At 45.6% G+C, this 1,012,936-nt stretch overlaps 2 protein-coding genes and 1 pseudogene across 2 annotated transcripts; 2 read left to right on the forward strand and 1 right to left on the reverse strand.

Moving 5' to 3' along the window:
* The first annotated feature begins 126,660 nt into the window (after positions 1-126,660).
* On the forward strand, positions 126,661-839,025 carry LOC144770521 (excitatory amino acid transporter 2-like). The gene is made up of 10 exons (XM_078655127.1): positions 126,661-126,829; positions 201,451-201,603; positions 251,938-252,188; positions 331,358-331,541; positions 461,023-461,149; positions 522,533-522,766; positions 625,377-625,571; positions 815,691-815,825; positions 837,712-837,940; positions 838,071-839,025. The coding sequence occupies exons 1-10, from the start codon at positions 126,688-126,690 to the stop codon at positions 838,167-838,169; spliced, it is 1,749 nt and encodes a 582-aa protein (XP_078511253.1). The 5' UTR covers positions 126,661-126,687; the 3' UTR covers positions 838,170-839,025.
* Positions 221,404-224,192, reverse strand: LOC144767397 (uncharacterized). The gene is made up of 2 exons (XM_078650845.1): positions 224,169-224,192; positions 221,404-223,945 (listed from the first exon to the last, which is right to left on the reverse strand). The coding sequence occupies exon 2, from the start codon at positions 222,418-222,420 to the stop codon at positions 221,404-221,406; it is 1,017 nt and encodes a 338-aa protein (XP_078506971.1). The 5' UTR covers positions 222,421-223,945; positions 224,169-224,192.
* Positions 518,807-520,105, forward strand: LOC144770523 (tubulin alpha-1C chain pseudogene; annotated as a pseudogene).
* Positions 839,026-1,012,936: the final 173,911 nt, after the last annotated feature.

Raw genomic sequence — 1,012,936 nt, forward strand, 5'->3', positions numbered from 1 at the left:
GCGAGGAGAGAACAGTTCGGATTTGCCTCGTACTGACCCGGGCACTGCAAGAGAGACTCTCGTGGGCCCTTCTGCTTCCAAAAGGAGTCATTCTTGGCGATGCATTGCTGATCCCCTCGACCTTTTACTGATGCGAAGCGAGCGCAGCTAGCCGGAGAATCCTCTCGCCGCCTGCATCGTTTCCGCTGCCATCTTGTGGAACTGCCATCCCTCGCTGCTGGCCCTGGGCGAGACAGGAGGACACCCGCAGCTGCTGGCACTGGTACAGTACGAATGCCCACCTTGTCATTAGAAATGTATGTTCGGGAGTTGTGCTCGGGTCTCCGTTAGGACAGGCTGCACCACTTGCCTGGAGTTCTCAATCAGTACTTTCTAAAGTGAAACTACTGGGCAGTCAGCCCCTTCCACACGGTTCTTTCATTAGGATCTCTGTTAACAACTGTTTTGTAACTTACTGAACATGTCCCCCAATCTGTTAAATATGTTATGATATGAAGAGATGGATTACAGTTGCCCTCATTGTCTGTAGCTGAATTATTCTGTCCTACAGTAGTGCATAGCAAGACATCATGTACACCCTAAGGGCTCCCCTCTGTTCATTCAAGGTGCGACCTTGCCTCTATAAGAGACGGTATCTATCTGAGGAAAAAACAAACCAAGGCATAGCTGAGGCCCTAAAGGAGCGCTGGCACAGTGAGCCTATGCTGAGGAGCGGGGAGGATATTCTGCCCAGTTTTAAAATGAAACCGAGAGGACTGCAGAGGAGGTTATGGGAGAATCCCTGCTCCGGTGCATTGCCAGTGGTATGCACAACTACCAAGAATATGGTCTGAAATGGCAGTAAATCTACTTCAGACTTCCTATGGGACTTGATTCGCCTGCGTCCGAGAGGAGCACTAAGGTTCCCCTACCACTAACATCACTACACCACAGAAATAAGGCAGACAGGGAAAGCGCAGTGACACCTTGGCAGACGTACCTCACACAGTGAGGCAGAGCATTAGCGTGTGCAGATAAGCAGCCAGGGCTAAATAACATAGAAGGGTCTGGCCGCCTGACAGTTATACATGTTTAAGGTTTTCATGTCACTCCATACTAACCCAAGGTTTCTCTGTGGTATGTTGACCAGTGTGCACCTGTCCCTGACAGTGGAAACACATAACCACGTGCAGGTGTTATTGATAAATGCTCCCTTAAACTATTTGCTACCTTTGTTGGGAGCCAACCGTGGCCCCATGCCATTGATCAGCAGCAGCTTCATCAACAGCATGGAGTTTGACCAATTTGTGTTACCCAGGTGACACCCTATGTATAGACCCTTAGGTGGCTGCTGCCATCGGGAGTTTACCTGCTATAGTGGGTTCGGCATCACTGTATTCGAATGATTTTCAGCAGCCTTTGTCGTCCAGTGCACCAGCCTGTTGGGTTGTTTTGTCGTTTGTAGTTTTAGCAGGTGGGGTTTTGGCTGGTGTTGAACAGCAAGAAATCAAGATTTCAAACCCAGTGAGCTTTTACTGTGATCCCCTATCCAGCCATATGAGTTAGCAGAACGATCACGCAGATGAACGTACGTTTGCTGCAAGCCCTGTCTGGTCCTTCTCTTCTTTCAGTGGAACTTCCTTTAGTGCAAGACAAGGTTTGACATATCAAGAAGCACACGCAATGGCATTGATTACAATACGAGTTATTGACTGCGGTTATACTGTTATTTTGTTTCAGTACCAAATGTGCTAAGATTTGCTGTACACAAAAATCTACTCTGTTTATAACCGATAAATTCAGATCTGTCATTGACCTTTGTTTTGTGGGGTAATAATGTGTCATTCTGGCTCGGAATTCCAAAACCTTTGCTCCTGTGCCTTAAGTACTCAGCCTTGCTACTCTTAGAGTCTAATGTAGTCTTGGATAATCCAGTTACTGTGTCATAGCAGCCGGGTCCTTGAAGAGTAGTATTCACCACAAATATTGCTTACATGACATCCTACTCCCTCGCTTTCATTCATAGTCCCTCCAGCCCTCCCAGTATGCACAACTGATTTATGAGTTTATTCTTAGTCTGTTGAGGCAGTGGTGCCTCATATGTGATGAAGGCCAGCGAGGCAGAGACAATAGGGTAACACCCTTGAGCTAGTGACAAGGTCAGAAAGGCCCAGAGGTGTGGCCTTTGAAAAATTCTTGCATCACTTGTTTCATTTATACCTTCCCTCTTCCCTCATCACCTGTATGGTTGAGACTACCTTTTGAGGTGCCGCAGGTGGGGAGGTAGAGAAAGGGAGGTGTGTGTGTGTCTGTATGTGGGTGTGGGAGAGAGGGGAAAGTTCTTGACTCTCTTCCTTACCATGTACATCCTCAGCTCCTGGGGTTACGTCAGTTGGTGATGAAAACTTTGCGGGAGGGCAGGATGTAGAATTCTTGGGATTCTTTGGTAACTCTTAGGTAGCCATATCCTTCTACGTTATTTTACCCTGGCTGCTTGCCTGCACAGACTAATAATCTGCCTCGCAGAGCCAGATACGTCTGTGGAGGAGTCCTTGCCCTTTCCCCTCTTGCCCTACTTCTTTTTTAGACATTATCATTTTGTCGTGTTTCTATTAAGGCAAAGAGAAGTGAAAGGAATTATGTGCCCGGTTTAAGAGAAAGATTTCTCCAGCAATTAGGACTTTGACCAATGGCTCAGCAAGGGAAATTGGCTACCGATTTCCTGGTTTGGTTGTAGCAAGATCTGCTTCAATTGAGGTGCAGTAGCAGTTGGACCCCTTGTACCCATAGGCTCCAGAGCTGCTGTACGATTTTTTAAATATATTTTATTATTTTTTTTTCGATATCTCGAAAAACAAATGATGCCAGGGTATTCAGTAAATTAGTAGAGTATCACTCAGATCACCGTGATTACCCTCGACTTGTATTATAATGAATATGGCTAGCCATACTATAACCTCTATATCCCATGATTGTCCAATATAAATATTCTGTTTAGCACATTATATAATTCACACACACAAGCGGCAATTTCTCCCTTGCCATTAATTGATGACCAGTAGCTAGAAGATAATAGAAATGTTTCATGGTTTGTCTTTGTTCCAATCTTAGATCATGATACTCTATCCGTGAGGACCCTATCCTATGAAATTTGGGGGGGGGGGGGGGGGCATCCTCTACCATGATATACGACCCTTACTGCTTACAGACAGCAGGCCTTACCCCAATTCCAAATCCTGTTGACATCCTCATTTTTTTAGATCTGCCTCATAGCCCCCACATATCCCAAGTTCACACGTAGCGTTTGTCTTAGTCGATTTTAGTACTTCTGAATCTCCGAGCAGGAGCCAAATGTTGTGTATAAAAGAACCCCCCTCCCCACAGCCTCTGAGACAAATATTGTTATCATACCACCAGATTTCAGTAGTTGCATTCTTGTGTAATAAATTCAATGGATGAATTTAAAGTTCAAATACGTTTTTATTAGCAATTAGAGCCAGCCGCATAATCCGTCGAGACTCTAGTAAAAAAATGAATTTTTTTAAAACAAAAATAAAAGAACAAACATTCCCTTGTGGGTGATTGTTGATTGCACTAAGCGAAGGTTCGTTTTGTTAGAAACCTCCCACGGGTATGTTATCATTTGTTCTTGAGTTGCCTCATCTGCTTCCCCAATATCTCTTTCCCATTAACAACTATCTGTTTAGACTTTTTTATTAGTGTTCAATATGTGGGAGATAAAATCCCTTTAAGAAGTATAGATTCTAATAGCCTTCATTCTAGTGGTGATTCCTACATGAGAATTTAATCCCCTTGTTCATGTGTATCTAGGCATGCCAGAGTGGCATGTTTCTATAAATCTGGAATCCATGTAATGTGGATTTCGTTTGTAGCTTTCGAACGGTTTAATGTTCGTGGAGTTCCAAGATGGGAAATTCCTTTTAAATCCCAACTTCAAAAACCCTATAGAGCAGTGGTTCCCAAATTTCTACAACCACGGCCACTTATTAACTAACAAACTTTCGTGACTCACCTACTTTTAATGGACATGAGGTGGGGCGATTTTTGAATGTAACTAAAGCAGCGTGTGATATCGCATTATCATTTACAGAGAGCACATTTTCCATTGACATGCGCATTAAATGTGCACAGCCATACAGGCTTACTGATAAAACTATATAGTACACAAATGATAATGTGTGGAAATTGGGTTTCTATGAATATTTAGTAGCACTACATAAGTGTCTTGATTTGTTTTGATCCTATTAGAATATATGTTTCCAGCACACTTCAGAATTACAAAAACAAAGTGCTTCAATATTACTGTATTAGCTACTTGCTGGATGCAAACAGTCCATTTACAGGTAGCTACGTTTTGTTGTGTATTGCGGAAAACAAAATCCTGCATTGTCACTTTTTCACTTTTAAAACTCCTCTCACTTTGCAGTCAAAGAAAAAACGAGAACACTAATCACATGGTAAAACAACAAAGCAGACTGATAGTTGACATCTGTCTGTGGATCACTGGCAAATGTGACAAGTTAAATCCAGATTTTAAAGGCATCTTTATTTGTTGCTTTGACTTTTACGACCCACCAAAAACCAACTCTTAACCCACCAGTGGGCCTCGACCCACTTTTGAGGACACTGCTCTAAAGCAGAGTACTCCAACCTTTTTTGTAATAAGACCTACTTATGCTCAATTAAACTCATTGAGAGCTGCTAATATTTGTGTTGTAAAATTGACCACGCCAGACAAGTGGCCACCATATGCAAGATTACTACCAGCCAGATTACTACCGAGGCACTTGATAGTGCGGACTCTGCCTGTCTGCTTGCAGCCATGGAATCTTTGAATCTCTCCTCAAGAATAGATAGTCCAACGCAGGTGGCAGGCCATGTATCGGGCACTATTTTTTCGAACATCTTAGAACTTTCAGTTGAATCCCCTCAGAGAGTTGGCTGGACGGACCATGTGATCTTGAGTTTCTTTTGGGCACATTCAAACTCTAACGGAACTTTGCAACCGCGCAAAGAGCTTCGCAGAGGCTGGAAAAAGGTGACAGCCCCGGGTTTTAGTAGGGCTTTTACCCCCCCATTCTCAGGAATTGCACCGACAGTGACATGGCCTTAGAAACATTTGAGGCCACCCTTACAGAGGCTCTTGACTCTGTGGCACCGCTGAAGCTGATTAAAATACAGACTAGGGCAGCCCCGGCACCTTGGTTCTCTGACACACTTAGAAGGTAGAAGGCCCTGTGTAGGGCAAAAGAAAGGAAATGGAAAAAGTTTAAATCTGAACAGGACGAGAGGAGCTATTGAGAGGCCCATAGGACCTATCTAAACAGTTGTAATGCAGCTAGGAGATCCTATTGAGGCTCTCGCATTACAGAAGCTAAGGATTCCTCATGCAAGCTTTTTGCCATATTGAAGGAATTTACTAATCCTAGGGCAAACAACCCACTCCCGCCATCGACGCAGGAACTTTGCAATAACTTAGCAACTCACTTTATCAATAAAATTGATATAATTTACCCCTCTTTTGGGCCAGAAGAGAATGAGGGCATTCCCCTCCAGGAAAACCCATGCCCCGACTTTAGAATGCTTTTCCATCATCACTAGTGAACAGGTAGGCGCTCTCTTAGCCCATGTGAAATTGGGATCTGTTCTGGACCCGGCACCACCTGCGATCATGTCGGAACTTTCCTCGGTCGTAGCGGACTCACTTGCAGAGATATGTAACATCTCAGTAGCGACGGCGACTTTCCCACGTAAATGGAAGAACGCACGTCTTAAGCCTTTACTAAAAAAGGCCACAGCAGACCCTGTGGACCTCCAGAACTACAGGCCAATATCTCTCCTTCGGTGCTGTTCTAAGATCTTGGAGACATTAATTAATTGACATCTCTCCAGCTATTTAGAACAGAACAAAATACTAGACCCATCCCAGTCTGGCTTCCGTGCCTCTTATAGCACTGAGGCTGCTCTTTTAGAGGTTACGAATATGCTGAGGATGTCATTGGACAGGGACTCCACAGTCATGCTGGTGCTGCTTGACCTGTCGGCGGCCTTTTACACTATCTCTCACCATATCCTGTTGCACAGGCTTAGGGAGATCGGTGTCAGAGGCCCGGCATTTGACTGGCTGCAGAGTTACCTGTCAGATTGAACTCAATGTGTGCAGTGGACTCATTTGTGTCTCCTACAACTGCAGTGGGCAAGGGGATCCTACACGGCTCTATACTGAGCCCCACGCTCTTCATTCTTTACGTGGCTCCCCTGGCCTCTATCATCAGAAATTATGGGTTTGAAGCCATCTCCTACGCTGATGATACGCAGTTGATAAGACACATTGGAAAAAAAACGTAGACCCTAGGACTAAGTGTATTGCGTGTACGAGGAATATAGCCAGCTGGATGAAGAAGAACTTTCTGCAACTTAACTCCTCCAAAACGGAGATTTTGTTGTTCGGTAAGGCAGAGGAGTTGTGGAGTGCCGATTGGTGGCCGACAGAACTAGGAGAAGCTCCGGCCCCCCCGGGGCTGGGCCAAGAACTTAGGGGTCAAAATCGATAATAAACTTTCTATTGGGACCATGCGATTACTCAGAAAGATCTTCCCCTGGATTCCACTGAACGCTAGAAGGACCCTTGTACAGTTGCTCCTTATGAGCCGCCTCGACTACGGCAATTCCTTGTTGGTAGGAATCAGGGAGGACCTGCTATCTAAGCTGCGGGTGGTGCAGAATACCGCAGCCCGTCTGGCCCTTAACAAACCAGCACGAACCCCTTCTTTCCCTCTCCTGTGCCTTTTACACTGGCTTCCTGTTAGGAAGCGTGCCATCTTCAAACTACTCTGCATGGTCTATAAGTCTCTACACGGGCTGGGCACGGTCTATCTGACCAACAAAATCGCATGCTACCAACCTGCACGACAACTTAGATCCAGCAATCTCAGCCTGCTCTGTGGTAGGAGAACTAGGAAAGTTAAAATGGGAGGCCGGGCATTTTCTTATCTGGCCCCTAAACACTGGAATGAGCTCCCCGAATCTCTACCTGCCTGCCCTAACTTTGCACAATTTAAAAAGCTCCTGAAGACCTGGCTATTCTAAAGAGGGAACAGTCACCTCTCCTCCATCTGCCTTCTTCTTTGGGCGCCGAGAGATCCCCTTGGGGATGATTTGTGTGCCTTACAAATGATTAAAATAAAAGCACAATAGTCTATCAGGCATGGTTACAAGCAGTATTGTAAAGCTTTGTTAATATGGAATGCCTCTACTTGCGTAATAGATAACAGCCCTAACTGGTACCAAGAAATAACGTGTAAAACGTTTTTTCCCCAATGCTACTTCATTTGTAACTCAAATATGAGCCTTGAACATATTGTGGAAACGTAGCCATTTTTCTTCAAATAGCAGCTTGAGAGTTCTGAAAATAAACACATTTTCATCTCAACTATACAATTGAGTAATTGTGGTATACATATATTAATTCAACCAAGTAACAGCTTCTAATTTAGTAGGTAGTCTGGGCTGCACACAGGTGAGGTACCTAGAAGATACCTGGAGAGCTTACCAGTAACTTACGAGCTACTAGTTGGAGAAGCCTGTTCTAGAACATTCATATCTGCACTCCAGCTATCCCTCCATAGTAATATTGTACATGGTACCTTTTCCACCAGCCATACTCCTAAAGTGTTTTTTCACAAATATTTATTACTGCTCATGTTTCTTCTGAAGTCTTGGGTACCGGTTTTCCTGTATATAAAGCATGCCAGAGCCCTTCTGCTCAAATTCAAATCTATCCAATCATACCCCAGGGTGATATTGAGGAAATAAAGACCAGTCATTCACAATTTATAATTGCATGTCTTCATAGTATCATCTGATGTTCAGCAGCCTAACTCCTCCTTTGTTTGGTCATTTTTTGTAGCATTGTCAGAGAGTTTCTTTGTGCTCTGTTTTAGCATACCAGGACCTTGTTCGATTATCAAATTTCTAAAAGAATCTCTTTGGGATTGGATATGGTGTATTCTGTTAAATTTAGGAAACGGAGGAGGGTAATCATTTTAAAAAGTGCCTCTCTGCCTAATAGTTACCGCAGCAGTTTAGTCTAATGGGATAATTCCAGCTTGCCTATCCAGTAAATACTCCAGATTATAGTTGTAGAATCAAGTAGGATTAGTTGAAACCTATAGCCTCATGTAATTAAAACAATCTGTTTCAATCATACAAAGACTTTCTGCAGCAAGTGCTGAGGTCCATTCATTTACTGGGTAGAGTAACAACTTCAAACATTTTATGCCAGTGGGGACTTGGGGGGGGGGCAGCCGACTATAGGGAGGTCTGTCCTCCAGGGTGTTTGAGAAATTGGAGAAGCCCATGCAACTGCTCCTCCCTGTTGGGATAGGTGGGTGGTTTTATAGCCCAAGAGATATCTAGGACCCCATTTTGTTTGATAAGGCACTATTTTGTTGTATACATGATGGCTAGTCACAAGGGCTAAGAAGCAACATAGGAGGGGTACTGATGGCAGGTTTAAAATGGTGAGGGGCGCTTTAGGGGTGGGGGGTAGTTTAACATAAGTAACATCTTGTATAGTGAGGTTGTAGTTTTGTAAGGCGTCAGGCCAAGGGGTTTAATTGTGATGTGCACCTGTTTCAATAAAAGCTGTCCAATCTTCACCATTCCTAAAACCATCCCCAACTGCTGAATTGCCTCTACTTAGCTATCTGGCTATTGGCTTCTTTACTATCGTGAATGGAACACGTGACAATGGGCATCCGTGCCTAGTTCCTCTCACTCTGAAAAACTTTTTGGATACTGTAACATTTACTTTAACTTAGTCTGTGGGCGTCTTGAATGGTAAGAATCTAAATTAAATTGTAAATTGGTGAGGCACACTCATCAATCAAATCGGTGTGAATTAGTGTAATGAATGACTACCAGTCAATCAGAGTACATCAGAAGTTATGCGGTAATATATTACAGAAAACAACTGTATTCAACGCGTTCATTAAGACCTTTAGGTTGGTATGAGTCCAATTTTTTTTATTCATATGAGTTCTCTCTGCAATAGTCTTTTTTTTGTTTTCAACTCCTTCCAAAAGAGGAACCAGTTTGAATACCAGGAATCGCAATCGACTGACATTGTGTCTGTGGTTAGTAAAATGAACTGCTATCGGTGACTTTTCAGAGTGGTTTCTGAGGTTACTCTTGTGTTCAGTCAGCCGGACCATAATTTTCCGTTCTGTTTTTCCTATGTATATTAATCCACACTGGCATTTCAGTAGGTATATTAGATTTTTTGAGTCACATGTAGCTGTAGTTCGGAGTTGAATGGGAGTACCTTTGGTCGGATGTGTCATCTCTGTTCCCTTAATGATGTTATTGCAGTGTCCGCAATTAAGACAGGGGATGGTTCCTTTGTAGGTACCTTAGGCGGTTTCTGTGGTTTTGATAAAAGTTCCTTTAAGTTTCTTGTACGTTGATAAGCAAATGCTTAATAATTAGAATTTGTACGATCTTACAGACATTACACTGTCTATTGCATTCTCTGATACTTTTGTTCTGTTCTATTCGCAGGCTTCACCGACTTGAAACAATACCCCATCTAACTATCTCAAGTCTTCAGGTCACTCATTTATATAACTGCACTCATCGTTCTCTAACTAACTGATCACATTTTTTCTTTTATAAATGAGCCACACGCACATGATTGATGACTAACAGTTCACTCTTGCTTTAACATTGGTAAATTTGGATTGGTGGTTCCAGGTCCTTGAATTTCAATTTAATTCATTTCTATTTCCTGAAAAATTGTTCCCCTGAATAAGGGTTTCAATTCGAAATGCATTTGGATGATTGAAATGCTACACATGAAAAAGACTAGACCATGAAGTTGATTTGAAGAATGATATGATTAATATTCACATTTGAAAAACAACATTGTAACCCTATAAGCATAAAATAAAAAGAAGAAAGGAATTTCTTTTGGATAACGCGAAAGAAATAGTTTTGAACTTTATTTGAACTTTAGAGCAAGGGTTGTTTCAACCCCTTGGAGTGCAACGCGGGGACACTAAGTAGGGTCTACCTAGTGCCTTTTGTCTAGTGTCTTGAATGATAAACATCGTTTACCACGAAAACTTTTCCCCGCAGGGAATTATAACATTACAACGACCGCCTAGCAACCACGCATACCATTACTCCGCAAGTAAGAACAACGACTTGCGAAGGGGGAAGAAGGTGTTGGATTTGAAATCCAACACAACAAATACTCGGACCTAGATTGTATTACCTACTACTTCACAATACATTTCATACTGGGCTAGTAGACTGAAAAGACAATAACATTTTACAACATAATCATTTCAACTTTTTTATTTATTTTTACTGAATCTTGATTCATTGATTTAATTCATTTATCATCCTTAAAAAAATACATATTCATAATATATACAAAAAAGAAATTTCTACACACATAATCTATTCATACCCAGGTAGAGAACAACCCACACATACCACTCATACACATACATACATTCCATTCATAACACATCCAAGACTCTACAGGATTATCCCAAATTATGCGTTTTGTTGGTTCTAATCTCAATGGCCCTATATTGGGCTACTGCTCAAGAGTAGGTTTGAAAAAGGACACAGTCAATGCGTTTCGGTGGCATAGGGAGGTAATTAGGCCACCTTCATCAGGACCTGCTGATTATCACACCAATAAGTTCTCAATACCCTGGGAAGATTATAATATATTGTATCTCAAAAAGCACATTGCTCATCACTTAAAGGTTAATGTGCTCCAACACTATGCAAACGTTCAAAGGGTCTGCCTCGTTTCAACAATATTATATTTCTTTTCCCATAGTTCCTTTGATATAACTTTAGCACCTACGGAGCTCATTGTTGTGCCATCGGGTTTCCATCTTGAATAGATGAAGGTATTCCCAACAGGGAAATCTTCAAAGGATAGCGTCACTGCGCATACATATAGCCAGTGGCCCAGAATATTGGCTCCTTTTTAGTTTTAGTACTTTAAAAGCCATTTCTGTCTCGTCCAAAGTCACACAGATACCGTACTTTTCAGACCTGTTCAAAGTCACACAGATACCGGGTCTGCGAAGTACGGTATCTGTGTGACTTTGGACGAGATAGAACTTGCTTTTAAAGTACTAAAACTAAAAAGGAGCCAATATTCTGGGCTTTGTGACAAGATGAGGCAGTAATCTGTGGCCTGGAGGCTAGGAGGCGCGACAGAAGGCTTCCTCCAAAATCTCTTATTGGAACCCTTAATGTCTAATATATTTAGGCCAGGACCTGTAAACGTCTACATTTGGCAGCGTTATAATTTTGGACAGAAGTATAGGATTGTAAAATGGCATGATTTGCATTGTGAACCATCCCGGACCATGAATGGAAACGCATGTTTTTACGGCACTACATAATGTATAAACAAAGAGTAGGATTCTTTAGCTGCCTTTAGGTGCTAGCACTACCATGGTATGGTGAATGATCTTGTATCACAGATCCTAGTAGATTTGGGTGATCACACTAGGTATAGACCTAGAAATGTAGATATAGGTGTGCAGTATAGAGGAAAAGTAATTATAGCAAACCACTGTTTAACCCTCATGGCATGGTGGCCGAAACAGTGTTCGGTATTTAGCACATCAGGTAAATACCATTAACCCAGGCTGTAGTAAATGCCTCTGATTCTGAGTTTCCAAATTGAAAATGATGAATACCATGCAGAATCAGTGTTTAACATGTCAAATTGCGTGTGTTCTGCATTTTTCAGGACCTTTTTTCCAGGTAAATGTTGGCTTATTTGATCTGCTGGAATCTATCTGAAGAAAACTGCAAGGTATGATAATTATTACACAACTCGTAATTGCGATCCCAGTAAAAACTTGTATATCATAAAATATCCCTGTAGCTTGTAGTGAGGGCCTTCTTGTTAGAAAAGTTTAATAGTGGGAGACTGAATTTACATTATTCATGTGAATACCATCTATTTTATGTGTTGGGCAATAGAGCGTGAAGCTGCATGTTTCTCTCGGGCAGTTTACTGCAGAGCTCGCTCAAAGTTTAGTGCAGGTGATAATATTTCAGGTGTTCCTTCCCTCCTGTTTTATTCGGCATACTGTATGGCAGTGTGGGTCAGGGTAATCGGTAATATTGGCCTAGCGGTCACCTTGAAGCATGCCAGGACAGTGGCTAGCACTCTCTCAGCGCTTAGAGCACTGCCACACCAGACACACCCAAAGGGTTTGTGGCCTTCGGTGGGCCCCCAGCATGCTTGGCAGCTTAAACCAGGCATCCTCAGCCTTTTCAAAGATGAGAGCTACTTACGTTGAATGACGCTCATTGAGAGCAACTGATATTATTAGTGTTGTAATGGTGTCCTCATCAGACGAGATTACATTAGTGGCTACTAGATTACCAGCAGCGATCACCTCAGTCCATCAAGCATGGCTGCAAGTAGTAATGAATTAACGCTCACATGCATCAAGGTAAATTGCATTAGCAAACGGTGCGAATCGCATTTTTCGGCCGTTTGCGAATGCAGTTTCCTGATTTGGGATGCACCAACCTTTTTCAGAAATTCTCAATTTAAGAAATCGCACAATTGTGATTTCTGAAATTGCGAATGCATTTAAGGACTCTCAATTTGAGATTCCTTAAATGCAATTCATCATACTTTTAGAAATTGCGAATTCGAAAATTAGAAATGCAAATTACCATGAAGTTGACCTTCATGGTAATTTGCAAAAATCTAGAAAAATGCTTTTAAATGCATTTTTCTTTGTTACATGTTACACACACACATGCCCTTGGGGCATGTGTGTGTGTATCATGTATCCAAAAGCAAATTTCAGGGGTGCAACAGGGTGTCATTTGGACACCCCTGCACCCTTGAAATTGCATTCTCAAATTGCGAATTCACAATGATGAATTGCAAATTGAGAATGCCCTCCCGTTCATTCCTATGGGCCTCTAGGCCCATAGGAATGAATGGGGAGTTATTCCTTATTTGCGATTAGCAATTTGCTAATTGCAAATAAGGATGCGATTTCAAGGGTGCAGGGGTGTCCAAAGGACACCCTGTAGCACCCCTGAAATGTGAATTTACACTGATGTTGTGCACACACATGTCCAAAGGACATGTGTGTGTGTAACATGCAACTTAGAAAAATGCATTAAAATGCATTTTTCTAAGTTTTCGCTATTTACCACGAGGTTTGACTTCGTGGTAAATAGCGGTCCTAAATTGAGAATTCGCTATTTTTAAATGTTTCATGAATAGCATTTAAGGAATCTCTAATAGAGATTCCATAAATACTAATCCTCGCATATTTGCGAATTCTTTATTAGCGATTTTTGCATTTGGGATGATGAATCCCAAATGCAAAAATTGCACTCGCAATTGGCCAGATTCTCAGAATCTGGCCCTTTTGCGAGCGCATTTCGCTTGATGAATCTGGCTGTTAGACTCTCATTACGTGTGGCCACCTAATTCAGATGGAGCCGATTACAGCAGCTGCCTGCGGCCTGCCACTTCGGAATTATGAGATCCATGTTTAACACAACGGATCAGTTCACTTAGCAACTTTTCACGCTGCAGGAACACATACGACACCACTCCTTAATCTCCTTAATACTCATACTTCATTGCTTCTTTGAATACTTTTCGACTTTGAAGAGGACTTTAAGGGCCTATTAAGAAACCGGCATAATTGTTCGTGGTTCCACTTCAAGATCTAGAGATTGCACATTGAAACTTGTTACTTAAGACTATTTCATTTGGCATGTATATTATTCTGGCTAAACAAGCTGTAGAGTGCTGTGCTTGTGACAGACAGTGAGCAAGTCCAGGGGTCGGCTTTGTGTGTCTGGATGGAAGAAGTTATTCTAAAGCATGGAAAGTAAGATCCAGAGTGAATAAGGAGTTTTTACTGAAATGTACTAATTGTGACACAGTAGAAGGAGCAACTGATTGAAATATTTGATGGGAAGTAACTGATTAATACAGCGATAGAATCATGTTTTGTTTTAAACCCTCACACTGGCAGAAAGCCAAAGAAAGGGATGAAGACGGACAATCTCATCGGAAAAGAGGATTATTTAAGAAGCGAGGAACATTTGGTGAAAGGGCATACCACTGCGATGACGCTCTTTCTCCTCAGCCACGGGCGCTCTACAGTTGTCAAACTGTGTGTCCGCTGACACCTAGTGGCAGGAACCGAAAATGGTTCATAATAGTTGCATAACCCCAATCTTGCTTTAGTACCAGGCAGCGCTTTAAGTGGGATGAACAATCTGAGGGGGTCTCTCATAGGGGCTTAGCCGATGCCGTTAAGGGCGTGTCTTAAAAACACCTAAAGTGAAAATTTGTGATCAGCATAGTGCGCCGCCCGACTGGTATTTTGCTGCATCTCTCATTGCTTCTAGATATACAGTACAACTAAGTATCATTTCACTTACTGAGTCAGCTCAACATCCTGTGATTCAAAGAATGAATGTGTCCTTGTGTGATGTGACTGGTGCTGGAGTAAAGCCGCCAATGCTTTATAAAACAAACAAAAGAAGTTCTGAAACGATGAGGTTGTGAAAGACATATGTACGGGCCAGCCATACTCTCTTCCTTTATATGTTTGCAGAACTCTGCCAGTTGCCCCTTGAGGAGGAGGGGGGTACAAAAGGGGGTGGTGATAGACGGATAGACGGAGCATCTGAATCAATCAAACACTCACACCCAGTCAAAAGATCTGGGTTTAATCCATCACCGTTCTTTAGGCCACTCTGCCACCCCAGTTCAGACATGGCTATATGCAGGCCTCCCGAACACAATCTCATGGAGGGATAGCCCTATCCTGGTGTTGGCCGTTGTTCTTGTGGACAGTAGGGCTAAGGGCAGAGCATCAACCCAAGTGACACCTGTCTCGGCTACTATTTTGGCACTTTTAATTTTTAGGATGCCATTTTACACCTCCACTAGACCTGCTAACTGGGGGTGGTTAGCTGTATGAAATTTTTGTTTTATACCCAATGCTGTACAGACATATTCCATAATTTGAGCCGTAAAGTGAGTCCCGTTGTCACTCCAGACCAAGCGGGGCAAACCGAATCATGGGAGGTACTCTTTTAATAGCACTTTGGCGGTAGTGATAGCAGTGCAGTCTTTGATGGGGTAGGCATCCACCCATTGGCTGCAGGTACAGACCACCACCAAGACATATTTCAAATTGTTACATCTGTCCATCTGGATGTAATCCATTTGGAGGACTTCAAAAGGGAAGGTAGGAGGAGAGAATCCTCCCTTAGGGGTAACTGTGCCTTTTCCCGTGTTATATATTAGGCAAATCATGCATGTTTTAACCAGTTTTTCAGCATATGTTGGTATCTTAGAGTTGTACCATGTAGGTTCCGACAGTTTACATATCCCTTTTGCACTAATGTGAGCAGGACCATGTGCCATCGTAACTACTGGTAGCACCTGACTGTCAGGTAACATCCATTGTCTTTCCATAGTCGTACGGACCCAGCAACCATCAATTCCCTCCTTTGCTAATTGCTCCTTCCACACCCTTAGTTCCTCAGGAGTAGTATGGGACTGAATATTAATCAGACTCTGTGCTGTGTTTTCAACCATGCCCTCGTCTGCCACCCACCTAGTGGGACCTCCTACATACATTCCTTCCCTTTTCCTAAGAGCTGTTTGGCCGTCTGGTCAGCCAGGGCATTGGCTTTCCCAACATCATCTGTCATTTTCTTATGGGCCTTACATTTTATAATGGCCACCTTTCTAGGGAGTGTCAGGGAGTCTAACAATCGGTGAATTAGGGGGCCATGTTGAATCTTGGTCCCATGAGAAGTAAGGAAATTCCTTTCTTTCAATAACCTCCCGAAGTTGTGGGCCACCCTGAAGGAATATTGGTTGTCAGTATAAATATTTACCGTCATCCCTTTGCTTAACTCACAGGCTCTAGTGAGGGCCACTAATTCTGGTGCTTGAGCAGAGCACTGCGTAATCCGAGCTGTTTCTACTATTTGCCCTAATGTCGCGAGGGCGTAGGCATAGGCGGCTAAGGTGTTACCATCTGGCCCTCTGAGACATGATCCGTCCACATACAGTGTACATTCTGGTTCTGCTATCGGGGTATCCTGTAAGTCAACCCGTCCCTTCGTCTCCTCCTCTGTCCTTAATATGCAGTCATGTGGGTCTAAGCAGGCATCCTGAGTATCCAGTGGGAGTAATGTGGAGGGGTTTAGTACAGTGCATCTTTTGATGTTAATGTGGCTGGCAAAGAGTGTCAGTTCATATCCTGTGAGTCGTGCGCTAGTGAGGTACTGTGTCTTGGTGTTATTAAGGAGGGTATCTACAGAATGGGGGACCATTAGAGTCAGGGGGGAGTTCATGACGATCCCCGCACTCTGACGGACCATGAGGGCGGCCGCAGCGGTCGCCCGTAGGCATCCTGGGAGAGCCCTTGCAACAGGATCTAAGGTGGCTGAAAAATAGGCACATGGCCGATGGTGACCTACGAACATCTGGGTCAAGACAGCGCATGCACAGCCATCTGTCTCATGTACACAAATATTTTTTTTTTGTTATAATCAGGAGTACCGAGGACTGGAGCAGTACACAGAGCCCTCTTTAAGTCTTGGAAGGCCTGCACATGCTCTCTAGTCCATGGAAAGGAACTTTCTGATATGTCTTTAGTGGTGAGGCTTTGTGATTATGGAGGGCAAGGTTGGCGTAACAAACAGAGAGTAGCTTGTTTACATGATGGGGCAGAATTTGCAGCAATGAGGTCATCTACATATTGTAATAGTGTGGAATTATCAGGGAGTTCCAAGGAATCTAGATGACTTCTTAAGGCTTGACTATAGATACTGGGGCTATCGGTGAAACCTTGAGGGGCGCGGCAGAATCTAAAGCCCCGCACATCAAGGGAGAAACCCAAAAAATGTCTGCTGTCAGGATGTATAGGAATGCTGAAAAAAACATTCTTCAGGTCTATGACAGGAAAGTGTGTTCCATCAGAAGGGACCATCGTTAGGAGGGCTGTAATGTCGGGGACAACAGGATGTTGGGAGATTGTTATTTTGTTAAGGGCTCTCAGGTCAATCACGAATCTGTATATTTTGGGGGAGAGAGCATCTCCATTTTTATTTTTAAGAACTGGACTAATGGGACTGTTAGATATTGCCACGTGTCTCCTCCACTACGCCCTTTTCCATCAATTCAGATATTATTGTTAAAAGGGCCATTTCTCCTTCCACGGGTAGTCGATACTGCCGGAGGCGGGGGAGAAGTGCACCTGGCTGGATGCGTACCACATGAGGGGATATGTTGAGACCCCATACATCTGTGTCTGACGATGCCCAGAGGGAGGAAGGTAAAGACTGCAACTCTGGTGGGAGGGGACCTGACAGATACATATAGGAAGCTGAGGTGGGAGAAATTGTTAAGGATACACCTTGGGGACTACATGATATGGTCGCATACAGAGCTTTCAGTAAATCCATGCCTAACAAGTTTTCACTGCAACATGTAGTAAGGACCAAGGGAACGTCAGCATGTGCAGGGTCAATATCGAGACGGAGGGGTTCAGAGATAGGGCTCGTCACAGGTGTTCTTGCAAAACCCATGGAGACATTCATATTGTCAGAAAGGGGTGCCTCCGGGACTGACAGACATGCAATAGAGGACCTGGTGGCCCCAGTATCCAAAAGAAAATTCAGATTGTTCCCCACAACTGACATTTGAACATACGGGCCCCTTTAATCCACTGGAATTTGCACTCTAGTAATACCCTTTTCCTGGCTGTCCTATGCTTGGTAGGACCCTGTTTCATCAACTTCGTCATAATCATCATTGTAATAAGTGCGTGTTGCTTCGTACCCATCAAACCTATTGGCCGGGCGCTGCCGGACGGGAGCGTCATCCCTAGGCCTACGTTCTCTGTCCTGTGGATGGGGCGGGCCATGGTCCCTAGTCAGCCTCCCCTCCCTGGGAGCGCGAGTCCGAGTCTTCCCTGTTCGGATGTTTTCAGCTAACACAGGACACTCATCTATCCAATGGCCGCACCCCTTACAATAAGCACACTGATCTGTTTGGAGGGCTCCCGTACGTTGAGGCCTGAAGGGGGTAAACTGGCGAGCCCTCAGAGGGGGTTGGAGTTGAGGTCTAAAATTCCTGCTGGCATCGGGACCTCAGGGAGAGTAAGCCTGCTGCAGAAGTGCCTTAGTCTTAAGATCCCTAACCTTCTTACTTTCCTTGTCACTATCTTCATTCTCCCTATTCTCGTGATATTGTGCCATAGCCAAGATACCAGTCATAGTTTGGGCAGACCACGTACTTTCAACTTTCTTAAGCCTGGTGGAGATCTCAGGCAGCAAGTTCCTGACAAACTTATCGACAAATACTGGGCCAGAACCTGGGGTCCGGGGATCCAAACCACTATGTCCCTTGTATCCTGTCTCAAAACGGGTAAAGAAGTCAGCCACATTCTCCTCTTTTCGCTGCCTATAGGCGTTTATTTTATCCCAGTTAATGACAGTTTCCGGTAAAAGTGTTGTCATAAACGTTATTATTTTACCGGGCAAAGTCAGGATGGCAGCTTCTGGTTTAGTCCCTGCTACCCTTCCTTCTTCCATAGCCTCTAGGTCAGTCCATTTACCTCCCAACGCCACTTCATGGTCAGTATGTCGAATCTTGTCCCAAATTTCAGTGGGGACAACCGTACCAAAAAGTAAATCTATATCCTCAAGAACGAGAGTACCTGCAGATAAAATCTGACCTAATTCTCTGTAAAAGGCAGCCAGATTCTTCCGGGGATCTGGTAATTGTCCTTTTAACTGCAATACTTCTGACCTTTTCCAAGGAACATGCACCCAAAGCCATCGCCAGTGTGCCTCAACAGCCCCTTGGCCATTATTTTGGGCATCGGTAAGTGCGTTAACAAAGAGCCGCCTCTCTCATTGGCATAGCTGTTTCTAGAGGGGTGTTGGGAAAAGCAGTCATATCACGGTAAGCCATTAAAGCAGACGTAGCGCCAAACATCCCCACTCCCTGAACATCGCCTCTTTTTATTTGCGACCTAAGGTCCATTAATCCGGTGGGTATCTGCATAAGCGCATTCTCAAATCTTTGCATGACCAGGGTACACATGTATTCAGCCCAGGTGGTCTGTTCCATAATTGTCCACTGGGAATAGGTGGACCATATTTCTTTAAAGGCATAAATATTCCCGTTATTTATCCAACATTCACACAGTTGCCTCTGTAGGTCATTTTCTCGAAGGGACGAAAAGCTGACTGCAGAGCGCAAGGAGGCCAGTCGGGGGGAATTCAATAATTTAAATAAATCCCACTTAACTGTAGACCACAGGGAAGTTGGAAAAGGGCGTGTAGGGGTAAAGCTGCAGGGGTTGGGCGGATGGAGACTTGTTGTCATTCCCACAGCGAGGACAGGGTTTGCGGGCGTGGTCGGTGTCATAGGAAAAATCGGGAGGGTTGGTGTGACAGGGAGAACAGGAAGAGGGGCAGGAGTGGGCGGTGGTGGGGGGCATGCGGGGTGTGAGGCGTCAGGGCAGGGTACATTGGGGCATATGCAGGAGGGCTTTCTAGCATGGTATCAAGCAAGAAATCACCTTCTTCTCCCCCTTCAATATGGCCCTTTCCTTTCTCCTCACGAGCTGGATAACACTTTTGTACCCGAGCCCCATACTCCCTATCGGCTATTTCTACCGATTTTGTCATTTGATTTTGCAAATTTTCTCTGGCGTGGTCGGCCATTGACATACGTTTTAGTTTTCTTTCTTGAGCCTTCTGCTTTCTAGCTCTCTGCTCTATCTCTTTCCTCCAAAATCGGACAGATTCAAACATCGACGGGCGCATTTTTCTTTTCATTAATTGTTCCTCTAAGTTGGTGAGAACTTGGGAATTAAAGGAGCCATAAAGTGGCTACTGTAATTCCGCGTTACTTTGTTTTGTATATTTTACCCAGAATGAGGAAAACATTATGGCAGAAGGGCCATGTTTAACATACATCATAAGGCCAGGGGTCCCTTCTGGAGGAAGCGGACAAACCGCCTCCAGCTGGGAGTGCTGCGTACACATACAACAACATAATTTCTTGAACTTACTACTGACTGGCATGCTTGAAAACAGATAACAGACACCAGCGGGTTTTTAAAACTCACCTCGCTTGCTTGGCTTTTGCAAAAGTCAATTACAGCAGAATCATACAGACTTGGTGGGTGATCAGTCCACCCTTACCTTACAGGGGTAGTTCTCTTCTGCAGACGTAGGGCTGTGTCCTGCTCCAGAAATTATTTTCTAGGGGACTCCAGCGAGAACGCAGTCATGTGGCCCAGACTGGGTGGGGAGGAACAGCGGGCGAGTCGTTCGGCTTACCGGATTGCAAGAATCCCTCGGGTAGGGCGCCTCTGTCGAAGTCTCTTCATGCACCTCCCCACATCCACTGGGCCTGACCTTCGTACTCGTGGAGTCCCTGTTCAGGCGCCATTTGAAGAACCAGAATAACCCACTTACTGGGTCTCGGCGGCGGGGAACCGCCCAAGTCTTCCATACCCTTCATACATAGTAAATGGAGACACAGGAGCCTTCGTCTGCAGGAGGAACCCAGATTTATTCAAATAGCCTGGGCTATGGAACAGAGTCACAAGCTCGTTTGAAACAAGACCGAGGAGGCTGCTGCTTTATTCTACAGCTTACAAACCTTTTATACTTTTTCATTCTAGTCTTTTGGCTGTTAGTCCATTGTTCAATCAGGGCAGTGTTTGCAGTGGATAACCAGATCCAGACGATTTATTTATTTTGAAAGTTTTATGGAGCGCGAACAAGATCCTTGCGGATATCAGAGCGCTTTACACACATAAGGGCCCATTAGGATGCCGGGCGGATCGCCACCGCCATGCGGGCGTTGGCGATCCGCCCGACATCCTTGACCGCCCGCCACCCGGTCGCCACCCATTTCCCCCCGCCATATTACTATGGCGGGGGGACCACGGCAGATAGAAAGACCGTCCGCCGCTTTTCCGCCCAGGTTGCAAGGTGGCCATATTAGTATGGGCGTTTGGCGATGCATTGCCGCCACGGAAAGGCATGCGGAGACTCCCTGTGGGGGCCTGTTACGGGCCCCCAAGGACTCTGTGGGGGGTGTACATGGGGGCCGCATTTCAAAGAACTACGTGGCAGGCACGCGCGGTGCCTGTCACGTTGTGCTTTGAAATGCACAACATGCACCGCCCGCCGCAATGGTAAAGATACAGGATGCGCCCGCCACTGTGGCGGGCGCATCCTAATACCCCTCACGGGACCCCCGCCACTATGGCGGGCGGTCCTGTAACACAATGGGATGGCGCATCCTAATGGACCCCATAATGTTTGTAGTTGGTGATCTGGTCAAGGCTTGGTACTCAAATCATTGTTCACTCAGCTTGATCAAAGCCCGGTCTTTCAGGTCATTGTTCAATCACCCTGATCAAGACCCAGCAGGCAGACCATTGTCCAGACAACCTGATCACAGTGTCAAGGATGTTTACCAGGCTGGGAGCAGGAGATGGAAAACAAAGCATTTACACAGGGCGTGAGTGTCTCATGGCTTTCTGTTGAACTGCAAAGAACAGGGGGGGGGGGGTTGGGTGTGCGGCAGTTCCTGGGTAGAAATGCAGGCTGCAAGATGGTTTTTGTCGTGTCAGTTAGAATTTTCCCAGGCATCAACAGAAACGACCCGGTGGGTCGTGTGGAAGTGTTTGACACGAGATGGCAATGAAAAAACAATGGAGTCCCGATACAAATGATGCCGATCATTTTTCCTCAACTTTCCAAAGGGTGTCACTTTGGGGGGGGGGGCTCGCCTGGATAAGGTTGTAACTTGCTGGGCTGTTCTTGCCCCAACACGTGTCAACACGTGTCTTGTTTAATGGCAGCTGATTTTTAGAATTTTTTTGTATGGGTGAAAAGTAGAGTCATATATAGAGACCGTCTCCTTCTTGAAACAGCGGTCCAATCTGGATTTATTCCAAGTACTGGCATTGGATCAATGTTTTTGGCCTGTATGAGTTCCAGATCTCATCTCCTCCCACAGTAACAGCAACTCCTGGCTCAGTGCCCCTGACCTATTTTCTTTGCTGATAGATGTTTCCTGTTTTCAAAAGCCATGAGAACACCTTTTCCTCCCAATTCTTCTTTCCCTTCCTCCCTCACTCCAAAGGAATCCCTTAAACTCTTGTTTTCATGGCTGCCTTAGGGTGAGAGTAGGTAGCCTACTTTTGCTCAGTATTTCCCTGTAGTGTTTTTCTTTTGTTTCTTTTGAGTAGTGCAATCTAGAACCTGAACTCTAGACGGAAACGTTATCTGCCACTTATGGTAACATTTTGATCATTAGCTCTGGATTGCGAGCATCCGCACCTCAAAACCAAAATCTCTCCCCTTGTGCCCAGGATCTGTAACGACTTTTGGGTATCCACCAGCACCTCCCCAACTCTGCAGTAATATAAAGTTAAGTACCCTACATCATAACACAATAACTGTCTGTTTCCCTTCTCTGAACCAGTCACTTCTCCTGTTGTTCTTTCGCTGTATCTTTGAATGACCCTGTTGACTAGGCTGCCTCTCGACTAGGTTTTCACAATATAACAATCACACACATAGATATGTTCCTGCCTTGCTCACTCCCTCAGTCTGCTCACCACTCTTTGGCGGCCTCCACAATGACAACGAGAATTAGCAAAGCCAATAGGTGTGACTTATGTTGCTTGTTTGACGAGTTTGTGGTATGTGGTTGTGTGAATTGGTGGGCAGTAAATATGGTATTGGGGATAGGTGTGGGTGGATGAGCAAGTTAATGTATGGATCGATGAAGATTCACTGGACGTTGAATTAGAGAGTGAGTAGTTGCATAGGTCAGCTAATAGTTTAATAAGTGAGTTTATTGATGAATGATGAATTTGTGAGCACATGGATGTAATAATAAGTTAGTGCACAGATGCATTCAGACAGGTTTTACAGGCTGAAGCAATAGTATTAATGAATACATTAGTAATCACTATTATTACGGCAGTGGCAGCATTACGCCAGGTCTGGGCACTGTTGTGTACATGCATATTTATAGAGTCAGCTAAGACTTTATTTCAGCTTTAGGACACTGTCATAAAAGCACAATACAAATGCTAAAAACTGTGTTAAAAAAGAGACAATTCCAAATCTCATACAGTTAGCAAAATAATAAATACAGACTAAAATAATCTCTCCCAAAAAAAACATACAAAAAGTGCCAACAACACACAGCTTTAGGCTATTAAAAGACTATTTGCTTTCTATTAGCGAGGGCGCACTTTAAACAAACATTGGTAAATGCATTAGGTTTCGCCTATGTGACTAATATAATAAGCTGTTATTTGTTGTAAGTTGTAGCTTGCTAAATAGTTTTACAATATAAGTTACAGAAAGTCAGTTATAGTGTTATGACTTAAGTAGAATAATAATAATAATAATCCACATTTGTAAAGCGCGACATTCACCCGTAAGGGTCTCTAGACGCTAGGGGCCGTCGGGAAGATTAAGCAAGCTATTGCCCAGAGTCACTTGGTGCTGGGCTAATCTGCCGCCGGCTCCGGGGATCAAACTGTGATCCCCAAATTCCAGCGTCAGCCGCCCTGGCCACGGTGCCACACCTCTCCCCAAGGCAATGTATTGTGTGTTGCCAATGGTAGAGTGCGGGTAATAGCAAAATGTAAGAAAATGAAAGAGGCAAATAATTGAATTAATTGATGTAATAATAATATTATGTGTTTAGAGGAGTTCTGACAACTTTTGGGCCCGTTGCCAGTGCATCTGCTGTACCATTCAAATCATGACCCTATTGCCTGTAAGGTAACTGCACTTGTGACTGCCTATTTAGTAGTAACGTTTTGCAATATTTGGTGTTTAGTGGGGTGGCTGGAGCTTTTGGTCTCGGTGCCACTGCAGCTGATGCACTATTGAAATCCTGACCCTAGGGCTTTCTAGATAACTGTACTTGTGACTGCCTGTAATATAGCAATTCTTAGGTGGTTAGAGGAGTTCTGATAAATTTGGGTCTGGTACCATTGCACCTGCTGCAGCATTCAGATAATGACCCTGGTGATTGCAAGATAACTGCACTTGTGACTGCCTGCTTAGTAGCAAAATATAGACATTGTAGGTGTTTAGTGTGGTGCCTAGAGCTTTTGGTCTGGGTGTCACTGCACCTGCTGCACTATTGAAATCATTACCCTGCATGGTAATTGTGCTTGTGATTGCCTGTTTAGTTTTACATTTGAGATATAATCTGGGTTTAGTGGGGGTCCTAGAGCTTTTGGCCCCGGTGCCACTGCACCTGCTTCACTATTCAAAATATGTTATGTTAATCGCGATTTGTAGAGTGCTTAATACCGGTAGGTCTCTAAGCGATGTGAGAAAAATAACTACAGTCCCCACGAGTGAGTGTAGCCACATATTGATCTGTGTTATGACCAGGCTTCTGTGAAGAGAAGAGTCTTTAGTTTCTTCTTTATACGGAAGGAGGGTTTTTTTCGGACCAAAGGTGGCCTGACAGCCGATTCCACAGTTGCAGGATGAGGACCGAAAAGTCTCACCCTCCTGTAGTTGTATAGTTGAATCGTGGGCAGGTTAGTTGACCGCCCATGGATGACCTTAGGGTGTGGTCTGGAACGTATTTCCCCAGACGCTCTTTGATGTACCTTGAGGCATGTCCATACAGGGCCTTGTGGGCGATACAGAAGCCCTTAAATCTAGCCCTCTGTTTGATGGGGAGCCAGTGAAGGTTTTGCAACAGGGGAGTGGCCCGTGTTCGTCTGGGGAGCTTGAACATCAGCCTGGCAGCATCATTCATCACCACCTGAAGTTTGCCTAACCACTTGTCCGGTAACCCAATATAGAGTGAGTTACCGTAATCTAGTCGTGACATGATCAAAGCGGTCACCACCGTCCGCATGGTGGAAAATGAGAGGAGGGGTGATAGTTTCCACAACTGACTAAGCAGGCCTACAAAGGTCCGAGCACAGTGGATACTTGGTTGGACAGTGAGAGTTTGGCAACTATTTTAATACCCAGGCTTTTTACCACTGGGGCTGGAGACGGCGTGTTTCCCAGCTCTTATGGCCAGAATTGGTTGGTCCATGGGTTGCCGTCCAGGGTAATGGCCAATACCTCTGTTTTGTCTGGGTTAACCTTAAGTGAATTGTCTGTCATCCAGTTAACCACGTATCTCAGTATGTCTTGCACATGTGTGTTGGCTTGTGGGGTGTTGTCAATTTGTAGGATAATCTGTGTGTCGTCGGCATAATTAAACACCTGGCTGTCCATCTGGGCCAGGTCCCTCACTAGTGGTCTGAGGTAGATGTTGAACAGAAGTGGGGACAGTGCAGATCCTTGCAGGACTCCACAGGTTATAGACACCCTGTCGGACACACAATCACCCATCTGAATTTTTAAAGTGTGATCTGTCAGAAAGGCGGTAATCCAATGATGTATCGTCCCACCAATGCTAATGTCCCGGATTCTTGCCAAGAGTTGACGGTTGTTGACCATGTCGAAAGCTGCCAACAGGTCAAGGAGGACCAGGGCGCATTTCTTCTTTCTGTCATCTGTGAGCCTAATTTCGTCCAGTATTGACCGCATCACCAGCTCGGTGCTGTGGTGGGCTCTAAAGCCTGCCTGCCTGTCCCTGAGTAGTTGATGCTCCTCCATAAACATCGATAATTTTTTAAGGACGTGTTGTTCCATAATTTTAGCCAGAAAAGGAAGTTGGGAGATGGGCCTATAGTTTTTCATGTTGGTGGTGTCAGCTCCCATCTTTATGAGTAAGGGGATTACTCTACCTTCCTTAAATTTCCTGGGTACCTTCACAGTTTGTAGTTAATCAATGAGAGGACATCTCCCTCAATTGCAGGAAGGGCTAATTTGAAAATCCTTGGAGGGCAGGGGTCCGCGAGTGAGCCTGTCTTGAGTCTGATCACAATGTGTAGCAGAGACTTATGGTCTAGTTTTGGGAAGGAGGTAATTGATTCAACCCTGTCTCTGTGTGGCTCTGCCCTAGCTAAGAGGTGCTGGTTAATGGGGGTATTATCTGTGTCTGCTAGAATTTCTTTTACTTTGTCGAGAAAGAAGGTCAGGAACCTGTTGCAGTGTTCCTGGCTGGTGGGAGCTTCTTGCATCTGCTTTTGGCTAAGCTCCTTCATGATTTTGAAGGTTTCTTTTTGTTTATTATCTGCCTCCACAATCCTAGATTCGTAGAATTCTGCCTTTCTTCTGAGGATCGCTTTTTTGTAGATGGCAAGTCTGGACGCATAATCTGTGAGTGCCTGCGGCTCATAGGCTTTGCGCCACAGTCTTTCATAGTGACAGAGGCCCCATTTCAGTTCCCTTAGTTCTTCCGTGAACCAGGGTGCCCCCTTCCCCTTGTTGTCCACTCTTATTTTGCGGGCTGGCACCAGCCTGTTGATTGCTGTAACCAGTTGGTTGGAGATGGATTCACTCCTCTCGGGATCCTCTGTCCAAGTATTCCTTGGTGCGTTATCTCGCAGAGTGTCCCCTAAGCTTTTTATTATGTTCCAGTTACGCACCATTTTCCATTTAGGAGGGGGGCGCAGAGAGCGGCTTGCTTGGGGGGGTCAGAAGGCTGATTAAGTAGTGGTCTGACCAACCACAGACCGGTACACCACCACAATCGCCAAACTTGAGGTGTTGGTACTGGCTTTGGCCATTAGAATATCGGCTCCTGCTGTATTTTCTCCAGCTAATTTTCCTATTGTCAACTGTTTGTTGTGCAGTATCGTCACCCCCCCCCCCTCCTCTTTTTCCATCTGGCCTATTATGCCAAAGGGAATTATAATCTGCGGGTAGTGCTGTGGCTATGTTTGGTCCTGAGTCATTGTCCGTTTACACTGCTATTGTAAGGCCGGTTTAGTAGTCAAATATAGCAATATTATGTATTTAGAGGAGTTCTGACAACTTTTGGTCCGGGTGCTCCTGCACCTGCTGAACCATTCAAACCATGACCTTGTTGTCTGCAAGATAACTGTAGATGTGACTGCCTGCTTAGTAGTAAAATATAGCATGGCTCTTATATATTAACTTTATTTTTAACAAGCAGTGTTTAATATAACATTTAGAATTTGATCGTAATGACCAAATACATTAGGTTGAAAAAAAAAATCCGATAATGCCTACAAAGTGCAGAGAAAGGTACTGAGACATGAATAGGAAAGGCCACAAACTTTCTAAGGCTAAATCGCATGCTTTACACAACTAAGTAATAAAAGCAAGCATTCCAGAATGTGGTTAGAAGTTGTCTGCCCTTTCCATGAGAAGAGATCTTATCTTGACTGTGAATGGGGCTTAAACAGTGTGGACAGCTTTAGTAGAAGTATCATAAATGCGCGCAGCCAGGGAATGTTAACAAATAAAAAAGTTCCACACAAAAGCAAATAAACACAGTAATTTGGGAATGAGACGTCATAAGAGCCCCCTTTAAGATATATTAAATACAAGAGAATTCACAAGCACAGCGCAAGTGCTGTGGTGGCAAAACCTAAAAGGAGCAGACACCGCAGCAGAGTGTGGGGGAATTCAGGGCTTAGAAATACAACAGAGTCTCAACACTTCTTCTAACTCCACAAGCTCTAAATAAGTGGAACTACAAATATTTTAGAGCAGGCCCTAACGTACTCACAAAAGAAAGTGAAATGGATCAAACTTTGGGATGAGGACTCATCACAACAGCAGATTAGCACATTGGTGAGATCAAATTTTCCCAATAGAAAACTTAAATGCCACCTAACACTCCCAAACCTAAATCTGGTTAGCAGAATCTGTAGCAGATAGTATCCATACACAACAGGTATGGGTCCATGTTTGGGGTGGTTTGCAGATTAGCATACTCATTGACAGGGGTTTTCTATGATTCACATACCTCTCTGTGCTGTCTGTTCCTAGATAGGAACAATTTTGTGGCCCAAATTAGGTCAGCTTTAGATATACTAGAAAGTAAGGAAAAAAGTTCTGGTCTCCCCAGATTAGATGTTACCTGTTTAATGTGTTGTAACCAAGGAATAGCCAAACCTCTATCACAGGCATGGCAATCCAAAATAACATTTATCCTGTTTATACCAGTATGTGTATTTGCCCAGATAGTGCACCAGAGCATCAGCGGAGCCAATTCAATGAGGTATTCTACAAACCCAATGCCAAGCTTCCTGGTGGACAATGTAGGTAGTAGAGGCTGGGGGTACACCCAGGAGCCGTCATAGAACCCTGTTCTCTTCGGTTTGGAGAGCAGAGACTTTGGAGTGACCCCAAATGCCACCCCCATAAGTAAGAATGGGGAGGCATTTTTTATTTATATATATATTCCCTAAAAAATCTAAAGTGGGAAGGGAGTTTAGGTTAATGAATATTGTTATAGTGACTCGGGCATAAAATCTAAAACTCTCCATTTTAAGTCAACATTAAATTCCATCCCACTTGGAAGTTGTGGCCTACCCAGCAAAGATGGCTGTATCGTTTAGCGGAGCTCTGGTCAGACCCCAGGGGATACTCCTTCTTACTTCTGCCATACGTCTACTAGTCCTCAATTTAAAGCGTTTAGCGCTATAACCAGGGAAGACTTTTGCACCACTCTCTCGAACATAAAAAGTGGTTCCCCTTCCGACCCTGCCCCGATGCACATCCTCAAACAGATCCTGAGTACTATAGCCCCTATGGCCACAGAACTTCTAAACATCTCATTTTCCACAGGCATTGTCCCCCCGAGTTGGAAACAGGCCAAAATCAAAGCGCTCTTAAAGAAACCGGGTTTAGACACCTCGGATTTGGCCAACTTTCGCCCTATCTCCCTGCTCCCGGGATTGGGCAAAGTGGCTGAAAAACTGGCGAATAGGCAGCTCTCTGGTTTTCTAGAGACTAATAGTCTATTGAGCAGCTCTCAAACAGGCTTTCGCCCAGGCCAGGGTACCGACACGGCCCTCGTAGCGGTGACAGAGGAGGCCAGATGCATCTTAGACTCAGGGGGATCAGCTGCTCTGATCCTCCTGGATCTAAGCGCTGCATTCGACACCGTGGACCATATGACCTTGATCAAACGTCTCGCCAACCTGGGCATCACAGGATCTGCCCTCAAATGGCTGGAATCATTTCTGGAAAAACGATCTTTCAGGATATGGGAAAATGGTTCCATGTCCAAATCCACTCCTCTTCAGTGTGGGGTTCCTCAGGGCTCCTCCCTGAGCCCCACACTGTTTAATGTTTACATGGCCCCGTTAGAGGAGATAATTGCCCCCTTTGGGATCAAATCCATCAGCTACGCAGACGACACACAACTTGTCGTCTCGCTGGCACGCCAAGGGGGATGCCCAGATGATCTCTTCAAATGTCTAACTGCAGTCTCCGTGTGGATGACTGATTCTAAGCTCAAATTAAATGGAGCTAAGACAGAGATCATGCTTCTGGGTAGTCAAGCGACATCTTTGCCCGCTGAGCTTTGGCCCCCCTGCATGGGTGAACTCCCTCCACCTAAGGAAAAAATCAAAAGTCTTGGGGTTTGGTTTGAACCTCAATTAACGTTTAAGACCCATGCAGAGAAAGTTGCCGGAGGTTGCTTTGGCCTTCTCCGAGCAGTACGGAAGGTACTCCCTCTTTTGCCTTTCCAATCAAGAAAGTTACTTATCCAGGGTCTAATCCTATCTAGATTGGATTATGGTAACGCCCTCTTTTTGGCTGCACCTCAGGCCTCCATTAATACTCTTCAGCGAGTACAGAACGCCGCAGCCCGGCTGCTCATGGGGGCATCAAGGCGGGCCTCAGCCAAACCTCTGTTAAGAGCTCTCCACTGGCTCCCAATTCAGGAGCGAGTCTCTTTTAAATCCCTCTGCATTGCACACAAGACACTGCAAGGTAAAGGCCCTCCGGCCCTGAGAGACATGATCCGCCCCTACAAACCTGCCCGATCCCTGCGGTCCGAGGGAGAAAACCTGGCCACCACTCCTAGAGTGAGGAAAGCACGTTCAGGAGGCCGCCGGTTCTCGCTGAATGCGGCAAAGAAATGGAATGCACTCCCTAGGGAGCTCCGGATGGAAGCCTCCTATCCGAAATTTAGAAAGGCACTTAAAACCTTCCTTTTCCCTAACACATCTTAGATCTTTCCCCTCCTGAGTTCTCTGCAATTATCATTATTGTTTGTTTATTATTTTACAGCGCTGGGACGCTCGAGGGCAGCCATGCGCTTTATAAACCCAATTTCATTTCATTTCATTTCATACAGAGACAGAACTGTGATATTGCAGAGAGAGCAAGTCATGATCTTCCCTGATTATACACGGGCAATAGAGCATCATAGGACATCATTACTGGGAATGCAGCAGAGCCTGCTTGACCTTGAAGAAAAATATGTGCTGCTGTGTTCAGCACACCTTATGTTCATAGCAAATTATGACACCTTGTTCATCAAAGACCCAAAAGAAGCCAGTGAATGGGCTAGGAAACAGCCCCACACTTGAGAGAAGAAATCTTTTCACCATGACCAAGACCCAAGAAATGCCATAGAAAGGGGAAGATCAGGCCTGGAAGACAAGAGTCCCCCATGCTAATGCAAGGCAGAATTGCAGAGAAAAGCAGCCAGAGGTAAGACCACTGAATGATTTGCTGGATGGCAAAATGAGGCATACAAAACCTCTGGTACTGATTCCACAGAGTCAAAGAACGCCCTAAAAGCTGAAAATGATTTGCCTGAATCACTCCTAGAACATCAGATAGACTACTTTATCAGAATGCCACTTTGGTTTCCTGAAATAGAGACATTTGACCAAATAGTGCCCTGGTCATATAATTAGATAGACTAATTACAGTACAATTCGAAGAGAAGCTGTGTCATCATTGTCAAAGTTCAACCAACCCCCTCACCCCACCATTTGCCACTCTCACTTACTAATGGAGCTCGATCCTGGACTTAGTGCGTTTAATTGGACTGGACAAGAGTTTTTCTCTATTCTGGGGAGGGGCATTTGTTTATGGCATGTTTTACATGTGGTGGGATTGAATGTTAGGTGTGAATATGATGTCGCACAGGGTAGATCTGTGGATAGGGTGGGTCCTGGGTGAAGGATAGTTGAGGAGTGCGCTACAACTAATATCATACAAATGTCGCAGACAATCTAGATAAATGAGTTACACTATATTATGTGCAACAGTGACACCACATTCCTACATATTTCTGTCTTAAGGGGAAACATATTGTCCTATTACAGGAAACCTGTTTGCTGGTAGATGAGGAAGAGAAGGAGGAAGCCAAACTAAGGAAACATTGAAGGGGTCCGATATAGTACACCACATAGTCAGCCTTCACTATAGGTCCTGAGTTGGGTTTACCCTTCTATGCAATGAAGACATTATCAGACCAAGACTGCCGTTAGTAACAGGCAGATTAGAGAACCTGGTGAGAGATCGATCCCACCCACCATTACCCTCTTCTGTTATGCTATGTTACTTGGATTTGTAAAGCGTGACTTATCATCCATGGAGTGCCGAGGCACCTGAGCAGGTGTAAAGGTCCTCTGCAGGGTCTTAATTGAAGAGCCAGGTCTTCAGCTGCTGGCAAAATTCCTGAAGCAAGGTGGAGGCCCTTAAGTGTGGAGGGGAAGTTGTTCCATATTTTGGAGGTATGAGAAAGCTAGGCCTCTTCTGTCATGGTGAGAATAGCAAGGGCCAAGAGAGACTGATGAGTAACCTAGCAGCTACCTAACACATGGATTGCAATGGATTGACACTGTTACAATGCATACATTTACCATGCATGCCTTTACCGCAACACACTTTGACCTTTGCAATGCATTGTCATATCACACATGATTTTAAAATGCATGCCTTTACCACAAAATGTTTGTATTGTATATCTATCTATCTATCTATCTGTCTGTATGTCTGTCTGTCTGTCTGTCTGTCTGTCTGTCTATCTATCTCACTATATATCACAAAAAGCAAAGGTTACAGGGAAGGTTATAGTTTGGAAATAGCAATAAAAAATGTATTAATCCACTGAAAAAAATGAAGGTACCTGGGACGTTATAGTTACGACATAGAATAAAAAAATACTTAGAAATGTACTGAAAAACAACGAAGATTACAGGATGTTTTAGTTAGATTCAGATTTTACATGCACAAAACTATAAAAATTCAGCAGTTATAGTCAGGTAACTATAACTTGTGTCCTAAGGTAACTATAACACACACCCCATGCACAGTTTTCTCATCAATAATTTCATTGCAAATTTGCAGTGATATTATCAATTATGTCATCGAAGATGTAATGTGTGGGGTAATTGGGGAGAGGATGTAGCCTTACAGCTAGAGCGGTTGACGTCAAAGTTGGCGAACTAGGTTCAAGTCTCGGCAACGACGCTCAACATCCTGTGATTCTGGATAAATCACTTAATCTCCCTGTGCCTAGCAAAAATGAATTTGTCCATCTGTAACGAAACTGGTGCTCATGTAAAGCGCTCTGATACCTGATATCTTCAGGTCTAGTTTGCGCTATATAAAAATATTAGCAGTGCATGGTGAGAGCGGGAGTTATAGTTAGCTTAGAGCTTAAGTTATAGTTACATGACCAATAAAGGGTGGGTGCCCTGGTGTCCACCCATGGGACCCATCTCACTTTGGTCATGGAATGACCTGCCTACGGATCTTAGGACCTGTGTGTCGGAGTCTCTGTTCTGTAAAAATGTAAAAACCCGGCTCTTCTGACACTCTTCTGGTGGACAGAAGTAATAATTATTTACTTCTATTATTTTGTTAGTCATTTGCGCAGGAAGGGCATTAGGTCAGGACTGTTGCTGGGTTTTTGCTGATGTCCTAGCGCGGGGACACTCCGTTGGAGTAAGCAGGCGCTATACAAGCTAAATAATAATAATACGGTTGGTGGTTGTGGGGGGAGCCCCAAGGCCTCCACACCCCAGCCTGTTCCCCGCCTCCAGCGGGAATCCGCATTACTCCTGCCAGCAGGGAGCAGCTGAAAATTCTGCTCCCTGCGGTGGGAGCAGTTTTCATACTCCCGCCTGTTGGGAGCAGACTTAGTGTTTGCTCCCGCTTGGGGGGAGTTTTGAAATTGCTACAGCCAAGAGAGAGAAAACACAGGTTACCCTGCCTGCCCAGTGTGGGCAGAGTAACTGCTTTGTCCCAGGGGTAGGCACCTCGGAGCATAGCATGTGAGTCTGCCCTGGGGGATGGGGTCCCCACAGCCATTAATGGCTTAGGGAGGGGGGCCGGGTGGATCCGTCCTCTTTGTAATTTCAGCTGGGCTCTAGGGAATAGGGTCACCGGGGTCAATATCAGCCTGGGGAGGAGGGCTCGGTGCTCTACTCCCGCTTTTTGAGTATGGCTGGTCCCCAAGGGATGGGCTCCCTGGGGCTGATATTGGCCTGGGAAGGGGTCGTGTGCCCCCTCCCACTTTTTTTTAAAAGGCCAAGCCCCAAGGGATCGGGTCACCGGGACAAAAACTGGCCCATGGAGGGGGCCTCGCGCACTCCTCTCCACCCAAATATATATATTGTTCCATCCTAAGACTTAGCACACCTGGGTGGCATAAAAGAAAAAGCACAGGAGACCGCACTTGACTTTTTTTGGGGGGGAGGGAAGCGGGGGGGGAATTCGCCATGAATTCTCTGCAAATTTGCAGCAAAACCCCACCAACAGTCCTAGGGGATCCGGGTGTTCCTACCCTACTCTCTTGTGTTCCTTTTTGTGTTTTTCTTGGGACTGAGTCCCAAGTTGACTGCCACCACTCCCTGGCTGAAGTCGGTAAGCCAATCATAGCATTGCTGTTGGCACGTGGATTCGAGGATCCACTGTGGTGCATCTGTGGTGGATCCGCGTCTCTAGATTTACATAGATCTTTTCTCTTTAATAACTCCAGAACTACTGAACAGATTTACACCAAATTGCAAACAACACTCTTTCTAGACCAAGATCTGGGTTTCTGCCAAATTTGGTGTAATTCCATTCAGTGTTTGGGTTGTAGTCGTGTTTAAAATCTCTATGGGAAATTGTATTGGGGGAACACGTTTTGGGAGCCCCACTTATTCTCAGCCCCCGCTGTATTAATCACGCCCAAATTTAGCAAATCGGCTGAAGAGAGTAGCAAACTAGTTTTGAAACTTTAGTGAAGATGCGTCAAAGGGCACCAAAGTTATTAGCAAAACAAGAATGCTTCGTCTCGATGAAAACTAGGTCCTAAATACATATATATATATATATATATATATATATATATATATATATATATATATATATATATATATATATATATATATATATATATATATATATATATATATTACCTACTGGCGGTCGCCAGTAGGTAGTTATAGTTAGGATTGGCTACCATAGGAATTCCGCAACATTCTATTGGAATAACTCTAGCGCCGGTTGAGGAATTTGTGTGTAATTTTCCAAAATTTTGGCCAGCTCTGCTCCGCTCCTTCCCTGGAAGTTTCGGGGGGATTCGTGGAGTGGGGGCTGAGAAAAAAGGGGGGTCCCAAAACGTGTTTTCCCCATGTTAATTTCCATAGGACGGTCTGACAAGTCTACAGCCCGAACCGCTGAACGGAATTATGCCAAACAAATTTGTAGGGACTGGTATGCAGATGTGCCTTTGCCATATTTGGTGAAAATTGCTCCAGTGTTTTTTTTGAAAATTAACTTCAAAAACACATATATATCTATAAGCGCTCTCCGATTGCTCACAGGTGCGCGTACCGGGGAGCGCACCCGGCGCGGTACGGGAGTGCGCGAGCGGAAAGCTGATTGGCTGTCGGGTGTCTGTCAACATTCGAAACAGTCCGGAGAGTCCGCCATCTTGTGTCTCGGTAGAATCGAGACACAAGAGGTGAGAAAGAAAGGGGGAAATAATTAAAAGGGGGCAGAGTAGACACCCCTGACCCCCTAGGTTTTCTGAGGGGGGCCTAGAAGGACCCTGAAGGGAAAAAAAACTTATTTTTTTTTTAATTTTCGCGGGGTGAGCGCTTGGTGCGTTCCTAAGTGCGCTCTCCGGTACGCGCACCCTGAGCGCACCAAGGGGAAAACAGTGGAATAGTTTTTAAAAAGAATTGGGGTGAGGGGCACTCTACCCTGCTCTCTTTTCAAGTTTTGAAGTATTACGTTTCACTCTTTTCTGAAACTACACAAAATGGCGGCAATAGGGTGTATCAGAGACAGATAGTGAGAGAAAGGAGGCAGGAGATGAAGAAGAGATATCAAATATACATTGGTAAAAATACAGTGGGAGAAGGGCAGTAAATATGAGAAAACTTACTATGTAACCTAAAAATTGTGCACTCTATACTATAAGTATTTCATTATACTACAATCACTTCGCTTTTACCTCATAAATTAGAAATAAAAATGAATAATATGTCAACTAATTTTAAATTTGTAAATAATAATTTATTGTTCAGATTTCTCAGATTTCTCATAATTTAACAGAACTTGTAGTATGTCCTCATCTGGTATTTCATCTTCATTCATATATTTAATCTCCTCATGAAAATTGTTCATTGATGTTTGTTGGCATTCTATTTTATCCAAATATTCAATTAGTTCTTCATCTAGAGATTGATCCAAAAAATCTTTTAAGTCATCTTCAATATCCATGTCATTTTCATTTTCAAGATGTGTTGTTGTAATTTCAAAAGACATTTCTTTGCTGTTCTCCATTTTAATTTCAAATTTCTTGCTGTAAATTGCAGAAAAAAAGTAATCACGTTCAATTATCGTTTTTAGTAATACATAACATAAAAGTAGCTTAATCAAGTATTTAGTTCTTTAAAATTAATTGGGCAGTGTATAGTGTCAGACAGGAACTAGAAATATAAACCACTGCATGTGATGAAACCAATCTTAAACAATAATTACAACAGAAGGACTGTAAATAACTAATGGGAAACACAAAATGATAGGTACATTGCGCAAGGGGCTTGTAAATATGCCAATCAAATCATTATACTATATCTGTACCAGCATTAATGTCAAACATTGCGCAAGCGGCTTGTAAATATGCCAATGAAACCATTACACTTTCTCTGTACCAGCATCAATGTCAAACATTGCGCACGCGGCTTGTAAATATGCCAATGAAACCATTACACTATCTCTGTACCAGCATTAATGTCAAGCATTGCGCAAGCGGCTTGTAAATATGCCAATGAAACCATTACACTATCTCTGTACCAGCATTAATGTCAAACACTGCGCAAGCGGCTTGTAAATATGCCAATGAAACCATTACACTCACTCTGTACCAGCATTAATGTCAAACATTGCGCAAGCGGCTTGTAAATATGCCAATTAAACCATTACACTATCTCTGTACCAGCATTAATGTCAAACATTGCGCAAGCGGCTTGTAAATATGCCAATGAAACTATTACACTATCTCTATACCAGCATAGTTCCCCTTACAAATTAACAACTCACCTTTTTGAAAATAGAAGAGTTAGTAGTGTGTTATTCTAAGTCCAGCAATTGAGCACCCACATTTTCTCTCAAAAGTACCTCAGCCTGGGGTATCACAAAATGGCCGTGTTTTCCTCTCATTTAAGATATAAACATAACCAATCAAACTTCATCACACACAAATTCCAAACTAAAGTAATATTTTGATTGGTTGTAAATTTCAATACTTTGAAATGTGTTTTCCCCATGCAATTTTCCATAGGACATTTAGACACGGCTACAGCCTGAACGGATGAATGGATTTACACCAAAGTTGGCAAAATGATAGGTACTGGTAGGGCCTTTTCTATATTTCTTTGAAATTGCTCCTGTGGTTTTTATGAAAGGCAACTTAAAAAAAACATATATATCAATAGGCGCGCTCCGAGCGCTCACTGGTACGCGTACCGGGGAGCGCACCCGGTGCGCTACGGGAGTCCGCGAGCGGAAAGCTGATTGGCTGTATGATGTCTGTCAACATTCTTAACAGTCCGGACAGTCCGCCATTTTGTGTCTCGGGAAAATCGAGACATCTGAGGTAAAAAAAAAAGGGGGAAATGATTAAAAGGGGGCAGGGTAGACACCACCTGACCCCCTTGGTTTTTTGAGGGAGGCTTAGAAGGACCCTGAAGGGCTAGAAAACTATTTTTTTAAAATTTTCGCGGGGTAAGCGCTGGGTGCGTTCCCGGGTACGCTCTCCGGTACGCGCACCCTGAGCGCACCACAGGGAAAAACAGTGTTAAAAAATAGAGTAAAAAAATAATGTAGAGTGTTTAGAGGTAAGTTAGCTCTGAAAAGAGCTGTTGTGTTATGTGGGTGTTTTTTGTACCTACAAGTAGGTACCAATGCAGAGTCTCGAATTCAAGAGGAAGACTCTATTCCCCTCATCTGTAAAATTAACACCATCTCTCCTATAGATGCCTTGCATGTTGTAACGCAAGTTCTTGTGGTAAATGGAACCCATACCATAGTGTCTGAGGAAGGCAGATTTATTTACATGTTTCCTTGCTTTCTCAATCTGTGGACAAAATTGGTTGGACCAGTTCCATTTTTGCCTTTGGCATATATTAGAAAATACAAAGGCAGTTTTTGGAAAAAGTGACATCAATTACCCAAAGATGTCCTTTAAAAGCATTTCCAGACCTACCCCAGTCAAAGTGCCTAGGTCATTTCCACTACAGTGCACAATTATAAATAATAAATAATAGTTATAAAAAACAGCTAATAAAAAAAACAGTTTAAAAATCGTAGGTTACAAACTCAATATATAAAGGAATTAGCTTTTAAAAAAACTATGAATTTCACTGAAAAAACCATAGGTTTCACAATCGTTATAGTTAGGAATTAGCATTTAAAAAACCTTTGAAATTCACAAAAAAAACATAGGTTTCACAATCGTTATAGTTAGGAATTAGCATTTAAAAAACCTTTGAAAATCACTAAAAAAAACATAGGTTTCACAATCGTTATAGTTAGGAATTAGCATTTCAAAAACCTTTGAAATTCACTGAAAAAACCATAGGTTTCACACCAGTTATAGTTAGCTGAACATTTTACTCATACAAAACCATTGAAATTCCCACGTTATAGTTAGTTGGACTCACTATAACTCGCGCGCCCGCAATCCACTGCTGATGATGTCACATATTACATCATTCATGACATGGTCAGTGACATCACTGATGACATCACTGAAATATATATATTTTCTTGCAGGGGCATTCTAATACATATATTCTACGTATTTAGATTCACACGTGATGTGTGTCGTAATCAATTCTCTCTTTCCATTCAACAGTGGATATGTTTGAGTATTATGTCCATATTCACAAGCTTTACACTTGGAACATTTCCAGAATCCGGGCGTTGTTAACGACGTTCCTTTTTCTTTTTTACTTGATTCCAGGTGACTATGTGTCAATAAATCACCTAATGAGGCAGTTTTCCTGTACGTTATCTTTGGAGTCGATGGTAGTTTCTTCTTTAGTGAGTCATCAAGTAGTAGAATATTCCAGTGCTTTTTGATGATGTTTCGTACGCACCTATTTTCCACATTAAATCTAGGATGATCCGAGTTATAGCTTCATTTTCCAACTCTTTGCTCACAAAGTAGTTCTGATCTTGGTTTCTCCATAACTCTACTTTTGGCACCTTCAACAACATCCAAGGGGTATCCTCTTGCCAAAAATCTAGTGCTTGTTTCTTCTAGATTTTGTTTAATGTCGGCAGGTTCTGAACAATTCCTCTTAGTACAGAGCATCTCTCCGTATGGGATGCTCCACTTGAGATGTTTGTGGATGCCCACTGTTTGCATGCAAAATACTGTTTGTGGCAGTCGGTTTCCTGTGGATTCTCGTACAGAGCTTTTATTTTTGTACAAAAACTTCTATATCCAAATAAATCACTTTTGTCTATATATTATCAACAATGTGGTCATGTAACAGATTGGTGGGCTCGAACAACTGGTGCAGTGCGGGGTCAACCGTCCATCCCAGGGTTAATATCAGCAAACAAAAACTCTGCACTCCATGACCTGTATTTTCCAAAAGTCATTAATCTGATAAACCAATCGCACCAAAATGCTTGATTGTCTTATCAGATTAAAGACATTTTAATACAGTTCATAGAGTGCAGCGTTTTTATTTGTTTATATGAATTTTAAAACGACACTAGAGTAAGGTGAAAATGTCAGTTAAAAATACCATATAAAACAAAAAAAACTCTGAAATTCACCAGTTATATTTTATTGAGCTAACTATAACTTGCACACCTGCCTTGCACTGCTTATGACTTTGCATATTACATCACTTATGACCTGTTTAATGACATCATTGATGACATCACGAAGGCATCTCAAATGACATTACTTATTAACTTCACTGATGACATCCATTCATTGTGACAGCTCATGTGCTTATAATACTGAAAGTTATTTAGTGAGCTATCTCCAACGCAAACTTGTTATAAGTTCTGTTTTGATAATGGTTGCATTTAACATATGCTTGGCTGTCCAGTAGGACTTGAGTGCGTTTGGTAGTTGGCTCACCATGAAAAGTTGTGCACAGGGCAACAAATTTGTGTAGTACTAACGACCTAATGGGGCTTGGATGTCTGGAGGGAGTGGGCTCTCCATAAAGAGCCATGCTAAGTGTGGAGGTTGTGTATCGCAGGGGCTAGTATGAACTTTAACTGCATGCTACTATAAAGCATGGAGGCCAATAGCGAGACGGATATAGCTGACCCGATTCCATTGAAAATTGATGTTTTGGTTTGATTTGGTAGGAAGCATGATCTTTGTCCAGAAAGTGTGCTAGTTAAGTTTTAAAAATATATAGATATTTCATGCCCTGGAGGATTTGCGGAACCAACAGATCTAGTGATAATATCTGATTAGCTGCCACCACATCAACAAAGATGTGTTGGCAGCAATTTTATGACTTGAGGATTCAGTCCCCTCTCCTGAAACAATAGGTTAAAACATATATATTGTGGATATATAAGGATACCCTAATCATCCTAAAAAGTGTGTGCTATCAAAAGAAAGCATTTCTATTTTTGACTCAGCCTGATAAACGTACAAATGCTGGTACAGACAACTGCTTTCATTGACTGTAGGGCTGTGGAAAGCATTCTCTGCCGAGTTCTGTTGTGTGCCCGACACTTTTCAGGCAACAATTAGTATGTCCGGGTAAAAATGAGATAACTGTCGTGATTTATGTTCATACCGGAGAGAGATCACTGTTTTAGTGGCAGTTTTGACTCCCTATAAACTAGCACTGACAGGTTCAATAAATGTTTGCTGCAGAATGGAATCATATCATGCAGATGGAACTGCATTTTATGTGGATAGCGCAGCAGGTTACTGCTTTTTTCACAGAGATCCTTTTGACACTTGCAGTTCATTTGTTCGCATATTAAAACACAGAGAACTATAAAACTGATATCGACGTGCTCAGATGCATGGGAACTGCATGGTATAGGTTACAATATTATGTTTCATCCTAATCTTTTATTATCCTAATGTTGCTAAAAGGGGTTTGTTTGGATAGAAATGCATTCCTATTAGCAAAGCCAACCCCAACCATTGGCGTTGGTATTAAATCCTTTGTTTGTGCTTCTCCAGTCAAACACTCTTAAATAATGGTTCACTAGTATGGATGACATTTGATTCCTACACTTTTTAATCCTCTTTGTGTTATGTCCACTTCCTAAACTGATTTACACATGTATGAGTCATTGTCTCTGCATAATGTGTGTGTTAAGTTGAGTGCTATGACACCCTCCACTGGTGTGAGTAGCTCTGTAAAACAAATGAAATGGATGTGAAAGAGGGGCAATCGAGAGATGAGGGACACTGGTGGAGCATGATAGTGAGGGAATCTGTGGAGAAGCTTGTCATTGTAAACCACCAGTGCAAATATTAGCCCTGAGAGAGTGAGCTCCTATGAAGCTCCCCCAGGCCTGCACCCCCGCGACAAGGATGTATTTTGTGATCACAGCAATAAAAGTGGGGAGTGGCCGAAAAGCATGAAAGGAGCAGTAGTATACAGGGAAAAGGGGGAAGGGAGTGTGGTGAATGCAAATAAATATTGGTAGATGCCAGGGAGGAGGGGAGTGATAAATGTGATGGAAGAGCTGTTGGTGTAAGAGTAGAGGAAGACTGAAGCGGAGAGTAGTAAAGGTGGTTTGGAGGTTAATAGATCAGATGGGTAAGTGGGTGATGGGATGATGCAGTGGTAAGGGAAGAGTGCTAGGGGTGACCTGAAGAGGAGCTGAGGTAGAGCTAGGAAGACAGCAAAATGAAAGATTAGGGGCAGTGGATAGGGATAGTCATAAGAAGTGATGGTCGAGTGATGCATGGGGGTTAGTCTCTACTAAATACAAAGGGAAGAGTGGTAGTTGTCATGAGAAGAGCTGTGAGGGGTATTGGCACATAGGACTTGGTTGTGCGAGAGGCGTAAGACAAATGGCATTGGTTTTGAGGTGGGTAGTCACTCTAAATTGTTTCGGCCCTCAAATAAATGTAATTTATACAATGTGGCCCTTGTACTGAAAAGTTTGGAGACACATGCTCTGAATAGTTGGTACCCGTCTGTCTTTAGGGAATGTGTTATTGGATAATTAGTCATTGTTGATGGACCTGATAGAAGGATACATTGAATCTTTAACCTTTGATGTCATCTCAGTGACTATGTTTCCCATGAAGCTAGGAACCACATGGTTAAGACTGCATAATCCTGAAATAAAGTTGCAAGAAGGGTACATTATGATGAGTTCTTACTATTGTAAACAAAGACGTTGGCTAAGGCTTACACCACAGATTAAGCAGCCTTTCTCCTGCTTTCTCTTGCAAGAAGTGATGGATCTACAGATACCTTCTACATATCATGAAGTCAGAGATGTATTTAGCAAGAAGATAGGAAGTACTTTGCCTCTGCATTCGGAATATGACTGTGCCATTGATTTTAAACCAAGAGTCCCAGTCCCTCAAAGGAGACAGTACCCTTTACCCCCTAATTAATACATATATCTAAAGGATTATTTAGAAGAGAATGCTACCAAGGGGTTTACTTGTAATTTTTTGTCCCCGGCAGGGCACCAGTTTTTTTTAATCCCAAAACCAAATGGTGAATATAGACCATGTATTGATTATCATGAATTCAATTCAGTTATCATCCGCACTAGACATGCTCTCACTCTCATCTTCGTCTTACTGGGACAAGTGAAAACAGCCAAAGTATTCTTTAAATATTGGATTATGCCTTTTGGTCTCAACAGTACTCGTACCACTTTCCAATACTTTGTCACTGATGTCTTTAGGGACATACAAGATTCCTTTGTGGTAAAATATCAGCACACCATATACCTGTTTTCCCAAGCTCTTGAAGAACATTGCAAACACAGACAGGAGTCTTGTACTTTGGAGAGAGCATTCCCTTTCCGCCAAGGCTGAAAAGCATATATTTGGGATCAATGAGTTATCATTTTGGGGGTTTTGTAATATCAGAGAAGGGAATTCAGATAAACCTAAATAAGGTAAAAACTTAAGATTGTGGAAGAGAAGGAAAAAAGTTACTCACCTGAAGCTGTAGCTCACCGGTATTATCACCTTTCCTAGATTCACATGCATAAATCATTTCCCGTTGTCTAAATGAGTGTTCCCTGTATACATAGAAAGTAGTTGTGTTATACAAAGTCTAAATAGGCTGCAAAACATCATATATGGTAACCAATTCACATACTTTAAAAATAACTGAACTTCATTTTTTCAGGTTGCAGCACCCTGTTAACCACTCACCTCTGGGGCTTCCGTACTTAGTTCGTATAATAATATGTAATCTAGAAATAGTGAGCCTCTAAGGGGAGAAGAGTGGGTTGCATGTGAATCTACGAAAGAGCAATACACCGATTACCAGTGGCACTATCCATTGTAGGGAACTAGAGGCTGTGGGGCCTCAAGGGTGAACTGGCCTCCAATCACATCTGTTAAACAAAATTGAGCCACCTGAGGAACTATTTTAACCAATGCTTCACTTTACAACAGCTTATCTCTGGTGATACACCAAAAATGTGACGGGATGCCCTCACACACCACCAGGTGTCATGTTTCATCATAGGACTCCCCACACTCCTCAACAACCCAGTTTGATAAAGAGCGGGCCTGTAGATCAGGGAGGCACTTCTAACTAAGAGTGGACCCATGACATAGTATAATTAAAAACCAAACCAATGTGATATGCCAAACTGACCTTTATATTAAATGGAATACCACGTGGTATTAAAAACCAACGAGGAGAAAAGGGGAACTAGTACCCCATCACAACTCAAACCATCAACAAGTTTCTGTCTGTTGGCTGATGAGAGACTGTGGCATTCTTAAGGAGAGACACATTGGATCCCTGTGTAGGACACACCCTTGTGCATGCCACAATCAGTAAATGGCTGACCTTTGTCGACCCTCTCAAATCTTAAGTCCCTAGGTAACTGTAAAACAGTAATATAATTGTACTATATGACATAGTCTGACCGCAAGGGTAGGCAAGTAAAAAAAGACTGCAGCCTTTGCATACAATGTGTAAATGACACTGCACTTGTGTATTATATATAAATAATATGTTTATTGTGAGGCCAGCTCACAAACTCTTACCCCAACTTTGGGTCATATGGGCCCCATGGTGAAAGGGCTCACGAACCCCTGTTGTCACACACTATACATAAGAAAAGGATAAATGAATTATCTACTTGTCCCCATTCTCAGACACTTGCATCAAGAGGGTAATGCCCCCCACCGTTACCCTCTTATTCATTCAAGGTGCATTCCTCTCCGTAAACCTACTGGCATTGGCTCTTTCCTCCCGATGAACAAGGACTACAGGGGTTCCGAAGCCATTCCTCCATGGGGCCCAAATGGTATGCCACCCACTCAAACTTGATGTACCCCTGTTCCTTTTAGTCAGTGAAACTCTGGGTTTACATTTGCAGTGCCTCAATTGGATGAAACTTTGGCCAGACTGCCTGCCAACCACTGGGCCACCAGATCACAGTGCTGCTTGCCACATCCTTTTTTAAATTGAGGCTGACTGTACTTACTTTCCCTTTCCTGGAGAATCATACAAGGCTTGGTGGTCTCTGGTAGGAAAAAACACAGTGCACTTGACAGGCATTGTTATTTTGTTTTCAGAAAATGCAAACTCCTGCTGTGAAAGTTTGTATTCATAAAACGGAAGCTTGCTCAGCAGACACATGTAACAACGCACCTGTTTAACAAAGAATCAATGCCTACATTGGAGCCACCACAGAGGTGTCTCCACTGAAGGCACAGATATCTCCACGTGCCTTTTGACAGGCAGACCTCATCTAGGGGAGTGGAGGCCTGCCAGAGTTGGTGTGCTGACCACCAGACAACTGTAAATACATCCCTTCCTTACCTTAGAATAGATACCAAAGCCATTCCTCACCGGAGTTAGGTCTGCAAACTGGCTCATACCAAAAACTCCTGGAGGACTAAATGGGCGAAATATCCTACAAGACGGGCCTGACTGTTGAGGCAGTAGTGTTTGGTACAGCCTTGAAAGGACAGGAACTCTGTGTGGTAACACAGAAAACGCAGCTTTGGTTCTGGTGGAATTAGCCCGCAAGCCCTTCTGTGATTAGTTCCTGGCTAATGCATAGAAGATCCTAATGCAGAGTATTATACATCTGGAGATGGTCCATTTCTGCACTCCTTTCCCTGGTGGTACAAAGATGCCAGGGTGCACCACAATATTTGGGTTTTCCAATATGCTCTGTGGGAGACACATCCTGGCATCAGTAATTCACAAGATGCTAGGAGGAACTGTCCATCTTGGAATTTCCTCTGCCTTACAATCGATACTGGAACCTCCAAAGCTGAACATATACAAATGTATCAATAGAACACAAGCAAATGTACCTACATCATAACACGTCCCCTTCTCTTATCTCATAAATAAAACAAAGAAAAAGAGCAGAGTGAACTTAAAAGAACAAAATAAAAGGAGAGAAAAAAGTACATAATATCCAATCTAAGATCGGACATAATTCTTGAGATAAGTAGGTGGTCTCCGAACTCTTGAACCACCCATAGGTATAGCACCACCACCCCTCCGTTCAACAGAATCAAAAAGTGGACCAGCACTGTAACCTCCTCCTTCCTCACACAATTTCCCCGTCTCTGATACAATGCTATAGTTTGACAAATTCCACCTTTGAGCATTTTCCAAAAGCACAAATTGTTTCCCACTTTGGCAACATTAAAAGGACCTCTGAACTTAGAAAGTCCCCTCACAATCCTTCCCTTCCTGACTTCATTTTGGCTCAATCACCTATACCAAATCAGGTTCTTTCTTCTCCTATAGAGTTTATTCTCCAACCAATGTTCTTTGGTGCAATCTATATAAGAGAACACTGCCCTCTTAGGTTCGTGGAGGTGAGTTTCTCTTCTGCCTTGAAGGGATGAGGTGGGGCAAAGAAAGTCGGCAGCTGATGGCTTGGCTGACGTGAAAGGTTGTCACAACTTTCGGCAGAAAGGAGGCACAGGTTCAAAGAACCAGTTTGTCTGGAAAGAAGCTGGCATATAGAGGCTGTACAAAAAGGAACCTGCTGTTCACTGAATCTCTTGGATGATAGCCACCAGGAAGACTATTTTTATAGTCAAGTGTCTGAGAGGACAGGTATGCATTGGGTCAAAGGGGAAACACATAAAACTTTCAGAACCAAATTAAGAGCCCATTGGAGTATAAGAAAGGTTTGGGAGAAAATATATGCCAAGGACCTTTCAGAAAATGTGTCACAACGAGTGACTTAAACAAAGAGGGTTGATCCAGCAACTGCAGACATCGCTGAAAGATGCTGCTTAACTGTGCTCGGCTGTGAAACAGTAAAGGTATCGGATCCTACATCTGACCAACCCGGATCTCAACAATAGGAAAAACAGAACAAGGTGGCTGGACAGGATTATTCACAAAGCAATTCCCCAGTTACACAGTCAATATGTACCATGTGACCACTGGATTTATATTCCAAACGAATTTATTTTCTTTTTTATACATTTGCCAAAAAGTTTTTTGAAAAACAGGCACAAACAGAACCACTGTCAGATCAAAAGGTTCATATATACAGTATCTACAAACGTACACATTTACAAATTTGCAACAATGAATCAAGCAAAAGTGGTTTAACACACCAAAACAAACAATAACATATATAATAGTCCAATTAAATTGCAATTATATACAGTGCAAGAATTAGTACATAAACAAAAAACGGGCACCAGTCCTAGGAGCTAAAAAACCAAACAACAGGCGGGATTGAGATCGAAAACAAGCCTGCCTGTTTACAAGAGCCTGTGGTAAGGTGTTTTTAGGGTTGCAAGGCTAGGGTACAGAATTGTGATATAATTTACATCCTAGCGGCACCCTTTGTTGTAGCCACAGGGTGGTAGTGTCGACGCGTTTCGAACCTCGTTGTTCAAGGTTCTCTTCAGGACGGGGACTGGGGGAGAAATTCTGCAAAACAGTACAGAATTGGTGTCAGAAAAGTACAATATAGTACTGCAAAGAGCCTACTCAGACTCCACGGAGAGTAAAGAATAATTACCTGCACGGGGGCACAAAGATTGCCGTGGTGTAGGTATAGCGTGATTCGCAGTCACACCTAAAAGACATATGAAGAGGTACTCAGTGCGGGGATGATAATGGGGTCACACTCAGGTGGCCCAAAGTCTAGCCTATGTATTCATCATACCTGCAGTTAACGCAGAACAGGACTTTGGGCGTGGTGACAGGCTTCAGGAGCGTTCAGGGATGAGAGCGGCTCACATTTTTTATCGCGTTGGTCTGGATAAGTAATAAAAATATATAAAATATATATATTAGCGTGAAATCCACTGTGTATCACACCCCCACCTCGCCAAGCACATATGGCGCAGGGTTCCTACCTGAGTCTGGGACACGCAGAGCAGAGAGCCGGTCACTGACCCCAATTCAGGCCGGCAGGCGAAGTTAGCCCGCTATAAAAGAAACAAACCTTTGTAAGCGCCAAGATCAGAGGGCAAAAGCGAAGCTGATGGAAAAACCGCTGCGCGCGGGATGCTTACTTATGTGGAGGAATTAATCCAGCCTCACATCAATCGGTGTTGCTCACTCTCTCCCAAAGACAAGTGGTCTGTAGGTAAAGCGCCGGGACACCGTAGAGTATTTTAAACCCGGGTCAAAGTGTCGGGGGGTGTGGTCAAAACGGAGTTAGGCCCCTATGGAATGCTGGTATCTGTAGTTTCCTAGTATTCGTAGGGAACCTGGAATTCTCGCATGTCAGCTGATTTCATACTTGAAAGACCGCCAGGAACATTATAATCTGGCAATTATAACTTAATCAACAGATTTAAATGACATTACTCCCAGCGCGGGGGCATATTCACAAAGCCAATACAGTGAAAGCTTTTAGCATCAGTTTAAGTGTGAAACATTTAGTACTAAAATAGGATATGTCATCGTACTCATCATGACACGAAATATCTAAATTCATTATGCAGTCAAATATTGGAAATTTCAGAAATTACATTGCATAACAAACATGGCACTTCAAGTCCGTTATAATTGTAGACAAAACCATGACTCAGTGCACAGGGCAACTCAATACATCAGTCTATTGCTCTCCCTTACTAAGCATACCTGACCCCATTGTCTCATAGCCAGTTACTAGACCTGTGGGACCCAGCGGATAGTGTTTAAAAATTGAGTGAAAAGTAGAGAGTAAGTGAACAGTAAGAATTATTAACTGTGCTCGGAGCATGGTCTTGCCTGAGAACAAAGAAAACATTATCACTTCAGACAGTAGTGCAGAAAGTGGGTCAGTGTGCTTCTCATTGCATCAAGCACCAATGGCAGGTGTATACAGTTTTTGCTGATGGACACCTGCCAACCAAGAAGACATCACAGACCTCTAAAGGAAGGTCAAAGATAATCAACAGCAGCCACTCAATCTCTACGCATGAATTTGGAACATGTGCCCTGTTGCTGCAACAGTAGATCCCCCCGGAAGGGCAGCCTGATTAAAGGACAGATGCACATGCTCAGGAGTTCTGGATTAGGGGTGGGCGGACATTTCTGTTCTGCCCACGGAATGGGCGGAGATTTGCCCCTTCCGCCTTCTGCAAGAAAGGCAGAAAACGAGGCAAATCTCCGCACATTCGGGGGCGGAACGGAAGTTGGCTGCCCGCCCGCCTCCCGCCCGCCTCCCGCTTCCCGCCCTATTAAATTATATTTAAAGGCTAAAATGAAACTTAAATAAAACTTACCTTATTGCGGCCGCAACCTTCTCCATCGCGGCTTCTTCTTGGAAACTGCACGGGAGCCTGCGCATACGCAGTCCTGGCGAGGAATGCGCATGCACAGGCTCCCGTGCATGCGCAGTTTCCAGAGAAAGAAGACGCGATTGGGAAGGTTGAGGACGCAATAAGGTAAGTTTTATTTAAATTTCATTTTAGCCTTTAAATATAATTTAATGAGGCGGGCGGGAAGCGGGAGGCCGGCGGGCGGGCTCACGTAACGGAAATCTCGCAGAGAGGCACAGAGATTGGGTCAATCTCCGTGCCTCTCCGCGATAGTCCTTTACGCGACTTCCCCAGCGAATGCAGGCGGTCCACTGCTGTCTGTAGGTGGTTGACGACAGTTTGTGGAGAGCTTGCCTTCAGCAGCCAGTCTGTGGAGAGCTTGCCTTCAGCAGCCAGTCTTCAAGGTAGGGGAAGGCTGGGATCTCTGACCTCTGTAGATGTGCTGAAACCACCGCCATACCCTTCTTGAACACCCATGGGGCACTGGTGAGACCAAAGAGGAGGAGCACAATGAGCTGGAAATGCTTCTGGCCCACCGTGAACAGGTAACGCCAATGGGACTGTAGGACGGGTATGTGCAAGTCCAACACTAACATTCAGTCTCTAGGGTTCAACGCAGACAGGACCTGAGCAAGCATTAACATCTTAAATGTATCCTTCCTCAGGAAAGCATTGAGAGGTTGCAGATCTGAGAGAGGGCAGAGGCCCCCGTCCTTCTTGGGCACCAGAAAGTAGCGGGAATAGCAACCACAACCTACTTCTGATGCTGCCACCCTATTGATGGTTCCTTTAACCATAAGGAGAGGCGGTCTCTGTCAGACGATTTGAGGATGGTGGTAGGGGCAGCAGGGTTTCTGTGAATAGGAGGGCGTAACCTTGATGAACAATTTGGAACACTCGCTTGTCCGAAGCTATGGCTTGCCATTAGGGCAGGTGGTGCCTGATCCTGTCACGAAAAAGTAGTCTGTGTTGCTTGGAGGGCATATTCAAAAAGTTTTGGAGGCTGCGGCTGCCAGTGGACTGAGCAGATGTCTGGCCTTGTATTCCACAGGATGTGTGGGAGCCACATCCGCAGTCAAGAATGGACTGAGTAGTCTGCTGTCTGTTGGCTGGGTGGAAAAGGTGGTGGCTGGTAGCCCCTCCTGTAGGCACGGAAGGAGCCAAAGTAACAGTACAGCCATGGTGAGTCCTAACGTCTGGGTGGTGACCCTACTCCCCTTGAAGTACTGAAGCACCGAATCAGCCTTGTCACTGAACAGGTGAGTGCCATCGAAGGGCATGTCCATGAGGGATGCCTGGACATCTCCCAAGAAGCCAGTTGATTAGGCGTCAATATGTAGCGCCACCAATGAAGCAATGGTACTGCCTAGCGAGTCTTTCGTGTCCAGTCCCCATCATATTGTGAACTTTGCTGCTTCCCTGACAGCAGCATTAACGTGGGTCAGGATGGGTCAAACCACTTTTGAGACCATGGACAGCACTTGTGCAACCGACTCCCACACTGTGTGCCTCTAGTGGCCCAACATGAACGTGGTGTTCACTGACCACACTGCAACACTGGCGGAAGAGAAATCCTCTTTCCGAAGGTATCCAGCCTCTTAGATTCCCTATCCGGTGGAGTGGAAGGGGTAAGTGTCATGATTAGCCTTTGAGGTCGAGGCTTGCCCCAGCAGGCTATCAGGAGTGGAATGATGGATGAAGAAAGCTGAGTCCCCAAGAGCAGGGTGATGGGGACTTGCAATAGTCCTATGCATAGGACTTCCCATGCAGAGCTCAGCTGAGGCCCTAAGCAGGGTATCAGAGAGGGCTTTATTGAAGGGCAGGAGGGGTTCTGTGTGGGACACCTCCAGTTGAAGCATCTCCATCTTGACATTGTTCATTACGTCCAATGAGAGTAGCATGAGGTCGAAGACCTCAGCTGCACTCTGCACCACCATAGCTTCCTCCGTAGCCACAATAGGAGTAGAGACCAGGCCAGTATCTATTTAGGTGTCCCGACCACTATCATCAGTTAGATCACCATACCAGTTGTCTTCAGCCAAAGGCTCTTCATAGGGATTCTCAGATTCACCCCAGGTATTCTACCCACATGGCCTATCAAGGAAAGGATACATTGTCCCCACTCAGATGGTCGATAGATTTTTTGGAGTTGGGAATGACAATGGGGTGGCACCAGGGGATCGAGCTCCAGCAACAGTCGTGGATGTGCGACAGGAGTCTGTCCAGCTCTAGAGGGCCTGACTGGTGCAGACAGCGAACCCACAGGTGGAAACCTAGTCTGAGTATCTTCCAAACCTGTGAGGCCTCAGAAAGCTCTTTGCGTTGGGTGGGGTCATTCTGGGAAATTCAGGAAGGCGCAGAAAATACCAGACTCAGGCTCAGCGGGTGGAGTGCTGGTGTAGGGCCTAGGTTTGTGGCATCGTTCCCTAAGCTTGTCCTTTTGAATTGTACCGGTGTGGCGAAGTCGGAGACCGCTTCTTGGCCTTCTTGTGCTTACCCAATGATGACTCAGATTGTGACGAGGTCCAACAAGATCTCCAAGCGTGGGCCCAAGGCCTTCTCTGCGGCCAGGACCTGGAATGGTGCAGAGTCACCAAATGTCGAGCTGCCACCAACTTCTTCACCCCCTACTGAATCACTTTAGGATTCATAGGACGATTCATAGGGCAGCAGTTGGGACAGGTCACGGAGTAATGGTCCGGCTCCAGGCACCACAACCCAGGTGGGGGTCCGTCACAGACATTTGTCTGTGGCAGACTCCACAGGATTTAAAGGGAACATTCCTAAGCTAGGCACATTGGGAGCAAAGATGCCCAGGAAATGTCACTAATCATCAAAGAAACTGTCAAAAAAGACCAGGGTAGCTCTTCTGGTTCCATCTGTTGGCACGACAAGAAAGGAACTGAAGTCAGCGTGTTGGGGTGGCTCCTATATAAACACTGCTGACGTCATATCCGGTGCTGCAGACACAAAGCTGTTCGATGCCACTTACCGGAAAGCAGGGGTACTGCTCAAGATTTTTTGGATCCAGTCTGATTCCTGGGGAATATTATAAGGTTAGGACTCTGCAGCTAGAGTTCTCAATCAGAATTCATTCTTATGGGTGGCCTCTAGAATCATAAAGAATGCATATGTGTGCCAAAAGCTATAGGAGGACATGCAGGTAGCCTCATTAGCCAGAACTGTCCAAAGTACATATGCATAGTGCTCCATGTCAATGGTATGGCCCGAACCACTATTCCGTACTGGTAAGAAGCTATCCAACTTGCTATATGTGTTTGGGAGAGTGTATGTTTACAGTATGACTGATGCGGGAAACATTGGGTGTCATGCAGGAGGAGATACTCCAGTCATGTCGCTACACACTACATGCCGCACTGAGGCACATAAGTGATGTTGTCGTTGCATACCAAGTTTGGCTGATCTGCAGATTTGGAGTGTTCAGTGTCAAGTAAAAAGTGGAATCTATGACTGAACACTGCAACCCTGCAGATCAGCAGAAGATGGTATGTAACAATCAGCAAGACTGTATCATTCTTAAACTCTTCTGTCTCACTGACAATAGTAGGTAGCTTGTAATGGTATTTGTTGAGTGTGAATATAGCTGGAGAGTATCTGAACTCTGAACAGGGCACAAACGCATCTGAGATTTGACTCTTGGAAGTTAACACTGAGACAAAACAGTAAACAACGTTTACCACGAATCTTTATCCCCGCAGGGAATCACAACACAGTCGGTACAATGACCCCGTTGTGATTCGGCATACCATTACTCCGCAAGTCGGAACAACGACTTGCGGAGGGAGGGGGAAGGTGTTGGATTTAAAATCCAACACCTTCCCTATTGTCCGCACAGACTGGAGTTGGAATAGTAAATTATACGATTCCAACATCCAGCGCCGCCCCAGCGTCGGAACAACGACTTGCGGAGTTTTGGTATGCGGAATCACAACGCGGTCGTTGTAACGACCGCGTTGTAATTCCCTGCGAGGAAAAAGACGGAGGGAACACAAGGTACATTCAGACAAAACATTGAGAGGAAGGCTGGCTCCTATTGTGTGGAGGGGTAATATTTTCAAAGGATGTGTGGCTTCAGTTACTTACTGAATTGCAGGAGGATATCACTTATTAGGTGGAAAAGGTCTGTCTTGTGTTATTTTTTTTTTCCAGCATATACTTTTTGAGCCTGAGAATGTCTTGGTGTCTGATGGCTATTTGCCCAACAAAGAATTCTTAGGGTACTGTTTCTGATTACGTCAGTGTGGTGTTAGGTAAGCTGTTGAGCAGAGTGTTGCATCATCCGGGTGAAAGAGGACTAAGGCTTGGAATGTTGTTCGGTAATTGGTTTTAGCTAGGAAGGGGTTCATTGTTTCAGGAGAGGGTTCTTGTTCTCTTGGCAATGTCTGAAAGAGAAGTCTGCATGTGATCATTTCTCGTATTTTGTGTTAGCTTTCAGCAGGGGGGGAATTCTTTTTGTTTAATTTATGTGATTGTTTGATTCTGTTGGTGAACAGCAGTTCCGATGTGGACGGGTTGAACTTTAAGGGCATGATTCACAAAGGTAATCTACACTTTTGAGTAAGTTTAGACTTTTGAGTAAGTTTACTACTTTTTGATATTCACAAACTCAGAGTGTAAGTTACTGCTAACAAACCTGTAGTAAGTCAAGCACTGTGTACATAGCCAACCACCATAGAAAATAATGGGTGTAGGAAAATAATGGTAAATTACATTATTTAATTTGTTAAAAATATACATAAATATAAATGTTAAAAAATATATCGAAATAGTATATACTTTTTCCTTAATTCAAAATATTTTTTAACCTATTTTAAATAAAAAAAAATATTTTGCGTTTTTTGTAATTAATTGTATCGAACACCGTTAATTAATAATGCATTTTATTTTTCATTAGGTGTGAATTTGTGTTTTTTAATTTAAACTTCAGAAAAATAATTTACATTTCTGTAGTTTATATCCAATAATTACAGTTTTTAATTACCAATTAATGTAATAGTGCTCTAGCAGTTTTTATTTTGTTGCACATTTAAAGCTAATTTATCAAATAAATTTACATTAATATTCAGCATAATAGTGAAATGCTTTTTTATTTTTTCCCTATACTTATGATAGGGAGACAATCAGATTGACCTCCGCCCTGGATGAGAGCAGTGCAGGTTTTGAATTATTGCGTGTTATCAGTCTTGAAGATTTTGAGATAATTTCATTGTTGCTTTTCTTGATTCTGTTGCACTTTCGTATAGATTCTCAGCAAAAGATAGTGTTATACAAAGACAATGGTTCAGCAGACAAGGGGGATCGTGAGAGACATATATGGATGAATTGCTGGGGACTGAGGTGTTCGGAGATAACCGTTGCTGGACTGTGTCAGAGAAGAACATGCATGTATCCTGTATTAGATGTATGAGTTTCCATAGGGGGGCACATAGTATTATCTATACTACTATTATAAAGCAAGAACTTTGAACCTTTGAGGCGGGTAAACTCTGGAACCACAGCGCCAATCCACACACCCGGTACATCATTGTAATCGTCAGGGTGTGCAGATGGACATAGGCTACATAAACTATAAAAATATGCGTTATTTAAAAAATGTACCTTAAAAAAAAAGTAGTCCCTTCGAAGTAGCGCCGGCCGCGACCTGCGTGCTGACGTCAGGAGCACGGGGAGGAGCGGCGTCCAGGAGCGGCGGACATGGCGCAGGGGAGGAGCGGTGACGAGCGGCGGACAGGCGGTGAGGACCGGCGGACAGGCGTGAGGAGCGGTGGAGCGGTGAACTGAGGAGCGCGGGGGAGGAGCGGCGGCTGAGGTAAGGTTCCGGGGGACCCACGGACAATGTCGGGGCAGGCGGGGGACGGGTCGGGCGGGGGCCCGGGCTGCTGGACAATGTTGGGGCGGGCGGGGTCCCGGGCTGCTGGACAATGTCGGGGCGGGCGGGGGTCTGGGAAGCCTGATTGCTCCCGGACAAGGTCGGAACGGGCTGCTAGTTTAACATAAGGCTGTGCCTGAGTTTGCACCCTCCTGCTTCAGAGCCCTACCTGCATGGTGTGGGGCTGGAGTGTGTTGCACTCCACATTCTCTAATGAGGCAGGAGTGCGGAAGGCACTGTGTTGAGCAGGCAAATCATAAGACGCGTGTCTAGTGCCACTTGGATTGCGAGTGTCTCACACCAGTGATGTCTTTGAATCTTCCCTTTTGTCCTTCAACCTGTGACTTAGTCGCTTTGTTTGTGAGGACTAGAGACACACAGATTAACCCTTTCATGCCCATCTGACAACATTTGCAATGTCCTCCTGAATCTGATAAAGTAATGGGCAGCGAGCCCATACGCAAATATTGTAATTTTATGTGGTGGTGTGTGCTGATGTGTTTCTGATACATCTATTAGCTCATCTCATACACTCTTCTGTACATTTACAATCACACAAAAGTAATAGACAAGCACATAAATGCACACAATATGGCCATTTGTATTGTGCATTTGCGGGTTGGGCTTATCATTGTGTCTGCTAGACATATCCATTCATCACATTTACACAATTCCACAACCTTCCATGGCCTCGTAACTCTATATGGCCACAGAACTCATTATCAATATTTTTGAACAGCATGTTGGGGAACTTTATTCCTTATATGATACTCATTTAATGTAAGGTGTGTTACATGTATTTATTGGACTCCACATTCTATCACTAACAGAATAGCAATAACTGAACAACAAAGCAGTGATTTTTCGTGTTAAACAGAAGAAAGCAGGATATATACCCAACAGTCTCTGACCTGCACAGTATGCAATCCTAAACTCAAATCTCTGCTTCCCCGGGGGTGTGGCCAACTGCCCAGGGAATGGCCGCACGGTAGCCGAGCTCAGCTGCGCCACTCCCAATAAATCTGCATTACAACATCTGCCCCGGCTGGATTTTCCAGAAAGGATGCCCAATTATACCTGTGATCGATGCCCTGCAGTTGAGCGAGGTTTGCTCCTGATCGGAGGTGCCCCTAGTAGCTGTGACCTCCCCTGTGCCCTTTTGAGTTCTGCGAGGGGTTTGTGAGTATTCAGAAATGAGATGGTTTTCTCCGGGTGCGGGGAAGACCTCTTCCCCGCACCCGAAGAAAACCGATACCCACGATACCCTGTTCCTCCTCGTACCAAGTACTAAAAAACACTGCTGCCACGAGTAACGGCTTTACCCACCGCGCACGCAGCATTGGATTACTTCGGACACCTTGAGTTTCACACCCAACATGCACCCAGGAGTGCGTTGTTGTTTGCTGTGACAAAACCCGACCAGGACCGGGTTGGAATTATCCCCTGTGCCCTGTCTTCCGCGGCTGTGCTGGTGAGGAGCGACTGATCCTGGGGGAGGAGTCCTACTCGACACCGCGACCTGACACCGTGGGCCATTATCGCCGAAGTGACCACGCTGTGCTCTGTTCTCGGCGGCGCAGGCGGTGCGGGAGGGTGAACAGCCTTTACAACAAAACTTTTACAACGCACTACCATTACGACGCAACTTTTACAACGCAAACTATTACAACGCATAGCGCTTGGGGGCGCTCTAGGATAGGGAATAGGTTTAATGTACTATCCAACACCTTCCCTACTATCCACGGGGACTGGAGTTGGAATAGTAAATTAAACTATTCACTATCCAGCGCCCAAAAGCATTATGCGTTGTAATGGGATGCGTTTTAAAAAATGCGATGTAAAGGTAGGCGTTGTAAAAGTATGCGTTGTAACGTCATACATCCGTGCGGGAGAAGCCCATGCGGAATTGCCCAGTGCAATCGTGACTCTCCGGAGGAGCGGGCGCTGCTGTCCCTGCTGGAGCCCGATGCCTGGGTGTGAGTTGGGGCGATCCCTGGCTGTGTTGTAGCCGGCTTGACACAGCGTAGTTGTCGCCTTTCGCCACACTGGTCATTGTGTGTGGGGGGCGCTTGAGCGACTACAGGACATCTCCTCCTCTTAGAGGTCACCCAGCCTGACCCATCCGATGGGGCCTCTCGAGAGGCCGCCGTTGTGGCCTACACTTGGAGGTGAAGGCACCTGGGGGTCAGAGTGCAGGGCTTCCACCCTTGGAGCTGAAGGTGTGTATAACGCCCCGCACCCCTGCCCCTATTACACGCTGGACTACCTGAGGGTTTCGAGGTTCCCTGCCAGTACCCGGTCCACTCCCTCTGCCTATGAGTGGTGAAGCTTCGGGTGACCTTGGGCATAGTGCAGATACTCTCCTCCTGGGAGTGGTGACAGGCAAACCATCCACAAGACCGGTGCGCCTACACCCCAGGGGTTGTGCGGGTTTGGCACTGCAGTTTTGTTGACTGTTTAAGGGAGGTGCATAAATCGTGGGCTTAGTGGACATCTGACAACCAGTGGTGGGGATTGGGGCCTGCCTGCCACCGGATCACCGCGGCCTACATCCTCTTCATAGCTATATACAGCCTGGGACCACTGCGCTACCAGCGGGTACCACCTAGCCATCTAGACTTTCGAGGGTAGGGGTGCTACCAGTCAAAGCCAACAGGCCATTTGGAAAGCCCTACTGGAGGCGGCAGTGAGTAGCTGATGCGTCCCGGCCCTCCATCGACATCATGTCAGCGAGCTGCAGTGGGCGCAATGCAGTGCAAGTGAAATTAGACACATTTGCGTGGCTGAATAGCCAGGAGGAAGACCATAACAGCTCCACAACCCAGGGTGAGCACCCAGGCCCCACAAATAAAGACATTTTAGCAGCCATAACCTCTGCGCGGACATCCCTTGAAACCCGGATAGACACTGTCGCTACGGAGGTTTCATTAATCAGAGCAGACATGCGCAAAATGGCAGACCGAGTCAGTACCGTTGAAAATGTAACAAAAGACCTGGTGAGCGACACAGATCTCCTCAAGAGACAAGTGACCAAACTTCAAACTTCTCATGAGGTGCTAGCTCTGCAGCTGGATGATTACGAAGGCTGCATGAGGCGCAATAACATACGGATTCTTGGTGTTCCGGATCGCGCGGAGGGGCAGGCCGCTGACCTCTTTGTCGAAGAACTGATACTAAAGCAGCTTCAGCCCCAGGGCCTTTCCAAGTGCTTCTAAATTGAACAGGCTCATCGTGTCCCTGGGGACAGGCAGAAGCCGGGAGACCCCTTCGGCCACTTCTCGCTAGAGTATTCAACTTTCAGGATCGAGATGTTATACTCCAGACTGCAAGGACGGCTCCCCCCGCTGACACTTGATAATAGTAAGGTAACCTTTTTTCTAGATTTCAACCTGAGAGCCTAGAAACAGCATTGTAGCTTCCTGGACGTGAAGCACGCGCTAAGAGACCAGGAAGTCAAATATGCCATGGTGTTTCCAGCAAAACTCTTGGTCGGATCAGATGTTAAGCTATGGTTTTTCACGCGGATGCCTGGTACTGGCTTGATAGTTGACGTACAGTGGGTAAGTGCTCACATAAATCAGCAAATGAGGCCGGTGAAGTCAGTGACCGGCGGCAGTGGTCCCCTCCTAGCACCGGCTCAGGGACGCAGAGCCCAACGGGGTGAGGATAGAAGATCGGCAAGTAAGAGGGACTAACTGTTGAGAAACTGACTTTCAGGTCACAGGTTGGGAGGGGTCACTGTATTTTGAGTGCCACAACCACACGCATGTTCTAATGGAACTGAGTTACGTTCTTCAACTTACGTCCCTCCTTGGTTTTGTGAGATGTACTGGATAGACTCCTCACTATGTAACCCGCTATTTGTAATAATTATATTCCAGCCTAAGGGTTTACTAGCTGGAGCGACTATTTAGGTTTATGGATCGTCGCCCCAGGGACTGGGGTTGTTCATGTACCCGAAGTTGATGAGGGAGGGCAACAGGCATTCTGCAAGGTGGGGGTGGTGGGTAGTTCTATGCCTGTCGTGCAGGGAGGCAGGGTGGGGGGGGTTCGAATTGAGGGGGAGGCGGGGTTTAGTTGTTTTTGTTTCTTTGTTCACTGTTCTTGTGCAATGTCATTCTTAATTCTCTTCCTTGGCAATAGGTCCCACTTACATACACACTTCAATTGAGATGCTTTCTTTCCAACGTCAGGGTGTGGCCATATTGAGGCGGGGAGCGCCAGAGGTCCGTTCGTTACCCCTTCTCTCCCGACAATCTACTTTCCTAGCAGACCACCACTATGACTTCGCACGCAGTTCTTAAGCTCCTGACCTGGAATGTTAATGGTATGGGTGACAAAATTAAGAGGGGTATCGTGCTGCAATATTTGAAGCGCCAGGCACTAGATATAGTTTTGCTCCAGGGGACACACTTGGTTGAGAATTCCTGTGGGGCACTGAATAGGTGGGGATATCGATTAGTCACCCACTCGGGGTTATCCTCAGGCTCACGGAGGGTGGGGGTGCTCCTCCGCAGATGTTGCCCCTATATGATCCATAACACCTTGACAGATGCACAGGACAGGTATGCAGCAGTCACAGGCACCTGGGAAGGACAAGTTCTCAATGTTGTCTCCGTTTATGTCCCCCCCTGGGTTACAGCGCCCTGCATTGCGAGACATAGGGACTCTCCTACTTGACTTGCCCCTAGGAGTGTTGATACTGGGGGGCAACTTTAATTTAATGTTCGACGGCTCTAGAGATCGCCTCCCGTCACGCAGTGACCCACTACGGGGATCCCAGCTGAATGAGTTTTCCACCGCCTTGGGCATGGTGGATGTCTAGAGATGGCTTAACCCGACCACCACCCAATTCATGTTTCAGCCTGGGGATCACAATAGTCAGTCTTGCATAGACTACATGTTCACGCATGCACAAGTCATTCATACTTTTACTACGTCCTGATGCCTGGTACGCGGTATCTCTGACCATTCCCCTATTCTCCCGACTTTAAGTTTGAGACAGACCAGGCGCCGCAATACCCACTCTATTAACCCTTGGGCGTTAAAGATACCCCACATTAGGGAGGCGCTGTTCAAGGACACCGACTATTACTTTGCAGAAAACGTAGGGTCGGTCACCTCCCCAGAAATACTTTGGGGGTGTTTGGTGGAGTCAACCAGGGCCGAGGCCTATCACTAATGGTGGGACACCGGAAAGAATGTTCCAAACAGGTGGTAGAATTGGAAGGGGACATCCTAGTTCGTGAGGAGGCCATCACACGTGCCCCCAATCCTGATGCACAACACACTTTGAATATGGTACGTCAGGACTATCGGCAGCTTCTTTCAGAAGCCGCCGTGACATGCTCTCTAGCTACCCGTCACAGGATCTATGAACACGGTGAGCGCAAGGGCAAACTCCTGGCCTGGCTGGAAAAGAGGGAGCAGGCCTTGAGATGGGTTCACGCAATATCCAGCACTGATTGTACACTTCTCACTGACCCCCAGCAAATAGGTGATACATTCGCCGCCTACTTCGAGTTGGTATACAGGACTACCGAGACCGCTCAGGCCCGATGGCAGCTGCGCTTCTTTCTACGATTAAAGTTGCGAGCCTATCCACACAGGATAGTGACTCCTTGGACGTGGACATCACAGAGACCGAAGTCCAGAAGGCAATACAGGACGTCCGCTCAGGCAAAGCTATGGGTCCCAATGGGCTCTCCATTGAACTCTTAAAGCCCATAGCATCTAAGCTATCTCCTCACCTACTGAGCATGTACATTGAAAGCTTTGAATTGGGTCTCCTTCCGGCCGACGTTAGGACGGCCTCAATTGTGGTCTAACACAAACCAAGTAAGCCATCAAATGACTGCAAATCCTATCACCCCATTTCCCTCCTCTCCGTGGAGGCAAAGATTTTGGCTAAAATGTTGTCCAACAGACTTCTCCCTCACATCACTGAGTTGATCCATCCAGTTCAATCCGGGTTTATGCCAGGGAGGAATACAGCCCTGAACCTGCGATGGTTGAATGGGGCCCCAGTAGACTTGGGACTATCGGGAAGACGCGATTCTACTGTCGGTAGAAGCCACCATGGCATTTGACACCATTGAATGGGAGTTTCTCTTCACGGTTCTGGTTGGTATGGGCTTCGGACCCAAATTCATCAAATGGATTAAGCTACTCTAAACGCAACCAATGGCGTATGTCACTGTCAATAACCACATCTCCACTACCTTTCCCTTGCGGCGGGGCACGAGGCAGGGATGCCCTTTGTCACCACAGCTCTTCGCCCTCATATTGGACCACTATCAGTCTGGATTACGGGTGACCCAGAAATAAGGGACTAAAATGGACAGAGGATCACGAAGATCGCATTTCGCTTTATGCGGATGACATCCTCCATTATCAGGCCTCACCTATCAGTCCCTACGGTGAGTTCTCTACATATTTCACATATTCAGCGCCCGCCTACCAACCCTCGGGGCTACAACATATGGGTGGCGTCTTTAGGTTTTAGATACCTTGGAATCTTTATTACCCCGGATACTAATCTATTCTATGAAAATAATCTGCTGGGGCCCCTGACACGTTTGAAATAAGATGTCAAACATTGGCAGTCTCTTCCACTTACCCTCCTGGGACGTGCTGCGCTTTTCAAGATGCTTGCGCTACTGCGTTTTGTGCATGCACTACAGAACACTCCTAATACTATCCCCGACGCCGATTTATCTAGAATTGATAGCATAGTGTGGGGAATGCTATGGGGAGACAGTGCACCACGAATAGCCATAAACAAATTCACTATGGGATGGTGCGACAGAGGTATTGCATTGCTGGACATGCGACTCTATTACCAGGCTTCACAACTGGTTCGCAATTAACGGGTGGGTGTTTGGGGAACATGACGATCCCAACTTTCGTACAGAAGGCTGAATTTTGGAGCAGGAAGGATATCATAGGGCACTCTACACGAATCCCCATAAGCTTGATTTGACGGGTCCCACCGCATGCACTATGGAAATGGGGCTGGCACAACCGATTGACAAAAGCCACGCCGCTTTGGGAACCAGATATGTTAGGTCAGCTTAGTAAATGCCCTGGCTTTGACAGATGGGATTCAATAGTCACCTCTACAGTGGGCGTCATGTGAGTGAAGGGGAAATTGGCCACGTTTGCTGACCTACAGATTAAGTACCAGCTGGCACACACTGAAACCTTCAGGTACCTTCAGATCATTCACGCCATCTCTGCGGCCATGCCCAAGGAGCTTCCCCTGCCTGCGTCTTCCCCTCTAGAGGCCAAGGTGACCTGATGCCCCAAAAAGCAATATCCCTCCCCTATAAAAAGCTGGTAAACAATCGCCCTGACCCTTTGAAACGTCTGTGAGAGGGCTGGGAGTCAGACTTAGGGAGCATAGACGATGAGGACTGGCACGATGCGCTAGCTTCCCCTAAGGAGGTGGCCCTCTCCTTGAGACTGCGCCTCGATCAATTGAAAATCCTCCACTTGTACTTTGATACAAAACTCCTATTTAGATTGGGTAGAAAACCTGCCCCTTTATGCTTGCGACACTGTAACCAGACTGGCTCCTTCTTCCACATCTTATGGGGCTGCCCACTAATGAAGCATTACTGGGATAAAGTTACGGAACAAATGGCAAGGACTTGCGGCAAAACCTTGAAGGCATCCCCCCAGCTCTGCCTTCTCAATATATGGGATGCTACTGATCTCTCACAAGCAGAACGAACATGGGTTCAATGGCAGGGCAATATTGCACAAAAATGGGGGGTGGGAACGGCTCCATGCCTATGTGATTGGGCTATGAACATGGACAGGGCAATGATTGCTGAGAAAGATGTGTTCAAATGTAGAGGGTGCCCCAAGAAATGAGACCACAAATGGGGGAAATGGAACAAATACAGAGGGGATATCTGTATCTCCCCTTCTATAGAACTGCAGCGTTAAAGAAACTCATTACTAGATCAACTAACAAACGATGAAGAGCCCCCACCACCAATTCCTTAATGTTTGTTTATCCGTGCAACCTCATCTGCTTTGTACTTTATCGATGTATACAGATCTATTTATTTATAAGGTTTTATATAGCGCAAACCTGACCCACAAGGGTATCGGAGTGCGTTACAATATACAGTTATAAAACATAAAGATATGAGGTAGTATGGGCATTTGGAATTCGTCATTACGTACAAAACAGATATATAATAAATGGGTAACATAGGTGACCCGTCGATGATACATGAAGAGCCCAGAGGGCAGCAGAACATTCCACTATATACAGTTATTGAACATTAGGTGGTTGTGGCAATAAGCATACATAGAATATTCTCCTTGCAACCACAAGAGGTAGGCAGTGATAAGAGGTTCTTATAGGTGACTCGATGTCTGCGTAGAATCAAGTCTTAGGACGTGAATTTGTTCGTTAGGAGTATTTTTACTTCTTTTTTTAAGGCGGTAAATGACGAGATTCCACATACCCCTGGAGGTAAGGAGTTCCAGATTTATGGAGCAATCCCTGAGAACGCTCTGCAACCAGTTCTCTTTTTATGAAAGGATTGTGGTTTCAGAAGTAATGAACTTGCGCTTCGTAAATGTCTGCATCCCGCTGATCGTTCTAGCTTTAGAGCTGAGTAACTGGGTGTATTGTTATGGAGTGCTTTATGGGTCATGCAGGCAAACTTTAGGTGTATTCTAGCCTCGTAAGGCAACCAGTTCAAAACTCTCAGGGTCGGAGAAATGTGGCTATTTCTTTTGGCTCCTGATACCAATCTTGCTGCAGCATTCAGTGTTGTCCTCAGCGGAGCTAGCTGGTATTTGGGGAGAGCGCAGAGGGTGGTGCTTCCATAGTCTAATCTGGGTAGCCCTAGGGCTTGCACTGACATTTTTAGGTGAGCCTGAGGGAGGAATGGTTTGAATTTCCTTAGTATGTTCATTTGGTGATTAGCTCCCTTGGTGGCATTAGTGATGTGCGTCTTCATATTCAGATGTTTGTCTAGGGTGACTCCCAGGGATTTCGCGGAGTCAATGATGAGGGGAGCACTGTCAAAGGAGGTTAGGTGTTTCAGCCATAGGTCTATCTTAGGTGTGTGATTGTGTGGGGAGATGAGAATGAATTCAGTTTTTCTGGTGTTAAGCATGAAGTGGCTGATAGTGAGCCAGTTTTGCGTGTTCTGTAGAATAGTGTTGAGGGAAATGAAGTCTTCTGGAGTGGACATTTTCAGATACATTTGGGTGTCGTCCGCATACAGTTGATAAAGAACATTTGCTGATTTCAATACGTTCGCCAGGGGTTCCATTAGTAGGTTGAAAAGGATGGGTGATAGGGCGGAGCCTTGTGGAACGCCTATGGTGACCACGGAGGGTTGAGAAAGTGAGTTCTTCAGCTTGAATCTTTGTGTTCTGTTATTTAGGAAGGATCTCCTAGCCCTTATTGTTCATCACCTAGGCGGAAAAATAGCACCCTGGCTCAGCTTGGTGACAGCCACTGTGATCATTGTTATTTTACTGTATTGTATGCAGTGTCATTTTACTGTGGACCTGACTACTGCTCTTCCATTGCTTTGTACTGGTTTCTATTTTCTTTGATTAATAAAAAAAACAGAAATCTCTGCTTCCCCACTGACAAAATCTACATTCATTGCTTTAATTCATTCTGTATAATTTTTATTAACTGTCCAGTTTGAGCACATTGATGTAATTCAGACCAGGATCTGCACTCTACAAAAAACTCACTAACGATTAATATAAAATAATCTTGCTTTGCATTTAATAACAATATAATACATGGGATTCTGTAACCCCTGTATAAAAGTCAGTCTCTAATTTCTTTATAATCGACACCTTGTGAGGCACCCAGTTGCCTATTATAAAAAGACGCCAGAACTCGACTATTCTACTTTATTACAGTCGAGTTATGTGTCACAATGCCTGCTGCTAAGAGGGCAGCTGAGATGAATGGCAGGTCAGGTCATGGAACATAATTCAAGCACCTGTTTAAAGCTAGAAGAACAGAACTGCTTTTCTTACTTCTTCATTTTTTTTTTAGCTTACAATGACAAGCAGAGAGAACATGTTTATTTTTTGCACTATTAAGATAGTTAGAAAAAAGTTAGAATCTTTCTGCATTATTCTACACATTTCAAGCTACTGCAGATTTATTTATTTTTTTAGGGCTCGGGCGTCAGCAGTGGGCGTGGCCTAAGAGTCCTTTTCTCAGGGCTTCGAAAAACATACCTACGAATTCCAGGCTACTCGTGCATTTTTGTGTTTTTATTTTGCTATCTGCAATGCAATAGGTCTTCGCGTGCGTGTGCTTTAGAAACAGAACACGCAATAGGCCATAGGCGGTCGAGTAGCTCCGCCTATGCCCCATTGGTGTCTGTTACGCGCACCAGAAGGCCATATATCTTCAATTATCTCCGCCGTGACGGCGGAGATAATTGAAGACATATGCTGGCAGTGGCGCGCTTGCGTGCACCACTCGCCGGCGTTTTTTTTTTTTTTAAACAATTGCGATCGCGAAAGTGATCACTTTCTGTGCTGCTTGTTTTTTTTTACAATCGGATCGCTTTCGCGATCCGTGGTACGGCGTTGTGAAACTTGTTTGTTCGGGGATTCTACACGCGTTCAGATTTTCATCGGATGTACGTGCCGGGTTGTTATGAAGTACATTGGAGCAGTTTAACAGGATGTGAGCACTCGGATAACTCTATTGTGCGGACCAGGCATGTGAGTGAGCACGAGCTTCTTGCCAGCACGCCGGAGATGCACCTTAACCCTGCGTGTAAAGAAGCGTCGCTGTGTCCGGTACCGAGAACTCCGACTGCTCTTCCGTGGGCTTCTATCCTGAGCCGCCGCATCCTTATCATTGTACAGGGGCGCCATTGCTCTGGCATTGGGCCTCAATTCTGATTCCAGGGAAGCCACGCCCTCTGCTCTTTCATTACCGGGCGCGCACACCACAGCTCTGTCTGTGCACCTCAATCCCGACCTGCCACATCGTCTGCTATTTCAGTTCCGGAGCGAGCTTAGCTCCGGCAGTGTACCTCAATCCCGACCTGCTGCATCCTCTGCTATTTCAGTACCAGGCGTGCACAGCTCTGTCAGTGCACCTCAATCCCGACCTGCCGCATCCTCTTCTATTTCAGTACCAGGCGTGCACAGCTCTGTCAGTGCACCTCAATCCCGACCTGCTGCATCCTCTGCTATTTTAGTTGCGGAGCGAGCATAGCTCCGGCAGTGTACCTCAATTCTCACATGCCATGCACACTGCTCTTTCAGTACAGGGGTGCACAGCGCCATATTCTCCTATTTTTAGATCCGGGGCGTGCACAACTCGGTCAGTGTACCTCAGTCCTTAACTGTTGACCCTCTGCTATTTTTGTACTGAGGCGCATCCTACCCACCTCAAACCAACCGCACACTGGGTTCCTGCAGTCCTGGAACGCCGCAGCTCTGCCAATGTGTCTCAATGCGGAGCTGCCGCCCCCGCCCTCTGCTGTGCAATACAGGGTGCACTCACTTCAGCCAACGTATTTCAGTCGGGACTAGCACAGCATCTGTTACAGCACCACCACACTGCCAAAATACCTCGACCCAGACCTTGCACAGCCTCTGCTGTTACACGACTGAGGCACACTCCGCTCTTCCGATGCGCACCAATCCTGACCCGCCGCAGCGTCAGGTATTACAGTACTGGGGCATACTTAGTTCTGGCAGTGCCACTCTCTACAGACCCGTCGGACCCTCGGCTCTCACAAGCACACACTATCTCTTCCCTGTGGCTCCCCATCTTTTTCAGGGTGACACCCACACACTGCAGAGTGTGAGTGCAGAGTGAGTGTGAGTGCAGAGTGAGTGTGAGTGCAGAGTGAGTGTGAGTGCAGAGTGAGTGTGAGTGCAGATTGACTGCAGAGTGAGTGCAGAGTGAGTGTGAGTGCAGAGTGAGTGTGAGAGCAGAGTGAGTGTGAGAGCAGAGTGAGTGTGAGTGCAGAGTGAGTGTGCCTCAGAGATTCTGTTGCACCATACAGTTGAGCTCTCTTCTCACCTGAGTGCTAGCACCCCAAGCTGGTATTAATGTTAGTCCGTCCTTCTATTTGATCCTTTGTAAAACCCTCCTGAGGCGGAAGCCGGGAGATTGTGTGCTTGCAACTCTTGTTTTTTTAAAAATTACCTGATTTTAAATTGTTGAAGTGCTTTGTGCTTGCTACTTTGCTCAAAGGGCTGATCTGCCCTAGTTCCACTGTGGTCCCGATCCTCTGTCCTCGCGCAGCAGATTGCTTTCTGACGCCGGACTGTGGAGGGGCGGGCCGCCATCTTGGGGGAAACTGGAGGGTTGCGGACTAGCTGTCATTCTTCCCACCCTCCTCACGACCTATAAATGTGCATAGGACCTCGTCCGCGCAGCGGGCGGGCGCAGCGTGTGCGCCGGTGGCGCGCCAAAGGCGCGCCAAAGGCAAGCCCGTCTGCGCCCGTCCGCGCCAGTCCTGCGCATCTCGCCAGAGATGCTGGTGAAATTAGGCCAGGTATGCGAGCTTATTCTAGAACTGAGCTACTTAGCCTACGCCCCGCCATAATTAAGGACTGTCTCCCCCCCCTTTGAGCCCTTGAGCGGCCCGGTCACCTGTTCCTGTAACCTATTTAGTCTCCCAGGCCCTATTACTACAGGAGCCTTTATTCTTCCCTCGTCACAGCATCAACTGAAAGTACTTCAGCTAAATGTTAGATCTTTACCTAAGCACCATGCTGAAATATTCGATCTCATAGTGGACGAATCTCCGGATATACTTTTCATTACTGAAACGTGGATGAGTGATGATCTAACGACTATTTCTAACCTAGCACTCCCGCCTGGTTTCTCGATTACCCTGATTAATAGGGCATCAAGAGGAGGCGGTATTGCTGTAATTACTAAAACTATCTATTCTTGCTCCTTTGAGAAAATTAATCTAAAAGGGGCTGAATGTGGATATTTTAATATTTCTATTAACGCCCATTTTACTTTTTCGGGGCTACTTATATCTAGACCTCCTGGTCCAATGTGTGGATTTAATACATCTCTTTTGGAGATCGTGGAAGCCTGTGCTATGAGATCAGCCAATTTTAGCATTTTGGGTGACCTCAATCTCCATTTCGAGCTGGAGCAAGAACCGATGATCTGTACCTTGATTGCGGATCTTGCAGCCTTCCAGCTCGCCCAATTAGTGATAGGTCCCACACATACTGGAGGCCATACGCTGGATCCTATCTTTACCAAAATTGAATCATCTAGCTCCCCTGCTCCTATACCTATTGCCTGGTCAGATCACTCAATGGTTGCACTGTCCTTCTGTACATCTACCCCCAACAACCGTAAAATTCAAACAGTCGTACGTAAAAGGCCCTGGCGCAAACTCCGTCTTGCGGATTTTCACGCCCTTCTGGAAACCGATCCTTTGAATTCCTTTTCTGACGTCGATTCAGGTTATGACTCGTTTTGTACTTGGCTTATCCAAGCACTGGATAGGCTAATTCCAGAAACCTGGTGCACAAGACGTACTCAGAACGCCAATCCCTGGTATGATGTGACTTTGGCGGGCCTTAAAAAGATCTGTAAGCGATATGAACGCAATTGGAGGAAAGAATATTCCACCGAAAAAACGCTGACTACCTAAAACAACTTAAACTTTATCACAAAGCCATTTGTAGGACTCGGGCAGCATATTATGCCACCGAAATAAAAATTAGCCCCAATCCGGCTAAAGTGATTTTTAAAATCCTAAAGGAACTCAACACAAAGAAATCCGCTGTCAATGTTGTGACCTCAGCGGCTCAATGTGAAGAGATAGCCTCCTTCTTCGTGGAAAAGATCCGGGGCATCTACTTGGCCTTCACTCCTGAGACTCAGCCCAACGGTTGTTTAGATACTATACCTAGTTCTGTCTCTAGGTTATCTACTATCCCCGAAATTTCCAATGAAAGGTTTAATCAGCTCACTAAGCTCATTAAATCGGGCTCTCCGATGGACCCTCTTAAGCCTGCCCAATTCCGACACTCCTCCCTGTGCTGTTTTGTTCCATTACATAGTATAATTAATGCCTCCCTTTCCACCGGAGTGGTGCCAGCAAAATGGAAACAAGCGTGGGTCTCCCCTATATTAAAGAAGCCTACCCTAGACCCCCAGAAGCCCGAAAACTACAGACCCATATTGTTGCTCCCCTGGGCCACTAAGATCGCTGAGGCCCATGTTAACACCATTCTTACTAATGTCTTAAACACCAATAACACTCTGGATGACACTCAGCACGGATTTCGTGCTGGCCACAGCATGGAGACGGCGCTCCTGGCTATGACGGAGCACCTTCGGGCCTCCCTGGATCAGGGCCAAACAGCGGCATTGATTTTATTAGACCTCAGTGTCGCGTTTGACACTGTGTCCCACCAGATCCTGCTCCGCCGGCTTGAAGAGGCAGGGATCACTGATGTGGCTCTTGTCTGGTTTAGGTCATTCCTGACCAACAGGTCTTTTCAGGTCTCCACCCCTCCCTTCCTCTCCAAGGCTTACTCTATTGGACAGGGGGTCCATCAGGGCTCGGCTTTGAGTCCCACCCTGTTCAATTTGTACGTCCAGTGGGACCTTAACATCGTGTCGTACGCTGACGACACGCAGCTAGTGGTCGCTCTATCGGAAGGAAGGGACATGGACCATCTCAAATTCAATTCAGGCCTGGCTGCTGTAGCAGAATGGCTTACTGCCAACTGTCTACAACTTAATGCCGCCAAGACGGAGGTGCTATTGGTGGGCAAAAATCCGGAACTTTGGGGAGATCACTGGTGGCTTTCCAACTTGGGAAAAGCTCCTACACCTAAGCCAGAAGTAAAAAACCTGGGAGTCTGGTTAGATCCTGCTCTAAGTTTTATCACCCAAACTAAAAAAGTTGCCGCTACATGCTTCGGCATTTTACGGAGTTTAAAAACTATTTTGAAATTTTTCGACCCAGATGCCAGACAAGTGATTGTCCAATCTACGGTGTTGTCCAGATTGGATTACGCTTCTTCTCTGCTACTTGGGACCAACAAAACAGAAACTGCCCGTCTGCAACGCGTTCAGAATGCGGCTGCAAGAGCTTTAGTAGGCCTGCCCCGCTTTAGCTCTACCTCCAAAACCATTCTCAAACTTCAGTGGCTTCCAGTAGCCCAGCGAATACAATTTAAGGTCCTATGTATCTCCTTTAAAATTTTAAGACAGTCTACCCCTAATATGCTAAAACCTTTACTGAAGATGTATGTGCCCATGCGAGCCCTTCGCTCAGCTGGTCAGAATCTGGTTGAAGTCCCCCGGTTCAAGCGCAGCAGAGCCGGTGGACGCTCTTTTCGGTTCCTAGCAGCAAAGCTATGGAACACTCTACCAGGCCACATTCGAGAAATAAATGAACTGTACCAATTCAGGAAAGCCATTAAAACTTTTTTATTCCCTTAATTTCCTGATGTCTCTTTCTGTTCTCTGTTGTGTTTTGTTCAGGATCAGCGCCGGGACGCCCCTTGGCTGGGGCAGCTGTGCGCTCTACAAATTCCCATAACATAACATAACATTTGCAATGTACCACTGAGAGGTAAGGTATGTCTCCCTTCCTGAGCATGGGTCTAGGGCTACGTTCTTTGCTCCAGGGACCAGTAATCCAGTACACCAGGGGGTTCAATCCAGTCCTCTTGTGTGCAGTCTCTGTCACAGTTCCAATCAAATATCGTAGTTCCCTCTTTTGACTCCTTCTCCATCCCCTCAGTTGAGTTCAGTTTGTCTGCTATGGAGGCAGTTATTGTGAAGGTGAGTGCACAGCCTCAGCTCAGTAATAAGCACTGGAGGGAGGCCTTCTCTAGTGTTGGGACCCATCCAGAATTCTCTCAAAAGCACAAGAAACACATAAAGAAGCACAAGTACTGGGAGGCACCAGCCCTTTCCTAGCTAGTTTCCCTGTGAGTCCACCAGCTCATGTCATGTTGCTAGACACACGATGCACACTATATTAAGAAGTATATGAACCCACCACTTCCTCCTCTTGGTGCATTTCCTTCAGGAGTAGTATTTGGTGCTGGGGTCTCTGTCAAAGTCAGAGTCTTAGGGTGCTCAGGAGTCCAACCTGGGGCAGCCCGTCCAACTTGTAAGGACTCAGTCCCCAGTGGATTCGCTCATGGCCGCTCCTCTCTCGGGTTGTAGACTCGATGTTTGGCAGGTTTAACTTATTTTACCATTTGAACCAGGCGCAGCTGACAGAGTTACTACACTCCCTCCCCCTAACTGCTGTAGATTTGGCTGCTAGATTTCCCTCCATACTGGCCTTAGTGCTCTCCTTCATCGTAGCTGTGAGCCTAAAGTTGAACGCCAGAGAAATTCCTAGGGCCTCCATGCCTAAAGCTCGGTGGACCTTCAATCTTTTCTAGTGCAGTTCCCAGCTGCTTCCAAGATATGAGAACCACCTCAAGGCACTACTTGTAACTGCACCACTGACTTTGGCTCTGGTACTGCAACCCATTTCGGTCCCAGATGCATATTCTGGCCTCTCAAGGATATTTTTATTTATTTTGATTGTCTTGCCATGTTTCAAAGGCCAATTGGTAGTGCTTGTTGGACTATGGTGGTACACATAGCCAATCCGTAGGCTGAGGAGCACAGACAGTGCCTTGCTTTCGAGATAATAATAGGTAGTCTTAGGCAGGTTTCTGGATGTCTGAGGGTGTAAACAATTCCTGTAGAGGCCAGTCTGCCACTAGACCTCTTTGTAAGACGGCCTACCTTGGGAGTTGGTTAATGACACTGATACAGATGAAGAGGCTGGTACTGGTGACCACGAGTGTCTGTATCCCATTAGATGCTATTGTGTTATCATGCCTATTGGGATACCAGTGTCTCCCATAGAATGAGGGGAATTACACATTGGAGTAGGCCATGGCTCTCCCAGCAAGTCCTGTCCTGGTCACTGAATTTGAGGATCACAAGCAATCTCGGGCCATTTGAACAGTGGCTGGAAGAGTGGGAGTGGTTTTAGAGCGGTGGGGGTCAGTTTGGTTACTGTGGGCTGATTTTGCAACAAAAGCACCAGTGCTGGGGCCGCTTTTGTTAAGCAGCAGTGTTATCCCCTCCCCCGCCCCAGAAATGGCCAGGGCTGCTTTGGGTTCCTGTCCAACCCTGAAATTGAAAGAAGGCTTTAATGAGGTATTCGATTTGTAAGTCATTGGACACCAAGCATGTAGCACCCAAGGACTTTCAAGTCTTTCTGGTTGATCCCACACCTCATTCAGAGGTAGAGATGGCAGATTCCCAGAGTAATGTTCTCCACATGGACAAGGTGCTAGACACGAAGGTGAAAAACATTTACTGATTTAGATGTCCCTATATGTGACTGGCTAATGTTAATATTATCTTAATGTTAATTGGGATTTGTAAAGCGCCTAATCACCGGCAGGTCTCTAAGCACTGGGAGAGAGTAGCTATGGCCCACCCCAATGAGTGATTGTTAGCCCCAGGTCAACGCGTGCATTATGTCCAGGCCTCTGTAAAGAGGAGGGTCTTCAGTTTTTTCCTAAAAGGAAGGAGGGCTACTTCGGAACGAAGGTGTCATGGTAGCTTATTCCACTGCTGCGGGATCAAGAACGAGAAGGCTCAACCCCCTTTGGTCGTTGTGTTGAACAGTGGGCATGCCAGCAGTCCTGCCACAGATGACCGGAGGGTACGTCCGGGGACGTATCTCCCTAGGCGCTCCTTGATGTATCCTTGAGCCTGTCCATGAAGGGCCTTATGGGCAATGCAGAGGCCTTTAAATCTGGCTCGCTGTTTTACGGGGAGCCATTGTAGCTGTTGCAACAGAGGTGTGGCCCGTGCCCATCTAGGGAGCTTGAAGGTCATCCTGGCTGCATCATTCATCGCTACTTGCAGCTTGCCTAGCAGCTTTTTGGGTAGTCCAATATATAGCGCATTGCTATAATCTAAGCGGGACACAAACAGTGCGGTCACCACCGTCTGCAGGGTGGAAAATGAGAGGAGGGGTGATAGTTTCCTCAACTGCCTCATCAGGCCCATGCAGGTCCCAACCATGGAGGACACTTGTTTAGACAATGTGAGTTTGTTGTCTATTTTAAAGCCTAGGCTTTTTACGGCTGAGGCTGGAGTAGGTGTGTCGCCCAGCTCCGGTGGCCAGAAGAGGTCAGTCCACGGGTTGCTTCTTGTGGTGATGGCTAGGACTTCTGTTTTGTCCGGATTAACTTTAAGTGAGTTAGCTGTCATCCAGTTGACCACATATCTAAGGATATTTTGCATGCGTGTGTGGGCTTGTGAGGTGTTGTCAATTTGCAGGACAATTTGAGTGTCGTTGGCATAGTTGAACACCTGGCAGTCCATACGGGCCAGGGCCCCCACCAAAGGTCTGAGATAGATAGAGTCTGGTCTGTCAGGAACAGTGTCATGGTCAGCATTAATCTTGAACTCTTTCATGACTTTGACGGATAGGCCTAAATGAAACGGAAGCAGGAAATCATAAATCAGACTTTTATCTTTGCCTCTGTGAAACATAGATGCACATTACATGTGTTAAGTATATTATTATATAAGAATGGGTGAATGTAAAATTTCATAGCTGTTGTGAAGTTTCAATTTTATTTAGGGCACAGAGGTGAGGATTTTCATTTCTCCTTTTATTAATTTCACTGAGCAGCCCAGTAAACACACATGTAACCATTACCATGATAAGTCTACATTTCCCATGCAACTTTAAGAACTAAACATCATCAACCAATAGCAATGTTTCCAGTCCTTCAAAGTCATTCACAAACAAAATGTACTTTCTCTTTCTTCGTGTGATCCCTTAGTCCAAACGTAATGTGGGTCTAAAAGTAATGCTTCTGTTCCGACCCTAGGAAAAACAAGAGACTGGGGGCAGATGTAGGACCATTGGCTTTTGCAACTCGCAAATTGCGACAAATTTCAAGTCAAAATTTGTGAGTTGCAAAATCCAATGTACAACAATGTCTCAAACACTGTTTGCGATTCCCAATGGGGTCACAAATTGCATGCCTCATGAATATTAATAAGGCTTTTGCAATTTGCGACCCCATTGGGAATGGCTGCCACTCCCAGGGATGGTGGCCTGCTGGGGTCAGCAGACCACCATGCCTGGGACTGCTTTGTCAGTAGAGCAGTTTTTTTTTAATGCAGCTCATTTTCCTTAAAGGAAAACTGAATGCATTTAAAAAATAAAAATGAAACAATTCAGTTTCATTTTTTAAGGGCAAGCAGTGGTCCCTGGGCCCACTGCCAGCCCTTAAAAAATATTTGCACATCCATTCCCAAAGGGAACGGGGTCCCCTGGGGACCCCTTCCCATTTGCGAGTAGTTTACCACCCTTCTGAGAAGGGTGGTAAAGGGCGAGTGTTTTGCAACCGCAATTGCGGTTGCGAAACATTCATATATAGGTTTTGGACTCTCTATTAGGAACCGAGGCCCTTGGCACGCCCCTTCCTAGTAGAGAATCGCTGACCCAATTTTGCGAGTCGCTAATTGATTAGCAACTCGCAAAATAGGATTAGTTCTTTGGGCTGATCTATTTTGCGGTCGCAAAGGGGTCAAAATCCAGGTTGCGACCACTAAAAAAGGTTGTCCATCTGGCCCATGGTCCATATCTCATTACAGTCATCATCAATATCACATCACATATGTATTTAGATTTGTAGGAGGAAATTAACATTGTCATCATCACTGTAATCAACCATTAGAATCAGCTTAGTCGTACTTAATCCTAACATTGTGTTCCTCACTGAATTTTTGGGGTGGGCATATATAGTCCATAATAGTCGGGTGGGATAATCCTCGACTCCTGTTCCTTAATAGAATTGAAACGTTCCTTCACAATAGCTAGGGCATTTTACACTCTAAAGCAGGATTGGAGGCTCAGATTATGCAATTATACATTTTAATTTCAAGCGTGCTGGCCCCAAGTGAGACCACCCTCACCTGTAGCTTGAAGTAAAACGTCTTAAAAGTAGAGTCTGGGAGGTCGTGGCAAGATGGTGTCTGAGTAGCAACAATTTCACGGAGCTCTGCCGCGTGAACTTTAGAAACAAAATCAGCTGCGCTTTTCAGGAGATTATTCTGCCCCTGTTTTGCTGGTGACCCTGGGGGGGAGCTGTGGGGAGGTGGCAGACATCCGTGATGCCAGCACCCCTTTAGCTGGGAAGTCTGCTGCCTGTGCGATCTCGCCTGCCGCACTCTCAAAATGGCAGATGCGGGTGAGCCAGTCATGGAGCTGCAGTAACACAGCCTGGGGGGCGTAGTTGAACCATGCTCATTTCCCGTACTATGGTGGAACGAGCACCCGGCTAAGAACACTTCAGCTCCAACGGAGTGGACTACGCTGCGGGCGCCCCACTAGCTACGGGTCTCGATATCCTCTCACTTCAGGCTCAGTGACATGACTCTGGGTGCCCTTGAAGACCTAGGTACAACTGATCAGCTACCTGCGTGCTCAGGAGGCGCTAGCGGTACTGTACTCCTCAGCCTGCATCAACTTAAAAGGATATAAGTTCATAAGGGCAGATTCCCATGAAGCTCGGCAGCGTGCCTGCACGCCTTGAGGAAAGTGCGCTTCCCTATGCGGCCTCCTCCCCTGCTGTGGCCGGGCTTAGTGTGCCCAAGAAGCCCTAACCCAATTGACTCGCTGCCTGTGTGCGCCGTGGATTTGGGCGATTTTGTGCTCCCTCCTCATACTCCACCTTATAGAAGCATGAATTGAACAGGAACACAAACCTCCCCGCAAGTTCAAGAAGCTGTGGTACCTGGGATATCCTGACCTAACTGTTACTACCAGACCCCTGCCGGTCTCTTATCATGATCTATATGTAAACGTGACCACAAAATGCACCATGAGTTCAGGGGGCTCTGATGTCTGGGATTTCCTGACCACGATTGCGGCCTGTGAGGACTAGCGGAATGCACCCATGGCACTTCGTTGATTGTGGTCTTGCTTGGCAATTTTAGATGCCCCAACTGCCAACTAGCATCATCTTACATCCTACCACCACTGCTGCACACTCCCTGCAACACATTTAATTACAGCCCTGGCTACATTTGGGGACACCTCCTAACTACTTGGTTGCTGGCCGGTAATGACTTGAGGCTGGTACATATCCGCAAACTGGTGGTTACAGCAATCTTTGTCCCATCATACGACTGGAGTGCCCTGCAACTGCCTAGAGACTCTACGTCATCCAACTCAATGGCTGCCAATCACTCAAAAATGGACACAACCTAGAAAGATATGCTAAGCAAACCTCCCCCTAAAAAATCTGAGCAACACCGACCATAAAGTCCTGGGGCTTCCTCACTAATGTCAGGCACTGACGCAGATACTCTAGCTACTGAGGAGCCCCTTACCCGCACATTTCTGGGGAGTCTATTCGGTGCCCTGAGAGATGACATTGTGGCTCTTAAGTGAGAAAAGGCGGCGGCTGTCAAACGCATTAAACAGGATTTGACTCAAATCGGGCAGAGGTTGGATACATTGGAGAGAGCTAACAAATAGCGGGTGGACGAACTCAGTGCACTTCAACAAGAACTGTTGTTGCTGTGTAATAAAAGCAAAGATGTATATTTCTGCCTGGTAAACCTAAAAAAATAGGTCACGCCAATCCAATATACTTATTAAGTGCATACCAATGCAAGCAGAGTCTGGAAAACTAGAAGTTTATGTGGTCCGCCTATTCCGGCATGTAGCACCAGAACTGATAGATAAAGACATTCCTCTGGAATACACGCACAGAGTGGGCCGTCCCGCCAGGAGCCCTGGTGCTCTTCAAGATATCCTAACATGCCTCCATTACCACGAATAAAAGGAAATCATCATGGAGACTGAGAGGGACGAACCTGCTATTACCATAAGGCACCAAGGTGGGAATCTTACAGGACTTTTTTTGCCATTGCCCTTAAGAGACAGGGTTTCTTCAACCGGCCACAACCTTTCTTCGGGATAAGGGAGGGCGTTATTGTTGGGGACACCCCCTCAGTCTCATCTTCATTTGGAACAAAGAGAGGCACAGGGTGCGCACACTGGAAGAAATAACAATTATATTTAGGATTTGTTGATTTGATGGCTGCATTTGATCTTGTGCCCAGCGAAATGTTATGGAGATTTATGCTAGATTTAGGTGCTTGAACTAATCTGGTAAGCCTGATAGCAAGATTGCACAAAGACAATTATGTTCAAATACGATGGCGGAAAAATGGGGAACTAACAGATGAGATTCCAATACAGCGTGGGGTGCATACTCAACCCACTTTGTTTTCCCTGTTCATTAACGTGGTGGCCAATAGGCTTATGGACTGCAGAAATGATTCTCCCAACTTGAATGGTAAGAAATTGCAGATCCTTCTCTTTGTACATGATTCAGTTGATTGAGCCAAAGCCTCGGGCCCCGATGGCATCCCTGGTGATTTTTCAGCACGAGAAGGTTAACTGGTCACATTACATCTTTTTACTCTCAAATGCCATAGCAGGGGGCACCTTACTTCCTGGGTCATGGGAGGGAGAAGAGGTGATACCTAGATTTAAAGAGGGTGACAGGAATCAACCTAATAATTACAGGCCAATTAGCCTTATCAAGTCCATCTAAAAAATGTTGTGCCGTGCCCTTCTGCTCAAGATCCAGAAGTGAATAAATGATAATGATATTCTAACACCTTATCAAGCTGGCTTTAGGCAAAAGACTGGCACAATAGACCAGGTGTTTCATTTTCTTCTTTTATTTTGGAAAACTGTTGTAATTGGCAAGGGCAGACTTTATGTCGCTTTTATCGACCTAAAGTCAGCTTTTGATCTAGTTCCAAGATGTAAGCTTTGGCAAGTGTTGGTTGAAATGGGGATGCCTAAGGAGATTTTATTCCTAATCATTCGCTTTCATGAGGCCAACTATGCTAGAGTACGATGGAAAGAACGAGGCTAGCACACTGACCCAATAAATGTAAATCGTGGTGTCCGTCAAGGATGTGAGCTGGCACCAACCCTCTTTTCCCTTTACTTTAACAATGTAGTCCAGTTTCTCTCCCCCCCCGCCCACCCGCAGATGCACCTTCATTTGGTAGGGGCAAAATTGTGACCCTCTTATTCTCTCACAACACCTTATTAGGGTCAAAAACCCCGGGGGCCTTCAGCTGTATTGAATCGATTGAGGAGTTTTCTTTCCTTCGAGGCCTCGAGAGCAATACCTCAAAGACCAAATTTATAGGAGTCTACCCCATTAGTCCTCCACGGGAGGCCTACCCTAGGCAGGGTTGCACTTGTGGGGGTAGACACTTTTGAGTACTTGGGTATAAAGTTATCTGGCAGCATGTCATGGATACCAGGTGTGATCAAGATGTCCCTGAAGCATGGGTAAATTGTTGATGCTCTTTTGAAGGAAAATCATACATCTTTAAGCACACCCGTCTCTCTGAGGCGGAAGCCGGGAGTCAGGGTATTCCTGCGCGCTAATTCTTGAATTTCTGCTCTGTGTGCTGCTCCAAATTTTTTTAATTCACGCACTGTTGTGCATTTTTCTGTTAATTTTAAAAACCTCACGCTGCTTTTCCACTCACCTTTCCTGTCCCCCCCAGAGCTTCTTTCCGATTCCAGGGGCCGATTTTGGGCTCTCTCTGGTCGCGGGCCTCAACAACCCGGCGCAGACTGACGGGCGCCATCTTGGGTGGAGGTCGAGGTTGGCGGGCTAGTGCTGCGGCCGAATCGGGCCAGGCACTATAAAATTAATATTGCCCCCCGTCCGTGCAGTGGGCGGGCGCAGAGGCAAGCCCGTCTGCGCCCGTCCGCGCCAGCCCGGGCCTAGGGCCAGAAACCCTGGCCATTTCCTCTAACTGCCGCACCTTCTATTCAAGGGAAGTCCTTTTCCAACTAAGACCTAAAAAAAATCCCTCTTGCCACGTCTTGCACAGGCCAGATGTCCCATTCATTCAATGTAGTCGTTGCATAAATACCATACCGGAAAAAAAATTCGCTGAACAAGCTTTGACCCATCTTAGCATGGCGTTACTGAATTGTAGGTCATTACCCAAACACTCTTTGGAAATTAATTTACTGATCCAGGATCTCAATCTTGACATACTGTTTCTAAAGGAGATATGGCTGTCCCCAAAATCGGATCCAGACATTGTTAGTGCGCTCCCCCAGGGATTTCTCATCCAATTTCAGAATAGGTCTTATGGCAAGGGGGGCGGGCTAGCCATAGTGTATAGAAATTATTTCTCCTGTAGGATGGAGGGTACAGGCATCGCCGACTGTGAAAGTGCCCATTTCATCATGCAAATTTCCCCTACTAAATCCATAGCAGGTCTATTGGTGTACCGCCCTCCGGGCAGTCCAGGTCAATTTGGTGGTTCGCTATTAGAAACAACTATCGCTTTGGCCTCTACTGTATCTAACTTTATCCTATTAGGGGATTTAAATTTTCACTTCAACGACCCTGACGATAAAGCGGCAGCGGATCTTCAGCTCAACTTAAAATCATATGAGCTGACATTAAAAAACATAGGCCCTACTCATAGTAAAGGGCACCTTCTCCACCCCATATTTTCTAACATTTTACATCTTGAATCCAGTCCCCCACTTCCCCTCCCGTGGTCCGATCACTTCCTGGTCCCTTTCACCTGGCAAACTTGCATTGATACTCCTCGAGCCCCGGTCTCACGCACTCTAGAAAGAGCATGGTCCAAGCTCTCTCTAGAAAATTGGTCTCACAGACTGGAGCAGACGGCTCCACTTCCTGACCCTGACCCCTTGGTGGCGGATAAAAACTTCGCAATTTTCCCGCCGCTGCCAGCCCGCGGCCCCGCCCCCTGCCAGCCGATTGGCTAACCCGCTCCCGCCTCCCCGCAGACCCTCCCTACCGGCTCCCTTCTTATGACGCCCCCAGAGCGACCGCGCGTAGCGGGAGCACCGATTGAGCACCGAAGGTGCGCCAAAGGTAAGCCCGTCTGCGCCCGTCCGCGCCTGGACCGCGCCCAGTGCCAGGACCCCTGGTCCCCGCCGTTGCAAGACGCCCCGACAGACCTACGACACCGCCGCCCTCAAAGCACTCAACACCGGCCGGATCCCTGGATGCTACAGAGCCACCCCGAGATGCACCCACGGACCCTTCAGCTGCCACTCCTGCAAGTTCACCTGCATCCGGACCTGCACCACACCAGCACCGACCAAGCCGAACTCCAGCAGCAACCACCTCAAGTGCATCCTGCTCAACACCCGCTCCGTCCACAGACACGCCGTCGAGCTCTGGAACCTGCTCGACACCACAGCCCCAGACGTCGCCTTCCTCACGGAAACCTGGATGAACGCCTCCTCAGCGCCCGCCATCGCCATCCCAGACGGCTACAAGATCATCCGGAGGGACCGCATCAACCAGACTGGAGGAGGCATCGCCATCATCCACAGGAACACCATCCGCATCACGACCAACACCGATGACACCCTCAAACCCGCCGAGCCCCTGCACTTCCAGATCCACATCAACCCCAAGACCACCCTCAGAGGCACCCTCATCTACAGACCCCCGGGACCACGCACACAATTCAGCGAAGACATCGCCGACTTCATCAGCCCACATGCCCTCGCCTCCGCTGACTACATCCTCCTCGGGGACCTCAACTTCCACCTGGAGAACAACAACGACCGCAACACCACCACCCTGCTGGACAACCTCGCCAACCTCGGACTCAAGCAACTGGTGACCACCCCCACCCACTACGCCGCACACACACTCGACCCGGTCTTCTCACCCAGCAAGGACATCGCCTTCAGCCACGCCACCGGACTCCACTGGACGGACCACAGCTGCGTCCACTTCAGCTTCAGAAGGACCACGATGCACCATCACCAGCATCAGGCTGCACGCAGAAGCTGGAACAAGATTACTGCCGACCAGCTCGCTACTTCCCTGAGCAAGAACCCTCCCACCAGCACAACGAACCCCAGCCAAGCGGCCACCAACCTCACAAACTGGATCAGCGACTGCGCAGATGACCTCGCCCCTCTGAAGACCCCGCCGAGCAGACCCGGCAGCAAGAAAGTCCCATGGTTCAACGACGAACTCAAGAGCTCCAAGAAGAACTGCAGAGCACTCGAGAAAACCTGGCGCAGAGACCCTATGCCGGACAACATGACTGCCCTCAAGCTCGCCACCCGAAAACACCACCAACTGATCCACGCCACCAAGAAAACTGCATTCAAGGAACGACTGGACAACAACGCACACAATAGCAAGGAGCTCTTCAACATCGTTAAAGAGCTCTCCAACCCCAACGCCGGAAACAACGACATCACCCCTTCGCAAGACCTCTGCAACTCCCTCGCCTCCTACTTCCACAACAAGATCGCGGACATACACAACAGCTTCTGCACTCAACCGACGCACGCCACGATCGAACCACCGCCCCCCACCACCACCCTCCACGCCTGGACCCCAGTCAGCACCGAAGAGACCGTCCGCACGATGAACTCCATCCACTCTGGATCTCCGACCGACCCCTGCCCTCACCACGTCTTCAACAAGGCCGACGCTGTCATCGCACCCCACCTACGGGACATCATCAACACCTCCTTTGACACCGCCACCTTCCCGGAGAGCTGGAAGCACGCCGAACTCAGCGCTCTACTAAAGAAACCATCAGCCGACCCCACCGACCTCAAGAATTACCGCCCCATCTCGCTGCTCCCGTTTCCTGCAAAAGTCATCGAGAAGACCATCAACAAGCAGCTGGCCGCCTTCCTCGAGACGAACGGATCCCTCGACCCCTCGCAGTCTGGCTTCCGGGCCAACCACAGCACCGAGACCGCCCTGATCGCAGTGACCGATGACATCTGAGCCCTGCTCGACAACGGAGAAACAGCGGCCCTCATCCTCCTAGACCTCTCCGCGGCCTTTGACACTGTCTGCCACCGCACCCTAGTGCAGCGCCTCAGCAACGTCGGAATCCAGGAGAAGGCATTGGAGTGGATCATCTCCTTCCTCGCCGGAAGGACACAGAGAGTCCGCCTCCGTTCAGATCAGAAGCCACCGAAGTCATCTGCGGCGTCCCTCAAGGCTCCTCGCTCAGCCCAACCCTCTTCAACGTCTACATGAGTCCCCTCGCAGCCATCGCACGCCAGCACAACCTCAACATCATCTCCTACGCCGACGACACCCAGCTGATCCTCTCCCTCACCAACGACCCCGCCACCGCCAGAGCCAACCTTCATGAAGGGATGAAAGAGGTAGCCGAATGGATGAAGAACAGCCGCCTGAAACTGAACTCGGACAAGACGGAAGTCCTCATCCTGGGATCTTCACCCTCCGCCTGGGACGACTCCTGGTGGCCCTCCGCCCTAGGCAACGCACCCAAACCAACAGACCACGCACGCAACCTGGGCTTCATCCTGGACTCCTCCCTCTCCATGAACGGACAAGTCAACGCCGTCTCCTCGTCGTGCTTCAACATCCTGCGCATGCTACGTAAGATCTTCCGGTGGATCCCCACCGAGACAAGGAAGACGGTCACCCAGGCCCTCGTCACCAGCCGTCTGGACTACGGCAACTCCCTCTACGCCGGAACCACCGACAAACTCCAGAAGAGACTCCAGCGGATCCAGAACGCCTCAGCACGACTCATCCTGGACATCCCCCGTCGCAACCACATCTCCATACACCTGAAAGACCTGCACTGGCTCCCGGTCAACAAGAGAATCACCTTCCGCCTCCTCACCCACGCACACAAAGCCCTACACAACGAAGGCCCAGGATACCTCAACAACCGCCTCAACTTCTACGCTCCCAAACGCCAGCTCCGATCGACCGGCCACGCCCTCGCCACCGTCCCCCACATCCGAAGAGCCACCACAGGGGGAAGGTCCTTCTCCTACCTCGCCGCCAAGACCTGGAACTCCCTCCCGACCAACCTCCGCCTGACCCAAGACCACCTCGCCTTCAGGAAGCAGCTCAAGACCTGGCTGTTCGAGCAGTAGCGGACCCCCCCCCCTAGCGCCTTGAGACCCCCCGGGTGAGTAGTGCGCTATATAAATGCTCTGATTGATTGATAGCTCTCTTGATTTTGTCCTTCCCAGGAAAAGGGTTGAAAAGAAGAGTAGCGCTTTTAAGTCGCCGTGGTATACATCAGAACTTAGAGACCAAAGGAAAATATGTAAAAAACTAGAGCGCACTTGGAGGAAAGACTGGACCACTCATAATAAAGCTGCCTATAGATCAGCTATTAGGTCCTACAAAACATCCCTGAAAACTGCCCAGGCCGTATTCTTTGAGGAGAAAATTAGAACTTCCTCTAACTCCTCGATGGAAACCTTCCGGATAGTGAGAGAAATCCTCAAGGTACCTAATCCTCCGCTTGTGCCGGATATCTCAGGAGCCAAATGTAACCAACTAGCGGCTTTTTTTGACAGCAAAATTCAAAATATCTTAAAAACCCTATCGCAAAGTGATGGTGCAGTCGATCTTGGCACTTCCAAGGCCCTTACATCTGACCCTCTTCCGGACTCCTTTGCGCCGGTCTCATGCGACGAATTTAAAAAAATCTTGACATCCATGAAAAGTGGATCTCCCAGTGATCCTGCGCCAATGTACATCCTGAAACGTATTTCATCTACCATCTCCCCCTTGGCCACTGACCTAATAAATGCTTCCTTCTCTCATGGCATCGTTCCTCCTAGTTGGAAGCAGGCAATAGTAAAAGCCCTCCTTAAAACGCCAGAGCTGGACCAGTCCGAGCTAGCCAACTTTCGGCCTATTTTGTTGCTACCAGGTCTCAGCAAGATTGCGGAGAAAGTAGCTAACCAGCAGCTGTCCTCCTTTTTTGAAACCAACAAACTGCTGCGTAGCTCTCAAACAGGCTTTCACCCTGGCCAGGGCACAGACACCGCCCTTATAGCGGTGGTCGAAGAGGCGAGGTGTATCTTGGATTCGGGAGGATCAGCTGTTGTGATCCTCCTGGATCTAAGTGCAGCCTTTGACATGGTTGACCACCGGATCTTAACGCAGCGCCTCATTAATATGGGAGTGTCGGGCACAGCTTTGCTATGGCTAAAATCTTTTTTAAATAACCGAACCTTCCAGGTTTGGGAAGGCAATGCACGCTCGAATCCAACCCCTCTCCAGTGTGGTGTCCCACAGGGCTCCTCGTTGCGCCCGACTTTGTTCAACGTATATATGTCCCCACTGGAAGACGTGGTTACACCCTTTGGGATCAGAGTAGTCACCTACGCAGATGACACCCAACTAGTCGTCTCGCTCACCCAAGAGAATCAGTGCAAAGAAAATCTTCACTCTTGCTTATCCGAAATACATGCCTGGATGAGTAAATCCCGACTTAAATTGAATGGAGCCAAAACTGAGCTCTTGCTCCTATGCCACCAATTAACATCTCTACCTGACTCCATCTGGCCCACCTGTCTGGGGGTTCTTCCTACCCCTAAAAACGAAATTAAAAGTTTAGGGGTATGGCTTGAACAGGACCTCTCGTTCAGGACTCAAGCGAAAAAAACGGCCGGCATATGCTTTGGCCTACTTCGCTTAGCCCGTAAAATTCTTCCCCTACTACCGCCCCAGTCGAGAAAGCTACTCATCCAAGGGTTAATTCTCTCAAGGTTGGACTATAGTAATGCCCTCTTCCTGGGTGCTCCAGAAGCTACCATTAACATCCTCCAACGAGTCCAAAATTCTGCAGCCAGGCTGCTCACTGGCGCACCGGCAAGATCTTCAGCCAGACCAGCATTGAGATCCCTTCACTGGCTGCCAGTGCGGGAGAGGATCAAGTTCAAATCCCTGTGCATTGTACATAAGTCCCTACAGGGCAAGGGACCTCCTATCTTAAGGAGCTTGGTTTACCCTTACAAGGCCAATAGGGCCCTCCGCTCCGACCACGGGCATTTTTCCAATGTTCCTAGAGTGAAGAAGGCCCGAACAGGAGGACACCGATTCTCTGTAAACGTGGCAACCTTGTGGAACGCACTCCCTTTCAGGATTCGAACCGAACCTAATTACTTGAGGTTTCGAAAGCTCCTTAAAACCTTCCTCTTTCCCCAGGACTCTTAAATCATGGTTACCTCCTCAGTTGCCCTCTGTTCTACAGCGCTGGGACGCTCTCGGGCAGCCATGCGCTTTATACATTTATTTTCATTTCATTTTCATTTCTACAGATTTATGACTCAAAGGGTGTGGATTCTGACCTTTATGGGGCTGAATTATGGGGGTTTTCCAAATTAGAACATTTGAGTAGAACTGAACATAAGTTCTTGAGGAACCTGGTGCTCTTGCCGCCTCGCACCCGGCTCTACCTCTTAGTGCTGGATATGGGCACAAAATCTATTGCAAAAAAGGCTAAGTTACGCCCTTTGCTATTCTGGTGGAGAACCCAGTCTACACCAGAATTGTTCCCCTATGTTAATGTGCACATGGAAGTTAGCACCCTGGATAAGTCCAATTTGATTTCCTGGTTATATAATGTGAAGGAGTTGCTGTCTGACATTGGGCTGCAAGATATCTGGGATTATACTGCATCTGATTCCTTTCCCTCTAAAGAATTTGTGAAGACACGTTACTGGGAATGGGTAGCTAAGTCTGAGACCACGGCATCCTCTAGTGGGTGGGTCACAAGAAAGTTTCTGGACTTTTAAATCGGCCAGTATACTAAAACAATATTTAGATTTCATCTTGTTTCCAGTCGATAGAAAGATTTATTTCCAGTTTAGGATTGGCACACTCCCTTATAATACGTTTACCTGTAGCTGGCACTGCAAGCCATTGTCTACTGTGTTATGTCATGGCTGCAAAGTTGTAAAGGAAACTGTCACTCATGTAGTTTTTGCTTGTCCAGAATATGCCCATCCACGAGCCAAGTGGTTACAACCAATTTGTAGACTGCTGTGTAGTAACAATCATGCATCAGCCCTGTGAATACTAAGATCAGATCCCAGACCTATATTTGCATGTGCTGTCGCTATATTCTTAGGGCGTATGTGGAGCATTAGAAGGAAGTGCCAAAAGTCTTAATATGTTATACGCTTGCTGACAGCTGTATGAAATTACAAGTTATATCTCCTAGTTGGTATTTGCACAAATTCCCCCACCCACCATCAAAGGGGGTACTTCAGAACTTGTCTTTATATGTTGTACAGTATAACTCATTTTATTGCTGTGGGTCAGTTTATAGATGATTCTGTTGCTCTATTATGGAGCAACTAGCGCATTACTCCTTGTCGATAAGTTGATGTTTTTAGTGCTGTATATGTTTTCATTATTTATCTTTTATTTTGCTGCTTGGTCAGCAGTGATGTGGGAACTTTTATGGCATATATGCGGAAATAAAGTTATGAATTGAACATTTGTAGGTAAATAAACAAGCAGTACCATACACAATACAATAGCCTGTCAGGGTCAATTTCGGTCTGTCTTATTTGGAGTTGGTGGCACTTGGCCCATATCACAATAATCAAGTACACATTCATGAAACAGCACAACAGTAAAAACATGAAATGCAATTTTTAACATAAGGAAAATCTGTTAGGCGCATAACAGGACAGCAATTTGACTGATAGCACACAATGAATCATAACAATACTGTAGTGCAAGGAAAACAAAAAACTATCAGAAATAACAAAATGAGTAAACGGACAGTCATTTCAGAGAGGCTGAGCCTAGGATATTCGAAACATAAGGTGATACTAGGGAGGGAGGGGCAAGAATGGGCTGGGGAGGTAAGGGCCAGGATCATCCAGTGGAAGCACCAAGGCACACCACACATGCATACATTCAGGCCAGGCCAGACAGTGACACCACCGAGGCATCTCTCAGTCACCCCCACAGAAATCCAAACTATCTGAATCCCTGCTATCCTCATCCAATTCTGTCTCCTCATGAGGACATTGCTAGACGTGCCTATTCTATTCTGATGTTTTTGTAAAGCGCGTAGCTACCGAACCAGGCCTCCCAGCGCTGAAAGCAACGACACTAGCCCAAATAACGAAGTGAACTTTAGATTAGAAGTTTCCTGAACCTCGCTTCCAACTGTTGAAATCTAAGATCCACAGGGAGCTCGTTCTACAATTTTGATACCAGGTACGCACAAGAACGGCCACCATATCTCTCGCGGCTGATTTTAGGTACCTTAAGCAGTAATTGTAACTCAACCACAAAATCCTCCTAAGGACGTGGGATGAGATCAGTTTACGGATGATTAGTGGGCCTCTTTCATGTATAATCCGATGGGCGATACAGAGGGCCTTGAATGAATCAAGTGCAAGGCTGCCAGGGCCAGTCTGGCCGATTGATGTTGAGGAATTTTATATAAAATTCTGGCTTCAGCATTCTGGACGCCTTGAAGTCTTGCGATGACATATTTAGGATTTCCTATATAAAGGGAGTTACCATAGTCTATCCTTGAGCAGATCACACCCTGCACAATTACTCTCCTAGTAGAAGGTGGTAACCAGTGCAGTACTCTTCTAAAGGTTCTTAGAACACCGAAACAGGACCCTGCCAATATCCGGGCCTGTGTTTCCATGGTAAGTTTGTGATCCATCCAGAAGCCAAGACTTTCCACTGCCTCTTCAGGCTGTGGAGAGTCTCCTAGATACTGCAGACAGGAGAGAGAAGTCCATCTTGCTGCTTGCAGGTTTATTTCTGACCACCAGAACCTCTGTCTTTTAACCATTCAGTTTGAAACTGCTTGCAGACATTCACTGAGTGACTTATTTTAGACACTGATCAATTTGGGCTGATAAATGACATGAATCAGGAGTGAGGACCCTGATGATTTGCGTGCCATCTGCATATGACACAAGATGTGTGAGCACGAACAATCTCTGCCAAGTGAAGCACACGTGAGAGGATAAGGAGCAGAAGAAAAGGATTCCTCGCAAACCTGGAAGCTTCTATTGTCCAGGAAAGCTTCCAGCCATTTTATGGCATCCCCACGAATTCCAACTTTCTTCATCCTCTGGATGAGGGTGGAATGAGAGACGGTATCCTGGTCCAGGACTGGCCGCAGTTCCTTGGTGGCCACTAATAAAGATGTCTCTGTGCTGCTGCCCTGCCTGAAGCCTGTGTGGGTCGGGTGAAGAATATAATGCACTTCCAGAAAGTCGGACAGATATTTGTTAATAGGTTATTCCACTATAATACTCATTACTGGAAGAAGTGAAATTGGCCTGTAATTTTCCACTTGTAGTGTTGGCCGTCAGTTTTATTTATAGTGGTTTGACTATTGCCTGCTTCCAGGCTGCAGGGATCATATCACTTTCCAGAGAATGATTAAGGACCTCCATTAGGAAGGGCAGAAGGACTCTGCTGCCTTTTAGCACGTCATGCGGTGCCAGATCAAGAGGAGAACCAGACTTGATTGATTTTAAAAATGACTTCATGGTTTCTACGTTGAGTGCAAGGAATGCAGTCAGCTTAAGGCTATTCCATGGCCTTATCGCGGGGAGTTCGGAGTGACCGTTGTAGGAAGGGTTTTTTTTGTTGTTGACTTCATTCCGAAAGAAATAGCAAAAATATCCCATCGTTCTCCTGATGACGGGAGATCTGTAGGAGCTTTCATAAGGGAATTAACAATCTTAAACAGTTCTTTGGGGGAGTTTGATGCATTCTCTATTTTATCCTTAAGGTATGTCATTCTAGCTTGTCATAGCATGTTTGTAATCCTTTTACGGCTGTTCTATATCCGATTTTGCTGGGATTGTCATGTACTTTTCTCTATTCCCCTTCCATTTTTTTGTTTACCTTTTTAGCCTTGTTAGCCCTGGTGTATTTCATGGGGCCCTCCCTTTTATCTGATAACATTGCAAGGTCTGTACGGGACAAGTACATTCAGTGAACTATTTCTCCCACTCCATAGAGTGTTGTGACTTTCCATTGTCTCACCCTTTAAGATGGGTGCAGTCTCTGTAAATAAACTCACCCACTTCCTGCTATCTAGGTTGGACCAAGGTCGCCTGGGCCTTTTTAGGGGGAGCTGTTTAGATGTTTGTTTAGGGACTTCGATCCCTAGGGAGATTATCTAATGGTGTGACCATAGTATAAAGATAATGTCCTCGGTAGTCAAGTTGGGGACAGTAGTAAACACGGGATCTAGAAGGTGACCGTAGTTATGTGTAGGTCCCTTAATGATTTACCTTAGCTGCAATGCATCTAAGTCTTGGTCTAACATTTTGGTAGTTTCGCAGCCAGCTTCTTCGAAATGGAGTGAGATACCCTAATAAAGTCAGATTTGCTTTGTAAAGGTGACTGTCTACCACTATGTCTGGTAGTGCTTGAACACACTTAGATGCTTCCGCTGGGGGCCTGTACATCGCAATACCTAAGAAGTTAAAAGTGGAAGAGAGTTCTAGTGAAAATTGCAGACTCTCACTGACAGTGATGTTGATGGGTCTGAAGCTACCCACCAATTCTTCCTTAAAGGTATAGCTACTCCACCCACTATTTTATCTTTCCTATTGCAATTCGCTATAGAGTAGCCAGGTGGAAGGGCCATAACTACATCTGGGGTTGCCTCCTCTTTGACCCAGGTTTATGTAAAAACATGACATCTGGCCTTTTCTCTTGCAGGAAAATGAATAGCTCCAGGCTGAATTTTGAGAGAAACCCTCAATTCAGCAAGTACAACTGGGCTTGAGGTTTTGGCTTGAGGTGGGTGGAAGGTTAATTCCTAACTTGGCATTGGAGGTCTAGCAGGTTGTAGGTAAATCATGTGGGGCTACGACCTGTCTGCAAGACTTCTATTATTTTACAGGAGTAATTCCTCTGGTGAATAGAATAACCTCATGTTTGAAATGGGCAGCATCTGTGACCCCTGGCAGCGGACAGGCACAGACGGGCTTGTCTTTGGCGCGCCGCCGTGAGGAGTGAGGATTAAATACCGGGTGGAGTGAGTACAACGACTAGACCTCCTCCCAAGATCGCAGTTGTGAATGACAACAGGGAAGTGGCTCTAGACGAAGATCCTGCAGGTTCTCCCGGATCATCAAATTCTGCAAACACCTCAGCCCACAAGGGCGCAATAGGGTGTTTACAGATGCCACACACTCCTTCCCTACACAGAGCCTGGTCTTCCGCTGCCGCCCTGTCTCTAACTGCTGACTCCCATCTCGCCACCCCTGTCCCAGCGGCTGCCTTCCGCGTCATCGCAATAAGTCTTTTGGGTACAATAAATGTCAATTTCAAAAACCTCTTGCCCACTTTCGTGGGCTCAGGGCATGGAGACAGACCCAGCAAGCAAACCTACAATGTACAGGATCAATTCTGGTGCAATGTCTCATTCACTCTCAGTAGTACTGCTATCCTGGACTGTGGGGCAGGACCCCGTCATATGATAAAAATCCACGTTCTCAAATGCGCAGCATGGGCAGCACTGGAGGGGGTCCCGTAAATGGACGTGAGTCTCTTTGGGTCACATAAGTCTGGTACACATAATTAAAATGAGTATTACAAGACACCTTCTGCAGAGAAGCGAGCATCCTAGCCCAATCCCTGCCAGTTTGGGCTTGATTGTTCCCTTGGGGAGATGGGTCAAAACTGATTTGCATATGTCTGGGTCCAAACTGGGGTGGCATGGTAAGCAAAAAAAATGACGGCTCAAAACCCGATCTGTGACTGAGGGTGAAGGCTTGATTTGTTCAGCATTCCGTCCATCATTTTTCTTTTTGCTTTTGTTGCTAAGTGGGAAGGATATGCCCAGACGTAGGTTCCGTGGTCATTGTGTCACTGTATTCAAGCTCGCTTGGCTGATGAGGGTTGATACCCTAAAACCAGTCCCAGGATGCTTGTTTCCGGTCCAGGGAGATCCTGGCTGGGGAGTTCGGGCTGTATTGTTCCCATGAGGAGCAGGGCCAAGACTGATTTGCATATGGCTGGGTCCAAACTGGAGGGTGTGGTGAGCAAAAAAACAATGGATTAAATCCAGATCTGTGACTGGGGTGAATGTTTGATTTGTTCAGCATTCCCTCCATCATTTGTTCTTTTTGCTTATGTCACCCTAAGTGGGAAGGGTACGCCAGATGTGGGTCCCATGCGCACTGTGCTACTGGATTCAAGCTAGCCCAGCTGATGATGGCTGATACTCTGAACCCGGTCCTAAGATGCTTGTTTCCGTTCCAGGGAGGACCTGACTTGTCAGTCCGGACTGGACTATTCCCATGGGGAGCAGGGTCAAGACTGATTTGCATATGACTGGGTCCAAACTGAAGTGGCATGGTGAGCAACAAAACACTGGTTTAAACCCAGATTTGTGACTGGTGGTGAATGTTTAATTTGTTCAGCATTCCGTCCATCATTTGTTCTTTTTGCTTCAATCCCGGTCCAACAGGGCCTAACCCAGCGTGATCTCCCATTTGCCTTGGAGCACAGCCGGAGGTTTCTGAAACAGTCCATTCAGAGGTCCATAAAACCCCGTAATCAATTAGTAGCCAATACCCAATGTGAGTAGCAACTGCAAGACTGATGCGACTGCGGCTGAGCTGCTCCACCGCTCCATGAAGCTCCAAAGTCACTAACCAGAGCCTCACAGACAAGAAACAGTCCAGGATGCAGGTCCACCGTGTCAGCCAGATCTTCCAGGGTAATCAACGTGTCTACCTCATAGCAGGCCCTGACCACCACCAGCCCCACCTCCAACTACGGTGGCAACCGAGCCGCAGTGAAGTGTTTAGTGGGGTCGCCATGGGTGAGTCCCACTAAAGGCAACAAGGGGCGCAGAGTGGGAGATCTTGAGTCCGAGTCACACACCGCCTCCAACACCATAGCACTATCTCTAAGAGTAGACCCTCCGCCTAGGCATACGTCGCAGCAAGCGGGCCAATAACACAACCCCATCAGGTGAGCCTCCCTCGCAGCCCAGTTAAGCCAGATTTGCACCAACCTACCAACTAGCAATCCATTGAAGTTGAGCTGCCAGGTAATAAAGCTTGAAGTCAGGAGCACTAATGCCCCCCTCTAAAATAGGCACCGGAGCATGTCCAGAGATCCTGTCGGCCCCCATCCCAAATAAGGTCTCATAAATGTGCATCTAATGGTTTAAACCAGGTTCTCCAAATCATGATATCGTTTTTTATGACTATTTTGGAATTGAGTTTTACCAGATGAAGCTATTTGTAGAATACTCTAGTTAGTGAAAAAATGCATCCAGTATATGGACAGAAAGCTGTTGAAATGAAAGCACTCGGTAGATTTTGATCCAGGGTTGGCATTTGACTGACTTCTAACCATTTATTATCATGATTTACATGATATCAAAAACATGTGGTATCTGTAATAACTAAATACTTTTTCAACTGTCTTCTATAATGATGGTGTTGTGTTGCCTGCTTCATCCAAGAATTTTCACTGCACCACCTCAGATATAGGAATATTCATGTTTTACCACAAGAATCTCCAAACCGGAGTAATATGTCTAGAACTATTCTTATGGACTAGGGGTTTGAAATTAGAAATGGTGACTCACATGTCAGATCAGGAGTTTACATTTAGCTAGATTGGGGCATGATATGCAGACCGTGATCGGTATTTGTTGTTTAAGCATTTAGGTACTTGATGATGAGGTAGCAAAAGGGTGTAGATGTGGCTTAAATATCACACTATTACAGAGACCCTGTGGTTACCATTTTCAGAGATTTTCTAATTTTCTAGTAAAACTCAGTTTCTTAACTTTGGCTGTATAACTTGAGGAATCTCAGTCTACAAATGGAAAACGCTGGGATATAGCATTTAATAAAAAAAAAAAGATTATGTTTTGCTACTCTTCATTACGCTAAGTCTTACCCACCCATGTCCCATTATTTACATCATGAGGGCAACTCAGCCCAAGATAGGTACTTTGGGCCTGATTAAGATCTCGGCGGACAGGTTACTCCATCACAATGGTGACGGTTATCCCGTCTGCTGAAATATAAATCCCATAGGATATAATGGGATTTATATTTCAGCTGACGGGATACCCATCACCATTTTGTCAAAGTAACACGTACGTCTTGATTTGTTGGTTCTAAACATAAAAATGTAATTTATTTATTTATTTATTATATAAACTCCTCAATGCAAACGTCTGTGGGGGTATTTGTAGGTCTACCTCATAATGCCTCCTGTTATAGAAAAGCTCTCAGACTGCCAACATACACAAAATCGATCGATTCTGACACCCCTTCCTGAGGGAGAAAGCTTGAGAGCCAGCCATGGAAAGAGATAGAATTAGACACTGTGGACAGAAGAGCCCCAGAAGGTATACCTGGCATTGCTACTTTGTTGCTCTTCAAATTTTCTCTACCATAGTAAGTGGTGAGAGGAGTGGATTCATTAGAGAAACAATATTGACCATGGTATTATGAAAACCAGAAAGTAACATTTTGGATTTCAATAATTTTTATTGAGTTTTCAGATTTCAAAACTTGACATGGTCTTACACAGGTTTTTCATTTGAGATTGTATACTATTTTATTGTAGGCGAGCAGTTGCCAAAACTTTTGGAACCATTGTTCTGATCTTGGATCCCTTCCCATGCCAGATAACCCCAATATGGTTTGCTTAGGGACAAGGAGTAAGTGAGAAATTCTTATTCCTTTGGCTGAGTGTAGTGGATATGTTTCATCTATAGGAAGTGCAAAAATAATAAACGCTGGGCCAACCTTAGGACATATCCATAGTATGTGCATGATTGTGCCTGGCTCACCACATTGTCTGCGACATGTCCGATCTATGGTGTGTAGGTGTATGCGAGTGTAATGCTATTGATATAAGATTTTGTAAAGTGTTTCTGAACCTTATGGGTGCAATGCAGTTATTTTCCCGTGTATAAATGGCATCCCAGAATTCAAACCTAATGTGATGCTGAGATCTTTAGCCCAGATTTTCTGGTAGCCAAGGTTGGGCTGTTGGGGAGTGGGTGCTGAGGATAGCTTAGAGTGTGAATACTAAGGGGCTAATTTACAAGAAACTGACGCATCTGTATAGATGCATCACTTTCCCAGCGCCTGTGTGCGAAACCCTTGAACCACCATAGCGCAAGGATGGAAAGATGCATCATAAATTGTGACATATTTGTTGGCGCAAAAGTCACGCATTGCTTGAGTCGTGTCGCAAGTACGACACAACTCCAGCAGTGCATGGGAGGCCTATTCCCAATAACCTGTGTCACTCCTTACGCCTGCTCCAACCAGACGTAGGGTTTTGACGCAGTGACGTCCTAGAAGTGGCGCAGTGACATCTTGAAGATTTCACTGCATCATTCTACGGGGCTTTCCCATGTGGGAACGCCCACCCTGCATACATTATACCTGATGCAGGTATAATGGGGCACAGGCCTTTACAAGGTGACGCATCACCCTAGATGTGTCACATTATAAATGGGGCCACAACATGGTGCATTGTTTATGCCGCCGCTATGTTATAAAAAAATGTGACACAGCGGCGGCGCACAAGTGTCGCAAGCAGCTTGTAAATCTGCCCCTCAATGTCCTGTTTGTCTTAAGGGTTTGTGTTAGATTTTTTCAAAAGTATCTCTCCTTTATGTGTGGTTGTGTGACCCAGTGCCTGAGCATGAACTAGTGGTATCTTTCTGGGATTTTGTATGCAATAATAATGTCAGCGGGAGAGCGAATTTCCTGTTATGGTAAAAGTTGCGAAGTCTGAAGCATCCCTGCATTTTCCATAAGTGTTTCTATTGAGTCTGCATTCCTCATAATGCTGGTCACTGGAGATGTGTAAGAGGTAACTCCCTTATGGGAGGTCAAATAGTGCCAGATCCCTTGTTATCGGTGAGATGTAAAGGCGTAAAGGTTTGGACACTTTTGTCACTTTAAAGCACAAAATGCCTCCCCTAGTGAGTGGGAGGCAGCTGGATTTTGATCTTTTAAGCCTCATATTTTACCTCTTTCTCCCTGGAGCCACTCTACCACATAGTGTATCTGTTCAACATCGTTGTAGTGGCATATGCTTGACAAACCCAATACACCCTGTCTGGGGTGTGTCCTGCACACTCATCTATGCAACCACATTTTATCCAGTTCCAAGTAAAAGTATTACAATTGATTTGTAAGTTTGAAATCTCGTCCCAAATTAAGGTGAGTCGGAGATCCTGGTAGATGTACAATAACTTTGGGAGAATTGACATTTTAAGTGATGCCGGTGTCCCAATCCGAGATAAAGCATGATTATGACACAAATGTAGGAGAACTTTAGCTGTCTTCAATAAAATCTTTAAATTGCTCCTTGCGCCTTCATCCCACATGTCCGAAGTTAGGAGAATCCCCAGGCACTTAAGCCTTTTTAATGCCCATCGAAAGGTGGTGTCTGCCTGTAAGATTGTCACACTTTTTACCTCCATGCCAATATAAATCTCTCTGACTTGTCAAGTATGCGAACGGCATTCCTTTAATGATGGAAACAACTCCTGGAGGGAGTGTGAGGGTGCAGTGAAAGACGGCAAAATGTTGTCAGCAAAAGCCAACACCTTAAATGTTTCTTAGTTGACGCCCTGGATTTGCCGTTATTACATTTTCTTCTGCAACAGTGTTTAAAGTTGGAGCAAGGAAGTGAAATTTCCTTCTGTTGAACACACAGATTACTGCCTTAGTCACGCTCAAAACGGCATTCCCACAGTTAACTGACAAACAGCAACAACCTATTTACGTTTCACAATTGTGAACGGCGAAAGAAGTGGCTGCCCTATGCTGTCCAGCAGTGGCTGCTACAGATAACACAGTAATTAGCAGCATTTTGCTCTTGCATTATCTGGGATCCAAACTCCTAAAGCAGTGTTTTAGTCTAAACTGTTGAGTTTATCCTTATTTTCACCAATTCCATGCTTCTTTTCTCCATCAGTTCATGTTAACTGAAGGACTCTGGGCTACTATTCACGGCAGATACATACCATTTCATTCATTTCCAGATGAACCAATCATATCTTTATTTTCCCTGATGTTATTTTTTTTATGTATTATTATCACAGAATCACAATCATGGTATTATTCATGGGTTTATTAGGGATATTAGATACTAGCACTATATAGTTATTTTCTGTGTTTGTCTTTTTTAGGGGTTGGTTGTCCCTCCTCAGGGATTTTGTCCATTGATGAAATATTTCCTGAAATTCATTGTGGCCTTAACTAAGAAGATTGGACAAATAAAGTGATTAATTAACCCGTTCGGAGCGTCGGACGCATGGGAGCTGTCAGACGTAAAAGTGCTCATGTGCGTAAGATGGCTCCCGCTCGTCCGACACCATGGCACTGCAAATCCCTCTGGTTTCCTTTTTCCCCACACAGCCTTTGGAGCTGGGGAAGAGCTTTACCAGTACCTGAGGCTGTTCCTTTGGTTTCTTTGTAATGAGGATCAGCGTGCACATCACACTGATGTCATTTCAGAGAAACTGAAACTGAAACTGAAATGAGCCGCTTGGCTCATTTCAGTTTCACTTTCTATGAGATTGTGGGGCTATCTCAACCCCCCCCCCCACCTGAGCGCGCAGAAAGACAGGACAGGTACAATTGGAAAGGGGAGAATCTCCCCTTTCCAATGGTACCCCTCCTTAGTGGATCCCTGCTTGGGGATCACACCAATAGGGCTCCTTGGGCAAGGGGCTTTGTTCCCTCCAATTATATTGTGGCACATTCAGTCTTTCTGCACCCCCCTGGGGGCAGATAGGGGCAATAGCCCCAATCCGCCCCCTGCACAAGACACCAGGGATTTATTAGAAAGCGCATAAGGTATTTATTTTTTCAGGAGAATTAGGGGTGGGGGCTGCCTGAGATGCCCTAACACCCCCGTAAAATTCCACTGTCTTCCACCCTGCCTCCCCAGGAGGCAGATGGGGGCAGTAGCACCATATCTGCCCCTGGGGGACAAAAGCCCACTAGGCACCAGGGAATATGTTTCTAATTATACGTAGGGGTGGGGACTGCCCAGAATGGGCATGCCAGTGCCCCCCCCCCATAAAAATTAGCCACAGTCCTTCTCCCTCCCCTAGGAGGCAGATGGGGGCAATAGTCCCTGATCTGCCCCCCAGAGTTGGGGGCAGAAAGCCCACTAGGCACCATTTATTTTGTTGGTTTTTTAATACGTAGGGGTGAGGTTGGTCGAGAATGGACATGCTAATGCCCCACCCTCAAAAAAGTCTTTCTGCACCCCCTTGGAAGGCAGATCGGGTGAATAGCTCCTTATCATCCACCCCCTTTTTCCATGGGGGCGGGGGGACAGAAAATCCAATAGGCACCAGGGGTATGTTTATGGGAATGCTAGCGAGAAGCCCCATGGGCAAGGGTCGCTCTCTTATTTTAGACACACATTTTGGCTGTTTCAGTGATATTTTTAGTCTCATCTGCCCCCAAGTTGGGGCGGAAAACCACTAGACACCAGGGAGTGTTTGTGTGTGTGTACACTGGAGTTTGGAAGACGGTCTGTGTGTACTGACTTTTGGCTGGCATTTTGCTGGCGGTGTGTGTGGGCCTGCACTTGAATGAATGAATGAATGAATGGGTATATTGTAAAGTGCAGCGTTCACTCCAAGGAGCATCTGTGCACTAGCGGAAGGACCTAGAGAGATCTGTGGTGGGGGACATATGAGGTTAATGCTTGGAATGAGTGTCAGATGAGAGATAGCACAATGTTGTCTGGGGCACCAAAGATCCATGTTTTTCGCTGTTTTTTAACACAGGTTCAGGTTGTGCACATCTCAGTTGGGAAGGTAAGGTATTTCAGGCTTTTGTTCCCAGAAAAGCTATTGCCTTCCACCCTCTCGATTTCAGACGAAAGGTAGGGGATGCTGATAAGTTTCCAGAAGATGACCACAAGAGGTGTTGAGTGGTATAGGGACTGATTCTGGACCTTGGATATATTGGTCCCGTTGCCCTGGTGGCCTTGTAAATGATTATTAGCATTTTGAACAGAATCCTTTTATGAATTGGTAGCCAGTGCAGGATTTTGACTGCTGCTGCTGAAGAGCCCTTCGGTAGATTGAGTACTAACCTAGCTACTGCATTCTGGACCACCTGTAGTCTTTTCAGAACAGTTTTATTTGCTCCTGCATATAGGCTGTTGCAGTAGTCCAGATGGGACAGGATTAGTGCTACAGCGGCTGCCTTCCAAACGTTCATAGGAAGTAGATCGAGAAATGTTCTCAAGATCTTTATTGTGTGGAAGCACACACCTACCACCGCAAGAGTTTGCTTGTGGAAAGATAGTGTGGGGTCGAACTTGATCCCTAAATTCCTCACAGTTTCTACTGTGTTTGGAGGTGCAACCGTATTTGATGGCCACCATTGTTTAGGCGTGAAGAGGTTGGATTTTCCAAACAGGATGATTTCCGTTTTTTGCCTGTTACATTTAAGATGGATAAGTTTCTTCCAGTCCATGACTGCAGTTAGACAGTGATGAAATTTCTCTTCAGCCACTGTGGAATTCTTGTCTAGAGTTAGAATTAACTGTGTATTGTCCACGTATGAAATGGATTCAATGTCGAAAGTGTCCATCAAGGTAAGCAGCGGTGTCAAATAAAGATTGAATAAAGTCAGGCTTAGGGATGAGCCCTGAGGGACCCTTCATGACAGCTGTCTTTCTGTTGATTTGTAACTACCAAGAATTACTATGTTACGCCTGGCTGTGTACATGAACTGGCGCTTGGCTTGGTTGCAGGGGCACTGGGCATTTCCCCAATGTTGTGAGGGGTGAGGGCCGGTTTTCTGGCTGTTTCGGCAGGTTCTGTGACTGTGGGCCGGTTTTGCTGCAGTGCTGCAATATCGGACCCAGTAACAAATGCAGCACCATGCTTCTTACGAGCACGCCCCCCACCCCCATGACTGGTTGAGCAGCAATCTACCATGGCGGGTTGCTGTTCCCATTCCGCCCTGCTTGGCTGGTCGAGTGCTTGGGTAGCTCTTGGTTGGCAGTGTGTGTGGATAGTGCTTGACTGACTGTGTGCATGGATGCAATTTGGCTGACGGTGTATGTGGATGGCGCTTGGCTGGCAGTGTGCATGGATGGTGCTTGCCTGGCGGTGTGTGTGGATGGCGCTTGGCTGGCAGTGTGCATGGATGGCGCTTGGCTGGTGGTGTGGGTTGATGGTGATGTGCATGTGCTGACTCTTGCCTGGCGGCGTCGCATGCAGAATCCCCCTATAAACCTCAAATTTACTTACAAAGTCACATTTTCCTCACATTTCTGGGTGGATAAGCTGTAGGATCCTTGCACAGGCACGGATTTCCTATCACCAAGCATTCTACTTGGTCTCCTGACAAAATTGATACCTCACTTGTGTGTGTGCCCAAAGTAGCATTAGCCTAAAAAACGTATAAACAAAGTTCCCTTTTGGATCTGCTTTGCCCCCTCCCCCACTCTCCCCTCCCCCATCTCTACACGTTTTTGTTTGCCCCTTCCATGTCATAGGCACTTGGCCCATCCACACAAGTAAGGTATAATTTTTATCAGGAGACTGAGAAGAACGGTGAGTGGTAGGAACTTTGTGCCGTGCAATGATCCTATCACTTTCGCACACATAAATGTGAGGAAACTGTGATTTGTTTCAGCTAAATTTGAGGTTTACAGGGGATTCTGGGTAGGAAAATGATGGGGATCCATGCCAGCCATACCTCCCTGGACTACCCTGGGTGTCTAGTTTTCAGAAATGTCTGGGTTTGCTTGGTTTCCCTTGATGGCTGCCGAACCAGGGGCCAAAAACCCTGGTGACAACGCCTTGCAAAATCAGGTTGTTTTGTGATAGGTATTTTTTATGTCTCCACAATATGTTCTGGGCCCTTCCCTGCCATGGGCACTTCACCCACCCACACAAGTGAGGTTTTATTTTTATCGGGATACTTTGGGAATGTGGAATGGGTCGAAGTTTGTGAATCCACACTGATTCCAGAACATTTCATCATAGAACTGAGAAGAAAATGTGTTATTTTTGACAATGGTTGATATTTGCAAGGGATTCTGGGTAACAAAACATGGTGAGAGTCACACAAGTCACCTCATCCTGGATTCCCCTGGGTGTCTAGTTTTAGAAAATGTATAGGTTAGCTAGGTTTCCCTAAGTGCTGGCAGCGCTAGGTTACAAAATCCACGGCTAGGCACATAGCAAAAAAAGGGTCAGTGTTCACTGGAAATATGTTATGTGTCCACGTTGTTTTGGGCCGTTTCATGTCGCGGGCACTAGGCCTCCCCAAACAAGTGAGGTACAATTTTTATTGGGAGACTTTGGAGAATGCTGGGTGAGTAGAAAGTTTGTGGACCCATGCAGATTTCGGAACTTTCTATCATAGAAATGTAAGGAAATGTGTTGTTTTTTTTTTACAAAGTTTGAGGCTTGCAAGGGATTTTGGGTAAAAGAACCTGGTGAGAGCCACATAAGTCACTCCATCCTGGATTCCCCTGCGTGTCTAGTTTAAAAAAATGCATAGGTTTGCTAGGTTTCCCTAAGCTAGGGTTCAAAATTCACAGCTAAGCACATTGCAAAAAAGGGTCAGTTTTCACAATAAAAATGTGATGTGTCTTAGTTGCGTTTTGGGCCGTTTCCTGTTGTGGGTCCTAGGCCTACACACACAAGTGAGGTACTATTTTTATCAGGAGACTTTGGGGAATGCTAGGTGGGTGGAAGTTTATGGCTGCATGTAGATTCCAGAACTTCCCAACACAGAAATATGAAGAAAAATGTTTTTTTTTTTTACAAAGTTAGAGGTTTGCAAGAGATTCTGGGTAACAGAACCTGGTGAGAGCCTCACAAGTCACCCCATCCAGGATTCCCATGGGCGTCTAGTTTTCAAAAATGTACAGGTTTGCTAGGTTTCCCCAGGTGCCAGTTGAGCTAGTGCCATTTCATGTCGCGGGCACTAAGCCTCCCCAAACAAGTGAGGTACAATTTTTATTGGGAGACTTTGGAGAATGCTGGGTGAGTAGAAGTTTGTGGATGCATGCAGATTTCTGAACTTTCCATCATAGGAATGTGAGGAAAATGTGTTGTTTTTTTTTTTACAAAGTTTGAGGCTTGCAAGGGATTTTGGGTAAAAGAACCTGGTGAGAGCCACATAAGTCACTCCATCCTGGATTCCCCTGGGTGTCTAGTTTTAAAAAAAGCATAGGTCTGCTTGGTTTCCCTAAGCTAGGGTTCAAAATTCATAGCTAAGCACATTGCAAAAAAGGGTCAGTTTTCACAATAAAAATGTGATGTGTCTTAGTTGCGTTTTGGGCCGTTTCCTGTTGTGGGTCCTGGGCCTACACACACAAGTGAGGTACTATTTTTATCAGGAGACTTTGGGGAATGTGGGGTGAGTGGAAGTTTGTGGCTGCACATAGATTCCAGAACTTTCCAAACCCAGAAATATGAAGAAAATTAGTTTTTTTTACAAAGTTAGAGGTTTGCAAGAGATTCTGGGTAACAGAACCTGGTGAGAGCCTCACAAGTCACCCCATCCTGGATTCCCATGGGCGTCTAGTTTTAAAAAATGTACAGGTTTGCTAGGTTTCCCCAGGTGCCAGCTGAGCTAGTGCCATTTCATGTCGCAGGCGCTACCTACCCCCACAAAAGAGGTACCACTGTTATTACCTACTGACTTTCTATGCATTTCCGCCTTCCAAATATAAGGCAATGTGTAAAAAGAAAGTCACTCTGAAAAAATGGCATATAAATCAAATTCTAGTATGAGTACCCACAATTTCGAAGATGTGAAATTAACTACTGCTTCTAAACTCTATGGGGCAGATTTATGAGGCACTTGCGCCACGTTTACGCCGCTGTTGCGTCACGCAAGGCGGCGTAAACGTGGCGCATCCCTACGAACGATTTACAACGTGACGCATCTAGGCAGATGCGTCACGTTGTAAAGCCCTGCGCCGCTTGTGGGCGTTCCGGCGCAGGGTGGGCGTTCCGGGGCAGGTGCGCCTCGCAAAAGTGGCTGAGTGAAATCTATAAGATTTCACTCAGTCACTTTCAGGCCAATGCTGCGTCAAAAGCCTGCGCCTGCTTGAAGCAGGCGTAGGTCTTGACGCAGCATTGTGGAGATGGGGCACCCCCGAGCCTTGCTGGAGCTGCGTCGCGCTTGCGACGCAACTCCAGCAATGCGTCACCTTTACGGCACAGATGCGTCACGCATCTGTGCCGTTTTTGCCCCATGGTGCGCCGCATCATAAATGCGGCGCACCATGGGTGGCGGAGCTGTGGCGCACTGTGGCGCATGTTAACTGGCGCATCCCTGGGGATGCGCCAGTTAACATAAATCTGCCCCTATATTTTGTTCCTATTTCGGAAATACATAGGTGTTCTTGATACCTATTTTTCGCTCTTTATATTTTACCAAATGAATTGCTACATACCCGTCACACAGTGAAAAACTATCGCAATACGCAGCTCAGTTATTGGCTTTGGGTTCCTCAGGGTCTTGGTGAACCTACAAGTCCTATATATCCCCACTTCCAGAAGGGTTCATTGGATATAATGGTATATTGCTTTCAAAAGTCTGTCATACTTAAAAGAATGTACAGGTGAAGACGTTGGCACAAATGGCTGTTTTTTTCAAATAATTTTCAATATTTCTTATATTCAACTGTTAGCTTCTATTAAAAAAACCTTGAAGGATCTACACCAATGACCCTTTGCTGAATTCAGAATTTTGTCTACTTTTCAGAAATGTATAGCTTTCCGGGATCCATTATTGCTTTCACATCCATTTCAACCACTAACTGAAAGGAGGTTGAAAGCACAAAAAGTAGAAAAAATAGGCTATGTACAAGTAAAATGCCAAAATGTCCCTGAAAGCTGGTAAGATTGTGATTTCAGCACCACAAACCGTTTGTTGATTCCATTTGCAGGGAAAAAAAACAGACACTTTCTTCTGCAGCACTTTTCTCCCATTTTTAAGGGGAATCCACAAACCTTGGGTAAAGGACGCAAATTTGGCATGGATATCTTATGTGGACAAAAAGTTACAGGGACAAAATGCAAACTACCCCAGATAGCCAAAAAAAAGGCTTAGCATGGGGGGAAGCCTAGCAGCGAAATGGTTAAGATAAGAAATGAAGGAATGGTTTAAAAGTATCAACAACATACCTATTTCTTATGTGAAGATAATAAGAGGGTGAAGAAGTTAAATCATTTGAAACATTTTGGAGCGAATTACAGGGGAAGATTGGAAATGAGTGCACCAGGAGATGTATTCTAAGTTTAAGGAGTGCTTATTATGACCTGCAAATGAATAAACCATCTCAGCAACTTGCGATTCTCATACTTTATTTCTATGAACCACCTCCACTCCAGACATTGCCACGGCAATCCCTGATACAAGATCCAGACTAAGGACCGCCCAAAATTCCCAGGAGGAGGACTCGCCATTACACACAAGAGCTCCCTCTGACTCTCCACCTCCGGCATGAGTGACAGCCCGCCCACCACTGAACACCTCCACTTCCAGATCCAGACCAGCCCCAGACCAACCCTACAAGGCACCCTCGTCTACAGACCTTCCGTACCTCGAACTGTGTTTATCACTACCATCGCTGACCTCATCGCACCCCACGCCATCGCATCTACGGACTACATGCTCATCGGAGACCTAAACTTCCACCTCCGAAACCTCAGCAACCCCCAACCCCGCCAACCTCCTGGACAACCTCACCACCCTTGGACTGAAACAACTCATCACCACACTCACCCACAAGGCAGAACACAGCCTCGGCCCCATCTTCGCAAGAGTAACAACGTCCACATCAGCCACACCACGTAATCCCCCTGGACAGACCATAACTGAGTGAACTTCCACGTCAACAAGCCCCCTACCCCCAAACCTGCACCCCACCCACTGCAAAGAAACTGGAGCAAGGTCACTGAGGAGCAGCTCAACTCCACCCTCAACTGCGTTGCCCCCTCCACCTCGACCAACACCAACCTCACAGCCAAAGAACTCCACAGATGGATCACCAACTGCGCAGACGAGCTTGCACCCCTACGTAACCCTGACAGACAGCATCCCAGGAAGGCAACCTGCTTCACCGCCGACCTCCTCCAATCCAGACACACCTGCAGATGTGTCGAGAAGAACTGGAGAAACAGCAAATCCACAGAAGACCACACCACCTACAAGAACGCCATGACAGAATACCACCATCCCATCAGATCCACCAAAAGGACCTTAATCCAGAAAAAGATCCTCGCCAACTCCAGCAACTCTAAGGAACTCTTCAGCATCATCCAGGAATTCACCAAATCCCCCAGCGAAATCACTGACATCACCCCCTCCCAGGACCTCTGCAACAAGCTCACCTCCTACTTCCATCTGAAAATCAAGGCCCTCTACGACAACTTCAGCGAACAGACTCCAGAAACCACCCTTCTCTCCAGCGATTACAGCCAGCCCACAATCACCGCCTGGACCCCGGTCACCACTGAAGATACCACTACAACCATGAAGAGCACTCACTCAGGAGCCCCGACGGACCCCTGCCTGCCGCACATCTTCCACAGAGCTCCCGCTGCCATAGCGCCCGAGCTAGAATGCACCATCAATGCCTCCCTCGAATCCTGCACTTTCCCAGAAGACTGGAAATGTGCAGAAGTTAAGCCCCTCCTCAAGAAACCCTCGGCAGACCGGACGGACCTGAACAACTACCAACCCATCTTTCTTCTTCCATTCGCTGCCAAAGTCACAAGAAGATTATCAATGCCCAGCTGACAAATTTCATCAAAGAGAATGCCATCCTTGACTCCTCCCAGTCCGGATCACTGAGGCCGCCCTCCTCACCGCCACAGACGACATCTGCACGCTCCTTGGCCAAGGCCACACCACAGCCCTCGTCCTACTGGACCTCTCCACAGCCTTCAACACGATCTCCCACTGCACTTTCGCAGCCAGAATCCATGATGCCGGCATACAGGAAACCGCCCTCGACTGGCTCCGCTCCTTCCTCGCCGGCAGAACCCAAAGGACCAGAACCCCGCCCTTTATCTCCGAACCCACAGAGATCAACTGCGGAGTTCCCCAAGGATCATCGCTCAGTCCCAAGCTCTTCAACATCTACATGGCCCACCTCGCCGCCATCATCAGACAGCATGGACTCAGCATAGTATCCTACGCCGACGACACCCTGCTCATCCTCTCCCTCATGAAGGACCCCAAAACCACCAGACTCAGCTTCCAAGAAGGAATGAAAGACGTTGCAGTTTGGATGAGCAGCAGCTGTCTGAAACTCAGCTCGGAGAAGACAGAAGTCCTCGTCCTTGGACCCACCCCCTCGGCTTGGGACAACTCCTGGTGGCCCACCGCCCTCTGCAACTCCCCCATGCCCGGAACCTCTGCATCATACTCGATCCTCCCTCACCATGACACGACAGATCAACGCTGTCACCTCCACTTTCTTCAACACCCTCCACAAGACCTTCAAGTGGCTCCCCCCTAAAGCCAGAAAGACGGACACCCACACACTCAGAATAAGCAGACTGGGCTACAGAAATGCTCTCTATGCTGGAATCAACAAATCCCTGCTACGCAAACTCCAGACCATCCAGAACACCACAGCCAGACTTGTCCTCGACATCCCATGACATGAAAACATCACCCAACACCTGCAAGACCTCCACTGGCTCCCTGTCGAGAAGAGAATAACCTTCAAGCTACTGAACCACGCCTACAAATCCCTCCACAACACCAGACCCAAAATACCTCAACGAAAGAGTCTCTTCCCATGTACACAAAAGGAACCCCCACTCCGCCAACCTCCTACTAGCAGTGACCCCCCGCTTCCGCTGAACCGGAGTGGGTGGAAGAGCCTTCACCTACATCACAGCCAAAGCCTGGAACGAGGTCTGAGTCAACATATGATGCTCCCCTACTCTGCACACCTTCAGGAAGAGCCTCAAGTCCTGGCTTTTTGGCTAATTCGGAGCTGCACCCCTGCCCCTCCTACACCCAGCCCCCAGCACCTTGAGACCCTCATGGGTGAGTATCATGCTTTAAACCCCCTGATTGATTGATTGATTGAGCGGTTTGTATCTGTCTGGTAAGTCCAGAAACTAACCCTGGGCATAGTTCATTTAGTAGCGCTACACGTAGCTACGCAAAGTGCCCTTCGCGCTACGCGAACTGCGTAGTGTGGTAGGAAAAATGCTGTTCGCACTGATTGCACAGTGCCGGATGCTTGTCCGCACTGTGCAATCATTGCAAACGGCATCTTGCACAGTGCAAGAGGTTGTTTTCTGCCGCTCAAATAGATTTGTATTCGAGCAGCAGCTTTCTCAACGCAGACTGGTAGTTTCTCATTGCGAGCGTTCTCGAGCATACGTGACCACTCGCAATGAGAAACCTGACCTCCCCGCATAGAGAATCTCGTCGGGAGGTTTATTTTCCATGCTTGCGATCGGCAACTTGATGTTGCTGATCGCGAACGAGGAAAAAGTCTTGCCGGGATGTTGATTTTGCTTGCTCGCGGCCGCCAACTTGACGTTGAGGACCGCGAGCAAGCAAAAAATGCCCGCTACGAGTTTTTGCACTGTGCTACGTGCAATTCGCGTAGCGCGTAGTAGCGCAAACTACGCAGGCTCTGCGAACGTAGCCTAGTCCCATGCCCAGGGTTACCATTAACACCTCAAAGTCGACATTTCTTTCAGTGACTGCCCAGTCAGTTTGTGGCTAATGAAGGCTACTAGACTCTCTCTCTGCTTTAAATATTGAGTTGAGCCAGCAGGGCTCCCAAGTCCTTGGTCTGAGGCATCACTGTGTACAATAAAGTGCTGACCATAGTCAGATGCATACATCACAGGTGAATTACATAATGCTTTCTTCAGGTCCTCAAAGCTGACTGACATTCAGTAGTCATATTGCTTTTTTAGGTGGCTTCTTCAATGTGAGAGCTGTTAAGGGCACACATGGGCTCATAGTTGAATATAATATTCTTATAATGTCCAGTGAGTCCTAGAAAAGTTGTAATCTTCATCTGAATGGTATTAAACTCCCATATGAACTTTGACTTGATCCTGGCATCCAGTGGGTAGAGCTTCCTGTTGCCTACATTATGCCCAGTATATTATTACAGAGATCTGCTTCACCTCATATTTGGCTGCCTTGATGGTCAATGTTGCTCCTTGCATCTTGACCAACACCCGTTTTAGGTAGTTCTGGTGATCCTCCCTTGAACTGTTAAATATGGCAATATCACCAATGTAGGCTACAGAGAACTTCTCTAGCCCTAAGAGAACATGATTCACCAGGTGCTGAAAAGTGGCAGGAGCAGTCCTGGGGCCAAAAGGCACATGCTGGACTGACTAATGAGCAGGTCTATATAAGTACTTTACAAGGTTTGGGGGGGAGGTCGGGTGTGTTCTTGCCTCAAATATGTTACCAAAAAGGTAGGAGTACTAATTAATATACCTATGATGGGCCCTGATGCCACTGCACATGTTGCACCACTGATAGCTGCGCTCTTGAGATTGTCATACAGCAAACAAAATATGTGCCTATAACACGTGTTTCTAGTAGCAAGAGTAGGAGAAAGTCCTTTGCAGCACACACTATACACTTTTTGAAGAGCCTGTGAAGAGAGTCTCTGTTCAAGGTAGCTCCTGAAAGAGGGAATGGATGAGACTGTCTTTAACTCACTTGACTTTTGCAATCGACGGCAACCCTGTTACACGTAGTCACCGCCCAGAGCCCTCAGGAAATCTAATCTGCTCCTCATCTGTTAACTACCTTCTTCCTCTGACTAGACGGCCCCGCTTCAGCCTCTGCCACTTCACTTCCAGCGCTCAGGAGCACGCACTGTCAGATGACCTTTCACTCCCCAGAGTGTTAGATTTTGAGCCTCGCTTCCATCGCCCTGTCACCAGGTAGGTCACCCCCCTAGCCACCGCGTGGTCCTCCCCGTGCTGTGCGCTGTGCTACGCTCTGACCACTGTTCCTGAGTTTTCTCCTTGGTAACCTGTGCCGTGTTATATAGTTTTTCATTTTTCACCATTTGCCTTCAGTTTAACTGTAATTGTTTTCCCCTTCGCCTCTGGACCCTGTGATTGTTTCCCCTTTTTGCCTTCTGTACCCGTGATTGTGTGCCCCTCGCTCCCCCTTTTGCCTTCTGTGCCCCCCCGCTCCTCCCGTCGCCCTCTGCTTCCCGCCGCTGCTCCCTGCGGCCCCGCCCCCGCCGTTCCCATTCTCCACCCAGCTCCCACCTCCCAGCTGCTCCTCCCTCCCTCAGCCCCTCACATGGAGGCCGCCCGGTGGTAAAGGGAGCGACCCTTGACCCTGTCACCAGGTAGGTCGCCCCCCCAGCCACCGCGTGGTCCTCCCCGTGCTGTGCGCTGTGCTATGCTCTGACCACTGTTCCTGAGTTTTCTCCGTGGTAACCTGTGCCGTGTTTTATCGTTTTTCATTTTTCACCATTTGCCTTTTGTTTAACTGTAATTGTTTTCCCCTTCACCTCTGGACCCTGTGATTGTTCCCCCTTTTGCCTTCTGTACCCGTGATTGTGTCCCCCTCGCTCCCCCTTTTGCCTTCTGTGCCCCCGCTCCTCCCGTCACCCTCTGCTTCCCGCTGCTGCTCCCTGCGGCCCGCCCCCCGCCATTCCCATTCACCACCCCGCTCCCGCCTCCCAGCTGCTCCTCCCTCCCTCAGCCCCTCATATGGAAGCCGCCCGGTGGTAAAGGGAGCAACCCTTGACCCTGTCACCAGGTAGGTCGCCCCCTAACCACCGCGTGGTCCTCCCCGTGCTGTGCGCTGTGCTACGCTCTGACCGCTGTTCCTGAGTTTTCTCCGTGGTAACCTGTGCCGTGTTTTATCGTTTTTCATTTTTCACCACTTGCCTTCTGTTTAACTGTAATTGTTTTCCCCTTCGTCTCTGGACCCTGTGATTGTTTCCCCTTTTTGCCTTCTGTACCCGTGATTGTGTCCCCCTCGCTCCCCCTTTTGCCTTCTGTGCCCCCCGCTCCTCCCGTCGCCCTCTGCTTCCCGCCGTTGCTCCCTGCGGCCCGCCCCCCCGCCGTTCCCATTCGCCACCCCGCTCCCGCCTCCCAGCTGCTCCTCCCTCCCTCAGCCCCTCATATAGAGGCCGCCCGGTGGTAAAGGGAAGGAGCCTTGACCCTGTCACCAGGTAGGTCGCCCCCTAGCCAATGCGTGGTCCTCTCCGTGCTGTGCACTATGCTACGCTCTGAACGCTGTTCCTGAGTTTTCTCCGTGGTAACCTGTGCCGTGTTTTATCGTTTTTCATTTTTCACCATTTGCCTTCTGTTTAACTGTAATTGTTTTCCCCTTCGCCTCTGGACCCGGTGATTGTTTCCCCTTTTTGCCTTCTGTACCCGTGATTGTGTCCCCCTCGCTCCCCCTTTTGCCTTCTGTGCCCCCCGCTCCTCCCGTCGCCCTCTGCTTCCCGCCGCTGCTCCCTGCGGCCCCACCCCCCGCCGTTCCCATTCGCCACCCCGCTCCCGCCTCCCAGCTGCTCCTCCCTCCCTCAGCCCCTCATATGGAGGCCGCCCAGTGGTAAAGGGAGCGACCCTTGACCCTGTCATCAGGTAGGTCGCCCCCCTAGCCACCGTGTGGTCCTCCCTGTGCTCTGCGCTGTGCTACGCACTGACCGCTGTTTCTGAGTTTTCTCCGTGGTAACCTGTGCCGTGTTTTATCGTTTTTCATTTTTCACCATTTGCCTTCTGTTTAACTGTAATTGTTTTCCCCTTCGCCTCTGGACCCTGTGATTGTTTCCCCTTTTTGCCTTCTGTACCCATGATTGTGTCCCCCTCGCTCCCCCTTTTGCCTTCTGTGCCCCCCCGCTCCTCCCGTCGCCCTCTGCTTCCCGCTGCTGCTCCCTGCGGCCCCGCCCCCCCGCCGTTCCCATTCGCCACCCCGCTCCCGCCTCCCAGCTGCCACTCCCTCCCTCAGCCCCTCATATGGAGGCCGTCCGGCGAACGCGCAGCGGACGCGCGCCAAAGGCAAGCCCGTCTGCACCCGTCCACGCCTGGACCGCGCCCAGCGCCAGGACCCCTGGCCCCCGACGTCACCAGACCTCACGACGAACCTACGATGCCGCCACCCTCAACGCACTCAACACCGGTCGAACCCCCGCCTGCTACCGAGCCACCCCGAAACACACCCTCGGACCCTTCACCTGCCAAGCCTGCAAATTCACCTGCCTCCGGACCTGCACCGCACCCGCCAAGCCGAGCACCAGCAGCAACCACCTCAAGTGCATCCTGCTCAACACCCGCTCTGTCCACAGGCACGCCGTCGAACTCTGGAACCTGCTCGACACAACATCACCGGACGTCGCCTTCCTTACAGAAACCTGGATGAACGCCTCCTCAGCGCCTGACATCGCCATAGCCATCCCGGACGGATACAAGATCACACGGAAGGACCGCGTCAACCAGACCGGAGGAGGCATCGCCATCGTACACAAGAACACCATCCACATCACGACCAACCCCGACGACACCTTCACCGCCGCCGAACAACTCCACTTCCAGATACCACCGATCCCAAGACCACCCTCAGAGGCACCCTCATCTACAGACCCCCAGGACCACGCACACAATTCAGAGAAGACATCGCAGACTTCATCAGCCCGTACGCCCTCCCCTCCGCTGACTACATCCTCCTAGGGGACCTCAACTTCCACCTGGAGAACAACAAGGACAGCAACACCACCACCCTGCTGGACAACCTCGCCAACCTCGGACTCAAGCAACTGGTGAACACCCCCACCCACTACGCCGGCCACACGCTTGACCCCGTCTTCTCCTCCAGCAAGCACATCTCCTTCAGCCACTCCACCGGACTCCACTGGACTGACCACAGCTGCATCCACTTCAGCTTCAGAAGAACAACGACCCACCACCACCCGCAACAGATTCCTCGCAGGAGTTGGAGCAAGATCACCACCGAGCAGCTCACCACCTCCCTCCGCCAGAACCCTTCCGCCAGCACAACGGACCCCAAAGAAGCAGCCAGCAACCTCACACAGTGGCTCACCAATTGCGCAAATGACCTCGCACCACTGAAGAACCCTGCTAGCAGACCTGGCAGCAAGAAAGCCTCCTGGTTCAACGACGAACTCAAGAACTCCAAGAAGAACTGCCGCACCCTCGAGAAAGCCTGCCGTCACGACCAGACCACAGACAACATGACTGCCCTTAAGCACGCCACCCGCAAACACCACCAGCTGATCCGCACCACCAAGAAGACAGCATTCACAGAACGACTGGACAACAACGCCCACAACAGCAAGGAACTCTTCAGCATCGTCAAAGAGGTCTCCAACCCCAGCGCCGGAAACAACAACATCACCCCCTCGCAAGACCTCTGCACTCACTCGCCTCGTTCTTCCACCGCAAGATCGCCGACATACACAACAGCTTTGGCGCACCTACTACGCACCCAACCAACGCCCCCCACCACCACCCTCTGCGCCTGGACCCCGATCAGCACCGAAGACACCACCCGCATGATGAACACCATCCACTCCGGATCACCAACCAACCCCTGCCCCCACCACGTCTTCAACAAGGCTGACTCCATCATCGCACCCCAACTCCGGGACATCATCAACACCTCCTTCAACACCGCCACCTTCCCGGAGATCTGGAAGCACGCCGAGCTCAGCGCCCTCCTGAAGACACCAACAGCAGACCCCACCAACCTCAAGAACTAACGCCCCATCTCGCTCCTCCCTTTTCCTGCCAAAGTCATCGAGAAGACCGTCAACAGACAGCTTGCCGCCTTCCTCGAGACGAACGGATCCCTCGACCCCTCGCAGTCCGGGTTCCGAGCCAACCACAGCACCGAGACCGCCCTCATCGTAGCCTAACGCCTAAACCTAAATAAGCCTATAATATCTTAACAAGCTCATTAATAGGGCACTTGCAGAGGAGAGAAAACAAAACACTTGCAGAACATTTTATAAAACGTAATGTGTGCACTACGGCCTAGTTACAGGTGATGCCAACATTAGGTTCAGAACAGGTTCTAAATTATTACAGTTAGCATAAAAGATTATATCAAATTCAATTTAAAGAAAGCATAAATTTTTTTCTTGGTAAATACACTTCATATAATTCAGCTAAATATACGGGTCGCTGTCATCAAAGTGAATATTGTATTGTATTGTAATTGCATTTATATAGCGCTTACTACCCCTGACGAGGCGTCAAATCGCTTTTTCGGCGAGTAGCACGCTACTCCGGGACCAATAGAGGATTAGTGTTGAATTAGTATAGTGAAACAAGCAAGTACATTTTAAATGGTGGATAGGTTAGTTAGTTATTTGGATTTGGAATGATAGCAGAAGGATAGAGGAGGAAAAAAAAGGTTTGTATTTATATAGCACTTGTTACCCCTGATGGGGTGTTGAAACATGCTATTCAGGAAGCCCATAAAGTATTAGTTGTGAATTAATCTGGTGAGATATGAAAGTAATTTCAGTGGTGGATATTAGTCAGTTATTTGGAGTGAGAAGGATAGCAGAGGGATAAAAGGGGAAGAAAGGTTTGCATTCATATAGCACTTGTTACCCCTGATGGATGTTGAAGCGCTTTTCTGGCGAGTAGCTCGCCACTCCGGAACTCATAAAGGATTAGTGTTGAAAATTAGTATAGTAAAATATGAAGTAATTTGAGTAGTGGATATGTTATTCAGTTATTTGGGTAGAGGAGGGTGGTGGTGGGATAGTGAAGGGAAAGAGGTTTGTATTTATATAGCACTTGCTACCCCTGAAGGGGTTTTGAAGAGCAAGTAGCACTGAAGCAGGGTTTCCGTTCTCCCACAGAACTGTGCATAGAGATTTGGAACCTCGGCGAATTAGGGTGGCCCAAAACTCACCTCAGTACCCAAAATCCCTTTACCAGGCTAGCTACAGTGTCTCATTGGTCATAACAAACTCCCAATGATTAGACAAACCAGAACATGAACTTACGATACCTCAGGTCACGTGGAACACATGAGCACTCTTTCGTTATACAATCATTTCAAACCAGAACGTGGAGTAAATGAGGACACGTGCACATTTGAAATATTTATTTACTAATGCCGTTTTCTCAAACGCAGTATCTTAGATAATACAAGGAAACATATTATCAGAAGCAAAGTTATCAGCATAGTTACTAGTCCATAGAAAGCAAAAGGTGACAGCATGCTAATATGCTGTAATGAATAAGCGTTAACAACACCTAATTCTCACCCTCCCTAACGAGCATATTATATTAATATCTAAGAAGGTCTCTTTGGGTTTTAGCAGGCCGGGCCCATACCTCAAGATCCTAGTATGAAGAGATCACATCAGCTTCCACCAGCTCTCTGCATGCGAACCGCATCAAGTGTATATGTGTGCTCTAAGCAAAGCAATATAAAACGCGCCTAAACCCAGAATTTGGCAGGAGCTGCACTTATGTTATGTCTATGAAGGTGCGGAGATCAGACCTCATAACAATTCTGTGTCGTGTTATCCTTGAAGCTTCAGCACTCTCTGTACAGACATAGTTTATTAAGCAAAGCTGATATCAGAGCAATAACATATTATTCTCATGTAAATCACAACGCTCCTCTAGGTTGAAAGCTAAATCAACAATTATGTGCCGTGTGCAGAAGTAGCAAAAAGGAAAAATGGCGTTTAAACATTTAATAAGCCCATGCTAACTTAACACAGTGTATAGATAAGCAGTAACGGATAAGATAAGATAAGATAAGATAAGAAAAGATAAGATAAGGGCCTCTTCATGATAGCAGAGTTCAAGAACGATGAGCAACGTTGTAATATAAAAGTTGATGTAATTTTTTTTTTACATAAACCAATCAAAAATCCAAAAAGTCATATACTTTTACTCAAGTCAATAGTTCCGGGAGGTTCCGGGAGGTGAAAAACGCAATTAGAATTGACAATAAGTTACGTCAGTAGAAAACAAGGGACCGGGATCCGAAATTTGAAAAGACATCAGGGCAAGACCGTATATGCAAAATATGCAGCAACAGCTTCTAACATGAAATCACCGTCTTCATCCGAAAACAGTTCAGCCATCCAATTCAATAGTGGGAAGGAACATACGTGCTCTTCCAGTACCGGAGCCTCTATCACCATCAGAGGACAACTCGGTGGGTTCTCAAGAAAGCTCTGTGCCAAGAAATCTTGCGCTGCTGCGAGTATGTTCCGAGGACCCATTAGTCCATGCATCGCTGCCAAGTCCATAATCCTTTCGCCAGTACAAACCAACTCGTGAGTAACGACAGCACTCATCAGCTGATTAAAATCGACGTCAGGAGAAACCGTCTTGCAGAGACACAAATCAATGGCCCAGTCAAAATCACAGCTCAGGCAATGAAATACAGGCTGGACACAGGTGAAATGGGAAAATCGAAACGATAATCCGTATGCCGTGCTTAAAGTCGCAAGCGGCAGTGTGCCATAATATTCAAGCATCCTGTTGCGAAACAGTGCCAGGAGGGGCTGCACGGCTTCTTGCACAGGAAGGGCATCCATGTTTAATGAAACAAAAAATCACCAGAACGCCTGCCGCCAGTGCCAGTAGAACTGGGAATCCACCAAACAGACTTGAAAAAATTGAATGGAAGAAAGCAGGAATGACTCCAAATATTTTCTCAAATGAAGTCAAGAGTCCGCTGCTAACTATTTTAAAAAAGTGCACCAGCCCAGTCGTGGAGGACGCGTTAAAGATAGAATGAACCAGCTCGCTGAAATGCAACGGCAAATCAGTATTTAAAAGGGCCTGAACCTCTGTGCGTGTGTTAGCTATGTGAAGCACAAATGTTTCTCGAGCCGAACTCAAGGCCACTTCTTTTTGGGACCAAAGAGCTCTTATTCTACTCATGCCATTGAACTCCGCTGTCAAGGTTGGGATGCGCGGCCAGATGGAAACATCCCCGTTCCCATGCGTGGGTGGGTAAAGTACATTTTTGCAGCAAACCACACGTTGAGATACTGTTACCACATAAGCCACACCTTTAATTAACCCACAACAATTCTCATTATTTAAAAGTAAATAACTTCCGTTCGCCAGTAAGGTAAAAGTGGGGACGATTGCTGGAACTGGCGTTCCTTTTAAAACACAGGAAACTTATACAAAGCAAATGGTTATGTTATCAAACCGTGGATAAGCCACGTTGCAGCAGTGGCCTCTGCCACAGAAAAAGGCAAGGATTCTAATCTCTCAATATGTAACATAGAAAAAGACGCATCTCGCATGGAAAGCAAGCGCTGCTTGTCAGTCAAATTAAAAGGGGCAAAGAGAGAGGAAACATTCATGTAGGTCCATGGCACCTTGCCAGATTTCAACGTCTGCAGGGTCCATGCAAATTGCAAGATAGAACGCAATTGATTTTGACCATGGTACAATACAGACACTTCATCCTGTACAATATCTACCACAGAGGACACAATATTATCTAACGTGTAAATGCGGGAAGAAAGCATGTTAATACTATTATCAACTACTGTAAGCACCTTCTCAAGATTAGCTTGATCAATTGCTCTAAGGCTTGTCGCCGCCTCAACCTGTGATGTCTTCCAGATTTCATTGTAAATAGCATATATCCATCTTTTTGATCTACCACTAGCCGGGCCTTTTATGAAATCATTTAAATCTACATCTTCATTCAGTTTGGATAGATGCAGTTTAACCGCAGCCAAGGTAGAATGTTGCAGCCAATTTTGACACAACTTGCCTACTGAATAAGTCGTGACAGAATGGTCAGTTTCAAAACGGGGATCAGGTCTGATCTGTTTAAAGCCATCAGATAAACCCAGAAAACGGTGCTGGCATGAATCAGCACTTCGGTGCCACATCAACCAACCTTTTGGATCCATACTGGATATGTTAAAGGATGAATTAAGCAAAAGGGTCTGCAATTCCCTAATGGGAAACTTAGTAAAATTACTCCAGCCAGAATATTTCTCCAATTCAGGGATGGTAGGAGTATTTAATTTTTTAGAAGTAGCCAATCCAAAGCATGTTGTTTGCGAAATTGATGCATTCAAAAACAACATATGATTTGGGATGAGACATGCACGGTGCAAAGTCTCAGTGTCTTGCACCTGCCAGGCTTTTGAACCCCAAACAGATTTAAGGTCAATAGATTCCTTCCGCAATTCGTAGCCTCCAACAGCTAACTGATCAAGGAAGGACTTCGAGTACAACAATTTGGTATCGGTAAGTCTAAGCTTGGACATTGGCTTCTGTGACATTTTAAAATAAAAAGACTCGGGATTGGACTGATCGAAGTCTGTAAAATAAGTGTACTTTTCCAAAAAAGTATTTGAACTGCCTTGTTTAGGAGCTGGGCAATGCTCCCATTGCGTAAAATTAACGGCATTCCTTCTGGAAGAAGTTTTATGTAAGAAGTGATTGCCAAAATGTTGGAAGCAAAACAAATCACCATAATTAGCAGATTCTAAATACAAATCCTCACCATCAAAGGCAGCATAGTATTTCAAATCAGAAAACAAACTCTCCACGGCCTGAACATCCCAATCATCAGAACGTATGTTTTGTTTCACTACATCCCCCATGTTAACTCTAAGGACATTAGGGACATTAACAACCTCTGTAGGGCCATGAATTTGAAATCTAACTGCATCCCACACAATTCCATCAAGGACTGGCCAAGCAGTGATGTTAACAAATGTCAAGTCTCTTTTCAATCTGTGTGCTGAATGTGACGAGGAAAGGGGGGGCCAAAGATCCATTGAGATGTCGAATGCATGTTCTTTCCTCGACATAGTGTCCATTGATGAATCGAAAAAAATAAAACACAAAACCAATTGACATAAAAAGGTAAATTGAAAAAAGTACCAGCCAAATATATGTCCAAGGGGAAATAAAAAAATGTTTTTTAAATAAAGTGGCATAAACTGCAAACCGTGAAGGTTTCTTCGAGGCAATGGAAACAGTGTCAAATGAAAACCTTGATTCAGTGGCCAAACGTGTTTGCAGGACAGGCATAGATAAGTCAGTGAGGTAAGTGTAATCGATATCATCATGGTCTGTACCAGGCAAAGTACTTAATAAAGGACTGGAAAGTGCAGGTAATTCGATGGCTACTTCAGTTTCAGGATTAGAAGCAGTGGCCAAAACAGAATTTCTCACAATGGAAGGCCAGGAGACTGCCGGTGTTGTACTAAGAAGAATCGTCCACTCTGTGTATCTTGACATTGTCAATGGAGATAAACCTGTTTTCCTTACGACCTGGAAGTGGTGGTAAAATGACTGTTCTTGTGCCCTTCACTCCAAGGACTGGAACCGGAGCACGATAGGAAGGTCCAAACTCTTTCTCTTTATCGATCTTCTCTTGAACCAGTTCTCCAACTTGGGGTAGCCAGCCAACTACCGGGATCTGCAATGCAACATCCGTTGTGAAGGGCATATGTTCCTTTGCAAGACTGTCTCTGGTCTTTTGTAGATCCTGTAAAACATTGCAATGTTCATCTACGTCAAAGGTTGTGGCGCGAACCACGCAGTCTAGACCATCAAGGTCAGGGACGTACATCTTGATGCCAAAGAGCATTTCGTATGGGGTCCGCCCACCCAGAGACCTTCTAGGGAGATTATTAAGAGCACGCTGCACGCCATTGAGGTGGGCCAGCCAGTTTCTGCCAGTGCCTATAACTCGAGCTGTCAAAGATTGCTTTAAGTCACGATTCATTCGCTCTTCTACACTATTACCCTCAGGTCTGTAGGGAGACGAAAACTTGACTTGGACCCCCATCGAAGTCATGCATCCTTATACGCCTTAGAGGCGAAAGCCGGACCCTGATCCGAATGGAAGGTACCACAGGCAAAAATCCCTACAAAGACACGCAAATCTCTAATGACAGTCCGTGAATCAGCGCTGCGATGGGGCCAAACCCATACAAAGCGTGTGAATGAATCAACTGCTACTCAGATGTACTTATACCCAGTATCAGAGGAAAAAGGACCACAGTGGTCTAAATAAACACAACCTAGTGGTCTATTAGATATGTACAACTGTGTCTGTGGCGGACGCGTAGCAGTCGAAGGTTTAATCTGCTGGCAAATGTCACATTGAAGGACATAGTCGCGCATCTGTTTGTACAGTCCCCGCCACCAGAAACGCTGTTGTAATTGAGTTACAGTGGCCGAGACGCCCGCATGCGCAGACGCCACACCTTCATGCGCCGCTGTAATCAAGCCAGCTCTGCGATCCGAGTTGGGAATTAAACGTTCACCAACATCAGGATTTTTCACAAAAGGAACCTTTTCGGGACTTAAGTGGTATGTGTACTTGGAAGGGAACCCCGTAGGATGTTTACCTCCCTTTTTAGTGGCAGCAACAGCCGCCAAGATGTTATCATCAATCTTACTTTTGGACTGTGTAACTGCTGCAACTAAATACTTAGACACCGCTGATTTCGCCGCTTCATCAGCAAGCGAGTTACCGACAGCGTGAACTCCCACACGCTGATGGCCGAGAGTATGAATCACAAAAACAAGCGGCAGATTAGCCTTAAGCTCAGCCACTCGAACCCAGATCATCTTGTGTTTTATTGTGCTACCCTTGGAATCACGAAATTCAGTCTGAATCCAAAAGAACAAGTTTTCATTGTAAGACTGGACACAGTAGTAAGAATCACTCACAATAAGAGTAGTCACACTAGGATCAGCGTACTCCAACGCTAGCAAAAGAGCACGAAGCTCTGCTAATTGTGCAGTGCAGTCCCCTAGAGTCTGCGAGTGCACGACCCTGGACTTGAACTCATCGTTCACCATGGCACCGACCACAATGGCGCATGCGGAAACGTAGGCGTGTTTAGAGTCATGCGCAACCTGCGCCGAACCATCAGTGTAAATGATGCAATGGAAGTCCTCCAAAGGTCGCATTGCTAGAGGAGCAGGATGAACGAATTCATTCTGCAAGTACTCCTGCGACCGTAATGAGTCGTCAAAAATAAACGTGACATCCGTGGACGTCAAGGAAGCAGCCCATTGAATCCACTGAGGGTGCAAAGCTTTAGAATTTGGTACACTGGCTTTCGTAACTGCCTCTAAATGAGGACAGGGTGTAACAACCAACATGCGTTTTCCCTGTGACAGAGCACGTTCCTTAAGAATCGCCATCTGCACAGCCGTTAAAACTTTCTCCACAATGGAAAACCGCATTTCAGCCGAAGTGTACAAGTGTGACTTGTAGGCAATAGGTACTGTGTCTCCTTCATTAAAAGTTAGGTATGTGAAACCCACCGTCCCAGGAATAATTCTTATCACCAGGTTAGTGTGGTTATCACGAGTCAGTAAGAATTTAGAAGCGAGCAGATCAGCCTGCAAGGATTGCTCAGGCAGCCAGCATGATTTGGAAAAAGTTGGTTGTATCAAAGCATACAAGGGCTTGATACGCTGGGCATATTCCGGAATGGATGTCCTTCCGAAATTCAAAAAACCCAGTAAAGACTGTAATTTTTTCAGTGTTGTCGAAGCGCGCACCTGAGCGCATTTCTCCAGGAAGTGAGGAGCCAAACCTCTAACTTCATTGTTGAGCTCATAGCCCAAAAACAACACTGTGTACTCTGCAATGTGCGATTTCGCAAAGTTAAATTTGTAACTATGTCCGCAAAGCTACAAATTATGCTATTGACTCGACACAGATGCTCCCAAATTTCGTCGTCCGTGAGATAAATGTCATCCACATACGAGCAAGCATCCGGGTCGATTCTCTCCAAAAGAGAGACTATGCGGGCAGTGAAAATCCCAGGACTATTCTTATAGCCCATCGGGAGACGCCGAAAGTGTTTTTTGACCCCGGCTGAAGTAAAGCTGGTCCATTGGGAACTAATACCATCCAATCTATGGGCATAAAAACCGTTGGAAATGTCAAGCGTGGTTTTAAAACGCTTACGCACAAGACTATCCACCAGGGCAGAGCCGTGAGTATTCTGTACTGCACAGTTATGGCAATGTGAGTTTAAATGCCTGTAATCCAAAACCAAACTATACGTTCCGTCCGGCTTGTTCACAGTAAAAAGGGGATTATTCATTGGAGACACACATGTTTCAATCACTCCTTGATATTCCAATTGTTCAAGGATAGCCGCGACGGAAGCCTTGGCTTCTCGCCGAATGGGATATTGAGGTTGAGGCTGTGGCTGAGACCGCAAAGGTATCTCGTGGCTTGGGGACAATTTATCCCAACCACACTGGTTGCGGTACAGAGCCGGTGCTAGAGCCTTAGCCCACTCTTCTGCAAAATGCTGCGCATGCTCTTTCGAGACAGTGTTCGCGAAATTGGGGAGGATTACCTCCTCCCCTCGCGGCGCCGCAAGGACAAAAGGTGGGGGCCAGTCAGCCTCCGAAAGCAAAATGTCATACGTAGACGAAAGATTTCCCCAAAATACCCCTTTTACAGTACGTTGTATGTCTCCTTCAATTTACAGGACAATTTCAAAAAGTCTATCAGGGGGAGCAACTCTCGTATCCGCTGTTTCTATCACAACATAAACATCAGTCGCTGTCACCTTCAGTAGTGGACGCAGGGCCTCTCTCACAATGGTAATCTCCGCCGCGCTGTCCAGCAAGGTCAGAGCCCACGTCAGATTCCGAAGCCGCGTTCTCACTATCTGTAGCTTATCGATGCGCTGTCAAAGCCGCAACTTTCTTTTTGGCAAACTGCGGTCTCTTCGGTGTTGAGCCGTCCTGCTTCCCTGCACCGTCTCTCTGGCGGGGCTGGTCACGTCCTTGCTGACCACCCCGACCTCTTCCGCCTCCTCCACCACCGGTCTTCGGGGCCGATGAGTCCTGAAAGGAACGAGGAGAGCGTTGATCAGAAACCTGAAATCTATCAGGTGATTTAATAGTCGCGCGATCGCGCAAGTCATAAACACGCTCTGTCGGCGCAGGCATCGTAGCCGCAGGATAAGACTCTTGAGTCTGCTGATGTTGCTTACCCTGTTTCTGTTTTTTAGGCCAATTTTGTTTTTTGGACTTGGGCTGAACTTCCGTCTCAGAAGACTGCCCCTGGGGTTGTTTTTTCTCCTTGACTGTAAAAGGCTTTAGACCCTTACTTGTGCGACCCACTGTTTTATAAGCAGCCACAACAATCCTCGCTAACTGACGGGGTTTTTCGGCATCGGGGATAGCAGCCAAAGCATTAGCCACCTGAAAGTTCACTGCATCCCCCTTGACATTAGCAAGTATGAGATCGCAAACTATCTCAAAGGAGCCACACAGGCGCATACCCAATTCAACCGCTGCTTCCGGTCCGTGATCATCTTGAACACGTTTAATGATCGTAGGCAGTACAGCCATAGATGGGGTGCCGTAACACCTCGCATAAACAGCCGCAAAAGTTTTTCCCCAGGTCTCACAGTCAACGAGTTCGGGTGCTAAATCTTTTGGTAAACTAATCGTCAAGATTCTATGTTTATCACCAGGAGTCGTATTAGGAAATACTGCTTCCAGTTGGTCAAATTTCTCGGCAAGTCAGAAAGGAAAGTCATCCTTTTCATCGGGGTGCTTACCAAATACAGCATTGACCATTACCGGACTGAGCTTCAAATCGCCCTGTCCTGCTGGAAGAGCCGGACCCCCCGGGGGCCCACCCGGGAGGTGACGACCTATGTATTGCACTAATGCACAAATCACGGCAATTGAAACTACATGCAGTCTACGAACCTCCGCTAGGGTACAATTGCTGTGTTGAGGATGAGGAGTAAATTCAGCCAAAACAGGCCAATTTGCGCCTGGAATGGACAAAGGACCTAACCTCGGAGCGGTTAAGGAATGGGGTAGGGTGCCACCAAACCAAACTCGATGCTGCCAATGATCAATCGGTATTTCCAGTGCCCAGTACGGAGTATATTCATTTGGCACAGGAGAGGCAGTGTAGTTGTGGAACACACCAGAATTAGCGTCCACTGCCGGAAACGTCACCCACGAATAAAACAGTTCGTAAGGGTAAGCTGCATCCGCACTCACCACCAAAATCACAGCCAAGCCTTCCAAGGGGACTTGGTAAGTCTGCATATGATTGCGCACCGCAATGCGACTATGCTGCGGAATGTCCACAGGCTGGGCCATGATCACACAGGAACTTAGAAAAACAAAGTAAACTTTGTAGCACAACTGGGTAGTAATCCAAGGAAACCGTTTTAGAAAGATTCAAGCTTGAAAAGACCTATTTCAAAAATAGGTAGGTTTGTCCGACACCACCGTTTTCCGGAAACGACAGTGAAGGGGTTAAGGTTTGAATGATATACTACTCGAGTGTCATGATATAAGACCACCAACGTACGGGCGCCATGTAGCAGGGTTTCCGTTCTCCCACAGAACTGTGCATAGAGATTTGGAACCTCGGCGAATTAGGGTGGCCCAAAACTCACCTCAGTACCCAAAATCCCCTTACCAGGCTAGCTACAGCGTCTCATTGGTCATAACAAACTCCCAATGATTAGACACTCTTTCGTTATACAATCATTTCAAACCAGAACGTGGAGTAAATGAGGACACGTGCCCATTTGAAATATTTATTTACTAATGCCGTTTTCTCAAACGCAGTATCTTAGATAATACAAGGAAACATATTATCAGAAGCAAAGTTATCAGCATAGTTACTAGTCCATAGAAAGCAAAAGGTGACAGCATGCTAATATGCTGTAACGAATAAGCGTTAACAACACCTTATTCTCACCCTCCCTAACTAGCATATTATATTAATATCTAAGAAGGTCTCTTTGGGTTTTAGCAGGGCGGGCCCATACCTCAAGATCCTAGTATGAAGAGATCACATCAGCTTCCACCAGCTCTCTGCATGCGAACCGCATCAAGTGTGTATGTGTGCTCTAAGCAAAGCAATATAAAACGCGCCTAAAGCCAGAATTTGGCAGGAGCTGCACTTATGTTATGTCTATGAAGGTGCGGAGATCAGACCTCATAACAATTCTGTGTCGTGTTATCCTTGAAGCTTCAGCACTCTCTGTACAGACATAGTTTATTAAGCAAAGCTGATATCAGAGCAATAACATATTATTCTCATGTAAATCACAACGCTCCTCTAGGTTGAAAGCTAAATCAACAATTATGTGCCGTGTGCAGAAGCAGCAAAAAGGAAAAATGGTGTTTAAACATTTAATAAGCCCATGCTAACTTAACACAGTGTATAGAGAAGCAGTAACTATATGACAGCACCCTACTCTGGAACCCATCAGGATTAGTGTTGAATTAGTATGGTGAAACATGAAAGTAATTTTAGTGGTGGATATGTTAGTCAGTTATTTGGATTGAGAAGGGTTGGGGAGGCATGGCGGCTGGTTTAACTGGCTTGTGAACACAAAATGGTGGCTGGGGGTGCATGGTTTTAACATACAGGTCTTTAGCACAGAGCAAAGGAGAAATTTGGAGGGAAAACTGAAAGTCATCAGCAATGAGAGGGAAAAACTGCAGAGTTTGGTCTGCAAATCCCACAATTCAACACGTTAAATGGAAGAAATCATGGGCAGGAAAAAACACAAGTTTTAAACACAAAACAGGTGACAAAATATTCAATCACAGGCAGGATAAAAATACAATTTTTAAACTGCAACATCCACAGGCAAAGACAGAAATCACAGAAAGGGAAAATCGTTTTTTTTGGGGAAGAGACAACACTAGTCTGCCTCCTTACCACTTCCTGGACTCTGCTCACTGCAATCTGGGGCACAGGGAGGCTGCAACTCACAAGATGGAGGAGAATGATTTGGGGTGCACCCAGCAAGGCCTTAAGGGGCCTGGGCTAGTGTGAGGGGACGGCTCAGAGTTGCTTGGTAGTTGAATAGCCAATCCCCAGTCCTGGGTCTCCTGGCCGGGAGGGGAGGTGGGGGGGTTGGGAGCTGCTTTTCCTGTTCAGAATCTCCTAGGAGACAGACAGGCACAATCCACACTTTGGACTTCTGCAGGTAAAGACCTCACTAACTTGAAATTTAACAATACTGTTTGAATGAAACTTTACTCCCTCTACTGGCCAAAAAACGAAGTGCACAGTCCCTAGTAAACACAGTTTAAACAGCTCACAGAAGCAGAATATCCCTGTTGCTGGGGGGTGGGGGGCGGGGGAGGCAAGGGGTCGGTTTCACTGGCTTGTGAACACAAAATGGTGGATGGGGGTGCACTATTTTAACATACAGGTCTTAGCACAGAGCAAAGGAGAAATTTGGAGGGAAAACTGAAAGTCATCAGCAATGAGAGGGAAAAACTACAGAGTTTGGACTGCAAATCCCACAATTATATCATGTTAAATGGAAGCAATCATGAGCAGGAAAAAACACAAGTTTAAAACACAAAACAGGTGATAAAACATTCAATCACAGGCAGGTTAAAACTACAAACTTTAAACTGTAACAACCACAGGCAAAGACAGAAATCACAGAAAGGGAAAATCGTTTTTTTTAAAACTTTTGTTTTGAGGAAGAGACAGCACTAGTCTGCCTCCTTACCACTTCCTGGACTCTGCTCACTGCAATCTGGGGCACAGGGAGGCTGCAACTCACAAGATGGGGCGGAATGATTTGGGGTGCACCCAGCAAGGCCTTAAGGGGCCATGGGCTAGTGTGAGGGGACGGCTCAGAGTTGCCTGGTAGTTAACATACAGGTCTTAGCACAGAGCAAAGGAGAAACACTTTTCCGGAACACTGCAGTGAGCTACACAACCCGGTATCAACCCCTCACTCAATAAAAGCCAAATGTACCTGAATAAACTACAACTACCAATTCTCAATGACTCCAACAACAAATTGCTCAACCAAAGCATCACTCCTAATGAAATTAGACATGAAATTAATTCACTCAAACCTGGGAAAGGGCCAGGGTCCAACAGTTTCCCAGCTAGTTTCTATAAAATATTTCAAGATAGTATATTACCCCATGTCGAATCCTTATTCAATCACATACTACAATTGAATAATGAATAGCACGCTGAGTAATGCAGTGAAAAGCACATTGAGAATGTAAGTTGCAAGGGGTGGGCACTCTATTACCCTGCTTCAAGTCCATCTGATTACAGATCTTTTGGGTGGGATCCAGGTTGAAGCTGGTCACTGCTTCCTTGACTAGGGCTGCATGAGGATCATGAGACTGAGAAATGTTGCATGCTTAAATCATACAGTGGCTTTGCAACGAGTTGCTCTACACATAGATCGGCTTTTCAAGTATCTGCAGTGTTAATTCTGTATCTCAATTGATTTGAAGCTCGTGCAGACTCTTAAGAATCATCCTGTTGCTATCAAGGTTCATCCCCGTCTGTCTGACTGAAACCAGTTGCTTTGCGTGTCCAGTGCTCGTTCATTTATTCACTCTACCATTCATTTATGTATTCATAGTGAAGTGATGTGGTTCACAATAAGAGGCCATGAACAGGAAGGAAGCTTGGGGCCAATAGGAACCCCACCCCCCATCTTCTCACCGTTAATCGCCCCCCTTGACCATTTCTCCCATTTGACGCCGAAAATATTTTGTATCCAAAATGGGCACTTTGTGAATTGTTGATTGGTCCACCTTCAAAGTCTTGAACCAGTCTACACCTAACACCATTGTTACTGCTGAACTCAAAAGGGGTATAATGGAATCAAAGTCAAAATATGAAAAGATGGACCCCCTTTCAAATAGCAGAGTCATCATGCTCAGAGCCCTCTACTATGTCCTGTTAGGCCCTCGGATGTCTGAGCTGAATTATGTTACATAACTGAAGACAAATAATGAGTTGGTGTGGGGCTTCCCAAGAATCCCTCCACGTGCTTACAAATAGAGTTCTCAGGAGCTGTGACCTTAGTTGCTACTGTGGTTTCCCACAAACTTTAGGAACTAGAAAGTTAATGTGGAGATTATGAGGAAAGCCCTTAGCAGAGTTTTGTCGGCGGTGCCGCTTTGGCCACCATCTAGGCACCAAAGCCTCCTCGGAAGTCTTACGAATGCCCAGGGTGGACTGGGAGATAGATCGCCATTGCAGAGTGAGTTCTGCAATACATCCCCCCATCCAATTTATGAGAAGTTAACGAGCACGCTGAAAGCACAGGATACTGCAGGGTATCACTTTGTCGAGAGCCTTCCATCCTGCTATTAGGCTCCCCCATCAGCTATGTATTAAGGTTATCCCAGCAAATAACTTAGTCTGAACAGCAATCCTGGAAGGAGGCAAGAGCACAGGGGGTTTTACAACACCTGGCTCCGGGACTCTCCTGCCCACCTTTGCAGACACTTTCTTTAATAAATTATGCAGTGTGACGTGCAGCTGTGCAACAGCTCACCTTCTGGGCACTGGAACGAACACCAGAGTCAATGCTCAAACAAGGCAGACCTCCTTAGAATCCAGGGTATGCCTTCCTTAGAAGGAGACATGAAAAGGAAGCTTTATAGGAGAGCAACACCTATATAACAGTATGCTTATACAGCGGCGGCACCTCCGCCAAGGCGGAGGAGCATCACCCCACTGCTTTAAAAGCAGTGCAAAGGGTAAAAAAATGATAATAACAGATTGTTATTACCAATTTTTTTTAGTATTGCTCTTGCAGTTGCAGGTTAGATTGGGGCACAGCTGGGCTCCCGTGACCCAGAGGGAGGAGTAATGGTTGCTGCTGCATCTTAAGTGTGCATGACGGTTTGGCCGTCTGCCTTGGGCCGGCCAAACCGTCATGCGCACTGAACATTCTCTCCGCTGGCTGTATTGTACAACCTGGGTGGAGAACATGCCCAGGCTCCCAGGCACTCCGACCAATCATGATACTGCTATCAGCAGCGTCGTGATTGGCTATGGGAGTCTGGAAGCCTAGGTGCTTCCTGTTCCTGCATCCTGAATCTGAGGAGAGGCGGCAGCTGGTGACCGGCGACTGGCGACCAGCAGGTAAGTTCTTTTTTCTTTCTTTTTTCTAATGACTCCCACCTCCCCCTGCCACCGTTCCCTACTAGCCGCCACTTTGCTTATGTAGGGAGTAATTGATTAGTCTAGGGATTAATGTATTGATGTAATTAATTAATGTAGGGAGCAATTGAGTAAATTAATTGATTGCATTTGTTTAGTGACTACATGATGTCTGTCTTAGGGTTTGGTTCATCCTTCATAATGTAATGGGTGTGAAAGAGGAGTGAAGTTGAAGCAAAATGTGATGCATAAGTGAAAGGAAAAATGCATAATCTTTCAGCTATTTATCATTGAGTTCTGTTTTCATCTGTTGCTTGATGCAAAGTAAAAACAGTGTGTTTCTTTCAAGACAGCATAGGCCTCTAGACAATTGATTCCTCAGCTTTGTTATTCTTTTGTGACTTTATTCACTATTGTGACCTCTCTGACATCTTCTGGATGCAGTAACCAGCTACTCTCTTCATGTAGTGCTTATGCTCATCTTTCATGTGTTGCTTCTCCTCTCTCTTCCGCCCATCTCTTCAGGTTCACTGCCTCCGTTTCCCATCTGGCTAGTCGAAAAACTAGAAATGACCAACAACGTTGAAGTTCCTGTTTCAGATGGTCATCACCTCAACCACCTGAACCTGGAAAGACTGCCAATCAAGAACTGCTGTTCCACACATTGCATGTGGCTAAAACGAAATCTTCTGTTAATCTTGACAATTGCTGGTGAGTTATTTGTAAAAGATTTGCGATATTTACAAATTCACAGAATTCACAAGCATCTGTTGTGAGCTACACTGTGTGGAAATAGGATATTCATATTCCATGCTATTCGATTCGTTTGCGTCTTTCAGTTTGGGTCCCCTGCCTATAGTTGAGGTAGTGGTGTTAGGTACAATAGGATATGTTTTATCTCACACAGCACCTTGTTTGATGTTTGAATAAAATATTCAATTATATTATTTGAAACCGGAAAGGGCCATGGATATCAATCAATCAATCAATTTAAACTTTATTAGATTTATATTGAAAGCATAGATCATAAAACTATACATTAACCCCTCCCATGCTCGTGACGGAACCGTTCCGTCACGAGCCTCGGGTGGGCTGTGCTGGTGACAGAACGGTTCCGTCACGGCCCGCTCGCCGCGCCTGCGCGGCGCGAATTCTGCGCCTGCGCTGACGTTCTAAAGAGCGGGCAGGGCCGTGACGGAACCGTTCCGTCATAAGCACAACGCACCCGAGGCTCGTGACGGAGCAGTTCCGTCACAAGCACGGGAGCGCCGCGCGGCCCCGCCTCCCCCCATAGCGCTGCGGCGGAATAGCCGCCGCAGCGAAGGGGTTAAAAACAATAGATCATATTTCATAATGCATACAAATTATTTTAAAACCAATTAATAAAAAGGGGTGTTACATAGCCCGACTCTGTGCAGCTTCAAGCGCAATGGATATCAATTTAGATGAAATGAATCGATAAAGTGGCATCACATGCCATTTGATATTTCAGGAAAATGTGACATCCCATAACGTTTGAGTTCTTGATAACATCACATGATGTGACATTACTGGGGCACGAAAACTACAGTAAAAGGGTGATTAATTGAATAACCAAAAGTTACCAAAGTAGATTCAATGGCAGTGTAGTATTTTAGTTGCCAAGTAAGGCAAGAAACCAAGGCTCTCATGTATCATGCCATTTAATGGTCAGTAAGGCTCTGATTCGTAAAATCAAAGCTTTTCTGATCCAATTATCGATTTGGTAATATGTTATCGAATCGTATCGAATCGCTATTAGGGTATCGAATTGATGTTTGGAAGGGCGTGATAAGGGTGCCTCTTCCAAATACCTATTCCTTAAGGGATGTATTCATGTTTCGCGACTAAAATCTGGTTGCAAAACATTACATTTTACCATCCCCTCATGAGAAGGGGTCTCCAGGGGATCTCTTCCCCTTTGTGAATGTTCACAAAAACATTTGTATAAGTAGGCAGTGGTCCATGAGATCACTGCCTGCCTGCTCATAAAAGAGGTTTGTGTCATTTTTCTTTTTTAAACACATACCATTTTCCTTTAAGGAAAACAGATTGCAAACAGATTGCAATAAAAAAAAAAGAATGCTTTATTTAAAAGCAGTCACCGATGTGGTGGTTTGTAGACACCAGCAGCCCACCATGCCAGTCATTGCAGCCAATAGTAGTGGGTCACAATGTACTACCTACCTTATAGGTTGGTTCTCAAAATAACTCTGGATTCATTAGAAGTCTGTGTGCAAATTTCAATTACTGTTAACAAGTCGTTTTTGTGCATTCCATGAAAGGAATTTCAAATTGCGCCTCGTTATTTGTCGCAATTTACTATTCCTTAATCGATTCTTTGTACATAAAGGCCCAAATTCTATATATATATATATATATATATATATAAGTATACCATGATTTAAGCCTAATGATTGCAGCATGCGGAATACTAGGCACATTTTCAGAAAGAGGAAGAGTATGCTTTATTTCACCCATTTGCGAGGCAACCAATTAGCCCACAACATGTGTGACACCGGCAGAGGGCATTTTGCAGTCTGAGTATTCAAGTTGTCCTTTTACTATTACATGTAAAAGCTTAAAATCTCCAACATGCAACATTCTGCTGACCAAAATAACAAGGACTGGGGGAAGGTGTTGCACAAGATATGATGAATAGCATGTCATACTAATTTTACATCACCATATCCACCCATTGTACATCATCCAGTGTTTACCTAATGCATAGAACCCGAACTGTAACTCACCAAGGGCAAGATGTACGTATCCTAGGTTTTACAATTACCTAATAACAAATGATTGTGATTCGCAATTAAGTAATTGCAAACAGCGATGTACGGATGTATGACGTTACCACGCATACTTTTACAACGCCTACCTTTACAACGCGGTTTTTACCACGCATACCATTACAACGCATAGCGCTTTGGGGTGCTGGATAGTGAATAGTTTAATTTACTATTCCAACTCCAGTCCCCGTGGATAGTAGGGAAGGTTATTGGATAGTAAAATAACCTATTCCCTATCCTGGAGCGCCCCCCAGAGCAATGCGTTGTAATAGTATGCGTTGTAAAAGTTGCGTTGTAATGGTAGGTCATTGTAAAAGTTTCGTTGTAAAGGTTACATACCGCGATGTATAAATGTGTGTTCAACACATTTAGTAATTTCAAGCGGGCCGCAAATAGACCTCCCTCAGTTCTTGGTTTGTGACCTATAGGGAATCACAAAAATCACAGGGATGGTGGTCTGCTGGGGTCAGCAGACCACCATTTCCGTGATTGCGTTTAAATAAGATTTTTTTTTTTTTTTAATTCAGTCCATTTTCCTTAAATGCCCCTTCTTAATATTGAATCGCAAACCCAATTTGCAATTCGGTAATAGGATACCAAAATCTCAAATTGGGCATTTGTACATAAAAAAAAAGCTTTTTTGTGGTTGCGCTGTTAGCAATCTCAAAAAGGCTAAATACATCTGGCTTTATGTGCTCCCCTAAGGCACAGCACATAGCACTCCAGTAAGGTACCTCGCGCAATGTTCTTTTAAGGTTCTTAATCAAGTGCTCCCTTGAGATGCATCAGTAGTGCTCTCTTTGAATGCATCACCCTGTAATTCCCTGATTCCCGGTGCACACACAGACCTTTTTTCTGAATCAGAAAGAGTGGGGCCTAATGATCCTCTCATGTATAAATCTGTTGCAAACCTTATACTGATATGCTGTGTGTATGTCAAGCCTGTGTGTGCATGTAGTTTGTCTGTAGCATGTACATTTTGGATGCCTCTGGTTTCTCAAGGCATAAGATGGAGGATGAGGACAGCTTCCCTAGACAATGGAAACGTATAGCCTACTTTCTGTGGCTAGAAATTGGAGATCCAGACACTTAAGTGAAGAGGACAGAGCTACTGTTTGAATTCCACAAATACTATTTTTAGCAAGGTGCTGCTTATTACCTCTTCCTGCCATTTGGTGGATGGTAAGGGTGAAGTGTGGCACTGTTGTGCCTGCAATCGAAGCTGCATGACTATGATGCTTGCATCCGCCCAGTGGGGGCTGCCTCAGCTGGATGGGTGCTGTGACTGCTGAGTCGGTGATGGGGAAATACTGGCACCCTCCCAGGTACAAATGAATGAAACTCACCAGACAGAGCAGGTTTTCTCAGAAACAGAGTGACATTTATTTATTGGTACCAAAAGCATGCATCATTGCTAATTAGCAAGGAAGAAGTCAGATCTGCCACCTTAGGGGCTCTCAAACCGCTTCTTCCCAGAGTGACAAGTTTCTATGTGTTATATACTCTATGAAATGCCATGTCAGCGGAACTAGAATAAAGCACCAAGCCAAATATGGCTGACATGGATGTGCAATGTCTGCACCATGCAAAACAGCCAGATATGGGCACACCAGAAAGGCAGGCTCTGCACTGTGTAACACTTGCATATCATGTAGTCCAGACAAGCAAGGTGACCTGTAAGAGGGTACAGAATAGTTTGTTGAAGCTTGTCCAGTCAAGGTCAGATAGGAAGCCCTTTTGAGCTACAGGCCTCATGTTAATGTGATCTTATATAAGCATGAAATCTTTTGAAGTGCATGCACACGAATTTATATGGATATTCATATATATTTTGTAACAGTCGGTGCCCGCAAGAGAACCCAGACTTCAGAGCAGCATCAGATCCATCCTCTTCAGTAGTCTAAAAGCGACCACACCTGAGTACTTCAGACCTCTGCCTGCAGTGACGGCAAGCCACCAAGTTTGAACCAGCTGAGCGTGAGGGACTAGTTAGTACATTTCTACCCATTACACCATTAAATCAGGCAAACGAGTAAACTGATTGAGCATTGAGACTTGTGTGGCACCTAAAACCTATAACCTGCATCTGAGTCATATTCATGCTTTGTTCATAATTTCTGGGGGCCTAGGTGAGAAGAGGCACGACATGAGAGAGGGCTGCCCCCTGTCACCACTACTGTTTGCATAGACTTTGGAACCATTGGCGCATTGGGTCAGAATAGTAACTCCGTTGGGATGGGAGGAGTGGATATTGTTATATGCGGATGATATAATCCTTCATCTCGCACAACCCTATTACTCGATAGCGCGAGTGTTGCAAATATTTGAACTGTTTGGCAGCTATTCGGGTTTCTCTATGAATTGGGCTAAGTCAGCGAAATGTGAGGCCCGGATTGTAAAGGATGGCTGTAAATACATGGGTATATTTGTCACCTGAGAGCACCAGACATTTCAGGCGAGTAATCTCACTCCCCAATTGGAGAGCCTTCATACAGATGTAGGAAATTGGGGAGTCCTGCCGCTATCTCTTATGGGCAGAGCGGCGTTATACAAGATGATTAGCCTGCCACGTCTCCTATATATCATGCAGTTCTCCCCCTATCAAATCCCCACGCCGATTTTTGGGCGAGTAGCGCTAGATGTCCGGACATTGTTGTGGCAGGGTGGCGCACCTAGAATAGCTTTGTGTAAGCTGCAGCGAGGAGTTTACCATGGTGGACACGCAGTTCAGGACATAAGGCTATACTACTTAGCCTCATAACTATTGGTCATAAATGACTGGGTGTTCGTGGATTGAAAAGAGCCTGCCTATATAGTGTACAGAGAAGCAATGGCAGAGGGGAGCTGTGAGTCACTTATCCACGCCGGAAAGATGTGCCCCACATGGCCTAGTCACACCGCAACAGTGGTGGCATGTTGGAAGGAAGAAAACAAAATGCTGGGATGGCAGGGCAGGTTAACAAGCATGACACCTGTCTGGGTAGGAGACCATCTGAAAGAAGTAGTAACATTGTGCGGTCTCAAAAGCTGGCAGACAATAGGAATAGAAAAGTTAGGAGACTTATGGTGAATCTACGCACCTCTATCGTGTGAAGACCTACAGAAGGAATAAAGCCTAACCCCAACTCAAAGATACTCATACTTGAGACTCATGCATGCCTTGCGAAGCCATATATAACGAGGCACGACCCTTCCAGATCATTTCCCCTAGAAGACAGACTTCTGGCAGACCCCATCCTCAAGAAAGCCACATCCACCATTTACCGTGAACTTATGAACAACATGCCAGACCCTCTGATAGCCCTTAGAGCAGCCTGGGTTGATGATTTGGGCAATCTAGACGATGAGGAGTGGTAGGAGGCGCTCGAGGGCCCTAGAAAAATAGCGATACGTTCAAGATTCCGGCTGGTACAGCTTTAAGTGTTATATTGTACATATTATCCTCAGACTGAATTATTTAAATGGGGAGGGCGCTGACGCCCCTTTGCGCCAGGGTCTGCCAGCGGGCGGGTTCATTCTTCCATATCCTATGGGAATGTCCCAAGATTGTGCCCTTCTGGCAGGAGATTACAGAAGTAATGGCAAAAGTATCTAATGTGGAGGTCGCACTGGATGCAAAGGAGCTGCTCCTATTGAGTAAGGGAGAAACAGACAGACCTAGATATATTAATATCTGGTTGACATTGGCGGCTGGCGTTGCAAAGCGGAATATTGATAGACTGTGGGTGGCGCCCCAGTCACCATCAGTGGCTGAATGGGGAAAAGATTTAGATTAGTGCCAGCAAGCGGAAGAAACTGTGTACAAAAGCAGGGGCTGCATTAAGAAGTGGGAGAAGGTCTGGTCACACTGACACAAATACAGAGGGAGTTGAGACGCCCACAGGTGTGGGATACCTTTATGTGTGCATAAGCTATTTTGCCTGTACTTTAGGGTACGGATTAATGCTTGAGCATCCAATAAATGTTTCACAAGTTTGCTGACCGTGTTGACGTGCATGAATAATTATGAAAAGTATGTATTTTATCTTGAGCTTGTTTAATGAAAAGAATAATTAAAAAAAAATATGGGGACTAGTTTGTCTAGAGCAGTGCTTCACAAACTTTTTCAAACCACAGCCCAATTTTTAGAACACTCAACTTTAACAGATATGAGGTGGAGCGATTTTTTTAATGTACCAGTAGATGTGCTTTTAAAATGCTTTGCATTACCAAAATGACATACTCTTTACAATTGTTTGTAAGTTTACAACCTTGGCCATGCCCTCCGATATGTCTTTATCGGACTGTGTCCATGATATTGTTCTGCCTATAAAAGTAGCAGATGGTAAATTGCACTGGAGGTTGGAACACTTTGCAGAGAGAGAGTCGTGGCCTGTGGCACCTGTTCACTAAAATCACAAGGCTTATACAAAATCTTGTTGATACCGGTGATTTTAGCAAATTTGAAAAAAACCTTCTTCCCAGAGTATGGGATAAAGCCATATATCCATTTTGTGTTAAGACGAGGTCCAATTGTACATTTTGGCTCTCTCTCTACATATATTGCACTTTTATATTTTGCGCTTACTGCCCAAGGGCATTGGTGTGCTTTAAATGAGCATCGGATTACATCACATAATGTTAGATTCATTTTATTTTAAAGATGGAAGATTGAGTGTTTTGGTCAAAGCCCAATACATCAACTCAAACCTAGTTCCCCAGACTCAAAATCGGCACATCGAATTTCTCAATTTATTTGTGAAAGTCATATACAAGTGGAATGATTGTATATGATTACATATAGTGGGGACATTCTCTGTTGAAATGGCTTTGTGAAGTTAATAAAAGAGCATTAACAAATACTGGAAGATTCACTGAGAGTCTTGCTTGGGAATTCTTGAAAGGGTTTGTTTTAAAACTCGACTTTTGGAACATAGTTCAGCACCTTTATATCAGTGGTGCTTGAACAATTTTAGAGTGGGGGTTCTGACATCAATGTTACATCACTGAAGGGATTGTGAAAAATCCTAGCTGCACACAAAGTGAAGCAATTGTATTCCACAAAAGAGTGGTAAGGGTGTAGTATCAAACTGGTGGTGCATTTTGAAACACACTGTTGCATATATATTACTAAAGCATCATGCGATCGCGCTCTGTCATTTACTGACAGCACCTTTTCCATATAAATGGGCACTAAATTTAGCACAGACATGCAGTTTTTGATAATTTGTGGAAATTAGGTTTCAGTGAAATGTATCATTTGTGCAACACCAAGCAAAAGTGTCTTGATTTGTTTTGATCGTATTAAAATCTTTATTGCCATCTGTTTGGATAAAAAAGTATTTTGCATGGTGATAGATGTGTATCTCTTCCCTGAGTGCCTCAATTGTACTGAATTCTGTATCCCTAATGCGGATTTTTGCTGTTATGGGCAAGCACGGATGATGCGTGTGCACCATGACATAGACCTGTCTCACTTACTGCAAACCTTTTGGATCGGGCGGGTGCCCTCAGCGCTACCCTCACAGTGGTGAAAGGCTACTGCTTATACCAGGAAGTAAGCAGCACAAGCGTGGTGATGGCAACATACTCTGTAGTGATCAGTAGGAGTGAGCAGGTCCTGTTTACCTTTGTCACTGGAGTGGGGCCTACAGGATCACTCATTTTAGGTTCCGCTGATGTGTGCTTAACTCACATTTGGTGTACATCTGGTTGGTGTATAGTGAAGCGCAGTGCATGTGTGATATATATGTGTGAGTGTATGTGTGCGAGTGAACAGTACAATACACGGATATGCGTTTATATTATATGCCTGTGCTGGGTGTGTGTGCCTGTGAATGGTACAATATATATATATATATATAGGATGTAGCGCTGTGCAGTGCGTGTGTGCTATATGCTGGGTGTTTGCCTGTGAATGGTACAGTACATGAAACACTCTGGGTTCCTTGTGTAAAGTGGATTATGAATAGTGGCAAATGTATATATGCCTCTGGCATTAAGGCCACTAATACAGTCTAGGGCTCAGAATAGGTCTTAGAAAATTATTTCCTTGCTTAACCCTCGATAGCTTGGCTGTGAGCAGGCAGGCGTAACTTCAAAGATAGGAATGTAAAGTATTTAAAAGCACCAATTCAGTAAATAATAAGGCACAACATACAATAAAAGTCCAACACCAATTTATAAAATTAGGAAACAATGTTATCTTTAAAACAAAAAAAATCCAATGTGGGGAACCGGAAATATGAATTTATAAAGATTTAGCAGTATATAGCAAATAGAAACCTATAGCGGCTCTTGGGACATCTGGTTGCGCTAGACCGGGACAAAGTCAAAGTTTCAGGCTGACCGCAATGGAACCCTGCACGGCTACCCCTCGTATTAGGTCTCGGTCAAAGATTTTACCTTCTGACGTAAAAACGTTTCTGGAGCTTTTCTTTCTAGGGTCCCTCGAAGCTCTCAGCCAGTACGGATTCAGTGAGGATTCGCAGGCTTGCCTTGCGATGAGCTCCCGGGCAAACTTATGGAAGTCAGACCTCCGGAGCTTTCCAGTGGGATGAACCAGGGATCCAGGCAGTCTTGCGGTTGGTCCTGGGCACCTTTTCTACTTCTGCCTCTGAAAATTTTACAGAGCTTTTTCTTGTGGGGTTCCTCAATGCTCTCCACCCGGCAGGAACTGTTGAGGGTTTGCCAGCTTGGGTTTCAGCCAACTCCAAATCAAACTCTAGAAGTCGGGAAAACCTGGACGGCAGGGCTGCTCTCGGTTGAGGGTTGCCGGCTTGACTGGCCAGTCTGAGTCGTTCCACTTATGAAGCTTTTTTCCAAAGTTGCTTAAAACTTCTCCAAACTTCTGGAACTTCTTCCGGAAGTTCCCCAAAGGGTCCTAATGTGTCCAAAACCTAATGCAAGGGTCTGGAAGCTCCAAGATTGTCCTTAACTGTTTGGGACATCAGTTCCTGCAATCCACCTGGAGAAGACCCTTACAAATCAACTGGTAGTACTCCAGGCTGAAAATATTTGGTGGTGGTGTTTCAGGTGAGCTCTGTTAGCATGTATCTTGCAGGGAGTCCACTCTTTAGTCCATTTGAGGTAAGGTAGTCCACAGGGCTGTAGTTTAGATTGTGCGGCAGGCGCAGTCTTCAGAGTGCAGGGCCTGGTTGGTGGAACTCAAACTTCTCAGCATGGACCATTCTTCTCTATTGAGTTTCAAGCAGCAGTTCTAAGAGGCTCTGCCCCTCTCAGATACTTATTCCAAGGTCATCAAAACAATTGGAGCAACAGAGGGAATATAGCCAATCTCCCTCCACTCACAAAGTCCATACACAAATCACCTGGTTACATAGAACACTGCAGCTTTTTAGTATTACATCAAAAACTGGGTTTTTGTATACACCTAGATAAGGCCACACTCATTAATTAGCCGTGCCCACCTTCAAGTGTTCTTTACTGTTGAAAATAAAGTATGTATGAAATAAGTGGACCACAACTCATTTTAGCTTAGAAATTCATTGTTATTCTTTTGCACTTTACGGGGTCCAGACGGTTGATGGATGATATGATCATCTACACATTATTTTTCTTCACCTTTTCTCACACAAATTTAAGACTTGGGCAAAACATTTACTTTCCCCTTTCTTTTCTTGTCATGAAAGTTACCGATGATGACAACGTGAGCAAACTGGTGAGTACCAACCAGTAGCTCTACGGATGGTGCTTAATTGAGATACTTTCTGACTCCTCTCACCCTTTTTTTCTTTGATAGCTGTGAAATTCCGTGTGGTTAGTTGACAAACTTTAGAAAAGAACACTTAAAGGTGGGCATGACTAATTAGTGAGACTGGCCTTATCTAGGAGTATACAAATACCCGGTTTTGATGTAATGATAAAAAGCCACTTATTCCAAGGTCTCTGGGTCAAGCTGGAGGGCACTACTGATGTGCAAGGCGACACCTCAAAGTATGACCACATCTTCCAAAGTGTGATGCATTTTTCTCCCAGAGGGCACCATTTCTCTGAAATTCATCGTGGCTGATTTTGCAGCAGAGAGAGAAGAGCTGACTGAACACACACCCAAGATGATTAATCTCCAAAGTCTTTCTCCCTTGCATCTGCTAATTCCTTCCTTAATCCCACCATCTGGCTGGGTTGAAAGAGCAGAGGTGTAAATTAAACTGGTTCTCTCGCATTGTTTACGACCCCTCCCCCTTCTCTGGCATTCCTATGTAGCAGAACCCGCCCTCCCAGAAGAGCTGTCTACCCCAGGGGCTCATTATCGGCTAATCAAAGGAGCCGGTCTAATCCACGTAACTCTGACCAATCATAACAGATCACTGGAAGGCTGAATTTAGGCTTACAGATGAGACATTCAACAGTGCCATATTGGTGGATTCATCAATACTCTTTGTACACTTCAAAAGGTGCACTTTGATTCAGAGCGAGGTCAATGGGAAGGGGTCTATACACATCTCAGGGAGGAAATGGGCCTTATAAGAGAATCATAAAGAGTAGGGATTAGGCCCTGCGGTAACCTTTTGATGCACATATCATTGTGGCTGACATCCAAATGCGAACTTCTAGTCAATCCCATGGCCTGTATTGTGGCCCAATCAGATTTGGAGTCTCTCCTGCTGTGACAGACTACTTAGGAAAAAGGAGATAGCACTTCAAAAGAATGCCCACCTCCCATATAACCTTAAAAGCTTCAGACCCTAAATCACATTTGGTGTCTGGAAATAGACTATAAGAAAGGAAGCTGGAGAACCCAAGGATTGTCAACTATCAAACAAACAACCAATCGGGCTGTGCGAGGAGGAGTAACTCTGCTTGTGACCACGTGTACTAGTACTAGTAGTATACTGTAGTAGTATAGTATAGTGTACTAAACTGGAAGCGGGAATTGGAGAAATGAGCGGGCTGCGAAAATAGAATACTGCTCCGGAAGGCACAGGCAGACCGGAGAGAGCGCAGGCTTGAGGAGCCCTAGTAGATGACCTGAAAAATGCAGACCGGGAGTCCACTCCCAGCACCCCACAGGCCAGGTCTCGACCAGATAGCCCTAACAACCAGGAACAGGAGAGGGAGTAATGCGCATAACCAAACGAACACAGCCGCACAGCGCTTACAGCCCTGAGGGTTTGGGTGAGACCTGCTCAGTAGAGAAATACGGAGAGTGACCCAGACCACACAGAAGGCGGGAGCCAAATTGAAATATTAGTCGACAGCAGCGAGGGGTGGGGGGTGGGATGGGGGAAAGTTGGGGATGAAACGTTAGAACACCTCACTGGAATGTGTGCGCCTTACAACTGGAACAGCATGGAGATATTAAGGGGTACATGCATCAAGCTAATTAGCGGTCGCAAATGGGTCAATTCACAATATCGTGCCGTTTGCGCCTGCTAATTAGCCTTTTGGGATGCATGAAGCACTAAGCCAATTTCAAAATAGGTGATCGCATTTTTTGCGATTTTCTATTTTGCTTATGCAGTTAGGAAATCGCAATTTGCGATTCACTAAATGCAATGCAAGAAACATTCTGAGAATGCAACTTTGCATTAAGGAATCGCATATTGCCATCAACTTCAAGTTGATGGTAATTTGCAATTCCTTAGAAAAATGCTAAAAATTGCATTTTTCTAAGTGCCATGTGGTGCAAACCCATGCCCTAGGGCATGTGTGTGCGCCATATATGCACTCATCCCATTTTTGGGGGTGCATCAGGGTGGCGTTTTGGTCACCTAGCACCCTTGAAATTGCATGCGCAATTTGCAATTACCTTTTTGGTAATCACAAATTGTGCGTGGTTTTCCATTCATTCCTATGGACCTCTAGGCCCATAGGAATGAATGGGAAGTCATTCCCTATTAGTGAATCGTAATTTGTGATTCGCTAATAGGGAATGTGTAAGAATCGCAATTTATTTAGCGAATCCTACATACATAGGGAATGAGAGTTCTTAATAGCGATTTCTTTAAAATCGCTATTAAGGAATCGCAATTCCTTACATTGATGCATGTACCCCTAAGCGATTTACATAAAATCACAGGATGTTGTGCAGTGCAGCCGAGACTTGAACCGGGGTCCCCAGCTCTCATCACCAGCTCTGCCTGCTGCGCCACATCCTCTTCACTCCTGCGTTACCTGTCAGGGAGCTCTTTCCTTCTCCCAGACGATGATTGATGAAAACAGCTCTTTATTCATTACATAGGTGAAACCTATGCATTAACAATGCGTGTTGTTCTTCCTCCTCCATGCTCCTTCCTTTCTTCTCCACCTTACTCTTTCATTCTTCCTCTTCTTTCTAATTTATCCTTCCTTCTTTCTTCTTCCTCCTCATCCTTCTCAACATCCTCCTCCTTCTATGTTTTCTCCCTCCTATATTTAATTTATTTTTCTCTCATATGCTAAAATAAAAAAAATGTATGCTTGCTAAGACCAGACCTATTGGCTTTGACAAGGCCTGATTTTAAATGGAAAGGTAGGTGGGCTACCATTCCATTGTACCGTGCCCCCCTAAGGGCATGATGGTTTTCTGCCCATCCTGGGGGAGTGTCAAATTAAGAATGTTTAATCTGAATCTGTCACCCCTCCCCCCCACTCCATCACCAGAAGCCCACTAGACACCAGGGAAGGCCCATATAAAAAAAAAACAGGTGGGGTGGCCCACAACAGGGGACAGATTGGTAGGGTTTACCCATAGTATGCTCCTGGGGAGGCAGAAAACGAACTAGACAACAAGGATTATTTATCCCTACGCCTAAAGCTCCTACAGTTTTTTGCTCTACTGGGGCTAGAGCATCCAGATAGATCCGCATGGGAAGCAAGCTGAAATTTTGGATTCTTTTGGCATAGTTTTGCCATTTGCGAGGGCTGATCCTAATTTTCTCTCACTTGCCATGGTGCCCCACTATTAGGGCTCAGGCTCACCTGGCAACCAGGGAACCATACAAACCCCATGACACAACGGTGAGTCCAAGGTCTTATGTTATGTTAAATGCATTTCTAGAGCACACATATTCCCGGAGGTGTCTTGGTACTAGCTCCACTGAAATCTAGTACTGAGAAGCTCACTGGGACCTAAATACCCATGTTTTTAGTATTAAATCTTTTTATTGAAAAATCAGCTTGTCTACAGACAATAGAACTTCCCATAAATTGAAAGACATTCAATGCAGGAGAAAATGGCGAGGGAGAACATTGACAGGAGCATATGTTGATCCTAGATGAGACATGAAGCTCTCTATCCACCTGACCAATCTGCAGGCCAGCGTACAAAAGAAAAGGCAAGAACAAGAACCAACTCCCAAACCCCCACCACCCACGGTCCAGGTCCAGCACCCCTTTATTTTAACGCAATCATCCATTCCAGAGAGTCTCACGAGTCGATCTGTGACAGGCGTAACAAACGCAAATACCGGGGGCACGTCACCTCCCTGAATTCTGTAGCCAGCAAGGACAAGAATGGCTGCCACAGTTCCGCATACTTGGCCCCTTCCCCTGCCTTAACCAATGACAACTTTTTCATCCCCAGAACTGACCACAGACGATGTAACCATCCTTGAAATGTGGGAACATGGAGTGTGCGCCAAAAAGCCAACACATTCTGAATGGCGGAGCCTAGCGCTATAGCAATTAATCTGCCTCTACATGCTCTCAGCGGATAGGTTATAGCATTGGGTAAACCCAGCAGGACATGGGCGGGGAATCTTGGGATTTCCGTCTCAAAGTGTGCGTCTATCTCATCAAGCACCAGCTTCCAATACCCTTGAATCCGGTCGCAGTCCCACAGTAGATGGACCAACGTACCCCTCCCTCCACATCCCCGCCAACAAGATGCCTCTCTTGTATGATCCATTTCATGTAACCTGTCAGGAGTGTAGTACCAGTACGTCACTAGCTTAGTGAAGGTGTCCGTCAACCCCATATGGTAGGCGGAGTGGCACGCACGATAGTATATGCTCTCCCATTCCTTGTTGCTCAACAGCTCCTTCTCCCAGCGAACCCTTCCTGAGTTATAGACGTGTGAATACCGGTCTAATAGCATATGATATAGGTCTGATATGAGCTTTTTATCCGTCGTCCGTGTGATTAACTAATATTCGTAAGGGCTGAGTCTCCGGTCCGCCCCATCCCTAACCTGAGTATTTAGCGCCCAATGACGCACTTGAAGATATCTAAGCCTCTATGATTCCGGCAGGCCATATTCCTGTCTCATACTCTCGAATGGGGCCACCCCCTCTCCCGTGTATAGGTGGAATAGATATCTACAGCCCGCTGGGCGCCACCGAGCGAAAGCCTGAATATCCCGCCCAGGCCCAAAATCCGAGTTTTCCAGCAGCGGCGTGAGGGGAGACAGAAAGGTCGTCAGATCATGCGCCGTACTGGTCAGGTCCCACACCTCCAATGGGACTCTCGTGATCTGCGAGGCATACATGTTGGGGGGTCGGTGCTGCTTACGGAGGAAAGGGACCTCCTGCAGCGGGCGGCATGCCACTGCCTGGTCTTGAAAGAGCCAGTGCTTTTCTGACTCCCATTTGCTCCACTCTACCAGGGTCCTGAGTTGGGTCGCCTGATAATATAGCGTCAGATCAGGCAAGCCTAGTCCTCCCTTCTCTGGGGCCAACATTGCTAGCCGAGCTTAATTCTATGACGCTTACCGTTCCAGATAAACTGAGTGAGCGCCGATTGGGTTTGGCGTATCCAGCCCTCAGGGGGACGGAGGGGGATGGCGCGAAATAGGTACAAAATTTGCAGAAGAATGGTCATTTTAACGGCAGCCACTCTGCCCAGCCACGAAAGCAGGAGATGCCTCCATCTGCCCAGCTCCTTACGGAGTGTCTGACGTAGCGTAGCGTAGTTGATACACACCGTCTCTCGCAGAGTAGCCGCTAGCTGAATCCCCAAGTACGGGACAGCCTCCGACGCCCAGCGGTAGGGGAAATGCTCCTGCAGGTAAGCCCGGTTATGTCCCTCAAGCAAAAGATCCAGCGCTACCGACTTTGTCATGTTAACTTTGAAACCTGCCACATTAACAAACGTGCCCAGTATATCAACACAGGCCGGCAGGGAGTCGCTAGGGTAGGCCAAGGAGAGGAAGACATCATCCGCATATAAGCTGATGGTATGCTCATAGGCACCAAATTTAATTCCCTTTACCCTCGGGTCCAAACGCAATGCTTGCGCCAGCGGCTCCATATAAAGGGCAAAGAGCAGAGGCGACAACGGGCACCCCTGCCGCGTCCCCCGTTCAATGGGAAAACGGGGCGAGGAGCACCCATTCACGCGCACAGTTATGTTGTAAACTCAATAAATACTGCATTCAAGATGAGCTTCAATTGAGTTTATTGTAGAGCATTTGATCTACACAGCTTATCATCTGCCAGCAATCTCCCACTGTCCCAGTTGACCACCCAGCATTGCAATCATAACATTCCATACACAGTGACAGCACAGTTCCATTAACATCAGCTAAGTATTAGATCTCCAGTAACATACATAGGGCTTTTCATATAACTATAATAATAAACCTAGAATATAACATATCTCCTTTTCTTAAAGCATAAAACAAAAGAACAAAGTCAAGAAACAAAAAGAAGACGGAAACTTAAGAAAAATAACAGTGCAAAGAGTTAATCATTAAATCTTCGTGGGACAACTTTAACTCTCGTGCTTCTCCTATTCTGTAAAAGAGATGTAGATTGATGAAAAGTACTTCCATCATCACACTCAGAACCTTTACAATTGGAACAGTTCCCCAAGCTAGATTTAGTTTTAAAAACCTTTGACACATTCCACCAATTACCCCCTTCTACTTGAATAGAGTTATTACCAATCTTGATCACCTTCACAGGATCACTAAACTTACCCCTACCTTTCTTGTCATGCACAGATTTCTTGATCACCAACACTCAACGGTGCAACTTTAACATTTCTTCTACTATCAAACCACTCCTTTTCCTTTCCTTGCATGAGACAAACATTGGATTTTACATTATCCATCATAACCTCCACATCAACTAATGAGTCAGACCATTTGTTCATCCACCCTGGACAAAAAGTCGTATTGGCTTTCCTTCCTCTCAAAACCTCAAAAGGACAAAACTTAGTGGTAGAATGAGGAGTGGTCCTATATGACGACAACATACTATCTAATGAAGACAACACATCAAGTCTTCCCTTGACAGCCCACTTGACACATTCACCTACCATTCTGTTCATCCTCTCCACAAGTCCATTTCCCTGTGGATAGTAAAGAGAACTCCTGAGATGCTTAATACCACAAGATTTAAGAAAAATCTGGAATTCATTGCTCACAAATTGACTACCATTGTCTGAAACAAGAAATTGGGGAAAACCTTCCCTCAAAAACACCTCCTTCATAAACTTGATAACATTAGTAGCACTGGCTTCTCTAACGACTTTGACCTCAGGCCACTTGGAAGCATAATCTATCATAACAATAATAAACCTCATGTTCTGAGGTAATACCTCGTAAGGACCCATTATATCCAAACCTACTTTAATCCATGGTCCGGTCGGACACTCAACAGAAGATAAAGGAGGCGTGTTGACCTTAAGCGTCTTATCTGAGGAACAACACAACAAACAATTTTCCACAGCATTCTTGATCTCATTGTCCATACTTGGCCACCAAAAATGTTCACGAACACGTCGTGTGGTAAGACAAATACCCAGATGTCCATCATGAGCTTCCCTGACAATAGTTGATCTGAGGAATCAACTTGTCACACCTCATCAATAACCCATTTTCTAACGATATTTCAGATTCAACTTTCCAATACGGCTGGAGTTCAGAAAAGAGAGCTTTTTCATTTGGCCAACCATTGATCTTAAACTTACACACATCCTGAAGAACGTTGTCCTCTGGAAAAGCTAATCTCCACTCACCTTCTGACCCAACTGCTAAAATATGTTTTTCAACAAAGCCACAAAACAGTCTTCTTCATCCTCATCACACACATCTTGAAACCCTGTGCCTTCACCTAGATCTGAAGATTGAGGAAAACGTGACAAATAGTCAGCTCTGATATTCTTACCACCAGAAATGTGTGTAATGTCAAACTGATACTGCAGCAATTTGCTAACCATTCTAACGATCCTTGGGGTACAACTTTTGCTGGGACCAGAAGATAGTATTGACACCAGAGGTTTATAATCTGTGACTAAATTGAAATGCCTTCCCCAAACATATGGGCAAAACTTGTCGATAGCCCACAAGCAAGCTAATAATTCTTTTTCAATCACGGAGTACTGTTCTTCCGCACCTCTCAAAACTCTTGACGCAAACGCAACAGTATACTCTTTTTCAAATGACCTTTGCGTAAGAATAGCACCTAACCCATTTTTGCATGCATCCACAGTGATAAAGCAAGGCAGTTCAGGGTCAAACGGCGTAAGTGCATTGCTCTCTTTAAGAGCATTTTTAATCTCCCTGAAAGCACAATCACAATCAGAAGACCAAATTAATTTAGTGGAGCTCTTGAGAAGGTTACTGATGGGTCTAACGATGGACGCATAATTCCCCACGAATCTAGAATAATATTCTAATAACTCTAATAGATACTTAACTCCTGTCTTATCACTGGGTACAGGGGCATTCATTATAGCATCAATGAGTCCTTGCCTGGGTTTAATGCCATCCTTAGACAAAAGATGACCTAGATGCTCTATCTCATCACATGCAAACTTACACTTCTCATTCTTTGACACCACACCTTTCTTTAAAAAAATTTCGAGCACTCTTCTGATAATGTCATCGTGGATTTGGTTATTCTTGGCATATACAAGAACATCATCCTGAAATACAAGCACTCTTCGACACCCCTCAACATGTTCTGCATCACTCTCTGAAAGACTGATGCCGCGCAGGCTAGTCTGAAAGGCATTCTTTTATAACGAAAGGTACCAAGAGGGGAAACAAAAGCAGTCAAAGAGCGCGACTCAGGATGCAGTTCAATTTGGTGATAGGCGCTAGCCAAGTCAAGTTTAGAAAAAACTCTAGCGCCTTTGATGCTTGAGAACAAATCAGTGATTTTGGGTAATGGGTGTGAAATAACCCAAATTTCCTAACAACAAAAAGGCAACTAGGACTAAGGGCGCTCAACTGTAAGTATGGCTGAGTTATAATTTCAAGGTTATTTTTCTAAGAGATTGCTACAAGACAGGGAGGAAGGTTACCTAACTTCCTCAAGTAATCTCGGATAGCTCCAAGATATAAGACTAAATTCAGATTCCTGTCGAGCAATCTAATTTCTATTGCTGTATTTCTCAGCAACAACAAATCAATTATTATTATTATTATTATTATTATTATTAACCGGGTTTTATAAAGCGCAAACAACCCGGAGGCCTCGTAGCGCTAAGTACCGTCATACTACAGAAAGAGGAGGAGAATTAGATGAACAGATAGGTTTTCAAGTTCTTTCGAAATTTTAAAAGGTTCGGTTCACTGCGAAGGAGGGTGGGCAAAGAGTTCCATTCCCTAGCAGCATTCCAGGAAAAGGAGCGTCCACCCCATCTAGTACGTCTGATCTTATTGACAGTAGCTAGAAAGGCAGTGCTTGAACGCAAGGATCTGTGAGGGAGGTAAGGTTCTGCTAGAGAGCAGATCATAGTGGGGGCGGTCTTTCGCATGGCTTTGTGCATGAAACACAGGGATTTGAACAACACTCTGGCTTTTATAGGAAGCCAGTGCAGTTTCCTCAGGGCCATAGTACCTGATTGCCGTTTGTTGAGGCCCAATAAAAGGCGGGCTGCAGCATTTTGAGTCACCTGCAGCTTCCTTATTGTGGAGGTAGGAGCCCCTAAGTATAGGGAGTTCCCGTAGTCCAGGCGGGACAGAATAATGGCTTGCACCATTATTCTGCGGGCTTCGAAAGGGAGAAGTGGTAACACCTTTCTCAGCATACGCATGAGCCCAAAGCACATGGCGGACAGAGTAGTCGCTTGCTGCAGAAAGTTGAGGTTAGTGTCCAGCCAAATGCCTAGGCTCTTTATATGGGGCTTGGGTTGTGGCGGGGGCCCCATACACAGGGGCCAATCCGTGAGAGGGCAGGGAATGGCTGAGTTGCCTAACATCAGGAGCTCCATTTTCTCGCCATTTAATTTTAAATGCGAGATGGCCATCCACTGAGCAATCGCAACTAGACAGTTGCTTAAGTTTGAAGAGGATGAGTCTGCCTGATTCATAGATACGACTAATTGCGTATCATCGGCGTATGTCACTATGTCAAGGCCGAATGAGTGCACTATATCAGCCAAAGGCTGCATATAAATATTAAAAAGTGTTGGACTCAAGGCCGAGCCCTGGGGCACACCTTGATCCAAGGGCCAACATTTTGAATGGGTAGTGCCCTCTACAACCTTAAATGAGCGATTCTCCAGAAAAGACTGGAGCCAGTCCATAGCCTTCCCTGAGATTCCCAATTTATAAAGGCGGTGAAGAAGAATACTGGTGTTGACAGTGTCGAAAGCGGCACTAAGGTCGAGCAGCAAGATTGCTGTAGTGCCGCCTTGATCCATTTGTTTCCTGGCCAACTCAGTTACCGCCAAAAGAGCCGCCTCAGTTCCCAATTTGGGACGAAAGCCGGCTTGGGAGTCATGGAGCAGATGATAGTCTTCTAAAAATTGGGTGATAGACGTATTATTATGTCTTTCCAAGAGTTTACTGACCCATGGAAGGAGAGAAATAGGCCGGTAGTTGGCCATGTCCTCAGGATCTAGAGTGGGATTTTTCAATAGAGCCTTAACTTGGGCGCATTTCCACGCTGTGGGCACTAGGCCTGTGGTAATGGAGGCATTTAAAATATTAAGAATAACTGGTTTGATGGTATTTCCAATTGTTATTAACTGGCAGGGGGGAGCAGGGTCCACAGGAGATCCGGATTTTATTTTTGACATGATGACCCCAAGTGAGTTGGTATCCAACAGTGGAAATTCTTCTAATTTTGGAGTGCTGGAATTAGGTGAGTTGGTTCCTATGTCCTGACATAAGTTAGGTGGTTTAAAACCAGAAGCAATTTTCTGTATTTTGCTGTGGAAGTATTCAGCTTGACTATCACAGCGAGCCTGAGCTTTACTCGGGTCAGGCGGGGTCAGGGGGTATCAATCAGAAATTTGGCTATCCGAAAGATTTCTCTAGACGAGTTGGAGGCGATTTTAATTTTTTCCTCAAAATATGATGTTTTAGTGCATCTAATTTCTGCTTTGTATTGTTTGATAGCTTCAAGATGCGCAATTTTATCTATATTGCTATGGGAGATCCTCCAATTTCTTTCAAGTTTTCTGCACACTCTCTTTAGTTCTTTAAGTTGAGGAGTATACCAAGGCGAATCCTTGGATTTAGTCTTTTCTCTGAGGGCATATCTCTCTATAAACCCAATCACATTGAAAGTAAAAAGAAGGAATAAACACTTTCTCAGCTAGTAAGCATTCAAGCACCGGGATCAAAAGTACATAAATAGGCTTTTATGCACCAGGTTCAAAGTGCATCAATCCAAAGTAACGTAGGAAATTTCAATCCAAAGTTCTTTTCTGTTTAACGAGTTCTTTATTCACTCGAAGTATTCCAAAAGTTCCACGTTTCTCAAAGTTCAAATCAAAAATCAGATTTCACAACTTCATTGTACATCAGCACCAGCCAACACGTGTTTCGTTGGGCAATTATCAATGCCAACCAACTTCATCAGGGCTGCAAGCCAAAGTAGTACAATATAATCAGGTATAGGTATAATACCACAAATTAAAAATTCCGTTTAAGAAAAATTACGTTAAATTCCAAAAGAATCACCACCTAGGTGAAAGCATACACAGCACCCTCATTATAGTGACATATCTTATATGCTTAAAGTGGATCCCAGTGTGAAAACGTAACACACAGAAAAACATTCTGTCTTTGCGCCAAATTCGTACCACATAATCATATTACCTTAGTGAAAAAGGTTAATGTCCTCTAATGTCTAGTAGTTTCAGCACTTATTTGGCTCTGTAAGCATCAATTCCTGGAATGATATAGGGAGGTTCTAAGCAATGTCACCACTGTAACATGATATATATTCAATAATCACCAAAGACCATATAGCTTCAGTCTATGTACATCTGTTTAAACCAAGCGAAGCAAGTTTAAAATTAAAGCAGGGAAACCATTCCCAATATCTCAAATAGTGTTAATCACAACTTCAAAAAAAACGGTAAATAATAAAATGTACCTCTCTCCGTTCTCAATCCCGTCAATATTTAATGTTGTGGCAGACTATTACACGCTAATCAATCTATCAAGAAGAATCAAAGCATACATATTTTATTTATCTCATTATTGAAATAAACGTCGTAATACTAATAACCCAAACTCTCCCTTACCTAATAATTCGCTTGATAAACGTCCCGCACTCTCTTTCCGAGGTGAGGGTTGACGAAGTATCGGTACACAGGGTCTGCGAGAGAAGAGCCACTTGTTACGGGGTATTCTGACAGTAAATCGATTTAAATATGAGCAACAGTACACAGGTCATTCTTACCAATATCCCTCTCCGGTAATACAGTAAGTGGCTCCTCGCGTATCAGCTATCGGCGTGTTCAGTATCCGCCATCTTTCTAAAGTAGTACCACGTGAGGTGCTTCAGTTACTACTTAAAGTAGCGATTTACGGCCGCCATCTTTAAACATGTTTTTGGCCAACGATTATCTGCTATAAATATACATTGCGGGCACCCTCTATCTTATATTTACCCTACGTTATTATCCCCATCATTGTATGGACAGAGCGACAATATTTATCAAAATGCCGAGTAATCACGAGCATTCAAGGTGCCACGAAATAGATCGTGGTGGCCAGTTTTCCACCGCCATCTTAGAACGGATAGTGGTTACATGGGAGAGGTATTAAAAAGTCGCAATTCTCTAAATTATAAATAAAAACCGTATTACTTACAACATTAATAGTGAAAATTATTATTAATTACTAAACAATATATTGTCGGAACTAGTAGGAACTCAAAATAGTACTAAACGTACACTGTTCTAAAATTAGACCACAACTATTTTTAAGAAAAGGGTCATGTTTCTGTACAATAGAAGTGTATTAACAGATTAAGTAATACATATTTAATTCCACAAAGTGTAGATTAGCTTGATTAGTTATGTGGTGACAGTGCGGTGAACGTCCCGCGTCATTCCTATACTAAACATTGATAAAGTTCATACATTATCAAACATATGGGATCGTGGCATATGCATTTGAAGTCCCCAGGTATCATTATACAGTAACAGGTATAGTATTTACAATATTTTAACACCAAAAGTGAAAAGAAAAGAGCCAGATCTTTCACATTTTACTCAAGATAACTGTTACACGCTAAATATAATTATTCTCCTAAGAAATATTGAAGTTCTGTATCAATATTAAGTCCTTCCTCTACAGCCCGAAGAACCATAATCCAGCGTGCCTCTCTTCGTCTAAGCTTCAGTGTTCTATCTCCTCCACGTTTATCAAGAACCACCTGTTCAATACCATGAAAAGAAAATTTATGATTCTCTTTATCATTGCTATTTTGTATAGAATGCGACGCTATCGGATATCTGGTATCTCCATTCTTAAGTGCCCGATAGTGTTCCACCATCCTGTCTTTAAGCCTCCTCACAGTGCTCCCTACGTAAATTTTTCCGCAGGCACAGGCAATAACATAAATAACAAAATTGGAATCACAATTGATAAAGGTATCTATGTGATGGATACCTGTATCATTATATTCAAATGTCAAGACTTTCCTCTGTGCCCACCAACATGAACTACAGTTACCACAGTAGTGGAAGCCTTTAGGGCGAGCACGTAACCATTCACTATATCCTGGATGAACACAAGGTTTAGGGTAACTCGGGCTTACAATATTTGCAATCGACATTCCCTTTCTAAAGGTAATACTTGAGAAACTTAAAAGAGCAGAACTGAATAAGTGGTGGGATGCAGTTACATTAAAACAATACATTACTCTTAACCGCATCCCCAGAGGTTTAAGATCAACTATTATTCCTACTTATGAAGACTTAGAACCAGATTTATTGGATAAATGGGAGCAGGAGCTTACTTCTAGTTCTAGTAATTTGATAAGGATACTTATAGATAATGCAGAACGTAAGATTGAGAAACTTTTGATTGAAATTAAAACTGGTGAAGAGGAAATTAAACAATTAAATTTACCCGAGGCAACCATCAAGAACTATAATATGTTGGATGAGATCTTGACTAATTTACAAGCAGACATCAAAAGGAGAAAAGCGCGTAAATTGAAAAGGGACGAACTAGACTATACATCAGGTAGGGTGTTTACCTTTGCGCGCAAATTTGATTATCTTTTCCAAAAAAATTATAATAACAAGAGAAACTTGACTCCTTTAAGCTCAGTTGTTAATACCTCATCTAGCAGTATATCTTCTGATGGAGGTAGTGTAGGAGCTCCTGCGGCGCAGGGTGGAGATATCACTAATCATAACAATTTTTTAGTAGAGGTTCAGAGGTTCAAAAGAGGAAATCGAGATACAGGAGGGAGATTTGGCAATGTACAAACAGGAAGGCAAGGAGAGGGAGTCGTGGCAAACGCAGGAGAGGCGGTCCCAGGAATGAGGGAGAGACTGAGGTCATGGAGGAAATAAATACCAGTTCCAAAGAAATTGAAGTGATCAACCTTTCATCTGTTGAATTGTCTACAAGTATGCGTAATGTATTGAAGAAAGGTTTGGGATATTGTCCTACCAAGAATGTTGATTGGTATACAACTAAAATTGATGTGTATAAGTTTGTACGTTTACTGAAACTAAAAAAGTTTTTTTCTTTGAAAGATAATGTAAGGACTAAAATACCAAATAAACCAATATTGACTGAGATTACTATCCAAGATCTTTATGATACGAAATTATTATTGTCTTTGACTGAATCAGAAGATGACCCTGTGACTATGAATTCCCTTTTTAGAGATCTTGAGATTAATCCTGGTCTTACATCTCCTAGTGGGTTCAAAGATAAATCAAAATGGACGCCACAACTGTCTTCGGGCAATGTTATTGATGCCTTTTACCAATCAGTTACTCTGGAAATAGATAATTTAATCAAAAAAGAAGGGCAACGAAATAAGATATTCCATCGAGACAATTTGAAAATAGATGAAAGGGAGGCACTACGACAACTGACTGATCACCCTGACCTAATAATACGTAGTGCTGATAAGGGTGGCAACATTGTTGTCATGAATCGTATTGACTACAACAATGAAGTTTTGTCCCAACTTGGAAATGAGAAATACTATGAGAAGGTAGTTGTGAATCCCTTGGAAAGGATTAAAGGCACAATCAACACAAAACTGAAAGAGTGGTATGACAAAGGCCTTTTGGATAATGATGAATTTCACTACCTTAAGATACAATCCCCAAAGGCCCCATGTATGTATTGCTTACCTAAAATACATAAAGACAGACAGAAACCACCGGGTAGACCGATAATTTCGGGTATTGGTGGGCCAACGGAGAGATTGTCCCAATTTGTGGATTCATATTTAAGACCTTTTGTTCACAATTTACCGTCACACATAGAAGACACGAAACATGTCCTGAATATTATGAATGATGTAGTGTGGGATGATGATATGATCCTAGTAACTCTGGACGTAGTATCCCTATACTCAAACATTGATCACGAACAGGGTATACAAGCAATTGAGAGTTTTTTGAACAAAAGACCAGCTGAATATTTGGATCATACCCCTATGCTAACAGAAATGACAAGAATGGTTTTGGCAAACAACTACTTTCTCTTTGAATCTTCCTGGTACAAGCAAAAGACTGGGACTGCGATGGGTTCCAAATTTGCTCCGTCCTTCGCGAACCTCTTTATGGGGAGGTTGGAGGCGGAGTGGATTTGGGGCCCAAAGGGCAGTCAATGGATAGATCATATATACTATTGGGGAAGGTTCATAGACGATTGTTTGTTATTTTGGAGAGGTACTACTGATGAATTGGAGATGTTTTTGAAATTTCTTAACACCAATGACCTTAATATGTAATTCACGACACATTATGACAAAGTGAAGTTGACTTTTCTTGATATTGAATTATTTGTGGAGGGTAAGAAACTCAACAGCCGTATGTTTCGGAAAGAAACCAGCTGTAATTCTCTCTTACGAGCGGACAGCTGCCACCCTAAGAGCCAGATCAACTCTATCCCATATGGGGGAAATGATTAGAGCTAGGCGAAACTGCTCTAGAGATGCAGATTTTGATGAAAACATTAAGGATATGAAGATGAGGTTCAAGAATAGAGGTTACTCGAATATTGTCATCAATCAGGCTGTGAACAGGGTACATAAACTGGAACGATCAGTGACTCTTAAGTCTAAAACTATGAAGGATAATGTGACAGAAAACAAGACTATTAGAATGATCACAAACTTTGGTGTGGGCAGCAATAAGATCTTCGGTATCATGAAAAAATACTGGCACATGCTTTATGCTGATAAAAATCTTAAACCTTATCTCAAAGACAAACCAAGTATTACCTTTAGAAAGGGAATGTCGATTGCAAATATTGTAAGCCCGAGTTACCCTAAACCTTGTGTTCATCCAGGATATAGTGAATGGTTACGTGCTCGCCCTAAAGGCTTCCACTACTGTGGTAACTGTAGTTCATGTTGGTGGGCACAGAGGAAAGTCTTGACATTTGAATATAATGATACAGGTATCCATCACATAGATACCTTTATCAATTGTGATTCCAATTTTGTTATTTATGTTATTGCCTGTGCCTGCGGAAAAATTTACGTAGGGAGCACTGTGAGGAGGCTTAAAGACAGGATGGTGGAACACTATCGGGCACTTAAGAATGGAGATACCAGATATCCGATAGCGTCGCATTCTATACAAAATAGCAATGATAAAGAGAATCATAAATTTTCTTTTCATGGTATTGAACAGGTGGTTCTTGATAAACGTGGAGGAGATAGAACACTGAAGCTTAGACGAAGAGAGGCACGCTGGATTATGGTTCTTCGGGCTGTAGAGGAAGGACTTAATATTGATACAGAACTTCAATATTTCTTAGGAGAATAATTATATTTAGCGTGTAACAGTTATCTTGAGTAAAATGTGAAAGATCTGGCTCTTTTCTTTTCACTTTTGGTGTTAAAATATTGTAAATACTATACCTGTTACTGTATAATGATACCTGGGGACTTCAAATGCATATGCCACGATCCCATATGTTTGATAATGTATGAACTTTATCAATGTTTAGTATAGGAATGACGCGGGACGTTCACCGCACTGTCACCACATAACTAATCAAGCTAATCTACACTTTGTGGAATTAAATATGTATTACTTAATCTGTTAATACACTTCAATTGTACAGAAACATGACCCTTTTCTTAAAAATAGTTGTGGTCTAATTTTAGAACAGTGTACGTTTAGTACTATTTTGAGTTCCTACTAGTTCCGACAATATATTGTTTAGTAATTAATAATAATGTTCACTATTAATGTTGTAAGTAATACGGTTTTTATTTATAATTTAGAGAATTGCGACTTTTTAATACCTCTCCCATGTAACCACTATCCGTTCTAAGATGGCGGTGGAAAACTGGCCACCACGATCTATTTCGTGGCACCTTGAATGCTCGTGATTACTCTGCATTTTGATAAATATTGTCGCTCTGTCCATACAATGATGGGGATAATAACGTAGGGTAAATATAAGATAGAGGGTGCCCGCAATGTATATTTATAGCAGATAATCGTTGGCCAAAAACATGTTTAAAGATGGCGGCCGTAAATCGCTACTTTAAGTAGTAACTGAAGCACCTCACGTGGTACTACTTTAGAAAGATGGCGGATACTGAACACGCCGATAGCTGATACGCGAGGAGCCACTTACTGTATTACCGGAGAGGGATATTGGTAAGAATGACCTGTGTACTGTTGCTCATATTTAAATCGATTTACTGTCAGAAGACCCCGTAACAAGTGGCTCTTCTCTCGCAGACCCTGTGTACCGATACTTCGTCAACCCTCACCTCGGAAAGAGAGTGCGGGACGTTTATCAAGCAAATTATTAGGTAAGGGAGAGTTTGGGTTATTAGTATTACGACGTTTATTTCAATAATGAGATAAATAAAATATGTATGCTTTGATTCTTCTTGATAGATTGATTAGCGTGTAATAGTCTGCCACAACATTAAATATTGACGGGATTGAGAACGGAGAGAGGTAAATTTTATTATTTACCGTTTTGTTTTGAAGTTGTGATTAACACTATTTGAGATATTGGGAAAGGTTTCCCTGCTTTAATTTTAAACTTGCTTCGCTTGGTTTAAACAGATGTACATAGACTGAAGCTATATGGTCTTTGGTGATTATTGAATATATATCATGTTACAGTGGTGACATTGCTTAGAACCTCCCTATATCATTCCAGGAATTGATGCTTACAGAGCCAAATAAGTGCTGAAACTACTAGACATTAGAGGACATTAACCTTTTTCACTAAGGTAATATGATTATGTGGTACGAATTTGGCGCAAAGACAGAATGTTTTTCTGGGTGTTACGTTTTCACACTGGGATCCACTTTAAGCATATAAGATATGTCACTATAATGAGGGTGCTGTGTATGCTTTCACCTAGGTGGTGATTCTTTTGGAATTTAACTTAATTTTTCTTAAACGGAATTTTTAATTTGTGGTATTATACCTATACCTGATTATATTGTACTACTTTGGCTTGCAGCCCTGATGAAGTTGGTTGGCATTGATAATTGCCCAACGAAACACGTGTTGGCTGGTGCTGATGTACAATGAAGTTGTGAAATCTGATTTTTGATTTGAACTTTGAGAAACGTGGAACTTTTGGAATACTTCGAGTGAATAAAGAACTCGTTAAACAGAAAAGAACTTTGGATTGAAATTTCCTACGTTACTTTGGATTGATGCACTTTGAACCTGGTGCATAAAAGCCTATTTATGTACTTTTGATCCCGGTGCTTGAATGCTTACTAGCTGAGAAAGTGTTTATTCCTTCTTTTTACTTTCAATGTGATTGGGTTTATATAATTGATTTGTTGTTGCTGAGAAATACAGCAATAGAAATTAGATTGCTCGACAGGAATCTGAATTTAACCCAAATTTCCTTGTTGCGGGATCTAAGATCCACACATAGCCTCAATTTACCATCCCGTTTTCGAGCAACAACTAAGGGAGATAACCAGAGTGAAGAGTCGGTGGGCTCAATGACTCCGTTTTCACATAATGAAGTAATCTCTTTATCAAGATCCTCCCTGACACTAAACGGAACGCTCCTGAGTTTGTGTTTAATTGGAGTGGCCCCCTTTTTAACAATTATTTTATGCTTGAAACCAGAGATCTTCCCTAACTCATTACTGAAAACAGTAGAGAACTCATTGATCCATATGGTGTTTGCTTCTTCACAGGTGATGAACATAACTTGTTCCTTTGTCCCTGGTCTTAATTGCATTCCAAATAACCCCTGATGGAACCACCCTAGAATATTAAGGCCTTTAACAGCCACATAGATCTTTCCCCTGATATTCCTGCCTTTGAAAACCAGAAAATCCTCAAAGAAACCCTGTAGATCGATCTTCCGCCCTTCATAGGATACCGGTGATCGATCAGGAGGAAAGAGTTTTATCTCTCCCCATGTTTCTTGGAACAATTTTCGGGTTATCATAGTAATCCTGGTCCAGAGTCAACTAATAAATTGATAACTTTATCACCAACTCCGATTTCAACAATAGGATCAACACATGTAGATGGATCACCTGTAAGTGGAATGGATGACTCATCAGAAGAACTGCAGTCACGAGTAACAGAAACAATCTCTTCATCCGATTCACAATCATCAGACTCCAAGACACATGCCACAGGTTTCTCTTGAAATTTCTTTTTTAAACAAACAGCAGCAAAATGACCTGTCTTCCTACAGTAGTTGCATGTGACATTGAAAGCAGGACACTTGATACCCTTGTTACGAGGAGGACTGCCACAGCGCAAACATACATTAGAAGGTATGGGACTATCAGACTTTTTCTTGGAGGAGTTGAACACACTTTTCTTGATATTTAGAGCCTTAGACGAACCTACATAATTAACTGAAGTGGAAACAGCTGGTTTTTCTTCTAGCTCCTTTAGAGATATATTTGATGTTTCAATGCTTTTTTCTATTTTGATTGTTTCATCGAGTGGAGGGTTATCCATAGATAACAACTTCTGTCTGATATGCTTATCTTTACAGTTCCCAACAAATTGATCACATATCAATTGTTCCGTGAAATTTTCCAAAAAACATACAGACGCTAATTTCCAGAGATGACAGAGATGTAATCATCTACATCCTCACTATCAGATTATTTTCTCTTGAAGAACATGTGCCTTAATACAATCAAATTTGGTTGCTTATCAAAACGTGCCTTAAGTTTACCCACAGTGCACAGATATTCATCTAAAACTTCATCCCCATTAGATAGATCAGGTAAGTGTTTAAAGATCGATCCACCCTCAAATCCCAGTGAATGTAATAAAAGACACTTTTTCCTCTCTGGCCTAAATCTAGATGCACCAATTGCATTCAAATATGTTTCAAACGCATCGAACCAGATATCCCACTTTACTGGAGGTTCACCAGGAGTCTCAAGGAATGAAGGAGGGGCGTTGATAGATTGCATGGAGGACATAGTTTGTACAATAGAAATCCAAAAGTTGAGAGAAAGACAATAAATACACACAATTACTAAAACATTGCTAGAGAAGGAAGAGTTGCGAATCACAGTAGTGTGCGAATCACTGAAGTATCAAAAATATGATTGGCCAATTACCCTTTGATTACTTGAATAGATGAAAAATTGTTGAATTTGACCAAATAGTTCTGAAGTTCTTGTGTAGAAGAAAATAATTGTTCTCCTTGTGCTTGCAAATTCAACAATAACCTTTGTGACACTGAGAACGACCTTGAACATTAAATGGAATGAAATCTCCACACAAAAACAATCGAAATCCTCCCAGAAATTCTTCTTAGAATATACTTTACTTTAATCCAGAGTCTGGAATGAGTGATTATGACATCATGGTTGGCAAAACCAGGAAGTTCCAAGATGGTTGGCGTTTAAGTGGTTGGCAAAAAAAAATAATCCTTTGCGCATGTGCAAATTCCTGAGATCTCGCGATGACACGCAACAGACTGCTTGACAATGATGCGGTTGGTAGAGTCCTATTTGGGCATGCGTGAAACTAAAACATTTAAATCTCGCATCAAGATTTTGCGTCAATGAATAAACAAAGTCAACAATGACGCCGTAGCTGTGAGCGCGTTCTCCATCGAGCTTGGGAATCAAGCGCGAGTAACAACAGTCAGGTAAGCGATAATTTTTTAAAAAAAGATATCACAGCCAAACGAAGCGTTTTCTTTAGCTTGAAACAAAAATAATGGTAATGTCCCGATATTTGCCAACTTGAATAGAACGAAGGGTAGAAAACAAGTAAACAAAACAGATCCTCGAGAACACGTGGATAAACCCAGCGCCAATTAAGACTGAAGTCAGACGAAGAATGCCAAAAGAAATGCAGAAAAGTTAGTAAATGAGACTTAGAGGTGCCAACCAACCACTACGTTCGACTCTTTGCTAAAATAGAATAATAGCCAACCACACCAAAAATATCAATAGAGTAGAGTCTTGCCAAATAACAGGAAAAAAAAATTTAAGTAAATCATTTTGTAAACTTATCTCGAGAGACGTGGGTCGTTGATTGAAGTAGAAAACACAAGAGTCCAATATCCTTAAGAAGTCTTGTGTTGAACTAAAGATGCAGCAGATGATGTTGATTGTTCAACTTTAAAAACTTTGAAAGTAGAGACTTGGAAAGCGTAGATTCAGCTGTGTAAAGTCCTCGTCGCCAAATTTATGTTGTAAACTCAATAAATACTGGATTCAAGATGAGCTTCAATTGAGTTTATTGTAGAGCATTTGATCTACACAGCTTATCATCTGCCAGCAATCTCCCACTGTCCCAGTTGACCACCCAGCATTGCAATCATAACATTCCATACACAGTTCCATTAACATCAGCTAAGTATTAGATCTCCAGTAACATACATAGGGCTTTTCATATAACTATAATAACAAACCTAGAATATAACAGTAGCGTAGCGTAGTTGATACACACCGTATCTCACAGAGTAGCCGCTAGCTGAATCCCCAAGTACGGGACAGCCTCCGACGCCCAGCAGAAGGGGAAATGCTCCTGCAGGTAAGCCTGGGTATGTCCTTCAAGTGAAAGATCCAGCGCTACCGACTTTGTCATGTTAACTTTGAAACCTGCCACATTAGCAAACGTGCCCAGTATATCAAAACAGGCCGGCAGGGAGTCACTATTGTAGGCCAAGGAGAGGAGGACATCATCCGCATATAAGCTGATGGTAGGCTCGTAGGCACCAAATTTAATTCCCTTTACCCTCGGGTCCAAAAGCAATGCTTGCGCCAGCGGCTCGATATAAAGGGCAAAGAGCGGAGGCGACAACGGGCACCCGTGTCGTGCCTCCCGTTCAATGGGAAAACTGGGTGAGGAGCACCCATTCACGCACACAGTCGCCGTGCGAAAGGTATAACAGTTCAGGACCCACGTTCAAAACTTCTCCCCCATCCCTGCCTTCATCAAGACTCGCTCCAGATATGGCCAATGGACCCTATCGAATGCTTTTTCGGCGTCGATCGCGAGCATCATATACTCCCCCGACGTTCGCATGGCCTTTTCAATCAGATGTAAAGCCCTCTTAGTGTTGTCGGCAGTTTGTCTCTCTGGAATAAACCCTGCCTGGTCCGGCTCCATTAGCCCTTGCATGAGCGTTGCCAGATGTGCTGCCAGAATGCTAGTGTGGATTTTTAGATCGACATTGAGGAGGGATATTGGCCGATAAGCTCCGCACTGAGTGCGATCCTTCCCCGGTTTACGGATGACCGATATGGTGGCATCTAACAAGTCCCTCGGGATCGCGCCGGGGTCTGCAAATGAATTGAAAAGGGCGGTCAGTAATGGTGCAATCTGAGGACAGAATGTTTTGTAGAAAATAGGCGTAAAGCCATCAGGTCCTGGGGCTTTAGCCAGTTTCATGCGCGAAATCGCCGATATTACCTCCTCGGGCGGATCATGCTGTCCAGGAGGTCAGCTTGGCCTTTAGACAAGGAGGGAAGAGGAATAGACCCCAAGAAAGCGTCGCCATTGTCGGGGTCCAGCCGCGTCCCTGCATATAAGGCAGCGTAAAAGTCACTAAAGGCCGTCGCTATGTCGCCGCCGTCGGTAACCCACCCCCCATCCCGAGTAGCGATCTCCTGTACCATGTGTCGCTGCCGAGCCTCCCGGAGCGCCCGCCCCAGCAGTCGCCCGCACCTGTCCCCCCCAGTGTAGTACTAATGCCTCACTCGCAGGGCCGCGAATTCCGCCCGGTCCTGATCCAGTGCGGCCAGCTGCTGTCGCGCCCGGCCAAGCTGCCGCCACACCCGGGGAGCGCCAGTTCTTTGGTGCATCTGCTCTAGCTCACGTGTCCGTAACGTGAGCTCCTCTCTCTTGCGCGCCCTCTCTGCATTTTCTGCCACAGAGACTGCGATGAATTCACCTCTCAATACTGCCTTAAGTGCCGGCCAGTGTGTAGCTAAGGAGGTGTCTGAAGTGTGGTGATAAGAAGTCAGCAATCGCCCCTTTAATTTTCTCCACCACATCCTTGTGGTGCAGGAGCGTGTCGCGCAGCCTCCAACAACGCGTCGGCCTAGTCACAGGTGGGAAGGAGAACACCACCGAAAGCGGTGCGTGGTCTGAGAGTGCCGCAGCCCCTATTTCTGCCCCTATCGCAAGCTCCTTAAGGGATGTGAAAGCCAAAAAGTAGTCCAGTCGCGCATAGGTTTTATGGGCACTAGAATAATATGAATAGTCCCTGACTCCGGGATGAAAGCTGCGCCAGAGATCAACCATCCCCAAATCCACCAGCCTGGCCAATCCCCCCTCAGATAAGGTTCCTGCTTGTGAGGAGCGTTGCCCTGATCTGTCCAGGATGTTATCAAATACTAGGTTGAGGTCCCCGCTCACCAAGACATGCCTGTCGGGTGTCGCCGCTGCCTCACCAAGCGCCTGATGAAAAAACTTCTCCTGACCCTCATTAGGTGATTAAACTGAACTAACTGTAAATGTGGCTTCCCCCAGGGAAAATCTATAGGAGAGTAACCTCCCTCGTATTTCGGCTCCCTTGTGTAGCACCTTCCCCCTGAAATGTTGGGCCACCAATATCGCTACCCCTGCTGTTTTAGTGGAGGCAGAGGAGAAAAATTGGGATGGAAAGCTGCAGGATTTCAGCCGATGACAATCCTTGGACAATAAATGCGTCTCCTGGAGAAGACAAATATCAGCCTTTGAGTTTTCCAAGAACGATAAACCCGCCGTCCGCTTCACGGGGTTGTTGAGGCCCCAGACGTTCAAGGTGAGGAGACGTAGTTCAGTCGCAGGCATGACAATTCACTAAGCCTGTACCCTCCGTGTCCCCACCCCGTGCCTCTCCTGTGCCAACTCCCACCCTTAAGCCTTGACCACTCTGCCAGAAGTTGCCCCTCCTGTGCCACCCGCCAATCAACAGATACCCCACTCTGCCACATACATGCACGCATTCATGGACCTGGAACCCCCCCTTCCCCGCTAACCCCAACAGAGAACTCCCTTCATCGCCAGCCCCCCGCCATCCCCTGAGCTCCAACACCCGCCACCCTCCTTCCCCCCACCCTAAACCCAACCGGGAACTCCCAAGGTTTTGTCATAGTCCCAGGCCAGTCAATACACAGTTCAGGCCTGCGGTAACTTTACGTAGAGGAAATCGTGGCAATGGCGACCCCGATGGCCCCCACCCGTCCCCCCCTAGACCCGCATTGTAGTAGTGCAATTTGAAACCCCCTTTGTTGCGCTGCTTCAGTCCAACGCTGCTGTATCTTTGGACACCTCCTGGATGGCCGATGCATGTTCCTGTGCCATTGTTGCCGGGTCTGGTCTGAGAGACGCCGCGGGTGAGCGTCTGCGTCTCACACGCTGCGACCCATCTCTTGAGGTCTGCGGTGATCTCCCCTGCGAGGGTTGGAAAGCTGTATCTTCCTTTGTCACGTCCTCATCTAGGTCAATGCCCAATAGTGCATATGTGTCTCGCAGTGACCTGAGCTGCTGTAGGGCTCCGTTCCATTTGAAGATTAACCTGAAAGGGTGACCCCAGGAATAAGGAATCCCTTTGTCACGCAAGAACGTGGTGGCGATTCTGAAGGCTTTCCTCTTTTGCAGGGTGATGGCCGATAGGTCCTGGTACAGCGCCACCGAGTTGCCCCGGTATCGGAGGGGCTGTTTCTGGCGTGCCTCTTTCAGGATTCTTTCTATTAAGGGAAGTCAGGTAGGAACACTAGGATATCAGGGGGAGGAGCAGGAGCTCGGCGCGCCAGGCCAACACTGTGCGCCCTATCAATGCGGATTTCAAAGTCGTCCGTCTCCCCTAGGATATCCCGAAAAAGTCCCTGCAAAAAGTGGGTGACATTATTCCCTTCTGCCTGAGATGGTACGCCACGGACCCTTATGTTGTTTCTTCAAGAGCGGTTCTCAAGGTCCTCCGCGTGCGCTTGAAGGTCAACTTGTTGCTCACGGAGACGAACAACTTCTTGTTGCAATTGCTCGACCTCCTCACTCGTAGTCTGGTCTGCTTCTTCCACCACCGCCACTCGTTCCCCCAAACCCTCCATATCACGGCGCAGCTCATGGTATTCCCCAGCCATGTTTTGCTTTAGTGTCTGAAAGTCTTCCCTCAACGAGTTAAAGAGAGTCTCCAAAAACGATTTGGTGATGGGGCCCCTCCGTCCTCCTGCCCCGTGGTGTCCTTTGCCGCTGCCGGAGTCGACGGGCTCTTCTCTCCCTTAGGGGCACCGTTAGCCAGCATGTCCGTTATCGTGCGACCGCCCCTGCGTGACCCTGCCTCCATAGTGCACCAAACACTTTATCCCTGGGGGGCCTCAAAGGCCCGGCCACTTGAGGGGGACCTGTTCTGGGGTGCTCTCTCGATGCCTGCATGACCGGGCCCGAGGTCTGGGCCCACCAGTCCACTCAAGCTGTGCCCTGGTCAGGCGCCCCCTCCATCAGTGCTCTCCGGGTATTGTGGGGGGCAGGCGCCACAAACCTCTGCCGGAAGCACCTCCCGGTGCCAAGCAGGACAAGCTGGACTGCTCCCTGACCTAGGCCACCCGGGCCTCGACCAACGCAGGCCCCACTGCAGTCCGCCTGTCCCAAGTACTTCTCCAACTGGTCGCTATGGCCTCCTGGCAACGTCACCGGCCCATTCGCAGCAGCCCCTGCCCTCCGGACCTCCTGCCCTGGATGCTCGCTCAAAGGCCGCGGCTCCGCTCGCCCAGCTGCGCTCCGCCAAGTCCAACCCGGTGGTAGTGTGGAAGGCAGACTTCTTCTAGTAGGCTTGCGCAGTCCCACCAGCGCCGGCTAGTCCTCCCTGCGCCCGCCTCGCCAAAAGCAGACAGCAGCAGCCTCTTGCCTCGTGTCTCCCCGCCAGGCCCAGCCAGCTGTTGACAGTGTGGGCAGCTCTTGACTCCCCACCTCGCTTGCTCTCACCTCGCTGATGGCATTCCCGGCGGGCCGGGCTGGCGCGCGTCCTCCAAATGCAGGCCCCAAAGCCTGGGGCTCAAGTTTCGCGCCCCCTGGGCTGGCACCGCCTCCGCCTTCAGGCGTGTTTCCCAGCGCTCACTGCGCTCTCTCGCGGCGCCGCAGCCGCCGGCTGCCCCACTGGTGAGTAATTCTGGCCCCAGGCAGCTTTCTCGCTCTCGGCGTCCTCCGGCTGTGCCCCCTCCGCTGGAACCAGCGCGGATCACTCAGCTGCACTGGCCGCCATGACACAGCGGGGCCTGGCAGGGTTCCGCTCTGTTGGAGGAAGGGCAGCTCTCGGGAGCGACCTCACAGTCTCCCGCTGTCCAAACGATCAGGTACAGAATACCCCCGCACTGCTGGGCATAGAGCACCCCTGCTTGGGGGTTTTCAGGTGCTAATAATAATAATAATAATAAATAATAATAAGCATTTATTAAGCGCCTGGCTGCACAAAACTGTGTGTCCCCGCGCTGACTGCAAATGCAACCCATCAGAAGAGCAAAAAAAAACCCTAAGAGCTGAGGCTAATATCTGGGAAATAAATGGGTTTTAAGTTTAGCTCTGAAACTTTTTTCAGATGGCTCCATCCGCAGATGGATAGGCAGAGCATTCCAAAATTTGGTGGCCAGGTAGCGGAAGGATTTTCCGCCCATCTTAGCTTTTGTGATGCGGGGGATTTTAAATAGCATCATGCCTGACGATCTTAGGTCTCTGATCGGCCTATGGATGGTAATAAGATCTCTCAGGTAGCCAGGGCCTTTGTTTTGAGCAATGCGGTGTGCATAGCATAGAGACTTAAATATAATTCTCTCTTTGATAGGGAGCCAGTGAAGCTTGGCAAGCGCCTGTTTAGCAGATGATCTTCGAGGGAGACCAAGCACCAGTCGTGCTGCTGAATTTTGTATGCATTGTAGCTGGTGCAGCCCCTTTTGATTTAGACCGAGTAGGAGAACATTGCCATAGTCCAAGTGAGGAGATATTAATGCATGGACAATGGTTTTTCTCGCTTCGGTCGGTAGAAGATCAAGTACTTTACGGAGTACCTTTAGGGTGCCATAGCATTTGCTTGTGACTTTATTCACCTGAGCTTTGCCTGAAAGGTCGGCGTCAAGCATGACTCCGAGGTTTTTCACTGTCTCCACAGGCCGCGGTAGTTCTCCTAATTCACTAGGCCACCAAGCCTGGGACCAAACAGAGGCGTTTTTCCCTACTATCAATACCTCAGTTTTATCTCCGTTTAAACTGAGACAGTTGGTGTTCATCCATGCCGCTATTGATAGCATACAATTAGAGAAGTTGGCAGCTGAGTCTCTATTGTCTGGCGTTATTTTAAACACCAGCTGGGTGTCGTCGGCATAGCTGACAATGCCCACCCCAAATTCCTCCGCAATGTGTGCCAGGGGCTCCATATAAATGTTGAATAAAGTAGGGCTTAAACTAGAGCCCTGGGGAACCCCATGGCTCACATTGCGAGGAGATGACTTAAAGGGTGGGCAATGAAGTTGGAAAGTTCTGTCAGTGAGGTAAGATTGGAGCCAGGTGAGAGCTAGGCCTTTTACTCCCATGTCTGAGAGTCGAGACAGCAGCGTTGAATGCAGCACGGTATCAAACGCTGCACTCAGGTCCAATAGGACCAACGCTGCTGTCTCTCCCTCATCCACTATCTTCCGAATCTGTTCGGTCGAATACAAAACCGCTGATTCGGTTGAATGTCCCGAGCGGAACCCTGACTGAGAAGGGTGGAGGAGTGCTTCCTTCTCTAAGAACTCCATAAGTTGAAGATTGGCCACTTTTTCTATGATTTTAGCACAGAACGGAAGAAGCGAAATTGGCCTTAAGTTTTGCAGTTGAGTAATGGGAATATTGGGTTTCTTTTTTAATGGTATTACCTGGGCTGATTTCCAGTTTTTCGGGACATAACCTTCTTGGAATGATAGAGTAATCATGTTGCGTATTTGATCCAATAGTAAATTTTCCATGACTGCTTTATACTGTTCCGGTGGACATGCGTCCATGGGGGAGCCTGAGCAGATACTATTTATGATTTTCATTAATTCTTGTTTATTGGGGGTCCTGAAGTTGGTAAGAAGGGATTTGTGAGAGAGGAAAACTGGTTTATCAACCTTGTTGTTATCTGTTCTGGTACAGCTAGGGAAGGTGGCGTGAATTTTTTCTACCTTCTCCACGAAGAAATCAGCTATCTGGTTGCATATCTCCGTGGAGTAGGTGTCTTTGGTATCTGTGCGAGCAGAGATAGTGATTTCTCTGTAGATGCCAAATAGTTCCTTTGTAGGATTTTTAGATTCTACAATTCTGTTTTTATAGTAGAAACTTTTCTCTAGTCTTACCAGTTTTTGGTATTTTTTCAACTCGCATCTGTAATTTTCTTTGAATTCTGGAGTGTAGGTTTTCCTCCACTTTCGTTCTATGGATTTGCATAGGGCTTTAGCATTTTTAAGTTTTTCAGAAAACCAGGGGGCATTTTTTGTTTGTCGAGCTGGGGGTTTGGTAGTCCATGGCGCAATTTTGTCTAACGTTTTCGTTATCCATGCTTCGAAATTATCCCATATTTCCTGTAGGGAATTTCCGGTTAAAGGAGAATGTTTGGTGAGTTCTTGTAACAGTAGATCAGGGGTGCATTTTTTAAAATTACGGCGTCTGTAGGGGGGCATCTTAGCATAAGTATTTATGATGTATTCTTTGACTATCTCAAATGGTACCATGCTATGGTCAGACCATATTAGTGGGATAGGTGGAGAGATATTTACACCTTCCCAATTAGTGAATATGGGGTCTAATAGATGCCCTTGTTGATGAGTGGGCATTGTAGAGAGAAGTTTAAGATCCACCACGTTCAGAGCATTCAATAAGAGTAGAGCTTCCTTGGAGTGAATATCCTCTAGATGTATATTGAGGTCTCCAAGTATGATGACCTTTTTATGTCTAATGGCAAGCTGAGTAGCCAGTTCAATAAGTTGGCTACAGAAGGATAATGCTGCTCCAGGAGGTCTATAGATAAGTAAGCCCGTGATTGTATTGGTGGCATCTAGTTTTATGGTGAATCGGCCGCACTCACTGTCCGCAATTTTTAGTTCACTTAGTGTACATTCTAATTCTTGTTTATATATCATTGCCAGTCCTCCCCCCCGTTGCCTCTGGCGGTCGATTCTTAGAAGGCAGTAGTTGATTGGTATGGCCTCTAAGATCTCTGGAGAGGAAGTTTCCTCTAACCATGTTTCCGTAAGAAACAAGGTATCCAGATCTTCCTTAATCAACAAGTCATAAATTTCAGTTTTGTGCTTAGGCAAGGATCTGCAGTTCAATGATGCCATCTTGAGGTTCGGCTTTTTATTCGTAGTGAGTGTAATTTTGGGAAGGGGTTGATGGCATATATTACATTGTGAGGGTAAAGACAGCGGATCCATAGAGTGTAAGCAACAGTGGGAAAGTGGCTTACCTAATTTAAACAAGTCGCCTTTTGAATAATATCGGCGAAGAGTCATACTAGTGTGTGCCTTTGCAGGTGGTGGGAGGCCAAATGTATGGAGTCCAGCCCCGTGCCCCGTTCGTACGCGGACGGGCGCAGACGGGCTGGACTCAGGCTTGACTCCGGCGCGCGATCGGCGCGCCCGCAATGCGCGTCCGCTGCGCGGAGCCATGAACGTATGTTTTTATAACGTCGGCCGAGCGACGTTCCCAGCGAGCCCACACTAAGATGGCCGCTGTTGTTATCACCCAGTCCCCAGAGATGACGGCCCTTCAGTCGGCCACACCCCCAGAGAGAGTCCGAGCAAGTAATCTGCTCGTGACTGTGAAACTCAAAGATTCACCAGGTACTGTACACCTTTCCTCCTAAGTGGGAGTTGGTGCAATAAGTGACAGTTTTTAAAATCTGGAAGTGCTAGCGTGATGAGATCGCGTCTGATGTTTCAGCGCGATGGGAAGGGAAAGGACACACAGGGAAATTCAGCAGATCGGCAATAATTAAAAACAGCAAGGTTAAAAACGCATAACCTCCCGGCTCAAGCCTCAGGATTTTGCAGGGTTTACAATTTTTTCAAATGTCGCTGTTGCATGTTTGGGTAGAGGCCATTACAGTAGTCTGTTTTTGAAAGGACCATGGTTGTGACTACTGTTTTCTGTAGGTCTGCAGGGATGTAAGGAAGGGTCTACTTTAATATCTAGAGAGTATGGAAGCAAGAGGACATCACTGCTTTTGCTTGCACATCGAATGTTAGTTTATCATCCGCTAAAACTCCAAGATTCCGAACTTTACTTACTGGAGTTGGGAGGGTGGCCAGCTCAAGAGGCCACCACGAGGCTTGGTTTCCAAACAGGAGGAGCTCTGTTTTCCCTGGGTTAAGCTTCAGGCAATTCTTAGACATCCAATCACTGACTGCTCTCATGCAGTTGTGAAATCTGGTGCCCGTGTTGTGCTCAATGTTGGTTAGGGAAACCACGATCTGTGTATCGTCGGCATAAGACGTGAGCAAGAATCCAAATGATCTAATAAGAACAGCCAAGGTTGTAACATAGACATTAAACAATGTGAGGCTTAATCATGAACCTTGAGGGACCCCACAAGGCAATGAGAATGAGACTAACTCTGAGGGTCGTGTGCCTCGTGGCCTCCTGCACCTTCTAGTGACAGATGCCAGATGACATATGCAGGCTCTGCAGTGGGATCGGAAGTTCCACAGGGTGCAGCATCCAAAATCTTTCTGACATGATCCAGAACTTGGAGGGACCTGCAAAGGACCTGCAGTGGTGGCTAACGAACCGCGAGTGGGTCAGAGCCAAACCCCTCTGCCTTCCCCAAATGGATCTCACAGTAGTAACAGATGCGTCACTCCTGGGATGGGGCCGCCAACTGGGAGAGGTGGGGATCAGAGGACTCTGGTCTCTGGCGGAATTTGGACTCCACATCAACCTGTTGGCGCTCTGAGCAATCCGATTAGCATTGAGAGTCGTTCTACCCTCCATCAAGAGAAGACTCTTGCAAGTGTTCACGGACAACCCCACCGCCATGTGGTACTGCAACAAACAGGGCAAGGTGAGGTCCTGGACCCTTTGTCAAAGGCCCTGCATCTATGGACATCGCTGGAACAGCAGATCATTTGTCTGGCGGTAGCTTAATACCTGGCAGGTTTCCTGAATGCCATGGCGCACAAACTCAGCCGTTAATGCTTAACTTATCACAAATGGCGTCCCAACCCAGTAGTGGTGCAAGGTCTCTTTCAACAGTGGGGAGAATCTTGGTTAGATCTGTTCACCTCTGTCGAGAACGCTCAATGTTAGTAGTTTTGTACTCTAGAGCTCTCAAGACGGCTTGCGCTTGGAGACGCTTTTTTTCTCGAGTGGAGCTCATGCCTCCTGTGTGCCTTCCTGCCTGTACCACTACTGCCCAGAGTTCTCAAGAAGATCAAGATCGACTGGGCCCATGTCATCCCTGTGCCTCTGGACTGGATATAGAGAATCTGGTAACCTGAGGTTCTGAACATGAGCATCTACACTCCGATCAGGCTGCCTGTTCAGGAGGATTTATTATCGTAGCAGCAGGGGAGGGACCTCCACCTGAACCTGTCAACTCTATGCCTTGAGCGGCAGTTGATAGCTTTTGACCTTCCTCCCCAACTCTGTATTATTCTGGCAGCCAAATATCACTCCACCAAGACGGTATACGGTACACCCTGCAGATGGGCAAAGTTTGTATCATATTGTACAGAAAAGTCTATTGACCCTATTTCTGCCTCCCTTTGATATTTTACATTTTATTTTGAGCCTTGCCCAGCAGGGCTCTTCTCTGGGCATGTGAAAGGGTATCGTTCTGCCTTGTCTGCTTTTTTATGACTGCCTAACCAACCCTCCTTATTTAAATGTCCAATAATAAATAGATTTCTCAAAAGTCTTGTACATATGTTTCCATCTTCTCCTTTCATTAAGACTCAGTGGGACCTTCATTTGGTTCTCACATTTCTGATGTAAACTCCCTTTGAGTCTTTACACAATTATCCCCTCAGGCTGCTCACCATCAAAACAGCCTTTCATGTGTGATGATTACATCGACCAAGAGGGTGAGTGAGCTGCCGGCGGTATCCTCCAAACCTCCCATTATTTCATTTTTTTCTGACAAACTGGTGCTTCTTACTAGGGTCTATTTTCTGTCAAAAGTGGTTGCACCAATTCATGTGGGCCAGTGGCCACTCTGCCAGCTTGCCAAATTTCGACACTCCTGAACATCCCTCTAAAGAAGAGATGCGAAGGTAGACCGTTGTCGTTCTACCTTGCGCACACAAGAGAATTCCGGATGGACAACCAACTCTTCTTGGGGTATATTGGTGTGAAGAAAGGTAGGGCGGTGCAGAAACAGACCACCTCTTAATGGGTTGTTATCTGCATCAAGATCTGCTATGCACTGGCAAAGAGGCAGCCTCCCGAAGGCTTAAGAGATAATTCCTCCAGAGCTAAGGTTGCGACCACTACATTGGCCCATGGATTTGCAGTCCTGGACATCTGTCAGACAGCAACGTAGGCATCCCTGCAAAAGTTTATCAAGCATTACTGCCTGGACAGTCAGGTCCGCAGGAACGGGCACTTCGCTCATTTAGTCCTGCAGGATTTTTTAGTTTAAATTTGTCTGCAGACCCACCTCCAGAGATGGTATTGCTTGGTTATCTATTCAAAGATAAGGAATCTGCGGCTTGATATCTCTATCAGATGAACACGTTACTTATCTTCGGTAACGCCCTATCTGGTATAGACAATATCTAGCTACTGATTCCTTACGACACACCCATTCTCCTGGCTATGTGAACAGATGAGTAGGGTCAGACCTGATCTCTTCCAGGGACCTAGTTTGGACACGCCAGTGCACTTTGACTCTGCGCTTCTGGTGTGCAAAGTCATGAAAAGTAACTGAAGTCAGCTCTCCAAGGTGGCGCCTTTATAGGTGACATGGACATCACTTTTGTCACGGCCACCATGTCAAGTCTATTGGTTCTGATGTCTGTCCATCAAACTATTGGCATGTTTTGTCTTTCAAAAACAAACTCCTCAAAATTGGAGTTTGTTTTATAAAAACAAATGACCCCAAACCTCGGGTTTGGCAGTTAATAAAGTTTTTTTTCTGTCCCTAACTGCCATTTTTTTCCTGGCAGTGATGAATAGAAAAAAGTACATTATACCATCCAACCTAAACATGGCGGGCATTGCAGTGCCTTTCCTCTGACGTCCCCTTTTTAGTAGTCAGAGAAAGCTTTCCATCGACGCAGCCAGCGGGGGCTCCATAGACAGAAACGTTATTGTCTGCCTGTTTGTAAATGAGGTGCGAGAATAGGATGGACAGGTTCCTCGACCACAGTTGTCAGAACCTAAGCTCTTTAATGTCACCTAGGGCAAAGGCTTGGTTAGCCCCACCCCGCAGGCAAAGTAAATAGACAGTGCACTTTGACAACTACACTTCTATTGAATGGCAACAGCACTTTCAAAACATAGAACTTCAAACTAAATTAACATCGTGTTTCCACTGCTGTCTAGGTGTTAGTGTCTTGATTTCACAATATATTTCAAGGAGTGCAGAACCAAGTATGATTCTTTGCAGGTTATTCAGACAAACCATCTTCAACAGTTTCCAAACCTTTTGATAGGGTAAAAAAAACGTTTAAGGGAAATGTTTTTGACTTTGTTACTAAAAAATGCTTAGGTCTTGCGTGATAGTGCTGCTTTTGCCATAACTTATGTGATCGTCAGAAAAGGAGCTTTAGGAATCACTAATGCGAGATGGTCTTTGGCTCTGCATGTTGGTTGCCTTAACTACAGCATTTGATTGCGCAGATCACGCGTACTTCCACTGAAAGCGGTTTGTTGAATTATATTTTATAACTTATTGAAAAGCTTATGATGAGTACCATAGACCTGAATTGGTTATGATGAACAGCCAATGCTGATATATGTCAGATTTTAAGATAAAGGCAGTGGGCCTGACCTATTTATTATAAAAAAAATAGCATCCTGAACCCAATAGGCTTTTATGAGTGGCTTGATATTACACTGTGGTAAAGCCTGTAGGTAGCGATTTCCATGCATAGTATCTCATAAATTAACGTAGTAGGAAAAAGTTTATCCCTCTGACAAAACCAGTGGGTCAAATATTTGCACTGTTAGCACTTGTTATGCCTTCTTAGGAATCGTATATTCTTCTGTCAACTAATTTGGCGCATATCTGTTTGCCTTATGGTTGCTTTGTGGGAAGGCTTATGCTCAATACAGTAGGCCTGAGATGGTTATGGTGACAAGCCAATGACAAAGGGTGTAGGCCTAATTAGTTCATTTGGAAAAGGTATGTCAGATACCATATGTCTGATGTGTATTATGAAAAGGTTATGAAAAAGGAGGCAAGCCTGACATATTTGTTGTGAGAAGCATATGATAAAGCCAATAGGCCTTTAAGCCCTTGGCTGCTAAGCCTTTGCCCCTAGAATGTCAAGTCCTCTTTGGGTTATTTGGGGTAGTTCGCGCATAGGATTCCATTAAGTATTTTTTTACATAAGGTATCCATGCCAAATCTGTGTCTTTTTTACCTGCATCCTGGAGATCCAGGGGTACTCAGGGTGTGTGGATTCCCCTGGAGGAGACTGGGAAAAAAGACAAAATTGAACTACATTTTAGGGGTTGTGGGAAAAATAGGGAAAAAGTGCTCTGCAAAAGGAGTGTTTGCTGCGCTAAAGTCACCATTTTCCCATCTCTGGGGAGAATGCAGAGCTGAATCAAAGTACCTATTTTTTCCCACTGTTCTGTTATTTTTCAAAAAGGTAGGCCATTTTCCTAATGTGCTTTCAGCCTACTTCCAGCTTGTGGTACAAACCCGGATGAAAAGTTATCGGTGATCCCGGTAAGGTATAGATTTTTTAAAGTAGACAGAAGTCCGAGTAAAACAAGGGGTCATTTGTGTAGATCCTTCAAGGATTCCCCAAATAATCTAAATGTTATAATAAAATATTGAAAATGAGTAGAAAAGAACTTTCTGTGAATGTTTTTATCTGTAACTTCCTGTCACAATGACCGATTCACAAAAGCTGCATACAATTATGTCCACTAGATTCTTCTGGTTGTGGGGATAGAGTTTGTAGATTTTCCAAGAACCCAAGGTACCTAGAATCAACAACTGAACTGCACTTTACTATGGATTTTCATTGTGTATCGGGTATAGAGCAATTGATATGGTAAAATATAAAGACTGAAAAATAGATATCAAGTAAACCTATATATTTCTGAAATATACAGAGTTTAGGAGCAGTGGTTATTTGTACATCTCTGAATTTGTTTGGGTACCCATACTCGCATGTAATTTATAGGGCATTTTTCAAAATGTCTTCATCCTTATACACTGGCTTACATTTGGAAGGGTGAAATGCAGGGAAATATAATTGGTAATAACAAATGTTCTATTGTTATGTATTCACACATGTCTACCGATAAAAATGGTACCACACTTTGTGTGGGTAGGCCTAGTCCTTGCGATACGAAAACGCCCAAAACATAACATCGACACATCACATTTGTTTCATTCAAAACTGACCCTTTTTTTGCAATGTAGCTAGCTGTTGTTTTTGGGACCCAACACAGCCGTCACCTAGGGAAACCTAGCGACCTGTATATATTTAAAAACTAGGCACCCTGGGGAATCCAGGGTGGGCTGACTTGTGTTATTCCCACCAGGTTTTCGTAGTCCTAAGCCCTTGCATACATCACAGTTTGAGCAAAAAACTCAACCGACGAGGCAAGATGGCGGCTGTGTGATTGCTGCGGGAGCCGCTCACCTCTGCTGCTGTGTTAAATGTATGGTGTAAAACTCTGGTAAACGATTGTATGCATTAATGATACTCCACCAAGGAATCAGATCACTTTGGGTAGCTAGTGCAAGATGGATACTTCAAGGGACCATCGGAATAAGGCAACTCGTGTTTTTTCTGGTCCACGCCTTGCTGAAGGTGCTTGGCAGTCGTGGACGACGCCAACGGCTGATTCACCAGTTCGGTATGCCTCCCAAACAAACCAAGCCCCCCCAGATGGCTGGACGCTACTCCCCCAGTGGTGGGACAGGAAGAGAAGGAGGCCGCCGGCACAGCAAAATCAAAGGAGTAGCGTCCCAACGATGGAAGGGTGAGCGTGAAGCAGTCTGTAATCCCCGGGATGTTCTCCGGATGGGCTCCTGTGGGAAATAAGAAAGTAAAACCCACAGAGGTGGTGGCTGGGAGGCAGCAGATAGCTGGCAATGGTATTTCCTCTGCTAATGGCTTGAGTACAGTCCTTTTGACAGATCGCTCTAAGGGGGCAGGTATCGATTTAAATGGTTTGAGCTTGCCGCTAAGTAATTCTGAGGTTGGAGGGGGGGAGACAAGGCCCTGCCTGCTCAACAAATTCAGGCGCAGCAGGGGGAGAGATTAGCTGTGGGGAGCCCGATTGTAAGGCCAGAAGCAACCATTAGTCAGGTACGCTCCAAAGTTAGGGGGTACCCCAGAAGGGCAGACTTTTTTTTCCTTCACGATGAGTCTGCGAAATCTAGTGCAAGTGAAATACACTCAGATGGCGATTCAGAATTGGGCAATTCCGGTGGTAACTCAGATAGCTCCTTGGGAAAACCACGTACCCAAAAACGGGCGTCCACACTAAAAAGGAGAATAAGCACCAGGAGAAGGAGTTCTGAGAAAAGAGGGTCTGAATCGGATCAAGTATGACCAGTCAGCTGAAATGAGATTATTCAGCCACTCATCTTCTGGAGGAGAGTGGGCCAGTAGCAAATGGAATGCCGCAAGAAATATCAAAGCTATTTTCCGAGACAGAGACAACATCGGAGCCTCCCCCCTCGGTGAGGTTAATCTACACCACATTAAAGCAAATGCAAGGTGAAGCACAACTGGAACATAAGAGGGCTCACTGAGCAAAAAAAAAAATCAAGGGGCTATTCTTAAGGTTAGCAAAAAATACACCGAAATATCAGAACGCACAACTGTGCTGGAAGAACAGATAGTAGTACTGGAGGCCGGGGCCGAGGCTATGGGGCGGCAAGTCCCCTCAAATAAAACCAGAATGACAGATGTTATGTGGAAATTGGAGGACTTCGATAACCTCCAGCGGTGTAATAATCTGATACTGCTGGGCATAGCATAGAATGCCAAAGGGGGGACATCCGGGAGTTTGTGCTACATCTGCTGAAGGGGGCCTTTCCAGGACTGGCTCATTGTGACTATGACTCAGAGGTGCAGAGAGAAGGGTATCCACTTATGCTAAAAAAGCAATGAGGCCAAACCGATCCTAATTAGAAACCTAGGGCCATATTGATCTTCTTTGGGAACTTCCTCTTGCAACAGGCAGTGTTTGAAAAGGCAAGACCCGAGGACAGGCGCTCTGCTGATGGACACACTTTCTTTGTGAGGCCAGACTTCTGCCATATAACTGTGAAGAGAAGGTGGAGGCTGCGACGAATGATTGCGTCTTTTCGAAAGCTTGGTTGCAAAGTGTTTCTAATGAGTCCTGCTCACAATAAGGTTATCTCTCAAAGGAATATAAGGGTGTTCTTCTTGGAAATTCAGGGTCAGGAGTTCTTACAGGAAATCTTGGGTGGAGGGAAATAGAGGGGGCATGGGTCACAGAAAGGGGAGTTGGGGGACAGGGCTTCTGTCTGGTTTTCTTCCTCTTCCTCTTTTTGATTTCTTCTTTTTTTGTTTTGCATAGATTGTGTTACACCAGAGTTTAGTACAGCAGGTATTTTAAGGATGGGGTGGGAGGCATGGAGTGGCAGGAGGATACAGGAGGCATCACAAGGGTCCTCGGACCTATTTTGCCTGGTTAAGAGGAGGGACAAGGGATGGTTGGGGGCAGGTGTGGGGCGGGGGGCTGATCCATAAAGGGCTTTTTGGGGAGGTGACGCTCGACATAGCCAATATGCACAAACTGGTATTGATCTCTTGTGTAGATGGGTAAGCTAAGGATTGCCTCTATTAATATTTGTGATTAAACAACCCCTTAAAGAAACTTTGTGTCAACGTAGTTATACAGCACATAGGGTGCCTCCAGGAGACACACAGAGAGGCAAGCAGACAGGAGGTGGCGGAGTTAGCTGGCTACCATTTGGTCTCTAGTACTTTGCAGGGGACTAGTACATGAGGGGTAGCTACTATGACACGAAAGGGAAGAGCTAGGTTCCCACTCTCTAGTGTGGACAAAATTGGCAGATAGGTGATTACACAATGCTGTACCGATAATAACTCTTTCACGGTGTGCTCGGCAAAGTGTTGGATGACCCTGATTTGTTTGAGTGATTTAATATATAGTTGGGTGGCCCTCTCCATTATAATCTGTGGAGATTTTAACAGAAACATTAATCCTGGTGGGAGAGGGGATAAGGCAGGGGGAAGATCACATCAAGGCTGTAAGCCCAAGGTTTTCAAATTTTTAACACATTTATGCATGATGCACAGACTATCTGACGTTTGGTCTATGCAAGAACCGCAGGATCCTGGATACACGTATCTCCCCACCGTGCACCACTACATTGTATGCCAGGAGATAGTGCAGTTAAGTCGAATATATCAATTCCCCAGAGTCATGTCCAACCACAATCCGCTGGTGTTGGAAATTGCCATACAGGCTAACCTGTCCCTGACCCCTCGCTTTACATTTGAAAGGGCTCTGTTATATGATGAGGTATCTGGAATCCTAGGTTTATAGCAAAGAACTAAGGAAGTGCCTGGCTTGATGTTGTTTGGGAGGCCCTAAAGGCGGGGATCAGGGGTGAGATGTCAAGATATGGCTGGGCAAAACAGAAAAAGGAGAACAAATTTGTACAGGAATTATATGGACAATTACTGGATGCGTGAAGGCAGTTGGTGGGAGCAATTGCAGGAGCGGAGGACATCGATAAGGCCCAATCGAGAGTAGCAGTAGTGAAGTCGGCAATAATCGATATCGCGTCAAATAAAGCTACAGGGAAATACATGGCCTGGCGAAGTAAGACGTACGAATGCAATGAAAGGGTGGGGCACGTACTAGCGATGCGTTCAGACAGCAGATCAAGAGGATCAAGGAAATTAAGGATCTGATTTATGGTTTAATCTCTGATCCTACAGCCATACACTCATCATTTCAGAGGTTCTACCAGCAGTTGTACACTGAGGAGGCTCACTATGGGAAAAGAGAAATAGATGAATATTTTGTGGGCTTACCTGGGGGAAAAGCTATCGTTGGAGAAGAGGGAACTGCTGGACGCCCCAATTATGAAAGCAGAATTAATTGGGGCAATTCAGTCACTCCCGAAAGGTAAGGCGGTCGGAACCTACTCCATTCCGGGAGAACTCTATAAGATGCTTGCCCCCTGCCTTCAGAAATTTATTAGAGAGGTGTTCTTGGAGGCACAATCAGGTGTGGTGGCTCCAGACTCATGGAGCACAGCTAATATAGTTATGTTCCCCAATGGGTCTTACTGCCCAATCACGCTGGTTAATAGCGATGTTAAGATCTATGCCAAAATGTTAGCTATGCGACTGGCTGGGGTAATCAAGAAACCTTTCTCCCCTGCTCAGCAGGGTTTTGTCAGAGGCCGCAGAATAATACTGTTAACCGTCAGGCTTCTTGTACCTTGTCCCTGCTCGATAGCATCCAAAAACTAACATTCCCATAATACACTGCAATGGCTACCAGATTGTATGCTTTCCCATGCTGCACTAGTCTAAGGTCAGGGGACCTCTGCAGCATATAAGCTACCAGCCCCCGTTCTCAGGTGCTTGGCATTTTTGCTAAGACCACACCCTTCCTGCCTGTTTGGTATTTTTCCAGTACCTGTGCTGCAGTGCTTCTGGTGATTTCCCCCTGACTAAAGCGTTTTTGTTTGAGACCTTCGTCTTTGATCTACCCTTATTCAGCCTGGACGTGCTGAATACCTCTGTCTTCCTTATTGCCGTGAGCGCGAGGACGCACTGGAGCCTGTTTCCTCTTTTGTTTATTTTGTTCACGCCGGGACCCATTGCACTCTGCAGTCTTGTGGATTTCCCTGAGCTCGAGTATGGGCTGGAGACTGTTTTCCCTTTTGTTTTACTTACGCGCTATCGAGTGCTGTGCATTCTTTTAATTCCTCACTTTTAATCTGGCTTTCTGTTGGTCTGACAGACTTTTATATCACTTGCGGGTAGAGCGTGAGGAGCGCTATTACACTAGTGACTTCTTTTTTTTGTTGCATTTGCGTGCACGTGAGCACCGGAAGTCATTTCGCTTTTTTTATAATACGTACGGGCAGACTATGGCTGATACATTGTATCCCTCTGAACCTGTTTGCATCTTTCAGCAAGATTGAATGCTACTTACTGCAAAGCACTCTAGTGGGATATGCAGCGATGAGGGATTTTGAAAAGCTCAGTATAAATAAGGCGCTCTGCCTAGTGTGTACGTCTCAAGGTATCGTTAACTTAATAGTAGTATGGTGCGTTTAGAGCGAGCGGAGAAGCCCCTAACCGCTCAAAAAGCGAAATTCAAAAGAATCCCACTAAACTGAAGCACAGCGTTGCTCTCGCACACAAAAGGGTTTGCAACTGGTAAGTGATTAATTTCAAACACAACAACAGTATCACAAAAGGACAGATGCAGAATATTGGATGTGTGTCTCAAGGTGGGTCGTTTTAATAGGTCCACAATCAGCCGACACGTGTTTCGCCGTGTGGGTATAGTTCACAACGACTCTTCAGGGCTTGTGGCAAGCCTGCACGTGAACAGGTTTAGAAGACTAAATACTCAATGTAGACATTAATCAGTGTTCTCTGGGAGTCGACGGCGACCGGGAAACTTCGGAGGAGGGATACTGCATATCGGAACAAATCGCCAGGACTGCGCGATACAATTGTCCAGGCGACGAAAAATGTACTTTTAGTGGATCCCCTCCCGGTTACGGCCTAATACACACACGTATTAAGCATACGAATACCGACCTACAACTCGACGGTCTTACTAGTAACAGAGGCATACACACTTGCTCTCTTGTTCCTTCTTGGTAACATACCATCTACACAACTTATCGACTCCCAGAGAACACTGATTGATGTCTACATTGAGTATTTAGTCTTCTAAACCTGTTCACGTGCAGGCTTGCCACAAGCCCTGAAGAGTCGTTGTGAACTATACCCACACGACGAAACACGTGTCGGCTGATTGTGGACCTATTAAAACGACCCACCTTGAGACACACATCCAAGATTCTGCATCTGTCCTTTTGTGATACTGTTGTTGCGTTTGAAATTAATCACTTACCAGTTGCAAACCCTATGTTTTTTGTGTGCGAGAGCAAAGCTGTGCTTCAGTCTAGTGGGAAAGACCGACTGCTGGAGGACTTCCAGTTTGTTTAATTGCTAACTTTGCATGCTGTATGTTTCTCTCCTTTGATTCTGTGGACTGACGTGAGGCGGGGATAAGCCTTGATCATAGAGAATTGCTTACACTCACGGGGAGTGTGTGTAAGGAAGGAGATTACCTTTATTTTTTTGCCTTTCATTTGGAGAGACCTGATTTAATCCTGAGACTGGCATTTCCGAAGTGTGCGCGGGGAAGCATATAAATTGAGTACTTAACATGTGATGCTGTCCTATATTTATGCCTGTTAAGCTGCCCTTAGTGTAACTATAGTGTCTGCTGTTTTGTCTGTTTTATGCAGGAGTAACCATTCTACTGATTATACCTCGTCCTTATTACGAGAAGTTCTGGTGGTCCTTCCTGGTCTGTTCACTCCCTGAGGGTATCAGTCTACCATCGGTGTGCCTAGTTGGCTAGAGGTGGCTATACTCTATGTGAGTGGGGAGGCACAATCTTTGCTCCCATGGATATTGGTTCTTCTGACCTGGGACAAGAATCCCGACAAATTTATCACATACAGAGGGTAATTACTTTATTTGATGCCTTGACAATCGCCGGAGACCCATTTGACTTTAATCCTGCTAGACGCAGAGAAAGCATTTGATAGGGTCTCCTGGCCCTTTTTATGGGCAAAATTAGACAACAAAGGCTTGGGCAGGGGCTTTATTAATGCTATTCAGATGTTGTACCATAATCCAGTCGCTAGAACATCGGTAATGGATGGAATGTCCGACTTGGTTATGGTTGGACTTCGCACGCAACAGGGGTGCCCCTGCTCTCCCTTATTGTTCGCCCTGTACATAGACCCTTTAATTAGGAATATCGAAGGGAATAGCATTATTTTACCTATGCACAGTAAGGGGGGGGGGGGGGCGGCAAAGGTTTTAGCTTATGCCGATGACCTAGCGATTACTACTCCACACCCTGCGGGTACCCTGATAGAATTTGAAAAAAAGCTGCTATATTTGGTCATATATCAGGGTATTTGCTTAATTAAAACAAGACACAGATTGTTGTTAATAGTTCGGCGCTTATAAATGATTGTCAAGCATTTCTGCATGCGGTGTACCTTGGGGTGGAAATAATGGCTTACGTTGGAAAAATTGTTGAAATAAATTTGGGTCAGTTATTTCAGAAACTCAAGGCTGATTTTGCCAGAATGAATAATTTAAAACTCTCACTGATCGGGAGAATCAATGTGGTCAAAATGCTATTTTGACAAAAATTGTGTACTTTTTTAGGGCTATCCCCTTCGAGATAAAAGGCTGCTTGTTTAAGACTTTAAACCAGCTGATCTCTAGATTTTTGTGGGCATACTTGCGCCCCAGGAGAGCTCTAAAGTTTTTGACTCTCCCGTTGAACGAGGTGTTTGGGCTGTTCCTAATTTCCAGCTATATTATTGGGCATCAATACTACAATGGTAGTCTTATTAAGAGGGAAGGGGGAAATAGGCTCAATATATGAATTATTGTTGGGAACTGAGGCTAGAGGGTACCTTCTACACCATACAGAGTTTGGATATTTTAAAAGGGTCAGGTTTAAAACTGTGATTTGTGCATCTAGGCTATGGACATCCATCCGAAAAAATGTGGGCTAGGCCGCGTCGATGCTTACCCCCTATGTATAATAACAGCTTGCTCCCAGTTATTTTTAAGGATGGATATAATAAATACTGGGAAGAAATGGGGTTGAGGAATTTTGGGGATCTTATGGATGATGGGGGGATTTTACCTTTTGAAGCAATTAAGGACAAGTTTGGTATTAAGAACAGGCAATTTTTCAAGTACCTACAAATACAGGACTTTCTGGTAAAAATGGTGGGGAGAAGATGTGGCTCTGTAACGGTGACACTGATTGATTTGCTGCTTAAAGCTGCAGAATCATTGTTATGTTGTTATGTTAAAAGCTCTTATAAACCGCACGTTCACCAGTCGGTTTCATGGCACTAGTGAGGCGGAAAGAAGGATTTACGGAAAGCTGAAATTAAGTGTTGTAGGCTTGAGCAAACAGATAGGTCTTAAGCATCTTTCTAAACGGTCCGTAAGTTGGAATTAGTCTGATCTCAACAGGGAGAGAGTTCCAAAACTGAGGGCCCATGACAGCAAATCGAAGGTCTTCTAGCTTTTTGCGTTTAAAAGAGGGAATAATCAACCGGTTTTGGTGAAAAGAGCGCAAGGCCTGGGAGGGATTATATCTTTGAATTCTGGCCGAAATGAAAGCAGGGCTGCTGCCGGAAAGGGCTTTAAAAATCGTGCATCCCAACTTGAAGACACACCTTTTGGCTATAGGAAGCCAGTGTAGGTTTTTCATTATAGGGGTCACCTGCTGCCATTTAGGTTGATAGAAAATAAGTCTGGCGGCTTGGTTTTGAACCAACTGAAGACGTCGGAGTTGGTAGGCCGGGATGCCACGGTAAAGAGAGTTGGCGTAATCCAATCGGAAATCACTAATGCTAAAATAACCAAGGTCAAAGCCTCCCTAGTCAGAAATCTACGGATCTTCCTTATTCTACGTAGTTGGAAGAAGCTAGCAGAAACTATTGCGCTTATCTGGGCATTCATTGACAGATCCTTAGAAATCATGATGCCTAGGCTTTTTGCAAACTGCCGGCTCCGGAGGGTTGCCTAGGGAAGTAGGCCAGAAGTTAGTGTTCCATGGGTTGGAGGAGCCACCTGTGAGAATCAGTTCGGTTTTATTAGGGTTGAGCTTAAGTTGGTTATGATTCATCCAATCCCTAATAAAAATCATGGTGGATTGAAAGTGGGTAATTGACGATGCTGACGAATCGATTTCAAACACCAATTGAAGGTCGTCAGCATAGTTGAAAGTCCCAACCCTTCCCATTATTGGGTACTGTATATAAGCTATTGAATGAGATAATGATGGATGATCTAGCTAAGTATATTGATCGCTGGCATGGACTTATGCAGGTTTGGACATGGGAATGTGAAGACTCTGCACTTAGCTCAGAGCTCTTTTATAACAGCCAATCTGCAGATACAGTGCTTCAAACCTGGTTTAACCCCTTCCATGCTCATGACGAGCTCAGCTCGTCATGCAGTACACTGCTCGTGTGCTCATGACGAGCTGAGCTCGTCATGAACAATGGGAAATATAGGTCATGCAGCACAGCAGGATAATCTCCCTAGCAGCCAAGGTGTTAATCTCTACATGCCCCCTGCTAAGATAGCAAACACCGCCCTCGCTGTGCCTGCTAAGAAGCTGATATTGTCCATATCATCATTCGATCTTTATTTCGGCCGTTGGCCATCAAAGATATACAATAAAACATATATAAGACACTATAAAATCAACATACATAATCAATCAGTGCATACTTATACAATCTAAGACCTTAAAATTGCGTGCTGAATAAAATTACATTTAAAACTGGAGACCTTAACATTAGGAGGGAGCCTGCGTCTTCAAAATGCGGGTGCGAGTGTACCAGACGTTGGTAAGAAATTTTGCTATTGCAAACACAATTAGGCTTGAAGCATCGGTTTTTAAAATTCTATACATTGGGAGATACTCCCTACAACCCAGGTTTCTAATCAATGGTAGGAGCCAATATTTCCTCGCTGCCCTATACGCTGGGCAAAACAGGACCACGTGTAGATCGCTTTCCTCCGCACCTGCGCAGGCCGGGCACTGCTTTGTGGAAGAGGGTGCTGACCAGGAGCTAGTAAAAGATCGTAGGGGCAGTGTGCCATATCTCCATTGGAGAAACAGCTTCCTGGCCAGCACGGGGGAAATAACGTCTAAAACCCTTTCCAACCTGTACGAATCCTTGTTTTGCGCAAATACAGAGGTTAGTGACCCTTCACCCTGGCTATCTAGGGCCAGGGCTAGTTTTTGTTCATGATAAGCGATGGCCAAAGCTCTCTTTGAGATGTTTAGTGAGGCATTAGCGGGGTTGGACCAAAGGTCAGAAAACCCCAGGGTCATACAGGATTTCTGGATATATTTTATCCAGGGGATCAATAGCGCTTTCGGGTGGGTTAATAGCTCCATCAATTCCGCCCTATAGGCAAGAAGTTCTTCACTACTCCACAGCCTTCGCCAGAAGGCTATGGGTCCATATGTTTGCATCCTGCCCCAGCCTTGACACTCTTAAAAGGGATATCTGTAGCATGCTTGAAACACAGCTGGGGTACCAAATAGTAATGTCTCCTCAGTTAATTGTGCTAGGTGTTGGTGATGTTGAAGCTCCATGGCAGACTCAGGTATTTTTATTCATCGCCATAACAGTATAAAGACTCTGTCTGGCCACTTCTTGGCTATACCCAGTTCCACCAACCAGTCAGCAGTGAATGGATAGACTCTTGGCAGTATATCAATTAGAATCAGCAGTATATGACTGGAGAGGGTATGGAGCACAGAAAAGAGGCATGGAAATTTGGGCACCCCGAGCAGCTGGATCAATGAGATAGACGAGCAAATCTTCGACGGGGCAGGCAAGTCTAGAGAGCACCAGGAAGCAACGATGGGCACGGGATAGGAGAGGGTTAGAGTCTCCAAGTGAACACAGCTAGGGGTTTCTTTAAAACAAAAAATCTTTAACCGGATAGTAACAATGTATGGGGGATCTGATTTGATATAAGTATGACCTGGTGAGCTGATTACATATTGGGACCAATGTATCTACTGCAGTGTTATCAATGTATATTTTCTCCCTAAATGACAAAATTGGTTTAATTTTTGTTGCTTGGATCAAGTGAGGGTGGTGGTGGGGAAGAGGGGGGGTGTTTCTTTTTGTGTGTTTTTTCTGTATAAAATGGGCAATAAAGAAAGTTTAAAAAAAATTGAATCTCTGGGGAGCCCCAAATTTCATACCACACAGAATTCCCCCAAGTCTCCCAAAATAATTGATATCTCACTGGTGTGGGTAGGGCTACTGCCTGCAATATGAAAGGCCCAAAGGCCCAAAAATGCAACACGGACACATTACATATTTCTGCTGACAATTGACCCATTATTTGCAATGTGGCTAGCTGTGGATTTTGGCCCTAGTGGAGCCGGCACCTAGGGAAACCTAGCAAGCCTGTTCATTCCAAGGTGGTTTGACTTGTGTGGCCCTTGCAAACCTCAAACTTTGACTAAAAACACATTTTCCTCATATTTCTGTAATGGAAAGTTGTGGAATTTGCAAAGACCCACCAATTTCCTGCCACCTACTATTCCACCACGTCTCCCAATAAATATGTTACCTCACTTCTATGGGTAGGGCTAGTGCCTGCTACATGAAAGGCCCTAAAATACAATGTGGAGACATCAATATTTCCTGTCAAAAAAATGTTCTGATTTGGCCATGGGGGTAGCAGAGGTTTTTGGGCTGTGGATCGACGACCACCTAGGGAAACCTACCGAACCCAGACATTTCTGAAAACTGGACATCCAGGGAAGTCCAGTGTGGTGAACCTTGCATGGGTCCCACAAAGTGTTGTTACCTACAATGCCCTGCAAACCTCAAACTTAGCCTAATATTCCACATTTTCTGTTACTTAAACTTCGGGAATCAGCAGGAATCTACAAAATTCCTACCATTCAGCATTCCCCCACTTATATCCCTATAAAAATGCTGCCCCACTATTATGGCTGGGCTAGTTTTCACAACCGGAAAAGATCTAACCAAGGTCAATGAGTGTCCCTTTGTGAGGACTCCCATTTACCTTAGTTTGTTTCCATTCCTGTCGCGAGCACTAGGCCAAGCCACACAAGTGGGGCAGCATTTTTATCGCTACAGTGCCAGCTGGTAAGAATTATGTGGATTCCTTTCGATTCTGAAAGAAAGGTCACAGAAATGCAAGGATAATATGTGATTTAGGCAAATTTTGAGGTTTGCAGGGCATTGTGGGTAAGAAAACTATGTGGGATTCACGAGAGGCACACTACCCTGCACTTCTATGGTTGTTTCATTTTCAGAAATGCCTGGGTATGGAAGCTTTTCCTGAGTGGCGGCTGCATCCAGGCCCAAACACTACAGCTACCCCTTTTGTTGATGTTGCCACATTGCGTCTTGGATCCCGCCCTTTTGCGGGTGCTTGGCTTACCTACACAGTTCAGGTACCATTTCTATCAGAAGACATTTGGGAACTCTGGGTGGCAGGGAATTAGTGGCTTCCAACAGATTCCAGTACTGTGAGTCACAGAAATATGAAGAAAAGGTGTGTTTTAGCCTGTGTTTGAGGATTGCAAATGCTTCTGGGTAAGAAAACCTTGTAGGATCCACGTAAGCACACCACCCTGGAGTGCCGTTGGTGTCTAGTTTACAAAAATGTCTGAGTTTGGTAGATTTTCCATTGAGACAATATACACCTTGGCAGAGAAAGACAGAAAAGAGAAATATTGCTGCACAACCATCTACTACTCAAGTACCCACACATACTGGTTGGATTTGGCACAAGGGCGAGTGAATTTTATTAACAAAAGATTTCACGAAAATGAAAACATAGAAGTCACTTTTAATAAGATAATTGTAATTTCAGAATACTGAACCAGTTACTCACAGCTCATGAGCTGTAAAGCACCTCAAGGCAACAACCATTGTACAGGCCATTTGCACACCTTTTATGCCTCACACACACAAAACCATTAACACTGTCAGCCACATGTCGAGCACATTACAACACTCACATCAACTAATGGTACCATTCAAGAGCCCTTCACTTTTGTGCACTCACAGGACTGATAAGGCAATCACCGCCGCCTGGCAGCTGGCAGTGTGTGTGGACTGGCATTTGGCTTACAGTGAGTGTGTAGTGTACAGCATCAAGTCTCTACACCCACACACTGCTAGCCAAATACCAGCTCTCACACAATGCCATCCGAAGGACTGCCACACACACCACCAGTCAAACACACCACTATTGTCGCACACCACCAACCAGATGCCAGTTCAGACACACAATCACACCACCTAGAGGCTGGCGTAATGTGCGGACTGGTGTTTCAGTGGTGATGTGTTTGTGTGTAGTGACTTGCTTCTAGTCACTAAACACACAAGCACAGGCAGCCAAATGCCACTTCACACACACCGCTAGCCAGAACCCGGCTACACCCCCCCAGCCAAACGCAACTCACACATCACCATGTAGCTCCACACCACTTTCATTTCTAAAACACTCCAACAATGAACAGATTACACACACACAAACCAGAGACAGGCAAAAATAAAACATCCATATAAAAACAGCATATTTGTTTCAACTAGAAAGAACTAACCTGTAGGCAGAAGATGAAATACCAACTGACTGCATACACAACAGGTGTAACTAAGAAAATCAAACTGTTTAGCAATACAGACCACAGTCCTTTATTTTTTACTGTAATAGTTGCACCCAATACTTGAGTTGTTTATGGTACAATTTAAAACACGTGGGCACAACATAGGCAAGGATTCAGTACATACAACGCTCCTTTGACACTCCTCTTTGGACACAAACTCTACATGTTCGAAAAGGAAAGTCTTTTTTGGGTGTTGGAGGAATGTATCCAGGAAAGTGGCAATCTTTCAATCAAGCAACATCTTCCACCACTTTGGGTCTGTGACCACTTGCCTGCTCAACTGCAACAAGGCTGCCAATTACAGACTGCTGAAACTCTGCAGAACTTGTCATGGAATCTGGAGAACAGTCTTTGAAAACAAGATAAGCATTGAAGGATGCCAAATGAAATAAATGAACAGCCAACTTCTTTGACCAGATGTATGATTTTCTAGCAGAATTGTAAGGCTGCAACCTTTGATCTACTCTATCCACGCCTCCCATGTGCTTGTTATAGTCTAAAATGCACACAGGTTTACGCACTTCTGCTACCTAACTCCAATCAGTCACAGGTGAAGTGCTTTCATCATGAATAGTTGTGAGCATGTGGATTTCTCCTCTGCCTGAAAGTTTTGAAGCAAGAAGTTGATTACTGCTTTGTCCCCTGTGACGTTTTTACACACAAGCTCTTTTGGGTAACTGTTGTAAATAAAAGTGGTGTAGTCCTTGTAGTTCCTTGTAAGTAGTTTATTTAGGTAAGATGGTAAGTTAAGAAGAAGAGGATAAAAGCCCCACCAGGAGCAGCCTCCTGTGCTCAGCCCTTCATCCAACTGACAGTCTTACACACTCAACATTCTAACAAGCTCTCACACCAAACATTCTAGGCTGAGCAGCAGGAATAAGTACAACAGTAACCTTTACGGTTAGAGCAGATTGTGCCACATACCACTGTGCCTACCTTGAACAATTTGTTAAATAATTGCAGACCTGTGCAGAAATTGTCCACGTATAAATGGTGACCTTTATTAAAAAGCCCTCTATCAAGTTCCCACACAATCTTTTCACTGACTCTAGAAGTGAAAGGTCAACCAAGGGTTAAATTGAAGAATCCCTATCAGTATACACCCTGAAATTATGCACATATCCAAAAGCACTTTCACACAGCATATATATCTCAATACCATACAATTCTTTCTTGCTGGGAATACACCAGAGACTCATAAACAGATATATCATTCCCATAGATCTCTGAGAAACTATCTGCTAAATGGTCAAGAACAGGCGGAATCTTGTAGAGACAGTCACACTTGGGGTGATCTTGTGACAGTGCTGCAGCATTATCCACAAAATGCACCTTCCACTGCAGAAGCAAATACCTGTCTTGAATCATGGAAATATAGCAATTGCCATGGCTGGACATGGATTGTTATTACACTTTGGTAAAGCATGTACATAAGTATTTTGTTACGTGGAATCTCACATATCACTGAAATAGAAAGTTTCAGTACTGGTTACCCCCACCCCCAACAAACCCTGGAGGTAGATGATTTGCACTTGCATAATCCTTGTTAGGCCCTCTTAGGAAGGGTTGTATAATGTTTTGTCAACTGTGATTTTTTACATATTTTTAATTGTATGTCTAATGAATGCCTTGGGGAAACCATATGATCAATACAAAAGGCATGGATGTATTTTGCTGTGAAGCCAATGAAAAAGACAATAGGCATTGATGATTCATTGGAAAATTGTATGTTTGATGCAATACATTTAATTTGTGTATTAAGATACGTTTTGACAAAGACAGTAGGCCTGACCTATTTATTGCATATGTTAAAGCCTATATGCCTTTAAGGGAGGACTGTTATTACACTGTGATAACGCCTGTACACTTGTTACATGGAACATAACAATGGAACATAAAAATGGAAGTAGGGAAGGATTTAACTGCTAGTTACCCTATCTGACAAACCCTGGAAGTAGAGTATTTGCACTGTGATAACCATTGTTAGGCTCTATCTAGAGGTGCATGAGTTGTTATGTCAAATGTAATTTTTGGATATATTCATAATTCTCTTGTAGGGGATTTCCATTTATAGTCATAAGCACTGAATAGTCCCGCCCCTGTGCGTGGACTCCGGAGCACTTCTTAAGTGGAGACTTTTGCCTTTCTTGAGGAAGGCCTGCAAAGAAATTTAGGAAAGAGACAGATTATCAGCCTAGGCTACAATGACCAAATTCTTCATCATGAAGACAAAGAGCCAAAATAAAGTAAATAAGGAAAATTTTAGATGATTTGCAAACAGCATAAATCTTCCTCACAAACCCTTTTTTATGATAGAGATGAAGGAGAGCAGGACAGAGTAGCCTCATAGGCTGTCATTATCTGCCTAAAAAATAAACTGCACTGGGCATTACACCGCATCCTCGCCCATGGTTAGTAGTTGGGTCTGTGTTAGGGCTGGTGCAAGCTGCCTTCTGACGAGAGCCCCAGCACTTATTTGTTTTTTTGCAAATTAACTACTGTATCTGTCTATACAAACAAAGAAACAAGCACACTTTATACCCAAATAAATTATTCCAAAAAACTGAAGAAAAAAAAAGGAAACTGCACCTTTAAGAATCCAGAGACCACCAGTATCCCATCATGCTCAGCAGATGGCAGTTGCTTCAGTTCTTTTTTCCTGCTCCTGCTGACAGGATCCTGGAGCACTGAACTACAACAGTTTTTTTTTTTATTCTCTTCAAAAATATTGTTTTCATTAGATTTCAACACTTCATTTGGCGTTTTTCATCTCTCTCTTGCAGTTTCTGCCTTTTTCTGACAGAAAATTGTGTATTTTTGTCAAATGAAATGCTCTTTTTTATTTGTCTAAATGACCTGCCTGGGGGAGCAAAACTCTGCCTTCTAGGCAGCATCTCTCTGACAGGAAATTTCTAAAATGCTCTGAAGAAAAGCGAGAAGCAAATATAATCTGATGGTAGGACTTCGGAGTGAGGATAGGGTCAGTCCTCTACCAGGGCTCTGCCATTTACCTTTGAAGAGCAAGGAGATATGAAGAGCTAGGAGAAGGTCAGTCCTCTACCAGGGCTCTACCACTTACTTCTAAAAAGGACATGGAATCTCCAAACTGAGGCTTTCAGCCCAAAAATGTCAAGAGGAATGACATCAACGTCGAGGGCATTGACATCATAACCATCAACGCCATTACCATCGACACCGTGACATTCGACGCCGTGACCTTCGACGCCAGGACCATCAGCGCCAGGACCATCAATGCCATGACCATCGACGCCTGGACCATCGATGTCATGACCATTGCCGTCATGGGCTTCAAAGTCAAGGGCCTCGATTTCAAAAGCATCGCCGTTGACGTCAAGTGCATCGACGTCAGGACCATCGAAGTCATGACCATCGACGTCATGACCATCGGCGTCACGGGCTTCTATGTCACGGCTTCTACGTCACAGGCTTTGATGCCACAGGCTTCAACATCATGGGCTTTGAACGTCATGACCATCGACGTCAAAGTCAGAGCTGAGGTCGAGGAATGGGTCAGCGTAGAGGCGAAACAGGAGGTCCACGATGAGGAGTATACCAACTTTGAGACATATCAACGTTGAGTCGTTTTTACAGAAGGCCAGCATCGAGGAGCAAGTCGCCATCTAGGTGCCGATGAGAACTGATGTCAAGGACATTAAATGCTCTGTTCCTCCGCCTCCTCTGCTTCTACCGTCTTTTATCAGAGCCATTCCGGTGCTAATTCTGCCAATAAATGATTTTGTCTCCCCAAAAATAAAATAAGCGCCATTGTTTGCGCCATCATCTCTAACAGTTGTTTTCTCCTCCAAAACCACGTGTCTTGATCAAAGCCAGATCACACACATGATCTAGGCGCCAATCACAATATTCTTCCTCCATTTCTACAGGGAGTTTTATGCCAATTCTTGTTGGACTCTACACCGTCTCGCTTGTCTTAGGTGGACAGCATTACAGATGACAGTCATGTTGTCTTTGGCTTCAGTAATATTTTGAGGCTCTTCTCCTTCCAGACAGTTCTGGAAAGAAGTGCTGTACCACTTAGCATACCAGGTTCTCCATCATGACCATTACGTCCTTTAGTACCGGTCTTCTTAAGCTAGCACAGGTATTGTGTTACATCCGGCCTCTGCTATATCGATTTCTCCTGAGCAGGATTCTCTTGTCCTCTGCTCTGAATCTTCGGTCTCATAGATCATATTGACCATCAACCACGGCCGCAACCATCATGAAAGATACCAGTACAAGAGGCTGTAATTAGACAGCGCTCTGGTAATCTATTGAGAAGTTAGTGAATGACCTTCCCATGGTCCAATAGGAAGTCTTCCTATATTAGCCAATACAGTCTTCATGGTGCTTAATAAGGTCATCAATGCAGTAACTGATTCCTCCTTTTACCCAGAGCAGGCATAGCCTTCCCAAAAACATTGTTGGCTCTGTCTTCGGGCTCCTACTCCAGAGTCTCAGCAAACAATGCTCGATATTTCAGATTCAGAATTTTTCCCTCCTCTGCAACAAGATGCCGCACGCAGAATATATAAATGGGGATTTGTACGGCGCTTGACCTGGAAAGGGTGAAGGAACAAAAACGTTCCCTCAAGCGTATCAGAGCCAGTTTTACCCTCAGAGGGTTAATTTACCTTGTTAGTATCAAGCAAGGGACAACAGACAATAGGCACTAAGCCATTAACTCTTTGCTCCCTCTCTCCTGTTACTATCTTCAGTTGAGGGCACCATCTTACAATTTTTCATCCAGAAGCCAGCTGCAAAAGCATATAGTTGAGGTCGCTGCTAAAATTCGGCGAGACCATTATCAGTATCACATACTTCTATTTGGCCTGAAGACATCAATCAGGACATTCTGTAGGTGCATGGTAGTAGCGGCTGGCCTTCGATGGCAAAAAATATTTGTCTACCCATACCTAGCTGATTGGCTGATCAAAGCGTCCACCCCTCAAGAAGCTCAGCTTGATTATAACTGGACTTGCTATCTTCTTTAACCAAAGGTTGGGCCTTCAGGTCAACCACAACAAGTCAACACCTCTCCGGATCCAGACTACACTATCTGGGTGCCTCCATCGACACTATCCAGTCAAGAGTGTGTCCTTCGGAGGAGAAACGCTTATAGATCCATAGGAAATGTCAGGTTCTCATGAAAGCCTCTCATCCAACGGTGAGAACAGTATCCTTTCCCTCCAGCTCAATAGCTTTCAACATCTTTCTCACTCTGAAGGCCTATCTCCATAGGCGCCCTCTGCAGGAATGTATAGTGGACCGGTAGGTCCAACTGGCAAGCAATTGGGGAGACATGATACAGCTGTCCCCTCATGCTGAGCTTTCTTCCAAATGGTGGTGCTCTCCAACCAACCTACTTTGAAGTACGCCATTTCCTCAGAGGATCCCTCCTCAAACCATAGTCCTCACTACTGGAATGAGGAGACCACATAGATCACCTCCAAATCCAAGGCAAGTGGGCACAGAGGGAATCGACATACAGCCTCAGGCTGCGCGCAGTCCATCTAGCGCTGAAGGCATTTAATAAGTCCTTCAGATCCCACCCCATGCTTTTTTCAGACAGGCAATACAACAACCATGTACTACCTCAGCAAAGAGGGAGGGACGAGGTCCAGGCTCTTCTACATAAAGTCGAAACAATCTAGAAATGACTCGTAGCCAGGGACACCACGATTACAGCATCTCACCTTCCAGGTGTACAAAATGCACAGGGAGGCTCTCTCAACAGACTTTTGCAAGAGAACCATGAATGGGTCTTTAACGGCGACGTTGTTCAAATCATCTTCCTAAGGTGGGGAACTCCGGCCATTGACTTGTTCATCACTACGGACAACAGAAAACACAGAAGCTTCTCCTCAAGGTACTTTCAACCAAGCACACTAGGAAATGCCCTATGGGTCTACTGGTCTGGCAAATTTATTTTCACTTTCCTGCCGATTCATCTGATCCCAACAGTCCTCATCAAATTGTACCAATCAAGATGATCCTCATATCTCAGAAGTGGCCACCTCAGTGGTGGATCATGGGCTTCCTTCTAGGATCTATCCACATCCCAAACTACCACGCAGACCAGACCTGCTAACGAAGTTCAGTAGCCAGTTGGGACAACAGGATCTCTCCTCTTATATTTGACAGCATGGCTTTTGAGGTAGAGCGGTACTGACAATCAGTTCGGCCACAAGTCGGCATGGATATTCTTGAAGAGGCTAAGTGGCCTTCCACAGGTGGCGCATATGCCTTGAAATGGAAGAGATTTTCCATGTGATTTTCATCTAAGAACCTGGACCCTACACCTGACCAGGATAATATTATTCTTCCATATTCACTCCAGTTGGTTCAATCTGGCTTGCCATTCTCTTCTTGAAAGGTTCAGCTAGTATCTTTTATTGCCTACAGAAAACGTCATTCAAACCCCTTTTTTCTTCAGAATTCCCGTCATCGAGGATTTTCTAAAGGGGTTGAAGAAAGTTTTCCCTTCACATTAAGTGCCCTTACTCTCCAGTGGAACTTACTGTAGTCCTTGTATGCCTTATGCAGGACCTTTTTGGGCCCATACACAAAGCATCGCTCTAACATCTATCTTGGGGAACTGTTTTGCTTGTGGCAATCACATCATCTGCCTGCAGGGTTAATGAGAGCCAAACTCTATGCTCCCATGAACCGTATACTGTTTTTCGCTGTAGCAAAGTGGTTCTGAGAACTCACCCAAAATTTCTCCCTAAGGTTATTTCATACTTTCATATCTATCAGACGATCTCATTACCTACATTCTTTCGGAATCGTTCTACTCCAGCATAAAGAACTCTTTATTCCCTGGATGTGAGGAGACAACACAGGATATCCTTAGATCGAACCAATTGTTTTTCAACTATGATCTGATCCGTACAGGTTTAGCCACCTACTAGCAATCCATTTCCTGTTGGATAGTTTCTTGTATCCTATTGTGCTATCAAAAAGCTAACAAAACACTCTCACCTAATCCTAATGCACACTCCCTACAGGTGAGTTGGCCACTGCTGCTTTATTGTGTAACATGCCTATTCCAGAAATGTGTAAAGCAACCTCTTGGGAATCAGTTCATTCATTCACAAAGTATTCTAGCCTAGACTCTGATGCTAGAGCAGACGCTCAAGTAGAGCAAGCTTCCCTCCGAAATCTCTTTGCTTGAACATCCTGGTTCATCCTCTGTCCCCTCCACCGCTCTGTGGGGATGGGATTGCTATTTTATTCAGTGCTTATGACTATAAATAGAAATCCCCTACGAGAGAAGGAATAGTTTCTTACCTGTAACTCCAGTTCTCTCGTTTTGGTATTTCCATTATAGTCATAAGCAAGCCTCCCTGCTCCCCAGAAGAATGGACAGTGGTATTTATGAAATATACATATGCTCTTACATCGCCTTCAAAAAGAACTGAAGCAACTGCTATCTGCTGAGCATGATGGGATACTGGTGGTGTCTGAGTTCTTAAAGGTGCAGTTTCTTTTTCAGCCAGATAATGACAGCCTATGAGGCTACTTGACCTGCTCTCCTTCATCTCTATCATAAAAAAAGGGTTCGTGAGGGAGATTTATGCTGTTTGCAAATCATCTCAAAATGTCTTCAGGATGAGGAATTTGGCCATTGTAGCCTAGGTAAATAGGCTGCATAATCTGTCTCTTTCTTAAGTGTCTTTGCAGGCCTTCCTCAAGAAAGGCGAAGGTCTACACTTAAGAAGATATATTGAAGTGCTCCGGGGTCCTCAGGCGTTGGCGGGACTATTCAGTGCTTATGACTATAATACCCTACAAGGGAACTGGAGTTACAGGTAAGAAGCTATTATTTTTGACTATATGGCTGATGGTTACCTTGTGGACGTAAGTACTGGGTTTTTATGGTGACAAGCCAATGAGAAAGTCTAAAGGCGAGATCTGTTAATTATTAAATGTTATGACAAAGACAATCGGGCTGACATGTTTATTTTAAAAAAGTGCATGTCAAACCAATAGCCTTCTAAAGGTAAAGAACACATGTTGTAGAGTTTATAACATTATCATTATGGCAAAACAGTATTTAAGGAGGCTAACAACCTGGTTGTTGCGGTAGCCCAGCCTGTTAATTACATGTATATTTATTAGTGCCTTGTTCCTTGGAAATGACAAGCTGGAGGTATACTTCACTTTTATTTGCTAATTTGCTAGCTGTGTTATGAATGAAAGGTTTTGAGGTGAAAAGTACTCCAAGTTTGCAGCCACAGGGTAAGGAGCGAGTTTATCAGCACGTAAGAAGATATTCAGAGACCTGATTAGTGGTGTTATGCTTTTGGTTAGTTGAGCAGGTGGAAGCACCATGCAGTGGCAGATGGCAGTGAGGCAACTGGTGACTTCAGGGTAGAGTCTGTGGATAAGTGAAAGGCGGGGCAAGATCTCCGTGTCATCATTATACAGGTGGTTAGAGGAGCTGAAATAAGAGGTTAGTAGATCTAATATTAATTTGCATGTTAAAGCATGCAGCAGAGTCAGGTGATGGCGTGGATATAGTGATTTAATTGTATGAATCTGAGGCAAAAGAGTCAGTGTTTAGCAGGTGGAAGCTAAGTTGGTTGGAGATAAACCTAAGACTTAAAGGAATTCCATGAGTGGGCCGGGTGTTGTGTGTTGATCAGGGAGAAGTGATAGATGGTTTAAGTTGATATCTAGTGGTCACATGTACGGCCATCAGGTTTTTGAGACTCTTAATTTGCAAGTCGCAAAACGTGATGTACAACAGTGTCTCGGGCATTGTTAGCAAATCCCAAATGGGTTGCAAGGGACCTGCCTCATTAATATTCATGATGCAGGTCGCACTTTACGACCCATTGGAAATGGCAGCACTCACAGGGATGGTCGCCTGCTGGGGTCAACAGACCACTATGTATGTGACTACTGATTAATCAAGCATTGGAAATGCAATAGGTCTCGCATTAGAAAAGTTGGAGCTATTGGTCTTGTAAATGACAAATATTTTATTTATGTGTTGGTTTTTAAAATAGCTAAATTGATAGCTTTGTCATTTACAATGCCAATAGTTATAACTTTCGCGAATGTGACACCTATAGCATTTGGAATGCAACATGTTTTGTATTTACGTGACTTAGATGGCAACTCTGGTCGTTAGGCCACATCTCTAGAGAGCACGAGAGTGCAGCAGGGGAGAAAAGCACAGAGAGGGAGCAGAGAGTGCAGCAAGGAAGAGAAGCACGGAGAGGGAGCCCAAGAGTGAAGCAAGGGTGAGATGCACGGACAGGGAGCCTGAGAGTTCAGCAGGGGACAGAAGCATGGAGAGGGAGAGAGTGTATCAGGGGCGAGAAGTATGGACAGGGAGCCCAAGAGCGAAGCAAGAGAGAGAAGCAGGAGAGGGAGTCTGAGAGTATAGAAAGGGAGAGAGTTGAGTATAGAAAGGGAGAAGATTAGTTGGGGCGAGAGGCATAAGAGGTGGAAGGCAGAGCAATGGAGATAGACCTAATAATCTAATTAATTAAAAATAGGGCAAATAAGGCATAAAGAAAGGTGCATGGCCGATGGTTTAAACAAGCTCTGACTGCAGGCAGAAAATGCTTGACGGCCGGCGGTGATGGAGGGCAGCATTGCTGTGGCGGCTCTGAACAACAGCAGGGGTGAATAATTAGGGGGGAGGAGAAAGGGGGAGATGATGAGAACAGGGAAAACAAGCTGGGCAAGCACGGCCAGCCGGCCGTGAAAGCCTTTGATGCAGCAGGGGGTGGAGCGGGAAGAGCTGCTGGTGGCACCAAGCTGGGCAACAGATGGCTGGCGATTTGATGCTGTGCACGCGCATTTTAACTCATTGCGCTTGCGCATTGAGCTAAAAGCGCACATGCACTGCATCAAATCGCCAGTCTAGTTAAACTCTATTTAAACCCCTATAGTCTCGCGCCGCTCAATGCGCATGCGCATTGACAGGCGAGACCTAAAAACGAAGTAACACACACAAACTTTGTTCACAAAAGCTCAAAAAGAAATAAAGGAGGGACAACATCCGGGGAGTGCTAATAAACAGTAAGTGACCAGATTGATTCTAACCTACAGCAAATAAAGCTCAAGTGCCACACAAATAATTAAAAAATATTGGCATTTATTGACACAAGATCAGGATATTGGGAAAATCATTGGAGTACGACCAGAAGTCAGATACAGAAAGGTACCCTCCCTACAGGAAAAAATAGTCCAGAATCACTTTCAAGAGAAACCCAAGAAAATCTGGTTAGAACAAGTTAGATTTAAAAAAATTTAATAGTTGCAAAGCCTGTAAAATCGGGGTCAATACAAAAGAAATTATGGATCCGGAGGGATGATCTATTAGAATCAACCATAAAATCACATATACAACACAATTTGTGGTTTATGTCATCCAATGTGCATGTGGACTAAGATACATTAGTAGCACCATCTGTAGGCTTAAAAAGCGAATTTTGGAACATATCCGAGCAGTTAAAAACAAAGATCTGAATTACGTGACAGCAAAACACATAGTCAAATGCCAAAACAATGACTGGAGATGAATGGAATTCTTTGGATTAGACACCATTCCACAAAATGAAAGAGCAGGAGATAGAAAGAAAAAAACTCAGACAATTGGAATCACGATACATCATTAGATTAAGTATGAAGATCCCCAAAGGTCTTAACAACGAGGAACTGCATGTCCACCTATGAACGTAGATATTAAAACACCTCTAAAGAATCTTAAACTAACTAATAAATCGTAAAAACTATCATCTGACGATTGCTTTGTTTGGAACGAACGTTGCGTTAAGACACCATAAAAAAAATCAATAATACCATCAACATCAATGAAAATATGTATGGTACTATACTGATAAGGGAGAGCTACTTTGAGCACTCAAAATGTTAAAGAGAACTGGCAATACCCGAGAAACTGCGTACTACACACCATGCCTGCGGCCACTACACTATATTGTAATGTGGTAATGAATGATGGATACTATGATTACGGTAAATTCATAACATTTGAAGAGAATAAAATACTAAACGTAACAATGAAATAACACGTCCATTGATCTATTCTCTCTTTGAAAATTATTGATGGGAAAACTTACACTGTGACAATTACAATGATATATAATATATATACTTTTACACGATGGTAATAACTAAATATGTAATAAAATGTTCTGTTAGTCATATAATCTCATGACATCAATGTGTTGGTCTGTCTTTGTTAAAAAAGGACTAAAAACCACAACTCCCAGAATTCCACAGCATGGGTTGGAGAGGAAGTGGTATAAATAGACTATAAAGTAGTGTCCTCCAACAGTGAGAAAGGTCCTGCGCGGCCGAAATACGTCGGTGTGACAGACTGGCTCGGTTTACTTAATTAAATACCTGAAGTGAAGGATTTCTCAGTGCGGCGTATTTTTGCAACAACAAAAAAATAAAAAATAAAAATATATATATATATATATATATATATATATTCTCCCCAACACCTTCCCAGAAAAGGAAAGTAAATAGCCGCACACCGCGATGGAGCCTGCATCAATTTATTAAAGGACAGCCCCGTCCTCCTGACGTGTTTCGCTCGTTCTCCGTGAGCTTTTTCAAAGGGTTCACGCCGCTGCCATTCAATCAGGTATGGCCAGGAACTACATCACTTCTTTTAATTTGTTAATTGTTCAATGGGCGTTTCTCTCCCTCGCTTTGTATTGTGGTCAATGTAGTTTCTTAATTTCTTATTGTTTTTTCACCCTTCACTGGGTTTGTCGCTCATACCTTTCATCATGCAAAGTCCATCGTGTCCTTGATAATTCATTTTCAAAATTATCTGGGAACCAATACCAGAGACGGTCTATTGTTGTCGTATACACTCAGCTTGTCAACTAGTAGCCAGGTGATCCTCATAGCTAAATGAGTTGCGTAACTCATACAAAATCATTATAGGTTTCTTTGATGTAGCAAAGTAATAGTGTATTGCCTGTTGCACAAAACGGTGAAGGTTTAAAATCATATGATGTAGTAATCAATACAAGAGAGTTTCCTTTTAAATGCAAGTACAGTTCGAAATAGAAACCCCAAAATGAAAATGCATATTAAAAAGATTTAAAAAAAAAAAAAAAAAGAAGAAGAAGGACTGGTGCAAACTAAGTCATACTGTATTATTCATTCAACCACATATCGCTTGTTCTTTTTCCAAGAAAAAGAATACTGAAGAACATATTTAGAGCGCACATAGCAATCATTTTTTCACCATTTAGTACAAGGTCTGGAGCAAAGGCTGCTTTGATGCCACTAAGAATTAGGAACAATGTTTTTTTTCCGTTTAACGTCCTCCTGGCATGAAAAGCATAGGACAAAATAATTCCAATGGGTTAATGTCTCTATGGTTACCAGGTCACAAGCTCAAGCTCGAATGCCATCCCAGGAACCCTTGGCTGACATCAAAGGGGCTGATTTACTGTAGCTGGATGAGGCGTTCCAGCCATTGTAAGACATGAGTGTAAAGATGTTTTATCTGTTGCAGTGACTCGTGCCCATACTAATGATATGCAAATTATACAGGCAGCAACAGAATGCCAAGGCGTAGAAGCAAGCTGTGCACACAAATGTTCCAGCAGTGTGCGCGTAAACACTGGTGGCTTTCAGGGTGCTTCAGTTTCCAGTAGAAAAGGGCAACTAACCAAGATACTCGATACTTGCTAGTATACACGGTGTGTGCAATTGCTGTTTTACAGAAAGTATGCTGGGCTGATTAAAGAAAACAGGATGTAAATATGACGTGGGAAAAGGCAGATGTGCACAAGTCACCGCAGCAGGTGGGCGGGATGCGCCTCTCCATAAACAAACAAGTCACATCAAAGTGGTAATCGCCCCGAGAGGCGCATATTCCAGCTCGCCCTCCTTAAGGGATTCGCCTTCAAACCGAGAACCGAATATAGCGACAAATAAATAAATGAAGGCAAATGTGGAAGGAAATAACGGAAAACAGCAAGCTGGTATTCCACCGATGGTTACCCTTATGACAAATATCATTTTGTCGATGTTTTATGCTGCTGTACATAAATATTCTCGTTCAAGACTCTCCTAGGCATGTTGGAGAAATCAACAGGGACATTCATCGGGTGCTTTAGGAGATTTTGACTGGAAAATTCAGGCATACCTTAAAGAGGCGGCATTATCAACAAGCCGCGAGCGTGCGCATCCTGAAAACGGAAGTTCGGGAGCGTTACGCCTGTCGCGGGGCGGGACTTCCGTTTTCCGCGAAGCCCGCGCCCATGGAGTTGATGCCCCGCGGTGGCTGCAGAAGTCAGGAGTGGCGGCGATGCGGTGAGTGGGGCTTAGTTGTAAGGGTGGCGGTGTGTGTGTGGGGGGGAGGGTAGAGGGTGGCGGCGGCATGTGTATGCGTGTCTGTGTGTGTGCAGGGGGGGCGCAGCGTGTGTATGTGTGCGCGCGCCTGTGTGTGTGTGTGTGTGTGTGTGTGTGTGCGTGCGTGCAGAGGGGTGGGGGCTGGCTGTGTCTGTGTGTGTGCGCCGTTAATGCATGCGAGTGCGAGCGAAGCAAAAGCAGGGGCTGTGAGTTCGTCTCAGAAGCGCGCTCCCGCGGTCAAAACTGAGACTGCAAAAGCGCGCGTCTGAGTCATGTCCACATTCCCCAAAACGGCTCACAATAGTTGTCGGCAGAAACAATCAATGCTTCGCATTGAATGTAGGTCTGCTCGACCTAAAAAGCAGTTTTATTTTTTTAAATTACAGCCTTTTTTCCTTAAAGAAAAAAAGAATGCATTTCAAAAATAAAAATGAAAAGTTTTCTTCCAATTTCTTAACATCTTAACAGTGAGCAGTGGTCCTGCTCTAAAAAAGTGGGGCGCCCCCATTCAGAAAGGAGTCCCCTGGGTACCCTTTCCTGTTTGTGAATGAGATATCAACAAATTGGAATTGGTGGTAATTTGCTAATGTTTTGCACCCGCATTCAAGTTTGCAAAACATTCAGACATACCTGTGCAACTTGCTGTTAGAAAAGGACAACATTTACATGACATAGGTTGGCGACTCGCAAAATAGGGCTGGTACAGAAAAAAATTAATTTTACCTGTCGCAAGCGGCCCACCAGTAAAATGCCTTGTGCACCTGGCCCTAGTTCATTAAAAAGGAATGAAGGGATCTAGGTGGATGGTCGATGACAATGCTCAAATTTGCAAAGGGCCAGGTGTAGTGGGTATTTTTATCGAAGAGATGTCCCCTTCCCCTTGTGAGATGAACAGGCTTATTGGGAAAAGATGGCACAGTTGGTGTGCAATACCACTGTTGAAGTAGTCATTAAGCTTAGTAAGTGTCTTTTTCACTCTGATCTTGATGGATATGACAAATGATTATAAATCCTAGTGCTGTAGATCAAAAGGGAGGATGTAGAAGTCACACATTGGTGGGAGACTGGTAGCAGTGCCAGTTATTAAGACGTAGTTCACAGTTACATATACATGTAATTGGAATCTCTGCTTGTGTGAGATGCTCTGATCACAAAACTACAACCAAAGGTCCTTATGGACCTTGGCGGAGTGAGCAGTAGTTAATACAACACAGGAATTATGGTGGGTTCCTAATAGTATCTTTTTTTTAGAACCATTACTTATAGGCTGTTTAGACCTACCCAGAACTGCCTTTCCTCAAGCATTTGGGCGCTGAATAGAATTGGTCACTTTAATCTATGACATAAAGGCGATCTGAAAACCAGTTGGATGCCTTTGGGGAGAGATCAAAAAAAAATTGCGAAAAGACAAATACCTATTATACTTTTCTGCCCTGAAGAAATCTGTGAAGGACGAAACGCGTTGGCTACGGTTACAGTCTTTTATCTGAAAGAAAATAAAGAAATAAAGAATGAACTGCAAACAACTCCACTGAATTGCTGTCTACATCAATCTGAAATATTGTTACCTCGGTTGAAATACTAGAAAATATATTTATAAATGAGTGTGCTGGACTATTGTGTGCTATAAACAATGCAACATTTGGGCTATGTGGAAAGCCACATTAGTAAACAGCCACTCTTTTGCAAGATTTTATCTGATGGAGTTAAAATGTAAATACTTTTCCCAAGATGTTTTAGTTCCACGGAGCTCCTAATATGGAACAGTGATTTTTAGGGTAGGTCAGTGAAGTATAGAACATCTCTGGACTGTTATTAAGGCACTATTAATGAAGGCTGTTACTTGGAAAGCCTAAATCTTTGTATGGGCTGCATCGCTGATGGTTTGGCAATGGTCCACTAGTTCATTTAAGGCTCTAAGGGCCCAATTCACAGAACTAACTTAAGACAAAATCCTAAACTTACTACTTTTGGTATTCATAGAAGGCATTTAGTAGTGGTAAAGTTAGGAGTTTGTCTTAAGTTTGTCTTAAGTCTGTCCTAAGTCTGTCTTAAGTCTGTCTTAAGTCTGTCTTAAGTCTGTCTTAAGTCTGTCTTAAGTCAAACTTAAGACCAAATCCTAACTTTACTACTACTAAATGCCTTCTGTGAATACCAAAAGTAGTAAGTTTAGGATTGTGTCTTAAGTTAGTTCTGTGAATCGGATCCTAAAGATTTTCAGTAGAAGGAATATTTTTGAATGATTTCATAAAGGGAAAGTTATATATTTTAGCTGAGTACTAATTGCCTCACATAATGTAACCTTGCAGGAAAGATATGCATCACAACGCTTTTCCTAAATAGACCAGGCATTTTGATCCACAGTTAACACATGGCTTACCGTATAAAGGTTTCTGACTGTGAGGTCAGCAGAGGCTCACCCATCAGAAAATAAGCTGCTCCACTCTCCCTAAGGGAGACTGGGACCCTCAAGTGTGATGCTGAAGAATATCTACTGGTTTACGGTGGGTGTCCAGCTTCCACCACTCTTAGAATTACTCTCTACGTCAGACCTTAGTTAGGAGTAAGTCACTCTTGCAGAATAAAACATGGTCAATCAGTCTCAAAAACTAACTTTAACTTCACCTAGCTTAAACATAATTTTGACTACATTTAAAAAGTTATTAATTCTATTATAAGTAGAATAAGAAAGTAAATTGGATTGTTTAGGATTATATTAAGAAAACTAATTGTTGTATGTTCTTTCCTTGAAGGTGTGATTCTGGGCTCTGTATTTGGGACCCTCCTGCGTTTGCTGCCGCCACTGGATAGTAACATTGTGCTTCTGATATCCTTTCCTGGTGACATCCTCATGCGCATGTTGAAAATGCTTATCCTTCCACTGATTATATCCAGTCTGATATCAGGTGAGAAAAGGAAGAATTTGACGCTAAGTGAATGGGGATGTAGGTGTGGGTAGGTACATGGAATAGTAGTAATCGTGAGATTGTGTCACTGACTTGTACATCTCAAAAGTCAAAAGGGAAAAAAAATATATATATAATAGATAACTGTCTAAGAGCCTTTCAAAGTTACTGTATGGACCTCCAAACTCACAGTTGTCATGTAGGCCAAATTGACAGGAGGTGGGGGTTTAGGCGCAATAGAATTTTTTGCAGGGTGAGTGTAAAAGCAGACTCCAAACAGATGTACAAAAGATTAGGATAAAGGGTTTGTTTTACTGTTGCATCCTGGCTCATTTTCAACATTTTGGGGACATTAGCCCCTAGTGAAGAGACTTAAAACTGCTTCAACTACTGTTATTTTAGAGATTTGCATGTATTCATTTTGTTTCTGCCTGCTAAAAGATGCAATTGAAACTTGATGCACATACACTTGAACACAAGGCCTTGTCACAGGATCCATTGATTTTTTTCAGTCTTTATTGACTACTATTTATCCCTTCATGATCTTTTTTTTTATGCTACTCAGATACTATACAATGGTATTGCTAAATGGTAAGTACCAATGTATTACTGCAGTAAAAAGCTCGGCTAACTGTGAAGTCTGCACACTCAGCTGTGCTGATAGTTTAAGAGAATCGGTCATGGACCAGTTGAAGGGGGGCTGCCTTGTGCAGAGTGAACTAATGGCAATGGGGGTTGCCTCATATGATGGATCTTTCTGCACTTCTCTTTGAATATTTGTGAAAGGGGTATTTGGTAGTACAACACAGGGGCTTGAGTTTGGGAGTCCATATGAATTTTTTAACTCCAAAATTGCCGAAAAGGTGTCCCTGCAGGAAATAAGACAAAAAAGGTAAAGATCAGCAGGCAGAGAAGTCCAAAGGTTTGAGAGCTGTCAAACGGAGACGCAACCGCCTTGGTACACATTCCTCACCCTTGAAAACGCTAAAAGATGAGCACTAGCTGATCACAAGAAGCACGCTAGGGCATACCGGTTAAACGTTGGTAAATAACAGATGGACCTTTGTTGTGCAATTTCCTTAACACAACAGCTCTTGAAAATGAAATATTTATTAATTGGCACCCACTGAAGTCCTCTGAGATGTTCATTAATAGAAACTTTCTGTGAAATTTTAAGCAGAAGTTGGTTCACATGCTGCCTGAATCGTACTAAGTAATGTCTTCTCTGTGATGAGAGAAGATATTTTGACATTGACTTCTCTCTCCACTATCTTGGCATCAAAAGGTAACAGAGCGGTAGGTCTATAGTTGCTTAGTGTGGCTATGTCCAGGGAAGGCTTCTTTAGCAAGTCTTTTTCTAAACCATAGAAGTCTGTGTTGAAATAAGAGAATAATTAACCAAAGTGCATGTCACAGCGGCTTTCAGTTGCAAAATATAAGCAGGATTTGGTCATCTAGGGATCCACATTTAACTGCTTTTATTAAGTAAATATTGCTTTTGAAGTCTGAGGGCTGAACTCAGATAGCAGTTTCTGAAAGCTCAAGGTTGTAAACGATGCCCCCAGTCACTGGTCAGGTGAAATAGAAGCACCACATGATTCTAAAGAGTACCTTTAGAAAGACGTTTGTCCATGAAAAAGATAGGCAAATCCCCACAAAATAAAAGAGAAGGAAAGATTATCTTTTGAACACTTGCGGATTAGAGAATTCATGAACCGTTAAAAAAAATTCCTGAAAGGGGTTAGTGGCTTATCTTGTTCATAAGTAGAACATAACCTAGGCTTGTCTTTATCTTATAGCATCTTAAAGCTTGAGAGTATTTTGCCTTGGTCTTTTCCGAGTAGTTATGACACCAGGCGCGCACAAGCAGCTTGCGAGCACTTTTTGTTCTGTCAGGGTGCTAGTATAATAGGGGGCAGAGTGTGAATTCCCACAGAAGCCCAGGTTAACACCAGAACCTGGGCTTCTATGGGATTTCAAAAGGGCATATTATCAATCCCATTATCGCCGCTTTAGCGGCAGTTTACTCCCGATAAAACCGGCGATAATGTATCGCCCTTTCTTGATAATATGGCCCTTAGACTCTTTTTGATCTGGGGCTACGGGATAGCAAGATGGCATTTCAAAACGGAAGGAGAGATTGAACTCATTAAACTGAGGTAGGTAGCAGAGATTGGGATGTGTACTGGACATTCTGTCCATCAATTGTTCTTAGTGTACTGGACATGCATAACTTTAGCAAGAACAAAATGCCACTAGGATCTGGTGTAGTGTCATAATGGTATCATACACACAAAATGATATCATTTCTGTATTTACACACCAGTATAGAGAGCGGTTTGCAGAGGGACCACCACTTGTGGCCTATGGACATTTCACCACTTTTTCAAGCAGCAAGGTATTATCCTCATGGGGATGTTAAGGCACTTGATGCAAGAATTCCGAAACAGACCATTCGAACCTTAGCGTCTGGAAAAACACCTAGCCCATATGACGCAGGTGTAGAATATTACGCAACTTACAAATCCCTGTTTGTCTGACAACCTTGTTTGCTAAAGCTCTTCAACAAGGTAGCTTTCCTCCTTCCACTGGTGAGGCAATCATCACATCTATACCTAAGCCCAATCGTGACCCTTTAAACATCACCTCATACCATCCATTAATTATTATAAATACTGACTACAAAATCCTAAGCAAAATCCTGTCCAATTGCATCCTCCCCCATCTTACATCCCTCATTTTCCAAATATAAACAGGCTTGTCGTCTACCGCATCACCTCCCTCAACATAGGCCACATTTACCATGTGATTGAAGGGCCTAGCGGGATGTATTTCCATTGATCTTGAACAAGCATTTGATATGCTGAACTGGGATTATATGGTAGCAGTGCTGAAACGCTTTGGCCTCAGCCCCTGTTGTTGTAGTGGTTTACATTACTGTTTGCCTCCCGTACAGCCAGACTCAAGACTGACTGTCTCATTTCGGACAACAACTCTATCTCTCGGAGGACCAGACAGGGATGCTCCCACTCGCCCTTCTATTAATCTTGGCAGTAGAGCCCTTGGTGGCTGAAAATTTCAGGTGACAGGGGTATGGGGCATACCAATAGGAGATGCACAGCATCCTTATATGCCGACGACATGCTACTAATCCTCTGCTTCTTTAAACTGGATCTTACAGCCATTGCTCTTATTCTGAATGATTTTCATGCCCGCTCTGATCTTAAAGTTAACCCCAATAAAACGTATCTTTTTCCTGTGTTCAAGGGTCTGTTTCCCGTGAAATAGGTTTTGGATCAGATCATATACACTGAGTAAACACAAGGAGATGATGGACGGAGTGCTGAAACTTTTCAGATACTCACCTTCAGTCACAGATCTGGGTTGAATCCATCATTGCTCTTTAACTCACTTTGCCTCCCCAGGTCAGACGCAGCCATATGCAAATCCATCTTGACCCTGTGGCTCATGGTAACAGTCCTGACCAAACTGCCAAGCCAGGTCTTCCCTGGACCAGAAACAAGCATCCGGGGACCGGTTTCACATTCTGTCCATCAATTGTTGTTTTTGCATTTGTCCCCCCAAGTGGGACGGGTATGCCCAGATTTTGGTCACGTGCTCTCCATGTTACTGGAGTCAAGCTGTCTTGGCTGATGAGGGGTGAAACCCCGAAACCGGTCCTGGGATGCATGATTTCTGTCCAGGAAGGACCTGGCCTGGCAGTTTGGTCTGGACTGTTCCCATTGGGTGCAGGGTCAAGACTGGTTTGCATATTGCTGGGTTCAAACCGGAATGGCAATGGGAGCCAAAAAACGATGGATTTAGGCCCAGGTCTCTGTACTAGGGTGAATGTATGACATTGTTCTGCATTTTGTCCATCAGTTGTTGTTTTTGCATATACACTGAGTGTCTAACTCCTTAAAATACCTTGGTATTAAGGTATTTCACTCTTTGGGCAGATTTATTGCAGGGTAATTCTGGAAGTACCCTACACACACTTGTTGCATTCTGCACTACCCTATCTATAACAGTTATGGGCCTCATAGCCCTCACTAAGGTGGTGGTTCTTCTGCGCTTGCTTTACCAATTTGTTAATAACCTCGTGGTTATCCCCCTTATGGCGTTTAGGGACCTTAACACTTTACTGCTTGATTTGATCTGGGGTATTGGGCGATGGCGGTTTGCTTTTACTAAGCTACTACTTCCCACTGGCTGCAAAGGCCACGGAGTGCTTGACTTTCATGCCTACTAAAATACTGTCCAACTACAATGGCTGCCTACTGGCTGGCTGTACACACCTGGCATAGACAGGCCTTACAGTGGACCAAATAAAACCTGACATGGTGAACGGTGCACTCTTCCCCATGCCATAGAACCTGCTTGGTATGCCTTATTACTTGAAGCGGCGTCCACCTGCCTGTGCAACTCTTTAAGATATACTAAGACCACGCCTGCATTGCAGCAATTCTGCAGCAATTCTGCAGCAATTCTGCTGTAGGCCCTCCCGGGTCACCTGGGCATTGTCTCTTTATGGGACCCAATGGGATCATGCTGGATTGACCTCTGTTGGGGATCTGTTTCAGTAGGACTTTCTTATGGATTTTTGGGCCTTGTCTGATTGGTTTGGATTGCCTGCAGGTGAATTCCTTACTTATGGAAAGTTACAGCTCGTGATCAAACTGACCTGACAGCATGTAAAGAACTCCATATGCACACTGCATTACAAACACTCTACACAATAGGATAGGGGCTGTCAAAATACAGTCTCTCGAGCTGCATCAGCAGGTCTCAAACATAATATTATTGACACTAAATTCCATGTTACAATAGATTAATTACATCCAGAGAATCAGATACGGTAGAATTTTCAATTTATGGTGCTGTGTGTTGTTTTCTAATCCACAAGTTCAATGCTATGTTAAACCTGCAACGAGACAATGTGTAACATGGGCCACGAACGGCGAGAGTGGTCGGCAGTGTACAAGATGTTATAAACGCCTGCCTGCCTACATCCAGGCTTGCTGTAGTGACGCTTGGTGTGACTGCCGACAGGTGCAAAGAAATACTGTAATAGTTGGACACATGATAGACGTCCAGACAAAAGCGCAAAATGAATATGTAAATGTAAATGTATTGGACTTGTAAAGCGCACGGCTGCCCGTAAGCGTCCTGGCGCTTGCTTAGGGAACCCGTCCTGGTATTCCCCTGTGAGAAACCCCGGCAGGGTGTCCACAAGGTGAAAGCCAGGCATCCCGCCGCGAGGGGCCGTAGTGGAGATTAAGCAAGCTATTGCCCAGAGTCGGAGAGTGTGACCCCGTGAGTTGAGTAGGCACCAGAGCGAGAATTGTCGAGTCCGTGGAATTTTGAGCCCGAGACCCACCGAGGCGGGGAATCGAACCCTGGTCCACGGTCGATCTCAGCTTCCAGGTCTGCCGCCTCTAACCACTGAGCCACGCTTCTCCATATTGTAACTGAAATTATGTGAATATATACTGATACGTGCAACGCAATAATTGCCGGATGTAAGACTCTAAGTGTTAATGAACGCATACTAAGTGCACATTGTATTAGTAAATGTAAAAAATACAAATAAAGAAATTGAAATAATTTAAAAACAAAAATAGGATATGGTAGGAAATCGATCACTTAGCTGTATAAAGGGGTCCGGGACAATGCAGGGACAGACCCCTAAACGTACCTGGGAGAAGGCTCTCCAAACTGTCTTCAGTGACAAAGAATGGCAGGCCATGCTGCAATATCTCTTTCAGATTCCATGCAGCACCCGTTTTAAATTTATATAAACTTGCATCCTACATAGGGCATACCTTCCTCCTCTGAGATGCCCCAGTATTTGCCCATAAAGCCATGTCTTCTAGTGATGATATCCCTCCCTGAAGAGCTATCCTTCCATGGTTGGATTTTGACCGCAGTGTTTTGTCCCTCCATCTTTCATTAACCCCTCCCCTGCTGATGACGGAACCGCTCCGTCATCAGCCGTGGTCGCGCTGTGCTGATGACGGAGCGGTTCCGTCATGGCCCGCCCGGCACGCCTGCGCGGCACGGATTCCGCGCCTGCGCTGAGCGTTCTATTGAGCGGGTCGGGCCATGACGGAAGTGCTCCGTCATAAGCACAGCGCAACCGACGCTGGTGACGGAGCGGTTCCGTCACCAGCATGCGCCCCCCGCTCTTCCGCCCCGCCCCCTTAGCAATGCGACGGAATAGCCGCCGCAGTGAAGGGGTTAATGACCACACCTCCCTCCCTCGTCCCGCTTGCTGGCCTGCCATGGGAAGGTAATTTATTTTTGTAGAGCTACATATTATGCTGCTCGAATTTGCTATCTGAACTAGCCCGAATTGTCCTCATGCTAGAGGCTATAACATGGACCCTCTTCTGCTATGTTGTCAGTTCTACTTACATGTTAATGTTTAGATTGCATCATAATTACCTATCATTAGACATTGACTCACCTACTCTCCTAGAGTATACTAGCACCTCTATGGCCATTACCCTGTGTAAATTGTTATTGTAGAACTGTAAAGTTATCTATGACTGCTCTAAAATCAATAAAAATAGATTAAAAAAAATAATGATGTGCTGCATTAGCTTTTACTGCTTTTTTAAGCATAGTATGCAAATATCTTAATCTTTGTAGTTTGACGATATTTGACAGATAACACATTCAGTTAGGGAAAAGCATGTTGTAGAAAAGTGCTCCTTTTCGCATGGTTACCCCTCACTCTTTTGCCTGACTCTGCCGGGCACTGGGTCCATGCTAATCAGGTTCTCAGTGCCTGTGTTCTTTCGCAAAACATGTACCTTTGTTTCCACAATTGGCACTCCTCTGGCCCCATGTAAAAGGTACCAGTGGTACCAACAGCATTGTGACCAGAGAGGGTCTCAAAGGGCTGCAGTGTGTATTATGCCACCCTAAGAGATCCCTCACCAAACACATGAGGGAGCCGAACACATCTCTGTGTGCCAGGCCTGCCAGCAGTGTTAGCATAGGTATGTCACCCATACAGCAGGCCTAGTCCTGATACAGGGTGCACTGTTCCTCTGGTGAGGGGATGACTGCATGAGCAGAAATTCCCCTATAGTTCCTAAGTCTATTCTTAGGCCTTCTAGTGTATAGTGAAGCCATACCAATTACGTGGGCTGGGAGCTTGTCAATATGGGTTCCACAGCTCCATGATGGCTCCATCGAATCCCAAGATGTTTGGTACCAAACATCTCAGATTAATGACCCTACAGTGATGCCAGTGTTGGATTTATTAATACAGGCACTTAGAGGGCACCTCAGAGGTGCCCCCTGAAAACCTAACCATCACAAGTGTGTAGCTTTCTGGACTGCACCAGTCTGCCACTTCCAGACACGTTTCTGACCCCCTGAGGTGGGAGACATTTTCTCTTGTGAGTCAGAAACAAAAGCTTGCTCAGGGTGGAGGTGCTTCACACTTACCCCCAGGCAGACACAGCATACAAGGGCGGTGAGCCTCAAAGGCTTACTTCCCTTTGTTATGCTAGCCAGCCAGGGCCTCTCCAGCTAGTGGAGATGCCCGCCTCCCTGACCAAGCCCCACATTTGGCGGAAAGGTCAGTGGGAAAATTAGTCAGGGGTGGTGTGTTCATTCTCAGCCGGGACCACCGCAAAGGCGTCCTTTGCTGAAGTGACCCCTTCTTTGAAAATTCTCCATATTTGTTGTGAGAATTTTAGCTAATAGGATTAGGGGTATGCCCTCTCCCCAAAGGGAGTGAACATTCAAAGGTTGTAGTCACCCTAAAGGATTGTAGCCCATTGGCTACTACCTACCAGCACCTTAGATTCCTGATGACCTAAAGAAAAAGGTGGACCAAAGTGCTGTACCAGCAGTGAAGACTCCAGACGACAACTGACTTGGCCCCAGCCCTACAGCCTGTCTGCAGCCCTCGAAGAAACCTGCTCCAAAACATTACGCGTCCTGCAGGCCCAGCAAACTCCACAACCCTGTAAGGATGGCTTGCCTTCCCTAAAGACCTTGGGGCAGATTTATGAAGGCCTTGCGCCACGTTTACGCCGCTGTTGCGTCACGCAAGGCGGCGTAAACGTGGCGCATCCCTACGAACGATTTACAACGTGACGCATCTAGGCAGATGCGTCACGTTGTAAAGCCCTGCGCCGCTTGTGGGCGTTCCGGCGCAGGGTGGGCGTTCCGGGGCAGGTGCGCCTCGCAAAAGTGGCTGAGTGAAATCTATAAGATTTCACTCAGTCACTTTCAGGCCAATGCTGCGTCAAAAGCCTACGCCTGCTTGAAGCAGGCGTAGGTCTTGACGCAGCATTGGTCAGATAGGGCGCCCCCGAGCCTTGCTGGAGCTGCGTCGCACTTGCGACGCAACTCCAGCAATGCGCCGCCTTTACGGCACAGATGCGTCACGCATCTGTGCCGTTTTTGCCCCATGGTGCGCCGCATTGTAAATGCGGCGCACCATGGGTGGCGGAGCTGTGGCGCACTGTGGCGCACATTAACTGGCGCATCCCTGGGGATGCGCCAGTTAACATAAATCTGCCCCCAAGAACTCCTGAGGACAGTGGCCTTGTCCACAAAGAAACCATCATGAAGAACGCCAGTGCCCTGTAGAACCGCACAACCAGACCTCCAGACCTAACTCTGCACCCGACGCCACTGGCCCGAGTCGAAGTGGCCCACTGGTCCTAAGAAGGTTCCACCGCAATTCTCAGCTTGAGTTCACTTCCTAGGGACTTCTCCTGGACTCCATGACGACGTCTGCAGCCTAAGATCGAAGGACACCCTAACCGCGACCGTCCCCCTTGAGGATCTTCTGACCTCAAAGGATACCCCTACACCGCACCCCCCAGGCCTTCAGGAGCACGACCGACATTGCCCATGTGTCCCTCAATATCCCAAATTTACTACGGAGCCACCAGTTTCCTTCGTCCTGCCTCCTGGTCCGAACCTGCAGCGGTTGTTCATAATCTTCAGTCTCGATTGCTTTTCATTGGATGCCCTGTGCTGTGTTGGGACTCTGCACCCGGACACCTGTGGGCTGTTGAGGGTGTGTCTATGGTGCTGCCTCGTGCCCCCCCCCCCTCTGTGCTAGTCCTAGCCCCTGGAGATTGAGGCCCAAGTCCGATTTTTCCGACCTTCAACCGGCACCTCTTTGCGTGCGTCCAGTCTCCATTGACTAACATTGGGTCCCAGTGACCAAATTTAACCTCTGTATCTGGCCGCCCCAGTGCTGCTGTTGGTGCAGTCTCTACATTTACCTGTCCCTTGCCCAGTGTTGGTAAAAAAAACTGAAGACTAGATTTGTAAGTCTTGAAATTACAACATTGTTTTTCGCCCATGGGTTAACATTGAACTGTTTGAGAAATGCAGCGTGTCCACTTTTTATACTTAAAAACTGTGATTTTACAAAACTTATTTTTCTACAACAAAGTATGTTTGGTTCTAAGTAATAAAGAAATGATTTGTGGCACTCTTTAGGAAAACATGTAAAGTTGCTATGGTAAACCAATTCAACTGGTGTAGGGTGTGAGTGGGTACCACCCTCTGATCCAGGGCGCTGGAAATACAGTATATAGTTTGCGTTATTTTCAATGAGATCAATGTCCCAATTTGGCACTCCTTTGGATGAATTCCCTCTAATAATTACTAGTTTGTCATATGATTTTAATCATCAAATAACCGTTTGCTGAATGACAAAGTTAATTTATTTTTGGATCATGATCTCCGTGTTGCGAAATCACACATATAGAAAAGAATGAAGGTTCATTAAATTCAACTGATTCCATTATATAAATCCCTATGCATTTCAGGACGGAGTTCTTCATTGGGATAATATCCTGAACATTTGCGAAAATACCAATAATCAATGATTCAGGAAATGCAACGGCCACAACTTTTTAGATGATGTAAAATGAAAAAAAGTACTGTAATCGTGAAAAGATGAACATCCATTTGAAGAAACCATAGCGTGTGAAAATAGACTTGAAAGATGCTTAAAATAAATGTAAAGTGGTACAAAAGGGGGTGGAGATGGACGGAGCATCTGAACCAATCAAACACTCACACCCAGTCAACAGATCTGGGTTTAATCCATCACCGTTCTTTAGCCCACTCTGCCACCCCAGTTCAGACATGGCCATATGCAAATCAGTCTGACTCTGTGCCTCATGGGAACAGTCCAGCCCGACTGCCAAGCCATGCCTTCCCTGGACCGGAAACAAGCTTCCGAGGACCGGTTTCTGGCATTTCAGCCGTCTTCAGCCGGCTTGCTTGAATCCAGTGGCAAAGTGAGCAAGGGACTCACGTCTGAGCATACCCTGCCAACTTATGGCGAACAAAGTGGTACAAAATGGGGTGGTGATAGACGGAGCATCTGAACCAATCAAACACTCACACCCAGTCAACAGATCTGGGTTTGATCCATCACCGTTCTTTAGCCCACTCTGCCACCCCAGTTCAGACATGGCCATATGCAAATCATTCATCAAAGAAGAGGGATGAGGAATTCTTGTCCCGTTCAGTTCCCCAGGGATAATATTTTGATTAATCAATGAGAAAAGGACGCTTGTATCTACACGAACCATTGGTTCGATTTGACAACCCTCATAGACGCTGAAGATTGTAACGATGCGGTATATTTGTTTTTCCGCCCCTCATCTAGCGTCATGGCATAGTCATTGGGTGGTCAAAGGTAAAGTATGCCTGCCTCACCCGAGGCACCTCTGGAAGGTGTAGAAGTGTCCAGAGATCAGAAGTGGTACTTCCAAATGGAGAGGAACACAAGGTCAAACTATGAGGGAATTAATAAAAAACAGTTTACACACCAAAGGCAAATTTATTCGAAAAGGTGAGAACTGTTGGCTAAAAAAAGTTGGGTATATTCGATAATCGTGTAACTAGATTATCATATACGGTTTGTTGATAAAAGTCGACATGTTCCAGCTCCTAATGGCCCAGCCGGGTCTGTAGAGCTTTCGTCAGGACAAATACAAGCAAGGGGGAATTTACTTACACAACTTGTGCAGTATTCATGTGCTTAGGCAATCACAGATTCATTTTCCTGTATATTGGAAACACAAAACACAACATCATATTGTTCATATATGTAAAATAGGCATACTGGACTGGCCAATTGTGTCACAGTCTATGACACACTATTCTTATTAAAAGGTGCCAATTTACCAAAGGTGCGTAGTAATAAATGCACACAAACTATATGTGGGCGGTGAAGAAGGTAGAAAAAGTGAGGGAAAACAAACTGGTTGTGGTCTCAATCGGAACGCGAACAATCAAGTTTCTATATATCATTTCTTTGTTGTGACGCTAGGAAGCTAATGGTAACCTGTGTCAGTCTGGCATACATCATTACCATGCTGTTACTGGCATCGATTATAATAAACACTTGTTGTGTGGTAAGCATTTATATATAATAAACATTTTGTCATTCTCTGGTGGTCTCTATAATATACACGGTTTCTCTGTGTTCTAAGTTTTGTAGTCTATTCTGTTGACGACTAGACTACATTCTAAGCTGAATGGTAATGGCTATTTGGTGATACTAGGCCTCTAATACATATTTAAATTATTTTAGGGACTATGCGCTAAAATACCTGATTGCTCGGAGAAATTCTCCTCTTCAGGGTGCTTAGAGCCGCTAGCAGACGTGGTCTTGGCTGCAAACAATAGACACAGTACGTGAATTTCCTAGTTAGTCAGAGGGGCCCAGCGAGTGTTGGGCTGGGAGGCTTATCACTTACCCACGTGTATGTCCGTCAAGTGCCTGTGCTGACTCTGCCCCTGGAAGCGCCGAGCGCGGGCAGAGCAGCATCTTATGACGTTGTGCCATGAAAATAGACAATGTCTGTGGTCTGGAAAACAGACTAGCGTCATGATAGTTGAAAATACACTTAATAGTTGAAAATACACTTAATCGTGCACAATTCATTTAATAATAGAATGCTATACCCACGTATAATTTTTATAGAAGGATTGTTTTTCAAAAGTAGGGCTTTTCAGTGTCAAGCAGAAGTGGTATTAGACACTAGTGCCATGAACATAGACAAGGTCTGCGGTCTGGAAAACAGACTAGCGTCATGATAGTTGAAAATACACTTAATAGTTGAAAATACACTTAATAGTGCACAATTCATTTAATAATAGAATGCTATACCCACGTATAATTTTTATAGAAGGATTGTTTATCAAAAGTAGGGCTTTTAAGTGTCAAGCAGAAGTGGTATTGGACACTAGACTGGTTTGTTCAAGGTGTCTGGGTCTTCCACGAATCGGTGGGGAAATTCTATTATACAATCATCAGGACTTGATTGAGAAAATTGACAAAGTATTTTTGCAAATGATCAATACATGTTAAGTGACATTAAGGTACACATTCTTAACAGGTAGGGAGGTTAATGTGGAAACTCTCACTGCCTCCTAAGGCTACTACTCAGCCTGCAAAGGAATCAGTAAAAATGATGCCAGGGAATATTATCGTACAAATATCAAAAAGGACTAGCTAGGTTAGTAGAATATAGAAGACTCTATAGGTACGTCGAGAAGCAACATAAAGTGGGGAAAAGCATTGTTTTCCTCATAAAGCCCTCACCCACCGACCTAGTCGGTGGCATGCTTCATCATCGGGCCCACCACAGTGGCACCGAATGTGCCCCGGGTGTGCTTTAACGCCAGGAGACTGCGGAGCTGGTATGTTGCTGAGTGTGCAGTGAAAAGGGGTGAGACAGTGTAAATTAAAAGCTATGCAAGAGGTCCCAGCACCCGAGGGTAGTTTATCTTTAATGAACTGGGCCTTTGCTAGCAGATAAAAAGGCAAGGAGACGTGGTGGAGTGCTGATTATGACCTCCAGCGTCTAGTGCGGTCTACATGTTTCAGCCAGTGCCTTGTTGAATTTAAGCTGGCTTTCCTCAGGACCATTTAATATGTGCAGGGTGCAAAATAAACTTAATTTAAGTGAGGGTGGTAATTTGGCTATGTGTCGCGCTCGCTAAGGCGCTATAACTGTTTTGAGGGGATTCCCTCAAGCTTGACTACATTTAACACATAGGACAAAAACAAGACGTACAGGGTAGAGTCATGTCAATATAGTAAAATTCACTACAATGAGCCGGCTTATAAGGTGGTGTACGGCCTATAAACAGCTATTGTGGGCTCATGGCACGTGCATGAGACTGGTGATGATTTTATCAAAAACCGGTAGTGTTGAGGTGGTGGGCTAAAAGAGCGTATTTACAAGGTGAGGTACAGGTAAGTATGGTACTAGGTCCTCACTCTGTTTTTCCTTGTAAAAAGCTTCATGGGTCGCTTGGCAGAGAAAGAGACCCTGTTGGCAGAAAGGTAGATTCAACAAATGTCCGACCTGTGGGAGGAAAAAGGTGGCTTACCCTGTTTGTAGTTGTAGCGATTCAATATTACTCCTTGGACCTATTCGTCCTTCCGCGGCGCCCGTTATGAGGGAAGTAGAGCTTGCCGCCTCTATTTTATACTGCCCGGTGGAGTGGTTTCACCTGTGTATAGTAGAGGTAGAGGGAGGGGAGACACGCTAACAGCCTAGTCATTGCGGGCCGAGCGCGCGGGTGCCGGTGAGTAGTGCGTGGTCTTGCGCATGCGCTGAGAGGTGGTTGCAGGTTCTGGTGCACGTGCCGGTTCAATGCGCATGCGTGTATTGAGGGATTAGCGCCGGAGTGTTGCGCATGCGTATAGACGTCAAGTGAAGTCCTACAGAGGACTCGGGTATGGGCATTGCTTGCACGAAAGGGTTGCCAGTGTAGCGTGGACACGAGGTGGTAATCAACCTGCAAATTGCATTAAAAGCAGGTGGAATGTGTGTATGTACTGGCATTTGGGGGAAGAGAGCCCGTCAGATAGAGGAGGAGCATGGGTGGACATGCTCATGCAGGGGATGCCCTGACATTGGTATCACAAGGTTGTGGATTCTAGCGCACATAATGTAGGGATTTAAACAGCTAAGGAATTCCATGGTATGGCATCATTAAGGCCATGGGTGTGTGTGGACAAACGGTATATCCAACGTTGTTCTTTTTGAAGAAGGATTTTTTCATTGATTGAATTGTCAAATTTCTCAATGACTGTCCAAGAGAAGTCATTGGGGGTGTGGTTATGGGTGAGGAAATGGTCTGTAAGTTTGCTGATATTTTTGCCACATCTTATAGTGCTCCTATGTTCAGTCATACGTGTCCTTACTTTCCTGGTTGTCATGCCAATGTATCTGAGGCCGCACCGGCAGGTTATAAGGTACACCAAGTTGGATGAGTTACAGTTGGTTAACTGTCGTTGCGTCCAGACTTTGCCTGGTTCTAGGTCCAGAGTTTTTGAAGGGGACGTAATGTGGCACACACTGCAGTTGTTGCAGGGGTGGTGGCCTGTGACTTTTGGAAGTCCCCAGATGTTGACTAAGGTATTGTCGTTGGTGTTTACCTTCGGCAGGGGTCTGGTTTTGACTAGTTGGTCTTTCAGATTGGTGGCCCTTCTGTATGCGAAGCACGGTTTTTCCCAATTCCTGGAGCCAGAATTGATGATCTTCCAGTTGCGTCGTATGATGTTGGATACCTGGTTGGATGCTGTGTTGTAGGTTGTCACACACGTCAGTGTGGGTTCTTCCTGCTGTTTTTCATAGGTTTCCAAGAGTGCTTCTCTGTTCTGGTTCCTGGCTCTTTTGCAGGTTTTGTTTATTATCCTAGACGGATAGCCGCGTTCTTTTAGTTTGTCTGTAAGGTCGTTGGCCTGTGACTTGTAGTCCTGGATGCTGCTGCAGTTACGTCTGATGCGTAAAAATTGCCCGTAGGGTAAATTCTCCCTTAGGTGTCGGGGGTGGAAGCTGTCAAATCTGAGTAGGGAGTTCCTTGCTGTGGGTTTGTAGAAGGTGCTCGTCACGAGGCCTCCATTCTGGGGTTTTATGTTTAGGTCAAGGAACGCCAGTTCAGTTGCACTGCTGGTGCTGGTGAAACGTAAAAAGGGATCTTGAGTGTTGATCCAGGTCATGAAGGTGTCCAGTAGTGCTTGATTGCCTTCCCATATCAGTAGCACGCCGTCGATGTAGCGACGCCACATTTTGATATTGGCCAGGAAGGGGTTGGATGGTTGTTGTATGTAGATGTTCTCAAAGTGTGCTACATACAATCCAGCCACACTGGGAGCAAAGACACTGCCCATGGAAGTACCATTGGTCTGAAGGTAGTAGGTGCCTTCGTATTCAAAATAGTTCTCTTTGAGAGCCAAGGTGGCGCAGTCCATGATGAAACTGCGGGGGGTATTGTATTCCCAGGGGCTCGCCATGAGGACATCATGTAGTACCTTTAGTGTTGCGTCCTGTGGCAGGCTGGTATAAAGGCTCTCAATGTCTAATCCTACTAGTAATTCAGAACTGGGGTTGAACGTGATGTTTTGAATTACATTGAGGAGGTGTTTTGTGTCCTTAATGTAGGAAGGAGCTTTTTGAACCAAGGGATTGAGAAAAAAGTCACAATAGCGTGAGAGTGGTTCCAGTAGTGATTTGATGCCAGATACTATGGGTCTGCCCGGTGGTGGGGTGACACCTTTGTGTATTTTTGGGACTATATAGAAATACGGTGTTTTGGTATTTCTAGGGCATAGGTAATCAGCCTCTTGTTTGGAGATTAGTTCATTTTCTTTGGCATTTGTGACCAGGAGGTTGATGGTGTTCTGAAGTGGCTCAGTTGGGTCCTTGCTAAGGCGTTTGTAGTTCCTGGTATCGCCAAGGAGTCTCTTACACTCCTGGTCGTAGTCGCTTTTGTTCATTAGAACTATGCCGCCACCCTTGTCAGCGGGTTTTATTACAAGGGTGGGTACATTCTGTAAGCGTTGGATAGTGTTCCTGTCTTTGTTGGAGAGGTTGTTGAAAGTCTCTTTTTGTTGAAGTTGTTCCACTTCCGTGTACACCGCCTGTTCAAATGTCAGGATTTCTACAGGGATACTGCCTGGTGGGGGGGTAAAGGTGGATTTTGGTCTGAGCCCTGTTTCATTAGGGGCTTCTTCCCTGTCATTGATGGTAATGTCTTTCTTCTCAAAGAATGCTTTTAGTTTTAACTTCCTGAAAAATTCAGCAAGTTCAATGTGGAGACGAAAGGTATCCAGTCTGGTAGTAGGGACAAAGGAGAGTCCTTTATTGAGCACTTCCATTTCGTCCATGGTGAGTTGCGTGTCAGATAGATTGAATACGAGGGGGCATGAGGGTCTTATTTGCTTGTTCCCGCCTGCTCCTTTGTCTTGTTTCTGGTGTTGGAACTCACTGGTTCCGCTTCTGGTGCCCATTGAACTTGTCCCGGGTTCCGCCGCTTCCCCCTGCCTCGTCTGCCCTGTGATAAAAAAGGGTATAGTTGATTTTGATTTCCCTGAAAGAAAGGCATGTTTCCTGGGGGGGTACAGTTGTGGGTAACCGAAAAATGGGGGTGGTGGATTGGCAAAGTGCGGTGGCGGTGGGCCATAGTTATAGTTTTGGTGGCCCTGCCATGGTTGGGGCCATTGTTGTCCTCGTCTGCCTCTGCCTCTGGATTGGTTGGATCCTGTGCTGGAATTGCTTGAGGCGCTAGAAGTGGAGCTATTGTCTGTGGATTTGTTGGGAGGGGTGTAGTCATCATCAGAGTATGGGTAGGTTTTAGAGTAGCTGAACCTTTTAAGATCTTTTTCGAATTTTTTGATTTTGGTCTGAGTTAGATAGTCTTTGTAATCCGCTATTTCGCGGTTCTGGTCATCAAGTATTTTCTTAAAACTTGTCAAGGTGGCTTTGAAGTTTGTCTCTGTCGCCTGGATCTCAATCAAGATGGCGTCTGATAGGCGTTTGGCTGTCTTTATAATGATAATTAGCCAGTCCCTGGTGCAGTGCCAGGCGATCTGGGCCCAGTCCTTGCGAAAGGTGGCATCATCTAGGAATATTCTTGGCGCGTTTGTGACCAGGAGGACAATGTCTGTGGTCTGGAAAACAGACTAGCGTCATGATAGTTGAAAATACACTTAATAGTTGAAAATACACTTAATCGTGCACAATTCATTTAATAATAGAATGCTATACCCACGTATAATTTTTATAGAAGGATTGTTTTTCAAAAGTAGGGCTTTTCAGTGTCAAGCAGAAGTGGTATTAGACACTAGTGCCATGAACATAGACAAGGTCTGCGGTCTGGAAAACAGACTAGCGTCATGATAGTTGAAAATACACTTAATAGTTGAAAATACACTTAATAGTGCACAATTCATTTAATAATAGAATGCTATACCCACGTATAATTTTTATAGAAGGATTGTTTATCAAAAGTAGGGCTTTTAAGTGTCAAGCAGAAGTGGTATTGGACACTAGACTGGTTTGTTCAAGGTGTCTGGGTCTTCCACGAATCGGTGGGGAAATTCTATTATACAATCATCAGGACTTGATTGAGAAAATTGACAAAGTATTTTTGCAAATGATCAATACATGTTAAGTGACATTAGCTAAGGGGGACCAGACGTAAGGTACACATTCTTAACAGGTAGGGAGGTTAATGTGGAAACTCTCACTGCCTCCTAAGGCTACTACTCAGCCTGCAAAGGAATCAGTAAAAATGATGCCAGGGAATATTATCGTTCATCCCCAACACGTGGGTTTGCAAGCGATTCACCCATCTTTGCTCCTTTTCGAAAAGGATTTGTTCAGCATTAGTGTCTCTGTCTTGAAGCATCTCAAGGACTGTCCACCTGAGGTCGTCACATGTGTGGCCTGTTTCAACAAAGTGGGCACATAATTTCGTTGTGTTCTTTTTTAGCCTCACATTACTTCTGTGTTCTCCAATGCGGATTTTCACCTTCCTGCAGGTCATGCCTATATATTGTTTTTGGCAGGGACAGGTGATAAGGTATATCACGTGGGTCGAGTTGCAATTTGTGTGATAGCGTTGGGTCCATAGTAGTTGGTCAGTCAATTGCAATGTTTTTGTGTTCTTAGTGAATTTGCAGACCCCACACATTCCGCAGGGGTGATGTCCCGTCATTGGGGCCATATTTAGGTCTCTGATACTAGGTGGTGGTCGTTTTTTCAAAGGTCGTGTGTGGACCAACACATCTCTGATGTTTTTTGTCCTTTTATTGGCAAATCTCGGCTTCGGCCAATTATAAGAGCCCGAGGTGATGATGGACCACTTTTTCTTTATCAGTTTTTGGACCTCATACGTTGCTGGACAGAAGGTAGTGACGCAGGTCACAAGGTCTTTGACTGGTTCTTTTTCAAAGGTCTGTAGTAGGCAGTCGCGTGGTTGATTGTGTGCCCGTTTTCTGCACTTAGAGATAACCCGAGGGGTATAATCTCTGGCTTGAAGTTTGTCACTTAGAATTCGCGCCTGTTGTGTGTAATCACTGGTTTTACTGCAATTTCTTTTATGTTGCAAAAACTGGCTATATGGTAAATTGTCTCTTAGTGGTTGAGGATGATAGCTCAGGTACGACAAGAGGCTATTTTTAGCAGTGGGCTTAGTGTATGTCTTGGTTTCCAGTTTTCCGTTATCACAGAAAAGCGTCAGGTCCAGAAAGTCAATGCTTTTGTTGCTCGCTGTAAACGTGAACTTCAACCACCGATCCTGCCCGTTTAGCCAATCGATGAACATCTGTAGATCTTGTTTAATGTCCCAGATCAGTAAAACGTCGTCAATATAACGTTTCCAGTAGAGTATACTGGAAACGAATGGATTTAGGTTGTTGAGAACGCAGTTTTTTTCAAACTGACTGACGTATAGTCCAGCTACCGAAGGAGCAAAGGCACTGCCCATAGAAGTTCCATGGCATTGTAAAAACAGTTGTTTGTTGTACTCAAAATAGTTCTCTTTCAAGGCCATGTGACAGCATTCCAAAATAAAATGGCGAGGAGTGTGGTATGTCCAATCTTCTTGGAAGAGTAAATCTTCTAGCATTTGCATAGTCTCGTCCTGAGGTAGGCTCGTGTACAAGGATTCGACACCCAAACCCACTAGAAGCATAGTGTTTGGGTCGAAATCTCTATTTGCAATCTGTACTAGAAGGTCACGTGTATCCTTGAGGTATGTTGGTGTCAGTTGCACAACAGGTTTGAGGAATTGGTCAGCAAACTTGGACAACGGTTCCAGTAGGGACCCAATGACCGAAACTATTGGGCGACCGGGTGGAGGGAACTTATTTTTGTGGGTCTTCGGTAGGGAGTACAAGAAGGGGATTTTTGTAGATCTTGGTGTTAGATAGTCAGGTTCCTTCTTCGAAATCCACCCATTCACCTCCGCGTGTCATGATCGCTATAGTGTTGGTAATCCTCTCGGTGGGGTCAGAATCAAGCCGTTTATAGAAAGTTTCATTAGAGAGCAGCGCAAGGCACTGTTGGTCATAACCTTCTTTTGTCAGTATGACAACTCCCCCACCCTTGTCCGCGGGTTTGATGACTATATTGTCATTTTCTCTCAGCTCAGTTAGAGCTCGGCGTTCATTTCTGTTTAAATTCTGGAATACTTTTTTGTTGTGGTCCAAGTTGTCAATGCCTTTCAGAATCGCTTGTTCGAATGCTAGGATTTCTAGTGGGACTGCATTAGTAGGGGGTACGAATTTGGATTTTCTCCGTAGCGTGGTGTCTCCTTCGTTACATTGAGTAGGTGATCCATCAAAGAATGCTTTTAGTTTGAGAGTTCTACAGAATTCGGATAACTCACACTTGAGTTTGAATGGATCTGAAGGAGGAGTTGGAACGAACCCCAGGCCTTTGCTCAGGATGGTCACTTGGTCCGGTGTTAGAGGAGCCCCTGATAAGTTGACAATCAGAGAGTTTTTTTGTTGGTCTCCGACTGTACTGATGCCATACTCCTTGTTTGTACGTTGGGTAGATGATCTTGCCAGGTCAGATTTTTCTTCTTGCCTCTTGGTTGGTTTTGGCCTTGGCCTAAAAAAGACTGCTGTGTCTGATGTGAGGTACTGGCCATCGGCATTGGCATCATCTGGTTTCCCATCTGTGGATGTTGATCCATGTTGGAATTGTAAGGGTTCATCCATCCACCAAACGGAGGCATGTACTGTTGGAAGAAGGGCATTGGATTTCCTTGGAAAAAGGGTGGTTTTTGCCATCTATTGCCTCTGTTTCCTCTATTGTTTCTGTTGCCTCGTCTTGGTCCTCGGTATCTCGGGTTGTAACTGCCTCTTCTTGTGGTTTGTTGTTCATAGCTCCCCTCCGATCCATTAGATGAACCACCCGTGGAGTCGGCATCAGAACCGGTCTCTGCTACCGTGTAGTCTTCCTTAGAGTAGGGGTGCATACGTTCCTGGCTAAACTTTTTGACGTCTTTAGCTAGCTTTTGTAATTTGTTTTGCATAAGAAACTCTTGATTTTCTTCCAATTCTTTTGTAATCTCGTCTAATCTTTTCTTGTAGATGAGAGGATTGATGTTTCTTTTCAGTTCTTGTTCACAGGTTTGTATCTCGGCCAATAAAGCTTCCGAGAGTCTTTTGGCTGTCTTAACTATCAGGACTAGATAGTCAAGGGTACATTTCCACGATATAGATGACCAATCGCGACAAAATGCTAAATCATGTAAAAAAAATCTCGGGGCATTTGATATCCATAGGCCTCTAGGAGCAGTTTTAAATCGTAGATACTCAGTCATGATAATACCATGAATGGCAGTTCGTATCTGTTCTCTTTTTTTATTGGACAGAGTATCCCAATCATCTGTTTGCGCAATCGCTTCAGAGAGATCCGAATTTTGAAGCAGAGGCTGCGCTGCTAGGATCTCGTCGATGTCGCTTCCGGTGAAACTCAGACCATTATTTCCCTCCATCATTCACCACTCGAAGTTTGCAAAAAAACACTCTATCAAGCTACTATCTAGGATTATAGCGCGGATAGATTTATTCCCACAGCTGTCCGCTGCTTAAAGACATTCATCAAAGAAGAGGGATGAGGAATTCTTGTCCCGTTCAGTTCCCCAGGGATAATATTTTGATTAATCAATGAGAAAAGGACACTTGTATCTACACGAACCATTGGTTCGATTTGACAACCCTCATAGACACTGAAGATTGTAACGATGCGGTATATTTGTTTTTCCGCCCCTCATCTAGCGTCATGGCATAGTCATTGGGTGGTCAAAGGTAAAGTATGCCTGCCTCACCCGAGGCACCTCTGGAAGGTGTAGAAGTGTCCAGAGATCAGAAGTGGTACTTCCAAATGGAGAGGAACACAAGGTCAAACTATGAGGGAATTAATAAAAAACAGTTTACACACCAAAGGCAAATTTATTCGAAAAGGTGAGAACTGTTGGCTAAAAAAAGTTGGGTATATTCGATAATCGTGTAACTAGATTATCATATACGGTTTGTTGATAAAAGTCGACATGTTTCAGCTCCTAATGGCCCAGCCGGGTCTGTAGAGCTTTCGTCAGGACAAATACAAGCAAGGGGGAATTTACTTACACAACTTGTGCAGTATTCATGTGCTTAGGCAATCACAGATTCATTTTCCTGTATATTGGAAACACAAAACACAACATCATATTGTTCATATATGTAAAATAGGCATACTGGACTGGCCAATTGTGTCACAGTCTATGACACACTATTCTTATTAAAAGGTGCCAATTTACCAAAGGTGCGTAGTAATAAATGCACACAAACTATATGTGGGCGGTGAAGAAGGTAGAAAAAGTGAGGGAAAACAAACTGGTTGTGGTCTCAATCGGAACGCGAACAATCAAGTTTCTATATATCATTTCTTTGTTGTGACGCTAGGAAGCTAATGGTAACCTGTGTCAGTCTGGCATATATCATTACCATGCTGTTACTGGCATCGATTATAATAAACACTTGTTGTGTGGTAAGCATTTATATATAATAAACATTTTGTCATTCTCTGGTGGTCTCTATAATATACACGGTTTCTCTGTGTTCTAAGTTTTGTAGTCTATTCTGTTGATGACTAGACTACATTCTAAGCTGAATGGTAATGGCTATTTGGTGATACTATGCCTCTAATACATATTTAAATTATTTTAGGGACTACGCGCTAAAATACCTGATTGCTCGGAGAAATTCTCCTCTTCAGGGTGCTTAGAGCCGCTAGCAGACGTGGTCTTGGCTGCAAACAATAGACACAGTACGTGAATTTCCTAGTTAGCCAGAGGGGCCCAGCGAGTGTTGGGCTGGGAGGCTTATCACTTACCCACGTGTATGTCCGTCAAGTGCCTGTGCTGACTCTGCCCCTGGAAGCGCCGATCGCGGGCAGAGCAGCATCTTATGACGTTGTGCCATGAAAATAGACAATGTCTGTGGTCTGGAAAACAGACTAGCGTCATGATAGTTGAAAATACACTTAATAGTTGAAAATACACTTAATCGTGCACAATTCATTTAATAATAGAATGCTATACCCACGTATAATTTTTATAGAAGGATTGTTTTTCAAAAGTAGGGCTTTTCAGTGTCAAGCAGAAGTGGTATTAGACACTAGTGCCATGAACATAGACAAGGTCTGCGGTCTGGAAAACAGACTTGCGTCATGATAGTTGAAAATACACTTAATAGTTGAAAATACACTTAATAGTGCACAATTCATTTAATAATAGAATGCTATACCCACGTATAATTTTTATAGAAGGATTGTTTATCAAAAGTAGGGCTTTTAAGTGTCAAGCAGAAGTGGTATTGGACACTAGACTGGTTTGTTCAAGGTGTCTGGGTCTTCCACGAATCGGTGGGGAAATTCTATTATACAATCATCAGGACTTGATTGAGAAAATTGACAAAGTATTTTTGCAAATGATCAATACATGTTAAGTGACATTAGCTAAGGGGGACCAGACGTAAGGTACACATTCTTAACAGGTAGGGAGGTTAATGTGGAAACTCTCACTGCCTCCTAAGGCTACTACTCAGCCTGCAAAGGAATCAGTAAAAATGATGCCAGGGAATATTATCGTTCATCCCCAACACGTGGGTTTGCAAGCGATTCACCCATCTTTGCTCCTTTTCGAAAAGGATTTGTTCAGCATTAGTGTCTCTGTCTTGAAGCATCTCAAGGACTGTCCACCTGAGGTCGTCACATGTGTGGCCTGTTTCAACAAAGTGGGTACATAATTTTGTTGTGTTCTTTTTTAGCCTCACATTACTTCTGTGTTCTCCGATGCGGATTTTCACCTTCCTGCAGGTCATGCCTATATATTGTTTTTGGCAGGGACAGGTGATAAGGTATATCACGTGGGTCGAGTTGCAATTTGTGTGATAGCGTTGGGTCCATAGTAGTTGGTCAGTCAATTGCAATGTTTTTGTGTTCTTAGTGAATTTGCAGACCCCACACATTCCGCAGGGGTGATGTCCCGTCATTGGGGCCATATTTAGGTCTCTGATACTAGGTGGTGGTCGTTTTTTCAAAGGTCGTGTGTGGACCAACACATCTCTGATGTTTTTTGTCCTTTTATTGGCAAATCTCGGCTTCGGCCAATTATAAGAGCCCGAGGTGATGATGGACCACTTTTTCTTTATCAGTTTTTGGACCTCATACGTTGCTGGACAGAAGGTAGTGACGCAGGTCACAAGGTCTTTGACTGGTTCTTTTTCAAAGGTCTGTAGTAGGCAGTCGCGTGGTTGATTGTGTGCCCGTTTTCTGCACTTAGAGATAACCCGAGGGGTATAATCTCTGGCTTGAAGTTTGTCACTTAGAATTCGCGCCTGTTGTGTGTAATCACTGGTTTTACTGCAATTTCTTTTATGTCGCAAAAACTGGCTATATGGTAAATTGTCTCTTAGTGGTTGAGGATGATAGCTCAGGTACGACAAGAGGCTATTTTTAGAAGTGGGCTTAGTGTATGTCTTGGTTTCCAGTTTTCCGTTATCACAGAAAAGCGTCAGGTCCAGAAAGTCAATGCTTTTGTTGCTCGCTGTAAACGTGAACTTCAACCACCGATCCTGCCCATTTAGCCAATCGATGAACATCTGTAGATCTTGTTTAATGTCCCAGATCAGTAAAACGTCGTCAATATAACGTTTCCAGTAGAGTATACTGGAAACGAATGGATTTAGGTTGTTGAGAACGCAGTTTTTTTCAAACTGACTGACGTATAGTCCAGCTACCGAAGGAGCAAAGGCACTGCCCATAGAAGTTCCATGGCATTGTAAAAACAGTTGTTTGTTGTACTCAAAATAGTTCTCTTTCAAGGCCATGTGACAGCATTCCAAAATAAAATGGCGAGGAGTGTGGTATGTCCAATCTTCTTGGAAGAGTAAATCTTCTAGCATTTGCATAGTCTCGTCCTGAGGTAGGCTCGTGTACAAGGATTCGACATCCAAACCCACTAGAAGCATAGTGTTTGGGTCGAAATCTCTATTTGCAATCTGTACTAGAAGGTCACATGTATCCTTGAGGTATGTTGGTGTCCGTTGCACAACAGGTTTGAGGAATTGGTCAGCAAACTTGGACAACGGTTCCAGTAGGGACCCAATGCCCGAAACTATTGGGCTGAAGACGGCTGAAATGCCAGAAACCGGTCCTCGGAAGCTTGTTTCCGGTCCAGGGAAGTCATGGCTTGGCAGTTCGGGCTGGACTGTTCCCATGAGGCACAGGGTCAGACTGATTTGCATATGGCCATGTCTGAACTGGGGTGGCAGAGTGGGCTAAAGAACGGTGATGGATTAAACCCAGATCTGTTGACTGGGTGTTGACTGGGTGTGAGTGTTTGATTGGTTCAGATGCTCCATCACCACCCCCTTTTGTAACACTTTGTTCGCCCTAAGTTGGCAGGGTATGCTCAGGCGTGAGTCCCTTGCTCACTTTGCCACTGGATTCAAGCAAGCCGGGCAGAAGACGGCTGAAATGCCAGAAACCGGACCTCGGAAGCTTGTTTCCGGTCCAGGGAAGGCATGGCTTGGCAGTTCGGGCTGGACTGTTCCCATGAGGCACATGGTCAGACTGATTTGCATATGGCCATGTCTGAACTGGGGTGGCAGAGTGGGCTAAAGAACGGTGATGGATTAAACCCAGATCTGTTGACTGGGTGTGAGTGTTTGATTGGTTCAGATGCTCCATCCATCACCACCCCCTTTTGTACCACTAAAATAAATGTAAAAGCATAAGGTGAATTAGATGCTGAGAGAATGGAAACCCGAAAAATACCCCTGTAAAACGAGAAACAGATATGCTTGTCTTAGCGACTTTGAAACGCCAGAAGGAACCGATAAAGCCAGCCAGTCCTAAAGAAATATCACAAGTGAGGAAATAGTTTTGTGGATTAAAAGCCAGACGCAGTATGTCACTTGTGCGCAAACCCCAGTGTCAATTAATTTTAGGCAAAGTGACTAAACTCTGAGTTAATACGTTATGCGTGTTCCGTGCAAGTAATTCACCGAAGTAACAGCTTAGTCCAAAAGTGCAGCAAAGTTGTGATTGTTAAACGGGAACCCGACATGCGCTGTAACCCAAAAGAAAACGGACCGTTCAGTGTGGTTACTGTCTGTGCGTCCACAACCTTAAATAAAGGATAAAAGGAATTACATTGAAAGTAATGTGTAACAAAATATGTTTTGAAAAAGGAAATTGAAGGTTACATTAGCAAAGCACTATGCCATTTCACAAGTAACAACTAAAATCATCCGTTCATTTAGACCTTTAGGATTACACTAATCCAGTTTGCTTTTCCAAAACAATTAATGCTGTAACAACCAATTTTTGTTGTCTCTTTCTTCCTTCACTGGCACGGTTTCTAAAATTAGAGACCTTACTTAACTGACATTGTGTTTAAATTTTGTGAAGTGTGCTTCTACAGTTGATTTATGGTAGTGGTTGCTTATATTGCTCTTGTGTTCAGTCAGTCCAATTTTTATCTTGCACTCCGTTTTTCCCACGTATACAAGACCACATGGGCTTTTTAGCATGTATATGACGTTTTTAGAGTCACAAGTCGCTGTAGTGTAGCGTTTTATGGAAGTTCCTTTCATGGGGTGTGTCATGATATCACCTTTGAATATGTTGTTAGAATCTCCGCAATTGAGACACAGATTAGTCCCATTGTGTGCCATAGGTTTGGTGGATTTGTTTAAACATTTGTTTTCGGCAACTTTGCACACAGAACACTTTCCGGGGAGAGCAGGGACTCCAGCCCCGTCGACCATCGAAGAGATTCCATCAGCTGTTTAACATAGAATCCCATAGGAGAGTCAATACTAAATTGATGGATAACTGGTCAAAATCGAGTGGCCTGGTGAACCAAGTTAGGCTCCATTTGCCTCCGGAAGCTACACCACTAGTTGCAGTTCTCACTGGGGTACCCTCCCTTAAGGCAAATACAAGAGAAACTACAGAAGATTTAATTTGTAAAGTTAAATTTTGGTGCTCAAGACACTCTGAGGGAGGCCCAATGGCGTCTCTCCATATCACAATGGCCAGACGCGTTGATTGGGTTAGCCACTGTCCTAGAAATATTGAGGAAGATTGTGTGGTGGTCAATTTTGGCAAGAAGGATGTAGCAGGTTGGCTCTTCGGGGATAAACATCATGGTGATAAGGGGGGAATTAGTGCATTTCGACTGGGGGTGTTTTACCCACCTAAAATGTTTGAAAGGTCCAACAATCTATTGACATCTTTAGGGCCATACCCAAGAGGGAATAGACAAAAATTGGACAATAGGCCCACGTTCATTGAGGATCGCAGCTTAGTTAGCGGAATCCTTACAATCCCTTTAACTTCGTGGGGTACCAGGGGAGTTGGCTCGGTTACCAGTGGTGTGGAAACATCAAACAGATTTGACTTACTATCTCAGTTACCCAGGTGCAGGAGGAGAATATACAGAGGGAGCTGACAATCGATTTGCCACAATCATGTTTGTTATATGAAGTTGGACTAGTAAAAATACTTAGCTGGAATATTGCTGGGTTAAGAAACAAAATGGAGGATGCTAACTGGATTACTTTTTTAAAAGACTATGATATTGTTGGGCTTCAGGATTCATGGAAAGTAGATAGTTCACTATGGTTATACGGCTTTACTTCCTATTTTGAACCTTCTAGACCAGGGGTACTCATAGTACGGCCCGCGGTCCGGTGGCGGCCCGGCAAGCCTTCCTGAGCAGCCCGCGGACATTGCAGACACCTGTGTTTAAAATTAAATAAATTAAATAGTGTTCGCAAATACAGCCGCAGCAGTGCGGACTCAGACTCTGCTCTGTGGGGGCCCGGGGATTCCAGTGATTGTCACAGAGGAGCTGCAGGGGCCTAAGAGGTGAAATTCAACAAAGCCTAATTAGCATGTAAATGGTCTTTTAAAGACCCATGAAGTACTTGGTGGGCTGTGTGAGCGCGGCCGGGGAAGCTGTCTCAGCCCAGGCTGAGGGCTGACACACACACACAGGTGAGAGGACAGAGACCCACTCGAAAGGAGCCACTCTTGACTGGATCATCTCCAAGGATACCACCGTCAAGCTCACCTCGATAGAGCCCTGCGACTGGTCTGACCACCATACCATCACCTTTCTGTTACCCAGCACACGCAAGACAAAGACACCACAACAGATACTCCCAAAGCGCTGGGTCAGAGACACCAAAAACCTAGACATCAACATGCTTGAGATCCGCTGCAAAACAGACCTACCACCCCCCTCCCACATCACCTCGGTCAGTGACCTTAATGATCACTATTCGACTACCATGTCAAGCATCCTGGATGACCTAGCCCCTCTTAAACTAAAAAGAACTCAAGTCAAAGATACAAACCCATGGTTCACTGGTTCCCTCAACAACGAGAGAAGATCCCTCCGACAGCATGAAAGAACCTGGAGACAGCACCCCTCAACAGACCACCTAAAACTCCTTCGCCAGGCCAGAAATATCTACAACAAGAACATCGCCAACTCTAAAAAAGAATTCTTCAGAGCGGAACTAGGAAACGCCCAGAATAGACCGCGCAAACTCTTTGAGATGGTTAAACTTCAATCGAACAAAATATCCAAAACAGTGAAAGAAAACCCCAAGTCTCTCATCTCCTCTCAGGCTTTCTCCACTTTTTTCACAAACAAAATCAAAACCTTAGATACTGAACTTAAGGCTGCCTCCTTCCCCCCCCCTGAACTTTGACCCTTTGCCTCCTCCGTCCTTGCCACCACGACTCTTACCAAAGAATTTAGCTCACTGGTCTGAGTTTGCATCCTATGACGAAATCTCTGTCGCGAAAATCCTGGCCTCCCTGAACCCTAACAACCACTTTAATGACCCGCTCCCTTCAAACTGTCTCGCGACCGTTACCAAATCCATCATCCCCAGCTGGACTGCAATCATTAATGCCTCCCTACGACAGGGCTCAATACCGACCTCGCTGAAAACAGGCCAAGTCATACCCATTCTGAAAAAAACGCCGCTGGACCCAGCCTCCCCAGACAACTTCAGACCAATTTCAAACATCCCGCTCCTGGCGAAAGTGCTGGAAAAGTGTGTTCAACTACAGCTTAGTCACCACATCAACAAATACCATCTACTGGACGACTGTCAATCAGGTTTCCGACCCGGTCACAGCACCGAAACCACCATGCTCCACATCGTTGATGACGCTCTTCAAGCCCTTGACCAAGACAAAACCTGTCTCCTGATCCTCCTTGATCTTTCATCGGCCTTCGACACGGTCAACCATGCGATGCTACTCGAACGCCTCAATCTCAGGATGGGACTAGATGGCATAGTCCTCGACTGGTTCAAATCCTACCTCCAAAACCGATCTCAGAGTTTTTTAGTCAATGGCGAACTGTCTGCTCCTTCCGATGTCTCGGTGGGAGTCCCTCACGGATCAACATTGTCCCCTACCCTCTTCAATCTCTATCTGGAACCCCTGGCCGAAGTCCTGGGCAATGCAAATATCTCCTTTCATATGTACGCTGATGACACTCAGATCTATATAAAAATCTCATCTCTGGCAGAGATCCTCACCCTGAATGAAACCCTGAAGCTGACTGTCAGATGGCTCTCCTCCAATCAACTAAAACTTAATGCCAAGAAAACTGAGTTCCTTCTAATCTCCCCACCCAAGAACAACCCTGACATCCAGACATGGATTAAAGCCATCACAGCCTTAAACTGTTCCCCGACCATTGTGAAATCTGCCAAATCTCTGGGAATCACCTTGGATTATAACCTAAACATGCGAGACCACATCAACACAATGGCGAAATCGGCCAGATTCCACCTGAGCTACCTATGGAAATTGAAACCCTTTCTAGACGCTCCGGACCTCAAACTTGCTGTTCAATCATTAGTCATCTCTCGACTGGAATACGGTTGCTCCACCCTCTCTGGCTTACCTAAGATCTCGCTGGCTCCCTTAAAAGCCTGCCTCAACGCAGCCGCCAGACTACTTACAGGCTCAAAAAAATTCGTTCACATCACTCCTCACTTGAAAGCGTTAAACTGGCTCCCCTTCGAGGCGAGGATCCACTTCAAGCTGGCATGCATCACGCACAAGGCCCTTCACTCTAAATCCCCTGCGTATCTTGCTCAGAAGCTTGTGCTATCTGGTGGAAACAGGCACTCAAGATCGACCAAGGCCCTCCTACTCCGGCCTGCATGCTTTAGGAAAATAACAACCTACAATAGGGCTTTCACTGGAGCTGCACCAAGAATATGGAACTCCCTCCCTCCTGACATTAGAGAAATCCCTTCCTTTGCTCGCTTCAAAAAGGAGGCCAAGTCCTTTCTCACGGGTAAATTCCTTGGCTAAACTCATTCCGTCAGCCACCTGAGAGAATGTTGCCCTATCCTGTACCATTGTACACCACTGTATTTGACTTTTTGTATTATTTCTATTATATTCATTGTACTTTACTTATCCTTGTTGTATAGCTTCTCACATCCCCCAGGTACAGTACCCTCTGCTACCCTGTCCCACCTTCATCCCTTGACTCTCCGTAAGCCCTCCTGTGTACCTAGTTTTCATCGTTTATCGTGTGATAAGTCCCTGTATTATTCTACTGTATCTGTAAAGCGCTCTGATACCCTCACGGGTCATGTTCGCGCTCTATAAAACCTTAAAGTAAAATAAATAAAATAAAATAAGAGAGGGAGGGAGGGAGCCACAAAGGGAGGGAGGTAGACACAGGGGGAGGGAGGGAGACACAGAGGGAGGGAGAAGGGAGACAGAGAGAGAGGGCAGGAGGGAGACAGAGGGAGGGAGGGAAACAGAGAGTGGGAGACAGGGAGGGAGACACAGAGGGAGGGAGGGAGACACGGAGGGAGGGAGAAACAGAGGGAGGGAGACACGGAGGGAGGGAGAAACAGAGGGAGGGAGGGAGACACAGAGGGAGGGAGGGAGACACAGAGGGAGGGAGACAGAGAGTGGGAGACAGGGAGGGAGACACAGAGGGAGGGAGGGAGACACAGAGGGAGGGAGGGAGACACAAAGAGAGGGAGGGAGGGAGACACAAAGAGAGGGAGGGAGACAGAGTGGGAGACAGGGAGGGAGACACAGTGGGAGGGAGGGAGACACAGAGGGAGGGAGGGAGACACAGAGGGAGGGAGGTAGACACAGAGGGAGGGAGGGAAACAGAGAGTGGGAGACAGGGAGTGAGGGAGACACGGAGGGAGACACAGAGGGAGGGAGGGAGGGAGGGAGACACAGAGGGAGGAAAACAGAGAGTGGGAGACAGGGAGGGAGACACGGGGAGAGTGGGAGACAGGGAGGGAGACAGGGAGAGTTGGAGACTGGAAGGGAGACACAGAGGGAGAGTGGGAGACTGGGAGGGAGACACAGAGGGAGAGTGGGAGTCTGGGAGGGAGACACAGAGGGAGAGTGGGAGAAAGGAAGGGAAACACAGAGGGAGAGTGGGAGACTGGGAGGGAGACAGAGGGAGACACAGAGGGGGAGTGGGAGACTGGAAGAGAGACACAGGGGGAGAGGGAGACTGGAAGAGAGACACAGGGGGAGAGGGAGACTGGGAGGGATACACAGAGTTAGAGTGGGAGACTGGGAGGGTGACAGAGAGGGAGAGTGGGAGACAGGGAGGGAGACACAGAGGGAGGGAGGGAAACAGAGAGTGGGAGACAGGGAGGGAGACAGGGAGACATGGAGGGAGAGTGGGAGACAGGGAGGGAGACACAGAGGGAGAGTGGGAGACTGGGAGGGAGACACAGAGGGAGAGTGGGAGACAGGGAGGGAGACGGAGGGAGGGAGACACGGAGGGAGGGAGACACAGAGGGAGGGAGACACAGAGGGAGGGAGACAGAGGGAGGGAGACACAGAGTGGGAGACAGGGAGGGAGACACAGAGGGAGAGTGGGAGACAGGGAGGGAGACACAGAGGGAGAGTGGGAGACTGGAAGGGAGACACAGAGGGAGAGGGAGCCTGGGAGTGAGAGTGGGAGACAGGGAGGGAGATACAGAGGGAGAGTGGGAGACAGGGAGGGAGATACAGAGGGAGAGTGGGAGACAGGGAGGGAGACACAGAGGGAGAGTGGAGACAGGGAGGGAGACACAGAGGGAGAGTGGGAGACAGGGAGGGAGACACACCGGGAGGGAGGGAGACACAGAGGGAGGGAGGGAGTGAGACACAGAGGGAGGGAGAGGGAGGGAGAGAGAGAGAGAGAGAGAGGGAGGGAGACACAGAGGGAGTGGGAGGGAGGGAGAGAGAGAGAGAAGGAGGGAGAGAAGGAGGGAGAGAGAGAAAGATGTGTGTATGCTGGGTCTGGTGGCTCAGTGGACGAAGGTGTCTGCTGCAGGGACCTGTCTTTAACCTCATGGTCACAATTTTTGTTTGCTTTAGCCCCGCCCCCTCCCCCTCTGACCCCGCCCCCACCGGTGCGGCCCTTAGCCACAAACCACACTGTAAATTTGGCCCCCGAGAGAAAGTGAGTACCCATGTTCTAGACCATCTGCTATGGGAAGACCGAAAGGGTGCTTGATTTCCTTGATCGCTTTAAAGGTTACTGGGAGTCATCGCAAACTAGAAACAGGATTAGCAAACTGTCTAGTTTTTGAGATTACACCTGTAAAATCAATCATCGTTTTAATTGTTTAATTTTTATATTTCATTTGATAGAAATACAGTCACTGAACACTTGTTTAGCCTTAAAACCTACCTAGAGGGTTATAAGGAAAATCATCCGACACCTTATTCGGTTGTTATTTTAGGGGATTTTAATATACACTTATGTTTTAAGAGCTGTTGTGTCTCTGATAGTTTAGGGCATGACAGGTTCTCGGAGATACATTTTGAACACACATCACAAGGTGAATTCCTGGAGCAAACCATAACAGATCTTGGTCTTTCATATCCAACTAATCTCGGTGATATGGATGTTATTCCAACCTTTAACGGAAGGGGAAACCACACGACCATTGATTATATTTTTATAAACACTGTCCTTGAACTATATGTTAAAGATTATATAGCAATGTGGTCACAATTTAGTGCCACAATCCCATACAATTGATATGGAGGGGGTGGGGGGGACTGGTGGGGGGTGGTAGGGGTATTGCCCTTAACTCGGAAGTCAATAAATGGGCACCTATAGTAGTAGTTAAGAATAGGCCGTAGACCGAAATGGTGTATGGTTATCCCAGAAGATTTCCCTAATTAATTAGTCAACAAAGTAGGGCCAGAAATGGAGCTGTGTTGCGACAGTGGGGCTAGAGGTAACAGGGTTTTAATTGCCTATGGTAAAATTTGTATGCAGGCAGCACAAAACCTCTCGTATTCCCATAAGAAACACACAAATAAAGGAGAAAGGTGGTTTGAGCATAGATGTTCAGTGGCGCATCAAAAATTAATGGGTGCTCTAAAAAGTAGACCACAAGATAAGACCTTGATCGTTACCTGTAGGAAAGTGTATACATTGGCAATAAATGCCCATAAGTCAGAGACTAAACCTGATGCTTTTAATGAATTAATGTCAACTGATGTGATAAGGAACCGCACCAAATTCTGGAATATTGTGAACGGGCCTTTCTTCTCTGATAATAAGGGTAGTTTTTTGGAGAGTAACATCCCTGAAGAGGACTGATTCAATCATTTTAAAGTTATATATGGGGATCGGGAAGATATCGAATCCAGGAGTCCCACCTACGTGGGCAAGAAATATTCCCTAACTTTTACAGATAAGGAAATAGCGGTGGCCATAGCCCAAATGTCAAGAAATAAAGCCCCCCGCACGGATGGGGTTCCTGCCGACCTCTTCATAACTAATATCCTCCTCTGGTCTGAATTGTTAGCCAATGTTTTTAATACAGCCTGTGAAGTGGGTTTACCACAATCATGGTCACGATCAGTAATAGTACCGGTTTTTAAAAAGGGAACTAGAAGTGACCTGTGCTGCTATAGGCCAATTTCTTTGATAGATTCCACCGTGAAGATTTTAGGCAGAGTGGTTTTGGTCAAATTTAAAGAGTGGCTGAAACGTTAACATCCTCTCAAATCTTCAGTATGGATTTAGGAAAGGGAGCGGTACTACGGGCCAGTGCCTAAATTTGCTTCTGTTATCTGGGATCACTCCATCTGGCATTCATGGACCTTTCTTCAGCTTTCGACCGTGTTAATAGATCCAAGTTGTGGCATCTACTACTGAAGTTAGGATTGGATGAAAATATTGTAAACTTTTTGGCGGACCTGCAACAAGAGCCACAGTAAGATTTGGCCAAAAAGGCAACCTAACACGTAGCATCCGTATTATTAAAGGAGTGAGACAGGGTTGTATTTTAGCCCCACTTTTATTCACCCTAATCTTGAAACAGTTTTATCGGGTGCTAGTTTGGACATTCCCTGTATAGGAGAGAGATTAATTCCGGCTCTCCTATACACGGATGATGCTGCTTTATTAGCCCGAACGGCAAATGGCCTACAGCATCTTTTTACAACTTTTTCCACTTTTATAAAGTCCTTGGACTTAGATTTTCATTTTTCTAAGTCCCATATTATGATCATGGGGGTTAAGCCGAAGAAATGTAAGACCCATTATTGTGAGGGGAATGAACTTACACGGGTGGCGTCGTTTTTATATTAAAGAGTGTTATTTGATGAAAGGGGCACATGGATCCCACAAATGAAAGCCAAAAGAAACGTAATGGCCAGATCAACTATTGCAGCCCTAGATTTTGCCCGCAGATTGGGATCCAAACCTATGCACGCCATGTTAAATATCTACAGGGCTAAATGCCTTGCTATTGCTAGTTATGGTTCTGATCTCTGGGGATACAGGGACACAGGGGATGTCCAAATAGTGAAAAACAAATTCCTGAGATATTTGCTATCCGTGCCACTGTCAACATCTACTTATATCATACCCCAAGAAATGGGTATAGGTTTTATATCAGGCATTATAGGAATGTCTCCTTTACTTAAATGGATAGGTATTTGGACAAACCCGGAGCTTGAGATGAACTGTGCTATTATTCATGATTGTTTAACTCTTGATTTACCTAGCAGCATCCCGTGGTTAAATTATGTAAAAAGGATTGCATCCTATTTAGGGAGACCAGAGCTAATTAGCTCCCCAGAGCAACTCCTAAAGGCGGACATGCTCTGGGTTAAAAGCATGTATGTTCAGATATCGCAAATCGATAGATAGCCCAAGGACTTAAGCAAACCCCTCGTGCTGGAACACCAGTTGTTATGTACATCACAAATGATTGAGCCATATTTAACTATAGTGACCAACCAGCATCATCGTTTTCTTCTGGTGCGATTCAGATTGAATCAATTACATTTGCTCCTTGATGAACCTATCGGATGGAAAAAGCTGGAGGATCTGAAAGTATGTACTTGCGATAATTTTTGCATTCAGGTCTCAATGCACTTTGTATTATTTTGCAACCACTTTTTGCACATCCGAAACCAGTTCATATTACCCATTTTTAAAGGCAAAGGCTTTACCCAGGCTAGACCGGCTTTTAAATATTTACAAATGTTAAATAACGTTTGGGACATTTTTAACATAGCTAGTTTTTTAACCGCAGCTGTCAGATTAAAGAGGAAAGGTAGATTTGTTAATAATGACCATCCCTGTTAAAAATCTCATGACATTTTCAATAGGCATATTGATTAATTAGATCTTGTCGCTGGCATTTTGTGATTAATGTGATTTTGTAATATTCTTGTAAATAATTTTATTGTGTATTTTGTAGTATGCTTTTATGGTTTTAATTAACTGAATAAAGTGATTTTGACTGACTGACTAAACATTCTCTAACATTTCTTGTTCTTTGGTATGAAAAGAGTGGAGGATTATGAAAAATTCCCCTGAAGTCAATTTCAGTTTGCACCATGGACCAGTGTTTTAGCACTATTTTCATAATCTTGATAGCTCCGGGTGGAGTATTTTGGGACAAAAACTGGCCTTTTAAGGGTGTTTGCAGCTTTTTGTTTTGGTCAACAACTGGTTTCTGTCTTTTATATTGGCTCTTTCTACAGCTTTTTTGATGACACTGTTGAGATAGCTTCTTTCTTTGAATTTCTCAACAATTATGTTGCTGTTAATGTCATAATTTTCCTCTTTGGATGAAATTCTCTTAAACCTTAAAAATGTCAGTTGCTTTGGTAAACACATCTGTTTCAAATTTCTTTCCCTGTAAGTGGCTAGCACAGTACAGGCAAAGAAATTCTACAACAGATGTGTTTACCAAAGCGACCGACAGAAACAATCTACTTCACTATAACACACATTATGTTGGAATCACTGCACGCCTCCTAAAGAGACTCCAAACCATGCAAACCTCAAAGGCTAGACTTTTCCTCGACTTCTCTGGTAGGACACATACTGCATCCCACTTCAAGAAACTACACTGACTCCTGATTCAGAAGAGATGCCAGTTCATGGTGCTGACCTACACTTACAAGGCCCTGCACGAGGGACTAGCATACATCAACAAATGCCTCACCTTCCACCAACCGACCAGACACCTTAGATCTGCTTCCCTCTGCCTCTCAGACATACCATGGATCTGTGCGACCAACAGCTGAGGATGCTCCTTCTTACACTTGGGAGCCATGCCATTGAACAACCTTCCCGTGCACCTCAGGACCAAACTGTCACTCCCACAATTCAGGAGAGAACTCAAGACCTGGATTTTCGAATGAAAACCCCACCTCGCAGCAGCTAACATCTGCTTCGCCTCACGGGTGATTTGCCACACTTTACAAATGTTTTATTTATTTATTTATGAAACTTGTAAAGCGCACAAATGCCCGAGGGCGTCTCGGCGCTAATAACAATAAACTAAAACTCTAGAGGGCGTGCGACGGGGAGCTATTGATTAAATAACCATGTTTTGATTTTTCTGCGAAAAATCATCAAGGATTGGGACGATCGTATCTCCAAATCCAATGAGTTCCATAGTTTTGCGGTGGAGACCACGAAACGTCTGTCACCCCAGGAAACCGTTCTGGTTCTTGGCACGGACATCAGGAAGGCATTAGCGGACCGTAGTGGTCTATTGGGGACATGAAATGAAAAGGCATTTAAAAGGAAGCGAGGTCCTTGGTTGCGGGTTGCTTTATAAGCAATGCACAAGGCCTTGAACTTTATTCTGTTCTTCACAGTAAGCCAATGATAACTTTTCATTACAAGGACGATAGGCATGAATTTAGGTGTGGCTGAGAGCATTCTGGCAGCTGCATTCTGCACCGATTGCAACTTACGAATCACTTTCTGTTGGGTGTTCATAAACAACCCATTGCAATAGTCCAATGAGGACATTACAAAGGCAGTGATCAATGTTCTGCCGGAACAGGGAGGTAAGTAAGGTAAGATCTTTTTGATGGTTTTAATTTTATAAAAGGAAGCAGATGCGATGGTATTTGCATGAGCAGCAAGCGTAAGCTTTCCATCCAGAATAACTCCAAGATTTTTCACCTTAGCAACTGGATTGGGAGGTGAACCTAAGTCAGCAGGCCACCAGGAGCTGGACCAGATCGGATGGAGTTTGCCAAAAATCATAACCTCCGTTTTATCGGAGTTAAGCTTAAGGCAGTTTTCTGCCATCCAGTTACTGATGGCAAGCATGCCTAGTTGGAAGTTGGCTGCTACTCTCTCTCCATTGTTTTTTATCGCTAATACCAATTGGGTATCGTCAGCATAGGATGTTAGGCTCATCCCATGTAGCTTGATGATTCTTGCTAGGTCCATCACATAAATATTAAATAGTAATGGACTCAGGGATGAGCCTTGCGGGACACCACATGGTAAAGTCATTTGGGCAGAGTGATAATTGCCCAACGTTACCATTTGAGAGCGATCGGAGAGAAAGGAAAGTAGCAGATCTCCTGCTTTATCCTGGATGCCCATGGAATTGACACGGTTGATCAAGATGTTATGATCGACCGTGTCAAAGGCCGCTGATAGGTCCAGCAAGATCAAAACAGCTGACCCAAACTGATCCAGAATTGTTCTTATTTCGTCAGTGGCCTTGATCAGAGCTGTTTCTGTACTATGCCCTTGGCGAAAGCCAAATTGGGTGTCGTCCAGTAAAGAATGATGTTCAATGTACTGGGAGATTTGAGTATTCATCAGTTTTTCTACCACCTTAGCTGCAAAGGGCAAGCTAGCGATAGGTCTGTAATTTTTAACATCCTCCGGATCTAAATGAGATTTTTTTAGGAGGGGTTTCAATAAGGTGTTTTTCCAGATGGCAGGATAAATACCAGTGTGGAACATTGAATTAAATATTTCAGTAAGAGAAGCAGCTACAATATTTGCCACAGGAACGAGATTAGCTGGTGGGCATGGGTCTTTAACTGATCCAGACTTTACTAAAGCCACAATTTCCTTAACTTGGGACATTTCAACCTTTTGAAAGGTCTTAAATGTAGACTTGGGTTCATTAGTGAGAGGGACCAAGAAAGGTTGGTTAGTATGGGATGAAAAGTTGGTATATATATCATTAACTTTCCCATAGAAGTGATCAGCCAAATGATTGCAGAATTCTTGGGTAGGCGGCGGTGTTGTTTGCAAAGGTAGTTTAGACAACTTGTTAACAACTTGAAAAAGTTGCCTATTAGAATTTTTAACTTGTTCTATTTGAGCTGAGTAATAGGCGCTCTTTTCTTTAATAAACATCTGTTTATATATCACAAGTTCTTTTTTATATATTGCCTTCCTTTCTGGCAAATATGCTTTTCTCCACTGCCTTTCCCGTTTCCTACATATCTGTTGTTGCTCTCTAAGGGCACTAGTAAACCATGGAGTAGATGGAGTCGTTCGATTATTTGACAATGATTTAGTAGGAACGGTCTCATTGATCGCATTGGTTAACCAATGGGTATATGCTTCTGCAGCTAGATTGGGGTCATCTAGCCTATCGTATTTTGATGTAATTAGAAGATTGATAAACTGTTGGTTATCAATCTCCTTCCATGATTTGATCATGTTATTAGTATGTGTCACCCTTTGAACAGGGGGTGGACCATCTATGGGAATTTCAAATATGATTACATGATGGTCTGACCAAGTCAGGGGTAGTACATTTTTGATTTTAACATTTCCCACATTTGTAAACAGTCCGTCCAACATATGACCCGCATCGTGGGTGCTTTTAAGAACCCGTTGTGTAAGACCCAAGGATTGTAAATCAGAAAGAAGAGTAGTTGTGTCTCTATCAGCCAGGTCCTCTAGAGGAAAATTGAAATCACCCAATATAGTAGTGGTATTATCTGTCGCTAGGTATTCCATTATATCGGTAATGAAAGCTAAAAATGGGGCTTTACCGCCCGGTGGCCGATATAACAGAATACCTTTAAAGCGTTGTGATGGTCCCAATGCTTGATTGATTGTCAGAACTTAAAGAGTACTCTTATGGCTACATAGATGTTATAGGGTCAGATAGCAGACATATCAAATAGGTTACATCACAGACTGAAGTTTCAGAAAGCAGTAGTGATAATATTTCAGTATAGAATATAACATGTCCCGACATGTCAGGAAATACCAGGAAAACAGCAAGTGTGGGATTATAAATGGAACAGCACCACTACGGTGGCAGACCTCACATGGATCCCATGACAGTTTCTTATCCACAATGCTCTGCAAATATCACACGCATCATTTTGCTGGCATTTCTGTGATGTAAACTTACAGAATACGCATTGATCCAGAAACGCCCTACCACACATCGTTTTCCCTCTTGTTTTTATGGGAACGCTAACCCACTTTGTGGCTCGGCGTAGCACCAGCAACACAAAGTCCCCAAAACGTAATTTGTGGCTCCCTATAGATTCTAGAACTTTCCCTCACAGAAATGGGAGGCAAATGCAGGTTTTTGGTAGGGGTGGGCGGAGTTTGTGAAATTGACTTTCGCAAACTATTGCGAAATTGCGCAAAATCTCCGCGAGCAAGCTGAACTTTCGCGGAGATGCGGAGATTGCTTTTCCCGCACGTTCGGGATGTGTTTTTGCATGCTCGCGGGGAAATGTACCTCTAACTTACCTCTAACTTGCTAATGGGCGCAGCCATCCTGCTTGCGATGCTTATTTCCTGTTCCGGGTTGAATGACATGTTTGCGATCGCAAACCCGCGCGGGATAGCGCGACCGGTTACCAATAATCCAACATCTTGTGGCGAACGGATAGGAAAACTCGTCGGTGAACGCAGGGACCAGGTAAGTCGCTACCACGCGCACAAGAACGCATTTTTAAAGCGCGAACAAGAAAAATCGTCTGTATCTCAGCAGATTGCAAAGGTTTTGACATTTTTGAGCTCACCGAGGAATGCAACAATGTCAAAATATTGCAAATTCTACAAGCGTAACGAAATTTACCGCCCAGGCCTAGTTTTTGCCCAAAGTTTGAGGTTTGCATGGGCTTCTAGAAAAGAAAACCTGGTAAAATCCATGCAAGTAATGCCACCCTGGACTCCCCCATGTATTTAATTTTCAGAGATGTGCAGGTTTGGTAGTTTCCAGCCCTCTCACAGAAATGTGAGGAAAATATGTATTTTTAACCAATTCGAGGTTTACAAGGGCATCTGGAAAAGAAAACCTTATGCGATCCATGTAAGTCATGCCTCCCCCTGGTTCATCCGGGTTTCAGAAATGTGCAGGTATGGTAGGTTTCCCTGGGGGCTAGCTGAGCTGTGGCCCAAAATCCACATCTACCCACATTGCAAAAAGGGTTGGTTTTGAGTGGTAGAATTAGATCTGTCCATGTTGCATTATACGTTTCCCTAGGTGGTGTCGTGAAGTAACAACCAACATTCCCTCGAAAAAGGCATGGACTTTGCTGAGTGAAACATGATGTCTTTAGGTCACCTTTTGGTTAGTTTTGTGTCTCAGGCGCTCACAAAGGGGTAATGTTTGCATCAGGAGACATTTAAGAACACCAAACAGTAGAACATTTGCCATTACTGATTGCTTCTCTGCAGTGTTCCATTCCAAATGTAAGCCAATGTGCAAGAATGAAGACATTTTGCCAAAAGCTCTCTGAATCACCCGATAGTATGGGTAAACACAAATTAATAGGTAAGCAAATGACCACTGTTGTTCCACTCAGTATCTTGTGTACATTTCAGAAACATATAGGTTTGCTTCATACCCATTTTTCATTCTTTTCATTTTAATATCTAAATGTATATATAGTCGGTAAACAATGAAAATTCATTGCGAGGTACATCTCAGTTGTTTGCTGTGGGTATAACCTACAAACCCTATACATTGCTTTAATCATAAGGGTCTGTCAGGTGTTAAATCAGCCATTCAATCAGTCAATTGTGTTTTAAAGCGCGCTACTGACCCGTGAGAGTCTCCAAGCGCATAGGGGCAGGGGGTCATGGCAGGGGGGGGGAGGGGTGCCAGCAGCTCAGTAGGTCATTCGAAGAGCCAGGTTTTGAGGTCCTTTCTGAATTGGTGCAGTGTAGGGCTTTGTCGGATGTGGTGGGGGAGATTGTTCCAGTTCTTGGGCGTGAGGTAGGAGAAAGATCTGCCAACCGCTCTGGCCCCTGTGGATGCTTGGGACCGTGGCTGTGGCGAGATCAGCAGAGCAGAGGTTTCTCTTGGGGGTGTGGAAGGGGATACGTTCGTTGAGGTATTGGGGTCCGGTTTTATGGATGGCTCTGTAGGTGTGTGTGAGCAGTTTGAAGGTTCTACTTTCGACGGGGAGCCAGTGGAGGTCGCGGAGGTTTTGGGTGATTCCGGAGTAGAGGACGTTTCCGTAGTCCAGTCTGCTGGTGATAAGCGCGTGGGTGATGGTCTTACTGGTGTTTGGGGGTCCATTTGAAGGTCTTGAAAAGTATGTAGAGGGTGTTGAAGCAAGTGGAGAACACGGCTTGATCTGGCAGTTTATGGTAAGTGAAGAGTCGAGTATGATGCCGAGGTTGCAGGTGTGGTTCATTGGAGGGCGCCACCAGCTGTTGTCCCATGAGGAGGGGGTAGCAGAGGATGAGGACTTCTGTTTTCTCAGAGTTGAGCTTCAGGCAGCTGCTGTTCAGCCAGGGTACAACATCTTTCATCCCTTCTTGGAAACAGTGCCTGGTGATGTCTGGTTCCTTGGTGAAGGAGAAGGTGACCTGGGAGTCGTCGGCATATGAGACTTTGTTGAGTCTGTTTTCTGACAATGGTTGCAAGGAGGCAATGTAGATGTTTTAGAGTGTGGGGCTGAGGGAGGATCCTTGGGGTATTCTGCTTCTGATCTGTGTTGGTTTGGAGAGGAAGGGCGGGAGTCTTATTCTTTGTGTTCTTCCTGAGAGGAAAGATCGAATTCAGTCTAAGGCTTTTCCCTGGAAGCCAGCATTGTGGAGTCTGGTGGCTAGTGTGCGGTGGGAGACTGCTGAAAAGTCCAGGAGGATGAAGGCTGCGGTGTGGCTTTGGTCGAGGAGGGCAAGTAAGTCGTTGGTGGCTTCTATGAGGGCGATCTTAGTGCTGTGGTTGCTGAGGAATCCGAATTGAGAGGTGTCTAGGATGTTGTTGGTTTCTATGAAGTGTGCTAGCTGGGTGTTGATGACTTTATCGATGACTTTGGCAGCGAAAGGGAGTAGTGAGTTGGGCCTGAAGTTCTTGAGATCTGTCGGGTCTGCAGATGTCTTCTTAGGAAGGGTTTGACTTTGGAGCGTTTCCAGTCATCGGGGAATGTGGCGGTTTCGAGGGAGCAGTTGATAGTTCGGGTGCGATGGTGGTGGAAGCCCTTTGGAAGATGTGCAGCAGGCAGGAGTCAGTGGGTGCTCCGGAGTCAATGCTTTTCATTGTCTTTGCAGTGTCTTCTGTGGTGAGAAGGGTCCAGGTGATGAGGGTTTGTTGGATGGCGTCGCTGAGGGCGGGGTGTTGGGCAATGCCGTGGTCTTGGTCGTCAAAGTTGTCGTACAGCGGCTTGTTCTTGCCGTAGAAGAAGCTGAGTTTGTTGTAGAGGTCTTGGGAGGGAGGGACGTTGGTTGTTTTGCTGTTGGGTCTGGTGAATTCTTGTATGATGGGTAAGAATCCCTTGGAGTTGTGGGATTTGGAGAGGATTCTGTCTTGGATGAAGTTTCTCTTTGTTGATTTGAAGAGTTGGTGGTGTGTCAAGGTGGCGGCCTTGTAGGCGGAGCTTGCTTCCGGGGTTTTGCTGTTTCTCCACGTCTCCACGTTTTTTCCAGTAGTCAGCAAGAGTGAGTGATGAACCAGGTGGCTTTTGTGTTGTGTCATCTGGTGGTGTTTTGGAGGGGGCAAGAGTGTTGGTGCAGTTGGCAATCAATGGTGGAGGTTGCTTGCTGCTTATTTGGCGTCTGCTGTAGTAGGGGGAGGAGTGCGGCTGAGGGCGGAGGTGAGTTGTTCTTCTAAGACTTTGTTCTTGTTTCTGTGTGGGAGACGGGGCGTTCGCTTATGTGCAGTTGGTTTCGAGAAGGAGAAATGGATGCAGTGGTGGTCTGCACAGAGCGGTTACGTGGTGTGGCTGAAGCAAATTTTGTTTCCTATGGCGAAGATGGGGTAGAGTGTGTGTCCTGCCATGTGTGTGGGGGTGCAAACAAGTTGCTCCAGTCCTATGTTGGTTCTCCAGGAGGGCGGTGGTGTTGGGATCGCTAAGGTTGTCTAGGTGGAAGTTCAGATCTCCCGGCAGTATGTAGTCCTTGGAGGTGAGGGTGTGGGGAGCAATGTAGTCTGAGATGACTTTGGTGAAAAGAGTGCACTGCGGGGTCCGGGAAGTCTGTAGGCGAGTGTTCCGCGGAACGTCATTTTAGGGTTGGGCTGGATCTGAAAGTGGATGTGTTCCATGAGGGGCGAGGCGTCGTCAGAGTGTGTTGTGGACAATGACGAGGCCTCCACCGGGCGGTTGGGGCAGTCTTTCCTCAGGATCTTGTATCCATCTGAGATGGCAGTTGCGATGTCTGGAGCGGAGCTGGCGTTGGTCCAGGTCTCTGTTAAGAAGGCAACATCGGGCGGGTGAGTGTTGAGGAGGTCCCAGATTTCTACGGCATATCTGTGCAGGGAGATACGTTGAGGAGGATGTGGCTCAGGGGCTTGTGTACGGTGGTGTCTGGTGGGTTGCGGGTGGCTGCCTGGGTCCGGAGGTGGGTGAAGGTGCGGAGGCAGTGCAGGGGGGAGATCGGGCCATGGGTGTTGCTCGGCATCGAGAGCTGGCAATTGTTGCTGCGTCCAGTGTTGAGTGCGTGGAGAGTGCTGGGGTCGTCGTGGTGTAGTGTAGTTCCTATATTCCCAATGGGCTCTGCGCTTTGGAATAATATATCCTAGAGATTAGGCGTAGGACTGAGGTCGACTAGGTCTCTATTGAATATATTAAACTTAATAGTGAGTGACAGCTAGCTCAGAGGTCACTAGAAACTTTCTCGAATTCACAAGAAGGTATTAGTTTCTGACAACTGCATAAACATGACAACTTTGTTTCCCAAGAATAAGAAATATATCTCTAGAGTCGCGGAAACAATAGATAAGTATTTCACTCAGTCAATCGTGCATGCTTCGTTTCTACAGAGTTGCAGAGGAATAAAGAGACGAGCATTTTCAATAAAAGGTTTATTAAACAGTCTTCTTTCTCATGCAAGAAAAGTGAAATGCTACAATCGTACTGCAGACTGCAAAGTATAATGCGTACAGCAAGAACAATATTATAAAATAATACTGTAAGAGCATTGTATGGTTCCTAAACCATATATAAATACATACATAAATAACAATGACTAAAAATACTCAACTGGTGCTTCTAAAATATGCCTACCCCAATGTACCTAACCTAGGCCTAGTACGCGGGAAGAAGTAAGTATTGTGTAGCATAGGTTTTAGTTTTCTTAGCCAAGAATCTATCTAAGATTTCTCTAGGTTCTACTCAGCTCCATACCTTAGTTAGAATGAAGGAGGTCTGGTATATCTGTCTCAGGACTTGATTTCCCAACACCCCGCAAGGGAAGCTTTGAAACACTGGAGCTGGATCTCTCGATCAGTGCGTCAGCTGGAGGGTCGGTTTCCTTCGGCACTTGCTGTAGTGAGCTTCGTCGGCCAAGTATATAGTCGAACTGCTCCGAACCACCGTGTCTTGCTAGAGCAAGTGAAGATACCTTAAAGGTGTCTAGGAATGGCATAGTTTGACGTAAATCAATATTCAAGCAAGGGAAGGTCCCTGACTGCTTAAGCCGTTTTTCCAAGAAATCGTTGTGACGTTTGGTACGGGTGGAAGTAACCATGCCTGTATTTGGTCTGCACGGGTTATGTCTAAATAAGGGCTTGATTTCTATGCCTATATTAGGGCAATGTCAATTGTAACAACATAAGGGCATGAATCGGGAAAATTCACTCAGAGCCTAAAACGCCACACAACACCCACTCCACTTTATTATGTACGACATTACTAAGTTCTAAACACATAAAATATATCTAAACATGATGTGTTGAAACCCCACTCAAAATACATAAAAATGCATTTGAAATGGTTGTACATGAAAAAAGCATTTGTGCTGTACGCATTTAAAAGAAATGTTTAATTCAAAGCATATAGATGACGTTTGAAACGCTATCCTAATGAATCATAAAAATACATTTATGAAATTGCTCTTAAATACAGAAGAAAAGTCGAGACTATTCCATGACAGAATATATAAAATCATTGAGTGTTGACAAGGTCAAATATTGTCTCTTGGAAGTATTCAAAGAATTCTAGACCTCTAGGAATAGTTCTACTTTAAGCAGATTACTTTGTGCCCCCCCAAAAAAAGTACAAATTTGGGGGGGGGGGGGAATCTGATCATAGAAAAAAATCTGATCATAGAAAAATAGAGTTCCAAAGTTAGGAGCTTGTTTTCAAAAGTGAAGGTCGAATTCAAAGTGTCACAGAACACTGTGTGCTAACTTCAAAACTCGGTGTCATTCTTTGGGGAAAACATCAAATCTTCTAAGCTTGTAAAGAATTTGTATACTATTGTAGGTGAAAGTTAGACTACCTTGTTAAGAAGATCAACTGCACATAGATGAGAAGCATCGCCGTCAGAGTCAGACGCATTAGCAATGTTCGAAGTAGATGGTACATGTGTGCCTGTTGCTCCACGTATCTCACCGTCTGCATTTTGCGTCTGTGAGATCTCAACGAATGCCGTCATCAGGATTGGTAGCCGCTGGGGACAACACAGTGCATGAGCCGTTACTTGTTCAAGCAAAGTATCAACTTCCGTTGGCAGCACTGATGGGAGTGTCAGTCAGATGTCTAGCACGCATTCTTCTCCACATAGCAAGCATCGTAGAACAGGTAGGATGCAATCTTGCCAGATTGGTCGGAATGATAGAAACCACGTGGTATTCAAATCTCTTAAACGAGTAAATCCCAGTATTTGTATCATGCGCTCAGGACACTTCATTGCCAGGAGAGTGTTCTCCAAGATGATTTGGGTGTCGATGGTGACTTGGCTTGCTATATCGGAGCAGTAGGAGCAAAAATAGTATCCCTGCTACGAGTCCCAAAATGAGAGGCAGGCCGCCAAACACAGAGTGCACGAAGTTTGGAAATATGCCTAGGACTGCTTCAAAGGGTGCTAACAGTCCAGATAAAAACTGTCTTAAATACATGTACAATACCACTCGTATCAGACATGTTTAAGATACGACCTAACATTTCTGAGAAATTTATAGGGCAGTTTGTCGATAAAAGCGCATGTATCTCTGCAGAAGTCCTTGCAACTTTCAGATCATACATCGCTTTGGCCGAGGTCAGTGGCACAGTTTTTTGTAAAAGAATGGCTTTCATTCTGCTTAAAGTATCAATTTGTATAGAAGAGATGTTCAGTGAAGGTCATAATGGCGACTCCCCGTCTGTCTTAGTTTTAGGAAACAATACTTGCGTACAGCAAGTGACCCTGGCTGACACAGTTATGAGATAGGGGGTTCCTGGCAACATGCCACAGCAGCTGTGATCATTCAACATAATGTAACTTCCATTAGAAAGCTGCCTAAAAATTGGATCAATCACTGCAGCTGGAGAACCTTGCAGGTGGCAGAATAAGTTGTTCAAAGGAATAATCGCAGGCCCCGTGTAAATTAATACCCTAACATAAGAGTGAACTGCTTAATGCATTTTCGCAATTCGTACCATTAAGAAACACTTATTTTCCCCCACTCCAACATTTGTGTGTATAAGGTAAATCCCAGGATGTCTTGATGTATTCTTTACCCAACCTTTCATATACGCCTGCTGGTATATCTTTCAAGCAATACTGAAAATGAAAAATCGTAACAGGCCGAGTGATTGTACAGTGTATTATCCATTCTGTTGCTGGTTTCCCAGAAACAGTTAATGGTAATCTTTCCAGTTTTTCAATGCTCAGCACCGTATAGTCTGCTCCCCTCTGTGCCAATGTGATTTGTTTATCTGTAAGGTTAAATTCAGAAAACAATGACATGGTGTTGATTAGACGCCAAGGCACATAGCCAGAATGAAGGTTTTGTAACGTCCAGCCCAAAAGCAATATAGAAAGCAATTGTGAATGACCATGTTGTAACATGACCAAGTCCTGTTTCATTATGTCTATGGCAGAGGATACTATGCTGTCCAAAAAATATATTCTGGATGACAGAGTCATTAACCCATTGTCAACTACAGAGAGAGATTTCTCTAAATTAATACGATCGTATTCGTTCTGCAGTCTCTGCTTGCGTTGTTTTCCATGCTTCATTATATAGGGCATAGATACCGGCATATATAAAACGTTTATGACGTGGTTTAGTAGGTCCCTGTAAGAAGTCCCTCAAATCAACGCTATCTTTAAGTAAAGATAGTGTTGTTTTACTTCTTTCAGTGTCGATTTTTGTAGCCATTCAAGGCACAGTTTACCCACACTGTATTATGTTACTATCCCTGGATGATGTCTCTGGACATATCTTGGATCTGGCCTAGTGAAGGTGAACCCTTGTGTTTTATTCAGGAATCTATCTTGACAGTTGTTTGTGTCTGTGGGCCAGATTAACCATTTGTTCCAATCAGGATCTGTTCTGTTATTAAATAAAGTTGTATTTACGTCGACCACCACTTCTGTAGTGTTTTCACTATCCGGTTTAGGCGTTGGTATGGACGTTTTGTTTAAATCTTTTATCTTGGCTAACCCAAGACAAGATGTCTGTTGAACAGTGTCATTCAAAAACATTATTTGTTCTGGGAAAAAGGAGGCCCTAAATAAGGCTTCTAATCCCTGCACCTGCCTGACCTATAGAGCTGGTTCCAGCACACTGCCAATACTAAGGTTACAAGCAAGTTTCGAAACTTAGCCTTTATCATTGCAATGCAGGAAATCACCATGAACTGGAAGGCCCCAATGAGACCCCAGGTGGCAGTGTGGAAAAAGGGATTTGAACTGTGGGCTGGATGGATACAAGAGCATAGTGCTGCGTGGCCATCGATCACTTGTCATGGCCAGGGACTGGGTGACATGAGTAGATTCCATGAAGAACCCTGATCCATACTCACCTGGGGAGATGCCGGGTACCCCCTAGAAACTATATCTATTTTGGGGACTAGACCTCCCCAAGGGGATGCACAGGAGATGAATGGGGTGATGGGACACCAGTGGGGCCTGAGATGGAAATAAGAACTATATAGGACACCTTGCACAGAGTGGATGTCACTTAAGACACCTACAAGGTCTAGAGAAGCTTTGGGCACGTCCGAGGGCACTGTTGCATTGAGGGGTGGAAAAGTTCCAGCACAGTTGATAAAGCTGTTATTCTGTCTTGGTTACTTGTTGAGGAGAATGATAACATTGTACTACATGACAGTGTGTTCTTTATTGATGTACCCCAATAAATTATGTATTGGGGAACACAGAAAAAAGTGACACAAGGGCAGGGGCATGGGTGGGACAGAGTGGGGTGGGGGTGTCACTGTTTGCACTGGGAGGGGCTATTATCAATACTGTTCTGTGTGCATTATTTTGCTATCCTTGAATAACTTTAATGCAAATGTCTGAAAATTGATGTACTGCACATATGGAAATGTAAACTGGTAGAACATTGAGCCCCTATAGGTGGTGGTTGTATTTTGGAAGCTATAATAAAAATGTTGTTTAAAAAAAACTGTGCCTATGATACAGGCAACTCATCACCTACGAATGTTTTGCAAATGAACAAATGCCAATCTCAACTACATCATTCAAACTATGCACAGGCTCGAAACATGGAGTAAGCACAAAAGCAACAAACCTTGCGTGCCCCATGCCCAACATAGTGGATTTCTTGCTACCTGATAGTACACAATGTAGCATGGGGTTTAGCCTGTGTACTGCAGAACCCGGGGCATTAAATAATATCTGGAAAGAAATGTTTGTTAAAAGAATTTGAAAAGAAAATGTATAACCTTGAGGGAAATAAAAGATCACAAACAGTCCCACCAGAAATTAGGAAAAGGAATAAATCATTGACCCACGAAAGACACACATCTTTTTGTGAGTTAAAATAAATTGCCTCTGTATAGTTCAATTTACTACATAGGCAATAAGCATAAATAAGGTGCTCCGGGCACAGTGTGAAAAAGTGCGTGTGAAAGAATATATACAATGTTAAATCATTAAATCTTAATATTTCAAATCTGCCCAATAAATTGAGATACAAATTTAAAATCAGAAACAGCCATGAAATTAGAAGGATATCCTTCATCTGTACCATCCGATTGGACTGGTTTATATCAGGAATTCAAAAACCGACTGTCCAAATTTGAACCTGATAGTATAACTATTCAACCAACTTCTGTCATTGGTCCAGGCTATACACTAATGTGGAGTCCTTTATCTTCTTATGTCATCTAGGACCTCTGCTGAGGTCTCTCCTGTACCATCACATATTATGTAGCCCAATATATATCTTCTGCACCAACACAGATTTTACAGTTTCATGTGCATAGATGGTATAAAGTGGTGCCATTAATCAAATAACAGTCATATCTGGAAACTTGTAACATGCAATTTCTTGTTCCACCAGAGAAACACTAAGCTTCTCACTTGTTGAACTAGAATTATGTCACTCAAGGATCCTTTTCACATGCAGGTCCCTGATGCGCACACACACATATAGTCCAACCTCCTCAAGGACACAAGGGCACCTTTGCCAGCATAGCAGAGGTCTGCCTTCACCAATTCACCATCACCAGTGTCAACTATGATTACATGCACTATATTCGTATCCTTCAGAACATGAGGTCTGCAGCACCATAATGCACAGAGCTTCTGTGCACACAGCCCATCTCTTCTCAGATTTTTTTGTACACCACAGTGCGAACGCTAGCATTTTCTTCTCCCTTAAACATTTGCCAATGCGTAAATGCTCATCCTAGAACGTACTGGCATCCTAGTGCTGCAGGCTCTAAAAAAGGGGCTGTTACTTAGGACCCGAGACAGTTGCCATCATACCATTGTGAGTAGTGGGTCATGCACACATTAATACCTATTAGCATTACCACATAACACCTGTGGAGTCCCCAAGGGTTCCATACTGTCCCCTGTCATCTTCAACCTCTGGATATAGCTGCTTGGTGGTAAGCGCCCTATGATTTTTGGATAGGTTTGATCTATAGAAATTCTTCATACATACATGAATATTCAGCAACATCCAGACGGCATATTAAACCTAGAAAAGGTAAATCAGCTTTTATTTTAGGGATAGATCAGCTGGAAAATGTGCAACAAATGGTTGTTGCTTTGGAACATAGGTGTAGTGATTGTTCACTATAGTCACATATTTCAAATGAAGCAATTATTATGTAATTGCTTTGATGTCGTAAACGATTTCTATAAAGCAGGTATCTTTTTACCATATTTAAATATTGTTTCCATCGGTCTCCTTTTTTGTGGAGTTCATAAAAGGTCATAAAAACAGTGATAGCTCAAATATGACGAACTGCTAACATGCATGTGCTTTCTCTCCTTCACACCACCCCAGAATTTCTTCTGTTTGGTTTCTCTCCTTAGGATTAGCTGGTCTAGATGCCAAGTCCAGCGGGCGGATGGGTACTCGTGCCATGGTCTATTACATGTCCACCACAATTTTGGCAGCGGTACTCGGAGTAATCCTAGTGTTGTCAATCCATCCTGGGAACCCCAAGCTGAAGAAGCACGTCAGCATCTCTACCAAGAATGAGGAAGTGTCCAGTCTGGATGCCTTCCTTGATCTCATTAGAAATCTGTTCCCAGAAAACCTGGTGCAAGCCTGTTTTCAGCAGGTATTATTTCCTTCTTTCATCATATACTGTCAGCTGGTTCCTTATCTGATATTTTCTCCCACTTCCACCTTTGCTGCTACATAATCTATGTGACCCTCCCCTAACAGTGATGATTATTTTTCTGAAACTTGTTCTCACCACCATCATTCCTATCCTCTATCCCCTTTTCCTGTATGTTTCCTCCTTTTCTGCCCTCCCTACCTTGATCGCCTCTTCTCTGCTTTACTCTTCTTCTCTAGCCTTTCTTTACCCTTCCTCACCTATCGGTCCCTCAATTTCCTCTTTTTTATCCACCTTCTTGTTTTCTACTTCAATTCCTTTTTCGGCCCCATTCCTTTTAATCACAGATTTGTTCTGCTTTTCCTTCCATCAACTTCACTTATTTATTTTCCAGTGTCTCTGCTTCTCCCTTCTGTTCCCTCATCTTATCACTTCTTATTCTCTTGTTTAAAAGTATCCGTTAGCTTTGATCCTAATTGAAGCAGTGTCTAGCATCACACATATCATCCGTGTTCTTTACAAAGAGATGCACCAGAATGCTTTGGCCAGTAAATATTGTTTACTTTAGATAATCTGGATTCCTCTACATATTGTATTTATTTTCCAGTTATTGTAGTTTCTATATTATTATATTATGTCACCTTCCAGACAGTACAGAGAACTTCATTAGAGGGTGTTGGGAAACCATGTTAATGAGAGTTGCGAAATTTGAAATTTGCATAATATTTCACTATTAAAATGGGAAGCAGGCAAGTATAGTCCTGGGAATGACAGGAGGATTTATTTTACTTTTTGATTTAGTTATTTGCAATTTGTAAGGTGCTAGACAAAGACCGAACCACATCAAAGTACTATGAAGTAAGACAGGGAGTAGGCAGTAACATTCGCAGCTCCTAGAGGTAGCAATCCATTTCTTGAAAATACAAAAGAGATATTGACATATTGGCTAGGACAGGATTCAGCAGGAAGTAGGTCTATTCAGATTCAAAATAGGTTTGTTATATCTGTATTTATTTCTGTCTGAATGGGTTATATTATATATATATATATATATATATATATATATATATATATATATATATATATATATATACTGCCACAATTTTGTTAAAGAGTGAAGCCTCATCAACCTACGTTCAGATTGCCAGCACGCTGTATTCCGGGACTTGTAGTTCCAAACACTGATGCGAGCACAAGCAATTCGGCGCAGGTGAGCCCAGCCGCCACTAGGAGGGAGGAGCTATAAATACACAAAGAGTGAGGTTTATTCACAGATTAAGGACGATAGCACATGAAGAAGGCACACGCCGAAACTGAAACCGGTCTGCTAAAAAATCCTGAATAAAGTACCTGTTTTTAAGCCCCGCAGTGTCCGGAGTGATCTTCTGAATAAAGAGGAACTATTGAATTTATATATCTATACTAATATAATAAAGAGAAAGCCCAAACCTTTGAGGCGGGTAATCTCAGGAACCACAGCACCAATCACAACACCCAATACAGCGTTGGAAAAGGCAGTTGCAGCAGAAGGACATAGGCTATGCAGACGCCCACCATATACATTTAAAAGGTAAAAGAACCGTGCCAGCAAAGTAGTCCCTTGTGGGCGTGTCTGCGTTGTGCTGTGGGCGTGTGCTGGGGGCGTGACAAACGTTGGGGGCGTGTGGTACGTTCCGCCCTTCATGCCATGTCTCATATCGTGTGCTGTGGGCGTGTGCTGGGCGCGGGATTACAGGAAAAAAAAGCGAGCGTTGTGCCCAATATTTCATTGTTTTTTCTTCCCAGGTTCTGTACATTTCAGCTCCGGGTGTCTACCCTGTTCCCTTTAAATACCCCTGCACCCCATAATCATAACCCACCCTTACTCCTTAAAATACCCCAAAACCCTTAAACACTAACCCATCTTAACCCTATAAATATACCCTGTACCCCAAAACCCAAACCTATCCCTAAACCCTAAAAATACCCCTGTACCCGAAAACCCAAACCTAGCCCTGAACCCTATAAATACCCTTGTACCTCAAAACCCAAACCTACCCCTGAACCCTAAAAATACCCCTGTACCCCAAAACCCAAACCTACCCCTGAACCCTAAAAATACCCCTGTACCCCAAAACCCAAACCTTGCCCTGAACCCTAAAAATACCCCTGTACCCCAAAACCCAAACCTAGCCCTGAACCCTTAAAATACCCCTGTAACCCAAACCTACCCCTGAACCCATAAAATACCCCTATACCCCAAAACCCAAACCTAGACCTGAACCCTAAAAATACCCCTGTACCACAAAACCCATACCTATCCCTAAACCCTAAAACTACCCCTGTACCCCATAACCCAAAACTATATCTGAACCCTTAAAATACCCAAACACCCCAAAACATATCTCAGTACCCCAAAACATATACCCCTATACCCATACTTACCTTATCCAAACATTTAAAAAAAAACATGCTTTTACCATTCATGCATTTACTACAAATTTCGTTGTAAATGTATGTGTGGTAAAAGCATATAAAATGTAATGCCATGCGTTATAATGGCATTGCGGAGTCATGGTACTTTCATAATGAAAGTATGCGGAGTGATGGTATGCGGAAAGAAAGTTGCAGAATAATGGGTGTTTACCCTCCCCCGGGAAGTACATTGGTGGCACGGCGGCCCACATCTCCAGCAACATACTCATATTTTCTCACCACGATTTGAAAAATGCACAGGTCTCTCTCATTGATGGTCAGCACCGATATACACTTTTAGACACACCTCCCGCCACAAGTTCTAGAATTGCGAACTTTAGAGCTGGGGAGCTACGTTCGAATCTCGGCATCAGCTCAACATCCTGTGATTCCAGACAAATCGCTTTGTCTCCCGTGCCTACCACAAATGAATGTGTTCTTCTGTAATGTAAATTGTGCTCATGCCATGTTGTCGAGTTCGCGCTATATAATATTGCAAGGAAAAATAAAGTAGGGAAACTCGAGTTCACACACTACTTAACGCGCACTCTTAAGGGCATCAGCAGTGCACTGTGAATGGGAGCGTTTCACAGGCCTGTCACAGATAAGAAATGCTATTAAAACGAAATCCTACAAAACAATATACTACTGGCCGGCAGCAATTCATACCCGGACAACGTCGGGACGGGCTGCTAGTATATATATATATATATATTATATATATATATATATATATATATATATATATATCGAAAAGTTCACGCGGCACACTTCTTGGCAGATAAATCACAGTTTAATCACACAGGTCTTAAGCAAAACTCCTACGCGTTTCGAGCAAACGTTCTTGGTCACGGCAGTGTTCTACAATTAGTCCTTCTTTCATTTCTCATTTTATGCTTTCACCTTGTATCTCGTGGCGGTGATGCATTATGGGCATTGTAGTTTCATTTACAGTTTAGTAACCCTTTGTTTTGTTTTTAACTTTATTCTCAGTTAATTTAAGTTGGGCATTTATGTGGGGAGAATTCTAAAGACTCAGTCCCAGCTAATACGTATTTGTCCTTTAGTAGGACTTTTATTACGTATTATAATTCACCTTTATGTGTTTAATGTCGTTTGCGCTTTGTTATGCGCTACGATCTCAGGGATGTCTGATCCTTAGATTGAGTTGTTACTAGGGCTGAGTGCCCTTTGCCCCACATATGTGCCCATGTTATTAATTAAGTAAATTCACCAACTTCAGAGGTCCGCATTGTAAGCAAAACATACTGTATCTCATTTTTAACTTTACTACAATTCTTTTACAAATGAACATGCATTTCTTCATCTGCGTTCAAGCCTTTGGGGTACTTTGTTTTGAATTTAATTATCAATTTAGACTCTAATCTTCTCAACTTTAAGAGTCTATCCCCCCCGCGTTCTTGATTTGGAATTGTCGCTAATCCCAAATATTTTATGTCCTGCCATGTTTTTCCTTCATGTTGTTTTAAATGTTTTGCCATGGCATAGGCATTGTCATCATTTTGTATCGCTCGAATATGTTCCAATATTCTTTTTTTCAAAGGGCATTTCGTACTGCCTATATATTCTTTTCCACAGCAGCATCTCAGCATATATACCACAAATGATGATTCGCAGGTTCTTTTCCAGAGGGGTCTTTTAGTATGGTGGTGTTTTGACCTATTTTGCAGGCTTTGCAGGTCATGCACTTTGTAAATCCATTGCTTCTTTTTTGAAGCCAGTCTGTAGGTTTATTTGATGTAAAGTGACTTCTTACCAAATGGTCTGTAAGGTTTGGCGCTCTTCTATATGAAATTAGAGGGCCTGTTCCAATGTCCTTTCCAATATCTGGATCTTTTGTTAAGATATGCCAGTATTTTGAAAGAATTTTCTGAATCTTGTGACTTTCCTTGTTGTATGTAACAATCATTCGTGGTCGTTCCTCAATTGCGTTTTCAATGTCTTTCTTTTTATTAGTAAGTGTTTCCAATCTTGTTTTTTGTCTGGCTTTTTCTTCTCCATGTGCTATGTCTGTGTGGTTGTAGCCTCTTTCTAGAAATTGCCTTTCAGTGTCTTTAAACTTTTTCTCCATTTCCTCTGTTGTTGAGCAATTTCTCTTCATACGAAGAAACTCTCCGTAAGGAATGCTTTTTATCAGTTTTTTGGGGTGGAAGCTTTGACCATGGAGGATGCTGTTCGTTGCCGTTCGCTTTCTGTGGGTAGTCGTTTCAATCTTGTTATCCTTTATGAACACTTTAATGTCCAGAAACTCAATTTCTTTTGGTTTGATGTTATATGTGAATTTCAAACCCACATCATTGCAATTTAAGATGTTAAAAAAGGTCTCAAATTCCGCTGTGGTTCCTTTCCACAACAGAAACAAATCATCAATGAAACGCACCCATAGTGCTACTTTTGCCATGTGTGGGTCGTTTTCCTCTCTCCAAGCTATGTTCCTCTCCCACCACCCCATCATGAGATTCGCATAGCTTGGAGAGAAGGAAACTCCCATGGCCGTGCCGCACTTCTGTTGATACATCTTTTGGTTAAATAAAAAGACATTGTTATACAAACACATTCGAATCATATCTGTTAACATTTTAGAATGTTCACGTTCAGTTACAGGTCGCTGTTTAAGAAAAAAGTCTATTGCTTTCAAGCCGATTTCATGGCTTATAGAGGTATAAAGTGACACCACATCAATGGTGACTAGCATGTAAGATGGTTGCCATTCTGTGTTGTTTAACAGTTTTAGGAAATCTCCTGTATCTTTTATGTAGGAGATTAGTGTGGGAACCCAAGGAGCTATGAAGTAGTCAACATAGTTTGCTACGTTTTCGTACAGACTTCCGCAGCTGGAGATTATTGGTCTTCCGGGTGGTTTATTCAGAGTCTTGTGTACTTTAGGTAAAAAGTACATAGTTGGTATGATCGGATGTTCTACCATTAAGTATTTCTTTTCATTTTCTGTGATCAGAGTTTTTGCTTGCCATTTGTTAAGTTTGGCCTCCAGATCAACTATAAGTTCTGGGATCGGGTTCTTTTTTAATGGTTCATAATTTTTTTCATCCTTTAGTTGACGTAATGCTTCATCTATGTAATGTTGTTTATCCATTATTATGATGTTGCCACCCTTGTCCGCAGGTTTAATTTCAATCATTGGATTATTTTTTAATGATTGTATTGCTGCTCGTTCTTTTTTTGTTAAGTTTTCTTTTTTGTTCGCTTGATTTGTGTTTGTCATTTGTTCTATATCACTTACAACTAAATCATAAAATAAGTCAATTTTGTTCCCTGGATGAAGTGTGGGATAAAATTTCGATTTGGCTTTGAATGGAGTCTTCATGCTTTTATCTGTTTTTACTTCCATTTCTTGCAATATTTGAGTATCCGTTATTTGTGAACCTGTCACATCATGTGCTAGTTCATATGCGATTCTCAGATGAGGAACGTCTTCAATATTGCATATTTCACTTTGATCTTGGTTCAAGTTCAAAGTCTCATCTCTTTGTTCAGATGTTCCTTGTGAGGTGTTTCCAAGATTTTCCTGTATTTCAGTCCGTTTTCGATTTGGCATTTGTTTGGCAAAGTGCTTTTTTAATTTCAGTTTTCTTATATATTTATATAAGTCTATTTTTGTGTCAACTTCTTCATGATGAGTTTCCGGGCAAAAGGATAAGCCCTTATTAAGTAGATCGATTTCATCTTTGGATAAGTTATATCTGGATAAATTAATCACCAGATTGGGCGTTGTGTTTTTCTTTTTCATCATTTTCTCACTGGTCTTGATCTCAGGTTGTATCGATTTCCTTTGTCTTGCACTTCGTCTGGTTTTGCGTTTTGTCTTCCTGAGAATTGTTGTGGGCCTCTTCCTCTCGTTTTTTGTCTTCGTTGGCCACGTCCACGTGCGCCTGTGTTGTAACGTGGTGTTTGTTGCTCGTGATAGAGCAGCTCCATCTCCTCTAAAAAAAGAAAAATTACGTATGCCCATTGCTCTTTGTTCTCCTTCACTGATTTCTGATTCAGATCCACTTGTTTGTTGACTCGTTCCCTTTTTAGTTGTTTCATCCCACTGTTTTTTAGCCAAATCGAATTTCCGGGCAAAGGTAAGGATTGTTCCAAATTTGTAGTCGTCCTCATCCCTATGGAATTTTCGCTCTTTTCTTTTTTGGACCTCATCATCATGTTTGTCTAGATTTTTATCCATTTCTGTTCTTAATTTTTTAATTAAAGCACTCTCATCCTTTAGCGATGCTATCTCATTTTCAATATCAGTTATTTTCTGTAATAATTCAGCAATCTCCTGTCTGGCATATTTTATGATTATTTGTATCATTCCTTTCGAGCACTCCATATTGTTCTTCCCCCATTCCTCCAACATTTCGGGTTTTGTGTCAGGGTGATTGGGTAAGGTAAATATTCGGAGACCTCTAGGTACCATGTTACATTCCAAATATTTTTCTAAAGTTATTATTTCCCATCCCCGTGAAATTTCTTTTCTCATTGATTTCTCCAATTTTATAAACAATTGCTTTGCTGTGTTTATGGTCTGTTGTGGTGCTTTTTCAACCTCGCCTTCAGCGCCTGTTGTTTTTGCATTTTTGTCTCGTTGGAACATCGTTTCCGCTTTGGCTAATCTTTGCCTTGCTCGTTCTTCCATTTCGATGCTTTCTGTATTCAGTATGCTTCGTCAATTACAAAATGGTCCTTCCGTGTGGTTGCAATACTTTATTTTTTAACTAGTAGGGAAGGAATTTTATGAACACTGTTGCTTTGAGATATTTCTTTTCGGGAATACGGATCTTGTATGTTTACCCGTTTGCTCGACCCGTTGCTCTGCCAGGAAAGGTTCAGTGATATGCGTAATTTGCAGTTTCACTTCTGTTTATCCATGCTCGGAAACAGTTCCCTCTCATGCAATGAACCCCACATGGCTTTTCCAAAATATTTCACCGCTTCGCTCACACAATTACTCACCCGGGAGACTCCCGACCGTGTTCGCGTCCTCCGACTGAGCACGTCGACGCTCAACCAAGGTGTCCGTGAGTCGTTGTTGGTCCTCCGGACTGCTGTGCTTTTTGGCAATAACAACTCAATCTAAGGATCAGACATCCCTGAGATCGTAGCGCATAACAAAGCGCAAACGACATTAAACACATAAAGGTGAATTATAATACGTAATAAATGTCCTACTAAAGGACAAATACGTATTAGCTGGGACTGAGTCTTTAGAATTCTCCCCACATAAATGCCCAACTTAAATTAACTGAGAATAAAGTTAAAAACAAAACAAAGGGTTACTAAACTGTAAATGAAACTACAATGCCCATAATGCATCACCGCCACGAGATACAAGGTGAAAGCATAAAATGAGAAATGAAAGAAGGACTAATTGTAGAACACTGCCGTGACCAAGAACGTTTGTTCGAAACGCGTAGGAGTTTTGCTTAAGACCTGTGTGATTAAACTGTGATTTATCTGCCAAGAAGTGTGCCGCGTGAACTTTTCGATATTGAAAATCAACTGAGACACGCTCCCGGTCTCACAACGCGGGCACCAACAGAAGTGTTCCCTCTGTGACGGGGACAATTGAGAGGATATATATATATATATATATATATATATATATATATATATATATATATTTATATCCGTTCCAAAACTCCTACTAATCGGCTCTGAACACCGACTCTGCAGACGTAGGTACAGACCACAAACAGCGCTCAAATGTTTTCTTTAAAGGTGGTTTATTGCTCCTCTGTCACCAGCATGACGCGTTTCGGCTACGTCACGGTAGCCTTGATCACATGACCATAGGAACCAATAAGTGCAATTTATATACTGTGTGTTTCCCTAATTGAAAAAGACGTCAGCATTGCATTGACATGGAAGAAATACTTTAAAAACAACACACTATATCGGTCTATTTACAACAGGAACAGGTGAACGTGATGTATTTACAAAATAACGTTAAAAAAAATATATATATACATATTTATATACTTTAGAATTGTTGATCACCCTGGAATGACTTTTATAGTGTTATTTCCTCCTACTTATTCCTATTTATAAACAGTGAGCATGTTATTTCATGATAATTGATAAAAACCAGGCAAGTGCAAATGCTGCAAAAATCTCAACAATCTGGGAAAGTGCAAGTGCTAAATACAATAAAGTGCCCAATTGTGCAAATGTGCAAGTTCAGTGAACCATACAATCGAAAATTTTTGAATTCATATAGTTAGGGAGTGTATTGGTGATGGCAGGTTAAATAAACCTCTGATTAAGAAGAGTTACATGCCACCATATATTTCCATCTGCAAAAACCCACAATTTGGAAAACCTCATGTTGCGTGTTCATGACTCTTTTATTGGCATCATGCTGGATACAAACACGGCAGTTACCGGGATGCAAGCTGTCAAGGTGCCTTTAGCCGCCATACGCGTTTCAGGAAAATTATTCTTTGCTCACTGGCTCCGCACAAGGGGAACTTCGGAACGCAAACAGTGACGCTCCTTTTGATACGTGCCTAAAAGTCTTGCCACAGTGGGCGTGGTTTTTAGAGCATTGTGGTAATTGGAGTCCCATAACGTAAACCCTTCGTGGGTGCCTTCCGTAGTGTTCCTTCGTTAATATCAGCCTCTAGTGGGATCACAAGAAACCGTCCATGAAAGTATTCAGCCTCCTGTAGCGATGTCAAATTGTCATGCAATTCAAACAGCACCACTCACTTTCTTCGGCACTGCAGACCCGCATGGGTATGGGTCGGCCTTTCCATGACCAAGACCGGCCACTAAATATTTCCATCTGCAGAAACCCACAATTTGGAAAGCCTCACGTTGCGTGTTCATGACTCTTTTATTGGCATCATGCTGGATACAAACATGGCAGTTACGGCGATGCAAACTCTCAAGGTGCCTTAAGCCACTATACGCGTTTCAGGAAAACTATCTCTTGCTCACTGGCTCGGCACAAGGGGAACTTCGGAAGGCAAACAGTGACGCTCCTTTTGCTACGTGCCTAAAAGTCTTGCCACAGTGGGCGTGGTTTTTAGAGCATTGTGGTAATTGGAGTCCCATAATGTAAACCCTTAGTGTTCCTTCGTTAATATCAGTCTCTAGTGGGGTCACAAGAAACCTTCCATGAAAGTATTCAGCCTTCTGTAGCGATGTCAAATTGTCACGCAATTCAAACAGCACCACTCACTTTCATCGACGCTGCAGACCCGCATGGGTAGCGGTGGGGCTTTCCGTGACCAAGGCAGGCCACTAAACATTTCCATCAGCAACAACCCACAATTTGGAAAGCCTCACGTTGCGTGTTCATGACTCTTTTATTGGCATCATGCTGGATACAAACACGGCAGTTATGGCGATGCAAACTGTCAAGGTGCCTTTAGCCGGCATACGCGTTTCAGGAAAACTATCCCTACACCAATAGTCACAAAAAGCAGTACAAGACGCCTAGACTGCCTCCAAATCGTCCAACGGCCCTCCTGCTTCTGAATTCATAGATTGTCTGTGCTTCAATCTACAGTACACTTTCACCTTAGCTGACGGCACGTATAATCTTCAGGGCGATCAAATCAGAAGTCTAGGCCTCTTGTACTACTTACGCTTTTTGTGACTATTGGTTTCCTGCGCACGTGAATCTTTGCATACTGATGGACGGGCGCTGCATATATTCCCTTTAAAGATGTTTTCCAGAACCCCTTGGAGTAGCTACTAGAAAACTCTAAGTGATGACACATAGTGCTGTGTTACCTCAGGATTTTGAGAGCAGTGCTTGTTGGCAATTGGTTGTGAAGTGTCTGACGTTCAGATAATATACTTTTATACAGCAGGCTATACGAACATATACGACATTGGAACTGTCCTTCAGGGGGTATTTTCTTCCCCGGGTGGAGTGGCCCTCGTGAGGGCAATATATCTGGCAGGTCCTGATGAAGGTGGCATTTCATCTTGCAGCCACCGAAACGCGTCGACCACTGCCTTGAGATCATCCAGCTTTCTGGCAGTTTTGTCTTTAGTCCTTCCAACTACGTTGCTATTCTGTTGTTGAGTTCCCTAGATATGTTATGAATGTGAAGGTTTGTCTGGATGTGTGTGAGTAGGGTTTGAATGGTTGTTGTGAAGTTGTATTGTTTCTCTCTACCTGGGTTTATTTGATTTAGTTGTATTTATTGTGTTGTGCTCATTTATGAACTTAGAATCTATGTTGAAAATGAAAATAAGTATTTAAAAGCATGTATAATCAATGAAAATATTTTTGATAAAAGAAATGAAATAAAAAAATATATATACTTATTAATGTTGGAACATTTTGTTTAGTGGGCAAATAATTTGGTTGGGGTGCTCACTGCACATAGGCGGATTAAATCCATTGTATAATTAAGTTGGTCTTGAGGGAGACTTTTGTTGTGTTTGTATTGAAGAGTGACTGCATGTATGAGTGATTGTATGGGTGAAAGAGTGGATGTGTGTGCAGACCTAGGAATCAGTGAGTGCTTATGTAGTAACTGATATTGGTGTATTGATTTTGGAAGTGGTAGTCTGTATTTTACAGTCGGTGTATCAAAGGTTATATTAGAGTGTGAGGCGCTGCATCAGATTTTCACGTGGATGATGTAATCAGTGATGTCATTTGAGATGTCATCAGTGATGTCACTGACCATGTCATGAATGATTTAATATTCGATATCATCAGCAGTGCATTGTGGGGGCACAGTTATAGTTAGCTGAACTAACTATAACAGCCAAATTTCTCTGGTTTTGTACGAGTAAAATATCCAACTAACTATAATGTCCCTGAAACCTGTGGTTTTTTCAGTGAATTTCTACGGTTTTTAAATGTTAATTTCTAACTATTAGGTCCCTGAAACCTATGTTTTTTTGTGAATTTCAAAGGTTTTTTAAATAATATATTGTAAGTATAATGTCTACAAAATATTTCCCAACTCCCCCCACTTGCTGCATGATAGCTGTCCACTGGTGACCTACAACATTAATAAGATAAGTTTTGCATTACCTGACGACGCAAAAGGCAACTACAAAGCACAATGTGAAGCAATAAAAAAGAGGGGACTACGACAGCGGTGGCATTAAGAAATCTGAAAAAAATGACCGCTGGACCAAGCTTCTCCCTCTGACCAGTGTGATACAGACTAAACTAATTCTATCAATCACCTATGGAAGTGAAGCCATGAGAGGGAGAGACGCGGAAACATTGAACGGCACCATTGCAATAGCCCTGAGAATAATAAACGGTTTGCCTGGATATACATCTCCGGCGCAAATGAGGCTTGAATTCAGGAGCTGGCTCGTAAAGGAGCTTTCGTTAAAACCTGGTACAAAATCAAAAAAGAGCAGCCAGAAATGCTAAACTCCTACTTGTAGAGGGAACTAGAAGCCTCAGAAACCTGCCCAGCTAGACACTTCTTGGATACTGCACTGGACCAGCTGGGGCTACGACAACTCTGGGCATCGTCAGGGTCCATGGAAAGCTTAAAAAAAAAAAAACAACACTGTCAAAAATGAATCTATCATACAAGACAAAGCGGTCTTGACAGAATGCGCACACTGCTGGCTCACTCTACAGTCCTACAGTAAAGCGGCTCCTCAAGCATACCTCCTATCTTACTTCTCCAAAACCACCAAAGAGAAGTTTCTGAAATTTCGGTTAGGCTTATTGCAATCTGCATATCACCTGCCGCCATGGTTACGCCCTCCGAAGCCGGCGATCTGCCGTCTCTGTGAGGAAGGAGAGGAGGACATAGTCCACATCATAACCATATGCCGGGAACTGATGCAGGAGCGCCGGTCACTACTTAGACCAATCTTTAACAAGAAACAAATACAGTCATGTAGACAAGCGGTGCTCGCAAGCTTTTCTGGTGAAGATATTCAACTAAGCTGCTGCCTGGTAAAATTTCTAACTGCTGCTGATCTCAGACTAAAACGGATACCGCCAGATCATCGGAGAAGTAGCACTGTAACCGGGATGGAGCCGGCCCGCTAACCCATCGCGTAATAGCCTTAACAGCGCTTTTTACATCAAGCACTAAGCATTCTTGCACATCCAAGCCTCAAGGAAAAGCATCAGCATGCTAACCTAGGCCATTCTTGTACTAAGCAACGAAAGTTGATGCTGCACTATGCACTTTAAACTTGTACCCAATCGCCCGCCCTCATTCTGTAGCCAAGACTCTGACCAGGGGGGTAATTCTACCTCACATACTGCTGCTAAACTGCTGCTAAATTACTGCAAACAAAAAAATGAAGAAAGTGGACTATGGGTCACCAAGGCCAGGGGAGTGGATCTCTTCTGCAATTTTAAGTGTGTTCTTAACTGTGGCTATCAGCCTTTTAAATTGATGTTTTACTGTTTTTTAAGAGACGGACAACTTTTGTAAAGGTTTTAATTAACTGTACAATAAACACATTACTTACTTACTTACTGACGACGCCACCGCGTTTAATAGAGCCATCTTATTACCCTACCATATTTGCGCACAGATGCACAGCTCCAAGAAACGCGGTTGTAATGTACGGCATTTCCAGGTCGCCAGACGGCATATACTTCAAGCGGGGGTGTTCATACACACAGCTCTCTAGTGCTACTACCTTTCGTGATTGTATTTCAGCGCACCTTGAATCTTTTCTGGGGGGAGTGGGGCGGGCACACCAACTCCAGGGGTTGGTTACATGCATAGGAACACTCACCCCATTACAAATGTATGGACTGCTATTTTGCTTTTTTTACTTTTGTTATTGTAGCTTAGATTAATTTTGATAGTCACAAATTCTGCAAAATTGCACCGAGGTGCTATTTACTTAGCAACTTATTACATAAGTGTTATTTTGTCCAGTCTCTAATGTGTTGCTTCCCCGCACATAACACGTTGGGGGAGTGGTATTTAAAATATGTGGATGGTGCTAATTTGCACAAAAGTGCTCTTTAAGACAATAATTTTTCACGGGTGCTATTGTTGTTCCGTTTCTTTCTTATGTCTTCTCAACCCGTGTATTGGGGGGACGGTACATAATTTTTATGGGTGATGCTAATTTGCATCAAATTACTCTTCGGTGCCACATTACAGCATTGTATGGCTATGTTAATTTTTCTCCATTTATTTTTGCAGCGGCAGTGCGGTTTCGTAGCAGCAGTAACCAAGGTTCTCCTTTTGTCAAATGGTACATGTTGTTCACAACCGTATGCGGGAATGAGAACATTAAACTGTATTAATAGCATACACTCAGGCAGAGCAAAGTGAAGAAAGGCCTCAAGCAAACCCCAAAAGCATTAAGAACAAAGTATGATTAGTTAATGAGGTCTTTAAACTGGCCTTTCTCTAATTAAAAGTCTAATTCCTCGCAGATGGGTCGGTGAGGCACAATTTGTCTCCCTCTCGTTGGCCTGCAGCTGACAGGGGCCGAGTCGAGGAGTAGGAGGGCAACGTTAAATTTGTGACCAGGGCGCTCTTGCCCACCAATGACTTCCAGAAGGGCGGCTGGCTCCGAGAGCTTCACACAGGCTCCGGGAAAGCGTTTTTTCGCACTCTGCCCACCACAGAACTCACAATGTGACCCAAAACCCGCCACTTCGGCACTGTGTATTACTATTCAAAAGCATGTGAGAGTGATGGAGACGGTAATTTCTTCTGGTAGTTTCTCAATGTAAAACCTCCATGCTACCTCTAATTTACCGCTCAAAAGGTGTTGGGCCCTTCACACCATGTATTACCTTCAGGAGACTTTAAATAAAGATGGACAGTCAAAATACAATTATTATTGTAAGCCAAAAAAGAGAGTTGTTGATTATTTTAAAGGGTTTTATTTTCTAGTCAAAAAGTTAATTTTTCTCTGACCCTTTATTCATTAGTAAAATATCAATCAGGTTACAGAATTTGGAAAACAGGAAAAATATCAATAATACAGAACACATTACAGTCTGCATATAAGCATTACATGTGGTTATGAAAAATGTGGCGCAAAATTTCAGTCACAATTCTTAAAGAACTTCTAAGAAAAATAGTCTTGCAAAGCTAATCAATAATTAAATAGTTGGCAAAAAATCTCCCATTAAGAGAAATAAATGCATAAAACAAATAAATCTTTTAGACCTAATTAATTAGTCAAAACATAAACTTAAAGTTTAGCATCTAATCTAAAGAGCCTTTCTATCTGTTGCTGCTCATGTGCATCTCTGTGTCTAAAGAGCAAAAAGGAGGGAGACAGCCCGCCCTTCACAAGACCTCAAAGGAATGTGGCCTGATGTGCCAAGATATTACGTGGAAGCAAGAAACCTCCCCCTGAATCTCCTCGGACGCACCTCCCCTTCAGCAATCTCCCGGGACGTTTCTCGTACCTAACCCATAGAAGCCAGCTGAGCTGAGAAAAAAAGAAAAGCCAGCCCCAATACAGAGAGGACAGTATTTATACCCTAATTATTGGCAGAGTACACAAAGATGTAGCATCTTTCAGGAGAACCTTCACGTGATTGGTCAGTCATGATGGCATGAGGTCACACTACCCTGACTCATTCTAAAATCCTGACTTCACCAGTTTTAACAAAAGAAGCGCAAATGACTTAATACATTTTATATGTTTGCAACATTTACTAGGAAAAATGTTTCATTCTAATTCATCCTTCCTTCCACAGCGTAGTCAGATGGACACTTTTAACTAACACTGGTACATTGGCAGAATCACAAGAATGTATAGTTTAAGATGTCCTTGACTTCTTGTCATGAGGAAAGCTGCCACAGTCTGCGCATGCTCCCTTCTCATTAAATTGCAAGCCATAGCCTTGATGGATTCACAGGCAGCCATGTTTTGTGTAGGCCCCAAAAATAAAACAAACACAAAGATAATATTAATTTCATGTAAATCAGCCCATTATGTTTCCCAAGTGCATTATTAATTCACACACATTATAAAAAGAGGTGTTATTAACTGAAAATGTTTATCAAAATATGCAACAAGTCAAAGTCTATTAAGACAGGAATAATTGATTTTAGATTGCATGGGATGAGCTGGGAAGAGAGAAACACATTCTATTTATCTTCAAAGGTAAAAAGGCCACTTTTTCTCTACATTGCAAAAAAACACATGTTAATTCAGCAAAAGCATTTTCAGACTGAAGTGAATAGGCCTCACTTTCATGTTTTTCATGTGCCATGTTTTTAACCTGCACCAAAATGTGCCTGGCAATTTAAATGCAGCCTGTCTGAAGCACAAAAAATAAAACAATGCACGACTGCAGATGAAATCTGCTCCATCAAATCCACCCTTCTGATTATTCAAATCATAATAAAATGATTTATAATTCATCACACATATTTCATTTAACAAGTGACAATTTTTTTTTTTTTTAAATTGCAAAAGCTGAGCATATAAGAATGTTACTTCTATTTCTAAGGCAAACACAAGTCTGGTCTGTAATCAGATCATATATAGCCACATTCAATTGTTTTAGTGCAGAGTTCTGTAAGTAGCTTCTTGGAACAGTTAGTCTTCTTTAAAATAAGTAACTAAAATAATAAAAAAGGAATTCAACATGACAGTTTCAGCATTTCTTTGCTCTGTGTCATCAGCTTGCCATCAGAATGGCTCATACTTTCCATGCAAATTGGACTACTTAGGTGCTGAGAAACTCTGACAGAGCACCATCAATCCTTTGCAATTTTTCAACCAAGGCCTTTCACTCTTATTTTCACTTTGATCAGATTCAGATGTTTCACCACAGCATCTCTCAGATCAAAACCGTTGCACCATCCATTATGCAGATCTTGTGTAGCAGCTGCAATCTGGTGAGAAACTGCACACTGTACATCAACCAGACCTACACAGCAATGGCTAGTGTTCTCCTCAGTGTTTTCCACAAGTGCATTTGCATATGTATTTTCAAGCCACTTTAGTGTTGCTGAAACACAGTCTTTTGCAAAAGGTAACTCTGTGCTGCCATTGGGTTGCTTTATTATGCTTGACACTTCAGGCAGATAGCTACAATCCATTTCTTGTCCAATCTGTTGTTCTGCACTCATTATCTTTGAGACCACATTATGATCTGATTTCAGAGAAACTGGCAATCTATACCTGGGCATCAGTCTTTGCAATAAGACATTTGCCACTTTGCAGTTGTCATTTTTCTCAAAAACAGTTCTGATACAACCCTGTTGTGCTGCTTCAAAAAAATATTCTTGAGCCTCTTTAAATTTAACTGTGAAGATTCCATAGAATGTACATGCTAACAGAACACAAATGTGTGCAACTGAATTAGCATTGTCTCTCCCATGACAACAGTGACTCCCAATTGAGCAGATATACTGCATGTTATGGTAAGGGCAATCAATTTCGAATTTTGGGCTGGGGTAATTACTAAAAGCCATGAAGCTTTGACAACATCATGTATAAGGAGCACAGCATGTGCTGCTTTTAATGTGTCACCTTTCAAACTTGGGCCATCTACAAAATGGACATTGTTGGGCTGACTCAGATGTTCATCCTTCAAGTCTGAATTTGGCTTTATGCATATTTTCATGATATTTAGACACTCATATTCAGTTTCATCATAATCCAATTCATTTGCTGACATTTCTGTGAAGTTAGGGTCAAGGGTCATTGGGCAATACATCACAGACCTTTGAAAACATTCATCTTTTTGAATAGGCAATGAGAGAGCGCAGCCCTCCCTCTCACTGCAAATCAGTGTATTTTCTTTCAAATAAACTTTCATTCCTAGTGCTGGGGCGCGACATTTTTTCTCTTTCAACTCTAGGAATGCTTTTGTGCAGTTGTTGTCCAATGGAAGCGGATCAGACACACCTGAGTGTGTCAGCCTCAGTAAAGGCTTAGCCACTAGGGAAATGTTCAGTAACCACTCTCTACAGCATCTAACCATTCCCAAAAATGTCCTGACTTCTTTCTGAATTTGAGGTGGATTTTTCTTTGAAATCATTTCCACTCTCTCTGGTGACACCTTTCTACCTTCCTTTCCAATTTTGTGTCCCAGACATTCATCTTCTTTTTTACAGTACTCCTGACTATTCTCATGCAATGGCACTGTGACATGAGCTTGGCAAAAATCAATAAAAATAAGCCATTCTTCACCACATGGAATGTAAAAAAATATATTGGCTGGATTCGGTACCACAGGACAACATGGAAAAAATATGCTTTTAATCTCCTGCACTATTCTGTTCTTTTTATTTTGTTTCTGTGAACCTGTGATCAGAAAGTTACATAAACTTCCAATCAATTCCATCAAAAATCCTTTTATTGGTAAAATTCCTGCAACTGATTGTGTTCCTGAATACATGTCATCTTGTTCAAATTTTAATAAGACATGTTCTGCACATTTTATTACCTGGCATCCTACTCTGTGAACTCTCTTATTTCTGTGTTTATTATTTTTTCCAAAGCAGAAGGTAATTGTTCAACTGTCTTTTCTGAAAATAATGCTACAGCTGTCTCTTGTTGGGCCATTTTAAAATGTACATCCTCATCAGGAATCTGAAAAATAGCATTATCTGGTGTACAGTAATCTGTGCTGCTTAATTTGCAAAATAATTATTTTCCTGCTAGGCCTGAGTCACAGACAACAGTTTTGCAGGTTTCCTCAAATGGGCCTATTTCTGGTGCACATTTTTCTAAAACTGGGTTTGTAATTTCTTTCTTTAAAACTCCTGCAACTAAATCTGAACTTTCCACTGCCTTCACAATGGACTTGGTAAATTCTGAATTGTGAGTGTTAAAACTCTAATTTGCAAACACAGCAACCTGTTGGACTGGATTCTGATGTTTTCTCAGGAAATAATTCCCATTTGCTCTGGACAACCTATTTAAATTAATGTTAGCATTTTCCATATTTTGTGGGACCATCTGTGCTTGAAAAATTCCTGCCATAGGTACCTGTTTCTGAACTGACATTTGCATTTGCTTAACTGGCATATTTTGCATCTGCAATTCTCCATGTTTTTGTGCATCATGTTTAAATTTATATTTCTTCTTCCAATGCTCAAATCTGTTATAAAGATGGCAAAAGGACACATTTTCCAGCAGTACAACATCCATACCTGAATTTGCACTAACCAAAATACCTTTACTTCCATCCTGTGCTCTTTTAATCTGTACCCAATCAACATCCTTTGCTAGCACTCTGCCCTTCAGGAAAATAATCACTGCTATATTTTCCTCCATAACAACAGAAAATGATGGCGCATTCATGCTAACCCTTTTCATTTCACTTGGCCTTTCCACAACTTTAGATTCAAACCACAATTTAGTCTGCATGGCAATGTAAAAGAACATTTCCAAATTAATGCACAACTCTTTTAAAAAGTCATCAAATACATCAACTTGTGGGTACCACAGCACAATTCTGTCTCTCAATTGTGGGAATGTGTTCAGAAATGCTGCAAGTTCACTTTTATTCTGTGGCATATGAACATACATTTCTCCCACCTTTTCTCTCAACGAGTAAGCACAAGCTTCTCCCTCATTCTGCTTATTATTTTTCTCAACTAAATCTCGTGGCTTCTTTTCCTTATCCATTTTCCTTGCTAGGTCTGGTCGTTTCTTTTTCTTCTCATGTTTTCTTGCCCACTTGTCCCCTAATTTCTCAAGCTCATTGCATTTAAAACCATATTTTATTTCTGCAATGTGCAAATGCATTCCTGAAGAATACATTTTCTCATTTGCTTCATCATCCATGTGTACCCTGAAACTTTTCTGAAATGGAAAACTTCCTGAAACATCAGTTTTATATTTTTGAGCCAAATCTGTCAGTCCATTATGTGTAGTTAATGCACATGCAGCTGTTTCCGTACTCAGGGAAATTAATTCTTTTTCCTGACACTGGTTCACATTTTCATTATTTAAACAGCAAGGACTGTTAATTTCTTCATGTTCACATGTTCCATTTAAAACACTAAGCTGTCTCTCTTTTTCAGGGCCTGTGTATATATTTTCCCCCATGTTTTCTATCTTTTTAATCACTGCTGCTTCATCAAAGCAGGTTTGAAAAATCCCATTTTCAAATATATTTATTTTATCCTGGGCTGCAGATGTTGTAAATACCATTTTTCCCTCACCTTTCAGTGCTTGGTGTAATTTCTGTTCAATAATCTGTGTATTCTGAGTTTCTGAAATAAACCCTGGCAAAATCACTGATTCTGCAGCTCTTTGAACCTTTTCAGTAGGGAGAATATTAATTGGGACAGTCATAGTTTTTCTAGGCATTAACTGTGCATCTGCAGTTTGTAATTCTTGGACTGAATCGGGCACATTTGAAGCAGTAACACCTGGAGGTATCACTGTCAGTGCTGAATTAGCAAGTAATGGGTCAATATAAAATGTCTGCACATTTCTCTCAGTCTGTATTTCTCTCGGTTCAACAGAAGCAGTAACCCCTGTAGTATTTACTGGTGCACTATTTTCAGTCTTTTTCATGGGAACCACATAAAGTGGTAGACACTCAGTTAACAATTCATCCATTATTTCATCCCCAGAATCATTATTTATTTGAAGCTCTTTGTCAGCATTAATTCCCTTCTCCTGTATATGGTGCTTTACCTTTTTATCCTCACTTGCTTTCTCTCTTGCTGTCTTTCCCCACAGGCTTAAGGCCTCAAATTGTGCAGCTTTAGATGGTGTCTTTATTTCACATAAGACTTCCCTTAATTTGTCAATTATTTGCAATTCAAAAGTACCATCTTTTGGAAACCTCAAAGCACCCTCTTTTTCAGTAATCTTGCACCATTGTTGAACCCACATACATGTGTTTTGTCCCAAACTGGTAGACATAAAATGCACAGGTGTTCCTTCAGGAGCATCATCAATAAAAAACGAATTTTTCACTTTACCTCCTAACAGCTTCTTTAAACCTTCAAACAGTTTCATTTTTGCAATAGTTCAATGCAATTTCTTTTCTCCAAAGCTGTCAGTCTCAATTTTAGTCAGTTTTACTCCTACCACTGACCCTCCACAAAATCTTACTTCAATATTTCTCTTAATCAATAACTCTGTTAGTAACAACATAAATACATTCGCTACTCTGTCTGTTGTGCTAAATAAAGGATAGATTTATATTCACTGCGAGTAACACATTCTGCTTACCCTTCACAAAGTAAGACTTTCCGTTTACTCTTCAAACACTACAGGTAAATCCCTTCCGCTTACCTTTCACTCAAGCTCAGAAGAACCTGCTACTCCTTTGGACTTATCCTTCAGGATATATCTTAGTCCAAAGTTTCACCAGCGAACCCTTTTGCTGTCTATCAAGCTCAGAAGAACCTGCTACTCCTTTAGTGTGACCCTTTCTAGGTGATATCAGACCAAAGTTTCACCAGCGAACTCTTTGCTATCAATCACACACACACAGAAAATAGTCCCTAATTTAACACTGCCAGCCCTACCTAGCTTCTCAGTGTTATTCCAACAGACAAGTAACCTCAGTGCAGTGTGGCTTCCATTTACCACCCGCTATTCCTTCCCGGGATTCCACAGGTGTGCATACCTGTGTGTTCCAGACAACATAGAACAAGACACTAACTTAACATGAAGAGTTAAAACATGTACTCAATAACCAAAAAAATATGTCCTCTGAAATTACCAATATAATCAATAACACCATCAATTCAAAATGAGCAAAATTTCACCAACAGTAAAAATCCTTACTATTTTCAACACTTCAAAAAACATGCAAGCATATTAACAACATTTCACAACCCTATTGATACTCACACCACTTCTTGCATCACCTGCCAGTACTGCTTTGCCAATCTTCAGGTTCTGAGCATTGGAGTCAGGAATCAGGACTTGGACATTTATCTAACTTGGGCAATTATTTTATTTCCCTCTTAAGGTCAATGATCCATTAGTTGAGTAGTTGATGGTGAAATCAATAATCATTAATCACCAAACTAATCAATAATGACCATCCTCTGCTTACCAAAAACTGATGGAGACGGTAATTTCTTCTGGTAGTTTCTCAATGTAAAACCTCCATGCTACCTCTAATTTACCGCTCAAAAGGTGTTGGGCCCTTCACACCATGTATTACCTTCAGGAGACTTTAAATAAAGATGGACAGTCAAAATACAATTATTATTGTAAGCCAAAAAAGAGAGTTGTTGATTATTTTAAAGGGTTTTATTTTCTAGTCAAAAAGTTAATTTTTCTCTGACCCTTTATTCATTAGTAAAATATCAATCAGGTTACAGAATTTGGAAAACAGGAAAAATATCAATAATACAGAACACATTACAGTCTGCATATAAGCATTACATGTGGTTATGAAAAATGTGGCGCAAAATTTCAGTCACAATTCTTAAAGAGTTTCTAAGAAAAATAGTCTTGCAAAGCTAATCAATAATTAAATAGTTGGCAAAAAATCTCCCATTAAGAGAAATAAATGCATAAAACAAATAAATCTTTTAGACCTAATTAATTAGTCAAAACATAAACTTAAAGTTTAGCATCTAATCTAAAGAGCCTTTCTATCTGTTGCTGCTCATGTGCATCTCTGTGTCTAAAGAGCAAAAAGGAGGGAGACAGCCCGCCCTTCACAAGACCTCAAAGGAATGTGGCCTGATGTGCCAAGATATTACGTGGAAGCAAGAAACCTCCCCCTGAATCTCCTCGGACGCACCTCCCCTTCAGCAATCTCCCGGGACGTTTCTCGTACCTAACCCATAGAAGCCAGCTGAGCTGAGAAAAAAAGAAAAGTCAGCCCCCATCCAGAGAGGACAGTATTTATACCCTAATTATTGGCAGAGTACACAAAGATGTAGCATCTTTCAGGAGAACCTTCACGTGATTTGTCAGTCATGATGGCATGAGGTCACACTACCCTGACTCATTCTAAAATCCTGACTTCACCAGTTTTAACAAAAGAAGCGCAAATGACTTAATACATTTTATATGTTTGCAACATTTACTAGGAAAAATGTTTCATTCTAATTCATCCTTCCTTCCACAGCGTAGTCAGATGGACACTTTTAACTAACACTGGTACATTGGCAGAATCACAAGAATGTATAGTTTAAGATGTCCTTGACTTCTTGTCATGAGGAAAGCTGCCACAGTCTGCGCATGCTCCCTTCTCATTAAATTGCAAGCCATAGCCTTGATGGATTCACAGGCAGCCATGTTTTGTGTAGGCCCCGAAAATAAAACAAACACAAAGATAATATTAATTTCATGTAAATCAGCCCATTATGTTTCCCAAGTGCATTATTAATTCACACACATTATAAAAAGAGGTGTTATTAACTGAAAATGTTTATCAAAATATGCAACAAGTCAAAGTCTATTAAGACAGGAATAATTGATTTTAGATTGCATGGGATGAGCTGGGAAGAGAGAAACACATTCTATTTATCTTCAAAGGTAAAAAGGACCCTTTTTCTCTACATTGCAAAAAAACACATGTTAATTCAGCAAAAGCATTTTCAGACTGAAGTGAATAGGCCTCACTTTCATGTTTTTCATGTGCCATGTTTTTAACCTGCACCAAAATGTGCGTGGCAATTTAAATGCAGCCTGTCTGCAGCACAAAAAATAAAACAATGCATGACTGCAGATGAAATCTGCTCCATCAAATCCACCCTTCTGATTATTCAAATCATAATAAAATGATTTATAATTCATCACACATATTTCATTTCACAAGTGACATTTTTTTTTTTTTTTTTTAATTGCAAAAGCTGAGCATATAAGAATGTTACTTCTATTTCTAAGGCAAACACAAGTCTGGTCTGTAATCAGATCATATATAGCCAAGTTCAATTGTTTTAGTGCAGAGTTCTGTAAGTAGCTTCTTGGAACAGTTAGTCTTCTTTAAAATAAGTAACTAAAATAATAAAAAAGGAATTCAACATGACAGTTTCAGCATTTCTTTGCTCTGTGTCATCAGCTTGCCATCAGAATGGCTCATACTTTCCATGCAAATTGGACTACTTAGGTGCTGAGAAACTCTGGCAGAGCACCATCAATCCTTTGCACTTTTTCAACCAAGGCCTTTCACTCTTATTTTCACTTTGATCAGATTCAGATGTTTCACCACAGCATCTCTCAGATCAAAACCGTTGCACCATCCATTACGCAGATCTTGTGTAGCAGCTGCAATCTGGTGAGAAACTGCACACTGTACATCAACCAGACCTACACAGCAATGGCTAGTGTTCTCCTCAGTGTTTTCCACAAGTGCATTTGCATATGTATTTTCAACCCACTTTAGTGTTGCTGAAACACAGTCTTTTGCAAAAGGTAACTCTGTGCTGCCATTGGGTTGCTTTATTATGCTTGACACTTCAGGCAGATAGCTACAATCCATTTCTTGTCCAATCTGTTGTTCTGCACTCATTATCTTTGAGACCACATTATGATCTGATTTCAGAGAAACTGGCAATCTATACCTGGGCATCTGTCTTTGCAATAAGACATTTGCCACTTTGCAGTTGTCATTTTTCTCAAAAACAGTTCTGATACAACCCTGTTGTGCTGCTTCAAAAAAATTTTTTTGAGCCTCTTTAAATTTAACTGTGAAGATTCCATAGAATGTACATGCTAACAGAACACAAATTTGTGCAACTGAATTAGCATTGTCTCTCCCATGACAACAGTGACTCCCAATTGAGCAGATATACTGCATGTTATGGTAAGGGCAATCAATTTCGAATTTTGGGCTGGGGTAATTACTAAAAGCCATGAAGCTTTGACAACATAATGTATAAGGAGCACAGCATGTGCTGCTTTTAATGTGTCACCTTTCAAACTTGGGCCATCTACAAAATGGACATTGTTGGGCTGACTCAGATGTTCATCCTTCAAGTCTGAATTTGGCTTTATGCATATTTTCATGATATTTAGACACTCATATTCAGTTTCATCATAATCCAATTCATTTGCTGACATTTCTGTGAAGTTAGGATCAAGGGTCATTGGGCAATACATCACAGACCTTTGAAAACATTCATCTTTTTGAATAGGCAATGAGAGAGCGCAGCCCTCCCTCTCACTGCAAATCAGTGTATTTTCTTTCAAATAAACTTTCATTCCTAGTGCTGGGGCACGACATTTTTTCTCTTTCAACTCTAGGAATGCTTTTGTGCAGTTGTTGTCCAATGGAAGCGGATCAGACACACCTGAGTGTGTCAGCCTCAGTAAAGGCTTAGCCACTAGGGAAATGTTCAGTAACCACTCTCTACAGCATCTAACCATTCCCAAAAATGTCCTGACTTCTTTCTGAATTTGAGGTGGATTTTTCTTTGAAATCATTTCCACTCTCTCTGGTGACACCTTTCTACCTTCCTTTCCAATTTTGTGTCCCAGACATTCATCTTCTTTTTTACAGTACTCCTGACTATTCTCATGCAATGGCACTGTGACATGAGCTTGGCAAAAATCAATAAAAATAAGCCATTCTTCACCACATGGAATGTAAAAAAAATATATTGGCTGGATTCGGTACCACAGGACAACATGGAAAAAATATGCTTTTAATCTCCTGCACTATTCTGTTCTTTTTATTTTGTTTCTGTGAACCTGTGATCAGAAAGTTACATAAACTTCCAATCAATTCCATCAAAAATCCTTTTATTGGTAAAATTCCTGCAACTGATTGTGTTCCTGAATACATGTCATCTTGTTCAAATTTTAATAAGACATGTTCTGCACATTTTATTACCTGGCATCCTTCTCTGTGAACTCTCTTATTTCTGTGTTTATTATTTTTTCCAAAGCAGAAGGTAATTGTTCAACTGTCTTTTCTGAAAATAATGCTACAGCTGTCTCTTGTTGGGCCATTTTAAAATGTACATCCTCATCAGGAATCTGAAAAATAGCATAATCTGGTGTACAGTAATCTGTGCTGCTTAATTTGCAAAATAATTATTTTCCTGCTAGGCCTGAGTCACAGACAACAGTTTTGCAGTTTTCCTCAAATGGGCCTATTTCTGGTGCACATTTTTCTAAAACTGGGTTTGTAATTTCTTTCTTTAAAACTCCTGCAACTAAATCTGAACTTTCCACTGCCTTCACAATGGACTTGGTAAATTCTGAATTGTGAGTGTTAAAACTCTAATTTGCAAACACAGCAACCTGTTGGACTGGATTCTGATTTTTTCTCAGGAAATAATTCCCATTTGCTCTGGACAACCTATTTAAATTAATGTTAGCATTTTCCATATTTTGTGGGACCATCTGTGCTTGAAAAATTCCTGCCATAGGTACCTGTTTCTGAACTGACATTTGCATTTGCTTAACAGGCATATTTTGCATCTGCAATTCTCCATGTTTTTGTGCATCATGTTTAAATTTATATTTCTTCTTCCAATGCTCAAATCTGTTATAAAGATGGCAAAAGGACACATTTTCCAGCAGTACAACATCCATACCTGAATTTGCACTAACCAAAATACCTTTACTTCCATCCTGTGCTCTTTTAATCTGTACCCAATCAACATCCTTTGCTAGCACTCTGCCCTTCAGGAAAATAATCACTGCTATATTTTCCTCCATAACAACAGAAAATGATGGCGCATTCATGCTAACCCTTTTCATTTCACTTGGCCTTTCCACAACTTTAGATTCAAACCACAATTTAGTCTGCATGGCAATGTAAAAGAACATTTCCAAATTAATGCACAACTCTTTTAAAAAGTCATCAAATCCATCAACTTGTGGGTACCACAGCACAATTCTGTCTCTCAATTGTGGGAATGTGTTCAGAAATGCTGCAAGTTCACTTTTATTCTGTGGCATATGAACATACATTTCTCCCACCTTTTCTCTCAACGAGTAAGCACAAGCTTCTCCCTCATTCTGCTTATTATTTTTCTCAACTAAATCTGGTGGCTTCTTTTCCTTATCCATTTTCCTTGCTAGATCTGGTCGTTTCTTTTTCTTCTCATGTTTTCTTGCCCACTTGTCCCCTAATTTCTCAAGCTCATTGCATTTAAAACCATATTTTATTTCTGCAATGTGCAAATGCATTCCTGAAGAATACATTTTCTCATTTGCTTCATCATCCATGTGTACCCTGAAACTTTTCTGAAATGGAAAACTTCCTGAAACATCAGTTTTATATTTTTGAGCCAAATCTGTCAGTCCATTATGTGTAGTTAATGCACATGCAGCTGTTTCCGTACTCAGGGAAATTAATTATTTTTCCTGACACTGGTTCACATTTTCATTATTTAAACAGCAAGGACTGTTAATTTCTTCATGTTCACATGTTCCATTTAAAACACTAAGCTGTCTCTCTTTTTCAGGGCCTGTGTATATATTTTCCCCCATGTTTTCTATCTTTTTAATCACTGCTGCTTCATCAAAGCAGGTTTGAAAAATCCCATTTTCAAATATATTTATTTTATCCTGGGCTGCAGATGTTGTAAATACCATTTTTCCCTCACCTTTCAGTGCTTGGTGTAATTTCTGTTCAATAATCTGTGTATTCTGAGTTTCTGAAATAAACCCTGGCAAAATCACTGATTCTGCAGCTCTTTGAACCTTTTCAGTAGGGACCATATTAATTGGGACAGTCATAGTTTTTCTAGGCATTAACTGTGCATCTGCAGTTTGTAATTCTTGGACTGAATCGGGCACATTTGAAGCAGTAACACCTGGAGGTATCACTGTCAGTGCTGAATTAGCAGGTAATGGGTCAATATAAAATGTCTGCACATTTCTCTCAGTCTGTATTTCTCTCTGTTCAACAGAAGCAGTAACCCCTGTAGTATTTACTGGTGCACTATTTTCAGTCTTTTTTATGGGAACCACATAAAGTGGTAGACACTCAGTTAACAATTCATCCATTATTTCATCCCCCGAATCATTATTTATTTGAAGCTCTTTGTCAGCAATAATTCCCTTCTCCTGTATATGGTGCTTTACCTTTTTATCCTCACTTGCTTTCTCTCTTGCTGTCTTTTCCCACAGGCTTAAGGCCTCAAATTGTGCAGCTTTAGATGGTGTCTTTATTTCACATAAGACTTCCCTTAATTTGTCAATTATTTCCAATTCAAAAGTACCATCTTTTGGAAACCTCAAAGCACCCTCTTTTTCAGTAATCTTGCACCATTGTTGAACCCACATACATGTGTTTTGTCCCAAACTGGTAGACATAAAATGCACAGGTGTTCCTTCAGAAGCATCATCAATAAAAAACGAATTTTTCACTTTACCTCCTAACAGCTTCTTTAAACCTTCAAACAGTTTCATTTTTGCAATAGTTCAATGCAATTTCTTTTCTCCAAAGCTGTCAGTCTCAATTTTAGTCAGTTTTACTCCTACCACTGACCCTCCACAAAATCTTACTTCAATATTTCTCTTAATCAATAACTCTGTTAGTAACAACATAAATACATTCGCTACTCTGTCTGTTGTGCTAAATAAAGGATAGATTTATATTCACTGCGAGTAACACATTCTGCTTACCCTTCACAAAGTAAGACTTTCCGTTTACTCTTCAAACACTACAGGTAAATCCCTTCCGCTTACCTTTCACTCAAGCTCAGAAGAACCTGCTACTCCTTTGGACTTATCCTTCAGGATATATCTTAGTCCAAAGTTTCACCAGCGAACCCTTTTGCTGTCTATCAAGCTCAGAAGAACCTGCTACTCCTTTAGTGTGACCCTTTCTAGGTGATATCAGACCAAAGTTTCGCCAGCGAACTCTTTGCTATCAATCACACACACACAGAAAATAGTCCCTAATTTAACACTGCCAGCCCTACCTAGCTTCTCAGTGTTATTCCAACAGACGAGTGACCTCAGTGCAGTGTGGCTTCCATTTACCACTCGCTATTCCTTCCCGGGATTCCACAGGTGGGCATACCTGTGTGTTCCAGACAACATAGAACAAGACACTAACTTAACATGAAGAGTTAAAACATGTACTCAATAACCAAAAAAATATGTCCTATGAAATTACCAATATAATCAATAACACCATCAATTCAAAATGAGCAAAATTTCACCAACAGTAAAAATCCTTACTATTTTCAACACTTCAAAAAACATGCAAGCATATTAACAACATTTCACAACCCTATTGATACTCACACCACTTCTTGCATCACCTGCCAGTACTGCTTTGCCAATCTTCAGGTTCTGAGCATTGGAGTGAGGAATCAGGACTTGGACATTTATCTAACTTGGGCAATTATTTTATTTCCCTCTTAAGGTCAATGATCCATTAGTTGAGTAGTTGATGGTGAAATCAATAATCATTAATCACCAAACTAATCAATAATGACCATCCTCTGCTTACCAAAAACTGATGGAGACGGTAATTTCTTCTGGTAGTTTCTCAATGTAAAACCTCCATGCTACCTCTAATTTACCGCTCAAAAGGTGTTGGGCCCTTCACACCATGTATTACCTTCAGGAGACTTTAAATAAAGATGGACAGTCAAAATACAATTATTATTGTAAGCCAAAAAAGAGAGTTGTTGATTATTTTAAAGGGTTTTATTTTCTAGTCAAAAACTTAATTTTTCTCTGACCCTTTATTCATTAGTAAAATATCAATCAGGTTACAGAATTTGGAAAACAGGAAAAATATCAATAATACAGAACACATTACAGTCTGCATATAAGCATTACATGTGGTTATGAAAAATGTGGCGCAAAATTTCAGTCACAATTCTTAAAGAGTTTCTAAGAAAAATAGTCTTGCAAAGCTAATCAATAATTAAATAGTTGGCAAAAAATCTCCCATTAAGAGAAATAAATGCATAAAACAAATAAATCTTTTAGACCTAATTAATTAGTCAAAACATAAACTTAAAGTTTAGCATCTAATCTAAAGAGCCTTTCTATCTGTTGCTGCTCATGTGCATCTCTGTGTCTAAAGAGCAAAAAGGAGGGAGACAGCCCGCCCTTCACAAGACCTCAAAGGAATGTGGCCTGATGTGCCAAGATATTACGTGGAAGCAAGAAACCTCCCCCTGAATCTCCTCGGACGCACCTCCCCTTCAGCAATCTCCCGGGACGTTTCTCGTACCTAACCCATAGAAGCCAGCTGAGCTGAGAAAAAAAGAAAAGCCAGCCCCCATCCAGAGAGGACAGTATTTATACCCTAATTATTGGCAGAGTACACAAAGATGTAGCATCTTTCAGGAGAACCTTCACGTGATTTGTCAGTCATGATGGCATGAGGTCACACTACCCTGACTCATTCTAAAATCCTGACTTCACCAGTTTTAACAAAAGAAGCGCAAATGACTTAATACATTTTATATGTTTGCAACATTTACTAGGAAAAATGTTTCATTCTAATTCATCCTTCCTTCCACAGCGTAGTCAGATGGACACTTTTAACTAACACTGGTACATTGGCAGAATCACAAGAATGTATAGTTTAAGATGTCCTTGACTTCTTGTCATGAGGAAAGCTGCCACAGTCTGCGCATGCTCCCTTCTCATTAAATTGCAAGCCATAGCCTTGATGGATTCACAGGCAGCCATGTTTTGTGTAGGCCCCGAAAATAAAACAAACACAAAGATAATATTAATTTCATGTAAATCAGCCCATTATGTTTCCCAAGTGCATTATTAATTCACACACATTATAAAAAGAGGTGTTATTAACTGAAAATGTTTATCAAAATATGCAACAAGTCAAAGTCTATTAAGACAGGAATAATTGATTTTAGATTGCATGGGATGAGCTGGGAAGAGAGAAACACATTCTATTTATCTTCAAAGGTAAAAAGGACCCTTTTTCTCTACATTGCAAAAAACACATGTTAATTCAGCAAAAGCATTTTCAGACTGAAGTGAATAGGCCTCACTTTCATGTTTTTCATGTGCCATGTGTTTAACCTGCACCAAAATGTGCGTGGCAATTTAAATGCAGCCTGTCTGCAGCACAAAAAATAAAACAATGCATGACTGCAGATGAAATCTGCTCCATCAAATCCACCCTTCTGATTATTCAAATCATAATAAAATGATTTATAATTCATCACACATATTTCATTTCACAAGTGACAATTTTTTTTTTTTTTTTTAATTGCAAAAGCTGAGCATATAAGAATGTTACTTCTATTTCTAAGGCAAACACAAGTCTGGTCTGTAATCAGATCATATATAGCCAAGTTCAATTGTTTTAGTGCAGAGTTCTGTAAGTAGCTTCTTGGAACAGTTAGTCTTCTTTAAAATAAGTAACTAAAATAATAAAAAAGGAATTCAACATGACAGTTTCAGCATTTCTTTGCTCTGTGTCATCAGCTTGCCATCAGAATGGCTCATACTTTCCATGCAAATTGGACTACTTAGGTGCTGAGAAACTCTGGCAGAGCACCATCAATCCTTTGCACTTTTTCAACCAAGGCCTTTCACTCTTATTTTCACTTTGATCAGATTCAGATGTTTCACCACAGCATCTCTCAGATCAAAACCGTTGCACCATCCATTACGCAGATCTTGTGTAGCAGCTGCAATCTGGTGAGAAACTGCACACTGTACATCAACCAGACCTACACAGCAATGGCTAGTGTTCTCCTCAGTGTTTTCCACAAGTGCATTTGCATATGTATTTTCAAGCCACTTTAGTGTTGCTGAAACACAGTCTTTTGCAAAAGGTAACTCTGTGCTGCCATTGGGTTGCTTTATTATGCTTGACACTTCAGGCAGATAGCTACAATCCATTTCTTGTCCAATCTGTTGTTCTGCACTCATTATCTTTGAGACCACATTATGATCTGATTTCAGAGAAACTGGCAATCTATACCTGGGCATCTGTCTTTGCAATAAGACATTTGCCACTTTGCAGTTGTCATTTTTCTCAAAAACAGTTCTGATACAACCCTGTTGTGCTGCTTCAAAAACATTTTCTTGAGCCTCTTTAAATTTAACTGTGAAGATTCCATAGAATGTACATGCTAACAGAACACAAATTTGTGCAACTGAATTAGCATTGTCTCTCCCATGACAACAGTGACTCCCAATTGAGCAGATATACTGCATGTTATGGTAAGGGCAATCAATTTCGAATTTTGGGCTGGGGTAATTACTAAAAGCCATGAAGCTTTGGCAACATAATGTATAAGGAGCACAGCATGTGCTGCTTTTAATGTGTCACCTTTCAAACTTGGGCCATCTACAAAATGGACATTGTTGGGCTGACTCAGATGTTCATCCTTCAAGTCTGAATTTGGCTTTATGCATATTTTCATGATATTTAGACACTCATATTCAGTTTCATCATAATCCAATTCATTTGCTGACATTTCTGTGAAGTTAGGGTCAAGGGTCATTGGGCAATACATCACAGACCTTTGAAAACATTCATCTTTTTGAATAGGCAATGAGAGAGCGCAGCCCTCCCTCTCACTGCAAATCAGTGTATTTTCTTTCAAATAAACTTTCATTCCTAGTGCTGGGGCACGACATTTTTTCTCTTTCAACTCTAGGAATGCTTTTGTGCAGTTGTTGTCCAATGGAAGTGGATCAGACACACCTGAGTGTGTCAGCCTCAGTAAAGGCTTAGCCACTAGGGAAATGTTCAGTAACCACTCTCTACAGCATCTAACCATTCCCAAAAATGTCCTGACTTCTTTCTGAATTTGAGGTGGATTTTTCTTTGAAATCATTTCCACTCTCTCTGGTGACACCTTTCTACCTTCCTTTCCAATTTTGTGTCCCAGACATTCATCTTCTTTTTTACAGTACTCCTGACTATTCTCATGCAATGGCACTGTGACATGAGCTTGGCAAAAATCAATAAAAATAAGCCATTCTTCACCACATGGAATGTAAAAAAAATATATTGGCTGGATTCGGTACCACAGGACAACATGGAAAAAATATGCTTTTAATCTCCTGCACTATTCTGTTCTTTTTATTTTGTTTCTGTGAACCTGTGATCAGAAAGTTACATAAACTTCCAATCAATTCCATCAAAAATCCTTTTATTGGTAAAATTCCTGCAACTGATTGTGTTCCTGAATACATGTCATCTTGTTCAAATTTTAATAAGACATGTTCTGCACATTTTATTACCTGGCATCCTTCTCTGTGAACTCTCTTATTTCTGTGTTTATTATTTTTTCCAAAGCAGAAGGTAATTGTTCAACTGTCTTTTCTGAAAATAATGCTACAGCTGTCTCTTGTTGGGCCATTTTAAAATGTACATCCTCATCAGGAATCTGAAAAATAGCATTATCTGGTGTACAGTAATCTGTGCTGCTTAATTTGCAAAATAATTATTTTCCTGCTAGGCCTGAGTCACAGACAACAGTTTTGCAGTTTTCCTCAAATGGGCCTATTTCTGGTGCACATTTTTCTAAAACTGGGTTTGTAATTTCTTTCTTTAAAACTCCTGCAACTAAATCTGAACTTTCCACTGCCTTCACAATGGACTTGGTAAATTCTGAATTGTGAGTGTTAAAACTCTAATTTGCAAACACAGCAACCTGTTGGACTGGATTCTGATTTTTTCTCAGGAAATAATTCCCATTTGCTCTGGACAACCTATTTAAATTAATGTTAGCATTTTCCATATTTTGTGGGACCATCTGTGCTTGAAAAATTCCTGCCATAGGTACCTGTTTCTGAACTGACATTTGCATTTGCTTAACAGGCATATTTTGCATCTGCAATTCTCCATGTTTTTGTGCATCATGTTTAAATTTATATTTCTTCTTCCAATGCTCAAATCTGTTATAAAGATGGCAAAAGGACACATTTTCCAGCAGTACAACATCCATACCTGAATTTGCACTAACCAAAATACCTTTACTTCCATCCTGTGCTCTTTTAATCTGTACCCAATCAACATCCTTTGCTAGCACTCTGCCCTTCAGGAAAATAATCACTGCTATATTTTCCTCCATAACAACAGAAAATGATGGCGCATTCATGCTAACCCTTTTCATTTCACTTGGCCTTTCCACAACTTTAGATTCAAACCACAATTTAGTCTGCATGGCAATGTAAAAGAACATTTCCAAATTAATGCACAACTCTTTTAAAAAGTCATCAAATCCATCAACTTGTGGGTACCACAGCACAATTCTGTCTCTCAATTGTGGGAATGTGTTCAGAAATGCTGCAAGTTCACTTTTATTCTGTGGCATATGAACATACATTTCTCCCACCTTTTCTCTCAACGAGTAAGCACAAGCTTCTCCCTCATTCTGCTTATTATTTTTCTCAACTAAATCTGGTGGCTTCTTTTCCTTATCCATTTTCCTTGCTAGATCTGGTCGTTTCTTTTTCTTCTCATGTTTTCTTGCCCACTTGTCCCCTAATTTCTCAAGCTCATTGCATTTAAAACCATATTTTATTTCTGCAATGTGCAAATGCATTCCTGAAGAATACATTTTCTCATTTGCTTCATCATCCATGTGTACCCTGAAACTTTTCTGAAATGGAAAACTTCCTGAAACATCAGTTTTATATTTTTGAGCCAAATCTGTCAGTCCATTATGTGTAGTTAATGCACATGCAGCTGTTTCCGTACTCAGGGAAATTAATTCTTTTTCCTGACACTGGTTCACATTTTCATTATTTAAACAGCAAGGACTGTTAATTTCTTCATGTTCACATGTTCCATTTAAAACACTAAGCTGTCTCTCTTTTTCAGGGCCTGTGTATATATTTTCCCCCATGTTTTCTATCTTTTTAATCACTGCTGCTTCATCAAAGCAGGTTTGAAAAATCCCATTTTCAAATATATTTATTTTATCCTGGGCTGCAGATGTTGTAAATACCATTTTTCCCTCACCTTTCAGTGCTTGGTGTAATTTCTGTTCAATAATCTGTGTATTCTGAGTTTCTGAAATAAACCCTGGCAAAATCACTGATTCTGCAGCTCTTTGAACCTTTTCAGTAGGGACCATATTAATTGGGACAGTCATAGTTTTTCTAGGCATTAACTGTGCATCTGCAGTTTGTAATTCTTGGACTGAATCGGGCACATTTGAAGCAGTAACACCTGGAGGTATCACTGTCAGTGCTGAATTAGCAGGTAATGGGTCAATATAAAATGTCTGCACATTTCTCTCAGTCTGTATTTCTCTCTGTTCAACAGAAGCAGTAACCCCTGTAGTATTTACTGGTGCACTATTTTCAGTCTTTTTTATGGGAACCACATAAAGTGGTAGACACTCAGTTAACAATTCATCCATTATTTCATCCCCCGAATCATTATTTATTTGAAGCTCTTTGTCAGCAATAATTCCCTTCTCCTGTATATGGTGCTTTACCTTTTTATCCTCACTTGCTTTCTCTCTTGCTGTCTTTTCCCACAGGCTTAAGGCCTCAAATTGTGCAGCTTTAGATGGTGTCTTTATTTCACATAAGACTTCCCTTAATTTGTCAATTATTTCCAATTCAAAAGTACCATCTTTTGGAAACCTCAAAGCACCCTCTTTTTCAGTAATCTTGCACCATTGTTGAACCCACATACATGTGTTTTGTCCCAAACTGGTAGACATAAAATGCACAGGTGTTCCTTCAGAAGCATCATCAATAAAAACGAATTTTTCACTTTACCTCCTAACAGCTTCTTTAAACCTTCAAATAGTTTCATTTTTGCAATAGTTCAATGCAATTTCTTTTCTCCAAAGCTGTCAGTCTCAATTTTAGTCAGTTTTACTCCTACCACTGACCCTCCACAAAATCTTACTTCAATATTTCTCTTAATCAATAACTCTGTTAGTAACAACATAAATACATTCGCTACTCTGTCTGTTGTGCTAAATAAAGGATAGATTTATATTCACTGCGAGTAACACATTCTGCTTACCCTTCACAAAGTAAGACTTTCCGTTTACTCTTCAAACACTACAGGTAAATCCCTTCCGCTTACCTTTCACTCAAGCTCAGAAGAACCTGCTACTCCTTTGGACTTATCCTTCAGGATATATCTTAGTCCAAAGTTTCACCAGCGAACCCTTTTGCTGTCTATCAAGCTCAGAAGAACCTGCTACTCCTTTAGTGTGACCCTTTCTAGGTGATATCAGACCAAAATTTCACCAGCGAACTCTTTGCTATCAATCACACACACACAGAAAATAGTCCCTAATTTAACACTGCCAGCCCTACCTAGCTTCTCAGTGTTATTCCAACAGACGAGTAACCTCAGTGCAGTGTGGCTTCCATTTACCACCCGCTATTCCTTCCCGGGATTCCACAGGTGTGCATACCTGTGTGTTCCAGACAACATAGAACAAGACACTAACTTAACATGAAGAGTTAAAACATGTACTCAATAACCAAAAAAATATGTCCTATGAAATTACCAATATAATCAATAACACCATCAATTCAAAATGAGCAAAATTTCACCAACAGTAAAAATCCTTACTATTTTCAACACTTCAAAAAACATGCAAGCATATTAACAACATTTCACAACCCTATTGATACTCACACCACTTCTTGCATCACCTGCCAGTACTGCTTTGCCAATCTTCAGGTTCTGAGCATTGGAGTCAGGAATCAGGACTTGGACATTTATCTAACTTGGGCAATTATTTTATTTCCCTCTTAAGGTCAATGATCCATTAGTTGAGTAGTTGATGGTGAAATCAATAATCATTAATCACCAAACTAATCAATAATGACCATCCTCTGCTTACCAAAAACTGATGGAGACGGTAATTTCTTCTGGTAGTTTCTCAATGTAAAACCTCCATGCTACCTCTAATTTACCGCTCAAAAGGTGTTGGGCCCTTCACACCATGTAATACCTTCAGGAGACTTTAAATAAAGATGGACAGTCAAAATACAATCATTATTGTAAGCCAAAAAAGAGAGTTGTTGATTATTTTAAAGGGTTTTATTTTCTAGTCAAAAAGTTAATTTTTCTCTGACCCTTTATTCATTAGTAAAATATCAATCAGGTTACAGAATTTGGAAAACAGGAAAAATATCAATAATACAGAACACATTACAGTCTGCATATAAGCATTACATGTGGTTATGAAAAATGTGGCGCGAAATTTCAGTCACAATTCTTAAAGAGTTTCTAAGAAAAATAGTCTTGCAAAGCTAATCAATAATTAAATAGTTGGCAACAAATCTTCCATTAAGAGAAATAAATGCATAAAACAAATAAATCTTTTAGACCTAATTAATTAGTCAAAACATAAACTTAAAGTTTAGCATCTAATCTAAAGAGCCTTTCTATCTGTTGCTGCTCATGTGCATCTCTGTGTCTAAAGAGCAAAAAGGAGGGAGACAGCCCGCCCTTCACAAGACCTCAAAGGAATGTGGCCTGATGTGCCAAGATATTACGTGGAAGCAAGAAACCTCCCCCTGAATCTCCTCGGACGCACCTCCCCTTCAGCAATCTCCCGGGACGTTTCTCGTACCTAACCCATAGAAGCCAGCTGAGCTGAGAAAAAAAGAAAAGCCAGCCCCCATCCAGAGAGGACAGTATTTATACCCTAATTATTGGCAGAGTACACAAAGATGTAGCATCTTTCAGGAGAACCTTCACGTGATTGGTCAGTCATGATGGCATGAGGTCACACTACCCTGACTCATTCTAAAATCCTGACTTCACCAGTTTTAACAAAAGAAGCGCAAAAGTCTTCGCTCTCAATGTAAGACCTTGGAGCGTAAATGGAGGAAAGGCTACTCTCCTTCTCGCAAAATCATATATAAAGAAGCCTTAAAAAAGTACCATAACAGCTGCAAAACTGCCAAAGCAAACTACACCACAAAAACAGTGACTGATGCTCAAAATTGCCCGAAAGTACTATTCTCTGTTGTGAAAAAACTGACTGGTGTAAATTCCACTCCCCCCCCCCCCGGCTCTTGACGCCACTCAATGCCAATCCTTGGCAGACTATTTTATAAAGAAAGTGGATCTCATCTATGACCACTTCTCTCCAAGTCCAGAGACTTTTCCCATCTCTCCTAATATGGCAACGGAACCAGTGAATACAACTTCTGAGGCTACCATTACTATTTGGCTGCCGCTAGACGCTAATTCTTTTGTGTCCTGTCTAAACAGCGTGCGATCTGGCTCCCCACAGGATGCGCTCCCAGCAAAAATCTTAAAACAATTGGATCCCCTTACCCATCCCATTTTTATTAAACTACTAAACACCTCATTGAGCGAGGCCCAGGTTCCCCAACCCTGGAAACACGCCATGGTGGTACCTTTACTAAAAAAATCAGGTGCTGATTCTTCCAACCCTGCCAACTTTCGCCCGATATCCTTGCTGCCAATCTTTTCTAAGATATTGGAGCGACACATTAACTTGCAGCTTACTAAACTGGTCGAAAACACCGCCTTTCTCCATCCTTCTCAGTCGGGCTTCCGGCCTAGGCATTCAACTGAGACAGCACTCCTGGGGGTAACGGAGAGTCTGAGGCACGGTGTTGATCAAGGTAACACCATGGCGCTCATCCTGTTGGATTTGAGCGCAGCATTCGACACCGTGTCACATTCCATCCTTATCGACTCTCTGAAATCTCTAGGAGTGGGCGGCCAGGCCTTGGCCTGGCTGGTGTCCTTCCTCAATGACCGAAGTTTCCAGGTGTTCTCCTCCAAAGCAGCTTCCACCATTTGCCCATCTACCCGCGGTGTCCCTCAAGGCTCAATCCTTAGTCCCTTGTTATTTAATATTTATGTTAAACCCTTAGCATCCATTGTAGAACAGGCTGGACTTACTCTGTATTCGTACGCGGATGACACCCAGATTGTCTTCTCCCTATCAGGGAGAGACGAGAACAACATCTCTGCACTCAAGTCGGGCCTCACTCTTGTGGCCGACTGGATGCGGAGAAATTGTCTGAAACTGAATGGGGAGAAGACCGAGGTGGTCATTCTGGGCCGGAATAAACACCTCTGGGGTCCCTGCCATTGGCCCACTGAATTAGGTACTGCGCCAACACCTTCCACCGCTGTTCGCAACCTGGGTGTTATCATAGATGATAGTTTATCTATGCGACAACAGGCCACTAAGGTTGCGGCCATCTGTTTTTCAACGCTGCGGTGGCTCCACAAGATTTTGTGGATGCTTCCTCTCTCCTCCCGCAGAACCGTAGTCCAGGCGCTTGTAACATCTCGCCTGGACTATGGCAATATCCTTTATCTGGGTGCAGATAAAGCCACCTTACAGGTGTTACAGGTAGTGCAAAATGCAGCTGCACGCCTTCTTAAAAATATTCCCAGACGCTCCTCAGCTAAGGTCGCCTTACATGACCTCCACTGGTTGAGTATCCCTGAACGTGTCAAATTCAAGGCACTGTGTTATATGTTCAAGGTTAAGCAAGGCAGTGCCCCAGCCTACCTCCAAAAGCTGATAACACCTTATAAAACCCTACGGCCACTAAGGTCATCGGACATGGGAAATTTTACCATGCCAAGATGGAAGCTGACAAAAATGGGTGGTCGCTCCTTCTCCACCCTGGGACCCAAATATTGGAACTCACTCCCATTGGCTCTAAAATTAGAGACCAATCTGTTCCGCTTCCGTAAGGCCTTAAAGACACTACTTTTCACTCAACGTGCCTAATAGTCTGCTGCGGCTCAATTCAGGTGAAGCTGCCTTTTTCTTCTTTAGTCTATCCCTTGCGCCGGGAAACCCACTGTGGGTAGCTGTGCGCGATACAAGCTTAAATAAATAAATAAATAAATACATTTTATATGTTTGCAACATTTACTAGGAAAAATGTTTCATTCTAATTCATCCTTCCTTCCACAGCGTAGTAAGATGGACACTTTTAACTAACACTGGTACATTGGCAGAATCACAAGAATGTATAGTTTAAGATGTCCTTGACTTCTTGTCATGAGGAAAGCTGCCACAGTCTGCGCATGCTCCCTTCTCATTAAATTGCAAGCCATAGCCTTGATGGATTCATAGGCAGCCATGTTTTGTGTAGGCCCCAAAAATAAAACAAACACAAAGATAATATTAATTTCATGTAAATCAGCCCATTATGTTTCCCAAGTGCATTATTAATTCACACACATTATAAAAAGAGGTGTTATTAACTGAAAATGTTTATCAAAATATGCAACAAGTCAAAGTCTATTAAGACAGGAATAATTGATTTTAGATTGCATGGGATGAGCTGGGAAGAGAGAAACACATTCTATTTATCTTCCAAGGTAAAAAGGCCACTTTTTCTCTACATTGCAAAAAAACACATGTTAATTCAGCAAAAGCATTTTCAGACTGAAGTGAATAGGACTCACTTTCATGTTTTTCATGTGCCATGTTTTTAACCTGCACCAAAATGTGCGTGGCAATTTAAATGCAGCCTGTCTGAAGCAAAAAAAAATAAAACAATGCATGACTGCAGATGAAATCTGCTCCATCAAGAGAACCTCTCACGCCAAGCCGGAAAGTTAATATTGTTTCTGCAAAAAGTACACTGCGAATGAGACAAGGACTTTCACTCAGTGGCGGAGAGCAAGATAAAACCGACTTACTTGTCTAAATCATGGGGTTTCGAATATGTTTTATTTTGCCTCTCTGACCACTTTTTTAAAATTAAATCACAATAATTTTACATGTGTGCCTTCCCGTCAGGCGAAACACCTTCTTGTAAAGCGAAAGTATTACTCATGGGTAAATAATCAAGAGTGTTTTTTCAGGCCAGGTTTATTTTGCTTAAAACTACATTTTTAACGATCTGGATGAAAATAATTTCTCCCGTTTGGAAAGAATTTTGAAATAATTTTGTTGTAACTATGTCTTTAAATATGTGCATTCTCATGAGAGAATGCAGACATGTCACTAGCCATGCCACTCTAGAATTCATGTACTGTGTCAGTTGTTTTGTTGATCTTGGATGTGGACGACTTGCCTCCCTGTTGGGCTAATAAACCCGTTTTAACCAGCTTCCTGCGTATTGATCTTTACAATACTGGCGACGACCAACTTTGCCAGTGTTATGCAACCCATTAGACTTCTCCTTAAGAAGGGTACCGTTTTTGATTGGAACCAAGATTGTTCTATTGCTTTTGACACAGTCAAGTCAGTGATTGCTAAGATGCCTACCTTAGGGCATTTTGATGTGCGCAGAAAGACCATTTTGTCCACCGATGCTAGCTTACGTGGTTTGGGGGCTGTGTTGGCCCAGTTCGTGGATGGTTCGGAGAAAGTTATTGGTTTCGCGTCCCGTTCCTTGAAAGGTGCGGAGGAGCGCTACTCGGTCATTGAGCGCGAGGCTTTGGCCTGTTTTTGGGCCATCAAACACTTCAGATTCTATCTGTGGGGCTTACCGTTTGTGGTAAGATCTGACCACAAACCTCTAGTGCAGTTGTTCTCGTGCAGGAATGTCGAGTGTACTACCCCCAGAATTAAAAGATGGGTTGAGGATCTCATGGAATATAATTTTTGTGTTGAATACTTACCTGGTTCCAAGAACGTTCCCGCTGATTTTCTTTCTAGGTTGCCTATCGATAAGTTGGTCACCTATGACCCGGATGTTCCCACTGTTTCATGGGTGAGAGAGTCTGCTTTGAATGAAGCGGAATGGAAAGGGTGTTTTCCCGATGATCCTGCTAGAGATTTTATCTTGGAGGCTACGGTCAATGGTTGGCCTGCCTTGAGAGAGGTTCCTGATTCTGCCAAAGGTTTTTGGAACATTAGGGACGAGTTGAACATTGTTCAGGGTGAATTGTTTAGGGGTGACAGGCTAATTCCTCCCTGTGGTATGAGAGAAAAGATAGTCAACCTAGCCCATGAGGGACATTTAGGTCGCAGTCTCACCAAAGCAAGGGTGAGAGAATCTTACTGGTGGCCCGAGTTGGACCATGAGGTTGAAGCTGTCGTTAAAGACTGCCACATTTGTGCCAGTAACGATAAATCAAGGAAGGTGAGCACCGCTCCGCTTTCTCCCATTGCCATTCCTGAACGACCTTGGTCCAAAGTTGCCATTGATGTAGTTGGACCATTCTTGAATCTGGGACTCTCCGAAAGATTTGTCGTTGTCCTTGTGGATTACACTTCCAAGTGGTTGACTGCAGCCTGCATGGGAACTGTTTTGAGTAAGAATATCATTGAATTTCTTAAAGATGCTTTTACCTGTGAAGGGATTCCGGAAATTTTGGTTTCCGATAATGGTGTCCAATTCACCTCCCAGGAAATGTCCGTTTTCCTTAAAGACCTCTCTATCAGACATCATAGGACTGCCCTCTATGCTCCACAGGCGAATGGTTTGGTGGAGAGTATGAATAGACTGATTAGAGCGTGTGCTCAGACTGCTTTAGAGAGAGGACTTCCCCTGAAGCCCATCCTCAGGGAAAAACTCTGGGCGCACAGGAACACCCCTAACAGTGTGACAGGTATTTCACCTTTTGTGAAACTTAGGGGACGTGTGGCCGGTTCAAAGCTCAACCCCTTGTGGTTGTCTATTAAGGATAAAGGTGTGGTTTCCAACAGTCCCAAATTAAGTGATTATCAGGATGGTTACAAGCGCAGATATGATGCTTTGAAGGGTGTGAAAGTACCTTTTTGGAAAGTGGGCGATTTGGTTTTTATCAAAAAAGGCCTTTGGTCTCCCAAGGGTGTGTCCAAGTTCTTTGGGCCAAGGCGTATTGCGAAAGTCATGAAGAATGTAGTTATGCTTGAGGGGGGTGATGTGTGGAGCATGTCACGTTTGTCAAGGTGTGTGGAGGGGGATGATGCTGTTATAGAACCTGCTGCTTCTGCTGCTGATCCTATTGGTTCAACTCCTCGTGGTTCAACTTCTCGTGATTGTGTTGGTTGTCCATCATCTTCCCAAGATGCATGTGTCTCGCCTCGTGGAATGAACCCTAGGGCCAGGAGAGCACCTTCGTATCTCCAAGATTACTGTATTGAATGATTTCTTCTTTTCTAGTTTTTTCTTCCTGCTCTTTGTTTTTCCTTTTTCTTTGTTCTTGTTTTTATTATTATTATAAGGGAGATGTGTTGTAACTATGTCTTTAAATATGTGCATTCTCATGAGAGAATGCAGACATGTCACTAGCCATGCCACTCTAGAATTCATGTACTGTGTCAGTTGTTTTGTTGATCTTGGATGTGGACGACTTGCCTCCCTGTTGGGCTAATAAACCCGTTTTAACCAGCTTCCTGCGTATTGATCTTTACAATAAATTTGTTGGGAAATACATCGTTATTTATTTACCTGACGTGTTTGTCTGTTTTAATTTCACCGTAGAACATGTTTACATGACTGTTATAATTGACTTGTCTCTTTCATTTCCCTGGGTGTGAGTTCCCTGTTGCTCAGCTACTGTGAGTGGTAGAATGCCTGGTGACATCATGGAATGTTTGGTGCCTCGCTTATATGTGGAGTGGCAGTTGATGGCAGGCAGGCTGAGCGACAGGGAGGTCGCTCCTGGTGGGGTTTACATTATCATCTATCTATCTTATCCTGATGAACTTAACCTGGAACTAAGCAAAATAAACCTATCCTGTTTTATACCCCTGGCTCAAGGATCTTCTATTTACAACAATGACATCCCCGAAAAGTCTCATCAAAATGTTTGAAATTGTCCACCCAACCATTCTCTTCAACACCAGGGCAGATCCAATGCAAAATTACGCACTGCATTCTATTAGGCTCTAAAAACAGAAATAAACCACGGTCAAAATTGAGCACTGCCTTTTTTGTTGTGTAATTCCACACACAAAAAATAAAAATTAAATGAACACAATAATAAAAAAACGTTAAATACAAATTGTATGCCTGTTTCAACTCATGGTGTGAAGAATTTAAATGGCTATAGTTCTAAATTAAGCACATTAGTCACCTATAAACATGTCTTTCCGATCACCGAGTAACATGTCGATGAAAAGTGTGATGAGGTCGCCAGACAAAAAGTGCCCACTCTTCCTGCGTTCATGTTGCCTCATATGCAACTAAATACATTTTACTGAGTGCACAGTTCTGCAGAAAATATCAGCGGCCTTTGGTGCCACAGAGTGCGCCCGCTGTCATACGGTGCAGTTGTGCGCATGTTTATTCTGTAAGCTTTTGAGCTCTCCCGAGGGGCTTGTCGCATTTCCTAAAAGCAGATATCAGGAGCAAAGGGATGTCCTGTGTCCCCGATGCAGCCAAAAACGTTCACCAATTGCCTCCTGGACTCTCAGCTTGTTTCGTCCTGTCTGTTTGTGTTGCACTCTTGCTGTTTCTGCCACATGCCAGGTAAAGCACGCCAGGTAAAGGTTTAAAGAACTGGACAAATATACAGCTCGGTGAGTGAGGTAGTGGAGACAAGTGATAACTTTAACATAGCTCTGTGTTACAGACCTAACTACTTCAAAGCACTTAATAGACGCAGATGCAGCACCTTCAAAAGACATGCCCACACTCCACGGGCAGCCTTGTGTAGCCTCGCAAACCAAGGTGGATTAGCACGCTGTAGCAGAGAGAAGGGAATTCTACTGCCTGCTTTTATGCTATTTTTGCTGATGCGCAGCTCTAAGAAATATTTGTGAGGGCATTTAAGATTTAGTGGAGGACATGTAGCTTTGTTTGTTTTTATAATTTCGGCAGGATTGGCAACCTCAGCGTGAATTTGCCGAAATTATTTAAAAAAAATGCGCTTTTTTTGGGCCGGGGGGGTGTCCTTGTGGGAGCCCCTGAGCAGGCCTAGTGGGTCAGGGTGTTTCTACCCTGCCCCCTTTTCTTGTTTTTTATCTTTGTTTCACTGTTTTCTTGTGACTCAGTTCTACAAAGTCACAAGATCGCTGCCAACACTTCCTGATTTGGAGTGTTGACAGCCAATCAGAATAAAGCTCGTGTTCGGGAGGGTTCGCGAATCCACTGCGGCCATAGATATCGATATTTTTATTTTTTGATTTTCTCAGTAATACTGAACGAATTTACACCATTTAATAAAAAGGTCGCTTTCTCAACCAAGCACTACCTTTTTGCCACATTTGGTGCAATTCCGTTCAGCAGTTCGGGTTGTAGCCTTGCCTAAAGTTTCCTATGGGAAATAGATTTTTTGACTCTTATTTTTTTAATTTCTCAGTAACTACTGAACGAATCTACACCATTTAAAGAAAAGTCGCTTTCTGAACCAAGCCCTACCTTTTTGTTAAATTTGTTGTAATTCCGAGTGAGCCCATAGTCCACCTTCCTGTGGCTTTGGTTAAAAATCTACAAGACATCCTACATGACTACTGCACTTGTTTTCCTTCATGAACTGTTCCTTCACCTCTGCTGCCGCCCCCACCTGCACCTTTATCAACGGAATCACCTCCACGTAGGTCTGAGCCTTCTCCTGCGGCGTCCCCTGTGATGGATACTGCTTTACCATCACAACAACATGACACTTCTGATGATGGAGAGATTGGGGAGGGTCAACCTCAGAAAGAAGGGCAAATAGGTGATGAATGGGAGGACTATGTTATTTCAACACCTGCTTCTCCATCTCCTCAAACTGCAGATTCTCTGCTGGAAGATATTGGCGGCTTCCACGCACTAATGGAAATGGCGTCCTCACGTTTTCAGTTTTCAATGACAGTCAAGCAGTCTGACGGTTTTCTTTATGATTTTAAGGATATGTCTAGAAAGACTGTGAGAGCGGTACCCATTATAGATCACATATGGAAGGAAGGTGTGAAGGTAATGAAAACACCCACCACGGTTATACATGTCTTGCCCAGGATTGACAAAAAATATAGAGCTCCTGATGATGCTCCAGCTTGTCTGGTAGGGCATCCTAAGCCAGATTTAGTCATTTTGCATGCTGGCAAGTGGAGATCAAGGAATCCTTTAGCACCTATTACTGCACCACCTGACAAGGAGGGAAGGCGCCTTATTAATATTGGCAAGAGATTTACAACCACTTCAGGTACTACTGTACGCACGGCTAACGCTCTGGCGATATTAGCAAGATACGACCGCCAAATGTGGTCCGATATCCCTACTTATATGGATCTCCTTCTGGAAGATAAAAGACTAGAGGGAAAAAAGATCTGCTTCGGAAATTATGGATGCTTCTATGAATGTGGCTTCCTTAGCCTTTCATCAGCTAGCTGGAGTGGCTGTCCTCTGGCGTCAGGGTTGGCTGAAGGCAACAACGTTCTGCCCTGACATGCCATTTGATGATGAGACGCTTTTTGGCAAACATATTCATGATGCCTACAAACCATTAACACTGACACAGATAAGGCTTTGGGTACACTCCAGTACAGGAAGAATCCCCTTTCATGGAGCACGTGGCAGGGGAGCCTATTCATTTCGAGGTGGTTACCAGAAACACCACCCTCAGGCTTATTCATCATTTCGCCCTTCCTACCAACATCATCAGCAATGTCGTGCACCACCACAGGCTGCTTACTCCAGACTGCGCAGAAGAAAGCAACAAGGTCAATCCAGGGATGCTGTCAGAAAACAGTGACAAGGTTTCGCCCCCTGCCGCTCTTCCTTTGATTACTTCATCCAAGAAAACTCGCTCTCGTTATCTATGTCATTGGCAGAAAATAACCAAAGACAAATGGGTCCTGGATATAATAAAATATGGTCATACCTTAGAGTTTGTAACAGCACTACCTCCTCATCCGCCTCAAAAATCAATACCACCCCATCTTCAATTGCTACAGAACGAGGTATTGATCATGCTCCAGAAAGGAGCATTAGCATATGTGCCATGCTCTCAGAGAGGAAGAGGCTTCTTCTCCTGTTTTTTCCTGGTAAAAAAAAAGTTGGGAAAATGGCGTCCCATTCTGGACCTCAGAAAGCTAAACAAATATCTGCAGAAAAAGTCATTTCACATGGTAACTTTCCAGGAGATATTACAGCTTCTGAAGTATTTGGATTTTCTGGCCAGCCTAGATTTACAGGACACATATTTCCATATCTCTATCCATCCCAAGCATTGAAAATGTCTCTGTTTCACTGTGGCAGGTGCACACTATCAATTAAAAGTGCTTCCTTTCGGCCTCCGCTCCTCTACTTGGGTTTTTACCAAGTGTATTGATCCTGTGGCAGCATACCTACGATTAAAAGGCTTACAGATATTCCCATATCTCCACAATTGGCTTGATGAAGAGAAGGCACCTTCTCTTCATCAAGCCTCGGAGGCTATCTCCTCCTGCCTAAAGCTCTTCTGCTCTCTAGGGCTAACAGTCAATTATTCAAAGTCCGTTTTCATACCTTCACAGTGGATAACGTTTCTTGGAGCAACATTGGATACTCTTCAAAACAAAGCATTCTTATCCACAGAAAGACAGAACACCATTCTATCTCTGGCTTACACTCTCTACAAAAGAGAGTTCACTTTGGTCTGTTGCCTCAAATCTTTGCTCAGCATGATGTCATCTGCCATCCTCATGGTGCCTCACTACGCCTAAGGATGAGACCTTTTCAGTATTATCATCACATTGAAAGAAGAAATCAGTGTCATGAACCACGGTCTAGAGAAAACCGTCCATTGGCTAACTAGTAATCACCTCAAGCTTAACCCGCATAAAACTGAATTCCTTCTAATTTCCCCCCTAAAAAGCACTACGAATATCTTGGAGTGGACCAAACAGATCATGGCGCTAAACTGTATCCCAAGGGTTGTAGACCATCCCTATGGAATTATGTTAGACAAAAACCTGAACATGCTAACACACATTAACACAATGGCAAAAAGCGCCCGCTTTCACTTAAGCTACCTCAGAAAACTTAAACCCTTCATGAATAACTCAGACCTGAAAACAGCAGTCCGGGCATTAGTCATATCGAGGCTTGAGTACGGCTGCATTACGCTAGCTGGTCTACCGAAGATTTCAACAGCACCACTAAAAGCTTGTCTCAATGCAGCCACAAGACTTATCACTTGCTCCAGAAAATTCGACCACATCACCCCTCACCTGAAAGCGCTCAACTGGCTGCCTTACGTAGCAAGAATACAACTAAAAATGGCTTGTATCACACACAAAGTGATACACTACAAAACACCTATGTACTTAGCAAAGAAAATCACACTCTCGGTAGGATGCAGAGTTTCCCGGAGTCATGGAGAACTATTACTGAAACCGGCCCTGTTCCGAAAGAAAAAAACTTAGGACCGAGCTTTCTCTGTGCAGCACCAAGAATTTAGAACACTCTCCCCACAAATATTAGAAGGATATCGTCCATCGATGCTTTAAAAAAGGAAGCCAAATCCTTTTTTATGATCAAATTCCTTCCATAATTTCAGCAGACTAGACATTATCAGACAACCTCCGAGTTCACATACAAACTACCAGACTTCGACCCCTAACCTTCATGTTGAACTTGTATATATGAGTGTTAAAGCTTATATGTTTCTCTCAGAAATCAATTTATAATTATTTAGAACCTTGTAGCATAACTGTTTCTAGCGATTTGCCGTACACCGATTATGTTTACTAAATGTCCAGGTAGATGGTGTTGTCCTAAGTTGAAAGACATATAAATGTAAAGCGCTCTGATACCCTATTTTAAGTCATGTCCGCGCTATATAAAACATCAAATAAATAAATAAATAAAAGAAATTTAAAATATTAATTTTAACTAACGTGCTCTAGTATGCAGTATACGTTCTACAATCAGCAGAAAAATGCCTATCACAATACAGTCATCATAGGAAGTAGTCCGGCAATTATAAAAAACTGTCATACTGAATGACAGAGTAGCCTAACCTCCCTCCCCTTGTATAGAAGCAGGACGTATATATATGTGCCACCTATCCGTGTACCCTCGTATGAACAAAGTACATGTTCCCAAACAACAGCTGCATCTGCATGTTTTGTCTAGGTGCTAGAGCCTGACCAGAAAAGAATAACATGGGGCATTGTTGTTCAACCTTGTTCACAATGTTCAGGTTCTTATGTGAAAGTTGCAATGTGGCACAAGCAAAAGAAACTTGTGTAGTAATGTGCGCAAAGCAGCAGACAGACTGTAACGTGCTCATGCTAACGTAGGGAAGACTACAATGCCCATCTGGGCCACATGACACTGTAGCATCCCCCTTGCACGTAGTTTCAGTCGAAACTTGAGGGGGCTTTTTTGGAACTGCAAACTCTCGTCTTCCTTCCGGGCACCGCTGTGCTTACTGTCATGGTTCAGTATCTAGAGACAGCATTTCACGATTAACATAGCAAAAGGGAGTGGGTCTGTCTCTTAAAATGGATATGTGACCAACAAGAAACAGACCCAGATGCACAGTGGAAATTATTTGCAGACTTCCACATAGTGAATATTAATATAAATAAATAAAATAAATTTAAAATATTAATTTTAACTAACGTGCTCTAGTATGCAGTATACGTCCCACAATCAGCAGAAAAATGCCTATCACAATACAGTCATCATAGGAAGTAGTCCGGCAATTATAAAAAACTGTCATAATGAATGACAGAGTAGCCTAACCTCCCTCCCCTTGTATAGAAGCAGGACGTATATATATGTGACACCTATCCGTGTACCCTCGTATGAACAAAGTACATGTTCCCAAACAACAGCTGCATCTGCATGTTTTGTCTAGGTGCTAGAGCCTGACCAGAACAGAATAACATGGGGCATTGTTGTTCAACCTTGTTCACAATGTTCAGGTTCTTATGTGAAAGTTGCAATGTGGCACAAGCAAAAGAAACTTGTGTAGTAATGTGCGCAAAGCAGCAGACAGGCTGTAACGTGCTCATGCTAACATAGGGAAGACTACAATGCCCATCTGGGCCACATGACACTGTAGCATCCCCCTTGCACGTAGTTTCAGTCGAAACTTGAGGGGCCTTTTTTGGAACTGCAAACTCTTGTCTTCCTTCCAGGCACCGCTGTGCTTATTGTCATGGTTCAGTGTCTAGAGACAGCATTTCACGATTAACATAGCAAAAGGGAGTGGGTCTGTCTCTTAAATTGGATATGTGACCAACAAGAAACAGACCCAGATGCACAGTGGAAATTATTTGCAGACTTCCACATAGTGAATATTAATATAAAGTGATTGTTAACATAAGCACACCATTAAAACTGAAATAATAAATAGCACCTGTACCATAGGCACTTTTCTTGCCTGTGGTTAGAAGATCCACAGTCAGATACTCATTATTCCTGTGTTACTTATATGAAGCTTAGCTTAATAGATGTTTATGTAGTGACGTACTCTGTCATCCATCATATCCTTGTTGTTCTCAAATAATCTGAATTGCGTAGTCTCAAAAGCATGGTCTTGATGGTCTTGATATATGAGAATCCAGCTCTCATCAGATATAGCACTGGTGGCCTTGCTATTTTGCCTACCACCCGTTTCAGCAGCCAGAGTTTCAACTTTCTTCATTCTCATACTGCTCATTATAATTAACAAGGCTTGTGGTAACTCTGTTTGTTTGTTTTTCACTCATTCAGCACCAAAAGTTTAGTGGCTCCTCTAATCTGCATTGCAATATATAGCAATCTTTCCTCCATCCAACGTGCAGCCCTCCCAAAAGCGAAGTTACCTAAAGTAGGGTAGATCTTATGGCTTTGCCAATGCTTGTCTAAGCTGTCATTACCATTAGTAATTCTACTATCTGTCTACAATCTGTCCTACCACTAATCATGGCAATTGCTTTACTGTAGCGAATGTGTTTTTTTTTTGTTATACTTGTAAGCAGGGCTCGACAAATCCACTCGCCCGCTCGCATTTGCGAGGGAGAATGGATCAGGACGAGCTATTTTTAGGTCCTACTCGCCCTTTCTGGCGAGTAGGAAGTCAAACTAACTTTTGTCCTCTGTCTTTGAAAACAGAGCAAAAGTGACAAGATAACATGATTTAAAGGCACTTTTATTGCTCATAAAGGGAATGAGCAATAAAGATGCCTTCAAATCTTGTTATCTTGTCACTTTTGCTCCGTTTTCAGAGACGGAGGTCAAGTGGGTTGCAGTCAGGTCGAGGGGATTTTCCATGGTACTAGACCTGCAGGACTAGTCCCCTTTTTCGGATTTGTCGAGCCCTGCTTGTAAGCTGAGGGGCCTAGCAAGACCCTTCAGTGGATTTAAAGTTTGGTGCATAATTGTCATATTAGTGCAAAAGGCATTTGTAAATCGCCCCTGTATGGCATAATGGTAACATTTCCAAGACTCTCAAGGGTATTTTCAAACATAACAACCCCGGTAACCCATCTAGCTGGACCAGCGACAAACCTACGTTTCATTTTACTTTGGGCCGTTTCTTTAGCTACCTGATCTGCAAAAGCATTTCCTCTACCCACATCATCAATAACCTTTCTATGGGCGCTGCACTTCATTATTACCAATTTCTTGGGGAGAGTTAAAGCAGACAAAAGCTGCAATATAAGGTGCCCATGCTGAATCTTGGTACCATGGGAGCTAAGGAACCCTCTCTCTGCCCAAAGCCGCCCAAAATTATGTGTGACCCCGAATGTGTACTGACTGTCAGTATAAATATTGACAACCAACCCTTCAATCAACTCGCAAGCTCAAATAAGGGCAGCAAGCTCAGCAGATTGAGCCGACTGATATGGGACTTGTGATGTCTCTACCACCGTCCGCAATGTAGTGATAGCATAAGCTGCTCTGGTGGTGCCATCTGGTAATTTAAAACAAGATCCATCAACATATAGTTCACCTTGAGGATCAGATAAGGGAACATCAGTCAGGTCTACCCCTCCTTTTGTTTCTTCTTCCGCCCGGAAAATACAGTCATGTTTGTCTACTGCATCATTCTCAGAAGAGAGAGGTAGTAACGTGGCTGGAATCTCTTGATTGTAATGTGTTTAGCAAACAATGTCAATTCATAGCCAGTAAGACGTGCACTGGTGAGGTGCTGTGTCTTTGTCTTATTCAAAAGTTTATCCACAGCACCATAACTGTGAGGTCAGTATCAAGTGCGAGTCCAACCGATTGCCTCATCGAAGTGACCACAGCCGTGATCGCTCTCAGACAACTCGGAAGGGCCCTAGCAACAGGGTCAAGGACAGCAGAAATATAAGTGCAAGGCCTCTGCTTATCCCCAAACATCTTTGTTAGGACAGGAAGCGTGCAGCCAGACATCTCATGGACATAGAGCACACCGGTTTGTTATAATTTGGTGTGCCAAGTACCGGAGCCGAACAAAGCACAGTTTTCAGTTGCTCAAAAGTCTACTGACATTTGGTCGTCCAAGGCAAAGGCTCATACACTGCTTTCGTTGTTAATGCAAGCAAAGGTTTGATTAGTAGCAAGTAATTTGGGATCCACTGGTGACAGTAAGAAGTAATACCTATAAAAGCACATACGTCTTTCTGAGTTTATGGAATGGGCATTTTAACAATAGTACTGATACGTTCAGGGGTCAACTTACTACTACCCTCCTTTGACAGTAGGTGACCTAAATAAGTAACCTCCTGTCGACAATACTGACATTTTGAAAGAGAAACCTTATTTCCATGATGTGCCAAATGCAACAACAATTTGGCTGTACTGTACTTGCAACCTTGTTCTATATCAGAAGCAATTAACAAATTGTCAACATACTGGACCAATACATTACCTGGAGAAAGTGAGAGGGACTCCAACTGACTTTTTAACGCATACCTATAGATACTAGGACTCTCTGTACAGCCCTGAGGAGAACAACAGAATCTAAAGCTCTTACCGGCTAGTGTAAATTCAAATAAATACCTACAGTCCGGGTGTAAAGGCATACTGAAGAATACATTTTCCAAATCAATAACAGAACTAGATGGAATCATTGTTAAAAGTGTAGTAATATCAGGAACCACCGGAAATTGCGGAACCACTGTTTTTTTTAATCAACCTCACGCAAATCAATCACAAAGTGGTAAACAACATAAAGGGTTTCAGAGGAACCTGAAGGTGTCTTTTTAAGGACTGGAAGAATAGGCCTATTACAAATGTTAGCAGATGTTTCCTCAACTACTCCCTTTTGTATCAAATCTTGAGCGATCTGAAGAAGAGCCCATTCACCAGCCTACGGTATTTTATACTGAGGAATGCGGGGTAGAATAGCATGATCTTTAACTTGGATAGAAACTGGTGGTATATGCAACAGACCCACATCTGTATCATCTGTGACCCATAGCGTGGGTGGTACCTGAGTAAATTCAGCTGAACCGGGTGCATCCTGAGACAAACACTGCCTAGTACTCACATCCGGACCCATAGTAATATACACCCCTGCAGGGGAGCAATAAATAGTAGCATGCAATTTCTTCAACAGATCCAGACCAATCACATTTTCACCACAGGGGACATGACCTGTTGTAAAAGTACAGGGCACTGGCTACGCGAATGTCCTTCCTTCTTATAATATGCATACGGATTCTGCCCCAAATGTGTCTTTGACGGCTGCCTAATAAATGGTAGTTGTCGAGAAGGACTTCCTCGTTCCCTATTATTTCTCCTAAATGCCTGCTGCAACAGCACCTTTGTCTTTAAATCCTTCTCTTTCTTATCAGTTTTATCCTTTTCCTCCTGATCTCGATGTTCATAATATTGAGCCATATTCAGAATAACAGAGGGGGAATACGTAGATCAAGTACTCTCAAATGCCTCCAAACGAGTCATTATTTCAGGAAAAAGATTAGTAACAAACCTATCAACAAACAAACAAACTCCTCCCTCAGTGGACATATGCTGCCCACTATAATCCAAAAGCGTGTCTTCAAACCTAGTGAAGAAATAAGACACACTCTCATCCTTCTTTTGTCGACAAGCCGTCAATCTATACCAATTTACCTTCTTAGGTGGAATACGTGTATGCATATATGTAATAATACAACCAGGCAAGCAAGTCTCTTAGCACAGGGTTTTCAGCTGGCTTCCTTTCCTGATCCCATCCTTTAATTACATCCCATGTACCGTCCAATTCAGCAACATGATCTTGAGTATGGGCATGTCTCCAGATATCAACTGGAACAAGAAGACCAAAAAACATTTCATTATCGGCAATAGTCATCACAATAGAAGAGGCAGCCTCTGTTAATGTCAGGCACCGTCAGGTATGCTCCTCGGGGCTGTTTCGAAACCCACACAACGATCCCAGAGCCTGAAGTGATTAACACAGACTCATAGAATAGTTCCGTGAGCGCGGGAAAGGAAGGGGACAGCGGGGAGGGAGATCTGTAATGACAGAGACAATTTGTTTAGAAAAAACACCCCCCCTTTCTACCTCCCGTAGTTCCTTCTAACAACCACTCTTACACCAAAAACAAGTGTCTCTGACCCCTACCTGAAAAGGAAAATAATGAAGTCTTTATCTACAGGAGAGATAGGCTTAGGTTAATACCAGGGGCTGCAACCAACTAGAAGAGAACAATGAATAGCATAAGATGACCTGATACTTATGAAAGGTTGCATATACATCAACACCAGTACAGTACATACCACATTAGTTCTGTGTTCTGGTTTAGGCTGCACCTGTCCCTCTGATTCGATACCCCCCTGTAGTTTCTCTCCTGCTCTGAAGATAAATAATATAGAAAGGTTGTGGCAGAAAACAAATATGAACACTGTAGGTTAATTCACCAGAATATCTTCCTTCCCAGAAAACGAAGTGTGCTAAAGTTTATGTGCAGAAAATGGTTCTTGACTCCCTCGTGGTCTTTTGGAAAGATGCAAAATAATCGCCTAGCAGTCTGAGCCCAAACTGCCTTGACCGCGAGGGTATTTGATGAACAACCTAAAACCCTATACTGTTAAATGTTCAATTCCAAAACAACATTGGTCTGGTAACCAGATTCTCCCTGCATGAGAAGGCAGATGCTCTTCTCCTCCAACAGGGAAAACAAACGTTGGATCCACAAAAGATATTGTCAAGGAGAGAGAGCAAATGATACACACAGCCGCGTGTACCTCAAGACGGCATCCTTCGAACAAAACTCGACACCAAGCCAGGTGCCTCCAAATTAAACTCCAAACGTACTTTTTGTACTCACGAGTGAACCGCTTCTCTCTCTTATCAGCTATACTCCAGACTCAGCAAGAATTATCGGCACCGGCAACAGACGCCACCAAGCTTTAGTTCCTGGAGTTGCGTGGCTTGCGTCGTTACGTTGCGTAGCCTCTTAGCTTGCTGGGAAACGTAGTTCTGTTCTGGAGAGTTGCCAAGTACCACACATGATGCGGACAACGGCACACTAGGACCGTAGTCTTGACAGTACTCCCCCCTCACAAGGGACGCTGTCCAGGAGCCGGCCGATCCGGATGTATGCCATGGAACCGAGACACAAGTCTGGGAGCATGCACCGAACCTGCTGGTTCCCAGGAATTCTCTTCCGGACCATAGCCCCTCCAGGAAAGCAGGTACTGCAGCCGCCCCCTCACCCTTCTAGATTCAAGAACCCTCAGCACCTCCTATTCTTGATCTTGCTGCACCCAGACAGGTAAAGGAGCTCGGTGAACAGGGACAAGGGAGGGCTTCAACAAAGACACATGAAACACAGGATGAATCTTGAAATGCGCAGACAACTGCAACTTCACCGCCACAGGATTCACCCGTTTCACCACCCGATAAGGACCAATGTACCTGGGATTAAACACACTATGTCTCCGAAACTGAATGTGTTTAGTAGACAACCATACCAGGTCGCCCATCTTATATTCAGGGCCCGGCCTACGATGTTTGTCCGCCTGCGCTTTATACCTCCCTTTGGCCTGAACAAGATTCTTACGCGTTGCAAGAAGAATCCTGCGAATGCGCAACAATCTGGTCTTGACATCTGGCAGCCTAACCTTGTCGTTTGGGAGCACCAAGGGATTAACCCTGGGATGATGACCATACGAACTGTAAAAAGGGGAATGTCCTGTGGAAGAATGTTGAGTGCTGTTGTAAGCCAGTTCCGCCACCCACAGCCAATCCACCCATGAATCTGTGTCAGCCTGAACATAGCAACGAAGATATTGTTTCAGGGATTGATTTAGTCTCTCTGTCTGGCCATCGGACTGGGGGTGGAAACTAGTGGACAGAGAAGAGGATATGTGTAATGCAGAACACCAGACCTTCCAAAAACGAGCAGTGAATTGGGCCCCTCTGTCTGATACTATCACCCTCGGGAGACCATGTAACCTCACCACGTGTACCAACAGAACATGGGCTAAGCGACCCGCTGTAGGAACCTGATCACAAGCGATAAAGTGTCCCATCTTCGTAAGATAATCCACTACGACCAAGATGGCCGTTTTGCCTTGGTCCTTAGGGAGCCCAACGATAAAATCCACAGAGAAACTCTCCCAAGGTGCTTCAGGAGTGGGTAGAGGTTGTAAATATCCCTGGGGCTGTTGACGGTCTGACTTCATTTTGGCACACTGCACACACCTTTTACCCCAACGACTCAAATCAATGCGAATGGAAGGCCACCAGAACTGTCTCAAAGCCTTCTCAAGAGTTTTCACGTGTCCCATATGGCCTGCACTAGGTGTATCATGGCACCAGAAAAACACAGTCCTCTGCAGGGCTTTAGTCGGTACAAGCACTTGTGACCCCTTCATGGCCACTCCTTGCCTCATTTTCCACTCGGGATGGTGACGAAGCCAAGTTCTCCAGACACAGGACTGTATCCCGGAACGCACTGCTTGTAAAAAGTCTCCGGAATGGGCCACACACACACCACCTTAGAGGGATCGATGATGGATCTGCTTGGTGTGATGGTATGCATCGCTGGATTTTCTTGCCGGGTTAATGCGTCCGCTTTCTTGTTGTGGACTCCGGGTCTGTAGGTGACTATAAATCTGTATTCCTCAAAAAACAACATCCAGCGTAACTGTCTGGGGGTGAGATGACGGGCTGCCCGTATAAATTGCAGATTGCGATGGTCGGTATAGACCGTAACCTGATGTGTAGCTCCTAATAACCAATGTCTCCACTCCAAGAAAGCATCTCGTATTGCCAAGAGCTCTTTTTCTGCGATGGTATAGTTTATCTCTGCGGGACTGAGTTTCCTTGACATGAAAGCTATAGGATGTAGGTTTCCGGTAGTTTCGTGCCTTTGAGACAGAACAGCCCCTAACGCTACTTCTGAGGCATCTGCTTCCACCACGAAGGGCAATTTAGGGTTGGCATGAGTCAAGACAGGAGCTCTGGTAAAGGCATCTTTCAATCCATCAAACGCACCTTGTGCTTCAGTATCCCAAAGAAACGGAACGTTCTTTCTGGTGAGACGGGTTAAGGGGGTCACTAAGGCAGAGAACCCGCTAATAAAACGTCTATAAAAGTTGGCAAAACCCAGTAAACACTGTATGTCTTTGATGGTACATGGACGAGGCCAATCTTTTATCGCTTGGATCTTTCTTTCTGCCATAACCTGACCTGATGGTGTAAGCAGCACTCCCAGGAATTCAACAGTGGTAACATGAAACTCACATTTTGTGATTCTACAATAGAGGTGATGATGCATCAAGGCCCCTAACACCCTGCTCACATGTGTTAGATGTTCCTCCGGTGAGTCAGAGTACACCAGGATGTCGTCGATGTAAACGACAACGAAACGATCCAGGAATTCTCTTAGTACTTCATTCAAAAAGAACTGGAAGGCGGCCGGGGCGTTACAAAGCCCAAAGGGCATCACCAGGTATTCGAAGAGCCCATACCACGTCTTAAAGGCCGTCTTCCATTCATCCCCTCGTCTTATGCGGACCAGATGGTATGCGCCTCGCAGGTCAAGTTTAGTGTATATTTTAGCTGCTCTGACTTGTTCTAGCAAGACAGGGATCAACGGCAAAGGGTACTGATTTTTTATCGTGATGGAATTTAGTGCTCGATAGTCAATGCAGCACCTCTTCTCTCCGTTCACCTTAGGGATAAAAAACAAAGGCGACGACGCAGGTGATCTCGAAGGTTGTATGTACCCCATAGCCAGATGTTTATCCAAGTAAGCACGTAGGTACTCGTTCTCGGGCACCGTAAGAGCATAAAGCCTTCCGTTCGGAACAATGGATCCAGGAATAAGGTCGATGCGACAATCAAAGGCTCTATGTGGCGGAAGCGCCTCGGCTTGCACCTCGCTAAACACCGCTTCAAAGGCCGAATAACATGAAGGCAATACCACTTCTTTCTCTGCTGCAGTGGCGATACTATGTAACAAGGCCAAGGTCCGTGATGGGCACTCTGATACTGCCATGCATTGTTCTTTACAGAAATCGGAAACAAAACTAATCGTTTTGGAAGTCCAATGTATATGTGGTTCATGTTTTTGGAGCCAGGGAAGCCCTAATATGATGCAGTATTGTGGTGCTTGGATCACGTTAAATGATATCATCTCTTGGTGGATACCATTGTGGATAAGTTGGTATTCAGGGGTATGGTATTTGATGGGACCTGCTATCAATTCACTGCCATCTACAGCATATACCATTTCGGGTTGTTTCTTGGAGACAAGCTGTATACCCAGTCGTTCAGCTTCTGCATAGTCTATAAAGCATCCAGTCGCCCCAGAGTCCACCATAGCGTTGACTTCTTTTTCTCCTGACTCGACAACCAAAGACATGGCCAAAAACACGTGATTCCTTTCCTGATCACAACCAGGCGTAATCGAAGGGATGATGTTCCTGCTTGAGGGTTCCCCTCCTTCCACTCTCAAGCATTGGAGTTTTCCGACTTCTTGTCAGAAGCTCCAGCTGCAGTTTGTCCGGTCTTATATCTTCCGGTTTTCGGCTTCACCGGACACTCCCGTAAATAGTGCCCTTTTCTCCCACAATATAAACAGAGGCCGTTTTTCCGGCGATGTTCCTTTTCACTGAGGGTCAAGGAAGCCATTACCGCTCCTATCTCCATGGAGTCTTGTGCAGAGGTGGTCTTTTCTCCTACTCCTCCTCGATCATAAGCCACCACTGTTGGATCTTTTTTCCTTGGTTCTCCTTTTCGCTTCCTCATGCTGTGATCCAGGCGTAGAGCAAGTTCAATAAGAGCAGAACAGGTACGGGGTTGCGGATCAATGTGTGCCAACACATCTTTCATTTCGTCATTCAGGCCTTGATAGAACAGCGCTGATTGCTTAACTTCGGGCTAATCGGTTTCGGCTACCAGGCGACGGAAATTGTTCAGATATGTCACTAATTCTGAGTTGCCTTGCTTAAGGACAAAAAGTTCTCTGTCAGCCAAAAACGTTTCGGCTCTGCAGTCAAATGTTTTTTCGAACTCTACTCTAAATTCTTCCCAATCATAGAGTAGGGGGTCGTCTCTTCTAACCACTGGGACTGCCCACTGCGCAGCTTCCCCCCCAAGGTAGGAGATTAAGAAAGCAACCCGGGCTTGATTAGTCGAAAACATCTTTGGTTTGCACATAAAGTGCAACAGCACCTGAGTCAGGAATACTTGGACTTTCTTGTTATCCCCATAAAACCGTTCAGGGGGAGCTAACGGTATCTGTGTGGGCATTTCTACTACTAAGGAGGTGGAAGGTCTAGTGTTAGCCCCAACATCAAAAGGATTCCCTTGTAAGCGATCCATTATGGCCCTTAATTGAGCGTTCTCAGTTCTGGAAGCCGCCACTTCTCTATTGGAGGCTGCCAGCTCTGTCTGAACCAAGGCCAAAGCTGCCAGTACGTCATCTAGTGAGGTCATATTGTTTCAACACAGCCAAGAGGAGAACAGTTTTCTTGGGCCGATAATTCTGTCAGGCACTGTCGGGTATGCTCCTCGGGGCTGTGTTGAAAGGCCTATACCCTTACCCACACAACGATCCCAGAGCCTGAAGTGATTAACACAGACTCATAGAATAGTTCCGTGAGCGCGGGAAAGGAAGGGGACAGCGGGGAGGGAGATCTGTAATGACAAAGACAATTTGTTTAGAAAAAACACCCCCCCTTTCTACCTCCCGTAGTTCCTTCTAACAACCACTCTTACACCAAAAACAAGTGTCTCTGACCCCTACCTGAAAAGGAAAATAATGAAGTCTTTATCTACAGGAGAGATAGGCTTAGGGTAATACCAGGGGCTGCAACCAACTAGAAGAGAACAATGAATAGCATAAGATGACCCGATACTTATGAAAGGTTGCATATACATCAACACCAGTACAGTACATACCACATTAGTTCTGTGTTCTGGTTTAGGCTTCGATACCCCCCTGTAGTTTCTCTCCTGCACTGAAGATAAATAATATAGAAAGGTTGTGGCAGAAAACAAATATGAACACTGTAGGTTAATTCACCAGAATATCTTCCTTCCCAGAAAACGAAGTGCGCTAAAGTTTATGTGCACAAAATGGTTCTTGACTGCCTCGTGGTCTTTTGGAAAGATGCAAAATAATCGCCTAGCAGTCTGAGCCCAAACTGCCTAGACCGCGAGGGTATTTGATGAACAACCTAAAACGCTATACTGTTAAATGTTACATTCCAAAACAACATTGGTCTGGTAACCAGATTCTCCCTGCATGAGAAGGCAGATGCTCTTCTCCTCCAACAGGGAAAACAAACGTTGGATCCACAAAAGATATTGTCAAGGAGAGAGCAAATGATACACACAGCCGCGTGTACCTCAAGACGGCATCCTTCGAACAAAACTCGACACCAAGCCAGGTGCCTCCAAATTAAACTCCAAACGTACTTTTTGTACTCACGAGTGAACCGCTTCTCTCTCTTAAAAGCTAAACTCCAGACTCAGCAAAAATTATCGGCACCGGCAACAGACGCCACCAAGCTTTAGTTCCTGGAGTTGCGTGGCTTGCGTCGTTACGTTGCGTAGCCGCTTAGCTTGCTGGGAAACGTAGTTCTGTTGAGTTGCCAAGTACCACGCATGATGCGGACAGCGGCACACTAGGACCGTAGTCTTGACAGTTAAATCCTGTTAATATGCTTTAGGATTTTTTCTAGGGTTTGGCAAAGTAGCCTCAAGGGCTAAAACCTCACTTCTTTTCCACAAAGTATAAACCCATTGCTCTTGAAAACAGGCCGCTACAGCCGGTCTAGTGAAATGACCACACTGGTCCGTTAACTAAGGTATTTCTGGATGATATATTGGATGAACTTCATGCAAGGAGAACTGAGTCATTTTAGTAGGACTCTTATCATACAATAGAACTCTATAAGAAACTATAGTATCAATATTTGCCGGCACGTGACCTGGGGCTAAATAAGCTACATAGACAGGGTCCTTAATATCAAATAACACTTGTGGGGCCTCCATCTCAATGTGTGTGCGCCAAAGGTTAATCTATGTAGCGGACATATGTTGGAGAACGTGCTGCTGTAGAAAAGGCTCAAGGTCACACTAGCTTGCCAAATGTCCTCAGTTCCATAAACCGGATTACTAGCCCACTTCATAGCCTGTCTTTCTAACACATCCTTTTCATCCTCACCTACTCCAGAGAGCACCAATGGACGCACCCGCACCCTAAATTTCGCCCAATCCCTGTCTTCAAACCCTCATACAGGCGTTCCTACATCCAAAAATATCGGGGAATGATTAACCATAGGAGGAAAAGCAACAGAAGTAGTAGGTATAACCGTGGTCAACGCTTACACCGAAGGAGAAGGAACAGAGGACACAGGAATCGGAACGATAGTTATACCAAAGGTCACAGTCGCTAAAGATGGCGAGGACAAAGAAAGAGCAGGAGCGCCGTCACCAAAGCTGTTGAATTAGCAGCTGTAGATACGGGGGCAGCCGTAGCAGATGAAACAGGCTGCTGCAACTGTAAAGGAACAGTGGGATATATCTTCCATGGAGCATAATGAGGCTCAGGTCGAGTATCTAACAACTCCTCTTCAAAAGTATCACTTTCCTTTTTAGCCAAATAGGACCGGAATCTCCCACCCTCACATTCTATTCCTGTCTTCTGCTTTTCTCTATCATATGCTACAGCCTTCTGTGTAAGAGTCTACATCCTGCCTTTCAATGTGTCTTTCTCCATTTTTAATCATCTTTGTTTCACCTCCTTCTGCCCAGTTCGAAGAGTATCAAACATTGACTGTCTACTTCGTCTCTTAAACCACTGTTCTTGTAAAAATCCAAACTTTTGCTCATCAAAAGAACCTGTCAAAGGCCACTGCAACTCCACGTTGTCCCACGTATATTTGTGCCATAATGTACTAAACATGATAAGGCCAAGGCCATGTTTCACATACATATCAAAATAAAATAACTCAAACCCAAACTGTACCATATCCACAAAGAACCAAAACAAACTCACCTGATACCAGTGGTACAAATAAACCGGTTCTCCACTGCCGACTCTTCAGACCAAGCGGTCAGATCCAAGGGTTTCGCCGTTCAGGACTCCAGTGAGGATGGGTGAGACACTGCCCAGCAAGACAGAAGGAGCAGCTGTGAGTAACAGACACTCTTCTTGCAGGGATCCGTGGACCGTCAATTCGACCCAACGATGTCCTCGGCCTCCCCTTTATTCCCCTCTGTCTGAGGAAAGGGGATAGATTAATCACACGAAGGAGTTCCTGTTCGGGCGCCAACTGAAGGAAGTGACCTGCTTGGGGTCACCCGGGTTACTAAAGACCACCCCTCGGCCTTCAGTACCAAATGAAGAGTTGGTCAGACATTAGAGAATACAAACCAAAATGTGTTTATTCATATACACTCAGAGTGGAGCCCCATCTTCCCAGTCACTAGGAATGCTACAGAGGGAACTGAAATCGACAAGCATAAAGATACATCATGTATGTTTCGTAACCCAGTGAAAACACGCCCACCGTGGAATTTTTCAAGCAGGTGCAGTTAAACAGCAGAATACAGAAAAACGGTTTCAGCGCTCAGATCTTTCACAAAGTAACATAGTCCAAGGTCGCTCCATCCGGACAAGGTTGAAAGGGCCTCTATCTAATGAGAAAGCTATGTGCTAACATGAACAGTGTGCTCATTACTGAAACAAAACCCATGTGAGTACATGAAAGTCGGAGAGGAGCATTTCTCGGAATTGAACTAGATCTGTTTCAAACAGCTTAAATGGCACCCAATTAGAAAATGGCTCAGCGAATGCCATCTTAAATGGAACACTGTGTAAGCATAAACAATTTCTATTCTAACAAAGGCAGAGCATGAAGGACCGACTTCATAAATAAGCATTGGTTAAATGCATTAGGTTTCTTCTATGTCGTTAATAGTAAGCTTTTTTGTTGTGAGTTGTAGCTTGCTGAGTAGTTGTTTCAGAAATCTAAAGTGTTAAATCAAATCAAATCAGGTGTTTGTTAAGCGCGACTACTCACCCGTAAGGGTCTCAAGGCGTTGGGGTTCGTAGGTTCCAGTCCATCAAGAAGGGGGTCTATCGAAGAGCCAGGTTTTGAGGTTTCTTGTGAAGATGGGGAGCAATGTTATCTGTTTGAGGTGGATGGAAGGCCGTTCCAGGCACTGGCCATGTGGAAGGAGAAGTAGCGGCCTCTCGATCTGGTCTTTCTGGTGCGGGGGACCAAGGCGTGGAAGAGCTGGGCTGATCGTAGGGTCCTTTGGGGTGCGTGGAATTTGAGTCGGCTGTTCAGGTATGCTGGTCCGGTGTCGTGGAGGGCCTTGTGAGCATGGGCTAGCATCTTGATGGTGACTCTAGCTTCGATGGGGAGCCAGTGGAGTGTGCGCAGGTGCTGGGAGATGTGGCAGTGTCTTGGCAGGTTGAGGACCAGTTTTGCGACGGTGTTTTGGATGTTCTGTAGCTTGCGGGTGAGGTTTTTGTTTATTCCAGCATAGAGTGCGTTGCCATAGTCAAGCCTGCTGGGGACCAGGGCGTGAGTGACCGTCTTTCTGTGTTCGAGGGGGATCCATTTGAAGGTCTTACGTATGAGGCGGAGGGTGTGGAAGCAGGAGGACGAGATGGAGTTGATCTGCCGGTCCATTTTGAGCTCTGAGTCCAGGATGATTCCCAGATTGCTTGCGTGGTCCATGGGGGTGGGCGGGCTTCTGAGGGCAGGGAGCCACCAGGTGTCGTTCCAGGCGTCTGGGTTTGGGCCCATGATGAGTACTTCCATTTTGTTTGTGTTTAGTTGTAGGCAGCTGTTTTCCATCCATTTGGCGACAGCTTCCATGGCTTCTCAAAAGTTGTGTCTGGAGGTGTTGGGTTCGTTGGATAGGGAGAGGATGAGAAGGGTGTCGTCTGCGTATGACACAACGTTGAGTCCGCAGGTTCTGACGATGGGGGCGAGCGGAGTCATGTAGACATTGAAGAGCGTAGGGCTGAGGGTGGACCCCCGGGGGACTCCGCAGGTGGTGGGTGTAGGGTCTGAGAGAAAAGGGGGTGGTCTGACCCGCTGTGTTCTGCCTTGTTATGTACAAAAAGGCAATATATTTTGTTGTTACTACTGGTATAGTGCGGTGAGTAATAGCAAAATTTAGAAAAATGAAATTAAAGAGGGAAATATTAGAAATCATTCATGTAATAGCAATATTATGTATTTAGAGGAGTTCTGACAACCTTTGGGTCAGGTGCCACTGCACCTGCCGCACCATTTAAATCATGCCCCTGGTGCCTGCTAGATAACTGCACTCGTGACTGCCAGTCCAGTATTAAAAGTTAGCAGTATTCTGCGTTAAGTGGGGTCCCTTGAGCTTTTGGTCTGGGTGCCACTGCAACTTCTGCCCCATTAAAATCAAGTCCCATTTAACTGTAAGTGACTGCAATTGTGTCTGCCTGTATAGTAGTAACATATAGTAATATTAGGTGTTTGGAGGACTTCTGACAACTTTTGGGCCAGATGCCACTGCACCTGCTGCCCCATTCAAATCACAGCCCTGATGTCTGCAAAGTAAACTGCACTTGTGACTGCCTGTTTAGTAGCAAAATATAGCAATTTTAGGTGCTGAGTGGGGTGTCTAGAGCTTTTTGTCTCGGTGTCACAGCACCTGCTACACCATTGAAATCATGACCCTGTTGTTTGCAAGTTAACTGCACTTGTGACTGCTTGTTTAGTTTAGCAATAATCTGGGTTTAGTTGTGTCTCTAGCGCTTACCTGCTGCATCATTGAAATCAAGTCCTTTTTTTTATCCACAACAAATTTTATTGAGTTTTCAATGGTAATATTCTGACCAACATGACCCTCTTATACAACGAAAGCATCATGAACCCATTGCTCATACTCATTGATACAGTTATAGGACAAATCACTCAATCTCTCCAACCCTCCCATTATCCACACAGCAATTGTGGCAACACAATGCATTGCAACCCTGATATAGTGCCGGGGGACCTCATGGTTTGGCATGATATTGTTGGATTTCAGATCAAGAGCCTTTTAAGTGCAAGGTAACTGCAATTGTGACTGCCTGTTTAGTAGTCAAATATAGCAATATTAAAACTTGAAAAGAGTTCTAACAACTTTTGGGCACAGTGCTAATGCACCTGCTGCACCATTTAAATCATGACCCTGTGGTTGCTTGTTTAAGAATAACAGGTTACAGTTTTAGGTGTTTAGTGGTGTGCCTGGAGCTTTTTGTCCCAGTGCCGCTGCACCTGCTACACCATTCAAATAAAGACCCTGTTACCTGCAAGATAACAGCACTTGTGACTGCCTGTTTGGTAGTAAAATATAGCAATATTAGGTGTTTAGAGGAGTTATGACAACGTTTGGCCCCGGTGCCACTGCACCTGCTGCACCATTTAAATCAAGCTCCTTTTAACTGCTAGGTAACAATAGTGACTGCCTGCTTAGTAGTTCATATAGCAAAATTATGCGTTTAGAGGAGTTCTAACAACTTTTTGGCCAGGTGCCACTACACTTATGCCAGCCTGTTTAGTTGTAAAATAAAGTGATAATCGATGTTTAGTGCGGCGCCTGAAGCTTTTGGTCCCGGTGCCATTGCACTTGCTGCACTGTTAAAATCATGGCCCAAGCGCTTGCTAGATAACTGCACTTGTGACTGCCTGTTTAGTTGCAAAATATAGCAATTTTAGGTAGTGTTAGAGGAGTTCTGAGAACTCTTGTGCCTGGTGCGACTGCACCTGCTGCACCATTCAAATAATGACCATGTCGCCTACAAGGTAACTAAAATTGTGACTGCCTGTATAGTAGTAAAATATAGCAATATTATGTATTTAGTGGAGTTCTTACAACATTTGGGCCCAGTGCCGCTGCACTTGCTGCACCATTCAAATCATGACCCTATTGTCTGCTAGTTAACTGCACTTGTGGCTGCCTGTTTAGTAGTACAATATAGCAATTTTAGGGGGTTAGCGGGGTGCCTAGAGCTTTTGGTCCTGGCGTCACTGCATCTGATGCAACATTGTAATCGTGACCCTGCTGTCTGCAAGGTATCTGCACTTATGACTGCCTGTTTAGTTTTAAATGTTAGCATTAATCTGGGGTTATTGGGTCCCTAGAGCTTTTTACCTCAGTACCACTGCACCTGCAGCCCCATCAAATAAAGTCCTCTTTTAACTGCAAGGTAACTGCGAGTGTGACTGCCTGTTTAGTAGTCAAATATAGCAATATTTTCTGTTTAGAAGAGTTCTCGCAACTATTGGGGCCAGTGCTGCTGCACCTTCAGCGCCATTCAAATCATGCCTCTGTTGTCTGCCAGGTAACTGCACTTGTGGCTACCTATTTAGTACTCAAATATAGCATTGCTCCTGTATATTAACTTTATTTGTAACATGCAATGTTTATTACAACATTAAGAATTTGATCATAATGACCAAATAGATTAAGTTGAAAAAATTAATCCGATAATGCCTACAAAGTGCAAAGAAAGGTACCGAGGCATGAATAGGAAATGCCACAAACTTTCTAAGGCTAAACCTCCTGGTTTACACAACTAAGTAATCAAAAGCAAGCATTCTAACATACTGTTTGAAGCTGTCTGCCTTTTCCATGGGAGGAATATCTTATCTTGACAGTGGATGGGGCTTTAACAGTGGAAACAGCTTTAGTGGAAGTATCATTATTGCGTGCAGCCAGGAGAAGTTGACAAAAAAAAGCTCCACACAAAAGCGAATGAACACAGTAATTCGTCTATGAGAAGAACTGATAAGAACCCCCTTTTAAGATATATTGAAAACAATCGTTTTCAAAAGCACAGCGCAAGCGACGTACAGGTGAAACCTAAAAAGAGATGCATGACATCGAGTGGCTATCCTCAGGAGGCAGTCTCACCCACATTTTGAGGGGAGTGTCCTTTGTGAACCTTGAGATTGAAAGCTTCCTTTTTGTGACAACAGATAATGTACAAGACAACATAGAAAGTGATGGCAACTGCAGTCAGAGGCTTTAAGGAATTGAGTCAATAATGTCACCGATCATTCAACAGTGGCCAACAGCAGCAACCACAATATGAAACATGGGTGTGGAGAGGTGGGGCTGTCTGTTTGCTGTTAGAGACCTTGACCCTGACTCTGAGTATGTCATAATCCGTGTACTTTTTATTGCACCTGATAAACAACAATTCCCTGGGGTACCTTATGTATCAGGTCTGATAAATATCCCCTATTACGAGTTTCTGGGGAATACCATGCAGATTTTGGTGCTTATTACGCCAAAATCCGCATGGTATGGAGAAGACCATACACTTTTCCCTTGTTAAATTCCAGTAGGTTTTACCTGCTGATTAATGTAACGTAGGGCGATATATTTAACCCCCAGTAATTACCTGATGCGGTAAATATTATGCACTGCATAATTCCAACCACTGCACAAACAGGGATTCATGCAGCAATCGGCAAACACTAACACACTCATAACTAGGGTTCATTAAGCATAATGAGATGATTTAGACTGAGACATCCTGGGCATTTGATGAGCTATGCTTAGCAAGGTGAAAATCATGTGACAGCTCAGATATTGGCACCACTGGAATCATTGTAAGTTAACACAGTTGTAAACACGGCCAGATCTGAGGGTGATGGAAAGAGGCAGCTAAAATGTGTTTATGATGCAATAAACAATGCAAAGCACTGGTGAAGTTCATGTGAAGGAGGTTTGCGCTTTCGGGACCATCACTGAATTGACTAGTGCATCAGCTTTGGATCAGATCTGAGTCTGCTGCAGCATCGAACCCAGACTAGGCATGGTCCCGGAAAAGCAGTATTACGAATGAATTGATGATGAAGTGCCAGTAGCACAGGTGGCATTGAGAGAACGGAGGAACATTTCTCCTGTGTGGAGTTCCGAAGCCTAAAGTATTAAAATACATCTAAGGCCATTGCTAAAGCCTAGCCAAGCCCGCTTCATAAAGGTATCCAGTTCCTTTATGTTGAAATATTACATTGAAAAAAAGAAAACTTTGCATGATTAAAAGGGAAATTACACGGGGCGTGGCTTACGCGCCGGCGTGTGATGGCGCTGCCCTGCTGAGCTCTGTGACGACGCGGGATTCCCGACTGCTTTCTCCGTATTTTCCCTGCACACGGAGACCGGCAAACGGCATTTCTATACGGCGGAACATGGTCCCCGTGTACTGCGAGCAGCAGCGGCGCTCGTAACTGCCGCTTTCATCACTTTTCACCGCTGCATCTTCTCTGGCTACTACGGGACGCGGGCGGCCGCCATTTTGTGCCGTCGCGCTCGCGTCCCGTTTTATGGCATTTCTACCGCCATAACAACCAATCTTCTGCAACATTGCTCATGTTCTGACAAGGTATGTGCCAAATTATGCACAGCATGCTACTAGTACATTTTCCTGACTTTTGGCGCCAAAGTTCACCTCAGCACTGCTAATTCTACTACTAATTCTTCTCGGCGGCCATTTTGTGGTGCTCCCTGCGCTGTGCTCCATACCTTCCTCTCCTCTGCTGTTAATTTTGCGTGGAACATTTAATAATTCCATTGGGTCCCATATTTCATGGACGCCTTGCTGTTTCTCTGATACCATATTCCTGGATGGTTTTTTGGCTGCGCATTGAATTAATTTTTACTATATTTCGACGCCTGTCATGTGGGTTTGAGCTACTTCTTCTTCGTTGCTCCGTGTTACCTCTTATATGACCTCTTCCAGTACTTCCTGTACCTCTACATATAGGGTCTCAACATTTTGACTATTGCGGTGTGCCTTCCTTCCCTGCGGTCCTCATAGTTTGCACCTCTGTTGGCATCATGTCTCAGAACGCAGGCCATGCGAGATCGTCTGTCACCGGTACCACACCGAAACGCCTTAAGAATGACCCTCCATCTCCAATTTGCACATCTCAGAACCCCGTGCTGGATTCTATTCTAGAAGAGGTTCGTGGCTTACAACCTTTCATGGTGGCAACTAATGAGAAGCTTAAGCAGATAGAAGAAAGATGGGTCGTCATGGAAAACAAAGTCTTGCAACTTGAACAACGCATCAGTGACGTCCAGGATGTCTCTACGAAAATTCCTATTCTTGAAAAGGAGATACAGCAGTTGAAACTTCACACAGAGGACCTTGAAAATCGTAACAGGAGGAATAACCTCCGTATTTATGGTGTTCCGGAGTCCTTTGGGCAGGGCGACATGGTGGCCTTCATCCGCAAATTCCTCTATGAACTTTTGGAACTCCAACCAGAATCTACCCCTCTGAACATACAGCGTGCTCATCGTCTGGGTCGTCCAACGTCTAACCCGGCCAAACCTAGAGGTATTATCCTGCTTTTTCTTGAATTCACTGAATTGATGACTGTTCTTCAAGCTGCAAGAACAAAACGTCGCCTCATTTGGTCGGGCCACACCATCTTCATAGCCCAGGATTTATCGAATGCTACGAATGCGCGTCGCAAGGAGTTCCTCAATCTGCGTCCACGTATGAGGGAATTGAGCATTCAATATGGAATCTTACATCCTTGCCTCTGCAAAATAACCCACAATAGTCGTTCTCGTACCTTTGATGATCCACGGAAGCTTCGAGAGTATCTCCAAACCGTCTCTACTTCCACGATGGACACTAATGACTGAAAATATTTCTTTTCTATTTTATGCATTCACTTCTCTTTTGTCTTGACTACTGTTGTGGCCTTGTCCCGGTCTCTTTCTTGTCAATACTTGCTACGAATTTACTCTTGTTGATTCTATCTTATCTATCTTCCCGCGTTTTCCTCGCTCTGTAGGGTAGGCGCCCGCGTTGGCGTCTCCATGCTCCTACTATCTAGATATTCTCTTTTCTCTCAGATCTGCCATCTTTGCCTTGATCTGTTTCTTATCTATTTCCTTCTTTTTCTTTCCTTTCTTTTTCCTCTTCTTTTCACAGGCCATTCATGTTTATTCCTTGCTCATTTATGTTCCGTTCTCTTCTTTGTATCACTTATTTCCTTTCTTATTGCTAACTCCAGTACTCTTCATTGCTCCTCTTCTCTTTTCCTCATGAATGTGATGCTTCCGCACCTATTGTCTATCTATATTTACCCGATTTGTATTGCCTTTCTTTATATTTCGTATTTGACTCTCATTTCTAACATGTTTGTCTCCATTGTCTCTCCTTGTAGTTCCTTACCTGCAGTGTATTGGACCCAGTTGTTACCCTCCTCCCTTGCCTTCCATCATGTGTAACTTTGTAACGTGGAATGTTCGTGGTCTCGGCAACCCTGTTAAACGTCAAAAGGTATTGTCCCACTTATCCAAGTTAAATGCTCAGATTGCTTTTCTCCAAGAAACTCATTGTACAGATGTCGAATCGTTGAAACTTAAGAGGGCATGGGTGGGCCAAGTTGTATTTTCTCCTGCTATTGATAAAAAAGGTGGTGTAGCTATATTATTTCGTAAAGGTTTGGATGTTCAAATTCTATCTTCTCAATCGGATGATGAAGGTCGTTGGGTTATGTCAAAAGTGACTATACAAAACAAAACTATGGTGCTCCTCAATATCTATGGTCCTGTCCGTCCAGACCCTAAATTTTGGACTGATGTCAAAATCCTCATCTCCTCCATTGACTGCCCTAACATTGTCGTAGCTGGTGACCTTAATCAATGGCTAGATCCCTTTTCAGATAGACTATCTTCCTCCAAATTCCAGCCTGATAAGACACATAAATCCTTCCAATCAGCCATTGCTTCTCGTCCCCTTTTTGATGTGTGGAAAACTTGTAATCCAAATTCACTCGAATATACATTCTACTCTAATGTTCACCACACCAGGTCCAGGATTGATTATATTCTAGTCAGCAAATCCCTTCTCCCTGCGATTCAGAAGTCCGAAATTGGTTCTATTTTTCTCTCGGACCATGCACCTGTTTATGCCACTTTTGACCTGGCCCAAACCTCCTCCTCTTTCAATCGATGGAAATTTAACACTTTCCTTCTATCTGATTCTGTATTTATGTCTCAAGTTAAAGGTTTCATTTCTGAATACTTCTCCCTCAATTTACCCCAAGAAACGTCAGTTTCAAATAATTGGGATGCTTTTAAAGCTGCTTTACGTGGTTTCACGATTTCTTATGTATCTAGGAAAAAGAAACTCAACCGTGACAAATACACCGCTCAACTCTCCAACATTAAGACCCTAGAACACTCTTACTTTTCGTCCAAGAACCCTGACGCTCTCCTCCAACTTATCAAAGCCAAATCTGAACTCAATCAAATTGCCACAGTTGAAGCTTGCAACACCCTCTTGAAGGTTAAATCTAAATTTCATGGGGGTCAGAATAAAGCGGGAAAAATGCTAGCAAACTCAAATCTGAGCGAAAATCAATTGGCACTATTCTCAATGAAGTAACCAACACAACGGTTTCTTCTGATGAGGATATTGCACAAGTATTTCATAACTACTATAAACTCCTGTATACTGATGATACGCACCCTGATGATGATGACCTTTCCCGCTTCTTCAAAGACCTCCCCCCTCCCCCATCTCTTCCTACCGAATTTCATCAACTAGAATCTGAAATTACCCCTCAGGAAATTCTCAAGGCAATTACTTCCCTCAAGAAAGCGAAAGCCCCTGGTCCAGATGGTCTCCCTATTGAATTTTATGCCAACATGCATTCTATTTTTGTCCCCCATCTTTTACAACTATTTAACTTCTTTATTGCAAATGCTAAAGCTTCTGGCTCATTTTTGGACGCCCTTATAATCATAATCCCCAAACCTGACAAAGACCACTCCCTGTGTAAAAACTATCGTCCCATCTCCCTTATTAACTACGATTGTAAAATTTTTGCCAAAATTTTAGCGGCCCGCCTCGAATCCCTTATTCCTCTATTAATTACAACCGATCAAGTTGGCTTTGTAAAAGGTAGACTTGCAGCTGATAATGCTCGTGTTTTTGCCAATATTATCTCCCACAGTAAACAATTCAAAGCCCCTCTAGCTGCCCTATCCCTTGACGCTGAGAAAGCGTTTGATCGAATTAATTGGAAATTCATGTTTAAAGCATTACAATGGTTTGGATTTGGTTCCCACTTCATTTCCTTAGTTACATTACTTTATTCTGCTCCCCGTGCTAGTGTTTTTGTTAATAATCAATTCTCAAAATTTTTCCCCTTATCCAGAGGAACGAGACAAGGCTGTCCTCTTTCCCCTTTACTTTTTATTCTTTGTCTTGAGCCCTTCCTCATCAAAATCCGCTCTAATCCCCTAATTCAAGGGTTCAAACAGTCATCGATTGAGACAAAAATTTCAGCATATGCTGATGATGTCCTGGTCTACATGGCTAACCCTGTCTCTTCCCTTCCTCCATTTTTAGAAGAAGTCCGCTTATACTCCTCTGTTTCTGGTTATAAACTTAATCTTTCTAAAACGGAGGTCCTACCCCTCAACTCATCTTGTTACCAATATATGTTTGCATCAACTGATTTTGCATGGTGTCCCTCCAAGATCAAATACTTGGGTATTTGGTTTTCCTCTACCTTACGTGACACACTCAAACTGACCTTTACCTCCCTTACTCAAAAAATTCAATCGCTCCTTCAGTTGTGGTCTCCTCTTTTCCTTTCATGGTGGGGTCGTTTAGACACCATCAAAATGATGATTTCCCCACATATTTTATACACTATATCCATGCTTCCTGTGAAAATCCCTAAATTGTATTTCAATCGGCTGAACTCCATCTGCTCCAAATTTCTGTGGAATAATAAAAGACCTCGTATTGCCTTACATAAACTTATACGCCCAAAATCTGAAGGTGGGGTTCGCTTTCCTGATTTCCAATCATACCATTCTGCCTTTTTAATAAAACAAGCCTTCTCTTTGGCGTTCGATTTTACTGATACCCCCTTACCCCGATGGATTATTGTTGAAAGGTCCTTGTTAAAAGATTTTACCTTCCAACAATCTCTTTTCATGTCAAATGGTTCATTTTTGTCTACACACCCTGTACTGAAATACTCCCATACTCTACTGCACAATGTATTCTCGAAAGACTTGTCCCCCTTACAAACTTTTCTTTCTTCTAGCGTATGGTATAACAAATATCTTAAGTACAAGGGTAAATCTTTCTATTTCAAGTATTGGAAAGAAAAGGATATTATGTTTGTATACCAATTTTTCTCTGATTCATCCATTATTTCATTTGATGTAATGCAAACTATGTTTGATTTACCTGCACATTTTCGCAAAGAATTTGACATTATTTCTTCTGCCATTCTATCTCACTTATCTACCTTTCCTACTTTTGATCTTCTTCCTTCCTTTACTCCTTCCACTCCTCTATATCCTATGTTTTCTCACCAAATCCCTAAAGCTGCTCTAATTTATAAACTGTTATTAGATAAGGTTGGCCTTAGGCCTAAAACCATTACTGAAACTGTTTGGGAAACTGATTTATCTTTCTCGTTATCTGTTGATGTTTGGGATCGCTTATGGTCTAAACTGTTTAAGACTTCGATTTCAGCCCGTATTACTCAGTCACTTTTTTTTCTTTACCATAGAGCTCTTATTACCCCCGTAAGCATAACAAAATTCTCCCCTTCTTCATCCCCCCTTTGTTGGTCATGTTCTTCTCACCCAGGCACACTCAAACATCTTTTGTTTGATTGCCCCTCTGTTTTTATTTTTTGGAGCTCAGTTTGGAATTATTGCATGCGTATTTTTCATTTTTCTGAACCATTCTCATCATTGCATATTTTTTTAGGTTCCCTATCTGATGTTTTGGACTTACATTCGTATAACGCTAAATTTGTTTGATCTTCTCATTGCAACTGCTTTCAAAGTAATTTTGTCCTGCTGGAAGGATAACTCTAAATTGTCTGTGCATACATGGTGGAATTTTGTATGTGATGAGCACAGAATTGCAATTGCTTCTTCTTCCTCTGTCGCCTTAAAAATTAAATCTGATCTTACCTGGCTATCTTTCTCTACCTTCTTATCCTCTTATCCCCCTCCCTAACCTTTCCCTCCTTTTTCTCTCTCTTCCTCTTTTTCTCTTTTCTTTTCTTATCTTTCTTTCTCTCTACTATTTTCTTCCATTTCATATTTTATCTGAACCTTTTTTCATCTCCACTTTTCCTTCATGATTATCTCATATTGGTTCTGTTCTATGTCATGCTGTTATATTTTGCTGTACTATTTTTCTTAAACAAAATAAAAACTTTATTAAACTGAAAAAAAGGGAAATTACACCATAACGGGAGTCCAAAAACTCATTGCATTTGAATAGGTGCTGTAGAAGGCGAGGGCCAGTAGCAGGAATATTGGAATGTAAGTAGAGCGAACCGGCAGTGCGTTTGAAAGCAGCATTTGCCACAGCGAGTTGCTGCCACTTCTTTGCCAGTTGCAGCAGGGTGTGAGCCATAGCCTGCGTAGTATCCATGGTAGTACTGCCTAAGAAAATGTTGGCTGCACAACATGTCATGGGTTGGACAAAGTAATTTTTTCTTGCTGGTGTTCTTGTAGGCGCAGCGGGCCTTTGCAGTAGCCACAATGACAAACTGCCCAGTTCCAATATAATATAGGTGACCAGTGCCCTCTAGAATTGATCCTAAGGAGGAAATCTAAAGGCAGAAAAAGTCGCTTCGACAAGCTTGACACTTGTTTGAAAGCGAGGAAGATGTTGAAGAGCTTCCCAGACAAATTTTGGCTTTTGACTGAAGACGTTGAAAAAATGTGCAAGGCACTAATTTCATACCAAAACTGGGCAAAGAAAAGAGCCAGTTAAAGAGTCTGGAATGGAGGCGTTTTGGTCTAGTGAATACGGCTGTCAACTTTGCAGCATGTGGAACTAGGTTTGAATCCCGGCTTCGGCTCAACACCCTGTGATTCTGAGCAAGTTGCTGTGCCTAAAAATGTGTAGCATAGTCTGGTTGCATTGTAAAGTGCTGCATTAGCAGGCTGCTGACCCAGTGGCAGGGGGTCCGCGCCTGTAGCTAAGGAAGCTGCACTACGTGACATCCAGGAAGAGACGCTGATTTTAGATAGCGCTCCTGCACAAAGCGCAGAGGCGCGCTTTTAAAACTCTTTGCTTACTTCTTTTCCCACGGAATCCTGGACGCTCACCTTCTCACTCCTCCTGAGTGCACCGGCACGGCTCAGCGCTGATCGCAGCGGCGGGCTCGCAGCGGCTGGGGGCGCCATCTTGGACTGGGCTGCTCGGGTGAGGCGAGGCCACGGTCATCTTCGCCACACCCCCCCGAGTACCGCCCCTACTTAAACAGGCTAATATGTGTCAGCGCAGCGGACGAGCGCAGCGGGCGCGCCGGAGGCGCGCCGGAGTTGCGCCTGAGTTAAGCCCGTCTGCGCCCGTCCGCGGCCACCGGGACCCGGGCCTACTCCCCCTGGCCATTTTATCAAGTACTCGTCTCTGGAACTTTTTAACCTACGTCCTAACACGCCCCATGGTCCCTGCAATTACTCATTAGCTCCACGCACATTGACTTGCATTCAACGTCTAGGACTTTCCCCCTTCCTCAATTCTGTGCCTCACGCTCAGCCTCCCATCCCTTCCATCTCTGAGCCTCAAACTGTACCCTCTGTAAAGCACAGTTTACGCTGTTACTACCTCAACACTCGGTCCCTGGTTAAAAACCAGATAGACATTTTTCTCTTCTTGAAGGAGGCAAAACCGGACATTCTCCTATTGGCTGAAACTTGGCTAACCCCTCACTCCCTCCCTGATGTACTTGTAGCACTCCCCGCTGATTATTATATTTTGACAGCCAATCGTACACCCGGGAAGACGGGAGGTGGTGTAGCAGCTATAATTTTGAAATCCCTTCATGTTAGGGAACTACCTTCTCTGATCCTTCCGGACACCGAGAACTTGGTGATTAATCTTGATACTGAAAGTGGGTCCCTCATCCTGGTCCTGATATACCGACCTCCCCAATATATGGCCAAGTATCCATCTCTTCTGGCGGAGCAGCTTGCTTCATACGTAGTCAACTACTCTAAAATCATCCTAATTGGGGACCTAAACTATTGGTTCGACAGCACAGACACTGACACTCAAGCTGCTGAACTAAAAGACCTGCTTACAGATCTCAACTTAAATCAGCATATTCATGCACCTACCCACCAGAAAGGCCACAGCCTGGACCAGATCTGGACGTACAACTTATCTCTACCCAACCCTGTAATCAGTCCATGTATATGGTCGGATCATTTTATCATCTGCTTCACATTAGAAATACGAGGAAATGTTAAGCCCAGACCATGCAAGAGCAAAGAATTCCGCAAATGGAAATCTATGGACCTTCCGGTATTCATTGATGTCTTAAGTAAAACCGTACCACCACCGCACGGTGACCTGGACACTGGCGAGAGAGCGCTGTCTAATTGGCTACGCAACGCAGCTGACCTCTCAGCCCCCCTGGTACTGGTCCCTAATATTAGAGCGAATGAAGCCCACAAATGGTTTTCTCAAGAACTGAAAGAACTTAAACTGGGGGTTCGACAAAAGGAACGTAAATGGAGACAAAGTTATTCCCCTCAAGCCAGGAAAGTGTACTGTATCGCAAGAAAGGAGTTCCAAAAAATCTTGCTCCTACATAAAACCAACTATTTTCCCCAAAAATTTTAACCTCTTCCAACAAAACTAAAGATGTTTTTAACATAGTCAATGAGCTCTGTGACGATGATAGGACAGCTCCCTCAATAGCCCCCACCCAGAAGTTGTGTAACTCTCTGAATGAATTCTTCAGAGAGAAAATTGTAACCATAAAACGCAACATTGCTAGCTCTCCCAATTCGTCTCCTTTGGATGATATTTTTAACAACCCTACTACATTAGATACCCTTCCTGCTATAGACCCTAAAACCTTCTCCACTCTCCTGGCACGGGTCAAGTCTGGCTCACCCGATGACATCTGCCCACCTCACATTTTTACAGAGATAGGGCACTCCATCCCTCATGGGATCCTTTCTCTGCTTAATGACTCACTTGATCAGGGAAAGGTACCCGCAGGGTTTAAACATGCTCTACTGATTCCCTTGATCAAAAAACCCGGTCTTGATCCTCACGATCCATCTAACTATCGCCCGATATCCCTGTTGCCATTCCTTTCAAAAATTCTGGAGGCACACGTTGCTAGTTGTCTCTCTAGCTTCGTTGAAACCACTGGTTACCTGGAGCCCAATCAAGCAGGGTTTCGACCGGGGCATTCTACGGAGATGGTGACACTGGCGGTCCAGAATGTACTAAGATGCAATGCAGACAAGGACACTCACCAAGCATTGGTACTTCTTGACCTGTCGGCCGCATTCGACACGGTCGACCATACCATCTTGGTCGACCGTGTCGAACAGGCAGGCCTGAGAGGCTCGGCACTTAGATGGCTGAAGTCATTTATCTCGGAACGCACCCAGGCAGTGAGATTAGGAACCTTTACAGCCCCCAAAATCAAAAACGAATGTGGAGTCCCTCAGGGCTCGTCCTTGTCCCCACTTTTATTTAATTTGTACTTACGACCCCTGTTATTTTCATTAAAAAAGTTTAGAGCCTTAATTTTTAATTATGCAGATGATCTGCAACTGATCTTCTATCTGGACTCCCCTGGTGCGGCCACCGAATTTCGGGAGGCCATGGTCCACATTCAGAGATGGATGGGCCTAAATCACTTGAAACTCAACCCAGGCAAAACTGAATTGATTTTGCCTGGGAAGAGCGAACTGTACTGGGGGCCACACTTTTGGCCTCCAGAAATGGGAAACCCCCCAGCTAAGTCCCAAACAGTTAAAAGCCTAGGAATCACTTTCAACCAAGATCTCTCGCTCAAAAGTCAGGTAGGGACTGTGGTATCTGCAAGTTTCTTCCAACTTCGCAAGATTAAGAAGATCGCCCACCTTTTAACCCACCCTGCTCTGACTCAGGTCATCATTGCTCTTGTGCTGTCCCGTTTGGACTATTCCAATAGCTTGTATCTGGGTCTTCCAGCGGGGCAGCTCAAGAGACTTCAACTGGTCCAGAACCAAGCGGCCAGGTTGATCTGTAAGATTCCTAAGTGGCAGTCCATCAGACCGGGGCTAGCCAGTCTCCACTGGCTGCCAGTAGCGCAGAGAGCAGCATTCAAAGCGGGATGCATTATCTTCAGGGCTCTACAAGGCAAGGGTCCTAGATTCATTAGCAGCCTGCTTGTCAGTTACACTCCCTCTCGCGCTCTCCGCTCAGGTCAAAAGAACTTGTTAGTGGTGCCTCGGATCAGAAAACAACGCCAGGGAGGCGGATCTTTCCACTTCTTGGCCTCCTCCCTGTGGAATTCTCTGCCACTGACGCTAAGGCTTCATGAAGATCTGTTAGCCTTTAGACAGGCTTTTAAAACTTGGCTCTTTAAGCTAGCTTATCCTTAGTCAACCTCGTTTCTTTCTGTTACATGTTATGTTTTGCCAGTTTTCCACAGCGCCATGAAGCCTACGGGTGTACGTGCGCTCAATAAGTTTAATTTAACATAACATAACATAACATAATACCTTTGGGCCAGGTTCATGCTATTAAAAAACTGCAAAAACAAAATAAAATGGATTCACACTATGTCACAGGCTCCGGCGAACTGGTATGAACAAGGAGCAGAACACCACACTTGTCATTCAGTTTGGCCACATAGGATTGAAACGGAGCCAGCACGCAGCCACCGCCCACCAGATGAGAAGTACACCGTGTTTTGCATCCTCAGGAAGAATGGAAACGCATCCCCAACCACCCCTGCCTCACCCTTACACCCCCTGTCTTGCGCACACACAGGTAAAGAGACCTATGGTATCCATATTGTGGAGACTAGACTGGTCAGCGGTGTCATTTGTACAGTAGCAACAAGGTCCGCTAGCACTACTGGTAACACAAACATTGAGAAAGGCGTGTCCTTGGGGTTGGACACCATGTGATTTATTTGGACCGTTAACAGAAGGGAGGACATAACATGGCTGGGTAAAAGGTAACCTCACTCAGAGGCTGGGCAGTGGTATAGATTCATGGTAGAGTCTAACTCACTCTCCGATTCACAAACTAGAAAGGAATCTACCTATGTCTGCAATAAAGAAATTAATTCAGAAGTACCTACCCCCTATGGACTGTTCACCATCACTGCATGCTGTGTAAGCTTCAGGTACACCACAATAGTGTCCCCTAAGTAATTCCCTAGAATTGTGCAGGGTTAAGTTGTGTGTTTTATATTTGGTACATAAAGAATAGTAACAGTGTGCTCTTTCTCTGTAAACTGACTAGTAACTTAGTCATTGTGGTTTCAAAATACCTAGGAACAGCAAGGACCAAGAGAATTTAATTAATCAAATTCCCGGCATTATCTTTTGAATAGAAAGGAGTCCACGTAATGCACATGCTTGTATTTCAGGCCTGTTCTTCTAAAATACCTTAAAAAGGGGGGTTGTTTTATATTGCCTTATCTTAATATTGTTTTCCTTTTACACATTATTAAATATTACTACAGTGTGCAGATGTGTACTGCAAATGTCATTTGTATGTGCAGTATGGGAGCGTGAGAGACTTTTAACTGGTTATTTTATAGGTTTTAATTTTATCATGTGTTTTTTTTAATTGTGGTATTTATGGTTTGTTTTTATGGATTTTGGTATCAGAAAAACATATTTCTTAGTCTGTGCATATGATTTTAACAGACCCCTTCTCTTTCCTCAAATTTAGATCCAGACAGTGTCCAAAAAGGTTCCTGTTACTCCATCTCCCCATGAGCTACTCAGCCAAGCCAACACTTCTGAACAGCAGACAAACTCCTCCTTACTTAATAGCACCACAGCAGATGTGAATGATGAACCTGCTATGGTAACTCAGAAGAAACTGGAGTTTAAGGCAGGGATGAATGTTCTTGGTAAGGAACCTGATTAACTATCATGAGCTGCTACATTTATTGTGGGTCATTTATTCAGTTGACATGTGGTTTAGAAATAATCTTCTACACTACGTCCATTCATCATTTCATCTTTCAGTCTCCAGTTACCTCATCAATATAACAACCTCCATCATGTACAGTACTCCCGTAAAGTTAGGGTCTATGCGGCAGCCTCTTAAATTCCCCCATCCTTTTATTTGTATCTTTTATTAGCACGTAATTGTGTTGGAAATCACTTTGCATATTAATACACCTGCTTCAGAAGTCCGTGCATAACCTTTCACAGAGATAAATATTAATAACACCTAGAAGAATTAATTGTGTTGAATTTTATTCATAGGTTTGAAAGTCAGCCTGATAAATGTAATATCGTGCTCTTAATTAAAAGCAAACAACAGTTGTTTCCAAGTCTTATTTCACTTTTGGTCATTTCTAATGGAGAGTTTTGTTTGCCAGCAAAAATAGAAGTACTCACATATCAATTGATCTTCTAATTCATAATCTAAGGCAGTGTGACCTTGCGCACTTTGCACAGGACCAACTTACACACGTCGGGCCCTTAAGAGGGGGTCCCTCCGAGGGGAAAACTTTAAGCCATCAGATCAAACGAAACCAACATATAGAGCTTCCACTCCAACTGTGCTCTCATATCCACAAGACTTTTGTACATGGAGATCCAAGGAAAAGAAGAGGAGAAAGGAGGAAAATGGCATGCATCATGACTCCTGACATTACCTCCTCCATTAACATTATTTATCTTGACATCGGTGCTAGGTATGGTGCCTATCTTTTCACTGCAGAAGAAGGCATCCTTCTTAGTGGTGGCACAGAAGTATCAACACCATTTGATTCCTGAAAGTCATTGACATCGAGGCACTCCTAGTTAAGAGTCCTGATGGTAAATCACTTAACATCACCAGCATCCTCAACATAGCCTCGCTCGGCGTAGAATCACTTGACCCAGTGCACGTCCTGTTTCAATTGCTACACCAATTGCCACCTGGGCCTATGCCAAAACCAGTGCTAGTAGCCAAGCAAATATCCATGACACCAATAACAACAAGCATTGGCATAGCCAACAGGTCTCGCTTTTTGCACCGTATAAGTATTTAGTTATGCAGCACAATATCCTTGGTGCAACAACACAACTGTTACATGGCTAAACACTTATAAGGTCCCAAAAGCATGACCTATTGGCTATGCCAATGCTTGTTATTAATTGTGTCTTCCAAGAAGGGAAAGAGAGATTATCAGCTCCTGCTGTGCCTAACAGCCTTAGAAACAGACTATTTTGAGCGCTGTTAAAGTCGCAGAAGCTCGAACAACCTTTCCAAACCATTTAATGTAAAGTTCACTGAGCCACAACTTTGACAGACGCCGTTTGCCTCCATAATTGGAATATAGAAATTGTGTTTAGAAATGACATCAAAATGCTAGGAGTGTGATGGGCAACAGGAAATACAGTACTGTCTTGCTGTTTGCAGTGAAAAAAATAAAATGTTCTACCTTATCTCAGGTGGAAAAGGCCCTGGAAGAGGCTTCTTGGTGTAAAAATTTTAAATGAACGGTAACTAGGATTAATACATATACAGCGTTTAATGTAGAAGGTCCTTAATGAAGAGAATCTGACGGGCGATCGTGAAATTGAGCAGAGATTAATAACTGATAATTTGTCGCCATGATGCCCAAACCCCACATTCATCTGCAGAATATGTAGGTGCAGGCTGGGGGCATCTGGTAAGTGGTCTGCGCCACCACCTCAGTTTTAACTGAGCTTAACTTGAGCCAGGGACTTCCCATCCACCCATCCACTCCTGAGAGTTTCTGGTTATAGCAGCTCACCCAGAAGCACAGGAGCAGCAGCTGGGCGTCACACACACATACGTAGAACCAGGCTCCATGGCCGCAGCCCTGCCTAACCGTAAGCTCAGCAGAGGTTAGAAAGTTAAACGGGAATTCCAATCATTTGGGAACTGCTTCTAAGAGGGTAGGGTTCAGTGGCTTAGCTAGGATGTCAGGGGCCCTAGTGTAGGGAAGGAAATGCCCCTCTGTCTGAACTGTGAAATACAGCACAAATCGGGCCTTTGGGCACCAGTGCCACTGCTTCTTCTGCGCCAAAAAAATGGAAGATACCACTCTAGAAGGGTAATGAGCGGGGAGGGGCCCCTCCAGTACAAAAGAAATGACCCACTTTGGTGCCAGGGGTGATCTAAACCTGAGGATGGTTGATGGAGGGCGTCGTAAACTGTCTTCGGTTCAAATACCGCCCCCTCCAGCCTTGGCTTCTTCCCAAATCCCCCTCATACAGCCTCGTATTCCATAGACTCTACTTCCTCTTTCACAACTTCCATTTTTGTTTGAAGTGCTGCATTTCTTTCACCTGTTACTGCAGAGTGGTGCCTGTGATCTGTTCATGCACTGCTGGGCGAGGCGCTGTGCACATTGTTGATGGTTGGCATTTTGTTCCTTGTAGTGGATGCTCAGCTACCCATCACGTTGCTGTTTGTAAAGCGGGTTGACGCCCTTTCTGGCGACTAGGCGCTATAAAAATACAAAATGAAATAAATAAACACGACCAGCGCCTTGATTCTGCTGCCATCAAGTTCGTGTGCAGGTTGCACAGAGCAGCAAATAGACCAGACTCTTTGTTAAGGTCATCCAAGGGCACACCTGATTACTGGTAACACCACAGCTGGCCTTCAACATAACCAGCCTTTTAGTCTGACATGGTCTGGAGACCAAAGGATACAGAGGGGTTCTCGTGCATCTCAAAATGCAATAATACGGAGTTAACAGCAAAAGCCGCCTTGCATCCTTTAACAGCACGATCAATCATTGTGTAGCTTGGGTAAAACATGTGAGTGTGTGAGGGTAAGAACTCAGGAGGGAAACAACGCAGAGGTTGTGCGAAGTGAAGATTGCATGGTTAAAGGAACACGGGTGAGCGCTGGTTTGGGAAAATAACAGGGATGGCGTTAGGAAGGAACAAACGGAGATAGAGCAACATGGATTGGGTGGAAGTGAACAAATAAGAAAGAGAGAAACGTGGAGTTAAAGCAAACAGGAGAGCGGTTCAAAGCTAAAACAACAAGCACAAGCTCGCGCGGCAGCATGGGGGAGTAGGGAAGTCTGCGCGATTCACTTGCGGGAGCGATAATTGCTACCATATGGCGGCGCTCGCACCCGCAAGTGAATAGTCACACTTGCACGCGTTGCCATTGAAGGCAATAGAATGCGTGCACGGTTGTGGGTGAAAAAGGGGACCGATGGCTAAAGGTCTTCTATGCAGCGCATGCGCGCTGCGTAGGCGAGACCTAAAAAAGGCTTCCTTCTCTGCAGCTTTCAGGTACACCTGCATAGTAACACATTATCTACACCATTGTATCCTATTGATTGCCCTTCCATATCTTGTCCAGTGGACAACATTCCAACCTTTCAGGGTGTGCTAGTAGGAGAAGCTTGCAAGCGTAATATCCTAATGTAAGCCCCTTAATCCGCAGTTCCTGTGATCATGAAGACTCATCAAACAAGGCCGGCCCTTGCTGAGACCTTTATTACTTCTGGTACCAGACTTGCTGGATATTGCAGAAGAGAAATTTCTTATCTCTAAACTACCAAAATAGCTACTTCAAGGCCTTTGAAAAAATACAAACCTCTAGCACAGTACCCTCCTTTCCTGGGACTGGATCATACACCTTAATCAGTCATTGTGTCAACAGTTCCAAAAAGACATTTGCCTTCCCCTTTGAAACCAATGCATCCAAACTAGAAGAGCAAAATAATGGATGTGGTTGGCAAAAAATGTTTGGTACAGAATCTCCAGCTCTGACAGAGTTTAGCTCTACAATCTTTTTAGGAAGGTATGAGTGAACCTTATGAGAGAGCCTACAAAGGTTCGCAGAAGATCTGCCAAAGGCAAGATTTTAGTGAAGTGGTGCCAGAAGGTCTTCTGCTTTCAAATCAGGTAATAAGCGATGCCATTGATTCCTTCGTTCTAGTAGTGTCAGGCGATTGTGTGGCATCACTCTACCAAGCTTTACTTCCCTAAAGCTTAAAGTCTAGTTTAAGATCCTTAACATTCCCTTTCTGGTGCTGTCCCGGTAGGACAGCAAATAGAGAAAACAATGCAGCACATACTTTGAAACCTTGAAAGCTATTGCTCTGGAAGAACAAAGGAAACTGTACAAATCACCGTTTAGGCAAAACATCTGCCGTTATCAACACTATCACAGGGCAAAATCCCCTCTATGGTTATTCCAAGGGCTAAGGAAACAACAGCAAGGGCAAAGTGTTGTACAGTGCTTTGCTTCCCTCCCGAGCTAGCACTCTAGATCTCACTATGTGTTCCAGGTTCTGGAGTTCTCTCTTGCCCTGTTGGCAGTTGGAGCTCTGGTCAGACAGGGAGCTGATCTACTAATCTCTGTGCTGCAATAAAGCTTATATCAAGCTTACCTCTAATTGTGGTCTTCAATACATTTTACATCATTTGGCGACTTGGTCTGGAGAAGCGTCTGACCACTGTTCCCTCCTGAATACTGCAGCTTGAATCGATTTCCAGAGAAGTAGAAGCGCATCAACTCCCTAAAGAACCCCGTAAAATCTACAGCGTGTACACGGAGTATCGCCTCCGTTTCTTCAGCGACAGCGACTTCCTGGTGAAAATTTGCGGATTTTTAGGTTGATTTCCTACTTTCGGCACAGTGTATGACGTCGTCTCATCTAACGTCTGAAACTACGTTTCCTAGCAACTGGTCACTGACAGCCACGTCATCAGCCTACGTCCTCGGACTTCAGCAGCGTCACCAGAACCAGCTATCTTTGCCGGTGAGTCTCCTAGCGACGCTGTGTCACTGAGCGCTGAGCGCGTCTTCCTTTGCGCGCAGTCTCACGCTGTAATCAACGTGAAGCGTCTGACGTGTCACGCACACGCACGACGTTGTCGGCCATCTTGGTGCCGTTACCCTGATTACACGGCAACAAATACAGGAACGTAGCACACTCACCCAGCGCACATTAAACGGAAAATAAAAAGAGAACGTCATTTCAATTGCCGGAGTCCACATAGCGCTTGCGTGGTAACGCACATTTCAGCCTGGAAGCTCATCATTGCACAGATACTTGTTTTGACATCGTTGGATACGCCCGTAATAAACTAGTAAGCATCAACAATCTACCACAATTCACTTGTAATAACAGTAACTATTTAACGATATAACTTAATTTTGCCCTGCTGTGTGGTATACTTGTTTTGTGGATCAATTGATAACTCTCTAAAGAGATGGCCCAATCGATCAATGTTGCTCTTCCTCCTCAATTTCTGTCAGAGCCAGGTAATCCTCACATACCTTGGGAGGATTGGATAGTCATGTTCCATAACTATATTGAAGCCCTAGATGGGGAAGACTATTCACCCAAGCGAAAGAAAGCACTGTTAATGACCACGTTGGGTAAAGAGGGGCAACGCTTGTTCAGATATCTTCCACAAGTTCTACCTGCAGGGTCTCAAGCTGATTTTGACGAGTTTAAAGAGGCGGTATCAAGATTAGAAACTCGCTTTGGTAAAGAGGAGAATCTCATATTGCAGAGATATAAATTTTATAAGAACAAACAGTTAACTGAAGAGAGTATTGACGAGTTTGTGGCAAGACTACGAGAGTTGTCGATTAAGTGTAACTTTGGCCAGATGGCAGATGAACTAATAAGAGATCAATTAGTTGTTCAAGCCAACAACAGAAAAGTGCAAGAACGTTTGTGGGCAGCTAAGAACCCGACATTGAAAGTTACCATAGAATTGGCCAAAGTAGTAGAAGAGAGCGAAAAGTGTATGAGGGAACTACAAAAAAGTGGATTGGAATCCAAAGTGGCTGAAGTCTCTCACAAGAATTCCATTAGCGACAATAGCGATGATGAATCTGCTGCCATTGCAATCGTCAGGAAGAAAGGCTACATTCTTCAGAAAAAGAATGTGCCACAGACATCTTATACCAAGAACAACCAGAAAACATGTTCAAGATGTGGTAGCTTTTCTCATCCTTCAGATGGAAAATTTTGTTTTGCTAACAACAAAGAGTGCCTACGATGTGGCAAAACAGGACATTTTGCTAAAATGTGTAGGAATAAGAATAACTCAAAGGTTACAGTTGTTGATGAGTGTGATTCTCTGAGACGTGATGTTAACAAATTATTAGTCTTGACTGACACAGTGTGCATGTGTGACAACCAGAGGAGTAATCCTTTCAAAGATGATTTTGTTATTGACGGAAAAAATTGTTACACTCATGGTCGATACCGGTTCAAAGTGGACCATAATTCCCACTTCTTTGATGGAAAAGGTATGGGGAAAAAGAACCCTGGAAACGTGTGATATTTTCCCGTCTGGCTACCAGGGTGAGAGAATTAACATGCTGGGTTTCTTTGAAGCGGAAATTGTTTTCAAAGGCAGATCGGCATATGGGAAGATATATATATCAGCAGATGGGCCAGCTATTCTAGGCCGTCATCAACAATACGATCTGCACATTGTAGTTGATCCCAGGTCCAATAACCCTGTTTCAATTGTCGAGACCTCATCTGTGGAAGACATATTGGTCAGATTTAAAAATGTGTTTAGGGACCAGCTAGGTGAGCTTATTGGATACTCTCATCGCATAATCCTTAAGGATGGCAGCTCACCTGTACAACACAAGGTAAGAAGAGTGCCCTTTGCCCTACGCAACGAAGTTAAGGCTACTCTTGAGGAGATGCTACAAGGAGGCATCATCGAGCCTATCGAGGCGTCTCCTTGGATTTCGCCTGTTGTGATCTCGCAGAAACCGGACAACAAGATCAGGTTCTGTGTAGATCTTCGTTCCCTTAATAAGTGCGTTGTGGCCGATGTATTTCCCCTCCCTAACATCGGCGAATTGGTGTCAACCCTTAGAGGAGCAAGGTTTTTTAGCAAGTTGGACCTTAAACACGCCTACCACCAAATATGTCTTGATGATAACTCAAAACATTTAACCGCTTTTATTACCAGCGAAGGCACATTCCAATTCACCAGACTACCTTTTGGACTAGTCTCAGCTGCTAGTGTATTCCAGAGGCTTGTCTCTGAAGTTTTTAAGGGTCTTGATAAAGTACTGTTTTTTCAAGACGACATCTTGATTTATGGTAGTTCACTACAGGAACACAACAAAATCTTGCACGATGTGTTACTCAGGGTAGATGAGGCTGGATTGACCTTAAGAAAAGAGAAGTGTGCCTTCCTATTGAGAGAGATAGAATATTTAGGTTTTTGTTTGTCAGAAGAGGGCATTAAACCCAAAAAGAATCTAATTGAAGCTATTGAACTAGCGCCTTCCCCGGTTGATAAGGATCAACTTCGATCTTTTATGGGCTTGATTGAGTTCTACTCGAAATTTATAAGGGATTTTTCTTCCAAGACAGCTACCCTTAGATCTTTACTTAAAAAGGGTGTCAAGTTCAGTTGGACCACAGAACATGAGTCCTGTTTTCAACTGATTAAAAAAGAACTCAAATCCGCAAATGTCCTCACCCCTTTTGACACTACTCGGTCCTCCATCTTGATGGTGGACGCTAGTGCCATTGGTCTGGGCGCAGTTCTTTTACAGAGACATGGTGGTGTTGAAAAAACAATTGCATTCGCATCTAGACCCTTGTCCTCTTCCGAGTCAAACTACTCAGTGATAGAACGTGAGGCACTTGCCGCGGTCTGGGGTACGAGCTACTTCCGGACCTATTTGTGGGGCTATAAGTTTGTTTTACGTACCGACCACAAACCCCTTGTTAACGTTCTAGCCCCTGGTGGTGCTGGTAAGGGTTCTCCGAGGTTAGCGAGACTAGCCTCTCGTTTGCAAGACTTTCAGTGCGAGATAGAATTTATTCATGGGTGGAAAAACATCCAAGCTGATTGCCTATCTAGGCTACCCATGCCTTGCACTGATCGTAGTTCTGATGTCAAGTCAGATGACCTTGCAGTTGCTGTTATGGAAGATGTCTTGTCAGTAAGTGGTGGTACTTTTTCCCGGGATGAGTGGTCCAAGGGCATGGAGGAGGATCTGACTTTGAAGGCCGTTATCAGTCTCATATCAAGTGGTACTAGGAGGGAAAGCACTGTCAGTCCTTCCGTCAGACCCTTCCTGAAAATTTTGGATGAATTCTCCTTAGAAGGAAAGGATGTTCTAATGCGGGGTGATCGCTTTGTTCCCCCTAGTTCGTTAAGAAAGAGAATTCTGGACTTGGCCCACGAGGGTCATTTAGGTCAAAGTCTTACACAACGCCGTGTCAAACAGAACTTTTGGTGGCCCTCTATGGATAGTGAAGCTGTAGATTGCGTGTTAAAGTGTAGCTTCTGCAAGGAGGGTGAGAAGCGACTCAAGATTCTAGGCTCCCAGTCCACTCACAAGATTCTCTTTGAGAATACGCCCTGGCATAGTGTCTGTATAGATTTTATAGGCCCCATGAACGAGCTTCCCAATGATCACCGCTTCGCAATTGTTCTTATTAACTGTTTTTCAAAGTGGTTGTGTGTACAGTTTGTAAAGGAGATTACCACCGATGCTACCATTAAGTTTTTGAGGAGCATATTTAACAATGAAGGGTACCCCTCTGTCCTCATTTCAGACAATGGTACTCAGCTCACCTCCTCAAAAATGGTTTCCTTTGTTAATGATTGTGGTATCAAACATCAGAAGACGAGTCTTTATAATCCACAAGGCAATGGACTCTGTGAGAGGGTGAATCGCCTTGTTAAGGGCGTGATTCAAATGTTTGTGGAGTCTGGCTGTTTCTCTGATGAGCGTGTACAAGAACTGGTCTGGGCTTATCGCTCCACACCCCACAAGTCTGGTGAAAAGTCTCCCTTTGAGCTTATGCGTGGTCGCACACCAGTGAGTAAGTTGACCCCTTCTTGGCTGAATTCTAGTAGTGATGTTCCCTTTACCCATGACAGTGCTTCCTTGCCCATCTCCGTGGGTGACTTAGTCAAGGTTAAGCCTGGTAGGTTTACCAAGGGTCTTGGCAAATTTAGAGGTCCCTACAAAGTCAAGAAAGTTTTTCCCAACTTCATCTTACTGGCCAATGGTGAGAGTTGGAATTACCGGAGGGTAGCTCTCTACCAGAAATGTAAAGACTCCTCTTCTGATGACCTCACTCCGGCCAAAGGGGATGGTTGTAATGGTTATTTATTGTCCTCTGGTAATTCCTCATCTCTTATTCCCTTGTCAACCAGTCGGGGGGAGGTGGGTGGTGGTGATGCCTCCACTTCCTTATGTACCCATCATAGTAGTTCTGTGATTGATTCCGGTTCTACTTCTCTTGCTTCTTCATCTGTACCTTGTACTCTTACTCCTTCTTCCTTTTCCCTACCTGATGTCCGATCAAGGAGCTCTCGCTCCCGCCACCCTCCTGTATATTTGAATGACTATGTTCATTAATGTTTCTTTCTTCTGTGTTCCTGTGTTTTCTTCCCTCGCAAGGAAGGGAGATATGTTGTACAGTGCTTTGCTTCCCTCCCGAGCTAGCACTCTAGATCTCACTATGTGTTCCAGGTTCTGGAGTTCTCTCTTGCCCTGTTGGCAGTTGGAGCTCTGGTCAGACAGGGAGCTGATCTACTAATCTCTGTGCTGCAATAAAGCTTATATCAAGCTTACCTCTAATTGTGGTCTTCAATACATTTACATCACAAAGCTACTCATACCACCAGAGATGGAGCTCCAAAAGCAATAATTTACATTCTCAGTCATCCTCAGCAGGAAGACCACCATCTTATACAAAACAATGACTCCTTTTCCCCCCTCTCTCTGTAATTTACTCCTGTGGGGAGAAATATAAACCTGCATTTGAAATATCAAATATAATCAGTAACAAATGCTTGCTGACACTCTCTAATGGTGCACAACAAGCAATATTATCTAAGTAATGGCATTATAAATGGAGCTTCCTGCTCAAACGATTATCAAACACAAATACACTGCAGGCTGTGGAACTCATCTAGTCAACCCATGAGTTCTAGTTCCTTAGTAGGAGACATGGAGTGTCCACATCACACCAACTTGCTGGAACTCAAAGCAGTGCAACGGGTGCCAACTAGTGTCTCATGGCGGGCAAAATTGTAGTTCAGACAGATAGAGGCTCCTGAGCCAGGCTCTTTTTTTCTGGCTCCTCAGAGGATATAGACATGGTTCTTATAGATCTTAAGTTGTCAAGCAAATAAAGGGTCTACTAAGAAAACCACAAATAGCTAATTGACAATGAGGTACTGTTGGACGATTTCTCAGACTGGAGCTTCTCACAAAGAGATCTGTTTGCCACATCCTAAAGCTTGAAATACCAGAGTTTTGCTCCCCTAATATAGGACCCCGACTCATGGCAATGCTCTTTGGATGAACGGGTTTTAATAAATGTCAATGTGCTTTCCCCACAATTTGTCTGTTACCATTGTTAAGTTGAAACTGCAGTATTGTCACTTTCACTAACCTTGTGCGCAGTCTCCAGTGGAAGCAATGTACTTGTCCATTTCATTGTCCCCACCAGTTACCACATGCATTAAGATAAGGGCATGGGCTCTCTGTAAATTTAAAAATTACCTTTTTGTGAATTTGAGTTGTGCCTTAATACTATTTTCTGTTAAATTTTAAAAAGGAACTTTATTCTGCCCCTTGCAGTACTTGAACCCTGCTCCCCGCTCAGAACGATCAAGGTTCTGACGTGGTCTGAGACAGGGCTGGCCGACATCTTTGGGGGGAAATGAGGTTAGAGCACCAGTTGTTGGGCTGCCTCCTACTCTCCTCCACCCCATAACATGGACGCTGGATTCCGTCTGCGCAGCGGGCGGGCGCAGCGGGCGCGCCAAAGGCAAGCCCGTCTGGGCCAGTCCGGGCCAGAACGGGCCCAGGGGCCAGTTCCCCTGCACCTATCGTAGTAGACATACCCACGATATCGTACAACAGGGATCAACTCTTGAAATTAAGAGGTGGAATGGGCTCAAAATGTACTCTGTTATCCACACATCAAAAGGACCATAGGCCTTGCACGGGGTGTCAATATCAATTCACCCCGGATACGGCAGTCCCTGATGCACGCCCGTTCTCACTGGCACTGCTTAACTGTCGATTGTTACATAAGCACGCGCTTGAGATCTCCTTGCTTCTGGAAGAACGAGACCTGGAGGTACTCTTCCTAACGGAAACTTGGACCAACGACAGTTCTGACCCCGATGTTGTCGGTGCCTTGCCCTCGAACTATGCAATTGTGAGGCAAGACCGTACAGACGGGCGGGGGGGAGGGATTGCCATAGTGTACAAAAACTCTTTAGGTTGTAGAGGTGAGAAGGTCGCCATCGCAGGGGCGGAGAGTATGATGTTCTCTGTTACTCTGTCTCCAACATACACGTTCTCGGGGCTTTTGGTTTACAGGCCTCCAGGGGCGCTTGGGCAGTTTTGCGAAGAGCTTTCGAGCTGTGCTATCAATCTTTCCAGTAATGTCCCCAATTTTACTATGTTAGGAGACTTTAATATCCATTTAGATGAATCTGACACTCCGGCATGTCAGAGTCTGATGACAGCGCTGGAGGTGCTCCAATTCAAACAAATCATTAAAGGTCCTACACACAAAGCAGGACACACACTTGACCACTGCTATACTAATCTAAGCACGTTGAAGTTTGAAAACTCTATGATAGTCCCCTGGTCTGACCACGCTCTTGTGTCCTTTTCCCTTACCCCCCAGGAACAGCCAGGTCAGGCTAATCTTTCCAAAAAAGTAAGCCGAGTTTGGTCCAAATTGTCAACGGATAAATGGATTTCGAACCTTAGGGAAACCCTGCCTGAAGCTAGCAATGATCCCCTAGAAGCAAATGCTCGCTATAATCATTGGTTGGAAGTATCATTAGATCGGGCCCTCCCAAAAGTGGAACTCTCCCATCGCAGTGGGGTGAATAAAAAAGCTTGGTATACTCCAGAGCTCAGAGCCCTCAAACAGCTATGCAAGCAGAAGGAGAGGATGTGGAGGAAAGATTACTTTGAAGCTAGAAAAAAGAGCTATAGGATAGCGTTATGTAACTATAAACGGGCCATCAAAGTTACCCAGTCCAACTACTACCAAGATAAAATTACATCTGCCGCTAGCTCTTCTAGGGAATTTTTTTAAATTTTTAAGTCCTTAGTCACCCCTCCTACCCCCACTACTGATCCTCTTTTTACCCACTCTCGCTGCAGGGAGTTAGCAAACTTCTTTGCCTCGAAGGTAGCAAACATCTATTCGTCATTTTAGGGGACCCCCGTAGGACCACTTCTTCCCCCGGCCCAAGACCTGATCCTGCTTGAGGAATTCATCCTCCTTGACTGTTCGAGGGTTCAATCGCTTTTGGGAAACCTGAAATCAGGCTCACCGGCTGATGCTGCACCACCAACTGTCCTTAATATGGTCTCAGACACGGTAGCCCTGGTGATTCAGGAAGTGATTAATACCTCCTTGGCAGCGGGGTTAGTTCCGCCTTCTTGGAAACAGGCAAGAGTAAAGGCGCTACTGAAGAAATCGAATCTTAACCCTGGTGATTGGGCCAACTACCGCCCTATCTCCTTGCTTCCCACTATCAGTAAGCTTGCCGAAAAATACGTAAACTCCCTGTTATCCACCTTTATTGAAAATAACAACTTACTACATCCTACCTAGACTGGGTTTAGGTGCAAACAGGCCACTGAAACCACCCTCATTGCAGTAGTAGAGGAAACAAGGAAGATCGTAGATGGAGGTAGCTGTGCAGCCATACTGTTATTAGACCTCAGTGCGGCCTTTGATACTGTTAATCATTCTATTCTGATTCAAAGGCTGAGTAATATAGGTATTACTGGGACCGCACTGGGGTGGCTACAGTCCTTCCTCTCCGATCGAACCTTTTCGGTGTTCAAGGATGATATCGGATCCCACCCTATGCATCTTCAGTTTGGCGTTCCCCAGGGTTCATCCCTCAGCCCAACCTTATTTAACATCTACATGAGGCCACTGGCTGAGGTGGTGTTACCCTGGGGGGTGCAACTGGTGACCTATGCTGATGATACTCAGCTCATCATCACTCTGTCTGGGCAGGAGTCGACCTATGACAACCTCTCCTCCTGTCTCAGCAGAGTCCGTGAGTGGATGGATGATTCCTTCCTGAAACTCAATGGAGCAAAAACGGAGGCCATGATGCTGGGACACAATGCACCCTCCTTGGTGGAGGGATGGTGGCCGAATATTCTGGGCCAGCCCCCTCCTCCAAAAGAGCGAATTAAGAGTCTGGGAGTTTGGCAGGACCCAGCTCTTAATTTTTCGGTGCAAGCTCGGAAGGTAGCAGCTACCTGCTATGCCCTGATTAGATAACTTAGGAAAATCATTGGGCTACTTCCTTTTGAGGCTAGGCGGATATTAGTACAGGCCCTGATTTTAACTCACCTGGACTACTCCAACGCAGTCTACCTAGGAGCCCCACAGGGGACACTTAGGGTCCTACAGACTGTCCAGAATTGTGCAGCCCGGATGTTATTGGGCATTCTACGAAGAGCCTCAGCCAAACTAGCGCTTCGACAACTCCACTGGCTGCCAATACAACAAAGGATTGAATTCAAGGCCATGACTATTGTTCATAAAGCCCTGATCAAGGCAGGACCAGAGCTCATTCAACCTTTGTTCCGCCCCTATCAAGCCGGTAGGACTCTAAGATCCAGTAATAAGAACTTACTGGCAATCCCAAGGATAAGGAGAATCCGTATGGGCGGCAGGCGTTTTGCTTTACAGGCAGCAAAACTCTGGAACAACCTCCCTGATGGTATTCGTCTGGAGGAAAACAACCTCAGGTTCAGGAAGATGTTGAAAACATTTCTGTTCCTCTAAACCATCGGGGATGAATGGACCACTGAAGCGCTGGGATGCCTTCGGGTAACCATGCGCTATACAAATGTGTAGTCATTCATTCATTCATTCATTCATTCACAAGAGAGAAACTAAAGACAAAGGATTCCACACTCTGCCTTGAAACCTCTGAGTTAAAAGAAATCTGCAAATAATAGTGGATCTATACAAAAGAAGCGATGTCTAAAGAAACTTTTTATCTTAAAAATACATATGCATGGACAACCCTCATGGTGTTTAGAATACCTACCTCAAACATTGTCACGTATGGTCTTTTGGATGATCAGCATAATTCTACTTGTAGAACTGAAATATAAGAAATACCATTACCATTCTGCTGTTCCCAATTCTTACCAATATATACACAGACTGGAAGTCTAATACCTTGTACAGATTCCATCCTTTACACACGTCCCCAGTGAGTGTGCAAATAATTAGAACCCAATGTTAAGAGTCCAATGATAAGAGTTCAAATAATGTGCAAAGAATAATTAAAAGTTTGTTTTCAACCATACATGACTACAGTATGCTTTTCTATTATCCAAAACGTCCTTTAGAAAGCAGTAGGTTTTGGCACTTGAAATCAAAAAACCTTGTGGCATGGTCCTTCTGCAGCAACATTGTAGAATGATTGTATAGCAAAAGACACCATGTACATAGGTAAAGTACACCTACAGATCTGAGATGGCTGCCATCTCTCTACACTGTCAAGACTTTGTGGCCTGCTGGGAATCATAGTTCACTATCACTGCACTGCTGCATAGTGTGGCCTCGAAGCATGTTCAGTCTGAATCCAGTCAGTGCACTGCAATCAATGACCACCAGCCTTTCCTTCTCTGAAAAGCCTTTGGCATGAGCGGCTTCAAAGAACTGCTTCCCCAAACATGGACCATACTATGCACTAAATAGTACTTCCAGCTCTACTTTGTGTCAGGCACTCTCAAGCCAAGATGATTCTCGTTATGCTGAGTGACCCAGACAATGGTGGTTCCCTCGTCTATTTCAGATGTCAATAAAACCACACAGGAGGCCTCCATAGAAACTGAGCATGTTGCCTGGACTTCAAAACCCACTGTACCATCTTAGGTTGACATGCTTGAGTTTTCCAGCACTCAACGAGCGGTGTCCACGCTTTGGTGCAGGCAGATGCGATACCTCCGGGAATGCGTTGGTTCTTCATGACGCTTCGGTACCGATGCATTGGATTCTTGGGTTAGAGCACCGAACACTCACTCCCAAGGGTCCAGGACTGGATTTGGCACCACTTGGCAAAGCAGGACTCGCAGCAGAGGAGCCCCGGAGCTGGTAGCAAGATGCAGGTGAAGTCTTTGATATCCCTGAGACATCAGAAGCAGGATGCTAGTTCAACACGTTCTTGGAGAACCTTTAGAGATGCAAGATATAGAGCGTCAAATCCAGTTGTCTTACTCCCGGGCAAGAAACACTATGCCAGCACAGCAAAACAAGCAGCAAAGTGGTAGTCCCTCTTGGCAGTACAACAGCTCTTCTTCCTGGCAGAATGTCTTCAGTCCAGAAGCGTTCTGTGTATATGGTGTCAGAGGTGCCATACGTATACCCATTTTAGCCTTTGAAGTAGGGAGACTTAACAGAAAGGTCTTTGTAGTGCACAAGACTGCCCTTCCTGGCCCTGTCTCCAGACACACTACAGGGGGTTAGGCAGCAATCTGTGTGGGGACAGGCACAGGCCTTTTTAGGTGCAAGGGCATGCTTCTCCCACCACTCTAGAACAGGAAGACCCATCAACCTGGTGTTGGGCCATCAGGATATGCAAGGCACACCTTAGCTCCCTTTGTGTGTGACTGTCTAGAGTGAAGTCACAAAGCCCAGCTGTCACCCTCACACAGATGTGTATTCAATGGACAGGAAGAGACACAGAATGGTTAAAGTAAGAAAATGCCAAAATTCTAAAAGTCATACATGCCAGTACTGATAACCATTATTCATCACTCTGCATGATCACACATGACACTTACTGTGTCCATTTGTTGACGTTTTCATTCATTTTTCACATATCATTTTTTCTTTTCACATTTTGTATACATTTTTTCTTTTCATAGACCCAACAATTTTTTGATAATAATAAAAGATCATACAAAATCCACAGAAGAACATAAAACGAATATGGTAAATTAAATTGCTGATCTTTACATCACTACATACATTGTCAGAAAAAACATAAACAATACTTACAACACACAAGTACAAGAAGCTCAAGTTCTGAAATTAATGGTCCTATTTCTCATTTAAGAAACAGGAAAAAAGAACAGTGCCCTGTATGATTGTAAAATAGGCCCAAACTTACTGATTAGGGCCAAACCCTTTCTTGTTACAAAACATTGTAAAAGTGGCATTTTCAGACCTGCAATTTAAAAACCAGCTTCACTAAAAGATGTGTTTTTAAATTGTGAGTCCAGAGACACCAAATTCCAATTTTCAATCTGTTCCCAATTGTAAGATAGACTTGTAAAGTGTTACAAGGCACTCTAATGGTTACCTATGGGAGAGATAGGCCTTGCTGTAGTGAAAAACGAAGTTAGCAGTCTTTCAATACCAGAACATGTAAAACCCAAAAGTACATGTCCTACCTTTTAAATATACTGCACCCTGCCCATGGGACTATTTAGGGCCTACCTTAGGGGTGCCTTCATGTAATAAAAGGGAAGGTTTGGGCCTGGAGTGTAGGTGAACGTGCCAGGTCAACATGGCAGTTTAAAACTTCCCACACAGACTCTGGAGTGGCAGGCCTGAGACATTTTTGAAGTGCTAGTAATGTAGGTGGAACAATCAGTGCTGCAGGCCCACTAGTTGCATTTGATTTACAGGCCCTGGGCATGCACAGTGCACTGTACTAGGGACTTCTTAGTAGATCAAATTTTCCAATCATGGAGAAACCAAATTGCATACATTGTGGACACAGAGCACATGCACTTTAGGACTGGTCAGCAGTGGTGAAGTGCCCAAAGTCCTAAAACCAGTTCAGCACACAGTCACAAACAGGTGGTCAGAAGTGAAAAGGAAAGGGAAGCCACAGCAAAAGATGCCAGGTCTAAAAGGTTTCAACCCCTCTTCCCCCCCCCCCCAGCAGAAAGTGGGGAGAACTACCCCAACCTTTTTGGAGTTCTCGTCACTAAGGTGGGAAAAACCTGAAAGGACCATACACATTGGCTTTTTCTGTTCCAGGACGGTGTTCCACCGTAACGTCCAATCCCTGTAGTGAGATGGTTGACCTCAATATTTAGGATTCTCACCCCTCATCTGCATTAACTATCTGAGGTGTCTGTGGTCTACAGAACCTGGAGGTGAATTCCAAACAAGTAGGGTCATAGCTTCTTCAGTGCCCAAACAACAGAAAAAGCTTCCTTTTCTATTGCGCTCCACCTCTGTTCCCTGGCATGTTTTGAAGCATAAGTCTGCACCAAAAATTCCTTGTAGAAATCAGGAGCCTTGAGCACGGGCACCGTGCTAATGACTTACTTCAGGGTGTCAAAAGCAGCCTAGCACTCCTCTGTCCAGATCACCTGACCAGGCTGTGTCTTGGAAGTCAGCTCAGCTTAGAAAAATGGGCACTGCTTAGGCCTGGGCGTAGTTCGTGGAGTTTGGCTACACCGCACTCAGCAAAGTTACAAAAAAACTCGACGAAGTTCCGCGAGTGGCGGAGTGCAGTGCGAACTGCAGTTTGTGCTGGTATTCCTGCCACTCGCGCTCGCAAACTTACCGCTCGTGCTTGCGAACTTACCGTTCGCGATCGCGAGCAGGGAAAAAACTCCTCTACACATCGCGAGGCGGAGTTTTCTGCACTCCGAGAGCTCCACGGAGTGCAGAAAACTCCACGTACGGAGCGAGCACTGCTCCAACCTCCGACGACTCTGAAAAGATTACAATTCATTTTAGGATTTTCTTATTTTGGCAGAACATACATTTTGGATTACACAGAAAGAGTGAAATGTTTCTACGACTTAATTAGACCTGAATTTTCAGTACATCATTGGACACAGGAACATACAGATATTCTGCGTTCTGTACAAACTGGCATGATAGCTTCCAAACATTTAAACACATGTTAACACAACTAACCTGGTGATCCGCGTAGTCCCTGGTCCAACTGGGTACACGTATATCATGTTCAATGAAGGTGATACATTCTGTATAGTATACAAATCACATTTGTACACAAACGCTGAAATGCTTTTGCACCAACTGAGAAGATACTCACAGCAGTACAAACTGCTGTAGTGATAGAGACAGTACTAGCGCAGGGTAAACGCATAATTGTTGTGGCCCCGGTACCGACCCTAGAGGACGTTACAAAGGCAAGCATACCAAATGCTAAATCATTACATCCACAATGGATTCAATAGGCTAACTCTCTCACTACAACAGATGTAGATTACAGATTTTACTCTACATTACAAACACAGCATTCATGTAGTACGAATAAGAATATCCTCTGCCGAATGAAATAATGCCTCCAGATCGATATGACTATAATTTATTCTCAGCCGGCCTTTGGAACGAAACAACAATATTCAGCGTCATGCCCAATTGTAAAAGGGCGCATGCAGGACGGAAAAGTTACTTCCAGGGAAAACACACACTCAGTTTCTAGGAGGCTGTACGGCACAGCTGGTGGAACCAAAAGCCCTGATACTGGGACTACAAAATACGGATCGTGAATCACCTACACTCATATTGTGTGATTCATTTTACTGTGCCCAGTTATATAAAGTATATTTACATTCTTGGGGCCAGAATGGATTTCGGGATTACAAAGGTTGCACAGTAAAGTACAATATGCTTTGGGAACAAGTGCCAAAGCTAAAAGAAAGCCTGCCAATGGCTCATGTTATTTATACATTGAGTCATCAATGTGTTGGCGTTCACGTTGAAGAAAATTCAACTGCGGATGAAGCCTCCAAGGCAGCAGCACGTACTGCTGCCATTGCTGCAATATTTTGTTCCAGTAAGAGGATAAGGAGAACAGCTATGATAGCTGCTAAATGCCACACGCATTTAAAAAAGCACAGAGAGGCAACAAATATTTTAGAATGCACAAATGCACAGTAGATTAATTAATCCGAACTCTTTGATGATATTTACTATGATCCTTTAATGAGTTCTTGGACCACATATGGCGTATGATGATGGAATAATACAGCCAAAAGTGCAGCCAACGCGTTGTGCCCTAAATAGGGGGGAACATCACTTACAACGAATTTTTTACAACGCACTACCATTACATCGCAACCATTACAACGCAAACCATTACAACGCAATGCGCTGGGGGGCGCTCTAGGATAGGGAATGTATTTAATATACTATCCAACACCTTCCCTGCTATCCACGGGGACTGGAGTTGGAATAGTAAATTAAATAATTCACTATCCAGCGCCTAAAAGCATTATGCGTTGTAATGGTATGCGATGTAAAAACCGCGTTGTAAAGGCATGCGATGTAAAAGCATGCGTTGTAGTGACACCAATCCCTAAATAGGGCTCCCTAAGGGCTGCAAACATAACAATTACATCGTGTATAGCAATATAATAAAATACTCTTCAAAATTCACACATATCACATTGCTACCAATCTCCTTAGTGTAATCATGATTTAGATTTTTTACACCAATGAACAGAGTTCATCTACACGTGATAAGACCCGAAAAAAGAGCCCGAGAAAGAAAAAAGGAAAACTGAAAATTCTTGAACACCCCGTGAGTTCTTGAAAGATTAAAGAGAAAAGCCCGACAACAAAGCCAGCATTGAACAATAAGCTACCTAGACTATTTCTAAAAAGTTTCCAAGATTGTCATATGGAATTATATGTTAACATCACTAAAACAAACCACACCAATTACATACACATTTAATACCAACTAGTGCTACCCAATTTGGTCCAAACACAACAACTAGACTCATCCGTCACCAGGAAATCAGCTCTCCAATCTTTTGTTGGTTACTGAAGTTCCAGGATCATTTTGTTATATACTAACAACAACAAAACATATATTACCTACTGGCGGTCGCCAGTAGGTATATATAGTTAGGATTTTTTCTCTATGGGTTTTTTGAAAATTCTATGTCTAATAACTTTGGCGTTTGTGGACGGAATTGGCTGAAATTTTCAGGAAAATGGCACATTTTGTTTCTGAGCAGCCCTTGAAAATTTGGGGGGGGTTCGTCAAGGGGGGGCCGAGAAAAAAGGGGGGTCCCAAAACGCGTTTTTCCCATGTTAATTTCCATAGGGCGGTTGGCCTCACTTTTAGCCCGAACGGCTGAATGGATTTGCACGAAACTTGGCAAAATTGTAGGGACTGGTAGCCCGATGTGCCTTTTGTAGGTCTCAATATATGTGCTCCAGTGGATTTTGAGAAATTAACGTTTAAAAAAAGATATATATCTGTAACAGCGGACCGGGCAGCGCTCTGGTTCGCGGACTTTTCGCGCAACGGAGCTTTGTGAAGCGAAGCTGATTGGTTCTCCGGCGTCTGTCAACATTCCAAACAGTCCGTAGCGGCCGCCATCTTGTCTCTCGGTAGGATCGAGAGACAAGAGGAGGCCAAAGCGAAGGGGCAAATGACCATAAGGGGGCATAGTACATTGTCGCTCACCCCCTAGGTTTGATGTGGAGGTTTTAAAAGGGCCCCGCGGGGCAAAAAAAAATAAAAATAATAATAATCGAACAGCTGAATGGATTTGCACGAAACTTGGCAAAATTGTAGGAACTGGTAGCCCGATGTGCCTTTGCTAGATCTCAATATATGTGCTCCAGTGGATTTTGAGAAATTAACGTTCAAAAAAAGGTATATATCTGTAACTGCGCACCGCTTCGCGTACTTTTCGCGTTACGGAGCTTTGCGAAGCGAAGCTGATTGGCTCTCCGGTGTCTGTAAACATTCCAAACAGTCCGTAGCGGCCGCCATCTTGTCTCTCGGTAGGATCGAACAGCTGAATGGATTTGCACGAAACTTGGCAAAATTGTAGGGACTGGTAACCCGATGTGCCTTTGCTAGGTCTCAATATATGTGCTTCAGTGCATTTTGAGAAATTAACGTTCAGAAACAAGATATATATCTGTAACAGCGCTCCGCTTCGCGGAGATAAAATTATATGTGTATTACCTAGCTGTTGCTAACACCAGTTAGCGACGGCTAGTAGAAGATAGCGACCATCTTGGGCCCCACTTTGCATGTGAGTGATATTTATCACTAATGACATGCAAAGTGGGCATGCCAAGATGTTAGCGACTGGAAACAGTCGCTAACATCGCTATCTCCTATTATCAACTTTTGGAAATATTCGAGATAAGGGCGAATATCTCTAAAAGCTACCACCTGCCCTGAGCAGTTCTTAGCCATGTTATCCAATGGGAGGTGGATAACATGGCTAAGAGCATTAGCTCGGTAATGCATGAATATCGCTGAGTTTTCAGCGATATTAATGCATTGCGGTCGTTTTTTATCGTATTTCCGATAAACCTTGATAATAGCAAGGTTTATCTGCGATAATTTCTGACGGTAAAAAAAATCGTTGCTAAGCATCGTTAGGGATAAATATCGCTTAACTTTGGTAATATGCCCCAACGTCTGTTAACGTTCGATTCGAAGGAAATCAGGAAGTGTTGAAAAACATTGTCTGCGCCATCTTGTCTTTTTTCAAATGCCACACTTTTGTCGTGCACGGCAGCCATTTTAGATGCCTTGACCAGACCCACTCTGTGCACGCTGTCGATCCTTAGCATGGCTCCCCACCCTCGCAAACATCTCCCCCAGGCAGTGGTCACCCCCGCTCTCTGTCTTATGCATGGGTAATAAACCTCCCCCATCTGCGCTGCTGTTCCCTGAGAATCACACCCTGTGCCCGCCCGACACCTCCCTTTCGCCCTATTCACTACCGCACCCTCTGACACTCCTTTTCCTCTGTGTCCGATTGTCCAGGCTGGTCCTAGGGTATCAGCTAGCCCTGCAGATGTAGTTTATGGCCACAGCTGTAAAGAATCACCCCTCTTCAAAGGAGTTATAGTAGATCAAGGCCCACACTCGATGAGATCCGTCACAGCAGAAGCGTTGCTATTATCTGAAAACCATCCTGTATTGTGATTGGGGAGGGGACCGAGCCTGAAGCGGAAGATTCCAGGGATGACTGTTTGTACATCAAAGTTTTTACAATTATGTGTCACATTAAAAATATATAGCACTCCGACAAAGTAGTAAGATTATAAAACTTTAATAATTTATAAATATATACAAGAAAACAAAAATAGTAATAACATATAAACATTTTTAGGGAAAAACAACGAAGTAGCGGTCGGCTGTGCGAATAGTCCCAACGCAGCACAACGTCCAGATTTCCGGCGTGGGGCGTCGCGGGGGGTGGGTCATCAGTAGCAAACTGTTGTGCGAATAGTTCCAAGGCAGCAGAACGCGCCGAAATCTAGATGACACGAAAGTGATGTCTAGTAAGTTGCCACCCAGCAAATAACGGCATGGGGCGTCGCAGGGGGGGGGGTCATCAGTAGCAAACTGTTGCGCGAATAGTTCCAAGGCAGCAGAACGATGGCACCAAGGTGATGTCCAGTAAGTTGCCGCACTGGTTTTGGTATCCTACAATGCTGCTCCGAATAACGGCGTGGAGCACCCCGGGGGAGGCGGCGTGAACGGGCCTCTCCAGGTGGAGTCTCGTCTGTTGTAGTGGGGCGCCCCTTTACCGTTTCAGTTGCCATTCCGTCCGTTTTTGGTCCACTGTGTCAAAAGCCGCAATTCAGCTGAGTTGCGCCCACTCTTGCGGTGCAGCGATAGGCGGCTGTCACAGGACTCTCAAAATGGCGGCAGGCTGTTTCCTTTTTGGGCCTGGTCCACTGAAATGGCCCTGGGACACCTTGGAAATCGGACGCTTGTCTGCTAGGTCTTGGACCTCATTCTCGAAAGCGTCCCCTCCGCCTTGAGAATTCATCAAAAGTTTTGGGGGCTCCGACTCCTGCAGGCTTCTGGTGGGGAGCGGCTGCCATGATTGCTCGCGGAATGACCACGACTGAGCTACGAGATGGTGGTGCTTTCATGCTGACGCCAGCTTCAGTCTGAAACATCCAGAAACAAGGTGGGGCTTTCATCGTTTGGGGAAAAAAAAAAGTTTTCATCCTATGAAAAGTGTTGTTTTTAGGTCACATGATCAAGCCTTCCATCATTAGGAAACCAAAAGTAAAATGAACCAATGAAAAGTTTTATAAACAAGTCACATGACCTGTTATGCGGCATAGGGTGTAAAATTAGGAGAAAATACGTTGGCACGTGAGGCGGCGTCAGTAGCGGACCGATGTGCGAATAGGCCGAAGGCAACACAACGCGCCAAGATCCGGATGGCACCGAGGTGGTGTCCAGCAAGTTGCAGCACTGGTGTGGCCATCCTACAATGCTGAAAGTCGGCGTGGGGCGCCCCGTTGGCCTGTGAGTTTGCGTCAGTAGCGGACCGATGTGCGAATAGGCCGAAGGCAGCACAACGCGCCAAGATCCGGATGGCACCGAGGTGGTGTCTAGTAAGTTGCCGCACTGGTGTGGCTATCCAACAATGCTGAAAGTCGGCGTGGGGCGCCCCGTTGGCCTGTGAGTTTGCGTCAGTAGCGGACCGATGTGCGAATAGGCCGAAGGCAGCACAACGCGCCAAGATCCGGATGGCACCGAGGTGGTGTCTAGTAAGTTGCCGCACTGGTGTGGCCATCCAACAATGCTGAAAGTCGGCGTGGGGCGCCCCGTTGGCCTGTGAGTTTGCGTCAGTAGCGGACCGATGTGCGAATAGGCCGAAGGCAGCACAACGCGCCAAGATCCGGATGGCACCGAGGTGGTGTCTAGTAAGTTGCCGCACTGGTGTGGCCATCCTACAATGCTGAAAGTCGGCGTGGGGCGCCCCGTTGGCCTGTGAGTTTGCGTCAGTAGCGGACCGATGTGCGAATAGGTCGAAGGCAGCACAACGCGCCAAGATCCGGATGGCACCGAGGTGGTGTCTAGTAAGTTGCCGCACTGGTGTGGCCATCCTACAATGCTGAAAGTCGGCGTGGGGCGCCCCGTTGGCCTGTGAGATGGCGTCAGTAGCGGACCGATGTGCGAATGGGGCCAAAGGCAGCGCAACAATATTTTCTGATTTGAAGACACCACAAGGCGCTGAGATGCCAAGATCCGGATGGCACCGAGGTGGTGTCTAGCAAGTTGTGGCACTGGTGTGGCCATCGTACAATGGTAAAAGTCGGCGTGGGGCGCCCTGTTGGCCTGTGAGATGGTGTCAGTAGCGGACTGATGTGTGAATGGGGCCAAAGGCAGCGCAACAATATTTTCTACTATATTTTCGGAGTAGAAGACACCACAAGGCGCTGAGATGCCAAGATCCGGATGGCACCGAGGTGATGTGTAAGTTGCGGACGGATGTGCGAATGGGGCCAAAGGCAGCTCAACAATATTTTCTGAAGAGAATACACCACAAGGCGCTGAGATGCCAAGATCCGGATGGCACCGAGGTGATGTCTAAGTTGCGGACCGATGTGCGAATGGGGCCAAAGGTAGCGTAACAAGATTTTCTGTATGGAAGATACCACTAGGCGTTGAGATGCCAAGATTCGGATGGCACCGAGGTGATGTCTAGCAAGTTGTGCCACTGGTGTGGCCATCGTACAATGGTAAAAGTCGGCGTGGGGCGCCCTATTGGCCTGTGAGATGGTGTCAGTAGCGGACTGATGTGCGAATGGGGCCAAAGGCAGCGCAACAATATTTTCTGACTGACACCACAAGGCGCTGAGATGCCAAGATCCGGATGGCATCGAGGTGATGTCTAAGTTGCGGACTGATGTGCGAATGGGGCCAAAGGCAGCGTAACAATATTTTCTGTATGGAAGATACCACTAGGCGTTGAGATGCCAAGATTCGGATGGCACCGAGGTGATGTCTAGCAAGTTGGTGTGGTCATCCTACAATGCTGAAACTCGGCGTGGGTCACCCCATTAGCCTGTGAGATGGCGTCAGTAGCGGACCGATGTGCGAATAGGCCGAAGGCAGCACAACGCGCCAAGATCCGGATGTCACCGTGGTGGTTTCATAGTTGAGAGGCACTTCATCTGCAGTGGGGCGCCGAGATCCGGATGGCACCGAGGTGATGTCTAGCAAGTTGCTGTACTTGTGTGGTCATCCTACAATGCTGAAACTCGGCGTGGGTCGCCCCATTAGCCTGTGAGATGGCTGTTCTTTGGATTTGGGCCTGGTCCACTAAAATGGCCCTGGGACACCTTAGAACTCGGACGCTCGATTTTTTTTTCCTTTCCTGTACATGCAAAAAAAGGTAAATGCCCGGTATGTTACACGCTTCATCTGCCACGATGAACTCTCCAGAGGAACCGAAAAAAAATATAGTTGTGGTAACTATACCATGCATCGTCATATGGAGAGGTGGCACCAATTAATTATAGTGCTGCATAAAAGAGAGATTTGGAGGAGAACCCCTGACCTGCTAGTACATTCATCAAAGAAGTGGCACTGAGAGCTTCAGATGCAAGGGAAACGGTCCCAAATATTTAGAAGAACTTTGGAAAGATTAAAATGACATGTTTAGATTGTGGTAAATTAATTTCATGTGGGCAGATGAGTGTTACTCTAATAAATACAGCATATGAACATCATCATAGTCGATGGTTGGTAGAGACATTTTGACTATATCCTGGACCTGCCCGTCCTCGCCCAAAATGGCGCCGGAATAAATGGGACTCGTAACTCCTTGTTGTGTACTGGTTGCAGAACCTTGAAATCACGAGATACGTATGCAGGACGAGAATTGATTGAATATTTCGACATCCCTATTGATATTAAGTTCTGATGTGTTATTGATTACTGTACTGTTGAAAATTCGAATTAACGTCACCCATGGTACTTGCCCGCAAATGTATATCTAGATAATTTTATTGTAACTGGCCCTGTCGTATTTTAATTATAAAATGTACGTCCACCGATTCCGTAACTGTTAGACACCTTAGTTTTTGCAACCTAATGGCCCGCCCGTTACGTTCCTCTACAGTGTAAATGTCTATTCATCATATACGATTACAGTTTGCTCCGTGGCAGGCCCACGTGGTTATAGGCTCGTATTTGTATAATGAAATTTTCACAATAAAGGTTTTTAAAAGAAAACATGGTAGTAGTGTATACATTGGTAAAGTTTTTAATAATAGTCACTGTTTTAGAATCATTAAAAGGCAAGTGAAATAAAGCAGACCAATTACATGAAGGGTAAAAGGTATAATACGAAGGAACGCAGTAAAGATAAATGGTCAAGGGCTGTTGTGTTTTCTATTCCTGCAACATAAAGTGATCGATAAGAATCTCATATTCAGGCGTATCGGCGACTAAGACAGCAGGTCGACCCTCTTTTGCTCAACGGCTCCGTCATGGGACGAAGAAACGCTCTTTTTCTCGAAAAAAGAATATATTTTACTTGCAGGACAGTTGTAAAATTTCCGGGAAAGTACATTAGCCTGGAACATTATAACATATATTTAAGAGAAAATAATGTTCGGAAGTAATTAAAAGCGTAATTTTTAGGTGATATGACCAAGGCTTTCATCATTAGAATAAGAAAAGTAAAATGAACCAATGAAAAGTTTTATTAACAAGTCACATGACTTGTTATGCTTACGTTACGCGCTGCACGCCCCGGATGACTTCCGGATGCGCTAACGCGGCGCGTCATATGACGCATTACGCGACAACGCAGGTCCAGAATATAGTCAAAATGTCTCCACCAACCAGCGGTCGAAACACAACCCCTTTCAGCAGGCTAAATAGTTCTGTTAAATGACAACAGAAAGGACAGGCAACAAGAACCATCAGTCAAAGAGGGGAGGGCTAGTTCTTCTCTACCGGGTTACATTGGGGCGCTACCGGAACTGATCGAATTGGTAGTCTACAGTGTTTCTGGATGTTTCAGACCGAAGCTGGGGTTAGCATGAGAGCAGCACCATTTCGTAGCTCCGTTGTGGCCATTCCGCAACCAATCATGGCAGCCGCTCTTTATCGTTATTTTGGGCGGGGTGGGTGGCGGAGCCGAGCTGTTTTGCAGCCATCATTGTGTGGAGTTCAGTTCATCTCACTAGTTTTGTATTTGTCATGAGGGGTTGTTCCTAATGTTTCTATTTTAGCGAGGTCAAAAAGAGATCCCATTAGTGGCCTACTGATTTTGCTCGATTCCTTTTCTTTTTTTTTACACGATTTTTCGTTATCTGCAAAGACTAAACAGAGTATTGCGACTCTGTGTTTGTTTGTAAATAGAGAATGAACCAAAGAGAACTAATTCTAAAACAGTAAATACTTGGATAACAATCAATCAAATGGAGAGAGAAGCAGGCACGACGGATTACAACGGGGGCAAAGGCCTGCGTTAACTACCTTTCACTATCTGCAAAGAGAGAGTACTCCTAATAGAAATGAGGGGGGGGGGCACCATTCAAAGCAGATCAGTGTGCATAAACACGAAAATGTTTTCACTTACCACGTACTTGACATTCGACAGCTTATGATATTTGCTATTAAAAAACCATTGAAATTCACTGAAAAAACCATAGGTTATAGACCATATATAGTTAGGAATTAGCATTTACAAAACCTTGAAAATTCACTGAAAAAACCATAGGTTATAGACCATATATAGTTAGGAATTAGCATTTAAAAAACCTTATTTTACTCACACAAAACCATTGAAATTCCATATATAGTTAGTTGCACTAACTATATATCGCGCACCCGCAATCCACTGCTGATGATGTCACATATTACATCATTCATGACATGGTCAGTGACATCACTGATGACATCACTGATGACATCTCAAATGACATCACTGATGACATCACTGATGACATCTCAAATGGCATCACTGATAACATCTCAAATGACATCACTGATGACATCTCAAATGACATCACTGATGACATCACTGATGACATCTCATTTGACATCAATGACCACATCACTGATGATATCATTCATGTGACAATACAATGCATCTCCTCACACTTTAATATAACCTCTGTTACACCCAGTGTTAAATACAGAGTATACTTTTTGAAACCATTGACACACCAATACTAGTTACTACATACGCACTCAGTGATTCCTATGTTTACACACACATTCACTCATTTACCCATACAATCATTCATACATACAATCACTCATCTTTCCAACACTATCATATGCACTCATACACCTATACAGACTCTCACACTCTGTCACTCATCCATGGAGTTACTCACACACCTAGTCAGTCCTGTAAATAATCAATCACACTTCCATTTTCTAATCTATACAGTTAAACATAGAGCACCTTACATTTTGAAACATATACTAACACATACTTACTCTCTTATACAATCATTGATACAAGTACACATTGATCTGCACAGAGTCACACACCTCCCAGCCAGCCACACACACACTCAGTCTCCCATACAAATACTTGGGCAATCAATCAATAACCCATATAGTTACTCATATAGCTACTGACCAACACATGCAGCAGTTTACAGAACAACAGACATAATGATGCACAAATTAAGACAGTTTAGTCACTAACCCATGCACTCAGTGAGACACATTTAATCACTCACTCATACAGTCAGTCACGCACCTACTAAATCCTTCATCCAGACACTTCTACATCTACTCATTCTTCAATATGTAAAACATATTTAAACTTTTCAGAAACACACAGTCACTGGATGATGTCATCAGTGATGTCATTTGAGATGTCATCAGTGATGTCACTGACCATGTCATGAATGATGTAATATGTGACATCATCAGCAGTGGATTGCGGGTGCGCGATATATAGTTAGTGCAACTAACTATATATGGAATTTCAATGGTTTTGTGTGAGTAAAATAAGGTTTTTTAAATGCTAATTCCTAACTATATATGGTCTATAACCTATGGTTTTTTCAGTGAATATATATATATATATATATATATATATATATATATATATATATATATATATATATATATATATATATATATATATATATATAAATATATATATAAATATGTGTGTATATATTAAAAATAGCTTGCAAATAAGCAATACGCGCACTCAGGAGTATGGATGCTATCTTTTTAATTCCTTTGGAAACGTTACACGTTTCGACACCTAATGTGCCTTGATCACACGTTAACCAAAAGGACATATTGGCACATTTAAATAAAGTTCAATGAAACCAAAATAAACATTAACGAGGTGACAATGAATGTCAGTCACACAAGCAAGGATAAATGTCGGCCATATTGGAGGAGCAAACTATTGCAGGTAAACAGTATGTAACACAGCATTTTGTTAAACGATAAGCTCTTTTTCACAACTATTTGTTGAAACAATATGCAGTCAATGTTAGTAATACCGCATTGTTACCAAAATGAGAGATAATATCCCCATAAACCATGCTATGCATATTCTGCAAAAAAGGCTGAGCTCCTATAATTCATAGCGGCAACCCCCAAACTACATATAAGAACTGGCCTATACACTATGAGTTATATATTTGAATAAATATATAATAACCTGAGACTCAAAATGTATTTTCTCAGTGATTTGCCCAAGTAGAACAATTCATTAAGACTACTTGAAATGAAAGAACCCACCGCTGTTAAGCGTAGGTCAAAAAACAGGACTATTAATTACTTTCTTTCGGTCTAGTGACCGATGGATGCTCCCAAAAAGACAACCATACTGTTAGGTAAATTAATGTCCATGACCAGATATCTTAGTACTTCAGACCCTGGTCCTGAAATAGGCCTATGAGTATACTCTTCGAAGAAAAGTGACCGACTATTTACAATTAGACCCTTTGCCTCATGAAATAAACACTTAACAAAGCCAATAATGTCCAAAGTGCAAAACAGTGAAAGTCTTATCTCTAAATAGTGCAGTGATCTTCTTTACAGTCCATGAAGAAAGGTGGGAAAAAGTGAAGTGCATTAAAACAGTGATTTCTCCCTTCCTCTCTTCCTGAAAAAAACATATAAACATACAATTAAAATGTTATACATTAAAATATTATACATCAACTTATGACAGTAAGTTACAGTAAGTCTTAAATGAAAGGGCAACTAACCAGACAATCAAGGTTTCTTCAAAAGATTAGCTGTAGTTATATCACAGACCATGTCTATTCTAGGTGGATGGCTAGTCTACATGCAATTGAGTTGCCAGTTCCTCATCTAAGTTGTGCCCTCCGGGGAATTTAGTTTCTAATTCCATAATCCATTTGGATTCCCTCTTTCTCAGTGCTAGGTCTCGATTGCCACCCCTCCTGCCAATGTTGACTTGTTCTAATGCAAAGAACTTCAGCAGTGAGTTATCCGATTGGTGATGTTCTCAGAAATGTCTAGCTACAGGGTAGCGAACATCTGAGTGTGTTATTGCTCTCAAATGTTCCTGAATCCGTTTCTTGGCCATGCATCTGGTACTGCCCACGTACTTAAGTTTGCAGGGACATTCAAGCACGTAGACAACAAAGTTGGTATTGCACGTAAGGAATTGCTTGATCTCATATTTGGCAGTACGTCCTGGGATTTCTATTTCTTTAACCATAAAACTAGTTGTACAAGCCCTGCAATGGCCACAGGGATAGAATCCTTTCAAACCTTGGATATGCTGTTTTTTAGTATCGGATATGTCACCTCTAACTAAGAGATCTCTAAGGTTTTTACCTCTCCTGTAGGTGATTTGGGGCCTTCTTTTGATATGGGTACCTATAACATGGTCTGTTTGTAAGATGTTCCAGTTATCTACCAGGATTTTGCTAACCCTGTCTGACCTTTGATTGAAGGTGGTGATAATTCTAGTGGGATTTTCATCATTTTCGTCAACGGGCTTGGGCTGCAGGGTTTCTGTTCTCTCAACCTCAGAGATCTTCCTAATGGCTTTGGTAAGTACCCACTCGGGATATCCTCTCTCTCTGAATCTCGACAACATGTTGGCTTGTTCCTGGACAAAACCCTCTGTGTTGCTACATATCCTTTTTGCCCTTAACAGCTCCCCATATGGTATACTCCATTTTAGTGGCTCAGGGTGGGCGCTAAGGGCATGTAACAGGCTGTTGCCTGCCGTCTCTTTTCTATGTAGTTTCGAGACTAGAGTGCCATTATTGATCTCTATGATGGTATCTAGGAATTCAGTGTGATGTTCACTTATGGTGTGGGTGAGATGTATATTATATATGTTATCATTCAATCTCTTAATGAAACTTTCAGCTTCTTCATTCGTTCCATCCCACACGATAAAAAGATAGTCGATATAACGCATTCAGCTTTTTACTTTAGCAAAATCGTCAATGAATCTTGTATCGCTCCTGATTTCCTCCTCCCATTTCCCTAGGAAAAGGTTAGCAAAGCTCGGCGCAAATGCTGAGCCCATAGCCGCGCCACGTATTTGTCTATACATTGCCCCATCAAACATAAAAATATTGTTTTTGAGACAGAGTTTCATCATATTCACCAGCATACGGGTGTGCTCGAGATGGCTTATGTCTCTTTTCTTGAGAAAATGGTAATAGTGTATGCATAATATCAACAATATGGCCTTATTCTCTCTTTCATAGTAACACAAGCATTACACAGTCAAACAAAAATGCAATTCAACAATACCTTCTAGTTGGTACATAACTATTCCATGATTGCAATTATCTTCATAGAAAAACCTTCAATGTGTCTTTCGCACTCCTCAAAAGTACAAAGTTACTGCAATGAAATACATGTAGTTACCACTAATGCATGATAAGCATAATAAAAATTTCCATCAGGTATATGTTGGAAAAAGTGCCAGTTGTTTTTTTACCTCTAAAACGATGCATTAAGTCTCCCAAATATGTAGTGCAATCCAAGTTCTGATTTCTTGTGTTCACTATGATAGGTGACACTCCTAAAGCAGTGAAGGAATATGCATAATTATCCCACCACGCTATCATTATTTCAAACATGCACAGTTTTAAAGTTGCTCTTATACCTGTTACTACAACTTAATCAAAGCAGTTTTAAGCCACTGTGCCCACATCTACATCTTCCCTTTATAGTAATATATGCTGACCGCTTATTTCCACAAACAGCTGTACCCTCAACAAGGTTCCCAATATTTCATTCAGTTAATTGGGCTAAAATTATTATATCTGTAGTCCCTGCGTTCCAAAGAGGCATTCCTGGCTAGCTAAAGTTTCCACAATATCATCAGAATAGTATCAAAACAACCCATGGAGGCAAGCCATTGCGCTTAAGAGCATAACACATAATTGATTATAAAAAAATACCAGTGGCGGAATACCACCATGCTTGTATGAATTATACACGTTTCAAAAAGAGGACTAATGACTTAGAAAACAGTAAAAAGGAATAATTAAAATGATCAAGAATAAATAAATCAAACGAATCATTATGGCCACAATGTTTAAAATAGACTCACCGAGATGCAGTTTAAATGGCGTCAGTCAGCAGTCCAATGTTAGCCCCGTGGTGACTACCACTAACAATTACCTCGTGGCGACTTTACCGAAATTCAAAAGGCGGCATCAGGTGGCAAAATTACAAAATTAACGAACTTCCTACTGTTAGCAGTATCCCCACTTATTGGGGCCATATACTCACTTCAAAGCAGTGCGTGGTCAGCACTTCATTTCCAACCTCCGTACGGCGCCATTCAAAACAACCCGCCGTCAACCTTAAGTCACAACGGAACTGAGTCCAATGTCACATGACTCATTATAGGCCAATCGTGACAGCTTTCCGCCCTACGTATCTTGCGCACCTGATGAGCCATACAGAAGGGTATGCAACGCAAACTTTATTGTTCATAGTCACGAACAGATGACAGAACATTCCCTGAGATTTCCACAGTGTCTTAGTTAAAAAATAAAAAATAACAAAAAACCACACAAACCCTGACGTCTTCATGGGCATTTTGAAATATGCATTTGTATACAAATAACAATTCCTTTTATGAAGTGCAATATCTATCACAATCGATATTCCTCGCAGAGACAATGTTCCATATCTGCCATTCACCTTTACCATATTGATTCAATCAGAAACTACCAAATTCAGAGGTAGTCATATGCCTTTTCTTTTTTAAAATTGTTCAGACAGTCACAGTCTTGTCATATATCACATCCACTCATAGGCATTGGTGAATATGTCAATTCTGAGCCAATCGCCCTTTAACACCGCCGTCAGGCTTGAACCACTATAAACAAAAATGTGTACCGTGATGATTCTTAACACATACTTCGTCATTATTCCTATTTCTCTTAGCAGCTCAGTGATTCTTAGATTATTTTGTAGGCCATATCATTATAAAAAACAGTTTAATCTAAAATCAATAAAAAGTATAGAAAAGTAAAAGTTAGTCTCACCCTTAGTGAAAGCAAATTCAAGTGCTGATAAAATACAATTATTACTTCAATATCACATGCTTCACTTATGAGTTTGACAAGACAGGGCACTCAAATCCGATTTACCCCCCTTATTGTTTTGCCCGATATGTTTAAAACCGGTATAAATGTACCCTCATTAGGCACATCATGAACTTTAGTCTATAAATCTATCACATATAGTGAGGTCCTGACTCGCTAGTAGATCACACACTAGAACATATTGGTGGTCGGCACTCAAAAAAGTGTACCCTATACTCAGAAGTTTATCAAAAATAGTTTAAGAAAAGGGGGGAGAAAAAGAAGGGAAATACCCCTGACTACTGTTACACATCATAGATTAAAAAATGCATGTTTTGTTTGTTTCATTTATCTCACATAAGAACAGATTTCCTTCCGATTCAAAAATAGAATTCAATAGAACTCATCTCAATATTCAGTTCCTATACGCAAATTACAATTTTCCTTGAAATTCAGAAATACATGTATACAGACCGCAGTCTTAGATAACACAAAACCAAAGTTTGCCCCAAGGGCATTAGTGCTATCATTTCTAGTGCAGGCTCTCCGATGTTCCTGGATACGCACACGTTGTTGTCTCACTGTACTACCAACATATATTTTAGAACAGTTACAAATGATTACAAAGATTACATATGTAGATTGGCAGTTCAGAAATTGTTTCACCTCATGCAATTATCCACTATTGTATGTAAAACTGAAGTTCTTATTCATGCCCATATTACACATTGCAGTTTCCACAGATATAAAAACTCTTTGGATGTTTGAGCCACGTATCAGCAGTATTCGATCTGATGGCCGTATAGCTAGGACATAATGACTCTCTCAACGTGCCTGATCTTTTATAGGTAATAGAAGGTGTATCATTCAACAAGGGTCCTACACCAGGTGTGCCCTTTAAAATTTTCCAATGCCTGTGCAGTATCTTAAATAGATCCTGATTGAGCTGTGAATACGTAGTAATAAACGCCACACGCAACAGCTCAGGTCTGCCGAAAGGCTTTCCACACAAGTACTCCTACAAGTTAGATGCACAAAACATTCCGTATGCTCAGATTCCAGGAGTGGGGTGTAGAGTAATACTAAACACTGATCACAGATTGGGATTGATACTAGCTGCACATGAGGGTCTAGGTTCAGCACATGCAGGGATCACTGCTACAGATTCACTACTAAAGCAGCGCTATTGGTGGCCTAGTCTTACTAAACAGACCAAGGACTTGGTCCTCAAATGTGACATCTGCCAGCATATGAAAGGCTGCACCATAGCACGTTCACCACAAACACCTTTATTGATCTCAGACAAACCTCTTGTGCTTGTATATTTGGATCACTGCTGCCCCTTACAATTAGATGGGGATATAAGTACATCTTGGTGGCCATAGATTCATGCTCCAGATTCCTGTTGGTTTGGACCCAGTGCTCAGCAATGAACTGTTATACAGGATTTGCAATTTTTTATCAGCGCATACACAATTGGCACACTACATTCCGACCAGGGTCCGGCGTTTGGGAAGTTTGGATGTGGCCTTGCGGTATTCCTTCCCTATCATCCTGAGGGAAATTTGGTAGTCGACAGGAAAAACCGTGACTTAAAGCACTCCTTAGAAGCAAGGGTATTCGGCTTGGGTAGCAGTTGGGCCAATCACCTATAGGGGGTCCAGAGAGCACTTAACAACTTGCCAAGAAAATCCCAAGCGGTTCGTACACCTTATGAACTCCTGTTTGGGTTGAGGATGTGGGTACCCGACCTCAATAGTGTCAGTACGGTGGCAGCTGAAACCCCATTTGACATCAATGATTGTTTGGATGTTTTACAGGACCTTAAAGAATACAGATCTTTTCAAAGCAACGTCCAAGTAAAATGCACCACCACTGGGGAAGTTAAAACGGTATCGGCAAGACCTGCCTGGGTCCCGGAAGATTGGGGACCTGGTCAGAGGGAAAATTGTGGACAAGAAAGAATTTTACCCATCTTACAGAGCGCTTGTACTAAGGGTGTGCGGTAAACTCTGCCCAGCCGGCGGACTTTACAGAGTTTATCACTCTGCTTGAGGGTGGAGTTCAGCAACTCCGCCAACTGCTGGCGAAGTGGAGTTTACCGGTGTGCTCTTGCAGCTCACTCACCCCTAATGAAGAGCCATGGCTGGGATTGCAACCTAGACCTCTACTTTGCAAAGTCGGCAGCTTAGCCACTGGACCGCATCACGCATTTGGCAGCTATAAATCAGTGGGACTTGTTTCAGAGCTGCACTCCAGATAAATATATATGTTCAAGTCTATTACAGGGACTCGGGGCTAACGTATGTCAGAGATTGGCAGTCAACATGTCTAGATTCTGCTTTGCAACCCAAGTTAATAGTTACGTATATCCGTGCAAAGCTGCGAGAGTGATGTCCAAGGTACTAAACTAACAGTGCTGTGTATTTTTTAAGGATGGCAGCAGCTCTAGGTGCAGTTGCAAAGCACAGAGTGCAGTATCCCCAGACAGCTGCCTGCTGCAGTATGAGGCTCGGTCACACTCTGCGCTTTTGAAGACAATACAGGAGCCTGTGAGTTCTGTCCAGTTCTTCCTAGTCGCACCCACCACTTCCTGCAAGTTCCAAGGGGAGGAGGCTGAATAATTGTGGAAGGTGATTGCTGCAGGGACAGTGGAAGAGGATAGTGCGGAGAGGAGTACTTACAGCCATATCCATGGTTCCTGCTTGCACTAGCTTAGAAACTTGAAGCTGCATTCAGGGTCCCGACCACTTGCAGTCTCTGAAAGTAGCCGAGCAAGCAGTAGCCATCATGTGAAACTTATCTAAAGACACATGGGCAGCTCGAGACATGCTGGCAGAGTTTGAGTGCTGGCGCCAGTGAGCAATGAATGGTCCATGCCTGAACTACCCACCCTTTAGGTTGGCCCACCCCTTATACTAGGAAGGAACACAATGTGCTGTGGATGTGCCCAGACACAGCCACAGACTTTGTCCCTCTGAGATAGGGCTACCTATCTGTGACTTCCCACACCTTAAACAGCGCACCCCGGCTGAGGGGGATGCCTCTGACAAAGTACCCCTTTAAATCTGCACACCCCTTTAGACTTCAGGAGGACTCTCTGGCAATCACTCTCTGGAGTCTGGCTGTCATGATAGTTTTCAGCGCTGTTTGTGTGCGCCCTGTGACAGGATGGAGCCCCTACCACTGTTGGCTCAAAGGCCGTGAATTAGGTTTCGAAACACTCCTGGGACAGGCTCAAGTCATGGATGAGGAAGACCTGCAGCTGAGTGACGTAGTCCAGCCCTGCTACAACGAAGCAGAAGGTAAGGAGATGCTACACCTTTTCGTAGTTTTAGTTTTATGATTACCACCACTTTCACTGCCCCTGGACTCTCACCATCGATGATCCCTTGTTGTATTATCCCACACTTTCAAATCAGCATTGCCTTGTGATGTACTCTGGAGTCAAGCTATCCTGGCTAATGAGGGGTGAACCCCCAAAACCAGTCCCAGGATGCTTGTTTTCAGTCCAGGAAGGACCTGGCCTGCCAATTTGGGCTGGACTGTTCCCATTGGGCACAGGGTCAAGACTGATTTACATGTGGCTGGGTTCAAACTGGAATGGTATGGGGAGCAAAAAAACTATGGATTTAGGCACAGATCTCTGTACTGGGGTGAATGTATGACATTGTTCTGCATTCTGTCCATCAATTTTTCTTCTGCATTTGTCACCCGAGTGGGACAGGTCTACCCAGATGTGGGTCCCGTGCGCTCCATGCCACTGGAGTCCAGCTATCCAGGCTGATGAGGGGTCAAACCCTGAAATCGGTCCTAGGATGCTTGTTTTCAGTCCAGGGAGGACCTGGCCTGGCAGTTCGGGCTGGTCTGTTCCCGTTGGGCACAGGGTCAAGACTGATTTGCATATGGCTGAGTTCAAACTTGAATGGCACAGGAAGCAAAAAAACAATGGATTTAGGCTTAGATCTCTGTTCTGGGGTGAATGTATGACATTGTTCTGCATTATGTCCATCAATTGTTCTTTTTGAATTCGTATTATCATAGGCTTGCACCTACACTTGCAAAATATGCTAACAAATGCCAAGCTGATATACTCTGTTTCCTTTATTTTCTAACTGTCTAAAAAGGGTTTCGACTTTTGAAAAGACACAATAGTCACAAAATGTATCTGGGGGACAGAAGATTGGTAGATTCAGGGACTGGAGGCCTTATTTAGAGCATGCCTCATACCATATCAAATGATTTTCCTGAAGAAAACAGTGCAACAAAGTTCATGTCTTGCAATTTCTATAGCAAAAATAAAGTATTTGAACACATTGTGTATTCCCACGTTCTCACGCTTTGAGAATTGGCAGCATTTTACACACTTTAGTGAGGATACACTAGATACCATAATACATATTGGTTCTTTCATCATCGGACCCCAATTGAGAGGGTTGGTCGGTTTGGTGATAAATAGAAGACAAGCTGTCAGTTAACTGGGACAAATAGTCACTCATCAACACATGGGGTACATCATGTATAGAGCGAGGCTTAAGGATTCCCCAAATATTCATAGGACTGCGAAACACAACCTCATGTGGCGTAAGGCCAGATCATGTATGTGGTATTGATCTGATAGAAAGTAGTGCTAGGGGCAGGGCATCAGGCCCTTTTAAAGACGTGGAAGCCAGTATTTTAGCCAATTTCAATTTCAGGGTGGAGTTGTAACGCCGATTGTGGATGAAAAGCGGCATTACATTTCTGTTTAATCCCCAACCCATTCATGACATATTCTGTAACTTGCCCAATTAAATGAGGTCCGTTGTCCATTTGCAGGACCTCGAAAGGTGCAGTTGGTGTCGCTAACCCTCTTGTTGGAATTTGCGTTCACTTTCCAGGATTAGAGACCAAACAAGACTGGACTATCTTTTTAGCAGTGCTGGCAATATCAGGATAATCCTAAACTTGCATGAGATGTTTTTGGTATTGAGGATGCAGCAACATGTGCCGGCCCATGTGCCATGTGAATCAAGGGAAATAAGTAGGCTGTGGATAACTTACATTTGGTCATATCTTTATTCCTCCAACAGCCCTCATCATCCAGTGTTCCCTCCTTAGACCATTGATCTAGTTCATCAACAGAGGCAGATTGTTGCATGTGCAGCACTTCCTGCCTGGCATCATGCCAATGTTCAGCTTGTGACTTCACCACATACATGGAGGTGTTAATTCGCTGCATTGCGGACTCACAGACTGTGTGATCTGCAAATGCATTTACCTACTCCTATTTTATCAGTTACTTTCTTGTGTACACTACATTTAACAATTGCTACTTTCTTAGGATAGGGTAGGTAGATTATTCACTAATTCTCCAAGTACTATCTGAGTCCCATGTGAGGTGAGGAAACCCCTTTCTTTCCATAAGCGACCAAAATTATATGCCACCCCGAATGCGTACTGGCTGTCGGTAAAATTTTTGACAAGTAAGTCTTTACTAAGCTCACATGCTCTTGTTAGTGAGTGTAGTCTGGAGTTCCTAATAGTGGTGCAGAACAAAGAGCTTGGTGTGACTGTTGGAAGGCATTCTGACATTCAGTAGTCCATGGGAACATCATCAGAGTGTCTTTAGTCAAAAGGGCCAACAACGGTTTAATAATGTGCGAAAAACTGGGGATCCACTGTCTACAAAAAAAAGTAAGGCTAATCAGTGCACGGACATCCTTTTGAGTGCGGGGTACAGGAGTGTCTAGAATGGTCTGAATGTGGTTTGAAGTGAGTGCACGTCCCCCTTTAGACAGGAGGTGACCTAAATAGGTAACCTGCTGTCTACAATATTGCAATTTCTTTCTCAAGACTTTGTGATGATGGGAGGCAAGACATCATAACAATAACAGTGTTCCTTTTACACTAGATAAGTAGCGGCATCCTCATTGATAAGACAGGATCTCTCAACCATTGAATAATTGTTATTTAAAATAACACGCACACCTTCTGGAGAACAACGTATTGTGGCACAAAAATATTTAAACATATCGATACCCACACTGTTTTTCGGCGTGTTACGGGAAAGCAAAAATGGACATGCTGCAGTAAATTTGTCAAGTCCGAATTCAAGGTGCTGTGAAAGTGGGCTAGGTGTAGGTGTCCCATCAAATCCGATCAATGTTTTCATTTTGCCGGACAGGAGAGCCCTAAGAACCAATTTTAGACAGAGTACTACAGGTAACCCCTGTGTCAACCAGAAACCGATCAGTAGATCCCAAGATGCTTACATCAACATAAGGACCAATTTTATCTACTGTCACCTCAACCGGTCCCTTACCCCATCCTAGGCATCCTTATGTATAATCGAAATCTGCAAAAGCATCAGCAGAATAATCAGACATTTCATTTTGATTTCGTCTATCAAAAGTATTAGAGTAATTTGATCCTTGTTCAACTACTTCAAATCTGGGGTGAGCTCCTCTACCTCCCCTGTTTCCTGAATTTCCTGGGCGTCCTCTCATACTTCCCCACTAATACTGCTGACCTCGCAAAGAGGGGCACTCAGAACGCCAATGCCCAGTATCAGGGGAAAAATTTGCTTGAGGAAAAGGGGGCACTCCAGGTGTATACATTGCGCATCCGCCTCTTCTACCTCCTCTAAATTGTGGACCCTATACTTGAGCCAACATAACTTTTATCTTTAATTCCTTAACCTTCTTATCTTCCCTGCCTTTTGCTTCCTATTCCTGTTACTCATAATATTGGGCCATAGTCAAAAGGGAAACTGGGGAAGACGTGGTCCAAGAACTCTCGCTGGCCTTTAAGCGATCAGCTATTTCTGGTAACATAGTAGCGACAAATTTATCAACAAACAAATGCCTACCCGGATCATCTGCCAATGACTGACCACTTAAATCATGGAATGTTTCCTCACACCTTGAAAAGAAGTCAGAAATGAACTCATTCTTTTTCTGTTTACAGGACGCTAACGCAGTCCAATCTATTTTCTTAGGGGGTATCAGAGTCTATAATTTAGTCACAATAGCTTTAGGAATATCTTTTCTTTTTTTTTAACTTTATTTTCCAGTTTTTGCATATGAAAAAATATTGATCATTACAGTGCAGAGTACAGCATTGGTATTAATAAAGCACATACATAGCAAGTGTAATGTAAAATTAACACATGTAACAAAGAAAATAGATGGTGCAGTATGGTAAGATGTCGAGGATATTCAGCCAATGAAAGCAATAAGTTGGTTCGCAATATAAAGGGACAATAATCACAACAGCGATCAAGTATTACAAATAGGAACACATTGATATCAGCAGTAGGCAAACAATTAGATCCTCAATCCAACGCCCCTCTCAGAACTGACGTCTAGCCAATTCCTTCGGGAGTAATGCCGCTCGCTGCTTGCGACTCTCGTTCAGATTGCTTCTTGGCTTTGTAGTCCCTGTATGGGCCCCAGATATCTACAGGACTTGAGGAGCTAGGAATCAGGGTGGAGTATTCTTCGCTGTTCACATTGCAAAAAGCCAGACTCCGGAGCCATGCCTACAAGGAAGGGGTTTTCTTACTGCTCCACAATAGCGCAATCTCCTGCTTGGCCAAGAGGAAGGCCAGAGCCGCTAGCTTCCTGATCTTCTTAGGGAAGTTGGCCACATAGCCCAACAGTGCGATCTTAGGGGTGGGTAATAGCTGCATGGACAACATGTGGAGTGTACGAGGGACCAATACTGGTGTATTTTGGGGCATGTCCAGGCGAGATGTGCAAAATCGGCAAATGGAGCCAGACATTTCAAACGTGATACATTCTACGAAGGAATTTAAAATGAAGTAACGGGGGCGTGGCCAAGATGGCGAGGTGAGCGGACGCACTCTCCGCGAGCTCCCACGAACCTAGGCCCCTAAGCCTTGCCTTTAGCGGATCTCCCCCCGGTCTGCCGGCGAATTGCACCGGAGGCAGCAGAGCATCGGTGAGTTCTCACGGGGCCCTAGGTGACCCCCCCGAAAGGCAGCGACAGAGCTCTAACCGGCGAACAAGGGCCGGAGTGGAGCGGGGGAGGGGCTGAGAACTGAGGCCCACTGACGGAGGTGGCACTTTGGCGGCCAGGCCAAAAGCGGTCCCGAACGGCGTGCATCGCCTCCGAGTAGGGCGAGAACTTGTTGGAGCTGCTGGGGGTGCCCCGCAGCAAGGAGGCGCCCAGCGGAGGACAGCGGCAGTCTCGGAGCGCGGGAACCGCGCTGTTCATCTACGCAAGGCCGGGGACGTGGCCTACTGTTGAGGTGGTCTGAGCCCCTACCGGTGATTGGACAGCTGCGGGCCCTCTGCTGGAGGGGTGAAAGCGAGGAGCCGGCAGAGGTGAGGTACCGACGAACGGCGAGAGCCCCGGGGAGGAACGGACCCACCATTGGAGAAAGGAGTGGAGCCCCGGTTGACCAGCGAGGTGGGCACGGCCTTTTCGGCGGGCGGCCGGGAAGACAGCCAACCTTGCAGCGGCGAATCGAGGCACGGGCCGTGCTCCCACGGACCCGGCCGGACCCCTGGAGGTGGAGGTGAGGAGCCGCAAGCCGGGAATCCCCGGCTCAGAAGCAGCCCCCGAGGGTCTTCGCTTATGTTATGTTATGTTATAGGTTTGTTGAGCGCGACAGCTGCCCCAGCAACGGGGCGTCCCGACGCTAGGAATCATAGCATAACCTGTGGGGGGGGGGTGGGAGAAGGTTTACAGAGGTGGGAAGAGGTGAGTTTTGATTGCTTTGCGAAAAGCGGACAGGTTGTTGAGACATCGGATGTGGAGGGGAAGGGAGTTCCACAGTTTTGCTCCCAGCAGTCTGAAGGAGCGGCCCCCTATGCGGCAGAATTTCGTGCGGGGAACCACTACTAAGTGCTGCCCCGTAGAACGCAGGTGGCGTTGAGGGGTGTACGGTGTTAACAGCGGGTGGAGGAGTTCGGGGCCATCCATTTTCAGGATTTTAAAAGCCGTGGTCAGGGCTTTAAATTGGATGCGGGCTTCCACAGGGAGCCAGTGAAGTCTGTGTATGGTGGCTCTAGCTCTAGGAGGTTGCTGATGATTGGATCCGAGATGGTGTCAAAATGAAGGTTTAAATCCCCATAAATCGTAAAATTGGCAGAGCTAGCGACCAATGCATGAGCTGACTCTAAGAGCTCCTCAATGAATTTGGAGGAAGGTCCAGGGGGTCTATAGATAAAAAGGCCAGATAGGGAAAAGTGAGGGCTAATGGTGATTTTAAACCGGGCACATTCACATCCCGTCATATTTTCCTTTAAGAGAGAGCAAGAGTAAGCTGTTCTATGAATGGCGGCAATGCCTCCTCCTCTAGAGTCTCTATTAATGGAGGTCATGGAGAACCCCTCCGGTAACGTTAGATTGGGAATGCTAGTCAGTTCGTCCTTGAGCCAGGTTTCACTTAAGAACATAATGTCTGGGTTTTCGTCTACCAGTAGAGTTTTTACCTCCGCATGGTGTTTGACCAGGGACCTTACGTTCAACTGAAAAATAGTGAGCGAGGTCTGGTTCCTTCTAATAGCTTTGTGTCGGATTAGTTGTGGTTCAGGGATGCATAAGTTGCAGGAGTTGCATTGAAGAGCAGTCTGACCAAAGCGGCCCTCTAGCTTGTAGCAGCGTTGGCCTGGGTTGAGTGAAAGTAGATGATCTTTGTCATAATGATAAGCCGTTCGTATTTGTTGGGCAGGGTGACTGGCGAGAGGCGATGACTTGGCGAGGACGGGCGAAGACGGGCTTGCCTTCGGCGCGCAAACGGCGCGCCCGCTGCGCCCGTCCGCTGCGCGTACGGTGGTTGCACATTTATTTGAGGGGGAGAAAGAGGGCGGGGGGCGTGGCCTCGGAGTGGGCGTGGCCTCACGCCTCGCCGGCAATGGCGATCTTGTTTGTGTTCTCGCTCTATCCTACAAACAGCGTTAGATCCGCTGTGAGGTGAGTGAGGGGTTTAAACACTGAAGTCCAATCGTGCCAGGAGACAGTGCAATGTTAAAAATACAAGATTATTTGTGACAGTTCAATTTTAAAATAGGATCGTAGAGCTCCCGGCTTCCGCCTCAGGAGTGTGCTAGGTTCCAGTTAAAAACACTCTCAATCAGTGTTTATATACACAGCGAGGGCGGGGGGCGTGGCCTCGGAGTGGGCGTGGCCTCGCGCCTCGCCGGCAATGGCGATCTTGTTTGTGTCCTCGCTCTATCCTACAAACAGCGTTAGATCCGCTGTGAGGTGAGTGAGGGGTTTAAACACTGAAGTCCAATCGTGCCAGGAGACAGTGCAATGTTAAAAATACAAGATTATTTGTGACAGTTCAATTTTAAAATAGGATCGTAGAGCTCCCGGCTTCCGCCTCAGGAGTGTGCTAGGTTCCAGTTAAAAACACTCTCAATCAGTGTTTATATACACAGCGAGGGCGGGGGGCGTGGCCTTGGAGTGGGCGTGGCCTCGCGCCTCGCCGGCAATGGCGATCTTGTTTGTGTCCTCGCTCTATCCTTAGGAGAGCAAGAGAGCGTGACCGCCCCCCCTCTCCCCGGTGGGACACGGGGCAGACGCAAGACCGCAGGATCAGGCGGTGGCCTGATGGACCCCGAAGCTAACTGGAACTCCAGAATATCTGGAAGCGGGGGCTCGCCGAGAACCATGACCGGAGTGTGACGCACTTCAGTGGCTTGTCCCGTGAGTAAGGCATGCCTCTGAGAAACCCAATAACAATCGACAGGGGTGCAGCTGAGGTTGGCTGTGGCCTTGAGGGCCAGCCGTGGCGACCGGAGGTGAGCGCTGTGAGGACTAGTGGTCACGCCACGGCGACATCGGCGGACAGGGGAGGCAGCTGACTTGGGCGGCCAGTGACACGAAGGACCGGTGAACCGACGCACCACTGGAGTGTGCCTGTGAGACTCGGCAGGGGTTGCAGTAGAGGCTTAACACCACGCCCTGATGCCTGGGGGGGAGCCTGCCGGACATTTCTAGAGGGACACGGCCTGGGGATGGCCGTGGGGCTTCTTCCCCGGCCGGGCGTGGGCAGACTGCCGGCCGCGGACGGCTGGAGAGGGATCACAGCCGAGCCAGTGTAGCCTGGGACGCCAGAGGCGGGCCCTGCTCGACAGTAGCGGTTGCCCAGCGGGCCCTGGACCCTGTGAGGCGACGCCAGCAGCGAGTGTGAGGAGGGCGGTGGTGAGGCCTGGACGCCCTCGCTAAGTCGGACCCTACCGTGACTGATCTGGGGCAAGTGCTGGCCGCCGACCTCTGCCAGAGTACGGGGAGTGACTCAGAAGGGCTGCAAGCGGTGGGGTCGACCCGCTGCACCTCCGGCCTGGCAACAGCACAAGTACACTCCCGGAGTTAGCGGCTATCCTTGAACATTGCTGACCTCTAAGGCTGGTAGAAGGGCACGTCAGGGCGTTTGCCCGGAAGTATCCTCTCATACGATGGCTGGCAACAGAGGGGGCACGAAGGGGGACCGGACATTGCCTGAAATGCTGAATAGGGGCCCGCAGAAACAGGACAAAGGACAGCACTCGCCGGGCCCATCAAGAAGCTCACAGGATGCGAGTAGGGGGAAACCGCCGGTCACCAGATCCTTCCTGGAGTTTCTCTTCAGCTCCCTGCGGAACGATTTCCAGACGTTGAAGCAGGAGGTGGCCGGAGAAATTCGTGAGGTACGGAGAGAGGTTGATGGCCTAGGAGAAAGGGTGGCTACCATGGAAGGAGCGGGACACGCACGGGATGACGAAATCGAGCAGCTGCAGCAGGAAGTACTGCGCCTGAGGGATCAACAGCTGGACCTCCAAGCGCACAATGAAGACCTCGAAAACCGGTCCCGCCGGAACAACATCCGGGTCCGGGGGGTGCCATCTAAGGAAGAGGGTGAGGACATTGCTGGGTACCTACAGGCCTTGTTTAGGGAAGTACTGGGTGAACAGGAGGACTTCCCTATCAGAATAGACAGGGCGCATAGAGTGGGCCTCACACGCCGGGCTTCGGCACCACCACCGGATATTCTGGCCTTCTACCGGACTTCCCGCTTAAGGAACGGATCCTCCGTGAAGCACGGAAGCAACAGTCGCTGCACTTCCGGGGGCACCCGGTTGCTCTCTTCCAGGACCTCTCGGCGATCACGCTCCAGAAGCGCAAAGCATTTAAAATAGCAACGGACTTTTTGAGAGAACATGGGACACAATACTCCTGGGGCCACCCTTTCCGCCTTATCTTCCAGTGGAACGGCACCCTACACCAACTTCGCTCCCTCCAGGACACCTGCGAGGTTTTGGGAATCACCGCGACGGACGGAGATGCGCCTACTCCAAGGCGGCGACGCAGCACCAGAGACGGCTGGCAATGAATCTCTGGACGCCGGTCCTCCGAATCCTCTGCTCGACCAGACACACCTACTATCCGAGCAGAAATGGACAATGCAGTGCGAGAGGTTGCCAGGGATACGGGCTCGTGCGACACCGCGCTGACGGCCCAAGATGTCTCCGGGGGGAGATCGACACAGCAATCCTTACAGCGCAGGTTTGGGGGCTCTGGGGAGTGGGGTGGCGGGCGGGAGTGCAGTGGCTGGACGTCCACTTTAGTAACTTACCACAGACTTGTCCCCTGCAGACTGGACTGGGACTATGAGGTTCTGGCTTTCAGCGAGGGCACAGGGAGGGGGGGGAGTGTTGTTCTAAGTTGGGGTCAGGGGGGGAAGGGCCGGGGGGAGGGACTGGGGAGTTTTGGTTGGGGGAAGGGGATTTGGTGGGGGAGGGTGGGTCGTCCAGTGCACTATGCAGGTCTTAACCGCTTTAGCGGCGTTCATGCAGCTTGTCCCGCTCAGGCGGGGATTTTACGCTTTTACTTCCACCATCTCTCATGCCTCCCACGACTCTTAAGGTAGTGACTCTTAATGTCAGGGGCCTAAACAACCCGGTCAAGAGACGAGCGGTGTTGTCTCTCCTAGAGAGCACCCGAGCGGATATCTGTCTTCTTCAGGAGACCCACTTGCTGCCCCGCGACTCCCATAGGCTGCGCTCCCATAAGTTCCCGATACAATTCTTTTCTTCTAGCAATACTAAGACTGCAGGGTAGCGATCCTAGTGGCCCGACATTTCAGGGGGGAAGTCCTTCACAAACATGCAGAACACAAAGGCAGGCTATTAGTTTACAGGTTTAGGATTGGGGGTGTTGCCTTTACGGTTGGGTCCCTGTATAGCCCTAATGAACAGCAGGAACGCTTCTTACGATCGGCACTGGTAGACATTACCGCTTCGCAGGACAGGCACATTATCATCAGAGGAGACTTCAATATGGTCTTCGACTCGGCCCTGGATAGATCCGCTCAACGCTCTCCGCAGGTCGGGGAGTTCTCGGCCGGGTGTAAAGCACAGTTGTCGGAAGTGGACCTCCACAACCTCTGGCGTTCCATGCACCCCACTGATCGGGGGTATTCATATTACTCCCACGCACACAAAACGTACGCGAGGCTGGACCATCTTCTGGTCACGACTCCGGTACGTGCTTTGGTCTCAACGTCCGAAATGGGACTACTATCCCTATCGGACCATGCCCCGGTCACTGCCACGCTATGCCTGCCGCCGGTATCTTGCCCTCCCAGAGTCTGGCGCCTTAGGGACACCTTATTGCACAGGAAAGTGGTGGTTAAACATATCGAGGGTGCTATCCAGGATTATCTGTCCCACAATGATAATCCCGACACTTCACTGGCGACACAGTGGGCGGCCTTAAAGGCAGTCCTTAGGGGGGAGTTTCTAGCCATCTCCTCAGCGGAAAATAAAGAACGACAGAGTAAGAGGGATGAACTCACCCAGCGGGTCCGCGAGCTTGAACCGATACACCGCCGGACGGGGGCCCCCTGGATCTGGAAGCAGCTTAAAGAGGCAAGGAAACTCCTGACGGCCCTGGACATGGACCGCGCGGAGCATGCTGCGCTTCGTTTGCGCCATACCTACTACACTGGGGGAGACAGCTGTGGCCGACTGCTGGCTAACAGGCTCCGAGTGACGCACCAGCGTCAGATGGTGAAGGAGATCTCTGACTCTACAGGGTCGATGGTCACGGAGGACGCCCATATTGCCGAAACATTCCGCAGGTTTTACGCAGATCTCTACGCCGGGGATCCCCCGGATGATTCTGCGACATCGGCGTACTTGGACTCGGTCACCCTCCTATCCCTGGCCCCCTCGCTGGCAGAGCACCTGGACAGAAAAATTCGGATCGAGACGGTGATCTCCGCCATCGCCAAACTTAAGCACGGTAAAGCTCCGGGCCGGACGGATATACATCTCTCTTTTACAAAACGTTTTGCACGTCGTTGGCTCCGCTCCTCACCCGCCTATTTAATTCGTTCGCTGCTCCGGGGGCCATCCCACCTGACCTCCTCCGAGCCTCTCTCACGGTCATTCCCAAACCGGGGAAGGACCGGTCGCACTGCGGCTCCTACAGACCGATATCTCTCTTAAATGTAGATCTTAAGCTGTATACCGGGATCCTCGCGGCCCGACTGGCCCCCCACCTACTGGGACTTCTAGACCCGGACCAGGCGGGATTCGTTCCCGGGCGGCAGACGTTGGACAACACCAAGAGGATCGTCCACCTTATAGAGAAGGCCTCCCGAATTCCTGGAGAGAGAATGATGTTAGCGGTGGATGCTGAAAAAGCGTTTGACCGAGTTCATTGGCCCTATCTAGAACAAGTCCTGATGAAGGTAGGTATATGAGAGAAATTTCGAACCATGATCCTTAATTGCTATAAATTCCCAACAGCAGTAGTACGGTGAATGGTTACAATTCACGGAGCTTTGACATTGAGAGAGGTACTAGGCAGGGGTGCCCGCTCTCGCCCCTGCTCTTCGCCCTTTATATGGAGCCCGACGCCCAACGGATACGTACCAATCCGGCGGCGACGGGGGTGCGGTTCGGGGGCTTTACTCACACCATAAGCCTCTATGCAGACGACATTATACTGTCGTTAGATGAGCCTCAGTCTGCCCTTCTGGTGTGCATTGAGGAGCTGGACTCCTTTGCTGCAGTTGCGGGCTTCAGAATGAACATGGGGAAATCAGTGGCCCTGGACGTCTCCCTTGCACCGGCCACTAGATCTTACCTACAAGGCCTGTTCCCAATGCTCTGGTCGTCGGATCTGGTGCCTTGCCTGGGGATCCAGCTGGCCCCTACCTTGCCGGCCATGGTGACAGCTAACTACACTGCACTGGGCAAGAAGATCCGGGAGGAACTCGGGCGGTGGAATCGTAGCACCCTTTCTTGGTTAGGCAGAATAGCTGCAGTAAAAATGACGGTCTTACCCCAGGTTCTGTACCTGTTCAGGGCCTTACCACTCCAACCGCCTGCTGGGTAGATCCAACAGACAAAGGCAGACCTCTCGCGTTTTATTTGGCAAGGTAGGAAGCCCAGAATGCGAAGGACGCTTTCTATGTTGGCCCCTGAGGCTGAAGGGCTTGGGATCCCGGATCTACGCAAATATTTCCAAGCAGCACAGTTGCGTTATCTCGTAGAATGGAGTAGGTGGGAATCGGACAAGCACTGGCTCTTCCAGGACCAGGCGGTGGTGGGCCGGCCCCTGAAGGAGGTGCTATTTCTGCGCCGGCCTCATCGCCCCGCAAATTTATATGCTTCCTTTGTCACCAGGGTGCCCCTGCGGGTCTGGGATGCCACCAACCTCGTTCACAATCTTACCACATTCCCGTCCCCACTCACGCCGCTGGTGGACAACCCGGACTTTACTCCGGGGATGGAAAAGGGGGCCTTTACCCACTGGCGAGCGGCCGGGTGTCGGGCCCTGTGTCATGTGTATGGCCCAGAAGGGGTCATCCCCTTCCCGCACTTCCGACAGGTACACTCATTCCCAGAGTCTGAAAGACTCCGCTATATGCAGGTTCGCCACTGGGCACTACACCCACAGGTACAGGATGCAGCCGACAGGCAACTCCTCCCTTATGAGAGGTGGCTCATGACGCGCACGTCGGATGCGAAACTGATTACAGACCTCTATAAGCTACTGCAACCACCTTCTTCATACTTTTACAACCCGGGGAGGGAGCGCTGGGAACGGGAATTAGGCAGGACACTGAGCCATAAGGAATGGGAGCAGATATCTTACAGGGCAAGGCACTCGGCATACCACATGGGATTCACTGAAACATTGACTAAAGTCTCTACCTACTGGTACTATACGCCAGAACGAGTACATGAAATGGACCGTAGTAAGGACAGCGCTTGCTGGAGGGGATGCGGGCAAGTGGGCACACTGACACACATTCTATGGGAATGTCCGCTCCTAGACTCTTACTGGAAAGAAGTGTTAGATGAGGTAGACTCCCATTTTGACACTGAACTGCCACGCTTCCCAGCATACATCTTGTTAGGACTCCCAGACAGATAAATGTATCCGCTCAGATCTCGCAGAGGCAGACAGATAGCTATCGCATTAGGCTCAGCAGTTCAAAACATCTTACCACACTGGCGCACCACCACGCTTCCCTCTATCACGGGCTGGCTCCATAGACTGTGGCATGTACTGGGCATGGAGAAACTGTTGCTCACAGTGGCGGGGGATATAGAGCAATTTGACGATCTCTGGCAGCCATTTCAGTCTCTGCTGCTCACTGAATTCAGGGAACTCACCTGCCCCAAATACCTCCGCCTCTTGAGGCTCACGACACCTGCAGAATCGACCACTTGAATAGATACAGGAATAGTCTCTTTCGCTAAAGAGCGACCAAGGTAGACGGCAGGGGATAGACCTGTGCACTGGACGAAGGGGGGTAGGGGGAAAGGGGATCCGGGAGTTGGGGCTTGGGGGGGGAGTTCGGGAGGAGAGGGCCGTTCTATTATTGCAACACTACCTGTCCTTAAATGTCGCTGCGGACTAGTCTGCGGTCGAGATATCCTTTTGAAGACGCAACGCCGAGAGCGCAGCCTTGGCCGCAGTGACCTGATGCCTCATACGCTCTGTATGTTTGTTCCTCTGTGTTGCACCAATAAAATACTTTAAACCTAAAATGAAGTAACTTGTGCCTACTATTCAGCGAGACCTGGTAGCTCTACAGCACTGTTCCCATTGGTCGTCAGTAATGGGCCTACCCAAATCCACCTCCCAGGCCGCCCGCACCCTAGCATCCAATATGGGTCTGGACGCCTCACACTGCTTATATAATTTCGAGACCAGGTGTGCGCCAGTAGGGCTTTGTATCAGCAGAGTCAGTGGCGGAGTTGGTTCGGGGGCGAGGGAAATGAAGGGAAAGTGGCACAAAGCATGGAGTGCATACGTTTCATGAGAAAAGTGTCTATAAAGGAACGCTCTGCGAATCAGGCCTCCTCCAACACCGAGAAGATGTGGTCATCAGGGAATAGGTCACCTACTGTACGAATGGGAAATTTCTCCAATGTACGCTGGACCAAGACTTCGCCAGTAATTGGAAGCAAAGAAGGGTTAGGTAGGGGTAGTTCAGGAGAGTAGAGCAGCTCGAGTCCAAGCAATCTGCGCAGCTTGTCCCACGTCCAACATGTGGTGGAGACAGTTTGAATGTCTTGGGGGTCTTGAGGGAATCCCTTAGGTAGGATATTAGAAAGGAGGCGAGGTAGCACCTGATCCGCCTCCGGTTTAGAATATGGGACGCGTGCGTCCGGGTAAAACCAGACATGTGCGTAACATTGTGCTATGAGGTAATATAAATAAAAATCAGGAACCCCAAAGCCCCCCCTCTCATACGGTAGGGTCAAGATCTGCCAGCGAACCCGTGGTGTCTTGTCCCCCCAGATAAGGCGCAATAACAATGTACGCAACTGTGAAAAAAGGTCTTAGTAAGAGGTATGCGGATATTGTTAAAAAGGTATAAAAACTGGGGGAGGACTACCATTTTAATTATGGCAACTCTACCTGTCATTGATAACAGCAGCCGCAGCCACTTGGCAATTTGTGATTCCAGGGAGCTAACAGCCCTGCCGTAATTAAGTCTGATCATAGTGGTAGTATCTAGATGGACATAGACCCCAAGATATTTAACCGCGCCACTGCACCATTCAAGTGGGAACTCACAAGACCAGGCAGTCATGCCAGCCGTTAGCGGAAAGATAACCAACTTATGCCAGTTTATGCTGAGCTCAGAGAATTTGCAGAACCGATCAATTTCCAATATCAAGGGCTCCAGATTCAGATGGGGCTTCCTAACATATAAAATAGTATCATCCGCATAAAGCGAGACTAAATGGGGGCCAGTGTGGAACTGGAGGCCAAGGTGCAAGTGTTTTTCCGGAAAATGGCGCACTAAAGGGTCCATGGACAAAATAAATAGCAGTGGAGATAAGGGTCATCCCTGTCTCATACCACGGGACAGAGTGAAGGGGTCGGAGAGGGTACCGTTGAGGCGTAATCTGGCGGTGGGTTCAGTGTACAGAAGCACCACCGTAGAAACAAAACATTCTGGCATGCCCATGCGTCGCATGACAGACAGAGAAAAAGCCCACTCGAGTGAATCGAATGCTTTTTCGGCATCCAAGAGGACGGCGGCAGCCGGCGTGGCAGGGTCGATCCTATGTAATACCGTGAATAATGTACGGAGATTCAGGGAAGTGGACCTGTGAGGAACAAATCCAGACTGTGCCCGTGTAATTATGGACTCCATTAGTAAAGACAATCGTATTGCAATAACCTTGGCCAGTATTTTATAATGGAGGTTTAATAGTGATAACGGCCTATAGGAGCCCCATAATATGGGGTCCCTACCGGGGTAGGGAAGAAGAAGAATGACCGCTTCTCTGAACATCAGAAGTGTGCCTACCTCAAGCGACTCTGCATAAACCTCAACCAGTCTCTGAACTAAGATGTCTTTGTATGCCTTATAGAAATCTGCAGAAAAGCCGTCTAGACCAGGTGCAGAAGAGCCCCGCAGCGCATCGATGGCTTCAATTATGCTGTCCTAGGAAATGAGAACAGACAAAAAGTCCTGCGTATATCGTTCTAAGTATACCAGTGCGATTTCGGACAAGTATTCCCCCTGTTCACGCAGATCCCCAGTGATTCTGGAAGTAAATAACATTTTGTAATATGAAAGGAAATAATCGCAGATTTCTGGGGTAGAATGTGGCAGGTCATCATGCGGACCGGCAATTGCCGCAATGTATGAAGAGTCACAAGTAGGGCGTAGAGTGTGTGCTAATATCTTACCAGGCCTTTCACCCTCGTCATATCGTCGCGCGGAGTGTTGTTTATTAAGGAATAGTAACTCACGCTCAGCGGTTTCCCTCAATTCAAGCAGCAGGGCCAGGCGTTTTGCCTCACCCGTCCTAGAGGCCGAGACAAATAGCTCACGGTCCAAGGCAGCAATGTCCTTCTCAATGCAATTCAGCATGGAGCGGAGATCTCGCAGGACACCGGCATGTTTGGCAATACAGACTCCTCTAATATAGGCCTTAAACCCCTCCCAAAGGACTGCCCAGGTGTCGACCGTCCCGGTGTTCTGTTCAAAATACTCCTCAATTGCCAGCCTAACATCCTCGCAAAAAACTTGATCCAGTAGTGCGTTTCCGGGGAAGCGCCACTGTAGTTTGTAGCCACCCGGCCTGGGGATGTTCAGTCGGAATACGACAGGAGAATGATCCGAAAGTGTGCGGGGAAGTGTAAGTATACCATCCAGCCAGCCCGCCACCTCGGGGGACACCAACCAATAATCTATCCTGGTCCACGTGTTATGAAACCCTGAATAGTGTGTAAAGTTAGGAAGGGATGAATTGAGCCTGCGTTCAACATCTATCAAAGAAAAGTAGATACATATGTCTCGGAGGGCTTGCCGAGCACGGGGCTTGGCGTCAGGGGAAACTGAAGTACTGTCTCTGGATGGGTCTATAATAAATTGAAATCACCCCCAAGTATCAGGAGCCCGGGGTCAAGTGACAGGAGCTGAACCTGCAGCTCATGAAAGAAGGATGGGGAGTTTATATTGGGGCTGTAAACTCCTACTAGCGAAATCTTGTGCCCCATCAGTGACCCAGTAATAATCAGCTTTCGACCTTTGGTGTCAACCAAGGTTTTGTGCAGTGAAAAAGGGACACGTGTGTGTACTAAAATTGCAACCCCCCTGGCATAACGACTGTAATTTGAAAAATATCTATGGAAGCCCCAACTCGTCGCTATAGGAGTGTGATCAGAATTAGACGATGCGTCTCTTGTAGAAACACTATGTCGATGTTGTGTCTGACAACATAGTTGAGGACCTGTCTATCCTTCCTAGTATTATTTAATCCTCTGACATTCCATGACATCAAAGAGAGCCAGGAAGGACTGGGCTGTTGTCGTAGCTTAACCATTGAAGAACTAGCACCTCGACTGCACCGCAATGCATGTCTCTCACATGCCGCAAACTAGCACCTTGATGAATAATACAGCAAAAACCATTGAAACTGTACAAATTACCCCCCACCCACCACCCAGACTCCTGCTAACCCCAAAGAGGCATACCCCGTCGCTGCTAACCGAATGCTTGTGCAATGAAAACAGTATAATATTGTAGGAGTCGAAGACGCACATAGCAAAAAAACATATTAGAGAAAGACATTGTGGTATTCACCATAGGGTGTGGCAACGCCACGCCGGTTGGGCAATATACAGAACGATAACATCATGTAGGAGAAAAATGTGTGCATGAATTGAACTTAGCAGAGCAAAGCAATAAATGCATAAAATCGGTCAACGAGCCCCGGGATGGGAGAAAAGCTCGACACTGTCCTGTGAGCCACCCTGTGATGGAGAGGCCAGGTGCGGCACAACAGGTGACCCAGAATGGTTTTTCTTACAGTTTTGCCAGAACTCCTGTGCCTCCGTCAGGGTGTCAAATATGCGAGGCCTACAATCCACATCTACCTTTAATCTCGCCGGATATAGCAGGCCGTATTTGAGCCCCAAGTTCTTCAAGGCAGCCTTGTTTCCATGGTATTTACCATCATGGTAAAGTCAGGGAAGAAAGCCAACTTGCTGCCCTGCCCCTGGACGTCCCCCATGTCGCGGGCTGAGCGTAGAGCAGCATCCCTGTCCCTGAAGTTCATGAGCCTGGCAATGATGGATCATGGGGGGAGGCCCGGCCGAGGTCGGGTGCCCCAGCGATCGATGAGCGCGTTCAACTACGAAGCCCTGCATGAAGGTTTCCCTGCCAAACAGCTCCGCAAGCAGCTGTTTCACCAATGTGTCCATACGACCAGTGGCGGTCATCTCCGGAACGCCGATGATTCGGATATTATTCTGGCGGCTGCGAGCCTCTAAATCTGCGTTCTTGATAGCTACGTCTTTGAGGATCTTTTCCATTTTGTCCAGTCGTTTCAGGGAGGCTGACGCACCGTCCTCAACGTCTGACGTCCTCAACGTCTGACACCCTCGTCTCCACGACGTCCAGCCGTCGGTCATGTGCTTGGATCTTGGTTCCCATGTCAGCCAATTTTTTGTCCACGTCGTCAAGTCGGCCATCCAATGCCTCTCATCTCGGCTAACATGGCCGTTGCAAAGGAGGCAGGGACCCCAGTGTCGTTTGGGCCCGCAGCCCCACCAGGCAGAGCAGGAGGGACATCCGATGCAGGGCCAGCAGCCTTGTCAAACTGCAACATGCGCTTCTTAGGGTCCTTCTTCCCCATTTCAAAGGGAGAGGAAAGGGACGCGGCCGTGGCCTAGCAGACCTACAGCTGCGGCAATTCCAGAGGGCAAAAAATGAAGTGCGAGCACATGGGTGACTCACAGCCAAAGCGCCAAGTAGCAGATTCAATGAATGGCGGTCAAATCAACGCGGCAGCAAGCACAACACCAGGCAGCAAAAGGAGGGCAGACAGGTTCCCGTGGGAATGGGGGTGAGGTCACACAGGGTCTGTATTATGTGTAGGGTAGAGCTCCGGTGAGATCGCATAACGTAGTTGTCGCGGAGCGCCAACAAGGCACACAGCGCAAGGCGGAACATGCAGGGCTCAGGACACTGGCGCGTAGTCTGGCTTCAATGGGACGCTGGTACTACAAGCCCCCCAGCAGAAAGTAGTGACCCTAATGGACACCAGTCTGCAGTGTGAGGTCAAGGGCACAGGGCCTTCCGTGCCCTCGGGACCATAGTGCCAGGGGTCGAGAAGGGTTCTGCAGCGCAAACACGCTCGCGCGTGTACATCCCAGAGAAGGCCGCTGTCCGCCCAGGCTGCCGGGCATCCAGGAGGGGCTGAGGGGGGAGCCAGAGCGCCCAACGGGGACCAGCGCCGCCGCAGCTCCAGAGCGGTAATCTGGGGCCTCCTCGCAAGCCCGCCTCCCTCCCCGCCGAGACCAGACACCAGGCCCCGGTGCGGACACGCCCACAATGCCCGGACGGCCGCGAGAGCGCCGCACCAGTGGCGGGACCCAGCCAAAGCCGCAGCATGGGGTGCGGGGGGAGGAAAGCCCGCAGCAAGGAGCATGGGGGAGTGCAGGGCAGCGCCGGGCGCCTTTCAGGGAAAAAACATACCACCGATGTCGTCTCCTCCGCCGGGGAAGGCCACCGGGCCACGTCAGGTCTTCAGGCCAGCCCATCTCGCGCCAGCTCCGTGAATCTCAGCAGCCCGCGTCCGGCATCAGGGTGATCCCCATAGTCTCCGGAGGTAGCAGGTGGGTGTTTGCTGTTGTTTGGCTGCTCCTACATTGAGCAAATAGAGGATTAGTGAGACTGGCCAGCGGAGCTTAAGGCAAAGGCGGCCATCTTGGTCATCTCTGTGGCCACGCCCCTCCACTTTAGGAATATCTAATATCTCCTTCTCAGGTTTCTGCGCAGGCTCCCTTTCCGTATCTATTTTTTCTAATTACACCCAGGTGTCACCAAATGCCGCATTTATCATCTATTTTACGTATTGTTCTCCACATATCAGGGGGCAAAATATGCCCAAAGAATATCAATATCTGGCAAGGTCATAGTGCTTGAGCTAATGGCTCCTTCCACCTCCTCATAGAAGGCGGCAGGATTTTTTCCCGGGGGTAGGGCAAAGCAGCTTTAAGAGCCATCACATCAGCTCTACTCCAAGGAGTGTAAACCCAATTATATATAAAATATCCCTTTGCAAAGTTGTATCATTATTGGTTCCCATGCCCTTCGGAGGAACATACAGGGGTGCAGCTTCACGAATAGGTTTCATAGCTGACTCACTAATACTACGTTTATTCGCATCCACCAAAGCATCTACTTTCTTTGCCTGAGATTGAATTGCTTCTGCAACTTTATTTTTCCTAGCAAATTCCTGCTGCTTTCGCAAACGCAATGTGTCATCTCGTAATTGGACCACCCATCTAATCATATCAGGTAGGTTTGAAAAAAGAAAAGTCCCATCTCCTACCTGTTTATAATCAGTACTTATATCATCTGGTTCTGTTGCATTAGAAATATGCTGCCAACCATATATAACCTCCCAAGTGAATTTTTCTAAAAGAAATAACTGTTTGGCGTCTTCCCAAGTCTGAACTGTAAATGTGAGGGCCGTTGCTGTAGTAATCGATGTGCTTCCTCTCTAGAAATATCCAGCAAGTTATCTTTCTCTTCCCTAGATAAAGTAAAGCGAGTTTGCCACCCAATTTGCTTATCTTTTTCTTCTGAAGACAAATGCTCCTTATCAAAAACCTTATCCTCAGGAGCACTTGGAGTGGGGAATTTATACGGGGGTGGGGATTGATCTAATAGGATGCAGTCATCCTGAGGTTTATTAAGTATGGGATACATAGGACGCCTAATAGGATACTGGCCATTTACCTCTAATCGACATTCCCTATCTCCTTTTTGCATTTTTTCCTTCTTTTTGTTATTTTTTTAATTGTAGCGCTTTTTGATATATAATTTTTCGTTGTTCTTTTTCTGCCATAACTTCTGCTCTTTTCACTCTCTCTTGTACTTCTTTCTCCCACATTTGTACACAATCAAACACATCCTGTCTATTTTTTCTTTCAAATAAACACTACTCTACATATTGAACCTTTCTAAAATCAAATGACCCAATCACAGGCCATTGTAGATCAGAATCTTTCTTTGTGTATTTGTTCCACTGTGTACTGTACATTATGGAAGAAATACCATATTTGACATGTATGTCTTTATTAGGTGTCCCCTCTGACTTCTTTCTAAATCAGTTTTGGTACCACCACGACAGCAATACAACCTATGGAGTATGCTGGAAACAGGCATGCTACCAATTTTTTTTTAAATATTACTTTTCCAAAATATTCAAAGGTAGAGAAAAATCTCCACATTTCCTGCCTTTATCTTTTGCAAAAAATAAATCAACAAACAAAACCAGAATCTTCTCCAAGCAAATCAAGAATGTCGCTACAGCGACCTTACCAAACAAGAGTCTCCAACTTCCACCTGCCGATCTCTTAATCGACCCAATGGTCACTGCAAAAGTGCGCCAAGTAAAACCCCAGTCAATACCGGGACCTCCAGGAGGGTCAAATCAGGAAAACTGGAAAAGTCACGTCGGCCTGCAAAGACAAAGGTCTCCTCGTGCAGTGCTCTTCCTCAGTGAAATACCAATCCTCCGTCAAGACCACTCCTTTGGGCGGCCGCGTCTCCGATGGGGTCCCACGACTGGTGCCAACTGTGGAAATGTGCCTTTTGTTGAGCACACCGGTGCAGGAGTCACCCTTCTCTGTCCACGGGTCTGTAGACCTAAAATATAGAGATTGGCACTGAAGTTGGAATTCAAATAAGTTTATTAATCACTCGTGAGTGGGACCATGTCCACACAGCACTCTCAAGTGCTGCCTGAGGTAGTACATTGAAGTCACAGAACATAGGTCTTTTATACAGGTTTTGTGCAGTGTAAGCACATGAACAGAAATAGGAAGAACAAGTTTTAGGTATAGTTACCAACAAACATGGGTATATAAAAACTACATGGTCAGCAAAGTGGTAGGGGAACCAGGAGTGCATAAGGCTGCAGAGATGATAGAAGGTGTACTGGCAGCTATAAACTCTCAGCACGTACATTGCTTTTAGCTGAGTAAGGAAGTCAACTAAAATAGATAGCACACACAGAGTGAAAGGATGAAAGAATTCTGAAGGAAACCTAAATGGGTACCACAGCCAAAATGGCTGCAGCTTATGCCAAGTAAAATATTACACCTTTTCCACAACATAACACAGCATCACATGTCTAATTTACAACATGGACAAACATTACGTTCTAACCACGTGCCTTGGCATAACATCAACAGTTCAAATCTTATTTCAGCATACGATCTTTCAAAAAGACTGTAACCAATGGCACATAGAGATGCGAAATATACCAAATTCCACGTTGAAAAATTAGACCAATTACCTTTCACCGTGGCTGAGAGAACTTCCACTGACTGCCTAATCCATGGTTACATCACCCTACCGGTCACGACATTCCAATTCCAGTATTGTCTCCTATACCAGCAGGTAGGCAAATATGAAGCGTTAGGGGAATGGTATGTGCATGAATATTGGGAATTACCGTTCAGGTTTATTTACAGGAATGGGGATAAGGAAGTTTTTCTTAGTGGCTCCAACTGTGAAGATGCCTGAATTGGCTCCTTGGATTGAAAGGACATTTCCCACCATGGGGCATGCAATGCTTCAATTGAGAACTTGTCTTTTTATCTGAAGGGTTCCCCAACTGCCGTGATTCATCCTGTATTCAGGATGCTCTCAAATGGCAGCTATTTGATGCTGAATGATCATGGATGCTGCGGAATGGAACCTGCCATCATTTATCTAGTGACGGTTAATTCCATAGGGATTTCTTGTACCAAAGTACTGTTTCCACCTGCCCGCACAGTTAGGGAGGTCACGCTATGGCTTTTAATGTATGTTTCCAACATAAAATGTAATTCCCTAAGCAAACTGAAAGCCATGCTCTTTCAAAAAGATGAGGCCTTAACTCAAGCCAAAGAGACATTTGATCTCCAGGTTGCAAAGTCTGTGATACAGACACTAATCCACACTAACTTCCTGCTGCATTTGGGGAGCTGGTCCATCATATCTTTAATATGTCTGATATGAAAGGAATAGTGCACTTTTTTAAATGTATCTGCTCTGGTCTGGTTAGCACCTTTCAGACAATTTTCAGAGTTATTCAATCTTTTTGGAGGGCTCCTGCTTGTCCTGCTACTTGTGATGCGAATACTGATTTTATTCTATCTACTCTTCAATGGATATCACCATTCGAAAGCGGAATGGAGACAGCACTGCTAGTGCTGCGCTGCCATGAGTGCATTGTACACTGCTTCAGCCCTCTGTTAGATACTTTAAAGAAGTGGTTTTTAACTTTTTATAGAATTATCTGGATTTTTAGATAGCTTTTTTAGATATTGACCCTTAGTATGAGGAGTGGGTGTTCTATTCCAGAGTTAGGCCCATATAGCAAGGCAGCTTATTTCATACATTGTCCTCTTGAAAAACGTTTTCAGCTATGACCTTTTGCACATATTTACGCGCACAACAATGTTGGATGAATTTCCCTGAAACTAACCTTGTTTACACATCTAGGTTCGCACAACATTATCACGATGCCTGGACATCATGTACAAGGTCCCATTTTGGATGATGTACGAATGTCATCGCTATCATCATTCATGGGGCTACAAGGCTGTCTACATATCCATAACATCACTAATCTATACGTACATCACAAGGCTGCTTTTTTTCCTTTTTCCTCTCTGAAGACCTTTTTAGGTTTTTTTGCAACAATCATGTCTCAGTCTGGAAACCCATCAGCTGTACCTGCAGTACTGGGGTTTGAGCAGGAGATTTTGGAAACCTACACGGTGTCCCAGCACAAAGGTTTCTGCAGGGGGCTCAAATGTGCTTTTAAAGGCCTCACTAGAAAGGAGGAGTTTCAAAAGGTGCTGAGGACCTGGTTAGTAGCCAGGGAAGCAGCTGTACATCCAGAGGATGAAAAGGAGGTTGTTTGGGAGGAGGAGGAACCAGGCTTGCTTCTAGAATTGCTAAAAAATCCGGCATTGTCTATGGGATGCGGGGGCCAGCCTGAATGTTGGATGAGATCCACCCAGAGCTAGCAGCAGTGTTTCCTTTACAGGACTGTCTTCAGCAGAGTTGGAGGACATGCAGAAAGAAAGGAAGCTCAGGATGGAGCTAATGATGTTATCTCAGGAGCTGATCTTGAAGGAGCTGGGTTTAAAAGCAAAGATGGCTGAATCCCTCAGAGATGGTGGCAGCAGTTCTTCAGTTCACTCAGAAGGATAGGTACACATAACCAAAAGTCTGGTGTTTGATTATGGGTGGTAGATGACATAGATCTGTGGTTTCAGGCCTATCAGAATGCCTTGCAGAAGCACAGGATTCCTACGAGGGATTGGGGTGCAGGGTGTGGTGCAGGTTCATGGAAGCATTTCACAAGGGAGGGAGGGACTCCTTATTGGCCCTATGAGTTAAGGGTCAGACAGTATACCCTACCATGAAAGAAGCCCTCATCAGGAGATATTGGCTGACCTCAGAAAAATACAATAAGAAGTTTAGGGCAAGTAAAAAACTTCATCCTCAGACATGGGTAGAATGTGTTGATTCACTCTGCAGAGCACTCAATGATTGAGTGAAGGGCAATGAGGTGACAGACTATCAGGAACTGTACAATTTGATCACACTTGAGCACATGTTTAGTCTTTGTTTCCCAGAGCCGCACCAGCACTTAATAAATAGGAAGCTTACTGAGCCCAGGAAGATTGCTAAGGAGACAAACCTCTGGCTCAGCACCAGGGTCTAAAATAAGTTGAAACTCCGCCAAGGATGGGTAGAGTCCACAACAGATGGTGGGTGGGACAAAACGAAAAGTAAGGAGTTCTCTAGAGGGCCCCAATCTAGTTCCCATGGTAAAGATTCCAAGCCCCCTGTTGATAAAGAGTTAGTTTCCTTCAGGAAAGCCTGCAGGAAAAGGACCCCTGAAGTGTTTTGCATGTAATCAGAAGGGGCACTTCATGAGGATCCCAAGTGGGAACAGCCTTCCACCAATGGGCATTCACTTCGGATGGCGAGTGTATTGCATCAGGAGGAGTTGGTCCCAGTTAGTGTTGGGGAGCCAGCTCAGATCACTCTAGTTTACCTTAAACATCAATATGTCCAGAGAACCCTAAAGCCTGACAAGGCTAGGCAGTAAAGCTAATGGGTGACATTGAATGGGAGGAGGGTGGAGGCTCTGAGAGACACAGGAGCTAGAATGATCACCTTCAGGTGTCAGCTGATGTCTTCAGAACAGTTAGTCCCTAATGTGGTCCACCAAGTAGTTGCTGTAGCCAGTTGTGAATCTTGTAAATCAATTGTGGGGGGGGGGGGTGTTTTGGATCACTTGTCCTGCTAACCTGGGTTTTCAGGTCGCTGGGATGTCCCTTGGTAAAAAACCCTCATACACGTGAGTGGGTATCTTTGTTGGTAGCGGTATATCTTGGTTCTCCGCTATTGCACTCTCGTGTCTGCATAATCACAGGGTTAGTTGGTATGCATCCTCCACCAGGAGGTTGTAACCCGAGGTTAAAAGCAGTAGTGTCCAGTGATAGGTGATATGAGTGATATTTAAAATAACTCGGACAGCCGGGGTAAGTATTTATTATTCAGGATTCGAGTTAGGAGTAGAAAATATTTGGATGATATGCGTGGGGAGAATTGTTAGGATTCTCACGCTATCTATTTTCGTTAGATAAAAAGGTCGACTAGTTTCAGCCCTAGTTGCCTGGGGGGTCGGTGGGCTTTCTTCAGGACCAGGTGAGAGATGTGTAGCAAAGTGACATATTAGTCCTCTGCTGGGAGAAGGTCTATGTTGTGCCTTCGCGCACTCCGTTCTGCGCTTCCTCGGGTGACAGGGAGTCTGGGGGATTGGGTTCCTTCTGTAGCTCCACGCTTCCCGCACTACTTGTGCTGACTCTGCCGGGTACAGGACAACAGGGTTCATGGCAGCACGTGAGGGTGGTCAGAAGGGCCTGGAGCCTGAAAGATCGGCCCAGGTCTCTGCCAAAAAGAGGAAGGGCAAGGGGTGCAGGAAACCCACTCCTGAAATTCTCACAGTTCGTGAGGAGTCTGCACCTGAGGGGGATGCCCCAGAACCTAAAGGTGTGGCTGAACTGGGGAACCTGTCTGAGATGTCCTAGTGGCAGCAGGACAAAGATCTCCCCAGGGAGGAGTTCTGCACAGTGCAGAAGGAGTGCCCTACTCTTGTGGGTCTCCGGAAGCAGGCCGAGGCCTAGGCAGCTGGTGATGCCTCTGGAACTCACCTGATCTATTGAGAGAATGATCTCCAGTACGCCTAAGGTTGCTGAACCTAGGGCAACCAGTGTGCTGGAGGCACTCTAGCTTTTCAGAGCCTTCCTACTGAGTCTGGCTCATGATGTGCTCTGGTCACTCGGGGCAAGACAAGAGCTTTGACAGGTTTGTCACCCACTTCTATTGGCCTTAAGTGAGGAAGTCCTCAGATGCAAACTGCAGGCCCTGTCCTACCTGCCATGCGAGTGCTAAAACTGGGGGGGAGAAGCAAGGCTACCCTGCAACCCTTTCCTGTCATGAGCACACTTTTTGAGTGGGTGGGCATTGACATTGTGGGGCCTCTGGGTCCCAAGACAACAATGGGCAACAGGTTCGTCCTGGTCTTGGTAAACCATGCTACCAGGTACCTTGAAGCTATCCCTCTGAGGACAATGACTATGCCCACCATCGCCAAGGCACTGACTGGGATCTTCATCAATGTGGGTTTCCCCAAGGAAGTGCTATCTGACCGCTGTACCGACTTCATGTCCTTGTTCATGAAGGCCATGTGGAAGGCAAGTGGAGTATCCTAAAAGTTCTCCACACCTTACCACCCCTAGACAAATGGGTTGATTGAAAGGTTCAACCATACCCTCAAAGGCATGATTATGGGTCTTTCTGAACCCATAAGGCATGAGTGGGACATCCTCTTGCCATGCCTTCTGTTTTCTTACAGAGAGGTACTGCAGAAGAGGGTTGGCTTCAGCCCTTTAGAACTTCTGTACAGGCATCCTGTGAGAGGACCACTCAGTCTGGTAAGGAGGGATGGGAACAAGCTCTCAGGAAGCCACCCCAGGATGTGTTCAGTTACATGCTGGCCTTCCAAAACCAGGCAGCCCGCTTCCGGAAACTCACCCAGGAGAATCAGGAAGCTAGTAAGCGGATGTGAAACACTGGTATGGCCAGAATACTACTCAGGTTGAGTTTAAAAAGGTGTGGATGATGAGGCCCGTAGAGCTGTGGTATATAAATAAATAATACCGGATCTAGGTTTTACTGGACATAGCAATAACAGATAGCTCAATAAATAAGAGTCAAGATTCGAGGTAGTAGGAGTTTGCAGGTTTAATACAGCATAAGGACAGGAACAGGACAACCTGCACAGGAATAGGATGGCAGGGCCCGACAGGGGGGACAGGATTGGACTGGCGTGGCCCGGCAGCTGCCGGGGCTGGATCTGGGATGAGCGCGCTAACATTTAATAACAGTACACAAGCATATATACTAAAACAGTTGCATTACAATGAATACAGTAGGCGGAGCAGTGGGTGTGGTCAATAGCAGTCGCGAAAGATAAGGGTGAAAGTGGGTGTAACAAGAGGCGTATACATGGACATGTGATGTAAACGTAACAGAATATGTCATAAATGGGGCGGAAACATGGAGGGGGCTACCTAAGGAGCCGGGACCTCTGACCTAATGGTGCGCGCAAACTGACAATGACGTGTTACTAGGAGAAGCTGGGGGCTATGACTTCTGCGCTAGGAGCAGAGACTGAAGTCTGGAGAGTCAGGGCGACATGTACCTAAACCCTATCTAGTATCTAATGTTTAGAGAACATGTTGATATAAACTAAGAGTCAGGAGGGGAGAGGCTAACAGACTCTAAGACTGGAGCATGCATTATTCTACATGTAGTGCGTGATGAAGAATATTAAATGACCATTAATACAGTATTTCTCTTACATGGAGACGTAAAGGCTAGACTGTGACGGAAACTATTGATGCGATTCAGTAGTTTAGGAATGCAGAGAAGGAGGGCTGGACTGATAACTAGAATCATAACATATTCTTGGCAGACTAGCAGGCAGAGCCAGGCCGAGCCGGGCACTGTGAGGCAGGAAGTAAGTGAAGGGTCGAGGATACAGGTGGGGGCTGTATCGCTCCTCAGCGAGGGTTCAGGAGACAGGAGCTGAATCTGGTGTCCAGGCCCTTTTGAGGCCTAGAAACGGGGACTTTACAATGAAATAACGTGTACACTGAGAAACGTGGCAACGTAACTTTACATAGGCCTGATATTCGTAGTATTCACGAGAACTGGAAACTGGCATACTAGAGATGGACACAACTGTAATTGCGTCTTTAATCGATCATGGGGAATACATATGCATATTAATCATGCACATATAACATAAGATGGGGGACACGTAGGGACACAGAACATGGCAAAATTTACTTTTCCACATTCCCTCCTTGTCACTACGTTTCCATCAGGAAACATCAATATTCATGATACCATCTATCATTTCATACAGTATCATTTGCTCGTCTCGAATTTTCTTGGAACGGGATTTAGAACGGGACTTGGGACTAGGAATACAAGAGGTAGCACAAATGCCACAAATCGCAGGGCCACATTGTATACAGAGGCAGCAACTGAATATGATCGCTACTGCAATACCTAGAAAGGACAATACTTTCCATCCCCAGGCGGAAATTATATTCCAGAACCAACCGGACCATGTCCAGGTGCCTGGATCTTGGTGTAACATATGGGCAATTTTATGGAGTCTGGTTATAGCTGAATAAACAGACGGCGCGTTATTTGGAATGAAAATGCAGCAACTAGATCCGATGACTCTACATGCCCCGCCCCTATCGGCCAGTATGACGTCAAGGACGAGACGATTCTGGAGCACGACAATTCTCATAAAGGATTGCTCTTCGGTTAAGTTACTTAGAGCAGAAGTAGTCTCAATCACTACTGCTTCAAGGGTTCTGGTTAATCTACGTATCAGTTTACTATTCACAACAGTACCTAAATAAGGAAAGACACCTTTATTGATATCTATGTATTGTTCTAGAGCAGTTTCAGTATAATCGACAATCGGGAGGTCTCTCTTGTGTCTAGTATGTACTAGGTGGGAATTCCTATGATAGTCAGGTGGGGCTAGAAAAACTGGTGGCAGTAGGAAGGCAATGTAACAGGTTCCCTCCCAATCGAGGGGCAGACGAACATATGCGGTCTGACCACAAACAAAATAAGAATGACGTGAAGCTTTGAAAATAGATTTCCTACTGTCACTATACTTGACAATAGTAGTACAATCACTATGTCCTACATGTACGGAACCATTCTTTCGGACACATAATTCACCTTTGACTGGTAATACTGACATAGCAGGTAAGTCTGGAGTAGTATCAGACTGAACATTCAGGACCATGAAATTCGAAGAATAATTACCTAGATTATAAACTTCATTTTCTAGATCTAACCCTGTTCTGTGGGGAAGACCTTGCTTGTCTGGGAAACATGTACTGTTAAGAAAAGACATATCTGTTGAGGATGACGTTAACGTGGACCATGCTCCACACGAACCATTATGTGAAAATGGATAAGGAAAGAGTGGCAGAACTCCCTTCGGTGTCTGGAATGGGGGGAGTCGACCACACACCCAACAATTAGTGGCATTGCTGGTCTGGTGTGAATAATGTAACATGCGGATAAAGGAATTATTACGCATAGCAAGACGATATGAGAGTTCATGAGGAGGCAGATCACTAAACGTGTGCTCTACTGTAGCAATAGAAGACTTATTTACATGAGAAACTGGAAAATACAAATAAAATGCATAACCTGTGCAGGTAGTCATAAGGCTGAAAAACAATATGAAACTTAGAAAAACGATACATCGGATTGAGTTTTGACTAACTCTCTCACTATGGGGGTCTATTTTATACATGTCAGAAACCGGTCTAACCGTTTCACCTAGGGGAGGACTTAGACAATCAAACTGGCTGACTTATTTTACTAGACCTTAATTTTTGCTTATACTCCTGTTGCGGAGTTTTCTCTAACAGGGAGGGTTCAGTATCATTGTCTTTTGCGGGACAGTCCTTGAGAATAGTACTTTGGCAGTCCTTCAAATCCTCGGAAATGTTCTTTGAAACAGGCTTTAGTCCGTAAAATCTTTTCACATGAGACAGGTGGACCCAGCCCTTCCTGCCTTCCAGCTTGACGGCAGTACGGGTGGCCAGGAGGACCTGTCGGGGTTCCTTCCAACGAGGCTCCAGCGGACTTGAACGATCAAAGTTCCGGACAAGAACCATGCATCCGGGAACGATTTCATGCGGTGCCACCTCGGTATTGTCTGGAAATGCGGCGGCAACCTGTGAACGACAAGAGTGTAGGGCAGACATCAAGGAAGCTAGGTAATCTGTCAGCATATTACTTGAAACATCGGTAATACTTCGGGGTCTAGGTGTACCCCACATATTAGGGGGGCGGCCAAATACGACCTCATACGGGGACAGACCTGATCTGGAATGTGCGACCATGCGCATGTAAAACAAAGTGACTGGCAGAGCTACTAGCCAGTCTACACCTTTCTCTTTACATATTTTAGCAATACGGATTTTCAGGGTCTGGTTATGTCTCTCTACGAGACCTGCTGCTTCAGGATGGCGTACACAATGGAACTTCCACTGGTACCCTAACAAAAGGGAAACATGTTTCATAAGCTCAGATGAGAATGGCTGGCCGTTATCAGAATATACGACCCTAGGGAGTCCGTAGCGGGGGAAGAATTCACGAACCAACTGCTTGGCAGTGGTCGCGGCTGTGTAATCTGGGACTGGATATGCCTCTGTCCATCTGGACAAAGCGCATACAACTACAAGGACATACTTGAAACCTCGACATCGCTCCATCTGAATATAATCCATCTGGAGGACTTCAAAAGGGTGGTCAGGGGGCTGGAATCCACCTTGTTCCACCGGGACACTTTTACCTGGATTAAACTGGCAACATATCATACAGGTACGGACTTTCTGCTTGGCTGCAGCTCGTAAATGCTTGTTGAACCAAATGTTCTGGATACTGTCTAACATAGCTTTTTCTCCTAAATGTGCTGGACTATGTGCGGTATTGATAATGACTTGAACCATTGAGTCGGGGAGAAACCATGTGGCTCTACCCTTCGTTACCCATCCCTGATCTGTCTGGACCCCTCCTTGTTCGGACCATTTCTTAATTTCATCGGGAGTAGCATGTAACTGGATATCTATGACATCTTGAGTAGGGTCCTTAACTGTCATGCATGTAGTCGGATCTGGAGTATGTGTCTGTGTTGGATTAACTGGAATGTCTGGAGTCTGTGCTGTGAGCTTGGCTGTGCGATCTGCCAGATCATTACCTTGAGAAATAATGTCAGTAACTTTCGTATGTGCTTTGCACTTCATGATAGCAATAGATGTCGGTAAATGTATGGCATCTAATAGAGCTTGAATAAGGAGACCATGCTGAATCTTGGTTCCATGAGAAGTCATGAAACCTCTCTCCTGCCAGAGCACTCCAAAGTCGTGTACAACTCCAAATGCGTAGCGTGAATCTGTATAAACATTAACTTTCAGGTTCTTAGCGTGTATGCAGGCTTGTGTCAGAGCAACTAGCTCTGCTGCTTGAGCAGACAGGGTGTCAATACGGTGTGTTTCTATAACGTCAGTGTCAGTAGTCACTGCATACGCGGCTACTAGTTCTCCTGTACTTGTTCTCATACATGAACCATCCACATAAAGTGTCAGGTCGGGATCTGGTAATGGAGTATCTGTCAGATCTTGTCTTGGCTTAGTCATAATATTAACTACTTCCACACAGTCGTGTGTGGCAGGATTCGAAGTAACTGACGGTAACAGTGTAGCAGGATTTAAAACGTTGCAGCGTCTGATTTCTATGTGTGGCTGGAACAGTGTCAGTTCATAACCTGTTAAACGTGCAATTGTCAAGTGCTGAGTCTGGGTTCGGTTTAAAAGAACTTCCACGGAGTGTGGAACTTGTACTGTCAAGGAATGTCCTAATACTATGGAATCACTTTGTCTGATAGCTAGAGCTGTGGCTGCAACTGACTTGAGGCACGCAGGCAGAGCCTGGGCTACAGGATCTAATGTGCTCGAAAAATAAGCACAAGGCTTGCATTGTCCTGCTTGATCTTGTGTGAGAACAGATAATGCTGTACCATCACGTTCTGTGACGAAAAGTGTAAAAGGCTTACTGTAGTTCAGTGTAGCTAGAACAGGAGCTTGACATAAAGCTTTCTTTAACTCATTGAAACTAAGTGTATGTTCAGACGTCCAAGGGAGGACAGTCGATACGGCTGCCTCCTGTGTCGTTAACTGTATCAGTGGTTTAGCTAGAAATGCATACTGAGGAATCCATTGTCTGCAATAAGAAGTAAGGCCGATAAAAGCACGTACCTCCTTCTGTGTCTTGGGCTGAGGAAGACTCGCTATTAACTGGATACGGTCTGGTGTCAACTGCCTACCCCACTTGGACAGTAAGTGGCCTAAGTAGATCACTTGCTGTGCACAGAATTGAAGCTTCGAAGGGGACACCTTGTGCCCCATCTCGGCAAGGAAATACAAGACTGTAAGTGATGCTCGCTCGCAAGCACGTTCAGAACGGGCTGTGATCAGTAGATCATCGACATACTGGAGCAGGGCAGTGTCAGTTGGCATGTGAATATTGTCTAGTTGTCTCTTAAGCGCTTGACTGTAAATACTAGGACTTTCTGTGAAACCTTGAGGAGCTCGTGTGAACATATAGCTCCTTCCATTTAAACAAAATCCGAAAAGAAACTGGCTGTCTGGATGAATGGGGACAATGAAAAACGCGTTCTTGAGGTCTATGACTGTAAAAAATGAGGCTTCGGAATCAATGGCTGTCAATAGGGAAGAGATATCTGGGACAACTGGGTACTGGGGAATAATACATTTATTGAGTTCTCGAAGGTCAATCACTAATCGATATACTGGGGGTGCATTTGGATCAGTACGTTTCATGACTGGAATGATCGGAGAATTACATACATTGGAGTCAGTTTCTACAACTACTCCTTGAGCCATGAGCTCGTCAATAATTTTGGATAAGGCTGCTACAGCCTCAGGTGGCAATCTGTACTGTCTGATTCGTGGTAACACTACACCTGGTTTGAGAGTCACACGATGGGGTGTGATTTGCATATAACCTACATCAGTTGGACCTTGCGCCCATAGATGCTGCGGAACATTAGACAATCTCGGATCAAAATCTCGTAATACATAGTGACCCTTGAAGTCACGTAAAAACAGGCGTATTCCCTCTGGGGAGCAGCAAATAACTGCACCTAATTCTTTCAGTGTTTTAATACCTAACAGATTTTCTGGACATGACTTCGTAAGTAACAGATCAGTAGTGCGGGACAATGGACCTACTTCTAGAGTAACTGGCTTAGATATCTCGTTTACAATAGGCTTTCCTGAAAATCCAAGGGAAACATTTCTAGAACCTGAGAGCGGAGCCCCTGGAACTTCGGCGTGACTGATGGTCGTCCTACTTGCCCCTGTATCAATTAGAAACTTTCTGTCTTTCCCTAGTACTTGACTATGAACATAGGGACCTTCTTGATCTACAGGAATCTCGATGAGAGGCAAGCCTACCTCCCTCTCTAGGCTGTTTCATGAATATGGCTGATACTCTGGATACTCAGACTGTGCATACTGGTACATCTGCTGTGTAACATGCTGTGTTGCAGCAATAGGCTGCGGTGCTGGAACTGTCTGTTGTGCATTCTGTGGCTGAGAAGTCTGTGAAACTTGTTCTTGTCTAGACGGACGTGGTCTTTCTTTAGTTTTACCAGTGGCTATATTGTGTTTCAGAACTGCACACTCGTTTATGAAATGACCTGGCTGTTTACAATAATTACAGGTCCCTTTAACGGGAGCTGCAGAATGACTGGCTTGATTCGTACCCCTCTTCTGACTGTCTTGTGGAACAGATTGTGCAACTAGTACTTTCATTTTCGTGTCTTTCATACGTTTTCTCTCATGGTCTTGCTCTTCTCTGATTCTATTCTGGTGGTACTGAAGCATCTGTAACATCTGGGACGGGGTACTAGCTTGCCATGTACTTTCGACTTTCAAAACTCGATTCTTAACTTGTGGACTTGAATTCTCGACTAATTTAGTAACAAAGAGATGAGGGTATGACTCACTACTTGTCTTGAGGCCACTGTTTATAATAAAACATTTTTCAAATCTAGAATAAAAATCACTAGTGTCTTCATCTTGTTTCTGTTTACAGGCTGAGATTGCATCCCAGTCTTCCTTTTTAGTGGCTAATAATCTGGGCAAAACTTGTATTAACAGTTCTGGTAATTCTTTACATTTCTCTCCAAGACCGGTACCTGGTACTCGTATCTTATCTTCAGCTTCTAGAACTGCCCAATCGATCTTTTTCTCTCCCACCTCCCATTCTTTTTCCTTGAGTTTTTCATATACCCCTGCGGGCAACAGGACCTTTAACATTTTAATAATATCTGGATACGTGTATTCTCCCATACGGAGCATGTCCTTTAATTCTCGGTGGAACCCTGCTGGATCTTTGTCGTGACAGGGAATTAATTTCTTCATCTCTAAGAGTTCCATCTTTGTAATCGGGGTGTAAACAAACACTCGTTGCATTTCACCATCTGTTGTCCTGACTGGGTGTACTTCTCGTAACGGATTCTGTCTATCTATGTAAAACGGTTTACTTTCTGGAGGTGAGACATGAACAAAATGCGGGTTCAGAAACGTTCTATATTTGTGGCGCTGTTCTAGAATGACACTAATTAAATCGGTACCTAAACCTTTCCATCTATACTGGAGTAACTCGTTCAGGACATCGTGTAACGGACCTGGATCAGAATGTTGACCCTCATACAGAGTAATGAGGTGCTGGATCATATACATACCCACCAGTCGTTGCTCGGCTGGGGGCAATTTCAGAAACATTTGTGCCACTATTTCATCTGGAAAAGTGGTAGAATCAGTAATCCATCGGACTGCTGATCGGGCTAGTTCTTGTTCATGCATAGTACTTAACTCACTATAACCGATTCGTGATTTCAGAATATGATCGGTAGCTTGAAATACTTGTTCTAGAGAACCTTGTTCTGGTGCTGGATGAGGAACAGTTTTCTTGTAGTCTAGACGTGAATGTCGGTCTGGAAATCTAGATTTTCCTACATACGCTATTCTGGCGGGATTCTCGTCCTCTACCTCTTCAGTAGAAGAGTCATTCTCTTTCTCGCTTACTTGTGCTGCTTTACGTTGTTCGTGTAACTTTATTATTTCCTTACGAATTTTCTTGTACATACTCTCTATACTACTGACGGTTCTGTGCTTACCCTCGGCTATATTATCACTCCACCTTGTCAGGATTCTCATTTCGGCCGGATAATCTTGTTCCCTTATTAAACAATTAATCAGAAACTTTAATAGCATGAGCTGGATCTCAGCTTTCCTTTGAGACATGGCTTCACCAATACTTTCTGGATCATCCCCTGTACGGATGAAACGATATATTCTGTCTAGATCTTCTTTCATATCTGGTAGGGTGTCCAGATACCCGGTCACCCGTCTTACACGGATGGAATATATAACTGTACTATCATCACCTGCAACTGGATCATAGCGGCATTCAGTAAGGGCTCGTCGGATATCTGCAACGGACTTATATTTGGGCGTACGCTGTAACGCACATTCATGTAACTCGACTAATGTTAAACGTTGGTGTGGTGGCGGGGTACCAGGAGGACCTCCTCCTGCGGCCCCTATACTGGAATCGTCGACTGATACTCTTCGTGCTGGCAGAGTGGGAAATTGTAATGTGGGCTGAACCGGGGGTACCGTAGCAGGTACTCCGGTGAGTGGAGGAGCAGGATTTACATTATTTACAGGGACTGGCGGAACAGGATTTGCATATTCTGGGACTGTGTCGTCCAAATAGGACGAAATAAAAATATCAGCTGCGGTCGGTTTGTGACGTAGCTTGGTCGGAACTAATGGTGGCGGAAAATTACTGGATGCCTCCGGGGTTGCTTTTGGCAAGCCCTCGGCAAGAAGAGGGTACATACCCTTAATAAGGGCATTCCTCTGTCTGTCTGACTGTTCGGTTTTAACTCGTTCACCTATCTCGATTAATTCCCTTTCTTGGGCTCGTTCTAAGGATTCTCTACTTAATTCTGACCTTCTGATTTCTTTTTCGGTTCTTTTATGAGATTCTTTGCGCCATAACTCGATGGCATCTTTCTGTGACTGTCTGGCTTTCTTTTTCCATAATGCTTCTTCTACTCGCATGATGCACTCGGCATCCCATGTACCCGATACGGGCCATCTATACTTTTCTTCTAACTGTTTGGTATACTCTACCCATAAATCTAGATATAATATGGCACTTATGCCATGCTTCTGATACATAAAGTGACCTGGACTGTCCCTAGGCGGGACAGGAACTGCTTCTTCTAACAGACCTTTTCTAGTTCTTAACTGACGTAGTTTGGAAAATAACGGCATGACTGAACTGTAATCTGGACACAATACAATACACAATGAGCACGATAATTACACCACTCTCATACCACGACATTAAAATACATGAAGAACATTTAAAATAACAGTTCGAACAGAATACTACCTGGAATACTGAAAACAGAATACATGAATTTCTCGAGAACAGAACTGACTAGAACAGAAACTAGATGCACTGCTGAAACAGTACGAAACTTACCGGTCTCATAAAGAGACACGTCAGGACCCGCATCCACCAGAGTGGACACTTCGTTTTGGGATCTGTGTACCACCAAACCCCACGGACCAGAGACAATTAGATTGACCCTGTCTAGATACTACCCCAGCAACGGTACTCACCGGGCAGCAAGAACGGAAGGCCTCGGACTGGACTGGACTGCTTCGACGCCGGACGGACGAACTTCGGACTTCAGTTACGGGTGGGCCTCCGGATACCTCGGACCTTGGACTCTCGGCTTGGGCTCTGGTCGGGACTCGCCGCGTTCCTCCACCGCCTCGTCTGGATGCTGGACCGCCACCTCCGTCTCCTCCGTGGGCCTGAGGGATACTTGAAGCAGAAATATCTGCACGTGCACGGTATGGTTCCGTCACGGCTGCAGAGGGTCAGGGGGCCGGCGTGGCTTCACTGGCGCGTGGGGAAAGGGCAAGTCCCTATTCGGGCGCCATTATGTGGTATATAAATAAATAATACCGGATCTAGGTTTTACTGGACATAGCAATAACAGATAGCTCAATAAATAAGAGTCAAGATTCGAGGTAGTAGGAGTTTGCAGGTTTAATACAGCATAAGGACAGGAACAGGACAACCTGCACAGGAATAGGATGGCAGGGCCCGACAGGGGGGACAGGATTGGACTGGCGTGGCCCGGCAGCTGCCGGGGCTGGATCTGGGATGAGCGCGCTAACATTTAATAACAGTACACAAGCATATATACTAAAACAGTTGCATTACAATGAATACAGTAGGCGGAGCAGTGGGTGTGGTCAATAGCAGTCGCGAAAGATAAGGGTTAAAGTGGGTGTAACAAGAGGCGTATACATGGACATGTGATGTAAACGTAACAGAATATGTCATAAATGGGGCGGAAACATGGAGGGGGCTACCTAAGGAGCCGGGACCTCTGACCTAATGGTGCGCGCAAACTGACAATGACGTGTTACTAGGAGAAGCTGGGGGCTATGACTTCTGCGCTAGGAGCAGAGACTGAAGTCTGGAGAGTCAGGGCGACATGTACCTAAACCCTATCTAGTATCTAATGTTTAGAGAACATGTTGATATAAACTAAGAGTCAGGAGGGGAGAGGCTAACAGACTCTAAGACTGGAGCATGCATTATTCTACATGTAGTGCGTGATGAAGAATATTAAATGACCATTAATACAGTATTTCTCTTACATGGAGACGTAAAGGCTAGACTGTGACGGAAACTATTGATGCGATTCAGTAGTTTAGGAATGCAGAGAAGGAGGGCTGGACTGATAACTAGAATCATAACATATTCTTGGCAGACTAGCAGGCAGAGCCAGGCCGAGCCGGGCACTGTGAGGCAGGAAGTAAGTGAAGGGTCGAGGATACAGGTGGGGGCTGTATCGCTCCTCAGCGAGGGTTCAGGAGACAGGAGCTGAATCTGGTGTCCAGGCCCTTTTGAGGCCTAGAAACGGGGACTTTACAATGAAATAACGTGTACATTGAGAAACGTGGCAACGTAACTTTACATAGGCCTGATATTCGTAGTATTCACGAGAACTGGAAACTGGCATACTAGAGATGGACACAACTGTAATTGCGTCTTTAATCGATCATGGGGAATACATATGCATATTAATCATGCACATATAACATAAGATGGGGGACACGTAGGGACACAGAACATGGCAAAATTTACTTTTCCACAGAGCCCGTGCTCTATAAGACCACTGGTCTGGCCCACTTGTGGTAAAGTAGCGCAAGAGTGATGTCACCTACCTGGTGAACTTGCTGACTCCTAGGAACCCTTTGAGGGTCATGCACTTGAACCGCCTCAAGCCACATTTTATATTTGTATGTAATGGTCTGAGATATGCACAAATACAAGTCCTATCTTCACCGCTGATCACTAATGTTAGAAATGGGGTCTCTAGATGACAGAGGTATGCACCCTGTCCAAGTAGGAACCCACAATTCTTCTCAGGGTAAGTGTGGTACATACTAAGTTTACCTGTGCTCACCCTCTGGTAGCTTGACTTAGAGCCGTCAGGCTAAACTAAAGAGTCAATGTGTAAAGTATTTGTGCACACACATACACACACACATACACACACACAGTAACACAGTGAAAACACCACAAAAGTACTCTACATCAGTTTAGAAAAACAGCAGATATTTATCTAAGAACAAGACCAAAATGACAAAAAAAACAACATACACAAGTCAAGAAATTAATTTTCAAAGATTAAATCAAAATGCTGTTCTTTAGCTCCAACTGGGGCCATCTGGTCATTCTTGACCAAGACAAATACATGCCATGACTGTCATGGAGCATGGGCTGGATACAGGAGTCACGCAGATCCCCTTACAGTACCTTGGATGCATCGGAAAAGAAAGATGATGCACCACGCAGAGGAGTTGAGGCGTTGCAAATGCAGGTGAGGCTTTAGTTCCTTAAGGCGGTGCAGGGTAATTGAAGCTGTGCTGCTCCAGGATGATGCGTTGGACAGAGGAGGTGATGCGTTGGTCACTTGTGGGATACCTTGGTTAGTAAAGGCAACACGGTGATGATGATGCGTCAATGTCAAGAGTGCAAAGTGTCGATTCCATTGTGTCAAAGTCGAACCACTGAACTAAAAGCGATGCATTGATCAAGAGTCGCGTAGGGCTGGTTATGCGTCAGAGTTGAGAATGTGCCCCATGTATGTTGGTGGCACGGTGTTGAGGCTCACTCTGCAGCAGTATTTCGGAGGCACTGTTGCAAAGTCGTGGTTGCACCGAAGTCAAGGTTGTTGTTAACCCTGGGCGAAGTACTACGCTACGCTCGCGTAGTTTGCGAAGTTTGCGCAACTTCGCACTACGCGAGCTGCATGTAGCACAGTGCGAACACGCGTAGCGCAGCGTAGCGTAGTGCAGCGGTCATTTTTTGCTTGTTCGCGGTCCTCAACGTCATGTTCGCGACCAAGCAAAATACCATTCCGGCGAGACTCTCAATGCGGGGAGATCAGGTTTCTCATTGCGAGTGGTCGTGCATGCTCGCGACCACTCGTGATGAGAAACTACCAGTTCGCGTTGAGAAAGCTGCTGCTCGAGTAAAAATCTACTCGAGCAGCAGAAAACTACAGCTCGCACTGTGCAAGATGCCGTTTTCAATGATTGCACAGTGCCGGATGCTTGTTCGCACTGTGCAATCATTGAAAATGCATCTTGTACAGTGCGAACACGCTACTACGCAGTTCGCGTAGTGCTACGTGAAGTTCGCGTAGCTTCGCGTAGCTTCGCGTAGCGCTACTACGCGAACTACGCCCAGGGTTAGTTGTTGTATTGTGCACTCAGCGAGCAGCGCCAACAGCTTCAGTGTAGGCAGCGCCGATGCGCTGATTTCACAGGGATGCACCTGTTCCGAACTGACACTTTAGGTTGATGCTTCAGTTTCTTGGTTGCAGCACCAAATCCACCTCCAAGGGCCCAAGAATGTTTATGCTACCATTTGGCAGGTGTTGAAATGTTCTGAGTATATGGTGTCAGAGGTCCCGTACTCATACCCATTTTAGCCTTTGAAGTAGGGAGACTTCAAAGAAAGGTCTTTGTAGTGCAAAAGAACCTGCCCTTCCTGGCACAGGCTCCAGTCACACTACATGGGGGTAGGCAACTCTTTGTGTGGGGATAGGCTCAGCCCTATTCATGTGCAAGTGTCAGCTCCTCCCACCACTCTAACTTTCAGACTGGTGATGGGCCATCAGGAAATGCAAGGCACACCTCAGCACCTTTTATGTGTGACTATCTAGAGTGAATTCAGCTGTCACCCTTACCCAGATGTGTATTCTAGGGACAGGCAGAGGCATAGAATGGCTGAAGTAAGAAAATGTCAACTTTCTAAAAGTGACATTTTCAACCATGCAATTTTAAAACTATTTCACTATAAGATGTGTTTTAAATTGTGAGTCCAGGGACACCAAACTCCAATTTTCTATCTGTTCCCCTTTGGAAGATACACTTCAAACCAGTTACAAGGCTCCTCCAATGCTAACCTATGGGAGAGATAGGCCTTGCTTTAGTGAAAAACGATTTTTGCAGTTTTTAGGTTTCATTTCGTTTTTATTGACATTCTGCAGCAAAGAGACAACGTACAACATTTTAAAATTCTCTTCAAGCCTCATTGTCCGTACCCCAGCCAAGATTACAAATTAGCCTCTATAAACAAAGTACAGACGTTGGCCAAACTGGCTCCCCCAGCATCACGGAGGTGGTTCATAGTCTCTGTAAGTTTAACCAATCATATAGCCGAGGACAAGTACATATCCTACCTTTCATATACACTGCACTGTGCCATTGGGGCTACTCAGGGCCTACATTAGGGGTGCCTTACATGTGATAAAAGGAAAGGTTTGGGCCTAGCAAGAAGGTGATCTTTTAGGTCAACATAGCAGTTTAAAACTGTACACACAAGCTCTGCAGTGGCAGACCTGAGACATGTTTGAAGTGCTACTCATGTGGGTGGCAGAATTAATGCTCACTACTATTAGCATTCGATTTACAGGCCCTGGGGACCCACAGTGCACTGTACAAGGGACTTATTGGTAGATCATATATGCCAATTCTGGCAAAACCAAATGCCAATACATTTTAGACAGAGAGCACATGCACTTTAGCACTGGTCAGCAGTGGTGAAGTACCCATAGTCCTAAAACCAGCAAAAACTAAGTTCAGCACACAGTCAAGAATAGGAGGTGAGAAGCAAAAATAATGCGGAAACCACACCAAAAGATGCCAGGTCTATCAAAGAATAATGACATTTCTCCTCTAATTTGGTCTGGTCATTCCAGTATAAGTATTTTTGCTTTCACTACCCTTGATTCCTAATGCTCCTTAAAGGTTGTGGAGCAACATCAGCGTCAAATCCTTTTCAGATAATTCCCCTCCCTAGACCTAGACATAAATACTCCCCTCGATAGCTTTCTGGTGACATTTAATACAGCTATAACGAAAGCTTTGGATATCTGCGCGCCTTGAAATACAAATACATCACTCCCTCTGTCCCTCACTGTGAAGCAATAGCTGACTACTTCATAGACAGAATCTATTCAGCTTTTGATACCCAAACTTCCCTATTTTAGTTTCCTAGTTCTCAGACAGGCCCACACTCAGAAGCAAGAGCCCACTTAGACAATCTTGCTAATAATCTAGGGAACCAATCAAGAAAATAATGCTAGAAGTTGAGTCAGGTTTTCCACTGGACCCCTGCTCTCATTTTTAACTTCTCACTGACAAATGTTGTGTGTACCCAGACTCCTTTAAACCAGCATTAATTCTCGCCTTTGGCCAAAAAAGCAGGACTTGATGTATCTAGCTTATCTAACCATCGCCCTATTTTCTGGCTTCCATACATGTCCAAAGTCCTTGATAGACTTGTCAATTACCAACTAACAGCCTTCTTTGAGGACAATATTTTACTCAATCCTTCCCAATTCAGATCCAAGAACAGTACTGAATGCACTCTCCTGGCTGGCTGTTCTGAACAACATTGGATTCGAAGTAGATCAAGGCAAAGCTGTTGCCCTGATTCTACTAGTTGTCTCTGTGGCATTCAACACAGTCTCACACAGCCAATTGATTAAAAAACTCCATGAGATAAGGCTTTCTTACTCTGCCTTCAATGGTTTGGATCTTTTATGTGCAGAAAAACTCAGTCTGTTCAGAAAAACACAGTTCGATTGTCCCCACGCAACTCAAAATGCGGCGCACCACAAGGCTCCTTGCTGAGCCCGACATCTCTTGTTACGCTGGTCAAAAAGTGGGGATTTGACATGCTCTTATGTAGATGATACCCAACTGGTCATCTTGATAAGAGAGAAGCATGTAGAAATTAAGAAAAAGTTTGTTGGCTGTCTCTCCAGGGTGGCTAGTTGGATGATGACCCACTGTTTAAAACCAAATGCCAAAAAATCAAGATTCTGTTATTTGGTAAAGCCACATTTGGGATGTATCATGGTGGCCTGCAATCCTGCGCACTGCGCCACAACCTAAAAAAGAAGCAAAACATCCCCTCATGAATCTGTCATTATCCATGCAGGACCAGATCAATGCCACGAGTGGCAAATGATTTGTGCTGCTTAAACCTCTAAGGAAACTTTTCTGTTGAATTCCAATTGATTGGTGCAGAACTGTGATCCAGGCTTTAATTGCTAGTAGATTAGATTACGAAAATGCTCTTTATGTGGAGATGGCTGATTCAAGATGCAGCAGGAAAACTCATCTGCAATAGAGACAGGTACAGCTCTGCCTCCGATTGTCTAAAAAACGTGAAATTACTACAGAGTCAGTAACCTGAACCTAGTGATCACTGAGGGGTCGTAGAATGCATTGCTCTGCCTAAAACAGACATTTTGTGAGAAGTCTAATCAAGCTGACAAACCTTTAGACACATGCTTGAGAAGGGTGCCAAATGTTGTGTTCATACCTCACATTAGGAATTGGGGGGTGGGCACTCACAATGACAGAAAGACAGAAACAGGATGCCTTTCTAGAATTTTACTATTGCCTATATCGGAACCAAGAACCCTCAGCAGATGTGATCGACGAATTCGTGCAACCCATTTAACTACCGGACTCGATAACAATATCTGGGGCAGACCCGAAATTCGCACAGCCGTTCCAGGCCTCCATGTGTGTAAGCCACCATCTCATTTTGTCCCAAACTTCGTCCAATAGGAGAATCAGTTGAGAATATGTCAGTCCCCGACGGAGATGATAAGCCTTCAGGTGCTGCATGGTCCGGTAGTGCAAGGGCCCGGGAAAAATCGCCTGAATGGAAGAAGCAAGCAACTCCACTAGGCGTGCCAGTTGGCGCAAAGAGATCTGACTCTTCGCCAAAGTCTGACGCAACTCGTGTCTGATCTTTGCCATCTTCCTGGCAGCAAGACTCAGGGTAGACGTGACCGAATCTATGTTGAATCCCAAAAACGTCACCCACTGGACAGGGACCAGCAGGGACTTCTTTTCATTGATAACAAAACCTAGACCCTGAAGGGGGTCTGCAACTGGGATGACATCCTCCGAGGACATTGGTCCAAAAACAACATTTCGTCCAAGTAGACGATCATCCGTACTCCCCTCGCTCTGAGGATCTTCACCACCGGCCACAGGACTTTCGTGAAGCACCACGGCACGGAGGATAGACCGAAAGGGAGTGTGGTGAACTCGTAAACCTGACCTTCCCACCTGACCTGCAAAAACCGGCGATGAGGGGGAAATATAGGCACCGTCAGGTATGCGTCCTTCAGGTCTAGCCTGACCATCCAATCATTCGGTCGCAGGACGTCTCGAAGGAGGTGGATGCCCTCCATCTTGAAGTGGCGGTACACCAGCCACTCGTTGAACTCTTTCAAGTTGATAACTGGGCGCCTGCCATCGTCGACCTTGTCGACCAAGAACAGATTGCTGATAAAACCTCCGGAATGCTCTACCGAATAACAAACCGCCCCTTTTTGGAGCAGGGCGGACACCTCCTCGTGCACCAAGTCTGAGTTGCGCTGCGAAAAGGAAATGGGACGGGGAGATGAAGCTGACGGGGACAGCCATGGAACTCCAGCTGGAAGCCCTGGACCATCTGCAGCACCCACGCATCGCTGGTGAGGGAAACCCAAGCCGGAAAGAACTGCGCCATGCGCCCCCCCACCTGCAAGCTCGCCAAAGGCAGCACACTCACCTCTTCCAGCACCGTGTTGCTGTCCTCTTTGGTGGCCTCGGCCATGGAACTTCTGGGCTCTCGTAGGGTAGAAGTTATTACACCGGGCGTTGTCCTGGACTTGGCCACGGCTGGGGCCTTGCCCCCAGTCGGAGCTGTTGAAACAACCAAACGTGCGGCCCTGTCGAAGACCCAAGGGGTGAACACCTTTCTGATGTTGGCCTGCATCCTGTCAAGGGAGGTGAAAGTCGCCACAAACTTCCCCAGCTCCTTGACGAAGGGATCGCCCAACAGCCCCCCTTGTGCCACTGCTCCAGCATCGAACGAGTCGAGGTGCCCCAGTTTAGGGTCCACCTTGATCAGGAGCGATCTCTTCCTCTCCGTGGAAAGTGCGCAGTTCGCATTTCCAATGAAGACTATGGCGTGCTGTGCCCAATTAGACAGAATCTCCGGGGATATCACTTCCCCCGACACCTTGGCCTCCTCAGCCATGTCCAAAATCTTCGTGACTGGCCCTACTGCGTCGAGTAGCTTATCCTGGCAAGACCGCCAGGAGCGTTCTATGCCCTTCTTCGGGTCCCTAATGAATTTTGCCAGGAATGTCGCCATTTTCTGGTCTATCTCGGGCGTGAGGGCGACCTTCCCCTCCAGAGTAGAGTGGGGGCACTCCGCCCGAAGGCGACTGCGGGCGTCTTTATCAATGGGTTTACGAAGATGCGCCGCCACATATTGGGCCACCTTATCCCCGGGAACCCAATCTGAGGACCTCGGGTGGACAATATCATCAGGGAACCGAAGGACCCGAAGGTTCGAGGACCGGGGCCCAGGATCTAGACAAGCATGCTTCCTCATCTGTATCTGGGGAGTCTCCATCATCGATGGTGTCTGGAGTTCTAGGTCTGGGAGATGGCGGAGGCCCCTCTGTAGGGACAGGTGGGTCAGGCTGAGCAGGCAGCATAGCCATAAAAGCGCTCTTCAAACGCGCAAATGCCGCTGCCTCAACCCCGTCAACACAAGGCTTTTTGGCAAGGGGAGGGGAGGAAGTAGGAACCGAGGGGCGAGGGGGTGCTGGCGTAGATGGAATGAGGGCCGCTAGTTTTACGTAGGCCTCCTCCATCTTGGCCGATAAACGTTGTTCAACGGGCTCCATGGCTTGGTCCACGGCCCTGTAAATAGAATCATCCACCACCTGGTAAAAATTATCATCCCAGGGGAGGTAACTCAGTGGATCATCCTCCTGGTAATGATCCTGCTCTCCCTGCATGCTGAGTTACTGTAGGCTCCGCATGATAGAGTAGCGCCAGGCAGCCTGTGTGCAGTAGCACAAGGGACCCTCATAAATGCCTCTCACGAGACACAGATTGTGGAGCTGGGAGGGAGCCCAGGCGAATTTGGGTGATCGGGCAGAGCCCCAGGGACACACCAGCCCTTCCTATTCTAGGGCAAAAACCACCCGGAACAGTGTCCCTGTGCACCACACACATGGTGCCAAATTGCGACCCCACAGGGTGTTCAGGAAAAAGCACTCTACAGACCCCAGAGGGCATACGGGTAAGAAATATGTCACATACAGACCCCCCAGGGGCGTAAAACGGGTGGCAGTGGAAGGCAACCTCAAGACAGCAGCGCTGGTGAGAAAAAACTGAATTTTACGCTCTCAAACTGACGCTACCAGCGAGAGGAAATATCGCCCTCTGGCGGTGGGAGGACCGCACCGCACTTGCAATGGGCAGCAAATCACGTCAGGCATGCTCGCAGCGTCCCGCGATTATAGGGAATCTGAAATGTAAACAGAATTCACCCACAAACAAGCGTTACCAATATATAAAGGAACAATTCCAACAAAACCAAGGAGATGAAAGAAAAACGACTTAACTTGCTGCTGAGCAGCGAAGAAAGAGGAATGACAGTAGAAGATCATCAGGGCTGGTTGGGATGCCGTAACTGAGGAAGGACTACTGTTGTTGGACTTTGTTTTCCTTTCTCAAGTGTTCATGGGAAATGTAGTTTGTTGTTTGTTTATTGCTGCTGTGAAATAAAAGCGGAAAAGAAGGCATAATCCGTAGCCTCTGGTCCTGCCATAGAATTGTAGGACTCTCTGCTAGAACCAGATCAGTCCCGGTGTGTCAAGAACAGTCAAACCTTCAAAAATATAAGGAGGGCATTCCACCTGATGGAGAAGGCCAATATATGAGGCATTCACATGGCATTCATGGGGATCAATGCAGAGAAAGCCTTTGAACGTGTAGAATGGCTATTTCTGCAAGCAGTTATGTCTGAAGTAGGAATAGAACCCCTTATGCAAAGAAACATATGAGCCACATATTTCTGCTTCACCGACAAAAATCTTGATACCTGGGAACCATTCTGATAGATGCACATTTGCTAGAAGGACGAGGCAAGGCTGCTCCTTTTTGTACTCTCAATTGAACCCCTGGCACAATTGATTAGACAAAACCAGACAGTGCGAGGATTGACATTCGGGAAGACACCCACAAGATTCACCTTTTTGTGAACAATATTCTTCTGACGCTTTTCAAACCGATGACATCTACTAGAATGACATAAACCTTATAGGGCAACAGGGAGAGGACTCTGGATTTCAAATCAATATATCTAAATCTGAAATAATGGACAGTACAATAGAGAAACAGACTAGAAAGGAGATAACAAACACTTTCATGTAAGTGTAATTCTAAAGCCCTTCAATAGCACAGAATTTACAGGAGCTATATAAATTAAATTACACACTCCTACTCGCAGAAGTTAAAAATTATCTTGACTCACCTAGCTTTATCTCTTGGATAGGTAGGATGAATACCGTAAAAAATAAAGATCCTACTGTGCCCGCTGTATCTCTTAATCTTAAGCAAGAGTTCCAACAACTCAAACAGCCAGCAGTCGATTTGTAGAATTGTAGAATTGTGATCGCAGGGTGTCAAAAAAGATCATGCAAAGTACCCGTCAGTGTGGGGGCATCAGAATTCTGCATACAATCAGAGTAATCCACAGCTCTAACTCCATATCAGTGGAAATCAAGGACACATGTTATTTATTTATGAGCACGGAGTTCCGAAGGAAGAAACCCACAAATAGTCAGCCTCCTCTTTTTAGGTCTAGGTTGGCAGCACAGCTGTCTCCAGATGAATAGTGATCAACCTAAAAAGGAGTCTTCAGGAGTACTTCTAAGAAGGGCTTTGCCGCTCCCCACATGTTGAAAGCCAGAAGTACATATTCTGATTGGGCAGAAATTATGTACTGCCACAGAAATAAAACGTGTTTTACCTCCACACAGCTTACTTGGTTTAGTTATCCAGCTGCCTCATACAGTAACTGTATGACTGCCTGAAGTTGAACTTTTGGAAGCACACACACAGCATTATAATGCTTTTACAGTGTCTTAGATAAGTAGATAATTTATGGATTTTTTTTTATCTGGCAGCAGCACAGATGGAAGCCAGACAATAATAAGGAATGTACTGCAGCTCCTGCACCCACCTTTCCATCATTAACTTTAGATTTCTGAATGCAGTTTGTATTTCAGAGCAGCATGGGATGCCCAGCGCTACACTATCTGGCTTGCATTTTTAGGTCTAGCGCGACAGTGATCTTTTGTTCCTCCCTCCACAAGGCAGGCTCCAATCCCATTGAGAGAGAAGCTTCCCCAAGAGCTGGTTTAGAGTGACCACAGAGGAGGGATTGCTCATTTGCCTGGCCACACCTCTGAGGTGGGCACGCAGGCTGTGGGAGGGGAGAAGGATTTCACCATCTTGGATTTAGGCACTGAGGGGCACTGTGGGAATATTTGCAGTAGGACACACAGGATGTGCTGCAAAAGAGGGTAGGGTTGGTCCTTGGAACTTTTATCCCCCTCTTTATTCAGCAAAATCTCACGGAGAAGGTTTCCAGCCTTGTGGAGTCTTCTTCGGTGACAAACTGTAGCCTTGCCCCACTGTAAAATTATAAGGCTGAGAAGTGACCTTCCTTGTGTGTGAAATTCAAATTTCTCCCATTCTGAGCATTTCTGTCAAATGTTAATGGCTTCTCCTACACCTCACACATGAGCTATATGATAGCGTGGAGCAGTCTTTGGCCAAAGCCTGCTTCCTTGCCCTGCGGACCATTTTGACCTCCATTTCAAATTCAAATTTCAAATGCTTTATTCGGTATATAGATATAACCATATAGCATACATGAAAAAAATACATTTGATACATCATAAATGTGATAAAAGCAATCCGTTAGCATATTACATATACGGAATATCCACAGAAATTCGATAGTTACATTAATTTGTAGGGCCTACATAGTTTCCTATAAATAAAGTGACAAAGTGCGTAGTTCTAAAACTTTTCAGGTAGAGTTGGAATGATACATATACGTTCAAGTATGGTTACAAAATTTTGGAGCATGTTAGAATTCATAATATATAACGGGTCCAACCAGTTAAAATAGTTGGTTAGTTCGAAGGGATAGAGCTAATACACCAATGGTGAACAAATTATTACTGGAATCATGTCAAGGTAATAGATCATAAAATGATGGATTTCCTACTAAGAATACATTTTAAAATGAATGAAGCTACATGGAAGCATACATCTGCGCTACTCAAATCAAACATTAACTGCAAAGCATCTTTGGTACTTCTTATGTTACATTTTAAAAATAGAGGCTTTAAATACAATTTCCTATAAGGAATATAGAATTTACAAAAAAGCATAAAATGACAATAGCTCTGTTTAGATGTCCCGTCGCAAGGGCAGGGCAAAGTGCTACTCCTTCTAGTTTGAGGAAAAGACACCAGATGATGCACAGTGCCCAATCTCAACCGTGTCAGGACAAAGCGATGAGAGCTTCTGGTAACAGTTGACAAATACTCTTGGTAACCTTCAGTAACAATGTTTTCATTGTAAAAGGCATATGTATGTTGGGAAGCATATCTAGTGGACCTGACCTTCTTAGCATTTTCTAGAAACAGATCTTTCAATTCCTTTTTAGAAACCGGGACGCCCAATTCCGGATTCAAGAAGGGGTCAAGACCTAAGACCGTCTTAAACCAGAACCGAATGTGCCTGAACCAGGGAATACGCATATGATTGTCTAAATTTAGACAGTCCTGGATGACAGTTTGCGTAAACTCCGTTTCTGCTTTAGACCAAATGGATCTCCATAGGGATAAGGGACGTAATGCTGCCAGATCGCCTATGTAGGCTAAACCTACTTCACTATGTAGAATCTCTATGGAAGCGGATGCCGGGGTACATAATAAACGGTTAATGAAAAGATTTTCCTGGTGTTGGAGCAGCTTACAGCTACTTGTATTATGTCCCCAGACACCGCCCCCATACAACGCAGATGACAGACACCTCATGATGTAAATGTGGATCATTTCTTTAATTCTCCGGTTCCCTAACTTGGTTGCGAATCTAAAAATGCTGTTGATATTCCTTGTCAGCTTTAAATGTACGGACTCCTGCTCACTAGACCAGCCCCCGTCCCCAGAAAAAGTTATCCCTAGATAACAAAATTTCTTGACGGGTTCTAGCCTGACGTTGTCTAAACAGAAGGTCCTATTGTGTTTGGTCTTTTTCCCAGATGCCATGGTGAAGGTTTTGCCCTTGTTAATTACCAGTTTCCGTGAGACTATAAAAGTGGAAAAACTATCAATAAGGTGCTGCAGACCACTTTGAGTTCGCGATAAAAGTACCGCGACATCTGCATAAAGCAGAATTGGGATGGGTTTTCCATCTATGTAAGGTGCATCTGCCGCGATAGATCTGAGTATCTTATCTACACCATTGATAAACAACGAAAACAAAAGTGGTGCTAAAACGCGTCCTTGCCTTATACCTCTATTGACTTTAAAAAAAAGGGGTGCATTCACCGGCCATTCCATAGCGTACCTTGCATGTCAAAGTTTGATATAATCTAGCCAGAAAATATATAATGTCTTTCGGTGCTCCCATGTCGATTAAAACAGGCCATAAAAGCGAGTGTTCGACCAGATCAAAGGCGGAGCTAAGATCGGCGAAACATAAAAAAATATTTCCTTCCTTGACTAAAGTGTATTTGTTAATTATAAGGTCGAGGTTGACACATTGCTCCATCGTACCTATCCCCCTCCTAAACCCATACTGTATTGGTGATAAAATGGATTCCTCTTCTGCCCAGGTTTCTAATCTGGCCAGAAGGACCCTACTTAGTATTTTAATGGAGGAGTCTAGGAGGGAGATAGGCCTGTAATTGCAGGCCTCGGCCCTGGAACCCTTTTTGAATAGTGGAATTATAATTGATTGACCCCATGTCTGTGGGAGTTCAAATTCAATGGCTGCATTAAAAAAACGAGTGAGGATGGGTGCCCATAGTGATTTCTCGTGTTTATATAAATCAGTTGGCACTCCGTCCGGGCCGGGGGCCTTGCCGCCACTGCTTTTTTCCAATCCTGCCAAGACCTCGTTCAAGGTAATGGATAAGGTGATAATCGGCCATTCGCCTAGGCTTTGTAAAATCGGAACATCCGAGTTAAAAACCTTTGAAAAGTGCTCTATCCAGTCTGCACAACTAACATTAGAAGTCACTACGGGGATTGTGTCATTTTTTAGGAAAGGGCAATTAATTGTCTCCCATAAAAGTTTACTATTTTTTAGGGTTGCTGCCATGTCTAATTTTTCCCATGCCTCATCTTGTAGTTGATTTTTCCTGATTGCAAGCCTGGATTTGTACACATGCCGTTTTTCCCTAATTAGTTCCATATCTCTTGGTTTGGTTGACATTGCTTGTTTTAGTGAGGATAATGCCTCGGTGCAATCTTTGTCGAACCAGCCAGAAGGGTTGAGTCTGTGTTTGCACTTCTTGACAGTTAGTAATTCCTCTATGGTGACGTGGATCTTATTTAACCGGGCCAACATATCTGCCGGATGGTACTCGTCTTTAAGGCAATAGTTAAGTCCTCACCACATTTATCCATTATCTTCACTAACAGTTGATGCGGGTTAATTTTTGCCCACTTAATTCTGGGGCCGTTTGGTCTAGAGGCCGTGATTTCTTGGGTCGGCATACTGAATATGCGAGTTTTAGGACCCCAACCAAGTAAAGTTTATAAAATGCTGTTGTGATCACTTACAGCTTGTTCCTCAATCCAAAGATCACGATAAGCAGTACTGCTTGATAGTAAGATGTGATCAATGTTGGTGTTATAGTTCCTGCCCTTAAAAGTTGGGCATCTAATTTCACCTCTCTTTTTGGAACAGTCCAAGAGCTCTAGAGCCAACCCATATTTATCATGTGGGAAATGGTTTAGGGTGTGGGTACTTCTATCCTCCATGTCACGAATAGTTCCACAGATCCCCTTTTGGGCATCAACACAGGCTTCTAGATTAAAATCCCCTGCCCATAGAATGACCGGACAATCTCTATAGTTGGTAAGGAGGTTATCTATTGCTATATCTACTTCTTGTACCACTAAGTCTCTATTTGAATTGAAAATATTGTTATAGAAATTAACGACCACCAAGTCGTTAGTTTGGTGGTGTTCGAGATAAGTTATTAAGGCATGGGTACCGACTTCTATATATCAGTGTTACTAGGCCGCCCTTTGCCCTACCAGCAACCGATTCCTCGGCGTGAATACAAAGTGACATATAACCTTCAACAATGATTGGATCTCTATGCCATGTCTCTTGGAGACATATTATGTCATGCCCTTGTAAAATGAAGTCATTCCAAAATGGGGTGTCTAATTTACTCTTTATGCCTGCTATGTTCCAAGTTAAAAAATTCAAACCTGCTCCTGTTACGTATGGGGGTTGATGCAGTACAGATGACTCCTGACTGCCTTTGGGTAATTTGGCGATGGTAAGCATGTTATTGATGTTTGTTGGGGCATGTGTCTCTGTGCATAGAGTTTTTACATGATTACTTATGTGTTGATCTATCTTTAAGTTTGCGCAGGGATCCACAGCCAGAGTTAAAAGATTTGTGGTATCAGCCATTAATTCCCCAACGGGGTACTGGTAGCAGATATTCACCGCCTGCCCTTCCTCATTACCCTCCTCCTGCCCATTTACTATAGATTCTACAATCTCTCCTTTTTTAAAGTCCCGCTGGGGCATTTCATCGGGATTAGAGTTGGTGATTACAGATAATTCCACCTTGCCCGATGGTCAATCTACTCCCTCTAGATTTGAGAATGGCTCTAAACGGTTTGATAAGGGTAGATGAAACCCAGCCCTGTTAAGTGTATTTCCTGCATATGGATCTCTTCTGTATGCATATTGTTCTCTTCCGTGTACATGTTGATGGTATAGGGGTGGTCCATGTCTCATGCCAGGGTAAAAGTAGTGTAAATCCAATGTTTGAATATCCCCCTCTCTACCAAACCTTGGTTCCCTGCGGATGAAATCAACCACCCATGGGTATTTAAAACTCACAATGACACAGTCACCCTCCAAATCCTTAGTTGTCTTCCCTACCCAGTTTACCCTCCTAACATTAAGAATCTCTGTGTTGGAAAAGGGGGGAAGTGATTGATTAGTGTTTAGCCAGTAGATGACTTTGTGCTTCTGGTCACTGTGTGTTTCCCACTTGTCACTTCAAATTCCGCGTACTCCTACCATAATGATTGTGTAGGGGAACGCTTCCGGAGGGAGGTTTACACAGGGGGCTCGATGGTGTATATGTTTGTTGTTCGTGTCGCCCGATGTCTTAGGCAAATTGGTTGCTGAACGAACGCGTGGATCGGGCTGAATCTTCGGCGTAGTGCCTGGTCTAATGGCTAAAGTGCTCATAGGCCCCTTTGAGTTGGGTTCTGGGGTGCTTTTGTGAATCGCAGTTGTCACGGGGCGGGTAACCGGGGCCGTACTAGTGTTGGGGTTCTTTTCTGTATTTTTAGGATTATGTGCTGTAGGTTGTTTTACAGTATTGGAGTATGAGGTCTTTGGATGTTCTAAGACAGTGGTAGTGGCATCTAGTCTGGTTGTGTTGCCGGTGACTAATTTTTCTATATGATCTAATTTAGAAATAAGCTGTTTCGTTGTTAGAAGCGGCTGTCTCTAGTTGGCAGAGGTATACACTTCTGACAAATAGGGACACACCTTTTCTAGTCAGGGCAAGGGGATCACACACTTAGATAACCCCTGCTCACCCCCTTGGTAGCTTGGCAAAGCAGACAGGCTTATCTCAGAGGCAGTGCGTTAAGCATTTATGACCACATACAGTAATAAAGTGAATACACTACAAATGGACACGACACAGTAGTATTATAAAAATAAGTATTTTTATATAAGGCTTAGCACAAGACCAAATAACGACAAAAATATACCACAGTCTTAATAAATACTCTTGGAAGGAAAAATAATAGTTCAAGCACGGTTTCTTCTTAGCACAAAAGTCTTTAGTATCAAAAGCAACTCTTCTTCTTAAAAACACAGTTCTTGGCAACAATGTAACCCACACGGGAGTCACACGACGTCGAGGCAAAGTTAATCCAAAGGTTCGGCGTCGACCGCGAGGAGCGCTACGTCGAGCCCGGAGTCGCACAGACCCCAACAACACAGTACCTTGGAAAAGTGAAGCACTCGATGATCAGCGGCGTCGAGATGTCCGGCGTCGCGTCTTCGGCGTCGATCGGGCCTCGGAGTCGGGGCGATCTGCAGCGGCGTCGACCGAAGTCAGGCGGGAGCAGCGCTCACGAGATGAAGCAGGATACGGCGTCGTCGATGTCGATGTTGCAAGAGTGAGCAGCGCTCACGGCGTCGAGAGGGCTCGAAGTCGATGCGATCAGCGGCGGCGTCGACACAGGGTCACTTGGAGCTGGAGCCGAACTCGCTACTCACTGGCGTCGCTACTGGCGTCGATCGGGCCCGGCGGCCGGCGTCGAAGGTGCGGGACACTGGAGCCGTTACTCACGATGTCGAGCTGGATTCGGCGACGTCCGTCGGCGTCGAGATTGCTGGATTCTTCAGAGGTGCTGGGTTTTCAGGTTTCCAGCAACAAGTACTTTCAGCAAATAAATGAAGTCCTTTGACCCTGTGACTTCAACAGGAGGCTGGCACTTCTTCCAGCCCTTGGAGATTTTCTTAGCAAGTTTGAGAGTACACACTCAGTTCCTCTCTCCTGGTTCCTTGGCAAAAATAAAGAAGCAACTGCAGGATTCCCCCAACAAACAGCACTCTGGCAGAAGGGGTAGACAGTCCTTGGATCAGCAGGCTTCTTGTCCTTGGTTCAGGTTTCCTTGTCAGAAGCGATCTAAAATTCTTGGTTCAGGGGTCCTTCTCTTATACCCCTTTTTGGCTTTGATCCCTTTGTCCATGCAGGGGAATTTCCCCCCATCTTGGGTTTGTTGAGGGTGTTGCCAGGCCTAGGCACCTGGCCTATTCACTGTGCAGGGCAGAGTCTTCAGCCGCCCAGCAGGAGCGGAGCCAGCATTGTCACTGGCAGGGGCAGGGCCATCAGTTGCCCGGCAGGAGGTGGGCCAGGAAAGTCCCAGGCAGGCACAGAGTCATCAGCCGCCTGGCAGGGGGGCGGAGCCAGCATTGTATCAGGCAGGGCAGGCTATCAGGAGCTACTCTTCCCCTACTCTCAATGCAGATGCCCCACTCATCCCACACTGACTCATTCAGACTCTCTGGAGCCACCCAGCTCCTGTCACACGCACACCAGAACCAGCAGAAACCGGTAGACAGTTAGACAAGAAAATAGCTACTTTCTAAAAGTGCTATTTTCAAACACAGAGTCTAAAAACCATCCACACAAACGGGTGCGTTATTAAACCCTGAGTTCAGGGATACCAAACACGACATTGCACCATGCTCCCCGAGCCCGCTAGGATTATAGCATTAATAATCCTGGCAGCCCATTCTAACTGATGGAGAGCAGGTTACCTTACAATAGTGAAAAACGAATATGGCTGTGATTCACTATCAGGACATGCCAACCTTGTCAGGCTTGTCATACCTTATGCTTACAATGCACCCTGCCCTTGGGCCTACCATAGGGGTGACTAATATGAAGTTAAGGGAAGGTTTAGGGACTGGCAAGTAGGTGTACTTGTGCAGTCCTCGTGACAGTCAGACTGCACGTGGTCTAGCAATGGTAGACCTTCAGACATACTTTTACTAGGCCGCTCTTGTGGGTGGCACAACACGTGCTGCAGGCCCACTAGCAGCATTTGTATTTAACAGCCCTGGCACTCCTGGTGCACTCTACTAGGGACTGACAGTAAACCAAATAAGCCAAACATGGAAGTCAATCAATACAGCAATTTCACATAGGGAGCACTTGCACTGTGGCACTGATCAGCAGTGGCACAGTGCCCAAAGCAATATACCAGCAAAAACATCGTAAACAGAGGAGGCAAACAGAAAAAATGGAGGAGAGACTCATGCCAATGATGTCAGGTCTAACACGTGTCCCCTCCAGCTGAAATGTGGGGAGAACTACCCTTACCCTAGGGAGTCCTCATCACTAAGGCGGAAAAATCTGGACAGACCATCAGCATTGGCGTGATCTGTGCCAGGGCGGCGTTCCACCGTGAAGTCCATCCCCTGTAGGGAAATGGACCACCTCAACAGCTTTGGATTCTCACCCCTCATCTGCATCAACCATCTGAGGGGCCTGTGGTCTGTCTGAACCCGGAAGTGAGTCCCAAACAGGTAGGGTGTTAGCTTCTTCAGCGCCCAGACCACAGCAAATGCTTCTCTCTCTATCGCACTCCACCTCTGTTCCCTGGGAAGTAACCTCTTGCTGATGAAGGCTACAGGTAAGTCTCGGCCCTCTTCATTCACCTGAGCTAGAACAGCCCCCACGCCATGCTCTGAAGCGTCCGTCTGGACAACAAATTCTTTAGAAAAGTCGGGTGCTTGGAGTATGGGTGCTGTGCACATTGCAGTTTTCAGGGTGTCAAAGGCCGTCTGACAGGCGTCAGTCCAGTTCACAAGTCTTGGCTGCTTCCTGGAAGTCAGCGAAGTCAAGGGGTGCACAATGTTACCATAATCCTTGACGAACCTCCTGTAGTAACCCGTGAGACCCAAGAAGGCTCTCACCTGAGTCTGGGTTTTGGGCGGTGCCCATGCCAGGATGGTATCAATCTTGGGTTGCAGGGGGGCCACCTTGCCGCTCCCTACTTGGTGCCCCAAGTACACCACGGAACTCTGCCCAATCTGGCACTTACTGGCTTTGATTGTGAGGCCTGCTCTGCGCAGGGCCAACAACACTTCCTGGAGGTGGTGCAAGTGTTCCTCCCAGCTGGCGCTGAACACTGCAATGTCGTCCAGGTAGGCGGCACTGAAATCCTCCAGTCCAGCCAAGACCTGGTTGACCAACCTCTGGAAGGTGGCAGGGGCATTCTTCATTCCAAAGGGCATAACCCGGAACTGGTAGTGCCCATCTGGTGTGGAGAATGCTGACCTCTCTTTTGCCCCATCAGTCAAGGCGATCTGCCAGTACCCAGACGTTAGATCAAACGTACTAAGGTACCGGGCAGCCCCTAACCGATCTATGAGCTCATCAGCTCTGGGGATGGGGTGCGTGTCAGTCTTGGTGACTGAATTGAGTCCTCGGTAATCCACACAGAACCGAAGTTCCGGTGAAGCACCAGGCGCTGCAGCCTTTGGGACCAAGACCATTGGGCTGGCCCAAGGACTGCTAGAGGACTCAACCACCCCTAAGGCAAACATTTTGGAGACCTCCTCCTTGATGTATGCTCTGACCTTGTCAGTCACTCTGTAAGCCTTGTGCTTCACAGGAGTGCTGTCCCCGGTGTCCACATCATGGACACACCACTGAGTGACACCAGGAATCAAGGAAAACAGATCAGGGAATTGTCACAACAATTGGCGACAATCCTGCTGCTGTTCAGGGGTCAGTGTGTCAGAGAGGACAACACCATCCACTGACCCATCTTGCTCTTTTGCAGACAGGAGGTCAGGAAGAGGCTCACTCTCCTCCTCCATTCCAGCATCTGTAGCTAGGAGCATGCCCACTTCGGACCTTTCTAAGTGGGGCTTTAAACGGTTGACATGCAGGACCCGCAAGGGGTTCCTGGGAGACTTCAAGTCCACCATGTAGGTGACATCGCTCTTTTTCTCCACAACCTCAAACGGTCCAGTCCACCTGTCCGTGAGCGCACAAGGTTCCACAGGGGACATGACCCAAACTTTCTGTCCAGGCTGAAGCTCCACCAGAGTGGCATTCCGGTCGTACCACCGCTTCATCTCTTCCTGGCTGGCCTCCAGATTTGCCTGAGCAAGATCTCTGAAGCGCCTAGTCTGGTTCCTAAAGGCCAGCATGTAACTGTATACATCCTGGGGAGGTTTCCTGGGAGATTGCTCCCAGCCTTCTTTGACCAGACTCAAAGGTCCTCTTACCGGGTGTCCATACAACAGCTCAAAGGGGCTGAACCCTAGAGACTTCTGTGGCACCTCACGGTAAGCAAACAACAGGCATGGCAAGAGGACGTCCCATTTACGCCTCATTGGGTCTTCAAGACCCATAATCATGCCTTTAAGGGTACGGTTGAATCTTTCAACCAATCCATTACCTTGAGGGTGGTAAGGAGTGGTGAACTTGTAGGTTACCCCACACTCCTTCCACAGAGACTTCATATAGTTGGAAATGAAGTTGGTGCCCCGGTCTGACACCACCTCTCTGGGGAACCCCATTCGGGAAAAAACACCCATCAGTGCCCGTCCCACCACGGGGGCCGTCACTGTTCTGAGAGGGATGGCTTCCGGGTACCGTGTGGCATGGTCCACCAAGACCAGGATGAGCCTGTTGCCCAGGGCTGTCTTGGGGTCCAGGGGCCCAACAATGTCAATCCCCACGCGGTCAAAGGGGGTACTGACCACGGGAAAAGGTTGGAGGGGAGCCTTCTGCTTCCGCCCGCTTTTCCCACTTGCCTGGCAAGTTTGACAGGTCTTGCAATGGATATCTGTATCCCTTCTCATCTGAGGCCAATAAAAATGGGTGACAAGCCTGCCATAGGTCTTGTCCTGCCCCAGATGTCCAGCTAAAGGAACGTCATGAGCCAAACCCAGTAGGAAGGCTCTGAAGCGCTGGGGTACCACCAGCACACGGGCTGACCCAGGCTCAGCAGCCTTAGGCTCGCTATACAGGAGATCGTTCTCCCAGTAGACCAAATGTGACCCTGACTGATCACCTGTTGTCTGGGCTGAGGCCTGCTGCCTCATACCCACAAGAGAAGGGCACACTTTCTGTTCTGCACAAAATTCTTCCCTGGAGGGACCACCATCCTGCTGCCAGTGGGTCAGCTCGGGCAGGTCTCCCAGTTCAGCAACTTGTTCACCTGTGGGTTCCAGGGCATACCCCTCAAGGTCTGCCTCCTCCTGGACCACGGGAACTACGGGGGACGGTTTCCCGCGCCCCCTGCCTCTTCTCTTCACAGCTGGGTCCTGGGCCATACTTTCAGGCTCCAGAACCCCATCAACACCCTTACTTGCTGTCATCGATCGAGTGGTTGCACACACCCACTCTGGCACACCCAACATTTTCAAATGTGTCTCCCTCTCCACCTTACCCCAAGGGGAGTCTTCCAAATCATTGCCCAGGAGACAATCAACAGGCATGGCGGGCCTTACAGCAACCTGAAGAGTGCCTGAAACTCCCCCCCATTCAAAGGAAACTTGAGCTACCTTACACTCTCTCTGGGAGTTGTCAGCAGCTATCACAGGGTAGAATGCGTGGGGAACAACCTGCTCTCTGGACACCAAGTGACACTTGACAGCTGTCACACTCGCTCCGGTGTCTCTGAGAGCTTCCACTCTATGGCCATTAATGGTCACCCACTGCCTATATTTCTTAGTGTTACTAGGCAGAGGGGGTGGAGGGACCATTTCCATGTCTCCTAAAGAGACCAGGGACATCTCTGCGGGACCCTCCCCACCATGGGCAACCATCTCCTCCCCTCCCAGGGCTACACTCGCCAACTGACGGGGTGGTGCACTGGGTGGTGCACCAGAATTCTTCAAGGGACACTGAGGATCATAAAAACGGTGTCCCACCTGCTTACAAGCGAAGCAGGTCATTGGGCCCCTATGACCAGGTTTAACTGGCGGGGCCTCGGATTTCTTCACAGAGGGAGGCTGGGAACCCTTCCCTTGGTTCCCTTGGGGATTACTTTGGGGCCCTTTCTGGAACTCCCTCTGTTTACCCTTGTCCCCCCCACTCTTCTGCTGGGGACCCTGCCCACCTTTGGCTGAGTCTCCCACTGGACCCTTGTGGACCCTGGTACTGACCCAGCGGTCCGCCTCTTCAGCAAGTTTTCTAGGGTTAGATATCTTGCTATCAATAAGGTGCTGGCGCAGCTCTGGAAAACAGTTATTAGACAAGTGCTCCCAAGCAAACAAATCATAAAGAGCATCATAACTTTCCACTTTGCTGCCCTTTACCCAACCATCCATGGCTCTGCAGAAATATGACACATATTCCACCCACGTCGTACCAGGCAACTTCTTACATTCTCTAAATGCCTGTCTGTACTTTTCTGGGGTTAGGCCATACCTCAACATTAAAGCATCTTTCATATGAGTATAAGACATCCTATCCTCAACAGGCATGTCTAACAGGGTATCTCTTCCCTCATTCACAAAGCGACCCCACAACCCCGCTCCCCAATCCTTCTCAGGGACCCGGTGGGCCAACAATGCTAACTCATATGCTTTAAACCATTGACCAATATCCTCATTCTTCTGAAAATCTTTGATCACATCTTTGGGAAAATAAAACCTACTTTCTGCAGGCACAGATGGGATGCTGCCACCAGAGGGATTCAATTCTAACTCTTTAGCTTTGAGCTCCAACTCCCTCAACCTGGTATCACGCTCCAAAGCTAACTTCTCTCTTTCAAACTCTAACCTTTTGATCTCCAAATCAGCTTCTCTCCTGCCTCTTGCATTCTCTAACTCCAACTGCCCATTTATCTTAAGTTTGGCCATTTCCATGTTGTATGCTCGCTCCTTCGCCCTTTCTTCTCTTTCTTCAGGAGAAAGACCTTTGGAGGAAACACTGCTGCCAGGAGGGGATGTGGGCCCATTCACTGGCACCTCCTCCTCCCCTTCCCCTGTCGGTACCACCACCGGATCAGAGGGATCTCTGGCCTCTAACCAGGCCTGCAATGCTTTAAAATAATCTTCCTTAACTTTGAGGCCTGTTGTAGGAACTTTAAATTGTTTGCAAAAGGATTTCAGCTGCTGTAACTTGTAATCCTTTATCTTACTCCTATCAAATTCCTCCACAACAACAATAGGGGTAGTGACTCCGGCATCACTCATGGTCAAAACTGGCAGTTTTCAAAAATCAAGCTCCAGGAAAGCGGAGAACAAAAATAGGATATCCAACCAAAACAGATTGTGGCTGCGCTATGGTCTGCTTTCACTATGTAGCGCACACTAATCACTGCACATGGGTCATAAATGCAAAGTTCAAATCCTCACCGCTGACCCACCAATGTTAGAAGCGGCTGTCTCTAGTTGGCAGAGGTATACACTTCTGACAAATAGGGACACACCTTTTCTAGTCAGGGCAAGGGGATCACACACTTAGATAACCCCTGCTCACCCCCTTGGTAGCTTGGCAAAGCAGACAGGCTTATCTCAGAGGCAGTGCGTTAAGCATATATGACCACATACAGTAATAAAGTGAATACACTACAAATGGACACGACACAGTAGTATTATAAAAATAAGTATTTTTATATAAGGCTTAGCACAAGACCAAATAACGACAAAAATATACCAGTCTTAATAAATACTCTTGGAAGGAAAAATAATAGTTCAAGCACGGTTTCTTCTTAGCACAAAAGTCTTTAGTATCAAAAGCAACTCTTCTTCTTAAAAACACAGTTCTTGGCAACAATGTAACCCACACGGGAGTCACACGACGTCGAGGCAAAGTTAATCCAAAGGTTCGGCGTCGACCGCGAGGAGCGCTACGTCGAGCCCGGAGTCGCACAGACCCCAACAACACAGTACCTTGGAAAAGTGAAGCACTCGATGATCAGCGGCGTCGAGATGTCCGGCGTCGCGTCTTCGGCGTCGATCGGGCCTCGGAGTCGGGGCGATCTGCAGCGGCGTCGACCGAAGTCAGGCGGGAGCAGCGCTCACGAGATGAAGCAGGATACGGCGTCGTCGATGTCGATGTTGCAAGAGTGAGCAGCGCTCACGGCGTCGAGAGGGCTCGAAGTCGATGCGATCAGCGGCGGCGTCGACACAGGGTCACTTGGAGCTGGAGCCGAACTCGCTACTCACTGGCGTCGCTACTGGCGTCGATCGGGCCCGGCGGCCGGCGTCGAAGGTGCGGGACACTGGAGCCGTTACTCACGATGTCGAGCTGGATTCGGCGACGTCCGTCGGCGTCGAGATTGCTGGATTCTTCAGAGGTGCTGGGTTTTCAGGTTTCCAGCAACAAGTACTTTCAGCAAATAAATGAAGTCCTTTGACCCTGTGACTTCAACAGGAGGCTGGCACTTCTTCCAGCCCTTGGAGATTTTCTTAGCAAGTTTGAGAGTACACACTCAGTTCCTCTCTCCTGGTTCCTTGGCAAAAATAAAGAAGCAACTGCAGGATTCCCCCAACAAACAGCACTCTTGCAGAAGGGGTAGACAGTCCTTGGATCAGCAGGCTTCTTGTCCTTGGTTCAGGTTTCCTTGTCAGAAGTGATCTAAAATTCTTGGTTCAGGGGTCCTTCTCTTATACCCCTTTTTGGCTTTGATCCCTTTGTCCATGCAGGGGAATTTCCCCCCATCTTGGGTTTGTTGAGGGTGTTGCCAGGCCTAGGCACCTGGCCTATTCACTGTGCAGGGCAGAGTCTTCAGCCGCCCAGCAGGAGCGGAGCCAGCATTGTCACTGGCTGGGGCAGGGCCATCAGTTGCCCGGCAAGAGGTGGGCCAGGAAAGTCCCAGGTAGGCACAGAGTCATCAGCCGCCTGGCAGGGGGGCGGAGCCAGCATTGTATCACGCAAGGCAGGCTATCAGGAGCTACTCTTCCCCTACTCTCAATGCAGATGCCCCACTCATCCCACACTGACTCATTCAGACTCTCTGGAGCCACCCAGCTCCTGTCACACGCACACCAGAACCAGCAGAGACCGGTAGACAGTTAGACAAGAAAATAGCTACTTTCTAAAAGTGCTATTTTCAAACACAGAGTCTAAAAACCATCCACACAAACGGATGCGTTATTAAACCCTGAGTTCAGAGATACCAAACTCGACATTGCACCATGCTTCCCGAGCCCGCTAGGATTATAGCATTAATAATCCTGGCAGCCCATTCTAACTGATGGAGAGCAGGTTACCTTACAATAGTGAAAAATGAATATGGCTGTGATTCACTATCAGGACATGCCAACCTTGTCAGGCTTGTCCTACGTTATGCTTACAATGCACCCTGCCCTTGGGCCTACCATAGGGGTGACTAATATGAAGTTAAGGGAAGGTTTAGGGACTGGCAAGTAGGTGTACTTGCGCAGTCCTCGTGACAGTCAGACTGCACGTGGTCTAGCAATGGTAGACCTTCAGACATACTTTTACTAGGCCGCTCTTGTGGGTGGCACAACACGTGCTGCAGGCCCACTAGCAGCATTTGTATTTACAAGCCCTGGCACTCCTGGTGCACTCTACTAGGGACTGACAGTAAACCAAATAAGCCAAACATGGAAGTCAATCAATACAGCAATTTCACATAGGGAGCACTTGCACTGTGGCGCTGATCAGCAGTGGCACAGTGCCCAAAGCAATATACCAGCAAAAACATCGTAAACAGAGGAGGCAAACAGAAAAAATGGAGGAGAGACTCATGCCAATGATGTCAGGTCTAACATTCGTCCTTTCGATTAGGGGTAACATTAAGGACCTAACAAGCTTTTCCATGTTCTCCAATAGTCTCGTCTCATTATACCCTTGATGAAGTAAATGGGGATTATCGGTAACTACTAGGGGTGAAGTAGCATGAGGTAAAGGCTCACGAAGGGCCTTTTGCACTTTTTTCCGCCTTTTTGCTGGCACCTTCTTAGGTGGAGTGCCGCTTCTTTTTCTTTTGCCAGTTGGATCGGTGTTACAGATGTTACCAATAACAGTAATCTCCGGGAGATCTGTATTTACATGCACAGGAATGATAGGTGGAGGGGATAGTAATGCAGGTGGATTAACAATGCTGATACTGTTATTGGTGGTATTGGATGTATCAGTATTAACATGTACAGAGGTGATGGAGCGAGGGGGCCGCGAAGATAGAATAGATAAGGCAGGTGAGATAGATAATGCAGGGGAGGAAACATGGGAGGCATGAGTGGTCAAAGTAATAGGGGTGGAGTTCATTGTGGAACACAGCTCAGAACCATCGTTTACCTCTGATAGAAGGCAAGACACTGGACTCGTTGTAGCTAGTGGGATAAGGCTTGGAGCAGATTCTGGAGTTACAGAAGTTGCTATTTTGCCAAGCGACGAGCGCTTCCCGGTTAAAAGGTCCAATGACAAACGCTTCTCCACGAGTGCTATTTCTTTCTCAATGACCACCTTGGCCCGGGTCAAAAATTGGTCGATAGTACCTGTTGCAACCCCCCCAGTGGATGCAATGGTGACCTTGCGGTCTTTTCGGAGTGTCCGTCCCATGGTCCAGCAAAATTCAACAGAGTTCAACAGCAAAGGCTAGGAGAATACACAGGGCGGTTATTTAGACAATGAAAAGGAATGCCAAGTACCCGTAGATGTAGTCCAAGGGTCAACTCGTCAGGGAGGTGGCCCAGCCCGGCCTCTTCTGGCCTGTGAGGGCGTAAGAGGGCCCGCCCTTTGCCCGGGCTTCGCCCGGCTTCCCGCGAGGCGGGTGACGCGTGCTTTAGTAGCGCGTCCGGGGGCGGGGTCGGGCGGTGGCGGCTCCTGCCACGATGTGGATAGGGAAACGTAGTCCTCCGCTCGGCGGCCGCAGATTGCAGGTGCGGCAGCAGGAGGACTACGGGGCAGCTCGGTGTTCTGTGCCCTCGCCGGTAACCACAATGACAGCCCGATGTCCTTACAGGAATATACTTTCGCCCAGAGCAGTTTGCAGGAGTAGCAGGAAGAAGGCAGACACCCGCTCGGCCGCTGACGCGTGATTTAGTAGCGCGTCCGGGGGCGGGGGCGGGGGCGGGCGGTGGCGACTCCTGCCGCGATGTGGATAGGGAAACGTAGTCCTCCGCTCGGCGGCCGCAGATTGCAGGTGCGGCAGCGGGAGGACTACGGGGCAACTCGGTGTTCTGTGCCCTCGCCGGTAACCACAATGACAGCCCGATGTCCTTACAGGAATATACTTTCGCCCAGAGCAGTTTGCAGGAGTAGCAGGAAGAAGGCAGACCATTTCAAAGACCAAGTCTAAAGGTAAAACTTCCAACTGGGCTAAATCGGGTTTCTGTATCTAGCCTTAATTTGCGCCTAGGTACTGGTCATGAGCAACCAGATGACCGATGTTGGAGATTACTATTTTTTGTTTGGTATTACCAAGATAGTTGCCTCCTTTTGCTGCGTCCGCTTTTTCTGACGGTAGGTCTATGTGCAGATTACTCCTGCCAACCAGAGGTAAAGGGCTGGTGCTCTTACTTCTAAACCTAGATAAATTGGCTTGCACCCAATTGGGACATTTAATTTAATAAGTCCTTAGTATATGGTACTACATGTACCTAGGGCCTGTAAATTAAATTCTACAAGTGAGCTGCAGCACTCTTTGTGCCACCCACTACAGAAGCACTGCCAAACAGGTCTCCAGGTATGCCCCTGTATCATGTTTTGGCAGTTTTAAGCTGCCATTTTGACCTGGCTAAATTAAGCCTTTTGCAAGAAGATCAAGTGGACACTAACTTGAAGAATTACGTGCACTACATGTAGGTTCTAAAAACTGAGTCAAATGTTCACATGCTCAACAATGTAAATCAGCAATATGAGCCAATGATAATTCAAAAATGAAGATTCAAACAGAAGTTAATGCTGTTCAACAGTTGTTCTTATTATAAACAAATGAAATAGAACAGAGACAATGCATAGCTTGTTTTTTTCTTTTTCTTTGGTCTATACGTAGATCAATTCATCCTGAATACATTATTGACATCCTGGCATTCCAATGCTGTTGGATCACAAACAGTTCAAGGTAGCCCAATGCATTCCGCTACCCTTAGGGGCATATTAGCAAGAACCTCGTTAAAATTATCTCAGTTTTAGCGGCAGGAGACTGCAGCTAAAACTGCGATAAAGGGCTTGCTAATATGCGTTATAGAATTCCAATAGAAGTCCAGGTTGGATATGCAGGACATCTAACCTGGGCTTCTATTGGAATTCTATAATGCATATTAGCAAGCCCATTATCGCTGTTTTAGCAGCAGTTTCCTGCCGCTAAAACGGCGATAAGTTTAACATGGTTCTTGCTAATATGCATTGCAGTGGCCTCAGGGGCCACTGCAATGCAAAAAATATGTATGCAAATAAATGCTGAATACAAGTATTCTATTTATCAAAACATTAATTGGTTGGTTATATGACTACCAAAAAGTCGTGAGGCGCCATAGGTTGGATGCAACTGAATTACGTTCACATAAGTGCAGACAATCTGTAAATGAGTAAATGAAAGAGAAAGTTGCCGTCACCAGTAAGAAAGTTATTCTTCTGTGAATAATGGTGCTCAAAATGTGCTAAAATACCCCATGTCATAGAAACGCCCGACATAGACAGAGAAAAGTGAATAGAAATGAATGTGAATCACCTGCTAGAAACAGACTGCAGAGGTCCAAAACTCTGTTAATGTTCTCGAGTGTTTATACAGCACGTGAACTGTAAGAAATAGACACGCATCAAGCGATGGAACTTGAATTAATGGGCTGATGCCCATAATGTAAAATACCAAGCTGACAACAAAATCTGCAACAAGTAAATTTACCTGATAAACCAGAACGTCGGGGCAAGGGCCTAAAAAGTAAAAACAGGAAGAACTAGCATGTAAATGCCTGATAACTGAAATAAAGAGTTAAACAGAGAGTTAAACACCCCGTGTCCGAGCGGTGATTACCTTGTATTACTGGATATTCAGGATACCGTCTGAAAACAAACAATAAATATAATGCAATGAAACCGCATTACAAGAGATTGCAATGTGCCGAACGGCTGTATGATAGGCTCAAAATCAAATATCACACCGTATACGCATATATTTTTTGATCAAGTTACTTTAACTGCCTACTCTGCGGTAGTACCCACTCAGTACAAACATGACCTCATTCGAGAGCATTACCAGCACGACGGAAAATTGTGCAGAAACCAAGGCATATACAGCAGAATAAGCCACTGAAATCTATGCTTTAATCTCAGCTACCAAAACGTTTGACACACAAGAAGGGACAATCACCCAACAATTAAGACATCTGGAATTCATTTGTCGAAGAGAATTAAATCAAAGATTGCACTCGTCAACACTCATCCAGTATCATAAGCACAAAAGAGTACCCCGAGGACTTTGCCTTCTCATCAAACCAATGTTATTTCGTTTTCAATTTAATAAATCTTTCATGGACCGTTGGTACGCAGTGCTGAACAAGTGTTCTCTTGATTTAAATTTATTGATAGTCTCGGAACTTTCCAAAACAATTAAGGGACTCGAAGAAGAAATCTATAACCTCAAACAAGATTTATCCAAACAAATCGATTCAGAGGATTGGGAAAATACGTTAAAGAAAATCAACACTAAATTGGAAAATTACGGTAAAGAACTACAAGAGCGTATACTCCATACATTTAATAGGGATACCATCGATTACCGCCTAAATGAAGTTTATACGTGGACAGAAATGTATGCACAATGCAGACCCTATGAAAATCCTAACACTTCATCAGAGGAAAGTGTTGTGTCAGATCGAGAAACACTCAGATAACCGAACCACCTTTGAACATCAATGGAGCTAGATGTGAACCAGCCAGTTCCAGCAAAACGAGTACCTAGACCAGTGAAGTTCACACTTCAAGCTCTACTGGTTCTTTTTTGTCCAAAGGCCAACAACTTCCCGAACTACCGGATTTAACAGGAGGGAAGACAAGCGGGAGTTTAGCAAAACCAGGTGAGAAAAAAGAAAAAAACAAAGAGAAATCACGACAAAACCTATGGAGTCAGAGATAATAATCATAAACCTCTCCTCTCAAACGCTTAGCATCCCACAAACATGAATTCTAAACAAGGGAACAACTTTTGGACCAACTTACAAGAATACTTTTCATGAAACGGAAGTTGAAATATACCGCTTCATGCGTACATTAGGTTACGACATTTTTATGCCAATCTGTTAAGGCATCCTATCACCAAAGAAGATCACAAGTTTTTCGAATTTAAACCCAAGAGTACTTTCGTACCTCCTGTCTCCCACAAAATATTGGATTGTTTTGAATTTTCAGTGAAACAGGGTTTGAACAGATTCGAGTAGTGTTGTATCGTGCCTGTAATGCAACAGGCACGCATGTAGCTTGAAGGTCATGTGACCTATGCTTAATAAACCAGGGTGTGCGCAAACGTATGCCAGTCGGGCTACGTGAGCAAACCCAGCAGCAACTACCCACCAGTCTCCTGCGTCTTATTTAATTAGCACCCAGCCCACTGACCTGATAATTGTCCCCGGTGTCGGTGCTGACTAAGTACCCGACACCACAATTGGCGACGAGAGTGGTTGGGCCCTCGCATCAGACTGCGTGGCGGCCGCAAGCATCTCCATCTGCTCGCGGCGCTCGTGCCCCGGAGTACAGTGCCCCGAGTCTTGGCGCCTGGTGACTCGAGCGCCGGTGGTCCTGTGATGCGGCGGAAAGGCCGCAAGAGGTGAGCGCGCCCCAGCGTCACGTCCCACTCTGCTGCCAGCCATGCCTGCAGTTTACCGCGGACGTGCGCAGTCACGGTGTACACGCCCCCGTGTGAGGGGTGGAGGGGCGAGTCACCGCCCGGCACCTGCGGAGGAGCGCTCCCGGGCTGGGTGAAGCGCTCGGCCCCATACACATGGCCCAGCAGTGCTGCATCAAGGGGAGGAACTGCCCTACAACATGTGGGGAGAGGCGGAGAAGGCCTCAACCCAGGCCCAGATGGGAGCCACAGGCCCAGAAGGGATCATTCCAGCTGCCAAGGAAGGTGACAGAGGCCAGCACAGACGCCACTAACCCCACACAATAAGGCAGGGGAGCCAGTTAACCCCGAAAGTGAAAGGAAAACGAGACAAATCGAAACCAACCCGGGTGCAAGCCTCCCCACGCCCGGTGGCCAGAAGCCTTAGGGAAGGATGGAGAAGACGTCCACACAGTCAGCACTGCGTAACTGCTACACAGAGGGGCAGTGAGCAAGGGAAGGAGATCAAGAAGGCAACAGACACAGGGACAAAGGCGATTACCATGTCCACGATCGCAGCCATAGAACCGTTCATAGTCGAAGGCTCGCCCTCATCGGTGTCTCTGGGTGATTACCAATCCAAACCATTTGTGCTCCCTTGCGGAATCCCACAGGGGTCCTCACTTAGTCCTACGTTGTTTAACGTGTAGGTCTCCTCTTTGGCCCCACTTATTAGTGCTTTTGGATTTGATCTTACAAACTATGCTGACGACACCCAAATTGTGGTGTCTCTCCTACCCGGGCAGGAAGTTGGGACTGAGAGGCATTTTCAGGACTGCATGGAAGCAGTAGGCAATTGGATGGGGGACAACTGTTTAAAATTGAACTCTGATAAGAGGTGATTTTATTTGGTAATGACCATAATTTTTGGACTCCCAATTGGTGGCCGCCATCGATGGGTTCCCTTTCTATAACTACGAAGAAGGCTAAGAACTTAGTTGTTATTGTGGATGACAAACTCAACTTTGGAGACAAAATAAATGCAGTTTCATCTAAAACCGCATTTGTTATTAAAACAATAAAAAAGTCTGCCTTTTTTGCCGTTAGGTAGTCAACAGACCGTGGTTACTACTTTGGTCTTATCAAAGCTTGACTATTGTAATGGCCTGTATTTAAACATTCAGGAACGCTTTATGAACAAGCTCCAAATATTGCAGAATGCTGCAGCTAGGCTTCTCACTGGTACGCCAAAGTGTGCCTCAACTTCTGGAGGTATAAAAAAACTTCATTGGCTCACAGTGAGAAACAGAGTTTGTTTCAAGGCATTGTGTACGGTCTATAAGGCTCTACATGGTACTGGACCAGAATTTTTAAGAAAACAATTCACATGGTATGCACCAACAAGGAATCTTCACTCTTCGGGGGCCAAGTTGACTACTGTGCCAGCCATCAAAAAAGCCACTTGGGGAGGTAGAAGCTTCATACTTGGGGCAGCGAAGGCTTGGAACAACCTTCCCGATTATCTCAGACATTCTACTGATTTAACATTTTTCAGGAAAAATCTGAAAACATGGCTGTTTGACAAATAGTTCGGTTGAACTATGACACACTCTCTTTCTCCTTACGTCTTCTGTTTGTATCTGGGTATTGGAAATGTAACTAGCGCCAGGACTCCTCCGGGTAATCGTGCTCTATATAAGTTAACATAACATAACATAACATAACATTGCTTGCACCAAAGTGGAAAGATTGGGTGGACCGTCTTCTAATATTCTTCGAGGCCACCAAAGTCCATAAGCACCAGAAAAGAGCAATGTTGCTACATCTGGGGGGCAAAGACATTCATAACATCACCAAAACACTCGTGGAGGCCACGCCAAAGAATCACCACATGTGATTGTCAAACGGCGATGCAGATGGCGTGGAGCTGCGGGTAAGAGCCGGCCAGTGACCAAGGTCAGCGGTCTTACTCGCGCTCCCCTGCAGCGGTCGCCCTTAAGTAGGGAAGGGACGGTAAGCTGGGAGGCGGGAACGTTTCTGGGCCGGGGGAAGGGGGCGCAGGACAGGGGACACCGAAAAACTAAATACAAAATACAGCGAAACAAAAACAATACAATAAAAGATAGCACAGAACCAAAGGCACAGAGGGGCACAGAGTCACAAACATCAATACTGGTCACCCAGCGGAGCAGTCAGCGGCCTCGATCCCCTCCAGCGAGGGTGTTGAGGCTCAAACGGCGATGCAAATGGCGTGGAGCTGCGGGGGAAGAGCAGGCTGGTGACCAAGGTCTTGAATCTTTTTGAGATAGGTAAAAGGATTTTGGGAATATCTGATAACCTTTTACAGTTTAAACGATCCAAAGTCCTGACGAAATATAGCAACTTGAAATGAGCTGTGTGCCCTTCTCTATAATAACAATGATAGTGATATTGGTTGAACTCTGGAGATTCGTTGGCGCAGCCTTCTCCACCTTTGGGGAAAGAAGGTTGGTCTTTTAAAGACCAAAAAAAAAAACTACTCTTGGAGGGAAGAACTGGGGCTCATTTCATTTCAAATTCGAAGAAAGCGACCAGCTGAGCGGCCTCTTGTTCTGACTTGTTTTCAAATTTGAAACAACCGGTTTTGCAGCTTGCTCTTCCGCCTGTCTTCCCAAAAGCACACTGTCTGAAAACCTTCATAGGACAGTTGTGCCGTGTCAATAGCATCCACAAAGAAAGGTATTTCCTTAATGACCTGGTCTATTAAAACGAGGCTTAGCATAATACTTACCTCGGTGTCTTCAATAATATTAGGTGTTTCTATAAATTACACTTAGACAATCTGCGTTTTCGTTCCACCACTCTATCAGCTTTTAAACATTTCTCCTATTACTCCGATCCAATCCTGGGTAATTGGAGACAAGAGATAGGTCTAAAAGATGTGATGCTGGGTTCAGAAACGTTTAGAAACCTAACCAGTGCTTAATTTGAGACAGTGGCTTCCGGTGCTCGGCACCGGCACTCAATTGTCAACACCAGCGCCTGTAACAGTGTGCCACAAGGTGGCACGGTCTGGGTGATTCAGAGATGACCCTCGACAACAGTTAGTTATTAATTTAATACACATTAAAACTACTGCCACCCAAGCCATTCTTATAGCTTTGGGGGCCTGAAATAGTCGGAATTGTCACATTTGAAGGAGTTTGATGGTTAGTTGTTGTGTTGTTACTATAATTAGCAGCATGCCAGAGACAATGTGGTGCAAGCTGCAGTGGCCTCCTGACGGGAGACCTGGCACTTATTTTTTTTTGGACAAATTTAGCACTGAACCCAGCAGTGTTATGACCTATCAGGACAGGATTCTTAAGAAGGCATAGGCTTAAGATACCTTATGAGCTGGGGGGAGGGGAGCTCATATTTGTTGGTCATGTTGGATGTCTCTGCAGTCATTTACAAAAGAGCTCATCCTATCTTTTTGGATAGGTTGGACATGGTGCAGGTGCATAAGTAGAACTGTAGCATGAATCATCTCCTTTTTTTTCTAACAAGATGCAGGTGGTTTTTGGAGACACACACAGCCAGGTTAGTATAATAACGTGTGTATTGTAGAGTAAGTGACATACACGTCAATACAGCAAAACCCCAGGCAGGACTCTCCACATTCTAGAACCCATCATAATAGTTAGCCCGTCCAAAGACATCATCCCCAAAGAGAGTCTCTCGGGCCATACAGTGCTCAATAAAACAGTGGTCAATATAAGGAATCTGTACATCATGTGTGCTGTCTCCTTTTTGGGGAATCCGAAAGGTCTATTCTGTTTCACTCACGCTTTTTGACAGATTTGAAATACACAGCTCTCCTGCTTAGTATCTTCCAAGATAAGCTGGTATGGGGGAAATGTATGCAGATGACACAGGAATCCTCGTCACAGTCATTACCATTCACTCACCCCACCCTGTCATCCTGATCTTCAAATGGGCTTTGTATTTTCAGGAAGTGACATACGGTAAGGCGTCTTATTTATTTATTTATTTATGTGTTTTTATACAGCGCGGACTTTACCCGAAGGTGTCAGAGAGCTTCACAATAGGAAAAGAACTGAAACATGAGAACATTACAAGTGAACAAATTACAAAAGCAAAAGTTACATTACATGAGGCAAAAGTGACAATCGTGAGCAAACAAAATACAAGAGTTAGCAAACGGTGCATTACAGGAGGAAAAAGTGACATGTGTGCATGTTACAAAAGCGTACAAAGTACAAGTAGAGGTATAATACTGCAATAAATGGAGGACACTCAAACACAAGAACAAACGTTACGTAGGCAATGGTGGCACTTGTGCAAGTATCGAAAGCAAACAAAATATAAGAGGTAGCAAACAGTGTGTTACAAGAGAAAAGTGACGTGTGCATGTTACAAAAGAGTACCAAACACCGGTAAAAGGGTAATGCTGCAATAAATAGCAGTCTCTCAAACCACACGAACACACTGGGAAGGCACTTCCATAGTCATGGAGAATAGGAATTTTCTATACTAAAGGGTCTTCCTTCAGATAATAGTGAGGGCATGAATTAACTTTGGAAGTGTCTTTGAAGGAGAAGAACTTTGAGGTCAGTTTTGAAGGCCTGGGAGGAGGTGGTGGTCCGGAGCTGAGGCGGAAGTGAGTTCCAGATTCTAACTGCGTTGCCTGAAAAGGATTGGGCCATCGATCTTTCCTTCATGAAAGTGGGAGGTTCAAGCAGTAGATTTTCCGCATTTCGTGATGGATTAGAGCCTCCAGAGAGTTTCAGTTTATTCGCCAGGTAGCGAGGAGAGGAGAAGTGCAAGGCTTTGTGGGTGATGCAGGCAGATCTTGCCTCGATGGGAAGCCAGCGGAGGGTGGATAACATGGGTGTGATGTGGTCGCTTCTTTTGGCCCCATAAATGAAACGAGCTGCTGAATGGAGAACAGACTTAAGAGGGGACAGGTGGGATTTGGGGAGGCCAGTAAGAAGAGAATTGCAGTAGTCCAGTCTGGAGAGGACCAGGGATTGGATCAGGGTTTTAAGGTCATGCTCCGGGAAGAAGCGACGAATCCCCCAGAGAAGGTGCAGTTGGTATCGAGCAGACTTTGCAATTAAATTAATGTGGGAGAGTAGATTGAGTTTTGTGTTGAGTATGACACCAAGGGATTTTGCGCTGTCGACAATGATGGGTTTATTGTTCAGTAGATTCATCTGGTCCATCCATGATTGAACCGGGGGAGGAGAAAGTGAGGAGGAGAGGAGGAGGAATTCAGTTTTGGAGGGATTCAGAATAAGTTTATGTGTTGGCATCCAGTTTTGAATGGAGTCCAGAGTAGAGCTTAGGACGGAGAGATCGTGAGTGGAGGCAACCTTGAGGTAGATTTGAGTGTCATCTGCGTAGAGATGATAGTGGACCCCGGATTTACTTAGGAGATTTCCCAGTGGTTCCAAATAGAGAATGAACAATGTGGGTGCAAGTATAGAGCCTTGAGGGACACCTTAACCCACCGCCAAAGGAGATGACAGACTGTCCGCTATTTTGATCATTTGGGATCTATCAGAGAGGAAGGAAGCAAACCATTTAAGCACAGTGCCCTCCATGCCCATTCTCTGTTGAAGAGTGTTGAGGAGGGTGTTGTGATTGACAGTGTCAAAGGCTGCAGAAAAGTCAAAGAGAATTAGAAGACAAGACCCCCCGAATCTAGTACCCGCAGTGCGTCATCAATCACTTGCAGCAGGGCTGTTTCAGTGCTGCAGTTTTGGATGAAGCCTGACTGAAAATTGTCAAGATCATTGTCCTTGATATGACAAGAGAGCTGTTTTGCAACATATCTTTCTGTGATCTTTGCAAGAAAAGGTAGGTTAGTGATGGAGCGGAAGTTGTTGAGGTCATTTGCATCGGCAGTGGGTTTTTATGGCTCGGGGCGGAGCTCCGAGATCCTTATGTAAAAGAAAAAAAAAAAAAGTTTCTTTAGGGCTTGGGAAAGAGACATTCCTTAGTGCGCGTGTTTTTTTTATTATCTGAATGGTGATTGGTCCTCGCGGTGATGTATTTTTATTAGTCGTGATGCGATTGGGCAGATGTAAATGTCGGGCGCCATTTTGGGCATTTTGTCAGCGGTTACGTGCTCGGCAGTGCATTAATTTTAATTAGGAGCTGTCAGAGTGGCCGTGTAATGCATTCCAGATGGTGTGCGCGCGTTCACCATAGAGCAGTGCGTTTGACGGGTGCGCGTCCTCCTCAGGTGCAGACAGGCATAGACGCCGTGTGCGGCTCCTTCCTGCTGGCCCGGGGAGCTGCTCTGCCGCTCTCTGGCTCCCTCCCCGTCTCCCCCCCTGATTTAGACATCACCGGCTCGGGCTCAATTACCAGTCCAGGACCCGGGCAGCGCGCTGCCTGGCTCCCTTCTCTTCCGTTAAGGGAATCCCGCTTTTATTGTAATATCGGCACTTTTTGTATCTGATTTTCAGAACTATATTTGTGATTATGATAATCTGCCGCAGCCCGGATCCATCTAGGAAACAAAGCTATTCCGTTTAAGGAGAAACAGCCCCGGGAAGCGGCAAAGAAGGGCGGCCGCGGCCGGGCTGTCAGCGCGCCCTGCACACACCGCCCCGGAAAGCTCGGGCCAGTCACTTCACAGGCCCTGCACAGTCCCATCCCCACGGCGCCCCCATTCATGCCCACGCCCCTTCCAGCAGTACGAGAAGGAGCCCCCGTCTCCCCACAAACACGAAGGGACATGACGCCTCCAACATCGCAATGTTCCTTCAAACAACCAAAACAAATGTCTCTGCTGGCAGATTTTATCGCCCCGAGAAAGGCACTCTTTTCGTCCGAAAATAAATATATCATACCCAATAAAAAAGTGTCACTCCAGTCCCAAGCACAAACAGATCGTTCATCTCCCGGCCACTCAATCCCCAAGTTTGGAAATAAGCGACTAGAGCATAATAGGAAAGTGTGTGTGTGTGTGTGTGTGTGCGTGCGTGCGTGAGTGCGTGCGTGCGTGTGTGTGTGTGTGTGTGTGTGTTTTGTTGGGGCAAGGAAAGCACTCGCAGGATTTCGAGGAGCATGGCACATGCACCTATAAACCCGCACAAAAAGTTACGGTCTTAACATTTTAAACATAAATATATTGTCTACTGAGTAAAAACCAGCGAGAAACTGGACATTCAAACCTGTGCCCGCCCTGCTAAGGTTTCAGCTGACCGAACCTGATAAATGTGCGAGAAATGACCTAGTTTGAAGTTTAAGTGTGGGTTGAGTATATTTCTTGTACTTCTCCATTTTGCACCTGTCTCGGGGTAAACACGGACCCCGCGCATTTTTTTTAAATCTCTCATGCCTGGCTGGCCTTTCCATCTTTAGCATTTATGACTTTTAGTAACTGTATGCACCTTTTGGTAAGCGCTGGGGATCTTTCAGGGGAATTTCATACGAGGCTCTTTACACAATCAGTCTTACAGATTGTACGGCTCTAGGAGGATAAAAGCCTGAGTCAGCCCTGCAAGGGCTGCACTTGTGACTCCAGGCTGTTGAGGGCGTCCACAGCCGTAGCTTAAAATAACCGATCCTTCCCCCAGGCACAATCCTCCTCAAATGTCTATTTTTTAAGACCAGAAGAACACATTTCCGTCTTGCAATTATTAGCGCTGCTAACAGAATCTTGTACTTAAGGCTGCGCAGGCGATTCTTCATGGCTGCACATTTGTGGTGTTTGTTTTCTTGCAGTTTTATGAATCTCCGTGGTGACCTGTTGTTCTGCCTCGCTGGTACCGCAGCCGGCTCGTGCCTGAATCACCACTTTTTTTTAGAGCTTTCTTTATGTTTTTTGGGGAGATGAGAACGCACTTCTGCCCTTCACATGCTGAGGTCATTCTCTGCCCTTTCCTTCTGGTCCTTCTCCAAAGCGCCAACCATCACCTAGGATGAGAAATGGCGCTTTCCGTGAGGGTGGTACAAATCACCTACTGAAATAACAGGAACAACCAAAGTTCAGCTCTACGTTCCATACATTTTTAGGGCTCGGGGCGGAGCTCCGAGATCCTATTATTAAAGAAAAAAAAAAAGTTGCATTAGGGCTCGGGAAAGACACATTCCTTAGTGCGCGAGTTTTTTTTTTATTATCTGAATAGTGATTGTAGTGAGTAGTGAGTAGAGTAGTGAGTAGAGTAGTGAGTGCAGAGTAGTGAGTAGTGAGTAGAGTAGTGAGTGCAGAGTAGTGAGTAGTGAGTAGAGTAGTGAGTAGTGAGTAGTGTAGTGAGGTGAGTAGTGAGTAGTGAGTGCAGAGTAGTGAGTAGTGAGTAGAGTAGTGAGTAGTGAGTAGAGTAGTGAGTAGAGTAGTGAGTAGAGTAGTGAGGTGAGTAGAGTAGAGTAGTGAGTAAAGTAGTGAGTGCAGAGTAGTGAGTAGTGAGTAGAGAGTAGTGAGTAGTGAGTAGAGTAGTGAGTAGAAAGTAGTGAGTAGAGTAGTGAGTAGTGAGTAGAGTAGTGAGTGGAGAGTAGTGAGTAGAGTAGTGAGTAGTGAGCAGAGTAGTGAGTAGTGAGTAGTGAGCAGAGTAGTGAGTAGTGAGTGCAGAGTAGTGAGTAGTGAGTAGAGTAGTGAGTAGAGTAGTCAGTAGAGTAGTGAGTAGTGAGTAGAGTAGTGAGTAGAGTAGTGAGTAGTGAGTAGAGTAGTGAGTAGAGTAGTGAGTGCAGAGTAGTGAGTAGAGTAGTGAGTAGAGTAGTGAGTGCAGAGTAGTGAGTAGTGAGTGCAGAGTAGTGAGTAGAGTAGTGAGTAGAGTAGAGTAGTGAGTAGTACATCACAGGCAGCAGCTGTGCAAGCTTCTTACACTCACAAGGAGACCACAGGCAGCTGAGGTGCAAGCTTCTCCCACTCACAAGAAGGACATCACAAGCAGCAGCGGTGCAAGCTTCTCACACTCACAAGAACGACATCACAGGCAGCAGCAGTGCAAGCTTCTTACACTCACAAGGAGACCACAGGCAGCAGAGGTGCAAGCTTCTCACACTCGCAAGAAGGACATCACAAGCAGCAGTGGTGCAAGCTTCCCTTACACACTCACAGCAGGTACTGTGCCAAGGCAGCAGCAGCAACAGAGCAAGAGTCCCTTACAAAGAACAGGAACAGCACAGAGATGCACAATGCAATCTTCTCATACTCACAGGCAGCAGCGGTGCAAGCTTCTCACACTCACAAGAAGGACATCACAGGCAGCAGCTGTGCAAGCTTCTTACACTCACAAGGAGACCACAAGCAGCTGAGGTGCAAGCTTCTCCCACTCACAAGAAGGACATCACAAGCAGCAGTGGTGCAAGCTTCCCTTACACACTCACAGCAGGTACTGTGCCAAGGCATCAGCAGCAACAGAGCAAGAGTCCCTTACAAAGAACAGGCACAGCACAGAGATGCACAATGCAATCTTCTCATACTCACAGGCAGCAGCGGTGCAAGCTTCTCACACTCACACGAAGGACATCACAGGCAGCAGCTGTGCAAGCTTCTTACACTCACAAGGAGACCACAGGCAGCTGAGGTGCAAGCTTCTCCCACTCACAAGAAGGACATCACAAGCAGCAGCGGTGCAAGCTTCTCACACTCACAAGAACGACATCACAGGCAGCAGCAGTGCAATCTTCTTACACTCACAAGGAGACCACAGGCAGCAGAGGTGCAAGCTTCTCACACTCACAAGAAGGACATCACAGGCAGTAACGGTGCAATATTCTCACACTCACAAGGAGATCACTGGCAGTACACACCACATGAACACACTCCATAACACATAGCAACAATACATTGGCATTTACAATGCCATTAGCTCAAACTCAAATAAATCCGAGCCTGATTGCATTTCTAATGCTTGTTTAAGCAGAGGGGTGACCTGCCCAGTTTTGACGGGAACAGGAAGGGAGCCTTAACAGAGGGAGAGGTTGACCAGAGTGGTCCGATAGGGAAGAGAATGGGTATAGAAGGCAATGGCACTAGGGATGGGGTCAAGAGAATGGTTGGAGGGCTTTGTTTTGAAGATGCACTTGAGGAGGACATCTTCAGAGATGGGGTCGAAGTTCTGCCAAATGGTTAGTGATTTACGCTCCTCTGGGGGGTAGGATCAGTGACCTGATCCACAAGTGATTTCACTTTTTCGTCAAAGAATACAGCAAAATCCGCAGGTTTCTTTGTAGAATCCTCCAACTTGGAGGTTGGGGGAGAGCAGTTAGTATTCTTGAGGAGATCAAATAGTTTTTTGGGTCTATTTTTGGCTGAGTCAAGGAGGGTTCTGAAGTGTGATGCTTTCCCAAGGAAGATGTGCTTGTGGTACTTGGATCTTGCTGAAGGAAGCATGGCCAAATTATCGGTGGAGGGCGCTTGCCTCCATTATTTCTCCAGGCGTCTTAGGTGCTTCCTTTCTTCATAGAGGGATTTGTTGAACCAAGGTGCTGAGAGAATGGGCCTTTTCTTTTTGCTTTGGAGAGGAGCGACGTTATTAATTTCGACTGCAAGGACTGAGAGGCATTGGGAGGTGAGATCATCAACATCTAGGTTCGGGTCTAGCCTTGGAAGTGACAGCAAAGCTGACTCACAGAGGGAAACGGTGTAAATATTTTTAGTGTCACGAATCCAGGAGGTAGCCCTCTTAGGTTGGCCAAGAGTTATAGAGTGTGCTAGGTGAATAGAGAATGGGTTGAGGAGGTGGTCAGGCCAGTCTACGTGAATAGGGGTAGCGATAGAAAGCATAACTGCTTTGGGATCGTTTGTAGACAGGAAGCACATTTGGCACCAACCGCATTGTACGCCCATAATCTCAACAGACTACTAATGGACCCTAAACTCCTGAGAATCACTAGCATTAGGGGCAAAGAGCACAGGGTGGAACAAAATCTGACTAGCAAAATCAAAATATTCACGACAGCCTCGTCATCATAAGGCCACCTTTAGAGGTGCTCAGAACAGGGTGAGTAAATCATACAACATGAAAAGCATTTCCTAGCACCACATATACTTAAGAAGGGCCTGGCTCTGTTCAAACCTCACAGTCTCCCTGGCCAACTGGCCAGCTCAGAGGGGGACTCAAATGCCCTGAAACCATAATGTCAAAGTTGCTGCCAATGCAGCGAGAGTCCTAACTCAATCAGAAATGTCCCACGGATAAAGTGTCCTAAACGGTGCAGCTGGCACTACTTGCTGCACAGCTGTAAAAGGCCTAAATGGAGCAGCTGGCACTACTTGCTGCGCAGCTGTAAAGGGCCTAAATGGTGCAGCTGGCACTACTTGCTGCGCAGCTGTAAAAGGCCTAAACGGTGCAGCTGGCACTACTTGCTGCGTAGCTGTCGAAGGCCTAGATGGTGCAACTGGCTCTACTTGCTGCGTAGCTGTAAAAGGCCCAAACGGTGCAGCTGGCACTACTTGCTGCGCAGCTGTAAAAGGCCTAAACGATGCAGTTGGCACTACTTGCTGCGCAGCTATAAAAGGCCTAAATGATGCAGCTGGCACTACCTGCTACACAGCAGTTAACAATAGATCCGATAAATGTTCAAAACAATGTACAGGAACTGTTACATAAAGACACTGAGGGTTATAAGGTGTAGGAGTCACTCATCGTCCATACTTGTAGACATTATATGTTAGGTTGCGTGATCGTGAAAAACACAAAGTCAGGATTTAAAAATGTAGCATAGATTGGGTTTGTCTGTACTAGCAAGACTTTGTTACTATCCATAAACCCTTATTTACAAACGGAAAACAACAGACTAGGAAAAGCCAATAACGATCTAAACTGATGACTTGCCGTTTGGATGCAGCTCCTGGGTGCCGGTTCATAGCTCACTGTGAAATATTAGGATGCCTGTGAGATATTTTATATATAGCCTCTTTGGGGCCGCTTAAGATGAAACAGATTTACTGTCATGTTTTCAATTTCTTTGCGACAGATTTTTGTTTTTAATGAATGTACAAATCGAGGGTCAGCCTCAGCTTCTTGTCTTTACCCCCATTCCTCCACCACACCCTGAACCCCAATTTGTAGTGGTTCCCGGAGTAAATGTCTTCCAATGTCTCCAGCAACGCCCGTCTCATTAAATCTCAGCAGCCATGTCCTTTCTGTGTGCTGGAACAGTCCGTGCGGTAAAAGTTCTAATTTTGTAAAACACCCTCACTGGGCACTTCGTACGCAAGGCTGTTAATAATGCTAAACTGGTGACGCCCATCTGCGACAGCTAGTCTCCGATTGTTGCTTCTCAAAACTTTTTGCAATCAGGCGGATCCAGTAAAGAAACGCAGATGAAAAACGAAAGTGAAACTTAGCTGTCGCCGTGCTTTAGCCTAGCACTCCGAGAGTAATTAAAAGAAGCAATTTCGGAGCACTTTTTTAGGCAATAAGACAGTTTGCTTATCAGTAACCTCCTTGTTTTCAGTTTTCAGCCCAGCAGAAAAGAACTATCATCTTTCAAGCTTCTGGTAAGCAAGGAAGTGGTATTGCTGCGTTGACTCACAGAGGTCCAGCGTCGCAAATGGCTGACAGCTCAGAGAACCCTCGCCAGACTTATCGTTGCTCAGACCAGGGGCTCATCTACCTGGTGTCCGTACTGGCGGTTAAAAACTTGCTCGCGCTCGGCCTGGACCGCAATAGACAGCCGGCAAGGTCGGGAGGAAAGCCTGTGTCCCGTCATAGAGCCCTTCTCCCCATTTCCTTCCCTCTGATTTACCTGCCGGTGAGCGGGGCGCTCGCTCCTGTAATGAAGTGGAATGACCACGCAGACTCTGTAATTCTGGATAACTATTCTTTATTCTCCGGAGCACCGGGAGAAGTGCTCTTAACTCCTACGCGGTCGGCGCCGATCTCAAGATGGCCGCCTTCCGCTTCCTGTCCCCCTCTTCCTGTTCCGGCAGCGGAACACTAGAGCGCTACCACATATCTCCCCCTTTATGCAATCAACAATATTTACAAATTATAGTCCTTACTTCCAGTTCATATCATAGTCCTTGAACCTCTCAGGTACTTTCACCATTCTGCCGACTCTGGTTCTCACCACTTCACCATTACCTTCTTCTCCCGGTTCTTCTCTGCCTGGACTTTTCCCTACCTTATCACTTGCTCTGTCCATCACCTCCTCACTGCTTTCTTTCTTGTCCCCGCTCCTAGTTCCTTCTCTCGTCTCACCTTCTCCTTCTCTGTCTTCCACTTGCTGCACTCCTTCTTCTACATTCTCATTTCTCCATCCGCTACATTCTCTCTCTCCTTCTGCTCCTACTTGCTCTGTACCTTCTTCCTCCTCATTGCCCCACCTTAATATCTTGCTGCATTTGGCCATGCGGTCCTGTGACCACACCTTTCCGTCGCTGAGCAGGGCGGACCGGGTATATGGCTCCAGCACTTGCAAGGGAGGTGAAAATTTACTTTTCCCTTTCTTCTTTAGGATGGCCAATTTCACTCTTACCCAGTCTCCCTTTTCTAATTCTACTCCTTGCACGTTGTGTCTCTTGTTGAAGTGCTTCGTGTATACTTCTTGTGCTCTCTCCAGATTCCTTCTGACCACGGCCAGTGACCATTTGCTTTGCACAACTAATTTCCTCCATGCCGTGTTGTCCTTCGTAAAAGCTTCTCTTCCTCTCAACACCTTGAATGGGCTGTATCCCGTGCTGCCTGGAGTGATACGATAGGCCCAGATCATCTTTTCCAATTCCTTCTCCCAGTCCATTCCGTCATTGATGGCCGCTTGAATGGTGCCCATGATCACCCGGTTGAACCGTTCCACTTGACCGTTACCGGCAGGATGGTAGATGGGCGTATGTTTAACTTCTATGCCGTTCCTTGTCGTGAAGGCCATCCACTTCGCTGATGTGAACTGCGGTCCATTATCACACGTGATAATTCTCGGAATGCCTTCCCTGACAAATGTGGTATGTAAGAATCGCACCACCGCATCAGTGTCCACATTCTCCATAATCTCCACCTCTGGCCACTTGGAATATTTGTCAATGAGAACCACTACATTCTTCTGTGTCCCTTCTTTGTTGAGGACGGGGCCCATAATGTCCACTGAAACCATTTCCCATGGTCCCTCCGGAACCGGAAATTTTCCTAACGGGGGCCTTAACATGCTCTGTGATTTATCCACCTTGGCACATGACTCACATTGCCGCACATGTCGTTCTATCTGCGCGTCAATGGCTGGCCACCAGTACGCTTGTCTGGCACGAGCTTTGGTCTTGGTGATGCCTTGGTGTCCTTCGTGCAGTAGGTTCATTAGGTGCTCCATTATGCCTTGTGGAGGGATCACTTTGTCGCCTCTAAGTAGGAATGTAGGGTTCTCCGCAAGCGATAGTTCATCCCTTACTTCCCAGTACTTTCTCAGTTCCTCCTTGAGGTGTCGTTTTTCAGGCCATCCGTGGACTACGTATCCTTTGATGTCCTCGAGGTCGGCGTCTTCCTTGTATGCTTCTTCCCACTCTTGGGCACTGATTACCTCTTCAGTATCCTGGATAGTGGCTACCACGTACTCGTCCCACATTTGTTTCTCACTGCCATCCGTTTCTTCCTTCGCTGCAGCTCTGCTCAGGAAGTCCGCCACTTTATTCTGCGGACCCGGAATGTGTTCCACCTCGTACACAAAATCCAGCAGTCTAAGAGTCATCTTGGCAATTCTAGGGGTCGCGTGAGCATGACCGCTTGACGTCAGTACTCGGACCAAGGGCTTGTGGTCCGTTCTTACTAAGAACTTCGCTCCCCATAAGTACTGCCTGAATCTTTCCATCGCCCATACCACAGCCAGCATCTCCTTCTCTATGACGCTGTACTTCTCCTCGTTGGACGCGAGAGATCTCGAGGCGAAGCTGACCGTCGCAGTTTCTCCATTTTCCGACTTCTGCATTAGGACTGCCCCTAGGCCCCGGTCACTGGCATCTGTAGTAAGGATGGACTCCGCTCCCGGGTCGAATCCTTTCAGGGGAATGGCGGTACTCAGTTCTTGCTTTAGGGCCTCAAACTCCGTCTGTTCTTCCTGGCTCCACACAAATTTGTTCTTCTCCTTCAGGAGCTGGCGTAGGAGATGCGTTTTCGTAGCAAAATGGGGGACAAATTTACTGTAGTACTCGGCCATTCCCAGAAATGACCGAACGTCTTCTTTCTTGCTGGGCGTGGGGGCATCCTGAATGGCCTTCATATTCGCACTTTTTGGCTTGATCCCGTTTTCGCTCACTTCGTGGCCCAGGTACGTGACAGATTGCACCCCGAGCTTGCATTTGGTCCATTCTGCCGTCAAACCGTTCTCCTGGAGTGTCTTCAACACTTTGTGGAGCTTCTCATTGTGGTCCTGTTTTGTCTTCCCCATCACCAGGATGTTGTCTTGAAAAAACTGCACATCCTCCACATTCTTCAGCAACTTGTGCATTAGCTTCTGGAAGACCGCCGCTGCAGATGCTAGTCCGAATGGCATTCTCACAAATTCGTAACAGCCGAAGGGCGTGATGAAAGACGTGAGATGGCAGCACGAAGAATGCAGTCGTACCTGGTGGTAGGCAGACGACAAATCCCCGGTGGAGAACCATTTGATGTCCTTAGTCTTGGCTAGCATCTCATTGATTCGGGGCAAGGGAAATTTGTCGATCACAATGTTTTTGTTCAGTTCCCTTAAGTCGACACACAGCCTCACCTTGCCATTTGGCTTCTGAGCTACTACCAGAGGTGAAAGCCATTCAGCACTCTCTATGGCTCTGATCACTCCTTCCCTTTCCAGCCTGTCCAACTCCAGTTGTACTGCTTCCCTGCTGCGGAACGGGATGTTCCTTACCTTATGTACCACTGGTTTTGCTCCTTCTTTCAGCTTTATGAGGTGTTTGTATTTCACCAATTCCCCTATTTGACCATTAAATACTTTGGGGTACGCTCTTCGCCATGACTCCACTTCGTCTTTCGCTTCCATATCCATAAGCAATATCTTTTCAATGCCCCCTGGGTTGAGTTGTATCCCTAGTGCTCCTTGGTCTTTCCAGCTTAAAACTGAGGAGCCTTTCTCAGCTATGTATAACTTGCAGTTGGCGTGGCGACCTCTGAACTCGAATAAGAGGGGGCAATATCCCAACATGGGAATTCTCTGTCCCGTGTATGTGACCGGCCTCAAATCCATAGGATGCAGTGTTTCCTCGATCTTGGATGCAAACTTTTCTTCCCATACTTGTCGTTGTATGATGGAGATGGGTGCCCCACTGTCTGCTATCATTTCCAATGGTATCCCGCCGATATGCATATTCAGTCTGGGTTTGTCCATTCCCTCTCCTTCCGTTTCCAACACCTGGGCGTCGATATACAGGAACTCTACTTGGTCATCCGCGTCTTCTTGGTCGTCTGCATCATCACCTTGTTCTTGGTCTACATATCTAACCATTGCTCCTTTAGGTTTCCGGCGACATACCTTCTCGTAGTGACCGAACACACTGCAGTATGAACATTTTGCTCTGAATGCTGGGCACACCTTGTCATTTCCCAGATGCGAAGTACTGCCACATCTGTAACAGCTCGGCTTGCCACCTTTATTCGTCCTGTTGTCCATTTGGGTGTTGCTGTTGTTGTTTGGTCGTCGTCTGTCTTGGTTTCTTTGCTGGTCTCTCTGTCTTGGCCGTTCATCCCTTGACAGCGTCATAATCTTGCATACTGATTGGGTCCCGCCTGCTTCTTTCTTGGCCGCTTGCGCACAACGTCTCGACAATTCTGCCTTCTTGACCATCGCCCATATTTCTTTGAGGGGAGCGTCTCCATTCACCCATAGTTTCTCCTGGATGTGGGAACTGGATGTGTGCATGATGATTTGGTCCCTAATTAAGTCGTCATGCAGCGTGCCAAACTTACATGTAAGGGCCAATTTCTGTAATGCGACGACATACTCATCCCCCGTCTCTCCATTCTTTTGCTTTCTTTGAAAAAAATTGAATCTGTCTATCGCGACGCACCCGACCGGCCTGTAGTGTGCGTCGAGGTCCGCGAGGGCGTGACTGAAGACATCTGTGTCCGTGGCACCTCTCTCGGCTTTAACTATGGTATCATAAACTCTGATCCCTTCCGGGCCCAAGTTGTGTAACAGTATTTTTTTCCGTCGCTTGCTCATGAATGGCGTGTCTCCCTCCTCTTCCAGGGCCTCGAGATAGTTTAAGAAGTACCTTTTCCAGTCCTCCCACTTCATATCCGGTTCTCCGCATTTGGTCAGGAATGGCACCAATTAGGTGAGAGAAGATGAGTGGACCGCCATCTTGGCTGCGCCTCTCCGGTTCGCTGGATCAGGGCTCGTTCGACCAGGCGGACTCCCCGGTGTGTGCTGTACAGTAGTATCACCTACACTGTGATCACTGCCGCTGTCACTTCCCTTGTCTCCCACCGAGGAGCTTGGCGTGCCCTGTAGGCTCTCCCTTCCGGTTGGGTTCGTCGAGCTTTGCACCTCTCTGCCCAACCGCTGCTCCGCCAGGTTGCCGGACCCTCTGTCGCACTGGTCAGGAAGGTTATGCACCACAGTGTGGTATTATGGTGTCTAGGCGCCTCGGGTGCAACACAGCTTTGTGGGTCGAATCTTTCCCCTTTTTTTTCGCATGCAGACACCCTACCGCTTATTGGTCGCCGCTCTGGCTGGTTTTTCGGCCGTTTCCGTTTCCCTGAGGCCCCCTTGCTCCTCTGCCACGCTCCGGATGAGAGTAATTTTTTTTTTCATTTTTTTTTTTCAAGACCCACGAGACTGCACTCGTCATGTGCTGTGCGTGGGGTCTAAAATCCGACACTCGTCGCCATTGTAATGAAGTGGAATGACCACGCAGACTCTGTAATTCTGGATAACTATTCTTTATTCTCCGGAGCGCCGGGAGAAGTGCTCTTAACTCCTACGCGGTCGGCGCCGATCTCAAGATGGCCGCCTTCCGCTTCCTGTCCCCCTCTTCCTGTTCCGGCAGCGGAACACTAGAGCGCTACCACAGCTCCTTGTCCTACTGCGCTAGTCCAATCAGCGGGTCGGGGAGGGCAGCGCCGGGCACCGCTGCAGGCTCTGGGGTCCAGGCGGGGACTCTGCGATCTCCTCGAGCTGCAGCAGCCTGTGCAAACTCGTGTCTTTCCCTTTCAGCTCGTCTGATCATTTCGGGTGATTATCTACTTATTTTGAATCTCGAGCTTGTCCATGCCTCTGTAATGATTGTAATGAGGATAATAAAGATAACCAGTAAGTAGCCAGGCTCCCCACTTCCATACCGTCTTGGAAAACTCTATACCAAACTGCTCACTCCCTTGTCTTCTATCTGTTCCCTATTGGCCATCTTGCTACTGTTGATCCCTCATCTAACGACTATCTCTATGCTTAGCCTGAATTTGTCTCATGGTCAGCTTAAATGTATCCACAACTTGTCCACTGTGAGCCGCTTGTAGCATCTTTTCCTTGCATCTACATAGTCTCTGGCCTCTCCGGTGGCCTTTTTTAACTGGATTCATTTGCATTGGTATCTTGGATCGTTTCCCTGTTTGTGTGTGAGGCCTCCTAACTGCCACGAGATCTTCAGTCTGCCAGTCCAACCTTTCTTGAAGAACACCACATCTTGGATCCTGTGCTATTAGGTCTTAGAGAGCGATACAGCACTGACACTGCATTGCTAGCTGATGTTGATAGCATCAGGCTCTCTCTAGATGTTGGAGCCCCTGTCATGTTGGTATTTATGGATCTGTTGGCAGCCTTTGACATGGTCTCCCACTTCATCCCAATCCGCATACTACACGAGGCTGGGCTTCTTGGTAGGGATCTACATCGACTCAGGGACTTCCTTGCTTATTGAATGAAACAAGTCTGCTTGGACCTTTTGAAGTCATGACTGATGCAAGTGAACAAGGGAGTGCCCCAGGGGTGGTGCCTGAGCCCAACTCTGTTTAACATCAGTGTAGCGCCGCTAGCCCAAATAGTGAAAGCATGCTGGTTGGGAGATTGTGTCGTTTTCGTTTCAAAAGCTTTATTCGGTTTGTCAAAAACAACCATATAAGCATCCTATTAAAATACAAAACTATTATTAACTGCCCACATTAAACTCTCAAATATTTACTAAGCAGCATGAGTAACTTTATATGCGACATAGACACGTTGTATTTCGTGCAAAATCGCAAAAATGTTCCAAGTGCTATCAATTTTATATTATGTGCAAATTTCGCAATAAAATATCATATGCAATCAGTTTGCATTTCGTGCAAAAAAGTGGGAGATTGTGTCATGCGCAGATGATACTCAACTTCTCACCTACTCCGGCCCTGACCCAGACATGGTGAAAGGCAAATTGCATGAGGGAAATTTCCTTTTTGATAAATAACAACTGTCTCTAATTAAACCGTGATAAAACAGAGATCATCCTATTTGGTAAAGCCAAAGAGCTTTAGACAGCTGACTGGAAGACCCAGAATATGGTCCAGCCCCTGCACCTAAGCAGGTAGTGAACAATCTTGAAGCTAGAGCAATCACTATCCATGAAGGACCAAGTTATTGCCACATGTGGCACCTGTTTTGCCACCTTGAGGCTCTTAAAAAATGCCTTCCCATGGCTTTCAGAGATTGCCAGGAAAACTCTTGTCTAAGCTCTCATTATCAGTCGCCTGGACTACGGGCACACTCTGCTGCTATCAGTAAATGGCACCTTGTTGTCTAAGCTGGAGGTGGTCCAGAATACTGCTGCATGGCTGATTTGCAATTTTCCCTCTTGCGCACCATCGTCCCTGATTCTTAGGAAGCTTCAGTGATTGCCTTTTAGTAAGAATGTCAAATTTAAACTATTTTGCCTGACACACATGGCCTCCCACAATGCCTTCTTAGTCTGTCTGTCCACACAACTCAATCTTTACCTGCCTCCGAGATGTCTAAGGTTTTTGGATAAGGTGCTTCTGGTGACCCCACCCATCCATATCTTAAAATATGGAGCATCTTTGTTCCTGCCCAGATTTCACTACCTTTAATAAGAGGTTAAAGACTTGGTTGTTTTAGAATGTCTACCCTTGTCAAGAGCCGCGCAGCGCGAGATACTCCTCTGTGAGTGAGCCAAGCGCTATACAAAGTGTTCGAAATAAATAAATAAAGTTGCTCCTTGCTAATTCTTGTTTTTGAGATTAACTTTTTGCTGTATTTTTGCAATTTGTTTCTTAATTTTACACTTACATTTTTAAAGATTTGCTTTTGTTTTCCAATTTTTGCATAGTGCACATATGTTGAAGGCCTTATGATATTGATTGACTGCTAGCCTGTCCCAGAGAAGTAGTTGAGGAGGGGGGCGCGGCACAGGCATGTAACAACCTAGGGAGTGTCACTGACAATGTAGATCCTGTAGACACAGGGCTTACACCTTTAGGATGTCCCTTACCCCTTGCCCCCACTAATAGAGTCAGGTGTATAGAAACCCAGAGAAATCCTATTACCTGTTTTAACATTATTTTGTGGAATATTGCTGGATTCCGTTCTAAGATAATGAACGAGGATTGGCTAGGGTATATCAGAGGCTTTAATCTTATTTGCCTCCAGGAAACCTGGTCTAGAGATGATATATCCCTGGATGGCTATTGCTCTTTTTGTGTTCCTGCATTACCTTCTGTTGCTGGGAGGACCAAGGGTGGGATTGCTGTCTTCATATCAGTAAAATATGGATCTATAAAAGTTATTAGCATAAGCACATCACCCTGGTATCATCTAAACATGATCCTTAATCTAACCAAGGTCAGAATACTCCTGGTGAATAGTTACCATAACATCTTTGATGCAAATAATTGTAACGCTATTGAGACCCTACATAATGAGATCACACAAATCACTGGGAATTGGCAGCCATTATGCATCCTCTGGGTAGGGGATTTTAATTGTACAATCTGTAAGCATAGCTTTCAATGTGTGTGTGGGTTGGAAGACACAAAGGGACAGCCCCAGCCCATTTTGTTCATTCATCCAAGGGAGAAGCCTTAAATTCTGTTCTAATAGGGAATGATTTAGGCCCTATAAATTGTTGGGCGAGTGATCTCTCACTGCAGTGGCCCACTTATGTCGGCTGTGGCAGGGCTAGTTCCATTGATTTTATGTTAATATCTAGAAATTACTCCAGGCTTGTTCATGATTTTATGATGGAACCTCATTGTGTGAGTGATCATAACCCCCTTATTATCTCCCTCAATCTGAATACCCAGGTGGGGGAGGGCAATGATCCCCCGATCTATTACCACTGGAATAAGGGAGTCAGACCAAATGGGGTAAGACTGATCCCTTCAAATTTGAGAGAGACATCATCATAGCCAGCTCCCCTTTAATAATGGGGTGTTTACAGTCAGACTTTTCCCCCGAGGATATTGTTCGGGTCACTTTGCTCGGAGGTAGCCAAGAGGCTGACGAGGCGTCTGAAGCATGGGGAATCCCAGGAGAGGAGACCCGGTGGTTTAACTTCAATTGTTATAGGGCCCATAAGGATTTGAAAAGGGCGCTTTATGCCATTCCCCATAAAATATAAAACCATAATCTAGAGTAGGAAACCATAACTGAGAAGTTTAGCATGGGAAGGTCTAGAGAGAGCAAGAGCCCTAAGAGACATGAAAACATTTTGGGAAATTATTAATCTCCCATTATTTACTGAAGAAGATGAATTCATTGATTCTGGGAGGTGCTTGGGTTGCCCACTTTACTGTCACTTTTAACCCCCAAACTAGAAAGGCTGGAGGAGATTGCAAGGGATTTGCCCATAGATTTGCTTGCAGCTACACAACTCAGTCTATCTATTACAGTAACTGATGTTGAGGAGGCGTTAGTCCAGGGGACCCGTCTGAAAGCACCAGGTCCTGATGGGGTGCCCCTTGACTTTTTAAAAACAATCCAAACTTGTGGGCACCCATGTTGACGGATGTATTTAAGGCAGTAATCATTGGTCCAAGGCCTTCATCCTGGAAGGACGCAATAGTTCCCGTTTTTAAAAAGGGCAATAGAAGTGACCTAACTTGTAATAGGCCAATCTCGCCTATTGACGCCACAGCTAAGGTACTGGGTAGAGTTCTCCCCACCCCTTTGGAGAATTGGGCAACTATCACAGAAGTGATATCTAAAACCCAATATGGTTTTAGGAGAAGGCGAGGCACGACTGAGCAATGCCTAAATCTGTCATTAATTATTAAAAAATACGTGAAGGCCAGGAAGGGCTCGATCCACCTGGCCTTCATGGATTTGTCCAGTGCCTACGACACTGTTAACCGGGAAAAATTGTGGGATATGCTGGAAAGTTTGGGTGTGGGAGAACCACTGGTGTCACTCATTTGTTACACTTTGATACTTCAGTCTCCATAAGATACATCACTTAAGGGGAAAATATGGACCCAATAGCTTCAACAGAGGGTGTCCGTCAAGGGTGCATCCTAGCCCCTTTTCTGTTTATAATATATACAAATTGTTTGGAGGCCTCTCTGTTAAAAAGGAAACTTGATTTTCCTAAAGTTGGCAGTAAATTTGTCCCCTTACTATCTTATGCTGACGATACAGTGTTAATGGCCACTACAGCGAATAGCCTTCAGAGTTCCCTTGATACTTTAATTAATTTTATGTCATCCCTTTATTTAAAAGTACATTTTATTAAATCATATTTTATGGTATGCGGCCCAAAGAGTACAAAAACCAAGACTTTCGTTGCACGGGACAAGAGAATAGAAATGGTTGAGAATTTTATGTAGTTGGGGAATTTATTTAACAATAAGCTAAGCTGGGACCTACTTGTGACAGCAGGAGCCAATCCTACAACTAAGGCTATGGAAGGGCTATTCCTCTTTGCATGCAAACTAGGCCATAAGCCTGTGAGGGAAATAATTACCCTTTACAAAGCCAAATACCTTTCCATTGCAACATATGGGGCAGGGGTGTGGGGACATCACAGAAACCGCCAGTTACAAATAGTGGAACAAATTTAGTAAAAGGCTCTTGATGACGCCTAATAGTGCCCCCAACCGCCTATGTCATGAGTAACATATTGAGGATCGCCTATCTTGCACTCCTCTTCTCCTAAGGGCTAAAATCTGGCTACCTGAAGAACTAATGTTCTCACAAGAAATAATCACAGATTCTAAAACTTTGGCCAATTCCTTAAAAATACCATGGCTTTGTTTTTTGAAAGGTAAATACTACGAAATAGAATTTGGGCACATTTATGATAATCCCGAAAGCATTCCATTGAACGCTAAAGCCATTATCAAAGAGGCGTTTTATTCCAGGGGACATATGCATGATCTCCAAGGTAAACATCCTTTACAACGCAACTTTTACCACGCAGTGCCTTTACGACGCAACTTTTACAACGCAAACTATTACAACGCATAGCGCTGGGGGGCGCTCTAGGATAGGGAATAGGTTTAATGTACTATCCAACACCTTCCCTACTATCCACGGGGACTGGAGTTGGAATAGTAAATTAAACTATTCACTATCCAGCGCCTAAAACCACTATGCGTTGTAAAGGTATGCGTTGTAAAACTTGCGATGTAAAGGTAGGCGTTGTAAAAGTATGCGTTGTAACGTCATACATCCATCTCCAACAAGCTGAGATGGGCCTTAGGCACTTGTCTCCTGCCCCTTTGCAATTGCAATATTATTTAACATTTACAACTAACCAGCAGATTAGATTTTATTTAACTGGATTTCGTTTAGGTAGTGTGCGTTTTCTTTTGGCATTTCCACGCCAGAAAGGCTGAGCGGATGATCTCTCACCTTGTCCGTGTGACAATCTCATAAACCAAAGCACTTTGCACTTTAACTTATTCTGCACCTTATGTAAGATGGCAAGGAGTAAATTCTTAGTCCCTCTATTAAAGAAAATTTGTCCCTGTACATATGCTGATGGTTTTAAATTCTTGGACACTTGATATTTGTATTGCGGTAGCCAATTACATAAAGGTGGCCATTAGAAAACGTTACGAGTGAGGACCTCCCTGAGCTGTTACTGCGTGCAAAGAGTCGCATGTCCCTGGCATTTTAGGAATTGTTCTTAACATATTGTTCAGAATTGTTTATATGATGTGATAATCTTTTTTAAAATTTTATTGGTGTTTTAAATTGATAATATGTTATTTTTTATTTAGTTTTAAATAATTCGCATTTTTGAAGGTTATATATTTTAGTTAACTTGGAAACCCTGGAGTTCTGCTCAGCGGATACTAAGGCCACTAGAAAGGCACCTTAATTTAGGAATTGATATGGTTTATAGTTTCCTTTTGTGATGTTCTTATGTGTCTGTTTAACGTTTATATGCTGGCATTTGATGCCATTTTGTTGGATTTAGTGAATGAATTTTACTGAAGTATGTAATATTACTGTAAGGCCATCTGTTCTAGGCTGGAAATGGATATGGAGATTTATTTATTATTATTGCCTCAGACCCAGACTGCCCTTTTTCACAACCTTGGTTTAAAATGTTATTGCAGGTTTCCCAGATTTCTCTCACAGCGAGCTGTTGTCTTAGTGTTGGAGATCTACCAATGGGTGTGATATATTGTCATGCACTGCCAATATTTTCAGTTTTCTCTGATGTGCTCAATGCAGTTGTAGTGCAATTAGAAAAAACAATAACATTTGATTTTTAGAAATCAGGTAGCTGATACTGCTTCTCTTGTATAATCTTCAAATTGAAACACAAGTGTTGTTTGCGACAGTATACAATACATTCTACTCAAATGTTGTGTGAGGCTGTGAGCAGAGGTCTTGTGCGATATATTCCAAATTAATGAGCAGAACGTGTTAAATGTCAAGAAATTAATTGAACTGTTTTCTTTTCAGGATATCTGAGTAATGTTTGCCCCCTCACCCACTTGCACGTTTTGGTTTACCCTTAGGTCTGATTGGGTTCTTCATAGCGTTCGGAATTTCCATGGGGAAATTGGGAGAACAGGCAAGACTAATGGCTGATTTTTTCAATATTTTAAACGAGATCATAATGAAGCTTGTCAACATGATTATGTGGTAAGGATTGCATCTATTTATTCTTCATGCGGTCGGCTATACAGTATGAGTTGCTAGACAAATTAGCTTTGGATGGTGGCATCTTCATGGAAAGATCTTGCCAATCATTAATGTTATTTCTTTATTAGCAGAAAGCATTTTGAGTAAATGTACTTCACAAACCAGGTGGTCAATAGTCACATAAAACAGTGACTCCTTATTTGAGAAGCCACACACACAGTTACAGTTATGTGATGGCTTTTGCAAGTGCTTAGCTACCTAAATGTGATTTTTTTGGGGGTGAGTTGGTGTTCTATAAGTTACTAACAATAGGATTATAATCATGGCGAGCAGTACAATTGATTAAACCCAGATCTGTGACTGGGGATGAATGTTTTGCCGTTGTGCAACATTCCGTCCATCATCTTGTGTGTTTTGCTGTTCACCCTATGTGGGAAGGGTATGCCCAGACGTGGGTCCCTTGCTCACGAAGCCACTGGAGTCAAGCTATCCTGGCTGAAGACGGCTGATAGCCAAAAATCGGTCCTAGGATGCTTGATTCTGGTCCAGGGAAGACATGGCTTGGCAGTTCGGGCTGGACTGTTCCCATGAAGCACAGGGTCAAGACTGATTTGCATATGGACATGTCTGAACTGGGGTGGCTAGGTGAGCAAAATAACGATGGATTAAACCCAGATCTGTGACTGGGGGTGAATGTTTTGCCATTGTGCAACATTCCGTCCATCATCTTGTGTGTTGAGCAGTACAATTGCACACATTCGACCTAAAAGCAAATGGGCTCGGTTTACAAACTCTATTCATAGGAAGGGGGTTATCAGTCTGTGAGGGGGTAGGAAAAGGTAGGTAGTGCATCATTTAGGCAGATGCTTTTGCACGTTGTGAGCATGATGAAGTCTGTGCATTGCTTTGGGCATTTTCAGTGGGATACAAAGTTGAAGTCCAGTATGTGTATTGGATTTTCATTTCCATAGGAGTGGTGCGACTGGACACCACCTCTAGAGATCTCCGACATAAATTCGATAAGTCTAAAATGAGTACCAATATTTCCTACCGAGCAGCCCAACTATGAAAGGCCTGACAAAGGAATGGGGCCTTACATTCACCAGAAGATAGACATGCAAGGACCAACCTTATATGCTTATCTACTGATGAAAGTAAGGCCCCCATTTCCTCTGTATTCCTTTCATAGTTGTAGTGTTCTGTAGGAAACTCAATTGTTTAAGTCCCTGTCAGTACAATTTGACGAAGATCTAGCAGCTATGTCCCCCAGTATCTGTCACTATTCCCCAGAATTACCTCCACATCTCTTCATGTGTTGAGAGAACAGACCATGCGAGGGCATGAGCAAATGTCAATTTTAAACAGTTGATCGCATTTTTGATCTTGCTGGTCTTTTTATTAATGTAAGTCCTTCCTCATACTTTGTTCTCTGTTTAACAGCTCTCGAGGAGGCCCATATTCTCAAATAGCTGTTCATAATGTTTGTACTTCCCCTGGTGGTCTTGAATCCAGATGCACCTTGCCTTTTGGAAGGTGTTTTCCTTAAAAGGGCCTTTAGCCACTTTGTAATTTCTCTGAATCGTTTCTGCTTCCAGAAACCAGTTGCTGTATTTCCTTAGGTCTTATTAAGAAGAACTCGCATTCCAGACTCTCGGGGCTCATGCACACAGCAAGCGATGGGTCACACTATTAGACAGCCCAGCATTGTCCATTAGTAATATATCACTGGCTGTACGTATCCCTATGGGATAGTACTGAAGCACCAAGAATAGCTCCCCTGACACTAAAACAAGTAGGGGAGTCGCTAAGCACACATTGATATCCATTTGCAAAACCTGACCGGATGTCAAGTATTTCTTTTTCAAGTGCATTCTCTAGAAATGCTTCATAAGTTTGTGAATATTGCAGAGGAGAGGTAAGAGACAATTTACCATATTCATACTGGCCTGTTAGGTTGCACTAACCTTATGCTCTTTTCTGTGTCTCAACAGCCCCTTCCTCCCCCACCAGAGACCATATGCAAAGGGAGGATATGAGAGACAGTGGTAGAAGATGGGGACATGGCAATGATACAAGGAAAGAAATAGAGACACAGGACTCCACTGTTCTGCTCCGTTGCTATAGCTGGTCAGTGGGATTTGCTGGATGTAGTGGATCTCGGCATGACAAAAAGATCTGCAGTAGGGGTTGGCGGTAAACTCCGCTGCTCTGGTGGAGTTTGTGGAGTTTTGGCAACTCTTTTCTCTGCTTGGAGTGTGGAGTGCAGCAAGAACTCCACCAATCACTGCAGTGCAGAGTGTTTTTCCTGCGTGGCTCACCAATGTAAAGTTGGTGAGCTTGAGCAAGAAAAAACAAGTGCTAGACCTCCTCCCAGTGAGATTTCTCAGGGCGGGCAGTCACAGCAGATTACTATCACTCACACTGAGACAGTTGCCTCTCGTGTTGTGAAAAATGCAGCTCGAATACTCGAGCTGCAGAAAGATGTAGCATCCTCTGGCGCGCTACATGGTGCTGTTCGTGCGGATTTTACAGCCTAGGACCATTACCTAGCACTGAAAATCAGCACAAGTAGCATAATGGACTGTCATTGCACCACTTGTGGTGCTTGCAGCATTTGTAAGTAAGTCTACGGAATTCCGTGAAGTAAAACTCTGCAAGTTCCACCCCCCCCTAATCTTAAGTAACTTGTCAGGAACTGAGAAAAACTTTGATATGAAATTGATATACCTTAGCACTATCTCTTTCTAGCTAGCTCTCTGTACTATGATATGAAACTGTTAATGCCTGAAAACTCAGACTTCCTCACTACGCACTCTCTTATGGTAGATGAGTAGCTGTTTCCACTTGGCTTCTGTGGAATTCATACATGACAATCATATATACATATGCAATAAGTCACTCTAAGAATGCTTTCTAGTGCTTAATTTGTAAATTATTAAGTGCCAGAGACCTTCTCCACTGCAACTTGCACCACCCATTCCCCCAACCAGCGCTAGTACCAATGCAACAAACCATCACAATCCTACAGGTGTGACAATTTGGACTAATCCAGGCACCCAAGCCTAACATAAACTGCATTAATAAGTTAGACAAACAGCACCTCTGTGTGGTGGACTGCCATAAGCAATGGTGTACAGAAGTTCTGGTGCCTAGCACTGGCAAACACCAACTCAAATTAAGCACTTATGCTTCCTATTTCTTAATAGGGCAACCTTACTAGAATATACAATGCCAGATTCACAAATTCAAAAGAATTAGTTCAAAGTTTGTTTTCAAAGAAGTCTTTATTCGATTATTACATCATAAAAGACATGCATCACAATTTACAATAGCTAAAATACATGTGTTGTTGTTAAAATAATATAGGTAGTGTTAAAACAATCTAAGACCATATTAAATCGTTTATACAAAACTTCATTTGAAAATTGTTTTAAAAGGTTACAAATAAATCCTTAATTAGATAGCCATAGTAGTTCGGGCACAATAGGTGGATACACATTTACACACAGTCGATGGAGAGCCTATGGTTTTAGGCTAAAACCTAAGTCGAGTTGATGAACCTCGCTCTTAAGATCCAAGCCCAGCCCAAGTATTTCGCTACACCAGTTACGAACACGGGCGACAGATCTGTCTTTAGTATCCTACTAGCATTTGCTGCAGAACGTGTTCCCAAGCTTCTACAAACTGGGCTTAGCCACTTTAATCTAGGGGCAATATACAGCGGGCAGACAAAAAGAAAGTGATTTACACTTTCGCCCTGTCCTGAGCACCTGGGACAGTGCCCAGACCCACCCTTGCCCCACGTTTTGGTAAACTCCCTTAATGGCAAAGAACCGCATCTATATTGGTGAAATAATTTGCGGTCCAGGGGCTTGGTTATTGCATCCCAGTATTTTTCAAAGCAGGGGACATCCTTCATAACAACAAATGTACCAGTGAGGTTACTAACAGTCAATCCCGAATGTCTATTATCTACTACCCAGTCCCAATATTGTAACTTCAAATCCTTTTTGGAGGGGAAGGTTGCAGTATCGGGGTTTAACCATAGTTCACCTTGCCCCAAAGCACACAAGGTAGTTCTTAAGTCTTTAAACCAACCTATGTTAGAGGAGCCAGGAAGATCCCTAACCTCAATGCATGCTCTTGCATAGAGCTGAAGTTCGGGCGTTGTCCAGAGGCGGCGCCAGAATGCTAATGGTCGCAATCTGGCTAGGTCCTCCACAGGCTGACACCCAAGATCGTACAGGAGTGGGATCCGCGGTGTTGACTGTGGGAGACCAATAGCCACCCTAAATAATTTATTTTGAGCAGCCTTCAGGGTATCAAGGTTACTGTAGCCCCAGAGCTCCGCCCCATACAGGACAGAGGGTAGAACTTTCGTTCCATAAATCTTCATTAATGGGGACATAGGCCGGGAAAGGAGCTTTTATGTTCTTTGAGCAGGGCTCCTCCTATCTGCGCATGCTTTAGTGCCAATAGGTCAACCTGTTGAGACCAACTAAGGGTCTCGCTAAACGTAACTCCAAGGTAGGTAAACAGTTTAGTCTGTTCCAGGGATGTGCCCCCCATGGTAACCCTAGCTGTGATCGGGGAGTGACCTCTAAGTCCCATGAATTTAGTTTTTTGACACATTCACCTCAAGCTCATGCTCGCAGCAGAACAGTTCAAACCTTGTTAGGGCCTGTTGAAGACCCTGTCTGGTCTTAGAAATTAAAAGGGTGTCGTCTGCGAACATGAGCAACGGGATTTTCATTCCAGCCAGGGACGGGGCATCAGTGGGGTGATTAGCAAAATAATTGGTAACCCCATTTATATATAAAGAAAACATGGTAGGAGCTAAAACACACCCTTGCCTTACACTTTTAGCGACTGGAAATCTATCCGTTACCTCCCCTGGTTTGCCCCAACGTACTTGGGCGAAAGTTTGGGCGTGTAGATTCACCAAGAGGCGTACAAGAGGAGCTGGCATACCCAGCTTCACTAAACAGTCCCACAGCTTTGCCCTTGGGACAAGGTCAAATGCAGACCTTAAGTCCACAAAGGCTGCATAAAGAATACCTTTACCTAGGATGACAGTCTTCCAATAAAGAAGAATGAACCGAAAAGCCTGGTCTAAGGTGCTCACATGTGACCGAAAGCCAGCCTGGAGTGGTGTAAGAATGTTGAACTCGCTAATCCAGTCCTGAATCCTGCCAAGAACAAGGCGGGCTGAGATTTTTTGTACCGCATCTATAAGGCTAATCGGCCGGTAGTTGGAAGGAACCGATCGATCGCCTTTCTTGTAGATTGGCAGGATTTCTGCCCCAAACCAGGACTCGGGGACCTTAGCACCAGAGGCTAGAGCATTAGCCAGATGGACTATGTAGGGGACCCAGAGATCCTGATCCTGCTGAAATAAATCAGCTGGAATGCAATCCGGGCCTGGAGCCTTGCCCCTCGGAATAGATTGCAAGATATGTCTAACTTCACAACTCGTGAACTTGAGAGGAACAACCAGGGCAAGACAGGGAATGTCGACCTGGGCACTACTATAGTTCCTAAATTGTTCCTCAAAATAGCTTACCCACTGATGTTGGCCAACCGAAGCAGGGCTTGGGCGATCTTCCTGGGATTTACCCCATTTTAATAAGTGCCAGAACTGTCGCATATTCCGAAAGCTGCATGCTTCGGTTAATGATAACCACAGTTCCTCATCCCAGTTGGACTTGGCTTTGTGCTTAGCATCTTTAAATGCCTTCCTACAAATCCTGATTTGGCTAAGATTCTTTTGCTTTATTGCTTTGAATAGATCCCCGTGGGACCGACGACACTCCTCGTCAAACCAGGTTATAGTTTTCAGTTTCCCCCTCCTACCCTGCTTGGAGATAGACTTCACAAACAGCTTTTTCAACTCCAAGAATAGACTAGTGTGAATATTAGTGATTATTGCCTTGATATCATCCTGTGACCCACAACTAGATATTTCTTCCAGAGAGTTAGATACCAGAGATCTAATCTCCTTACGTGCCTCTACGTTAACAGAGACTTTTGGCCTTTTGTTTTCATTAACATTACTTTCAGGATACTACTCTGGATTTCTGATATCCATCAAAACAATCCTTTAGGAATCAATAGGTCTTGACAAGAGAAATCTGAGATCCATTTACAGAGGCCCTGGCTGCAGCAACATTGTAGAACGATTTCCTGTCAGTGGATGTTGTCAACTACAAGGGAAGTGATACTCAATAGTCCAAAATTGCTGCTGTCTCTCAGTAGTCCGTGAACTGCTGGAAATCATAGTTCATTGCCAGCATGTATCATGCAGTATGTCCTCCATGTGTGCCAAACAGAGAAGACACTAAGGGCCCTATTTTGAGTTTGGCGGTCACCGTCCGCTGAGCGATTCCAAACTGGTAGTGTGACCTCCTTCCAGATCAAGAGTTTCCCCTTGATCTGGCGGGCACTCCTGCGGTGGTCTGAGAGCGGCAGTCTGTCAAGATCATTAAAGAGCTTAACATGCAGACGGCTGCCCTCAGAGTGCCGCCTGCACCTTCTTGCACGTTGTGATTTACATGCCACAAAGTGCAGAAACTGTGGGTGCATATTGACAGAGAGGCACTACATACCTCTCTCTACATTTGTTGCCTTAACGCCACCCTTTTCATGTTGGTCGGAACGCCATGAAAAGGGTAGAGTTAAGGCAATTCCAAATATGCTCGCAGGTGCCTTTTCGGCACCACCATCATATTGTGCCTCGGCCTGCTACAAGATTGCCGCAGGATCCTAGATCCCCAGTGGTCGCAGTGGTTGATTGGCGGTCTGACTCCCACACTTAAACTACTGCAGGTGGGCCCGCAGTGTGGCACTGGTCAGACCGCCACTACAAGTTCCACGGTTCCATAGACCACCGAACTCGAAATAAGACCCTAAATGATGACTGCCAGCCTTTCCTTCACTGAAGGGAACATAATGTGATCGGATTATGTGCCCTATTGAGACTTGGGCAGAGCCACCTCTTCCAGCTAGCCATATTTCCCTATACTGCTGTGACACACTATCACCATGAGGAATAAAGAAAAGTGATGGGTGGAATGCTTGAATTCATCTTAGTCTCAGGAAATTACTCAGGCCGCGTACCAGTCCATGTTTTTTTTGGCCCACCATGGCACCTCAGACAGCACCAGCGCATGTGCAAATTAGCCTTGGTCCTGCACCATTAGGAACAGTCGAGCCTATTTTGCCAGGCTAGGTCCCCTCTAAACCATAACATAAGCAACCAGTGATTGGTTTACTTTTATTTGGGCTTTGATAGTGGGGCGCAGCCTGGTTCCAGTGGTAGAGTAAAACATAAGACCTGTGTCTGAGCATACCCAATTTGCAGCTTCGGGCCCACATAAAAAAAAATATAGTGATTGAAAGCGGGCAGCAGCGAAGGGGAGTAAATACAAAGTATGCAGAGAGGAGTAAATCAAAAGTGTGCTGGAATATTAAAGGCGAAACACCAAGGAAACACATGGAGTGCTTAAAGCTATAGGAAAGAGGCACTGGTATCGCCCATAGGTCTGGGCTATTTTGTATGTCTATGTTATTTGTTATAATGACTGTAAGTGGTGCTTTGTGTATGTAGCAGCGATGGTGTGTTGCCGTTGATGTGTGAGTGGCATTGCCGGTATGTGTGGTATTGATCTTGTGTGCGGCTGTGGAGCTTTCTATTTGTGTGTATGCGTTTGGCAGTGTTTGTGTATGAGGGTGTGAATGTGTGTCTGAGTTGCTGTGTGCAAGTGGGGTTATTTGATGTGTAAATCACAATTGAAGGTTCCAACATTATGATTACATTGCATTATAATTGCATTTGTGCATTGCTTACTATCTTTTATGAAGCGTTGAAGCGCTTATTCCCTCCTACACTTCTTCTCACTGCAATAATTTATTAAAAATTAAAGTGTAACGTGCTGTGACAAATGACAGGAATGGGATGTCTTGAGACATGCACACCCTGCCACAACATTTTTTTAACATTTATTTTAACTTAATATAAACATCTGCTTGTACCTTTGATTTCTGGTGTGCACCTCTCCACTTCAGAGGAGTTCTCTACCTTTCTGACCGGTGTGTTGTGCCTGCTGCTGTCCCTTCATTAAATCCGAGGGAAAATAAGATGTCAGAAGAATACTGGTACTGGCACTGGCCAACAAACTGTGAGAACTGTGTGTGAAGCGAGTTACACTGAACCACGTCGACCATGATGCATAAGGTAATTCAGCTGTGACGTGTCAGCAGGGTGCTCCAAATCCCTTTGACAGCTTCTAAGGAATCCTTCAAGCCCCAGGGAGATGCTAGAGTAAAAAAACTGTCATCTGGTTCTAGGTGAGCCATCATTCCTGCTTCCCAGCAATGAGTAGCAAAGGCATATACATGGACTTTCAATTGAGGAAAAATGTGTAGTTCGCAGTAAAGCTCAGCATGAAGAAATCTAACCTGAAAAGACTGGCTTTTGTCTCCAAAACATATGGTTACACTATAACGATCATTCATTGCAAAGTACACTAAAACCTCAAACCTGGTGTGATTACTTAACAAGTGCGCGTATGTTTCTGCTGATATGCTGCACGTAAAACACATGATGTTTGCTGCAGGTAAAACGAGACAGACTTTCAAATACAAAAACAAGTATTGATTGAACAGAATGGCCACACAGTGCATATGGAGTAAGAACCCGTTCTTTCCTCTATGAAGATTAACCTGGCTTACAAATATTCATATTGTGAGTTTTTACCCGGAACACCCCTCTAAACTACATCATCCGACCACAACTTGGCACGACATGTGGTCCGAAACGGGTAACACTCACTTTTCCTGTTCAGTTATGGCTGAGTAATAGTTGTCCTTCAGGAACATCATATTGACTCACAGATCTTCATGTTGTTTAGCAAACTGACCACCTCTCAACACAATGGTCATGAATGTTTAACGTAAGTCAAGCAACTTTTCCATCAAAGCATCAGCCAACTGTGCCATCCTCGAACCAATACATTTCTAAACAGTTATAAATAAATAAGTAACCATCTTTTCTTTCTTTCAAGAAAACACCTTGGTTCACAAACATCTGTACTGGTGTTAATAAATGGAGTACCCTTCGACATTACCCAAGCTCAGCCTAACCTCAGCCACATTTGGCAAGACGTAACACCAAATGGGACACCATAACGTCAGTGCTTTCCTATGTAGTATAGTCCGAAAAGGTAACTATTCTGTTCCTACAGGATTTTTTTTCAAATACACCACATCCCCCTACCTACATGGTGCAGGAGGAATGAGGATACATCATTGGCCTAGCACCTTTTACCCCAAAGCACGGGCCAACTGTGCGTCCTTCAAGCAGATGTTATTCATACAGAGTTATAGACACAGATGTAACCTTTTCTTTTATGAAGATAAGCTTGGCTCACAAATATTCATATTTGCATTAATAAAACGAGCAGCCCTTTACGCTACTAAATGTTACATTTCCTGAGGTTAGCAAAATTTGATCAAACAGGAGGCACCTAAAGGGCGAAGGTCACTTAAAAATCTGTAATTATGTCTGAACGAATAACTTCCCCTCTACAATATTGATATGCAAACTGATTCCCAAAATCATGGCTGGGAAGCATTGTGGTTCCTATTCTAAACAAGCATTTGCAATGCAATAGGTCTCGCATTAATTAAGTTTGAGCTATTGGCATTGCGAAATATTGCAACACCAATTGCAACAAAAGTCTATAAATTGTAAGCCCAAAAAATTTTTATTTATTTTTGTAGCAATGGTGGCGTGCTGCACTTTAGATGAATATGTTTAAAATTAAAGTGCGCCATACTGTGATTGCTACAATAGTTAATTGTGGATGCATTAACAATTGATGTGTGCACTGATGGCTGTTGGTGTGTGCCTGTAGAAATTGTGCACTGATGGCTGGTGGTGTGTGTGCCTGGTGGAAGTGTGCACTGCCGGCTGGTGGTGTGTGTGCCTGGTGGAAGCGTTCACTGACGGCTGGTGGTGTGTGTGCCTGGTGAAAGCGTGTACTGACGCATGGTGGTGTTTGTGCCCGGTGAAATCGTGCACTGACGACTTATGGTGTCTGTGCCTGGTGAAAGTGTGCACTGACGGCTGGTGGTGTGTGCTTGGTGAAAGCGTGCACTGGCGGCTGTTGGTGTTTGTGCCCTGACAGCGTGCACTGACGGCTGGTGGTGTTTGTGCCCGGTGAAAGCGTGCACTGATGACTTATGGTGTCTGTGCCTGTTGAAAGTGTGCACTGACGACCGGTGGTGTGTATACCTGATAAAAGCGTGTACTGATGGCTAGTGGTGTGTGTGTGCCTGTTGAAAGTGTGCACTGATGGCTGGTGGTGTGGGTGCATGGTGGAAAAGCGTGCACTGACATGTTTAAAAGTAAAGTGTGCCATACTGCGATTGCTACAATAGTTAATTGTGGATGCGTTAACAATTGAGGCGTGCACTGATGGCTGGTGGTGTGTGTGCCTGTAGAAAATGTGCACTGATGGCTGGTGGTGTGTGTGCCTGGTGGAAGTGTGCACTGCAGGCTGGTGGCGTGTGTGCCTGGCGGAAGTATGCACTGACGACTGGTGGCGTGTGTGCCTGGTGAAAGCGTGCACGGACGGCTGATGGTGTGTGCCTGGTGAAAGTGTGCACTGACGGTTGGTGGTGTGTGTGTGTGCCTGGTGAAAGCGTACACTGACGTCTGGTGGTGTGTGTGTGTAGTGGAAGCGTGCACTGATCGCTGGTGGTGTTTGTGCACGGTGAAAGTGTGCACTGAAGGCTGGTGGTGTGTGTGTCTGGAAGCGTGCACTGAAGGCTGGTGGTGTGTGTGTGTCTGGAAGTGTGCACTGAAGGCTGATAGTGTGTGTGTCTGGAAGCGTGCACTGAAGGCTGGTGGTGTGTGTGTCTGGAAGCGTGCACTGAAGGCTGGTGGTGTGTTTGCCTGGTGGAAAAGTGTGCACTGACATTTGTTGGTAGGCGGATATGTAGACATAAACGATAGCCAGTTGAGTCTCGAGGTAGCAGGGATAGTAGGGACCCTCCCTGCCGCCTGCACTAGCTAAACAAGATGTGGAGCGCAGTCCATCGACCTAAGAAGGATCAAGTGCTCAATTAGCCCCTACAGCATTGCAAACCCTGAGCTTTACGTTGCATGCTGAGCTCTGCAGTATGTACATTAACCTAGTGGTTTGCAATATTGGATTCAGAAGGTTTTAAGTCAGAGTGAAACGGTCTTTCAGTCTTTATGAGACCGCACCCGTCACGCAAACTCTTTCTCTGATGTCAGCAGCAGGCACTGATAACGGTGATGAAAAATAGTATTTCCCGTTACTTGATTTATCTCCGAACTGCCCCCAATACCCCACATTCTCCCTGCAAACAATTTAGTTAATTTATGTCGCCGCTCCCCTTTGACTTCAGAGACAAAACAAGCACGGCAAAGCCACTAGATAGGGCTTCCGCAAGCTGGAATTATAGGGTAAATATTTTTCATTTCTGTTGCAATCATAGGCCATAAAAATAAAAAGGACAAAAAAAGACTCATGCCACCACATAAATGTTACGGCTGTATATTATCAAATAAAAATCAATTGAAAAAAATATAGCCATTATATAGAATGTTAATCGAACAGTTCATTGCTTCCAGACAGACATATGTACTGATGAACAGGTATAGAAACCCTTTTTGGTTTTAATGAAAATCACTGTAAAATATGCTTTCTACCGGCACAAATAAAAAGGTTCTATTGGCAGTGAATTATAGTAACTTAAAGCCATACAGTAAACCAACAAGAACGTCCAAGAAAAAAAATACATAAGACTCGTAAAAAAGTGTAACCAAAATTACGAGTTAGCCTACCAGCTCTGGCACATAGGCAGCTTGTGGATGTGTATTTGTCATCAGGCAAAACTGTCAGTCAGAGCATAACAAAGCTGATGGCTTAAGTGGGCAGACCCACTGTATGCTCTGGTGGGGGAGGTGGGAGACGCAAAATGTGAATGACAGCTGAATATAAATATGACTAAAGGGCTGACCCAAAGTCCTATGCAAATATAGATTTATGCACGTTTATTTGTGAATTTGTTTGGGCTCCTTGAGGCCGTCAAAACCGGTAGATGCTGCCTGTAAGCCAGACTTAAAAAGCAACAGAGCCAGGGCCGGACTGGCTATCGGGCAGTTGTGTGTGCTGCCGTGCTAGGGGCTAATTTCGTTGATGGGGACCTGCGTGTGCAAAACTAAATTCGTTTTGCTTTTTTTATTTCAAATCGCACGCAGGTCCCCATCAACGAAATAAGCCTCCACCACAGAGAAATTAGCCCCTAGCTCGGCAGCACACACAACTGCCCGGTAGCCAGTCCGGCCCTGAACAGAGCCATTCATTGAGATACTGTATTTTGTTATGGGAAAACTGATTGTGGGCACAACCTGGTGGTCATGTGGTTTGAAGGCTGGTGTAGTGCCGATATTATTTTAATGTTAATTGTGCTAACACTTTCAATACAAACGTACTATTTGTAAAAGTAACACCTCTAATTGGACACTAGCCTTCACTGTTTGTTACAGACGCGAGTTAAACTGCAATTGCCATCAACCTTCACATCATCTTCTACAAGTCTTGAATGCCCAGTCACATCGGTCGGCAGAATCGTCAAGTCTAAGGGGCCTCTTCCCTCCATGGCAGTCGTTTCTTACAGAATCATAGATCAGTAGGAATAATGTGCATGGTACAAGGCACCACTTCATGACGCACATACGTTCTGTCTGGAGAGGGTCGCCCATGGGGATCCATGAGGAAGCCATTCTGGCGCCTTTACAGCTCGTTAAAAACATCCAACGCAGTCTGACACCTGGGAATATTTCAAACGATGAAGAACCTGCTGGAAGTATACATTAGAATTATAGTTTCGAGTAACCGCCTTTTAGTGTCCTGTGCTGTGTGACACACAGAATATTTCCCTATTCAGTAGCGCCCCACAATTCGACTAGCATACTTACGGAAAATTAAGTTAGAAAAAGACATCCTTGCTGCATATACGCAAAGAAGTAAAATGTAGAGTTCTACAATGTAAAGTATACTGTAGAAGCTGTAGCTATCAATTATATAAGGAAAGTCAACAAAGCGAGCCCAACAACAAAATTGAGCTGCGCAGGCCTGCATGTGTGGAGGTGTCACTGCTTGTCTGCGTGTGTGTGTGTGTGCGTGTGTCTGTGTACGTGTGTCTGTGTGTACCTGTCTGTTTGAGTGTGCGCGTCCATATCCATTGTGTGTGTGTGAACAGCCTGCCGGAATAGGAGCGCGTGTTCACGCGCGCGACCTGATCCGATTCCGGCAGGCTGCGTGCGCGTGCCAGTCTCTTGTCTCCAAGTCTTGTTAGTCCTTGAAAGCTGAAACGATCGCAATAGACTCGCTTTGCGACAGCAGGGCTTTGCCCTGCAATCGCAGGCGCGAGACCTAAAAAGGCTCCAGAACAGACCCAGAGTATTATCGGCAAATAGCCCTACTCGAGGCAACAGGAAAGATCTTTGCAGCGTGTGTCTTGGACCACCTTAAAGACGTAGCCTTTTCCAGTGGAGTAATTCCTATGTCCCAGGCAGGATTTCGCCCGAAACACTCACTAATGGACAATATTGCAATTCTACAAACGATACTTTACAATTATGTTGTGTCAAAATTACAAATTGTATATTGTGCTTTTATTGATTTTACTACAGCTTTTGATAGGGTAGCCAGGCCTACACTCTGGAAGAAATTGGCGAGGATGGTAATCCCTCAATACCTACCTACAATAATTGTATCCCTCCATACAGAAACATGGTGCAGAGTTCAAATGTTTTAACTAGACCAATTCCCACGTTAAACGGTCTCAAACAAGGTTGTCTCCTTGCTCCCTTGTTATTCTCCCTTTACTTACGTGCCTTACCAGAGCACTTTATTCAAGTAAAAATAATTCCACCAAAACTAGTATTAAGTGACATACACACTTTAATGTATGCTGACGACATCGTGATTTTAGATCTCACACCGATAAGACTCCAAAGAAACCTAAATGCATTAAGTGGTTATGTAGATTACAATTTCTTAACCCCAAATATTTCAAAAACTAAAATGTTACCCTTTAGGGGAACAATGCGACTATGACCTTTTAATTTTACATTGGGGGGAAAACCACTAGAATCTGTCAAAGAAAATACTTATCTAAGTCGGATTTTCTCCCAAAATCTACAAAATGTCTCCCATTTACATCACATAGGTCGAAAGGCAGACTCCCATGTAGGAGCAATGCTGAAGCTATACTACTCTTCAGGAAATAGACATTTCCAACCACTGTTGAAGGTCTATTGTATGAAAATCTCGCCATCTTAATGTATATTCTAGAGTATATACATGTAAAAACCTAGAAACCTGTCATATCAAGAGAAGGCAATTTCCTATGGAAACTGATAACAGCAAATCAAGCTGTCCCGGCCCAAGCATAACTCTCCTTATCCAGCATATATGCAAGGGCTATCTCGAATATATTAAGATGGGCTTTTTTTTTTTTTTTGCAGAGTTTTATATAGCGCGAACTAGACCCGAACCGAATCAGGTATCAGAGTGCTTTACATATTTTCTAGTTACGTTACATGAGGACACACTTTCATTTTAGGCACGGGGAGATTAAGTGATTTGCCCAGAATCACATGAGGTTTTGGCGTTGTTACCGAGACTCGAACCCAGATCCCCAGGTCCGAGGTCGAGCGCCCTAGCCGTTATCTTTTACACGCTGACCCAGGCTCCTTAAGGCACATTTCAAAATTGGAAACATTTAGAGAAAAGTCTTCACGATACACTTTCAATAAGAATCCTAATATAGCTTTTAGTCACTCTCACTACACAGTAGCACTTTTACAAACTTGTACACCAGCACTTTTGACTCTTTTTAAAGAACATGGTTCCAAGATTAAGCTTCGATCTGGATGTAACATTGCCTACAATTTAAACACTATAGGAATATACAAAAACTATAGACTATAAATCCCTACAGAAATATACATACTTCCCATTAGATCATACGGTCCGGTGTTGTATTCTCCTACAGAGGCTGGACATCCTCCCTTTGAAAGTGTATAAAGCAAAGTAGAACAATTCTGAAAATACAACTGGGGTCTGTGATTTGTATAAGGGAGGAATACAAGCTCTAACTCACGTTCTAGCTGTTTGTCCTAACCCAACCCTAGTAGTAGCCCGGAGGAGGTATTTAAGGCCTATGAGTATCAGATACAATGCTCTTTCTATATACAAAGCCTAATTAAGCTCTGTAAATCACCACTGGATGAACCCGCTTGTTATCAATTGTATACATTTTTAAAGAGTTTTCTAAAGCTGTTTTAAATGCCAGGATGATAAGGGTTAAAAATTATAAATATTGGGGGAGGAGCCAAGATGGCGACCGAGATGGCTGCGTAAACGCTCGGCTCCGTGAGCCTTCTCACCCCGCACATACATCCTGGCAAATATCCTGAGCCGCAACGACATATTTAAGTAGGCGAAGAACAACTTTCACTTACCGTTTGCTCCCGAAGCTTCTACGTGCGGCAGACCCGTTGAAATGCCCCCGACTGTTTTGCGGCCTTCACGGAGCTGGGACCGGGGTCTCGAGTGAGGAGAGTGGCCGGCCGCGACTGCGTCAACAGCGGCCTCTGGTGATGGTGAGGAGTCGGCCGGTGGGAACCGAAGACTTGATGGCCGATGGCGACAGTGCCAACCCAGTCCATCTAGCGGAGAGCCTTGTGGGCAGTGCGATACAGCAGGGTCGAGGGGTGTGCACGACACTTGGCCCCCCATTCCGGTGTTGTGTCCGGGCATATTAACGACCTTTCCCGGTGTCGGTGGGCGGCTCCCAGGGAGAGGCGGAGATTTTGTTTAGCCCTTTGGTGACCCTCCGCTGAGAAACCTGCCTTGACTTTCGGGATCCCCGTAGTGAATCCTGTTCCTCCCTGGTGTGGGGCCCGGTCCCGAGGTGAGGTGGAGAAGGACGGTGCCGGATCAGCTAAGATGGCGGATAGCACCCACTTACGCACACCTCATCCGGGCAGAGAAGCCGCTGTGTGTGAGAGTCCTGGGGTCTGGCGACATGAGGAAGAGCCCACGTTTAGAGATGTCCTGGCTGCGTTAACAACCCTGCAAATGACCCTGATCCGGGACGCCCGGGATCTGGGAAGAAGGATGGCCGCCATTGTTGTCCCACCGCTCCACATCGGCTTGGTTCGATCTCCAGGAAGTGCCGATGTGCCCGCTTCTGCGTCAGTGATGAATGCTCCAGCTGCGCCTCCGTTTGTGGAGAAGCCGATAGACCCGGTCCATGATGCCGCTTTGGATAGATCTGTAGTGTATGTGAGTGACTCGTCGGGGCCCTTATCTGTTTGGCGGCTGAGGAAACAACATCGATCTATGGATTGGGCTGCCCCGGCGGCATTTCAACGCTTCCCGGATTGTGTGACTCTCTCTTCCTGGATGGTGAGATTGTGCGCGGACTGGAGGATGTTTCCGGTGTCGATACTGACACAGACGGATTTCAGCCATACATATTCGGCTGGGTTTTTGGGGCTACAGCCCCATGGAGGGACGACACTGCCCGGTCCGCCCGGAACGATTGGACCCTCCACACTGCTCTGTATGCCGATTGCCAAATGGACATATGTTGGTTCTATTGATAGAAAAGGTCAGGGGTGAGACCATCTAGGACATAGTGGAACTCATTGTTGGCTAACGGTGTTGAGGGGGACACTCCATGGAGATGTTATTGCTGCGCTATTGATGTTTATTGTTTATTGTGGCTGTTCTGATCCTGTTTTTAGGATGTTTACTGTGCGCGGTGGGTGAGGGGGGGGTCGGGTGGCTGGATCGATGGCCCTTCTCCATATTTTTTCTTCTTTTTCTTTTTCTCTTCCTCTATATTTCGGGTCTCTCATTTAGGGCGATAGGCACGCTACTGGGGGGGGGGGGGGTAGGCCGTAGCCTTCTGCAGGGGTGCAGGGTGGGGGGTAGGGGGATGGGGTTTGTTAATTTGTTCCTTCTTTGTCTCTATGGCCCTTTGTCCTTCTTCCTTTTTGATGTCGCTGTTTTTCATGTTTCCTACAGTCTGTTTCGTTTTGAGGGGTGGGGCGTAGTCCGCCACGAAGCGTATGTGTTTTTTACATTTATCCTGCCTCGTATGCCTTGCCCCCATTACTTTATATGTATTCGCACTCTTTGCGGATTCCCGCTTCATGCTTGCTATTGTGGGACCATGTATGACAGTATGGCATTGCTTCTGATATTTTTTTTTTTCTTTACTGTAAAATGAACCTTCTCGAATCCTGGATCTCATGCAGTACGCTGAAATACAAGTTATATCCTGGACACTTATCTTACCCCGAATTTCGGGCTGCTGTATCTTTTTATACTGCTTTGCTGAACTTATGACTTTACTAGCGGCCGGCCGAGATGGTTGTAGGCCCATGCTTGTATTTATTTGAAATGACAATGAAGGTTCTCAAAAAAAAAAAAAAAAAATTATAAATATATAAAGCTGATATTATAAACACTCAGCCGTAGATACAACGTCACAACTTCAAACGATCTATCTAAGCTCTGGAAAACCTATTTGATGACTGTATCTGTTACTAGCCATACAAATATCGAATGAAATTTATTTTTATGCACAAAAAACTATGATGAAATGTTTTAACTTTAGAAATGTTTAAAGCTGACGTTATGGGTATCATTATAAATGTTTTAAAACTATGTCTGTGTATTTGTTGACCTCAGCTGAGGTCTATATCAAATTTAAAAATAAACTGAAACTCATTAAGCTAAGTACGATTAATTGAAGCAGGTGGCACAAAACAGAGCTGCAAATTCAATATATTTCTATGCATCTATGTCCAAATAATTAACCATATTTTTCATATATGAAAATCATTTTGGCTCACAAAACGAAACTATGCCCTTCTGCAAGATCTATGTGGATTCAGCTTGAGTTAAGCAACCTTTCTACAGAACAGTGGCACCCAATCAGCCACCCGTAAGCTGGTGAATCCCTATAGATATGGATTATGAATAAGTAACCATTCCTTCTTTTATGAATATCAACTTGCCTCACAAATATTCATCTAGTTCTTTATAGATGGAAAAGCACTGTACACAATGTATAAGTTATTCACCTAAGCTGAACAATATTTCACATGATAAGTGGCACCAAACCTGTCCTGGCAATGCACAGTAGGGAGGCCAGAGAAGGTTTAAGGACCAGTAAGGTTTTTCTGCCCAAATAACTACATATGACACAAAAGAAACGCTGGGTCTATAGAACTGGAAGAGGATGGTTTCTATTAAACTGCAGAACCATAGGAGTTTCCAAGATAGTCATCGATTACTCAGCTCGCCAGCCAGCCATGTAATGACCAGTCTCTGACATTCCCACAGAGACCTTGACATTTGAGGCTCCAGCTGGCATACTTAAAGGCAAAGCAAATTACAACACATCCCCTTTACAATGAAAAATGATAAAGCAAGAAAAAAAACAACACAAAAGAAACGAAAGGAAACTTACCATAAGGGGAAAACTATGCATACATAACCATGTGACTTAGTGAAGAACATAGTCTTTAAATTTGGCAGGTAATCTTTTACATCTATTTGAGGAGGGTTTACACAAACCATCAGTTCCACAACCAGTGCCTTCAGGAACATCGGCCCCAAAGAAACGCCTGCAATTTTAACAAGTCTTTACATATTCCAAGTACTACCTGTATTGACTGTCACAACATTTTTCTTGTTGGCTGTGATGGTGTAGGGGCCCATAAAGCTTTACTGCTGTGTCTCACCTTCTTTCTTGACTTTAACAGACATTTTAGCATCATACCTCAATTTGTACCTTTGATGATAATCTAGAAGTCTGATCCTCCTTGATTCATCAGAAATGCAACATTTGTTATTAGCAGGTATCCATACAGGATTTAACTTAGAGTTAACCATCCTACCCCTTAAAGCCTCATATGGAGACCTCTGCATGACAACATGGGGAGCAGTTCGATGAGCGCACCAGGTCTCCCTCAAAACACTCTCAAAAGACAGTCTAGGTTCCAATGCCCTCTGTGCACAACTTTTAACCACTCTATTCATTCTTTCCGTTAGACCAAATACTTGTGGTGCATAAAGGGCCATCTTCTGATGAATAGTCCCAATACCTTGAGAAAAACTTGCATCTCATGGGACGCACATTGCACTTCCTTGTCAGTGACTAAGTATTTCGGCACACCCTCACTCGCAAAAACGTATTTCAAAAACTCAATCACTGTTCTAGTATTAACAACATTCACACATTTAGTCACTACCCACTTAGAGGTGTAGTCCACTAGAATGAGTACAAACCTTTCATATGAAGGCATACGTTTAAATGGACCAATTATGTCCAAACCCAACTTGGTCCACACCATCTCCGGAACTTCAGCTGGAGACAAAGGAGCATGATTTTCAACATGGGATTTATCATTGGTTGCACAAAGATGGCACTCCTTGACCACCCTTTCAATCATATGGTCCAAACTAGGCCACCAATATCTCTCTCCTACATGAGCTTTGGTGAGACTCCTACCAAGATGTCCCTCATGAGCAATATTCACAATTCTGTCTCTCAAGTCAGATGGCGGAACCACTCTATCTCCTCTTATGAGATTTCTCTGACAAAAGTCAAATCATCCCTCACCGACCAAAAAGGCCTCACGTCTTGGTCAAGAGTCTTGTATTCAGGCCATCCTTTGGTGATAATGAGCTTGAATGTGGTAAACACTTTGTCTTCAACCACGCTGTTTGACCATTCTTCCTTCACCAAGGTTGATTCCACAATCCAATTCACACTTTCAGCCTCCTCATCACACTGCTCACCCTCCAAAGGTAGCCACGACGAACAGTCAGCAGACTTGTTCGCCGAACCAGTAATGCATTTAACACGACAATTTTATTCTTGGAGTCATATGATCACTATGATGGCAAGAGAAAACCTACACCAACGGCCAGTGATCACACCTGCCTCAGAATGGAATACCCCACAAATAAAATGTAAAATGTCTCACTGTCCAGAACACACTGAAAGCCTCCCTCTCAATGCAAGAATGGTGTACCTCTGCATTTTTAAGTGTTCTAGATGCAAAAGCGACCACTCTCTCTTCCCCTTCAACAACCTGTGAGAGCACTGTGCTCAGACCCTTGAGACTGGCAACCGTGGTCAGAATAGTTTTAAGTGTGACATCAAAATGTCCCAATGCTGGCATTTTCCCAATTTCAGACGTGATCGTTGTAAAAGCTCTCTCACACTCTTGAGACCAATCGAAACGCACGTCCCTCTTCAGCAATACCCTGACGGGCTCAGCCACACTTGCCAATCCCATGACAAATTTGGAGTAAAACTCGGCAAGTCCCAGAAACAACTTGACCTGCTCTTTATCTTTAGGTGTAGGTGCTTTCAGTATACTCTCCGCAAGCTCAAGTTTAGGCTGTATTCCCTCTCCAGATATGACGTGGCCAAGATAAGTAATGGACGTCACACCAATGCGACATTTCTGTTTTTTCACTGTGAGACCTTTGTCACTCAACCTCTCCAACACATGCCTCAGTACAGCACTATGCTCCACATCATTCCTTCCATAGACCAAAATATTATCCTGAAAGAGCAGGACATTTGCCAAATCACCTAGCACCATCTTCATAATTCTTTGAAAACAGGCTGCAGTCAAATCCAGTCCAAAAGGCATTCTCAGAAAACAGTAGGCCACTAAAGGAGTTACAAAGGAAGTTAGGTGTCTGGAATCCCAGTGTAGCACCACTTGGTGGAATGCAGATGAAAGAATTAAAAAAACACTGAAAACCTTAGCACCCTTCAACATCCTAATCGACTCAGATGTTCGGAAGAGACTGACGGTCCACCCAAATCCACTCATTCAACTTTCGCAAGTCCACACGCATCCTACTGGTACCACCATTCTTGGGCACCAAAACCAATGGGGTCAACCACTCTGATGCTTCAATTTCCTCTTTAAACCCAAATCCAACAGTTTTTTTAGCTCCACCTTCAAGGGTTCTATTATCATGTTCGGCACCCTGCGCACCTTATGTACACAAGGCTTGGCTCCCTTCTTTAGGATAATTCATGTTCGAAACCCTTAAGACATCCCAAACCATCTCCAAACACCTCAGAAAAGTCCTCAAAGTACTGCTCACTACTTTCCATTTGATCAATCAACATAACTTGGTCTTTTGGATGCTAGTGCTGGGGTTCAGGATAATATCCAAATCACGCTGATGCCAAACCTCGCAGCGAAGCCACAGACATCTCCCCGTCCCAAGACCTCTGTGACAAGCTTGGAAATAACTTCCACCTCAAGATCAAAAACCTCTACGACAACTTTATCGACCCTCCACCCGGCGCCACAGCCGGCCCTCCCCCAGACGCACCAGACAGCCCATCATCTCCACCTGGACACCGATCATAACCGAAGACACCACCGCAACCATGAAAGGCATCTACTCAGGGGCCCCCACAGACCCCTGCCCCCCCCACATCTACCACAGAGCTGCCACCACCATCGCACCGAACTACAACACAACATCAACACCACCCTCAAAACAGGCACCTTCCCAGACGACTGGAAACACACAGAAGTCAGGCCCCTGCTCAAGAGACCGACAGCTGAACCCCAACGACCTCAAGAACTACTGGCCCATCTCACTCCTCCCCTTCGCGATGTACGTTGCAGAGAAAACAGTCAACAGGGAACTTTCACGATTCATCGAAGACAATGCCATCCCCGACCCATCCCAATCCGGATTCCGATGCAACCACAGCACAGAGACCGCACTACTTGTTGCCACAGATGACATCCTCATCCTCCTGGACCAAGGACACTGCGCAGCCCTCATCCTTCTCAACCTATCAGCTGCCTTCAACACCGTCTCCCACGGTACACTCGTCGCCAGACTTCACGACGCCGGTATACAAGGAACAGCCCTTGACTGGATCCGATCATTCTTAACCGGAAGAAGCCAAAGAATCAGACTGCCTCCGTTCCTCTCTGACCCCACGGAAATCATACGCGGAGTCCCACAGGGGTCATCACTGAGCCCGACCCTCTTCAACATCCACATGGCCCCCCTCGCCGCCATCGTCCAACAACACGGCCTCAACATCATTTCCTACGCCGATGACACCCAGCTCATCCTCTCCCTCATCAAAGACCCCTCCACCGCCAAACTCAACTTCCAGAAAGGAATGCAGGAGGTCGCAATCCGGATGACCAACAGTTGCCTTAAGCTCAACGCTGAGAAGAAAGAAGTCCTCATCCTCGGAACGGCCCCTTCAGCATGGGACAACACCTGGTGACTGACAGCCGTCGGAAGCCCACCAAACCCCTCGAACCATAGCAAAAACCTTGGCATCGTACTTGACTCATCCCTCACCATGAACCGACAGATCAATGCCATCACATCCAGCTGCTTCAACATCCTCCGCAAGACCTTCAAATGGATTCCCCCGGAGTTAAGCAAGACAGTCACCCACGCACTCATCACCAGCAAACTGGAGTACGGAAACGCACTATACGCCAGCATAAAGAAGTCCTTACTCCAAAAGCTCCAGACAGTACAGAATACCGCCACCCGACTCGTCCTCGGCATCCCCCGGCACAAACTCATCAGCCAACACCTTCGAAGGCTCCACTGGCTCCCCATGGAGAAAAGAGTTACCTTCAAGATCCTCACCCACGCCTACAAATGCCTACACGATTCAAAAAGTGGGGGTGGTGATGGACAGAGTATCTGAATTAAACAGAACACTCGTACCCAGTCAAAAGATCAGGGCTTGATCCATCACTGTTTTTTAGCTCACTGCACCATCCCAGCTCAGAACCTGGCTATATGCAAATTAGTCTGTCCCTGGCCCAGTACATCATGGGAACAGGGTAGACCAAACTACCACGCCAATTCTTTACTGGAAAGGAAACAAGCTTCCGGGGACCGGTTTCTGGCATTGCAGCCGTCTTCGGCCCGGCTTGCTTGAATCCTGATGGTGCAGTGAGCAAGGGACTCACATCTGAGTATTCCCTGCCACACTTGTGGTGGCTAAAACGATTCAAAAAGTGGGGGTGGTGATGGACAGAGTATCTGAATTAAACAGAACACTCATACCCAGTCAAAAGATCAGGGCTTGATCCATCACCGTGCCTACACAACACAGGACCCAAATGTAGGAGAGTAGGATCTGCTTTCTATGGTTACCCCTACTTTTTGCTGGTGTTTCACTATTTTTCGACTTTAGTCTGGCTGAGGCCCTGCTATTCAGTACCCCAGCCTAGCTTCTTCCTCTCTAAATTGATTGCATGTACTTTAGGTACACTCCAGATTGGTTACTGGCTTACCCTTGTGAGTCCCTAGTAAATGGTACCTTATGTACTAAGGGCATAGGTGCCACAGAAGCCTACCAGGGGCTGAAGCATGTATTATGCCACCCCTGGGAAGCCTTTCAAAAATGCACCACAGGTCTGCTACTGCAGCCTGGGTAAGGTGGTGCATGCACCCCTTAATAAGATATAGGTTACCTATATCTACCTTTAATCACTGACACATATAAACCTATAAGTCACTCCTATGGCAGGCCTTATCAGTCCTGAAGGCAGAGTGCTTGGTTTTGTTTGAGAGGGTGCCCATGCATGAGCAGGACCCCTCTGCAGCATTCGGAATCTATTCTCTAATGCTGTTCTGTGATGCAGCCAGACCATATACTCTTAAGTGCATTATAACCTTGCGGTAAATGCTAACTTTAGAATGGCTGCATGGAAACATGTTGTGTTTGGTGTCAAACACTTTGGAATCCTACCCCCCCCCCTCCAGTCCTGGCGACGGGGGTAGAATTCCACCCTTCTAGAGGGAGAAGACATGTACACACTTACCTGACCGGTAATAAGTTAAAAGAGCCTCAGCATCACAAAATGGATGATGCATCCATAGACACAAGTCTAACCTCCTGCTGCTGGATGAAACTCTAGCAGGGGAGGTCTGGACAATAGGTTTCCTGTCACAGAGGTGTAACCACCTCCCAGACAGGCTTTAGTATATTGGGGCTGGGCGGGTGCATTCATAGAATAGTTTTCAGACAGTGCTGGGGGCACACTGTGTGTCCCTGTGCATACCCCAGTTCAAATTGGTTGCAGGGGCACTCAGCCCCTGCTCTGCGCGAAACTAGACAAAGGAAAAGGGGTGTAACCACCCAGTCTCTGGGTCCCTAGAGTAAGTCCGACCCCTAAACTTAGTATAAGTATAGGAACTCAGTCCTTAGGAGTCCAGGGTAATCTGTAGTCCTTAGGACTTTAGATTACCCAGGATGAAACTCTGCAACATATATCCTGGAACTTCAACATTCTATTTCGACTAGAAGACGGAAGAATCTCCCTTGGGGTCAAGGAGTGAACTCTCCTGTTCAAACAGGCACCAAAGAAGCATCTTGCCGGTCTGCATTTCCAAGGATCCTGCCGGTTCCTGACGGATTTGCGACTCAGGACATGGACTTCCCGACTTCTCAGAGGCTGACACGAGATCACAGCAAAGCAGAGACCTGCAGCCCTCACGAGAGACATGGGACCAGAAGTCCTGGACACCGTGCACATTTGCAAGTGCATCGACTTACCGAGCTTTCCCGAAGTTGTGCTTTGGGCTAATGGCAATACTACGACAGGGGTATAGGGCAATAAAATGACTGCACTACAACCACTATCTTCTGGTCTGGTTATGTTTGTGGGTCCCAGAAACCTGAAGCCATATACCCCTAGGCTTCCAAAGTCAATGCCCTAAGGCACTTTATACAATACACCACAATGGTTCAGCACACCATGCAAAATACAGTAACAGTTTCAATCAAATTAATGATATCAGTAGGCCATAGAGTTTTCTTTTCTTGCTTTTATAAAAGCAAGAAAAGAAAACTCTATGGCCTACTGATATCATTAATTTGATCGAAACTGTTACTGTATTTTGCATGGTGTGCTGAACCATTGTGGTGTATTGTGCTTTGGGCTACTTGTAGTCCAAGCCCTGAGCACCATTTGCACCAAAGATTGTGGGCCTACACTCCACGAGTGTTCCATGGGCCCGCTTCTAGCATTTCCGCTCGAGGCTCCTTCGCGATCCCTGGTCCGTCGACTTGTGAGTCCCCTCAATGGTAACTCTTTTGTTTCTTGGGCTTTTCTGGTTGCTCCAGACGTGCTCTGACCCCTTCCAAAGGGTGAGTCCCTCAGACCTTGCTGGTCTGCACAGAAGCCAATCTACTGCGTGGGTTGCTGTTGCCAAGGCTTGTTGGGTCCAATCCGGATACCGACTCGGCAGCACTCGACATCCTTTGTGGGACAGCTCAAATCCAGCTCCTGGTTGTCGTCAACGCCTCCTGGTCCTCGTAGCTGAAGAGTCAAGCTTCACCTTCTGCACCTGAAATCACCCGACATCAGTGGACATCTTCTCAACGCCTTCCTGATCACTGGCTAGTGACCCAGACTCTGTCCCCTCTGCTGTCAGGTTCTTCAGATCTCTGATCCATCCTTGGATCCATCCGGACACTTTCCACTTGGACGCCTGCAGCACTTTTCAGCATCTCGCCATAGAAAACATCGACGAAACCCGACACGAAAAGACACCTATGCACCCTGCTTCCATGGTTGAGGTAACTCGAGTACTCTGGTGCTCCCGTGGGTATTGACTCTAGAACTGCCTAGTTTTAAAGGGGTTTGTTCCAAGTCCACTTCTAAGTGTCCCTAATCTTTAAAATTCTAATCACAACTTTCTCCATAGAAGTCAATGGTGATTGGCGGCTGTGTTTAGAAACTGCACGTGTCCCCCGTGGATCCCCTGTGTCACTACCTTGGGTGGTTCCTGGTTGCCCCAGCGGTTCTAAAGGCCCTATGCCTTGTCTCTATGTCTATCGTGGTACTTATACCACTTTCTTAGTATATGGATTGGTACGCCGATAGGGTTAACCATATATTGTGCTAATTTACTGTGTGCTAGATACGTTTACTGTATGTACTTTAGCTTCTAGCCTCATAAAGAGACTAGAGGGATGTGTTTAGAATAAATACATATATTTTATATATATATACCTGGTGTGGTTCTCCTTTCATTTGGTCATTCATGAGATTATAGACTGGTAAAACAAGCTGCTTTACATTCCTTCAGGATTTAGCCTGAAGGCTGCTCTCCACAGCTACCACTAGGATAGCTTTCTATATAGGTTGTCTTTAAATCTACCATCAAAAAGGGTCGTTTGGACTGGTGCAAGCTGCCCACTAGAATAGTGGAAAGTATATGCCAGGCCAACTTCTCACAAAATACCTCAACAACAGAATCAACTTCCACGTACCCAAAAGAAACCTCTGATCTTCCAACTTCGCACTTGCTGAAACCCCACGCATTCGCAGAGCCAGAGCAGGTAGAAGATCCTTCTCTCACATTGCGGCCAAAAACTGGAACGAGCTCCCGGCAGACATCAGACTCGCCCCCTCCCTGAACACCTTCAGGAAGGCCCTCAAGACCTAGCTCTTCGGCTAACGGACCTGCGCACCCCCTACCCCCAGTGCCTTGAGACTCTCTTGGGCGAGTAGCACGCTTAATAACCCCTGATTGATTGACTGATTGATTGATGCTTCCACCCCAACAGGTGGTCACCTCTTTCTGCTACATATACTTGTCCAACAGTACGTCTGCTTTTGAACTCAATTTTAGCAACCACGTACCCCAGTACTTTGATATGTGACCCGCCATAACTGACTGGGTTAATATCAGATGGAAGCAGTTCTACATCACCCATGCCAACACTTTCGTCCCACTGTTTGTTACCAATCACGGTGAAAGGTGAACCCGAGTCAGCCAACCCTACAAATCTCCTTCCATCCACCTCAATATCACACTCAGGCATTACCACTTTCCCTGAATCTACCTCCTCGTTATTGTCATTCACATTCAAAAAGATGGTACATACTGCCCCCGGTGCATTCTCTGCTGCCCGGTCCTCCAGGTGGATCTACACACACTGGCATAATGCCCCTTTATACCACACTTCTTACACACCGACCCTTTGGCATAACAGTTTGAACTGTTGAATAAATGTGAAAAACAACCACATCTATGGTATCTAGCTTTTTCAGAATCATTAGTGCTCCGCTCATGAAAGTCAAGTTCAGAACCACGTTACTGCACATCACGTACAGTACTTCTTCCCTTCACATTGGAGGAAACTTTAGCAATATTGTCAGTGTAAGATTGATCTGTATCAATATCTGTCAAAGCATGAATATCACCATGTGCCTCCTTATCCTCAAGATTCTTCTTCATCTCCTTTACTCAAGTCAATGTATTCTCAACCCTCTCAACAATGGCTAGCTTCTGCTAATGATGGGTTCTTTGACAATAGTTTTACTTGCACTCTGGTACTATTGGTGAACCTCACCAATTGATCTCTGCCCAAAGAGTCTGATAACTCCCCAAATTCACATGTGCATGCAAGTGTCTTCAATGGTGCGACATAACTGCCGTCTCTTTCCTCAGGCCGCTGCCCTCATGTAAAAAATCACTGGCGCTACAACACCACATTAATGCGGGGTCCAAAGTATCGTTCCAGTATAGTCATTGACATTTCATACACATCCAATGGCTCCCCATCACCGCCACCAACAGGCATCACATCCATTCTATCATAGATGTTTCTTCCTTCAACACCTAGATTGTGCAATAGAATGGCTATCTTCCTGAAAGCAGGGAATTTTTCTCCACCAATGGCCACTATATATGAATCAAAAAAGGTTCCTCCATCTTTTCCAAAGAAGGATTGGCTCACCCTTTTCTGTGAGGAAAGCAGGAGGTTACGACATGCTGGTGGTACAAAGTGAATACTAAGCGTGTCACAGTATGTTAGGAGTAACAATGATGTACATTAACCAGTTTCTGTCTTTAAAATATAATGAATCTCACCATATGTCCAGACTTGCCGTTAATGAACATTGCAGCTTTACATTGGCCATAAACGCAGCTCGATCTTGCCCCGTAGTTGGCAGAAATAAATTGTACTTCAAGATGGCAGCACATTGCATGACCTCACGACACGTGTGTGATGTGTCAAACGTAGGAGCAATGCGATGACAGGTGATATGAGGACAACAGCTGTGATGTAAGTCGAACGCAGCGTAATTCTAGCAAGCGCGAGGTAAGGGGTGTGTGGTATTTGAAGTGACCGTTGACTGCCGCTAAAGATTTTACCAATAACTTCACAAAAGTAGGGCACCCAATTTTCAGAATTTTGGTGTAACTTGTCTCGCCGTCGATCAGGTACAGATCGTCATCAATCCCACAACGGAGAAAGGAAAATATGATAGAATATGGTCATACACATGACATGTGGGCACAATTTCTTTGTTGGTAGGGGAATCGGTGGTTCGTGATGCCTGTCCCCAATCCCATCCTCATCGCCAGTATTAAATTGCAGAACCGTATGAGTTTCCAAGTACTTAATTCAGTGATGGAACCACCAACTACTCAGCTCAGGCCAGCCATGGAATGACCAGTCTCTGACATGCCCATGGAGACCATGACATTCCAGGCTTGAGCTGGCATACTTAAAGGCAAAGCAAATTAAAACAGTTTCCCTCACTCACCGAAGGTGGCATGCTTAATTATAGGGTAACTAACCTCGCAATATGAACCGAGTCATAGTGCAGGCTAAAACCCTCTCTCTGAGAGGGAAGAGCTCAGGGATGTTTTGCTTGTGTTCAAGAGGTATACTAAATACTTTAAGTGAAGCAGGTGTGGTGAGGGATGGTCGAACAAAGAGTGTAAAGTTGAGTCAAAACTAGTTCAGGGGTACGCAATTGGGTTTATTGAGGCATCCCCGTACTAGGATTAAAATCAGACTAAGACAGGGAGGAATAAGATTTGTCCTAGAGTGCAGTGTAGTCGAAATGTTTCAGCTTAAGTACCCTCTTAGGAGATGTGGTAGCCTTCTTCAGGACCTCGTGTGTGTTACTGCATATTATGTTTAACAGATGTGAAACCAAGATAACACATTAGTGAATACAGAACCAGTGGTTGGAGTGATGTATCACTCAGGCAGGAAGCCACTGGTCGAAATTGCCTGCAGCCGTCAGGCAGCCTACCCCAACTTAATCTTGGCGCAAAAATCAAGTCCTGTTCGGCCTTATGTCAGACTGCACGGATTGCGCTGTGGAAGGCGGCGTGGTGATGTGATACAGTCAGGGGCATGTTAGAATTATATGATGTCATCTAGCATGTTAGCTGGTCCTATGTTCTGATTGTGCTGGCTGTGGCAGTTGCTATGTCTGCCTTGGCTGCATCAGGGACGGCTCTCTTCACTCTCGAATAAACTACAACAGGAACCTTCAACCGTGTATTTCTACATTATTTCATTGGCGACAGAAGATGGGATACGACTCAGCTCCATCTAGTGCCAACATCTTCTGACTTTCTTCCATCTTTCACTGTGACTGGATCAGAGGTATTTTCTACCTGTTCCCCAGTGGCACGACAGTGAGTACATTTTTTTTTATTATCATCCTCTCCATCAAGACTTACGTCGGAGAAAAAAGGCACACGTCGACAATAATTGGGATAGAAAGAGAGCCGTGCCCTTCTATGCCGTGTTTCTGTCTATACCGGCTAATTACATGCATGCGTCTCTCCGATACTTGTTCTGCCTTAAATTAATGGGATTTAAAGACGAATGTATGACTTTTATTGGAAATGGTGCTTTGTTATATTTGCGATGGGCTTAACTGTCAAACTTCCTCACGCTTGACACTGCACTCACCTTCTCGAGCTCTTCTGCGCGCTGTTTTGTTCACTGGCTTGTGAACCTCCATTGTTCTACTGCAGCTCTTGCCTTCGAATTCAGCGCAGAGATTCTTTGCTGTCACCTCTTGTGACATTGTGATGTTTTGCGCAGCTACAGCATTTTCTTGACGTGTACGTTCTGCGCAGCATCTTCTTTGACATGCAGCGTCTTATTCATATCACATTGTGGAACGCAACGTTGTCTACAGGCCCACACGTCATTGAAGATTTTCAACATTCTACGCTGACAGACTCAGCTCTTGTGCGTCAATTTCTTTTTCAATGCTAACTTCGCTGACACGCTGAGCATTCAGTTCTGCATGATTTCTTCGCTGATACACACAGCATTTATCAACGTGTGTCACATTATTCATTTCACACTAACACACACAGTTATGTTGATTTCTTCATGTTCGGACATTTTACAAATTAGTGCAACTCTGCCATTTTGTGGCCATATTCTAATTTAAACTAAAGTTTACATATTTGTGAAAATAAGCAGCTCTTCAAGTGGAATATATACAGTGTATTATTTTCCTGATATTTATATACATCTATATTTTTTTTAATAATTATTATCTTTCTTTCTTTTCTCTTTCTCTTATTTCTTCATTGTTCTCTTTCTACATTTTTTAAAAATTGTATTTAATTATTTTATTCTTCTTAATCACAGTATGCAGAGTGTTACACCTCCTGCATCTTTTTTACAAGAACCAGGAGAACCACAACTTGAATGGAAGTTATGGATTAGATCTTTTAAAACATATTTAGGCGCAATCAACGGTTAAAGGTTCAGGCCTGAAAGAAAGAAGAATCTTATGTACTATCATTTAGGAGTTGAGGGCCAAAATATTTTCGATCATCTACCTCCTTATGAACCACCTGAAGGCGAAGATCCTGATTTGACATAGCAGTAATGCAATTGGACAAGTACTTTACTAAAACAAAAAATATTGTGGTACACAGATGCAAATTTTTCACAAGAACACAAAAACCCAATGAAAGTATAAACACTTTTATTACTGCCTTGAAAGTTCTTGCTGCAAAATGCGAATTTGATAACTTTACATCCCAACTTGTAAGAGATCAACTGGTTGCACGGTGTTTATGTAAAAAAGTACAAGAAAAGTTACTTACTTGCAAAGATCCCACTCTTGATGAAGCTGTAGATATCGCCAAGAGCATTGAAAGCTCCATGGAAGATGCTAAGCAACTTCAATCTGCTTTATCCAACTCTACTATTTCTAGCACTGTCACTGCTAAATCTTCTTTTTCTTCTCCCTCTCTTCCTACTATCACCAGAAGACCTACCATATCTAGGGGTGGAAGAAATTTCACACTAAATAGAGGTGGTAAAACGTTTACACCCAACAGAAAGTTTAACTAAAGAATACGTTGTTATAGATGTGGATCATCTGCACATGTTTCTTCTTTTAAAAACTGTCCTTCTGTTAATCAACAGTGTGGCCAATGTGGCAAAATGGGTCATTTTGCAAACGTTTGTATGGGAGGAAAAAGAGGGAATGTTAGATGTGTACTTAATGATTCTAATGACCAATTTTGTGACAATGTCACTAATCAAGAGTATGTTGCTTCTGATGACCAATTTTGTGATGATGTCAATAATCAAGAGTATTTTGTTGTGGTCAAGAATTGTTCAGATAATTGTATTACGCAACATATTCCTGATCCCGAAGTTTAAGTTACCATTGAAACTAGTCATATTCAACTTCTTGTCGACACAGGAGCACTTATCACCATTGTATCCCAGGACAGGTATTTGAAGTTTTGGTCCACCAAAAGTTTACTACCTCCCGTCATAAAAACAGTAGCTTTTGAAGGCAGCAGAATTGACTTACTAAGCTATTTTTGGGCTAAAATTAGTGTTTTTGATGTAGTTATCAATGGCAAAGTATATGTAGCTTGACGGGGATCAATGTCCTCGGTCTTATCCATCAAGCTGAATTTGGTCTCACTATCAAACCTGGTCTACCCAAGCCAGTTTTTATTGAGCGTCAGCCCAATCTTATTAAAAGCATTAGCGTTCTGTCTGGTATTCAATCAGTCAATGATTGGGAACACAAGTATAGTAAAAATTTTGAAGACCGAAATCACTAACTTCCAACATTTCATCAAAAGCAAAGAAGATGCTATACCCGTCAAGCATAGACTTCACAATGTCCCTTTGAGTATTAGAAATGACCTTTCAAAGCATTTACAATCATTATGTGATCAAGGCATAATTGAAAAAGTCGAGTCCACTCTTTGGCTTTCACCCATTGTTTTTACCAAAAAGTGGTCTGGAGATTTGAGGATGTGTGTCGACTTGAGGAGTCTTAACAAAGCCATCTGCATTGACAGTTTTCCCCTTCCACATATTGAAGATGTCATTTCCAAAGTAGGTCCCTCCTCATGGTTTACCAAACTTGATTTTAAGGCCGCATATCATCAAGTCGAACTACATCCCCAGTCCTGACATCTCACAGCTTCTGTCGCTCCAGATGGTGTATTTCAATTTTGTCATCTTCCTTTTGGTCTTGCTTCGGCTGCTGCCGTATTTCAAAGATTGTTGACTGAAATGTTTCAAAACAATCCACACATCGTTTTTCAAGACAACATTCTTATTTTCACCAAAACCGTAGCTGAACATGATTCTGTAATTGATCAAGTGTTTAAGGTCTTAGCAAATAGAGTTGTCACTTTACAAAAAAACAAGTGTACTTTCAAAGTGAAGGAGATTAAGTACCTAGGCCATGTCATCTCTGAACATGGTATCAAACCCAGGCCAGGTATTATTAAGAGCATAGTTGATACACCCCCTCCTCAAAACAAGGAACAACTCATGTCTTTTCTTGGTCCCCGTGAATTCTATTAGAAATTTATGAGAGACGTTGCCAAAACCACAGAGTGTTTCAGGGCGCTCCTAAAAAAAGGAGCAACTTATGTATGGTCCGAAGAGTGTCAAAAAGGATTCCAGTCCATCAAGGACCATATAGTTAAAACTCTTGCTCTGCAAGCATTTGTGGAAGGAAAACAAACCATTATCACTGTCGATGCCTCTGAGAATGGTCTGGGAGCTGTTCTCTCGCAATACACCAATGGAAAAGAATACACAGTTGGGTTTGCATCCAGGACTCTTCGTCCTGTTGAACGGAAATATTCAGTTTTTGAACAAGAACTTTTATCCCGTGTATGGAGCATTGAAAAATTCAAACCATATGTATGGGGTAGATCTTTCATCCTCAAAACTGACCATCGTCCCCTGGTTGATATTCCCTCTGGTAAAAACGTCAAACGTACTACCGCACGTTTAGCACGTTGATCAACAAAACTCTTAGAATATACTTTCACAGTGGAATATATCCCTGGTGGGAAGAATTGTAGAGCAGACTGTTTATCAAGACTCCCCATCTCTGATATGGATGACCAAGACTGGGAAAATGAGGTTGAAGAGTGTTTTGTAGCACTTATTGGTCAAGACAATTTATCTTTTGCAGAGGAGGACTGGATTTTGCAAATTGACAAGAACCCCATTCTCAAGGAACTTGCATCTTTGATTAAGAAAGGCTGGCCAAAGAGAAGTGTTTGTCACTCGATTTTCAAATGTTCTGGAAAGTCAATGATGAACTTTCAATAGAAGGTGGAAAAGTAGTCAGAGGTTATAAAACCATTCCTCTTTCTCTTTATCGAGAGAAAATCATTCTAGCCACACATTCTGGTCATCTTGAAGCAAACATTACAAAGAGAAAAGTTAGGAATGATTTCTGGTGACCAAGAATGGACATTCAAATAGATGATGTGGTTAAACAATGTTCACGCTGCAATGCCAGCGACAAAGTCTTAGTACTCGAAGGTACAGTTGAATCTCCTGTACCTCCTCCTGGCAGAGCTTGGCAAAAACTTGGTATGGATTTTGTTGGACCATTCCATGTCCTTCCTTCCAGCTCTAAGTACTTCTTAGTTCTCATTGACCATCTATCCAGGTGGGGTGAGGTTGAACCCATTTCTACACCCAATTCAAGAGTGTCATTAATAGTTTGAATGCTATTTTTCTCAGGGAAGGTTATCCTGAGGAAATTCTCACCGATAACGGTGTTCAATTAGTTTTGCATGAAATTACTTCATTTTTGCACTCCTGTGGCATTAAACGTACCACAACTCCACTCTACCATCAACAAAGTAATGGCAAGGCTGAGAGATTTAACAGGGTTCTGGTGGAGTGTGCACAAGAAGCTTGTCTGGTCTTATCGCACCTCACCTCATGTCGCAACTAACTTTTCCCCCTTTGAACTTATGAGAGGCAGAAAGGCATCTTCCAAAGTTTATCCATTTTGGATGGTCAAATCATTCCATATTGGTTGTTATATGAGGTGCATGTGGGAATCTGCAAGGAAAACTTCAAGTGAAGCTTGTTCCAAACCATATCAATCCTCCACTACAAGAGAAACTCAAAGACTCTGTATTGGAGATTGGGTTAGGGTAAAAAATCTCATTTCAGTAAGAAAAGGTTTTTCTAAATTTCTTGACTCACAACAAATTGTACAAATACGAAAAACGCTGTTAAGTTGTCAAATGGAAGGTGGAGCTTGCCGAGCTAAGAGATGGCTGCGCCATGTGCGAGCTCCTCCAGGAGGCACTATAAATCATACCCATCCTGCACAGTTACAGCGATCTTGGCTGCCTTGAGCACCACACTGGTTTAAGCTTCTTGGGTTTTTCTGTTAGTTATTGTGGAGGGGAGGGATAGGGACACGGGGTATTCACAGGAATTGTCTTCGCTGATATGGGTTTGGCGAAGTGGGAGGGGGAGGGCTGGGTATGGGAAAATGAGAAAATCACTGAGCAGCTTCAAGTGTGCGATCAATGCTATCTTAGGTTCTGTGCTTACGGGGCAGAAACAGTAATACGTGCGTCTTCCTTCCCATTCCATACCGTATGGCGGCTGACCTGAGACAAGTCCGATCACTGACTTTCATGACTTGGAACGTTAGGGGACTACAGAATCCACAAAAAATCCGTAAAGTGTTAGCTTACTTGGACAGGCATAAGGTTGACGCGACTGTCTCCAGGAAACTCAATTTGCGCCTCAGCGAGAGTGTAGAGTAGGGTACAGATGGGCAATGTTTCGTGTGGCATCCTCTTACTCAAACTATGCTAGAGGTGTATTAATACTGATTAAATAATAGTAATATCCATTTCACGCTACTTAATACACTAACAGATGATCAGGGGAGGTATATTATACTACAGGGTAATTTGGGGGCACACTTCTTACTATAGTAACGGTGTACGGTCCAAAAGTAGACAATCCATTATTTAACGACCACATTTGAGCCAAGCTACGTGAATTCCAACCCCCAGCTGTTGTGTGGAGGGGAGACTTCAACACATGCCTGGACCCGTCCCTGGATAGGTCATCAGGTAACGATAAATATGGGAAACAATCAGCTAAATCCTTGAAGGAGGGCATGGAGGACTGATCTTTAGTGGATGTCTGGAGATTGAGGAACCCAGGGCTCAAAGAGGGCACATGTACCTCAATGACACATAACTCCTGGTCACAGTTGGATTACTGGCTGACTACGCAGGAAATTAGCAGACATTCGGTACAAAACAGACACATTTCACAAATTTGCTGACACTGAAATTAAATTTTCCCCAGTATTGGACTTTCATAGATTCCCATGCTTTGTATCATTCCCCCGTCGTTGGAATGGGAGCCTCGGTAAAATAAAAATACCATAGCAGTAGGTACAAAAGAGAAAGAAAGGCCTAGGCCTTGTCTCATTTTGTAGCCTATCACCTCTTTTTGTAAAAGAGACCAAACACGTTGCAACAATCAATCAGAACAGCCTCACCCCATAGAACCCTCCTGAAAGAGCCTCAGAGCCTCAGATTTTCTACCGCACGTTGTGCTAAGGGAGTCTCCACTGAGCCCTGCTCAGATTTCTCTTCAGCTTTGGATTTCTCTTCTTTTTATGCTCTACAATGTCTGATAAAGAGAAGAAAGCTTTATTTAAAGCTTGTGCCACCTGTTCAAAGAATAGGTTGTACATTGAGGACAAGCATAAAGACTGTATATACTTCTTGTATCCAGATCACAAGGCCACAGATTGTAAGATCTGCAGAACCTTCTCCACCAAGACCTTAAGAGACAGGGAAGGCCGCTTGTTAACCTGGTTACAGAAGATGAAGTCTCGTAAGGAGGTCCTATCATCTGACAGTGAGGATTCTTCCTCAGCTACGTCCTCCAGAAGATCCAGAAAAAGGGGTAGGTCCTCCCTTTCAATATCATCTGAGCCCCCTGTTAAGGCCTCGCAAAAGACCTCTGATAGGTCTGAAAGGCCCAGTCCCAAACAATCTCCTCACCGAGGTGTAAAGGAGAGGCTGGGACAGACTACTGAGGTACAGCCATCATAGAAGGTGCAGAAAACTCCTTCTCTTACTTCTCCACCGTTCTGCAAAGGAGAAGGTTTTCAAAAAACCAAGTACTGTCCCTCAGGAAGGAAAGTTGGATAAGAAAAATCGACGGCAGCTTCGTCGACAGCGGCTGCAATGATATCTTTATCGACATTTCAGGTACCTGTTCCCTTCTCGTCGACGATGGTGCTGACATCTTCGACGTCGACGATGATGACACCGATGATGCATCGACGACTGCAACGCTGACGAGGACGACGTCGACAGCCTTGATGATACTGACGACGAGCTCGTCGACGATACCGTTGACGATCAGTCCACCATCAACGACATCCATCTCTCCGTCGACGTTCCCGTCGACGATTCAAAAAGTCCAGATTTCTATAAAACGACTGCAGATCACTCCAGAGATGACATCCCCTCGCAGAGTGACACCCTTGCCTCCAACTTTACTTTTTGAGGAGGATTCAGATGATGAGGATGGCCCTTAGGGGATGCTTATAGCCCATCCCAACTACGAGTGAAATATCAAGACTCAGACTCTGACGACTACCACACTGAGGAACGCCATTTTGTTCAACAAGAGGGCCTCAACATCAACAGAACATGGTGGCAATGCCTTCTTCTCTTATAACGAATTTGCAAATGATGCTACAGGACTGCAAGAGAAGGTTTCCGTCCCAAACTTCGGACCAGCAAACGCCGCCACCTCCTTCATCTATTCCTGTTACTTCTCCAATTACAGTGACACCTCACGTTTCTCGAGCTACAGAGCCGGAGCCAAGAGAAAGCCATCAGGAAGTTATTGCTGTTCATGACGATGATGACTTAACTGATGATGACCATCAATTAGATCAAGTCCCAGACCCGGATAGAGAATGGGACGAGTATGTTATTCCAGATCCGGCCTCACCATTGCCGGATCCCGTTGACTCTCCTCCAGCAGATATTGGTGGTTTCCATAACCTTATGGAGAGGGCGTCAAAAAGATTTGGACTTCCTATTACGACAGTACAGTCAGAGTGCTTCCTTTATGATTTCAAGGAACCATACAAAAAGTCCATCCGTTCAATAACGATCATCGAGCATGTGTGGTCTGAAGGTACTAAGGTGATGCAGAATCCAGCTACAGTCACCCCTGTTCTTCCACGACTGGAGAAAAAGTATAAAGCTCCAGAAAACAGTCCCGCTTGCCTGACTGGTCAACTGAAGCCGGACTCAGTTATTTCCCAGGCAGCGCAAAGGTAGTCCAAAAAAACGTCTGTGCCCTTTACAACACCACCAGACAAAGAGGGAAGACGCCTGGACAATGTGGGTAAACGGTTCTCCTCAATGTCTAGTCTTCTAGTTCGAGCTGCTAATGCTCTTGCAATCCTGGGTACATATGATCGCCAAATGTGGTGCGATGTATCCCCGTTTGTTGACCAACTTCCGGATGGTCCAAAAGTAGAAGCCAGGAGGATACTGGAGGAAGGAGAACGCGCTTCTTCAGAAGTGATTGATTGTGCTATGGACATTGCAACCACCGATTTTCGAGCTCTAGCTGGATCAGCAGTTTTAAGACGTCAGGGCTGGCTTCAGGCAACCTGGTTTTGCCAGGAGGTTCAGAATAAGATCTTGGACTTACCTTATGACGGAGATATGCTTTTTGGAAAGCATATAGATGATGCCCTTCAAGACATCAAGAGGGACACGGACACGGCAAGGTCCTTGGGGACCTTGCATTACCGCAAGGTTCCTTTCAGGGGTGCAAAAGGAAGAGGTTTTGCATCATATAGAGGTGGCAACCAACAACGCTTCTCTTCTTCTTCTCAGTCCTCTCAGTCGTACAAGCCCCAATACTCGCAGCACCAAGGTCAATCGGCGTCTTTCTCTCATCAACCATCAAGAGGACGACAGGGGCATCAGGGAAGAGATGCTCCTAAACGACAATAGCGGCTTCACGGCTCTGTCTACTGTTCCTCTCCCTCCAGTAACATCAGTGGGAGGCAGGATATGAGAATACCTCCACAACTGGAAAATTATTACATTGGATCGGTGGGTCCTCAACATCATACAATTTGGCTACACACTAGAGTTTCAAGATTTTCCACCATCCAGAGCTCCTCGGGCCACGGAATCAAAACATCTGAATCTTCTGCGTCTCAAAGCTCAACAGCTTCTCATCAGAAGAGCAATAGAATCTGTTCCTCAGTCCCAACGAGCAAAACGATTCTATTCCAGGTTTTTCCTGGTTCGCAAGACGGAGGAAAAGTGGCGCCCAATTCTAGACCTGAGGGAGCTCAACACCTATCTCATAAAACTCTTGTTTCGGATGGCTTCTCTCCAGGATATATTGCGTCTCCTAAATCCTTGCGATTATATGGCAACTCTAGATCTAGAGGACGCATATTTTCATGTTCTCACATACCCGGCCCACAGGAGGTATCTTGATTTCACAGTAGCCAAGAGCCACTTTCAGTTCAGGGTTCTGCCTTTCGGACTAAGATCCGCACCCCGGATATTTACAAAGGTATTGGCACCAGTGGCAGCTTTTCTCAGGAGACAGTCTCTACAGGTTTTTCCCTACATGGACGACTGGCTGATAAAGATTCAATCCTCTCAAGCAGCCTCAAAAGCAGTCGAGGATTGCATTCAACTTTTCAGTCACTTGGGTCTAGGTCTAACAGAAGCAAGTCTGTCCTTCTTCCATCCAGGTCAGCAAGGTTTCTGGGGGCCATTTTAGATACAACTCATTGCAAGGCCTTCCCTTCAGAGGAGAAACAGAACAGACTGATTCTTTCTGCCAACCGATTTCAAAGGAAACAAACTCTTTCAGTCCGTCAATACAAATCCCTTCTAGGATTGATGTCATCTTGCATTGCCTTAATTCCGCACTGCAGGCTTCACATGCATCCCCTGCAAGAGCAACTAGACTTGCAATGGCGTCAAGCAGAAGGATCTTTCGAAGACAAGATAAAGATCACTCCGGTCATGAAGAAGGCAGTCAGGTGGTGGACTACGAAAAGCAATATCGAGAAAGGTCTCTCTTTCATGGTTCCTCCTTCTCCATTAGTTCTGACCGCGGACGCCTCTCTAGAAGGCTGGGGGGCGGTATTACAGGATCTTCAAGTGAGCGATCACTGGTCTCCATAGCTTCGCACCTCTCTTATCAACCTACTGGAGCTTCAAGCAATTTGTCTGGCTTTACAAGCCTTCCTTCCAAAAATTCGGAATTCTACAGTCCTGGTTCGTACAGACAACACTACGGCCATGCATTATGTGAACAAGCAGGGCAGAACAAAATCCAAACTTCTTTCAAGGGAAGCACAGGAAATCTGGGAATGGGTTATTCGTCACCAGATATCTCTCTCAGCAGAACATCTTCCAGGTTCCCTCAGTACAGAGGCGGATTCATTGAGCCGCCTAAGGTCGGTATCCCACGAATGAGAATTGGATCAGAGAACTCTCGAAGGAATATTCTCTCGTTGGGGCACTCTTCTTATAGACCTGTTCGCGACTCCAGAATACAAGAAATGCCAATCGTACGCAAGCAGGTATCACCATCGGGTGTCGTTGGGGAATACCCTTTCGATAGCTGGTCAGGCGCATTTCTTTACACCATTCCACCGATTCCCCTGATACCAAGGATACTGAGGAAACTCAAGACGGAACCCTGCACCATGATTTTAATAGCCCCAGCTTGGCCCCGCCAATTTAGGTTCACAGAGCTCCTCCTTCTGTCTCAGGATCAAAAAATTCTCCTACGCCCCATTCCTACCCTGCTGACGATGTCCCAGGGCCAAGTAATGCATCCGGACCCGAGTTCTCTGCAATTGACAGCTTGGCTCCTGAGCACCGGGAGTTCAGAGCTTTAGATATCCCTCAAGATTGCAAGGACATTTTAGCTCAAGCTCGGGCCTCTAGTACAAACAGGACCTTTCGCGCAAAATGGAAGCGTTTTTGTGCCAAAAGGAAAATCTTCATCCATTTACTTCGGCTCCTCATAAGATCTTACCTTACATATTGTCTTTGGCCAGGTCAGGTCTTCAACATTCTTCCATTAAGGTGCATCTGGCAGCGATCTCCAGGTTCAGACAAACAACTTCTGGCCCTTCTCTTTGGTCCGTGAGGGTCATCAAACAATTCCTGAAGGGTCTATTCAGGGCTTTCAATCCGGTTAGACGTCTTCCTCCAGTATGGAAACTCAACCTGGTCCTTGCCCATCTCATGAGGGCTCCTTTTGAACCTATACATAAAGCAGACATGAAGTTTTTGTCATGGAAGATTGCTTTTCTTCTAGCGATAACGTCAGCTAGGAGAGTTGGAGAACTTCAAGCTCTCACAATTTTTTAGCCTTTCTTACAGTTCAAGAAGAACTCTTTAAGCTTAAGGACAAATCCAAAATTTATCCCAAAAGTCCCTTCGGATTTTCACCTAAATGAGCCTATAGTACTAAAGACTTTCTTTCCTCGTCCTTCATCTCTGGCAGAAAGATCTCTCCACAGTTTGGATGTCCAAAGATGCCTGTAATTCTATCTCCTACGTTCGAAAGATTTCAGGAAGACTTCGCAACTTTTTGTCGCTGAAAGGTTTGCCCCTATCAAAGAAGGGGATATCGCGGTGGATTGCCAGCACATTTCATTTCTGTCATCAGGCGGCAGGAAAGCCGCTTAAGGGACCGATCAAAGCTCATTCTACGAGATCAGTTTCATCGTCTACAGCTCTGTTCTCTGGTGTTCCTATCAAGGACATTTGTAGGGCGGCTACATGGAGCATTGCCCATTCATTCACGAAGCACTACTGTTTGGACTCTTCCACAAGGAGTGAGACAGCAGTCGGACAAGCAGTCCTGAGGAATCTATTCCAATGAGCAGTGAGCTTTCCCTTCTATCCCTCCTTCCTAAATTGCACATTTTGTTTCTGATAATATTTTCCATCTATTGTTACATAGTGTATTTACTGTATAAGATAATACTTCTACTGAGATGTGCTTTTATGCATGTAACAAAACGTGCATTTATTGCTTACTGCTAGCTACTCTGATACAAAGCATGGGAATCTATGAAAGTCCAATACTGGGGCAAGAAAACAAGTTACTTACCTGTAACTTTGGTTCCCCAGTATTGGTTACTTTCATAGATTCCCATGCTCCCACCCACCTCCCCTGGAAAAGCTCAGCCTTCAGCCGGTGTGGTTACTGTTACACAACGGCTATGAAAATCTGAGGCTCTGAGGCTCTCTCAGGAGGGTTCTATGGGGTGAGGCTGTTCTGATTGCTTGTTGCAACTTTTTTTGGTCTCTTTTACAAAAAGAGGTGGATAGGCTACAAAATGAGACGAGGCCTAGGCCTTCCTTTCTCTTTTGTACCTACTGCTATGGTATTTTTATTTCACCGAGGCTCCCATTCCGACGATGGGGGAATGATACAAAGCATGGGAATCTATGAAAGTAACCAACACTGGGGAACCAAAGTTACAGGTAAGTAACTTGTTTTCATCTATCATGGTGGTATAAAGCCCGGGCGTACGGGGAAGGGTGACTACCTGGTAGGACACTTTCACACAAAATCAGACCGACACATACGAATGCACATGTAACGCAACTCACAAATGAACATGGTGTGTCAATTTATGACACTCCTACTATCCTGGAGAGCTTTATGTCCTATTATTCTAGACTATAAACTACACAGACAACGACCCCTCGACCAGACATACATGACTACCTAGATGATATCGGCTTGGCATGGCTGTTGGATACACACAGGGAATACTTCAGCCACCACATAATTGAAGATGAATTTAAAGAAGCAATTAATTCCCTGCCTAACAAAAAAGCACCAGGCCTGGATGGCCTGCCGGGGGAATTTTATAAAGAATTCAGAGACCTCCTAGTGCCCAACTTAGGCGAAAGGCGTACGCAGAGGCGAACCCTGGAAAAGACCCTGCGAAATGTGAATCATATCGCTCACTCTCACTTATAAACATCGATGCAAATATTCTAGCTAAGATAATGGCGAATAGAATACAACCCCTACTGAGATCCCTAGTACTACCAGACCAGGCTTGCTTTATCCTAAATAGGTCCACAACACAGAATATACGTACCATTTTCGCAATGTATCACAGTTTAAACCCGGAACTACCTGCAGCGGCCGCCCTCCTAGACGCGGTGAAAGCATTTGATTCAGAGGAGTGGGAGTTTATGTTTACAGTCCTGATCAGAATGGGATCTCCTTCTTCTTTCCTAAAATGGATTTCCCTATTGTACACTAAACCCAGAGCCAGAGTGCGAATAAATGGCATCACCTTGGCTCATATTGACATAAGTCGCGGGACAAGACAGGGATGCCCCTTGTCCCCTATCCTATTTGCGCCTACTTTGGAACCACTAGCCTGTAAAATTAGACAACAACACCCGGAAGCAGCCTTACAATGTAATCTTCGTCCTATAGGGATTTCTTTATATGCTGATGACAAGGTACTTTACACCAGGTACCCAGATACAAATTTAAATCCACTCATAAGGGAATATGTCAAATTTGAGAAATATTCCGGACTCAGTATGAATTGGGATAAATCAGTAGTAATTCCACTAACATCAGAGACCCCACATCCTACTTTAGACTACCCATTACAATGATGGTATACCGACCCGGTGAAGTATCTGGGTATCTGGATTCACTGTGACCCAGACATGGTGGTTAGAGAAAATTATGGAACAGCCATGACTAAACTCGAAGAGCATGTTGAAAAATGGATAAAACTACCTCGATCACTTGCAGACAGAATAGCACTCCAGAAAATGGTAGTACTGCCTCGCTTCTTATATCTATTCTGGAATATCCCTATATGGCTCACACAGGCTTTCTTTGTTAAACTGCGCACAGTATTACAACGTCTCACATGGGCTGGGAAGCAGCCCAGGGTCAGTTGGAGGACACAAACAAAACCCTATCACCAGGGCGGGTTCGCCGCCCCTGACCTACAATTATATTACTATTGTGCATAAGCACATCATGCCCACTATTGGATGCAACCACACACCCATATCCCACGCATTTCTGTAGAAAAGGACAGTGTTCATCCAAACCGACTTACTCACTACATATCAGATCCTATTAGTTGTTATCCCAGAGACACGATACAAACGGTCAAATGCACATCTAGGGTGTGGCATACAAGCACGGAAACTCCCTCCATATGCTCCGGCGTCACCACTAGTTAATCATTACAAACTTTCAGTAACACAAGAAAAGAAAATGCAGGCGGTGCTAGAGGAAATGGGCTTCACGACCATGGGCACCTTGATCCCCCAAAAGGAATTCATCCTACACACTGACCCATCCCTGTGTGCCCATCAAACGCCATTAAAGAGGTTTGAATTCTTAAGGTTACGGGCAGCAGTCAAAGACTTGTATGAATCGTTCCCAGAAGAACCCACATCACTGAATGCCCTACAAATATTATTGACAGCACTCACACGTACAAACCTGGTCACACGGCTATACACCGCGTCCCAGAATGAACAAGATCCAGGGCCTAATACGTCACTCAAGAGATGGGAGGACACAATTGGGGAAACTATATCTGAAGAAGACTGGAACTACAGTTGTGCACAATTACACTTACTTACATCAAACTGTAATCTAAAGATCATACATTTTAAGTTTATCCATCAAACATATTATACACGGGCTCAACTACACTGATACGGACTTAAAGCAGATGACAAATGTCTGCGTTGCTTGGCACCCGGAGCTGACTTCTTACACATGGCCTGGGCATGTCTAAGACTAAACAAATATTGGCAAGACATTACAGATGCACTATCGAACATGCTGACTGAACTAATTCCGAACACGCCATTGGTATGCCTGCTGGGAATTCGTAAACTTAAACAAGCCAAAAGACGTAAACTCCTGGTGGTGGTTCTTTAACTCGCAAAACGACGTGTAGCTATAAAGTGGGGTAGCAAACGACCTCCCAGATTTAAGGACTGGATAACTGACTTATTAGATTGTAAGGAAACATTGGGGACATATACGGAGGAATTCCCCCAAGCCTCCAGGCCTAAAGAGTTTTGGCAACCACTAATAGACTACCTGCAACAAACCCAAGTCGACTCTTGTTTGCCAGTCACGGAGGGTTACATAGCTACGGAAGGGTGATACCTGTCGTTTTGAATAGTTTGACACAATAGTTCTTCTGTAAACGGCAAGTCTGGTCATAGATGCGACATGAGAGTTCATGAACTAAGATCATCAAACGGTACTCCTTTGTGTAATGAGTATTGTGTTTCTATACCGAAAACTATATTACATGCTTTATTTATGTAGCATGTAATTGTATGCTTGGAGAAATTACGACTTATATGTAAAAAGAGACAATGCATATATGATGTACATTGTTGCTGCTTGGTGGACAAAAATAAAATGAAAAATAAAAAAAAGTTGTCAAATGGAAATTGGTGGAGTACTTCTCGTATTGCTAAGGATCCTTCTATTCCTTCCGATACTGACAAGCTTATCCAAAATGTTTCAGGTGGAGATGGTGTTAGGAAAACCACTAGAGTCTTTGTTAGACCACGACAACTAAAAGACTTTGTATACATTTTATTGCTTGTTTCCTGCTTTCCTTAGTCTCTTTTTTCCTTTTTGTATCCTGTTCCCTTTTCTGTTATCACCAGTTATTTTACAAAAAGGGGGAGTTGTGTGGTGATGTGATACAGTCAGGGGCATGTTAGAATTACTCGATGTCATCTAGAGTGTTAGCTGTTCCTATGTTCTGATTGTGCTGGCTGTGGCAGTTGCTATCTCTGCCTTGGCTGCATCAGGGACGGCTCTTTTCACTTCCGAATAAACTACAACTGAAACCTTAAACCGTGTATTTCGACATTATTTCAGGAGGTATCCTTTCCCACCATGACGCCTTTGCATTTTTCACTGAAAAATTGGAATAAATGTATTGCACTCAGCACTTTTTGTTCATGTGGAATTGTACCGTCCTGACTTCGTCAGAAGCGGTCGCTCCCCAAGGCCCCTGGTGTCTTGTGATTAAAGCTGTGCCACACTGTTGCCTGACCAACGCTGTGCTGCTCTGCTGACTGCTCTGCTGCCTGGGTATCGTAGCGCTGCTCTGCTGCCCTGAATTAATTCTATCTCACTGTGCCTGCTCACATTGACTGACGATATTACCCTACCTCTAGCATTTGCCCGCTTTGCCCTGACTAGCGCTCGCATTGCCAAATTGTATAATTTAATTAGTGCCCCATTTCGCTAGCGCCTCCCTGCCCACAGCGCTATTTACTTAAATTCCCCAACCGGTTCCGGTTTCACTTCTGCCGCCGTTGTTGTTTTGCCTCGGAGCCCGCCCTCTCCACCACGCACCCGCCTCTCAGCTGCTCCTCCCTCCCACTGAGTGGCAAGGCTCTCCCCGCCGATTGAAGCGCTGTGACCGTCCTGACTTCGTCAGAAGCGGTCGCTCCCCAAGGCCCCTGGTGTCTTGTGATTAAAGCTGTGCCACACTGTTGCCTGACCAACGCTGTGCTGCTCTGCTGACTGCTCTGCTGCCTGGGTATCGTAGCGCTGCTCTGCCGCCCTGAATTAATTCTATCTCACTGTGCCTGCTCACATTGACTGACGATATTACCCTACCTCTAGCATTTGCCCGCTTTGCCCTGACTAGCGCTCGCATTGCCAAATTGTATAATTTAATTAGTGCCCCATTTCGCTAGCGCCTCCCTGCCCACAGCGCTATTTACTTAAATTCCCCAACCGGTTCCGGTTTCACTTCTGCCGCCGTTGTTGTTTTGCCTCGGAGCCCGCCCTCTCCACCACGCACCCGCCTCCCAGCTGCTCCTCCCTCCCACTGAGTGGCAAGGCTCTCCCCGCCGATTGAAGCGCTGTGACGGTCCTGACTTCGTCAGAAGCGGTCGCTCCCCAAGGCCCCTGGTGTCTTGTGATTAAAGCTGTGCCACACTGTTGCCTGACCAACGCTGTGCTGCTCTGCTGACTGCTCTGCTGCCTGGGTATCGTAGCGCTGCTCTGCTGCCCTGAATTAATTATATCTCACTGTGCCTGCTCGCATTGACTGACGATATTACCCAACCTCTAGCATTTGCCCGCTTTGCCCTGACTAGCGCTCGCATTGCCAAATTGTATAATCTAATTAGTGCCCCATTTCGCTAGCGCCTCCCTGCCCACAGCGCTATTTACTTAAATTCCCCAACCGGTTCCGGTTTCACTTCTGCCGCCGTTGTTGTTTTGCCTCGGAGCCCGCCCTCTCCACCACACACCCGCCTCCCAGCTGCTCCTCCCTCGCCCCTCCCCAATCAATATATGACAGATGCATCTGCGCGCAGCGGTCGCGCCCCAAGCGCGCCGAAGGTACGCCAAAGGTAAGCCCGTCTACGCCCGTCCGCGCCTGAACCGCGCCCAGCGCCAGACCCACTGGCCCCCGCAAACCGCACTCCTCCAGCATAACATATGACACCGCCACCCTCCTAGCCCTTAACTCCGGACGCACACCACAATGCTACGAAGCTGCCCCAGGACGTACCCACAGTCCCTTCGCCTGCCACTCATGCAAGTTCACCTGCATCAAGACCCACACCAAATCCTCCTCCTCCAAACACAGCTCCGACCCCAACCACCTGAAGTGCTTCCTGCTGAACACCCGCTCGGTACACAAACACGCCACTGAACTCTGGGACCTACTCGACACTGCGTCACCGGACATCGCCTTCCTCACAGAAACCTGGATGAATGCCTCTTCAGCACCCGACATCGCCATAGCCATCCCGGACGCTTACAAGATCATCCGAAAAGACCGCACCAACCAAACAGGAGGAGGCATCGCCATCGTCCATAAGAACACCATCAGAATCACGACCAGCCTCGACGATAACCTCGCTACCGCCGAACACCTTCACTTCCAGATCCACACCGACCCCAGGAACACACTTAGAGGCACCCTCATCTACAGACCACCAGGAACCCGTAAACAATTCAGCGAAGACATCACTGACTTCATCAGCTCACATGCCCTCCCCTCCGAGAACTACATTCTACTGGGAGACTTCAACTTCCACTTAGAAAAGAAAAACGACAGCAACACCACCACCCTTCTGGACAACCTGGCCAATCTTTGACTCAAACAACTCGTTGACACCCCCACCCATATAGCCGGACATACGCTCGACCCCATCTTCACCTCCTGCAAACACATCTCCTTCGATCACACCACAGCTCTCCATTGGACGGACCACAGTTGTGTTCACTTCAGCTACAAAACTACCACGACCCACAACCCCCCACAACCTATTCCCCGAAGAAACTGGAACAAATTCACCACCGACCAACTCCTCACATCGCTCAACCAAAACCCTCCCACCCTCTCATCGGACCCAAACGAAGCTGCCACCAAACTCAAACAATGGATCACTCACAGCGCTGACGAATTAGCACCTTTGAAAAACCACCAAACCAAACAGGGTAGCAAAAAGGCCCCCTGGTTCAACGAAGACCTTAAGAAATCCAAGAAACTATGCCGTACTCTCGAGAAAACATGGAGAAAAAACCCAACCACTGACAACCTGACCACCTTCAAAGTATCCACCTGCAAACACCACCAATTGATCCGATCCACCAAGAAAGCAGCATTCAAGAATCGACTCGACAACAACGCCCATAATAGCAAGGAACTTTTCAACATCGTAAAAGAATTTACCAACCCCACCGCAGCCTCAAACAACATTACTTCCTCCCAAGACCTCTGCGATTCGTTATCCTCTTTCTTCTACAACAAAATCGCCGACATGCATAACAGCTTTAAGAACATTTCCAAAGAACAGTCCACTCCACCCACCTCCGAACCTAAACGGCTCTCTAGCAACCTGAGCGCCTGGAACCCAATCACCACTGAAGACACCATCCGCCTAATGAACTCCATCCATTCAGGTTCGCCAACCGACCCCTGTCCTCACCACATCTTCAACAAAGCAGACTCCATCATCGCTCCCCATCTCCGTGATGTCATCAACTGCTCCTTCAACTCCGCTACCTTTTCAGAAAGCTGGAAACACGCCAAACTCAGCGCTCTCCTGAAGAAACCCACAGCAGACCCCTCTGAACTTAAGAACTACCGCCCCATTTCCCTCCTCCCATTCCCTGCCAAAGTCATTGAGAAAGCCGTCAATAGCCAACTCGCCGCCTTCCTTGAATCCAACAACTCTCTCGACCCCTCACAGTCTGGCTTCCGAGCCAAACACAGCACCGAAACCGCCCTCATTGCAGCGACAGACGACATCCGAGCGCTACTGGACAACGGAGAAACAGTTGCCCTCATTCTACTCGACCTCTCCGCCGCCTTCGACACAGTCTGTCATAGCACCCTCATACAACGCCTCAGCAACGTCGGAATACAAGGAAAAGCCTTGGACTGGATCATCTCGTTCCTCGCCGGGAGAACCCAGAGAGTCCGACTCCCCCCATTCAAATCAGAGGCCACCGAAGTCATCTGCGGATTACCACAAGGATCATCACTCAGTCCCACCCTCTTCAACGTTTACATGAGTCCCCTCGCTTCCATCGCGCGACAACACAACCTCAACATCATCTCCTACGCTGACGACACACAGCTGATCCTTTCCCTCACCAAAGACCCCAACACCGCCAAAACCAATCTTCATGAAGGCATGAAAGAAGTAGCCGAATGGATGAAAAACAGCCGCCTAAAACTTAACTCAGACAAAACGGAAGTCCTCATCCTAGGGTCATCCCCCTCTGCCTGGGACGACTCATGGTGGCCATCGGCCCTGGGCACAGCACCCATACCCACAGACCACGCACGTAACCTAGGCTTCATCCTAGACTCCTCCCTCTCGATGACCAGACAAGTCAACGCCGTCTCATCCTCTTGCTTTAACGTACTTCGCATGCTCAAAAAAATCTTCCGTTGGATCCCCACCGAAACAAGAAAGACTATCACCCACGCACTCGTCACTAGCCGACTGGACTATGGAAACACCCTTTACGCCGGAACCACAGCCAAATTACAGAAAAAACTCCAACGCATCCAAAATGCATCAGCCAGACTCATATTGGACATCCCTCGCCAAGCTCACATTACCGGCCACCTGAAAGACCTTCACTGGCTTCCCGTCAACAAGAGAATAACGTTCCGTCTCCTCACCCACGCACACAAGGCCCTCTACAAACTAGGACCCAACTCAACACACTCAACACACGACTCAACACACGACTGTCCTTCTACACACCCACCCGCCAACTAAGATCCTCCATTCAAGCTCTCGCCGCAGTTCCGCGCATCCACAGATCCACCATGGGAGGGAGATCCTTCTCCTACTTGGCGGCCAAGACCTGGAATTCTCTCCCCACTCACCTCCGCCTCACACAGAACCACTTTTCCTTCAGAAAGGAACTTAAAACCTGGCTATTCGATAAATAATGCACCCCCTCCCACAAGCGCCTTGAGACCCTCTGGGTGAGTAGTGCGCTATACAAATTCCTGAACTTGAACTTGAACTTGAACTATACAGAGATGTAACCCTCGTTTCCTTTATGAAATGGTACATTGCTCACAAATAATTCCAGCTCCATTCGAAATTGCCTTTGTTTTATTTGCCTTAGTCAAGTTGGAATTATCCTGACAGGTGGCCTCAAAAAGAAGACATTCAATCCATTTCATTGCAGTTATATTCAATTATGTAACTATAATTTTTCTATATTCAAATCACGTTGGCACACAAATCCTTGGTTTGTTTTACAAGGACACCATACCCTTCTACAAGATCCATTTTGAATCAGTTTGAGCCAAGAATCAATTTTACCAAAATATGATGTCAAAGGTGCCACCATTCAGCCAATACATTCTTATGGAGATAAGCACAAATAACTAACCATTGTTAATTGGGTCGCGCGGCGCACCCATGCTTGTGACGGAACCACTCCGTCACGAACCATGGGCGGGCTGTGCTTATGACAGAGTGGTTCCGTCACGGCTCCGCCCACTCACTAATTCGCCCGCACAGGCGGGGAATCAGTGCCGCATGGGTGGAGAGGCCGCGGCATGACGGAACCACTCCATCATGAGAACACGCCACCCGTGGCTCGTGACGGAGTGGTTCCGTCACAAGCACGGAAGGGGTTAAGGTGGGTCCATACCCGCATCTTCTCCTTTATCACTCATCAGATCCTGAAGTAGGGTCCTAGTTTCAAATGAAGTGTTGCATAAATATTCGGATGGTTACTTTTAACTGCAGAATTCTCACCTTCTGAATACCAGATGCCGGACTGGATCTGGAGATTTTTGTCATTATTGCCGCAGGCACCAGCACTCTGCATTGTGTGGCTGTGCATCGATTTTTTCCGCCACAAGAGTGACATAGGAACCACATTTAACTGCCACCCCTGCAGTAGATCTGCATCTCACTCCCACACTTTTACTTCGTCTCTGACAAAGTTTTTCTGTTACAGATTTGTTTTTTTCATATGCAACTGATATCTCCACACACAAAACGACAGGGTTCAAACCTTCAAGGGACTGTCATGAACAGATGTGCGTGAGGTCATCGCACAACTTCATGCTCTGCAATAACTGCATCCCGATGAACTACATGGTGGTCCAGCAGAATAAATCCAAACTGTACTTAGCTGAAGAAACTCACATAAGACCCACTCTTGGCCTCAGTCGAGGGCACAGACCAGCTTCCACTCTTGAGGCCTTTTCTTCTAAAGATTCTCCTCACATTCAAACTCCTCACAAAAGTCAAAGTCCTAGGTAGGGGGAGGTTCTGAGGTGTTTCAGGGGTCTTTCCAGGTCTTGGATGCGAGGTATGAGAAGGAACATCTTCTGCTTCTGGTGTTCTAGAAATTAGGGCGATGTGCTCTTGCTTGGGACACAGATAGAAGGTGTCTGTGGGTTGGTAGAAGTTGAGGCAGTGGTTGAGGTAAGCGAAACCGGTGTTGTGAAGAGCTTTGTAGGCATGAGTGAGCGGATTGAATTTACTCCTTTCCTGGCATGAGAGTCAGTGAAGATTGTTGATGTGTGGAAAGATGTGGCTGTTTCGCTGCATATTCAGGATGAGCCTGGTGGCAGTATTCTGGGTTGTTTGAAGTCGGCTAAGGAAATGGGCTAGGATTCTGATGTAGAGTGTGCTTGGTGTTTAGAGAGTGTGTGGAGATAGAACTACAGCTAAAATATGGTTAATTTTATATTGGATTTTTGTTGTCCTTGGAAAATTTTATACATCGTTATGTGGAGATTTGGCTTATGTGTTGTATTTGTTTAATGTGACGGTTTGGAGTTGGTTAGATGCTTAGTATTTTTTTTAATTATGTGTATTTTTATTATGTCAGTGTTTACTTATTGATTGTATAATAATCATTGACTGATGTAATAAAACATTTATAATTATTAGAAGAAAAACCTGGTTTATTGGTTTAGAGTGTGTTGTAGTTTGTGAGGTTTTTGGTAGGTTTTATGTGTTTTGAAGGATGGATGTGGCTATTACTTTTAAGTACTCTAGTCTTTTGTTATTTGCAAAGATTTGGATTTTGAATTGCAGCATTTCCTACATTTGTTTAGCTTTGTTTGCTTGTTACGTTTAGGGCCAATTTGAGTAACAGATTGTTCTGTTCTTGGTAGCTTGTTTTTTTTGTATTGCTTCGATAAATTTGTATAGTGGAGGTTAAATTCAGCCTAGTGCGAATTGAAAGACATAGTGCCAGCTTTCCACTGTGTTGTTTGTTTTGGCTGCCTGTGTCAGGGTGCTGTCATAGACATTCCATCATAGTATTTGGAGTCTGTGTCCTGACCAATGCAGCCTGCCCACCTTTGTGCCTTTGAAATAATTCATTAGTAGACTAAGTTTGTTTTCATTTTCTTGGCAGAAAGGGCTTTCAATTAGTCAGTTATAGTGAGTGACCACCCCTTTGATAAGGACATAAGCTAGTGTTATAATTTTTTTTATTTCAAAGGCAAATAGGCTGTTGGTGGAATATTCTACGCTTAAGGGCCGATTATGAGTCTGGCGATTCGAGGACCACCAGACTCGTGATAATGGTTCACCCACCACTGCACCAGCTGTCCGACCGCCCCATTACGACTTGGGCGGTTGGACCCCCATGTGACCGCCAATGCTGCCAGGCAACTGCCGTGCTCTAGCGGTGGCGCGACAGTCCTGATCCTACAGTATGCTGTCCTGTCAAGCATATTACGAGTTTCCTCTTTGCCATGGTGGAGAGGAAACAAAGGGGGCCCTACAGGGTGCCTCACGCCATGAGGAAGCGTACAGAGAGGCACAGCATGTGACCCCCTGTGTACGTGCACACAGGTTCCTTTAGGCATGGACTTTACAGTCAATGCAGTGCAGGAACTATTTTTGGTGTTTTTATTATAGTGCCCATTTTTAGAGGCACCACTGTGGGAATGCCAAAAACCAGCCAGACAGACAGGAGGAAACTCCTTATCTTATAGGGTGGGTCGACTATGGCTTTGGTGCATCGGGAACATGGGGGATGGCGTACCACTTGCTCACGCTGCCAAAAAGTCATAATCAGGCCCTTAGTGTAGATTTTTGTCGGTGTCACCATATACTCTGATTAAAGTAGTAGTAACAGCCTAGTATGGCTGTGTAGGGGTATATTTTTTTTAATTTTTGAATCATAGTTCAAAGTCTATGATTATTTTGGGGGGTTAATAGTTGTTCATTTGTTTTTTTATATAATCTACTAGTTCAAAATAGCTACTGCTTTGTTTATTTTGGAGGTAAGTATTTACAAAAGGGATGTTGGTTTGTTGATATTCACCATGGTGCATATCTGAATGAATTATTTAGGACACATTTTAAAGGTTTGATCCCTCACCCAAGTTTGGCATTGGTTTAGTTTCATTAAGTTGTTTGAAGTAGAAAATATTAGGATTCGTTTCCGGTTATTTAGATTTTCAAGAAAAAAATATAATCCTCATTATGTGTAATTGTCAAATGGTCTGGTATTTGTATGTCTTGGTATCATCTAGGAGCAGGTGGGGTATCACTGGTAACTCTTTTAGTGCATGTAATTAGATGTTTTAACACCATCAATGCTACAGAGATTCATCCTCTGTGCTGATGATCGATCAATCCCATTGTTCATGACGAGCTGAGCTCGTCATGAGCACACAAGCAGTGTACTGCATGACGAGCTGAGCTCGTCATGAGCATGGAAGGAGTTAAAGTGGGGATAGATGGTAGTTGGCCTGTTATTTGTTCAGGGACTTTGGGCAGAATGTCTTTAAGGATTTTGCTTGTGTGTTCCTGAGCACTAGCGCTTGCCTCGCTTATATCTTGTAAAATATCTCTAACTTCAATTTGTGTTACATTTGGGGGTGGTTATGCCCTTTTACATTAATTACATTTTGTTTTGTTGTCTATCCATTCCATGCATTAGAGTAATATTTAGTACATTTACAGTTTATACTTTCTGTCATTGCAATTTGTTGGCTGTAGGTATAGCCCATTTGACTTAATACTTTCTTTACTTTCTGCGAAGTGATGCATTTTGGAACATATGTTATTGCATCTGTGAGTAGTTTAAAAAAAAATAATATATATATATATATATATATATATATATATATATAAATATATATACATATCCACTATGAGATTACTCGAAAATTCAATGAATGACCATCTACGCGTTTCAACAGCCACTGCTGCCTTGTTCACGATGTTTGTTAGCACCATTTTTTTCATTAAAATACCATAAAGGCAACATTGAAGAGGGACATTACATGCCATAAAGGTAGGGCACTAAGCCTTCAAAATTGTAGCTGCCATCTTTAAGTATGTTACTTTGAAAATGTTTCATCATTATAGCATTACATTTCATTTTAAAGTTCATTGGGTTCCATAGACAGTAAAGTGCATTAATTACAGTGGGAAAAAATTATTATTCCTCACATTTTTAAAAAAATGCTATTTTACATCTAAAAGAAATATTTTGCCCCCAAGAAGGACAAACTTAATCAATACTCCTCAAAAATGTAAAGTTCAAGTGCTTATTCACATTTCAGATATTGGCAAAATCATACAATTTTCTTTGGCCAGTGCCATTTTGGATCGGGTTTAAAATTCTTACAAAATAAAGTGCAAGTGCATCAGTGCAAAAATATACATTTCTCCCTTCTATACCTTAGTTGCTCTCTTCCATTAGTTACTTCACTAAAGATAAAGTGCAAATGCTAAATAAATACAATATATCATGATTTATATAGAATAAACAATCTCAAGAATTATTTCAAAACACATCATTTCATGTATTCAGTATAAAAAAGAAGATTTTTTCTTAGAAGTTTTTTAAAAGGGATCTCAATTTCAATGTGCAAATGTCTATATAAACTCAAAGAGGGCTGCTCTTTCTTTAACCAGAGCAACCTTATTTATCCTTTCTGCTATAGACATTTAACCACCTCCAACTATATATACTCTATCAAAATCCACTCTAAAGTGCAAATGCATATTAAAAAACAACAAAAAAAGAATCATACATACACCCAAAACAATCAATAGAAACCAATTATTATAAAACATGTGTCCCTATTCCCTACTGTCCTCAAGGTTTATATTTAAAAACTAGCAGCCCGTCCCGACGTTGTCCGGGTATGAATTGCTGCCGTCCAGTAGTATATTGTTTTGTAGGATTTCGTTTTGATAGCATTTCTTATCTGTGACAGGCCTGTGAAACGCTCCGATTCACAGTGCACTGCTGATGCACTTAAGAGTGCGCGTTCAGTAGTGTGTGAACTCGAGTTTCCCTAGTTTATTTTTCCTTGTAATATTATATAGCGCAAACTCGACAACATGGCATGAGCACAATTTACATTACAGAAGAACACATTAATTTGTGGTAGGCACGGGGAGACAAAGCGATTTGCCTGAATCACAGGATGTTGAGCTGATGCCGAGATTCGAACGTAGCTCCCCAGCTCTAAAGTTCGCAATTCAAGAACTTGTGGCGGGAGGTGTGTCTAAAAGTGTATGTCGGTGCTGGCCATCAATGAGTGAGACCTGTGCATTTCTCAAATCGGTGGTGAAAAACATATGAGTATGTTGCTGGAGATGTGGGCCGCCGTGCCACCAATGTACTTACCGGGGGAGGGTAAACACCCATTATTCCGCAACTTTCTTTCCGCATACCATCACTCCGCATACTTTCATTACGAAAGTACCATGACTCCGCAATGCCATTATAACGCATGGCATTACATTTTATATGCCTTTACCACGCATACATTATCAACGAAATTCGCTGTAAATGCATGAATGGTAAAAGCATGTTTTTTTTAATGTTTGGATAAGGTAAGTATGGGTATAGGGGTATATGTTTTGGGGTGCTGAGGTATATGTTGTGGGGTGTTTGGGTATTTTAAGGGTTCAAATATAGTTTTGGGTTATGGGGTACAGGGGTAGTTTTAGGATTTTCGGATAGGTATGGGTTTTGGGGTACAGGGGTATTTGTAAGGGTTAGGGCTAGGTTTGGGTTTTGGGGTATAGGGGTATTTTCAGGATTCAGGGGTAGGTTTGGGTTTTGGGGTACAGGGGTATTTTAAGGGTTCAGGGCTAGGTTTGGGTTTTGGGGTATACAGGGGTATGTTTAGGGTTCAGGGCTAGGTTTGGGTTTTGGGGTACAGGGGTATTTTAGGGTTCAGGGGTAGGTTTGGGGTACAGGGTTATTTTTATGGTTCAGGGCTAGGTTTGGGTTTTGGGGTACAGGGGTATTTTTAGGGTTCATGGGTAGGTTTGGGTTTTGGGGTGCAGGGGTATTTTAAAGGTTCAGGGCTAGGTTTGGGTTTTGGGGTATAGGGGTATTTTAGGGTTCAGGGGTAGGTTTGGGTTTTGGGGTACAGGGGTATTTTTAGGGTCCAGGGCTAGGTTTGGGTTTTGGGGTACAGGGATATTTTTAGGGTTCAGGGATAAGTTTGGGTTTTGAGGTACAGGGGTATTTATAGGGTTCAGGGCTAGGTTTGTGTTTTGGGGTACAGGGGTATTTTTAGGGTTTAGGGATAGGTTTGGGTTTTCGGGTACAGGGTATATTTAGAGGGTTAAGATAGGTTAGTGTTTAAGAGTGTTGGGGTATTTTAAGGAGTAAGGGTGGGTTATGATTATGGGGTGCAGGGGTATTTAAAGGGAGCTGGGTGGACACCCGGAGCTGGAATGTACAGAACCTGGGAAGAAAAAACAATGAATATTGGGCACAACGCTCGCTTTTTTTTCCCGTAATACTGCGCCCCGCACACGCCCACGCCCCCAGCACACGCCCACAGCACACGATATGAGACATGGCATGAAGGGCGGAAAGTACCTCACGCCCCCAGCGTTTGTCATGCCCCCAGCACACGCCCACAGCACAAAGCAGACACGCCCACAAGGGACTACTTTGCTGGCACGGTTCTTTTACCTTTTAAATGTATATGGTGGGCGTCTGCATAGCCTATGTCCTTTTGCTGCAACTGCCCTTTCCAACGCTGTATTGGGTGTTGTGATTGGTGCTGTGGTTCCTGAGATTACCCGCCTCAAAGGTTTGGGCTCTCTCTTTATTATATTAGTATGGATATATATTTTTTTCTTTCAAAGATCTTGGCTAACCCAAGACCTCAAGAGCATTTTACAGCCACTGAAATGTCTGTACTTTCAGTACTCGATGGCATAGTTCAAAGCTGGGGTGATGGGGGCTTTTCCTGACATTTACAGCCATTTTCCTAAATTCATTGCTTGATGTTATGTTATAAATATGTTATAAATATTTATTAAGCGCTCGATTACCCAAGGGTGTCTTGGCGCCAAAAACAATGTGGTGGTAGTTTCGAAAGGTGGGGGAAACCTATTATGAGGAATTAAAAAGCCAGGTCGTGAGGGATTTTCTGAACATCCGGAGATTGGAGGAAGCTTTTATATGAAGAGGAAGCTAATTCCATGCTAGAGAGTCACCCCACACAAAGTTGCATCGGCCTCAAGTTGCACGTTTGAATCTGGGTACAGTGACTGTTATTGCAGAAGAAGATCTTAGTGGCCTATTAGGTAGGTCCAAGTTAAAACAGTTTTTAAAGAATAGGGGCCCTTGATCATTCAGGGCCTCGTGGACAATACACACAAACCGCCCCGCACCATCCCCCACAGGAGCCGCCGCACTCCCTCTGCACACGGAAATCTAAAAACTTACAGCCACATAAAGCGTGAGTTCATCTCCATCCACGCTGGCCAGGCTGGTGTCCAGATTGGCAATGCCTGCTGGGAGATCTACTGTCTGGAACATGGCATCCAGCCCAATGGACAGATGCCCAGCAACAAGACCATCGGGGGAGGCGACGACTTCTTTAACTTCTTCTTCAGCGAGACCGGGGCTGGCAAATAGGTACCGAGGACCGTTTTCGTAGACTTGGAACCAACGGTCATTGATGAAGTACGCACTGGAACCTACCACCCGCTGTTCCACCCTGAGCAACTCATCACCAGCAAAGAAAATGCAGCCAATAACTACGCTCGCGGACACTACACCATTTGCAAAGAGATCATCGACCTGGTGCTTGACCGTGTCCGTAAGCTGGCTGACCAGTGCACTGGCCTCCAGGGCTTCCTCGTCTTCCCAGGTTCGGTGGTGGTACAGGCTCTGGTTTCACATCCTTGCTGATGGAGCGTCTGTCTGTCGACTATGGCAAAAAGTCAAAGCTTTAGTTCTCCATATACCCAGCTCCTCAGGTCTCCACAGCTGTCGTTGAGCCTTACAACTCTATCCTCACCACTCACACCACTCTGGAGCACTCCAACTGTGCTTTCATGGTGGGCATTGAGTACCCAACTTACACCACCTTGAAATGCCTTATTAGCCAGATTGTATCTTCTATCACTGCCTCGCTGTGGTTTGATGGTGCTCTGAATGTCAATCTCACAGAGTTGCAGACCAACTTGGTGCCCTACCCTTGTATCCACTTCCCTCTCGCCATCTATGCCCCAGTAATCTCTGCAGAGAAAGCTTACCAGGAGCAGCTCACTGTGGCAGAGATCACTAATGCTTGCTTTGAACTGGCCAACCAGATGTTAAAATGTGACCCATGCCACTGTAAGTACATGGTGTGCTGCCTGTTGTACCGTGGCGATGTTGTGCCCAAAGATGTAAATGCTGCCATTGCTACCATTAAGACCAAGCGTAGCATCCAGTTTGTGGACTGGTGCCCAACTGGTTTCAAGATTGGTAGTAACTACCAGTCTCCCACAGTGGTCCCTGGTGATGACTTGGCCAAGGTGCAGCACGCTGTCTGTATGCTGAGCAACACTACAGCCATTGCTGAGGCCTGGGCATGCCTGGACCACAGGTTTGACTTGATGTTTGCCAAGCGTGCCTTTGTCCATTGGTACGTAGGAGAGGGTATGGAGGAAGGAGAGTTCTCCGAGGCCCGTGAAGACATGGCCGCCTTGGAGAAGGATTCCAAAGAGGTGGGTGCTGACAGCATGGATGGTGAGGATGAGGGGGAGGAGTAGTTACATGAAGTAGCCCAGCCGCGCGCTCTTTTGCTACCATTTTAATTCTGTGCCTGTTCTGTTCTGTAAAATTTCCACCTGCAACCTCCTTAATAAACCTGAGTGTGGTTTAAAAAAAAAATTACTCTCTACCTGATGGGCAGCCAGTGTAGCTCCCTCATGGGTTTAGCCACCGATTGGTATTTGGGAATATTAAGGAGGAGCCGTTGGGCTGTGTTTTGCAAAGTGTATAGTGTGTTTAGCACATGTTTGTGGGCTTTTAGATATAAACTATTACAATAATCCATTTGGGACAGAGCAAGGAAAGTCACTAACCTCTTCTGAAGCAGAAGGGGATTGAAAGGGATTATCTTCTTTATGAGACTTAGAGTAGGAAAGACCTTGGAAGAGACTAAATTGACAGGGACAGGGACTGGAGGACACCCATGTCCTGGGACACCAAGTGGGTGTCCAGAACGAGGGATCAGCACCAAAGAGTAGGACCTCCGTCTTACCTGAGTTCAGCTGGAGGCAGCTCTCTGCCATCCATTGGTTGGCATTAGTGTATAGTAAAGTTTACAATGGTTACGTTGCTGAAGGTAGTCACGTTAAGCCGTGCTTCACGCTGCCCAGCTCATTTGTTATATATCGTGCACAAGTAAGTCAATAAAGCCCCACCTAGCTTGTGATGTTTGGTGACCATCTTTAAAGAACAGCTAAATGCAACAAGAAATACATCACCAAAATAGATTGAAGACCAAAATGCTTCATATATACTAGAAATGACAGAGGCATGGAAAAACTTTGGTACTACATCAACAGCAGTCAATGTTATGGAGTTCAAATATTTTCAAAGTTTACTCACATCGAAGATGGCTATCCCTTCCTGCTTTGCCTTCAGAGTGCCTCCCCAGATTAACGATGATGGTGACACAACTGTACGAGCAATGAGGGACAATGGGCAGACTGTCCTGTGGGGTTCAGTTGTAGAAGAGTATAGTGGTCATCTTAGCTTGGCCAAAAACCCTTTGATTAGTCTGAGCCTTATGGTGTTCTTTGCTAAATGCTTCTTCTTTGCAGTAACTGTGTAGGTACAATACCACTTTCTCCAACCTCACCAATGGGCTGCACTGAAGTGCTCAACAAACGCCTGTCCGGTAAATCACATTCTTAACAAATAGATTAACTGGGCTGGTCCATTGCTCCGCTGTATGTATGCTTATAGTGAACTGGTTTTGCCAATGCTTGTTTTAATTTTGTATTACTAAAAAGTTCTGGAGAGACCCTTAAAGCTATATCTAGCCCAGCCCTGAAATGAGTTCCCATAAGTCAGCAGTGGAAGAATACAACTCATCAAATCAGAACACTATGAGACCGAAAGGCTTATGAGTGTCAACAAAAATAGAGAGGAAAGGCATTGAATCAGGACATCTAAGATAAAGAACAAAGCGGATTGCTTCATTAGCAAGGGACTGTCACAAAACCCACTCTAAGTAAAAGTTATATACCGAAAACCATAGGGCTGCAAATAGACAGGTAAAGTTTTTTGTAGCCAAGAACTGAAAACGGTGGTTATAACAGAAAGGCATAGTGGGGTGTCTGATTTGTCACAGTAGACTGATTGGTAGTATGTCTATGAAATCCCAATGGACATATAGGTACTTTCTGTTTGGGTCTCACATTGGGCAGATTCACATCATGTAAGATGGGTAAAGGGGTATGTGGTTAAATGCTGTAATTGAAGGTACTGAGGGGCATATTACCAAGCAATAGCGATAATTATCGCTATTGCTTGCTTAGAGACAAAAATTTACCGCTGAGCTGCGGTGATTTTTATCGCAAATAAACCTTAGTATTACCAAGGTTTATCACAAATGCGATAAAAATCGGCCGCAATGCATGAATATCGCTGAAAAATCAGCGATATTCATGCATTAACGAGCTAATGCTCTTAGCCATGTTATCCACCTCCCATTGGATAACATGGCTAAGAACTGCTCAGGGCAGGTGTTAGCTTTTGGAGATATTCGCGATTGGCGCAAATATCTCCATAAGTTGGTAATAGGAGATAGCGATGTTAGCGACTGTTTCCAGTCGCTAACATCTTGGCACGCCCACTTTGCATGTCATTAGTGATAAATATCACTGACATGCAAAGTGGGGCCCAAGATGGTCTCTATCTCCTACTAGCTGTCGCTAACTGGTGTTAGTGACAGCTAGGTAATAGGGAGATAATTTTATCTCCGCTTTCTTGGCTTTTAAAGCCAAAAAGGCGGAGATAAGCCCCCTTGATAATATGCCCCTGAGTATTTTGGTGATATAAATCAAGGATTGGCAAGAGTGCTAATGATACGTTTGTGTTTTGGGATGTAGCATTGACCGCGGAATAAATTGATTGACAAGGCCATGAAAACATTGACATTCAGTGGCTCCAGGCCGACACTGTACACTAACCAGGGAAAGTTCCAGTTGGGAGAAATTTAAATGGTGACTTTGTCAGATTGTGGTGGCAGAACTAATGAGCTTCTGATATCTTTTCTACTAGGTATTCTCCGCTTGGGATTGCCTGCTTGATATGTGGAAAGATAGCCGCCATCAAAGACCTTGAAGTCGTCGCAAGGCAACTTGGAATGTACATGGTGACAGTAATAGTGGGCCTCGTCATTCATGGTGGGATGGTCTTGCCTCTCATTTTCTTCTCCATCACAAAGAAAAATCCCTACACGTTCTATGGAGGCATTTTTCAAGCCTGGATCACTGCTCTCGGAACAGCTTCAAGGCAAGTGACATAAATATAAACAATTTTCCTTTTGACATCTACAACTGCCTTTTCACTCTTATTGGTGGTAAATGCTGCAGGATAATTCATTAACTACCACTTGTCAGTGATCTACCCGTACCAAGACTGGGGATTATCTTCCATCTTTAGTGTGAATACATCCATACGATGCAGTCACAAATGATTATTGTGTTGAATATGGGAACTTGCATCATCTTAGTGTACAGCCTTGGACATAAGAACTATATTTAGGGGCAGATTTACAAGACCCTTGCGCCTCTTTTACGCCGCCGTTGCGTCACTTTTGTGACGCAGCGGCAGCGCAAAAGATGCGCCATGGTGCGGGGTATTTACAACGTGACGCATCTGAGAGATGCGTCACGTTGTGAAGCCCTGCGCCACATGAAACCTGCGTCAGGTTTTATGTGGGCGTTTCCACAAAGGGGGGGGGGCGTTCCGTCGCAGGAACGCCCCTGGAAAGTGACTCAGTGACAACATGTCACTGAGTCACTTTACTAACGCTGATGCGTCAAAACCCTGCGCCTGCTTGAAGCAGGCGTAAAGCTTGACGCACCACGTTAACAGAAAGGGCAAGTTGGAAAAGTGCTGGAGTTGCGTGCCGCATGCAACACAACTTCAGCACTGCGCCAACTTCACTCCCTAGATGCGACACGCATCTGTTCATTCCTGCGCCATGGTGCGCCGCATTGTAAATGCGGCGCATCATGGGTGGCGCAAGGATAAACTTGCCTGCCGTATCTTTCCTGGCGCATCTCTGCTGATCTGCAGAGATGCGTCAGGCAACATAAGTCTGCCCCTTAGACTTTATTTTTTGGGGTTTTCATTATTTGTGAAATTGTTCTTTTTCCTGTGATCTTTCTCCCGACAACTTCAACCTCCTTACTAGTGCTATTTCACCCTTTGCAGTTTTCCATGTTTGCTTCTTTCCTGTTTTGCCAGAACATTTGATTTCTATTGGTTCGCATAATATTGTGTCATGGATCTGTTCTGTGCAAGGCTGCGTCTCCAATTTTATTTGTGCATCATTGTATATTCTTCCAAAAATCACATTTAAATGCAGTTATGTATTCCTACTATATGTATTAATAAGTACCTTTTTCCACTGTAAGATTGTCTTTTATTTTAAGCTTAACCACAAGTTTGCAGTTTTTCACCTCTTCTTTAGGTTTTTCCACAGCCACTTCCACCATGCATAACTGTTCTTTCAGAGCTTTCTAGCTTAACCAAATTGCTGCTCTACATTACTACTGTCGGTCGTGCCTATGATATACTTACAAAGTACATCACCCACACCCACAGAAACGTGCGATCTTGTCGAAAGTCTCAGACTTGGCTCAGAGCTACCCTATAGGATAGTCCAAGCAAGACCCACAGATCTGAATATGTTATCTTTGTATTTTGGTGCTAGGCTAGCCTATGAGGAAACAAGAGAATCTCATATATGGGAAATGGAAATCACCTTATAGTATACACAATGTGACTGTCTCTAAATTGTAAAGACATATTTACTTTCACCTTACTCTTTTCAGACGCGCCATTAAAACTCACCTGTTCGCTTCTGTCAATTGATCTCTCTTCTTCTCAGCTCTGACCTGTTGTGTTGTGGTATCTGATCAGGCGCCAGGACGCCCCTTCGCTGGGGCAGCTGTGCGCCGAATAAAAGTTATTAACATAACATAACATAACATCTTCTTTCTCTGACATTGTTCTGTCAGTGTCATTTATACAGCTTGTCCAGCAGTCTCTTGACGCCTTCCCGGGCCTTACTCATGCCCAGTGAGACGACAAATGAAAAATATAAATATTTTAAATACGCCAATTATGAGAGACTGAACACTTTCTATTCGTTTAAAATAACTATGACATTATGCAGCCTTTTGAGACTTGGACAGAGACACCTCCTTCATCCGACCCTGGTTTCCTAGAGCTCACTGCCACACTATCGTCAGGCCACGAGTGGTGTACACGACCACATAATGCTGGTCGCTGTCCCAGCTCCACCGCGGTTATACAAAGTGAAGCAGTTACTATCGGCGATAAATTGCAGAGCAGGAGGCATGATTCAGGGGCTCAGTATAGGGACTCGGACCACTGCCTGCACTTAAAAAAATGAAACTGAAAAGTTTCATTGTTCTTTTTTAAATGCATCCCGTTTTTCTTTTAGGAAAATAGGCTGCATTTAAAAAATAAAAAAAAAAGACTGTGTAGTAAGTGACCGAACACACACCATCTGTAGGTAACGCTTTATTCAAGTATAGAAAACAGGACGACATCCATAGCCTGCCAGTCAGGTACTGACAGGGAGTGCGTCTTGGAATGTTGACAGCATAAGGGTCAGCCCAACCGGGGCAGTAACAGAGGGGGGAAAACGGAATGTACCAACTTACATTTTAGGTAATTACAACAGACTGTAGTCCCAGACGTGGTGGTCTGCCGCCCCAGCAGGCCACCATCCCTGGGAGTGCTAGCTATTCCTACTGAGGTCGCAAATTGCTACAGCCTCATTGAGGCATGCAATTTGTGACCCCATTAGGAATCGCTAACAGTGTCTGAGACACTGTTATACATCCCTATTTGTGAGTCGCAAATGTGACGCAATTTGCAAGTCGCAAATTGGTGAGTCGTACATCTGGCTCTTAATGGCCTGTTTACAGAAATTGAGCACTAGTGGAAGGATACAGTAAGCAAGCACTGCTCTGCCAAAGGGATAAAATCAAGCTGGACAGGCTAGAACAAATAAAGCCAGCAGATAGAAACCATGCAAATGTGAGTTATAAACCACAAAGCCAGTGGTAAGCAACGGGCGGAATGCATTCTTAAGGGAGCTTTCGGAAAGACCCCAAGATTTGTTTAGCAAACCAGACAACTGCGCTGTCTGGTTGGCTTCAACCTAAAAAGGTATGTGCAAGACTGAGGGGAAAAACAGAGCAGGAGAGCAACAGTATCCAGAATGGAGCGTACGTCTGCTACTTTCCTGTGGTGAAAAGTAATTTGACCCACCAGTGTTACTTTGTATTATTGTGTTGGCTGAGCCATGGTGGGAGAATAATGGCATAGAGTGAACCTTACCATGGCTGTGCAAACAATGCTGGCTGATGTAGGGCTTCCTGGCAGAACCAATGAAAACATACCTTTTATGTCTGTGGCTACTGTATGTATCTTATGTTTCTATTGTTTTGTCAGAATTCCTTAGATTGCTTTGTTGTTATGTTTGGGCTGAGAATTCTACCCCGGATGTTTGAAACTGGAGGCTGTTCCTGTAAGTTGCTCTTGCGGATCCTCATCATATTGTGAGTTACCATTAAAGGCAATTGACTTGCAATCATATTTGGTCAAACTTTACACTGTCAACATGGATGGTGAGATTTCACAGAAACCATGGCTAATTTCAAAATTTGTTTTGCCCTTAAAAGTGAATGCCACAGCTGTGGTGTGAATGTAGCGGTGGATGAGTTTCAGAAGTGCTTAAGTCATTTGAACACTCCTTTAAGCTAAGGGAGGATGGGTAACAATAAATCAATCAATCAATCAATCAATCAGCATTTGTAAAGCGCTATGGGTATTTGGGCACTGTGTCTCCGTCGAAGAGTTAAGTCTCAAATCTGTTTCTGAAATATTCCAGTGAGGGGGCTGTGAGGAGCTGGATTTGGAATTCATTCCAGGTCGTAGCAGCGATGTAGAACGAGCAGTCACTGTCGCAAGTGTGTGTGTGCGAGGGTAAGAGGAGCGCAGGTGTCTAGCAGGTTGGTGGAAGTTCAGTCAATGGTTGAGGTAGGGAGGTCCTAGGCCTTGTAGGGCTTTGGTGGCGAGCATTCGGAGCTTGAAATTGCATCTTTTCTGGATGGGGAGCCAGTGGAGGTCTTCTGTGTGGGGGGCAATGTAGGTTCGTTTGGGGAGGTCCAGGATGAGTCTGACTGCAGCATTCTGTATGGTCTGAAGTCTTCTGAGGTGCTGGATGGGGATGCCAATGGAGAGGTGTTAGAAACTGGGGTCTGTATTTAGCAGAGGTATGCTCCTTTGACTCTTGCTTTTAGTCAGGGAAAGGAGTTACACACTTTAGATAACCCCTGCTCACCTCCTTGGTAGCTTGGCAGGAGAAGACAGGCTTATCCCAGAGGCAATGTGTAAAAGATTTGTACTCATGGTAAAAACTATGGCGAGCCAAGGATTGTAATATCCTTGGTGTCGTGTAGTTCCGATAAATCTATGTAGGAATTGCGCGTTTAGACAACATAAACTGTGGGATTGGTGTCCAGACTGATTCCAGACACCCCCACCGGATATGTTCTCCTGTATACCAGACAACCTTGTCCCCTCTGGGATCGTGAAAATTGTACAGTACTTTCGATCAGTCACTCGTGCTCACTTTGTCTCATAGGGATACACAGAATAAATTATGGGGACGTTTTCAATAAGCATTTTATTAAACCGGCGTCATTCTAGTGTAAAATACGTGTGCTTCAACAACCACAAGACAGAAATAGATGTATACTGTTATAAGCTCTAACAGTGTAAATATATGGTAGAATTTTACCATAGTGCTAAAAAAATGGATATATGCAGGCATATAAATACATGGAAGTAAGAATGCATACTCCTACGATGGTAACCTTAACTAGATGTACCTAAATGTACCTAGCATGCATGTAGGTGTCTAGCCAAGAATCCCCCTAGGACAAAGCCAACCCCATTACCTGATGTAAATGAATAAAGGAGCCCGGCTTGGACTCGAGATGGACACCTCATGAGGGATGTCAGACCACGGTGTGCTGGAGTGTCTGCGTGCAGGAACCTCAGCGTCTCGTGTCAGCATTCAAGTCTTTCTCCTCTCTCTTTCTCAATGAAGATTTGGTTCTCATATACCCAAAAGGTATCCCTCATAGGTTCTACCTTGCTGTGTCATGTCGGCCGAGGATGACGATAGTGATGAACCTTATACACAGTTATTATGCAGAAGATGGTAATCTTGTTGTGATTCTGAGAATCCTCATGCATAATAAATGAGGATAGTTTTTGGAGAAAACCCCACAACCTTTTTGCAGTACCTAAATAGGTAAGAGGTCAGCACCAAAACCGTTATGTAGTACAATGGCAGGGTAAATGTAGGTGAAAGGTTAGGAGACTACCCAGGCCTATATTGGGGTACATTGAGACTCATAACATGGGCCAGACCCATTCATTACCTTATGGTAATTTGTTTTATTTATACACAAGGTACCACAATATTATAAGGATACTTAGTGGTACTTTTAGTTAGTACCTGGACCATTGTTATCCAGAAAAGAGAAGAATATCTAAGAACTCCATCGAGACAACCCAACCCGAGGTCATGTCCGTCCTGGTAGTACTGGCCCACAATCGTGGGACGAGGTTGCCTATGATGAAGCATGCCACATTACGCCAGTGAGCTCACCTCGTCCAACTCTTGGAATTGCCATTCTCAATAAGAGACACACAAACAAAATATGGTTCTGTAAAAAATATTGGACCTACACATACAGACCTCGGGCTTCTCTTCTCCAGGGGTATCAGATGTAAAGTTACCGCACCATTTTGTTTTCCTTGCTTTGTAGCACCAACCACAAAATTGTCAGGGCCCAGGACCTCGTAGTCGGGCTGGTGATGAGAGCCTAAGTGACGATCTTTCCTTCTGAAGATTCTACGGAGCATGCGAAGTGTGTGAAAGCAGGGGAGGGGACTGCGTTAACGTGGCGTTTCATGATCAGTTAGCTGTTGAGGATGATGCCAGGGTTGCATACATGGTCGGTCAGTGTGGGTCCGAGGACTGCAGACCACCATGTGGAGCTGTTCTTCCTGAAGATCAATACTTATGTTTTGTCGGAGTTTAGTTGGAGGCAGTTGTCTCTTATCCATTCAGCAACATTGGTCATGGCATTGCAGAAGTTGTTTTTGGCATTGGAAGGGTCCTCAGTGAGCTAGAGGATCAGTTGAGTGTCATCTTTGTAGGAAATTATTTTGAGTCTGTGAAATTTGATGACATCTGCGAGGGGGATCATGTAGATGTTGAACAGAGCAGGGCTGAGGAAGGATCCTTGTGATACACCATGTGATGTCCTTGGGTGACAAGGAGAAGGGAGACAGTCGTACGCTCTGTGCATGCCCTGTAAGGAAAGGAGATTATCCACTTTAGGGCGTCTTGCTGTGTGCCTAAGTTGTGGAGTCAATTCAGTTAAAAAAACGTTATTCAATATGTGTAAAACAACCATAAAAGTGTACATACATCAAGACTAATTACATTGCATATAAAAAACTAAGCAGATAACATCTGATGTACACCATGGGGCCATAATTGATCACATCTTAAAAAGTGCATAAATTAAAAGTGGTTGATTCACACATGGAAAATATTGAAAGTAAAAAACAAAACAAGAGATGCTTGGTCTGCAACATGGGGCCAAATTATTAATATTTAAAACACGTAAATTATATATTTAAAAAGGCAGCTCAATTTCTTAAAAATCAACTGGGGGTCGTCGCTATGTTGATACAACAATACTTTTGCGAGCATTGACAGCATTTATAATAAAAAGTGCCACATTAATGCAAACCCTCGCAACTTTAGGTTCAGACAAGTATTTTACTGCAGCAAGAGGCCAACCACTGCCACAAGCAAAAGTGGTTTTAAATATAATTCCTAAGATTCAAATAAAAAACACAAAACAGCATAAAGATGTGGAGTCTGTTGATGAGGGTGTTGTGTGAAACTGTGTCAAACGTCACGGCGAGGTTGAGGCGGTAACAAGTGAAGCATAGAAGGAGAGTAGGGTCTTTGAGTATGAAAAAGGGGATGACTGAAGTTTTAGACAGTATGTCACAAGGGGGAGTTCGAACTTTTTGAATCCTCGTTATAGTTTTCTCCTATTGTGGTTGTGCACACGTGAAATAAAAAGTTGAGTGCTTGCATAAATTTGCATAGCCTGCAATGAGCAATTTGAATGGATAATCATGCCCTCCTCAAGAATGACAACAAAGCCATGATGGGCCAGACTAGCAGGGTCAAATAGTCTGTGGTGGAGAGTGTGTTGCACCACCTGGGGGGAGGAGTCCATGACTTTCACAACCATTACTGAGTGCCTTATGCTCTATTTAGACATTTTCTCCTGCTTGGTAGGTATCTCTACTATGGAAGTAGGCACAGCAGCTTCCTTCACAAAGCTGAAAGTTTGCCATGCAGGCGCAATGTTCCGAGCACCCACTCTGCTAACTTTTTTTTTTTTTAGGTCTAAAACATTTTCTAATAAACACTGAAATATATATGCGTACTTGGGCTTTTGGTCAGCATTCCTCAACTTTTGAATTACCCTTGCACCAGCATTCCACAGATACTTTTTCCCTAGCTCTCCCACGTCGACGAGGACATCACAACAGCACGACTCCGCTCGCGACTCCGCGTGACTTCATCGCAGCCATTAGAAGTCCTCGTCTGCGTGGTGACGTCAATTCCCTTTTTTCCGCGCCATCGTCGTGTAACGTTTTTTTCCTAGGTCTCTCCATTTCTTTGTAGCTACCTTGTTGTCGTTGTCCAGAGACTGTTTCTTCGATAATTGCTCCTCAGAAGAAGCCTGGCTTTAAACCCTGTAGGGAATGTGGGGGCCATATGTCGGTTACAGACCCCCACAAAGACTGCCTTTGGTGTTTGTCATCAGACCATGACGTTGAAGAGTGTCCAAAGGTACTTAAGGAAAGGCAGGCGAAGTTGTTCATGGCCCAAGTGAGGAAGGAGAAGAGGGGTAAAAAAAAGGACCAAGTCGAGGTCGAAGTCGCCGACTCTGCACCCCTCGAGGTCTTGCAAGGAGCATAAGAAAAAGAGGCAACATGGATCCAAACATCGTTCTTCGAAAGAGAAGTCATTGAAGTTGGTGTCTCCAGTCTGAAGTCACCAAAGAAAGGATGGCGCCTCTCCTTCTCCTTCGTCGCAGATGTCTCCTGTGCGCACTCGGACACCGAGGGGCTCGTCGACACCCAGGAGAGAATCGCCTGTACCTATGGATGCTCAGATCCTGGATACGGCATCTCTGGCGCTGTAAGCAGAGCCCGTTCTACGACCTCGTTCTGTCTCAGGTTAGATGGTCCCGGATCCTTTTGCCCCTTTCCCCGCTCAAGGTGCAGATTCATCGCATTTCCTTAATGCGATGTATGGCATGTTTGCAAGGGCGGCTAACCCATCCTGCGCGCTGGCTGGCCCTGTGGGTCCGCTATCCTATCATTTGGGCGTTCCCCAGCATTATGCCTAGGCGCCGTTCATGCCATTTATGCCAATGACTCCGTCTTTACCTCTCCCGACGCCGAGGTTCTCCAAGCGGATTCCTTCTCAGGAGGGAAGGATGGACTATTCTCTGGCCCCTTTCCGGAGCCATTTCGACTTCGGTTGGTGCTGTTGCCTACTTCTAAAGGTCCTCTGTCGACGCCAGCTCCGAGGTCTCTGGCATCGCGTTAAGCGCTGCCGACTTCGACTCCGAAAATTCAATCAGCGAGAGAGGCTCAGAGGCTCCTGGAAGAGGAGGCATTTCAGGAGCAGGCTGCAAGAAGCCAGTGGGCTTGACACTTCGCCGGAGTGGAAACTCTATTATCCAAAAACTCTCATCTCAAGATGTGGCCTCATACCATATGGTCATTAAAATGGCTGCTGACTATCTGGACTTACAATTACCAACGGTAGAGGTCAAGTCTAATATTTTAACAGAGGTGCTGCACTCTCCTTCTTCTGCGGTGGGGCCTTTGCTTCCCTTCAATAAGACTCTGACGGATCCTAGTTTGGATGTATGGCAGAAGCTAGTGTCTGCCTCTGCTGTTTCAAGGTCAGTAGCAAGGTGCTATAAGGTAGCACCGGGGACCCAGCATTTTTATCAGCACATCCATTTCCTGAGAGCCTTGTGGTCCAAGCACCTTGTTCCTCAAGACAGTCTGCTGGTTCCTTTCATTCTACTCTGGGGGATAGAGACTCCAAGAAGTTGGGACAATCTGCAAAGAAGGTGCTCTCATCGGCCACGTGTTTGATGGGATGTTATATCCATGCATTGATAGATTTGGCCAAGGAAGTGATTCTTAAGTTGCCTGAGGATGTCCAGGGTCACTTCGCTGAGTTTTTTTCAGACACACAGGGTGCAGCCCATCAAGTCATGCAGTGCGTCCTTGATACAGCTGACTCCGTTCCCAGGGGGTGGGCTCTTCGGTGGTGACTAGGAGAAATGCTTGGTTGAGAGGTTCTGGATTTCCTGCAGACATCTAAGCCACATTGTTGGACCTTCCCTTTGATGAATCAAGGATCTTTGAAACCAATGCTGATACTGCTTTACAGCGGTTTAAGGATACCAGAGCTACTGCTAGGTCCTTAGGCTTGCAATCACAGCCTAGGGGTTTTGGTTTCCGGAAGTTCCGGGGCTTTGGGAAGGTGGCTCCTTTTCATGGCCAACAGCAGCAACAGAACCCTCTCTATCGATCATACAGACGGAAAGGAAGAGGTTGTCTACGATGGACTGCTAGCCAACAGGTTTCCCCCTCTTCTTCCTCCTCCCCTGTCCCCACCACTGGTTCTGCAGGGAAGCAGTTCTAGATCCCCCATCTTGGAGCCTGTGGGTCCTGTGGGAGGTCGGGTGTCCCATTTTCTAAAAATTTGTAAATCTGTTACATCACATCTTTGGGTTTTGAATCTTGTAGAAAATCGGTACGCCCTTCCCTTCCGGGAGTTTCCCCCTCCTTACCCTCCTCACCAGGGCTGGTGTTCGGAGGACCAGCTGATGCTTTTGCTACAAGAGGTCCAATCCCTGTTACAAAAAGATGCAGTAGAGATTGTTACGGAGCAGGAAAGGGGTCAGGGATGATTTCCTGATTCTCAAGAAGGACGGTCGTTTGCGCCCAACTCTCTACCTCATCAGCAGAAGTTCAAGATGTTGACTCTTGCTCAGGTTTTTCTGCTGCTGCAGCAGGAAGACTGGATGGTGTTGATCAAGTTACAGGATGTGTATTTTCACATTCCCATCCTGAAGTCAGATCAGAGTTATCTCCGTTTTACTGTGGGATCTCAGCATTATCAGTTTGCGGTCTTTCTCTTCGGTCTTACTTCCGGACCTCGGTCTTCGTTAAGTTGATGGCGGTGGTGGCAGCTCATCTCAGAAGGTCAGGGATTCCTGTATTCCCCTATCTGGATAACTGGCTGCTCAAAGCAAAGTCGCCAGAGATGGTCCTGCATCATCTGCAAGAAGCAACACTGCTCTTGTTCAACTTAGGTTTCTCGATAAATGTGCCCAAATCTCACCTGGTGCCCTCACAATGCAACCTGTTCTTAGGGGCAGTACTGGAAACTACTCTGAGTCATGCTTTCCCGCCTCAGAGGATTACATACATTCAGGATATGCTCCCTATGTGTCAGGATGTAACAGCTGTTCCAGTCCTGAAGCTCTTACGCCTGCTCGGTCTGTACGCTTCCTGCATACTGTTGTACAAGCATGCATGCTGGCACATGAGGGTTCTCCAGTGGTGCCTCCGCAGGCAGTGGTTTCAACACAACGGAGATCTCAGGGAGGTGATCAGATTCTCCAGAGACACTGCAGTGGAGCTGTTATGGTAGAGTATTCCAGGCAACCTGTCTCAAGGGAAGCCGTTTCAACCTCCTTCTCCAGTGGCCACAGTGATAATGGATGATTCCACTGTAGGGTGGGGAGTTCATCTGGGGGATCTGGATATCAAGGGTCTTTGGTCTCCAGAGGAGAGATTACTTTGCATCAGTCTTCTTGAATTGCGGGCGATACGTTTGGCTCTCAAGGCCTTTCTTCCGTCCCTTTACGGTCAGTCAGGTTTGACCGTGGTCAACACTACCACGATGTGGTACATCAACAAGCAGGGTGGAGTAGGGTCGTTTTGTCTCTGTAGAGGGGCTTTGTGAATCTGGTCCTGGGCTCAGGATATCAGATTTGCGTGATTGCAGATCATCTGGCCAGGGTGCTGAATGAGCGTGCGGACAGTCTCAGTCTTCAATACTCGGCCGATCACGAGTGTCCTCTTCATCCGAAGGTAATTCATCACTTTTTCAGGATGTGGGGATTTCCTCGGTTGGACCTGTTTGCCACTCACAAGAATGCACACTGCATGTCGTTCTGCAGTCTCCAGTATCTGATTCAGGGAGCGCTGGTGGAACTCTTTCTGTTAGTTTGGGGCTCACAGCTTTTTTATGTGTTTCCTCCTATACTCTTGATTTCTCAGGTTCTGAGGAAGATTCGTCAAGACCTGGCCCAAGTCATATTGATCGCCCCGGATTGGCCAAGAATGGTGTTGTACACAGACCTCCTGCATATAGCCAGTGTCTAACCCAGGGTGGTGTGGAGTGCAAAAAAACGATGGATTTAGGCCCAGATCCTTGTACTGGGGTGAATGTATGACATTGTTCTACATTCTGTACATCAACTGTGTTTTTTGCAATTTTCACCCCGAGTGGGCTGGGTATGCTCAGACGTGAGTCCCAGGCTCTCCACACCACTGGAGTCATGCTATCCAGGCTGATAGCCAGAAACCGGTCCTTGGATGCTTGATTGCGGTCTGGGAAAGACATGGCTTGGTAGTTCGGACTGGACTGTTCCCATGAGACACAGGGTCAGAGCTGATTTGCATATAGCCAGTGTCTAACCCAGGGTGGTGTGGAAATCAAAAAAACGATGGATTTAGGCCCAGATCCTTGTACTGGGGTGAATGTATGACATTGTTCTACATTCTGTCCATCAACTGTGTTTTTCACAGACCTCCTTCACCTCTCATCGCACCCTCCACTCGGTCTCCCTCTCAGGGCAGATGTTCTCTCGTAATCATAGGGCCAGGTTCTACACCCTCACCTTCAGAGCCTGCACCTTCATGCCTGAAGATTAAACGAGGCAACCTGAGTTCTTTCTCTCTCCCTCCAAATGTGGTGGATGTTACATTATTGGCCAGAAGACACTCCACCAAATATGTCTATTCCTGTAGATGGGCCAGATTTTTTGAGTAGTGTGGAGAGAGTTCAATTGATCCTTTGAAAGCCCATTTATCTGATGTCCTTATTTTTTTCTCTTTCTTTGTCCCAGCAGGCTGTGCTGTGGCGACTGTTAAGGGCTATTTGTCGGCTTTATCAGCCTTCCTTGGTTTGCCAGACCAACCTTCATTGTTTAAGTCTCCCATTGGTATCAGGTTCATTACGGGTCTCACTAAGATATTTACTCCCACTCCTTTTATTATGCCTCAGTGGGACTTAAATTTGGTTCTCACTTTTTTTATGGGGGTCTCCCTTCGAGGCCCTTCATAGTTGTCCATTGTGGCTTTTTACATTTAAAGCAGTTTTCCTGATTGCTATTACTTCTGCCAGGAGGGTAAGTGAACTTCTGGCTCTTGGATCTAAGCCTCACTTTGCCACCATCTATGCGGATAAGGTGGTTCTCAGGACCAGAGCTGCTTTCCTGCCTAAGGTGGTTACTCCTTTCCACTTGGGACAATTTATCACCTTGCCTACTTTCTATCCTCCCCCTTCCAAAGGAGGAGGAGAGACTTCACCGCCTGGAGTCCCAGAGAGCGGTCAGTTTTTACCTGGACAGGACCAAGGACTTGAGACTGGACGACCAGCTCTTTATTGGTTATGTGGGAAGAATGAAGGGCAAAGCTGTCCACAAGCGTACGCTTTCCAGGTGGATGATCTTGTGCATCAAGAGCCACTACACCATGGCCAAGAACGAGCCTCCTGAAGGTATTAGAACTCATTCTACTAGAGCTAAGTCTTCTTTTTCAGCTTTGGCTAGCGGTGGCCCTGTGGTAGACATCTGTAAAGCGGCAACTTGGGTCTCCCTCCACACTTTCGCAAGCATTATTGCTTGGATTCACAGGTGAGGAGGGACGGTCGTTTTGCTCATTCAGTGCTACAAGAGTTTTCGGTATAGATAGGCAGACCATCTCCTCCGGGAGCAGGACTGCTTGAGGATTCAATTCAAAAGGTGAGGAATCCACAGGCAGATGTATCCATTCAGAAGAACAGGTTACTTACCTTCAGAAACACTTTTTCTGGTGGATACGGTATCTGCCTATGGATTCTTCATTGACCAAACCGCCACCCTATTGTCTGCCTTCCTATACCGAAAATAATTTTGAGTTCACATGACTAGTATCTCTTTGTCTTTTGAAATATGTAGCTTGTTGCTATGAAATGTCTAGTATTTTCAATCTCTTTTCTTTCTTGGAAGATATACTATGTATATGGGTGTTTATATTGTATACTGTGTATATTTGCGAAATGTTGTCTGTTCACCCGTTCGCCTCGAAGGCACGGAAAAATGGGTGGAACTGATGTCAACACGCCGACGAGGTCTTCTTATGGCTCAGAAGACATCACGGGGAGTGGAGAGCGGAGTCGTGCTTTTATGACATCCTCGTCGACGTGGGAGAGCTAGGGAAAAGGTTTCCATGGAATGCTGCCGCAAGTCTAATTCAAAATGTGAAGAATCCACAGGCAGATTCTGTGTCCATCAGAAAAAGCGTTACCGAAGGTAAGTAACTTGTTCTTCACATCCAGAGCAGTTGGAAGGCTGTACATAATCACTGCTCTGAACTAGCTCCTAAAAAAAGACTAAGACTTGTGTCCAAGCAGCACTGTGAGGTTTTCCCTTGAAGAGCACGGTGGGGCTTATGCATAAATGCCAGAAAACGCATAAACTAGTTGTTAGGATGGCTCAGTGAATTAAGCACTCACTGCTGAGCTTGAAAGTGATCTGCAAATCATGAATTAGGCAAGGTCACTCAGCCTTAAATCCTTTAAAGGTCAATAAATTGAGCATCACAAATTGTGTAATAGTAACATCTGTTATTTAGAGCTCTTAGTGCTATATATAAAACATATGTTCTTGTAAACAGCCCTGTTAGGCCTGTGTCCAAACTTCACTACACTGTCTACATATCACCAAGAACATGAAGCCTGGGTGCACAAAAACAATACTCTGAAGTATGTCTTAATAAAAGAGTAGTCGCAAGAATATTTTCGTTGTGAAAAATGTGAGCCTTGCACATGAACAGCTCTGTAAGGCCTGCTAATTAAGACTGTGATGCTTCTACTCAAATAGAATTGTGAAGTCTGGTGCTGTTCACAAATAGCATAGCAATGTCGGTGCACAACTAGTAGTGAGTGCAAAGCTTTCGAAGTACTTCCTGTCAGGGGTGAACAGTTCATTCAGTTCCATTGTTTACGCTTTCTGACTTTTGTTCTGTCTTATGTATGTCTCTGTCTCAAAATGATGTTAACAAGAATGGAGACTACACAGTGAAAGGACCACCAGTAAGTGTAAGGGGGTGTGAAATGGGGAAAACAAGCGGTACACTGGAACAAGCATTTGCAATGCAATAGGTCTCGCAGTTACACAAGTTTAAGCTATTGGCATTGTAAATGACAATGCCTTTTATTTATGTTTTTAAAACGACAACAAAAATAAAAGGCATTGTTATTTTCAATGCCAATAGCTCAAACTCGCGTAAATGCGAGACCTATTGCATTGCAAATGCTTGTTAGATCATGGGCTCAACATCAGCCACTTCCTCTTCACCAACCAATGGCTCACAGTTCTTTGTTCTCTTTTACCACACCTATGTTTCTGTTTGTAGCTGCTTGTTCATCATGACCTACTAATACATTTTAGTTTACGCTTGAGCCCCCTGCAAGCACACTAAATGCTAAATCTCTTAGAAATAGATAAGACAGGCTCTAAACGTTGACTAAAATGTTACGATTAACTGGATATGGGTCTTATCTTCCAGGCCCCTAAAATTTTACTGAATTTCTCAGTGATCATTGTGCGTGGGTGGCATCTCTGTGTGGTCGTTAGTCACTATAAGTATGTTCTGGTCGTGGAGGGTGGAATTTTGAAACCACGGATTCCACAATGTTTTTTCCAGAAAATAAGCACAATTTGATACTCCTAAATGAATGATTACTTAAGGAAATAAGCATTTTATTGAGGGGGGGTGGGGGCTCTCCTCTCTTTAGATCTAGCGCCCCCGCCCTGCTGTGTTGTGCACGCTGAGCACTCAGCAATTATTCCAGCTTCGCTTGCTGCGGACCATCTGGGTGCTCTTGTGCAAGCAGTTATCGCTGGCGCTTGATGCCCATGTCACTCCTTTCAACATTTCTGAGAGTAGCGAGTACCCGAGGCCGGCTGGGGGTGGGGATATGTGTGGGGTGGTGGGGGGCGAGGGGGGGTCGAGCTGACTGGGAAGAGAGGAGGCAGCAGGCCAGAAAGGGAGGTGGGGTACGATGGGCAGCCCAGTGCCCCTCGACCCTCAGATTGGAACTGTGTGCCCGACATGCGGGGGTTACTCAACCTACCATGCCCTGTAAAGGGGGAGGGGGTGGACTGGCGGTACTGCCCTCATTGACAACCCTTCTCTGGCTCACGAGGCCCTGAGACCCTTTGCATCCACTGATACCCCTCAGTCCTCCTACTAGCGCTCCCTCTCAGAACCCCCCCTACAGACCCCCGGAGTCTGCCCACCTCCCGCTCCAAGGGAAGCTCAGAGCATGGCCATAGTTTGTGGTGAAGCAACGTATAAAATCACAGATGGTGGGAGGGGTGGGCAGGCTGGTTCCAGGTGCGACGGGATGGGCAGGCTGGTTGCAGGTGCGAGGGGATGGGCAGGCTGGTTGCAGGTGCGAGGGGATGGGCAGGCTGGTTGCGAGGGGATGGGCAGGCTGGTTGCAGGTGCGAGGGGATGGGCAGGCTGGTTGCAGGTGCGAGGGGAGGGGCAGGCTGGTTGCAGGTGCAAGGGGATGGGCAAGCTGGTTGCAGGTGCAAGGGGATGGGCAGGCTGGTTGCAGGTGCGAGGGGATGGGCAGGCTGGTTGCGAGGGGATGGGCAGGCTGGTTGCGAGGGGATGGGCAGGCTGGTTGCAGGTGCGAAGGGAGGGGCAGGCTGGTTGCAGGTGCGAGGGGAGGGGCAGGCTGGTTGCAGGTCCGAGGGGATGGTCAGGTTGTTGTAGGTGCGAGGGGATGGTCAGGCTGGATGCAAGTGTGCGGGGAAGGTCAGGCTGGTTGCAGGTGGGAGGGGATGGGCAGGCTGGTTGCAGGTGCCAGGGGGTGGGTTGGCTGGCTGCAGGTGCGAGGGGGTGGGCAGGCTGGTTCCAGGTTTGAGGGGATGGGCAGGCTGGTTCCAGGTGCGAGGGGATGGGCAGGCTGGTTGCAGGTGCGAGTGGATGAGCAGGCTGGTTGCAGGTGTGAGGGGATGGTACGAGGGGAGGGGCAGGCTGGTTGCAGGTGCGAGTGAAGGGGCAGGCTGGTTGCAGGTGCGAGGGGATGGTCAGGCTGGTTGCAGGTGCGAGGGGATGGGCAGGCTGGTTGCAGGTGCGAGGGGATGGTCACGCTGGTTGCAGGTGTGAGGGGATGGGCCGGCTGGTTGCAGGTGCGAGGAGGTGGGCAGGCTGGTTCGAGGTGCGAGGGGGTGGGCAGGCTGGTTCCAGGTGTGAGGGGTGGGAAGGCTGGTTCCAGGTGCAAGGGGATAGGTAGGCAGGCTGGCTCCATGTGCGTGGGGATTGGTGGTAGGCTGGTTCCAGGTGAGCGTGTGTGGTAGGCAGGCTTCCTTAGTGGGGTGGACAGGGTGTGATGGGCAGGCTCCCTCTAGCTGTGAGCAGGTAGCGACAAGGCTTGTTAGGGGGAGGTGGACGGATTGTGTTCCTGAGTTCCTGAGGAAGGGTAGGCAGGCCGGCTCCCAACTGTTGTGTTGAAAGCTTAGGTAGAGACCCCTCCTGTGGTCATTTAGTGCTCCCAGCACCCTTACCCATCTGCCCCAGAATACAAACCCTCACCCTGTGAAGGAACTCACTGTTCATGTCGGAAGAGACCCTCCTGAAATTCCAGCTTCTGCTATGGGAGGTGGTGTGTGTGTGTGGGAGGGGCCAGTGTGTGGGTGGGTGGGGAGGTCAGCACTCCAACTACAAATACAAAACGTGAAGTCGTCACAGCGTGGGACGTTGTGTTGCTCACAGATGGTGTTTGTGGTAGCGCTGAGCAGTGATAGCATGGGGGTATTGCGGGGTCAAAGTCATGGTATTTGTAGCAAAGACCAGGAAGAGTCTGAAGGTGGGAGGGTGGGGAGATACTCTCCCCTGCTACAGTGGCTGCCGGCAGACGCTGGGAGGGAGCGCCCTGCCGGGCTGGGTGAGGTGAACTGCACTCCCCTTGCCCTTGTGCGCCTCCCTCTCCGTGCCTGCTTCACAGCTGTGGTGAAGAATTTTCTTATCTGCTTGTTAAAATAAACAAGCAGATAAGAAAAGCCTTCACGTCAGCCGCAAACCAGGACTGGGTGGCACTCAAAAACACTCCTTTCCATTGGGAAGCCAACGTTTACCATAAACGCTGACGCTACCCAATGGAAAAGAGGGGCAAGGCTTAGAGTCCCCTTTTTCTAACAATATCTCTCGTAGAGGCGGAGCAGCTTCGCTGCCATGCCCACGCAAGACCTAAAAACCAACTGAACCATTATTTTGGCCAGACAGGGCCGCCCCTGGGACCATATGTCGAGAAACAGAACTGTTTGTCACACCTGTGTCCACCAGAAATTCCTTAGTCGAGCCTTGCAAATCAGCTGTGGCATAAGTCCCACGCTGATCTACAGGTATCTGAACTGGTCCTTCACCCTGTCCCTGGCTGTCTGTGCTGTAAGACACACCTGTCACTTCCTCAATATCATAGTCATCATGATAATACTGTCCATCTCTGGGGTCATCAAAATAATTATTGTCAGAGCGGCCCACAGGAGCTGTAGCATTCTGATTTCTGTTGGTCCCACTGCCTCTACCACCAGAACCGCGTCCTCTAGGGGACGAAACCTTCTGTAAAAGCACAGGGCACTGGCTATGCCAATGTCCTTCCTCCGTACAATACGCACACTGATTCCGTCCCAAGGGTGTCATAGAAGGCTGCCTAGTATGTGAGAGTTGTCGGGAAGGACCTCCCTGTCCTCTGGTATTACCCGAAATGTTTCTTGCAACAACACTTTCGTCTTTAAATCCTCATGTTTTTTTTCAGTTTTATCCTTTTCCTCCTGATCTCGATTAGGCATGGGGGGAAAATTCGCCCCGCTTGCGGAATTTGCGGATTTTTGGCAATTTCGCGGTCCGCGAATCGAGGGAAACTGCCCAAAAATCCGCAATTTTTTTTGCCTGGTCACGCTTCAAAAATACAGTCTCGCGGGCGTGGCGTTGACTTACCGTGATTCTGAGTTCGCCGAGTTGTTTTCCTCCCAGTTTGCGTGTGCTGCGCCATTTTGGATCTGGCTGTGTGATCGCGCTAAACTTTTCGACCGCGAGTACGTCATGGAGTCCCGCCATCATGCTCTGCGAGACTTTGAGAACGCAAATACGTCATAAGGGCCCGCGATCACGCATCGCGAGAGTAAACAATAGCGAATACGTAGATGCGACGCGCAGCTGACATGCGGCGGGAGATTTGAACAGCTCGCTTTCCCGAAGTCGCAAAAATTCGAAGCCGCAATGAAAAAAATATCGCAAACTCGCAAAAATAAAAGAAATCCGCAATCTCACGAAGTTCGCAAATTTTGCGAACCGCGAGTACGCTTTCGCCCATACTTAATCTCAATGCTCATAATGTTGAGCCATATTCAAAATAACAGAGGGAGAAGAAGTAGACCAAGTACTTTCAGATGCCTGCAAATGAGTCATTATTTCATGAAGAAGATTAGTAACAAACCTGTTGATGAACAAATTAACTCCTCCCTCTGTGGACATATACTGCCTTCTATAATCCAAAAACGTATCTTCAAACCTAATAAAATAAAATCAGATACACTCTCATCCTTCTTCTGTCGCCAGGCCGTCAATCTATCCCAGCTTACTTTCTTAGGTGGAATAAGAATATGCATATTTGTAATAATACGACCAGGCATAGCGAGTATCTCAGCACGCGGCTTACCTCCTGGCTTCCTTTCTTGATACCATCCCTTAATCACATCCCAGGTACCACCCAACTCAGCAACATGATCTTGAGTATGCACCTCTGGCCAAATATCAACCGGAACAAGACCAAAAAACATTTCCATATCAGCAAGAGTCATTACAGTAGAAGAGGCAGCTTCTGTTAATGCCTTATAATAGGCTGTAGGATTTTTCCCAGGATCGGGTAGAGTAGCCTTAAGGGCTAAAACCTCACTTATTTTCCATGGAGTATAAACCCATTGCTCCTGAAAGCAGGCAGCCATGGCCAGCTTCGTGGTCACACCATGCTGATCCGTCAATGCAGGTATTTCTGGATGATAAATTGGGTGGACTTCACACATAGGGAAATGAGTTATTTGAGCAGGACTCTTGTCATACAATCGACCTCTATAGGAGACTATGGTAGAAATATTACCAAACACCTGTATTGGGCACTAAATCAGTAACAAAAACGCGGTCTATAATATCACAATATATTTGGGGAGCCTCCGACTCAATGTGTGTGTGCCCAAGGTCAATCAATGTAGCAGACATATGTTGAAGGGCATGCTGTTGAAAAAAGGGCTCAAAATCACATATAACACGCCAAATATGCTCCGCTCTATAAAACACATTACGAGCCAACCGCATTGCCTGACTCGCTATTACCCTCTTCTCATCCTCCCCTACTACAGATCGCATCAATGGGCCTGTTTGTTCCCTAAATCTCACCAAATCCCTGTCTTCAAAACCACGTACAGGGATAGTAGCATCCAAAAACATCGGAGGCTGAATACCCACTGGAGGAGGGGTAATAGGAGTAGTAGGTAGAACTGTAGTCAATGATTGCACCGGAGAAGAAAGAACAGAGGGCACAGGAGTCGAGACAGTAGATGTAATAGAGGTCACAGTCGTCAAGGATAGTGAGGAGAGAGAAAGAATAAGGGGCACAGTAACCGGAGCTGTGGGTATAACAGCTGTAGATACGGGGGCAACTGGAGCGGACGAGACAGACTGCTGTGGCTGTAAAGAAACAACAGGATATATCCTCTCCGGGGCATTAAGAGCTGAGGTCGACTATCTAACAACTTCTCTGCAAAAGGATCATCTTCCTTCTTTGACCACATATAACTTGTCAATATGCAACCGAAATCTCCTATCCTCACATTCTATTCCTGTCTCCTGTTTTTCTCTATCATACGCCACAGCTTTCTGTGTAAGAGACTGCACCCTCCTTTTCCATGCATCTTTCTCCATTTTTTACCGCCTTTGCTTGGCCTCCTTCTGCCAAGTTCGAAGGGAGTAAAACATCGACTGTCTACTCCATCTGTTAAACAACTGTTCCTGTAGAAATACAATCTTCTGCTCATCAAAAGAGCCTGTCAAAGGCCACTGCAAGTCGGCATTGTCCCTTGTATATTTGTGCCATAATGTACTAAACATAATAGGGCCAAGACCATGTTTCACATACATATGAAAATTAGGGATACCTTCAATTGGCGCAGGCAGCGCTTCTTCCAAACGGGCATCTGCAGAACAACAACGACAACACAAACTCCAAAGTTTGCTTAGACCAGGCATTGCAACTCAAACCTCAATGGTACCATATCCACAAAGAACCAAAACAGACTCACCTGATATCAGAAGTACAAACAACCTGGTTCTCCACTGCCGACTCTTAAGACCAAACAGTCAGATCAAGGGTTTCTCCATTCAGGACTCCAGTCGGGAAAACCGCTGGGCAAGGCACCCTCCGGTGGGACAAAGGCATCAGCTGTGAGTAACAGAAACTCTTTGTGCAGGGATCCTTGAGCCGTCCGTCTGACCTGACGATGTCCTCCCCCTGTCTGTGGACAGGGGATGGATCAATAACCGCTAAGGAGTCCCTGTTTGGGTGCCAACTGAAGGAAGTGACCCAAAAAGGGCCACCTGGGTCACCACTGACCTCCTGTCAGCCTTCTGTACCAAATGAAGAGTCGGTCTGACAGTGGAGTATACAAACCAATAACTGTTTATTCATATACACTCAGAGTGGAGCCCCATCTGTACAGTCTCTAGGAGTGCTACAGAGGGAAGTAGAGATCAGCAAGTAAAACAATACATTATCTACATTTCATACCGGGCGAAGGCACGCCCACAATGGAATTTTCCAGGCTGATGCAGCTGGACAGTGAAATATAAAAAAAAGGTTTTGGTTCTCATATTGTACACAACCTAGTACAATCCAAGGTTGTTTCACCCTATGCCCGCCACCAGACAAGTGGGAGAGGGCCTCTAGCTAATGAGAAAGCTATGTACTGGCACCAGCAGTTCATTATTGCCGAAACGAAACTCAACAGAAGCTTTTCTCAGAAACAGTAAAGGTTTAGTTTCAATCATCATTCAAAATGGCGTCTGAACAGAAAATGGTGCAGCGAATGCTAACTTATAAAGGGCACTACATAAGCATTCATAGGTCTAATCTGATAGAGACGTCTAGCCCCAGATTCCGTAACTTAGAATATCCCCAGGCGTCAGACTGGATCTGGAAAACTTTCCATAGCAGCACATCTGCGCGCCGGGGAGCGGCGCCGTACGAGTTCACCCTGATGTCGTCCACGGACATGACAGTCAGTTAGTGGAGCTATATATGCCCCTCCCGGCGCGCTGACGTCAGTTTTCTCCGTTTCCTCATCCCAGCGTGGATCCTGGAAAACCAGCAGTTCCTTGGCCTGGTTTCTAGGCCTTTATGACGCCTTTGGTGTTGCCGGAACAGTGTGCAATGCCTTCAGGTTTTAAGGCTTGTGAAGCCTGTGCATGTTAGATGTCTGACACTGACCCGCACCTCATCTGTATGTGGTGCCTCGGCGTGCACCACAACTCCAAAGAGTGTAATGCCTGTTAGAGGATGAACCCCAAGTCCCTGAGAGAGCGCCGTATGAAACTGCTGGCCGCACGTCTGTCCGGTGCAGCACCTTTGCGTCGCAGCTCTCCCCCTCCGGATCAGGCTCGTTCCAGAAGTCATTACTGCGAACTTCATTCAAAGGCAGGTATGCTCAAGCACAAGCTGCAAGCAGGGAGGTTTTCCTCCTATTCGCGTACTGCTGGGGCCCACTCCTCTCGCTCTATGCCAGGTAAGGGTGCCTGGCAGTCGCTTCCTCCATACCCTCCCTTTCCTATTGGTTGGAGAGACACGTGCCCAAATGGAGGCTTATTCTATAGCACTCCAGTCTTACTTTCGGTCACCCCCTCTCCCTGGTGCGCCTTCGGGTCCCAAAGAGGTGGAAGGCACTCATGTCGGGTCCTCGCCAGCAGATTCTTCATCGGCACCAGCTGTGTGCATCGACTCCGGTTCCGGAGACGATACGACGCTGACAGGACATGGCCCAGTGGGTCCTCCCAGTCCCCTGTCCAGCCCACTCTGTCAGTCTTCTCATAGCCCTGAGCGGCTTCCTGTTCTGACGTCGGAGGCGGTGCCGGCTCGACGCCTGGGATCCTGCGAACCCTCAGGCCCTAGGCTTCGTTCATCTTCCCTTTTCGAAGTTATGACCTTTTTCTCTAGCCCGGGCATTCTGGCTCTGGGCTTTCCTTCTCTCAACCCGATATATACAAAAGGGGTTTTCGTGCTGTTCTTGTTGGCTTGTGGTACCTTTGCCTTCCATTGTTCTTCGCTCTCTTCAGAGCTTCATGGTCTAGGACTTAGCTGTGCTGACATTACTGTCCCCACTGTGCTTCATCACTTGATTGATGGCACTGTTTTAGTCACATTATTGACGGCTAAGTTCTCTCTGGAACTTGGTGGGGTTCAGTCATAGACCCGCCTCCCTTATGGGTATGGCTTTGGTATCTATTCTAAGTTAAGGAATCTGCGGCTAGACGTCTCTATCAGATGAACGAGTTACTTACCTTCGGTAATGATGTATCTGGTAGAGACATAGTCCAGCCACTGATTCCTTAATGCCCGTCCGTACTCCCCGTTCTGCGAGGACCTTTTCAGGTTGGGCTTTCTATATTCTCCCCCTCTGGGTGGCTTTGCCCTTCGGCAGGGTGACCTTTTCTTTTCTTTCCGACACAGAATGCTTAATCTATTTTCATTGCTACTCAGCCCAATCTCGGGATTGGGCGGTATGCTCATATGTCATGTGTTCTTTTCAGCCCTCAGCCTGGATTGTTTGGTGTGAAGTCTTTTATGCTTTTCCCCCCACCCCGCTTTCCCCTTCCCCTCCGCCTTGGGGTCTTTTACCACCCTGGTGACCCATTGGTACAAGTCTATTGGCTCTGCCACATTCTATGGGTCTCTTATTTTGGTTACTACGTCTCTCTCTGGTGAGTTCTTGTGGTGAGTTATCCTTAACCCTGTGTTCCGGACTTGTTGTCCTTCACCATTATACATTATGGACGGGAACTTTCTGTCGTCTGCCAGACTGTATTTTCACATCCTCATCTCCCCCAAGATGATTTTGCCTTCACTTTGTGGGGTTATTTTTTCAGAGCAGTGCTCTGTTCTTCCTTTTTCTACTTTTCAACATCCAGTGCCTGGCACTGTCCTTTATGGTGCTGTTTTTCACCTTTCAATTTCTTTTTCATCCTTTTTGCACACTGTTCCCATATTCTCGCAGTTTTTGATGGTGGCTCCCCCGTGACGTTGAAAAGTTTCTCAGAAGAAAACTGACGTCAGCGCACAGGAAGGGGCATATATGGCTCCGCTGATGTCATATCCATGGACGACGTCAGGGCGGAGTCGTGCGGCGCCGCCGCCTCCTGGCGCGCAGAGGTCCTGCTGCGGAAAATTTTCCGGATCCAGTCTGATGCCTGGGGATATTCTAAGTTAAGGAATCTGCAGCTAGACTATATCTCTACCAAATACATTGTTACCGAAGGTAAGTAATTCGTTCTTCTAACACCGGTTTTGGGGTTTCACCCCTCATCAGCCAGGATAACTTGACTCCAGGCGGCATGGCAGTGACACCTAAACGTCTGGTGGCTATGGGAAGCTTCGCTATGGGACGCTTCTTTTGCTGACTTTATCTGGCAGCAGGTTGTTGACTAAATGGAGCTCAACATGGGGTCGGTGGGATCCCATACTGTGTTCTGGGAGGCACTGAAGGGTGTCCTGCAAGGACAGGTGATATCATATCAAATGGTGGCCAGACAAAAGAAATACCAAGACATTGCTTCTCCCAAGACAGCTAAACACTGTGCTGAGATGAAGGAAACTGAGTCAGGGAATAGCCAGGCGCCGCATCAGGCATCACAATATAGGACATATGAGTCCAGAGACAGGGCAAGAAAGCTACTGTATTGGCTGGCAAACCGAGAGCTGGAACACCATATAGTGTCAAGCATAACCTCATCTAAGAGTGTTTTGCTAACTGATTCTGTCCAAACTGCCAGTGAATTAGCATAATTTTATGCACGCAGAGCAGCCACTGCCCTCAGCAGAGCGTGATCACTCTATCATGAAATATCACATAATACCTCGCCTCTCTAGTGCAGATTACAGAAGATGAGATTCGAACAGCCATACAGTCGAATCTGGCTGGGAAAACTCCTGGCCCTAACGGGAGTCCCGCTCATATTCTTTAAGAAATACTCAACACACTTGAAGCCGCTGCTTCAGGGCATATATACCAGGCCCTCAGTGAACTATCACATAACCTTTAGGGCGTCTCTATATCGGTGAATCTCAAACCTTGGAAACCACCCGACCATAACACATCTTGTAGGCCCATCTCCCTAATCAACATTGAGTCGGAGATACTGGCAAAAATACTGGGGAACAGACTACTAATCGTAAAAGTGTGGGTAATGGAGCCAGTGGAGCCCAGAGCTGTCCAGTACTGCTGGACTGGCCCTTATGATGTGATTGAGAGAAAGATGGAGACCACCTACCTTGTGGATCTCAAGAACCCTAGGCAACCCCCGCCTCCCCCCGGGTGCTGAATGTCAACATGCTGCTGGTGACAGATGGCAAGGAGGAAAAGGAGAGTGAACTGCTTCCTGACCTCTTATCCTACAAGGACAAAGATAGGTCTGTGGAGGGAGTAATCCCTTCCCCCACTCTAACTCCTGAACAGCAGAGAGCCTGACACCAAGTTTTAGGGCAGTGCCCCTCTCTGTTCTCCTATACCTGTGGGACCTCCAACCTTTGTGACCATGATGTAGACACAGGGGACAACCTCCCTGTTAAGAATAAGTCTTAAAGCTTGTCGGATACGGTGAGCTCCAGCATTAAGGCTTAAGTGGCCAAAATGCTGGAGCTGGGTGTGATAAAACCCTCCAGTAGCTCCGGGTTCAGTCATGTGATTCTGGTACCAAAAGATACCCCACAAGGCACCACACCTTAACTGAGCTTCTGTGTGCATTACAGAGGTTTAATTTCTATGACTAAGACTGACGCTCATCCTATCCCCTGGGCTGATGAGCTAATTTCTTGGTTAGGAGCAACCCAGCGTTAGAAATGGGGCTTCTGGTTGGCTAGGACATGCATCTATACCAAGCAGAAACCACCACTGTAGTCAGGGCGAGGCAAAAATACACCAAATATAACCTGCACTCACCCTCTGGTAGCTTGGCGCAGAGCAGGCAGGCTTATCCTAAGAGGCAATGTGTGCAACACACATATACACAGCAACCCAATAAATACAACAACAAAAAATCCACATAGATTTTAAAAAATATGTGATATTTATGTAGACAGAATATGAACAAGACGACACAAATCCAATTAGTAGTTTTAGAGTTATTCTTATGGTCAGTATCAATGCAACAGCAGTGCTTCAAATTCAATTGGCCTCATTTAGAGCCTCATTTTAATTGTTGAGAGTACGTTATTTTGCAGCCGCAGAAGCCGTTGTAGGGCTGATACGGCTTTATTGCGGATCGTGTTTTCTGTTTCTGTCCACCCGGAGCCCGGTTTGGGAATACCAGGACCGCTCCAACCGGGTCCAAATGTCAAAATAAGGATGATAGCAAAACTAAACTGTAGGGACCGCTGCGCTACGGCTACTGATGCAAATGAAAAGTGTTTGACGTATTGAAAATAATCCTTGTGGTAAGTAGCGCTTAAGACCTAGAGGTCACAGGCTAAAGGTAAGGCTTTTAGTACACAGGCGGGGCTTGCCTATGAATATCTCACTTGTTCCCCAGGGCTGGTAAGTTGAGAGAGGCTCAGCTGCTGCTGGCCACGCAGCTTGATGGGGCAAAAAGACCTCACAGGTTGGGCTCACCTTATCTGTGGAGGTGAGTCGTGGAGGTCAGCACCACAGATCTTTGCCGGATGAGAAGTGAGGGGATGTCAAGTGGTGGGCAGAATCAGGATGGCCCTCAGTCACTGCATTCTTCTTGCCAACGCCGGCAACCAGCGTCTCAGTTGCTCATGTGAGCGGCTCTGCAGTGTCAATGCCATGATAGCTCCATGTGACCATGGCAATCTGCTGGGTGGAAGGAGGGGCTCCCCTTGGGTGATGCGGCTTCTCGATCTGGGTAACGTGGGGAGCTACGTCCAGTATAGTGTGCTGGTGGTATTTGGTGAAACAAGCAGGTCCCAATGCAAAGTGCAGGACCGTTATGAAGCACCTGGTGTAGCTCGGGCGGCAGGGGCCACATGAAATCCTATATGTCCTTGGGGCAAGACAGCAAGCCTTTGGAGTCACTTTGGGGATATAGAAGTTCTAACAGCAGAGCAGCGGTCAGCAGACAGCAGGGCAGCTCAGACAGGCAGGTCAGCAGTTCCTTGAAACTATCAGCACAGCAGCCTTTACTAAGTGTATTTCTTCCAGGTCCAGTAGTGTACTCACTTGATAGGGTCGGATCTTTAATACTTACACCCCAAAGTGGCTTTAATGTACGAAGGGGGTCCTCCAAAGAGTTTTCTACTGTGCACAAGCATCCCTTGTAGCACAGCCCTGGCTCCAGGCTACCAGTAGGGGATACATCAATCAACCCTTTGTATGAGAGCAGAACACAGCCTATTCAGACGCAAGTACGAGTCACCTCTCCCCATCTCAACCCAGGAAGGCTATCAGTATGTATATGAATGAAGATGTATCCCCTGTCACTCTCAGCCCTTCCTATGTGGGGTGGTGTCTAGAGGGTATGCACAAAGTGTTGCTGTCATCCAGGTCAGACGTAGATTGGAGACATGCTGCAACGCAAACGCAAACAAAACAAAGTAAAAACAGAGAAATGTCCACTTTCTAAAAGTGGCATTTCTGAAATAAGAAGTGTTAAATCCAACTTTATCATTAAAGAGGATTTATCATTACTTTTCCAACCATACCCAACATAATTAAGCTACTCCTGTCTAATCAGAAATTTCCACTTATGTGCATATTAGGGAATTCCTAATGCTGGCCTATGGAAGGAGTAGGCCTCACAGCAGTGAAAAACTAATGTCCTTGTTTTCACTGCCAGGACATATAAAACGTAAAAGTACATGACCTGCCTTTTAGTTACACAGCACCCTGCCCTTAGGGTCACTTACCACCTACTTTAGGGGTCACATGTGTAATCAAAAATGGGGAGTGGGGGGTTAAGGTTTGGCTAGCGGTTTTAAATGCCAAGTCTAAGTGGCAGTAAACTGCACACACAGGCCTTGCAATGGCAGAGGCCTGAGACAGGTTTGCAAGCCTACTTGGGTGGGTGTAATGATTATAATATCTATTTTTATAAACCTTTGTGGAGTATTTTTGTAGTGTATTCATTGTGTTTCTGTGTGTGTGTTGCACAAATACTTTACACATTGCCTCTGTAGATAAGCCTGACTGCTCTGTGCCATGCTACCAGATGTTGAGCACAAGTTATCTTACTTAGCTTACCCTGACAAGGATTGTGGCTTCTGATTGGACAGGGTGTATATGTTTGCCAACCAGAAACCCAATTTCTATCATGTGGTCACTAACTCATTTAATAAATGTCTTCTCTCAGGCAATCACATTTTGTTGTTGAGGAATATAACCAGTTAATTCAGGCCAAGTAGATCCTGGAAAGCCTAATGGACCCATGCTAACACTAATGTGGTAGCTGTCAGTGAAGCCACATTTGATATTGTTCTAAACACTAGGAATGTCCAATCTCTTATAGGGTTCATATATAGGAGCAATACAGGCACCTTTGTTGGTATGAAAAAAGGTCCTAGTATTTGGATCAACAGGATCAAACTCCAAACGATAGACAAATATTTTAAAAGCTTATGCTGCATGTGCTGTAACTACTAGAATTAATTCACCTACTGCATCAGGAACTCTTGTCCCGTGAGATACTGTGTCAACAAGCGCCTAAATCTGGCCTTTACTGGTCATGGCTCAACCGCATTCTAACACAGATTCATTCTGCAATTTAAAACACAGTCAAAAGGGGAACCTATTTTATTAGTCAAGCGCTTGACAGCTCATCAGCAAATAGTGAGGTATCAGGGAGGAAACCAATTTTACTACACCATCTTTGCATTAGTAATTATTTGTACTGTGTGCATTCTCCAGGGGTATTCAAAGCTTTGACCCCACATTCTACACCATGATATGTTTTTGAAGGTAAGCCCGCAAATATAGCCCTGTTATAGACTGCTCAAACCCTCTGGCACGTGCATGCTCAGGCCAACATTTCAACTCAAATCATGGATTCAGGCAAACTGTAACCCATGACCTATTGGGGATGGTTTGTGTAATGTAACAATCAGTCTGGTGAAACTTAATTATTAGTGAGTTTCAAGGCCCCCTTTCCACACACATGAAATCCACATTATATGGGCTATCTACGAAGTAATTTACACTTGCGAGTTATTTACACAAGTAATGAACTCTTACACTTTTAAGTACATTTACTACTTTGGGCTGTTGAAAAAATCCGAACATAAAGGTACTTAAAGTGTAAAAGTACATGTCTTCACCCCCTGAAAAATGAGGTGGAAACTGATTTAGCCATGTAAGTTACAACTACTAAAAAGAAACAGTACTAAGTTCAGCTCCACACTTGGCCAACCACTGATACAGTAACACCCTCGAATAGAAAATAATAAAGAAAAGGACTTTAAATAATACCCCATAGGAAATAATGGTAAAATGCAATGATTTGTAAACACCACACACAGTATCGGCAAACACTCAGGTAAATTTCTTTGGTATAGACCACATGACAACATACAGCAACAAACAACTTTTTCTGAAAGAATAGTCTAGTAAGCAGGTCTAATAAGCAAGTTAGATGGGATGAAGTGTCATCCATTCCTGATGCATTCACAGAGTCCTTGGATAAGTGCTGTGTTTCCCACATAAACAGAAAGAAAGATTGACTTATCACTAATATTGTATAAAAGTATTTTTATTTATTTATTTGACATTTGTATGGCGCAACGAATCATCCCCAGGGGGATCTCTCGGCGCCTGGCTGCACACAAACAGATCTCTCGCTCAGCCTGGGACCCTAGAACAGCCAGGTTTTTAGACTCTTCTTAAAGTGACGCATTGCTTCTGGTAACCTGTTCCAATGGAAGGGGGCCAGATATGAAAAGGCACTCCCTCCCATTCTGGACTCGTTTATTTTACAGGAGGCTAGGAGATTTTGATTACTGGATCTCAGCTGGCGCCCCGTTATGTACGCTCTCACCTTCTTTCTTAGATATACCGGGCCCAGGCCTTGCTTTGCCTTGAACGCCAAAACAAGGAGTTTAAAGATAGCTCTCTTCCTCACAGGCAGCCAGTGCAGGGCTTGTAGCAGGGTACGGACGGGGGCGTCTGGGCTTGTTCAAAGCCATTCTTGCTGCGGTATTTTGCAATATCTGGAGTCTAGAGAAAAGTTCTTCTCTTACACCCACCAGAAGAGCAACCTGCTCACAATCAGCGCCTGTATGAGATTCTTTTTTGCCTCCAAAGGGATCCAAGGAAAGACTTTCCTTAGCATTTTCAGGATCCCAAAACTGGAATCCTGACAATGATTTTACATGGTCCTGAGAAGATAGCTTGCTGTCCAGCAGGACTCCCAAGTTCCTAGCCTGTTTTGTGGGAGGTGGGGAGATCCCCAGTTCCGAGGGCCACCAATCCGGCGACCAGAGATGCTCCGCCTTCCCAAACAGGAGGAACTCCGTCTTGTTGGAGTTGAGCTGGAGAAAATTATCTCTCATCCAGGCCGCTATGTTCAACCTACAGCTCTTGAACTTGGTTCTCGTGACCGATGGATCAGGATCGAAAGAAATTATCACCTGTGCGTCGTCTGCGTATGAGATCGTCTCAAAGCCGCTAGATCTTATAATGGCAGACAACGGGGTCACAAATATGTTGAACATCGTGGGGCTTAGGATGGAGCCCTGGTGAACACCCTTAACAAGTGGGGTGGTTGCTGACGTGAATGGTTCTAGTTTGACCCGTTGGGATCTGTTTGCAAGAAAGCTTTCCAACCTTTTCAGCTCATTCCAAAGTCAGCATTGGGTTTCACAACGCAACTGTGTTTTCTCTATGCAAATACCCCGGACTTTATTAGAAGTGCCCACATTCTTGGGTTATTACATATAATACCAGTAGATAATTCCCCAAGATTCTCAAGGCAATAAGTTGCTTCTTTGTTATATATGCGCTGATGTTACAGAGCAGCCCTAGCATGTTGGTGCAAGTCCCCAAAAATATTGTAACTCATGGTCTTGATTATGACCAAAGTTCATAGCTTGTTAAACATAATATCTACCTTGCTTACATTTTGATTAACGCAATGCTGTATGCCCACTGCTGGCATTCTTTTTTACATTTAATGCCATGGAGTTTAAGTTTAAAGTTGTTATCTCTTTGTGGTACTCCATATGATAGACAGCTATGGAAAAGCGGGGGTATTTTGGATTTCATTTGTTTGTGGCCCTAGTGAGTTTTTGTATTTTTTACATCAGTTGCATTGTGGTACTACCTAAATACATTTTGTAGTACATAGATCACAAATGTCATATAATCGTTGATGAGTTGATTAGCTTCTTCATTTTATAGTTCTTCTCTTTCTCTTCTGTTGCCTTTAATATGCTTGGACTGATCATGTCAATATTCATTCTCCCCTTCATTTGCACAATATGTATTTTTATGGATATGACCATTTACCCTAATATATTAAGTTAGCAAGTGTTAGTGGTATCTGAGCTTCTTTTAGATAGCACTTCTGCTAGTGTTATATGGTATACCCATGACCAACTTCATTTGTAACCCAGTGTTTTTTGAGTATTGTAAGCACACTTCTTAATTGATTCATACTCATGCTTTTTGTAGGTTTCGCTAATTGTAGTGTATTATTTTGAACTGCAAATCATCAATATAGCATGTGAACTAGACACACTGAGAAGTTACAAGATGTAGATCTTTTTTTTAAAACAATTTTATTGGTTTTAAAGCAAGATAAAAGACCAGCAATACAGTACAGCGCAGTGTTGATCAAGCCTCACCATTGATTTGGTGGTGAACCAAAGTACATCATGAGTCCACGATATCCCAAGTGGTACACACAGTCAATCAAGCAAACCATTTTCAAGCTATCTGACACAACCATTTGCCCCAGACCTTGTGGTATTACTCCAGACAGCCCAGTGCTTCATATAAGGGCGTCTCTTGTGTGGCACACCAGTCAACTCCCTTGCACCACTTCTTGACGCTAGGCAGGGTAGGACATTTCCAATTGGCGGCTATGTGTCGCTTAGCTATGATCATTACCGCATTAAAGCACAGTTTTTCATTCCTGGACCCGTCCAGCCCGTCCGTGATCCCCAGGTGCGTGTGTATTGGGTCATCTTCAGTAAGTTCCTGCAGGCTGTAGATTTTTAAAACGCTATGCTACATGTATTATCATTAAATATATTTAGTTCAGCATTCAGAAGGTTTATTGGCTTGCTGCTATGTGTTATAGTGAATTTGATGTTTAAGCATTGTCATTAAGACAATGTAGATGTTTAATTTCATAATTGTCCATACTCATATCACGAGGAATTATTAGGAAACCATCTATTAAGTTTCCTCAATGGAAGATGTTGCTATCCTGGAGCCAGGCATGCCACTTCTTAAAGCCTTCCATAAAGAGGTTGGCATGGTAAAAGACAACCCAGTCACCCATGGCAGTGTCCTGCATCTGGCAATACCACGATTCCATAAGAAAGGCCTTATTGTGTAGGATTGTTCCTGCAATTTCAAGGTGCATCTGAGTATGCCCAACCAAAATAGTGTGTCTGGTACGTACGTAGTAGTGTATCCTCAGCAGATCATGTTATGTTTTAATATTTTAATAGATGTGTCTAGGCTTCATTTTGTTTCATATATCTAATGAGACGGACATCATTTTTTTATGTCCGGCCAATTAATCTTGTTCAGAATGTCCTTAGTGTATTGTATGTGTGATTGGTAAGTAAAAACATTGATCAATGACGTGAACATTGATAGGTATGAGCACCAACTTTCATTTAATTCCAAGTTGTTTGGATTCACCCTGCACACTAAATGCCCCCTCAAGAAACACAGTACCAAAAAAAGACTGCCAGGTACCAGCTCTCCTAAAAAAACAACTGAAACCGTTTGTTGAGAAATGAAGCTCTCTGAATGGTCATCTCAAACTTTATTGCCTTAAGTTCTTCTTCTTTCTCTGACCTCGTTTTTGTTGGCTTTAGGACTCTGAGCACTTTACCATTGCTAACCAGTTCTACAGTGCATGTTCTCTCTCCTTCAAACGTGGTAACATTGCTCATACCTGTTGTAAATAAAGACTCTTGAAGCAGTAGAAAGTAAGACTTGCCTTTAATCTGTCACCCAACTCTCCAGACTGTCAGGTGAATTCCAACATTCCAAAGCTGCCTCCAAGGGAACATACCAACAGGTGGTAGTCCGGAGGGGTGGGCGGAATGTGCCACTAATGATAACATAACAACATACTAAGATTGCAACACATCTCCCTTCGAAACAGAAGAGAATTAGGAGGGATGGGAGAGGAAAGGTAACAAGGGAGGGAAAATGGAAGCGAAGGTCTGGTAATAGTGCATGCGAACCCTGGGTAATAACACAAGGATGTAAACACTTCACAAGAAATACACCAGCTCCAGGAAGGTTGTGAGCGGAAAATTACAATGACTTGAGGGAAAAAAGGGCAAATGGTGTAACTGGCATCAGCACCAAAACACTTTATTAATATAGTGGTCATAGTAACACAAGCACCCCACTGATGAGAATTATGCAGAGAAAACAGGAGCTCATCTTGCGGTTCCCTAGAACACATAGTTTAGATTCTGTACATCTTCGCTGTGTACCACCTTTACCTGATTCATCTCCCCTTCCTTGCAAACTCTAGCAAAATTGCCCCTTCTGTTGCACTTCATGCACGTTGAATTACGTGCAGTACAATGTACACTGTTGGCTAGATGATTGCAGCTCCCACATCTGAAGCATTTCAACCCTTCTGTGATGCTTATGGGTTTCTCACCTTTAATATCCTTAGACCTGATCTTGTGCATTTCTCCCTCTCTACTATCCTCCAGAACCAATCCTTTGATTTTGTTTACACTACTAATGGGTTCTTTAGGTTGGTCCATCTCCAGAATACACTTCGCGGTGTGTTCAATGGATTGGGCCATGGTGACGGCTTCTCTCAAAGAGGGATTCTTTGCAAGTAACTTTTCTTTGATACGAGGGTTGTGTGTACACCTCACCAGCTGATCCCTGATGAGGGAGTCGTTCAATTCCCCAAATTCGCACAGCTGGGTGAGACCTCGGAGAGTGGCTATATAATTGGTAATAGATTCATTCTTTGCCTGAACTCGCGAAAAAAACTTGTGTCGCTCAAGAACAACATTAACTTTGTCCCCGAAGTGGGTTTCTAGTTTTAGCATGGTAATTTTAAACACATCTAAGTCTAACTCATCATCTTCCAATGCTGCGTCTGGAAGGGTGTCATACATTTTCCTTCCCTGCACTCCTAGATTATGGAGCAACACATGTTGCTTCCGTACAGCCGAATATTTCTCCCCCCGATGGCTATGAGGTATGAATCAAATAAATTGATCCAGTCCTTCCAGTGTATATCTGGATCGCCGATGTCGTTTAAGAAAGAGGGGGGTGGGTTCATGGACGATGCCGCCATGGGAAAGGGATTACAGATAGAAGCACAAATATCCAAAGGCAAGGGGCTGAGAAGGTATGCGATAACTATGGCTCTAATACAGCTACTCTTGCAACTGATAATAAGCCTACCCGTACCTGCAATGGTGTACGATGGCACACGTAACTGTCAAATACTGTAGATAGAAAAGTACACTCAATGCAGCGTGAACCCACAGTACTGGCTGGATGGGTGTCACCGCTGTAAGGCCAGGCCGTAAAAAAAGAAACCCACAAGAATAGGGACTGTAATATAACCCTGATGCACCTAATAGAACGATTACTATGTTGTACTACCAGGGTACCTAAACGCTGTCTGGAGCTCTTCACATTGTACACTTCACTGCTGGCTGGTACAAAATACTGAATTACTCTGAATTTGTACTGAGGTACAAACGGACAGTTGTAACAAATTACAAGGCACTTACCATACTGTTTGGCATTACTACCCACTGCACAATGGACTGTAGGGTGCACTTGGTGTACCAACTGTTACACCACTACCTTATGAGCAATATGTCGCTAATACACATTTATCTTTAAAAACTTTTTTTTCCTAACGCTCCCTGCCAATTATAGATGTTCTTAGCAGTACTCTGAGAGAACCTATAAATATTCCCTGATATACTAACTTTCTCAGTCTGGGAGCTCCGGACGTTGCGCCCAGTCGACCCCAGCTGGGTGGTCCCTCTCTCAGTTTGGGAGCTCCGGACGCTGCGCCTAGTCGACCCCAGCTGAGCTGTTGCTCTCCCAGCATGGAAGCCTTGGCGGTCTACTCCAGTCGGCCCCAGCTCTGTTGCTTCCCCAGCCCGTCCTACGAGGAGTTTTGCAAATTGGCACTAACTGTGTCATCGGGTTCCCCCTTGGACCCACTGCCTCCTAAATTCTGGAAGGTGTTCCAAGATGAACTCTTCCAGCCTTTGCATTCCATCTGCCTCCAGTCATTTGACACTGCAATCGTTCCCGAGTGCTGGAAGCTGGCAGTGGTGTCACCTCTTTTAAAGAAACCCACATTGGACCCTGCCTGCCTGTCTAATTATAGACCCATCTCCTTGCTGCCGTTCCCTATCAAAATCATGGAGAAGCTAGTGACCCGCGCCCTGTCCGGTTTTCTGGAAGAGAACACCTGGTTTGATGAGGCACAATTTGGCTTCCGTCCAGCGCATGGGACTGAATCTGCGCTGGTGGCCGTGTTGGACAACCTTCGTTCGCGGGTTGACATGGGTCGGGCAGCCTTCTTAGTGCTGCTCGACATGTCGGCCGCGTTCGACACGGTCTGCCACTCTACCCTCATCAGGAGACTGGAAGAGTGCGGGGTCACCGGGCTGGCAAGGGATTGGTTGGTCTCTTATTTGAACAACCGACGGCAGGTGGTGGCGCTGCCCCCATTTAGATCGGAGGTGAGGAATGTGGGGCAGGGGGTACCACAGGGCTCGGCCATCATCCCCATACTTTTCAACCTTTACCTTCGCCCTCTGGTCCATCTGGTAAAATCATTCGGTATCTCAGAATTCAATTATGCTGATGATACCCAATTGGTCTTTTCACTGGAAGGAAACAACTCGTCCCTTTGGAAACATTCCACCACTGTATGTCAGCTACAGCTGACTGGCTTCGCTCTAACTCCCTTCAGTTCAACAGCAAAAAAACGGAGGTGCTTTACTGTTCTTCTGATAAAATACCGCGTGCACTCCCCGACAACTTTTGGCCCTCGACCTTTCCTGAGACAGTGTCAGCCGCTGAGTCTGCACGTAACTTAGGGGTTACTTTTGGGCCTAACTTGCAGCTGGATATACATGTAAATAAGACCACGGCTACGTGCATGATGCTGTTGCGCATGCTCCGTAAAGTTTTGCCCCTTCTACCTGAACAGTCTAGACCAGAAGTAGTGCGTGGGACCATCTTAAGTTGTTTAGACTATTGCAACGCTCTACTTCTGGAAGCCCCTAAAACGTTGCTATGTAAGCTGCAACGGGTGCAGAATATGGCGGCCAAGCTGGCCCTCTCTCGCCCTAACTTCAGCTCCTCCACCATTGCTCTCCGGGACTTACATTGGTTGCCGGTCCATTTACGTGTTCAGTACAAAGCTGCCTGCCTGGTGTTCAGGGCTTTGCACGGACAGGGCCCGGTCCCACTGCAGAATATGTTTTCATGGTATTCGTCCAAGCGATGTTTGCGCTCTTCTTCTGCGTGGCTGGTGGTGGTACCGAGATTCCAGAGAGTGAGGATGGGTGGACGCTCGTTTAGTGTCGCAGTGGCTAAACTCTGGAATTCTCTGCCACTCCTTTTACGAGGTCAAAGCGACCTTCTACCATTTAAAAAAGCGTTGAAGACCCACTTGTTCCCTAGGGCAGTGTAAGATGTTGTTTCTGTTGCTGATAGTGATATCAAGCGCCAGGGTGCCCTTGGGGTGACAGTAAAGCGCTATACAAATACACAAAAAAAAACAACAACAAAAAAAACTTAAAATATCCCACCTGGATAGATTTTCACCACTGCCGTGTTGAGCTTGTCCAGGTCACAATTCACACTATCACTTACCACACCCTTAGTACAGTGCCACAGAACGCATGCATCCCCCACACCTAGAGGAAAAAAATAATATTAGCAGGCAAGAACAGAAAAAACTAACATCAGGGTAAATAGAGTACTCGTAAATACAATGGGGTTTCCTCTATTGCTGGCACAGTAACAGGGACCATATAGTATAAGGGACACGGTCTATTTGCAGTCTTGTTATCGAAATGGCAGTTCCCTATATCACCAATAACAATATGAATTATCACCCGTAGAACTGGGACAAACTGCAGTCTTGCGAGGTGTACGCAGTCCCTAAACACAGTATTAGTGGTGGTCAAAAGGAACTGGGGAACGACAGTCCTTCAGCAGTCTTACTTGAACCAGCAGTGCCCGGTGTTTCTTTCTTCCACAAGATGGCGTCGAAGTCCTAATTAACCTCTTGTTTTTCCTCCGGTGGCACTCGATTAAGCTTCAACACGGGGATTACTGGCTTAACTTGGAAATGCTACTTGAAGAGAAAAAAAAAAATCTGCGGCCCTGAAGGATCTGGGGCGCCGGACTTACGCCTCCTCGTCAATTGCAGGGCTTCCTGACAAGATTTCTCTCGAACGCGGCTGCGCAGGCCCAAGGCTGACAGGAAATCCACACAGACTAATTGCGTAGGCAAACAAGGAAACTGACGAGCGACTGAAAAGTAGAGTGAAAAGTGTCTCCACACAGCGCCTGCCTCCGCGTCGCTGACAGGAATCAACTCAAGCAGGAAGGTACTGCGCAGGCTCGATGCACCAGGAGCACTAACAGGCGACCGATGATACAAGCCTGTTCCCTCAAGGGTGAGGGAAATTTACTTCATGGCACCCCGACTGGCGCTACCTCCGACTGTCACCTCCCAGAGAGAGAGCATACAGGCACACAACAGGTCTGATAAAGTCACAAGCAGCACTAATGACGCACTACCTCCCACACTGCAGGCTCAGACACCTCCGTCTTCGCTGAGGTGGGACACCGTGGTAATTTATCTGGAGGGGATGAAGTGTATGAAGGCAATTCCGAGGCACGCACTTTGCTGCCCCCACCAGCTGATTCCTCCTTCAGTGTTGCGTTGAGAGCACGACCTCAGCTCCCTTAGAGATGGCACCGATAAGCAACACCACGGCACGCACTTCGCCACATCCTCACTGTCACCTCCGATTTGCAAACAATCCTGCAGACACACGCCGGGAAGAGAACCCCAGTGCCGCTCAATGACTCACCTCCAGGACTGGGGCTGCCACAAGGAGCACTGCCGGGAACTCTCAACATGAGACCCTGTTAGGGCAGGAGGACACAACGGCGATTTTTTTGCTTATTGATCTTCTCTTGACATGAAAAGTGGCTTCCTCTGGTGGGCTTGCAGGTCGTGAATCTCAAAACGAAGCAGGTACCGACATGTCTTTTCCTTTTGTATTTTTTTCAATTGTATCTGTACTGAAGCACGAACATCACCTCCTCACCATTCACTGGATGGAGAGAGCACTGAAAGGGGTGGTGACAGATGGCCCCCTGCACCAGGTTCTTCTCCTCGTCGCCAGTGTTGTAAATAAAGACTCTTGAAGCAGTAGAAAGTAAGACTTGCCTTTAATCTGTCACCCAACTCTTCAGACTGTCAGGTGAATTCCAACATTCCAAAGCTGCCTCTACGGGAGCATACCAACAGGTGGGAGTCCGGAGGGGTGGGCGGAATGTGCCACTAATGATAACATAACAACATACTAAGATTGCAACAATACCCAATTGCCATATTTAATTTACTCATGAGTCCCTAGTAGACCCTAGAGCCTGTAAAGTAAATGCTACTAGAGGGCCTGTAGCACTGATTCTGCCAACCACTTACATAGCCCCTTAACTGTGTCTCAGGCCTGCCACTGCCAAACCTATGTGTGCAGTTTTAAACTGCCATGTTGATCTGGCAAGTTAAACCTCTTGCCAGGCCTAAACCGTTCTTTTTAATACATATAATTCACCCCTGAGGTAGGCCATGGACAGGACCTGACTGGCTGTAGCGGGCACCGGGCATTTCCCCTGTGGGCCGCCAGGGTGGGGGACAGTTTGGGCCCCTGGGGGGCTGTTTTGTTTTTTACCCAGGCCGGTTTTGCTGCATAGCTGCAATATCAGTCCCTGTAACAAAATCAGATTTTAAATTGCAATTCTGAAAATGCCACTTTTAGAAAGTTGTCATTTTCTTGCTTTTGCCATTCGGTGCCTGCTGCCTGTCTCTGTTCAGTCTGGGTTGGGTGACAGCTGGGCTTTGTGTATTCCCTCTAGACAGCCACACACAAAGCGAGCTTAGGTGTGACTTGATGGGCCACCCTGGGAGATGGGAGGGAGGAGGTGGACACAGCCTTGCACTTACACCTGAGTAGGTTGTGATCTGTCCACAAGGCAGTCATTCCCTCCTGTAATGAGTCTGGAGCCAGGGCACGAAGGGAGGACCTCTGTGCACCTCAAAATCCTTCTTTGAAGTCTCCACAACTGGGTATAAGTACTGGACCACCGACACCATGACATCAATATACTTCTTTACCTGTGATCATTCTGCCAAGAAGAAGAACTGCTGTGCTGCTGAAAGGACTGACATTCTGCTGGACTCCTGTATTGCTTTACTGCCCCGTTGGCTGCTGTTTCCCTGCCGGTGTGAGAAGGACTGGACCTACATCACTTGAACTCAGAGTAACTACCTTGCCTCCTGTTCTGAAGTCTCAGGGACTTAAAATACTTTCTTCAATCCAGCTCCTACACCTGTACTGTGCAACCTGTGAGTCTGTCCCGCCAAGTGGTGCCATCCCAATCCTTGGCCCTTGAAGGTGGGCCTAAGGTGTTTGCTTCATCGGTACCGACGCACCCTCTACTGCAAGAGCAGAATTGCTGCATCACAGGATCAGTGCATCGCACTTGGACCCAGCGCACCGCCCTTAGACCCGCTGCTTCAGAACCAGCACCAAGAATATGGAACTCGCTTCCTCCCCACATCAGAAAAATCTCCTCTACTTTTCTCTTAAAAAAAGAAGCAAAATCATTCCTTATGTGCAAATTCATCCCATAAACTATCACTTGGACTTTTCCAGATGTACACCCTTTCTATTCCTCGAAAGACACCTTCGCTGCTCTCGACCCGTTGCTTAGAAATACTCTCACGCCTGCGACCTTACAAACTTTGTAAAATAAGTTGATCTTATGTATACTATTTGGTTTGCAAATTGTTTTATTCGTATTGAGCCCTCAGTGTAAAGCACTCTGATACCCTTCCCTGGGTCTGGTCCGCGGTATAGAAAACTCTATAAATAAAAAATAAATAAGATCGACGCATCGCCTCTACAGCGTGGAGAAACCCAGTGCATCGCCTTCTGAACTGCAGCATCTCTGGACCAGCGCATCACCTTTGGAGCAAAGGTTAATTTAGTGTGTGTTTGTTACTTACCCTGACTAGAATTGTAGTGACTGCTCGGACAGGGTGCATACCTCTGCCAACCAGATACCCAATTTCTAACACCGTTTCTTCCAGAAACGTCTTCAGAACTGATGTCCAAGCCCTCGTACTTTCACTTCTTGATAGTGGTAACTTCCTGCTCAAGAGCCTCCTAGACTCCACACTGGCACCCCTTAAGGGCATCTAACATTTCACAACATGTGTCATCCAGGGTCTGAAGGAACATGATCACATAACCCCCATGCTGATGAACTCCATTGTCTCCCTTGCCAGCCCGCATCAGGCCTTCTCTATCTATGCACCCAGGATTTGGAACAAGATCCTGTTATACACCAGGTGTACTCCAACACTGCTCCAATTTAGGAAAGAGTGTAGAACACACCTCCTTAACCCCTTCCACACGGGGCTAATTCCCCCGCGGTGCGGGGTGGGGGAGGAGCTGCAGCGTCGCGGTACTCATGACGTGTCCAGCTCGTCAAGCTGCACAGTGGAGCTGTGCTCATGACGAGCTGGACTCGTCAGGATTCTGCCCACTCCTGTAGAACGCCCACACAGGTGGGGAATTCGCCACGCGTTGGATGGCCGTGGCAGTTATGACGAGCTCAGCTCGTCATGAGCACAGCTCCACTGTGCCTCATGACGAGCTCAGCTCGTCATAAGCATCAAAGGGGTTTAAAGAACATTACATCACTGTGCAAAAACAGTCCACGAACCAACAACCGCTCGAATTACTATTCTAGCCTTTGACCCTCTGCTGACTTTTGGCTAGATTTGTGCTATAGAAATACCACATATACACATACTTAAAGTAAGAAATATATCCACGTTTTGAAATAGCCAGTTTGGCATCCTCTCCCCTAAACAAGAGGATTCTTGGTAGATAGGGGCATTTTTGTTGATTTTGGGTAGCACAGAGATACACAGGTATCTAGGGAGGAGCACCAGTCAAGTAGTTCTATTCAGTGTCAGAAATTAGACTTTTTTTACATTCACACAGAGATCCTTTTTGTTATCTAAATAATTGAGTTTATCAAATCTTTTTCCACTATCGACTATCATGTAATTGTTGTTGCTTAGTAGGTATAGTGAAATAAACGTTGAAAGTAAGCCACTGTTATCACTGCTATCCCTAATAATGCCTAAACTGGACGAAGATCTTGATATGTCAATGTGATTTTGTTAGTCATCATTAAGTTATTGTAATGTCTGCCTGTCTTTGATGATCATAATGGTATTTTCTGACAGCATAGTGTGGGAATATCGAAGATGGATTATATTGCCACTTTCACTGAAATGTTTCTTACGTTTGGCCTTCTCCCAAATTTCAAATGTATAAAAACCAATTCACCACAACAGTAAAATTACATGATTGAGCTAGAAAGAACTCAAAACTTTGCACAAACCTTTATTTCGGTGTCATGTAACAAACTTTTACGTAGAATAGCAAAAGCAGTATCCATATTGGCGGTCTCCCAGTCAGTTACAATACTTGCTCCTTTAGTAGTGAAATCAATTGGGAAGATGTTGTGCTTATTTATGAGACATCTCCCTTTCTTGCAACATGGTATGTTCTCCTGTTTGGTATCTTCTTTTTCTACTTGCCTTTTTGCTCATTCTGACCTTTTTACCCTTTGTTATACTACTGTAGTTGCATTCTTGTTCCCAGTTCAAAATCTCTTGACTTACAAAAGAGAAGGTTCAAAGATTTCTAGAGGTTTCTTCCGATGTTAATCTCTACACTTGCCTAGTCAGCACTGCTGCTGGAGGTACTCAGCCCAGTAACCACAGCACTTTTGAGTCAGATTTTTTTCGTACTTAGCAAATATAACAAATGTGCCAACTTAGATCTTTCTGACCACTCCGTCATTTTCTTATATTTTCCCCTTAATTGTCAGTTGGTATTCTAAAATGACAGTATGAAGGATTTAAAAAAAATTCTTTACCCTTATTTAGATTTATTTTGCATTTTGATACTTGCCTGATCCCTCTATGTTCTCTATCTCTGCTTGCAATATTGCTCTTTTATTTGTGTGATGGTGCAGTGAAAGGAAGTGCTTCTTTTTGTATGGTCACCCCCGGGATTTTAGACTGATGCTGCAGATTTTTTGACTCACAGTGCACTGAGGCCCACTAATCAGACCTCAGTGCCAGTGTCCTGACCCTAAAATGTGCATGTCGAATTGCCCATACGAGGTTGGCATAGGCTAACTTATTTGTACGCCCCAAGGATATAGTACCAAAGGTACCCAGGGCTTTGTTTTTTTTTCTATTTCAGTAGCCATTTTCTTCTTTTAGAGTTTACTTTTGAAAAACAAAATATATTGCTGAGCAGGCGCATTGAACATAGCTCCATAAAGCAGAGCTTCAGCCTAGATGTAGGTAATTCCCATTTACAGACTCTTAAATACCGAATTTTACCGATTCGGTATTTAAGAGTCTGTAAATGCGAAGGGGGCAGATTTAGGTAATTCCGAATTCAGGAATATCGAATCTGTAAGATTCGGTATTTACCGAATCGGTAAATACCGAATCCTGCAAGGGTGCAGGGGGTGTCACATTGACACCCTCTAGCACCCCAAGTAGAGGCTTGTGTGACATGTGGCACACATACATGCCCTAAGGGCATGTCTGTGTGTCACATGGCACAGGTGTGCATGCACAGATGTGCATGCACACCTGAATTCGGTATTTTACCACACAATAGGATTGTGTGGTAAAATACTGACTCTTAAGGGCCTGTGGCACTCTTAGGAGTGTCAGCTACATATGGATTTACCGATTCGGTAAAAAATACCGATTCGGTATTTCACTGAATCGGTATATTTACCGAATCGGTAAAATTACCGATTCTTAAAATAACATGCCCCTACATCTGAAAACCCTAATACCGGTCGGAAACGGCCAAAATCGGCCGTTTCCGACCGGTATTAGTGCTCCTACATCTGGCCCTTAGTGCCTTAGGTGGAGTTTCTGAGATGGCTGCTCCTCTAAATTCAGGGAGGTATCTAACTGTTTATCAGACATCTCTAAATAATGCGGGCTGCATTCTGCCAAGGCTGCAGAGTTTGGTGTTTGCTGAATTTGGTGCACATTCAGTCAACCATTTGGGCTGTAGATGTGAGCAAAATTTATTGGAAAATTAGTAGTTTGTTTAGCTTCACTGCTCCCCCACGTGAACCACCTCTGCTTCGCACCACCCCACACCCAATTTCCTTCTGAAGACACGTCTCTCAATACTTGGCATGTCAAAACCTAGCTGGATGTAGATTGCCAGGTCTCATGCACATCCATCCATGGGGAAAACCTTATAGGCAAATGAAAAATGCCTTTTCAATGGAAACACTGTCTGACCCTGAACTACACAGTGGCTAGTAATATATATTCTTCGACCATCTTTAATTGACACACATCACTTTAAAACTGTGGGGTTGAGGGTGGTCATACAGTTGGTAACTTCTTCCTGTGCTGCTCTGGAAAATAATGTTTCTCGAAATTCTGGATGGACCTTGTGTCACCGTGCCTCCTATTTCTTTCCTCACTTTACATGTGGTTGGAGCCAAAAGCCCTCTCTGGTGGTGCTCACATAAATGTCTCGCGACAGCTGCGCTGTCAAACCAGACCATAATGAAACTATTTGGGGCAGTATTCATTGCTTCTTCCCAATTTCAGACGTTCCTCATTGCAAGTATTCACAAGTGTTCACAACCTCGACATGCAGCATGTAGGTTTTGTTTCAGTTATTTTCTAAAATACATAGTAAGAAACATGTCACTAAGCACGGTTCATAATATAATTATGTGTGCAGAACGTCTGGGGATAGAATTTTGAAGAAACAAAGGACAACTATTGAGGGAAGGTTACAAAAGCAGATGACATTCATTTTTGATACCCACGATAACCTTTTTATTATTTTTGTGATTATACAATTACTTCGTCTCAGTTCATTGTTAACATTTGTGTATGTATTTTACCCTGGGTCAATCAAGCTGCTCGCTGGCTGTCTCTGAAACTACAAGGGCGTAACGTTAAAGAAGCAACCTACCCAGCCTACAGACAAAAGAGGGGACTGTGATTGTTCTGAAAGTCTTACCACATCGGTACATACTCTTGTACGTTATTTAGGTGAATTAATTTTTAAAGTAATATTCTTATAATGATTTCATGCTTCCATACCATCGGTGGGTGTCACTATTTTTTGATCAAGTTGTGTATCGCTGTACACACAGTATGTAATTTCAAGTGTATGGGACATATTTGGTGGCGGATAATATTTAAGTCAGTGACTCCACTAAACCAGTCTCAGAGAGTTACACAGATAGTTGTAAACTTATATTATTGTCTGGAATGTGCAGTTATATCTATACCAGAAGACTTCCATTCAACGCGTTTTTTTTGTCTTTTTCAAAAAAAGATGTCTCCATAGCATTTACCAATTTGTGCAACAACTCCCGTGCCTCCAATGAAGGCTCATCTGGCAGCTTCTGTCGCCAGCATGTTGTGTCAAATGTGGATCGCATTGTAACTGTGGCAGACTCGTCTGGCAAGCGGAAGCAGCAGTGGAAATCACCACCACTCCTCCCCTGAAAACCCAAGTTCCATCCTGCTGGGGAGCCCCTGCCACCGCCCACCCACAGCACAGCCCACCTTCCCTATAAATGCTCCCTAGAGATTTATGCTCAGAACTGTTAGACCCTCTTGCTGCCGCCATGGGCTCAGTGCGCCTGCTTCGAAACCATCCGATCCATTCCACTTATCTTAATAAATGAAAGCTCTCACAGCTGGCTAGCAAGTTTGGCGACCGTCTCTGACAGCTGCTGCAGTCCTCAAGGGTAAAAGGGCACAGAGAGAGAACGCAGTGCCAATGTGTGTGCTATCTGTGAACTACTTTGTAAAGTACTTCACGTGCATGAAATGCTGTGAACTACTATCGTCGAAGCTCTAATTAAAATAAATAAGAGATGACAAAACAAGGCTGTACTAGCAATGTAACACACCAGATGTAGGAGCCATTTACCGACAGGTAACGGCCGATTTCGGCCGTTACCGACTGTAGCATCGTGCTACAAATAAACACAGACACTGCTTGTTGTCTTACTGGAGCTTTATTATACACATCCAGTATCTTCCCTGTCCCTACTCTAACTGCCCACCAGCCAGTCCCGGCTCCTCCTGTTCCCCTTCCTGGCTCCGCCCTCCCAAACACTAGACTGCACAGAACAATGCTACATCTCCCCCTTTATTAACAAAATGAAATTAACTTCTACCAAGTTCGCAATTGTTCACTCAGCCCCATGAGTCGGCAGACAGTCTGTTTGGGCCACAGGAAGGTGGCTCCATGCATGAGCTCAGACTCAGTTCTGTCCTCAAGCATCAGCAGGGTCGAATCAGTGATGGGTCCGTCTTTGTCGATCTTTCGGTCGTCTCACCACAAACATCTTTGACCACAGGAGCGCGTTCTTGAAAGTGTGAGACATTGTGCGTGAACGGCTTGTTCTCAGATTCCACAGTTGTTATGGTTTCGTTCTGCTGTGTGACTACTGACGTCTCGGTGTGGCAGTGACAGTCCGTTCTCCATCATGACACATGTTTTCCTGAGCATCCGCTTGTGCGTTTACTTCCTATACCCCTTCGGTTAAGGGCATCAATGTTCTCGTGCTCACGATCCTGCATATTGGAGGATAGAGTGCTGGGTGTCTTGGTTCGGTTTTGGGACTCATATGCAGGTTTTGTTGATCTTCTCAGCTCCCACCCGCTTTCGTAAATGTTGAGCTCATTGAGCACGGAGTTATCAGTCTCTTTTGATCCTCTCTGCTCCCACTCGCGTTTGAAGATGTTGAACTCTTCGAGTATGGGAGTATGGACATGTTCCGTTCTCGCCCCCTCTTGTCTCCGCGATGTGGACCCATCTTCGCCAACACACCTTGTCTCCTTGACGGAGTGATGAGATAGTCCTTTCCCACGCCAATGTGTAGTGCCCCATATGGCCGCCTCTTTTCTGACAACTCTTGGAGTCAGCCTCGCAAACCCCGTCAGGGGTGATGGTATCCTCCTCAAGTCCGGATATGATCGCGACAGACTGGACAAGTTGCTTGGCGGGGTAATCAAATGTTCCGAGACACCTACGTGCACTAGGCTGTTTTGGATGAGTGAAGTAGTCTCTGAGTTGAAGGTCCGTTCAGGTGATCGGTGCCATGGATGTTGTCGTGAACTTGATTCTGTTGACCTCAGTGATTGTACCGACCTGTCCTCTGAATCAGAGAGATCTCTTGCTGCTTTACTATGAGACCCTTCTTTCAAATGTGTTTGGACTGATGCACTTCTTGCACTGGTAGGCTGTGACAAATGGCTCTCAGGTTTAGAGTTGTCTGTGGGACACTTCTTGGGGTATGTGTCTCGCCATGTCTTCCATGCTGTTTCAGTGAAATAATTGTCTGAAAGCCAAGCGTGTATTTCTTTTGTTCGATCCCGAGGTTTTTCGTTGCTGCCCTTCTCGTATGATGTCACTGGTCTCTTCCCAGTTCTCTCACTTTCATGGGTGTCCTGAGTGTATTTGCCTCTCACTTTCTGGTGTCGGAGTGAATCACCCAGTTTTGTGATGTCTCTTTCGTCTTCTGGCTTGCTGGGAGCCCTGGTGTCTGTGTCCGGGGAGTGGTGTTTTCTACGACTGCATGTTTCTTCGGACTTGTCTGTGAAAGTCGGTGACCCGCAGATTGCTCGGGTGTGCTCGTGTACCGGCTCCCAGAGTTGACATGACTGGTCCGATATCCTATAGCTTGTCTTTTCTTCATGCTCGTTGAGTAGGCTGACATCGGGTCCATCCCCGTGAGCTATCTCACTTGACTCTTCTTCAGAATAGCTTGTGTCATTTGCTGATTGACTCCTTGAAGTTGAGTAACTCCCCGAGGTCATGTCTGTGCGGCTGTTATGATTCTGGATCATCCCAGTCTTTTGTCTTCGCGTTGTTGACTCAGAGTGTTTTGTGTCACTTTGCCTCTCCCACTGTCTTGTCTCTAGTCTACCTTCGCCCTTCCGTTTTCTGGTTTCAGTTGCCTCTTGAATCTTATGCTCAGACCTGAGGGAGGTCTCCTTTCGCTTATCTTCCCTTCTTGTGTTGATGTGCAACTCTCTTGACAATTCTCTTGTTTCGGCTCGCTCTCCAGCTTTGGCCCTCCTGACAATTTCCTTCAACGAGAATTGTCTTTGAAGTATCTTGCACTGTGCGTCCGGTTCTGAGCAGCTCTCAATCACCCGCAGGCGGATAGCTTCCTCATTTGTGAATGTGTTGAATTGACAGTATCGTACCAACTTGTGTAACCGCGTCGCAAAGTTTGATAAGGATTCTCCTGGTTCCCGCCGTGCTGCATTGAAAGCAATGCGTTCATGATCGACATCTTCCTTCGTGATGAAATGAGCACATAACGCCTTTTTGAGTTTCGTATATGTTCGGGTATCCTTCGCTGAGAAGGTTCGGATCAGGAGTCGGCCTTCGTGGCCCACCAATTGGAGTAGTAGTAGCAGACGTTTACTATCTCTTCACTCTCCGATAACGTCCAGAAATGCATCCAGTGACTCCAGCCACCGGTCCCATTTCGGACCCAGACTTCGGTCGCTGGTTTGTGTCACTGGGGGTGGCACTCCAATGCAGGGGCTTAATGTATGTGTTTCTTCTCTCACCGACATGATGGTAGAATGTGCTGGCATGCCGAGGTCACGGGACTGTTTCCTCACTTTCTTCTTGTCTTCTTTTGAATTGTGGTAAGGTTCGCCGCTCCCCGGTGACTACTGTATGTAGTCAGTCCTTGGCGCGACTGTCTCGGTATGCTTCTGTGAGTTGGATTGGGATTTCCTGAGGGCAACTGGCCACCATTCAGCTGTACCATACGTGGCTCGTGGCTCTGCGAATTCCCGCTTTCCTTGATGTTGCGTGCCGACTGCAGGTGGTCGGTGGTGCCTCCGTAATGATACGTGGCAACGTTGTCAGTGTTCTTGCGTTTCGTTCCAAGCTAATGCAGATTATCCAGTCACTCAGTTGATGAGAGACGACTTCTTTTATATTTGTCTGCTCCTGCTTCTGGATCATTTGTTTTCTTGACTTCTTCCACTTTTGCAGCTATTTGTCTTCACGTGGTGCTGAAGTTTACTTTGTTACTTGTCTTTGCTCGTGCTTGCTCGTGTTGTTAGCTCTTGTGTTTGCTCAGGCTTGTTTGTTTGTCATCCCTTTGTATTGATCAATGTTTGTTTACTTCTTCTTGCCAATGCGTGTTTATTTGCTCTTGTCAATGCTTGTTAGCTTCTTCTCTCCAGTGCATGTTTTCTTAATGCACCTCATGCAGGTGTTCGTGCTTGTTCGGTGTCAGTCTCTTGCGTTCACTCGTGCTTGTTGACTTCCGATAATTGTATTTACTGGTACTTGTTATTTTGGGCAATTACGTTTGCTATGGCTCATTACTTTGGCTTTGCATTTGCTCGTGCTTGCTGGCCAATTCCACATTCGCCTGACTCTAAGATGGCCGCCCCACATTGACTAATGGGTCTGTCTTCGAGTCTGCCTGACTTCAATATGGCCGCCGTAGCTGTCTGCAGGCACTACTTTCTCTCTCTTTACTCGACCCAATTCCTTCACACAGGACTCACCGGCAGTCGTTTTCAAGGGCAGCACCCTCCAGATTCGGCTCCCTTCGGTCACTGCTGCAGTCAGGTGAGGTTGGGGTTGGCTCCCACGGCGTCTCACCAGGTCCCGCGCTCACTCGGCGATCGCGTGCCAATGCTCACGCATCGGGAGTGAGGTTTCCGATGCCGGGACTCCTCGAGCTCCGTTTCGAGCTCCGCTTTCGTCGCGCTTGTTAGCGCCTGCCAGCCGGTCTTCTGGGGGTACTTTCCTTCACCCTGGGCACTCTTCACTACTTTGGGGTGGGCTCCCAACTTACTTTCCAAGTTCCCGCTCTTCTGCGCCGATAGCGTGCCAAAGCTCACGCATCGGGCGTGAGGTTTTCCGACCTCCGACGGCACCCGGGCTCCCGCTCCAGCGCGTTCAGCGGCGCTTGCCAGCAGTCTCTCGGGGACAGCGTCCTCCACGCCGAGGTACCTTCGTCTCGCTCTGGGGGCGTTAGGCAGGGTCGGATTGGGCTCCCGACTCCTGTTTCTTCAAGGGTGCCAAGTTGCACGCATCCGGCGGGACTCGCGCTTCCAGCGCGAACAGCTTCTTCCCTCGAGCGTTTCAGCGCTCGTCACAGTGGCTCCCTCCGGGCTCCTCACAGTCACTGGAGGGGCAGGGTCACCTGCTGCTGTCCTCTGTCTTCAGGCAGCAGCACCACACGGCAGCGAGCTCCTTTTCTCGACGCTGCAGGGGACAGGGCACTCTCCTGAGATTCTGTGGGTTGCAGTCATGCACATCCCACCCTCGTCGCCAGTTGTAGCATCGTGCTACAAATAAACACAGACACTGCTTGTTGTCTTACTGGAGCTTTATAATACACATCCAGTATCTTCCCTGTCCATACTCTAACTGCCCACCAGCCAGTCCCGGCTCCTCCTGTTCCCCTTCCTGGCTCCGCCCTCCCAAACACTAGACTGCACAGAACAATGCTACACCACCCGGTAAATGGATTTTTGGGATGTAGGGGCACATTTTTACAGGTTCGGTAAATTTACCGATTCGGTAAATTTACTATTGTGTGGTAAAATACCGAATTCAGGTGTGCATGCACATGTGTGCATGCACACCTATGCCATGTGACAAACAGACATGCCCTTTGGGCATGTCTGTGTGCCACATGGCGCACATGTCAATTTTTGAGGTGCCAGAGGGTGTCAAAGTGACACCCCCTGCACCCTTGCTAAAATCGGTATTTACCGATTCTGTAATTACAGAATCAGTATTTCCCATTGATTCCTATGGGCTTCAAAGCCCATAGGAATCAATGGGAAATACCGATTCTGTAATTACAGAATCGGTAAATACTGAATATTACTGATTCGGTAATTCCACATCTGGAATTACCTACATCTCCCCCCTCTATTTTACCACTTCTTAAATACCGAATCGGTAAAATTCGGTATTTAAGAAGTGGTAAAATAGATTTACCTACATCTAGAGCAATCACAAACTTTATAAGTAAGATACATCAAATAAGGTATATCTAGAAACACCTGCTTTACTGTTCATAAATGAAGGTGTGCATAAAAAATTAAGGTAATGGCATGACCTTCTATAATACCAAAATTCAATGAATAGTCCATACGAAAGACTTGGGCAAAGGACCTTGAAAGTTATAAAGACATGAACATCCTGAACATGGCCTCCTTAAGAGGAACAAAATGTAATAGAATTTATGAATATAGAGACCACAGATCAGTCTTCTTTTTTACTGATTTCTGAACTAGAAAAGCGCACAGAGAAACACATGCATGTGAAAAAGTGTGTTCATATAAAATAAAAACGCACATTTCTTTCTGCAAATATGAATAGCTGTCAAATGCAAGCTGGCTTCAGGCTAGTCAAGGAACAAACTGCCAACCAAAATATAATTTTAGGTGGGATCACAGCTTAAATGCCTCTCCTTCAAGATGCACCCATGCTTACGTTCCAGGACATTACATTTTAAAAGCTCGGACAGTGGTATTAGTTAGAGTTAACCCCACTGCCAGTAACTGAATGCTATCACTCACCAATGTGCTTTTTTGACCTATATAATGAAATCTATAAACTATGACATTTTCATTTGTAGCAAGTTGGCACTATTAAGTGTTTCTGAAAGGTAACCAAACAATGACACTGAAAGGTGCTAAGCATTTCATCACAGTTCTTTATGTTTGGGCATGACCAAGAAGCAAATACTGTTAGGAGTCACAAGATTTGAGCTTGTGCCAAAGACAACTTTAGCTAAAGATTATGTTGTGATTTAAAAAAAAGAAGGATTTTGCTGGCCATCTGCAGCCACAGGTTTCTTTGGATCACACCATTGGGCCCCCTTCAGCTATTCCTTTTAAGTACACAGGTAAATTCCACTGTTACGTGTCTGTAGCCATACATTGATCCTTTTAGTACATTTTCTATCTAAGGAATGCTTCTGTTGCAATGTATGGATTAATAAGTGTGTCTGCATTGCATTGGAAGGACATTGTTATCATTTTGCAGACTGTTGGACTTGGCCCTTCTGGCATATTCACCCCTGAACTTTTTTGCCCGTTAGTGTTACATAATTATAGTGATTTCTGGTCTTTGCGCACTTTAGCACTGTGGCGCAGTGTAAAGTGCGTGCGCTCTCTGAGTGCGTGTGTGAGATTGGCCTGCCCTCCCATAGGAATGCATGGGGAATGTGTGTGTCCCTGGTAGCTCCTGATGCGTGGGGAGTGCAGATGCGAGTTTGGTATGTGCGGACTCGTGTGATTAAATGCTGCACGATGATGTGTGCGGCATAAATGTGTCCAGTGTGGAAGTGCCACTTCTAGAAGTTGGCCTGTCTGTGCAGTGAATGTGCTGGCTTGTGATTGGCTGGGGCTGGCTGGTGTGCCAGGCTCCTGGAGTCTGGGTGGGTCTGCCCCGGTGGTGAATGGGGAGATCTGCATGTTGATGGCTGAGGAGGAGTGCATCTGGGACCTGAATAGGGCTGGGCTTTCCCCCCACAAAGGTGGCTCCACCCCCTGTGGTGTGTCTGATGTCCCTGACCCATCCTGTGAATAGAGAGAGGGGCTGAGCAAAAACAAAGTGCTCAGGAACCAGTTGTATCTGGTTCGCCCCTTGCCTGCACCTTTAGACAAAGGAATTGTGTGTATAAAACAAGGCTGTAACCTCTTGTAAAATGTTCTTGTTTTCCTGACTAGAATCTACCGGGGCGTGCTGCTGCTAGGGCCCAGGGGAAGGCTTCCCTCCCTGGGCCCTGCCCAGCCCCTGGATGCCTTCTCCCTCTGGGATTTTTCTGCCTTGCCTTGATGCCCTGGAGGACTTCTTTTGGACCCTCCTGCCCTTTGCACCTTGGAGGACCTTGTTGCTGGGTCCCTGTTTTCTAAAGGGGCCATTCCTGGGGCCTTTGTGTGTTTGTGGTGCCCCTAGCGCCCCTGGGAGCGCTTTAGTTTAGCCTGGCAGCGCTGAGCTGCCCTTTTCCCTGAGGGAATCCCCGGTGTAGGGATTCCCCCGAATTTGCCCCAGTTGCAGGTGCCCACCCTGCGTCACTCCGATGCTGTGATGGTTTTTATTGACGGGTGCCACCCCGTTTATTTGGTTATCTAATGGGTGCCCTGCCCGTTTCTACCTTTTGTGTTTACCTCGAGGGTGCCCACCCCTCGCTATGCCCCATGTGGCTCTTAGGGGGCCCAGTTCCTGTTGAAGCCCCCATGGGGCAAGTTCCGTTTTGGCCCCCCCTTAATCCTGGAGCCTGTGAGCTCCCCCGCGGCCCGTGTCCCCCAGAGCCAGATGGCTCAGTCGGCGCACAGGGGTCTCGGGGCGGCCCCAGATGGCAGCGGGCCGCTCCAGCGTTTCACAGTACTTCCTTTAAGGGCCCATGTTCTTTCCAGACCTCTTGGCCCCATTACCTACCGAGCCTGAGTGGCTCCACCATGGCATGTTTATTTCAAGCGCCAGTGCACTCTACATTTTTGGGGGCCTTATGATTTGAGGAGCCAGTGTGCTCCCTAGGCCATGTTATTAGGACAGCCTGTGAGTGCACCAGTTGATTTCTAGAGCCAGAGGGCTCCCACAGTTGGTGCAGCTTTGTTCCAGGGCCCCTATGTGTTGTTAGAGCCTAGAGGGCTCCAACTCTTTGCGCAGTTTTGTCCCTGAGGGCTAGCGAGAGCCCCTGTCGCAGTTTTGTTCCCAGCTGCCCAGTACTTAGTGGGCAGCTGCACCGTTTAGGACCTTCCTTCCTAGGGACATGTTCTTTGGACTTAGGAGTGAGGTGCACTCCTTTATCCCTACCTTGGCCTTCCCCAGCTGTGCAGCACTTAGTGCCAGCTGCAGCCTTTAAGCTCCTTGCTATTGTCCCCAGCTGCCTAGCAAGTAGTGGGCAGCTGCTACGTTTAGGTATTGGCACAGTGGCGCAACCTGGACTTTAAAAGTGATTTATGTGCTATTATGATTTCTGCGCTAACTGTGGTTTAGGTATTATTATAATCTATGTCCTATTGCTTTTGGGTGCTAGGAAATGTACTGTGTGTTGTATGTTTTGCGCACCCTGTGTTCTGGTACCTCTGAATGTGTTTTTATGCATCATGTACAAAGTTGCTTTCCTACACCGCTGAATGTGTTTTATGCATCATGTGTTTTACTTACACCGCTGAATGTGTTTTATGCGTCATGTGTCTTCCTACACCGCTGAATGTGTTCTTATGCATCATGTGTCCTCCTGACACCGCTGAATGTGTTTTTATGCGTCATGTGTTTTCCCTACACAGCTGAATGTGTTCTTATGCATCATGTGTCCTCCTGACACGCTGAATGTGTTTTTATGTGTCATGTGTCTTCTTACAACGCTGAATGTGTTTTATGCATCCTGTGTTTTACCTACACCGCTGAATGTGTTTTATGCGTCATGTGTCTTCCTTACACCGCTGAATGTGTTCTTATGCATCATGTGTCCTCCTGACACCGCTGAATGTGTTTTTATGCGTCATGTGTTTTTCCTACACCGCTGAATGTGTTCTTATGCATCATGTGTCCTCCTTACACCGCTGAATGTGTTTTTATGCATCATGTGTGAAGCTTCTACTTGTTCTATGTTCTAAGTTTTATTCCTATAAAGTGCTAATTCTACCAAGTACTAGTTCTAAAAGTGCATATTCCTGACAGTGGTCCACGTGGCCCTGTCCCATGTATATAATCCCTTGTAAATTCTGCCCGTGCCTATGGCACATTGTAAAGTGTGTGTTCCCTATCTAATGTGTTTGGTATAATACAAAGGCTATTTTTGATATAACCTCGTGTGGAGTTCCTTTTGTGGGGGGCCTGGGATGTTGTTGCTGGTGGGTGCGTGCGCAAATGCATTACACATCGCCTCTGAGATAAGGCTGACTGCTCGTGCCAAGCTACCAAGAGGGTGAGGTGAGCAGGGGTTATCTTGGCGGGTGACTTCCTTGCCCTGACTTAGAATAGTGGTTTCTGCCTGGCTTTGGCGCAAGCCTCAGCCAACCAGAAATCCCATTTCTAACACAGACCATTTCCTCTTTTTCTTAAAAAGTGGAACAACCAGAAGATGGGCATTCGTCGAATGCAGGGATCTCGGAGGACAGTACTCAAGGATCCTTCTGTGCAGGTATTTAGGACCAGTGTCATGAAGTGTGCGAAGAGTGACTGTTAAAGCTTTGAAGATGGCTCTTTATTTCACAAGCAGCCAGTATAATTGCTTGGGTAGAGCTGTTACAAGCAAACGTTTTGAGAGTTTGAACAGTATTCGAATCGCAGAATTTTTAACCACTTGGAGACGATATATGAGATACTCTGGAAGGCCGAGATAGAGAGCGTTGGAGGGAGGAGTCAAGACGTGATAAGAACAAAGCATGAACTATGGATTCCTGCACATCCCAAGGTAGAAAGAATTAAGGGGCGTGGCTAGGCGCCGATGGAGTGAGCAGCACTGCTCGGGAGCTCCCGTCGGCCGGCCGCCATCCACAGCCATCCTGACGCCGTGCAAGGGGCCTGAACCCCCACGTGGCATCCCCACAGCGGCCAGCACACACTGGAGTGATCAGAGGTGAAGCAAGTCTATCCAACGGCCCAGATCGGCGGAAAAGGTGAGCGCGCCTGGGAGCACAGCCAAGATGGCGGCGCCCAGCGAGCGCTGACAAGCTCAGACATCGCATAACACCCTGGCACAAGTGGCTCAGGCGAAGGACTGCCAAGACCACCCTTAAGCCCGGGGCCGGCATAAAGCTTCTAGCTGGTGAGACTCCCAGCGGGGCCGAGGGAGAGAACACGAATTGCTTGTGGCGCCCAGGAACGTGCAAAAAGGAGGCAAGCCGGGACGGCGGCGCATGCAGGGTCATCGGAGCGTGACCAACGGCCTATGGCGCTTCCCCCCAGCCTTCATACAGGATCCAACACAGGGCCTAGGAAACCTAGCTGGCAGAGGATGGCCGCTGAGGAGCGAACGCGGCGAGCGCACCACTGAGTGCGGCCTGGACAGTGGCGCCAAGAGGGCACTGAAGGTCACGGAAACAGCACAAGGGGCCAGCAAGAAGGACTGACGCATTCCCCCCTCTGGCCTCAAAATCACTGGGCGCTAGCACAGAAAGAGTGTGTGCACTCTTGCCAGTCTCAGACACACAGGCAGAAGCACCTGAGAGCCTCCCTGAGACACCACGAAGTGCACCAATGGCTGGGCAGCCTGGGCTGCCGGTGCTTGGACGAGCACAGGGAAAACCGCCCTGAAGGTGAGGAGGCGGTACCCCCTGCATCAGACTGACCCCATCACCCGCACAATCCAGCGGGTGCACGCACATTGAGCAGAGGGGCTGGGTGGCCTCAGGGGGCACTAACCTGTTCCCCGAAGAGAGTGGAGAAGGTGACATTGGGAATAGACCCGGAAAGCCCTGAGAGCAGCCCCCAAGAAAGGAAGGAGCAAAGGAGCAACGGGGCTGGACTGCACTAGGCACTGACACACCCAGGAAGGCGCGCTCCCGGCGACGGAGACGCCAGGAGGCCCTTGAGGACTTGGATGGCTGACGCGCTCTGGGGGTTGCTGGGAGGACGTCTGCAGAAAGAGCCCAGTTTGCCCCTGCTACGCAGGCTGACGATACCCCATGAGCACGCGTAGCACCCGGAACATCGTGGGGCGGAGGACATCATGGGGAAACCTCTGAAACGGAAGGAGAAGGAGGATCCTGCAACGGGCAGATCCACAGACGAGGCTGAGAAGTCTGCAGCAAGGATGGACCACCCAACAGATCCTACGCTACAGGACATACTGCAGGCCATCACCACCTCCAGCGAACGCCTGGAAGGGAAAATTGATTCTCTCAGCCTGGACATGGGATTGCTCCGGCAGGACCATAAGAAACTAGTGGACCGGGTCACGACAAACGAAAGGACACTGGCTGAGGCTGTCTCGGCGGTCACAGACATGCAAAACCGAATGTCCGTGCTGGAAGCCAAAGTCCGGACGCTGGAAGAAAGGGCAGAGGACGTTGAAAATCGATCGCGCAGAAGCAATCTGCAAATAGTGGGGCTGCCGGCAAAAATTGAAGGGCGCAACATGGCAAACTATCTTGAAGATGGCTCAGGGACGAAGTGGCGCCGACCAGCCTATCGAACTACTTCGCCCTAGAGAGAGCACATCGCGTCCTGGCCAAGCCGCCCACACAGGGCGCCCGACCACAAGTAGTGATAGCAAAACTCCTCCACTACAAGGACCGAGATCACATCCTAACTCAGGCGCGGCTCAAGGGCGACATCCAAGTGCACAACTCCATAGTGCGCATCTTCCCAGACTTCTCCCACGAGGTGCAGCGCAGAAGGGGATCGTACCGAGACGTAAAACAGAGACTGCGTCAGCTGGACTACAAATACGTGACACAGTATCCGGCCACGCTGAGGGTGACCACAACAGAGGGCACCGAATTCTTCAGGACTCCCCAGTAGGCATCTGACTGGATATACCGACGTGGCGGAGCAGCGCAAGAGCAGAATCCGGACTGTGGCGAGGACCTCGCTCGAGACATCGGAAGAACGAGACTAAGATCCTGGTGCCTCCACAGGAGGTAGCACAACTAGAGCGACGGAGCGCAATACAGGTGGTGGCGCTGATCAGCGGGGGAACTGGGAACCCAGGTTTTCCTGAAAGCGGCGAGGGACGGGCTGACACAGGCTCGGAGACTGGATCCAGCGAGTCTGAAGCGCAGAGCCTGACACTGCCTGATGTTACGCCACAGACGTCGGATGGCATCATCTAATGGCAGAGAGCGAGAGCCGGTGAGAAATGCTACCAGATTGCCGCAGGACACTGCAACGCCCATATTAAGGTACAGGGGCACACGGGGGGATGTGGCTGAGGGGCGATTTACCAAAGACTTTGTGGGGGATGGCTTCAGAGACTGGGAGAACGCCGACGAGAGGCCACCCCTGGAGACTGACTGATTGAACTGCAAGCAGTTACTTATAGACCTTTACTCTTGGTTTGGATGGGAGGGGGTTTCCTACTTATCCTGGGGAGTGGGAGTTGGGGAACATGTTTACCGTTGACAAGGGGGGGTAACCTTGAGTGGCGCTATATAAGGAACACTATGGCAAGGAGAGCAAAGGGCGAAGGGAGGGCGTTGCTCAGCCTGGGTAGCGGACGACTTATCGAATCCAATGTCAATGGCTGATAAACAGCACTATAAATGTATGACGTGGAACATGAGGGGGATGCACACCATGTCAAAGCACCACAAGGTACTCACTTACATCAGAAAAAGGAGAGCCCAGATAGCCCTCCTGCAAGAAACACACCTAACACAGAAGGAAGGGCAAGCACTACACAAGAGACGGAGGGGGCAGCTCTACTACACCACCTATTCGGCCTATGCGAGAGGGGCGTTACTATGGATCCGGGCTGGGGTGCCGTTCCAATTTTTTATCTTCGTGGTGGACCCGGAAGGGAGCTACGTAGCAGTAAAGGGGAGACTAGAGGGCCGGGAAATCAGCTTAGTAAGTGTCTACACCCCCAACATGGATCAACCTATCTTCTTTACGACACTGAACCACAGACTAGCGCAATACCTTGCGGGTACGGTCATAACCAGGGGCGACTACAATAGTGTGGACAATGTGCAGCTAGACAGGTCCTACCCCCCATTGCAGAACTCCCAGGCGGCACGCGCTTCCCTGGCCTTCACAGCATGGAGACAGAACTGGGGGCTGATAGACGCGTGGCGTACCTTGAACCCACAAGGGAGGGATTAGTCCTACTTTTCAGTGGTCCACGAAGTACACGCACGCCTAGATGCCTTCCTCTGTTCGACAGATGTCCAATGCCATGTCACAAGCGCGGAGTACCTTGCGCGCACCATCTCGGACCACAACCCACTGCTCATGTCACTGAAATGGGCACACCCGCCAGCAGCAATCCCCACATGGAGGCTTCGCCCAGACACCCAGGAGGACCAGGTCTTCAGACAGGGGATCAGAGGCGAAATAACGCACTACTTTCAAAATAACGCGGGCACGGCTGGGTCACAGATTGTAGAGTGGGACGCGTTCAAGGTGGTCTTGAGGGGCCAATGTATAACACGGGCCACGGGGGTTCGGCGCGTCCTCACACGTGAAGTAGAGGTAGCAGAATTGGCACTGAGAGAGATGGAACGCAAGAGGCCGGGACATCCAGAACTCCACACAGCGCTCTTAGACGCTAAGGAGGAAGAGGCAAAGCAAACTGAGAGGTTTCGAAGCTTCGATTATAAGAAGTATTTAGAGCGCACACATGCTGAAAGGGACAGGTCCGGCTCACTCTTGGCGTGGTTGACGAACCTGACAACTAGGGGCGCTCCTCTAGTGGAAATAGAAGACGAAGGGGGGACCAGACACTATGCGCCAGACAGAATCAATGAGATCTTTGGGCGATACTATGCCAACCTTTACTCGAAAACGTGCATAAGCGAACCGGTAGACATTAGGAAATATCTGGAGGACCTGCCGCTAACGGTTCTGAACCCTGAAGTGGCGGACTTACTCGGGCGGGAGATTCGGGTCGCTATCAAGGGCATGGCCCGAAACAAGACCCCGGGGACAGATGGCCTTCCGAACGAATTTTATGCAACATATGCAGAGGAGCTAGCCCCTCAACTGGCTACGATGTACCAGGGGGCCTGAGAGTTGGGAGAGCTACCTGAGAGTACCAGAGAAGCCCTTATTATTCCCATACCCAAACCCGGGAAAGAACCCCATGACTATAGTGCCTACAGACCACTATCCATGTTAAACATGGATTATAAGATCCTTAGTAAAATCCTGGCGACGCGTCTGCTGCCACACATGCCCCTAATGGTGCACGCAGACCAGGCAGGATTCATCCCGGGGCAGAACACTGCCATAAACATCCGGCGGCTCCTGGCAGTAATGGACTCAGAGGGGTATGATAGGCAAGCGGCGGCAGTGTTTGCAGTAGATATCGAAAAGGTGTTGGACAGCTTGGAGTGGCAGTATTTGTACGAGGTCTTGACGGATGTACGACATTACAACGCATGCTTTTACATCGCATGCTTTTACAACGCAAGTTTTACAACGCATACCATTACAACGCATAGTGCTTTGGGGCACTGGATAGTGAATTATTTAATTTACTATTCCAACTCCAGTCCCCGTGGATAGTAGGGAAGGTGTTGGATAGTAAATTAAATATATTCCCTATCCTAGAGCGCCCCCCAGCGCAATGCGTTGTAATGGTTTGCGTTGTAAAAGTTGCGATGTAAAAGCATCGCGTTGTAAAAGTTGCATTGTAAGTGATGTTTCCCGTACGTACTGGGAGGATTATCTCGCCCAGGCAGAGAGTGGAGAGAGGCACAGGCAGGGATGCTCCCTCTCCCCGCTTCTGTTTGCCCTGGCCATGGAAATACTGGCGAGCAGAGCCAGGAGCGGCCGGGACTACCGGGGCCAGGAAGCAGCAACAAGGCAACATCAAATCGCACTTTATGCGGACGACCTACTCATATTGTTGCGCAACACGGATGGGGAGCTGAGGGGCGCACGCAGCATGCTAGATCAGTTCAGCACCATGTCAGGCCTCAAGTTTAACAGGCAAAAATCCAGTCTATACCCACTGGCACCTGATACCCCCCCCACCGCCTATGCTAGAACATCTGCGCTGGGAGCCTAATTGCCTGGAGTACCTGGGAGTCAAAATATACCATAGGGCGGCAGACTTACTAGACGGTACTGTGGGAAGAGCTATGAGGGCGGCAATCGCAGCAATGGTCTTCTGGGGAACGCTTCCGCTGTCCGTGGCTGGAAGGGTGGCTGTCCTGAAAATGGTGACGCTGCCGCGCATACTATACTATTTCGGAACATTGCCGGTATGGATCCCACGAGCAATGTTCAAGGAGCTGGGCTCGACAATTACATCATTTATCTGGGGTGCTGGCAGGCGGAGGGTGGCACTGGCAATGCTGAAACATCCCACAGCTGAGGGCGGACTGGCGCTGCCGGACCTCGAGTCCTACTACCTGGCAGCACAACTATACCGGCTAATACAGTGGCTAGCGGCGGATCGGAACCCAGGTTGGAAGCGGTGTCCAACGGCACCGGACACGGCCGCCCTGGCGAGAGTCCTCTTCAGGGTGCGTTGTGCCTCGGCTGAGGACACGACTGAGCCCAGGGTGATAGTGCGCTGCTGGGCCAGATACCTGAGGAAAGTGGGTGCTGCAACTCCCTACTCCCCTGACATACCACTACCGATGCTGCGCTACCTTCCAAAGGGAGAACATTGGGCAGGGCTAGAGGACTGGGTGGAGGCAGGACTCCGGGGGATGGGGACCTGTACTGTGACGCTGCCCTCCTTCCCTTTGCAGACTTGCAAGCCGTATATGACCTGCCTGACGGTAATTTCCTAAAACACAGGGCCCTCACACCTAGAACTAGGGCACACTGGAAGACAGGGGACGCTGAGCCGAGAGCGCTGGCGGGGTGCAGATATGTCGCACTGTCAGAAGGACGGATCAAGACGGTGTCCTGTCTGTATAAAGCAATACGGCAGGACATGCAACAGCCGTTAGAGCGCTTCCGAACACAGTGGGAGGAGGACATTGATAAACCAATACCTTAGAAGGACTGGGACAAAATCCTAGAACGCACCCTGAAAGTGTCTCGTAACGCGCGCTTCAAGCTAATTAACTACTATGTGCTGCATAGGGCATACTTGACGCCAGTTCGCATTCGAAGATATTTTGATGTGGACTCCGCAGCTTGTCCCAGGTGCGGGGAAAGGGAGGCGCACATACTCCATATGTTCTGGAGCTGTCCCACACTGCTACCATTCTGGGGGGAATCAGACAGACAATAAGTGACCTGATCGATAAAGAACTCCCACATACCCCAGAACATTTCCTCTTAGGGTGGTTCCCTCACACGGGAAGAAAAAGAGTGACAGGGAAGTTTCAAGACCTTACGTATATATTAGCTAAACGAGAAATAGCCAGGAACTGGAAAGCCCCGGGCAGACCAAGGAGGAGAGAGCTAGAACGATGGGAGGGGGCGGAAGGGTGACTACTACTCCAAGAGGCCAGCAGGGGAACAGGCAAAATGGAAAGGGCCAGGGCCTGGGAGGATCTTGTGGGGGAACTAGTGGCAGCTGACACAGACGCTAGCAGCAAAGGAAACGCCTCGAGGGTAGCAACACCGGTCCCAGACGACAGGCAAATAGAGCAACTTGCCCCGCCCACCTAAAGGCCCTTATTTCTGCTTACCTCCTAGTACATATCATCCGGACTCCACCTATTAGCAGGCAACTCAAGTGGGGAGGGGGGATAGTTTTGTTACGGAACAGGTTTGGGGGAAAATATACCACGACTGAACCAGCACAAATATACATGCATATGTATGTGTAGCCATAGCACAAATTCCAATAAAATATGGTAAAAATAGGTAGAAAGAATTGAAACAAAGTCTGTGCTCTTAAGAAAAAGCATGACTTGACTACTGAGTTAATCTGCTTCTTCATAGTCAGGCCAACCTCAAATAGTACCCCCAAATTCCTGGCTACGTTCGTCGGGGGAATGTAGGCTGTCAGCAGCCCATCAGCCCATCCATCCAGGCAGAGGGTCAGGGCCAAACAGCAGGATCTCCGTTTTGTTCAGATTACACTGAAGGTTGAAAAACAATACGTAAATAAAAAGGCATCGTCATTTACAATGGCAATTGCTCAAATTCTTGCAAATGCGAGACCTATTGCATTGCAAATGCTTGTTTAGATATGTTAACACTACCTGGGCAAAGGTTTCACCTCATTAGTATTAGTTTACTTCCTACATATATAAATAATCAACTGAAAAGTTGTCAGTTAGCCTTTGTAAAAGGCCTGCTTGAATGCCACTCACAGCAACTCACAAAGCAGTGTTGAACAGCAGGTGATGGATGAATCCTTAATTATGCGGCCTCAGCATCACATATATAAAGTGGGCCTGTATTTCCTTCCCATCACATTGCCAATGCAACTCCAAGCTAAATAGTGAGGGCCAAAAAAAAGTACAAACATCACTTTATATGTCATAATGCAGCACATTTGTGTAGATAAAAGGTGTGCCTTGTTACTACACGTTTAACACATGAAAACTGCAATCATAAGGCAGTGTTTTACAGTTAACCATGGTACTTGATCTTCCACTAGGAAGGACCATATGTTGCGTTCTTTGTAGTAACGTTTAGTCCTTTTGAGCTAAAAACAAATTTCTTGAAGTAGAAATCTGCACATTATGCAGCTGATGGCGAGCTATGGGCAAGAGTGATAATAAATCCATATTTTACAGAAAATGTTCCAGTAAAGCATAATTCCACTGATTGCATTTAGTTGGCTAAGCATTGCCACCTCAACAGCAAATCCCACATCCTCTCACAAGACAACTTATCAAGCCAGATATGTATTTCTTATTTATCCACATTAGACACGTACACAACACAGACGCAAGCCAGAGTTGGCTAGGCATTGCAACCTCAACAGCAGAACCACCTCAGCAAACCACTGATCATTCAGCGTAAGTTCAAACCAAACCAAATCGAGCTTTATTCGATCATATACATATTATCATAAAAGCAAGCATCAAAATCTATACAATAGACAAATCACAATATATAAAAAGACAGATCTCAAGAGAATTGTAAAACTGTACATTTTAATTTTTTTATACAAAACAGGTTAAAAAGGGGAAAAGCCCATCAAGGATCAAAGCACATACTTTTCCTCAGCCACACATTTCTTCAAGAAGCTCGAAACCCTCCAAGCCACAAATTCATTCTCTAAATATTGCAATCGAATGAGGGCTGGGTGACATTGTCTTAGGCCGAAGGAGCTTAAAATAGGAAGTATTTCCTTAATTCATTAAAAAATGTACAAAAACAGAATAGGTGAATGGTAGACTGTTCTGATGTCAAATCACACATACACCGAGGGAGTTCTCTTGACCAGTCATTCATTAATGGGATAGCCAAAATTCTGTGGACTATTCCTTATCGGAATCTCATTAACAACATTCTATCATGGTCTTTAGAGACACAATTTACGTAGGGTTCCATATCGAAGGTTGTAAGCCTTAGCTGATGGTAGATGACTGTGGGTTTTGGGGCTTCAACCGCTAATCTCACAACTCCCAATATATTCAAACAATCTTTCTTCAAGGATTTCCTTGACATTTGGGTCATTGAGTTCGGTTTTAAATAATACTCCAGATGACCAAGATCTTTGGCAAACTGAAATATGTACTTGAGCCAAGGAATTTTCAATGCTCCATCTAGCTTCATGCAATCGTACATGATATCACGATTTAATTGGGTCTGGTCACTAGACCAAATCCTGTGCCAAAGGAGTAAGGGCTCGAGTTTAATAAGATCCATAATATATGAAAGACCCAACTCCTCATGGCAAACAAAAGAGGACGTACCAGGTGGAACACCAAGAATAAAACGAAGAAAGAGATTTTCTACTGTTTGCAGGGAAGTGGGATTAGAGATGCCCCAAACCCCAGCCCCATATACCACAGCCGATACACACTGAGCCTTGTATATATGTATAAGCTCCCTGGGTGGTTTCCCCCCTAGTCTTTTAGTAAAGGTGGTCAAGGCACTAATGGATCTTTTAAAGGACAGTTTTTTCTGGGCGATTGCTTGACTCCAAGTATTGTTGTAGCTAAAGAGGACATCAAGATATGAAAAGGTCCTTGGGTTAGCTATCTTGCTTCCCTCCAGAAAAATGTCTCGGCCAGTAGTGCTCCGAGACCCAGATACACAATTCATTGTGAAAGTCTTAGAGAGGTTTATTTTTAATCCAAGATCACCCATAAAAGTGCTACAACTGGACAGGGCTTTTTGTAGGCCATTGCCTGTGCGCTCTATGATGACCGCGTAGTCGGCCTAGAGGAGAGCAGGAATTCCTCTGTTATGTTATGTTATGTTATGTTATCGTAGGTTTTATTAAGCGCTCAGCTACTCTAGCAGAGTGTCCCGGCGCTGACAGATCAGACACAGCATAACTCATCCATCGGGGGTCAAATTAGAGGCCGAACAGCCACGTTTTAAGATCTTTCCTGAAAGATGCCAAATTCTCGCTTTTTCTCAGAGCAAGAGGCAAATCATTCCAGGCACGTGACGCTAGATGTTGAAAAGACCGGCCCCCAGTCCGTGCACGCCTGATTACAGGGATCCTCGCCAGTGACAAGGCAGCCGATCGTAAGGCTCTGGTTGGATGGTGGAAGACAATTCTCTTCCGCAAATAAAGAGCCCCAATGCCATGAAGGGCTTTAAACGCCATGGTAAGGGCCTTGAACTTAATGCGCTTCCTAATTGGAAGCCAGTGAAGGGACTCCAGAAGGCCAGTGGCATGAGAGCGGCGGCCAAGGCCAAAAATGGCCCGAGCCGCCGCGTTCTGCACTACCTGCAACCGTGACAAAAGATATTCAGGCAGGCCGAGGTAGAGCACGTTCACGTAGTCCAACCTCGATCCAATCAGGGCTTGCACCGTTGTTTTCCTATGGGCAATAGAGAGAAGGGGGAGGAACTTCCTCAGCATTTTAAGTATTCCGAAACACTGCACCTCCAAGCCAAGAATCTGAGATTTCAACGAAAGGCAATTGTCCATCTTGATTCCCAGGTTCTTGGCTACCATGGAGTCAGTAGCAGAGGGAAACATTCCTGCAGGCCACCAGGTCTTCCATCCGGGATCAGGGGGGCAGCCGAAGAAAAGGAGCTCGGACTTGTCGGAGTTGCATTTCAGCTGGTTAAGTTGGAACCAAGTAAATATTGTGCCCAAGCAGTTCTTAATGCTCTCGCCATCAAAGTCCATGTTCTTACCGCAGGTGAAGAGAAGCTGGGTATCGTCGACGTACGATATAATCTGGGCGCCAAACGACTCTGCCTGTGCCGCGAGGGGGGCCATATAGATATTAAACAGAGTGGGGCTCAAAATTGACCCCTGAGGCACTCCCACCTCCAGAGGCGGCACTGTAGCAGAGTACGGAGGAGCCCAGACTGTCTGATGTCGATTAGACAGAAACGACTCAAGCCATCTAAACACCGTTCCCCGAACCCCGATCTCCCAGAGTCTCGCCAGGAGCCGGTCATGGGGAACGGTGTCAAACGCCGCCGAAAGATCTAATAATACCAAAACTGCTTTCCCACCTTTATCTAGGACTTCCTTGATTGCTTCTGACGCCTCCAACAATGCCGACTCTGTGCTCATGTTGGCCCTGAAACCGGACTGGGTACAGTGCAAGATCTCATTAGACTCTACAAAGTCGGCCAGGACTGTGTGCACATGCTTTTCAGTCACCTTGGCCAGGGCCGGTAGTAACGAAATAGGCCTATAATTGGCATGATTACTGGGGTCCAAGGACGGCTTCTTTAAAAGAGGGAGAACCATCGCCTGTTTCCATGCTTGCGGTACGGATCCTGTTTCCAAAGACCTATTTAGGATCAGATTGACAGTCGGATTGATAACATAAGCAATTTTAGCTAAGAACTTAGCAGGGCAAGGATCACGCGGGGAGCCAGATCTCAGTTTAGACAAAATTTCCAGGGAGGATTGCAACTCAATCGGGGGAAAAGTCATCAAAGTGGGCTGTCCCGCGATCACCTTAGGAAAGCCCAATGCTAGATCGAGCGGACCCACTCCCGCCACAGCAAGAAAGGTATCCTGAATGCTAATGATCTTATTAGAGAGGAAGCTAGCCAGTTGGACCACCCAAGGTTCCGAGAAGGAGCATTTAGGTGTAATGGCGGTCGGGGAAGTAAATTCCTTCACTACCAGGAAAACTTCTTTACTGGTGTTACTGGCCTCCTCGATCCTTCTGGCAAAATAGGCTTTTTTCTCTAAATAGATTTCCCTGTAAAGGTGGTCAAGGCACTAATGGATCTTTTAAAGGACAGTTTTTTCTGGGCGATTGCTTGACTCCAAGTATTGTTGTAGCTAAAGAGGACATCAAGATATGAAAAGGTCCTTGGGTTAGCTATCTTGCTTCCCTCCAGAAAAATGTCTCGGCCAGTAGTGCTCCGAGACCCAGATACACAATTCATTGTGAAAGTCTTAGAGAGGTTTATTTTTAATCCAAGATCACCCATAAAAGTGCTAAAACTGGACAGGGCTTTTTGTAGGCCATTGCCTGTGCGCTCTATGATGACCGCGTAGTCGGCGTAGAGGAGAGCAGGAATTCCTCTCCCACCAACTTGCGGGAAGTCTGAGCCCCCCTTAAGAAGTGCCTCGGCTATACCATTTATATATAAGTTAAAAAGAAAGGGGGCCAGCACGCAGCCCTGGCGCACCCCTCTTCTAATAGGAAATCCCGAAGTGCATTGCCCCTTCGTCCCATATCTAACATTGGTTGAAGCTCTCTCATAAAAACGATGCAGGAAGGCAATTAGGCCATGATCCACCCCAAGATCGACAAGGGTCTCCCATAGCCTCACATGGACAACAGAGTCAAACGCTGCAGTCAAGTCGACGAAAACTAAATATAGTTTCCCATTTTTTGCTCGAGTGTACTTCCCGACTAACATAGCCAGGTAAAGACTTTGTTCCAGGGTACCCAGGCCCTCCCGGAACCCATACTGCAGTTAAGATAAAACCTTAGATTCAGTTGCCCAGTCCTACAAACGTTGGAGAATGACTCGACCAACCACCTTTACTATGGAATCAAGAAGGGAGATCGGTCTGTAACAAACAGGATCTTGACGATCTCCCTTCTTGAAAATTGGCACAATGATTGATTCAGACCAGGTCTTAGGAAAGGTGGAGCCGTCACTAGCATTGATCAGCTGAGTTAAAAGAGGGGCCCATAAGATTACATTTGACTTGAACAGATCTACCTGTACCCCATTGGGACAAGGGGCCTTGCTCCCCTTACTGTGCTCAAGGGCTAGCATAGTTTCATCCAGAGTGACATGGAGGTTGCCCTTGTATGTGGACGGGGACTGGGGAAGTGGAAAATCATTAAAAGAAGGACCATTTCATAAGGTGGAGTAATGGGTTATCCAGTCCTTTTCTAAAATGGCCAATTCAATGGTAGGTCTCCCCTCCCCTATCAGGGGTGGAGTTCTTAGGATTTTCCAAAAGGCCGTGGAGTCCTTTTTTTGTGCGGCCTCATGTAACTCCCCCCACGCTTCTTCCATCAGTGATCTCTTTCTATCTGCTATTGCTTTCCTATAAGTGGCTCTTGCCTTCTTTACCTCCTGTTGTAATCTAGGTTGTTTATGGAGTTCCCGTGTAAGACTGGAGTACGCTTTAGAACAAGCGCTATCAAACCAACCAGTTGTTTTAGGGGAGGAACCAAATTGGACGGACATTAGCTTTTTGACCTCCTTAGTTATCTCATTAAAGGAGGAGGTAATTTCTTCCGGAAGGGAGAACTATCTGAGGCAGATATCAAAAGCAGTTTAATGGGTAGAGATTAGCCGCTTGGTCAAAACCTCGGGTTCAACATTCGACCAGTGAATAGCGTATCCATTGGTTCTATTCAATTCCAGTGTGCCCGCCATACTCTTGACAATTTTGTTCCTCACTGGCCCAAAAGCTTGCAAATGGAACTTAAGGCGAAGCGGGTAACGGTCGCTGAAAGCCACGGTCCCTATATCAAAAGATAGCAGACTAGGGGCAAATGTCAGTGAAACCAGAATAAAATCTATAATAGAGGATAATCCTCTTCCATTAAAAGTAGCAGACATGGGAACGGGACAAGGAACTAAATCATTGGCGAAACCCAAATCATAATGAGCTTAGAATGTGCAAAATGACAATTCGAGAACCCCTGATCCATCGAGTATCCACATATTTTAGAACTCAATGGTCTTCATATTGCTCAATTAAAATCCCCCAGCCATAAAATAGTAGAATCCACAGTAGTCAGGGTACAAATAGCGTCCAGGGTCTCGGCTATGCAGGAGAACTCAGTCCCCAAATTCTCTGTAGAAACGTTATTATAAAAATTCACCATAAGAATTCTTTTTGTGCTTGTTATTGAGAATTGAACAATCTGATGATGGCAATCCCCCCTTTGGTTGTAATCTTGTCTAAACATAATGAGTTGGATACATACATACACAGTCCTCCCTTGGGCCGACCTCCTAGACCTCTTACGGCCGGAGTGTTTAAAGTCAACTAACCCTGTATATGAACAGGTTCCAACACCCATGTTTCCTGAAGGCAGATAATGTCTGTTTTTTCTATATATCCAAGCCATACTGGGTTTGTGGCCTTTTCACGGAGCCCAGCAATATTCCAAGAGACAATGTCAATGGCAGATAGATCTTTTCCACGGCTGGACGACACTCCCGTAGTAATTGGATTGGTTCTGACATTGACAGGTATCTCTTCTATTCTGGGCTGAATATTATCTAGGCTACCATGAGTTGGAGTTGGTGGACAATTAGAAGCTATATTAGAAGCATCAGGATGAAGCTCCAGGCTGTCATTTTGCCCCTCGGGGGGACCCACACATGAGTTGTTTCTGATAACCACCGTGACATCGCATTGTGTGAGGGTGGGAATAGACAGTCAGTCAACTGCATCTAGATTGCAAAGTGGCTCATAAAAGTTTCTAACTGGTATAGAATATCCAGAATGTGGCAAACGACCATCGCGCACCCTCACACATGGTTGTTGAAATCTATCAGGCTTGTAGAAGAAGCCCAATGGTACTATGTTGACCCCTTGCGACTTTATTGGAAAAGAAGCCACCCTACTGAGAATTGTACGGCCCAGCAGTGGTGAGGCAAAAGAGAGAACAACACAGTCCCCCTCCAAGGATTTTACAGAATCACCCGCCCAGTCTACCCTACGGCCATCTTAAAATTAGCAAAAAGCTTGTTTGATAGGGATTTATTACGCAAAGTTGTCCAGTGCTCAAACTCCCCTTGACGTAGTGTAGGAACATTTGCTACGACTACAGTTAATGGATTAGCTTCTGGCGGCAAGTGGAATGGGCCTGTAACATGAAGGCCCCCTCTATCTGCCCTCTGTTGCGCTTGAGCCCTCCTTGATTGAGTTGCTTACTCTTTACTTGATGCGTGGCGATCAAAGTTAGATGTGACATGCTCAGGGATCAAAGGGCCCTGTTGCCAGCCATTATGGCAGTTCCTATTCGAGGGCACCAGCCCACGAGAAGGAGGCTGCAAGAGGGTGTTCTCAGCAAGATTTCCACTAGTAGCCGAGGAAGCAGTAGCAATAGGGGGATTACCTCGACGTGGTGCAAACTGAGGAATTCTATGCTGATCGGTAGTGAATGTGGGGACTATCAGAACAATGGTTAATGCTGAGGGAGGACTTGTGGCCGGTTGGGAGTTTACTGAGATAATGAGTCGTACACAGCTTTTCCAAAGTGGCCAATCTTTTTTCCAGATTAGCAAATGATGCCATCAAAGGGGACGTAGCCACCCTAACTATATCTTCCAATTTTTGCCAAAACTCCTTACTTCCCTCTACGGCCAAGGCAGTTCCTGCCGGCTCCGGGGCAGAAACTTGGTCCGGAGGCGGCAGAGGTGAAAGCGACTCAGGGAGATTAGGATGACCAAAACCCGTACTCTGTCTTTTATTGGGGAGACCAAGGCTACTCACTGATTTTCGTTTCTTGTGCGGAGGTTTCATTTGGGCTGAGCTTGAACTTTTGGCTTTTGGGCCCTAGTGATGACCTTAGGTCTAGCACCCTCTTTATTACAATAAACAGAATCTTGAGATGAAGCTACCAGTATTGGACAGTCAAGAACGGGAGATATAACAACAGGGGCGGTGGATGAGTCTACTTCTTGCGTATGCAAAACAGTTGATGTCCCTGTAACAAGGGGATCTAGAGAAAGGCTCCGCTCTGTCATGGCAATCTCATGCATTAGGACTGACTCTGCTCTATTCAAGAAGGCATCCAACGTGCCCGCTACCCCTTTCCCCGTAAGTGACTTTCTTTTGGCCATTGTCATACCGCTACACAAAGTAATGTTAGTTTAAAACAACTAGTCCTGTCCACACCGACCACGCTACAGCAATGTCTCAATAAAGACAATAGGGATTATACACAAATACTGATATTGGTAAGGGCTATTAGGGCAATAGTATGATGTGCAAAATGTCAAGGGGGCGGCCCAGCCCGGCCTCCTCCGGCCTCAGACGGCCCGCCCTTGTCCTGGGCTTCTCCCGGCGCTGCCCGCGCGCGTCCCGCGACGCGGGGGAGCTGTACTCCTTTTTAAGCGCCTCCTGGCGCTTTCACCCCACGCTGGTGGCATGCGCTCCACAAGTGCTGCCGAGCAGTGTAGTTCAAGCCCCAGCAGCAGCGGCAATGGCGGCAAGGACGGCAGTGCTAACGGTGATCTGCGGTGGCTGGAAGAGGGTCCCAGGCACTCCCCACGATAGCAATGGCAGCAATGGCAGCTAGAAAATGAGCAGAGTCAAGAGGAGTAGACGTATTCTCCCAAATGTCCACTGATATCCGCACTATTAGCCTCGACACTGCAGTAAGGGAGGCGCAGGCTAGCACAACTCACCGGTGATTTAGGGCACGCACAGCAGCTCCTGCCGCTGGAAGAGCGCGCCCAGTACGCGCTGCACGTCCTCAACACAATCCGGCAGCCGCCGGCCCCCCCACAGGGCCGCTGGCCTTTCAGCGCGATACCGGTCCGCGCGGCGTTGTCGTCAGGTCCGCCCCCTCCTCAGCCGCGTTCTCTCCAACATCGGCGTTCGGGCATTAATTTGTCCCAGGGAGGGCTCCCAGCACGCAGCAGCTCAAGGTCTCTCCTCGACCTCAATAATTGCGGGCAACAGGATAATTGAGGAGGATCTGTGCGTGGAAGTATCCGGTGGCCGACCGGAGCGCTACCCCAGAGCGGCCATCTTGATCAGCGTAAGTTAATGTTAACATACCAAATTCACATTATTACATCAAAGTCACAAATGGGTTAACGATCAATCGTAAGCGCGCAGTCACCGTTGAGTATAATACAACCATGTTTGCCAGCAAACTGAACAAATTGCTAAGTTATTTTGCACACACATAGCTACAGAGAACTTGCTACGCAGATCTATGAAAGAAGTTACCCAATACCGAGCAGATCAAACAATGCTATTGTCAGTCCTAACCTAGCCATACACTACACAATGTGGTTAATTCCAATTTTTTTAAAGCATCCAATACAACCACCCTTAATGTACACAGTGAACCTTGAATTGGGTCAAAGAGTCCCCACTCTTCAAAAGTACTGCGGGACCAAGTAAAAAGAAATGCTAGAAACAAATGCTCATAACATAAATGTTGTAGCCCTGCATCACCGTTTTGTGAATATTAAGTGCACGTTCCCTGAGGATAACTTTTTTCAGTTACTGCATCACAGAGGGCTGGAATACTTACCTGTTCAATATCATTCCTTTATTTGTAAGATTTGTGGTACAAAAGGAAGACAATCAAATCCAACTTTCGCCAGACATATCGTACAAAAAATGGCAGACTGCCTATAAAACATTAGTGGATTGAAAACTACGCTTAAAAACTATAGAAATGTTGTAATATTCCCCCTGGCTGCACCTCTTATTACCAAGAATAGGCGATGCGGACTACAGAGGGGTAAGTGCATTTCCTCTCCACTGATCGAAAAAAGCAGATGCACAGCATAAGCAAGAGCCGAGGGCGGCTGGGTGTTGCTCCATTCGAAAACCAGGGGTGGGTGGGGGATGGGGGAGGCTGCCAAGTTGAAGCCTAGGAGAATGGTTAGAAAGCTAACAAGAAGCGAGGGGCGGGTGGTAGTGGGGAGTGACAACACCGAGAAAAGCGGCCGTGCAACACCAAGGAATGCAGCCGTGCAACACCGAAGAAAGTGGCTGTGCATATTAAACGTATGCGCGACCAGGGGTCATGGCAAAAAAACAACAAAGTAGTCCCTACATTAAAAGATACCGCCCTGCAGTGTAAGTTAACTGTAGTTGGTTGATGCTGCTTCCTCCAGAAACGAAGAAAATGGAAGTGACGTATGGGCCCACTAGCCAACAATGAGCGAGATAAGAAGAGCAATGCCAGATTTCGGGTCTGGTGGCTCAGTGGACGAATGCGTCTACTGCAGGGGCCTGTGTGCGACCTCATGGTCATAGGTTCAAATCCTGGCGGTTTCACTCAGCCTTTCATCCATCTGAGGTCGATAAAAAGAGTACCATTGAGTTGGGTAACAACAAACATCTGTCATTCAGCGCCAAGATACCCATAGTGGTGAATGTGTGCTTTACAAATACACGTTATGTTATGGTATGTTATTTCACCAATGGCAAGCGACAAAACAAAGAGAAACGCAATGGGTGGAGTTTCACTAGTAAGACTGATTACTTGATGCCTTGGAGAGGCAGCGCATGTGCTGCCTATGCGAGAAGTAAAAGGGGTCGTACTGAGTGTTGAGCCCCGAGGGGCCCCACATTGTAGGGATTTCGCCTCTGAACGGTATGGTCTCATCCAGACAGCTTGTTCTCTAAACTCCAGAAAAGAGAGCCAGCGGAAGTCTGCGCCCTTCACACCAATTGTAGACAGCCTGTGTTATAAACGCCGCGGCCAGGGCGACTGACGCTGGAATCTGGGGACCACGGTTCGATCCCCGGCTCCGGCGGCAGGTCAGCCCAGCACCATGTGACTCTGGGCAATAGCTCGCTTAATCTTCCCGACGGCCCCCCAGCGCCTAGAGACCCTTACGGGTGATTGTGCGCTTTACAAATGTGGACTTTACTTTACTTTTTGTGAGAGACTGTGTCAAAGCAGTGCTGTTTTTGTACTATGTCTTGCTCTGAAGCGATTGTGAGGGGTGTAGCACATTAGAAGTTTCAATAAATTCAGAGAGCTGAATATTGACCAATTTCTCTAGACTTTTTTAGGGAGCTAGTATCAGTGAAATAGTGAAATAGGGCGAAAATTGGATAAAGTAGCTGTGTCTGAATTGGGTTTTACAGAAGAGTAACCCCACTAGCTTTTTGCTAGGAGTTGGGCACAGATGCTGAGCATAAGGATGCAGTGAACAGTTTCAGGTAAATGTGACAGATTTCGGTGATCTGCAGAATATGTGGAGGGGAAATGGCATAAATGGAGCAAGATTTGCAGCTCAGAAAACATTCTTTTAAGTTGTCTTCTGAAGGTGGAAGAAAGCGATTTTTTCCCCACCCTACCTTCTAAGTGTTCGATGAAGGGTAGGGAAGCATCCCAATTGCTCAGAACATTCAAGTTTAGATTAATTTTCAAAAAAAGTTACTAAGCTTACTACACAGAATGGCGTTCACAGTACAAGGTGGAGCACACACAGAGGAGTCAGAAAACTGTGAAACAAACGTAATAATTTCCTGAGCCCTGTTCTTAGCCTTGTTAATCAATTTGGAACAGTGATTGCATCTGGCCAGTTTAATGTTGGTATGATATGATTTTAATGCAAGCTTTGTCTTCATTATTATAATGATATCTACAACTTTGTTCTAGTCTTCTGCAGGATTGTCTTTATTAAGTTAGCTCTGCTGTAAACCGAGCAGCCGACGTGGAACATGCTTTTTTATGGAACCAAAAGAAGTCAGTTAGAGATTCAAGGCTGTTAGTGTTTCCAGCTGACTTCTAGCCAAGGTGTCACCGGCCATGTCAATATGCATATTAAAGTCTCCTAATATCAGAAAGTTTGCATAATTGATGATCTTAGGTGCTAGAGCTTGATCAAGTGAGCTGATAAAATTACCTGCATCTCGTGGTGGGCAATAGTTTAACACCCTTGACAGGCAGTGTGGGCGGAGGGCGATAAGGGGAATCCCAAGACATCTGTATCAGTTAGCCCCTCATCCTGAAATGTTAAAAATTGAAGATATATTTTGGATGCAATTGAAATACCCCCTCCTGGTTTCACTTTCTATCTGCAGGGCTACAAGCATATGTGTCCGATAGTGCCAGTTATAGATCAGGGTTGGAGTCATCATTCAACCAGGTCTCTGTTTTAAACAAGCGTTGGCATAGCCAATAGGTCTCCAATCCAATCCAATCAGAAATTTGTATAGCGCACTACTCACCCAGAGGGTCTCAAGGCGCTTAGGGGAGAGGAGTTTGCTACTGATCGAACAACCAGGTCTTGAGTTGCTTCCTGAAGGAGAGGTGGTTCTGGGTACGACGGAGGTGGGAGGGGAGGGAATTCCAGGTCTTAGCCGCCAGGTAGGAGAAGGATCTACCTCCCATGGTGGATCTTCGAATGCGTGGAATCGCGGCGAGGGCTTGGTTGGACGAACGCAGTTGGCAGGTGGGGGTGTAGAAGGTCAGACGGTTGTTAAGGTATCTGGGTCCTAGGTCGTGGAGGGCCTTGTGTGCGTGAGTGAGGAGACGGACCGTGATCCTCTTGCTGACGGGAGAGCCAGTGCAGGTCTCTCAGGTGTCCGGATATGTGGTTGTGTCGAGGTATGTCCAGGATGAGTCGTGCGGAGGCGTTCTGAATGCGTTGAAGTCTATCCTGCAGTTTGGCTGTGGTTCCGGTGTAGAGTGTGTTTCCGTAGTCCAGGCGGCTGGTGACAAGTGCTTGGGTGACCGTCTTCCTTGTTTCGATGGGGATCCATCGGAAGATCTTTCGGAGCATGCGTAGGATGTTAAAACATGATGATGAGACGGCGTTGACTTGTCTGGTCATCGAGAGGGAGGAGTCTAGGATGAAGCCCAGGTTTCGTGCATGGTCCGTTGGTTTGGGTGCGCTGCCGAGGGCCGGGGGCCACCAGGAGTCGTCCCAGGCAGAGGGGGATGATCCCAGGATGAGGACTTCCGTCTTGTCTGAGTTCAGTTTTAGGCGGCTGTTCTTCATCCACTCGGCTACTTCTTTCATCTCTTCGTGTAGGTTGGTTCTGGCGGTGGTTGGGACTTTGGTGAGGGAGAGGATCACCTGGGTGTCATCGGCGTAGGAGATGATGTTGAGGTTGTGTTGGCGTGCGATGGATGCGAGGGGGCTCATGTAGACGTTGAAGAGGGTGGGGCTGAGCGATGAACCTTGTGGTACGCCGCAGATGATTTCGGTGGCCTCTGATCTGAACGGGGGGAGGCGGACTCTTCCGGCGAGGAATGAGATGATCCAGTCCAGTGCCTTATCTTGTATCCCGATGTTGCTGAGGCGTTGAATTAAGGTTTGGTGACAGACCGTGTCGATCGCTGCGGAGAGGTCCAGGAGGATGAGGGCCACTGTTTCCCCATTGTCGAGTAGGGTTCGGATGTCGTCTGTGGCTGCGATGAGGGCGGTCTCGGTGCTGTGGTTGGCTCGGAAACCGGACTGTGAGGGGTCGAGGGAACCGTTGGACTCGAGGAAGGCGGCGAGCTGACTGTTGACGGTCTTCTCTATGACTGTGGCGGGGAAAGGGAGGAGCGAGATGGGGCGGTAGTTCTTAAGTTCGTTGGGGTCTGCTGAATGTTTCTTCAGGAGGGCGCTGAGCTCGGCATGCTTCCAGCTTGCCGGGAAGGTGGCGGTGTTGAAGGAGCAGTTGATGATGTCCCGGAGTTGGGGGCCATGACGGAGTCGGCCTTGTTGAAGATGTGGTGGGGGGATCCAGGCGTGGAGGGTGGTGGTGGGGGGGTTCGATTCTGTGGGTGGGGGAGTGGTCTGGTCGCCGAAGCTGTTGTGTATGTCTGCGATCTTGCTGTGGAAAAACGAGGCGAGAGAGTCGCAGAGGTCTTGTGAGGGAATGATGTCATTGTTGCCGGCGCTGGGGTTGGTGAGCTCTTTGACGATGCTGAAGAGTTCCTTGCTGTTGTGGGCATTATTGTCTAGACGCTCCCTGAATGCTGACTCCTTGGTGGTGCGGATCAGCTGGTGGTGTTTGCGGGTGGCGTGTTTGAGGGCGGTCATGTTGTCTGTGGTTGGGTTTCTTCGCCAGGCTTTCTCGAGGGCGCGGCAGTTCTTTTTGGAGTTCTTGAGGTTGTCGTTGAACCAGGAGGCTTTTTTGCTTCCTGGTTTGTTGGGACGGTTTTTCAGGGGTGCTAGGTCGTCAGCGCAGTTGGTGATCCACTGTGCGAGGTTGTTGGCTGCTTGATTGGGGTCCGTTGATCTGGCAGGAGGGTTCTGGTTTAGTGATGTTGTGAGCTGGGCGGTGGTAATTTTGTTCCAGCTTCTGCGGGGGACCTGTTGTGGGTGGTGGTGGGTCGTGGTCTTTCTGAAGCTGAAGTGGACGCAGCTGTGGTCTGTCCAGTGGAGTCCCGTGGAGTGGTTGAAGGAGATGTGCTTGCTGGAGGAGAAGATTGGGTCGAGCGTGTGTCCGGCGTAGTGGGTGGGGGTGTTCACCAGTTGCTGGAGTCCGAGATTGGCGAGGTTGTCCAGCAGGGTGGTGGTGTTCCTGTCGTAGTTATTCTCCAGGTGGAAGTTGAGGTCCCCTAGGAGAATGTAGTCATCGGAGGGGAGGGCGTGTGGGCTGACAAAGTCAGCGATGTCTTCGCTGAATTGTGTGCGGGGTCCTGGGGGTCTGTAAATGAGGGTGCCTCTGAGTGTGGTCTTGGGGTCGGTGTGTATCTGGAAGTGTAGGTGTTCGGCGGCTGTGAGGGTGTCGTCGGAGCTGGTCGTGATGCGGATGGTGTTCTTGTGGACGATGGCGATGCCTCCTCCTGTTTGATTGATGCGGTCCCTTCGGATGATCTTGTAACAGTCAGGGATGGCTATGGCGATGTCGGGTGCTGATGAGGCGTTCATCCAGGTTTCTGTGAGAAAGGTGACGTCCGGAGTTGTGGAGTCGAGTAGGTTCCATAGTTCAATGGCATGTCTGTGGACCGAGTGGGTGTTGAGCAGGATGCACTTCAGGTGGTTGATGTTGGAGCTCCGCTTGGCGTGAGCGGATGCAGTGTAGATCTTGATGCAGCAGAACTTGCAGGATTGGCAGGTGAAGGGTCCATGGGTGCGTCCTGGGTTGGCTCGGTAGCAGTCAGGGAGTCGGCCGGTGTTGAGTGCAGCGAGGGTGGCGGCGTCGTACGTTTGGCCGGTGGGATGGCCTCTGCAGGGTCCAGGGGGTCTGACGCTGGGCGCGGTCCAGGCACGGACGGGAGCAGACAGGCTTACCTTTGGCGCGCCTTCGGCGCGTTTAGTGCGTGCCCACTGCGCGTATGCAACCCTGCCATAAGTGGAGAGTGAGGGGGCGGAGCGAGGGAGGAGCAGCTGGGAGGCGGGAGCGGGGTGGCGAGTGGGGAGGGGATCGGTCCGGAGATGCTGGAGGGAGCGGGGGTGGGGCCGCGGGGGAGCAGCGGCAGGGAGCGGGGAGGAGAGGCGGGCTAAGGGCACAACAATGCCATAATAATGGCACAGGCGAGATCGGGGGCACAACCAAGGAGGTCGCTGGCACAAATACCAAAACAATCCAATAATAATGGCACAGAATGCAGGAGATACAGTGCGAATACGATATCAGGCACACCAAGGCAATATGGATACGATACCAGGCACAATGGCACAGAATGCAGGACATACAGTGCGAATACGATATCAGGCACACCAAGGCACACCAAGGAGGTCTCGCCTTTGGGATCTCGGTCTCGCCTTTGGGATCTTATAAGTGTTCAGCCACGCAACAGATGATGTTGTTGCACCAAGGATATTGTGCTGCTTAACTAAATACATATTGTCATGTATTCCTATAGGTTCTGAATCGATCCCCCTATTCCTGACCCTATTCTGGTTAAACTAACTATCAAGTTAACTAACAGTCAGCCCATGAGGCAAGAACAGCCCCCATGATGCAGATACCGTTATCTGACGCAGTCACACTACGGCACAGGAACGTGTTATCTGATTAGGTCATAACGCTTGAGATCTAATTAGACAAGCGACATTCCTCCAGCCCCTGATAAGGCATACGACGTTCTCATAACAAATCAAACCTATGACAACCTGGAAAATCCGTGCGGCCATTGTTTTGATTTCACAGAGAACTTCAGTAAAAGAATGTGCTAACGAGCAAGTCGTATGACATCTTTATTGACGTATCTATGTCCATCCTTACGTCAATCTCGGCACCTTTAAGGTATAAATATTGCCGATCTTGCCCTATGCAAACACACGCGTGGTGACAAGACGGAGCAGCCATACTTGCCGAAGCAGAGAGCAGAAGCAGACCCCGCTGGCGCAGCCCCGCCTTCCTGACGCGCTGAGAGACGCGCTGCTATCTCAAGCCGAGAGACCCAGCACCGGCGTTTCTGGGCAGCCCTCGCAGGCAGCCTGGAATATCGAGAGCAGAGAAAGAGATACCATTCCTCATTCATCCTAACTTCCAGGTACAGAACTGAATAACCCCTCACAGAGAATTCTTTAGTTATTCACTTGGCAAAAACAAACTTAACTTAAACTGTAACTTTCTATTCCCGCCCACGCATTAGACTTAGGTCAGGTACACGGGGTAGGCGTATTTAGAAACACCAGTTGAGTACGTTTAGTCAAATGTATATGTGTATGTAAATATATTTTAATCATTTTAAACATCATATGGCTCAGAAACCATATCAATGTTTTTACAGTATTATTTTATACTATTGCTTTTAATGTATGCACTTTACTTAACTATAAGTATTGCAATAATATCGATCCATTTCTCTTGTACGAGAAAAGAGACTGATCAATAAATAACATCTTTTATTGAACACGCCCGTCTCTTCCTTTTCTCTACAATCTGATGAGACTAAGAATGCACGTACCGACTGAGTAAAATAATTGCCTTGTGCTCACACGACTCTCGAGATTGACTCTTGATTAGGGGAGAGCAAAGTTGTCATGTTCTATGGTTGTCAGAAACTAAATCCCTTCTTGTCTAATCAGGGGAGTTAATTCTTTCCTGAACATTCGAGAAAGTTTCTAGCGAACTCTGAGCTACGCTGGCAAACCCAAAAATTAAGTCTAGTATCGACAGTAGTAGACCTAGTTAACGTCTGGTCTAGGCCTTTACTGCTGTAGGTATTATTCCAATGCGCAGAGCCTATTGGGAAAATAGGAGCTACACTACATGGCGCCCAACGCGTTTGGAAAGGGCGATAAAACTAACGTAAGACATTTAGAGTAACTCAGTCGTGCTTTCTCACTCAGACCCCTTTTCCCAAATACTCCAAAGACGTCTGGAGTGGGTGAAAGGTAATATCCTCCAAAACCTCGCAGGAGGGAACTCCTATGTATGGTTCTTGGTATAGTCAACGTTGAAGGATAAAAACAGTCCCAAAATATTGTGCATCTAATCTCTGTTTCCATAAAGAAACCTGATCTGCAAACAAACATAATACCATCCTGTCTGTAAAATGGCAGAGAGTGATGATGAAAGAGAGGCAGTTAGATTAGCAACTGAACTCGCAGATGCTGATGCTACCATGCAAGCAGCAGACCCGAATATAACACTCATTCCGGTCATTAAAAGGAGATCTATAACCTTAAAACTTATAGAAAATGGACTGACACCTAGAGGTGGCACAGTCATATTCGTAATCGAGGCACACGAATATCGGCAGACAGAGGTATACTATTCATGGATACATTTTCCAGCAGCAAATGCTGTAACAAAGTACTTCCACTATTACAAAGTAGAGGAACCTCCTGAAACGTACACTCCATTCGAGGAGGTGGAAGTACCACTCAAATTCCAAGAGCATTTGCTCTTATTTGATGGCGCCCTAATACATAACAATCACATTACAAGGCTCGGTCCTTTAGGTAGACCAGGAGCAACGTGGCCGGTCTTAGCCGGATACACACCACATCCAGACATCGATAGGATGCCTGCAGCTGAGCTGTTAATACAGCTAAAACAATTACTAAAAATTCATAGACAATTAGTCCAGTATGTAATGCGGACTTTAACAATTCAGCCAGCGATTAAACTTCCACAGCTGACCCCTCACCAGGGGAACACAAATAAAATCACACCACAGAACATCCAATCCTGCCTAGGTAAAGTTCCAGCTAAACGGGAACAGATACCATTCTGGTTGGCACAGAAAATCACCCAAATAGAGGCGGTGTTTCCTGACACCACCCCATTAGAAAAACACAGGATTCTGACTATATGTCTCCCAATGGGAATCGCACCACACATTGAGGACTGTGACACTTGGGGTACAGTCTTTGCTTCCATCTACACAAAAATGCACGGTGTTCCATCCATTTCGGTAATACCAGATGTGCTAAAACAAATTCAAGATGAATACGGTCCAGAACCTGCTTTAACTCTTGGTATGAAATTACTAAAAGACTTCAAGCAGGTCTCGGCTATATTATTAGCCAATATAAAAGGTGAAGCAGCAAACGTGGCGATCCGCCAGAGGTTAAAAGAGACAGATATAGCAGACCAACCAGCTGAAATTGCCAGAATCATAGAAAAGTCCTATGAAGAACTAGGCAGAGATAGTCTAGGTGGAATACCAGTAAAACCGCAACTAACTGAAAGTCCAGAAAAAATATTTTTTAATAATAATTCACCAAAAAAGAACTGGGATGGAAACAAACAATCCAATCCTAAAGAAAAGAAATTCCAGTCCCGAGGAAGGTCTCCTAGGCGAAGGGAGAAATCTCCGAACCAGAGACACAGGTCACCCCAGAGTGACCCCTCTGGGAAAAGATATAACCTTAGAAATAGGGATAATATTAAAAAACCTGATAGATATCAAGACATTGATACACGTCCCTCTCAATCTTTTCAGACTTCCTCGCAGAAATCGGAAAGAAGAGGACGATCAGAACAAAGAGAAGAGCACACCAAGTCCAAAGACAAGGAACCTGCTCAACAAAAAAAGAAATTACAATTTCCAAAAAAGAAGGTAGCCAGTATCAAGGTAGTTAACAATGCCGAGAATACTGAGGACACAACTGAAAAACGGAGAGTGGGCTCAGACAATGCTAGACAGCGCAGCAGAAGTGAGCATAGCTCGCAAAGTCCTTATGAATCATCTGGAGACAGTGGACACAAATGAATATCTTCAAGTGGAAACTGCAGACACCAGAGTTAGCAAGCCCCACAAGATATACGAGATAACATTACGTATAGAGGGAGATAAGACTAGGAAAATAAGGGGACTATTTTGGGATAACCTTTCCAAGGGTTATGACATCCTTCTAGCTGAAAAAGACTGGCCACCAGAGTTTGTCAGGGAGTGCCCTCATGGCGAAGAAGTAATTATGCCTGCCTTCTCGAATCAAATCCCGATTCATAAAAAATACACACTTGCTAGAAAGTGGGCAGTGGCCTTAGCACCTGCTTTATATAAAAATCATGTAGGATGGGATCAGGATTCTCCTCCTCACAAAATCCAGTTAAAATCACAACCTACTGCACAAAGGCAGTACCCAATTAAGCAAGAAGCTAAAAAACAGGTAAATGAAATACTAGATCAGATAGAATACAGGGGTGATTGAAACTTGCACCTCACAAATGAACAATCCTTTGTTTCCGGTCTCCAAACCAGACAATTCATATCGTCTAGTTTTGGATTACCGACACCTTAACACATGTTGCAAAACCTTTGCAGTGCAAAACTCACACAGTGCTGCACTAATGAATAACATAGTGCGCAAAAAATACAAAACAACCTTGGACATCTCCAATGGATTCTTTTGTCAAAACATAGCACCAGAGAGCAGATATTTAACTGCATTCTCAGTAAATGGCACTCAAAAACAATTCTGTCGGTTAGCCCAGGGGTACAAGAACAGCCCGGGGGTATTCTCAGCGAGAGTAACAGAATTACTACAACTATATGATGATGAAGCATTATCTTATGTCGATGACATTTACTTAACAGATATTGACTTGGAGACTCACTTGAAAAGAGTGAACACCATAATACTTGGGTTCGCTGCAGAGGGTTACAAATTCAACTTTAAAAAGTCCAGAATTGCCCATCTGACGGTCCTATTCTTAGGATATGAGTTATCAAGTGAAGGCAAAAGCCTGGCAGACAATTTCCTAGAGAAATGTGCCGTAATCCAAGCTCCTAAAACACTAAAAAACCTACAGTCAATTCTAGGTTTCCTAAATTTCGGAAGAACATACATTGCAAATTACGCAAAAAGGGTCAAACCCCTTTATGATCTAATTAAACCAGACTTTAAAAGATCCAATTGGACTCAAACACACACAGAAATTTTGAGATCCTTACAAACAGACATGCTAATTAAAACAAAATTAGAAACACGTGATAACACACGCAATCTTGTGATTCGAGTCATCCCAGGGAGATGCGGATTCACATACCTGACTTCTAATGAAGGAGAAAAGGTACCAATTGCATTTAAATCACACTTGTACACTAAGGCTGAAATGAAATTTAGCCCAACGGGAAAAATTCTTACAGCAACACAGACAGCTATAGCAAAAGAACGAGCCCTGGCACAAGGTAAACGAATAATAATCGTGACACCAATACCAGCCTTAGAGGCGGTAACAAAGGCAAGCATTCCAAATGCTAAAGCACTCCATCCAAGATGGATACAATGGGCTAACTCTCTTGCTGCAACAGACGTGGTGTACGAATTTGATCCTTATTTAAAAACACAAGAATTTCTCCAATATGAATTTGAATGTCCTCCGCCAACCGAAATTCTGCCTCTAGATCACTACGGCTGTATAATATATACAGACGGATCAGCACAACCCGCAGTAGGGGGTAAACAAGCTTACAGTGCTGCGTGCCCGATTGTTAAAGGTCGTTGGCACGAAGGGAAATTTAAACCAACCCTCACTAAAACACAATCCCTAGGAGATTGCACAGCTCAGTGAGCTGAACTACTAGCATTCAAGATGGCGCTTGAAAATACCGATCGAGAATTCCCCACACTCATAGTGTGCGATTCGTATTATTGCGTTCAATCTTATAATGAATACTTGCAGATCTGGCTTCAGAACGGTTTCAAGGATGCGAAAGGTGGCACAATCAAGCATAAAATGCTCTGGGAACAAGTAGCTCTTTTACAAAAAGAACTACCAAAGACTCACGTGATACATACACTGAGTCATCAACGTGATGGCGTTCACGTTGCAGGGAATTCATTGGCTGATGAGGCCGCGAAGGCAGCTGTGCAAACGGCTTCCGTAGCTGCCGTCACCAGGTCAAAAACAAAAATAGACAGCGAAATATTACAAGCTGTCAGCGCTTCAGAAAAGGATTCGATAGAACCACTCCCTAAAGGCTTTCCAGTAAAATACTCATACATAACTGATGCAAACAATGTTCCTTTTGCTCAAATCCCTGGAGTGGGGGATAGGGCAATTCCAAACATGGAACATAGGTTAGGACTAATAATAGCGGCACACGAAGGGCTTGCTTCTATCCATGCTGGCGTCTCAGCCACAGTATCATTATTAAAACAGAGATACTGGTGGCCACAAATGAGAAGACAAACGAGGAACTATGTTCTAGCATGTGAAATATGTCAAAAAATGAAAGTATCAACGGTGAGACGTCCAGCGCAGACGCCCCTTCTAATCTCGGATAAACCATTAGCCTGTGTTTATCTAGACCACTGCGGTCCCTTACAAAGGGATGGTAACTATAAATATATCTTGGTCGCAGTGGACTCATGCACGAGATTCATATGGATGTGGCCCCAGCGAACGGCTGACGCCAGAACTGTTATAAAAGATTTGCGAGTCTTTATCGGCACATACGCAATTGGCATGCTGCATTCGGACAATGGTCCTGCTTTTAGCTCTCGGGCTTATAAGGAGGCCATGGTCAGCATGGGCGTGCAATTGCGGTACTCTTGTCCATTTCACCCTGAGGGGAACGGAATTGTTGAAAGAAAAAACCGTGACATAAAGCAATCTATAACGGCAAAGGTATTAGGTTCGGGAGCTGGGTGGGTCAAACATCTAATAAGTGTCCAACGTAGTCTAAATAACTTGCCAAGAAATTCTCTGAAGGGATTCAGTCCGTACGAATTATTATTTGGAACTAGGATGATGATCTCTGACCTTGATAGTCAGACTTCAGTGGTGAAAGAAAAAACCTTTGATGTCAAAGACCGTTTGGCTATTTTGCAGGACTTAAACAAAACAAGAAAAGACCTGAGCAACATACAGTTGAAACAACAGCCAACGACCACTGAAGAATCACCACCTGTCCCAGCAAGACCTGTCTGGATTCCAAAAGTCGGGGATCTAGTCAGGGAGAAGATCGCGGTAAAGAAGGAATTTGGGCCTTCCTACAGAAAAGCAGTTCCTGTCTTGTCTGTCAACGGGACAAGATCAGTTGTACTACCGCCACTTGCTGGAAAAAAGGAGAACCGAGTTGTATCCATCGACCTGGTAAAACCACAACATGTGGCCGATAACAAACAGTAGGCCAAGTGGACTCCCAATAAGTAGCAGAACACCAAGGTTTGCTACCAGCACAGAGGTCCTATCAAAAAGGCTCATCACATTCGAAACGCCTGCAGAAGAACAAGAAGGACTATGCAACAATGCAATAGAACTCAGACCTCTGAAAACCCAAATAAAGACATTTAGCAGAGACACACCAATCTATACTGAAGTACCAAGTGAAAATGCAAAAAACAAAAATCCTGAACCAATTGGAACAATTGACAGAACTGCATCCGGGTACTTCATCAACTTCGATGATTCCTCTGAAGGCTTCAGTGAATCAAAGACACAGCCATCATCAAAATCCTTTAAAGATAAAGCGAAGGAACTTTTGAAACAACTGAAAGAAACATATCTGGTTTCTCCATGGATTGAATTTTGGGTGGGTTTTGGTGCATTTATCCTCATACTTTGGCTCATCATGGTATTTACTTTGGGACGCTTCATTGAGGGAAAATATGCTAAAATGGACACAGCAAGTCAGAACATCAACTTGATCCTCAAACCACACACATCTTCACACGTCGAGAAAAGAGAACTTTCTTCAGAACTTTCTTCAGCCAACTTCACAGCCAATCCGATACCTGGTGGGGTAGCCTGGGACAACACTGACTATGAAATTTATGGTCCGGTCGAGATCCTGAAATATCCACACCAAATCAAGATCTCCTTGAGTGACTTTGCAAAACCAAACTCATTTGCTGATGATTGGGACTTCGAAAGCATTAACAACATGATGTCTGACTTAGTAATGTCTGCTAAATTTACAAAACATGATTATTTGCAAGGTTCTACAAATTATGATAGTATGTATTGCTATAACCATTATGGTAACCATTTTTTACATAAATCTGCACAACCTAGAAATGTTTTAAATTATAATCAATGGGAACATTGTGCTACACCTCCAAAAGGAAGCTCTAGAACCGTATATGACAAATATTCATATTTTTCAGGTTTTAACATAAGTAATGCTGAAACATTTTATTTTAAATTGTCAAACAAGACAGGGATGAAAACCATGATAACCAACACAAAATTGATATATTCAGATTCATTCTTTGAAAAAATGAATACTTTTGGATTTGATTATTGGGACAAAAATGTTGATTTGAAAAGTGTTTGGGGTACAAAAGATTGGCAAGTACAGGGTAAAGAAGCTTTGTTTAGAGCCTGCATGATCCCAGAACAAATGATATTTTTAAATGACACTGTTCAACAAACCACCTGTCTTGGCTTAGCCAAAATCAAAGATTTAATTAAACCGTCTATTCCAAAGCCAACAATGTTTAGCAATAACTCTGATACAGATGAAGAAATAGACGTAAACCATATATTAAACCAAAACAGAACACATCCTGATTGGAAACAATGGTTGATCTGGCCCACAGATACAAATAACTGTCAAGATAGATTCCTGAATAAAACACAGGGTTTCAAAATGACCAGGCCAGACCCTAGATATCCCCAAAGACATCACCCAGGGATAATAACAACCTACAGTGTGGGCAAATTATGCCTTCAATGGCTACAAACTTCCACACTGCCTGAAATTAAGCAACACCTAACTTTACTTACTGATGGTGCTGACTTGCGTGATTTCATAATGGGACCACGCAAACAGCGTCAAAAGCGTTTCATAGCAGCCTCTGTATATGCAGCATACAATGAGGCCTGGAAGGTTACTCAAATTGAGACAGCAGAAAGAATACGGGAAATTGACCGTATTAATTTGGAAAAATCACTTTCTGTAGTGGACAAAGGGTTAATGACTCTGTCCTCCAGAATTTTTTCATTGGACAGCATTGTGTCTTCAGCAATCGATATATTATCGCAAGACTTACTGTTATTACAACATGGTCAGTCACAATTGCGTTCTATTGTACAGCTTGGCTGGACGTTGCAAAATCTGCGTTCAGGCTATGTGCCTTGGCGTTTAATCAACACAACGTCACTATTCCAAATCTTTAACCTTACTGATAGACAAATCGGTATGGCGCAAAAGGGTGCTGATTATACAATCTTGAACATTGAAAAACTAGAAAGATTACCAATGACAATGTCAGAACGACCTGTCAGTGAATGGATAATACACGGAATCATAAATATTCCAATCTGAACCTTCAGGTTTCAATACTGCCAAAAATATATACAGGCTGGCATGTACGAGAAATTGGGAAAGGGGTACCTTAAAACAACTTGGAACCTGCCCTATTCACATGCATGTGTCAGTAATAAAGGACAGAAAGTGTTTCTTAGTGGCAACAATTGTGCTATGTCACTAAGCGGCACGCTTCTGTGTAACGGTATTAGTTTGCACGGAGCCTGTGAAGGGAATTCATACAACCTTTCATGTCACCAGCAAGGCGCACCTGCAACTGAAATAGAACCATTCTTTCAAAGACTCTATAATGGGAGTTACATTCTTATTGTAGACCGCAGATGTTGTAGTCTTATGCCCGGGACTCCTTATCTAGTCACTACGACGGCGAAGGTCAAGTGCTGTGGACGCTCTTTATTCCCCAGCTCCTTTCCAGACAGGGAGGCAAGGGCATGGCCCAGTTTGAAAATTACTTCTATTCGAATAGATACTTTAAGCAGAATGAAAACAGTGCTTCTTCAGACGCCTACAAGGCTCACGTCATCAAAAGAAACGTATGATCTACAAGTCGCAAGGACGACTGCAGAGATACATACATTATTATCAACTAATTCCCCCGTACATTTCGCGGAAATCCTGAGCGAAATCTTAAATATTTCTGATACCAATGGGATCTCAGGGGTATTTAAGACAGTATTTTCGATGGCATTAACACCATTCAAAGCCATACTGGGTATTTTTCCAGATTTCGTCCATTCAATTTTTGGCGGACTTCCCCTGATCCTGGGACTAATTGCAGGAATCCTATTCTTAGTCCTTATTTTTCGTTATGGCAACCCATGTCACAGATCAAACTCTCGCGACAATGGAAGACACGATCCTAGCCATTGGATACCGGGACCGGATATCAAAAATCCTGGGACTATCCCGGCTTAGAGACCTGAACATGACTTGGTTTCTATCATTTCGACCAATGTGGCAAAGATGTGTTTTACCTGTATTGAGATGTCTGCTATGCGGAGAAGAATGCGTGTTAGACACCTGTCTGACGCTACAATCGGATGCGCCAGTGGATGCAGATACACTGTTGGTTCTTACCAAGGTTCACGCTTTGTGCTGCCCTCAAAGGCTACCAATCCTGATGACGGCATTCCTGGAATCTTCACCACTACGATTGAAGAGTAGTGAAGTTCAAGATGAGAGCAGCATTGAACAGGTACGACCTTCTGTCAGCAATGCGAATCAGAATGTCAATGGAGACAATCATGCGCATGAATGCATGGTTACCCCTATTTCCGACTTAGTGGAACTTTCCCATGAAGCTGTTGACAGTTTTTTCGAAAGCCTGAATGATATGATGTTCTCTCCAGAACAGAAATAGAGACTTTTGAGTAAACTCGCACACGGCGTTCCCTGAATTCGGCCTTCAACTTTAAAAATAAAGTCACATGAACAATTCTTCCCACCAGTTCACGGACAACAATTTTTAGCAGCCCCATTTATTTTTCACAAATTTTTCGGGACACTTATCTTCTGCTTAAAGTAAGAAACTATTCCTAGAGAACTAAGATTTCTATTTTTAGATACTTTATAAACTTTAGTTGCCCGCTGGGATGTTCACAAATATTTTATTATGTGATGAGATGGTCTCGAACTTCCTTTCTGTATAGCCATATTAAGAGCCATTTCATGTGTATTTCTCATATACCAAATAAGCAATAATGCATACAAATGCGTGTTTACTTTTGCATTTAATTCATAGCTTAAGTGCATACAATATATATGACTGCAATTTTTCAGTATATTTCAAAATTTCAAAATGCATTTATGTATTTTGGGGTGGTAAGGTATACACTATACTCTATAGTATGTTGTACTATGTTATACTATGCATAGATTAGTAAATATGACCATAGTTAGCGTGGAGTGGGTGTCATGTATTCCTATAGGTTCTGAATCGATCCCCCTATTCCTGACCCTATTCTGGTTAAACTAACTATCAAGTTAACTAACAGTCAGCCCATGAGGCAAGAACAGCCCCCATGATGCAGATACCGTTATCTGACGCAGTCACACTACGGCACAGGAACGTGTTATCTGATTAGGTCATAACGCTTGAGATCTAATTAGACAAGCGACATTCCTCCAGCCCCTGATAAGGCATACGACGTTCTCATAACAAATCAAACCTATGACAACCTGGAAAATCCGTGCGGCCATTGTTTTGATTTCACAGAGAACTTCAGTAAAAGAATGTGCTAACGAGCAAGTCGTATGACATCTTTATTGACGTATCTATGTCCATCCTTACGTCAATCTCGGCACCTTTAAGGTATAAATATTGCCGATCTTGCCCTATGCAAACACACGCGTGGTGACAAGACGGAGCAGCCATACTTGCCGAAGCCGAGAGCAGAAGCAGACCCCGCTGGCGCAGCCCCGCCTTCCTGACGCGCTGAGAGACGCGCTGCTATCTCAAGCCGAGAGACCCAGCACCGGCGTTTCTGGGCAGCCCTCGCAGGCAGCCTGGAATATCGAGAGCAGAGAAAGAGATACCATTCCTCATTCATCCTAACTTCCAGGTACAGAACTGAATAACCCCTCACAGAGAATTCTTTAGTTATTCACTTGGCAAAAACAAACTTAACTTAAACTGTAACTTTCTATTCCCGCCCACGCATTAGACTTAGGTCAGGTACACGGGGTAGGCATATTTAGAAACACCAGTTGAGTACGTTTAGTCAAATGTATATGTGTATGTAAATATATTTTAATCATTTTAAACATCATATGGCTCAGAAACCATATCAATGTTTTTACAGTATTATTTTATACTATTGCTTTTAATGTATGCACTTTACTTAACTATAAGTATTGCAATAATATCGATCCATTTCTCTTGTACGAGAAAAGAGACTGATCAATAAATAACATCTTTTATTGAACACGCCCGTCTCTTCCTTTTCTCTACAATCTGATGAGACTAAGAATGCACGTACTGACTGAGTAAAATAATTGCCTTGTGCTCACACGACTCTCGAGATTGACTCTTGATTAGGGGAGAGCAAAGTTGTCATGTTCTATGGTTGTCAGAAACTAAATCCCTTCTTGTCTAATCAGGGGAGTTAATTCTTTCCTGAACATTCGAGAAAGTTTCTAGCGAACTCTGAGCTACGCTGGCAAACCCAAAAATTAAGTCTAGTATCGACAGTAGTAGACCTAGTTAACGTCTGGTCTAGGCCTTTACTGCTGTAGGTATTATTCCAATGCGCAGAGCCTATTGGGAAAATAGGAGCTACACTACAATATAAGGTCCCAAATGCGAGACCTATTGGCCATGCCAATGCTTGTTACTTTTTAAATTGTATCTTGTTTCTTGAGATTGCACTATTGCACACAGCACTTGTAGGACAGCGTTTCCGGTCCGCCGCAACTTTTTGGGGGCCGTTTGAGCGGAGAAACGCTGTCACAAACAAGGCATTCCCACTCACTTCGAGTGCCACTGCAGGTCGCAATACCAGAATCTGAATGTATTATGCACAATAGCTGAAAAAACACAGGAAGAAGCATGAGTGCTGCAGTTTGTTCGGGATCAGGGCGCATGCCCTTGTGCTTAAAGATGCAACCATAAAACGTAATGCAAGTCTTAGAAAAACAGCATTTGTCTGTGTATATAGTCAGCTTGGCATCTCTTAGTGCAAGGCATACCTTGATGAAGCTCTCACAATGCTCTCTTTTGGATGTTCTGAAGCAAGTATGTTGTCACTGTAATTTAAACAGTTGGGAGTGCTCTGAATCACCTAGTGGATTTCTTCCTGAAATACCTGAGCCACCGTTGACCACTCAAAAGTGAGGCACTTGTATCGGTTCAAAGCACGGTGCATGGAAACACGGTGATGTATCTGGAGCTCTCCAGTGCTATCTTGTTGTATCATTTGATTGAGTATAGTTTAAAAATTTAAACTTGGCACCTTTAAGTTGGTGTATCATGTCTTGATTACAAAGTGCTAGATATCTTTCCTTTGAATTGAAAGGTTGGAGAGGCACATCGCACGCACAATTATACTTTTATCTGCAGTGTGACATTCTGGCATAGGAGCCATGCAGGACACCAAGAATCTATGGCCACTGATGGACTCAATGTTGTCTTGCTCAACATATTATAGAGATCACCCTCCGTTTGAATATTGAAAGATATCCTACAAAACTCTTGTCCTACTGGCTCCACACACTCCTAAATATGCATGCAGAACTGGCGATCTTTGTATTTGCCAATACATCGGAAGGGTTCGGGAAATAGTTGTGCAACATTCACAGTCGTCTACTTTTCTTCAACCTGTGCTGTAATCTGGCAAAGCACTTGAAGTAGACCCATTTTCACTGCTGATTCCATGCCCAGTAGACACCCAGTACCACGTGTGGCCTGTACGACACATGGATCACTGTCAGTGGAGTAAGAGTGGATTGAAATTATGTGAAACAAGCACATGTACTTGGGAAACTTCTGTGAGCCATTTGAGTTGACACCCATATTCGCGGGTATCAATGAGGGTCTAATCGACAAGTCTGAAATGCAGTATCAGTCATTTACTGTGGGCCATTGTCCATTGAGTAGGTGTTCCCCTGAATTTCAACATTAGTACAAATTCAGATAGTTCATCATCATTCAAAGTCAACATGCTGATCTAATAAAGAAAACTTTAGCTGTCTTTCTGTATCAGTTTTGTGTGCCGAAAGCACCACATCAGCTGACACTGTGGTGTTCTCTATACAAGTTTTGGACCAGGTTTCAAGTAGTTTAGGTTTCGTGGGTGGTGAGAAGCATTGGGAGTGTGTCTTTGTGTTCTGTTTGACTCTTGCAGACTGTTTGAAAATGGCCCATCTTCCCACCCTTGTGCAGGTGCTTAGTGTTGCAGGGCATGGACCTGGATAGGGGAGACTGTAGCCACAGCAGTTGCAAAAATGTCTCACTCTGCTGTCCTGGTGTTTGATATTGTTATTGTGTCCTCTGCTTACGTCGACTTGGTATATTGCCCTGATATTCAGTAGTGAATGAGGCACAAACCAACAATTAAAATGTCTTCTAGCTTGCAAGACTTTTAGCAAAGGCCTCACCACGGAGGGGGCAAGCGACATAACAACTGCCAAGGAGCCGGAAATACTGGTTTGGGGTGCCTCAGTGTGCCAAACAACAAGGGGGGATGCTCCCGCTTCTCCTCCCAGGAAGTGAAAACCGCACCACGGTCGTCGCAAAATCGCTAGTAGAATGCGGGCCGCGGTCTTGTTTTAAATCCCTCTATGAAGAAACGCCACTGCACCTTAGCTGGGAAACGGAGGGTGGGGGTGTTATAAGGACAGCGCTACCCCTGCATAGGCTACATTCTGAATGCGGGGCAACGCGCAAGAAATATAGAGAAGAGCATTCGTGGATTCAAGGAGAACTTTTTCATACCTTCGCTCTCTGCAGCGAGGAGACCATAATGCTACCCAGCATCCATGGCAGTCCTGTGGGTGTTAAATCATCATTGCACCACGGATCTTGGTTGGCACCTGAGTCGTGGCACAGAAGAACAGCGAGGTTACAGCTGCAGCCGGGAAGCAATAAACAGAGCAGCAGTCCCACTTGAGTAGCGGCGCAGAGGAGCAGTTAGGTCACCGATGCAGCAGGAAACAGTCCTGAGGTGAGACCCATGGCGGGCAGAGGATCGCTGAATCGGGAAGCGAAGCAATTTTGTGTGGATGCCTCCGGATCGCTCCAATGTTGAAACGGCTCTCCGCCTCATCACTTTCAGGCAGTGAGGCTGCGTTTAGGGGGGAGGGGAAAAGGCGAGACTGCCCCGGCCATCCGACGAAGGGCAAGGTCACCTTAAAGGCACAGACAACAATAAGCTCGGGAGAGATACCACAAAAACAAGCATTGGCCACCCTGCCGTAAAAGTGAAGCCGCGTGACCGCAAAATGAAAAACAAAACGCGAGTGGTGCACACTCGCATCACCGCAAGTGCTACCTTGCCGACCACCAGCTTGCTATTACGTGCATGCGCGCGCGTTCTTGTGCGTGTGATAGTAAACTGGTCACCGGGAAAGTAGCACTTCTCAAAGCAGCTACTAAATGTCTCGGCCAGATCAGCGCATGAGCTGGATCAGGCCAAGACCTAAAAAAGGATATCAGGCTGGGAGTCGGTAAGGAGAATATAGACATCTAAGGCGTGTTTATGCAGAGTGGGTTTTAATTGGAGCAGCTTGAAGGTGATAGCCTTTGATGCTTTTAGGTTCACCTTCCCTTGTGCTACAACATTGAAGGTTTATAGTCCTTCTACAAGTGACACACTTAACCAGCCCCTAACAGTCGTTCAAGTCTAAATAACACTCCCATGAGGTAGATTTTCTTAGATTTAGCAGTAGCTCAGCCGGGTAGACAAGCCTTGTATTATAGCCCTTGTAGCCCCATTTTCGCTCTACAAACCAGCATAGTTGCTGGCGATGGCCGCAACCGGGACATGGACAGACACAGATGGGCTTGCCTTCAGAGTGCCGTCTGCGCTTTCGTGGTGGCCATTATTAAGTAGTGAGCCTCCAATAAGATGATCCTCAACTACCAGACAAGAACTAGAGTGCGTTAGGAGTGAGGCCCCTTTAGCAAATAGAGGTGCAGTGGTGAGGTGGTGGAGCGGAGATGGGGGGAGGAAGTCGACAGACGACGGAACAGGGAAAATAAAATGAAAACCACTTACTTTGCGCTCGCTGCATTGCCTAGACAGCGATGCAGAGGGCGCAAAGTAAGTAGTTTAACATTTTTAATTTTCCTATTCATTTTTTCCTATTAGGTCGTCTGTCGAACCCCCGCACCCCCCACCCTCCCCCCCCAGCTCTTACCTGAACCGGCTGTGCCTGAGCAAATAGCGTCTAGTTAGAGAAAAGATTAAAAGTGCACTTAACAGCAAGCGAATCGTTCTGAACAGCCCAATTACGTTTTTTAGGATCAAGGGTGATCTATCTGGAATGCTGTAAAACCGATTGCCCCCAACTTATTCAGTTCAAGTTCTCAAAGGTGAAGGGTCCACTCCCACACCCAGCAGCAATTCAAATAATTCAGATGGCAGTCACCGGCGTAACAGCGAGACCCGACACAAAATGGCGCCGAACTGACCTGTGCCTGGAGGGCCTGCCAGGTGACGGTTGTAGTGATCCCGGGCGCTTGCTGCCTGGCTTGCGTCAGAGGTGCGGAATCCCGATCCTGTGTCTGCCGGTGGGGGCCTCTGTGATGATCAGGCGCTCTGAGGCTCCGACAGCAGTTGACCAGCCAGGAGCGAGCGAGACACCCGCCGTGGGCACATGAGGTGACGAGGGAGCACCAAACACAGCGGTGGTTCCCGTGGTGGCCAGGACTTCCAACAACAGACCGCAGCCACTGGCCAACCGCGGATGACTTGCAGTGCACTCGGCCCGTGAGCGGCAGGATAACCCGTGGGTGCTGGTGGTGCTTACGGGCAACAACTTGATCCTGGGCCTGCCGCTGGTGGCCACCCATTGTGTCCTGAGGTTCCACGGGTGGCTGACTAGCCCGGAGTGGGCGCGACTCCTGCCGCTGACACTAAAGGTGAGGAAAGAGGCTCCATACATGAATGCGGACAATCGTTTTGGAAGCCCGGCACCCGGCACCCTGCTTGCCCGGGTGCAGACGCTGTGAGCAGAGCTAGACACTGTGGGAGGACTGGCATTAGAGTCCGGCCAGGAGAAGGCCTGACCGAAACTGAAGGCCCAGTGCGAACGGGAGATCTGCGGTGTGACCCGCGCCCAGTGGAGGAGACTAATGAGACAAAGCAGTCCAAGCATAAACAACCACATATTCCTGAATACTACCAACTAGGAGACTAGAGCCCTCCCACTTGCCTTGCACTCTCTCCCCTCTCTGAAACGCTAGACCACCTGCTTCAACAAGCATACCTGAGTCCTGTGAGATTGTCGGCCCAGCCTACCCGATCCTCGCCTGAATTTGTCCCGGGGCAGCGGGCCTGTCCCATCCTACTGAGCTGACCGGTGCTTCAGTGACCCCAGTGGAGGCGTGCACTGCGGGGCTGATCAGACCCCCCTTAGAGAGCAGTTCCATCATGGGGAAGGATAAAGGAATGAAGGCCCAACCCACCCAGATCAGAATGGAACAATACACACTCAGCGGCCGCACCCAGACTGAGACTGTGCCCTCCACAACTGCCCCCCAAAAGGATACCTGGCTACCATATTGCACGCCATTAACACTTGTCAAGATTCTATGGAGACCAAGATAGGTGAGGTCCGGGTGGATATGGCACTTATCCGCCAAGTTCTCCGCAACGCTACTACCGGCGCAACAGCCGCAAAATCCCGCCTTTCAGAGGTAGAGGATGACGTCTCAACACTAAAAACGCAGGTGAAGCAACTTCTGTCCCATACCTCCGATCTCCACAGGCAGGTCAAGGACACCGAAAACCGCTCCCGGTGAAACAATCTTCGCCTGGTTGACCTTCCCGAGGGTACAGAGCCCACCAAAGTCAATACCTTTATTGAATGCTGGATCAGATCTTAGATGCCTGCGGACGCCCTGTCCCCTGGGTTTGTTGTGGAGCAAGCCCACCACGCTCTCGCCCCTAGACCACCACCAGGAGCCCCACATCGTCCAATAATTATGAGTATCCTTAACTTGAGGGACCGGGATGCCATCTTGCAGGATGCCCGCTTCCAAACAGAACTACTCCACAAAGGGGCCAAGATCATGATATTTCCTGACTACACCAAGGAAGTGCAGGCCCACATGCGATCTTACATCCACATGAAACAGAAGCTGTGGGCCTCAAAGTGATGCTCCAAGGCAAATCTTACTTCTTCACAACACCAGAGGCGGTGTGGACCTGGGCAACCGAGGATTGCCTGATCCGCCCACAGTAGAGTGCCCCTCTGGCAGACCCCCAAAAAGAGCCATGGGGAAGTGCACCTGCAGCCTCCCGTGGGCGACACGCTGGGTCCCGTAGAAGGCGCAATGCCTGTGAGCGACATCATCCTCTTCGGCCGGCTCCCCACCCGGGGAAGAATGGATCGCCAGGACTCCGAGACAATTCAAGCAAACTAGACCTATTGACCGCGGTGGGTCCCAACAACTCCCCAAGGCCCAGCTCAGAAGACACCGCTCTGTCACACAGCCCCAAATCTGAACACACATACTGCCACTATGAAGAATTCAACCTGGAGGAAGGTTAATCCTTGAACATTGAGGGGCCCAACATGTAGCCCACCACTACTCCTGCAACTAACTATTTACCTATTCACACTTCAAGTCTTGTTCCCTGGACAACAGATGCTTCATTTAGGGAAGCATGGGGTGGGGGGGTTGGTTGGGGTTCTTGACTGGGACTGTTCTCCCAGCCTTTAGTTGTGTTAGTTTCTTTTACGACAGCACCGTGCACCGCATCCAAGATCTCCCCCGGGTGGTCCTTGTAATGACCCAAAATGTGCCCTCCCAGGGTGAGGACTCACCCTCCAGTTCCCCCCGCAGCCCCCTTTGTCCAGCGCTATTCTCGGCGTGTCATGTCCCCTGACAAGCATTGTCCCTTGTAAGCCGAGCCCCCGCTCCCAGAGCCCTTCAAAGCCCCTGCCTCGTGTTCCCACGGCCGGACGAGGATCAGTGGATGGCGGATCCGTGCAACCTGCCCCGGCTGTGGACAGGGGCTCGAACGGCAGTGCACCAGCAGGCACCGCTCCCTGTGCCACCAGGCACTGCTCTACGGCAGCACTGCTTTGAGAGTGAGACGGAGCAGAACCACTGCTTCTGATCGTCACCTCTCAGCTGCAGTGGATGCACCGTATATTTTGCCCTAAAGATTGCTGTAGATTGAGGTGAGCGGACCACCCCGACCCCTTCCCCCCCTGCGCGAGTCAGGATGGTGGACAGGACGCAGCAACGCCAGGATACCGGCTGCGGTCCTGCCGGCGTTTTAGGCCTCAAGATGGCACCTGGGAAGGAGTGGACCCGATTTGAGAGTGTGGCGGAGCGGATACACTGCGTGTGATCATCATCTCTCGGCCGCAGTGGAGGTGCCGGTTATTTTGCCCAGAAGATTGCTGAAGAGTGAGGTGAGCGGACCCCCTCCCCGCCACCTACCCCCGCTGCGCGAGTCAGGATGGCGGCTCCCAAACGCGCTGCCCATCTTGATGGGTGATATGTCCCTGCTCGCTTTCTGGGTCTATGCTACGGCTGGAGCGCCTAGGGTCTCAGGGGGAGATCTTGAGGCCCTGTTTTGGATCCAATGAGAGTCTCACCTTTTCCTCCCCACTAAGCTCTATTGTACTCGGCACACACTCTCGGTCAGGAAAGGGGTCCCAGGATGCCTGACACCAACATGGCTGAAAATGATTACTTCACCTCCTTCCGTGACGTTTGATTTCTCAACCCCTCCAGGACTATGCCTGATCTCAAGAGGACCTCTACAATTCTTTCGGTCCATGGCTCCCCCTCTTGCCTTATTGCTCTATTGCAGAAATTGAGTGGCTGGTCCCTGAGCTTCTCCACGCCTTCCAGGGACTGGGTGGTGCGGGCCTGGGGGCTGTTGGCGGAGCTGAGAATCACAGAAGCGTCCCGGGGGGTCGAAGGGGTGGGCACATGATCAGGAAACTTAAGAGGCCTGCTGCAAGTGGTAGACTGAGTCAATTCCACCCGCCGACACCCGAGGGAAGAATGAACACAACTACAGGAAAGCTGGTTTTTCCTTCATTTTTCATCGGCCTATATGGTAGCCCCAGCTCCCTCTCTGGCTCGTTTCTACGCCCTCCCCCCCACCTTCTTCGTTAACTCTATCCTCGTAGCCTATGTATCTATTCTAAACTGTTTTTCCCGAACATTGAGAATTGTGCAACATGGCTGATGCCCGCGGGAGTTGCTAGACAACTAATGAGGAGATTGGCCCTGGTTTCCCCCTCGACCGTCACCTACCCAGCCGTACATTGGTCACAGTTCTTCCTCGCCTCCCTGCTACGGCTATTTCCTCCCCTCCTTCCCAATAAATTCTCTCAACCTCGTTGTTTGTTTACTGTACCTTACTATGCTATTGTAACTGATGTCATTTTTAATGCAGTGTTCCTCAGTTATAGCGCTCTGATACCTACCGGTAAAGCCAGCACTTCATAATCCTTTTGATGTACCTTCTAATGCAACGTTCGCCAGGTTTTGCGCTCTAATACCTCCGGGTCTAGATGGTGCTATATAACCTTCGCAAATCAAATAAACTAAAACCTGTTTTTTCCTAAATGCTGAGAACTGAGCAACATGGCTGATGACCGGTGGAGCTGCTTGACAGCTAATGAGGAGATATGCCCTGGTTTCCACCTTGACCGTTACCTACCCAGCCGGACATTGGGTATTGTTCCTCCTTGTCTCCCTCCATCGAATTATTGAAACATTGTTTATGTGTACTGTATACCTTACTATGCTCTTGTATCTGATGTAACTTGTAATGCAACGATTCTAATTGTAAAGCGCTCTGATAGGCTTTTGGGTCAAGTTCGCCCTTTATAAAACTTTATAAATAAAACAAATCAAGGACCATGGACCTGGTCCACCTTAGCTAACGCGATTGCTGGACCCTTGCACCGTCCCAATGCCCAGTCCCTGTAGTGGGGGTGAACCCCTGAGAGTCCTTTCGGGAAATTTTAACGCCCTTCTAGACAAAACCAAATGAACAGAGATTTTAAAAGACGCCCGGAGGGTTAACCCAGATGTCCTTCTGTTACCAGAGACACACCTGATGGGAAATCGTTGTCCCTTTTTGGCACGTCAGGGATTTGACAGAGTATGGCAATCTGGGTTTTCCCGGGGCGTGCACAGGACAGCAATCCTCCTGCAGCGCTCCTTTCCCTTCTCACGACCCCCTCACAGGTACTATTGGAGACTCCGATGTCAACCTAATGTCACTATATGCCCCTCCCATGAACCTAGAACGCACCCTTCGGGCTGCGAGGGAGACACTATCCACTCTCCCTCAGGGCCTGACCAGAATTGGGAGGGGATTTTAACCCTGTCCCTGAACCCACCACAGATGCCAAGGGTGCTCATCCTCCCACAGGAAACTAGGGGACAAGCGCCTTGGGGATTGGGCCTCCACACTGGGCCTTTGTGACATCTGGTGCCCTTGGCACCCTAAGACGCTATAATACACACACCTCTGCTGCACACCACACCCACTCTCACATTGATGTTATCTTTATGCCCACCCCAGGTTGTCGGTCTGTTTCCGAAATTCAAATCCTGGTGCGTGGCGTGTCTGAACACTCCCCACTCCGTCTGTGGGTGGGGGGTCCCACGGGAGCTTTGCGACCCCTATGGCGACTAAACGCCTGGTTCCCTCAAGATCAAGATTACAAAAAGGGAATTGGGGAAGGACTAAACAACTACTTTCGCACCAACGAGGGCACAGTGCAACATCAGGACACGCTGTGGGAGGCGGGCAAAGGCACGATTCGGGGATATGCCAAAGGGTTCCTCAAACACAAATGAGAGGTCCAGAACTGCCAACTCTCCCAACTCGAAGCCACAGCCCTCCATCTAGAGCTGACGGCGTCCGCCGCGGAACCAGGGGCGGAACACCGACAGCTGCTACTAATACGTGAAGAGATCAAAAGTATCTCCTTCAAATCTGCCAAATTGGTTTGGAGATCCTCGTGGCCAGGGTCTATGGGTGGGGAGATAAGAGTGGCAAGTTGCTTCACTGGCTCACTACCCACCCCATGGCCAACTGAATAGTCCCTGAAATCTGCAATGCACAGGGACAAATTTCTCCCACTTTTGCAACAATTGCACAGACCTATGTGAACTAATATAAGGTGCTGTACTCAGCAGATCACTCACATAATTCCACAGAACAGCTCCCCTTTCTGCAGAATATCTCCCTTCCGCGGCTCTCAAAAGCAGAACTTGAAATCATGGATGAACCTGTCACACCAGAGAAAATCGGTGAAGCTATTTCCTCATTCGCCACCCACAAGACCCCAGGTCCAGATGGGTTTCCCGCAGAATATTATGCAGCATTCCATGACATCCTGATCCTACGACCCCATGCCCTCTTTGGGGAAGCTATAGAGAAAGGCACCTTCTCCTCTGTCACGGACACAGCTACTATCGTGGTCATATCCAAAGTATACCCGCCCCGCCCACATGTGTTCAATAGTGACCAATTTCACTCATTAACACCAGGGTTAAAATCTACGCAACCATCCTCGCTACCCATATGAAACACATGCTCCACACCCTCATACACCCTGATCAATGTGGCTTCATGCCACACCTTAGCACATTCCACTGTCTTAGACGCCTACAAGTAGCCGTCACCCACCGTAGTCTCCTTTCACCATACCTGGCCCTAGTGCTGCTCAATTTTGCAAAAGCCTTTGACATGGTTAACTGGCATTGCCCTGGGGACATACTGGAAAAGGCAGGCTTTGGTCCCTCTTAGCAAAAAATGGTGAAGGTCCTTTACTCTAGTACGTCAGCCAGGGACTTAAAAACGGAACGCTGTCGGACGCCTTACCGATCATGAGGGGAACCCGGCAGGAATGTCCACTTTGCCCTCTCTTCTTTGTCCTTGCAATTGAGCCTTTGGTTTGTCGCATCTGGATGGATGGCCAGATACAGGGTTGGCGGGGCTCCCACGAGGACTGAATCGCCTTGTATGCAGATAATATCTTCCGCTATTTGGCTGACCCGGCCCTTTCCGGACCAATATCCTTTCAGATCCTCCATTCTTTTGAGATGGCATCGGGCTTAGGTCTCAACTGGGCTAAATCCACTGTGGTGCCTCTCCATGCCTCTAGAGAATGCGTGGATTGGCTCTCATTCAAATACCTCGGGATCCAGGTGGCGCTTCTCCCCGAGCTGACCTTCGTCGATGTCAAACTCTTCCGCTTAACCCCCTCGGTAGAGTCGCTCTCTTCAAGATGATGGTTTTCCCCCGCCTCTTGTACACCATTCTAAATCTTCCACTCCACCTCCCTTGCAGTTCGTTTCATGACTTGGATGGGGTAACCACAACCTTCCTTTGGGTTGGCTCAAGATCGTGTCTAGCCCTCACAACTTGTCAACGGGCCACATATGAAGGGGGTATGGGGATGAAAAATCCCTTTTTGTACTACTTAGCCACCCCCTTCTGGTGATCCATGATTGGTTTAACAGCGGATGTCAGATCCAACTTTTTGACTGGAACTGGAGAGCCTCGGAATCTCTCAAGTCCAGGTCATGCTGTATGGTGCCCCAATTCCTCACAATCTACCAATAGTTACCCGCACAGTTCTTCTGTCACGGCGCTCTGCGCTGCGGCACATTTACTGGGACACTAAACTTTCAATACAAACACCGCTGTGACATGGCACTTTGCTGCGGGAGGTAGTGACGCTAACAGGTTTCCTGAAATGGGATTTGATCGGTATAACCTGCCTGGGAGACATATGGAAGGGGGAGCACCTGTCCTCCTTTCGGGACCTACAACAGGCATACGCCTTACACTCCACCCAATTCTTCCGATACATTCAGCTGCTCCACGCCCTAGCCCTCCACATCCCTGACCACAAGGCAATCCCCGAATTGAGCCCACTGGAGGGCAAGCTTCTCATGGGGAACTTAGAAAAGGGGGGTATATCCCAAATGTCTCGATCCCTGATAAACAATCCCCCGTCCACACCAGAACCTCTTAGAGCCTGCTGGGATCGCTGGCTTGGTCCTCTAGAGGAGGAAGACTGGAGACTGATGATGGCCCCTAGGACACTCACTATATCAGCCAGGCTCCGCCTCATTCAGATCTACTATCTTCACTGCGCATATCTTACCCCGGTGCGGCTCAACATAGCGGGTTTCCTCCCAACCCCACAATGTCTGCGCTGTAAGGCAGAACCAGCCGACTTTTACCACATGGTCTGGTCCTGCGCCATCCTTTGTAAATACTGGGAGTTTGGAGTGTCTGAACTGAGTAGCATATTGGGGTGGGAGGTCCCACTCAATCCCCTTGCCCTTCTCCGGAGGGTGATGGAGGGGCTGGATAGCTCCCGTGCTGACAAACTATTTCTAGGAACAGCCATTCTGATAGCAAAAAGAGACATTACAGCGGCCATGAAAGATTGAACATCTCCCACTATGGCTAAATGGTGCCGTGGTGTAGATTGGTGCACTATCCAAGAAAAAGCTGTATACGAAGCAAGAGGGTGCCCAGCCAAACATGAGCATGTATGGAGCAAATGGATAGGACCGTTAGATTGAGTATCAGCAGCACAGGTGGGCTCATACTCCAAACAAACAGATGGGGGAAATCACTTGTAAATGTATTGAAATGTCTAATATATCAAAGTGGTGCTATGTTTACTTTGTTGTTTAAAATGCTAATAAAATTGGTTATCAAAAGAAAGTGTCACATGGGTCATTGTCTCCTAAAGGTAAGACTGAAAGTTGTATTCTGCAGAGCTGGTGCTGGTATTGGGATGGGGAGGGTTTGTATTAGTTTTATTAGTCTATATCATGCTCAGTGCAGTGTTTTTCTACGAGGCCTGCAGAACCTATGCGCTGTGGACCTGTATTGAGACATGCCCTTCTCATTTCTCCTTCCCCATTCTCAAAGGCAGCCATGTCTGTCTGCCTTCCTTTAGCCCTGACTAAATATATACCTTTATCTGTCTGCCACCCATGGTGTGATGCTGCTGTGACGTCACAGTGATAGCTCTTTATATATTGTGTGCATTCTCAGCATTATGATGCACGGCCATGGTGTACTTCTTGGCACTGTTATAGTAATGGCAGCTGTTGCCTTTTTATGGCATTTACACTACAGCTGCCCACTGACACATTCTCACAAGCCCCCACTCACTGGTCCGCTCAAGTAAGTACACACATCTAACTATCATTAAAAAGTGCATTCTCTTATAAAATAACAAATACATAGGCTTTACCAATGATTGTTTTTGTTTGTACCAAGTGCATGTAATACTAGTGAAGATGTGGAAGAGCCTCTAGTTTGCTGTCCCTTACCTTCATTTCCTTTTTGCTTTCTAGTGCTGGCACACTACCTGTAACCTTCCGCTGTCTAGAGGAAAACCTGAAAATTGATAAGCGAGTGACTCGCTTTGTGCTGCCCATCGGTGCCACAATCAACATGGATGGCACGGCATTGTACGAGGCGGTGGCTGCAATATTTATAGCACAGATGAATGATATTTCATTGGATGGAGGTCAGATCGCCACAGTCAGGTATTTGCTTGATCTTTTATCTTGTTGGGTTTGTTTAATGCCTTTGCTGTGATGTTATGTATCAGGGCACTTTCGAAAGATTGAAGCACATGTCTATCTGTGGGTTTTGTTCATGAAACAGAAATCAGAGTTATTTTCCAGGTTAAAGTAGGTGCAGCTTATGATTCAACTTTCTGAGGTTAATGTAGTAAATGTCCTCTCCACTATTCTTCACTAGATAAACTGTACTATGTCATCTCCGACATCATAGAATGCCTGGGTGACTCTCTGGCTCACAGTGTCTCTCTCTACCTGACTGTGGCAGTTGGTTAACTCAGGCTGAGCTACTAACAGCTGGCTCCTGGTGGGGTTTTACTTCTATACTTATCTTGGAAGGAACTTACAATAAAGGATCTTGAAAAACACAGTGGACTGTACATCTTCCTTTACTACAATTTGGCGACGATTTTAACTGGATGAACCTACGCGTGAACTAAAGAGAAAGGCCAACTAAAGAACCAAGGAACCTAAAGACAAGAAAAGGGACTAAAGACATTAAGATCTTTCATCTTCAATTTGAAACTATAAGGTAACGCCCAGCTGACCCCACCAGTGTCCTGTTCCACCTGGACAGCCTGCACCCTGGGCGTGAGTTTTATTTTCATGACGTTGAAATTCTGCAGCAGCCTCTATCTACTATGCCTGTCTCTGCCCTGTGTAGAGAAACCAGTGTTTACTCGAGAGTTATTCTCTTTATATTCGACTCAGCACCTTGGAGGAGAGCATCGAGTCTGGTGAGAGGCGTGACTTGTCCTCGAGTCTGTGAGTCGTTGAAGGCTGCGTAGCAGTTTCTGTCATTTTAGCATCCACATAATGACATAGATTAACTGCTTTTCCCAGCGTTTGAGTGCCTTAACAATGCCATTCCGAGCAAGCGCATTCAGTGTCTAGTGCTATCTTTCAGCACATTCAAACGGACGCTTATTATAAAGAGACTCTACACAACACTGGACAATAATTTTGGCGGTGAGTGAGAGATAATTTTATTGGTTTTCTAGTAATCTCACTATCCAATTTGTTTTTTTTTTAAGTTGAACCGCCGCAATTTGAAAGTGTCACGAGCCTCTCTGCACATAAACACGCACAGTCTTACCTTCGTATTTTGCCTCCTATGACGTGCAAGTCTTCGTCGGACTGCCTACTGTGACATACGATTTAGTGCACTCCTTTGCCACTAACCATCCGGCGCGACGTCTAGAAGTGTGCCGCCATCTTGTGCTTATCTTCAGCACATCAATTTCAAGAATTACTTACTGTTGCCGTCTGCCAGCCACAATTTATTTTGTTTTTGGGTGACAAAATTTTGCTATGATAGATGTGCGCAGTGCAAACTTTCAGCATTTCGCTTGCTGAATTCAGGAAATGAACACACATGGTGGGAAAGTTGAGATGTCATACAATCAGGTACGAGACAGAGTATTGCTTCATCAACACGAAGGATATAAATATGAAATTGATGCTCCTGATCAGTCCGTTGAAACTTTTAGTTTGGGCTAACTCATTTACCATGCTGCTTTTCGCAATACTTCTGACTTAGTCCTTGAAGTGTTCACTGCAGTTAGAGATCCCTGTAGAGGCGAGGACAATATTCTTGAGAATGTCATGAATGCGTGGATTACAGAATAGTCTGAAGAGGACTTTACATCCCATAGACTGTATGACATTTCGAGAACTGTGTACAGAGATCGCTCTGTGAGAGATCGCTCACCGGAACTCAAGTTTTTTTTTGTCTTTGTTGGTGGTGCATAGCATCTCATGACATGTTGTTGTGCACATGTTTGCCCATTATGGGAAATGTTTTGAGACCTGTTGTGACTAGGATGTTTTCTAGGGCAACATCTTTTAACCCTATTGTGTACCCTTCTTTGGGGAGGTTATGTGCTTGTAGGTAGTCCATGCCCTGTCTGTTTCCTAAGGTGATGTTGAGTCTTATGGTGTACCCTTTGTAGGGGATGTTGTAGTTTTGGTTCCCAGGGTGAATTTCCTGAGGTGTACCCTACTTAGGGGAGGCTTTGTGTTTGTGGGTAGTCAATGCCCCATTTCAGTCCCACTATCCTGTGGTGTACCCCACTTAAGGGAGGTTGTGTATTTGTGGGTAGTCAATGCCCATATCAATTCGTAGTCTAAATTTCCTGTGGTGTACCTTACACAGGGGAGGTTGTGTGTTTGTGGGTAGTCCATGCCCCATTTTTGGTTCCCAGGTATTGTCCTGTGGTGTACCCTACACAGGGGAGGTTGTGTGTTTGCGGGTAGTCCATGCCCCATGTAGTGGTGTTTGCAGGTAGTCCATGCCCCGTGTAGTAGTGTTTGCGGGTTGTCCATGCCCCATTTTTGTTCCCAGGCTCATTATCCTGTGGTGTACCCTACTCAGGGGAGTTTGTGTGTTCGTGGGTAGTCCATGCCCCATGTAGTGGTGTTTGTGAGTAATCCATGCCCCATTTTTGTTCCCAGGTTTATTATCCTGTGGTGTACCCTGTTTAGGGGATGTTATGTTTTTTTTGTTAATCTCAGAGTTTCTACTCTGCGCTGTCCCCTGCTTTTGATGGAGACTGTTTGTGCACTATGTTCAAGTCTAAGTCTATCTTCTTGTAACTCGTGGCCAGGGTTTCATGTTGGTAAGACTTTGTGCTGTGAATTTATCATATTTTTAGTGTCAACACGTCTTTATCAGGGGAAGCTCTAGTTCTTTGCAAAGATTGTTTTCCTGTGTTGAATTTTTGTGAAAAGGATTTGCTCTCTTAGGGTTGTCTTGAGCGAATTTTAACCCTATGTGCCTCTCTCTAGCGTCTCTGTCTACACTCACTTTTGTTCTAGGGTGTTTACCCTGTGGTGTACCCATGAGTGGGGAAGTTATGAGTGTGACCACTTAACTTAGCTGCTTTGGTTCGTTAAGGGAGGGAGATGAGGCCTATAGATTTAAATTTACTTTTCTTTGTTCACATTTCTGCTAATGATACCTCATGCTAATATTATCTCAGAACATCTAATTTAGTTAATTCTTGTACTTTTCTGCTGATGTTGCATTTGAGGTATTTTGCCTATTGTGTTCTCTGTTCTGTTCCTATTCCATAAGGGAAGAGGATGTGTAGTAAATGTCCTCTCCACTATTCTTCACTAGATAAACTGTACTATGTCATCTCCGACATCATAGAATGCCTGGGTGACTCTCTGGCTCACAGTGTCTCTCTCTACCTGACTGTGGCAGTTGGTTAACTCAGGCTGAGCTACTAACAGCTGGCTCCTGGTGGGTTTTTACTTCTATACTTATCTTGGAAGGAACTTACAATAAAGGATCTTGAAAAACACAGTGGACTGTACATCTTCCTTTACTACAGTTAATAACCCATTAAGATAGTTATTATTGTTCCTCATTATTACTTTGTCCTGGATTTGCGTTTTTATTCACAACCCCATGCCTCGAAACTGGTCCCAAGATGCTTGTTTCTAGTCCAGGAAGGACCTGGCCTGGCAGTTCGGGCTGGTCTGTTCCCAAGACTGATTTGCATATGACTGGGTATGAACTGGAATGGCATGGAGAGCAAAAAAAAGATGGACTTAGGCCGAGATCTCTGTACTGGGGTGAATGTTTGACATTGTGCAGCATTCTGTCCATCAAGTGATCTTTTTGCATTTGTCACCCCGAGTGGGACGGGTATACCCAGACGTGGGTCCCGTGCTCTCCATGACACTGGAGTCAAGCTAGCCTGGCTGATGATGGCTGATACCCCGAAACCGGTCCTAGGATGCTTGTTTCCAGTCCAGGGAGGACCTGGCCTGGCAGTTCAGGCTGGACTGTTCCCATAAGGAGCAAGGACAAGACTGATTTGCATATGGCTTGGTCTGGACTGAGATGGCATGGGGAGCAAAAAAACTATGAATTTAGGCCCAGATCTCTGTACTGGGGTAAATGTTTGACATTGTACAGCATTCTGCCCATCAATTGTTCCTTTTGCATTTTGCGTTTTTCACAGCCAGTTGTAAGCAGAAAGCGCTTCGCAATACTTAAACAAAACAATGTTTAACACTCCCCAGTTTAAATACAAGGTAACCTCTCAACCTCGCCAGTTTTCAGTTTTTCAGCATTCTGTCTAGACTGCAACACTACTTGGAATGGATACTCCTTCCTTCAGATGCCTCTTGATGAACCCTTCCCATGCTACGGTCTGTATCCTGAAGCTCACTGACATCATGTAGAAGTGTAGCAGTACTAACAGCTGACCAGCACGGCAGCACAGTGGATTTGCTAAAAAAAGCTCCTAATGGACACCAATTTGTGCAGATGATATCATCAGTTTCTTTTTTCTATGCTAAACAAATTCCTTGATCCGGGCACAAAGACATCGAACCTTACTCTTTGTGAGTGAGACTCACACATTTAGAGTTCTAGTTACAGTCTCACTCACAGCAGTTCAAGTGCCACATCTAGTGCAGAAGAAATATAGCATAGCTTCCAAATAGTCAAGTCAAGACAGAAAATCTTATATAGCGCACATATCACCGGTAGGTCTCGTGGCGCTTGAGGAGGTTCCAGAGACTGAAGGTCATATCCAATTTCGTTATTTCTGGTCAAACAGACACGTTTTCAATTCTTTGCGGAACCGCTGGTTGTCTGCAATAGAAAGAAGATGAAACGGCAGCTTGTTCCAGAGATGCGGGGTGAGAATGGAAAAGGATCGACCTCCATTTCGTACAGTGCGGACTCGTAGTGGGGTAAGAAGAGATTTTGAACTGGTCCTTAATGTTCTTTCTGGCTGATATATTTTAAGTTTTTTAGCTAAATAACCAGGAGCAGTGCCATAAATACTTTTATGAGTTAGGCACAGGATTTTAAAGTGACCTCTTTTTCTAACTGGAAGCCAGTGGAGAAGCCTCAGACTAGGGTCTGGGGGGGATCTTAGGGGTAGATTTAGGATCAATCTGGCCACAGTATTCTACAGAATTTGCAGTTTAGAAAAAAGGTCTTCATTTAGGGAGGCTAATAAGGCATTCCCGTAATCCATGTGGCTTACAATTAAGCCCTGGACCAGAGGCTTCCTGGCTTCGGTAGGTAGCCATTTAAAGATTTTACATAGCTTCCGCAGGATCTCATAACAAGTACCTAGTATACAGCTCTGTTCAAACCTCTGCTGCCTGCAGAGTAGCACCCGGGAGCTGTAGAGGCTTCAGGAAGAGATCCCAACACAGGGAAAGCCATTCTATAGAATATTTAAGTTGATTGGACGAGATACTTAGTGTGTACCTAAGTGAAGCTCCCCTGTTTTTGTAGGCTATGGGTCTAATTTAGTGAGATTTTGGTGTTAGTCTTTTAGTTTTTGATAGATCTTAATTCTTTATTTCAGTTCAGTCTGATAGCACTTTCTGTGATGTCATTAAATATGCCAATAAGCTGCAACTACATAGAATTTTCAGAACTTTATCTCTGCGGATAGCACCAAGGTTTTCAGTTGTTTCATATTCAGCTCCTCTTGTCAGGACAAAATCCCCTCAAACATCTCCAGGGCTGAAATCCTGCAAAACATATTACTAGGAAATGGCGGTTAGTTAGGCGCCCTTAGTAGGAGAGAAGAATATGTGTGACCTTTGTTGCCTCATGTAACCTACGGCCATTCAGAAGGGGTTATAATAAGGTCAGTGATGTTATGCCCCGTGATTCACTGGGGAATGTTCAGCAGGCAGTATTCTTCATGACATTGCTTTGTTCTGTACATTTGAAATATTGCAGTTGCTGGCTGTGCCTGGCCTGGCTGTGTCATAGGGTTGTTAGCTGATGGAGTAAATTTGAGTTCATTCTAACTTTGGTGTTGAGCAACTTGTTACTACAATATTTTAGTGATGAGTTGCTAGGCACACGCACCGACATCACCTGAACCCCAGACTATGGTCCTAAACCCCTGCATTATTAGACTAATCCAGGGGTGACACTATCACCATCATCAGAAACTTGAGGAAGAAAAAGCAAAGGCCCAGGTTCGCTGTCCAGGTAACCTAACGTACAAAAAATGTACCCGCTAACACCTGTTCCGAATGGCTGAGGCAAACCAGCTGATCAGGTGCCCTGTGGCCCACAGTAATCATCAACAGGCCACTTGAATATGTTCTGGGTTGGAAAAACTAGGTTGCTGATTGTTTAACAAGGCTTCCTGACAAGGCAGCAGAGGAGTGTGATGTGTTTACGGAGGAGGTAGTGGCAAATGTGAAGGATGCTACATAAGGATTGGAGAGTTCTGTTTCCAAGGAGGATTGGATGAGAGCTATGGAGTGTGACAACACCCGCAAGGCGGTGGTTGAGTTGATTGAAGTTGATATGAGTAGAAAGAGTACAGAGCCGTTGGCGGGTAAAGCTTTTTATAAAGTGGTGGATGAGTTGTCGATCCAGGAAGATAGTTTGATGATGAGGAGTGAGAGGTTTGTGCTCCCAGTGTGGTGAGATATGAGTTGGTGCATTTGGTGCATGATGGTCATCTAGGCCAAATTTCGACACTTAAAAGACTGAAAGAGAGGTTTTGGTGGCTGCTCATAGATGGTCAGGTTAGAAAGTGGGTGGAGGAGTATGTGGAATGCAAGAATTCTGGAAAGTGATTGAGAGTAGGTTTAGGTGCTCTGAAGAAAGAACAGTATTTGTCTAAAGCAAGCGTGGTTTGGGAGAAAAGTTGTTTGATTCTGGAAAGTGATTGAGAGTAGGTTAAGGTGCTCTGAAGAAAGAACAATATATGTCTGAAACAAGCGTGGTTTGGGAGAAAAGTTGTTTGTACTTCATTGGTCCATTTGCTTTCCTTCCCGAACAGGAGAAATTTGCTGCTGTGTTGGTAGATGCTGAATCCAAATGAGATGAGGTTGTGTTTATGAGAGGTATCAACAAGAAGTCCACCATAGCAGTCTTAGAGAAAGTCTTTAGGAGGGAAGGAATTCAGTTGGTAACGGACAATGGCACACAACTCACAGTGGAAGGAAATAGATGTTTTGTGGATCACATAAGTGTGAAGCATTTGTGTATGTTATTGAACAAACCACAAGGAAACAGCTTGGTGGAGAAGAATAACAGATTGGTGAAGGGAACCATGGAATTGGCCAGTAGTGAAGGGTTGTCTGTTCAGGATGCTATTAAAGATATGCTGTGGGCTTATTGAACTAATTTGAGTACCAGCACAGGGAGGATGCCATTTGAATTGATGTGTGGTAGACAGCCTGGGACAAAATTGTTTCATTCTTTGGATGTCTGATGTGAGTTCCAAGAAATCGGGTTTGGGAATACCAAAGAACCAACAATAGCACTTTATCAACACAGGTGTTTGGTAGCTGGTTGTCCAAGTTCTGAGGGCCCAACAAAATAAAGGCAGTTGGGGGTAATTGGGTCAAATTGGAAAATAGACAACACTGGAATCTGAGGAGAATTGCTTTGTATCAGAGGCATGGAAAGGGCAAGGTGAGGCAGAGGAGTGAAGATAAATGCTCTACTTGGCTACTTATGAAATATAGTGGGTTTCAAAGGGAACAGGCTGGTAGAGGTGTGGTGGCGCATGCGTATTGAGATGAGGGTAATCCAGGGCCTCAGGTGGAGAGGGTGATGAGATCGAGGAGACCACCTTGGTATTTGAGCAAATATGTGTTGAAAGTGTTTTCCTTCTGGGCTCCTGGCCTGGGGTGTCTGTTCCGTCCAGTCTGTGCTTTGGATGTTGTTAGTGTTTTGTTGGATAAGAAGGGGGATGTGTTATAATGAGCCCAGTGATGCTATGGCCTGTAATGCATAGGGGGAAGATTCATCAGGCAATATTCATTATGATATTGTTGCGTTTTGTAGATTTGAAATATGCAGGTTGCTGGCTTTGCGTGGCCTTGCTGTTTCATGTTTTTTTTAGCTGATGGAATAAACTTGAGTTCATTCAAATTCTGTTGGTGTTCATCCTCTTTACTACAAAAGGAAAGAGGCAAAAATATCTGCGGCCTAAGACAAGGAGGCTTGAACATATAAATTGCTCTCTCCTCCCAGAAGCCATGGGTTTAGATACTTTTACTGGAAAAGAAACCACAAAAATATAGATGCTCCTCTTCTTCAGCATTCCAGTAAAAAACATAGGAAACACTCAAGAGAAGAGTGCTGAGATACAGTGGTACCCAGCCAGGATCTGGCTAAGATAACTGTACCTGAGCTGGGATCTGTGCAGGGAATTATTCCTATATGCTGGCACCAGGACACTTTCAAGGGGTTCAGGCACCTTCACTTTTCTTTACCGATGTCCAGCAGTAAATGACTCACTTTTTTGTCCACGGCGTTTGATAAAGTGGATTGTCAAACGCTGTGGAGAAAGCTCTCTCATCTTGGTATGCCACACCACCTCTTTGGCCTTATCATAGAATTACATACAGAGACCTGGTGCCAAGTGCTGATGGGAGGCTCGCAGGGGTTATCTTGTAGGATTAAGACTTATAATGGGCTTAAGCAGTGTTGCCTGTTGGCCCCTCTTTTGTTTTCTTTTTATATTTGATCTTCCCGGTGCGTTAAACTCAGTGAGGGGGGATGCCCTAGAATTGGTACAATGGCCATCGGTTCCTTATTATATGCAGATGACGTTGCATTGTTCTGTAGTCTGCAATTTTCAATTTCACTCCTATTGGCTTGCAACGTCGTCTAACGCCCTAACTAAATATGAGGAGGACCATTTTATGAAAATCAATATTGCTGAAAGCAAAATTTTTGCCTTCCTCAAGAAAGGTCCTAGAATAAAGAAAGGGTATAAGTGGTCGTTGGGGCTTGAAGAACTAGAATTGGTTGATTCGTATTTGTATCTGGGGAAAGTTTTTTCAAAAAAAGGGCAAGATTCAGAGCATATTAAACTGTGTGTTGATATGGCTGCCTCCCAGGCTGGAGCTTTAAACAGATTTTATAAAAACCTGTGGTAGACGCCAATTTAGTCATGTTCTGTCAGTATTTAAGGTCAAAATTCCTCCTTCACTAATATATGCTCCAGGCGTACTGGATATGAACTATTGGCTCACTTTTTTTTCCACCAAATCTGTAATTTAAATTCTCAAGCTGCCCCACATATTCTATACTTGGAATTCGGTCTAGTTTCTTCATATTTTTTATCCTTGTCTGCGGTCCTGAGGTGGGGTAATTTCCTCTTTTGGGGGATGAGGGCACCCTTAGGGCCACTTTGAGAATGGACATTTGTGATAAATTAAAGGATCAATCATCATTCTTTAGATCCTTTGCTCAAGCAAATGATTTATTTGGACTCAGTTTAAATAGTGATTCTCCTATGCCAAAGCCTGCATTGAAGTTATTTTTAAAGAAGTCTGCAAGCTCGATTAGCATGGCTAGAGATACTGTCTTAAGTCAATCTAAAAACCCCAATGAGGTGGTCTGGGGGAGTGCTGTGGGGAATAGACCACAGCTTTATTTAACATGGAATCCTCCACATGGGATTAGAAGACTGATACTTCTTTTGAGAACCAACCTGTTGCCTTTAAGAGAAGTTACTGGTATATGGGATAAAATATCGAGCGAGGAGAGAGCTTGTGAATTGTGTTTTTTACAAATTCAGGATCTTAATCATGTGCTATTTGTGTGCCCGGAACTTCAAAGGGCAAGGAATACGTTTTTAAGATCATCATTTTTTAAATGTAAATTCGTTCTGCTCAGGAGGCCCTAACATTTGTCTTGTCCCCACCAAATGAAATGGTTTGCCATTGAATATATCAATTTTTAAAAACATTTCTGGCTATTTATTAGAACATTTTTTAAGTTTATTTTGTATGTAGTAACGTCTGATGGTTGGACATTGAAGAATTTTGTACTGTATATAAAGTATGTCTTTCCCTTTTTGCTCTTTTTATTCTACTGGTGTATTTCTTTTTTAAACAAAGAAAAAACTATTGTATTGTATTCAAAGTATGTCTTTTTTTAATGGACTGGTGTATTATTGTAGACCTCCATTGGAGGTCCATAACGAATAAAAAAAATTATTGAATTGAATTGACTCACTTTGCAGACAGTCAATAATTCCTTTTGTCCGAGTATTGTTTCTTGCTGGTAGCGTTTAGAGGTCGAATGGAGTAGTGTATTACAGTACAGTCCTGTTGCAGCCTCCAGATTTGGAAAAAAAGAAAGGTGCAATGAGGTGTCCTTTCACAAATTTCCAAGAGATAAAATGAGATGTAACTGATTTTAATATGGGTTCTTATTTCATGTAAGAGTTGTGTTCCGTGTGAGTGGTGGGTACATCTGTTTCTGTGATTACACTTAAAACCATTATGCAGCAAGTAAAAAAAGTGAATGTTTTCTTCAGTTAATATTTATTACCACCTAAATTTACGCATCATGTCAACCGTCACAAAAGATTAAGTTAAGTCCTGCAGGGCTTCAAAATTATCTCCTGCTAGTTAAATGCAGGTTTAAACTAGTTTACTGAGCTATTTTACTTGACTGTAACTTGTACCATGCAGATTTTATTTTTAAATATTTCTTTTAAAAAAAATTAAAAAAAATTGTTGTCAATAGTATTTTAATATTTCACCAAAAAGAGATGGAACTGTTTTGAGAATTAGTCTAGTCTGGGGAAACTGAGTGGTCTAGAGATCGTGGACTTAAGTTAACAAAAGGATAATTAAGTAAAGTAACGCATTCATCTCAGTGACAGGTGGAATGCAAGCATTGATCCAGAATGGTTGCCCAAACATTACACATCAAGTTTAGGGTACATGTAAAGACCCTCCCAGCTATCACAAAAATCACCATCATTTGGTATACATTGGTTCAAGTTACCTGTTCTTTTACCTACGTGTCACTCTTTTCCATAGAGTCCAATACAGTAGTCTTTTAAATCTTCACTGGCAGCCCAGCATGGGAATGAAACAAGGGATAGGGATGACAGGCATCTTCTTGTTATTTTTATGAAATGGCGGTTTCCACTGCAGAGTGCTACCATCGCTCATTTTAGCATCTACAGTTCTTTTTTTTAAATTTATTTTTTATTGAAAATCAGGTAATACGTTTTACAGTATCCAGTTGCTATTACATTTGTTTTTACCTTTTCACCATTATTCTCATTATTGAATTCATCTACATTGACACGACTATTTACATTTTTACATATTTACACATATTTACATATCATACATCATTCTATTCTACCATCTCTTTCTTCCAAGTCATTAGCGGATCCCATATTTGTATTCCTTTCAGCTTAGCTTTAAGACCTTTACATTTATACAGTGACATTTCCTGCTGACCGATTTTCAGTATCCTGTATCCCATTGGTGATTGGATTGATTGATTGATACGTAGGTGGTTCCTTATCTTTCCAAACAGTGGCAACCAGTAGTCTTGCTACTGTGATCATTATAAATAGAAAATCTCTCTTTGGGGTATTTAATTCCATCCTATTGTCGTAAACCAGCAGCATCAGGGTTGCAACCATTTTTATTTCGATATTCATCACTTGGAATCAAAACTTCTCTATACCTTTTTTAAGTTCGTCCAATTGCGCGCAAGAATAAAACATCAGTACTATCTGCCGGTTTGCTTTGACACCTTGGACATTCATCGGTTTGACTCATACCCTAACCGAACAACTTCGCTGGCGTATAATAAGGATCATACACAGTTTTATATTGTTGGGCTTTTAGACTTGATGACAACAGAACGCTCTTCCCTGTCTCTAATATCCTCTCCGCATCCACCTCCCTGTCTGCAGGTTTTTCTGCCCATCTCATCTCTGTTTTTTCCATGTCATCTACTACTCTCTGTAACAATTCCACATAAAAATCCTTAATCCTACTATCACGATGTTCCATTAGTCTCAGCGTAAATATCTCCTCAGTTTTAACCAGTCCCCTAGCCAAACCCTTAATACGATGATGTATCTGTATATATTTGAAACATGAGCATCTGCTTAAGCCAAATCTTTGAACAAGCTCCAAAAAAGTTAATTGTCCCTGACTGTTAAACAGATCTGCCACATAACAATCCCCGCCTGTTCCCATTGCCTGGCCATCCCATCATAGAGTTCATATGGCAGAAGATCTGAAAGCCATTCTGAAGTGTATTTAATATATCTAGAGATTTGACAATGCTTCATCACCTTCTCCCAAACTCTTATTGCCCTCTGAACACATTTGTATTGATTTCTTTTACTATAGATAGGTTTAAATCGTGATTGCAAAAAGACCTTCTGCTTCTTTCCCCAGCGCCAACTGAAATATATTTGGTATCTTAGATCTTTCATCCCTACCAGTTTCGAAAAAATAAAGTGTGCCTGGATGTTGTAGGATACAGGCCCAGTAATACAATAATATATTAGGAGCCTTCCAGCCCCCCTTTCTATGGGCAGGGTCAAGAATGTATATGCTCGGAGGAGGAGCTACGCTACGAATCAAGATGGCCGCGTAAGCTCCCGGCTCCGCCGACCTCAGCCAGCAGCTCGATTATCCTGTCTTTCATCCTGACCTTACACCTGATTTCCTTGTTTATGAAGGTCTACAGCTTCCAAAGGTGCAATCCCGAGATTTCTACCTTATCGGCTGACGAAGATACGCCGTGTTTCCTTTCTCGGCCTAACACCGTGTGGAAGCCGGGGCCTCGATTTCTAGACTACCCGAGTCAGAGTTGAACAACATCGGCCGTGAGACCTGGACTGAGCCCGGTCTCCCGAAGAGTGCCTGAATTGTTGACTTTTCCTGACGATCCTTTGCACGATCCACGCCCGGGACACGCCATCGTGCCACGCCGACTGCTGTGGTGGGTGCCCGGTGCCCGGAGACCTTGCTGTCCCTTCGGGGTCGACGGGCTGGGGTCCTCTCTGACGGCGACGGTGTACTCTGTACGACGAGGAGCGCCCATTATTTGTGATCAGATTTGCGTGGCCTGTGACTCCGGAGCCTCCGGGGTTCGAGTCCGGCTCTGTCTCCTACTGAGGGGGGATGGAGCGGACGGAGGGCAAGCCATCGCTACGGGCCGTTGTGGCCGCCATTGGGGCGCTCCATTCACACACAGTCGCCGTGTTCCGGACACTGATGGTGAAAGTGGTGATGGTGAAAGTGGACGACATCCTGGAACCTGAGGACGACACCTCGTTTGGTTTCCAGCTTGAGATGGTACCAGCGGTGCATTGCATCTCAGAGGTCGAGGTCCCTGTGCATACCCTGTGCATACCCCGGAATTCAGGAACCTTGACGGTCCCCTACCACCGGCTAGCCAGCCCGAGCTTCTCGCTAGCGTCTTTTGCCTGACCCTGCTGCCACCTAACACAACTAGAGACGGTCTTCCATGCGACTACGAGTTCCTTGTTGATGGTTTCGGATATTCGCTGTTTTTGGACACCTTTCCTAGTTCGAGCCGTGAACTTTTATCCTGTTTTCGATCCTCTTGTGCTGAAAAGAACTTTTGTGGACGCTTTGCCTTTTCCATCGAAATGGCGGCTCGAGTGGCAAAGACTCTCCTGACGGACCGTACTGGCCAGGGCTGAACTTTATCGCTGGGTTCCGATTTAATAGCTTTTCGTAATGCCGGGGTTGTACCTGTATTGTGATGGGACTTGGGTGGCTGTTGTTTATCCTCACTTGACTGGTTTGTATACTTGCTGAATATTGATTTTATCATGTTTCCGGGTGGTCGCTGTTGGCGGGGGGTATGGGAGACCGGGAGTGTGTTTGCTTTCTCCTCCTCCGCTTTTTCTTTTCCCTTCCCTTAGCGTAGTTCTTGGGCGACAGGCGCGCTGCTAGTGGGGTTAGGCCGTAGCCATTGCAGGGGTGCAGGGTGGGGGGTTAGGGGTGGGGTTTTTTATTTTGCCCTTTTTATGTTCTATGGCCCCTTTTCTTTTCCCTTTTCCTTTAATGAGAGTTGGGCTGTTTATTTTTCACGGATCCTTTATTGTCCGGGTGTCTTCGCTGACTTAATTATCCTGCAACATTGTGGACGAGGTCGTGCGGGTGGGATTGCTTTACTCGATTCACAGATTGCTTATTTCCTGTTTCCGTTGTGTGTACCCGTGATGGGCCTTTTCCTCCCTGCAGTGATTATTGTTTGTTTATTTCCCCCGCCTGGTCCTTATTCTGTATTTCATTGCGAAACACCTGATGTTTGTATTGCCTACTCTTGTCTTACTGTTAAATAAAAGAAAATATATATAAAAAAAAAAAAGAATGTATATGCTCATATAAATTTTGAGAACAAAGCCTCAATTTTTTTTATTTTGCTCCCAGGTAGTTCTAGCGGTATAGCCCGCATTAAATATAGGATCTTAGGGAATATCTGCATTTTTAATATGTTAATCCTACCTTTGATCGTAAGATGTAGCTTATTGATTTGTCTAAGTTCAGCGTCTATTTTCTCCAAAACTGGATCTATATTTACATCCCAGAGCTTGTCTATCTGCGCTGTTAAATTAACCCCTAAATACATGGCCTTCTCAGTTACTTGGGGGTCTTGCAGATGACATTGAGTAGAGCATACAATTTGCATTTTCTCTTTGTTTAGCAAATACCCTGACTGCCTCCCAAACTCTTCTGCCATACTTTATTTATTTATGAAACTTGTAAAGCGCGCTAATGCCCAGAGGCGTCTCAGCGCTTTCTTTAATTGTCCCTTGCGGATCTGGTGTGACTATCCCAATATCATATGCGTACACAAGGATTTTTGTCTCATATCCTTGTGTAATAGCTGGTTTAATCGCCTGGTTGTTTAAGATTTTTACTACGAATGTGTCAAGATAAAACGCAAATAAAATAGGGGAGCAGGGGCAACCTTGCCTCGTGCCCCTTGAGATTTAAATTCTTCTAGATGTGTTCCCCATCACTTGTATCTGTGTGTACGGTTTAAAATACATGGCTTGAATAGCTTTAAAAAATCCAGGACCGAGCCCTCTATCAGCCAGACTATCCCACAAAAAGGACCAGGACACTCGATCGAAAGCCTTTTCTGTGTCAAAGAGGACCACAGCCACTTCTGTGCCCTCTACTTCTGCAATATCTAGAATTGATATTACACATCTAGTGTGGTCCCCCTACCCGGAACAAAGCCATGTTGCCAGGGTGATACCATTGAGATGACTATTCTTTGCAGTTGCAAGGCCATTATTTTAGAATATACCTTTGTGTCTGCATTCATTAGCGATATCGGTCAATAGGAAGATAGTAATTCTAAAGATTTGCCCTTTTAGGGAAAACCACCATATCAGTACCCTACCACGATACTGGTGGTACCCCACTATATTGTATACCTAAATATAGATTGTGTAAAATAGGGAGAATCTGTATGCCTAGCATTTTATACACTTCTACCGATATTGAATCTGGTCCAGTGGCTCTACCTGCAGAGAGAGAGATCCCAATGCTTCCTGAACCTCTTGTATGGTGATTTCTTGTTCTAGTTCTTGTGCTATATCTTCTTCCAATTTAGGCAGAACTGGGCTACTATCCTCTGTTTCCGGCACATCCAGTACTATATCTGCCTGATATAGTCTTTCATAAAATTCCTCAAAAACGTCTATTATCTTCTCATAACTCTCCACTATTTGTCCTTCATTATTCTTAATTTTCAAAATATTATTTCTAGTGCTTTTCTGCCTTATCCAATATGCCAATATTTTTCCTATTGCTTCCCCATATTCATACATCTCCCCCCTATAAACTTGAAATACTTGTGCCACCTTCTCCTGAAAGTGAGCATTGATATCTGATTTGGCTATTGCTAATTTTGACATATGCCCCCGTAGTGCCTCCTCCTTGACCCCTCTTCTTATTAACCCGACACGCTCAGCTTCCAATTCTGTCAGTATCCTAATCAAATCATCAGTTTTTGCTTTCTGCTGTTTTCTAATTCAGGCTGTATATCCAATTACTTCACCTCTAAAAGCAGCCGTAAACATATCCTAGACCATCGTCCGAGTTGCGCTATACCTGTTGCAATCAAAGAATTCTACAGCCCATTGTTTAATATAGGAGCAAAATCCCTCATCGGCTAATAACTTCAAAAGACAATCCCCCAGATGCATCAAGAACCCATTTTGCTATTCCTTAATAGCGAAAAATAACGATTCGCTATTAAGGAATAGCAAAATGCAATGCATGAAGAAATCACAAAAAAAATTGTGATTTCTTAAAATTCCTAATTGCGACTGGCAAATTGTGAGTCCCAATTAAGGAATACCTCCCCATTCATTCTGAATGGGAAGACATTCTCAATTTGCGAATCACAATTAGCGAATCACAAATTGAGAATGCGATTTCATGGGTGCAGGGGTGTCCAAAGGACACCCAGTTGCACCCCTGAAATTGATCTGTGCACATATGTTGCGCACACACATGCCCTTAGGGCATGTGTGTGTGCAACATGAAACTTTGAAAAATGCACTTTAGTGCATTTTTCAAAGTTTTTGCAAATTACCATGAAGTTCAACTTCATGGTCATTTGTGATCCCTATTAGCGAAATCACTATTTTTTAAACTTTAATGCATTGCATTTAAGAAATCTCAATTTAAGATTCCTTAAATGCAAGTAATCGCAATTTTGCGATTTCTTAATTAGCGATTTTTGCATTTGGGATGATGCATCCCAAATGCAAAAATACCGGTCGCAAAGGGGCAGATTCTGAGAATCTGCCCCTTTGCGAGCGGATTTTACCTTGATGCATCTATGCCAATGAGTTCCAATGAGTTCTGTTTCTGTCTACCTGCCTTAATTTTTATTTCCAGCACCAAAGGATTGTGATCAGAAAATAATTGGGGTAATTTCCTAATATCTATCTTATCTACAAGCTGGCTAGGCACCAGAAAATAATCCAATCTAGCAAACTTCGTATGAGGATGTGAAAAGTACGTATACCCAGAATCTTGTTGTTTCTACTCTTTCCAAACATCTATCAGCCCATGAGTTTCCTTGAGTGTATTTATTGCTCTGTATACTTTTAGTTTTCTCCCTAAATATTTATAACTCTTTGGTTGTGTATCCACTTCTATATTTATATTAAATTCTACACATATAATGACTGTTTGTGGCCACGTAGCTAATTCCACCACTAGTTCTTCCCAGATAGCTGTATCATCTAGATTGGACCCCTATATATTAACCACAGTTATCCCGGTACTTAACTCCATTATAGCCCAGCGTCCCCATTAGTCTGCGTTTGTGCATATAACACCCCCAGATCTCTGTTTCACATATATAGCCACACCGCAAGATTATACCTGCTGATTTCCAAAATATCTTTATTTTTCCAGGGAATGTGCATCTCTTGAAGACATATAACATCTGGGTTTACCGTTTTAAGAATCTGAAAGACCCTCGCTCTCTTTTTCCTGTCATTCAAACCAGCCACATTGGATGTACAAATTTGCATACTATCCATCCCTATTTCTCTTTTTTCCTGTAATATTTGCTCACCATTGTTTACCAATTTTTTCCCACTCTTCCATCTTGTACTCCTGATTTCCATATTTTTTCGCTTTTCTCTTCCCCTGACCTCCCCTCTAACCCCCCAGCCCCCTCTCCCCTCAATCCCTACCTCCACTACCCCCTGAACCACCCCTGTGCTCCCTCCCTCCCCACCCCTGACCCTCCCCACCCTTTCCCCCATTCAGCGGCAAAAGGGCACACAGCCCTTGCGATGGGAGAGACTTGCCTCTCAGTCTCCCCTCATTTCCTATCAACTCAAACCAAACAATCCATTCAAGCAGTTTTTGGAGTTACAATTATTCATAAGCCTTAAACTTAAGCTTAAGCATTGAGCTTTCCTTACATTCCATCTATACCTAAAACTATATACTATCAGCTTTTCACAGAAACAGGTATATCTCTACCCCATAGTTACTCAAATTGTAGCCAAGAAATTATTTGCCTGAATTTCTGACAAAAAAAGCATGTTTGACCCTTGTTTACCACTTTCAATGTTGCAGGATTTAGTAAATGCAGCTGTACCTTTGCTCTGAAAAGGGGTTATAAGCTGTCGCAACTGCCACCTCTTTTCAACAGTGTGATGGCAGAAATCGGGTCGCACAAAGAAGTGTAGCCCCTTTCCCAACCGCTTCTTATCAGGTCGAGCCTTGTCATACACCGCCTGGTGCGTCAGAAAGTTATTTAAACATATCAATATCACCCTGGCTCTAGTTTCTAATTGGCCCTTTTTCGCTGCACCCTGCTTAAATGGGAACCTATGGGCTCTTTGCAGTTCACGGCTCCATTCCCACATCGATAGTTCAGGGAAGGCTTCCGAAAATAGTTCCACCACATACTTATGTACATCTTTACCTTCCAATCCTTCTGGGATGCCCAGTATCCTTAAATTATTTCTACATAATCGATTTTCTAAGTCCAACAATTTTAGCTGAGTATCACGATGTGAAGTAATAGCCTTTAGAGTGGCCTTGTGCATAACCATTTCGTCCTCCGCTTCAGTTATTCTCTCTGAAAATTCACTACAAGTTTTGGCTATTCTCCTGACAGTATTTTGCAGCTTACAACACGCTGAGTGAGTCTTGAGGTTCTCCGTGCGAGTTTCCACTCTCTGTGCAATTGTGTACTGATATATTGGAACCAAAGATATTTCCTCTGGTTTAGCAGCTGCCCCTTTGGTGCTTTGATCTTCAGTGTTCTAGATTATACAAATTTAGTACACTCCCAAGGCTCATTATTGAGCCATCCATAGACCCAGCCTTTAATCCTTCCGCTTGGTCTTTGTCTGAAGAGTCAGAAGGTTCCGAAAGTGAATAGAATTTCTCTCCCACATCACTCCCTCTATTGCCAGCTATTTCCTCCTCTTCATCCCCCTTCTCTTCTGCTGTTTGTCCAGGCGCCCATATCTCCTGACAATTAATTTGTCCTAATCCTGGGCCTTTTCCTGTTGGCTGATTTTTAAAGTCTCTCTGGAGTTATACTTTCTGCTCCTTCTGGATCTCTCCAGGATCAGCCCGGATGGATATCATTTGTGGTGTATTTGCACCTTTCTTCGTTTGCTCATCTCCCATAGCGTCCCATTGTACAGTCTCAATCTTCCCATCATTGGGATTCAGCTGTTTCTTCCTATCTGGTGCTGCAAACATTTGTGGAACCTTCTTTTTATTGGGACCCTTATCATATTCTTCCCCCTGCGGTAGGGAACCCAGATCTGCCTGAAACACAGTTTTTATATTACTCCCCCAAGTCTCCGGCGCTGCCTTTTTGCTGCATGCTGGGATTCCAGTCATAGTACCAGCTTTACCTCCATGTGCTGACTTTGGCGGCATATTAATTTTATTGATTTTCTTAGCTACCACAAATTTTTCACCTGAAGTAGCTCTCCACCACTTATCACAGCACAGCCAGCACAGCCAATACCACCGCTTGGCCGATATTACTCAGGCACGTCCTTTATCACTGCCCTGTTTCGTTACTACTATGAGCCGGTGTCCACAGATGGTGCTTCCTTTCTGGGATACAGCTTACTCTTATTTTTTTTCGCCCTTTTGTTTTTTTGTTGAAAACAAACTTTCACTTTTATTGGCGGTAAATTACTCTGGTTATCTGCTACTTATCAACTATTCAACCTGCCAATTCCAGCAATCAAATTTGCTTCTTCCTTCACTTACACTTGCCGGTTTCCCAATTACTTTAGTACATAATGTTAGTGTCCAAAAAAAAAAACGTGCGCTGTCATCCAGCATACAGTTTCGGTTCACTGCTCCCCGTCTGCTCCCTCTGCACTATCTGCTCTCTCTGATTTCCCTAGCGAGGGGAACAGCAAAGAGTCCACAGCTGTGCGCTACTGTACTTTACCTTAGTTGCCATGTAGCGGTTGGCAGTTCTGTGGCTATATCTCCATCCTCGATAGCTACTATTCACCGCAATGCTACTCCGTCGTTCCCACCAATATATTTGCAGCCACGAAGCACTCCATCTATTCAAGCCATTCACCACGGCGATCTCCGACGTGAGGGCTCCCCCATCAATCCGACCCTCAGCCATCTGGTGCTCCTCCCACAGCTCCCCCAGAGCCTTCCAGCCCGTCGGTCTCAGGAACTCTGTACTGGCTTCACACACGATAGGTTCTTACTCTATAGGGCTGCCGGAGGGGTTTAGGGCAGTGGCGTAACGACATTTGAGGGGGCCCCCTGCACGATGCATGGAAGGCCCCTGCTCCGAACTTTATTAGGAACTCCCAGGCAAAGTACTGTGCTGAGGGGGCACCCTGCAGCTCGGGGCCACCCGCACTGCGGGGGCTGCAGGGTGTGTCACCTTGTTACCCAAGATTATATTATTGCAATTGTTGCAATTGTTGAACACCCCATGAGAGGCCACAACATAGCGATAAATGTCACTGCCACCTGTGACACAAACAATGTGATATATATGTTAAAATGTTATTGTGGAAAAACTTACATCGGTAAGACTGAACGTAAAATTAAAACACGAGTGAATGAACACAAGTGGAATATTAGAACTAAAAACATGAAGTCATCGGTATCTAATCACTTCAATGAAATGAACCACAACGTTTCTCAACTTAAATTCATGGTATTGGAAACCATCATAAAAGCAGAAGGGAGAGACAATAACAGATATTTACTTCAGAGAGAGAACTATAGGATTTACAGATTGAACTCGATAAAACCCAATGGGTTAAATGAATGCATAGAGTATTCTTGTTACCTGTAATTACTTCCCAGTATGACTATTTATCAACCCACTTAGTTGGGATACATGTTTCTGTAAGTTTCCTTGTTTTAGTAACCATTATATGTACTTTTCATGTTTATGTGCTTGATTACACTCATGGTTTATGCTTTTCATAGCATACTATGTCCAATTCATTATGTAATGATTTCCAGGCAGGTTCCGCTGGAGCGTCAGGAATCCGAAGATAATTCCACAGTCTTCCCCTACGGCCTTCCAACTCTATCAAACACTAGAGTATCGAGAGGCTCGCCAGGGGAAAACAGGGAGACAAAACAAGGAAAGGCTGGGAAGAAACAAAAGAAAGCTTGACTGTAATCTTCTGCGTGATCGGGTAACACACTATAAGGAATACTGGTGGACGTAGGGCTGAAAGAAATATACACGTTATCTAACAACAGTTTCTCATATACATATGTCTCTATGTTTCTCTATATCAACATTACATACCACCAATGTTTTGTCTAAGCTTCAGGACAGGTGTATAGGAGGTGTGGGAATTCGTCTTGAGCTATAACTAGAGTGATAGAACAAAAATAAAAGACAACTCTCCTATGACTAAGAACATGTACTATAAGCTCCTAAGCACAAAGCTCTCACTTGGTTTGATGCACAAGACTGTCCGACGGATGTGGTAATCACAAATACACTTGACAATAATCCAATGCCAGCACCAATAATGTGCGATGGAATTCTATAAAACAAAACACATGTATGAGAACTCTATAATTGTCAAATGCTTAGACAAACAAATAGGCAGCGCACAGCGCTGTTACCGTGATTCTTAGATGTGTAGATGGAATCTTGCACCCCAACCAGAGTCCACGCAAGTATCCCCAAACACAGATGGATGCTGGCCCAGGAAATGGATGTTGAAGGGGCTAGCCGTAAGACAGCCAAGTAATGTAAAGAAGGGACGATCAATGGGACTTAGCCGGATGGCGGAGAACAAGCCCAGCCTTCAGGCGTTACACAAAACAAAACCTAAATACCTAAAAAAGGGGAGACACACACACACACACCACCCGGCCGGACGGCGGAGACTAAGCCCGGCCGTCGGGCGGAGCAGCTGACAGGAGGTGGAGGAGTGCAGGGATGTATAGCCCGGCCGGACGGCGGAGACCAAGCCCGGCCGTCGGGCGGAGCAGCAGATGGGAAGCGGAAGAGTGCAGGGAAGTACTTGCTCGGCCGGATGGCGGAGACCAAGCCCGGCCGTCGGGCGGAGCAGGAGACGGGTGTGGGTGCAGTGAAACGGTGCCCGGCCGGACGACGGCGACTAAGCCCGGCCGTCGGGCGGAGCAGCAGAAGGGAGACGGGTAACAGAGCTCCAGTAGAGAGTCTACGGGGGAGCCGAGTACAACGCGTCCAGAACACGAAGGACAGAGGACTTCCTTCTACAAACACCAGGCGGAATTCAAACAGGAAGTCAGGCACTAGGAACAAGACGGAACTGTGAACAACGGAGCTAGACGCAAGAACGTAAAGCGTCGCTCCCAGGGCTCACTACAGATTTATAGTGGTTTTGTCTTAAAGGGACAGTACATTGAGCATCTCGGGGCATGACAGTACACTCCCCCCACAATTTCCTTCTCCTACTTTGGGTTTGTCAGGATGCTTCTGATGGAATAAACGTATCAGACGAGGTGCATGAATATTTGACACAGGTTCCCATGTCCGCTCTTCTATTCCATAACCCTTCCAATGGATCAAATATTGAAGGTTCCTTCCTACTTTACGGGAATCCAGTATCGCCTCCACTTCATACTCCTCTGAGTCTTGGAGGATCACAGGAGCAGGTCTTTGGGGCAATCTGGTACCCGGTTCAACCGGCTTCAACAGCGAAACATGGAACACAGGGTGGATCTTGAATGAAGGGGGAAGTTCCAGTTTCATGGCCACAGGATTAATCATCTTCCTCACCTTATACGGGCCAATGTATTTGGGGTTAAACTTGCGTGGACCCCCCAGAGCTATGTATTTTGTGGAGAGCCAAACTTCATCACCTGGCGTGTATATGGGTTCTAACCTCCTGTGTAACTTTGCCCCTTCTGTGTACCTCACCTTTGCCATCTCAAGACAGTCTAATGCATCCTTATGTACTCTTTGTAGTCTCTCCATTCTGTCAGAGGCAGCGGGAGTGGAACAATCAGTAGGGGTCCCTGAAGGCAACAACTTGGGGTGATACCCATAAGAACAAAAGAATGGGGTGGTGTTGGTAGATGAGTGTGGACTGTTATTGTAAGAGATCTCAGCTAGCCATACAAACTCATCCCAATCCTTCAGGGAGTGCATAACTTGATTACGTATGTATTGTTCAAAACACTGGTTAACCCTTTCTGTTTGTCCGTCTGTCTGGGGGTGATGGCTTGAGGATAATCGGACCTCGATCTGGAGCAAAGAACATAAACACTTCCAGAAACGTGACACAAATTGGGCACCTCTGTCAGAAACCAGGACGGAAGGGAACCCATGGAGTCGGATTATCTGTTGCATAAATACAGAAGCCAATTCTCCTGCTGTGGGTAACCCCTGTAATGGCACGAAATGGGCCATCTTCGTGAACAGATCTACCACTACTAACAAGGTGTTCTTATTCATCCTAGTGAGAGGTAATTCCACTATGAAATCAAGAGACACGGTATGCCAAGGACCAGGAGGGGAAGCTAGCGGCATGAGTAGGCCCACGGGATTAAGACGTGATACCTTAGTCTGAGCCCAAACATGACAAGTCTTTACATAGGTTTCTATATCTTTGAGCATTTCAGGCCACCAAAACCGGTCTCTCAAAGCTTTGGTAGTCTTCTTGATTCCTGGATGGCCTGCTACAGGATGAGAGTGATACCATTGCATAGCCTGTTCCTGTAACTCTTTAGAGGGTAGAACCACTCCCCCCTGGACACAAGCCAATCCTCCCCTTAAAGACACTTCCCGGGAACCCACCAAGGATGTCACGTCCACTGCGGCCTGACTGCTCTGCACTTGAGCTAGAAAATCATCTTCAGTCGACATCCCTCCTATTATACTAGTTCTGGGGATGATGTAAGTTTGTTCTACTACATCTGTGGGGGAATCAAACCCTAACCGTGATAGAGCATCTGCCTTGCCATTTCTTCTCTCTGGTCTGTATTGGACGGTGAAGTCATACTCGCTGAAGAATTGTGACCATCGCAATTGTCTCATAGAAAGAGCCTTGGCGGATTTAATGTATTGCAGATTGCGGTGATCTGTATACACCACAGCTGGATACCTGGCCCCCAGTAAATATTGCCTCCATTCTTCAAAAGCCTATTTAATGGCTAGAAGTTGCTTATCTCCCACTGCGTAGTTGTATTCAGCAGGGGTGAACTTATGTGAGTAATAGGCTACTGGATGACACTCGCCAGATTTCGTATCAATTTGGGACAGTACTCCTCCCACTGCCACTTGCGATGCATCCACCTCCACCACAAAGGGAAAGGCTGGATCAGGATGTCGCAGGACAGGGGCACTGGTGAAGGCCTTCTTCAGAAGACAGAAAGAGTCCTCAGCCTCCGGGGACCACACAAAAGGAACTCCTTTCCTCAACAAAGCGGTGATGGGCGCCACAAGGGTAGAAAAGTCTCGAATGAACCGTCTGTAAAAATTAGCCAGACCCAAAAAACTTTGGATATCTCTCACTGTACGAGGGGCTGGCCATGCCAATACTGCTTCCACCTTGGTGGAATCCATACGAAGACCCCAAGGAGAGATAACATACCCCAAAAAGGGAACTTCTTGTGTGTGGAAGGTGCATTTCTCTAACTTGCAATACAGGCGATTTTCCAGTAACCGTTCTAATACATTGCGTACATGCTGTACATGTTCCACCATTGAAGGAGAAAAAATCTAAAGATCATCTATGTAGGCAATGACATATGAGTCCAGCATGTCTTTCAACACTTCATTTATAAAAAACTGAAATGCTGCAGGAGCATTGCAAAGCCCAAAGGGCATCATGAGATATTCGAAAAGACCGAATTTGGTACAAAAAGCAGTCTTCCATTCATCCCCCTCCTTGACCCTCACAAGATGGTATGCGCCACGTAAGTCTAGCTTGGTGAAGAATTGGGCATTGCGGATTCGGTCAAGGAGAGAGGCGATGAGAGGTAGTGGATATCTATTCTTTATTGTGACGTCGTTCAGCTTCCTGTAGTCGATACAACAACGAAGACCCCCTTCCCTCTTGGGGATGAAAAAGAGAGATGACGAGGCTGGGGAACGGGAAGGTCTGATGAAGCCCTTTTCAAGCATGGTATCCAAATATTCTCGTAAATACGCGTTCTCTTTTTCTGTGAGAGCTTATACCCTGCTACAAGGAATCCTTGCCCCTGTTTCTAGGTCAATGCGGCAGTCATAAACCCTATGAGGAGGTAGAATCTCGGCTTCTTTAACATAAAAGACTGTCTGCAAGTCTTGATAGCAGGATGGTAGTTCAGAATCACCCTCTTTACTTGTAATATTAGAGGGTACCTTGTCAACTGAGGCTCCTACCGCTTGTGCCCCTGTTACCTGGGTAAAAGTTATCGTAGAGGTTTCCCAGTTTATATCAAGATTTTGGGATCTTAACCACAGAATACCCAGGAGCACCGGGAATTGTGGAGAACAGATAAGATCAAACCTTATTTCTTCATGATGTTCTGGTTCTATAGTCATGTGTAGGAATGTGGTATGATGTATTACGGGACCTGAAACAAGTGAGCTGCCATCTATAGTGGTACATGACTGGCTCTCTCTTTTTTAGTGTAGGGTATCATGTTTTCTTTGGCCCACTCCTCATCCATGTAGTTCCCTGATGCACCGGAATCCACCATTACTAACACATGTAAACCCTGCACTCCGTGGGACAGAAACGCTGATACATAGAGGTGATTTGTGGGGGAGCGCTTATAATCTGAGGAAGAGACTGTCAATCCAGACCTACCTGGAATCCTTGTCTCACAGGATTCCAGGCTTCCTAGTTTCCCCAATACTTAGGATGTGGGGGTTTAACAGGACAATCCTTCAAAAAGTGACCCGCCTTCCCACAATACAAGCAAAGTCTAAGTGTTCGTCTTCTCTGTCTTTCTTCTGGCGTAAGGGGTCCCTTTACTATGCCTATCTGCATAGGCTCACTCTCATCACTGGTCTTTTCTACTACACTCTTCTTTTCTCTAAGAGGCAGATATCTTGCTTCATGTTTACCCCTCTCTTTCTTTCTTTCCTGGATGCGATGATCTATCTTTACCACCAAGTCAATGAGATCAGTACAGGAAGTCGGTAAATCTACTATCTGTGAGAGAGCATCCTTTAAGTCTTCCCTTAAGCCCCTGTAAAACATGGTACTGCGTTTTTCTTCTGGCCAGTTGGATTCTACTACTAGCCTACGAAAGGAGGTAATATAGGCTACAAGATCTTGATTACCCTGTTTCAGACTCAATAATTCCGTATCAGACGAATGGGTATAGACATGTCTATCAAATAATTTACGAAACTCCCTCCTGAATGCGGTGTTACTATGTAAAAGCGGATCATCTCGGTCAACCAACGGTATGGCCCAATCAGCAGCCGCCCCACTGAGATAGGAAATCACAAAGGCCACCTTTGCCTGCTCAGATGGAAAACAATTAGCTTTACAGGAAAAATTAAGCTGACACTGACTAAGAATAGCGGCACACCGTGCTGCGTCACCTGCATATCTTTCAGGGGGTGCTAGAGGTAGGGAAGGAGGTGTGGTGACCTGAACTACTGATGTACTTCCCCCCGTAGCCCCAGCAGCATGTTGTCGTTGTAACGTGTCTACCCTAGATATTAACGCCTGGATCTCAACCTGTAAGTTCCCTAACATACTAGCTACATCAGATAGGGAAACAGCTTCAAGATCCATGACGCTCGGGCAGAACAAACCACGTGGGCTTTACGTTCTGTAATGATTTCCAGGCAGGTTCCGCAGGAGCGTCAGGAATCCGAAGATAATTCCACAGCCTTCCCCTACGGCCTTCCGACTCTATCAAACACTAGAGTATCGAGAGGCTCGCCAGGGGAAAACAGGGAGACAAAACAAGGAAAGGTTGGGAAGAAACAAAAGAAAGCTTGACTGTAATCTTCTGCGTGATCGGGTAACACACTGTAAGGAATTCTGGTGGACGTAGGGCTGAAAGAAATATACACGTTATCTAACAACAGTTTCTCATACACATATGTCTCTATGTTTCTCTATATCAACATTACATACCACCAATGTTTTGTCTAAGCCTCAGGACAGGTGCATAGGAGGTGTGGGAATTCGTCTTGAGCTATAACTAGAGTGATAGAACAAAAATTAATGACAACTCTCCTATGACTAAGAACATGTACTATAAGCTCCTAAGCACAAAGCTCTCACTTGGTTTGATGCACAAGACTGTCCGACGGATGTGGTAATCACAAATACACTTGACAATAATCCAATGCCAACACCAATAATGTGCGATGGAATTCTATAAAACAAAACACATGTATGAGAACTCTATAATTGTCAAATGCTTAGATAAACAAATAGGCAGCGCACAGCGCTGTTACCGTGATTCTTAGATGTGTAGATGGAATCTTGCACCCCAACCAGAGTCCACGCAAGTATCCCCAAACACAGATGGATGCTGGCCCAGGAAATGGATGTTGAAGGGGCTAGCCGTAAGACAGCCAAGTAATGTAAAGAAGGGACGATCAATGGGACTTAGCCGGATGGCGGAGAACAAGCCCAGCCTTCAGGCGTTACACAAAACAAAACCTAAATACCTAAAAAAAAAGGGGAGACACACACACACCACTCGGCCGGACGGCGGAGACTAAGCCCGGCCGTCGGGCGGAGCAGCTGACAGGAGGTGGAGGAGTGCAGGGATGTATAGCCCGGCCGGACGGCGGAGACCAAGCCCGGCCGTCGGGCGGAGCAGCAGATGGGAAGCGGAAGAGTGCAGGGAAGTACTTGCTCGGCCGGACGGCGGAGACCAAGCCCGGCCGTCGGGCGGAGCAGGAGACGGGAGTGGGCGCAGTGAAATGGTGCCCGGCCGGACGACGGAGACTAAGCCCGGCCGTCGGGCGGAGCAGCAGAAGGGAAACGGGTAACAGAGCTCCAGTAGAGAGTCTATGGGGGAGCCGAGTACAACGCGTCTAGAACACGAAGGACAGAGGACTTCCTTCTACAAACACCAGGCGGAATTCAAACAGGAAGTCAGGCACTAGGAACAAGACGGAACTGTGAACAACGGAGCTAGACGCAAGAACGTAAAGCGTCGCTCCCAGGGCTCACTACAGATTTATAGTGGTTTTGTCTTAAAGGGACAGTACATTGAGCATCTCGGGGCATGACACATTATTTTCACACACCACTACACCGCCATTTCGGTTTGGCATCTTAGTCTTATTTCTACCTCCATTCCTTGTGCGGTCACGTGTCGCATCACTTCCTATTAATGAATCCAACACAGTCGCACTAACAAACCCAGTCACCGTGCTCTTGGCAGACGTCTATCCAGCTTTATGAACGGAGAACACACGGCGTTTATGTAAGTAAATGCGAAATCCGTTTCCCCATAGCGTTAGCGGAGAATAAACATAACCGCGATTTGGGTAACATGGAAAGCCATTCATGGCGTTTTTAAACATTTCGCATAATTCATGTTAACATTTGTTACCATGCTTTGCACTTTGCAGTTACCATCTTCGGGTTTTGAACTAACTACTCACGACGATTTGATTAGCCTTAAAGGCTCCTAAATTATGGAACACCTTGCCGCAGTACATCAGGATGTCCCCTTCACTTCTGCAGTTTCGCAAAGGATTGAAGACCTGGCTTTTCGATCAGTAATTTATGATAATCATTCATTATGAGCCTCTTGGGAAAACTAGGGATTCATTTAGCGCCGAGACGCCCACGGGTATTCGTTCGCGCTTAACAAATTGTAAAAATAAATAAATAAATATCACTGAAATATGTTTACCCACTAACAACCCTTTTTAGCACAATTGTAAAACACACGCCATCAGTTCACTAAAACCTCTGAAATTTCACTCTTTGGCACTTTGAGCACTGTGAACCATACAGTATTCACCCACAAATCACCCCCAGCACGAAACTAATCAATCAATCAATCAATCATACCATTTGTATAGCGCACTACTCACCCGGGGGGGTCTCAAGGCACTTGGGGGAAGGGGTATGCTACTGCTCGAACAGCCAGGTCCTGAGTTGTCTCCTGAAGGCGAGAAACTAACCATTCATTCCACTAAACAAACAGACATGACAAGTATTCCACATATGTCGTTTTTTGTAGATGCTCCCAGATGAAGGGTCATCACCCGAAATGCATTGGAGTTGGAAAACGCCATTGTTGAAATAGTTGAAAAAAGTTAAAACTTTATTGATGATGTGGAGAAACAAGCATCAATGAACACTATGAAATAAAACTTCATTTTGAACTGATTAAGATTGAACAGAAATTATTTCATTATCGTACGGAGGATAATTACCCCGACACAAGAGTGCCCTAAGGGATGCTATCAATTGTTAATTGATAGCACTGTTGGATATTTCATGTTTTATTCGTCTTAAGGGTGAAGACGATACCTGGGGAGCACCTAAATTAACCAAACACAGTTTTCGAACTAAACTAAAAACTTCAGATTCACCAGCTGTGCCCTTGCCGACCTCTTTTTCAAGTATTGTTACAATGAAAACAGTTATGGCACTGCCTCATGCCCTCCAAGTTTGGACTGACTTGTTGATTAATTGGTAGCAATAGCTCCTTGATATTTTTTATTCGAGTGTATGCAAACACAGGCCAATGACTAAATATGTTTCTGAATTCTGCTTCAGTTTGTAATAGTTCCCGACATTATAGGATCACCTTTTTAATGCATTTCGAATTCGGAGAAAAGATGAAAACAAACACAAATTGGTGCTTCTCAAGTTTAAGATGTTTACTGAGTAATTCATGTCGTTCTTTCAATTTGCTACATTGTTTTGCTTTCGTCACTGTTGACATTCGGTAACCTCGGTGTAGCTATCTCTGTCTGATCTTTGCGATGGCTGTTTCCCCTATTTCTATGTTGAAACATATCCTTTTAACTCTCATCATCTGAGACAAGGCACATTTTCCAGTGACTGAGGACGGGAAAAGCTTTGAAAATGTAAAGCATTATTGCTGTCTGTTGGTTTTGTAGACACACTAGTGTTTAGTTCTGTTTTCCCTTTTTTAATCCATACATTTAGAAATGCCACTCTGGTCCTATTGTTGGTATGGGTGGATTTAATCATTTCTGGTGATTATTTCACATATATTCTTTACAAGGACTTCCTCCAGATCAAAGAAATATCATCAATATATCCACAGTAGCAAACAAGATGTTTACTCCATTCTTTGGTGCAAAATATCTATTCCTACTCAAACTTACCCATGAAAATATTAGCATACACCGGGGCTCCCCCAAAAACCATGGAGGTCCCGCTGATTTGCAAGAAGTCGTCATTCAGCCACTTAAAATAACAACCCCTGCAAACAAAATTGTAGTATTTCAAGCAAAAGCACTTTGTTGACTCTCAAATCAGTTTGATTGAGTAATGCCCATTCCACTGCTTCCATCCCTTCTTGTAATGGAATAGATGTATATAAAGAAGTGACATCTATGGAGCACAATAACCAACTCTCCATGTTTTCCTTTGGTAGATCCTTCAAACACAATACAAAATCTGTGGTGTCTTGTAGGTATAACCCCCATGATTGTATGATGGGTTGTAGAAAATAGTCCACATATTTGCCCAAGGGTTCAAACAAGGAGCCACATCCGGAGACAACAGGCCTGAATGGGGAGGATCTTTTTGGTCTTTGTGAATTTTAGGTAACATATATAATTTCGGAGGTCTAGGACACGGTGTAATTAGAAATGCCTTGGTTTTTTCATTGATTTAATCCGTATCCATGGCTTTATCTAAAATCTTTTCATGGGTGTCTCTGATCTCATTTGTAGGATCTTGGTTTAACTTATCATAAGTGGATTCATCCATGACATTTTCTGATACTTTTCTGTTGTAATAGAGCCTGTCCATTATCACCAAAGCTCCTCCTTTATCTGCCTTTTGAAGCACCAAGTTAGAATTGTTAGCTAGATTATTTAACATATGTTTCTCTGATCTTGACAGATTGGATTTTTTACTCGCTTTATAATCAATATTGTGTAGATCCTTTTTGGACTAAGACTTCAAATGTATCCAACATCTTGTGTGATGTATGGGGCACAAACGTACTCTTGCTCTTGAATTCTACATATGCCGACTCATCTTTAGTCTCTCTTTCAGGAATAACATGTTTGAAAAAATAAGGTAATATTAGTAACCTTATAAACTTAAACAGTGCAATTTCTGTTTCAAACAAATTTGTGTTGCACGTGAGTACAAGCGAAGTGCCCTTGTTCAAAATCTTCAGCTTTCTCTGTGAGACTATATGACCAGATGTTAAGGACTACTGTTTCTGACTCCTCAAGTTCTTGCACCCTTTGTCTTTTTCCTTTTCCTCTGCGGATTTTTGACTTGCCAAAGTCTGTTTTGTTGCAGATGGATCTGGTGGTTTCCAGGGGTCTGGACCTCTGGATAAAACATAAGAAGTAAGAAGAGAAAGAGGCAGAAGGTGTATCTGTAGATAACTTTGCTCCTGTGAGATCTATAGCTAAACTGCTAGCTGGGATTACTTCTTTTGATGCAACATCTTTGGTAATGGATTGCCTGTTTGGTGTGAATTCCCAATCTGGTATAATGCTTTTCTCTGATGAAGTATTGGGTTTTCGCGTAGGTCTTCTTTGTGCATAAACTTCTGCCCATGTGTAAACTTCTTTGAGCTTGTAATCAATGGTGTTTCTTTTGAATTTTTGTCACTTAAGTCCTTCAAGTACCATCCTATATCTATCCAATCGGGTATTGATTTGTTCCAATGTGTTGATCCATATCTCAGATTCTATTCTGGTAGACAGATCCCTTTTTTTTTCAAAACAGATTTTATTGAAAGATTGCACACATGGCGCAGCCCTCCGCAATCGGGAGAAAACTGCGAATCAAGTACACAACATCAGATGATTGGCAATCCATGTATCATTTGAAGCAGTTAACCACAGCAAGGCCCGTGCTACACCCCGCCCCTTATCCCACCCCTACCCCCAACTCCCCCCCTCCCGGATCCCTCCCTCCCCCGCTGCACGATATCATCTCATACTTTAAGAACATTCTCCAAAGCGACACTGTACACTCGTCATCTATCGTAGCCCTCTCATTCCGTCCCCGGGCAATCTCCCCGTTCCACTGGTGGGTCTATCCATAGGCCCCTGTAATCCGCCCAAGGCTTCCATATCTTATAGTGTTTCGTTGGACAACCCCGGGCCTCAAAAATTGGACGCTCCAACCCCATACAGAAGTCAAGCCCCTTTTTCCACACCTGCAATGATGGAGCCCGGGGATCCTTCCATGCCTTAGCCACATCTCTCTTGGCAATGGTAAGGCCTAGCAACAATAGATGCCTTTTATATACGTTACCCCCACCCCTTCTAGGACATGAAAAAGGCCTAACTGCGGAGTACGAGGAAGTTCCCACCCCAGGACCTCTGACAAACAGCCCCACACTCCTTCCCAGAACCTGACCAAGGAACTACAGCTCCATACCGTGTGAATCAACATCCCCACCTCCTGGCCGCTTCGAAGACAGTCTGGGGACGCTATCAGGCCCGCCCGCCACAGTCTTTCCCTTGTGAAATAGACTCTATGGAGGTACTTAAATTGGATGAGTCTCAAGCGCATCGCAATGGCAGCACCTCTAGGGGCCTCGAACGCCTCCCGCCAATCTTCTTCCTCCAGTGTCCCTACGTCTCTTTCCCAGGATTCCCGCAGCTTGTGCAGGGATGAGGAGCAGTGTGTTACTAGTGTCTGGTATGTGCGGGATATCTTCTTATCCCCCAGGTCCCCCATAAATACCTTCGCCTCCAGAGGGCTAAATTTGGGTAGGGAATCAAGGCCCTCCAGGCTCGGCGTAATGGAACTGTAGATATTTAAAAAATTGGGACCGGGGCATGCCATATTCCTCGCTCATATCTTGAAAAGATGTAGGAGCCGTACCTGACATTACATTCCCCAGAGTTGAAATTCTGATATTATCCCAGCCACGGAAACCCTGAAGGGACGCCAGTGCAGGCAAACGACCATTATGCCACAAGGGAGTCTCCGCGGTTAATGTGCCCCACCATCCCATACGACGTAAGGCCTGCCTCCAGATCTGAAACACCACCTGGGTGGCCTGTGGCAACCTCTTCCGCAATGGTGCCGAGTATAGGATGGTATGCAAGGTCTCGGTCCCCATAAGATACCTCTCCAGAGCATACGCTGGGTCTCCCCTGTCCCCATACCACCATTCGTTCAGGACCAGGAGATGGGATGCTTGATAGTACGACAGAATATCGGACGTTGCCAACCCACCACAGTACGTCGACAAAAAGCAGGTGCGCAGCGCCACCCGCACAGCGCCTCCCGCCCAGAGAAACTGTCCCAGCGCCGAGTCCACCTGTCGGAACCATTGGGGTTGAATCGGGTAGGGGTGGTTCTGTAGTTTGTAGAGTAGTCGCGGGAGGGCAACCATCTTAAAGATGGCCGACCGGCCATAGATTGTGAAGGGCATACGTGACCACGTCTTCATTTCGGTTCGAACACGTTCCCAGACTGGCGCTAGATTTCGCTCCCAAGAGATCGTGGGGTCTCGGACAGGAACACTCCCAAGTACTTAAGTCCTCCCACCGCCACCTGCAGCGCGGATGCCCATGCCCCTACCTCGGAGCGCTCTCCCAGCACCCATAGGGTTGATTTGCGCGGATTCAGGTAAAGCCCAGAGACTTTGCGGAATATCTGCATAATTTCTAGGATACACGGTACCGACCTATTAAGATTAGTAATAAAAAACAGGACGTCATCCGCATATAGTGCTATTCTATCCGAAGGCCCGGCCTCCAATTCAAAGCCACGCAGTTGCGCATCTATACGCACCCACGCCGCCAGCGGCTCCATGGCAAGAGCAAACAAATACGGTGAGAGGGGGCACCCCTGCCTCGTGCCACGTCCAATGGAGAAATTAGTGGATATGGCCCCTGTCACCCTCACTGAGGCCGTTAAGTCCGTGTATAACAGTTTTATATACAACAGAAAATGAGGCCCGAGGTTAAGTCTAGACAGGAGAGCGAACAGGTAGACCCAACTCAACGAGTCAAAGGCCCTATCTATATCGGCCAATAAAAGTGCTGCTTGCTCCCCGGTGCCCCTAATTGCCGCCACTGCAATATGGGCGCGCCTGATATTGTGTCTCGTCGCCCTGTGGGGCATAAATACGGCCTGGTCCAGATGAACCAGCCCTGCTATGTGGGGGAGAAGACGGCTGGCCAGCGCCTTGACCAATATTTTAGCCTCCACGTTCAAGAGAAATATCGGTCGATAAGACGCATGCTGATCTGGGGGCCTGCCGGACTTGTGGAACACCACCACCTCTGCATGTCTCCAGTCTGCCGGAAGGCTACCCCACTCCCTAGCCTCCTCCAGCGCCGCTCTATAGTGGGTACCTAGTTGGAGGTGGTATTTCTTAAAAAATTCACTCGGGAACCCATACGGTCCGGGGGACTTCCCAGTATTAAGCTCCCCCAGGGCCGTGCCTTTCTCCTCCTCAGTCAGTGGAAGTTCAAGGCGCTCTCGCACTTCCTCAGAGACCGCGCGAGGTGGTAGGTCTGCGATAATTTTCTCTACTGCGTCTGCTGGGAGGCACTCCCGCTGGGCATGCTGATCGGAATAATAGGCTGCAAAGCGGTCCGCCCACTCCCCCGGGTCCGTGATCGGGACCCCGGCAGCATCTCTTATCCCCGGTAGGGTCTGTGCTTGGAACGTATTTTGGCAGAGCCGGTGTAGCATAGTGCCTGATTTATTCCCCCATTGATAGACCCTGCTGCATGTCACCAGTCACACCTGTCGCGCCTCATTCAGTAACAGGGACACATAGGACTGCTGTGCTAGTAAAAGTTGCCCTACCACCTGACTGTCCCCTTCTCCACTGCACTGTCTCTCCAGGGCCTCTATATCCGTTGCAACTCTCAGTAAGTCTTCTCTGCGCTTCCTTCGGGCTGCCGCACACCAAGCAATGTCCACTCCACGTAGCGTGGGTTTCAGAGCTTCCCACACCGTCCCAGCTTCTGCAACTGAGACAACATTATCACCTAAGAAGTGTGCTATGGCCACCCCCATGTGTTTCCTATAGTCCTCCCGTTGAAGATGCCATGCAGAGAGGCACTACCGAAAGGGCTGCCGCCCCTTATCCAATCGGAGTTCTACAGCCACTGGTGAATGATCTGACAGCCCACGCGGTAATTTGGCCGCCGACTCTACTCTACCTATAACTACATGAGGGACGAAGATGTAGTCTAATCTAGAAAAGGATTTGTGGACCACCGATAAGAATGTATATTCCCTACTATGCGCATGTAAATATCGCCATGTGTCCACCCAGCCCATCCCCTGAATCATGTCTCCTAATTTGGTGGGCGTATCGGCCACTTGACCATCCCCCGGTCTATACCGATCCACCCGGCAGTCCACAACATCATTCCAGTCTCCCCCAATCACTGCTAGCACCTCGGGAATCTCCACCCATAGTGTAAACAACTTCTCCACCAGCGACCACTGCAACGGAGGTGGGGCATACACACTCCCAAACACCATGAGTTCCTCACCAATCATCCCTTTGATAAAAATCTATCGTCCCTGTGGATCAACCCACTGTGTCGAATGAGCATAGGACAATCTGCGATGTTCCAAAATGGCCACCCCCTAGACCCTCTGACAAACCCAGCATGATAAACCTGTTGGTAGCCATACCGCTGTAAACATAGTATCTCATTGCCCAATAAATGAGTTTCTTGCAGTAGCAGGACATATGCCCTGTTTCTTTTCGCCTGCCGCAGAACCGCCCCCCTCTTTACCTTATCAAGCACTCCCCGCACATTCCAGTTAAGGACCCGTTTAATGGCCTAGTTCCCTCAACAGCCATCCGGGGGCAAGTATGGTACGTGCCCAAAAGTTGGGCCATGTAGGCGTGTACACACAAACCATTGAGATCTCATATCTATTGTGCAGCTTAACCCATGCCAACCCACCCCAACTCCCCCCCCACTCCCCAAAACACCCACCCCCATACCTCAAGAACACTGAAGTACCTGTCGCGGTGTGGGCAACCCCCGGCCCCAAACATAGGACCTGAGGCCGTCCCCACCAATGGATCCCCAGCAACCATCCCAGTCACCCAACTCTCCCCCCCCAAAAAAAAGCCCTAAGCAAGGGGAAAGGGTCCGCCCCTAATACAACTCCCCCAAACCCTCCTGCCGCCCCACACAATTATAAGCACTGTAAGTTAAGAGTCTCTCTCAGCTGCCCCTCCCAGCCCAAGAACCACGCAGCCAAGGCACCCCAAGCCCACCAGTCACCATAGGGGTACATGTACACCAAAGTTCTGTTACTTGTAGGTCGATCGATCAAGGAGCCTGCCTTAGACCTCCTTTCTGTCTTTATTGTTACTGTTGCTGTTTTCCATACTTTAGGCTTAATTTTTATGTTTGTTTCATTTCTTTTCTAAAGGAGGAAAATGTGTTGTATATTGATTCTTCTTGTAATATTGCTGACTGTAGTTGTTAGCCCTTCCTTAGTGTTTCCACCTCTTTAGTCTCCCAGAATACCTGTGAGTGTTCTAACTTATCCCCTAGGGTTCCATGTGTGACAGTTGATGGATCTGGTCAGCTGGCGAGATGTGTACTCAGCTGTGTCCTACAATAAATCAATATACAACAGAGACGTCGTCGGAGGGTCAGGGGCAGGCGTCTTTCCTTCTGCCGCCCCCCGGAGGAATATCGCCTCCTAGATCTAGACCTCCAGTTCCCCCTGCTCCACGATCCCCGGGTGGTCTGCGCCTGTGCTCCGCTCGATGAGGAATCCGAGTCTCGGCCCGGTGGAGTATGCACCCTCACTTTCACCGTCTCGTCAGTCCAATGGAAGACGTCCTCTGGGGTGTCGAAGAAATGGGTGCGGGATTGATAGACCACCCGAAGGTGGGCCGGGTAAAGCAATGCATATGGGAGCTTAAGGTCGCGAAGGCGTGCCTTGGCTGCTGTGAATGATTGCCCCTGTTGCTGTACCATCTTGGTATAGTCCGTAAAGATCAGGATTCTCTGGTTGTCATAAAGAAGGGGATCCTTCGCCCGTGCCTGCCGCAGAATAGCATCGCGATCATGATAGTTCAATAACTTGGCTATCACTGGCCGGGGACGGGACCCCACAGGAGGCTTTTGTATAAGGGCTCTATGAGCCCGCTCTATCACGAAGCATCTTGACAGGGATTCAGATGGGAGCCAACTCTCCGGCCACGGGGTCAAGAAATTCTCCATGTTGCCCTTCTCACAGCCCTCCAGGAGCCCCACGAATCTCAAGTTGTTCCGCCGGGCCCGCCATCCGCATCCTCTGTTCGTGACACCCTCCATGTTGGCCACCTTACACTTCAGGGTCGCCACATCGTCCTCCACTTCCGAGATTCTGGTTTCGGCCTCCGTGATGCGGGCCGCGGCATTTCGCAGATCTTGGCGCAGCAGTGTGACATCTGCACCCACAGCTCCTATTTTCGCGTCCAGCATATCCCTGGATTGGGTTATAGCCGCCATCAGCACCGCATTGTCTGGCCCCGGGCCTTGATGACCCCCCGTGGCTCCAGCGCCTCCACTCGGCCCGTGTATTTATCAATGGGCCCTTGTTTCGTAGCCCCTCCTCCGCTCCCGCCTCTGGTCATCGTGGACTGTGGCCAAGGACACTTACCGTGGGAACCAGCCGTCCGTCCACTAGGATGATGTCTCTATGACTGTCAGACGGCGACGTGTAGGCAAGCCCCCACTACTGCTTCAGGTCCGTGACCGTAGCTGCCCTGCCGAAATGTCATGCAGGAGGGCGACCCTAAGCCACACTGCCACCCACCGTGAGGATCCGTCTAGTGTCACTGCGCTTTACACCACAGCTCCTGACCCCCAATATTTTGCTGGCGCCACCATCCAACTCGCGGCTCAAGGCCCTAAGAGGGCTAAGGATTCCTGCCAGGTCGGGCGTACTCTGAAGCAACCGTCCACCACTACTGTTCCCTGCGACATGCCTTGTACTCCGCCCCGGCACCTTCTGAAGGCCGACCTGCCCCCCGATTTCCTGCTGCCGATGTCTGTCATGCGATCTGTCCCTTCAGATGGCCCGCAACTTCAGACCCCGGGCCGTGCCACAGGTCGTCCGGCCTCGTTGTATGAAAGCCCCAGTACCACCGGGCAGCACCCAGGCCGGGGCACCCCCACGGCAGACCTCCACCAATAGTAGTATCCTAGGGGGCCTATATATGTCGCCGATGTCACCAACCATCACCTGCTCAAGCGATATACTCCCACCAGGCCTGGCACACATCCGATAAGCTGCCCACCACTGCTGCTCTCCACTGCAGGCCGAGCACACTCCTGCATCGCCGTCTGTAGGCCGACCTGCCCCCCGATCACCTGCTGATAGCGTCCACTGCAAGGGGCGTCTTCCCCGGCGTTGCGAAACTTTAGTCCCCGGCTGCGCCTCTGGTCACTAGGCCTCGCTTCGTGAAGACCCCAGCACCCCCTGCCAGACAAAAGGGGGAATCGGGCCTCCAAATGGCCGCTGCCACTAGACGGAGTTTCCAAGGGGGCCCTCTGATGTCTGCCAGAGAAGGTCGGAACTCGCCCGCACCTCCGGTCTGCGCTCCGCCTCACACTGCCACCACCAGCGCGCCCGGTCCGGGGGGGCTCCAAACTCAAGGCCCCGGCTGCACCCTAACGGACCAGGCCGCAGGCTGCCACTCCACTCCTTCGGCGTCCGGGACTTGCAGCGCTCCAAAAATGCCACCGGGGCACAACGACTCGGTTCAGCAAGCTAATATTTCGTCCTGGGCAGCAGGACGGTCGGGGGAGACAGGATATGCTGACGGATAAGTTGTGGGCTGGACGGAGCTCAACTAGGCTACCTCCGCCATGATGGCCCGCTTAGCCACGCCCCCCGACAGAACCCTTTTAATGTCGAAAATATCCTCCTCTAACTCTTTAATGGTCTAGACAGTTCTTCAATTATGAACAAAATTAAATCCAAAGAAAATGTATTTAATATCACATGCCGTTTGTCTATAAAAAATGTATTGTTGGAAATGGAAGAGCAGTGGTTTAATGGCCAGTCTTAATCCTTGCAGTATTTTCTTTGTCTATGATACTAAATTAGCGTTGAAGCATATAGTCTTTGGTTAAATTCACTTCTTAAAATGAATTCTAAGTGTTTAAGTTATTTTGTTGTTGATACTTCTGGTGCTTTAAAAGTTTTAGATTAATGCATAAATCTCAGTAGCTTCCTCTGTAGTGTATCCTTTTGTATCAACACGATTGTCAGTTAAATTTGCTATGCTTTCAAAAGACATGATTCTGTTTGTGGGTGCTGCCTGCTGAAAACAAGGCAGAACCAAACTCTAACTGAATAATATTGTGAGAGAAACCTGAGTGCACCCCGCTGTGTATCCTCACATCTCTCTTCGACTGTAGCCTCTATGACAGACTCCGCATCGCACCCTTGTAGCTTCTCATAACCGACACATCGCCAGCTGCGAGCCACATCCCTAATGTTGGACTTCGCATCTCAAACCACGTCAACAGGATCCTCAATGATAATGCAGTTGGACCTCGCACTACAGCCTCGCCGCATCTCATACTCGATGGCTCGCTTTGGCTGCATTGCTCATCTTCAACGCGGATCCATGCAGTGTTCTGCAATCAGGATGTAAGGCACCCTGTTCAACCGACCTAACTGAGTGCCTGTAACTGGCCCACACTCCTTTGTGGTTGGCCTGAACTTATGACTTTATCCTGGTCTAGCATGACCAGATATCCCCAATTGTCGCTACAAGCTTTTTAGTGCTATTTACACTAAAAAGTCTCAAATTCAATATCTTCGGTTCTACGAATTGGATGTTTGTTGTTTTGGTCTTGTTTATTTATTACTTTTTAGAACAACAGCGGTCCCATGCATGTAAGTATATATGAAACAATAAATATAGACAGAATCAGATCTATATTTGGAGCGACATATCCAGCCGGACAGAGGTCTTCAAATTTTACTCAATGAACAAATGATTCGTACAGAAAGAATACCTTGAACAATTCACCAGTGTGGTACACAAGCCTGTGCCCAGACACTATCAGATCAAGTACAGAAGGTAGGTTACGAACATAGAAGGGCTTTTTAAGGCAAAAGTAACGTTTTCTGTTTCAAATTCAATTGTACAGAAGTATTAACAAAGCACCATTACATCACATATAAATCAGGTTTTGTATAGGGTGCTAGATAGGTCGACGGCGTTTCGGACCCCTTACTCAATCATGGGGACCATCATCAGGACATTCAATTAATGCCTTAACGTTATTAAGCCTCTAATTGCCTTCGGGAGAGATTGGGAGAAAAGCATATAAACATTTAAAATAACAGAACCATAGAAATATGTACATATTTAAGTGACTTAAGGTGAGTAGTGAACCTATTTACATTATTTACACGTGGATCATTAGAACATGATAGAGGAAGTGGAGGTCGATATTTATGATGCAGCATGAGCAGGACCAAGTGGAAATTCCTCAGTTGTGTCGGTATTGTGGACAGTTCTATAGTCCGGGCGGAGCAAGGCAGTGAGACCTTAATTGTGCCAAAATTGTGGCGTAGTAATATGCAGTAATCAAGGCAGATTAAAAAGGTGATTTCTTAATTGTGCCTAGCTTGTGGTCAGCGCAGTGATAGCGGCAATAATCCAGGCAGAGCAAGGAAGTTAATCCATAAGTGTGCCGATTTTGAGGTGGTCGCAGTGGTACGGGTTGAACGAGTGCAGCCGATACTAGTGTGGGCAGTCGAAAGCATGTGCATTTAGGACAATAATGCGACGAGTGCGAGCGGTTGCGAGGGGTGGCTGAGGAATGCGCGAATTCAGTAACGGGCTTACCGGGCCACTACAATCAGCCGTTTGGAGGCAAGGAGGTGGCAGTATAATGACAGCAGGTCAGCCCTGTAAAAATGAGGGAGTTATTAGAATTGGGCAACCATTGTGAGCCGGGAAGACCGAGTGAACGCGAGAGGATTCTTACCAGGATCTGGCAATTTTTTCAAGAACCGCGTTACAATAGTGTAATCCGACGGTGCCAGGATTCTACCTGTCGGAAAACATGGTCCGTTAGAGTTGTGCAAGTTTAAAAAGGGGAATTAGGTGAGCTACTAGCTGCTTGAATCTTACCGGGTTAGTCGGCAGTTCGATCTGTTCCCTGGCGTGCTCCGGCGGGGGAAGCGATGGGAGATGAATGAGGGGGAAGATTCTGATTGGTCTAAGATCGCAGGGCGTGCTTGGGCATAGAAATAACCGACGGACAAGTGGCTAAGCGGCCATATTGGGTGAGACAGAGTGCATTTAGCCTAGTGAGTGAGTGGTGCACAATGCATAGTGAGAGTGACTTCAACATAGATCACATCAATTTCGATAATCACAACGATTTCACCTAAAGGGAAAAGTTTCACAAGGTTAACACTGTATGCGACTATTAAGCCAGGTCAGAGTTTTAGTTCAAAAAGTGAGTTAGACTTCAAATAAGGGCAGTCCATTCTTCCTGAAGATTTAGTCCAGAGTTCAGACTGTCCGTTTTCAATATCCATTTAAGCTCTTCTCTGTTGAGCATTCGGGTCAAGTCACCACCTCTTGGTGGGATGATAACTTGGGTGATTACAGTCCAGCGAATTTCATTTTCTGTGTGCCCTTTATTGGCAAAATGTTCAACCAAGGGAGCATTAGGAGTACTGCACCAGATCCGACTCCGGTGCTGGGATATTCGCAGCTTGATTTTCTGCTTGGTTTGGCCCACATAAATTAAATCACAAAGACAAAAGATAGCATAGATGATGTTACAGCTATTACAGTTAGTAAAAGTCCTTAATTCATTCTTTACCTCTTTATATACAAACTCTTTGCAGTCTATAGAAAAGTCACACACAACACAGAAAGATTTTTATACGAATCGCAATTTCAACTCTCACCAACAGACCCCTAGACCTTGGGGACGTTTCAACAGAAGAAACACTGTGGTGGGTTTCACTGATTCGTCTGCTGAATCATCCGATAGCTCAGACCCTGGTGAGGGACCAAGCGGCTCTACACGAAATCAGAGCCATTTTTTAGCCAGATGCAACTCCGAACCTCCAAAGAGAGGACGAGTGAAACAGCAACAGAGATGGCACAATCCTCCGGGAGAACGCCAGGCCAGACACAAGTTTTAGCAATGGTAACAAATAGGACCAACATAGACACTATTCCTGTCTTTAATATTTCCAATCACACTTTGTCCAGTCAGGAGATATCCATCTTGAGTAAAGGCCTATCCTTTGTCCCAACGACCTACCCTAACTTCCTTGACCTTCAGTCCAAACTAATGGGCTTTTTCCGCAAGTTAAGACTTCTGGCTTTTTTTTAACTCAACACCTCGGAGCCCAAAACAGTGGTTACACCATTCAGACCCCCATTCACTTTTTCACCCACCTCTAACATGATCCCCAAAGAGATCATTACTTTTGAGAAGGTCATCCTAAAGGAAACTTCAGACCTGGCAAAATCACACCTTTTTGTACCATACAATATTTCGCTGGAAGAAAAATCTGCCATCACCACCTTAAAAAACAATACCAACCTAATTATTAAACCAGCTGATAAGGGGGTGGAATAGTGCTACAAAATATTGAAAACTATAAAGATGAACTCCAACGCCAAGTCTCTAATACAAACCATTATTGCAAATTACCATGCAACCCTACTAAAGGCATACAAACTTTAATTAAACAACTTACCACGGAAGCCCTCGAGAATGGCTATCTAAGCAAACATGAGTACAACTTTCTCAATATCACTAACCCAAGAACTCCGGTGATTTACACGTTACCGAAGATTCACAAAAGACTGGACAATCCCCCGGGTAGACCGATCCTGTCTGGGTGCGGGTCTGTCTTAGAACCGTTGGGCCATTATGTCAATTTTTTCTTGAAAGACTTTGTGCCAGTAACCAAATGCTACATCCGAGACAGCATGCACTTGAATAATCTCATCGAGAATCACCCCTTCAATCACGAAAACGAGACTCTATGTACCCTAGACGTGGAGTCTATATATACAAACATACCCCAGAGAGACTCGCTCCTTGTAATGGAAGGCATACTGAAGTCAAGTCAAGTCAAGTCAAATAATTTATATAGCACGCTACATACCCAGAGGGTCTCAAGGCGCTTGAGGAAGGGTGGGGAATTACTTGTCGAATATCCAAGTTTTAAGTTGCTTTCTGAATGCTAGGTGGTTCTGAGTGAGGCGAAGGTGAATGGGGAGTGAGTTCCAGGTCTTAGCTGCCAGGTAGGAGAAGGATCTTCCTCCCATGGTGGTTTTGTTGATGCGGGGTACGGCAGCAAGGGCTTGGTTGGAGGAGCGTAGCTGGCGGGAGGGGGTGTAGAAGGAAAGTCGTGTGTTGAGGCATTCGGGTCCGAGTTCGTAAAGTGCTTTGTGTGCGTGGGTTAAGAGGCGGAATGTTATTCTCTTATTGACGGGGAGCCAGTGGAGGTTTTTCAGGTGACTAGAAATGTGGTCTTTACGCGGGATGTCTAGTATGAGTCTGGCTGAAGCGTTCTGGATGCGTTGGAGTTTTTTCTGAAGTTTTGCGGTGGTACCGGCGTATAGGGTGTTACCGTAGTCCAGGCGGCTCGTGACCAGTGCGTGGGTGACCGTTTTTCTAGTTTCGGTGGGGATCCAGCGAAAAGTTTTTTTGAGCATGCGAAGAATGTTGAAGCACGATGATGAAACGGCGTTGACTTGTCTGTTCATCGAGAGTGTGGAGTCCAGGATGATGCCCAGGTTCCGTGCGTGGTCCGTCGGGATGGGTGCTTTTCCAAGGGCCTCTGGCCACCAAGAGTCATCCCAGGCGGAAGGGGAGGTGCCTAAGATAAGGACTTCTGTTTTGTCTGAGTTCAGTTTCAGACGGCTGTGTTTCATCCATTCGGCTACTTCTTTCATTCCTTCATGTAGGTTGGTTTTGGCGGTGTTCGGGTCTTTGGTGAGTGAGAGGATCAGTTGAGTGTCGTCCGCGTAGGAGATGATGTTGAGGTTGTGTTGGCGTGCGATGGTCGCGAGGGGGCTCATGTATACGTTGAAGAGAGTGGGGCTGAGTGAAGATCCTTGTGGCACGCCGCAAATGACTTCAGTGGCTTCTGACTTGAATGGTGGAAGGCGGACACTCTGAGTTCTTCCGGTAAGGAACGAGGTGATCCAATCCAGTGCTTTTCCTTGGATTCCGATGTTTCTGAGGCGTTGTAGAAGGGTGTTATGACAGACTGTGTCGATGGCTGCGGAGAGGTCGAGTAGGATGAGGGCGACTGTGTCTCCATTGTCCAGTAGGGTTCGAATGTCGTCTGTTGCTGCGATGAGTACGGTCTCAGTGCTGTGTTTTGCTCGGAAGCCGGACTGTGAGGAGTCGAGGGATTTGTTGGTTTCGAGGAAGGCGGCGAGCTGGCTGTTGACGGCTTTCTCGATGACTTTGGCCGGGAATGGTAGGAGCGAGATGGGGCGGTAGTTTTTTAGTTCGGTGGGGTCAGCTGTGGGTTTTTGTCAGAAGGGCGCTGAGTTCGGCGTGTTTCCAGCTTTCCGGGAAGGTGGCGGAGTTGAGGGAGCAGTTGATGACGTCTCGGAGGTGTGGTGCTATGATGGAGTCAGCTTTGTTGAAGATATGGTGAGGGCATGGGTCTGTGGGGGATCCTGAGTGGATGGAGTTCATCAGGCGATGGTGTCCTCAGTGGAGATTGGGTTCCAATCAGTAAGGAAGTTCAAGGGGGGTGAGGGTACGGCAGAAGGTTGGGTGGGTTGGTCTCCATGTTGGTTGTCGAAGCTGTTGTGGATGTCTGCGATTTTGTTGTTGAAGAACGAGGCAAGGGAGACGCAGAGGGTTTGAGAGGGAGTGATGTCGTTGGAGTTGGCTGAGGGGTTGGTAAATTCTTTGACGATGTTGAATAATTCCTTGCTGAACACCAGATCACGCCCACACAGAGTACCCACTCTGTTTATAGTGCAACTCCTGGAGATTTGTCTCACTCAGAACTTCTTTATGTTTGACTCACAATACTACCAGCAGTTACGAGGCACGTCTATGGGTGCTATTTTTGCCCCTACCCTGGCGATCCTGTACATGGACTGGCTAGAGTGCAACACAATTCTCTCCAATAGCAACCCATTCCATCTGGGGTTGCTTACCTGGAAACGTTATATTGACAATATTTTCCTCATTTGGGGTGGGTCATCTGATGACTTCCCGGGACTCCTACACTGGCTAAATAACAACTGCAATGGCCTCACATTCACTCTAACTTACAGTAAGAGTAGCATTGCTTTCCTAGATCTGACTGTCCAACATCAAGATGGGGTACTTTATACATCCCTCTTCCGTAAACCGACGGAAAGAAACACCCTGCTCAGCTATGATAGTTGTCACCCCAGGGCTCTGAGGGATAGCTTGCCATATTCCCAATTCCTTAGATTAAGGAGGAATTGCTTCAAGAATGTAGATTACTTTATTGAGGTAAACACCCTTTCAGATAAACTAAGAACTAGAGGCTACCCAAGGCGCCTAATAAAAAACTCAATGAAAAGAGCTTGGTACTGCCCTCGTGAGACCCTTTTGGAGCCAAAACCAAAACAAACCTCTGAAAAAATGGTATGTGTCACTACCTTTTCCACCATCTCCAATCGTGTGAAACAGAGTATTAAAAAGAATTGGCACATACTTAATTCAGGTCCACTGAACTGGGAAATGCCCCTCTTTGCATTCAAAAAAAGCAAACATCTTAAAGATCAGTTGGTTATGGCAGCCTTGCCTCCAACAACCCCTCTAAATACCACACTCCATGACCATTGGTCATTACCACCCCTTCGAGGGCATTCCAAGTGTGAGTCATGTGTTGTGTGTGACTTTTCTATAGACTGCAAAGAGTTTGTATATAAAGAGGCAAAGAATGAATTAAGGACTTTTACTAACTGTAATAGCTGTAACATCATCTATGCTATCTTTTGTCCTTGTGATTTAATTTATGTGGGCCAAACCAAGCAGAAAATCAAGCTGCGAATATCCCAGCACTGGAGTCGGATCCGGTGCAGTACTCCTAATGCTCCCTTGGTTGAACATTTTGCCAATAAAGGGCACACAGAAAATGAAATTCGCTGGACTGTAATCACCCAAGTTATCATCCCACCAAGAGGTGGTGACTTGACCCGAATGCTCAACAGAGAAGAGCTTAAATGGATATTGAAAACGGACAGTCTGAACTCTGGACTAAGGGCCAGATGTAGGTAGCCATATACCGGTCGGTAACGAATTCGGCCGTTACTGACCGGTATTTGGCTTTTGAGATGTAGGTGGGTAATTATTTACAGAATCGGTATATTTACCGATTTGGTAAATTTACCACTTCGGTATTTTACCGAATCGGTAAACATACCGATTCTGTAAATCCATATGTAGGTGACACTCCTAAGAGTGCCACAGGCCCTTAAGAGCCGGTATTTTACCACCCAATCCTTTTGGGTGGTAAAATACCGAATTCAGGTGTGCATGCACATGTGTGCATGCACACCTGTGCAATGTGACAAACAGACATGCCCTTAGGGCATGTATGTGTGCCACATGTCACACTAGCCTGTACTTGGGGTGCTAGAGGGTGTCAAAGTGACACCCCCTGCACCCTTGCAGGATTCGGTATTTACCGATTCTGTAAATACCGATTCTGTATTTCCCATTGATTCCTATAGGCTTCAAGGCCCATAGGAATCAATGGGAAATACAGAATCGGTATTTACAGAATCGCTAAATACCGACTCTTACAGATTCGGTAATTTTTTACCTACATCTGCCTCCTTCCAATTTACCGACTCTTAAATACCGATTCGGTATGAGTCGGTATTTAAGAGTCGGTAAATCGGAATTACCTACATCTGGCCCTAAATCTTCAGGAAGAATGGACTGCCCTTATTTGAAGTCTGACTCACTTTTTGAACTAAAACTCTGACCTGGCTTAATAGTCGCATACAGTGTTAACCTTGTGAAACTTTTCCCTTTAGGTGAAATCGTTGTGATTATCGAAATTGATGTGATCTATGTTGAAGTCACTCTCACTATGCACTGTGCACCACTCACTCACTAGGCTAAATGCACTCTGTCTCACCCAATATGGCCGCTTAGCCACTTGTCCGTCGGTTATTTCTATGCCCAGGCACGCCCTGCGATCTGAGACCAATCAGAATCTTCCCCCTCATTCATCTCCCATCGCTTTCCCCGCCGGAGCACGCCAGGGAACAGATCGAACTGCCGACTAACCCGGTAAGATTCATTCACCTAATTCCCCTTTTTAAACTTGCACAACTCTAACGGACCATGTTTTCCGACAGGTAGAATCCTGGCACCGTCGGATTACGCTATTGTAACGCGGTTCTTGAAAAAATTACCCGATTCTGTTAAGAATCCTCTCGCGTTCACTCGGTCTTCCCGGCTCACAATGGTTGCCCAATTCTAATAACTCCCTCATTTTTACAGGGCTGACCTGCTGTCATTATACTGCCACCCCCTTGCCTCCAAACGGCTGATTGTAGTGGCCCGGTAAGCCCGTTACTGAATTCGCGCACTCCTCAGCAAACCCTCGCAACTGCTTGCACTCGTCGCATTATTGTCCTAAATGCACATGCTTTCGACTGCCCACACTAGTCTCGGCTGCACTCGTTCAACTCGTACCACTGCGACCACCTCAAAATCGGCACAATCATGGATTAACTTCCTTGCTCTGCCCGGATTATTGCCGATATCACTGCGCCGACCACAAGCTAGGCACAATTAAGAAAACACCTTTTTAATCTGCCTTGATTACTGCATATTACTACGCCACAATTTTGGCACAATTAAGGTCTCACTGCCTTGCTCCGCCCAGACTATAGAACCGTCCACTATACCGACACAACTGAGGAATTCCCACTTGGTCCTGCTCATGCTGAATCATAAATATCGACCTCTACTTCCTCTATCATGTTCTGATGATCCACGTGTAAATAATGTAAATAGGTTCACTACTCACCTTAAGTCACTTAAGCAAGTACATATTTCTATGGTTCTGTTATTTTAAAAGTTTATATGCTTTTCTCCCAATCTCTCCCATAGCCAATTAGAGGCTTAATAACGTTAAGGCATTAATTGAATGTCCTGATGATGGTCCCCATGATTGAGTAAGGGGTCCGAAACGCCGTCGACCTATCTAGCACCCTATACAAAACCTGATTCATATGTGATGTAATGGTGCTTTGTTAATACTTCTGTACAATTGAATTTGAAACAGAAAACGTTACTTTTGCCTTAAAAAGCCCTTCTATGTTCGTGATCTGATAGCGTCTGGGCACAGGCTTGTGTACCACACTGGTGAATTGCTGAAGGTATTCTTTCTGTATGAATCATTTGTTCATTGAGTAAAATTTGAAGACCTCTGTCCGGCTGGATATGTCGCTCCAAATATAGATCTGATTCTGTCTATATTTATTGTTTCATATATACTTACATGCATGGGAACGCTGTTGTTCTAAAAAGTATGTTCCCCGAGGTCCCCTGCTGACTGAATTGGGGTCCCTTGTTGTTGTTAACATTCTTTATTTATTAAACATTACTCTGTTTTTCAAAATTTGTTGTGGGCTCCTTTTGTGATGTTTTCACTGTTTTATTGTTTAAAGTGTAGCACAAATATTTTGCATATTGCCTCTAAGTTAAGCCTGACAGCTCTGTACCAAGCTACCGAGGAAGCGAGCACAGGGTAATTTGGATTTGCTTGTGTCTTATGCTGACCAGGTTTGTGGTTGCTGATTGACCAGGGTTTACTCCCCAGTCAACCAACAAGGCAATTTCTTACAGTTGTTATTTCCTATTTCCTATTCCTTCTTGTTCAAAACTTGTTTCTATATAACCCGAATGATCTAAGAACCTATGGGTTTATAAGTGAGACTGTACACTTTGGGTACAAACATTGATGACCGTGAGCATATAGAAGGATTAGAAATCAGAAATATTTAAGATAAGTGCTGTCACATTATACAGATAAAAGTTATATGTATGTAAAAAATCAATATGTTAATGTTTTGTACAATTTATCCTGTTAATACAGTTCCCAATCTGCCTTAAACTAATGCACAGTATGATCCATCCTCAATAATACAAGAAAGAGCTGTGATGATTTCATCATAGAAAGAGAGATAAGGCTTGTGGAAAGCACCTGGAGTTGTCGACTCAAACATACTTCATGATGGGGGCATCCTGGGAATCTTAGAAACTGAATTTCACTAATATAACTCTTTCTGTTTGACATATTAATGGACGTATACAATTCACTAAATCATCATTTATACATTATTAATTGATCACAGTACATATGTAGACTCATTGATGTCATTTTCCTAAATAAATTCATTTGATTTTTCTCTGCTTCAGTATGGCCACCACGCTTCTTTCTACTTTTCAACGACTTCTCCATTTATATATAAAGTTTTATATAGCGCAAAATTGACCCAAGAGGGTATCAGAGCGCTTTACATTTAGAATCGTTGCATTACAAGTTACATCAGATACAAGAGCATAGTAAGGTATACAGTACACATAAACAATGTTACAATAATTCGAAGGAGGGAGGGGGGGAAGGAGTAATAGTGGGGAGACGAGGAGGAACAATGCCCAATGTCCGGCTGGGTAGGTGACGGTCAATGGGGAAACCAGGGCCAATTTCCTCATTAGCTGTCAAGCAGCTCCACCGGCCATCAGCCATGTTGCTAAGGTCTCAGCGTTCAGGAAAAAAACAGTTTTTAGTTTAGTTTATTTGCCAAGGTTATATTATTCGCATAACCTCTGACCTGTACAAACAGATGTTTAAAAACTGGACTTCCTACCTCTCTCATACTGACTCACATAGGCCAAACTGTACAACCAACCTAGCACCTGATTTTGACCCATATTTATGAAGTACGCGCTTTATCCCAAACAGACTTCCAATGTACAATCTTTCTCACTGACAGACAAATATTTTATGCCCACTTTCTCCTTCTGCTAGCACTGTACTCCTGTATTACCGCCATGTTACAGGAACAAGTGCATTCGATATGTCTCTCTCTGTTGCACTATACCACAGTCTTAAGTGACCAAAGCACTGCCTTTTAGAATTCCTTGTTCACTTTTTCTTTTCTTTCTTGCCAGCACTGCTGAGTTGACCTAAACATTGTAAAATGCCCACATAGCGGGTCAAGAGTCTGAAACATCATAGATGGGAAGTGAGAGTACACTGGGCACTTTCAGCATTTAGCCTACGGAGAAGCCTTGACAGGCTTAATCCTAACATGTAGGCTGGTTTTTACTTCCAAGGTAAATAAAGAACATAGTGAGGAGGTCCACACCTTTATTGGTAGAGGAAAAGGTAGTACAATAGATCACATCCTTTTGTCTGAGGATTTATTTCCCTTATTAAACAAACACGAGATGTGTCCCTCGCCTTTTAGCAACCATTATCCACTAACTGACAGTTTGCTCTTCCACTAGAGCAAGATCCCCCATCTATTACTGTAGCGTTCTAGTTTATGCACGTCACGCAGACGTGACGTGTGGCAGCCATGTTGGCAGTGATGCGCGCGCATTGCATTGCGCGCGCATTGCATTGCACGCCGAGAATTGCAACGAGAGCAGCGCCGGCCGGCGCTCCTCGGATGAGTTAGCTACACCTCTTTATTAAACGAAGTTATACCACAACCACTGGCTCCCTGTGGTCATTTGAGAAACTTTACAGTGGCGACGAGGTCGGGAGGCATTTCTGGACGACCACACTCGAAAAAAAAAAAAAAAAAAAGGAAAAAACGGACCCTTCACGTGGGCAACCTCAAAGGATATTACACACAACTATTGGGCTCATCCAGACCCGGGCAAGGTTCCCTACACAGCCCTGCTGAGGAGATTGTTCACCAAGCCACAGCAGGACACGCAAGAGGTACGGCAAATCCGAGGAGCGTGGCAGAGCCACAGCTAACCACAGAGGCGGCGAATAGGCCAGAGCAGTGGGGCGAACACCCCACAGCTGCTGAGACACGCTCTACACTCCTGAATAACCACGCCAGGGCGGAACAGCACTGGCTACCAAAGGGGAAGAGGTGGGGACCGACACCAAGAGTCCCCAGGGAGAAACGAGCACAGGGTTCAAGGACAGCACCCCAGGTAGCTCCTCCGGCAAAGACGCCGACACAAAAGCCACCAGGGAGGTGAAAATGAGCGCACCGGCGGGGTATGCAATAGCACCTGTGCAATTTCTACTGAAACCCGGAGAACCACTGATGAAGTGGGAGGACTGGAAAGAATATATTGATAATTTCATAGGGGTCCTGGAGGACGAAAATGAAGAAAAATTCACCCCCCAAAGAAAGAAACGTATCCTGTTATTGAACCTGGGACCGGAGGGACTCAGAATCTACAAGAGTCTGGTGCCCAAGAAGAGAGATGACACCGATGACGACGTGTATGCCCATGCAGTGGAAGACCTAGATGAACGTTATCGTCCCACTATCTGTGTGTCAGTGGATAGATTTAACTTCCAGCAGAGAAAACAACGGGCTGGGGAAACCATAGAAGAATACGTAGCGGCTTTGAGGAAGTTGGCGGCCCGTGTAAATATGCACTGTGGGAGGACGAGTTCATCAAGGATCAAATCGTGATGCACACTACGAGCACAAATGTTCAAGACAAGTTATGGGCAAGTGGCGACACCACACTCAAAGACGTGATGGTCATCGTAAAGAGGGCGGAACTCGCACGGAGGTGCGCTGACGCAACCAAGAAAGACGTAGCCACCCCAACCATGGTGAACAGGATACAAGAGGGAGACCACCGCAAAGACCAGGGAGGCAAGACTCCAGTGACCAAAGGAACCAACAGATGGCAAGGGAAGCAGACGGGCAATGACGGCAAGAAAACGTGCTACAGATGTGGAAGTTGGTCCCACGAAGCACATGATAGAAGATGTCCGGCGTTTCGAGCCAAGTGCCTACACTGTGGCATCTTAGGCCACTATGAGAAAGTGTGCAGGAAGAAACAACCCAAGGGCATGGTGAGATGTGTCGACCAAGGCGAAGAAGATCAGGAGGAGATTGCAGAGGAAGAGGTGGTCATCGTCTTATGCATATATGACCAGGTATTGAGCGTGGAAGGCAAGAGGTCAACGAAACCCGTCCTGGACATGTCAATGGGCGGGATCACCATCACGGTGGTGGCAGACACCGGATCTCCATTCACCATTGTACAACGGACAGTGTGGGAAGAAGCGTTCAGACCCACGTTGGGCCCAGAGTTGGAGAAACTAGACATTCGGCCGGTCACCTACAATGGCGACCGCATTCCAATGGTAGGGTTCCGACCCCTGTTGTTTGAATTTAGGGGCCGATCAGCATGGTGCAAGCTGTACATTGCAGAGAGAGGACCCTCCGTCCTAGGATGGCTAGACCAGGGCGACCTAGGAATAAAGCTGGATCCAGGAGGGAAGGAGCAAATACTACTCACAGAACAAGAGGAATGGCCGGACCTGAACAAATGGAGGGAGAACTACCCAAAAGTGTTTTGAGGCACGGTGGGAAAGATGGAGAAGTTCCAACACAAGATCGTGCTCAAGGAAGGAGCCATCCCGGTAGCTCACAAAGTGAGGAACGTACCAATTGCGGTAAGAGAGGCAGTCCAGATGGAACTCCAAGAATTGGAAAAGAAGGGTATAATAGAACCGATCACCTGCGCCGAATGGCTGGCGCCCTTAGTGGTTGTAATGAAGCCCAATGGGAAGGTCCGGCTCTGTGTGGACCTGAGAGAACTGAATAAAAACATTGTGGTGGAGAAATTTCCCCTCCCCAGAATCGAGGAGATGTTGGCCAAGACCAGAGGAGTAAGGTGGTACTCCACCATCGACTTGACCTCGGCCTACCACCAAATAGCACTTCATCCGGACAGCAAAAGCCTTACATCCTTCATCACTCCGTTTGGGTGCTACCAATTCTGTCGCATGCCGTTTGGGCTGGCCTCGGCGGCTGCAGACTTTCAGAAAATGATGCACCAACTGTTCAGAGACTGCAAAGGCGTTCAGTATTTCCAGGACGACATCCTGGTGATGGGGTGTGACAGGCTGGATCACGATCAGAAGCTGGAAAAAGTGCTACAAACATTGGAAAACAAAGGCCTCACAGCGGAGTGGACAAAGTGCCGATTGGGCTTACAATCGGTAACGTACCTAGGCCATGAAATTGGACAACAGGGCGTCACACCTAAGGTGGAAAACGTAAAGGCCATCGCTGAAGCACCGCCCCCCAAGAACAAGGAAGAGGTCAGGTCGTTCTTGGGGATGGCGGAGTACTACAGCAAGTTCGTGGTACACTTTGCTTCAAAGACCCACAACATGAGGCTGCTGACCAAGGAGAGCACTGCGTTCCAGTGGACACCGGAAGCCCAAGCAGAGTTCGAAACCATCAAAAGGGACGTCATAGGAGCCGTACCTCTCAAAGGTTACGATCCACAAGGCTCCACTGTGCTCACGACTGACGCCAGCGACAAGGACCTGGGCGCTGTGCTCATGCAAGACCGAGGAAGAGGGGAAATGGAGACAATCAGTTTTGCATCCAGAGCATTGACGGATACAGAGAGCAAATACAGCGTGATTGAGAAGGAGATGCTGGCGGTGGTATGGGCCATGACGAGATTCCGGCAATTCCTTTGGGGTACCCGATTTCTACTCAAAACAGATCACAAGCCGTTGGTAAAAGTACTAACATCAAGTGGACACGCCAGTGCCACACCCAGGATATCCAAAATGTCTCTAAAGTTACTCGAGTTCAGGTATGATGTGGAGTACATCCCTGGGAACCGGAACCGAGTAGCGGATTACCTGAGTAGACCAGCCGCCATGGAGCCTGGAGATGAAGACCCTGCAGGCAGAGGGGAGCTGGTAGCTCTCATAGAAGACCAGGAGAAGTTAATCAGCCAACAAGAATGGGCTGAGGCATACGAGGAGGACACCGACATGAAGGAAGTGAAGATGCACATCATACAAGGATGGCCAGACAAAAGAAATGTGAGGGTGAGCCTCAGGCCTTACTACGAAGTGCGGGAAGAACTGTCGGTAGGAGACAAGGGGGTATTCATTTACAGAGGAGACAAGGTGATCCCCCCAAGGAACCTCACCACAAAACTCTTGGACCTGCTACACGAGGGTCACCTAGGCATAGGGAAACTCAAGGCAAGAGCTAAACTAAACTACTGGTGGCCAGGCATGGACATAAGGGCCGAAAGGCACGTCAGGGAGTGTCCACAATGTCAAGGAGCAGACAAGACCCTAAAACCTTTGAGGCCAGCGCTAGGGAAGTTTGACCCGCCCTTAAATCCGTGGGAAGAACTATCTGTAGACATTTTGGGACCCGTCCTAGATGACCAGGGCACACAGAAATACGTGTGTGTACTCATGGATCGATATTCCAAGTGGCCGGAGTTAAAAGTGGACGAGTCCATGGACACAGAGAATATCTTAAAGTTTCTGTCCGAGACCTTCACAAGGGAAGGAATCCCCAAATCCATCCTGAGTGACAATGGCCCCCAGTTCACGTCGGAGAGGTGGAACAAGTTTATGCAAAGAAATGGCATCACTATCAAACATACGGCCATCTACCATCCAGCTGGAAATGGCCTAGTGGAGCGATTTAACAGGGTAGTGATGGGAGCCATACAAGCCGCCATATCCAGCGAAAAAAACTGGGAGAAAGCGCTAGAGAACATGGTGTGGGCCTACAGAATAACCCCCACTGGCACGGGGTACAGCCCATTCCAAATATTGAGGGGGCGAGAACCATTCACGCATGACAACAGGATTTGGAAGGAAAAGGTTGTCACTAGCGAATGGTCCCCTGCAGTGGTACGGGCCAATCTGGAAAGAGCACAGACAATCTACACCAACCACTACAACAAACGCAGGAATGTGAAAGGGACAGGCCTGGAAAAGGGAGAGTGGGTGAGAGTAAAGCTAGCCACCCTACAGAAGAAAGGAGACAGCAAGTATAGCAAGCCTATGCAAGTCAAGGAAGTGTATGATCGAGCGGCCCTGCTGAGCGACGGAAACGTGTGGTCCCAGGACCGCATGGCCCAGTGCAACAAGGTATTGAGATGGGAACGACCTGAAATGGAATGGGAAGAAATGGACGAATTGAATATGGAAAGGGGACAAGAAGGAAGTGAACAATGCGACGGAGCAAGTACAGAGAAGGTGAGAGAAAGTGAAGAAGTGAGCGAGAGTCAAGGAGCTGAGATGGACCGGCCAGGGAGAAGCGTGAACGATGATGGAGCGGTGAGTGAAGAAATGGAAGGAACTTGTATGCAGCACCAAGGGACTCTGGGGAACCCCGTCAGGGTTACCAGGAGCGGAAGACAGGTGGTGAGGCCTTCCAGATTTCGAGACTTCGAATTGGACAATGATTGTAAGTGACTGCTTAAAGTTCAGTAAAAGGGGGAGATATGTAGCGTTCTAGTTTATGCACGTCACGCAGACGTGACGTGCGGCGGCCATGTTGGCGGTGATGCGCGCGCATTGCATTGCGCGCCGAGAATTGCAACGAGAGCAGCGCCGGCCGGCGCTCCTCGGATGAGTTAGCTACACCTCTTTATTAAACGAAGTTATACCACAACCACTGGCTCCCTGTGGTCATTTGAGAAACTTTACAATTACGTCAAAACCCTTACTAATTCATGCTCCAAATAGGGGAATACGGAGGAATTGGAATCAGGTTAATCCTGATTATTATTTTGGGATTTTTATCTTAACCACCAGGCAGAGAGCGTCTTTGTTGCCTTGCAGATGACTCCGATCCAGTAGGAATACGAAATAGTGTTAGTAAGATATGCTGATCAGTTGTGGAAGCCCTTACCACTGATAAACCTCCATCGAACCCCCAAGTGCAATCTTGGCTTAACCACAAATTCAGAAACGCTTATAAAACACTAAAACAAGTTACTAATAAAGTCCCATGGGATCGAACTGTGGTTAACCAGGCCAGAGAGAATTACAAACAAACAATAAAAAAATAGGAAAACTGAGTTAATGAATGGAGCCTGGAAGGATTTGGAAAGTTCGGCCCATCTTAGAGATAATAGGGCTTTCTAGGATATTGTAAACCACCCTTTACTTTCTAGAAGGGCACCCACGGGCATTGAATGCCACATATTGGAGACAGAAGGGGTAAAGCATTTCTCGTGTATTTGTAGCCCAAACTTTGAGTACATCAATCCCTTAGCTGTAACTGAGCCCTCTGTTTCACTCCCAGAATTGCTAACCATTTCAATAGGTTAAGTTCACAAGGCAATTTTAAGTTTTGCAACTGGGAAGGCACCAGGCCGGCTGGGGTCCTAGCAGACTTTTTTAAACATAACCATGACATTTGAGCCCCGTTGCTAACAAACGTTTTTAGAACAGTTGTTAAAAAAGGAGCTATAGAGACCTGGAAGGAATGTAGCAGCATTCCCATTTTAAGAATGATGATAGAAACTCTCTTTCAAACTCCAGGCCCATCTCATTACTTGATACCTCAGTTTAAAATGTTGGTAGGGTAATTTTAGCAAAATTAGAGGAGTGGGCAAAAGAGAATTCTTTGTTCAAGGAAGTGCAATATGGTTTTCATCCGGCTTGGGGACCACCAAGCAAGCTCTGAACCTACTTTGATCTTTTTTTCTTTTCTTTAGTCCTCACATGTGACAACTTACAAAGGCATATAATCAAGTTCCGGCGCCCCGAGCCCGCAGCCTGCCAGGCACAATTGCTCCTGATGTGCCTTCCTGCTCCATTTGCGAGCGGTAATGGGATTACTCACCCAAGCTCTCTGTGGAGGCGAGTGTCTTAATCACTGGAGGTGTGTGCTTGTTCCAACATATATGCGACTAGTGGCTCCCAAGTTTTTATTCTATTTAATGACCCACTCAAGAAGTCTAGTTTACTAATACGTTCAGCTGCTGTTAGCCATTCTGCACAAGTGGGAGATAAACGTGAAACCCACTAAGTGCAGATTTCCCTACATGCAATCATTATTAGGGTAAGTAAAAGTTGCTCTTGGAGCTTCCTAGCTCTTCTCGCAAGGTCATCATCTTCTAAAACCCCAAAGACAATCAGTGATAAGCTTACCTCTATTCTTCTTTCCATTAGGATAGTCAATACCTTACCCACCTCTTGCCCATAAGATTGAATTTCTGAGCACTGCCAGAACATGAGGACGTCATCTGCTTTGTCCATGTCACACTTCAGGCAGTGCTTAATTTCCTCTCCTATTTTAGACAATTTCAAGGGAGACCAATATACCATACGGCAAGTAAACACATGGTTCTTTCTTAATGGGGCATATCTGACAAAAGACCAAAGAGTAGCCATAGATACTTGCCACATAGATGGTATATCAGCTGCAGGGAGAACTTCCTTCCATCTTTCTTGTGGTAGGGTGTTGGGGCCATCTTCTGCGTGTATCAGCATCCAGAACCAGGTTGAGATCTCTTTTTTTGTGTGCGTTGTTGTCGCAGATTTTTTTACCCAATCCATGGCATGGCCTGCATCTATTTGTTCACGAACCCAACTTGTTCATTGTAAATATTTAAACCTTGACGGCGTATTGTTTGTTTCTCGAGCAAGGCGGTCCCATGAGATTGTATTCTCTTCCCCTAGCAGCTGGCCCCATTTTTCTGTACCGGCCTCAATAAGTGGTGTTGCATATGAGTCTACTAAGCATAACGGAGTTCCTGGGGATTTCCAAATTGGGGCCAGATGACAATAGTAGGAAATTCCAAGTAGTCTCTAACCTGTATCCACACCTTACATGACGCGGTCAAAACCCTAAGTCGCACCCTTTTAAAGTATTTGGGGTGCCAAATTTGAATAGAAAAATAGATCTTCGCTCTGCCAGGTCTTCAGTTGGGGCTCCAAAGCAGGACGTCTCCATTTGAAAATTGTCTGTTAACAAAGTTTTGAAGTGCTTTAATTGATTGGAAGGCCCAACACTTTATTTGGAAATCTGGCGAGGTCCTTTCGCCATCTGTTTTTTTTCCACAGCTTCTTCCAGGATATTCTGATAGCTTTATTGTTCCAAATAAAACTATTTAACTCACCCTGTACTTTCCTCATCCACTTAGCCTCAAAATGGAGGGGTAGCGTATTAAACAGAAAGGTACATTTTGGGAGAAGTGTCATTTTGATTAAGTTAGCCAGTGATCGACAAAGGGACGTGTGACCAGAGTTTTAGGTACTTTCTGGTTTCTCTGGTGATTTTTGCCCAGTTGGTCTCTGCCATAATATCTATATCTTTCGTGACTTGTACATCTAAATACCTGATCTCGTTCTTCTCTAGCTTTTTCAAGGTTTGTCTAAAGGATTATTCCATGCCGTGATCTCAGTTTTCCCTTCATTGACGAAGTATCCTGACACTTTCCCAAAGTCTGTTAATATGTCCATAATGATGGGATAAGCCCCTACAAGGTCTTGTGTGTATATCATTAAATCATCTGGTCCATTAAATCTTTCTTGGTCCATTCTTGATATTGGAACAGTGAGATTTGCTGTTCCTTTCTGATACTTCCGGCTAAAGGTTCAATGTATAAGTTGAACATTAATGGAGAAAGGGGACAGCCTTGCCGGGTGCCTCTACCTATCTCCATCACAGGTGTAAGTATGTCACTAACCAGCATCCTTGCTTTTGGGGATCTGTATATGTTTTGAATTGTGCGTAAGAAGTTGTTTCCCACCCCATTAAGTTTAAGGATTTCATATCAGAAGGGCCAGCTCACCCTATCAAATGCATTAGCGGCATCCACCATCATTATGGCTAAGGGATGTTGTTGGACAGTGGCTAAATTGATCGCACAGACCAGGTCGTGTACCAACTTGTGTAACTGTCTGTTTGTCATAAACCCTTTTTGAGAGATGTTAATCTGCTCTCCTAAAACTCCACCCAGTCTTTTGGGCAGAATATTTGTAAAGAGCTTGTAATCGTTGTTGAGTAATGAGATTGGCCTATATGATTCACATTTCTGGGCGTTTTTATTTGGTTTAAGGATTAAGGTGATTGTAGCATTGTTCCACGTGTCGGGAATAGTGTTATTATCTATGTAAACAAGATCAAATAACGAGGTCAACTCTGGAGCTATTTCCTCCTCTAGGGCTTTATATATCTCCGATGGGATACCAACTGGGCTTGGAGCCTTCCCCTTTTTTCAATCAATCAATCAATCATATAATTTGTAAAGCGCACTACTCACCCATGAGGGTCTCAAGACGCTGGGGTGGGGAATGCTGCTACTGCTCGAAAAGCCAGGTCTTGAGGAGTTTTCTGAAGATCAGCAGGTCTTGGCTCCGCCATAAGTGGATAGGGAGGGTGTTCCAGGTCTTAGCGGCGAGGTGAGAGAACGATCTGCCACTGGAGGTCGCTCTTTGGAAGAAGCAGGGGACTGTGGCGAGGTCGGCGGAGTGGAGCTGGTGGGTGTGGGTGTAGAAGCTGAGTCATCTGTTGAGGTACGTTGGTCCAGTGTTGTGGAGTGCCTTGAGTGCGTGGGTGAGGAGCTTGAAGGTTATCCTCTTGTTGACCAGGATCCAGTGCAGGTCTCTCAGGTGGGGTGTGATGTGGCTGTGGCAAGGGATGTTGAGGATCAGGCGTGCAGAGGCGTTCTGGAGGCGTTGGAGCCATCTCAGGAGTTTGGCCGTGGCTCCTGTATAGAGGGAGTTTCCGTAGTCCAACCTGCTGCTGATGAGGGCCTGGGTAACCGTTCTTCTCGTTTCAGTGGGGATCCACTTGTAGATCCTGCGGAGCATGCAGAGGGTGTTGAAGCAGGAGTAGGAGACGGCTGTTTAGTCATGGAGAGGGTGGAGTCGAGGATGACCCCTAGGTTGCGTGCGTGGTCGCTGGGTGTTGCAGTGGTTCCCAGTGCGGTCAGCCACCAGGAGTCGTCCCAGGCCAAAGGGGTGGATCCGAGGATAAGAACCTCCGTCTTGTCCGAGTTCAGCTTCAGACGGCTGTTCCTCATCAATTCAGCGACGGCCTTCATTCCTTCGTGAAGGTTGGTTTTGGCGGTGTGGGGTTCCTTGGTGAGGGAGAGGATCAGCTGGGTGTCATCGGCGTAGGAGATGATGTTGAAGTCGGGCCGACGGGCGACGTGGGCTAGCGGTGCCATGTAGATGTTAAACAGAGTTGGGCTGAGGGATAAGCCCTGGGGTACGCCACAGATGATCTTGGTGGCTTCGGAGCGGAAGGGGGAAGGCGGACGCTCTGTGTTCTGCCATAGAGGAAGGAGGTGGTCCAGTCCAGGGCCTTCTCTTGGATCCCGGCGTTGTGGAGGCTTGTTCGTAGTGTATGGTGGCAGACCGTGTTGAAGGCAGCTGACAGGTCCCGTAGGATGAGGACCGCCGTTTCTCCATTGTCCAGCAGGGACTTGATGTCAACGGTGGCGGCGATGAGGGCCGTCTCGGTGCTGTGGTTGCTGCGGAACCCGGACTGGGAAAGGTCCAGGATGTTGTTCTCCTCGAGGTAGCGGGTCCGTTGTTCGTTGACGGTCTTCTTGATGACCTTTGCCGGGAACGGGAGCAGGGAGATGGGCTGGAAGTTCTTTTTTTGAAAACATATTTTATTGATTTTAATCATCATACAAACCAATACAACTTCCACCACATTTAAAGTCGCCAAACATGTCTTAAAATTTACTCCCAACGAAACCCCTGGATCCCTCCCCCCTTGTGGCATTTGGTGTGGGCACATTTCAGGTACATTGTTCAGAACATCGCACCAGCTGTATGGACATTGTTCATGACTTTGTGCGCATTCGTAAGTATCACATGTACAGTTCGGACAGTTCAAGTATCCCCCTCCTGCTGGAACCCCCGCAGCGCCTGCACCAACGTGTCCCAAGCCTTGGCCATATCTAGAGCCTTGTCATTGGCCGAACGCTTAGCCTTCTGAAACCTAACGGAACTCTCGCTACTTGCCCATTTGTATAACTCCTTCCCCCATCTCTTGCTCGATGGCCCTTCCCTTGACTTCCAGTGCCAGGTGATTTCCCGCTTTGCTAAGAATAAGCCTAAGTCAATGAATTTACTGGTGACCTTAGTCTTGGACGTGTGTGGAAACCAATGCAGCAAAATGAGTGCCATGTCGAATTCTAATTGTCTATCGGTGATTTCCTTTAGGAGCTCCCCTACCTCCGCCCAGTACGGTCCCAGAGCTGCACAGTTCCAAAGCATATGCTCCAGTTCCACCCCTTGCTCGGAACACCAGGGACATGCTGCGTCTCGTACCTGGAAATACCTCCGAATCCTCCCAGGGGTCAAATAAGCCCGGAGCAAGATGAAAAATTGCACTTGCTGGAAGCGCGCATTCCTACTCCCCTTCCAGGTTCTCCTCAAGATGTGACCCCAAACCGCGTCTGGTATCGGTTTGCCTATGCTCTCCTCCCATTTCAATTTAATGACGTCTAGTGGTCGGAGTCCTTCTCGCAACATTCTGGACTGAAGGCAAGTAACCGCCTTGAAAGTTTCCGCGGCCATCACGACGTACTGACAGGCCATAGTGGTTGTTGGTTCCACCTGCCCCTTCTGCCAATGCTTCCGAATATCCGCTGTTACCGCCGCATGAAGCAGGAAGCCTTCATCAGGGAGATCATATCTCTCCTGTAGGGCCCGGAATGGCAACAGCCCTCCAACCTCATATAGATCTCCTACCATGTGAAGTCCCTGTTGTTCCCACTCCATAAGGGGGACCAGTCCCCACCATGTGGTAGTGCAGTTAGCATCCCCAATGGGATCTCCGCTGCATACGGTTGCTCCACCCCAGCTCTGTGTCGACTCCTATTCCAGCTGAGCCGCAGGGTGTTCTCTTCCATCGGCAAGTCTTTTAAATTAAGTTTTTGTTGCAGGACTATGTACGAAAGGATATGCCGTTGTATGCCTGCCCCTCGCAATTGGTCGGGACCTCGAAATTCCGCTGCAATGTTTTGCGTAAGTACCTGCAGTTGGGCAGCCAAATAATAAAGCTCGAAGTCAGGTACCGCCATCCCGCCGTCATCCTTGGGCCGCATCAAGGCAGCTAATGCTACCCTCCGCCGTCCGCTACCCCACAGATAGCCAACGACCATGGAGCACAGCTCCTTAAAAATACGCGGTGGGACAGAGTCCGGAAATAATAAAGCAGCCTGGGCAAAGCCACCATCTTAAGGAGGGCCACTCTCCCCACAACCGATAGGGGGAGCGTGGACCAAAACGCAATGCTCCTCTTTAGGGGCCCGATACAGCGCCCCACATTACCTTCCAGCAGATCTGCCGGCGCATGGTAGATGCGGACCCCCAGGTATGTTAGACACGTCGGCTCCCACCGCATCATCCCCAACAGCGGTGGCGGCTGTACACAGGAACGCAACGGGAAGAGGCATGTCTTACGCCAGTTCACCTTCAGGCCCATTAGCGTTCCGTACCGCTCCAGCAAAAATACTGCGCCCTGCAACGCGTCCCCTGTGTTGTTCAAAAACAGGAGCAGGTCGTCTGCATACAGCGATATGTAATGGGGTAAATCCTGCAGCCACAGCCCCCGATAGGCCTGCCCCAGTCTAGCCTGTACTGCGAGAGGTTCTATCGCCAGGGCAAACAACAAAGGGGAAAGCGAAGAACCCTGTCTTGTCCCTCTGAGGACTGGGCGGAGATCACCGCCCCCAGCCTCACTCTAGCCGTCGCCGAGAAGTACAACACCCTCGTCCAGGTCCCAAAGCCATCTCCCAAGCCAAACCGGCTCATCACATTGTAGAGAAATACCCACTTCTATCGAAAGCCTTCTCTATATCTACCGACAATGCCGTCGGTAAGTGTACTCCGTGGTGTTCTCCTCCCATAAGCCGCACTAACCTCCGAATATTCGAAGATGTGTTTCTGGTTGGAATAAATCCCGCCTGGTCAACGTGAACCAGTGTAGTCATATATGGTAGAAACCGGGTCGCCAATATCCAGCTCAGCACCTTATAGTCCGCCGTCAACATAGATAACGGCCTATAGGAAGTCACATCCGCGTCTTCCCGTCCCGGCTTTAAAAGGGCAATGATCAGCGCTTCTCGCATCGATGCAGGCAACTGGCCCAACGCCCTGGCCTCCGTGTACACCTCCAACAGGCGAGGCGCCAACACATCCACATACTGTGCGTAAAATTCGATCGGCAGCCCATCGGCTCCTGGCGTTTTGTTCCTGGCCATGCTCTTAATCGCACATTGGATCTCCGATAGTGTGATGTCCCTCCCCAATAGTTCGGCTTGCTCGTCATCCAACCACCGAAGGGGGAGCCCTGCTAAGTACTCTTTTATACATGTCTCTTCTGTCTCCGACTGGCATTGGTACAGTGATTCGTAATACGTTAAGAACCGCGAGAGCACCTCTTTTTGCGAATAAACCATGTCCCCTGCGATCGTTTCTATTCTCACTATGGGCCACTCCTCTGTGCCGGGTTCGCTAGGCGCGCAAGCAGCGTGCCCACTTTATCCCGTTCCGCGTGGGCCTTCACTAAATAGTTCTTGTAATCAAAACAGCGCAATCGCTCCACTTCAACTGCTTCAGCTTCCTTCGCCTCCAGGAGCCTTGCCTGCAGTGTCGGTCTTTCAGGCCTTTGCTTTACCACTTCCCTCAGGTGGTCCTCAGCCTTAGCCACATTATCTAATATTACTTTCCGCACCCCGGAATATTTGCTGATACAGAGACCCCGTACCACCACTTTAAATGCGTACCATTCTCCTGCCCTCGTGGATGCCGTCCCCTTATTAGCCTTAAAATAATGTTCAATACCCTGCTTGATCTCAGTTTGAAAAACCTGATCTTCTAGCATTTCAGGGCGTAGTCGCCAGGTGGTTACGGAGGATCTTTCCCGCTGCCAAGTAAGGTTCAGCAACAGTGGGTTGTGGTCGGATATGGTCCGAGCCAGGTACTCGGAGCGTACCGCCAGACATGCAACGGACTGGGAGCACAGTATAGCATCTATCCTAACATGCAACTCATGCAAGGCCGAGAAAAAAGAATAGTCCCTATCTCGGGGGTGGTGCACTCGCCAGGCGTCTATTAAGCCCCATCTATTCTGCCATTCCGAGCGCTTCCCAGCCAATCTTCGGACCGGAGACTCAGCCAATGGAGGGTGTGACCAATCGAGAACTATATCTGTGATTGAGTTGAAGTCCCCTCCCACTATTGCTGGGCCAGCTAGGTAGTGTGCTAATGCCCCCGACACATGATCTAAAAATCGGGCCTGATCCACGTTAGGTGCATATATGCTACTGAGCACAACATCCCTACCATACAGCCTTCCCTCCACTGCTACGTATCTGCCCTCTGGATCTAGGATGTGATTTGTGGCCTGGAAAGGGACACCCGCCCTCACCCAGATCAGCGTCCCCCTGGCAAAAGCCGAGTACGACATGCTAAAGATCTGACCTCTCCACCTGCGCTGTAGTGCCAATCCCTCCGCCTTAGTACGGTGAGTCTCCTGAAGCAGTGCTATGTGGGCGCCCCTCCTCACTAGATACGCATGTACTTTGTGCTGCTTTACCATAGAGTTCAGTCCCCGAACATTCCGGGAGCTTGTTTCCGGTCCGCTTTGGCCGCCATAAGTGTGGCAGGGTATGCTCAGACGTGAGTCCCTTGCTCACTTTGCCACTGGATTCAAGCAAGCCGGGCTGAAGACGGCTGGAATGCCAGAAACCGGTTCTCAGAGGCTTGTTTCCGGTCCAGGGAAGGCATGGCTTGGCAGTTCGGGCTCCACTGTTCCCATGAGGCACAGGGTCATACTGATTTGCATATAGCCATGTCTGAACTGGGGTGGCAGAGTGGGCTAAAGAACGGTGATGGAACAAACCCAGATCTTTTGACTGGGTGTGAGTGTTGATTGGTTCTGATGCTCCATCCATCACCACCCCCTTTTGTACCGCTTTGGCCGCCATAAGTGTGGCAGGGTATGCTCAGATGTGAGTCCTTTGCTCACTTTGCCACTGGATTCAAGCAAGCCGGGCTGAAGACGGCTGAAATGCCAGAAACCGGTCCTCGGAAGCTTGTTTCCGGTCCAGGGAAGGCATGGTTTGGCAGTTCGGGCTGGACTGTTCCCATGAGGCACAGGGTCAGACTGATTTGCATATAGCCATGTCTGAACTGGGGTGGCAGAGTGGGCTAAAGAACGGTGATGGATCAAACCCAGATCTTTTGACTGGGTGTGAGTATTTGATTGGTTCTGATGCTTCGTCCATCACCACCCCCTTTTGTACCGCTTTGGCCGCCATAAGTGTGGCAGAGTATCCTCAGACGTGAGTCCCTTGCTCACTTTGCCAATGGATTCAAGCAAGCCGGGCTGAAGACGGCTGGAATGCCAGAAACCGGTCCTCGGAAGCTTGTTTCCGGTCCAGGGAAGGCATGGCTTGGCAGTTCGGGCTGGACTGTTCCCATGAGGCACAGGGTCAGACTGATATGCATATAGCCATGTCTGAACTGGTGTCATATAGCTACTGTTTATCTTTATAATGTGTTAAGTTAGCATAGGCTTATTAAATGTTTAAACGCCATTTTTCCTTTTGCTGCTTCTGCACACAACACTTAATTGTTGATTTAGCTTTCAACCTAGAAGTCCGTTGTGGTTTACATGAGAATAATATGTTATTGCTCTGATATCAGCTTTGCTTAATAAACTATGTCTGTACAGAGAGTGCTGAAGCTTCAAGAATAACACGATACAGAATTGTTATGAGGTCTGATCTCCGCACCTTCATAGACATAACATAAGTGCAGCTTCTGCCAACTTTAGGCTTTAGGCGGGTTTTATATTGCTTTGCTTAGAGCACACATACACACTTGATGCGGTTCGCATGCAGAGAGAGCTGGTTCAAGTTCAAGTTCAAGTTCAAGTTCAAGGATTTATATAGCGCACTACTCACCCAGAGGGTCTCAAGGCGCTTGGGGAGGGGGATTATTATTTATCGAATAGCCAGGTTTTGAGTTCTTTTCTGAAGGGGATGTGGTTCTGTGTAAGGCGGAGGTGAGTGGGGAGTGAGTTCCAGGTCTTGGCCGCCAAGTAGGAGAAGGATCTACCTCCCATGGTGGATCTTTGGATACGCGGAACTGCGGCGAGGCCTAGATTGGAGGATCTTAGTTGGCGGGTGGGTGTGTAGAAGGATAGTCGAGTGTTGAGGCATTCGGGTCCTAGTTTGTAGAGGGCCTTGTGTGCGTTGGTGAGGAGACGGAATGTTATTCTCTTGTTGACGGGAAGCCAATGGAGGTCTTTCAGGTGGCCGGTGATGTGATCTTGACGAGGGATGTCCAGAATGAGTCTCGCTGAAGCGTTTTGGATGCGTTGGAGTTTTTTCTGTAATTTGGCTGTAATTCCGGCGTAGAGGGTGTTTCCGTAGTCTAGTCGACTCGTAACCAGTGCGTGGGTGACAGTCTTTCTTGTTTCGGTGGGGATCCAATGGAAGATTTTTTTGAGCATACGAAGTACGTTGAAGCAGGAGGATGAGACTGCGTTGACTTGTTTGTTCATCGAGAGTGAGGAGTCTAGGATGAAGCCAAGGTTACGTGCGTGGTCTGTGGGTATGGGTGCTGAGCCCAGATCCGCAGGCCACCATGAGTCGTCCCAGGCAGAGGGGGATGATCCTAGGATGAACACTTCCGTTTTGTCTGAGTTGAGTTTTAGGCGGCTGTTTTTCATCCAGACGGCTACTTCTTTCATGCCTTTGTGAAGATTGGTTTTGGCGGTGTTGGGGTCTTTGGTGAGGGAAAGGATCAGCTGGGTGTCGTCAGCGTAGGATATGATGTTAAGGTTGTGTTGACGCGCGATGGAAGCGAGTGGACTCATGTAAACGTTGAAGAGGGTGGGACTGAGTGATGATCCTTGTGGTACACCGCAGATGACTTCTGTTGCCTCTGATCTGAACGGGGGAAGTCGGACTTTCTGAGTTCTCCCCGCTAGGAACGAGGTGATCCAGTCCAAGGCTTTTCCTTGTATGCCGATGTTGTTGAGACGTTGTATGAGGGTGCTGTGGCATACCGTGTCGAAGGCGGCGGAGAGGTCGAGTAGAATGAGGGCCACTGTTTCTCCGTTGTCCAGTAGTTTTCGGATGTCGTCTGTTGCAGCGATGAGGGCGGTTTCGGTGCTGTGTTTGGCTCGAAAGCCGGACTGTGAGGGATCGAGGGAGTTGTTGGATTCGAGGAAGGCGGCGAGTTGGCTGTTGACGGCTTTCTCAATGACTTTGGCCGGGAATGGGAGGAGGGATATGGGGCGGTAGTTTTTAAGTTCGGAGGGGTCTGCAGTTGGTTTTTTCAGGAGGGCGCTGACTTCGGCATGTTTCCAGCTTTCTGGGAAGGTAGCAGAGTTGAAGGAGCAGTTGATGACATCACGGAGATGGGGTGCGATGATGGAATCAGCTTTGTTGAAAATGTGGTGAGGGCATGGGTCGGTTGGCGAGCCAGAATGGATGGAGTTCATCAGGCGGATGGTGTCTTCAGTGGAGATTGGGTTCCAGGTGCTGAGGTTGTTAGAGGGCGGTTTAGGTTCTGAGGGGGGTGGAGAGTATTGTTCGTTGGAGCTGTTTCCGAAACTTTTATGTATGTCTGCAATTTTGTTGTAGAAGAAGGAGGATAACGAGTTGCAGAGGTTTTGGGAGGGAGTGATGTCGTTTGAGGCTGCGGTGGGGTTGGTGAATTCTTTGACGATGTTGAATAGTTCCTTGCTGTTATGGGCGTTGTTGTCGAGTCGATTCTTGAATGCAGATTTCTTGGTGGATCGAATCAGCTGGTGGTGCTTGCGGGTGGCTACCTTGAGGGTGGACATGTTGTTGGTGGTTGGGTTTTTTCTCCATGTTTTCTCGAGATTACGGCATAGCTTTTTGGATTTCTTGAGGTCATCGTTGAACCAAGGGGCCTTTTTGCTGTCTTGTTTGGTGCGATGGATTTTCAAGGGTGCTAATTCGTCAGCGCTGTGAGTGATCCATTGTTTGAGTTTGATGGCCGCTTCGTTTGGGTCCGATGAGAGGGCGGGTGGGTTTTGGTTGAGCGATGTGAGGAGTTGGTCGGTGGTGATTTTGTTCCATTTCCTTCGGGGAATAGGTTGTGGGGGGTTGTGGGTCAAGGTGGTTTTGCAGCTGAAGTGAACACAACTGTGGTCCGTCCAATGGAGGGCTGTGGTGTGATCGAAGGAGATATGTTTGCTGGAGGAGAAGATTGGGTTGAGCGTATGTCCGGCTACGTGGGTGGGGGTGTCGACAAGTTGTTTGAGGCCGAGATTGGCCAGGTTGTCAAGAAGGGTGGTGGTGTTGCTGTCGTTCTTCTTTTCCAGGTGGAAGTTGAGGTCTCCTAGTAGGATGTAGTTCTCAGATGCGAGGGCATGTGGACTGATGAAGTCAGTGATGTCTTCGCTGAATTGTTTACGGGTTCCTGGAGGTCTGTAGATGAGGGTGCCTCTAAGTGTGGTCCTGGGGTCGGTGTGGATCTGGAAGTGGAGGTGTTCGGCGGTTGTGAGGTTATCGTCTGAGTTGGTCGTGATTTTGATGGTGTTCTTATGGACGATGGCGATGCCTCCTCCTGTTTGGATGCGGTCTTTTCGGATGATTTTGTAGTTGTCCGGGATGGCTATGGCGATGTCGGGTGTTGATGATGTGTTCATCCATGTTTCGGTAAGGAAGGCGATGTCCGGTGATGTAGTGTTCAGTAGATCCCAGAGTTCAGTGGCGTGTCTGTGGATCGAGCGGGTGTTTAGCAGAATGCACTTCAGGTGATAAGAGTCGGATCTGTTTTTGGGGTTAGTGGATGTGGTATGGGTCTTGATGCTGGTATATTTGCAGGAATGGCAGGCGAAGGGACCGTGGGTACGTCCCGGGCCGGCTTCGTAGCATTGCGGTGTGCGTCCGGGGTTAAGGGCTAGGATGGTGGCGACGGCATATGTTATGCGGGTGGAGTGGGGTTTGCGTGGGCCAGGGGGTCTGGCGCTGGGCGCGGTCCAGGCGCGGACGGGCGTAGACGGGCTTACCTTTGGCGCACCTTCGGCGCGCATGGGGCGCGATCGCTGCGCGTGAACGCTGCGCGTAGGTCCATCTGTCATAAATGGATAAAGGAGGGGGGCGGGGCGAGGGAGGGTCAGCTGGGAGGCGGGGGCGGGGTAGGATGGCCAGTAGGAGCTGGAGGGAGCGGGGGTGGGGCCGCGGGGGAGCAGTGGCGGCGTGGACAGGCTCAAGGCACAACAACAAGGCTGGGAGGTCGTGGGCACGATCGCTGGCACTGTCAGGGGCACACAATGCGGTAGCAGGCACAAATTAGCTGGCACACAGTTGCAGTAGAATTAAAATTAAAGTTAAAGTCACTGGCACACAATCACAATTTAAATTAAAATCAATGCGGTCGCAGGCACAATGCAGGCAACGATACCAGGCACAGTGGCAGGGTGCAAGATGGCAGGGCAGGAAGGCAGGGCAGGAAGGCAGGGCAGGATGCAGGTCGCTGGCACCAAATGGCTGGGGCGAGCTGCGAGCGGAGCGACCAGTTCTGACTGGAGTCAGGCTGGACACAGCTCCTCGTTTCGCGTTACCAGTGTAGGTATGTTAGTGGGAGGGAGGGTCAGCTGGGAGGCGGGGTAGGATGGCCAGTAGGAGCTGGAGGGAGCGGGGGTGGGGCCGCGGGGGAGCAGTGGCGGCGTGGACAGGCTCAAGGCACAACAACAAGGCTGGGAGGTCGTGGGCACGATCGCTGGCACTGTCAGGGGCACACAATGCGGTAGCAGGCACAAATTAGCTGGCACACAGTTGCAGTAGAATTAAAATTAAAGTTAAAGTCACTGGCACACAATCACAATTTAAATTAAAATCAATGCGGTCGCAGGCACAATGCAGGCAACGATACCAGGCACAGTGGCAGGGTGCAAGATGGCAGGGCAGGAAGGCAGGGCAGGAAGGCAGGGCAGGATGCAGGTCGCTGGCACCAAATGGCTGGGGCGAGCTGCGAGAGGAGCGACCAATTCTGACTGGAGTCAGGCTGGACACAGCTCCTCGTCTCGCGTTACCAGTGTAGGTATGTTAGTGGGAGGGAGGGTCAGCTGGGAGGCGGGGGGCGGGGTAGGATGGCCAGTAGGAGCTGGAGGGAGCGGGGGTGGGGCCGCGGGGGAGCAGTGGCGGCGTGGACAGGCTCAAGGCACAACAACAAGGCTGGGAGGTCGTGGGCACGATCGCTGGCACTGTCAGGGGCACACAATGCGGTAGGAGGCACAAATTAGCTGGCACACAGTTGCAGCTGGTGGAAGCAGATGTGATCTCTTCATACTAGGATCTTGAGGTATGGGCCAGCCCTGCTAAAACCCAAAGAGACCTTCTTAGATATTAATATAACATGCTAGTTAGGGAGGGTGAGAAATAGGTGTTGTCAACCCTTATTCATTACAGCATGTTAGCATGCTGTCACCTTTTGCTTTCTATGGACTAGTAACTATGCTGATAACTTTGCTTCTGATAATATGTTTCCTTGTATTATCTAAGATACTGCGTTTGAGAAAACGGCATTAGTAAATAAATATTTCAAATGTGCACGTGTCCTCATTTACTCCACGTTCTGGTTTGAAATAATTGTATAACGAAAGAGTGCTCATGTGTTCCACGTAACCTGAGGTATTGTAAGTTCATGTTCTGGTTTGTCTAAACATTGGGAGTTTGTTATGACCAATGAGACACTGTAGCTAGCCTGGTAAGGGGTTTTGGGTACTGAGGTGAGTTTTGGGTCACCCTAATTCACTGAGGTTCCAAATCTCTATGCACAGTTCTGTGGGAGACCGGAAACCCTGCGACATGGCGCCCAACCGTTGGTGGTCTTATATTATGACACTCGAGTAGTATATCATTCAAACCTTAACCCCTTCACTTTCGTTTCCTGGAAACGGTGGTGTCGGAGAAACCTACCTATTTTTGAAATAGGTCTTTTCAAGCTTGAATCTTTCTAAAACGGTTTCCTTGAATTACTACACAGTTGTGCTACAAAGTTTACTTTGGTTTTCTACGTTCCTGTGTTATCATGGCCCAGCCTGTTGCCATCCCGCAGCATAGTCGCATTTCGGTGCGCAACCATTTACAGACTCTCCTAGTCCCATTGGAAGGCTTGGCTGTGATTTTGGTAGTGAGTGCGGATGCAGCTTACCCATACGAACTGTTTTATTCGTGGGTGACGTTTCCGGCTGTGGACGCTAATTCTGGTGGGCTCCACAACTACACTGCCTCACCTGTACCGAATGAATATACTCCGTACAGGGCACTGGAAATACCTATTGATCATTGGTAGCATCGCGTTTGGTTTGAGGGCGCCCTACCCCATTCGTTGACCGCTCCGAGGTTAGGTCCTTTGTCCATTCCAGGCGCAAATTGGCCTGTTTTGGCTGGATTTACCCCTCATCCTCAACGCGGCAATTGTACCCTAGCGGAGGTACGTCGGCTACATGACGTTTCCGTTGCCGTGATTCGTGCATTAGTACAATACATAGGTCGTCATCTCCCGGGTGGACCCCCGGGGGGTCCGGCTCTTCCAGCGGAACATGGCGGATTGAAGCTCAATCCGGTTATGGTCAATGCAGTGTTTGGTAAGCGACCAGATGATAAGGATGACTTTCCTTTTTGACTTGCCGAGAAGTTTGACCAACTGGAAGCAGTATTTCCTAACACGACTCCTGGTGAAAAACAGAATCTTGACGATTAGTTTACCTAAAGATTTAGCTCCCGAACTCGTTGACTGTGAGAGCTGGGGGAGGACTTTTGCGGCTGTTTATACGAGGTGTTTCGGCACCCCGTCTATGGCTGTACTGCCTACGATCATTAAACGTGTTCAGTACGATCACAGACCGGAAGCAGCGGTTGAATTGGGTATGCGCCTATGTGGCTCCTTTGAAATAGTTTGCGATCTCGTACTTGCTAATGTCAAGGGGGACGCTGTGAACTTTCAGGTGTTTAACGCGTTGGCGGCTATTCCCGATGCCGAAAAACCCCGCCAGTTAGCGAGGATTGTAGTGGCTGCTTATAAAACAGTGGGTCGCACAAGTAAGGGACTAAAGTATTTTTCTGACAAAGAGAAAAAACAACCACAAGGGCAGTCTGCTCAGGCAGATGTCCAGCCCAGGTCCAAAAAACAAAATTGGCCTAAGAAACAGAATCAGGGGAAGCAGAAACAGCAGACTCAAGAATCTTATCCTGCGGCTCAAGTGCCTGAGCCGACTGAGAGAGTTTATGCGCCAGACAGACGGCGCAGGGAAGCAGGAAGACTCTACGCCGAAAAGACCGCAGTTTGCGAAAAAGAAAGTCGCACCATTAACAGCGCATCGATATGCCACAGATAGTGAGAACGCGGCTTCGGAATCTGATGTGGGCTCTGACCTTGCTGGACAGCGCAGCGGAGATTACCATAGTGAGAGAGGCCCTGCGTCCACTACTGAGGGTGACAGCGACTGATGTCTACGTTGTGATAGAAACAGCCGATACAAGAGTTGCTCCCCCTGATAGACTTTATGAAATTGTCCTGTTAATAGAAGGTGACATACAACGTACCATCAAAGGGGTATTTTGGGAAAATCTTTCATCTACGTATGACATTTTGCTTTCAGAGGCTGACTGGCCCCCACCTTTTGTGCTCGCGGCGCCGCGAGGGGAGGAGGTGATCCTCGCCAGTTTCGCGAACACTGTCTCGAAAGAGCATGCGCAGCATTTTGCAGAAGAGTGGGCTCGGGCTCTCGCACCGGCTCTGTACCGTAACCAATGTGGTTGGGATAAATTGTCCCCGAGCCACGAAATTCCCTTGCGGTCTCAGCCGCAGCCTCAACCTCGATATCCCATCCGGCGTGAAGCCAAAGCTTCCGTCGCGGCTATCCTTGAACAATTGGAATATCAGGGTGTTATTGAAACATGTGTGTCACCGATGAATAACCCTCTTTTTACTGTGACCAAGCCTGACGGATCGTATCGCTTGGTATTGGATTACCGGCATTTGAACTCGCATTGCCGTAACTGTGCAGTACAGAATACTCACCCTAGTGGATAGTCTAGTGCGTAAGCGTTTTAAGACAACCCTTGACATTTCCAACGGTTTTTATGCCCACAGCTTGGATAGCTTTAGCTCCCAATGGACCAGTTTTACATGCGCTGGGGTCCAAAAACAATTCTGGCGTCTCCCAATGGGCTATAACTGTGGTTCCCAAACTGTGCGCCGCGGCGCCCTGGTGCGCCGTGAAGGGAAGCCAGGGGCGCCGCGCACGATGTGGGAAAGGAAGTGTTTAAGTCGCACTAAGAATGTGTCACTTTCGCCCCCACCCCGCCTCCGTGATGAATAGGTTGCTCTGCCCCTAGTCTCTGCCTTTCTGAAGCAGAGCATCACGGCGGCGGGGGGTGCACAAACAGCGCACACAGGACTCGGCTGACACCTTATTATTAAGGGATTTTGTTTCACCTCTGCCTGTCCTGAGGATTGCTTTCATGATTGTCTTTACAATTTCTCATTCCCTCCAGGTGGTTTAACGAACAACAAGGCGTCTACTCGCACTTTCACATTTAGGCAGCAACGATCTGTGTCCTTCCCATTAGTACACAGCAATGCCATGAATTTACAGGTGGGGAAATGGGAATAAACTGCTCTATTTAAGTATGAAAAGAGTGGACATAGAAAACAATCCTGCTACATAAAAACGGAACCTCTACTGCCTGTGGGTCTTCACACTGCAGCAGACTTTCAATAGTAAACAACACACAATCTGCAATATTGTTTTATGTACCCGGGTACATACACCATGGCTCACCTGCATTGTTTGCTTATAGTTCTTTACAGCAGGGCCGGCTTTAGCGCTGGTGTGCCTAGTGCAACAATCATTTATGGCGCCCCCATTTTCAAATTCATGTGCAACGTTGTACCAAGTCCATTATCAGGCAGAAAAATCACATTATTGATGACATATATTTTGGATTCTTTAAATGGTGGAATAATTTAATGATTGGGAGAGAGAGAGAGTGTTTGTGCGCTGCTTAATAAACCTGTGGCGGTATCCCAGTGTTCTCTCTGGGAGCACAGATACGCATAAAATGACTGTCTTTAACCTTCATTGGGTGGGTGGGTGCAGGGTCAGGGTCCTGGTGGAGAGTATTGGGTGGGTGGGTGCAGGGTCAGGGGCCTGGTGGGGAGCGTTGTGTGGGTGGGTGCAGGGTCAGGTCCTTGTGGAGAGCATAGGGTGGGTGGGTGCAAGGTGGGGGGCCTGGTGGAGAGCATTGCGTGGGTGGGTGCAGGGTGGGGGGCCTGGTGGGGAGCATTGGGTGGGTGCAAGCTCAGGGGCCTGGTGGAGAGCGTTGGGTGGGTGGGTGCAAGGTGGGGGGCCTGGTGGAGAGCATTGGGTGGGTGGGTGCAGGCTGGGGGGCCTGGTGGGGAGCATTGGGTGGGTGCAAGCTCAGGGGCCTGGTGGAGAGCGTTGGGTGGGTGGGTGCAGGGTGGGGTGCCTGGTGGAGAGCATTGGGTGGGTGGGTGCAGGGTGGGGTGCCTGGTGGAGAGCGTTGGGTGGGTGCAGCTTCAGGGGCCTGGTGGAGAGCATTGGGTGCGTGCAGGGTGAGAGGCCTGGTGGAGAGCGTTGGGTGGGCGCCTTATGCCCTGATGCAGCCGCACTCTGCCAGCTTCTGTCTTTGCCTCACTCCTCGTTGAGGGGTCGTCACTCGTGACTGCTGCTTGTTGGAGAGTGTGAGGGGAGAAGGGCGCAAGGCAGAGGGGAGAAGGGTGCAAGGTAGAGGGGAGAAGGGTGCAAGGCAGAGGACAGAAGGGTGCAAGGCAGAGGGGAGGAGGGTGCAAGGCAGAGGGGAGAAGGGTGCAAGGCAGAGGGGAGAATGGTGCAGGCAGAGGGGAGAATGGTGCAAGGCAGAGGGGAGAAGGGTGCAAGGCAGAGGGGAGAAGGGTGCAAGGCAGAGGGGAGAAGGGTGCAATGCAGAGAGGAGAAGGGTGCAAGGCAGAGGGGAGAAGGGTGCAAGGCAGAGAGGAGAAGGGTGCAAGGCAGAGGGTAGAAGGGTGCCAGCCAGAGAGAAGAAGGGTGCAAGGCAGAGAAAAGAAGGGTGCAAGGCAGAGAGGAGAAGGGTACAAGGCAGTGGGGAGAATGGTGCAGGCAGAGGGGAGAATGGTGCAAGGCAGAGGGGAGAAAGGTGCAAGGCAGAGGGGAGAAGGGTGCAAGGCAGAGGGGAGAAGGGTGCAAGGCAGAGGGGAGAAGGGTGCAATGCAGAGAGGAGAAGGGTGCAAGGCAGAGGGGAGAAGGGTGCATGTCAGAGGGGAGAAGGGTGCAAGGCAGAGGGGAGAAGGGTACAAGGGGAAGGGGGAGAAGGGTGCAAGTTGGAGGGGGAGAAGGGTGTAAGGCAGAGGGGGAAAGGGTGCAAGGGGGATGGTGATGAAGTTAAAAATTCCCCCCCCCCACCGAAAACATTTCTGCGGATACCCATGATCAGAGCCCACCTCACGTAAACTTCTTGTAACGCCACAGAGCTCCTTGAGCCTTTCTCTAGCCTGGTTACTTTTAGTGGGAGTGCTTTATACTACGCTATGTATGCATTGAGATGTACTTTATAAGATCTTTGTGATTGCAAATAAAGATTTATGACAGTGATGGCGACTCCATCTTCATCACGTCTAGGCTTGATTCTTCATGTAGACCAGTGGTTCCCAAAGAGTGTGCCGCGGCACCCCGGTGCGCGGTTAAAAAAATAGTGGGGAGCCACGGCCAACTGCCAATTAGGTCAAGGGAGCCACGGGTCAAAAAAGTTTGGGAACCACTGGGCTATAAGAATAGTCCTGGTATCTTTACCGCCCGTATAGTCTCTCTTTTGGAGAGGATCGACCCAGATGCTTGCTCGTATGTGGATGACATATATCTCACAGACGACGAAATTTGGGAGCATCTGTGTCGTGTAAATTCGATTATTTGTAACTTTGCTGACATGGGTTACAAATTTAACTTTGCACAATCGCACATTGCTGAGTACACAGTGTTGTTCCTGGGCTATGAGCTCAACAATGAAGGTAGAGGTTTGGCTCCTCACTTCTTGGAGAAATGCGCACAGTTTCGCGCTCCTACAACACTGAAAAAATTACAGTCTTTACTGGGCTTTTTAAATTTCGGGAGGACATACATTCCGGAATATGCCCAGCGTATCAAGCCTTTGTATGCTTTGATACAACCAACTTTTTCAAAATCATGCTGGCTGCCTGAGCACTCAGCCATCTTGCAATCCTTGCAGGCTGATCTGCTCGCTTCTAAATTCTTACTGACTCGTGATAACCACACCAACCTGGTGATAAGAATAATTCCAGGGACGGTGGGTTTCACGTACCTCACTTTTAATGAAGGAGACACAGTACCTATTGCTTACAAGTCACACTTGTACACTTCGGCTGAAATGCGGTTTCCCACTGTGGAAAAGGTTTTAACAGCTGTGCAGATGGTGATTCTTAAGGAACGAGCTCTGTCGCAGGGGAAACACATGTTGGTTGTAACACCCTGTCCTCATTTGGAGGCAGTCACGAAAGCCAGTGTACCAAATTCAAAAGCTTTGCACCCTCGGTAGATTCAATGGGCTGCGTCCTTGACGAGCACGGATGTCACGTTTATTTTTGACGCCTCATTACGGTCGCAAGAGTACTTGCAGTATGAATTAATTCATCCTGCTCCTCTAGCTATGCGACCTTTGGAGGACTTCCATTGCATCATTTACACTGATGCTTCGGCGCAGGTTGCGCATGGCTCTTAACACGTCTACGTTTCCGCATGCGCCATTGTGATCGGTGCCATGTTGAACGACGAGTTCAAGTCCAAGGCAGTACACACGCAGCCTCTAGGGGACTGCACCGCACAATTAGCAGAGCTTCGTGCTCTCTTACTAGCGTTGGAGTACGCTAATCCAAGTGTAACTACTCTTATTGTGAGTGATTCTTACTACTATGTACAGTCTTACAATGAAAACTTGTTCTTTTGGATTCAGAATGATTTTCGTGATTCCAAGGGTAGCACAATAAAACACAAGATGATCTGGGTCCGAGTGGCAGAGCTTAAGGCTACGTTGCCACTCATTTTTGTAATTCATACTCTCGGCCATCAGCGTGTTGGAGTCCACGCTGTCGGTAACTCGCTTGCTGATGAAGCAGAGAAATCAGCGGTGTCTACATACTTAGTTGCAGCAGTTACTCGGTCCAAAAGTAAGATTGATGATGACATCTTGGCGGCTGTTGCTGCCACTGAGAAGGGAGGTAAACATCCTACGGGGTTCCCTTCGAAGTACACATACCACTTAAGTCCCGATAAGGTTCCTTTTGTGAAAATTCCTGTAGTTGGAGAATGTTTAATTCCCAACTCGGATCGCAGGGCTGACTTGATTACAGCAGCACATAAAGGTGTGGCGTCTGCGCATGCGGGCGTCTCGGCCACTGTAACTCAATTACAACAACGTTTCTGGTGGCGGGGGCTGTACAAACAGACGCGAGATTATGTCCTTCAATGTGACATTTGCCAGCAGATTTAACCTTCGACTGCTGCGAGTCCGCCACAGACACAGTTGTACATTTCTAATAAACCGCTAGGTTGTGTTTATTTGGATCACTGCGGTCCTTTTTCTTCTGATACTGCGTATAAGTACATCTTAGTAGCAGTGGATTCATGCACACGCTTTGTATGGGTCTGGCCCCATCGCAGCGCTGATACACGGACTGTCATTAGAGATTTGCGTGTCTTTGTAGGGATTTTTGCCTGTGGTACCTTCCATTCGGATCAGGGTCCGGCTTTCGCCTCTAAGGCGTATAAGGATGCCATGATTTCAATGGGGGTCCAAGTTAAGTTTTCGTCTCCCTACAGACCTGAGGGTAATAATGTAGTGGAGCGAATGAACCGTGATTTAAAGCAATCTTTGACAGCTCGTGTTATAGGCACTGGCAGACACTGTCTGGCCCACCTCAAGGGCGTGCAGCGTGCTCTTAATAATCTCCCTAGAAGGTCTCTCGGTGGGCGGACCCCATATGAAATGCTCTTTGGCATCAAGATGTACGTCCCTGACCTTGACGGTCTAGACTGCGTGGCTCGCGCCACAACCTTTGACGTAGATGAACATTGCAATGTTTTACAGGATCTAAAAGAGACCAGAGACAGTCTTGCAAAGGAACATTTGCCCTCCACATCGGATGTTGCGTTGCAGATCCCGGTAGTCGGCTGGCTACCCCAAGTTGGAGAACTGGTTCGAGAGAAGATCGATAACAAGAAAGAATTTGGTCCTTCCTATCGAGCTCCCGTTCCAGTCCTTGGAGTGAAGGGCACAAGAACAGTCATTTTACCACCACTTCCTGGTCGTAAGAAAAACAGGTTTATCTCAATTGACAATGTCAAGATACACAGAGTGGCCGATTCTTCTTAGCATGACACCGGCCGTTTCCTGTCCTTCCATTGTGAGAAATTCAGTTTTGGCCACTGCTTCTAATCCTGAAACTGAGGTGGCCATCGAATTGCCTGCAATTTCCAGTCCTTTATTAAGTACTTTGCCTGGTACTGACCATGATGAAATAGACTACACTTACCCCACTGACTTATCCATGCCTGACCTGCAAGCACGTTTTGCCACAGAAACCAGATTTTCATTTGACACTGTTTCCATTGCCTCGAAGAAACCCTCACGTTTTGCAGTTTCTGCCAGCTTATTTAAAAAAATATTTTTTGATTCCCCCTTGGACATATATTTGGCTGGTGCTTTTTTCAATTTACCTTTTTATGTCAATTGGGTTTGTGTTTTATTTTTTCCGCATTGTAAATGGACACTATGTCGAGGAAAGAACATGCATTCGACATCTCAATGGAACTTTGGCCCCCCTTTCCTCCTCACATTCTGCACACAGACTGAAAAGAGACTTGACATTTGTTAGCATCACTGCTTGGCCTGTCCTTGATGGGATAGTGTGGGACGCTCTACTGACCTCACAGTTCTCCCGAGGCCTCGCCGGGACCAACAACGCCGCTGAGGCGCGGCGCAACCTTTGTTTTATTTAGTGCCTGGACACTTTTAACTTACTTGCTTATTGCTTCAGGGGCTGCGCCGAGGTCGCGCACCCCTCATCGTTTTTGGGATTCCCTCTCCTGTTGCCGCCAGAGCGCCCCACGCCGAGCGCTCCCTCCCCCTCTGACGGGCAGGTCACGAGGGCGGGGACGGGCGTGGTGACCATCTTGGGCTGCTCTCTGGTTGGCGGGGCAGCTCCTCTGTCCCTCCCCCCCCGGCAATACCTTCCTGCAAGGCGAGTCCCGCCTTAGCTCTACTGACCTCACAGTTCTCCCGAGGCCTCGCCGGGACCAACAACGCCGCTGAGGCGCGGCGCAACCTTTGTTTTATTTAGTGCCTGGACACTTTTAACTTACTTGCTTATTGCTTCAGGGGCTGCGCCGAGGTCGCGCACCCCTCATCGTTTTTGGGATTCCCTCTCCTGTTGCCGCCAGAGCGCCCCACGCCGAGCGCTCCCTCCCCCTCTGACGGGCAGGTCACGAGGGCGGGGACGGGCGTGGTGACCATCTTGGGCTGCTCTCTGGTTGGCGGGGCAGCTCCTCTGTCCCTCCCCCCCCGGCAATACCTTCCTGCAAGGTGAGTCCCGCCTTAGCTCTACTGACCTCACAGTTCTCCCGAGGCCTCGCCGGGACCAACAACGCCGCTGAGGCGCGGCGCAACCTTTGTTTTATTTAGTGCCTGGACACTTTTAACTTACTTGCTTATTGCTTCAGGGGCTGCGCCGAGGTCGCGCACCCCTCATCGTTTTTGGGATTCCCTCTCCTGTTGCCGCCAGAGCGCCCCACGCCGAGCGCTCCCTCCCCCTCTGACGGGCAGGTCACGAGGGCGGGGACGGGCGTGGTGACCATCTTGGGCTGCTCTCTGGTTGGCGGGGCAGCTCCTCTGTCCCTCCACCCCCCGCCACGCCCTGCTACTTCCTGTTCCCTACTTATGGCACTTCAATCCCGGCCGCGCAGCGGACGAGCGCAGCGGGCGCGACGAAGGCGCGCCGAAGTTGCGCCTAAGTCAAGCCCGTCTGCGCCCGTCCGCGACAGGCCGGGACCAGGGGCCACACCCCCTGTCCCTCTATTGTCATATACGTCTGCACAGCTCCTTGCTTGTTTCACTAAGGTGCCTCTTCCTCACACTCTTATGCAGCACCTTGTTGCACTAGATATTTATCTTCCGCACTCAGACCTTGTTGTGTTGCCACACCTCATCACTCCCTTGCCTATATCGGATATCGACTCCCTCCCTATTAGTCACTTATCTCCCCCTCACACTGTCTCTGCCTACCTCCTCAATACTCGCTCGGCAGGCAAACACCAGCTTGACCTGTTCAACCTTCTTACCACAGACTCCCCAGATTTCCTGTTCCTTACGGAAACTTGGTTTTCGGAGGCTTCCCTTCCTGACATCCTTGCCATCCTTCCCCATTCCTACTATGTCCTCCGGGCCGATCGCCCCGCAGACAAAATCGGGGGGGGTGTTGCCATGATTGTCCGTTCCACTATTCAATTTCAGCTTCTCCCCCAAGCACCCATTGCTGGAGTGGACTTCTTAGTTGCCCGCTCCTCCAACCTGCCTGCACCTTTCACTGTTGTCCTTGTTTACCGCCCTCCCTTGAACATGCCCCTATTTGTGGCCTCCCTGCAGGAACTCCTCGCCACGTTGGTGGTGAATAATTCCTCTGTACTCCTGCTGGGGGATTTTAACTACTGGCCTGGTGACCCCAGGGAGGACTCAGCATCCAAGGACTTCACTGCCACTCTCCTTTGCCTCAATCTGAAGTCACATGTTTTGGTCCCTACCCACAATCTTGGCCACACCCTGGACCAAGTCTGGTCATCTCAGGACATAGTTTCCTCTCCCAGCATCCTCCCATGCCCATGGTCTGATCACTCCCTCATCTCCTTTTCTATCACTACCGGTCCCCCTCACCAGCCCCGTCGTCCCAAGAACGTCTTCACCCGTAGCTGGAACCATGTTGACCTGGCCTCCCTCTCTTACTCCCTTGCTTCTTCCTCCCCAGATCTAACTGACATCTCCCCTGACTCTCAGGCTGTTGCAGTTGACAACTGGCTTTCCTCCGCATGTGACCTAGTAGCCCCCCTCAAGTTAGTCAAGTCCTTACGCCCTCATGAGGCTCATCGTTGGTTTAGCCCGGAGCTTAAGATTCTCAAATTAGAGCTTAGACGCTCAGAGCGCCTTTGGCGCCGTGGCTACTGCCCGGACGATAAGGCCAAATACAAACTACTTCATAGAGAGTATAAGAAGGCCATCTTGACCGCCAAGACAAAATACTTCTCCGAACAAGTGGCGCTCGCGGCTAACAAATCCAAAGAAATTTTTTCCTTGGTTAAGAACTTGGCCACCTCTGATCGGGCCTGCCCTCACTTCATTCCCTCTCAGGCCCTCTGCTCTTCTCTTAACGATTTCTTTATTGAGAAGATTGTTAATATTAAATCTAACATCCTGGTCACTCCTTTTACCCCTCTTCACTCTGTCCTCTCTGCGCCTAAATCTTTTTTTTCTTCTTTTCCTCCCCTCTCTTTGGACACCTTCTTAACTTTGCTTTCTAAAATTAAGTCTGGCTCCCCCACTGATTGTGCTCCTGCCCGCATCCTCAAAACCCTTTTTTCCTCTTGCCCTGACACCCCTCTCTCTCTTCTCAATGCCTCTCTTTCCACCGGATTGGTCCCTTCTTCTTTTAAATCTGCTATTGTTTCTCCAATTCTTAAAAAACCTGGTCTCGACTCCTCTCTTCCTTCTAACTTCAGACCTATCTCTCTGCTCCCCTATCTCGCTAAAATTCTTGAATCTCATGTTACCTCTTGTCTTTCTGCTTTTGTTGAACGGAACCAGCTTCTGGCATCCCACCAAGCTGGTTTCCGCGCAGGTCACTCGACCGAAACCGTGGTGTTAGCCGTCCTTGACGAGCTTAAAGCCAGGGCCGACGTCAATTCTCCCCAGGCTTTAATCCTCCTCGATTTGTCCGCTGCGTTTGACACGGTCGACCATAATATTCTTTTGGACCGTGTCAGCGCAGCGGGCATACGAGGTACTGTCCTCTCTTGGATTACCTCCTTTCTGACGGGTCGCTCTCAAGCTGTCCATCTTCCCGGCTTTTCTGCTTCCCCCCTCCCGGTGCCCTGTGGAGTCCCCCAAGGGTCTTCCCTCTCTCCCCTTCTTTTCAATCTCTACATTCACCCTCTTATTTCCTCCCTTCTTGAGCTGGGGGTCTCTGTGTATAACTACGCTGATGACCTCCAGCTCGTTTTTGACCTTTCCTCCTCTTCTCACGCTCTATCCTTTTTTCACTCCACCATGGCTTTTATTTCTGGGTGGATGAGCGCCAACCACCTCAAGCTTAATCCAGATAAGACTGAGCTTGTTCTGATTGGCGGCTCATCCAGCCCCTGGTCCTCTGCTTTCTGGCCTCCCATTCTTGGCCCTCCCCCCACCCCCGTTCCCTCTGTTAAAACTCTGGGCATCAAGGTCAGACAGGACCTGTCCATGCATGGCCAGGTCAGTGCCGTGGTGTCCTCCTGTTTTCTCTCCCTCCGGATGATCCGGAAAATCTCTCGCTTTTTCTCTCTTGACTCCCTTAAGATTATTATTTCTGCCCTCATCACTTCCCGCCTCGATTATGGTAATAGCTTGTTCGCTGGCATTCCTGCCTATGAAACCCGCCGCCTACAAGCTATCCAGAATCAGGCTGCCCGTCTTATTTTTCACTTGCCCAAAACCCATCACATCACCCCCGTCCTTAAATCCCTTCACTGGTTGCCCATCTTGCAGAGATCCCTGTTTAAATTGGGGTGCCTCGTTTACCGGGCCCTTGACCACTCTGGACCGGCTTTCATCAATTCTCTGATCTCCCTTCACACCCCTGCCCGCACTCTTCGTTCATCGTCTTCTGCCCTTCTCACTGTTCCCCGCTTTCGTAAATCTCGCACTGGTGGAACCCGTTTTTCTGTTCTTGCTCCCCGGTTCTGGAACTCCCTCCCTCTCTCTATGCGCTCGATTCCTATTTTTTCTCATTTCCGTAAAGCGCTAAAAACTTTCCTCTTTGCCCTGGCCTACCCCCGCTAACCTCCTGGCCCTGTCTGTCCGGTTCTTTAGAGCTCTCAGCGCCAGGAAGCCGTTTGGCCATCGCGCGCTTTACAAATATTTTCATTCATTCATTCATTCATTCATTCATTCATTCATGCCGTTGGATTTCAAATTCATGGCCCTACTGAGGTTGTTAATGCCCCTAATGTGCTTAGAGTTAATATGGGGGATGTAGTGAAACAAAACATACGTTCTGATGATTGGGATGTTCAGGCCGTAGAGTCTTTGTTTTCTGATTTGAAATACTATGCTGCCTTTGATGCTGAAGATTTGTACTTAGAATCTGATAATTATGGTGATTTGTTTTGCTTTCAACATTTTGGCAATCACTTCTTACATAAAACGACTTCCAGAAGGAATACTGTAAATTATACGCAATGGGAGCATTGCCCCGCTCCTAAACAAGGCAGTTCAAGTACTTTTTTTTACAAAAGTACACTTATTTTACTGACTTCAATCAGTCTAATCCCGACTTCTTTTATTTCAAAATGACACAGAAGCCTATGTCCAAGGCTAGACTTACCTATACCAAATTATTGTACTCGAAGTCCTTTCTTGATCAGCTGGCTGTTGGCGGCTATGAATTATGGAAGGAAACTATTGACCTAAAATCTGTTTGGGGTTCTAAAAGCTGGCAGGTACAAGGCACTGAGGCTTTGCACCGTGCTTGTCCCTAATCAAATATTGTTTTTGAATTCCTCTATTTCACAGACAACATGCTTTGGATTGGCTACTTCTAAAAAATTGAATACTCCAACCATCCCTAAGTTAGAAGAATATTCTGGCTGGAGTAATTATACTCAGTTTTCGATTAGAGACTTACAGACCCTGTTGCTGAATTCATCCTTTAACATCTCCAGTATGGATCCTAAAGGTTGGCTGATGTGGCACAAAAGTGCTGATTCATGCCAGCACCGTTTTCTGGGTTTGTCTGATGGCTTTACACAGGTCAGACCTGATCCACGTTTTGAAACTGAACATTCTGTCACGACTTACTCAGTGGGCAAATTATGTCAAAATTGGCTGAAACATTCTAAATTGTCTGCGGTTAAATTACATCTTGCGAAGCTTAATGATGATGTAGATTTAAATAATTTCATAAAAGGCCCGGCTAGTGGTAGATCAAAAAGGTGGATATATGCTATTTACAATGAAATCTGGAAGACATCACAGATTGAGCTATAGATCAAGCTAATCTAGAGAAAGTGCTTGCAGTAGTGTACAATAGTATTAACATGCTTTCTTCCCGCATTTACACGTTAGATAATATTGTGTCTTCTGTTGTGGATATTGTGCAGGATGAAGTATCTGTATTGTACCATGGTCAAAATCAATTGCGTTCTATCATGCAATTTGCGTGGACCCTACAAACACTTAAGTCTGGCAAGGTGCCATGGACCTACATGAATGTCTCCTCTCTCTTTGCCCCCTTTAATTTAACTGACAAGCAGCGCTTGCTTTCCATGCGGGATGCTTCCTTTTCAATGTTACATATTGAGCGATTAGAGTCCTTGCCTTTTTCTGTGGCAGAGGCCACCGCTGCAACGTGGCTTATTCACGGCTTGATAACATTACCTTTTGCTTTGTATAAATTTACAAATTGTATGCGATATGTTGCAATAGGTCGCTATGAACCGTTAGGTTGTGCGTTTCTCCATGAAGTCTGGTCCCTTTCTTTCACTTATAGATGTTTGAAAGACGGGCAGGAGGTTTATCTGAATGGGGAGGAGTGTACAGAAACACCAGATCACTCATTAATGTGTAGGCACATACAATTGCACGGTTCTTGTAACCAGAACCGGCCAAACTTAGCCTGTGTTTTAAAGGGGACTCCTGTTCCTGCAATCATCCCGACTTTTACCTTACTGGGGAACGGAAGTTATTTACTTTTAAATAATGACGATTGTTGCGGGTTAATTAAAGGTGTAGTTTATGTGCTGACAGTAACTGAACGTGTAGTTTGCTGCAAAAATGTGCTGTACCCACCCACGCATGGGAACGGGGATGTTTCCATCTGGCCGCGCATCCCAACCTTGAAAGCGGAGTTCAATGGCATGAGCAGAATAAGAGCTCTATTGTCCCAAAAAGAAGTGGCCTTGAGTTCGGCTCGAGAAACATTCGTGCTTCACATAGCTAACACCCGTACAGAGGTTCAGGCCCTTTTAAATACTGATTTACCGTTGCATTTCAGCGAACTGGTTCATTCTGTTCATGTGGAGAAGCGTGGCTCAGTGGTTAGAGGCGGCAGATCTGGAAGCTGAGATCAGCTGTGGACCAGGGTTTGATTCCCCGCCTCGGCGGGTCTCGGGCTCAAAAATTCCACGGACTCGACAATTCTCGCTCCGGTGCCTACTCAACTCACGGGGTCACACTCTGCGACTCTGGGCAATAGCTTGCTTAATCTCCACTACGGCCCCTCGCAGCGGGATGCCTGGCTTTCACCTTGTGAATACCCTGCCGGGGTATCTCACAGGGGAATACCAGGACGGGTTCCCTAAGCAAGCGCCTTGAGACCCCTGGGTGATTAGTGCGCTATATAAATCGAAATACATACATACATTCTATCTTTAACGCTTCCTCGACGACGGGGCTGGCGCACTTTTTAAAATTAGTTAGCAGCGGTCTCGTGACTTCATTTGAGAAAATATTTGGAGTCATTCCTGCTTTCTTTCATTCCATTTTTTCAAGTCTGTTTGGTGGATTCCCGGTTTTACTGGCACTAGCGGCAGGCGTTTTGGTGATTTTTTGTTCCTTTAAATATGGATGCCCTTCATGTGCAAGAAGCCGCGCAGCCCCTCCTGGCACTGTTTCGCAACAGGATGCTTGAATATTATGGTACACTGCTGCTTGCGACTTTAAGCACGGCGTTTGGATTATCATTTCGATTTTCCTATTTCACCTGTGTCCAGCCTGTATTTCATTGCCTGAGCTGTGATTTTGACTGGGCCATTGATTTGTGTCTCTGCAAGACGGTTTCTCCTGACGTCGATTTTCATTAGCTGATGTGTCCCGTCGTGACTCACGAGTTGATTTGTTCTGGCGATAGGATTATGGCCTTGGCATTGATGCATGGACTAATGGGTCCTTGGAACATACTCGCAGCAGCGCAAGATTTCTTGGCACAGAGCTTTCTTGAAAACCCACCGAGTTGTCCTCTGATGGTGATAGAGGCTCCGGTACTAGAAGAGCACGTATGTTCTTTCCCACTTTTGAATTGGATGGCTGAACTGTTTTCGGATGAAGACGGTGATTTCATGTTGGAGGCTGTTGCTGCATATTTTGCATATTCGGTCTTGCCTAAAAAACTTTCTTGGTTTATGATGATGCCACCCTTTTTCTTTGCATTTTATCACCTCCCAGACCTATTGACTTGAGTGCTGTTGAACACAGTATTGACATTTTCAATTTTTGGTTTGGTTCATGTAGTTTTTTCCATCACTTATTAAGATTATAACATTGTTCATCGTTCTTGAACTCTGCTTTCATGAAGTTGCCCTTATCTTATCTTACCTTATCCGTGCTCGGATCATGGGGGGGTGTCATATAGCTACTGTTTATCTTTATAATGTGTTAAGTTAGCATAGGCTTATTAAATGTTTAAACGCCATTTTTCCTTTTGCTGCTTCTGCACACGACACCTAATTGTTGATTTAGCTTTCAACCTAGAAGTCCGTTGTGGTTTACATGAGAATAATATGTTATTGCTGTGATATCAGCTTTGCTTAATAAACTATGTCTGTACAGAGAGTGCTGAAGCTTCAAGAATAACACGATACAGAATTGTTATGAGGTCTGATCTCCGCACCTTCATAGACATAACATAAGTGCAGCTTCTGCCAACTTTAGGCTTTAGGCGGGTTTTATATTGCTTTGCTTAGAGCACACATACACACTTGATGCGGTTCGCATGCAGAGAGAGCTGGTGGAAGCAGATGTGATCTCTTCATACTAGGATCTTGAGGTATGGGCCCGCCCTGCTAAAACCCAAAGAGACCTTCTTAGATATTAATATAATATGCTAGTTAGGGAGGGTGAGAAATAGGTGTTGTTAACCCTTATTCATTACAGCATGTTAGCATGCTGTCACCTTTTGCTTTCTATGGACTAGTAACTATGCTGATAACTTTGCTTCTGATAATATGTTTCCTTGTATTATCTAAGATACTGCGTTTTTGAATGCGGTCAAAATGTCCATCCTGCCTAAAGTACTCTACCTGTTCCAATGCCTTCCTACGCCTATCCCTCTGCCGAAGATTAGAGCCTTGCAAAGGGACTGCACTCAATTCATCTGGGGGGGCAAGAAACCCCGCTTCTCCCAGGCACTCCTCATGGCCCCGCGGGATCGTGGAGGGCTGGGGTGCCCGAATCTGGTGGACTATTATTGGGCTGCCCACTTGCGGTTTGTCATCGAGTGGGGTATTAGACGGAGTGAGAAGGGGTGGCTACACCTGGACCGGGCGGTCACGGGCCGCACGATCTGGAACCTCGCTTGGACCCATAGGGCGGGAAGGGCCCCTAGTGCTTATCTGGCGATTCCCACTAGAACGGTCCTGGACGTGTGGGACAAGGTGGCGGTGCGAAAGGGCCTTACGACTTTCCCCTCACCTCACACCCCCATAGAGGATAACCCGTGGTTTCCGCCGGCTAACCATACTACCGCCTTTCGCAGGTGGACACGAGAAGACTGCAAAGTCCTTACGGATCTCTTTGACGGAAGCTCCCTTAAGTCCTTTGGCCATTGTAGAGAGGAGTTCCGTCTTCCCCCGGAGGCTGAATTACAGTTTCTGCAGTTGCGCCACTGGGCCCTGTCAGATGCGATGTACCCGGGGGCCTCTCGGGCCTTCACCCCATTCGAGAGGCTGGCACGCTCCGGTGCGGGCTCGAAGGGCCTTATATCAAAAATTTATCGGATTCTGCAACATCCTTCCGCACCCCCTGCACACCCGTATCAGCGTCGTTGGCAGGAGACTCTAGGGGCTGATATTGATCAGGCGCAGTGGACCCGCCTCTGGAGGGATGTTCCTAAGGTGTACCGCAGTGTGCCGCAACAGGAAAATGCGTACAAGGTGATGACGCTGTGGTACTACACGCCCCAACGCCTGCACAAGATGTTTCCCTCTGTATCGCCCAGTTGTTGGAGATGCAATCATGTGCCAGGCGACTTCATGCACATTTGGTGGACATGCCCGGTAATCGCTATCTTTTGGAAGGAGGTGTTGAGCCACATTCGGGGGGTGCTGGGATTTCCCCTGCCTGATGCTGCTGGCACGATACTACTGGGACTTAAGCCTGTTGATCTGCTGGCCCTGACCCGTAGTGATTGGACCTTGGCGATGCAAATGTTGGGTGCCGCTAGACAACTTATCGCTCTGTACTGGAAGAAGGTGGAGGCCCCCCCTCTAGCTGTATGGTTCGGCAGACTGTGGCAGGTCGTTACTATGGAACTACTCTCGGCCAGGCTGCAGTCTCGCGCGACCCGCTTTGAAAAGGTTTGGAGGCCACTAGTAGCTTACCTTTGCAGGAGCGAATACACTAGGAATATGCCCCCTTCGCTGCGAGCATTGCAACTGGTGGAAGATGCGGCGCTGCCCTATACTCCTCGCACCCTGTGACGCCCCCAATGCAGCGGCTGTCTCCTCTGCCTCTTCCCTACTCCTCCCCTGCTCTTCTTCTCTTCTCCTTCTCACCTCTGCTTTACTCTTTTGACGGCCTTCTCTTGGGCCTCTGGTTGACTGTTGGGCCCCTGGGGCTGGTTACTTGTTTCTGTTTGAAATGTTTGTACTTGCCCGCTCCGAGGGAAGGTCTGTACGGCGGGGTATGACTGAGAGGTGCCGGGCAGCGCTTCTTGGCCCCCTTCATGGTTGACTTCGTGGGATCTTGCTGGCCGTTGAGGTGCAGATCGGCGAGTGTGTTTGGACGTTTCGATTTATGCAATCTTTGCACCACGAATTCTTTCACGCGGCCGGCCCCATGAGGGTTGTAGGCTTATCGCTGTGTCACTGTGACCCTTTTCTTATGTGTGTCTCGAACTGAGGCTTAATAAACAGAAGTTGAAATAAAAAAATAAGATACTGCGTTTGAGAAAACGGCATTAGTAAATAAATATTTCAAATGTGCACGTGTCCTCATTTACTCCACGTTCTGGTTTGAAATAATTGTATAACGAAAGAGTGCTCATGTGTTCCACGTAACCTGAGGTATTGTAAGTTCATGTTCTGGTTTGTCTAAACATTGGGAGTTTGTTATGACCAATGAGACACTGTAGCTAGCCTGGTAAGGGGTTTTGGGTACTGAGGTGAGTTTTGGGTCACCCTAATTCACTGAGGTTCCAAATCTCTATGCACAGTTCTGTGGGAGAACAGAAACCCTGCGACACTGGGGTGGCAGAGTGGGCTAAAGAACGGTGATGGATCAAACCCAGATCTTTCGACTGGGTGTGAGTGTTTGATTGGTTCTGATGCTCCGTCCATCACCACCTCCTTTTGCACCGCTTTGGCCGCCATAAGTGTGGCAGGGTATGCTCAGACGTGAGTCCCTTGCTCCTTTGCCACTGGCATCAAGCAAGCCGGGCTGAAGACGGCTGTAATGCCAGACACCGGTCCTCGGAAGCTTGTTTCCGGTCCAGGGAAGGCATGGCTTGGCAGTTCGGGCTGGACTGTTCCCATGAGGCACAGGGTCAGACTGATTTGCATATAGCCATGTCTCAACTGGGGTGGCAGAGTGGGCTAAAGAACGGTGATGGATCAAACCCAGATCTTTTGACTGGGTGTGAGTGTTTGATTGGTTCTGGTGCTCCGTCCATCACCACCCCCTTTTGTACCGCTTTGGCCGCCATAAGTGTGGCAGGGTATGCTCAGACGTGAGTCCCTTGCTCACTTTGCCACTGGATTCAAGCAAGCCGGGTTGAAGACGGCTGGAATGCCAGAAACCGGTCCTCGGAAGCTTGTTTCCGGTCCAGGGAAGGCATGGTTTGGCAGTTCGGGCTGGACTGTTCCCATGAGGCACAGGGTCAGACTGATTGCATATAGCCATGTCTGAACTGGGGTGGCAGAGTGGGCTAAAGAACGGTGATGGATCAAACCCAGATCTTTTGACTGGGTGTGAGTGTTTGATTGGTTCTGATACTCCGTCCATCACCACCCCCTTTTGTACCGCTTTGGCCGCCATAAGTGTGGCAGGGTATGCTCAGATGTGAGTCCCTTGCTCCCTTTGCCACTGGATTCAAGCAAGCCGGGCTGAAGACGGCTGGAATGCCAGAAACCGGTCCTCGGAAGCTTGTTTCCGGCCCAGGGAAGGCATGGCGTGGCAGTTCGGGCTGGACTGTTCCCATGAGGCACATGGTCAGACTGATTTGCATATAGCCATGTCTGAACTGGGGTGGCAGAGTGGGCTAAAGAACAGTGATGGATCAAACCCAGATCTTTTGACTGGGTGTGAGTGTTTGATTGGTTCTGATGCTCTGTCCATCACCACCCCTTTTTGTACCATTTTAGCCGTCAGGGCAGTGTGGGCCGGTGCCAAGTCCCGGAGGGTGTCCTCATTAGTTTTGACTTTATCGGCCAATTTTACGTGATCCACTCGCAGTAGCCCTAGCCCAGTTGCCACCTGCGCAATATCTTGCTGGAGGGCCTCCCTTGTTGCAGTGAGGGCCTCTAGGATTTTATCCAGCTGTGATTGTAGTCCAAGGTCCGGTACTGCCCCCGCGGTCCCATGCTCCGCACCCCCGGCACCATCCAGATTTGCAGTTTCTTCCTTCTTGCTTTTGGGTTTCATCGTTGCTTCTGGGCACCCCTCTATGCCACTCTAGGTAGGCACGTCAGCTCGGCCCTCCTCATGGCCCTCTCCGTCTCCGCTGTGCGCCCTGCACGGTGTGCACCCCACAGAAACCACGCTCCGCAGTCCACAGATACCCTGCCAAGGCCACGGTGGATGATCGCCCTCTCCTAGACCTGTCCAGACGCCGGTGCTCCGGTGTCAGAACTCGCCGGCACTACACTCCGCCGTCAGATCGGGACCCTCAGGCCACCTGCACACTCTCGCGGGTTCCGCTCCAGACCACCGGTGTGTCCTGCCTCCGAGTGTTCGTCACCGGCAGCCGAGCTCCGCCGCCATTTTACCGGTCTCCTCGAGGTAGCCTCTGCTTAATGTTCCGCTTTCCTGATCGCCGTGGAGGTTCCGCCACTCCTCTGTTCGGGGTCTGTGTGCCCCGGAAGCCTCAAGGAGTTCGCCCACCAAGCCCTGTCGCCGACAGTGGGGGATATCAGGAGTTTTGGTGAAATCCGGCTCGGAGCTCCAAGCTTACGCCGCCATTCCCGTCGGCGTCCAAGCCACGCCACAGGGCTGGAAGTTTGTGAGGTCCATGGGGTCCGCCTTGGGTTTCTTGAGTAAGGCGTTGATCTCTGCGTGCTTCCAGCTCTCCGGGAAGGTTGCTGTCTCGAAGGAGGTGTTGATGACTTTCTGGTGATGGGGTGCGATGGATGTGCTGGCTTTGTTGAAGATGTGGTGTGGGTATGGGTCTGACGGAGATTCGGAGTGGATGGTGTTCATGATCTTGATAGTGTCGTCGTTGTTGATGTTGGTCCAGGAGAGCAGGCGGTTGGTGCGGATGGTGATCGTGGGGGTGGAGATCTCAGTGGTTGCCAGAGCGGTAGGGGTGTTGAAGCTGTCGTGGATGTCTGCAATCTTGCGGTTGAAGAAGATGGCCAGCGAGTCGGACAGGTCTTGCAAGGGTGGGACGTTTTTGGTGTTGGAGCTGGGGTTGGAGAGTTTATTAACGATGTTGATGAGCTCTTTGCTTTTGTGCGCGCTTTGTTATCAAGGCGGTCTTTGAAGTAGCCCTTTTGCCGGATCTGATGAGGTGATGGTGTCTGAGGGTGGCGTTCTTGTGGGCTGTGTGGCTGTCCGGTATTCGTTCATGGAGCCAGATCTTCTCCATCTTTCGGCAGGTTTGCTTGGAGGCCCGGAGGTCTTCAGTGAACCAGCTGGCTTTCTTGTTGTTGTGACTGTTGGAGGGTTTCTTGATCGGGGCGAGGATGTTGGCGCAGTCGTTGATCCACTGTCTGAGGTTGCAGGCGGCGGTGTCGGGGTCGGTGAGGCCGGCGGGTGGGCTCTGGGCGAGGGTGGTGGTTAGCTGGTCTTCGGTGCCTTTGCTCCAGCAGCGGCTAGGCATCTGTTGGGTGCGGTGGTGCGTGGTGGGTTTCTTGAAGGTGAAGTGGATGCAGCTATGGTCGGTCCAGTGGAGTTCGGTGGTGTGGCTGAAGGAGAGGTGGGGGCTTGCGGAGAAGATGGGGATAAACGTGTGATCGGCGGAGTGGGTGGGTGTTGTGGCGAGTTGTCTGAGTCCGAGGTTGGCTAGGTTGTCGATCTGGGTTGTGGAGTTGGTGTCGTTGTTGTTCTCGAGGTGGAAGTTCAGGTCCCCGAGGAGGATGTAGTCTGTGGAGGCGAGGGCGTGTGTGCCCACGAAGTCGGCGACGGAGTCACTGAACTGTGGTCGGGGTCCGGGGAGGTCTGTAGATGGGGGTTCCTCTGAGGGTGATGTTGGGGTCGGTGTGGATCTGGAAGTGCAGGTGTTCGGCGGTGCTGTGGGTGTCGGCGGTGTTGGTCGAGACTCTGAGGGTGTTCCTGTGGACGATGGCGATTCCTGCTTCGTTGGTGCGGTCCCTGCGGGTGATCTTGTAGCCTTCCGGCACGGCTATGGCTATATCGGGTGCGGAGGTGGGGTTCAGCCAGGCCTCCATCAGGAAGGCGACCTCTGGGGAGGTTGAGTCGAGTAGGTCCCAGAGTACAACGCCTTGTTTGCGGGCAGAGCGGGTGTTGAGAAGAATGCATCTGAGGTGGTTGGGTTCTTTCCTGGTCGGCAGCATGGTGGGGCAGATGCTTGTGAAGCTGCAGTTCCGGCAGGTGAAAGCTCCGTGGTGGCGCTTTGGGGCGACCAGGAAACAGGTGTGTGATCATCCGGTGTTGAGTGCGTGGAGGGTTCTGGCATCGTAGCAGTGTCGGGTGTCGTGGCGTTCGCGGGGTCCAGGGGTCCTGGCACTGGACGCGGTCCAGGCGTGGAAGGGAGCAGATGGGCTTGCCTTAGACGCACCTTTGGTGCGCCAGTGCCGCGGCCGTTGAACGGCCTCCATATGAGGGGATGTGGGAGGGAGGAACAGCTGGGAGGCGGGAGCGGGGCGGCAAATGGTATTACAGGGGGTTGGGGCCGCAATTACAGGCACAGGGGAATAAAAACAAGTCTGGGCAAGAAAGCAAGTTAGGCACAGGGGAATAAAAAACGTCTGGGCAAGAAAGCAAGTACAGGCACAGGGAAATAAAAACAAGTCTGGGCAAGAAAGCAAGTTAGGCACAGGGGAATAAAAAACGTCTGGGCAAGAAAGCAAGTACAGACACAGGGAAATAAAAACAAATCTGGGCAAGAAAGCAAGTTAGGTACAAGGAAATAAAAACAAACCTGGGCAAGAAAGCAGGTACAGGCACATGGTATTAAAAACAAGTCTGGGCATGAAAGCACGTTAGGCACAGGGGAATAAAAACAAACCTGGGCAAGAAAGCAGGTACAGGCACATGGGAATAAAAACAAGCCTGGGCAAGAAAGCAAGTACAGGCACAGGGGAATAAAAACACGTTTGGGCAAGAAAGGAAGTACAGGCACAGGTAAATAAAAACAAGTCTGGGCAAGAAAGCAAGTTAGGCATAGGGGAATAAAAACAAGTCTGGGCAAGAAACCAATTTAGGCACAGGGGAATAAAAACAAGTCTGGGCAAGCAAGCAAGTACAGGCACAGGAGAATAAAAACAATTCTGGGCAAGAAAGCATGTACAGGCACAGGGGTATAAAAACATGTCTGGGCATGAAAGCAAGTTAGGCAAATGGGAAAAATACAAGATTAGGCAAAAACAATGCAGGCAGAGCCGTGCAGCAGCGTGGGGAGCGACCTGCCTGCGAGCAGGGTCAGAGTCCTTGATAGCTTTAAAAACTTCCTCAGAGGTTGTTTGTTGAGATATTGTTCCCAATCTGGTGCGACTTTGGGGAATGAGTCCTAATTTAGCCAACTCTCCCTGTACAGTATTGGAAAAAGGCAGTGAAGGCTCTCCCAATATCTTGATCATTTTGGGACATTTCCCCTGTTTCTTCAACTTCTATTTCTTTGATTGTATTTCTGATCAGAGTCCCTCTTCCCTTCCACGCCAGGAACTTCCCAGAGCCCTCACCATATTCATAATGTGCAAGTTGACTAGCATTCTATTCATGTTGTATGATCTCATCTAGCTGTTCTGAGAGTACTTTTTTAGCTTCATCTATCTGTTTTTGAATCCTGGTGACCTCTTCACTGTCAATTGCATTATTTCAATCTGAGAGCCCAACAGCTATTACCCTCTCTTGCCCAGTTATTCTACGGTTGGCCTCCCTTCTCCTATGTGTAGCATAGCTTATCAATTTCCCTCGCAAAAAGGCCTTATACGTATCCCATATTATACCTGGATGAACGGAAGTTTTGTTTATATCGAAGAAGTCTAGGGTGTCTCGTTTCAGGCTCGTAATTATCTTCTGGTCTTCATTAATGGATCTGTCTCGCATCCACCGCGGAGTAGGCGTATCACAATCTAGAATTAAAACGAGTCTGACCACAGAATGATCTGACAGGTTTTCAGGTTGATGTGTGATTGCTGCAATCTTGTTCCCTAACATGATATCAATTAAATGAATTCATGCGGTAAGCATGGCCATACTTTTTATTATGGTATGTGTAGCCCTTATTGCTACACGCCTTACGCCTCCAGGGATCTATCAATCCCATACTCTTCATTCGATTTTGTATAGCATTACTCATTTTCGGTGTATTTACCAAGGGTCGTGTAGAGGATTGGTCTAGAACAAGATCGAGTAATGCGTTAAAGTCACCAGCCATTATAATAATGTTTTCGTTAACTAGCAGTAGTTGGAATAAATCCTGCAGGGAGGAAGGATCATCTACATTTGGACAGTAATAGGTGACCAGAGAGTATTTAATGCTATTAATGTTTGCAGTGACTATCAAGCATCTACACTTAGGGTCTGCAATAACCTCTAGTATTTTAGCCTGCCCTGTATTTTGTATTAAGATTGCACCCTCTTTACATTGAAATTTGATGTGTGCCTGCATACTGGTTGATCCAGCTCTGGCCTTTGACAATTCTTTCCCACTCTGCTTGCCGAAGATGCGTCTCTTGCAACATTAATATATCATTTTTTGAATGTTTTAAAAACAATAAAATTCTCCTTCTTCTAGCTGGCACCCTTAACCCATTTACATTCCAGCTTATTATCCTCAGGCTACGTGTGTTGTTGGAATTAGTTTTTTTGATAGGGACACCCTTTCTTTGCACACATGAGGACCTAATTGTTTTGAATTTTTCCCACTGCTCCCCACCCAGTGAAATATTTACATTGATGTACTTATAATTACCCATCCCCTCGAGGAACCCTCAGTGTGATCAAATTGTGCATTTTCATTATGCCCTTTGCCCTCACTTCTCCTTGTTAGATATGAGTGGTACATTATAGTGTCCAAACCTAGCCCTTAACTTTTATTTTTTCATTCAAATGCAAAACTTCATCAGGATCTTTTAAGTTACACATCTTGTTATTCCTCATTACTAGTGATCTGATCTCCTGTATGTGTTTTCCTTAATTCCAACTGCCGATTCTGGGTCTCCCTGGCTATATCTGACCGAATGCAGAAGGACCATTCGTCTTTTGTGAATGTGCCCACCTTTAGACCCTCCGCAAGTCCCTTCTCTTTTATCACATGGTTATTGAAATTTACCAGGACTTTTCTGGGCTTGACTATGTTGGGGTTCTTCCTGAACGTACCCGTTGTATGTCCTGGTGCAAATCTAATGTCCTAACAGAAGGTATAGACTCTTTTATCAAGATTATTAAAAATTCTTTTAGTTCTCCCTCTTCTTTTCCCTCAGGGATATTTAGAATCCTTAGATTGCTTCTCCTAGAATGATTTTCTAGGACTTTTACTTTTTCCTACAGCATTTTCTCACTAGCCTTAAGATCCGCAATTTCTCTACTGTTTCCTGCATATTCCTCATGCACTGTCTCCAATGCCGCTTCTAGGTTCCCTATTCTTTCTGAGAGACCTGTGAGTTTATTTTCTAAGCTTTCACAGACATCACAGATTTTTGCTTGATTTGCCTCAGAAAGTGTGAACCTGGTTCTTATCTCTTCTTAGAGGGCATGCAGTAGGCCTCCTGTGTCTTTCGGGGGGGGGGGGGGGGGGGGTGAATAGATGCGTTCTCCTCCGCTGCTGTTGCTTTTGCAGGTGCCTCTATTTCCGTCTCTGACGTAATTTCGGGGTGTGTTGAACTTTCCCCCAAAGCTTGGAAATGGTTCGAAAGAGGGAGGGAGCCCCTCCTGGTCTCTGTGGCCTGTTGTTAAAGATGCCATTCATCTATGAGTGGTTATATGAGGCAGAGTAGTGAGCCCAGAGTTTTCCTCCTTGCCTTGGACCTTAAAATACGATCTCAAAGAAGGAGCAATTTTAGTCCTTCTAGACAGGGGATCTAAAGGGGGTACCGATTTCCCTCCACCCCTTTTCCTTTGTTTACGTTCAGAGAGGGAATCTTTAATGGAGTCACTAGGTTGGTTTGGGGCAGTGGGCTGGACAATGCAGTAGATGTAGATGTAGATAAGGGTAAAGTTATTAGGGGAGATGTGCCAGGACCCTCAGCTCTAGACAACTCAAACTAAAATCTACATGTGAATTCCTTAATGTATAGTGTGAAATACCTTGAGGCTTCCCTTCTGCAGAAGGGGTAAGTCCAGTCTTGTCCACCTTCGTGGTTATCCTCGTAGGTCTCCCCTGTCCTTTCTCCTTCACGCCTGGGAAAGAAATCCTTTTGGGGCACATAGAATGTGGAGAAGTTGATGCCTCCACAATAGGCAGGCGTGCCCAGAGACTTGTGCTGATACTGCCGCCAGTGACCTGGTGGTGAAACTCGCCGGTCCCAACGTAGCTGCAATGCTACCAGAAACTACTGGTCCCCGTGGGAGACTGGCTGCTGCTGCATGGGAATGGTGGAAAAATGCAGCTTCATGTGCTCTAGGTAGTACTGGCCTCCTTCGTGACGAACTGTGCACTTGTACAAGCCGTGTTCATGCATCGTCTCTGTAAGCCTCAGCGTGATTCAACTCGGCTCGGTGCGGCTAGGTAATTTGGCGTCTTCAAAGCTCTGGAGTAGCAGCATCCAGCTATTAGCCAGCCGCCATGTTCCTCGGTTCTCTGAGGGACCTAACTTTGATCTTAGGTAAATATGCTAAGCCCAGGAGAGGGGCTATATATATGTCGTTCATGGACCTCTCCTGTGCCTTTGACTTGGATCATGCAGGGATTGACCCTGCATTAGTTGATATTTTAAAACCTTTACATCAAGATACCCATATGAGGGTCTCCTATACGCAACAAGGAGACTATATGTCCCCTCTTCAAGTCAAGCATGGAGTCAGACAGGGCTGTATTTTGGCCCCTTATTTTTTTTCAGCATATATAAATGCCTTAGAGACCTTTTTTATTTGTTGCACCAGTGACGTCCCCAAAATTGATACATGCTTAGTCCCTGTACTATTGTACGCGGACGACGCAGTTTTAATTGTTCCCACAGCAAATGGGTTTCAATCACTTTTAAATGTTTTTAATTATTTTATGCAAGAGCTGAAGGTGAGTTTGAAGAAATCTTAAGTTATGACCAGTGGCCCAAAGAAAACCCTGTCTATTTTTTTTACGCTTTTACTAGGTCTGATGTTTAATGAGAACATGAACTGGGAAAGGTTATTAATTCAGAGAAGATAGGCGGTGGAAGCTGCTTCTGAATACATTTTCAGTTTGGCTAAGATGTTAGGATAAAAACCCCTCCCAGAAATGATCATGCTTTATAACAGTAAAGCTCTTAGCATAGGCACATACTGGGCTGGGGTAATAGATTTGAAATGTTATTCCCATAATGCACAAGACTTAAAGTGTTTCCTTTGCAATGCTCGTACTCTATTCCATGTTAAGTTAGCATTCATGGAGCCATCTTTCTTGGCGCCATCTTGTTTTGCAACTGAGATTGAGCTTCTGTCTCATAATGCCTTCCTGCCTCAGCAGAAAGGTTACCTCTGCGCCTCCAGCTTGTACTTCTCAAGGTTGAAGCTACGCTGCTCTAATGAATGAATTATTTATTGTTGCATACCTTTGCTGTTAGATAGACTCGTCCCCACATCTTAGAATAGTAGACACAGGCCGAGCAGCGTTGGGTTCTTGATAGCATGTAGCTAGCCCTGTGCCATGACTCATCCTTGTTTGCCTTCTTTGTTTACCATGGCCTGAGCTGGAAAATTCCAGTTTGGGAGGGACTTTAGAGGTGTTGGAAATGTATATTTTGTCTTACCACTTGGACGGGGGCCAGTCCCTCGGCAGCTATCTTATGAGGCTGGTCAGACCAGACTCCGCTGCAGCGCACTTCTAATAAGCTGGTTTGTATTCTCTACTGTCTGCTCAACTCTTCATTTATTGGGAAGGCAGAGAGGTGGTCGTGAGTGACCTGGTTGACCCTAATGGGGTCACTTCCTTCATTTGGCGCGCGAACAGGTACGCCATTTGGTGTCCCATCCTTGCCCGTAATCAGGTGTGGAGGACTGGTTTGCGTCAGGTCAGATGGGCTGATCGGGGATCCCCACATGACCAAGCCTAGTTCTTGCAGCTGCCCTGCCTGTCTGATCAGGCGGCGCCTCGTCTAGTGGCCATCCCGGCCAGGGTCCTGAAAGGCGAAACCCTTGGAATTGGCCATTTGGTCTGAAGAGTCGGCAGTGGAGAATAACTGTGTACACCTGGTGAGTCTGTCTTTACTCCTGGTAAATATGGAGTCGTCTTGAGTAATTCTGGATATGGTCTGGTTTGTTTGTGAACTTGATAGGTCTACCGACCTCTATGTACGTACAGGGTGTCTGAGTACCCTCTGCCAGGCGACTTGGTAATTCGGCTTTTTCTTGAAAATGCCTGGGGTTCGACTAGTGTTTGAGACTTGTGATGCTGAGTCTAAATTGAAGAAATTATGTGGTCTGAGGACCGGTTTTTGATCTTTGAGCGTTTAGTACGATCCGAGGACAAACCTGTGGGGAGGAATTGGTAAGTCACTTGTTGGGCACAAGTAGCGAATTTGTCTCTCTGTATTCTTGAAGATGCCCTGTTTTAGCAAATTTGCTGTTTGGGATGCTGTTGTTGTTCTGCTGATGCTCGATTGGAAGAGAGGCAGCCTGCGCCTCAGGAAGGCACCCCAAACTTCAACATGTATGTGAAATATGGCCTTGGCCCTAATATGTTTAGTACATTATGGCACAAATATATGAGGGACAACGCCGAGTTACAGTGGCCTTTGTCAGGTACTTTTGATAAACAGAAATTGAACTTCCTGCAGGATAAACTGTTTGCAAAAAGAGGCAGGCAGTCCATGTTTCACAATATTCAGGAATAGCAAAAGGAAGCCAAGCAAAGACTAATAAGAGTGGAGAAGGAGGCCCGGAGAGGGAAGATGTAGACAGTAACGCAAAAGGCTATAGCGTACGAGAGAGAGAAGATAGAGAAGGGTATAGAGTATGCTGATTGAAGGTTTCGATTGGAATGTCACGAGTCCTATGTTACACGCGAAGATGGCGAACCCTTTTGTGGTGGATCTGTTCAATGTGCGGCCACCACCTCCTTATGCCCCGCAAAGGGTATATACAGCAGCCCCACCTACCCCCCCATGCTGCCACCTCTGGTTCCCCTGCCCCTGACTCTGCCGTTTCAGATAGAGCACCCATCATTTCCTCTTCGGCTCCATCAGCTGAGCCTGCAGCAATTATAGGCCGAGCTGATTTGCCTGTTGCCCCTGATTCTTCCCCGCCTCTCTTGCTTACACCCACCACACAAACACTAGTGTCCCCAGTTCCCGTAACATCTACGAGTGTGTACTCCTCCTCCTCCTTTTCCCCGCCATTGTTGCATGCTGGTACACCGGTGCGGGGACTGGGTGATGGGGATCACAAGGCTGCTATGTAGAGAATGGTTCGATCTGATGTGGGTGATGCAGAGAAGAAGATGGTGGCTGACCAGGCCTCTCAGTGTGCCCAGAATCTGATTTACAGTGTGGAGGATGTGTGGAGTGTACTGAAAGATTGCGAGCCGTTCATGCAACAGCATGCCCTCAAGCGTGTCGGCTACTCTGATTGGGCTATGAGAGCAGTGTTTTAATGGTATTGCCCCCCAAATATTTTTTCTGCTATTCAGGACAGTGTGTATGCGGCTGGCATGGCTCCTAATGACGTTTTTAGTAATGTTGCCACGTTGATTGGATACCGAACCAGGTTGATCCAAAAGAGCCCGATTGCAGTGTCTCAGTTCCTGATGAGGGAAGTACATCCCATCTACCACCCTGAAATACCAGAGCTCTGAAACGGGCAGGACCAAGTCATCAGGCAGCAAGTAGAGGCCCATTTCCAGGAACAGTGGGTTTATACTCCTTAAAAAAGGAGTGAGGTTTTATCCCTTAAGACTCAGTTGCCCGATCCTCGGAAAAATCTGACTGCTTATTACAAAGAGTTGACAGAGGCTGCATCTTCGATGGTGATGACGCTGGCCGATATTGAGATGTTTTTCGATTTGCTGGTGCCGGTTGATATTTGACGACAGGTGCACACGGAGGACCACATAGTGGGGTTGGGTGGCACTTGGGATGAGATTAGGGCATGGGATGAAGAGAGGAAGCCTGGCGAGAAGCGTAAGGCTGAGATACTAGCTTTGCCGGGTCAAATGTATATGCACTCTTTGATCCCACCTAGAAAAGTAGATTGGGATAAGTTAACAGCATGTTGCCAGAAGAAAGATGAAAGTGTATCCGATTTCTTCACTAGGTTTGATGGGGTGTTTTGGGATTTTAGTGGACAGGATTTGTCGATGGAGGGAGTGGTACTGTTGTTCGTTAACAGATTTGTTACGAACTTGCAGGCTTTCGGAGAACACTTGGACCACCTCCTCCCCATCGGTAAAATTAAGTATGGTGCAGTATTACGAGCACAGAGAGAATGAAGAAAAGGAGAAGGTAGAGAAATAAAATAAGGAGTTGAAGAAGAAGGTATTGATGCAGCAGGTGTCCGGGGTAACGGTAGAGAACGGGGCATTGGGCTGGCCCGGCAGCTGCCCCACCCTAGCAGGAATACTATACCGAACCAGTGCGCAAATTGTAAGGAAGAGGGGCAGTGGCATAGTGAGTATCCGACGCTGTTGCAAAGGGTTGAGGCTCCGAGGGGACGGGGATCCAGGGGACGAGGACGGGGAGCAGGTGGTTATGGTGGAGGCCGGGGAGGTGAGGAACAGCCAGGTCAGTCTGAGCAGAACTAATTTGATGATACAACAGTATTACCATGATGATTATGATTTGGACGAAGTGATGGGGCTTACCCACGGCTATGACAGCCAAGGGCAGGGGGAGGGATCAGTTCAGATCCCTGTGGATCAGCGGGACCCTATGTTACTGCTGATCTGCAGGGCTCAGTGAAGAAATTCTTGGTGGACACAGGCACAATGAATAGCTCTGTTTCTCATTCACTGGTCCCTGGGGCAGCCCTGTCCGGCCAAAATAACATTTTGGTAGGCTTCTCAGGTATACTTGTTGTGAGCCCCATCTGTGAGCCACTGGCCCTGACTATTGGTCCATTTACAGTAGATGGAGAGAATGTAATGAATTTAGACTTGTTGAAGAAGTTGAATGCGACTATTTTGGTGTCTGTGGGCCCGATTCACAGAACTAACTTTAGACAAAATCCTAAACTTACTACCATTTTGGTATTCACGGAAGGCACTTACTCATTTCGGTATTCACAGAAGTTAGGAGTCCTAACTTTAAGACTCCTAAATGCCTTCTGTGAATACCGAAAGTATTAAAGTTAGGATTTTTTTCAGTTTAGGAGTCCTAAAGTTAGGAGTCCTAACTGTACTACTCCTAAACTCAGAAAAGTCCTAACTTCAAGACTTTCGGTATTCACAAAAGACATTTAGGAGTCCTAAAGTTAGGAGTCCTAACTTTACTACTCCTAAACGGAGAAAAATCCTAACTTTAAGACGTTCGGTATTCACAGAAGGTATTTAGGAGTCCTAAAGGTAGGACTCCTAAGTTCTGTGAATACCGAAATGAATGAGTGCCTTCTGTGAATACCAAAATGGTAGTAAATTTAGGATTTGTCTTAAGTTAGTTCTGTGAATCGGGCCCAGAATGACCATATGGCCCAATGTAGTGTATTACAAACAATGTTTGTCGAAAGATGAGCCCCTTCCCGCTGAGTTTAAGGAGGTGCCGACAACATAATGGGCTATAGGTGATACGGACGTAGGGTTGTTGCAGATACCTCCGATCTCCATCAGGGTTAAGGACAATGCTGTCCTGCCTCATCTTCCCCAGTACAATATACCAAAGGCAGGAGAACAGGTGCTGTTGCAGATTATACAGGATTTGATTGCATCTGGGGTTGTTGAGGAGACAACTGTGCATGTGTGCAATAGCCCTTTCCTTCCCATCTTAAAAAGGGCACCATCGGGTTCCCCAGATGATCATCCTGATGTCTACCGCTGTGTGATTGACTAGTTTGAAGTGAATAAGATTGTGGTCCCTCAGTTCCCTGGTGTTCCCGACATTACGTCTCTCCTGACTATGATTCCTCCATCTGCCACATACTTTTCTGTCATTGATTTGAAGAATACGTTCTTTAGCATCTCCATACACCCAGATAGCAAGTATTTGGCTGGCAGAAGCTTTAGATTCTGTCGGGCTCCTCAGGGCTATACTGAAAGCCCTAGTATCTATAGCCAAGCTTTAAAGAGTCAATTGAACTCACTCGTCCTTCCCTCAGGTAATGTCCCATTGGAGGACATGGACAACCTTTTGATAGCTTTGGATACTGAAAAGAGTTGCAAGGATGCAACGGTTAAATTATTGCTACATTTGGCCCATCATGGACATAAAGTGTCCTTTTCTAAATTTCAATAATGTCGACAGGAGGTCACCTACTTAGGTCAGCCCGGTCATGTGGCTCAGTGGACTAATGCGTCCATTGCAGGGGCCTGTGTTCGACCTCATGGTCACGGGTTCAAATCCCGGCGGGTTCACTCAGCCTTTCATCCATCTGAGGTCAATAAAATGAGTACCATTGAGTTGGGTAACAATGAACATCTGTTATTCAGCACCGAGAGACCTCTGGGTGAACGTGCGCTTTACACATACACATGTTATGTTATGTTACTGTCGAAGGAGGGAAGGAGACTAACACCTGAGCGCATTGCTGCTATAACCAAGATGCCCATTCTTAAGACGCAACGGGATGAGTGCGCTTTTATACACATTACTTCATATAGTCGCCACTGAATCCCTAACTTTGCTTTACAAACAAAGCCCTTGCTATGTCTAACCACTAAAGATGTGCATGAACCCATGCCTTGGACGCATCACTGTCAGCATGCTTTGAGCAAATAAAAATAGCACTCTGCTCAGCACCTGTGCTTGGCACTTCAGACTATCAGAAGCCGTTTGCATTGTATGTACACGAGACAGCTGGCTGTGCGCTTTCTGTCTTAACACAAGCCTTTGGAGGTAAGCAAAGGACGTGTGCCTACTTCTCTGCTCTGCTTGACAACGTCGCCAGATCCCTCCAAAGCTGTCTGAGGGCGGTCACGGCTGTGGCCATTTCTATCCGACAATCGGCAGGGCTCGTTCTTGATACTGATCTCACAGTCATGGTCCCGCATCCTGTGGACACACTTTTTAATAGATCAAAGAATCAGCACCTTACCAGTTGAGATTTGACTGGCTATAAGCTGACCCGTATTCGCCCCACAGGTCACCATCAAAAGATATGCCACCCTGAACCCAGCCACGTTACTACCATTCCCTTCTGAGAGTGAGGAGGCGGACGTGTATGATAGCATCTTCCGTATGGAGGAAGAGACAAAGGGACAGGTAGACCTGACTGATGTTCCCCTATCTGAACCCCAAGGGGAGCTATATGTCGACGGCTCTTGTTTTAAATGACCAGATGGCACAACAACAGCGGCCTATGCTTTCACCACATTACGCACTGTAATTCAAACATCACGAGTTCCTTATCAGTCAAAATAAGCTGCAGCGTTAGTGGCCCTTCGTCATGCCTGTGAGTTGAGAGAGGGACTGGCTGTTATTATATATACTTAGGCTATCTGGTTTTAGGTTTAAACCTATAATAACCGATAAAAACGAAACCGAAACGAAAATTGCCATCACTGGTGTAAACATATAAACACTGAAAAAAACACCTTCGCAACCACAAACTAAGTGCCATTCAAAGAGAGGAAAAGATGAGTGAAAGAGTCATTTTTATCTCTTCCTGAAGGGGCCAATACAACTTTGTTATAAAAGACAGCAACAAGAAAGACTGGGCTAACATTAAGCTGCTTGAGTTTTGTTGTTTAGGGATGTCACTAAAATATTGTCTCTTTTTCCATCTGCTTATTTCAGTTTTGTGGTCTTTGGTCTAAAGATGCAGTGTTTTGAAGCATGTTTTATGTCTTATTTAGATATTTTACAAACTGTAGAGAATCAGGAAATATCAAAATCATATTTGGTATTTTGGCTACATTTGATTTCACTGATAGGTAAAATGGCTGGTTTCATTAGAATCTTCCTCAATATGTACCATCACATTTACCCACAGACAGAGAAGGGGTGAAATCCTTTGATACATCAGCCCCCTTTTCTAGCGAGTCAGTATTGATTGTAGGTGAATTGCCAAACACCCCAGGCTTGAAACATTCAATGCAAGCTGTAGTGACAGGTATATATGAAAAGAATGTTGTAACCAAGCATATTAGATAGTCAATCAATCAATCATAGCATTTATAAAGCGCACTACATACCTGTGAGGGTCTCAAGGCGCTGGGGGGGGGGGGGGCAGGGGGGTGAGTGCTGCTGCTGTTCGAAGAGCCAGGTCTTCAGGAGTCTCCTGAAGGTTGGAAGGTCTTCAGTCTGCCGTAGGCGGATGGGGAGGGTGTTCCACGTCTTGGCGGCAAGGTGGGAGAATGATTTGCCGCTGGCGGTCACTCTTCGGATGCAGGGGACGGTGGCGAGGGCGTGGTCTGCGGAGCGGAGCTGGCGGGCGGGGGTGTAGAGGCTGAGTTGTCTGTTGAGGTATGGTGGTCCGGTGTCGTGGAGTGCCTTGTGTGCGTCGGTGAGGAGCTTGAAGGTTATCCTCTTGTTGATGGGGAGCCAGTGCAAGTCATACAGGTGGGGTGTGATGTGGTTGCGGCGGGAGATGTCGAGGATCAGGCTTGCGGAGGCGTTCTGGATGCGTTGGAGTTGTTTCAAGAGTTTGGCCGGGGCTCCTGCGTAGAGTGCGTTGCCGTTGTCCAGTCTGCTGCTGACGAGGGCCTGGGTGACTGTCCTTCTAGTTTCGGTGGGGATCCACTTGAAGATCCTGCGAAGCATGCGGAGGGTGTTGAAGCAGGAGGAGGAGACGGCGTTGAGCTGCTTTGTCATGGAGATAGTGGTGAAAACATGACACCAGACGATGGTAAACATGGAACGCAGTGTCACTTGGAATACTGCTGGAAAAAGTTCCTACCAAGTTCAATAAAGATTGGAGTGATATTGTTTGTATTCGCAGTAATTCAGCAGCGCAGATGAAATAGTTGTTTGATGACCTGTTAAAATGGTTACCTGAGCTGAAGTGCTTCCCTGTAAGAGATCCTTGTCACTTGCTAGATGGTATGCTGAAAGCATCTTTCCAATCTTCAGAGTTAATGAAGAATGCTATTGACTTTGTAGTCTATTCTGGTACACTGTTTTGTTATGCCCAGGAACTAAAATGCAAATATTTCTCATTTTGTGCTTTGTGTGGCATCAAAGAAAGAGTCATCCTAACTGTGTCATTTAGCCGGTGGTTCTCAGTCCTAGAAGCTGTGAATGCCATATTATCCATGTGGCAACCGTTTACGTGAGGATGCCAAAGGCAAGAAATATGATGATCATTAGTCACATTTTTATAGTGATGTGAAAAAAGTATTCCACTGCATGCGTAGGTTTTTATAGGAAAACATGACTCCTGTAGTGGACTTAATCAAAATACTAGAGTCTGAAAACATCCTTGTCTACCTAGTGTTCGGCGTAATTGGTCTATATGTGAAACATCTCCTTGAGAGTAGGCTGGGCGACACTTTTAGTGACTTTGGCACTGCAACATGCTCCATGTTAGAATTCTTGCCACTTGGTAAGCAAAGAAATGTTAATGAGCAATTCAGGAAATGTTATTTTACAGTCTATGGGAAATGGTTTGCAAGATGCATAGAAACGTCCTTTCACCAACCATGGCATTTGAAGTTAATGAAGCCTCACTGAGGTACTCTGCACAAGTTCTAGATGCCTTCAGAATTTTCTCCAGATTTTGAAAAGTACTGCTTCATTTGTGACCGCTTCAATAACTCAGGGCATATGTGGCCAATTCAACGCATATGTTGCAGAACATGACCTAGACAATCACAATCTTCAGGTGCACCATTATTGGCATGGAAAACTATGTCATTGGCCAGAGTTAGCAAATTGTGTACTGGCTGTATTGGCATTGCCCGTATCAAGTGCCATTGTTGAGAGGGCCTTTTCACAGATAAACGTTTACATAGGAAGGAAAGAACGAGTGTGCATGCCCAAAGACTCACTAAAGAAGTATTGTATGGTGTACTACAATAAGTCTGATTTGCAAAAATGACTTTGGACCTCATATACCCTGTACACACACTATCTATACACATGCACTATCAGTGCAGAACGCAAGCAATGATAAAAAGCCAAACATTCCATAAACACCAGAAAAAAACAGTTTTTGTTTTTTTGTATGTCATGGCACGAAAATGTGTATCCACTGATAACCACTGTTTTTTAAGGTATTGAAAAAACTGAAAAAAAAACACCTGAATTTGCCACAAACAAAAACTGAAAACATGAAAGCCTATATATTCTGACAGCCAGTATGCGTACGGCGTGGCTCACAATTCTGGGCGGAGAGAGGGTTCCTAACATCCCATGGAATGAGAATACAGAACGGCCCACTAATACACAGACTTTTGTCAACCCTGGCACTCCCATAGAAATTAGCAATAGTGAAGTGCAGTGCTCACAAGGCAATAACTGATGATGTTGGGGAACGCATTTGCAGATCAGATAGCAAAGGATACAGCATGGACTAAAATGAAGAGGATGTGTGTGGCAGGTCCAGCTAGATGGGTGCCTGAAAACAGGATGTTTGAGGATACACTAGAAAATGTTAAAGAAATCCAGAGTGAGGCAACAATTGGGGAGTTAGGAATATGGCAGGAGAGCAAAGCTATTTTGGATGAGGATGGATGTTGGAAGGACAAATCCGGTAAGCAGAGATGGATGCTACCGAATGCATATGTCCTCCCTGTGGTTACCATGGCACACGGGCCAGCACACATTAATGTGAAGGGGATTTGCAAGCTGCTAGATTCCGTGTGGTGGAATGACAATATTCCCAAAGTTGCTGCCCACCTTGTAAAGTACTGCATGGTCTGCTTGATGCACAATCCTGGGAAGGGTACCCCCACTCATGTTGGCAGTTTTGCACCGCCTTCCTTCCCTTTCGAGGTTCTCCAGATGGATTACATCGGAATGGAACACGTCAATAACTTAAAATATATGTGTTGGTGGTTGTCTGTGGATTCAGTAAATGGATTGAGGCTTACCCCACTAAAGAGGACAACACCATGGCGACGGCAAAGGTACTCTTGAAAGAGTTCTTCCCGCGTATTAGTTTGCCCCGTTTGATTTGGAGTGACAGTGGCAGACACTTCAATGCCAAGGTCATCCAATTGGTTGCGACGGGTTGCACATTAGGCAAAAGTTCCATGCGTCGAACCACCCCAATCAGCAGCCTTGGTTGAGAAGTACAGTGGGACTCTCAAGTTAAAATGATTAAGATCAAAGAGAGCACAGGATTGCAGTGGCCAGATGCTTTACCCCTAGCACTAATGTCTACAAGAGTCAAAGCTCACTCTAGAACAGGATTGTCCCTGTATGAGGTCATGTTTGGACGTCTGGGAAATGTCTGGGGTGTGCTGCTACTACATAGGTTCTCCAACATAGAATACCCCCTGCTTATAGATTACATTTACGAGTTGACAAAAAATGTGTGTTCTATTTATCAACAGATAGCTGAGACGTTACAGCAATATTCAGAGGGTCCCGGCCATGAGATACCGCCAGGTGATTAGATCTTAGTCTAAAAGTTTCAACGGAATAGCGGCTTGGAGCCATGCTGGAAGGGACCCCTCCAGAACCTTCTGGCCACCAGGACATCGGTGAAAGTTGACGGTCGGAAGAACTGGATACACAGCACCCATTTCAAGAGGGTGCCCCTTCCGCTGCCCTACGACCAGTGGGTCACGGACGGCATTGGGGACTGTGAGACGAAGCAGGTGCCCCAGTTCATTCCCTTCTCGAATGTCCGGCTCACATGGGCACCGACGAAAGAGGAGAGTCATGCAGTGCTGAATGAGGTGGTTCCACCTAAAATTAAGGCCATCCAGGAGCCCCAGCCTGGTGGCCCACCTGTGGTTGATTAGTATTAGAACAATGGTCCTTAAAAAGAATAGTATGGTCATCAAGATAAATTTAGACTCCAATCAGTGCTATATTAAGAGTGTCCAGCCGGACAATCAATTTAATCATTCAAAAATGTCAAAACCAAAAGTATAAACACATCAATACAGTGGGACACAATCCTGCATCCTACATAAACAAACGACAAGTACACTTTAGGACAGGAACATATCAGGCAACAGGGGTCGACAAATCCACTCAACCGCTCGCATTTGCGAGGTAAATTTTATGCGGTCGAACTATTTTTAGGTCCTACTCGCCCTTTCTGGCGAGTAGGAAAACATACTAACTTTTGTCCTCCATCTTTGAAAACGGAGCAAATGTGACAAGATAACAAGATTTAAAGGCCTTTTTATTGCTCACAAGGCAAATGAGCAATAAAGATGCCTTTAAATCTTGCTATCTTGTCACATTAGCTCCGCTTTCAGAGACGGAGGTCAAGTAGGTTACTGTTAGGTCAAGGAGTTTTTTTTAAAGTACTAGACCCGCAGGACTAGTACAATTATTTAGATTTTTCGAGCCCTGGGCAAGAGAGGGTAGCTTGTGTGATATTGAACACGATTTCTAACAAGCTTGAGGAAACAGTAATTACACTTTTTTTTCAGATTCGATTAATGTGCAAACTGTTTACATTAGTTGACGACGTTTCGATCCTATTTGAAAAATAGTAGGATCATCATCAGGACAGTAAGGGTATAAGCCTGAATAATTAGAGATTGCCTGTCGAAAATGAGGAGAAGAGAAGGAGATTTAGGGAGCGTCTAATACAGACCTGTAATTGAGTCACGTCCAGTTGAGCCCAATCCACCGACTTGCCTGAGTCCTGCCCTTTTCCCCTTTGGTCCCCTTGAGTCTGACCCGTTGTTCTCTGACCCTGCTGTGCCTGGAGTGTTGAGGTACAATTTGCTATGCCGTAAGAAGAACAGTGCACCAAAGGGAAAGTCGGGTTAGTAGCGATGGACTGCAGTGCTGAAGAATAGGGTGAGAGTACCCTGTCCATGGTACCAACAATTGCTTAGGGACAGGGAGATTGGTGCATTATTTAGACAGTCACTGAACAGGGCAAATGAACAGTGTTTCAGAGGAGAAGGTATTTTGCCCTGCAACGTGGGATCTGGATCCGAGCTAGACGAACAGCTACACCGCCGGTGCTCAACAGCGCCTACGTCTAATGAACAATATATTGTTTGAATGTCTTGCTTTTATTCCACCTTGGCTCCAAGTGTAAGTCTTTTCCGCTGCTTTACAAGAATGTATCCCTTTGGTCGCCCTATTCAGGAGGAAGAGTAGCCTTTCACAGCTCGGTGCCCTGAACGGGATGGGCCTGTCTGGTCCTCCTGGTCTGTAAAAACTAAAATTGTGTTTGTAGCAATTATACTAATTTCTTTAATAATGATCCTTGGGGTAACGTATTTCCTGGAGGAAAAATATCTTGTGCATTCTTTGATTGGTACCATGCCTGTTCCCCGGAGCATATCTTTGTTACTCTTGCGCCTCACAAGGAGGAGCACAGGAAGTCTTATAAAGATAATGTGTTCATTCAGAACTTGCTTCAAACACACTTTGCTTATAATACGACAAAATGTTGGGTATGTGTGTTTGTTACCCTCAGTGACTCATAGAAGTGAAAATGTGCTATCCATACTTTTGTCATATGTTAGTAGTTGTGAGGGGTGGTTTGCATTGCTTAGCATGGTCCGTTCATTTCACTAGGCTGACAAATTGGAACGAAAAGGTACTAGTTCTCGTACCCTGATGCAGAATGTACATTTCCAGCATAGAGTAGCCCCTGGTTCTCCCGCTGGCCGAGAGCCATTTGGCAGGTTGTTCTTGAGCTCTTGCATGCATGCATCCAAGGGGGTGAGGAAGGGAAATTGGTCTCAGGTGGAGAGAGATAATTTCCTACAGTTCAAAGCATCAGAATGCTTTGAACTGACCTGCAGCGTTACTGAAGATAAGCTGATGCCCTTATCAGTAGTGGATGTCGTGACTCCTTTCTGTGTCCAGGAGGTTGGAGAAATAGAGGTGGGAGAGAGCAGATGCAATACTACTTATATCTTGAAAGCAACAAAAAGTCCACCCCTGATCTCACCACCTAATGTTTATTTTGTTTGTGGAGCTCATGGTTATGTTTGGCTTCCTGAGGGGTGGCCGGGAAAGTGTTACTTCACTTACCTCTTGCCACCTGTGTATATAGCCCCTCCCAATTACCATAGAGACCACCGCCTAAAGTGTAGAGGTACTCATGTGCTCTGGTTTAGGAAAATGATTAGCACTAATGACATAGATCAGACAGACACCACCGTGCAGCAGTTTTCGGACGCTGTGAAAGGCATCATACCATTCTGGGGCCATATGGCCAATAGTCTTAATATTAGACGGCTCACTAGGGTGGTGGAAGGAGTGATTCACATAACTGCAGGAATTTTGACGAATATCACAGTAGAGGTCCCTGGCTACGAGACTTGTTGTCCTCCAAAATCGTATAGTTTTGGATGTTATTCTAGCTGATTGGGGTGGGGCTTGTCGCATTATAGGGAACAGCTTTTGTGTCTACATCCCTGACCACCCCCCCACTGTGTACGCTGCTGTACAGAAATTGCATAAAATAGCCTCGGATATACACCATTAGAATGGTACATGGTCATTCACATGATGGTTCTAGGGCCTGTTCGCCACTTGGGGATGGAAGATCCTTATTTTTCTCGTTGCCATAGCGGATATGATTTTGACATGCTGTCTGTGTATACACTGCCTCCCTGCCTGTTGTGCCTGCCGTGTATCAATGTTCGAGGCAGGTCCCAGGACCCTGAGACGTGATTCTAATGTAAAAGCTATGATGATGCAGGGTATTAAGGATTTGCTAAATTTCGATGAGGGTATTTTTGAATATTGATTATATGTGTTTAACATTTTTAGGGTATTAGTTTCACTGGACAGTTCATAGGTTAGCCAGGGTAGTCTATGAGTGGATGTTTCCTTCCCCCTGTTTTACAATTGTAAAGAACCTTTCCTGATGGCACCAATAAAGCTTATCATGAATGCTAAAAGGAGGGTCTGTTAGATTTGAAATGTTATTCCTGTAATGCACAAGACTTAAAGTGTTCCCTTTGCAATGCTCATACTCTGTTCCTTGTTAAGTTAGCATTCATGGCGCCATCTCTCCTTTCTTGGCGCCATCTTGATTTGTAACCAAGATCGAGCTCCTGTCTCTTAATGCTTGCCTCAGTAGAAAAGCTGCCTCTTTGCCTCGAGCTTGTACTTCTCAAGGCTGAAGCTTCGCTGCACTAATAAATGTACTATCTATTGTTGCATACCTTTGCTGTTAGATAGACCTGTTTCCACATCTTAGAATGGTAGACCCCGGCCTTGGGGCAAGATAGCATGTACTCAGCCCTGTGCCATGGCTCATCCTTTTTGCCTTCTTTGTTCACCATGGCCTGAGCTGAAACATTTCAGTTTGGGAGGGACTTTAGAGGTGTTGGAATTTTATATTTTCTGTTACCGCTTGGACAGGGGCCAGTCCCTCAGCAGCAATCTTAAGAGGCTGGTCAAACCGGAATCCACTGCAGCGCACTTCTAATAAACGTATTTGGTTTGTATTCTCTACTGTCTGCTCAACTCTTCATTTCTTGGGAAGGCAGAGAGGTGGTCGTCAGTGACCCGGGTGACCCTAATAGGGTCACTTTCTTCAGGGTTATGGGGTTATTCTATTCCTAACGCTTTACAAAGAGAAGAAAATACTTTTTGTAAATAGATTGTTAGGGACCCCAAAGACCACCCCAAGTTTTATTACACATAAGGAGCTGTGCATGGGGTTTTGGAAGATATGTTAGGCATGGCCTCCATTCAATTAAGGTGCAAAATTTGGAGCACACAGGAACTGGGCTTTACCCATAATATAATAAAAGATTGCCTTGTGCAGGTTAATATTATCACAATACCGTGGATCAAGTACGTTAAGAACACTTTTCTTGACCTGGGACTGAGTGACTTTTTTTTGGCACCAGATGATATACCCCTAAATACAAAGAATTTAATAAAAGAAAAATATTTTGCGTATAGTGAGAAAGCTAGGCTCATGAAGGTACTAGACCTGGTCACGGTTCAATCATACAATGTCTTTTTTTTAAAATATATCTTTATTTGCATTTTATTAAACAAACAGACTACAGTGAACATACATGAAAAGGGATAGGAAGGGGAAAGGGAAAGGGGAGACGGATAATTGCTGTTGTACAGATGGTATAATAGACAGGTAATTCGTACAGGCACAGTAAATGGCCAACAGTCATTTCTGATCCACTCATGACCTGAAGTGTGCATTAAGTCCATGTGGCCAAGGGCTGACCACAGATTGCATATTCAAGGTAGCAACTATCTAAGGGACCACTTGTCAGTGTCTATACAAAGCAGAGAAAATGATCCATCCTATCTCAACTTCACACGTCCATGACTGCACCTGGCTATTCGGCTCAGTGCTAAATTGCAGCAAATTCAGATACAATTTGTTATTCTCAAAAATCTTCCAATTAAACATAAAAAAACAAACAAAGAAAATCGTCGTCACATCGTCACTTCCTGATCAGTGTGTGTAGCGTAAATGTGTCTTCTATGGAGCCATACTGAATTAGATGGGTCCCCCATCCACCTGGTGATTAAGAGAATCAGTGATTGTATTATTGCTGCCTTGGCTCATGGAAAGTTCAGGTGTACCCACTCACCCCTGGTCATCCCCATCAGATCTCCCAGCCTCCTGGGTGGAGCCGCATTCCACCCTCGGCCCCCGTCTGCACGCGTCAGATCTGTCAGTATAGCACCCCATAGCTTGGCAATCGGGTATTTACGCAATCCCGCTATTTCCTCCCTATGCAGTAACGTGCCTTCCGCCTGCACCCATACTAAAAGATAGTTCCTCCACTCAGCCATTAGAGGGGGATCGGCATGCTTCCAACGCTTGACCTGGGCCTCTTAGCTACAATGAGGCCCAGGTCAATGAACCTGGATGTGACTCTGTGTTTTCTGGATCTAGGATACAAACCCAATATGCACACCTCCCATGTCTGCGGTAGTGTCCTTTCAGTGCATGCCGCGAGCGCCGTCATAACCTCCCACTGCGTGCAAAGTAAATACAAAACCACAGCATATGTAGAAAGTCTGCGTTCACCTGCAAACGGCAGGGACATGCTGATGTAGTCATGCAAAAGTATGTATTTATTTTATTATGGGAAAGGCATGCCCTATGTACAATATATGTTTGCATGAGCCTGAATCTGGAGTTGCGTGGTATGTTTGTGGAGGTGACTAATATCCAGGCTCATGCGCTGTCTGTCCAAGGAGTGCCTCTGTCTGCTTCCCATTTAACACAGATTGATGTTAGCGGTTGTATAGTGTGCGTAAGCAATGCTTCCGCCAGCCAGTGAATGATATGGGACCCATTACCCATAGCATGCAGGTATTGCAATAGTAGGTGCGTCACCAGTACGTCGCGAACGTCGCCCCATGCTGCAGTAAGTGATCGCAGAATAGAAGTATATAATATGAATTGACCTGCAGGTAAATTATATTCCTCCGCTAGACTTTCAAAAGATATCAGGGCACCCTCAACATAAAGGTCACCTAGGGTATGCAAATCTGCCTCATGCCAGGACACCAACGGTGATGCTCGTCCTGCCTCTTGGCATCCCTAAAAGTGGAAATGATGGGGCGTGAGGTTCCGTATTCCTAGTGAGGTACAAACTCCGTTTATTGCAACGATATGCTAGAGCAAGGAATGTCCATGATGAGTGTAGGGGTCGAGCAATAGGATGAAATTAGTGATATATCTGGAATTGGGACCATGGGGGTTGTGTGGTAGCTGTATCATCTAGATTAAGACCCACCAGCCACTTTGTTACCCACTGTAACTGTGCCGCTAGGTAGTACAGTTCCAGGTTGGGGACCAGCAGGCCACCTCTGTCAGCAGTGGGGGCATAGAGTTTCCAGAGCACCTTCCGGGGCCGACCACTGCTCCAGTTGAGATCGCGGAGCAACCGCTCTAGCTTGCGTAAAGTTGCAGCCGGAACATAGACCGGGAGGTTGGCAAAATATTACAATAGCTTTGGTAACACCACCATCTTGGAAAATGCTACTCTACCCATCACGTTCAGTGGGAGAGTCTTCCAAAATTGGATCTGTGCCCTGATGGCGGATATTACTTTAACCAGGTAACCCTCTGGAATGTCATTAGAGTCTCTATAGATAAAAATGCCAAGGTAACGAAATGTGGATGGGTGCCAATGGAGAAGGGAGCTGTTCTATGAACATTAGGATTAGAGGTTCCATCTCGGAAGGGGTACAATCCCAAATTGGCCCAATTGACCCGGAGACCTGAGATGTCTGCAAAGTAATGAAGGGTGTCCGCGATAGTAGTGAGAATATCATGTAAGTCCCTCAGGTATAATAGCAGGTCGTCTGCATACAAAGAAACTGTGTGCAAGTTATCCCCTAATTGGATGCCCCAACCTGCACCTTCCCTGCGTAATTGCGCCACCAGGGGCTTCATAGCAAGTGAGAAAAGGAGAGGTGACAAATGGCAGCCTTGTCTGGTGCCTCTGTGTTTCCAGATACTCTCTGAGATCCATCGACCTGTCCGTACTCTGACAGACGGTTGCATGTAGAGTAGTCGGACCATGTGTAGAAATGAATCGCCCAGGACGTAACCCCGGAACACCTCAAATAAGTATGGCCATTCGAGGGAGTTGAAGGCCTTTTCGAGATCTAATACTTAACAGGCGGGTCGGGCCATATGTCAATTGCATAACGTTGTACTCTGAAAACTCTCCAGATGTTTAAGGCTGTACTTGTAGTAGGGACAAAACTATTTTGGTCAGCATGCACCAAAGTCAAGACCAACGGAGCCAGTTGGGCTGCTATAATGTATGCCAGGACCTTATAGTATGTATTAAGTAATGCCAGTGGTCTATATGAGCCCAGCATTTCCGGGTTCCTGCCAGGTTTAGGGAGGGAGACCAACAATGCTTCATTTTGTGAATCAGAGAGAGTGAAATCTGTTATCGTGGTGTTGTATACCTTTAGTAATTGGGGCGCCAGGGTGTCCGCATAGGCCATCCAGCCAAGAGTTTTTCCCGATGCTAGCGAGCGTATACTCGTCCAGATTTCCCCTAACACAAGGGGTTCATTTAATTAAGTTCTTTGCTCTGGCGTGATTTGTGGTAGGGTAATTTCTCCTAAATATATGCATATGTCATCAGGTGTGGCAATACAGTGCGACTTATACAAAATATTATAGTGGTATATAAATTCTCGGTATATATCCTGTTGGGAATATATCATAGTGTTCTCTGCAGATCGGAGTAAAGTGACGGGTGAAGTAGTGTCCTCTTACAGTTCAATTATACATGCCACGTTCTACATCTAAAGGTATGGAGCCCTACTTGACCTGGGTAAGTGAACCCGAGCTAAGGTTCTACCTGACTAGGTTACATGGGAACAAGATTCACTTTTTGGTGGCTTTCCCATTGCCAGGTGACTGGTTTCCATAATTACTACTGTCCGTGTGATGGAAAATCACATCAGTCTACGTAGCATTTTATGGTCTATTGCACGCTATATTCTTCTATCAGGTTACTGTTTCTGTGTCCAATTTTAAGAGGTAGAGTTTTTCATAATCTCCAGGAGAGTTTGTGTTTTCTCCAGCACTTGGAGTTCAAAATTATATGCTTTTCAGTCTTAAATTTTATAACCCAAGCACTGACACTGAGAAGGAGATATGCACTTTAGCTCAAGGTTATGAGTTTGTAGGGACTTCTATATGTGAGCCCAAAACGCTATCATGAAATTTTGGAATTCTCTGAGATTTAAAAATATTTATTTTAGTACTTTTACTTTTCTTTTAAATATGGGGACAGTTGATATTTGATGGTTTGAAAGTGTGTTTTTACTGGGCTTTTATGGCCTTTGTGGCCAAATAAAACTTGATGATGGTGATGATCTACATGAGGGGTGCTCAGTATTTGAAATCTTTAAACATCAGCAAGGGTTCATGACTCTTACTTATTACTTCGCATGTTGTTTCAATTATTTCCATTGAAACAAGGTTGGAATATTCTCCAGGATGGCAGTGTCCACGGGTATGTTCAAATTGATAAATTAGTGGTTTTCAAAGATCCCGTGAATCCTGTGGGGCCTGATACTAATAGGGATTAGGCCATATGTTTTAGCTACTAAGGGGGTGATTAGGATGGCGGGCAGACTTTAGTCCGCCTGCCATTCTCGCGGTGCTGGGACCGGCTGCCATACGTGCGGCGGTCCCGCACGCCTAATTAGGCCTCTTTCTGCTCCTCTGTTGGTTCTTTCTGTACATCTCTTCTTCTTCCGGCATTTTTCTTCATCTTTCTGGACTTCTATTGCCTCTTTCTGCATTTCTTTGGCTTCTTTCTGCACTTTGCTTCCTCTTTCTTCGCATGTCCTACCTTTGTAGGCATAGTTAGAAATTAGCATATAAAAAACCTTAGAAATTCAATGAAAAAACCATAGGTTTCAAGGACGTTATAGTTAGTGGAGATTTCACTCCTATAAAACCATAGAAATTCGGCCGTTATAGTTAGTAGACCTAACTATAACTCGCCCGCCCGTAATGATCTGCTGATGACGTCACATATTACATCACTCATGACATGCTCAGTGACATCACTGATGACATCACTGATGACATTTCAAATGACATCACTGATGACATACTACTACAACAATACCGGGAGAGAAAGGGTCACAGGGAAATTTTAACCCCTTAACTGCTGGGCATTTTCTCCCCCAGTGCTGAGCCCTTTTTTGGCTATTTGTAGTAGTTCGGGATTAGGCCTCTGTAACTTTTTGACCACATAAGGTATCCATGCCAAACGTGCGTCCTTTTCTTCCAACATCATGGGTATTCTAAAGGTACCCAGGGTTTGTGGATTCCCTTGGAGTGATCCCAGAAATTAAGCAAAATACATTGAAATTTTTTTTTCTTCAGAAAAATCGGAAAACGGGCTGCAAATGAAAGTCTCTGGGTTTTTCCCTGCAAATGTTATCAAAAAAGGGTTTGTGGGGCTGAAATCACAATTTTCCCAGCTTTTAGGGAATTACAGTCTTTTGTCAGAGAACCAACATTTTATAACACAGTTTTGGCTTTATTCTGCGACATAGCCTATTTTTGCTATTTTTAGTGCTTTCAACCTCCTTCCAGTTAAAGGTAAAAATTAGTATGAAAACAATAATGGATCCTGAAAAGCTATACATTTTAGAAAAGTAGACACAATTCTGAATTCAGAAAGGGGTCATTTGTCTAAATCCATCAAGGTTTCTTTATAGAAACTAACAGTTAAATATTGGAAAAATTGAAAATATGTTGAAAAAAACCAGCCTTTTGTCTCAACGTTTTCGCCTGTAACTTCTTGTAATTATGACAGCTCTTTGAAAGCAATATACCGTTACATCTGTTGGACCTTCCTGGTTGTGGGGATATATAGGACTTGTAGGTTCCCCAAGAATCCGACGAACCCAGAGCCAAAAACTGAGCAGCAAATTGCAATGGTATTTTATTATGTACCGGGTATAGAGCAATTATTCTGGGAAAATGTATACATGGAAAAATCGGTATGAAAGACACCTATGTATTTCTGAATTGGGTACAAATTTTAGAGTTTAGAAACAGTATATATTTGCACATTTTCAAAATTGGGAATACTCATACTAGCATGAGAATTATTGGTCATTTTTCAAAATGACTTTTTTTTAAACAATGTCTTTCATTTGGGTGAAATGCATGACAATTCAATAGGTAATAACAGTTGATTTACAGAAATGAATTACCCTAAGTCTCCCGAAAAAAACGGTACCTCACTTGTGTGGTTCGGCCTTGTGCCCGCGACAGAAAACGGCGCAAAATGCAACGTGGTCACACCTCAATTTCAAAGTGAAAAATGACCATTTTTTGGCAAAGTGTCTAGCTGTAGTTTTTGCACCCTAGCTCTGCCGGCACCTAGGGACACCAAGCAAACCTATACATTTTTTAAAAGTAGACACCCTGGGAAATCCATGATGGAGTGACTTGACGGTCTGCCACCAGGTTCTGTTACCCAGAATCCCTTGCAAACCTAAAAAAGTGTACCAAAAAATACATTTTTACTATATTTATGTGGTGGAAAGTTCTGGAATCTGTGTGGATCCACAAATTTCCACTCACCCCGCATTTCCCAAAGTCTTCCAAGAAAAACGGTGCCCCCCCTTGTGTGGGTCGGCCTAGTGCCTGTGACTGGAAACGGTGCAAAACGCAACCTGGTCACACCTCAATTGCACAGTGACAAATGACCCTTTTTTTGCAAAGTGTCTAGCTGTAGTTTTTGAACCCTAGCTCTGCCGGCACCTTGGGAAACATAGGAAACCTATACATTTTTGAAAACTAGACACCCAGGTGAATCCAGGATGGGGTGACTTGACTGCCTCCCACCAGGTTCTGTTATCCATAATCCCTTGCAAACCTATAAAATGGACCAAACAAACAGATTTTCTCCACATTTCTGTGGTGGAAAGTTCTGGAATCTGCGTGGATCCACAAATTTCCTTCAGCCCTGCGTTCCCCAAAGTCTTCTGAGAAAAATGGTACCCCACTTGTGTGGGTAGGCCTAGTGCCTGCAACAAGAAACTACACAAAACGCAACGTGGTCACACCTCAATTTCGCAGTGAAAAATAACCCTTTTTTGGCAAAGTGCCTACCTGTAGTTTTTTAACCCTAGCTCTGCCGGAACCTAGGGAAACCTAGCAAACCTATACATTTCTGAAAAATAGACACGCAGGGGAATCCAGGATGGGATGACTTGACTGCCTCGCACTAGGTTCTGTTACCCAGAATCCCTTGCAAACCTAAGAAATGGACAAAAAAATAAATTTTCTCCACATTTATATGGTGGAAAGTTCTGGAATCTGCGTGGATCCACAAATTTCCTTTCTCCCTGCGTTCCCCAAAGTCTTCTGAGAAAATTGGTACCCCACTTGTGTGGGTCGGCCTAGTGCCTGCGACAGGAAATGGCGCAAAACTCAACGTGATCACACCTCAATTTCGCAGTGAAAAATTACCCTTTTTTGGCAATGTGACTAGCTGTCGTTTTTTAACCCTAGCTCTGCCGGAACCTAGAGAAACCTAACAAACCTATACATTTCTGGAAAGTAGACACCCGGGGACTTTTAAGGAGGTATGGCTTACATGGATCCCCCAACGTTTCCTTACCCAGAATCCCTTGCAAACTTCAATTTTATCTGAAAAAATCAATTTTTTCACACATTTTCGTGTGGGAAAGTGTGGTATCACTGGGCTCACACAAATTTCCTACCACCCAGCGATCCCCCAGGTCTCCCGATAAAAATGGTGCCTCACTTGTGTGGGGGGCCCAAGTACCCGCGACAGGCAAGGGCCCCAAACATAGGGAGGCAACATCAAATTTGCCTATCTCAAAACCACCTGCTTTTGCAAGGGGGGTTAGCGGGGTTTTTGGCCCCGTGCTCGACAGCCATCTAGGGAAACCTACCAAACCCACACATTTTTGAAAAGTAGACACCCGGGGGCTTCCAAGGAGATATGGCTTGCGTGGATCCCCCAAAGTTCCCTTACCCAGAATCCCTTGCAAACCTCAATTTTAGCTGAAAAAATAAATTTTTGCACACATTTTCGTGTGGGAAAGTGTGGCTTCACCGGGCTCACACAAATTTCCTACCACCCAGTGATTCCCCAGGTCTCCCAATAAAAATGGTGCCTCACTTGTGTGGGAGGCCCAAGTACCCGCAACAGGCAAGGGCCCCAAACGTAGGGAGGCGACATCAAATTTGCCTATCTCAAAACGGTAAACATCCTTTACAAGGAAACTTTTTCCACGCAGTACCTTTACAACGCAGGAATTACAACGCAAGTCATTACAACGACTTGCGCTGGAGGGCGCTGTAGGATAGGGAATAGTTTAATTTACTATCCAAAACCTTCCCTACTATCCACGGGGACTGGAGTTGGAATAGTAAATTAAACTATTCACTATCCAGCGCCCCCCAACGCAAGTCGTCTTAACGACTTGCATTGTAAAACCTGCGTTGTAAAGGCATGCATGGAAAAAGCGTGCATTTTAATGACATACATCCTCTCAAAACAACCTGCTTTTGCAAGGGGGGTCAGCGGGGTTTTTTACCCGGTGCTCGACATCCATCTAGGGAAACCTACCAAACCCACACATTTTTGAAAAGTAGACACCCGGGGGCTTCCAAGGAGGTATGGCTTGCGTGCATCCCGCAACGTTCCCTTACCCAGAATATCTTGCAAACCTCAATTTTAGCTGAACAAATCAATTTTTTCACACATTTTCGTGTGGGAAAGTGTGGCATCACTGGGCTCACACTAATTTCCTACCACCCAGCGATCCCCCAGGTCTCCCGATAAAAATGGTGCCTCACTTGTGTGGGAGGCCCAAGTACCCGCGACAGGCCAGGGCCACAAACGTAGGGAGGCGACATCAAATTTGCCCATCTCAAAACCACCTGCTTTTGCAAGGGGGGTCAGCGGGGTTTTTGGCCCCGTGCTCGACGACCATCTAGAGAAACCTACCAAACCCACACATTTTTCAAAAGTAGACACCCAGGGGCTTCCAAGGAGGTATGGCTTGCGTGGATCCCCCAACGTTTCCTTACCCAGAATCCCTTGCAAACTTCAATTTTTGCTGAAAAAATCAGTTTTTGCACACATTTTCGTGTGGGAAAGTGTGGCTTCACTGGGCTCACACAAATTTCCTACCACCCAGCGATCCCCCAGGTCTCCCAATAAAAATGGTGCCTCACTTGTGTGGGAGGCCCAAGTACCCGTGACAGGCAAGGGCCCCAAACGTAGGAAGGCGACATCAAATTTGCCTATCTCAAAACCACCTGCTTTTTCAGGGGGGTCAGCGGGGTTTTTGGCCCCGTGCTCGACAGCCATCTAGGGAAACCTACCAAACCCACACATTTTTAAAAAGTAGACACCCGGGGGCTTCTAAGGAGGTATGGCTTGCGTGGATCCCTCAACGTTCCCTTACCCAGAATATCTTGCAAACCTCAATTTTAGCTGAAAAAATCAATTTTTTCACACATTTTCGTGTGAGAAAGTGTAGCATCACCGGGCTCACACAAATTTCCTACCACCCAGCGATCCCCCAGGTCTCCCGATAAAAATGGTGCCTCACTTGTGTGGGAGGCCCAAGTACCCGCGACAGGCAAGGGCCACAAACGTAGGGAGGCGACATCAAATTTGCCTATCTCAAAACCACCTGCTTTTGCAAGGGGGGTCAGCGTGGTTTTTGGCCCCGTGCTCGACGACCATCTAGAGAAACCTACCAAACCAACACATTTTTTAAAAGTAGACACCCAGGGGCTTCCAAGGAGGTATGGCTTGCGTGAATCCCCCAAAGTTCCCTTACCCAGAATCCCTTGCAAACCTCAATTTTAGCTGAACAAAATCAATTTTTTCACACATTTTAGTGTGGGAAAGTGTGGCATCACCCGGCTCACACAAATTTCCTACCACCCAGCGATCCCCCAGGTCTCCCGATAAAAATGGAGCCTCACTTGTGTGGGAGGCCCAAGTACCCGCGACAGGCAAAGGCCCAAAACATTTTGAGGCAACATTTACATTGCCTATCAAAAAAGGTTTTGGGCCCTTGTCTGTCGCGGGTACTTGGGCCTCCCACACAAGTGACAGGCCGAATTCTGGGGCAATGCAGCAGAATTGTCATTGAAATGCAGCATGCGCTGCAAAAGCAAAAAACGATCTCTGCTCATGTATGGTGGTTAACCAAACCATGCGAGTAGACCAGTAGGATAGCAAGGTTGGTTTATGCACTATCCCCATTTTAAGCGTGAGGCCTAAACATTTCTTCAACTCCCCTACAAAAGTGGGAGTCCACTTGCGCACCCTAGGATGAGGCCCAAGAGTGCCTCCTTGCTCCATCAGAAATTGTTCGGCACGCTGCACAATTTCGTCTAGGAAGTCTACCCCAAAAAAGAGATGGAAGTAGTCAATTGGCAAAAAATTTGCTGTATCTACTTTACATCCAGCATCGCCAGTGAAAGGCGGAATTTGGGACTGAACTAAATTGGGAGGCTGCCAAGACAGCACGTGCCTGCACTCTCGGTTGATGTAACCGGTTACGGGTGTCCTGCTGCACAGACTGTGCTGGCAAAGGGACAGCACAACTGACATCGTCTCCTTCAGAATCGCTGGACGATGAGTCATCGGATTGAACTGCGCCGACTGAAAATTCACTCCCAGATTCGGCTCCATTGTCCTCTCCCTCAGATGCTGTCTCAGTATCTGCTGTATCAGTCTCTGATCCTGCCTCAGAGCTGGACTCCAGGGCCTGGGTGGCATTCATCCAACGATGCGCCATCTCTTTTAGTGCCTAAACTATCCTTTTAAAACACTAACCTATGTAGAAGGCAGATAAGAGAAAAAAAGACACAGTATTACTTTACCTTGTCACATACCCATCATCGCTGCCTTTTAGCGCTGGTGGGAGCCAGTGCGACCATCATTTTGGCGTCAAGATGCCCACGGGTGAACGTGTGCTTTACAATTGCACACTATGACCACCTTTGATACGCCCACTACCATTCTTGCAAACGTGCCCCTCATCTCTCCATAGCCCCTCTCCTACATACACTTAATCTGTTACAAACTGTTTATACTGTGTGGCTTTACTAATCCACTTAGCTGACTACATAATACAGATCTGCAGTACTAAGAAATATCTCTGTAAAAAAAATATATATATATAAATATAACAATTCAAAATGTCAGCGCGCTCAATACCTGGTGCAGGCAGCAACGGGTAGAAACCTTACCCGATATTGAAATTCAGAAACACAAAGGATGCCGCACTCCAGAGACAGGTTTCATAGTTGCTTTATTTTCACCACCACCTGTCGTGGTGAAAATAAAGCAACGCTGAAACCAGTCCCTGGAGTGCAGCATCCTTTGTGTTTCTGAATTTATATATACCTATATATATCCACATGAATCATTACGAGAAAAGGTGCCCTTCCAGGTGGACCAGGGCTTTGTTGCGATATCACCGCTTTACTATTCCAAATGAAAATCAAGCTATATTATAACACAAAGGAAGCCCATCAATGACCACCTCTGCCATGGATTCCCTCACATGCTCCATAGTGCCCCTCAAATCTCAATAACCACTGTGTCTCAGATTCAGTTACTTTTATAGCAACACTCACACCAGTGTACCATGTCAGAGCACTTTACACCACACACACATTGAACAGAGACATTTGTACATCAGTTTATAGGAAATGCTACATCATACAGGACATGGTGTATCACAAAGGCAATATAGTTTGAGTCCTTATTCTGGGAAAGCACGAAAAACAAAAGGGCACAGAAGCAGTAACCCACTAACCTCTTTACATATGCACTTTGCTATGTGCATGCCTATGGCTCTCCTGGAAGCCAATGGTGGACCCCACAGAAATGCCCATATTTTCCTATATATATATTTTCATCATTGCCCCCACAGGGGGTCGGCCACTGAGCAGAAGGACCGACCCCCTGCCAATATCACTACCATTTTTCTTTACAACATTTTTTTTTCAATATTTGAGGGGGGATCTCGCCCCCCAGGAAAATCCAGGCACATAAATGATCAAGTATGCCCCCATACTTGATTGCATGTCCCCCACAGGGGGTCGGCCACTGATCAGAAGGACCGACCCCCTGTCAATATCAGTACCATTTTTGTTGTACTTTAAAAAAAAATAGAGAATCTGGAAGTCACTTCCGCCTCAGCTCCGGACCACCACCACCTCCTCCCAGGCACTCAAAACTGACCTCAAAATTCTCTTCCTTCAAAGACACTTCCAAATTTCATTCACGCCCTCTCTTTTATCTGAAGGAACACATTCCATTATAGAAAATTCTATTCTCCATGACTATGTAAGTGCCTCCTGTGTATTCTTGTGGTATCCTTCTACTTGTGTTTGGTACTCTTTTGTAACATGCACATGTCACTTTTCTCTTGTAACACACTGTTTTCTACTCTTACATTTTGTTTGCTTTAGATACTTGCACAAGTGCCATCATTGCCTACGTAACGTTTGATCTTGTGTTTGAGTATCTGCCATATTGCAGTATTATACCTCTACTTGTACTTTGTATGCTTCTGTAACCTGCACACATATCACCTTTTCCTCCTGTAATGCTACCTCTTGCATTTGTTTGCTCACAATTGTCACTTTTGCCTCATGTAACCTAATGTGAAGCACTCAGACACTCAGATACCTTTGGGTAAAGTCTGCGCTATATAAAAATACATACATAAAATAAATAGGTCCCCCACAGGGGGTCGGCCACTGATCAAAACCACCGACCCCCTGCCAATATGGCCGCCATTTTGTTTTTCTAAAAAACTGCGTATTTTTTAACTTTTGGGGGGGTCGATCGCATCCCCCAGGGAAAGCAGAGATAAATAAATAAACAATATGCCCCGGGGGGGGGGGGGGCACCCATCACCACAAAGGCCGACCCCCCCAAAGACATCCCTGCTGCGATCCACGGCCAGGAAACCCTCTCAGGAAAGCCTCGTTTGAAAGGGGAGACTCTCCCCTTTCAAACGAGGCCTCCCTGAAAGCTGGGGAGGCCGTTTCCAGCCAGATTTCCCCCTCGGAGTCGAGCGCAGCCTTACCTGCTGCTGTCCTCGGCTCCGGTGGGGAAATCAGTGAGGTCAGAGCGCCTCGCGGTGCACTGACGTCACAGATGGGCGGGAGGGGGGGCGGGGGAAGACGCGCAAAGCCTTCCACGTCTCCCCCAGTTAAAATATATTTTTTTTAAAACACCGGTGCAATGCACCGGACCTTTAATTGCAACCCTCCCTGGTGACGTCCAATGGACGTGCGCAGCACCAGGGAGGTAGTGCTCCTGTCGGCCATTGGCCGACAGAAGCACCAAAGGGGTTAAAGAACAGTCCAGGTTCACATCCCCAAATATTAACTTGTAAACAATGCAACAAACCGGGGGTCCAAAGGCCAATACTATGGCAGGCTCTCTACACTTTCACCCAAGTAAAGTGGTACCTAAGTCCCAAATAAGCCAAAAAACTAAAGAACTTACAACAAGAGAAGAACGCTATAGTGATATGTGGCAAGATCTAGCTAGATAAGTACCCTCTCACAGAATGCTGTATGCACTCACTCGATAAAGTTCTGGAGTTTGAACTACAAGCATCATTAGTATGACGACATTTTGTAGTTCATTGTTTATCTACATAGGGTGTGTGAATCGAAATCGAATAACTGACGCCTGTATACACATACCCATTGGCGTATTTGCTGGATAGGTTCACGTAAGAATAATGACCTATACGATTCTGTTCAACACATCACACACGTTATTGTAACATAAAACTACTGGCGCCATTTTGATGATGCATTGTTGGAGTCCACTAACGAGGGAGCAATCACGGCAACAAGCAGCGAGTTGGATTCTATCGTGTAAGCATGAAGATGTTGTTTAATCAAGACATATATGTTGGACAGGCTCAGGGTAAAATAATGACATACACAATTCTATTTTACACATTACACATGTTATTGCAACATAAAACTACCGGCGCCATTCAGAGGATGTAATTTTGTAGTCCGCGAACGCCGTAGCATTAGCGGCAGCGTTTAGCAAGTTGGAATATATGCTGCAAGCATGAGGATGTTGCATTACTATTGCTAACAACCGGGGATGAGCCACCTACTCTTTTGCGGGCAGACCTATTGTCAAATAAGGAGCATTTTGTACTTGGTATGCTTACTGACTGGGCGTGGAAGGAAAGTAGTCCACTACGTGCTCTACATATACGAGCCTCCTGTCCTCATCGTTGCCTCCCCCAAGACTCAGGTTAGCCTTGAGGCAACGATGGACAGCTAGGCGGTGGGCTAACCCAATAACCTGTGTTGTTTCTTAGGAATAGGGAGCACTTTAGCTGAGTTAGTACCTGTCTATTGGGCGTTTTGAACTGCAGTTAGTAAGAGGCTTAGTCTGGTTGTTCGGTTTTTGACTGGGCTATCATTGAAGTAACTTTCCACATTTGCAGGACTTTATCAAGCTAATGAGAGATGATGATTTTATCTATACATTTGAGTATTGAGTGTTCTTGCAGTGAGATACTGGGTGTTTGATAATGTACCAGTAACTATCTTTTATTTTACTGCCCTCTGTAGAGGAAGAGTTAGTGTGGAGGGACATAGCGTATTGAGGGAATGTAGGGATTGTTTGATTTGCAGCTCTGTATTTCTCTACTCTATAGTTCCCTCTTCCTCCTTACCTTTTACAGAGCGGGGCCTCTTAAAATCCTGAGCAGGGTCCAGGTGAGGTGAGGTCCAGTCCCCGGTCAAGCTGGTTGAGCACCATAAAAGTTTTTAACATTTACATATACTTTGGGCCATATGTATCATTGAAATTCGCATTCGCAAAGGCCGAAATTTGCAGAATTTCGGCCTTTACGAATGCGAATTCTCAATATGGTATGTATTAAACAAATGTGGTCCAAAATAAGGAATCGCACAATTTGCTATTCCTTATTTTGCGATTGCATTTAAGGAATCGCAAAATTTGCGATTCCTTAAATGCAATGTATGATACAAAAAAATATTGCTAATTGTCCCTAAGGAATCGCAAATTACCACCAACTTCAAGTTGGTGGTAAGTTGCGAATTCCTTTAAAAAAGCATTTTTTAATAAAACAAAAGGTGCCATGTGACGCTCATACATGCCCCTAGGACATGTATGTGCGCCATATGCGCACACATGTCATTTTCAGGGGGGCAGCAGGGTGTCCTTTGGACACCCCTGCACCCTTGAAAATGTTCTCAATTTGCGATTAGCTAATTGCTAATCGCACATTTCCCCTTCATTCCTATGGGCCTCCTGGCCCATAGAAATGAATGGGAAATTATTCCTTAATTGCGATTAGCAATTTGCTAATCGCAATTAAGGAATATTAAAAAATCGCTAAAAAGAAGCTGATTTCTACATACATACCATTTTGCGTTTCTAAATAGCGATTCCTTAAAAATCGCTATTTAGGAATCGCAAAACGGAATGTTGATACATATGGCCCTTTATCTTGTGAACCTAACAAAGAAAAGAACGCATATGACTTTTTTGTTTAATTTGTTGTAGATGCCATTTGCATTCCTTGATGCAGAGGATTTGTTGATTACAGGTTGTATTCATTCCAACCTTTTTTCGTTTTTGATTAGCACTACATTCTCACTGGGTATAATTTTCACGTGTATATGCAGTAGCAATATTAGAGAGCAGAGGCCCTGAAAAAAGCCTTGGGATTACCGGCCCGATTGGCTGAAACATGTTGGCCCTTTTTTGGCAGCTATTTGTTTAAACTGCCTTTTTGCACTGTTCTAGTTTTAACCTAGGGGATGTGTCCACACCTTATTAAAAGGTCCTCTATTTTGTGCCACAATACCCTATTTTAACTCACCACATATTTTTGTGTTTTGCACTGCACTTTATTCTTTTGGCGGTCAACTACTTAGTTGCTTATTGTATTTTCCAAAGCGAATGCGGCCAAGATCCAGCCCACTACCATAGCAATGGTGGTCTCTATGATCAAGAGACATACCACTTCTCTAGCTGGTTGACCAAATGATAATACTGATCACAACGAGAAGTTGATGGCTATCCAGACAAACTGTGCTGGATCTTGCCACATATCATTATAGCGTTCTTCTCCTGTAAGTTCTTTATTTTTTGGTCTTATTTGGGATTTAGGTACCACTTTACTTGAGTGAAAGCGTAGATAGCCTGCCATAGTATTGTCCTTTAGACCTCCGGTTTGTTGCGTTGTTTACAAATTACTGATGACATCACTGATTACATCATCCACGTGATCATCTGATGCATCTCCTGGTACCCTAATAAAACCTTTCATGCACCCGCTCTAAAATATAGACCACCAATATCAATCAATCGTTTGTAAAGCGCACTACATACCCGCGAGAGTCTTAAGGCGCTTGCGAGGAGGGGTGGGGGGGGTGTTACTGATCGAACAGCCAGGTCTTGAGTATCCTCCTGAAGGTCAACAGGTCTTGGGTCTGATGTAGGCTCAGTGGGAGGGTGTTCCATGTCTTGGCGGTGAGGTGGGAGAAGGATCTCCTGCCGGTGGTTTTTCTTCTGATGCGCGGTACGGTGGCGAGTGAGAGGTCGGCAGAGCGTAGCTGGCGGTTGGGGATATAGAAGGAGAGCCGTCTGTTGAGGTAGGCTGGGCCGGTCTTGTGGAGTGCTTGTGTGCGTGGATGAGGAGCTTGAAGGATATCCTCTTGTTGACGGGAGCCAGTGCAGGTTTCTCAAGTGAGGGGTGATATGGTCGTTGTGTGCATGGTTGGTGGGTGTAGGGGCTGCCCCCAGTGCCGTCGGCCACCAGGAGTTGAAGAACCGGGTTTTCTTAGAACCCAGCAGTGCCAGGGACACACCCGAAGTCTTCGGGTTTCTCCTGTCTTAGACTACAGAGACACGGAATACTTCTGGTTGGCGTCAGAGATCAATTTATTAACTGCAGCTAGTAACAGTAATCTCAGCAATACAACACGGTGTACAACTCGAGAAACTGTTCAATTTTCATAGAGCGAGACATCACTTTTTAGGCACAATTTCTGTTAAATACGAATGCACACCCACTGCGGCAAAATCTGACCAATCACGTACATTTTACATACATTATTACATTCCAAAAAGCTCACTTTACATCGTACCAACCCACAAGTTAATTATTAGGACTGTCCCAAATTCGATTACCACAAGCCGGACAAACCCATAATTGAAAGCACTACCCACGTAATGAAAAGTCGTAAAAAGGAAAGAAACAATTCAGATGTTGAGTAGGATAAGATATGGGCAAGAACACTAAAAACTAACGATATCCTGAACATTGATTGGGAACTCAGACAATGATCAGCTAAAGAAAACTGGCTTCGTAAAGGGTCAATTTCAGGTGACGGGGTCAGCATCTTTGCAGCTCACTCGCAAATCGAAAAGTGCCTGTTTAAATGCGTACATGAACAACAGGGCCCATACAACTTCGTTTGTTCGTTTACTACCTAGGCCTACGTGAGGGCAACATAAAATGGCGTCTTCAGACGACGCAAACAAAATGGAGTCCGGTCCCGCAAACCACGGAACCTCAGACCCTCCTTTTGCCATTACGTAGGCAATGACCTAAACCCATGTCAATCTGAATCCAGGTCTATATCTATTCTCATCAGGTCATCAAGGTGTTGCTGTAACATCATCTTATTATCCCTCACTTCTCTCGGGACAGGTCTTCTCACACAGATCATAGCACAAAGGCCACAAATGGCGGGACCACACTGGATGCATAAGCAACACGAGAAAAGGATCGCTAAAGCCATACCAAAAAACATCAGAATCTTCCATCCCCATTTGGACAGCATTTCCCAAAACCATCCTATCACCGACCAGTTCCCTTCGTCTACATGTATAGACTCAGTGGACTTATGTAACCTCAAGATGGCTTGGTACACTGTCGGGGAATTATCTGGTATGAAAACGCAGCAACTAGACCTGATCAATTTACACACTCCACCTCTATCTGCCAGTCTAATATCAAAAGCAAAGCGGTTCTGTAATGTCATAAGGCGATCCGCTTGAAGCTCAGCTGTAATATTGCTAAGAGCACCTGCAGTCTCATTGATAGTGGCCTCGACCACTCTCGTAAGCTGTCGAATAGTCCTACTATTAGCCATAGGACCCCAAAAGGGCAAAAAACCCTTAAAGAAGTCTCCAACTTCTTGTGCAGCAGTGTCTTCCACATCAATAACACCTCTACCATATCTTGTCTTATGGTAGTTGAAAGCAGCTGTATACGTAGGGGGAAGCAAAAACGCCACATAACATGTGCCTGAAAAATCAGAAGGCAACCATGTATATGCTCTGTCATAACAAACAAAATATGTGCCTTTAGCTGGCACGAACGGTGGAGATTTCTGGGACGTATGGACATAGGTGTGAACGCACACACTCCTACCAAACTGAGCTCTCGGATTCTGACCATTGCCTTGCAGACAAAGATGACCTCGGTGGGGTACGATCCAAATAGGAGGAGACCTTTTCTGTCTCTCTTTCTCTGTCAGACTAATGCTATATCTTGTCTTGTTCCAACCAACATATGCTCGTACCTCATCTTTAGGGATAGCATTATATGCATCAAGATCTCTGACCATATCTACTATTCCCTGTATCAAGGCATTATTATTCCCATTATCTTTGATGGAACGTACAGGAGATGCTTCATTCGCCTAGATGAGCATTGACTGGAGTGCCCATACTGACCTATTAGGTGAAAAAGGCAAAACCAAATATGGCATTCCCTTATCAGTCGTATGCGGCATAAGACCACACACCCAACAATTCGTGGTATTTACAACTAGCTGATGCTGATGTAACATCTGTATAAACGAATTGTTCACAAATTCTGATCTTCGTGTCTGTTCGTGTTCAGGCAACGTATAAAACTCATGTGGGGAAACAGTAGGAAAAGAAAGAGTAGGTTGGGAGGTAGATGCAAGCGTCTGTTGTGTGGCATAGAAGACCCAACCCACACAAGCTATCGTAATATTCAAAAGCATTAGAAAACACATTATCAAAAAACATTTGTTACTGATCAATGTGCACATTTTCGCTCTGAGATCAAATCTTTTAACACCCTTGTTGAACTCAAAAGACTCCATTCTCTAACGTGCTGCTCACGGCAATTTTCCCTCTTCACTTAAGGGTGCGCCAAGATCGCACTAACGACCCTGAACCGCAGACCTTGCGTCAATAAGCGGCTCACCCCTTAAGAACTTATACCGTGACCCTGCAGCTGAGTCCGGATGGTGACTCGAAAAAGGAAAAAAGTTAAAAAAAAGTCTCTTGATCCAACAAGGTGTATTTCACTACATAAAAAAAATTCAACTTTATTAGTCCATTTCAAATGCCTTTTTTCGATCTTAAATTGTAGCACTCTTTACCAGGCACAGTCTGATCCTTAAAGAGGAGTTCCGGATTCGTCGTATCAAGTCTCAAGGTCGGAGGCACAGCAGCTTGCAGAACATCATCATCCTCGCGCTCTGACTGAGTCCATGTCAAATGTGCATCACTAAAAGGCACGAATCTGGGAACCCTTTCGTATTCTGTGTCAGCTATTCCATCCCTCACCCACTTGTCATACGGTAAGGGCAACTGAACTTTTTTCGTATGGGTGGCATGCACCCACTTCTTTTTGCCAGCTACTCTAACAGCAGTTCTACTGACCAGAAGAACTAAATAGGGACCAGTCCATCTCGGTTCCAAGTTCTTGGTGCGCTGGAAGTTTCTAATCAACACCGAATCTCCAGGTTAAAGCACATGGCCTGCATCTGTAGTAGCTGTCGGCAAACTGTCATAGACCTGTTGGTGGAGAACACGTAATTTAGCAGTCAAGTCATGTAAGTAATCCACCAATATAGGGTACTCAAGGTCGCTATATTTCTTGGGGCGAGGCACATTCCAAACATTCGCTGGACGACCAAACACTATTTCGTATGGGCTAAGTCCCACACGAGAATGCACAGTCGTCCTTGTTGACAAAAGAGCCAATGGCAAGACATCCGGCCATGTAAGACCAGTGCTCGCTTGAATCTTAGCAATTTTCAGTTTAAGTGTACCGTTATAACATTCAACAAGTGCAGCTGACTGGGGGTGATTCGCAGCATGGAACTTTTGGCTTATCCCTATTCCAGCACACACTTTCTTCATAACTTGACCCACAAATTCACTCCCATTGTCCGACCATACAATTCTCAGCAAACCATACCTAGGGCAATACTCCTTAAGCAAAACCTTGGCTGTAGACAAGGCAGTATTATCCTTTAGGGGGTAGGCCTCTATCCATCTGGAAAAGGCGCAAACAACCACAAGGACATACTTCAGATTGTTGCTTCTCTCCATGTGTATGTAATCTAACTGTATCACTTCAAATGGATACGTCGGAGGAGCAAAATGACCAGCTGGAGTTGGAGTTCCCTTTCCAGGACTGTACTTCAAACAAATCATGCAATGCTTCACCACGTTCTCAGCACATTTCGGAATTCCAGCATTCTGCCATACTGGAGCCAACAACTTGCATATCCCTTTCGAGCTAATGTGAGCCATTCCATGAGCCATTGTAACCACTGGGAGCACATACGCATCAGTCAACAACCATCGCTGGTGTTCTGATAACTCAACCCAACAACCTGTCGAATCCAACATACCCGTACTTTCTCTCCACGTACTCACTTCTTTTTCCGTAGCTTCAGCCTGAATCATCTTCACACTTTCTATTGTGTCTTCACACATTCCTCTTTCCACAACCCATCTTGCAGGACCTGCCACATACATACGGCTCATCATATCTCTCGCCGTTTCCTTCGCAACTTCATCCGCAAACGCATTCCCTCGACCAACATCGTCCACAACTTTCTTATGCGCACTACACTTCACAATTGCAATCTGCTTTGGGAGAGTAAGAGATTCCAAAAGTTCATTCACTAACTGCCCATGCTGAATCTTTGTGCCATGGGAAGTCAGGAATCCTCTCTCTCTCCACTAACATCCAAAACTATGGGCAACACCAAACGCGTACTGGCTATCGGTATAAACATTCACTCGCTTTCCTTCTGACAACACACACGCTCGTGTCAATGCAATCAACTCTGCTGCTTGCGCAGAATTCTGTGCTATGCGTGCTGTCTCAACAACTGTATGTAAAGTTGTGACGGCATATGCTGCAGTCGTTTCACCATTCGAAAGCATGAAACACGAACCATCTACCCATAAAGTACCATCAACATTCTCAAGAGGAGTATCTTTCAAGTCAACTCTAGCTTTCGTTTCTTCCTCTGTACGAAGGAAGCAATCATGCTGTTCTTGAGCATCCATCTCTGTAGACATCGGCAACAATGTAGCTGGATTCAACACATTACATATTTTGATGTGAACATGGCTAGCCAAAACTGTCAACTCATACCCTGACCGACGTGCACTAGTAAGGTGCTGAGTCTTGGTTATGTTCAATAAAGTATCCACTGCATGTGGGACCATCACAATCAACGTATTATCCAATACTAAACCAGCAGACTGTCGAATAGAAACAGCCGCTGCCGCTGTAGCTCTTACACAACTCGGCAACGCTTTAGCAACTGGGTCTAACGTGGCTGAAAAATACGCACATGGACGTTGCTTGTCTCCAAATCTCTGTGTCAACACTGACAACGCACAACCTTCTCTCTCGTGCACGTACAACGTGAAAGGCTTACTATAGTCTGGAGTACCCAACACAGGAGCCGAACACAATGCATCGCAAAATTCAGAAAAACTTTTCTGGCACTCATCAGACAAAGGGAGAGGATACGGAGTATCTTTAAGAGTCAGTGCCAACAGCGGTTTCGCTAGCAGGGAAAAGTTAGGGATCCACTGTCTACAATACGAAGTGATACCTAAAAAAGCACGCACTTCTCTCTGTGTAGATGGTACACTCATTTGCGCAATCGCTTGAATTCATTCTGGGGTCAATCCCCTTCCCTCCTTCGACAAGAGATGACCTAAGTAGGTTACTTCTTGTCGGCAATACTGCAACTTCGAAGGTGACACTTTATGGTGAAGGTCAGACAAATGTCGCAACAAAGAAAGAGTAGCCTCTTTACAAATCTCTTCGTCATCAGCAGCAACCAACAGATCATCAACGTACTGAATAAGATTAGCACCAACAGGCAACACAAAACTATCAAGCTGAGTTTTCAACGCCTGACTATAAATTGAGGGACTTTCACAATAACCTTGGGGAGCTCTCTTAAACCGGAAGCTTCGTCCTCCTAAAGGGAAGCCGAAAATATCTCTACTCTCCTCAGCAATCGGAATGCTAAAGAAAGCATTCTTTAGGTCGATCACAGAAAACCAAGCTGCCGAAGCAGGAATGAGAGTCAACAAAGCAGTGATATCCGGGACAACAGGAAACTGTGGCACCACAATCTTGTTTACCTCTCGGAGATCGATCACAAACCGATACACAGGTGTCTTAGAAGCATCAGTACGCTTAAGGACAGGCAAAACAGGACTGTTCCACACATTACCTCTCGTTTCTTCAACTACACCCTTCTCAACCAAATCGTAGATAATTGCTAGAAGAGCTCTCTCGCCATCGCTCGATATTTTACACTGTGGGATACGAGGTAGCCTAGCATTCGACTTGAGGGTGACAACATAGGGCGGGATCTGCAAAAGACCAACATCATTCGGACCCGTAGCCCAATGCGTATCAGGAAGAGAACGCAATTCCAGTGGCAAACAATCTTTAGACACATACATCGGAGAAATCACTCTCTTACCTAAGGTAAGGTGTACTCCCGAAGGAGAACAATGTAATGTCGCATACAATCTTTTCAGCAAGTCCAATCCCAACAGATTCTCATTACAACCAGTCGTTAGAATAAGAGGAGTTTCCAATTTACAAGGGCCAATAGAAAGAGGCAAAGGATCAGAAATCGGGTTACAAACTGGGGCGCCTGAAAATCCTACGGAAACATTGGTCAAGCCAGACAAAGGTGCGCCAGGAAGTTTAGAGTGCATAATAGAACTCTTTGTCGCACCAGTATCCAAAAGAAAAGGTTCTGTCACACCTGATGTAGTCACTTCAACATAAGGTCCACTCTGATCGACTGGAACTGACACTACTCCCTCTCTTTGCCCATGGCTGTCCTAACTATCATTATAACTTGCACTCTCACTCTCGACATAATATTCATCAACATAGTACTGTGCAGACTGACCAGTCGGAACATTCTGACTGTCAAAGTAGTTCGCAGAATTCTGAAGGGAAGAGGAACGCTCATTCTCGGGTAACACACCACGTCCCCTACCCCTAGGAGCTTGCTGGAAACAACCACGACCTCTCTGACCAGATACGCCATTCGTACGCTGTAACACAGCCGGGCAACTATTCTTGAAATGACCTTCCTCTCTGCAATAAGCACACTGATTAGGTCCAGGAAAGAATCGCTGAGCATAAGGCTCAGGTTTCTGTAACAATCTCTGAAACTGTGGAGGTTGCTGGAACTGAGGCTGATTCTGACGAGGCGGATAAGCTTGCTGCAAAAGAACCTTCGTCTTTAAATCTTTAGTTTTCTTCTCTGCTTTATCCTTCTCATCTTTATCCCTATTCTCATAATAGTGTGCAGTAGCCAATATCTGGGCCGACGAAGAAACAGCCCATGAACTCTCAGAGTCTTTTAACTTCTTAGGAAGCTCGGGAAGCAAATTAAAGACAAATTTGTCCACGAACAATCTTTGCCCACCTTCTGTACTCATGTCCTGACCACTATGATCAATAAACGTTTCTTCAAACCTCGTGAAGAAATCGGACACGCTCTCATCTTTCTTCTGTTTGCATGCTGCTAACTTATCCCAGTTCTCTCGTAAAGCAGGCATCATAGTTTTTATTAGGTTAATAATTTTACCAGGTAATTCTGAAACTAAAGGCTCAGGTTTAGCACCTCCTACCTGTCTACCATCTGCGGCAACAATATTAGCCCATGTATCACCTAATTCTGCCGCATGATTCTCATGACGAATCTTCGCCCACAAAGGTTACGGAACTACATTATCCATCAACATATCTATATCAGCTAAATTCAAGATACACGCTTCAACTGTCTGAGACAACTCCTTGTAATAACCAGCAGGATTCTTACGAGGGTCAGGTAAGGTCTGCTTAAGAGCCAAGACCCCTGCTCGCTTCCAAGGAACATGTACCCACACTCGCTGAAAGTGGGCTTCTGCAGCCTGAATACCCCGATTAACATCAGCCTGAACAGCCTCTCTCCATACAGGGGGAACTTCTCTCATAGGATACTGCTTCACTTTCCTCCTAACAGAAGGATCAGGTTCATACAATGGCTGAGGCGGTAACCTAGACCTGAAAGCAAGTATCGTCTCTACAGCATCTGTAACATCAGATTCCACTATCATCCCTTGAGCAAACTCTGACTGAACATTGAGCACTTCCTTCGGAATCGGACCCAACTCATTATGTTCCCATTCCTGTCTCAAAAAGGCACACATTACATCAAAAACATACCTCTGTTTAGGCGGCTCCCACTGAAAGAAAACATCCATAACTGATGGCAAATTATACCTGGGAGCATTCAAAACCCATCTACGAGCCAATAAATCCAACACTGCTCGCTCTTCAGAACTAGGAATCTGACTACGACTCTGCTTACATTCCAAAACAGGGGTCATACTCAATGGCCCAAACAATGGAGACAACAAATTGACAACAGTTTCAGTCATTCGTTTTCGTGCAGAAGGAGAAGAAGTAGGCGTAAAAACAGGAAAGTTAAAATCTTGAGACAAAGGAGGAACAGGAACAGTAGGAGTCGGAGATGCAGAAGCAGAAGGCAAAAGAGTTTGAGGCAAAGCTGGAAGCAAAGCTTGCGACCCTAGAGTGGGTTGCGCAGTAGGAGGCAAAACCATCTGTGGAGCACCGGGTGGCTGAACAACAGCAGGAGGTTGAACAACAAAGGGTGGAACAACCGGGGGTAATGGAGGCGCAGTAGCACCCTGCACTTAAGGGGGTGGCAATCTCAGAAAATGAGACATCAAAGGATCTTTTTCAAGGTCTTCCGTCACTTTCGGAAGAGAAGACGGCAAGGCCGGATAACATTTATCTATGGCCATGCAACGCTGTCTATGTGAAACTTCACTCACTCGATCTTCCTCGTCTGCTTTAAACTGCCTAGCAGCTTGTAGTACTGACATATTCTTATCTTTCCTATCTCTTTTCGCTTGCTTAATTTCTCGCTGTTTGGCTTCCTTTCGCTAGAGACGGAAAGAGTCAAACATTGCCGGCCGGGCTTTCTTCTTAAATAGCGCAACTTCCAGATTATCTAAAATATTTAATTCGAAGCTACCATGTTGGGGCCATCGTAAGACACCATCTTTCCTAGTATAGCGGACCCACACTTCGTTATAAGTAATAGGACCCAATCCGTGTTTTGAATAGAGCTCATAAGTCGGAGTTCCAACCGGAGGTATCGGGCACGAATCCTCCAATCGCGAATCCCTGTTGCAACCACAACTAAACCATCTCCTAATTTTGCTAAGACCAGGCATCTTATAGCTCACTAATCTAGCTTCAAACTTCAAGGGGTTATCAATTATCGATACACTTGCAAATATACGAGCCCCTCGGCTTCGGTTGCTGCAGTACCCGAATCAAACCAAACCAAGAACCAAACAAAGTCATGGGAGCGACCCACTTATACTTAACCAAAGTATCTGTCACGCCACCAGAAGACCGTCTATCGTCTCGCTCTACAAAGGATCAATCAAGGGTCCAAGACAGGGCGACCGTCAGGGCAGCAGTCCTTCGTAGCCGTCGAAAAGCAGGAGGCCTCGCAGCAAAGACTTTCGGTCCATGTCGACATGCAGGGGTCGATGAAGTGGCGGCCTTCCTCCAGAATTTCCTTACGTGGCTCCTCCCGATCCTCGGGCTTGGACCGGTACCGCTGAAGTGGCCCTACGTTGGGCGCCAACTGAAGAACCGGGTTTTCTTAGAACCCAGCGGTGCCAGGGACACACACGAAGTCTTCGGGTTTCTCCTGTCTTAGACTACAGAGACACGGAATACTTCTGTTTGGCGTCAGAGATCAATTTATTAGCTGCAGCTAGTAACAGTAATCTCAGCAATACAACACAGTGTACAACTCAAGAAACTGTTCAATTTTCATAGAGCGAGACATCACTTTTTATGCACAATTTCTGTTAATTACGTATGCACACCCACTGCGGCAAATTCTGACCAATCACGTACATTTTACATACAGTATTACATTTCAAAAAGCTCACTTTACATCGTACCAACCCACAAGGTAAGTATTAGGACTGTCCCAAATTCTATTACCACAAGCCGGACAAACCCATAATTGAAAGCACTACCCACGTAATGAAAAGTCGTAAAGGAAAGAAACAATTCAGATGTTGAGTGATATGGGCAAGAACACTAAAAACTAACGATATCCTGAACATTGATTGGGAACTCCTACAATGATAAGCTAAAGAAAACTGGCTTCGTAAAGGGTCAATTTCAGGTGACGGGGTCAGCATCTTTGCAGCTCACTCGCAAATCGAAAAGGGCCTGTTTAAATGCGTACATGAACAACAGGGCCCATACAACTTCGTTCGTTCGTTTACTACCTAGGCCTACCTGAGGGCAACATAAAATGGCGTCTTCAGACGACGCAAACAAAATGGAGTCCGGTCCCGAAAACCACGGAACCTCAGAGTTGTCCAAGGCTGAAGGGTTGGAGCCAAGAATGAGGACCTCCGTCTTATCCGAGTTCAGCTTCAGACAGCTGATCTTCATCCAGTCGTGACGGCCTTCATTCTTTCGTGGAGGTTGGCTCGGTGAGGGAGAGGATCAGGTGAGTGTCGTCGGCGTAGGAGATTATGTTGAGGGTATGCTGTCGGGCGACGTGTGCGAGCGGGGCCATGTAAATGTTGAACAGTGTCAGGCTGAGGGAGGATAACTGGGATATGCTGCAGATGATCTCGGAGGCTTTGGAACGGAATGGGGGAGGCGGACTCTCTGGGTTCTGCCGGAGAGGAAGAAGGTGGTCCATTCCAGAGCCTTGTCTCGGCGGTGTGGAGGCATGCACGTAGAGTGCAGTGGCAGACTGTGTCGAAGGCGGCAGAGAGGTCTAGGAGGATGAGTGCTGCGAGCTCACCGTTGCCCAGCAGGATCTTGATGTCGTCGATGGCGGCAATGAGGGCAGTCTCGGTGCTGTGGTTGCTGCGGAACCCTGACTGGGAAGGGCCCAAGATTCTATTTTCGAGGTTCGGGTTAGCTGTCTGTTGACGATTTTCTCGATGACCTTGGCTGGGAAGGGGAGCAGAGAGATGGGCCGGAAGTTCTTGAGATCTCTTGGGTCTGCCTTAGGTTTTTTGAGTAGGGGGTTGATCTTGGCGTGTTTTCAGCTCTCTGGGAAGGTTGCGGTCTTGAGAGAAAGATTGATGACATTGTGAAGGTGGGGTGTGATGGAGCTGCTTGCTTTGTTGAAGACGTGGTGCAGGAATGAGTCTAACAGTGAGCCGGTGAGGATTGTGCTTGTGGTCTTGATGGTGTCATTGACGCTCACGCTTGTCCAGGCTAACAGGGGTTTGTGGTCGATGGTGTGCGAAGGGTCTGTTGTGTACTTGTCTGTTGGGGCTGTCTGAGTGTTGAAGCTAGCTGTCGTGGACGTCTGATATCTTGGCGAGGGAGTCGCACAGGGCTTACGACGGTGGAATGTCATTAGTGTTGGAGATCAAAACCAAAGACAGACCAATAGCAGTTAGTACATAGCTGCTCAGTGATTCATACGTCTACACACACATCCACCCACTAACCCATACAGTCACTACTTCACACAGTCATTCATCTATACAGCCACTAATATATCCACTCTTAAACCCATATAGACACTTACATACTGCCACTCACCCAAAGAGTTGCTCATACACCTGGTCAGTCATGCACTCATTCATGAACTATCACACACCTATTTCCCTGCTTATACAGTCACACACCACCACACTTATTTCTACAGATACTAACACATACTTACTCTCTTAAACAATCACTCATAGAAACACACACTCTTCCAAACAGATACTCTTGCAATCACTCACTCTCACATATAGTCATTGTTAGAAATGGGGGTCTCTAGTTGGCAGTGGCTGGCCACAGTCCAAGTAGGGACCCTTCTTCCTAAGTCAGAGTAAGGGGGCTACACCCTTTGATAACGCCTGCTCAACCCTGTGGTAACGTAGCACAAGCAGCTAGGCTTATCTCAGAGGCTGTGTGTAAAGCATTTATGATCATACACAGTAACACAGTGAAGGACACTACAAAGGGACACCACACAAGTAGTATCTTTATATATAGACTTAACACCAGACCAATAACGTTAAAAAGCCACAGTACTGAAAAAAGGGGGTACTCTTGAAAAAGAGTTCAAAGTGTTCAAATAGGGGTTCAGGTCAAGGCAGGGGTCTCGGCAACCCTTTTACTTAAAAAGTACCTGGATTTCGTAGCAAAATGTCGCAAACAAGCTGTAGCCATGATTTTCCCCACGGTGGGCCGGCGGTGAGTTGAATCCTTGCCACAAGGGAGGATGATGCGCTGATCCTGTTGCGTGTGCGATCTTGTTGCGACGAAAGAAAATGGCGCCCCGTGAGGGAGCGACGATCCGGGTGCCATGTGAGGAAAATGGCAGACGCACGGCGCCCGCTCTGCAATGATCTCGATTCGATGAACTGGGGTTAGCGAGCCTTCGACAAGCCCGCAAACGTGTGATGCGATGATCTCTCGGGGTAGCAAGCACTTTGTGGTCCGCAATCGTGCGATGCGATGATCTACAGTTTGCGAGCGCTCGGCGGCAGCAGCGCGATGATTTTTCTTACGCTCTTCAGCTGCGGCGGCTCGCGAACGGTGTTAGCGCCGATTTTCAGCACTCTCTTCTCTGTAGTAGAACTAGAGTCCCTGGAACTCACAGGAGCCTCACCTGCAGATAGAATTCCCTGCTGGGAGGAATCAGGAGGCTGGTGGGTGAGTCAGATGTGCCATGACTCCAGCAGGAGGCTAGCTCTCTTCTAGCCCTTGGGGGATTGCTTAGCAAAATAAAAGTCTCTCAAAAGTACTTTTCCCTCTTCTTCCAAGTCCAAGGGGAATAGTTGCAGGCAATCCAAGAAACAGCACACATGCACAAGGACAGTCCTCTCCTGCAGATTCCTTCAGTAACACGGATGGAGGTTCCTCTTGACATCCAGGAGCAACACAAAAATCAGGGGTTTGAGAACAGATATTTATACCCCAAAAGTCTTTGTTCTCAAAAGTCTCTAGTCACTGAAGCCAGCCAGAACCAGTTCTGCTCAGGCCTGGAGCACTTTGTTTACCAGGCTGCATCCTTCCTTTCAGAAAGAAGGAGTCTGCCATCAGACGCAAAGTAGGAGGTGGAGCCAGCATTCACCTTGCCAGGCACAGCCCTATTCAGGTCAAGGAGATACTGTAACAGGGATTCTGCCCAAATACCATTCCACCTCACAGGCCATCAAGCAGATACACTGGCTTCCAGTTCCGAGGCGGATTGACTTTAAAGCGCTATGTCTGGTCCATAAAGCACTGGCGGGAGCAGGGGCCTCCGATCTTCAACTCCTATTTACGAGGTACATGCCAACCCGACTTTTGAGGTCTGCCTCTCATGGGCTGGCTATGGTTTCCAAGTTTAATAGACGACCTTGGGGAGGGAAGAGCTTCTCCCACCTGGCCTCGAGGCTTTGGAATTCACTACCACAACAGTTAAGACAAATCTCCAACAACATGCAGTTCTGGAAGGAAGTTAAGACGTGGCTTTTCACTCGATAGGACAGTTGCCAGCACTTTTCGCCAGTTACCCTGCATAGCGCCAAGATGCCTCGGCATTAGTGCGCTTTAGAAATATCATCACTCACTCACTCACTCACTCATTCTGCGCAAATACAGAACTGTGCACAGAGACTTAGGACCTCAGTGAATTAGGGTGTGCCAACACTTACTTAGTACCCAAAATCCCCTACCAGACTAGCAATCAGTGTCACATTAGCTCCTATAGCAAAGAAACCAATGATTAGATATTCTAGAACATGCGACCTAGAACCATCTCAGGAATAGTGGGAAGTGAGAACACTCTTTTGTCATACGCTCATACCAGTCCACAACAGGAGTAAAATAGAGACACGGTAAGGTTAAAATGTTTATTTTAGTGACGTGATCTCAAGCGCAGTATTTTAATCAACATCAGCATACATATGGATAATAATAATACGGAAAGCATGGTTACAATTCCATAAAATATAAAAGGAGGAATCATGTTATAATGATAGTGCAAACAGGTGATAAAAGCGCCTATTTAAAACACCCTCCCTATCTAGGAACTATGTATAATAAAACTATTGAAGGTCTCTGGAGTAATCTTAGGGGGACCCCGTTTACCTGTCCGCTCAGTAAGTGTAAATTACATCAGGATCGGTTAGTCTCTCTGCATGCCTGGAATCTTCCAAGTGTGTGCAAATCTGGCAAGTGTGCTATGATAAAGGCGCCAGAATCCTACTTGGCTTGCAGCTGCCAAATTGTTGTGTCTAGAATGTGTTACACGGACAAGCCAATAAACAGGCTCACGTTATGATAACTTCGGCGCCTTAGCACTCACTGTACAGACTGGGGATACGATGTATGTCTAGAGATGTCGAAAAACAACCAGTTTCCCATGTATAGACCTTCATCCAAGCTAAGTCTGCAAAAACAGCTAAGCAGTGTCGTGTTCAAAAGCAGCAAAGGGGAATATGGCCGGGATGCCCGCCACCCCCTCCCAACACATATCCCCAAGGATGGGAAGTCGGACAATAGTTGAACTTTTGGAAGGCGGGAGGGAGTCACCCTCCCGGCCGTATTTATTAAAATATGAAACAAAATGTAAAACATTACATAAAAGTTTCATCATTATGCATTATGTACAGTTTGTCATTTATTACATTTCGATGCAGTCATGTACTTTTGGCTAACATCCTGAAAATGCATACACTCTAACTCAAATTGTACATCCTAGCATTAAGGGCCAACGGCAAGGTCTTAACCGGTGTCAGATCCCTACTACCAAACTCCCGCCCTCACTGTGTGAGCGGCGCATGCGCAGAGGGCTGTACCCTCATTGCCAACTGTAACTTCCCTTGTCGTGGTGGGGGCCCCTTTCTACTCGACGCCATCTTAAGGGTCGTCCGAGTTCCCGTATGAGGTCTCTGTAGGAAGGACAGCGTGGACTCTCCCCCCAACCCCACACTCTCTATCCGCCGTCGCGGATATCCGGCCCCCGGGAAATTAGTAAGGAGGGGCATTTAACCGCCTCCCCCCCTGGGAGGGGCCCATGGCCATCTCCCCATAGACGCCCCATCCTTAGTGGGTGCCGCCTCCCCGTGGAAGGGGCCAATGGCCGTCTTCCCCCGGGCGCTCCCATCCATTGTGGGTGGCGCCCCACTCTAGGGACCTTGAAATTACTGCTCACCGATCATGACCTTACCGCCCGACAAATAAATACGACAGTTGTTTACCTACTAAAAAGAAAAATTCCACATCATCTTACTGTGTTATCCACTGATCTTTCATGCAAGAAGACATTTCTCCAATGCAAACCAAATCTTTAAAAAAGAAGGCCTATACTTTCATCACTCAGCAAAACTTTATTTCCTCTAGACATTTGTTATAAGGGGCTGGTGGGTGGGTCAAAATTGCTGCTTGTTCCGTCGAGGGCTCACGAGCAACGAGTGGGTGCAGCCTTCCGATCCGAGGAACAAGAGGACGATCTTCTGGGTTCCTGCTCCTTTATCCTTCTGCGGGAGGGCGTGTACCCGTCCCCAATACGCCTATGGGGCGTGGTCTTCCGTCGAGGTGTCTAGGACAACCCCTCTCGGGCGGGGGAAGGCGCGCCCCGGCTACGCCGCTTTGGGCATACCAGCCAGGCTACGCCCACCCCGCCCAAAATGGCTTCCCGGGAGGTTCGGGTCACCCATCCATACGTTCGGGGGGACCAAGCGGTCGCCCCTTTCCATATGGCCGGGATGCCCGCCACCCCCTCCCAACACATATCCCCAAGGATGGGAAGTCGGACAATAGTTGAACTTTTGGAAGGCGGGAGGGAGTCACCCTCCCGGCCGTATTTATTAAAATATGAAACAAAATTTAAAACATTAAATAAAAGTTTCATCATTATGCATTATGTACAATTTGTCATTTATTACATTTCGATGCAGTCATGTACTTTTGGCTAACATCCTGAAAATGCATACACTCTAACTCAAAATGTACATCCTAGCATTAAGGGCCAACGGCAAGGTCTTAACCGGTGTCAGATCCCTACTACCAAACTGCCGCCCTCACTGTGTGAGCGGCGCATGCGCAGAGGGCTGTACCCTCATTGCCAACTGTAACTTCCCTTGTCGTGGTGGGGGCCCCTTTCTACTCGACGCCATCTTAAGGGTCGTCCGAGTTCCCGTATGAGGTCTCTGTAGGAAGGACAGCGTGGACTCTCCTCCCCCCAACCCCACACTCTCTATCCGCCGTCGCGGATATCCGGCCCCCGGGAAATTAGTAAGGAGGGGCATTTAACCGCCTCCCCACGGGAGGGGCCCATGGCCATCTCCCCATAGGCGCACCATCCTTAGTGGGTGCCGCCTCCACGTGGAAGGGGCCAATGGCCGTCTTCCCCCGGGCGCTCCCATCCATTGTGGGTGGCGCCCCACTCTAGGGACCTTGAAATTACTGCTCACCGATCATGACCTTACCGCCACAGACCGGATAGTTGACCGACGATCCGGTCCCCCCCTACTCCTCCTATAGGTCATGCTTCTTCAAACCTCTTAGCCATGCAAGAAAGTCTCCTATGAGTAAATCATTCCCCTCCCTGGACAGGTGAACCCCATCGTTCAGATACATATGGTCACCCCGGATACACCCATGAGGAATGACATGCAACTGTGCAGAACGGAACAATCTACCAATCTTATTATTGACCCGTTTAACTGAATGGTTCAGAGCTGACACCGACAGGCTCCCCTGCCACCTCCTTCTAGGAATCATGTGGGACCAGGCAATCGTGCACCCCGGGACTCTTTTAGCCAACCAGCTAACAGCAGACAAGATACGTTCAAGTAACACTCGTCTACCCAGTGCCACCAAGTCGTTGCCTCCCAGGTGTACTATGACTACAGATGGCGGTGACCTATGCCGCCCTAGAAGTCCCTCGAAAAATGACTCGAAGTTGTCAAAAACGAGCCCACCCTTCCCATGGAAGGCCACTCTGAACCCGTATTCCCCAGGTGCGTGAATCGCGTCACTTTCCTTGAATACGTCCCCGGCGCGCCTCACGTATGAGTGGCCCACGACCCATACCATCCTCTCTCCAGACGGTGACCTCTGACCGCTGGTCTCTTGATGCTGGGTCGACCTCCAATTCCGCCCTGCGTGGCAGGCTCGCGAAACTGCAAAGTAAACAAAAGACAGAAAACGTGAGTGCATGTCAATTGATCACTTACAACATGTGCAAGCGCACATACCTTTTGAAGCAATTCGAGGACCAACGGACCAATTGTTTCACTTCCTCAGCACTCTGACCCCTGGCTGTAGCCTCAGTAGCAGCCCCTATCCTAAAGGAGTGGGTCCCAAAATCGCACGGGTCCATGCCCGCGTCAGCGATTGCCAGTGCTAGCACCCTCTGAAACTGAAATCTCGTCAGTGGGGTGCCATCCTTGTGTCGGAGCAAGCTCCCCCCCCAAGCGGCCGCTCTTAGCGCCAAATAGTCTTCCACACACTTCAACGGGCAGATGGGGGACCCATGGCTGCGCTGCACGACAACACTATCTCCCATAGCCCCCTGGTCAGTCTTGGACCTGGCTATCATGATTACCATCGAATCACCCCTTATCTGGATGTGATCCCTGCACAAACCTCCCTCCATATCTCTCTTGTTCTTTGCGACAAGTTCGCTCACCCTCATGGCCCCATGGAATGCCAATGTGAACGCTGCCCGGAACAGAACTGCTTCGTAATGGGAGGAACACGTCTCATCCAGCTTTGCTAAAAGCAGAGACAGTCTGTCTAAGCCAATCGGGTGCCTCGTATCTTTCTTGCGACCCTCAAGGCGCTGCCAGCCGCGAAGGGCTTTCTTCACCAAAAAAGAACCTGTAGGGTCTTTTATACTGTGTACCTGGGCCATGAAGGAAATGGCCGCCTTATGCCTACCGGCCGTTGCCACTGATCGGCCCTCCCTGTGTAGTGCTACCAGGTACCCCAGGAAGGATTCCTCCTGACCCCAATTCTGACTCCCTGTGGGACCTAAATATGTGCAATAGAAACGAAACGCTCCTTCGTATGCTTTCCTTGTCCTGGGGGCTAGACTCGCTGCCACGAGGTCTTGTAATCCGAGGCACCGATTAGCCACATTGCTTCTGGGAATGGTGCTGCCTCTGGGTCTGCTGTGGGCAGATAACCCCTGAATGCCTGTATATGTGAACGAGAGAGTGCATCAGCCGCATGATTCAGTACACCTGGCACATGTTTTGCCCTGAACAGTACATTCAGTCTCATGCAAAGTAGCACAATCTCTTTCAACAATCTCAAGATCATTTTGCAGCGTGCTGCCTGTTGGTTAATGCACTCGACAACAGTCATATTGTCAGACCAAAACACCACTGAGCGGTCCCTGAAGTCGTCAGCCCATGTCATCAGAGCAACCCAGATGGGGAATAACTCCAAGAACCCAATGTTACCTGTGAGACCGTTGGAGTGCCACCATGTTGGCCATGTTTGTGCCGACCATCGATCACCTAAGATGGCGCCAAAACCCACGCTCCCTGCCGAGTCGGTCCATAGACCTAATTCCTCCGAAGACTCTGGCGGGGAGTTCCAGACGACCCGACCGTTGAAGTCCGCCAGAAATGCCAACCAAAATACGCATATCCTGGCGAACCTCTCCAGACAGTCTCGTACGGTGGTGACCCTCTTTGAGACCTCCCATAGCTTGCGCGATAGAGCGCGAATACGGGCGGGCCATAGGAATCACCCTGAAGGCTAAATTAAGCTGACCCACTGTTTGTTGTAACTGGTGCAGGGTCACTTTCTCCCCACCCAGGCATTGCATCAAGGAAGCCCGGAACTTGATCACTTTTTCAACTGGTAATCGGAAACACCCCTTCACAGAATCGAGCTCAATTCCCAGAAACTCCAGTGAAGTAGATGGTCCAACCGTCTTACCTGGTGCCAATGGGACACCAAATTCATTCATGAGGATGCAGAAATCATACAGCGCCTGTGCGCAGTTCGTATCCCCGGCTGCCCCCAAAAACAGAAAGTCATCCAGATAATGCATAACATGTCTATGTCCTGTAGCCTCGGTAAATGCCCATTCCAAAAAACAGCTAAACATCTCAAAATATGCACATGAAATGGAGCAACCCATGGGCATGCATTTATCCATGTAATAACTTCCCTGGAATGCAAAACCTAGCAGGCGCTGATCCTGCGGGTGCACCGGCAGCAACCGGAATGCTGATTCGATATCACATTTTGCCATCAGCGTCCCAGGGCCTAGGTGGTTCAACATGGCCACGGCATCGTCGATCGATGCGTTTCGTACTGAACAAACTTCTGGGTCAATGGCATCATTCACCGAGGAACCCCTAGGAGCAGAAAGGTTATGTATGAGCCTAAACTCCCCCGGATCTTTCTTCGGGACAACCCCTAACGGGGAACAGATGAACTCGGCCACCGGCGGGCAAGAAAAGGGGCCAGCCACTCGCCCCACACTGACCTCTTTTGCTATTTTCTTTTCTGCCACGCCTGGGTTGTGTCGTACCGATAACTGGTTTCTACAAAAGGAGTTCCCCCAAAAGTCCCCCGCCGGGATGTGGAAGCCATGTAAGAATCCCTTCCTCAACACCCCAGCGGATACATGATCAGGGTATTTGTTTAACCACGGAATCATAACCATGAGATCAACGGGTGTAGGCAATCGGTCACAAAGGTCCACCTCACTCCTGCTTAGACCCACCTTTTCCTCCCGTCCCATTTTTTGATCTACATGCACTTTCCGGGTGTGAGGAATTCCCACAGCCGGCACACACATGCTTAAACTTGCATGTCCCCTGCGGTCTGTTACAGTTGCCTCGATTGAAGCCCCAACAGACCCACCCTTTTCCGCCATTCCCGCCAACTCTAGGCTGATAGCCCCCACCTGTCCCTGCTCGAAAGGGCACCCCGGGCTTTTGGCGGACCACTCCGGACCCGCTCCCGCCTGGCGAGGACGTACCTATCGCCCCTGGCAGGAGTTGCTTGTGCCATGACACCGAGTCCAAACAATCCCAAGACAAAGAAGCATCATATTCCTTTGCTTTACGGAACTTCATGTCATAGCCTTTCCATTCTTCCCCTTCATACATTGAATAAAATTCCATAATGCGATTCTGATAGCAAACCAACTCAGTCATAACCTCAGGTTTACGTTCCCCCATAACTGCGGTAAATATAGAGAAGGCCTTAACCCAGTTCGTAACTGTCTCGTCCACCCTGAACTCGGCCATCTTGGCGCGCCAGACACTAGGGTGCCGCAAATCTTTCTGCGTTTTAGCATACTCCATCTCACGATGGTCCGTTAATAATGAAAACATGTTGACATACTTGTCTCCCCATATTAACTCTTTCGTGGCCATGGGAATGTGCTGTGCAACCTTTTCCCGCCTTGAGGGTATCGAGCCCTCCCCCACCATCGGCAATGCGAGCTTACCCGGATCGGCTGTTGTTGCCGCAATCTTCTCTTGACCAGCTGCTGGTACTCCCGGCGCCACCTGTGGGGGAACAAGAGGAACACTCGCCCTTGCGGCATCTCTCGATTGCCGTAACTGCTTTATTAGTACCCTGGCATCTTCGGCCGGGTCTCCCAGGGTCACTGTGCCCCCCACCTTTGTCTTGAGCCATGCCGTCAACTGTGCGGCCAATTCTGGGGGCATCTCATCGTCCTCGGCCGGGGCGATCACTCTTGGGATCGGCTGGCCTAACTCTGGGTTCTCAGCCGGTATAAGGGGGGTGATGGGAGGTACCTCTGTGACCGTGACCCCCCTGAAACCGCCCTCTCTTTGACCCTCTTCCCTCCAACCTTGGGGGCAACTCCCGGCAAGGCCGGGCCTATTACCTTTTTCGGCTGACCTGGGTCGTTCAATGCGGCCAATTGTTTCTTCACCTCCGCCAAACCTCTACCGAGCGATTGGACTTGACCGAGCTTTCGGTCCATACAAGCCATCCGGTTCGACAACAGGCGTAACACCTTCTCCATATCGGAACCCTTTCCTGCTTGCTTGCTAGGCATGGTTTTGAGTCCTCCGCCTTTGGTCGATACACGAGGTCCTGAAATCTGTGTCGAAACTGAAGGAGAAAAAACAGGATTATCACGTTCAAAATTGCTGCTTGTTCCGTCGAGGGCTCACGAGCAACGAGTGGGTGCAGCCTTCCGATCCGAGGAACAAGAGGACGATCTTCTGGGTTCCCGCTCCTTTATCCTTCTGCGGGAGGGCGTGTACCCGTCCCCAATACGCCTACGGGGCGTGGTCTTCCGTCGAGGTGTCTAGGACAACCCCTCTCGGGCGGGGGAAGGCGCGCCCCGGCTACGCCGCTTTGGGCATACCAGCCGGGCTACGCCCACCCCGCCCAAAATGGCTTCCCGGGAGGTTCGGGTCACCCATCCATACGTTCGGGGGGACCGAGCGGTCGCCCCTTTCCAAAATGGTGTTTAAACTTGAATAAGCCATGCTAACTTAACATACACGCAAAAGAGGCCCACAAACCATACAACAACACCCCCATGTTCGGGGAACACACAGCACTCAGGGCAAATTTCGAAGAGGACAGAACCAAGTTCAGAAAGCCGGTCGAGTTTGAATTTTAGGAGTAAAAATCCAAATTATATTCAAGCCAGTGGGAATACAACTCAGCCTTGTAAGGAAAAAGAAAAGCAAAAATAAAAATATGCACGAGTCCAGCACGTGTCTATGAAGCAAAAAAAGCAATACTTCAGTCCAACAACGTGTAAGCACCAAATGTTGCAACTCCTTCCAACAAGAAGTCGTTGTGCTCATCTGCGAACATATCAGCTATCCAATCAAATTAAGGGAAAGAACATACATTGCTTAGCAAAATAAAAGTCTCTCAAAAGTACTTTTCCCTCTTCTTCCAAGTCCAAGGGGAATAGTTGCAGGCCAATCCAAGAAACAGAACACACGCACAAGGACAGTCCGGTATACAACGGTAACCACGCATTTTTTACAACGCGGTACCGTTACAACGCTACTTTTACCACGCAAGTTGTTACCACGACTTGCGCTGGGGGGCGCTCCAGGATAGTAAATAGATTAATTTACTATCCAACTCCTTTCCCTAGAGTCCACGGGGACTGGAGTTGGAATAGTAAATTAAAAAATGTACTATCCAGCGCCCCTCCACGCAAGTCGTTGTAACGACTTGCGTGGTAAAAGTAGCGTTGTAACGGTACGCGTTGTAAAAGTACGCGTGGTACCGTCATATATCCGGACAGTCCTCTCCTGCAGATTCCTTCAGTAACACGGATGGAGGTTCCTCTTGACATCCAGGAGCAAAACAAAAATCAGGGGTTTGAGAACAGATATTTATACCCCAAAAGTCTTTGTTCTCAAAAGTCTCTAGTCACTGAAGCCAGCCAGAACCAGTTCTGCTCAGGCCTGGAGCACTTTGTTTACCAGGCTGCATCCTTCCTTTCAGAAAGAAGGAGTCTGCCATCAGACGCAAAGTAGGAGGTGGAGCCAGCATTCACCTTGCCAGGCACAGCCCTATTCAGGTCAAGGAGATACTGTAACAGGGATTCTGCCCAAATACCATTCCACCTCACAGGCCATCAAGCAGATACACTGGCTTCCAGTTCCGAGGCGGATTGACTTTAAAGCGCTATGTCTGGTCCATAAAGCACTGGCGGGAGCAGGGGCCTCCGATCTTCAACTCCTATTTACGAGGTACATGCCAACCCGACTTTTGAGGTCTGCCTCTCATGGGCTGGCTATGGTTTCCAAGTTTAATAGACGACCTTGGGGAGGGAAGAGCTTCTCCCACCTGGCCTCGAGGCTTTGGAATTCACTACCACAACAGTTAAGACAAATCTCCAACCACATGCGGTTCTGGAAGGAAGTTAAGACGTGGCTTTTCACTCGATAGGACAGTTGCCAGCACTTTTCGCCAGTTACCCTGCATAGCGCCAAGATGCCTCGGCATTAGTGCGCTTTAGAAATATCATCACTCACTCACTCACTCATTCTGCGCAAATACGGAACTGTGCACAGAGACTTAGGACCTCAGTGAATTAGGGTGTGCCAACACTCACCTTAGTACCCAAAATCCCCTACCAGACTAGCAATCAGTGTCACATTAGCTCCTATAGCAAAAAAAACAATGAATAGATAACCTAGAACATGCGACCTAGAACCATCTCAGGAATAGTGGGAAGTGAGAACACTCTTTTGTCATACGCTCATACCAGTCCACAACAGGAGTAAAATAGAGACACGGTAAGGTTAAAATGTTTATTTTAACGACGTGATCTCAAGCGCAGTATTTTAATCAACATAAGCATACATATGGATAATAATAATACGGACAGCATGGTTACAATTCCATAAAATATAAAAGGAGGAATCATGTTATAATGATAGTGCAAACAGGTGATAAAAGCGCCTATTTAAAACACCCTCCCTATCTAGGAACTATGTATAATAAAACTATAGAAGGTCTCTGGAGTAATCTTAGGGGGACCCCGTTTACCTGTCCGCTCAGTAAGTGTAAATTACATCAGGATCGGTTCGTCTCTCTGCATGCCTGGAATCTTCCAAGTGTGTGCAAATCTGGCAAGTGTGCTATGATAAAGCCGCCAGAATCCTACTCGGCTTGCAGCTGCCAAATTGTTGTGTCTAGAATGTGTTACACGGACAAGCCAATAAACAGGCTACGTTATGATAACTTTGGCGCCTTAGCACTCACTGTACAGACTGGGGATACGATGTATGTCTAGAGATGTCGAAAAACAACCAGTTTCCCATATATAGACCTTCATCCAAGCTAAGTCTGCAAAAACAGCTAAGCAGTGTCGTGTGCAAAAGCAGCAAAGGGGAAAATGGTGTTTAAACTTGAATAAGCCATGCTAACTTAACATACACGCAAAAGAGGCCCACAAACCATACAACAACACCCCCATGTTCGGGGAACACACAGCACTCAGGGCAAATTTCGAAGAGGACAGAACCAAGTTCAGAAAGCCGGTCGAGTTTGAATTTTAGGAGTAAAAATCCAAAATATATTCAAGCCAGTGGGAATACAACTCAGCCTTGTAAGGGAAAAGAAAAGCAAAAATAAAAATATGCACAAGTCCAGCACGTGTCTATGAAGCAAAAATAGCAATACGTCAGTCCAACAACGTGTAAGCACCAAATGTTGCAACTCTTTCCAACAAGAAGTCGTTGTGCTCCTCTGCGAACATATCAGCTATCCAATCAAATAAAGGGAAAGAACATACATGTGCCTCGATTGCCAGAGCCTCTAGCATCATCCGAAGACAACTCGGGCTTACTTCAAGAAAACTGCGATCCAGAAAGTCATTGGCCGCAGTCCAAATGTTCCAATTGCCTAGAACCCCATGTGCCACTGCGCAGGCCATAATCCCGGTACCAGAACAGTCTATTTCATGAGCAACTAAGGTACTCATTAGTAGATCAAAATCCAGATCAGGAGACACCGTGTTGCAGAGACACAAATCCAGGGCCCATTCGAATTCACAATCCAGGCAATGAACAACAGGCTGCACGCAAGTGAAGAAAGAGAAACGGAAGGATAAACCATACGCTACACTTTAAGTCACCAAAGATAGCGCTCCATAGTATTCTAGCATATGGTCACGCAGGTGGAGCAGCGGGACTGAACATCTAGGGGCACATAGAGCGCATCCATTTTGTAATGAACAAAACAAAAGCAGAAAGCCTGCACCCAAAGCCAGGAGCAAGCGGAAACCTCCAAAGACGCTCCAAAAAATCGAATGAAAGGGGGATCACACCAAATATAGGGGCCAGATGTAGGTAGGCTTTTACCGGTTGGTAACGGCCGAATTCGGCCGTTTCCGACCGGTAAATGGATTTTGAGATGTAGGGGGCATATTCTTACAGAATCGGTAAATTTACCGATCGGTAAATTTACCGATTCTGTAAATTACCGAATCAGTATTTTTACCGATTCGGTAAATTTGAGAAGTAGGTGGGACTCTTCTGAGTCCCACAAGCCTTACCGAATCGGTATTTTACCATCAAATTCAATTTGATGGTAAAATACCGATTCCGGTGTGCATGCACATGTGTGCATGCACACCTGTGCCATATGACAGGCAGACCTGCCCATTAGGGCATGTATGCCTGCCACATGGCACCCAAACTTGTTTTGGCGGTGCTAGAGGGTGTCAAAGCGACACCCCCTGCACCCTTGTGAAATTCGGTATTTACCGATTCGGTAAATACCGATTCGGTAAATACCGGTAAATACCGATTCGGTAATGCCCATTCATTCCTATGGGCTTCAAAGCCCATAGGAATGAATGGGCATTACCGGTCGGTATTTACCGAATCGGTAAATACCGAATATTACCGATTCGGTAAATGCACATCTGGATTTACCTACATCTCCCTCCTTCTATTTTACCACTTCTTAAATACCGAATCGGTATGATTCGGTATTTAAGAAGTGGTAAAATAAAATTACCTACATCTGGCCCATAGTCTGAAACAAGGTAACAAGGCCAGAGCATACTACTTTAAAAAAATGAGCCAAGCCCGTAGTCGACTAGGCATTCAGGATCATGTGGATCAAAGCACCGAAGTGCAAGGGCAGGTCCGTGTTTAATAAAGCATTTACTTCTGTTCGAGTATTTGCAATGTGAAGGACGAATGTCTCACGCACAGATGTAAGGGGAACTTCCTTTTGGGACAATTGAGCTCTTATTCTGCTCATCTTGTTGAGCTCTGCTTTCAAGGTCGGAATCGAGGGCCAGATGGAAGCATCAAGCCTGCCATGCAGAGGAGGGAAAAGCACATTCTTGCAACAAGTAACACGCTGGGAAACGTTAACTTTGTAAGCAATACCGGCGGCTAACCCACAACACTCCTCATTATTTAGTAACAAATAACTACCATTAGCAAGCAGCGTGAATGTTGGTGTAATGGCCGGGACTGGGGTGCCTTTTAAAAAACACGCCAAATTCGGTGCAAGTACATTACAAGAGCCGTGCAATTGAAGATTTCTGCATGTCAATGAATGATCGGGTGTAGAGACACAATCTTCACCATTTAAAAACACTCCCTTACCATCCCTTAAACATCTGTAAGTGAACGGGAGGTTCCAAACTTCATGAAGGAAAGCTCCACCCAGGGGCTCAAACCTGCCTATAGCGCAGTGTTTCATGCAATTCTCCAATTTAAAAAGAGAGAACGGTAGGGTTAACCCGTGAATAAGCCAAACAGCAGAATTTGCTTCTGCTACCGAAAAAGGCAATGGTTCTAATTTTTCAATATGCAACAGAGAAAACGTTGCATCTTTCATTGACATAAATTGCTGTTTCAAAATCAAATTAAAAGGCAGAAATAACAAGGTCATATTCATGTAATCCCATGGTACGCGACCATTCTTAAGTGTTTGCAATGTCCAGGCAAACAGCATGACAGAACGCAATAGATTTTGCCCATGATACAACAGTGCAACATCTTCTTGTACAACATCGACCAGACGACACAATATTATCTAAAGTGTAAATTCGGAAAGAAATTGTGTTAATGCTATTGTCTACCAAAATAACCCTTTCTAGACTCTCTCCTGCTCTACCCCTCCTTGCATCATCTGACACCTCTTTTACTATACCGATCCCCTAAAACAAACCTTTCTAAACTCTTCCCTCTGAGTCCTCCCCTCCAAAACTCCTTTTACTCATCCAAAAGCCTCCTCCTACTGCTAAAATGAAAAAAAAACATCTTTCACTCTTTTATCCCTCCACTATCCTTTTCTATCAAAATTAACAGACTAAAATATTCACTTCTCAAATTCCATATTCAACTATACTAATTCACCACGAGTCCTTTATGGGTTCCGGAGTGGCGTGCTACTCGCCAGAAAAGCGCTTCAACACCCAATAGGGATAGCAAGTGCTATATGAATGCAAACATTTCTTCCCCTTTTATCCCTTCGCTATTCTTCTCACTCCAAATAACTGACTAATATCCACCATTGAAATTACTTCATATTTCACCATATTAATGCACCATTAATCCTTTATGGGCTTCCTGAATAGCGTACGTCAAAACCCCATCAGGGGTAACAAGCGCTATATAAATACAAACCTTTTTCCTCCTCGATCCTTCTGCTATCATTCGAAATCCAAATAACTGACTAAACTATCCACCACTTAAAATGTACTTGCATGTTTCACTATACTAATTCAACACTAATCCTCTATGGGTCCATAGTAGCATGCTACTCGCCGAAAAAGCGATTTGACGCCTCGTCAGGGGTAGTAAGCGCTATATAAATGCAATTACAATACAATAGATAGATTTTCTAGTCTGCCCTCAACCAAAAACTGTCTAGTCTGCCCTCAACCAAAAACATACTTTTTCAATTCAAAAGGGACACCCGGGATTATCCAGATAAGAGTTCGCCTATCGTGTACAGAATACCCTGGGGATATCACCTGACCCCACCAGCGGATATATAGCCACTGGGTGTCCTTGCCTGTCATGTGGGTCTCCTGGAGGACGGCCACTTGTATACCCCAATGGCGCGAATGAGAATGCACTTTATAATACTTTGATATCATGATCATCCCTTGGATATTCCATGTCAAAAGCTTGTATGTATTTAGGCTAGCGGTTGAAAGGGCATTACAAAAGTACGGAAACTTTGATCCAGAGTCCAATGGGGGCGGGGCAAGAGAGCATGGAGGGCAGGATCAAAGATGTGACTAAAAAGAACAAAATATTCTATAAGTATTTTGTTGGTCTTTCACCTTCAAATAACTGCATGTAAAATAGCAGACACCTTAAATGAAAACCAATTGCAAGTTAAACTAATTATTAAGAGATGCTCTATTTTGCTTTGTGAAACCTCATTTGGTTTATACAATCACTGCAGATATCTGTCTGTGTAACCAGAGAGCCACATAATGGAATTCTGGTTTGTGCAGTGGAGAATAGTGAAATATGTTCAGTATTACGAGCTCCCAACCAGTGACAGCAAGCACCTTGAATATACATGTTATCATTTTTCAATTGCATTACGCACAGCATAAGATAAGCTGCTTCAAAGTGAACAAAAAGATTTAAGGTTGAGATAAAACAAATTGCTCCCAAAATATAGCCCTGAGTAATATTCAGACTGTACCTAGTGCACATTTTTTTTTTATAACTGTCCAGTAAGGTCACCTTACAATACCTCCCCAAAAGAATACTGTTCAAGTGACTCAATCAGTTAAAGCCAATGCTGACTTCCAAGAAACCTTTTTACATCTGCAGATTAACTAAATGTGCACATTTATTTCAGGCGGCAGGCATCCTGAAAAGAAGACGTATTTCTTGTTCAGCTGTCTGCCCCTCCCTTGGCTTCACCTCACAGGAGATTCTCTCCCCTCCACTTCAGCTGAGGCATCTCAAGTTTTCAACACAACCGTTTCGGCATGGTTGCCTTTTAACATAAAATAGGAGAACTGTTTATGTTAAATTAAAAAAAGTATGGGCATCTTGTGCCCCTCAGATCCTTTCCTCTTCGATCCCTGACTTAGACCCATCTCGTGTCGTGATAGAGGGACTGCAAGGATTTCATTAGTGTTCCCATCTTGTGGAAGAATCTACCTCAGTTGGATCAAAGGATCAAAAGGATCAAAGGATCAAAATAAGCTTTATTCGGCTTTTTAGTTTAAAAACCATAAAAGCAGCAAAATGAAATGCATTTCATACAAAAATATCTCAACAATACATTTCATAGTTAAAATATGAATTGATTTAAACCCAACTAAAATAGATTAACATAAACTACTATTCAAAGAAAAAACTCAAGATACACAGAATCCCCCCTGTTTCACCCGATGTTATGGTGATTCGGTGCTCGGGGACCAGGATAGAAATCGTGCAGGTCCCAGATACAGATGGAACCATCTCCAAGTTTGGGTTTGGTAGATCTCAAATAGGGGGCAATGTTCCTATATTTAAATTTAATTAAGATCAGGTCCCCCGAAACATTTTTGGGTAGATGACCAAGCCACCCCACTCTTCTGACGCTCATTATCCCGCCGTCTAGTGTAGATGGTAATGATCTATTATTTTTGAGCCAAAAAATGGCTTTGTTCAGTAGGTCCTGGTGTAGCTCGCGTTTGCCCGGACTGAGAGGGGGGACCCCAGAGAGAACAGTGACGTATGGGGCAGCTTCGGGGGGTAGATCAATGCGATGTCTTCTCTCTAGGGGGATCATATGAGCTCTATGTGGGGCATGTTCAGAATTACAAGTCGCTTTTTTTCCAGTATGAGTGGGTGGTATCAGAGGGGAGTTGCAAGTTTCAATTATCCTGGGAACATTGTTAGACCTTTCACGGGTGTTATGGTGGATATTAGAGGGGGTAACAGTATTACCAGTTGATGGGTATGACCCAATTACAGTTTTTTCGATTCTGGCCAACCTGTCTCCCAAGTCATTTATTTTTGCTACCAATGGAGATAGAGCAGTGATGAGCAGTCGCTCTATTTGGGCCAGGAGGGTCACTTGAAGGGGAGATGCAGAATCATTTGGTCGAGTCTCTGCTTTATCCAACGTAAATGAGACTGGGTTGGGAGCGAGTAGAGAGGAGCTGCATTTATTGGATGGAGAGAAGGTTATAACGGGAGATGCCTGGGGAGAGAAATATACTAAATCAGTGTCTCTGGCCGCTATGGGGGGGGTTATTGCATCTGGGATATAGTTTGTGCCACAGAGGTCGTTCAGCTCTTCCCAGATGGACATTATAGTTTGTAGTCTGGATCCGGACGACAACAGTAATTTGTTCGAAGCGATCGAGGTTAAATGGATAGAACCTGACTGTACCTTATACTATGATGGAACCAAGGGTGGTGGCCCGTCCCGTCCTCTTTGTGCCTCTGAGGGCCACAGAGGGCCTGCCCTTTGCCCGGGCTTAGCCCGGCGCGGCCCCGCGTGCTCCCGCGACGCGGGAGGGGCAGCTGGGATATAAGCGCCTCCAGGCGCGGAAGTCCGGGGACCACGGAAGTCGGCGTCCCAGGGGATCCTGGGTAGTGTAGTTCTACCCAGCGGCCGCGTTTGCCTGCGGCGGCTGGGGACCACACGCGCTGTCACCCGGTAAGTGGAGAGTGGAAAGTGCCCCCAAGGTCTGCTGAGTGCCCCGCTCCACCGGAGGGGCAGCTGGGATATAAGCGCCTCCAGGCGCGGAAGTCCGGGGACCACGGAAGTCGGCGTCCCAGGGGATCCTGGGTAGTGTAGTTCTACCCAGCGGCCGCGTTTGCCTGCGGCGGCTGGGGACCACACGCGCTGTCACCCGGTAAGTGGAGAGTGGAAAGTGCCCCCAAGGTCTGCTGAGTGCCCCGCTCCACCGGAGGGGCAGCTGGGATATAAGCGCCTCCAGGCGCGGAAGTCCGGGGACCACGGAAGTCGGCGTCCCAGGGGATCCTGGGTAGTGTAGTTCTACCCAGCGGCCGCGTTTGCCTGCGGCGGCTGGGGACCACACGCGCTGTCACCCGGTAAGTGGAGAGTGGAAAGTGCCCCCAAGGTCTGCTGAGTGCCCCGCTCCACCGGAGGGGCAGCTGGGATATAAGCGCCTCCAGGCGCGGAAGTCCGGGGACCACGGAAGTCGGCGTCCCAGGGGATCCTGGGTAGTGTAGTTCTACCCAGCGGCCGCGTTTGCCTGCGGCGGCTGGGGACCACACGCGCTGTCACCCGGTAAGTGGAGAGTGGAAAGTGCCCCCAAGGTCTGCTGAGTGCCCCTCTACCTCAGTTGTGAAGAGTTCCATCCACTGTGAAGCCAACTTCCTCCCTGAGGCAGAGATCCCACCATATCCCGGCAATTTTAAAACCACTGAATCCAAGATGCAAAACATTAAACAACTGATGCTGCACTCTTCTCTAAATATTAAAGAATGTGCTGTGATTCTATTGGAAGGGGAAGGAGTTAAGGCAGGGCAGGTCTGGTGTTAATATTGAAAAAGTCACTGTCGATGTGTACAATGATACATGTGTTCATAAAAAAGAAATCTAATTACTTTTGTTAAAATCACCCGATATGACCTCTCCATTATACACAAAGTCAGAAATATGTGGTCAGGCAGCGCCTGCGACCTAGGCCTGAGGCAACTGATTGACAGATCACTGGTGGGTTGGCACATAACCATCAGGACAGATGCGGGAACAGGAATAACCCAGAGTAATCCCACAGATAGGCAGTGACATCACAATAGTCAGGGGAGAATGGCCCCAATATGGCTTCCCAAAACACCATAAAGTTAGATGCCACATAAAGTAAGGAACACTCGGCCAATCAGGACACAGCACACAAAATGACCATGTGTTCCCCATGCCGGACATCTGGACACATTGCCACTGGCCTGCACTGTATCCCCGCAAGGTCGAAACCCACCTACATTTATTATGAGGTGATTATAATTTGACTCCATGACTAGGCCCACATTCCTCTTCCTAAAAAAATCTAGGGAGTGTTTCATGATGCAGTCCTTAGACCCTGACTCTAACTGTTCTCCCAGCCAAAGAGTTTGATCAATCCAACTGTGCCTGTTTTGCCTCTTGTCTTTGTTTTTTCAAGGTAAATTCACATTTGAACTACATTTTGGCGAGCTGGAGAGATTGGTGCTTTGAACCTGACTGCAGCCGAAGGAAAGGACCCCGCCCAGATGGATTCACATCTGCGCAGCAAGGAAGGTGAAGAGATACCATAATTAATTGAAAGTTCTGTTGAATCCGCAGGGCGGAGGTCCATCCCGAAGCCGACGTCAAGTGGGTAAGAGACTAAATCTGAACCTAAGTCCCATCACTTGGTGGAGGGCAAACGAGGCAGAAGTGCAAATATTTAACCTAAGCGATCTGCCACTAATCTGACATATTACCTATTTTATGTGTCCGTACTGAGTAGTCGGACACCACCCCAGTTCAGACATGGCTCACTACGCCACTGGAGTCAAGCTATACTGGCTGATGGCGGCTGATAGGCAGAAACCGGTCCTAGGATGCTTGATTCCGGTCCAGGGAAGACATGGCTTGGCAGTTCGGGCTGGACTGTTCCTATGAGGCACAGGGTCAAGACTGATTTGCATATGGCCATGTCTGAACTGGGGTGGCGTGGTGAGCAAAATAACAATGGATTAAACCCAGATCTGTGACTAGGGGTGAGTGTTTTGCCAATGTGCAACATTCCGTCCATCACCTTGTGTGTTTTGTGATTCTGGGATTGCCAGGGCCCGTTGGCCTCGTCATTGGGTAGTATAAGGTAAGGTATTTCTTTCTCTCTTCTTCATTGTAGTTGTTAACTGATGTGTTGTTGATGTTGTGATGTTGGTACATTGTTGCAACTGCTTTTCTGTCTTGGGTGTTGTGTTTTGTTAATGACTCAAAATGCTTGGTGAACAGAATATCAAGTTTTTTATTTCGAAGTACCATAATATCGAATTGTAAATATCGAGGTACAAGAATATCGACAGTAAGAATATCGTGGACCAAAATATCGACAGTAAGGCAAGAAATATTGTTTTTTTTAATATCGAAGACAGTAATATCGTTTGTAAAAATATTGTTGTTAATAATATTGATGTTTATATTAGTGTTATGTATTTTAGTATGTATTTTAAATGTACGTGTTCTATATTTTTCTTTAAGTATTGTATGTATTTTTAAATATAAGTATTACATTTTTAGAAGTTATTTTTTTTTTAAAGTACATTTTGCAATTTAGTTCCATAGCGGGTTGTGGGTTCATAGGGGAATAGTGTGGGAAGTAATTTAATTATAATAAATGGAATAATAATTTTTAGAAGTTATTGATTATTTTTAATTATATTTTGTGTTTTTATTCCGTAGCAGGTTGTGGGATTATTGGGGAATAGGGTGGGAAGTAATTTAATTTTAATTTATCAATTAATATTATATATTAATTAATATGTATATATTAAATATTATTAATTGTAGTAATTAAATGTTTTATCAATTAGTTATTAATTGGTTGTTAATTATTATTAATTATTTGTTTAAAAAAAATTATGTTTTTTTTTAGGAGTGGGTTGTTGGTTTATAGGGGAATAGGGTGGGAAGTAATTTAATTAATTAATAATTAATTAATAATTTGTATAAATTAATAATTAAGTATTATGTTTTATATTGCTAATTGTGGTAAATATGTTATTAATTAGTAATTAATTATTTGTTAATCATTAATAGTTAATTGCTAAATGTGTGAATTGTTATATTTTTAGGAGTGGGTTGTGGGTTAGGGCAGTAGGGTGGGAAGTAATGTAATAATAATTTATGTATATTTTTTAAATATTTAATATGTATGCATTTTAAATGTTATATTGAAAATCGTGGTAAATAATACCTTGTTAATTATTTATTAATTGGTTATTAATAATTTTTAACTCATTATGTTATCTGTTTCATTTTTTTTGTGTGTTGTGTGTTGATAGGGGAGTAGGCTGGGGAGTAATTTAATTTCAATATATTTTTAAATTTTTGTTATTGTAACATTTATTTTAAGTTGTTTTATATTGTTAATTGTGTGAATTAAATTATTATTTATTGTTTTTAAATTGCTTGTTAATTTTAATTAATTAGATAATTATGTTAATATTGTTATGTTTTTGAATAAATGATGGTGTCGTTCATAGGGGAATATAGTGGGAGGCAAAAAAAATGTATTAATTGTTTGTTTATTAATTTTAATTATTTTGCTTGAGTGGGAATAGTAAATTTTTCCCCTCCACTATCCAACACTTTCCCAACGGTTGCACTTGCTGGAGTGGGAATAGTAATTGTTTCCCCTCCGCTATCCAACACTTTCCCTATAGTTGCACTGGCTGGAGTGGTAATAGTAATTGTTACCCATCCGCTATCCGACACTTTCTCTACTGTTGCACTCCCTGGAACAGGAATAGTAAATTATTCCTCTCTGCTATGCAACACTTTCCCTACTGTTGCACTTGCTGGAGTGGGAATAGTAATTGTTCCCCCGCCGCAATCCAACACTTTCCCTACTGTTGCACTCCTTGGAATAGGAATAGTAAATTATTCCCCTCCACTATTCAACACTTTCCCTACTGTTGCACTCGCTGGAGTGGGAATAGTAAATCATTCCCCACCACTACACAACACTTTCCCTACTATTGCACTTGCTGGAGTGCGAATAGTAATTGTTACCCCTCCGCTATCCAACACTTTCCCTACTGTTGCTCTCGCTGGAGTGGGAATAGTAAATTATTCCCCTCTGCTATCCAATACTTTCCCTACTGTTGCTCTCGCTGGAGTGGGAATAGTAATTGTTACTCCTCTGTTATCCAACACTTTCTCTACTGTTGCATTCCTTGGAGTAGGAATAGTAAATTATTCCCCTCCGCTATCCAACACTTTCCCTACTGTTGTACTTTGTGGAGTGGGAATTGTAATTGTTACCCCTCCGATATCCAACTCTTTCACTACTGTTATGTTAATGATGTATTCTAAAGCGCATGAATCACCCTGGGGCATCTCCGCGCTACCTAATCCAAATTTCCAAGAGAAGTGACAGAAACCCAGAGTGGATAATCAGTATAAAAAGGCTTTCAGATGTTTCCTGAAAATCAGATATGAGGGGGACTTTCGCAGCCTCTCCGGGAGGGAATTCCAATATTTGGGGCCTACATATGAAAAGGCTTTGCCACCCAGACGATTCCGGTAAATGCGTGGAATCGCTAAGAGGGCTTTACCATTCGATCTAAGATTGTAAGATTGTTGTATTTGCTGGATTAGGAATAGTAAATTATTCCTATCCGCTATCCAACACCTTCTCTACTGTTGCACTTGCTGGAGTGGGAATAGTAAATTATTCCCCTCCGCTATCCAGAACTTTCCCTACTGTTGCGCTCCCTGGAGTGGGAATAGTCATTTTATCCCCTCCGCTATCTAATATTTTCACTACTATTGCCGCTAATGTAGTGTAAAATGTAATTGTAAAAGAATAACAATATTTTAATATTTTAATTTATTATATATATACATATTATATATTTTTTCATTTTACTGGTATATGTATAAATATATGTATTTATAATTGTTAATGTTTTTAACATTTTATAATGTATTAGAATATTTTTTTATTAATATTATCTGAAAGAAACACGTTAGTGTTAGATTCCTTACCTTAGAATATCCCCAGGCGTCAGACTGGATCCGTAAAGTTTTAGTTAGCAGTACCCCTGCACGTGGCTAATCGTCGTCTGCGGCTCCGCGTCCGTCGTCGGCGGCGTGATCACCGGGATGACGTCGTCGGAGTGCTTAGACGCCGCCCACACGCGCTGACGTCAGTTCTTCTTTTTTTCATGCCAGCAAGCGCAGATCCGGGAAGAGCAGTACTCTTAGTCATTTTTTTACTACCTTTTTTGATCACTTTTGATCACTTCTCGAGTCGCCCTTCGACTCGCGGTGCTGGTAGCCAACACCACCACCATGTGGTACTGCAACAAACAGGGTGGGGTGGGGTCGTGGACCCTCTGTCAGGAGGCTCTGCGCCTCTGGACATGGCTGGAACACCAGGGCGTCACCCTGGTGGTTCAACACCTGGCAGGTTCCCTGAACGCCAGGGCAGACGAAATCAGCCGCAGGTGCAAGATGGATCACGAATGGCGTCTGAACTCAAACGTGGCGCAAGGTCTCTTTCAGCAGTGGGTTCGAGCCTTGGTTAGATCTATTCGCCACCGAAGAGAACGCACAATGTCTGTTCTGCGCGTTGGAATTTCCAAGGCGGCACTCGCTCGGAGACACTTTTCGACGCGAGTGGAGCTGCGGTCTGTTGAACGCCTTTAAGCCTATACCACTTCTGCCCAGAGTGCTGAAGAAGATCAGGCGAGACCGAGCCCAAGTCATCCTTGTGGCCCCGGACTGGGCACGAAGATACTGGTATCCCGAGCTACTCAGCATGTCAGTCGATCCCCTGATTCGTCTGCCTCTTCAGGAGGACCTTCTGTCGCAGCAGCAGGGGACGGTCCTCCACCCAAACCTGTCCAGTCTACACCTACATGCATGGAGATTGAGCGGCGACAGTTGAGGCAATTTGACTTGCCTCCTGAAATCTGTGATGTGATTCTGGCAGCCAGACGTCCCGCCACAAAAATGGTATACGCCTGCAGGTGGAACAAATTTGTGGCATAGTGCACAGCAAAGGCTGTGGATCCACTCAATGCCCCCCTTTCAGAGGTTCTCCTCTTCCTTCTGTCTCTTGCCCAGCAGGGCTCTGCTCTGGGCACTATCAAGGGCTACGTCACAGCCGTTTCAGCCTTCTTAAGGCTTCCTGATCAGCCTTCTCTTTTCAAGTCCCCTGTTGTAAATAGATTCTTGAAAGGTATCACACACATGTTCCCTTCTGTTCCCTTCGTGATGCCTCAGTGGGACTTGATCCTTGTTCTGACTTTTCTGTTGTGTGCTCCCTTTGAGACACTTCATAACTACTCTCTTCATCTTCTGACTCTTAAAACTGCATTCCTGGTTGCCATCACCTCTGCCAGGAGAGTGAGTGAGCTCCAGGCTCTATCTTCAAATCCTCCTTTCCTCTCTGTCCATCCGGACAAAGTTGTTCTGAGGACTCGTCCTTCTTTCCTGCCCAAGGTAGTCACAGCCTTTCACATCGGGCAGTCCATCACCTTGCCCACCTTATTTCCGCCTCCGCATCCTTCGAAGGAGGAAGAGAGGCTCCACCGTCTGGACCCAAAACGTGCGCTCTCCTTTTATCTAGATCGCACATGCCAGTTCCGGGTGGACGACCAGCTCTTTGTTGGTTTTGTGGGCGCTAAGAAGGGACGGGCGGTGCACAAGCGGACCATCTCTCGGTGGGTCGTCTTGTGCATCAAGGTTTGCTACTCCTTGGCGAAAAAGGAGCCTCCTGTTGGGCTGCGCGCCCATTCCACTCGGACCACGGCAGCTACTACTGCCCTGGGTCGGGGAGTGCCCTTGCAGGACATCTGTCAGGCAGCTACGTGGGCCTCGCTGCACACTACTGCCTGGACAGCCAAGTCCGGAGAGATGGCTTTTTCGGCGGTTCTGTTCTCCAGGACTTTCTGGTGTGATCTTGGTTCGCAGACCCACCACCGGAGTTGATATTGCTGTGGTATCTATTCTAAGGTAAGGAATCTAACACTAACGTGTTTCTTTCAGATGCACAAGTTACTTTCCTTCGGTAACGATATATCTGTAAGAAACATTAGTTAGTGTTAGATTCCTTACTGCCCCACCCATCCTCCCCGTTCTATGAATCGATATCTTGGCTTAAGGACATCCCTTTCATGGCACCAGTGTCAGTTTCTATCATGGCTCTGCGTTACTGGCGCGGAAAGCTATGTACAGAACTGACGTTAAGGTGCGATGGCGGCGTCTAAGTACTCCGACGTCATCCCGGCGATCACGACGCCGACAACGGACGGGGAGCCGCAGACAGCGTCTAGCGATGCGCAGGGGTACTGCTGACGAAAACTTTCCGGATCCAGTCTGACGCCTGGGGATATTCTAAGGTAAGGAATATAACACTAACTAATGTTTCTAACAGATATATTGTTACCGAAGGTAAGTAACTTGTGTATTAAGTAAATATATACATTATATTTTATATATATGTATGTTTAATTTTTTTTACATTATATTTATTATTTATAATTATAAACATGTTATAATAATTATAAAAAAAATTTTAAGTTATATATATTATTTACTTTCTTTTATACTATTTTTTACACATTTAAATATTTTTAACAACAATATTTTTTACATCTATATATTTTTTCTATATATTTTTGTACTTACCATGATGTAGATAGGATGTCGATATTTTGGGACCTCGATATTGTAGTCATTGATATTCTGTCAGTGATTCATATGCGTATGAAGGCACAGGTAATTCTTACCACCATTATTCCATATCTGCTATTTTTGTGCTGAATTCACATGTTTTTGAATGAACAATTGCACTTTCTTTCAGGAGGTGACTCTTCATATGCATTTTTTGTTTGTGTTGTGAAACTTTTATTCCGATGCATCTCTATATAACATTGAGTTTGTATAATTAGGGGACGATTCTGATCTCGGTCGGATGGGCACCGAATCGGGTTTGGCATTAGCGGACCCGATTCGGAGGCTGAATTTCCGTCCGAGTCGTACACGGGTCCGGACGTCGAAGTATGATGAGAACAAGCGCAAAATCTCCGTCCGAATCGGTTCCTGGTCCGTACCGCTCTATGCGACTCGGTCACAAGCAAACCGTGGCGCGCAATGGAGACGTTAAACACAAACATAATCGATCTTACAAGAACACACATTCGGATCAAATACATAGGACAAAAAAAGACCAGAAGAGATGCACTTTTAGAACTAAGGGCCATGTTTGACAATAATATCCCAGAACAAGCAAGTAAGGTGTTGATGCCCTCCCACTGAATATAGGATTAGAGGTGCTCTACCCAATGCCTGCCACCCCCACATTAGGATATACCAATCCACTGATCGCAGGAGTAACAGGTCCCCCCACCGAACAACAAACTACTAGATCTAGAAACGAGAGATACCAGGCCAACGGTCCCTGGCAATTCCAGTATCACCACAATTCAGTGAAGCTCAACTCCACCCCAGTCCGTTGCATTCAGCCCATAGATCCCCAGCGGTGCAGAGAACGTGCAGTCCCACCCATCCAGGTGAGGGCACTCAGATGACCGGGAGATTTATAGCAGTTTTAGACAGGGACACAACTGGTGGGGGGCAAGGAAAGGGGCCCTGGTCATTTGGGATCCAATGATGAGGGTGGAGCTGCATGGTATGCTCAGGCAGCCGAAAGGACAACAGAAAGCAAGTTTGAGAGCAAATTCCTAATGAGAAGAACAGCACCTAGCTCAGAATAAAGGAGACAAGCCAGGTGGCAGTTAGAGGAGAGGCATGAATAAAGGATGGAAAGAGAGAGAGAGCTCTCACCCTGGGAGTACAATGAGACATCAGAGCAGCGCACCCTCCACCAGAGGAGAGCTGGGGTAGGTATAGAGCACTATTCACAGAAGAGTTTGAGGCAGAACTAGAGGGGAGACTTCTGCCTGGAAAGTGAGCCTCACCAGATCATCAGCGTAGGAGAGGGGCCGACCAGGTGATAAGGGATCAAGGTAGCCTTCTGAATTAGAGACAAACCAGCAATGCTACCCTGAGCCAAAACGTGTCCGCTACTGCAGAAGGGCACGTCAGGACCATCTATGTGTCATGGGCCCAGATGAATAAGGAAGGGCTAAGAACCAAACTTCTGCCATTGATGGATGGGGTGTGGAAATGGATCTCATGTTTTGAGAAGAACACTGCAGGAATATACCTAGCAATAGGCGATATCAAAAGTCTGCGAATTACTCTCATCGGAGAGCAGACTAATGCGGTGTTTGCACAGCCCACATCCTAGCAGTCACACTGACAAACATCGAGCATCACGGGGCTACATTCAGTTCATACATGCACCCAATATTGACAGCCCTGAGGGAAATATCTCCTGACTGCCTAGATGTACGAGGATTGATGCAGAAAGTATGTAGCCCGGGGAGATTATAACAATCTTCGTAGACAGAAAGAGGGAGCGATGGGGACAAGAGAAAGGACAACCATGGACTGATCCGGGTTCCCAGGTCTCATTCTTTTATAACATCCTCAAAAATGGGCTGCCCAACGAAATTCAAAGGGGATTATTAGTAAGGCTCCCCGTTTTCTGTTTTTACAGATTTTTACAATTAAATACAGACAGAAAACAATCTGTCGGCATTTATTTTTTAAAGTGGATAAATACAGAAAAGTGTGCTCTTTTTAAGTGACTCTCCGTGCTGTCTTTGATGAATTATAGGCCAGCAGCTGAGAATGTGGACAGCATGGGAAATTAAAAAACAGGATGATATTTCTTTGGCAATATATATATTGATGTTATCATGTTAGTATTTCCCAGTGGATGTATTGGTACGAAATACTTGACAGCTTAAATAGCTAAAACACAACAAACATCAAATTATGAGTGCGCGTCTAGCAGTTAAATAAATATGGAACTGTACAGTTTTTCAACTTCATTTATATATAAAATGGGCAAAAAATAAATATGATAGATACAGATGGAAATGGACAAAAAATAAATACCATAAAACCGGGAGCCTTAATTATGAGATATGATTATATTGTTTTATACAAACACATGGGTCCAAGTGAAATTGGGGGACAGCAGTTGCTTGACCCAGCGTTTTCAAACCTTTGCCAGATTAAAGCAAGGATGTGTACTAGCTCCATGTCTCTTAAATCGCTTCATGGCTGACCTACCCCTTCACCTGCAAAACGTTAAAGCTCATTTGCCAAATCCCTCAGGCTATAGTATAAAATATTTACAGTATGCTGATTACACCATATTACGTAGCCATACGCAAATTGGCTTACAGCAGCTAATAGAATCCTAATTATTTTATAGCAAACTGTTTACAAATGAATACAAAGAAAACCAAAATTATGTCGATAGGTCAACTTAAATAAGACAGCGAAAATGGAAAGTATGTGGAACAGTGATTGCATTAGTGTATTCCTACAGGTATTTAGGAGTCACATCTAATTGACAGAATGTTTTTTGAAATGTAATTTTAACAATATAAAGATCAAAACTACTTCACCTTTATCTGCTTTTAGAACACTGTGCTAGATTTTATGTTCCAGCCATAAACACTTTGTAAAAGTCATGAAGGTGAAGCTGATTCCTTCATTGGGCTATGGATCAGTAATTTTCTGAGGCAAGGACTCGAAACATTTGGAGAAAATATAAATCAAAGTCAATTTTTTAAATTTCGAATAACATTCATCATGCGGAAATCCGACTGGAGTTTGCCCTGACAAGCCAAAGCCTAGTGAGACAAGCAGCATTGTTTGTATCCCACTCTGGCACTCTTGCAAATTTGTGTGAGCAAGAACTTTTTTAAATATGACTTTGCAAATGTTTGGAGAACCTACCTGTCAAAGAGCAGACATACTTTTAATCTTCAACCTTTTGGTCAGTTGGATGTAAATAAAACCTCTTTTATTAAATCGGACAACAAATGTTTTATGCTGGACAAAGAGGCTTTAGCAGTGAAAAAGTATGCCTCGTCGGTTATCAATACATTTGAGAAACTAGAGATTCAACCTTATTTACGGTCTCACTTACAACCTTTTGTAAGGGATTTGTCTCAGGTTAAGATTTGGCAGATACCCAACAAGGATGGCACTCCAAGATGGATACAACAATGGTTGGCAAATAAGTGTAGACTTTGTGGTTCCCTTGAGGAATCTCCATTGCATAAAGTGTGTGTCTGCCCTCATCTGCTTCCAACAGAAGGGGCATGGGAGCAAACTGCTTCACATTCCAGCACAGTTCTCCCCTTAGCATTATGGTAAATGCATTCATTTAAAATTCTTACTTGAGTTTTTGCTGAAGTGTTTCACCAAAGTTGGTGCAGGTTAGTGATGTCAATTGCACTGGCCTGTGTTTGAGGTCATGGTCATAGGTAATATTCTGGCTGATCCACTCAGCCCTTCATCTATCTGAGGTTAAAAAAATTAGTACCATTGAGTTGGGTAAAAATGAACGTTTGTTATTCAGTGTCAAGATACCTATGGGTGAATGTGCGTTTTACAAATACATATGTTATGTTATCTGGGAGATCAACCCACTTAGTCAATTTGGCAAGTTCATTGTTTTAGCTGATAATATGCTGAACTCAGACTTAAAATCTTTGTAGACGGTCGTGGAGTGCAGTAATACTTTTCTATGGTTTTATAAAGGTCAGACTTGCAGATATTTTAGGCTCAGTTTTACAAAGGTAGGTTCTGCTATATGTTGTTCACTTACACATTGATTTATAATGTTTACCGAATTGTTAAAGATGCTAGCTAATCAATATAATGAATTTCTGTTATGATAAATTAACTGCTATTTTAATGATGTGTATACGTGGTATTGTAATGATGTTATTAATTAGACAATAAAGAATTACTTACTTACTTACAACATGGATTGGACATCGAAGTAGGGTTAGACATCAAACCCTGGCAGGAGATACAGGCCCAAATGCTACATTATTACAGCAAAAAAACAGGAGTAAGCCCACAGAGACACTGCCAAGTTGGTCCAACACAAATTGAAAAAGACCGCCCTTTGAGCAGGACGCATTGGTCGCAAATGTACAAATGGAACCAGTCTTGAAGGCGGCTCCACCTCAGAACCCCAGAGGGTTTCAACCCAGTCATAACTACAGAGGCCAGGAAGCAACCAGACGTCAGATAGGGTTATTATTGCCAGAGAATGGGCCACATGACCGACCGGTGCATATCATGAACAGAGATCAATAAATCTGGGGCAGGCCCCACAAAATCCCTATCCTTAAAACCAAGCAAAAGGTAACCCCAATGCCACTTACGCTCAGCCACAGGCAGGTCAGATAATCACTGCACCACCACAGCAGGCATCACGTAGTTGGTCAAAAACATGGCAACAACAGACACGGACCCGAGCCCAAAAAAGATCACAGTAGGGAGGGTAACTGTATGGGGAGGCAATGCCTTGACACAGTTGCAATATCTACCTATGCAGTAAGTTCAAATCCCAAAAGTGAAACACCTACTTCACGCACACTTATTTCAGAAACAAAGACTAATAAAACAACATTAGGAATTCAAGCCTTTACTTTCTTTCATTAAACTCAGGGCTACTGTACATTTTGTCAATCGGGATACTGCACTAAAGTCCAACATTCAGGTGACTACAGGAGTCTAGGTGCCACTCTGCTGCTGATCCCCCATGGCGAGGTTGGCTGGCCACACCCCAGGGGAATGTCAGTGTGACGAGAGGTGCAGGGCGACTCCCCATCCTTTGCATAAAAGCAGGCACCAAGGTCCCCTCACCCATGTCCAACTGGGACATGTTCCATTAACGAGATCAAACCGGTCCCACACTTGGGCCTCTGGCCTGGGACCAAAATTCCCTACTGTTGTGTGGTTCCAACTGCAGCCAGCAGCCTCCAGGACAATGGACGTCCCTTCTCAGTTCCAAAACAAAGCAATGTTCCAGTGTTGTGAGTCTTCCCACACACTTGGGATGAGGAAGACTCCATGATGTCCATAACACAAGCATGAATTCCAATCAAAGGTAAAGCACAGCATGGCGCTGAATCAGTAGAGAAGTTCACCAGGACAATCGATCATTCCAGTGCATTACCTGTACCGTATCGGGCGGATTTCAACGAGTACTGGTCTCTTACCAGATTCTCCATTTAACAGCATTCTGCCTCCTCCTTTCCCTCAAAGTTTTCCAAACACCCAAAACCTGCTCGTTGGGTCAAGTCCTTCTAAAACAATGTAAGTAATGTATCACCGGTTAGAAGTCCCTGGCCACAACCAGGACAGCAGGCCCAAATATCTTGGATCAGACACAGTCGAAGGGAGAGGGGGTGCCAGGAAGGAGAGAGTCCGCAAAAATCCATCACGACTCTAAGCGAAGTACTCTGAAACAGGCTAACCGCCTTATCTGGCATAATGATCAGCGGACCCACTCAAGGCCTTTACACACCATCTGGGGGAGCAATTATGCCCAATTTCGGGCACCACCACATCAGAAACACATGGGGGGCAAGGGACATCATTTCGACCCCCTCTAGTATATTACAATAGAAATAAGCAAATCACATGAAAACCTTGGGAACGCCCAAAAGACAAGTAAAAAAAGCCCAAACCTAGCCCAAAAAAGACCCTATAGAAAACGGGCATAGTCAAGACACCTGGTGCTGTTAGGGTGGGTTCCACTACACTCTGTGTGCTGGGACTTGAGGGGTATATACATGACTCCAGAGCACTTTGGATAGCTGACAACTCATAATTATGTCATTCCCCTCTTTTGCACAATGACCTGCACAGGTGTAGGTCAAAACGCACACACACTAGGGAAGGTAGGATATTGAAAATCCTGCGACACCCAATAAATGTTAGTTGAACAACAGAGAACATCCATACGGGCTAGAAAACCACCCCTTAACAAATTATATTCTTTTCTGTCATAGTGACGGGGGAGAACCATGACCCATAAGTAAGAATTAAGACGACCTATGAATAAACACCCATTGTTTCGAAAAGTAGAAAAAATAGACCCACCGATTGGGGCCACCTTCCGGCGCGCCACTAAATGATTTTGATTTCCTCTAGCTAGAAATTATCTCTGTTTCTTTCCCTTTTCTGAGGCATTGGTCTCTGCCAACATTTTATGAAATAAGAATGTGAACAACATAAAAATGGTTCAAAACAAATTTTAAAAAATCTTGTTATATCTGTTGGAGTGTTAGAATTTCGAATAAGAATTAGAGCATCATCGCCTTTGATATTTTATGCATTAAATACATTTTTCTTTAAAAATCAACGCTTTGGATAATCTAATTCAGTTCTTATGAATAATTTGTGATTCAGAGCCTGAGGAGGAGCATTGCATAAAGTGCAAACTGTCACCACATTTTCTCCTTGTACCATTTTGAGATATTACATTGTAATAGTCGGCCAATTTGTCCTTCAATTAAAAATGAATCAGCGAAGATCATGAGATGACAAGTAAGAAAAGGTTGCATTTTTTTGTAATTGTGGAGAGTCACAGATAAATAATTAAAGCTAAGTTTGTCTGAAGGCTTCCATATCAGCAAGATATCTGTTTTGATTAAAAGTTTCTTGATCAGAGACGAAAATTATTTTTTGGAACGATAAACAGATCCCTTTTTAGTTCTAATTCTTGCTGGTATGAAGCAAATCTAAAAATGTTTGGGTACAGCTAAAATTCCTATCAGGAATAAGTTACATTTTGATTGCTCATCTTAATGATTCAGGATTCGCATTATAGATTTTGCATCCCCCATCTCAAACTAGCTCTGTTGGCTTTGAAAGCTGTGGGTGTAAGGTCTATTTCTAGTTGTGTATGCTGGAATACTTTCTCGGATGGTTAATTGTGATTTTCATGTTCTTCTTTCTACCTTATTTAAAAACAAATACTTAATAAACAGAATATATTTGATGCCATAGAGTAGGGTGGGTGCAACAATTTTAAATGTCTCCTATGCATAACCTACATTGCTTTTTCCTACAGTTTTATATTTCGTTCTACACCCACCAGCTGGGATATTTCTTTAACTTTGAAGCATTGACTATAGAGATTAAAATTCACGTTTTATGTTAAAACTAGCAGCCCGCCCCGGCGTTGCCCGGGGGCAGAAGGGGGCTGGGGGCTGCATTTTGTCCTTTTGTTTAGTGCCGGCCGGGCCCCCCACCCTCCCGCCCGCCCGCCCCGACATTGTCTATACCGCTGCCCGCCCGCCTCCCGCCTCTGCCTAGCAGGTTGCCTGGGGGCAGAAGGGGGCTGGGGGCTGCATTTTGTGCTTTAGTTTAGTCCCGGCCGGGCCCCCCACCCGCCCCCCCCGACATTGCCTATACCGCTGCCCGCCCGCCTGCCTCCCGCCTCCCGCCTCCTGCCTCTGCCTTACCTCAGCCGCGCTCCGGACTTAGCCCCCACTCCCGGGCCCCCGCCCGCCCCGACATTGCCCGGACAGCCTCCCGCCTCGCCTTACCTGAGCCGCCGCGCCACTCCTCGCCGCACGTCGCCGCTCGTCACCGCTCCTTCCCGCCTGTCGTCATCACGCAGGTGTAGGTCGCGGTCAGCGCTACGTCGCGGCCGGCGCTTGTTTTAGGGGACTACTTTGTTTTTAAACGTACATTTTTTAATTTACGCTTATTTTTTATTTTATGCAGCCTATGTCCATCTACACACCGTGAGGATTTCAACAATGTATTGGGTGTGTGGATTGGCGCTGTGGTTCCCGAGTTTACCTTGCCAAAAGGTTTCTGTTCTCTCTTTATAATAGTAGTATAGATGACTCCCAAATATTTATAAAATGTTACTTTCTTAAGTTGCACTGTGCTCAAATACCAATTAAAACTTGCTGCTCTTTTGCTGAAATGGCATCATTTTAGATTTGTAAGCGTTTATTTTTAGGAAGTGCCAAGAAGCATATCAAAAAGGACTTGTTAGCCCTTATTGCAGACCACTGGGTGTTATATAAAAAATGATGGCATTATTGGCTTACAGAATTATGTCAGTAGTTTTCTTTCTTATTTGTGGAGGGAATGTATTTTAGCAGCCACTAGATCTCAAGGTAAATCGTAGGTATATATAGAAAACAACAGAGAGGATAACAGGCAATCCCTGCTTTAAACCATTTCAGGTAATAATCTTTTGAGTTAACCCACAATCAAGCCTCTTCAGCGTTTGTGTCCAGGACTCTGAAGACAGTGGGATTAAAGTGCTTAATAGATTCAGTATCTGTAATCAGCTACTTTTCACCAAAGTGTCTCTACCTTATTCGGTAGAAACAACAAATAAACACTGCATAGACTGCTTGGTTTTTTTTATTCACATACTTTCCAAAAATGTGTTGTACAACTGAGATACCATCTAGCATAGAATGATCTTTACAGAACCTTATTTTTTCCATGGGTTATTCTTTCCTTATACACCCACTCTTAGAGGTGTTCTAATGCAGTGTCATTGCACAGTTTACCGCCTATCAATGCAATATGTCAATAACGTTTAGATTGAACATAGAGTCTTCTCTTTTGTATGTTTTGGGATAGTTGTGCTTCCTTTCCATGATCTAAGTATTACAACATGTTGTAAATAGAATATAAAAGGCTGTACCAGATAATTGGCCCATTTTTCCTGATCATTCTTTAACCTTAATTTAAATGTACCATTGGGGCCTTTTTCCCTTAATATCTCTCCCGTTTTGTATTATTCTAGTTATATATTGAGGATCATAAGCAGACGGTATTTCCAATGGAGGACAATTTTTTAAAATTGTGTTTGGAGCATCCCATTAGAGGGATATAATTCTGAAATATATTACTGTTACTGATTTGCAGTTATTGGGCTACAGAATTTGGAAGTAGTGGCTTTACAGATATTTAGGGCCTTAATATGAGCTCGGCGGTCCGTGGACCACTATACCCATGGTTCGACAACCACCAGCTTAGCGGTCCGACCGCCATATTACAAGTTGGACTGATTGCCTTTGCAAAGACCGCAGCTGGACCGCTGACACCGCCTGCACACCGTCGACTGCAAGGTTCGCAGTCAGGGAAAAACAGCTGCCATTGGGTGGTACAGAGGAGCTACACCGCCTTCCATATTACAGGTTAGAATTCCATGAACTGATCGCAGCGGTGCATCAGATGGTTTCCTTGAAGATGATGGAATTGCGATGTGAAGTCCGGCATCGAGGATGCGTCATACGTCAGTCAAGGCAGGCAATGCATTGGTTCTGAACAGCTGTGAGGCTGAGATGCAAGACGCTGCGGCATTGCTGAGGTTTCCTTCGACAATAGATTGCCGATACAAGGACCTGTGTCGGGAAAGCTTAGCACAGATGGCGGTTCTGATGTGGACTGTGAGGTCGATGCGGAGTCCTTGCATTGGGAGAACCCTCGCAGCAGAGGTGATGAGTCAGTTCTGTTGTGTCCACAGATGTACTGGCAAAGCAACTTCAGGCCTACTTCCAAGCATCCAGAACTAGAGTGGCACCACTTGGCAGGGTGAGACTCACAGATAGCAGAGTCCAGGTGCTATGTTCAAAGTAATTGGAGCCTACTGTTCCTGGGGCTCCTGTCAGGAGGCCAGCTAACAAGGCCGGAGTGACTTTAGGGACCTGGGTTCAACAGATACAGGTCCAGTCCTTCTCACCCAGGCAAGAGGGCAGAAGGTCAGAACAGCAGGGAAGCAGTCCTTTAAAGTAGCAAACTTGGCGACTGAAGATCTTCCTTGCACCTGCACTGGTTGTTCCTTGAAGCTCGGGAAGAACACAGGGCTCACATGGAATAGGGATAAGGAAGACTCTATTTGTGGGCTGTGTAGACACACTGACAGGATTATGGCATGCCTAGTCAATTGCGGGTCTGTGCCCAAGCATGCTGAGGATATTTGGGTTGCCTTAGCAGATAATGCTTGGAATGTCATCTTCCTGACAGAAACCTGGCTGAACATGGATAATGTCTTTACAGTTGCCCTGGCCATTACACCTGGTTTCAAAATGTGCTGTGCTAACAGGGTGGGCGGGAAAATAGGTGGAAGGATAGCCATTATATTTAAGGACTCTTGGGAATTAGCGGCTTCTGCACTTAACATGGAGGGGATAGAAGGTCTTAATATTTGTTTTCGAATTCATCCTACAACCTCCTTTTCTGGTGTTCTTATTTATAGACCACAGATTGTGTGCCTAATATTAGTCCTGATCTCTGTAATTACATTGCCCAGAAATAGCTCCTGTACTCGAATTTTACCGCATTAGGGGACTCTAATCTACACAATGATGATCCTAGTTGAGTGGAGGCAGCTCAGCTGGTGTCAGCCCTCGGTGGGGCCAATCTAATTCAGCATGTTACCTCCCCCACGCACAAGGCCGGGCATACCCTTGACCTGGTGTTCTCAAACATTGTGTCTCTGCGCACAGAGGCCCCTAGGAAATTGGTCTGGTCTGATTATTACTTAATTCCATTTTTCTTTAGTTTGGATAAGCCTTGTCAGACAAGGGTAACCAATCGTTTATTAAAATAAGTCGGAAAAAACTAACTGCTGGGGCCTTATGTCCCATTCTGCAGGCCAACCAACCCCCACTTTCAACCGACCCAAATGCTGATGCCCTTGTTTTAAATCAGTGGATCTCTGCAGCTGTGGAGTCGGCCGCCCCGGCCAGACCAGCCAGATCAATGAGGCTTTCTCCCTCTGCCCCCTGGTGTTCAGAGTTACTCAGGTCAGTTAAGAGCAGCTGTAAATGCCTGGAACATCAGTGGAGGGCGAATTATTATACTGATAAAAGCAGCCAGGAGGGATCACATAACAAGTTGCATCTATTGGGCCAATAACTCTACCAAAGAGGTATTCAAGGTGGTCAACGCCTTTTTAAAACCTATGTAATTAGAGACCATGGTTCAACCTTCCCTCGCTCTGTATGAAAATATTTCCGATTTCTTCTACAGCAAAATTCAGAAGGTTTATAATTTCTTCTCAGAGGCACTAGAGACAGAGAAAACAGGTAGGAGCGGGGGTTGCGTGCCTGAGCCTTCCCTGATGCAATTTCTCCCCATTCCTCAGCAAGAAGCTCTGGCCGAAATCCAGAGATGTAAGTCAGGGGCACCGGATGACCCCTGCCCCCCTAAACTGTGGAAATAGATGGCTCAATCTCTTAACTATGTATTGTCTCATATATGAAATTCAACCCTTGCATCTGGCATTTTTCCAGACTAATGGAAACATGCCACACTTCTCCCCCTGAAAAAAAAATAAATGGGTATCCTGCGGATTTGAACAGTTACAGGCCAATCTCGCTGTTGCCGGCACCAGCAAAAATGCTGGAAAAACAGTTGCAGCAGCAATTAACCAACTTCATTGAGAGTAAGGGCATATTACATGACACCCAATCTGGATTTCGGTCTGGTTTCAGTACGGAGACTGCGCTCTTGGAGGAGGCTGAGTCAGTAAGACTGGCAGTAGATTCAGGGGCATCGGTGATGCTGGTGCTCCTAGATCTCTCTGCTGCGTTCAACACAGTTGATCACTCATTGCTGGCTCAAAGACTGCAAGAGATTGGCATTGGGGGCATGGTCCTGGCCTGGCGGAAATCTTACCTCAATAATCGTTCACAGAAGATCGCTTTTCAACCCTATCAGTCTGAACCTAAACATCTTTGGTGAGGAGTCCCTCAGGGGTCAGCGTTGAGTGCACTTCTGTTCAATCTCCATCTGGCTCCGCTGTTCTCTCTGATAGCTAACTAGGTGGTAAAGGCGATTTCATACGCCGACGACACCCAGCCGTTTTTTTCCTTTAAAGAGCAGACTGAGGACTCCTACAAGAGCTTCAAGGGCTGTCTGAGAGACATTGTGCTGTGTATGAACAATAATAAACTCAAACTCAACGCTGGAAAAACGGAGGTGATGTTTTTCAGGAAGGAGCCACCTCCAGCCCTGGCTCTCTGGTAGCTGATGGAAATGGGGCCACCCCCTGCCCCTGCAGCTACTATAAAAAATCTAGGCGTGAAGTGAGAAGATGATCTTTCATTCTCGGCCCAAACACGGCAGGTGGCAGCCACCTGTTTCACCAAATGGAGAAATTTGAGGATATGTCTGCATTTGCTTCCAGAAGATTGGCGCAAAATTGTAGTTCATGCCACGGTGATATCTACGCTAAACTATGCTAATGGCCTCTATCTGGGTCTGCCAAAGTACCTAATTAGATGACTGCAGATGGTCCAAAATGTGGCTGCGAGACTGATTAGATGTGTTCCATTTCGCCATCATGTAACTCCGCATAAAAAAGAGCTCCATTGACTACCAGTAGCAAAATGAATTGAATTCAAGGCTCTGACTTTGGCATTTCGAGCTATGCATGTATTTGTATTTGTATTTGGTATTTGTTAGGCGCGTGTATCACCCGTAGGTCTCGCAGCGCCTGGAATACTCAGATAACCTGTGAGTGGTCACTCGTTAGAGCTGGAAGAGCCAGGTTTTCAGTAGTTTGCGAAATCTCTGGTGGTTTTGTTCTGCTTGAAGATGCAGGGGAAGGGCATTCCAGGTTTCAGGGCCAAATTTGGAGAAAGCTATGCCTCCGTTTCTGACTGTGCGCACTTTAGGTTTAGCTAGGAGGAGTTTGCTGGACGAACGAAGGAGTCTGGCTGGTTCGTATCTTATCAGTTTATTGGGTAAGTATCTGGGCCCATTGCTGTTTAGAGACTTATGGACCAAGCAGCATGTTTTGAAAATAATCCTCTTTTTTATGGGGAGAACAGTGGAGGGCATTCAGACTAGGGGCAGAGGTGGTGCAGGGGGGAGATTAAGGACCAGTCTGGCTGCTGTGTTCTGCAGGACCTGGCGTTTGGACAGATGTTCCTCATTGATGCCAGCTAGTAGGGCATTTCCATAGTTTAGACCACTAATAATGAGACCCTGGAAAAGGGGCATTCGAGAGGGTAGAGGAATCCACTTGAAGATTTTTTTAAGGGTTCTCATTAGGCCGAAACTGGTGCGGATTGTAGTATTAATATGATCAGCCATAGAAAGTTTGTCGTCAATTATGATGCCCAGGTTGCGTGCTGCGGCTTTGGGTGGTGGGCAGGGGCCCAGGGATGATGGCCACCAGTCGTAGGTCCATATTTTCTGGGCGTTACCGAAGAGTAGAATTTCCGATTTGCTGGCATTGAGAAGAAGGTGGTTATTCGCCATCCAGTCACTGATGGATGCCATTCATTGATTAAATCTGACTTTGGTTAATTGGGATCTGCCCCGAGTGTGATTAGTAGTTGCGTGTCATCAGCGTATGACACTGTAACGAAGCCATAATCACGTATAATCTTAACCAGGGGAGACACGTACAGATTAAAAAGTGTAGGGCTCAATATGGAGCCTTGGGGAACTCCTTTGTCGATGTTCTGTTTTTTGGAAATGAAAGAGCCTATTTGAACCTTAGAGGAACTAGCAGTCAGGTAGCTCCTAATCCAGCTTAACGCCGGGCCCCTGACACCAATCTCCGACAAACGTTCTAGCAGGGTGTTGTGGGAGATGGTATCCAAGGCCGCGGATAGATCAAGCAAGATCAGGATAGTGGACTGTCTTGCGTAGAAAGAGAGCCTGATGTTATCAGCAATTTCGAGGAGGGCGGTTTCAGTGCTGTGGCACGCCCGGAAGCCTGACTGGGGTGGGTTTAGCAGGTTGTTGTGTTCCAGGTATTGCTAGAGCTGGCCATTAATCATTGATCCCATGGTTTTTTCAAACAAGGGTAAGAGGGAACGATAATTGGCAAGTTGTTTTGGGTCGGCTGTGGGTTTTTTCAGAATTGGTTGGATTGTGGCTTCCTTGCATTGTTTGGGGACAGTGGATTGGGATAGTGAGAGGTTGAAGATTTTCATCAGGTGTGGGGCGAGGACTGGGGCAATTTTTTATATGATCTGGGCGGATGCAGGGTCATCGGGAGATCCTGATTTGATTTTGTTCAAGGTAAGACCTACCTCTTCCTCAGTGATAGTGCTAAATTGCTTAAGAGAGGGAGTGGAAGGAGGGAGAGATTTGTTGCTCTCTTGTAAAAGTGTAGTGTTAGAAGGGAACTGACTATAAATGATCTCTATTTTCTCTACGAAATGGGACAACAGGTCGTCAACCCATTCTTGGGAAGCCATGAGTGGGGGTTGACATACAGCGGGCTGGTGAATTCTTTAACTATTTTGTAGAGTTCCTTCTGTGAGTTAGAGGACTGATCTATTCTGTGTGCGAGGTAAGTTTGTTTTGCTGAGGCTATCTGACCCATTTAATTCCTATGCATTTTTTTGTAGTGTTTATCAATTTCGTTTTTAGTGTGCCGCCATTTACGTTCTGCCTTCGGGACAATAAGTTAATCAATGTTTAGGTCAGGAGTGAACAAAGGGGAGAGTTTGACCGGACACTTAGTGGCTTTCACTGGAGCAATGATGTCCAGGGTCTTGCTAATTGCATTTTCCAAGTCTCTGGCAACTTTGTCAATGTGGGTGGTTTCAAACAAAGGGGAAATGGAAAAGTGGGTAGAGAAGGGCTCTACCTGAATCTTTTCCCATGATCGACAAGGCTCTGTGACCCATGGATCAGGAATTTTATTACATATTGGTCTGACCATAAGACTGGGGATAGCTGGTCTTAGGTTACGTTGGGTGAGTTGGAGAATAAAAGATCTAAGGAGTGTCCTGCAACATGAGTGGGGTCTTTTACCAGTTGCTCCAGACCTAGTGAACCCAGGTTAGTGATGAGGTCTTTAGTGTGGGGATCCGATGCGAGTTCCGCGTGGTAGTTGAAATCTCCAAGTAGATAGAAATTTTTAATTGGTAACTGCCCTAGCTACCTAAAACACAGGCTATACTGCTAAATGCAGAATCACTCATTGACGTCCAATTTGCAAAAGCTGCTCTGCACCCCTCGCTTTAGGAAGGCTTGCCTTGGCGCAGGTCCTTCACGGTCTGGCTGCCAAACTTTGGAACTCCCTGCCAAGCAACCTCTGTTACATTGATTCAGAGCCGCTTTTTAGGAAAGCAGTTAAGACCTGGCTCTTCAGGTCAGAGTAGTGGTTTAGGGTTCTCTGCTTTGAGCTTTTCGTCAGCCTACTGCCTACTACTAGAGCGCTGGGATACCTCTGTTTCAGGTAGCTGTTTGTGCTTTATAAATGTCTGTATTATTATTATTATTATTATTATTATTATTATTCTTTGCAGAGTATAAGACAGAAGTGTACTGAAGAGTTGGAGACTAGGGTCCACAATTAAAACCTAGGCCTTCCTTTGAAGTGGGAGAAGCTTCTAGAGGTTTACCTTTTAACCCCCAGGCACACTGCCTTCCATGTCTTGGTGTCAGACTGACTACAAGGGATATGCAGCCATTTGTGTAGAGGTAGGACTTAGCTTATTCAAGTGTAAGTAGGACTGTGCAAAGCTCCAACGTCCCATCCTGCCAGTGATGGCCTATTCAGGCACACCTAAACTCTCTATTGTATGTGAATATCTATGAGGAATACACAAAGCCCAACTGTCGGCTACACCCAGTCATGTGACCTAGAGACAGGCTGCAGGCACTAAATGGCTAAAACATGAAAATGCCAACTTCCTAAAAGTGCCTACAAGGGATTTATTCTGCTGCTTGTTCATATGCTTATTGAGAAAGTATCTATAGTAAGCTCTAAGCAGTAGCTTGCATTAAAGTATTCCTATAAACTAATGACCTATTTTAACATGAAAAATCAGAAAAGAAATATAAGGAAACAAAACACAAAATGGGTGTATACTTCTTAAAGCACAAATTTATAAAGAAAAATATATTCTTGGAGGGTACACAAAATACAGTGCATATGTACACACAGTGACTGAGATCTACAGATTTTATGTTGCCACTATTGTCTCGTTGTTACTGGTGTAAACACCCATTTCAAACATTGCATACGCCCATTTCAAACATTGCATACATGAAGAAATTGTAATGTATCATACAGAAACAATTCCTGTGATGGAGAGTCACAAAGAAAATGTGTGCAGTTGGCGACGTTTCGGTCTTTATGGTGGATAAATCCCCGTAGACCATGTTTAGGACGTGATTGTATATGTTGAATGGCCCTAATGAAAGTATGTGAATGGCTAAGTTAGTTACTTATTGAATGGCGGCGGGTCCTTTGAATTTGTTTCAGAGGTATGGGACACAGTGGGGGCAGTTGCTCATCCAGCGGTCCACAGTCAGTAAATTTCACGGTAACAACGTGGCCAGTCAAATGTTCAGAAACAGGCACTGCTCCAGGAATGGACACTGCTCTGTGACATTATCCGCTGCACAAACGGTAAGCATACTGTGGACTGCTGGATGAGCACCCCCCTCCCCCACCCACTGTGTCCTATACCTCTGAAGCAAATTCAACGGATCAGACACCATTCAATAAGTACCTAACTTAGCCATTCACATACTTTCATGAGCCTTCCCTTGATGGGAGGAAGAAAGGCTTTTAATGCCAGGCACGGTCCAATTGGCTGATGTGGAGCTGTGAGTGTGCCAGAGGCCAGAATCCTCTGACCCCCCACCTCTTCCAGATGGCTGCCCCAACCCAGAAGTGACCCAAAAGCATTACCTCAAGATCAGCCCTGGGATCCAGCATTCTGTTTCCCCCACCACCATCCGGCCTTCTAACCCTATAGTCTTCTCCAACTCGGGGTCCCTCCAGATCCAAGACCACCACCCTTGAGTGCAACACCACCTGAACACCTGGCTGAACGATGGCAATAATTTCCTGCTCTGTAAAAATGTAATATATAATTGTCTAAGCCTAATTGGGGTTAAAATGTAATTTTGAGTGAATTTGCTATTTGTATATATATTTAAAACTCTAACCACTAGTATATGTAGTAGACCTTTGTACTTACTACCATTCCTAAGTGATTTTAGAGTTTATCTGTTTGTATCTCTTCCTTGAATGACTTTGCAACCTGTACATTTGCAATTTTTCCCTCCTTTCAATCCACTTGTATATTTGCATTTTTTTTAAATGTATGTTTGTATCTCTTATGTAACTCATGTAATCCAAAGTTCTTATGTAACGCAACTGGTTCTTTTGTAAAGCGCTCTGACACCTTAGGGTAATGTTTGCGCTATATAAAATCGCAATAAATAAAATAAAATAAACTTCTGTCACTACCATGAGTTCTAGATGGGAACATAGAGGGGGTCTGCCGTTGACCCAATCTCGGTCAGTGAGTTACAACTGCAGATCTTTTGCAGTTACCGCCAGTACCTGCACCAGGCCAGATAGATTTCCCTGATGCTGTGCCTACTGCAGAGCCCTCCTATGCCAACGGGAATGTTGTACCAGCAGGATGCTGGGGGCCATGAGACCCAGCAACCTCAGAGTCAGTCTCACCACAATCCATGATAATGGCTGAAACATCAGAATCATCTAATATCCTAGACTCTCTGTTCCAGAAGACAATCCAGAAACTGCACTGTATCCAAAATAGCTCCAATGAAAGGGAGTTGTGACTTCAGCAAAATGCGGAAGTCTGGAGGTGGAAGATGACTACCTCGGGCGAGTCCTTTTCAATAACCACTCAAGAAGGTTGGGGAAGACTCCGACTTCTGACTTTCCCAGATGCGCTACAACTACCACCATCAGTTTTGTGAAAACCAGATGGGTGGTGGTAGGGTCAAACAGGAGCGCAGCTAACTGGTATTGCTCTCGCCCTACTGTGAACCCCAGAAAATGCCTGTGGTCAGGCACGATGGGGATATGGAAGTAAGCATTCTGGAAATCCGGTACTACTATATAGGGTTGAGGGCAGACAGAACCTAAGCCATTGTTAGCATCTTGAATTTTTCCTTTTTCAGGAAGTATTTGAGAGTGCAGAAATCTAGGATGGGATGGAGGCCTCCATCCTTTTTCGGCACTAGAAAGTAGAGAGTTTATCAACCACAACCTGCTTCTGATGCCGGCACCCTCTTAATGGCTGCTTTGGGCAGAAGAGCCAGTACTTCCTGTTGCATGTGTGAAAGGTGGTCCTCCGTCAGCCGATCGGTGGAAGAGTGTCTGTCGGAGATGATAGGGCATAGCCCCGCTGGACGATCTGAAGCACCTACTTGTCAAAAGAATTTCCTACCATTGGGGCAGGTGGTGCCCAATCCTGCCACCAACTGGGTGCCTATGATTATAGGAGGATAAAGTAAAGAGGCTTTGTGGTTACGGTTGCCGGAGGTGGATTGAGTTGACCACTGGCCCTCGTTTCTACAGTGCTTGCATGAGCCACGTCCGTGGCCACGAAAGAACTGTTTGTTATAGTCTGCTGGCCATGGTGACTAAGAAGAAAAGGACTTGTCTGATAGCCTGTACTGTAGCCCTGGAAGGGGCAGAAGGTGGATTGCGGCTGTCACACGGCCATGGTAAGCCCCAAGCGACCTGGCAGTAGACATACTATCTTTAAATTGTTCCAGAGCCGAATCTGATTTTTCGCCAAAAAGACGAGTCCCATCAAAGTGCATGTCCATAAGCGATGCCTGGAAATCCCTCAAAAAGCCAGTAGGCATGACGCCAAAGTGCCACCATGGACGCAATGGTTCTTCCCAGCTAGTCTGCCATAAAACATCTATCTTGACAAAAGTCTCTTGAATTTCCTATCTGGTGGTGTGGTAGGGAATGCGCTGGAATTCATCCTGGAGGTTCAGGCCTGTACCATCAGGCTCTCAGGGTTCGGGTGCTGGGTGTGGAAGGATGTATCTCCAGGAGCGGGGCGATGGTGGCGGGAGATAGTCCTGTGTACAGGAGTGCCTATACAGGGCTTGGCCCAGGCCCCATGAAGGCCTTCTGTGAGGGCTTCATTAAAGGGGAGCAAGGGTGCTGAGGAGGATACCTCGGCTGAATCACTGCTGCGGGGATTCTGCTCAAGCACAGAACTCGGCACAGTGACCCAGGACCTCAGTGAATTGTGGTGTACCAAAATATTCACTGAGTACCTAGAGCCCCTAACTGATTAGCATCGGTGTCTCATTAGCTCTCCATCCTATAGCAAAGCTACCAATGATTAGACAACACAGAACATGTGACTTAGGTTACTCTCAGGAATGGTGGGAATCAAGAACACTCTTTTGTTTGTTATTCTCATACCAGTCCACAACGTGAGTAAATAGAGACACGGAAAAGTTTAAAATGTTTATTTTAACAATGTGCTCTAAGATGCACTATTTTTGCTAACATAAGCAGGCATATGATTAAAAATAATACGATCAGCATTATTACAATTCCATAAAACACAAAGGGAGAAATCATATTATAATGATAGTGAAAACAGATCCTATAGTGCCTTGTGTACCACCCTCCCCTGCACAACCCCATACCTCCAAGATCAGCAGAAGTGAATCACATCAGGATCAGCAAAACTCTCTCTCTCTGGAAAAGGATTTACTCCAAGTGTCCTAGTCATGCATGCAGTGCAATATGAAAGGCGCTAGAATTTCAGTTAGCTGCAGCTGTGTTCATGTTGTATCTAGAGCACGGCCAGATGAGCCCGAATAGCAGCTTACATTGTTATGGTAACCTTGGAGTCTTCTGCACGCACTGTACAGACTACGGTTGCGATGTAAGTCTAGGGATGTTAAAAACAAGCCATTCTCATGTGAAGAAATTCAAGCAGTCTAACTTACAACAACAGGTACATGCAGTGTCATGTGCAAAAGCCGCAAAAAGGCGAAATGGCATTTAAACTTCTAATAAGCTTATGCTAACATAGCAATGTATGCAAGCAGGACCCTGCCTTCACTACATCACTTCTGTCAGGACATTGGTCTTAACCTTGACCCTGGGCAGCTGGAGATCCAGGATCTCACCCACCCTCTGTAACACTATCGCAAAAGAAGCCTCTTCCTCCGTAGCCACTGTAGGTGGAGAGAGGAGGCCAGTGTCTGGTGAGATATTAATATCACTGGCATCAGCCAGTCCTCATAACAGGTGTCATCGACCATGGACTCTGCTAGTGTGTCGAAATAGCCGTAGGGATACTCTGATTCCCTCCATTTGTGTTCCTCAGAGGGTCCTCCATCTCCAATTCAGGCCATTTAAGCCCGGTCGACTCCAGAGCCAGTGTTAGATGAGGCCAGTCCGGCTCCGTATAAAAGTTGGCAATCAAAAGGGAATCTGCACCACTGATGGGCATCGGCAGCACCAGGAATTGAACTACTGGAAGGTTACCCAGAGGTGATCACGGCCAGGACCGAACCAGATCCACCAATTGATCCTGCAAACCTGACTGGCGCCAAGGACAGACCCATTGGTGGAGTTCCATTCGGAGACCCTTCTGAACCAATGAGGGGCCCAAATGAGTTTCAGCGGGGTTCAGCTGTGAAAAATGATGCTCATGGCCTCATAAAATTCTCGAAGTTAGGCGGGGTCTCTCTGGCATTTGGAACATTCAGGGAAACGTGTAGCAGACCGTTTCAGACACTGTCTCCTCATGGATAACATAGGAGCTTGGCTCCATTAAAGAATGGGAGTGATACAGAGAAGTAGAAGAGGACTTCTACTTCTCGTGCTTCCCTGGAAAAGTGTGGGATTGCGACAAAGATTGACACAAGCAACTCTGACAGCGGTCCCAAGACCTCCCTCTCGAACAGGACCTGTAGCGGCATGAACCCGAATAAAGCCAAATGTTCTTGGCCTGCTCGAAGATGGCATTAGGGTTCATGGTCTTGCACTTCACATGGTCTTTCACTTCACACAGGTTGCGGACTCATGGTCCTTCTCCAGGCAGCACAACCACATCAAGTGGAGTTCCATTACAGACATTTGCCTGTGACAGGCACCACAAGTCTTGAACCCAGTATCTTTGTTTGGGGACATCTTCCAATAATTATAGAAAATAGGCACACTAGTTGACATCGACAAAATGTTGAAAAGAAGGAACTGATGTCAGTGCGCTGGCATGGAGTGAAAAGTATATATAAAGCATGTCACCAAAAATAAAGACCAGAATGAATGAGCATACACAACAATTTGTGATGATGCCCAGATCATGTTTGGCTAAAAACACTTTTATCAGAACATTCAACTACAGGTTCAGGTAGGCTTCCAAGTATGCAATGTGATCGAAACATCCAACATTATCTCCCTGAGGTCTTAATAAAATTCAAGATTTTTCTTGTCTATTGAGAATACATACTTTGGTCTAAAAACAAGACTATCCCACTCACAGACAGAAGCAAGAACACATTGAAAAGGGTGGGAACAAGAGGACATACCATTATGTAACAGCCAACCTCCGTGCCATCAGGATGACAGATACTTTATCGAGAATTTGGAATAGAATGCTAAGGGTATGATAAAAAACTAGTATTATGAGACCCTTTTTTTTTTTTACTGAAAACCTGTGTTAAAGAAACAGATCATATTTTGGAAATTCTTTGTTTATTTTATCCAGGTATAAGTAATTTAATTATCCTGACTAAAGGATTTCAATATTCTGAAATTCATTGATTTATGGTTAGGCATTTGAGTTTGGCAATTTGATTGTTAAACTGAAGAATTCTCAAGGATATCTTAGGGCAAGGGTATCCAACCTTTTCTGTGATAAGAGCTAGTTATGGTCAATGAAAATCATCCAGAGCTACTAATATTATGAATATTGAAATAATCACCATATCAGGCAAGATTACATTGGTGGCCACCATATGCAAAGTTATAGGCAGTGGACACCTCAGTGCAGTGTTGCCAGCAGTGATCACTTCTGTGCATCAGGCAGGGTTGCCAGAAGCAATGTAAAGAAGGTGTTGTCGATTTGGGATGCCTTTACATAGATAAAACATAACAGCCATAGCAGTAATTCCCCTGGCAGCAAGGTAATGATATTAGAGAAAGTCTCCCTAATGCCACCTGATTTCTTACTTAAATATCAGCTTTATAGTTTGTGAATTCAACCGCTTTTTTCTCCAAACATATGCTTATGAGGTCTGATGCACAAATTTTCATCTTAAATGCACACATTTCAGTTTTGATACACATATTTCGATTCAGCCAAGCAAAATCTGTAAATTTAATAAACTAGACTACACACAGGAGAGATGCTAATAGGTTGCTGGAGAGGTACCAGTAGCTCACGAGCTAATCATTGGAGAAGCCTGATTTAGGGGCATATTATGATGGAGGATTTTCCGCATCCTCCGGGCGGGCGGAAGCCACCGCCGGCCCGGCGGATGTTGAAAATCCTCTGCGGACCCACCAAAGACCCACCGCCACATTAGGATGGCTGGTGGGTCCTGGTTTCAGTCCGCTGCTTTTCCGCCACGGAAAAGCTCTAATATGGTGGCGGTGTATCTCAGACACCGCCAGACATATTAGGATGGCGTAGAAGAGATGCTTTTCCGCGGCGGGTTCACCGCCGTGGAAAAGCATACGGATCTTCACTCTGGGGGCCGGTTGCGGGCCCCCTGGGTGAAGGGTTGGTGGGGGGTGCACATGAGGGGTACCTATGGTACCCCCCTGTATTTGTATGCAGGTGCCTGCCGCTTTCTGCATACAAATGCAATTTATGCATTTTTACCATTGCGGCGGGTGCAGCTTGAAGTCGCACCCACGGCAATGGTAAAAATAGAGGATGTGACCGCCAGTGTGGCGGTCACATCCTAATTGGACAGGAGGGAACTCCGCAGGCCATGCAGAGGTTCCCTCCTCCTCTATGGTCGAGGACGGACTCAAGTCTTTCCGCGATCATAATGGGCCCCTTAGTGTGTACTTTAGATTCAGCAAAGGAGTATTATGACAAATTTAGGTTACAGTTTGATATGCCCTTAGGGCATAAAGAGCACAAAATAGTGCCAAGATATTATTTTAATTTGACAGAAACATAAAGTGAGCAGTAGAAATTACAGGCAGTCCCACTGACTGACTGACCAACTCACGCAGTCACTCGCCCACTCTTTCTTTCTCTAGGGATTTGAAAATAGAAATTATAATTTATATTAAAGAGAAAATACATATACACCACCAGAAATAGAATTTGCACAATAAGTTTCAATATGAGATGCTTACTAATTTAGAGCAGCTAATTAAGTGTTGTATTAGAATTTTATGAACTGACCCTAGAAGAGGAACCATTAAGAATCAGGAAGATTGTATTTCACTGATATTTTCTGTTTTGTCCTCAGCCTGACTGCCACTCTTGCAAGTGTAGGAGCAGCCAGTATACCCAGTGCGGGATTGGTCACTATGCTACTGATCTTAACTGCAGTGGGACTACCAACCCAAGATATTAGCCTGTTGATAGCAGTGGACTGGCTTCTGTGAGTATTGAATTATGTTATTCAAATATGAGCTGAAATTGCTACTGAGATTAAGGTAGCAGTGTGTATCACATGTACTATTAGCATGGGATCCTCCCTTGATTCTCATACTTATACATATTTCCCTCGCATGCACAGGATCCCAGATCAATAATTGTATGTATTATTTTTTGGAAGGAACATTAAACCTTCCATATTTTCTTTTAGTCAAAAACTTCATTGATTTGTCAAGATCTACTAGGTTTCGCTGGCTTCACGAAAAAGTGATCCCGGTGAGGAGAAGTGCTTCCACAATTCCCTACTCTATTGTATTGGCTCTTCAATTACTTTTAACATACTTTTTGCTTATTTGTTATGGCTGTTTTCTTTCAATGCTTTTTAAGGTCTAATGTTTTTTCCCCACATCTGTTTTTTGTTTTGTGGTATTGTTGCAGTAATGTCATTCATCACAATTCTGTTGCATATTCAAAATGGAGAATGGAGTTGAGCCTGGTATGTGGAACTGTAGGCTTAGTTATGGCAATGTGTGACTACTTAAAATATTTTGGTGTGAAAATCTTATAGTTCTAAGGAAATTAGAAAATAAATGTGAGAAGAGGGGTACTTTAACAAAAAGTATGCATATAGGATTGTGTTCAGATAAGGAGTAGAATCAGAAATAGGCTTATGGTGAGAGTTAAAGTTAGGTTTGTGGTGAGATTTAGGTTTAAGATGATGAATAATGATAGGGTTACAATGTGATTAAGGCATAAGGTTTGGTTTAGGATTAGGACAAAAATGATTACATTTATGAAACTGGTTAGAGTTACAAAATGATTTAGTATTAAAAGTAGAGTTATGGTTAGGGTTAGGGTAAGGGTAAGGATCAGGAAAAAGGTTAGATTTACAGGTTTTTTTTATCACAGAATATAGATTGTTCCTTACCCCAGATCAGAAGGGTGTATATCTATCCAGTGCCAGATAAGAGAAAACAAACAGTGTAGTAATTTGCTCTATAAAATAATAACACCTTCGCAGGTAATTGTTGAATTTTCGTTTATTCCGGACAGAGCTGCCATGGACAGCACTGCCAAGCCGCTTCGCCCAGTTTCCAACTACTGTTGACTAAAGTGTTCCAAGTACTATGGAATGCTTTGGTGGCAGCACAAGACTACATTACTTCTCCCCTTTAACACAAAACAATCATCTAACCGAGATTAACAAACATTAACGTAAAGAATGAAAATGCTTACTATATAAAATCCAGAACAATGGAAAAATAGATAGTATGCTAAATCAAAACATAGCAAAAGATAAAAGGAACCAAATCACAGGAGCTGTAACACATTAGAAAAGGAATAGAAGGAACCTGTTAATAGAATCACCTAGAAGTGAACGATAACCTTCTCACCCGCTCACCCCTACACACTTTTGCACTGCCATCATGAGGAGTGGGAGAACTAGTTTTGTCACTTTGACCTGTACCCTCTCCCTGGGAAACAGAGGAAGAAGAAGAACTGGGAACAGTGGATTTGGCATTCTGTTCACAATAAAAGCTGGGAACAGTGGAATTGGCACTCTGTTCACCTTTGCACTTCACCGCCCTTGCAACATTCCACCAACTCCAACCATTCACTCTGATGGCACTTCCAGAAACGTTATCAATAACAACAGGTTCACTACATTTCTCTCCCCCTTTTTTAGTGTGGACCCCTTTCTTGATGTGCATAAAACCCCTTCCTCTGACCTGTTGTTCTCTAACCCTAGCATGGTTGTCGTTGTTCTCCTGCCTAGCTTTAGCCAGCACTGTATTCATCTTTACTGACAGATCATGATCAAATAAGGACACAAATCTTCTTTAATCCATTTGCCCATCCAATTTGGACAGATCTTTGAAAAAGGCTTTCTTTCTCTCAAAAGTTCAAACGGAGACACCAATATTGAACTCTGGGGACTAGTCCTATGAAACCAATTCATGGCACTAACAGCGTTCGTCAACACAAACTTGTTTGCAACCGCCCATCAGACACACTGCACCACTACTCGATTCATCCTCTCAGCCTGCCCATTGCTTTGGTGGTGGTACAGTGAAGTCTTCAAATGTTTGACATCCCCTGACCTCAAAACATTTGTCACTTCCTCGTTGACAAATTGAACACTATTATCTGACAACAAGAACTGCAGCAAAGCTTCCCGCATAAAAATGTTTTTCAAAACTCAATGACTATTTTGGCACTAGAGTCCGCTACAAATTTTACTTCTGACCACTTGGAATACAGGTCTACCAACACCAGAGGATAGTGACACTGGCTAGGAAGTACAAAAAAGGGACCAACCAAGTCAATTCCAACTTTCTCTCAAGCATGTGACGGGCACTAAATAGGTTGCAGAGGGGGTTTCCTCACAACAAATGTTCTTTCGGAAGTAAAACAAATGGAACACCTGCCGACAAATTCATCTACCTCCCTATCCATGGATGGCCACCAAAAGGTTTGCTAAGCCTACGTTTGATAAACGTGCTGCCTAAATCACCTACATGGGCTAACTGGATCTAGACCTCAACCCAGAGGAAAGTACCAACTTGTCCAATCTGAGTAACAATCCGTGCTCAACAGATAATTTGTCAGACACCTTCCAAAAAGGTTGACACTGAGATTCCACTGTTCTCTCCTTAGGCCTTAATGACACACTTAATGGCCCGCTTACAGGCTTCATACATTTTCACTTCCATTCTCCACTCCATCTCAGATATAGCGCACATTTTTTCCAAATCAACCGCTACAATAAAACAACTCTCTTCGAAATCTTCATCTTCTGCCTCTTCCTCAATGAGAGATGATCTCCTAGACAAAAAATCTGCTCTAGTATTTTTCATGTCAAAATGAAACTGTAGGAACTTAGTAGACAACCTAGATATTCGGAGCGTTTGATATTCCGTTTTTTCACCACCCAACTTTTTATAATCAGTCTTGACCAAGTACAAGGTTCCCCACACATAAGGTTTTCATTTTTGGATCGCCCACCAGTAGGCCAACGATTCCTTTTCTATAATGGAGTAATGCATTTGAGGTTCTCTAAGTGACCTAGACGAATATCCAATAGTGTTCTCAAAACCTGCTTCACTTTGTGTTAGATAACCTCCCAACCCATGATTGCTGGCATCCACAGTTATACAACATGACAAATTAGGATTGAAATGTTCAACACTTTGGAGCTTGCAAGTTGACGTTTCATCCAAACAAATGCATCTTGACATTTATCATGCCTACAAAACACAGGTTTTTTTTAACCCCTTCAGCGCTGTGCAAATTCTCTGGCTGTGCGGAAGAATTAATGAGAGGGCGTGTTTCGGACATCCCCCGGCCGTCCTCCGCACACGCCCACCGTGACGTTGGACGCCGTCCTGAGCACCAAAGAGGTTAACATACATGTTAGCACATTGGTCTGATTAGCCTAATCTGAAATAAATCTCGACAAAAATTCACTTAAGCCTAAAAATTATTTCTGCGTGATTTTGTCAACAGGGGCTTCTGCATTATTAATGGTATCTCCAAACCAGGAGTTGGTTCAATACCCTCACCTGATACCATGTGACCCAAGTATTCAACATTTTCTCTCAAAAACTCACACGTTCCCAATTTTAGTACAACACCCTTTTCTTGAAAAATGGAAAACACGTGAGACTTCTGTTATGCTCCTCTATGGAGGATGCAAAGATCAGCATGTATTCCTGAAATGCTGCAACACTCTTCACTCCTTTTAAGAAGTTGGTACATTATTCTCTGGAAAACTGCAGCAGCTGAAGCCAGTCCGAACAGCATTCTACAGTACTGAAACGTACCTATAGGTGAAACAAAGGCAGAGTAATGTCTTGACTCATCATCTAGTACTACTTGATGGTAAGCAGAAGCAAGGTTTAATTTACTGTACCACTTTGCTCCAGTAGATATGAAATTTTCGGAAGGGGATGGATATCTACCCAGGTAGCTTTAGTAAAGCTGCACAAATTTACACAGACCCTCAAATCCCCATTGTGTTTGCGAGCCACCAACCAATGGAGACAACCAAAAGGATGACTCAATGGGTTTTATTTTTCCTTTGTCATGCAACCCTTTGACTCTTTTTCCAAATCCTCCCTGACTGAAAATGTAACCCTGCGTAATGTTTGTTTAACAGGGAGTTAACCCTCTTTGACTCTTATCTCGTGACGAAATCCCTTGATGGTACCTACATCTTCAGTAAAGAAATTTCACGCTTGACTTCTCTATTTGCCTATTAGAAATAACTGACACCTGGTCTTTGGTACCTGGTCTCAAAAACATTTTGAAAAGACCCTGGTGAAACCAACCCAAAATGGATAGACCTTTGATAGCCACGTAAACGTTTCCAAAAATAGTCCTTCCTCTGAACTCCATTGTCTCTTTGAAAAAACCTGCTAGTTCTATCCTTCTACCCTCGTACGAGACACGTGAGCAGTCCGGAGGTTCCAAGGACATACCTGACCAATTCTCCTGAAATAGTTCTTCAGTGATCATAGTGATCCTGAGTCTACCAACAATGTTAGTACTCTATTTCCCACGTTGACACCAATGGGATCCACACACTGACTGATCACCAGTTGCCACCTCCCCTTCCCTGACTACCAACACCATATCTTGCATATCACTTTGAATCTGCTTGTAAGAACATCTTGTCCCTTCTTCACCAGTATCAACAACAACATTGACTGTCTTATCAGAGTTCTTCTTGTAACTCTGACATATTTTGGCGAAATGTCCAACTTTATTACGCATTCTGCAAATGACAAACTTCGCTGGACCCGTTCTGCCACCTCTACCATGTGCCACATTGCCATACCTGAAACAACAATTAGACTTGTTGAAGAAATGACTCCTACTAAGTCTACCCAGCTCTTTGTTGTTTTTAGTGACAACAACTTTATTGCCACAATGATCCCTGGTCTTTGCCACATTGACTGTTTCACTTTTTTGTTCCAAATCCTTGACTGAAATCTGTCTTGGCAATACGTAATGTCTCCTCTAATGTGGGATCACCTAAAGACAACAATTTCTGCTTTATGGTTTTATTAATACAATGACTAATACATTGATCTATAATGGAGCTGGTCAGTGAAATCCACAAATGTACGTTCTCCCACCAGCCTCCTGAGTGCAGAAATATATACGTGTCAACATTCTCAGTAGACATTTGTTTCCTCATGAAGGATTTATGGCGCAAAACCACAATGCAGGGCTGTACATCGAATCCCAGCTCCAGTTTTTGTATTGCTTCCATGTACTCCTCTTTTATTTCACCTTCTGCTTCTATGAGTTCAGGTAAATGTTTAAAAATTAAGCATCCTTCGAACCCAATAGAATGTATCAACAGAAACCTTCTACGTTCCGGACAAAATCTCGATGCACCAATGGCTCCCAAATATGTTTCAAAAGCATTCAACCAGTTTTGTGACGATATAGGTGGTTCACCAGGGTTATCTAAAAAAGGAGGTGGAGGATTCACCGACTGCATGCTTCCAGTGTCAACATATGTACATGTAATTGTGAAACGTTCTGTAGATCTATTAACACACTTGCTGAGCAGAAATGTAGACCAAAAGCAAGAGTAAATTCAACAATATTTGTTGCAGTTGAACTCCTGTAAAGGCTGAATAAGTGTTGCAGTTAAATTCCTGTAAGGGCTGACTTTTGTAAGAACGCTTTCCATGATGGTGTAGGAAATATCATTAGGCCAATTCTAATGCCATAACCTCAAAACACAATGCTAATAACCTTAATGGTAAGAAATAGAAAACAAAATATAAGTTTCTTTGTTCTTTTTCAAGAGCTCCTAGAAAAAAGAAAATTGGTCAATACACGTGAATGGTGTTTGTGTCATTGCATAAATATGCATGAAGGCTTGTCTTTGTAGAAATGTGTTGCAAGCTTGACACACGAACCAAGGTGTGTGTATCACTGACGTACGGCCAAAACTGAATACCACTTTCAATTTGGCAACACGCGCATAATGGTGTGCGTGTCACCGCTTTAATATGGCAGATAGCTTGACTGGAAATGACAGTGTTGCAGCCCTGACACGTGAACAGAGGTGTGTGTCACCGCTTCTACTTCCTGAATTAAAATGCTCAGGCTGCACATTATGATGAGCATGTCAGGAAAGGCACAAAACCCTGGACTGCAGAGTTGCCTCACGTGACCCGTAAGTTACACCTCCAAAACTCAGCTTTCACCACAAAATGAGAGATTGGGAAAGCCACTCCAATGTAGTCACACAATGATAATATAATAGATCTTATCTTTCTGGAAGACTCTTACGTTCGGATCAGCCTCCGCCAAGCTTGAGGATGCTCGTTAGTGTGGTGGGTCCTTCCTCAACTCCGCCAGCTCGTCGCCAGTCAAAATTTACTATTTTTGCTCCATAAAATAATAAAATGTTCACAGGTAATTGTTGTATTTTCATCTGTTCCTGATGGAGCTGTCGTGGAGAGCACTGCCAAGCTGCTTCGCCCGGTTTCCAACTGGCTTTCACCAATGCGTTCCAAGTTCTATGGAACGTTTTGGTGGCAGCACACTACTACAAACAGCACATTTAGGGATTGACTTTAGATCTCCCAGAGACTTGAAAGGATAGTTTACAAGTTTCCTCTACTTGCAATACGGGCAAATGAGGCATTCAGTTCCCATTTTTGAGGTCTATATGTTGAGGTATCTAGTACAGACCACATGTCAGAAAAAGGTTCCAAAAATCATGATTATATTGCTAATAGCAAACATGACAAAAGTATACAGACTGTAGATCCAAGCATGATCGTACTTGTAGATATATTAACTATATATCCTAGCCATAATTGCTATTAGCTAAGTTCCTCCATTATGAGATGAGAGACTGAGAGATGCATACTCAAGTTTTACTGAATAGAGCCTTTAGCCTGCGCAGTGTAGGGACGAAGCTGAGCTATACCTTATGTATTATTTCTTGCATGATATGCTGTAGTGAATAACTAGATAATTCTGTTGTGATACTGTGTAGCTGATGAGTGTGTCATGTGCCTCTTACGGAGATTAATGCAGAACTGCATATCATGAATGACTAATAATATCATACATATTGTGTATCTATGAAATACGTGCACACTATTGTAAATAAAAGTACCAAATTATAAACATAGTAGTGCAGCATTATATAGGCTTCAAAGAGTGTCAGTAAAGGACGACCTTATATGCTCACAAGGATCAGGGTAACCATATTAGAATGTACAGGAAACCTTTTTCTTTGTTTTCACAAATATTTAATTTGCTTTGTAGGAACACAGTGCAGTGTATACAGTGTAATAGTAGCGCAGACTACACAGGGCTCAGATGGCTAACATACATACAAAAACATAAGATAAAGACACTCTACTAAGTCCAAGGTTGTTAGATAATTTGAAACAAATATAAGGGAGGATTCTGTCTGAGTGTCCTCAATATATCCTTGGGAAAACAATCACAAAACAACCAAGGGAGGGGGTTTTGACATTTCGACCCATATAAAACAGTCAGGTCTCATCAGGACCTTGGCCATCTGACAAATGCACCTTTGACAAAGAGAAAAGTAAAATAAGTCCATGTACATACATTGTCGAACATACAACACAAACTGACCAACCAATGAATATACTTACCACTCTCTCTGTGAGTATAGGGGCACATACAGTAGCCACCCCCAGAATATTCAAAACTCTCTGAGAAGGACAACATTTATTATTGTTGCAATTTAATATTACAAAAATAAAAGGTCACATGTTAATAGTCTGGTTATACGGCTCAAGTCAGAAGTCATACAGGCAGAACTCATTAGAAATAATGGTGCAGAGGTAACAGTTGGTGACTTTAAGGGTTAGGGACATTAAAGAAAAACTAAATGTACATTAATACCAAATGATTCAAATTTCTTTTTGTATACCGACCTTTTGATAACAACTAAATGCTTTTCCCACGACCACTTTCAAATCTTTTTTTTGTGTATACATTTTTATTGGCATATGAAATAAACCAGAATACAGTATATTACATCAATATATGAATCCCATTAAACAACCCCCACCCTCTCCAACTGTGCTCTATGTCAGCAACAGCATAGGACAACATATTTGAATATTCTCTCTGGCCGTCACAAGATGCCAGTGAGAACCCAGGAACATGTTTGGCATATCACGGTGCAGAGTAGTCCACGTATTGCCTTCCTAGTTTGGACTCCAACCCTTACTCACACATTGCCAGTCTGGGAACCCATGTATTCATCTTCCTCATAGCTTCTATGCTTGATCCTCACGGGGGACTAGCATCCGGAGGCTCCAGTAGCTCATCAAGTATTGCCGCCTCAGCCTGTAAATCGTCTGCTATTTTTTTGTCTCTCCGGGATTTCCGCATGTGGCTCTCTTCTGATGCTGCCCACTCAGCCATATCCTTCACCCAATCATTCACCTCCGGAGAGCTAGAGGACATCCAATGAACAGCCATCCTTCACTTGGCGAGCACCAACACCAACAAGAGGAATCTTCTACTTAGGGCTCTCTTCTTTTGGCTGGAATCATCCCTAATAAGCAATGTTTGACATCTCTGGGGACTGTCCAACCCGTAGCTAGATTCAGTCTATTAATTACCACCTGCCAATGCTTATCCAGCTCAGGGCACCGCCATAACATATGTACAAAATCTGCCTCACTAGCAGAGCAGCGTGGGCAAGAAGCCCGCCCATGGTAAATAGAATTCGAAGCGTTTGGGGTGAGATACACCTGGTGTAGGTCTTCTTCACCTCCTTGTGTATGCCCTCCCATTCCCTATCCAAGAGGCACTTTTTGCCACCTACTCTGGACCAGTAGGACGAGCAGCGGGCGGTCCTCCCTCAGTGCCCTGTAAACATGCGAGATCAACTTCCGATCCCCCCCCCCAATATTGAGCAGCGTCGCCAGAGTCTACAACTCTGGTGGTGCATCCCGGGAAGGACAGCCAAATACCATGTGCTGTGGCTGCTATTTCGGCAAAGTGTAAAAAATGCCACAGTCCCAAGTTTAATGTCTCCACTGCAAGTGCCAAAGTGTCAAATCTGTCATTGCGATACAGACCCTGCAATGTGTCACAACCCCCAGCATGCCACCAGTCCACGAATATTGTACGTGCATTCTGCGCTAATGGGCACAGCGTCTGAATGCACAAGTCTGGTGTATAGGGAGCGTGCAGGGGCACCTGCTGGACAGTCCTCTCCTAGGCTCGACACACCTGCCCGACCATATATGGGACTGAATCAGGGACTCCAGCACCTAACACCAGGACCTCCGTCATAGGAACCCCTCCACATGTACTCCATAGTAGGCTTTGCTCCCAATTGTCCTCTTCATCGAACCAATGAACTGCATGCTTCAGCTGAGCAGCTGGGTAGTATAACTCCAAGCACAGTAGTTACGACCCACCTTGCGTCCAGGTAGGTTTGAGTGTAGTCAGGCTTACTCTTTTCCCCCTCAAGACCCATAGGAGTTCCACAATCAACCTGTCTAATTCCACAAAATATCATTTTGGGATTTCGAACATGGCACCCTGATAGTATTTCCACAATCAACCTGCCTAATTCCACAAAATATCGTTTTGGGATTTTAAACATGACACCCTGAAAAATGATATAAACATCTGTGCAAGTTAATCCTCTTCACTAGTGCCAATTTGCCCATTAAGGACAGCCGGAGAGTGTTCCGGAACTCACTGTAAGTTTTAAGCCCTCCAGCACTCTCCCGATATTCAGGGTTTCCAACGTCCCTGCCTCCCTTGCTATCCTAATCCCTACACTGGGAGGTCCTGTAATGGCATCGCCCACCGGTACATCCAGTGGCAACAATTTAATTTGGCTCGGTTCACGTGAAGCATAGCAATCTCCTGAATTTTACAGGGCAGCCAGCATAATGGGGACCTAACACTCTGGTTTATGCAGATACACCAGGGTGTGGTGGTCTCCCCTACAGCGACTCCCGAGCCCCGCAACACAGACCACAATCTACAAGCCAGTGGCTCCATCGCCCAATGCAAACAGGGCAGCTTGCCTGGTTCCCTGAAACAGGGGGAAGCCATGAGACACCGTCCTGCTGGTTTGTACCCTTGCTACCGGGGCACTGTACAACAGCTTCACGCATTGGATGAACATTTCCCACTGATAATTTTCCACAGCACCTGCCAGAGGAATTCCCAGGTGAGGGAATCAAATGCTTGCTCTACGTCAAGCAGCGCTAAAATGTTGGAGTCATCCCCCGGAACTGGTGCATGCATGACCAGAGAGAGCCGTCTCAGATTCGGGTTTAGGTAACATTAGTATGAGAGCCTCCCTCATTGATTTGGGTAGCTGACTTCTCTCATATGGTTCATTCTAAACTTTTAGCAGGCGGCTCGCAAATGAGCCCGCTCTCTTCCTGTATAGCTCAGCCAGCAGGCCATCCACTCCTGGGCCCTTGGCCGTCTTCAAGGCCCGGATCGCCACTACAATTTCTGCCCTGATAATGGGTGCATTTAACCGTTACCTACCTTCCTGTGAAAGACTGGCCATCTGCAAGCTGCACAAGTATGCCTCCCCTTCCTCTGGCGTGCTCTCTCTCGGTGCAGCATGCACTCCTTGCTGATGTGTCGTAAAGACCCCAGTGATGTCCTGCTGTGTATTTTCCTCCCTTCCCCATGCATTCTGCACTCCGAACACAGGTGTCTTCTGGGCCTCACTGCAGACCCGGATAGCAAGCATCTTGCACACCTTGTCTCCCTCTGCGTGGAATCCCTGCCTATAGCTGGTGTGTACAAGCTTATTTGACCAGTCCTACAGCTCCAGCAATTCCTGTTTACATTCCTATCACTCCACCAACCTCTGCAGCAGCGCAGCCAGGCACTCCTCCAAGGCAGACAAACTCTTCTGCACATCCAGCGCCCATGAAGGCAGGCCCTTTTCTAGGGCGCCCAAACTCTTCTCCTGCAAATCCAGCATCCTTGACAGCTGCAGCTTTACCCCATAAAGCACCTTTACACACTGCCCCCGAAAAACCACATTCATAGCATCCTACTCTGTGGCTCTTGCATTTGCACTTTCCCAGTTCGTCTCAAAGCAGTAGTCCAGCACTTCAGACAGAGTGTGTGCAAAAACTAGGTCAGCCAATGCCTCTACTCTCAGTTTCCAGAGCGGGATCCTAGGGGCCCTCCTACCCACTCTGTAATAGACCAATAAGGGAGAATGAACTGATAGGTAGCGTTCCAGATATGAAATGTTGACAACATCCTCAATCATGCTAAAAGACACAAAGCAGTGATCTAAGTGACTATATGTCCTTGTTGCCGCGGTAAAACATGAATAGGTGCGACTCTGAGGGTGACGCACCCTCCATACATCCTGTAGCTCGAAGCCTCCCATGACCTCCAGGAGGGCACCCATCATGGCAGGCTTTGTATCCGTCCTAGGGAGGGAACAGTGCACAGTGCTATTCAACACACATATCAGATCCCCAGCCACCAGTACCCCTGGACCTAGATACTCGGCCACCACTCAACACCACCCCATAGAAATCAGCATCATCCACACTGGGGGAATAAATGTTCACTATACTAATGCCCCTGGCATCCAGGGTTCCTGACACTATTGCATATCTCTTCTTGGCATCGACTTTCACACCTTAAGCCACAAACAGAGTCCTTGGTGTCACCCAGATCAGTGCCCCACTAGCATAACTAGAGTAGGAGGCGCATATAGCTGTTCCCTCCACTTACGTCTCAACTGGCCAATACAGTCCCCCCCTCAAGCGTGCGTCCAATGTAGAAAAGCCAATGAGATCTCATAACGCCTCAGATACAGTTACACCTTCTGCCTCTTGGTAGGCTGGCCCAATCCGTGAACGTTCCACGTTAGGAACTTCCAAACAGGGTTCATCCTAAGTATCTTATCTCAATTCCCATATCACTCAATCTTTTCTACACTACCCCCTCCCCCACAGGTACGCTTATCTTACACACAGGTTGACATGTCCCTGCACAGTAGAGCAATCCCAGACACCTGAACCCCCTAACATGCATCAATTCACACTCCCTGAATACCCCTCCACCCACAGGCAGTGAGTTTGAACAACTCCGGCCCATAACTTCGTGCCAACACTCAGCAACCACTGCTCTATCGCTCTGTAGAGGCCAAAGCCTTAACTTCCCTGACTGCATCGCACTGAGGGCCCAGCATCCCATATGGGCAGCATGGCAATGGTGCTCAAACCACCTCTATGGAACCGTAGTCCTCCGCATCCGCCCACTGACATGTACACAAAGGTCCGCAAGCTTATGTAATGTACGAAAACAACATACTGAATCCACCCCATAATTTAGCATCAGCATAAAATCAGTAACTCTCCCCAATCCTGCACAAGGTGGTACTGGTTCCAAAATCATTGAAATACATCACTTTACTCTACAAAACAACAGCAAACCAGCAGCCTCTGCAACTCTTTTCCATCTGTGAACCGCTACCAGCAGCTCCCTCCTCTGGCTTCCCCGAGGACAGGTGTGCGCAACCTCAGTCCAGAGTGGCCCACACAGTACCATGACGTCGTCATCGCTGCCACCATACTAGTCAGCCCAGGTCTGGGCTGTCACTCAGGAAGTCACAATCTCTCTTGCAGCGAAAAAAGGAGTCTTGAGTATCAGGCACATAGTCTGAGTCTTCCAAAGGACCATCCAAGCAGACCAAATTCCTTCCCATCTGCTGGGTCCTAGCATGGACCTCTGAGCTGGCAGAATGCCTCCGTAATCACGCTGATTTGCGGCAGAGGCCACTACCAGAAGCCTTGCGGAATAAAGGTTTCTTCTGCTTACCTTCACTAAGAGTATCTAGCCAGTCACCCGCCTCACCCGGTGTGTTAAAGAAGTAAGCCTTTTTGATGTGTTGCACCCGAAGTTTCACTGGGAACATCAGTCTGTACCGAAGGTTCAGGTCGCACATTCTCTTTTTAACCGGCAAAAAGTCCCTATGGAGTTCTTGAACTTTACTGGTATATTCCGGAAGACCTTGATATTCCTACCCTTGTACTGCTGTGACCCATGAACCCAGTGGCGCTGGAAGGTGGGTGCGGGCCGCTCCGGGTGTCATCACTGAGGGGGGGGTGACAAAATGTAAAAAATATGTGTTTAAAACACATATTTTTGCCATTCTGTCAAGGCATGGGTGACAAGAAATTTTCTGCACCTTGTACCACCTGACCTTGCTACGCCACTGCATGTACCTCTAAAATTGATGGTGTGGGGCGGCTCCCCCGGTCTGGGCACCGGCATCAGTGCCCAATGGGCCTGCTCTCTGATAAAGAACTTTGAAAGCTTCCTCAGTTTCAAAAAGTTCATGATCCAGTCTTCCAAGAACAACTCTGCGGATTGCCCCTCGGCACATTCTGAGAACCCCATGCATCTCAAGTTTTCCCTACAGGAGCGCCCTTCCGAGTCCTTGATCCGCTCCTCCACTCGAGTCGAGAGGGACTGAAGTGTAGCCACCATCTTCCTCAGGGCCACCACCTCCAGCTGTAGTTCTTTAACATTTCCCTCAGCATCTGTGACCCTCTCTGACCTTTTTTTGAAAAATAAACACGGAGATGGTTCATCTCAATGGCCATGGTATTGATTTTGACCAGCAAGGCCTTCCTTGTTCCTTGTATCTCCACCAGGAGATCTGCCATCGTCTCCTCTCTACCTCTTCTGACGGAGCCTGTTTGGCCTCCCCCCCCCTGAAAGCACCTCCGTTTGTCAAAGGGAGGGATCATTTTGTCAATCTTGCTTGACTGCGCAGCCCTGGCAGGCTTGTCCTTCCCCATCTCCAAGTTCAGTTCGACCCACTACAGGAAGGTACAGGCCTTATGTACTTCGGGTATTAAAGAGCTGTGTTCTATTTGCCCCATATTGGTTCAGAGCACCAGCCGCCAACTCACAGTCCCCATCAGCCCCAGTGACACTCAAGTCTCAGGGCCTAAGTTATTATGAAGGTAGCCAAGAGGCGCCAGTCCCCTCAGGGTAATTTGTTCCTCCTCTAGTGCCCCGACAGGGGGACACTGCACACTCCTAGGGGACTGCCAGCCATGATCCTCAGCCCGTCTCATCTGCCGCAACCTGGGTCACTGCCTCCACATGGCCTGCTAGGGGCTCCCTGCAGCTATCTTCTCCCGCCTCTGAGTAGCTCTGTTGCCTCCTGGCCCACTGCCCTCTCTCCTGCTCATGGACCCATTGCAGTAGCAGGCCCCCGTGAGCAGCAGGGCCTCACCACAGCCTCCTTCCAGCCGAGCATTCAGGATAGGCGCCGCACTCAAACTGCAGCACCCACCAGGTTGCTAAGGTGTCTCCGCGTGCGTACCGGGATATGCTGCGAGGCCCTGGGACTCCCTGCAGCTGTGAGATCAGGGGCCTCTCGGGCACTGCTGCTCTCTTACTCCAGGACCCAACGCAGGAGCAGGCTCCTTTGAGCAGCAGGGCCTCACCACAGCTGCACTCCAGCTGAGCACCAGGAGGCCACGCCACTCAGACCACAGCCCTGCCCACCAGGCCTCTTCATCTGTGCTGTGATAAGTGGTGAGTCCAAGGGATGCCTCCTACCTCTCCTCCTGGTTGATTCGAGCAAGCCGCTGCCCAGCCCCCAGGCTGTCACAGCACCCTCTGGTTCTCCGCTCCAATGGGCGATCCGCCTCTGCTGCAGTCTCCCCCGGGCTGCTCTCTGTGGGCTACCGTTGTCACAACATGGCTTAAATCACCAAGCTGCTATGGTGTCTTCACTCCACAAGTCCCGACATGCGGGCCCTGGTAACAAGACTGTCTCCCCAATAATCAAGGTGGGTCTCAAGCAGTTTCCTAGTTGTCAGTAGTTCAGTTGTGTTTGTAGGCCCAGGAAGGTGTAGGATGAAATTAATGCCGACAGAAGCTGACGAGAGTGCGACTAGTCTGGCCATCTTCCGTGGCCATGCCCCAATCAAATCCTTTGTCATGACGTTTGGTAATGTGTTAAGGAATGACTGGATTTTACATTCTCATCTATTCGTTACTGTTGCCACTTGTCATTGGTGAAATACCTTATCCTATCCTGACTTAACAGTCTATGTAAGATAGTCAAGCTTTTGAGGTTAATGTTTATATTCAAAAGCTTCAGAGCATGACTGGTTGAAAGAAGAGTGGTGTATGTCTTACTTCTATCAAGGCCTGCTATTCCCACAATGAAGTAATTCATTGTTTCAGACTAGCTGTTATCGGTCTTTCATCGCATCATTAGATCTATAATATGTTTTCACTGCTAGATGTTCATATAGTAGAATTAACATGAAAAGTCTTTTTTTGCGAATCACATTTAACATCTAGAGAACAACTTGCCTGAACTTTCTATCTTTTTATGGAATGCAAACACTAGCAAAACTTCAATATAAATGTATTTTTCTGATGAATACACCTATTAACAGATTCCACCCCCATAGAATATTCTGAGGCACCAGAGTGCAACTGGAAGAATTATTTTTTTAAAACATCTTTCATTAAGGTTGAACAGTTACTCAGCTTATAATCACAGATTCACAGAGCTGGAAGATTTTTCAGCATAGCCCCTGTGTGCCAGTTAGTGGTATCTTACAGCTCTGCGTCAACTTCATTCCAGACCGAAGGTGACGACTGGTACCAATCAATCAATCAGCCGACTTTATTTTGCATTGAAGCAATCCATAAAAGTATACAATAAATAGAGAAAACATTTCATTGCATTGAACATAAGATTTAAAATGCAGTTTAAAAAATCCAGTAAAATAATGAATACAGTGCAAGGGCCACTGGGTTTAAAACATCAAATTAAGACAACGGTATAACAACAATCTAGTGATCGAACAGGTACCTAAAACGGCAGACTTAAGAGATGACAGATGTTATGCTATGCATATTGCGAGTTCTCAGGCCGGTCAGAAAAAAGGATACAGTGAGAATTTTTTTTAAAGTGTAATAATAAAAATCTTCCTCTCTGCTGCGAACAGGGGGCAGAAGAATAAAAAGTGAAAAGTTTATTGGGGCTCCATGTTGTTACTCAAACAAGGCGGTAAATTGCTTACAGATAAAGTATTATTGGGGTGACCCAGCAGTAGCGGAATTAAATTCATACGGAATATTGACAAAATAAAACAATGCTGGTTGTTCTCGACAACCCCTAGGTAAGATAGAGAATGATTGAATATCTACGGTGTGTTATCGTAAAGTTTTACAGAGTGTTTCTCTTTATGAAAATCCCACCTATCCCGAATTGCTTTCTTTAGGTAAATGTCTTTTAATCTAGATTTAGGAAAGTGTTCACAGAGGGTCGATGTATTGTATAAAAAAGCAAGACCTAGAAATGTAAACATTTTCCTGACATACGCTAGCCAAGGGATTTTGTTAACATGGTCCAGGTTCAGGATTTTCTGATTTAGACCCACTGTGCACCTCTTCCATACTGAGAGTCAAAGAGAAAGAGGTGCAGATTTGATGGCATCAGTAATGAATCTTTATGTGTGACAACGTTATTACAAGAAGGTGGGACTGACAGCAACCTTTTAATAAATGTATCCTCAATAACTTGGAGTGGGGTTACATCAGCTATTCCCCAAATTGCTGCCCCATAGGTAGCAATTGGAGATGTTTACGCCCGATAGTTTTTTTGCATTTCTACAATTGGCTCGCAACTCAATTCTTTTGAGAATCTAAAAATTGCAGCAATGCTTTGGGCCATTCTGTTTGCACGACTATTCGGCATCGCCTTTCAGTTTTGTTCTACCTGTTCGATCATTTCACCTTCTGAGTGATGTCTTATTGTCTTCTTTTTGGCTCCACCCATTGCCATGATAATAGTTTTGGCTTTGTTTACATGGAGATCCAAATTACGCATAAAGACTGTATATTGTCTCATCAAATATTGGAGGACCGTAGAGGTTCTAGCCAATAAGACTCCCTCGTCTGCATTAAGGAGGATGGGCAGGTGAGACATCTGAACCTGTAGGGTAACTTTAGAATTGTTATTCAAGGCATCATTTAGATTGTTAGTGTAAAGAGCTAACAGAAAAAGGGCCAGAACACATCCTTGTCTGAAGCTCCTTTCAATTTAAAACAAGTTAAGTGCATTCCCTGTGCAAACCAAAACGCAGTGGCATCCCGGTAAAGCTCTCTTATAAAGTTAATGATTGTGTTGTCTACTCCCATATCCATCAGAATTGGCCAACGTTTGATATGCACCACACAGTCAAAGACCTTTGACAGGTCCATGAAAGCTATATAACGGCTTGCACTTCTTACCATAGTATATTTGCTTGCGATCAGTGACAGATTAAGGCACTGGTCAACAGTGCCCCTCCCCTGGCGAAACCCATACTGCACTTCAGTAGGGATGTGCTTATCCTTTGCCCAAGTTTCCAGTTTATTTAATATAAGCCTTCCTATACGTTTGTCTGTACTATCAAGCAAGGAAATGGGACAGTAGTTTTCTGGCATAGAGCTGTCCTCTTTTTTATAGTTTGGAATTGTAGCAGTTTTTTTCCAAGATGGGGGGGCCTGTCTTGGCTATCGCATTGAATGCCACTTTTAACCGAAGGGACCAGAAAGGAATCTCAGCCAGAAAGAGCGCCTTCCTCGAGGGAGAGTGTAACAGTGCCAATTCGATTTATTCTACATCGAAAGAAAGGCAATTAGAGGCCTCTGTACCAGGGCAAGCATCAACACTTAAAGAATCCCCACTCTTCGGGAGTCTTCATCAATGTGGACCTCAAGGGAAGGTCCATCATTATCTTTCAGAAAAGGTGCATTAAAGACCTTCAAGAAAGCAGTGCTATCAGGGAAGACTGAGGCTTGTTTTAAGTTATCCCAGGCCTCTGATTTAAGATGCCTCAACCTACTTTCCCCAGTTAATTTGCATATTTTCCTAAAGTGCGAACCTCCTCTTTATTTCTAGGAGAGGTTTGGAGGGCATTGCATACGTTTGTGGAGGCCAGGGAACAGTTCTTATCAAATCACCTATGCGGTGCACTCTCTCTAGCTGGTGTAAAATGAAACAATTGTGATTTAATGAAATGCAATAATTTACAAAACGCTTCGGTTACCAGCGCTTGATTTATAAAAGGGTCCAAGTAGGTGTTAATATCCTCCCGGTTAAATACTATACAATTGAAGAAGACTAGCTCTGTCGACCTTGTCCCATTTTAGTATAAAACCATTATTACTAGCTGAAATCGGTTTAGAAATTCTAGTTTTATTTGCAGGTTTTAGGGCCCTGCATACATAGCGCAGGGAAGCATGGCATGGTCACTAAATTCAGTAAAATGTGGCTATGACTAAGTTAAGTGTGAACAAAGGAACTCAAAAGAAATAATGAAGTCCAATGTGGACGAATATTTGACTCTATGGAAAAGTGTGGAAAAAATCCCCATTTGTGGGACTATGGAGGCTTGTAAATTTAATTGCCACTTCATTAGGATGCTATTTATCACGCTTCCTTGTCCATCATTATGGAAGTGGTGAATGGCAACATCTCTGTGATCTACGATCCCGCATAGATCCATAGGATCCCGGGTGGATATTTTGGTATTGAAATCACCTAGCCAAATAATATAGATGTGTTTATGGTGGGACTCCACAAAGTCCTCTAGTACATTATCTAAAGGTAGAGGTACTGCTTCAAGATTTTGGAAATTATTATTATAGTAATTCTCTAATAATTAGTCCCACTTTGCTTTATCTTTGATCACCAGAATGTGAAAGTAGGGTAAAGTAATTAGGAAGTGCAAGACATTAGGGGCAGCCACGTTGGAAATCAGTGTAAGTAAACCTCCCCTATGCCTGCCCCTTGACGAGGGCAAGGCTGCAAAATGAAATTAACGAAACCCATTAATGAAAGTTGGTGCAATCTCCCTTGTTTCTTGCATGCTAATGTTCTGGAAGTTGTTCAGGACGGCAAGCCAGTCCTCGTTGTTCCGCTTACTATTAAAACCATTAATATTCCAAGTCAAAACAGGGTAAACTATGTCATGTGCACCTAAGTTGTGAACCTTAATGGCTGTAGTGGAAGCAACTAGATTCGAACAACTCGGGTGTGCAGTGTCCCCCAATAGAGGGTGTATGTCACTCGCAACCTCTGCCCCTGCGATCATAGTTCGAGATGGAATTTGGGGATTCTGGCAAGTAGCCATATGTCAATCGCAGGAGTCGAGACTGGAGAGTGGACTGAACCTGTTGGATGTGCTTGGGAAGGTGTGGTTACAGGGTGATTGCTAGTGTCATTGGTCGAGAGGCCTGAAGCTACATCTGGTGCCCAATCGCGGTGAGTGCTCGAGTAGGTGTAGTTTCTAGGTGGTTGCCTAGTAGGATTGATCGGAGGACCTGGTGCTACATCTGTTGCCCTATCGTGGTAAGTTGACTGACTTATATAAAAAAAAACAAGGGGGGCCAGAAATATCTTGGTCCCTGATTTCGGGGCCAGTTGGGGGTGGAAAATTAGATCACTACCAAGGTAAGGACAGACAAAGTTTACAACAACACAATGACCCTTGTATAGCTTGGGAGAAACACCAATCCACTGGGTTCTCCGTGCCATCAATAGATGGTTCTGGATTAGGTGGATTGGTCTTGTATAATTACATAATTAGTGGCGCAGTTTGGCCATACGCTGGACAGTGGATTCTCTCTGATGGAGTCTAACTGCTGGAACATTGACCAGCACGAGGACGAGAGGACAGGCCGCAGGAGGTAGATTAAGGATTTGGTACTTGGCTCCCTATGATTCAGCTCATGTGCGATGTTAGTGTTGGTGGGAGTTATATCTCTGGGGCCCTCCCCCTGCCTATTTGGATCTACTACTGGAATATATATATATATATATATATATATATATATATATATATATATATATATATATATATATCCAGCAACAGTGTGTCAACAGGTAATATTAAAAGACAGTTTTCGAAAACATGCACATAAGTTGCAAAGGGAGGAGACAGGGAGACATTAATGGTTATAGAAATAAATGCAAAGATTGGTCTGTATTTAAACAAAAATAACAAAGTAGAGAGACAAAAATGACGACACTCTATTATGTACATGTAACCTGTGCAAACTTGTGCACATTGGTGCTCGTGAGAAACAATGTGTATGGGGCAAGTGACAATGGAAAAACAAAAACAGCGGAAAAAGATGTGCAAAAGAGAACACAATTGTCAATATATACAGTGGACTTTATGTTGGCTCCAATTCATTAGTTCAAAGTTAGAGAAGGAGGGTAATTTCCGCTCATTAATTAGACCGGGGGCTGCGGCTTTGATTCACCCCGGCTCACAATGGCGCAAATGGCGAGACTATCAGAGTGGCCTCTAGTGCCTATTTCGTCCTGGCCAGAGAAAGACAGCAGTCCAACTTAACATGTACACTTGGGCCCAGGCTGGCTGCCGACGATGAGTACTACTGTGTGTCAATATTGTTAAGTCCCACCCCCTCAACCCACATGTGGTGCACAGGACACGCCTCAGGGGCTTGCGCTCGATGAAGGCTGACTGCCACATGCAGAAAATAAATGCAGACATACTTTGAAACTTATAGTTTACTCACATTTTCTTGGGTGGCTAAATGGCCAATATATGAGTGGGGAAATGGCCCAACACACTAAGCTAAGGGAGGCACCTCCCCTGCATAAATGGGTATCGGCTGTAGTAATTGTGAAAAGGAAGGATGTTTTATGCACTAAATAACACCAGTTAAACGGTCTTGTTGTTATTAAGTGTCAGTCTTTACCACACATGACATTCTCCAAATGGTGATGAGATAGAGCAATGCTAAATGCAGAGAAACAAGGGAGGATTCATATAAAACTCCTCTTATGGATGGTCAAAATGTATTATCATTGAGCAGTCAGTTTGAAATGTATGTGCCTTTTCATCCATCCACGCTCCCTTCTATATCGTCATCCTTTTGTTCAACCTTTAATATTTGTAGTTTTAGCTCTGGCATACACAATGAACACTCTCTCTCTCTCTCTCGCTCTCTCTCTCTCTCGTTCTCTTTCTCTTTCTTCATGGATTGAAAACTCTGCTATATGATTGCTTGCCTCTAGTGCAGTACTTCCCAAATCACAAGCTAATTTTTGGTGGGTCGCAAAATTCAGAACAATAAATAAAGGTGCCTTTAAATTCTGAGTTTAACTTGTCACATCGTGGTTCAAAGACAGCGGTCGAATCTCAGGATGCTGTACTCATTTAACATGTGGATTGATGTTTTACTCTTCTCTCTCTGACTGCAAAGTGGGAGGAGTTTTTAAATTGAAGTATGTGACAATGTAGAAGTCTGTTGTTTGCAATACACTACAAAATGTAAACAGCTGTAAAGTGTAAACGAACTGTATGCATCCAGCAGTTAGGAACGCTATAACGAAGCACATTTGTTTTATAATTCTGGAGTGTGCTGGAAACTGTGATTTTAATTGAATCAAACAAATCAAGACACTTAGTTGGTGATGCACAAATGATAAATATTCACAGAAACCCGTTTTCTACACACTATAAGTTGTGGGCTGCATAGTTTTATCTATAAACTGGATATCCGTGCAAGCTTACTGACAATTTCAATGGAAAATGTGCTGTCTGTAAATGACAATGTGCTACCACACAATGATTTAGTTACATTCAATTATTGTCCTGTCTCATAGCCAATGAAGGTATGATGGTGGTAAAACTGTGTTGTTCTCAAAAGTTGGTTGTAGTGGTAAAAGATTTAGGAACCACTGTTCTAGTGCATTATGCACTGCATATGTTTTCACTCAATATTGAGAATAGCATTTAGGAGCTTGCATAGCAATCTAACTTCTCAACTTCTATCTTGTCATTTTTTAGGGACCGCATGAGAACCTCCATCAATGTGGTGGGCGACTCCTTTGGGGCTGGCATTATTTACCACCTTTCAAAGGCTGAACTTGCTGCAATTGATGCCAAGCATGAAGCCTCCAGGGATGGAGTAAAACTGCATCTGATGAACCATGGTGGCTCCCTGAAACTCCCAAGAGAGGGGATGAGCACTCCACCCTTCTCTGGGTACACCTCGTTGCCAACATATGAGTATGAGGTAGCTCTACCACGTCCATTATTTCATTAATAAGCTTTTAATAGTGCCAGAAATCATAGATAAATTATTTGGTTTCTGGTCTAAATGTGAAGTCGTTCTAAAAAATAAACAATACAATTCTATCTTGCAGGTCCCCGAGAAGCGAGAATCCCTCTTTGGTCATGGGGGGGATGAGGACGAGCCTTGGTCCACAACAAGGAACAGCAATGAAAAGAAAATGGAGGACTAGAAATGCACTTGTGGTGTGGTTCATCTTTTGTGACCCTCACTGAGTACTTTTTAAGCTTCTTGTTGGCAAAGGGATATAATGGGCAGGTGTAACCCTATATTTCCGATTCTTTGAATTCAGAGACTTGAATAATTTTGTTCCTTCAGAATATTGTTCCTGAAGGTGGCCATATGAAGTGCCAGATATGTTTTTAAAAGTAGTGTTGATGGAGGTATGTACAAGCTTGTACTGGTACTTCCTCAACATGGTCTGATTTTCTTTTTTTTTTTAAAGAACACATTTTATTTTAGTTGATTAACATGACCTTGGTTCCCTCTGATTTAGCAATAAATTATTCTGGCCACATGCAATTTTTGTGGTAATATAGACCCTGTTTTTCTGCTCACCACTCACAATTTGTGGAGGATGCTTCAAACAACAGTCACTGACATACAAATGAACTTCACTGCAACTGTAAAACTAAATGATGGCTTGATGATTGAAGTACACAAATAGGCCTACAAGTACCAGGATTTCAAAATGCAATTTGTGGGATGAGTCCTCACTGCAGAAGATCCTAACACCAACATCGGACATTTGGCCAAACTACAGATCAACTGCATCTCATTCAGGACTTCCTGTTCCATTATACATATAACTTCTGTATGATGTTGCCACTCCATTTCGTGCAGACCAAAAATGTAATCTGAGGTTCAAAATGTTTTCTTCCTGTTAATGCTAATGTGATTTTATATATGTTTCATATCACAACTAAGTGGTTTGTTTCCACGGGTTGTAAGTAACAGGTGTTACTGTTTCCCAATTCAGTGACATTGAGTTTATCAATCGCAGAAACATTGAAGGTTGATTTGGCCAAGCCAGCATGGATGTATGACGGTACAACGCGTGGTATTACCACGCGTACCGTTACAACGCGTCTTTTACAGCGCAAGTCGTTACCACGACTTAAGCTGTAGGGGTGCGGACTTAGGAATAGTTAAATTTACTATTCCAACACCAGCCTACGTACAGTAGGGAAGGTGTTGGAATAGTAAATCTACTATTCCTTATTCTTGAGCGCCCTCCAGCGCAAGTCGTGGTTATGACTTGCGTTGTAAAAGACGCGTTGTAACGGTACTGCGGGGTAACATCCGCGTTGTAAAGGATGTTCCCCAGCCAGCATTTATCCTCATGAACTGGAGATTTTAAAGAAGTTAGCATAGTGTGTACCTTACTGAACCCTCTTGAATTGCATGTAGTGTTCCTACTTCCTAAAGTACAAATATTTTGATTAGGCTTTACAGCAAACAGATTACTGATAAGTACAATACAGTATCAACATTCAGTATAGCAACATAATCAATGCTCAATGAGATAGTAAAGTACAAGATTAAACAGCTGTTTCCATGTTTTATGTTTCACTCAAAGTCTTCCACATCAAAGGCTCATTCACTACTTTAAAAATATTTTTTTCTTAACTTATGTTTGGTATCCGGACCCAGATATGCCTCTAAAAAGACATTTTGCTTCGGGTTGTAGGAATTTCAGTGCTGTCTACCCTCGATATAAATCAAGCCAAGTTTTCCTCCGATGAAGAGTTTACAGGTTCCACTTTCTGGAAGGAATAACATGAAAACAAATCACCCTCTGAAGTCAGGCTTGCCGGAGGTTTTCACGAGCCCTAGGATGAAAACTTAATGCGCCCCCTTTTGGATGGCTCTTTCTAAGTATTTAAAAAATGTACTCCAGAGAACGAGAAAAAAATTGCATTGGGCTCATCTGGTATTATCCCTCGCTATGGTAGGCTTGCTTGCAATTAAAAATCGATAATACATCCAGCTAACAGAGTGTAGGACCCTAGAAAGTGAGGGGCGAGGGACATAATGCCTCCTCTTCACCCCCCTCACCCTGGTGACGGCCCTGATAGACATTTTCTTTATAATTTATCCATCAAGTATTTTACTACGGCAGATCACACTACTAGGAGATCAGTGGTTTGGCCAGCCTAATAATTTTAATAAAATCAAATTACTTGCTCTGAAAAGGAACAATTGCTGAACAGTTATAAATATTGTGCTCTTTGAACCGTCATAAATCTTGTAGGCCACCCTCGCCCCTGCATCGGATTGGTAATGCGGGCAGTCGGACATTGGCCGCTGGGCCGGTGCCTAAGGGTCACCAGTGGGCCGGTTTTTGTCAACCAGCCCACAGAGGCTTATTGTCTTCCCAACCAGGCCACTGTAAGGTGGTGCAGCATCATGAGCTAGGAGGCTCTGAGGGGGTTGCTTTCCGCAGAGTCGCTAGGCCAATATTGATCTGTCCGCTGCAGATTTTAATTGTGGTCTTCCTTGGGGCCGGCGCAGAAGCTCAGAAGCAAGGTCCCACTCCCCTGCTGTGGGCCATCATCACCTCGGCTCCCCTGCTTTTGTTCACCCCTCACTTGCCACACCATCATCCTGAGGCTACAGTTGACTGGGCTGGGGAGAGTAAGTGAACGGCCCTGCTGTTGACACCCCAGCGCAGTGTCATTCAGGCCTTTGTGGTGGTGGTGGTGCGGGGGGGTGGGGGGGGGGGTGAATGTTTGCATAAGCATCTCTGTGAAGCACCTTTCCCAGAGCGGAAAATTTAGATAATGTAATGTTAAGGTCAGAGCTGCTGAATGTGGAACTAAGGAAATAGGTTCGAGTCCCAGCCTCACCGCAACATCCTGTGATTCTGTGCAAATGACTTAATTGCACAAAGGCCTAAAATAAAAATGAATTTGATATTCTGTAATGTAACTGGTGCTCATATGATTGCGCCCTTCGCCGAGTTTACGCTATATAAAACTACAATAAAAAAATCATAACCCTTTGTTTGCTCATTTTTAAGACTCTGCAAAGGCTGGAACCAAATAATGAGAGAGAATTCTTCATGCAATAATAAAAAAGTCTGTATTCCTTCTTAACATGGCTTTTCTTTCTTTGTTTAGTTTTAACTATCAGTCACAGATCATTAATGAAGCCACATTTTAAACTGCTTTCACCTTACTTTTACTGTTCAAACTTTTAAAGTGCGTATTGACCGAGGGGAGGAAATACCAGCTTTAGGTGATATTCTTAATTTTCGTACTGGCAAGGGCATTAAAATACTGGTAATGCTGGTTAAAAAAAACAGCCAGGTAACAAACATAGCCATATCAGGAGTTGTGGCCTTTGGGCCACTTTATTTCACTTTGCCTGCCCAGTAAAAATGTGGTGCTTCTAGTTTTCACCAATGTTTCTGGCTCTATGAGCTTTAAAATGCATAATTTATCAAACATTTCTCTAAAAATGAGCCAGATGAGACTAGCCAAATTCTGTTTCGTGAACGGGCGTGATCCAGGAATATGGACTACTTTTTGGGAGTGCCCGGGCCGAATTGTGATCCCAATCTGACCCTGCCTCGCCCTTCATACACAACTACGGCACCCGAGGTAATTTTCTGAGTTCTCCATAAACCATTAAGACTCTAAGCACTTTATAACGTGATGACACTTGAGGTTCGGCTAACTACTCTCTTAAGAGGCTTTCTCTGGCTACTTCAGCAGTTGTTTGTTAATATGTACTAGAAACTGATAGTAAGGAATTGTAAAGTGGGCTTGGATCCAGAAAGGTAATAAATGATCTTTCTAAAAGCTTACGCCCAACACTTACCTTAATTGAAATGTCACATGGTCACGATCTGTTCAACACTCATACACTTGTGTAACATTTCAGGAGATCCCGAAACACTTTTGATAACACCATTTCAGGGTTTAAAACTGTTTAAAAAATATATACAATCACCTGTAATCTTAACAATTCTAAACACTTATATCCTGCAGCGTGTCACTCAGCTTGAGCCTTTGCAGTTAATTTTATTTTCACAAAATGTGCAGATCTGTACATATGTATAAATGTACCTATTGTTATTCTAAAGGGTAAAAATTGTTTGGGAAGAATAGAATATTTACGTAGCAACAATGGAAACATAGGAATTGTGTCAGGAAAGCAATGGAATAATTCATTGTTGTATTTAACAGTATGGAGTGAGAAGGGGATCCATGTCACCAGGCTAGTTTCTAGAAGCGCAGGGAAGGTCTTTATTGATGGTTGGTGGGGTGCTTCTTAAAGTGGTAGGCCTGTACCTCTTGCACTTGACTCTCTGTTTTGCCTGTATGTGAAAATATTGAACAAAAAAAGAAACTAAAACTAAAAAACTAAAATCCAAGCAACAAATTTGTAGGAATGTTTGATAGGGTTGTGTTCTCACCTCCCACTTTCTTATTCCATATTAATTTTCTCATGGTGCATTTTCTTCCTGCAAATTTTCTAATCTCCCCACTTGCACTTCCTGCACCAATGGTGTGCTGCCACACAATGTCAATGTGTTTCAGCTTTTGGGTTCTATGTTTCTGTTGCATTCTATTTACCCTTCTCTCGCTGTTCAAAGTATTAAGCACTGTTTCTGTTTTTCTTTATTAATTATTTTGTTTCTAACTGTATAAAATATAGAATATCAAAATCATCTGTCTGTTTTTCATTATTAATTTTTATTTTTATATTCTTTTCTAAAGATGACTGAGTATCATATTTTCTTTTTTCTGAGAGGCATTTGTTTTCATAATTTCATGTTTTTGACTTCTTTCCACCTTTTCTTCATTGTTCTTCTTCTTGAACATGTTTTTCATTCTTGGCTCTTTTTAGACACATTTTTATTGAGGAGAGGATTCTCACTGAAAGTTCTAATTTTATTATGAACCCCAGGTTTTTGGCAGGTATTTTGATTTCTAGTAACTTTCTCCTAGCGGTATTTCCAATTTGACATCTGTGTGTTACATTGCTTTGGTGAAGGTACTATTTATGTGCTAAAGTTCTGAAGTGCCTAATTACAATTAACATTCCTATCCTATCTGGTGTCATATTGTTTGCACCCCTTAGTGCATCTGGGCAACATAAATGTCAAAATATGGGGACTGAGTCCACTCAGAGGGAGAGGTGTGGCGCAGCGGTCAGGACGGCTGACTCCGGAGTACGGGTCTCATGGTTCGATCGCTGGCGGCAGCTCAGTCCAGCACCATGTGACTCTGGGCCCCCAGCGCCTTGAGACCCTTAGGGGAGAATAGTTCTAGTTTTACAAATACTGGGTTATTAGTTATTATTATTTTTATTACTCATATAATCAGAGTATGTTAGCGCAGTTCCTGGCTAGCTCACAGTGCGCCATTTGGACCCCTAATATTACAAGGTACCGGATGGTTTGTGAAACCTCAGAACATGATTACTCTAATTCCCGCGAGGAAATCATGGAAAGAGGTCTACTCTTTCATTATTACTTAGACATGCCGAAAGGGGGGCACAAGAGAGATACACAATGGTGTTTCAAACATTTATTGAAGTAGTTGTATTCTTGTGTAAAAAATGAGCTTCAATTATTAGCAGAAGGAAACAAAGCATTGTTATTAGGATTACAAGAATCGTGAAAAAGATTAACAATTCAGCCACTATAACTTTTCAGTCATTATATGAACATATGAATAAATGTAATACTGACAGGGGTGGCTCCTCCACTAGGGTGGAGGAGTGTCATCCCACTGCTTTCTTGCAGTGCGAGAAAGCCAAAACATAAAGTGGTAATAACTAAAAGTTATTACCATTTTATGTTTGCTTTGCGCATTGCTGGCGGGGGGGCTGCTCTGCTCTTTCTGCAGGGCAGGAGAAAAGTGGTTTGCCCACTCCTGAGTGTGCAAAGACTGTTTGATTTGCCCTCACGGGCTGCCCAAACCAGTCATGGCGCATTCTGCCCAATGCAGCCTGCATGGAGAACATGGCCATCCAATTAGCCCCTGGCTTGGCGGCGTCTCGACCAATCATAACACTGCTTGCAGACTGAATACACCCGCGAGCAATGCAAGCAACTACTGCATACTGATACTCTTACCTAACACTGCCGATACTATAGAGAGCATAGTGAAAATGCATTCTGCCATATCGCTTGGAGCAAGCCAACTCCCCATACCTTTGTGAGTTGCATCAGAAAGCCAGTCAGGTGTAGAACAGGCTGCCATCTTTTCCCGGATAGGGATTGAAGTCAGCATGACTGGATCTCAGTCACAAGCAAACTTTCCAGGATATAAGTGCTTATCTGAAGAACTAAGCTCAGCAGCAGTTTATATAATAAAAGCCTGGTTCCATTCGCACTTTGTCAGAGGTGCAATATTGATGTGATTATTTGTCATAACGATTCAGAGCTGTCTCCAACTGGGCAGCAATATGCAAGGGCAACATGCTCAATGTTTTGTAGCCTTGCGCATAGTGTACAAGTGTCATGATAAAACATCTATGAAGCAAAGTGCTTGTAAGCAGAACACTTTCTGAGTATGTTATCATGTTGATGCCAAGAATGTAAAGAGTCACTTTCTAAAAAAGATGTCAAGTTTAAACGTGTAAGTAAAGCTGGACGCGTTGGTACATTGGCCCTGTGAACCTCTCAATACTTACAACTAACTCAAGGTAACAATTCTATCCTGAATTAATCTCTACAGCCTCGATCAGGTCCTTTAAAGGCTTTCTGTTCACTCACCCTCTTCAAAGCTAAACTTCATTAACTCATTCAGATTGTTTAATAGTGTATTTGTCACTCCCTTCTTACTACTCATGTACCCTGCCTTCTTCTCTTTTTTGCCCATTTGAATCACAACCTCTCTACGCAATTCTCTGCACAATATGTCTTTTGGTCTGTGAAAATGGCAAAATAAATGTCACTACTTACGTACAAACTCTGTTTTTGCTAATAATCTAGGAAAAACATAACCTAAATTTAGTGTTGCTTCAAACAATAATTGAAATAAACCAGTGTATGATCACAACAGATTCAAATGCGAGGATACCACTCATGCCCCGCCAACTGTACATGCCACTTGAACCTCAAACTTTATATTCAGTCTGAAATTCCCCTCACTAAAAATATCTCTCTTATAGTTTAATGAATGAAGATGTAAAAGATTGAATTATCCATTTCCTCAATCTTTATTCTCAATCTCCACCGTCATTCAATCATGTATGTAGCTCCACCTTAACACATTCTTTCCTACAAATTTAACTGTGCTCTGCACTGATCTAGTTTAACCTCATTCGCCAATTAGCCAACACTATTTTACCCTGTAGATCTATTTGTTCTGTCCTATGGTCTGACTTTTACCACCGCTATTTCTAACCGCCTTTATAATAATACTACGATTATTCTGTCATCACTTTCTATACTATCAATATTCAATGTGTGTCTTTCTCTTCTGAACTAGGAAATATTTTGCCTACCCTTTCCGCTTCACTGTATTGCCTGGCAAACAAATATTTCCCTCAGTTCCTGACTTCTTTGTCTGCTAGATATCTAAACTGCTACAAAAGCCAGTTCTGCTCCTGTAGCTGAACCTTTAGGGACACGCGATCAGTTGCGGTTTCTAAAGTCTCTAAAGAGGATTCAAGACATGTTAACTGTCTGAGAGTGTCTCTCTAAACACCTGCACGGTTTGCCATGGCAATTCCCCCTATATAAGCCTTGAAGGCCTCCCATAGGGATATGTATTTTTTGACAGTAGCAATATTGAGCTGGAAGTATTCTATAATTGATAACTGCTGCTCATCTTTGAGCACTTGGTCTAGCAATGAAGTAGCTGGGAATCTCCATTGGGATTTCAAAATCATGACTTCATGGTAGTTATATCAGAACTATGCAAAGAAAAAACAACTAATAAGCAGTATCGGCCGTCTAGGATCGCACCATCCTATATTGCTTTTATATAAATTCAAACTATTAAGCTTAACTTTAAGTGACCACACTGCTTAGGAATCACTATAACCAATACATTTTTTTAAAACAAACTGAAAAAGGAGTGCTGATAATCACAATTTGTTTATCTCAATCCAGTGATCAAAGTTCAAAGAGAAGAAAATCTGTTTTTCCCTTCACCCGAAGTCGCAAACAGTATTCATTCACTTGAATTAGGTCCATCTGGACTCCCTTTGTGTTAAAAGTGTTTGTTGGGTAGGGAGTTGTGTACTCCATGTGAGGTGTTTTTATATGTATTCGGTGAGATTATTAAATGTATTATTGTTGTCAAATTGTGCAGAAGACATGGCTACACGAACGCACACCGAACAACCACGCAGCCCACAAGGACGCCACCCGCAGACACCACCACCTCATCAGACTAGCCAAGAGATCCTCCTTCAAAGACCGCTTGGACAACAACGCGCACAACAGCAAAGAGCTCTTCAGCATTGTAAAGGAACTCTCCAACCCCAGGGCCAACGCCAACGACATGCCGCCCTCACAAGAACTGTGAGACTCACTAGCCATCTTCTTCCACCGCAAGATCGCTGACATCCACGATAGCTTCAACATCATGACCGCCCCGGCTACGCCAGACTCCACCTCCCCTGTGAACACCACCAGCGCCAACCGCCTCACCTCCTGGTCCAACGTCAACAACGACGAGACACGCAAGGTCATGAACTCCATCCACTCAGGATCTCCCTCTGACCCGTGCCCACACCACGTATTCAACAAAGCAGATGCAGCCATCGCACCAAACTACGTAAGGTCATCAACATCTCCTTTGAAACTGCGACATTCCCGGAAAGCTGGAAGCATGCCGAAATCAACGCCCCCCTCAGGAAGCCCAAAGCAAACTCCAAGGAACTCAAGAAACTTCTGGCCCATCTCCCTGCTCCCGTTCCCGGCAAAGGTCATTGAGAAAATCATCAACATGCAACTGACCCGCCACCTGGAAGACAACAACATCTTGGACCTGTCCCAGTCCAGATTCAGACTAAACTACAGCACCGAGATAGTCCTCATTGCCGCCACAGATGCCAACTAGACAACGGCGAAACATCAGCCCTCATCCTCTTGGACCTGTCAGCCGCCTTCAACACGATCTGCCATCGCACTCTAAAGACACGCCTCCTAGAAGCCGGAATCCAAGAGAAGGCCCTCGACTGGACCTCGTCCTTCCTCACCGGCAGAACCCAGAGCGTCCGCCTCCCACCCTTCTGATCCGAAGCCACCGACATCATCTGCGGCGTCCCCCAGGGCTCATCCCTCAGCCCGACGCTGTTCAACGTCTACATGGCCCCCCTCGCACTAGTGGCCCGCCATCACGACCTCAACATCATCTGCTACGCCGACGACACCCAGCTCATCCTCTCCCTCACCAAGGACCCACACACCGCCAAAACCAACCTCCACGAGGGAATGAAGGCCGTCGCCGACTGGATGAGGAGCAGCCGTCTGAAGCTGAACTCGGACAAGACGGAGGTCCTCATCCTCGGATCCACCCCCTCAGCCTGGGAAGACTTCTGGTGGCCGACCGCACTGGGAACAGCGGGAACAGCACCAACACCCACCGTCCATGCACGCAATCTAGGATTCATCCTCGACTCCTCCCTTTCCATGTCGAAACAGGTCAACGCCGTCTCCTCCTCCTGCTACAACACCCTCCGCATGCTCCGCAGGATCTACAAGTGGATCCCGACCGAAACAAGAAGAACGGTGACACAGGCCCTTGTCAACAGCAGACTGGACTACGGAAACGCACTCTACGCAGGAATCCCAGCCAAACACCTACGACGACTACAACGCATCCAAAACGCCTCCGCCCGACTGATCGTCAATGCCCCCCGCCGCAGCCACATCACCCCCCACCTGAGAGACCTACACTGGCTCCCCGTCAACAAGAGGATCACCTTCAAGCTCCTCACCCACGCACACAAAGCACTCCACAACGCCGGACCTGCCTACCTGAACAGCAGACTCAGCTTCCACACCCCCACCCGCCAGCTCCGCTCTGCCAGCCTCGCCCTCGCCGCTGTCCCCGCATCCAACGAACGACCTCTGGCAGCAGATCCTTCTCCTACCTCGCCGCCAAGACCTGGAACACCCTCCCTACCCACATACAGCAGACCCAAGACCTACTCACCTTCAGAAGACTCCTCAAGACCTGGCTCTTCGAACGGTAGCAGCACCCCTCCTCCCCTCAGCGCCTTGGGACCCTCACGCGTAAGTAGCGCGCTCTACAAGTACTCTGATTGATTGAATGATTGATGTAGTTTAAAGTCTATAGAGGGATGCAGCAGAGTACATACTTCTTAGAATAAGAACTGTGTTAAGGGAAGAATTGATGAGATTACCATTTTTGGGCAAAAGAGCTTGAGCATTGCAGATGAGCCATTTAATGTTTGTTTGAAGGGGTATCATAGATCAAAATAGGAAGAATAACCAGAGTACTGTGCAAAACCCAGGAATGGAATAGGAACCTACATCGAGCGTTCCAAAATGTTCATGACAGTCGTATAAAATGCCCTCCTCCCATCCTGCCTCCCACATTGAGAGCCCAAACTTTCAGTGCCAGTGCTCAAAAAAGCAAAAACCCATAAATATAAACATAGAAGGCAGCAGATAAGGTAAAATCTAAACTAACACAAGGTGATACACACCATCAGATGGTACATCGCCCCATGGCAAGTCTAATCGAATGGCATTCCAAGTCAGCATACAGAGAGTTCAGCGATCAACAGAGTGTAAAAGAAATGTAGGGGAAAAGAATAACACACCTATTCCAAAAAGAGCAATTGCTAGAGCCACACCAAAGGAACGGTGAAAAAAAGGGAAAGGGGAAAGAAGTGCAGGCCGACACAACATAATCAGTCTTCTCCAGTTGGTCTCCATTCATTGAGATTGTCACCTTTTGGAGATCCGGATGTCGATTTAGGAGATCTCCTGTCAAAGAAAGTGACTTGCGTAATTTGGCAGCATCCATGCCATTATGAAAAAAATTAAGCTTACAATCTAGTTCCACCTTTAGTTGTCTGGGATATAGCATGGAATACCTGATGTTAAGTCCACGCAGTGTGCGTCTCCCCTCCATGTACTTGTAGTGAGCTACCTAAACTGCTGCATTGAAGTCAGGAAACATAGGTATCACAGAACCTTGATGCTGGTGTGGTCCCTCCTCATAACCCAGTCATAAAATAGTGTCCCGATCACGAAAGTTGAGAAGTCTATCTATGATCGGGTGGTGGAGGGTGTAGGGGGGAAATGTGCCCTGAAGTGGATGTTGGACAAGTGTTCTATGTACGCGCTACACAGATAACAATTAGGTAAAATTATTATAGTTGAACAGAGACGTGAGCAAGGATTCCACATTAACATCCATTCGTCCAGCACTGATGGACTCAGCAAAACCCATAATTTGCACATTATTGCACCGGGATTGGGCCTCTATGTCTTCATTGCGACAGCTTGGACTTGCTTTTCCAACTTGGCAACTTCGGCTATAGTGTCGCTCATGTCATCCTCAAGATCTGAAGTCCTGTGTTTCACTCCGTCTATTGGGGCTGCCGGTCTGTTTATTCTCTCTGTCAGGCGGTCGAGTCTTGTGGCCATCAAGTCGATTTTTGAGTCAATAGATTGTAGACTGTTTTAGGTTCTAGAAGGAAGGCCACCATAGAATATAAAGATACTGCACCATCGCCACCCAGTAAACCATGTGTATCTCCAGATGACAGTTCAGTGTGTTGAGGTGTTTTCTTGGCATCAAAGAGATGTTTCCTCAATTTTGGATCACGCTAACCCATCATGAATGAGGGCTGTGTGCAGTAGGCACATAGGGCCAATTTAGAAGCAACACCTCGGGCCCTCAAGCAGATTCTCAGTAGGTCCGAGATATATATAGTTGGTGCAGAGGGAGGTGCTGTATTGACACAGCCGGGAACACAAGAACAATACTAGAGTAGGCACTGAGTTAGTATGTCGAGAGAAGCCAAGATAAAGAAAATCTCCTACAGAGGTGTAGCCGTACTTGAGGTGAAAGCAGTATAGCTGCATAAAAAGTCCAGGGCCTCACAAGATTGCCAAGAGGTAGAAGGACTGTGCTCTGCATCGCAGATTTGACTTGACTGTGGGCGCTACAGTTGGTAAGTATATAGAGACAGGGCAAGACGCAGGCCCGACCGGTCCCCATTGCCACGTATCAAAGTGCAGGCGCACACATCATAGCTACTGCACAGACCAGCTCAGATCTGGCATCCGGGAGGACAAAGCAAGGCACACCCGCCCAATACGGCAGGCTGGTGAGGAAATCAGCCTCAGGCTCACCAACAGCCCCTGTCGCTGCTGGGCCTCTGAGGCTCAAACTCCATGGTAGACACGGCTCTGCGTGGTCTCCCCGCCTCTGATAGAACTCAGCTCATCTTTCCTATTCAGCCTCCTGAGGATAGTCCCTGCCAGAGGAAGGTCTGTGTTAGGCTGCTATCTTGGTTGCCTGTGTGGTTATGCCCACCTAGCCCCCGCAGGGTATTTGTGACCATCTATTACGATCAACAAAGCAACACTCTACAAATTAGTTTATTCAAAGAAAAGGTCACTGTTTCATTTTGTTTTAATATAGGATTGCAAAAATATATTTACGACACTGTATTCGAGAATTACTTGGAGATTTAACTTTTGGCAGGATGCAGCTGCTAAGTGCATACCATATTGACCATTGACATACGTATATGGAGCCATCTTGCAACATACAGATAAAGCCTTCACCGTGAGAAAAGTAGTTGCCATTTTTGTACAGGAGTTAAAACTACATGAGATGCAGACAGATGAGAGCAATAGAGATGCTCCTACAACACGTTAGACTGAGTTACTATATTGTGAGCGTTTGGAATTAGAGTGTTTGGGGATCTTTGTTTTTACAATTTATTTTGTTCAACTGTTTTTATTTTGTCTAACCTCTAATTCCTCACCTTGTAAATACCCCCAGACACCAGACTGGATCCAGAGTTTACTCTGAAATTCCCTTGCGCACCGGTAGGTGTGGGCATGCAGGTCCACATCAGGTTCATCCCACTCAGGTAGTGATGCCGGGGCCACATATAACGCCATCTCTGTGCATCAATGTCAGTTACTTTCTTTCGTGCCTTCCAACACAGATCCATAGCTTGCTCCCTCCATTCTGCCCATGACAGAAAATCTTTATACAAAATGTTTCCCATATGTAAGGGACATATCACCCCTAAACACTACAGTATTTAAACACTGCAAGGACTGCCAAAAACAGATGTCAGTGACAGCCCCCCACTAGGTCTGTCTTTGGTGCCTGAGATCCTCTCATGATTCAAAATGGTACGACGACTGAACTTGGACAAAACGAAGGCCATCTGAGTCTGGGAGGCCAATAGCTACATTGTGGAATACCGCAAAAAAGTGTGTACAGTCTGGTCTCTGACAACGTCGAGGATGCGGACGTGTTCCCACTCCAAAAGCTGCTCCTCAGAAAGATTGTCATCCCACTCCAAGTCACCAGGTAAGTCAAAGTCCTAAAAAAAGCATAAGAAGCCAAAACTCATTTCTGGTTCTCTCTGCCACTCTTGTCCTGAGTAGTCATGTGTAGATGATGGTACCTCATCATTTTGATCATGTTCTCATGCAACAGAGCTGATCCCTCAATTTATCCCAATTCATGCCTAATTTCCCAGGCTGTTCATAACACTGCAACAGATCCAACCCTTCAAAGAGGCCATGTTGCAGATATTTGGTACCCTTCTTGATTCCTCTGGTGTGCCTTTGAGCTTCACAGATTTGAGGAGGCCTCCAGTCAGATTACTGCTGTTGGCTCCATCCCTGATGCAGACTCTGCCTCTTGAACCTATTCCAGGGCTTGCCGTTGACACCAGGGATGAGGCCTACTTCAACTACTCATTTGATGTTCATACCTGCACTGTTCCCTGTGCATTGATGCCAGACCGATGCGACCAGTGCCAAAGAAAGCCCAACTATTCCTATCAGACTCATTGGGAAATCCACAGGGACCTCAGCCGAAGTCTCGCCCATCGCGACCACAACCCCAATCAGACTGTGAAGGCCCACTTCCATTACCTCAACTTTCTCCAGACCTTCAACATGATGATGATAATGGAGCTACTGAGTCGAACCTATTTCATCAGGAAAACTTCTTTTTGGACCTACAAGATGCTAGTGGCCTGGACACATCCCCTGACAGTGGCCTCTACTCTACACCTGGCCCTTCCTTGGACAAAAACGCCCTCCTTTGCAATGGTGATCAGGAGAGTAGCAAACGTCCTCAATCTCCATCTGCCTTCAGTAAATGTCACTTTGAAGTCACCGCAAAGCTACTCCTCTTCTTTAATAAAGTCCACACAAACACCCTACTGGGCACCTGTTCAAAACCAGGATCTCCAGCAATAAGGCAGATTGCTAGGAGACCTAGCACAGCGCTAGGAGACCCATCTGTCCTCCTCCAGCATACCACAATTCAAGCCTCAAAGAACAAGTCTCCACTAGCAGATTGAATCCTAATTCCTTCAGAACTACACCTCCAGACAGTGTTCAAACATGTGAAGACCTGTGGGAAAAGAATGTTAACCTCCACCAGCCTCACCCTCAGATCCATTAACTCAGGTTGCCACCTGAGGGGTTTCCCGCATGCATTGTGGGACATGGTGAGCAACATGCTGGCCACTGTCCCTGATGACCTTCGGGTCAATCTTCAAAAGATCACAAAAGATCAACAAGACCCTGCGATGTATGTGATTAGGTAGGGCCTGCATCATACTAGCAGTTTGGAACGGGCAGTTGGTACCAGCGTAGTGCTCTTGCACCACACATGAATTGGATCCATTGACTTCTGAAGCAGTGTGAAACCCTCACTCATGGACTTGCCATTTGATGGTGCCAGTCTCTCCAAGACAAAGTCAGACTTAAAAGATAATAAGGCTACAGTGCACTTCCTCAGGCTTTCAGCGCACATGCAGCAGTTTCTCCTACAATATCACTCCTTTTAAGGCTTAGGAAGGGGCATTTAACAGAGGCAACACCAACACACCTGCCTCCACAAAAACAGGCCACCCAACGCTTGTGAGGTGGATGTCGGGGATCTGGCGCTCAGCATCCAGACCCTCATGGGCAACGCATTATCCAAGCCCTTGCTCGCACCCCCCTCCCAAGCTCTTCCTCCTGTGGACGCTGTAAAGGATAAGGTATTACCTCCACAGGTGGCACAGAATCACATTGGAAAAATGTGTAGTCCACATCAAACACGACGGGTATGCCCTACCCTTCCTTTCTACTCCTCCAAACATGCCACCTACACTGCAACAACTTCAGTATGAACACTTGTCCATTGTATGGAAGGAACTTGTGAAGGGAGCCATTGAAGAGTGCAGGCATCAGTTGCTACTCCCTTTAATTTCTGGTTCCAAAGAACGATGGAGGGCTTTGTCCCATTTTAGATCTCTACCCTCTGAGAAGTTCAGAATGCTTATTCTTTCTTAAGTTCTATTTGCCCTGGAGACTAAATGGTGACATTAGATTTGAAGGATGCTTATTTCTACATTCCCGTCTTGCAGTTGCATTGACGTTACCTGTGGTTTCAAGACCACAGGCACTTTTAGTTCTCTATGCTCCACTTTGACCTCATCACTACTTTGGCCTCATCAGTAATTCGAGTGTTCCAAAGGTGATGATGGTGGTTGCTACACATCTTCGAAGGTTGGGGATACTAGTCTTCCCATACCTAGATGATTGGTTGCTGAACAACCTCCAGATTACGACAAACTTATTGATATCTTTGTATCACTCCATCAATGTACTGAAGTCACACCTGACTCCTTTGCAACGTCTCCTGTTTATTTGTGTCATCCCAAACAAAGTGCTTTTTGAGCTTTTCCTCTGCCTAAAGAAGTCCATAACATTTGGGCTATGATTCTGATGTTTCAACCCTTCACCTGGGTCTCAGTGAGAGTGACTGTGAGATTTATTGGCCTTTTTGCCTCTTGTCTCCTACTTGCGGACTATACCAGGTTGCACATGCATGCTCTCCAGTGGAATATTTGCAGTGCAGTGGGCTCAGGACCAGGAGAACCTGTTTGATTTCATCCAGATGTCTGAAGAGACTTCAAAAAGACCTGCAGTGCTGACTGCTGGACTGCAGTTGGACTGGTGGCAGACCTCTCGCCCTACTCATCGCAGAGTAACGGTTGTGATGGATTCATCATTGCTGAGTTGGAGAGGTAATCTGGAAGAGGGGAAGATCAGAGTACTCTGGCCTCCAACAGAACCTACCTTCACATCAATCAGTTGGAGTTGTAGGCAATTCACTTGACACTAAAAGCTTACCTTGCATCCACCAATGGAAAACACCACTGCCATGTAATTCTGCAGAGCGTGCCAGGAGGATCTACGCCTCTGGAACTGGCTGAGTTGTCAGCGCATTCCCCTGATTGTACAGCACCTGGCAGGATCTTTAAACACCAGGGCACACAAACTCAGCCTGCAGCACCTAGTGGGTCCCAAAGGGCAGCTACACTCTGAGGTGATGCATGGTGTCTTTCAGGAATGGGGAGCACCCTTGCTCAATATTTTCAACGCCGCTTACAGCACGCTGAGTCCAAACCTTTGCACGTTGGAGTTCACATGGCATTTCACTCTTGGAAATGCCTTTAATTTGTAATTGAGCTTGGAACCTCTGTATGCCTTCTAGATCCTACCTCTCATGCCCAAAGTTCTCATGAAGATTATTAATGACGAGGCCCAAATCATCCTAATAGCTCCAGATTGGGCCAGGAGAGTGTGGTACCCAGAATTTCTGACCATGAGCATCTGTCCTATGATCCGGCTGCCTCTTCGGGAGGACCTTCTATTGCAGCAGCAGGGTGGGGTCATGCCCATGAACCTGCATACTTTGCACCTCCATACTTGGAGATTCAACAGCAACAGTTAAATGATTTTGACCTACCGACTGAAGTAGTGCATGTCATTATGGCAGCCGGACGGTCCTCCACCAAAAACATATAGGAGGGATGCTGGGAGAAATGTATTGATTGGTGTTCTTCAAGACATATCCATCCATTTCAATCCCAATTATCTTATAGTCTCCTGCTGTAGCCCAAGTAGGTCTTCTTGTGGCTACCATTAAAGGTTATTTGTTATCTTTATCGACTTTTCTATGATTGACTGATCAGGGCCCCTCCTGGATCTGCCAAAATGCCGCCACTGGGAGTCGGAGTTCCTCAGGGCTCAGTATTGAGCCCGACTTTATTTAACATCCTCATGACCCCTCTGGCGACTTTGGTGGAGTCCTTCGGGGCCCGGATCGTCTCATATGCTGACGACACCCAGCTTCTTTTCACCTGCTGCAAGAGCGAAGAATTCGATGGGGAAAGTATCCGTGAGTGCCTTGGGGCTGTTTTTAACTGGTTCCATCTAACAGCCTCAAGTGCAACTCGGATAAATCAGAGATACTTTTCTTTGGATGTCCTTTGGAACCGGACTGGCATGATTGGTGGCCTGTCGACATGTTCCCTCCGGCTCAGGCCTCCTTTTGGGCTAAGAACCTGGGAATTAAAATTGATAATGGACTTACGCTTAATTCCCAGGTGGCTACCCTTACAGGAACCTGTTTCGGCATCCTCCGGATGCTCCGAAAGTTTTTCCCTCTCCTATCTCAGGAACACCGGAGAATAATTGTTCAGGCCCTCATCGGATCCAGATTGGATTACGCTAATATTCTGTATCTGGGTCTCCCAGAATACCTCCTACAGCGTTTGCAGGTGACCCAGAACGCGGCAGCACGAGCTATTTTCGGCTTGCATCGTCGAGCCAGTGCTTCAAATCTGCTGCTATCCCTTCATTGGCTTCCCATACGGAAGAGGATAATGTTCAAGGCTTTGACATTAGCCCACAAAGCACTGCATGCCACGGGTGCAAAATACCTACAGGAAAGGCTGGCCTTTTATCGGCCGACGCGATCCTTAAGATCGGAGTCTTTAGCGCTGGCTGCGGTTCCACGCATAAAGAGGGCACGCCTGGGAGGGCGGTCTTTTAGATTTTTGGCCCCTCAGCTGTGGAATTCCCTACCCTTGTCTCTACGGTCCACATCCAATCTGTTGGCCTTTAGGAAGGGTCTCAAGACTTGGTTATTTTCTAATTAGAAGCTCTACTGCTCTCTATTCCTTTGTTTTTACCCGTTTGTTGTTATGTTTCTCAGTTTCTTCTCTGGGTCTGGAGCACAAAAGCGCCGGGACACTCCTTTGGAGTAGCCGTTGCGCTATACAAGACCCATATATAACATAACATAACATAACATAACAGTTGTCTCTATTTAAATCACCTGTTGTGATGCATTTTCTTAAAGGGGTGACTCACATGTTTCTGCCATAACCTTTTATGAAGGCCGAGTGGGATATGAATTTGGTTCTCATGTTTCTTATATGTACTTGATTTGAGGCTATGCACTTGTGTCCTCTGAGGTTACTAACTCTCAAGATGGCGGTTCTCATGTTTCTTATTTGCCACTCATTTTAGCCTAAGCACAGATGCCCTCTGAGATTACTAATCTTGAAGATAGTGTTCCTCAGAGCAATCATGTCAGCTTGTTGCATGAGGGAACTGAAAGCACTCTCTTTACAGCAAACGTATACTACCATCTTCCCAGACAAGCTAGGACTGAGGCAGCATTCCTCCCAAAAGTTATGAAATCTTTCCACATCGTATGCAGGGGGGACTCGCACAGCTAGGTAAATCACAAGTTAACCAGGGGTGCAGGGTGAAGTGTGCTGCAGGAGTTAAACACTGCCTGGCCTTGCAGTGAAAAATCCAAGAAACTAATACAAGGCCCTCGGGCAGTCTATCACAATGCTGGTGTACTTTGCCTCACCTCATCCTTCGAAAGAAGAAGAAAGACTCAGTCATTTAGACTCAAAGAGAGTGCTGAGCTTCTACCTCGATTGCTCCAAGGACCATCATGTAGTTGATCAGCTATTTGTGGGATTCTCTAGTACAAAGAATGGAAAAGCAGTGCAGAAACAGAGCATCACCAGATAGATTGTGCTTTGCTTTTGGATTTGCTATAGATTGCTGAAGAAACAGCATCTGGAACCCCTGTGGGCTCACTCCACTAGAGCCAAGGCTGCTACCACTGCGCTGGCATGTAAGGAGCATGCCCTTGACATCTGTCAGGCTTCGAATTTTTTTTGTCAACACATTTTATTGTCATGTCCACCCTGAATATGCAAATTTGCAAAATAATCACAGTAGATTACACAGCTCATACTCTTGTTCACACCCCTGGGGTATCACAATAATGTAAAGTACCCCTATAGGAATTACCCTCCTGCTCCCGCACCACAAGAATTCTACATTATTTTAAAGTCAGGCAGTGGACAATTCAAAGAAATACTTATCATAAACCAATACTAACCCTCCCCTAACTCCCCCTACCCGACCCTCCGACCAAGCATGTCACTTACAATCAGCGTTTTGGGTTGTAATGTGGGTCTATCTGCAGTGTGGGCGTGCAACTGTATCTAAAAGCATAGTGTATGGTCTAAGGTGCGGTGTCAGCGGGGTGCACTAAACATGGTATCTTGAGCCTCACAGCATATTTATCAATGTGATAAGCTAACGAATCTAATGCCTCAGCTGTCAGGCTTCGATATGGGCATTGGTTCACACGTCCATGGTGCACTACAGCCTGGATAGGCAAGTCTGTGGGGAGAGGCACTTTGCCTGTTCTGTATTGCTGCGCTTTTTTGGTCTAAGCCAATGGTGGATATTCTATCTGTAGATTCTTCACCAGCCCTTACCAACTACTGTTGACACTTCCATCAGATCCAAGGTGGTTCCGGCTGCTCTTACGCCAGTGCTGCTACTGGCCTCAGTGGATGATCTGGTGCCAGCACCAATGTTAGATCCTGCACCATCGTCAGCTCAAGCTCAACCGATCTCACTCTTTGAGATTACAAAAGAGCAATCTATTTTCATACAACCTGACTTTAACCTTATGCCTCTACTGCGTCACAGCTATTAGCAGAGGCTCCATTCTCCTTTTGGATCTGATTCTGACCCTGTGCTAAAGCATAGTATGGGATATTAATGGTGATGATGGGGAGGAAGATGGCTTGCTCCCCCCTCATTACACAGATGATTCCCTCTACCTTGATTTACACAATGGCAATGGGCTTAATACTGCTCCTGCGACAGAGCATGACTTGCCACGTTGGCCATCAACGGAAGAAAGTGCCTTATGTGCATTTGTGGTTTGGAGAGTAGCCAAAGCACTAGAAGTATAGCTGCCCTACATTAGGATTAAGACAAATGCTTTGACTGAAATTCTACAGGGGAGTTGCAATATTAAAGAAGAAACGGCTTAGGGCAACAGTATGTAAGACAATAGCGGATAAGGGAGGTCATTGGGCTATCTCACAGCTTATATTAAAAGAGAGAAAATATGTGTTCTGTGTAGTGTATGGTCCTAATAATGACGATCCTACGGTGGTGGATAACATAAATATGGAACCTTTGAACTGGGAGGGGGATCAGGTGGTGATGGGTGATGTTAATTGTTTTATGGATTATGGGATTGATACTACAAGGAGGGGGGCATATCAGAGGATGTGGAAAACACGTAGGGCAATCTGGGAACTGGGTCGACTACAGGCTATTAGCGATGGCTGGAGAGCATTGCACCAAAATATACCAGGGTATACCCATTTCTCTGCCCCACATAAATCTTACTCAATGATAGATATGGCCTGGGTGTCTGCACAAACATTATGGTCTGCAGAAATAGATATATGCCCGAAAGTAACATCCGACCACAATCCTATTCTTCTTACTTTTACAGTCAATACAGAAAATGGGCCACCAAGATATTTTTCATTCCCTAGGTATCTTTTATCAGATGTGGATTATGTAGCTAGTACCCGGGAACGAATCAAAAGGTTTTTAGAAGAGAATACGGGGTTTGCTACCCCCATTGTGGTGTGGGATACATTTAAAGCCGTTATTAGGAGGCACACCCAACAGTATATCTGGCATCAAAATAAAATGAATAGAGGGATATTGAAGGAGGCAACCTCTGCAATACGTAGGGTAGAAGGCAGTTATGAAGGGGGCGGGTGAGTCAGAACAATTGGGGTTTGAGGTAATTAATCTTAGATTGGGTCTCCAGAAAACACTTAAAGAGAAGAGCATGGTCAAATTTAACAAATATCGGCAGATACAGTATGAGTATGGGGAAACAATCGGGAAAATTCTGGCTTATAAAGTAGCTGATGACAGAGCTAAAGCCCATATTACAACTATTAAGGGGCCTGCTGGTAGACTGTATGAGCATCCACAGCAGATTTTAGAGCAATTTGTGAGGTATTATCAAGCACTGTATACTTCAACAATAAAGCCAAGGCAGGCAGATATCTGTGATTATATTCAGGGATGTTTCTTGCCAAATATGGGGGAGGAGATCACTGAGTCCCTCGATGTAGAGATACTGTGAGAGGAGATTGAAAGGGCAATCAGGGATTTACCTTCGGGTAAGGCTGCGGGGGAAGACTCTATTCCCTTAGAATTTTATGAAATCTTTAAGGATAATCTGAGGCTGCCGCTCAGCCAGACGATAAGGTTTATCAGTATTATTGGGCAAGTGCCTGATTCCTGGAATATGACAGAAATCGTCTTCTTCTTAAAAAAAGATAAACCAGCAGAGGCATGCGGGTCATATAGACTGATTTGGCTCATTTATACTGATGCAAATTTTTTTGTAAAAATACTGTCTAACCGGCTTGCTCCGGTGATGCCTAGTCTGGTTTCTCCCCAACAACATGGGTTTATCCAAAATAGAGATACAACTATTCATGTAAATGCGGCAGTGACAGCGTTCGATGTGGCAAATATTACATCTACCTCACTCGGTATGATTCTATTTGATGCTGAGAAAGCGATCGACCGAGTGGGGTGAGAGTTTCTCTGGGCTGTAATCGATGCTTTCAGGATCAGAAGTCGCTTTAAGAAATGGGTGCAAGCCCTATATGATAAGCCCAGTGCTAAATTAGCGTATTAAGGTTTATTATCATCTGTTTTCCCGGTGTCCTGTGGCACGCGCCAGGGGTGCCCTCTTTCACCCCTATTATTTGCTCTATATATAGAGCCATTCATCTGTGCTTTACAAAACAATCCTCGAATAAGTGCTTTTAGTAATGGAACAATTTCTTTAAAGGTCACCGCTTATGCGGACGATTTGGCAGTATTTTCTACAGACCCAGGGCGAGCATTAGGGGAAATAACAGCCGAGGCTGCCGGGTTCGGCCAGATATCAGGGTATAAATTAAATATTAATACGACCCAAATATTGATTAATCATAAACCGCTAGATACTATACAGGGGGTATGCCCAGTCGTTACTTATTTAGGGGTGCGGATATCAACACAAATAGAAAAATTATCTCTCTGAATTATGAGGAGCTGCTGAAGGATACAATTAAATCATTTAACAATTAGCATAAGTTACCGATAGGCATTATAGGTCATATTAATAGTTTTTATACCTTTTTCGCTCTATTCCACTACGGGTCCCCAACTCCTTCTTCAAATGATTAGAAGGGACAATTTGTAGCTTTATATGGGGATACAAGAAATCTATACGAGCGATAGAAAGATTACAATTATTGGTCAAGGAGGCTTGGAGCTACAGGATTTTAAGATTTATTTCTGGTCATCTTTCTTTAGTCGCCTTCGTAGTCTGATTAATCCTGCGAGTATTCTATTTTTTCATACATTTATGCTGGGGGGAAGAAGGTAAGATGTTTTTGTATAGAATAATGGACCCTAATTATTTTAAAAGAGTCAAATTCAAGACCGCTCGGGACAGCATATATATCTGGCGGGCGATTTTGCATTAAAGGTAATATATCTCCATATCATGATAAATTCTCTCTGTATTATAACCCTGCCTTACCTAATATATGTCACGATGGGGTGGGGAAAAAATGGGGCAGGTTGGGAGTGGGATGCTTGGGGGATTTCTACGATTATAATGGTAATATTGCTTTTGAAAGACTACAATTTATATTTAATTTACCAAATCATATGCTGCTAAAATATTATCAGATCCGAGATTATTTTCTAAAGCACCTGAAGTTGGCTAACATAACTGGGTCTGAGGTTTAGGATTTTATATAAGATGAAGTAAGGGAATCTATGGTTAGCAGGGTTTATAAATGGCTGAGCAGCAAAAGAGTAAATGATTGTGAAAGATTGGCTAATCAATGGAGTAAAATATTGGAGATTCCTGTATGGGGTTAGTACTATAAAACAAGCATTGGGCACTATAAAAGAGGTAGTGCATTCTACTCATTTCAGATTGCATCAACATCGGACGATCTGTCTTCTTTATTACACACCCGAGAGGATAGCCAATTGGGCGGCTAACAATATAATTACAGATAGGATGAAGTGCCCAAGGTGTGATATGTATAAGGCAGATATCAAACATATGTCTGTAACGTGTTTAGAGCTAAAAATATTTTGGCAGGATGTTCAGAATATCATCCACCAGAAATTGGGGTTAGACATACTTTTGACAGAAGGGGACATTATGCTGGGCCACAGAAATGGTGGACTTAAAAGAAGCGGCCTATTAACTATCTTGCTAGTCTCGGCAAGGCTGATTATTGCTCGAGAATGGATATCGCCAAAGCCTCCAAATGTGATGGATTGGTGGCTCTTAGTCCAACAGACACATGATATGGAACAGGCAATGGCCAAGTCAAGAGGCATACGTTCAGTTGCCAAATGTAATAGAATTTGGGGGTCTTGGCTTTAGAAAACCTAATGGAAATTCGAGCAAACTTAACGTGGTGTAAATAAGTGGGTCCGAGTATGTATTTTGGTATTTTTTTTGTGCTCCTTATTTAATTACTTTATCTGTGATATTATGTTTTGATATTGACTGCGTGCAATATTGATGCTGCTTTGATGTATTTGATTGTACTATGTTTTACCCAATCATCGACAAAATAAAAAAATAAAAAATGAAATTCTACGGCCTGAGCCCTTCTGCTGATGTAACAATGCCCCCACAGATACTATGATGGCTATCTGGTTGGAACCATGTTCTTGCCTTATACATTGCCATTACCTTCCTAATGTAATTTTCCCCTAGGTTATAAGCTCGCATGGCCTGTTCTAGGAAATTCCAGGACACCCTTTCAAAGGCTTTCTCTGCGTCGAGCGTGATTGCTACTGTTGGGTTGTTAGATTTGGAGGAACGCTCTTGTACATGGCAGAGTAGTCTAGTGTTGTCATGAGACATACGTGCTATCAGGAAGCCTACTTGTGTATTGTTGATCAGCTGTGGTAGAACGGTGTTCAGTCTTGTGGCTAGGATTTTGGCATAGATCTTGCAATCAGTGTTGATAAGTGAGACTGGTCTGTAGTTTTGGGGGCGCTGTGTGTCTTTGCCTTCTTTCGGAATGACAATACCACAGTCCCAACCGCTGTTGGAACTGTGGTAGAGAGAAAGGGGACATGGCACATCTTATCTTCCAGTGTACTAAAGTAAAAAAAAATTGGAAAAGAGTACTAGCTTTCATTAATAAGACACTAGGATGCACACTCAAGGAGGAGTTCGCCACAATCGCCACGGCTCTTATAACTGCAAATGTAAAATCAAAACAAGACAGATACCTCATTGATTTCCTACTAACAGTAGCAAGAAAAATGGCACTCTTAAACTGGAAGGACACAGCCAAAGCCACATTCAAGGGTTGGCTGAACTGGGTGACCTACCTTAGAGCGGCTGACATGAAAGCGCTAAGAAACATGCCCTGGAAGAACCCCATCAGAGAGATGTGGACAAACCTAGATAGATCCCTAGATCACTACGAACCCCCACGAACCAAAGACAAAAAGTAGGAGCGACTAAAAAGAAGCAGAGTAGCGGAAAGAAAGAGGGTGGGGCTGAGACCAATCCCGACTAACCAGAACATGATGTACATCACCTCTAGAACTTATACCAGCAAGCATTAGAGGCCTGACGCATTTCCTAATCCTATTATGACCACCACACTCCATTTGTTTAGTGTTATATGTTGCAACAGATATTAGCAAGGAAGCAAAGCAAATATAATGTATAACTGTGTGTTGAACCTCCAGCAGCCAACTACCGGAGGCTAGGGGCCTTAAATCAAAAAATCTGCGAAATTTATATGTTTTGTGTATATGTGTATTTGTGTAAAAAAAAACAATAAAAATATTTTTTTTTAAAAAGAAACCATGTTCTTGCCCACTTTTAAAGAGGCAGGTGACCAAACATTATAGACTGATGCCAGATGATCCAGATGTTAGTAGCATCTGTATTTGGGGATACATATGCTCTGATTACTCCTGCCATCTAGTGTTGGCCTCGGATGTGTCTAACGTGCTTTTCATCAAAGAAGTATTTAGAGTCACAAAGTATAATGACTCCTCCAATGACTGGTAATGCGCTGGGCAACGCCTCCATTGTAAGATCATTTTTCCCCCCGCTTTAGGCTTCGGAAGCGTAAACCAATTGAGTTCTAGATCGACACCCCATGATGTTTCATCATCTGAGTTTTTCAGACTATCCTCTATCATTGGAATGGAAAATAACTCTTAATTCAAGTACTCCTGGTCGTCAAGCCCATCTACCAGGCTTGAGAGCTGGGCTACTCTCAATGCTACATTGTGGGGCCCTGCCCCTTGAAGGGTCTTGCACCTCGTCTTCGGTTCTTCTCTTCGAAGATGATCCAACAGTGATGGAAATTAGGCCTTTCCAACATCACTACCAATGTCACTCCAAATATCCTTGAACCAACCACCATCAGGTCTGCAACCTTTGCATTTCCCCCAATACCTTGCTCTCCGTTCCAAGAAGACCCTGTGGTATGGATGGGATCAACCCTTTGCTCAATGCAGAATGGAGTGCAGCAAAGGAAATGTCAACTCAACCTCTTTGGAGAACAACATGTCGAAGAGGACCCTGACGCCAGCCCGTCTGCAGCCCAGCGTCTACAGTTCAGACCAGCTCCAAGTCCAAACCGGAGACAGAGAGACAGCAGGCTCCAGAGGCCAGGCAGGTCTCGAAGCCTTCGCTCATGAGTACCAACTTTCAAATCCCGGTTGCACACCGTCACAGTGCACAGGCTGAGCAAAGGCTTAGCAGGGGTCGGGCGTTGAGCCCAGAGACCAAGTAACAGACTTCTAATCCATGATTGCCTGTGGGCCATGGTCAGCATGGAAAAAAGCCTTGGAGCCAATACGACGCCCAACTCCAGTGCCGAAAAATGCCTTACAAGCCTTTGCTGTTTTCGGAACAATAGCTCTGCTGACACCATCGTTTGCATCGAAAGCCCCTTTGGCCCCGAAATATAAACTGGCACTAAAAGCCTGGCGATGAGCCAGCAGACTGCTTTGATGTTGAATCGCTCAGCACTGAGACCCCACTACTCCCTATCACAAGATGATACACAGGGTGGCCATCTTCCATAAGGTTAACCTACATACCATCCAGGAAGATGAAGGCTTTCTGGTTGAGACGCTGTCCACCACACAGCAGACCCTGCAGGTTTTGCCCATGCTCAAGCGCATACTCAGAACTGTGTCTGACATTCTAAAAGAGCCCATCAAGGCTAGGATTGTCACTCCAAGAGTATACAAAAAAATATAAACCCTCACCTACAGACCCTCCCTACATCTGCAACCAGCTGTCTTCGGATTTTCTGGTGTTCCACACTGCACGCAAACGCACCAAGGCCCAGGGAACTGGTGATGCCCCATCCTCGATAAGGAGTGTAAGAAGATTGACCCAGCCGGCAAGAGAGTCTCTGTGCAGTATGTCACTCAAGGAGGATAGCAAATTCAATTGGCTTTGATATCTCATTATGATAGAGCCCACATGGACAAGATGGAGGAACTTCTCCAGCTCCTCCCAGACCAGTATAGGCCACGATCTGAGGCGCTCTTGACACGACTCGGGGATCAATTCTAGTGTCCTCATTAAGCGACATGCTTAGCTTAGAGTGTCTGGCTTCAAGCCAGATGTCCAGCAGAATCTGTTAAATCTGTTGTTTGATGTCGAACATCTCTTCGGGCCACAGATGGATCAGATGCTGGAGAAGATTCAGAAGGACACTGATACTCCCAAGGCATATGGGTAATCTCCAGGCACCCTCTCCCAAGTCTTCTTTTGTAGGCCCGAGTACAGTGGGTCGCGAAGACCACCTCCTCTGACACACCTCTCACTTATCAGCGGCAACAGTGGCAGCAGCAGTCCAAGTTGCGTTACACTAGGGGAGGTTGTAGCAGAAATAACACCATGGACAGTGGTAAAAGGGTAAATAACAGCAGTGGCAAAAGAGATGTCGCCAAAGGGGCTGCCTCCACAAAGCAGTGACTCCAGATTACAGAGGTTTCTCTCACAGTAGGAAGACATCACCTCAGACCAGCAGGTCCTATTCATCACCGGCCAGGGTTACTGCTTAGAGCTTCCTGCACCCCCACCAAACATCCTATCCTGCAAACACACTGGGGCCGATTCACAGAACTAACTTAAGACAAAATCCTAAACTTACTACTTTTGGTATTCACAGAAGTTAGGATTTTGCCTTAAGTTTGTCTTAAGACAGACTTAAGTTAGGATTTTGTCTTAAGTCTGTCTTAAGACAAACTTAAGACAAAATCCTAACTTCTGTGAATACCAAAAGTAGTAAGTTTAGGATTTTGTCTTAAGTTAGTTCTGTGAATCGGGCCCACTGTTTCCACAGAACATCAATGCCTCCATCATGAAGAGGTACAAGAGCTCATTCTCAAAGGATCCATAGAACCAGTGCCACTACATCACTTAGAAAATGGGTGTACTCCCTCTTCTTATTTCTATCCAAACATGATGGGACCCTCAGGCCAGTATGTGGGTCAGGCCACTTAACGTGTACATTCTGTCAGAACAGTTCCATGTGGTCACTCTGCAAGATGTCATCCCTCTACTGCAACAAGGCGACTTCATAAGTGCTCTCGATCTGAAGGACGCCTACTTCTACACACCCATAAACCCTGCTCATCGCTGCTACTTGTGGTTTGTGGTAAGTTGTCAGTATTTTCAGTTCAAGGTGGTGCCCTTCGGGGTCACTACTTCCCCCAAGGTATTTACAAAATTCCTTGCTATGGTGATCGCTCAGCACAAGAGGAGTGACATCCACGCATTTCATCATTTAGACAACTGACTGATCAAGGGTGCAAACAGACATCAGTATCTCTCCCACACTCAGGTTTCCATAGACTTTTTACACAGTTTAGGCTTCACTCAATACAGTCTAGTCCTCCCTTCAACCTCTCCAAGTACAGCCCTTTCTGGGCGCAGCTCTCAAAATAGTTACCAGATAAGCTTACTCCTACCAAGCTCGGGTCCAAGCTTTCCAAAATTTACGGCATCTTTTTCTGCCAGATTACCACTTAATCGCCAGAACAGTTATCAGCCATCTAGGTACAATGCCCTTTTGCATTGTCATAGTCTCTCATGCGAGATTACACGTGTGTCCTCTACAAGAGTGCCTAGCGGCACAATGGTAACAAGGGGTGGGTCAATGTGAGGATCTAGTGTTGATTTTGGACATAACCAATTCCTCTCTGCAGTGGTGGAACAGCAACATCCTTTTGCAGGGCCAGCCCTTTCTAGATCTAGTGCTGCAACCACGGACACTTCCTCCCGTACGGGGTGTGGGCACATCTGCAGCATATGATATGATATGTGGGTTCCCCACCAACCAGGATTTCACATCAATTACTTGGATCTGCTAGCCATCCAGCTAGCACTGAAGACCTTTTTCCATCTGGTCCAACACAAGGTGGTCCTTATCAAGACAACATGACAGCCATGTTTTACTTTCAGAAATAGGGAGACACACACTCTCCCCAGGTGTCAACACTGGTGCTGAACATTTTGCGTTGGACACTTAACCACAATATACATGTGTTAGCAGAGTACCTTCCGGGAGTAAACAACAACTTTGTAGACCTGTTAAGCAGGACGCTGCAACAAGTCCATGAGTGAGAACACCATTCTCAAGTCCTACTCTCATACTTCCATTGTTGGGGGTTTCGGATGCAGATCTCATTGCAGACACTCAAAATGCCAAAACTTTGCCTCCAGGTATCCACACCCACAGTCCAAAGGCTATGCACTATGGATGAACAAGTCAGGTATATTTGCCTATGCTTTTCTCCTCTCCCACTCCTTCCGTTCGTGGTTCAGAAGCTTTGATAGCCATCCCTAACCCTCATCCTGGTGGCCTGGTGCATGACGCTTGTAGACTTTTCACTGGTTCCCCACATGCAACTACTTAACCGGCCAGAACTTCTCATGCAGAAACAATATACTATCAGGCATCCGAACCCCATGCAGTTCAGTCTTGTAATTTGGCTCCGGCAGTCCTAGAGTTTGGTCACCTTAATCTGCCTACATAATGCATGTTTATCCTTAAAGAGGACCGTAGACCCACTACATAGGCCTAATATGCGGCCAAGTGAAAAAGGTTTGTCTCCTATTGCCTTCCCAATCACTAAGATCCCTTTAAACCAGTGGTCCAAGATATAGTCAGTTACCGTCTTCATATTTAGACATCGGGCCTCGCGTACACTTCCGTACGTCTTCATCTGACACACCCTACCCTGAGCTTCACTCAACTCCTTGCTAGTGGAAATCGTTTTAGATTTTCTCTAATGAATAGGTTATCACCAAGCTTCTGTAGCATTCAACACAGCATGGGTAGTAAAGTGCAAGCTTCTATTTGCAGTAATACTTTGATCCAAAACAATTGAAAGAAAAGCCATAAGGGAGAAGGAAAGGAGATGGGAACAATGGCAAAAAAGCGTCAAGAGGTAACAGATTGATGGGAAAGAATCTACAAGAGTAATATAAAGGGATAGGGAGTGCAGAATGGTGGATGAAAGGGGCATGAGGTGCAATCAAGACTTGGCAACCTTGATTTTTTCTGACTCTGACCTTTGGAAGCGCTTGCGGTGGGCGTCTGAGTAAAGTTGTGAGCCTCAGAATTTTATCATTTACAATTGAAGCACTGTTTGTTGAGTAATAGCATCTTCACTTCTGGGAAGACCACAAACGGCTACCACTACTTTGGGTTGGTGGTCCTTGGTTTACTTCCTGTCTAACACCTCCCCTGTTGGAGTACTGTGGTTTCTAAAACTAAGACAAAGTTTGTGACAATGAGCAATGAGTTTGTGCTTTTCAGTGCTTCTGGCAGGTGATCACCTTTTGCCCCAAAGGAAACACATATAACCCTTACTGGTTTCCTTAAATGTTTCCCATTCGGTGGACCACCTATCGCTCCAGTGGTAACCTGCTTGATCAGTAGTAGTTGCACAAAGAGGGTTGAGATTTGCCTCTCTGGATTGGAAGACTTACACTGCACATCGTGGTGACTTATGTGTACCAAGAGTGAGCTGAGAATCTGCCTCTATGGGTTTAACCACTTCTGTGCTCATGATGGCTCCAGGCCGTCATGAGTCACGGTAGTCGTGTGCTCATGACGACCTGGAGCCGTCAGAACGTTGCCGCTCCTCCCACACGTGTTTAATTCCCCGCCTGTGCGGGCGAATTAATGAATGGGCGGTGTCCTCTTCTCTGTGACTGAGAGGGCTTGTGGCAGTGCGGGATCAACAGTATTCATAAACAATTTATCTTGAATATTATCTATGATAAGATGGTCTGAAACTCTAGTGGATTCACACACCCGATCCTTAATCTTTGAATCTTTCTCTTCTCAACTTCTTCGGTTATTATAGAACGTCTAATTTCAGATTGATTCACAACTTTTAAATTTAACGCTTGAGAAATTAATTGAACCATCATGCAGTCTAGCATTAGTAGTCTACAATTAACCCGATAAAACTATTTGCCAAATGATTAGCCACCACGGAGAAGATCTTACTACATCGTGGTTTCAGCGTATAGTTTGAGGGTCAATGAGAACAATGGAAAAAGTTGATACGGGTTACCTGACGAAGGCCTTAATGCCGAAACGAGTGTTGTGTTTTTCTTCTCTTTATATCGACCGCCAGCATTTATACTATTCATTAACCCCTCCTTTAGGTTTTAACTGTGTATAATATTGATTTGTGTATGTTTGTATAAAATAATGTATGTGAGTGAGTGAGTGTACACTTGTAAAGCGCATGGCTACCAAAGGCCTCCCAGCGCTGGAGACAAGCATAAACTAAGGCAAAGCAGCCGGCTCAGGGGAACTGTCCTGATATTTATATGTAAAAAAGGATTATAAAAAAAATACATAAATATATATGAAAAAAAGAAGTACACACTCGCTATATGTGATGAAATTATAAAGCAAAGATAAATGAATAAGGATAAATATTTTCATATCAAAAGAACAACTGTCTGTAATAAAATGATGTGTAAACAAGTCTAATATGCACTGTTTTCGTATAAATTAAGGCCTGGTTTTTTTTCATTGTGAATGTATGCTCTTGATCTTGTGGCTAGCTTGTTGTTTACCTTTTCGGAGTTCTGATGGCTCCAGGTCGTCATGAGCAAAAGCCTACAGTGACTCATGACGGCTGGGAGCCGTCATGAGCAACGCGGCGCTGCGCCCACAACCCCCCCACACCACGGCAAAATTCACGCTGCAGCGAAGGGCTTAACTATAACCTTACTCCTAGAGCTTCCATAACAAAAACCAGTTAAACAAGCATTGGTAGTGCAATTGGTCTCACATTTCTTTTTTAGTTAGAGATATTGCCATTGTAAAAGTTAATGTTTTTACCTATGTGTATGTATTTGGTGTGTAGTGGAATTATGTGGATTGGATTGAATTAGTTGTGGAATTGAGTGGCATGGAATTGTGTGGTGTGGAGTGGATTTGTGTGGAGGAATTATGTTACATGGTGTGCTGTGGAATTATGTGGATAGTGATTGTGGTATTGAGTGTACTAGAATTATGTGCAGTGAGATTGTGTGTTATGATGTGCAAATATGTGGAATGGTATTTTGGGTTGTAGAGTGGTATGTAGTCGAGTTTCATTATGTGGTGTGCTGTGGACGTGTGTGGTGTGTTGTGCAATTGTGTTGTTGAGTTATATTTGTTGGTTTGATGTCGAATTATGTGTTGGGGATTGGAAATGTGCTGAGTTGAATAGTGTGGCATGGAACTTTGTGGATAGTTTTGCCTTTTTGGTGTCCAACGTAGAACTCTGGGCCAAGGCCCAGCACAAAACTAGAACACAGGCACCAGGTAACGGTGCTCTACTGCACCACAACATTAACCGAAGAGGGCATGAGTTGGGCACTAAAAGAATCATCCTGAACAAGGAACACACCGGTGGCTGCCAGATTCCAGCACAAATCAGCCAACAGGAAAGTACTCTGTAGCCCAGACTCTGTTGAAAAAGATACCACTAACTAGTATAAAACAAGTGGATTAGGAAATTAAGCTAAAGTGACTTTTTAATTTTTGGAACATGTCTGGCTTCTATGGGAAATAAAATATTGTGTCCCTCTAAAATGTAAAAAGGGCACACGTGTCCGGGGAAGCAAGAGAATGGCCAGTGCAGTGGGATAAGCGCAAAAGCTTGGAACACGCAAGCTATTGCAGAGGCATCGTCAGTGAGCCCCATGGAACAGTACTCAACATGGACCCAGACACTCTTAAAGGAGGTTACAAAAAGGAGTATATCAGCACTTTTCCAAAGAATCAGGGGGAGAGGAGACAGATCGAACTACAAAAGCCATCACACCACCAGGTGCAAAAACTGTGACACCTCCTGCTTGTAATGCTCAGGTCACAAGGCATGCGTTGGAAGGTTCCGAACATAACGTAGGTCAGGTTCACACTGTAATGTGGATTATAATGCAATGGTCACCTTCCGTGCTCTCCAAGTTTGGACCACGGCAAGGGGGTTTACACTATAGTTGCACATTTACATGAAGCTGAGGGGAGACGTGGCAAGTATACTGCGCCATACACCGCCAATGAACGGGTTCCCAAAATTCTAGCGCATACTTGCGTACAGAGAACCTCAGTAGAATTAAGAATCCTGTACAGTTTCAACACATCAGACCCGATCAAATATGCAGTTGTTAAAGCCCGCAGAACTCTCGAAGAACCTAAAACAAATCCGGAAGCAGATCACGGAGCCTTGACATCATATTACCTTTGAGCGACAAATTGGCTGTAACAATTTACTAATCAGGCCTTATCTCACTGCCTGTCCTCCCACCGGTAGCACACTTTGTTGTGAAATTTTCAGGGCAGAGCGTAGTGTGGCACACCCCCGGTTGGTAAGGCCCCCCAACCGCCCGAAGGACTAACGGGGCGCCGTCGCGGTTTTCCCGGAACCTCCCTGCGGCTCCAGGTCTTTGGCTCAGGCACCCTTACTGTGCCAGGCAGAGGTACCCTTACTGTACCCGTCTGCCGCAGTGGTACCCTTACTGTACCAGTCTGCCTCCAGATCGCCCTGTAACTCCGCCTGCAACACAAAAGAAAACATTAACACATCCAAATCAGCATGCCACTTGCCAAGCTGCTGGGTACGAGGATAGGGTGGGTGCAGTGAGGCAGGCAGGCGCAGGATAACCGGTACCGAGGCCGGACAGGGGCAGCCAGGAGGGTGGACGACCGGCAAAGAGGTCGCATGCAGGGCTGCAGGGGCCTAAGTACCCGGCCCGCCCCCAACACCCCCTCCCCCGGATGCACGTCACTGGTGGTGCACCCGGCCGGGGGAGGGGCAGGAGCACGAGGACTGACGGAGGTGGGGGGGCTTCGACTAATGGGTCTAAGGGAGCTGCCCTGCTGATGTCCCCCTTTGGGGGACGCGGGCAGCGGCATAGTGCCCACACCGTCACCCGCTCCCCCCCTGCATTTTATACACTTGCCCATATAATGATTACACAGGACACATTGTTATGGGTAATAACTGCTGCAGGTTTATTTTCATACAACAAAAGGTATGACGATTTTGTGGGTTATCTTACGGGCGATCCAGGGCAGGCAGCCCCTCGCTGCCCCGCCCGCCTTATGAGCCATCCGGCACGGTGGGTCGACGCCCGGACAGTGCAGCCTTTGCTGATCCCCTTACGGATCACGTGATCATGTCTTATACTCCCGCCCCCCCTTTCAGGGCGGAGCGTGGTGTGGCACACCCCTGGTTGGTAAGGCACCCCAACCGCCCGAAGGACTAACGGGGCGCCGTCGCGGTTTTCCCGGAACCTCCCTGCGGCTCCAGGTCTTTGGCTCAGGCACCCTTACTGTGCCAGGCAGAGGTACCCTTACTGTACCCGTCTGCCGCAGAGGTACCCTTACTGTACCAGTCTGCCTCCAGCCACGACTCTTCTCCCCGGTTTTTTACACTTAGAGCGCACACGTGCCGAACAATGCCGAACGAACCGCAACCACGACACCCTTGCACACGGGGCCTCGGATCGTCCCCCCACACCGCTCCATTGCCCCCTCCCCCCCGCACAGTACCATACTGGAGGGGGGGGAGAAACATGTGTCCGAAAGAGCTGCCGCACCCCTGCACTCACCGCAAAGTCGCTGCCCGGAACACAACAACTAGGGGAACCGACACCAGACATGGAAAGACCGCACTCGAAAATCAACGTCCGGGCAGTGCAGCGAGGCAGGCAGGCGCAAGATGACCAGTCCCGAGGCCGGACAGGGGCAGCCAGGAGGGTGGACGACCGGCAAAGAGGTCGCATGCAGGGCTGCAGGGGCCTAAGTAACCGGCCCGCCCCCAACGCGCCCTCCCCCGGATGCACGTCACTGGTGGTGCACCCGGCCGGAGGAGGGGCAGGAGCACTGCCCGGGCCTCCCCCTCCACGAGGACTGACGGAGGTGGGGGGGGGCTTCGACTAATGGGACTAAGGGAGCTGCCCTGCTGATGTCCCCCCGTGGGGGACGCGGGCAGCGGCATAACCTCAGTAGAATTAAGAATCCTGTACAGTTTCAACACATCAGACCCGATCAAATATGCAGTTGTTAAAGCCCGCAGAGCTCTCGAAGAACCTAAAACAAATCTGGAAGCAGATCACGGAGCCTTGACATCATATTACCTTTGAGCGACAAATTGGCTGTAACGATTGACTAATCAGGCCTAATCTCACTGCCTGTCCTCCCACCGGTAGCACACTTTGTTGTGAAATTTTGATCCTCTGCTAAGAGCCATAGATGTAATGCAACAAAAAAAACACAGCCTGTGATGTCAACACCCACCAGTCTACAAGGGTTTCAATGCTGCAGAAAATAATGTAAAGGAAAGTGTGGGTGCAAAAACCCTGCAAAAAGTTGCAGATTGCACAACCAGGTCTGAGTGACAGAGTGAAGTTCAAAACAGCCAATGCCACCATAATGGCGTGACGCAAGCAGCGCAGAGAGCATGTTCAAAGGGTGCTGCATTCAGTGCCCAAAAGGCTGGATTATAGAAGCGCTATAAAGCAAGGACTGTAAGACATCTTCCCAAAGGATGGGTATCACCCTGGCAGGAACTGGCCACAATCTGACAGTGTAGTAAATAAAAGGTAGAACTCGTCCGAGACCGTCCTTCTTTGAAGGCGGCTCCTAAGAAGTCCCATTAGTGGCGGTTTCAAGAGCCCCCTTCTGCTGTGCGCAAAGGCCTGCAGATGCTGGGTGGTCAGGACGCGGCCAATTTCCACCGCTGAGAGCAGGGAGGCTTTCAGCAAAATACCACACACACAAAGCGAGATCACAGCAGGGGTGATTTTCGGACCACGACGTACCTTCGATTCCAACCGAGAAGGCCAAACAATCATGGATGGCGTGAAGAAGTGCCGCAAGGCAAACAAAACAAAACGCCCTGCAGGGGCGCCTTAGGCATGTGCAAGCTGTGCACCAGCACAGGGCCGCCAAACCCCAGGGGCCGCCACGCCAATATATATCCTTAATACAATAATCGTCTGATGATGGATACATATTTGCGTAGCGAACCCTGGCAGGGATTTGGCAGCCTCCGACTCTGTTCCACTTCCAAACTCCCTGACTCCCCCCTCTTCACTGGCCTCCGCGCCTGCGTTCCTCTGGGGGCCCCCTACCTACGCTCCCTGCCCTGGGCTGCCATAAGCCTAGAGCCGCCCCTGCGCGCTGGGTGCATGTGCACTCTGCAAAATTAAAACAAGCATTGAAAATGCAATAGGTCTCGCCTTTTATTAAGTTAAAGCCATTTGCTTTGCTACATAATACCATTAGCAAAGCAAATGGCTTTAACTTAATCAAAGGCGAGACCTATTGCATTTTCAATGCTTGTTTAGAAATGTCTGTGCTCTTTAGACACTTTACTGCTAGAATTTTGGAATTGTGCCAGGGTGGCTTTGCGCTGGTTTTCCAAACATTTGTATCTTCATCTGTATATTTTCTTAAAGAGATATTTCCATTGGTAGAAACTAAGTATGGGCTGAAAATCCGTTTCTCTCGCGTAATTTGCGAACTTTTGGCAATTTCGCAGTCCGCGGATCGCCCGAAATTGTCAAAGAATTCGCAATTCGCGAGTTCGCGGATTTTTTTTGCTTGGTCGCTCTTCAAAAATACAATCTTGCGTGCGTGGCATTGACTTACCGTGATTCTGAGTTCGCCGAGTTGTTTTCCTTCCGGTTTGCGTGCGCTGCACCATTATCGATCTTGCTGCGTGATCGCGCGAGACTTTTCGACCTCGAGTACGTCATGGCGTGATCACGCAAGACTTTTCGACCACGAGTACGTCATAGCATCCCGCCATCATGCACTGCAAGACTTTCAGAACGCGAATTCGTCATAATGGCCCGCGATAACGCATTGCGAGAATAAACAATTGCGAACACGTAGATGCGCCGCGCAGCTGACATCCGGCGGGAGATTTGAACATCTTGCTTTCCCGAAATAGCAAAAATTGCAATTCTGCACAAGAAATCTATTGCTGGCAGCATAAACCTTCTGAAATTGATGATTTGGATCAGGATAACTCCTCAGATTGACATTTGGCTGCACTTTTTTGTGCAAGGAGTGCATTTTTGGGGTGTTTGGAGGAAAGAAGTGCCCCATAGTCTCCAACTTCCTGTTCCTGTCCAGCAGGCTCCTCCCACTGCTTTGTCCATGTCCTGGTCACTTTTCATTTGGATCTGGAGCTGGAAGGATTACTCTTTGTGGCTGCTGCTGGATATTTGTATTTGAGGACTTTTTGTTTGGATCACTTTTGGAGTTGAGATTTTACAAGTATGTTGGTGTTGTTTGTTTGGGGCATTGCAGTTGCTGCAACTACAATTTATAAACTTTTTCACAACTTTTAAAAAAATAATTAAAATATATTGTGGGTAGCAGCAGTATCTAGTAGGCCCAGGGCTAGTCATGGGTGCAGGATACAACTGTTTCTGTGAGTTTTGTTGAACTTAAATATAATTTACGGCATGGATTGCATGGAATTGAATAGCTCACTGTTATTATATCTATGTGGATGTTTTTTGTAATTTTGGGGTGCGTGTTACAGCCACCCTAGCCAGTAGGCCCAGGGGTAGTCAGTGGTACATGGGCCTAGTCTTTCTGTGTGTTCTCTTGATTTTAAACATCATTTAGGGCATGGATGCCATTGAATTGGGGTGATTTTTGTGTGTATTTCTATTTTTTGGGTGTTGTTGGGGCCTGGTCCAGGGCCTGGCCATGTGGGTGGGGGCCATTTTGAGGTCTAGTCCAGGGCCTGGCAATGTGGGTGGGGGTCTAGGGGCCACTTTGAAGCCAGGCAGTGTGCTTTGTGCTATAGGCCTGCAGCCAGTCTGCCTTGCTTGCTTTCATCCGTTATGCCCAGGGGTAGTCAGCGGTTCATGGGCCAAGTCTTTCAGTGTGTTCTCTTGATTTTAAACATCTTTTAGGGCATGGATGCCATTGGATTGGCGTGATTTATGTGTGTAATTCGATTTTTTGGGTGTTGTTGGGGCCTGGGCCAGGGCTTGGGCATGTGGGTGGGGGCCATTTTGAGGCCTGGTGCAGGACCTGGCTATGTGGGTGGGGGTCTAGGTGCCATTTTGAAGCCAGGCAGTGTTAGTTGTGCCATAGTCCTGCAGCCAGTCTGCCTTGCTTGCTTTCATCCATTATGCCCAGGGGTAGTCAGTGGTGCTTGGGCCAAGACTTTCTGTGTGTTCTCTTGATTTTAAACATCATTTAGGGCATGGATGCCATTGGATTCGGGTGATTTTTGTGTGTATTTCGATTTTTTGGGTGTTGTTGAGGCCTGGTCCAGGGCCTGGCCATGTGGGTGGGGGTCTAGGGGCCATTTTGAAGCCAGGCAGTGTGCTTTGTGCCATAGGCCTGCACCCAGTTTGCCTTGCTTTCTTTCATCCATTATGCCCTGGGGTAGTCAGTGGTGCTTGGGCCAAGTCTTTCTGTGTGTTCTCTTGATTTTAAACATAATTTAGGGCATGGATGCCATTGGATTGGGGTGATTTTTGTGTGTATTTCGATTTTTTGGGTGTTGTTGAGGCCTGGTCCAGGGCCTGGCCATGTGGGTGGGGGTCTAGGGGCCATTTTGAAGACAGGCAGTGTGCTTTGTGCCATAGGCCTGCACCCAGTCTGCCTTGCTTTCATCCATTATGCCCAGGGGTAGTCAGTGGTGCATGGGCCAAGTCTTTCTGTGTGTTCTCTTTTTTTTAAACATCATTTAGGGCATGAATGCCATTGGATTGGGGTATTTTTGTGCGTATTTCGATTTTTTGGGTGTTGTTGGGGCCTGGTCCAGGGTCTGGCCATGTGGGTGGGGGCCATTTTTAGGCCTGGTCCAGGGCCTGGCCATGTGGGTGGGGGTCTAGGGGCCATTTTGAAGCCAGGCAGTGTGCTTTGTGCCATAGGCCTGCAGCCAGTCTGCCTTGCTTTCATACATTATGCCCAGGGGTACTCAGTGGTGCATGAAACAACTCTCTCTGTGTGGTCTCTCTTCTATTAATTTAAACATCCATTTTGGATTAGAATTGCAATTTTTATTTTGGGTCTTTCCGTTTTTGGGTGTGTTGTGTTAATAATAATAAATGCCTAGTTGCAAATATTAATTGAAGCACAACATATGCAACATTTATTTAACTGATGTTCCTCTGGCTTCCTTTGCTTTAGGTGCACAAAGACTGACAACCAGGAATCATCCTCATCATTATCACTTGTTATAGTGCCAGGAAGAAGTCCTGCTGCGGTGTGTGCGCAACGTCACGTGACGTCACGTGTGGTGGCCACAGACAACTCTGCAACTTGTGCAACTGCGTCCTGCTGTTCTGACATCTGAAGAAGATGGGCCCAAAGAAAGGTGGCCGTAGCTCCTCTACCAAGAAAGTTGCCAGTGCCACTGCCAGTAAGAAGGAGCAGAAGAAGCAAGTGGCGCCACTTACCAAAGAGACTGGTGTACCGACAGACACTTTTGTGGGGGGAAAAAACTACGCACGCGATATCCTTTGTTTTAAAAACTGCAACTATTGTACATTTTTTACTCTGTCTTACCTGCTGATCCCGGTCGGCGCCTCGTTCCACCGCGGCAAGTGCCGTTTGCTGCGGAGGGCGGTCACGACCTTGGGCCCGCCCCCTGAGGGTGTTTCTCTTCGCCAGAGGCGGGGACGGTGCCTATTTAGGCTGCCACACATTTTCCCGCGCAGCGGACGCGCTTGAATCACTAGGCGCTCAGCTGTTGTGAAGTGTGCGCACGAGATATCCTTTGTTTTAAAAACTGCAACTATTGTACATTTTTTACTCTGTCTTACCTGCTGATCCCGGTCGGCGCCTCGTTCCACCGCGGCCAGTGCCGTTTGCTGTGGAGGGCGGTCACTACCTTGGGCCCGCCCCTGAGGGTGTTTCTCTTCGCCAGAGGCGGGAACGGTGGCTATTTAGGCTGCCACACATTTCCCGCGCAGCGGACGCGCGCGGCAGGTAGCCGGCGGGTCGCCAAAGGCGAGCCCGTCAGCGCCCGTCTGCGCCCGTCCTGGCTGGTCCGTCGCCCGTTGCCAGGACCCCTGGATGACATTTATTGTGAATGGCTCCATATGCTAGGGAGGAGTTATTTGCTCTCCGGTGCCAGGAAGCCTGTGCGGTCCATCTCCTACATCCAGGCTCTCACTGCCTACGATGTCATCACTGTGGTTTCACTGCCACTGAGGACCCACTAATTCCACCGCCGGGAAAGATCACGAAACTAAAAATATTGAGCCTGAACTGCAGATCGCTGGTTAGGCACCACGAGGATGTCTACGATCTTCTGGTAAATCATTCCCCGGATCTGCTATTTTTAACAGAAACGTGGTTAACGAATGATTCATCAGCCATCCTGACTCTGACCTTACCCCCTGGCTATCTAATACAAACCCAGAATAGACCAAAGAGAAGAGGGGGCGGATTAGCAGTGATTTTCAAATCCACCTACTCCTGCTCTCTCTCCCCTATAAACAGTCAATTGTGAATGCGCTCTTTTTAAGATAAAGATCTCAGATATCTTTACTCTTACAGGGCTCCTGATTTATTGCCCCCCTAGCCCTGCAAGCGCCTTCCAGGAATCTCTGGTTTCAACTATTTCTACGCTAGCGTTACAGTCTGCAAATTTTAATATACTCGGGGATCTTAATCTCCAACTCGAGTGTTGTGAATCCCCCGCTGTCTGAGAGCTTCTGGGTGACCTTGAGGCCTGTCAACTCACTCAGTTAATCAAAGGGCCCTCTCACCTGGCAGGTCATCTACTTGATCCGGTATTCTCGAACATTTCAGGAGCCACGGCCTCTATCCCTAGCCCCCTTAGCTGGTCGGATCATTTCCTGGTCCAATTTTATATTAAGTTCCCAGTCAGCCCCAGAAAACAGCTCCCCCCCCCTCTCTGGAGGCGCCCATGGCATAAATTAGATGGTGCCACGTTCGTGACCAGACTAAAAAACTCCCGTCCAGACTGGCCAGAGAATCTGGAGGAAGCGGACACAGTATATAGAGAGTGGGTTAACAAATCTCTGGACTACTGCATTCCCAAGAAACTGTCCAGGCCCAAGCGCGAGCAGTCTCACCCCTGGTACTCTGAGGCACTGGCAGGCCAGAAAAAGCAATATAAGCTATTGGAGCGTATCTGGAGGCGATCTTATGATCCTCAGGCCAAAACCAACTTCAGATCCGCTACCAAAGCTTATCATAGACTCATAAAGAAAGTCAAGACCAACTACTATACTGAACTGATTAGCTCTAGCTTAAACCGTTCCAAAGCTATCTTTTTGTTAGTGAAGGACATGACTAAGTCACCAGAGGGACTTAGCTGTACGATAACATCTGACCTACAATGCGAAGAGATAGCCCGTTTTTTTGTCGACAAAGTCCAAGGGATCAATAACTCTCTTAAATCTGGCGGGTTTGTCCCAACGGCCCACCATGCCTTAGACTCACTGGAACCCCCCTATTCACTTCATGCCCTCCCTCTTATCTCACAGGCCAATATGGAACTTCTGGCTGTAAAAGTTAAGTCTGGGTCCCCGGAAGACCCCGTCAAACCAGAAATGTTTAAATCATTCCAGGACCCTATCCTGGTGGAGGGTCGGGAACTGATTAATAGATCTTTTCAGTCCGCCATCATCCCTAAATCTTGGAAACACGCTAAGGTTGTCCCTCTATTGAAGAAGCCCACCTTGGACCCTACCAGGCCCGAAAGCTTTAGACCTATCTCTGTTACCTTACCTGGCCAAGGTGGCAGAAGCGCACGTGAATGCCACTCTGACCAATTACTTGGAGAGTAACGGGATTCTGGATGAATCGCAAAACGGATTCCGGTCTAACCACAGCACGGAATCTACCCTAGTGGCCGTCACGGAACAACTGAGGGTGACACAAGATCTGGGTGGCACGTCGGTTCTAGTCTTGCTGGATTTGAGTGCGGCGTTCGACACGGTCTCCCATGAGATCCTACTGAGAAGACTCTGGGAGATCGTAGTCAGGGATGGAGCCCTGGATTGGTTCGTGTCTTTTCTATCGGACCGTTCCTTCCAGGTCCATGCTCCGCCGTACTCATCCAGGCGACTCCCGCTGTGCTGTGGTGTCCCGCAGGGGTCGGCACTCATCCTCCCCCGTTGTTTAACGTGTATGTCCACCCTCTGGCCGTGCTGGCTAGAGAACGTAAGAGCAAATTAATTTCATACGCGGACGACACGCAACTCATTTTCTCCTTCTCCATTAACATCGCTGTGGACCGAGCCAAATTTCAAGAATATATTCTGGCCATCTCAAGTTGGATGACCATGAATTGCCTGCAGTTAAATTCATCAAAAACTGAGGTACTTCTGATTGGCAAAGATACTCACAAGTGGGATGTCCACTGGTGGCCCCCCACGTTAGGCCCACCTCCCGTCCCTAAGAAGTAAGTAAAAAACGTGGGCGTGATTGTGGACAACTCACTTGCTCTAGAGTCCCACGCAAAAAGAGTGGCTGGCACGTGCTATGGTCGCCTATTGTCTATCAAACTGATTTTTTTTTAACCATCTGTACGCCAGACAATTGTCCAAGCCCTTGTCTTATCGCACATAGACTACTGTAATGGCTTAATGCTTGGCTCCAACTTGACAGCCATTAACAGACTCCAAAGAGCCCAAAATGCTGCCGCTCGCACTTTGTTTGCTCTACCAAAACACTGTCACACGTCCCAAATTCTGCGGCGTTTACATTGGCTTCCGGTGAAACAACGCATCCACTTCAAAACCCTCTGTCTAATGCACAAAATTCTTCATTGCTCTGGTCCTCAAATCTTACGAGATCTGTGTTCCTTCTATACTCCTACCCGTGCCCTCCGCTCGGCAGACCTTCACCTTGCCTGTACTATTAAAATCCGGAAGAGTAGAGCTGGCGGTCACTCCTTCAGATATTTAGCCTCGAAACTGTGGAATTCGATCCCCTTTGAAGTGCGTGCCACAAAGAACTACCTGTCTTTTAGGAAAAAAATCAAAACCTGGTTGTTCCCCGCCATCTAGGGTATCTAAAAAGGCGCTACACGTCACTTCTATATTAATACTGCTAGATCTCTCTGCAGCCTTCGACACGGTCGATCATGCCACCCTGATCAACCGTGTCTCAGCAATAGGCATTCAGAACAAAGCCAGAGAACTCCTCGCCTCCTTCTTAGCTAACCGCTCACAGACAGTAAAAATGGGCCATTTCACCTCCCATACCTTCACCCTTCCCTGCGGAGTACCACAGGGCTCCTCGCTAAGTCCGACACTGTTTAACATTTATGTTTCGGACTTAGCGAGGGTGATAAAGTCCTACGGCATTGCCCTCACGACCTACGCCGACGACACCCAATTGGTGTTATCTGTACACAACGACGGTGCGACAGTTGCTGCAAACTTTCAAAAAGGAATGCTGGCAATCAGTTCCTGGATGTCATCAAACTGTCTCAAATTAAACTCGGACAAGACCGAGGTGATGACATTCGGGAAACTGGAACCGACTTGGTCCCCTCAATGGTGGCCAACTGAGATGGGATCTCCACCAGAACCTGTCACCAAGGTTCGCAACCTTGGAGTTACGTTTGACAATAAAATGACCTTCCATCATCATGTCAACTCTGTGGTCTCCTCATCCTTCTTCACCCTGAAAAAAATAAAAAAACTTCTGCCCTACCTTCCCACTTCAGCCGGCAAAACCCTAATCAGCACTTTGGTTCTCGCCAAAACAGACTATTGCAACACCCTCCTTCTGAACGCCCAGGAAAAAGTCCTTAACAGGCTACAGTTAGTTCAGAATGCCTCAGCCAGAATCCTACTGGGCATTCCTAAGTTCACTTCCATCTCCCCGTATATCCAACAACTGCACTGGCTCCCAGTCAGGAGCCGTACAAAGTTTAAGGCATTGTGCATTGCCTATAAAGCCATTAACAACTTTGGTCCACAGTTTCTCAAAGACGCCCTCTGCCCGCTTGAAAATCCAAGAACGCTTCGCTCCTCCTCAGCTCATCTGCTCAAAGTTCAACGAACAAAAAAGGCCAACTGGGGTGACAGATGCTTCACGATATCCACAGCCAAACTTTGGAACGCACTTCCCCTTTACATCAAAACGGCCCCAACGCTCATCAGCTTCAGGAAGAAATTAAAAACCTGTTTTTTCTCACATTAAATTTCTGCCATAGCTATCGTTCTGTATACTGAGCGCCGAGACACCCCCGGGTAGTTGTGCGCTATAAAAATCGCAAAAATCATAAACATAAACATAAACTTCTATGGGCTAGGTTGCCTTGCCCTCAGGCATGTCTGCAAGCGCTGGGACGCCCCGTTGCTGGGGTAGCCATGCGCTATACAAGCCAACATAACATAACGCCTGCAGCAGCGGTATCCGCCGGGGACCAAACGGGTAGCAGCACCTCCGCTTCATTAGTCTCAGTGCCACCACGCCAAGATAGGCCCAAGTCCATAAGTGCTGCAGAGGCTGCCTCTTTAATTGCTCTTTCACCATCGACCAGTGATGTTGGCATTGACTCATCACAAAGTAGCATCCAATAAACGCAGGCTGTAACTCATCTGACAAGTGTTCAACCACAGCTGCAACAACAACCACAGGTGCAACAAGGTTAGGCGCAAGGAGAGGCGCTAGGAGTGGCACTAGGAGAGGTGCAAAGCTATCCCATTGTCGGTCATGCTAGAGCACCAACTGAAGGTGGTGTCTTCAACGTTCCGAGATGATGCTGAAAAGCAAGACGCATATCAGTTGGCGGAGAGGTTATTAAGCCGCCTAGTTGACAATGAAATGCTTAAAAACATACATGCAGAACAACATTACATTTGTGCCACTATTCTGGATCCACGGTACAAAAAGGCACTGGCCAGCAATACATTAATTTCTTTTTATGAAGCAGATGTTTCCAAGTACAAACATTAGCTAGCTCTGTCAGCCACTCGGTTCGAAAAAGAGCAACAGGAAATTGAAGGAACCACCACAAGTACTACTGAAGCAGCAGGCCATCCGGCGTCAAGGTCCACTTTGTGGCCGAAGGCAGTCACATTCCCTCACAGCCGTTACCTACAGCAGCAACCGTATCATCATCATCACCTGCACCAGGCCCAGCCATAATATTGTCGGAAGCGGATTGGAGAACTCATCATGGGTTTGCTTGTTCCAGTGTTGATGCAAAGGCAACAGATGGTACACAAAGTGGAGCACCCATTGAGGACCTTGAGTGGATGGTGCAGGCCTATCTGGATGACCCAACAGAGGTCTTCTTGGATCAGAACCCATTGGTGTATTGGTATGGGAAAAGGCCTCAATGGCCACTGATCACCAAGCTGGCTCTAAATTATTTGGCTTGCCCACTCGCAAGTATGTCTTCTGAACATGTTTTCAGTGCTGCTGGTGCCATTGTAACTTCAAAAAGGACCCGCCTCTCGCCCAAAAATGTGGAGAGGTTAACACTGATCAAGATGAATCAGCACTGCATACCACCAGATTACAAAATACGTGAATCCACGCAGGAGGAAGAGGACACCGACTTCGGTGACGGAAGTTCTTCTCTGTTAGCTGACCTACTCCAGGTTCAATTCACAGAGTTTGAGGATGAGCTCTACTTCCCTGGCACCTAGGCCTGAAATACTGACTTTCTTTTTTTCGTCCCTATTCACTTTTATTCCTGTGTGTCTTCCTTTGTTTTGCAAGTTTTACCACAACAAAACTCTAATCACAACAAATCCATCAGCAGCACTGTCTTCGTCTGATTTCCTTATTGAAGGTGCCGCTGTCTGCATTCCTGAAGTTCACAAGTTCACAACTCAGTCATGCTCCTCTATCCTCCTCCTCCTGAGACTCCCCCTATCCATGTCCCTCAAGGCAGATGGCTGGATTACGCAGAATCAAGAAACTGTCACTTCGTAGATGAGTCCCATCAAAAGAAGTGGGACTGGAATTACGGACTGTATGCTGACTGTTACTTCTGAAATTGACATGAGAGGCTGCCCTGTGGGCCCTCCTTCACTTTAAGAATAATATGCGGACAAAAAGTGGAACAGGTAATGAATGATGAGATGGCATGCAGTGGACAACACTGGCTGTCTGGCTCTGATGAAAGCAATTGCTGTTTGTTGTGCATAAAATGAATCATATGTGTTCTGTTATTATTTAATCATTTACACACTAAATGTAACTCTTCTACTCTGTTTACCTTGTTTACTGCAAATTGTACTTCTACTGCAGGGGCCACTACGTTGCATTTTTTAATATGGAAAATGTCCTTGGACTCGCCGTGTGTAGACTGTGACTGCATGAACAACATTGAGTTTGCCAATACCATGATGATGATGAGTCTTGATGATCAAGGTTACATAATATCTTTACCTCCGCATCCCAAGGAGGAGATCAAGAGTCTCGGGATTTGGTTGGAGCAAGATCTCTCCTTCAGGACCCAGGCTACTAAAATGGCAGGTGTTTGTTTTGGCCTTCTCCGGTCTGTGCGTAAAGTTCTGCCCCTTCTTCCTTTGCTATCTCGGAAGCTTTTGATCCAGGGGCTGATCATATCAAGACTGGATTATAGCAATGCTATTTATCTGGGTGCCCCGGAGGCAACTTTGAATAAATTACAACAAATTCAAAATGCGGCAGCACGATTACTTGAAAACATCCCCATGTCACGGTCGGCCAAACCTGCACTGAGCGCACTGCATTGGTTACCGGTGCGTGAAAGGGTGAAATTTAAATCCCTCTGTCTCGCGCACAAAATTTTGCAGGGCATAGGTCCTCCTGTTCTGCAAAGTTTAGTCACACCTTACAGGGCCAGCAGAGCCTTGCGTTCGGACCAAAAACCCATGCTTAAGACCCCTAAAGTTAAAAAGGCCCGCACAGGGGGAAGAAGGTTCTCTGTGAATATTGCTGTACTTTGGAATTCACACCCCTTAAGCTTGCGCGCTGAGACTTGTCTCCTTCGTTTCCGCAAGCATTTGAAAACACATCTTTTTGTTAACTGCTGACCCTGAATGCTCGTGATTGTTACCTCTGTTCTGAAAAGGGCTGGGATGTTCCAGGGTAACTATGCACTATATAAGACTGCAATAATAATAATAATAATAATAATAATAATAATAATAATATCTTTACAATCACTCACTGGGATGGATGGATCATCATCGTCGGTTTACGGAAGAACTATGGTCATTTTGTGAGTGGAAAACAGGTAAACAAGTCAACAACAACCACAGCAGAACTACATGTCTGTCTAGTCGTGTTATGGAGTGGTGGAGCCAGTGTAGTGTTGTTATGCCAGAGTCCACACAGCAGTTCATATAAAATTGCGGCTATGTGGCTTGCTGCATAAAATTAGATCTGCTTTGTCTGTCTGTACCAAAGAGGTATGCTACATGGAGGTTGGTTCACTCAGTGGTTCCTACCTTGACCGTCTGCATGGCCCTGGCCTGCTATGTGCTAATTACTATCCTCGAAAAGGAGACTCAGAGTACGCGCTTAGAAATGATGCTTGTATGTAATATTGTCGCATCTGAAAGTCAATCAATCAATCAATCATTTGTATAGCGCACTACTCACCTGGGAGGGTCTCAAGGCGCTTGGGGGGAGGGGTATGCTACTGCTCGAACAGCCAGGTCTTGAGTTGTTTCCTGAAGGCGAGATGGTCCTGGGTCAGCCGAAGGTGGATGGGGAGGGAGTTCCAAGTCTTGGCAGCCAGGTAAGAGAAGGATCTTCCTCCGGCGGTGGCTCTTCGGATGCGTGGTACGGCTGCGAGGGCAAGGCTGGTGGACCGTAGCTGGCGGGTGGGCGTGTAGAAGGTCAGGCGGTCGTTGAGGTACTTGGGGCCCAGGTCGTGGAGAGACTTGTGTGCGTGGGTGAGGAGCTGGAATGTGATCCTCTTGTCGACGGGGAGCCAGTGCAGGTTCCTCAGGTGGCTGGAGATGTGGCTGCGTCGGGGGACATCCAGGATGAGTCAGGCGGAGGCGTTCTGGATGCGCTAGAGTCTTTTCTGTAGCTTGGCTGTGGTTCCGGTGTAGAGGGCGTTTCCGTAGTCCAGTCGGCTGGTGACGAGTGCCTGGGTGACAGTCTTCCTGGTCTCGGTCGGGATCCAGCGGAAGATCTTGCGAAGCATACGCAGGGTGTTGAAGCACGATGAGGAGACGGCGTTGACTTGTCTGGTCATCGAGAGGGAGGGGTCCAGGATGAAGCCCAGGTTGTGTGCGTGGTCGGTTGGCTTGGGTGCGGTGCCCAGGGCTGGGGGCCACCAGGAGTCGTCCCAGGCGGAGGGCGAAGATCCCAGGATGAGGACTTCCGTCTTGTCCGAGTTCATTTTCAGGCGGCTGTCCTTCATCCACTCGGCGACGTCTTTCATCCCTTCGTGTAGGCAGGTTCTGGCGGTGTCGGGGTCTCTGGTGAGGGAAGCAGTAATTTGAAAGTGCATCCATCCAGGACGTATGGACCACATCTAAGCATGAGCGCAAAATCCGTTACGCTCGCGGATTTTGCGAATTTTCGGTAAATTCGCGATCCGCGAACTCCCGCGAATTTACCGCGAATTTGCAAATCCGCGAGCGGCGGATTCCGGGGGCAAAAGTTCAAGCCTTGCTGGCCTGTTGTAACTATTTTACGATGGCGCCGGCAAGCTGCCAGCGCCATCCTAAAATAGTTACTAAGTTAGCTTCAACAGGAAGCTCTAATAGATAAAATAAAGCAGGTGCTCGAGCACCTGCTTTATTTTATCTATTAGAGCTTCCTGTTGAAGCTAATTTAGTAACTATTTTAGGATGGCGCTGGCAGCTTGCCGGCGCCATCGTAAAATAGTTACAACAGGCACAAAACGGTGGCGTCTTCTTGAATAAATATGAAGGGCAGGGTTCATTCTGGCACGATGGTCCTGGCACAAAAATTAAACCTCAACCGGAAGCACTTACAGATATCAATTAAGCATGTGCCCTAGTTGAAGCTTAAATTCAGTGACTCATTCATCGGCCCAAAAAACAATCGTGAGCGTTGTCAAGGCTGGGCAGATGTGCCTTCTTCCCAAATATACCATCGAAAATCAGCTGTGATGCTGGACAGAGGCCTTTGCATCCTTGACTTTCACGAGCGCAATCCTCGTGCTGTTCCTGTGGCCAGGAGCTTCTGTATCTTCATCTGCTGCTCTGATCAGTCTCTGACCTTTTATACACACAAGAGGCATGTGCACTCGCATGGAAGCCCCGTCCGTTTGGCCCCGCCCACACACTCGTGGTGTGCACCGTCTTCCCGCCATTTACCCACTATGATAGCTCACTCAAGGGACCCCTGCGCCCTTCGGCGCGATTGCATAGTAACACACACCTGGTCGCTGTAGACAACTCTCTGGCACTTTAGGCAGCTGTAGTGTAGTAAAAGCACTATACATTTACCCAACGAGGTAGCACTTACTGATTATCCAGTAGAAAGTACTCCAGTTGAGTAGAGGTATGGCACAAAACGGTGGCGTCTTCTTGAATAAATATGAAGGGCAGGGTTCATTCTGGCACGATGGTCCTGGCACAAAAATTAAACCTCAACCTGAAGCACTTACAGATATCAATTAAGCATGTGCCCTAGTTGAAGCTTAAATTCAGTGACTCATTCATCGGCCCAAAAAACAATCGTGAGCGTTGTCAAGGCTGGGCAGATGTGCCTTCTTCCCAAATATACCATCGAAAATCAGCTGTGATGCTGGACAGAGGCCTTTGCATCCTTGACTTTCACGAGCGCAATCCTCGTGCTGTTCCTGTGGCCAGGAGCTTCTGTATCTTCATCTGATGCTCTGATCGGTCTCTGACCTTTTATACACACAAGAGGCATGTGCACTCGCATGGAAGCCCCGCCCCAAATCCGCCGATCCGCAAATCCGCAAAATCCGCGGATTTTGAGGATCCACGATCCGTGAATATGCAAATCCGCGAATCGTGGATCCGCAAAATCCGTCCATGCTTAACCACATCTCCCATAAGCACAATGTGTGTTTTCATAAAGGGAGATGGTAGACGTCGTGCACTTTACTGCTGGCCCCAGATGAGGAAAATAAATTTCAGAACCGCGTCGGGCCTATTTCAAACACGCAACTGCCTATACCAACAAACGCTTTGGGGAAGGCGCACGCAGGCTCGAGTGCAACCCGCTACTTGGACAACCCCACGGAGCTGTTATACATTAGCGGTGGTCCTGCCGCTGAGTTGCACCACCCTGGAAAACGGGGGCCACGAGACTCACTATTCAAGGAGTCGCGTATGTGGAGCTGCGCCATGGATAAGAACAGGAGTGTTGTTTGGGGCTCATGGTAGAGCCTTTGGAATGAGCAGTATTTTGAAAGTTCATCCATCCAGGACATATGGACTACATCTCCCATAAGCACAATGTGTGTTTTCATAAAGGGAGATGGTAGACGTCGTGCACTTTACTGCTGGCCCCTGATGAGGAAAATAAATTTCCGAAACGCGTCGGGCCTATTTCAAACACGCAACTGCCCATACCAACAAACACTTTGGGGAAGGAGCACGCAGGCTCGAGTGCAACCCGCTACTTGGACAACCCCACGGAGCTGTAATAGCATTGCTTAGGTTATAATTTATGGCACTGTTCTTGTGTACTGTACTATCTATCCTACTGTTCTAATGCTCCGCTCAGGCCACTCAATGTTTCATTTCCTTTTTTTTCATATGCTGCTACTGCCAGTGTGTACCACTACTACTACCACCACAACGATGACATGTCATCCGTCCAGGATTCCATAGCCAACATTAATCACCATTTGCCATGCAGCCAGCCCTGTGCCTAGCCCTATTCTCAAACACGAATCACAGGTAAGATAAGCATTTTGGGGGAGGAAGAATAATGGAGGAGAGGAGAGACTGACGGTAGTACTAGTAAAGTAGTAGGACAATTGAATTTACTAAGTCTGTCAGTGGCACTTTTGTACAAATTTGGGCGATTAGACAATTTGAATCAACCAGCCAGTTAAGTTTCAGGAAAACAAACGTACAGTTAACCCCCCCCTCCTGCATCCCTCACAAAACAGTAAAAAAAATGCGTATGCTATGTTTAAGTTGAAATAAATAATTATTTGAGCCCTAACAAAAATAAACTATCCCACAAGAAGATCCGACCCACCCCCTTCCCGAACCCCAACCAATGTCCATTAAATCAATGTCCCCAAAAGTCCAAAAACCCCAACGCCAAATTCCCCCCCCCAAAAGTCTTTAAAAAAGGGGCAAGGGACAGTCTCTCTACTTCCGCCGGCGGTGTCCTTTCGCTAGGTGGTCCTTGAGCAGGGCTTTCAGCCTCCCCACCTCCTGCTCAAGGTTGGACACTCTCAGGGTCAAGCGGTGCACACAAGCCTTGCACTTGCAGGTACTTTGGGGTGCAGCTGTTGTTTTTGCTGCTCGGCAGCGGCGGGTGGCTGCCGGACCACGGCTCCGTACCGCTGGAGGTTTGCGCTGACTGTATGACCCAGGGGTAGCATAGGAGGATGCAGCTGTCATGGATGTTGTTGACTGCGAGTCATCCTCCTCCTCCTGGGCCACCAGCCGCCAATATTCGGCGACAATTGCCTCCAGCTTCCGTTGCCGGTCCCGTATAGCCAACTCCTTCCTTGTTAGTTTAGAAGGAGTATCTATATGAAGAAAGAAAAACATACTGTAACCAATGCTCTTTAAGATTAACACAAAATAATTCAGCAGAAAGGTGTGTCACAGAAGCACTAGCAACTTGCAAGCACAGTACATAACATTTGTGGCATGTATCTATCTAACCTCCCACTTCGTCGGCCTCTGCTCTAACATTAGTGGGAGTTTCAGGAATTCTACTAGCACTATATGGACTCACTACATTAGACTCAGACAGTACACCAGTCTTCTTCTTCTTCTCTCTTGTTTAGCAAAATTGGTATGTAAACTTGTGGAAGCCGGCATAATGCCAGCGCAGGCAACTTGCACCCGAGAAAAACAGACGCAAGCCATGATGACACAGACTTGCGTTACTGTTACCAGTCCAGTACATGCAGGTGGTGTAGCTCTTACTTTTCTATTACGGGTGGCACTGGCCATACTCTGTTACAAGGGCTACTGCTTAATTAATTTAACTTTCACCCTGCCCTGCCCCTGACAACTACAAAAGGAAAATGAAGAAGATAAATAATATGATCATCTATCCCTTCACAGGATATTTGCTTACATATGGGATGACTTTAGGTGCTTTGTTTTTGATTGAGTGAACGCCGATAGGCCACACATGAATGACAGAGTTGTAAAAAAATTATTAACAGAGGTAGTGAGTGGTCCCCGTAATCGCCGGATATCTGCTGTGCTTGCAAACTACTGTTACTAGTCATGGTAGTATTCTGAAAAATTACAACTTCTACTTTCCTCGGCTTTGCTACTCTGGCACGGACGTGCGGTGTTACATGCTCTTTAAAGTAACACTTTTCATCCAGTGACCGTCTACTCTGTCTACATACACCAATGCTATCTATGAGGAAGATACCATCCAGGCATCCATCCATTCAAAGTAAATGTCAATCATTCTTCTTAATGTCTCAACAGGACAAACCTTACATTTTCTCACCGAAAAAAACAACCTTTTTATTTTATTTTGTAAACCGCCAGCCATGCATCCGTGCTTGACTTGCATTTGAATTTGAACCAAAGGATATATTGCGCACACATACAGTTTCTGTTTCACCCACCCAGGCAGTCCTCTTTTCTTTCTCCTCCACCCATCCTTGCTTCGGCCTTCAACCGGCCATGCATCAGATTCCCAGCCACCTCGGGCAGCATTCAAAAACACATATCATTCTTTGCCAGTCATTAATTTTAACTCGCTCGTCCTTCCATACACCCTTCTTTCCCTTTTCGTTCATCCCATCCATCAAGTTTGTCTCTGATCTGACTTGGCTTCTTGATAAAACTTTCACAGCTGAGTTGAAGTCAAATTTAGAGGAGGCCATTGGTTACTCATCAACTTCCGCCGCTAATGCTATTGCTAATGTGAAGTCAAGGGTGACTGTCTTCTACCTGGTTGACAAAAACTTAGGGGCATATTACCAACAAGTGACAATAATTATCGCTAAATAGGCTTAGCGACGATTTTTTTATTGCTGCGTATCGCTGGATATGTTAGCGGAGAAAACATGCTATTAGCAACGTTTTTCTCTATTGTGCTAAAATATCCAGCGATAGCGGCGAAATGCATGAATATCGCTGAGAATACAGCAATATTCACGCATTAGCGACGAAATACTCTTAGCCATGTTATCCACCTCCCATTGGATAACATGGCTAAGAACTGGTCTGAGCAGGCGTTGGTTTTTGGCGACAGTGGGAATATTTCCATCGCTGCGCCTGCCTTGCTAATAGGCGATAGCGACGTTAGCGACTGCTTTCAGTCGCTAACAGGTTGGGTACGCCCACTTTGCATGTCATTAGCGATAAATATCGCTAACATGCAAAGCGGGCCCCAAACCGCTCGCTATCGCCTAAAAGCTGTCGCTAACATCAGTTAGCAACAGCTTGCTAATAGAGCGATAGAATTATCACCGCTTAGCGGCCGAAAACGGCCGCTAAACCGGCGATAATTGCCTATCGCCACCCTTGGTAATATGTGTAGGAAGGTGGATATCTGACTATGGTTACCCCCAAACTTTTTGCCTAGTGTTTAGCTGGTTTTTGACTTAGTTGGCCTGGCATCCTGCTATTCAGGGCCCCAGGCTAATTGCTCTCTCCTTAAAATGGACTCCATGTACCTTAGGTACATACACAATTGGAACTGGTTCACCTTATTGGCACCTGTAACAGTGTACCCCAGGTACTCAGGGCATAGGTGCTTCCAAGGCCTACCAGGGGCTGCAGCAAGTATTATGCCACCCCTGGCCTGGCCTTCATATTTGACACAACTGGCTCATCACTCAGCTGGGGTAAGTCGGTGTAATCACCCCTTACTTAGGTATAGTATGTCTATATCTAACCTAAAATGGACACATATGTTCCTATCAGCCACTCCTATGGAAGGCCTCATCAATCCTGGAGGCAGAGTGCTTGGAAATATGTGAGATGGTGCTCTAGCATGAGCTGAGCCTGTCTGCAGCTTTCGGAACCACGTCCTTTAGCTGATTCCATGATACTGCCATACCATATACTCTTAAGTGCATTATGAACCTCACGGTTAAATGCTATCTTTGGTTTGGCTTTATCGAAACATGTCGAGTAAGGTGTCACACGAATTGGAATACTACCCCCTCGCCAGTTCTGGCGACGGGGGTAGCATTCCACCCTTCTAGAGGGACACGACATGTACATAACCTGAAACCCGGGTAAAGTTAAACATGAGCCTCAGCATCACAAAATGGATGCTGCCACCACAGTCACAAGTCTGACCTCCTGCTGCTGGGAGTCCTTCCAGCGAGGGAGGCTTGGACAATGGGTTTCAGAGCCCAACGAGATCCAGACTCCCAGACATCTCAGAGCCCGATCCACAGTCCCTGCAAAGAAGAGACCCATGGAGGCACCGAGAGACGTGGGACTGGCCATCTCGAAAGACCCCCGAGAAGCTGACTGCGCAGCACCCGAGGCACCCTCGATGCTGTGCTTTGGGGTTTGAGAAGCCCCACCACCGAGCAGCATCTGCACCAAAGATCAGCCCCCCAGAATCTCCACAATCTGCGTGGGGCCCTTTTGCACTTTGCCACTCGACGCGCCATCCCGGCCACTTGCCACGTGGCTAGCGGCCATCTTGTCGACGAAATCTACAATCTACACCACTGGTCTGGTTGCTCCAGACTGGCCCTTGCTCCCCTGAGAAGGAGCACCCGCTCTGACCTTGCTGGTCCGATTAACAAGCTTTTTCCACTTCCTGCGTGGCTTGCCTTAGCCAAGGCCTGTTTGCTCCAATCAAGTTGCCGACACCGCCATCAGCTAGAGCCTTTGTGGGACAGCTCGTGATCAACTCCTGGACGTCCTTAACCTCTTCGTGTCCACGTGGCTGCGGAGACAAGCTACACCTCATCACCTGCTTGCACCCGACATCGCCTGGTTCCATCCTGGTTCCACGGTAGTCACTGGCTAGTGACTTTGAACATTGTCCCCTCTGCTTTCAGGTCTTCACATCTTCATATCCATCCTTGGATCCACCGGAACTCTCCTCGACGACCCGCCTGCAGTATCTTCATCTCCAGGCACCCTCGACCTGCGTGACGAAACCCGACTCGAGTTGGGACCTGTGCACCCGCTTCCTGTGGGTGAGGTAACTCAGCAACGCCGGTGTTCCTACACTGGTACACACCTCTAGTGCCTAGTTCTAAAGTTTTGTCCTTCTAGGTCAGTCGGAAGGTTCCTAAAACATTAACTTTGTAACTTTTACGCACCATTGACATTGCATTGGTGCATGCGTGTGCTTTAAGCGCTGCACCCGAGTCCCGCGGGCCTTTCCGGACTTCTTCACTGTTAGTCCCGAACAGCTCCAGCGATTCCCCAGGCCCTAGGCCTACTTCCTTTCAGATTGGTGGTCCTTATACCACTATTTTAGTATATGGTTTAGGTGGCCCCTAGGGCTCATCCATAAAGTGCAACTTTTGTATATTTAAACTGTGTTTTGTTTTAACGCATTTGCTTCTGTGCTCATAAAGAGGGGATATTTTGTTGTAAATAAATATATATTTTTTCAATACATATCTGTGTGGTGTCCTTTCATTTGGTATTCAAGGGGATTGTGTATGGTAAAACAGCTTGCTTCACATGCCTTTACAGAGTTTAGCCTAAGACTGCTTTGTCCACGCTACTAGGATAGCTGGTCTATAAGGTTGACTTACAACCAATCATCATAAGGGTTGCTTGGCATGGTACAAGGTGATCACTAGAACTAGTGAGCATTATATACCAGGCAAACTTCTCACAATATGCCCCTTAGTTCTAAATTTGTAAGTCTTCTTAACAGTAAAGTGTACTTGTACTGTACAACATATACACCCCTGCAGAGAGCCCACTCCGCAATCTCAATAAGTAAGGAATATAATAGCTTACCACTGCCCGTCACCACCGTGGCATCCCCCACAGCAGTTCCTGCTGGCTGTGGCACCGCTTCCGCCCCTGGAGTGACCACCTCCGCGCTGGCCCCGGCACTGGTGGTGGGCTGTGCCGATGGTGTTACGCCTAGAAAATACATTTAACATTTTTAGATGCCATATACACCACTCCCTATTTTGTCTAGGAATGAAAAAATATGTTAGTAGTACTACATAAACAAATTTAATAATTTGTGACTCTCTAGTCTAAACTAAAAATTTCCCTTTCTTCAGGGAAGGCTGTTTTTTATTTATGCTTAGCCATAACATGTGATGCCACACTTTTTGACACAACTGATGAATGCTTGCTTTTTTTAACACGCACCATTTTTCTCATAACAGACCGAAGCTTCCCTTCTACGAACAAGAGCAAGATCATATGAATGTTAGTCGGAGTCGTCATCGATTCATCACCACCAAGACTTTAAGTTCCAACCAGGTGAGGGCTCTCCCACAATTAATGTGTGAAATCAGCCACTTTTCAGTTTTGCAGTCGTTCACCGTCAGTCGTTCACCGTTTATCTTATATGAAGTTGATTTTAATAAATGTTTTTATATAATGCACAATTTAAATTTTTACAGAGTACACACAGAGGTAGTTGTTTTACTTTTAATAAAGCTTTAAACTTACATAGACTCTGTGGTTTTTGGTCATGAGTGAGTGAGCGAAAGGGTTTGCAATTTGCAAGCATGAGTCCGTGACTCTGAGAGGTCGGGACTCTGACTCCGTAGTCTTATGTTCTGGGTTGTATAATCATTGGGGATCATCGCTGCATTTGGGTGCTAAATAATGACTCTGACACACTAGCTAGTCAGTAAGGCGACTGAGGTATGTGGAATGTCTAACAGCGCCTATTATCACCAATGCCCTATTTCTTGTCTATGTTCTGTATGTGCAGAATAGTCCCTGCAACAGTAGTAGTATGTCCTCCTATCCAATCAAAAAGTAAACTAGTATCTTATTCTTGGTGGCCATTGACATTTTATTGTTGGGAATTGTCAAAGCATAAACATTTAGAAGACTTCAATAGACATTATGGACAACCCAGAGGACTGCACTCAGTGCCTAGAGCTATTGCTGAATAGGAGTTTAGTTTTAACATCTTTTGCCAATTGTGCAAGCTTAGCTAGCTACACAGACAGACTAATAATAATATAGTTGTAGCACAGAGAGTCATAGTAGAGGCAGGAGAAGAATTTAGAAACAGTCTAGAAGAAGATCAAAGAGGATTTAGGAAAAAATAGAATTATGATGAACGTTTGGAATAAATAGGTGCTATAAAAGTTAGGGAAGTATAATTATTAATATTAACAGGAAAACTTACTGGGGCCAGCAGAGGAGCCCACGGCGGACCGATCCTGGCCTTCCTCCTCCGCCGGCGCCGCTACCTCCTCTGCCCTCTCGCCCTTGGGAGGAGCTGACACAGATGATAGTTGTCAACCAAATCAAGCATTTCAAAAAAAACAATAACAAATTATTTCGGGGAAATAGACAACAATTGCACTAAATTTATTGACCTATCTGATGTGGTCTATTAGGATATTAGTATTGCTGGATTCGCGGACCGTCTACTTGGAAAGTTATGTAACTCACTAAACCAACTACAAAAAGGTTCTACTAGGACTGGCAGGCAGCACTCCGCAGCACGCGAAGTGACAGACACAGTCCGTCATGATCGCAGACCACTAAAAAGTTTCCTACTAAATAACCAGTCATAATATACTCAAACTATCAATCCACCCCCACTATCTCTTCTTAGTGGCAGGAGTACAAAGGAAGGACTGGACTTGAGTCTCTAGTGTCTAACATTACGCAGTTCTGTAAAGTACACTCATACATAATCACTAAGGCAAAATGAGCACAAAATTGAAAACAAGTAAGCATAGTAGCACCGCCAGTGAGCAAGCGAGCACCTGCAATCACAGAAGCTTTTGAAACATAATTTACCTGCAATGTAATCGGCAACATTCTTGCTCTTCGGAAAAAACAAATATTTGCAATATCATAACACAGAGCAGGAGAAAACAAAGTAGTGATTAAATAGCTACTAGTGCTCACCAAGCCAAGGGATCTCGACGCCAAGCAGGTCAAGCAGGTCTTGTTCCCGGTCCAGAATGTCGGACCACCGGTGCGTCGCCTGGTTGTAGGTGCGCCGGACCGCAGACTCCCGATACATGGCCTGGCACACCTTCCCCCATAGCTGGCGACGCTCCCGGAGCCCATACCCGGCAATGGGCCTGCCACCTGCCGCAACGGTCTTAGGGAGGTGGCGCTGTACAAAGAAAACCAGTGCGGCCACCTCCACCGCGCTGAAGATCTCCCTGGGACTTACAGCCTCCCCCCTTAAGCGCCCGCAAGGGAGCCGGCTACGGGGTGCGGGACCCTGCCCCTTAAGGTTTTTGCTGGCTCCCTTTGCCTGGACAGTTAAAGGAAAATAAAATAGGAAAGAATAGGGAAAGTAAATAAAAGAAAAGAGTTAAAAAAAGTAGTTTTAAAGTAACGAAAAGTAGAGAAAAAACACAAAAATATAGATGTGCATACATAAAGAGTTAGATAATGAGTAAAAAAGATTTAAAAAAGTTCAAACAAACAAAGGATTACAAAGAGTAAAGGAGGATTGAAAAAGCATGACCAGAACCATAGCAATGAATAAAAAACAAGATGGCCGTGCCCATTGCGACCCCGTGGGTAAATTTGCGTGATATTTCCCCCGCGAGCACGCAAAAACGGACGCGAACACGCAATTGTGCCCCGCACGTAGGAAATGCACAACGCGAGCAGGCAACTAGCACCCGGAAACGGAAATACGCAACGCGAACACTGAAAACAAGATGGCCGCGCCCATGTACGACCGCATGGGTAACTTCGCGGTAGCCGCGCTGAAAAAAAACCCCGCGAACACGCAAAAATAAAAGAATCCGCAAATTCGTAAAAATTTGCGGATTTTGCAGACTGCAAATTCACGTACCACGAATTCGCTTTCGCGTGAATTCGCGTACCGCGAATTCGCACATTTCACCCATACTTAGTAGAAACCCTTACTTCAGTGTTGACCAATGCATGCAGATTCAGTAAACCCTGATGCAAACACTGTTTTAGCCAAGAGTTTGCAAATACTAATATAATCAGGCCATTCATTACAAATATCTCTGCACCTTGTATCATACCTTTGCTAATAACTACAATGACATCTTCTTTTCCTTCCCAGACTGTATGTATATGGTATTTCTATAGTACAAACTAAGCCAAAAAGTAGGAGAGTGATGTACATAGTGAAATACAAGAGTTAATTCACAAATAAAAGGAAAGGAGGCTGAGTTGTGGACAGTTAATTAATGTAGTGTTCTTTAAAGAGATGAGCAGTATTCGGGGCGGTCCTGGTGGATACGGGGATGTTGTTGCAGATCCTAGATGCATAGATGGAAAAGGCCCATTTGTCTAGTTTGTTTTCTTTTTCACACTTTTTAGTCGGATGGTGTCCTGGCTACAGGTGTGCTGAAAACCACCAGAGATGGGGAGCTTGTCTGCAAGATAGGCAGGGGTGATGGCAGAGATGAACTCCTATGTCTGGCCTTATTTTTGCCTTACAAACTAAGAATAGATCAGCGCATAAGCATTTTCAACGTGCTCGCTATTAGGCTATTCAGCAGGACCCTGGCCAAAAAACTGCAATAGCAAATGGTGACTGTACCCAGCTGGAATGTACTGACATGCCCAAACCCAACTAAAACAGCTTCTGGTATTCGAAGATTAGATATGCCAATTGCAATTCTCAATCACCTGTAAGGTACAGCATGCAAACATTGTGAAAACCATGATTGATGCCACAAATGAAGTATCCTAATATACTGCGAGCATGCCAAGAGGTGCAAAGCACACTGGAGCGCAAGTTCTTGTAAGTATTACAGATTCCACTTTCAGACCTAGGCTATTTTTTTCCCCTATTTAAATCGTTCAGCTCTTGTGTTCCAACAGTAGAAAGTTTTGTATTCATCGTGTCCTTTTCTAGACAGCAGTTTCTGTAAACTTGACAGGGACTTTCACATAAAACCCGGGCATCGCGCAGCTAGTATTGGTATGCAAATGCTCAGCGGGGAAGACCCAGCTTCCCCTTCAAAAGCCTTATTCAGTGCTGACTCATACTCCGTTGTTCCCAATGTGGAAGCCACGCCAACAGCACACCCCTGCAACGAACCGAGCTCTCCAACGGTGCATAACTGAAGCCGGGTTAACGTTAACCCTGATTAGTACAAATACTTACATTAAGCAGCTTTAATAATTCGTGTATACATCCGTTTTTTAGTTTTCTTCACTTGTCCCATGAAGCCATCCTATGCTTGTTAAGATGAAATATATATATACATTAGAAGATGTGGCGAAGCAAACAAACATGTTACCAGAGGGTGGACACGATCATAAACCAGCCAAGATGCAAAGTTACAATAGAGCCAGTTACAAAACTTAAAGAAGTGCACACAAAAAGCAAGAATGCAATAATGTCCGCAAAAGAAACGAAATCAACTTTGCATATTTAAGAGAAAGACCTGGTAACGTAATGGCTGACATTTCTGCTCGCACTGCATGGGCGTCCGCAGAAATTTTTCCAGGGGGGGGGGCAAACCTGGCAAATGAAGGGACGTGGCTAATGTTAATCAATAGGGGCGGGGCTAAAATGGCAGACAACCAGGATCGGGTAATGCTCAGGCCAAGCTGAGGATAAAAAGTGGTGAATTCTGCATTTGAAACTGGATAACAATTAGAGTACACAACTCAAGAAGCTTGTAGGTCTAATCAGTTAAGTCGGAACCCGGTAGTTGCAGAAAACCAAGCCAAAAGAAATAGCTAACACATGAGTTGAAAACCATCTAGACCTGGAAAAAGTCCTATCAGCCCACCCATTTGGCGGAGCATCGTCATTTAGGACCACCAAGGACACAGTCTGTGTACTATAGCCCAGATAGAACGGCTGGCAAAACACTCGACTAATGTCCGGGTAGATGGATTATGTGTTCCCAAAGCATGTGATGCTGATAGAGTGCAGTGCAAACAAAATCAATAAATGTAATGAATTAAAATGACTATACAGACAGAAAAAATTATTTATTAGGCTCCGTCTGGACGTCAATATAAAAACAATCTAACAGTGTGACAGTATCACTGTTAATATGCAATAGATGCTTACGGTCAACATGTTTCTTCCCTAGTGGTGTGAGATCACCGGCATTCATCAGGACCATTCCTAGCTCAATGCTACATCTATGTGTCCTCAGAGCAGGGCGGTGCCTTCTCCACCCTCATGCTCCTTCTACCCACTGGCACCGGGTAGACGGGTTTCTTTCTGCAGCTCCTGACCCGCCTGTGCTTCTTGCGGTGTCCGGCAATGACAAGAGACCCTTTTCTGCCTCCCCCAGACTGACAGGGCCATCCTTCTGGGACACCCCCAAATGCAGACCTGCACTTAAGGCACCCACCCCATAATGGGGTGATGCCCCCTGACCTCGGTGGAACTGTGCTGCAACCAAAGGCAGGAGACATAATCAAAGAGCACGTATGCGGTGCATGTTATGCCTCACTCAGTGTGACATGCCACATGCTGGACTGCACACAGTGTGTGAAACCAATATAGGCTCAGAGTGGTGATTTTTAATCCGTGTTCCTTTTTTGAGTTTTGCACTTTTTTGGGGGGGGGGCTCTATCTCGGTTGTGTGAAGCGCCTGGACATCAACTGGTGCACTATGTTCGACTCGTAAACAGTCAAAGTTTCTGCCTTGTTTGGGACCTGCCTGTAACCCAGTGCTGAACCAACCTCAGCAGCTGCCCCTTAATTCCCGACAATCACAGCTGTGCCAGGGCACTCCACTAAAAACTGATGCGGCACCTGAGTCAGTTTTTACTTGCGGCACCTCTACTGTGCTCTGCAGAGAGGCCAAAGTTTGAATGAGAATGAAACTCGCACTGCTTTCACACTTTGGAGAGCTCAATTCTGCCACCAGAACCCCTTCCACCATCTGAGCTCCTCGAACCTTTACAAGCAACTCAGCTCGTGTTATGCGCTGCATCTAGGTAAGGTAAATACTCTTAGGAAACAGGCCTGCATGTACTACACCAGGTGAGGTCAAACTAGTAAAATGTACATAAGACTGCATCCCTGGCTTGTATAACATTTAGGGTTCTTGTACACTCTGTTGAAAAACTGTTCTCTTCTGGAGCCGTCCCACATCAACCTCTGGCCTCAGTCTTCAAACCCCGTGGGCTGCTTGAACCCCCCCCCCCCCCGAGAGGCCACCTCAAAGGCATTGATGCCACTGGGGCTGATAAATGCCCAATAAACCATAACGACCGGGGCAACACAACTGCTTTATTCCACCTCGACCCCTATCCCCCACATTTCTAAAGGTTGCTCAGGCCCAAGCACGTGATCAGTTCGGAGAGGGCAAAGGACTCTCACATTCTGTGCGCGAGTGGGCCAAGCAGGCTGGGTGGAATACACACCTTTCTATGGCTACAAACAGTGGTTTGTATGAGGTGTTCCTGGCAGCTGGGTTTACTGCAGACGAGGCACTGGGGGTAAAAGACAATGCCTAACAGCTGGGCGGCCTCAGTGCTGGGCGGCCTCAGTACTGGCCCATCTCCCAATCCGACCCTGGCTGCTTCCAAGGCCAATGACTCCTTGGTCTGTGCACCTGAAACCAGCTGAATAATTGCCCCATTAACTGAAGCTGCTGAACAGAAAAATTGGGAGCACCGCAATTTCCTGACAATGAAATATAAACATATCCGTACACCATCACATTTTTCAGCTAATCACATCTGTGCCAAGAAAAATACTGACTTAGAAATTCTTTTTTTCAGCAACGTGAAAATTACAGTTGGGGGAGGAACTAATGCAGTGGTTTAAAAACTGGAGTTCAGTTTAGAACAGTGAAACGCTTTAGTATGTACCTTCTGTCAACTGGATCAATAAATCCTAGTGCAAGGCATAGATTTAGTTTAGAGAATGCGAACGTGCAAGGCTGTGCCAGCGTCTACATGGATGGCGGTGGACAGTTAGTTTGCGCTTTAAAAACAGCCAGGCAGCAGGACTGAGAACGGCAGAACGCGTGACTGCGGAGCGGGTAACAGGGTGAAATAGCAGGTCCGGGAGCAGTTGGTGCTTGAATTAAGTCGCGGGGGCAGGACTAAGCCGTGTGTGAGCCCCCCCACGCCCCTCTTTTATCCCATAGAGGTTCACTCCACTCAAGGAGAAAGGATAGCAAAATGCAGACCATCAAAGCACATTATTTGAAGAAATGAACACAGAATTAGAAATTATTTTTGGTGATGAGGAACACGAGCCAATCCTTGCTAAAGAACCTTACATTTGATGCGTAAAACAGCTCGAATCATTTTTGCACGATTTTGTTGCTTCTGTACTGGGGTATTTTATGGTGAGTTTTAATGCAAAACATGATTAACAATCATAAGGCTAAACCATGAGCAGTGATCGACAGTGGAAATGTATGCAACCTTTTCTGACAAGTCACAACATGTTCTTGGATGAATCAATCTTTTGCATTCACTCGTGCATACGTAAATAGGTAGGGTGGCTGCGCGTCCATCTACTGTCGCAGAGCAATCACGAGACGTATGTTTTGCAGCATTTGTTTTCAATCATGCGTACATGTCTGGTAATGCTAATCGTTATCTTGTTACCAGTGCCTGACCTTCCATTTAGAGTAGAGTACTACTGACATTGTTAGACCTGGGGTCATTGGCGTGAGTCTCCCTTCTGTTTTGACGGATTGCCTCCTCTGTTTTGATATGTTTCTGCTGGTTATATCCTTTGGGCACTGTGCCACTGCTATTCAGTGCCACAGTGCAAGTGCTGCCTATGTTAAATTGATGTACTAATTGGTGATTCAATGATTGGGGTATTTGATTTACCTGCCAGCCCCTAGTACAGTGCACCATGTGAGCCCAGGGCTTGTAAATCAAATGCTGGTGGTGGGCGTACAGCAATGGTTGTGCCACCCACAGAAGCAGCTTGTAAAGTGTGTCTCAGGCCTGCCATTGCAAGGCCTGTGTGTAGTCTAGTACTGCCATGTCGACTTCGCAAGTGCCAGTCCCTAAACCTTCCCTTTGCTTCATATTAGACACCCCTATAGTAGGCCTAATGGCAGGGTGCATTGTAAGTATAAGGTAGGGCATGCTCTGGTGTGTGTAGCATGTCCTAATAGTGAACTACAGCCATTTTTGTTTTTCACTATTGCAAGGCTACCTGTTCTCCATAGGCTAGAATGGGCAGTTAGATTATTACATTCCTATAATCCTAACTGACTCAGGGAACATGGTAGAAATTCGAATTTAGTATGCCTGAAATCAGAATGATAAAATACATCTTTTCGTAAAGTTGGTTTTAATATTCTGCGTTTGAAAATACCGCTTTTAGAAAGTAGGTATTTTCTTGCCTAACTGTCCAGGCCTGCCTCTGCTAGGTTGTGTATTCCTTGTCTGGGTTTGTGAGTGACAGGGCTGGGGGATTCCAGGAGACAGGCTGGGGCAGCCGGGTGGTGAATAGAGAGATCTGCATCTAGATGGGAGGGAGGAGTTGCACCTGGGACCTGAATAGGGCTAGGCTTTCCCTCTACAACGTTGGCTCCACCTCCCGTGGCTTGTCTAATGTCTCTTCCCTGCACTGTGAAAGGAGAGAAGGAATCCTGTCAACAAAGTGCTCCAGAGCTGTGCCTTCCATCCACTGTGCTGGCTTCCCCTCCTGTGGGGCGGCTGATGTCTCTGCCCTGCGCAGTGAAAGGAAGGAGAGAGTCATGTAAACAAAGTGCTCAGGAACTGGTTTGGGTTCAGAGAACAAAGGATTTTAGGGTATAAATATTGGGACCCTGATCCCGATCACTTCTGGAACAAGAAACCTTTTGCCAAGGAGAAGAACCAAGTAAGCTGCAGGAGTTTTACTGCCCCTCTGCAAGTGTGCTGTTTGCTGGGATGGACTGCAGTGGTTGCCAAGGAAAGGAGAAGGAACTTTTTTAAGGACTTTCATCATCTACAGACTATTCTCCAAGGGCTTGAACTGTGCTTGCCTCCTGCTGAAGTCTCATGGACAAAAGACGTCATCTCCAGCTCCCCTCTGAATGTCCTTGCTGGGAATTCTCAACTCCAAACATTTGCGTGTCGCTGGGAGCTGGAAGCGCGACTCATCGAGAGGAAGCGTGTCGCCGCCGCAGCTGAAATCGTCACATCGCTGGAGAAGCGAGCCTTCGCAACATCTCCCTGGAAGTGCGTGTTCATCGAAGCTGCCTGCTGTCGCATCACCGGAGAAGCGTGACGCCATCGAGAGAGTCACCATCGCATCACCGGAGAAGCGTGCCGCAGGGCCTGTCGCGGCTCCAAATTACAGTCATCACAAGCCTGCCAGGGCGCCTACGCATCATCATCGCAGCGTCATCGCATCATCGCATCAAGGGCGCCATCTTCTCGCATCACAACCGGATCATCGCATCGCATCAAGGCGCCATCTTGCGCACCTCAACGGGCCCGCAGGCCGATAATCTACGCATTACCTCCGCATCGGTAAGGATCACGATGCACCGGTAAGGATCATGGGCAAAATGGCCACTGATTAACTTCGTGGAGGGCAGCTCTAACCCTTCTCTCCCCTGGTAAGAACCCTCTTGGAAATGAGCGGTTAATTAAAGGAGATATGGTTTGCTGGTTACATTGCGGGACTGACATCAAGATCGAACAAACTCAGACTTACTGGACTCTTGATGCTGCGGACCTCTGTGGATTTAGAGGCGGCTGGCTCCGCTACGTTTCTTACGGTGTTTGGTACAGTGCTTTTCGTCAGCTGCTGCGGATTCATGCGGCCCTACGGCGGCTTTCTGCTTCTTTCCGGGAGTGGCTGCATTGGCTTGAGAGTGGGAATAGGATGGCGCCGAAAATAATCAAAAATGTCAAAGACTTAAACGCCATAAAAGATGCAAAGGACACGAGGAATGGTAAAGATGTCAAGAATGCGGCGCAGGAGACTGCTAAGTGAATTAAAGGAGTTTCAAAATATGGCACGGATGCTGACTCTGGATAAGCAGGGCGTGCTGACTCTAAAAAGAAAGGTGAGGAAGGCAAGCTGCAGGATGTTGATGTGGCGGGCAGCACAAGGTTACGTGTTGCAGCCACTGCTACCACGGAAAGCCCTATGCGGCAACCCACAGTCTTGGAGGCGTTTGGGGTAACATCGTCAGCATTCAGTATTTCGGTCCTCCCTGCTGGCTCTCCCGCTTTGGTCTAGGTTACACCAGCTGTGCTTGGCAATGCGGATAACTTACTCCTCTCAGCAAACGATACAGCTTTTGGTTCACAACGTAATGCTCTTCCAATGGCCGCCCAGGTGGATTCTGGGCCTACACTTTTGGTACTGTACTACATGCAATTTGCAAAGTGCAAATTAGTACAAACTTTGCATGCTCTGTTAGCGTAGCGTAGTATTAAGCCCAGGGTTACATATGACTCCACCTCCAACTTTAGAACTATTGTATACGACGCTGGTGAGACAAGAGAGTAAGCGATCGTTATTAGCCACCAAGAAACTGCAGGGGGCCATCCGTAAAACAAACAAATTGTGTACTGATATGGCTGAGCGAGTTACGCATGTGGAAGAACGAACCACTGCTTTGGAGGAGGAGGTCGAGAAATTACAATCATTTACAGCGTCACAGGAAAAACAAACATTAGATGTATGCTGGAAGCTGGAGGAGTTTGAAAATCGGCAGCGCCGTAACAACGTTCGGCTGCTCGGCGTGGAGGAAAAGGTGGAGGAAGAAGACATCATGGCCTTCGTGGTGAAGCTGTTGAAGGGTGCATTCCCGGACCTTACCCAATGGAACTGGGAAGTGAAAGTACAGCGAGCCCTTTGCTTCCCAATGTTTAGGAGAACTCAGTCGAAAAATCAAGGGGCGCGCCCGAGAGCCATTCTAATATTCATTGGCAATTTTTTGTTAAGGCATGCTATTATAGATCGGGCCAGACCTGATTCAAAGTGAGCATTTGAGGGGACACCTTCTTCGCTCGGCCGGACATTTGCCACACAACGGTCGAGCGGAGATGGAGACTTAGGCAAAGGATATCTTTATTTCAAGGGGCGGGCTGCAAAGCTTTTTTGCTCTTCCCGGCACAGCTCAAGGTTATTCATAAAGGGCGGGTTAGAATGTTCTTTTCCGAGGTAAAAGCCCAGGAATTCCTTTAGGAGCTAAAAGAGATGCGGGGTGCCAAGGGGGGTGGCTAATGGTCTCTCTATGTGATAGGAACATTTATTTTAAAGTACAATTTTGCTAGATGTCATGGTTTTTTATTAGTACTTTATGGGCTCATGATGTGATGAAAAGTTTACTGTGAGGTATAACTTTTGGATTGCCATGGTGTTGGAATTTCGGGGTTGTGTAAGGCTGGTTTTTTTTTTGTCTTTGATTGTTAAGAATATGCCTCTGAGGTCAGTCACGCATTTGATATGAGGGGACACTTGGGACACCTGGGGAGGGGTGGGTTGGCGATGTCGGAGTTGGAAGCTCAGCTGCCATACCAGGGTCATGACTGACCTAGTTGCCTTTGGGAATGTAGGAGGGGTGGGTGTGGGAGGAGGGTGTTGGGTTGGTTTGTTGGGGGGGTTAGGTTTGGGCTCAGCACAATAGGGGTTAGCACATTGTATAAAGGTTTTTGAAGGAACAGCTCACTTGGAGGTATCTGGAAGTAAATGGCTTCACCTGGTCATTGAAGGATTTTTGAAGACTGGCGATCAGTATATGTATAGGCATGGAGGATTCAGTGAATGCAGGAGGGTGTGGACTTTCTATGAAGATATGGGAAATTTTAATTCATGAGTTTACGAATTTTGACAGTTAACATTTGTGGATTAAATGACCAAAATAAGGGGAATGAGGTAGCAATCTGGCTTAAGTCTTTACGGGTGGATTTTCTCTGTGTCCAAGAGACACATATAGAAGGTAGTAGAGCTCTTATATTGCAACAGTTGGGATTTAAACTCTTAGTGCATACTACTCAGGGCTCTCGGGCAATCCTCACCCGGAAAAATTATGTAAAGGTTTTAAGAAATTCTGCTGATCAGTGGAGTAGGTGGGTGGTGATTAAATGATTACTAAATGGCCTTAAATTTACGGTATGCTCTATTTATGGTTCGACATGTGAAGACCCAGGAATGCTACAGGCTTCAGATAGGGATTTAGCCATGTGGCCTAAGCCTATGATTATTTGTGGGGACTTTAACATTAATGGTTTGGAGGTACACTGGGGGAGGTCAGGAAATATGTATGCCGGGAAGAAAAGAAGGGTTTGTGCTGCTCTACAAACCTAGTCAGGAACAATGGCCTGATACACGTTTGGCCATATCTGAAATCTGTAGATTCAGGCAGTACTTTTTTTCTGCACCACATAAGGTTAATTCACGATTGGATTATATTTTTATTTCACACCATCTTATTTCCAATACTTGTATTGAGATGCACACTCGGATAATGTCAGACCACAATCCTATAGTTCTTACAGTTAAGATTCTGGGGGGGGATAAGCAAACTAGGGGGTGGACCTTTGAACAGAGGTTACTATATGATCCTGATTATGTCACATTTATGAAGGGCTAGATTAAAGAATTGTGGGATTTTAATAGAGGGAGCAAGAAGCACGCATGGTATGGGATGCTTTTAAAGCATGGGTGGGAGGTGAAACCACCAGCTATAGCTTACGTTGTCAAAAGGAAGAGCAGGAACGGGAGGCATATATTAGGGCAAAATTAAAGAAATTGGAAGAGGCTCTAGCCACTGCTATTAGTACGGGAGGCCTGATAGAAGAAATAGTACTTCAGTTGGCTATCACCAAGGCTGAGGCTGGAGATCATTTTCCGACGAAAGCAGCAGAGATATATCTGGCAAAGAAGGAGCTCTGTCATGAATACAATGTGCGGGTGGGGCATGCCCTGGCTGTAAGAGCAAGGCAAAGAACGGTGGTTGGGAAATATCTGAAATTTATGATAATAATAAAATGGTTGTTACAGGTTCACTAGAAATTCGGGAAACTTTTAGGCTCTTCTACCAGCACTTATATAGTAGAGAACTATTGGTGGCTCCACTGGATATTCAAGGATTTCTAGATAAAATATCAGTACAAAAGGTTGATGTGGTCGATAGGGAAGAATTTGAAAGGGTGTTTACGAAGGAAGAAATAATTGAGGCTCTCCAAGATTTACCATCGGGAAAGGCAGCTGTACCCGATCAGATTCCGCTGGAATTTCATGAAATATTTAAAGATACTATTGGACCAGATATTATTGAGATTATCTTGCTGGCTCAAAGGGGGGAGCCTGCTCCTGATTCTTCGGCTGGAGCAGATGTTGTAGTTTTACTAAATAAAGATAAACCACCTAGGGAGCCAGGCTCATACCGCCCTATAAAATTACTGAATAGTAATGTTAAAATTTTTCTAAAGTAATGGCGACAAGGCTAAACAGTATATTAAAATAAACTATACATCCCTGCCAACATGGTTTTATAATGGGTCGGGGCACTACACAGCATGTACAGCGGGTGATAACACTCTTTGATGCAACAGAGATTTCAGGGGACCCTATGGCAGCTTTGCTCTTAGATGCTGAGAAAGCATTCAACAGGGTCTCCTGGGATATTCTGTGGGAAGCAATGAGATGGTTTGGGCTGGGGGAGGGCTTTATTAAATCTATTCAGGTGCTCTATTCGGCATCAACAGCTCAATTAATGGTTAATGGTAGATATACCCTGCCTTTTAACATTCAGCGGGGAACTCGGCAGGGGTGTCCATCTTCACCCCTGCTATTTGCTATTCATATGGACCCCCTAATACTTTGGCTCGAGGCCAATAATGGATTCTTCCCAATTATATGTCAGGGTGTCGAATCAAAAATCTTAGCCTATGCCGACGATGTGGCCATAGTCACTGCTAATCTGCTTTCGGCGCTTACTTTGGTGGAGTCAATAACACAAGAATTTAGTATATACTAAGGCTATGCCTCAAACAGAACAAAAACGCAAGTTATAAAGAATCGGCTGGTTAGTATGGAAGATCCTTGTGTTACAAACTCAGCTGTATACTTGGGAAACAGGATTATATCTGATCTAGAGAATCTGGTTGCTAAGAACATCGAGCCTGTGATTAGGAAGGCGAGGGTGGATCTTGATAGATCAAACAATCTTCATCTATCTCTTGTTGGACGCTGCAACATCGTTAAGATGATGTTTCTCCCCAATATTCTCTATCTGTTTAGGGCAATTCCGTTGGAGTTTCAAAAATCTTGGTTTGTTATTTTGGAAGGTATTGTTAACCGGTTTATTTGGGCACAGGGGAAGAACAGGAGGGCTTTTCGGTTTATGTCATTGCCACGGGAGAGAGGAGGGTTTTCTGTTCCTGATTTTCGAAGTTATTATTAGGCTGCTGCTCTTCACTATATGGGCATTTTGGTTGGTTCATGCTCCAGAGATTTGGATGGGGAAATAGAGCTCCCTGATGTTTATAAGCTGTTATTGGAGGACGCAGAGAATTGTTTTTGGAAATTCATGGAGCCCAGCTATTATAAGCAGACAAAATTTAAGACTCTCTTGTCTGCCTTCAAGATTTGGGGGGACTCTTAGAAATAAGATTGGTCGGGGGAGATTTAATCATTATACTTCACTTTATAGAAATCCAACCCTCCCAGAGATTTTTTCAGATGTGGTTATGGCTGAATGGGCAATAAAGGGAGTTCGGGCGGTTGGGGACCTAATATTGAACTAAAGATTTTGTCAATTTAGCGACATTTAATTTGAGTTTGGGTTGGAAAAGGGCAATTTTTTTAAATATCTGCAGCTACGCAGCTTCTTTAGTAAAAAGATTGGGGGGTTAAGTGGGTTTAGTAGAAATAAAATTATAGATATTACGAGAGGCAGTGCACAGGGCACTATCAGGCAATTGTATGCAGAATTGATAGGTTTAAAGCAAGATGATCCAGATAAGCATAAGAAGAATGGGTGGAACATGTGGGGGCCGTACCAGAAGCATTAGCAGAATCATTAGAGCTAGCTGGGCCAGTATTGTGTTCTGCCGACCTTCAGGCACAACATTTTAAAACTGTTTTTGCTCTTTACTATACTCCGGCGAGACTTACACAATGGGGTGGGTTATCTGGCCTTACTTACCCTTGGTGTGGGGCAAGGATAGCTGATCTTGTTCATATGTTCACATCCTGCCCGCCCCTACAGGGTTTACTAGAATCTATCGCTTAATTTTTTGATCGGTCACTAGGGCTAAAGATTACATTAAAGTTTGTGCTGGTTTTATTAGGAGTTAGTAGGGCAGAGCAAAATAAGATGGCTTATCAATTTATTTTTGTGGCTATGGCCATATTATGAATGAACATTGCCTCCGCCTGGCTTGATCCACTGCCCCCCACCTTTCATCAATGGTTATCGCGCCTACTTTCTATATATACACTAGAACGAGCGATTTATGAAAGTAAGGGGAGGAAACTGCAGCTGTTAGGACGATCTATCTGGGCTCCCTTAATAAGATGGAAAGATTGATAGAAAACGCTATAAATCAGGGAATTAATCAGATATGATGATGGAATCAATTGTATTGGGTCCGTTTTATGAATTAAGGCTAATACTCTGTTGTCAAAATTTGGCTTCCTTTCTATATAATTTTCCTTCAGAAAAAGTGTGTTTTGTTTGTTTTTCTTAGAAAGTGTGTAATACGTTTATGTAATATGCTGCTTGTTCCTTCCTAAACCTTGTATTTTTTGTATTGTGCTGATACCTGGGGGGGAAAAATGTAAAAATTGAATAAATATAATTTTTAAAATAAGGATCACAACACATCCCCTACTCTGTGCAAGCATTGAGGCATAATTTCACCCGGATCACGGAACCAATGCATCTCCCCTTTTGCGAGCCTTTTGTTTACTTTGTGTTACGCATCCAGGTACTTTGTTGAGAACTTTGTTGCATTTATCATCAACTTGAACTAAGTAACTTTTATCATCTTTAAAGCAATCTTAAGTGTAGTATTGTGGATTTTTGTCGTTTGTGGTCTTGTGTTAAGTCTATATAAAGAATACTTATTTTTATAAAACCTGTGCTGTGTCCATCTGTAGTGTTTTAACTGTTTTACTGCGTATATTCACAAATGCTCAACAAACTGCCTCTGAGATAAGCCTGTCTGCTCATGCGAAGCTACCAAGGGGGTGAGCAGGGGTTATTAAAGAGTGTAATCCCTTTTTCCTGACTTAGAAGTAAGGGTCCCTATTCTGACAAAGGTGAATACCATTGCCAACTAGAGACCCCCAGATCTAACAGACATGATCTACAATATAGAATGAATACATGTGACTGACTCATACTATAAACTACAATTCAAAAGCTTCACTTACTTTACTACAGTACAAAGACAATGCCACTACATTATATAGAAATATAAGCCTACTGCCTGGCCTACAATATAAAGCTAACATCACTGACTCACCAAAGCCACTGCCGCTGACTGACCTACATACTGTAAGTAAACATTACAAACGTCTGACCAGCAAGATAAAGACAATGCCACACTGACACACCTACAATAGAAAGGCAGATACACTGGGTGACCCACAATAAAAAGACAATAAATCTTAATGTCCTATGATATGGACAATGACGGACTTTTGATGCAAAGCCAATGGCGCCAAAAGACTATCAATGTAAAAGGCAACAATACTGCCTACTACCAATATAAAGACAATACTAGGAGCGCATCCGCAAGAAAAATAAGTAAAACCACCTAGTACCGGCATTGCGATCCAGACAGAAACACTTTAAAACGAGTGACAAGCAATGTTATAACACAAAAGTCTTGGCTACAAAATAAAAACTGTTTTTTTTTTTAAACGGCATGTACTCAAACATTTTTAAACACACCTACCTGACTAATCGTTTAAAAATGCATTCTACTCAACATGCCAATACCTCTGAATAAGGTAGATGTTCCCTAATGTGAAACTTACCTCTCCTCTCGCGATTGAAGAGCTTAAGTTATCCGACTACCCTTACTTCACTTCCGACTCTTACCAAACCAACTTCAATATGTTGAAGGAGATGGGAGGTAATCTGAACGCTGATGTCAGTGATTGACAGGCGAAGGTTTTTATGATGCATCGGCCTGTCTCCGGGAAGGCTCCTGATGAACGCAGACCTCTCGGTTTCACACCGTGGGCCTGCAGAGCTCTGGCTGGACAGGCGGGTGGGCCTCGGGGGAGGGAGGGAAATGGCATATACTCAAGCATTTTTAAACACACCTACCTGACTAATCATTTAAAAATGCATTCTACTCAACATGCCAATACCTCTGAATAAGGTGGAGGTTCCCTAATGTGAAACTTACCTTTCCTCTCACAATTGAAGAGCTTAAGTTATCCGACTGCCCTTACTTTGCTTCCGACTCTTACCGAACCAACTGCAATAAGTTGAAGGAGATGGGAGGTAATCGGCTTGCTGATTTCAGTGATTGACAGGCAAAGTGGTTTTTATGAAGCATCGGCCTATCTCCGGGAAGGCTCCTGATGAGGCTTGCGAGGCTCTGGCTAGGCAGGCGGGCGGGCCTCAGGGGAGGGAGGGAAAGCGAAAGCACACCGCCAAGCATGCATAGGGACAATAAAATGAGCGCAATTGTGCACATCCCTACACTAATTAAAATGGCGTTGGGCTGTCCACATGCGCTTGCATTTGTTTGTACGTATGCGTGCATGATTACCTTTTGTGGATGGCGAGAGTGGCCATCTTTGTCCATCGCGTGCCGTGCATTCATCTTTGGCTGAAACGATTGCAATAGGTTCTCGCATGGCGAGGGGAGCGCATGCGCTGCTTTTGCCAGACGTGACCTAAACAAGCCTGGATGGCATGAAGAAGTGCCGCAAGGCAAACAAAACAAAACGCGCTGGGTGCACATGCACTCTGCAACATTAAAAACAAGGCTGGATGGCATGAAGTGACAAACAAAAGAAAACGAGCAGAGTGCACGTGCATTCTGCAAAATTACAAAACAAGCATTTGCAATGCAATAGGACTTGCATTTATGCGTGACCTACCTATTGCATTGAAAACGGGAGTGCAGGCGGAGGAGCAGGGGGGCGAGAAGGCACAGACAGCTGGAGTGCAGGCGGGGAGGAGGTGAGAAAAATAGTGCTCTAAATAACACGTACCGTACAGTGTAACACTCGAAGTAAGGGGGCCAATAGCCATGTGAGGGTACCAGTGGTCGAAGTGGGAAAAAGAAAGTAGGGGAACTGTGGGTGGAAAATCAGAGGGCGGGAATAACCAGAGGGTTGGGTCAGTGGGCGGAGTCAGAGGTGTGGCCTGAAAGAGCAGAACATCCCAATTTTTAGTATTTGTTTGGCATTTCACTGACCAGTTACAGCTCACTGTGTCATTTAATTCAACCAATGGATACACATTTTTATTTAAAGTTTAATATGAGGTATTGACATTAAAATACATTCACAAAGTGGGATATGTTCCCCATCACAGAATGCCCCAAATACCCTTAAAAGTGGAATCACAAGCCATTTGTCTCTGAACCATGGAGTTTCTGTCATCAGCAGTTCAAAAATGAATGGCAAAATATCCTAATTTGCAAATATTTTGCAAATATTTTCCTCATAATTCTCATAATTCCTCATAATTATGACTCTGCCATATTTGCCACATAAAAAACGCTGCTCTGCTTGTGGATGGGGTTTGGCTGGACCAACGGCTCCGCTTTCCCGCGACCTGCACAAATCTTTATCCTGCTTTCTGCTGAACACGAGATCTCTCAGTAAACACTGTCAGGATATCTATAATCTTCTAGTTGACTCTAAACCTCTATGTCTTTTCCTTACTGAGACTTGGCTTGGGCCCTGTTCCGGACCTGACCTTGCGGCAGCCATTCCTCCAAATTATGTCATCTTTAGGAAAGACAGGTTTCAGGGCAGAGGAGGTGGGATAGCCCTGATAGTCGACAAAAGCTTCCCCTGTGTTTTAATCCCCACCGACGATATCTCGGGATGCCAATCTCTGGGGTTCTCTCTATCTTTGCCCCCCATCAGACCTGTGCAGGGCTCTTGGTCTACCGACCCCCAGGATCCTTAAGTTCATTTTATGAAGACCTTCAGGCTGCCGCTGCGGCTATATGTTTAAAAACAGATCAGTTGGGGGATTTCAACATTCACATGGACATAAGTTCTGATGCTGACACCATCAAGCTAATGGATGCAACTGCCCCTTTAGGCCTTATTCCCTTTATTACCACGCCCACACACAATAAAGGGCATACCCTGGACCAGGTGTTTTCCACAACCCCTATTGCTGTATCGCCCCCTGAACCGGTTTTATGGTCTGATCATTATCTCATCAAATTTCAGCTTTCCCTGACTAACAAGTCCATTGCTCGACCCTCAGAGTGTTGTCGTCAAACGTCAAGAGCTTTTAGTCGAGTATCGCCGGACATGCTAGCTCAAGCTCTCACTTTACATCCCTGCCAGCTGTCAGGCAGTCTTGAGGTCGATATTGACCGCCTGCAGAGCTGGCTGACGGAGCGTTTTGCTGAATTAGCCCCTGTTTCAACTGTCCACAAAAACAGTGTTCGGACATCTGCTCCTTGGTTTTCATCTTCCCTGGCTGTACTGCGCCGCAGCTGTAAGAAAGCGGAAAGAGCTTGGCGCCGTCATTACGACCCCTTGGATAAGATCTCTTATAGGGAGGCCATCAAGGAATATCACGGCAGCATTTTGGTGGAGAAGAAAGCTTATCTGGCTCGTAGAATAGAGGCTGCTGCTATGGCCAGTAAGGAAATTTTCCTTATTGTCAAGGAATTTATCTCTCCCAGCTCGGCTCTGCCCACACACCATCACTCCGAATCCTGGGTGTCTCTTATGGCCACTTTCTTCACGTCCAAAATCAAGACTATCCAAGACTCATTTCCTCTTTCCACTTTGGTGATCCCCTCTGATATATACGCCCCTTTCTCTGTATCACTCCCGGACGATGGTACGGTCTTGGCTACTTTCCCTTTTCTCTCTCTTGCCTCCTCTTTGGATCTGATCTCTAAACTTAAATCAGGCTCTCTATTTATTTATTTATTTATTTATGCGACTTTTAAAGCGCGCAACTACCCGTGGGTGTCTCGGCGCTATAGATCAAAAGTAGTCAGACAGAAAGTGGTTGAACAGAAAGGGCCATTTACTGAGTGAAGAGCCACGTTTTCAGCTGTCTCCTGAAGGTCATGAGGGTGGGGCTGATTTTGATGTAGGTGGGGAGAGAGTTCCAAAGTTTGGCGGTGGCTATGACAAAGCATCTGTCTCCCCAGTTAACTCTTCGGGTGCGAGGAATGTTAACACAATGAGAGGAAGAGGAGCGCAGGGTTCTAGGGTTGTTTTTGGGTTTAAAGGCCTCTCTGAGAAAAGCAGGACCTATGTTATTGATTGCTTTGTATGCTCTCCATGGGATCCTTGTCCAGCGAAGGTTCTGGCAAAAATGGCTCCTGCCATTAATGAGCTTATAAACCCTGTGCTCAATTGTTCGCTGAATTTGGGAGTTGTTCCTCAGGCTTGGAAACATGCCTTGATACTGCCGCTTCTGAAGAAGCCTAATCTTGACCCTCTGTTGCACGCCAACTATAGGCCTATCTCCCTCCTCCCGGCTTTGGCTAAAGTCGTGGAGAAGCACATTCAATCCTCTCTTGCGAACTTCCTGGAGAGCAATAACATCCTCCATGATACTCAGTCGGGCTTTCGGGCCAACATGAGTACGGAGATGGCCCTACTGGAGGTGACGGATGCCATCAGAGAGGTGTTGGATGCGGGGGGTAAGGCCATGCTGATTATGTTGGACTTGTCGGCGGCTTTTGACACCGTTCCCCACGGCAGTCTCCTTTTGAGACTTAGGGAGATTGGGCTGCGGGGAGCGGTGTTTAATTGGTTTAAGTCCTTTCTAGCCGGCTGCCGGCAAACGGTCTGGGCCCCTCCGTTCTCCGCTGAGATGCCACCTCTTGAGGTAGGGGTGCCTCAGGGCTCTGGTTTGAGCCCTACGTTGTTTAACATCTATATGGCACCCCTGGCAGCTCCAGCGGAGTTCTTCGGTGCCCAGATCGTGTCCTATGCTGATGACACCCAGCTTCTTTTTACCAGTCAGAAGGGGTCAGACTTCGATGGGGGGCAGATCAGAGGCTGTTTGGGAGCCGTTTTTGAGTGGTTCGAACGGCACAGCCTGAAATGCAACTCCGACAAGTCGGAGCTGCTGTTTTTTGGCTGTCCCGCCGACCCGAGATGGCAGTCCTGGTGGCCGCCGGCTATGTTTCCCCCCGCAGCTGTGTCCTCCAGGGCCAAGAATCTGGGGGTTCAGATAGACGACGGTCTTACCTTGAAGCCTCAGGTCTTGGGTCTTGTTGGCAAATGCTTCGGTATTATTAAGATGCTGAGAAAATTTCTTCCTTTGTTGGCCTTTTGCCATCGGAAGGTTACGGTCCAGGCGCTCATTGGTTCACGTTTGGACTATTCCAATGTTCTTTACCTGGGCCTACCGGAGCTTCTTCTTTCTCGCCTGCAGGTCGTGCAGAATGCTGCTGCTAGAGCCATTTACGGGCTTCATCGCAGAACTAGTTCGACTATTTTATTAAAACATCTTCACTGGCTCCCTATTAAAAAACGAGTGACTTTTAAGGCTCTCTCACTGACCTTCAAGGCGCTTCATGGCACAGGAGCTAAATACATAAGAAATCGTTTGGCATTCTATCTGCCTACGAGGACGCTAAGGTCAGCTTCCTTGGCTCTGGCTCAAGTTCCATCAATTAGACGGGCCAGGATTGGTGGACGCTCTTTCCGCTATCTGGCTCCCAAGCTTTGGAACTCCCTGCCAGTGTCCATGAGACTCAACGCAAGTCTATTGGGTTTCAGGAGGGAGCTAAAGTCCTGGCTCTTTGTCCAGTAGGTCCGTTGCTTGGTCCCTTTTTGCCCCCAATGTCTGTCTCTTAGTTTTTATTAAAGCGCCGGGACACTCCCCGGAGTAGCCGTGCGCTATATAAAATTATTTTAACATTAACATTAACAATACATCATCTGCTGCATAACCTGATGATTTTAACTAATAAATTGTTTGCAGCCCAAATGGATCAAAAGTTGCTAAAAAAATGTGACTTGTATTGCTGCTAAGTCCACAGCCCTTTGCAAAGGTTTACTGGACTCTTTTTCTCACTGCTGCATTTCTATGTTAAACTGGTACTAATAAGGCAAAATCTTTGTAGAGACAGTAGGTGCATAAATGTCAAAATAATAAAATACCAGAAAGTGTACCGTATTACGCTGCAGCCTTTTTTATGCTGCATAATTTAGTCAACACTGCGGCATAATTTTGTCCTCCATTGCTGCATAATTCCAATGGCCCCAAAGCAGGTAGAACATGCAAAAGTGCTTGTGCATGAAGCAGAGAGACCTTACATTTTGCAAACTTAGGGGCCCATTAGGATGGCGGGCGGAATGCCCCCACTAGGCTGGCGGTTGCCACCGCCGGCCTGGCGGGGGCAATCCGCCCGCCATCCGCACCTGAATTCCCCCCGCCATATTAGTATGGCGGGGGGGACCGCGGCGGACGGAAATACCGTCCGCCGCTTTTCCGCAAGGCGACCGGGGCGGAAAAGGATTAATATCGTGGCGGTGTCTATTAGACACCGCCAGCCATATTATGATGGGCTTGGTGAGATGCCTTTCCGTGGCGGCATCGAAAGGCATGCGGTCTTCACTCTGGGGGCCCCCTGCGGACCCCCAGAGTGAAGGAGAGGTGGGGGTGCACACGGGGCTACCTGTGGTACCCACCAGCATTTGCATACAGGAAGAAGCAGGCACCGCGTGGTGCCTGCCGCTTCGTGTATGCAAATGCATGCATGCATTTTTAACATTGTGGCGGGCGGTGCAGAGAGCACCGCCCGTCACAATGTTAAAAATGAGGGATGCGCCCGCCACTGTGGCGGGCGCATCCGAATGCCACCATCAGGACCCCCACCCTTAAGGCGGTCGGTCCCTTTTTCCGATGGGATGGCGGGTGGACAAAGTCCACCCGTCTTCCTAATGGGGGCCTTAGTTTGGTGTGTGTGCAAATGCTGCATTGCCGATCCCAGGTGAGTTACACTACTACTGCTGAAACAAGGCCAATGGAAGTTCCAAAGGGTTGGATGGACTGGACTCAATGGTCCTGTGACCTCAGTGACAGAGTCACTGCCGCTCTGGGTTGTGCTGCTCCGTAGGCGTGCCCCCAAGACTGGTGGTTAACTTTAGTATGGATTGTGGTGGACAGGCCTTCAAGATTAACCCACACTCGCCACTGCTTGGGGCTAGGATCCACCTGCTGGTGCTAAGACACCAGGTCTTCTAAGGCCTAACAAGGCCTTCTAAGATCTAGCACAGGAATGTGCTGTCTGAGAGTGGTCTGATGGACTGGTCATGAAGGCTGAACCTGGTGCCCCAAATTCGGCAGCTCTGGCCATAGTACACCATCCTCTCCCACACTGAACACATTACTGCCCCAATGAGAGAAACTCACACTGCCTTCAACACAGCTACAACCTAATTGTGCCCGCTATAAAAACCTGTATGCGACTCAATTCAAATTATGCACTAGGGAAGAGTAATTTGCTGCCTGAAAAAAAAAGTAAAAACATCCTGGAAAAAGCAAATACTCACAGGGAATGCAAAATTAGGTAAATTATGTGAAATGTAAGCAGGAACAACAAACAACATGTTTACCTTAAAGCTTTTACACTCATTCAGAAATCAGTGAGTGCTTTTGCGTGGAAAGTTAAGGACATGGCTACAGGGCCCAGAAGGGACCAATTTCAATGTCCATTCCTTATATCCTTACAAAATGTAAGCCTTACGGTTTAAAAAGACCACTTCTGTGAACACAGAGGCGCAGAACACATTTTGTTTTCCAATTCACCCATCAACCAGGTATTGCAATACCTCCAAGAATGGTGCACTTCCCCACCCGGGGAAAACAATGCTGTTCTGGCCACCTTGCAACCACTCTGTCTTACTTTATTTATTTATTTTTCATATATTAAACCTTTTATTTCTCTTCCTCCCAAGGCTGTACTTTATAATAGAACGACATTTCAAGTAAAAGTGTTTTCTGTTTTTGGATCCATTTCACAGAGGAATAAATAAATGAAAGGAGAGGAAAAAGAGGGTAAGAAGAGTTTCTAAAAGTCAAGGTTTTCAGCAAGTGAGGAGGAGCAAGACAGTAAGAGCGGTATTAAGAGGAAGAAAGAGGGGGGCAGCTGCCAGCAACAGAGCAGGAGAAGTGCCCTAGTCTTCTCTGGTCAAGAAGGAAAAGACAGAGGGGCATATTAACAAGCTGAAGTATCGCCGCTTTCTCGGCACAATTCGCCGAGAAAGCGGCGATACTTCCAGCGCCCTATTAACAAGGGCATTGCAACGCCTGCCTCAAGCCCACTTTGCATGTCAGCGAGAAACATCGCTAATGACATGCAAAGTGGTGAAGAACCGGGTTTTCTTAGAACCCAGCGGTGCCAGGGACACACCCGAAGTCTTCGGATTCTCCTGTCTTGGCAAACAAAGACACAGAATACTTCTAGGTGGGGTCAGAGATCAAATTTATTAGCTGCAGCTAGTAACAGTAAGCAATACAACATGGTGTACAACTCAGGAAACTGCTAAATTTTCGTAGAGCAAGACATCACCTTTTATGTACAATTTCAGTTAATTACGAATGCACATCCTCTGCGGCAAAATCTGACCAATGAAATACATTTTAGATACATTATTACATTCCAAGAAGCTCACTTTACATCGTACCAACCCACAAGTTAATTATTAGGAATGTCCCAAATTCAATTTCCACAAGTCGGACAAACCCATAATTGAAAGCACTACCCATGTAATGAAAAGTCGTAAGGAATGAAACAATTCAGATGTTGAGTAGGATAAGATATGTGCAAGAACACTAAAAGTTAACGATATCCTGAACATTGATTGGCAAATACAGACAACGATCAGTTAAAGAAATTGGCTTCGTGGAAGGGTCAGTTTCAGGTGACGGGGTCAGCATCTTACAGTTCACTCGCAAGTCGAAAAGGGCAAGTTAATGCTTACATGGACAACGAAGCCCATGCAACTTCATTCGTTCGTTTACTTCCAAGGCCTACGTGAGGGCAACATAAAATGGCGTCTCGAGCAACGCAAACAAAATGGAGTCGGGTCCCGAAAACCACGGAACCTCAGCCCCTCCTTTTGCCATTACGTAGGCAATAACCTAAACTCACGTCAATCTGAATCCAGGTCTATATCTATTCTCATCAGGTCATCAAGGTGTTGCTGTAACATCATCTTATTATCCTTCACTTCTCTCGGGACGGGTCTTCTCACACAGACCGTAGCACAAAGACTACAAATGGTGGGACCACACTGGATGCATAAGCAACACGACAAAAGGATTGCTAAAGCCATACCAAGAAACATCAGAATCTTCCATCCCCATTTTGACAGCAGTTCCCAAAACCATTCTATCAATGACCAGTTCCCTTTGTCTACATGTATAGACTCAGCGGACTTATGTAACCTCAAGATGGCTTGGTACACTGTTGGGGCGTTATCTGGTATGAAAACACAGCAACTAGACCCGATCAATTTACATACACCACCTCTATCTGCAAGTATAATATCTAAAAAAAACGGTTCTGTAATGTCATAAGGCGATCCGCTTGAAGCTCAGCTGTAATATTGCGAAGGGCACCTGCAGTCTCATTTATAGTGGCCTCGACCACTCTCGTAAGCTGACGAATATTCCTACCATTAGCCATAGGACCCCAAAAGGGCAGAAAACCCTTAAAGAAGTCTCCAACTTCTTGTGCGACAGTATCTTCGGCATCGATAACACCTCCACCATATCTTGTCTTATGGTAATTGAAAGCAGCTGTGTACGTAGGGGGAAGCAAAAACGCCACATAACATGTGCCTGAAAAATCAGAAGGCAACCATGTATATGCTCTGTCGTAACAAACAAAATATGTGCCTTTAGCTGGTACAAACAGTGGAGATTTCTGGGACGTATAGACATGGGTGTGAACACACACACTCTTACCAAGCTGAGCTCTTGGATTCAGACCATTACCTTGCAGACAAAAATGACCTCGGTGGGGTATAATCCAAATAGGAGGAGACCTTTTCTGTCTCTCTTTTTCTGTCAAACTAATGCTATATCTCGTCTTGTTCCAACCAACATATGCTCGTACCTCATCTTTAGGGATAGCATTATACGCATCGATATCTCTAATCATATCTACTATTCCCTGTATCAAGGCATTATTACTCGCATTATCTTTAACGGAACGTACAGTAGATGCTTCATTCACATAGATAAACATTGATTGGAGTGCCCAAACTGATCCATAGGCGAAAAAGGCAAAACCAAATATGGCATTCCCTTATCTGTTGTATGTGGCATAAGACCACAAACCCAACAATTCGAGGTATTTACAATTAGCTGATGCTGATGCAACATCTGTATAAACGAATTGTTCACAAATTCTAATCTTCGTGTCTGTTCATGTTCAGGTAATGTATGAAACTCATGTGGAGAAACAGTAGAAAAAGAAAGAGTAGGTTGGGAGGTAGATGCAAGCGTCTGTTGTGTGACATAGAAAATCCAACCCACACATGCTAACGTAACATTCAAAAGCATTAAAAAACACATTATTAAAAAACATTTGTTACGAATCAATGTACACATTTTCGCTCTAAAATTAACTCTCTTAACACCCTTGTCGGACTCAAAAGACTCCATCCTCTAACGTGCTGCTCACGGCTATTACCTTCTTCACTTAAGTGTGCGCCAAGATCGCACTAACGACCCTGAACCACAGACCTTGTGTCAATACGCGGCTCACCCCTTAAGGCTGTACCGCGACCCTGCAGCTGAGTCCGGTTGGTGACTCGAAAAAGAAAAAAGCAAAAAAGTCTCTTGATCTGACAAGGTGTAATTCACTACATAAAAAATTCCAATCTTTATTTGTCCATAGCAATCGGCTTTCTTGGCCTCAAATCGTAGCGTTCTTTACCAGGTACAGTTGGATCCTTAAATAAAAGTTCCGGATTGGTGGTGTCGATCTTTAGATGAGGAGGCAAGGCAGCTTGCAGAACATCCTCATCCTCGCGCTCTGATTGTGTCCATGTCAAATAAGCATCACTAAAAGGCACAAATCTAGGAATCCTTTCGCACTCTGAGTCTGCTATTCCATCCCTCATCCACTTATCATACGGTAAGGGCAAAGGAACTCGTTTGCAGTGGGTGGCATGCACCCAATTCTTTTTACCAGCTACTCTAACAGCAGTCCGAGTTACCAGCAAAACTAAATAGGGACCAGTCCATCTCGGTTCCAAATTTTTGGCTCGCCGAAAGTTCTTGATCATGATATATTCTCCAGGTTGAATCGCATGGCCTGGATCTGCAGTAGCTGTCGGCAAACTGTCATAGACCTGTTGGTGGAGAACACGTAATTTAGCAGTCAAGTCATGTAAGTAATCCACCAACATAGGGTACTCAATACTGCTGTATTCTTTTGGACGAGGCACACCCCAAACATTCGCTGGACGACCAAAAACTATTTCATATGGGCTAAGTCCCACACGAGAATGCACTGTCGTCCTTGTTGACAAAAGAGCCAACGGCAAGGCATCAGGCCATGTAAGACCAGTGCTCGATTGTACCGTAGCTAATTTCAGCTTCACGGTACCATTGTAACATTCAACAAGTCCAGCAGACTGGGGGTGATTCGCTGCGTGGAACTTCTGCCTGATACCCAAACCAACGCATACTTTCTTCATGATTTGACCCACGAATTCACTCCCATTGTCCGACCATACAATTCTCGGCAAACCAAATCTGGGGAAATACTCTTTGAGCAAAACCTTGGCTGTAGACAAGGCAGTATTATCCTTTAGGGGGTAAGCCTCTATCCATCTGGAAAAGGCGCAAACAACCACAAGGACATACTTCAAATTATTGCATCTCTCCATGTGAATATAATCTAACTGTATCACTTCAAACGGATACGTCGGAGGAGTAAAATGACCAGCTGGAGTTGGAGTTCCCTTGCCAGGATTATGCATGAAGCAAATCATACAATGCTTCACCACGTTCTCAGCACATTTCGGAATTCCAACATTCTGCCATACTGGAGCCAACAACTTGCATATTCCTTTCGAGCTAATGTGAGCCATTCCATGAGCCATCGTAATCACTGGGAGCACATACGCATCAGGCAACAACCATCGCTGGTGTTCTGACAACTCAACCCAACAACCCGTCAAATCCAACATACCCGTACTTTCTCTCCACGTACTCACTTCCTTTTCAGTAGCTTTAGCCTGAATTGACATCACACTTTCTATTGTGTCTTCACACATTCCACCAGCCATAACCCAATTAGCAGGGCCCGTAACATACATACGCCTCATCATGTCTTTCGCCGTTTCCTTCGCAACTTCATCCGCAAGCGCATTCCCTCGACCTACATCATCCACAACTTTCTTATGCGCACTACACTTCACAATTGCAATCTGTTTTGGGAGAGTAAGTGATTCCAGAAGTTCATTCACTAACTGCCCATGCTGAATTTTCGTGCCATGGGAAGTAAGGAATCCTCTTACTCTCCACAAACGTCCAAAACTATGGGCAACACCAAACGCATACTGGCTATCAGTATAGACATTCACTCGCTTTCCCTCTGACAATGCACACGCTCTAGTCAGTGCTATTAGCTCTGCTGCTTGAGCTGAATTCTGTGCTATGCGTGCTGTTTCAACAACTGTATGTAAAGTTGTGACAGCATATGCCGCAGTCGTCTCACCATTTGGAAGCTTGAAACACGAACCTTCTACCCATAAACTACTATCAACATTCTCAAGAGGAGTATCTTTTAGGTCAACTCTAGCCTTCGTTTCCTCCTCTGTCCGGAGAACACAATCATGCTGTTCTTGAGCATCAGTCTCTGTAGAGATCGGCAACAACGTAGCTGGATTCAACATATTACATCTTTTAATGTGAACATGGCTAGCCAAAAGTGTCATCTCATATCCTGACAGACGTGCACTAGTAAGGTGCTGAGTCTTGGTCCTATTCAATAAGGTATCCACTGCATGTGGGACCATCACAATCAACGTATTATCCAATACCAAACCAGCAGACTGTCGGATAGAAACAGCCGCTGCCGCTGTAGCTCTCAAACAACTCGGCAATGCTTTAGCTACCGGATCTAACGTAGCTGAAAAATATGCACATGGGCATTGCTTGTCTCCAAATCTCTGGGTCAATACTGACAATGTGCAACCTTCTCTCTCGTGCACGTACAACGTGAAAGGCTTACTATAGTCTGGAGTACCCAACACAGAAGCCGAACACAATGCATCGCGCAATTCAGAAAAACTTTTCTGACATTCGTCAGACCAGGGAAGAGGATGCGGAGTATCTTTCAGAGTCAATGCTAACAGAGGTTTTGCTAACAATGAGAAATTGGGGATCCACTGTCTACAATACGATGTGATTCCTAAAAAGGCACGCACTTCTCTCTGTGTGGATGGTACACTCATTTGCGCAATCGCTTGAATTCATTCTGGGGTCAACCTTCTTCCCTCCTTCGACAAGAGATGACCTAAGTAGGTTACTTCTTGTCGGCAATACTGTAACTTGGAAGGTGACACTTTATGATGAAGGTCAGACAAATACCGCAACAGAGAAAGGGTAGCCTCTTTACAAATCTTTTCGTCATCAGCAGTAATCAACAAATCATCAACGTACTGAATAAGAGTAGCACCAACAGGCAACACAAAACCATCAAGCTGAGTTTTCAACGCTTGACTATAGATGGAGGGACTTTCACAATAACCTTGGGGAGCTCTCTTAAACTGGAAGCTTCGGCCTCCTAAAGAGAAGCCAAAAATATCTCTACTTTCCTCGGCAATTGAAATACTGAAGAAAGCATTCTTCAAGTCGATGACAGAAAACCAGGCTGCCGAAGCAGGAATCAGAGTCAACAAAGCAGTGATATCGGGGACAACAGGAAACTGTGGCACAACAATCTTGTTGACCTCTCGAACGTCGATCACAAACCGGTACACAGGTGGCTGAGAAGCATCAGTACGCTTAAGGACAGGCAAAACAGGACTATTACACACATTACCTCTCGTTTCTTCAACTACACCCTTCTCAACCAGATCACAGACAATTGCTAATAGAGCTCTCTGACCATGTCTCGAAATCTTGTATTGTGGAATACGAGGTAGCCTAGCATTCGACTTAAGCGTAACAACATACGGTGGAATCTGCAAAAGACCAACATCATTTGGACCTGTAGCCCAAAGCATATCAGGAAGCGAACGCAATTCCAGTGGCAGACAATCTTTAGACAAATACATTGGAGAAATCACTTTCTTACCATGGGTAAGTTGTACTCCCGAAGGAGAACAATGCAATGTTGCATACAATCTTTTCAGCAAGTCCAAACCCAACAGATTCTCACCACAACCAGTCGTTAGAATAAGAGGAGCTTCCAATTCACAAGGACCAATGGAAAGGGACAAAGGATGAGAAACCGGATTACGAACTGGGGCGCCTGTAAATCCTACTGAAACATTGGTCAAGCCAGACAAAGGTGCACCAGGAAGTTTAGAGTACATAATAGAACTCTTTGTCGCACCAGTATCCAAAAGAAAAGGTTCTACCACACCTGATGTAATCACTTCAACATAAGGTCCACTCTGATCTACTGGAACTGACACTACTCCCTCACTTTGCCCTTGGCTGTCCTAGTTATCATTATAACCAGAACTCTCACCTTCGACATAGTAATCCTCCACATAGTACTGAGCAGACTGACCATTCGGAACATTCTGTCTGTCAAAATAATTCGCAGAATTCTGAAGGGAAGAGGAACGCTCATTCTGGGGTAACACACCACGTCCCCTACCCCTAGGAGCTTGCTGGAAACCACCACGACCTCTCTGACCAGATACGCCATTCGCGCGCTGTAACAAAGCTGGGCAACTATTCTTGAAATGACCTTCCTCTCTACAATAAGCACACTGATTAGGACCAGGTAAGAATCGCTGAGCATAAGGCTCAGGCTTCTGTAACAATCTCTGAAACTGTGGAGGTTGCTGAAACTGAGGCTGATTCTGACGAGGCGGATAAGCTTGCTGCAAAAGAACTTTCGTCTTTAGATCTTTCGTTTTCTTCTCCACTTTATCCTTCACATCTTTATCCCTATTCTCGTAATATTGTGCAGTAGCCAATATCTGGGCCGACGAAGAAACAGCCCATGAACTCTCAGAGTCCTTTAACTTATTAGAAAGTTCGGGAAGCAAATTAAAGACAAATCTGTCCACGAACAACCTTTGACCACCTTCAGTACTCATGTCCTGACCACTATGATCAATAAACGTTTCTCCAAACCTAGTGAAGAAATCAGACACACTCTCGTCTCTCTTCTGCTTGCATGCTGCTAACTTGTCCCAATTCACTCGTAAAGGAGGCATTATAGTTTTCATCAAATCAATAATTCTACCAGGTAATTCTGCAACTAAAGGCTCAGGTTTGGCACCTCCTACTTGCCGACCATCTGCAGCAACAATATTAGCCCACGTATCTCCTAATTCTTGCGCATGATTCTCATGACGAATCTTCGCCCATAAAGGTTGCGGAACTACATTACCCATCAACATATCGATGTCAGCTAAATTCATAATACACGAATCAACTGTCTGGGACAACTCCTTGTAATAACCAGCAGGATTCCTACGGGGGTCAGGTAAGGTCTGCTTAAGAGCCAAGACCTCTGCTCTCTCCAAAGGAACATGTACCCATACTCGCTGAAAATGTGCCGGTACGGCATTAATGTTATGAGCGGCATCAGCCTGAACTGCGTCTCTCCTTACAGGAGGAACCTCTCTCATAGGATACCGCTTCACTTTCCTCCTAACAGAAGAATCAGGTCAGACAATGGCTGAGGCGGTAACATAGACCTGAAAGCAAGTATCGTCTCTACGGCATCTGTAACATCGGACTCCACTATCGTCCTTTTAGCAAACTCTGACTGAACATCAAGCACTTCCTGCGGAATCGGACCCAACTCATTATTTTCCCATTCCTGACGCAGAAAAGTACACATTACATCAAAAACATATCTTTGCTTAGGTGTTTCCCACTGAAATAAAACATCCATAACCGCAGGCAAAGTATACCTGGGAGCATTTAAAATCCATCTACGAGCCAACAAATCCAACACTGCCCGTTCCTCGGGACCGGGAAGCTGACTACGACTCTGCTTACGTTCCGAAACAGGGGTCATATTCAATGCCCCAATAAGTGGAGACAACAAATTAGCCACAGTCTTAGTCATTCGTTTTCGAGCAGAAGGAGAAGAAGTAGGCGTAAAAACAGGAAAATGAATATCTTGAGGCAAAGTAGGAATAAGAGCAGTAAGAGTCTGAGATGCAAAGCTGGTAGCAAAGCTGGCAACCCTAGAGTGGGTTGCGCAGTAGGAGGCAAAACCATCTGTGGAGCACCGGGTGGCTGGACAACAGCAGGAGGTTGAACAACAAAGGGTGGAACAACCGGGGGTAATGGAGGCGCAGGAGCACCCTGCACATAAGGGGGTGGCAATCTCAGTAGATGAGAGATCAAAGGATCTTTTTCAAGATCCTCAATTACTTTCGGAGGAGAAGACGGCAAGGCTGGATAACATTTATCTATGGCCATGCAACGCTGTCTATCTGAAACTTCTCTCGCACGCTCTTCTCCATCATCCCTAAACTGCTTAGCAGCTTGTAGTATTGACATATTCTTATCTTTCTGATCTCTTTTAGCTTGCTTAATTTCTCGCTGTTTGGCTTCCTTTCGCCAAAGGCGGAAAGAGTCAAACATTGCCGGCCGGGCTTTCTTCTTAAATAGCGCAACTTCCAGATTATCTAAAATATTGAATTCGAAACTGCCTTGTGGGGGCCATCGTAAAATACCATCTTTTTTTGTATAGCGGACCCATACTTCGTTATAAGCAATGGGACCCACTCCGTGTTTTGAATAGAGCTCATAAATCGGAGTTCCAACCGGAGGTATCGGACACGAATCCTCCAATCGGGAATCCCTGTTACAACCACAACTAAACCATTTCCTAATTTTGCTAAGACCAGGCATCTTATAGCTCACTAATCTAGCTTCAAACTTCAAGGGGTTATCAACTATCGATACACTCGCAAATATACGAGCCCCTCGGCTTCGGCTATTGCAACATCCGAATCAAAACCAAGAACCAAAACAAAGTCGTGGGAGCAACCCACTTATACTTAACCAAAATATCTGTCACGCCACCAGAAGACCATCTATCGTATCGCTCTACAAAGGATCAATCAAGGGTCCAAGACATGGCGACAGTCAGGGCTGCAGTCCTTCGTAGCCGTCGGAAAGCGGGAAGCCTCGCAGAAAAGACCTTCGGTCCACGTCGACATGCAGGGGTCAATGAAGTGGCGGCCTTCCTCTAGAATTTCCTCACGTGGCTCCTCACGATCCTCAGGCTTGGACCGGTACCGCTGAAGTCGCCCCACGTTGGGCTCCAACTGAAGAACCGGGTTTTCTTAGAACCCAGGGGTGCCAGGGACACACCCGAAGTCTTCGGATTCTCCTGTCTTGGCAAACAGGGACACGGAATACTTCTAGGTGGCGTCAGAGATCAAATTTATTAGCTGCAGCTAGTAACAGTAAACCAAGCAATACAACACGGTGTACAACTCAGGAAACTGCTCAATTTTCGTAGAGCAAGACATCACCTTTTATGTACAGTTTCAGTTCATTACGAATGCACACCCTCTGCGGCAAATTCTGACCAATGAAATACATTTTAGATACATTATTACATTCCAAGAAGCTCACTTTACATCGTACCAACCCACAAGTTAATTATTAGGAATGTCCCAAATTCAATTTCCACAAGTCGGACAAACCCATAATTGAAAGCACTACCCATGTAATGAAAAGTTGTAAGGAAAGAAACAATTCAGATGTTGAGTAGGATTAGATATGTGCAAGAACACTAAAAGTTAATGATATCCTGAACATTGATTGGCAATTACAGACAACGATCAGTTAAAGAAATTGGCTTCGTGGAAGGGTCAGTTTCAAGTGACGGGGTCAGCATCTTACAGTTCACTCGCAAGTCGAAAAGGGCAAGTTAATGCTTACATGGACAACGAAGCCCATGCAACTTTGTTCGATCGTTTACTTCCAAGGCCTATGTGAGGGCAACATAAAATGGCGTCTCGAGCAACGCAAACAAAATGGAGTCCGGTCCCGAAAACCACGGAACCTCAGTAGGCGTTCCCACGTCCAACCACATTTAAAATGTGGTTGGAGGTGGGAACACCCTATCACCAAGGCAGGCGTTGAGAGGAAAAGACCTGCGATAAACTAGTTTATCGCAGGTCTCCCAACGCCTGCTCTGACCCCTTTTGTACCACTTTTGGCCGCCATAAGTGTGGCAGGGTATGCTCAGACGTGAGTCCCTTGCTCACTTTGCCACTGGATTCAAGCAAGCCGGGCTGAAGACGGATGGAATGCCAGAAACCGGTCCTCTGAAGCTTGTTTCCGGTCCAGGGAAGACATGGCTTGGCAGTTCGGGCTGTACTGTTCCCATGAGGCACAGGGTCAGACTGATTTGCATATAGCCATGTCTGAACTGGGGTGGCAGAGTGGGCTAAAGAACGGTGATGGATTAAACCCAGATCTTTTGAATGGGTGTGAGTGTTTGATTGATTCAGATGCTCCGTCCATCACCACCCCCTTTTGTACCGCTTTTGGCCGCCATAAGTGTGGCAGGGTATGCTCAGACGTGAGTCCCTTGCTCACTTTGCCACTGGATTCAAGTAAGCCGGGCTGAAGACGGCTGGAATGCCAGAAACCGGTCCTCGGAAGCTTGTTTCCGGTCCAGGGAAGACATGGCTTGGCAGTTCGGGCTGTACTGTTACCATGAGGCACAGGGTCAGACTGATTTGCATATAGCCATGTCTGAACTGGGGTGGCAGAGTGGGCTAAAGAACGGTGATGGATTAAACCCAGATCTTTTGACTGGGTGTGAGTGTTTGATTGATTCAGATGCTCCGTCCATCACCACCCCGTTTTGTACCGCTGTTGGCCGCCATAAGTGTGGCAGGGTATGCTCAGACGTGAGTCCCTTGCTCACTTTGCCACTGGATTCAAGCAAGCTGGGCTGAAGACGGCTGGAATGCCAGAAACCGGTCCTCGGAAGCTTGTTTCTGGTCCAGGGAAGACATTGTTGTAAATAAAACAGCGGTATTATTAAGCATTAGCTGAAGCCATAATGCATCAGTCCAAATATCTAGTATAGGGATTTCATTTTGTATTTCGAGTCCACCATTTTCATGCCCTACATTGCCATGTGCTCAATGTTCTGATTGTCCTACCTCTCTGCCAGTTACACTGTGGATTCTACCTAGCAACAGTTATTATTAGTCCTTCTTGAGAGTGTAGCGCATGCTCAGCAGAAGTAACAGTTGTTCCTTATTAGCATAGCCCTCCCATGTTCTAGAAATACTGTTAGCTCCACCCACTGATATATTTGGAAATGTCCTTACGTGGTTGTAACCTCTGTCTAAGCTGTAAGCTGAACCCCTTCCACTGTGTATAAAAGGGGCCATGTGCTTGTATTCAGTGTGCTACTCTGTACAATACTGTAGAAGTGTTGTGGAGGTTGTATCACCACCTTTAAAGGTTTATTAAACTATGTTTTTGTATTTCCAGTTTCCTTGCCAACTTCATTTGTAAGTCTAAGGACTTTGTACACAGAAGGGTGAACCCTTTCGGTACCTTAGGGCCCTGCTGAGGCCTGAACTCATCAATTGGCGCCCGTCACGTGGGGCTCATCGGCGACTCGGAGGCTTGAAGGACTGGTCGTGACGAAGGAGTGGAACTCTGCCGGGGAAGTGATCACTGCCAGCGGCGTCTTTAGTCCTGGCATCCTGAGGTATTTCTTCCTTCCTTCCGATCTGACCATCTGGGTGGCGCCGGTCTTCGACTGAGACCTCTTCTGTCGGTTTGGTGTGGATAAGCTGTTTGAGCAAATTGTGGAACTTGGCAAGTGGAATCTGGACGCTCGTGCTTGGTAAGGACCAATGTATGGTAATTACTGTGAGTGTTTATGGATATGGATAGGGATATGGAGATGTTTGGATGATCGATCATATTATGATTATGAATATGGGTATATATGCGTTGCAACACATATAGGTAGGCAATGTGGAGATTTTTCTCCAACATATGGTTGTGAGCGGCGCAACGATTAAGTGCCATTTTTCTGTATAATATTGTGTATTTCGCAATATTTCTAGCATGCCTGCTTTTAGCGCACTACGTAAGTGGTGCTGCTGTGGAAACCGGTTAAGTCTTGAAGAATCGCAGCCGGCTCCCCCAGAAGGGACGCCGAATAGGGACATGTATATTAAGTTTGGTCTTTCCCCTATAATGTACAGCACATTGTGGAGGAAGTATACCAAGAAGGATCCTGAGTTGAGATGGCCTTTGTATGGTTCGTTTGATGTGCGCAAAATTGAGTATGTGGAACAGTGCCTGTGTAAGCGCCGAGCGAGACAAGATATGTTTGAGAGTGTGCGAATGTGGGTGAAAGAAGTACGTGAGCGTGAGAAACGTGAACATGCGCTGATTGAGAAAGAGCAGAGGAAGAATGTGCGTGAGAAGGCGCAAAAAAATGAGACAACGTGAACAAAAAGATGCGGAAGAAAAACGGGAAAAGGAACGTAGATTGCAGATATCTGGCCAATATCCCATTCGTCGGCCTCTTTATCCTGTCCTTAATAATGCTGATGATGATTTTTCATTACTAGATCGTTCTCCGCCTCCGTATGCTGGCCCGTCTGCTCCGAAAGGGGAAGATGAGGATTCTGGATCATTTAAAGATAAGGTAGACACGCTGTCTAAGCTAACATCTGATCGTATGGCGGAGCTCCGACAAATTTCTTATCGTATTCTTAAGGGTACAATTCCTCTTGCTGAAATATTGTTGTCTCTTGAAAAATGGCCGGACAGGGAAAACATTTATTTTCTTGAAACCTTTTCTGATGAAGTAGTCGGGGCTTTTCGAAAATATTCTCCTGTTCTTGAACCTGATGACATAATACAAGATAAGAAAGAATTGCGTAAAGGTCTCTTTTCTCCTTCCCAGGCAGCTGATGCAGTTCGACGGTTATTCGTATTGCGGGATGAGGCGTCTCGGTTACGAGAAGAAAAGCGACAAAAGACGGTGGACGACAAAGAGACGGGTTTGAGTGGCGACGGGAAACAATCACCTATCTTTTCTTCAGATAAGGTCGATATTGTGCATGTTAAACCTATGCGAGAGGCAGCGCCTTTGTATGTTCCTCCTAAAGGAGCGGGTACTAGTTCAGATAAAGATTCAGCTGATGCCCGAGGGTATTTTATCTATAATTGGGTATATACTCCTTGGAATAGAGCGGATGTTATGGCCTTAAAGAAAGCGTTACCTGACCCACGGAAAAATCCTGCTGCCTTTTATGAGGAAGTTGAGGGGGCTTTGAATTCTTGTACTATGACATTAGCTGACATTGATTTATTCTTTGGTCTTATATTACCCCCTGACATGTGGAGATCAGTACGGAAAATTGATGATTTAGTGACGTTTAAAGCTAAATGGGAAGACATTGAGGAGGAGGACAGAGCTAGGAAACCTGCGCAGAAACCACCCCAGCTCATTCTAGACCTCCCTGCTGCTATTTTGATTAAATTAAAGACGATTATTCCCCCTAAAAAGATTGACTGGACTATGTTAGCATCTTGCAAGCAAAAGATAGATGAATCCGTTTCTGACTTCTTTACGCGATTTGAAGAAACTTTTCACGATTTCAGTGGTCAGTCTCTGACGGATGACACGGGTAGACATCTGTTTGTAGACAAATATGTTTCGAATTTATTACCAGGAGTAGCAGCTCGGTTGAAAGCGAGTGAAAGCTCCTGGACGACTTCGACTCCGGCATCCCTCCTGACAATGGCTCAGTATTACGAGCGTCAGGAACTAGAAGCAAAAAGTAATGAAGATAAGAAATCTAAGGATTTGAAAACAAAAGTTATGTTAGCACAAGTGTATGGACCACCCCAGAGAGGAAATAATAGAGGTGGTCGGGGTTTTTATGATTCTACATATAACCGCACATACTTGGCTAAAGATCAATGTGCATATTGTAAGCAACGAGGCCACTGGGCCAATGAGTGTCCTTTAGCGCGAGAACACAGGGCTATGGGACGGGGTAGAGGTTTTGGGAGAAATCGTGGGGGGTTTTCTGGACCACGAGGTAACCTAAATGACAGGGCTAGATTCGAATCTAGGGAGCAACAACAAGGAGGGTCTAATACCTTTGATAGACGAAATCAGTATCAGATGTCTGACTATGTGCACCCCGAAAGTCATGATTCCCAATATGCATAGGATTGCGTAGGATGGGGGGAGGAATCAGTTGAAGTACCAGTAGATCAGAAGGGTCCTTATGTTACAGCACATGTTTTGGGTTCTACTGATCAGTTTCTGGTTGATACAGGGGCTACTCGTAGCGCTTTGTCTAAACAATTGGTTCCGAGGGCTCCCCTGTCTGGCTTAACGATCACATCTGTAGGGTTCGATGGAACACCTTCTCTTAGCCCATTATCCCAACCCCTTGCATTTCATTGCGACAAATTTACAGCACCATGTCCATTCTTGCTTTCCTCAAACACGCCTGACAACATTGTGGGTCTAGACATGCTGAAACATTTTAGAGCCACAATCCGCTGCTCCCCTGAAGGAGTACGCGTGATTTTAAATGACAATTACCCTGCAAAAGAGAGAGTGTGTATGGTCGCTGAAAGTGCTGCATTAGCCTCTTTACCTCACACGTTGTGGGCTACTTCAGACACTGATGTGGGACAGATGGTCATTCCCCCGGTTCGCATTAGTGTAAAGGAGGGAGCTGTGTTGCCACGCCTGCCTCAATATAGGATTTCACAGGAGGGTGAGGAGGCGCTCATACAGATTGTGCAGGATCTCATTCGAGTGGGGGTGGTGGAAGAAGTCCCATACAATGTTTGTAACAGTCCTATTTTACCAATCTTGAAGAAAGACACTGATACTAGGGTATATCGATTTATTATTGATTTGAGGGAGGTGAACAAGATAGTGGTGCCCCAATACCCTGTTGTTTCTGACATCACGACACTCCTTACCTTGGTCCCACCAACAGCGACAACATTCTCGGTTGTCGACCTGAAGAACGCCTTCTTTTCGATCCCTATTCACCCTGATAGCCGTTACCTTTTCGGCTTCACTTTGAATAATCGATCGTATAGATTTTGTAGAATTCCACAGGGCTATACTGAGAGCCCTAGTATCTACAGTCAGGCATTGAAAAGACAGTTGGATTCCTTTGTCTTGCTTGAGGGGGTAGTGCTTATTCAATATGTCGACGATATTTTGTTGGCTGCTGACACCCCTGAGCAATGTGAGACTTGTACGTTGTCTTTGCTTTCCTTTTTGGCTTCTCACAATCATAAGGTATCTAAGAAGAAATTGCAATTCTGTAGACCTAAGTTGACCTACCTAGGCCACCTTTTGTCTAAGGAGGGGCGTGCACTTACATCAGATCGTATCCAAGCCATCCTGGACACACCAACACCTTCTACACAGAAAGATGTTCGAGCATTTTTGGGTCTTACGTCCTTTTGTAGGCAGTGGATACTGGGGTTTTCACATATAGTCAAACCACTGTTAGCGCTATTGACAAAAGACACTCCAATTCCCCTTCCTTGGACAGATGAATGTGAAAACGCTTTCCAACAGTTACGTCAGGCCCTTTGTTCAGCACCAGTGTTAGGCACTCCTGATTACACGAAACTTTTCACATTATATGTACATGAGAGAGATGGATGTGCGTCATCTGTGTTAGTACAGATGCACGGGGACAGGCAGCGTCCGTGTGCATATTTCTCGGCATTGCTCGATCCTGTCGCTCGGGCATTGCCGGGGTGTTTTCGTTCGGTCGCAGCGACAGCTGTGTCAATACGTCAGAGTGAGGGAATAGTGTTATCTCACAAGCTGTTAGTGTTGGTTCCCCATGCTGTTGACGCCCTTTTGAATCAAACAAAGACGCAGCATTTAACAAGTGCCCGTCTGACCGGATATGAACTAACGTTGCTGGCTCCCCATATCACATTGAGGAGATGTGCTACGTTAAATCCAGCAACATTGTTACCATTCCTGACGACTCAGCCTGAGGCACAAGAAGCACATGATTGTATTTTTGTGACTGAGGAACAGACAAAGGGTCGTATCGATCTCCAGGATACGCCTTTCTCAGATGTAGATGGAGAATTATGGGTGGATGGCTCCTGCCTGAAGCTACCGGATGGTACGACTTCGGCAGCATATGCCATCACTACTTTGTATACTATCGTGGAAACAGCACGCATACCACAGAAATCAGCCCAGGCAGCGGAGCTGATAGCATTGACACGAGCATGTGAGCTTAGTGCAGAGTTGTGTGTGAATATTTATACAGATAGCCGCTATGCTTTCGGAGTAGCGCACGACTTTGGCCTGCTCTGGAAGGAAAGAGGTTTTCTGACATCACACGGAACACAAATTATGTATGGAGAACTGGTGCACAATCTTTTGACTGCCCTGACATTTCCTAAGAAGATAGCTATAGTGAAATGCAGTGCACATAAGAAAGTTATTGACAAAGTAGGGCAAGGAAATGCTTTCGCTGACCAAGTAGCACGAGAAACTGCAATGAGACCTGACTCCACTTCAATGTATGTTGTGAAGTCACAAGCAGAACGATGGCATGATGCTAGGAAAGAAGTGAGGGAAATACAGAGAGTTGCTTCTGATAAAGAACGAGAGCAATGGTCTGAAAATGGAGAGCTGGATGATGAAGGTTGTTGGCGCAACAAACAAATGGATAGGTGGAAGTTGCCCACAGCTTTTGTCCAACCTATGGTTCAAATGGCACATGGGCTAGCACATGTTGGAGCTTCAGCGATTGTGAAATTGCTTGCGCAAGTTTGGGAGCATCCAGAGATTGCTAGCACGGCCAAGAGAGTGGTACAGACCTGTATGATCTGTCTTAAATACAACCCAGGGAAAGGAACACGGACTCCAGCAGGAGGATTTAAAATACCTACTGCACCTTTTGAAGTCCTGCAAATGGACTATATCCAACTTGAACGCTGTAATAATCTAAAGTACGTCTTGGTGGTGGTGTGTGCTTTCAGTAAATGGATTGAAGCCTACCCTACTAAGGACAATACTGCAATGACTACAGCAAAGGTGCTACTTAAGGAGTTCTTCCCTAGGTATGGTGTTTGTAGACTATTATGGAGTGATAACGGGCCTCATTTTATAGCAGACGTTATCAAGTACGTTCTGAGAGGTCTGGGGATAAAACAGAAGTTTCATGCAGTGTTCCATCCACAGTCGGCTGGCTTGGTGGAACGCTACAATGGAACACTGAAGCTTAAACTAGCAAAGATCCAGGCTTCCACTTCTCTGACTTGGCCCGACGCTTTGCCTTTGGCATTGTTGTCAATAAGATCAGTACCACACTCCCGAACCGGCCTTACACCGTATGAAGTGGTGTTTGGTCGTCCCATGAATATTTGGGGAGTGCCTAAACCAAGTTCCGTATATGATGTACCTTGTGTATTGATGAATGACTATCTGGCACAATTAACTGATAACTTGGTTTCTATTCATCAACAGGTTCGAGAAGCACTCCCTGACCGGTCCACAGGTGAGGGTCATAGTCTCCGACCCGGTGACTTCGTCCTCATCAAGGCGTTCGAGAGGACGAGTGGCCTGGAGCCCCGATGGTGCGGTCCCGAGCAGGTTCTGCTCGCAACAAGAACGGCCGTCCGAGTGACCAACCGGAAGAACTGGATTCACTCCCTTCATTGTCGCAGAGTGCAACCCGGATTGGTGGAGCCTGCCGTGTTGACTGACCATCGAGAAATCCTGACTACAGAGAAAGGCCCTGCTGTGGTACCTGATGAGCAAGAGGAGTTCTTCCCGGACCCGACGACTTCTGGAGTAAGAAAATACAACCTTCGACCCAGGAAGAAGTTTTCTGCTGTTTAGACTGCTGTCAGAACGGCCTCTTGGTTGGTGCAACGGAGAGCCGATGAGGCAAGGGGGGGGGATCAGCCTTGCATTAGAGTAGTGACACCCGTCTTGGCCCGTTGGTGAAGAAAACAACAGCCGCCTTGGGGGAAGAGTTCTGACAGCCTTTTTTTTAGTTTCAGGAAGATTTGCGAGACATTTGTTCAACATGGAGAGAAAGAAAGTGATCTGCGCCTTCGGATTTATTGCTAGTGTGGCAGTTGTTGCCATTATCACGTGGTTTGTTGAGGATGTAATTCCTGCCCGTGATCTATATGTGGTTTCTACACCGGTGCCAGAGGAGCATTTCTTTTATACGCTCCCCTATCAGGAATCAAAACACCGCTTGTCCTTTGTAAATAACACCTTCATTCAGATGCTACATCATACCCACACTGCTACAAATGAAACAAATTGCTGGATATGTGGTATGATGCCAGCGCACCAGAAGAAGGGGGGAACACCGTTTATACCTCTCCCTTTCTCTCATAATGGTTCTTGTCATGCCTGGTATACTCTTCTATTTGCCACAAGAAAGCCTGCTGTTGGAAGATTACTTTTTAGACTAAACAAAGAATGTCACCAGAATAAAGAAGGCTATCCACAAGCCAATGGAACAATATGGGAGTGGGAAGAATATCGACCGGACAATGAGTCTACTCCCTACATTTTTACGAACACTAGAGACACTGTCGAAAGTGAAAAATTTGTGATCTCAGTTGCACAAGCACAAGCGGACTTATGCGTACAAAGTGTTGGGGACATCCCTGTAGGTGTTAGTGATTGTATTAAAGTCTTAAATATAGATGGTCTGAATAATAGCACATTTTTAGCATCCCATAATACATATTTTGTATGCGGTAATAGAGGATATTATCGATTACCAGCTGGCTGGTCAGGAGTATGCTATGTATCATTTTTATTACCACCAGTGTTTTTAGCACCTGCCACTTATCATAAAGACTTGAAATTGTTGAATAATGCCACTGTGAATAGATACAAACGTACTTTATCTATCGATGATGTGGACCAGACCGACACTAGTTTGCAGCAATATGTAGATTTTAACCTAGGGTTATTCTTTTTTGTTGGAGCTGCCCTAAACAGTAGAAAGATAAGAAGATTAACTAGAGTTGTAGAGGCAGTGACCAACCAAACTGCTGCAGCACTAGGAAACGTAACTGAAGAGTTGCAAATTACTAGAATTGTTGCCCTGCAAAACAGAATGGTGTTAGATGTCATATTAGCAGAAAAAGGAGGAGCTTGTAGACTTATTGGAAGTAGCTGTTGTGTCTTCATCCCAGACAACTCGCCTTCTGTTTATAATGCCATAAATAAACTGCATAAAATAGCTGCTGACATACATGTAGATAATGGTACATGGACCTTCTCTAGTTGGTTTTGGACCTTATTTACTACATGGGGTTGGAAGATCCTCACTGGCCTTTGTATAATAGTAGTAATTCTTTTTACTTGCTGTATGTGTATTCAATGTGGTCCTATGATATGTTCTCTTTGCATTACCTCTTGTATACCCAATAAGAAAGCTGTTTCCGAAGCTGCTTATCAAAAGAGTCTAACTAAAGAGATTTCTAACATTATGAGCATTGACATTCAAGATGAGTTTGATGACTACCCTATGAAATGGAATGGCTTCAGCTAACGCTGGAAGGGTCGTCTGTTGTAAATAAAACAGCGGTATTATTAAGCATTAGCTGAAGCCATAATGCATCAGTCCAAATATCTAGTATAGGGATTTCATTTTGTATTTCGAGTCCACCATTGTCATGCCCTACATTGCCATGTGCTCAATGTTCTGATTGTCCTACCTCTCTGCCAGTTACACTGTGGATTCTACCTAGCAACAGTTATTATTAGTCCTTCTTGAGAGTGTAGCGCATGCTCAGCAGAAGTAACAGTTGTTCCTTATTAGCATAGCCCTCCCATGTTCTAGAAATACTGTTAGCTCCACCCACTGATATATTTGGAAATGTCCTTACGTGGTTGTAACCTCTGTCTAAGCTGTAAGCTGAACCCCTTCCACTGTGTATAAAAGGGGCCATGTGCTTGTATTACGTGTGCTACTCTGTACAATACTGTAGAAGTGTTGTGGAGGTTGTATCACCACCTTTAAAGGTTTATTAAACTATGTTTTTGTATTTCCAGTTTCCTTGCCAACTTCATTTGTAAGTCTAAGGACTTTGTACACAGAAGGGCGAACCCTTTCGGTACCTTTGGGCCTTGCGGAGGCCTGAACTCATCACATGGCTTGGCAGTTCGGGCTGTACTGTTCCCATGAGGCACAGGGTCAGACTGATTTGCATATAGCCATGTCTGAACTGGGGTAGCAGAGTGGGCTAAAGAACGGTGATGGATTAAACCCAGATCTTTTGACTGGGTGTGAGTGTTTGATTGATTCAGATGCTCCGTCCATCACCACCCCCTTTTGTACCGCTGACCAGGCGTTAGGCATTGTTAACATGGGGGTGTGGATCATAAAGCTGAATCCACCCCCCCCATATTATCAAGGCACACATTAGCGCGTGAAAACAACGCTTGTTTTCATGCGCTAATGTTCACTATAACCGGCTATCGCAGGATTTACTATCGCCTACGTGTTGCGCGTTGATAATAACGCGTTAACACGGCGAAAAAATCCGGCGATAGCCGGCGATAATAAAATGTGCGATGTGCTTTTTTTAACGCACATCTTGTTAATATGCCCCAGAGTCCTTTTCCTTTTCTGCCAACCCTTGAATGTCCACAAGCGCCGAGCGTGCCGTCCTGGGACGCATTCTTAAGAATAAAAAGTAGGGGAACGAATTCCACTAAATTAAAGTAGTAGGGGCACGCCGTGCCCTGCCGATCCCGCCCACTTCGAGCACTGGAGGGTACACATTACGACATGGCCATAATAAGGCGGGACTAACACGCCTCATAATCAATCAGAAGACAGAATTTATGAAGGACAAAGACAGAAGCTAATGAAAAATAAAGGCGGAGAGTGAGGGCAGCTTGTCTCCCATACTCTACTACTGCATGCCTCGCAAAGTGTGCCGCGTATGTGCGCTGCCTCTAAAGCTCGACCTAAAAAACTGGGTTATGATAGGGAACAAACAAACAATCCAGGAGACCCTAGCAGCTAAGCTTCCACCAGTGTAGACAGAAGCCTCATTTAGCTGAAATTTAATCTTGGTCCCTCAACTGACCAGGATTAGATAGCACCCAAGTGACCATAAAAAGTAATTGTTACTGTTACATTGCAAAATAATCTGTAATGGATCATTCTTACACAAATAAAGAGTTGAAAACAAGAAGGTCTGCCTTTTCACTACTGCTAATTTCAATGCTTCTTCAGCTCCAGTACATCCGGTGCTCATCACAAACAGAGATTCCACCAACCCATCAGCCAGGACCCTTAATGCAGGCTATTTTACATAGCAAAAATTTATTTTTACAATGTAGCACATCTTTCTCATTCATAAATTTGCAAAATAACAACATTATAGAAAGCACAAATGTAAAACATTTTCAAATTAATCCCAAATTTAAAACATATCATTAGTTATTTAAAACCACCTGAGCATGTACTGCCTTAGTGCAATTACGAGGGCGTATTCCACCTAGTGTTTCCGCTGTATTCCGCAGTGTATTCAATTTCCGCTATTAGTTGGTAATCATGCTAAAATCTATAAGCTATCTCGTTTAAAAGGGGAATAAAATCAATTACAATGGAATGGCCGGCTGGAAAACTTGTAGCCCTTTTTTTATTTATCCGCATTAGGTGAAGGGAGATTACATCATATGAGAAATCTAAAGTGCAATTTGCTATGTGTGAACTCATCTTGTAACTTTATAGTTACTAAGCCCTTATTTTTCACTTTCTACTAGATGCTCCTATCTAAATAAGACACCCGACTATTACTTTGATTAGCTTTCTTTCCTGACCAGTCGTTCCTAAATTGGTAAAATAATAAAACAGCAAAATGCTACTTCTGTTTCCGCCGAGCTCTTTGAGTAAAAATATTTAGGGGGATATTCACAAAGATGGGAGATAACTATCGCCATTGTCAGTCTTCCCCAGAAAAGTTAATGCTGCCTAACCCTGATTAATATTGCCATGTTAGCGGGCTATTTTCAAGCCCGCGGTACATGGCGATAGTAACAGGGAAGGGTGTCAAAACCCACGTACTAATCATCGTGATGGCGAATTAAAATCCTGCGTTAGCCGCCGATACGTTGAGAATGGGCGATAATTGCCTGAAAAGTCCCATCATCACTACTTCAAACTCCCGGCCCAACACTGCCCCTGCTGGAAGCCAGGTGTCACTGTGAGACTGGCAGCATGGTGACCACGGCAATCATTTCCTCGAAGTCTAACCATTTCTTTTAACCACAAATACTGTCATTTTAGTGGGGCTAACTTAGTCAGACAACTTACATCTGGAATACCTGCATCTTAAAAGGCTCCTGGCTGTGTCCCCATCCATGCTGCAGGTGGTCGTCCTGCTTAGCACCAGCAAATGTTCATCACCACCCCCTTTTCTGAATCGTTTTTGGCCACTATAGGTGTGGCAGGGTATACTCAGACATGAGTCCCTTTCTCACTGCTCCATCAGGATTCAAGCAAGCCGGGCCGAAGAGGCTGAAATGCCAGAAACCGGTCCCCGGTAGCTTGTCTCCTTTCTGGTGAAGAATTGGCTTGGTAGTTTGGTCTGCCCTGTTCCCATGATGCACTGGGCCAGGGACAGACTAATTTGCATATAGCCAGGTTCTGAGCTGGGATGGGGCAGTGAGATAAATAACGGTGATGGATCAAGCCCTGATCTTTGGACTGGGTAAGAGTGGTCTGCTTAATTCAGACACTCTGTTCATCACCACCCCCTTTTCTGAATCGTTTTTGGCCACTATAGGTGTGGCAGGGTATACTCAGACATGAGTCCCTTTCTCACTGCTCCATCAGGATTCAAGCAAGCCGGGCCGAAGAGGCTGAAATGCCAGAAACCGGTCCCCGGTAGCTTGTCTCCTTTCTGGTGAAGAATTGGCTTGGTAGTTTGGTCTGCCCTGTTCCCATGATGCACTGGGCCAGGGACAGACTAATTTGCATATAGCCAGGTTCTGAGCTGGGATGGGGCAGTGAGATAAATAACGGTGATGGATCAAGCCCTGATCTTTGGACTGGGTAAGAGTGGTCTGCTTAATTCAGACACTCTGTTCATCACCACCCCCTTTTCTGAATCGTTTTTGGCCACTATAGGTGTGGCAGGGTATACTCAGACATGAGTCCCTTTCTCACTGCTCCATCAGGATTCAAGCAAGCCGGGCCGAAGAGGCTGAAATGCCAGAAACCGGTCCCCGGTAGCTTGTCTCCTTTCTGGTGAAGAATTGGCTTGGTAGTTTGGTCTGCCCTGTTCCCATGATGCACTGGGCCAGGGACAGACTAATTTGCATATAGCCAGGTTCTGAGCTGGGATGGGGCAGTGAGATAAATAACGGTGATGGATCAAGCCCTGATCTTTGGACTGGGTAAGAGTGGTCTGCTTAATTCAGACACTCTGTTCATCACCACCCCCTTTTCTGAATCGTAGCACCAGCAAATGGCAGGTGTAAAAACCCTGGTGCTACCGTAGGTTATCCCCGGTTTTTGCTTAGCTTCGCAGATCTGGCACTTCGTTGTGAATGTGGTGTTGTGGTTTTCTCGTGTGTTTTTGCACGGGAACGCCTACTCTGCATCTCATTAGTGTTAGTTGGTGGAGTCCACTGTGGTGATAAATTTGGGGGCAGTTATTGCGGGTATACTGGTGTTGTCTGCAATTTGCACCAGCTTGTGAATGAGGTGTTAAATATATCTCCCCTTTTGCTGCGTTAAGGTGGAGATAAATCGAGTAAACTCCTTGTGAATATGCCCCTTAATGCAGCTGACTGGATTTATGTTCTCCTTCCCGTTGATTGTACTTGCTTAGCTCTGTTTTAGTGTTTCCTTATCTTTTCTGCACTACGACTGACCCTTTTTTCTATCGCCAGGCTCTGAGCAGATCCTTCCTCCCTCTTTCATGGCTCGCTGGAGCCAACGGGGGCATACTGGGGGCCGTTAAAGGCAGGCTCCTTTCAGCACTTCTGGCGCTTCAAAAACTTTCACTGTGGCAGTGAGCAGGATCAAATTACTTTAATCCGTTACATCCATTGCAGAGAGACAGGGTCTCACTAGGCTGTCAAGAAGAACCATTGCACAAGCTGCCACCTGGAATGCTCCCATGTTCACCAACATTGGCCCCATGGGCAATTTTCTCCATGGGCAGCAATGTCAAGCAACACTTTGATCTCATCCACTTACTACTAACAAACCTTCCTCCCCAAGCAACTGTCACCTTTGCTAATCACTCACCTTGACCCACACTTCCTACTCATCTCTTCATACGTTTTTAGGTCTCGCCTACGCAGCGAGCATGCACTGCTTGGAAAGAGACCTTTAGAAATTGCTCCAGGTTTGCAGGCAAAAAAGTGCACGCGTTGCATTGCTTTAAATGGCAACGCGTGCACGTTTGGCAATTCCCTTGCGGGAGCGAGCGGCGCCATTTGTTAGTAATTATCGCAAACACATGGTGCCCCTGGCACGCTCCTGCATGGGAAACGCTTTGGTTGCTCTCGGCCGCACTCCCCTCAACCCTCCCACTTTTAACGCAAGGCGCGCCGCTTGTTTTTAGTTTGTAATGACAAAAAAGCCCCTTGTGGAACATCGTTTCAGTAGCCCTTGTTTTAGCGGACTGGCTTCTGTCAGATGTAGTCTTTGGAAAGGTATAGGAAGTGTTTGACTGCTGGCGTGGGTTGTACGTGGCTGTTATGGGCTTAGGGGTACACGTCTTATTCACAGCTGTTTACTGCAGTGCTGCTCTCTCCAAACATCTTCCCAAGTCCAGGTACGATAAGGTTGCACTGGTGGCGTCTGGCGGCCCTGCTGGACTCGGCGGCAGCACTGACAGGTTGACGACATCTCGGCTACAAAGGGTGTTTGTTGCCAGAGGGGTTTCTTCTAATTGCAGCAGTGGCAGTCACCGTCATCAGCTGATGCAAACTACAGCCTGGCAGCAGCAGCCACAGTGCGGAGCACATCCCGCGCTCCAGTTACTAGGGATCTGCTCATTTCCAGGCTGCGTCTCCCCAACACCTCCTTCACCCCAGCCTGCAGGTTTCCTGCTACGAGCGCTGTCGCTCACTCAACGCTCCCCTCTAAATCTTACTCCTGAAATCGGTAAATCGGCACAGGCTTGATTGCTGCCAGAGTTCAACATTAACGTAACCCCTGCAGTGTGCGTGTGTGGGGCACTCGCAGTAATCCAGAGGAGAACGCTAGACTCTAACCAATACGCAGGTCGGACTATTGCAGACGCTGGTCTGCCACACACACAAGCCATAAGCTTCCTCCCGATTTGCAGTCTGTCCAACGAGAGCCAGGGGTAAACCCTAATCACCGAAAAAGCCCAGCTCTCAGCTAGGGCTCAGCTCATTTATGCGAGCCTTGTGGCAGTGCCTAGAGTTTCCCAGAATTAGTTAATGTTAATCCCTGTTGAGTGACTTTGAAGGGCTGTGTGTGCGCTACACAAACCCCAGTGACCTAGTATAACCGTGAAGTTGCTTTTCACACCAATTTGTGATGAAAAAAAGAGTGCCGTCACAGGAGCGTCTCAAGGGCATGCTTTCATTTCACACCAGCCTGCGGTCCTGCAAGAGCGAGGGGAACCAGGGGCCCGACAGTTCTCTTGCAAGGTGACAGCGGCGTGCGGTTCAAATCTGTCAGTGTTTGAGAGAGAGTATTTGGAAATAATTACTGCACGCCTCCAAGCGGTGACATGTGTTGTCCAGTTGTTGCATCTTCTCATTTCTTGTTGTGTTTGCCGCCTCTGTAGACGTTGAAATGAATATTCTCCAGATACTGCGATAATCCGTTCCAAATCAAGTGCGGAGTCACGCCATTGCGAGTGATTAGCAATGGTTGTCTATTTCAACACCCTTATTAACCGGCCTTGACAAAGCTAATAGGCCTCTTCCCATTTGCTTTTTTGGCACTTAATTTTAGCAGCTGTGCTCTAATTCACTTTGTTTATATTAATTAAACAAGCATTGGCATAGCCAATAGGTCTCACCTTTGGGACCTTATAAGTGTTTAGCCATGCAACGGTTGGTGTTGTTGCACCAAAGATATTGTGCTGCATAACTAAATACTTATAAGGTCCCAAAAGCGAAACCTATTGGCTATGCCAATGCTTGTTACAAGTTCTCTTGTACCCACATCCTAATCGATCCTTCTTGGCCCTCAGGCAAGCATGGGTATGTAACAAATTACCAGCTACAGTCGAAGGAACAGACCGCTGTATCCCATGCATCTCACACAATTTACCTCGAGATAAATGCATATTCAGGAGCAATCTGACACTGCCCGAAACTCCCAAAAAGAGAGAGACACACATGCACACTCTCACTCACACACACTTACCCTCTCTTTCTCTCCACACTATTATTTTGAAAGGCTTTATTGAAATTTTAAAGTCAATTTTGGTGCAGAATATATGAAAAAGTGTAATTGAGGATATACAAATTATGGTGATTAATATACAAGGCACAACAGATGAATACTGTGAAAATTCGCAGCATAATTTGTGACAATCCTTGCTGGAATGCCCTAGTCCTAGCTAATATTCACATTGGCATCAAAATCTTTCCCAAAAAGAGCTTATCAGATGGCGTGCACACATGGCTGCTGATTGATCATATTTTTCCTGTCTGCTGTCTGCCCTTGGGCAGGTTACTTCTTGTTTCTGTTTTGTTGCTGTTCTCAAAAGATAAAACAGTAAATCAGAAAGCGTGATTTTAGTGAGCACAAACCATGTTAATCCCGTTACATATTCAGCCAGGTCGCAGTGATTTTCTGTAAATGTCACAACCCATGATTTTATGCTAGATTAAAAAGAAATAATAATAAAGAATTGTTACGCTATAAAAACACATAAATAAAACTGCACACAGCAGTTACACACTATGAAATATACGTGAGTACTTTGACAACAATGAGCCTAACCAGCAAATATGCATTATGAGGGGGGGAGGCCTCAGAGGATGAAATAAAGCAGAACACACAACATACTTCGGACCCCCCTCTTCTTTTCTAAACATATCCGCATGCTCTACCACAAAGAACTCACCTCACCCCTGAAACTGGATATTATACACCACACACTTTTGTATCTTTGTACTCCAGGATTAAATGATGAATCCATGTAACCTGGTCCCCTCCACTCATCTGACCATCCTCATCTCCCAGCTATCATCTTCTTCTGTTATTGCCTCAATCTCTACAGACATCTCATTAACCCTCCTCTTACTCAGTCCTTGTTAGCACATCTATCATAAAATTCAAAGGCCAGGCATAGTTTATTCTTCCTTCTTCACGCCAAGGTTTTGTTCTCCTTCCTTTCCCTATCCTATGTTTCACTCCCTCTATTTAACTCTAGATAAAACTCTACAGTCTGTTGTTAACGCGGGGTTTCTGGTCTATAGTTACCTTACCAGATCCCAAACCAAGTCGACTGGATCGTTGGTACCTGTCATTGAGTAAAAGGCAATCTACTACTAGGTCAATCAGTTAAGAACTTACACCACTCTAAATAACCACTGACCAGTGATAAAGTTTAAAGATTTAATATAAAGTCAAAGATAATTGAAGATACAAACTTCTCAAGATAAGATTTAAAAGGTACACTGGTATCACTACAAACATATATTCTTTGAATGCTCTGAGTCTACAAAACAGAATAATGAGCACCAGTTCAAAGATCATTAGAGTTGCAAGAATAGATACAAGCTGCAACTTAAGAGTCATTACAGAAAAGAAAATTCAGGTTAGTCTGTCCCTACACTAGACTAAGTGACATCCCTACTTAACAAGATCTTTACCCAAAAGGTGTCAGCCGTGGTGACTTCCTAAGAAGATCACACACTTCTCTTAGTCTCTTCTGTAGATCGGTCTCCGGTGATCAGCCTATCTGCCTACCCAGCCGCTCTCTTAGGCTCCCAAAATCATCTGCTCTGTCTCTCCCCCGGGTCGCTTTCCCTAATACAAAATCACATTTCCGATAGGAACGCCCCTCGGGACGCCCCTCACGTGTTATCGATTTCAGCGGCAAAACTCCATGATGATACTCTTCGGGACCCTCGTTAAAGTTGACCTTGGTTCCCAGGCTTCTCCTCCAGTGCGATGGTACCCCCTGAAATTCCTGGAAACTCCTACAGGCCTGTGCCAGGCGTCACTGAACAAAACCCCATTCCTTACGACTGATTAAAACCCCTCGCACCTGCAAACAGACAGTTCTACAGTGGGCCTCAAATTCCAGACTCCGCCATATCTAAAGTCGTAAAACATGTATAGAGCTCTGTACTTGGTGCCTCTCGACTCCTCTCTTAACGAGCACATTGCAGATCAAAGAAACAACTTTATCTGTTCAGGCCTACTTGATTTACATGAAGCGGGTCCCTGCATTCTGAAAACATTTAACTTGTATTAAACAGTATTCTTAACTAACACACGTTTCTATAATGTAACACATCTATAAAACCTATATTTCAGTACTAATTTCACTAATAACAATGTTAACCCCACCTCACGTTATTTTAGCAGCACTTCTATATTCACTGTGAATCGCCATGTGGCCTACACATTCTAACTGGTTTGCAAGGTTTCACTTCTCTCTTACATGATCACTTAACATGAGAACGTGAGGTTTTCATATTCATTCTAACATTTCTACATTAGTCTACACATTGCTATGATTATTGTTACTCTACTTAAACACTCTGTATATTTCACTTCTGGATATATGACACTCTTGTGCAAAGTATATTTAAACTAACTACGTGCTTGTAAATATGGTGCACTTATACATTTTCAGATTTGTGTTCTCTCAGTCCCCCCTTTGATGACTTTCAGGAGTCATCACCACCAAAACACCATCACTATAATGTAGGATCCCTCAAAGTGAAGTCATTGCAGTACCACCTCTTTTCATTGCCTCCAATGCCTTCAAACTCTTATATTGTGTATCTTGCATTGCAGTCAGTCTTCTCTCCTGTTCTCTCATAGATCTCTGCAACCTGTTTGCTCTATACCATTGATACAGACGCACCAATCCCCACAAAGTGATTACACAAATCACAATTATGATGATGGGTTTCAGTATGTACCAAACGATACCCTTTCCTAGGTTGGCAAACCAACCTCCAACTTTACCCATTCCATGACCTACCTTTTCCCACACATTTACTTTTGTCAGATCCTCAATTTCGTGGTGAATGGCAGTAATGTTTCGTATGTACTTCTCTAGAGGTTTTGAATTGTCCGGAATGTAAGTGCAGCATTCCTGGACCTTCAAAGCCTTGCAAACTCCTCCCTCTTTGGCTAACAGAACGTCTAAAGCAAGTCGATTCTGAAGAACCATTGCCCTTATCGATTGCATCTCACCCTCCACCAGCATTAATGATCTAGCAGTACTGGCAGATAACCTATCTAAGACTGTAGCCAATCTCCTAAGCTTGATGTCATTCAGTATCAATCCCAAAAAGGGAAATACAGCACCAAATACATCCCCAACCATCTCTTCAGCTCTAGATCTCTTCTCCCTCTAGCTTGTGTTCTTCTCTTTGTTGTCTCTAAATCCTCGACATGGTATATTTTGGGAAAGACAATTGCTAAATAGCATGATCCGTACCAATTATCTGGTAACTTCACATAAGCATTTTGTAGTAATGGTTATAAATAACCAAGCCGGGAAAGATGGAAGTAAATAAACAGTCTTTAATAGATGCGTCAACTCCCGTGACCTCAGCCACAGCCTTGCTTCTCAGAGCAGCCTCACACAGTCCCCGGCGCTCGCCTTGGAATGCTGGTCGCGGTGACATTCTAAGTGATGTCACCGCGAGCAGCTCCATTACATGCGAGGCACCGGGGGAGTTTATGCGTGGAAGATACCACACATCCCCCTTCCCTGCGGAAAGAAAAACATAAACATAGCAAACACAGTTAGATGCAACAGGTGGCACAGAAACACCCAACTGGGTGTGGAACAGTCAAGTTTACCTAGGCCAAGTGGAATGGTTGAAAGTATGGACAATGCAAATAACATCACATCATTATATACTGATCAAAGTGTCTAGGTGGTCTGGCCACCCTCTTGCTAGGCCTGACTGTAGAGCGGGGAATTATGGTTTGCCTCTTCGTGGTGGAACTAAGGTCCCTCTCAGGGTCTCCCTCCCGTCCCCTTGGATTCTCAGGAGGCTGGTACTTCACGACCCTCCCAAGGTTCCATATTTTCCCCTCTTGTGTCTTGACAGCATTGTTGAATAGTTTGGTGATCTTGGTGGGGTCGGTGTATGCTGACCAACTAGCCTTCCCGGTTGGAGCTCTGATTTTGATACTGTCTCCCACTTTGAATTCTACTTCCTTTGTTGCGTTGTGTCGGTCATATTCTTCTTTTCTCTTTTCCATGGCTTCCTTTTGTTTCTTCAAGCTTTCAGCTTCTTTAGATCGGTCTGACCGCCCCTTGTGCCACTCCATCCATCCTGGGGTTAGCTTCGTGTTGGGTATCCTGGCGCGGAGCAATTCAAACGGGGTGACCCCCGTCGTCTGATGAGGCGTGAACCTGTATGCTTCGAGCCGTCTCCACGCCTCCTCCTTCCAACTCATACCTCTGGCTTTGGCCAATTGGATGCTTTCTTTGAGGGTTTTATTGAAGCGTTCGACCATGCCATTGGTTTCGGGGTGGTAAAGGGCGCAACGTTTGTGTCTGATGCCTCTTTCCTCCAGGAAGTCTTCCATCTCCTTTGAACACAGTTGTACACCGTTATCCGTAAGGATGTTGCTGGGTAGTCCTTCCCGGATGAACACCTCCTCTAGAAACCTGATAACAGTTTTGGTGGTGACCTCGCTGACAAACTTTATCTCAGGCCACCTGGAATACATATCCACAAGCACCAAAATGTAAGGTGTCCGCTGTTCTCCTGACATGGGGCCCACGATGTCCAATGCCAACTCGACCCACGGTCCTGAAGGGGCCGGCCTGCACACCATTGGGGGCGTCTGTTGCTTCAGGACTTTGTTGCTGTTACTGCACGGAATGCACTCTCTGATTCTCCTTTCCGTGGTTAGATCCATGCTTGGCCACCAATAGCTCTCCCTGAGTCTGTGCTTGGTTTTAGTGATGCCCAAATGTCCTTCGTGGGCTAATTCGACCAGGTTGTCTCTCACAGTTGCGGGAGGTACAAGTCTCGTGCCCCTGAATAGACATCCGTCAACCACGGACAACTCGTCTTTGATGGCCAGGTACGGCCGCAGGTTTTCATCCTGTTTGTCACCGTGCTTCCAACCGCTTCTTACTCTTTTGTAAACCTCCTCCAAAACTTTGTCCTCTTCTAGCGCCTTTCTCCAAGTTTCTTCTCCTAACGCCCTCTGGATGGTGCAGACATCCTCCATCTGAAGATCCTCTTCCTCTTCATCCGCCAATTTCTCTCTCTCCCCTTCGTCGCCAACGAGCCTAGATAGGCAGTCAGCTGCGAGGTTCTGTGTCCCGGGGACGTATTCGACGTCAAAGGTGTATTCTTGTAGGCCGACTACCCACCGCCTTATCCTGCTGGAGATGGCATCCAAACCCTTCTTGCTGAACACCTCCACCAACGGTTTGTGGTCAGTGCGGAGGGTGAACTGGGTTCCCCAGAGGAAGTCTCTGAATTTTCCTAACGCCCAAAACACAGCCAAAGCCTCTTTCTCGATCACCGAGTAGTTGTTCTCGGACTTTTGGAGTGACCTCGAGGCAAATGCTATGGTTTCTTCTCCTTCTTCTCCAATTTGGGTGAGGACAGCTCCCAAACCCTTCGCACTGGCGTCGGTGGTGACTATGGTTGTCCGGTGGGGTATGTAAGACTTCAGACTGGGGGCTTCTGCGAGTGCCTTCTTTACGTCCTCGAACTCCCTCTGGCACTCCTGACTCCACTGGAACTCATTCTCCTTCTTCAACAGCAGCCTGATGGCGTATGTCCTTCCTGCCAGGTTCCTTATGAACTTTCCGTAGAACTCTAACATCCCCATAAATGACTTGATCTCGTCCTTGCCCTTGGGAGATGTCAGGTTCACGATGGTGTTTTGTAATTCAGCTTTTGGACATATGCCCTCAGTAGTCACCTTGTGTCCCAGGAAGTCCAATTCAGCACAGCCAAACACACACTTGTCTCTTTTCACTGTGAGGCCTTGTGACAGAAATCTCCTCAGAACGCTTCTTAACCTGCCATCCTGCTCCTCATGGTTCTTTGCAAATATTAGCACATCATCCTGGTAGCACATGACGCCTGGGATGTCCTTCAACATGTTGCCCATGATTCTCTGAAACACGGCGGCCGCCGAGACTAGCCCGAATGGCATCCTTTTGAATTTATATGCGCCCATGGGTGTCACAAATGCTGTGAGCTCTTGGGACTCCTCGTGTAGTTTTATTTGGAAATAGGCTGAAGTAAGGTCCAAGGTAGAAAAGACTTTGGCCCCTTCTAGCATGCTCATCATCTGGGTGATGTTGGGCAGGGGGTAACGGTCGACCACGACTTCCGTGTTTAGTGCCCTCAAATCGATGCAGAGCCGGACCGAACCATCCTTCTTCTTGGCTGCCACGATAGGGGCCAGCCATTCTGTTGCCTCCACCGGTTCGATTACTCCGGCCTTGCACAGTTTCTCCAGTTCGGCCCTCACCTCCTCCTGGATGGCAATTGGAAGCTTCCTGACTTTGGCCACGACTGGCCTGGCGTTCTCCTTCAGTCTTATTCTGTGGCAGTAGTTTTTTAGACATCCCAAATCTTCCCTGAATACTTCTTGGAACTCCGTTACAATGTCTGCTTTGTGTTCAATAATTTCTTGTACCAGGATCTGGGGAACACAGTTGGGATTAAGATAGACCCCTAACTCTTTCTGTGCCTGCCACCCCAAGATGTTGTCTCCTACAGTGGACACATATACCTTTGAGACCGTTGTTCTGTTGCTGTATTCTACTTTCCCCAGGAAATACCCCTTCATGGAGATGGGGCGACCGGCATACCCCCCTGGCCTCAGATCCATTCTTTTCAAGGTAATAGTTCCCTTTGACACTCGTGAGAACTCTTTAGCATTAATGATGGTGATTCTAGAGCAAGAGTCAAATAATGCTTCCACTTCAACCTCCCCAACCTTTATGGTGTCCTTGGGACTGCTGACTTGTCCTCCCTCGACCTGTACCACTATTTCCGCACACACGGGGTTGCTGGGACTGGGGGCTAGTAACTCTTGTACTTGCACAACAAACTCGTCACACACCACATTCGTTCTGTCTCTACTCTGCCTGCTGACTCCCTGCCCACTCTTGCAGTACTGCTTGAAATGTCCTTTCTTCCCACACTTGTTGCACGTGAATCTGAGAGCAGGGCATACTCTGTCGTTAGCTAAGTGCCCCTGCTTGCCGCACCTATAGCAAGTGCCTTTAAACGTTCCTCCTAACTTGTCTTCTTTGTGTTCTCTACTCACAATTTTCTGGCCTTTTACTACAGACACTGCTTCACACTCAGTCACCACCTCACTGACATTGGTCTTTTCATCATTTTTCTTCTCCCCTGCGTCTAGCTTTATTTCTTTGACGCATTGGAGCATATGCTCCACTTGTTTGGCTATAATGAGGACCTCCCGTAAGGGCGGGGCGTCCTTGAGCCATAGCTCCTCACGCACCCTTTCCATCCTACACGCCAACACAAATTGGTCCCTGATTCTTTCCTCACTCGCACCACCAAACTTGCAAGAGGCGGCTAACTTCCTTAGGTCGGACACAAAGTCTTCTATCGATTCCCCCTCTTTTTGTGCTCTCTTACCAAAGTGGTACCTCTCCATAATCGTGCTAGTCTTGGGAAGGTAGTGTAAGTCTAACTTCTTAAGAATCACTTCAAATTCATTCAGACCCCTAGCCTCCTGTGCCCCTAACTCTGGGAGATGGTCCATGACCTCTTGGCCTTCCGCGCCTAGATAATAGGCTAATAACGCAATCTTCCTTTCTAAACCCAGGTTTGGCCCACAAACAGTGGCGTAATTCAAAAACACCTTTTTCCATTTCTTCCACTGGATGTTGGGGTCCCCAGGGGTGGTCAAGAAAAAAGGTGGAGGGGTCACACTCTGCATGTTGGTTTGCTGAGGCCTCCCCTGCTGGCGCCTAGTGAAAATTCACACCTACTGGACACACAGACGCTGAAAACACAAAGTAGGTTAGCGTGAGCCTTGAGGAGTACACAATTCTTTGCTTCACATTCCCCCTGCGACACTAGGCAGGAGCGAGACGGGGAAAATAAACCTTGCACAGTCCTCAGGGTAAGGGAAACGAAACACAGGACATAAGAGCAAATGGTGCAGCTGGTTATTGTGCTATGTATTCTCAATGTGCCACACCGCGCTCTGCCTGTACCCCAGGGACAGCCTGACAAGGACCAATCGGTGACGGGACAGAAGAAAAAAAAAAAAAAAGGTCTAGAATCCCTCTGTGCGCCTAGAAGCGCACTTGCAGTGCAAAGTCCAAAATTCACAGTCACTGTTTTCACCCTTTCAGTGCCCTCCAATAGCGCCACCGCAAAACACAGTTAATGTTCCTTTAAATTGATTCTATAATCCTCCTACGCTGTCAGCCGGTAACGGTGAAGGGCTAAGTCTCTCTGCGCTGCTGTGCCTCACTCCGCTTCCTGCGCCGTGCTCCTCTAATGCCCTCAGAGGTGCTGCTCCCAGACACTGCAGTGCTGAGGGTGTGCCTCGCCTCCCCGCAGAGCTCCACACAGACGCTGACTCACAACCCGTCTTCCAACGTGGCGGGCCTTCATACACAGTCTTTCCATTCACCGCGCTGTCCCATAGCGCTGTTTAGGATGAGGGGAGAAACCGACAGCGCCTCACAGGCACAAGAGTCTGTAACGGATACCTCGCGCTCCTGGGGCGACAGCGCGGGACGCTTCCCTGAGGGGGGGGGGGCGCGATAAAGGTCTCTGCCACAGGCCAGTGACTGGGGGCTCGAGCGGAGCCTGCGTCCCCGTTCCAAGCAGCGCCTTACGAGAGATTTCTACACGCCAGCCAGACTGAGGCACGACTGGCCTTAAACAGAATATAGCGCTTAGGGGACACCAGCGCCAGAGTGGGGAGGTCCGTCAGAGCGCTGAAAAGGGGGCGCGTTGGTGGCAAGAAGGAGTCACCTTACTTAATTCCTGGACCAAGACAGTTCCCACGCCTCATACCGCTCACTCCTGGCAGCTGTTCTGTGACCTCGGGACTGCCTTTCGCCGCTTGACGCTGTAACCGGAGCCCCACAGCCACGTCCGTCTTCTGCTCTGTTCGTCCTCAGAGCTTCTTCTTGATTCATGGGCGTGTTGAGGTCACAGGGTTAGTTTACCCTCGTCGCCAGTGTAGTAATGGTTATAAATAACCAAGCCGGGAAAGATGGAAGTAAATAAACAGTCTTTAATAGATGCGTCAACTCCCGTGACCTCAGCCACAGCCTTGCTTCTCAGAGCAGCCTCACACAGTCCCCGGCGCTCGCCTTGGAATGCTGGTCGCGGTGACATTCTAAGTGATGTCACCGCGAGCAGCTCCATTACATGCGAGGCACCGGGGGAGTTTATGCGTGGAAGATACCACACATTTCTTCCACATACAAAATATACATTTGGTATTGCTTGCATCTCTTTCAAAAAATCCTTGGAGTAGTACTCCAATTGGAAAGCATGTTCACAACTGACTTCCCCTACAAACAAATTCTCATAATAGGAGTAACTTCTATGAATACATAGTTTCCCCTTTTTCTCTTTATCTAAAGCAATTGGACCCTTGCTACCCTTCCTTTGATGTTCCTTTTCCTCCTTGGTCCAATCTGTTTCCCATTGTCCTGAGGCTTTTTGGATCTTTTGCCTTCTGTATCGAGTATCCACCTGCCCTATAAACTTTTTCTCAATTTCTGACACATGACAAGTCAAATTGTTTCTTCGGGCATGTGAAGTATCTAATGTTTTCCATGGAATGAAAAATTTCTGTAACCTGTCTTCGCTCTTGTAATAGTCCCACGTGTTCAGATGCTTATAATTTGGGACCTCGGGTAACACCGAGTCAAAATTCGAGAAATAATACTCGAACCCATCTCGTCCATAAAATATGCTCAACAGCAAACTACATGTGATTCCATATGTCAATGGAAGATGATGGTATCTGATACCCTCATCCACAGAGGCTGGTAATTGCATACAAACGTAGCAATTCTTTGCTTCCATGACATCAATGTATTCGTAAAGTAATTTGGCATAAGCATTTGACCTAAAGTTCCCTTGAGATTCGTCGACATGTAATCTTTTGATCTCAGCATCTAGCAAAGCCTTTTCTTTCACAGTGTTTTCCCCTTTTACCCCAGCAACAGTGGTAGGCTTTTGTGTTGATGCTTTCTTTGTTTCTGATCTTGCCTTTGTTTCGTTCTCATGTCCCACTATATATGATATAGTAACTACTAGAACTATAAGAGAAATCACTACCACTAAAAGTGTGCCAACTATACATTTTGCCCTGCGGTTCGGGTTGCCAGCCTCCATGATCTCAAACAGTGTAGTCCTGGATGTTCTTCCGTGCCAACGCCTCCTTTTCTCTGAACCAAGTCTCTCTTTCCTTTGAACACCCCTGGAAGCTGACAAATTTACTCCGCAAAACAGTCTTAGAGTCATGTAGAAATAGATAACCCTAGCCCTTCTCCGTCCTCTACAAGGGAAGTCCCTATCATTCTCTCTTCTTCCACTCGGCGCTAGGTTATTTTGCACAAAATATTTACAAAGTTCTTTTCAACAGTCTTTTATCAATCTGAAACTATGCGTGTTCCAAGAAGCCCCACCACGTCCTCATATGTCCATACGAAGAAGGATTCCCTCAATTATTGGACACTTCGTGCAACAGCATGGGAATTCGACTGTCTCTAGTATTATTCTTCTTATTTCGCTCAGAACAAGAGGACAAACAAAATTAAGAGTTAATAGTTTTTCGATCTCCACTCCTGGTACTACCAACTCTACATCCACAGTTATAAAGGGGTCCGTTCTGATCAGGGTCACTTTCTTCACCCTCCCAGTTCTGCGCCCCTTTGAAGACATCCGCAACAAGGTATTAATCCAAGACGATGAGCGTTCCAAGAACTTCCACTACTCGCTCAAGCATTTCCAAACGAAGGAGAGTTCCCTCTAATATTGGATACTGTGAACAACAAACCGGAAAGTCAACTGTCTCTAAAATCAATTTTCTGATTCCGCTCAGGAGAGGAGGGTAGACGATGTTGAGTGTCAGCAATCTTTCGGCCTCTACTCCTGGTAGCAGGAACCTTATTTGCACTGTGATGATAGGTTCAATTCTGATCAGGTTCACTTCCCTCACCCTCCCGGTTCTGTGTCCCACGGACATCTGCAACGAGGTAGGTCCAATCGGGAGTAGAGTATCTTCTGCTAGGCACTCGCACCCTCCTTGATCTTCTTGGACCTTCCTTGTCCCATTTAGAATCTCGCACTGCTCTTACCGATCGCGTCAGTCTTTGTTGACACCTGTTCAAATTTCGGTCGTGCGCCGCCCTAATCCATGCATTAAGGGCCTCAAACTGGGTTGGTCTAGGTGGGGTTTTCAATGAGGACATGGTTGCTTTTAGCCGATGTAACACTTCTAATTTAAACGTCCCATACTTTGGGAACTGCATTTCCTCGTTTCCTTCCGTAAGCTTATTCCAAGCCCCAATCCACAATATGGTATGCAGCCCAACATTCGCTGCCATATAATGAGCTGGCGTACCCTCTGGCGGTGCCTCTTCCCCGTAATAGTATTCGCTTCTTTTTCTTTTAAAAATCCCTTTCAAACACTTAAAACACTTCATGATTTCTCCTTTCTCCGCGTTTGTTTACTTCCTGATGACAATCCACCAATCTCAGCGTTGTTCTCGCTATCTGGCCTATCCGCGCGCGACTTCTCTCCGACGTCACTCTAGCCGCCCAACCAGAGCGCGGCACTAGCTAACGTCACACCAACCGCTCAATCACAGCGCGGCTCTAACCGACGTCACCCGTCCCCCTTCGCAGCAGTTCCCCTCCTTTTTCAGCTCGTCTCCTCGGTCATGCATGCATCCCATTCATACTCTGAAAAATGATTACTTCCGTCCAAGCGATCACTTTTCTTGACTGTACGCCCACAGTCTTTCTGTAGTTATCACCTTAACTTGACGAAGTGTCTTTCCGTTTACTTCCAGACAATCGCCTTCTCTGATAGGTTACTTACACACGGTAACTTTTCGACCAGCGTCAGTTACCCACACTCACTCTTACACTCCCCCTATCTCGGTCCCACGGCGGTCAATGGTACCTCGTGACCTCCGTACTATGGTCGACAACTACTCTGGATGTTCGATACACCCAAATCCACTTAAGCTCTGGCCTGAACTTAAGATTTTCCACCAGTTCACCCGTTTACCAGGTAACTAGTCCACCAGGTTGCGCGCGCTCACAACCTTCTCTCACTCACTCTACAGGCATTCAACTCCGCAAGACATTACAATACAAATACAACACAAAACAACGCAATCTGTTCACGCATGACCCTTGTTATACTCACTCCTCCGATACTGCTGCTTCTCTCGCACCGTCAGCCCTTCGGCGCACGATTCTTCCGCTGCTCCTCTCTCGATGTCTAGGGGCCTTGGGGTAAACTAACCTACCTAGATTACCTTCCTCAAGAAGATAACCATCCTCTGCTACCAACTGTTAACGCGGGGATTCTGGTCTATAGTTACCTTACCAGATCCCAAACCAAGTCGACTGGATCGTTGGTACCTGTCATTGAGTAAAAGGCAATCTACTACTAGGTCAATCAGTTAAGAACTTACACCACTCTAAATAACCACTGACCAGTGATAAAGTTTAAAGATTTAATATAAAGTCAAAGATAATTGAAGATACAAACTTCTCAAGATAAGATTTAAAAGGTACACTGGTATCACTACAAACATATATTCTTTGAATGCTCTGAGTCTACAAAACAGAATAATGAGCACCAGTTCAAAGATCATTAGAGTTGCAAGAATAGATACAAGCTGCAACTTAAGAGTCATTACAGAAAAGAAAATTCAGGTTAGTCTGTCCCTACACTAGACTAAGTGACATCCCTACTTAACAAGATCTTTACCCAAAAGGTGTCAGCCGTGGTGACTTCCTAAGAAGATCACACACTTCTCTTAGTCTCTTCTGTAGATCGGTCTCCGGTGATCAGCCTATCTGCCTACCCAGCCGCTCTCTTAGGCTCCCAAAATCATCTGCTCTGTCTCTCCCCCGGGTCGCTTTCCCTAATACAAAATCACATTTCCGATAGGAACGCCCCTCGGGACGCCCCTCACGTGGTATCGATTTCAGCGGCAAAACTCCAAGATGATACTCTTCGGGACCCTCGTTAAAGTTGACCTTGGTTCCCAGGCTTCTTCTCCAGTGCGATGGTACCCCCTGAAATTCCTGGAAACTCCTACAGGCCTGTGCCAGGCGTCACTGAACAAAACCCCATTCATTACGACTGATTAAAACCCCTCGCACCTGCAAACAGACAGTTCTACAGTGGGCCTCAAATTCCAGACTCCGCCATATCTAAAGTCGTAAAACATGTATAGAGCTCTGTACTTGGTGCCTCTCGACTCCTCTCTTAACGAGCACATTGCAGATCAAAGAAACAACTTTATCTGTTCAGGCCTACTTGATTTACATGAAGCGGGTCCCTGCATTCTGAAAACATTTAACTTGTATTAAACAGTATTCTTAACTAACACACGTTTCTATGATGTAACACATCTATAAAACCTATATTTCAGTACTAATTTCACTAATAACAATGTTAACCCGACCTCACGTTATTTTAGCAGCACTTCTATATTCACTGTGAATCGCCATGTGGCCTACACATTCTAACTGGTTTGCAAGGTTTCACTTCTCTCTTACATGATCACTTAACATGAGAACGTGAGGTTTTCATATTCATTCTAACATTTCTACATTAGTCTACACATTGCTATGATTATTGTTACTCTACTTAAACACTCTGTATATTTCACTTCTGGATATATGACACTCTTGTGGAGTAGTGTGGCTCACTGGTTAGAGGCGGCAGACCCGAGAGCAGAGGACGGCCCGGGACCAGGGTTCGATTCCCGACGCGGCAGGTTTCTGGACCAGGGTCAGCGGACTCGATAATTCTCTCGCCTCGGTGCCCACTCTGATCAGCGATCACACTCGGCAACTCTGGGCACTAGCTTGCCTCATCTTCACTAACGGCCCCACCAGACCGCCGGGGATGCCTGGTCTCACCCTGGAGATACCCATTAAGGGACCATCTCTCAGGGAAGCCAGGAAGGGTTTCGCAGCGGTCGAAGCGCGGAGGTACCCCTTCGGGAGTGATTCCAGCGCTATATAAGCACATAATTAATTAATTCATTTGTGCAAAGTATATTTAAACTAACTACGTGCTTGTAAATATGGTGCACTTATACATTTTCAGATTTGTGTTCTCTCACTGTCTTTATCTTACATGTTGCCTTCCTTACTCAACTCCTACCCACCACTCTCTAAATGCTGCTCCACTAAATAGCAATACTCATGCCACTCATACTCATCCCAATCCTAGGAAATTGATACTGACCTGCTGGAACAAACTGATGATCCCCTTCTGGACCAGAAGAGCAGTGACAGGTACCCGAGCAATCACATCAATAGTCAGCTGATGAACCATCAGACAAAGAAAGATTAAAAAGGTAAATCTAATCTCTAGGCTTTGGGAGCCCCTGAACAACATCGTTCCTTCACATTCTTGCCAGTCAAACCACGAGCATCACTTCAACATCCTTAATCCTAGAGCGTTATCTAGAACAGACAAGAAGGAAATTAATACAACCTAACACAAAGTAAGAGAAGATTGAAAAGAAATAAACAACTTTGCCACTGCCGCCAGACCTACCAGGGGAAGCAACAAAGCAATTAGAACCTCCATTCATTTCTACAGAATCACAGTTCTACGTAAGAGCACAAACCCCACTTTCACATTACTGTCCTGTCAGTAAGAGCCTTGCTCCTGAATGTATCAACTTTATTTGACTTAGTAGACATCGTGTGGCCCTGGACTGGGCTCAGAGAGTTTAGTATCCCGAGCAGCTGAGCATGGCCATCGGTCCTGCAACCAGGCTGCCTCACCAGAAGGATTTTCTGTGGTATCAGCAGGGAAGGGGTCTCAACTATTTGCCTTCTTAAGTGGAGATTGAGTTGTGATAGTTGACAGCGTTCAACCTTCTGCCCAAAGTCTGTAATGTCATCTTGGCAGCCAGGTGTCCCTCCACCAAGATGGTATATGCCTGCTGTTGGGGCAAGTTTGGGGCGTGGTGTGCAGAGAAACTGGTTGACCCCTTTCTGCCCCACTTTCTCAGGTCCTTCTGTATTCTCTCTCTCTTTACCAGCAGGGCTCTGCTTTGGGCACCTTAAAATTCTATCTTTCTGCCATCTTGACATTTACACATTTGCCTGTTCCGTCATTCCTTCACAAGTCCCCTATTGTAAATAGGTTTCTAAAAGGTCTCCAACAATATTTCCCTCTTTCACCCTTCACAATTCCTCATTGGGACCTAAATTTAGTTCTGACTTTCCTGATGTGTGCTCCTTCTGGGTCATCCCACAGATGTCCTCTCGGGCTTCTAATTATCAAGACGGCCTTTCTAGTGGACATAACATCAGCCCAGAGAGTCAGGGACTCTAGGCATTATCATCTAAGCCCCCGTATCTCTTCTTCTTCCCAGATAAGCTAGCCCTTCGGACTAGAGCTTCCTTTCTACTGAAGGTGGTAACTTCCTTTCCTGTAGGCCAGTCCACAATACTGACTACTTTTTATGCTCTGCCTCATCCAACTAGAGAAGAGGAGCGGCTCCACTGGCTGGACCCAAAAAGAGTGTGGTCAAGAACTCTACATGGGGTATGTCAGAGCTCAAAAAGGGAAGGGAATATAGAAACGGACTATCTCCTGATGTGTATTTTGTATCAAAATCTCCTATGCGTTGGCCAGAAAGGACCCATCTGGGGGTTTCCGTGCTCATTCCACAAGAGCCAAGGCTGCGAGCATTAGTATGTGCAGTTCCGCATCTTCCATGTGACATCTTCCAGGAAGCAACGTGGGCATCTCTGCACAAGTTTACAAAGTACTACTGCCTTGACAGTCAGGTTATACTCAACCTGTCTTTTTCCATGGCCAGAGTCCCGATGGCCTGGAAACAGGCGTGGGTATCCCCCATCATTAAGAAACCCACGCTGGATCCATCAAAGCCGGAACATTTCAGACCAATCTCCCTCCTTCCGTGGGTAGCGAAGATCGCAGAGGCTCATGTAAATAATGTCCTATCTCAATTCATGAACCTCAATGACATTCTGGATCCGTCCCAAAATGGCTTCAGACCGGGCCATAGCACCGAGTCCGCCCTACTAGCCACGACTGAACATCTACGGACGATCCTGGACGCCGGTCAGAGTGCAGCGCTGATCTTATTAGATCTTAGCGCTGCCTTTGATACGGTGTCGCATGACATCCTTTTGTATCGTCTGGAGGCAGCAGGGATCACGGGAACCGCCTTAGAGTGGTTCAGATATTGTTGGACCTGGCCTCGTGGCGTGGTTCCCCCGATCCTCAGCACCCTGTGCGCGCAGCCCTGCACCCCGAGAACCACTGGTCAGCCTGTCCCCGGTCTGTCCAGCGCCTTACACAACACTCCCCGCATGCCCTGACCCAGTGCTGGGTGACCCGTTCCTGCATCCCTACACGTGGCCACCAGACACCATTATTGCCACACCGGCCCACCGGCTGCCATTTTCCCTTTCCGCCGTCCCTGGCTCTGCAACCCCTGGCCGCCCCCCGCCCCAGAGGAGCTTAGGCGGCAGACGCACCTGACCCGGCTGGGGGGTAGAGGACCCTCCAAGTACCCCGGACCAAAGACTTCAATGGCACCTCCGGCCTCCTCCCGGGAGACTGGTTTCTCTCACACCTCTAGCCTGCCCCTGGGGGCTGGTTTCGATCACACCTTTGGCCTCCCCGAGAGCTGGCTCCAGACCTTGATGGGTGTCTGGGAATCCCCGGACGCATGTTCTAAAGCATCAAAGAGCCAGCCGACGGAACACTCGGCCGACCCGCCCCCGGACCACGAGATCTCCTCCTGCGAGGGTCCGGACATCAAAGGGCCCCTGGACTATATGAAGGCCCGCCTCAGACCTAGCGGGCAGCTGTATCCTGGACAAGAAAGCCCTGTTGATCTGATCGCGGCTGACCTTGAGGAGAGACCGAACTCTGTACCCTACAAGCCCTGCTGACGCTGTCGCGGCTCACCCTCGAAACGAAGGAACTAAGATCCCGGAGCCCTGCTGACCTCGTCGCGGCTCATCCTTGGAACTCTAAGGACCTCGCTAAACATCCTGAGCCCTGCTGACGCTGTCGCGGCTCCCCACGAACTAACAGCACCTCTGTGCACTCCGGATCGAGCCCTGCTGACCTCGTCGTGGCTTGAGGAGTACTCTGGTCCGGCTGGTCCATCGACGCTACCAACACGACCTGACTCGAACCGAAGTGAGTAGAACAGTCAGTACCACCTCCAACTTCCGTATCCCCCCGGCTCGAGGATTGAGAGCTGTGCGCAGGGTACGTGACGTACTGGCCTCCTACAGAGACTGTCCCGCTTCCCTATCTCTTCCAACCAAGACTTTGCGATCCATCGAGCTTTGTAAATATTGATTCCTTTTAACTGTGATAAAGAGCGTGCTTACTCAAGATCCACGGTGTGGTGTCCGTTCATAAGTGTGGTGTGAGCTCAGTGTGTACTATCATAGAGTCCTCCCCGGCTGGGGACCGCACGATAAGACTCAGCAGTATTTGTGGGAGAGGAGGATTCCGGGGTGGTCGGGAGAGTACATCCTGTCCCCTGGGACCACCCCTTATAACACTTCTGGATAGATCTTTCCGGGTATCGGCGCCGCCGTTTATGTCTCAATCCCACTCCATCGGTCAGGGGGTCCCTCAAGGCTCCGCATTGAGCCCGTCTCTGTTCAACTTATATGTTCAGCCTCTTGTGGCGGGGGCAAAGGCATGGGATCTAACGTTGATATCATATGCTGATGATACTCAGCTGGTTATCACCTTAGCTGAAGGGCCATCTACATCGGCCACGAGGTTCAGAGACGGGTTGGCAGCAGTAGCCAAATGGATGGCAGACAACTGTCTACAGTTCAATGCAAGCAAAACTGAGATCCTACTGGTTGGGAAGAACATCTCCCTGTGGAATGAACACTGGTGGCTGGCCTCGCTGGGCACTATGCCTACGCCTAAGACTCTTGTTAAGAACTTAGGAGTCTGGATGGATTCAGCACTTAGCTTTAGAAAAAGCTTTATTCGAGTTATACACTCATAAAAGCACACATATAGATTATATACATTTCTTAAAAACATCAAACATTCTGTAACAATTAATTTGTAGTTAAAAGTACATGATACACAAACATAAAAATCATTTATCAATAGAAATTAAAATAAGCTTTTTCATAATGTGCGGTAACTAAATGCATGTTACAATGTAGAAACCTCCGCGTTACGGACCATTCCCAAATTTACACAATAAAAACTCATGCCATACATGTTAACCACATTTTGAAGTTAAAATTCATATAAGTCTCCCAGTTGCTATCTGCAAGAAGAAATCATACATAGGATATTAGGAGAATGTAAAATTCAGAACACCTTAGTAGATAAAGCCCTCCTCCTTAAGGACCATGCCCACCCCAAATATTTGGCAGTTCCGACTACAATGGACATTTCAGTGGAGGAACAAATTATTCTTAGCCCCTCAACACCACTTAGGACACCGAGATTCCTACAAACTGGAGCCAACCAAGATTTCCTTGGGTTTATATAAGCCACACATACAAAAAGAAAATGTGCAATGCTTTCATTGAGGGCCCCACATGACGGACAACACGCGCTACCTCCAGTTTTCCACCTGGACGTCATACACTTCAAGGGGAGGGAGCCTGCCCTTAGCTGGAAAAATAATTTCCTATCCATTGGGACGGTTATACTGTCCCAATACTTTTCTAAGGATGGTTTTTGTTTAATTTCCATGAATCTACCCCCCAAGGATTCCGAGGTTACGCACCTCCAAAGTTTTTGGTCAATGTGGTTCCAGTATAGTTCTTTGATACTGGATTTGCTAGGGAATACTTCCCCAAGGGGGTTTTCCCACAATTTGGAGAGCCCAAGCTCTACAAGGGCATCCCTTAACGTTTTTAGCCATGTGATTTTATGGAAAACATCAAGTTTGGCTAGTGCTAAAAACCCCTCGGCGTAGTGTCTTATTTCCACGGTTGTCCATAGACGTCTCCAATAAAGGATAGGCCTCAGTCGGGCGCGGTCGCTGAGCGATCTTCTTCCTAAATCTAGACCAAGCGGTATAAGTGGGGTGCTTTGGGGAAGACTGGTTATCCCTCTCACAAACCTGTTCTCAGATCTTTGAAGGGTAGTAAGACTCTCAAAGCCCCAGACTTCAGCCCGTAAAGGGTTGCGCCCAGGGCTTTTGCGTCATAAACCATGAGAACAGGTTTTATGGGCCTGGTTTTGGATTTTGCTTGCTCGACCCTGAGTGCTCCAGAGATCTGCTGGTGTTTCAACACCGCCTTCTCTATGTGTCGTGACCAATCCTGTTTACTTGATATCTCGACCCCAAGATACGTAAAAACATTTACCAACTCTAGGTTGATTTTGTTCAAAGATACATTGGGTCGAGAGTGACACTTTTGCCCAAAGGCCATCAACTTGGTTTTATTTACATTAACCTCGAGACCCCGTTCTTTGCAGAAGGAGTCAAAAATGTTCAAGGCTCGCTGGAGGCCTGACGGGGTTTTAGACACAATCAAGGTGTCGTCAGCGAACATCAGAATTGGAACTCTGATGCCCGCTAACGAAGGTGCATCGACCGGTGCGTCCAATATCCTTTCTACAATGCCATTAATGAACAGGGAGAACAGCAGGGGTGCCATAGCACATCCCTGCCGGACCCCCCGCTCGACTGGGAAGTTAATGGTGGATTCCCCATTCCTCCCCCACTGGACCTTTGCATAGTTACTTTCATGCAGACGCATTATCAGCGTGAGCAAATCAGGAGGGACCCCTATTTTATAGAGGACCTCCCACAGCGTGCTCCTGGGCACCAGATCAAAGGCGGCCCTGAGATCTACAAATGCTACATAGAGCCTGCCTTTGCCCAGGAGTACAGTCCCCCACCGCAGCATGGTGAAGCGAAAAATTTGGTCGACCGTACTAGTTGCACGTCTGAATCCTGCCTGGAAGGGGGATAAAGCATTGTTATCATCTACCCAAGCCATAAGTTTGTCAACCAGCATCTTCCCCACCACTTTCTGCATGGTGGCCAACAAACTTATTGGTCTATAATTTGCCGGGAGTGACCGATCGCCTTTCTTGAAGATCGGTATTATTATTGCCCCCTTCCATATATTTGGGATTTTAGCCCCTTTCGCTAGACCATTTCCCAACAAGGTCGCGTATTTTGCCCACTGGGCCTTTTCGTGTTTGAAAATATCTGAGGGGATTCCATCTAGCCCCGGGGCTTTCCCCCCCTGCAAACTTGCTATTACGACTTCCGCGTCCTTGCATGAGAATAAATCACCCTTGCAGAATACCATAGGGATTGGTTCTGTGGCCATTAAATCCCTACTCTCAGCATACTGGGGTTTAAAATACTCGACCCACAATGCCTCATCGACATTGTTGTCGGGTTTGTTGGGGGCGCCCCCTCTTCCCCATTTCACAATTTTCCAGAATGATCTGGAATCCTTTTGCCCTGAAGCCTCGAGTAGCTCCTCCCAGTATTCCTCTTCCCACAACTTCTTGGCCATACGAATACTGTCATTATAGTGTTTCCTACAGGCGCTAATCGAGGCCTTAACCCTGCTTTTGAGAGCTCTGCCCAACTCCAGTCTGGCAACCCTGCACTGTTTATTAAACCAGGTCGCCATAGTGATTGGTGCTTTTCTATTAGACTTTAATAACTTGGTAAAGTACGGTTTTATCACAGTGAAGAAGGTGTCGTGTATATCTGTTAGTTGAACAGAGTCTGGAGTTACCGGCTCAGCTTTTATCATGGCATCAATAGCATTGTCTGTCTCCAATTTAATGGACTCCAAAGTCGACAAATTGGCCAGAACGTATGGCCATCTCACCCGTCTTAAGTCGTTAGTCATAACAGGTATGCTACCACTACCTGGTACTAAGTTAGTTCGTGCGGCCCTCCACCATGAGTGGGAGACACAGAGGGGGTTATGGTCACTTTCTAATCTCCCCACAATTTCCATGTCGCCCACGCCACACCATAACTCAAGACTACAGATGACGTAATCAATCCTACTTTTGTTATGTCCATTATCGAATGTACAATTGCCACCATGGTCGCTTTTTGTCCTGCCATTGAGAGCCCTCAAACCATACTCTAGACATATCGCATTCAACAATAGAATGTCTTTTGACCACCGCTTCACAGGTACAAGGTTTAACTTTGGGATGCCCCAAAGGGCATCTTCCTCCATTCCTATTGGATATGCAGTATTTTCTAGAGGCTCAAATGTCCTATTCAGATCACCAGCCAAAATTACTCTGTTACCAAGTGACTGGGATTCGAGGGAGGCAGATAAGACCTCTAGGGTAGCAGAATTACCAAGACTCGTGCCCCTAGCATATATATTATAAATGTCTATCATGCCACCCTTTCCCACAGATAGTCTTAATAATTGTATATCCTTGCACCCCAGATCAATCATTTTTATTTTAACCTTTGAATTTTGCTTGATCCAAATTGCGAGGCCTCCCATGGGTCTACCCCTGGGGCCTCTCGTTGCTGGTATACAAAAATTTAAGTAACCTGGGAAATATATTGGGTCGCAAGCCCACGTCTCTTGGAATAGGCACATTTCGAACTCACTTACAAAATCAATCCATTGCTGTGACAATAATCTAGCCCCCAGCCCCGCCACATTCCATGACAGAAATCTCTCCGGGGTATTTTCACTACAAGTCCCCTTTTCAATAGATACCATGGGCAACAAATCTTCCAGCGTCCTACAATCACAATCCTCTCCTGTAACAGTGTTTATGCAATTAACAATTATTCCCTCCTTACTGCAAATAGTGGTTGGGGTAGCTAGTTCGCCCACAAAACCCACAGGGCTTGCAATAATACTCCCATCACTCACGTTCACTGTTGCCGATGTTAAACTCATTTCATCCTCATTATTTAGCACTTTTCCAACAGGGTTACTTCCCCCAACCACTTCCCCCTCCCGATGGAATTGCACGTCGGAACTCTGTCAATATCCCCACCTCATCTGACCCTGCCCATTCTGCGGGAAGAATGCCGGTGTATAACAATTGTTTGTTCTTACGGTGGGCACAACAGTGGGACCAGCCTCTACCCCAGTACAGAGACTAGATCTCAATAGTTCCCTACAGCCCCCTAGCAGAGTAACAGGTCTCGGATAGAAGAAGGTTAGGTCCACAACCCCAATCCCTCCAATATTAATATTCCAACCAGATCCCGTTATCAGCCCCACCACCCTTGGATCCTGAAAGTTGATTATAATACACTCACCCCCCTGCTTTTTTAGGGTATTCCCTATCCAATTGACTCTTCTTGCCCCAATTATCAGGCCGTCCACTCCCCCTGGCAGAGGTCTATTGACACGAAGCCAATGCATGGCCTTGTTTTTTAGCATGTCAAAAGTTTCTCTTTGGCCCTCCATTAGGGGTGGGACATTGGTAAGTATGGCCACATATGGGTAGGAGTCCGGGGTGAGCTGTACTGGAGGGATCCTAGTCGGAGCTTTAGTTATATGTGATTTTGTGGGTGCTTGGTCTGGGGGAACACGGCAATGTGTGAGGATGTTTTTCACTGCCACAACAGTATTGGTCCCATTCCCATTGCTAGGGGCATCCCTCGTGGGACCACCACCCACTACTATGTTTGTCATAGGCCCCACCTTATTCCCAGTAACATTACTAGGAGGGATTTTATCATTTCCTGGCCTTTTGGCCATAGGTTTCCCCTGCCCAATCGGCAAAAGTGTGGTAATTGTGGTGGTTAATTTTGAAGGATTTTTTACACTAACCTTACAACCCCTATTAGTATTGTTAACGGAATTGGTGTTCCCACTGGTACTAATAGTTTTAGTGCAAATTAAATTAGATACATTCATACTGTTCTTCCCTTTGGTTTCCTGGACAGGGGTAACGCTTGCAGGCGGGGATTGCAAATCTACCAACACGACTCCCTGATCTTTATTAGCTATCTGCGTTTGCTTCCCGTTATCTCCCAATCTATTGCTAGACTTGATTAAGGATTTAATGATAAAAAAATTATCTAGGCTAGCTTGTTCAAGATGGTCAAGTTGTTCAGCTAGCTTTTGCAATCTAAGCTCTACGGGGTGCAGAAGGGAGCGCATTATTTTTCCCACTTCTATCAGGAAATCATGGTTTGGAGAAGGTGAACCCGGGAGTTCTATAGGAGTTGGATCGTTGGCTGGGACTGCCAATGTTGTAGGGGACGCCAAAGTTAATGGGTCCACTTCTAATTGGACTGCTATATCCTCCCCCATCGGCGTTACTACTTCATTCGTTACAGGGACATGGGTTAAAAATGATTTGGAACCCAACTTCCTATGCTTTCTCACAGGTTTTTGTGATTGTGCTTTTTTAGTAGTAACTCCCCATTTCCTTTTAACACCAGGCTTGGATTTAAGCACTTCTAAATGCACACATGGTTTTACTAAAACTCCATTTTTTTAGAAGATTGTCTTAATCCACCAGAATGCTCAACAGACAAACCAGTTCCCACAGTAACTGATGAAAAAATGTCAACTAGCTCAGTATGGGGAGGTATATCAAAGAGGGGGTCCTGGGTAACTGGTAGAACAATAGATGACAATGGTGTAACCAGCGCAGGAAAGTTCAAACCTTGATTTTTTTCAGGCGGATTTTTCAAAAGCTCAATCGAGAGCCTACGCCCAGCTCGTCTTTCCGCCAGGGCAATCTCTTTGTCAATATCCTGTGGCAAGCGTTTGAAATAAGAATCAAGAGGGCCCATGACAGCCGGTTCTGTCTCTGTCATTAAAGGCAGCAGCATAGGAGTGCCTGTTATAGAAGCCATAGAGTGGAAAACCCCCCTTCAGCCCCACAATGAAACCACAAGTCACAAATCAATTAGTATATCCAACAATGGGACAGTACCTGGGCTGAGAATGTTAATAGGGTGGCCCAGCCCGGCCTCCAGCGGCCCCGGACGGCCACAGACGGTCCCGCCCTTGTCCCGGGCTTCTCCCGGCGCTCCCGCGCGCTCCCGCGCAGCGAGGAGTAAGCGTTGGTATATAGGGATGGAAATAGGTGAGAGGGCGGAGCTTGCAGGGAGAGCGGCCCAGGTGTTCTCTGCCGGGCTATCAGGGACTCCTGGGATATGGAGTCCCTGACCACGCTGCTCGCAGCCCTGCAAGACTGACCAGCGCCCCGAAACTCCAACCACGTTCCCCCGGCGCAGTCCTGTCTCCAGACAGCGATGCGGGACCCGCGGAGCGGGTCCGGCGAGAGGTAGGCGTTCCTGGGATAAGCAACAGCACACTCCGCAAACGGGCGGCAGAAACAAAGATAGAGGGTCCCAGTGAGACTGTAGAGGCGAGGGCTTTTAGGTCCGTTGGTGAGGGGGCGGAGCTTGCAGGGAGAGCGGCCCAGGTGTTCTCTGCCGGGCTATCAGGGACTCCTGGGATATGGAGTCCCTGACCACGCTGCTCGCAGCCCTGCAAGACTGACCAGCGCCCCGAAACTCCAACCACGTTCCCCCCGGCGCAGTCCTGTCTCCAGACAGCGATGCGGGACCCGCGGAGCGGGTCCGGCGAGAGGTAGGCGTTCCTGGGATAAGCAACAACACACTCCGCAAACGGGCAGCAGAAACAAAGATAGAGACCCACACGAAGAGAGTGGCAGCCACATGTGTTGGCCTGCTAAGAGGTCTCAATCCCTTCCTGAAGTTTTTCGATTCAGCAGTTCGGCAGCTCATTGTCCAATCTTCAATATTATCGCGTTTGGACTATGCCAGTGTGCTGCTTCTGGGGGCAAATAAAGCCGAGATACAGCGACTCCAACGAGTCCAAAATTCGGCTGCCAGAACCCTGGTTGGGCTCCCTCACCGGTGTTCTGTCAAAGCCGTAATCAGAAGACTGCACTGGCTTCCGATTAATTCTTGAATCCAGTTTAAATCTCTGTGCCTGGCGTTTAAGATCTTAAAATCCGTCTGTCCGGAACTATTGCATCCACTTTTGACCCCGTATGTTCCCCAGCGTAGTTTGCGCTCACTCGGACAACACCTGGTGATCGTACCACGGACTAAACTCTGCGGCATTGGTGGTCGCTCTTTTCGGGTCATAGCAGCCACGCTTTGGAACTCTTTGCCGGTCCATATTCGCGGTATGGAGGACATGCTGGCTTTTCGGAAAGCTATAAAAACCTTTCTCTTTCCGTTATCATAGAGTTACAACTATGCTTGGCTGGCTCCTAGTCGAATCTGTATCTTTTAGATCTAGTAGCGCCGGGGCGCCTCTTTGCTGGGGCAGCTGTGCGCTGATAAACCATTTAACATAACATAATATAACAGGTCCGTACAGATAGGCACTTTGTCCATTTGGTGTTGTAGGACTATTTAGTGTGAAATTGTTTCTCGGACCCACCTTCAGCGAGGTATTGCTTTGGTATCTATTCTAAAGTAAGGAATCTTAGGCTAGAAGTCTCTATCAGATGAACAAGTTACTTACCTTCAGTAATCCCTTACCTGGTAGAGACTCCATCTAGCCTCAGATTACGTACCGACCCTCCCATTCTCCCTGCTCTGCAAACAGATTTCTATGGACAGGGCTGTTTCCCTCTCAGGGCCCTAGCTTTCCACACGAGCGGTCAATGTTCTTTGTGGCTCTGCGTTCCTTGCCTAGAAAGTTGTGAAAAGAACCAGATGTCAGTGGGCTGGGGTAGCTCCTACATAGGCACCACACACGTCACTTCTGGTGCGGACAAATCCAACGACGCCACGTGTGGCTGAACTACACTACCGACCGGCGAGCAGGGGTACAGCTGACGAACAAATGTCTGGGTTCAGTCTGATGACTGCGGGCAATTTTAAGATAAAGAGTCTGCAGCTAGATAGAGTCTCTACCAGATAAACCATTACCAAATGTAATTAACTTGTTCTTTAAGAATCATAGATATAAGTGACCACAAAATGATAGAATATTATTGGAACAAATATGGAATTGTGTTCCCCTTGATACAGTTAATATTGTTTGTACTGTCATAATATTATTGTATTTATTTCTAAATTATAATTCGTGTTTATTAATTGCCCAAACTCTGTACATCAAAGTGATGAAGTACATTTGCAAATATTCTGAAGGTTGTTGTGATTTCCTAAACACAGTATTTATAGAGTGAAGGTGATTCCGTCGAAACATGAGTCAGCCTTGTCCTTAATCTGTTGATGTAATCCTAAACAGGAAGAAAAACAGGGATAAACTCTCTACAGTGCTTGACATTAGTGTGTTTTCAGTGATTTGTCTATTGGTATCTATGGTATTAAATATGCTTACCCAAGTACCACATTCTTAAATGGGTGGTGCCATTTGCAAGGGGAGACACAGTCAAAATTCTGTGTTTGTCTTGGTTGTTGTCTGAGGGTGGACGCCTCTAATTGATTAATTTTACGAGCAAGCCACAACAGGATGTTGTCTTCCTTAGCAGCCACTTTGCTCATTACTGCATTTATAGTCTGTAGCTGTATTGTACTGGCGGTGGCCCATGTGCGACTACTGGAGTCCCGATATTAGCACCTGGCATGTATAATATGCATTTTCTCAGTTCTCTATAAAAGTCTCTAATTCTCACAGTAATTCCCTTAATTGATTTGCACTCAAAGTTGGTATACCCCCTAACACTGACCACCTAAGTCCTGTAAGCCTAATGAATGAATGAATGAATGAAAAGCGTTTTATATCGCGCTACTTAGCCCAATGGGCGTCAAGGCGCCTAATCCAAATACCTGTCTTATACCCGGTGCAAGCTTACTGATAGGCTTTTATAAAACACCAACAGCCTGATTCATCATTCTCCCGTTTTGCGAGCCCCTAATAGCGATTCATAACGAATCGCTATTAAGGACTTGCAGAACGGGATTCATGTAGAAATTGAATAAAGAAATGCGATTCCTACACATTCCTTATTTGCGATTAGCTAATTGCTTATCGCTAATAAGGAATAACTTCCCATTCATTCCTATGGGCCAAAAGGCCCATAGGAATTAATGGGGAGTATTCCTTATTTGCGATTAGCAATTTGGTAATCGCAAATAAGATAGCGATTTAAAGGGTGCCAGGGGTGTCCAAAGGATACCCTGTAGCACCTCTTAAATGCAAATTGAAACAGGTGTTGCGCACACACATGTCCAAAGGAAATGTGTGTGTGCAACATGCAACTTAGAAAAATGCTTTTAAAAGCATTTTTCTTAGTTTTCGCTATTTACCACGAGGTTTGACCTCGCGGTAAATAGCGGGCCGAAATTGCGAATTCGCAATTTTTAAATGGATGATGAATTGCATTTAAGGAATCTCAAATAGAGATTCCTTAAATGTAATTCCTCGCAAAATAGCGAAATCGCTATTACCGATTTTTGCATTTGGGATGATGAATCCCAAATGCAAAAATAGCGCTCGCAAAGGGCCAGATTATCAGAATCTGGCCCTTTGCGAGCCGATTTCGGCTTGATGAATCAGGCTGCATGTTTTTAGTGCCTTTTTAAAAAGAGACAATGACGGTTGCGCCTTAATCTCCGCGGGGAGGGAATTCCACAGTTGGGGGGCCACAGTAGCAAATGCCCTTCCTCCCCATCTGACCTTCCTAATACGAGGAATGCACAGAAGATTCATGTTGGAGGAACGAAGGCTCCTGCTGGGGATGTAACAAGTTAGCAAGGAGCCTAGGGCATCCGAGGGACCCGCCAGTAAAGCTCCGAAAACCAGACATAGGATTTTAAACGAAATTCTAAACTGGATCGGAAGCCAATGAAGGTCCTTCCTGGCTAGCGTGGGGGAGAAAGAAATGGGAGTATCCAGAACAAATCTAGCCGCCGCGTGGACCCGGTATTGGACTTCTACCATTCACCCTCATTAATCAGTCTATGCAGTCTCCGCCATTTCAACAGATTCAGAATATACAACAAAAGTCAATCAAATTGCGAGAAAAACCTTTTACTTGTTAAGGAGTTAATAAACCCAGAATAGGGAATTCCTATCTCAACTGATGGAGAAGTGTGTGACACATGAGGGTACTCCGATATTCAGCCCCACCCTCGCCATCATGTTTTCTTTTTATAAGTGTAATATAAATAGGGCCCGTTAGGGCATTCTTGACACTTTGGCAAATGCAGCTATGGATCAACTTTCCACCTTGATTGGAAGGAACAGACAAGTATGACCCGAGCATCTCCCTCAATTTACCTGGAGATAATGTGTATTCCGCCAGAGTCTGTCAGTCATATTTGATTTATTGTTATGAGTTCTGGCAACCTTTCACTACAAGTGCACACAAAAAGAGATCCCCATTTTATTTTAAAGGCTTCATTTTAAGCTAATTGTAGTGCAGTATACGTGATACAAAATCATTTCAGAAATCGACACTATCCTAGTGAGGGTGTAAACATATATATATATATATTTTTTTTTATTAAAGCAGACAACATACTTTAAGGATTCCTGCATGCCGGATCTTTAACCATAAATAGTTTTGCCATAATGAATTTTAAGTATTTCGACAGATGTAGATGGCATTCGTACCTGATCTTCATATGTTCTTCCAGACTTTCGGGACTGTTCGCAAGAAGAGGCCAAATTTTGTCTCTGCAAGAAAGATCTTCCGAGGCAACACTCACAGATGCTGGCCTTGGTGTGGCTCAGCCCAGAGTCGCACTGCTCTGCTCTCTGGAATGTCCTTGAAGTCTCTCTCTCCGAGAGGTCTGGCAATAACTCATTTATACAATTCAAAGTAAATATATTGAGAAAAATAAATATCGTGATGCAAGGGGAGAGAAATGACATAAGAAATCTCTTGCACATTTGTATTAAATACTTAAGATTATCATACGGTCCCCTTAGCGTCATCTAAGAACTGGTTGCATACGATCGAAAAAAATAATAAATGTTGCTCAGTAATAGAAATCCATCGTTTTTGGCGAGTTAATAACGACTTATAACGTTTTAACAAACGAGCAAATGCCCGATATAAGGGGGCTTGTAAAAGTCATATAATGCATAATTCACAAGATAAGAACTGCAGTCCTGACTGGTGGATGGGGTCAGCGCCTCACAAAATGAATGCCCATAGGTACCCTTTCAGCATTTTCCATCGATTTTATTGCACAGAACGTTAGTGTCCCATATGTTAACGAGTGGGGGAAGGACCCTTGTAACAAGCTTTGGAAATGCAATAGGTCTTGCATTTGCTTGCTTTCGAGCTTTTGGCGTTGTAAGTGGCAATTTTTTTACCCATGTGTTATGGATGTATTAGGTGATATGTAGTGGAATTATGCGGATTTGATGGGAATTGTTAGTTGTGGAGGAGCATGAAGCATGAGGAAGGAGACTGAGTAGGTGAAGAGCAGCATGAGGCAAAAGGAAGGAGAGTAAGTAGAGCAGCGTAAGGCACAAGGAAGGAGAGTGAGAACAGCAGTGTGAGGCACAAGGAAGGAGAGTAAGAAGAGCAGCATGAGGCACAAGGAAGGAGAGTGAGGAGGAGAAGAGCAGAGTGAGGCAAAAGGAAGGAGAGTGAGGAGGAGAAGAGCAGAGTGAGGCACAGGGAAGGAGTAAGAGAGGAGTAGCGTGAGACACAGGAAGGAGAATGAGAAGAGCAGCGTAAGGCACAAGGAAGGAGAGTGAGAACAGCAGTGTGAGGCACAAGGAAGGAGAGTGAGAACAGCAGCGTGAGGCACAAGGAAGGAGAGTGAGAACAGCAGCGTGAGGCACAAGGAAGGAGAGTGAGGAGGAGAATAGCAGAGTGAGGCACAAGGAAGGAGTAAGAGAGGAGTAGCATGAGACACAGGAAGGAGAATGAGAAGAGCAGCGTGAGGCAGAGGAAGGAGAATGAGAAGAGCAGCGTGAGGCACAAGGAAGGAGAGTGAGGAGAAGAGCAGCGTGAGGCGGATCACACCCAAAATATAGATTCCAAAATATCGACAGACAAAATATCGAATTCCTATCTACAAACAGGTAAGTACCAAAATATTGAACACAAAATATCGTTTAAAAATATATATTTTGTAAAAATATCGAATTTCTTAAAAATAATGTAAAAGAAAAAAATATTAAAAATAAATACCTAAAATATACTTACAAATACTTAAATTACCTTAAAATTATTAAATAATTAATTTGACTTATAAAAAAAACGTACAATCATATATGTTAAAACATATATATATATATATATTAACATAATATTAATAAAAAATACACAATATTATTACCGTAGGATAGCGGGAGTGTAAAAATTACTATTCCCACTCCTGGAAGTGCAACAGTAGGGAAAGCGTTGGATAGTGTAGGGGTAAAAATTACTATTCCCACTCCAAAGAGTGCAACAGTAGGGAAAGCGTTGGATAGCGTAGGGGTAAAAATTACTATTACCACTCCAGAAAGTGTAACAGTAGGGAAAGCGTTGGATAGCGTAGGGGTAAAAATTACTATTCCCACTCCAGAGAGTGCAACAGTAGGGAAAGCGTTGGATAGTGTAGGGGTAAAAATTACTATTACCACTCCAGAGAGTGCAACAGTAGGGAAAGCGTTGGATAGCGTAGGGGTAAGAATTACTATTCCCACTCCATGAGAGTGCAACAGTAGGAAAAGCGTTGGATAGCGTAGGGATAAAAATTACTATTCCCACTCGAGTGAGTGCAACAGTAAGGAAAGCGTTGGATAGCGTAGGGGTAAAAATTACTATTCCCACTCCAGAGAGTGCAACAGTAGGGAAGGGGTTGGATAGCGTAGGGGTAAAAATTACTATTCCCACTCCAGAGAGTGCAACAGTAAGGAAAGCGTTGGATAGCGTAGGGGTAAAAATTACTATTACCACTCCAGAGAGTGCAACAGTAGGGAAAGCGTTGGATAGCGTAGGGGTAAAAATTACTTATCCCACTCCAGAGAGTGCAACAGTAGGGAAAACGTTGGATAGCGTAGGGGTAAAAATTACTATTCCCACTCCAGAGAGTGCAACAGCAGGGAAAGCGTTGGATAGCGTAGGGGTAAAAATTACTATTCCCACTGCAGAGAGTGCAACAGTAGGGAAAACGTTGGATAGCATAGGGGTAAAACCTACTATTCCCACTCCAGAGAGTGCAACAGTAGGGAAGGCGTTGGATAGCGTAGGGGTAAAAATTACTATTCCCACTCCAGAGAGTGCAACAGTAGGGAAAGCGTTGGATAGCATAGGGGTACATTTTACTATTCCCGCTCTACTGAAAATAAATTAATATAATTCACATAATTATCAATTAATCAATTAATAAAAATTAGTTACCGATTAAGAATTAATTAATTACCAATTAAAAATTAATTAACAATTTATTCAAAATAAATGACAATAAATACATTTACATATTTAATTAATTATAAATAAATTACTTCCCGCCCTATTCCCCTATAAACCCACAACCCGCTACAGAAAATACATTAATATTATTGACATAATTATCAATTAATAAAATTTAATTATCAATTAAGAATTAATTACCAATTAAAAATTAATTAACAATTATTATAAATAAATACCAATACATTAATTAACATATTTAATTAATTATAATTAAACTACTTCCCACCCTATTCCCCTATAAACCCACAACCCGCTACAGAATTAAATTACGCAAAAATTAAATAACATCAAATTAATTACTTCAAATAAATTGCAAAACATATACACTTTTCACACATATACTAACATGCAAAGCACTTAAAAAAAATCGATATTATTAAAAATTCGAAATTTTTAATAAACGATATTATGTACTTCGATATTTTGACTTTCTATATTTTTAAAATCGATATTACATTATTTTACCTTAAAACGATATTTTTGATGTCTATATTCTGTCCATTCAATATTTTGTCCATTCTATATTTTGGAATCGATATTTGTGTTAGTCTATATTTTGGAATCGATATTTTGACCATATACCGCGTGAGGCACAAGGAAGAAGAGTGAGGAGGAGTAGCATGAGACACAAGAAGGAGAATGAGAAGAGCACCATGAGGCAGAAGGAAGGAGAATGAGAAGAGCAGCGTGAGGCAGAGGAAGGAGAATGAGAAGAGCAGCGTGAGGCACAAGGAAGGAGAATGAGAGGAGTAGCATGAGACACAGGAAGGAGAATGAGAAGAGCACCATGAGGCAGAAGGAAGGAGAATGAGAAGAGCAGCGTGAGGCAGAGGAAGGAGAATGAGAAGAGCAGCGTGAGGAACAAGGAAGGAGAGTGAGGAGAAGAGCAGCGTGAGGCACAGGGAAGAAGAGTGAGGAGGAGAAGAGCAACATGGGGCACAAGGAAGGAGAGTGAGAAGGAGAAGAGCATCAGGAGGCAAAGGAAGGAGAGTGAGGAGGAGAAGACCAGCGTGAGGCACAAGGAAGGAGAATGAGGAGCAGCTTGAAGCAGAAGGAAGGAGAATGAGAAGAGCAGCGTGAGGCAGAGGAAAGAGAATGAGAAGAGTAGTGTGAGGCACAAAGAAGGAGAGTGAGGAGGAAAAGAGCAGCGTGAGGCACAAGGAAGGAGAGTGAGGAGGAGAAGAGCAGTGTGAGGCAAAGAAAGGAGAGTGAGGAGAAGAGCAGCGTTAGGCACAAGGAAGGAGAATGAGAAGAGCAGCGTGAGGACGAAGGAAGGAGAATGAGAAGAGTAGCGTGAGGCAGAAGGAAGGAGAATGAGAAGAGCAGCGTGAGGCACAAGGAAGGAGAGTGAGGAGGAGAAGAGCAGCGTGAGGCACAAGGAAGGAGAGCGAGGAGGGGAAGAGCAGAGTGAGGCACAGGGAAGGAGAATGAGAAGAGCAGAGTGAGGCACCAGGAAAGAGAATGAGAAGATCAGCGTGAGGCTGAAGGAAGGGTAATGAGACAGAGGGAGAGAGAGGGAGGGAGACAGAAACAGGGAGACAGAGAGGGGGGGGAGACAGAGAGAGAGAGACAGAGGGAGGGAGACAGAGACAGACAGAGATAGAGACAGAGACAGACAGAGACAGGGACAGACAGAGACAAATAGAGGCAGAGACAGGAACAGGGGCAGACAGACAGATGGAGAGGGAGACAGAGAGGGACAGACAGGGACAGACAGATAGAGGCAGAGACAGGGACAGGGACAGACAGAGTCAGAGACTGAGACAGACAGAGACAGAGAGGCAGAGAGGGAGACGGAGAGGGAGAGGGAGACAGAGGGAGAAAGAGAGAGGGAGACAGAGGGTGACAGAGGGAGGGAGAGGGAGGGAGACAGAGAGAGCTGGAGACAGAGGGAGACAGAGAGAGAGGGAGACAGAGGGAGGGAGGCAGGGGTAGACAGTCAGGGGGAGACAAAGATAGAGGGAGGGAGACAGAGAGAGAGAGAGAGGGAGACAGAGGGAGGGAGACATAGGGAGACAGACAGAGGGAGACTGAGGGAGAGGGAGACAGAGGGAGAGAGAGAGGGAGAGGGAGGGAGACAGAGGGAGGGAGACAGAGGAACGGAAACAGAGGGAGGGAGACAGAGGGACGGAAACAGAGGGCGACAGAGAGCGGGAGACAGAGTGCGGGAGACAGAGGGCGACAGACAGAGGGAGACAGACAGAGGGAGACAGACAGAGGGAGGTAGACAGACAGAGGGAGACAGACAGAGGTAGGAGGGCGACAGAGGGAGGGAGACAGAGGGAGCGAGACAGACAGAGAGACAGAGGGAGGTAGACAGACAGAGGGAGACAGACGGAGACAGACAGACGGAGACAGACAGAAGGAGAGAGTGGGGGGGAGACAGGGAGAGAGAGACAATTAGAAAGAGAGAGAGGGAGACAGACAGAGTGAGTGAGAACCCCCCGAACCTCCCTTAGGTGGTTTGGGCTCGCTCATTACGCTCGCTCTCTACACTGCCTTACTGTGTGCCAAAATGATTAACCTCCAAAAAGTGTGTCACCAACATGAAAAGTTTGGAAAGCTGTGTCGTAAGTGCTTCAAATCATTTATATCTGTTACTGTGTAATGGTTGTTTCAGCACACCTATTTTACACTAGAATGACACTGGTTCAATAAATGCTTATTGAAAAACGTCCCCACCGTTTATCTGTGTATCTCTCTGAGACAAAGTGTGCATGAGTGACTGAGTGAAAAGTTGTACACTGTTTCCACGATCCCTGATGGGACAGAGTTGCCATGTTCGATAGTTGCCAAGAACTATTCTCTCCTTGGTAAGAGGGGTTCCTAGTGACACTGTGAGCTAGCTGGTATACAGGCTGACATATCCAGTAGGGGTGTCCAGAATCAGCCTGACTCCAATCCTACAGTATATGTTGTCTAAACGCGCAGATCCTATATATGTTTATAGGAACTACACAACACCAGCTTTTCACTTTCAATTCCCCACATGACACTAACAATCGACTGCAGAAACCCCTTGGCTAATGTTTCAGTTATTAGTTCAGGGCTGACAACAAAATTAGAAAACTTTGAAAATAGAGATGATCAGGGCTGCAGAAACCCCTTGGCTAATGTTTCAGTTATTAGTTCAGGGCTGAAAACAAAAATAGAAAACTTGAAAATAGAGATGGTCAGCTCTGTGTCTGATAGGCATTAGAGAAAGAGCTGAGGGGGAACTGTCAGGCAGAGAATGAGCAGGCCTGACGTCTTTTAGAATTGTGGATGCTATATGTTGGTTGGAAGGTTATTTAAACAATCTCAGGTGGTCACAGTGGCCAAGAAGCAAATCAAAGGACAACTTATTGTTTTCCCCAGTATAAATACCTCATTACTTTGCACTTGATATTTCTTGATTTAACCAAAAGTGTCTGATCATCTAATGAAACCAGTTTTTTATGTAATAATATAGGACATCTTCATCTTCTTTAGCTAACTGTAAAGCAAGCAGTAACACTGACCCATCCAGTCTTGTTACATTGAGTACAGGATGCCATAAAACGTCCCTAAAACAGAAATAGCAGGACCAGATGACATCCCTAAAAAATGTATTGGGTGCCTTTCTCCAGGTCCTCTATTCTTGGACTTGATAATCCAGGGGCAGCTCTAGGCTCATGGCGGCTCTGGGCAGGGACCGTAGGTGGGGGGCCCCCATAGGAACGCAGGCGTGGAGGCCAGTGAAGGGGGGGGGGGTCAGGGTGTTTGGAAGTAGAACAGAGCCGGAGGCCACCAAATCCCTGCCAGGGGCCACCATGCAAATATGTATCCATCCTCAGAGGATTATTATATTAAGGATATATATTGGCGTGGCGGCCCCTGGGGTTTGGCGGCCCTGTGCAGGTGCACAGCTTGCGCATGCCTAAGGCCGCCCCTGGATAATCAATATTTGCAGAACTGGGATCTAGCTGCAATGTGTTATGCTATAAATTAATGAAGCCCCCTCAGCTAACACCATCATACCTCCAATTTTTACTGCTTAATGCAGATGTTAAATTTCATAAAGCATAGATTGCTGAGATTAGCAATACTTATTACCACCATAATTAACACAGGTTTGTATCTGAGTGAGGCATAATCAAACATACCAACAGGGCCATGGCGCTTACTAACTGGGCACTGATCAATCGGGTTCATGAAAACATGTTTGATGGGGGTGAGTGGTATTTGTGTTGAAGGTTATGAAGCACTTTGGTATCCCCAAACAATTTGTGTAACTGGTCTGGCTATTGTACCAAAACCTGAAAGTTCCATTCTTAGTCACTGCACCATAGTCACCATAATTTAATATAAACTAATGTACTTGTAAGGCTTACATTCTTTCACCACTTCAGTATGCTTAGAGCTGCAGTTCACATATCAATTATTTGATTAGTCTGGTTTTAGAAGTGTGTTTGTATTCAATATCAGTATGGCATTGTAACGGTGGAATTCCTCAAATATTTGGAGATGCAACGTTTTACTTTCCGGCTGGACCTGGGCCTCTCTTTTGCCTCGATTCATTGACTTTTACCTTCACTGCTTCCTTTTCTTCCTTTTAGAGACTACTAGTATTTCTGGATTACTGAGGAAATGGCCACCAGAAAAGATCTATTAAGTAGAAAATGGTTGAATTGACTACACATGCCATATTACTTACACCAGTGGGCGCAAAGTTAAGCAGGATGATGTACTGCGCTAATTATATTACTAAATAAAGAACATAGCTCTACTAATGTGGTTTAACTTTTCTGTAACTACTGCTAAGATGCGCCTCTGAATTAGTATCTTGGATCAGCAACTTCAGTGTCCCACGTGCCAGCATCTGGAAACAGACAGAGTATATACATTTTTGGTATGCCCAAGACTCATTGGGTACTGAGGCTTCATATTCAAGGGTCTAGATATTTATCTGGGCTGGAACCTGAATCTGTCAGTTGTCACCCTTTTGCTTGTACTGAACTTGTCTACTGCAGCAATCACCTTTCTTCTGCCTAATGGGGCAAGGGTGACCATAGCTTGCAATTGCAAGTATACTATGAAATTAGGGTGACTTTATAAAATCAAGAAACACACCAGATCTATGTTTTTGTGCAATGTCTGGCATAGAAACTCGGAGGGCCTTATGTCTGATACACAGATTTAATTTACGTTTGGCATATAGTGGATATAGATGAGTTGGAAACTGCTGTTAAAATATTTTGATTATTACACATGAATACTATTTGCCCTTCCGCTTTTGTGAATGCTGTATGGATGGACCTGTTGAAAATAAAAAAGTACCAGACTAAACAGTGGGTTTGCCCATCTCAACCCACGAAACCTGGGTGGAGAAATACTTAAAATATATGGGGGCAGATTTACAAACCCCTTGCGCCACTTTTGCGTCATTTTTAACATGGGAAAAGTGACGCAAAATTGGCACAAGTGGCTTGTAAATCTGACCCATGGTTTGTACACCATAGGGATAAACAAATCGAAAATCGCTCATGTGACAATGAAATAATTACCTTCCACTGGGGATTTGACTCAATCAAAAATACCTTTATCAAATATATGACCGAATCTGTATATCGATTACCATCCCATAATATTTGTAGATCTCTGGTGCAAAGTGTAAAACAACGAGCAAATTACAGTATATGAAAATAAGGCATCAACATCTTACAAAAAGGCAAATGCCTGCAAACACAGAATTGATCCTTGTCCATATTATGCCCTTTTGAACTCCTCCATTTTTAGAGTTGACGCATTTTGGCCATATTCATGAAAGGCCTCCTCAGGACTAGGAAGAACCGGAGAACCTCAACCTTACTCACCAGCAATGCCCCCACGGTGCTTTTCCCTGAGCAGCTCACTCCCATAGTCACCATAAGCATACTATGGTTTAAATAGTACAGTTACAAGGAGAAAGCAAGGTACTGCTGTCACAAAACTCACTTGACCATGTGACTACCTCCTAGTGGAATGCAAATAGGACTGAATATGCAACCACTTTGTGCTTATAATAACAAGGAAGCAAGGAGACAACAAAATGGACAATGATCTGTTCTGCATTACACAGGCATTTGTATTATTGTAAAATGTTGATGTCTTGTCTTTGTGGGTTGTAATTTGCTCGTTGTTTTTGCTGTGAAATAGCTTCAAAGAGAGCATGCTCAAACCTGGTCTCAATAATAACATGCATCGACATAGTCAATAGTTCTGCTTTTTGTTAGGGCAAATATTTTGTATTAGTTGGTGACTAGTGCCTCTTGCTGCCCCAAAAATAAAAATCCATACAGAAGTAATATCTTGGGCTTGAACAATATGGAAGCTGTCAGTAGGGTCCTTGTATGGAACAGGCTGTATTAGCATAAGATATACTCTCACAGACAAATGTTCTGTAAAAGGTGGCCGAGGATAATGTTTGTGTTGTAAGTGGTGAACTTAAAAGGCACGCTGTAACATATATAGCAGTAGATTCCTTTGTTAAAACTGTTGTCCGATTTGACCCCTATCTAGGATACCGTGTACCAGCCACTGAATTAATTTTATATTGTTGATGAAAGACTGATCCCACAAAAACAGTGAATACAATAATGTGTTAATTGATTGCTTTGAACAAGGTGCAGCAGATTAGACTTCTGCTGGCGTCCCACCGTCTATCTGCATCTGGCGCTACTAGTGCAAGCATGTTGACTTTATGTTCAAGGCTGTAGTATTATTTGTATTTGTGGAAGTTGGAATAGAAAGGGAACTTGCAGTACGCAGAGCAGCAGCGAAACAGTAATCGCGTGTGCTTAGGTACAGGTGGCAAGTGGGAAACATTTTAAAAGTCAAGTGTAGGTGGAAGCCAGCAAAATAAGTCCTCATGAGCTGCAAGATTGCCACTCGCCCACTCCTCACATACATCCATAGGAAAGGAAGAAAGGAAATTTGGTAAGATTCAAGACTTGTAAGAAGCAATTGTATTATTAGGAAATCCTGTTATATTACATAAATTTGCTAAGCAATACTCTGAAATCAGTTTAAAATAGAAAAGCTAAAGGTTTGGATAGTAATTTATTTCATTTTTGCAATTGTATTGTGGTAGAGGCAGAGTTGTTGTAAAGGGTAAGTTTTACTTTTGATTTTCATATTGTTCTGTAATTTGATATATGAATTTGTACGCATTGCTGCATGAATATAAAAAATTCAAAGCAAAAGGGGAAGTTTCAGTAAGGTAATGGTATGAATGAAAGATATAGTAGCAGTTTAAAATTAGGTAAACATGTATTAGAAATCAAGGGGCATATTACCAACAAGTAGCAATAATTATCGCTAAATAGGCTAAGCGACGATTTTTTTTATCGCTGCCTATCGCTGGATATGTTAGCGGAGAAAACATGCTATTAGCAACGTTTTTCTCCATTGTGCTAAAATATCCAGTGATAGCGGCGAAATACGTGAATATGGCTGAGAATACAGCGATATTCACGCATTAGCGACAAAATGCTCTGAGCCATGTTATCCACCTCCCATTGGATAACATGGCTAAGAACTGGTCTGGGCAGGTGTTAGTATTTGGAGATATTCGCGCTTAGCGTGAATATTTCCATCGCTACGCCTGCCTTGCTAGTAGGCGATAGCGACGTTAGCGACTGCTTTCAGTCGCTAACTGGTTGGGTACGCCCACTTTGCATGTCATTAGCGATAAACATCGCTGACATGCAAAGCGGGCCCCAAACCGCTCGCTATCCCCTGAAAGCTGTCGCTAACATCAGTTAGCGACAGCTTGCTAATAGGGCGATAGAATTATCGCCGCTTAGCGGCCGAAAACGGCGATAATTGCCTATCGCCCTGCTTGATAATATGCCCCCAAGTTATTAGTTGAGGTGGCTAGCACCCATCTTAAGTAATACTCACAATCCTTGTCAGGGATTTGACTCAATCAAAAATACCTTTATCAAATATATGAGCGAATCAGTGTATCGATTACCATCCCATAATATTTGTAGATCTCTGGTGCAAAGTGTAAAACAACGAGCAAATTACAGTATATGAAAATAAGGCATCAACATCTTACAAAAAGGCAAATGCCTGCACAATACAGAACTGATCCTTGTCCATATTATGCCTTTTTGAACTCCTCCATTTTTAGAGTTGACACATTTTGGCCATACTCATGAAAGGCTTTCTCAGGACTAGGAAGAACCGGAGAACCTCAACCTTACTCACCAGCAATGGCCCCACAGTACTTTTCCCTGAGCAGCTCACTCCCATCGTCACCATAAGCATCGTATGGTTTAATTAGTACAGTACAGTTACAAGGAGAAAACAAGGTACTGCTGACCCAGAACTCACTTGACCATGTGACTCCTAGTGGAATGCAAATCGGACTGAATATGCAACCACTTTGTGCTTATAATAACAAGGAAGCAAGGAGATAACAAAATGGACTGTTATCGGTTCTGCATTACACAGGCATTTGTATTATTGTATAATGTTCATGTCTTGTCTTTGTATGTTGTAATTTGCTCGTTGTTTTTGCTGTGAAATAGCTTCAAAGAGAGCATGCTCAAACCTCTAAAGTCACTAAATAATCCTGAGCTCAATCCCCTGATAGCTATGGCGCAGACAGGCTTAATTTAGAGGCAATGTGTAAAATATGTATGCAGTACTACAACAGTAATAGAGTCTGAATTCAAAAATCTCTAAATGAATTCGAAAAATAGAGTAAAATGTAATAAAGAAAATTACACCAAAATACCAAAATATCAAATAATCAATAAGGGTAACCAAAGATATATTTTTTTTAGAAATAGGGCCAAAAAGCACAAAGTGGCAACGACAGTTAATAGTCATGGTAGAACAGGACCTAGGTGCAATTTGACACTGACTGCAGTAGAGGGTGAGTCGGATACACTTACCAGGTAAGTCCTGGACAAAAGATTTTACCTTCTGACTTTAGTCCTTTAAGTCTCAATCCACCATAGGAGTTACCCTAGGATGTCAGGGAAGGCATTTAGGGCCAAATGTCTGACCAGTGTGACTTGCGACTCGCAATTTGCACTCGTTTGCGAATCCCAAATTGCGAGTCGCAATTCACAATGTATAACAGTGTCAGAGACACTGATTGCGATTCCCAGTGGGGTTGCAAAATGCAAGCCTCATGAATATTAATGAGGCACTCGCAATTTGTGGTCCCATTGGGAATGCTTGGCCCTCCCAGGGATGGTGGCCTGCTGGGCTCAGCAGACCTCTGTGCCTGGGACTGCTTTTCAATAAAGCAGTTTTTTTTATTTTTTAAATGCCGCCCATTTCCCTTAAAGGTAAATGGGATGCATTAAGAAAAAAAAAATGAACATTTTCGTTTAATTTTTTAAGGGCAGGTAGTGGTCCCTGGGACCACTGCCTGCCCCGAAAAAAATATTTTCCCCTGCATTTGTAAAGGGGAAGGGATCCCAATGGGACCCCTTCCCCTTTACAATTGCATTAACACCCTCTTGAAGAGGGCGGTAAATTGCAAGTGTTTTGCCACTTCAATTGCGTCCGCAAAACGTTCGTACATGGCTTGTGAGTCGCTATTAGGAAGGGAACGCACCTTCCTAATAGCAAGTCGCAAAACACTATTTTGTAAGTCGCATTGTTTTGTGGATCGCAAAATAGTGTTAGTACATTGACCATGTAGGTTTTTGCATGTGCAAACGGGTTGCAAACCTGTTTGCTCATGCAAAAACTGGTTGTACATCTGGCCCTTAAAGGCTTACAGGATGTCAGGAAGAGTCCAGTCCAGGTCTTGTTGTCATAGATCAGCTAAACAGTTGAGGGAAAGACTTCATGTAACTAGGTAGATCCCTATAACTAGAATAAAGCTGTGTTTTGCAGCAACCAAATAGTGGACACCCAAGAAATGCTTTGGCATCCTGTCCTCACTCTTTCAACAGTGGGTAAGCCTTATGACCCTTCGTGTCCATTTCTTTGTCTTGGGTACAAAAAGGAGGGCAGGTCCAGTCTTCTAGCCTCATATAAGGCCTCAGACATTAAGATCTTTTGATCTTCCACAGATCCAGAATTGATAGTGGGTGCCTGATGATGCCATATTTATGCCTGGCATGAGCTAGAGGGTGGAAATGCCCCCTGGGCAAACTTTGTACTTTGGACATTTTCAAGATGCCTTAAGCCTTTGGCTACACTAAACTTGCGCTCTAAGCCCTGCGTGTGTGTGTCTGTGTGTGAGAAGTGTACTATGGTAAGCCTAGTGTTCTCCAACACCTAAAACTAAAATCCAGTTTAAAGCAACAGCAAACTCAGAGATAGGCATCTGGTAGAACAAAACTGAGTTTTGCTGCAACCAGATAGAGGATAGCCCAGAATTGTTTTGCCATCCCGTCCTTGCCCTTTGAAGTGTGCCCGATGTGTGATATGTAAAACCTCAGAAGATCTGTCAAGCATGTTTTGATACTCCAGCAGGATTTGACACTAATGTAAAAAAAGCCTAGCTTTGATTAGAGACTGCTTGATTGGATGAACAAAAGAAGGGGGCAGGCCGGAGTGTTAGCTACATCTGCTAGCGACAGGTTTGGCCTCTATGAAATTAATCAAGTTCCTGGGCTCAGACCACAGGTCATCTTGTGAAGGGAGCATAACACCTCCCCGCACCCAAGGCCTTTTGTCCATTTTCTGGGAGCCACTTCACAGCGCATCAAAGGGCTATTCAGCTGCCTGGTGACAGTCGGAGATCCTGCAAATCGGCAACCAGATGCTATTGGCAGTGAAAAGGTAACTTTATAAAAGTAACCTTTCTCTGATAGTTATACAAAATGTGATATTACTATTAAATTTGATTTTGAATAACTTGTAAAAAGAGTCTTTGAAATATGTTTCTAGCTGTTTCTGAACCAAAATTATTAACATTAAATATAGTAATGTAACAAAGTGTTGTCCTATGGAACAGCCAGCCATGCTACAGTGAAAATAGTCATTTGTGGTTTATTTATATTAAGGACAAGTTTAACATTAAATTCCTACAATGCCTACTTTTACATACATTTAAAAAAAAAAATGAAACATTTTCGTTTAATTTTTCAAGGGCAGGTAGTGGTTTCTGTGACCACTGCCTGAACATAAAAAATATTTTTGGAGACAGTCACAAAGTGGAAGGGGTCCCTTGGTTGCAAAACATTGACACATACCTTTGCAGTCACCATTAGGAAGGTAATACCCCTTTCTAATAGCGAGTCGCAAATAAATAGCGACTCGCTAAATAGGCTTTGTACATGACCCATGAGGTTTTTGCATGCGCAAACGGGTCGCAAATCAGTTTGCGCATGCAAAAATGGGTCGTACATCTGGCCCTAAATCCTGTCTGGGAGGTGGTCACACCTCCCTGTGACAGGATGCCTATTGTTCTGCAGTCCCCTGCTCGAGCTTGGCTCAGCAGCAGGAGGGCAGAATCGTGTCTCTAGTCTGCAGCAACCATTTTGTGCTGTCCGAGTCTAGAAGACTAGTACCGGGGATATGGAGAGCCTGACGGAGGGCTCTCCAGTGCTTGGAATCATACTCTCACATGTTTACTGTGCCGGGTCTCATTCCAACATGTTTGATACCAAACATGAAAGGATTCATTGCGGCCAGTTTCGAGATCTGGTCATCGCGTAATTACTCAGTGCCCTTCTGTATAGTATATGGCTGTTCCACTTACAACCCGGGAGAATGCTCATGCTGGTGCACCCTCACACTTAGAAATTAGTACCCTGCCTTCAGGATTGTAAAGGCCTTCTATAGGGGTGACTTATAGGTTTTAAGTGCAGTGACCCTAAATATAGGAAACCTGTATATTTAGTAAGTGGTGCTAGCACCAGCTTATACAGGCTGCAATGGCAGACCTGTGGTTCCATTTTGAATGGTCTCCCAGGGGTGGCATAATGCATGCTTCAGGCCATTGGGGACCTCTTTGGTACCTATGCCCTTGGTACCTTACTGCCACATACTAGGACTTATAAGGGCACCCCAGTATCCAATCTGGGATGTACCTAAGTACTGAGAAGGGAGAAAGCAGCAAGACTGGGGTCCTGATTAGCAGGATCTCCGTCAGCCTAGTCAAAAACAGCGTAGCATCAGGCAAAAAGTGGGGGTAACCATAAAAGTAGATCCTACTTACCTACTCCCCTCCCCCAACAAAAGGAGACAAAACTAACCTTACCCAGTTGAGTCTTCAATTTCTAAGTGGAAATATCGAGAGAGTCCATCTGCATTGACATGGTTACTCCTAGGTCAGCGTTCCACTGTATAGTCCATTCCCAATAGGGAAATGGATCACCTCAAAAGTTTGGGGGTTGCACCCTTCATCTGTTTAAGCTATAAGAGGGGCTTATGGCCTGTATGAACAATGAAGTGAATGTCAAACAAGTATGGCCTCAACGTCTTCAGGGCCCAGACCACAGCAAAGACTTCCCTCTTAATGGCTGACCAACTTTTCTCTCTGGGGGTCAACCTTCTGCTGATAAAAGCTACTGCTTGATCCTGTCCCTCTGCATTTAGTTGTGATAACACAGTCCCTAGCCCCAATCCAGATGCACCTGTCTGGGCAAATTAAGGTTTTAGAGTAGTCAGGACTTTGCAGAATGGGAGCAGTGCCCATGGCCTGCTTGAGATCATCAAATGCCTTCTGACAGCTTACTGTCCACTGAACTTTCTTGGGCATTTTCTTAGAGGTCAGATCATTCAGGCCAGTAACAATGGGCCCATATCCCTTCACAAATCTTCTTTAATACCCAGTCAGGCTCAAGAAAGCTCTGACCTGAGTTAGTTGGAGCAATCCATTCCATGATGATCTGGATTTTACTCTGTAGCAGTTGAACTTGGACTCCACCTATCAGGTGGCCCAAGTACACAACCTTGCTCTGTCCTATCTGGCACTTGGCGGCCTTGATCTTGATGCCTGATTTCTGCAGAGCCTCCAAAACATTCTTGAGGTAGTCCAGGTGATCCTCCCAGGTGGACATAAAGACTTCTACATCATCTAGATATGCTGCAATCTAGGCTTCCAGGACTGTGAGAACTTTGTTCACCAGCCTCTGGAATGTGGCTAGTGCATTTTTCAAACCAAAGGGCATCACGTATTACCGCGTTTGCCTTTAACAATGGCTGACGCGCCTTTCATTTCTCTGGCGCGGCTTGTTTTTTTTGCTGGCATTGTGCGTCCATTTTTTTAAAGCAGTACAGCACACACTTCAGCAATGACAGCCTGATTGGGAGAACTCTTTGTTTAAATGCACTGCTTGTTGTTTTTTTTGTTTTGCTGGCATTGTGCATCCATTATTTTTAAAAGCAGCACGGTACGCACTTCAGCAATGACTGCTGTCGGAGACGTGCTGCTGGCTGTCTGGATTAACCCCTCGTGTGGTTGCAGCGTGCTGTTTCTAGTGAAGCGCCCTGCAACAACTAAAAGGCGTTGAGTGTCTTATCTCCGGGTGAGGTAAGCAGCAGGAGCCACAACGTGCAGCAACTTTAATATATGGATGCATTGTGTGTCTGTGTGCACTGCGGTTATGGTGTAGATGTAGGCAAGCACTGATTATGCAGAAGTGAAGGGGATTAGCACCAGTCTTTCGCCGTTATAAAAGGGCCGTCCTTTCCCCACCTCTTTTACTGTTTTACTGTTGGTTTTTGCTGCTAGAAACCTGAAAAGCCATGTTACGACCCACACTGCTTTTGTAATAGCCTGACCAAGTACAACAGGCTGGCACAGCAGGCTGGCATTGTGTGCGCATTTTTTGTAAAGCAGCACGGCACGCGCTTTAGCAATGACGGCTTGATTGGGAGAACTCTTTGTTTAAATGCACTCCTTGTTCTGCTTGTGTTTTTTTTGGGGGGGGGGCTGGCATTGTACGCAGGCGCGGTGCGTCCATTGGGACGTAGGGGCGTAGCCCCACTAAGCCCCATGGACCCACCGCGTCGTCACGTCACCCCTAAAATAAAATAAAAATATTGAATGATCGTGCTACCGGCCGGCCGGGAATCCGGGAGACACCCGACTTTTCCGGAGTGCGCAGGCGGGGGCTGGGCCTGCTGCAGCTTGAGTGACAGTCCACTCAGCTGCAGCAGTACTGCGCAAGTGAATTTTTGGGCAGAAACTAGCCTGAGCATGCGCAGATAGTTTCCCTGCTGAAGTTCCCCTTAGAGAGAGGACCAGGGGGCGGGCCGCAGCCCCCTTGGTTGCAAAGGGGGCCTGGGCGAGCAGTCATGGTGCCCCCCTAGCCAATCCTGGCACTGCATGCAGCACCAGGATTGGCTGGTCCAGTGGTCCACGTGGAGGCCAATCACTGTGTGACTTCGGGACGCCTGCCGCTGTGACGTTGTGACTTCGACTCTTAAGTTAATCTCTAGCCTGGAGCTCGCCTCGTGCGCAGACAGCAGACCGTGTGTGACTCCCGCCTCTCCGTCACCGTCACAGTACAGGTATGGCCACAGTGCATTATATGCGTTATGTAAGGCAATGTTTCCCGTTTTCCTTGCCCTTTTTTCATTCGTTTTTCTTGCCCTCTTTTCTTCCGTTTTTCTTGCCCTCTTTTCTTCCGTTTTTCTTGCCCTCTTTGCTTCCGTTTTGTCTTGCCCTCTTTTCATCCGTTTTTCTTGCCCTCTTTTCATTCGTTTTTCTTGCCCTCTTTTCATTCGTTTTTCTTGCCCTCTTTTCTTCAATTTTCCTTACCGTCTGTGTGTGTGTGGGGGGGCTCTGTGTGTGTGGGGGGGGCTCTGTGTGTGTGTGTGGGGGGGCTCTGTGTGTGTGGGGGGGCTCTGTGTGTGTGTGGGGGGGGCTCTGTGTGTGTGTGTGGGGGGCTCTGTGTGTGTGTGGGTGTGTGTGTGGGGCTCTGTGTGTGTGTGTGGGGGGGGCTCTGTGTGTGTGTGTGGGGGGCTCTGTGTGTGTGTGGGTGTGTGTGGGGCTCTGTGTGTGTGTGTGTGTGTGGGGCTCTGTGTGTGTGTGTGGGGGGGGCTCTGTGTGTGTGTGTGTGGGGCTCTGTGTGTGTGTGTGTGTGTGTGTGTGTGCGTGTGTGTGTGTGTGTGTGTGCGGGGGGCTCTGTGTGTGTGGGGCTCTGTGGTTATAAAAAACCTCTCAGTTCATTCGGTTTATTGTGTCAGATTACACATCTCTTAAATGCGTTCAGTTCGATCTTTTCAGGATTGGCGACTCTAAATTGGGTATTTGTGCATGCATGCAATTATGAGTATTAATCTCAGTCAGACCTATTCATGCCATATACTTGTGCCTTTATCTAAGGGTCACAAGGATACTGTTCTGAGTCTATGCAGTTTCTGTCAATTAGTTGGGATCACAGAGGCCAATTAACAGAAATGTCCGATGTCTTGCCCTTATTCGCTCATTGCACATGCATAACATTTGGAAGGTGGAAGAGGGAAAGCTGCATCTTTATTGACAGATTTGTCTCTCCTCGTGTTCACCTTCGCATTTACATTGAAGGTTAAATCTGGTAGCTGTACATTTCCGATAGTCTTGCTTTATTCATTCTGCTGGGTGCACTTCCTTTTTGTATATTCCATCTATTCATTTACTTCCGGGTGGGCATCCACTTTAAGGTCTCTGTAGCCTGTATCCATTCACTGCTTTCAAGGTGAACGTTCACTCATGGATACTCCTTCAGCAGTTTCCAGTTTAAAATTCACTTCTGGAATTTGTAATTCCAGTTAGGGAGACCCAAATGACAAGGGACCTAGCCAAACACCCTAAATGAGAAACAAATGGTACAGCTTACACAACAGAAGAGTGTTGACAACCATAGCAAATGCTGACCTGAAGACAGTGAAGAAGCCGCACATCATACCTTTTGCATTGAGCACCCATATGTTAAGAGCCCAAGCAAGCATAATCCAGTGTTCCATTGCAGATTACCCTTTCTGAATGTCGGTTTGGCATCATGGGGATTATGAAGCAGTTTTGCAGAGGCCTCCTCTGTGTAGTCGGTAACCAATTTCCCTTGTCAAGGAGTGGTGTGACATATTAGCAGTTGTCTTTGCTAGAAGCCCCTTTGGGCCTTTGTTTTGCTATGTAATTATGTGGCACTCTTACTAGATACGTACGTACCCTCCAGTTTTGGCAACCGCAGGCATGCTGCATAAATCTATTTACACTCATTACTGAAGAATAGTTTCTATCATGGCTACAGGCATTTTGTCAGAGCTGGGAGTGCTGCAATCAACTATCAGACTTACTGAGTGTTAGACTGAGGAAGTTTCCAATATGATTTCCCTGGTCCGTGCAATGTCTCTTCCACACTAGGGGATCCATAATGTGCTTCAAAATGTGCCTCTCAAACCAGTATGATGCACATTGAGGGGCCAGGAGGGGTAGCCCTGATATGTCACCATGTTCAGCCATCTTGGGCCGGAGAGGCATCGTAGCTAAATTGGGAGATTCACTCTGCGTCTCATGTTGAAACTGCCACAGAGGGGAATGGGATCAAGGTAGTTGATAAGTGTGTATTTCAGTGTCTACATGGGACAAATCACTTGATGATCGCTTTCCAAAAAGAGTGACCTCATTTACCACCTTGAGACCCCCCTCGCCCTGACAATGGTCAGCCCATTCTTCTCGTAGCTCCACTATCATACTTTGTGTCAATTGGCACATTTGTGGATACTATTCCATAGAGGTTTGAGGGGCAACCTCTGAAGCAAGCTAATCTTACTTTTCCAATATCACCCGGTTTACTCATACAGGGCATCAGTCATAAGCAGGTTTTTCGTTGTTCAAAGACGCATACCTTAAAAGCCACACTAAAACTTCAAGGTTGTGTTGAATGTTTATATTAAATTATTTTCTAACAAGCTACTTTGCTATCGGTGAAGCCCGTGAAGGCATGGAACAACTACCACAGGCCATTTTCAGTTTGATTGTCCACGGTGGTGTAGAAAGGCCTAAAGCAAGCTAGGAAAATCTGTAACCCTCTACTTTGTTTTTTACTCACCGTGTGTTATCGTGGTGCGCTGGTGCCCCTTAGTATTGCCACTCTCTGCAGCTTCTATGTCGGACCCCCTTGGTCATTCCGTTATTATTATTTTTGTTTGTTTCCTTTTAGTTTTTTATTTTGATCTTCTGGAGTTTGCATTACTTCGGATTGCGCAGCAGTTGGGGGTTCATCGATGGATTGTTATGTTAACTTGTATGGGAAGTTCTTCACGTGGCCGTAACTTTACACAGCAGCAATGTGCGTCATTCTTCTGTATGTGTGATTGTGTGGTCTTTACAAAATGGAGGCTGAGTCTGCTGATGCCCGCAGCCCTGTGCGTCAAAAATATGTTGGCGGCAAAACTGATTACAAAGGTGAATTTTACAGCAGCATACTGTGAATCACGGAAATCTCTGCATTTCAGTGTAACGCATACAGCAACAGCACAGAGTGTGTGAAGTATTTCCACCTAGACTTAACCCCACAGAAATGCAAGTATAGAATGCGTTGAACAATTAAGGTCTCAGTAAAAAAATTGATTATTGGTGAGTCAGCACCAGGACCAAATAGATTCCTGCACGTGGCAAGGACCACGACTCTTAAAGCTACTCTCCGCACCCTGACGAGGAGAAATTTACTTAAAACTATGGAATTTCAGTATGAGAGTTCCATACGTTATTAGAATACTACACGAATTGTGTGAGTAAAATAAAACCCCCTTGTTTTGTCCTGACGAAAGCTCCACTGACCCGGCTGGGCCCAGGTGAGCTGAAACATGTCGGCCAACCCATAAGAGACATATGATAATCCAGTAACTCGATTATCTAATATACCCAAGTATTTTTTAACCACCAATGCCCACCTCTTTTAAATAAATTCTGGTTTCGGTGAGACACTGTTTTTTAAATTTTGTGACTGCTCCTGAAATCACTGCTCTGTTGTTGTCCCTAAATCTCTGGACACTTCTACTCTTACCGGAGGTTGCCTCGGGTGAGGCAGGCATATAGCACGTCTTTTGACTACCCAATGACTATGCCATGACGCTAGAAGAAGGGGCGGACAAAAGATACACCGCATCGTAATAACCTAAGCGTTTATGAGGGTTGTCAAATATAACCAATGGTTATAGTAGATACCAGTGTCCTTTCTCTTTTGATTACCACTGGAACAATACGTTCTGCCAGCAGTTGCTCTTTACAGTACTGTTGCCAGTTTCAGCCCTTTCTTTGCTCAAAAGAGAACTAGGCCGAAAGCAAACATATGAGTTTCCCTCATACTAAGCAAACATCTAGCGATAGAGGTGCCTTACTGCTGCTGACAATACCCATGCGTTGTACTCTGTCTTTGTACTGTGCTATTCATCCTAACTATTTTCCACTGATAACTTCAATGCATGCCATGTTTGGCGATACAAGGGCCATGCTTCTCAGTGTCTGCAGATGACACATGGGCATTGTCTGCTGATGTGACCATTTATCATTAATTCACCGACAGGAAGGGACCTAGTGGCCACAGCTGCCACCAATGCAGCTGCTCTACTTTATCATTTATCTACTGTCTATATCCTCACTCCTCTGTGACAGGTCTCTTTCCTTTGTGCTTCCAGGTATGTCACCTCCCTCCCACTATTTCTAATTTGCTTTGCCCCTATTCAGCATTCTGTCCGTTCCTGGCCCCTTCTAACCCTGCCCTTCTCACTCTCCCCTCCACCATAGCTCTTGTCTGTCTATTCTTCAGCCCTTATCAGCTCTGTCTCCACTTTACCTTTACACTTTTCTTTATCAGCAGTTTTTTTTCTCTCCTCTCCATACAAAGTCCCAGCTCTGTCTAGTCATAAACAAAAAGCAGAGGTCCACAGACACCTTGTGGATGATTTTCTGACTTAGTTCCATATACCCATCACAGGTACTAGGTTTGTCTTATGACATTGACCAGGGTGGTTCCCAATGCTTTGTAAAGGATGTTTCCCAACTGCTGTGCAACTTCTTCTACTCTTAGAGCTGAGATTTCCATGAAACTCTTATAGTCTGAATTCAGCAGCGTAATACGATGGAATGTATGAAGCTCTGTGGTTATACTGAATAAGCAGGTACCTATGTTAGGACAACTATTAATGTAATAACTGCACTTTCACAATTGCTTTATTAACCTTCCTGCTTTCTCAAATTTGCTTGGAAATGCACGATTTTTCTTCTCTTTTTTCAAAACCTCCTTAAGGTGGTTCGGGCTTGCTCGCTGTGCTCGCTCGCTGCGGTGCAATATGCAAATTAGTTTACAGCCCATCACTTTCAAATGTCACCAGCCACCCCTAATTGTGTGTCCATTTTTTTTTTTAAAGCAGCACGGTACGCGCTTCAGCAATAACGGCCGTCGGAGGTGTGCTGCTGGCTGCCCGCTCCTCAATTTTTCATTCTGATTGACCTAGCATATTTCCTTGTGCAGATGAGTCATGTCACTGGACCCCTGACAGAGTTGCTCCATGTTTTTGAATGTTACTTATCAACAGAATTCCAGATTCTGTTGAATAATATAAGTGCATGTAAAGTGGTCCCCATGACCAGGCCATGACTTGAATAAGGGTTAGTGGCATTTAATATGTAGTCATGCCGTAAAGAGATTTTTACTTCCGTACTAATGGGGAGACTGCCTACTTGCTCTCCCTTTGTAAATCAGTGTAGTCCATCATGACTGTCATGATTGGGTCTCCAATTCTCCCTACATGTAATAGTCGTACTTGGATACATTAGGGTTATGGTACCTATTGTTATAGTGCACCTATTTTTATGCAAAAAGTCGGATTTATGGTCTCCCAAACACTAAACACCCTCCTGTGCAGTTCTCCTTTTCTCTCCTCTCCAATGAATCCATTGTATACCTATAGTATGAGTCTGGTTTTGATTCATATTACTTTGAATGGAGCAGGAGTGCTTCTTGGTTGTGAACCTGGTCAACCTGTCTACGTGGTAAACCTGTAGTCTCAGAGGTGCAGCACCAGAACCACCAATAACTGAGGCAAATGAATGGCAAGTGCTATACCAGCTACACAAAACACACGGGCTGCCGGCTTATCCCTTACATCCTGCGTCCTCGTATGCTGGAGAAGCAAGACACTATCAACAGCTCCTGAGACCATCAACAGCCCCTGATAGGTCAGAGATCTTCTGGCTCCAATCTACAAAACCAAGGGATATTATGGGATACCTTTCATCCCTAAAAAGCCCAGAGGCTTGCTGCCTTGTGATTGCACAATACCTACAAGTAGATGCACTTTAAAAGTGATGGTTCCTTCCAAAAGTTTGGGTGTTATTTTGAATTTGAGTAGTCAATTGGCTTGAGCGTAACTGTCTCTGCTTCTATAATTGAACCTTTTGAAGATTTCAGAGTTCAACGTTTAACTTTAAAGAAGCCGTGCAGAGAATTTTTGGGCTCAAAAAGCCACCGGAACATTGATAAAGGTCTCTAATGTACCCTCACAAGGCTGGCTGTTATGCGTGGGTGGAACCGAGGGTAAAGGGGTGCGCTCTGCCATCGTGCTGTTCATAGGGTCATGTCTGTGTCTTGGGGCGTGTATGCTAGGGCTGGGTGAAGCTGCATAGTTAGTTTTCGAATCATGCGGAAATCTCATGAGAAATACAGGTTTTATGCACAATGGAAACCATCCATGTGGAAAGGGTAGCTCTTGCAATATTTTCAATGCAAGATCTCCATTTTAACCATGTGTTTGTGAGCATAAATGACTTTGCATCCTTTTTCCTTGTGACTCTGCATTGGCGTGAGATATTTCTGCTTCAAACTTCTGTGCTAACAGAGAAAGCCACACAGAAGGTGTAAGCATAAGGCAAACAGGAAATTGTACAGCACAAACGTTGGGTAGGCCAATAAGCATGAGCCATGAGAGATCACTCTCAAGCAACAAAAATCACGTACTTCCCTTGTGTGTATTAATTCACCACCTATTATCGTTATGGGTGTGCCCGACAATTAGTCGTGACCCAACTGTTTTGGCAAATACAGGTACTGTTCCAGAATCGTACAGTAATGAAAAGACTAGGACAGGGGCTGGGTCGCTTGCTTGTTAGAAGAAATACACAAAGTGCACTCTCTCAGATTTCTCATTACTTGATTTAGTAGCAAAATATCAGCTCATCTGTTCCGAAATGTTTGAGTTACATACTAGAAGTAGGTTTATATTTAGAATTAATTGGGATACCAACAGACTAGTGGGCGCTCAACCGAATTAATATCAGGGATAAGGTATATCTGTTGCTATAAATTGGTGCCTCTAGAGGTAAGATGCGTACCCAACATCAACAACTCTCACCAAAGTGAAAGCCACAAAATTCTACAATAACCTCTGAGCACTCATATCAAAAACCAGTTCGTAATTAAAAGAAAATATTCCAGGCAAGAGTCACTTGTCTCAAATTGCAAACTTGTAATAGAAATGTCCATAAATCAAAATAGATGAATATTCCTTGATGTTTATTTTCTTGCTTCAATATTCAGAATGATGATACAACAGCCAAATGATGGTACAACAGCCAACACGTGTTTCGTCGTGTACAATATAACACACTGACTTCTTCAGGGCTGAAACCAAATAAACATTACCCACAATTATTACACGATTAGCGTATGGCCAAATTTAAGAGGAAAGGGAATGCCTGCCACCTTCCTGTTAATATAAGAGCCCGCTAAGTGTGTAGTTTTAAGGAAAAGAAAGAGAAAGTAAATCCACTCCAATTGCAATTCTCTCCAGAGTTTTGTAAGTAAAGTAAAAGTCCCACTACCAAGAGTAAAGAAGAGTAAGGTGATGATCATAGTAAAACCTATACCGATATTCACCTATCTATTCACGGTTTCTTAAACTCTTGGAGTCATACTTGAGTCAAATAAATTGTATTTCTGTATAAAGAAACCTTATATCAGCATTCATCTCTTGAATAACTAAGTAAGCACATAAGTCATCGATGTATTCGGTTAATAAGGTCCCCCTTAGTGTTCAAACAATAAGCTAGACCACTGGAATTTTACCTCTATTTGTTCACTTTTTCAATGATCAGTAACAAATCCCTTCTGATTCTTCCAATATTTAGTACACCATAAATCTGAAATGAAAGTAAGTATCACTAATACTAGTCTCACATATCCGTAGTATATATTTCGTTTTATTCCTCACGAATACACTTACCCAGTATAAAGGGGGGGCTGGGTTTAGAGTATTGGCCTCATCTTTATTTAATTTTTTTCCCATCATAACTGCAACAATAAGCAGTAAATATTACTCACTTGTAATCTTTGTGTTAGTCTGTCTAATTTTCGTGAGTGCAATAAACATGACTCACCCTTTTAACGCACATCACTTAGGTATGGGAATATGATAACTTATATCTTTCGTGCTATTTGTCGTTCCTATTTAAGAGTAAAAAATATGCATTTAGCATTCTTGCTACACACGATCTAAACTGGGAACATATTTATATTTCAAAACTCTCACCTAATGGTGATTGCGTAATGGCACGTCTTCCCTTCTCCTAAGTTAGTCTCAGTTCTCCCTGTCCCTGTAACGTATGGTGAGAAACATCGTTCAAAACCAGTATTTTCTTCATATTCAATCTCTTCGTGAGAAGAGTAATGTGCACTCACCCACAATCAGAATATGTATGGCCTGTAGTTGGAGGTCGCTATTATCCTTATATCAAATGTCCACTAAAAAGTAACACAATAATGCCAAAATCAGAAACAGAACTAGTAAATATGCAAAAGTAGCTAAATCATATTTCCCTATTGCTCACCAAATTTCGTCTCCACAGTTACGTAACGGCCTCCAGAATACGTGTATCTCCTCCTAGTCAAATATAAAGTAGTATTAAAATCCCTTTAATCTACCGAAGTTTCACAAAGCACGAATATCTACTGAATTAAGTAAGTCAGCTACCTCGTAACGGGCAGCAACTATCCTCGCTGTCCCCACTCGGCGTCCGGTATCAGCGCCATCTTGTAGTGTCTTTATGTATTCACAAAATGTAAGTGCCATCTTGTAACATGTTCCTTTTTAAGTATTTAAGTATTGACTCGAGTAAAAGTCACAAACTTACTCTGATCCTCAATAGATAAATATCAGGATATTCGTATTTGGGAATCTAATTCTGTTTAAACTACTTTAAATGGCTAAATTTATACATCGTCAAAAGTGAGTAACAGTTATGCTCATGTGCAATGTCGATTTGGCCGCATAAAACGAATGTTTATGAGAAATCTTGTAAAATCACTAAAAGTAAGGTAAAGTGAGGTAAAGTGATAAAATGAAGAGTGCCAATGTTAGCCGCAGATCCAGAAATGGGTAAAAAGTAAATAGCTAAATAAAAAGGAGGAGGGGAGGAAGATATGGTCAATACGCTCGTCCATAATTACAATAAATTAAGACAATATTAGATATTATCATAAGAAAACATGTCTTAACAGTCACATTCAAGAGCATAATACATTGTCTCCAGAATACACTAAATGTGAACAAATTCAAGGCTCGTGCATATAATTGTTTAAGAAACCGTGAATAGATAGGTGAATATCAGTATAGGTTTTACTATGATCATCACCTTACTCTTCTTTACTCTTGGTAGTGGGACTTTTACTTTACTCACACAACTCTGGAGAGAATTGCAATTGGAGTGGCTTTACTTTCTCTTTCTTTTCCTTAAAACTACACACTTAGCGGGCTCTTATATTAACAGGAAGGTGGCAGGCATTCCCTTTCCTCTTAAATTTGGCCATACGCTAATCGTGTAATAATTGTGGGTAATGTTTATTTGGTTTCAGCCCTGAAGAAGTGAGTGTGTTATATTGTACACGACGAAACACGTGTTGGCTGTTGTACCATCATTTGGCTGTTGTATCATCATTCTGAATATTGAAGCAAGAAAATAAACATCAAGGAATATTCATCTATTTTGATTTATGGACATTTCTATTACAAGTTTGCGATTTGAGACAAGTGACTCTTGCCTGGAATATTTTCTTTTAATTACGAACTGGTTTTTGATATGAGTGCTCAGAGGTTATTGTAGAGGTTTATATTTAGAGCTGCACAGAAGTCAGCATTCCATTACATAGCTCTGCGGTTGTCTATTGGTTCATCCTTCTCCGAAGGTCAATAAAATAGGTCCTAATTGTAAACGGGTAACTTATTTCATAAATTTCTTTAGGGAACCTTAGTATATAAGAAAATATCAATAAATCTGGAGGTTTCATATATGTTAGACCTGGCCGTGCCGGAATAACTTTCAGCAGTTTAGGGGTATTGCCTCTAGAGAATCTCTCTTCAGCCCATCTCCATGGGGATCTCATATAACGTGATACAGAGTTTACATTTGGATACATTTTGTTTGGTCACTCGTGGACCGTGTCTCCTCGCCGCTCCCCGCCTCCCAGCTGCCCCTCCCACCCACTGGTAGAGTTGCTCGATCCTCCCTACACGCCTCTGTGACCAGCTGGACTAGTTCCATAGCGGTCGCTCCTCCACGCTCCCCACCTCGACCCCCTGGCTGACTGCTCCACTCCTCCTGCTGAACGTGCTCGCATTGCCCACTGCCTGCCCCAGTGATTGCTCCTGACTCCCATTACCTGCCTCTGATATCGCGCTCCAACATCGCCTGCATTTCAGTAGCCCCTCGAAGCTTAAATAGCGCCTGGTATCGTTTGTTTGTATTTTCACTGATTGCATTTTGTGCTGCATTGCTTTGTTTATTTCTATCTTCATTGTGGTGGTGTTTCGTTTCATTTACCTCCCGTCCATTTTGTTGTTTGGTCACTCGTGGACCGTGTCTCCTCCCCGCTCCCCGCCTCCCAGCTGCCCCTCCCACGCTCCGCCCCCTCCACTATCCATTTAAGACAGATGGACCTACACGCTGCGTCCACACGCTGCGGCCACGCCGAAGGTGTGCCAAAGGTAAGCCCATCTACGCCCGTCCGCGCCTGGACCGCGCCCAGCGCCAGACCCCCTGGCCCCCGCCGTTCCCAGCCCACTAGACTCACATACGATGCCGCAACTCTCCTCGCCCTTAACCCCGGACGCGCACTACAATGCTGCAAAGCCACCCCAGGACGTACCCACGGCCCATTCGCCTGTCACACCTGCAAGTTCGCCTGCTTTAGGACCCTCACCAAATCCACTCCCTCCAAACATAGCTCCGACTCTAACCACCTCAAGTGCATCCTGCTGAACACCCGCTCGGTCCACAGACACGCCACTGAACTCTGGGACCTACTCGACACTGCGTCACCGGACATCGCCTTCCTCACTGAAACATGGATGAACACATCATCAGCACCCGACATCGCTATAGCCATACCGGACGCTTACAAGATCATCCGGAAAGATCGCACCAACCAAACAGGAGGAGGCATCGCCATCATCCACAGGAACACCATCAAAATCACGACCAGCATCGACGATAATCTTGCAACCGCCGAACATCTCCACTTCCAGATCCTCACCGACCCTAGGACCACACTTAGAGGCACCCTCATCTACAGGCCTCCAGGAACCCGCACTCAATTCAGCGATGACATCACTGACTTCGTCAGCCCACATGCCCTCGCCTCCGAGAACTACATTCTATTAGGAGACCTCAACTTCCACCTTGAAAACAAACACGACAGCAACACCAACTCCCTTCTGGACAACCTGGCCAATCTCGGACTCAAACAACTTGTGGACACCCCTACCCATGTAGCCGGGCACACGCTTGACCCTATCTTCACCTCCAGCAAGCACATTTTCTTCGACCGCACCACAGCTCTCCATTGGACGGACCACAGCTGTGTTCACTTCAGCTACAAAACCACCTTGACCCACAACCGCCCACAACCTATTCCTCGGAGAAACTGGAACAAAATCACCACCGACCAACTCCTCACATCACTCAACCAAAACCCTCCCACCCTCTCATTGGACCCAAACCAAGCGGCCACCAAACTCAAGCAATGGATCACCCACAGCGCTGACGAATTAGCACCCCTGAAAAAGCACCAGATCATTTCAGGCAGCAGAAAGGCTCCCTGGTTCAATGATGATCTTAAAAAATCCAAGAAGCTATGCCGCACCCTAGAGAAAACATGGAGAAATAACCCATCTACTGACAACATGGCCACCCTCAAAGCGGCCACCCGCAAACACCACCAACTGATTCGATCCACCAAGAAATCAGCTTTCAAGGATCGTCTCGACAACAACGCCCACAACAGCAAGGAACTTTTCAACATCGTCAAAGAATTCACCAACCCTGCCGCAGCATCTAACGACATCACTCCCTCCCAAGACCTCTGCGATGCATTATCCTCCTTCTTCTACAACAAAATTGCCGACAATCACAACAGCTTCGAGAACACTCCCTGCGAACAACCCACCCCACCCCCCTCAGATCCCACACCGCCAACTAACAACCTCAGCGCCTGGAACCCAATCACCACCGAAGACACCATCCGCCTAATGAACTCAATCCACTCTGGCTCACCAACCGACCCCTGCCCCCACCACATCTTCAACAAAGCTGACTCCATCATCGCACCCCATCTCCGTGATATCATCAACTGCTCGTTCAACTCTGCCACCTTCCCAGAAAGCTGGAAACACGCCGAACTCAGCGCCCTCTTGAAGAAACCCACAGCAGACCCCTCTGAACTTAAAAACTACCGCCCCATATCCCTCCTCCCCTTCCCCGCCAAAGTCATTGAGAAAGCCGTCAACAGCCAGCTCGCCGCCTTCCTTGAATCCAACAACTCCCTCGATCCCTCTCAGTCCGGATTTCGAGCCAAACACAGCACCAAAACCGCCCTCATTGTAGCAACAGACGACATCCGTACACTACTGGATAACGGAGAAACAGCGGCCCTCATTCTACTCGACCTCTCGGCCGCTTTCGACACAGTCTGCCACAGCACCCTCATACAACGCCTCAGCAACATCGGCATACAAGGAAAAGCCTTGGACTGGATCATCTCATTCCTCGCCGGGAGAACTCAAAGAGTCCGACTCCCCCCATTCAACTCAAAGGCCACTGAAGTCATCTGTGGAGTACCACAAGGATCATCACTCAGTCCCACCCTCTTCAACGTTTACATGAGTCCACTCGCCTCCATCGCGCGTCAACACAACCTTAACATCATCTCTTACGCCGACGACACCCAGTTAATCCTTTCCCTCACCAAAGACCCTAACACCGCCAAAACCAATCTTCACGAAGGCTTGAAAGAAGTAGCCGAATGGATGAAACATAGCCGCCTAAAACTCAACTCAGACAAAACGGAGGTGCTCATCCTAGGTTCATCCCCCTCTGCCTGGGACGACTCTTGGTGGCCTTCCGCTCTGGGCACAGCACCCACACCCACAGACCACGCACGCAACCTGGGCTTCATCCTAGACTCCTCCCTCTCGATGTCCAGACAAGTCAACGCAGTCTCATCCTCCTGCTTCAACGTACTTCGTATTCTCAAAAAGATCTTCGGCTTGATCCCCCTCAAAACTAGAAAGACTGTCACCCACGCACTGGTCACGAGTCGACTGGATTATGGTAACACACTATACGCCGGAATCACAGCAAAATTACAGAAAAAACTCCAACGCATCCAAAATGCATCAGCGAGACTCATATTGGACATCCCTCGCCATGATCACATCACCGGACACCTAAAAGACCTCCACTGGCTTCCCGTCAACAAGAGAATTACATTCCGTCTTCTCACCCACACACACAAGGCCCTCTACAAACTAGGACCCGAATGCCTCAGCACTCGAATATCCTTCTATACACCCACCCGCCAACTTAGATCGTCCAATCAAGCCCTCGCCGCAGTCCCGCGCATCCGAAGATCCACCATGGGTGGCAGATCCTTCTCCTTCCTGGCGGCCAGTACCAGGAACTCACTCCCCACTCACCTCCGCCTTACTCAAAACCACATCTCCTTCAGAAAAGAACTTAAAACCTGGCTATTCGACAAAAATTTAACCCCCCTTCCCCAAGCGCCTTGAGACCCTCTGGGTGAGTAGTGCGCTATATAAATACCTGAACTTGAACTTGAACTATAGCCCACACATTTTCTCATCAAAGAATGGTCAATAGTTATTACTAATTTCCATTAGTTACTGATTTCAATTAGTTACTAATTTCCCTTAGTTTCTACTGTTTTCCTAAGACCTTGAGCCTTACACCTTTTATGTCTTTTTCACAGGAAGATCTCTTCTTAGTCTAATCTCAGAAAAAATATGCTCCCCTACGGGTCCATATCGACCCAGAACCTTAAACCATTACATAACATAACTTTAAAACCACTTTCTTTTTCTCATGCTAGAACAAGAAGTAGTGCTATCAGTACCTCAATTCTGAAAACAGGGTTCAGACGATGATTCCTCCATTTTGAAAGTCATCAGTAAGATCACATTGGCAAACATGAAGCGGGAGATTTTCAAACATTTTGTGCTGGGTTAGCATGTTAACCAGCACAAAATGATTTTTGGGGAATATACTTTACAGGGCAAAACTTGTTTTTTGCTGGGAAGTACCCTAAAAGTAGCACAAAGCTTTGCTGGGTGGTATATGGGTGTTCCCATGCAACCACCCAAGCCTTTTGACACAAAACCCTATCTACAAACAATTGTAGACAGGGTTTGGTGCCCGAAGTTAACGCCCCTTCAATGAAGGCGCTATCAGGAGAAATATTACATTTCTCTTTTTTCTTACTTTGCATGCGTGCTGCACTTTGCAACACACATACAAAGTGGGAAAGGCTGTAAAACTTGTCTAGGTAGGGTATGTCGTACAGGAAAGGTATGCTGCCTGTACAAAACCTATGCTAGACTCACCCACACACCCTAGCGCTATGGCGCTAAGGTGTGTGCGTGGCACTCGGCAGCTGAAATAAGGCAGTCGCTAGTGAGAAGGAAGGAGAGAGCCATATCGCTGAAGATATGGCCTTCTCTTGCTCCCTCCCTGACACGCAACGCAGTCAGCACCTTTGGGTGCTGTGTTGCATGACATTTTTTTAAAATCTGCCCCATATTATCTAGGAAACTGTCAAACTGGCTTCCATTCTGCTCATACTTTAGAAATCACCCTTTTCTGTATTATGGATGAGATGAGACTTGAGTTGGATCAGGGACATATCTGCTCTGATACTACTGGACTTGTCAACAGCATTCAGTACTGTGGCTCACTCTATTCTACTTATTTACCTTAAAGCTGCAGGTATTGTTAATACCGTACTGAAGTGGTTCAAGTTCTTTTCTTACTGAATGTACACAATGAGTTGGCTACCACAATGTACAGAATAGACAACATCTATTTGAGTCACCTAACTAAAGCCCATCTAAATAGAGGAATCAATACTTATCAATAGCGACTCGCTCCGGTAAGAGTGGCGAGGCGAGGTGGTGGAAGTTGACAGACGATGGGATAAGTAACATTAAATAAATAAAACCACTTAGCTTGCGATTGCTGCATTACCAATTCGGCGATTGCAAGGAAAGAACAATAGTTACCTGTAATCTGTGGTTCTCCAGTATTGGTGTCTTTCATAAATTCACATGTCTGAATCACTCCCCGTCGTCGGAGAGGGAGTCCCACGGTACATAAAAAAGCAATAATATGCACCTAGTACCCAGAAAACCTTGGTAATAAACAAACAGGAAGAAAAGTAGCCCTAGGCTACAAGAGAAAAAACTTCCACACTCGTGACTATCATAGTCTTTTTGTATAGTCCAAACTGCAGCCAATCAGGCAACAGCACCCACCAGAATGTTCTCCCCAGAGGCTCAGGCTCTCAGATTTTTTCGCACAGGAGTGAAACAAACATTATAGCCTAAACAGCCTCTGAGGGGAGGAGGACGGGTTGCATGTGACTCTATGAAAGACACCAATACTGGAGAACCACAGATTACAGGTAAGTAACTATTGTTCTCCTCCAGTATTGGGGTGTCTTTCATGGATTCATATGCCTGAATCAGAGTTGATAGCAGTACATAACATAATGCTTGTTAGACGCTCCTTGTATCACAGTATACATATAATAACGAAGCATAAGTAATATCATAAACATATATATATATACATTAGTGCTTACATATGCATACTGGATTAGGATATATAACAGCATGAAATAAGCGTCTAAAAAGAGCAAGTGGAGGAGTGAGAACAGAGGCTCACCTTATTTAAAAAGATTGCGGAGAACAGCTCGTCCAAATGACGTATCTGCATCACTTGAAGCGTCCAAACAGTAATGTTTGTTAAAGGTGTGTCCAGGGCCGGACTGAGAACACTGTCAAAGTGTTTGGCCGCACCCCCCTTCCCCCGGCGGGTTGGGGGTGCGACCGAGCTCTTTGCCAGGGCCGGTTTTTGGCCGATTTGGTTACAGGGCAGATTATGCGGCAAAAATGGCCCTGTAACAAATATGGCCCCAGGGGCCCAAAACCGGCACCCACCTGTGCGGCGCACTGGGGGATTGCCCGCTGCCGGCTATTGCCAGTCTGGGCCTGGGTGTGTCTCCTGGACCAGGTTGCCGCTCTGCAGATCTGAAGAAGAGGCACACCAGCAAAGAGTGCGGTAGATGAGGAGATTGCTCTCGTAGAATACGCTCTTGGGGTTGTCTGTAAAGGTCTTCCCGCCTGCTGATGACACAGACTAATCGCCTCAGACATCCAACGTGCTATGGTCTGCTTGGATACAGAGTAACCTTGATGTAATCTTCCATATGCTATAAATAGCTGATCTGATTTCCGAATTGTAGCAGTTGGTTGAAGATAGAACTTGAGACACCTCCTGACATCAAGGGAATGTAAGGCTCTTTCGGCCTCTGTTTGAGGATTTGGAAAGAAAACCTTCAAAATTATCGGTTCATTAAGGTGAAAATCCGTAGGTACCTTAGGCATAAAGCTGGGATTGGTACAAAGCACCACTGAATTGGAAGTGAATTGTAGAAAAGGCGACTAAACCGTGAATGCTTGAATGTCGCTGACCCTCCTAGCTGATGTCAGCGCCAAAAGCAGAGATACCTTCCAAGAAAGGAACTTAAGATCCACTTTATGAATAGGTTCAAAGGGGTAACGCATGAGTTGAGCGAGCACCACATTCAAATGCCAGGATGGAGGCATACGCCGAATAGGAGGAAACATTCCAAATAGTCTTTTAAAAAATTGCTGAATAACTCTAGTAGAGTAGAAAGAGTTAGAACCATCCTGACGGAACCTTGAGATAGCTGCCAAGAACACTTTCAACGTGGAATGAGATAAACCTGATTTTGCCAATTGAAGAAAAAAAAGTAAGATCTGTTCTGGTCTGGCATGAATTGGATACAAATTGGCAGATTTACGCCAGGTGCAACATCTTTTCCATTTGAGTTTGTATGTCTTAATCGTGGCAGGTGAACTAGCATTGGATAAAACTCAATCTGCAGGGATATCTAAGTGTGCGAACTCAAGGTGTTGAGGAGCCAAGCTGCTAACCTCAAGGAGGCTGGGTCCGGGTGACAGATTTGACCCTCCTGAATGGGCAGAAGGTTTGGTATTGGTGGAAACTGAATGGAATCGCACTCCGAAAGGAGGAGAATTCGGTGAACCAGTATTGGCGAGGCCATATGAGAGCAATGAGAATGAGGCGACAAGGCTGTTTCTTCATCTTGCGGATGACTGTGTTAACCAACGGAATCAAAGGAAAGGCGTAGGCATATATCTGAGACCAGTTCATTGAAAGCGCATTCCCGCACGAGTCTTTGTGGGGAAGCCAGCTTGCGAAGTGTGGGCATTTTCGGTTCTGACTTGTTGCAAACAGGTCCAGATCGGGGTGGCCCCACTCCCGAAAGACTCGGTCCAACGTTGGTTAATGGACTCCCATTTGTGATTGGAAATTGAAGATCTGCTGAGGAAGTCCGCTAGAACATTGGAGATCCCCAAGACATGGACAGCTGAAATGCTGATCTTTTGACTCAATGCCCAGTCCCAGATCTCCTGGGCTTGTTGAGAGAGCAGGGCCGACTTTGTACCGCCGTGTTTGTTTAGGTAATGCATATTTGTTGGATTGTCTGTCCAAATAAGAACCGAAGCCCCTTGGATGACTGTTCGAAAGGACTTCAAGGCCAAGAAAATGGTTTGCAACTCCAGGAGATTGATGTGCCACTTCTTTTGTTGCACATTCCACTTTCCGTTGACAGTCATTCCCTGAAGGTGTGCTCCTCATCCCTCGAGAGAAGCATTGGTGGTGATGGTGAAATTTGGTACTTCCACCAGGAATGCACATCCTTCCTGCACCTTCTTCATCTAAGTCCACCAGAGCAAAGCTTTTCGCATCCGAGGAGTTATGTGAATTATGTCGTCGAACGACCCCGAAACCTGCAACAATTGGAGGTTGAGTTCCTCTTGTAAAGGTCTCATTCTGAGACGACAGTTGGCTATCAGAGGGATGCAGGATGAAATCATCCCTAGGAAAGATTTGAACAGCCAAACTGAAACATACTCTTTTTCTTGCAACAGGCGAGCTAGTTTGCAGATCTTGTGTTGCCTTTCTTTTGAGACGAAAGCCTGAGCGAGTTGGGTGTCTAGCGTTGCTCCCAAGAAGGACTTTCTTTGCGATGGAATGATATGAGATTTCTCGAAGTTGATGGAGAGGCCCAGAGACTGGAATAGTGATTGGCATCTTTGAACGTATGCGCTTGCCTTTGCAAAAGAACTCGCCTTGATAAGGCAATTGTCCAAGTATGGGAAGATTTGAATGCCCTCTAAGCGAAGATGTGCTGCCACCAGAGCTAGAACTTTTGTGAAAATATGGGGTGCTGACCGAAGTCCAAAGGGAAGTACCTTGAACTGAAAATCCCTGCCAGCCACTCTGAATTGTAAGACTTTTCTGTGTCTGGGGAGGATCGGCACATGAAAATAAACGTCTTGAAGGTCGAGGGTGGCCAAGTGATCCCCCACCAAAAGAAGCTAGAGGATTTCTTGAAGTGTTAACATACGGAAGTATAACTTTTTCAGGTATTTGTTGAGGGCGCACACAGCGAGGATGGGGCACCATTCTCCCGATTTTTTCCATATGAGGAAAAATCTTGAGTAAAATCCTGTTCCTTTTTGCAAACAAGGGACCTTTTCGATCGCTCCCTTCCATATCATCAGATTTATTTGGGTAAACAACTCCTTGATATGAGCTGGAGGTGGGCCCTTGGGAGGAGAATTTGGAGGGATCTTGATGAATTCCAAATTGTGGCCCCTGGCCACTATATCTAGGACCCACTTGTCTGTAGTAATTGCGGACCAGTGCGAGTAGAATTGGGATATTTTTCCTCCAACCTTTGACTGGGGGGAGGGTAGAGATGGTGGCAGGTGGCGTGTCTCATTGCTTCTTAATGGAATAGGAGAAGAAGGGTTCCTGGCCCGCCTTTGTGCCGCTTGGGCGATGACCGAATCAGCCTTAGGTTGTTCTATAAGGCATGCAGGAGAGTTGTACGATGCCTTATACTTCTTGTCTAACCGGGGCAAGACAGCAGGAAGAGAATTGGGTGTTGCCATAACTTTTAATCCTTCCTTCCACATGAAGTCAATGATGGGAATAGTTTTGACTTGCCTTCGCGGTTGGTCTTTAAAATCATAAAGAAAGCAATTGTCTTTCTTTGTTTCCATTGGGATCAGAATTCTCTTAGTAGCTCTCTCCATTAGGAGATGGAAACCTCTGATGCCTTCCGGAGGGGAGTTAGCCGTAGCTGGAGCTGAAGGTGAGGGCCTCTGAATTTGGTACTCATCCCACTCCGACAGAACAGATTTGTCATCCACCTCTCCTTCCTCTCTATCTTGATCCAGGGTGTTAGCCTCCTGAGAATGGTGAGATGGCACTGGAGAAGGTGGTGTTGGAGATCTCAAGGAAGATGCAGAGGCCTGAGGCATGGGAGTTGATGGGAGAGACCCCGCCGACTCAGTTGGAGGGAAACAACGATAGTAGTCGTCTAACATGAACTGCAAATTATTGAGAAGGGCCAAAGGCATCTGTGCTATGGGCATCATGGCAGGAGCTTGATCCACAGGCTCAGAGAACGGTACCTCGTCTTGATTTTCTTCCTGATATTTATTGAGCAATTCTGAGGGACTCATAGCAGTGCGGAATCTGTCGTCTACATCAGATTGCTCCTCGTCGTCATCAGAATCCAGCAATTGATCAGGTATTTTAAATGGTGATAGAGCTTGCAATGATGAGCTACATCTTTCAAGCAAAGAAGCTGTCGTAGCCGGTGGGCTAAAGGAGGCCGTAGATGGTGTGGTGGACCATATTTGCAGTTCAGTGCAAGTTGACAGAAGAGGCATCGACTGTTTTGGCGTCGATGGTGCAGTCGTCGAAGGAGATGGTGCCAACGAGACATTTAACTTTGTCGATGGTGTAATCTTCGTCGACGATAACTTCGATGACGAGGCATCCTTCGATGACGATTTCTTAGTAGATGAGGCATTTTTTGTCGACGATGTGGCCGTCGACGAAGAGGTAGTCTTCTTCGACTGTGAGGTCGTCGACGTCGAGCCAGTCTTCGTCGACGAGGTAGACGTTGACCGGGTAGTTTTCGTCGACGATGTAGCCGTCGCCGAGGTGGTCTTCGTCGACGGAGCACTCGTCGACGGGATCTTTCTTCCCTTGGTCGCCGATGACGGAGCATCTGCGATAGATGGTATTACCTTCGTCGACGAGATAGGTCTTACTGCAACAGAGACCAGCATCAACGGAGAAGAGGCTGATGACATTATCATCCTAGGCTTCGGCAATGAGAAGGTGACTGTCGACATTGAAGTATCATCGTCGACGAAGGAGCCGTCGATGACTCCGTCGATGGCGGGGTCTTCTTCTTCTGAAGAAAAACCTTCTCAGGAAACTTTTTAGACGCCAGAGACTTTCCAGTCTTTTTAGGGGGCGATACAGATGACGATCCAGAATGTGGAGAAGCCTTTTTTGCAGAAGGCAAGCCAGAACCCTTGGAGGGCTAAACTTTCCTCAACACCTTAGCCCCAGGAGGGTATACACCTGTTACAACGGATCTTTTACTCCGCACTACCATTACAACGCGACTTTGACTCCGCATACCATTACAACGCATTGCGCTGGGGGGCGCTCTAGGATAGGGAATAAGTATAATTTACTATCCAACACCTTCCCTAGGGTCCACGGGGACTGGAGTTAGAATAGTAAATTATACTTACCACTATCCAGCGCCCCAAGGCGCTATGCGTTGTAACGGTATGCGGAGTAAAAGTCGCGTTGTAATGGTCTGCGGAGTAATAGTATGCGTTATAACGTCATACATCCCCCAGGAGAAGATAGATCTTCCTCAGCCATCCTCTTTCTGGAGGATACAGAGGACCCTGAGGCCACACTTCCCACCTCAAATAAAGGGTTATCCTGGTCTTTAATCTTCTGCAGCCACAGAAGTAGGCGTCCTTCCCTATCTCTGAGGGTCTTTCTGAGGGAAGGTCCTGCAGATCTTACACTCTCTCACCTCATGATCAGGATAAAGGCAGTAGATGCACTTTTTGTGGGGATCTTCTGAAAAAAGCCGGAGCTTCCCACAAGATTCACAAGGGCTGAAGAGAGATTTTTTAGTAGATGACATCCTAAAGGATAGAAATCCAGTCAGAAAAGTGAAGTACTGAGCAGAGCTCAGGGAGACTCCCTTCACACGACGTGCGGTAGAAAATCTGAGAGCCTGAGCCTCTGTGGAGAACATTCTGGTGGGTGCTGTCGCCTGATTGGCTGCAGTTTGGACTATACAAAATGACCATGATAGTCATGAGTGTGGAAGTTTTTTCTCTTGTAGCCTAGGGCTACTTTACTTCCTAGTTGTTTATTACCAAGGTTTTCTGGTTACTGGGTGCATATTATTGCTTTTTTATGTACTGTGGGACTTCCACTCTGACGACGGGAAATTATTCAGGCATGTGAATCTATGAAAGACACCCCAATACTGGAGTAGTGCGTTTATTTATTTAATATCACTTATTCAGCCATCTGTCAGCTTCCACTGCGCCCCGCCTCACCGCTCTTACCTGTACAAGCCTGTGCGAGCTGCTACTGAACTTATATGCATTCAGACTGTGAGTTCTGGTACTTCTTGATGGCGATCCTACAATGAGCCAGCGAGGTATGAAATTCATATTGAACTTGATGGGCAGTAACTGGTTTCAAAGGAATGCGAAGAAACCTGAAATTCTGATTGTAAGTGGTAAATATATTGTCGGACTAGATACCTATATGCTGACTGTGGCGTAGCTGGGGGGGCGGTGGTGGTGACAATTTTGGGGGCGGCCGCGCGGCACTGGTGGCCCGTTGCGGCCGCGGCAGCCTTTATAATTTATTTGGGGACACAGAGTCCCACTCCCCAAATAAACTATAAAGGCGACAGCCGCAGCCGCAACAGGCCAACAGTGCCTCGCGCGCGGCACAGTTTGAAAGTGCAAGCAGCACGCTGCACCACCTGACCTGCTGTTTGTGTAACTGCTAGTGCGCCAGCACCTGCTGCAGTCAAAGTACTTTCAAAATTGCGGCTGCGATGTCCCGCGTTTGTGTTTGCTCAACTTCTTCCGTCCCAGCCTCCAGGGCCGTCAATCAATCTTGTAGCGCGCGAGCGCTACCAATGACGGCCCTGGGCGACATTAAATGATTTATTTTGGCCAGCCCTCGTGATGAGAACGACGTAGCAGTGACGCGTTACGCACGTCACCGCTATGTGCTCTTGCCTCATTCTGGCCTGGGGCAGTCAGTGG

This window comes from Lissotriton helveticus, chromosome 7 (assembly GCF_964261635.1).
Source record: "Lissotriton helveticus chromosome 7, aLisHel1.1, whole genome shotgun sequence".
Lineage (NCBI taxonomy): Eukaryota > Metazoa > Chordata > Amphibia > Caudata > Salamandridae > Lissotriton > Lissotriton helveticus.

Coding starts and splice junctions, on each gene's coding strand:
- LOC144770521 (XM_078655127.1), top strand. CDS start 126,688: ATGACCAACAACGTTGAAGTTCCTGTTTCAGATGGTCATCACCTCAAC. Junction 331,542..461,022: donor GGCAGGGATGAATGTTCTTG/GTAAGGAACCTG, acceptor GTTTACCCTTAG/GTCTGATTGGGTTCTTCATA. Junction 461,150..522,532: donor CTTGTCAACATGATTATGTG/GTAAGGATTGCA, acceptor CTTTTCTACTAG/GTATTCTCCGCTTGGGATTG.
- LOC144767397 (XM_078650845.1), bottom strand. CDS start 222,420: ATGATGGAGGGAAATAATGGTCTGAGTTTCACCGGAAGCGACATCGAC.